This window comes from Triturus cristatus, chromosome 6, assembly GCF_964204655.1.
Source record: "Triturus cristatus chromosome 6, aTriCri1.1, whole genome shotgun sequence".
Classification (NCBI taxonomy): Eukaryota; Metazoa; Chordata; class Amphibia; order Caudata; family Salamandridae; genus Triturus; species Triturus cristatus.
In genome coordinates, this window is record NC_140589.1 from 225,429,016 (window position 1) to 226,582,448 (window position 1,153,433).

General features: G+C 44.5%; 1 protein-coding gene across 3 annotated transcripts; it reads left to right on the forward strand.

The window, feature by feature from the left end:
• The first annotated feature begins 341,144 nt into the window (after nt 1–341,144).
• OPN5 (opsin 5) lies at nt 341,145–842,694 on the forward strand. Of its 3 annotated transcripts, none has more exons than XM_085610579.1 (7): nt 341,145–341,275; nt 548,601–548,748; nt 659,336–659,455; nt 736,327–736,497; nt 764,794–765,128; nt 801,254–801,495; nt 842,259–842,694. In XM_085610579.1, exons 1-7 carry the CDS (start codon nt 341,258–341,260, stop codon nt 842,350–842,352), a joined length of 1,128 nt encoding a protein of 375 aa, XP_085466705.1. In that variant the 5' UTR covers nt 341,145–341,257; the 3' UTR covers nt 842,353–842,694. The 3 variants fall into 3 exon arrangements, with proteins under 3 accessions (XP_085466705.1, XP_085466706.1, XP_085466707.1); XM_085610580.1 differs by lacking the exon at nt 341,145–341,275 and adding an exon at nt 359,081–359,843; XM_085610581.1 differs by lacking the exon at nt 341,145–341,275 and adding an exon at nt 415,869–415,996.
• The last annotated feature ends 310,739 nt before the right edge of the window (nt 842,695–1,153,433 follow it).

The following is a 1,153,433-nucleotide window of genomic DNA, read 5'->3' on the forward strand; positions in this document are numbered from 1 at the left end:
AGGCTCATAGGATGAACTGTCAATATATCTATACATTTGAACCATAATTCCTTAAAAGCTACTGAACAAATTTTTCAACACATCACAAAAGGCACACTTTCAGTGTAAAGACCTATCTTACTGCCTTATTTGGAGCCATTCTGTTCAGCTGTTTTGGCTGTATCATTGTCTAATTTTTCCTATGGAAAACGTATGGGGAAAACTGTTTGGAACCCCCCTATTTCTCGGGCCCCACTTGACGGATCATCATGAAACTTCCCAGGGAGGAGCTGAGCTGGATGATTTTTTTTGTTTCGTTTAGTGAAGATTCCTCATACAACGCCAAACCTATTAGCAAAACAATAAACTCAACCCTGACTCACATATAACTAAACAGTAGCAGCCTCCACTGTGTAATATATACACACAGACACACACTCACACACACTTTAATCCAAAGAATATCTCATATTACCCTTTGCATATTTTCCACATTAAGTGAGGCTTACAATCAGATGTCAGATTAAGCCATGCTTTATTTAGGCTTGGTAGAATTATATGTCCCTATGTATGTTTGGGTTGCAAAGCTGTAGTATAGTGATTATTGAACCAGGCCTCCATCCCAATTACATTCACAGCCAGTTTCAGACTGCTCACATGTTCATTTCTGAATGTAGAGTTTGAGATGCCACAACTAGATGTGCAGTTTAAAGTCAATATTTCAACTTTTCTGTAACATCGCAATGGTATGCTGGGAACCGAAAATTCCAATAATATGGGTATCAGTAATTGCAGGATATGGAATACTCAATCCTGCGACTTAAACCAAAGATTTCACTAAGAAATGGGAAATTACCATGTGATTGGGATTGGTACAAACCATTTTTCAAGAAAATCCTAATTTTCAACTATTTACTTACCTGGGTATTTCAAATGTTTTACATAGGAGGCTTTCCAGGGAAGGCTAATTCGAGAGTGTGCTTTTCCTACTTCGCCTCTAATTCCTGAGTTAGAAACTACATTTCTTGTAAAAGCAGGGTTTACACAATACTTGCAATGGAGGCCCTACTGTCACAAAATGTTAGTGTTGCAACTGCAGCATCTCAGCAGCCTGGGCATCCTAGAACTGTGGTGCCCTAATGGGTTCTGCAGTTCCTGGGTACCAGGAAATGACGCATGAAGCCTGCAGCAGCTGTGGGCCGTGAATTTCCCTCACTTGGGGCAGCCTTCCCTCGTGCTCCTGGGCTCCTAGTTGTTGCTCCTTGCTCCTCCAGAATGTCAATCACCTGTCAGAGGGTTTACTGCTGCCTTTTAAAGCTACTCTGCAGCTAGTCCAATTCAGGTTTTCATTCCTGTTTGTTTCCCATTTCCATCATGGCTGTTTCTTCCTTATAATTTCCAGAGCACGCAGTCATCATCTTCTTTTATCTGCGAAGAAACAGGAAAACATCTTCATCTTTTGCCAAACTTTATAACAAGTTGCCTGCAAATAGAAATTCAAAATTAATCCACAAAAACTTGATGCTATAACACTATCCATTATAAACCTCTGAACTAACTGAATGAATACCTTCATCATCTTCTCTTTTTACCATAATGTTTTTCCTTCTCTTTTTTTTGGTATAACGTTAGCCTCCGTTGTCTTTAATGAAATCAAGATTCTCTTTGCACTTTAATTGGAGAATCGCCATTTTATTACAAGACCTGGGGCTACCATTATGCATGGTTAAAACCATCCAGTGCCACACAACTCACATGCTCCACAGGTGCTTTTCAAATATCTGGAAAGATCTACTGCTGCTTCACTCATTAATACTTTCACCCATCTAGCTGAAGGGGATTTCAAGACTGCTTTATATAGTGGAACATAAGGCAGTACCAACAGTATCAACAGTTCCTCACCATCTGCCCTAAACTGCAGCATCTTGCTCTTGAGCAAGCGTTTTCTGGGCCCACGTGCTTACAATTGGTGCTACGGTAGACTTTTTTCTCTGCCTGAAAGATGTTGGGAATTGTTATTAACATCAGTCTAATTCAATTAACAGTACAACCCATTTGGCTACACAATGAGGACCAGGAATGTGTAGTATGGGTTAAGAAGATTTATTACAAATTAGTAATCAAGTTCAAATACACTGCTCACAGCACCAAGCTGCAAAGATACAGAATAACAACTGGGTTTCCCAGAATGCTGAAGAAATTAAGGTTAATTAGTACTAAACAAAGAAGAAATTCTGTGAGCGTAATACAGAACAATAGCATCAATTGCGGTGCTCTGAAAATAATCAAAGACTCTCTCTCCTATACATTAGTGATCTAGAATTTCAAAGTCCAGAAGATGGTTGGGAAATCAATCCTTGCAGCTCTGGGAAGTTCCATGAAGGAAGTCTTGTCAGGACAAAAAGAAATCAAGTAGTGAAGTGTTAGCCTCTCAGAAAATCGGTCAAGAGTCTTCTATGGGTCAGGGATAACTGTTAGCATAACCCACACTTAAGCAAGAATCGGAAGGAAGCATTAAGGTATAAAATCTCTCGTAGTCCATTCAAACATTAGCGAATCAGGAAAGGTGTCTGCGAGGAATCTTCAAAGAATATGCCCTGGCATAAATATGGAAAGGGATCCGCAAGGGGGAATGGTATATCATAGCGTGCAATGTCCACTGGGCAACAACTCCTTGATCGCACTATTGTCCTTGACAAATCCCCAAGTTGCAGACTGCAACATTGCTGGTTTGTCTCACACTGGACATGGGAACAACATCTCTCTCTCAGACACACGTAGATGGAAACAATTGTTCATTCAGTTAGCACTCTGTTTCTCCATGTATCTTCAGGCTCTTACCCCCTATGTCTAGTACAGTAATTCTATCTGTTCTTAAACGAACAATGCATGTGAATTAGGCCTGGACGAATCAACCAAAAAACTCCATTGCGCTATGTGGAGTTCCGCAAGCGGCGGAGTTTGTTAGGCCACATGCGTTGATTTAGCGCTGGATGTTTGTCCCGCACTGGAAGATCAGCACGAATGGCACCATGCACAGCGCTAGATGGAGCTGCTTCTTCCTTCCGCTCGAGAAGATTTTCTGCTCGAGCAACAGCTTCCGCAACGCCTAAAAATGGTTTCTCACCACGAGAACAAATGCCTGTGTTGAGAAATCGCACTGGGGGGTGGTCTAGCGAGCGAGGAAAAACGTGCAACTGCTTGCGCTCTGCAGAGCCTGTAGTTTGCGGAATTCACCACCCAGGCCAAATGTGAATGTTAGCAAAAAAACATAATCGGCTTTATGCAGTATGGTGAAATGCAGGCCTCCGTATGGCAATTTGGGCGCTAATTTCAATGGTGCACATTTCATATGCATGTGCACATCTAAACACAAATGAACATACGTTTCTAATACATTAAGTACCCCATTACATTATTAAAGTCAGCTGTAAGTATGGCTCTGAACTATACTTAAATCAAATATATGGAATATTCATGTACACATTAAGTAAATTCATTGTCGTTTCTAGTAGGATTACATTCTACATATATGTGGATGGTTTTAATCACAGCTTCAGTTCATTAAATGTTATTCTTGTGAAGTAGCACACACATTAGAAAAGTCACATTTCATCTTTATGGTGAGTACATTATCTACTAAACGAGAATGCTTCTTTATTTATCACCGTTGGTTATGGCAATACCCATTTATTGTGAGTAAATTCTCTAATCCTACAGTGAAAGCACTCTAGTGTCAAGTGAAACACTTACATTAGTTCATTTAACCATACATGAATCATGTGCTAAGTGCACTTTCATACCATGCGTCTCTTAAGTGTCTGTGACATATAAAGGGTAGGGAACCTTTGCACTGTACCAAAGCCCCTCTGATGGCGAATCAAGCCTTCATATCAATTGTCTTATCAGATGGACAAATTACAGTTTTTCATCATCTTTCTTCCGGAATCTAGGCCTCGGCGGAGATCATGCCGAGAAGTGACAAAAAAACTCCACCATGCTCCGGGGAGATCCGCAAGCGGTGCAGTGAGGTAAGTCGAGCTGCTTGCGCTTATTTTTAGCACCAGACATTTGTTCCATGCTGTTAAATAAGCGCGAACGGCTCCATGCGCAGTGCAAGAGGGCGCAGCTTTTTTCTGCTGTGATAGAGGAAAAGCTTCGCTCTGCGGTGCTACACAGAGATTTTTCAGAACTGTACGCGGTGCATAGAGTGGGAAATCTCTGCAAACTCCACGAGCGGAGCAGAGTTTACCGCCCAGGCCTACTGGAATCCTCCAGAAATGTCATTTCATAATAGTATCTGCTCTGTCTGTCCTCCAGTTGCATATCTGCTCTTTTTCTCTTCACTCCTTTCCTTGCTTATACACATTTGTATACTTTATAGAATAAAATCAGGAAGAATCCACAAAGAGCAACTATCACTAACGGTTTGAGAATACTTCCAACAATTCCACTACCTAGGTTTTCAAACCATCTGCCTATATAGCATAAAATCCATTCCCATATTGCTTACCAAGCACCTGTTAATGTCACCCTTTCAAATCTTTCTTCAGGTCATTAATATTGCTAATATATTTCTTTAGGTTTTTACTCTCATCTGGAATGTAAGTACAGTATTGTTGAACCTTTAACAAATGGTAGACGCCGCCCTCTGTTGCGAGAAGGACATCTAAAGCAAATCGATTCTGCAAAGCCATTGATCTGATGGCAACCATTTTGGTTTTTATAACAAAAAATCCTCCAGCTGTACTAGTCGATAGTTTATCAACTACAGTAGAAAGTTTTCTAATCTTGTGTAAGTTGAGTATCTCTCCTACAGATGGAATCAAAACACCAAAAATGCGTCATACGATTTTACTAGCCCTAGCACCTCTCCTTGTTGTCACATGTTTTTCCCTCGGCAAATAGTCAATTTGGTCCACATGATAAATCTGTGGAAAAACTATCCCAAGTAACATGTTCCATACCATCTCTTGGGTGACCTATAAAATGCATTTTTCTCTTAACTGTAACAGACTCCAGGAAAAACACGATCTCCTCCATCCAAATATTATCCACTTCAAATGTGTGGTCACCTTCATTATTCCCTACAAAATTTGTATCAGTTGAGGGTTTCCTAATGAAAAGGCATAGTTTCCTTTAACGTTGCCAATCTAAAGCTAATATTGCCATGTTTCCAACTAATCTGTGTTCACTCTCCTCTTCAGCCCATTGTGGCACTTTTGAATTATTTGCTTTAGCCAAGATGTCTCTTCTTTTGTCTTCTACTGAGTCTATGAATTTCTTTTCTACATCTGTTAGTAAACGAGTTAAGGTGTGTCTATATGCATAAACCATGTCCAGTGTCATGGTTGGACTGAAGAAATGTCCCATTATCGCTGTGTTTTTAGCATCCTGCTGTCTATTCAAGTGTTCAGCAAAGGAACTTCTGAAAAGACCAAGTCATTATTCTAGTAATAGTATTTAAAATGACCTTACCCATAGAATAAGCTCATCAATAAACTACAGGTAACTCCATATGTCAAGGGGAGGTGGTATATTATCCCCTCAGCAACCGATGTAGTTAAGTGCATTCAAATGTAGCAATCCCTACCATCCGTAGTGTCAACGTATTCATAAAGCAGCTTCGAAGAAACATTCAGTGAGTAATCTCCTTTAGAAGAATCTACATGTAACTCTTTCTCATCTATTGCAGACAAGCTATTGTCAGTAGGAAATGGAGTTTGATGGGCACGTGTGCACTTAGGCTGGTCTACCTGTAAGTGATGAGGCAAATTCAAAATTATAAGTGAAGCAACTGGCACTATTTTTGCAACAGCAGATGCAACTGCACATAGGCATACATTTCTATTAGTGTTTGTATTAAGCTCCATGCATGAGTTCTTTAGTGACAAACCATTAGCTAGAAGATTGCTGTACAGTTTTTTCAGTCGGTTTTCACTTGCACAAACAGCAAAGCAATGTTCAAATATCTCTTCAAATCTATTAAGTTCTTTCTCTAATAAATTCGCAGTCCCAACTCACTATTGATCACTTCTTAAATAAGTTGACTCACTCTGTTTAGCGGCAATGCAATTTCAAATCTCAGTTCTTCCAGAAAGTTCAGTTCAAGGAGGCACAATTGAATGTGAATTGTTATAGCAGTAGGTGTAAAATGCTCTCTTCCAATCATTGAGTCCTAGGTAAGTCCATTCAGGTGAAGAGTACCTTCGACAGGGTACCATAGTGCTCTTTAATCTCCTTACTTTTAGCCCTTCTTCATCATTGTTACTTTGGCCAACACCCTCAGTATCTTCAGGGATAGTGTGTGGTCAGTACATTTAGGACAGGCAGTGTCTCCCTCTCTCTAGTTTTCTTGGCCACAGGTCTCCAGACACAACTTGTGTTACAACTACACTAGTTCATTTGCCAGGGTCTGAATCTGGCGCAGTACAAACGACAGGATGAGAGTCTTCTGTATTAAATGTTGACTCTCTAAGCCCCCTTCAGGCCAAACAAGTGTTGTCCCAGAATCGTGCTGATCCATAACAGCTTGACTAACTTGCTCCCTCTGTCTCACTGCAACCACCAACACATCAGGGACAGGTGCTGTTATATCATCATCGGGATACAGGACTCTCCGAGGTTGGGCAGCAGGCACCCAGTTAGGTAGACCTCCATGCTTCACAGCAGTTGTGGTGACTAAGATCATTTGGTACGACCTACGCCACCAAAGCTCCAAGCATGACTTGCGCATGTGCTTCTTTACCATTACCCTGTCCCCGGGACCAAGGCCATGGCACTGCTCCTGTTAAGTCAGGACTGTAGCCTCCCCAACCTGGTGAGACACAGAATGCACCACATTAGGCAGTCCTTTGCAGTAATAAAAAATCATGCTATCTTTAATGTTCACTAGCACATTCGCTGGCACAGCTGGCAGTCTCATGGCCTTCCCCAGGATGATTTCATGGAGCAACAATCCTGTCCACCTATCTGCAGTACTGCGTAGGCTCATCATTACAAGGGGAAAGCATCAGGCCGTTTCAGAGATGTTGAAGCACACACATTAGCCAACCTGGAAATCAGCGTACCGTTTACTAGCTACACAATTCCAGAAGGCTCTGGTCAGTCACTGTAGTGGAGTCTCTGTTTGACTTGTAATGCTGCACATAACATATTCAGGAACTCATTGTTAAAATGAGTTCTTCGGTCTGACTCCCAAAAAGTTGGGAAACCAAAAGGTAGAATTTACTCCCTCAACCACTGCTTTGACACTGTGAGACTGTAATTTCTCCTAGTCAGGTAAGCTCAAACTCACTGTGAGAAGTTGCACACAATCACTAACACATATTGCACACAGGCATCTCAATAAAGTCCAATTGCATCCTGTTAAAGGGACCTCCTGATCTCCCTATGTGGCTCGGTATTACAACAGTTCTTCTGTCTATGTTCTGCTGTTGGCACACAACACATCTGTGACACAAACTTTCAGCCATCAATCTGAATTTGGGGTTAAACCAGGTTTGCCTCAATAGGTTCACCATGTGCTGGCCATGATAATGTCTTACCAATGGAGGTAACAAGCTTACTGGCAAAATAGATTTTCCATCTCCTGAAACCCAAATGTCATCTTCGATTCTTTTAACACAACCTGCTCTGACCCAAACTTGTTGTTCTGCTTCGGGCACTTCTAACTGTAAACTCTTAACTTCTTCCAGGTATCAAATGTAGACAACGACAGATTGCAATTTGTGGAATCAGAATTTTCATTGACGTATTCCCCATTAAAGGTGCATGAATTCTATGTATAATACCTCACTGATTCAACATTATATCTATTGGCCACTGCCACATAGTCATTGTCTTGTCTGTTTGCAGCACATTTCACCGCGGCAATTTGGTCAGGCAGTTGCAAAGCCTGTAACAAGTTTTTCACGCTCTCACCATTAAGGATTGGTGATACCGAAGAGGTCATAAATCCGTGTTTGGACCATAACTGCCCAACGTCAAGTACCACACCAAATCCGAACTGACTATCAGTGAAAACTGTCACTCTCAGCTGGTCTGAAACACAGCATGCCCTAGAAGAGCAATCAATTCTGCCACTTGGGATGAAAACACTACCTGAAGCCAGGAGGCTTCAACCACACCTGAGAACACACAGACTGCATAGGCAGCTCTCAGGCTTCCTTCATGGTCTCTTTATCAAGAGCCATCAATAAACAATGCATAAACAGTTACAGGTAGTGGCACACCTTTGTATGTCAGGTCTCGGTTTGGTGCATAGTTCAGTACATCAAGGCAGTGATGCTCCACTTTACCTTCGACAACCTCATTTCTAGGAAGGGGCAGCAAAGTGGCAGAGGTCACCCTCCACAGGGTTAGATTTTCAGCTTCAAGAATGACTTGCTCATACTTGGTAAGCTGACTGTTGGTAAGATGCTGTGCTTGAGTATGTTTTTACAGCACTTCAACTGCGTGGGGGATGAAAACAGTCAAACTCTAACGCTCTTGGAGGCAACAGCTTTATGACAGCCAGGCAAACCAGTAGGTCTGTGAGCATTCACGTGTATCTGAGTTAGCAGTGAAAGAGAACAGCCCTCTCTCTCACTGCTAAACAAAGCAAAACATTAATTTTGATCAGGCATTCCCAGTGCCGGGTGCAACAGAGACATTCTGTCAGCTCTGAGAAGGCGCACATGCAGCTGTCATTCCTTGGTACTGGATCTGACACATCCTTGTGTGACAGTCTCTATAAAGGCTTGGCTATCTGGGAAAAGTTGGGAATCCCCTGTCAACAGTAGCCCACCATTCTCAAGAACTTTCTGATTTTTCTCTGTGTTGTTTGTGGATTCATTTTCAGAATCACTGAGATTCTTTCTTGTGACTCCTTCCTTGCTCCTTTCTTAATGTGATGTCCTAGATCCTAGATACAGACCTTCTTTCTTACAGTACTGCAATTTGGTTAGGGACACGTTATGTTCATTCTCAGCGAAGTCGTTCAAGAGCACCTTTGTGCCTCATTTGCAAGCCTCCTTTGTGTTTGCCTGCATCTATGGGTTGTCAATGTGTTGCACTAGAACTGAGTGACTCCAGATTCTTTTTGAGTATCTAGTTGAAGTTGAATTGAATTGCCATATTCTCTTGTGGGACTCAGCACCATGCCAACACATGGCTTCTGAAATGGAAAGTGAAGAGGAACTAACTATCCTCATGCAATAGCATGGAATAGAAGGCTTGACATAAATCGATGACAGAGAACCACTTGGATTTACATGGAATCTGAAACAAAATCACAGCTGGATTCAGTACCACAGAACAAGAAACAATAATAGAGTTCACTTTTCACAAATCCTGGACAATGAGGTACTTGCCGTTGGGTTTCTGCAAACCCCCGATGGGCGATTTACATGGACTCCCCATAATGTCCTACAAAATGTCTTGCTCAGTCATTGAGTCAATCACATGAGTGATCCCAGCAACAGTTTCAGGGGTCAAATTATATTGTGGGATTCTCGATTACTCCGCATTTGGCTTTAGGTAGCATTATGTCTATGAACTCTGGGGGCAAATCGTCTTTTGTCAACATAGGGTGCATTCCAATTTCCGATCTCTGTCTGACAAGTTTAAAGGCAACGCCCTCATCATGAGTCTGGATTTCAATACTATTTGGGGTACAGTAAATGAAACAGTTCAGCTTGCACAAAAGATCCCATCCAAGCAGATATACAGGGCTTGAATCACACAACACAAATTGTTGATTGCCCTCCAAGGACCCTTTTTTGACAGGTACTGCTTCCGAAACTGGGCTAGTTATTTGTTTATTTGAAACTCCTGCAACCTGGATTGTTTGTCCTGAGAGGGGTAGGTTGAGAACCTCTGCTGTTCTCCAGAAGAGTGGTTGGCACCAGTGTCGAGGAATGAAACAGGATTTCCATTTACTTCACCAGCCAATGTGGACCAGTCTGGTCTACCTCCAAGGTTGCGTCAAGTATTCAATCCTCCTCCCATCTCAGGCCCCAATATTGTGACAGGTCTGAGCTGAGTTCATCATCTGTCTGAATCAGGGAGTACTATTGAGACATACCCTGATCAACAAAGGGATTAATGTTTCCATTGGGAATTTGATTTGCATTGTATCTCTGGACATTTACGTTTTGCTGTTGCATAAAGGCTTCTGGAACCTACATTACCTGAGCTTGGGGCACATTGGTGTTTTGAATTTTCTGTCTCTTCACCTTCTGTTTCAGGACCACATTATTGCCATGTGATTGCACAAATCCACCATTTTGAACCTTATTCCCATTAACCATATTACCAGTATTGAACCGACACTCGCATTTCCAATGCCCTATCCTGCCGCAAACATGGCAGGACTTACTTTTTTTCAAAGTCAGCACACCAACACCTGTACTTGGATCAATTGGGACACCAATTCCTCTACCTTGCAGTTGTAGCCTTGCTGTTGAAATCCTTGCTGCTGAAACCCATTACCCCCTTGCATCACAGAGTTTCCTGCTGATACACTCCCTGCATGGGACAAATATTCTCAACAATCTGTGGATTCTGTGCAGCTTTCAACTGAGCTATCATTAATTTATTTTTCGATTTCTTGTGTTACATCTCTAATTCATCCCTGCAATACTTTGCATATCTCAAAATGTTATCAATGTGCTTACTTTGCTAACAAATCAAATGCTGCTGAATCATGGAACTAACCTCGGGCTTCAATCCATACACGAACCTGTAAACAAAATGTCCCATATCCTTTGCCTCAATCGTCTCTGTCCCGCTGAGCTGTTTAAATTCTTGCAACAATCTCTCATAGTAAGCATGTATTGACTCTTCAGACTCCTGAGTCGTTCTGCCAATCATGACCCAATCAAACTCTTTAGGAGAGATTTGTGATTTAAAAAATGCAATCACCTGGTTATACTTTTTCATTACCAATAGTGACGGCGCATGTGCTTGAGGATGTCTCATAGGGCCAATACACATAGACTGCATTCAGCCCGCAGATCACTTGGAACCACAATTTCAAACAAAGTAGTTAAATCCAAATCTTTCTACAAAACCTCTGAAATTTTGACAAATCAATCAACCTGTCTGTACCATTCCATTGGATTCCTCCTCAATTTCGGGAAATCATTTGTGAATAACGCAAGATCAGTCCTGCTCCACGGTACATGAACATACCCTCCACCAGGCACTTCTCTCATGGGAAGCATGTGTATATTCCCATTGTCCTCCTCTATTACAGATGGAGGCATTTGTACCCTGATTTTCTTTGGTTCTTTCTTCTTTGATGATCGACCTTCCCATTTATCTAATTAATTCCATTTTCAAACGTATTCAATCAATTCTTTAATCTGCAATCTCATTTATGGCAGAAGCATGTTTGCAAGATCTTTGTTACTTAAGCATAACCTGTACGTTTTCTGCAAGACTATGAGGGGCAGATTTATAAGAAACTAACACAGCGCGGACCCGCTAGTCATTTTGCTGCGCCGCACTGCGTTAGTTTTGAAGCACAGGGATGCAAAATATTTACAACAATGTGTCGCATCTCTGTGCTTCCCCCTGCACTGGCACACAAACCACTGCCATGGTGCAAGGATGCCTGCATTGTGGGGAGATTGTTTTTGGGCAGAAAGAAGCACCTTCCTGCACAAAAACAATAATTTGAGGTAATTTCCTTTTCCAATGTGTGCTGTAGAATGCAGCACACATTGAAAGTTGAAAAAAACGAGGAGAAATGAAAACATTTCTCCTCGTTGCACCTCGCTACGCCACCCCATAGCTTTCTGACGCATTTCCAGATTTACGATTCCTTGCAAATCTCGAAATGCATCAGTGGACATGGGTGTTGCGTAGAACACCCACAGCAACACCCATGTCACGCCCTTAATACGCAAAATGTTGCGTGAAAAGGGGCGATATTTACAAAAATCCACTGTAGAGAACCAGAGATATGCATTTTTAAAGAATAAACACTTTTTAGAGCTTCAAAACCAATAGTATCACTTCTGGACATTTGGTTGCATCTGACCGGGACAAAGTCAAAGTTTGAGGCCGACTGCGATGGAGCCCTGGTCGGATACACTTAGCGGGAGGCCCCAGTCAAGATTTTACCTTCATACTTAGAAACGTTTTAGTTGGATTTCTCACCAGTCATTGTGCAGCCTCCTCCAGCAGGCCGGATTCAGTGAGGGTTCGCCGGATTGCCTTTCTGTGAGAGTCCGGTCATCCTCTCGAGCTTTTTCACAAAAGTTCACCCAGCTTTCCCAAACTACTGGAACTCCTTCCTGAAGTTCCTCTTGAGGGTCCAACGTGTCTAAGACACAATCCAAGGATCTGGAATCTCCAAGATGGTCCGTGAAAGGTTGGAACCACTATTCCCACAATGCACCTGGACAACACCCTTAAAAGTTCACTGGATACACTCCAGGCAGGGGACTCTTCGTGGAGTTGATGCAGGTGAGCTCTGTTAACCTGTAGCTTGCAGGGAGCCCACTCTTTATTCCTCTTGAACCAAAGTACATCCAAAGGGCTTTAGTTCCAGATAATGCAGCAGGTGCAGTGAGTCAGAATGCATGGCCTGATGGTGCAAATTAAGCTTCCAGCTAGGCATCTAATCTATTCCTCTCAAAGAAGCAAAGGACAATGTACTTGATTATGAGCTAGGCATGATATCAAGAATGGGAGAGTACATGTATAAGGCAAGCAAAAAACAGGAGCCTAGCCAGGAGCTCATGAATCACTGGTATGATCAGAAGGCTACTTTGCCTGATTATACTCCAGGACAGTTGGTATGGGTGTTGGAGTCTGTGTGGCTCCCATGGCCCTCCATAACAAATGGAGTGAGCCCTATCTAATCTTAGAAAAGAGGGGTGAGGTTATCTATATGGTGGACCCCCATAGGGTCCTGCATGTGAATAGATTGAAACCTCACTATGACAGGGCATATATGACCATGTTACTGGTCACTGTTGAGAAAGTGGTGGAGGAAACTGAACCAGTGCCTGACCTCCTCTCCAACAATGTGCAAGATGGGTCAGTAGAGGGAGTGGTACTCTCTCCCAAATTGACAGACCAGCAGCACAGAGACTGCAAGCAGGTGCTAGAGCAATTTGCTGGCCTGTTCTCTTTGACCCCAGGCATTAATAAGTGGTATGTGCACCACATTGACACTGATAACAGCCTACCTGCCAAAAACAAACTGTACAGGTTAACAGACCATGTCAGAGCCAGCATTAAGGGTGGTGTAGCTAAGATGCTGGAGTTGGGGGTAACTGAACAGTCTGAAAGTCCATTGACCAGTCCAGTGGTGCTGGTGCCCAGACCTAATTCCCCAGGGGGACCAAAAGATATACGTTTCTGTGTGGACTACAGAGGACTGAATGCAGTCACAAAGACTGATGCTCACCCTATACCTAGAGCTGATGAGCTAATTGACAGGTTAGTGGCAGCCAAATACCGGAGTACTTATGATTTTACTTCAGGCTACTGGCAGATTGACCTCACAGATGGAGCAAAGGAGAGGTTAGCATTCTCCACACCAGAGGTACATTATCCGTTCAAGGCAAGGCCCTATGGCTTAAAGAATGCACCTGCCATCTTCTAAAGATTGGTGAACAGGGTCTTGCCTGGGTTAGAGCAGTTCAGAGCAGCTTATCTGGATTATATAGCTGTATAAAGTTCTACCGGGGGGATCACTTAAGCCACCTGTGGGAAGTGCTTCAGGCCATGCAGCAGGCAGGCCTGACTATTAAGGCAAGTAAGCACCAAATAGGGCAGAGTTATGTGGTGTACCTGGGCCACCTGGTAGGTGGAGGCCATGTACAGCCCCTGCAGGCCAAGATTTAAACTATTTTGGATTGGACAGCTCCTGTCACCCAGAGTCAGGTCAGGGCATTCCTTGGACTGAATGGGTACTATAGAAGGTATGTTCAAAATAATGGGACCATTGTGGGGCCCCAAACAGAACTGACTTCTGGCCCAAAAAGGTGGATTAGTGTCAGAAGGCTTTTGACACTCTTAAAGTTGCTATGTGTTCAGCAGCAGTGCTGCTGGCCCCTGACTACACAAATTAATATGTTGTTCAGACAGATGCTTCAGCTCAAGGGATTGGGGCAGTGTTGTCACAGTTAAACAAAAAGGTTCTTGATCAGCCAGTTATATTTATTAGCAGGAGACTTCTTCCCAGGGAGCAGAGGTGGACTGCCACTGAGAGAGAGGCTTTTGCTGTGGTGTGGTCCCTGAAAGAGCTAAGGCCATATTTATTTGAAACTCACTTTCATGTTCAAACTGATCACAGGCCTCTCAGGTGGCTCATGCAGATTAGAGGGGAGAATCCCAAGCTGTTAAGGTGGTCCATTTCCCTAAAGGGAATAGACTTCACAGTGGAACACAGACCTGGGGTTGCCCATGCAAATGCTGATGGACTTTCCAGGTTTTTGCACGTAGCTGATGAGGACATCCAGGGTGTATGTTATTAAGCCATCACCTTTTGTTTGGGGGGCTATGTTGCAAAGTCATCCTTGTGCCCTGGGTACCCACATTTTGTTTTGCTTACAGGTCCTTGTGATAACTGACTCTGACTGTACCTGGGCTCTGCCTAACCAGGCCCATGGCCAGTACTATACTGAAAAGACAGACTACAGTGGATTTCTTTTGTTTTGGTGTCATTTTAAAGATAAAAATATTTCCTTTTTTTATTAATTGGTGCTGGATTTTAATTGTGTGTTGTGTCTTAATTATTTACTGAAGTGGTGCTTTTAAATGCTTTACATACCTATCTCTGAAGTTAGGTCTGCCTGCTCGCAGCCAAGCTACCAAGGGCTGAGTTTGGGAATAATTTTCACAAACCTATTCTGAGCCCTGGACTGTGTTAGTGGCCTTATTGGCAGTGGAAGATGCATATTTGCCACTACTAATAACCCATTTTCCAGCACTAGCCACATCCATTTTCCTTTCTCTCAGGGACCTAAGCATTCGTTCCACTCATTCCAGGATTCCCACTTCTTGCAGGGGTATCTATACCTTTGAACCAGTCATCATGTTCTTGAGCAGTAGGACCTGGTTGCTTTGCTGAGGTATGGAAAATTATTTCTCCGCTACAGGTACCACTACTTGGACCAGGTGGTAAGTTAAAAAGAGACATGTCAGAAGTTGGTGTTCCCAAAACATTCTCTTTTTTATAATAATATAAAACTCTTTTGAATATATACACCCGTGTTCCTCATATTTCATGTCTGTACAAGATTGATACATGTGGAAATAATTGTTACATTTTTTTGTGATACAAACATTTTGTGACAGGCAAATTAGGATAGCAGGTCAAGATTAAGTACACCAATTGATTCAAAAGTTGCACATAATAAATCCCTTGTAGGCGCCTTAACCTGCCAATATCATTTTCCCAAGCAGTCAAGGGTAGATTGGGTTCCCCATTGTTGTTGATATTGTATGGAGGTGGCAATTTAACAGTTACTCAGTTATGCTATCACTATCCTCAGCAGCATTTCCTGTGTTATCTGTGTCTTTATTATTTTTCTTTTCCTTTTGTTTACCTTTCCCCTCTTCTGCTGTTAATGCAGGATATAGTCTAGCTCCCTCTATCTTGTCAGTTCTCCAGGCTTTCTGTTATGCATCTTTTAAAGGAAGAACGTCGAATTAATTGTAGAAAGAGGTTTAATTGTAGATATATGCAGCAACCCCCAACAGCTGCCATCCAGTGCACTCTGTCCTGTCTCCGTGACTCCAACAGACTGGCCTCACGTAGTAGAACACAGTTGCTAGGTTACAGCTGCTGGAATACAAACATGGTGACTTCACTGAAAGAACATGTCAAGATTACAACATATCCTCTTTCCATAAACAATTAATAATACATAACATTGACATTGACATTATTATGAATGAACATAGTCTTGTAATTTCCTTGGAGGTGTTACCTTGCGCACACTCTGCCTAATGCTTTTGTTAGGATAATCATTGTACTTGTTGTGGTTGGACACAACATTTTCTCCTACACCTAATCCAATTCCAGGAACAGATGTGCTCTTTTCACCTTCAATTGGATTATCTTTGAGCCATTCACGAACTTCAGTCTCATTGCATATGGCCACTCGATTACGTTCCACCATTTACCATCTGAAAGTTTCAATGAATCGCCCTTGACAAATAAAACCCTTTTTGGATCAGATAACTTTGAACTTACTTTACAATGGAAGGAATCGGTTTTCACTCTCACATTCATACCCACCTTAAACAATCTTGATTTCTTTACCAGACATTCATTATGTTTCCGTTCATAGGAATCTTGATATTTCTCAATTTTGGTCCTAATCTCACACTCATTTATTACTCTTCTGCCACACCTACCCATCCATGCAGGAACGGCAATGGAGCATGGTGCTCTACCTTTCAATAAACAAAAAGGAGTTTCACCAGTTACAGAATGTGGGGTTATTCTATAATTCCATAACATATTTTTCACTTCACTCTTCCAACATCCGTTGTTATGTAAAGTCATCTGAAAACATTTAATAATCACACGGTTGAAGCGTTCGATTAAACCATTTCCCCTAGGATGATATACTGGAGTCCTGGAGTGTTTAATGCCCCATTTTTTGAGAAACACACTAAACTCACTAGATGTGAATTGAAAACCGTTGTCAGTGAGGATCTCTGCGGGACAACCTTCTCTTCGAAATATTTCCTCACAAAATTCAATCACATTACTGGCTTTAACTTCTCTGACAAATGTTATTTCCGGCCATTTAGAAAAATAATCCATTAACACAATAGCATATCTGTTGCCAATTCCTAAAATTTCAAACGGACCACAGATATATGCACGTTCTGGCCACTTTGAATGATAAATGGGACTTTCTTGTACAATATGGGTTTTGTCACTGCGCGAGCAAGCTACACAATCTCTTACAAATCTTTCAATCTGTCTATCCATTCCTGGCCACCAGAAATCCTTTCTTGCTTTCCTCTTCATTGTAGTCATTCTGCCATGTCCTTCATGCAGCAAGTCAATCAGCCTTGGCCTTAGAGAGTTGGGAACTACTAACCTGTCACATCTCCTCAAAATTCCATTCACAACTGACAACTCGTTCCAAACTTCCTTATATTGTAACAAATTCTCTTGGAGTTTCCATCCCTCCATGATGGGCAAACACTCAATTAAAGTTTTTATGCATACATCTTCCAACATGGCTTGTTTCCATTCTCCCTCATTGATAGCTTGACACACATCTGATAAATTGGCCACCACCCAATCATCTATGTCAAGATCAAAATTATCATTGTCTGGTTTGATTACAGGAAGACGGGATAAACAATCAGCATTAATATTCCTCACACCAGGCACATATTTCAAACTAAAATTGAATTCTTGCAATCGGTAAATCCATTTTGCTATACGAGGGGAAGCTTTTCCAGCACCAGATGTGGAAAATATATCAATTAGTGGTTTATGGTCTGAGTGCAAATCGAACTTTGTTCCCCAGACAAAATTTCGGAAGTGTTGCACGCCCCACCAAAATGCTAATGCATCTTTTTCAATTGTGGAATAAGTGCTTTCCGCACCCTTGAGTGTGCGTGATGCAAAAGCTATCACACGTTTCTTGCCATCATGCATTTGCATCAATACTGCTCCAATCCCATAACCACTAGCATCAGTTACAATTATACTCTTGTCATTAGGATTAAATGGCTTTAAAGCAACTGCATTTGTGACAGCTTTTTTGACATCTTCAAATGCACGTTGACAGATTTCAGACCACTCGAAGATTGCTTTTTTTTTCATGAGCTCTCGTAATGGAGAGACACATGTCGAGAAATTGTAAATAAATCTTGAGTAATACTCTGCTAACCCCAGGAATTACCTTAATTGATCTTTGTCAAGTGGGACGGGAGCATTTTCTAAATCTTCAACAAGTTTGATCTTGGGTTTGACTCCTTCTGATGATAGTGTGTGTCCTAGATAATCTACTTCAGTTTTACAAAATGTACACTTCTGTAAACTTATTGTTAAACTGGATTGTTCTAATTTGCTTAACACACTCTCCAAGAATTTGTCGTGTTCACTTTTGTTTTTACCCCAAACTAATATGTCGTCCTGAAAAACAAGTACATTAGCATTGTCACCAAGTATGTTTTGCATGACTCTTTGGAATACAGTCGCTGCTGAGGCTAAACCGAAAGGCATATGGACAAATTGAAATGCCCCCTCTGGTGTAATGAAGGATGTCAAGTGTTATGTACTTTGGGAACAGTTCCTTCTTTCAAAATTATACGATGTCTAAGCTTTTTCAAAAAACCTCATTCTTTTCTAAATAGATTGAGGAATTTAGACCTCCAAACTTCAGTATCTAATGCTTCAGTTAACAAAACTTGAGCAGGGTGATTGGGATTAAGATTAATATCAAATTTTTTCTGCTCCCTCCACCCCAGCAAGGATTTTCCCTTTTCTACTACATATATTTTAGCTTCAGTTTCTCTGTCTTGAAATTTAATTATAGCTGAAAAATATCCTAAAACAGGTAACCTTTGACCAAAATATCCTACCAGATTAACATCTGTAGGTAACAATGTTTTCGAACCTAGCTTTTCCCAATTTTGTTTGTCAATAAGAGTGAAAGGGGAACATGAGTCTGCCCAAATAGGTATTGTCATGTTATCTATTGTGAGATTACATTTTGGAGGATTATAACTATCACTCGATATTGTACCCACATCATTAACCTCATCAATGACATATATTTCTACATCACTTTCATTGGAGTCTACCGTGGATACATTTCTAATCGCATTCACATTTGGTTTTGGGTGCAAGGTATTAGATGCCTTGCACACTCTGGAAAAGTGTCCTATTCTTTTACATTTGTAGCATCTACTTTTCGCGGCAGGACAGTGAATGGCACCTTCAGAATGTCTGTTACTCCCGCATCTATAACATATTTTGTTGGTATAGAAAGTCTGTTTTTTTGTCATTTTTACTTTCTATATTTTTGTTGCTCTGTTTGCTTCCTGAGTTTACTTCGCAAACTTTTGACATATTTGCTTCACTTTGTGCAGCTCCAGGGTTTGTTAATTCTTTCACATATTGTGATGTGTTTTCTATACGTTTGGCAATTTGTATAGCTTTGTCTAATGTGGGATCCGCTAAGCCTGACAGTTATTCTTGTATCTTCTTGTTGCATGTGGCATTGATTAATTGATCTCTAATAATTTCGTCACGTAAGTCTTTAAATATACAAGTGATAGCTAATTTTCTTAACGCTGCCACATATTGCTCAATCTTCTCTCCTTGTAACTGTTTCCGTGAAAATAATTTATGTCTTTCAACTACAATACTAAACTTTTTCCCGTAATTCTCCTCCAACATAGCAATGGCAACCTCATATACATCTTCGTCATCATCATCATCAGAATTAACATTGCTATTATTGCTGCCTCTTTCAATTGTCACAGGTTTTGCAAGAGTTTTCAACACATTCCTACCTTCAACACCTAAATGGTGTTTCAAAATTGCTAATTTCCTTCTAGCAATGTAAACTTCAGTGCCAATTGCTTCGAGATATGTGGTGAAGGATTCTCTCCAATCCTCCCAAGACATGCAAGGTGCACCAGGTTCTTGAAGAAAAGTGGGGGGAGGTACAATTGTCTGATTTGACATTTTGTTGATGGCACACTATTCAGAATAGCAGTATATAATACTATTTTATAAATAGACCATCACCCTCTTGTACCTTTCTTTAATACTGCTTATTCTTGTCAGCATATGATGACTTATATTGGCTATATTTTGTTTTCTTTTATGACTTGAGCTGTTTATAAACACGTTATTAAATAATATGTTCCCGTAATTGAGGCTCACCTAATTGTCTTCTTCTCCGTATGGTTTTTCCGCAAATATAATGCTCGTGCTGAAATCGCGTTGCTCTGTGTTTCTTTTGATGGTTAGAAAGAAATAAAGATGGCGGTACGCACAACGTGACCTTACGTGAGGTCGCGTTTGCATGCGTACTGTGTGCATGTGTGTTCGATTATGTGTCGCACTGTTCCAGACAAGGTTTGAAGAAAAGCAATGGTCGCGTGTTCGTTTCGCCGGTATCCCCTTGAACTTCGAACAATGCGTTCAACGGCAACAGTGAGTATCTAACCCACACACCAAAGTCTCTTTTAAATTATGCTGTTGACTAGCTTTTTCTTGACACGCCTTCCAAATAGTGTTTTACTGAAACGATGTCTTTCACTACGACACTCTAAACAGCAATGTTCTAATGCGTACACTTCGTATCCTTCACTGTTCAAATGCGTACTCTTCGCATACGTCGCTCAAGCCTCTTGCAACCTGAATCCCTTTTTCAGTTGCTCACCAAATTTTAAATGGAATTTCAAATATTACTTTGCCAAAAGGGAAAAGGAAGAAAATACGGTATGCACAGTCTCGCAGCACAGTCTTGACAGCGAATCGTAAAGATTTCCGAGGAACACCACTTAACATGTTCATAAATTTAAAACAGATTCTCAGACACTTTCACCTCAATATACGATGATGGTTGTTTTTTTTTTTTTACTTGCCGTTGGGGGTCTCCTACGAGCTTACCAAGAACTCACAATGCCGCCCTCATATCTTCCTTAACTTTGTGTGATCACTTTCTTCTTGATAGCGTATCCCATCTTTGTCGCCAATTTTAAAGGAAGAACGTTGAATTAATTGTAGAAAGAGGCTTAATTGTAGATATATGCAGCAACCCCCTACAGCTGCCATCCAGTGCACTCTGTCCTGTCTCCGTGACTCCAACAGACTGGCCTCACGTAGTAGAACATAGTTGCTAGGTTACAGCTGCTGGAATACAAACATGGTGACTTCACTGAAAGAACATGTCAAGATTACAACAGCATCCCATCTAGTATCTGTACAAGTACGCATAGTTTCTTGACTCTCCCTTGGAATCTGTCTTTCTGTCTAAGATGAGCCACATGTTCCTAGACATTAGTTGCTTCAAATTGTGTAGGTCTAGGAGGCAGCTCCATTTCATACAGCGCCCTCCTTTATTCTCAATAATTCTCAAATTAAATGTCCGATAACAAGGAAATTGTGGTGCACCATCTTTCTCAGTGATCTTATGCCATTGTGCGAGCCAAACACGTGTGAAGAACTACGTCTTCCACCATATTACTACCTGGCCTACCTTTCAGATTGTGCCTCTTCTCTCTTTCTAACAGGCACATCTTCCCTTATCTACTAAATGAGGATGGTTCTTTATTTATCACTCTTAGTTATGGCAATACAAATTTAATGTGAGTAAGTTCTCTAATTCTACAGTGAACGTACTCTTTAACAGTATCAAGTGGAACGCTTACAGTAGTTCATTAAACCATACATGAATCATGTACTAAGTGCATATTCATACTGTGTGTTTCTTAATTGTCTGTGATGTATAAAGGGTAGGCAACCTTTGTCCTGCACCACTCTCATATTACCTCATACATTTCACCATGCAAAGCTTCTCACACTGATGAAAATAGGGACAGAAAACTGTCTCAGACATAGTTTTTGTCCATTTCCAAATGTCAAAATATACCCCTACAGGAGAATAGAATCTATTCGAAATTTCAAAACTTTAGTGTCATAAACCCTTCTAAAAGAAATTAGGCAAAGTAAATTTGCAAAATTCAAAGAGAAAGGTAATTAGTACTTGGCTGTGAAATAAATAACCTGAAAGTTTGTTTAACGTCCCATAATTGTTCATAATTTGCCATAGGGGGTCTCCTTAATCTTACACCCTTCATAGCTCTCCTGATCAAAGATTCACTCCCCATAGCAACATTATTAACTAACTCGTGTCCGGCAGAGACAGCTGATCTATAACAGTAAACATCCCTATATGAGGGGCCAGTGTTGAACAAATCTGCTAAATAGTTTGCCACCTTGGCTACAGGGGCTACCACAGGATCGAAAACCCTTTCCATGCACCAACCACACCACTTCTTCCATGCCCGATCTATAATTGTTTAGTGCCTGAGGCCCAGGACTCATTCAATGAAAGTTTAGCCTTTCCTGAAAGTCCTGAGTATCTACTGGTGCCCCTGAAACCTTCCAGACAAGAAGGTTAATTTTCCCATCTAAACTTAAAGGGTGCTTCTCCCCTTCTAAAACAACCAAAAGACCCAATGAAACTGGAACTAAACGTGGTTTTGTTACCGCAAATTCCATCACTCTTGGGAACCAAACCTGTGACCTACAAAAAGGTATCAGTAGAATGATACTGTAAACTTCCAAACTGACCTTCATCAAAACGTTCTGGATCATCGAGAAGGAGGGAAGAGCATAGCCTCCCTCTTTTCCCCAATCTTGTATAAGGCATCTACCGCCATTGCCCCAGGGTCTGGTCTCCAACTGGAGTACTTGGGTACCTGATATATTAACCTGCTCACAAGCAAGTCCACCTGAACAGGACCCCATTGTCTCTGAATCAGACTGAAAACCTCTGGATTCAATTTTCAGTTGCTGAAGTGCCTGAGTTAACTGGAGTTCCAATTCACCCTTACTTTCTGCTGACCAGGAATGTATTCTGCTCTCAAAAGTATCTTATGATTCCAAAAGAAATACAAAATAAATTTTGCCACATCTGCCAGAACCTTTGATCTCGATCTGCCTAAGCGGTATATATAGAACACAGCTGAAAAATTGTCTGAATAAATCTGTGTTTGCCAGAAAGATCCTTGAAGCTCATCAAGACGTTCAGGCCTGCCAACGTCTCAAAGCAATTTATGTAAAATGACTGTTGCTGACTGGACCATCTTCCTCCTGTTTCTAAACTGTTCAGACATGCTTCCCAGCCCAAATTCCTGGCATCCAATTGCCATTCCAGGCCTCTAGATTTTTCAACCACCATTCCAGATCCTCTCAGGCATCCACTGACAGGGAAAGTGAGTCCCCATACCATAGGCCTTTCCTCAGACTCAAAGCCTACTGCCTTTGAAGGCCCCAGTAATCTAAAGGACCTGGGGAAATGGTCTGAATGGAAGATGACAGTAGTCCCAAAACTCTTGCTAAGTCCTGTTTGGTGATCGCATCCCTTGCAAGGACTGCCCTTACCTCCATCCTTATCTTTGTTACCTTCTTCTGTGGAAAAATCAATAGGGATAAGACAGTATCCACCTGAAACCCCAGGAACTCTATGTTCTGTGAGGGGACCATAATGGACTTTTCTATATTTACTATAAATCTCAAACTATTTAGAAGGTTGTTTGTCCAAGGCAATTATTTCAGAAGCTACAACCTGTCCTGGTACATTAGTAAAACATTGAGAATTCTTTTTTTAAGTCAGATGCCCCTCTGTCTGAGGAAGGTTACCAATGGGTGCATCACCTTGTTGAAACATCACAGAGCTGAGGACAGCCTCTAGGGTAGGCAAAGTAACTGGTATAGGATACCTCTCTCTCTGAATCACAAATATCTCTGACTGTCCTTTTCCACAGGTATCAAGTATGTGTCCTTTAAGTCCAATTTCACTGAACAAACTTTTTCCTGGAAAATATCCCTAAACAGATGGATTCCTTCCATCTTGAAATGTCTGTAAATCAGGAACTAGTTTTAAGTCCCTTAAATTTATTAAAGGACGCCAATACTCACGAAAACTTCCATGTCCTCTGACTCTACAGCTTGAATCAAAGCCCCTTTTTCAAACATCTGGGCCACCTCTGCATCCATCCGTTCCATTGTTTCTACATCAAAGGCCAATTCCTTTGGCTGTTTGTGTTGTACAAGTGTTCCCTAGAACTCTATCCTGAAACCAACCACGGTCTCTAAATCTCAACCGTCTTCTGTTATTTTCTCCCGATTGCGGGTGAAGACTCTCAATCTTCCCCCAACTTTTACATGGGAAGAACTAACTCTGGGCATTGAGCTCACCTTGAGATCCTGTACCATGGGATTTTGAATTTCTACCTCTCTGAGGGAAGAACCTTGAGTTGGGGTGGTAACCCCTACCATAATTCCCACAGCTTCTGGGATCTTGGAAGTAATATTGGGACCTAAAGGATCCATGGCTGACAGACAGTACCCTCCTGTCACCCCTTCCAAAAACAGCTTCCTACACTACACTGACCTTGTCTTCTATGAGGTCAGTTGTGTTTTGATATGTTATGCCACCTGTGAAATCCTTTATTATTGTTTTGCGATGCCTTCTGTGACATCATGGGAAAAGTCATGAGCAGTGTAATGGGGGAGAATTATGGTTGAGTAACCAACCAAAATTCATACCCAGACCTTCAGTTAAATGATTCCTCTCTGTGGAATTTCTGAAGGCACACAGAGTCCATGTATTGCATAATACATTTTTGTACAAGTAACATATTCTTAAAGAAACTCTAAGATCATAACCTTTTTGTGGTTTATTAACTGTACAGACTGTTGGGTTATTTGGCCTCTGTTAGCAGTGCAGAGTGTGGTCCTGAATGACTGATTGTGCTTGCTTGACATACACTCACTTTGCAACACACATCATACTTGTTCACACAGTGATGTGATTGTAGTTTTATTATTGTTGTCATTATGTGATCTCATCACTGATTTAATAAATGTTATCATTTGATATGTAATCTCTCATACCATGTGTGAGGTCATGAGCAGTGCCTGCTGGAGGGATGAGTTATTGCTTGTGTCGCATATCATAAATTGTGAATTTCAGTGGTTTACAGGGTTTGTTTTAGATCCATAACAACTTTGAGTTTTTTCTGTGAACTCCTCGGGGTTTTGTAAACATACAATATTGTCTTGAGCAAACGTAATTATGCTAAGCTATGCTACATCCAGTTACCATGTTGATAAAATGTGTTATGCTGATCATTCAGCCATGTGCTGTAGACACAGAGCCTTGCTGTGGTCAACTCCTGTGCCAGATATTTCTTCAAAAGGGCATCAAACCAGCTACACACCACCTTTAGCCATGACCAGCAAGCCCAGGGTGCAGGGCCTGGTCTTTAATAAGGCTGTTTACTAGCTGTACCACCATCAGGTCCACTGATCTTTGACTATGTACAATGGATTGTGGGCACATTGTGGCCTACGGTCTGTCTTATTGTCAAGCCTCCAGCCCAATAGAAATTCTATGTTTGCGCTTTGGCTGTGTCTCGCAACCTCTGAACTGAGAGACTAATTTGCTCCTGGTGCATGTACTTTGACAGACCATGCTACATCAGCAGGTAACAGCTTGGGGAGTTTTAGTTGGTAGGCAACAACTTGCTTTTGAAGGGGGTTTGTGACTGGATTGAGACACATTTAAGGGTTTATATGTGAGTATAGGGGAGATGGCAGTGGGCATCAATGTAGGAGTAACTTTAGGGTTACTATTAGCGGGAAAACGTTAATACATATGAGGTTAAAAACAAAACAATTCAACGTAAATTTTGATGTGATGCATTGATTTAAAGACACGTTTTTTGACAACTATGTTTTTTAAATTGTAGAGTACCCCTGACGAAGGGCCGAACGGAGGCCCGAAATGCATTGGGTTATGTGGATCAATGAATGGGCAATACTTATGTACCGCGCTACAAAATAAGGCCTGGATTGGCATGTTTGCAGCTGTTAAGGACTATAAAACATAAGATGTCTCTCATGTGACAAGATGTACCAAGGATTACAAGGTTTAAGTTGGAAGAAATTTGAATAAAATGTGGAAAATGGATACTATGGCGTCAAAGTCATGCTTTGTGTACGCTGTGCGTCCGGTCGGGGTGAGACGTCGCCCCCACTTTGAAAGATACTTTTACCCACGTGGAATAGGGCAAACCACGTTTTTCCGGGCTAGCACGTACTGGAGCAGAGTTTTCTTTTAGAAAATTCTGGGCTTTTAAAGCTCTGGCATGTCTATGCGTTTTATTAATTTATTAATAATTAACAATTAATTATTTGTCTTGTGTAAGTATGTTTCACTAATCAACCCGTTTGTCCTAACACAAGAGAAAGTTACATGAGGGTTAGCTTATGTGTGCTGTTCATGTATTTACAATAACGTGCAAGTTTTCGTGTTTAAACGTTGCTGTGTGCCATTTATTTTGAGCACAAAACGCTGTCAGAATTAATGCTTTTTATGTCGCAAAGCTAGATAAATGCATACACATAAGGGTATTAGTGGGGTTAACACTGTTTAATCATTATGTTGTATTAACGTTGTTTTTATTTCTTTTAAATTGAGATGGTCTATTGTGGCCTATGGAGGCCTAATCTGTGATGGCTGATTTGTGAGCCTGGCCTCGAGTAAATATTTCTGTGATGTGGCAAGAGAGACCCCTGCTGGAAAATGGTTGAAGACAACTGACCATAGTCCTTCTATGAAATTTTCCATGAGGACAGCAGCAGCTTTGGGTGTACTCCAAGAAAAGTGAATGTGTCCTTGGTTTTCTCAAAGGACAAAGGAGCCTTAGAGAGAAACTCTGAACTGTGGCTCGATGGCCGAGGAGGAATCGGATTAAAAGTGTTACATATTTTATTTCCTTGGTTCCTGTTCCGTAGTTTATGCCTTGTGACTTTTCCTGAGCGGAGATTCCTAGATGTAGCAAAGCTACATTTCTTCCTTCTCGTTCTGCTCGGTGATACAGTTTATTCAGCCAACTTTATGTGTGTTTCTATTGTATTTTCCATTATAAAAACTGTTAGTTTAGGGAGGGCTCCCCCCATTCTTTTGGCCGCCTTCACGCGTTGCTGAGTTTCGATGCTGAGGACACTGTCCTGAGAGACTTTACCGAGAGACTGGTCCTGACCCGTTCTGACACTTAGTTAGAATAGGTAACTATGAGAAATGATTTATTCTGATTGATTTTACTTTGACTAATTTTAGATAAAGCAATATAACTTTTAAACATGGTGTTGAATATTCTTTCTTGTCAATTATTGGGTACATTTTGATTATTGTTGTATAGATTGTATAGAGTATGATTAAGGATAACCACTATAATCAGATCCTATCGTCCTGGATATAGATGCAGGGTTTTCTTCCCACAGGTCTTATGCTGGTAGAGTATTTGAGCGTATGTTAGTGAAATGGGCCCTAGCGTATGATGAATGTATGTGCGTGTAACTGTGAAATTACTCTATCCGTGGTAGTGGGCATATTTTTGATACCCTGATCTCTATCAATTTCTCTGGTAGCAGAGGATGGTTGTAGATGGTTGTCTTGATCTGATAAGATAAGATTGCTTGTATATTGGCTTATTGATTATTGATTTATTTTGATGTTGTTGGTATATGTACTAATACTATATGTTGGAGTCGTAATGTGGAGTTATATGTAGTGCTTCTGGAATTTGGAAGCTGTGGAAGCAGTTCCGTAGTAGGGCAGAGAAGGTGTGTATATGCTGCTCTCGGGAAAGACGGGATTGTAAGGAATTACGTGTGACAATTGAAGTTGCGCGTTCACATTGTCTGGGTTCGGAATCAGTGACATCGTCGTATGTTACTATTAGATATTTCTGGTATATAAGGAGTGTGTATGATAGTGAAGGTTATCTGTGAAACTCTGGTCTTAAGTCCCAGGGATCTGTAAGGATTGCCGTTAAAGCTTATCGCGGGAGGAGTAATAGGTATTCTCTGAGCTTGTTTGAGGAACTGGGCAGAGGTAAGCTGCTTAGTTGTTGAGTTATAATCCTATACAGGTTGTGCTGTTCTCGAGAAGCAGGATTCTGTGTGCATGTACTATATTTTTCTCGTATGAATGTGCGTGAATGCATATACATTTATTGACTGTAAGACTCTTTGGATAAGTCCTAGAGGAAACAGTTATGCGATGTATGAAAGTTGCTGATTCTTGAGAAATAGACTCTCTTTTACTATTCTGCGGTTAGCGAAGCAGACAATGGAGATGTTTTTATGTTGTAACTAATAGATTTTGTAGAAGTTTTGACACACGAAGTCTACTGAGAGTTTTGTAAAGGAGGGGTAGACGAGTGACAGAGACAGGAGACAGAGACTGCAGCGGCTGCTGACGTCATAGAGACCGCGCTCTGATTGGATAGTGGATCAGAATAGTGCTCGCGCAAGGATTGGTGTGTTGGTGTGAGCCGCGCAAGGATTGGAAGAGCTGTTTTAGTGACGTAGACGCTCCAGGATTGGTGCGTTAGTGTAAGTCGCGCTGCTATTGGTTGAGAAACTCGTATTGTATATTTATAATACGGAGAGAGTAGAGAGTTTGATAAGCGCTTGCTAAAATGTATTACCAAGAAGAGAAAAAGAAAAAGACCTTCTTTGGAAAGGTTAAGAAGTGGTTTACCAAGGATAAAGAGGTTAAAACGAGAGAGGGTGAGTTGTTACCTCCAGCGAAAACACCTGCATCCTTCATGGCTGTGAAATATGGATTGCATACCTGTATATGGTTGCAGAATTGGGTTAAGTATACTAAAGAAGATGGTGTTCTAGCATTTCCAGAACATGGTTCATTTAATTTGGCCGTGTTGAGAAACTTACGGGAAAAGATGTTATGCTTAGATCCGAAGCCGAGACCTACACAGTTCGAGGCTTTAGTGGAATGGGAAGAGGAAGTTCATGACCGAGAAAAGCAAAGGTCTGGAGGGTATTATAGGTACATGTTTGGGAGGAGACATGATCGTGAAACACATCATGATCGAATGAAAAGATGGCGAGATGCTTGTATGTCAGAGGGATTATATCCAATGAGAACAGTTGAAGCTTCTGCTCCTTCGACAGAAAGAGCTTCTGAGTCAGATATGAGAAGGTATGGAGAATATGAGGATGAGGTCTTAAATGACATGATTTACAAGAGACCACCTCCATATAGAACAGAACCAGATGAGAGTACACCAGTTGTTTCTCCGATAAGAGATACAGTTGAGAAAGAAAAAATGACACCTGAATCAAGAGGTAGTAGTTCTTTCAGGGAGAGAGAGAATCAAGGTAGTGAGGAAAATGCTAGAAAATTAGCAAAAACGACAACAGAACTGACTGAGAAGATTAGGGAGTTAACGAAAAATCTGGAAGCTGTTACGGTGCCTGTAACTATAGGTCCAGTTATGCCTGTGTTTGATAAACAGAGAGCAGGTGAGAATGGACTAGTGATTCCATATATTGCAAATGATTTGACAAATTCAGTTGGTCCTTCAGGAGATTCAGATAAAAGGACAGGGAGAAGTGACCTGAGACAAACCAGACATGATACAAGTAGTGAACTATTGGATATTGGTGAACCTAGTTGTTCAGGGATGCCGATTTTAGAACCGCAGAAAAAAGTGGTTCCAGTGAGAAAAACTGCAGAAATAACAGTTGACGATTTAAATGATTGGATGAAGGTTCTACAGAAAAAGGACAAGGATTCACAAGTTATTGATGTGGTTAAGTTACGTATAGAATTAGAAGAGCTTGTGACAGGAACAGTTCCAACAGAAATCCTGAAGAGTCATCATGATGGTGAATTAATGTTCATGTGTAAGAGCATAACATTGAGAGCAAGAAATACTCATGATAGACTAAGAGCAATAGCAAATGAGCAAGGAGTTGACATTGATAGAGTAAAAGCTTTACAGAAAACGTACAGGATGGATTTCACTGAGAAAGACATTGAAAATTTGAATACTTCTGGTAGAACAGGACAGATTAAAGAAATGGTGGCATTACTGCGTAGATGGGGTGATGTTGAAAAGTGGAAGGATAGGTGGTATAAGAAAAGAGAGGAATCTGAGGATAGAACAACTTATTCAGCATTCCCAGTGAGAGAAAAAGAGAAACCAGTGGAGAATTATCCCATGAGAGAAATACCTGGAGGAGGATATGTACATGTTCCATGGACCAGACAGGATATTTTATCATTTACGAATGATTTCCCTCGATTGAGAGAAAAACCCGTCGAGTGGTATAGGCAGGTAGATAGGTTTGTGAAATTGTCAAAAGTGCTGTGGGTTGACCTGAATAGTCTGTTTGATATAATTGTTCCAGCAGACTTGTGGACTGAGTGTAAAATAGTTGTGAGTTGGCCTACTGAGGAATATCCAAGAGATTCAAGAACAGGGGCACCAGATCCAGAAGTGATGAGGAAGTATGATCAGGTGATGGTATACCTGAAGAGTAAAGTTCCTCCAAAAGAGACAGACTGGGTTAAGATAGATCGAACACAACAGGAAGCGAAAGAATCAGTCCATGCTTTTTACGAAAGGCTAATACTGGCTTTTAAACAATTCAGTGGAGATGAACACCTGGGTGACAAGGATTTGAGTCATTTTGTATACAGATTTGTATATGGTCTAAGACCTGAAATTGGTGAGAGAATTCGTGAACACACAGTGGATTGGCAAAGTAAAAAAGTAGATGAGATTCTGAGACATGCAAAATATTTCAGTGATGAAATTGAAGCAAAACAAAGAAAGCTGAAAGAAAAAGCAATGTGGGCACAAGTGAAAGTTGCAGAAAGACAGGAAGCACAGTTAGTGGAACAGGCAAATAATCCAGGAAATAATGGAGGAAATAGACCGAGATTTGTAGGAAAAGGAAGGGAAAGTCTTGAGGAAGCCAAAAAGAAGTTCCCGTGTCACAACTGTGGCCAACTGGGACATTGGAGATCTGAATGTCCTAATCCACCATTAGTGAATAATGAAGGTAAATCCTTAAATCAACAGGTGCAGAATGATGGGAATAACCAGCAGCAACTACAGCAGAAAGTTGTGAGACAGCAGCAGAGTCAAGAGCCAAAACCGCCCTTACCGCAGAATAGAGGGGTACAAAAGTACAATCAGGACTCAGGATTCTTCAATGATGAGCAGGTAAACAAACCGAGACGTACTAACAAAGTACAGCAGTACTTGTTTAAAAGTGAAGGGAGTGAATCTGAGGGTGATTATTGACGGTGCCGAGGAGAGGAAGAAGAGTGCATACTTGGTGCAACTCTAGAAATAGACCAGGCAGGACCATTTGTGGATGGGAAAATAAATGAGGAGAGTGTTACTTTTTTGGTAGACACAGGTGCGACAAGATCAACTGTCAGGTCAACAGATGTTAAAAATCTTCCTCTCTCGGATGAAGCAATCCAAGTAGTTGGTGTAGCCAATACACAGATCAGAACACGTCTTACAGAACCAGTAAGAGTACAGATAGGGAAATTTTCAGACATGCACAGATTTATTGTCTGTGACACGAGTCCAGTGAACCTGTTGGGTAGGGACCTATTGTGTAAAATGAATTGCACAATTTTTTGTACACCAGATGGAATAGCTTTTGAGACACCAGATGATGATGTTTTCTACCGAATGACTCTAGAAAATAGAGAAAATGAGTTAATTGGTGCATTTGCAGTGTTCAATCCGGAGGATTTGCCTCAAGTGTTGAGAGACACAGTGAAAAGAGCAGTTTGGGATTTTACAGGAGAGGATGTGGGATTGATGAATAATGTAGATCCAGTGAAAATTGCAGTGAAAGAGCGAATTACATATCCTAACATTCCTCAGTACAAAATGACACCAGAAATAATTGAAGGGATAACTCCTATAATTGAGAAAATGATTCAGCAGGGAGTTCTGAGAGAACTACTGAGTAGTCCGTGTAATTCACCGATAATGGGACTGAAAAAGCCCAATGGTAAGTTCAGGATCGTGCAAGATCTGAGAAAAATTAATCAAATTGTGGTGGCATGTTGTCCCATTGTGCCAAATCCATCAGTGATTTTGTATCAAATTCCACATGATGCTGAGTGGTATACAGTGATTGATTTGTGTCATGCGTTCTTTTCAATTCCATTGCATCATGATAGCCAGCCAATTTTTGCATTTAGGTTTGGCCAGCGTATTTTAGCATGGTGTCGTATCCCACAGGGGTATACGGAGAGTCCTTCGATATTCAATCAGTTATTGAAGAAATCGTTGGAAAGTTTGATCATGCCTGAGAGCTCAGTGCTAGTACAATATATTGATGACCTACTTGTGGCATCAAAGACACGTGAAGCTTGTGAAGTGGATACCATAGCTTTACTGAATCATCTGGCAGATGGAGGGTTAAAGGTATCTCCAGCCAAATTGCAATTTTGCAAGAAAGAGGTGCATTATCTTGGACATAATATTGAAAAAGGTCTGAGAAAGGTGACTACTGACAGGATCAAAATAATCAAGGAAATGAAAGCTCCGAAAACCCAGAGAGAAGTGAGAATGTTCCTGGGTATGGTGGGATATTGTCGTCAGTGGATAATTAATTTTTCCCTGATAGCAAAGCCATTGATTAAATTGACAAAAAATGAAATGACAGATCCGTTAGATCTGGATGCAGAACAACTGGCAGCATTTGAAGAGCTCAAAACTAAAATGTGTGAGGCTCCAGCTTTGGGTATGCCAGATTATGAAAAAGAATTCGAACTGTACTGCAGTGAGAGGAATGGATGTGCACTTTCAGTGTTAATCCAGAAACATGGGCAATTAAGAAGGCCTATTGCATACTTCTCATCGACACTTGACACTGTAGCCGTGGGGTTACCAGGTTGTCTGAAGGCTGTAGCTGCGACATGCAGAAGCCTGGAACAGAATGAGGGGATCATAATGGGGTATCCTGTAAGGGTATTCGTACCTCACAATGTGGCAATTCTTTTGACAAGAAGCAGAACTCAGCATATGTCACATAGTCGGCTGACTAAGTATGAAAAAGTGATTCTGGGAGCATCAAATGTGACTCTTGAGAGATGTGTGAATGTGAATCCAGCGACACTCTTGCCGGATATTGAAAATGTGGGTATAAAGATGGAAGATGATCATGATTGTTTGGATGTGCTTGAGTACTGTACAAAACCGAGACCAGACATAAGGGATATTCCCTTACATGAGAATGACCATGTGTTGTTTGTGGATGGTTCATGCCTGAGAAATGATAATGGTGTGCTATGTGCAGCATATGCAGTGTGCAAAGTTTCAGAGATCATGGAAGCATCACCATTGAGAGGAGTGAAATCTGCGCAAGTTGCTGAATTAGTGGCATTGACAAAAGCTTGTGAGATTGGGAAAGACATGAGAACAACCGTGTTAACTGATAGTCAATATGGATTTGGAGTGGTGCATGATTTTGGCCAACTGTGGCTACAAAGAGGTTTCTTGACATCGGGTGGAACTCCGATAAAGAATGCTGAGTTGATTGGAAAATTGCTTGAGGCGATACAGCTGCCTAAAGAGTTAGCGGTTGTAAAATGTACCGCACATGGTTCAGGGGATGATTTTATCTCTGTTGGTAACAGGTTTGCCAACGATGTGGCGCAATATTGCGCTAAAACAAACCAATCTATTAATAGGAGTAGGATGGAAGAAATGTCTCTCCTTTCTGTGATGTTTACTAATGTCCTAGAAACGTGGGATGAAGTAAAGCAGTTACAAGATGAGGCAGGAGAGGAGGAAAAACAAGATTGGGTTAAAGCAGGATGTGCTCCAAGAGAAACAGACCATGTTTGGGTCTACAGAGATGGCAGACCAGTAATGCCTAACTCAATTTTGTCGTCAATGGCAAGGATGTATCATGGCCAGGGACATCTGGGGAGGGACGCAATGGTAAGGTCCTTTAAGCAAACCTGGTACAATGCAAAGTTTAGGACAATTGCGGAGAGCATCTGTCAAAGATGTTTAATTTGTCAGCAATTCAACGCAGGGAAAAAGACAGTGGTGAGTCTAGGGACAATTGGCAGAGAAGGAGGTCCTTTTACAAGAATGCAAATTGATTTCATTGAAATGCCCCAAGTGAACAGACTGAGGTATGTTCTAGTGGTAGTGTGTTTGTTTTCAAGGTGGGTGGAAGCTTACCCGACTAGAAGAAATGATGGATTAACAGTGGCGAAGTTACTGTTAAGGGAGTTGATTCCTAGGTACGGGTTTCCAGTTACAGTTGAGTCTGACAGAGGTAGACACTTTCAAAATGAACTCATTGGTTTGATTTGTGAAGCATTGAAAATACAGCAGAAGTTACATTGTGCATACCGACCAGAGGCGTCTGGTGTGGTTGAGCAGATCAATGGCACAATCAAGAATAGGATTGGAAAAATGTGTTTAGCCACTGGCATGAAATGGCCAGATGTATTACCTCTTGTCATGATGACAATGAGATCTACTCCAGACAGAACTACTGGTTTGAGCCCGCATGAAATAATAATGGGACGTGCTATGCGCCATGCATTCGTGCCTGTGAATAAATTGGTGTCAATAACTGATGACATGATTTTGGATTACTGTAAAGGCCTGGCTGACGCAGTTCATTCTGTGTTTCACCAGATTGGAGAAGAAGCTACCACACTTGAGAAGAAGCAAGCCCATGATCTGAGTCCAGGTGACTGGGTAAGGATTAAGGTGCACAGAAGAAGAAATTGCTTGATTCCAAGGTGGGGAAGGCCAAGACAAGTCATTCTGACTACAACGACTGCAGTAAAGTGTGCTGGAGTGAAGCACTGGGTACATGCAAGTCATACTCTGAGAGTTCCAAGCCCGAGAGAGGGAACTGGTGAAGAGTATTATGAAGAGTCAGATTCCAGTGATGGTGAAGATCCTGAAGATACAGAAACAGTGAGAAAAGAAGCAGAGAGAGCTTCAAGAGATTCACTGCGAGTATCAGAGGGAAAATCAAATTCTGTTACAGAGCCTGAAGTTTCAAGTAGCAGTGGGAGTAAAAGGAAAGAAAAGAGAAATCACACAGAGATTACTCCTGAATCAGAAGAGGAGGAGATTGAAGAACCACTTGAGATTATTCTTGAAGAAACAGGGTCAGAAGAAGATAGAGAGGGACAGATTGCGGAAGACCCCCGAGGAGGTGTAGGGAACATTGATGAGGAGTTAGGTGAAGGGACAAGTAGACAGCAAGAAGATTGCGTGTCGGAGACCCGAGGAGGGACAGAAGTAGGGAAGTCTCAAACAGTGGTGAAAAAATCTGTGGAGAGAAGGAAAGCTACTGGGAAACGGAAACAAGAGGCACTTGAAACAGATGATGAAGATGAACAAACAGAAGGTCGAGTTCTGAGAAAGAGAACTTCGATTGGAGAAAAGAGTGTTAAACAATTGAGGCCGAAAAAGGTTGTGAGAGGAGATCGTTGGCCTAACAACCGAGTGAAAAGGGTGAGATACAGAATAATAAGAGCAAATTCATCAAAAGCTGAACAAGTGAATGAAGTATCAAGCCAAACTCCGAGAGCTGAAGAAAAAGAAACAAAGAAAACAAAAGAACCAGTAGAAATAAGAAGAGTTAAAAGACCCAACCAAAAGTACAGATCACCGGAATGGTCTTATGTGACACTGTCTGAAGAAGGAAAAGAAGAAACAGTGACTCGAGATAATCCGGAAGTGGTCTTGAGAAAAGTGGTTGAGGAAGATACTGGTGAAATTCTGAAAGTACTCTTGACTGACATTGGAGAAGAGTCGAGTACTGAGGATTCCGACGTTGGAGATCTGATACAGTTTGATGTTGAAGAAATTGAAGTGAAGAATGACAAGTATCCAAACTGAGTGAAAGAAGGATTCACTTGGATCAAGTGAATAAGGAGATCATTTGGATAAACTGAAAGCTGAAGAGTTGCTGAAGAATTGAAGAAGTTCAAACAGTAGTGGAGTAGTAGAAGTTAAACTAAAATGGCTAACATAGAGGAGAATAGAAATAGATGTGCCTTCTTTAAGAGGTGGTGCAAAATGTGCTGCTGTTGTACTGGATTATTAATGCTTCTATGGGGTGTTTTAATTTTATTAGTTACTTTTAGAGTAGAATTTGGAATGAATATAGAAAATGTGACTAATGTAGAAAAGAATTCACAAAAGGTAATTCCAATTAGAAGTAGTAGTTACTTACACAAAGATAGGTCAATTAATAATTTTTCTAGTAATATTTTTTCTAAACTGTTATATGAATATGTGAAGACAATGGAAGTGAGGGATTGCTATGTCTGCATGCAATTACCTGCATCCGTTTCAGAGGGTGTTACTTATCACCATTTACCAGCTACATATGGTATTTCTTGTAGTATTTTAAGTAGTGTTTTTTATTTGTTAGGGAAAATAGATTATAAGATGTCTAACAGAGATAGTATTTTTGGGCACTTGCCAATGAACAAAGAGCTGAATCCAGCTAAAGAAGCTAACACTTTTGGTGAAATTTTTATTGAAGAAAAAGGACTAACATTAGATTACATTTTTAAGAATAATTTAACTTGCAATTTGAAAGGAGAGGAGAAAGCTTTCCTGGATATGGTTGAGGGAAGGAGAGTGAACATGCATGAGAAAGGGGGAAAATATGAAGTGAGTGAGACAATTTGGGACATTGAGATGGGAAAAGAATTGAGGAATGGGGCTAGTCCAACTTTGGCTCTAGATGCACCGCAGAAGGGTAAACTATGCATTACCAGAAGGAAATCCCAATATGATACATATTTTGTGGGAACTAGTGAGTGCCATGATACATACTTCATTGCGACAGGTTGGGGTTTCAGAGGTGGAGAAGATACGATTTTTCCAGGAGTGTACTATGTTTGTGGGAACAAGGCTTATTACAAGTTGCCTGACCATTGGTATGGCACATGTTATGTGGGCCTGGTTTTTCCTAAAATTTTTCACACGGATAAAGTAAAAGATGTAGAAGACATTAATCTATTAACACGTTTTAAGAGAGAAACTTGGTCTGAAATTGTGGGTGACATTTTTGGGGTTTTAATTCCAGCAGTGGGAATTTCTTTAAATGCTTATGGAATCCGGAAACTGTCCACAGTGGTTGATCGCTTATCGACAAATACCGCAGGAGGGTTTCTTTTGGTGAATACGGAATTAAGTGCCGTACGTGCCATGTCAATGCAAAATCGACTTGCTCTTGATATTCTTTTGGCTAAGGAGGGTGGAGTTTGTGGAATTTTGAAAGTTCAACATTGTTGCACTTACATTCCTGATGAAAGTAAAGACCTGAAAGTCTATATCAAAAATATTACTGATTTGCATGAAGAATTAGTACCACTTGAGACTGGGAGTTTATGGACTAAACTAGCTAATAAAATGATAGCTGTTAAGGATTTTATTGCAAAAATAGGTAGTACTATTATAGGTAGAATATTGTTTCCTTTGTCTTGTATAATTGTTGCTTTATTAATATTAAGATTGGTGTGTGTGTGTTGTAAAAACAGGAGAGGGAAAGAGAAATTGAAAAATGAAAAGAGAAACAAGAATTCGAAAATTTCGAAAAGAGAACCAGAAGAGATTGAACTGGAAGAATTGAGGGAGAGTGTTTATTTAGAAACAAAGAGAGATGATGAAAGAGTGACTGGTGTTTAATGTTGTCTAAAGGGAAGAGACATTTCTGATTTCCTAAAATGGGACTAAATTTTCACTAATTTTTTTTTTGGGTTTATTTGGTGATAAAATCACCAAAGGGGGGATTGCTGGAGCAGAGTTTTCTTTTAGAAAATTCTGGGCTTTTAAAGCTCTGGCATGTCTATGCGTTTTATTAATTTATTAATAATTAACAATTAATTATTTGTCTTGTGTAAGTATGTTTCACTAATCAACCCGTTTGTCCTAACACAAGAGAAAGTTACATGAGGGTTAGCTTATGTGTGCTGTTCATGTATTTACAATAACGTGCAAGTTTTCGTGTTTAAACGTTGCTGTGTGCCATTTATTTTGAGCACAAAACGCTGTCAGAATTAATGCTTTTTATGTCGCAAAGCTAGATAAATGCATACACATAAGGGTATTAGTGGGGTTAACACTGTTTAATCATTATGTTGTATTAACGTTGTTTTTATTTCTTTTAAATTGAGATGGTCTATTGTGGCCTATGGAGGCCTAATCTGTGATGGCTGATTTGTGAGCCTGGCCTCGAGTAAATATTTCTGTGATGTGGCAAGAGAGACCCCTGCTGGAAAATGGTTGAAGACAACTGACCATAGTCCTTCTATGAAATTTTCCATGAGGACGGCAGCAGCTTTGGGTGTACTCCAAGAAAAGTGAATGTGTCCTTGGTTTTCTCAAAGGACAAAGGAGCCTTAGAGAGAAACTCTGAACTGTGGCTCGATGGCTGAGGAGGAATCGGATTAAAAGTGTTACATATTTTATTTCCTTGGTTCCTGTTCCGTAGTTTATGCCTTGTGACTTTTCCTGAGCGGAGATTCCTAGATGTAGCAAAGCTACATTTCTTCCTTCTCGTTCTGCTCGGTGATACAGTTTATTCAGCCAACTTTATGTGTGTTTCTATTGTATTTTCCATTATAAAAACTGTTAGTTTAGGGAGGGCTCCCCCCATTCTTTTGGCCGCCTTCACGCGTTGCTGAGGTTCGATGCTGAGGACACTGTCCTGAGAGACTTTACCGAGAGACTGGTCCTGACCCGTTCTGACACTTAGTTAGAATAGGTAACTATGAGAAATGATTTATTCTGATTGATTTTACTTTGACTAATTTTAGATAAAGCAATATAACTTTTAAACATGGTGTTGAATATTCTTTCTTGTCAATTATTGGGTACATTTTGATTATTGTTGTATAGATTGTATAGAGTATGATTAAGGATAACCACTATAATCAGATCCTATCGTCCTGGATATAGATGCAGGGTTTTCTTCCCACAGGTCTTATGCTGGTAGAGTATTTGAGCGTATGTTAGTGAAATGGGCCCTAGCGTATGATGAATGTATGTGCGTGTAACTGTGAAATTACTCTATCCGTGGTAGTGGGCATATTTTTGATACCCTGATCTCTATCACACGCAATCGAATCAAAAATGGAATAAAATTTCAAGGAAAAAAGATGATAACAAGGAGTGCATGAAGTCAAACCCCTCTGTTTTGCATTATTACTATTTGCCCTGCGACGAATTGCACCCATTACGGTCAGCGAAGAAAATGGATCTTATGTCACAAGAGAGACTGGATAAAGAATTCATTCCCAAACAATGTTCCTTTGAATTGTGCAATTTTCAAGCTAAATGAACTGTATTTAAATTCAAGACGGATCTATCAATACGCACGTTGACGTGCGCACGTTGAATAGGCACATTTGTTTACGTAAACGCAAAATGTGGATATGCATAGTATTAACGTTCTGGTCAACTAAGGGTGGGCGGGGCAGTCAGGATAGATGCGCAGCACGGTAGAAGAGTAGATCAATCAGGGTGATACACTCGGCACAGTCACACTTTAGGTGGGTAACAGCAGTGGATGTTGGGACATGTAGTTTATCAGTCTTCCGGTTTATATTACAACCAGCAGATTTACATGAGTGGTGGTACTTTGATAAGTTGAAAGATCACTAGGGCCAGATAAAGTGGTGGTCACTTTTTCAGAAACAATTCTTGTTGTTCCGAACTATGAAAGTCTGTTGAGGCATATGCAGGCAATAGCCTTATACAAAGGGAGACACAGGGTTAACGAAGGAAGTGATGAAAGAAGGAGGGTCACAATTGAGCACAGGTGTTAAAACACAGATTTAGGAAAGCATGCAGTAGAGGGAGGTTGGCGTTTGAACTGAGAGACGTGCATGGAAGCTACATCAGCAGGTAACAGCTTGGGGAGTTTTAGTTGGTAGGCAACAACTTGCTTTTGAAGGGGGTTTGTGACTGGATTGAGACACATTTAAGGGTTTATAAGTGAGTATAGGGGAGATGGCAGTGGGCATCAATGTAGGAGTAACTTTAGGGTTACTATTAGCGGGAAAACGTTAATACATATGAGGTTAAAAACAAAACAATTCAATGTAAATTTTGATGTGATGCATTGATTTAAAGACACGTTTTTTGACAACTATGTTTTTTAAATTGTAGAGTACCCCTGACGAAGGGCCGAACGGAGGCCCGAAATGCATTGGGTTATGTGGATCAATGAATGGGCAATACTTATGTACCGCGCTACAAAATAAGGCCTGGATTGGCATGTTTGCAGCTGTTAAGGACTATAAAACATAAGATGTCTCTCATGTGACAAGATGTACCAAGGATTACAAGGTTTAAGTTGGAAGAAATTTGAATAAAATGTGGAAAATGGATACTATGGCGTCAAAGTCATGCTTTGTGTACGCTGTGCGTCCGGTCGGGGTGAGACGTCGTCCCCACTTTGAAAGATACTATTACCCACGTGGAATAGGGCAAACCATGTTTTTCCGGGCTAGCACGCAATCGAATCAAAAATGGAATAAAATTTCAAGGAAAAAAGATGATAACAAGGAGTGCATGAAGTCAAACCCCTCTGTTTTGCATTATTACTATTTGCCCTGCGACGAATTGCACCCATTACGGTCAGCGAAGAAAATGGATCTTATGTCACAAGAGAGACTGGATAAAGAACTCATTCCCAAACAATGTTCCTTTGAATTGTGCAATTTTCAAGCTAAATGAACTGTATTTAAATTCAAGACGGATCTATCAATACGCACGTTGACGTGTGCACGTTGAATAGGCACATTTGTTTACGTAAACGCAAAATGTGGATATGCATAGTATTAACGTTCTGGTCAACTAAGGGTGGACGGGGCAGTCAGGATAGATGCGCAGCACGGTAGAAGAGTAGATCAATCAGGGTGATACACTCGGCACAGTCACACTTTAGGTGGGTAACAGCAGTGGATGTTGGGACATGTAGTTTATCAGTCTTCCGGTTTATATTACAACCAGCAGATTTACATGAGTGGTGGTACTTTGATAAGTTGAAAGATCACTAGGGCCAGATAAAGTGGTGGTCACTTTTTCAGAAACAATTCTCGTTGTTCCGAACTATGAAAGTCTGTTGAGGCATATGCAGGCAATAGCCTTATACAAAGGGAGACACAGGGTTAACGAAGGAAGTGATGAAAGAAGGAGGGTCACAATTGAGCACAGGTGTTAAAACACAGATTTAGGAAAGCATGCAGTAGAGGGAGGTTGGCGTTTGAACTGAGAGACGTGCATGGAAGCTACATCAGCAGGTAACAGCTTGGGGAGTTTTAGTTGGTAGGCAACAACTTGCTTTTGAAGGGGGTTTGTGACTGGATTGAGACACATTTAAGGGTTTATATGTGAGTATAGGGGAGATGGCAGTGGGCATCAATGTAGGAGTAACTTTAGGGTTACTATTAGCGGGAAAACGTTAATACATATGAGGTTAAAAACAAAACAATTCAACGTAAATTTTGATGTGATGCATTGATTTAAAGACACGTTTTTTGACAACTATGTTTTTTAAATTGTAGAGTACCCCTGACGAAGGGCCGAACGGAGGCCCGAAATGCATTGGGTTATGTGGATCAATGAATGGGCAATACTTATGTACCGCGCTACAAAATAAGGCCTGGATTGGCATGTTTGCAGCTGTTAAGGACTATAAAACATAAGATGTCTCTCATGTGACAAGATGTACCAAGGATTACAAGGTTTAAGTTGGAAGAAATTTGAATAAAATGTGGAAAATGGATACTATGGCGTCAAAGTCATGCTTTGTGTACGCTGTGCGTCCGGTCGGGGTGAGACGTCGCCCCCACTTTGAAAGATACTATTACCCACGTGGAATAGGGCAAACCACGTTTTTCCGGGCTAGCACGCAATCGAATCAAAAATGGAATAAAATTTCAAGGAAAAAAGATGATAACAAGGAGTGCATGAAGTCAAACCCCTCTGTTTTGCTTTGACAGACCATTACCATGTTGAGGCCAGTTTTGGAATGACTTTCATGCATAGCCATCAAACAGATCTAAAGTAATAGAAAAATCACAGCTTTTTAACCCTTTCCCCCCTTTTAACTTTGCCCCCACTTAACAGATTTGCACAGCATAACACCCTTGTTCAGGCAGGTTCATTTGCTTCTCATTAAAACATGGTGTAGTTTACTGCATTGTGCTGTACATGATCTTCCCTCTAGGTTTACAAAAACTAAGAGCCTCTCCTAGACCGCGTTGGAACCAATCCGCTCGACCGCCCTATTACGATGCTCGCAGTTAGAAGGGGAACCGTTCCGTCATTCCATAATCGGTTCCGACCGGCATTCGAAGAATCCAAGTCGGTCAGAGCCGATTCATACAGATCAACCGACAGCGTTTCCAACTGACAGATTACGATGTCGGTTTCCAACAGCCTTTCTAACTCGGTCTGTCCGACAAAAATAGGCTGTCGGAAACTGATTTTGGAGCCCCCTAGCACGCCCCTCTCAGTCTTGAGGCCTCTGGTTTGGGCCCTAGGGGTACCCAAGGTACACACCTGAAGGACCATGCACTCTGTGGCTGGCGCCATTGGGTGCCCGCCACAGGGCGCAAGGTTTTCAGCAGACACCCATTTTCCCCATAGGAACCTGTGTTATCATTCGGAACACAGGCTCCCATTGAAGTCAAATGGAGTCCTTCCGAACAGTGTTCGGAAGAATCGTAATCGGTCGGGAGGAAACGCTGACCACGAGTCGGTCGGAATGGAATCCGAAAAGGAGTTTTAGTGATTTAGTTTCCGACCAACATCGTAACCAGGCCCTAAATTGAGGATTAATACATTGTCACTTATGTACTTCATATTCAGACAGACAGGAGAGTGCAATCAGATTTTCCCTATTTGGCCCTCTGAACTGCTAGCCCAATCAACATGTGTCAGTTATAAAAGCTGTTAAAGATCACAAAACAACTTTGTGACAGGAGGCATGGGATCAACTGATCTGTACTAGTAGTAATAGGGATGGCTCAGTGCTTTGGGAGATAATTAATCTTTGCTATTTAAGCAAGAGGTTCGGCCCTCATTATCTTCGCATATTTTTCCCTGATACTTGGGTTAGGCACTTTGAAGTTATTTGTGATGTACTCAGTTCTGATGTTGAGACCTCTAAATACTTTTCACCCACTGGTGATTACAGGATTTCTTTCCTGTGGGAGGACCTTAGGGATGCAATTAATTTGTGGTTCCTGATAGGGTTACTTTGTCCAATGTACTGCTTTAGGCTCCTTCAATCACCGTATACATTAATGCGGCGGTCAAGCATAGCCACCCTTCGTCCTGTTCAAAATTTGTGATTTTGCTGGGGTTCAAAAAAGGAAGTAGAGACGATCGTATCTGCTATTGCCCTAGCTCATCAATAAAGACTGCTGTAAAGATTAAAGGGTAGAGGGTTTTAACAGGTTGATGACATGAGCTAAAGATATTTTGCCATATGTTCAATATGACTTTAGATCTGGAATAGGAAATGTAGACCAATGTTAAATCTTGCAGTTTATCATTATTAAATATACAGTGGCCAAACAAGGATCCATACACCTGGTTTTTATGGGTCTTAGTTCGTGGATGAACTCTGGGTCACTATGGGAGAAACATGGGAGTCGTGGCAAACATTGTTTACTCCATGAGCGATTTGCACTTAAATTTGACAGCTTCGAAGGTATTGTGATAATGGTGAGTACACTGCACAGTGTAATAAAAAACAGGGAGTGTGCTGAATGTTGGTGTCCTTTTTGTTCATGCTATACATCAATGAGTTAGAACTGGTATTGGTTGAAGAACGGGAAGACATGCCACTGGTAGATAGGTGGCCCTTTCTGGCATTGCTTTATGCTGATGACGCTGTTGCTTTATCTAGAACTGCGTTAGGTACACAGCGCCTTCTTGATTCGTTTGTGAATCTTATGGATAGCCTGGATCTTAGTAGAAATTAAAAAAACTTTTAAATCGCATGCGGAACACAGAGTGTTCATGATTAAGTGCAGTTAGATTAGCCAGACTGGGTCATTCAACTATTTAGGGATGACTTCTGATTCCTTTACCACATGGTCTTCACGGTTAATGCTTTGAAGACATGCATTTGCCAGGTTGTTATAATATGCTTAGGCAGCATCAGCTAGGCTGATGCTGCACTCTGTCCTATGACATACCTACGGTCCATCCTATGTCATATTTAGAATGTGGGGTTGAGGTGTTCAGTCTGCTGCTGTGCAGTGCCGGCAAGACTTTGGTGTGGGGTCTCTTTCCTGTACTAATAAAGTACATGCTTCTAGGAACCAGTGATGAGTGGAACTTCTATTTTATTAAAACACAGGTGTATTCCATCTGTTTCTGATTTTGTAGCTGGTCTTGACCATAAGCTCTTAGAGGCCCTGCTGGAATCTACAAGTCCAAATGTGTCCCCTTTGCTGCTTATGGCAGTGGCATTCAGGGATACATAATTTCCACCTTGTTACAAATAGTCGGAAATATGTTCATTGGAAGACTGTTTATCTCTTCCTCATAGTTCAGCCTCATCTGTAATCCAAGGTTATTTGACAGATGTTCTGCAGTTGCGACCCGTACTTGTATGGCTTTCAGTTTGATTGAAACCAGAACACTGAGTTAAATTATTTAATCATAATAGATTGCATGTGTCCAGGCCCAGCATCTAGAAATTGGTGGCTGAGATATTTTGAGTCCTGTTTCAAAAAGTTGGGGGACCCTGAAATCTTTGAATGCCCGATAATATTGTCAAAGGAATATAGTTTTGACTAAAAAGGCCTTTATGAACTGGAAACAAGATGAGAGTGTGCATTAGTCAAACCTCCAGTAAGAGCTTATTAAATGTTAAAAACCACTATGTTGATAGAACCATATTTATTGATTATTTGTCCAATAATCATTGCTTTTTATTAACTCGTTATATCTTTCATCATTTACTTATCATTCCTAAGGGCTGGACAAAAGATTCTGATCTTTTAATGTGTAAAGGTGATTCTGTTTCTGATCTGCAAACTTTGCATTTTGTTATATTTTGCCCTCTTTATAAACATTTGTAGAACTTTTTTATAGATGGTTGTATGACGTTACAACGTATGCTTTTACCCCGCATGCCGTTACAACGCAAGGTTTTACAACAACTTGCTGTCGGGGGTGCGCTGGAGTTTGGAACAGTATAATTTACTATTCTATCTCCAGTCTGTGCAACAGTAGGGAAGGTGTTGGAGTTAAATTCAACACCTTATACCCCCTACAGCAAGCCATGTCATTGTAACGGCATGCAGGCTAAAGGCATGCGTTGTAACAGTTGTTTCGGATGCTTTAGTGACTGGGAAGCATTTCAAACAGGTGAGACCTTGTCTACTGTCCCTAAAGTTATTATCTGATGAGCGGGCCTGTTTTATGTGCCATGAGTTGTATCAGAAGCCATCAAATTGAGGAAGATTATGAATAACATTTGATGTATGGTTTTACCATGTTTGGAATCAAATAAAGATTTAATGATGATGATGATTACAATGACCAATTGCCTTCCATTCCATTAAATGCTGAATGTTTGGCTTTTTCAGCAAACCCTGCAATTTATTTTTCCTCTTGGCCACATCAGTCACCTTCCCAGGCCTAAAAATCTCATGGGCGCAAGCTGCACCTTATAAATAAATTAGGGTTGGTCAATAAATTAGATAAGTTTATAATAGAAGAGATGTTCTTCTGGTGACTTATGTACTGAATATGCACATGTTTGAAAGCATACATGTATCCTGGCCTGTATTAACTGGTCCACTGCTGGGTGTATGGGTAGTTGCTATAATTCCTTTAAACATGTGTAATCATAATCTCTTTTTTGATGTTGAACTATATATCATTCCCTTATTCAAATAGTTAAAACATATCTGTAATCATATACAGTGGTGGCTAGCTTGTATAGAGGGTGGTAGGGCCAGGGTAGGGGGCGTAAGGTGTCTTCCAGGAAGCTCTTGATGCAGGAAACTGCACTACCCAATCCTGGTGCTGCTTTCACAGCATGAAAGCAGCACCAGTATTGGCTAGAGCAGCCTCTCTTTGTGCTCCAAGGATGCACATTTCTGGCTGGCTGGCTGGCTGGCCCAAGGCGGCTGCGAAAGAGACGGGCATTTTTAAGGCACATAGCTCCCTGCTGCTGCCACTTGGCAACGCTGGCCCCACCCCGTCCTGACATTTAGTTCCAGACTGGTTGCTGAAAAATAAAACTGTAGTAAATAAACTTTATTACCGTTTTATTTTTCAGCTCTGGGGCTAGTCGGGAGATGTTCCCCTGCTGAAATGGAGGAGCTGCCCCTAACCGTATATGCACCCGTGTCCCAATGCTTTTTGGGGTCAACCAAGAGATAAAAGTCTGTGTAGTAAACAGTGATTCCTGACTGGATAATCATATCCTGATCGCACACAAAATTTTGATCAAAAGTGGATGAACTGAGTACAATAAAAAGAGTGTGTAAATTCAGAAGACTTGTTTACTTTACCAATTTGAATATGAACCTGGTCGGGTTCTTATGTTGAGAGGGAGGCAATCTGAACTTGCACCAAAAGAAAGAAGTTGGTACATTTAAGAAAACTTTCTGTGATGTCATACTGTCCTGTCTGTGGATAAATACTTTATGGTGGACAGTATCACTAATTCTAATAAATGTAATAATACTAGAAGGTCAACTGCCTCTTTTCCAAAAACCTTTGTTTTTAGGTTATGATGGATAGCAATAAATGTGCACTCTGCTTGCATGAAAGGCTGAAGCCATCTTCAGTACTTGACAACATTTCATCAATCTACAAAAAGTAGTTTGCACTTGGGATTTTTCGAGCCAATAATCACCCTTTTCCTGTAGGTTGGAAATTTCCTAGGTTACGAAGCTTTTCTTGGTTCTTGATGAATAGTTTGATCCAAAATGCTTCGGAATATTGAGGAAAATGCCACTCTCAGAGGGAGAAGTGCCAATGGTCCTGATAACGGATGCTGCAGAGGAGGATGGGAAGATAATCTCAGAGATTCCATTTGGGCAAGGTGTAACTGGGATTTCAGAATTGTTATTCAGCACTACAATATCTGAGAATTCAACTGCTGACGGTGGATGTAAAGAGCAGATGGTCAGAATGGATCAAGTGTGCTTGTCATGAATTAAGAGTGGCAGAAGCTGTGCTTGGAGCCTCAGCCATATTCCAGTTTCCTAACTTTATTCAACAAATGCGATGCTTGGAAAAAGGCAAAACTTTGTCTTTAGAGAAAGCCATATAATTAAAAAATTCCAAAAAGGCCATGAACCTTTCTTTCTAAGTACATGTGGTCTCAGAGATGCAAGCTGAATAATGGCTTTTAGAATAAACAGCTGATGCCAGTTTGGTACAATTTATCCACTGCCAGTCTCAGGACTTTTAAGTGGCTCAAATCTTTATCAAGCCATTTAGTTGTTTGAAGTGCTTTGATGACACATATTTCTTTGAATAGTATTAGCAAGTTAAAGGTCTCAGTGAGACAAAGGTGCAATCAATAGATGTCAGAGAAGGACTCAGTGGAGGAGACAATTAGATCAGACTTTCATCCAGGTCAGTGAATGAGAGGTGCTTCTATGGTCAGTTGGTTTGTTGTTTTACTTGGATATTTCACGAAAGGAGCTTATGACATTTTCAGAGAAAAAGAAAATTGGCAGGTGTCAAGCACCGCTGCCACTTAGTAACTTATTTTGAAGACTGTTTTTGGCCATGCTTGCACGTCATTGTTAAAGCATTTTAATATAGCAATCATCCCATTAATACAAGTTGGAATGATCCCACTTCTACAAAGCCCAAACTAAACTCGGAAGAGGCAAGCAGTTCTAGACCTACAGCAGGCCTGGCAATAGTCATTAGATTAATGAGAAAAACATACCCACGCAACTACAGAATCAGCTAGATACAGGTCAGTCTGAATTATGTATTTTATGTGGTACAGAAACAGCAACACTTGATATAGTGGATAGCACCCAAAAGATCAATGATACAGTCAACCAGTCAATGCTGGTGCTGCTGGATGTCTAGGTGCTTTTTATAATGTAGAACTTTAGCTCTCGTAACCAACACTCCAGCCTGTGACAGGCATAGCAAACTACGAACTGTCTTGGTTTGCCTCCTTCTCGAAGGACAACCAGCCACTGTTCCTGTGGGGGTCTTTCACTTACCCCCTCTAAGTCGAGTAAGCAGTACCTCAAGTATCATCCCTTTCATAAGTTTTGTTCACCATCTAATGGCAGGATTCTGATGCCACTCACGAGGGCCCTTCACAAACCTGCCTTTACATCTGAATAGGATATAATTAATTGAATGAATAAATTACACTTTAACTAGTGTTGTAGCAGAGAATCTAAATGTCCACTAGATGTCCACGTCTGCCCTTGAGTCATGGTATACGGATTTGGGGAGTGCGACTAATCACCTGAGAAGGATGCAGGCACTGGATCAGGTGTGTAGGTCATCTGCAAGGTCGTAGTTGAAGAGCCGGGTCGTCAGCTTCATGTAACATTCCAGAGCCGAGGAGGAGGCCCTTAGGTGTAGTGGGAGTTCGCACAAGTTATGAGAAGGATAGCCCTCCTTTTCTGCTTCTGCTAATGGAGGGTGTCTGTGCAAGGGAGAGACAGGCAGAGCTTAGGTGTCTGGTGGGCTGGTGGGAGTGGATACTGGAATTGAGGTATGCTGGCCCAGTGTTGTGCAGTACCTTGCATGCATGTGTGAGGAGTTTGAAATGGCAATATTTGTGTATCGGCAGCCAGTGTAGCTCTGTGAGTTGCGGCATGATGTGGGTGTGCTTGGGGAGGTCCAGACTGTTGGGTTATTTGGCCTTTGTTAGCAGTGCAGAGTGTGGTCCTGAATGACTGATTGTGCTTGCTTGACATACACTCACTTTGCAACACACATCATACTTGTTCATACAGTGATGTGATTGTGGTTTTATTATTGATGTAATTATGTGATTTCATCACTGATTTAATAAATGTTATCATTTGATATGCAATCTCTCATACCATGTGTGAGGTCATGAGCAGTGCCTGCTGGAGGGATGAGTTATTGCTTGTGTCGCATATCATAAATTGTGAATTTCAGTGGTTTACAGGGTTTGTTTTAGAACCATAACAACTTTGAGTTTTTTCTGTGAACTCCTCGGGTTTTTATAAACATCCAATATTGTCTTGAGCAAACGTAATTATGCTAAGCTATGCTACATCCACTTACCATGTTGATAAAATGTGTTATGCTGATCATTCAGTCATGTGCTGTAGACACAAAGCCTTGCTGAGGTCAACTCCTGTGCCAGACATTTCTTCAAAAGGGCATCAAACCAGCTACACACCACCATTAGCCATGACCAGCAAGCCCAGGGTGCAGGGCCTGGTCTTTAATAAGGCTGTTTACTAGCTGTACCACCATCAGGTCCACTGATCTTTGACTATGTACAATGGATTGTGGGCACATTGTGGCCTACGGTCAGTCTTATTGTCAAGCCTCCAGCCCAATAGAAATTCTGTGTTTGCGCTTTGGCTGTGTCTCAAAACCTCTGAACTGAGAGACTAATTTGCTCCTGGTGCATGTAGTTTGACAGACCATTACCATATTGAGGCCAGTTTTGGAATGACTTTCATGCATAGCCATAAAACAGATCTGAAGTAATAGAAAAATCACAGCTTTTTAAGCCTTTCCCCCCTTTTAACTTTGCCCCCACTTAACAGATTTGCACAGCATAACACCCTTGTTTAGGCAGGTTCATTTGCTCCTGATTAAAACATGGTGTAGTTTACTGCATTGTGCTGTACATGATCTTCCCTCTAGGTTTACGAAAACTAAGAGCCTCTCCTAGACCGCATTGGAACCCATCCGCTCGACCGTCCTATTGCGATGCTCGCAGTCAGAAGGGGAACCGTTCCGTCATTTCCAATCGGTTCCGACCGGCATTCGAAGAATCCAAGTCAGTCAGAGCCGATTCATACAGATCAACCGATAGCGTTTCCAACTGACCGATTACGATGTCAGATTCCAACAGCCTTTCTGACTCTGTCCGACACAAATAGGCTGTCGGAAACTGATTTTGGAGCCCCCTAGCACGCCCCTCTCAGTATTGAGGCTTCTGGTTTGGGCCGTAGGGGTACCCAAGGTACACCCATGAAGGACCATGCACTCTGTGGCTGGCGCCATTGGGTGCCCGCCACAGGGCGCAAGGTTTTCAGCAGACACCCATTTTCCCCATAGGAACCTGTGTTATCATTCGGAACACAGGCTCCCATTGAAGTCAAATGGAGTCCTTCCGAACAGTGTTCGGAAGAATCGTAATCGGTCGGGAGGAACCGCTGACCATGAGTCAGTCGGAATGGAATCCGAAAAGGAGTTTTAGTGACTTAGTTTCCGACCGACATCCTAATCAGGCCCTAAATTGAGGATTAATACATTGTCACCTATGTACTTCATATTCAGACAGGCAGGAGAGTGCAATCAGATTTTCCCTATTTGGCTCTCTGAACTGCTAGCCCAGTCAACATGTGTCAGTCATAAAAGCTGTTAAAGATCGCAAAACAACTTTGTGACAGGAGGCATGGGATCAACTGATCTGTACTAGTAGTAATAGGGATGGCTCAGTGCTTTGGGAGATAATTAATCGTCGCTATTTAAGCAAGAAGTTCGGCCCTCATTATCTTCGCATATTTTTCCCTGATACTTGGGTTAGGCACTTTGAAGTTATTTGTGATGTACTCAGTTCTGAAGTTGAGACCTCTAAATACTTTTCACCCACTGGTGATTACAGGATTTCTTTCCTGTGGGAGAACATTAGGGATACAATTAATTGTTGGTAAAACAAGAAAGCCTGGGTCCCTGATAGTGTTACTTTGTCCAATGTACTGCTTTAGGCTCCTTCAATCACCGTATACATTAATGAGGCGGTCAAGCATGGCCTCCCTTCGTCCTGTTCAAAATTTGTGATTTTGCTGGGGTTCAAAAAAGAAGTAAAGACAATCGTAGCTGCTATTGCCCTAGTAAAAGATATATTGTCATATGTTCAATAGGACTTTAGATCTGGAATAGGAAATGTAGACCAATGTTAAATCTTGCAGTTTATCATTATTAAATATACAGTGGCCAAACAAGGATCCATACACCTGGTTTTTATGGGTCTTAGTTCGTGGATGAACTCTGGGTCACTATGGGAGAAACATGGGAGTCGAGGCAAACATTGTTTACTCCATGAGCGATTTGCACTTAAATTTGACAGCTTCGAAGGTATTGTGATAATGGTGAGTACACTGCACAGTGTAATAAAAAACAGGGAGTGTGCTGAATGTTGGTGTCCTTTTTGTTCATGCTATACATCAATGAGTTGGAACTGGTATTGGTTGAAGAACGAGAAGACATGCCACTGGTAGATAGGTGGCCCTTTCTGGCATTGCTTTATGCTGATGACGCTGTTGCTTTATCTAGAACTGCGTTAGGTACACAGCGCCTTCTTGATTCGTTTGTGAATCTTATGGATAGCCTGGATCTTAGTAGAAATTTAAAAAACTTTTAAATCGCAGGCGGAACACAGAGTGTTCATGATTAAGTGCAGTTAGATTAGCCAGACTGGGTCATTCAACTATTTAGGGATGACTTCTGATTCCTTTACCACATGGTCTTCACGGTTAATGCTTTGAAGACATGCATGTGCCAGGTTGTTATAATATGCTTAGGCAGCATCAGCTAGGCTGATGCTGCACTCTGTCCTATGACATACCTACGTTCCATCCTATGTCATATTTAGAATGTGGGGTTGAGGTGTTCAGTCTGCTGCTGTGCTGTGCCGGCAAGACTTTGGTGTGGGGTCTCTTTCCTGTACTAATAAAGTACATGCTTCTAGGAACCAGTGATGAGTGGAACTTCTATTTTATTAAAACACAGGTGTATTCCATCTGTTTCTGATTTTGTAGCTGGTCTTGACCATAAGCTCTTAGAGGCCCTGCTGGAATCTACAAGTCCAAATGTGTCCCCTTTGCTGCTTATGGCAGTGGCATTCAGGGATACATAATTTCCACCTTGTTACAAATAGTCGGAAATATGTTCATTGGAAGACTGTTTATCTCTTCCTCATAGTTCAGCCTCATCTGTAATCCAAGGTTATTTGACAGATGTTCTGCAGTTGCGACCCGTACTTGTATGGCTTTCAGTTGGATTGAAACCAGAACACTGAGTTAAATTATTTAATCATAATAGATTGCATGTGTCCAGGCCCAGCATCTAGAAATTGGTGGCTGAGATATTTTGAGTCCTGTTTCAAAAAGTTGGGGGACCCTGAAATCTTTGAATGCCCGATAATATTGTCAAAGGAATATAGTTTGGACTAAAAAGGCCTTTATGAACTGGAAACAAGATGAGAGGGTGCATTAGTCAAACCTCCAGTAAGAGCTTATTAAATGTTAAAAACCACTATGTTGATAGAACCATATTTATTGATTATTTGTCCAATAATCATTGCTTTTTATTAACTCGTTATATCTTTCATCATTTACTTATCATTCCTAAGGGCTGGACAAAAGATTCTGATCTTTTAATGTGTAAAGGTGATTCTGTTACTGATCTGCAAACTTTGCATTTTGTTATATTTTGCCCTCTTTATAAACATTTGCAGAACTCTTTTATAGATGGTTGTATGACGTTACAACGTATGCTTTTACCCCGCATGCCGTTACAACGTAAGGTTTTACAACAACTTGCTGTCGGGGGTGCGCTGGAGTTTGGAACAGTATAATTTACTATTCCATCTCCAGTCTGTGCAACAGTAGGGAAGGTGTTGGAGTTAAATTCAACACCTTATACCCCCTACAGCAAGCCATGTCATTGTAATGGCATGCAGGCTAAAGGCATGCGTTGTAACAGTTGTTTCGGATGCTTTAGTGACTGGGAAGCATTTCAAACAGGTGAGACCTTGTCTACTGTCCCTAAAGTTATTATCTGATGAGCGTGCCTGTTTTATGTGCCATGAGTTGTATCAGAAGCCATCAAATTGAGGAAGATTATGAATAACATTTGATGTATGGTTTTACCATGTTTGGAATCAAATAAAGATTTAATGATGATGATGATTACAATGACCAATTGCCTTCCATTCCATTAAATGCTGAATGTTTGGCTTTTTCAGCAAACCCTGCAATTTATTTTTCCTCTTGGCCACATCAGTCACCTTCCCAGGCCTAAAAATCTCATGGGCGCAAGCTGCACCTTATAAATAAATTAGGGTTGGTCAATAAATTAGATACGTTTATAATAGAAGAGATGTTCTTCTGGTGACTTATGTACTGAATATGCACATGTTTGAAAGCATACATGTATCCTGGCCTGTATTAACTGGTCCACTGCTGGGTGTATGGGTAGTTGCTATAATTCCTTTAAACATGTGTAATCATAATCTCTTTTTTGATGTTGAACTATATATCATTCCCTTATTCAAATAGTTAAAACATATCTGTAATCATATACAGTGGTGGCTAGCTTGTATAGAGGGTGGTAGGGCCAGGGTAGGGGGCGTAAGGTGTCTTCCAGGAAGCTCTTGATGCAGGAAACTGCACTACCCAATCCTGGTGCTGCTTTCACAGCATGAAAGCAGCACCAGTATTGGATAGAGCAGCCTCTCTTTGTGCTCCAAGGATGCACATTTCTGGCTGGCTGGCTGGCTGGCCCAAGGCGGCTGCGAAAGAGATGGGCATTTTTAAGGCACATAGCTCCCTGCTGCTGCCACTTGGCAACGCTGGCCCCACCCCGTCCTGACATTTAGTTCCAGACTGGTTGCTGAAAAATAAAACTGTAGTAAATAAACTTTATTACCGTTTTATTTTTCAGCTCTGGGGCTAGTCGGGAGATGTTCCCCTGCTGAAATGGAGGAGCTGCCCCTAATCGTATATGCACCCGTGTCCCAATGCTTTTTGGGGTCAACCAAGAGATAAAAGTCTGTGTAGTAAACAGTGATTCCTGACTGGATAATCATATCCTGATCGCACACAAAATTTTGATCAAAAGTGGATGAACTGAGTACAATAAAAAGAGTGTGTAAATTCAGAAGACTTGTTTACTTTACCAATTTGAATATGAACCTGGTCGGGTTCTTATGTTGAGAGGGAGGCAATCTGAACTTGCACCAAAAGAAAGAAGTTGGTACATTTAAGAAAACTTTCTGTGATGCCATACTGTCCTGTCTGTGGATAAATACTTTATGGTGGACAGTATCACTAATTCTAATAAATGTAATAATACTAGAAGGTCAACTGCCTCTTTTCCAAAAACCTTTGTTTTTAGGTTATGATGGATAGCAATAAATGTGCACTCTGCTTGCATGAAAGGCTGAAGCCATCTTCAGTACTTGACAACATTTCATCAATCTACAAAAAGTAGTTTGCACTTGGGATTTTTCGAGCCAATAATCACCCTTTTCCTGTAGGTTGGAAATTTCCTAGGTTACGAAGCTTTTCTTGGTTCTTGATGAATAGTTTGATCCAAAATGCTTCGGAATATTGAGGAAAATGCCACTCTCAGAGGGAGAAGTGCCAATGGTCCTGATAACGGATGCTGCAGAGGAGGATGGGAAGATATTCTCAGAGATTCCATTTGGGCAAGGTGTAACTGGGATTTCAGAATTGTTATTCAGCACTACAATATCTGAGAATTCAACTGCTGACGGTGGATGTAAATAGCAGATGGTCAGAATGGATCAAGTGTGCTTGTCATGAATTAAGAGTGGTAGAAGCTGTGCTTGGAGCCTCAGCCATATTCCAGTTTCCTAACTTTATTCAACAAATGCGATGCTTGGAAAAAGGCAAAACTTTGTCTTTAGAGAAAGCCATATAATTAAAAAATTCCAAAAAGGCCATGAACCTTTCTTTCTAAGTACATGTGGTCTCAGAGATGCAAGCTGAATAATGGCTTTTAGAATAAACAGCTGATGCCAGTTTGGTACAATTTATCCACTGCCAGTCTCAGGACTTTTAAGTGGCTCAAATCTTTATCAAGCCATTTAGTTGTTTGAAGTGCTTTGATGACACATATTTCTTTGAATAGTATTAGCAAGTTAAAGGTCTCAGTGAGACAAAGGTGCAATCAATAGATGTCAGAGAAGGACTCAGTGGAGGAGACAATTAGATCAGACTTTCATCCAGGTCAGTGAATGAGAGGTGCTTCTATGGTCAGTTGGTTTGTTGTTTTACTTGGATATTTCACGAAAGGAGCTTATGACATTTTCAGAGAAAAAGAAAATTGGCAGGTGTCAAGCACCGCTGCCACTTAGTAACTTATTTTGAAGACTGTTTTTGGCCATGCTTGCACGTCATTGTTAAAGCATTTTAATATAGCAATCATCCCATTAATACACGTTGGAATGATCCCACTTCTACAAAGCCCAAACTAAACTCGGAAGAGGCAAGCAGTTCTAGACCTACAGCAGGCCTGGCAATAGTCAATAGATTAATGAGAAAAACATACCCACGCAACTACAGAATCAGCTAGATACAGGTCAGTCTGAATTATGTATTTTATGTGGTACAGAAACAGCAACACTTGATATAGTGGATAGCACCCAAAAGATCAATGATACAGTCAACCAGTCAATGCTGGTGCTGCTGGATGTCTAGGTGCTTTTTATAATGTAGAACTTTAGCTCTCGTAACCAACACTCCAGCCTGTGACAGGCATAGCAAACTACGAACTGTCTTGGTTTGCCTCCTTCTCGAAGGACAACCAGCCACTGTTCCTGTGGGGGTCTTTCACTTACCCCCTCTAAGTCGAGTAAGCAGTACCTCAAGTATCATCCCTTTCATAAGTTTTGTTCACCATCTAATGGCAGGATTCTGATGCCACTCACGAGGGCACTTCACAAACCTGCCTTTACATCTGAATAGGACATAATTAATTGAATGAATAAATTACACTTTAACTAGTGTTGTAGCAGAGAATCTAGATGTCCACTAGATGTCCACGTCTGCCCTTGAGTCATGGTATACGGATTTATGGAGTGCGACTAATCACCTGAGAAGTATCCAGGCACTGGATCAGGTGTGTAGGTCATCTGCAAGGTCGTAGTTGAAGAGCCGGGTCGTCAGCTTCATGTAACATTCCAGAGCCGAGGAGGAGGCCCTTAGGTGTAGTGGGAGTTCGCACAAGTTATGAGAAGGATAGCCCTCCTTTTCTGCTTCTGCTAATGGAAGGTGTCTGTGCAAGGGAGAGACAGGCAGAGCTTAGGTGTCTGGTGGGCTGGTGGGAGTGGATACTGGAATTGAGGTATGCTGGCCCAGTGTTGTGCAGTACCTTGCATGCATGTGTGAGGAGTTTGAAATGGCAATATTTGTGTATCGGCAGCCAGTGTAGCTCTGTGAGTTGCGGCATGATGTGGGTGTGCTTGGGGAGGTCCAGACTGTTGGGTTATTTGGCCTTTGTTAGCAGTGCAGAGTGTGGTCCTGAATGACTGATTGTGCTTGCTTGACATACACTCACTTTGCAACACACATCTTACTTGTTCATACAGTGATGTGATTGTGGTTTTATTATTGATGTAATTATGTGATTTCATCACTGATTTAATAAATGTTATCATTTGATATGCAATCTCTCATACCATGTGTGAGGTCATGAGCAGTGCCTGCTGGAGGGATGAGTTATTGCTTGTGTCGCATATCATAAATTGTGAATTTCAGTGGTTTACAGGGTTTGTTTTAGAACCATAACAACTTTGAGTTTTTTCTGTGAACTCCTCAGGTTTTTATAAACATACAATATTGTCTTGAGCAAACGTAATTATGCTAAGCTATGCTACATCCACTTACCATGTTGATAAAATGTGTTATGCTGATCATTCAGTCATGTGCTGTAGACACAAAGCCTTGCTGAGGTCAACTCCTGTGCCAGACATTTCTTCAAAAGGGCATCAAACCAGCTACACACCACCATTAGCCATGACCAGCAAGCCCAGGGTGCAGGGCCTGGTCTTTAATAAGGCTGTTTACTAGCTGTACCACCATCAGGTCCACTGATCTTTGACTATGTACAATGGATTGTGGGCACATTGTGGCCTACGGTCAGTCTTATTGTCAAGCCTCCAGCCCAATAGAAATTCTGTGTTTGCGCTTTGGCTGTGTCTCAAAACCTCTGAACTGAGAGACTAATTTGCTCCTGGTGCATGTACTTTGACAGACCATTACCATATTGAGGCCAGTTTTGGAATGACTTTCATGCATAGCCATAAAACAGATCTGAAGTAATAGAAAAATCACAGCTTTTTAAGCCTTTCCCCCCTTTTAACTTTGCCCCCACTTAACAGATTTGCACAGCATAACACCCTTGTTTAGGCAGGTTCATTTGCTCCTGATTAAAACATGGTGTAGTTTACTGCATTGTGCTGTACATGATCTTCCCTCTAGGTTTACGAAAACTAAGAGCCTCTCCTAGACCGCATTGGAACCCATCCGCTCGACCGTCCTATTGCGATGCTCGCAGTCAGAAGGGGAACCGTTCCGTCATTTCCAATCGGTTCCGACCGGCATTCGAAGAATCCAAGTCAGTCAGAGCCGATTCATACAGATCAACCGATAGCGTTTCCAACTGACCGATTACGATGTCAGATTCCAACAGCCTTTCTGACTCTGTCCGACACAAATAGGCTGTCGGAAACTGATTTTGGAGCCCCCTAGCACGCCCCTCTCAGTATTGAGGCTTCTGGTTTGGGCCGTAGGGGTACCCAAGGTACACCCCTGAAGGACCATGCACTCTGTGGCTGGCGCCATTGGGTGCCCGCCACAGGGCGCAAGGTTTTCAGCAGACACCCATTTTCCCCATAGGAACCTGTGTTATCATTCGGAACACAGGCTCCCATTGAAGTCAAATGGAGTCCTTCCGAACAGTGTTCGGAAGAATCGTAATCGGTCGGGAGGAACCGCTGACCATGAGTCAGTCGGAATGGAATCCGAAAAGGAGTTTTAGTGACTTAGTTTCCGACCGACATCCTAATCAGGCCCTAAATTGAGGATTAATACATTGTCACTTATGTACTTCATATTCAGACAGGCAGGAGAGTGCAATCAGATTTTCCCTATTTGGCTCTCTGAACTGCTAGCCCAGTCAACATGTGTCAGTTATAAAAGCTGTTAAAGATCGCAAAACAACTTTGTGACAGGAGGCATGGGATCAACTGATCTGTACTAGTAGTAATAGGGATGGCTCAGTGCTTTGGGAGATAATTAATCGTCGCTATTTAAGCAAGAAGTTCGGCCCTCATTATCTTCGCATATTTTTCCCTGATACATGGGTTAGGCACTTTGAAGTTATTTGTGATGTACTCAGTTCTGAAGTTGAGACCTCTAAATACTTTTCACCCACTGGTGATTACAGGATTTCTTTCCTGTGGGAGAACATTAGGGATACAATTAATTGTTGGTAAAACAAGAAAGCCTGGGTCCCTGATAGTGTTACTTTGTCCAATGTACTGCTTTAGGCTCCTTCAATCACCGTATACATTAATGAGGCGGTCAAGCATGGCCTCCCTTCGTCCTGTTCAAAATTTGTGATTTTGCTGGGGTTCAAAAAAGAAGTAAAGACAATCGTAGCTGCTATTGCCCTAGTAAAAGATATATTGTCATATGTTCAATAGGACTTTAGATCTGGAATAGGAAATGTAGACCAATGTTAAATCTTGCAGTTTATCATTATTAAATATACAGTGGCCAAACAAGGATCCATACACCTGGTTTTTATGGGTCTTAGTTCGTGGATGAACTCTGGGTCACTATGGGAGAAACATGGGAGTCGAGGCAAACATTGTTTACTCCATGGGCGATTTGCACTTAAATTTGACAGCTTCGAAGGTATTGTGATAATGGTGAGTACACTGCACAGTGTAATAAAAAACAGGGAGTGTGCTGAATGTTGGTGTCCTTTTTGTTCATGCTATACATCAATGAGTTGGAACTGGTATTGGTTGAAGAACGAGAAGACATGCCACTGGTAGATAGGTGGCCCTTTCAGGCATTGCTTTATGCTGATGACGCTGTTGCTTTATCTAGAACTGCGTTAGGTACACAGCGCCTTCTTGATTCGTTTGTGAATCTTATGGATAGCCTGGATCTTAGTAGAAATTTAAAAAACTTTTAAATCGCAGGCGGAACACAGAGTGTTCATGATTAAGTGCAGTTAGATTAGCCAGACTGGGTCATTCAACTATTTAGGGATGACTTCTGATTCCTTTACCACATGGTCTTCACGGTTAATGCTTTGAAGACATGCATTTGCCAGGTTGTTATAATATGCTTAGGCAGCATCAGCTAGGCTGATGCTGCACTCTGTCCTATGACATACCTACGGTCCATCCTATGTCATATTTAGAATGTGGGGTTGAGGTGTTCAGTCTGCTGCTGTGCTGTGCCGGCAAGACTTTGGTGTGGGGTCTCTTTCCTGTACTAATAAAGTACATGCTTCTAGGAACCAGTGATGAGTGGAACTTCTATTTTATTAAAACACAGGTGTATTCCATCTGTTTCTGATTGTGTAGCTGGTCTTGACCATAAGCTCTTAGAGGCCCTGCTGGAATCTACAAGTCCAAATGTGTCCCCTTTGCTGCTTATGGCAGTGGCATTCAGGGATACATCATTTCCACCTTGTTACAAATAGTCGGAAATATGTTCATTGGAAGACTGTTTATCTCTTCCTCATAGTTCAGCCTCATCTGTAATCCAAGGTTATTTGACAGATGTTCTGCAGTTGCGACCTGTACTTGTATGGCTTTCAGTTGGATTGAAACCAGAACACTGAGTTAAATTATTTAATCATAATAGATTGCATGTGTCCAGGCCCAGCATCTAGAAATTGGTGGCTGAGATATTTTGAGTCCTGTTTCAAAAAGTTGGGGCACCCTGAAATCTTTGAATGCCCGATAATATTGTCAAAGGAATATAGTTTGGACTAAAAAGGCCTTTATGAACTGGAAACAAGATGAGAGGGTGCATTAGTCAAGCCCCCGGTAAGAGCATATTTAATGTTAAAAACTACTATGTTGATAGAACCATATTTATTGATTATTTGTCCAATAATCATTGCTTTTTATTAACTCGTTATATCTTTCATCATTTACTTATCATTCCTAAGGGCTGGACAAAAGATTCTGATCTTTTAATGTGTAAAGGTGATTCTGTTTCTGATCTGCAAACTTTGCATTTTGTTATATTTTGCCCTCTTTATAAACATTTGCAGAACTCTTTTATAGATGGTTGTATGACGTTACAACGTATGCTTTTACCCCGCATGCCGTTACAACGTAAGGTTTTACAACAACTTGCTGTCGGGGGTGCGCTGGAGTTTGGAACAGTATAATTTACTATTCCATCTCCAGTCTGTGCAACAGTAGGGAAAGTGTTGGAGTTAAATCCAACACCTTATACCCCCTACAGCAAGCCATGTCATTGTAATGGCATGCAGGCTAAAAGCATGCGTTGTAACAGTTGTTTTCCATGCTTTAGTGACTGGGAAGCATTTCAAACAGGTGAGACCTTGTCTACTGTCCCTAAAGTTATTATCTGATGAGCGGGCCTGTTTTATGTGCCATGAGTTGCATCAGAAGCCATCAAATTGAGGAATATTATGAATCACATTTGATGTATGGTTTTTCTTGTTGTCTTTTATGGTTTTACCATGTTTGGAATCAAATAAAGATTTAATGATGATGATGATTACAATGACCAATTGCCTTTCATTCCATTAAATGCTGAATGTTTGGCTTTTTCAGCAAACCCTGCAATTTATTTTTCCTCTTGGCCACATCAGTCAGCTTCCCAGGCCTAAAAACCTCACGGGCGCAAGCTGCACCTTATAAATACATTAGCACTACAAGCTAGTAAAAGTAACAAAGCCCCGGGACCGGATGGCATCCCTAATGATATTTATCAATTAAATATAGACTTGTGGGCCCCACTTTGTACCCGGGTCCTACAGGCTTGTTGCGCCATAGGTTTTATCGGTACCTGGTCGGAATCGGTCATAATACCGATATACAAAAAGGGGGACAGGGACTGCCCATCTAATTATAGACCTATTTCTTTATTAGACTCCCTCATGAAAATGGCGGGGAGGGTGGTCTTAAATAAATTGCAACTGTGGGCCGAGGAACATGATATTTTGAGCCCTGTACAGTACGGTTTTCGTGAAGGGATGGGCACGGTAGAGCAGGTCCTAAATTTTGTTTTGTTACAAGCCAAATACACTCGGGCTAAGGAAGGACAATTATACGCGATTTTTGTTGACCTCTCTGCCGCCTTTGATTGCGTGATACATGCCAAGATGTGGCAAATTCTTGAGGAAATGGAAGTCGATCCTGCCATTATACTCTTTCTAAGGCAACTTTATTCAGGGGCAACGGCCAAAGTTAGATTTGGGCTGAGAGGGGAGTGCACTGCCCCCTTTAGGATAGAAAAAGGGGTAAGACAAGGGTGTGTATTGGCCCCCTTTCTTTTTACCCTTTATACGGATAAACTTGAGGAGGAATTGGGCGCTTGTAAAATAGACTCCCCAAAGTACGGCAACAAGACAATTGTATCGCTTTTGTATGCAGACGACGCGGTACTAATGGCGAGAACGAAGGTCGGAGCAATGAAAGCCCTGACAAAATATCTTGAATTTATGGAAGAAAGGGGCCTTATGATAAATGCTAAAAAATCATATGTGATGCAGTGTGGTAAGGCTCGTCCAAGCTGTAAGAATCTTAGAGCGTCGGGGCTTGTAATAGAGCATACTAAAACTTTTCCATACCTCGGGGTTATAATTGAGGGTTCCGCCTCCTGGGGGCCTGAGGTCAAGAATAGGACCCTATCCTTTAAACGCACCATAGGAGCATTAAAGAACTTCGCCGCTAAGCTTAGCAAAAGACCCCCTGAGATCATGCTAAAGATTTATAAATCTAAATGCAGAAGTGTTGCGTTATATGGGGCAGGGATTTGGGGGTACCAGGATACATCGGCGATACAAGTTGAAGAAAACAATTTTTTCAGATACTTATTAGCTCTACCGAAAGGTACCTCAGTCTTTAATTGCCATCAGGAATTGGGGATGGATTATATATCCGACCTGATTAAACTGCAACCTGTCCTACTCTGGCGTAGAGTATGGGTCTCAGTGGACCTTGGTTTAAATCAGGAAATAATAAAAGATGTCATGGGCCTAGATAACGCCAAGAGTATACCTTGGCTTGAGTATAGCAGGAAAATATTTACTGACATCCAAAGGCCGGAGTTTTTCAGCATTCCAGCTTCAATTTTGAATATTTCAAAACCAGAATTAAAGAGGTTATGTATGGCCCATTTTTGAACTTCTCAGGTGTGTAGGAGAAATGACAAAGAAAACAGTGAGTAAACATCAATTGTCACTGACTACCTACACAATTCAGCCATAGCTAACCATGTGTAATCTGGGCTTTGACCGATTCATTTTGACAAGATTTAGGTTTAACCTATTTCATCGGTTAGTTACATATCCAACCAAAAATGACTGGTCTAGAGCCCTGGCTCCTTGCCCCTGTGATAGTATTTCTGTACAATCCACCTTCCATGTAGTATTGTTTTGTAAATGATATGGGAGTGAGCGTAACAGGTGGATCAAACAGTACTTGAAGCAAGGTGTTTGTCGTCAATGCCGTCCTGTGTTCCTTAGTCTGCAGCAATTGGGAAATGCTACCTGTACTATGGTTATGTCCGTTTTTTTAAAAAGTGTTCTTAGAAAACGGAATTTGGAGATTAACGAACTCATTTGAATTGATTTAATACTGTTTTAATTAAATGCTATTTATTGTAATGATTTGTAATGATATGTATATATATATGAATTGTTGCTTTTATGATTTTATGTAACGAAAATCGAATAAAGCTAATCTACTACTACTACTACATTAGGGTTGGTCAGTAAATTAGATGATTTTATAATAGAAGAGGTGTTCTTCTGGTGACTTGTGTACTGAATATGCACATGTTTGAAAGCATACATGTATCCTGGCCTGTATCAACTGGTGCACTGCTGGGTGTGTGTGTAGTTTCTATAATTCCTTTGAATATGTGTAATCATAATCTCTTTTTCGATGTTGAACTATATGTCATTCCCTTATTCAAATATTTAAAACATATCTGTAATCATATACAGTGGTGGCTAGCTTGTATAGAGGGTGGTAGGGCCAGGGTAGGGGGCGTGAGGTGTCTTCCAGGAAGCTCCTGATGCAGGAAACTGCACTACCCAATCCTGGCGCTGATTTCACAGCATGAAAGCAGCAACAGTATTGGATAGAGCAGCTTCTCTTTGTGCTCCAAGGATGCACATTTCTGGCTGGCTGGCTGGCTGGCCCAAGGCGGCTGCGAAAGAGACGTGCATTTTTAAGGCACATAGCTCCCTGCTGCTGCCACTTGGCAGCGCTGGCCCCACCCCGTCCTGACATTTAGTTCCAGACTGGTTCCTGAAAAATAAAACTGTAGTAAATAAACTTTATTACTGTTTTTATTTTTTAGCTCTGGGGCTAGTCGGGAGATGTTCCTCTGCTGAAATGGAGGAGCTGCCCCTAATCGTATATGCACCCGTGTCCCAATGCTTTTTGGGGTCAACCAAGAGATAAAAGTCTGTGTAGTTAACAGTGATTCCTGACTGGAAAATCACATCCTGATCGCACACAAAATTTTGATCAAAAGTGGATGAATTGAGTACAATAAAAAGAGTGTGTAAATTCAGAAGACTTGTTTACTTAACCAATTTGAATATGAACCTGGTCGGATTCTTATGTTGAGAGGGAGGCAATCTGAACTTGCACCAAAAGAAAGAAGTTGGTACATTTAAGAACATTTTCTGTGATGCCATACTGTCCTGTCTGTGGATAAATACTTTATGGTGGACAGTATCACTAATTCTAATAAATGTAATATTACTAGAAGGTCAACTGCCTCTTTTCCAAAAACCTTTGTTTTTAGGTTATTGTGGATAGCAATAAATGTGCACTCTGCTTACATGAAAGGCTGAAGCCATCTTCAGTACTTGACAAGATGTCATCAATCTACAAAAAGTAGTTTGCACTTGGGATTTTTCGAGCCAATAATCACCCTTTTCCTGTAGGTTGGAAATTTCCTAGGTTACGAAGCTTTTCTTGGTTCTTGATGAATAGTTTGATCCAAAATGTTTCGGAATATTGAGGAAAATGCCACTCTCAGAGGGAGAAGTGCCAATGGTCCTGATAACGGATGCTGCAGAGGAGGATGGGAAGATATTCTCAGAGATTCCATTTGGGCAAGGTCTAACTGGGATTTCAGAATTGTTATACAGCACTACAATATCTGAGAATTCAACTGCTGACGGTGGATGTAAAGAGCAGATGGTCAGAATGGATCAAGTGTGCTTGTCATGAATTAAGAGTGGTAGAAGCTGTGCTTGAAGCCTCAGACATATTCCGGTTTCCTAAATTTATTCAACAAATGCGATTCCCGCAAAAAAGCAAAACTTTGTCTTTTGAGAAAGCCATATAATTAAAAAATTCCAAAAAGGCCATGAACCTTTCTTTATAAGTACATGTGGTCTCAGAGATGCAAGCTGAATAATAGCTTTTAGAATAAACAGCTGATGCCAGTTTGGTACAATTTATCCACTGCCAGTCTCAGGACTTTTAAGTGGCTCAAATCTTTATCAAGCCATTTAGTTGTTTGAAGTGCTTTGATGACACATCTTTCTTTGAATAGTATTAGCAAGTTAAAGGTCTCAGTGAGACAAAGGTGCAATCAATAGATGTCAGAGAACGACTCAGTGGAGGAGACAATTAGATCAGACTTTCATCCAGGTCAGTGAATGAGAGGTGCTTCTATGGTCAGTTGGTTTGTTGTTTTACTTTGATATTTCACGAAAGGAGCTTATGACATTTTCAGAGAAAAAGAAAATTGGCAGGTGTCAAGCACCGCTGCCACTTAGGCCCACATGCATCAAAGCAAAAGCCAGTCGCAAACGGGCAGATTCTCAGAATCTGCCCCTTTGCGACTGGGATTTTTGCATTTGGGATGCATCATCCCAAATGCAAAAATCGCAATTTAAGGAATCTCTAAATTGCGATTCCTTAAATTGCTATTGCATTTAAGGAATCCCAAATTGAGATTCCTTAAATGCAATGCATGAAAGTTTAAAAATTAGCGATTTCGCTAATAGGGGGAGCAAATTACCATGAAGTTGAACTTCATGGTAATTTGCAAAAACTTTGAAAAATGCACCGAAGTGCATTTTTCAAAGTTCCATTTTACACACACACATGCCCTTGGGGCATGTGTGTGTGCAAGATGTATTCATATGCATATTTCAGGGGTGCAACAGGGTGTCTTTTTGACTCCCTGGCACCCTTGAAATAGCATGAGCAATTTGCGATTCTCTAATTGAGATTAGCAAATTGAGAAAGTCTTCCCATTCATTCCTATGGGCCTCCAGGCCCATAGGAATCAATGGGAGGTATTCCTCAATTGCGACTCGCAATTTGCGAGTAGCAATTAAGGAATGTTTAGAAATCGCTATTTTGTAAGCGATTTCTACATGCATAGCCTTTTGCTATTCCTTATTAGCGAATCCTTATTTTTCGCTATTAAGGAATCGCAAATGGCATTGTTGATGCATGTGCCAGTTAGTAACTTATTTTGAAGACTGTTTTTGGCCATGCTTGCACGTCATTGTTAAAGCATTTTAATATAGCAATCATCCCATTATTACAAGTTGGAATGATCCCGCTTCTACAAAGCCCAAACTAAACTCGGAAGAGGCAAGCAGTTCTAGACCTACAGCAGACCTGGCAATAGTCAATAGATTAATGAGAAAAACATACCCACGCAACTACAGAATCAGCTAGATACAGGTCAGTCTGAATTATGTATTTTATGTGGTACAGAAACAGCAACACTTGATATAGTGGATAGCACCCAAAAGATCAATGATACAGGCAACCAGTCAATGCTGGTGCTGCTGGATGTCTAGGTGCTTTTTATAATGTAGAACTTTATCTCTCGTAACCAACACTCCAGCCTGTGACAGGCATAGCAAACTACGAACTGTCCTGGTTTGCCTCCTTCTTGAAGGACAACCAGCCACTGTTCCTGTGGGGGTCTTTCACTTACCCCCTTTAAGTCGAGTAAGCAGTACCTCTAGTATCATCCCTTTCATAAGTTTTGTTCACCATCTAATGGCAGGATTCTGATGTCACTCACGAGGGCCCTTCACAAACCTGCCTTTACATCTGAATAGGATATAATTAATTGAATGAATAAATTACACTTTAACTAGTGTTGTAGCAGAGAATCTAGATGTCCACTAGATATCCACGTCTGCCCTTGAGTCATGGTATACGGATTTGTGGAGTGCGACTAATCACCTGAGAAGGATGCAGGCACTGGATCAGGTGTGTAGGTCATCTGCAAGGTCGTAGTTGAAGAGCAGGGTCTTCAGCTTCATAAAACATTCCGGAACCGAGGAGGAGGCCCTTAGGTGTAGTGGGAGTTTGCACAAGTTATGAGAAGGCTAGCCCTCCTTTTCTGCTTCTGCTAATGGAAGTTGTCTGTGCAAGGGAGAGACAGGCAGAGCTTAGGTGTCTGGTGGGCTGGTGGGAGTGGATTCTGGAATTGAGGTATGCTGGCCCAATGTTGTGCAGTACCTTGTATGCATGTGTGAGGAGTTTGAATTGGCAACATTTGGGTATCGGCAGCCAGTGTAGCTCTGTGAGTTGCGGCATGATGTGGGTGTCCTGGGGGAGGTCCAGACTGTTGGGTTATTTGGCCTTTGTTAGAAGTGCAGAGTGTGGTCCTGAATGACTGATTGTGCTTGCTTGACATACACTCACTTTGCAACACACATCATACTTGTTCATACAGTGATGTGATTGTGGTTTTATTATTGATGTCATTATGTGATCTCATCACTGATTTAATAAATGTTATCATTTGATATGCAATCTCTCATACCATGTGTGAGGTCATGAGCAGTGCCTGCTGGAGGGATGAGTTATTGCTTGTGTCGCATATCATAAATTGTGAATTTCAGTGGTTTACAGGGTTTGTTTTAGAACCATAACAACTTTGAGTTTTTTCTGTGAACTCCTCAGGTTTTTATAAACATACAATATTGTCTTGAGCAAACGTAATTATGCTAAGCTATGCTACATCCAGTTACCATGTTGATAACATGTGTTATGCTGATCATTCAGCCATGTGCTGTAGACACAGAGCCTTGCTGTGGTCAACTCCTGTGCCAGCCATTTCTTCAAAAGGGCATCAAACCAGCTACACAACCCCTTTAGCCATGACCAGCAAGCCCAGGGTGCAGGGCCTGGTCTTTAATAAGGCTGTTTACTAGCTATACCACCATCAGGTCCACTGATCTTTGACTATGTACAATGGATTGTGGGCACATTGTGGCCTACGGTCAGTCTTATTGTCAAGCCTCCAGCCCAATAGAAAATCTGTGTTTGCGCTTTCGCTGTGTCTCTGTGGCAACATTTGTGTATCGGCAGCCAGTGTAGCTCTGTGAGTTGCGGCATGATGTGGGTGTGCTGAGGGAGGTTCAGGATGAGTCTGGAGATAGTGTTCTGGATGGTCTGATTCGGTGGAGGAGGTCATTGAGAATTCTGTCATAGAGTGCGTTATCGTAGTCAAGTCTGCTAGTGATTAGGGCTTGAGTGATGGTCCATCTGGTGCTCGTGGGAATCCATCAGAAGATTTCTTTTAAGGATGCACAGCATGTTGAAGCAGGAGGAGCTGACTGTGTTTATATGAGCAGCCATGTTGAGTTTCTCACCTAATATGATTCCCAGGTTGCGTGCATCCGTGGTTGGTGGGTGATGGAGTAAGACATGAGCTCTAATGGCCACCAGATATAGTGCCAGGGGAAGTTTTGTTCCCTAAGATCAGTTCTTCAGTCTTATTCATGTTGAGTTTCAGGCAATATATTCTCATCCATTCTGATGCGTGGACCATGCATTTGGTGAAGTTCTGCAAGAATTGCTGGATTACTTTGTGAGGTTTAGTGAAATCAGGGGCTTAAAGAATACTGCTGGGAAGTCTAAGTTTATGGTCTTGAACCCACATTGTACATTCAGGAACAAATTGGTCGTGGATAGGCTCTATTGAGCAGGCCCGGAATTTAGTCTACTAAGGATTTAGGCTCACTGACACCCTCTCCTGGAATCTCCAGTTATTGAAAAGTAATTCTATTCTTCAGCATAGATCATCAGCTAGTTTGAAAAGTCAACATCAGGTAGGTCTGTCTTTCCATTCCTTTAAGTATACAGAGCTGCAGCCCTTGGAGGAGATTTGTACCAGTGGCGTAACGTTAGCCCCTGAAACTCCTGCAGTGTGGGGGGCCCTAACTCCAGGGAGCCCCTCTGTTCACGGGCAACAGGCCCCTAGCCTGAGAGCTCCTGAATGGGTTGGCGGGCTCCATGTTCTTTGCAGGGTGGTGCAGGGGCCCCCCTCAAGTTTTGTTACGTCACTACTTTGTACAGGGCAAACATCTGTGGTTTTGGGGATCATACTCAGCTGAACCGCTCATATTTGTGAGATTCCTTATGAATGTGCCAAACAGAACACCCCTGATACCTTTAAGGTGGGACCTTAGCTTAAAAAGGATTGATCATATTGTTCAACTTAAATTTTTTGGCTGAAAGCAGTGATAGCTTGTGTAGGCTGTTAAAAATAGAGGAAGTGTGAAATGACCCAAGCAAAATGAAAAATAGGCACAGCCAACTGGATCAAGGGCGTATACTGGGATCACATTGTCCAGGAAGTATGGCATGAGCTGAGGTCTGGAGGCCCGACTGATACGTTTTTAAATCAATCATAAATGTAACCCCAGATTTACACAATTCCTTAATAGAATCAGCCTCAACGAGGCCAAGAATCCCTAAATACACTTTAGAATTGGCACGCTGCCCAATAAGGTTTTCATGGCTAATTGGGAAACGATGAGCGAGTCAGCAGGGGGGTGCCACTTTTGCTATAATGCCTTGGAAACTGAGGAGCACATTTTATTCTTTTGTCCCAGAGCTTAGGTGGAAATGTTTTTTTTCACTATTTCGCATTTTGGCCGCAAGACGGCATTTGGAGGCTCTACAAGTATTAAAATCGGACACATCAGAACGGATTGTCAGTGCCCTGTCAAGATTTTTAAAGTGGGCATGGTACTTAAGATCTAGCCCTGTGTAGTCACGGGGTAGAGATTGCTTTCTTGCCTGGTTACCAATATGTGACCTCTCTTTGATTGTGTGATCTAGGTATGTGTAATTTTAGAATAAACTGTCTACTTAGATATGCAAGTTGGCTGCTATTTTAGGAACCAGGACTCTTATATGAACATTGTTTTTACCACTCCGCAAGTGGCTGGATCATTATGTGTCGTTTTTCTCCATGTATGTTCTCTGTACAAGACTGTCGCACTAGTCACTTCACAATCCCTGATTCCCTACGAGTGTAAGTACGATAATGATTTTTGAACTGTGACACTCATATTATTGTTGTCATGTCATGTTATAATCCCCGGCTGTCTAATATTTTTATCTGATGTGTCAGTCCTTTGATCCTCACCACGACTCTATATGCTACATTTACTGGGTTGGCTGCCTTACTTTGTAAGCTAGAAGACACTTCAAGAAATGGGACTCTCACATGAATGCTGCATTTGTTACTTTTTAATTGCCTGGATCCCCACATGTGGGGCCTCATTTATGAGTTTTTGCTGTAGGGCTGCGCCACAAGCCTTCATGCTTCACTGCCCTACGGCAAAAAGAAACGTACAGGAATGCACCATATCTATCAGATCCAGCCCATTCCTGTCCTTTTCCCCAGCGCTGGCGCTCAATGGGCTGCTGTGTGTCAACGCAGGGACCTTTGCACCATGGTGCAAGGGTGCCTGCATTGCCGGGATGGTTATATTTGTGCAGGAAGGGAACAATAACAAGAGACTATTTCCTCTTTCTATGTGTGCTGCAGAATGCAGTACAGATAGAAAAAGGATAAACAAGGAGAAATAAAGATATTTCTCCTCGTTGTGCCTCCCTTACTCCTCCTTTGGGGAGGCATACCTTTTTGGCGCTAACTCAGAGTTACAATTTTCATAAATCTAGGGTAGTGTCAAAAAGCCATTCATGTTGCTGGGAACACCCCCAGCAAAACCCATTGCACGCCCCCTGTAACGCATAAAACTGTGTTAAAGGCAACGATGTTTACAAGGCAGCATTAAGCCAAAAAAAGTGGCTTAGTGCTGCCTGGTAAATATGGAGTACCGGCGGTACAAGGGGCTTATAAATAAGCTCCCTGGTTTCATATTGTATGCTTTATGTACATGACTGCTGCACCTTTCAACTGCTTTTTTCTTTTCATGTGTGATGCCAGTTAGAGCCTTCATATTGAAATAAATGAGGTTGCCTAACGAATGCTCTTGAGTTAGACCTGACATCCTTGGTGTGATCTTCCCACAAACCTTTTGCCATCACCCCTCTTAATTTCTGAATTTCAATATTATTGGCATTAGGACTCCATGTGCTTTACCACTGCTAACCAGTATTTAAGTGCTTGTGCTCTCTTCTTTAAACATAGTGAGATTGGCCAAAATCTGATTGGCAGGTTTAGTTTACTTGTAAATCCCATATAAAGTGGTACCACAAGTACCAAGGCCCTGTAAATTAAATGCTACGAATGGGCTTGTGGCACTTATTGTGCAACCCACTAAAGTAACCTTTAAAAGATGTAAATATTCTGTAAATGTCCTGTAAACTTTTGAAATGGTTCATGAGATGAGCCTGAAGGTCCTGGACCTCAAAGCTAAGCAAGCAATATCTTAATTGTGGCAGCAATCCAATGTCCGATAGAGAGGTGGGTGTCCGCATACCCCATGACCTCTTGCCTAGCGAGTTTTCAACCTATGACATAGTCTTGAAGATGCATAGGGTCCTAGTGGAGGACTGGGGTGAGGGGTAGCTTCTGGAAACACATGCCCACAGTGGGGAGGGACACGCTTCTTACACTAGAGGTGGGGAATCAGATGAAGTATGCTCCCATGAAGGACATTTCTACTCACCAAGTTAGGACTGACCCCTGAGAAGTAACACATCAGGTGTAGGGACAGCCATAAATTGTCAAACCAGTCTTTGGGGCACTTATTGGATTACTTAAGCAAAGCCCTGAGTTGTTGGGTGAAGGGCAGTAAAGTAAGTGATTTTCATGGGCTGTCATTGTGATATTTTGAACTTCCACCTGATCCCCAACTGTTGTTTTTAAGCGAGAGTAGCTAATAAAAGTTCTTCTTACGACATCAAGTTTTGGTTTCAATTATTTGTATATAATTTTGGATTGTACGCACACATTAAGCAGGAATACTCACATCTGACCTGTTTCATTGCCCTATTCAAAGCTCCCACCCATTTCACATTAACCCTACCCCCCTATGTACTGTTATAATGCCTCCTTTGAGCCGTCTGCTGTGTCTAAATTTATCTCTGTCTAGATGTCCCAGCACTATGAGTGTTTCTGGGCATGTAAGTCCCCTATAATCTTGGTTCATGTATGAAATAATTGGTTTACAAATTCTATGTTGCATAACTATTGTGCTTTATGCTGGTTTATCGTAACTCAACAACACCCATATTAGTTGCACCCATAGGCCAGAGCTGACCCCTCACCCAAAATAGCAGTATTACTTGGTCTGTTGAGAAACAATGTCCCGGGCACACGTAGTTGGGGTCAGTGTCTAGTAATGAGATGTCCAGTATCAAAACAGAATCTGTGGTCCACACCAGAATGATGATTTGAAATGTATTTAATCAATGTAGCAATGAAAAAGTAACCAGCCGACACGTGTTTCGTCACCTATCGGAGTGATCCCGTGACTTCTTCAGGGCTGGGGGGAATACAAAGAATCAAATGAGAAAGAAATACTGGAAAATCTTAAGTAAAGTGGATGCTAGGACGATCCAGCATGACCGGCCGGTCATGTGGAAGTACAATATCGCATTTACGTGGAAACCCTAAGTGCGTAGTGACGGCGGAAGACTGTGAGAGTTAAAAAACAATAATTCTGTGACTCCATGGAGTGCAAATAATTAAACAAACAAAGAAAAGGGGGGGAGAAAGGTGACATGATCCTGACACTTAGTGAAAGGTGTGGTGGTGGTGACAACCAGCAATGTATACACAATTTTAACCAAAGAGGCGTTCATGAGAATCAGACGTAAAATTAAACAGTTGTGTACTGATGTTGTCACAATGATGTAAATAGAAGTAAAGGCTAGGTAGCTGATACTGGTGTTCGAAGATAAAGAATAAGGTGCTGAGTGAGACAATGAGATTTAAAAGTAGTCAAAATAAGAAGAAGTACACAATCAGAAACAACATCAAATGCAATACACGTTTTGTTATTTACATCCTTGAGTTTACATGCAAACGTTGGTACATCGATAGCACCATCAGACCATTGAAAGATCGTATTGGTGAACATGTCAGGGCACTTCTAAATCAGGACAGCAGATACCCTATGGCAACACACGTAATGAACTGCTCAACCCAAAGTATCAAGAAACGCTTCTCCTTTTTTGGCTTCGATGTGGCTGCCGTCAGTGCAAGAGGTGGCAACAGAGAACTAACAGAGAACTAAGACTCAGGCGTCTGGAAGCCACTTGGATTATGCGCTTACGGACGGTGCAACACGGATTGAACACTGACCACGAACTGCACTACTTCCTTGGTGATTGAACATCCATTACTGCTCAAACTGTCTCCTGTACTTGTGCGTTAAATTGGTCACAAGAGTACTGCATACCTGACCTGGTCACAGCAATCTAGCTGTCTTTACTGTGGTTCATTGTTTACCATGTTATGATATGTATTAATTACTGCATTAACTATTCGCGTACACAAATCTGATCACAACAGTACTTTAATCCTGACCTCGTGATAGCAGTTCTGCGGTCTTTTCTACTGCTCACTGTATTGTTTATCGTGAGATGTTATGCATAGAATACATACATGTGTACCCGAATATCCTTCCACTCCATCTTTTGCCTTTCCCACACCTTCGCCCTGGTACACACTGCTCTGGAGTTCTTACCTCAGGCACAGCGTTTCTAAGTGTCCTTACAATCACATGCTTCCTTGGTTTGCCCCGTACAGATACGAATTCAAACATTTTTTGACACGTGCCCCGCAAACCTACCGCCTGAGTACCCATTCTTACTTACCCCCGATTGACCATACATTACTCCTTGTACTTGGGCTGTTACACTAATTACACACCATGTTCTTATTTCTGACTTACCCCCAATTGCCCATACATTACTCCTTGTACTTGGGCATTTTACTGGTTACACACCATGTTCTTTTTCCTTTCTTTTCCATTACCTCTTAATCTTTTCCCTCATCACATGTTCTCCACCGTGTGATTTATCTCTCTAGCTGCTATATACATCACAGATGGCCTATTCACCCACACGTGCCATCTAGAGGCTGACTCGGCGACTCTCGTCTCATTATTTGCTAGCTCACCGGCTCCATTAGTAATTTGGTCCTCGCGCTACTCCTCACTTCCGGTGTTACATGCTCACTACCGGCAGCGTTCTAGTTGTCCCGATCACATGACCACCTTAAATACTCCTCGACTGGCTTCCACTCGCTTCCTCAGCCGGATAGCGATTCGGCACCAGTGTTACTCCGAACATCTCCCCACAATTTGGGTAAGTCCTTGTGGCGCTTTTCGTGAGCGCACGCTCTTGCTCCCTCTGTTGTCCCCGCTACCCCTTACTCAAAGCCATATCTCCTGCTCCCTAGACTACTCGTGATCAGGCCTACCCGCCTCTCGCACGCCGAACACTGGACCGTGGTCAATTACTCAATACGGGTAAGCTCCGCCTTAGCTTTCCTTCAACCACCCTGCTCCCTCACTCCTCGTCCTCTCCCAACCACCCTTTCCTAACCTTCTCCCTTCTTTTGCAGCATCCCATATCCCTTGATGGAATTTTAGGATGCGCTAACCCGCACCTCGGTAAGCGATTCTCCCGCGCACACCCTTCCTTCTTCCACTCCTTTTTTCTCCTTTAACGCCCCACATTCCTCCTTTCAGGTCTTAAGCACCCAATGTGGTTCCTGATTTATCTTCCCTCCACACATGTTTGGTGAATACCCAGCCGGGTTGGAACTATCACCGGCTCGCCGGTGAGTTTGCCATACTTGATTCTACAGCACACAGTAGCTTTTGTCTTGGCTACTTGTGTACAAAGATTACATCTCAGTTCTCACTCCATTATCCCTCTACCCCCTGCCCCCTTATGCATATACTCACCCTTGCTCCTTTTCCCTCCTTTCTTTGCCAGCCCCAATTCATCGATCCTCGCAGCTCTTTCAGGTACCTTTGTCCTTGTTACACCCCACCGTCCAGTTGTTCACGGTCCTGGCCTTATATGTGTACATTCCAGTTTTCCAGCCCGCTACCATTCTCTCGTTCGTTGTCACTTTCCTTGGCTTCTCCACGCGACTACTTTTAAATCTCATTGTCTCACTCAGCGCCTTATTCTTTATCTTCGAACACCAGTATCAACTACCTAGCCTTTACTTCTATTTACATCATTGTGACAACATCAGTACACAACTGCTTAATTTTACGTCTGATTCTCATGAATGCCTCTTTGGTTAAAATTGTGTATACATTGCTGGTTGCCACCACACCATTCACTAAGTGTCATGATCATGTCACCTTTCTTCCCCCCTTTTCTTTGGTTTTTGAATTACTTGCACTCCACGGAGTCACAGAATTATTGGTTTTTAACTCTCACAGTCTTCCATCACTACGCACTTAGGGTTTCCACGTAAATGCGATACCGGCCGGTCATGCTGGATTGTCCTAGCATCCACTTTACTTAAGATTTCCCAGTATTTCTTTCTCATTTGATTCTTTGTATCCCCCCCAGCCCTGAAGAAGTCACGGGATCACTCCCATAGGTGACGAAACATGTGTCTGCTGCTTGCTTTTTCGTTGTTATATTGATTAAATACATTTCAAATCATCATTCTGGTGTGGACCACAGATTCTGTTTTAATACTGGACATTTCATTACTAGACATTGAACCCAACTACGTGTGCCAGGGACATTGTTTCTCATCTATATTTGTGGGTTTCTGGACTCACATAGCTACGGGGGTTTTTAAGGTGTTTTGTTCCCTCGACCTGATAGCACCGTACATACACATAGCTTAGCCAACACACGCAGAATTAGCTTGAGCGCCATTCTTCCTGTCTAAACTAAAAACCCTTACACCAATACAGTTACTTGGTCTGTTGCTACTAAAAAGTAAGAGATAGTTTTCCCTCTTAGAGAGTGCAAGATATCATGTAATGGATATCCTAGTAACACCATGTCAGGGCACTGCTGCGCCTCTTTCCTATTGTGTCCTACCCCACGCGTTTGTCATAGATTGTACTGGAAGGGCAACCCCCGACACAATGTAGTTAGAACCCACTCAGGTTATACTGGTCCCCACTGCTCCTCTCTGGGGGCACTTTACTGCCCATTCCAACTCCAAGCCCCAGGGCACTAACAGATTTAAGGGGTCTCTGCTAGTCCCATTAAATAAGCACCCACAGAAAGACTCGGGGTGCACCTCCACAGGTGAGTGGTGGTGTGTTTGCACTCAGGCTGATACAGCCCGCCCCTCTCATAGGTATGGTAAGGGCCTTTCAAAGTCACCGCTTACTACTAGGCGCCATCTTGATTTAATTAACATTCCTGTGGCAAAGCACCTCAGATTCAAGGGGCACAGCAGTCTCATACCCTCTCCAGACACTAAAGCCATCACAGTTGCGGTCCCATTGGCTTTTACTCCATTACGACGAGTCAAGAGGGAAAGAATCCTTGTTCTGTACCCTGGGAGTTAAAAGTTGTGAGTATGTTGGGAGCTAGGAAAGAAGCGCCCATCTCAGAAGACGCCGGGCTCCACTATCACCAAAGTCGGAATTCCCATTCTAAAGCATTCAAACAATTTTTCATCCTTAGATACTATTTCTTGCAGTGCCGTTTGGGTCACATTCTTTCTGTTTTTAGTATTTCTTCTTCTTTTTTACACACTATCAAAATATCTTCCTTTGTATGGGGTGCATTCTTCTTGGTGAGAGCCTTCTTCTCCATCTAACACTAAGGAATATGGCATTAATGGGTTGATAGTTTCAGCAAATCAGTTGTTATCCGCTGCCATTCACAGTTCATTAATATCTGTTGGCCTTCTCTGATTGGTTGAGGTAGGTCCTGTCATGCTGTTATGTAGAAACGTTGAAAAAAGCTATAAATTATTGATAAAGTCCATGAGCTGACATAGATTAGGCTTCTTCATACCCACTAAGCCCTCCCCCATGCAACAAACATCTAAAACAGTAGTTTGACAGCATTTGAGCTATACAGAAATACACAAAAATACAAATAACATTCATTAATGAAAAACTGTAATTTATTCATAAGCACTTAGCCAGCGCCATCACAACATGCTGAAGTCTGCAGAAGGATGGTGAACATTATAGCAGGGCCTCCAAGTGTGTGAAAAATGCATAACAAAAAAGTATATCTGTGAAAACAATCAGAGGCACTGTATGCATGTTCCTTTTGATACTGGCCATGCTGGACGAGCGAGACAAAACAATTTACCACATCACTGTCCAAAGCCATCAATCCTAAACAATTAGACTCCTCCCCCTCCCTAATCACGACGTTACCGGGCGTTTCAAAGCAGCACAACTAAATGGGTTCCATTATTGTTTCCAGGCAGCTGACAACCAGAAGCTTCCTCCGAGCAATCAAGTGACAAAACAGTCATTAGAAGCATGCACAGGTTGGGAATGTTTGAGATGCATATGACGGTTTTATGAAAGCAATCTTTGTTTAGCTCTAAGATTGCTCCTCCAGTCTTTAAAGAGAGATGCTAATGGATGAAAGAGAATGTCTTGACTCTTGTAATTGGAACACAATCTTTTAAAAATATTTTTTTATATACAAGCAAATACGCAATATTATTTTTTCTAGATTCCCATGCGTTCCTATGAGTAACCATTGCATGTTTGTGCAAATTTTTTTTTTTTTTATCAGCTCGAATAATAATGGGGCATATTAGCAAGGGCGTTATCTTCGATTTAGCTGCACTTTTTGGCAATAAAGCGGCGATTATTTTATCGCCCAATTACTAAGCTGTCGCTAACAGTAGTTAGCGACAGCTTCCAGGCGATAGCGACCGGTTTGGGGCTCGCTTTACATATCAGCGATATTTATCGCTAATGACATGCAAAGTGGGCGTACCCAAACTGGTAGCGACTGAAAGCAGTCGCTAACACAGCTATCGCAATAGCAATACTCGTGGCACAATAAAAAAACGCGCGCTAACTGCGATTAGCGCCAGGATTTTACACCTGGTAAAAACGTGACTTAGCCATAATAGTCAATGCGAGGTGGATTCTACGGCTGAGTCCCCACCTGCCTATTAGTGAGATTTCCCTTAGCGATAGGATTTTTATCGCTGGAAATCTCACGTTAAAGATGGGATTCGCCGCTATCGCTGGATTTTTTATCGCCGTGGAGATAAACTTTGGTAATACTGCGTTATCTCCACGATAGAATCCAGCGCTAGGAGGCAATAAAAAAAATCGCGCTAAGCGTGGGGTGCGATAATTATCACAAGTTGTTGCTAATATGGCCCAATGTTCTCCGTGGAGAAATTGCTTCGTCTACTCCTCTATAAACCATGGAAGTTTTCAATCCCACTTTTCACACTTATTTGAGTCCTGCATAGAAAATTGTGGCCATGGAAGGAAGAAAACATACAGTTAAGACCTACCAGTATTTTTCCCGCTCTCCTGATGGCAGAGGGAGCAGGTATCCCTGCGATCATAAAAGGTCTCAACAAGAGTGTTCATCTTTCCCTGTGATTGTGTCTGATGTCCCCAGTATGCCTCCTTCTGTGCAGCCTGCAGCACCCATGTCTCCTGACCAGCTAAAGGCCCTCATTGAGGCCTCTGCAGATGGCATATGGCTATGCTTGACAGCCACCTGCATCGTCCTCCAGTCCATAAAATGCCCCGAATAGAGAAAGTCAATCCTGATGAGTAAAATGCTGCTTCAGTCCCTGAGGGTGATCCGGAGCGTGAGTCTTGGGGGAATATCTACCAGGTGATGTGAGGCAGAAGCACGCGCACATGTCAAGGACAATCTGGGATCTCAGGACATTGATCACACTTCCATTTCTTCACTCACTCCTGAGCTAATAGATGCTGTTTTCACCTGATATTGCCCTGTAGTTTCTCTGGGACTTTCTTTATTACCCTTCATGAAGAACTTGATTCTCTAAGAGTGGAGAACTGGAAAGATTAACAGTTCCACGTTTTGGTATAACTTATACCCTTTGGTGGGATTTTCAGAAAAGGTCCCTGGGACACTCTTCTTGCAGTCTTTGCTGGGTTTAGTAATGTGGTGACAGAAGTAGGTCATGTTAACTCAGATCCAGTGGATACAAATTTTTAAGTATCATGGAAGCAAGTGCTTTTTTCATTCATTTTGGAATTTTGCTCCACCTTCCTGCTGGATGGAGTGGTAGTGTTATTGGGTCCTTTCAACCCTTTAATGGCAGAAACTCTTCTGGCTATCTAGTTTAAGTCTCAAATTCCACTGTTGACAGATCTCCAGGTGTGGTAACACATTTCTGCTTTTGCCAGAGTCTGCAAGAATTCTATTTGAAATGTGTGGTTCTTTGCCATGGTCACAGAAATTCATCAACATTCCTGAAGACGTCAGATTCAGAATGAAAGATTGGCCTTTTTGCCATCTGACGAGTCTTGCTCAGCACCAGGGAATGAGGAGTTGCCTGATAAGAAGGTGATAGTGCACAAGAGGAACAGGGGTTATTGTCTTTTCAGAATTGCTCCTCCTAATGATGGGTAAAAGAAACAATGGTTGCCAGTGGTTAGATTTATTGGGTATGCCCAGACGTGGGTCCTGTGCTCACTATGCTACTGGAACCAAGCTACATCGACTGATGAGCCCAATCAGGACTAAACCTGTCTTGGGTTATTTGTGTTCTGGTTTACAAAGGAACTGGCATGGCAGTTTAGGCTGGACTGTTCCTATTGGAGCAGGGTCGAGACTGATTTGCTTATAGCTGTGTCCAAACTAAAGTGGCTTTATGGAAAGAAGAACAATAGGTAGGAATGCTACCCAAACAATTGCCAGTGGTTAGATTAATTGCAAGCATTCTTCCCATCACCGTTTGTGTGTTTGATATAACGCCCTAAGTGGCAAGGGTATGCCCAGATATGGGTCCCGTGCTCATTGTGCCACTGGAACCAAGCTATAGCTGACTAATAAGGTGCAATCTGGGGGAAAACAGTCATGGGTTGCTTGTGTTCCGGTTCAGGGAGGACCTGGAATGGGATTTCACTCTGGACTGTTCCTATTGGAGCAGGGTCAAGACTGATTTGCATATGGCTGAGTCCAAACTGAGGTGGCATGGTGGGAAAAAGAACGATGGGTGAAATGCTACCCTGAGCGATTGGCAGTGTTTAGACTTATATGCAAGCATTTCTCCCATCAAATTTTGTGTGTTTGAGGACCACTCTGGTACGAGGCCAAGTTATGGCCCTGCAACAAATATCCTGTGATGTGGTCAGTCGTCTAGAGCCTCATAACCCCACATGCAAGAAGCTGAAATTTGACCCTGCAAGACACCCCTTGAGTTGGCCCAACATCTCTATGCACATAAGTGGCAATGTGAGTGGTCTGCCCCGTTGTGATCCCCCTACCCTTAACCTGAGCAATATATGACAGCCAGAACATCTTAGATGACAACTGCAAGCTGAACAGATAATGTGGTCTCCCCTGCATGCCTGCAGAGGCCATCGAGGCCAGAGCAACTCGCAGTCCAGCTGTACCCTGTGGTTAAATCTACTGACACTGTCACCTTGCAGAGCACAAACACCCAAGGGTCACACAACTGGAGGCCTAATCAACTGCATGTACCACTTTGGGAAAGTGCACTGCCAGCTGGGGTTCCCCTGCCTCTTCACTGACCTCGCAGTATAATGAATTGCTCTGCGATTTCTCAAATACTCAAGACACTCCCAAACAATACAATACACGTGTAGCAGTGCTCCCAACAGCAGATGTTTCCTTTTGCTAATGTGGGGTAAATTTATGTGTGATTGTAACCATGAATTTCGACATGCACTGTCCCCTGGCTGAGCTTAGGCGGTGGGATAAAACAAAGTGATGCAAATGCCATAAACTTCTTAAAGAAAAAACACAGGAATGTAACCCATAAACCAAACTGAGATCTGGGTAAGTACAGTATAAATGCAACAATATCTCAGCAGGAATTATTGAGACTACTTAAAATTGTATGTGCAAGACATTACAATCAACGAACAAAAGACAAGAAGCTTCAAATAATTCAATTAATGCGCCCGTAGGCGTCATATATTTTAAGAAGATCAGAAAATATACAAAACAGTTGTTAAAGCTAGGTCTAAATACCAAGGCAACCCTAAAGGAAAGTGTACAAAGTGCTTGTGACAGTGAAGTGACGGCGCAAGTGACAACGTGAAAAGCCACAGCAAAAGGCTCAAGAAAATTTACAATATATATACAGGATAAAAGGTTCAAACATCAAATTATTCAATTATTCAATTGGTAGTTTTCGTTATGTTAAAGAACCAGAGGTCAAGGTGCGCCAAGGGCGTTTAAGCTGGTGGGCAGAGGTCGACGGCGTTTCGATCCTATTTAATTAGGATCATCTTCAGGACCTGGGTCGCCTATTCAAGGAGTGCTGAGGCGCGTGAAATGAAGCACTGGCGCAGAGGAGGAAGCAATGAAGACGTGAAGGCTGGCCACGGAGTGGTCGAAATTCAAGTTAAACTGTACGTCAGGAGTAAATCAGCCATAGGGTCTCGCTTTGAGTAGCGAGGCGGGGTACGGAATAGTTGGCGCAATGATGCGCTTCAGGACATTGATCGTGGACCGCACACGACTGTGGCGGCCCGATGCTCCTTAAACTTTGGATTTATCCCAGCGTTCGATTCTTTGACCCGCGAAATAGGCATTGTCCTGAAGCGCATCATTTCGCCAACTATTCCGTTCCCCGCCTCGCTACTCAAAGCGAGACCCTATGGCTAAAGCTACTGCCTCTCCTTCTTGTGAGAAACAGGAAGCAGGAAGGACCAGGGCTCCCACGCTCCCCACAGCCAATCACAACACTGAAATGCAGTGTTGTGATTGGTCTGAGCGCCGTGATACGACACTCAGCCAGGGGCTGTAGGTGTGGGCGTGTTCTCCGTGCAGGCTGTAATGCAGCCGGCATGGACAACCGGGAAAGTGCGCATGAATGTTTTGGGCGGCCCAAGAGGGCCGACCAAACAGTCACCGTGTACTTAGGACGTTTGTACCTGCTCTTCAGCCCCACCCCTCACTCAAAGTGCAGCAGCAGGAGGACAAAATAAGATGATAATAACATTAGTTATTATCATTATATTTTTTCTTATCTTATGCTGCCTCGAGGCAGAGGGGCGACACTCCTCCTCCTTAGCAGAGGAGGCTCCACTGCTCAAAGATCACTCCCATCCTCCTTCCTCAGTCAGACCCTACCAGCACCAAGTCTTGCTGCTTTTGGCTTTCCTGGACATTCACACTTCTTACATAGTTTGTAATCTTCTTCCATGTCTCAGGAGACATTTTAGCTTTTATGTATTTACTCACCCCAATGAAGCTGGCTGTCAGTCTGACACAAGCCCTGGTTGCACATGAGTCCTTTGAGTACTCTGTAGAGTGTTCCTTTCCTTGGTTAAATAGAACTTGGAACTGGAACAGGAAATGGGTCAGTGGATCCCAATTTTAAACATCAAAAGCAGAAAAGCAGACAAGAGATGTGGATACACTGTGAGCACTTTTAGAAGTTATGCCATGTTATGTTAATTTATTTTTATAATGCGCACAGCTACCCAAAAAGGGTTTTCTAGCGCAGAGCTGGAAGGAGACTATAAGAAGATAAAAATAACGGAATGAAATAGGTTATTGATTAAACAGCCAAGTTTTTAGCTGTTTACGAAAATTTGAATACAAAGATTCTTTACGCATCAAAAGAGGAAGAGAGTTCCACAGACGTGGACCGAGATAAGAGAATGAGCGACCGCCCATTTTTGCAAGCTTGATCCTGGGAATCTCAAAGATTTCCTAAATAGAAGAGCGCAATGAACGAGTGGGTTTATAGAGGCGTACCAGATTTTGCAGGTATTTAGGTGCAATACCATTCTTGATTATAAACATATAGCTCAGGGCCTTGAACTTTGTTCGATTTTCCACCCTGAGCCAATACAGATCTCTCAAGGCATTAGAGACAGAAGACATTCTAGGAATTCTGCAAAGTAGTCTCGCTGCAGAGTTCTGTGGCGGAGGATGGTTCTCTTTTCAAATGTCTTTTTCAGGCTAATCTCCATACACAGCCTTCGCATAGAGTGATGTTCCGCATAGCAAGCTAGTCTCCAGCCTGGAGCACCACAAAATCCCTGCTCACCCTTTTTGGCACTGTTTTCTATCTTTCTTTCCCTTCTCCTTTTTAGGTCTCGCCTGACCCAGCGCTGGTCTGGCGAGACTTATTGAGAGGGCTCCAAAAAGTGCTACCAGGCCAGCCTAGAGCTACAGTGTATGTGCGCGGGCGCGGGCGCCGCGCTTTACCCCGATTACTTTCACTTTGTCGGCCGCTTTGTTGTTTGATCATGATCGCGATCACTTTAACTTTGCATAGCCAATAGGTCTCGCTTTTGGGTCCTTATAAGTATTTAGCTATGCAACTGTTGCATAGCTAAACACTTATAAGGTCCCAAAGGCGAGACCTATTGGCTATGCCAATGCTTGTTTACTTTTGTCTTTTCTCTCACTTGCTCTGGGTTGAAGTATGATGAGGAAAAATACGTGTCAGTGCAACAAATTAAGTGCAATTGGGCCCTACCTGCAACCACCACCTCAAATTAAGCATTACAGATATCTTAATCTGCACAAATACTTAAACACTCACCTGCAACAGTTTCACAACTCTGCAGCATTCCTTTTTCCAGAATCAAGGATCAGCCACATGGAGCATATATTCCCTGCCTTATGCCGAGTACAAGAGTTGCCTGTAGCTCAGTGGAAAGAATACAAACCGCTTTGTGTGGGTTGTCGTTCCTTTTAAAACTGGGGTTCACCTTTCCTAAAAGCCACAGTGACCACCTGAATCCCACCAAGGTACATACCAGAAATAGATCTTTTTATACACTTGCACCCTTAATCTGAGATTGTGGCATAACTTAAAATGTTTACCCCCTGCAGGATGTGGTGAGGGCCTCACAACTCCCATAAAGTATAGAAATGCAAAGACCTTAGGATGAACGTGGGCCCCCTGGAGGATGGGCCCCCGTCCACTGAAGCGTCTGTAAGGGCTTGAGCTTTGCCTTGCTATGAGCAACTGAGAATTGTTGTTGCATGTTGTGTGATGGCAGAGAGAATTGTTGTGTGTTATGTAGTGGCAAGACTTCCTCTCAGATGACAGCATCAAGATGGCCGATGTGCAAACATGTTCACCCGTCCACACCAGAGATGTTTTAGGGCATTGGACAAGTGCACAAATGTCTATGGCCCACACCTTTCGATGGGAGCTCTGGGAAAGTCATTTGTCTCTCTACATCATCTCTGTTTATCTATTCCAACCTCTTAATACTATCTGCTTATCTCTAACTCAGACACTGTCCCCCCATGTCATTTTAAAATTTTAGGGGCCCACACATTTTGAATGCTTTTGTGGGACCCTAATTCGGATAATTTAATGTGTAATTCAATATTGTTTGGTATCTTCTAGAACGGAATTAGCTGAAAATGGGTAAAAAAAATTAAAAGTTTCTCCAAAAAAATGCCTTGTCCTTGGCCACAGAAATCCTTATGATGATTCTGGCCCACTTGACTGAATCATAGGTTAATAATTTCTAATACAGCCCAAAGTCCTGCTGTCAACTGCAGCTCTTTCACAGGTACACGACCTGAGGCAGGACATATGCTTTAAAGTATAACAATTTAGTTCAGTGGCAGCAGATCCTGAAACATGCACACATTTATGCAATTTCATGGATACTGCTAAGTTATCTTGTACGTGGAAACATAAGTGCCCAGGACTTCATGGAACATATTATTGTCAACACATTTCTAAAATACTTAAGTAAACAAATGAGATTTTGTTCTTTTTGCCATGAATTGCAGACAGTAGACACCTGTTTTTAGGTATGGTGCTAACCAAGACCTTTTGATTTTGTTAAATTAAATGTATAGTATACTTATGGGGGCTTTTAGCTAGTCCTCTTCATCCATTGGTCTGTTAGCATAACATTCATGTTTTTCTACTGTCTTCCACAGCACAAAGCATGGGGCAGTGGATCAGCCCACTTAAGCCATTGGCTAACTCCACCGTGAGTGACGCCATTCTTCCCTTTCATAAGGAGCACATCCAAACAGAAAGTAATTCTCTTCAGTGTCTGGGACTACTTTGGCAATGTCTTCTTTTTGAGTAAAAAAATATTTAACTTTTTTAGCTATGGACATTTTTTACATGAATGGCCCGGTAGCCTCCATAATAATAAAGTTTTGCAAAAACCACAACAAAACAAAACATGCACTAAAATCAAAAACGCTGGCAGCAAGACCAAGCTTAATGGCTTTACCAAGGCTTGTTATAGTAAGGAGCTCAATAATGTGGCTGTACATTTGAGGGGAGTGGATTCTTGAATGACTGAAGATTTATTACCATGTTTTAAGTGCACAAACATTTAAAGAACTTAAGTCCAACATATGAGGTAGAGAAGGGTTTTTATTATTTTAAGTCTTATGGAAAAGGTTTAGATTCATAGCAATCAAATATTTAATGTTATCCTGCATTTGAGGAATGAGTAACTGTCGAAGTGGTCGCATCTCAGATCTGTGTTTTTGTCCATGTTATGCTGTAGCTTCTAAGCAGCGACATTGACACGCTCTGCTCGGATTCTCGAAACATGAAAATTGAAATGGGGGCTTTGCCAGAATCCTTGAACGGATGTGCAAGTAATGCAGGAAAGAATCAGGAAGAGCTGTATTTGTCAAATGTGTGGGGGATGAGGGTGTTCTATTGTAGCACACAAGCTCTCAAAATCAAAGCATATTTTGTTGATCAGAATTGAAGGATAGAATAATGTTAATTTTCCCTATTTCTGGTCAACCAAGCTATATGTAGTTACTTCTTTCAGTTTAAGCTCTCCATTGTCTTATTATCACTTTAGGAAGGCTCTTCTCATTATGGCTTCTAAACCTGAATCTACTTGTTGTTTGTGCACAACATTAATAGCTCTTTTGTTTCCAGAAGTGAAGCATTTCAGCGATGAATTGCCAATTATTTGCAGCTACTTAGCCAAGGGTATGCAACACTTTGGGGCATATCATTAACAAACTGCGATAAATATCACAGAACGCGCTTAGCGCATTTTTTTCTATTGCCGGCTATCGCTGGATTTCATCGCCGAGTTAGCGCAGTATTATCAACGCTTATCTCAAAGGCGATAAGAAATCAAGCGATAGCAGCAAAACGTAGGAATAGCGGGAAATGCTGCGATTTTTTTGAGCGATAATGAAAACCTCGCTGATACACCCCTATGGCCTTAGCCTTGCAATCCACCTCCCAGTATTAAGATGGCTAAGTCAACTTTATAGCAGGAGTTACATTCCTGCGATAAAGAGGGCTTAGCGCGATTATTATCATCGCTTCGCGGGTCTGCTGCCGGCTTGATAATATCGCGAAGCCGTGTTAGCGAGTTCTCCCATGCTGTTTTACTCAGGAGTGCCTACTTTGCATGTCATTAGCGATGGCATGCGGGGCGATAAAAAAAGGGCAGCCATCGAGCGAAAACACGTGTGAGGTCACTACGCTCACTGTTGTTGATACATTTCCAGGAGCGGTCACTAACAGTGCCTAGCAATGAGCATTGTTAGTATGGTCCAAGTAGCTCATACTGGTGTGAGTGGCTGCTAAAGTTTCGTCCAGCCTGTTTATTTGGCTTTTCCTCACAGCATGTCCCAGCAGTGGGCTGCACTTGCAACCTCAGTGCTCTTTGTTCAAATTGCTGGTGTTTGCATATTTCATGGTGACGTGCACACCTCTAAAGTAAGACATAAAAAAGGAGTGTGTGCATATTAGTTTACGGTGATGTGAACACCTATTCAAGGAAATATTACAGCAACACATTTTTAAAGTAAGGTGCGTAAAGATAAATTTTGTGCTCACAAGTTTACTATGATGTGCACACCTATTCAAGTGAATACTTCAACAGATAGTTATATGGCATTAAATAATATAAGAAGTAAAAAAAAAATGAAAAATGCATGTAAAATTACATGGTGATGCCTACACTATTTATGGTGACATTTGGAGCATATTTGCATTCAGTATGTGCAGCATACTCTTACTTGTTTTCCTTTTAGCGTCATTTTAGGTATGTACAATATGACTCATAATCTGGCTGTTCTACTACCATTTTTGACTATTCCAGGGGACCTTACAGTGCTGTGGGAAAAAAAGATTGATGGTTTCAAGATTTACATGTTGGCTGCTGGAAATGAAAGGAAGACGGCTGAAATGCCAGAAACCGGTCCTAGGAAGCTTGTTTCCGGTCCAGGGAAGGCATGGCTTGGCAGTTCGGGCTGGACTGTTCCCATGAGGCACAGGGTCAGACTGATTTGCATATGGCATGTCTGAACTGGGGTGGCAGAGTGGGCTAAAGAACGGTGATGGATCAAACCCAGATCTGTTGACTGGGTGTGAGTGTTTGATTGGTTCTGATGCTCCGTCCATCGCCACCCCCTTTTGTACCGCTTTGTTCGCCATAAGTTGGCAGGGTATGCTCAGACGTGAGTCCCTTGCTCACTTTGCCACCGGATTCAAGCAAGCCTGGCTGAAGATGGCTGAAATGCCAGAAACCGGTCCTAGGAAGCTTGTTTCCGGTCCAGGGAAGGCATGGCTTGGCAGTTCGGGCTGGACTGTTCCCATGAGGCACAGGGTCAGACTGATTTGCATATGGCCATGTCTGAACTGGGGTGGCAGAGTGGGCTAAAGAACGGTGATGGATCAAACCCAGATATGTTGACTGGGTGTGAGTGTTTGATTGGTTCTGATGCTCCGTCCATCGCCACCCCCTTTTGTACCGGAAATGAAAGGATGGCAGATGAGAGAAAACAAGCTATTTTGTTATACTTGTTAGGTGAATAAGGTTTGAGGATTTATTGCACATTACTGGATATTCCTGCTCATGAAGAAGGTTATAATGTTTCTTTGTATGTGAAAACTGTGAAACAACTTGATTTATATTTTGGCAACAAAACTAATGGAACCCTGGAGCGTTATAGGTTTTTTCCTCGTGTTTATAAGTAAGAATGAGAAAAGTATTGACACATTTGTAACTGCTTTGCGGGCCCTGATTGTGAGTTGTGATTTTACATGAAATTAGGATGAGCACATCTATGACCAGTTAATGATGCATACCTCCAACCTTGATATTCATAAGAAGTTATGGAGTGCTCGCAATCTTACATTATTAGAGGAACTTGACATCGCCAGAGGTGAAGAATTAACTAGCAAATGTTTTAAATTAGTGAATGATAATAAAGTTATGGAGAGCAGTAATCAGCCATAATTTAAGATGAATGTCATTAAAAGTAAATCCAGAAGAGTCAAATCATCAAGCGAGAAATCTGACAAACCTGAAAGATCTCACAAATCTAAAGGGAGACGTTGGGGTGCCAAAAATGTGCATGTGTGAGAAGCGGTGATGTAAATAATTGGGCTGATGATAAGTCATGCCCCACAAGAAATGTTACTTGTTTACATTGCAAGAAAAGGGGTCACTATGCATGCGTTTTTAAAGGGTCAGGGTCCAGGTATGTTGATTTAGTTAGTAATAACAGGGAAGACTCCATAATTAAAGAGTCATATATTGACCATATTTAATGTGTGGTGGATGATGAGGTTGAAAAAGGTTCTGGTGAACAGTGGGCAGTATCAACAGTCATTGATCTCAACAAAGACAAAGGCAAAGTAATACACAAACCTCATGTTAAATTAAAATCTTATAGTGGTGAATCTGTAGAATTAATTGGGTATTTCATTGCTTTTATTTCATTTAAGGACAAGGAAATTTCTGGTGGGGTAAATTTAGCTAAGAATGGAGCACCTCTATTTGGTCTTATCTACCAATCCACCATGGGCATACTATTGCATCCTGGTGCGCAGGATCAGTTGATCTAGTTGGTGCCACTGATCAAGAAAATGATATAATTCAAGCATTTCCAGCAGTGTTTACTAATAAATTAGGTAGGCTAACAGGTTTTAAACATCAAATTGTATCATGTCGAGAAAGTCAACCCAAAGTCTACGAAGGGCATGGTTTACACTTGGCGGTGTGGGATGATGTCGAAGCTGAGACAAAAAAACTGGTTGATGCTGACATCATTACAGACATCAAGTCATCAGATTGGTTAGCACCCATCGTGGTTGTACACAAACCCGATAAATCTATTAGAATGTGCATAGATCTTCGTGATTTAATCAATTCTATCTGGATAGATAGGCATCCCTTGCCTAATGTAAATGAAATGATTGCTATGGATGGAAATAACAAATGGTTTTCTACAATAGATCTATCGTCAGCTTATCACCAGATTTAGTTGCATCATGCCTCCAAGAATTTGATATCTTTCATCACACCATTTGGGACATATAGATTTAAACGGATGCCTTTTGGCCTGGCATCTGCGTCTTCGGTCTTCTAAAGACTGATGCAGAAGGTGTTTGGAGAGATGTTTGGTTTGAGTTACTTCCAGGACGATATTTTGATTTGTGGCAAAGATGAACGAGACTATCATCTAAGATTAAGAGTTGTGTTAGAGAGGCTACGTGACAGTGGGTTAACTGTTAAACAGGAGAAGTGCAAGTTGAAGGTCAGTAGGGTAACGTACTTGGGACATACTGTTGATGCCAATGGTGTCAGACCACGTGAGAAATTGGTAAAAAATATCATTAACAGCAGGACACATGATAAGAAGGATGGTTTAGGATTATTTTTAGGGGTTGTTGAGTTTTATGTCAAATTTGTGGCAAACGTTGCTGACAAAATGAAATGTATGAGGCGTTTGCTTAAAAAATCTTGCAAATTTGAATGGGATGATTGTTGTCAGGAAGAGTTGGACATGATTAAATCTGAAATCACTAATGCACCCTATTTGAACAGTTTTGATATAACTTGTAAAACCTTAATTACTATGGACGCAAGTGCTTATGGTCTAGGAGCTGTTTTGACCCAAATACAAGACGGTGAGAAAGTATTGGCATTGTATGCTTCATGTACTTTGTCTGAGGTTGAACAACAATATTCGATTATTGAAGGGAAGCTTTAGCACATATCTGGGATGCTAAGCGTTTCAGGCCGTTTGTGTGGGGTATACCCTTCATAATCAGGACTGACCATAAGACATTGGTCAATTTTGTTTCTGCCAACTGGTCTGGCATAATGTCACCCAGAATTGCTAGATGGGTGGCGAATTTACAGGAATATAATTTCAACATGCAATTTATGTCTGGTGTGAGTAATAAGTTTGCAGAAGCATTATCCAGATAGAAAGTTTTACGTGAATGTAGCACTCTTTCTGGGGATGATTTAGAAGAATTAGGATGGGTAGCAACTGTAGAATGTTTTGATGAAAAATCGGGTACTACAAAAGAATAGTTGGACGCTGTTAAGAGTGATGTAGAATTGATGAACTTGAGTTAATACAGTATGGAAGGAAAGTCCTATGATGGAGCTGATGTAAAGAGTTATGTACACATGAGGGATGGTTTTTATAAGACAAAGATACTCTGAACCCGGTAGATGGTAGCTGTTGCTCTGGATCCATTGAAGAGCAATATAACTGATCATAATGAATTCACTTCTGATGAGGAAGATGCAGGGTTTGAATAAATAAACTGGAGTTGAACATAGAATATTTGATGACTCATCTTTGATACTATTGTCTGGGATCCACTCAATTACAATGCAAAGCCCAACTAGAGATGACACACCAGGTTTTGAGCATTTACTTACAACCCTGATGAAGTCTGTTTAGGGTGAAACACGTTGGCTGGTCTGAATTCATGGTTATATCTATAAAAAGAATAGAAATAAATCAAGATTTTTTCATCAAGATTCCGTGACTCCTGTGTATTACTAAAGTACACTCCTGTAATTACGGGTTGGATAATTTATATATTTGGTCTATATTAATTATGATGTCTGGGCATCATCAATGATGGAAATGTGAAGTTTCTAAAAAAGATTAATGATATTATCAATGATAACACATGTGTAGGTAATAGACACTCCTGTCCTGCATGTACATAAGGGGAGATCAGAGTGTTGATGCATGCGGTGTGAGAAGGGGTGGTAAATGTATTCCTTCTGATGTGTTCAGAAGTAAGATTGTGGAGTGTGGCCATCAGGGTCATTAGGTAGAAGTCAACCCAAAAGCAGATTAAGAGATTTTTCCTGGTGGCTAAGCATGGACAGGGGTGTTGAAATCGTGGTTAAGGATTTGGGGTTGTGTCAGCATAGTGATACATTTTGAAATCCAATTCCCAACCACTTCAACCCGTCGAGTTTCTTTTTTACAATGGTGATTGGTTGGAGATGGCCATGGATATAATGAGTCCCATGGATGTGTTGGGAAGAGACAATAGATTTGTATTGGTCATTGGGGTTTATTCCTCTAAATGGTTTGAATTCAAATTACATTGGATGTTGTGGACTTAGAGAACGATTATATATTGCACCACAGGATTGTCGCCCATTGAGCTGTTGAGGAACAGGAAGCCAAAGTTGGCAGTGTCTTCAGGGTCAAGTCAGGGTTGTGTTGATATTGATGTAGGAAGTGTTCGCAAGAAAGTGTGTGGGAAACAGGAGGTGAATAAGAGGTATTTTGATGAGAAGTGTAGGGCAACAGAATTTGATGTATCTTGTGGACAAATAGTTAAAGTCAAGTATCCGTGGTGCTTAAGATAAAGGCAGATCAGTGTTTTCAGCGCCTAAGGTTGTCAAGAGGGTAGGAATGAATTATGTTGAGTTGTGTGATGGATCCAGATGGAATAAGAGCATTATGGTCAAAGTGAATGATGAACGTACCAAGAGTGTTAATGAGCAATTGAGAGGGTATGTGCATGTCAGGTGTGATGTCGGCACCAGTCAGGAACCATTATATATTTAGGGTGATCAGAAGGCAATCAGAAAGAAAGGTTATTAAACTTCCTGGAGAGATATAGAGATTTGTTTGTGATTACAGTTAGTTAGTTATTTAACTTCCTGCTTTGTTTTCTTTAGCAGGTGTTCTTGTTTAATTCATATAGCCATGTACATATTTCCTGTATTTTCTGTGTATGCATTTCTTCTGTATGTTTCTTGTACTATTTTATTTTGTTTTCCAGTGTTTCTTCTACATCCATTTTCTATGGTATGCTGTATAAAATAAGGATATATATTATGATTTGAGATCTCGAATTCCATGTATGTGTAAGAACTCGTAACGCATGGAATTGCAGTTGAGAGAGAAGAATGCAAGCCGCTGGAGTGAGCGGTTGCATCCTGGCTTCCCTGGGTGTGGTATACTAATAAACCAATGCAAATTATCTGACTGCATCTTCGTTCTTTGGAAGACATCACTACAGCCTGTCTAGCAGAAACTTTGGCTTGTTTTTCTTTCTGAGGAGCTGCCAAGAGGCCTAGCTATGGAGGCAGCAGAGCAACACTGAAGTCACAGCAATACCAAGTATAGAAGCGCTTTTATGAGTGGAGTGTGGGCACTGGGAAGAGAAATAGAGATTTAATGCAATACTGAAGTGCTCCTGTCTTACCCATTTGCCCATTCATCTGTAGGTGCCGTCTAATGATGGGGCTGGGATGATGTTGACTTAAACAGTGCCAAGGCAGGTCCTGCTGACCCATAACATAATGCCATTCATGTGGTAGAAAGGCTGTGGTGGAGTGGCTGCAGTGCAACCCCACCACTAATGGAACCTCGGAGTCCAAGGAGGGGCACATTGACAGATTTGTGCAAGTATCTTCCCTGCGTAGAGTGGGCACTGGGCAGAGAGCAGGTAAACCTAGGAAGCATTGTGAGGGCATCCTTCCACCTGGAATTTCATATCAACTTGGAGAACAATGGTAGTGTGTCAAGTGGGGGTTATTTGATCTATTGTAGCCTGGTGCACAGTATATATGGGGAATCATTGTGCTTAGGTGAAATAGTGCAGTGTCACTTGAGCTCTCCCTAACAAGAAAACATCAACTGGTGGGCATCAGGTGACCTGAATTAGGCTGCTGTGTGGGGAAAAGATGCACAAAACAACAAGGCAACAACACAGATAATTATGTGCCTCTAACAGCACATATAAAGAAACAATTCTACTCAAAAGCACACAGGAAAATCCTGCAAAGGGAGAGGAGTCTCAGATTGTCAGCCACAGATGAGCTGTAAACATAAAAATCCACGCTCCTGTCTGAAAGTGATAGGAATGGTGAAGGAATGGTGAAGTAGACAGGTGCAAAATTAGAGGCCCAGAGAAAAAAGTGTATGTTTTGAAAACAAACATACTAAAGAAGAGAGACACGGTGATGCCCACGGCTGAAGATACTGATGGCTGTTTTCCAGTAGAACCAATACAGGGACGCACATCGGGCATTTCCCCGGTGGGCTGGAAGAGTAGGGGCCGGATTTGGAGCAGTGGGGGCCGTTTTTGTACTGGGGCCAGTTTTGCAGTAGTGCTGCAATATAGGTCCCCTGTAACGAAAGCAGCAGTGCCGGTTTAGTTAAGCAGCAGTGCTTCACCGCCTAAAACTCCTTCAACTCCACCAGGGCCATCCTATAGAATTGTCAGGGCTCCTTTGTGTTCTCAGTCCAGCCCTGGACTAATATCAGGGTGCTTGTAAATTAAATGAAGGGTGTGAACTGACAAGAGGTTGAGCACTGCTCTCACTGTAAGACTGGTTGTACCTCTGTCACAGATAGCACAGCAGGAAAGCAGTTCTTCGAGAGCAGCAGTCCAGCAGAGTGACAGTCCTTCAGCAGTACACCATTCCTTCTTCAGGTCCAGAAGTGTACTGAGTTGGTAGGGTCTGAGGTCTAGTTCTTATACCCGGTGGTGCCTCTGACTGGGTTAAGTCTCTAGGACCAGTTAATCCATACAATAAGCCATAAAAAATAAAATGCCACTGCACACTCTACTGTAATAAAAGCAGAATAATCAGAAGTTCAGTTGTATTCCAAATTCCTTGATATATTTGTAGGTTGGATCACTCGAGATTATCCACGGCCGACACGTGTTTTGCTCATGTTTCTCAAGCTGGTAAATCAGAGTAGAATAAAAGTCATGGGAATCTGGTTAATATGTTTCAAAACTGGGATCTACTGAAACCAGTGGTGGACTACAGTGACTAATGAATGAAGCAGAGGTGTAAGGAACACAGAGTATCACCATACGTTTAATAGGAATATGGTGCTTTGATAGGAGAACAGCAAGAATATGCTCTCAGTGGTGCCAGGAATGGGCCAAATATGCATTGGGCCGGAATAGTAATTGGTCATATATGAGGTTAGTATGGAAATCAGTAAAGTTTTAAATGACCAGGTAAGTAAATGAGAATGATATGTAGTGAAATGATAAGTATCGGGGTGCACCGGCTAAAAATAAAAGGGGTCTGAAACTTAGACTGTTCCTGTAAGAATGGTTGTAGATTGGTTTGGCATCAAAGAGCTTGTTTTTATTTTCCTCTCTTTTTACCAGGTAATGACACGTGAAAATGCATTTCTTCTATATATCCACATGTAATTTTAACAGCCTGGCATACATTTAATTCCACCAGAAAGTAATTGTAAGTTAGTAAAGAGGGTTTGACATTGGAGGTGTAATCAGAGGTCATCAGCAAGGACACTGACTTTGAAAATCAGTTGGGAGCTGGACAATATCAGGGGCAATAACCTCAAATCCAGCCCTGATCCATTACCGGGCACAGTGATATAACAACAAAGAGGATCCAAACTTGGAATTAACCTGGTGATTACAAATTTGGGTGAAAAAGCACAGAATGGACTATTTACCCTTACATCACTACTTGGGTGAGGGTATTTTAAGCTAAAATATCTTTTCTATCATTTATGGTACATGCCGAGCGGTGAGTCTATTGGCCTGATTACGAGTTTAGGTGTTAATATATCGCAAATGATAAATAAGTATACCGTGTGGTACATTATTTATCTTGTCCAATAAATAAAACCTATTATGAGTGGAGAATAACATGTAGATTTTGGTGTTTAACACATCGAAATCTGGATGATGTGGTAAATATCGTACAATTTTCCCTGTTAAATCTCGGCAGGTTTGTCCTACCGTAATTTAACAAAAGTTGCGGTATTTAACACATTTGATCATTATCGGATGTGTTAAATAACACTCAACTCCTAATTCGCATTTTAGTTATCACCTAAATTAAGCAAGTGTAGCTAATGCATTAGGAAATCATAAACATTTCTGTATTCAAACATAAACAGCAGATTTACTCCAACTCAGGAGTAACTTCTCTATTGTGCTACTCAAATAGGAAAAGGGCTAGGGAAAAAAAACAAAAACACACATTAACATCAATTCTGTATCATCTCTTCCCTTCCTACACATGGCTTTGGGTCGAGTTCGCGCTATATAAATATGCACAAAAAATGGATGCCGCTGCCCCCTCTGCCCCCGCTGCCACTTACTTGCCCGACGCTGACTTCATGCACATGTCCTTAGCATGGCTCCCGCTTGTCCAATAGTGGCTGGGCGCCACCACCTATTTAGCTGCACAGGAAATCCCTCATTGCACACATGGGAGGTGTGCCTGCTGGGGTAGAAATAGGGTCACTAACAGGGTTCATTGACCTGGCTCTTCATTATCAGGGGCCGGCTGAGTTCCAGTATGTGACAGTGAGCCTTCCCTCTGTCTGACTAGCACGTTATACGTTGCATGAATTTGCCTTTCCTCCCTTCCAGCCCACAGGATAAACATTTCCGTGCTCTGTAGCTGAGTTGTCTTTTTCTTACATAATGTGTGGGTACAGGCTAGTTCCAATGTTTGTTGATCTGAAAAAATAACACCAATGGCATGCTTTTCTATGCTTTGTCACAGTAGCACATGTGTACCTGCATTTGGCTGATAAGCACATCTCTGCCCTATTTGACCTGACATCAAGGATTGTGATTATACTGACCGAATTGCATACCTGATGGACCAAGAAACATATAACTAGGTTTGCAAGCCACTGGCAGCCCAGGAATAGAGGTATCAAGGCCATTCAAGGCAAGGGGAAATCACACAGAGTAGGCTGAGTTCTCCAAAGGGTCCTACGATTAGTGTGTGGAACTATTAAATATAAAGCTAATGTTGGCAGGGCACCAGTCGTGGTACAAACGGGTAGACAGCATCCACCCACTCTTTTCACAGGCTGGACAGCAAGTTGGGCCCCACTGAAATATGCTAAACTCATCCCAAAGTAGTTTTCAGTGTGTGCAGGGGGGGTTGAGGGGGCGGTGGTTATTTTAAAGTCCAGTTGGCCTCAAACCAAAGGCCGAATTTCAGGGGCCATCAGGCCTCTTTCTGTTCTATTATCCTGGCTGGGAACTACCTGAAGCCTCACACCTAGATGTAAATGCAATAGAGGGAAAACAAAGGCACACATCTTGTTATAACTTCACAAGTACTTAAGTAAGGCATGCTTTCGACTTTGTTCAGCCCTGTTTATAAGTGATGTGCATGCACTGTAAGAATATCACGTGTCCCAGTGTTTGCACAAATAACAATTTAAATATCACTATTTTGTTTTATTTCTTTTATAGCGCTACTCATCCCAATGCAGGATGTCAGAGCGCTCTACTTCACATGTACACATTATACATTGACAAAAATCATATAAGTATGTAAATCAATGTACAGGATGTGTTACATAAAACAAAGATGTAGGAGTCACATGTTCATCATAGTTTACTGTGCTACATTGGAAGGATTACAATGTATGAACTGCAAGTATCAAAAGCAACAACCCACTTACCAATCTACATAAAATAAAAATGTGTTACCAATCTACATAAAATAAAAATCTGTTATCTGAATGTTACATTATATGCTTTGCAAGAGACATAACATCCTCTATACTACTTCAATTGAAAACTGGACTCGACAAAATACAGATCTCTCCAGCAAATATGTTAGCCTCCAGAGCTATCTTACCATTATTCAAGTCAAGTCAAGTCAAGTCAAATAATGCTTTATTCGAGTTAGCACTCATAAAAGCAGAACATACACCAATTAAAAAACAATTAAACTATACAGTCGGAATAAAGCAAACAATTCACAGTTGTCACAAGTAATAAAATTAATTACAATAATTTCACCTATTACAAGGTTGGCAGGTAAGATAAAAATGTATACAAGAATAAAATGTACTTGGTTAAAAAACACAAATAACTAAAAGCCATAACTCTAAACGTGCAGAGAAATTATCCAGGCAGAGAATAGTCAGTTGACTAGCAGTCTCTGCCTGATCGACCAGGCCCATCCGATGTACTTAGCAGTGGCAATTGAAATCCAAGACAGAGTACTCGAACATATAATTCGCAGGGCAACAGTACTACAATTAGTCCCCAGGTTCCTACACATTGGAGATAACCATACACGTCTAGGCACACAATAGGCCTTACAAGAAAATAGAAAATGGCCAAGAGTTTCTTTCCCCAAACCACAGGCTGGGCAGATATCACACACGCCACCTCCCCATTTCCGTACAAGACTTCTTAGGGGGAGGGCACCGGCACTCAACTGGAAGAGAAGTTTTCTATCACCTGGTTTGGTTATAATATCCCAGTAGGGTTCCAGGGCAGGATACAATTTCGCCTCAAGGAATCCCACTGTCATGGACCCTGTGCTAAAGCTACTCATACTCCTAATGGCAACGTAGTCCCAGTAGATATTTTTCAAGACACTCTTGGTAGGAAATATAGCTCCTGCTGGATCTAGCCAAAGCGAGCTCAAACCTAATTCAAGCAATGTTACCTTCAGCGATTTGAGCCACCCTATTTTATGGAATGAATCCGCTTTGATAACGTCTTCAAAACCATCAGCATAATGGGAAAGCTCGGGAGTCGTCCAGAGCCTTCTCCAGTATAAAATTGGGCGTAGTCTAGCTAGATCGGAAACTTGTTTCCTACCTAGATCGTACCTTAAAGGCAACAGCGGAGTACTTTTCGGGGTGCCTCTGATTGCCCGGAAGAACTTGTTTTCCAAAGCTTGTAGGGTATTCAACTTCTCGAACCCCCACAGCTCCGCCCCGTAAAGAGCTGACCCAAGCGCCTTCGCTTCGTAAACCTGCAAGGCAGGCTTAACGGGTTTCGTCAAAGATTTTCTGTGTTCCGAGCTAACAGCACCTGATAATTGCTTATGCCTCAAGGTAGCAATATCTATATGCTGGCACCACCTACTATTGTCAGCAATGAGAATACCCAGATACGTAAAGGAGTTCACCACCTCAAGAGGACGACCACTCATGATAATCTTTGATTTAAAACTAGTATGGGGATTAAAAATCATGAGTTTTGTTTTGGTCACGTTGACCTCAAGACCGTGTTCCCCACAGAATTGATCAAAAATGGACAGAGCACGCTGCAGACCACTTGGGGTCTTGGATAGAATGAGTGTGTCGTCCGCAAACATTAGAATGGGAATTTTTGTACCAGAAAGCGAGGGAGCGTCCACCTGCGCTGATAGCATACGGGCGACCACACCATTAATATACAAAGTAAACAAGGTTGGTGCCATTGAGCACCCTTGTCGAACACCTCGTTCAACAGGGAAATCCGCTGTGACCATCCCCTGACCACCCCACTGGATTTTAGCAAAAGTTAACTCATGAAGCCGCATTATCAGTGACAGTAGCACCTCTGGCACCCCCAAATCCTTAAGAACAGACCACAGCTTTGACCGTGGCACCAGGTCGAAGGCAGCCCGTAAATCGACGAAAGCCGCATAAAGGCTGCCCCCCCCAACACCACAGTCCTCCATTGCAGTAGTTGAAACCGGAACACCTGGTCCACCGTACTTGTAGCCCTACGAAAACCTGCTTGGAAGGGTGACAGAGCATTATTATCATCAACCCAGTCAAGAAGCCTGTTTACTATCACCCGCCCTACTATCTTTTGCACGGTATCAATGAGGCTTATCGGCCTATAGTTACCAGGCTTTGATCGATCGCCCTTTTTATACACTGGGAGGATTATAGCACCCCTCCAAGATTTTGGAACCTCTGCTCCTTTCGCAATAGTATTAATAAGTAGGTAGATGTATTTACACCACCGTTCCTTATCACTTATAAAAATATCAGCAGGTACGCCATCTAGCCCTGGGGCGCGCCCACTATTTACTGAGCTTAGTGCAATCATAATCTCTTTATAACTAAAGAGATTATCTTGAGAAGTCGGTAGACAAATACTATCTACTCTTGCATTCTGACATGTCTCAGCATACTGGGTGCTAAAGAATTTTACCCAATCATCCTGTGGAACATTGTTATTAGGGGGGTCCACCACTCCCTCACCTCCCCACTTGACAATGGTCCAAAACGATCTAGAGTCTTTTCTATCACTAGCACGTTTTAGTTCAGTCCAGTGGTGCTCGTCCCAGGCTTTCTTAGCCTTCACTATACAAGCTTTATAATCCTTCCTGGCTAGCCGGATAGACGCGGGCTCCCTCCTCTTGATGGCACGACCTAAAGCAAGTCGTGCATTTCTACAGTTAGCATTGTACCATTTTGCACCTTTGCGGGCTCTCACCCCGTAACGCTTGGCAGGCTTCAAAAACTGATCTTTAATCATACTAAAGAGAGAGTCATGAATTTTGACCACACAACCCAGTCCAGCTACAAAAGGATTAGCGGATTCCATAGCTAATATCGCTTTATCTGTTTCAAAATTGATTTTATCAATGGCCTGTTGATCAGTTACTACCCTGTCCCACCTTAACCTCCGCATATCATTTGCCGGAACAACCAAGGGTGGTACAAGAGTATTAGGACCTATGAGACCATTGGCAGCTAGCCACCATTCATGCTCCACGCATAAGGGGTTGTGGTCACTCTCACTTCTCCAAACAACCTCCATGTCGCAGACCCTAGGCCATAAGGTCATACTACAGAATACATAGTCTATTCTGCTTTTGTGCCGCCCATTGTAAAATGTCATAGCCCCTTGTTTATCGGATTTTGTTCTACCATTCAAGGCTCTTAAACCCTTTTCAAAACACAAGGCGTTCAGACCGACCACATCCTCAGTCCAGCATATAACAGGGGCCAACTCTAACCTAGGGATGCCCCAATGAGAATCCTCTTCATCCCCAAGGGAGTCTTCACCAGCGACTAGGGGTTCAAAAGTCCGATTAAAATCACCTGCAATGACAATATTATTGTCTTGCGAATGCATGTCAAGAAGGGTACCCAAGGCAATTAATACCTCTGATCTGCCTCCCTTGTTACCTCTAGCGTAGATATTATAAATAACAAGTTTTCCTATAGTGCCAGTGGACATTTTAATTAACTGGATATCACTATGACTAGTTTCCATAACTTTAATTGATAGATTTAGGGACTGCCGAACCCAAATAGTGAGACCCCCCATTGGTCTCCCCTTTGGGCCCTTTAGAGCGGGCACAGAAAAATTCAAGTATCCCAACACAAATACGGGTTCACATGCCCAAGTCTCCTGAAATACACAAACATCAAAGGAGTTAACAAAGCTGAACCAATCACCAGAGTCAAGTTTAGAACGCAGCCCAGCAAGGTTCCAAGAGATTAATTTTCCCACCTCAGCCGCAGTACCAGCCAAGGCGTTCGGAACAGGGTCAAGATAAATGGCCTTACCCACTTCTGAAACTGCAACAATTGTTTGGCCTCCAAACCCAGCGGCAAGAATGTCACCCTCACCTTTCGGGTCAGTCTCAGAAGTACAGCGTTCAATAGATGCAACAGTATACAATTGAGGCTCAGCCGACACCCTACCTGGCAATGTCTCCTTGCCATGTACGTTGCTCTTCTTGGCGAGGGTACTTGAACTATTTGAGCCAGTTGGTTCACAAGGTACTGCACTCTTGCCCCCAACAAGTCAGTCGCAATCGTTCAGGTTAGATAAAGCTGAGAACCTATTTTCTATGTTGAATCCCCACTCATTAATTTGGGTAGCCCTTCCCCGTTTGTTTTGTACCAAATTCCATTTTGTCCTCAAAATGCTCGGATTAAGGCCACTTCCCCTCCTTTGATAGAAGAAGTCAAGTGTGAGTGGAATGATATCGGTTGATCTACGCTGAAGGGGGAGTAAATTTGGTAATATATTAGTCAGTACTGCCGGGTCAGTAAAGTTCAACACAACACAGTCCCCCCTAAATCTTTTTGGACCACTTCCTTTCCAATCCACCCTTCTTGCCATGACTAGTTCATCCACTAACTGGTGCTTACCCCAGGGGGTTATTACCATGTTATTAGTTAACCAGTGCAGTGCTTTGGTCAGCAGGGAAGATGTGGATTCCACCTGGCCAGATGTCAGTGGTGGAACATTAGCTAAAACCAAAACTAAGGGGGAGGCCTCAACAATAAGTTCCACCGAGCCTTTCAATGAATTCAGGGCAGTAGGACTTACAGGGGGAACCTCACCCCCAGATTCGTCTTCTCCTGCATTTATCTCGGGAGCAGTAGGACACTTGGGCAATGAATTCCCTCCCACACCTCCATCAGGCCTCGTAATTTTCCTTTCGGTCTCGACTCTCTGGACTACCTCAGCTGGCATTTTTTCTACCTCAACTAAGGTTTTGTTCAGTAGCCCCCCTAATCTGGTCACTTCATCCGTTAGCTTATCTATTTTAGCTACCAGAGGCTTGACGATACCCTTAATCTTTGAGTCAATCATGCACATAAACTTTTTAAGCTGTTCATTTGTTAGGGACACACGCGCATCATCAATCAATCCACTTTCGTCCGCTACATCAATATTACTATGTGGGGAGGCGGGCCTTTTCCTGCCCGAACGTAATCCACCCCGTTTAGGCTGGACCTTTCTGCCTCCTCTAGTAGTTCGAGGGACAGGTACTGGGGACGGGGCTTTTTCCTCTAATATTTCTAACTCAACCTCCTCTTCACTACCGACAACATAATTCGTAGAGGTGTTCTGAGCAAAAATTTGGTCGTCTGCTTGATTGCATGCTGCTTCGATGATACCACTGTTATCGAAATCTGGAGGTTCGGCCCATATAGATTCAGGCGGAGCAGACTTAGAGAATGAACCCAAACCTAATGAGGACCTCCTCTCACTATTTATTTTAGCAACAACCTGAACTAAATAATTGTCCATGGTATTCGATACCGAGACCGCCCTTTGCTTAGACATTGAATGCCCCAATACAGTGTAATCCTACTTAAAGCTTAAAAAACAACACTTACATAAAGGTCAAAATAAGCGACCAAACCAGATCACAGAGCAAGACCAGTAAGATAAAATACAGTAACCCGACAAAAGATTGGGGCGGTGCCTCACCAAATACGAGCAGAGTGCACGGCCCAGTCCAGTCTCTACCAGTCGCGGACTGTCGCAGACTGTCCCGCCCTTGTCCCGGGCTTCTCCCGGGACGCTCCCGCGCAGCGGTGAACGAGGTCGCTTATGAAGGTGTGGAGGCGGTTAGGGGGCGTAGCAAGCAGGGAGAGCGTCCAGGTGCAGATCGTTCACACAGGGACTCCTGGGAGATGGAGTCCCTGTTCTGTTGCTCGCAGCCCTGTCGCACTTAACGCAGCCCACAGCGTGATAGCCTCACTCCAGGCACAGGTGATGACACGGCGATGCGGGACCCGCGTAGTGTGTCCGGCGGGCTTCTGACGAAGTAAGATGAATGCAGCAGAATGCAACAAGCAGGAACCAGGGCGAGGTAGCTTTCAGCAAGATCAGTGACCCAAATCTGACCAGCAAGCAACAGCCTTTAACTCGGCGGTCAGGGGGTGTGGCAAGCAGGGAGAGCGTCCAGGTGCAGATCGTTCACACAGGGACTCCTGGGAGATGGAGTCCCTGTTCTGTTGCTCGCAGCCCTGCCGCACTTAACACAGCCCACAGCGTGATAGCCTCACTCCAGGCACAGGTGATGACACGGCGATGCGGGACCCGCGTAGTGTGTCCGGCGGGCTTCTGACGAAGTCAGATGAATGCAGCAGAATGCAACAAGCAGGAACCAGGGCGAGGTAGCTTTCAGCAAGATCAGTGACCCCTTACTATTATTGTTATTCCTTGATATTTACTGGGCACACAAAGATCCCTGCAGCAGGTACCTTTACCTCATAGGATATTTTAAAAACACACACTTTGCAACCAATTAAGCAGTACAGATTTACTGCCAGGTGTCTGTTGGTAATTTCTTTGTGGCAGAGCTTAAAAAAATAAATGTATGAGGCCCAAATTTTGAGTCGGGGTTGCACCACTTTTTTGACTCAACCCCGAAGCGATATCGGATTTTTGTAATGATTTTAATGAGCCCAAATGTACTCATGATAGACCTGCTAAACAAATGTGTGAGGTTTTGTTGTGATGCCATGTGTGATGCCACGCATTGTGATGTAATGCGCCCTGATGTCACAAGCCATGATGTCACTTGAATACTGCCTAATTTAATTAGTCCAGCCACTACATTTTAGGTTGAGCCTGAGTCAGCACGCATGCGCTGCTCTGCGAGACTTGTTGTGGTGGAGTATGCAAGAGAAGCCCCACCCACTCCCCACCCATATTTTTCATTGGCTGGTGTCATTGTCCTTGGTAAACACTGGGTTGTGAGTAGTTATTAGGGTATTTAGTCCCTCCTTAGTACCACCTTGTGTTCATTTGTAACCTCCCATGGCGACTGGTCCTTTTACTTCGGATGCAACATGGTATGTCTTATTTAGTCTGTAAGCACTCTTTTCTTTAATTGGTGTCTCCTGCTGAAGGCAGGACGTGCTTTCCTAGCCATGCCCGCTTTCCCTTTCAAGCTGTCCCGGACAATCGCAGCCACTTCTTTGAGGTGAAATAGGTCTCGCATTTACAAGTGATTGAGCTATTACCATTGTAAAAAACAATAGTAAATGAGAGATCTATTTTATTGCAAATGCTTGTTCTTATATGTCATCACGTTTGCTGGACAGTCAAAGACCAAGATCAAATGTCAGGCACTGTCTTCCGAGGGGTTGTTTACACGGATTCTGTTTTACCGTCTCCCAAGCATTAGCAAAGGGAAAAACGTCGCCCTATTTCTTTATTTGAACTCCAGCACCTTGTTTCTACTGCTGTTATTTTTCCCAACCATTTTTAATCTATCTTAGCAGCATGTGTTTTACTGTTAAAACGAGTTGTATTTAAAACTCCTGTTTTGGTGGTGAATGTGGGTATATTTTTGCTGCATTGAGTGAGTGTGCACTCGTTGTTTCATCGGAATGGATGCAGCGCTGCTCCTCTCCCTGAAGCTGAATACTGGGCAGTGCTCACTGCCAGCTCTGTCTGCTGGGCCGGGCAACTGGTTAATGTCTCTGCTGTAGAGATGTCTGTGCGAGCGTTATGACATAGTAAATTCTAATGGTAGTGTGGTACAGCCTTTTATCTTCCCAATTATTTATTATTATTATCTTTTGTAGAGTGCATAGCTACCCGTGTGCATCCCAGCACTAGCGTCTAGACCGGGGTTAAAGCAAAAGAAATATGAGGCTGATTACTGGAAAAGCCAGGTCTTGAGAAGTTTCTGGAAGGGAAGATGACGGGGTTCAGCCCGGATATGTGGGGGCAGTGTGGCCACATTGTAAACAAAAGATCTACCTCCGCTTCTTGCCCTTATTATTTTCAGTGTGGCAGCTAGATGAAGATAAGTAGAGCAGAGGCATTTTCGGGGGTGGTATGGGGTAATGAGTGGTTTATTGATAGATGGGCCAATACGCCAGTAGATCCTATGGGCTATGCACAGAGACTTAAATTTGACTCTGTCGGAGACGGGTAGCCAGTGCAGCGTCTTTAGGGCCGGTATGGGCGACTTACTTTTCTGTACCCCCAGCAGTAGTCTAGCCACACAATTGTGTGCGACTTAGAGTTTTCTTCGAGTTGCTGTTGGTGCTCCAAGATATAGAGAGTTTCCAGTCTCTAAACGTGATAGGACAAGGGCCTGTATAAGGGTCCTCCTTGCACTCATTGGAAGGAGGGGGAGGTTCTTAGGAAGTAGTCTAATGGTACCGAACCAAGCTCCTGTTACCTTTATTGCTTGGTCCTCAACCTTAAAAGAGCTGTCCAACCAGATGCCCAGGCTTTTTATCTTGGTCTTTGGAGAGGGGGAAGGTCCCAGCCAATTAGGCCAGATATTTTTGAGGTCCAAGCTGGAGGTGTTACCCAGAAGCATTAACTCTGTCTTTCCACCATTCAGCTTGAGGCAGGAGTGTACCATCCAGAAGGCCACTTCCCCCAGGCAGGTTTCCAGGTCAGAGGGGTGGTTATGTGGGCCATTGAGGGTGATTACCAGCTGGGTATCATGTGCGTAGGTGACAAATGTTATCCCGTAAGGCAAGTTGATGTTAGCCAGTGGCTGCATATAAACATGAAATAATGTGGGGCTCAAGAAGGATCGCTGGGGGACTTTGCAACCAATCGCCAGAGTTCTAGATTCCCCTGAGAAGACTTGGAAGGTTCTGTTCTCTAAGTAGGATTTTATCCATTTAAGTGCCTCATCTGAGACACCTCTCCTCCTGAATCTCTCCAATAAGATATTGAAGTTCACAGTATCAAAGGCTGAGCTCAGGTCTAGGAGGATAATGGCCACTGCTCCCCTTTGATCGAGGTTCAATATAGATTCCACTACGGCGAGTAGGGCAGTTTCCGTGCCATGTAGAGGCCGGAAGCCTGTTTGTGTGGAGTGTAAAAGGTTGTGGGTTTCCAGGAATTCTGAGATTGTTTAGTTAACATGCCTTTCTAGGGCCTTAATGATCACTGGCAGTAGAGATACTGGGCGATAGTTAGCCAGGTCATCTGGGTCCAGGTTTTTTTTTTAGTAGGACCTTCACCATGGCATGCTTCCAAGGTTCCGGGACTGAACCGGTCATCATAGACTGATTCATTAATTAAAGCATGTGGGGAAATATCACTTTTCCTGCTTTTAAAATTACGTGGGGGGTGCTGGGTCTAGAGGGGAGCCTGATTTTATTTTTATAAAATTACTGATAGCCTAGCTAGATTCAGCAGGGGTAGTAAATTGAGCACATGGTCTGGGCCGGGAGGGAGCTTGTCCATTACAAGGATGTCACTAGAGCGAGGTGGACTAGGGAAGAAGGAGTAAATGTTTTCTATTTTTCCTAGAAAGAAGTCTGCTAATTTATCACATCGCTGACTGAGGGGAGACCATAAGAGAGGCTTCTGGTCTAGGGAGTTCTAGAAGGTCTTTTGCAACGCGAAAAATCTCTCTGGGGGTGTTGACTGCTAAGTTAATTCCCTCTTCATAGTACGCTGCCTGGGCGATTATTATTTTGCTTTGGTAGCGTTTTATGGCTTCTCTGTATTTCTGCTTGCTAATGACGTTATAGTCCTTCTTCCACTTTCTCTCCATTCTTTTACACTCCTGTTTAAATGATCGAAGATTGGGGGAGTACCAGGGTGAGAGTTTCTCAGTCGCTTTGTGGCAGGATTTAAATGGGACGACCATGTCCAGAGATGTCTTCATCATGGTGGTAAAATTTTCTGCGGCTGAGGTGAGGTTATGGTTGGATTCCGGTTTTAGACCTTCTAAGGTCCAGGCGTCTACTGCTAATTTGGCCCATGGCCTGAATCTCTTGGTGGTACCTTTAGAATCAGGGGGAAGGGGTGGGGAATTAACATAGATGGGAATCAGAAAGTGATCGGTCCAAGGCAGAGGGGTGGGTTCGCCAACCGATAGTTCTTTACTATTGGTGAATACTGGGTGGAGCGTGTGGCTCAGTTTATGGGTGGGGCAGGTAACTTTTTGCAGAAGTGAGCTGCTAATAGGTCCTTAGTCAATTCTGAAGCATCGACCTTATCAGAGTTGTTGAAATGGAGTTTGAAGTCCACCAGGAGAGGGATATTAGGGGTGGTGCTAGCTAGTGCGGTTGCTACGTCCGGAAGGGATTGAAGGAATAGCCCACATCCACCCGGAGGGCCGTAAATGAGCACTCCGGGAAAGGACTGTACTGCGAAAAGTGAAATGGTGAAAAAGAGATTGAAATCAATACCCTTGACTTCCATTCACTTTAATGGATGATGTTTCATATGTAGGTACGAGCAAGCATGGCTAGGACAATTGTTTCTTGACTCTTTAGTTAATGTTTACATGTTTTCTTGCTGGTGTGATTTTGGGGGTACTGCAGCAATGTTTGTTTTTTCTGTACGTTTCCTGTTCACCTTGAAAACAGGAAGCTTTGTCATTATCTTCTGTTCAAACAGACAGGAAGGCTTTGAAGACTAGCTGTGTGCAAGCTAAAGGGTGGAAATTTTGACAGTTACAGAAGGTTCCTAAAATTTTCATTTATAACATTTAACAAGATTAGTTCACAAAAGAAATGGTTGCCAAACATCGCTTCTGAACTTTAAATTTTTTGTATAAATCTAGAAGATTAATACAAACATTGTGGGGCATATGTACAAGGACTTAACACAGCCGTAGCTGCTAACCGCAATTAGTGGCAGTTTTCCGGCGTAGACGTGATTTTTTAGGATCTCCACTTCTGTTAATGGGACTTAATGCAAATGAGATGCAAGGTAGTTGTTCGCATGCAAAACTGCTGCTAACCCCACTACGTGATATTTACAAGGAATTCCTTGTATGGTGCAAAACCAAAAAAACTGCCTCTAACTCCAGTTAGAGGCAATTATTTAAGACCAGAAATTAGCTGGTCTTAACAATGGTGCAAACACTTGGGGCCTCATTTCAGGAGGTTTTGGTGCTGGATAGCGCTGCAAGGAATGTTGCTGCTCTGCCCTGCAACAAAACTACAGGGCAGGAATGTGCACCATCAATAAGATAGGCTGCATTCCTGAGCTTCTTTCATGAAAAGTTTTGCATCGTAGCTACAAAACAGGGTTGCAACTCTTTTCACTACACCCTTCTTGCGGCACCATGGATGTGCTGTAGTCCCTGTACGGTGTTCCATGTTGCAATTAATGACAGATATGTCTGGAATCCTGACGTATCTGTCAGTGCTAAAGTTACGCATACTTGCAGTTGTGTCAAAAGCATGACGCAACTTCAGCAATGCATGGGGCCAGCCTATCTCTTTGGCACTGCGTCACCATTTTGTCAGCCATGAGGCAGGCGTAAGGTACTGACGCAGTGGCGTTCTACAATTGTTGCAATGAAATCTGATTGATTTCACTGCTCCACTCCTATGAGGCTTTGTTGCGTGGGAACGTCCACCCTGCATACATCATACCTGATAATGTGGCACAGGACTTCACATGAGTCACTTTGCAAATACGACGCAACGTGGTGCAAGAATCATGCAGGAAGTACATCAAGAAAATGGCACACTGACAGGGTGAAACTCTCAGAAGGGGCTCATGAATAAGCCACTCTGTATTCTTCCCCTACATTGGCGGAGAGTCCTGTTGTGTGGCTGTAGTTGAAGTTCCCACTGGTGGAGAAGACGGGCTCAAGTGTGTGTCAGGCTGTGTGGGTTGGTGCTGTGACTATCTTGCCTGAGTCCGATGTTGGCGAAGTTCCTCAGGAGGGTGGTGGTGTTCTGGTCCATGGGTTGTCCAGGTGGAACTTGAGGTCTCCGAGTAGGATGAAGTCATGAATGGGAAAACCTTGGGTGGGATGAGGTCTACAATGGCATTAGTGAATGGGGGTTCATGTCCCGGGGGGCCTGTAGATGAGGGTGCCGAGGAGGGTAGTGTTGAGGTTTGTCCGGATCTGGAAGTGAAGGTGTTCCATGGTCACCGTCGAGTCATTAGAGTGCGTGGTCAGTTGGAATGTGCTTTTGTAGAAAATGGCAATGACTCTCGCTGGCCGCTCGGGGGGGTCCATGTGGGTGAATTTGTAGCCATCACGGGTGGTGATGGCGATGTCCCGTCCGGAGCAGAGGATGGTCAGGTTTCCGTGAAGAAGGCGATGTCTGAACAGGGGGCGTTGAGGAGGTCCCAAATTTCTGTTGCATATTTGAGGAGGGACCGCGCATTGAGGAAGATGCAGTTGAGCCAGTTGGCTGCGCTGTTGGTCGGCTGGGTGGCAGGAGGCGTTGGCGTGCTGATGTGGCAGAAGGTGCATTTCCAGTTTCGACAGACGCAGGTTGCAAGACAATTCTACAGTGTTGCTAGATGGCAGGCAGTGTGGCGTCTCCCTTAATCATCAAATACAGTAACACTAGCGCTGATCCTTTTAGGCGCTTACCCCGTCCGGTTTGTTAGCCATGGACTTCCGCTTTGGTTGTCACAACATGTCCCCCCCAAAGGCTTTTAAACCCCCCACCAAGCTCTGTTGAGCGGTCCCCGGCATTGCAGCTCGTCTGCTGGGCTGGTACAGGCCTTATTTGCGTGTCAAAGGAAAGAGAAGCCCTCAGCTCTGGGTACAAACGCGTGTGCAGTCTCCGCCCGACCCCGGTAGTCAGATCCTAGGGGCTTTCAGTAATCCAGTTCCCCGATCAGCCGATGCCCCCATCTCAGGCACCCGTACTGTCCTTGGCAGCCCTACTGACTCCCAACCCGCTCCCGGCCCCATAACACACAGCAGTGCGGCGGGAAGCGTTTACCTGTAGAGCCGGTCTTGCCCTGGAGGGAACGGGACTTCCTTCCCTCCGGCCCGAACTGACGTCTTCCTGGGCGGCTCCTTCTGTGACGGCCACATGCCTCGGGGGGAGTCCTGGTTACCAGGCAACGCCTCACAGCTGTGGAAGCCTTCCCCACCTTCCTTTCCTTTCCGACGATGATGATCTTGGGCCAGCGGCGGTTACGAAACGCAGCACTTCTCAGGTCGCGGCTCGTCTAATGGACCCCCAGCACACTGGGGCAAAGCAGGCTCCCCGCAGGTCTCCGACTGGGCGCCGACTTACACACAGCGTGGAAACGATGATCCTGGGCAAAAGACGTGCCTGCAATGCGTGTCTCACGAAAGGCACCAGCGGTGTCCTGGGACACACAACTATTTTTAGAGGCAGTATAAAAAGCGAAGCACTGTTCAGAAAGTGTGAGCCTCAAGATCCTTAGAAACTTTTGATATCCCTGTGTTTCAGCTACAGGAGGCCAGCTCTCCTCATGCCCTTAGAAACTTGTTCTTCTTTCATGATACAGCACACAGCAAATGTGAGAAGTTGGCCTGGTATATGCTGTCCACTAGTTATAGTGGGCACCTTGCACCAGTCCAAACAACCCCTTAGAGATGAAAGGACAACCTTATTTGAAAGCTATCCTAGTGGTAGCTATGGAGAGCTGATACAGCAGAGTTTACCAGCTCTAGTCACACACATGCACACAACTCTCGTTGGGCCCATATACATTCATACATTCAATGAGCTAGCAAATATCCGCTGGTCATCAATTTCGATTTACCTTAGAGACCTGTTACACCAGTATCATTACAGGGCCTGTCGCGGCTCAGAAGAATTGTTGAGTCGCCGCACGGCCATCAGGCGTATACGCATTGTGTCGCAACAAGAAGAAGACGCCATCTTTGTTTCATTGCACCGGATCTTCATCGTATCACGGCGTTGCGGGCCGCATAGCCACGGAAGCGCAGTAAGAAACCGACGCATCACTGTTCCTGCATGTAAGGAACCGACGCATCACCTTCCCTGCAACACTTTCGTTGTATAGCGTTACGCATCCAAAGGTACATTGACTCAAAGTGTTGCATTTTAACATCTAAAGAGAACTAAGCTAACTCTACCATTTTAAGTACAGTATTGTGGATTTTTGTTGTTTATGGTCTTGTGTTAAATCTATATAAAGAATACTTATTTTTGATATAAAACTTGTGTGGTGTCCATCTGTAGTGTTGTCACTTGGTTACTGTATGTGTTCACAAATGCTTTACACATTGCCTCCGAGATAAGCCTGTCTGCTCGTGCCAAGCTACCAAGGGGGTGAGCAGGGGTTATTTTAGGAGTGTTCCCCCTTACCCTGACTAGACGCAAGGGTCCCTATTTGTCAAAGGTACCTAGCTCTGCCAACTAGAGGCCCCCAAATCTAACACTCTTCCTCACTGTATGTGTTTAATCTGTCTAGACCTATATTTCCGGCTATCATTTCTTCCAATTCTACTTGCAATTTGAAAATGTCTGATTTTTTTTACAGTGGCTTTGGCTATTTCTTGAGTCCATCTCTCTATATCTTCTGGGGTTACTATTGTGGCGCTTCTGGTTCCTGTTGAGGTTTCTAGTCTAACTTCCTTTGAACAACTGGGCAAATTTCTCCTCTGGGTTTCCATTATTGGTTCTCTTATGGGTAAATCCATTAATGATATTACTGATTCACATTCACTTGCTTGACTATCTATTATTACCTTTTCTTTTCTAGGTTCTATGCTTGGGGTAGGCATTACAGGAACTTTGGGACAGTTTGACTTTTTACCACACAATGGGACTACTGGGCCTATTGTTACTGGTATGATCAATGCTTCATGATGTGCCTTTATCTGAGCTATTTTCCAGATCAATTCATCTCTATTCTTATTTATCGCTTCCTTTTCTTTTTCTTGAAGTACCCTGTCTGTTGTTGTATCATGTACTATTTGTGGAACCAAAGGTGTTTCTATCATCGGGGCACTAGGGGTCATTCTATTGAATACTTCATTATAAGGTGGAGAACTTTTCATCAATATGTCTTCTAAATATCCTTCTTCTACTCCTCCACTACCTGTCATGGTTAAGTGCTTGGTTTTCTCTGTACATTTGCCTCCAGTCTGCTCCTCTGATGTTAACACGGGATATAGGCCTTCTGCCACCATGGCCTGTCTCCATTGTTTCATTTGACTATCTCTAGTTTCACGGGGAAATTTTGGATAATATTTGCTTATCTCCTGTTACTTTGTGGTCTATCACGTTCAAAGGCTTGCATTTCCCATTCTTCTAAAGCCTCATACTGGGTCAATCTAGGTCTAGGTTCTAATTCATTCATCCGAGTTCTTAAGTTATACAGTATTCTCCCATTAATGCTTCCGTACTCAGGAAATGTTAATATTCCATCTTCTTTTGTGTATTTTTCCCAATTTTCTAACCGTACACAGGTATGAAGGCCTCTTTCCACCATCATGTATGATGCAGGTGTATTTGGGAAGGAATAAGAAATCCTTCTCTACTCTTATTGGGTTTGTCATTTTTAAAATAATTCTTAACCTTTTGCATAAATGACATCTTTCTCTTCTCTCCATACATTGCGTGCTTGTGCTTGTTAAGGTACTGTTCATAAGCAAACCCTATAAATCTTCTGTCTGGACGAGTGCCTGTCAATGTTGGATCGTACGTGCAAACTCCACTATCTATTGTTATTCTTGGAATTTCTATTTTGGTGACCAATCAGACGCTTGCTTTAATTCTATGATTCTCCAATACCAGCGAGTTTTCTATGCCGAGGACAAATCAACTTCTACTCAGCTCGCTCGCTTAGCCAATGCTTGCACGGCTTTCTGTGACGTCAGTATCACTCCTTACTACTGACCCCTCCTTTACAATTTTGCATAAACTACACGCCCGCTGCTTCAACCAATCCCAGCGCGGCTCTCAGTGACGTCAGTGCAGCACCCTTAACTGACCCCTCCTTTACAAAGTAATGCGAAAACCTATTTTTCTCACAAAATTCACACAATTTGTATTAATTAACAATGTATAAACATTCGCTATTGTGTCTGACCCACTAATTCAAAGAATAGTAAAATTTCTTTCACTGCGAGTAAAACCCTTCCGCTTACTCTTCACACACTACGAGTAAAACCTTTCCGCTTATTCTTCACACAAGCATCAGAGAACCTGCTACTTCTTCAGTATTACCCTTTCTAGGTGATATAAGACCAAATTCTCACCAGGGAACTCCTTGCTATCAATTATACTCACTAACATACAAGAAATTAATCCCTAACTTAGTGCTTCTAGTCCTGCATAACTTTGAGCACTTTCTCGATCCAGACCAATACCCTCACTGCAGAGTGGCTTCCATTCACCACCCGCTATTCAATATTCCCGGGAATTTCCAAACAACATAAAACAATACATAACCGGTTGGGTTAGAACTTAAATTATTATTCAAATTTGCAAAATACAATCCTCGCCTAACTTAACTAAACTAACCATGCCTCTGCTACCAAGAAAAACTGATGCACTGGAGTTTACCAGCTCTAGTCACACACATACACACAACTCTCGTTGGGCCCATATACATTCATACATTCAATGAGCTAGCAAATATCCGCTGGTCATCAATTTCGATTTACCTTAGAGACCTGTTACACCAGTATCATTACAGGGCCTGTCGCGGCTCAGAAGAATTGTTGAGTCGCCGCACGGCCATCAGGCGTGTTCCACCAGTATCATTACCATTCCCTGTCTCCTTAAGTAAATGTACTTTTGTCGCTAGATCTAGTTGTAGATTAGAATAGGGAGGAAATAATAACCTTTATTAAAAAAAACACAGACTCAAATGATTTTTAAAGATTTATGTAAATTAGTTTTGTGAGTCAAGTCAGAATACACGTAGATGCACCAAATTCTCCATCAGGAAAATAGTACAGTTAGCTTAGAATCAATTCACAGTAATAAATTCTCGTGATGACAGTACCTGAGGAGAGAAAATAGAGAGCAAATACAGAGCCTTACCCCTCAGAACTATAATTACCTAGAATGGTGTGAGGACCTGGACATCAGAGTATCAAAGATTCAGGACATGTTCAGGACTGGGAAGGTGACCTCTTCTAATGCAACGCCAGCGTTGCACCCCTCTCTGGTGCTACTCTCTCCGGCTCGGGCTCGTCCGGACCCCTTCCTAGATGTGCCTCCTCGGTTGTTCTGCGATTCTTCCCTAGTGTTGGATTCTTTAGTCAGCTTGCAGCGATTCGAGCAGCATCTCAGCATAGCATCAGCATGTGCTGCATCAAGTGTGTCCGACTAACTAAACTTACCTCTGATATATCAATTAGAGTGTATGATCCACCCCCAAATGTTTCAATTCTATGTACACCCCTCATTTTGATTGGGCCAGGCAGTGGGGTGAGGACATCACACCATACTAAGTGCAATAACTTTCTTTAGTTCTATTGTCTAATACCCCGCCCCTTAAACTTAAAACCCACAAGCTTTATTCTCACAAGCATTTCATATGTGGATAGATAATTTTGAAGTACAATGTTTCGTCTTCTTCCTTTTGCAGGTTCAAGAGTTTTGCTTCCCATGTCCTTGCTGGGCACAAGTTCTTGGCAGAAGTTCAATGACATCACTAGTCTCAGAACAAGGATTCAGTGCGCATGTGCAGTTGTCGCAAAGGAATAGGGACGTCAGTCACCCTCCAAGGCCCAAATACGAACTATTAATAAAGTCAGAGAAAAACATGTTAGAATACAAAATTAAATGAATTCACTGTATACCACTTACTTCTACTCTAACCCCTTTTACTACATATATATTTTGCATTAATAGCTTAGTAAAACTTACGCGGGTTAGTTTCTGCATGGCATGTGCATTAATGCGAGAGTTTCGAGCAGCCATGTTAAAAGCTATTGCGCCGCTGCAAAGATTTCCCACCAAGCGACAGAAGCGTCACTACTACGTAGATGCAGTAGAAGCATGCGCTGAAGAGTTCCCGCGTTTTCGCGGCCATTTTAAGGACACTCAGGTTCCTGGTTAGTAAAGCACATAGAAAAGCTTCGCCTAGATACATTATGTAAAATTGTGGTGCAACATTAGTACCCACGAACATGTTGGTTACATTATTACATGTTATTCAAGTGGACTGCATACTAGCAAGTCTCTTTTATACGAAACCTTGCTCCATTGGAGCAGCCTTCAGGCTAAGTCTTGAAGGAAGTTAAAGTAGCTTGTTTTTACCAGTCTATAATCTCTTGAATGACCACATGAAAGGAGAACCACACCAGGTATATATATCAAATATATCTATTTATTACTAAACACACCCCACTGGTCTCTTTATAAGGTTAGAGGTCAAAGCACATATTTTACACTTAAAATATCACAGTAAATTAGCACAATATACGATAGGCCCTAGGGGCGAACCAAACCATATATTAAGAAAGTGGTATAAGAATCACGACTTGACTAGACATAAGGCCTAGAGCCTGTAGAATCGCTGGGACCCCAAGGAACCACCCAAGGTAGTGACACAGGGGACCCACGGGGGACGTATGAGGTGTGAGAACACAGCCGCGAGCTCCGTTAGCTTCTAAGGAAAAAGTCGTGGTTGGAATTTTAAAGTTTAAGGACACTTAGGAGTGGACTGGGAACAAACCCTTTTGGACTTAGATGGTTCTAAGGCCAACACCCACGGGAGCACCGGAGTACTTGTGTTACCTCACCCAGGGAAGCCAGGTGAATAGGTGTCAAATGGTGTCGGGTCGCGTTGTCGTTTTCAATGGCAGGATGCTGAAAAGTGCTGCTGCCGGGAAGAGGAGAAGTGTCCGAAGAGATCCAAGCCTGGATCAAAGTTGTGAAGAACCTGAAAGCAGAGGTGACAGAGTATGGGTCACTTGCCAGTGACCAGGAGCACGACAGACGAATGCCCATCGATGTCGGGTGCTTCAGGTGCGAGGAGGGGAAGCTTGACTCTTCAGCCACGAGGACCAGGAAGTGTCTAGAAGGAGCAGGAGCTGGATTCGAGCTGTCCCACAAAGGATGTCTAGTGCTGCAGGGTCGGTGCCCGGATTGGACACAACAAGCCTTGGCAACAGCAACCCATGCAGGAAGAGGAAAGATGCTTTGGTGCGGACCAGCAAGGTCCTGGGGACTCCCCAAGCAATGGAGAGTCAGAGCATTTTCTGGAGCAACTAGGGTTGCCCAATTAAAGTTAAAGTTTCCTTCACAGGGACCCACCAGTCAATGGACCAGGAATCGCAAAGGTACCTCAAGCGAAAACACAAAGGGCTGGCTCATGGAACACTCGTGGAGTGTAGGCTAGCAATATTTGGTGGAAAAGGTGCTTTGGGTCTGGGCTACATGTAACTCAATGCACAGCCTCAAGGGATGTTGAGAAGCTAATGCTCTTGCAAATGTGCTTGGTGTCCAAGGGTTCCAGTTCCACGGTACCCACAAGGGCTACGGGTCTCAGCTTTGCTGGGGACTCGGGTCAGCCTCTGGGAAGTCTGGAAACCCACCTCCTGTGTTGCAAATACTTCAGAGTCCAGCGGGAGCTTTGGAGATGCAAACTGGTCAGATGCGTCTTAGGCTCCTTTACTCCAAGGGAGATTCTTAAGTCATCTAGTCATGTAGATTGTTGAAGTTCCAGAATTTCTGTATCAGAGTTTTGTCCAGGGGTAATCTAAAATCCTGTAGCCAGGGGTTCCTTTCTTATACCCAAAGAAGGGGTTGGACATACTCTGGGGACCCACCTATGGGAGGGTCAGGAAAGAGGGGTGGCTACACCCATTTCCTTTGTCCAGTTTCACACCAGAGCAGGGGCTGGTAGTCCCTGCAACCGGATTGAGCTAGACTATGCACAGGGACACCAAATGTGCCCCCATTGGAGACTTCAAAGCACTCCTGGAGTGCACCCACCCAACCCTAATAATCTAAGGCCTGTCTGGGAGGTGATAACACCTTCCTGTGACAGGAAACCTATTGTCCAGGCCTCCCTTGCCGGAGTTTCGGTCAGCAGCAGGAGGCCAGACTTGTGTCTGTGGCTGGCAGCATCCATTTTGTGATGCCAGGGCTCTGTTAGCTGGTACCGGGTATACCGGTTCTGTCATGTCTCTCCCTCTATAAGGGTGGGATCATACTCCTACACCAGTTACTGGTGTGGGGGTATGATTCCAAGGTGTTTGACACTAAACACGACATGTTTCTGTGCAGCCATCCCAAAGTTAGCGTTTACCGCAAGGTTATAATGCACTTAAGAGTATATGGTCAGGCTGCATCACTGACAACCCCGGAGAATAGATTCCGAAGGCAGCAGGGGGCTCTCCTCATGCATGGGCACCCTCTCACATAAAACTAAGCACCCTCCCTTCAGGATTGATAAGGCCTGCCATAGGGGTGACTGATAGGATTATATGTGCAGTGATGGGGTGAGATATAGTGAACCTATATCTCAGTAAGGGGGGCATACACCACCTTACTCAGGCTGCAGTAGCAGATCTGTGGTGTCATTTTGGAGGGCTTCCCAGGGGTGGCATAATATATGCTGCAGCCCCTGTTGGGCCTCTGGGGTACCTATGCCCTGGATACATAGTATACCATATACTAGGGACTTATAAGGGCACCCCAGAATCCAATCTGTGGTGTATCTAAGGTACATGGAATCCATTTAGAGAGGAAGCAGCTAGGCTGGGGTCCGGAATAACAGAGCCCCAGTCAGACTAAAGTCGAAAAACAGTGAAACATCAGCAAAAAGTGGGGGTAACCATAAGAAGCAGATCCTACTCTCCTACAGCAAAGTCCTTCTTGCAAGCAGGGGGGTACACAGAACACAGCAAAGTCCCTTGTCCTCTCCTCAGTTTAATCAGCAGACTGCAGGCAAACCCCAGAGCACACAGCAAGGGCAGTACTTCTCCTCAGCTTCATCAGCTGTTCTTCTTTGGCAGATATTCCTCTTGATCACAAAGTAGTCTAATTTTACAGGGGTTTCAGCTCTTACTTTTATACATCAAAAGTCTTTGTTCTCCATTTCCTGGACCCAGTTCAAACCAGTTCTGGGTGCACTCTGTCAGTGCACAACTTCCTCCTTTGTGAATGTGGGCCAGGGTCCTCTGATGCACCGCAGGAGGTGGAGTCACCATTGTGGAAGGCAGGCACAGCCCTATTCAGGCCCAAGTGCTACTCCTCCCACCACTCCACATGCAGATAGGTCTATTCAGCCTAGTGCTGACTCGCCCAGACTCCTGGAGCCACTCCAGCCCCTGTCACTCTCAAGCCTGACAGTCTATCCACAACCAGCAGAGGCACACAGAAAAGTTGAAGAAGAAAATTGCCACTTTCTAAAAGTGCTATTTTCAAACACAGAAATTAAAAACCACCTTTACTAAAAGATGTGTTATTGAACTCTGAGTTCAGGGATACCAGACTCCAATTTCCTATCTCACTCCTATGGGAAGATATGCAGGTAAACACGTTACACAGCATTCCCCATTCTGTCCTATGGGCAAGATGGCGTTTCAATAGTGAAAAACGAAATTGGCAGTATTTCACTATCAGGACATGGTACACACATCAGTACATGTTGTGCCTTTCACATAAACTGCACCCTGCCCAGGGGGGTACCTTAGGCCTGCTATAGGGGTGTCCTATGTGCACAGAAAGGGAAAGGTATGGCCTGGCAAGTGGGTGCACTTGTCAGGTCAAAATGGCAGTTAGCAACTGCGCGCAGGCACTGCGGTGGCAGGCCTGAGACATCTCTTTGGGGCTACTCACTAGTAGCTTTTCACTTACCAGCCCTGGCACACTTAGTGCACTTTACTAGTACCTACTGGTAAGACAAATACGCCAATCATGGATAACCAATCACCATAACAATTTATACAGGGAGCACTTGCACTTTGACACTGATCAGCAGTGGCAAAGTGCCCAAAGCATCTAATCCAGCCAAAACTAAATCCAACATAGCATCAACAAACATAGGAGGTAGAGGAAAAAAATTCATGGAAAACCACGCCAAGGATGCCAGGTTTAACAGCCACCTATATTCTTATCGTAAGTGTTAGAAATTGGGTGTTTGCTTGATGGGTGAAAACCCTTCTCAAACAACAACCACCATACTTGTCGGGGTGATAAAGTCACTACATTAACCTGTGCTTAGCCCACTGGTAGCTTGGCACAAAAGCAGTCAGGCTTAATTTAGAGGCACTGTGTTAAGTATTTATGCAGCACACAAATGGTAGAAAGTGTAAACACAACACAAGAACAATTCCAAACTAATTTAGAAAAATAGAATACAATTCAATAAATAATTCACAATGAAATGGCAAAAATCCAATCAGTAGAGCTGGAGTTATGAATTTTTAAAGATTTTAGTAAACTCGCACCTAAAAGATCAAAGTAAAAAACGCGGACATCTAGTTAAATGAGACTGGGACAAAGTTATGTCCATCCGTGATGTGGTGCGGTTCAGATAAACAATGTGGATCAGGCCCAGTCTTGCTTACCTTCAGACTTAGACGAAATTTTGATGAAAAATGTCTGAGAAGGTAAAGTTCCGTTTTATTCAATATTGGGTGATGCGGGGACAGTCCCATATAGTGTGGTGGAAGGTACCCTGAAGACCACAGCCCCGCAGGCAGAATGCCGTATCCGCCCTTTCTATTTTGTGTAATGTGGTTCGCGTGTAGTATGTTCTGTGCAGTATTTTAAGTTGCACAAGTTTTAGTCTGGATGGGGTTGCCACCTCCCGGGGGGACGCCAGTGCCTCCTGCCAGTCCTGTTCGTCCATGTCGCCCCCTTCTGCCACCCATTTCATCTTTAGTGTAGTTGTGGGATCTTTCTGATTGTTGACCAACTTTCGATACGTTAATGAAATAGCCTTTTTGGTTAAGGGGTCAGTCAGAAGCCGATCCTCAAGTGGGGAGGACTCAGGGGGATCAGTTCCTAGAGGTATGGCCTTCGTTAGTGCGTGTTTAATTTGCATAAAACGATAGCGTTCCGTCTCTGCCATCTGATATGTGGCCTGTAGCTGCGCAAAGGGGACCACCTCACCCTTTTTCCACAGGTCTCCGACCCTGGAAATTCCTATGAGATCCCATTTTGTAAAACCTTTACTCATACGCAGCCTGCCAAACTTGGGGAATCCCACAACGGCGTATACTGAGTGATCACCCCTTCCCATCCTAAAGCACGTTGCGCCGTGAACCATACCTGTACGGTGTGTGCTGTAGGGCCGACCAGTCTAGTTTTCTGAGATTTGTCATATAGTGCGTGAAGGATTCCGTCCGTGCCTAGAATGTGCCTGTAAAAGTGGCATTTTCAGAAATGTGACTTATAATCTGCCTTTACTAATAAAGAGGCAAAAAATAATCTGTGAGGATCATCACCACAGGGAAACAGAGGTGTGTTTTCTTTAAATGCATATGGAGTCATAATCATAACTAGCTCCACTGAATTTAAACATTAGGGGCAGATTTGACAAATCACTATGGGAAGTAACAAGAAAGGGCATTCTCTCTATTTTATAAAAGGCAAGGTTTAGAGGCCAAACATGACATTTCTACCTGTTTCCAAACAAAATGTATTACCAGTTAAATGTAATAAAGTAACCCTATATTATCCTGTGGGACGGGTAGGCTGCACAACAGTGAAAAAGGAGTTTAGGAGTTTTTCACCATCAGGACATGTAACATAAAAAAGTACATATCCAGCTTTCTAAATACACTGCAACCGGCCCTATGGGCGGCATAGGGCCTACCTTGGATGTGACATATGTATTAAAAAGTGAGCTGCAGTCCTGGTAAATGGTGTGTCTTTTTACCAGGTCGAATTGGCAGTTTAAAGCTGCACACAGGCTGCAATGGCAGGCCTGAGACATCTGTTAACAGGCTGGTGAAACAGGTGGCTCAAGTGCTGCAGGCCTACCAGTAGAATTTTATTTAAAGGGCTTAGGTACATGCGGTACCACTTTACTAGTGGGTCCACTAAGAATGAGGAATTACCAGGGGAATCATTAATTTTGGGTTCGATTCTTCTGGTAATTCCTCATTTTGAACCAAACTTTCACTTGGAGATTTTGGCTCCTATCTCTGGGAGAAAATGAGGAGGTCCTTGGGTTCTCATAAATCCCACTGCTGGTACTGACCTCATCAGAATTAAGCTACCCCTCATAATGAGAGCTGAGGTTGTCAGATTGGTACCGTTTAGTTCCGTATGGGCAAAGTTACAGAGGAATAAGATTTTCTCGAAATGTATAGCCAAGAAAAGACCATTTAAAATTGAGTGCACCGGAGTTATGATGTTTTTTTGATGGTGCTTGGATTAAAATTTAAATGGGTTAAAAAAAAATCCTTCAAACGCTCATTTAAGATTAAAAATGAATTTTGCAGATATTTTTTGTGCCGCACTATACTGGGGAACAGTCTGAGTGTTTGCTGTCTTCAAACTACAACAGTATCTTGTTTGGTTGCTTGACTGACAGAAAAATGTGCAGATTTGCAAATTAATTTGTAAAATGATAGACAGTGCACTATATAGTTTTTAGATGCACAAATAGATCTGGGATTACAAATCCATCACCAACCAATTAAAATGATCAGGCAAGTGGTCGCCCTTTTTTCAGGAGTGCTTTTAAGAGCATCGTTGTGCACTGGATTTAAATAAACCGCTATCAGGCCCATGTTGAATATTACATTCAAATAGAAAAGGGCTTAGAAAATAATACCAGATTCTGCATCTCTGCAAAGGCGCTGGCGTCTTCCGCTTAGCCTAAGCTTTATGGAGGCCAAGCTGTGAGTCTTTACCAATGACTCAGAAGGAAGATTGTTTTAAGAAGATATTGAGCTGTATCTACTTCCGTATTAAACATGTTCCTGCGCAGTGCAAGGGGATCATTAAAACTATAGCAGAAACAGCAGGATAAACTGCCGGAAGTTTCTTTTTGGAATTAAATGACTCTGACCTAAATGTTCTTTATGTCATCAATTCACCTTCTGTTTTTATTTTATACTAACCCGAAATGTTGTCCTTAAATGTTTTTGTTCAGCAAATATTGTCATTTAGATTTTAAAAGGAAATGCCACTGTCTACGTAAAAGTAGTCATGCTTAAACTAAATACGGTGGGGTTCAATTGGAAGTGAAAGTAGATGTGCAGTCTAAGACAAGCTATATGTGTATTTTTCTTCGCATAATGCATCCTAGTGCTATCTTTTTCGTGAAATTAGTTTTTAGAGGTGAACACGGTCGCGTACGCACCCCCTCTCTCTGTTTCAGTTCATTTCGGCTCCACAGAAGGCGGTAGGCTTCGTTGCATTCTAAGGGCCTACCCCCAACACATGCATGTTCAGAGTTTCCCAGCACTTCTGATTCGAGGCCGAGGGTTAAAAGTGGTTTCCAGCAAGAAGAGCCTTTTAGGGGAGTGTGGTGACCAAAATTGCTGTATGTAACCTGGGAGGTTTCGTTTGGATAATCTGGAAAGGCCCAATACTAGGGCTTATTTACAAGCCCATGCGCCGCTGGTGCTTCACTTTGAAAATGGGAAAAAGTGACGTATCGGCGGCGCAAGGGGCTTGTAAATAAACCCCATTGTTGCCAATCTGATGGTCGTAAGCGTTGCTGATACATGGCAAAAACACAGGGCCTCATTTACCATATTTTGAAGCATGGTAGAGCAGCAACGCTTCCTGCTGCGTTGCCGTGCTTCAATATGAAAGGGCAGGAAAGAGCTGTATCTACAAGATACGGCACATTCCTGTCCTCCTCCTCTGTGCTGGAGCACAAGCAGCAGACATGCGCCAATGCAGACACCCTTGCACCATCATTGTGTGGATGATAGTTTTTGTGCACCAAGGGGCACCTTCCTGCACAAAACAATCTAAAGTATTTCTCTTCGTTGCGCCACTCCTACGCCACTCCTGTGGAGATGTAGGACTCTGACGCATTCCCAGCTTTACAAAAGATTGTAAATCTGGGAATGTGTCAGGCTCCATGGATGTTGCGTGGGAACACCCACAGCAACACTCATGGAACGCCCCTTTCACACAGAGTAATGCATGAAAGGGGCCCATATCTACAAGGCCATTAAAGGTCACGTAGGGTGACTTTACATGGCCTTGTAATTATGGAGAAGCCCATTGCACCACCAGTCTCTGAAAATGTGATGCACCGGCTTGTAAATGAGGCCCTCAATGTGCAGCAAAGGGGAGAATGGGCAAGCGAGAGATGGAGAACTTTACACTTCATAATATTTTCTTTTTCGGGCCATGGCGTGATGACAAACTGGTCTCATGGTAAATGGCATTCTACTGGAGCAGAATCATTTACTGCCAATCCCTTTATATACAACATGCCTGGTTAACTGTGCATTTTATTAATTAATTAGTAGTGTCTATATAATCACTTTAATGAGAGCTATTTTCATGTCTAGTTGAACTGTAATCAATGTATCCACATTAAATTGAATAATGTATATCTTTCTGGAAAACAATCACTGTATTTGGTATGCTAAATGTATTCATTTGGAAGCTATTTTAAAGCTACTATTGGCCTATTTGCCAGTGTAATTTTTTGTCCTCTGCAGATGCCTTATCAATGTGTTCATTAAATTAACTAATTATTGTTCAGTTTCTTAGACTATGGGGGAACTGATCTTTTTAATGAGATTTTGCTGTGGGATATGGAGACTGAGACTGCGAGAGAAATAATTCTGGACCAGGCATCCTGGACTGCTGTTGCATCCATAGTCCCAAATAATTTCTTTTTTTTTTAATGCTCGGGAAATAGGGAGTCTACCTATTCCCCGAGAACACTGTCTTGTGAATGGAATGGAAAGAGATTAGGAGAAGCCTCCTAGAATCTTCTTCCCTGGTTTAATTGTTTGCTCTTTAGAATTGTAGACCAGACCCTAACCTGACTTTTGCTGATTTCCCCTGCCCACAGCGTTAAGCTTCATGCTTAAATACTCAGACTCTTTTCTTTGAACCTTGAATCTGGTTCTTCTGAAGCTCACGCCTTCCTCATAGAATTTCCTTCACCACTTCTGATACTATATTTAGAATAGGGAATATCTGCTTTGGTGATTCTTTGTTTCCTGTGTGTCATACTATTTAGCATTTTCTTTCTTATTATATTTAAATTCAGACTTCATGATCATCACAAAATGTACGCTTTTATGATATGTTTTATCCAATTCTATTCATTGATTTGATTTGTAAACTGAAATAAATTGTTAATAAACCATTAACTTTCGAACACCATCCTTTCTAGGGTCCTTCTTTGCCTTCATTCTCCTGTTTTCTGATCCTGTTATTGTTGGCGTTTAGGTCTCGGCTCACTTTACCACTGCCAACCAGTACTAAAGTGCTTGTGCTCTCGCCTCTAAACATGGTCTTCGTGGGATTTCCTGGCTCCAATGGATTGATTAGTAGATGCATGCCCCTGGACTGCGTTTTTTTGCCCCCCAACCCAACCCAACCCAACCCAACCTGTTTTTCCATGTGCTAGACATTTCTGATGCAGCGAGTGAGCCCGACTCTGGACGTTTCGATTACTGGTTCTTAGCCGCGTCGCTGACTCTCACCCTGATTTTTTCATTTAAGTTCTTTCACCCTTGCCGGTCCGCCTAATCCCAACCACATTCCAATCCTGTTTTCCTTACCCCTCTTCCTCCTATGCCCCATTCGTCTTGTGTCTTGTACCTATGTAACATTGCTTCTTTTCCTATGTAATGGTATCCTCCAGTAACTGTTTGTAACCATGTAATCTCGCAAATCCTTATGTATAGCGCTCTGATACCTCCTGGTCTAGCCAGCACTATATGAAACTTCTCAAATAAATAAATAGTCACATTGTCCCTACCCAACCGCCTTATATGATGTACTTGCAAGTCCTTAGTAAAGGGGTACTACATGTACCTAAGGGCTGTAAATTAAATGCTACTAATGGGCCTGCAACACTGATTTTGCCACCCACTTAAGAAACCCTCTAAACATGTCTCAGGCCTGCCACTGCAGCCTGTCTGCGCAGTTTTTTTTTTAAAAACCTTTATTTACACACCGAATATTCACAGTCATGGGCCTACAACCGCATGGGCCGGCCGCTAATGTAAGACAATAATACAGTAGTCACAGGAGTCGGAGCGAGCCGCACGCATAACGGCCGCAGCCGCCCACAACTGAACATTGTACTACAGAAAGGTTTCTTATTAACTATTTTATAAAGAAAACAACAAAAAGAAACTTATACCAGGCAAAAGAACTCCATGAATAGGGACTTGCTCTCTCATGGGCGGGGGACAACAGTGACAACTCAGCCAATTACACAGATATTCGTGTGAAAAAGGGGGGCGGGGGGGGCCGGGAGAGGAGCGGTCATCAATCCCGCAAAGCGACCAGGAACATCAAAGTCATGGGGACATCGTCACGTCTGGTGCGACCACCAAGGGGGGGGGGCGCAAATATTCCCCCGATAGGAATTCCAGGGACCCCACATCTTACTCCATGCCCTAGGCTTGCCCCTGGCCACGTAAACCGTCTTCTCTCGCAACATGCACCAATCCATGTTTTCTTTCCATTTCGCAACTGTGGGGGGCCGGCCGGACCCCCAGAGCTACGCAATGTCCCTTTTAGCGATCATGTTGCCCAAAGTCACCCAGCGTTCTCGTGCCGCATCGCAGTCAGTCGGCTCCCATACATTCAACACACATCGACGAGCCTCAGGGAGCAGCGCCACACCCGTAACCTCCTCCATCACTGCATGTACACCAGTCCAGAAACGTATCACCTTCGGGCACTCCCACAGAATATGAAGAAAAGTACCAAGCAAGCCACAACCACGCCGACATAAACCATCATCTGTGTAACCCATGTGAAGCAAGCGGGGCCCGGTGACATAGACCCTATGTAGTATCTTCAACTGCACAAATCGAAGGCGAGCCGGTATAGCCACCTCCCTCGGTGAGGCTATGGCGGCGACCCAATCCTCATCATCCAACTCTAGGCCATCAGCGACCCAGACCTCTCGCAAATGCGTGAGGAGGTCCGCTCGAGTATTAATCAGTTTTTTGTAGATCAGGGAGATAGTACTATCTGGCAGGTAACCATCAAGCAAGCGATCTTCCAACGGGGAGGCTTCGGGGACAGCTGCAGGATTCGGGAAAGCGGAAAGTAGCGCATGGCGCATTTGCGCGTAACGAAAGAACTCCCTCTCGCTCAGCTTATATTCCGTCTGAAGAGCTTCAAACGATTTAAAAGTGCCCTTCGTCCAAAGATCCCCCACACGACTAATTCCGATCAAATCCCACCTCTCAAAGCCTTTCGAACGCCATAGACCTCCCAACGCATCCGGCGCATATAATGGAGTCGCACGAGACAGACGGCCCGTCCATCCCGTAGCAGCGGTGGCGCAATGCCAGGCGCGCACCGCATTTTTCGTAGGACCGGTCAATTTAGCACTTCCCTTTGTAGAGTAAAGCGCCCTAGTGAAATCTCTGCCCGGCAACAATAGCTTATCCATCTCGTACGCGGGGTTCACCGCCGGGCCGTATGTCCCATGATTCACCGCCACCAACTGGGACGCCCAATAATATCGTCTAATATCAGGGAGGGCTATGCCACCATCATACCACGGTAGGGTCAGTTTAGCGAGAGCAATGCGCGGCCTCCCATCCCAAACTAGCTGCCTCTGTAAGCTCTCTACCTCACTAAAGTATCGGGCGGACACCACGTCCAGCGTATTCTGTAATGCATACAAAAAGCGTGGAAGAGACATCATTTTGAATAAGGCTGCCCGGCCAAGCGGCGATAGCGGGAGCCTACGCCAACGAGCTACATCGGCCCGCAGCCGCTGGCTGTCTGCGCAGTTTTAAACTGCTGTTTCGACCTGGCAAAATAAATGTTTGGCCAGGCCCAAGCATTCGTTTTTAATACATATGTCACTCCTAGGGTAGGCCCTGAACGGCCAAGATGGAAGGGTGCAGTGTACTTGAAAAGTGCAAAACTCCCAAATTCATTTTTCACTACTGTAAGGCATACCTTATTTTATTTAATAAGTGATAACTTTTAATTGAGAGCAGGGAAGCTGGGTGAGTTCGGTATCTATAGAACTGTAATTAAGAGCCCTCTTTAATGGTCAATTCATGTTGGTACTGTAAATCTGTATAGGATCTGTGTGTTTAGACAACATAAACTAAGGGATTGGTGTCCATACTGATTCCAGACACCCCCAAAGGATATGTTAGCCTTTAGACCAGCTAGCTCACAGTGCCACTATGAGCCCCCTACCCTTACCAAGGAGCAAATAGTTTCTGCCAACTATCGAACATGACAATGCTTGTTCCTTCAGGGATCACAGAAACAGTGTACTACTTTTCGCTCAGTCACTCATGCTCACTTGGTCTCAGAGAAATACACAGCATAAACGATGGGGACATTTTCAAAAAAGCATTTATTGAACCAGCGCCATTCTAGTATAAAATATGTGTCCTGCGACAACCATTAGACAGAAACAGATATATACGATTGCAAGCATCGTCAGAGTAAATAAAACGTAGAATTCTACCATGGTGCTAAAACAGTAATTATTTGCAGGCATATAAATACATGGCAATAATCACGTGAACTCCTAAGATGCAAAACCTAGCTAAGTGTACCTAAGTGTAACTAGCATGTATGTAGGTGTGAAACTAAGAATCCCCCTAGGAAAAAGTCAACCCCATTAACTTATGGGAAAGAACATAAGACCCTGTCTCGGACTTGAGTTGGACACCCCGCAAGGGATGTCAGACCACTGAGTGCTGGATCTGCGTGTAGGGACCCCAGTGTCTCGAGTCAGCATGGAAGCTTCTCCTCTGGTTTGCCCAACAAAGATGTGGTGCTTATATACCCAAAAGGTACCCTTAGGGGTTCTACCTAGATGTGTAATGATACTGTGGGCCTGTCATTCTAGGATGACAATAGCGGTGACCTTTGTACTAAGTTATTATACAGAAGATGGTTATCCTGCTGTGTGATACTAAGAATCCTCATGCATAATAAATTAGGCTAGTTTTCGAAGAAACCACACAGCATTTATTCGGCATATAACTAGGCAAAAGGTCAGCACCAGAGCCGTCACGTAGAGCAAGGTAGGACAAATGTAGGCAAAAGGTTGTGTAGCTATCTAGGCCTATATTGGGGTACATTGGAGCTCATCACAGTCAAGTCGGATTTTTAATCACAATTCTGAAAATGTCCCTTTTAGAAAGTTGGCACTTTCCTGTCACAACCATCTGGTGCCTGTAATCTTGTTACTGGGTCACGTGACTTGGTGTAATTGGCAGTTGGTATTGTGTATTGCTCCCAGTCAGGTAGACAAATGGAAACTAAGGGGTCTATTAGGATGGCGGGTGGTGACACCACCGCGGTGCCTGCGGTGGCGGAAAATGCCTTTTTCTGCACGCCAGCAGCGGGCCTCACGCCCGCCATATTAGTAGGGCCAAACACAGCCCATTTCCCATCCGCCGTGGTGTGACGCGCACCGCCATCAAAGTATGCCCACCACCGCGGCGGTGGGAGCCAATGGAGACTCTCTGCCATGCGGAATGACGTCCCATCCGCTGTACAAATCAGGATGCCCCAAAAAGCCAGTCGCACCGGAGTGGAGAAACCGCCCATCCAGAGACGGCAGCAGCTCAACAGCAGAGCGCTAAACCTGAATCCCGGTCCCGACCGCAATGGATCCAGCTCTTCACGTCTTTCCAGTGCTGTACCTGATACATCACCAGCAACTCATGGACCGTCGCAGACTCTGCCGAAGGTACAACACAATCCCGCACACAACCACAATACACAACTCATGGGCTGATACAGGGTCCCTGGCCACACCAGACACCCTGGTGGGAACAGGAACACATCCACAAGTGTACCCACCCATGTCCTACCTGCCACCAATTCACCCCTCCACAGCCAGGTCACACAGCACTGCGATCTCCCAGTAATGTCCCGGTCACATCACCGCAGCGGTGAAGACAAGAGAAAACATGCGCACAATGCAGAAGGCAGGGCCAGCGCCAGGCATGGGCAGGGCATAAATTACACAGTGCCACACCTCCACACTCCACATACAGCCCCCCCAACATGAAGGGACATGCCATGTGCACCCCCCTGTACACCCCCATGCCCAACACCAAGCTAGGTGAATCGACACCCTGCACCACACAACAAACAACTAGGGAGACAGCCACAGCAGGAATGGCTGCAGAGGAACACACAGCACAGAAGCAAAGGCCCAGGGCAACCGACACACCACAACAACACCACATTCATGGCAAGAAAGCTGAGTACAAGCACCAAATGAACACACACACATACATTGAACAAACATCCTACTGGACACACAGCCTGCCAAGTCGCACAGACATACCCCACACTGACACACAGCCACATACACAGACCACATGCCACCAGCAATGGAGCACAACATATAGGAAAGCCAAAGTGAGGTGCACACAAATGGAAGGCCAAGGAGACAACCAACAAGCATGTGTACATCACATGCAAGACAAAGGACAGAGAAAAACACCCTCACCCCATCAAAGCAAACATGGTTGGCACAGTGAGTGAACTCAAACCACAGTCACCTCAGTGCAACAACTCAGGGAGACAGCAAGGCAACCCATCTATAGGCACAGGGATGAAAGGAAGGCCCTGAAGTCAAACTGTGAACAGCCACACATATGTACACAACAACTTCACAGGAGTATGCCAGCAGCACAACACACAGGGCACATTGACACACTCCATGACTGTCAAACCCAAGTAGGAATCTTCACACATACCCCCCTCACACCTGCAGCACACAACCCCAGTGTCAGACACACAGAAGGGTGTCAATAATGTCCAGTCAATACACAGACAACCAAGCACACTCCCTGGGGGTATCCACAAACATCACACACACACACAGGGATGCCAGAACCAATGTCTGCACAAAAACAACAGCCAAACACATAACTCAACAGAAACACACACAGAACCACAACAAGACCACGCCTGACCTGTGCAGCCAAACTGTGGGAAGGCAATGGGAGCACAGACACAACAGGAGTGCACAACCTCACTAGTCAGGAACAATGCACAGACAACATACCACAACACAGACAAGAAGAGCACCATCACAGAACAAAACAGCCACATCAAACACACAACATGTGCACATGACAATAAATTACATAGCAAACACAGCAGGACATCAGGGGATGCACACCAGGCCAGGACAAGGCAACATGTACCCACAGCACTGCATGCACAACAAGCAGTGTGTGCACACAAAACATAACAGTCCCACACAGCCATGAGTGACACACCATGAACACCCACAACAACAATCAAAACAGCACACTGACAATATCACACTCAGGAAGTCACGCAGTACCCCAGCATACACACATGCACCTAACACAACACCCACAGATGCACAAATCTGGGACACCAAAGTGGAAACAACTTGACCAGAGGACTGGGCAGCAAAAACAGTTGAACTGCACATGAGAAACCATGACTGCTGAACAGTACAAGAACACCACAGATAACTAATTGGGGAAATGTCATGAGTGGCACAGTGCTCCTGGCCAAAGATCTGCACAACAAAGCACAGTGTCACAAATGAAGTGATGGGGAGGCACACACACAGGCAACACAAGGGGACAATTGACATCAAAGTGAAGTTGTGTGCACTCCAGTAGTGGACATGGCAGAAGTGTACCATACACAAATAGAGGGAGTGCTGACTCACAATGTCAAGGCCTCTGAAGCACAGATAGGGGATGGTATGACACTGCACACCACATGCCACTCTGGAGGCAATGAAGCACCATGTGACAGCAATGCATGAGAACATCACACCCACAATGTCAGTGTGGTTGAGCAGGTATGAACAGTGAGTACAAACAGTATCTAGACACACTGCTGTTCACCAAAACAAAACTTTGACTTGCCAGTCACACACTCTGCATACTCACAATTGGCAAAAGCAACAAGTAGGAGTCAACCAGAACTGCAAGGACACACCAACACACTTCACAGTGCACAACATACAACTCACACATGTGCACACAATCACAGGCCTGAACAATCACACAAACAGGCACTCTACTCCTGGGTGACACATGTGTGTAGTTGACATTGCATGGGCACACGCACATCAACATTCACGACAAACTCACCCCTTCACACTGCTCACTTCTTGACCACCCAAGTGCACACATTGAAAGTAACCCATGTGACTAGGATGACTGCCCATCACAACATGACCATACACCTACACTGCTGGGCACACAGAAAGTAAGAACACACATACATGATGACCCTGGCCAACCTGCCTGCAATCCTGTGGAAAGAATCCCACACTGTGCTGGCAATGCTCCCAAACCTGACGTGTACAATATAGCCAACATGAACAAAGAATGAAAATGACAATGGTGTACCATCTAAAAACAACATCATTGCACCCACAATTATCACAGTCAGGAAGAACTGAAGTCCCTGTCACCCCAGTACAAAATTGAATAAGTCAGACAAGCCATTGGCAATGTTGAAGTGGCACACAGGGCATGTGGCACAATAATCCATATACACACAGGAAAAGCTTTATTCAGTAAGGACACTGGCAAAACAGACAACAGGAGCAACTGTCTTTATTCACAAATTGCACAGCTAGGCCCCATTAGAGAAGAGCAAGGCACAACATGCAGAGCTTGTCCATGAGAAGCTGCACAGGCGGGGCAAACAGCAAGGCCAGTGGCCAGTCCAAGGTGCAGATGTGGTACATGAGACGCTGCACAGGGAATAGTTCAACACAGCAAGGAGCAACAAGGCCAGTGGTCAAAACGAAGTGCAGAGTGAGTCCATGAGAAGCTGCATAGGCAGGGGGCAAACTGCAAGGCTAGTGGCCAGTCCAAGGTGCAGCTGAGGAACATGAGAAGCTGCACAGGCAAGGGGCAAACAGCAAAGCTAGTGGCCAGTCCAAGGTGCAGATGAGGAACATGAGAAGCTGCACAGGCAAGGGGCAAACAGCAAGGCCAGTGGCCAGTCCAAGGTGCAGATGAGGTACATGAGAAGCTGCACAGGTAATAGTTCAACACAGTAAGGAGCTACAAGGCCAGTGGTCAAAACGAAGTGCAGAGTGAGTCCATGAGAAGCTGCACAGGCAGGGGGCACATAGCAGTGAACGACAAAGCCAGTGAGCAGGACAAAGTGCAGAGTGAGTCCATGAGAAGCTGCACAGGCAGGGGGCACACAGCAGTGAACGACAAGGCCAGTGGGCAGAACAAAGTGCAGAGTGAGTCCATGAGAAGCTGCACAGGGAATGTGTGCGACTGTACCCTGCCATGGTCAGCAACACAGTCTGGGGTGTCACAATGGGCAGCACAGGCCCCGCTGTGGGACAGACAGGTGTGTGAGGTTGACCAACATTCAGACTTGGCTGTCAGACGGACTGGGAGCTGGCTGTGTGTCAGGCACAGTTGGAGCACTTGACTGGGGAGTCAAAGGGCTGTTTGGACCAGGTGGTGTAGTGGCATGTGGAGGTGGAGTCATGCAGACGTGAGACACAGTGTGGGTGCGAGATTCTGGAGGGGTGGCTTTTCACTTCTTGGGGATTCTAAATGGTTTGCCTGACTTTGGATCAATGGGAAGTGGTGTGGACACAACAGGCACACTCAACACCAAGGCTGCATCAGGTGCAGATGCTGGCCCTCCCTCTGGGGACCTGCTGGATCCAGCGGTATGCTTCACATGGCCTTGAATTGCCTCTCCATCCCCTGTCTACCAGGTGTTCCTCCTACAGTGCCCTCATTTCCCTGCTTCACTAGGCTTGGAATGGGAGTCGAGGTAGTGGGTGAATCTGCCTTGGAGCCCTTCTTATGTGTACCCTTAGCAGGTACCACCTGGTGGGCACAGAAATTATCTGCTTGTCTTTGCAAGACGCTTTTGGGACAGGAGAGTCCTTGGCTGGGGATGGCTCTGAGGCATGTGACCCTGAGGTCTGCTTCTTTGCTTTTTGGACCCTGGTGTCGCCTGACGTGCTTTTGTCTTTGCGCTTTGGGGTGGCTTTGGTTTTCTGTGGGGATGGTGTCTGCGGCCTGGACCGCTTGGGCTGCTGCTGCTGCTGTGTGCTACGTGTGCTGTATCATGACCTTGAGGCCTGTGGAGCGTGGTCACTATCATCAGATGTGGCCACTGGCATGGGGGTGGAAAAAAGGGACTGGAGCTGGACTCTGAGATTGTGCCAGTTGAAGGGCTGCCATCACTGCTGAGAACAAAGACTCGACAGTCCGGTGCAGCCCACCCACGTCTGAATGTATGCCCTCCATGAAAGCAACCACCTGAGTCAATTTGTTGTTGTGGTCTATGAATGGATTGAGGAGAGCTGTCTGGCCTACACACAGCTGGCGCAAAAGGTCCACAGACTCAGACCTGCTGGGGAGATAGGGGCATGGGACGCGGTGCCTGGTGTGAAGGACACTCTTCCCCTCTTACTGGTGCGAACACAGGCAGCACCAGAGGAAGCCGCTGAGAGGGTGGGCATTGTACGCTGTGTGGTGATGGATGATGTAGAGTCCCTGTTCCCTGTGCTCGCCAACATGGATGCGTCACCGCTGGCATCAGATAACGTTGAACTTTGCGTCTCGGACTGTGATTCCTCCAGCAGACTCCTGTCCCCCTTCGAGGTGCTGGTCACATCTGTGTCACTGGGCTCCTGTGCAGCTGTTGTGCTTGTTTCCCCACCACTGGTGTCCATCCCCTGTCCCTCCGTGACCACGGGAGATGCTGCATGAGAGAGAGAGATGTAGGGTCAGCTTAGTGGCAGCAACAGAACAAACATATGCAAGCAAAGCAACCAAGAAGATGACTAAATCTACATGTTGCAAGCCACCCTGTGCTATAACATTGCGCAAACACACTTTTGTTACTCAAACAGTGCGTGTAAACAAGAAAACCAGGAATAAGTGAGCTATGCGATGACCACAAAGCACAACATCCAGCATGTGGCTCCATTCAAAGAGTAACACAAATAGCTCAGACCTGAAGCCCACCACCCAGAATGCTATTGAAATGCCCAGTATTTGAATTCCCTTAGGAAGTGCAGGTAGGACAAATGCATGTTAGCTGCACCCAGCACAGAGGTCACTTACAAGCCACTGCATCACACTACCAACATCACATAGCCCAGCGCTGGCACAGGCTGTGTACACATGCAGCCACACACAGCCAAATTCACCCTTCCCAGAATACTCACCCCTAATTTGCTGCTGATGCTCCTTCAATCGTGCATCCAGCTCAGGGTGTGTCACGGCCAAGATGCAGCACATTTGTGGTGTCATGTAGTGCCGTGCCAACCTGCCAGTGCGAGGGAGCAACCCCAGTGTCATCTCCACAAGGTTCTTTGCCAGCCGTGAAATGTCGTCCCACTTCTTGTGGCAGTGGGTGTGCTGTTGGTTTGAGACACCCTGAGCCCGCACCTTTCTCGCAATGGCCCTCCACACGGACTTACGCTGGTGTACTTTGAGCTGCAGGCATGCGAGACAAAAGGGGGCAAATATCAGTGACACAGTGCCATGTAAGAAAATCACTCAGGACAGTAGCATGAAACCGATTCATCCCAAATCCACAGATATGTCTTGCAGAGACAGGAATGCATCTCACATGGTACATCTGCATGTGAGAAGCACACGTAAATGCATGCGGGTGTGAGGTAGGCCTGGGTGGTAAATTCCGTTCCGCTCGCGGAATTTGCGGAATTTCGGTAATTTCGCGTTCCGCGGAGAACGCGAAATTGCCCAAAATTCTGCTTTCCGCGACTTCGCGAAATTTTTTCTTGTTCGCGTTCTCAAAATGCGTGTTCACGAGATATTTCTCCCCGAGCACGCAAACAGCAACTGTGAACAGGAAAAAAGCATCGCGAACATGCAATTCCGCGTGTTCGCGGAATTTCTGCATGTTCGCGGAGGTTTTTACCGTTTCGCGGAGATTTGCGTAACGCGATTACGCAAATTCCGCCCACCCCTAGTGTGAGGGGGACCCAGCACCTGCATATCTCATATACAAGCAGGATGCTAGCACAGAAAGCCACGTGTACTCTGCGCACATCTATTGTCCATTTCTAGGTAGAGCAAGACATACATCACATATCAAAATGTGTTTGGGGGAGACTCACTGTGTCCAACACTGCGCAGGACTCAACGACCCTGCCCTGTGAATAGCTCACTGTGTCAAGTACGTCACATTGAGGGACATAATCTCACAAACCCACACCATTCTCGCAGGGCCTGTCGTGTGCAATCATCTACAGGGCTGAGATGGCTCATTGATGGAGAGTCCTGCAAAAAACACACAGGTAACACTGTACATTCAGTGATGTGTCCTTGTCAGATTGGGCTTTGCAGGCCAGGTGGGCTCACACTGAGATGGACAACAGGGACCCACACAGCCATTCACACAAGCAATCACTGTCCTGACTCCTGCATTACCAACTTGCTGCGTCACTGTATGGCTGACAAGACAACGTATATCCCTCAAATCTTGATGTGCAGGCAGGGAAATGTGTGGAGTAGGGAACAGCCCCCTTCACCCTAGGAAACAGCATGTTAGGCAGTGCACGACACAACCCCACACTCTCAGGCACATACTGCATCAGACCGACTACATGTGTTCCCCCCTGCACTCTCACCACCACTGTTGAAGACTTACCACGACATTTAGGGCACCATATAGCCTTGGGTACTGTGTGAGCACCTCGTCCACCAGGACCTCCAGCTCTTCACTTGTGAAGGGACTGTCACGGATCTTCACAGTCCTTGCCATCACTGTGGACATGAGACAGCAGCGGCGGCAGTGGGTAGTGAGGGGTCTCAGGCAGCAGTCCCTGGAGGCAGCAGCAGGTGAGGGGTTTCAGGCAGCAGTCCCTGGAGGCAGCAGCAGGTGAGGGGTCTCAGGCAGCAGTCCCTGAAGGCATCAGCAGGTGAGGGGTCTCAGGCAGCAGGCTCTGTGAGCAGTGAAAATGTGGGGCTCTCTCCCACACATATATAGCCCCCTGGTGTCATTTCAGTGGTTCTAAAGTGCTGCACTTGGTGTTCCAGGTCAGCCTTTTTCAAATGCATCCAATGACCGGCTCCGCGGTGGCAGATCACGCCTATCGCGATTTTCAAAACTGCATCATGCTACCGCGATAGCGGATCCCATTGGCTGTAAGGCCATGGTCCATGGCAGTGACACACCACAGGGGCCAGGCGGGCGCTACCGCGGTGGTGCATCTTTCATTTGCATCCAATGACCGGCTCTGCGGTGGCGGAGCACGCCTACCACGATTTTCAAAACTGCATCAGGCCACCGCGATTGCGGTTCCCATTGGCTAGAAGGGCATGGCCCATGGTGGTGACACACCACAGGGGCCATGCGGTAGCTCCAGCGAGTTGGGTGCCATACAGTGACATGGGTGACCGGGATTTGGGTGGCGGAGCATGCCAACCACCATTTCACCATGTGCATATGCCTATCACTACTGCAATTGTATCCCGGGCATTGGCAGTGACACACCACAGGGGCCAGGCGGTAGCTACCGCGAGTTGGGTGCCATACAGTGACACGGGTGATGGGGATTTGGGTGGTGGAGCATGCCAACCGCCATTTCACCATGTGCATATGCCTATCACTACCGCGAATGTGTCCCGGGCATTGGCGGTGACACACCAAAGGGGCCAGGCGGTAGCTACCGCGAGTTGGGTGTCATACAGTGACATGGGTGACTGGGATTTGGGTGGCGGAGCATGCCAACCTCATTTCACCATGTGCATATGCCTATCACTACCGCAATTGTGTCCCGGACATTAGCAGTGACACACCAAAGGGGCCAGGCGGTAGCTACCGCGAGTTGGGTGCCATACAGTGACTTGGGTGACCGGGATTTGGGTGGCGGATGACTGTGCCAGCACCAATGGACACATCATGCTGTGTCAATGGCCATCTGGCAGTCATCCACAGTGCACAGTGGCCACATGGTTGATGGCACATCATAGTGCACACAATGCTAATGTGTCATGTACCCCACTGCTGACTACACATGAAATGTTTATGTATGTGTTTTCTTAGATTGACATGTACTCCCTCACATGTCATTTGTGATATTGATGGGCCTGTACACAGGACAGTGTTGTTATGGACTCCCCAATGTGTACACATGTCAAGGTGTAAAAGTGCAGGGAAAATCACTGCAATGTTTTTCAAGATGAAGATTGTCCATATGTGCCTGTTCGCTTTTTTTTGACCATGCACACACTCGTCATGTACGCTCAGCCTGTGGTCATTGTGTTGTTGATGTGTGCCAGGTTTGACTAACACCTGAAGGTGTGTCAGGTGCAGCAGCTAGGTGTGAGACAGTGGTGTTGCATTTTTACACAAATGCTGGATGATATACTCCCAGGCGTGCCTATGGTGAATGTGGCCATATCCCTATGTGCATTCTCACATGGCGAGTATGATTTGGAGGTAGTTGCTGTGTGTCAGTTGACAGGTGTTCGATTAGTGCAGCTGAAGGAGTCCCTACATGTCAGCTGGTCTGTCATACAATTTTGATGACAGTCATTGTTGGTGTTGTGTCCGCCAAAATGTGAGATGCTGTGCACATCTCATGATGTATTACATTGACATGTATCCACTTTCATCTCAACTAGGAGGAGACCAAATCTGCATAGTCCCTTCACAGTGCTGGCAGACATGGAGAATGAGGAGATCATCCGGAACTTCCGTCTGGATAGAGCCACCCTACAGACCCTTTGTGCTCAGTTGGAGCCCCACCTGCAGCCTCGCCAAACATATCCAACAGCTTTCACCCCCACGTCTAAGGTGATGGCGGCCCTGTATTTTTTTGCTACTGGATCATTCCAGCACATGGTGTCCAGCGCAGGTGGGATGTCACAACCGATGTTCAGCATGGTGCTGCGTGATGTTGTGTCTGCTAGGATGATTCACAAGAACACATATATCCATTTCTCCAGGGGGCAGGAATTGGCTGCTGTGAAGGGAGTTTTTTATCCCCTTGGACACATCCCCCATGTTGTTGGTGCCATTGATTGCACCCATATTGAGCTTGTACCACCACAGGCACGTGAGCACATCTACAGGAATCGGAAACATTTCCACTCCATAAATGTGCAGGTGGTGTGCCAGGCAGATATGATTATCTCGTACGTGTGTGACAAATTTCAAGTCCCGGCCATGACTCCTTCATCCTGCGGAACAGCATTGTACCACAGCTGATGACTAATCTGCTTCCCGAGCGTGCATGGATTGTAGGTGAGTATGCCTAGTCAAATAGCGTGCTGTGTGTGTGACATGCTGTCCTCTGACCCAGTAATATTGCAATGTGTATCTGTGTTTGTCACACATAGTTGACTCTGCGTACCCCAACCATCCTTGGTTGCTGAGCCCACTGCGGAATCCCAGGACACCAGCTGATGTCTGCTACAACGATGCCCATGGGAGGACACGTTGTGTGGTGGAGCGTACCTTGGGTCTGCTGAAGTTACGTTTCCGCTGCCTGGACAAGACCGGAGGTGCACTGATGTACTCGCCCGGGAAGGTGTGTCATATTGTAGTGGCATGCTGCATGCTCCACAACCTAGCCATTCGCAAGGAGATCCCCCTGATCCAGGATGATGATGAGCAGCAAAGGCCCCCGGCTGCAAACCAACCCGTGTCCAGTGATGAGGACAGTGGAGAGGAGGAAGATGTTGACCTGCTTCTACAGCTCATCACCTGCTACTTCACTTGAAGGTGAGTGACAATGTACAACAGATCCATTGTCTGATGATGTTGCTGTTGTTGTGAAGGTGTATGTGGACTTTGTGATTGCAGCCGGTTATTGACTCAATGGTGGCTGACAATGTTTCTGGAACAGGGTAGTTTTGTACATCGACAGGATGTGTATGTTGGCACTTGTTGCCCATTGTGATGTGTGCATGTTGGATTATCTTGATGGTAGGTGTTGTGTGATGTCTGTGATGCCACACCCAGACTAGTGAATGTTGTTCTCTTGTGTTTTCCTAGGTGCCTTCAACCTCTCCTTGCCTACATACAGTCCATACTCCTGGTACATTGTAATCATGTTGAAGACTGTACATCTTGGAATAAAGACGGAGCAGACACAACAACATGTGTGTAGAGATTTATTATTTACAATGGTGACATGTGAGGGGGGGTGAACATTTACATTGAGGTGATTAGTAGAGCAGTGAGTTGACAGTTGTGGTAAATTAGATAATTGATGTGGTGACCCAGTCCAACAGACAGATGCCATTCACAAGGCAGTGTGGGGAATGACATTCCAAAAAGTCAATGCAGTGGTGAAGAGGGTTGCCTTCATGGCTGGCTCCGTGACTGACATTTGGCAGGTGCTTTGCCTCCAGTTACTCCCAGGGTTTTCTTCGGACAGCCCCTTCATCCCTTGGTGGGGGGGGGCCTGCTCTAGGGCCAGTGGGGTCTGAGGACTCACCCCTCTCTGTAGCCGCAGGGGAGGATGGTGAACTGTCATCCTGCAGCCCACCAGAGGGAGGTGGAGGTGTTGGTTGTGGCGCAGGCCTGTCCCTCAGTAGCGCCACTTGCTGGCCCAAGAGGTCCACAATATGCCCCATGCGGGTATCGATGGACCTCATCAGCAGGATGAGCTCGTGGAACACTTCTTCCGACCGGCCCGTTCGTCCTTGGGCACGTTCATATGCCCCAAGGACTCTGTTAATGTGGTCCAGGGATTGGGTCCCAGCCTCTTGATGTCTGTGAGTGACACTCCCCCTCCCACCTTCCCTGCTGCCACGGACCTGTTGCCTCACCACTGTAGGCACCCGCATCCTCTCCCTGCCCTCCTCAGTCGGTGGTGTTGGGTGGTCATCCTTTGGGACAGGGGGAGTGTTGCAGGCAGCACTGGTGGTGGTGATGTTGGTGGTGGTGATGGTGGTGGTGGAAGACGCACAGGCCGTGACAGCAGGGGTCTGCAGAGACGTTGGTATTGCAGCAGATGTGGTGGGGGGACAATGGGGTCCTGGGACCTGTTGCGCTTTGGCACACCAGATGGGCCGGCTTCGGGCTCATCATCCAGAGATTCCCGGGAGTCAACATCCGAGAGTCCATGTACCGGGGGCGGAGACTGGCTCTGCAGGTTGCTGGTGTTGTCCTCTGTAGTAAGTTCTTGGTCACCTGTGGGTCAGATGGGAGATGGTCATTGTAGTGCACCCCAAAAGCTTTGTGTTAGCTGTATATCATTCACTGTTTGTACACCACTCAGTTGACTAATCATCAATATTTTTTATATGTGCACCACTGTGCCTCCTGACATAATACTGTGGTACATGCATTACTTGTCCATGGTGTGAGTTGTCAATACCTTCCAATGTGCAACGTGCATAATTTGTGAGTACAGGGACATGTTGCCATCTAGGGACTAGCACAACTAAAGATTTCTGTGAGGACTATTTTTGGCTTACTCTGCCCTGTCAGACGTTACATCTGGGCATGAACTGGCCATTGTCATCTCCTGCATACCTTTGTCTTGTCATGTGCATATCTGGATTTGTACCAACAACCATGCTTTCTTATTTCTCATTTGGTCCTTGCTGCTCTGGCCCCATGGCACTTACACATGGAATTCAGTGCTGTGCATGATTGTGCCCAGACTTTCTTATACATGTGCATTGGTGTGTCACACTTCGGTGGCTGTGACAGTTTGATTTGCTTAGCTGTGTGCACACTGTGAGTGGCAATAGGATCTGTGTGTATGTGTGTGCAATGAGACGGCTGGTGTTGTCATGTGGCACCATGCTTTTTGAGGAGAATGGCTGTGTGCACATACTGGCTACTTACCTGTTATGTTTTCCTATTTGGCTTTGATTAGACACATCTGTGTGTGTGTGTGGTGGAGGCTTGCATCCTGCTCAGGGAAGTGACAAGCAAGCATGATATGTCTACCTACCTGTTAATGTGTTTGTAGTGATATAATGGCTGACACATGCATCTAGATTGGAGGGGATGCTCCATCGTGATGGTCTAGGGGACGAGTCGGCCTGGGGTGAGTTGTTGTTCAGGCATCCCACCCCCAAACAGACCTCCCAGGGAAGATGTCTGCCTATCTGTTAGTTTGTTTGTAGCGAGCCAATGGTTTGGAACTGCTTCTGGGTGTGGAGTGCTCCATCCTGCTTGTCTTGGGACAGGGCTGTCTGGTGGGAGTTGTAGTGCAGCCCCCCATCAAAACCTCCCTGTGAAGATGGCTACCTACCTGTTAGATGACGGTCAACAATGCAATGGCTGCAACATACTTTTGGGTGGGGGTGGTGCTCCATCGTGGTCAGGTGTGGGACGGGGTGCATGGTGGGAATAGTAGTGCAGGACTCCCACCCCCAAATGGTACTACCTTGGTAACTGGCTAACTACCTGTTAGTGTGTTTGTGGTGAGACAATGGCTTCCAACTGCTTCTGGTTGGGGGGTAGTGCTCCATCCTGCTCAGGGGAAGGACAGGGGGCATGGTGGGAGTTGTGGTGCAGGCCTCCCACTCCCAAACAGCCTCCCTGGCAAGATGGCTACCTACCTGTTAGTTTGTTTGTGGTGAGACAATGGCTTCCAAATGCTTCTGGGTGGGGGGCAGTGCTCCAACCTTCTCATGGGTGGGTCAGGGGGCCTGGTGTGAGTTGTTGTGCAGGCCTCCCACCCCCAAACAGCCCTCCTAGGGATGTGGTCTAACTTCCTGTTAGATTGTTTGTAGTGAGACAATGGCTTCCTACTGGTTCGGGGGGAGTGCTCAATCCTGCTCTGGGGTGGGACAGGGGGCATGGTGTGAGTTGTTGTGCAGGCCTCCCACCCTCAAACAGCCCTCCCAGGGAAGAGGTCTACCTACCTGTTAGGTGAGTGTGTACCATTCAATGGCTGGCAAATGACTCTGGGTGGGGGTAAGTGCTCCATCCTTCTTAGGGGTGGGTCAGCGGGCCTGGTGTGAGTTGTTGTGCAGGCCTCCCACCCCCAAACAGCCCTCCCAGGGATGTGGTCTACCTACCCGTTAGTATGTTTGTAGTGATAGCATGGCTGCCACATGCATCTGGGTGGAAGGGAGTGCTCCATCTTGATGAGCTGGGTGACAAGGGTGCATGGTGGGAATTATAGGGCAGGCCTCCCACCCCCAAACAGCCTCCATGGCAACATGGCTACCTACCTGTTAGTTTGTTTGTGGTGAGCCAATGGCTTCCACCTGCTTCTGGGTGTGGAGTGCTCCATCTTGCTGAGCTGTGGGACAAGGGGGCCTGGTGGAAGTTGTTGTGCTGGCTGCCTGTGCACATGCCCCCATGGTTATGTTGCTAGCTATGTTTGGGGTGGATGTGAGTGAGTGAATGTTGGATCTGTGAGACATGTGTTAGGGAGTGTGTGGTGCATATGAATGTACTTGGGCCTAGTAGGTGTAACTTTGTAGTTGTGCAAGACACTACATAGCAGTGTGGTGGTAGTCATTTGTTTGTACTTACCAGCCTCCACTCCCCCGGCTACTCCTGTGGGACTCTCTAGATGCAGTATGGCAAGCACCTTCTCCTCCCATGCATTGAATGGTTTTGGTGGGATAGGAGGGCCACCGCCAGTTCTCTGAGCCAGCTCATGGTTCTTGCTCCTCTTCTGTTTGACAACCCTCTTCCGGTCATGCCACCGCTTCATGATTTCATTTTTTGAGCGCGGGGTGGTCCCTACTGCATTGACCGTATCGACTATCCTTGCCCACATTTGTGCTCTTGTGGCTAATGGTGTCTGTTGGACCAGGCTACCAAACAGTTGTGGTTTCACTCTGACTATCTCATCTACCATAACCTTCAACTCACTCTCTGTGAATTTTGGTATTTTATGTGTTGCCATGGTGTGTGATGTGCAAAGGGGTTATGGGTGCAGGGGTGTGAGTGGTAGGGGAGATGTGTATAGTGTGTGATGTGCAGGGGGGTCAGAGGTACAGGTGTGGAAGTGGTGGTGGTGCTGTGAGTAGTGCTGGTGTGTTGCTTTGTCTATCCTTTGTTGTCAGGGTTAGTGGCCTTCAGTCTTGGAATGTTGCAAAGGATTGTGGTCAGGGAAAGGGCTGGTTTTAGACTCAGCTATGTGGGTGTGTCCAAATGGGGTTTTGCTGTCAGGTGTGTTGTGTGGGTTATCCTGGGATTTGTATTTTTGTATTTGCCATGTGGTTGTGTCATAGGGGTGTGGTCTGTGTTTTTGGATGCATTGTTAGTTTGCTGTGTGCACTTTGTGGCCTTGTTGTGGATTTTTTCTTTCGTCTGCCATATTTGTCATGGAGCGTCCGCAGCGGTGGCTGTGCTGCAGCTCTTCCGCTGGCTCTCCCATTCATCACTGTTTGCGACTGCGGCGGTCGGAAACTGCGGAACGTACCGCGGGGGCATCGGGATTATCCTAATTTGACGTGCGGTGTCTCCGCTGTCCTGGCGGTGGTTTGATTGTTTATCGCCGTGAATGCGACCGCCGTGGACGGATTTTGGCAATCTCCACCCACTACGGGTGTTTTTTCTTGGCCTTGTTCCACCGCGGTCGGTGTTTTTTGGCGCTTGTTCCTAATTTGGACGCCGGTTTTTCCACGGTGCCGGGGGGCGGTTGATTTCTGGATCCATGGTGGTCAGGGTGGTTTTCCGCCCGCCATCCTAATAGGCCCCTAGGTGTTGGCAGGAGGGCCACTCTGAGCTAACGAGGGGCAGGAGCTGTCACCTACCACACTTGGTCATCACAAAGGTCCTGCCTGAGCACTCTTACAAAGGGGTTTGACACTAGTCTATTGTGACCTCTGACAATCTGGGGCCAAGGCAGGGAGGCAGGAAATTTCAAGCACCTCTGGGAGGGTGGAAATCTCTGGAAGTTTATTTTACTGTAAAGTGGGTACCGGGTATTAGTATTGGACCTCAGACACCAACTCTTCAGATCACTTCTGGACCTGTTGACTCTGCCAGGAAGGACTGCCCAGTTTTGAAGTCTCCCCCGCTGACCTGCATTACCTCTCAAGGACTGACCTGCTGCAAGCTTGACCCAGCTGGATGCATCTTGATGGCAATAACCACCCCACAGCTACTCACAGCTCTGACGCAGGATTGCACCTCACCTTGGCAGCTCCACCAGCCTGACCCAGCGTGATGCATCTAATGCAACAACCAGCCCACCTTGAAACAAGTCCTAACAAGGCCCAGAGGTTTCACCATCACTGGCCCAGCGCAACATCCCTCAACCTCAGCACCGAAGCATCGGTACAGTTCTCGTTTATGCTCACTGACTTTGCTGCGTGATGCATCTTGGCACAGGACCACTTTGATGGTTTCTTGACGCTAGCTAGTGCAATCCGAGGCAAGGACTTTGCATCACTGCGCAACCAGAATTTGAGGTACTCTTGTTCTGAAAGACTAACTGGGTACTTGTAGCCGGCCTGTTCTCCATCACGGTTGGCTGTACCTGTGACTTTGTCCCGGTCTGGCACGACCAGATAACCACAGTTGGCACGTTGTTCTTTTTGGCACGATATACACTGAAATATTTTAAATTGCATATCTCCAGTTCTACTGATTGGATTTATATCATTTTGGTCTTGTTTTATTTCTTAAAATTCACTCTATTTCTCATTTTTTTGTGGGATTCTTTTTGTGTGGCATTTTCACTTGATTGTTGTTTGAAGTGCTGCATAAATACTTTACACATTACAGTAACTGGAAGAATTTTCAGGCAAAAGAGGGGGGACTCCCCTTTCAGATTCTCCCAATATTGCCCGAACTCCTTACTAACATTTGCTCCAAAAGTCCCACAGAGTCATGTGATATTTTAATAAAAACCAGAACTACTGAATTTGGGTTACCCGGCGGGAGGTATTGATACCCTCACAAAAGTTGGACTGCGGGGAGGCTGAAAGTATCTCTTCTATTTTGTCCAAACAGTCCATTGCTGATTCCACACCAAAATAACAGTGCTACGTGTTGCAAACGCCTCCTTGGTGATATACTGCACTCATTCCCCTTTTACATACCTGAGACTTATTCTGGGGCAAGATACCTGTTTTAGTGAGTATTATACACCAACTTAGGTGGCGAAAATGGTGGAACCAAAAATCAGTAAAGCAGGAGAAAATGTGACGTCCAAGTCCTAAGGATGCAGCGGATGCCCCGGCAGCTTGGAAAACAAACTCAGTGGAATAGATGCTACATGAGCACACCAGTCAATTCAATGAAATACTACATTCTATTTCAGAAGTAAAATCCTCCCTACAGCACAAGATCGACACACTAGTGATAGATGTAGGTCTCCTCAGAGACGACAATAAGGAATTCAAGAAAGAATAGACAGTAACAAATATGCTGTGGCCAGGATGAGGCGAACAATAGCTAAAACTCTAGCACAGATAAAAGTTCTACGAGACCAAGTACTGTTCTTGCGAATGAAGGGGAATGACGCAGAGGAACTTTTGCGTCGTAACGACATTAGGCTAGTTGGTCTGCAAGAACGTATTGAAGGCACAAGTTTGAACCTATTCACGGATGGCTGCTAATCAAAATATGGTACTGGGGAAAAAGACAGCAACATTTTTTCAGTGGAATGTGCTCATAGCGTACCCAGCAGTCCTCCATCCCCAGGTGCCTCACCATGAGCAGTGGTGACGCAGTTAAGTAATAATTGCAATAGGGATAATATCCTTGTCAGGGATAGGAATGGACACCAGTCAGGAATAGAAGTCAATCCTCTAAGAGAATAAGAAGCAAACCCATTAGTGAACAAGCAGCAAATGAAAGTGAATTGGTGGTAGCAAAATAGAATGCTGTGGGGCTTCAGGATTGAATATGCAGGGCTCTTATTCAGAGGCTCCAGAGACCCTTGAAAATAATGGGATTGACAAAGTTCATGAAAGATCTGAGAGGGGGGTCAGGTGGCAAACTGGTTGCACGAAGATCTCACCTTCCTCTCTGGTCACTATCTTCCTTGAGGTCAGTTGGTCTATATGACGCATTCAGGAGGAGCAGCAGATGTTTTCGTGGCTGCCCTCATAGTGCACACGTAAAGGTGCCATGTTGCTTTTCCTGCATCTTAATTGAGTCTGTACCAGGATACCTTGATCCGTTAACACCTGCTCCGCCCCTCACTTACACTGATGATCTGGTGAGGCCAAGGCCCCAGGTAGAATCCTCCCTTCTAGTTCTACCTCGAGTTCTTCTCTGAGCAGTACTATATAACTTCCCCCTGCTCGCTTCGGTAGAGGGCATGCTGCTCTGTTCTCCCGTTGTGCTCCCAGGGTGAGAGCTCTCTCTCTCCAGCCTTAATCACACCCCTCTTCTAAATCCCACCTGGGTTACCTCCTTCGTTCTGAGCTAGGCAGTTTTCTTCTGGGTAGGATTTTGCCCCCAAACTTGCTTTTGGTTGTCCCGTCGGCTTCCTGAGCATAACCTGCGGCTCCCCCCCCATTATCCAGATACCGGACGATTGGGGTCCCTTTATTCATCCCCACTAGTTGCATTGCTGTCCAGTACTTCTTTGAATCTCCTGGTCACCCAACTGTGCTCACCCGGACAGGTGGGAGTGTATGTTTTCTGTGCCACTAGAGTTAGATGAGTTGAACACGATGGGCGGGAGTTGAGCTTCGGGGGGCTCTATCACTGGACTGGGATGATGCTGGGATTGCCTGGGCCAGGTGGCTTGTTGGCCTCCCTTGTCTGGAGCTAATAGGTTGGGGCTTACTGGGGGCCCCTCTGGCTCCCTCGACTGGAGGATTGGTGTAACCTAATGTGGGTATGGCAGGCATTGGAGAGAGCACCTCCATTCCTACATATGGTGGGGGAGGCGCAGACAACGTACTTGCAGGTTCTAGGATAGGATTGTCGGTCTGTGACTCCTCATAGATGGCCCATAGTTCTAAAAGTGCCTCTTTTCAGGTCTTCTTTTGCCCTACGTATTTGATCCCAATGTGTGTTTGATTATGTTAGTGTCGAAGGTTCCCACCTCTGGCCATGGGATCGTGTGTACCTTTTTGTGTGTGTGCCTTTTGCGGCAATACTTTGTAAGTTTTTTAACCTGTGTAGGGATCCTAGTTTGTATGTACTTTAGCAGTGACTCCATGATAGCTGGGAACTTTTTAAGGACTGATAAACTCTAGCCTCACATGATCAAATAATATTAGACCAACATGGATTACTGGTTACACCTACTTCTATGAGCTCAATACTATATATATAGATGCATAAAAATTGACATTTCACAAACAGAAGCAAAACATGCATATGAAGGGTCACAATCTGAAAGAAAGTGCGACTGTTAGTTTAAAATGTGTGAGTTCAGCAGAGAAATAGCAGATATGGAAAAACAATTGTAAGAAATAGCCGCACCTTCATAAGCACATTAACAACACACAACATTCAAAACAAAAACGCAGTTGCCACAATTTACTATCACCCCACCATAAAGAATGTATCAATTAATAACCACAATGAAGAAAAAGAGAGAAAAAGCAGACAATGAAAAAATCATGACTTAGTCAAAAAAGTAAAAAATACCTTAGCCCACTCCTTAGTGTATGCCACCCAATGATGAGGGGAGGCTTTGCACTATACATGGGACTAAGTGAGCCCAATAGTCTGTCAATATCAGCTCTGGGACAAAGATAACAACAGTGTACGCGTAAACAAGGTACAACTTGACAACCAGAGACCTCCTTGGCCAAGCAAAAGCTACATCTAATCTCCAAGGTCCGAATTTTCCCTAATGTCCGAATTACATCCAATATCACACCCAGGGGTTATGTGTACCATCTGCATCAAGTTCAGCAGTCCAAGCGAATAACACCTCTCACTTCTTTCAGATAACAACAGTGTTAAGAAACCAGTAGCACTAAGAAAACCCTTTTAGGCTAAAAAATAAGATCAAGGTGCTGGTCCTATATCATACCCAGAGCCTATTTGTACCATCTGTATCACGTCAAGCGGTCCAATCTGTGAGGCCTCAGCCCTGTATCACACCCAGGGGACAGGCGTACCATCTGTGTCATGCCCAGTGGTCCAAGCGACTAACAACCTTCACCTTTCCTAGCATGCTGACTATCGAAAAGAGGTGATCTGGTGATCTCCGCGGGATCACCTCTGAGGCCACCTTGCAACGACTTAGTTCGGACACACAAAATAGGCAATATGTCAGATTTCTGTCAGTGGTAGGGCACTAAGTTGAAATTTTTGTGCTTCTTCTTAGTTTGCCACATGCCAAATGCTGGGAATAAGGATCAGATCCAGGCTCTTACCCACTGACGGCAACTTCAGGACAGACCTCAGCCCCGCGGATTCAGCAGAACTTTCAATCAATTGTGGCATCTGCTCATCCTCTTTGCTGTATAGATGTGAATCCATCAGAACGGGGTGCTTTCCTTCGACTGGAGTCTGGTTTGAAGCACCAATCTCTACTATCTGGCTTTCCAAAATGTTGCTTGAATATTAATTTACCTAGAAAAAAAAAAAAAAGAGGCGTTTGGGAAAACAGGAACAGTTGGTTTAATCAAACACTTCGGCTGGGACACAGTCCTCAGACCCCGACTCTGTGACTGTGCTCCCAGCCGAAGTGTTTAATTAAACCAACTGTTTCTTTTTTGCCAAATGCCAAATTGTTTTAGTTTTTTCAAGGTAAATTCTTATTGGAGCAACAGACCCACACCAATTTATTGAAATAGCAAGTGTCTTTATATATGTTTAGGCATCTGGAGAAAATCGGTCAGGTAAGTGCGTTTTTAAATATGAGTTCTTTTCAGTTCAAAAGGTTGACAGTACACTTTCTGAGTGCTGCAATGTGAATCCCTGGGAAGAAATCCTATGGAGAACAGTTGCGGTAGAAAGAGGATGCAGCAAGGGGAATGGGAGGCCAGTCTGGTGAAACCAACGAGTGCCTTCAGTTCTTGCGATGTTGGGGGATGTGGGGACAACTTTGATACTTTTTGCCTCGGGACGGGCGTCCGGGTGCAGAGGGTCTTTGGGGTTTCGGGTTTCTCCGTCTGGCAACAATTGCAGTTGAGGAAGCCTGACAACAGAGGTTGAAAGCAATGTTGGGGAGTCCACAAGGGGTCACTCCACAGTGGACTTGGTACCTTGATGGCTTGGGGACCATGCTGACACCATTGGCCCACTTTGAAACAGACTGAGGGGCTTAGTGCAGTGGTGCTTTGCTGCTGCGTGTTTTGGCTGGGCCAGAGTCCTCTAGGTCCTTCTTTTGCTGTCTGCAGAATGCAGGGGACAGTTTTGTCGTCCCTCTGGAGCTCTTGGTTCCTGGGGGAATGCTGGCAGGTTGCCTGGGTTTTGGGAACTTAACAGCTGCAGGACAAGTCGACTTTTGGTGCAATAGACAAAGTCAGCAGGCAGGCCAGCACGATTGGTGCCAAGTCAGTTGCTGGGACTTCTATTCTTGCTCTGCGACTCCCATCCATCTAATTTGGGTTGTCAGGATCAGCTCTTCTGGTGCCAGGGGCTCCCCTAAATTCTCAATTTAGGGGTGTTAGGGGAGTGTAGGGTAGTTGCCAATGGGCTACTGACCCTTGGGGTCACTACGCCAACTATATGACCACTCCTGTTGGATGTGGGCATAACCCTGTCCCAGAATTCCGAAGTATGCCATCACAAAGATGTCTACTTCTGAAAAATTGTGTCCATCTCAGTTTAGCTCACCTCAGGGGTGGTACTAGCTTGGGGGTGGCAAGCACACCTGATTACCTAATTATCCTGCCTGTCCAGGTGCCAGGGGGCTCCGGACAAAGGGGGTTGGCTTCCTCTCCTGTAAGGGGAGCCAGATTTGCATTTCAAAGGCAGCAGCTCTTTGAAGGTTGCCGGCCTAGAATTGATAATCAACGGGCCATCCTGTGGGAGGAGGTGTGACACCCTCTTCCTGGTCCAGCTTTTGTTCTGGCCCCCCTGAGAGCAAAGGTTCTCACTCTAGGAGGTCTGAACGGTGTCTCGAGTGACAGGCTGGCAGAATTTAGTCAGGGAGCACACCAGAGGCTGGTAGGTTTTAAGCGGGAACCTCTAAGGTGCCTCCTGATACATGTATTGTTAAATCCAAACTGGAATCAGTGTGGGCTTATAAATACAAGATGGTTGATACCAAACATCCCAGTCTTCAGTGAAGCCATCATGTAGCTGGGGAACTCTTTTTCACCAGTGTCCAGCACATGTTTTAAAATGGCTTCCCTGGTCACTTGTAGTGACAGTAATAGGATTACCAACACAGGGGCATATCTGTTTATGCAGGTATGCCCTCACATGTAATATTCAGCACCCTGCCTTATGGCTGACAGGCCTGCTGTGAGGGTGACTTACAAATATTGCATGCAGTGTTAGGGGACATGGCGCAAAGGGATGTGCGATGTGGTGTGTATTCACTTTGTCTGCACCAAGTCACGCAGCCTGCGATAGCAGTTCTGCATGAGCTTCGTGAGGTGTCCCTCAGGGTGGCACAATCCTTGCCGCTGCCCTTAGGGACCCTCTTTAGTACTTTAGGTTCTAGGTACCAGGGGTACCATTTATTAGGTATTTACAGGGGGGGCTAAAGGGTTTGCCAATTGGGGGAACAAATGAACATTTTTAGTAAAGAACACTGGTACTGGGGATATGGTTTACAGGAACCCAGTACAATTCAGTCAAAGTTGCCTCAAATACCAGGCCAAAAGTGGGGGGTACTGCAACAAGAACCCAGCCCCTTACACCATGTTTAGAGGAGAGAACACATGCACTTTAGCACTGGCCAGCAGTGGTAAAGTGCTCAGAGTCCCAAAGCCAAAAAAACAAAGGTAAGAAAAATGGGAGGAGAAAGGCATAAAGTTTGGGGTGAACCTTCAGAGAGGGCCATTTTCGAGTACTTATATTGTCATGTGGATTACTGGGCATTATCTAATTACCTCCCTTTCAACTGATGTAGGTGCACATGGCACCCCATTGCCCCTCTGACTAAGTTGTTGCTCTGTAGCTGCCCATATGTTTTAGTCCACCTGCCTAACTCATCCGGACTACCTATAATGTTGACCATCCAGATAGATCCCAAGTTGAGCTGGATTGGGGCACCATTGTTTGAGATGAGCTGCTGCTCGGGCCACAGCCACAGGAGGCAGAGCTGCTAGTAGACATGGCCTGAACAGAAGTGTGACATCAAGGGTAGAACAAGTACCTCATTTAGGAAGCCACAGGCTGTAGCCAACAAGGGCACCCGAGTCCAGATACCCCTTCTACAAGACGCTGCTGAACAGGATTTGCTGCTGTGGAGAAGGACATAGAGGGAGCTGCCACGAAGGTGGAGTGACTGGCAATGCTCCTTGGATGGATAGTCAAGCAGGTAGGTCCTGGTCTCCTCTCGGTTCTCAGAGCACTTTTTGACATAACATTTCCAAGTCCCAAGTTTTGGATTTGGGCTATCTGGGAACCTTTAGCACCACTCCCACCGCTCCCACAGGTCCAGGACTGGAGGGACACCACTTGGAGGGCCAGGATTCACTCAGGCCGGATCCAGGTATGGGCTCACTATGGTTGGAGCCTTTCTGTTCCTAAGGCTCTTATCACAAGACCAGCCATCTAGCTCTTTGAGTCACTCTGGAAGTCTTAGGTTCAAGCAGAAAAGCAGGTCTCAGATAGCATGCAGTCCTTCAAGGGCACATGGTAGGCCTCAGGGAGCAGGAAAGTCCTCTTAGATTCTTTCTGCAGGTCCAGAAGTAAACAGAAGAGTTGTTTGAGGGTCCCTTTTAATACCTGATGCCAACTTTGAAGTGGACGAAACATCTAAAATCTTTCCTCCACAGAAGTTTCTGGGATTTTCTGCCTCCCTACCCTGGTCCCAGTCTGTCTGCAGGCACAATGGTCCAGTGTGAAGGTCTTTGTGTGTGAGCTGTAACAGAGTCTTTGAAGTGCAAATAGGGCTGTGCACTGACCCGCCCCCTTCCTGCCAACACCTAGTCCCTCTATTGTGTGCCTGTATGGGAGTAATACACAAAGGCCAACCCCCAACTGCACCTAGTCATGTGACCCAGGAAACAGGATGCAGGCACCATATGGTTTGGACAAGAAATTACAACTTTCTAAATGTGGCATTTTCAGAATTGTGACTTAAAATCCAACTTTACCAATAAATTGGATTTTAAATAACAATTCCCTAGACACCAAACATGATATTCTATTGGCTTCCAAACAAAATGTATCAGTAATTAAATGTAATAAGGCAACACACTCTTATCCTGTAGGAGAGGTAGGCCTCAGAGCAGTGAAAAACTAATTTGTGAGTTTTTCACTACCAGGATAACTTTTTAATTACAATGTAACCTGCGCTCTGGGCTGTCCTAGGCCTATTTTAGGGACATATTTTTATAATAACAGGTACTGACAAAGCCAATAGGTCTGGCACAGGGTAACAGCCTCTTGGCAATTGTTATTTTGGGGCTCATTACAATGCCCGCTATCGCTGCGGTACTGGTACTGCCCGCCAGACGTGCGGCGGTCCCACCACAGATATTAGGATGCGCCCGTCATACTGGCGGGTGCATCCTGGACTTTTAACATTGCGGACGGTCCTGCTCGCTGCAGCACTGACCGCAATGTTAAAAGTGCGTTCACTGCATTTCCCTGCACTACATAGCAGGCACCACGCAGTGCCTGCCACTTGGGGCATAGGGTACCATGGGTACCCCCAGTGCACCCACCCCACAGAGAGGGGGCCCGCAACGGGCCCCCGAATCCAGCCGTCGCCTGTTGTTTTGCGGTGGGATGACCACCGCAAAAAAACAGGTGGAAAGGGATTCTGTAATCCCCCGCAATGCTGCCCTGTGCCCTGGTTCCGCAAGACGGGCGGAAAAGTACCTCCTTTTGGAACCGTGGCGGACGGACTTTCCACCTGCCACGGACACAATGGAATTCCCACCACCATCCTAATTTGGCGGTGGGAATTTCCTGTGTGATGGCGGAAGGAATGCCACCGCAGACCCGATGGTGGTGGTCCTTCCACCATCATAATGAGTCCCTTTGTTTTGTCATGGGTTTTGCAAAACGTTATTGTTCAGGAAGCTGCTGGACCCGTATCAATCTAAACAGAAACATTGGTTAAAGACAAAATGTTTGGTTTGATCTCAAATAAGCACACATTGCCGTAATACTCCCTGGCACCAAAGGCAAATACTTTTGCGTTGTTTGGCTTCTTGTGAACACACAACAAGCCGTAACACACAGTGAAGTAAGTCAATGGCTGAAGCGGCTGACATATTGCCCCTTGATGCATGCTGGAGTTGGTAGAAGAAAAATGTGAATGATAGAACCACAGACTAATAAACGAAGTCTGGCTGAAAACCCCTATAGGTAACTATTTTATACACATATTTCAGTAAAATAAAACAAGCATTGGCATAGCCAAATGGTCTTGGCTTTGGGACCGTATAAGTGTTTAGCCATGCAGCACATTATCCTGGGTGTGTGCCACTAGGGATTGAAGAGTGACTACACACTGGGTTATGAAGCCTGATTTAGGAAAACATGCTTGCCTCAGGAAACATTTATGGACACATTCCAAGGTTTTTTAACACACGGACAGAAAGACAAGCGCCTTGATGTAAATCAACAGCACTATAACATTCTGTGTGCGACTGCATCACCAGAGTATTGAACAGCCTATGTTCTAAAGTAGTGAAGTTCTTTCCAATGGCAGAGACCTCACATCCCTCTTCCCCCGGGCTTGTATTCACCAAGCAACCTTCTCCAGAGTTTTCCATTCAAAACACTGCTCGCACCATCGATTCATCAGCAAGCCCCTGGCCATGACCCCTGTCTTAGCCTCCTGGGTATAGGAGCAATGGACATAGCAACAACAATAAAATGCTCACATTTCTCATGTAGAGGGGAAATAATGAATACGCAGGCACCTGAAAACTAAAGAATAAACCTGACCTTGTGTAATTTAACTGCTTCTTTTTTAAAGTGCACCAATATCTTTGGGTCAATCCAGTTTGTGCTCTATAAAAATGCCCTTAAAAATGAATCTGTCATTGTGTAATGTAACTAGCACTCATGTCAAGTGCTCCAACTCCTTAGGGTTGCTTGAGTTCACATTATATAATAATAAGTATCTCAAAGTCCCTAGGGAGCTGCCTTGAATGTGCTATGAAATTAGAGCTGTGATAGGAGGAGGGTGATAGGAAGAGGTAGGGGGCAGACATGCGGCGGCATAGAAGGAGGTGGGAAGCAAGAATGCTGCTCCCATTTGTCAGGTATAGGGGAAATAATGAATAAACAGGGGCGGCGTCTGCATTACTTAATCTCCGTGCACCTAAATACTCAAAGATTTACCTGACCTTGTGTAATGTAACTGGCACTTTTGTAAAGCGCTTCAATACCGTTGGGTCAGTCTAATTAGTGCTCTATAAAATGCCCCCCAAAATTAATCCGACATTGTGTAATGGAACTAGCACTCAAGTAAAGCATCCCAACACCTTCGGGTCACTCAAGTTCACATTATATAAACAAGCGTCAGAGAAAATATGACAGGCGTTGTCCAAGCCTTGCCCTTAACTGTGCTGCAGGGTTGGGCTGCTGAAGGTCCAGTGACCGAGGCTCACTGAAGCAACAAGCAGCGAAGCAGGAGGTGTTTGAAGGAAATCCTTGCACATTGATGTGAGAAAAAAAATGAAAGAGGCGATTTTGAAAACAGAGTCCGAAGCTTCTGACAGTTCATCTTGGTATTTGAATGGTACAGAGAGATTAAGTGATGAGTGCCAAAGCTGAACCACCAAAGACAGGCAAACAGTGAAACGAGCAAGAACCAAAGAAAAAATGGTGCCCCAAATGAACACATAAACACAGAAGCGTAATGTTAACAGTAACTGGATGGTGCTCTCATTTTGGATGAAACCAAACATAACAAGCATTGGCATAGCCAATAGGTCTCGCCTTTGGGACCTTATAAGTGTTTAGCCATGCAACAGTTAATGTTACTGCACCAAGGATATTGTGCTGGATAACTAAACACTTAAACGGTCCCAAAGGCGAGACCTATTGGCTATGCCAATGCTTGTTAGCATTTGAGTGTGATTATAGAGGTATGGGCGAAACTGTTTAGGGCCGTTCCGTCCAGAATTTGATGGCCTGTGGTGTTGAAAGCACTGCTAGATAACAAGGGTATAAGAAGTCGGGAATGGGCACAAGTGAAGGGTATGACATGAAATTCCAAATGTCAAAATCATAAAATGTGTGATTTAAGATATGGATGTCGTTTAAGAACAAATGTGTTATTTTCTTGAAAGTTAAAAACAACCAATAACTGCATTGTAAATAGAGACACGAGTTTTCCATTTTTACTATAAATGCTTCCCTCTCTTTATTTTAAAAATCACAAAGAAGTAGAGGTTAAGGGTCTGATTTGCAAAGGGACTTACGTGTAGTAAAGGTACAAGTGTGGAGTCTCTGCACTCTGGGCAGCCTCTCTGTCCAGCGCACTGCAGTGACTGCAGTGCGGAGATTCTGCCATGAGTGAAGAGACACGTAACTTTATTGCATATTAGTCCCTTTGTGATTTGAGCCCTAAGCCTTCATTTAAGGGTCTCACCATATGTTCAATCATGTCTGCTAGATCAAACGTTATGCATATAATCAGAAGCCCTAGTATTAAAACATGCCATCTTGTAATGTGCCATACATTGTCATTACCTTTTCTGTTTGCGAAAGGCACCAGTTATCGAAAGTAGTAAAATAAACTTTTACTAAACTCACCTTGGTGAAACTGCAACGATTGCTGCTGCTTATTGAGGAGCATAAGGGCTGGTACCCAGCTAATGCCCTGTGTGCTCATTGAGAAAAGTGTGGGATGACCAGCAATATCAAAGGAGAGGCAGAACGATCTAAGAGTATGAGCATAGCAAGAACAGAGGAGAGGATAGGATAGTGGAATGAAGGGTCCCGAACACAGGAGAGGGTTGAGTAGTCGGTTACAGGACAGGCAGTCAGTTCGAAGGGAAACGCAGGGGAAACTGTTGGATGAAAGAGGCAAAGATTTGATGAAGGGAGGACGAAATGGTTACAGGGGGGGGCACAGGGTGGATTAGCTACTTTCATAAGAGGAAACGTTTGTTAGGAGGATGTTGTGTTAAATCGTAATAATGTAACTGTGCAGGGTTGAGGCGAGTGAGGACTTGAGCACTGTGGACTAATTATAGTGTTAATCTTGGAGCAGATGTAGCAGGGTGAAGTCATGAGCAGGTAAGGATGAACAATAGAATACTGATAATTGAAGATGATGGAGAGAGTAAAGAGCTGAAGGTTTGCACAGAGCGCTTGTGGATGGTGAGGTAATGAGGTCCTGGAAATAGATAGATTTGACACCTCCTAGATCATTATGCAGTGTATGAAGGGCTTGCTTATTAACCAAGAAGTTAGCAGTGAATATGTGCTTTCGCCATTTATGTACTGCTGCCCTCATTTACTGTTATGCGCTCTTATTTCAAGTGTAATTCATGGCTGAGGCCTATCTTTGGTACAAGGTGGATAATGAAGCAGTTGTATGAGCTGTAGTGCAAGACTGAAGTGAGGTCTTTATGAAGATCACGTGGAAAGCAGTGAGAGCAGTGGGGTCCTGTTTTCTACAGCAGATGGGTACATGAGAGAGCGATTTACAAGGAGGCGAACTGATTTGCATGTGAAATGTGTGATGTCAGATGGAGCGATGATGGGTTTAGATTTGGATAAAGTGTTTGAAATTAGCATAAAATTGAGTGGCTTACCTTGCTTGTGGGTGGGATTAAGGAAGGTGTCATTTGAGGAGGGATCAGACAGAAGTGGAAACACTGCCGAAAGCATCAGTAAAATATTTTGGCAAGTTATGGTCACACCAGTGAAAGCAGAATCGTTTGGTGAAGGCAATAAATAGGTGTGTAGCATAATTTCCGCCAGCTGTAACTGAAAGCCATTACTATATAGTTACAGAGACGAATGCATTTCCAGATGTTTGGAATGAAAGAGGCTTATGGTGCGAGTCCTAATGAGAAAACATCTTGTCATCCATAATAAAACACTGACCAAGGAGAGTAAGATCACATAGGTATGCTTTACTAAGGTAATACCTAAAACAAAACAAATGTTAGATTGGTTTTGAAATAACAGTAAAATCATGAGTCTGAGTCTTAGGACCTGGAAGGCCAGTGCAATCAGGAGTGAAATACGGACAGTATTGGAGCATGCTAGTATAAACTATGTTCAGGATCCTTTGAGACACCTTTAAAAATACATTTTAATACAAGTAAAAGGGATAGCTCCTTTCCGCTCCTAAAGCGTCTTTTTTTTAACGCAGAACAAAATGCTGTATGGTGCTCTGTAAAACACGTTAGCGCCACCTGGTGTATTTTATGCAATACGGCCCCAGAAATGTTCTGCCAAATGCAATGGATCTCCGTCACATAAACAAAGGCAATAAAAATCAAACATCAAAGCGGCGAAAGTGAAAGTAATCGAGTAGAGCATCAAAGGGCTGGGTGAGAAGGGAGGGGGGAATGCAAGGGTCAAAGCGGCTAAAGTGAAAGAAAGCTATAGAGAAGGGAGGGGGGAGTGGGAGCAGCTGTGCACGTGCATGTGATCGTGCACTCAAGGTTTAGGCCAGCCAAAAGACTGTGAGTTGCACTTTGAAAATCCCACATACAAAATGGCTCTTCGAGCCTTTGGCTCAGCGAGACCTAAAAAGGAGGGACGAAGAAGATGGATTAACCACTAGCAAGCAAGTATTTTTTAACTCAAATCAAAGGGACAAATAAAAAGGTAATGGGCAGGCTGTAAGCCCACAGAGTGAATACAGTATGTCTCAAAGAGAAAAAGGCCTTGAAAAAATCCTTGACTTACACAGTCTTAAAAAAACCAATCAGTCTGACATTGGCTGACAGCCGTTTGCCTTTCGGAAAGAAGGCGAGAAAGCAAGACAGAAAGAAAGGAAGGCAACAAAGGAAGAAAGGCAAGAAAGAAAAAAAAAACAAAGGGAAAGAAAGAAATATAAAAAGAAAGAAAGAAGAAGAAAAGCAAGCAAGGAAGGAGAAAAGAAATAGAAAGAAAAAAGGAAGAGAAAGGCACACACGAAAGAGGAAGGTGCAAAAGATAAAAGAAAGAAAGATAAAGGAAAGAATGAAGGAAAGAAAGAAAGAGGAAAGAAGCAAAGAAAGAAAGAAAGAGGAAAGAAACAAACAAAGAAATAAAACAAGAAAGAGGAAGGCAAGAAAGAAAAAAGGAAGGAGAAAGACAAGAAAGAAAAAGAAAAGAAAGAAAAAAGAATGTAGGAAATTTGGAAAAAAGAAGGCAGACAGGAAAGTAAGAAATAATGAAAGAAGAAAAGAGGGTAAGAAGGAAGGAAATAAAGAAAGAAGAAAAGAGGAAGGTAAGAAAAAAGGGAAATAGTAAAGTAGGAAATAAAGTAGAAAAAAGAAAGAAGAAAGAAAAAATAGGAAAAGATAGAAACAAAGAAGGAAAGGAAGAAAGGAAGAAGAAAGAAACAAAGGATGAAAGAAAGACAAAGGAAAGAAAGAGAGAAGGCCAGAAAGATGGCCTTGAAAAAGCCCTTGACTTACACAGACTTAAAAAAAGCCAATCAGTCTGTCATTAGATGACAGCCTCTTGCCTTTGGGAAAGAAGGTGAGAAAGCAAGACAGAAAGAAAGGAAGGCAATAGAGGAAGAAAGGCAAGAAAGAAACAAACAAACAAAGAGAAAGAAAGAAATATAAAAAGAAAGAAAGAAAAAGAAAAACAAGACAGAAAGAAAGAAAGAAAGAAAGAAAGAAAGAAAGAAAGAAAGAAAGAAAGAAAGGAAGGAGAAAAGAAAGAGAAAGAAAAAAAGGAATAGAAAGGCACAAATGAAAGAGTAAGGTACAATGATAAAGGAAAGAAAGAAAGACAAGGGAAAGAAGGAAAGAATGAAGGAAAGAAAGAAAGAGGAAAGAAGCAAAGAAAGAAAGAAAGAGGAAAGAAACAAACAAAGTAATAAAAAAAGAAAGAGGAAGGCAAGAAAGAAAAAAGGAAGGAGAAAGACAAGAAAGAAAAAGGAAAGAAGGAAAAAAGAATGTAGAAAATATGGAAAAAAGAAGGCAGACAGGAAAGTAAGAAATAATGAAAGAAGAAAAGAGGGTAAGAAGGAAGGATATAAGAAAGAAGGAAATAGGAAGGCGAGAAAAATGGGAAATAAAGAAGAAAAAAGAAAGAAGAAAGAAAAAATAGGAAAGAAAGAAGCAAAGAAGGAAAGGAAGAAAGAAAGGCAAAGGGAAGAAAGACAGAAGGCCAGAAAGATGGAAAGGAAAGAAAGAAGGAAGGAAAGAAGGGCAAAAAGAAGGAATGACAGACAGGGTTGCAAAAATAGAGCACCCTCGTTAGCTTATTTCCTCATGTGAGCTGCTGGTGTTGTGTAACAAATCAGCAGTCTGATAAACAAATACCACTTCAAATGGAATTTACAACAGCATTGGCAGGGAACAGGAACTAGTGAAGCTGTAATGTGCCCTGTACTTTTATGTGGTAGAAAGTCCTGCTACTACATCAGGCTCTACAAACAAAGGCAACACTAAAGTAATAATGAAGTAAAAACAAAAGCACTAGCACTGAAAGGAACTATCTTGTGTGGATGTGTTCCTTCTGAAAGGGCTAAATGCAGTGACTCAAAGTGAAGTTAGCCAGGGGCTGAAGTAGACTGACCCATTGCACCATGCTGTATGAAATAGTGGGTGGAAGCAAAATGTGAATGACACAAGAACAGACCAATGGATGAGGAGAAGTGGCAAATAGCCTTTATGTAAATATGTTATATACATCTAATTTTTGTAAAATAAAAAGGTGTTGGTTAAAACCAGACCTGAAAAGGGAGTTTTAAGCTTGGCAAGGGGATTATTTTGCCCACAGGCTGCATTGGCAGGCCTTAGACATGTTTTAAGGGGCTACTGAGTTGGGTAGCACAATAAGTGTTGCTGCACTACAATGCTTGTAGCCTTTAATTTACAGACCGTGAGTAGAGGTAGCGACACTTTACTGAGGACTTTTAAGTAAATTAAATGTGCCACATGTAAGCCAATTTAACCATGTTTTAGGAAGTGAGGACACGCACTTAGGCACTGGTAATCAGTGGTAAAGTGCACTGAGTCCTCAGGTCAACAAAAACGAATTCAAGAAAAATAGGAGGGGAGTAGGCAAAGGTTTTCGGAGACCACCCTAAGGCTGACAGTCTTATGTTTACCTACTTCAACATGACTTGGCAAATACGCCTCAAAGTGTTTTGCATTAGACTGCAGAGTAAAAACGTTGTTTACAGTAACTTAGGGTGCGTGCTTAGGATGGTAAAGTTATGAAAATTACTTTGTTGAGTTGGCACTTAGATTTGAGTTGTATTGGTGGTCGGCAAAACTCTTAAAAATATATTTTTATCCTCGTTCTTTCTTATTCAACTACCATACTACCTTCTAATAGTAGTTTGAAATATCTTCTTGCGAACGTTTTGAACAATTTGCACCACGTGGTCAGCATCCTGATGTCTCGAGTACATCAGTGCGCCTAGAGCAATGACCACAGATCTATTCATAGGCATAACAAAAATGGACGGCCCACTTTCCACACTGTCCGTCAGTAACTTCACCAAGGTACAAATTATTGATCAAACCGCACAATGCATGTCTGCGCACATTTTTAAAAGCAATGCATCTATAAATGTGTCTTTATTTAGAAACTTCGATTTACCGTTAAAGTTAAAGTAACGTTTTATTTTATGTTTGTTCGCACACTTTGCAGTTCAACCTCACTTGCATGCTTTTCCAGACAAATTCCAAATGAAAATAAAAGAAGTCACTAAGAAAGTTTTATACAAAAATATTTTCACTCAAGTTCAAAATGTGTGTGAATTGGCGCGGATGGGATTTAGATGAAAACAGGAGCAATATGATGTATGGAATCAGAGAAAGGCATTTTATTTTTTGTCTCGATTTAATATAAATAAAATGTATAATAAGAGATTAAATATTGTCCGCGCTGAAACTTAACTGTTGTTTAAACCTTGGAACATAAATATGTGTGGCTATTTTAAATATGGATCTGCTTATTTATTCATTGGCAAGCTTGTGTTTATGATTATGAATCAATCAATCAATCAAATAATTTGTAAAGCGCACTACTTACCCGCAAGGGTTTCAAGGCGCTGAGGGTGGGGAGTGGGGTGGGGGGGCTGTTGCTACTGGTCGAACAGCCAGGTCTTGAGTCGTCTCCTGAAGGTTAGAAGGTCTTCGGTTTGTCGTAGATTGAGGGGGAGGGTGTTCCAGGTCTTGGCGGCGCGGTGGGAGAAGGATCTGACTCCGGCTGTGGTTCTACGGATGCGTGGGACGGTAGCCAGGGAGAGGTCTGTGGAGCAGAGTTTCCTGTTGGGTACGTAGAAGGAGAGTCGACTGTTGAGATAGGCTGGGACGGTCTTGTGGAGTGCCTTGTGTGCGTGGATCAGGAGCTTGAAGGAGATTCTTTTGTCGATGGGGAGCCAGTGCAGATTCCTCAGGTGGGGGGTGATGTGGTCGCGGCACGGGATGTCAGTTGTGCAGAGGCATTCTGGATTCTTTGCAGTCTGTTGATGAGCTTGGTCGGGACTCCGGCGTAGAGGGCGTTTCCGTAGTCGAGTCTGCTGCTGACTAGGGCCTGGGTGACTGTTTTCCTTGTGTCTGTCGGGATCCATCTGTAGATCTTGCGGAGCATACGGAGGGTGTTGAAGCAGGTGGAGGAGACAGCGTTGACTTGTTTGGTCATGGTGAGTTTCGAGTCGAGGATGACTCCTAGGTTGCGTGCGTGGTTGGTAGGTGCGGGGGGTCTCCCCAGCGATGCGGGCCACCAGGATACGTCCCATGCTGAGGGGTTGGGCCAGAGAATGAGGATTTCCGTCTTGTCTGTGTTCAGCTTAAGGCGGCTATCCTCCATCCAGTCGGCGACGGCCTTCATTCCCTGGTGGAGGTTGGATTTGGCGGTGAGGGGGTCCTTGGTGAGGGAGAGGATCAGTTGTGTGTCATCGGCATAGGAGATTATGTTGAGGTCGTGATCTCGGGTGAGGCGTGCGAAAGGCACCATGTAGACGTTGAACAGCGTAGGGCTGAGGGAGGATCCCTGCGGGATGCCGCAGATGATCTCGAAGGCATCGGATCGGAACAAGGGGAGGCAGACTCTCTGGGTTCTGCCGGAGAGGAAGGAGGAGGTCCAGTCCAGGGCCTTGTCTCGGATCCCTGCGTCGTGGAGTCGTGTGCGTAGTGTGCGGTGGCAGACGGTGTTGAAGGCGGCGGAGAGGTCCAGAAGGATGAGGGCCGCCGTCTCGTCGTTGTCCAGTAGGATCCTGATGTTGTCTGTGGCGGCGATGAGGGCGGTCTCGGTGCTGTGGTTGCTGCGGAATCCTGACTGGGAGGGGTCCAGGATGCTGTTGTCTTCGAGGTAGCGGGTGAGCTGGATGTTTACTATGTTCTCGATGACCTTAGCTGGGAACAGAAGCAGGGAGATGGGCCGGAACTTTTTGAGTTTGCTCGGGTCCGCCTTGGGTTTCTTCAGTAGGACGTTGATCTCGGGGTTTTCCCAGCTCTCAGGGAAGGTTGCGGTCTCGAAGGAGAGGTTGATGATGTTACGCAGGTGGGGTGCGATGGAGCTGCCGGCTTTGTTGAAGATGTGGTGTGGGAAAGGGTCAGACGGCGAGCCGTAGTGGATTGTGCCCATGGTCTTGATTGTGTCTTCGATGCTCACGTTGGCCCAGGTTGTCAGGGGGTCGTGGTCGGTGGGGTGTGGTGGGTTCGGCGTGTTGGGGCCTGTTAGGGTCATCCGGGGGTTGAAGCTGTCGTGGATGTTGGCGATCTTGCGGTGGAAGAAGGTGGCGAGGGAGTCGCACAGGGCTTGCGACGGCGGGATGTAGTTGGCGTTGGAGCTGGGGTTGGAGAGTTCCTTCACGACGTTGAAGAGCTCCTTGCTGTTGTGTGCGTTGTTGTCGAGGCGGTCTTTGAAGGAGGTCCTCTTGGCGGTCCTGATGAGGTGGTGGTGGTTTCGGATGGCGTCTGCCCGGCAACTTCTCGCTGTGCCATATGTTTTCCAACTTCCGGCAGGTGTGCTTTGACGCTAGGAGTTCCGGGGTGAACCAGTTAGCTCTCTTGCTGGTGTCTCTGAGGGTTTGTTTTTTCAGCGGGGCTAAGGTGTTGGTGCAGTCGTCCATCCATCGTCTGAGGGTGCGTGCACCATCGTCGGGGTTGGAGGGGTTGGTCGGTGGGTTGAGTGCGAGGTTTGTCTGTAGTTGCACTTTGGTGATTTTGCCCCAGCAGCGACGGGGGATCTGTAGGGTGCGGTGTTATGCGACGGGTTTCCGGAAGATGAAGTGGATGCAGTGGTGGTCGGTCTAGGTGGGTTCGGAGACGTGACTGAAGGAGACGTGGGGGCTTGAGGAGAAGATGGTGTCGAGCGTGTGTCCGGCGATGTGGGTCGGCTTCGTGACGAGCTGTTCCAGTCCGAGGTTGGCGAGGTTGTCTATCAGGGTGGAGGAGTTGCGGTCATTGTTGTTCTCCAGATGGAAGTTCAGGTCTCCGAGGAGGATGTAGTCGGTGGAGGTCAGTGCATGCGTGCTGATGAAGTCGGCGATGGCGTCGCAGAATTGTGGTCAGGGTCCGGGTAGTCTGTAGACGAGGGTGCCTCTTAGGGTGGTCTTGGGGTCCGTGTGGATCTGGAAGTGCATGTGTTCAGCGGTGCTGAGAGTGTCGTCAGTGTTTGTTGAGACCCTGATGGTCTTCTTGTGGACGATGGCGATTCCTCCTCGGACTCCATTGGTGCGGTCTCTGCGGGCGATCTTGTATCCGTCGGGGATGGCTATGGCGATGTCTGGAGAGGAGGCTTTGTTCATCCAGGTCTCGTTCAGGAAGGCGACGTCTGGTGATGTGGTGTTGAGTAGGTCCGAGAGCTCGACGGCGTGTTTGCGTGCAGAGTGGGTGTTGATCAGGATGCATCGGAGCTGGTTGTGTTCTGTCGTGGCGGGTGTCTCGGCGTCTTCGATGCAGGAGTACCTGCAGTTCCGGCAGGCGAAGGGACTGTGGGTGTGCTTCGGGACGGCCCTGCAGCAGGTGAGGGTCCGTCCTGGGTTGAGAGCGATGAGGGTGCTGGCATTGTATCGGAGGCGATCTTCATGGCTGGTGAGGGGGGTCATGGGTACTGGTGCTGGGTGCAGTCCAGGCGCGGACGGGCACAGACGTGCTTGCCTTAGGCGCGCCTTCAGTACGCCAGTGGTGCGGCCGCTCAGCGGCCGCCATTTAAGGGGAGGTGGGAGAGAGGAGCAGCTGAGAGGCGGGTGGCAGGGGGCAGCGAATGGGCACGGAGGGGGGCGGGGCCGAGGGGATGCAGCGGCGGGAACAGGAGCGGCGAGGGGGGCAAGCAGGCACAACAGGGGGCACGGGGTACAGAATGCAAAAACAGGCAGCGGGGCACAAAAGGAGCAAAAGGGCACACAAGAGCACAGGGAACAGAAGACAAAAATGGGCAGCGGGGCACAGAAAGAGCAAAAGGGCACACAAGAGCACGGGGAACAGAAGGCAAAAATGGGCAGCGGGGCACAGAGGGAACAGAAGGGCACACAGAGCAGAAGAAAACGGCAATGGGGCAACAAAGGGCACTCAGAGAAACATACAAACCTAAGGCCACCACTGGCCACCAGGGATGAGGTGCAGGTGGTAGCCTGCGGGTGGTAGGCTGCGGGTGGAGGAGGGCCTCGACTTCGGCGGTGACAGCAGGAATGCAGGTGGAGCAGCAGCGGGGGAGCGACCTACCTGGCAAGGTCAAGGGTCGCCTTGACCTTGCCAGGTAGTGTCTAAATGAGTCAATGGCTGGAATGATGAATGGGTAAATAATGCTTAAGTGTATGGATGAATAGGATAGACCACTTCTGACTTGACAGGGATGGTGAGTTGTCACCTACCACACTTGCACATCACAAAGACTGCCTCAACCCACTCACAAAGGGTTTGGCTCTAACTTTTTGTGCCCTCAGACAAGCTTGGGCCAGGGCAGGGAGTGAGGAATCTCCAGACAGATCAGGGGGATGGAAGCCTCTAAAAACTTCTCCTACGTGGAAGGCTCAGAAGGACTGCTGTGCTGCTCTGCTGCAAGAAGGACTGCTACTCTACTGCCCGGCAACTCTGCTGCCCTGCTGCCTGAGTGAAAATGTCTGCGCCTGCATCTTAAACAAAGGACCACCGGAGAGACTCCAAGGGCTAGTTGACTGGCCTCCTGATCATAGCCTCAGGGACAGAAAAGTCTCCAACCACCATGATTCCTTCATCTGGGCTATGCCTTCTGTAAATCCTGCCCCAAGTGGTGCCACCCCAGTCCTGTACCCTTGGAAGTTGGCCTGAAGGTGCTCTGCCAGCCCAGCTGTGCTTTCCATCAGAACTAACGTAAAGAGGCAGGAAGCCCTGCAAAGCCTCGCCGCACAGCTGCCAGCCTCATTGGAATTGACATCGAGCTATGCAAAACCCTGCAAAGCCTCACTGCACCAGCTTCTAGCCTTATTGTATCTGATGCAGAGTGACACAAAGCCCTGCCAAGCTTCTCAAAACAGCTGACTGGAACGCAGAGCAACGCAAAGCCTCGCTGCATAGTTTCATTGGAACTGTCACCAGATGACAAGAAGCCTCGCAAAGCAGACTGCACATGAACGACATAAGGTGCTTCGTGCTGTGCTCAAAACTTGGTCCCTGTGTCCAGCTTGCGCTCCATTGCAGTTGGCCTCATCTGGTGACTTTATCCTAGTCTAGTGCAACCAGATAACCACAGTGGGCACTTTGCACTTTTAAGCACTGTTTTTACCTAAACCTTTACAACTGCAGATCTCTGGTACAACTATTTGTATTTTTGTCGTTTTGGTCTCAAATAATTTATTAAGTTAGACTCCATGTTTCTAAATTGGTGATTTTTCTGATTGTTATGTGCTGTGTTTTCACTTTATTGCTGCTTGAAGTGCTGTATAAATACTTTACACATTACCTCTAAGTTGAGTCTGACTGCTTTGTGCCAATCTACCAGAGGGTTAGTCACAGGTTCATTTGGGGTATGCTTGTGAATTTTACCCTGACACAAATGGTGGCTGCTGTCTGTTTCACCACTCTGAACCAGTAACCCACTTCTCTACACACATCTAGCTCAGTAGACAATGACCCCCCAGGAAGTCCCTGGGAAGGCCAAGGGGACAGACCTGCTGGCCACTTAACAGACAGTGGATAGAAACAGAAGGCCAGACTATGTGCAGTGTTAGCACTTCCTCTTTTGACTTGGAGATGACACTGAGCATTCTCCTATTCATCACTGGGGCCTTTCTAGACAGTCAGGTCCCAGTCACATTAGGTGGGAGAATCATTTTTCAACCTGTCAAATAAAGGAGAGGCCAAGAAGTTGAAGGCAGCATGCTGGGTGGAATCTGGCTCTTGACAGGTTGTAACAGAAGATCCTGGATAATTGTGCAATAGGAGATGGGGTTTGTGAGAAAATAGTTATGACTGGATGGTAGATTTTCTCCAGTCACTGATTAATAAACAGGGTAAATCTGGAACTTCAACCACCACCTCATCAGAGAATTCCAGGACCTGGGAAGGCTCCATCTGAAAAAAAGGTCCTGCTGAAATAAAAATATTGACTTCAGACTCCTGACTGCTGTTTGAAGAAGAGGACTCACACAAGGACTCGAGGATTCCTGAATCATGCTGTTTGTGCTGTGGCTACCAGAAGATTAACAGAGATTCTTTCCGAACTGTGTTTTGATCTAAGAAGAGTGGAATTAATGGGTTGGTATTGGTGCCTCCTTCCAAATTATTAACTCATTTCTGATATTCCAGACATTATGATGGTAATTTTTGGCACATTGTAGGTATCCAAATCACAGAGCTGATTCAGGAAACATAGTGGGGATTTCATCCATATTGTGGGCGCCCTAGATTCCACACTGGCTGCAATGCTGGCCTTGCATTATGGTGGTAATTCATGACATATTTTTGGGCATGCCTGACATGATAGAGGCCACCATAGCATAATGTTGTCTCTTTCATAATGCTGGTAAATTCTGGAATGATGTGAACACCAATGGAGAGTTAGAAGTATGAACCCTAGCATGACCTCCGACAAGACAGACATAACACCAATAGTGCTAGGGGGTTAGAAGGAGAAACTATTGTTCGTTCCCTTGGGGTGTTCACAGGTATCCCAAAAGATTAGGACAGGTCCCATCACCCACTTGAGGTGACCTCGGTAGTTGGAAGAGGGATGAGTAGTTTCATATGTCGATACCAACCCTTGATGAGTGTGTGACTACAGAGAACTGTCCCTCGCCATGGCTAAGGCATAAAATGTACCCAAATTGTGGGTTCCTATGTATCAGAGCTAATGAAGGTATGAGAGCCTTATGCTTCATCTTTTAGCATTGAGTGAGTGTTGTAGCTACACAAGCCCCGTTGAAGGCCATTTGACCTCTATGGGCCAGCGTAACACTGAAACCAGTTGGATACATAAGAGTGGATAGAAGAAGCATTGGTTTTCAACTGATGTCCACATTTAATCCTATTTTAATCATACCTAGGGTACACAATTTTTAGAGTTATGTATCTGTTGGGTATACCTTAAGATCCTTTTAAATCTAGACCCTTATCTATATCCAGTGCCAATTTATCAGGAATACCTGAAAAACAGTTGAGTCCACCGAGGTGACCCCTGTGCCCCACACAGCCGGTCACTCCTCGCCCTCTCTGCCCTGCTAGTGCTGCCTGCCTGACGCTTCCTGCTGCCTGCTTCCCGCACTTTTTCGCCGCCGACGCCGCCCAGTGACTTCTTTCCCGCCGCTGACCCTGCTGACCCGCCTCCCCTTCCGGCCCATTGGACACCCCGCTCCTGCCTCCCAGCGGCTCCTCCCCCCCGGCTCCTTTCTTAGGGGACTGCAGTGGGCTGGTCAGTGTGACCCCTGTGCCCCACACAGCCGGTCGCTCCTCGCCCTCTCTGCCCTGCTAGTGCTGCCTGCCTGACGCTTCCTGCTTCCCGCACTTTTTCGCCGCCGACGCTGCCTAGTGACTTCTTTCCCGCCGCTGACCCTGCTGACCCGCCTCCCCTTCCGGCCCATTGGACACCCCGCTACCGCCTCCCAGCGGCTCCTCCCACCCGGCTCCTTACTTATGACGCCCCCAGAGCGACCGCGCAGCAGACGCGTGCAGCGGGAGCACCGATTGAGCGCCGAAGGTGCGCCAAAGGTAAGCCCGTCTGCGCCCGTCCGCGCCTGGACCGCGCCCAGTGCCAGGACCCCTGGCCCCCGCAGTCACCCGCCCACCCGCCGGACCTACGACGCCACCGAACTCAACGCACTCAACGCCGGCCGAGTCCCGAGCTGCTACCAAGCCACCCCGGGACGCACCCACGGACCCTTCTGCTGCAACGCCTGCAAATTTACCTGCATCCAGACCTGCACTACACCAGCACCAACCAAGACCAAGACGAGCAACAGCAACAGCCACCTGAAGTGCATCCTGCTCAACACCCGCTCCGTCCACCGACACGCCATCGAACTCTGGAACCTGCTCGACACCGCAGCCCCAGACGTCGCCTTCCTCACGGAAACCTGGATGAACGCCTCCTCAGCGCCCGACATCGCCATCGCCATCCCAGACAGCTACAAGATCATCCGAAGGGACCGCATCAACCAGACCGGAGGAGGCATCGCCATCATCCACAGGAACACCATCCGTATCACCACAACACCGACGACACCCTCACACCCACCGAGCACCTGCACTTCCAGATCCACATCAACCCCAAGACTACCCTCAGAGGCACCCTCATCTACAGACCCCCAGGACCACGCACACAATTCAGCGAAGACATCGCCGAGTTCATCAGCCCGCACGCCCTCGCCTCCGCTGACTACCTCCTCCTCGGGGACCTCAACTTCCACCTGGAGAACAACAACGACCGCAACACCACCACCCTGCTGGACAATCTCGCAAACCTCGGACTCAAGCAACTGGTGACCACCCCCACCCACTACGCGGGACACACACTCGACGCCATCTTCTCATCCAGCAAGGACATCTCCTTCAGCCACGCCACCGGACTCCACTGGACGGACCACAGCTGCGTCCACTTCAGCTTCAGAAGGACCACGATCCACCACCACCAGCAACAGGTTGCACGCCACAGCTGGAACAAGATCACAGCCGACCAGCTCGCAACCTCCCTGAGCAAGAACCCACCCACCAGCGCAACGAACCCCAGCCAAGCGGCCACCAACCTCACGAAGTGGATCAGCGACTGCGCAGACGACCTCGCCCCTCTGAGGACCCCGCCTAGCAGCCCCGGCAGCAAGAAAGCCCCATGGTTCACCGACGAACTCAAGAGCTCCAAGAAGAACTGCCGAGCCCTCGAGAGAGACTGGCGCAGAGACCCAACACCTGACAACATGACGGCCCTGAAGCTCGCCACCCGAAAACACCACCAACTGATCCACGCCACCAAGAAGACAGCATTCAAGGAACGACTGGACAACAACGCACACAACAGCAAGGAACTCTTCAACATCGTTAAAGAGCTCTCCAACCCCAACGCCGGAAACAACGACATCACCCCTTCGCAAGACCTCTGTAACTCCCTCGCCTCCTACTTCCACAACAAGATCGCGGACATACACAACAGCTTCAGCACTCTACAGTCGCACGCCACGTCCGAACCACCGCCCCCCACCACCACCCTCCGCGCCTGGACCCCGATCAGCTCCGAAGACACCGTCCGCACGATGAACACCATCCACTCCGGGTCTCCGACCGACCCCTGCCCCCACCATGTCTTCAACAAGGCCGACGCTGTCATCGCACCCCACCTGCGAGACATCATCAACACCTCCTTCGACACCGCTACCTTCCCGGAGAGCTGGAAGCACGCCGAACTCAGCGCTCTACTAAAGAAGCCATCAGCCGACCCCACCAACCTCAAGAACTACCGCCCCATCTCACTGCTCCCGTTTCCAGCAAAAGTCATCGAGAAGACCGTCAACAAGCAGCTGTCCGCCTTCCTCAAGACGAATGGATCCCTCGACCTCTCGCAGTCTGGCTTCCGAGCCAACCACAGCACCGAGACCGCCCTGATCGCAGCCACCGATGACATCCGAACCCTGCTCGACAACGGAGAAACAGCGGCCCTCATCCTCCTAGACCTCTCCGCAGCCTTCGACACGGTCTGCCACCGTACCCTAGTGCAGCGCCTCAACAACGTCGGAATCCAGGAGAAGGCACTGGAGTGGATCATCTCCTTCCTCACCGGAAGGACACAGAGAGTCCGCCTCCCACCGTTCAGATCAGAAGCCACCGAAGTCATCTGCGGCGTTCCTCAAGGCTCCTCGCTTAGCCCAACCCTCTTCAACGTCTACATGAGCCCCCTCGCAGTCATCACACGCCAGCACAACCTCAACATCATCTCCTACGCCGACGACACCCAGCTGATCCTCTCCCTCACCAACGACCCCGACACCGCCAGAGCCAACCTACACGAAGGGATGAAAGAGGTAGCCGAATGGATGAAGAACAGCCGCCTGAAACTGAACTCGGACAAGACGGAAGTCCTCATCCTGGGTTCCTCACCCTCCGCCTGGGACGACTCCTGGTGGCCCCCCGCCCTAGGCAACGCACCCAAACCAACAGACCATGCTCGCAACCTGGGCTTCATCCTGGACGCCTCCCTCTCCATGACCAGACAAGTCAACGCCGTCTCCTCTGCGTGCTTCAACATCCTGCGCATGCTACGTAAGATCTTCCGGTGGATCCCCACCGAGACCAGGAAAACGGTCACCCAGGCCCTCGTCACCAGCCGTCTGGACTACGGCAACTCCCTCTACGCCGGAACCACCGCCAAACTCCAGAAGAGACTCCAGCGGATCCAGAACGCCTCTGCACGTCTCATCCTGGACATCCCCCGCCGCAACCTCATCTCCGGACACCTGAGAGACCTGCACTGGCTCCCAGTCAACAAGAGAATCACCTTCCGTCTCCTCACCCACGCACACAAAGCCCTACACAACCAAGGCCCAGGATACCTCAACAGCCGCCTCAACTTCTACGCTCCCAAACGCCAGCTTCGATCGACCAGCCACGCCCTCGCCGCCGTCCCCCGCATCCGAAGAGCCACCACAGGAGGAAGGTCCTTCTCCTACCTCGCCGCCAAGACCTGGAACTCCCTCCCGACCCACCTCCGCCTTACCCAGGACCACCTCGCCTTCAGGAAGCAGCTCAAGACCTGGCTGTTCGAGCAGTAGCGGACCCCCTCCCCTAGCGCCTTGAGACCCTCTGGGTGAGTAGTGCGCTATACAAATGCTTTGATTGATTGATTGATTGATTGAGGTGGTGCTACTCCTACCTCGGTATGAATAAGTCACAGACGATGAAGCATTCCAAAAAAAAGTGGGTGAGATTGCCCATCCAAACCTTTTGGGATACCTGTAAACGCCTGGAGGGGATGCACAAGATATTCTTTTTAACACCTGGATATAGTGGTATTATATACATTTCAAGCATACTGTTGCGAATTATTGTATAGGAAAATTGCATGGGTAAATTTGGAGACTAGAAGTTGATGCTCACCTGATAGTAAGACCCAAATAATTAAAAAGAAGAAATTTAGAGTGGTGCACACATGGTAGGAGTGTTTACCCTACGCTCCTAAGATGAGACCCCCTCAGTGGGAGCCCTGTACTGGACTAACGAACCTTGGGCACACACTATATACCTAAACGGTTGAGTACCGTACAGTAGTGACTACAGATTTATACAGTGGCATACAAAATAAGGTTTTGTTTCATATGAATAATGCAATCATCCCCTTATTTGACGTCAGCATAGATCTTTTATTTGTAGATCTTGTTCGCTGTTCATGTAGACAAAATGTGTTTCGTCAGTTAGCGACTTCGTCAGGGCTGTTAGTTATGGCACAAAGTCAGTTTAAAGGCACGCTAAGTTGGAGGTCAGTAAACCACATGTGAAGTAATTCTGCTGTACCGTTTGGGTAGATACTTCTGGACAGTCAAATAGTCATCACTTATATTCTTCAAGTATCCTCGAATGCGAGTTGTTCTTGCCAGAACAACTCGCTTTCGAGGATAACCCTGACGAAGTCGCTAACTTGATGAAACACGTGTTGGCTACATGAACAGCGAACAAGATTTACAAATAAAAGATCTCTGCTGCCAGTCAAATAACAGGATGATTGCATTATTCATATGAAACAAAACCTTCTTTTGTATGCCACTGTATAAATCAATAGTTACTACGGTACGGAACTCAACTGTTTATGTATATAGTGGGTGCCCATGGTTCGCTAGGCGAATTAGTGTATCTTGGTACGAAGACGTGAATATAAATATGCTTGAATAAATTAATAGTCAACCAGGCTCAGAGAAGAGGGGAACTAGTGCAAGTGATATATGAAGCATGAAGACTATGTCGAGGGCTGGCTAAGATTTTAAAGTCGAAGCTTAGCCAGTCCTCTCTAGAACGTAGGATGGATAAATCTTTACAAAAGCCAACGTGCTGCAGAGAGGGTTGAGTTAGGTGAAATATATTTCAAAGCATATTGCTTTTGTAAAAGTTGGTATTATTATGTTTCTGGTCCAACAGAAGGTCTGTAAATCAGCTATCAATAGTAAGACTTAAAAAGCTAATAGCGAGGCACTTCAATCAGTACGAAAGCACAAAACACACCTTCACATGCAAACTATAAGAGCAGGCCTGCACAGAAGGTGTAGGACATTATGCCACTGCAGGAGGCATGTGCTGAAATGATATGTTGATTATGCAATATGCCCAAACAGTACACTATTAGAATATGGAGTTTTAAAATTTTACTACAAAAATATCAGAGCCAGACGATCAGCTACAAAATTATTGCAACCAAAATATTGACTACAAAAATATTGTGAATGTGAGTATAGGTTTAGAATACTTAACCACTCATATACACACACATTGACAAAATACATATCTTCAAGTTACTTAGGTGTAGAGTTAAGAAAAGTAAATCTATACGTATGTATACATTCTTATATTCACAATATTTGGTACTCACGATTGTGGATATGATATTTTGTTAGCACAATATTTTTTCTCTATAGTCTGACATACAATTTCCCAAGTACAATTCTATTATTTAAACACATAGAGCATTTCCCACTAGCTTTCGCCATGTGCACACATGGGATGCATGCTCATATATTACAATCTTTACACCATACACAGCCACACACCTGACTATGTCATCCACCCTACCTTTGATACAGCCTTCCCGAACAGCGTCCAGTGAGCTGCACTAAAGGTGGTGCTAAAATATTTGCACAATCCAAACCAAAATACATTGCTGCCTCGTACAATAGGTGAATGCAAAAGGTATTTATCTGGATGTTGGCTTGGAGAAGCAGCGTAGTTGGACATCTTAGTTGGATAACTACTTACCTGCCTTTAATATTTTCTGTGTGTGAATTTCTGGCTGTGGGTATTGAAAATGTAAACCACATTGATATCTCTGAAAGCCAAGATCCTTAAAAGCCACTTTGATCTTCTTTTAGTCAAACTAACAGCATGTATTTGCTACATGGTCATGTTCTGTGAAAACACATGCCAGAATTCATGACCTGGATCCCAGACTTCATGACCTTACAACCAGACGCGCACATATTAAACATGAAGACATGATTACCAACATCGTCTTAGAAGGTAAAGGTGAGTTTATTGGCTACACTAGATGCGTGACAAGTGATGAGAATTCGTTGTCTGTTATAGGCTAGCCCTAGCATTAGTCTTGAATTGGGGGAACTGCCTGATTAGCAGGAAAATGGGGTGTCTATGCTCCACTTTACAGCATGAATTGTTTTCCCTAGGAAATGAAACAAGCATTTGCAATGCAATAGGTCTCACATTATTGAAAGTTTGGGCAATTGGCGTTGCAAAGGATAATGTTTGTTAGAACTTTTTTTTGTTACAAAATATCCCAGCAGTATCATAAGTAATAAAAGAAATTTCATGAAGTAAGGAAAGGGTGCAGTACCACAGGCTGTTACTAGGTGTCCCTGTGAAGTTGTAAAGGGACTTCTATTAGCCACATAAGGTACTGCACCCTTAATGCAATTATAAAGAGAAAGAATGCAGCTGAGCAGCAGTTTCCATTTGTTTTTTCTTGGAAGTGAGATTTTTGTTAGCTTGTATTTTCAAAATGAACCATTGTTTGTGTTTTTAAATGTGTTCTCAGTAAACAAGAGTTTAAGTCTATGGTTAGTTGTTCACCTAAAAGAGTGGAAGTACCACACACCCTGCATTGAAGATGTGTACAAATCAAGAATGCAAATTTGCTGCATGACTAAGAGTAATAGATCCAGGACTTCAATTGTTTTCAAAATCAGCAACTTAACCAAACTCTTATATTTGGTGGGAGAAATTTGACCATTTTTCAATTCTAAAATAGGCACAATACAATGTATTTAATCCAGTTCCCAAAATTGTAACAATCTGACCACAGAAAATTTACCAAACCAAAGCTCATAGGGTCATGGCTTGTGTACAGCATAGGCATGCACTGTGGCACATTTTCCAAGGCTGAAAATATGCCTTCAGGAGATGTGCAGGGCAATCATTTATGACATGCTTGTCTAAAACGCATTTTGGACTTGGTGCTTATGTTTCATGGATTTAGAAATGCTCAAACATTTGAAAACATAAGCCGAGCCTATAACACGGTCCTTTCATATTCTCAAACCTTCTGAAGAACACCCCTTTGTGACAATTGTGCAGCACTTATCATGGATGTCTTTAGTCCATTTCAGCACAGTCTATTTGGTATGATGTGATGTCACGACTGGGCCATCACATCCCCAAGTTCACCCCTGAAGCCTTGGTTCTGCAGAAAAAAACCCAAAAAGATGAAGAGTAACCCTGGATGGTATGCATCCGTGCAGCACGTCTCCACCCTTCTGAAACACTCACATCCTGGGAAAATATTGTGGAAAGAATTTAGCTCACTAAGGTTTCACTTTTCTCTGAAGTGACACCAGGTGCGAGGTCAAGTAGAGAGGGAAAGACCCCAACCCTGATTCCTACCCCAGGTGCATTTTTGTGATCTCAGTTGTTTTACCTATAGTGATTTTGGAAAGGAAGCTCCAAGCCGGGATTAACCTCAAGTTAGCAGGAGCAGCTTGTTGTGACTGCAGCTGCGGCAGGATGGCAGGTTCATTAGTGCTCGACCAGGGATCCGAGGTGTAAACAACTCAGTGACTGCCTCAGCCAGAGGCAGGAGACAAGGCAGACCCTGGAAACTGCTACTTCTGGCAACATTATCTGCTAAACCCCAGCCATGTCTGCTAACACTAAGAGAGCCCCTAGCATGGGAAGTACACAATCTGCACTGTGACTTTTGGCTTGGACTGCTAAACAATGTGGATAATATGCAAAATGTTTTTTTTACCTAGTTTCTGCTTGAATGCAAATCTCTAATATAGAATATTATAGAACATGCAGCGGTGCAGGAAGGATGTTAGCAATGACGGGAGGGAGTGGGTGTGAACAGGGAGGCAACAGATGACCAACAAAAACAAACAAAAAGTGACATGACAAGCAGCGGCGCAGGAAGGACAGCTGCAATGACAGGAGGGAGGGAGTGCAAGTGAGGAGGCAACGGATGGCAAGAGATGGCCAACTGAAAGGATTAATCGTGATGTCCCATCGGAGGGAACCAAGAACCCAAAGGTGGGACAGATGGACACTATTGACGAACCAGAGTAAAGAGATTTTTAAAGGCAGACAAACCAACCAACCAGAAGCAAAGGGCATGTTGAGAAGTCCATAGACTAAATACAACATGCCTTTGCAGATCAGATCAAGTGCTGCCAAGCCTCAACTTAAAAATAACTTTCTTTTGATCCTTATCAAAAGCGAGGGAAATTTTCAAATTGGGCCTGTGAATAGGATTCCTATGTGTAAATTCTTTTGAAAAAATCTTCTTTTATAGTAAGTTTGGATCGGGACACGTTACCATATCAGCGCCACAAGAAAAATGTTTGTTATACAAGAAAACTGTCTATGAAGCTTATCTTGACTGGAATATGCCACATGGGGTAAAGAGAACCATTTTACTGTTGAGATTAAATTTGCTACCTCTGCAGATAGTAATTGGCGCCTGGGGCGCCATCACTAGAAGTGAGAAACTTTGTGATTTATGTAATCTCTCCGTGCAACACCTAAATCATGTAATCTTTGCATGCCCTTCTCTGCACTGCATCACTTTGTAAGACCGGTGTTTTTAAAATATAATGAATTGTCAGTGCAAGAGGCAGGCCAATTTTTGTTTTCCTCTGCTAATTAATTGGCATGTGCTGATTTTGTTTTTATTTTTCAATGTTTTCTAAATTCATACTGATGTTCGCCACAAGTGGTACATTAGGCCGGTTGTAAAAGTTCTAATCTTCAACATTATGTATGTTGAATTCATGATATCACTTAATATGATGCCACTTTCTCTTTTTTTAATGAAAGGGAATGTCTTAAAAGTTTTATCTTCCTTTTTAGGTCTCGCAGACCCACGTTGCAGCGCGCATGCACTGCTAGCTCTGCGAGGCTTCTTGTAATCGAGCAGCTTTCAGAAGGGTGCTTTAAGCCCCGCCCCTTCTTCCCAGTGGCTTGCGTCATAGTTAATGCTAAGCGCTGGCTCTGTATTGTGAACGAGGCTTTTTAGTCCCTCCTTGTTACCGCCCTGTCTCCTTTTGGCCCCGCCCTACCAGACTGGTTCGTTTACTCGCGGCGTTATCCAGTGCCCTTTAATAACTGGGTAGGCACTTTTTTTTGCTTGTTATATTGGTGTCCCAGGCAGCTGTAGCAGCAGGGAAGGGGCGTGTAAACCGCCGCTTCCTCATTTTTCCAGCAGTCTGCAAGGCGATCAATCATAATGTTGGCTGGGTTTTATGCGTAGCGTGTGGGGTCTGCACTAGAGGATGAGGGAGGGTCCTATATATTTATTTCTTTGTTTCAAACAGTAAATAAAATCTCCTTTTCGGTCCATGTGACTCGCGCCTGGTGCAGGCAGCGCGCGAGGTCAGTCCCGGGCGGAAGGATGATGCGGCGGAACGCAGACGGCAGCAAACTCCGGAAGTCTTTGAAACAAAGCCAAATAACAGAGGGAATCTACGGCAGGTAATGGGGGCACAACCTGGTGGGGGCGGGGGATGTGTGTCTCTGTGCAATTCAGCTTGGATGGGTTTGGGAATAAGGCAGTGAAGACTTAGCGGGGTCCCTGCTCAGCAGTCAGGTTACGCCTCTTCTTAGATTGTCCTCCAGGATAGTACTGACTGCTACCATCCCAAAAAGACAAGCTGCAGACTACCAGCATCCCGACAGCAGTAAACTGCAGATGTCACCATCCTTAAGGCATTAAGCGCACTGACACCAGCAGGACAGCTCTAGCCCCATACTGCCGTGATTTGTGCAGACTGTCAATTTCACGAGGGCGCGCAGTGCACTGCCAACACTCGCTCCATAATGGCGCCACCCTCGTAGCATTCATTGAAAACTGGTTTCATTCTTCTAAAAATCGGTGCTCACAGTGTACACCCTATAGAAGTCACATACTCTGACTGTATGGACTGCAGAACGCTATCACACTTAAGAAACACTCATTGCAGACCATTGTCATCCAACGGCCAATCTGCACAGATCGTCATCATTGTAGACTTCCACCACACTGAAAGTATAGACTGTATAGTGAGAGCACCCTAAAACACTTGGGGCATATGGTTTCTCACTACAAAGACTTGCTGGAGACTGATATATAACCATGACAGCTTTGAGTGTATATTATATACTCTCATCATCCTGCTAGTAGTGACTGCCGACTGCAACCACCGTAAGAGGACCAATTGTAAACTGCTAATATTGTGACAGCTCTCTGTGCAGACTGTCACCGGACATTCAGTACTTTGTGCAGACTGTCTCCGTCCAGTCATTCAGCATACTGACATCACTAAACGAAAGCTCTTGCTATGATGACAGTATTCTGATCATCCTAATATCACTCAGAGCAGTTGGTCCCCATGCTGGCACCACGGATTGCATTCTGTGGATTATCTCCGTGGCTTAGTTATCGCCAGACTGACATCTCTTAGTTCAGACTATCATTATGTGAGTGACCCTATCCAGACTGCAATCTCTGTAAGCTGTCACTCACCTGACAGAACTAGGTACTAATTGCCATCACCATGCTTACACATGGTACAGAATTTTACCAACTTAACGGTACACAGTGAAGACTGTGTTCACCCTTAGTAAATTTAGTGCTGACCATCACCATCGTCTGAGCATTCATTTGTGTTATTTGTACAGTACTTAATTACCTGTTGCTCTTTTGACATCTGGGCCCCTTTTTTGCTCTGGGATTCTAGTTTACTAAAGTGTCAGAGTGATCTGTTATCATTTTATTATGTTTTTGTTTTTGCAAGCCGAGGTTAAGTTAGTATACTGTTTATTCTGATAGTTTGTATTTCAACATGGCAGTCTAATAAGTTATGGATCTGTGTGGAGCATTATGCACACAGAAGTGTGTTTATTTCTGCTTTGGTGTCATTACTTAGCTTCAGGTGGCTTGAAGACATATTTGCCCCTTATGTGGATGTGGTGCAGTGGCATATGCAATACATGTATGTTAACGTTTTTCTGGCTGTTTATTGGTGAAATTATATGAATATGTTGTTGAAGACTTATCCAGCTGCATGGCTTGGAGTGCCGTGTGAATGACTGTGCCAGGGGTTTTCTGCTATTTTCTTTCGGGTCAGGGCTGTTGACATTTATAAACTGTGTTCTTGTCCTAGGGACGGGATGTTGCACATATGTACTTGTCCTGTAAGACAATCCAGCTGTCCCTTGTAATGCCATGAAGATAGGTGACAAATTATGGCAGCGTTCTTATAATGTCAGAGCGCTAATAATAGCCTTTCTGATGATGTTTTGACTCTTATCAGGGTTTGTATTCTAGTTAGGCTCCAATTTAACCACCTTCTGCAAATTTACGTACAGGAAGGAGTTGGAAGTAAACAGGAAGCAGTAGTTCCAAGGTTGTAGTCAGGGCCACTGGAAGTATGTGATTGTGCGGTTGCTGCGTTTTTTGCATAAGTATACATTTGTTGCATTTGCCACATAATCCATTATCTGCTGCATAATCTGAAAATTTTGACAGAAAAAAGTTATTATAAACGAGCTGGCACATAACTGGGCGCAGCGGAAGGCACTCTGCAAAGGTTGACTGGTCACCTTTCTGTAGGTTATTGTTATAGTTGAATATTCAACTGGTACGAATGTGGTGCAACCAATGCCCAGACAGTGTGAGTAAGTGTAAAATGACAAAATATTGAAGTAATGCGATCACAAAATGTGGCACATTATGCAGCATAATTTACTCAACCCTGCCACATAGCTTGGCCCTCCCCTGCCGCATAATTTCGGTGGCCCTGGTTGTAATACATTGTGCGTCCAGTCATGCTATTGCTGTTCATATGAGCACCCGCTGCTGAACAGACCAGAAAATGGAAATAGGTTACAAGAGAAGGGAGGTGGAAAATAAATGACATCAACGGAACAAGCATTTGCAATGCAACAGGTCTCGCATTTACGCGAGTTTCAGCTATTGGCATTGTAAATTAAAAAAAATCTTTTATTTATCTTTTGGTTTTTGTAACATAAATAAAACGCATTGTTATTTACAATGCCAATAGCTGAAACTCGCGCAAATGCGAGACCTATTGCATTGCAAATGCTTGTTCAATTTCTGGTACTGATGGCTTGCTTGTTATCATACTGATAAAGTACGTTGAATTTATGATAAGCACTTTGCACAACATCTCTTTGTCACCCCTAATGAAACAACATGTGCTTGTAATATTGCATGCGGGAAGATTCCATTTTTCTCTGTAGTTCTGCAGTGTTTCTATGTAGACCTCCATTGGAGTTCTGAATCATAAAATAAAAATAGAATTGATTGAATTGATATGTCGTTGTCTTTTCTAAAGTGCTTGCTTCTGCAGTTCTACCATTGTGTGGGGCTGTGATTGACACATGTTGATATTGAACTATTTAATAGTGATCATTGTATCGTATTCAAAAGTATAAAACGCTGAGCTAGACCCGAAAGGATTCAAACCTGTAATCTATAACTTTCACCAACATTTCGACAGTGAGTGTTTAACTCACTGAATGATCTTACCAATCGCAAGTGCTGAGCCACCAGGGCCACTGTGCCTAGCATTGCCTATGCTCAGTGAGACTGGTGGCTCAGCACTTGCAATTGGTAAGATCATTCATTGAGTTAAACACTCACTGTCGAAATGTTGGGGAAAGTTGTAGATTACAGGTTTGAATCCTTTCAGGTCTAGCTCAGCGTTTTATACTTTTGAATGCGATACAATGAGCACTATTAAATAGTTCAATATCAACATGTGTCAATCACAGCATCACACAATGGTAGAACTGCAGAAGCAAGCACTTTAGAAAAGATAACAACATGTCAATTCAAGCAATTCTATTTTTATTTTATGATTCAGAAATCCAATGGAGGTCTACATAGAAACAGTGCAGAACTACAGAGAAAAATTGAATCTTCCCGCATGCAATATTTCAAGCACATTTTGTTTCATTAGGGGTGACAAAGAGATGTTGTGCAAAGTGCTTATCATAAATTCAACATACTTTATCAGTATGATAACAAGCAAGCCATCAGTACCAGAAATTGAAAAGGGAAGATAAAAATGTTAAGACATTCCCTTTCATTAAAAAAAAGAAAGTGGCATCATATTAAGTGCTATCATGAATTCAACATACCTAATAAGTAAATAATATCACAAGTCATCAACATCCAAATATTGAAAAAGGAGATACACTTTTTAAAACATTCCTTTCCAGTGAGAAAGTGACAATGTGCAAAGTGCTATCATGAAGTCAGCATAGAACATTTTGAAGATTAGAACTTTTACGACCGTAGTAATGTAATTCTTGGGACAAACATTGAAAAATGTAATTTGTTTAAGCACATGCGATTTCATTAGCAGAGGAAAACAAAAATTGGCCTGTCTCTTGCACTGAAAATACATTATATTTTAAAAACATGGTTTAAGAAAGCGGAGCAGTGCAGAGTGCAGAGAAGGGCATGCAAAAATGACATGATTTAGGTGTTGCACGCAGAGATTACATAAATCACAAAGTTTCTCACTTCTAGTGATTGTGCCCCAGGCACCAATTACTATCCGCAGAGGTAGCAAATTTAATCTCAACAGTAAAATTGTTCTCTGTACCCCATGTGGCATATTCCAGGCAAGATAAGGCAGCAGTTTTTCCATAGAAAGCTTTCTTGTATAACACAGATTTCTCTTGTGGCGCTGACATGGTAACATCTCCCGATTCAAACTTACTCTAAAAGAAGATTGTTTTAAAATATTTTTCAAAAGAATTTAGACATAGGAATCCTATACACATGTTCAATTTTGAAAATGTCCCTAACTTTTGATAAGGAACAAAAGAAAGTGCTTTTTAGGTCGAGGCTTAGCAGCGCTTGCTCTGCTCTGCAAACGCATGTTGCATTCAGCCTATGGAACTCTCAACACGCCCAGCGCTACTGGTTTGTTGGTTTGCCTGCCTTTCAAAATTCCTTTACTCTGGTTGGTCAATAGTGTCCATCTGTCCCGCCTTTGGGTTTTTGGTTCCCTCCCATGGGACAGCATCGAATGATACTTTCAGTTCGCCATCTCTTGCCATCTGTTGCCTCCCTGCTCACACCCACTCCCTCCCGTCATTGCTACCGTCCTTCCTGCACCACTGCTTGTTTTATATTAGAGATGAGCATTCAAGCGGAAACTAGGTAAAATGAACATATAGGTTTCTCATTTTCAGAGAATAATGTTCCAATAGAGCAGCAGAATCAAGACTTGGTTCTCCCTAGAGAGGATTTCCTTCTGTCTTTCTCTGAGGGGGATATAGCTGCATTGAGCTGCAAATATTGGCAATTTGATTTCCTTGTAAAGGGCTCGTATTGAGGCCATCATGGTAGGTGCTTGGCTCTCGTTTGAAATTGTGCCATTTTGATTGGTTTATGCTTTGTGCTTTCTCACCTTTATGCTATTTAATTTCATTTTCCCAGAATTCCTACCTGCAAGGGAACCTGTTTAGGTAAGGAAAGAGGTTACTGGACCCTAATCTGCGCCTTTTGGTTTTCCCTTTGTTTTCACCTTGAAGCATGTTAGCATTCCTTTGTGACTGGCCACGTCCACTATAGTAGCCCTTTTAGAGGACCAAATAGCATGACCATGCAGCACCCATTGAACGCCATTGAGCTGGAAGCATTGACAATTTGATTTCCTTAGATAGGGCTTGCATTGTGGCCATCTTGGGCGGTGCCTGGCTCCCATTTTAAATTGTGCCGATTCCTGGGTTCATAAGGCCATTTTAATTGATTTATATTTTGTGTTTTCACACTTTTATGTTAGTTAGTTTCCTTTTCCCATTACTCCTATCTGCACGGGAGCCTGTTTAGGTAAGGAAGGGGATTGCTGGACCCCAGTTTTGCTCCTACTGGCTATCTCTTCGTTTTTTCATCTCAAGGCATGATAGCATTACTCTGAGGCTGGCTATGCCCACAACCATGCCCCGTATGCTGGCCCTTTTAGAGGGCCGAATAGCATGTTCATTCAGCATCCACTGAGCTGCATTGAGCTGCAAATATCGGTAATTTGATTTCCTTGTAAAGGGCCCGTATTGGGCTCATCTTGGGAGATGCCTGGCTCCCGTTTCAAAATGCACCAATTCCTGGGTTCATAAGACCATTTTAATTGGTTTATGTTTTGTGCTTCCTCACTTTTATGTTAGTTAATTTTATTTTCCCATTATTCCCATCTGCAAGAGAGACTGTTTAGGTAAGGAAAGGGGTTGCTGGACCCCAGCTTGCTCCATGCATTGTCCCTTTGCTTTTTACCTCGAGGCATGTTGCCATTCCTCTGAGACTGGCCATGCCCACAGCGGCGCACCTATGTCGGCCTTTTTAGAGGCCCGAATAATGCATCCATGCAGCGGGCATGCTACTGGTGTGTAAAAGGCATTCCCGGCCAGACAGTGCCAAGTACCAGGAACCCTAACCGATTTTCTCATTTAACCTATAGGAGGGAAGAGCTGATGAAAATTGACAACAAGGGTAAGTCACATGGATGTAAAATATGACTGTAATGAAATTAAGAGGCAACATCAATGCCACAAATGCAATTATAATTTCAGCTGCAATTCAATTGGTGAAATTGATAATGAGGCATCGACACCCCCCAATTGGTGATCTCCGGGCTATGGAAAGACAGCTAACTTTTCAGATGTGTGCTATTAAATACTAGGGGCCCGATTCACAGAACTAACTTAAGACAAAATCCTAAACTTACTACCATTTTGGTATTCACAGAAGGCACTTACTCATTTTGGTATTCACAGAAGGCACTTACTCATTTCGGTATTCACAGAAGTTAGGAGTCCTAACTTTAGGACTCCTAAATGCCTTCTGTGAATACCGAAAGTCTTAAAATTAGGATTTTTCTCAGTTTAGTAGTAGTATAGTTAGGACTCCTAACTTTAGGACTCCTAAATGCCTTCTGTGAATACCGAAAGTCTTAAAATTAGGATTTTCTCAATTTAATAGTCCTAAATCTAAATTTAGGACTACTAAATTGACAAAAAAAATCCTAATTTTAAGACTTTCGGTATTCACAGAAGGCATTTAGGAGTCCTAAAGTTAGGACTCCTAACTTCTGTGAATACCGAAATGAGTAAGTGCCTTCTGTGAATACCAAAATGAGTAAGTGCCTTCTGTGAATACCAAAATGGTAGTAAGTTTAGGATTTTGTCTTAAGTTAGTTCTGTGAATCGGGCCCTAGATCTCCTGTAAAAAAATAAACATGAATTCGCTGAGTTTATGGATGTTCATGCTCCAGATTTGGTTTTCCTCATGTAAACATGGACGGATAGCTCTTCAGACCCAGATTTGAAAGTCGCAGTCCCAGACGGGTATGATATATAGAAGAGATAGACGCAACAAATGGGGAGGAGGGGTTGCAGTGATTTACCATAACTACAGCAAGGCTGTGTGGAATCCAGAGCGTGACTAGTGAAGCCTTGATGTTTGCTTTTAAAATCTATAATACCAAAGTCTTCACTGGTTCCCTGGTGTATCGCCCACCCAGCCCAAAAAAGATAGCTTAATGTCATCTGTTGGACGTTTATGGAGGCAGTTTCCAAACTTTACCCTATTGGAGGACTTTCATTTTCATTTAAAGCTCTATGAAAATACAGACACAGAACACTTGATTGACTACCTTCATAGTTTTGATCTTAGACAGATAGCGAAGGAACTGACTCAGAAGGTCAACCATACATTAGATGGGATTGTTACAGTGGTGCATTAAGCTTTGTTAAAGCCATACTATCAATTTGGACAGATCACAGCGCAGTTTTCTTTAACCTTGCCATTCCAGATAAGAACTCCTGCTATTCTAATCAGGCTAAAGGTGTGAAGGTTCTCCCCGGGTGGACGATAGATATTCTTGAGCTCATAAGCATGTTGAAAAAGCAAGTTTCAGATTTGGATAACACTATTGAAATCGCTACAACGAACTTTAGTAACTGGATATATACCACTGTCACAAGGATAGCACCTAGAAAAACTAATAGAAACTAGTCATTGAAGAATATACAACACTAATTAATTTAGAGAAAACTAAATACTTTGCAGAAAAGATCAATGCCACCAAAGACTCAAAAGGGAACTCTTCAAAACGATTACTTCTCTTTCAAACTGCGATAACAATCATATTCATACACCAGATCAAGCCTTCTGTAAGAAGTTGCCTGAGTTCTTCCAAGAAAAAGTGAATACTGTCCATGAGGAATTTTCCTCCAACAGAAATGTCATCTGTTCTGGCACTCTCTTATGCTCTCCGTATATCTTTTTGGGAATTGCAAGATAATGATGGATCGGGATGAAAATTCATGGACAGTTTCACTCCCCTAACTAAAGATAGAGTAACTAGGCTATTTGGAGACCTCTGGTTCTCGCACATACCCCTGCCCTCCTTAAGTGCTTCAAATGGTTTCCAAGCACACTGCGATACTACTTATTAAGGTTCTGATATCCGGTCAGTTTCTGATAGCTTGGAGAAAGGCGTCAGTGTCTTTACTGTGAAAGAACCATCCCTAGACCCAGACAATGCAAAAATGACTGACCCATATCTAGGTTGCCACTACCTGCAAAAATTCTGGAAAAGGCCTTAAATGGAGATCTTATGGCATTTTTTGATGCTCATGACATCCTAGATTCCTCGCAGCACAGTTTTAGACCACACCATTGCACTGAATCAGCCTTAGTAGTGGCGACTGAGGAAATTTGAATGCAGGCAGATACGGGAGGTTGGGCTGCGCTGATTCTTCTTGATCTCTCTGCCGCATTTGATACTTTAAACCACTTTCTGCTTATCAACTGGCTAGAGAGTATCGAAGGCTCAGCCCTTACCGTCCATAGCAAAGGTCTGTTGCCTTTGGAGATTTTGTCTCAAATCTATTTGAGTTACCTTTCGGGGTTCCTCGGGGCTCTTCTTCATCCCCCACACTGTTCTTGTCATAGTTTTTCCTCACAAGACACCATGCACGTTATTATATTTTGTGATCATTATTGTGCACTAAGGCAACGCTTTATATTGCTAAAGCTGAGAAATGCTTTCAGCAAGTAAGACTAGCCTTACTTTATTAGCAAATGCTTTCCTGTTCCCGGAATTAAGAAGAAGCTGACTTTCACCGTTTGTGACATTGACTTGTAATTAGATTGTATTGTAGACATTAGTATTTGTAAAATGTACTTTTGGGATGTTTCATTGTAATGCAATACTCCAATTCTTTGAGTATATTTTAAGATTTGTGTGTATATATGTACTCTTATGGTTTTAATGAACCGAATAAAGTATTTCTGACTGACTGACAGACTGAGCTCAGTTGTGTATAAACCACTTACATCTCTAAGGAGAAGCTCCTGTGCGAAGAGAGGTATTGAGGTGTACTTTTGATGGTGAGCGTGCTCTCATCCCACATTCTTTCAGAGGGAATGCAGTACAGGATTTACCGTATTTGTAGCTAGTGTTTTGAAAGCTGGAACAACTCGTTCAAATATCTGTATCTTCTCAGGAGTGCACTGGAATGCCCTTGACAGCCACTACAAGGTTGTTAAGCTTCATGTATTGATTAGTGTAGCCATTAGACAGAACAACAGTGATGAAGAGAAGTGCTTGAATACATTGTAACACCGAATAATCAATTTGTGTGCATTCCGTTCCATCGTTTTAAGCTCGACTGCACACTGCAGACCATTTTTGCATATCAGTCGTCCAGTGCCCCAAGTGTGACAGTAAATCTGAATTGCTGGGTCACATGCCTGCTTCTGAGAGTGTGACCCTACTACTACTGCCTTTAGAGACTGGCCTTGATAAACTTTACAGTGTAGGGTTGTTATGAGGCTGAATGCTACACATTAAGCGCTTCAACACCTCATCAGGTCTAGCAAGCGCTATATAAATGCAATTTCTTCCCGCTTTTATCCCTCCAATATCCTTTTTAATCCAAATAAAAAACTGATATGTCCACTGCTCAAATTAATTTAACTTCTCTCTATACTAGTTCACCACTAGTAATCTTTGGGTTCCGGCGTAGCGTGCTACTCGCCAAAGACGCGCTTTTGACACCTCGTCCGGGGTAGTAAGTGCTATATAAATGCAATTACAATTTCATGAAATATCCTCAGGCTCTCGCTCTGGCACACCTCTTGCAGCTCCATGTGGCAGGTATACAAACTATTCTGGGTATGCGCAGCAGGTGAGCCATGTACACAGTGTGTTCATGCTGCGTATTTCGCTGATGAAAGTTTGTTGTTAAGCCCCTTTCAGAGCATTGACTCTGCTGTGCGTCCTCTCTTTATAATTTCGCCTTTCAGCTGGTATTGATGTTGGTCCTAATAGTTCTCCCTTTGATGCTGAATGTTGTGTCATGCGACGTGGGTTGGGCCAGCATCAACACTACGCCCTTTGTTAGTGACGCTCTAAAGTAGACCTGTGATAACATGTACTGATTGTCAGCGCTACAGCTCTCACTGTTCTTAAACAACTCAGCCCCGCTGCAAACACAGTCCAGTTGTTTATGGCCCCCAAGCACTTATTGATGCTTAAGTCTTTGCTGTCTGGTCCAGAAATGTCTGACTGTTTTATTTTGATCTTTTGTCCATTCACTAAACAGCGTCTATCAAGCAATACAATTGAAGTAAGTCTCCCCCCCCAAATATGCCTGTTTGAGAACCGAATATGTCATTCACATAACACGAGCCCTATTAAACATCAAGAAAAGGTGCATCTTGCACTCTGTGACATGCCTACACCTGAATCTTACCAGACAAACTCTAATCCTTTTCGTATTTCATAACTCTGCCCATCCCCCCACTCTCTCTCCCACAGAGGATCACGTTGTCTCATTACATGGGTCTGTCACGTTGAGTGTAAATTGTTCTTCCAGATTCTATCGTGCTAATCACCTGGGCATTCTAGGTTTCCTTCCATCGAACACTGCGGCATATTTACAATGAAGTGCCGGAGCGTGGCGTTAGCCTCCTTGGCTTACCGCCAATCTCTGCCACTTCTGAAACGCAGAGCTGCACCATGTTTACAACAATATGGTGCAGCCTTGCGTTTCCCCCTGCGCCGGCACTGAATTTAGCAGCATAGCGCCAACGCAGGCACCGTTGCACCAAAGTGCACGAAAACAATCTTTAAAGGCATTTTGTCACTTCTATGTATGCTTCTTAATGCAGCACACATGAAAGTTACAAAATGTAATTTTTTGTAAATGTTTGTTGATGTGCAGTAAGGGTCACCTTCCTGTACATAAACAGCCATTGGCGTTTTGCTGTTTCTATGTGTGCTGCACAATGCAGCACACATGGAAACAGCAAAAACGAGGAGAAATGAAGCATTTCTCCTCATTTCGCCTTTTTAAGACCAGCTTTTCCCTGGTCTTAATCTTGGCACTGCATCCTATTTACGCTGCCCTTGTAAATAGGGGTCAGTGTGAAAAACAAAGGGTGTTGTGGTGGAAAGCCCACCGCAACACTCATTGCCCTCCCCTTTCAAACTAAGTACATCGTGAAAGGGTGCCTTATTTACAAGGCAGCGTTAAGCCATATTAAGTGGCTTAATGCTGCCTTGTAGATAAGGTGAAACACATATCGCCACAGGAACGTCACAAAGTGATGTTACTGTGGCGATAGGGGCTTGTAGCCTTTGTTGTGTGTGCTGGTTCTCTTTCCTCTGCCATGGTTTTTCGTATTCCCCCACACCAGGCGTGCACTGCCAGAATGAACTTACTTTATGCTTCCCCCACTCTATCAACTTAATTGAAGATAATAGCTCCTCCCAATATATCTTCTACTTTGGACATTCCCACCATATATGTGTAGGGTCCCCTCGCTCCCACATCCCGCCCAGCACACTGCCAGCCTTTCCCAAAACATCTCCTGGATCTATATGGGCGTCCTAAATGACCTCATTACAACATTCACTGAAGGATCCCTGTGTTTATCCAAAATGTTTGAGTTATAGTGTTATGAAAACTTTCCTCATTCTGTCAAATTCAGTTCCGAGATTTGAGTTTTATATTCTTCAATATTATCTCCAGATCTCTAACGTATGCATCTAGTATTCTATATAATTTTTAATATAATTACAATTTCATATTAGGTTCAAATTAATGTATTTTATATTTTTTTGTTTGTACATTTCGCACTGGCATATGCATTTGAATGGAGGAGCTTGAAGGAGTTTTCTGCATATGAATTAACTTATCACCTGCATGAAGAGAACTGCTGTTGAGCTTTTATAGTGCTTGGTGGCCGCTTCATCGCGTGGTTGTGGAGTAACAACGTGTAGGAGCATATATATTTATATATGTATATAAATATATATATATATATATATACACACATACACTTACATATATCTTAAATTCTTTTATATATATTTTGGATGCACAAAATAGTTTTTGTAGAGAACTAGTCTCTAATTATTTTTAAAATACTATATTTCTGTATCAGATATTTTGGTAGAAGATATTATAACACTCACTATATATTTTTTTACTTTAACCTAAAATGAGAATATGTAGTTCATATTCATTAATACATTGTTGTCACATAGTTCTTTTCAGACGGAAAGGCATTCCTAAGGGAAGAGAATTATTTTTATTCTTCCATTGGAGACTTTTAGTGCTTTGTTAAAATCGATATCATCAAATCATTTTCAGAATACTGTCAACACGTTTCTCTCACTTATAGCACTCAAGCCTGGGGCTGTTACAGGGCTGTTAAAGATGTCAAATAATTAGCCAAGTATGAGTGAATGCACTAGAATTGACATTAGGTTAAGACATACGTACATTGGTGTGATTATTGAAATGTAACATTTCAGTCATGAGTCACTGCAAATCAAAATCAAATACAAGGTTGTGTGCTGGGAAGGGTGGGTGAGGGATTTATTTCACAGGTATGCAATTATCCTATTCCCTTCACATTTTAGGGCAAAGCACTGAACTACAACTAGAAGTGGGCTACACCTGGAGTGCACACAAATCAAAAAACATCAATTTACCAAAGTGACAGGGAGTAACAGTCTCTTCTTTCTCTCAGAAAACTATATTCTTTTACAGTTTATATTTTTGTAGAAGATATTCTTTGTCATTTTAATTATAGGTATTGTACATTGACATTTTAGCTGCAGATATTTTGATAATCGTATTTTTGTTGTTACGTATTTTTGTGGTTGATATTGAGAAATACAGTGAACACCTGGATATGAGGGCACATTTATGCCCTGGCAAAGTGTTTCATCATCAACCCACCTGCGATAAAATACAGTCTTTTTGAAACAGACTATCGTGTCAGACATACTTATGCAGCCACCCAGATCATGTGAACAACTTGGTAACTTCATCAAGTGCTTAGCTCGTTATTCGAGAATAACATTGTCACTTAGGGGCCTATTAGCAAGAAGTTGCGATATTTATCGCAAAACACGCTTAGCGCGTTCATTTTTATCGCTGCATATCGCTGGATATTTTAGAGGGGGAAACATGCTATCAGCAACATTTTTCTCCATTGTGCTAAAATATCCAGCGATAGCGGAGAAATGCGTGAATATCGCTGGAAATCCAGCGATATTCACGCATTAACCCCAATGGGGACTTAACCTGAAGATCCACCTCCCATTGGATAAACAGGTAAGTCATGTTTTTAGCAGGCGTTAGAATATAGCGATAAGCGCGCTTAGCGCGATTTTTTTTAACGCTTCGCCTGCCTTGCTAATAGGCGATAGCTGTGTTAGCGACTGCTTTCAGTCGCTAGCAGTTTGGGTACGCCCACTTTACATGTCATTAGCGATAAATATCGCTGACATGCAAAGCAGGCCCAAAACCGGTCGCTATCACCTAAAAGCTGTCGCTAACTGCTGTTAGCGACAGCTTGCTGATAGGGCGATAGAAATATCACTGTTTTAGCGGCAAAAAGTGCCGCTAAAGCGGCGATATGGCCCTTGCTAATATGCCCCTTAGTTCCTTTGACGATAAATCATCATCATCATCATAATCTTTATTTCGGTCACTTTCGACCATAAAAGAATACAACAGTATTACAATTTTTAAATTACACAATAGAAAGATTGCACTTAAAAGAGGATCATAAAACAATCTGATTAAAATCATCAAAAAATTCATGTAACCATGTTAGACTTAATACGACAATTTCGGAGAAACCACATTGCTGCTAGGAATTTGGCGACTGCAAATACAATTAGGGCGGATAAATCTGTCTTTAATATTCTATAAACTGAAAGGTGATGCCTAAATTCCAAATTTTTAAGGAGAGGAACAAGCCAATAATTCCGAGGTCTTTGGTAAGCAGGACAGAAAAATATAATATGCAGATCATTCTCACGCGGGTATGCACATGCAGGGCATTGCACTGTGGGCGGGGGTACAGTCCAACGGTCAGTGTATGCCCTAAGGGGAAGAGTACCGTATCGCCACTGCATGTATAACTTCCTTGTTTTTGGAGGTCCTACGTCATCAAAAACCGACTCTAGGCGATATGAATCTTTAAAACCAAGGAAGTAGTTTGATAAGGACCCCTCTCGTGTGCTCTCAACTGAGACCCGCAACTTGTGCTCATAGTAAACCTTTGAAATGGATTTGCGTGAGATCCTGCAACATAAATTTCCTGGATTAAGCCACAAATCTGATCTTCCTAATATTTCAAATGTTTGCTTAATGTACTTTATCCATGGGATTTGTGCCGCTTTAGGTAGGCGCAAGATCTCTGCGAGCTCAGCCCTATAATTTGATAGTTCCGGCGTGCTCCAGATTTTGCGCCAAAAAATTAGAGGTTTAAGTCCCAGCTCCTCCGTAATAGGTCTTAGGCTCAGGTCTAATCTCAGTGGGAGAAGTGGGGTACTAGGTGGGAATGCTGTCAGTTGCCTTATAAAATTGTTCTCAGTAATCTGCAATTTCTGGTCAGCTGTGTGCCCCCATATTTCACCCCCATAGATTACTGCCCCTCTAGCCTGTATTTTATAAATTTAGAGGAGGGGACCAAATGGTTTATAAGTCGACCTACTTGTCATCCTGCAAATGCCGCCCGTTAACTGTACCAGTTTCATATTTGCCTTGGTTCGGTGCGAGTCCCATGTCATAGTTTGATTAAGTGTAACCCCCAGATAATCAAACATTGTGACCCTCTCTAGTCTAACGGACCCTATCATAGGATTTGGGCGAGTTGAGGAAGGCGGGTTGAAAATCATATACTTAGTTTTGGAAGCGTTGATTTCCAATCCACGCTTCACACAAAAGTTCGAAAACCCATCCAACACGCGTTGTATGCCCATGGGGGATTTAGAGAGCAGCAGGGTGTCATCTGCAAACATTATTGCAGGCACCCTGCTGCCGTTTAGCTTAGGGGGATCAGTGTTGTTCAACCCGATGAGATGGTTGATGACCCCGTTCACAAAGAGGCAAAACAGGGTTAGTGCAAGCACACAACCCTGTCTAACCCCCGCGTCAACGGGGAAACCTTCCGACAGAACTCCCCCTCTACCGCACCTAACCTTAGCAAAGTTTCCCTGGTGTAATCTCATCAGAATTGATAAAATATCGACAGGAACCCCTAGGTCCATTAAAACAGTCCATAATTTATCCCTTGACACTAAGTCAAATGCCGCTCGTAAATCCATGAAGACCGTGTACAAGGTGCCACCCTCAATTAGCACGATCTTCCAGTATAAAAGGTTCAGACGAAAAATCTGGTCTGTAGTTGAGACACCCTCTCTGAACCCTGCTTGGTATGGGCTCATAATATCATTTTCTTCAATCCAATTCTGGAGGCGGTTTAGTATCAGTCTACCGAAAAGCTTTTGGGAAACATCGATAAGACTGATAGGTCTATAGTTGGCTGGGAGCAAAGGCGAACCCTTTTTAAATATTGGGACGATCTCCGCGCCCAGCCAAGTATTTGGCACCTCCATACCTCCCAGAACGGAGTTAAACAGTGACAGTAGATAGGGTGCCCAGACAACAGGTTCCTGTTTGAATAGATCACCCGGTAGGCCATCTAGACCGGGTGCCTTGCCTGATGCCAACCGTCCGATGGCCTCTCGGACCTCCGCTAATGTAAATGGGACCCCTTTCAAAGCGTCACTGTCAAGGTGGGTAGGATTGGATCGTGCACCATCCGCTACGCTATATAGGGACTGGAAGTGATTTTGCCAGGCCTTGGCTGAGATGTTGGGCTCTATAGCAGAGATCAGCTCCTCAGACCCGGTGTTCACATAGCGCCAAAATAAACGTGAATCTCCACGTGCCAGGGAGATGGTAAGTTTTTCCCATTTATCATACTCCCATTCACTTTTTGCATGGGTGATCAGGCGCTTATAAGCCATTCTCCTGGCCCTGATCTCCACAGTCCCCTTCCCCTCCTTTAACGCGGCCAGGAGATCAGTTTTTGCCTTACGGCATGTGGTGTTATACCAGAGGGGACAGGTGGTGCGTCCATTAGTCCTTTTTGAGGTGGAGAAAAGGATTTCAGACACTGATTTAATGAGGTCCTCATGCAGCAATCCCCGCAGTGTATATGTGTCCTGGGTGCTGACTTGCTCCATTAATACAAGGGCCTTTTCAAGTGTGGGGATGACCCGGGCATAAAGCCTGGATATCTTCACTGGATTGGAAGCTAGTTTCTCCCACTTCACTCTTCGTCTGCTGTTCGTAAGACCTAATCCCACCTCAGGTGACACCCTCTGTTCATTCCTAGCCTCATAACCCGGGTGGTCATATTCCAATTCCAGTGCGTTGTGGTCACTGTCTACCCTTGGGATTACCCGAAAATCTCTAATAAGTGACCACGCAGCCAATGGGACAAGAATATAATCAAGTCTTGATTCCCTACCCCCTCTATTATAGGTATATTTTGGAGGGATGTCGGATTTTATCCGACCATTACAGGCCCGGACACCATATCTCAAGGTTAGGGATGTGATTTGTACAGCCAAGGGCGTCCAAGCTTTTGGGCCCAGCGCCTCCAATGGGGGTACGGACCACACCGCATCCTCCTCTTGGGCTAGGCCATCCAGTGAGCCGAAAAGCGGCTCAAAATGGCAATTTAGGTCACCTCCTATTAAGAAAGGGGTGCCCTCAGGGATTTCACTAAGGCCATCCGCGTGCTCCTCTATGGTATGCGACTCTTGCGTGATATTTACTGGTCTGGAATAGACGTTTATCAACAAGAGACTGTGTGAATTTGGCCATTCCAACAGTACAGCAAGAATATCCTCCTTGCTCAGTGGGAAAACAACTGCCCTACATCCCAAGTCACTAGCCACCCAGATTGCGAGTCCTCCCGAGGGACGCCCCCTACCCCCCCCCCCATTTTGCATTTATAGAAAATGTGGCAAAACCGGTGCGATTTACTTCTTCTCGCGCCCATGTTTCCTGAAAGAGGCATATATCTTTGCCCTCAATGAATGAGTTCCAGTCCGGGCAATTCAATTTATTGGCCAGGCCCGCCACATTCCAGGATACTATCTTCAACGGAGAACTGGTGATACTCTCGGTTAGTGGGTTTGGGGGCGTACCCCGAGTAGAATGCAGCCCCAATGGTGTATTGGTGTCTATACTACTGTCTTGGGGCACTGTTACCTCCCTTGCAATGTGTGGGGGGAAGACTGGCCTAGTAGCTACCTCTCCATTGGTGTATTTCTCCTCGGGATTGTCCTTCTCTCTGGGGGTAGCTAAGCGTGTTGTAGAAGCATAAACGCCATAATAACCTCTATCCTCACCTCTCCCCATCTCATTCAGTCAGTCTACCATATCTAGGTTGCTGAACCTATTATGGGTAGGGAAGTAGTCATAGTGCTGTGTTCTGGGAGGGTGGGGGCTCCTTCTATCTCTAGTACCCCTTCTAGCCCCTCTTCTCTGTACTAATTCCCAGCCATCCTCTTCCTGCCCATATCTTGTGGGTGGAAAGAAAAATGATAGAGGTAGCGCTTGAATAGAAGTCCCCTTGTCACAATATGGCCAGCTAGATATATATGAGACAGTCCTGGGGTCCCTAAAGTTGACTAGGACACAGTCTCCGTCGATAGATTTCCTGGTACCACCCAACCATGGGACTCTTCTTACCATAAGGACCTCACTCAGTATTCCTTCAGGGAGGGGCCTATTAATGGAGAGCCAATTAATTACCTTATTTTTTAAGGCTTCAACAGGTTCCCGAGAAGATGGTTTTAATACGGGAATACCTGTTAGAATGATTGTGTACGGGCTTGCCTCCGGTGGCAAATTGACTAGCCTAAATTTATTAACGATGCCATTCCCCGGTTCCCCATTTTCAGGCACAACTGACTTCTCCTGGGGGCTTACCTTTGCTAAGTGATTTGGAACTGATGGGTTAGGCTGTAAAGTGGGATGTTGAATTTGGATAGGGTTTGGTACAGGGCCCATTTCCTTGACTGGAGGCACTGTTTTGCTCTTCTTGCCACTATGGGCTGGGCCACTGCCTACTAATTGGCTGTCTCTGTTAGGGGCGTCTAGTAAATGTGCAATTTCCTTTTCAATATTCACTAAGCAGGTTTCCATCTTTGCTAATCGCACTTCCAATGGATTGAGCATTATCCTCATAAGTGTGCGAATGTCGGAGAGAGTAATATCCTCCTCCCCAGAGTTTACATATGTACTAGGGGATATCTGCCTCGGTGTGTGAGAGGGTGGTGCCCTTGTTTTCAGTGACGAGATTGGCCCCTTACTAGTTTTGCCATTTTTCTTACCCTCACACATGGTGGTATTCTTTGCAATTTTAGACTTTCTCCCCCCAGAATTTTGTGCGCTTCTTTTCCTTTTTGGAATGGCTCCCTCCCTCTCCCCCTGCCCTAACTGCCCTAACTGCGTAGACTGGTGGACCCTGGCAATAGTACCGTCCATATTAGACAGGGTCACGTTAGGTACAGTTAGGGGTGGGGGGGCTTGGGTAATGGTAAAGGTAATATACTAAAATCTACTGAGGCAGAAAGATCACAATCAGTGTTGGGAACAAAGGAAGCACTCAAATCAACTGTGTCAAGCTTGTCATTTGTTCCCCTGAGCCCAGCATCTGGTAATGTACATTCCAATGTTTGTTCAGGGGTAGTTGCGTGTGCAAGTGGTCCCAGAGACGATCTCCATACCCACTCAATTTCTTGCGAAATGCGTCTTTCTAAGGTGGTGATTTCGTCAATAAGGAGTGAGCCAGCTTTAGCAAAATAAGTGTCCAAAGTACCTTTGGGCTTCCCAGCAGCCAGTGTGGTCTTGCTCCTCGTCTCTCTTGTGGCCATGCTCCAACAATGAATGCGGGGTGTGTGTAGAGGGAAGGGTGTGGGCCAAGAGAGAGGGCCCAATCCCAATCTCGTCCGTACTCGAACGGCCTCAAACGGCCCACTCTTTGCCCAGTCGCGGATGCTCCGAGGATTTAAGTAGGGGGGTGGAGCAGGCGGGAGTGGGCGGGAAGAGGCCCCAGCTGCACCTGTGGTGATGGCGCTGTGCAGGCTGGTCCTCGCAGTCCCACCAACGATGTTCAGCAAACAGAGAAGGCTCCCTGAGTAGAATGCACGCCTGAATGTCCGGGATTAAGTGTTCCAAGTTCCTGCAGTGTCCGTGGTTATTTAAATCTGCGAGCGGCTCCCACGAAGCGGGGGCCGCGAGAAGTATTCACGGTAATGAAGGAGTAGGAGGGCGGGAGCGGTCGGGAAGAGGCCCCAGCTGCACCTGTGGTGATGGCGCTGTGCAGGCTGGTCCTCGCAGTCCCACCAACGATGTTCAGCAAACAGAGAAGGCTCCCCTGAGTAGAATGCATAAATAGGGATCCCAGTTTTATGGTATTAATTTTCTTAACATTTGCGTCTGTGTTTATCCATATTTATTTTTTGCCCATTTTATTGGTATTTATCCATATTTATTTTGTGTTTTGAGAATAACTGGAGCTGTAAAATTGTATATTTCCATGCTTATTTAACTCTTGGACGTGCACTCGTACATGGATGGCTGTCACATTTTCGCAAATTAAGCAGCCACGTATAACAGAACACTACACGCACTGGTACATATTGGCATTATTCTGCAAATATATTTTAGCATATCCCTGCATTTAAGGAAATCTCATCCTGTTTTTTAACTCTCCATGCTGTTGATCTGCTCAGCTGTTGCCTGGAATTCATGAAAGACAGCATTGAGAGTCTTTCACAAGAAGCACTGTTGGACTTGGCCCTTATTGCAGGGACATCCTTGAACTTTTTGCCTTCCTCCTTATATTATTTTCTGACCTGGTGTTTGTGGTTTTAGGACTCTGGGCACTTTATCACTGCTGTTCAGTGTTAAAGTGCATGTGCTCTCTATAGTAAACTTAGTAAGATTGGTCTACACCTGTTTGACGTATTTAATTTACCTATCAGTCCCTTGTGAAGTGGTATCTCATATACCCGGGGCCATTAATATAAATGCTACTTGTGGGCTTGCAGCGCTGATTGTGCCACCCACCAAAGTAGAATTCAAACTTGTCTCAGGCCTCAGCCATTACAGGGCCTGCGTATGCAGTTTACTGCCACCGTGACGTGACACATAAAGTGGTTGCCACATGTGTGACTCCCCTTTTACTACATATAAGTCACCTCTAAGGAAGGCCCTTGCTAGCCCTTTGAGCAGGGTGCACTGCAGGTAAAAGGTAGGGCATGTGCCTTAACTGTGTGGCATGTCCTGGTAGTGACAAGCTGCCATTTTGGTTTCTCACTATTGTGAGGCTGCCCTCTCATAGGAATGTGTTGGGAATTCCCTGTTATGTGTTTCAGTGGTAATTCCTGACATGAGAGGAGTAGCGTAGTCAAGTTTGGTATGTTTGGAATATTGGTAATAAATGCTGCGTAATGGTGTTCGCAGATTTATTATCACTATTTTAGAAATGCTACTTTTAGAAGTGGGCATTTCTGCGTGCTCTATGTCTTTGTGACAGCCTGTTGTGTATTGCATGTCTGGCTCTGAGTGACAGGGGCCGGGGAGGTGCAGTGGCTCTGGAGGGGCTGGGTGAGTCAGCGCAAGGCTGAATAGGCCAATCTGCATTTGGAGTAGTGGGAGGAGTAGCACCTGGGCCTGAAGAGGACTGTGCCTGCATTATACAATGCTGGCTCCGCCACCCTGTGGTGTGTCTGGGGCCAGGGCCAACACTAACAAAGTAAGTTGTTGTGCACTGTAAATAAAATGTTTGAGTTCCCCCCAGAACCGGTTTGGACCGGGCACAGAGCCCTGTGCCAGGGGCAGAACAAAGGACACAGGTGGTATAAATATTGGGGCTGTGACCCTATGTGAGGTGTGCGTTTTGTGCTTATTTGGTTGCTGAAGGACTGCTGGGCTCCAGGCGGAACTGCCTCAAAGGACTGCCCCTCGGCTGGAGGGCTGTGTGAGCTGGCCTGCCTGGGCCCAGCTCTACCTGATGTGCTGCCCTGATGTGAGGGTAGAACTGACCTGCAGTTGCTGCTCCTACCTGGAGCACAGGAGGGACTGGACTGTCATTCTTCCTGCTATTTTAGAGGAAAGTGTTTGGAGCACTCAAGGGTACTCCCTCGCCAGTTCTGTCACATATGGGAGAAGCGCTTTCATTTTCATCTCACTGCCGCCCTTACTGGTGGCTGTCGAGAGACAAGAGAGGGGAGCTGAACCAGGAAAGGTGCCCCCCTCTCCCGAGCGGTCTGTCACTCTTTTCCTGCGGTGCAAAACCAGGGCTCTACTGAGTGGCACCAGGCTGCAGAGGATCATGACGCAACGCAGTTGATTTTCCCGGGCTGGAGTTCCCTGGTGCTGCAGCGCAAAATCGAGATTGGAGGAAGCAGGCGGAAGTCAGCGAAGCCTGACCTTAGGCGGGGCCGGCTGGAGGAAGCGCCGCCGGAGTGGAAGTCAGGCAATCCTGTGCCTGGTTCAAGGCGGGGCTTCCGTAGTGCTGAGGAGGGCCCTGCATGCAGCCAAAACCCAGACAGAGCCTCGCAGGCTGGACGGACACCGAGGGAGGACCGGAGCCTCATGGGCTTCCTGCTTCTGCATCCTTCCTGTGTCCTGGTTTTACCCGAGAGAGGAGGTCAATGTCGGTGCCACTGGGAGATCCAGAATCCGGCCTGATTGGCCATGAGAAGGAGAGAAGCCCCGGTGAGTAGGGCTTGCTAGGCACACTGTTGGTGCCTGCTTGTTCATATTTCCCTACAAATAGAAGCCCCGGTGAGTGGGGCTTACAAGGCACATTGTTGGTGTCTGCTCGGTCACACAGCTGCGCCGCCATATTGCGGGCAGCTGCAACGTTGAGGGCATTGGTGGTCTAGGAAGAAACACAGGTGAGATGCACCCTCACCCCCATTTTATCCCAGGCCTGTTGGGGACAGTACTCTGCTGCGTTGGCAGCCGGGTGGCCAGTTTGACGGTCTCAGGAAAGTAGAGCCCTGACTTTGTGGGACAGAAGGCATTGGGGGAAGCCCAAGACCAGCCCCAGAGGATAAGGCCAGTAGGCATGATCGCCGCCCCCTATGTTTAGGTGGGGCCTGAGGTGATGTGGTGTAAGGATCACCTACGATGCAGCGTATGCCTAAGAGGCACATAAGGGGTTATGAAATAATGCATTACTGATGTTCTTTCCTGCCTAATGCATTTGTGCTAAGTGCCTCTCGCCACTGTTACTGGTTGTTTTTATTTCACTACTAATGAGTTCTAAAGGTGATGGCAGTGGCCCAATAGCCCTGTAAGTGTATATAATCCCCTGTAAAGTCATATTAGTGGCAGGTGGCACAGTGTATATATGTAATTATGTTCTAATGTGTTTTATGAATAATACATAGGCTATTTTTATATAACCTTGTGTGGAGTGTCTTTTGTTGTGTGCCAAGTGTGTCGCTGCTGTGTGTGTGTCTTGCGCAAACACATTACACATTGCCTCTGGGATAAGCCTGACTGCTCGTACCAAGCTAACAAAGGGGGTGAGCATTTGTTATCCTCAGCGTGTAACTCCCTTGCCCTGACTAGTGTGGTGGTTTCTGCCCGGCTTAGGTGCTAGCCAACCAGAAATCCCATTTCTAACAAGCACCATTTTCAGTATTTTTCCACTTTGAAAAATAAATTCAGATAGGAACCAAATTGTTTACTGTCTGTATTTATCAGTAAAAAAACCACCCCGATAACCTGGGGGCCATGGGGGTAAGCATTCGGCAGTCTTCGTATGTGGAATGTTGGCAGAGGATTAAGAAGGCTTGAACCTACCGAGGCTCAATCATGAGCTATTAAATACAAGCAGCAGAACATTCACGCAATTTTAACAAAGGGATCCCGCCCTGCATGTACTAGCATCCAATGCGCATGTTATTCAAAGTAGCCCATAGAGGGCGCGCAATAAAAGAAATGCGGGACAACAGTGAAGGGTCTCGCGTGTTTTCTTTTAACCACCAGCCTGTGAAGAAGAATGGGAAATTCGAAATGCGTCGTCGTTAAGGTGGAGAACTGTGAAAGCATATCGGGATGGGACAAGCCTGCATACCTGTGATGTGGGCTACGCTTGAGGCCCACTGTCAGTGTTCGAGTGCACCTCGCATCAGTAAAGAAGCAAGAGCCATGTTCTATAGGCGGTGTTCTGACCGCCGAGGTTGCACCACCCCGATAACCTGGGGTCACGGGGGCAAGCATTCAGCAGTCTTCGTATGTGGAATGTTGGCAGAGGATTAAGGAGGCTTGAAACAACCAAGGCTCAATCGTGAGCTTTTCAATACAAGCAGCAGAACATTCAAGCAATTTTAACAAAGGGATCCCGCACTGCATGTACCAGCATCCAATGTGCATCTTATTCAAAGTAGCCTATAGAGGGCACGCAATAAAAGAAATGCGGGACAACAGTGAAGGGTCTCGCGTGTTTTCTTTTAACCACCAGCCTGTGAAAAAGAATGGGAAATCCGAAACGTGTCGGCGTTAAGGTGGAGAACTGTGAAAGCAAATCGGGATGGGACAATCCTGCATACCTGTGATGTGGGCTACGCTTGAGGCCCGCTGTCAGTGTTCGAGTGCACCTCGCATCAGTAATCAAGCAGGAGCCATGATCTATAGGTGGTGTTCTGACCGCCGAGGTTGCACCACCCCGATAACCTGGGGGCCACAGGGGGCAAGCATTCAGCAGTCTTTGTATGTGGAATGTTGGCAGAGGATTAAGGAGGCTTGAACCGACCGAGGCTCAATCGTGAGCTTTTCAATACAAGCAGCAGAACCTTCACGCAATTTTAACAAAGAGATCCAACACTGCATGTACCAGCATCCAATGCGCATCTTATTCAAAGTAGTACATAGAGGGCGCGCAATAAAAGAAATGCGGGACAACAGTGAAGGGTCTTGGGTGTTTTTTCTTTTAACCACTAGCCTTTGAAGAAGAATGGGAAATTCGAAACACGTTGGCGTTAAGGTGGAGAACTGTGAAAGCATATCGGGATGGGACAAGCCTGCATACCTGTGATGTGGGCTACGCTTGAGGCCCGCTGTCAGTGTTCGAGTGCACCTCGCATCAGTAATCAAGCAGGAGCCATGATCTATAGGAGGTGTTCTGACCGCCGAGGTTGCACCACCCCTATAAGCTGGGGGCCACGGGGGGCAAGCATTCAGCAGTCTTTGTATGTGGAATGTTGACAGAGGATTAAGGAGGCTTGAACCGACTGAGGCTCAATCGTGAGCTTTTCAATACAAACAGCAGAACATTCACGCAATTTTAACAAAGGGATCCCGCACTGCATGCACCAGCATCCAATGCGCATCTTATTCAAAGTAGCACATAGAGGGCGCGCAATAAAAGAAATGCAGGACAACAGTGAAGGGTCTCGCGTGTTTTCTATTAACCACCAGCCTGTGAAGAAGAATGGGAAATTCGAAATGCGTCGTTGTTAAATTGGAGAACTGTGAAAGCATATCGGGATGGGACAAGCCTGCATACCTGTGATGTGGGCTATGCTTGAGGCCCGCTGTCAGTGTTCGAGTGCACCTCGCATCAGTAATCAAGCAGGAGCCATGGTATATATATATATATCCGCTCCACAACCTGCCAGTGATCCTGCACTCGCTAGCGGGTACTTGGTGCGTGAGGGCAGACTTGTGCATAACCTCAGCGCTCAAAGAACAAATACCAGCACTCACGGGGTGTTATCCTTCTTCGGATTTATTGGCACATTGAATAAACTAACAAACACATTTCAGCAGTACGCCTTCCTCAGTGTAAGCGGACGCTGCGTTCGCGCCTCATCATATAGACATCGTCATAGCAATTACATTCAAAGCTAATTGGAAGTCAGGCAGAAAGTGATTTACAAGTCAGGCATGTCATACATAGATCGCGCCATGCTAGAGTGGTTAAACAGTACATGTAAGAGGAAATCTTCATGGGTTCTACCACGAGTGCATCATCGCTCTAATCACCCCATGGGTCTCATAAGCGCATGATAGCCGGCTCGCTTACATTAAATTACAGCAGTTGCTAACAGCATGGATAAAACCTCTAATGGTGAATGCGGCGGGGTATATATACAGACTGATAGCACCCTGAAACGGGCCTGCTCCCTTGGGAACCCAGCCTTGTGCAGATTAAACATGATAGTTGCGCATGTGACACAATTGGGCCCTGAATGGGCTATGTATTCAGCAATACCACTCCAAAAACTGTCTAATGACAGGAACATCAACGCCCTGTTCTGCCTGGTGCCCTAGACCATTTATACAACTTTACAGATGAACCCCAAGCTCCTCACCCATATTGAGGCCTGATGGTGACCTCGTCACCATATCTAAAATATAACGCGATTCCAATCTTCGCAATCGCTTCTGTCTGCCTCGCCCTCTCATGTCACGTGATACATGATCAATGCAAACATATTTGACTGGATGCCTGTTGCTATTATGGTGTGTCTGAAAGTGCCTGGTGACAGGATAACTAGCATCTCTGTTCTGGATCGCCCGCTGATGCTCCAGAATGCGGACTTTTGCTGCCCACATACCTCATCCCGCACGGGCACGTTAGGCAATACACCACATACGGTGAAGTTTCATTGATAGACAGTTTGGTAAGTGATATTGCCGATAAGGTGTTAGTCTGAACTGGTATCTTGAATGGTTTATTATAAAAAAAAGTTAATATAACTTACCCAGGGAATATCCAATGCATTATACAAAGACAAGCAATTTAAAATAATTGACTTGGTAAATCTAGTCTCATCTTTTGATCAAATGGAACGCCAGAGCAAAAGGGGAGGGAGCGTGACTGTATCTGTAAGGTGTGGTAATCCTGCCTCTATATGTATAATCTCAGTAGAGGCTGAGGTGGACAAACAGATTAAGCATTCGAGGAAACTATTTCCCTCAGTCTGAAGTGTCTTACTATTGAAGTGGCCCCACATACTGGCCCTGTATGTGGCGATTACTAAAACCCCTGCCCTATAGATTGCTATCATATCCTTTATTGTCCGGGAGCCCAATTTACCTGAGAATCTAAATATTCCATGGGTACATCTATTCATCTTACCCCTAACAATTGTAACTTCCTGGGAACATAAGCCATTACCTGAAAAGGTGATACCCAGGTATCAAAAGGTATCAACAGTAACTACTAGGATATTATTCATAAAAAAAGTTCTGCATTTCTTTTGCACTGCCCCACAGATCATTGTATAAGTTTTGTTTTTGTTAACAATCAATTTCCTTGCAGCAATAAAATCCCCAAAGGAGTTAATTATATGCTGTAACCCCACTGGGGTCCTACCTAACAAAACAGCATCATCTGCGCACAAGAGCACTGGTGTAGGACACCCAGCAATTAAAGGGCTGTCTGCTTGTAGTGCTTGTAGGTCCTTGTCCAAGCTGTTGATAAACAGAGAGAATAATAAAGTGGCAAGTACACAACCTTGCCGAATATCACGTTTAACAGCAAAGTTGTTAGTACATTTGCTTTGTGGGACATAACGTACTTTGCACGCTTATTTCTCATATAACCTTGCAAGAAAGCAGATGATGGGCCTGGGTGCCCCCATAGAGAGCAGAGTTGACCAAAGAATAGTATGGTCAACTAGATAATAAGTGCTGCTCAAATCTGCAAAGCAGAGATACAATTTACTACCTTTAGCACATGTGTATTTACCTATTAATAAGTCCAAATTCACACATTGCTCTAGTGTCCTCACACTTTTTCTAAAACCGAACTGTAAAGGTGAAAGTATTGAGCATTCACATGCCCATCCTTCCAATCTCTTTAGCAGAACTTTGCTCATTACTATAGCTGAAGAATATAAAAGTTATAATGGGTGATAATTATTTGGCTCTGATTTAATGCCCTTTTTGTAAATTGGGACTATAATGGAAATTCCACATGAAGGCAGAATCACTGCAGTCGCAGCCATATCAAAACCTCTGGTTAAAATTGGGCCTCACAAGTCAACAACAGTTTAAAAAAACATCCACTGGGACCCCACCGGTACCTGGGGCTTAACCCCCTTTACTTATCTTCAAAGACAGTGAGACCTCCTCTATCGTAATATACAGAGGTAAGGGAGACCAGGTCGACTGTTTCTACTTTACAATAGCATCCATTCGTGCAGTCGGAAGAATAAAAATATCCATAAAGTTGGCAACCTAGGCATTGCATGTAACATGTGATAACAACACAGGGAAAGAATCATCCTTTAAAGAGGGAGAGTTAACAGTATCCCAGAGTAATGTATTATCTGCTGTGTCTGCAGCCTGTGACAATTTAGACCAGGCTTCTTCTTGAAGTTCTTTTTTTGTGGCAAGAAGGGCCTCTTTAAAGTTAAATCTGAGAGATTAAATGAACAAGTTGTCTCTAGGTTGACAATGGAAGGCCAATTTCATATCTTTGAAGGCTGTATTACATGTTAAACCAACCTGCGCGCTGGGCATGACCTGTTTTACTTGGGCTGAGCAGGAGATCGTTAATTATGTCAGTCATACCAGTAAAGCTAGGGAGTAATTGGTTAGTAATAACTTCATCTTCCAAGCAGTAGGCATTATCTCTATAGGCCTTGGAACAGATGATATCCATAATTTGAATTGGTTTGAATCCAACGTAAGGCAGGCCCCAATAGATGTAATAGGTGCAATACAATACAATTATATCACTCAAGTCCAACCCAGCAACCCTAGGTATGGAACACCACTTGCTTGCATTAGCAGAAATTAAAATATGGTCAATAAGGTATGTAGCTTTCCTTCCTATAAAGGTTGGTATAGGGTCTCCATTGGAGTCGCAAGCACATTTTGATAGATGTAAATTTAGCTTGGTGATCAGGTAATTCAATAGACTCCATTATGAGGGAAAGTAGATAACCAGCCCAAGTTTTGTTGATGACCCCGCACACCAGCGTAACAGAAAATGGGCATGGCTGAATGTGGAAGTCTCCCGCCCAGATTAATATAAAACTATTTGCCATTGACGGGAGTAATATCTCCAATCTCCCATCAAGGGCTGAGACCACCTTCCGGGGACCAGGTATTGTCAAAGACGTTGTTGTAATAGTTAACCAAAACCAAGTCGCGGCTTGCCTCAAATGTTAACCATAAAATTAATGAGTAAGGACCTATAGTTATTTTTTTTCTTGACGTTTATCGGGAGCCTATTTGATATTAGAACCATAAGCCCCCCGTTGGCCCTGCCAGGAGGTGATGGTATGGCCTCAAACCAATGTGCTGCAAAACCCTCAAAGTAGATAGGTACAATACACCAAGTTTCCTGCATACATATTATATCCAGGTCACTTATAAAATCCGACCAACCTAGTGTACCCTGTTTTTTCGCGAAACCTCCTACATTCCAGGTTATAGAAGTACTTCTCACTGTTTCTCATCACCCCCTGGGTCTCAGACCTAAGACACTTTCAGGTGGCATATTCGAGTAAATTAGAGATCTATCAGTCCCTTTAAAAACTCTATAAAGGTAAGAGGAAAGTAAAGAAAGTTGTTACACCCAATGTGTAGGTGGCCTTCAAGTTCTTCAGGTGCAGTATGGTGTTGACAAATATGCTTCTACTGTGGCCCCTTTTTGAATGGTGACTCTGGCTGCTCAGACAAGGGCCATATCACACTTTTCTATACAGAGTGGGTCTGATTCATAAACATTATGCTGTGACTTACTCACGGCTTACCCTGAGTTCCAGGAGCAAGCCAAGAGTAAGGTGAGTGCCTTGGCTTACTTCTGAAATTTAGACATTGTCCTGTGTAGATTTTCCAGTGTGGGTTTCCTGTATGGATTTTTCAGTGTAGATTTCCTGTATCAATTTTCCTAAGTGGATTCTCTGGGCTTTATTGCACTTTATGCCTATGGATCTTGTCCTTCAAGACACTCAAATAGCCCCGATCTGTCCAATTGGCCTTTTCAAAGGTAAAAAATGCTGACACAACTGAACACTCAGTAGTCACCCAAAGCTACATAACAGTCATGGGGAAAATTAGCAATTCTATGTCAGGACGGGAGGCGAGGATTATGCTTTATCCTTTCTTCGCTTTAATCAATTTCTCAAACAGCAGCCATTAATATAAAAACGACATTTCCCATGAACCAGGGAAAAATCAACAACAAATTTCATTAGTCCTTCCATGGTGTCCATGTTTCAGGCTGCATAACCTTCCATGTCGATTCCTGTTAGCCATTTTTCTTCACTGCTTGGCAGCTAGTTAAGTACTTTTTCTCTTTGTTCTGGCATGAATTTGAGGCGCCACGCTGAGAGCTGATGCGTGATTGTATTGTTTTTCTTTATAACACATTCCTTAACCTGTCGTGGGACCACTTTGCCGCGTTACGCAACATATTTCCAGTCAAGAGGCCGCGGTGTGGTCCTCTGCCCACTAGAGGGTGCTGCAGGGTGTCCGTGACGTGCTGGCTGCATAGTGCGCTTCCTGTGATGGAATTTTCAAACGCGCTGCGTTTAGCCTATTACTGCTCGCGCTCCTGGCTGCCTGAAGATGCCCAGAGTTCTGGGTCAGTATTATCTCATGCCCCTTCTAGAAAATGCCCGTCTGGGCCGGTAGTGGTGCGGTGCACCAGGGCTTTGGCTCAGTGACGCCCTGAAGTCAAGGTCGGTGAGAAGGCTCGGTCTAGTGGCCTGTGCAGGGACACCTCATCCCAGACAGCAATATCCATTGTATCATGAGGGTGCTCACCAAATTGTGAGCCACTGGCCACCAATAATAGTCTGGGGAGACCTCTCAGCCCAAATTGTCATGCATCGCGTGTGCTTGTTCCTCTAGGGACGCCTCATCCTCTGTGGACCCAGAGATTACCCCTAGCAATCTACTAATGGAGCAGGAATACTATGAGGAGGACTCCTTAGCCTACCTACAGTGGGATGACAACTTCTATGAGGCCATTGATACCTCCATATACCGGGCTATCAATGAATTGATGATGCCCATGGAACAGAGGTTGGCTGGTAGGATAGCGCAGGAGTGCACCAAGATGGCACAGTCGGGCGCAGGGGCTTCACCAGCTCTCCTCCAGGATAAGGGCCCTGATCAGGACACTAGGGACAGCTCCCCCCCAAGAGGAAGTGTGAGCAAGGGGTTAATAAGGACACCTTCGCGTGTCTCAAGAAGACTCTCCGCCCCTGAGTCAGTTCCCCCCTCAGCCAGATTCACCCCAGCCCCAGCATGAGGACTCCCCTGAAGAGTCGGACGGGGAAGCGGGTTTCTCTAGATTGTGGTGGCTGACAGGTCCTCAAGAACCTCCCAAGGAGGGCATGTCGGACATGCTTGACCGGGACGACATTGTCCACCCGAGGTCAGTGGAGTGGACTCCCGCAGATAAGGTAGCCAAATATGTAGTGACGTGTTTTAGGAAACCTTTGGAGAATGAGGCCCGCAATAGACTCAGGGCGGGATGCTATCACCCCACGCTGAAAGGGAAGGTGACGCTTACTCCAGATATTGATGCCAAGATGGCCACGTTCTTGCCAAAATTTGTCAAGGATCCTAAAAAGGGAATAGATCGATCCTGGTGGGCTTGCCAGGACAAGCTCCTGGATGCAATTGGTCCCATGACCAAGATTATGGACATGGCCGAGGAAGCCCGGCTGTCCGGTTCCTTGATTGCCCCGGGCGTCCTTTCGCCTAGAGTACGGCTAGGGTTTTTTTCCCCGGATGGGGTAAAGTTCACGGTGAGTAGATGCACCAAGTCAAACACCCGCACGATTTCTTACCCAGCTTTCGCTGATTTCCCGAAACTCTGTGTGGTGAAATGCCTGAAGGCCTATGAGGAGGCTACGGAGGAAGACTTTCTGCCGTGCGAACGACAACTCCTGATAGCATTCAGAAAACGGTTTAAGGCGGTCTCTTCACCCACTGTGGCCCACTGGGTCAGGTGGCTAATGCAGGAGGTGGGCATCAATACAAAGGCATTCAGGCCCATTCAGCACGAGGAGCGATGGTCTCTAAGGCATTCAGTCTAGGTGCTCGGATGGAGGATCTCATGAGAGCGGCAGACTAGTCCTCAGACTCCACGTGTAAGAGGTTTTATTTCAGACCAGTGCTGAATGCCGCCCAGGTAGTGGTGAGTAAGCTTTGAAGGAGCATTATCCTTGCCTCCGGTACTGAAATAGGATGAAAATTTGCCTTGCCTTGGAGAAGGTAAGTTTCAATTCTATTAAGGACACAGAGGCGAGGATTATCTCACCCAGCAACCAGGATGGATGCAGACCCACCCGTAAGGGAGTAAGTAATCTGTTTTCATTGTTGCTTGTTCTATGATACAGTCTTACAATGTTGCATTGTATCGCTGATACTGTGCATGTATTTTTTCTATGACGTGTGACAAGCTGATTTGCCTTTCCGATGCTGACGCATACTGTCTTTCCAGATAACGATGGGTTGAAGGAGGACGCTTGAAAAGGAAGAAATGGCATGACTCGCTTGAAGAAATACGGCTAACAGGAAGTGACATGGAAGGTTATGCAGCCTGAAACATGGACACTATAGAAGGACTAATGAAATGTGTTGTTGATTTTTCCTTGGTTCATGGGAAATGTAGTTTTTATATTAATGGCTGCTGTTTGAGAAATTGATTAAAGCGAAGAAAGGATAAAGCATAATCCTCGCCTCCGGTCCTGACATAGAATTGCTAATTTTCCCCATGACTGTTATGTAGCTTTGAGTGACTACTGAGTGTTCAGTTGTGTCAGCATTTTTTACCTTTGAATTTGTTGTTGATTTTTCCCAGGTTCATGGGATATGTAGTTTTTATATTAATGGCTGCTGTTTGGGAAATTGATTAAAGTGAAGAACGGATAAAGCATAATTCTCGCCTCCGTGTCTTTAATAGAATTGAATATTACCTTCTCCAAGGCTAGGCAAATTTTCATTCTCTGGTAATTGAGACCATGACCATGTGACAACTAATAATAGAAGTAAATGACATGTTTAGACAACACTTGCTGAAGTTTTTGTCCATTAAGCGATAAAAAGGTATACAGTGTGACACTGATTAAGACAATGTAGTTCAGATATGTATTCATTCTATGGCATGTAATTTAAAATTAAATAAATTATTTAAAAAATAGCCATATATGAAGAAATGTCTGCTTTATACATTCTCGACGTTCAGGCATTTTGAAGACTTTACAAAAGTCCACCTGGAAAGCTGAGTAGATTTTGCTTTCCAGGCACACTCCTAGAAATCATTTTAGAATTCCATGTTCTGCCAGTGCATAGGCATTTCCAGAGGCACAGTGTTACCATTACCATTGTGCAATAAGACACTCTTTTCTATGGTTGGAAAATATTTTCTCCCATGGAGAAAACCCTCTTCCTATGGCCCATCCATTCTGGGGAAAATCCCTTCCTCATCCTACCTTCGAAATGCAGGTATTGTGAAATTAATTATGGGAAAGGGGTGGAGAGGAGTTTGAGACCCAAACTTGAGAAATTATTGGTAATCATATACCTTCTGGGGGAGCTGAAAATGAAATGCCCACTTACCACCTTCAGGTGGGTTTATTCAGACCAGAATGATACCATCATGAGGTCATTTTGTGCATACATATAATGATTTGCAGTTCAACACCACCATTTGTGAATATTGTGGACAAACAAATCCAGGTGTTTGCACCTGTAAATTAGTCTCACTTCTGCCAAGGTTCTGAGAATGTCCAGTTCTGTAGAGACGTCGGGGACCCAGGTTTCCATGCTCTGAGGTCAACAGCTAGAAGGCTATAATTCCTATGTGATCGCCAATTCAGTATCCTAAATGCTGCCATCAGGGCTAGCTGGATTTAGGGCAATCGCTGTCTCTGTTAAGCCGCTAATAGAACCCAGGCCTTGCTCTTCTCCCACACGTATAAGCCTTTCACTGTTTGCGCCTTGGATCTTACGTTGCATAACATCGGATGCCCGCTTAATGTAATCATGGAAGTGATTGCAAATCTTCCCTACTTGAAATGCCCTCCTTTCAATGCTAAGATCCTTCTCCTGCAGGATTTTGGATTATCTGCCTTTTAGTGGCTGGTGCAGATGTGCGCGCGCAGTCAAGTTATGCAGGTGGCTTCCCAGCATCAATACAGGAGCATACAAGGGAAAGCAAATACAAATAATGCCCCCCCCCCCCCCTTAAACGTGTTTTAGCAAGGATTTATTTTAATAGGACTAAGTAAAATACAGCAATGTAAGAAGAGTGACAATAGAGAGCAAAATACACAGAACACCTTCTGCAGTGTATTCTATTGTAATGTACTGCAATGACTCGACGTAATGAATTTTTTATTTCAATAATTTCTTTTAACACTGATATGACGATTTGTACAATTTTATGCACAGCGCTCGCTTTACTTTGCGGGTCTGGGATCAGGCTACAGGTCGCTGTACAAATAAATATCTGTTCCCAAGAAATACAGTCTGGTGATATATTTTTACAGATAAAACATTTTCTATATTTCAAAGGAGACGTATTGCTGCGTATAGGTAGCTCTATACATGCAAATAAACTACAACCCTGTGAAACAATGGGGCAGATTTACAAGCCCCTTGCGCTGCCAGTACGTCACTTTTTGTGGCGCACTGGCAGCGCATTTCCCTGCCCCATGTTTACAAGGACAGGAAGCTTTTCCTGTCCTTGTAAAAATGGCCCCTTTACACGCAGCACTTTGCGTGAAAGGGGTGTTCCATGGGTGTTGCTGTGGGTGTTCCCACTCAACAACCATGGAACGAGACAAATTTCCAGATTTAGGAGGATTCGTAAACCTGGAAATGCGTCAGTATGCTACGTGGCGTAGCAAGGCGCAACAAGGAGAAATGTTTTCATTTCTGCTTGGTTTTTCCCTCTTTCAATGCGTGCAGCACACATTGAAAGAGGAAAATGCCTTTAGTGATTGTTTTTGTGAAGGAAGGTGCCCCTTCCTGCACAAAAACAATCTCACCATGGCGCGGCATGGTACAAGGGTGCCTGCGCCGGCGCATGGCAGCTGTTTGTGCGTCAGCGCAGGGGAGAGCACAGTAATGCACATATCATTGTCGCATTCCTGTGCTCTGAAAGTGCCGCAGAGTGGCGCAGCCAAAGGGCTTGCGGTGCCGCGCTGCAGCACTTTTTTGTAGATCTGCCCCAACTTATTTACATTTTCATTTTCATCCTGGCTGTTGCAAAATGGGTTGCGCCTATTGTGGGGACTTCAAGTCCCAGGAATCCCTCGCCCACGCGCCTGGAGTCACTGACGCTGTTTGCTAGCGCCCAGGGAGGCCTACTTCCTCGCTCGCGGCACCCGCCCACGCGCGTCCCGCGATGCCCGGGCCAAGGGCAGGCCCGTCTTTGTCCGTCACTGCCAGGAGGTGGCAGGGCTGGGCCACGCCTCTTTTGCTTCGACGTAAGGGCTACATGGACGATCATTGTATTATGCTATTGAATTCCCTCCATGGATTTCTGTTCAGCTATAAAATAAGTGAGTTCGAGACTGTGGGGTTAATATATAGTCTGTGAGAGCCATGAAATTTGGGTTTTATAGTGCCCGTTAAAAGACAAATAAGTTTACATTGTGTGCTGTATACATTGTTGTTATTGAAAACTGGCTGACCCTCTCTCACAGGTTTTTAACACCTGAACACCTGATATTGATTAATATTGGGTTATAGCCACATTAGTTTATAATATTTTAGCCTTTGTATTTAGCTATAAATAACCCATTTTGATTATTACCTGGGGAAATTATGGCCAAGAGGAAGCAACCAATGAAAGGCCTCAGAGAGGGTGTAGCAACCACTACCTTAGATTCATATCTGTCCAGAGTTGCCAATGCCCTGTCCAATAAAATCGCCCTAACAGAACGTAGACTCTTACTGGAACTGTCTAGCCGGCAGGTAAGCCCTTCAGTACCAACGGCTTTACTACATACTGTGCTAAGTGGGTCTACGCCACTAACAATGATCGACTCCCCCCTGATTGAGGAGACAGAAGGCAACCAAGAGGAGGGGTCCTCTTTATTTGAACCACCAGTAAAAAAGAAAAGAGGTGGCGGCAGGAAAACTGCTCCCCAGGCAAAAAAACAAACTGTGGTAACTATCGAAGAGCAAATTAATGTGGGTCTGGGTCAAATTGTCAACAGCCTCTCTTTGCAAATCGAAGAACTTATGAAACTGCACCTTGGCCCTATTCTCACCAGGCTGGATAAACTTGAATCACTTATACTCCAGACAAACAAAGGCTTTAATACTAGCTCTTTGGTATGCACAGGTATAGCACAAAATGGGCATGCCAAGGTAAATGGATGTAACAGTCAACCACAAAATACTGGGGTGACAATTATTGGTAGTAATCCAAGGGTGCCAGAGGATTCACAGCAGTCCTCTAAAGATAATAGGCAGAACCTAAGTTGTAGAGATCCACAAGGAATGACTGGTCAACCAATAAATGGCTTAGCCCAAGGAAGTGCCCCAGATACAGCCCTAGCCATATGTAATTCACTTAGGGGGGCACCTGCAAAGACAAGACAGATGTATGGGACTGAAATCACCGAGCCGAGAGTGTCCAAGCCCAATAGCCAGGTGAATCCGAACAACGATGTCCTACATTTACCTCCGGAGTCAGCTCCGCTCGTGATTGTCTTAGTAGGAGTCCCACCCTTATTGGAAAATAGCAAAAAAACAACAAGGGACCTAATTCATAAGGTAACACATTGGATGGGGAAAACCCAACCATATGGTCGTACTTTTGCCCCTCATATCATCATGGCTAGAAGAGTGGGCTGGGTAGGGAAAACCATAAGAAAAGATAGGTGGGGATTGCATTGTGGTAAATGTACCTCATCCTGCCCATGCAAGTGCAATGTTACAAGGCCAGATAAGTGCCATTGTTGCCTCGGCTATACAGATATTCCCACTCTGCTATTTCTATCCAGAAGGGTCATTACAACCCAGGTTTGAGGGCAATAGATACACTCAGGCCCAAGGGAGGGTACCGCAAACTAATGAAGTTAGCCCTGTCAGGACCACACTAATTCCACTTTCAAATAGATTTGCTCCATTAAGGGACCTGGACAGTGTAGATTGACAGCAAATTCTTTCAGCGACCATAGTTGGTACAAGTCATTCAGTAAGAGTACACCCGATTGGTTTGCTAGAATCACTATGTGACAAAGTGACAGATCCCTCTGCATGTATGCTTATGACATGGAACATTGCTGGCTTGAAGGCAAAAAAAGATGACGGTCAGTGGTCAATGGTAATAAGGGAGGCCCACATCATTGCACTTCAAGAGACCTGGGATACTTCTGATTCTTTTATAATGGATGGCTTTGCCCCTTTTTTCAAAGCTGCCTCACCCTCTATTGCTGGTAGAGCGAATGGTGGTTTACTCACCCTAATTTCTCTTAAATTATCCTGTACCATTAAGGGTCTCCCCAGCTCATCGCCGCATATTCTAGCAGTAGAACTGACCTTTTTAAATGGGGAAACATTGGTGATTGTTAATTTCTATAACTCGTTTTGTAGAGATTTCGAGAGTGAACATTTGACTGGTCTCGATGTCTTCTTAGAGGAACTTGCACAGGGGAGACATACTCCCTACAATCTAGTCATAATGGGGGATTTTAATATTCATCGATGTAAATTAAATTGTGTGATGGAGAGGGAGCCCGATGAAGATTTACCACCAATGGTCCATTTTGAACATTCAAGGGAAGGCACCCATCTGGATAGTTTTTTAGCAAACAATAATTTATACTGTCTAGAGCCGGGGGAAGAAAAAGAGGCAATACCATCTTTCTTTGGTAGAGGTTGCAGTTCCACTATAGACTATGTCGTAATTTCAGCCCCCATATATAAACATATTCGGGAGGTTAGGGTGGTTCAAACCAGTTTTAGTGACCACAATCCTATTATTGTGGTAACTAAAGGCTATTTGGTCTTTAGGGGCAGCGAGCCAAAAGCTTTGGCTAATGGGGTCTTTCGAACGACGGCCCAGGACCGAAAGATAAGATGGGAGAAAATGGTTCCGGAATTCTTTGTACATGAGCTATATACTGAGGGCAAAGAGGAAATTGAGCATTGTATAAATACACACAGTGAGCCGACAGAAGTATTAGAGGCTTATGATCGATTAAGTAACCTAATTGGTAATAAGCTAACAAGCAAAAAGTCTAAGGCAGGAGCATATGAGGCAAAGTGGTTCGACGCCGACTGTTCCAAAACTCATAAAGCGCTAATGGTTGCCCTAAAATGCATACCTAAAGACCCCGAACTGATTAAATCATGTAGAAAAGCTTATGATTTAGCTTTAAAATGTAGGAAGGCATCACTGAGGGTTCAGGCTTGGGATGATCTAACACAGGCGTGCTCACAAGCGGATAGTGCAAAATTTTGGAAAGTGGTAAACAGCTCATTTTTTAAAGACAATAAAACAACAAAAGAAGAATGTGTAATTCCAGCTGACAGGTGGGTTGGCCACTTTGAACACATCTACTCAGAGGTTGTTGCAGAACCTATAGGTCCCTTCTGGGCACCTAGCCCTTTACCCCTAGACCTGACTGTGGACATAAAAGAAGTTCAGAAAGCTATTGAGGGTATGTCCGCCAGGAAAGCCCCCGGTCCTGATGGGATACCGGTGGACCTTTACAAGTCAGATGTGGGTGTATGGGCGAAAATTTTAACTGGAGTGTTTAATGCAGCCGTAAGGGCCGGTCAACCTCATTCATGGTCAACAGCGGTGATATTGCCAATTTTTTAAAAAAGGAGCCAGGGAAGACCCGGGATGTTATCGCCCAATTTCTTTATTAGACTCCGCAGCAAAGATGATGGGAAAAGTAATTTTAGACCGCTTAGCGACCTGGCTGGAAGAAAGGGATGTGTTATCAGAACTACAATTTGGTTTTCGTAAAGGGAGAGGCACAGTAGAGCAATGCATGAACCTACTCATGATTACCAGTAAATACACCCTAGCTAAAAAAGGACGTATGTCATTGGCTTTTATGGACTTAACGTCCGCCTTTGACAGGGTAAATAGGTCTAAGTTATGGCACTTATTAATTGATACTGGGATGGACATGAACTTAGTAAGTTTCCTGCATTGGTCCCATCTCAATCTAACTGCCTCAGTGAGATATAACAAAGATGGCTCCCTATCTAATGCTTGGAAGGTCCAAAGAGGAGTACAGCAGGGTTGCATCCTTGCCCCGGTCTGATTTACTTTGTACATTAATAATCTGGGGATGGTATTATCCAACTCTTGCCAAGACATTCCTAGAGTAGGTTCTAAATCTATTCCAGCACTTTTATATGCGGATGACGCAGTTTTAATTGGCAGGACCCCAAATGCATTGAAATGTTAATGTTAATGTTAATGTTACTGGGTATTTATAGAGCACACGGCTACTCCCAAGAGTGTCCCGGCGCTAACATGGAAACCCGCAACAAAAAACCCTCAGCAGTCAGAACCTAGAACACCGATCATGAAAACAGCAGCATTTTTAGTTTGTGACGAAAGCGCAGAAGATCATTTTCCCAGCGCAACTCAATAGGTAGATTATTCCAGAGTACAGACACCAGTACCTGAAAAGAACGACCTCCCAGCCGGGCACGATAGAACCTTAGGGTAAATAGCAAACAGGAAGATGAGGACCGTAGATTGCTTGCGGGTTCATACTGCTGGCATCTAGCCCTTAAGTAAGGAGCACCAACGTTATGAAAGGCCTTAAAGGCCAATACCAGTGCCTTACAGGATACCCTCTTACGCACTGGGAGCCAATGGAGTGTTCTAAGGAGAGGAGTCGTGTGAGTATGACGGTCAGCTAAAAAAAATCGCTCGGGCAGCAGCATTCTGGGCGACCTGAAGCCGATTAAACAAATACTCAGGGAGGCCTAAGTATAGAACATTCACATAGTCGAGCCGAGATAGTATCAGGGCTTGCACGACTATCTTCCTGTGGGACATAGAGAGTAGCGGTAAGAAGTTTCGCATCATCCTAAGCAGTCCAAAACAAGTGCCCACCACCAATTGAACCTGGGCAATCATGGAAAGATTACTGTCCAGTTTAACTCCCAAGTTCTTGACCGTAATGGCCAGGACAGTAGGGGGAGACATATTAGATGGCCACCATTCGCGCCATTCATCGTCTGGTGAACAGCCGAAAAAAATCATTTCTGATTTTTCAGAATTACATTGTAGATGGTTTACATTAAACCAGTTAAACACCGCCGAGAGGCATAGGTTAATCATCTTCCCATCCAAAGCTTCACCCTTGGCACATGTGAACAGTAGTTGCGTATCGTCAGCATAAGAGACGATTCTAGCACCAAAAGGTTCAACCAACAGTGCAAGGGGAGCCACATACACATTAAACAATGTGGGGCTCAGGATGGATCCCTGGGGAACTCCCACATTCATTGATTGAATGGGGGCCTCAAAAGGGGGGGACCAGACTGCTTGCTGGCGATTGGTAAGGTAAGACCGGAACCATTGTTGGGCATTGCCCCCAATACCGCACCTCCAAAGACGATCGAGAAGAAGGTCATGAGGTACGGTATCGAATGCCGCAGATAGATCCAGCAATACCAATACTGCTCTCCCACCTTTATCCAAGGTGACTTTTATGGACTCCGATATCTCGAGGAGAGCTGTTTCGGTGCTATAGTTAGCACGGAAGCCTGACTGGCTAGAATGAAGGACGCCGTTGGATTCTACAAACTCCCCGAGAACCTGGTTTACATATTTCTCCAGAGTCTTGGATAAGGCAGGGAGCAGTGAAATGGGTCTGTAGTTGCTTGCTGTCCAGGGATCAGCAGAGGGTTTTTTAAAAAGAGGAAGAATTTTCCCATGTTTCCAGCTATCCGGTACTGTCCCCTTAGATAATGAAAGGTTCAGCACCCGATTAACTGCCGGGTTGATTACCTCTGCTATTGAGGCCAAAATCTTTGCCGGACAGGGATCTACTGGGGAGCCTGACTTAAGGGAGCGAAGGAGGTGTAAGGATCTTTCTAACAAGAGTTCTGGAATATGTAGTAGGCAGTTCACAGACAGAGGTGGCTGTAGGAAAAGCCTATCCAAATTCCCATGACAGTCGGGGCCAGCTGCTACGAAAGTAGCCTGTAAAGAGGAAATTTTAGTGAAAAAAAATTGAGCAATGCTCTCAGTCCATGATTTCGTTGGAGTGAAAGGATTTTTTATGGCATTAGAGGCCGTAAAATCTTTTACAACTTTAAAAAGTTCTTCACTTTTATTTCCTGCTTTCTCAATTTTTTCGTTGAGAAAATTCATTTTTCCCAGGCGAACTTTATTATAGTAAGCTTTTAGTGAAGTCTTATAAGTTTGCTTGGCCCGTGTGTCATAGTCCTGTCTCCATTTCCTTTCTAAACATTTACAGAGGCTCTTGCTCTTCCTGAGATCTTCCGTAAACCAGGGAGCAGATGGTCTACCTCTATTAGCTACCCGGGTTTTGAGAGGGGCAATGTTGTTTACACAAGTTTCAAGCCAACTTTCTAGGGAGGATACATCAGGAGTGAGACTATCCATAAACGAAAAAGGATGTGCCTCCAGAAAAGCTCCTACGGCTGCCGAGGCCATTGATTTAAAAGACCTAAAACTGTTAGTCCGTAGTGCATAAGACTTAGAAGATGGGGCTGATGCTTCCTTAATGCTAAAAGTTAATAGGTGATGATCTGACCACACCAGGGGGAGCGGTAAGGCCATTTCAATTAATTTAGTTGAGAAAACTTGGTCTAATATATGTCCCTTTTCCTGGGTGGGATGAGTAACATATGGAAAAAAATGTAGCATATTTAATGATTCGTAGAATTTTGTTGAGTCCAAATTATGTGGCAGATCCATATGGATATTAAAATCACCTAGGATTAAGCATTGTTCATATTTAGCGACCAAGGGGGAAATGGCGAAATTCAAACCTTCCAGGAAGCTTTTAGCCTGACCGGGAGGCCGGTAGACTAAAACCCCTGCAATAGAATGATGGGGAGATATTTTTAAAAGGAAACTCAGGCTTTCAGTATTCTCTAAAACAAAATTGGGAAATCGTTAGTCAACTCTTTTATTGATTTTATGGTAGCCCTGGATCTTGCAGTTTAATTTTAAAAAATCACACATTATGTCAATGGGTTACTCCAAAAGGGGAAATAAATCTCTTCCCTGTAAAGGTGGAGTGCTAACCAATGTGCCCACTTATCCTTACTTGGGAGTATTATTTGACAATAGGGGCTCCTGGGTAGCACAGCGCACGCTAAAGAAAAATATTTTGGCAAGAGCGACTGGAGCCTCACTGGACTTCGCTAGAAGATTAGGTAGTAAACCAATACAACCACTGCTAAAAATATATTATGAGAAATGTGTCGCAATGACATCGTATGGTAGTGTGGTGTGGGGTTTTAAGGTTTGTAGCGAACTCCAGGGGGTAGAAAATAACTATTTACGAAATCTCTTGGCTGCTCCCCCTAGCATTTCACCTTTTATCATCCATGAGGAACTAAGGCAGGGCTACTTGACAGACAAAATTGCTGCAGCACCCCTTATATGGTGGCTAAATATTTGGTCGAAAGATAATCCCAATCTAAACCAGACCATTTTAGAAGATTGTATGAGTTTGGATGGAGCCATGGGAATCCCGTGGTTAAACTATATTTCACAGCAGCTTTCAACTCTTGGGCAACCAGAGCTATTTAAGAATCCTAGGAAGCTGCACCCTGAAAGTGTGAAAAATGTAAAAACTCAATTTCTCAATAGGAGGCAATTAGATAGAGAAACAAAAGAACGTATGAAACCTTCGTGTAGATATTTTATGATTTTAAGTCCTGGCATTTTAAGTCAACCATTTTGGTCTTTTGTAAATAACCTGCAACACCGCTTTATTTTATCTAGGTATAGATGTAGTTGTATTCATTGGCTCCTAACTGTACCTAAAGGCTTCTCAAAGTTAGGCTCTCTGCAACCATGCGCATGTGACAACTTCTCTGACAACTTCTCTGACCAAGATATTTTGCACTTTATGTTCTTCTGTGGCTTTTATACTGAACTGAGAGTTAAATATATTCTACCACTTTTTAAAGATTGCTATTGTGCACAAGTTAGGCCAGCACTGACCTACCTACAAATGCTTTCTTCCCCCTTTGTTTGTTATGAGGTTGCATGTTTTCTGTCAAGGGCGATCCGTAAACGAAATAATATGGTGGGCTTACATTCATGATTTGGGTCATTAGAAAATGTCTGTCCTTTGTGTCTCTATAACTTTCTCTATTTTAACTTACAACTTCAAGGTCTTTTTAAAACAAAAAATGTAACATGTACTTTTATGGCCATCATGTGGCCGAATAAAGTTTTAATTGATTGATTGATTGCTCCTATTCATTGCGCCTGGGTTTTTTGCTTTTGCCAATGCTCATTTTGAAAATATAAGCATATTTTGAAAAACCAGAAATAGTGACAAGTTTACTTGTGCACCTTCCTGACATGAAGCTGAACATTTTTATCAATCAGAACACATCCTCATTATAAACTCGGGTAAAATATTAAAATGTCCTCACTTTTAATCTTTCACATGGCATTGCACGGGTTTTTATGATATACAGTCAATCCTTTAACCACAAGTCTAATACACATGACTGAAAACCTCAGGAGATTTTATTGTGTTTATTTGTTTGTTTACGTAATTTTACATAGCGCAGACATTGGCCAAAGGCGCTAGAGCGCTATATATAAAGAGGCAACTTGTAAACACAAGCAAAGCTTCATATACGAATGCAAGCAAGGCGTAGGGGTTTACTAGTCTAGGAACTGTTTTTTAAACAAGCAATTTTACTGGAGAGGATTTACTTTTGGTGTCAAGTGAATAGATAGGTTAAAGGTCAAATACGCAGTTTCCTCTGGGGCACACGAGCGTGCCTTGATGCACGAGCTGGAAGGAAGAGCCGAAGCTCTTCGCAAACAGAACCAGAGCACAGGAGGTTCTGAGAAACGCGTCATTTAGGGAACAGATCTTCACACTTCGATTCATTCATTTCAAAAGTACTCTGCCGCCATAAATGTGATTTTATTTAAGGCATGTTTTAAAAAGATTCGAATCCAGAAAAAAGGCCTCAGTGGTTTAGCAGTCACACATCCCTATAGTTACAGCATTGTAATATAGACGGATAGTGGTGCTTCTAACACCATAAAACACACCTGTCGCCACGGCGTGTGCCAGCTAGAGCAAGGACCAAGAATGCTCTTAGCCCAAACAACAGGTTAACAATGAAATATAGGAGCGCTCCTAATGTATGTACCTCGTTTACTGTGTATTTCAAGCCCCCAGGGTGCCTGTTTATGCAGTCAAACGTCCTATGCACGCACAAATGTTTCTCATTTTGCAGTGTATAAAGCAGAGAATCATTTAGGACTCCGTGTAGTAAAATGGATGGCATTTTTACTTCTTTTCTGTCCAACATGAAATAGTCACCATAGATGTTACAATGATAATGCTTCACACACCGTTATACCAAGAAGGAGGAGGGCTTACCTCGTCACCAAATCCTGTTTAGAGACAGAGATAGGTAATAAATCTGGCTTTCTCTGTGTCCCGTCTGCTTATGGCTATGGGCATTAAAAAGAGATGTCTGATTTTTAAGTTTTAAAGAACCAATTATAGTACTACATTATAAAGGGAGGAATATTTAAATTAAGGAAAAAACATAATCATCCCTTATTTTACATTTTACTTCAGCACACTTTCAGAATTTGAATAAAAACATTGTGGTCTTAATTCTACTGCGCAAATTAGAAAGAAATCCCAATTTATTTATCAGAAAACGACATAGATAATTCCTAACACAGTAGAAAAAGGCAGTGGATAATGGGTGCTTTTAGTAGAGAAAAAGTGTAAAACCGTTCCCTTTTAGAAACTTCCATGCATGCCTATGTGTGATAAGCAATACACACACACTCACACCCTGGCAGTTGCAATACCTAATGTGCAGATTCAATCTCTAATTTGATTACATTTTACTTCAATAAAAAGAAACAAGGTTACTTACCATGTAAATTGAACAGCTTGTTTCAAGTAGTTAAAATATTAACTGATGACTATGCTACCTTTCAGTTGACACATTTCTGCTTCTAGCCCATGAATACATCACTGAAGTGTGTTTAATTCCTTGGTGTGTTAAACCTGCAGTACCGCCCCCTGTCTACAAGGGCAGATCTGAGCATAAAAACAATTACACTTGCTGTAAAAAAGGACTGCACAAGGTAAATTTTGAAAAAGTTTCAAAAATTGACGCAGAAGTTTATAGAGTCATTTTCTATCATTTGGAAGGCATACTATTGTGGGGACTTGGGTTCAGGTCCCCATAGTGCAATCAAGTCCCCATAGTTTGCCACATGCTGAGAAGGTCCCATAATTTACGTAGCCAATCGGCGAGGGTTGGTGTGGTGTCTGTGTCCCACTTGGGTAAAATAATTTGCTTTGCCATGCACATCTCTAGGGTGATGACATTTCCTTTTTTGGAGCATAGCAGGTAAGTCAGTACATTACGAAGCACTAGCCTTAACTGATTGGGGATATTGGTGATATATGTAATGTATATCTCGATGCCTTTCATTGCGCCAACACCCATCACTGCCATGAGGTTTCCATTTAACTATTCTGGCTGGGATGTAGTACCAGCAGTGTGCTATTTTGAGCATGTTTTTTTTTAAATTTTTATTTTTTCAGAGTTTTATATAGCGCGAACTTGACCCGAATCCAATCAGAGCGCTTTACATAGCACCAGTTACGTTACATGAGGGCACACTTTCGTATTTTTATTTTTTGTTAGGCACGGGGAGATTAAGTGATTTGCCCAGAATCACAGGAGGTTCAGCGTCGTGTGTTCCCCCAGTTCCGAGGTCGAGCACCCTAACCGTTAGGCCAACTCTTTTCCCATTGCACCAAAAGAAGAGGTGTGCATGGAGGGGGAATTGGGGTTGCCTATGATGGGTGTTACAGGGAGATGTGCTTGGACAACATTTTGGCAAGGTTGACTCTATCCCATGTCCCAATCATCACCGTATGATCAAATTGATATAGAGAACTGGCCTGTGGTGTTTTTTGTAAAGCTAGGGAATTTCCCATATTTGGTCCCTGGCAATAGGTTGAATGATGAAGCATTAATGCTTTTCTGTAAATGGTCTGGTCCATTCTACCATTTGTCGCATTTGGGCTGCTTGGTAATAGTGAGTTAAATCGGGAATGCCAAGGTCTCCCTCTGCTACAGATAGACAGGCCCACTTCCTACCTATACATGGACCACCAATGTTTAAACATCACACTCCGGCCTTAAGTATTCTAAATGCCACCCTAAATTATATTACTCGCTTGGACTGGGTATCTTTGTAGCACTGTTCTTTTTGTGTGGTTGGTTCAAGAAGGAGGCAGCAATGGCTATACAGAACGCACATAATCACCTGTGACAAGTTAAATGTGCATGTCCGTAGTAAATCTGCTTTTTCTGAATGGTCACTCCAGATTTTTCACATTTTTCTAGAGCCTTTTTTTGCTGACATTAGAGCTCTGTGCTTTTTGTCCCTGGCAAACAGGAGTAAAGTGCCTGTGCTCCACGTCTAAACATGATTAAATTGCTCTATCAATGATTGTCATATTTAACTTGCTTACAGGTCCCTAGTTTGTGGTGTAAAAATGCACTCATGGCCTGGACGTTTAAAGACTCTTGTGGATTACAACACCTATTGGACGATCCACAAACTGGGCCAGCAAAACATGGCTTCAGGTAAACCATGTGAAGCCTGATTAGAGAAGCCTAAATACCTGTTGCCAATTCTGTCAAAATAATCCTTTCCGACAGGTGGGAAACTCTGCTCTTAAGTACACCTTGTTGCCCACAAGGTAGGGTGCCTAATATTTAAAGTAGAACATGCGCAAAATTAAAGTTAGTATGTCACTTCCTGCCAGAAGCACCTTGAAGCTAATTTGTGTTAGCCTGCTAGGAGATGCCCAGCCTGTGCTTTACATTAATGAAGTGTGAAAACTGCTCCCACAGCAGAGCAATGGCTTAGGCCAGGTTGGGCTGGGTGTGGGGCATTTGTTCCCTATCAGCTCAGGAAGGGTAGCTAAGGAGGTTCCAGGAACTTCATTAACCTGACAGGGACAGAGGCCAGACCTGCCCATTCATAGTTTAGTGTAGGGAGAGACCAAGGAGGGGAAAATGCTTTGTTCCCCAGGCCCACACGATCCAGGCTGACACCTAAATCAGTGGGAGGGAAGTTACCATCAGAACCTGTATGAGTAAACGCAAGAGAGGGGCTGCTAATTTCCCTGGCCACACCTCTGGGCGGACATATAGATATTGCATCAGCAAGGAAGGGTTTCCACATATTGGATTTTACAAATAAGGTGCACTTTGGAATTGTTTGCAGTAGGGCAAATAAGAACTGATGAAAAAGTGGGTAGGAATACCCCAGGGAACTTTCATCCCATTAAGTAAGAAGGGGCCAGGAATCACCCCCACTGACCGGCTAGAGCAAACCATAAATGTGGCACCCCAAGGAACCCTCCACAAAAGACTGGACTTGAAGAAAATCAAAAGAGGACAGGCCTCTGCTTCCTGTAACCTGAGCACAGCCCTGAAGAAGTTGATCTGCTCCCTCTTGTACCCTGGACAAAGAAGTGGAATCCAAAGTTCACTTGGCTGACTTCATGTGGGGCTACAGGGACACAAAGAGTGTCGAGATACTTTTTTCCTAAGTGGCCAGTTGACCAATAACAACAGGCCTTTGACAGCTCCCTTCTGGTTGCCTGTGTTAGAATGAGTTCTGGCCCCTAATTGTTGTTCCTAAGGTCCTGGAGACCTTAGAAGTGATCGTGAGGATCTGCTCCTGAAACCCAGAAAAGTTGTGACTTACTACATTTTTTGATTTCCAAGACCTCATTGTCAACTGGACCTTGAAGCAAAGGTGTCCGATTTCAATCAGCTTCAAGCATGCCCCTCATACAATTTTGAGCTTCACAAAAAAAGATGAAGTCACAACGTAAACTCTTTGTCGAGGATGAACCAGTTGGTTGTATCCGACTAGCACTCCATCATGGTTGGGCTTTAATTGCTCATATATCCAGATCTACGGCTTCCACAGACTATAACTGATGCTTAGTGCTTTTGATGCTAAATTTTACTTAGGCTTTAAAAATTCATATCTTCAGTTCTCCTTATTGGATTGTTATTGCTTTGGTGTCATTCGTTTTATTAAAATTTGGTATATTTGCATCATTTAATTTGGGATTTTCATTATTTGGTGTTTTATCTTTATTACTATTTTGGTACTGCCTAAATACATTAAACACATTGCTCTAAGTTAATCCTATCTGCTTTGCGCCTCATCTCCCACTTGGGTTCAGCTCATGTTAATTTAGTGACTATATATTATTATTCCTTGGGATGGGCATCTGTGTATGTTATAATGATTTCTCATTACTTTTGAATGTTTTTGTCTCTCTGGAATACAAGAACTGTAACAACATGCTGGGTATGGGTGCAACTCTAAGCTTTTGTTTTTATATACTTTTATGATCTTATTTGATAATGATCGAATAAAGTTATCGAATCGAATTGAGATGGGCAATCATCCGCTCCAAATAATAATCCACTTTCTAACAATACCCATGAAAATACATATCCACTTACAACGATGGGCTACTACACAATGATAAAACAATACTTTACAGCGATTCTTGGATCCATGTCCTCTGGCCTTGGTGTCTCCTCATCATGCAACTGTCCCTGAGTACATAAAAATAATTTGCTAAGCCAGTAAAAGTCAGGTAAAAGGCAAAAACATGTCACCACTAATAAGAGGATTCTTTATATAAAATTAATTGAATATTTCAACTTATACATATTCCTTAGAAAAGTTTCTGAATTTCAGCCTCCAAGAGCAGTTTGTAATTGTGAACTGCCAGTGTGATGCTTTCGGAAGTAAAATGAATACACAGACTGCTTTGCTATAATGTTTTGAAAATTGGTTATGGTTTTAACTTCATTAGTAATTTTTGAATGGTACATATTTCTACCTATACATATGTTTGACAAATAATTAGCTTAGTGTAACACTTGCTCTATGAACAATAATATTATTAGAGTAAAACAACAGAAAAAAAACCTTAAGCCTAGGAGCAATGACTAAGTCAGAATTGCTTCTCCTTATAAGAGTTCCTCTAAATAATCCCCCCTTATGGGGTACATACATTTTTTTCATGGTTCCACTTTTTTCATAGTTCATAGAAAGTCGGCACACATAAGTGTGAAAATAAATATGTATCACATGCCATTTGCATGTTCATGGCATGTTGCCTTTTGCATGTCTCAAGCATAGACTTCCTTGATTTTGGGTGGTACAGGTGGACATTTCTTAAGTCTGTGGCATGTTTCACATTTTGAAAATGGACTCTGAGATAGTTTTGTGTCTTAGCATTATTTAAACAGTCACTACTTGGTTTTTCACCTTTTGCAAATGGCATCTGGAAGTGGGGTCAGGATAAAGGAGAAGCCATGTGCTAAGTTGTTAGTGTCCTGGAATGAAACAGTGGCATAAAAGTGACATGCTGGAAGCAATCATGGCATTGCAGTCCTGTTCTGGTTGCATGGCGCGTAGTAAAAGGCTATGATGGACAGGGTATAATTGATAGTGTCCATGTTAAAAGCCTCATAGTCTTCAGTCAAAACTTATGTCTCTATTGATGAATGTATAACCCTCAGTGACTTCCTGCGCCTTCTCCTCTGGTCACTGCCAAGGTGCCCCTCCTTCAGCTCCTGCTGGTTTGCATGGAACAGGCAAACCAGGGCAAGGACAAGTGCAGCAGAAGCGTCCGCGTACTGGCAATGTTTTCACTGATGTAAATCTCAGTTATAATTCGGCTGCATACTTCTGGAAGGTGCTACTTTTTTGAGATATTTGATTTTGGATTTCAGTTAGGCTTGATTGATAAAATGCTATCTACTGGACACGGTATTACCCCGGTTATCGGTATTGCCACTGGTATGATTACCAGAATTACCATTATTTCTGAGCGTGTCAATTTGATACATCAGTGCTTCATCACTCTTTCATTTGTTGTTACCTCCCTGAGAAAATATATTTCCCATAGAGAAATATGATTAATTAAAACAAGCTTAAGGGCGTTGCCTCCCCTTTTGCACCCGTAGAAGCAATTTAATTGATATACTGACAGGAATACATTTTCAACTGTTTTCAGATTGGGAATATACCTGCTAAAGGTTTGGGAATGCCCAGAAACCTGTAATATTCTTTCTTGTTCACCACTGTTTGCAGCGTCTATGCATGGAAACTCCCATAAACTGCTTGCACAAAGGTGGGTCATTAATTGGGGTGGATGTGAGTCCCCCTCAGGGAACAAGACCACAAACATGTCAGGGTAAAACACAGTTTCAATAATTTAAACCTGGGCTCATACCTGTGGTAACTATTGCACAGGTGTCTTAATTTAGGTTAATAGCAGTAACCAAACAGTTAAAAAGTCAAAACAAAGCACAATAAAAATCTCACAACAAATTTTTAAATCTAGCAAAAAATGTGATGAGCAAAACGACACCCATACAACAATAATCCAATAAGGAGAAACAGAGTTATGAATTTTCAAAGATTTAAGGCAAAAAGCTGCAAGAAAAAGTCAAGCAACAATCAGTAATCACTGTTCACAGTTGATCAAGACCTAGGCCTGATTTGAGGCTGACCGCGATGGAGTGCAGATCGGATGTAGCAAGCAGTTTCGTCCTGGTCAAAGATTTTACCTTCTGACTTAGACCCTGAAATGGAAGTTGGAATCCTCCAGACTGCAGGCTGTATCTGACGAAGTGCTGTCAAATGCTGGGTAGCAGTTGTGTGAGGTCCTGCAAATGCCATAGGTTTAGGTGGGAAAAGCACAGAGCGGGTAGAAATTCAAATTTCATGGCACCAAAGTCTTCTCATCAGGCGGACACTTTTTGTGTCTTCTCTGGGTCAAGATTTCTATCTTTGGACTTAACCTTTTTAATGGAGCTCAAAATTCTCTAGCGGTTCAAGCCTAGAGCTGTACCTGATGAAGTCCTCTTGAAACAGTTAATGTAACACTAAGGTGCCGATTCCGATCCGGCAAAATAAATTTGCGTACGACTCGTATCCGTATATTTTCACGTACGAATCGTACAAGTACCGTACAAACTGCGAAGTACGATTCGTACGTGAAAAATACATACGAATTGCGTCAGGAAAAGGGTACGAGAGGGAGCCGGAAATTTTTACGTCCGAATAGCGTCGGTAAAAGTGTACGATAGGGAGCCGGACATTTTTACGTGCAAATCGTAAAACAGAAGTCCGAGCGCGCAAGTACGATCCGTACCGCCCGTCCGAATACACAACCGCATGTAAAAGGCCCCGTACGGAGTGAACGCTGTAGCACACATGTACACGGGTAAACTTGTGCCCGGATACAAGTCGTACAGCCCCCCCTCCCCCCGCATATGTCAGCACCGTACCCCCGTATTGCAGCACCGTACCCCCCTCCGCACCGTACCCCAGGACCGTACCCCAGCCCCGCACCTGTACGCGCCGCACCCCAGGCCCGTCTCCCATCCCCGCACCTGTACGCACCGTACCCCAGGCCCATACCCCAGCCCCGCACCTGTATGCGCCGCACCCCAGGCCCGTCTCCCAGCCCCGTACCTGTACGCACCGTACCCCAGGACCGTACCCCAGCACCGCACCTGTACGCGCCACACCCCAGGCCCGTCTCCCAGCCCCGCAGCTGTACGCACCGTACCCCAGGCACGTACCCCAGCCCCCCACCTGTACGTGCCGCACCCCAGGCGCGTACCCCAGCCCCGTACCTGTACGCACCGTACCCCAGGACCGTACCCCAGCCCCGCACCTGTACGCGCCGCACCCCAGGCCCGTCTCCCAGCCCCGTACCTGTATGCACCGTACCCCAGGCCCGTACCCCAGCCCCCCGCCTGTACGTGCCACACCCCAGGCCCGTATCCCAGCCCCGTACCTGTACGCACCGTACCCCAGGACCGTAGTGCCTGTACGCGGCGCACCCCAGGCCCGTACCCCAGCCCCTCACCTGTACGCGCCGCACCCCAGGCCCATCTCCCAGCCCCGCAGCTGTACGCACCGTACCCCAGGCCTGTACCCCAGCCCCCCACCTGTACGCGCCGGACCCCAGGCCCATACCCCAGCCCCGTACCTGTACGCACCGTACCCCAACACCGTACCCCAGCACCTTCACCCAGCATCGCGTATGTACGGACCTTACCTACGCGAAAAAGACTCGTACAGAACCAGGACACTGTAAAACAGCACAAGGAGGGTCAATTTGACTCGCACAACACCACAAAACACGTCTACATGACAAAATACATCTCAATGACTGACCTGGCACATCCAAACAGGCAAACAGAGGCCCAAAATCACAACCACCTCTCATAACACACCCACCAAAATTTCAAACACAGCCACACCCACACCCACAAATGGACCAATAAAAAAGGCCCACACACACAACCCATGAGCCTTTGCAACAGACCCACTGCTGACAGACCCCACAGACAAACAACTGCACCTTACTTACACCTTAACTTACACACCTTCACACAACCTCCTTCACAAACACCCCCTCTTCACATTCACACACACACCGTCACATTCACACCCACACACCCACAACCATCCACACCCACACCCCACACCATGCCCACAGACAAGAATCCAAAGTTCACAAGGGCGGAGCTGGACCTCCTTGTCAACGAAGTCATCAGAGTCGAGCCACAGCTGTTTGGAACATTGGTCAGACAGACCAGCATAGCCCAAAAAACTAGCCTGTGGCAGAGGATCGTCGATAAGGTGAATGCTGTTGCGCCCATCCGAAGGACCAGGCATGAATGCCAAGCCAGATGGTGTGATCTGCACAGGGCAGTCAAGAGGAAAATGAACGAGGAATACGCCCAGAGTAACATCACTGGAGGTGGGCTGCCCCGCAGACCCGTACATTACCATCCCTGGGAGGAGAAGGTGATGGCCATGCTTCCGCCGGTGGGAGTACACGGAGTCGAAGGAGTCGCAGAGCCTGGTGAGTACACAAACAACTCACGTAACATGGGGGGAATGGAATCCACACTACAAATACACCAAATGCACGCAACTTCCCCCAAGCCCTCACCGCACACAACCACACTCAAAAACCACGCTCATGCCACTAACGTCTCCATGCCCCATTCACAAATAAAGGCAATGCCATGTCCCAGGCCACACCAACCACAAACCCAAGACTGGATGTCCGGGATGCTGGGAGGGTGGGGCTCACACAACACATTGTGCAACTCAGAAGCAGACACCAATGCCCTCAGCCCATATGGCCTAGGTACATACCCATGCACCATGCCCAATGCACAGGGACTGGCAAAGTACTGACAAGGTAGCTGACACTTGGCCCTGCTGTATGCAGCACAAGGCCCTCCTGTGACCACTGTACACTCAATCACCAACTCCACAAGCTCAGATATCTAGCACAGGAACTCACACTCACTGACATGCCAGCATGCACCATGAGGGGACAGACACATCACCTGGGAGACCCAATGACAAATCACACTACACCCAACAGCAGGCCCGGTCACACCCCCCCTCTTACACAAGCACACACCCCCGGGGCAGGCAACGGATTTACCCACACTCACAATGGACATGTGACACAACCAGACCAATCCATAGCCAAATAAGCATCCTAGCCAAAATTCAACAGGTCAAACACTCAGGAGAACATATCAATCTGTCCCCCGCAACATACCCATCCCCAAGTGGACATTGAGAGGAATGCTAGGCACATCCAACTACCTGGAGGAACTGTGACAACTAGAGTATGTATGAAACATGGATGTGGCATGAAACAGCATTAACATTGTCTCCCTCTCACACACAGGGCAACGTCATGGACCTCCCCCCAACAATGGGGGGGAACAATCACAGTCACAGGCTCAGCGTGAAGATGATCCCACCGGCAGCGACGACTCTCACCAACCTGGCCCCTCTGGTGCCCAAGTCCCTGCAGCACCTGCGTCCAGTACATCTGTGCCCACCCCCATTCCTGCCACATCCCAGGAGACACCCAGGAGCCCTGCTCGCACTGAACAACACAGCCAGTCTGACCAGGAGGGACAAGGTTCTCCGGGCACCCAGGAGGAGGCAGACAACCCCGCAAATGCCATCCCTCAGGGGTCCCGTAGACCCGATGTGCCCACAACGGCAGGCCAGGCTCATGTGGGCAGGGGTGGTGGGAGTGGAAGCAGGCGGAGGCGAGAACCTGACCAGGCAGCTGAGGGAACCGGTATGTCACACATACGCCACATCCTGGACACATACCGGCGTGACACCAGGGGCATCAGCCAGGTAGTGTCGAGCCTCACAGAGATGAAGGGGACCCTTGACGAGATGAAGAACCTGCAGGCCGAGCAACATGCCAGTCAACAACAACACCAAGGACGGATGGAGGCAAGACTGGCTGAGCTCCTGGCGGTGCAAACGGACATGAGCCGTTCACTCCGTCGGATTGCCGACAACATGGGCAACCCTCCCTGTGCTACCAGGCGAAGACCACCACCAGCCACAGGGAGGGAGGAGGAGGAGGATTCGTCCGACGGAGCATCACAGACATCGTCAAGGCCTGCATCTGAGAGTGCCTCCAGGAAGGTGGGTCGTCCACGGAAAGGACCGTGAGAGTCAGCGGACCATCCACATCTCCCAGGTCACCTGGCCTGGCACCTGGCCCTCTGGCGCAACAGCAGCACCTCATCCAATGACATTCTCTGCCACATGGACTTGCTGGTCACAGTCTGACCAATGATGACCAACACTGTGTTCTGGACTCTGATGACTTCCAAAGCAAAGGATACCATCTCCCCCTGTGAACTTTGGATTCTATGCACCCGGTAGAGCACCTTAGTTCATCTACCAAAAGACGTACCCCACCATAAATAAAACGTTTATTTTGTCATGAGATGTTGCTGTCATTTTGCATTAGTCCACAACATATGTATGTGTAAATGTCAAACTATGCCTGAGTGTTGAACTAACTCCACCCATCCATACCCTGGGATCTGAGTCTGGTACAGGACACACATGGGTCACAATGTATCATTCAATGCAGACATGGAGTACAATACTCACCTGTGATGGCCTCAAGCTGCTGAGGGGGGGATTGCAATACTGTGCGGACAGACCTATTTGTAAGAGTATCATTAAGGCGTAGAGGTCATGCCTCATTCGGAGGTTCCCGGGGAGGGAGTCCCAGGTGTGTGTTTCCAGGTGGGAGATCTATGTCCTGCATGCTGGAGTAAGGTGGATCTGAAGAATGGTGGCCAGGTCAAGGTTGGATGCACGGAGATGGCACTACGGGGTCTCGGATGACAGTGGTACAAGGTTGGTTTTGGGTCGGGGTTGTGGCCTGCCTCCTGAGTGTGGGTGGGGAGTCTGAAGGTCATCCTGCAGCACACAGTGATCCATTGCAGCTATCTCTGCTGGACGGTGATGTGGCTGGGGCGCGAGATGTTGCAGCTGAGGTGTGCAGATGCACCCTGGATGTGGACAAGTTTCCCGGGAGTTTGGATGTGGCTGCTCCGTAGAGGGCAGGGCAGTATTTGACACGGATGTTGTCGTGGACCTGGGGGATGGTCCGTCTTTCCTTGGAGTGGATCTATCTGGGGATCATGTGCATAATTTAGAGGGTGTTGCAGTCTGAGGCACAGATGCTGGTGATTACCATGGCAAATGTGAGCCAGCAATCCATGATGCACACCATCTTGTGTGCGTGGACACTGGGTGCTTGTGCAGGGCTTTTGCGGGTGGGACACAAGCAGTTGAACCAGCTGTAAGGGGCAATCCTCAGATGTTGACCTCTGTCCTGTACAAGTCCTGCCTCAGGTGGCTGATGTTCTGCCATTCATCAATGGATCTCATGCAATCTTGAATATTGGAAATGGCAATGTCTGCGTCCTTGGTGAGGGTGAGGAGCACCTGGCTGTCAATGGCATACGAGTTGATGATGAGGGTGTGTGCGCATGTGATGGTGGAGAGGGGGGTCCTGGACACATTGTAGATTGACACGCTGAGAGATGATACCTGCCACATGTGCCTGACGACGACACCATACTACATGCAGAAGCCTTGAGTCCAACTCCCATGGCCTTGCTGGGGTACAGAGCCGGTGGGGAGTAGGAGGGACATGACCTGGTTGGTGTGACAGGGCCTGGAAGGCATGGCAGCGCTGTGTAGGCAGTCGGAGTTGCACACTCATCATGCAAAGGTGTTGTGTGTGCGCTTAGTGTATGCCTGAGAGCAGGCGGGAGATTTGTGGATGGACATTGCTTGGAGGGTGTCTGCAACATCACACTGTGGGTCATGCAAGGACCTGAGGGTCGTGCAATGTGCACATTGCATGTGCAGACGGTCCAGCCTTTGGCACCACGTGGCCACAACTGTGGCACAGACAAGCTGATGACAGCCAAAAGAATGGGTTGAGGGAGGAAGGGAGGAAGGGAGGAGCATCTTTAATGTGTGTGTGTTGCCAAATTCGGAAACTTCGTGTGCCCTTGCTGCAGGGGCAGCAACAGCAGGTGGCATGTCCTGGAAACTATGCCACAAGTTCCACCCAAAGACTAGGATGTCAGAAAGGACCACTGCAACAGGTGTATGTAAAGGAAGGAGTGTCCGGTTTTCCATGGCACACCCAGAGACAAAGGATGCACAATCACCAAAGATGACTGACACCGGGTCATGAAACTGAAGGGCGAGCTGCGCACAGGAAACACACCCTCAGCAGGTGTTGACGGCCCGTTGTGGGGACCAACATGCCAAAACACATACACAGCCATGGACTCCATGCACAATAGAGAATCAAATACATGAAGAACAGCATGCAGGTTGCTAATCTACACATAGACTCATATGCACAATCTTTGACAACTATGCCAGAGATGCTGCATGCACAGTGGCAAGAGACCTGCATTGACAGCGATGAGGCACCTTGGAGGGTGAGGAACACCTTTATTACTCAGCCTCACACCTATGGAAATGCATCAATATGAACAGACACACAGGTCTTTTGGATGAACATGTGGGACCTACACTGGACACCCCCTTCGCACCACAGATGCTGTAAATCCATTGGACTGGCACACAAGTGAAGGGGGTGAGCCAAACATCCCCTGCTGCACACGGAGAGGCTGCAATTCCCCATTGAGCCTCTCATGGGGATGTCCCACACTATGTCCACCCGTAGCATCCCGTATGTTTCATAGGGAAGTTTTACACACATTGATGCCTTCATCACAATCCACAATCCCATTACAGATGACTGTCACGAAGTGTGACTATCAATTCATGTGAGTCATGCTACATGTCATGTGCCCCATGGTGAGTCGACATGTATGCATAGTGACAAAACCTGTACAGGAGCAGTGCCCACACATTCCAAACAACTACCACACCCAAAATGGTTTGCTGCAATCCTTACCCAAAGGGGACATCTCACCATGTCCGTGCATGTAACGCTGATTCAGCACACGTTGCAATACTCATGAGGTATAGCAGGAGCACAACGATGCCACAAGCAGACAGCATGCGCAACTACCTGGGGATGACAGACACACAAGAAGTCAGGAAAAATATAGCCATCCGCATGCATGGTCATGTACTCTACATGAATAAGGTTGACACCATGCTAGTTGAAAACTGAGTGTGTCAGCTAAAATGTGTGGAATGACATCATCACTCGAGTGACACATCAGAACACACCTCTAAGTCACTTAGCATACAGTCAGCTGGACACACACATTGCAACACATGCCACACAAGGCTCCAAGCGTGCACACTCAGACCCAGGGACTCACCATTATGAGAAGAAGTTGCGTATGAGCTGACTCCTGATGTTCTCCTCCTCCTCCTCCTCCTCCTCCTCCTCCTCCTCCTCACTTGCCTCGTGACCAAGGCCTTCATCCTTCACGGGTGGATGTTCCTGCTCATCGGGATCCAGGATGAGTGGCACAGCTTTCTCCACTGCCATGTTGTGCAGCATGCAGCACATGAGGAAGATTTTGCAGACCTTCACCAGTGCATATGGGAGGGACCCGCCTGTCTTGTGGAGGCACCAGAATCGGCTCTTCAGGAGGCCAAGCGTCCTCTCAATCACTCGCCTGGTCTGCCCATGGGAGTTGTTGTAACAGTGATCTGCAGCTGTTCTGGGGTTGCGGAGAGGCGTCACCAGCCATGGCATGTTGGGATAGCCAGAGTCCCCTACATGGAAACATCATGTAAAGAAGTGGGTCAGGAGATGCCGTAACACACAAAGATACCGCAAAATACAGGACAAACAGAGTATACCCACCAACAAGACATGCTTGTTCGTTGTGCAGCCGCAGCATCATTTGTGGCACCCTGCTACGCCTCATGATGTAGGCATCGTCTGCTGACCCTGGAAAACGTGCACAGACATGGGAAATCAGCATGTTAGCAAGACACACCACAAGGGCATTGATGGAGTGATAATGTTTTCGGTTTCGATAGGCTGCCTCCTGTGCCTGTGGTGGTACCAAAGCCACATGTGTCCCATCAATGGACCCAATTACATGGGGCATCCCTCCCGGGGCATAGAACTCACCCTTGATACCCGTCAACTGCTCAGGAGTTGGAAAATGGATGAAATCATCCAGGTGCTCCAACATGGCTTCTAAAACATCATGCAGGACACGGCTGAACATGGTCTGGGACATGCCACCCACATCAGCTATGATGAATTGAAAGGTACCGGTGGCAAAAAAATGTAGGGCTGCCATCACCTTCATCTTGGGGGTCAGCGCAGTAGGATACCTGTGTCGCGGTTGGAGGTGTTGTTCAAGCTTTGCAGTCAAGTCCTCAATCAACTGTTGCGAAAAGCAGTAACGTCTTAGGCAGTCACGTTCCCTCATGGCAGCCAAGTCTGGCATTGGTCGGGGGAGAGGCGGTGCCCTGCAGATAATTGGAAGGAAGAACGAAGAGTGAGTACCTAACAACATCAATGTCAATGAACTGAGCACATGCTCAACTGCTAATACACATCAGCGAAATACAGAGTCAGGTCTGTGCTACACATCCAGGACACATATGGCAGCCAGGTGATACTCCTACGACAAGCCAGCTACACCCGTTGATAGTCACGTTCTACATTACATGGCCCGGAACTAGCTGTGGGCCAGTGTAAGTGAACAGCCAGAGACATCACAGGAGTGACATACATCCACAAATCTGCATTGGAAGGATGTCATCTCATACAGACTTCTGGCGGCAAGCTAGACGCACAGGTCACATGCCATTGGAAATGTACAGATCATACACATAGCAATGAAGGGGTCCACGTGAAGAACGAAAACACAGACATGGATACGGCGCAGATATGTCCTCATGTCATAAAATCATCTTTGAAGCATCCAGACACACGTAACGTGTGAATCCACTTGTGGTATGGTGTGCGTATATGTGTGCCATGCCCATCTACACACAGACACATGTTGGATGCAGCAACAGCAGATGCATTTGACGGAACAACACCAGCAAGCTCATGGGAACACATGACACACACAGGACATGTTCACATCGGGGCACGCTGTTACTTAGATGTCAGGTGTTAGTGTCCCTGTCCCTGGCATCAGGGGACATTTGTGGGTGTTGGTGACTGTGCCATACCAGTGATGCAGTGCTTGACACGTTTGTACTACATGCACACATATGCATTGTGGGAAGGGGAAGTGTGCCACATACTGTCCCATCACACATGACGTGTACACAGGTCATCACACATCTATTGTGCTAAAACATGAGGAGACATGTGCCCCATCACTGCCTGACACACCTAGGCCCTGCACATGTAGGACTGGAATGACTATCACTTGATGTACAGCCGTACACGAGTCTGACACCTCCATTCCATTTGTGTGCGCCTCCTATCACCTGTGTAAGCTGTGAAGCGCACGTACACACGCTCTGAGGGCGTGTGAACGGTCCGTATCATCACACTGTTGTTCCCACCGGAGTACGGGTGTGTGTATGGACCCTACACACGTACGTGTACGACCAGTGTGCACACGTAGTCCACGTACATGTACACCCTGGTAGTCCACGTACGTGTACACACTGGTAGTCCATGTATGTGTACACACTGGTCGTCCACGTACGTGTACGCCCTGGTAGTCCACGTACGTGTTCGAACTGGTCGCACACGGACGTGTACGCCCTGGTAGTCCACGTACGTGTACACACTGGTAGTCCACGTACGTGTACACACTGATAGTCCATGTACGTGTACGCCCTGGTAGTCCACGTACGTGTACACACTGGTCGTACACATACGTGTACGCCCTGGTAGTCCACGTACGTGTACGCCCTGGTAGTCCACGTACGTGTACACACCCCAATATACTGGTTATATGCTGCACCAGGCCCTAAGCCAACATTTGTGGCGTGTATACGCCTTGTATCACTAATGTACTGGTGCCCTAGAGGTACGGGTGATACGGTCCGTACCCACGCCCTCAGAGCGTGGGTACGGCCCGTACCACCATTGGAGTGGTGAAGTAGGTGTACGCGTGGTACGGGCCGTACCCACGCTCTGAGGGCATGGGTACGGCGTGTACCCCTACATCACCACTCCAATGGTGGTACGGGCCGTACCCACGCTCTGAGGGCGTGGGTACGGCACGTACCACGCGTACCGCTACATCGCCACTTCAATGGTGGTACGGCCCGTACCCACGCCCTCAGAGCGTGGGTACGGCCCGTACCACCATTGGAGTGGTGAAGTAGGTGTATGCGTGGTACGGGCCGTACCCACGCTCTGAGGGCGTGGGTACGGCGCATACCCCTACATCACCACTCCAATGGTGGTATGGGCCGTACCCATGCTCTGAGGGCGTGGGTACGGCGCGTACCACGCGTACCCCTACATCACCACTCCAATGGTGGTACGGCCCATACCCACGCCCTCAGAGCGTGGGTACGGCCCGTACCACCATTGGAGTGGTGAAGTAGGCTCTGAGGGCATGGGTACAGCGCGTACCCCTACATCACCACTCCAATGGTGGTACGGGCCGTACCCACGCTCCGAGGGCGTGGGTACGGCGCGTACCACGCGTACCCCTACATCACCACTCCAATGGTGGTACGGCCCGTAACCACGCCCTCAGAGCGTGGTTACGGGCCGTACCACCATTGGAGTGGTGATGTAGGGGTACGCGTACGCGGGGATTGGTGGACACGCCCCCCGAAGTGACCAGACCCTGGAGGTAATGTTAGGACAGTATATGGTATTTTACGAATTTGGTGGAGGTTATGTTTCCTGCCCCTCGCCTCCCCTTTGCCCCTGGGTGTTGTGCTGACCTTCTGCGGCGCCTGCGTCGGTTTCTGTGCACCAGGTCGTAGGCTAGGAGGGCCGGGATGACACGTAGGATGGGGTCCATGGCTGTCCGTCGCGTCCCGCAGCTCCTTCTTTGCTTCGTACTCACTTTCCCGGGAGTTTTTAGGTGCCGTAAAAAATGATCCGTGCGGAGTGACGTAGGCACGAATCGTACTTGCTGGTCCGTAGAACGCTGCCTGACTCCGTCCGGACGTCATGTACGCGATGTCCCGGATCGGAATTGTGGGTATTTTTTTGGCGCACGTAGTTTTGTACGAATCGTACGGAAATGGTATTTCTGTACGAATCGTACTTGCTGGTTTGTAAGGTGCATTTCCCGGGTACGAGTCATGTGGAGAATACGCTCCGTACGACCATTCGTACCCGGGTTTTACAGGATCGGAATCGGCACCTAAGTGGGGCAATTATAGGCTGTATTATTCAATTTACATACCCCCAAGTCTCAAGTGCACATAGTCTACAGTCAATTGATATAGCTGTAATAATTCATAGAATTGTTAACCAACTTAGTTTCTTGATGTGTGACTAATAATTAGAGAGTTATTCATCCGAAACAAATCTGCCAGTCCCTCAAAACCATTAGACTGTCACTCTGTACGATGCACTCAAACTTAAAGAGCTACAGATCTCTGGATCCAAAACCTTCCACGCCAAAATTTTAAGAAGGCGTTATACAGAGCAATTCAAAAAGCATAATTTTTGCAAGACTGCAGGGTCCTGATGGCCAGAAAGCATGCCCATCTTATACAGAAAGCTATAACAAAAGTGAGATGCAAAAATATCTCACAGACGCTTTTTATGTGCATATCAAAATTAAGTATCGCTACATCAGGATGGAAAACTTCTCATCCTTTGATCTCTTACCGCCATGGTCGACGCGACCAGCGTCTAATGAGTGTCGGCTATGCGACTAACCCTGGGAGAATTTATCTAATTTTATCTGCATCTGTCCAGCCCTAATTGATGATTGCCGGAAGTTCCTTCGTCAATCATGGATTAAACAAGGGACTCATACAATTCGAGCACCAATAGATTTTCTGCTCAATGACTCTCATCCTCAAGTTATCTGTGGCCTGGTCAAATCCTTGAGCAAAGCCGATAAAATATTAAAAGCCCTCACTCCATCAGTTACTCCCGGAACATAAATTGTTACTTCTCTGTTCCCATTCGCACTTCAATTATGCACAAAGTATCGATCAATAGGCAACAAACACAAGCGCTCAACAAAAGCGCACACCATCATCTAAGGGGCAGAAACTAGACACTAGGGGGCTCATTTGGATAGCGGGCGGATCGCGGTGGCGATCCACCCGCTAAAAACCACCGCCCGCTTCCAAATTCCCCCCCGTAGCGGACCCCCAGGGATTCTGGGGGTGGGAGGTGCACACGGGGGGTACCTATGGTACCCCCCTGCAGTTCTATGCACAACATGGAAGTGCATGACATGCCTTCCTGGCATTGCGGCGGGCTGTGCGGAGAGCACCGCCCGCCGCAATGTCAGGAATGCAGGATTCTCCGACAGGATGGCGGGCGGAAAAAGTCCGCCCACCATCCTAATGACCCTCTTGGACTTCATACTAAAAACTCAAGAAAGATCGGGCATAATTGAGTCAGCAAGGAAAGAGCTTACTTCTTGATGCACAAGCATTTTAAGTTACACCAAAATGGGAGCAACCGCAGACTGAGATTTTTAAACATGCACTTATATCATTCTGAATTTTAGATTCAAATGTTTGGAATTGGTGACCTGTTTAACATACCAAAATCACAAAAAATGGCTTGGGCAACATACCGACTGCACCCTGAAAGAACTTCTTTTAATAATGATGAACTGATTTTAATGTTTTTACAACTGGTGTTACAGCACTGTCCGACACCGTCTTTTTATTGCTATCAAGAAATTTCATATGTGATATCTATTTGCAACTAGCACTTTATTACTGAAATTAACGCTATCCCATGTTTTTTTTGTTTTTATATTTTTCTATCACTTTGCAATTGCTTTTATTAGCTCAGCATAAATAAACAAACTTGAAACTTGAAAGTAGAGGTCATGCTCTGTCGTGAAAGCCCAAAACTAACCACCACATGGTATCCTTACCAATCAATCAATCAGGGATTTATAAAGCGCGCTACTCACCCGTGAGGGTCTCAAGGCGCTGAACCAGGAAGAACATGTAGCATCATCTGAGACCAGGAAATGAAACCAAGCTATGAGTGCACTTGCTTTAAATATCACAATTCACAAGCCAAGGAAAATATCACAAACAAGTTGGGCCTATTCTTAATGACAGCTGACATGCTCGCCCTTGGCACATCTAAACTCACGTCTATGTTTGATTTGTAACTGATGAGTCACAATTGGCACGGGGCATAAATAACTGGCAGAAAAAACAAGTGCAGTCCTAAAACCAGAGGAAACCTGGGTAGTCAATGGTATCAAAACACAACGTTCGCCTGGTATAACCAAATTATGCATTTATAAACTAGCAAAATTGTGCTCATGGTACACATGAATGCAGAACAAAAGGCCACAAAAAAACTAAACAACAAAAAAACAATTGACACAACATTTAGTGTAGGATTTTATTCTGAGAAAATGTAAAATATCTAAAGTGAGTGACAATATACCCGTATACAAATAGTGTAAAAGACAGATTACATACCAAAGAAATATATTAAAAGTGTAGAGTGTCCCCGTGAGGAGAATTTACATCAAAGTGAGGGGATTGCATCAATCATTAACAAACATTCAGGCATGTATCACCCAAACACACACATAAATATTTAATGTAACAGAAACTCAATAAATTATTGCAGTTCAATTAGTGTGTTAAGCTGTCACACTCTGCAGGGGAGATCATGTTGCATTTTGTCACAGCCATCTCTCACTGTATCCATTAATTAGGCAAACTGCTCACCCGGTACTCCAACCTCTCACCCTGCACTGACACAAGCATGCCTCTCACCCAGCCCTCATATGGACACAATTCTCCCCTTTCACTCATACAGACACACATCTCTCTCTGAACTCACACAGACACACTTTCAATCTATACTCACAAACACACTGTAAGAAATTGGGTTGTTGGTTGACTGGGGTGTGAGCCCTGGTCAAACAGCAACCACAATCCTTGTCAGGGAGAGGTACAAGCCAACCCTAAATGAACCTGCGCTCAAGCATCTGGTAGCTTGGCACAGAGCAGTCAGGCTTAACTCAGAGGCAATGTGTAAAGTATTTGTGCAACACTCCAAACAGTAATAAGGGGAAAAACCCTTCACATAAAGGATACCACACCGATTTAAAAAATAAAGTTATTTATTTTTTTATTTTTTTATTATTAATATAACTTTTTATTGAAAACCAATTTCACAGCAGTGTATCAGACTTGACATTTAGGTGACATCTCTACTGGCCAAATATACATACAGGTGTTGGAGACAACCAATACTGGACTCATGACATTCAACAAAAACCCTATTCTCTTAATAAAGCAGGCTAGAAATGGTTACTTCCCCATCCTGGGATTCGGAACTTCTCCCAGATAGAGCATAGCTAACGGTCTTCTGTCTTCGAGTCAATGTGCGTTTCCCTGTGCCTCTAGTAAAGCCCGCCTCTCCCTCCTAAGCTCAACTGTAGGAGAAATGCAAATGTCCCCCCTGTATTTGTTCCAATGTCCCCACTTATGATCCCACTTTCGCGGGCAGCCTCGGTGTTTGTAAACCGTTTTCTCAGCCACCATGGCCAGATCCATATCCGAGGCCCAAGCGCGTAGCATCGGCATTGTATCTACTCCCCATTTCTGCGCAATATTCCTTTTGGCAATGGCCCACCCCAAGGCCGCCCACTCCTGCTCCATCTGGGTGAGGTCTGTCGCTTCCCACACATTAAGGAGGCAGAGCCGGGGAGAAGGAGCGACGGGCTTGTCTATGGACCTCGCCATTTGTCGGGTAACCTCTGTCCAGTACTGCTGGATGTGGGGGCATATCCAGAGGACGTGTAGAAATGTCCCTATTTGGTGACAGTGTCGTAAACAAAGTGCATCAGGACGTCGTCCCAATTTATGCAACAATTTCGCATCAAAATACACCCGATGCAAAATTTTGAGCTGAACCAGGCGAAGCCGCATCGACATTGCCACCTCACGAGGGGAGGCAAGCGCCTCGGTCCAGTCCTCGTCAGCCATTTCCCCCAAGTCATCCTCCCATCTGGCTCTTAATTTCCGCATTGGGTCTGCCCGATTGTTAATTAATTTTTTGTATGTCAAAGAGATAGCCTTGCGGTCCATCGGGTCCAACAGCAGTCTGTCTTCTAGCGGAGAGGAGTCTGGAAGGGGGGTGTCCGCGGGGAGAGCGCTGTCGATAGCGTGACTAATCTGAAGATATCGAAAATACTCTGACGGTGCCAGCTGATATCTAAGTTGGAGCTCCGCAAATGATGCCTTTTTGCCTTTTATCCAAACATCCCCAACCCTAGATATACCGATCAGGTCCCATTTATCAAAACCTGCGCAGTCGCTCAATCGCCCCAGACAATCCGGCTCCCAGAGTGGGGTGGCCTTAGTTAGCCGCCCATGCCAACCCATACGTCGCTGGAGCCCGTGCCAAATCTAGTTTTTTGTGGTTTGAGTATAATGCTTTATTATACCCCCCCTTTCCCAACAACCAGCGGTCAGTCCGGAAACTGGGATCATCGTGAGCTCCGAACACCCATTGATTGATGGCGATCAGGTGCGCCGCCTGGTAATAAAGGCGTATGTCCGGCAGGCCTATGCCACCATCGTACCAGCCCATAGTGAGTTTCTGTATGGCGATTCGCGGCGGACCAGCGTCCCACAACAGACCTCTAATTGCTGTCTCAATCTGTAAAAAATAGGACTCAGGAATCGGATTGTGGGTGTTCTGCAGGGCATAGAGAAAGCGGGGGAGGGCAAGCATCTTAAAAAGAGCTGCCCGACCCAGGAGCGTAAGGGGCGGAGTCTTCCAGTGTACCACATCCGCCCTGAACCGGTGCAGTGGGCCCGCCAGGTTTCGCTCGTGGGAAAGGGATGGGTCTAACTATATGAACATGCCAAGGTATTGGAAACCCTGTGAGGCCACCGGAATGTCATACCCCCTGGGACTGCACGGGGGGTCACCCCAGAGGGAGTACATCTGGGATTTGGACCAATTGATCTGATAGCCGGAATGGGCTCCAAAAATATGAAAAATGTGGAGTACCCGACGGATCGAGCGTGCCGGGGAGGCGAGGTACAGCAGAACATCATCCGCATATAGAGAAATACGGTCTTCATGCTCAGCGGACCATTTTAGGCCTCTGATTTCAGGGTCGCCACGAATCCAGACTGCAAGAGGCTCAAGCGCCAAGGCAAAGAGAAGCGGCGACAGCGGACAACCCTGCCTCGTGCGACGGCATAGGGAAAATGAGCGCGATCGGTGATTGTGCACCGAAACGTGAGCCGCGGGCATATTATATAGCAGTCTGATCCAGCCAATCAGCCGGGGACCCAACACCACCCGGGCCAGGACAGCAAAAAGATACTCCCATGCCACTGTATCAAATGCCATATTGGCGTCAAGCGCAAGCAGAAGTGCCTCCTCTCGGAGTGTTGCAACACGGCCCAGCGCCCCGTGTACATGGCGCAGATTACGCGCGGTATTACGGCCTGGCATGAATCCCGACTGATCGGGATGGATCAATGCAGAGAGATATGGAAGTAGGCGATTAGCCAGTAGTTTGGCCAATATTTTGGCCTCAACTGTGATCAGTGATATGGGACGGTACGAGGAACACTCGTCCGCTGGTTTTCCAGGTTTGCGAATGACCACTATGGCGGCGGTGCGGACTTCAGCTGGGAGGGTGCCGGCCTCGTAGCATTCATTATAAAAGGTACACAGGTGAGGTGCCAGTTTCGACGCCATAGGTTTCAGGAGCTCTATCGGGATTCCATTGAGACCCATGGCCTTGCCAGACTGGATATCTCGGATCGCCTTTTGAATCTCCTCCACCGAGATATCAGCCTCCAGGACCTCATTATCTTGCTGGGAAACACCACGGACATCTATAGTGGCAAGGAGGTCTACCGCCCACCGTGCTTGTGAATTCTGCGGCTGGGAATAGATTTGTTCATAATAATTTGCAAACGTTTCGGCAATCCCTTGAGGGTCAGAGATCAGTGCACCACCTGGCCCCTTGATCGCACCCACCCATCGCGCAGCTAGTTCCTTACGCTCCAACCATGCAAGCAATTTACCGGTGCGCTCACCCAGCTCATATATTCTGTGCCGGGTAGCTAGAGCGCGTCGGTTAGCATCTTCGAAGAGCAGCTGTCTATAGTCCTGCCTCTTGACATTAAGTATTTGCTGGGTCTCGTGGGTAGGGGTCCTCAAAGCATCGCGCTCAAGACGCAGTACCTCCGTTTCTAACTCACTAACCCGTCTCTGACGTTCCGCCCTGTGCCCCACAATCATGGACAGCGCTCGTCCCTTAATAACTGCACCATACGCACCCCACAGCGTAATTGCTGATACCACTGACCCCGTGTTTTCCTCAAAATAATGATCAGTGTCTTGTCACAGTGCGTCTCTAATGTGCGGAATTTTGAACAGCCAGGGCGGAATCTTGATGGGGCCAGGCTGCCGCGTCTGACGGGCTCCAAAAATAGCTTTTACAGGGGAGTGGTCAGATATCCCCCGTGCCAGGCTTCCGGACTCAGTGAATTGCTGAATCTGCGGCGCCAGGGTGAACAGGTAGTCAAGTCGTGAGTGGCTGTCATGAGCACCAGATCGAAAAGTATAAAGTGTGTCTCGGGGATGCGACCACCTCCAAACATCTATCAGCCCGAACGCGTCAGCAAAATTCCGGAGTTGCGAGCCCTGTGGAGCGTCACGTCAGGGCGGAGAGCGGTCGATGGCACCGTCCATTGTCAAGTTGAAGTCACCGCCCAAAATCAGGGCACCCTCAGGCAAGGTCATCAGAAGCGTCCCCACATCTGCCAAGGTCTGGCGCTGAAGGCCTGGTGGCGCGTACACCGAGAGCACATTGAGGACCGTTCCCTCCCAGCTCCCTGAGCAAGCCACATACCTACCCTATGGCTCGGTCTGTGTAGTATGAATTACATAGGGGCATCCCTTGCGCAGGAGGATCCCGACCCCTCTTGACCCAGAAGTAAAGCCAGAGTGCGCTATCATACGGTACCCCTTTCTGTCTAGAGCTTTACAGGAGTTCCCTATGAGGTGCGTTTCCTGGAGCAACACCAGGTCTAGCCGGTGCCGATGAATATACTGCTGCCCCTTTTTATTTTGTCTCCCAGCCCATTGACATTCCAGGACATGAGGCTAAGTCCCTGAGTCGTCGCAATGAGATCCTAACTGCACTACTGTAGAGTATTCGGAGTGATCATCGCCAAGAGGCACCTCAACCTCTGCACTGCACATCACTTTAGGTGCTACCACCCCCATAATGAGGACAAAGGAAATGAAACCTGGAGCCCGGAGGTAAGTACTCAGTACCCTGTCACAATAGATATAAATGCCCTGTAACACCGCTGCAAAAAAACAATGAAAAACAACTCCCCCAACAAACCCACTGAAGCCCACCGACACCCCTGAAAAGGCATCGCCCACCCAGCCTCCCTGCATAACGGGACAAAAACCTCCCGCCTCCCCCAACATGCAGAGCGCCTGTCGCCCATCCATGAACAATTCAAGGAAGTGTGTGCCGCCCCACTCCCAACACATTAAACAAAATCATATCGGATCCTTCCCCCCCGTCTGACCAAACCCTTGCTAGGAAGAAAAGTTAGATCTGCCTGGATTGTCAGGGCTCGTCCAAAACAGTCCCCTTTAAACTTCTGCTGCAGCACCAGTGACTATATTAACCCCAGTTTCAGCGATTGAATACTCTCGCGAGGAGAACCCCTTTGCAGCGGTAGAAGGCAGTCCACCTACCCTCCAGTGTCTTCTACCGGACGCCTATGATGACCATGTGTCAAAAGGGGTGAACCCCCCGTCTCTCGGGGCCCATCCCTCGCACACCTTGCGACAGCTCATGAATAATAATCCGCCACCGGGCACATTCAAGGGGATTCCCATCAGGCCCAGCAAAACACATTACCCTCTTACCAAAGTCCAAAGTTAGTGTTCCCCAGCTGGGCCTGGGGCTTCAGAGTCCAGGCGCGAAGGGGACCGTTCCTGGCGGCGCCAGTCTTCGGCCCGATCCGCTGCCGATGGTCCTTTTTTAGGTCTCGCCTGACCCAGCGCATGCGCTGGTCTGGCAAGACATTTTGTGAGGGCTCCAAAAAGTGCTACCAGGCCAGCCTAGATGTACAATGCATGTGCGCGGGCACGCGTGCCACGGTTTACCGTGATTACTTTCACTTTCGCGGCCGCACGGCCGCTTGTTTCTTAATTTTCCAGGTTCTTTTGTTGCCCCAAATCTTTTCTTGATTCTTCCATCGTGGTTTTTCTTTTGCGCTCAGTTTCCCTTTATGCTCAATATTTATTCCTTTGACTTTAATGCAGCTTTCTGTGAGATCCTGTCCACTCTTGATATCGTTACCATGGTCTCTATGTTACTGCCAACCCATGGTGGTTGTCTCCTTTCTCTTCTTCCCCTCTTTCTAGCCCTGCTACCCCTCACATGCACTGCTCACCGCCCCTTCTCTCTGATTCTCGCCTTGCTTCCCTTATATTTGTCACTTGCTGTTTCTCCCCTAGTCCCTGCCTTCCCCTCTATCCTGGCGCACCCACACCTTCTTTCTCATGCACTGCCTGTGAATCATCTCTCTCTCTTTATCCCTCCCGGGCCTTTATCTCTGTCCCTCTCAGACCAGCACCGGTTCCTGTCCTGACAGAACATGCCCCGCCTATTTTGTCACTGATTCCTCTTTCCCTCACGAGCGCGACACTTTTTCACTCCCTCCCCCTTGCTCACTCTCCAATATGCCGTGGCTTCTTGTTCTCTGTTCACAAGGTGGAAAAAGGCCGCGCCTGGAGTTATTCAGTTTGCGGCACGTACGTTAAGTGCAAGAAGCAACACGCACGGAGCCCGCACAATATCGCGTGCTTCCCAGTTCCAAGGTCGTCAGCTTGCGGCCGCCTCTCTGTGCTGCCATTCTTGCCATCTGTACTGTTGCATGTCTGTCAGACCACAGGCATGTTCATGCCATCTGAGCAAGGGATGCGTCTGTTGCTTCTCTGCCTGGCGGCTGTCCATACTGTCTCCTAATGAGTTATGCTTTCCGAGCAATAATCCCCTGGCCTAGGCGTGGCCCTTTTCTGAACGCCTGCACTTTTTCTTATGCGAGCCCACACAAATCCATGTCTAATTTATAAGCATAGAAACCATTTTCACATCCTATTTTTGTGTTTTCGTTAAGTGTCCCCTTGCCAGATTTAACGTTATAACACTGTACATGATGGAGCAGTGCTTAATTTGTAAAATATGAAGTGCCAGGGCTCTGACCAGGAGGCCACTACAGCTTGCACCACCCGTCGCCCCTGTCACCGCTGCCAAAACAACTGACCATCTCTCTCGCATCAGAATGTGACAGTTCAGATTATTCCAGGTCCCCAAAGCTAAAGGAATGGCTGGGGAGGCAGGTATTAGTAATGTTTTAATGTATATTGTTTTCCTAAACACTGTTATACTGCTAATCTCTAAATTACATGAGCAGCGCCACCTTGTGGCAGACTGCCCTAAGTGTGGTCTTGACAATTATTATTATTATTGTTCAGTCAGTGAGACTGGTGCGTGTAAGTGTGTTCCTATAATCGACGCTCTGCGTAGTGTTTTACAACAGTGAGGCTCTGCTGTACTTCGGTGTTTTCTCTGCAGCTGGGGCCCATGTATGCTGTTATGTCAGTGAGACTCTGATGCGTGTTCTTCCTGCCAGTGATGCACTGTCTGCTCTGTAGTGTCTTCTGACAGGGAGGCTCTGCTTTGGGTACAGTGTTTTGTAACAGCGATGCTCTGCTCTATGCACAGTGGTCCAAGCAGGCCCTGCTGGTGGACACGCCTTTTCTCAGTGCCTCTTTTCTGCTTTCAGTGCTTTCTGTTAGTGTTCCTCTTTTGTAAGCACCAATTTTCATACAGTTGGTTGATCTATGTGGCTGTTCTCAGTGAGGCTGCAGGGTTGTTCTTGTAGTGAGGTTCTTTTATACCCCCGCACAGAGTTCTCTTTCTGTGAGGGTTTGTGGTGTGCAGTTTCTTGTGGTATTGAGACTGATGGATGTCGAGTAGCCTTATCAGTGGGGCTCTGTGTACAGACAGATGCTTCTCGTTTAGTGAGGATTTGTTGTGTGTGTGTGTGTGTGTGCATGGGGGTCTTCTCTGGCAGTGAGCTCCAGTAGTTGGTCTGTTCTTGCTCGGCATCATTCAGATAGAGGTCTGTAGCCACTCCTGCGAGATTTGCTGATGCGATTCCCCGCTTTTCCCGCTCCAAGATAGCAGTGAGCTACACAACGCCCTGATTAGTCTCTTACAACATTATGCAGGGTGAAAAGATTGTAACCACCTGTACATGCTCTGGGGGACAACCGCGAGGTCCAGGTCAGGTGGCAGGGCGCTCCCCTCTGCAGACTTCGGTCAGCTCTCCACCCCTCCTAAGCCCTGTGCTCCACCTCAGCAGCAGCGTTGAAAGGAGAGGTGCGGGCTGCTCCGCAGCGTGCCCAGATAACCTTCAAGGAGCTATGGTGGAGAGCGAGCGATAATGTGGCATGTGTGTGTGTGTGTGTGTGTTTTAAGTGTGGGGTTTGACAACACAGCTGGAACCCATTGCTTGCTTAGAGTGGGATTTGAGTTTGTCCCTTTCAACCATTGGCTCTCTTCGACCAGCCTTTTTCAGGCATTAGTTTAGACTACTTTGTCATTCATGTCTTGGCTTAGACTAGTGTAGAAACAATTTCTCACCTAATTCCATTGGCTGTCTGAGTGTATCCTTTACACCTCCACTCAGTTGATCCTTTACACTTCCACTTAAGCACTTGTATTAAACTGCATGGTGACTATTTTACAGTTATCGCATCTTCTTTGCGCACAGGACTTTAAGTGGGATTAAAAAAAAGTGTGTGTGGGGGGGTCTCAATGGTGCGTGGCTTAAAATGCATAAGCTAAAACTATGTGCTTGGCATAGAGCGCCGCCTGACTGGCATTTTGATTCTTCTGTGATTGAGTCCAAATATATAATACACTAAGTAAGATTACCTACAACAAGCTAGGCGACTCTATGAAGTTATCTCAAAGGCAGTGAAGGCTGGCCATGCTGCAGAGTAAAGATTTTTTGTTCAACCCCGATGGTGATGGTAACAAGCATTGGTATAGCCAATAGGTCTCACCTTTGGGACCTTATAAGTTTTTAGCCATGCAACAGTTGATGTTATTGCACCAAGGATATTGTGCTGCATAACTAAATACTTATAAGGTCCCAAAAGCGAGACCTATTGGCTATGCCAATGCTTGTTTTTCTTGTCCACAGTGCGCCATCCCTCCAGCCAGTCCCAGGCTTCCTCCGGACGAGCAAAGAACCAAGACTTGCCATCAGCCTCTACCCTCAGCTTGGCCGGGAACAACATTGCATACTTAAGTTCCTGTTCACGAAGCGCTTTTTTTACCTCAATAAAACTACGTCGTTGCTTCTGGACCCTGAGGGTAAAATCGGGAAAGAACGTGATGTTACTGTTCTCCACCATGACAGGTGGCGCCGCCCTCGCCGTTTGAAGAATGACGTCTTGGTCTCGGAAATTGAACACTCGGGCAAGGAGCGGCCGGGGGGGGGGGGGGTGCCCCCGGCCGAGGGCGACCTCCCAGGTACCCGATGGGCCCTCTCGACCGAGAAACACTTTGAGAGTCCTCGGGGTTGCAGCCGTTTGAGAATCAAGTCTTCAACAAAGAGATCAGCTGCTGGCCCCTCCGCCCGCTCCAGGACACCAATAATGCGAACATTGTTGCGTCGCATCCGTCCTTCATAATCGTCCAGCTGCCGGGCCATTACCACCTGGGAGGCACGTAAGTCCGCCACCTCCCGCTTGAGAAGACTGGTGTCACTCACCAGTTCCTTGGTGGTACTTTCGACTGCCCCCACACGATCAGCAATTTTTCGCATGTCATCGCGAATCAGGCCCACGTCAGTGGCGACGGTGTCGATCCGATTCTCAAGGGACGCCTTAACTGCAGTGATGGCGTCTAGAAGGTCCTTATTTGTCGGCTCTGGTTTGTCCGAGGCTGGCATCTCGATCCGCTCACCGCCTCTCTGGTGCTGCCACGCGAATTTCTCCAGCTTGGTCTGTGCCGCCGTCCTATTGCTCCGTCCGGATGTCATGATTCCCAGTCAGGGGTACGCTCTCCGGTCACAGGGTGCAGCCACTAATCCCCGCCGCCTTCAGTGGAGTATCCCACTCGGCCTGTCGGCTTTCGCTGGCTGCCCCCCGCCCACCAGGACACCTCTCCAGGGCATCCAGCCACTGACCGAGATAAAGCAGGCCCCCACTCTCCCAGTTCACACGCTCAGCGCCGTTGCGTTGCAGCCCCGTCGCTGTCTCGTGCGGGTCAAATATCCCATCAAGCACCCTGGCCCGGCGCCAGGCCACATGGAAAGGGCGCCTATCCAGCTCAACAGGCCCCTCGTAGATCTCTCACCGTCACCGATCCCAGCCCGCCCTACAACAGGCACGGGGAGCCGAGGGCACCTCCGCGAGGCTCTACTCTCCACATCCCCGCCGCTCTCTGGTGACGCCAGGCACCCCCCGGGGCAAACGGTCAGTCATATCAGGACCTCATTCCCTCAATCATCAGCGAGAAGCTTAGCTGCAGAGGAGGATCCCCCATGCACTGTGGCTGAATAGTATCAACCGATCCGTCCTCTCCGTGTGGGCCCCCACAGCGTCCGGCCACACTGGTGCTCCCTGAATCGCCGGGCCGTCCACTGACCCAGGATTCATCCGAGGCCCCTTTGCAGGTGTCACGCTCTCAGCCCCCACGTCCAGGGGATGGTAGAGTGTCGCCAACTCCTCGGCACCTCCCTCACTCGCCGGTCACAGGCAGAAGCACCGGGCCCGGATATCCACCTCTGCCCCTCCTCACCGATTCCGCGGGTCCGATTCCAGGGCCAGGCAGTGTACTCGACCACTCGGAGCACACTCGGGGACAGCAGAGAGGGCCTCCGCAACGCCGGAGACAGCCCGCCTCAATTCGCCTTCCACCCGGGAAACCAGGCCGCAGCCGCGGCCTCTCGCAGTCCGAGTTTCCGGCGGGGATGTTTCTCACTCCGCCCGGCCACAGTCCAGAACGCGGGGAGCAGAGCCTCGCAGCCCAACCGCCGCCAATCCGCACCACAATTGCACCGCTGGGTCGGCGCGAGTTACTGGACCAGCAAGGACCCCTCACACAACGGGTAAGGTCCGCGGGGCACAGGGGATTCGGATATTTGGGGAGTGGCGCTTCAGAGCTACGCTACTGAGCGGCCATTCCCGTCGGCAGCAAGCCATGCCTCCCAATAAAGTTATTTTTAATAAATAAAACAAGACCAAAATGTCAAAACTCCAATCAGTAGACCAGAGATATGCAATTCTAAAGATTTCATTGAAAATAGCGTAAAAAAGCACAAAGCGCCAGCTGTGGAAATCTGGTTGTGCCGAACTGGGACGAAGTCACCAATGCAGGCCGACAGCGATGGAGTGCGAGACATAGTTATGCCCACTGAACAAAGTACCTTAAATCTTGATTTTGTGGTGCATTGTGAGGGTTTGCTTTGAAGATGTGTCATACAGCCAAAGCATGCCTCGCTTACGAGATGCAACAAAACTGAGATGCGAGCTCCTACGTTGTCATCATGGATCCTGTCAACAAGGGCTGGTAATGCAAAGTCAAGTGTAGAGGATGTGTCGTGCAATCAGAATGATGCGTCAGTTCTGAGGAACTGTGAGGCTGCAATGCAGAGTCCAGCGTCACTGTCAAGGCTGCAGTCATTGAGGGATGCAGGGGCCTGCGCTGAGGATGCATAGAGCAGCTGCAGTCCAATGAGGGGGCAGGCTGCGATGCAATGCAGGTCTTTGAGATGGTTGGGATCCATGCAGCTGTGGCGATACATTGGTTCTGCTCAGGGTTGCACAGCGTAACAGAAGAGATCGTAGTTCCGCTGGATCCACAAAGGCTGGCAGAGCACCTTAGGCCCACGTCTAGGGGTCCAGGACTAGTGTGGCACCACCTGGCAGTGTAGACTCCCAGAAGGCCGAGTCCAGGTGCTGGGGTCGAGGTGGTTGGAGCCTTTTGTCCCTGAGGCTCAAGTCAGGAGACCAGCCAACTAGTTCTTGGAGTTACTCTGTGGTCCTGGGTCCAACAGATGCAGGTCCAATCCTTCTCCTAGGCAACAGAGCAACAGGCAGCAGGTCAGCATAGCAGAGCAGCAGTCCAGCAGAGTGGCAATCCTTTCGGCAGCACAGCAGTTCTCTGTCCTGGCAAAGTATCCACAGGCCCAGAACTGTACTGAAGAATTCTTGCCTGAGATCCAATATATCTGCCTTTTAAGTGAGAGAAGCTTTAAGAGGCAGGGCTTTGAAGTGCACAAGTGCCCTGCCTTTCTTGCCCTGCCTCCAGACTAACTACAGGGGGGTATGCCGTCCTTTGTTTGGAGCCAGTACAAAGCCTATTCAAGTGTAAGTGGGGCTGTGTCCAGCTTTTTCCCTCCCATCCTCCAGTGATTGCCCATTCAGCCATTCAGTGTGCTGCTGTCTAGGAGGAAAACAAAAAGCCCATCTGTCAGGTACACCCAGTCGTGTGACCCAGAGACAGGCCACAGCACTAAATGGCTAGGGCTGGAAATTGCCAACTTTCTAAAAGTGGCATTTTCAAAATCGAAATTTAAGATCTGACTGAGAGAGGATTTTTCATTACAATACCAAAGACAGCAAACATGAACTGGTTACCTGTTCCCATTTTGACATTACAGCTTATTAAATGTAACAAAGTAACTCCAATGTTGTCCTATTGGAGAGGTAGGCTTTGCAATAGTGAAAAACCAATTTAAAAGTGTTTCACTACTAGGAAATTTAAAATTTAAAAGAACATGTCCAACTTTCTAAATACACTGCACCGTGATCACAAGGCTGTCCAGGGCCTACCCTAGGGGTGGCTCATTTGTATTAAAAAGGAATGTTTGTGCCTGGCAAAAGGTTTATTTTGACAAGTCGGCATGGCATTTTAAAATTTGCACACACAGGCTGCAAGGGCAGACCTGAGACATGTTGAAAGTGCTACTTAAATGGGTGGCACAATCAGTGCTGCAGGTCCACTAGTAGCATTTAATTTACAGGCCCTGGGCACTTGTAGTATCAATTTACTAGGGACTTATAAGAAAATGCCAATTGGGTATTGGGTATTTTAACCATGTTTTAAGGAGAGAGTACCAGCACTTTAGCACTGATGCGCAGAATCCTAAAGCCAACAAAAACAAAGTCAGCAAACAGAATGGGTTGAAAGCAAACACTTGGGGTAAAACTATGGTAAGGATGCCAGGCCTAACACACACCCTTTACCCTACACTGATATAGATATACTCCTACCCAACCGTGCGCAGCCACAATCATCACCCTGCATAACAGAGGCACACTTTTCACTCTGCACTCGCAAATACCAAGCTCTCACACTGCACTCACTTAGGCACACCACTCTTCCAGCACTAACACACATCCCTCCTCCTGCACTCAAATAGACACATGACTTGCCCTGCACTCACACAGACACACCTCTCACTCTGCCTTCACATTGTTTACCTTTCCCTGCAATGTGAAAATCGCTCATCCTGCCCTCAGACAGTCACATTGCTCACACTCACCTCAGACGAACACACCTCTCTTATTACACTCAGACATATACACTCCTCTTTGGACTCTGATAACAGACTCCTCCCCCTTTTGACATTTATGTATGCATGTATGGAGGCGTATAGATCAAGCATGCACTTTGTGGTACTTATGCATTCTTAATGTATGTAGTGCAGTTGTACTACGTATGTTCGATGGATTTATCTGAGCATGTAGCAGGTTATGGGGTCTTGATCTACAGCATTTCTTATGCTGTTTTATATTGCACAAACGTTACCCAAAGCTATTGGAGCACTTTGAATGACCACCAGTTAGATTACACAAGATCACATTCATTTTATTTATTTATTTATTTCTGCAAGCATGGGGAGATTAAGTGATTTGCCCAGAATCTCAGGATGCTGAGCAAATGCCAAAACTCGAACCCGGTTCCCCAGTTCCAAAATCGGCAGCTCTGGCTGTAGCGCCACATCCTCTCCTCTCAGCATCAATTCCTGCGATCTACTTTGCACAGCAGCATTGTTTTGGCACATCTCATCATCCACTCTCCATGTGAGTATTCTCAGGTTACAAGTGAGAAGAGAAGGGGTCGGCCGTTCTCATTGTGGGGTAGGCTATACCCATCTACAGGGAGTTGAGCTATGGAGTTAGGCACTCTGAGGGGGGTGGTTAAGAGTACAGAGTCTGGATAGCACAGTGTACACATGGCAGGGTGCATCAGCCCTGGGTAACCCTGAGGTGAAATATGTCGTCAAGCAGTAAGGAAAGGTGCCCCTGGGGTGAGGAAGATGTGCCTCTGGAGGGAGAGACTAAAGATGAGTCCCAGAGTGAGAGAGAGAGAGAGCAGTGTCTATAAGGTAAGCGAGATGCATGGCTAAACGTTTTCCTGACCCAGTATCCTGAAATGTGACTTTTTGTTCGGATCATACAGGTTATGTGGCTGTTCCCGAGGCTGTGAGGTCTTCCTGACACTAAATCGTAAAAAATAATTTCAAAATCCAGCACAGTATGATTTAAAAGGCCAACACCTACCCAGAACTCCAGTGTGAGCCAGTGGCGACACAATAGCAATTCCAACCTCAGTGAACAAAAACGCTTACAGACAGAGAAGGAGGTATTTAGATGCTTCATCTGCTGAACCACTCTTTAACCCCAGAGCCAAGTTACAAACGTTCACTTCCTTTTTTCTCCAAGATGTTTGTGGACGTCAGCAAGTGGCTTCACACAGTTTGCTGGTCCAATATGGGGATAATTCACCCAGCAGACACTCTGTGTTGTTTTCTGTATTATGCCTGGATGCAAATTGCAGGCCCACACTGCCCCGAACCTCCAGCCACAGCCTTCATGGCCTTCGTGATGCAAAATCAGCGTGGTAATATGCTCTTTTTTTTACTTGTAATTCCCTTGCCATGGGGTCTGTGTTGCAATATATTTGCATAGCCCTTGTGGGACACTGAAGCGCTTCCCTATGTGGGTAGCATGCATGGTTGAAAGTGCGTTGTCTTTGTTTTGATACTATGTGAGAAGTGTTTCCATCTTGTGCGTAATGACCACCGAGGTCCGAACATTGTGTTCTGGGATGCAGCACTTAGCAGTGTGGTAGATGAAGAAGTGTGAGATACAGGCATTCAGTTTATGGTTTTCAGTAAGCTGGCAGGTTTGAGCAGCTCTACAGATCCCTTCATGGTATTTCTCATGTTCATAGTATACTTGACTGGTAACTAGACTGGGTTGTCCATCCTGAGATATTTTGTTGAATGCATATGGTCCTGAGCAGGCATAGGTTGGAGGGAGAAATGGTGGAGAAACAAGGTAGGATGTACTTAGTTAATATCATTCCATTTGTGATTATTATTGTGAGATATCAAGAAGCAGTTATCGTATGTGGCTTGTTGGAACCTGCATTGGTAGACTAAAGGAAAATTCTTCAAATGCCAGTGGCAAGTGGCAGATATCATCAGGTATTCCATTACTGTTCTGTTGAGATGTGTGGTTTATTTGCTGTGGACTGGTAAACTACTGGGTGAGGAACATAACCCTTAGCGCTTTTGTCAAGCAGTAAAAGTAAATTATTATGCAGCCTGTATAAACTATAATAGATTGCCAACCGCTGAGTTTCATGGTATTAGAATGGGTGATATATTGTACTGTATCCTAATTGCATAATTTACTTAGCGCTTACTACCACTGATGAGGTGTTGTAGCGATTTGCGCCAGGAAGCACCCTGCTCCAGAACCCAGGTTTACACGTTTTTGGGGGGTTATTGTTTATTGGGATTAGTCTTGTGCTTTTATGGTATTTATAGCATGCATTTACTCCAGTTTCTATGTGGTAGATTAAATTAATAGGTGTAAGATGTGATCTGTCACATGGCCGATAGGGACATTGTCGACATCGCTAAGTTAGCCTGAGTCCAGCAGACATGATGCTGATTTTGCCCATGTTACTACATGGCTTTATATTTGCATGACTCTGTTTATGTCTTTCACAAGAGAACCATCTGCTTTATTCATTCTCTGCCCGTTCCTGGAGTTTAGTATGAACACTGTGAGCAAGGTCGATAAACAATCCCCTTTATTATTCTGTTCTGGTCAGTCCCTAGCACTTAGACAAAACATGCCAATGCAGCTGTTGCTGCAAACTCGTACTTTGATATTGTAGGTATGCATGTTGAGGTAGCACACACTTGGAGAGTGAGCTTTCAAGGGAGAAGAGCAATGTGGTTCCTATGATGTAGATATACCATCTAGGCCCTAAGGTATGGGGTCTGCTGACAAAGCTCAGAGATCTTCTATTGCATAATAAAGCTTCTTCTTACCAAGGGGAGGGTGGTTAGGCCTTATTGTCCTTTATCCACTGTCTTTATATAATGATATCTCCCTTTATGATATATGGCCTTGCTGCAATGCTAATTGTGTTAGGTTTGTGCATTTTGCTGCTGGTTGTGGCTTGTATACCGCGTTTTATAGCACGGTAGTTAAAATAAACATATTAAACTATATTCGTCTTTCGGTCAGTTCTTATTGTGGACATGTCTGAGAGAGTGTGCAAAAAGGTGTGTCTTATTACCGCGATTCCTGAGAGATCCAGGAGTGTTGTGTTCTGGGATATCTAATCATTTGCTTCTTCATGAGTGTGCAGGAGAGCGAGTGAGACACTATAGCTAGTCGGTCCTGGGTTCGTGGGCACTAAGATGGTGGGAAGGCTTAGCCCCTATACACTGAGGTCCCATATTCCTGCGCATAGTTCTGTGTATGTGCAGAATCCCTGCAACAGATCTTTGATAGGAGAAGGGGAAATCGAAATTCATTCACTGTGTGAAGGGTCTAAGAGATGACCTACAGGAGATTAGTCATTGCAATTTTGCAAGGGAATGACATTTAAAAAAAAGATTGTGGTCTTTAAAATGAAGGGTGGGCAATTTGCAGATATTTAATGATAGGGATTAAGACAAACATGCATGCGTCTTAGAGTAGGCTGTGTTCAGAGAGAGGAGGCATGGCGAGGGTTGAAAGGAAGAAAAAAGTCATTTGTACGAAAAAAGGAGAATCAACAATCATATGTTTTAAGTCATAGTCAGGTTTCATGCAGGGACTTTGGGCATTTTCTGGAGGTTTATTGAGATGGCACGCACAACTGTAGAAATAAACATTACTTGCATGTGTTGCAGCATCATTGTCGGTCATGAAAGCGCCATTGCGCACACTCACCACCATCACCTACATGAAAAAATTATTAAAATAAATATGGTATAATTTTCCTATAATTCCGATGGAAGGCAAATGGAAAACAGGAATGGTAATGTTGTATTTAAATGTTTGCGGCAGAGACGCTTTTCCCCTTTCCCTCTGCTGATCATGACGAGATGAAGGAGGACTGAGTCGGCTTTAGTGAGTATGTGAAAATAATGCTTTTATGGGGAGGCAGCAGTGGGGCTGTCTTCAGCCTGGAGCACCCACTGCATAAGCACAATGAGTGTGATCTTGCTTCTGGCTGTTGTTCAACCTTTCTGTGGCAGTAATCAGACACACAAGAAGAAAGGCCCTGCCTGGAAACTTCCTCAGCTGAGCAATAGAACCTGCAATACCACTCCACACACTTGCTATCTCCCAAACCTGCAAAGCCCAGGAGAGGCAAATAATTAGAAGCCCATCCCTAACACAACTTTCATTTAATTTTAAGGTGAGCCTTCTGTCCATTCTTTATCACTTTAGCGCCTTGGCTCCACCCTCAAGCCATAGGAATGCAGGCAGCACCATTCCACTGTCTGGGGGGAGGCGGTAGGTGGGTGATTACATCTGTTACTACAGCAACAAGCTGCTACGCTCTACACAAAACTCCACTTTTCCTTATCAACATCGGCACTGTGTCCTTTAACCTTCAGCTCGAAATCTCTTTTTAGGTTTCACCTGCACAGCGCTTACACTGTGCTTGTAAAATCTATAGTTTTTAATATAAACTTAAAAAGAGCTTACATTCTGCCTCCTCTCTTTCCTGGCTTTTTCATCAGTTCCTGTACTTGCCTGGGTTTCTTCCTCCAACTCTATTGCCTTAGCGTATTGCCCTGCATTTACCAGTGCTTGTTGCTCTTCTGTTTCACTTATCAGCTTCCCGCAACCAAAATACTGTTAACTTCCGCTTTGGTGAAAATACATATTTTTTCATAATATTTTGCCTCTTTCTGCTTTTTCTCTTGCAGCACATTAATATAGAGCAATTTATCACATCGAGAGATTATACGATTTCCCTAGAATCACAGGATGTTGCCCCACCAAGACTCGAATCGGGAATTAGCCATGTGCTGACATCTAGGTTGTCACGCCTGCTCCGAGTTTGAGAGACACCAACTTCTTCTTTGGCAGTGAGTAGCCGTTTTGTCTCCTGTAAAGTCGTCACCATTCTCAACCTTCTGCATTGTACCTGTTTTTCACTGCCTTTAGCGTTTCTCTGTGTCTGACTATTCCTCTTCTGGCGCTTCCTTCCATCTAGCTATCGCTGCCTCTAGTGCTTTTCTGTGCCTGGTTGTTGCTGCCTTTAGCGTTTCTTGTACTGTATGGATGATCGCTCTGTCTTATGTTGTGGAACAGTACCTCTTTCCCCAGCCTTACCATCAGTTTCCTGGCTGACGATGAGTGACTTTTTTTGAGAGCCTTTACCTTCTTTGAAAGCCTTGCACTGGCTCTAGTGGCACTTTGACTCCACATACGCAACCGTCAATTTTCACTTTGACTGAGGCACACGTAGGACACATAAGAAGTTTGCTGGGCCTCAGCAAACTCTCTGGGGGAGCACTCTCGATTATTGGGGTTAAAGATCCTCTAGCTCGGTGCCAGTTGTAGTGCCCTTCCTGGCCTGGGAGCATGTGAATAATCACGCCAGACACGGAGCTCTGTATTACGCATCTTTAGTCTTCAGAGTATAACCATTAACTTACACACTGCGTATCGAACTTTGTTAACCACACCCAGACACACCCTCTTGATTACATCATTCTACTACAGAGTCCGTTAGGGACCAGAAGGAACCCACTATCTCTAATCACAAGACACTACAAATGGTATCGTGGCCTGAGAACGAGATGGTACTTGCAGCCAGATGGAGCGAGTTTGATGGTGCCGTGAGCAAGAAAATCTAAAGGCTACTGTGGACAAAATAAAATTAGATATGGAAGAGAATTGGACCACAAGTAAAACCGCAGTTCTCATTTGAAAAATCAGCACACACGCAGCTTAGCAGGTGGTGATGTAAGCACTGCAGGCAGGGGTGACCATAATGGAGTACATGGTCCCTAAAGTACTCATGCTGCAAGTGCTGAAGTATTTTTAAAAAGCAAAAGGAGCTCCATGTTCCAGCAGGCAGGGCTGCTGTATTTGAGTTCCAAGACCCAAAGGAGGAGGTACATAGCTTCTTCCCAGGCAGATTGGGTAAACATGTGGATGGACCCAATGCCTCTCTCCTGGTGATTCTCACATTATTGTCTGACAACAGTATGGTATGGTATGGTATGGTATGGTATGGTATGGTATGGTATGGTATGGTACGGTATGGAATGGTATGGTATGGCTTGTCATTGTATAGAATGGTATGGTATGATATGGCCTGTCATTTTTGAGTATGGTATAGTATGCTCTGTAATCGTAAAGGATGGTATGTTATGATATGGCCTGTTGTTAGAAATGAGGTCTCTATCTGGCACAGATATGCACCCTGCCCAAGTAGGGACCACCACTCTAGTCAGGGTAAGTCAGATACACACTAAAAGATAACCTGTGCTCCCCTATGGTAGCTTGGCAGAGAGAAGGCAGGCTTAATTAAAGAGGCAATGTGTAATGTAATTGTGCGACACACCCACGCAGTAACACAATCAAAACCCCACAAAAGTACTCCTCACAGGGTTAGAAAAATAGATTATATTTTTATGATTAAAACAAGACCTAACCAACAAAAATCCAATAATTAGAACTGGAGTTATGAACTTTTAAACATTAAATGTAAATATAGTGTTTAGTGTCTTAAAGTGCCAACCTAGGATATCTGGTTGCTCTAGACCAGGTTAAATCCAAATTTCAGGCCACTGCAATGGAGGGCAGGTTCGCTACAGAACTTACGCTGGTCCCACTGAAAAATTACCTTGAGTGGAGGAAGTGCTGGCGTAGAAGACTCAATGCAAGGAGCGGAGTGGGCAAGGCATCTGCTTCAATCACGTTGATGAAGGTGATTCATCAGTTCCGATCTGCGCAGTTGATGAAGGCTTTGTCGGTGAATCCCTTTGCAGCCACAGTGTCGTTGACTAGCCATGCTGTTTGTCGTTGTCGAACCACTCAGTCCGTTGAAGCGATATGGTCGATCAGCAACTGCCTCTGCCTTGAAGGCTGATGCGCCCATTCCGATCAGCGCAAAGTCATTGTTGCATCAGTTTTGTTGGATCAGCACAGCAGAAACTAACTTTCTAGGGCTCCGGACTGGATTGGCATCACTTGGAAGGGCAGGACTCACATATGTCAGAGTCCAGATGCTGTTCCAGAAGTGTAGGAAGTCTTTGATACCCCTGAGACTTCAGAACAGGGGACAAGTGAGCAAGCCCTTGGAGTCACTCTGGGTTCAAGCAAAATGTATCCAGTCCTTTTCCTCAGCAGGGGAGAGGGTAGCAAGTAGCAGGCAACAGGCAGCACATCAGTGCCGAAGACCAGTTCTTCCAGAGCAGCAGTACCACAGAGTGGCAGTCCTGGCAGCAGCACAGTAGTCCTTCTTCTTAGCAGAGTTCTTTACAGGTCCAGAAGTGTACTGTCTTGGTAGCGTCAGAGACCCAGTACTTATAGCCAGTTGTGCCTTTGAAGCGGGGGGTGACTTCAAAGAAGGGTCTTTGAAGTGCGCTGGTCCTTTCTTCCCAGTCGTGGCTCCAGACTATGAGTACGGGGTAATCAGCCCTTTCTGTAGGAAACAACACACTACCTGTTCAGGTAACACAGCACCCTGACCTTAGGGTTACCTAGGGCCTAACTTAGGGGTGAGTTATGTGTAATAAAAGGGGAGTTAAAGGGTTTTAAATGCCAAGTGGAAGTGGCAGTAAACTGCACACACAGGCCCTGCAATGGCAGGCCTGAGACAGATTTGAAAGGATACTGGTGTGGGTGGCAAAATCAGTGCTGCAGGCCCGCTAGTAGCACTTCATTTACAGGCTCTGGGTATATGGTATATCACTTTACAAGGGCCTAACGAGTAAACTAAATATGCCAATTGTGTATACACCAATCTCACCAGGGTTATGGGAGAAGCACATGTACTTTAGCACTGGTCAGCAGTGGGAAAGTGCTCAGAGTCCTAAGGCAAATAAAAAGAATCAGCAAGAAGAGGAGGTAAACGGGCAAAATGTTTGGGGGAAGACTACCCCAAGGATAACAGGTCTAACACCTGTCATTGTATGTGTTACAGTATGGTATGGTATGGCTTGTCGTTGAATAATATAGCATGGTGTGGTATGCTTTGATATGATATAGTAAAGTATGGAATGGTCTGTCATTGTATAGCGTGGTATGGCCTTCCACTGTATAGCATGGTATGGTATGGTATGGTGTGGTATGACATGGCCTGTCATTGTACAATATTGTGTGGTATGGCCTGTCATAATATGGTATGGTATAGTATGGTATGGTGTGGTATGGTGTGGTATGGTGTGTTATGCTATGGTATCGTATGGTATGGTTACGCTATCTCATTCTATGCTATGCTAAGCTATGACCTGCCCTTGAATAGTATGATGTGGTATGGCATGGCTGTTCTTTGTATAGTCTAGTCTAGTCTAGTACAGTATAGTGTAGTGTAGTATCGTATAGTATAGTATAGTATAGTACAGTATAGCACAGTGTGCTATGATATGGTATGTGTAGGAAAGTGCTTCTTTTTGCATGGTTAGACTCCACTTTTTGCGTGATGTAATTTTGAAGTGTAAGTGCACTGGATCCCTGCTAAACAGGTTCCCAGTGCCCTATCTCTTTCCCAAAATTCTGTGCCATGATTGGTACACTGGCACTGCAGTACTGTTTACGCCACCCCAGGACTCCCTTACCAAGGCTATGCACTCTGCCACTGCAGGATGAGTGTCTTGGTACATGAGAATCCAAAGAGCCGACATGGCACCTAGGCATTGTGCCATGTAAACCGTACACTGCATAATATAAAGGCACGTCACCCCTAATGCAGGCCTTTATCCCTAATGTAGAATGCACTATATCCTATGAGTGGGCCTATAAACTGGATCATATATGCCCCTACAATGTCCAGTCCATTCTGTGATGTTGTAAGTGAATAGAGAAGCCATAAAGAGTGTACTTGTCAATACACGTTTCCTAGCTCCATGATGGCTACACTGATTTCTGAGATGGTTGGTACCAAACATCGTCTTGATAAATCTTCACTGATGCCAGTGTTAGATGTATTAATATATTCATAGATTTTATAGAACAGAAAGTCAAGCCCGCACTCATTGACCAAACAGGAGCCAGCAAATAAGACTGATAATGAAGGCAGTGAATGGTAAGCCATGGGTGGGCTGCAAGTCCCTTTTAAGCTTTTAAAATGTCTTGCAAGCGACAGCACATGCACTGTCCAGACCAGACCAGACCAGAAAAAACCTTCATAACTTTCTAAACCTTACCTTTAAATCACACGAGGATTATTTAATTTTGAGTGAGAGTAAGCTAGGATTGCAAAGGATGCTAGTCCCCCTGCATGTTTTGCGAAATGCATTTTTATTATCTGTTACAGTGGATCGCCATGTGTCAGTCGTTTAGAGTGTTAGACAGACATATCCCCTTTTTAACACAGCCAAGCTTTAATGGAAAATCAAACAAACCATAGTCAGGACAGTGGAATGTTGAGAACACTATTGAAGACAATGGAGTAGCTTAGAGCGAATAATTGCCGAGAGAAGCCTTCTGCTCCGACATTCTAGTCTTTGTCTTTCTATTTCACTCTTTTTAATTTATAACATTCTACTCGAGTGGGTGGAAGGTTCTAATAGCATTATAGCCCTTCTACCTGTCCCAGCCTCACTGGTTGTTACAGGCTCTTACCTTCTTTAAAAGCCTTCACCTGTGGCTCAAGACAATAACGTGGATTCAAGGTCTTTACAAGTATTACAGCCTTCAGCAGTGGGCTATAATGCTATAGCAGATTTCTTTGAACTAGCAGTCATTTTTGATATACATTGCTATTGCTGATTGTCACATCGCTTTTGTTTTGGACTATTCACAGATTGATGTAAAAATACATTTCCATTACAACAGACGCACTTCACCAAGGCACATGTGCTGCCTAAATGATGCTTTTAGCAGATGAATCTGCCCACGTGCAGGTGAAGGAGGCCGTTATTGTTGTTACTTTTCACTTGTGTAGGTGTCAAGTTCAAGGATCATGAGTTAAGTTTTTCTTTGCCATAACATACAAAACATTTACTACATTGGCAAGAAGAAGAGCACTGATTCTACACCGTATTTTGTAAGTAGGAAAATACAAAGGGCCAGATGTAAGAAGCTTTTTCTGATGTTCCAAACCCTATTTGCGATTTGGTTACCTATTACCGATTCACGAATAGGGTTTGCGATTCGGTGTTAGGAAGGAGCGTAATAGGTGTGACCCTTCTTAAATCACAGAGGTATGTATGTAAAAATGTTTGCCACCGAAATGCGGACGCAAAACATTTGCATTTTACCACCAACTTCAAATTCCTTGGGGGCCTCTTCCCACTTGTGCAGGATTGCCACCAACTTGAACTTTGTTAATGGTAATGCAAATCTTTTTCAGAGGAGGCAGTAGTCCCACGGACCACAGCCTGCTCTTTTAATTTTTCTGTTTTAAATGCAACCCATTTTTCTTTACGGAAAACGCGCTACATTTGAAAAAAATAATTACTTTACTTAAAAGCAATCACGTACATAGTGGTCTGCTGACCTCAGCAGGCCACCCTCCCCATGATTTAGCGATTCCCAATGGGTCGCAAATTGCGAAAAACCTCATTAAAATTCATGAGGTAGGTCGATTTGTGCCCCACTAGGAATCTCTAAATGAAACTCATGGAGTTTCATTCATTAGGAATAGCGATTACCTAATTGCGATTCGCAGAGAATCGAAATTAGGCAATCGCTATTTGAAATAATGACACATGTGGCCCAAAAAGCCCAGACTGTAAAAAGTAGAGAGTGCAATTTAGCGCATTTAAAGCTAATATTAAAACAATTTCGATAATATAGCTTCAAAGAGAAATGCTGCAAATGCAAGGGGAAGATAAGGAATAGAAAATAATGGTTTCTGTTTATAGCCTCTGCTTCAAATCATAAATTCTTTATTACCATTATTCAAGTATGGAGCTTTTCAAACGAGATAAATTATGATACAGCTCGGCATGGGGGCACTGACGTGCAGGAACTGGGGGTAGCGTGGTAAAAGCTTTATCAATTACTATGTTCCCCAAAGACATGAAGCTACTCGTTACAAGCATCCCAGTAATCCTCCCGGCAGCTTTGCTCCCCAGAATGACTGATACCGGGGAGAGTCCGGAGGACCTTAGTTAAAGCAGGAACACAAGTGAGAACCTTAGGGTCTCCTTAGAAATGACAAAATACCAGGGAAATTAGTAATTCCATGTCTACTCCCCACAATAATTCTTCATTTCTTCAGGGATGGTCGCGCGGACATTTCACCTGCTGGCAGCAGCCATTGTAATGCACTTACCATCCTACCTGCACATTTAAACTTCCGCCTCAAACGGGTAAGAATGGGTGATGCAGTTACGATGGAGCAAGGTGCCCAGCATGTGTGCGTTGCTTTGGAGGTATAGATTTCTTAAAAAGAAAAAACTGTTTTCCTTGCGGCCATAAAAATGAGAAATGTAAGTGTAATTGCACATTCACGCTTGGCCTACAACTGCAAATTTCTCTCTCTGCATCCTAAGGGTTAGGGTGTGCTGGAGTGGAAACCCCATTTCATTTGTAGGGGGCATCGTAATCACGTGTAAAGTGCACCCCCATATAATCTTGCGAATGTATAAGATGAAGAGTTAGAATTTTGGAATGTCATAACATAAATACGTGATGTATTTTAGACTATTGACAAAACTAAGAATTAACGAATGTATGACGTTACAACGCATGCATTTACAATGCATGCCTTTACAACGCAGTTTTTACATCGCAACATCCTTTACAATGCATTCTTTTACATCGCATGCTATTACATCGCATTTTCAGAAACTACCTGTACAACGCATTCCATTACATCGCATTATACCTTTACAACGCATACCGTTACAATGCATACCATTACATCGCATTTAAGGTAAGTGTTGCATAGTAATAATAATAATTACTATTCTAAGTCCAGTGAGTGCAACAGTAGGGTAAGTGCTGGATAGTGTAGGGGTAAAAATTACTATTCTAACTCCATTGAGTGCAACTGTAGGGTAAGTGTTGGATAGTGTAGGGGTCAAAATTACTATTCTAACTCCAGTGAGTGCAACAGTAGGGTAAGTGTTGGATAGTGTAAGGGTACTATGCGTTGTAATGGTATGCATTGTAATGACTTGCGATGTAATGCCTGCGTTGTAGTGACATGTGTTGTAATGACATGGGTTGTAGTGACATGCGATGTAATGGCTGCATTGTAATGACATACGATGAAAAGGATGTTGCGATGTAATGACTGCTATGTAAAGGTAGTGCGATGTAATGACTGCATTGTAAAGGTTGTTTCCCAGAATTAATGTGGAAATTATATGTAACTAGCAAAGTCATTAACAAGGAGAACTCATGCGTAGGTAAATGCATTAGTTGAAATTGCATAAATGTTATATGAATTAATAAAGCTCACATGGCTCATTCTTACGTTAGCTTAAAATTGAAGGCCTGAAATGTAAATCCCTGATAGCTCTCGTTTTAGAATTAATAGTTAAATTTCATATGTGCTGTGAAATCTGTCCCTTCTCACGTTTTGTGTTGCAGGCGAAGAAGCGCTCTTTTAGGCAGAATCATGTCTTTGTATGATTCCTTAGGGAAGAAGAGAAGAAGTTACAATCATGCGGCTTATGTCGATAAAGGAAGGTCCTTCCTATTCACACAGGAGAAGCTCTGGGAACCAAGGACAAACTGTTGCGAGGAAGGTACATGGACGACATCATAGAAAAGCACATTTAGGACCCTACCCAGTGTGGATGACGTGATCAAAATGGGGAACTCTACCTGTGGATAACTGTGTGTTGTAACTAGGGAAAGTCCCCACTTCTCTATTGCCTTCGGAAAGAACATACTAGACAAGCTCTTGCTTTGCGATAGTAGCTTTATGTTGCTTGATGTAAACACAATAAGATGATGGACGGAGTGCTGAAACTTTTCAGACACTCACCCCCAGTTACCATTAGATCTGGGTTAAATCCATCATCGTTATTTTGACCAATTTGTCACCCCAGTTCCGACCCACCCATATGCAAACCAGTCTTGACCCTGTTCCTCCAGGTAGAACTGCCAAGCCAGGTCTTTCCTGGAACAGAAACAACCATCCTGGGACCGGTTTTGGGGTAAAAACCCCTCATCAGCCAAGCTATCTTGTATCCAGTGGCAAAGTGAGCAAGGGACCCACATCTGGTCATACCTTGCCAACTTAGGGAAAACAATACAAACACAATAAGATGATGGACAGGGTGCTGAAACTTTTCAGACACTCACCCCCAGTCACTATTAGATCTGGGTTAAATCCATCATTGTTATTTAGCTCACTTTGCCACCCCAGTCCAGACCCAGCCATATGCAAATCAGTCTTGACCCTGTATCTCATGGGACCAGAAACCGGTCCCAGGATGCTTGTTTCTGGTCCACGGAGGACCTGGCCTGGCAGTTTGGGCTGGAAGAGAGTCAAGACTGATTTGCATATGGCGGGGTCCAAAATGGGATGGCTTCATATAGGGACAAGATAGAAAAATGGAGTTTAGGCTCTCTGTACTGTGTTTGAAAATTTCACTTTTATAAAGTTAGCATTTTTCTTACTTTACCATTGTGTGCCTCTGGCTGTTTGTGTATTCAGCGTCTGGTGTTTGAGTGACAGGAGCTGGGGTGTGCATTCACTCTAGACATTCACTGGGGGGTTGAGGCATGCCCTGCCTTGCCTGGGTTACTCATTGCAGGGCTGAATAGACCTGGTCTGCATTTAGAGTAACGGGAGGAGTTTCTCTTGCACCAGAATAGGCTGTGTCTCCTTTTTCCACAATGATGTCTCTGCCCCCTGTCGTCATGCTGCACCAGGGAGGGCAGGACTGGTTTGGACTGGGTTCAGAGACCCTTACAGCAAAGAAAACAAAGACCAAATGGGGTATAAATACTACACCTAAAACTTCCAGAAATAAGAGAACCCTTTCAAGAAGAAGAGCGGAAGGACTGTGTAAGGAGCGCTGCCTTTTCTGAGTGAGGGTTGGGTTGGCCTGCAGTTGCTGCTTCTGTCTATGGTGGAGGAAAAGGACTGACTCTTTTTGCCCTGCTGTGGTATCCTGCTTGCGAGAACTCTCCAAGGGCCAGTGTGTGCTGGTCTCCTGTTTCAGAAGACTCAGGAACATCAGAGTCTTCCTTCGGTTTGTTAAACTTGATTGAGAATTCCTGGTGCTTGTTACCTTTTATTTGGAATTCATTGTGCTTTGCTGGAATTTTCTGGTGTTTGCTACACTTTATTGGGAATTCCTGGAAATTTGCTGGAATTTCCGGGGGCATCCCTGAGATGGAAATTCCTTTTTTGTGGGACTCCCCCAGTAATTTCCCTACTGGATCCACTGCTGAAAAAGTCCTACGTTTTGGCCTTTTGTGCTACTGGAGCCACCAGCCGCGTCGTGTTGTGATGTCCCCGGAGGAGGTTAGACCTCAGAGAATCGAACGAGGCTGCTCTCTAGCTGAGTGAGCACCGAGGAGGACCCAGCGTCGCCTAGCAACCGGCACTGGTGCAAGGTGTACCTCTGTGCCTGGCGATGCCCAAGGAAGCTGCAGCCGCACCAGCTCGCCATGTCTCCGTCACCCTCAGCGAAGGAGAGGGGACTCATGAGGCAGTGCTGTGTCAAACGACCACCAGCAAAGGACCGGGAGACCTCCATCCATGTCAGTGGGGGTGGGGCCCTGCCTGCAAAGAGAAACTGCCCGGTGTCCCGAGAGAGGAGTCTGCAATGTGGAGGCGACGGTGAGGAGCCCAGTCCACATCGTCCCAGCCTCACAGGCTGACTGTCGGCTAGCGTCTCCTGCCACTAAGAGCAGCAGGGAGCTTTTGCAGCTGGTGAGAGTCCGCTGAAGGCCGGTGTGAGGACTGGACCAAGTAGCTGCAAAGCAGCTGCACCACAATTGTACATACTACAGAGGTATTAATGGTCTATGTGTCATATATAACACAGTGATATTTTTATATAACCTTGTGTGGAGTCTCTTCTTGTGGTGTTCCTAGTGTGCTTGTGTTGTGCAAATGCTTTACACATTGCTTCTAGGAGATGCCTGACTGCTCTGTCAAGCTACCCAGGTGGGTGTGCAGGGGTTATCTTGGGTGTGTAACTCCCTTGCCCTGACAATAGTGGTGGGTTCTGCATGACACCCTAACCAACCAGAAAACCCATTCCTAACAGTGATTGTTAGAAATTGGGTTTCTGGTTGGCAGAGGTATGTACCCCGTCCAAGCAGGAACCATAATCCTGGTCAAGGTAAGTCAGAAACACACCATAAATTACCCTGTGCTCATACTCTGGTATGTTGGCACAGAGCAGGTAGGATGAACTTCAGAGGCAATGTTTAAAGTATTTGTGCAACACTTCAAACAGTAACAGTGAAAACACCCCAGAAGACTCCACGCCAGTTTAGAAACATAGATTATTATTTTATAAATAAAATAAGACCAAAGCAACAAAAATTCAATGAGTAGAAGTCAAGAAATGAATTTATAAAGAATAAAAGTGAAAATAGTGATTAGAAACAATAACCGGCTATGGGGGTGATCTGGTCACGATGGGCTGGTGCAAAGTCAAGAGTTCAGGCTGATCACGATGGAGCATTAGCCAGGTACAGGCGCCATGAAGGGCCTGCTGAACAAAAGTATCTTGATCCTGGTCACAAAAGTGAGATGTGGGTTGAAGCTGAGTGATGTGTCGGTGTCGATCTTGCAGTCATGGTGATGTGCGATTTTCTCAAAGCAATGATGGAGATGTGCCGGTTTCAGAGACGAAGCCCCGGATCTGAGATGCATTGGTTCCGAAGACAATGCAGCGGTTTTCTCAACGTGGTTGAGGTCAAGGAGATGTGTCAATCGTCTCTCACTGCAGCGATGCACTGGTTCCGATGGGTCGGTTCCGGTGGCGATGTGCTTGTTCCAAGTGAGATGCATCTGTTCTGTTCCCACAACAATGTTAATGCATCAATTCTACTTCACGCCGCAGAGGATGCTTCAGTTCCACTGGAACAAGCCCCTGGGTCCATTTTCAATGGACCAGTCACTGGAGTAGGGGGTAATACTTTGATATCCCTGACTCTTAGAACAGGAGGCAAGCCAGCATGCCCTTGGGGATCACTCTGGGTTCAAGCAAGAGTCCAATTCTTCCTCAGAAGGGCAGAGGGTAACAGGCAACAGTGCAGCATAGCAGAAAAGAAGTTCTTCCAGAGCCACAGTCCAGCAGAGTTGCAGTCCTTCCAGCAGCACAGCAATCCTTCCTCATGGCAGAATTTTTTCGCAGATCCAGTAGTGCCTAATTTGGTAGGTCAGAGACCCTGTACTTGACCTCAGTTCCACCTTTGAATTTGAGGTGACTTCAAAGAGGGGTTTTAAAGTGCACAGAGGTTCTCCCTTTCCAGCCATGGCTCCAGACTCAATTCAGGGGGCATTCAACCTTTTGTGTGGCAACAGGACACTGGCCTTTCAGATGTGTCTGCTTCCCCTACCCCATTCAGCACAGAATAACCCATCAGAATGCAGATGGCTACTCATTCATACCTAACGTTCCTTTCAGTGAGGCTGTCTATAGAGAATGCACAAATTACAGCTGTCACCCAGCCCAGATTTGTATTGGAGATAGGCTGCAGGCACACAGAGCTAAGAGCAGAAAAAGGCCATCTTTCTAAAAGTGGTATTACTAAAGTATTAGTAATAAATTCAACTTTGCCAGCAATGAGGAGGTAATATTACAATTCCAATGAAATGAAACATGACAGATCTACTCCTCCCTAATGAGTGGAATTCCCAATGTTCACCTATGACAGGGTAGGCCTCACATTAGTGAAAAACGATTGTAGGTGTTTTTCACTACCAGGACATGCACTGAAAAGTGCATGTTCTACCTTTGACTTACACAACGCCCTGCCCTATGAGCTTCCTAGGGCCTACCTTAGGGGTAAATTGTATGTTATAAAAGGGGAGTTTAAGGCTTGGCAGGGGGTTTTAAATGCCAAGTCGACATGGCAGTCTAAACTGCACATATAGACTCTGCAGTGGCATGTCTGAGACCTGTTCAAACAGCTCCTTGTGCGGGTGGCACAATCAGTGCTGCAGACCTGCTAGTAGCATTTACTTTACAGGCCCTGGTCACATTTAATGCACTTTACTAAGGACTTATAGATAAATTAAATATACCAAATTAGGATAAGTCAATCAAACCATGTTTAGGGGCAAAGCCCATGCACTTTAGCCCTGGTTGGCAGTGGTAAAGGCATCAGAGTCTTAAGGCCAACAAAAAGAATACAGCAAAAAGTGGCAGTAAACAAGCAAAATGTTTGGGGAAGACTACCCTAAGGCAGCCAGGTCCAATAGTGATTACATCAAGTGTATCACATTGCTACTGGCTGCAGATCATTTTAGGATTCCAGCACTCCAAATCACTTTACATCTAGCACTGTTTGGCAGCTTCTTCTGAGCAGCAGCTAAAGAAGTTGGCATAGACTCAATGACTCAAGAGCCTAAGTGTAAGGATGATCTCAGAGATACAGAAGTCCAAGAGCCAGTCCAAGGGTGAAGGAAGTTTATTCTTAGGTACAAGAGTAAAGACCACCAGTCCAGACAGCAGTTACATTACAACTGCCTGAACTCAATCCCCTACCTCCCCAGTATTCTGTTGCTAGGCTATGACCAAATAGAATGCAGGCACAGCCCAACAACACAGGCAAAGAAGATAAGAGCAATATGTATGGGAAGTACAAGAATAAAGGTTAAACCACAACACATCTCCCTCCCCAAAACACATGAGTAAAATCATACAAACGAAACACGCCCAACACAATAAGTTAGAACAATTTAAATATTCTTAACAAGATAAACCTAGAGTATACTTGTCTAAGACATTTCATAATCCTTGTGCCAAGATGGCCTGAACCTCAACCTACGTTGGCCATCACAATTAGGAACAGTAGGAACATTGCTGTGACATTCAGGACTGGAGCTGTTATAGAATTTATTATGAAGCATGCGACCGTGTTCAGCTACAGAAGCACCAGATCCTGGTTCCCATTTAACAAGTCGAGACATGCTCCACACTTCACCAGAGTTCAAAACAACCACATTCTTTCTAACTTCCTTAATAATAAATGGACCAGTAAATTGTGACTGTCCTTTCCTCAGGAGACCAGGTCTCTTGATTAACACTTCATCACCTACTCTCCAATCTCTGAGAAAGGAGGAATGCCTCGAATCAAAGTTCTTTTTATATCTCTCTTGGTATTGTTACCGTCTTAAAACAACCTGTTCATCCAATTGCACATCTATTATGTTTAAATTTAACCAAGCAGGACTTAATTTGTCATGCGGCTTCCTACCTCTCAGAATAGAAAAAGGAGAAACCGAAGTTAAGCAATTGGGAGTATTGCGATGGGCCCACCACGTTTCTCTAAGCATCTTCTTAAGTGAGGATCTAGTTTGTATTGCTCTTTGGGCGCAAGACTTAACTATCCTGTTCATTCTCTCTGCTAGCCCATTTGCTTGTGGAGAATACAAAGCTGTTTTAAAATGTGTGATGGACAACTCCTTCAAAAACTTGTTCATCTCATGGGAGACAAACTGAACACCATTGTCAGTGATGAGGTGCTTTGGTATTCCTTCTCTCGAAAATTCATCAGAAAGAAACTCCACGACAGTTCTAGTGTTCACAACAGGCACACATTTCGTAACTACCCACTTTGAAGTGTAATCCACAAGCAGCAGTACATAACGTTCATCATATGCAAAAGACTCAAATGGACCAGCAATGTCCAAACCTAACTGGGATCAGGGTTCAGTGGGAACTTCAACAGGTGAGAGTGGTGCAGTACGAGTATTCTTACTGTTGTCACTATTGGCACATTCCCAACAATCCTTCACAACTTCTTCAATTTGACTGTACATTGTCGGCCACCAGTACCACTCTCGGACCCTGGCCGTAGTCAGATTTCTTCCTAAATGGCCTTCATGGGCTAAGTTAATAATCTTGCCTCTAAGCTTACATGGAGGTAACACACGATTTCCCCTCAACACTTTTTCATCAAAAACACATAAATCATCCTTCACATTGAGGAAACTCCTCATATGCACAGGTAAGTCCTTTTCAGGTGGCCATCCTTCAACAATGAACTTCTTGAGCATGTCTAATTCATTGTCATCACTAGAGGCCAACGACCATTAATCCAATCCAACTGCAGACTCATGAACCCATCCCACAAGAGAATTATCCACTTCCACCCCAGATTGATTTAAGGGCAACCGCGAGAGACAGTCTGCAACAACATTCATCGATCCAGGAACATATTCAACAATAAAATTGAATTCTGACAGTCCTTCAATCCAACTTTTGATCCTAAGGGAAACATTATCAATGTCCCTACATGTGAAAATTTGACACAAAGGACGATGATCAGTTCTAACTACCACAGGCAAACCCCAAAGATAAAATTTAAAGTGATGAACAGCCCAGAAAACTGCTAACGCCTCCCGCTCAATCACAGAATAACGTTCTTCAGCACCCCTGAGTGAGCGAGAGGCAAACGCAACAATCCTGGACTCCCCACCAACAACCTGAGATAGCACTGCTCCCAAGCCAAGCATACTGGCATCAGTTGATAAGACTGTTTTCTTGCCTGCATCAAAATGTCCTAAAGTGGGCATATGACTAATAACATCCTTGATGGAACTAAAAGCAGAAGATCACTTATCTGACCACATGAATGGAGTACCCTTTTTAAGCAGAACTCTGAGCGGAGAAGCAACGCCAGCAAAATTAGGAATGAATTTCGAACAAAATTCTGCTAGGCCTAGAAACTAACGGACCTGGTCTTTACTGACCGGTGTTGGAACTTTTACAATGCTTTCAATTATATCAAGTTTGGGACTGATTCCCTCTGCAGAAATTGTGTGTCCTAAATAATCTACTGATGACACACGAAACTTACATTTCTCTTTCTTAATCACAAGACCAGCATCCTCCAACCGCTGTAGAACCCTCCACAGTACATCATTATGATCTTGCAAATCCTTCCCATAAACCAAGATATCATCTTGGAAAATCAAACCTTGGGCAATCCCACCAAAACTTTATTCATGACCCTCTGAAAGCAAGCTGCCGCAGATGCCAATCCAAAGGGCATACAAACAAATATAAAAGCTCCCAACGGCGTAACAAACAAAGTCAAATGCCTGGAAACTGGATGTAACAGAACCTGATGGTAGGCAGATCCCCCGGACATTAATCCAGTGGGTTATGGTGGGATGAAAGTTGATGTTTTGGGGTTTGTTATAAAGAAAATTCAGTTCAAGGACAGGGAGACACTGGGAAAAGTGTATGTGGCTAGAAGGGGAGATAATCTTCTAGGTTGGAGACACCAGAGAGACATGGGGATCAAGTTGAATCCCAATTCACCACAAAAAGTGTTGCTGTTGTCTCCTGGTTTGTCTTCTGACGATGTATGTTCACAATTTTCGAAAGTTTTTTGTGATAAGTTGGGTTTGCTGAAGAATCTTCAACATAAAATCATTTTGAAAGATAATGCTCAGCCTTTTGTCAGTAAGATCAGAAAAGTTCCACATCTGTTGATGGAGCCCTCGGATTCAGAGCTCAAAAAATTACTCTCTACAGGCGTCACTGAGGAAATTGAGTGCTCCGAATGGTTGGCTCCCATAGTTTTGGCATCCAAAGATGGTGGTAAGGGGATCCGCATGTGTGTGGACTTGCGTGGGTTGAATAAACACATTTGGGTGAACAGGCAGCCCTTACCGAATATCTCTCAAACTCTTGCTTTAGTCAGGGATGCCAAATGTTTCAGTGTTATGGACCTATCTTCTACCTCCCCAGTATTCTGTTGCTAGGCTATGACCAAATAGAATGCAGGCACAGCCCAACAACACAGGCAAAGAAGATAAGAGCAATATGTATGGGAAGTACAAGAATAAAGGTTAAACCACAACACTAATTTAAGGATTTTGAAGAAATGCTCAGGCATATGGCAGTAGGCATATGCTGATTAGCAGTAGACCAATGGAAACTGAAATGGGATAGTCAGACAGTAGAAACACTGTATATTATCACTATGACTATTGTTCATCTATGTGCTGACATCTACTGGATTGTAATGGATATCTAAAAATAAGATGAATATCTTTAATTCTTTTGTCTGCATAGAAACAACTACATTACTATAACAAATGATATACCTGAGGAATGCCTCCATGTCTTCAACTCTCAAAGATATTGCAGGAACTTTGGTTTTCTTGAAACTTAATTATAAATGAGATCTATATACTAAATATTACCTGGGTTTTTGCATAACCTTACTCCCTCCTCTCTTAAGGTAACTATCTCCTATTTTTGTGAGCATATCCTCTTTGAGTCTCATAAACATTAAATGATATTTCTTAAACTACAATGTAAAGAAACTGTCAGTTATACCCAGTCATGTGACCTAGGACAGGGTGTAGGCACCAAAAGGCTAAGGGAAGGAAAATGGCAACTTTTTAAAATGGTGCTTTCTAAATTGTAAATTTGAAACCCGACATTACCATTACAGAAGATTTTTAATTACCATTTAATAAATACCAGACATGAAACGTTCCCAGTCAAAGGTTAGCACTTTTTAAGTGTAATAAGGCAGCCCAATATTATCCTATAGGACAGGTAGACCTCACAGTAATGAAAACAGATTTTGGAGGGTTTTCACTACCAGAACATGTAAAACTTAAATGCACATGTTCAAACTTTTATTTACAATGCACCCTGCCCTATGCATTACCTAGGGCCTACCTTAGGGGTGACTCCTCTGTGCACTCCCCTCCCCAGGCCTCTAGCCAATCGGCCGTAAGGAGGCGGAGCCAGAGGCGGGCCCAAGTACAAAGCTCGCCTCAGCGCGGGAGCGCAGCAGACGTGCACAGCGGGCGCGCCAAAGACAAGCCCGTCTGCACCCGTCCGCGCCTGGCCGGGACCTGAGGCCACAAACTATGGCCAAATTATTAAATACTCTTCGGAGACACTTCGATCACTAGCCAACCACCGCTCCTCCCTCAATCAGATCACTTACAACCATATTAGGGAAAACAGCATATACTCAGATGAGTGCTACCATGTAGCTCCCCTCACTCCAAGCCCCTATCACCCGTTCCCTGCTATTCAAAAAACCTCTAATCAGACCACTCTGCGCATCATTTACCTTAACACTCGCTCCTTGGTTAAACACCAACTCGACATCTTCTTGTTACTCAGCTTTGAGAAACCAGATGTCCTTCTGATCACAGAAACATAGCTTACCCAAGACTCTGCCCCAGACATCTTAGCGGCACTCCCCGCGGAATACTACATCATGGCGGCAAATCGACCCCTGGGAAAAAACGGTGGCGGAGTAGCCGCTATCATTCACAAAGACCATGAGTTTACCGCCCTTACTCCTCTTAGCCTCCCTGAGGTGGAGAACTTAGTCATCAAGTTAGATGCCACGACTGGCTCTTGTCATCTTCATGCTAATCTACCGCCCCCCTCAGGCGCTGCCTGCCTTCCCGCTCTCCTTAAGCGAACAAATGGCCAACCTTGTCACTAATTACACAAGGGTCACGCTTATAGGTGACCTGAACTACTGGTTCAATGACGCCGTGGGTGGACCACATGCTGCAGAATTATCGGAACTACTTTCCAACCTAAACCTCACTCAACACATATCCTTCCCCACCCATACAAAAGGACATACCTTGGACCAAATTTGGTCCTCAAACCTTACAATATCAACGCCTACTATCTCACCTTGCATATGGTCTGACCATCACTTAATCAACTTTACAATCACCACCAACTCTAAGATTAAGATTCCTTTAACTGGCAGAGGCATAACTAGGAAATGGAGGTCCATTGACAAATTGGGATTCATAGACACCTTAGCCAGGTCTATACCCACCTTTAACCCAGACGTTAACACCATGGACGATAAGATCTCGGAATGGCTATTAAAGGCTTGCAGTACTCATGCCCCACTCACTAAATTCACACGCACTCAACACACAGATGCTCATAAATGGTTCTCTACCGAGCTGAAAAAACAAAAGCTCGAGCTCCGTCAGAAAGAAAGAAAATAGAAGCTAAAATACTCCACGGAGGACAAATTACAGTTCTCTTTAGCTCGTAAGGAATATAAAAGAGCTATACGGGAAGCCAAAGCGACCTACTTCTCGGCCAGAATACTAAATGCCCAGAACAAATCTAAAGAAATCTTCACCATAGTCAATGACCTCTGCAATACCGAAAGAACCCACCCCAATCAGACACCCACTCAAGATCTGTGTAACTCCCTGAATACCTACTTTCTGGATAGAATCTCCATTATCAAAGCTAGCATCCCTACTTCTCCAGGTATGGATGACCCGGTCACCTTGCCAACCAACCCTATTACCATGTACCATTTCCCTGCCATTTGCCCCCAGACTCTCTTAGAATTGCTGGCTCGGGTCAAATCTGGTTCCCCTAATGATTGCTGCCCTCCACATATTCTAAAGGACGCCTTGTCCACTCTTCCTCACAGCGTGCTTCCCTTTTTTAACGAAACGCTTCTCCAAAGTAAGGTCCCCACCGCCTTCAAGAACGCGATAGTGGTCCCTTTATTAAAAAAACCAGGGGCTGACCCACTGAATCCTTCAAACTATCGCCCCATTTCCCTTCTTCCCTATCTAGCCAAGATTCTCGAGGCCCACGTCGCTAAGTCCCTCTCTAACTTTGTAGAACAGTCTGAACACCTTGAACCTAATCAAGCTGGTTTTCGACCCGCCCATTCTACTGAGTCGGTTTTCCTCGCAGTACTGGACACACTGAGAGCAAATGCAGACAAGGGAGTCCCTCAAGCCCTTGTACTTTTGGATCTGTCGGCCGTGTTCGACACGGTCGACCATAACATCTTGTTGGCTCGTGTCGAACAGGCTGGTATACAGGGCTCTGCATACAGTTGGATCAAGTCCTTCTTCGACGGCAGAACTCAAGCAGTCCGTCTTGGCCCTTTTACTGCTCCTATGACCGCCACCTCTTGCTGTGTCCCCCAGGGCTCGTCCCTCTCCCCCCACCGATTCAATCTTTACCTAAAGCCCTTGATTAACTCCTTAAAAAGCAGGAAGATAACATCTTCAATTATGCGGACGATCTTCAACTCATCTTCACATTGGACTCCCTGGACTCCGCTCTAGAATTCCAAGCCACCATGCTTCACATGCAGCAATGGATGAACCTCAACCATCTTAAACTCAATCCCGGCAAGACAGAATTAGTCTTGCCGGGAAAGAGTGAGATCAAGTGGGGCCCACACTTCTGGCCTAATGATCTTGGACCACCCCCCACTCCTTCTTCCTCAGTGAAAAGCCTAGGATTCACCCTAAACTCCGACCTCTCTCTCAGGGGACAGGTGGGGTCGGTGGTCTCCTCATGCGTCTTCCAACTGAGGAAAATAAGAAAAGTTGCCCACTTGTTGACTCATTCGGCCCTCATTCAGGCAGTGATTTCTCTCATACTGTTGCACCTCTATTTTTCCAACTCCATCTATCTCGGTCTGCCTGTGTATCTACTCAATCGTCTACAAATAGTACAAAACCAGGCAGCGAGACTGATATTCAAACAACCTAAATGGCTATCTGCCAGCCCCCTGTTAGCCAAACTGCACTGGCTACCCATCGTCCAACGTGCAGCTTTCAAGACCGGATGTTTGATTTTCAAGGCCTTGCACTGTAGGAGCCCCAAATTCATCAGTCACCTTATTGTTAAACATGTCCCATGCCATAATCTATGATCTGCCCATCTCAGACTTCTAACCATCCCAGTCTTCAAGCTCAAAGGCCAAGGAGGGTGCAGGTTCTCCTACCTAGCCCCGAGTCTTTGGAACTCTTTACCATTGGACATCAGGATGCAGGATTACTTGATGGGGTTTAGAAAGGCTTTCAAGACCTGGCTGTATACGCAAACCTACGCTTAGCTTTCCCCGCTGCAACACATTAAACGATCAGCGTCATGAAACCTATCTGGTGACCGTGCGTTTTATAAGCTCCTACTAACATAACATAACATATATAATAAAAGGGGAGTGTAAGGCTTGGCAGTTGAAAACTGCACTCAGGCTGCAAGGACGGGCTTGGGACATGTTTTAAAAGGCTACTATAATGGGTGGCACAATGAGTGCTACAGGCTCACTAGTAGTATTTAATTTACAAGCCATGTGTATATAGTGTACCACTGTACAGAGACTTATAAGTAAATGAAATATGTCATTCAGGTGTAAACCAACGTAACCATGTTTAGGGGAGTAAGTACGAGCACTTTAGCACTGATCAGCAGCGGTAAAGTGCACAGAGTCCAAAAGCCAACAATAACAAATTTCAGCAGAAAAATGGAGGTAAGTAGGCAAATGGTTTGAGGGAAGACCGCCCTCATGATGGCATGTTTAACAATGCCCTATTGTAAATTAGTATTTTAGATAAAGGTACTCTGGGAATCTAATACATACATAAAGAAATACATAAAGAAACATTATTTTTTTTCTAAAATAACTTAGTTTTAACTTGTAATTAAATCAAATTCACCAACGATTATGTTTACCCATAGTTGTATTTAAAAACAGAAAATGCACTAGCAAACTGGCAGTTTGAAAACGTTTTAACAGTGCTCCATAAAAGATGATATTCTCTGAAATATTCTCAACACCAAGTAGTTATAGCATGAAAATGTAATTGACTCGGCCCTCTTCCCTAATGTGCATGTACAGTTCCTTCTCATGGTTGATTTCCTGGATTTCACATGTATAGACCTAGTCTATCAATGCCCCTACTAACTTTTAAAGTCCAAGGTATATTCAACAAAATGCAAAAGTGTAAAGACCAGCTTTGGGCATCATTCTACCCACTTCAGCTTCATCATTTTATTTACATCATAGTGATACATATGTGTTAGATTGGCCCTCTCTGCATGGTCATCCTTAATAGTCTTCCCTCCACCCTCCTGTTTCTGAACCCATTGGCTTTTAGGACACCCCACACTACCAATGCCAACCAGTGCTAAGGTGCTTCTGCTCACTCCCTAAACAAGGCAAAACTGACTTACTGATTGGTATATTTAATTTACTTATAAGTCCCTAGCAAAGTGTTACTTACTACCCAGGGCCTGAAAATGAAATCCTACTAGTGGGCCAGCAGCACTTATTGTGCCACCTACCTATGTAGCCCTTTACGCATGTTTTAAACCTGCCATTGCAACTTGTCTGGGAAGTTTTAAACTGCCATTTTGACCTGGCAAAATAAACATTTTACCAGGCTTAAACTTTCATTTTTAGGTCTCGCCTAGCGATGCAGCACGAATGTGCTGCCATCGCTTTGCGAGGCATGCAGTATACACTGTAGTGTGGAAGCTTTGTGGAAGCTCCGCCCACTCTCTGCCCATTGGCTTTTGTCTTAAATGCTGCTTTCTGATTGGTTTGAGGCTTGTTAGTCCCTCCTCAGTCATAATTTGTATCCTTACACGGCTATCAGCCCCTTTACTGCACAGACTACTTTCTTCCATTCTCTCCCCCTCCCTCCATGACTTCTTGGTGGCCCCACCCCCCTTCAGGCACTCCCGGTCGTACTTGTGCCACTACGGGGCCCAGCCTTTGCCCCTGTCTGCAGGAGGGAAGCGGGAGCCCTCCCCGCTGTTATGTGCCCGGCGTGTTACATTACAGTCCTTCTGAGCGTGTGCACGTTGTGCTGCTAGCAGCTGTGTGGAGCTGCTCGTAGACGCTCTTCCCCCATCTCCCGCAGTCTGTGACTTCTTGGCATCCCCGCCCCCTTCCATTCACTCCCAGTCGTACTTGTGCCACTACGGGGGCCCAGCCTTTGCCTTGTTATATTATGTGCAGAGAATATATGGCCAGAAGATAACATTCAAATATAATATTGTCTGCCCAGGTGAGGAGCGCGTTTACTTTTGCACTCTGAGAACCGTTGTATAGCACCTCGCATAGACTAACATTGCGAGCCTCAAATCACTACACATTAGGATGCTGTAATCCGGGTAATGGTATTTATTATTCAAACTTGTTTTTCAATAAGTGCACATTAACGCATAATTCAAAATCTAATCTTTGTTACGAACACTTATAAAAAATTGCTTTATTGTGAGGATACATCTACTCTGCATTCAGAAATGGCCGCCACGTCAACGTATTCCACAGTCAAACCTCCAGCGGGCACTCTAGTCCATTGTGGATCTCTATCATCCGTGACCGGGGCAAGGGGCAGAGTCGTCAAAGGGGGAAGATGTCTGAGGTGGTGAGTATCTTTATTTCCGGCTTCGTAGCACATATTGGTGGGGCTATGTCATACATGCCAACGTTTCAGAAGAGCAAAGTGGGAGAGCTAAATAAAATAATCGGGAGAATGGGGCCTTGAATCGGGTTACTCTCATGAATTGGCTTTGGAAGTGTGCTGCTGCAGTATCGGGCATTTGAAACGCAATTGCGCGTTTTTTTCTTAGCTTTCAGAAGCATGGAGCGCAATGGCAGGCAGAGAGAGGTAGATACAAGTGTTGTGCACTGACTTGCCTGGCAGGTTGCTGGCACTGCATACACCCCCCCCCCCCCGTGTGGCAGCCCAGACACACACACAGCCACCCCGAGTACCTCACAGGTCTTTAAAAGACCATTCGCTTGTTAACGGGGCTTTGTTGGTTTTTCACCCCTTCTAGAGCCCCCGCGTCGCCACTCTGACTATCGCTGGAAGACTTAGCATGTTACACAATACCAAGCCCTGTCAGCTGAAACCCCGAGGAATTGGGTTTTTGCTTGCAGGAATCGGGAGACTAGCCTTGAAATCGGTAGTCTCCCGCCTGAATCGGGAGGGTTGGCATGTCCGCTATGTTATTCTTACAAATCACACTCCGCCTTCCCCCAGACTGTGTGTAATCCCGCCTCTCAGAATCTGCTCACCCAAGCCCCTGTCTTGTAGTAGAGTAGTATTGTGAAGTCCGAGGCACTGGTGAACCTTTGTTTTTCAGTTTCAGGGGACCGTATAGGTTATTCCCTGACGACTCGTATAGAACACTGAGGAAGCCGGGCAATGGAGCGCAAGGGTACAGGACATAGGCCGGAAGTACTGGTAACTACGTCAGTACAGAACCCTACGGTTCAGAGCTCTACTGCAACCGGCCCAGGTACAGACCAACTTTGCCCACTATACCTCACAGTACGCACACTTACACCTGCTGTACATACTTTGTGTGGTGTGCGAACTGCTCAGGAATTGTTACACTGCAGACAACGTGTACATACAATGGACAGAACCCACACTGTAAACTTTGGTCAGGAAGATTTCCCCCTGAATACGTGATGTGCAGTTCGTAGCCACCCACGCGCTCTACATAGTTTTGTGCAGCCCGACCCATGTATTCCTGCTATCTGTGTCCTGGCTTCTGTGCTCACCTCGCTCTATAGTTTTATCCACGAGCACGCTGCTCAGTGCTACCTGTCCCAAATTGGTCACAAACAAACTCCGTACACACTACCGCTTGCCTCATCCACAAAACGTTAGGCATAGTGACCACACAAGCATGACCAGTGCAGCCATTACCGTTCTTAGTTTAACTTATTTGTAGACACTGCCCTGTTCAGCTATCCAAATCTATATACTCGCTTGCCTGTGCAGCTTCATTCACGTGTGTATTGTACTCTGTGGTTTAATCCATATGCTCCCCACCCATCGCCGGCTGCTTCACCTACTGAACACAGTGCCCGGTGTATTTGTGAATTTGACACATTGACTGCTTCTGGCTTGTTTAATACTTCGTAGGTCAGCCTGCCTTATGCTCCATATCGTATGCACAGTTTCATCTTCAGCCTTTCTGCCCTAGGTGTACACTACCCTTTACGTTTTGGCCCTTCTACTTAGATTCGTATACAGTATGACCAATGTACAGCTTATTTTAATAAAGCCAGCCTGCTAAAAACACACGTTGGCCTGAGCAGTGTTTGCTTTTCGTGGATCCTTACCCTCCCCCAGCCGCATACCCCACATTCCTACAAAACAAAAGTTCCTGTGTTGCTTAATCAACACGCCCCATAATTGTGTCTTACCGGGCATCCATGTACTGTGTGACAATATTGTAAATATGCAAGCATAGCTGTTTATGTATTCAAGGCTTTACAGCAACTCCATGGCACTGCTTCCAAGTCAGTTAATTTCCCTCTGTCTTTCCCCAACAACACCTCCATCCCCTTACAGCATGTTATATTACCAGTATGACTGTTTGTAATCGTGGCACTACACCCATTTTCTGAAAAACCCAGACTCCCTTACATAAAGAACAGAATGCTGTGCTGCAGGAGATAAATCAACTGATTACACGCTCAGGAGGTTGAGCTGCGAATTCATATGAAGTCCAGAGTGAAACATATTACAGAGATCACGAGCAGAACAGCAGCGGGCTTTCCCACTCTGCCTCCATGTGGTGACATGATTAACCAGGCTCTTATTCGGCAGCTTACAAGCGCTCTATACGGCACTGGCATAGCAATGGAAGCTTTCCATGCACTGGTACCTGTCCTGGTTTCAGTGACAACAAAGTGACAACTGCCTTAGCTGTACTGTACTCACACTGAGCTCCTTGCACTAAATGACCTCGCATGGGCGCTACCCTCACTGCAATAAGAACCATCACTTCTCCCCATTCATATGCTCTGTTTTCTCTCACTTTAATTTGTCCACTCTTTCTCTTGTTGTATTTCTCCTCCCACTGTTTATCCCCTCCTCTCTCCTATTACACATCTGTTCCCCAAAGCACGCCATCCTGCTCTAACAATGTCTGCCTTTCTCTTCCTGTGTGCACCTTAAACACTACATAGTATACCTGTTGATTTCCACAAACGTCTTTGTAGGCTCCACTTATATATACATTTATTTAAAGTGTATCAATAATTTAATGTATTCTTCAAACCACTCATAAGAGCTCAAATACAATGTTCACTGCCAAAACTACTGCCACAGTTATAATCACTGCCACACAGTCCATTGCAGAAATATGCAATAATATACTGCATGGCTATACACTTATAAGGTCCCAAAGGCGAGACCGATTGCATTGCAAATGCTTGTTAATACTTATAAGCCATCCATCGAGTAGGTCTTAAACAGCCCCCAGGGCAGGGTGCAATGTATTTAAAAAGTTGGGCATGTACTTTAATTTTTACATGTCCTGGTAGTGAAAAACTCTTAAATTTGTTTTTCACAAATGCAAGACCTGCCTCCCTCGTAGGACAACATTGGGTTGCCTTATTAAATTTAATAAGTGACAACTTTTTAGGGAAGATGCATTATTAGTAGGGGTGAGGATGCAGCTACCACTAGCAATAATGCCAACAATGCAATATAAGGCCCACACAACTTCTCAGTAAATTATTCCCTTGCTCAACCCTTGGTAGCTGGCAGCGAGCAGGCAGGCTTAACTTAGGGGACAGGTGTGTAAAGCACCTAAAAACGCCAACACATTTAAGACACAACACACAATAAAAGTCCAACACCAATTTATAGGATTAAGAGATATTTTTCTTTTTAAACTGACATGAAAATTACAAACATCCAATGTTGGGAACCGGAAATATGATTTTTAAAGAATAAACACTTTCTAGTGCTTAAAATACAATAGCGCCAAATTGGGACATCTTGTCACACTGACCGGGACAAAGTTTGAGGCCTACTGCAATGGAGCCCTGGTCACATTTAGAAACTTTTCTGGATCATTTTCTCTCGTCGTCAAGCAAGGTTCCTCTTCAGGCCGGGATTCGAGTCAAAGACAGCGGCTTGACTCAAGGAGGCCTCAGTGAAATCCTGAAGGTCTTGAGCTCTGGAGCTTTTAGCGAGATGAACCTGAAATTCAGGGCGGGTTGTGGTTCAACGTTGGCAGCCTGACTCTCGCCGATGGGTCTATCACCTCATGGAGCTTTTTCCAGTAGTCGCTCCAAACTTTTCGAACGTCTTCCTGAAGTTCCCCTTGAGGGTTCAAAGTATTCAAAGCACAAATCCAAGGCTCTAGAAGCTCTGAGATGGTCCCTGGAAGTTGGGGACAACAATTACCTCAAATTCTTTTTGAGAAGGGAGTTTTCATAGCTCAGACTAGATCCGAAGGTATCAGAGTGCTTTACATGAGCACCAGTTGCAATAAAGATGGACACATTCATTTTTTTTTTGTTAGGCATGGGGAGATTAAGAGATTTGCCCAGCATCAAAGGATGTTGAGCATCCCTGCCAAGACTCAAACCCGGTTCCCCAGCTTTGAGGTTGACAGCTCTAGCCGTTAGGCCACATCCTCCCCCCAATGCACCTGGCCAAATCCTTAAAAGTCCACTGGACGTACTCCAGGCTGGGGACTTCTTGAGGGAAATTGTGCTGATGAGCTCTGTTAACCTGTTGCTTTCAGGGAGTCCACTCCTTTTAATCCTTTTTTTAAGCAAGGCTGTAGTTCCAAGTGTGCAACAGGAGCAGTCCTTCAGAGTTCAATTATTTTGGTGGCAGACCAGGGTTCCAGCAGGGCAGTACTTCTTCTCTTTGTAATTTCAGGCAGCAGATCCTAGTTGCTATCCAGATCTCACATATTTATTCCGTGTTCTGGGAAGACAGGCAGGAGGACACCCCTGAGAGGTTCGGTGCAGGGTGCCACCCAAACGCATGACAGCTTCCTCCATAGTGTGCCATATTCTTGCCCCACAAAGCACTTCACTTTAAGATTCAAGATGGAGAATTTCTGTCCTTGGGAGTAGGAATTGGCTACGCCAACCTACTGGTGTGGCTCATTTTCCTTAACACTCCCTGTCCCGACCTCCTGAAAATTCCATTCCTGGGGTTCCCATCTGGCTGGGGGAGTGCAGGGAAGGGGGAAGGCCTGGCTGGCATTCCTTACTGTCCTGTTCTCTTTGAAGATCAGTTTGTGTATCCTGCCCCCTTCCTGGCCTGTTCTCTGCAGCTGCAGGTCTCCCTTCACCAGATAACCTCTGCCTCCTTGCAGGCCACTTCTCACCTCATCAATGCTGTTTGGCTTGGGTTGCAAGGCCGGCCAATCAGGAGAGGCTGCTAGGAGGCTGGATTTTGGCTCACCAAAAAGAAAGTTCTAAAACTATTTATCGGTACTCTTTATGATGAATTCAACAGTGGCAAGTTGTTGGATTAACCATTACCAATCTTTTAAGTTCTTGAAATTATATTTTAGCTTCCTCCTGTCAATAGATATACTTTATTTAAGTATTTCTATATCACCCAATGGAGCTAAAATGGGGACAAAAATGAAGTTGGCAGTGTTTCCCTCACCAGAGCATATAAAACATATTTTGACACTGCACACTACTCTGGGGACACATAGTATGTACCTTAGGAGTGACTTATATGTCAAAATAAGGTAGTTTCATACCTTGGAACAACCAATAAATCTAAATTCAAATTTGCATATAATTTTAGATGAAAATTAGCTTGCAAAGAAGGGCTGACTTTTAAAATGACAGCAAGCAACACAGCAGTGCACCCTTAAGCGCTTGAAATCTGCTGCGTCTCTAAACCTACATGCCCTACCATACACTAGGGACTTACAGGTAGGTTGTCGGTACCAATGGTAATTACACCTAATTACCATATATGTTTTAAATCAGAGCAATGGCCCTGGGCTTGGTTAGCAGGGCCCAGGGCACAGTCAGAGTCAGTTACCACCAGTATCAGTCAAACAATTGGGGCGATCCGGGCAAAAAGTATGACTTTTTCACATCTTTCAATTGGGAGTAAGTAGGAATATTGGGTATGGTCTCCAAAGAACTGAAATTTAAATCCCCCTTTGATGTTAAAGTTGGATAAGTCACAATTCTGAGAATGACACTTTTAGAAGGCTGGTATTTTCTTTTCCCAACCATTTGGTGCTTGCAGACTGTATCCTAGTACATGTGACTAGGTGTAGCTGGCAGTTGGTCTTTGTGTATTGCTCCCAGAAAGTGAGACAAAGGGGGGATTGGTGTTGGCAGCATGGGCTATCTTTTACTTGATGAGTGGGAGCAGCTGTAACCTACCACACCTGCACATCACAAAGACTCTACCTCAGCATACTCACAAGCGGTTCTGTGCTATTCTTTGTGTCCCCAGACAAGCTGCGGCCAGGGAATGGATAACGAAATTTCCGACACCTCTTGTGGAGGAAGACTGTAGAAGCTTCTCCTACTTCAAATTGGGCACCTTGTTCAGATAATGGACCCTCAGACCCAACTCTTTGGATCTCTTCTTGACCTGTGGACTCTGCCAGGAAGAGGGACTGCCCAACTGCGAAGTCTGTTCTGACGACCTGCTTTCTGACCAAGGACTGCTTTGCTGCCCTATTCCTGCTCTTGCTGCACCAGGACTCTTCTGCTGCTGTGACCACCCAGCTGAATCAAGCCTGACTGTGTTGACTCAGAACTCCAAGGGTCAGTTGGCTGGCCCCCTGTTCTAAGCTACAGGGACATAACAGGTTCTTCTATGTTGACGCATCTCCACACATTTTAACGCAGTGCGATGCAACTTACCATTGGCTCTGATCTGGCATCACGCAGCCTATCCCTGATGCTGATACCTTTCAGGGAAAGCCACGGCAATTCCCTCATCGACAACTCAGGACCTCGTATCTCTTTGTCGAAGGCTCAGCGACCCGCCATTGTGCGACGTATCTTGACGCTGGACCTTGCATCCCAACTCCTAGATGACTGCTGCACAATGGTGGCCTGTGCGGTGCAACATAAGGACTTCTCATCTTGATGCCCAGTCCCACACAGTACTTTCTCAGCAGACTGAACTCAGTCCTGTATCCGGCCGGTGGTTCATGGCGGTTGGCTTGAACTTGTGACTTGGACACAGTTGACATCAACCAGATAAATGTTTAGTGCTTTTTGCTTCTTACTGCTTGATTTTCACACAAAAATTCAATTGCATATCTCCAGGTTTGCCGATTTGATTTTTGTAGTTTTGGTCTGAAATAATTTATTAAATGTGATTCTATTGTTCTACATTAATGTGGAATTTTCCTGTGTTATGTTTTCACAGTATTTCTGTTTGAAGTGCTGAATAAATACTTTACACATTGCCTTGACTGCCAAGCTACCAGAAGGATGAGCACAAGTTAATTTGGTGTGTGCTTATGTGTCACTCTGACAAGAATTGTGTTTTCTGCTTGAGTAGGGTTTCACTCTCTTTAACCAGTAACCCAAATTCCTACAAAATGTTAATAGTGTTTGAACGTATGTTCATGGACATATGTAAATATAGAGCAATGATTTAATACTGTGCCTGCACTTCTCTTTGTGTGGCTCATATATTGACCTTTACATTTTTGTCAATCTAATTTATTACCATCACTTTGGACTGGTAAAAACATATGACAAGTTGACCCATTTTTGTGAAAACTCTGCATAGGGGGTATTTACTGGATCCAGCAAATATTTCTCCCTAGTGTGTCCCTCGCCACAGAGTTTTTTAAATACCCCAATCCATACTTACTGTGATTAGCTGCATTTTTGAGATTCTGTTACCTAGTACCCTTGTTGAGTGGGGTGCTGACCAATGGTAAACAGGAATAAAGATGTTTTCTGATTGGACATCCGAAAGTCACACACCTTTGTCTTTTTCGAATGTAACATTTGAAAACATTCAAGCCAGGCACTGGACAGAAGTGCACGTTTGGGGGCAGAAAAGGGTGTATTTCCTCACTTCCTAATCTTGCATTTTCTGAATTTCTTTGGATTCTTTGGAAGAGGGGCAAATGGGTGTCTCCCAATCAGCCTCTGATATAATCGCATCATCAGCTTTGTGGCTGACCTGCCCCATTCTCTCTGAGCTTTAAAAGTGCTCTTCCCTTTATACATGTTTTGTCTACTTAAGTATGTATGTGATACGTGTATAGTGTAAATCCAGCTTAAAGGTACCGGAGCATGGCACATGTCACACCTGCCAACTCAAACATCATCAGCAAGGGTCACATCATATTTTCTCTTTTCACATGGTCTTTTAGTGAAGCGCAGGTATCTCACTGTGTGCTTGCAGTGAGATGGATCTCCCTGCAGAGGTGGGTTTCCAGCTCATATGTGGAAGACCTGATCAGCTGATGTCCACCAAGGGGATTATGATTTCCCTAGGACGTTGGTGGCATCCTGATGTGCCTTTGTCATTTTTTACTGAGGGAGAGTGGAAGGGTCTGCTCGGACAGTGCTGGGCTCTAAGCCATAACACCTTCCCTTAGTCCCCTCTCCCACACCTCAACCCCGCTCCACCAACCAGTTTAGCCAGGTGGTGATGGTCCCAAAGCCCTGCCACACTCCAGAACCCTCCCCTTCAAATCCCACCCTCCCTCTCACTTGATAAAACTATTTTCAAAGTTTTCAGGTCTCCGGGTCCAAGGAAATGTGACATCATTAAGAGACTTGGGGGGTAACTTGGTTCTGAGTGTGGAAGTAGACATTTACAGTTACCTTTTCCTTTGAATTCGCACTACACAGTGACAAATCAATCTAAACTCTGCAGACACTAAATCACCACCAGTGCTCACAGTCATAAATGAGAGGAACAGAATAACCCTGGGTGGTGAGGAAACATCAGCAATAGCACATGGTGCATGTAAAATAAACACACCTTGAAATCCCTCGCTGCATACATGCATGGATAGAGGTGAGTGCTATTCAGACACAAAGAACACAAGTCACTGCCAAAAGTCACTGCCAATAAAAAAGAAACTACATTCGCTGGAAGTGTCACAGAAAACGTGTGGCCACTTGGCAGGAATGGATGTGTTGGAAGAAGAATACTTGACTTATTACATACTCAAGCATCACCTGAATGTCTTTCTGGTTGTACCAGTAGTTGTGGCACTGTGGCAGATCAGCGATATTACATGATGTGAGGAGATGAAACAGAGCACAAGCACCAGGCACGCATTACCAAATGAATCATTTAATAAACGCGTAAACACTAACATTTCATCATGGATGTGCGCACTGCTCCAATGACAGGACAGTGAAAAATACCTAGAGGAACATATTGCGGTGTCATGTCTGAGACTTTTCCATCTAGGAATGGATGGCAGCAATGAACGAGAAAGACTTAAGGCAAGCCAAGGAATTAGGGATGCAGGGGCTAGTAAGCACCTCCTCACCTAGATGCCAAGGAGAGCTGTACCACTGTCTCTCACTAAATCTACTGCTATGCTATGTTCAACCGCTCGCTATGGTGGATAAGAGCAAAGGACTCAAGGCCTTATCATATGCGGATGATACACAGTTGGTAGTCACACTCTCTGACGACTCTACTCGGGATGCCTGTAAGTTCCGGAATGATCTTGAGGTCATCGCCGAGTGGATGACTGCCAACTATCTACAGCTCAACGCCAGCAAGTCTGAGGTACCGCTGGTAGGGAAAGACTCTGAGCTGTGGAGCGAGCACTGGTGGCCTGCCACTCAAGGGCATGCACCTGCCCCCAAACAGATGGTAAAAAATCTGGGTCTCTGGGAGGACTCTGCCCTTAGTTTTCAGACCCAAACCAAGAAGGTGGCGGGGACTTGTTTTGGCATACTGCGGGCATTCAAGACCCTGTTGGGGTTTTCTGAACCCCCCATCACGCAGGTTATTGTTCAGGCTTCTGTTCTGTCGAGACTGGACTATGCCAGCTCACTCTGTCTGGGGTCTAACAAGTCTGAAATCATTAGACTGCAAAGGGTCCAGAATGCCTCGGCCAGAACTCTCCTTGGCTTGCCTAGGATGTGCTCTGCATCCAGTGCTATCCGTCGGCTCCACTCGCTGCCTGTGGCCAAATGTATAGAGTTCAAGTCCCTCTGTATTTCGTTTAAAATCCTGAAATCTTCATCCCCAGGGATTCTGGCCAATCTGCTTCCACCATATACCCCTTCCCACCGACTTTGGTCGATGGGGCAGCACTTGGCGGTTATCCCCATTGGTTAGGAGGGTCCGTGCCGGGGGTGTTCCTTCCGCACGCTGGCACCCAAACTTTGGAATTCGCTCCCTATTTCTATTTGCAGCTTGGAGAACTATTTGGCATTTCGCAAAGCAATCAAAACGTTCCTCTTCCCTCCATTGTAGGCCTTTTCTCTGTTAGAGGCTGTGCAGGTTTGTGCCATTAGCGCCGGGACGCCCCTTTGCTGGGGCAGCTGAGTGCTCTACAAAACCACATAACATAACATACAAGAAATGTGAATCCTTTTAAAGTTTGATAAGCCCCAGGGCTGGCTTTAGCGCTGGTGGCACCTGGTGTGAAAATCATTTTTGCCCCCCTTATACCCACCTCCTCGGATTCCCTGACTACCACCTGGCAAAAGAGCCCCTCATCTCTCCAGAGCCCCCCTCTCTCATTCATTTCATTTGTTTTAAAGCACTGCTAAAGGCTGGCTTTAATATTAAGAATGTAGATCTGCCCAAAAAACCCTTTTAGCAACATTATGAATTGATTATAAAAGATGGGGGAAAAAATGTAAGCTCCTAAAATATTTTATGCAGTTTCCATACAGTTCTTTGATGACAGTTCCTAACAGCCACTGTTCTATATTAGGGTTCTATCTTATGAACAGTGGTAACAAAAAGATCTCTGCAATAAAATCATTATTAATCTACTCAGCTGTCCATATAAAGTGAGGATCAGCAGGTACGCATTCTTTGCAGCAAGCATATTAACCCTCTGTGCAACTTTATGGAGGGTCAAAACTGCCACTAGACAAAACTCCAATCGCTCTCTCTAGTAGGTCGCATTAACCACAAGAGTTGACTTGACTTTTTTATTGTTGCCTCAAAGCTGGACAAGGAATTCAACATGCAGGTGTTTTTAAATCTTAACTTATACCCAAGTACAGCGACCCTCCTTGTACCCCTTCCCCAGTTTGGCAGCATCAGCGCACCACCCTAAAGCTGGCTCTGCTAAGCCCTTTTGCTACAAAGAGAGCTGCACAATAAAACTCAAGAACAAAGTTTTTTCTACAGCAGGATTCCATTCATATTCGGACCTTTTATACAGCACTCTTCGTTTAATCTCAGAAGTTTCTCAATATTGGTGATCTCTTCAGCTTTAGACGCCACTGGCAGTCTACCTTAGTGTTGCCATAAGTCAGCTTACAGGAGCTCCCCAGTCAGGATGTCATTTGAGATGTCATCAGTGATGTCATGAGTGATGTCACTGACCATGTCATGAGTGATGTAATATGTGACGTCATCAGCAGTGCATTGCGGGCGCGCGAGTTGTAGTTAGCTGAACTAACTATAACGGGGGAATTTCAATGGTTTTGTACGAGCGAAATGTCCAACTAACTATAACGCCCCTGAAACCAATGGTTTTTTCAGTGAATTTCTGAGGTTTTTTAAATGCTAATTCCTATCTATGACGTGCCTGAAACCTATGTTTTTTTCAGTGAATTTCAAAGGTTTTTTAAATGTTAATTTGTAAGTATAACGTGCCTGAAAACTATGGTTTTCTCAGTTAATTTCAAAGTTTTTTTTAATGCTAATTTCTAACTATGCCTACAGAGATAGGACATGTGAAGAAAGAAGAAAAAACGCACAGAAAGAAAAAAAAGAAATGCAGAAAGAAGCAACAGAAGTTCTCAAAGACGAAGAAAAGTGCAGGAAGAAGGAAACCGTGCAGAAAGAACAAACCGAAGAGCAGAAAGAAGCCTTGTTGCAAAATCATCCTGTACCCTCAACTTTTTCAGACGGATACTGGTGGTAACTGAGTCTGAGTAACCAGTCCTAGAGCCAGAGCTATGTTAAAAGACACTTAGAATACAGTGAAAACACCTACATACACTAGGGAACACTATGCGTTGAAGTCTCCCTGTGATTAGCATGACCTCCTCTGTAATCCCCTCAGGATTCAAAGGCTGTTAATTCCCCAACTTAAAACACGCCATGGGGCGCGTTTGCACAGTGTTGAAGGGAGGGGGAGGGCCTGATGTGACATATGTGCAAACACGCCCTGTGGTGCCTTTCAAGTTGGGGAATTAATTCCCCTTTAATCCTGAGGGTCCCTCGGGGCCAACTAGCCCATCAGGTACCTCCAGTATGTGCCAGGGAGCTGCATTGCACAGAGGTGTTCAGAGTCCACGCCCCTTTTTACAACACTCTGCAACGCAGCTCTATGGCGCTTATTGGAGGTACCTGGTGGGCTAGTTGGCCCCCAGGGGACTTCAGGATTGAAGAGGAATTAATTCCCCAACTTAAAACGCACCACAAGGCATGTTTGCACACATTTCCCCTCAAGCCCCACCCCCTCCCTTCACCACTGTGCAAACGCGCCTCGTGGCGCGTTTTAAGTTGGGGAATTAGGTCCCCTTGAATCCTGAGGGTCCCTGGGGTGCAACTAGCCCACCAGCTACCTCCATTAAGTGCCACAGAGCTGCGTTGTAGAGAGGTGTAAAAAGGGGCGTGGCCTCATAACACCTCTCTGCAACGCAGCCCCCTGGCGCATACTGAAGGTTCCTAGTGGGCTAGTTGGCCCACTCCCTTTCTCGCCTTCAACTGCACAATCGCCGTAAATCCTTAAGCTTGCAGCCAGGCGAGTGGGTCATATCCCCCATCAAAATTCACACAAAAAAGGCTGTCGTCGGGGATTCCCAACCCTGCAGGGCAGTCGTGACTACAACGGTAGATAGCACTTCCCGTCAACAATGTCCACAACAAACGAAGTGCCAGAACCCGGTTTCTGGAAAAGAGGCTTTATTTCTATTGGCGCAGGGAACAGCATGTGTGAGGCACCTGACGTGTTTCAGCCAATTGCCTTTCTCAAAGGTGTTGCCCCATCAGTGCAGTGGCCCAGGTGTAACTAGTCTCATTATCACATGTCTCACTACTACTGCACTACATTTCCCATGATTCAGCTGGGATGGTGGTGTAATGTAAATGAAATCAAAGGGATGTTTTTACCGCCTTGCTAGTCCCGACATGATGTTGCAGGTAAGTGCGGCAGGTGTTAGAAGACTGGTGCACAAAATAAATCGACCTGCTGTTTCCTTCACAATGTCCATAAGCGCTGTGTCCAGAATCTGCCAAGGTTAGGCGTCTGCCTTCCTCGGCTCCCTTTCTCGCCTTCAACTGCACAATTGCCAGAAACCCTTAAGCTTGCACCCAGGCGAGCGGGTCATGTCCCCCATCAAAATTCACACAAAAAATGCTGTAGTCGGAGACCCCCAACCCTGCAGGGCAGTCGTGACTACAATGGGAGACAGCACTTCCCGTCAACAATGTCCACAACAAAGGAAGCGCCACAATCCGGTTTCTGGAAAAAAGGATTTATTTCTATTGACACAGGGAACAGCAAGTGTGAGGCACCTGACGCGTTTCAGCCAATTGCCCCATCAGTGCAGTGTCCCAGGTGTAACTAGTCCCATGATCACATGTCCCACTCCTACTGCACTACATTTCCCATGATCTATCTGGGATGGTGGCGTAATGTAAATGAAATCAAAGTGATGTTTTTACTGCCTTGCCAGTCCCGACATGATGTTGCAGGTAAGTGCGGCGGGTGGTAGAAGACTGGTGCACAAAATAAATCGACCTGCTGTTTCCTTCACAATGTCCATAAGCGCTGTGTCCAGAACCTGCCAAGGATAGATGTTTGCCTTCCTTGGCTCCCTTTCTCGCCTTCAACTGCACAATCGCCAGAAACCCTTAGGCTTGCAGCCAGGCGAGCGGGTCATGTCCCCCATCAAAATTCACACAAAAAAGGCTGTCATCTGGGACCCCCAACCCTGCAGGGCAGTCGTGACTACAACGGGAGACAGCACTTCCAGTCAACAAGGCACCTAAGGCAAGCCCGTCTGCGCCTGTCTGCGCTCGGGTCGCGCACAGCGCCCAAACCCCTGGTACTTTAAAGTCAGGTGAGACCTCAACCTATACTTATACTAGAGCGGCTTTGCTGGAACTGAAAGGGATGTATAAGACCACCGACTGCACATGCTTTGCTGTTGACTCAGGACCACTGGCCCCTCTCGGGACCTGTCCAAACTGTAAGGCGGCGCTACCTGCTCTTCTCTACCAGCCGGTTAAGTCCAAGAAGGCCTCTAATACAATGGCTGGACCAACTAATAGAGCTTTTAGATGCATTTTGATTAATGCTAGGTCCCTGGTGAAACATAGTTTAGAGTTTGCGAGTCTTATGGAGGATAATGACATAAAGTTAGCGTTCATCACCAAAACATGGACGGAGGAGGTGTCCGGACCGGATCTGGTGATAGCTACTCCACCAGGCTTCCTATGTGAGGTCCTAAACAGGCCTAACAGGAAGGGCTGGCAGTCATCTAACACAATTCTATTCACGGGACTTTTAGACCGGTATGTTTAACAATCTGCGAAGCCCTTTCTTTTAATCTCAGTTTAACAGATCATCATTTCTTTAAGGGCACGCTACTCTATAGGCCACCAGGGGCCAGACATTCTTTCATTACCTCTTTGGGGAATATATTGGAAGAAGGCCTTTTTGTGACTCCTACACCATCTTGGGAGATTTCAATTTTCACTTAGAACTCCCGAAGGACACTGATACTGCTAGGTTGTTGGATTTGATGGACAGTGCTGATTTTAAACAACATGTTAGAGGGCCTTCTCACTTAGCCGGTCATACCTTGGATGGTATTTTTTCTAACCACCCAGGGATGTCATTTATAGGTCTACTACCTCTCGTTTGATCTGATCATGCTGCCGCTCTGTTTGACCTTAATGTGGAGGTCCAACAGATTACGAGCAGATGTCACAAAGAATCGATAGAGACCAGAGCGTGGAATAAAGTTGATGCGATTACTTTACAGGAAGTTTTAACTTCCACAGCGGGCCAAATAACGGAAGAAGTAGAGGAAGCGGCGGCCTCCTATACCAGACGGCTTACACAGGCATGCGATGAATTGACTCCTCGTAAACGTATTGTACCGAAAAGAGTTCATCCTTCGGCCCCATGGTATACAGAGGAGATAAAAATTCATAAGTGTAATTGCAAACGCTTAGAACGCAATTGGAGGAAAGGCTATCTAGACGCAGAGAAGACACTGTATAAATCTAGCCTGCGAATCTACAAGCAAGCTGTTTTGTCGGCTAAACAGAAATACTATTCAACCCAAATTGAATTGGCCAAGATCTCACCTAGGGAGCTTTTCCAAACGGTCCATAAGCTGGCCTCTTTGAGGCCAGCTACTATTCAGTCTAGCCCTGACCTCTGTGAGGAGATTGCTAACTTCTTTCGAACAAAAGTGACAAACATATTTTCAGCCTTTAGTGATTCAAATATGGGTGGTCTGTTCAGGGTGATTGATCCTGAACACTTAAGACTCTCCTCGTAGGCCATGGAGGAATTTAAACCACTGACTGTGCATGACACGTTGGAACTCCTTATAGGAGTCAAATCAGGCTCGCCTTTGGATCCGTGCCCACTAAAAATTACCAAACTGGCCCCTGACCCTATTGCATTATTTCTCACATCTATTTTTAAAATTATGTTTAAATGTGGACATTTTCCAAAACAATGGAAGATGCTTCTATATTACCTCTGCTAAAAAAGCCCAGCTTTGACCCTAATGATCAGAATAATTTTCGGCCGATTTCACGCCTTCCTCTTCCTGCGAAGTTGGTCGAAAAGGCGATGAACGGTCAACTCAGTAGTTTCTTGAAGGAAGCCCAAGTGTTGGATTCCTCCCAACATGGTTTTAGAGAGGGACACAGCACAGAATCTGCCCTTATTAAGGCTACAGATGAGATCAGAATAGCAGTGGATCAGGGAGGTAGGGCAGCCCTGATCCTATTGGATCTTTCAGCCGCATTTGACACAGTCCATCACGGGATTCTGATGGACCGTCTCAGATAATGTGGTGTAAAGGGCAAAGCCTGGGATCTACTCAATTCATTTCTCTCTGACAGAGGCCAGATTGTAGCCCTGTGGAAGTTTCAATCGAAACCTTTCTCATTGCCATGCGGCGTACCGCAGGGGTCCTCCCTGAGCCCAACACTCTTTAATGTATATGTTTCATCTCTGGCGCCTGTTATTAGTGCTTATGGGTTTGGGATCACCTCCTATGCAAATGACACGCAAATCGTAGTATCATTATTACCAGGCCACGAAACTGGAATAGACATTGATTCCAGTCCTGCATGGAAGAAGTTGGAAGATGGATGGCGGGTAACTGCTTAGAGTTGAACTCGAATAAAACCGAGGTGATGCTGTTTGGGAATGACCCTAATTTTTGGACCCCCTCCTGGTGGCCGGCCTCCCTAGGGTCACTCCCTATTCCCTCAAAAAAGGTGAAAAATGTGGGTATTTTGTTAGATGAGAAACTATCCATGGGAAGCTAGGTCAATGCGGTAGTCTCAAAAACAGGGTACGTTTTAAGAACAGTGAAGAAGGTCGTGAGTCTTCTCCCGTTGGACTGCCGGAAAACAGTAGTCACTGCCCTGGTTTTATCGAGGCTGGACTACTGTAACAGTTTATACTTTAACATCCAGCAAAAGTTTCTGTACAATCTTTAGTTGCTCCAGAATGCCACAGCCAGACTTCTCACGGGTGCTCCTAAATTTTCCCCAATCTCTAAAGAGATCAAAAAAACTGCACTGGCTCCCAGTGAGGAACCGGGTGCAGTTTAAATCACTATGTATTGTTTTTAAAGCACTGCAAGGATGGGGACCTGACCATTCCAGACGGCAATTCCAATGGTGTAAACCAATGCGAATGTTACGATCTTCAGAAGCGAAACTGGTCGTAGTCCCTTCAACTAAAAAAGCCTACTAGGGCGGCAGAAGCTTCACCCTGTGCGCTGCGGAGGCCTGGAATAGGCTTCCATTTCATCTGAGAAATGCCACTAATCTGTTAATTTTTAGGAAGGGTTTAAAGACCTGGCTTTTTGACAAATAACTTTCCATTCTCCAGGCCCAGTATCAAGAGAAGTAACTAGCGCCTGGACACCTTCGGGTAATCTCGCGCTCTAGAAATCGCTTTAACATAACATAACATAACATAACACAACAAATGAAGTGCCACAACCCGGTTTCTGGAAAAGAGGCTTTGTTTCTATTGGCGCAGGGAACAGCATGTGTGAGGCACCTGACGTGTTTCAGCCAATTGCCTTTCTCAAAGGTGTTGCCCCATCAGTGCATTGTCCCGTGTGTAACTAGTATCATGATCACATGTCCCACTCCTACTGCACTACATTTCCCATGATTCATCTGGGATGGTGGCGTAATGTAAATGAAATCAAAGTGATGTTTTTACCGCCTTGCCAGTCCCGACATGATGTTGCAGGTAAGTGCGGCAGGTGGGAGAAGACTTGTGCACAAATAAATCGACCTGATGTTTCCTTCACAATGTCCATAAGCGCTGTGTCCAGAACCTGAGATGATGTTGCAGGTAAGCGCTTATGGACATTGTGAAGGAAACAGCAGTTTGATTTATTTTGTGCAACAGTCTTCTCCCACCTGCCGCACTTTCCTTAGTTATAGTTACAACCTAGTTTCCATAGGAAAAGCTTTTTTTGATTTTCTAATAACTTCAGCGTTGTTTGACAAAGCTTTGCGAAATTCTCTAAAGAAAACGTCTATCCAGGTCAGCTCCTATCCTGAAAGTTTGTGGGTGATTCGTCAAGCGGGGGCTGAGAAAAAAGGGGGGTCCCAAAACGCATTTTCCCTATGGTAAATTCCATAGGAAATTTTGCAACGAGCTACAGCCCGAACTGCAGAACGGAATTACCCCAAATTTGGCAAAAAGGTAGTGCTTTGATTAGAAAGCGACTTTTTTTTTAAATGGTGTAAATTCATTCAGTAGTTTCTGGGAAATTAGAAAAATAAAAGTTTCAATATCTGGGCGGAGCCTAAGTCCCGTGCACAAGCTTTGCTGTGATTGGCTGTCAACACTCCAAACCAGGAAGTGCTGGCAGCCATCTTGTGACTCGGTAGAAGCGAGTCACCAGAAAACAAAGAAACAAAGGTATAAAACAAGAGAAGGGGGCTGGGTAGAAACACCATGACCCACTAGGCCTGCTCAGGGGTCCCAGAAGGACCCTAAGGGCCAAAGAAAGCATTTTAAAAATATTTATACCAGCGCAAATCATGCTGCGGTCACGGGTTCCCGTGTTTTATCTTAATAAGACCCCGGGTTGGGCTAGGTCCCGGGGGCATTTCTTAAAAAATAATAGCTGGGGCTCGCTGGGGCTGTAGGGGCCCGCTGGGGTCCCCACAGACTCGGGACTTCACTCATGTTGGGAGGGGGGTTGCGCGGCCCCTCTCCTGAAGTCCTCCATGTGCTTATAACTTTGGCGTCTTTACTAAATACTCCAAAAAGTTTCCCTTTTTTGATCAGCTCCTATCTTGAAGGTTTAGGGGTGTATTGAGAACGTACATGATTGGATGTTGATTGAAAGCAAGTTTATTGCGAGATATTTGCACCCACGACCGGAGCCATCCAGCTGCGAAGACGTAGTACAGGGTGATTGGTGAAGGCGGGGCTGAGAAAAAAAGGGGGTCCGAAAAAGGGTTTTCTTAATGCATTTTCCATAGTAAACTTTAGACAAGGCTACAGGTCAAACTGCTGAAGGGAATTACGCCAAATTTGGCAGGGAGAAAGGTCTTGGTCCAGAAAGCGTGCTTTTGTTGAAATGGTGTAAATCCGCTCAGTAGTTTTTGAGATATTAAAGGAAAAAAAGATAGATATATCTGGACGGTGCCTAACTCCCAAGCACGAGCTTGCCTCTGATTGGCTGTTAACACTTCAAACCAGGAAGTATTAGCAGCCATCTTGTACCTCGCATCAAGTGAAAATATAAAAGAAAGGTCCCGGGGGCAATTTAATATACCGGAGCTCTGTCTGTGCGAGATACCCCTTTCACGCTGTGTCTCCCAACATCAGCAGGTAACGCACCCTTTTTCCCCATCAACAGCATACCTCCAACAACATTCTTGGGCCCGCAAGTCTCCCTCTGCGAACCGCTTGTCGGCTCACAGCTCTTCGGGTGCGAGTTCTCAGGCCCGCAGTTGACTCTGTGAAGCCAAGACTGGAAATATATTGCAGGTCTCTCTCTGCGAGATACGCTCTTCACGGTCCCTCTCCCCACATCACTGTTCCGCAGCTATCCCTTTGGAAGCCGATGGCCCGCACCTTTCCCTATACCATTCAGCCCGCAGGTGTACCTCTTGAGCTGGCCTGCAGCTCTCCCTCTGCGAACTAACGGGCCGCGGTTCTCCCTCTCTGAGCCTGCCAGTCGGCTCGCAGCTCTTCATCTACAAGCCAGCCCGCCGGCTTGTAAGTCTCTGAGAACAGATGAAATGGAGGCAACGATCATGCTGGTCGGACACCCAAACCTGCTCCGACATCCCCAGCAGGAGCTCCTTGTCCACCATCCCCCCGTACCCCCACCCCCCCACAAACAAATGTGACAGTCATGTTAGGGAATCTGGAACATAAAAAATTGGGTAATGTTTAATTATTAATAAGAAGATGCCTATGAGGTTGGACAAATACGAATCTTAGTTATGTATGGATTTTTTATTAAAACAAAACAAAACAACAACAAATAAAACTATGTACAGCCATGTCGTGTCATCGCTGGACCATTTGTGAATCACAGCCTGCAAGACAAAAAGAAAGATAAGATGGTGCGTCATGCGTCCAGCAAAGGAGAAAAAGAAAGAGAGAAAGAGTGAGAGAGATGGAAACAAAGAAAGAGTGAGAGAGAGAGGAAGACAAAGAAAGAGAGAAATAGTGAGTGAGAGAAAGAGTGAGATACAAGGAAGAGAGAAAAAGAGAAACAGTGTGGGAGAGAAGAAGAGAGAGAGAGAAACAGTTAGAGAGAGGAAGAGAGAAAGAGTGAGAGAGAGGAAGACAGAGAAAAAGAGAGAGAGGAAGACAGAGAAAGAGAGAAAGAGTAAGATACAAGGAAAAGAGAGCGAGAGAAACAGTGTGAGTGAGGAAGAGAGAGAGAGGAAGAGAGAGAAAGAAAGAATGAGAGAGAGGAAGAGACAGAGAAAGAGAGAAAGTGTGAGAGAGAGAAAGGAAGAGATGGAGAGGGAGAGGGAGAGGGAGTGTTGACACTGGAGAAAATCTTCACAGCTCATCTTTGTGCCACCGGTGTGTCTCCAACCATGTGCCGGGACATAGTGCACCCTCAAGTTTAGTCATCTGAAAGATAGTTTAGAATTAGAAATTGCAGAGTACATACAACTGCACACGCCTAATTCTCTGTTTCACCAATGAGCACTCAGGCTGCTACACCCCATCCACTCCCACTGCTCGGAGGTGTCTGTGCGCTCTTGTGCTCCCAGGCTGCTGCACACCATCCACTCCCACCGCCCAGAGGTGACTGCCCGCTGCTGCGGAAAGAAGCCTCTCTGCTCACCTTCCGCCACTGGTGTGTGTGTAAGAGGGTCCACCATGTGATGAAGCAACTTTCTCAGGCGTTGTCAGGATGGCCACGCATCATCGCAGGTTCTACATGCGTTCAGCTGTGGTGGTGTTGGGGGGGACATCGATTCGTGAATCACAGTCTGTTAGATAAAAAGCAAGATAAGATTGTGCGTCTTGCATCCACCAAATGAGAGAGAAAGAGAGAGAGAGAAAGAAAGAGTGAGAGGAAGACAGAGGGAAAAAGAAAGAAAGAATGGGGGAAGACAGAGAGAAAGAGAGAAACAGTGAGGGTTAGAGGAAGAGAGAGAGAAAAAGAAAGAAAGAGTGAGAGGAAGACAGAGAGAAAGAGTGAGATAGATGTGGAGAGAGAGAAACAGTGAGAGAGAGGAAGAGAGAGAGAGAGAAAGAATGTGAGAAACAGGAAGAAAGAGAGAAAGAGAGAAACAGTGTGAGAGGAAGAGAGAGAAAAAGAGTGTGAAGGAGAGAAAAGAAGAGATGAAGAGGGACAGTGAGTGCCCATACTGTGGACAAAACCCTCACAGCTCACCTTTACGCCACCGCTGTGTCTCCAACCACGTGCCGGGACCTAGTGGAGCCCTCAAGCTCCCACATCTGAAACATAGTACAGAATTAGTAATGGCAGAGTATATGCGTCTGCGCACACCTAAATCACTGTTCCGCATTTGTGCATCCTGGCTGCTGCACATCATCCACTCCCGCTGCCCAGAGGTGTCTGCCTGCCCCTGCGCACCCAGGCCTCACTGCTCACCTTTTCACAGACAGGGCACCCTGCATATCATGCAGCCCCGCTCCGCAGGCCACCAGGTCTCACATTTGGTTCTGTGTCTTGTATTTGCCATGGCAGAGGACATACCAGTAAACCCATCAACATCACAGGCTGCACACCCGCTCAGCCCTTGCGGTGCCACTAACTAAGTGACTAGCAAGGCGACGCCACGTGGCGGTAGGCATGCCCTATCTGATGGCTCAGGCCTGCACTGCGGTCCAGCAGGGCACACAAAACCTGAGCTGTCCAGACCGCTGGGACGGGCCATCACTGCAGGCTCTGGTGTGCCTGTGCCAGCCACAGTGCATGTGGTGCAAGCAACTCTGAAATGGCGTCGAGCACGTGCGCCCAGTCTTTTTTATTGGGCGGGTCACGTGTCCTGTGACACCTGTGCTGGATGGGTGTGGTGTGGGTGTATACTTGCCGTGAGGGAGTGGCTGTGGCATACTGACAACTAGAGTGTGACCAGCAGATCACTGCAATGAAAATCTGGGCCATGTAGCGTTGTTGTCCTTCCCTGTAAGCGTAAGTAGAGTGGGCTGACCTGGCGTATGCATTCCTGCGTGAGGCTGTGAAAAATGACTACGGAGCTATGGGCGGGGTTCCATCGTGAGCTGTATGAGGAATCAATTGATGCCACACTGTTGCCATATTGGGCTAGATCATGCACATTTGGGCTATATTTTTCCCGGTTGTGTGATAAAATTTTGGTTTGTGCGAGTTTCCCGATCATAAATATATATACAGTGCTCCAGCAAAGTAGTATGTTAAAGCACTTTATTAGACAAATATTTACTTGGCAGCCTGCTACAACATCAATTCCAATACATTCACCGCCTGCTTGACGATGTCCCTGCCCCTCCTTCCTTAAAGTAACAATATTGGGCTACTTTGGGCTACTTTTTGGTTGGCTTTGGTCTAGAGAATGCTTAAAAAAACTGGCAGCACTGCTGAGCCTTGTGGGTGTTCTTGTTGTAGTGCTGCCGTCACCCGGGTCGCATGCGTCAATGTGTCACTCTGTGAGCCAAGTCCCACAACATGGCCAACATGGAAGGTACGGGGAATCACTGACACTGCATTCATCCATAGTTCCACACAAGAAAGATGGTGGACATGACACATCTGTGTGGATGTGAATGTTTATTGCACATTCAGTGGAGTATTGCAGCTGTAGCAATACAGAGCCAAGCAAAGCCCAAATTTCAGTTTTTGGGACATGGAGGGCAGCCAATTAGAGACAAGCTCGTTATCGGAGTTAGGCTGAGCCAACATTTGTCCTTATACAATCACTCCACAAATCCCCACACACTTATAAATTCACTATGCACTCTCCTTGCAGTACTCTAATCATCTAGTCTCTACGTACGTACTTGTACAATGACCGAGACAAAGTTATATAATCCAAAGTTTTCTCCCACTGTCAAAGGTAAGTTGGTTGCATATGCTTTCCAGAGCACAGTGTAATGTGGTAGGGCCCAGGGGCAGCATGTCGCATACATAATGAACACACGGACACAGATAGATAGTGGAACTGGGTACGGGCACGTGCGCTCGACTCCTTTTTATTACCATGGTCACATGTCCAGTGACGTCTGTGCTGGATGCGTGTGGGGTGAGTGTAAGCCAGCCCTCTGGGAATGGTTGGTGCTGGCAACAAGTACAACAGTAATCATTGGATCAGACACAGAGATTCAATCATAAAGTGTCAATAATTTGTGCTGCACTAAGGTAGGGGCACCAGATGTGAAATAATACACAAAAGATTCTATCGTACAGGGTCCATGACTTGTGGTCCACTGAGATAGGGGCACCAGATGTGAAATTATACACAAAATATTGTATCATAAAGGGTCCATGAGTTGTGCTGCATTGAGATAGGGGCATTAGAAGCATTCAGCGTGTGCGCAGCCAGCAATAATGTGTGGTCTAGGCGGGCCGCACTGGGAGCAATGTCTCTTGCCTACTGGACTGCATCATTTGCAATTGCGACTCGATCTGAATTGTGAGCTTGCAGTCCGCAATGTAGATGGAAGGCAGTAGTCAGCACAGACATCGAGGAATGCTTTTTGTCACTTCCTCTTGACAAAATCCGAGGACATAGAGTACAATTCTGTCTGCAATTAATAAATCATGTCTCAATGTAAATTGTGAGCTCTGCTGACCGCAGTGTAGGTAACAAAAGATGAAATATGTATGGAATACATTGTCGAAATGTGTAGGTTTCAGGGATGTTATGGTTAGTTGCCTTACTGGACTCTAAAATTAATGAATCAAGACTGAATTCAAACTTTGAGCTCTGCTGGCTGCAGTGTAGACTGCCATTCAGTGTTTCTTTGGACTTGCAAGATGAATTTGGTCATTGTGCTAAAGCTATAATTGATATCTAAAAAGTTCTTGAAGCAAGGCTACTAAAAGGATATTGTGTAGGTTTCAGGGACATTGTAGTTAGTTGACTACTGGACTCTGTAAATAATGAATCAAGACTCAATTTTAATTGTGAGCCGTGCTGACCGCAGTGTAGGCCAGAGGCAGCGGTCAGCAAGGGACCACAGCCACGTGGCGTTGAGTTGAGCTGCACAGTTAGTGGCATCAGAAGCATTCAGCGTGTGGGGAGCCTGCGATGATGCGTGGTCCGGGTGGGCCGCACTGGCAGCAATGTCTTTTGTCTAATGAATTCTGCCTTAATAAGGCTACGTGGCGATGACTTATGGTGCAGTGAGTTAGTGGCACCTGAAGCACTCAGCGTGTGCGCACCCTGCGATGATGCGTGGTCCGGGCGGGCCGCACCGGTAGCAATGTCTTGTGTTTAATGAATTCTGCCTTAATAAGGCTACGTGGCAATGACTTGTGGTGCAGTGAGTTAGTGGCACCTGAAGCAACCAGCGTGTGCGCACCCTGCGATGATGCGTGGTCCGGGCGGGCCGCACTGGCAGCAATGTCTTGTGTCTAATGATTTCTGCCTTAATAAGGCCACATGGCGTTGACTTGGGGTGCACTGAGTTAGTGGTACCTCTGGCGCTCAGCGTGTATGCAGCGTGCGATGATGCGTGGTCCGTACGGGCCACACGGTGAGCAATGTGTCTTGCCTACTGGACTGCGTCATCTTCAATTGCGACTCCATCTGAATTGTGAGCCCTGCTGCTCGCAGTGTAGATCGAAGGCAGTAGTGTGTACTGACGTAAATCTGCGGTTCTGTGCCGCTGTGTTCGCAGGGGTCCTGTGTCAAGGAGGCCCACGGTCATGGCGGCAGCCACGTGGCAGGGTGAGGGCCGCCGCTCTGGCAGACGCGTTGGCCTTCACACAAGAGAACCACGCCCAGAGCACCAGCCTATTTATTCACACTTCTACGTTGGAGTGGCGTAGGTTAGACCAGCCCACTGTGCTTCCACTTACAGGGGACGACGACACAGGTACATGACCAAGATCTTTCCCACTGCCTGAGGTAACATGGGTGCGTCCACTGTCCACAACACTACAATCACCAGCAGTATATGTACACATGGAGAGGTTTGTGCTCTGCATAGTGAGGTCTGTCCAGCACATCACCGCTACACTTGGTATTGTGTGCATTATTATTGGTGGGTGACTTGCGTCCTTCACACATGTTTGGTTGCCACATCTCACAACATTCAGCTATTGTGTGGATGAGGGGCCATGCCGTTTTTGGAAGGTTCGCTGGCCTGTTGTGCGCTGCCTCGGTGGTAGTAGTGGGTGTGATCGGGGGTGGTCCTGAGGGTGGTGGCAGTGGGTTTTGTGGCCTTCTTGGGTGTGGGAGGTGCATGATCAGTAGCTCTATGACATGAGTTGGTTCTCAGATGTGATTCTGGGCTGGCCTCCCTTTCACACTGTAGGTAGTCATCCCACTTTACACCAGTAAAAGGCAGATGTTACATTCCTACTGCTAACGCAGCTTATCGCCTGTTTTATTATTATTCTTAGCATTAGTTGTTGCTCTCATTTGTGGCGATTTGTTTTTGTGGAAGTTATTGCTGGAAAATCTGCCGATATCGGCTGTTTTCACCAGGTTCAGAATGGAATGGTAATTTAAAATCACTGAAAAAACCATAGGTTTAATGAACATTATAATTAGAAATTAGCATTTAAAAAACCTTTGAAATTAAATTTAAAAAAAAACATAGGTTTCAGCGACGTTATAGTTACAAATTATCATTTTAAAAACCTTTGAAAGTCACTGAAAAAAACATAGGTTTCAGGGACGTTATAGTTACAAATTAGCATTTAAAAAACCTTTGAAATTCACAGAAAAAATCATAGGTTTCAGGGACGTTATAGTTATTTGCACATTTCACTCATACAAAACCATAGAAATTCGGCTGTTATAGTTAGTTGAGCTAACAATAACTCACGCCCCCGCAATGCACTGCTGATGACGTCACATATTACATCATTCATGACATGGTCAGTGACATCACTGATGACATCACTGATGACATCTCAAATGACATCACTGATGACATCATCCACGTGAAAATCTGATGCACCTCCTCATACCTTAATAAAATATTTGATACACCCACTCTAAAATACAGACTACCATTTTCGAAACAACAGAGACCAGTTACTACGTACGCATGCACTAATTCCTAGGTCTACACACAAATCCACTCATTCACCCATACAGTCACTCATACATGCAGTGACTCATCAATACAACACTATTATAGGCACTCATACACCTATACAAACACTCACACACCGCCACTCATCCAGAGTTACTCACACATCTAGTCAGTCATGCAAAGAATCAATCACACTTCTATTTACTCAGCTATACAGTTATACACACACAACCTCACTTATTCATAGCGATACTAACATATACTTACTCTCTTATACAATTACTGACACAAGTACACACTCATCCATACAGCACTCTCACAATTACTGACTCTCACGTATAGTCATTTATATACTTCAACTCTCTCATGCACTCCATTTTACATGTGTAGGTACTTGGACATGTAGCACTGAGATATCCATTCACTCACCAACACACCCATACACACACTCACCCACCCATACAGCTGTTTCCACATGCAGCCTTGAAACCATACACCCAGTGAATAAAGAACTCACACATCTATGAACAAAGTCACACGCCTCCCACCCTCCCACACACACACTCAGGCACCCATACAAATACTCAGGCAACCAATCAATAACCCATATAGAAACTCATGTAGCTACTCATCAACCAATGCAGCAACTTACACAGCAATAGACAGACTGATACAGATATTCACACAGTTTAGTCACTAACCCATGAATTCAGTAAGACACATTTAATCACTCACTTATACAGTCAGTCACGCATCTACTAAATCCTCCATCCACACACTTATACACCCACTCATTCTTCAACATACCTTGGCCAATATATTTATAAAACATATTTAAACTTTACAGAAACACACAGTCACTGGATGATGTCATCAGTGATGTCATCAGTGATATATCATTTGAGATGTCATCAGTGATGTCATCAGTGATGTCACTGACCATGTCATGAATGATGTAATATGTGATGTCATCAGCAGTGCATTGAGGGGGCATGAGTTATAGTTAGCTCAACTAACTATAACGGTCGAATTACTATGGTTTTGTACGAGTGAAATGTGCAACTAACTATAATGTCCCTGAAACCTATGGTTTTTTCAATTGGCCTCATATCCCCCGAAAAATTAGTAAACAATACCCGGGAAGGTGGCGCCCCTCTAGGCTGCAAAACATCTCTGTGCCCTTCCGTGCCTAATTTACATGTGACATTAAGATCCCCAATCCTACAGAGACCCCTCTTTTTTTTGTTGTTCTTTTCTCTCCATTGTTACCATCCGCATCCCCTCTATTACAGCGATACAAGGTTTTTCCTCCTCTCGCTTCAAGTAGTCGAACAAGTATTTGCTATCACAGGGTGGAAGCCATGCCCCACCCTCTAATAGCAAACACAAATGTCCAGTGAATGCTCACCCGGGACATTGTCTGAGCTGCGCCTGAGAGGTCGCCCTCCCTACTACCATGATGCATTTGTTAGTATAAATGCATACTAACACTACCCACACACGTGTAGTACAGCGACCAGAATGTAGTGAAAAAGCAGAGGAAGCGCAAAATCTAAAAATATAAATCCTACCAGAAGTCGGATGATATAGTTCAATGAGCCGACGACCCTGGCATGAGTAGAAACAGCTACACGAACAAAACGGGTCTTCAGCACAACGCAAGCATTTTTGAAATATTGCTGAGTGGTGCCTTCTTTTTGCCTTCTCCCACTCATCGCCAAATTTATGTAGTGAAGAGGCAGACAGCAGTGAATCCAATAAGTAGATTTATTACAAGAAAACAAGACACCTGAAACAACCACCAACAGGAGCAGACAGCAAAGCAACCGTTAATCCAGCACCGTGTACAAACTCCGCAAGGTTCCCCTCATGACAGCCCTACATTCTAACATTACACACTGAGGGCCATATTATCAAGGAATGGCATTAAAATTATCGCCGCTTTGGCGGCAGGAAACTGCAGCTAAAACGGCGATAATGGGCTTGATAATATGCCGTAGAGAATTCCAATAGAAGCCCATGTTCTGGTGTTAACATGGGCTTCTATTGGAATTCTCTACGGCATTTTATCGGGCCCATTATTGCCGTTTTAGCAGCAGTTTCGTGCCACTAAAGCAGAGATAATTTTAACGCCGTTCCTTGATAATATGCCCCTTAGATTCTAGTAGAATTACATACTAACATTCTACTATGACTTACAATGGAATACTACACAGAGCACATGACTTTACAGCAATGAGCTCATAGTTTCATCCACGAGTCTTGACACCGGTAGGGGTAAGACTTTCGCTTCCCACTCCCTATATTGTATAAACGTATACTAACACTTCTTCCACAAGTATGCTACAGCGCCCAGAGCGCATCATTTTACAGCAATGAGCTCACAATTTAGGCTCACCATTTAATCCCCGAGTCTTCACACCAGTAGGGATGAGTAGTTTGCTTCCCACTCCCTATTTACTATAAAAGCATACTAACACTACTTACACACTTATACTACAGCGGCTAGTATCCTACACCGCCCAGAGCCCATCACTTTACAGCAATCAGCTCGGTTTCATCCCCAAGTTGGCGTAACTACTTCAGTTCCCGCTTCCAGTATACTATCAACACACAGTAGCGGTCAGTAGTTCACTTCCCACTCCCTGTATGGTATAGACGCCTACTAACACTACTTGCACACGTATGCTACAAACACCAGACCACATCACTTTACAGCAATGACCTCACGGTTTAGACTCTTGGTTTCATACCCGAGTGTAGCATCATATCATATCACCACCATGCCACTGTGAGCAACACCGCACTTTCAGACTGTTAACAGTGATAACTACCTACTGGCGACCGCCAGTAGGTAATCAAGAACAAATTACAATAGTTCCTTGATCCTTTTAGCTTTCAAAAATTCTCTCTACTACTGTCTTTCTACTTTTCCATATAAATAGTTTTTTAATATTCAAGTACACATCGAAGTCAGAAATGCAACGTATTCTATCAACACACTTTCTAGAACATTCTACAACACGTAGAGGTTAAAAGTTCATCAATTTTTTTAAACCTAACGATATTTTTTTGCAACATTTTCTCAAACATTTAATGGCACGTGCAGGTTAAAAGTTCACGATTGTTTTAACAGTGGCTTCCAAATGCAAGTAGCAGGTGTGGTTGAGTTGAGCAAATTTTATCCTATAATATGTGCTATAATATGTACGTGCAAACTGCTTTTTCTTAACCAATCACAAACATACTTTTCCACAAAACGAATGTGCACCCTACTTTTAAAAAACAATGCTTTTCATCTCCCAATCAGGTACCGTTTTGTATGCGAAAAGAAACTAGTTCCACATCTTTAAACATATCTCTTATTCTACGAAGGAACTGCATGAGCTACAAACATCTTTCCATACCTTCCAGCCATACCTTCAAAATGCTAGAGTAGATCGTAGGACATAGCTATGTTTTCTGGTGCAAGAGGTATGCAGAACACAGACATATTGGCTTAGACCTAGGTTTACAAAATGTGGACATTAAGGGGCCGATTCCGATCCTGTAAAACCCGGGTACAAATGGTCGTACGGAGCGTATTCTCCATCCGACTCGTACCTGGGAAAACCACCTTACAAACCCGCAAGTACGATTCGTCCAGAAATACCATTTCCGTACGAGTTGTACAAAACACCGACCGGCTAAAAAATACCCACAATTCCGATCCGGGACATCGCGTACGTGACGTGCGGACGGAGTCAGGCAGCGTTTTACGGACCAGCAAGTACGATCCGTGCCCACGTCACTCCGCACCGCTCAGTTTTTTACGGCAGCCAAAAACTCCCGGGAAATTGAGGACGACGCGAAGAAGGAGCACCGGTACGCGACGGACAGCAATGGACCCCATCCTACGTGTCATCCCGGCCCTCTTAGCCTACGACCTGGTGCACAGAAACCGACGCAGACTCAGCAAAAGGTCAGAACAACACCCAGGGGCAAAGGGGGGGGGCGAGGGGCAGAAAACATAACCCCCACCCAATGTAAAACATATATATCCTGCACATAAATTACCTCCATGGTCTGGTCACTTCGGGGGGTGTGTCCAATAATCCCACGTACCGCCACAACGGAAGTGGACGTGGACGCGTACCCGTCACCACTACAATGGTGGTACGGCCTGTACCCATGCCTCCCAGAGCGTGGGTACGGTCCGTACCATCATTGTAGTGGTGACGTAGGGGTACGCGTGGTACAGACCGTAGCCACACTCTGAGGGCATGTGTACGGGTCGTATATGGTGGTGATGTAGGGGTACGCGTGGTACGGCCTGTACCTATGCCCTCAGAGCGTGGGTACGGGCCGTACCACCATTGTAGTGGTGATTTAGGGGCACCGTGGTACGGACCGTACCCACGCCCCCCAGAGCGTGGGTACGGGCCGTACCACCATTGTAGTGGTGATGTAGGGGCACCGTGGTACGGACCGTACACACCCTATGAATGCAGGGGTACGGTCCGTCTCACCCGTACCCCTACGGCACCAGTACAAAATGGGTACAAGGCGTATACACGCCACAAATGTCAGACTACGGCCTGGTGCAGCATATTAGCTGTAAATGTGGGGGGGTGTATGCCCAGGACAGCAGTGTACTGCACCAAGGGGGTGGGTGGGTGGGTGGGTGGCTGCAGAGGACTCCCAGCAGTGGACAGACATATGAGGAGTGGGTGTAGAGGACTCCCAGCAGTGTCCAGACATATGAGGAGTGGGTGCATATCACTACCAGCAGTGGACAGAGACGTATGAGGGGCGGGTGCAGAGTATTCCCAGCAGTGGACAGACATATTAGGGGTGGCTACAGAGGACTCCCAGCAGTGGACAGACATATGAGGGGTGGGTGCAGAGGACTCCCAGAAGTGGACAGACATATGAGGGGTGGGTGCAGAGGACTCCCAGCAGTGGACAGACATATGAGGGGTGGGTGCAGAGGACTCCCAGCAGTGTCCAGACATATGAGGAGTGGGTGCATATCACTACCAGCAGTGGACAGAGACGTATGAGGGGTGGGTGCAGAGGACTCCCAGCAGTGGACAGACATATGAGGGGTGGGTGCAGAGGACTCCCAGCAGTGGACAGAGACGTATGAGGGGTGGGTGCAGAGGATTCCCAGCAGTGTCCAGACATATGAGGGGTGAGTGCAGAGGACTCCCAGCAGTGTCCAGGCATATGAGGGGTGGGTGCAGAGGACTCCCAGCAGTGGACATACATATGAGGAGTGGGTGCATAGCACTACCAGCAGTGTACAGAGATGTATGAGGGGTGGGTGCAGAGGACTCCCAGCAGTGGACAGACATATGAGTGGTGGGTGCAGAGGACTCCCAGCAGTGGACAGAGACGTATGAGGGGTGGGTGCAGATGATTCCCAGCAGTGTCCAACATATGAGGGGTGGGTGCAGAGGACTCCCAGCAGTGTCCAGGCATATGAGGGGTGGGTGCAGAGGACTCCCAGCAGTGGACAGAGACGTAGGAGGGATGGGTGCAGAGTATTCCCAGCAGTGGACAGACATATGAGGGGTGGCTGCAGAGGACTCCCAGCAGTGTTCAGACATATGAGGAGTGGGTGCATATCACTACCAGCAGTGGACAGAGACGTATGAGGGGTGGGTGCAGAGTATTCCCAGCAGTGGACAGACATATGAGGGGTGGCTGCAGAGGACTCCCAGCAGTGGACAGACATATGAGGAGTGGGTGCATATCACTACCAGCAGTGTACAGAGACGTATGAGGGGTGAGTGCAGAGTATTCCCAGCAGTGGACAGACATATGAGGGGTGGCTGCAGAGGACTCCCAGCAGTGGACAGGCATATGAGGGGTGGGTGCAGAGGACTCCCAGCAGTGGACAGACATATCAGGGGTGGGTGCAGAGGACTCCCAGCAGTGGACAGACATATGAGGGGTGGGTGCAGAGGTCTCCCAGCAGTGTCCAGACATATGAGGAGTGGGTGCATATCACTACCAGCAGTGGACAGAGACGTATGAGGGGTGGGTGCAGAGGACTCCCAGCAGTGGACAGACATATGAGGGGTGGGTGCAGAGGACTCCCAGCAGTGGACAGAGACTTATGAGGGGTGGGTGCAGAGGATTCCCAGCAGTGTCCAGACATATGAGGGGTGGGTGCAGAGGACTCCCAGCAGTGTCCAGGCATATGAGGGGTGGGTGCAGAGGACTCCCAGCAGTGGACATACATATGAGGAGTGGGTGCATAGCACTACCAGCAGTGGACAGACATATGAGGGGTGGGTGCAGAGGACTCCCAGCAGTGTCCAGACATATGAGGGGTGGGTGCAGAGGACTCCCAGCAGTGGACAGACATATGAGGGGTGGGTGCAGAGGACTCCCAGCAGTGTCCAGACATATGAGGAGTGGGTGCATATCACTACCAGCAGTGGACAGAGACGTATGAGGGGTGGGTGCAGAGGACTCCCAGCAGTGGACAGACATATGAGGGGTGGGTGCAGAGGACTCCCAGCAGTGGACAGAGACTTATGAGGGGTGGGTGCAGAGGATTCCCAGCAGTGTCCAGACATATGAGGGGTGGGTGCAGAGGACTCCCAGCAGTGTCCAGTCATATGAGGGGTGGGTGCAGAGGACTCCCAGCAGTGGACATACATATGAGGAGTGGGTGCATAGCACTACCAGCAGTGGACAGACATATGAGGGGTGGGTGCAGAGGACTCCCAGCAGTGTCCAGACATATGAGGGGTGGGTGCAGAGGACTCCCAGCAGTGGACATACATATGAGGAGTGTGTGCATAGCACTACCAGCAATGGACTGAGACATGGGGGTGTGTACATCATCCTCAGATGACCACAACTCCATGGGTGTATGAAAGCATCCCCAATGTGCGACTATGTTGAGAGTGCCATAACAACACATCACTGACAGCAGAGTCCCACTCCCACGAGGATGTATGTCTTTCCCCCACTGCATGACACACCACATGTGGGTGTGAGGACAAATGACACATGCATACCCACCCCTGGCGGATGCAGCACAATACACACACTGAGATCATGTCACAAGACTGTATAGTTATGTTAAAGCCCACTAAACTAAGAGAGCCAAAGGGAACACACACTGTCACACACATTCCAGGACTGATAGGAATGTACAGGTGCTGGGACAGCCACCAAGTTGTTGTCTCCCATGGAAGGAATAGGGTGGACTTCCCACAGATACAATGCCCACAATTGTGAGTCAGGTGAACAAATACCCTGCAGAACAAGTACCATATGTGTGCCAGGCTGGGAGTACACACATGCATAGTGCGGAAAAGGGACAATTTCTATATGAAGGCATGGCAACATACTCTATACACAAGTACAGTGACTACCAAGGATGGCACAGACGATGCAGCCGGAGACATTAATGAGCAGGCATGGCCATAGTTGAAGGGATCTGTCACCCACAAAGGAAATGTAGACACAGGTCAGCACAACAATTGTGCAACTCCCTGCAGGGAAGATGTCAGGTGCCGCAGAGGAAGGAACACTCCTTGGGACAATGTCTCCAAACACAAAGAGCATACATGACCAAATATTCTTTTCAGAGACCTTGTGATGGCACGCAGATACCAGGGTCCACCCCATGAGCAGCAGACTACAACATTTCCCAGACACCTAACACATGATCACCACCCCAACTCATGGAGCATCAGCACCAACATCAATACCTGAAAACCAATCGTGGTCAAAGGAAAAACAAAATGCTTTATTCAGCATTAAATTAAAAGGTATAAAAGGACAAGATTTACAAAGGCCATAGGCCAGTCCAGATGCAAAGTCCTGGGGGGGACACATGTCCACGCGTCTCCCCGAGCTTGCCTGCACATACTAAACCTCTGGTTCCGTGACTGGGGGGGGCATCATGTGGGGAATGACCAGGCACCGCAGGGACAGGAGGGGGAAGGGTAGGTGTTGTGGGTGCAGGGACGGACGACTCCACCACAGGGGGTGGGGCAGCGCCAAAGGTGGAGGTAAGCATGGCACTGCACACGTCCGCAAGCTCGTCCAGCGTCTCCCCTGCACCCGAAGGAACCACAGGCCCCAAGGAGGGGGGGGTCAGAGGGATGGGTTGCAGCGCTACTGGGGGAGGTGGTGGACAGGGGGGGGACTCAACTCCACTACCCGTGGAGTGCCTTGCCCGTTTGCGTGATGGTGAACCAGTGGGGCTGAGGCCCAGCACAGCCAAGTATGTCTCCTTCTCAGACTGTGGGGCAGGGGAGCCGAGGGGAGTGACATTGGAGGGACTGGGGAGTGAGGCATGCGGACTTGGACTGTGGCTGCGTGTCTGCCTGTGTGCCCTCGACCCAGTGGGTGTGCCTTCTTCCCCCTGAGTGTGGGTGACAGGAGGTGTGCGCTTGCCCTTCCCTGTTGGTGTGCTGCCTGTGTCTGGTGGGGTGCGTGGCTGGGAATGTCTGTGTGTGCTTGGGACAGGCATGGGAGTGGGAAGTGTGGATGGTGCAGGAGTGGAGGGGGACGAAGCGCTGCAGGAGACTCACTGCTGCCGTCAGTGACGAGTCCATGGACCTCAGCAACATCCGTTGGTCAGACATCGCTGATGACATGCTCTCCATGTACGACACCATCTGTGTCAGCAGTCTGGTTTGGCCATGGAGGACAGTCAGGATCGATGTCTGCCCAACCTGCAACTGCCGCTGAATGTCTACAGACTCGGCAGTGAGGGCAGCAGGGGAGACAGGGGCAGGGGGTGCGGTGCCTGGCACGAAGGAGACACGTTGTTGCCCTACACGGACAGAAGGGACCCGAGCAAGTGGGAGGGCGGTGATGGGAATGGAGGGGGCGGTGACAGTTGTAGTGGTGCTGCCAGCTGTTGGAGCGGCCTCCGCCCCCTCAGGGAGCTCAGCCTCGGACCCGTCAGCGTCATAGTTGGTGTTGGTACTAGACAGGTCTTCCGCCTGACTCCCCTCACCCTCCGTGCCACTTGATTCTGCCGACTCCCCAGCAGTGGTGGCACCGGTGCTCGATCCCTCCTCCTGGTCCGTGCAGGTGTCTCCCTCGGTGTCCCCCGATGATGCTGTGTACAAGGTGAAGAGACATGAAATAATCAGTCACCTGTGTACATCTGACACATGAGTCCAAACCAAATAGGTCACAGTGCATATCAGGAAATGCATCATGAGTAACATCTAGAATACTCCGCACATATGTAAGCCATGCACTGCCCAGTTGGTTCACCCACCATGCCACCTTAAAAAATGAACATCAGGACACAACAGCAAATAACTCGATATCCAATTATACTGAGAAGCTAGTGTCTGTGAACAGTGGAGCACAGCCAGACTATAAAGGCATGCCACTTCTTGTTCACTGTGAAAGAAACAGTATTGGTGCACCCAAGGCCAAATAACAGACGCCAATGCTGAAGGTGTCCCCACACTCAGAAACCTGTGAGTACTTTGTAAACCCTAAAGAAATACATTGTGATCCCTTGGGAATCACAACACTTTACACAATCGACATGTTTGGAATGTGTGAATGTGCCACTTTCGGAACAGAACACACATGTGCCTGGATAACAGAAGTCACACAAGGAGATGCACAAAAAACTACTTTTACACAGTCATTGTATGAGCTGCCAGCCTAATGCAAATAAGCCACTGTTAAGAAGAAATGTGGTATCAGGAAGTACATATACATGGCACTACGGTGGTCTGGATGACTTGACACCCGTAAGTTGGTATCAGCAACAACCGAGGACTAACCCAAATGCAACCACACTGTGGGAACATGTATATGTATAATCTCTAATCAATTTTATTACAGAACTGTGCCTTTGTTTTAAATGTGCCAGCGTGTCCCCTAAAAGTGTAAAGGTGGTTTCTTGTGCACTTCCTTGGGAGACATCTGTCATGCAGGCACATTATTGTCCTTCACAACAAAAAATCAAAGTCAAGCATATAAACTATTGGGACATGTTGACAAGTGTAGTCAGTGCCAAGGTACAAGACATCTTGACTAACAGCTTGAATCATGCCACCTGTCACATGGCCATCTGTACCATGATGACACAGTTGGCAATACATCTGACCCACTACCTGTCATGTGGAGTGGCACACATGTCCAGACACTGGATAATGCATTAGCTAATGGCCCTGCAATTGTGTCGGAGTAAGGAGCACCTGCACTGAGGAGACACCCTCATGGGAACCAAGAATATCCACACAGATGTCAGCACACACAGACCAAACTACGTAGCATCTGGAGCACACAACGGTGCCAAAAATGGATGAGCAGGAAACATGTCTTTTAACTTTTGCCACATGCTGCAAAGCACAACCATTACACCCTGCACAACATGCTTGGGTCACTGCACGTTGAGTATCTGTCCAGACAATTATCACACACAGGTCAGACCTGGCAAGGAGACATTTATGTTTGGACATGTAGGCCTTGCCTGTACAAACCCCCCCTACCTGAGACAATGTGATTGAGACAGAGCAAGTAGTTACACCTCTTAATCTGGGATTACTAAAATGTGCATCAAGAACTCCTAAATGTACTCAACATCACCTCATGAGGCTGACCACACATATTTGTGACAAACAACCATCAACAGATAGTTGTACATAGACACACAGGCACTGCCCAGTGTGAGGATGCACAAGCCTAATGGGGTCACCATGGACAGTGGACACATGTAGCACACTTTACGTAAATACAAATGAGGCCATGGAACAATGCCACAGAGGCCAACCTATGCTGAACACACACTGAATGGGCACAGTGTTTGATGCCACACATGATTCCTAGGAAAAGGTGTCTCAGGGGACTGTAGTGGGCCCACTGCTCCATGGTCCTGGAATGATCTGACTGTAAAAGGAGCAACCGTCCCGACACTATGCATATCTCCCACTCATTCACATCATGTCTGAGGCCACTACATCGGTCATGCATGCTGCAAGTCTGTTTATTTGAAACCTCACACTCCTATGTTGAGACTCAGGACAGTGTCAACAATTATGGACCCCCAAATGAGTGAACAGGACAGGGCACAGGCAAGGTACCAACACATGTCACAGACCACTCCCACCCATGATGCTGAAAGCAGTGTGCACCTTGATTAACTTTCAGACTAGATGACCATGTGCAATAGTGATTACACACAGACCAGGGAACACATGTCAAGGAGGGGAAGGGAGGAAGAAAAGCACCGGTTGACTTGGGGGAACAGGATATGCACTGCACATATAAACCCTGGCAGTGTATCCAGGCGACTGAGCACTTCCAAAAGCTGGTGACACACAACAAACACACATGTACCTACCCCCTTCCTGCTGCTGTCTCTCCTGTAACCGCCTATCCATCTCAGGGAAGACCACCGCCAGGACACGCTTCATTTGGTGGGTCAGGCGCCGGCGCCCGCCGTGGGGGCGTGGTGGTGAGTCCCCCAGCAGGACCCGGGCGATCCTCCTGGTCCAGCACCGGATGTCCTGCCAGCGTTTCCTCACTTGGGGCAGGCGCCGACTGCGACCCTCCACCGATCTCACAGCCCTGACGGCCCGCTTCCAGATCTCCCCCTTGGTGTAGGCAGTTACCTGTGAGGATGACAAAGTGAGACTACATCACTACACCTGCTCCATTTCACAGAGACACACATTTTAAAATCTTTGATTTGTTGAACAGGGCATAGTATGCTGCCAACTAATAGCACCTTTGTCATAGGGATATTCGCCTCTGTGTAAGCGCCAATGCACTACATGGCATTGAAAGTACACAGGTGGCATGAGGTGTTCGACACACTCCCTGATAATGGCACACACTGTGCACCACAAGCAACACAAGGCTGATGGACAGCACCTCCACGCAGTCACATGCCCCAGGCCACTGTCGCAACCTCAGCAGAGTACACAGACACACACAGGCACAGATCATTCACCTGCCATTGGCAACAGCGGATACAAACCTCACTCTGCACATGTGCCACTTTCCTGGGGGGTGTCACAGGCATGGGGCTAGCTCAGCAAGTCAGACACACAGCACGGCTTACTTCTCACATCAGATGGGTAGAGCAGTTGCCTCATCCATGCAGCTGTGGTGCAACACTCCACATAGACACTCACCCACATGACAAGGAACATTCACACACATCAATGTCCAGGGGGTGTACACATCATTTGGACACTCTCACCACAGCTCCACTCAACTCACACACATCTGTGGGTACAGTCACCTGTCACACCGGGGGGACCACTGATTCACCTCAGGACTATAGAACAAGAATGCCCAAGAGGATTAGCCACGCTGAATGTGCCATGCACCATGCAGTGAATGTCACAGTAAGCACAATGCAAGTGAGGAGTGCACACATGAACCACATCATGCTCTGCATGAGAGATATAAGCCAATCCCCCCCCCCCTCCCGGGACCCACTCTAAACAACATTGCATGTCTGCCACACCTGGACACAATGCCAGAAGTGCCAGTCACAAAAAAGGTGCACAGTCAAAGGTAGTGGAGTCAGCACTCACCTGCTCCCCTGGTCTACCATACAGGCTGGGGTACTGTGGGAGGATGATGTCCAGCAACGCCTCATTCTCTTCCTGTGTGAATGGCTGGGCCCTCTCCACAGACCATGACATGGTGCCAGAGGAAGACAAGACAGCAGCAGTGGTGTCGACTGACATGTTGTGTACGGGTCGTATCCCTATAGTAGTGTTGGCGTAGGTGTACGCCATAGTGATACGACCCGTACACGCGCGTGTACGTGTCGTATCCCTATAGTAGTGTTGCCGTAGGTGTATGCCATAGTGTTGCGACCCGTACACACGCGTGTACGGGCCATATCACTATGGCATACACCTACGGCAACACTACTCTGGGGATAGGACCAGTGTGTACACGTACGTGTACGACCAGTGTGTACAACTAGGTGTACACACTGGTCGTACACATACGTGTACTACCGTAGTACATGTACGTGTACACACTGGTCATACACGTACATGTGTACGGTCCGTACACACACGCGTACTCCTACCCAAACCCAATATAGTGATACGACCGTACACACGCCCTCAGAGCGTGTGTACGGTGCGTTTCACAGCTTACACTGGTGATAGGAGGCGCACACGAAAGGAATGGAGGTGTCAGACTCGCACAAGGCTGTACATCAAGTCATTGTCAGTACAGTCCTTCATGTGCAGGTCCTAGGTGTGTCAGGCAGTGATGTGGCACATGTCTCCTCATGTTTTAGCACAATAGATGTGTGGTGACCTGTGTACACATGTCATGTGTGATGGGGCACTATGTTGCACACTTCCCCTTCACACTTTGCACATGTCTGCATGTAGTACAAACGTGTCAAGCACTGCATCACTGGTATGGCACAGTCCCCAACACCCGCAACTGTCCCCTGATGCCAGGTACACGGATAATTACACCTGACATCTAACTACCAGCGTTCCACGATGTGACTATGTCATGTGTGTATCATGTGTTCCCATGAGCTTGCTGTTGGTGTTCCGTCAACTGCATCTGCTGTTGCTGCATCCAACATGTGTCTGTGTCTAGATGGGCATGGCACACAATTACGCACACCATGACACATGCGGAATCCCACGTAACGTGTGTCTGTATGCATCGAACATGGTATTTCGACCTGAGGACATATCTGCGTTGTCTCAATGTCTGTGTTATCAGTTTTGACATGTACCTCTTCATGGCAATGTGTGTGATCTGTACTTTTTAAATGACATGTGACCTGTGCGTCCAGCTTGCCGCAAGCTGTCTGAATGAGCTAACATCCTTCGAATGCAGATATGTAGATGTATGTCACTCCTGTAATGTGTCTGGCTGTTCACTTACACTGGCCCACAGCTAGTTTCATGGCATGTCATGTAGACCTTGACAATCAACGTTTGTAGCTGGCTCTTTGTAGGAGTATCACCTGGCTGGCATACGTGTCCTGGATGTATTGCACAGACCAGACTCTGTATTTAGCAGATGTGTATTAGCTGTTGAACATGTGCTCAGTTCATTGACATTGGTGTTGTAATGTACTCAATCTACGTTATTCCTTCCAAATTTCTGCAGGGCACCGCCTCTCCCCCGACCAATGCCAGACTTGGGTGCCATGAGGGAACGTGACTGCATACGCCGTTACAGATTCACCCAACAGTTAATTGAGGACCTGACAAACAGGCTGGCACCACACCTCCAACCGCGACACAGTTATCCTACTGCGCTGACCCCCAAGATGAAGGTGAGGGCAGCCCTACATTTTTTTGCCACCGGTACGTTTCAATTCACCATAGCTGATGTGGGTGGCATGTCACAGACCATGTTCAGCCGTGTCCTGCATGATGTTTTAGAAGCCATGTTGGAGCACCTGGATGCATTCATCAATTTTCCAACTCGTGAGCAGTTGACAGGTATCAAGGGTGAGTTCTATGCCCTGGGAGGGATGCCCCATGTAATTGGGTCCATTGATGGAACACATGTGGCTTTGGTACCACCACAGGCACAGGAGGTAGCCTATCGAAACCGAAAACTTTATCACTCCATTAATGCCCTTGTGGTGTGTCTACCTAACATGCTGATTTCCCATGTCTGTGAACGTTTTCCAGGGTCAGCACACAATGCCTACATCATGAGGCGTAGCAGGGTGCCAGAAATGATGCTGCAGCTGCACAACGAACGAGCATGTCTTGTTGGTGGGTATACTCTGTTTGTCCTGTATTTAGCGGTATCTTTGTATGTTACAGCATCTCCTGATCCACTTCGTTACATGATGTTTCCATGTAGGGGACTCTGGCTATCCCAACATGCCATGGCTGATGACGCCTCTCCGCAACCCCAGAACAGCTGCAGATCACCGTTACAACAACGCCCATGGGCAGACCAGGCGAGTGATTGAGAGGACGTTTGGCCTCCTGATGAGCCGATTCCGGTGCCTCCACAAGACAGGCAGGTCCCTCCCATATGCACCGGTGAAGGTCTGCAAAATCTTCCTCGTGTGCTGCATGCTGCACAACATGGCAGTGGAGAAAGCTGTGCCACTCATCCTGGATCCGGATGAGCAGGAACATCCACCCGTGGAGGATGAAGGCCTTGGTCACGAGGCAAGTGAGGAGGAGGAGGAGAAGTAGGAGGACATCCGGAGTCAGCTCATACGCAACTCCTTCTCATAATCCCTGGGTCTGAGTGTGCACGCTTGGAGCCTTGTGTGGCATGTGTTGCAATGTGTGTGTCCAGCTGACTGTATGCTAAGTGACTTAGAGGTGTGTTCTGATGTGTCACTCGAGTGATGATGTCATTCCACACATTTTAGCTGACACACTAAATTTTCAACTAGCATGGTGTCAACCTTATTCATGTAGAGTACATGACCATGCATGCGGATGACTATCTTTTTCCTGACTTCTTGTGTGTCTGTCATCCCCAGGTAGTTGTGCATGCTGTCTGCTCGTGGCATCGTTGTGCTCCTGCTATTCCTCATGAGTATTGCAACATGTGCTGAATCAGCGTTACATGCACGGACACGGTGAAAAGTCTCCTTTGGGTAAGGATTGCAGCAAGGCATTTTGGGTGTGGTAGTTGTTTGTAATGTGTGGGCACTGCTCCTGTGCAGGTTTTGTAACTATGCATACATGTCGACTCACCATGGGGCACATGACATGTAGCATGACTCACATGAATTGATAGTCACACGTCGTGACAGTCATCTGTAATGGGATTGTGGATTGTGATGAAGGCATCAATGTGTGTAAAACTTCCCTCTGAAACATACGGGATGCTACGGGTGGACATAGTATGGGACATCCCCACAAGAGGCTCAATGGGGAATTGCAGCATCTCCGTGTGCAGCAGGGGGTGTTTGGCTCACCACCTTCACTTGTGTGCCAGTTCAATGGATTTACAGCATCTGTGGTGCGAAGGGGGTGTCCAGTGTAGGTCCCACATGTTCATCCAAAAGACCTGTGAGTCTGTTCACATTGAGGCATTTTCATAGGTGTGAGCCTGAGTAATAAAGGTGTTCCTCACCTTCCAAGGTGCCTCATCTCTGTTAATGCAGGTCTCTTGCCACTGTGCATGCGGCATCTCTGGCATAGTTGTCAAAGATTGTGCATATGAGTCTATGTGTAGATTAGCAACATGCATGCTGTTCTTCATGTATTTGATTCTCTATTGTGCATGAAGTCCATGGCTGTGTATGTGTTTTGGCATGTTGGTCCCCACAACGGGCCGTAAACACCTGCTGAGGGTGTGTTTCCTGTGCGCAGCTCGGCCTTCAGTTTCCTGATCCGGTGTCAGTCATCTTTGGTGATTGTGCATCCATTGTAACTGGGTGTGCCATGGAAAACCGGACACTCCTTCCTTTACATACACCTGTTGCATTTGTCCTTTATGACATCCTTGTCTTTGTGTGCAACTTGTGGCATAGTTTCCAGGACATGCCGCCTGCTGTTGCAGCCACCTGCCGCAAGGGCACACGAAGTTTCCGGATTTGGCAACACACACACATCAAAGATGCTCCTCCCTTCCTCCCTCAACCCATTCACTTGGCTGTCATCAGCTTGTCACAGTTGCGGCCACGCGGTGCCAAAGGCTGGACCGTCTGCACATGCAACGTGCACATTGCACGACCCTCAGGTCCTTGCATGACCCACATCACACTACAGTCTGATGTTGCAGCCACCCTCCAAGCAATGTCCATCCACAAATCTACCGCCTGCTCTCAGGCATACACTAAGCGCACACACAACACCTTTGCATGATGAGTGTGCAACTCCAACTGCCTACACAGCGCTGCCACGCCTTTCAGGCCCTGTCACACCAACCAGGTCATGTCCCTCCTACTCCCCACTGGCTCTGTACCCCAGCAAGGCCATGGGAGTGGGACTCAAGGCTTCGGCATGTAGTATGGTGTCGTCGTCAGGCACATGGCACAGGTATCATCTCTCAGCGTGTCAATCTACAAGGTGTCCAGGACCCCCTCTCCACCATCACATGCACACAGCACCTCATCATCAGCTCATATGCCATTGACAGGCAGGTGCTCCTCACCCTCACCAAGGACGCAGACATTGCCAGTTCTAATATTCAAGAATGCATGAGATCCATTGATGAATGGCTGAACATCAGCCACCTGAGGCTGGACTTGTACAGGATTGAGGTCAACATCTGAGGATTGTCCCCTTACAGCTGGGTCAACTGTTTGTGTCCCACCCGCAAGAGCCCTGCACAAGCACCCAGTGTCCACGCACACAAGATGGTGTGCATCATGGATTGCTTGCTCACATTTGCCATGCTAATCACCAGCATCTGTGCCTCAGCCTGCAACACCCTCTGAATTATGCACATGATCCCCAGATAGATCCACTCCAAGGAAAGACGGACCATCCCCCAGGTCCACGACAACATCCGTGTGAAATACTGCCCTGCCCTCTACGGAGCAGGCACATCCAAACTCCTGGAAAACTTGTCCACATCCAGGGTGCATCTGCACACCTCAGCTTCAACATCCGGCGCACCAGCCACATCACCGTCCAGCAGAGATAGCTGCAGTGGATCACTGTCTGCTGCAGGATGACCTTCACACTACACACCCACACTCAGGAGGCAGGCCACAACCCCGAACCCAAACCAACCTTGTACCACTGTCATCCGAGACCCCGTTGGGCCATCTCCGTGCATCCAACCTTGCCCTGGACACCATTCTTCACATCCACCTTACTCCAGCATGCAGGACATAGTCCTACCACCTGGCCACACATACCTGGGACTCCCTCCCTGGGAACCTCCACATGAGCCATGACCTCTGCGCCTTAATGATACTCTTCCAAATAGGTCTGTCCGCACAGTATTGCAAGCCCCCCCTCAGCAGCTTGAGGACATCACAGGTGAGTATTGTGCTCCATGTCTGCATTGAATGATACATTGTGACCCATGTGTGTCCTGTACCAGACTCAGATTCCAGGGTATGGATGGGTGGAGTTAGTTCAACACTCAGGCATAGTTTGGCATTTACATACACATATGTTGTGGAATGATGCAAAATGACAGCAACATCTCATGAAAAAATAAAGATTGTTATTTACGGTGGGGTACGTGTTTTGGTAGATAAACTAAGGTGCTCTACCAGGTGCATAGAATCCAAAGTTCACATGGGGAGATGGGATCCTTTGCTTTGGAAGTCATCAGAGTCCAGACCACAGTGTTGGTCATCATTGGTCAGACTGTGACCAGCAAGTCCATGTGGTAGAGAATGTCATTGGATGAGGTGCTGCTGTTGCGCCAGAGGGCCAGGTGCCAGGCCAGGTGACCTGGGAGATGTGGATGGTCTGCTGACTCTCACGGTCTTTTCCGTGGACGACCCACCTTCCTGGGGGGACCCTCAGATGCAGGCCTTGACGATCCTTGTGATGTTCCGTCGGACGAATCCTCCTCCTCCTCCCTACCTGTGGCTGGTGGTGGTCTTCGCCTGGTGGCACAGGGAGGGTTGCCCATGTTGTCGGCGATCCGACGGAGTGAACGGCTCATGTCCGTTTGCACCGCCAGGAGCTCAGCCAGTCTTGCCTCCATCCGTCCTTGGTGTTGTTGTTGACTGGCATGTTGCTCGGCCTGCAGGTTCTTCATCTCGTCGAGGGTCCCCCTCATCTCTGTGAGGCTCGCCACTACCTGGCTGATGCCCCTGGTGTCACGCCGGTATGTGTCCAGGATGTGGCATATGTGTGACATACCGGTTCCCTCAGCTGGCTTGTCGGGTTCGCGCCTCCGCCTGCCTCCACTCCCACCACCCCTGCCCACATGAGCCTGGCCTGCCGTAGTGGGCACATCGGGTCTACGGGACCCCTGAGGGATAGCATTTGCTGGGTTGTCTGCCTCCCCCTTGGTGCCCGGAGAACCTTGTCCCTCCTGGTCAGACTGGCTCTGTTGTTCAGTGCGAGCAGGGCTCCTGGGTGTCTCCTGGGATGTGGCAGGAATGGGGGTGGGGGTTGGCACAGATGTACCTGACGCAGGTTCTGCAGGGGCTTGGGCACCAGAGGGGCCAGGTTGGTCGGGGTCATCCACGGAGTGGTGAGAGTTGTCGCTGCCGGTGGGATCATCTTCACGCTGAGCCTGGGACTGTGATTGTTCCCCCCATTGTTGGGGGGAGGTCCATGACATTGCCCTGCGTGTGAGAGACAATGTCAATGCTGTTTCATGCCACATCCATGTTTCATACATATTCAAGTTGTCACAGTTCCTCCAGGTAGTTGGATGTGCCTAGCATTCCTCTCAATGTACACTTGGGGATGGGTATGTTGCGGGGGACAGATTGATATGTTCTCCTGAGTGTTTGACCAATAGAATTTTGGCTAGGATGCTTATTTGGCTTTGGATTGGTCTTGTTGTGTCACATGTCCATTGTGAGAGTGGGTAAATCCGTTGCCTGCCCCGGGGGTGTGTGCTTGTGTAAGGGGGGGTTGTGACCGGGCCTGCTGTTGGGTGTAGTGTGAGTTGTCATTGGGTCTCCCAGGTGATGTGTCTGTCCCCTCATGGGGCATGCTGGCATGACAGTGAGTGTGAGTTCCTGTGCTAGATATCTGAGCTTGTGGAGTTGGTGTTTGAGTGTACAGTGGTCACAGGAGGGCCTTGTGCTGCATACAGCAGGGCCAAGTGTCAGCTACCTTGTCAGTACTTTGCCAGTCCCTGTGCATTGGGCATGGTGCATGGGTATGTACCTAGGCCCTATGGGCTGAGGGCATTGGTGTCTGCTTCTGAGTTGCACAATGTGTTGTGTGAGCCCCACCCTCCCAGCATCCCGGACATCCAGTCTTGGGTTTGTGGTTGGTGTGGCCTGGGACATGGCATTGCCTTTATTTGTGAATGGGGCATGGAGACAGTGGCATGAGCGCGGTTTTTGAGTGTGGTTGTGTGCGGTGAGGGCTTGGGGGAAGTTACGTGCATTTGGTGTATTTGTGGTGTGGATGCCATTGTCCCCATGTTACGTGAGTTGTTTGTGTAGTCACCAGGCTCTGCGACTCCTTCGACTCCGTGTACTCCCACCGGCGGAAGCAGGGCCATCACCTTCTCCTCCCAGGGATGGTAATGTACCGGTCTGCGGGACAGCCCACCTCCAGTGATGTTACTCTGGGCGTATTCCTCGTTCATTTTCCTCTTGACTGCCCTCCGCAGATCGTACCACCTGGCTTGGCATTCATGCCTGGTCCTTCGGATGGGCGCAACAGCATTCACCTTATCGACGATCCTCTGCCACAGGCTAGTTTTTTGGGCTATGCTGGTCTGTCTGACCAATGTTCCAAACAGCTGTGGCTCGACTCTGATGACTTCGTTGACAAGGAGGTCCAGCTCCGCCCTTGTGAACTTTGGATTCTTGTCTGTGGGCATGGTGTGGATGGTTGTGGGTGTGTGGGTGTGAATGTAACGGTGTGTGTGTGAATGTGAAGAGGGGGTGTTTGTGAAGGAGGTTGTGTGAAGGTGTGTAAGTTAAGGTGTAGTTAAGGTGTAAGTAAGGTGCAGTTGTTTGTCTGTGGGGTCTGGCAGCAGTGGGTATGTTGCAAAGGCTCATGGGTTGTGTGTGTGGGCCCTTTTTATTGGTCCATTTGTGGGTGTGGCTGGGTCTGAAATTTTGGTGGGTGTGTTATAAGAGGTGGTTGTGATTTTGGGCCTCTGTTTGGATGTGCCAGGTCAGTCATTGAGATGTATTTTGTCATGTAGACCTGTTTTGTGGTGTTGTGCGAGTCGAATTGACCCTCCTTGTGCTGTTTTACAGTGTCCTGGTTCTGTACGAGTCTTTTTCGCGTAGGTGAGGTCCGTACATACGCGATGCTGGGTGAGGGTGCTGGAGTACGGTGTTTTGGTGCAGCGCGTACAGGTGCGGGGCTGGGGTACGTGCCTGGGGTATGGCGCGTACAGGTGCGGGGCTGGGGTACGGGCCTGGGGTGTGGCGTGTACAGGTACGGGGCTGAGGTACGGGCCTGGGGTACGGTGCGTACAGGTACGGGGCTGGGGTACGGGCCTGGGGTGCGGTGCGTACAGGTGCGGGGCTGGGGTACGGGCCTGGGGTGCGGTGCGTACAGGTACGGGGCTGGGGTACGGGCCTGGGGTACGGTGCGTATAGGTGCGGGGCTGGGGTACGGGCCTGGGGTGCGGCACATACAGGTACGGGGCTGGGGTACGGTGCGTACAGGTACGGGGCTGGGGTACAGGTCTGGGGTGCGTTGCGTACAGGTACGGGGCTGGGGTACGGGCCTAGGGTGCGGTGCGTACAGGTGCGGGGCTGGGGTACGGGCCTGGGGTGCGGCGCATACAGGTACGGGGCTGGGGTACGGGCCTGGGGAACGGTGCGTACAGGTATGGGGCTGGGGTACGGGCCTGGGGTGCGGTGCGTACAGGTACGGGGCTGGGGTACGGGCCTGGGGTGCGGCGCATACAGGCACTACAGGCCTGGGGTACGGTGTGTACAGGTACGGGGCTGGGGTACGTGCCTGGGGAGCGGCGCGTACAGGTGCGGGGCTGGGGTACGGGCCTGGGGTACGGTGCGTACAGGTACGGGGCTGGGGTACGGGCTTGGGGTGGGGTGTGTACAGGTGCGGGGCTGGGGTACGGGCCTGGGGTACGGTGCGTACAGGTATGGGGTTGGGGTACGGGCCTGGGGTGCGGCGCATACAGGCACTACGGGCCTGGGGTACGGTGTGGACAGGGGGGGTACGGTGCTGACATACGGGGGTACGGTACTGACATATGCATGGGAGGGTGGGCTGTACGACTCATATCCGGGCACAAGTTTACCCGTGTACATGTGTGCTACTGCGTTCGCTCCGTACGGGGCCTTTTACATGCGGTTATGTATTCGGATGGGCGGTACGGATCGTACTTGCGCGCTCGGACTTCTGTTTTACGATTTGCACGTAAAAATGTCCGGCTCCCTCTCGTACACTTTTCCCGACGCTATTCGGACGTAAAAATGTCTGGCTCCCTCTCATACCCTTTTCCCGACGCTATTCGTATGTATTTTTCACGTACGAATCGTACTTCGCCGTTTGTACGGTACTTGTACGATTCGTACATGAAAATATACGGATACGAGTCATACGCAAATTTATTTTACCGGATCGGAATCGGCACCTAAATGTGTTGGACAGAGAGGATTGAAGTGGCACCAATTGTTGCTTTTGATTAAAACCTGTTTGCATCTCCAACACCCTGACCTCATGATTGTGCACTGTGGTAAAACAACCTAGGCACATTGACTGGGGTAGATTTGGAAATGCTTATGAAGGACACCTTTGGACAATTGATGTTACTTTTGCCTCAAACTGTCTTTGTATATTCCAATATATGCCAAAGACAGAAGTGGAAATGGTCCAAACAATTTTGTCCTCAGATTGAAAAATCTCGAAGAAAGTCAGCAAAGCTGTCTCTGCATACCTCAGAGACCACAAAATGGGGTCCATATACAACAACAATATACGTTTTCATATGGCGGATATATACAGAAGTGATGGAGTACACTTCACAGATCAGGGAAACCGAGTTTTCCTGAATAACTTGAAGCTGTGCATCCGCACTTATATGTAGCTCCAACTAATGAACACAAGGGCTCTTTTTAGAGCCACCCTATAACTTACAACTTAGGCCCCCTATTTTAGGACCATATAACGCCAACTCCCGCACCCTCGCAAAAATGTATTCTCCACACAGCTGTGGCGCAGCGGCCAGACCATCTCACTTTGCGGCACAGACCTTTCGCTTTGATTCCCAGCTCTACTCACCCATAGGAGTGAGTAGTTTGCGCTCTACAAATACCATATTGATTTACCTTCATACTCCCTATACAACACCAACTAAGCACCATACACAAGCTACAATGTTCTAAACAAAAGTTAATCCAAGTACCTATAACTACATGCTGACACTACTTGCACAGATGTGGCACAGCGGCCAGGGCACATAACTTCACAGCATATGACACACAGTTTGGGCTCACGCTTTAATCACTGACTCCGGCAGCAGCTCAGCTTATCAACATGAGACTCTAGACAATGCCTCACATATATTCCATACCCCAGGACTTTCATACCAGTACGAGTCAGTAGTTCATCATAGTAGTTATAAACACATCTGGACACTACTTCCACAACTGTAGTGCAGCGGCCACGGCACATGACTTCACAGCATAAGACACACAATTTGGGCTCACGCTTTAATCCTCGAGTCCCGCACCAGCTCACCTTACCCACATCAAACTCTACCCAATACCTCACTTAATTTCCATAGCCCACCACTTACAAACTGGTAGGGGTAAATACTTTGCTTCACACCCCCTCTATAGCACACCCTAAAAACCCCACAGAGGTTACAGTGCTCCTACCCTCCTATTTCCCACTTTTTCCCCCTTTCTTCACCTTACTCGCTTCAACAGAATCACAAAATGGCGGCCAACACTTCCTAGTTCCAACCACTCGCACCGCTCGCAGCCAATCAGCAACAAGCTCGTGCTCGTAAAGCCTCAGCCAGATGGCAGAATTCCCAAATGTCGATATCTGTAAATTTCGATATTTCTCAAAAACTACTGAACGAATTTACACCAAATAAACAAAAGCGTGCTTTCTAGACCAAAACCCTTTCTCCCTGCCAAATTTGGGGTAATTCCGTACACCCGTTCGACCTGTAGCCTTGTCTAAAGTTTCCTATGGAAATTAATATGGAGAAAACACGTTTTGGGAACCCCCTTTTTTCTCGGCCCCCCTTGACAAATCACCCCCAAACTTTCAACATAGGAGCTGATCTCAACAAAGAATTTGTTTTGAAAATTTTGCGAAGATTCGTCAATCGGCGCCAAAGTTATTGGGAATAGAATGTTGCCATTTTCCTATGGTAACTAGGTCCTAACTACAACTACGTACTGGTGACCGCCAGTAGGTAATATATATATATATATATATATATATATATATATATATATATATATATATATATATATATAAAACTCCACACACTTCTTTTCCTCGAAGTATACACGGACACCAGAAAGATTGCAGTATTCAAAATCGGTTTAATGCACTGAACAAACAACGCATTTCAGCTTTCGCCTTGCTCACGTTACATCCACGTTTTTTTTGAGTAAAGTTAAATACATTTCATGAGCGCAAAAATAAACAACAGACTCTTAGCAACAAAGGATAAACAAAGTGAGGAAATGGTAAAGGTGGCGGCCATCTTAGCCTAGTATAGAAATCCACTCAAAAGGGTGTAAAATACCCAGTACCATATATAAGAATAATAAATATATGGTAATAAATGCAGAATAACACAAATTCTCAAAGTAACTCTATCCGAAATGTCAACTTAGGGGTGTAAACAAAGTCACAGTGTCAAATAGTGGTCAGTATAAGGTAATTTGTAAACAATAAGCCCATGTGGGGAAAATCTCCAATAATATTGCCACTAATGCAGATCCCAACCGATGCGTGACATTCTCATGGATATACTACAATATCGCCCCAGTGGGCATAATGTAAAACTGAATTGATGTTAGAAATATGAATCAATATAAATCGAGGAACAGCAGTGCCACAGCATAATCCAATACCATTTTCTGAAAAAATGAAATAAGATAAAATTTTAGTATGTTGCAAGCAAAGATATCAATAAACACATAATGGCAATTCCACATATTAATTATGCAAGTGTACAGATAATTCTTCACTGGAATTAAGTCCTTTGGGGAACATTGTATCGAAATCCACAATATATCTCGACTCCAATTGTCTGAGATAAAGCAATTTGTTACCCCCACGTACATTATCAATGACAGCATCAATCACCACCATTTTCAACAGTCCTTCATTCTGTGCATGTTGTTCAAAAAAGTGTCGGGCAACAGGATATTGTTTGTTGTTGTGGCGTAAAGCTCTTATATGTTCTAACACTCTCTTTTTTGCGCGATGGATAGTGCTGCCGATGTATGGCTTATTGCATGGACAAGTTAATGCATACACACAGTACATGGTATTACAGGTTAAGGCTTTCTTAATAGTGAACTTGCTGTTCATACTGGAAAATTGTACCTCCATACAGTCCACACTGTTTTTGCAAGCCTTACAATTTTTACAACAACGAAAGCCCGGTCGTCCTACATTCTTTGAAGATGTTAAACTCGTTATTATGTTGGGACTCAGCTCGTCTCTCAGAGAGTTACTTCTTTTAAATGTGATTTGTGAATGGCTAGTTAAGTATTTATTGAGATTGTTGTCGGTCAATAAGACATGCCAATGTTTCTCCAGAACACGACGCAAATCCTGCGCCTGTCCTGAGTATGTAGTAATAAAACGTAAACTCTCTGTTTCCGGTATTCGTAGCACAGGATGCAGTAAATCCTTGCGTGCAACATCATCTACTTTTGCACACGCTTCTTTGATCGTACGTAAGCTGTAACCTCTATCTTTGAAGCGTTGTATCATATTGTTTTTTTCATTTTTAAAACTACTCTCCGTACTACAGTTGCGCTTAGCACGCAGTAATTCCCCATAAGGAATACTGTATACTAGCTTGCGAGGGTGGGAGCTGGAGGCACTCAATATACTGTTCCCAGCGGTCTTTTTACGGTACAGGTATGTATGCATGGATTCGTCTTTGATCTCCACTGTAACGTCGAGGAATTCAACAGAAGTCCTGCTGACGTGTTCAGTGAACACCAAATTATATGGGTTGTCATTCAATGTGTTCACAAATGCAGTAGCAGAGTCTAAATCACCATTCCAAATTAAAAAGATGTCATCAATATAACGGAGCCACAGGACACAGTTGGAGAAATCATCCAGCTGTGTGGCCACCTGCTCCTCCCACCAGCCCATGACAAGATTGGCATAGCTGGGGGCGAAGCAGGTGCCCATCGCTGTGCCCTGTGACTGCCGGTAGACGACATCATCAAACAGAAAAAAGTTGTTTGTCAGACAATATTCGATCATATCCAAGATCATTTGTGAGTGACGTAGATAAGAAATGGAACGGGTCTTGAGAAAATGTTGTACAGCCTGCAAACCCTGGGGCGATATTGTAGTATATCCATGAGAATGTCACGCATCGGTTGGGGTCTGCATTAGTGGCAATATTATTGGAGATTTTCCCCACATGGGCTTATTGTTTACAAATTACCTTATACTGACCACTATTTGACAGTGTGACCTTGTTTACACCCCTAAGTTGACATTTTGGATAGAGTTACTTTGAGAATTTGTGTTATTCTGCATTTATTACCATATATTTATTATTCTTATATATGGTACTGGGTATTTTACACCCTTTTGAGTGGATTTGTATACTAGGCTAAGATGGCCGCCACCTTTACCATTTCCTCACTTTGTTTATCCTTTGTTGCTAAGAGTCTGTTGTTTATTTTTGCGCTCATGAAATGTATTTAACTTTACTCAAAAAAAACGTAGATGTAACGTGAGCAAGTCGAAAGCTGAAACGCGTTGTTTGTGCAGTGCATTAAACCGATTTTGAATACTGCAATCTTTTTGGTGTCCGTGTATACTTCGAGGAAAAGAAGTGTGTGGAGTTTTTTATGTGGGGTTGCCGATTACCCTCACACGGACCGCCCTAATAGACAGCCTTCGTCTTTTATCGGAATGAGCTTTGCATTAAACATGAAAGAAGGCTGACCTCATCCATCTCCTTTGCCATCTGTGCTGCTCTACGTGGATTGAGCTACTGCGGAAGATACGAGGATTGTTTCCGTAACGCCGCGTGTTGGACTGTGTGTGCGGTGATTAAGCACGGCATTGTACATAGCTCTCCTGACATTCGTGAGGGCTGAGAGGTCTCTTTTCACCCGAGCGTCGGATTCTCTGTGCAACTGTGGCACTGTTCGTTGCACGAACAGCTTAGCGGCTGGAGTTCCTGACGTGTTCTGGGCGTTGGGATTATCGCGTGAATCACGCATTGAGTTGTTGATGAGAAGGGAGCTGACGTGATATTGGAACTCACACGTTTCATTTCGTCAGCGGTACAGATTTGCAGTAAAATTAAATTGGTGCTATGGCTGCAGCTTTGGAAGCTAAGCGCAAAATAACAGCCAACAGACTCTTTTTTGCACAAAGTGACACAAGTGGTGATGTGGTCAGCCCTGCCACTGCCATTACGGAGGAAATAAAAGTTCAGCAACTTTATGCTCAACTAGAAAAACTTTACAAGAAAGAACTCTCTAAATGGTGGGAAGCGGAGAGTCTACAGAGATATATTGATGTAGCCCGTGTACCTCGCGGACTGCGTATTTTCACCATTCCTACATATGAGGACCCTGATCCAGAGATGCTGGAGGAATGGTCCAACAACTCTGCTGCCTGCTCCACAACTATGATGCGTATTTTAGTAAAATTTGCATTAAAAGATCGCAGCAAACTATTGGCAGAAATTGATCAGATAACTGCCCAACTTGAAAAATTGGTGGCGAAAGAGACATTGGAGACCTTTATTAAATCCCTCTTGGTAAAAATGGATAAACTAGAGGAGGAGATCACGGCCAAAAAACAGCGTAAGTTCTTGAGAGACTTCAAGGATTACCAGTCGGGTCGCACTCTGACCTTCCACAAGAAATATGACCACCTTTTTGATTCAAATGGGGCAGCATCCATGCCACCGCCTACGACATCTGTAGTTGTTGATATCAGTGAGAGCGATGTGTCAGATGGCAGTCTGTCAGATATCCCTTTGTCAGTGGCTGTCAGCCGGGCTACTCAAGATCTCCCAAAAAATTCGAATTTTTTAGCCCAGTTCCAAATGCTAAACCAGGGACGGACAGAGCAATATCAAGACCAGACTGGTCAGAGAGGCAGAGGGCGAGGCGGCAGAGGAAAAATCAGAGGAACAAACAGGCCAAACAGAGGAGGAAGAAAAGAAACAGGAAGTCCAATGGGAATGATGACAAGGGGCAAAAAAACACAACAATGACTGTCATCAATCTTTCGAAACGCTCTCTATCTGAAGATGAGAAAGACCTCCTTGGCCTAGGTTTGTCCTTCTGCCCTACTTCTAATTTTAACTATGTTCAAACACGAATTGATTTGTTTTACTTTTCACGCAAGTTAAAATTGAAAAAATGGTTTGAAACTAAACACAACAAAACTGTTGTAACACCTATGAGCATGCCACTGAGTAACCTCAATGTTGATGATATGGAGGTTTTATATGCTATATCTAATATGGAAGATTCTGAAGGTGATCAATGTTTGAACTTGGATGAATTTACAATTGATATGAATGTAAATCCAGGTAGTCAGTTTAAACCTAAATCTGTGTTTCTGCCTAATATTGTGTGTGATGGAATCGAAGTGTTTGAAAGGGGTGTTTTAAATAACCTCAAAAAAATGAGATATAGCAAGATTCCAGCCTGTGAGAAAAATCTAAACTGGCATCAAATTCAAGCATTGCATAATTTAAAAACGGACAATGCCATTGTTATCCGTCAATCGGATAAAGGTGGCAATGTTGTCATTTTGGACAAATCAGCTTACTTGCGTGAGGGTGTCAGACAACTGAGTGACCAGACATGTTATGTAGTGTCTGATAGAAGGACCATTGCAGCATCAAATGTGAAATATGGGGAACTTCTAGTGGATTGGAGAGAGAGGGGATTACTAGAGTGGGAGGAATATAATTATCTTAGATGTCCTCACCCACGGATACCTGTGTTATATTTGCTTCCCAAATTACACAAAGACCCAGTTAACCCCCCAGGTAGACCCATAGTGTCATCAATTGGGTCTTTGTTAGAAAACACCTCTCGGTACATCGATCACTATTTACGTCCCTATGTTGTTGCTTTACCGGCTTATCTGCGTGACACTACCCATTTTTTAACGATCATTGATGGGATTCACTGGGAACCTGACTACACCTTGGTTACCCTGGATGTTGGGAGCCTGTACACTAGCATTCAACATCAGCTGGGTTTGCAGGCTGTACAACATTTTCTCAAGACCCGTTCCATTTCTTATCTACGTCACTCACAAATGATCTTGGATATGATCGAATATTGTCTGACAAACAACTTTTTTCTGTTTGATGATGTCGTCTACCGGCAGTCACAGGGCACAGCGATGGGCACCTGCTTCGCCCCCAGCTATGCCAATCTTGTCATGGGCTGGTGGGAGGAGCAGGTGGCCACACAGCTGGATGATTTCTCCAACTGTGTCCTGTGGCTCCGTTATATTGACGACATCTTTTTAATTTGGAATGGTGATTTAGACTCTGCTACTGCATTTGTGAACACATTGAATGACAACCCATATAATTTGGTGTTCACTGAACACGTCAGCAGGACTTCTGTTGAATTCCTCAATGGAGATCAAAGACGAATCCATGCATACATACCTGTACCGTAAAAAGACCGCTGGGAACAGTATATTGAGTGCCTCCAGCTCCCACCCTCGCAAGCTAGTATACAGTATTCCTTATGGGGAATTACTGCGTGCTAAGCGCAACTGTAGTACGGAGAGTAGTTTTGAAAATGAAAAAAACAATATGATACAACGCTTCAAAGATAGAGGTTACAGCTTACGTACGATCAAAGAAGCGTGTGCAAAAGTAGATGATGTTGCACGCAAGGATTTACTGCATCCTGTGCAACGAATACCGGAAACAGAGAGTTTACGTTTTATTACTACATACTCAGGACAGGCGCAGGATTTGCGTCGTGTTCTGGATAAACATTGGCATGTCTTATTGACCGACAACAATCTCAATAAATACTTAACTAGCCATTCACAAATCACATTTAAAAGAAGTAACTCTCTGAGAGACGAGCTGAGTCCCAACATAATAACGAGTTTAACATCTTCAAAGAATGTAGGACGACCGGGCTTTCGTTGTTGTAAAAATTGTAAGGCTTGCAAAAACAGTGTGGACTGTATGAAGGTACAATTTTCCAGTATGAACAGCAAGTTCACTATTAAGAAAGCCTTAACCTGTAATACCATGTACTGTGTGTATGCATTAACTTGTCCATGCAATAAGGCATACATCGGCAGCACTATCCATCGCGCAAAAAAGAGAGTGTTAGAACATATAAGAGCTTTACGCCACAACAACAAACAATATCCTGTTGCCCGACACTTTATTGAACAACATGCACAGAATGAAGGACTGTTGAAAATGGTGGTGATTGATGCTGTCATTGATAATGTACGTGGGGGTAACAAATTGCTTTATCTCAGACAATTGGAGTCGAGATATATTGTGGATTTCGATACAATGTTCCCCAAAGGACTTAATTCCAGTGAAGAATTATCTGTACACTTGCATAATTAATATGTGGAATTGCCATTATGTGTTTATTGATATCTTTGCTTGCAACATACTAAAATTTTATCTTATTTCATTTTTTCAGAAAATGGTATTGGATTATGCTGTGGCACTGCTGTTCCTCGATTTATATTGATTCATATTTCTAACATCAATTCAGTTTTACATTATGCCCACTGGGGCGATATTGTAGTATATCCATGAGAATGTCACGCATCGGTTGGGGTCTGCATTAGTGGCAATATTATTGGAGATTTTCCCCACATGGGCTTATTGTTTACAAATTACCTTATACTGACCACTATTTGACAGTGTGACTTTGTTTACACCCCTAAGTTGACATTTTGGATAGAGTTACTTTGAGAATTTGTGTTATTCTGCATTTATTACCATATATTTATTATTCTTATATATGGTACTGGGTATTTTACACCCTTTTGAGTGGATTTGTATACTAGGCTAAGATGGCCGCCACCTTTACCATTTCCTCACTTTGTTTATCCTTTGTTGCTAAGAGTCTGTTGTTTATTTTTGCGCTCATGAAACGTATTTAACTTTACTCAAAAAAAACGTGGATGTAACGTGAGCAAGGCGAAAGCTGAAACGCGTTGTTTGTGCAGTGCATTAAACCGATTTTGAATACTGCAATCTTTCTGGTGTCCGTGTATACTTCGAGGAACAGAAGTGTGTGGAGTTTTTTATGTGGGGTTGCCGATTACCCTCACACGGACCGCCCTAATAGACAGCCTTCGTCTTTTATCGGAATGAGCTTTGCATATATATATATATTCACTGAAAAAACCATAGGTTTCACACATGTTATAGTTAGCGGAAATTTTACTGATAAAAATCCAATGAAATTCCCCCGTTATAGTTAGTGCAGGCAACTATAACTCACGCGACCGCAATCCTCTGCTGATGCTAATACTGTATTTAGACACTTATTTGCCCATGTCTTCTCCATACATTTTTAGCTATACATATATTACAAATATTTTTTTTTCATAAAGACACATATGTCATCAGCAGAAGATTGCGGTCGCGTGAGTTATAGTTGCCTGCACTAACTATAACGGGGGAATTTCATTGGTTTTTTATCAGTAAAATTTCCGCTAACTATAACATGTGTGAAACCTATGGTTTTTTCAGTGAATTTGCAAGGTTTTTTAAATGCTAATTCCTAACTATAACGTGTGTGAAACCTATGGTTTTTTCAGTGAATTTGTACGGTTTTTTAAATGCTAAGTTACTTTACGCCATTCGTCGCGTGCGCGCCCACTTAACGCAGTTCGTTTCGTGCACGCACGGTGCGCTTCGCGCACCGTGCGCGCACAGTGAGCACGCGGTGCGCTTCGCGCACCGCGCGCCCACTTTACGCAGTTAGTGCCGTGCACGCACGGTGGGCACGCGGTGCGCTACGCACACCGCGTGCCCACGTTACGCTAGATGGGCCATGTACGCACGATGCACTTCGCGCACCGTGCGCACATGGAGGACATATGATGCACTTCGTTTTGAAAGGTAATATTTTAATTTTTCGTATATTTTATAAGCCATGCACAAATGGTGCCCTTTGGGCACCATTTGCACACGGGGTGGAGAGAGTGTGGATAATTTTTTTTTTTATTATTATTTTTTTAAATATTTTAGTTTATCTCATCTCTGATAAGCCATGCACAATTGGTGCCCTGCGGGCACCAATTGCACACGGGGTGGAGAGAGTGTGGATAATTTTTTTTTTTTTTCCATTTTTTACTGTACGCGTACGGTAAGCGTAATCGGCGAAATTACCGAAAAAATAAAAATTCAGTTTTTGGCCTTGGGGGATCTTTGGGGACTCCCTCAACATGGCTATGTGTGTGGGAGCTGTCTAAACAGCCCCTTTACATGTTTTTGGGCTTTATATTTTAGAAATCACTCTCAGTGCGAGAGAGAAAATGGCGGCCGCCGCTTCCTGGTTTCGGCCGATTCGAATGTTTACTAAGATCTAAGAGCCAATCAGAATCGCGCTCGCGCACGCCACCGTACGCGTACGGTAAGCGTACCGTAAGCGCACCGTAAGCTGGCTCAGATATATATATTGATTTAAAGGCTATTTTCTCAGAATCTACTGAACAGATTTACACCAAACCTACAAAAGGCACTTCCTTGACCTGAGGACTACCTCTCTGCCAAATTTCTAGTAATTCTGTTCAGCCGTTCGGGCTGTAGCCCTGTCTAAATGTCCTATGGAAAAATGCATGGGAAAAACGCGTTTTGGGACCCCCCTTTTATCTCAGCCCCCGCTTGACGAATCCCCCCGAGACTTTCAAGGTAGGAGCGGAGCGTAGCGCCCCACCTATTTTGAAAAATTCGCGAGGATTCGTCAACCGGCGCCAAAGTTATTCAAAATAGAATGTTGCGGATTTCCTATGGAAACGTGGTCCTAACTATAACTACCTACTGGCGACCGCCAGTAGGTAATATATATATATATATATATATATATATATATATATATATATATATATATATATATATATATATATATATATATATATATATTTTATATATATATTATATATATATATATATTATATATATGTACCAATAACATAAAATCTAATTAAAAAAATTATATTGGAAATTAAAACATTAAACTAATTAAAAATCTTCAAACTTAGATTTCCCACTCTGGTCAGTGCAACAGTAGGGAAAGTGTTGAATAGCGGAGGGGTAAAAATGACTATTCCCACTCCAGTGAGTGAAACAGTAGGGAAAGTGTTGGATAGGAGAGGGGTAAAATTACTATTCCCACTCCAGTGAGCGCAACACTAGGGAAAGTGTTGAGTAGCGGAGGGGTAAAAATGACTATTCCCACTTCTGTGAGTGCAACAGTAGGGAAAGTGTTGAATAGCGCCGGGGTAAAAATTACTATTCCCACTTCAGTGAATGCAACAGTAGGGAAAGTGTTGGATATCAAAGGGGTCAAATTAACTATTCCCACACCAGTCAGTGCAACAGTAGGGAAAGTGTTGGATAGCGTAGGGGTAAAAATTACTATTCCCACTCCAGTGAGTGCAACAGTAGGAAAAGTATTGGATTGCGGAGGGGTAACAATTAATATTCTCACTCCACTCAGTTCAAAATTAAAAACAAAATATTAACAACAAAAATATTTAAAAAACAAAATACATTAAAAAATGTATATATGTTAAAAAATTAAAATACACATATATTTAAACCTAAAAAACATGAAAATATTATAATGTTAAATACATATGACAAACACCTACAAATATTATATTAAATAAAATAAAAAATAATTTCCAAACCAATAAATATTTTTAATTAGAATTTACTTTTTTTTATTTCCGACCATATAACACCACACAAGTCACAGCCCACATCTAAAAAAAATGTACATGTACTTCCTTAATTAACATGATTAATTACCCATTAAAGAAATATTATGTATTAAAAAATAAATTAAAACTCATAAAAATTAATTGACTTCCTACAATTTACTCCTATAATCCCCACATCCCACAGCTAAAATTAAACTGTACACAAATGAATTATACAATTAAAACTTATTTTCAATTTAAAAACTAATAGTATTTAACAACTAATTATGAAGTAAGTAAAATTAATTTACTCCCCACACTGTACCCTTATAACAGTAAAATCCCCACACAAAACAAAATAAACAAATACCCTAATTAAATATTAATTAATTAATACATGTTAATGCTCAACTAATTATTAATAAATTAAACATAAATAACTTACCACCCTTCACCCCTATAAACCCCACAACCCACACCTAAAATTAATTACACCATTTCGGTATTTAATTTTAAATTAATTAATAAATATTAATTAACAACTAATTATTTATTAATTAAACATAAATTGCTTCCCACCCTTTACCCCTATAAACCCCACAACCTGCACCTAAAATGTATTACACAATGTCCATAATTACAACAAATTATTAATTAATCAAAAATTACTTCCCACCCTTTACCCATATAAACTCCACAACCCGCACCTAAAACAAATGACACAATTACCGTAATTAATTAACAATTAATTAATTAATTAACATTAACAACTAATTAATTGCAAATAAATGACTTCCCATCTTTTACCCATACAAACCCCACAATACGCATATAAAACAAATTACACAATTATCATAATTCATTACCAAATAATTGATTATTTTTAATTAACAACCAATTAATAATCAATTACAAATAAATTACTTTCCACAATTAGCACTATAAAATCTCAAATTTATAAATATTAATAAATAAAAAATAATCATTAATATACTATAATCAAATTACTTCCCACCCTATTTCCCTATAAACCCACAACCTGCTACGGAACTAAAAAATGCAAAATGTACTCAAAATAAAATTGATAACTGCTAAAAATTTAGCACAAATATTAAAGTACATAAACAATACTTATACAAAAAAGCATACATCACAAACATTAAAAATATAAACTAAAATACATAACACTAATTAAAAAATCGATATTTTAAAACAATTATTTTTTGTATACGATATTAATGACTTCTATATTTTTGAAAATGATATTTCTTACCTTAAGTTTGATATTCTTGACCACGATATTCTTGCTGTCGATATTTCCATGTCACGGTATTTCCAAGTCGATATTTGTGTAAATCGACATTTCCAACTCGATATTCGGTCAGAAAACCCCCAGTCAGCACTGACAACCATTAAGCTCTGCCTACAGTGGCGGCTCGATGAGGGAGTGCTGCGAGGTGGTAAGGCGAGGCGGGGGGAGGGCACGGTAGGGGGATAGTAGAGTCCGACATTTGACCGACAGGGGTAAGGTAAGTAATTAGATCAATAAAACAATATACCTTGCGGGCGCCGCATCACCGAGTTGGCTATGCAGCACGTGCAAGGTAAATTGTTTTATTTATTTAATTACTTACCATACTCTTGTCCGCCGTATGTCCGACTCTACTACCGCCCCCAACCCTGCCTCACCTACCCCACCCCCACCACACTCCCTCTGCCAGCGGCCACAGAGTGCCTCCCACAAACCAGAGGCCCCCATTCCGACTCCAGTGGTAATACCGCACCTGCTCTTCCTAATAGAGGCATTACAGTGGGATTTCAACTAATCGTGATCAGGGCCCCAGGTAATGGGAAACAAGTAGCAGAAACCTGTGCTACTGCGTCGATTTCCTACTGGGGACAGCTCTTACACGCGTTATATAAATAGTGCAATATCTTCTTCGGAGATCATGTGATTGAAAATGCAATTGATGTGGAATGTCTCATTCCATACACCCTTCATTTCACAAGCTGTTCTTTTTCACTCTTATAAGAAGACACCGTGTACTGTTAATTTGGCCCCATGATCTTCTACGAAGAGCACCTGAGGTTGGCCTGCTGCTGCTACAATAAAAATGTTTTCTGTACCGTACTCTATGGCGCTACGCCGCACTATTTCAATTAAAGGTAACAGCCTTTTCCCGCATAGCTTCGTGCATATATTTAAATTCAAGAATCCCTTAGGGACTATTTCGTTTACAGTAATTGCGGTTTCTTTCTGTCACAGGAAATAGCAGTGGTTACAGCATTTATGGAAAGTGCTCGACTGATAGCAATTACGTATGCATTGGAGTCTGAGGTTACATGGGGAAAATGAACTGTTTCCAACGCATCCTCGCCCGCGCCATCGTGCGCTCTTGTTGCTGCACACCCGCGCTGCTCTCTGCTCTTAGCGGGCAATGCTTGCGCAGTATTAAGTAAGAGTTCGAGGCGGCGGAGTACAAGCAGCCAGTGAGGTGGCCCCAGGGCGCCACACCCACAGGTGATGCGCGGGGCCGAGCCGCGCGCACACTGAGCCTTCCTTTCTCAATGCCTCGAGACCGGGTGACGGTCTGTAGATAGCGAAGCCCAAAGAGATGGACTGAAAGATGCGGCAGCGAGTGAGTGTGCAGCTGAGATTATAAAACAATACTTGCTGCCTCTTCTTGACACGAGCGAGCCACTGGACACCGACCACTTAAACTGAACGCTAACAACAGAAGGCGGCTGGCTTCCAGGATGCTGGTCACATGGAAGGAAGATGCGAGAAAAGTCTGAGGTAATGTTTTCATGTTGCATTGTATAAGACGTAGACTACACCACGTTGCAAGAAACTGACAGTTAATATGCCATCGCAATATCTCGTTGCTCTTTTTTTTCTCCAGTTTTGAGAGTATAAAGCGAGGATTAACGAGACTGTCATTTGCCTGCATTTTGTGTGTTTTGTGACTTTGAATAAAAACAACGATTTTGTCAAAATGTTCTCTGACTGTTGACATACCAGTTCACGTTTATTTAATATTGTGGATTTTCAAAAAGGTTATTACAACAGGTACATATGTATACTTTTGAGTGGATCTTCTGCACTAAATTGAGGCTGTCAGTTTGTGAAAAATATGCCATTTTGCATCCTCGGCTTTGTTTTAACGATACACTGTGATTTTTAATGATGTTTATAAAATATACATTACATGTAGTTTATATTCATGGGCTAGGAGTTATGTGATTTGTTATTTTTCAAAGAATGTTTATTCCGTGGCTCCGAAAGCTGAAAGCTGTCGTTCTCAAAAGTCACCCACTGATGTCCCTCTCGCTTGCACGTGCAGGGCGCTTGTGATTCTAACGGTCGTTTTGATTAATCTCGCGCTGTTCTCATCATGTAATCATTTTTTGGCAACACATCACCTTTGTGAAGTACACGTAACCATAGAAACCGAAAATATTGACCACTGAGCATGTAATAAGATTCGGCTAAATAGGAAGTTGTGCTTCGACCACTTTGTGGTGAACTCAGTCAGGGAAATGAAGCGCTCTCGCGCGGATTAGAGTCCGATGCGTGGCGCATCATTCTATGCTGGATGCCGTAGATAGGGTTCACGCGCCTCTCAAGCAACCTGCTATGTGCACGCGGGGCACAGCAATAACTTTTTAATATAGGGTGTTTGGGCAAAATATCAAATCCAAAATATGCGAATAAAATATCGTACTAAGAATATCGTGAAGGTAAAATGTTTATTGGTATGCAAGGTTTTTATATGCTTAACTCGACATTTATGTACCTTGGCGATATATATACCTTCACGGTACGTAGATGTGGGGTTAAGAATAGTAAATCTATACTTACCTATTTGCACTTACCTTCTCGTTATTTTGAACCCCAATTTTTTGACACGCTATTCCGTCCACACAATTTTTGTCCTCAATTTTCTGTCAGTCCTTGAAAAATTGAAATGTGGTGTGGCTGTATCAGGATTCAAGCTCAGGATCTGCAGCCCTGCCAAGTTTACCAAGTCCAAGCGTGATGTGCTGCTTCAGTCCAAGGTTTTTATTGGAATTTTGGGACATAGTTTTGCTTATTCCATTATAAAACAAGTCCCAGAATTCACAGGAGAAACACTGGAGCGGCACATCACACATGATCCCGGGAGACCTGGCAGCTGTGGACCTGTATGCCACAGCATAGTAAAGAAGTATGCGTTCAGCTCACTGAGCTATCTCTTCACCCTAATGTCAAACGTTTTCTAGGCCCCGCCCCAAAAATGTACGGTATATGGACCCCTATCCTCCCCTGAAAGGCCACTCTTCATCAGGGAGGTAAGTGGAGATACTACTAAGAAATGTACCTACTAACAATTTGGGACTAGTAAGATTGGGATCACTGACTGAATATCGGACCCAAAAATATTGTATGGGCGGAATATTGTGTCAAAAGTATCGGGGACCAAAATATCGTAAAGGAAAGTGCAAATAGGTAAGTATAGATTTACAGTTCTAACTCCACTTCTACATGCCTTGAAGATATATAGATATATCGTCAAGGCACATATATGTGGAGTTATATAGAGTAAAACTTTACTTACCTGCAGAAATTTACTTTCACAGGATTTTTGTGCCCGATATTCTTGACACAATATTTTGACCCACGATATTTGGGTTCCGATATTCTGTCTAAACGCATAAGATTGATCAAAACCGGATACTGTTAAGAGACAGTATTCCAGGGGAAGGCCTGATGGAATTTAAGGACCTTTTTCAGAGGGTGGGCAGTTGTGGGTGTCCAGGATAGCAGGTCCTGTTGTAGAGTCTCCACATTGTAAGTATGTATTATTGAATGCATAAAGGCCTCATATCACTAATAGAGCAGACATCAGACCTATGTTTGCTGAACCACAGCTTCATGAGCGCTTGTGGAAAGTAATTTGAGTCTAAAGAGAGCAAGGGACAGACCCAAAATGATTCCAGGAAGTTAAATCAGGCACTGAGAATGACCGTCATCCGACCCCAGGATGGAAGAAGTGAGGAACATTAAAAAGTAAAGTATGAGACATAAAAGCGTTCAAAATGAACGAAAAACAAAAACGACGCCATCGAAAATGAAAAAAAAAATATTTAGCCATTTAGGAGCCCCCAAATATTTTTTTGCTCCTATATCTGATAAGGAATTTTGAATTTCTGACTTTTAAACTCAAGCTAGATGCTTGGCACGGGTACTAAAACATCTCAGTCTCTAAAGAGTAATGTGAGAATGTAGATTATTTATTGTTATTGGTGCACCACTAATTTAAGAATGTAATATTTCACTAATTCAAAACACGGTTTTCGCATTGAAAACCTTGCACAAATGCTGATAGCTATGGCACAAGCACCAGGCCTTTCCTTGTAAAAATGTGCGTCTAGCTCTAAGCAGCACTAAAACAATGTTTACATTTCAAAAAACAAAACTCTACAATAAAATTCCTAAACCAATTCAATACGTAGGTACAATTTAGTAAACTAAATTACACTAAAATATCACAATCGGATTAAGAAAACGAAAGTTATGAATTTTCAAAACATTAGGGCATAAAGCACCAAGATTCTATAAATGACCAAATAGAATCAATGGTAATGCTTGATTATGCTTGATTATGCACAATAGAGCGAGGGTCAAATAAACTTAGCGGATCACACCGGGCAAAAGTGTTACATTGGGGTTTAGTCATTTTTCAGAAAGTCAACCCTTTCCAGCAGGAAAACACTGTAGTGATCAAGCGTGGCTTGAAGTCAGACACGTTGAGTCTGGGTTCCCGTTTCAGTTTTGGCAAAGCTCTGAGGAGGACAGAGCTAGATTCTTCAGCTGCCAAAGCCAATTTGCTATTGGGGTGACATTGTGGGGCAGGGAAAACTTCTGTAGTCAATAAGGGCCTCTAGAGGTCAGATACCTCTTTTTGGTGATCGAAGGGAAGCTTTGAACTTCTATAGAAAAAAAAATCCAACCAATACAAACTGCCAGTTTGTAGATGTACCGATCACATATTTAATTCGAAGTCTTGGTGCCGCAACCTGGTCTAAAGAAATGTTCCTCTTTCTACTGGTGCTTGCAACCCTACTTCTGGTCTCTTCTATATTTCTCCAGGTTGTAGGGCTGGCTCATAGGGTTCAGATCTCCATCCAGTCAGGGCTCCTTTGGTCCAGTGCAGTTTACTCCTGACTGTCAGCTGGTTTTTCAACATCGATTGGACACCATTGTCCACCTTGTTAGAGCCTTTGTGTAACAGGATCGCAGCCAACCAGCCTAGTAAGCACTTTCAGCCCAAGGGTACAAGTGGAGAGCTGCTCATATCTCAAACTTCTTCACAGGCAAGTCCAGTCTTCTGACTACTCTTCAGCCGCTCAGGTTGTGTTCTGATGAGCTGGTTTTGGGATGCTACTTTTATTATGTCTACTACCTAGTGATTGGTGACAATTCTCTATCTAAATACTACCAGAATTTCCCCATATCTGCCATTCCACATTTTCAGCTGTTCCTATTTGTCTTGCTACAAACTATCCAAGAGTACCCAGTTCTGGTGCACTTCGGGATGCCAGGCCCACTGTTCATCTATTAGGGGCTCTAAAATACCATCCTGTTGAAATGATGATCCACTTCAGCAAACCCTTTCTGGCTGTTCTGATCCTAGGTTTCACCCACCCATCTGGAACAAGCGCCAAGAAGTCTGGGGCAGATCCAAGTTCAAAGGCCCTCCTCCCACTAGGTCACATTTTAAATCCCATTATATGTAAACATGCAATAAGAATCAAACCATGCTTGTCGCTTTGTAATGCCATCAGGTCACCTGTCCACTCCAAGCTCCCACATTCCAGGCTAAGTGAACAGCGGTCACTCCTTTCAGCCTCCCTGCTCCCAGAGGCCGCCCTGTTATCTCCTGGCAGAGAAGTATTTCACACCTGTTCGAAGCTTCATCATTGTCAGCAGGGAAGCCCAGCAGAAATAACTTTATTACTGCCGAGGGCCTTCCCGCAGTACCAAGAAGATATTTTTAACCAGTTACATGTACAATATATTTTGCAAAGTCTACAGTCAAAAGTGCACATGATTTTTGATAAATATTACACATGGAATTTGAATAACATGTGTAGGATTTCTTAATACAATTTGTAGACAATGGATCACAAACAGGCTTTCTGTGAAAGCTCAAGCAACCTACTTCGTGATGTAACTCTTTGGAACCATTTTTAAATACTTGACATGTTCTGCTTGTATATATTAACCACCCAGTCTTTTGGGCTAAAATACACATTATGGGGTGACTTTAGCTAATGTATGTAAATAAGCGTTTCTACATGCCTAAAAAGTTGTCTTTTGTTCCTGCGGTGGTTTAGGCTGCACCCTTCCCAGTCTCAACGGAAGGCCTGTAGCCATATTTTAAAAATCATACATGATATAAATGTAGCCGACATGTGATGCCCTTGTATGCCATTGGTGCATTTACTATGTAAAGTTACTGTGGTCTTACTTAAATTGAAGCTAGTCAATATGGTTTAGAGTATTTAACACCAGGTATAGGAATCATAACAAATGTAGTTGGAGACTGACTGACACCTTGCCAAGAGCCAAGATGCTAAAACGCAAAAAAATCACTAGGGAGCCAAATCAGAAAGTCGAATTTCTAACTCTCGACAGTAAGACGTTCTCTTTTAGCATCTCCATGTATAATGAGATTGCTTACATCTCTTTCAAAGATCTCTGAGTGCAGAACCAGCTCAGCTTTTCATTGATCCAAGGTCAATAAAAAGGGGTATTATTAAGCACTGATTGTGCACTGTATTTGGAATGACAACCCTGTGGCAGCAAGCAGAATGTATATAATAGCACTGGTAAATTATGTAGACATGAATGTAACATCTTCCCTGCGTTTTTGTGGAACTGTCAAATAGTATTTGTTCCTATTAAGAGTACAGGTTTATACGATCAAAATGATGAGATGATTTCACCTTAGACATTCCAGACAATGGGAACCATCTGAAGCTGGGTTGCTGTCAGGCTCTGCTTGTCACTCTTGCAAGAAGCAGCTTTTGCAAGTTGACTCAAGACACCCCTCTTTATTGCAGTATTCCTGATTAAAGACGCTTATGTGCCTCTGAAGCTGACTACACCGATAAAGCCAGAAAAGGATCGGTGATCAAGCTGCCTTTTCTGGATGTTGGATGAATATGAATCTCTCAGGCCATCAAAAGACTCAGTAGTGGAGTCGGCTAAACCAGGCTTGCTGGCCATTTTGAATGAAGTTCACACCATTCAGGAAGAAATAGCCATTAACTACAACAGTAGAAGCTGTTGGTGTAACGTTGGAGCTAATAGAGCGCAAATTGGATTCTATTGCCAACCTCCTTAGTGCAGCTGCAGGCAGCATTACTGTACTGGATGATATAGTGAATTTTAGAAAAGGCATTGAAAGTACTCTGCTGATATGAGTGAGTCAATAAAAAGTACAGGGAATCGGGCACAATATTTTACGCATACTTAAAATGCTGTGGAGATCAGAGAATGTCCTTATGGAATTCCTTATGAAACAACTGATTCATAAACGTTGAGATGTGTTTAGAGAAAGGGGCAAACATATTCGTGGGTCCCAACTTGTCCTTGGGGCCAAACTTCAGCTGCAAATAGCCAATCTCTCACTTACTGTGACAGAAAAAATGGGGCCAATTATGATGTCAGTGGGACTGACACTGACATCTCTAACCACGATCAGACCACTACATTAGGATGCAATCGGGCAACCGCATTGGCCCAGGGAGAAACCGAAAGCTTCCAACAGTTTTAAGGAGCCCGTCAGGCGGTCGGTCAGATTGCATTCCCCCCGGGGGATTACTATCCACCTTTCTGCCAGCCGTTTCATGTCAGTTTTTCTGACATGTAAAGGTTTTTTGGGGCCCCTAGCAGCGCACCTTTCCATGGCCTTCCGTTATGGGCCCAGGAGGCACCTGTGGTACCCCACCTAAATATCCCTGCATCGTGTGGCAGGCACTGCATGATGCCTGACACGGGGTTCAGGGATGTATGAAAACTTGCCTCTGTGCATTGGGGCTTGTGCTGCTGCCCTCTTCCGGGCCGCAGCACAAGCCTCAATACAAATAGGCATGTTTCCGACTGCCTCCGCAGCGGTCTGATCCTAATTTGGCAGGCGGGATCACCGACTACCTGTCGGTCAGTCCCGTTCCCGCAACAATGATCATAATTGGCCCCCATGTTCTAAAGACTTTTAGGGATCAGAATTTGAACTTTCCAATACCATAATTTGAGGCTACCCTGGCTTCATTATATATGTCCAGAAGTGAGGATTCTTTTCAACACCACGTATTCAAAAGTTACATCAGGTCGAAAGGTGGTCATAGACTTTGCTAAAAGGAGGTTCCTAGCTAGAGAAGCCATGTGAATGAATGAATGAAAGAGGATTTATAAAGCGTAAACAGCTGCATCCAAGGAAGCATCCCAATGCTAAGCGAACAGACAATAACGGCAACCATTACACTCATTCAACCAAAAACCATTTGCATTCTCCAAATAAAAAAGTTTTCAAATTTGCTTCAAAGACTGATTCTAGTACTATACCACAAAGCTGGTCAGGCAGAGAGTTCCAAAGGCGAGCAGACTGAAAAGCAAAAGACTTTCTGCCTTCTCTGGCCTTACATATTCTAGGGACACAAAGAAGATTTTGATTTACTGAGTGGAGTGCCCTGAGATGTGTATACTTTCTTGCTTTCTCCTCGATATAAAGCGGACCTCTTTTATGTATTGACCTATGTGTAATTATAAGTGTTTTAAAGTTAGTTCTTTGCTTGATTGCTTGACTGGTAACCAGTAAAGTAACTTTAAACCTTTTCGGGCAGACTGTCGATTGGGAATATTCAGGACCAGTCTAGTAGCTGTATTCTGTGCTCTTTGCAGTCTATGCAAACGTTTCTTTGGTGGTCCCAGGAACAGTACATGCATAAACTAGCCTAGAAGTTATTAGAGCATGTACACTGTCACTAAATTGGCTTCCAATCAAACAAGGTGCATCCTGAAATTAGCTTGCACATTTCACAAATCCTTCCTTTCTGAACCTCCCAAATATCTATCCCAAAACTAGCCATCTCAAGAAGAAATCAGAAGTTATGCAGCTCTGACACTCTTTCCTTGAGCTACCGGTTTGCACAAGAAAATGGACACTGAAACAATTCTTCTCTGGGAGTTCTACAAAACACTGGAACTCCATATCATAGGTCATCAGAAAAACCTTTCTCACAAAACCTTCAAGAGTTTAATGAAAAAACTCCTTTGAAGAAATACTTCTGAACCTGGGTTCTTTGGGAAGAAGACCACAACCAACACCCTAAAAGAAAGCATTGCCACCCGGGATCCACATAGATAAGATAAATAGATACTATCCTTTCAGTTTTTAGTGCAAGAACTTAGGGCATGATTTACATGTTGGTGGAAAGGGTACTCTGTTGCAACCGCGGCAGAGTACCCTTCCAGCAAACATAATGGTCAGATTCAAAAGCGGACGAGCTTTGGTGTAATCACGGCATAGACTGCTCTGTGTCCACTGTGGTTATACCCCTCCGACTGTCTGACGGACTAAGGGCTGTCAGAGGTTGACCTGTATGTCACCCATCTAATTTAGGTGAGTGGTCATACAGGTCAATTTTTACTGCCAGGAAAATCTGGCTGTAAAAGGCATTGGAAACTGTAAAATGTCCTCCTCGCCATGTGAGATAATGCTCATGGCGAGGTGAGCTATATTTTTTTATTTTCTAAAAGAAACTCCTGGTTTGGGTTTTGTTTTTGAAAATATATATTTTTTAACTTTGTCGCACAACTCCACCTTGTTTGATGGCGCTGTACGGCAAAATTACAATGCATTGATACAAATTGCCCTGACGGTGGTTGCTGTCAATGCATTAAATGTCCGCTGGCCCAACAAACATAAATTTGGCAGTCAAGACTTCCATCAGTGCGACGGAGTACAATACCCATCTGCCCTGCCAGTGGACGGTTCGACCACCAGTATATAAATGGGGTCCTAATTCATTAACGTTTCCTTCAGTAAGCATCTACATCTTGATTGCTCCACATACATCACTGTGAGAATCACACTTTTATCATACATGGTAATTGTATGCTGCCCTTTCAGTCTTTAAAGCCCTCTGACATCCTGGAGTCTCTTCTATGCTATACAAAACCACAAATAAATAAATAATAAATATTACCGTTGTATGCTTCACCTGGTGAATCTGTTTCCCTTAAGGGTGGCATTTTGTCCTCCTTAAGTTCAAACATAGCCAGGACTGAAACATCAGAATCAAATTACTAACAAGCCACACAAAAATCAAGGTTACCTCCTCACCAGGACACATAGTATTGTTTTTCATAACCAGGGCTCCCACGTAGACGTGGGTAGCAGCACGCCCCGTCCCGCTGCGGGGCGGGAAGACCCCGATGATGAAGCATGCCACCAAGGGTCCTTTTGGTGGGTGAGGGGTATTTAAACAAAGCTGTGTGCTTTCCACCTTTGTAGGAGACACTCGTAGTCTAGAGGAACCCGTCTATACTTTCCTATATGGATGGATTCCTTTGTTTTTTTACATCTTCCAGGCTGCCATGGTCTAGAGCTTCTTAGCCCGCCTAAGCGAACACGCTTCATTTTGTAAACCCCCATAGCCCAAATGTGTTGACGCAAAACCAGCAGTGGCCCGTGCAGGTAAGAGCAGTGGGGCGGAGTGGGGGTGGGGGAACTCGACAGACAACAACGAGGGAAAATGAAATATTTATTTCATTTTTCCCTCGTTGTCGCCTGTCGAGTCAACCCCCCACCCCGCCCAACCGCTCTCACCTGCACGGGCCGCTCCTGGTCAAAACCATGAACTAACAATCCTAAATCAAGACACACAAATGAGTGTTATTCCCTCGGCGTGAGAGAGTTGACAGAGCAAAACATTTACCATGGCTGCAGTGGCATAGCAGGGGTGCCCTGGGTCTTAGTGCAAGAAAGGATACAGACTCCCCGCCTCCTGATTTGTTTGTGAAAAAACTTCCATAAATTTAGGTGCAGTTGGCCCCTCACATACTTTAGACCCAATATCACTGCATCAGCTGCACTATCGCTTGCTCAACCTCAGCATGGCTCCAGTCCACAAATTCATGGGAGCTCTGAAATTAAGTGATTTCCATGAAATTTCAGCTAATTTACTGACCTTTCATTCAAGCCTGAACAGGCTTCAGCCTGAAGTAACTGAATTGTGTTTGTAGAGTCCTTGTGTCTTCAACCTTGAAATCTCACAGAATGTGGAAACAAATCGAACGCACCTGCTCATTGGCTGCATTATGCGGGGTAGTGTAAAAGGTCACTCACAGACACATTCAATAACATCTGTGACAGACATTCAAAACATCTCTTATCAACAAGTAGGATTACCATCCTGTTGGGCGCCTGACTGAATAATGTGTGTACTTTTAAGAGACAGTGCAATAGCGCCGCCGTGCTAGATAAGCCATGAAACAGCTTTGCAAACTGCCCAACATACTAATCTGGAATATGTTTCGTACTAACCTGTCCAAATAGTACTACTGTGTGACTCCTTACCTCGTCTACAAATCAAACCGTGCACATGCTTTGCACGATTTTGATTTAGATTCCTCATTACATGATTTTTATATCATGAGTGAAGATCTATACATTTTATAGCCCCGGTTCCAAAATAATGCATACATCTACACATCTTAGCCATATATATTCAGGGTCTTATTTACAAGAGGCCTGCGCAGCCGAATCATCACTTTTTTTGGCACTCCGCTGATGCAGGCCTCTCAATCATACCTATGAGGCATCGCAAAGCCATCCTGTGTGGCTTTGCATGGCCTTATAGATTGGAGTAGGGCAAGACAGCGGAAAGCGCTGCCTTGCCTTACTCTGTGTCAAGGAGGCTTTCCATGGGCGTTGCGGTGGGTGTTCCCACACAACACCCATGGATTTTGATGCTGCACCAGATTCACAAAATCACATAAATCTGGGGCAGTGCCAAAACCTTACGCCACCCTAGAGCAGGCGAAACGAGGAGAAATGTTTTCAATACTCCACATTTTTTCCTCTTTACACGTAGAACGAGGCAAACACCTCCATGGGCTGTTTTTGTGCAGGAAAGTGTCCCTTTTTTTTAAAAAAAAGCAACCCTGCCAACAACGCAGACACCCATGCACCATAGTGAAAGGGTGCCTGCGTTGATGCTAGGCAGCAAATTGTGCACCATCACTAGCTGAAACTTCAGGAATGCACTGTGCCTCGTAAATATGGTGCATACCTGCCCTTTCAAATTTGCATAGGGCAGCATAGCACAATGACTTGTGGTACTGCCACACGCCATTTTTTGTAAATGAGGCCCTTCATCTGAAGTAAATTTGCGGAAGCAATTTATCTTAAAATCTATGAAAATCTCAGAATTCAAGGTGTACAATGCACATGATTATGTATATAAATGGGCAAAAAAAATGTGTGATGTATTTCTACACTGCTTTTTCTACAAAATCCTTTTTGCCTTTTAGATAAATCCTTCCTTTTCACCCTCTTGAAGTCTAGGGGTGCAGTGTTTGTTTTGCCTTCTTTGAAAGTATTACTCAAGATAACATTTCCACTCTTTTCCAGGATGAAACAGTCCCTGTAAAGTATTTGTAAAAGCCTGTAGTGTTGATGCCTGTGATACATATATCATTTCCAGGACTCAGCACATTTTGCATGGACTCTCTCCGGAAATGTCCACTCCACCACCCTATAGTTACAACTACAGACAACCAACTGCCTTGGTACATGATACAATTTGTATATGAACTGACACAGATTCTGTGAACAAGAGAGTGTCCACCCTTCAATCTGTTTCTATGGGTAGGGGAGACCTTTGATGGTCCTAAGTGTAGCAGAGCGTATGTATGCAATTAGCTAAATCAGTCAAGGGAATGGGAAAGGCATGCCGACTACCTGGCCACAGCAGAGAAGGACAGCAGACTGCATAAGCTTATGCAGACCTGGGTTTAGTTGCAGGGCCACAGTTAAGAATTCCACTCAGCCTATATCTCAGTTATCACCTCTTACCTCAATAGTTAGAGAAAACCTTCAACATGAGCATCACTTACTTACCGTGTGCTAGTACCCTCCTTGCACCGCATTTGGCAACTGTTTGGAACAATTAGCAAACCGAAACATATTGAACAACCTAAAGCAGATAGAGTTGAGGCCTGAAATATTGTTGCAACAGTTGTATTGCCCACACATTTCTCTCACATATGTGAGGGATATCAGTACTGAGATCTTTCGTAATAGGAGACATCATGTTCCTCTTGATGGTGTTAGAGAAGTAATTGATATAAATGACTGCTTAAAGGTGCAATATTTACATTGTAAAAGGAGCAGCTCATAGCAATTGAGGCCAAGGATTTGACTGTCAGATATTTCAGTGAACACTTAGTGAATGGGTCAATACACGACAATGAACGACAACACTTTGCACATGAAAGAGTGCCACTTAGAAGATGTGCTATCTAAGAAAAAAACAAGCAGGTTCTGCCTGTGTATTGGTGGTTTGGAGCCTTATCTAGAAGATCGGCCATGCGTGGAATGCAATGACCGTTTTTTAAATGCATTTTGCTGAATTTTAAATTGTCATCTGAGCCATGGATTTAAAATGATATTGGAAACTTCAATTAGGCTTCAAAGACTGAGCAGATAAACGAGTTGCCTGGCTGTTTGGGTTAATATCTCCACAGGACGTAAAATGGGAACATCTATCCCAAAGCCCCCTTAACACTGAGGAGCCGAATACGATCTCGGTCCGAAACCCTCTGACCTCCGCTCTGAGGCTTTCCAACCGAGATCGTCAGTTTTACTTCTGACCAACTAATTTCAATTTAGGTGGTTGGAAGTGAAACCGGCTGTTCATTCTGGCTGGCTTCTGATGGGCTCAAGGAGCCTGTCGGCCAGTCGGAGACCAGCCCGTAATCCATATGGGAGGTGTTTTACGCCGTCCAAATTATGATGCTCGGTCTCGGGCAGGCTTTCCATGCTGGACTTTCTGACATGGAAAGCCTATCGGAGAGTGAGTTTGAGGGCCCCTTGCAGGGCCCCCTTCTCTTACCGGACTCCAGTAGGGGTCTGAGGTGGTACCTTGGTGCCCGTGTTGATTCCTGCACCATGTGGCAGGCACCCAGAGGTGTCTGCCATGCAGTGTAGGGAAGAACATAACCTCCTATTTCCCTATGGGAGCTTGTGCTAGGGCTGGTTTACGGCCGTCACACATGCTTCCATAGGGAAATGTGAGTATGCGACCGCACCATGTGTGGTTGCATTGTAATTAGGCAGTCGGGACCTCTGACCGAAGGTCAGTTGGTGCTGTTTCCGTGACAGTATCGGGTGGACGCAAGTACGGCCGACATCGTAATAAGCCCCTTAGTTGTGCAAGTAGAATATCTAAATTTCTTGTTGATTACCTGTGCTGAGTGATTTTTCATGCCACTCTAGAGACGAGGTGAGGAAGGCAGGAGGGAGAAATGCTGTTAAAAATGAAACATACGTTTATGCATTTTGGACTGTGGCTGTACATATATATGTGGTTACTGACTTCCTTAAATCAAAGTTACAGAGCTACCAGAATTGACAACTCACATATAGGCTACTGGGGACACGATGCAGATAGACATTACATGATCTTTACTTGTTTGTGTGTGCATTATTTGTCTACGTGTTGATAACGTCACACGTGTCACAGGCATTGGCACATCTTCACACAGTCTAGTTTGTGCCCAGAAAGGGCTTGAATGTGGGCATTACACTTCCAGCCCCGAACAAGGCCTTTCCGAATGGAAGTTTAGCAGCTTCATTTGTGATTTACCTAATCTAGTTTATAGGTGCTCAATTAACAGACACATTGCTTTTATCCTGTGTAACAAATGCGAGATGCATGCATTAACACCCCCACCTTGCTTCTTAAGCCTTATTGTTAGAAAACGATACAAAAGATCCTAATATTGGGGCATGGTAACCATCCCATTGTTTGCTGAAAATTGAAGTTCTGATTTTAGGTTCAGTGCCATTTACGTATCCTGGGGCAATACGCTATTCAGCAAACAATGCGCTAAATCAGCGCATGCAGCTGTGATCCAGCTGACTCTAACATAGAAAGGGAATTAGACTAATGGGTTAGGGATGCGTGGAAAAACATCAACATTGAGGTGTCTGTAGCTGTCATGCTTCACTGATGTTTAGTTGCTGTGACATTTACAATTGTGATGACAATTCATGTGCACAAGAATAAAATGTAACCAGTTCTAAAACTTTATAAAATACCATTTTCTGTGTGTATGTACTAATTTGTGGTTCGATGTGGCTCTATGATGTCACCTGTAGACGTAAGAGAGTCTCTGACTGGTCTCTTTGACTCCTATCACTCTTACTTCTTATGTGCTTTACACAGTAAAAGTGGTGAGAGACATTTGCCAGGGCTCCTCTCCTCCAGCAAGGTCAATTAATGCATTTTGGGGTTCAGGACGACTACAGGAAGTAACCTTAAGAATCTCTGAGGGGATGACACTTTATTAGTAAGGACCACACCAGAATTTAAAACGCACAGCATGTGACCCCATGAAATAACAAGTACAATGTACAAATAATAAATGACTTCAAAACGTACAGGTGCAGTTCAAAAACAGGGCTGAGGTTCAGAAGGTAGGTACCGAGATCGCACTATAATCAATGTGTCCCTCTGCCTTTATCTGAGAGGGGCTCCCCTTTCTCCTTTCGGTCTCAAGGATTTCTGTGCCCAAAGAGGCACACGGAGGGCAGCAACCAGCCCAACAAACCCATATCTCATTGCTCATGCTAAGGATCACCATAACCTCGGCTACATCAGGAGGCCTTGCTCTTACTTTCAAGAGATTACCGAGCACTGTTCGTTGGGGGCCCTTCTTTTCGTGGTTCACCCAAGATTTTGTATTCATCTGTAGTAAGAGCTTAGTGCTTGGCCCAGGCTTCAAAGCAGAGCCCCCCTGCCTTGTGCTGCCCAGGTCTTTATCTGTGAACAGAGAATGCCCTTGCTTGGGCACATAGTAAGTGTTGCAGATGTGGCTTCTAAAATGGGACTGACTTCAGCCTGGACTCAGTCTCTGTCCTTTCACAAAGACTGGTCCAAGCACTGCTGAGACTAGAGGAGCTGCACCTTGATCAGTGTGTCTCATAAGCTACCCGAACTGTGGAGCATCTGACACCCCAGGGGAGCGCAAGCTGGTAAAATGTTGACTTCAAAAGCTCTCTAAAGATTCTCCACCTTCAAGTAAAAAAAGATAATGTAGCTTTATTGGAAAATTACTCCTTATGTATTCTTTAACAATTGCATTGATTCTGAAAAATAGTTGTAATTCCTGCATAACTTTAATCCAGCTTTCAGTGCAGTATATATCCAAGCCTTCCATGTCGGTTGTGCTGGTCTTTGTATTAAATCATAGTTATTCTGGCCCAACTGGCCTTATTGTTTGCATAGAGACCGGTGGCCATTGTCTGGATGGGGATGAGGGCCCAATGCTAACACATTGGTTAATGGACATGCCAGAATGAGGGGTGGCAGAGGATCAACACATGCACCCAACATGTAGAGACGAGGGGCGTCTGAGGCCATGATGCAATGGGCCCAATTATTGGGTATGTTTCACAGTGATAATGATCATTCTAGTGAGGATGAGTCCGAGACAGAAGTTTGAATGAAAAATGGGTACCTGCACTGGATGTTTCCCAGATGACCAAGTGGACAATGATGTTTGTGGTATAGTGTTTGCTGGACCTCTTGGTTCATATATTGTTGAGTTGAAGGGACCTCAGACCAATGGATATGTCTGCCTATGTCTTTGATTATATTATGCAACAATGTATGGTCCCGGAAAAGATTAAATGATGGCTCCTGTTAATATTGTCATGATGCACTTTATGGTTTGTTGTTTTTCATTAAAAATCAATAAAATAATTTTTTTTTTTTTAAAGGTTTTTCAGATTTTGCCTACGTTGAGACTAAAGTTTCTTTTAATTGTTTCCTTCATATCTGCAAAATGATTTTGCTTTTCTTCTTCTAATCTAAACTGACGGTACCTTGTACAGGTTATCCGTAAATGTGTACTGCCACTTATGGCTTCTGCAGTACATGGTGCATGGTACAACCCATCTCCTAATGAGTCCTGAATTGATTCCTACCACAAAGCTCAATCAAGGGTGTATGCCTACAGTTAACCAAGCTCTGGTTACCTGTTCTGTCAAAAAAATAGATGGGTTGTGCTCAGTGATTCCAACTCCAGCCCCGTTTTGTTGCACTGCAACAAAGCATCTGTAATACAACCTAGAGTTCTCCTGCTTTCCAGGAGCCAGGATTCCATCACAAAAGTAAACATTTGCCACAATTCCTAGCATCTTAATGGTAAACATTGGATTTGGAACAATCTACAGTGGTTTCTACACAATCTATTTGAAAATATTTTTTATAAATCCAAGTAGCAACGGAAAGGTGCCAAATAATTATTAGATATTGTTCCATATAAAGGTGTGTAACATTGAAAGTTCGCCCTGGAGGTCTGCACCCTTTGGCCTTATTTAGAGATTGGGGACAGGATTCTTTTTCAAAAAGTGATGGTTAGCCCCCCCCCCCTTTTTATTCTTTAATCATGCTGCAGAACATTGGGGATGCTGGTCAGCACTGGTTCTAAAACGTTTGACTTCTATGGACCCCACATAATCATTCTTGGGACACAGGGACCCTCAATAAATTATTATTGGAATCACTGGACCTCCACTGAGTCATTGCTGCAAACCGGGGGACCCCAGCTGGCAAAACAATACAAAACAAATGCAGAAACAAGCATTTATCAAACAAATACACAAATGATAAAACATCTTATTTATCTTGCAAACAAATATTTTAAAAAATCTAAATTTTAATGAGAAGTTTGAAGCTTTTCTTAATTCAATTACGAACACACATTGTCCAAATGATATCCTGTTTGATACACTTGCACTGCTCCCACATGTGAATCTAAGGATACTGATATCATTTTTAGCCTGCAGTTTCAAATTCCTTCACATTTACGGAACGTTTAAAAATTTTAAATTGTACATTTTGTTTCCTTATTTAAATACACTTTATTAATCTGTTAATGTTATTCAATTTGCTAAACAGTGGTTTCCCCCCTGAGTAGGGTGTGCACACCTCTAGGGGGCCACAAACAATCACATTAAGAACCAGTGTGTGACAGCATTGCTAAAAATCACTGGTAAAGCCAATAAGTCTCATAGCTGTCCTGTTACGAGTGCAATAAAATATAAAGCACTTAGAATATGCTAGACGGGACATCTGCCATTGTCATGGAGTGCCAAGTCTACCAAACTCTAAATAAGGTCCTACCAGACTCTGCTGTCTGGTTGCAAAAGACATATTGTGGGCATACAAGAACATAGAGGCACTTGCCTGTTGTTACCATCGGCTGCCTTTACTGTCACTCACATTTGCCTACTTCTTATTTGATGGTTTGCATTGTTCATCTGTTGCTTGTCCCTCCCCTGAATGATTGCCAATTTACCTATATCTGTACACTGCTCACTTTTAGGGAGTTACTTTTTTCTTTTGTCTTAAGCACCCCACAAGAGTGCATGTGTTTTTCAACTGTATCCCTAGTGTGCTTCTCTAGCCACACTGCATGTTGTTCTCTCTCGCTTGTGTGCTCCTCCCCACTACCGCCCTGATGCACTCACCTTCGTATGCTCCTCTCGTCCGATTTAGTTTGTTGCCCATGTTCTTCTTCCCCCATCTCCACATTTCACTTTATCTCGCTCGTTTGCTTTTCTTCCCCTGTGCTTCATGTCGCTCTCTCTCACCTGTTTGCTTTTCTCAGCTCCCACCCACACCCTTATGTCGCTTCTGGCCCCCATCATTCTTACCACCACCCACTTTAAAAAAAATAAGAATAAAACATTTTCCCACGATTTTTCTTTTTATTGACCGATCCAACACAGGTTTGTAATTAAAATGAAACATGTCATTTTGCAGACGGGCCCAAATGTGTTGCCCTCATCTACAAAATTAGACAGGCGGCTGCCTCATACGAATCTTTTTTTATTCTCCTTTAGTAATGCTGCACAACATCGGATATGTTGTACATCATCGGTAAAAACCACTGGCAAAGCAATATGTCCCAAATGGGAGACCTAGTGGATTTGCCAATGCTTGTTAATTTAGTGCTTAGAAGTGACTATAAGGCATGTACAGAAGCACAATACATAACATATTTTTAAATAAATACATGCATCTCGCAGTTTAAATAGAGCATTAGCTTTTAAAAGTGTGAGGTGATGTATTCTGGAAGTAATGAAACTGATATCTGCAGGTTATTTTGATTCCTGTTTGGAGATATTTGAGTTACTTCTAGTAAACACGCTCGTGGATCAGGACATCTGTAAAAACAGTTCACAAGCCCGTAGGCTCGACATTTTTTCATTACATTTTTCACACATTGCAACAAATAAAGTCTTTCTGGCCCTGCACATTTCAGCGACTAGACCCGAGGAAAGAGCAATGCTACGTGACTTACACAACAGCAGGGCTTTTGTTTGTTGTTTTCTTTTTTTCAATGTGTTCTTTTTTTTCTTCTTTCGAAAGCCCCTTAGGGATATTTTGACATTTATTATCCATGTGGAGATTGTCTTTCATGGCACCGACCTCTAGACAATAAGTAGTCAACCTGTGGTCAGAACCAATCAAATATTTATCATTGCCGTTGGAAATGAGGATAAGCTGAAATACCCTTTATTGTACGGATCCCTGGAGCTCCCTTTACACTTAGACTCTTTGCATACATTCCTAGAAGGCCAGCAGATATTTCTCGCCTGTGCAGGGAGGGGCGTTCATCCTGCGCTGCTCGCCGGGTTCACTCAGGACAGTGAGTGCCTTAGCCCCCCCCCCCCCACACCCGACCCATCACCCTCCACCCATCCCCCACCAACCGCATCTCCATCGCTGCCCCCCTGCGCGTCTAATTGGTGCTTGAAAGAAGTAATAAAGCTCAGGGCACGGACGCTACCAATCAGTTCGATGTGACGAGCTCCGCTGACGAGGAGCACACGAGGAGACAGATAGCCCGCGGGCACGGACGCGTATTGGTGTGTCCACTCTTCCTGTGACGGACTGTGCCCGATCGGGGCCACTTCTGAATGGACAGTTGGGCGTGGAGGGCTAACGTTTTGGTGCGGAAGTGAAGCCTTTTTCCACACTTCTGAAGGAATATGTGAAGCCACTCCACCAGACAGGTACAGTAAACGACTTCTACTCTCTTTGGCAACGCAAGGTAGATTATTACAGGGCAGACGGAGCGCGCGTGCAGGCTCTTCGCAAATCTAATTATCTGGGAAGGATACCGTGTGGTAGATTGATTTACCGCCATGAAGTGGACATGTTATGTTTAAGTGTTTATTGGAGTGTCCGCTTCGCGTGTCCCGTTACAGACGCTCTTGTAGTTTTCATGAAGGGCAGCATGCCAGGAAACCGGCGCTGCACACTCTGAACTACGGATAGCAAGTCAGGTACGCTGGTTTAAAGACGGCTAAATATTAAATGCACTGGTGTACAAATGAGTATGGAGCCTGAAAAAACGGGCACATAGATTAAAACATACCCCGACTGATGGATGAATGGATACATGAATAGATAGATAGATAGATAGATAGATAGATAGATAGATAGATAGCTAGATAGATAGATAGATAGATAGATAGATAGATAGATAGATAGAAAGGAGCTACATCTATAGACATAGCTACAGCACATATGTAAATTGTATTGTATTGTAATTGCATTTATATAGCGCTTACTATCCCTGACGAGGCACCAAAGCGCTTTTTCGGCGAGTAGCTCCGGAACCCATAAAGGATTAGTGGTGAATTAGTATAGTGAAGTATGAAAGTAATTTGAGTGGTGGATATTAGTCAGTTATTTGGATTGAGAAGGATAGTGAATATGTTATATGTGTATTTTTATAGCACGTCTTGATCCACTTACATGGCTTCTTGGCGCTGTTGGGCTACTGGGTGTGCAGGAAGCTTTCTGTTCACAGCAGTGTTTCCCACTGGTGGGGTGCTTCTTTGAGGTGGTTGTATATTACTACCTTCCCCAGCAGCTGTGTGAGTGGGCTCTGGTTTCCCTCTCTGTGTATAATTCTGTCTGTTCCGCTGTTTCCGGTTCCACTGTAAGGGCAAGATTCTCAAAGGTTTAGTGTCGGGTTGGCGTTACTTTTTTAATGCAAACCCGACACTAATTTTGGGATTAACAAATTGCATTGGTTTGTATGGAAAACTAACAAAAAGCAGAGCAAAACTCTCCTTTGCATTACTTCGCATAACAGAAGCGTTACATGGCCGTTCTCATGCAACCACTCATGCTTTTTGATTCAAAACCTTGTCTACTCACAGTGGCAGACAGAGTTTAGCGCCAAAAATAAATACCCCTGGCAAGAAGGTGTTAAAAGGAGAAATGTTGTCATTTCTCCTTGCTTTTCTGAATGTGCATGTATGATGAACTGTGCAGCACACATACAAAGTAGGAAAAGCATTGAAGTGCGTCTACTCACAGTATTTTGTACAGGCAGGTTACTCTGCCTGTACAAAACCTATTATAGACTCAGTCATGTACCCTAGGGCTTTGGTGCTAAGGTGTGTGCCTGGTGCAGGGCAGTTGAAATCAGCGCCTGTGGTAGGAGATGGGAGGAGAGCGCCATATCTCTCTGAATATGGTGCCCTCCTGCTCTCTCCTCATGCAACGCAGCCTCTTTGGGTGCTGCGTTGCATTACCTGCGGCTACGAGAATCTGGGCCCAAGAGTCTTACTGTCCCAGTATGGTCCTCAGGACACTATTCACTCGGCCACTCTCAACTAGTTTGGCAAGGTATATGTTTAAGTTTCTGACAATGGAATCTTTAGTCCTGAGTTTTAATTCAAACTTCTGCGCCTCACCAAGGTGCCCATTCCTGGGTACATCATGTCATCCTTCTCTGACTCAGATCCCTTATCTGGAATATTTAAAAAATACAGACAAATGGGCTAGGTTCTGGCAAGAAGAACGGTATCACAAAATGCACAAAATAAAATGGCTTTTCAACCATAATGCTAAACATTCCATGAACTTGGTAAAAGAAAAACATTTTCAAGACAGTTTAGACTTGGCTTTTTGAGATTCTAATGTTGATCTTGATATATGGTTTGTAGATGTGCTGGACTATTCAAAGAGTGAACAAATGTGCAAAAAAGTTATTCTTGTTTGCTCACAATCGACATTAGGTAACAAATAACATATTACACTGTGCATTAGCATATATAAATAATTTCATATATATATATATATATATATATATATACGTACACACACATGCGCACACACACATATAGACATCCTCAGCTCTTTTCCTCAGCGGCTCTGATGGCACAAGTATCTGGGCAAGTAGTTCTTCTCACATCTGCTATGCTTTGAACCTTTTATTGTGGTTCCAGTTAAACCAAAAGCATATTAAAACTAAATCCGCAATCTCTCTCTCTCTCTCTCTCTCTCCCTCCCTCTCTCCATATATATATATATATATATATATATATATATATATATATACAAACACACACATACATATATATATATATACACACAGACACATACATATATTGCTGTAAAGACCAAAGGTTGAAGTAACGTTATAGTTAGGTGTTGAAATGAATTAAAAAATAAAGTTGAAAACCAAAAAAAACAGTAATTCACCAGATCAATTCAGCGAGCTAACTATGACTGGAGGTCCTGCTGTGCACTGCATGTGACCTTATTACATCACTTTACATGACATCACTTATAACTTGCTAAATGACCTCATTGATGACATCATTGATGACATAATCCAAGCTACTGCTCCTAAAATTGCTCTATAATCTTCTAAATCATTTTAGAAAACAAAGTTGGTAGATAAAGGGCCCACAAACATATACAGCATCGATTGCCCATATGTACTTGTGTCTATGTGTGAAATACAAATAGTATAGTACCAGAGAAAAGTTTGATTCAGTACAGTAAAAGTTTTATGATGACACATTGGCTATCAGTAACATTTTAAGTGCAAACAATACTTTATTTGAACAAGGCAGAGACTAAGTGCAACTAGAGTGAGTTGCAAATGTTCCTTACACAGAGGTTGTAGCTGAAATAAAGTCCTGTTGCCATAATATGTGAGAAAAACTAAGGCTTCTCCTTACAATACATTAATCACTTGTGCATTGTTGTGCACATGCTGACATTAAAGAGTTTTCAGGCAGTGCTAGCTGCAATTTCTAAATAAACGGCAGAATTATAAGGTGCAGATATTTGTTTTCAGAAGTTCAATGAAAATTCTAAGATAGTAAACATTTTTGAAGAATGTATATTGTATGGGTGACTCACTTAAAAACTGTTTAAGTCAGAAGTGTATAAGGGTTGTTCTAATGGTGTATGCTTTCTGCTCATTTCTGGAATATGTTTAAGGTATTTTTTCAAACTTAAGGAGGGTTGTGCATAACACCTAGTTGTGCATGCCTTATTATTGACAAATCCACAGATGTGAAGATAGTAAATTACAATTCATTGCTACATTCAAGTGTTTAAAAATACATTTCATTAATGCAAATAATGATTAAACACTCTTTTGAGAATTATCCAAGGTTTAATCAGTTGCTGATTGCATTGATGTCTACGGAGAGATTATGTGGTCTATTAGGATGGTGGTCGGATGGCCGCCGCCGGGCCGGCGGTGGTCATCCGCCCGCGATTACAACCCAGAAAACCGCCAGTCCCATTAGCATGACTGTGACGACCGTGGCGGTGAGATTTTCTGCCCGCCACTTTTCCGCCGGTAGCTGTCCGTATGCTTGCCTGGTGGGTGGAGCCGTACCACTAAAATGGGGCCGGTGCAGGGCCAGGCTCCACCGGCACGATCATGATGCCGGCGGTAGCCAGCCTTTTCGCAGCGGTGGAACCACCATGGAAAGGCATGCAGAGAATGTCTCCGGGGGCCCATTGCGGGTCCCCAATGTGTTTGAGGGTGTGTGGGTGCTCTGGGGGGTACCCATGGTACCCACCTACATGTCCCTGTATCAGGTGGCAGGCACTGTGTAGTGCCTGCCATGCAGTGCAGGGATATGCTGGACATGCTTTTATGGACATAGCGGCGGTGCTGCGGGCAGCAGCAACCGCCGCAATGTTAAACGCCACGGTTGTACCGCCGCAGTTGGATTTTGAGTGTGGCGCATGCTAATTGGACCAGCGGATATGCCGCGGTCGTAGCGGGCGGTGTTTTCCCGCTACCATGGCGGTCGAAGTGATTTTCCAACCGCCATCCTAATAGACCCCTATGTTTCTCATGCACCCAAATATCATGAAAGAAAAGATAATATATAAAAAAATGAGTGATTTCACAGACATGCTTTATGTCCTGCATGTTGCAAAATGTTATGCCCTTTAGCACTACCGAGGTGATAGAAATTTGGGTCTACGTGTGGCTTGCTGAATAACTTCCAGTCTGAATAGCATATAACAAACTCTCATAATCATTTGATGATGTTATTAGTGATGTCATCAATGATGTAATTGGAGATCTCATCAGTGATGTCATGAGTGGTGTCATTTAACATGTCATGAGTGATGTAATATGTGTGATCATCAGCAGGCTATATTGGGGATGTAAGTTATAGTTAGCTCATTAAACTATAATTGACGTTTGTCAGTGTTTTTTTTAATGTTAGTTTTAACTCATCTCAACACCGAAATATAACCTTACTTTATTTTTCGTTTTTTTCAGTGAATTTCTATGGTTATTCTTAAATTACAAGCTAAGATCTCATTACCATATTGTGATGATGATGTACAGTAGCCGAGATGTAGTTTAAGTAGGTTTATTTAGTCTTAGATGTAGGTTGGTAAGTTCATGTAGAGGAGCTCCACCAGGAGCACCCTGCTTGCTGCTCAGCCCATACGCCAACTGTCACACCTCACCTCACAGGCACCCAAACATTCCGTTTATTATCACCACACCAACATTCTACGCAGGACATTCACATTGGCTGAGTAGCTAGGGAGAAAGCAACATGAGAGAAGAATAAATACATATACAGGATACTACATATCATCCCCCTTTAAATAACATAACAAAATGAAACTGTAAAATAGGATAAACTATTGTCAAGAAGAACGATGAAGAGCGATATAACGCCAAAGTACAAAAATGCAAGCAGTAATAAAGCATTAACCAGAAGACCCATAATAAAACATTGAGAAAAATATAAAAGATAGAGAGATAAATATAAAATGAAGAGCAACAAAATAGCATTGAAAATATATAAAGAAGATACATAGGTAATATACAAGAGAAAAAGAAGTGCATCAAACATTACTCAGCGTTGCTTATCGCGATTTAACATTGAGGCTTGCAGCTGTTGTGAAGAGACATACTCATGGTGAAAAGACTCGCGCAGCCACAGCAGAAGAAGTTCAAGCACATGCTTATATTCCAGGGTAATTGCTTTCTAAGTACATATGAGGTAAGCCTCGTGCATACCTCGTGTTGGAAACATGGCCTTGGGATAGTGGTAGCTGCCTGACCCCACTTGAAGAGATAAAAAACTCCTGCCGCCAGTACAAAGCTCTGTGGGGTACTTAAATCTTCTCCACACAAGCTATGCAGACCCCACTCCAATGAAACGATGGGAAGTAAATCCAACTTGTCAGCTTTGGATTTCTACGTACTATGCGCTAACAGAATCATTCAAAACATCATGGTTTCACAGTATGCGCAGACACATAGATGGCTGTACAGCTTGTCACAGTCCTGAGATGATGGGAACATATATGCTTAATATTTCTGCCAATAACTTAAATCACCTCTACCAGCATTATCTACTTTGTAAGTGAGTGTTCCAGATTCACACCGGCTGTCACTGTACGATTAATGAAGCATGCCCTGGCTTGGGCCGTCTGTTGAAAAGGACACTAGTGACGCTGTAGGGCTCAGGGCATACTGTCACTCTCTGTACTCTCAGTTGCCACTGGTTTTTCTTTAGCGTTACTTTCTCTGTAGTTCCTTCAGGCTGTGATTTCTTGTAATCTTAGTTCCTTAAGTTTTTTCTCTGTAAAATTCACTTCTTCGGCTTACTCAAATAGGTTCTTTGCTAACTAAAACTCCAGTTTAACCTTTGTTTCAGTGAATTTCTCTTTTTATAATGGAGGGTTGATCAGATTACCATATGTAACGATAACATCTCTTTTAACTATTTTTTTCAGTTAATCTTAGGGGTTTTATAAATGTAAGGGAAGGTCACATTACCATACCTAACTATAATGTCGCAGTCTCTGTCTTTCTATGTATATCTATAATATGCAAAGATCCAGATTTCCAGTTTGCAGTTTAGGTGTTAGTGTAGTGGGGCACAGGTGCTGTTAGGCTTTGCATATAAAGTATTGACTACCTAGTCCGGTGGAATGTGGGATGTCTAGGTTGGAAACAACAAGCCCACTCCCCCAATGAGTGTAGAGGACAGGTTTGTTGACCACTCTACAAATTGCTGCCTTATAGATACATTAGATCTTGGAACTATTAGACAGTCATGAAACTATTATCTGATGATAGAAAATATTGTCTATTGTCATAGGGTGACCACCTTGTGCTGTCGTCACAGATACTGCTTCCAGTGCGGAACTTTAAACCTAGAGATAATTGCTATTGGGTGGGTCAGTTGAATTAGTTAAAAATTAAAGTAAGCCAAGACTACAAAACTCACAATACATTAGGATGACACAGAATCCCAGGACTGGAAATTATTTTGTACAGAGCAGGACTCTCAGTGCCAGTATACCCTCACGGGTGATTAGCTGCGCTTTCCAAGTCTGGTTTGATGAGATTTCCGTAACACTATGTAATGAGCTGATCACTGACATAATTTCAAAAAACAACAATATCGTGATACAAAAATATTGGCTCAAAAATATTGTTGACAAAACTATTGTGTCCCTATACTTAAACTGGTAAGTACAAACAATAGAAATAAAATATTGTTTCACACCTAGGTGCCGATTCCGATCCTGTAAAACCCGGGTACAAATGGTCGTACGGAGCGTTTTCTCGGTACGACTCGTACCCGGGAATTCCACCGTACAAACCAGCAAGTACGATTCGTACAGAAATACCATTTCCGTATGAATCGTAAAAAACACCGTACGGCTAAAAGATACATACAATTCCGATCCTGGACAGTGCGTATGCGACGTCCGCACGGAGTCAGGCAAGTACGATTCGTACCTACAGCACTCCGCACGGCTATATTTTTATGGGAGCCAAAAAGTGCCGGAAAAGCTAAGTACGCTGCGATGCATGAGGAAAAGGGGGCCCGCTACGCGACGTACATGCCATCACCCACATCGTACGTGTCATCATGTACGGTGCGTACCCTAACATTGCATATGTACGGACCGTACCCCCCACCCCCGTATGTCTGCACCGTACCCCAGGCGTACCCCCACCCGCTTATGTCCGCACCGTACCTTAGGCGTACCCCCACCCGCGTATGTCCGCACCGTACCCCAGGCGTACCCCCACCCGTGTATGTCCGCACCGTACCCCAGGCATACCCCAATCCTTGCGTATGTACGGTCCATACATACGCGAGGATTGGGTACGCCTGGGGCACGGTGCGGACATACGTGGGTGGGGGTATGCCTGGGGTACGGTGTGGACATACACGGGTGGGGGGTATGGTCCGTACATTCAGGGGGTGGGGGGTACGGTGCGGACATACGCGGGAGGGGTGGGAGGCTGGGGGGGCCGTACGACTCGTACCCCGGGCACAAGTGTACTCGGGGTAGGGGTCGTACAACGTTCGCTCCGTACGGGGCCTTTTCCATGCGCTTGTGTTTTCGGACGAGTGGTACGGATCGTACTTGCGCGCTCGGACTTCAGTTTTACGAGTTGTAAGTAAACCTGTCCGGGGATGTCTCGTAGACTTTTCCCGAGGCGATTCGTATGTATTTTCCACGTACAAATCGTACTTCGCCGTTTGTACGGGACTTGTACGATTCGTACGTAAAAAAATACGGATACGAGTCGTACGGGGAAAAAAAATCCAGGATCGGAATCGACCCCCTAAGATCTTTAAAAAATATAACTTTATAATATATATGTGTGTGTATATATATATATATATATCCAAAATGAGAATTGCCCTCAAGATGAAGTCACATCACAACGTGTTAATCCATTTATTCCAAGGATTACATCAGCCTGGTTTCAGCACACAAATATTGCCAAACGCGTTTCGGGGGTAACAACGCCCTTGGTCACTGGCATAGGAGACCCAACAACTCGAGCAGTCCACCTGAGCACAATTAATGTCTCGCCCATGTGGGTGTGTGCTGAAGAGGATTCTGGTAAGTGTAGTCCGCTCGTTAATAAAACCCCAGTGGGCGATGTGGGCCCCCAGGAAAAATAAACAGTCTTACCCATGTGGGTATGCGCTGCAGCGAGGCTTGAAGTTGCTTTCATCCTCCTCAGAACGGACACATTTTATTTTTTTTCAAAAAATCGCAGGGTGCACGCACCCCCCAGCCGCCATTTTGAGTTTTAGAGGCAGAAGAGAGCTAAAAACACAGGTGGAGAACGTGAAAAGGGGGCAGGGCAGAGAGTCCCTGACCCCCTAGGCCTTCTCAGGGGGACCATGAAAGACCCCTAAGGTCCCAAAAAAATAAAATAATTTTTTATAAATATTGCGCGGTGCACGCACGGTACGTGCACGTTGCGCGCACGGTGCGCGCACGGTGGCAAAAAATTCATAACAAAAATAGAATCAAAAATCAAGTTTAAGTGTTTAGATGTTGGTTGGCTCTAAAAAGAGCCGTTGTGTTCATTGAGTGTTTTTTTGTACCAACAAGTAAGTACCGATGCAGAGTCTAAAGTTCAAGAGGAAGACTCTGTTCCCTTCATCTGTGAAATGAACACCGTCTCCTCTATAAATGCCTTGCATGTTGTAACGCAAGTTGTTGTGGTATATAGAACCCATACCATAGTCTCTGAGGAAAGCAGAAACAGACTTATTGACGTGCTTTTTTGCTTTCTCAAACTGCGGACAATATTGGTTGGACCAGTTCCACTTTTGCCTTTGGTATATATTAGAATATACAAAGGTAGTTTGTGGAAAAAGTGACATCAATTGCACAAAGGTGTCCTTAACAAGCATTTCCAGACCTATCCCAGTTAAAGTGCCTAGGTCATTTCCACCACAGTGCACAATTATAAGGTCAGGCTGTGGGAGATGTAGAAAGGATTTCACCAAAGGCATTAATTGGTGCCACTTTAACCCTCTCTGACCAATCCATTTAATGTCTACATTTGGCAAAGCAAGGTCTTTCACAATACCTCTTTTTTCCGCATACTTTTCACTCCAGTAGACATAGCTATGACCTACAATCCACACTGTGAACATCTTTCAAGGAGATCTGGATGCACTCAGAAGGTGTCTTTCAGTAGAATGGCAATATGAAAAGAAAGATAGTTGTAAAATGGAGGCTTACATAAAAAGAACTCATTGGCTGTTTCAGACCATTCAACACAAAAACTAGGCTGTATGTTTAAATTTTTAAAAGCATGTTTTGTATTGGTTCAGAAAAATGTGTTCCCACAGAAGATTACTTTGGATATGCTGTTAGGTTTGAAAAGTCAAGCACTCTTGCTCTTTGGATTAGCAACATTGTGTGCTGAACTTCTGACCTCTCTGCTCACACCAGTGTTCCATGATCTGTTGCTATGGTAGCAGGCAGAAGTCATGTTGGGGGTAGGAATCATTTGGAAAGGGTTGAAATTTGCAACCAATAGAAATGTGTGTTTCCATTAAAAAAAATGTGGGAAGCAATGTGATTTGAAGTTTACATGTATATGTGTGAAAAAAGAGAGAGAAATTTTGCCATTTAGTGGTTCTGGTGAGAGGAGTACAGCTCAGAGATTCTGGCTCTGATAATCTGCTGTGTGAGTGGCACATTTCTTTCTCAACTAACTACTTTTAAAGATGAGTTATGAATTTGAGAGGGGATGTATGTGGTCTATTTTGATATAAATAATAGAAATTTGTTTCTTCTTTTAAAGTTGTGTTTTACATTTTATGTTTTGGAAGATATTTAACTGCCTTGAACTTGTAAGATATTATGGAGTATGTCTTCACCATAAGTTAAGGTATACTTGTATCACCCAGTAATACTGTTTTGTGCCTAGAATCACATCATGAGTCTGTGTGCACACAGGAATTGTTGTCAGAGATTTAATTTGTGCTCTTTTCTGCCTCTCTAAACTATAAGGAAAATGTGTCAGGCTGTTAGAGTAATTATCACTTGCTCTACCGCAGTAGTAAATGTGCTTTGAAATTGCCAATCAAATATCGTTTTCTGCCTAGAATCACTCCATGAGTCTGTGTGCACACAGGACTTGTTGTCAGAGATTTAATTCGCGTTGCTCTTGTTCTGTAAGACTTGCACTCGTAGGAAAGGGGCAGCTTGTTTTCTTGAACTGTGATGGTTAGCATTCAGCACAAATCACTATCTCACAGATGAGAGGCAAATGCTAACACATTTGAAAACAACAGGGTAGATTTTCCTTCCACTCCTGCAATGGGTGAGGTAGTTCCTACATGTTCAAAACTCCAATTAACCCTTACCACAGGTGATCTTACATACATCTCTGCAGTCTTCATGCAGTTGTGCAAGCGTCCATGCAGATCTCTCTTGCACCTGACAATACACAGTCTCCAGAAACACACTCTTAGCACACAGGCAGCTGTTTCTCCTGCACTCCCATGCTTACTATTCAGCACTGTGTGGTATTTCAGATAGCAGTGTGCAACGCTAACACATCACATTCAACATCACCAAGGCTCATTTCCTTTGCTCTAGTCTAATCACTCACCCAGGCTCCACATGCTCATGGTCTCAAGTAGCTGTTAGGACATGTGCTCTTTTCTGCCTCTCTAAACTATAAGGAAAATGTGTCAGGCTGTTACAGTAATTATCACTTGCTCTACCACAGTAGTAAATGTGCTTCGAAATTGCCAATCAAATATCGTTTTCTGCCTAGAATCACACCATGAGTTTGTGTGCACACAGGAATTGTTGTCAGAGATTTAATTCGTGTTGCTCTTGTTCTGTAAGACTTGCACTCGTAGGAAAGGGGCAGCTTGTTTTCTTGAACTGTGATGGTTAGCATTCAGCACAAATCACTATCTCACAGATGAGAGGCAAATGCTAACACATTTGAAAACAACAGGGTAGATTTTCCTTCCACTCCTGCAATGGGTGAGGTAGTTCCTACATGTTCAAAACTCCAATTAACCCTTACCACAGGTGATCTTACATACATCTCTGCAGTCTTCATGCAGTTGTGCAAGCGTCCATGCAGATCTCTCTTGCACCTGACAATACACAGTCTCCAGAAACACACTCTTAGCACACAGGCAGCTGTTTCTCCTGCACTCCCATGCTTACTATTCAGCACTGTGTGGTATTTCAGATAGCAGTGTGTAACGCTAACACATTCAACATCACCAAGGCTCATTTCCTTTTTTTTTTTTTAACATATTTTTTATTATACTTTTCATTACGCACATTTCGTACATTCAGTTATTTGTTAGCTCCACAAAACTTTTTATGCAAGATATAGTACATAGAGTAAATCATGTTTAAAGAATCAAAATCATAATCAAATCTCAAAAATCAGAATCACTTCCTTATAGCTACCCTATCCCATCCCTCCACTGCGCTAATGGCTCCCAAATTCTTACACCCCGAGCTCTCCCTGATCTACCCTTTCTTGCGTATATAGGTTTCTCCAAATTGAATGCAGCAATTAGATTCGCCAACCATATTTGCATGAGCGGGGGAGTCTTATCAAGCCAGGCCCTGGCTAAAGTTAATCTATAGACAGCCGTTATCATGAACATGAACTCCTTCTACGAATTATTATTATTTCCATCGGGTCCTATTCCCAGCAAAATCCATAAGGGGGTTAGGAATATCTGTATCCCTAATGCCCTATCCAGAAAGCCCTCTATATCTTTAATTAAAGTATGTAATTGAGGACAGGTAGCAAACATATGAACTATATCTGCGTCCGGTGACTTACATTGAGGGCAGATTATCCCCACAGTACCCCCCATTTAGCGATCCTGGCTGGCGTATGGTAAAGTGAGTATAAGGTTTTATAATGCTGGGATTGCAGAGGAGCCGAGCACAGTATAGTACGACCCAAGTCAAACGAGTCCTGGAAATCCTCAAGTTCTCCTCCAAGTTTCTCAGCCCACTTATTCCTATGTTTGTCCAAGTCGTCCGCTTTGGTTTTTACTAATAGCGCATACGCTGACCTGATCGTATGTTCGCCACCGGTGGTTAAACTCTCCAGGAAATCATTGGACTTGTACCCTGCTAAACCCCCCTGTTTATTACCCAAAAAGCTCCTAACCTGGAGATACTTAAAAAAGTCTCTTCTGCTTATATTGTATCTATTTACCAGATCGCCAAACTGTACTACTCCCACAGAATCTCTTAAATCCCCAATCTGCTTGATTCCTTTTTGGTCCCATGCGGCCATAACTGCATCTGAAAATATTTCTGGAGGAAAAGACTTATTATTATACAATTTAATGTATCTGTTAAATCTACCAAGTCCCGTCTTTTTCAAAAAGGCATTCCATATTGTAATAGCCGCAGCAAGAGTCTTAAACGGTTTCCTTCTGAGGTACCCAACATCAGTATAGTATAAGAAACAATTTTCTGTCTCCTGTCCTAACACAATTGCATATACATCTGTAGATGTCAAAGTAATTTTCTGCAGGATCCCTCCTCCTCCGATCAAACCCTGCATATATTGAAGGGCAGTCGCCAAATAATATAATCTGAAATCAGGAGCCCCCCACCCCCCTCTTTCTCTAGGTAAGGACATAAATCTATAGGCTCTACGCGTTTTTCCATCACCAAGGCTCATTTCCTTTGCTCTAGTCTAATCACTCACCCAGGTTCCACATGCTCATGGTCTCAAGTAGCTGTTAGGACATGTGCTCTTTTCTGCCTCTCTAAACTATTAGGAAAGTGTGTCAGGGTGTTACAGTAATTATCACTTGCTCTACCACAGTAGTAAATGTGCTTTGAAATTGCCAATCAAATATCGTTTTCTGCCTAGAATCACACCATGAGTCTGTGTGCACACAGGAATTGTTGTCAGAGATTTAATTTGTGTTGCTCTTGTTCTGTAAGACTTGCACTCATAGGAAAGGGGCAGCTTTTTTTTTTGAACTGTGATGGTTAGCATTCAGCACAAATCACTATCTCACAGATGAGAGGCAAATGGTAACACATTTGAAAACAACAGGGTAGATTTTCCTTCCACTCCTGCAATGGGTGAGGTAGTTCCTACATGTTCAAAACTCCAATTAACCCTTACCACAGGTGATCTTACATACATCTCTGCAGTCTTCATGCAGTTGTGTAAGCGTCCATGCAGATCTCTCTTGCACCTGACAATACACAGTCTCCAGAAACACACTCTTAGCACACAGGCAGCTGCTTCTCCTGCATTCCCATGCTTACTATTCAGCACTGTGTGGTATTTCAGATAGCAGTGTGTAACGCTAACACATTCAAAATCACCAAGGCTCATTTCCTTTGCTCTAGTCTAATCACTCACCCAGGTTCCACATGCTCATGGTCTCAAGTAGCTGTTGGGACATGTGCTCTTTTCTGCCTCTCTAAACTATAAGGAAAATGTGTCAGGCTGTTACAGTATTTATCACTTGCTCTACCACAGTAGTAAATGTGCTTTGAAATTGCCAATCAAATATCGTTTTCTGCCTAGAATCACACCATGAGTCTGTCTGAACACAGGAATTGTTGTCAGAGATTTAATTTGTGTTGCTCTTGTTCTGTAAGACTTGCACTCGTAGGAAAGGGGCAGCTCATATGATAGGATTTGAAAAGCTCAAAAATAAATAGTAATATATTTAAATTACATAAAGGTATTTTATTTTTAGTTTCCTTTAGGTATTGCTGAACAACACTGAAATAAATTAAACATGCCTATAAAATCAAGAAAGAGAAAAGAACAGCAAAAACATCTATATTTGAAGACAACTGGACAACAGAAATTAGTTGAAGAACCTCATGTTGGAAAAAAGAAAAAGTCTTCTGGTAAGCAGACTAAGGATTTTAAAAAAAATAGAAGAAGAAAACAACAAGACAATAGAAAGAAAATACTAAAAGCTAATGTACAATCAGAAGCAAGAAAGAATGACTTAAAAAGAAAAACAGAATTTCAAAACATTCGTAAAAAAATGTTTCAGAGAAGAGTGGTGTTCAGTTTGCTAAAGGATGTGAAAAAATATAGGAAGAAAGCAATATTTTATAAGAAAAAGAAACATATTGAATCAATTGTTGCAAAGGCTTTGGAATTAAAAAGAAAACTATTCATTTTAATTTTGAACAGGATCCGTACATTAGATAAAATAGTCAATGTAATGAAGTCAAAAAGCAAAAGGAAAAGAGTAGTGAAAAAAAATAACTTTTGTAATGTGTTCTTAGGAGAATGGAAGCATAGTTCAAGTACAGAACCATTTTTTAATGAAGAGAGTTATCTTCAAAGTAATAGTTTGCTGCATGCAGTTGACACCAGTGGTCGAAGTTATGAAGTTAACGATGGTTGTGTAATGGAAAAGGAGAAAATGGTTCCAAGAAATGAGGAAGAAGTGTTAGCTGATGAGGTTATGGGGAAACGTCTTAAAGCCCCAGTGTACACTTGGAATTGTAGTAGTATTTGTACTGTACGACAAGAATCTATTGATAAATTACGTGACTTTCTAAGAGAATATAGTAAAAAAAGTGTTAAACAGAAGATTAAGGTGCTTCAAAGACTAGATCCATGCAGAGTGAGAAAGAATACTGGTTTGCAAGGACATTCTCTGGCTTGTCTTTCTAGGAAAGTTTGTCAAAGTGTTTTTCACCATTTTAGGATGCTGGCAGTACATCATACTGAAATGAGAAAGTTTGTGAGAAGATTGTATTTTGCTAAAAGTCCAGCACTAAAGTTAAATGAGTTGAATAGTGCTCTGTTGCATGGATCTGTATCAGATGTAGAGAAGGTTACTGATGATATTCAGTTTTGTTACTTTGGTCCAGAACAAGAAAGTGCAGGAAATGACACAGTTATTGAAGAAAATGTGGAAGAGAATGTAGAACCCACAGTTAGTAAAAAGTTTGAAGCTCAAATGACAAAATTTACTATCATCTCTAATGAAAGACCAAATATTACTTGTATTTGTTGCCGGAGAAGCCATTATAAAACTCAAACAAGGAATGTTGATCTCTATAAAAAAAGTGAAAAAGAAAATAATTATGAGTGGAAGGATTTTGCTACATATTTGTTTCTGGAAAATTGTTTTGATTTGGGTGAAGATCAGCGTATTTGTAAATACTGTTATAACAAGTTAGAAGAAAATAAAATGCCAGCTAGAGCTGTACATAATAATTTAGAATTGGTTGATATTCCTGCAGAACTTAGTGATTTAAATACGTATGAGTCTCTACTCATTCAATGTGTCCATCCGTTTCAGACTATAGCTCGTATGGAGCCCAAAACAGGTAAATCACCTCCTTCAGATTTACAAAGAGGTTTAAAAGGAAGAGTTGTCTATTTGCCATTAGATTTGAAAACAAATATTGAAACAATTGATGCAGATAGTTTGGAAACTGAACCATTAGTTATTCTGGTTAATGGTGAGCCTACAAAGAATAAGAAAATTTGGCAGGAGCTAGTAGATGTACGAAAAGTACAAAGAGCAAATTTATATTTGAAAATAAATGATAAGTACTATGAATCAATTCATATGGATGAAGATGAAGAAGTTTTACTAGCAGACACAGGAATACCAACTGGGCAAATTGAAAAAGTGGATAAGTCAAAAGAAGAAGAAATTTATGAACATTTCAGCATACATCCTCTTCATTCTAAAGAAGTTATGGGAAACACTATTGATCTGTTTCAGATGAAAAAAGCAAAATGAACTCCCTTGAGTGTATGGGAGGAGAGCTTGGAAGCTCGTTGTTTTCCCCAGCTGTTTCCTACAGGAAAAGGTGGACGATATGATGAACGTTCAGTACAGATTCCTGCTTCTGAGTATCGGACTACAAGATTATATGCAGAAGATCCAAGATTTTGTCAAAGTATTCCTTATTTGTTCCATCTTTTATTTGAAAGTGACTTGTCTGCACTATCTTATGCAGTAAATCACATTTTAAAAACTGGAGTACATCTACATAATGTGTCTGCAAAGGATTTTATGAACAAAGTGTAACAGTGAGATGATCATTTGGAATCTCAATTGATTAATCTGATGGCTTGTCAGCGTGGAACTAATGAATATTGGTACCGACGCCATGGAGAATTGAAATGTATGTTACGGAATTTAGGAACTCCTACATGCTTCCTTACCCTAAGCTGTGCTGAGTACGCTTGGGATGATTTACTGGATTGTCTTCGAGAGGCAAATTCAAATATTGAAAACATCCAATACATGACAGCAGGAGAATTGTGCTCATTGGATCCAGTTAATGTTTGCAGATATTTCAATCATAGATTTGAGGCTATGATGTCCTTCATCTGCAATAAAAAAAATCCACCTCTTGGAGAAGTTGTGGATTTCTTTTGGAGAAAAGAGTACCAAGCAAGAGGTGCTCCTCATATTCATATGCTGTTGTGGATCAAGGATGCCCCAAAATTTGGAACAGATTCTGATGATGCAGTTTTATCTTTCATTGAAGAATATGCAACGTGCTATACCTAAAAGCACAGAAGAAAAAAACTTAAAAGAGCAAGTTTTACGTTTCCAGAGTCATCGGTGTGGAAAATACTGTAGACGAAAGTACAAGAGTAAAGATAAATTCTACACAAAATGTTGATTTGGATTTCCACGACCTGTTCTTTCAAAAGGAAGAGTAAACAGTTTTATGTCAGCTGTGCGACATACCATTACAAGACAATCTCCGAAAAATACCTACACCCTAAGAAGAAAAGAAGAGTCAAAATATATAAATGACTACAACCCAGTCATTTTATCCATGTGGAATGCTAACATGGATATTCAGTATGTAGCTGACAATTCTATTGCTGTTGCTCGGTATGTCACATCTTACATCACTAAATCTGAGAAAACGGAATTGAAAGAAATGTGGGAAGAGATTTCTCACGAGAAGACTGTCAGTAAAAAGCTATACAGTTTCAGTTTAAAGATGTTATCGCATCGAGAAATTGGGTCATACGAATGCTCAGATAGGTTATCATCTGCAAGTCTGTACTCCAAATCCAGAAGAATAATTTGGGTAAGTTTAGGCCTTGCAGGAATGCGAAATCGGGTACTGAAATCTATTCGAGAAATTGAATATTTAGCAGAGAACGAACCAGAAAGTACACACATTTTGAAAACAAATATGTTGGAGACATATTACCCAAACAGAAGTCATCATCTTGAGAACATGTGTCTCTATGAAGTGCTGCAGAACTACATTTTTACACGGAATGCCACAGAAGACATCAACAATGGAAAATATAAAGTCATTGGTGAGGAAGGATGTTTGGTGAAACAAACAAAAGGAAGTTTGATTAATCACAGGAAGCTGAGTTGCGACACTACTGACAAAAAGGAATTTTACTACTTAGCACTTTTACAGCTGTTTAAACCATGGCGTTCAGAGGATGAATTACTTGGAGATTTTCAGAGCTATGAAGATTCCTTTAATGCATGTAAAGATAGCATAGAATGCAGTACTTTCACAAATTATGTACAAATGTTAAATGAAGAAATTGAACAAGAAGCTACAATTGCAGCTGAAGTAGCTAGAGACAGTTCTCAAGACAGTCAAAGTTCTGGTACGCTCAGTCAAGATCCCCTAGGACAACCAATCGTAGAAAATGAAGCTGCAATAGCCATGACTGAAGTGGAAACAGCAATGAATCAAGCTCAGGAAGATTTAATAGCCTTACCAAATTTGGAACAACAACTGAATGATGAACAACAACAAATTTATGAAGAAGTCACAAAACAAATTGATCATGGATTACTACATGAAAATAAAGAGTCCTCATGCACATCATTTGAACCAATCAGAATGTATGTGGGTGGACAAGCTGGAACTGGAAAAAGTTTCTTAATTAAAGTAATTAGAAGCTACCTACAGAAAAAAACGGATTCAACTTTGTCTTGTGTTGTTAATGCACCAACTGGGTTAGCAGCATATAACATAAAAGGAATTACCTTACATCGTTTGCTAATGTTACCAGTAGAGCATGAGAACAAATTAGAATACCACAAGCTAACAGGAGAAGCATGTTTTGAAGTTTCAAGAGTGTTGAAGAAAATGAAAGTTCTCATTATTGATGAGGTAAGCATGGAATCAAACTTAATGCTTGCCTTTGTGCATTTAAGAATGCAGCAAATTCTAAAGACAGACTATAACGTATTATTTGGAGGAAAACATGTTATAGTTTTTGGGGATCTACTGCAGCTCACTCCAGTTAAAGGACAACCAGTATTTAATACTCTTGCACATGAAGACACGAAAAAGTCATTAGGAAGTATAGGTAATGTGAATATTTGGTCATACTTTGAGTACAAAGAACTCATTACCAATATGCGGCAAGCAAATGATGATGATTATGCAAGTATTCTCAAAGATATCAGAATTGGACAACTCACAGAACATGGCAGAAAAGCTTTACAGAGTCGATTGCTATGTAATTTGTTTCCAACAGAACAAATAGTTCCAGAGAAAATATACAAGAAAATTGCAGAAAAAAATACTGTAATCTGCTTAATGCCAACACTACATGAATGCTCTATATTCAATGAAGAACTTTTGAAATTGGAAAATGAAGAGATTATGAAAATGGAAGCCGAGGATAAAATACAGCATGAAGGAATAACTATTATATTGACAGGCAAATTGAAAACTAAATTGGATTCTCTAGAGAAAAACATATCGAAAACAGCTGGTTTAGAAAAGAATCTTTATGTATGTATGAACTGTCGAGTAATTGTAAGACGTAATTTGAATGTAGAAAAAGGTTTAGTGAATGAAGCTATGGGTAAAGTTGTGGGTTTTGTTAATTACCAGAAAAAAGATGGAATTGAATTTTTAAAAATAAAATTTGATCAGATTGAAGAGGTTAAAGACATTAGTTGTTGTTCAGTTCGTTTTTTGCTTGTGAAAGACTTATATGTACGTAGGAAGCAGTTTCCGTTTTCTCTAGCATATGCTGTAACTATTCACAAATCTCAAGGATTAACTGTAGATAGTGCTTTTGTAAACATTGGATCTAGTGTGTTTAAAGAAGGTATGGCATATGTTGCTTTGTCACGAGTGAAAAAATTATCTGGTTTAATTATGATAGACTCAAAAGTTAGTGCTGATGCAAATTGTGTAAAGGAGTATAATAGATTAAGAAGATGCTATGCTCCTCATTTAGGTCAGTATCCTGTGTTTGAAAAACGTGTTTGTCGGAAAAGGAGAATTGAGAATCTCTGTAATGAGGATGTACAGAAGAGAAAACAAAAGGAGAGTGATGTGATTGCAAGCAAAAAGAAAAAGGGCAATGTTGAAGAGGTTGTTGGTTGTCATTTTGAAAATAGCTCTGGTGTCAACTGCTACGCTAATGTAGTGCTGAATGTTGTATTTTATCTTGAAAGTTTGCAAGAGCAGATAATACTAAATCATGAAAAAAGATTTTGTTCTCTGCTGAGTTTCCTTTATGGGAAGTTGAGTAATGATAAAACTAAAATAGAAAGTGCTTCTGATGTTAGAAATCTTTTAGATGTATGTTCTGGATGTACACAGTTTACACAAAATGTCCAGCAAGATGCACAGGAATTCTTAATGTATATGCTTATGGTACTGGAAGATGAAGGGGTAGAAATAGAAAATATGTTTGGTCTCTCTTATAAATGGGAACATTGTTGTGAAAACTGTATGAACACATGCAGCACTAATGTTGATTCTGAAAGGTTCATAAATTTAACATTACCAGAGAGTAAATCAGTGACTTTTAGTAAATTAGTTAAAGATGCAAATCACAACATGGAATGTTCTCAATGTAAATCAGAAATGTTATCAACATTATTTTTAAAGAAATATGGACAGTATATAATTTTAATGATGCAACGTTGTAGAGCTGATGGAACAAAATTGGACACTTTAATAAAGAAGTTTGTAGGAAATCAATTATCAATATCAGGAAAGACTTTTGTTGCAGCTGCAATAATTTTTCAAGATGGACCTTCTATAACTTCTGATCATTACACAGTTTATCTAAAATGTGAAAAAGGCTGGACACTGTGTAATGATTCTCAATTGATTTTCAAGCAATGTTTGTCTGCAGAATTACCGAATTCCTACTTAATTTTTCTAAAACCAAAATTTTAGATACAAATTGCAGCATCTGAAGAAACCATTATTTCGATTTTATAGGATTACCATTGGATATTTCACCTAAAAAGGATTTAAAAATTACCATTTGGCCTCATGGAAAGGTAAATGTTTCTATTGTGGACTTCTTTGACAGATATTATTTTGGTGTATGTGCTTAAGCAACAAGATTTACAGACATTATTTATTGCAAATAGTTATTGTTCTTAGAAGATATGTTTAATATATATGTTACATTTCTATCAAGGTATGTTTTACTGAGGATAGATTCAGGGCTTTTCTAAACAATCTTTCAGATTGTTTATTTTTTTGCCCGCTGTTAAGTGATGAATACAATTGATATCACTATTTTCAGTGAAATTCAATATATTCTGAAAACAGCACAAAAAGGGCAGAAAATTACTTTGTTAAATATGAAAATATGTGTACTGTATTCTAAAATGTATTGTTAAATATGACTACCCTTTTTTTCAGATCTAGAAAGAAAATTTAGGAAATTGAATCAATTTTTCGTGTAATTAAAAAAACCCATTTATTTCTAATTAAGTTATTTTGTTGGTTAGGTAAGTTTAAAATATCTGTATTTCTCACCCCTTCACTTTCATGCTCCCTTTTCCTCACTTCTCCTCACTCTGCTTTTCTTATTCCCCTTCCCTCTCTCTTCTTCCTTTACTGCTCTTTCGTAACTCCCTCACTCCTTCTCTATTACTCCCCTAGGTTTACTGCCTCCATCACTATTTTTTCAACCATGTTTCTCTCCCTGTCTCCTTATGTCTCAGTCATTCTAACTGCCTAACTCCTTCTCAGTTCCTTGCTCTCTGTCTCTGTTTCTGTCTCTCTCCCTTTGTCTGACTTACCCTTAATTTCCTTAACATCTCTGTTTCTACCACTCCTCCTCTCTCCATCACTCATTTTCCATCTATGTTAATTTTTTAACCTTCTCCGTCATTCTCCTTCCCTAACTGTCACTATCCTTTACTCATAGTCACTCCTATTCTCCTACTTCACTTCCTCCTGTCTGTATATCACACCCCTTCATCTTTTCGCATTCTTTCCTTCAGTCTCCCTCACTCTCCTTTGCTCATTGAAATCCTGACTCCCTTTCTCTCACTCCAGTTTCCTAAATCCCTCCATCTCCTCACTCCCCATCTCTCACTTTCCCTTGCCCCTTTTTCTAATCCTCATACCCCTTATCTCACCATCACTCCACTTCTCTTACTTTCAATCCCTTTACCCTGCTGTACTTCATCCGCTTCATCTGTTACTCCCTTTTCCTATCTCTGTCCCTTACTCCCCTTTTCTCACTCCCCCTCCATCACTCTCCATTACTCACTGCCATTCCCTTGCTCATTCACTCTTCTTACCTGTATCCTCTACCCTTAGTCCTTTTGTTGCAGTCAGTCTTTCACTTCCCTTTCATGACTGATCATACTTTCCTTTTCTCACTCATTCTGTCTGTCCTTTCCTCCTCTTCACTCAGTCATTTCAATCATTTCAATCATTCATGTATACACTACACATACATTCAATAAAATTACAACACAGTATATTAGGAATATAGCTCTTCTTGGAGAAGTGAAGTGAGTTCTGAAAAGAACTGTTTTTTTTGTCTTTTTTGTTTTGTATTTTTTTTTAGCTTTTTAACAATTTTGTATTTTTTAAATTTTTTTTAGAGCACCAAAAAAAAACTGGTAATGAAAAAATGTTCAACAGGAACAAAAACAATAAATGAAAAAAATTATGGGCTGGAGCATGTGTGCTGCTGTATTTTGTTTTCGATCAAGTTAATACTGCTCTCACCGTAGCAAAGAACAGCATTGCACGCATTACTATGTATGTGCACCTTCTGGAAAAGTGGGCGGATGTCCAGTGGCCTGGTACACGGAGAATCTGCGGCCGCAGATGATGTGCTCGGCTGAGCAGGTGGAGGGTTGTCCCTTAGGGCTCTAGTTGACTCTCGAGCATAAGGTACAGGATGCACTGTCTTGAAGTGTCTCAGCATTGAATAAATACTAAAGAAGTATTTCTTGCTGGGATCTCCTCTGGATAAGACAGTTCCACAAATAGTGCATGTCACCTTCGGGGCATTGACCTTCTTTTGGCCCTCTGGAAAGGTGAAGAATTTCCAGATGAAAGAGTCTTTTTGTTTGGTCTTCCTTGGTGGTACCACAAAGGTCTCCTCCTCACTCCCTGAAGTAGACTACTGTTCTGCCATTTTCAAGTTAGATTTTACTAGAGTAGCTGTTCAGCTCCTTGTCCCAGGAAATAAGAAGAAATAGTGAGGGGAGTGGGTGTGGTGTTTGAAGATTCTGGAACAGAAACTACTATGAACCAATGAAAAGTGTTGTTTCGTAATCACATGACTTGCCATGCGTGCACGGTGCTCGCACGCATGCGCGCACGGTGCTCGCACGCATGCGCGCACGGTGCTCGCACGCATGCGCGCAAGGTGCACGCACGGATCAGAAATCAATGACTTTTAACCCGATTTCTAAAACATGAAAAGGAGGCAGGGAAGACACTCCCTGACCCCCTAGACCTTCTCAGGGGGTCCCTAAAGGACCTCGTAAATAAAAAAAAAACATTTCCTTTAATAAAAAAAATTGCCGGTGCGCGCACCGTGAAAAACCCTTAAAAAAAACAAAAAAATTTTAAACTGTTTATAAGTTTATAGAAGATATTAACTATGCTGTTCAACTTTATCCAAATAAAAAAAAAAGAGCTGAGCCATGCCATATTACAGGATACAGTCAATCTATAACTATATACATAGGTAGTTTATTGTAAAATAAATATATAAAAAATATAATACATACATAAATTAGCATTTAAAAAACCTTACAAATTCACTAAAAAAACATAGGTTTCACACACGTTATAGTTAGAAATTAGCATTTAAAAAACCTTGCAAATTCACTTAAAAAACCATAGGTTTCACACACTTTATAGTTAGGAATTAGCATTTAAAAAACCTTGCAATTCACTGAAAAAACCATAGGTTTCACACACGTTATAGTTAGGAATTAGCATTTAAAAAACCTTGCAAATTCACTGAAAAAACCATAGGTTTCACACATGTTATATTTAGCTGGACATTTCACTCGTACAAAACCATTGAAATTCCCCCGTTATAGTTAGTTCAGCTAACTATAACTCGCGCGACCGCAATCCACTGCTGATGACGTCACATATTACATCACTCATGACATGGTCAGTGACATCACTCATGACATCACTGATGACATCTCAAATGACATCATCCTTGTGTAAGAGTGGCAGACCTTATCCTAATATAAACTTAGATACACACATTGAAAAATACAAACTAAAGTTTTAAAAACTATAGAGATACCAATACCAGTTAGAACAACCTATTCAGTAATTCCAAAATCTACATACGCATCCACTCATTCATCAACACATCTATATAGTCACTCATACATGTACTCAGTCATCATATGTACTCATACACCTATACATCCTGTTACACACCTACACTCATACATAGAGTTACTCACACACACACTCACACATGCAAATAAACATCCATTTACTTGCATATACAGCTATACACACACCACTACACTTACTTCTACAGAAACGTACACATACTTACTCTCTTAAACAATCACTTGTAGAAACACATACTTATTTATACAGGAACTCTTCCAATCTCTCACTCTCATATATCCTCACTTATATACATCAATACTCACATATACTAGTTTAAAACATACACACTTACTCATAAAGACACTATTGAGACAGTCATTCACTCTCTTACTCACCCATACACACACTCATCCACCCATACTGTCCTGCTCACATACTGTCTTCAAAACATATACAAACAGTGAGTCACTCATTCATGCATCTACACGCTAAGTAACATCCCCCACTGAACCATGAGACACTCATACTGATACTCTAAAAATGAACTAATAACCCATATACACACTCATATAGCTACTCACCATCCCATGCAGCCACTTATACACAGAGTGAGACACTGATACAGATATTTGAATATTTAAACATTACTCACTAATACTTGTATTCACTAAGATACTGTTAATAAGTCAGTTATACAATTAATTTTACAAAAAACCCCCATCCATTTAGACACTTATTTACCCATTTATTCTTCCATTAACCTTTAGATATACATATATAAAAAATATTTATTTTTCAGAAAGACACATATTCACTGGATGATGTCATCAGTGATGTCATCAGTGATGTCATTTGAGATGTCATCAGTGATGTCATGAGTTATGTCACTGAATTTCTAAGGTTTTTTAACTGCCAATTCCTAACTATAACACCCCTGAAACCTTTGGTTTTTTCAGTGAATTTCATAGGTTTTTTAAATGCTAATTCCTAACTATATCAGGCCTGAAACCTATGGTTTTTTCAGTGAATTTCAAAGGTTTTTTAAATGTTAATTTCTTACTATATCAGGCCTGAAAGCTATGTTTTTTTCAGTGAATTTCAAAGGTTTTGTAAATGACAATTTTTAATGTATTAATTGTTATACTGATTTTTTTGATACTGATTTACTACATTTTTTAAACTATTTATTTTTAGATATTTTTTTTAATTACATTATACATTACAATGCAAAATATGCTTTCTCAGAATGAATTACTTTACTTTAAATACTTGGCAAATAGGCAACAGACTTTTAAGTACAGTAGTTACAGTTGTTGCAATGGCCAACCCAATTTCAAACACAAAGCAACATTGAGCTCAATGTGAATTTCTAGTTAAATGCAATTAGTTACTTTATGGATTACTTTTCTACCCACAGGAATGGATCCTAGATTCAGTCCTTGGACATCTCCTGTAAACAGTTGAGTAAAAGCGTTTTGGTTACAGTAGTTATTTTTAAGGAATATTATTGTATTTTAAAAGTTGACACTTGGAAAATTTTTCACATAGAATCACCAGTGTTATCCTAAGGCAGAAAATTCACTTAGCAGGTAAGTAGTTATCGGTACTTTTTCTTACTCAGTGGTGGATCCTGGATCCAGCACTGGCCAACCTCCTGTAAACAGTTGAAAGAATGTGTTTAAGTCATACAGACGAATTTTTTAGGAATATTTTTTGTTTGTGAAAATAGACACTTTGAAACTTTTCTGCTGAAAACCACACAATGGATTCCTATGGAAGGAAATACAAGTTACTGGTAAGTACGCTTAGAATTACTTTACAGAGTCAGTGCTGGGCTAAAGGATGCAGCCCAGGGATCTCTCCTGATTACAGGTGAGTAAATCGGAATTCGTAGTTCGGCTGATTTTAGAGGAATATTTACACGTTTCAAAAATGGACACAAAATTTTTGGGTGAAAACCACACAATGAATTTCTATGGAAGGAAATACAAGTTGCTGGTAAGTACGCTTAGAATTACTTTTCAGGGTCAGTGCTGGGCTAAAAGATGCAGCACTGGGTTCTCTCCTGATTACAGGTGAGTAAATCGGAATTCGTAGTTCGGCTGATTTTAGAGGAATATTTGTATGTTTCATAAATGGACACTTAGAAAATTTTCTGGTGAAAACCACACAATGGATTCCTATGGAAGGACATACAAGTTATTGGTAAGTACGCTTAGAATTACTTCTCAGAGTCAGTGCTGGGCTAAAAGATGCAGCCCTGGGTTCTCTCCTGATAACAGGTGAGTAAATCGGAATTTGTAGTTCGCCTGATTTTAGAGGAATATTTTTAGTTTGTGAAAATAGACACTTAGAAACTTTTCTGCTGAAAACCACACAATGGATTCCTATGGACGGAAATACAAGTTACTGGTAAATACGCTTAGATTTACTTTTCAGGGTCAGTGCTGGGCTAAAAGATGCAGCCCTGGGTTCTCTCCTGATAAGAGGTGAGTAAATTGGAATTCGTAGTTCGGCTGATTTTAGAGAAATATTTTTATTTTGTGAAAATAGACACTTAGAAACTTTTCTACTGAAAACCACACAATGGATTCCTATGGAAGGAAATAGAAGTTACTGGTAAGTACGCTTAGAATTACTTTTCAGAGTCAGTGCTGGGCTAAAAGATGCAGCCCTGGGTTCTCTCCTGATAACAGGTGAGTAAATCGGAATTCGTAGTTCGGCTGATTTTAGAGGAATATTTGTACAATGGTAAAGGAAGGGGGCGGGGCCTGAGGTGATATGTGTGCAAACACGCCCTGTGGCGCGTTTTAATTTGGGGAATTAATTCCTCTTCAATCCTGAGGTTTTCAGAGGCCACGCCCCTTTTTACAACACTCTGCAACGCAGCTCCGTGGCGCTTACTGGAGGTATCTGGTGGGCTAGTTAGTCCCCAGGGACCCTCAGGATTGAAGAGGAATTAATTCCCCAACTTAAAATGCGCCACAGGGCGTGTTTGCACACATATCACCTCAGGCCCCATCCCCACCTTCACCGCTGTGCAAACGCGCCCCGTGGGGTGTTTTAAGTTGGGGGATTAAGTCCCCTTGAATCCTGAGGTCCCCTGGCGTCCAACTAGCCCACCAGGTACCTCCAGTAAGTGCCACGGAGCTGCGTTGCAGAGAGGTGTAAAAGCTGATTGCTTTTCCACACGGGGAGGTGCATGTCAGCAGCTCCCTGTGTGTAAAAGCAATGCTGGCTCCCGCAGGACGCAGGGAGCCGGCGGGACCGTGGGGGCATTGGGCTCCCCCCACGGTCTCCAACGGTGAGGCTAGGCCCTGGGGGATGGGGTCATCGGGGCCGGATTTGGCCACGCGAGCGGGGCCGACGCGGCCCTCTTCTCGTTTAATTTTTGTGCGGATCTCAGCTTGGCACTTCGAGTACTCCTTAAGTTTTTCAAACACTGAGGGATATATTCTGAAGGACACATCGCCGAGTTAACAGCACTTTATCGCAACCAAAATGGTGATAAATTTAACGCACCATTCACAAGCTGGGGCAAACGGCCCATATCACCAGTTTACCAGCGAGAGCAGCCTCAAAAAGCATCGTCATGGATGAGCCCGGCAAATATTGCGAATGAGATGTAGAGTAGGCATACCTGTGCAAAAAGCAGCGAACACATCACTTCGCAAGTTTCTCAACCACCAGCAAGATCATCGAAGTGAGTACAAAACAGGCGATAAGGTGTGTTAGTAGTAGGAAGTTTATACCTGCTCTGAGCTGGTGTAAAGTCGGACTACAACCTGCAACATGAAAGGGAGCCCAGCCCAGAGCCACACCTGAATGACAACAGATGCAAAGGAGCCAACGATCATGCAGCTCGGACACCCAACACTGCTCTGACACCCCCCGCCACCAGCCCCTTGTCCGCCATCCCTCCTCTTCACCACCCCCCACAAACAAATGTGAGTGCAACCTTAGGAAATCTGGAACGTAACAAATTGGGTGATGTCTCACAATTAGAATTAAGAACATGCATGTGAGGATGGACAAATAAGAATAACAGCCATCTATGGATTTACATATAAAACATTTTATTTAAACAAAACAACAAAATAAAAGTAGGTATAGGCATGGCATGTCATCCCTTGACAATTTGTGAATCACAGCCTGCAAGACAAAAAGAAAGATAAGATTGTGCGTCATGCGTCCATCAAAGGAGAGAGAGAGAGAAAGAATGAGAGAGAGGAAGAGAAAGAGAAAGAAAGAAAGAGTGAGAGAGAGAGGAAGACAGAGAAGGAGAGGAAGAGTTAGAGAGGAAGAGAGAGAGAAAGAGAGAAAGAGTGAGATACAAGGAAGAGAGAGAAAGAGAGAAACATGATGAGAGAGAGGAAGAGAGAAAGAGTGAGACAGAGAGGATGAGAGAGAGAAAGAAAGAATGAGAGAGAGGAAGAGACAGAGAAAGAGTATGTGAGAGAGAAAGGAAGAGATAGAGAGTGAGAGAAAGATTGTGAGTGACAGAAAGGAAGAGATAGAGAGCGAGAGTGAGTGTTGACACTGTGGAGAAAATTCTCACAGCTCACCTTTCTGCCACCAGTGTGTCTCTTACCACGTGCTGGGACATAGTGCAACCCTCAAGTTTAGTCACCTGAAATATAGTATGGAATCAGTAATGGCAGAGTACATACAACTGCACACACGTTATTCTCTGTTACACCCCTGCGCACCCAGGCTGCTGCACCCCATCGACTCTCGCCGCCCAGAGGTGTCTGTCTGCCCTGCGCACTCAGGGTGCTGCACTCCATCGACTCCTGCCGCCCAGAGTTGTCTGCCCGCATCTGCGCACCCAGGCTGCTGTACCCCATCCACTCCCACTGCCCTGAGGTGTCTGCCTGCTGCTGTGCACCCAGGCTGCTGCACCTCATCCACTCCCGTTCCTACGCACCCACACTGCTGCACCCCATCCACTCACACTGCCTAGAGGTGTCTGTCCGCTCCTGTGCACCCAGGCTGCTGCACCCTATCCACTCCCACTGCTCGGAGGTGTCTGCCCACTCTTGTGCACCCAGGCTGCTGCACACTATCCACTCCCACCTCCCAGAGGTGACTGCCCGCTGCTGTGGAAACAAGCCTCTCTGCTCACCTTCCGCCACCGACGTTTGTGTAAGAGGGTCAACCATGTGCCGAAGCAACCTCCTCAGCCGTTGCGTACACGCAGTCAACCGAGCTCACAATTCAGGATGGGTGTTGATTTCAGGATGGTCACACATCAACGCAGGCCTGCTAGACAAAAAGCAAGATAAGATTGTGTGTCATGTATCCATCAAAGGAGAGAGAGAGAGAAAGAGTGAGAGAGGAAGAGAGAGAGAAAGAAAGAAAGAAAGAGTGAGAGGAAGATAGAGAGAAAGAGTGAGAGAGAGAGGAAGAGAGAGAAAAAGAGAAACTGTGAGAGAGAGGAAGGGAGAGAGAAAGAGTGTGAGGGAGAGATAGGAAGAGATGGAGAGGGACAGTGAGTGCCCACATTGCGGACAAAACCCTTACAGCTCACCTTTCCGCCACCGGTGTGTCTCCAACCACATGCCGGGACATAGTGGAACCCTCAAGCTCACTCATCTGAAACATAGTACAGAATCAGTAATGGCAGAATACATACAACAGCGCTTGCCTAAATTGCTGTTCCGCCTTTGTGCATCCAGGCTGCTGCACCCCATCCACTTCCACTGCTCAGAGGTGTCTGCCCGCCTCTGCGCACCCAGGCTGCTGCACTCCATCTACTCCCTCTGCCCAGAGGTGTCTGCCCACCCTTGTGCACCCAGGCCTCACTGCTCACCTTTCCGCGGACAGGGCACCCTCCACATCATGCAGCCCCACTCTGCAGGCCACCAGGTCTCACATTTGGTGCTGTGTCTTGATTTTACCATGGCAGAGGACATACCAGTGCACCCGCCATCATCGCAGGTTGCACACCTGCTCAGCCCTTGCAGTGCCACTAACTCTGTGACCAGTGAGGCTATGCCACGTTGCGGTAGGCCCACGCTGGTCGATGGCTCAGACCTACACTGTGGTCCAGCAGGGCACACAAAACCTGACCTGTCCAGACCACCGGGACGGGACATCATCGCAGCCTGCACACCCGCTCAGCACTTACAGAGCCCCTACCTCAGTGCACCGAAAGTCACCGTCCCATGGCGGTGTGCCTGTGCCGGCTGCAGTGCATCCGGTGCACCAAGTCTAAAATGGAAATGGCTTGGAGCACGTGCGCCCGGTCCTTTTTATGGGCAGGGTTACGTGTCCTGTGACGCCTGTGCTTGATGGGTGTGGTGTGGGTGTAAACCAGCCATCAGGGATTGACTGTGGCATATTGACAACTAGACTTGTGAGCAGCAGATCACTACAATGAAAATCTGGGCCATGTAGCGTTGTTGTCCCTCCCTGTATGCGTAAGTGGAGTGGGCTGGCCTGGCATATGCCAGTCCTGCATAAGGCTGTGAACAAGGACTCCTGAGCTCTGGGCGTGGTCCCATCCTGGGCTATATGAGGAATCAACTGATGCAGGTGTCCCTGTTGTAGTGCTGCCGCCACCCGGGGCGCAAGCTCCAATGTGTCACCCTGTGACCCAAGTCCTAAAACATGGCCAACATGGAAGGTAGGGGGAATCACTGACCCTACATTCATCCATATTTCCACACATGAAAGATCGTGCACATGACATATCTGTGTGGATATGAATGTTTATTGCACATTCAGTGGAGTGTTGCAGCTGTAGCAATACAGGGCCATGCAAAGCACAAATTTCCGTTTTTGGCACATGGAGGGCAGCCAATTAGAGCCAAGCTCGTGCTCGGGGGTTAGGCTCTGTTAACATATGTACTTATCCAATCACTCCGCCAATCCCGAAGCACTTATAAATTCACTATACACTCTCCTCGCAGTACTCTAATGATCCAGTCTCTACCTATGTACTTATACAATGACCGAGACAAAGTTACATAACCAACGTTTTCCCCACTGCCAGAGGTAACATGGTTGCGAGTGCTGTCCACAGCAGAATGTAATGTGGTAGGGCCCAGGGGCAGCATCATGCATACATAATGAACACATGGACACAGTTAGATAGATAGTGGAACTGGGTACGGGCACATGCGCTCGGCCCCTTTTTATTACCAGGGTCACATGTCCAGTGACGTCTATGCTGGATGCATGTGGGGTGAGTGTAAGCCAGGCCTCAGGGAATGGTTGGTGCTGGCAACAAGTACAATAGTAATCATCGGATCACACAGAGAGATTCAATCATAAATGGTCCATGACTTGCACTAAGGTAGGGGCACCAGATGTGAAATAATACACAAAAGATTCTATCATAAAGGGTTCATGACTTGTGGTACACTAAGGTAGGGGCAGCAAATCTGAAATCATACACAAAAGATTCTATCATAAAGGGTCCATGAGATGCGGTGCACTGAGGTAGGGGCATCAGAAGCGTTCCTCGTGTGCACAGCTAGGGATGATGTGTGGTCCGGGAGGGCCACACTGGTAGCAATGTCTGTTGCCTACTGGACTGCGTCATCTGCAATCGCAACTCGATCTGAATTGTGAGCCCTGCAGTCCGCAATGTAGGTGGAAGGCAGTAGTCAGCACAGACATGGAGGAATGCTTTTTGTCACTTTCTCTTGACAAAAGCCGAGCACATAGAGTACAATTCTGTCTGCAATTAATAAATCATGTCTCAATGTAAATTGTGAGCTCTGCTGACCGCAGTGTAGGTAACAAAAGATGAAATATGAATGGAATACATTGTCGAAATGTGTAGGTCTCGGGAACGCTATAGTTAGTTGCCTACTGGACTCTGCAATTAATAAATCAAGACTGAATTCGAACTGTGAGCTCTGCTGGCTGCAGTGTAGACTGCCATTCAGTGTTCCTTTGGACTTGCAAGATGAATTTGGTCATTGTACTAAAGCTATAATTGATATCAAAAAAGTTCTTGAAGCAAGGATACTAAAAGGATATTGTGTAGGTTTTGAAGACGTTGTAGTTAGTTGCCGAATGAACTCTGTAATTAATGAATCAAGACTCAATTTTAATTGTGAGCCATGCTGACCGCAGTGTAGGCCAGAGGCAGAGGTCAGCAAGGGCCCACAGCCACGTTACGTTGAGTTGAGCTGCACAGTTAGAGGCACCTGAAACAATCAGCGTGTGCGCACCCTGCGATGATGCGTGGTCCGGACGGGCTGCACTGGTAGCAATATCTTTTGTCTAATTAATTCTGCCTGAATAAGGCCACGTGGCGGTGACTTGTGGTGCACTGAGTTAGTGGCACCTGAAACACTCAGCGTGTGCGCACCCTGCGATGATGCGTAGTCTGGGAAGGCCGCACTAGTAGCAATGTCTTTTGTTTAATGAATTCTGCCTTAATAAGGCCATGTGGCATTGACTTGTGGTGCACTGAGTTAGTGGTACCTCTGGCGCTCAGTGTGTATGCAGCCTGCGATGATGCGTAGTCCGGGCGGGCCGCACTGGGAGCAATGTGTCTTGCCTACTGGACTGCTTCATCTGCAATCGCGACTCCATTTGAATTGTGAGCCCTGCTTTCTGCAGTGTAGATCGAAGGCAGTAGTGTGTACAGATATAACTCTGCGGTGCTGTGCCGCTGTGTTCACAGGGGGCCTGTGTCAAGGAGGCCTGCGGTCATGGCGGCAGGGTGAGGGTCGCCGCTCTGGCAGACGCGTTGGCCTTCACACAAGTGAACCACACCCAGAGCCCCGGACTATTTATTCACACTTCTACGATGGAGTGGCGTACGTTGGACCTGCCCACTGCACTTCCGCTTACAGGGGATGACGACACAGGTACATGACTGAGGTCTTCCCCACTGCCTGAGGTAACATGGTTGTGTCCACTGTCCACAACACTACAAGCACCAGCAGTATATGTACACATGGAGAGGTTTGTGCTCTGCATAGTGAGGTCTGTCCAGCACATCACCGCTACACTTGGTATTGTGTGCATTAATATTGGTGGGTGACTTGCGTCCTTCACACATGTTTGGTTGCCACATCTCACAACATTCAGCTATTGTGTGGCTGAATGGCCATGCCGTTTTTGGAAGGTTCGCTGTCCTGTTGTGCGCTGCCTTGGTGGTAGTAGGAGGGGGTGGTCCGGGGGGAGGTCCTGAGGGTGGTGGCAGTGGGTTTTATGGCCTTCTTGGGTGTGAGAGGTGCATGATCAGTAGCTCTATGACATGTGTTGGTCTTCAGATGTGATTCTGGGCTGGGCTCCCTTTCACACTCTAGGTAGTCGTCTTACTTTACACCAGTAAAAGGCAGATGTTACATTCCTACTTCCAATGCAGCTCATTGCCTGTTTTTGGATCGCACCACAGATTTGGCTGCTCGTTGAAAATATCGGGAAGTGGTGTTCTCCTGTTATTTTTGCATAGGAACGCCTACTCTGCATATTAGCGTTAGTTGTTGCTCTCATTTGTGGTGCTTTTTTTTGCGGAAGCTATTGCTAGAAAACTGGCGATATCGGCTGTTTTCACCAGGTTGAGAATGGAATGATAATTTAAAATCACTGAAAAAACTATAGGCTTAATGAACATTATAATTAGAAATTAGCATTTAAAAAACCTTTGAAATTCAGTGAATAAAACATAGGTTTCAGGGATGTTATAGTTAGAAATTAGCATTTAAAAAACCTTAGAAATTCATTGAAAAAAACATAGGTTTCAGGGATGTTATAGTTAGTTGGACATTTCACTCGTACAAGCTAGGAATTAGTCAGTGGGTATATAGTAACTGCTATTGATTTGTCTATGGTTTCGAAAATGGTAGTCCGTATTTTAGACTGGATGTATCAAAGGTTATATTAGGGTGTGAGGAGGTGCATCATATTATCACGTGGATGATGTCATCAGTGATGTCATTTGAGATGTCATCAGTGATGTCATCAGTGATGTCACTGACCATGTCATGAGTGATGTAATATGTGAAGTCATCAGCAGTGCATTGTGGGGGTGTGAGTTATAGTTAGCTCTTCTAACTATAACGTTCAAATTTCTCTGGTTTTGTATGAGTGAAATCACTCTCAATTTAACTAGTAGCTTATAATATGTGTATTTAAAACAGAAACTTTACAAAAACACTCACAATCACTGGATGATGTAATCAGTGATGTAATTTCAGATGATATCAGTGCTGTCATGAACCATTTCATGAGTGATGCAATATGTGAGGTCAGAAGCAGTGCATTGCGGGGCAGATGATACAATTAGCTAAATATTTTTTTTTTTCACTGAAAAAAACATAGGTTTCCGGGATGTTAAAGTTAGTTGGACATTTCACTCGTACAAAACCAGAGAAATGTCCAACTAACTATAACGTCCCGGAAACCTATGTTTTTTTCAGTGAAAAAAAATAAATATATATAAGTATATATATATATTCACAGAAAAAAACCATAGGTTTCAGGGGTGTTATAGTTAGCTGCCCATTTCACTCGTACAAAACCATAGAAATTCCTACGTTATAGTTAGTTCTGCTAACTATAACTCACGCGCCCGCAATGCACTGCTGATGATGTCACATATTGCATCATTCATGACATGGTCAGTGACATCACTGATGACATCTCAAATGACATCACTGATGACATCACTGATGACATCATCCACTGAATGTGGTTTAGTTTGAAATTTAAATATGTATTATATATATACCAATCTGTATTGAAGATTGAGTGGATATATAACTGTCTGGATGGAGGATATAGTAGCTGTCTGACTGTCTTTTTAAGTGAGTAATTAAAAGTGTCTCACTTAATACATGGATTAGTAACTAAACTATGTGAATGTGTACACCACTGTCTCTGTTGTTGTATAACATGCTGCCTCAGTTGGTCACTAACTACATGAGTGTGTATATTAGTTATTGATTAGTTGGGTGAGTATTTGTATGGGACACTGAGTTAGTGTGTGGTTGGATGGGGTGTGTGTAACTCTATGCATAGATGTGTGAATGGTTGATTGACTAGGTGTATGGGTTTAAGAGTGCATGTGGAAACAGTTGTTTGCGTGACTGAGTGTATTTATTTGTGTGTTGGTGAGCGAATATATGTTTTAGTAGTACATCTTCAACAAAGTAAAAAAATAAAAGGCATTGTATGTGAGAGTTGGTGTATATAAATAAGTTTGTGTAAGAGTCAGTGACTGTGAGAGTAAATATATGAATGAGTGTATAATTGTAATGGTGCTTTTTTAACATATTAACAATGAGTTACTATGTGTTTGAATAAATGAGGTGTCGTTGGATAATTGTGTAAGTGAGTAAATTTAAGTGTGATACATTTTTTTCATGAGTGAGTAGGATGACTGCATAACCGACTAAGATGACTGCTGATGTGTCAATGTCTATATATGTGTATAAGTGCATTTGATAGTGTTCTATTAATTAATGACTGCATGTATAGATGATTCTGTTGTTGAATGGGTAGTTGTGTGTGTAGACTTAGGAATCAGTGAGTGGGTATGTAGTAACTGGTATTGGTGTGTCAATGGTTTCAAATATGGTACTCTGTATTTTACAGTGAGTGATGAAAGGTTATACTAGTGTAGGATGTGGTGTATCGGATTGTCAAGTGGATGATGTCATCAGTGATGTCATTTGAGATGTCATCAGTGATGTCATCAGTGATGTCACTGACCATTTCATGAAAGATGCAATATGTGACATCATCAGGAGTGCATTGCGGGCGCGTGAGTTATAGTTAGCAGAACTAACTATAACGGAGGAATTTCTATAGTTTTGTACGAGTGAAATGGGCAGCTAACTATAACACCCATGAAACCTATGGTTTTTTCTGTGAATTTCTAAGGTTTTTTAAATGCTAATTTCTAACTATAACGTCTCTGAAACTATGTTTTTTTTCAGTGAATTTCAAAGGTTTTTTAAATGCTAACTTTTAAGTGTGATAGTAGTTCTATCTATTTTTTTGTACTGATTTTCTACAGTTTTTTAACTGTTTATTTATAAATATTTTATTCATTAAATAACATTATATATTTTTCTGAAAATTGCAAAAAACATTTTTTAATTAAAACTGAAATATTGATTAATTTTCTTGTTTTCATATTTTATTTTAATATATGTATATCATTTTCTTTAAAAAAAAAATTCCAATTTTTTTGCAGTCGCGCACTCAAAGTGTACACATCACAGTGGGCGCGCGCATTCTAGCCGCCATTTTAGAAAAGTCATGAAGGATCCACGTATGGTGTGCTACGGCTGTGTGTTTTTCAGTTACATCATATACATTTAATATCACGTGATATGCGCGATTGGTATGCGACCAGTCTGCGACTCCTGCTCCCGCGCTTTCGCGACACATGCGCATTACGGTACGAGATGTTTGCGTGCTTGCGGGTCCCGCGTGACATCATATACGTGCTGGGGCGCGCTGGGTGCGCGACTCCCGCAAAAAAAGTTATGTTCCAAAATGATATGTATGTGACTTTAATATACATATTAAGGCAAGAGATTATGTAAGATATTCATCAAAATAATATATTTGTACTTATAAGAAACTTATATTATTTTTAAATATATTTTCGCGAAGTCGGGTGCGTGCGTCGTGAGTGCAGAAAACCAGGTCAGCAGAGCTGCTGTAGAGCCTGAGAACCAGGTCAGCAGAGCTGCTCTAGAGCCTAAGAACTAGGTCAGCAGAGCTGCTCTAGAGTCAGAGAACCAGGTCAGCAGAGCTGCTGTAGAGGGAAAGAACCAGGTCAGCAGAGCTGCTTTAGAGCTAGAGAACCAGGCCAGCAGAGCTGCTTTAGAGTCAGAGAACCAGGTTAGCAAAGCTGCTTTAGAGCCAGAGAACCAGGTCAGCAGAGCTACTCTAGAGCCAGAGAACCAAATCAGCAGAGCTGCTTTAGAGCCATAGAACCAGGTCAGCAGAGCTGCTTTAGAGCCAGAGAACCAGGTCAGTAGAGCTGCTCTAGAGCCAAAGAACCAGGTCAACAGAGCTGCTCTAGAGCCAGAGAACCAGGTCAGCAGAGCTGCTGCAGAGCCAGAGAAACCAGGTCAGTAGAGCTGCTTTAGAGGGAGAGAACCAGGTCAGCAGAGCTTCTATAGAGCCAGAGAACCATGTCAGCAGAACTGCTTCAGAGACATAGAACTGGGTCAACGGAGCTGCTTTAGAGCCAGAGAACCAGGTCTGCAGAGCTGTTGTAGAGCCAGAGAACTAGATCAGCAGAGCTGCTCTGTAGCATAAGAACTAGGTCACCAGAGCTGCTCTAGAGCCAGAGAACAAGGTCAGCAGACCTGCTGTAGAGCCAGAGAAACCAGGTCAGCAGAGCTGCTTTAGAGAGAGAGAACCAGGTCAGCAGAGCTGCTTTAGAGCCAGAGAACAAGGTCAGCAGAGCTGCTCTAGCTGACACTGACTGACTGACACTGACTGACTGACACTGACTGACTGACACTGACTGACACTGACTGACTAACACTGACTGACTGACACTGACTGACACTGATTGACATTGACTGACACTGACTGACACTGACTGACTACTCTCTACTACTCTACTACTGACTCTCTACTACTCTCTCTCTACTACTCACTCTCTACTACTCTCTACTACTCACTCTCTACTACTCTACTACTCTCTACTACTCACTCTCTACTACTCACTCTCAACTACTCACTCTCTACTACTCTACTACTCACTCTCTACTACTCACTCGCTACTACTCTCTACTACTCACTCTCTACTACTCACGCTCTACTACTCACGCTCTACTACTCTCTACTACTCACTCTCTACTACTCTCTACTATTCACTCTCTACTACTCACTCTCTACTACTAACTCTACGACTTTCTACTACTCTCTACCATTCACTCTCTACTACTCTATTACTCACTCTCTACTACTCACTCGCTACTACTCTCTACTACTCACTCTCTACTACTCTCTCTCTCTACTACTCTCTACTACTACTCTCTACTATTCACTCTCTACTACTCACTCTCCACTACTCTCTACTACTCACTCTACTACTCTCTGCTGCTCTCTAGCACTCCGTCTCTACTACTCCACTACTCTCTCTCTATTACTCACTCTCTACTACTCTCTCTCTACTACTATCTACTACTCACTCTCTACTACTCACTCTACTACTCTCTACTACTCGCTCTACTACTCTCTCTACTACTCACTCTCTACTATTCACTCTCTACTACTCACTCTCTACTACTCGCTTTCTACTACTCACTCTCTACTGCTCACTCTCTACTACTCTCTAATATTCTCTCTGCTACTCACTCTCTACTACTCACTCTCTACTACTCTACTACTCTCTACTGCTTGCTCTACTACTCACTCTCTACTATTCTCTACTACTCACTCTACTACTCTCTCCTACTCTCTACCACTCACTCTCTACTACTCTACTACTCACTCTCTACTACTCACTCTCTACTACTCACTCTACTACTCTCTACTACTCACTCTCTACTACTCACTCTCTACTACTCTTTACTGCTCACTCTCCACTACTGATTCTCTACTACTCGCTCTCAACTACTCTCTACTACTCACTCTCTACTACTCTACTACTCTCTCTACTTCTCACTCTACTACTCTCTCTACTACTCACTCTCTACTACTCACTCTCTACTACACACTCTCTACTACTTGCTCTCTGCTACTCGCTCTCTACTACTCTCTAGTACTCACTCTAATACTCACTCTCTACTACTCTCTACTACTCACTCTCTACTACTCCACTACTCTCTACTACTCACTCTCTACTACTTACGCTCTACTACTCTACTACTCTCTACTACTCTCTCTCTACTACTCACTCTCTACTACTCACTCTCTACTACTCTCTACTACTCACTCTCTACTACTCTCTACTACTCACTCTCTACTACTCTCTCTACCACTCTCTACTACTCACTCTCTACTACTCTCTCTCTACTACTCTCTCTCTACTACTCTCTCTACTACTCTCTACTACTCACTCTGCTACTCACTCTCTACTACTCTCTACTACTCACTCTCTACTACTCACTCTCTACTACTCTCTACTACTCACTCTCTACTACTCTCTACTACTTTCTACTACTCACTCTAATACTCACTCTCTACTCACTCTCTACTACTCACTCTACTACTCTCTACTACTCACTCGCTGATACTTTCTCTACTACTCTCTACTACTCTCTACTACTCACTCTCTACTCTCTATTACTCGCTCTCTACTCTCTACCTCTCTACCTCTCTCTCTACTACTCTCTACCTCCCTACCTCTACCTCTCTACCTCTACACCTCTAACTATACACCTCTACCTCTCTACCTCTCTGTACATGCACACATATGCACATATATATATGCATATGCATTTATATATGTATGTGTATATATATATATATACATATATAAACATATAAATATAATCTGCGTATCTATATAAATATAAATTCATGCAAACATATACATATATGCATACATATGCACGGTACTCTAATACAAGCAAAGCTAAAAAGCCACCTAATTACAAACAGAATTGCTTTAACTTAAACGAGGGCGAGACCTATTGCATTTTCAATGCTTGTTTACTTTGATTCCATCAAGAAGGCATTCAGACATGTCACACATTTTCCATAAATTCTGAATGGTAGCACTCTAGTTGCTCATTAGATCACTGTAGTAAAGCTACTGCTCACCAGGGAAGTCTGCTGCTGGTATTGAAAGTGCATGTTTCAGTCTGCATGTCAGAATTTTTTTAATGAAATAGAAGAGGATTTGAGAAATCACTCAAAATGTGCCCTAATTTTTCTTTTTCCCCCACTAATCATAATTTCTATGGCAAAATGAACCTCCTCATTGTGTTCCTTTTAAATTAAACTACTTACTCTCTACTACTCACTCGCTACTACTTTCTACTACTCACTCTCTACTACTCACTTTCTACTACTCTCTACTACTACTCTCTACTACTCACTCTCTACTACTCTCTACTACTTTCTACCACTCACTCTCTACTACTCTGCTTCTCACTCTCTACTACTCTCTCTCTACTACACTCTCTCTACTACTCCCTCTCTACTACTCACTCTACTACTCTCTACTACTCACTCTCTACTACTCACTCTCTACTACTCTCTACTACTCACTCTCTACTACTCTACTACTCTCTACTACTCACTCTCTACTACTCACTCTCAACTACTCACTCTACTACTCTCTCTACTACTCACTCTCTACTACTCTCTACTACTCACTCTACTACTCTCTACCACTCACTCTCTACTACTCTCTCTCTCTACTACTCACTCTCTACTACTCACTCTACTACTGTCTACTACTCTCTCTGCTACTCACTCTCTACTACTCACTCTCTACTACTCACTCCCTACTACTCTCTACTACTCTCTCTACTACTCACTCTCTACTACTCACTCTCTACTACTCTCTACTACTCTCTCTCTACTACACACTCTACTACTTGCTCTCTACTACTCACTCTACTACTCACTCTCTACTACTCCCTACTACTCACTCTACTACTCACTCTCTACTACTCTCTACTACTCACTCTCTACTACTCCACTACTCTCTACTAATCACTCTCCGCTACTCACTCTCTACTACTCTCTACTACTCACTCCCTACTACTCTACTACTCTCTACTACTCACTCTCTACTACTCTCTCTCTACTACTCACTCTCTACTACTCACTCTCTACTACTCTCTTTACTACTCTCTACTACTCACTCTCTACTACTCTCTACTACTCACTCTCTACTACTCTCTACTACTCACTCTACTACTCATTCTCTACTACTCATTCTCTACTACTCTCTCTCTGCTACTCTACTACTCTCTACTACCCACTCTCTACTACTCATTCTCAACTACTCACTCTACTACTCTCTCTACTACTCACTCTCTACTACTCTCTACTACTCACTCTACTACCCTCTACCACTCACTCTCTACTACTCTCTCTCTCTACTACTCACTCTCTACTACTCACTCTACTACTCTCTACTACTCTCTCTGCTACTCACTCTCTACTACTCTCTACTACTCACTCTCTACTACTCACTCCCTACTACTCTACTACTCTCTACTACTCACTCTCTACTACTCTCTCTCTACTATACACTCTCTACTACTTGCTCTCTACTACTCACTCTACTACTCACTCTCTACTACTCCCTACTACTCACTCTACTACTCACTCTCTACTACTCTCTACTACTCACTCTCTACTACTCCACTACTCTCTACTAATCACTCTCCGCTACTCACTCTCTACTACTCTCTACTACTCACTCTCTACTACTCACTCCCTACTACTCTACTACTCTCTACTACTCTCTCTACTACTCACTCTCTACTACTCTCTACTACTCACTCTCTACTACTCTCTCTCTCTACTACTCACTCTCTACTACTCACTCTCTACTACTCACTCTCTACTACTCTCTACTACTCACTCTCTACTACTCTCTCTACTACTCTCTACTACTCACTCTACTACTCATTCTCCACTACTCACTCTCTACTACTCTCTACTATTCACTCTCTAATACTCACTCTCTACTACTCTCTATTACTCACTCTCTACTACTCTCTACTACTCCCCCTACTACTCACTCTCTACTACTCTCTACTTCTCACTCTCTACTACTCTCTACTACTCACTCTCTACTACTCACTCTACTACTCTCTCCTACTCACTCTCTGCTACTCTCTCTACTACTCTCTCTCCACTCTCTACTCTCTATTACTCATCCTCTACTCTCTACCTCTCTACCTTTCTCTACCTCTCTCTCTACTACTCTCTACCTCTCTACATCTACCTCTCTACCTCTACCTCTCTACCTCTACACCTCTACCTCTACACCTCTACCTCTCTCTACACGCACACATATGCACATATATGCATATGCATTTATATACATATGTATGTGTATATATATATACATACATATATAAACATATATAATCTGCATATCTATATAAATACAAATATAAATGCATGCATACATATACATATATGCATGTTATGTACATGAAATTTTGAAAAACACTAATAAAAGCAAAGCTAAAAAGCCACCTAATTACAAACAGAATTGCTTTAACTTAAACGAGGGCGAGACCTAGTGCATTTTCAATGCTTGTTTACTTTGGTTCCATCAAGAAGGCATTCAGATGTGACACATTTGCCATAAATTCTGAATGGTAGCACTCTAGTTCCTCATTAGATCACTGTAGTAAAGCTACTGCTCACCAGGGAAGTCTGCCGCTGGTATTCAAAGTGCATGTTTCAGTCTGCATGTCAGAACTTTTTAATGAAATAGAAGAGGATTTGAGAAGTCAAAATGTGCCCTAAGCTTTCTTTCTGCAGCACTAATCATAATTTCTATGGCAAAATGAACCCCCTCATTTTGTTCCTTTGCAAATTAAATGTTTTAAATTTTACCACTTTATTCCAATCAAGATGGCTTCAGGTGTGCCATACCTTTGTCATAAGTAAGACTGTTAGTGCTCTAGTTGTTCTTTAAAACACTCTGGGATTTCTGTCACTGGGCTATACTTGGGCTACATCTCGGTGATATTTGTGCTACATTTGGGCTCTTTTGTCTCTGGTGGCCATCTTGGGAGACTTGTTATGAAGTTTCCTGATTTCCTCATTTACTACAGTCTCCTCAGTAGGCATACTGTCAGTTTTTTACTTTGATTCAATGAAGAAGGCATTCAGATATGTCACACATTTGCCATAAATTCAGAATGTTAGCACTCTAGTTGCTCATTAGATCACTGTAGTAAAGCTACTGCTCACCAGGGAATTCTGCTGCTGGTATTGAAAGTGCATGTTTCAGTCTGCATGTCAGAATTCTTTCATGAAATAGAAGAGGATTTGAGAAGTCACTCAAAATGTGCCCTAATTTTTCTTTCTGCAGCACTAATCATACATTCTATGGCAAAATGAACCCTCTAATTTTGTTCCTTTTTACATTAAATGTTTTAAATGTTACCACTTTATTCCAAGCAAGATGGCTTCAGGTGTGCCATACCTTTGTCATAAGTAAGACTGTTAGCGCTCTAGTTGTTCTTTGGAACACTCTGGGAAGCTGCAGTAGAACACAAAGGAATCAACTGACAGTCTCTGCCCTTGTTGGATGTACATGTTTTACTGAGAATGTCAGACTTCATTCTCACATGACTGAGAAAGATAATGTGAATTTACAGAAAATATGCTCTCAGTTTAGCTTATAGATCACCTTCCAAACCTCTGTGGGAAAAGCATGTGAAAATTGTTTTCTCTCAAACATGATTCATGATATCCAGCAGAAGGCTTTTTCACATGGTAAAATCACCTTAGAACATACCACAATTCCTAAAATGAGTATGGTACCATCAACAAATGATTTATAATGTAACTAAAGTCTTAAAACCTTCTATTAACTGCAATGCTTTTTAATGAGGTGCTATCATGTATATTGGTCCCAAGATGGCTGCCAACACTTCTTGGATGAAGTGCTGACAGCCAATCAGATCTCACAATGAGATGTGTGGTTAGGCTCCGCCCAGATATATATATGATTTTACTTTTGATTTTCTCAGGAACTACTGAACGGATTTACACCATATATGCAAAAGGCACATGCCTGACCTGAGCACTACCTCTTTGCCAAATTTCAAGTAATTCTTTTCAGCCGTTCGGGCTGTACCTTCGACTAAAGGTCCTATGGGAAAATGCATGGGGAAAACGCGTTTTGGGTCCCCCCTTTTTTCTCAGCCCCCGCTTGACGAATCACCCCGAGACTTTCAGGGTAGGAGCTGAGCGGAGCGCCCCATTAGTTTTGAAAATTTCACGAAGATAAGTCAACCGGCGCCAAAGTTATTCAAAATAGGATTTTCAGATTTCCTATGGGAACTCGGTCCTAACTATAACTATCTACTGGTGACCGCCAGTAGATAATATATATATATATATATATATATATATATATATATATATATATATATATATATATATATATATATATATATATATATATATAAATTCACTGAAAAAAACATAGGTTACTGGACGTTATAGTTAGGCTCACATTTCACTCATACAAAACCAGTGAAATTCAGCAGTTATAGTTATGCGAGCTAATTGTATCATCTGCCCCGCAATGCACTGCTTCTGACCTCACATATTGCATCACTCATGAAATGGTTCATGACAGCATTGAATCATCTGAAATTACATCACTGATTACATCATCCAGTGATTGTGAGTGTTTTTGTAAAGTTTCTGTTTTAAACACATATATTATAAGCTACTAGTTAAATTGAGAGGGAGTGTATGAGTGAGTGCATGAGTGTCTTATTGGGTGTGTGAGTGAGTGCATGAGTGTTTCAATGGGTGTGTGAGTGGGCGTGTGTGTGAGTGTCTATGTGGATCTGGGAGTAGCTGCATAAGTGTCTCACTGGGTATTTGAGTGGGTGCATTAATGCCTAAGTGGGTGCATGAGTGTTTGAGAGGATGTCTAAGTGGGTGCATGGCTGTCTGAATGAGTGTTTCACCGAGTCTGTGAGTGGGTGTGAGAGTGTCAGAGTGGGGTTGCAGGTACCTCTATGAGTGTATGAGCCAGTCTGTGAGTAAGTGCATGAGTGTCTGAGTGGGTCTGTGAGTGGTTGTGCGGGTATGTGAGTGGGTGCATGAGTGTCTGAGTGGGTCTGTGAGTGGGTTTATCAGTGTCTGAAAGGATCTGTCAGTGGCTGTGTGAATGCCTGAGTGTGTGAGTGGGTAGCTAAGTGTATTTGTGGGTGTGTCAGTAGCCATGTGAATGAATCAGCTGCAAAGGAACTGCACCTGCCCTATTATCCAACAAGAGTCCATAGTTTTGCACAAAATATCTACCAAAGTGGAGAACTTTCTATGTGATTGTTCCTGGTGCGTCTTTATTCAGAAATATGTGATAACATGAATTCTCCTGTAGAGAAGACAAGAAGCCTACAAAGAGGTAAATATCCACCAAACAAGTGTCTTTCCTCTGAACTATATGAAGTAAGTGCTTCTTTGGTAGAAATGTCCTCATATTCCTACGTATCAACAACTCCTCACCTAAATTGCGGGGGTCACTTGTTAATCTGTGCATCATTCAGGCAAAAGGCAGGAAGACTGTTGCATACTACTCAGGTGGGCAGGGCCATACTGGCTAAACTTCCAAGTGATTTGCACATATTGCACTCCAGTAGATCAATGATGCGTTCAACTCCACAAAGGATTTCAGATCGTTTTTCAATTTGTAATTGCTGAGAAAGCACACTTGCTTTGCCTTCACCAAGCCCAGGGATTAGGATCATATGTCCTTTACAAAACTGAAACTTCAGCTGGGGCACCTGCTATGTATATATGTGTAAAGTGCTTACAGTTGAGGTTTTATTTTTGTGAAATGAGCATCACGGCCAGAACGGACCCGGGGACCCCATCGCTTGGGGCCCAACCATGACTTAATTGTTGGGGCTGCGCAGCCCCCATGCCGATTTTGGCCCCAGGGACCCATTGCCGGGGCCCAGCCTTAATTGAATAGAGGAGGGGGCCGCAAACCCACCACGGGCTAACTGCGGCCCTGGGGACACAATCCCATAGGACCCAGCTAAAATATAATTCGGGAGGGGGCTACTTGCCCCCCTTGGTCCAGCACCCCATCCCCTGGGGCCTGACAGAAATCTAATGTGGAAGCAAGGCTGAGATTTTGGCCCCTCTGAGCCATATCTCCCGGGGCCTGGCCATGTGTCTCTGGGTGCCCTGGGGCTCACCAGCTCACCCAGCCTGCAAGATGGAGACCACGGTGGGGACCTCCGCCTCCTGCGGGACCCGGCTCCTGCGGGACCCAGCATTACTGCTGCATGCAGGGAGATGCTGGAAATGCAGATCCCTGTGTGCAGGAGCAATAGTTTCATCTCTTTCCCTGCCCGCATGTGTGCAGGCAGGGAAAGAGATAAAACCTCTAATTCCAGTGGACAGTAGCACTTTGACATCCCCGCCCACTGAAACTGGAGTGTTTGATTTTGCTTGGTGGGAGCTGTCAGCTCCCGCAAAGCAAAAGATAACAGCTATGTCCTAGGGATGGGCACCCCAGGACATAGCAGGATCCAGCCATGCTGCCCCACCCCTTTGATTTTCAAGGGCCTGCCCTGATGAGGTGGTGGTCTCCGGGGCCAGGAACGGCCCGAGAGGGGGACCCTGTGGCCCCCTCCATCAAAAAATAAAAATAAATAGAAAGCCCCTGGGAGGTGGTGGTCCCCAGGGTCTTCCCTGAAGCCGAGTCACAAGATGGCTGCCAACACTTCCTGGTTGAATAATGGGCAGCCAATCAGAACTCCGAAGATCTCTGCACAAGCGAGTCATTATTCTCAAAGGCTTTAAGATCTTAGATATGCAAATTTGGATTCCCTTTAACTTCTCAACAACTACTAAATGGATGTACACCAAATCACTGAAAGCGTGATCTGTGGAACCAGATCTACCTTTCTGCCAAATTCGGTGTAATTCTGTCATGTAGTTCGGACTGTAGTGATGCTCAAACTCCAATGGGAATGAACATGGGAAACACACTTCTTTTGACCCCCACCCCCCCTTTTTTCTCAGCCCCCTGCTTGATGGATCACCCTGAAACGTTCCATGCGCAACAAGAATCAGCGCACGCTTTGGAAAATTTTGAGAAGATTCATCAAACGGTCATAAAGATATTGGCAAGTCAAAAAACGCTTTTCCTATGTAAACATGGTCCTAACTATACCTATTGGCAATCACCAATATATATATATATATATGTATATATATATATATATATATACACACTCATGATCAATAGAACTTGGTGTTTCACTGCCAGCGCAATAAATAAACACCTGGTTAATTCTACATCTGGAGAGTGTGTGCATTTCTTTGTGACCTGCAAAGTTCTGGATTTTTTATTAAATATAATAAACTATAAAATCAAAAAAAGACAATCACAAAAAATATTATGAAATTTAAAAATGTATATACATTTATAAACAAAGAATATACTTTTTTTAAAAAAAGAAACATATATAATAGATATATTTAAACAATGGTAAGTAAAGTTTTGACATCTGGAAATAATAGATATGTTATTCCCACTCTAGTTTCTGCAACAGTAGTGAAAGCATAAGATTTCAGAGGGGTTACGTTTACTATTCTGACTCCAAACAGGTCAACAGTAGGGAAAGTGTTGGATTTAGGAAGGGTAAGATTTGCTATTCTACCTCCAGTTTGTGCAACAGAAGGAAAAGTGCTGTACTACTGAGGTGTACAATTTACTATTACCACTCCAGTTTGTGCAACAGTAGGGAAGCATTGGACTTTGGAGGAGTAAGATTTACGATTTCCATCCCAGTCTGTGCAACAGGAAGGAAATCATTGGACATTATAGGGGTAAGATTTACTATTCCCACTCCAATCTGTGCAACAGTAGAGAAAGCTTGGGACGTCGGAGGCATTAAATGTACTATTCCCATTCCGTCTGTGCAACATATGGGAAAGCATTGGACTTAAGAGGGGTCAATGTACTATTCCCACTCCACTCTGTTCAACAGTAGGGAAAGTGCTGTACTTCAGAAGGATAAGATTTACTATTCGCACTCTAGTCCATGCAACATTTGGAAAAGCGTGGGACTTCGGAGGGGTTAGTCTTACTATTCCCACTCCAGTTTGTGCGACAGTAGGGAAAGCGTTGGACTTTGAAGGGTATAAATTCACTATTCCCATTCCTGTCTGTGCCACAGTAGGGAAAGTGTTGATCTGCAAAGGAGTTAAATTTACTATTCCCAATCCAGTCAGTGCAACAGTAGGGAAAGCGTTGGACTTTGGATCGATTAAATATACTATTCCCACTCCAGTCCGTGCAGCAGTAGGGAAAGATCTACACTTCAAACACATTACATATTTGAATAACCCTATTAATTTAGAAGAAATATGAAACTCTTAATATGAATATCATTAATTAACCAAAAGTATAAAAAAAAATATATACGTATATGTATATAAAAACAGTCAAACAATTTACATGATTATTAAATAATGTAATAATGAATTATCCATTTATAATTTGTTTTTATTTATTAAATTACTTAATAACTTCCAGCAGCATACCCCCACAAACCTAGCAACACTCAAAATAAAACTAAAATAAGTAGGTATAACACAATTTACATATTTGATAATCAAATAAATAATGCATTGACAATTAATAATTATTTTTTAATTATCACCTGATTAACGTCCCACCCTGTATCCCTACAATCCTAGCAAACAACTGAAATATAACTAAAATAAATCATGACATATTGTTACTTAAATCATTATCAGTTAAATCATTAATAATAAATAAATAAATTATAATTAATATTACTTAATTAACTTTCAACTCTACATTCTGATAAACCTAAAAGACCACACCTAAATATAACTAATATATAACATTATGAAACAATTTACATAATAGTCGATTAAATAATTAATAAATTGATAATGAATTATTACTTAATTATCTTCCCATCCTATACACCTACAAAACAAGCAGCCCACACCTAAAATATAACTAAAATATAAAGTTATTACACAATCTACGTAATATTCAATAAAAAAATTACCAATAAATTAATAAGTAATTGTTAATTAATTATGACTTAATTAACTTATCACTCAATACTCCTACAAACCCAGCATTCCAGTCCACGTATAACATATAACTATAAAATATATTTATTACAACATTACATAATTAATAATCAGTTAAATAATTAATGAAAATTAATAATTAATTGTTAATTAATTATTACTTTACTAATTTCCCCCATATACCCCTACAAAATGGGCAACCTACCACAGTATAAATTACTATTAGCAATTAAATAACAAATTATAAATCACTTAAAATTACAAACTAAAATTAAAAATATTAGGAATTATACAAACGATAATGACACATAACATTAATATATTAACTAAAACTTTAAGATAAATAAAAAATTATTGAAAGTGATATTAACAACAACAATATTACTTAAGTCAAAAAAATGTGTTATTCATTAAAATTATATTTCTGCATCATAATCCTCACTAATTGTTACCATCATCATCATTTAGCTTTATTTCGGTTAAAAAACGCAAAAGCATTTTTGAAAGTGACAACATATATTAAAACCTGAATCAATTTGGTACCATAGAGAAAGGTGGTCCGATGAATAGCAGCAGCAAACATTATTTAGACATAGGTCCATAGAAGTTACCTGTTGAATTTCACTCCTCCGCTACAAAGTGGTTAAATTGAGATAGAACATTAGATACACAACAAGCTAAAAAGTATAAAATACAATTCATTCTGTAAGTGATTTTTTTTTAAATAGCCAATACAATCGTATTCTCAACTATAAACCTGAGGGTATAGGCTTGCATTATAATTCATATACTGGACAACTCTCATGCTGGTTCAGCCTGATCGTCAACAGCTCTAGGAAGCGTAGACTTCAGACTAGATTCGCAACGCAACCTAGGGGCCATCTCTTACCTGGATATATTTATCACATGCGCTGGAGATTCTGGAGTAGTAACACACAAAGGGCAGAACTGTGCTGTCGCTGTGGGATAACTGTTACGTTATTTCCATTTTTAAGGGTGCACATTTCACCCAGGAGGGCATCCCGGCAGCTGTGAAAGGGGTTACTGGCCATTCCAATGGTCTACTAGAAGATACAGGTTTTTACTTTCTTCTAGAATTTAAGTGCAGAGCTGACAGGTGGATCCGTGGGATATAGGCGAGGAGGAGGCTGGCCAAGTGGAGATGTCTGGCCGAACTGTGGAGAATACAGTTGTTGAAGTATGCTGGGCCTTGATTGTGCAGTTTTTTGTAGCCAGGAGTGAAGAGTTTGAAAAGGGCACATGTGCATTTGGGAGTCCATAGAGGTCTTTGAGGTGACTGGATATGTGGTGTGGGAGTTTGAGTTTGAAGCTGCGTTCTGGATCATTTGGAGCCTTTTGGTGAGTTGGGCATTGATGCTAACATAGACGGCATTGTCGTAGTTGAGCCTGTTAATGTTGAGGGCTTTCATGACAGATCTGCGGATGCCCAAAGGGAGCCATTTGAAAGTTTTGAGGGTGTGGAAGCATGTGAAGTTGAACATGTTGACCTGGTTCTTCATAAAGATTCTGCTGTTGATCAAAATACCCTGAATCCTGGCTGTGTTGGATGGGCAGGTAGTTAGTCTTAGCTCGTTGGATCATCTTCCTGGGGGACCAGAGTGATGTGTGTTTACCCAAGACGACCACTTCTGATTTATTGCTGTTAAGCTTGGGGGACTTCCTTTTCATCCAGTCTGCTACCAAGTACATGCATCTGATGAAGTTGACTTCCGTGGTCGAGGTACCTTTTGGTAGGGAAAGGAAGAGCTGAGTTTTGTTAATGTAGGAGATAATGCTAAATCCATGGGAGCAAATGATACTAGTGTAGGGGAAACTGCAGAAGTTGAAGAGTGTGAGACTCAGGGAGGAACCTTGAGGGATTCAAGAGATCAGGCCTAGGACAAGTAGAGAGACATTTTGGTGTATCCTGAGAGGGTGGAGCTAGTCCATCATGGTGCTGGGCCTCAAATTTCTACCATGTTAAGGCGTTGGATGAGGATGATGTGGAAGAAGGTTTTTAATGCTGCCAAAAGGTCTAGTAGGACTGCTCTTTTCCCTCTGTCCATGATGAGGTGGCTGTCATCGCAGGAAGTGATGGAGAGCTGTCTATGTGTTGTAGTTGGGTGTGAATCCTGACCGGGAAGGGTCCAGGACGTTGGCCAGGGTCAGGGGGTCCTCTGACAATTTCTTGAGGAGCTGTAGGATGGTGACATGTTTCCAGGAATCAAGAAAAGTAGCGGACAAGGATGAGTTGAAAATTGGTGTAAGGTCTGTGCAGATGGGTCGAACCGTTTGGCAAAGATGTAGTGTGGACATTGATCCTATGGGGCTCTTGATTGAGTGGTTGGTGTGCATGGGTTTGGAGGTTTCTGCTGTAGTGATGCCACGTCAGTGCAGTTTCTGATATTTGTCTGTCATTAAAGTAGAGGACTTTGAGGGTTGAGAGGTCCCGTTGGGGGGGGGTGAAGTTGGGGGGTAGATGGTATTGATTTTGCCTGTGAAGTAGTGGGAGAATTGTGTGCAAAGCTCCTGGGTTGTGAATTAATGTCAAGATTTATTTGAGATGTTTCAGATCCTTTTGGAATGGGTAGGAGCTTGGTGGTTGTGAGGCCCAGGTGGTAGATATGGAGGGCTGATTTGTAGGAGTCTCTCCTGGGGAAAACAGCGTTTACAACGCTGCTGTTACCATGCAGGTAGGTAACAATGCGGTCGTAACAACAACCGCGTTGTTACCACGCGTGGCTTTACATCGCAACTCATTTCTACGACTTGCGCTAGGTGGCGAGCAACACCAGGGAATGTGTTGGATTTTAAATCCAACACATTCCTTGCTGTTGCGCTAACTGCAGTAGGAATAGTAATTTATACTATTGCTAAGTCCAGTGCGCCACCTAGCGCAAGTCGTAGAAACGACTTGCAATGTAAAGTCACGCGTGATAACAACGCGGTCGTTGTAACGACTGCATTGTAACTTACTGCTTGGTAATAGCATGCATAGTGACGTGCTATATTCCTCTCCTGGTGTTGCAGTCGTTACATTTGCTTGCAGGGACACTTTGTGGGCCGGAGGTCCTCGGCGTACCAGCTTGGATTGAGGTGAAAGGTTGGTTCTCAGAGGTGTCAGTGAATCCACCCAGGAGGTGATCTACATGTTCAAGTTTGTGATTGAGCACACAAGGTCATCATTATTCGGGTTGGGGCTGGATTCGGCTACCCTTCTGCAGGGCCTATGTGTTTCATTAAGAAGAGTAATTTTTGAATTGATATGTACTTTGCATTAAGTAAAGATCATAGTATGGACACTATCGTTCAGAAAGTTGAACTTTTCACTATGCCTTACAGGGTCCCTGTGAGACTGAAGGTGGTATACTTTTATTGGCTAAATTGTGTAGAATGTTCATCTTGCATCTGAGAGTGCTATGCTGCATTGCATTGATGGTTATGTGTTCTCTGTGTCTGTGTTTTATTAGTTGGACAGTGCAAGCTCTCCGAAGCTATACTTTCTGACAAGAGTTAGTATTTTAAATACAAGCAAAAGACATGCACATATCGCGTTTAGTGTCACTTGGGATGTTATTCTAAAACCTATAAGGGGAGCCCTCATGCTAACGCGAATCATAACAACACACGTTCAAGTGCAGAGTTTTTCTGTTATTTTTTGAAGTGCAGAGTTGACTGGCAGGCATTCTGAGAGGCTTTGGATATGTCGCCCAATGGGTTACTGTTCAGATGGCATGGATACGTGCTAGAGCAGCAAAACGGTTAACCCTGGTTCAGATTCCACAGTGGAACATGCTGGGAGAAAGCAGTCAATGGCTTTTGCCCCATAGTTTGGGTGTGGGTGTGCCACTCAGTGCAGGGCACCGGACAGCTCGAAAGTAAACCACAGAGCTTGTGCCTGAAAGTCGCTCTGTGCCAACTTGGTAATAATTTGACCCCGGCCCTGTCATCACCATGCAGTGCAAGTTGAGTTATATTGTGGAGGAGACGGGTGCCACTACTAGGAATGTGATCCCATCCTCTACTGCTCCTCAAATAAACAAACACAGAGGTATGCAAACACCAAAGCAGGCACAGCTGCAAAAACACACCCACACACATAGGCGGTGAGAGGAAAACACACAACTAGATATCCAGAGGTACAAAGCTGTAAACAGATGTACCCATGCTTGCACACTGACAAAAATACACTGAAGCACAAACACACATATAAAAACACACCCACGCCCATGCAAACACAAACAATACCATGATGAAACTCAGACGTGCAGATACTCGCATACACACTCTATAAATCACACAAACATAGGCAGTGTCAGTTACACACACAATCACACGCACTCAGACACGTCCAAGGCCAAACACATATCTATATATTAACAATTGCATACATACAGTCAAATAAACAAATACAAACACTTAAGCTCCCCATTCACTACTGTCACAACAAAATGTTACATACCAAACAAAGCAGCTAAGAAAATATAGAGCAGGAGTGGGTTGTCTGAGTGGCTGTTAGTAGGGAAAAAAGCGCGCACACATCTGTCACTACTGTCAGCAGTGGACCGGTTACATACAGAATAAAGTGGTTCAGACTACATTTTACAGGATGTAATTGTCTGAGAGAACGTAGGGGGCTGTGAAGTGTAGAGTTCCCTGTGCAAAATGTGTTAGCGCCTAGAACAACAGCTGCACAAAGTGTTAGCGCCTGGAACGACAGCTGCAGAAAGTGTTAGCGCCTGGAACGACAGCTACAGAAAGTGTTAGTGCCAGGAACAACTGCTGCAAAAAGTGTTAGTGCCTGGAACAACAACTGCAAAAAGTGTTAGCGCCTGGAACAACAGCTGCAGAAAGTGTTAGCAGCTGGAACAACAGCTGCAGAAAGTGTTAGCGGCTGGAACAACAGCTGCAAAAAGTTATAGCGCCTGAAACAACATCTGCAAAAAGTGTTAGCGCCTGGAACAACAGATCTTAAACTGTTTTGACGTGCCTTGAAAGCCATACAAGCGAGTCACTTTGTGCGTTCATTGCATTTCGGTCATTGGTTCTATATGATGAGATTGAAATGCCCAGGGTGGTTTGTGTGACCATGCACACTTATACTGTGACTGCAGTCCATTCCCACCAACACATGACAGGTCAGGTGGCTTGTTGTTTGGTATTAATAGTACCAGGATCCCAAGACAATGTGTGTTTCTGTGGTATGGCATGATGTGGGAGGTGGTGTGTGGTAATGCCAATAGGTGAAAGCAGTGTATCATATATGTGTTTGTGGGGAACATGGGTCTAGGGCATGGGTGTAGGAAGGTGGAATCTGACTGCATGGTTGCCCCCTCTTTTTTTCTGTCTGGTGTCTTGATGGTTTTTAGGTCTCGCCTGACCCAGAGCTTGCAGTGCATGTGCGCGGGCGTGCACTTGAGCAGAGGCGTCATATGGCATTCCTCATGCTCATTAAGCGCATCGCTCGCCGCACGCTTGATCGTGATAGCGATCATTTTCACTTTCGCGTCACGCACCACTCCCTTTATACTCTCTTTTGCTTTTTTTTTTAAATGTCTGCATTTGTGGACTTTTGATTAAGGATATCTTCATTGAATCAAACTATGCACTCAAATGTGTGCCATACCATGATATGCACTTATAAACTGTTGGCAAGTTCAATTGTTAATTTAAGTTGCGTCAATAAAAGGACGGCTGAAATCACATGATTTCACGTTAAACGATAATGCTCAGATTTCTGCTTTTGTTACATTGACTCCATGGGTTGTGTGGACTTTGACTAGCTGAGTGTTACTAGAAATCAATGTGGACAATTCCTCTTGCTTATCAGACTACGGAGTGCTGGATGACGTCTAGTCACTTATTTGAATGAAAATAGTTCAAGATGTTTGTGTCAATTTGTATTTTCACATTATCAGACTGTGTGTGTGTGTGTGTGTGTGTGTGTGTGTGCATATACAGTGTACAGTCATATTTATTGTTACAGTGGATTTGTGAATTGACTAAGGGCATTTAGGTGCTGCATTAAGAACACTACGCCGTGGCAGAATAATGTAAAGCATTGCAACAATATTGAAAGTAGATGTGGTTGTGGTCAGAGAGGGCAGTGTCTGCATTGGTCATTAGCTCATGTCACGTGGTACATTTAATATTACAATCTTGCAGTTCCTCTCTCATTCCAGGGAGAGTATCACATTGCATGGAAGGAATTTCTTACATATGTTTTGCAGTTTTATTAAATTGTTCCTCGATATGCAAGACTCCTCATAAGCATATTCATTTTTCAGTGGCCAAGCTTAGGCTTTGGGCACTGTAGACGTTTCTGGTATTTTGCAGTGTGGTTCTATTACTATTGGTTATGTATTGCATGTGTATAAGGGATGATTAGCTGTAGAGCAGAATTTGGCAGCGTAGGCTTCATGTAGAGAGATTGACTAGATCGGTTCTTCACATTTTGACTTCTGGGGACCCCCACTGAATCACTCACTACTGGAACCAGGGACCTCGGCCTAAACAATTTTTAAAGTTTGAACGTCTAAGCAGTATACGAAATACAGAAAAAGTATACATCAAACAAATGCAAAAATGACTGTTATTTAAGTCGCAGACCGGATATACCGAAATTGACATTTATTGGCAATGTTGCTTTTCAAAATGTGGATTTGTTTCTGTGGAGTCAGCAGTGGGTGCGGTTGTGAAAGGCTAGGGTGGTGTGTGTATGTTCCCTCACACCTTTTCCTGCTCTACTCCACGCTCCCCGCTTGTCCCTCGTGTGTATATTACAGAGGTCCGAAAAACACAGCATTTGAAATACCAAAAAACAAGAAAAGATTGCATGAGAGCCGGTGCCGTGGGGCGCCTTTCTTCTCATTGAATGGATATACCCGCTCTCCCTACAACTCTCTCTCTCTTTCACGCACACACGCTCTCTCTCTCCCTCTCTCACACATGCCTGCACGCACACATGCATGCTCTCTCCATCTCTCCCTCTCCCCCTCTCTCTCACACACACACAGGCACGCACACATGCACGCTCTCTCTCTCTTTCTCACACACACACAGGCACACATGCACGCTCTCACACACACACACACATGCATACTCACACATGCAGGCTCTCTGCTCTCTTTCTCTCTCTCTCTCTCTCTCTCTCTCACACACACACACAGGCACGCACACATGCACATTCCCTCACTCACTCACTCACACACACACACGCACAACCACATGCACTCTCTCTCTCTCTCTCTTTTTCTCACACACACCCACGCACGGACACATGCGCGCTCTTGCTCTCTCACACGCATGCACGCACACATGCTCTCTCTCCCTCTCACACACACACATACCCACATGCACACTCTTTCTCTCTCTCCCTCTCTCTCGCGCACACACACAAGCACTCACACAAACATGCATTCTCTCTCTTTCTTTGGTGTGTAGTGCTGAAGCACCATTGATTCCTGCTACGCACGGTAAGTCATTCATTGGTGCTTTTATTATGATACAAGGACCCTTTGCTCCCTGGTGGCGTGGTGGGGGTAGAACGTGGTGTGCAGTGCCGAAGCACCATTGACTCCTGCTGTTTACAGTAAGACCTTCGCTGGTGCTTTTAGCTTGACTGTGGTATGATACAATGACCCCTTTGCTCCCTTTCAGGCCTCCAGCACTGGTGGCGTGGTGGTGGCAGTGTGCAGTGCCAAAGCACTTTTGACTTCTGCTATGCACGGTAAGGCATTTGTGAGCGTGGCAGTGCCTAATCTGAACACCTTCTTGGAGTACCGAAACACTGCTGTGAATAGTCACAATATGTTCGTGAGTAAGTCCTGCATGTTCGCTCTGCTTGGCATGCCAGTTTAGGGCCTAGCACTACTGTAGTAGTACTGTTCTGTAGTTTTTTCCCTGTGTGCTTCTACCCGTTCCACGTTGCTCTCTTTATCCCGTGTGCTTCTGTTCTCATGTGCTCCACATTGCTCTCTCGCCCTGCTTGTCCAGCCACCATCCGTGTTGCTTCTGACCCCATCCTCTGTAATCTTTCCTGCACCAGTACTCTCCGTGTTGCTTCTGAGCCCTGCTTTCGTTATTTCCCTCAACCCTCCTTAAAAATAAAAGAAAAGCTTTGGCACTGCTTTGTTTTTCTTTATTTACCAGTACAACTTGGATCAGTACATAAAAAATAAAAAAAACTTCACACGCACGCTGTAGGTGCGTTCATGTGTTGTGCTTTTACCTGCAAAATGACACAGCTGCTGCGACTGCATAATAGCATCTTTCAATTTTTTAATGGGGGGTTCCTATTTATCCATCGCCACTCCACCGCGCTCCATGTTGCTCCCCCACTCCCTCAGTGTTGCGCTTGCCCTTGTGTGCTTCACCTCCCACGCATTGCTTTTTTCCCTGTGTGCTTCAACCCGTTCCACGTTGCTCTCTTTATCCCGTGTGCTTCTGTTCTCACGTGCTCCACATTGCTCTCTCTCACCCTGCTTGTCCAGCCGCCATCCGTGTTGCTTCTGACCCCATCCTCTGTAATCTTTCCGGCACCAGTACTCTCTGTGTTGCTTCTGATCCCTGCTTTCGTTATTTCCCTCCACCCACCTTAAGAAAAAAAAAAGCTTTGGCACTGCTTTATTTTTCTTTATTTACCAGTACAACTTGCACAGTAAATAAAAAAAAAAGAAAACTTCACACGCACGCTGTAGGTGCGTTCATGTGTTGTGCTTTTACCTACAAAATGACACAGCTGCTGCGACTGCATAATAGCATCTTTTTTTTAATGGGGTGTTTCTCTTTATCCATGCTGCACAACATCGCTAAACAAGCATTAGCATAGCCAATAGGTCTCGCCTTTGGGACATTAAGTGTTTAGTTATCCAGCACAATATTCCTTGGTGCAACAACATCAACTGTTGCATGGCTAAACCCTTATAAGATACACGCCTGGGTAAGGTGGTGCATGCACCCCTTACTGAGATATAGGTTCACTTTATCTCACCATATACTGCACATACAAACCTATCAGTCACCCCTATGGCAGGCCTTATCAATCCTGAAGGCAGGGTGCTTGGCTATATGTTAGGGGGTGCCCAGGCATGAGCTGAGCCCCTCTGCAGCCTTCGTAATCTCTTCTCCGGGGTTGTCAGTAGTGCAGCCTGACCATATACTCTTAAGTGCATTATAACCAAACGGTAAATGCTAACTTTGAACTGGCTGCACAGAAACATGTCATGTTTGGTGTCAAACACCTTGGAATCATACCCCCACCAGTAACTGGTGTGGGAGTATGATCCCATCCTTCTAGAGGGAGAGACATGACAGCACTGGTATACCCGGTAGAAACTTAATAGAGCCCTGGCATCACAAAATGGATGCTGCAGCCAGAGACACAGGTCTGGCCTCCTTCTGCTGATCGAAACTCCGGCAGGGGAGGCCTGGACAAGAGGTTTTCTGTCACAGGGAGGTGTAACCACCTCCCAGACAGGCTTATGTGTATTGGGGCTGGGTGGGAGCACTCTCTGAGTGCTTTGAAGTCCTGCACTGGGGGCACATTTGGTGTCCCTGTGCATAGTCAAGCACAAACCACGAAACTGGACATAGGAGATGGGTGTAGCCACCCCTCTTTCCAAACCCTCCCACAGGTGGGTCCCCAGAGTATGTCCAACCCCCTACCTTAGTATAAGTATGAGACCCCTGTCCCTAGGACTTTAGATTACCCTGGACGAAACTCTGATGCTTAATCCTGGACCTTCGACGCTCTGCTCAAGACCAGAGGACTGAAGAAATCTCCCTTGGGGTCAAAGAGTGACTCCCCTGCTTGGCAGGCACCAACAAAGCAATTTGCTGCAAAACTGAGACCCGCAGCCCTCGTGAGTAGCGTGGAACTGGAACTCCTGGTCACTGTGCATTTCTGCAAGTGCATTGACTTCTCGACTTCTCTTGAAGTCGTGCTTGGGCTGACTTGTAGCCCCTACCTCGAGCACTGAATCCACTGAAGATTGTCTGCCTGGTCATTCCAAGTGACCTGTCGGCTGCCATTTTGTGTTTCTTCTTGAGGTCCCTTCGCGATCCCTGGTCCGTTGACGGGTGGGTCCCTGAGGGGGTAACTTTGCATTTCCTTGGGCTTTCCTGGTTGCTCCAGATATGCCCTGACTCCCATCTAAGTGGTGAGTCCCACAGACCTTGCTGGTCTGCACCGAAGCATCTTTCTCGTTTCTGCGTGGGTTGCTGTTGCCAAGGCTTGTTGTGTCCAATCCAGGCACCGATGCTGTAGCACTTGACATCCTTTGTTGAACGGCTCGAATCCAGCTCCTGGTTGTCCTCGACGCCTCCTGGACCTCGTGGCTGAAGAGTCAAGCTTCACCTCCTTCACCTGAAATCACCCAACATCGGTTGGCATCTGCTCATCGCCTTCCTGGTCACTGGCAAGTGACCCAGACTCTGTCCCCTCTGCTTTCAGGTTCTTCGCATCTTTGATCCAGGCTTGGATCTCTTCGGACCTGTTGGACTTGGCCCTTCTGGCAGGTTCACCCCTAAACTTTTTGCTTTTACTGGTGGCCTGGTGGTAGTGATTTTTGGTTTCTGCGCACTTTCCCTGTGTCCCAGAGTAAAGTGCGTGCGCACTCTGAGTGCATGTGGTGAGATAGGCCTGCCCTCCCATAGGAATGCATGGGGGAATGTATGTGTCCCTGGTAGTTCCTGATGCGTGGGGAGTGCAGGTGCGAGTTTGGTATGTACGGACTCGTGTGATAAAATGCTGCGCAATGATGTGTGTGGTGTCCAGGTAGCTAGTGTGGAAGTGCCACTTCTAGACGCGGGCATGAATGTGCAGTGACTGCCTGTCGCGTGATTGGCTGGCTGAGGTCATGTGACGGGCTAGGGAATCCCCAGAGTCAGGAGGAGTCACCCAGTGGTGAATGGGGAGATCAGCAGCCAGATGGGTGGGAGGAGTACCCCTAGGACCTGAATAGGGCTGGGCTTTCCCCACACAATGCTGGCTCCGCCCCCTGTGGTGCGACTGATGACCCTGGCCTGTTCTCTGAATAGAGAGAGGGGCTGAGCAAAACAAAGTGCTCAGGAACCAGTTGTAACTGGTTCGCCCCTCCCCTGCACCTTGAAACAAAGGTAAACCTGTGTATAAAATGGGGCTGTGACCCCAAGTAAAATGTTCTCTTCTAGGATCCTATCTGAGCCTACCCCTCTTATTGCCGTAGTATCGAATCACCGCCGCGCCCGGGCTCTCAGGAAGTCAGGCGGCCTTTGTTGGGACGTGGGCGGGACGTTAACAGGAAGCGGACGGGAGCCTACCCCGCGCTCCTGCAGCCGGAAGAAGAAGCGAGACTCCGGAACTCGGCCGGCTCCGATCCAAGTCCCGGGTCCCAGGAAGGGGCCCGGGTAAAAGGAGAGTCCGCGCCGGGACCGAGAAGGAACGCCGCGTCCAAAGACCCCGGCGGGAGCTCTCCCCGCACAGGGACGTGCTGCAGCGGAGGCCGGGGGCCTCAGGTAAGCGGGACTCCGGGGGGGTTGTGATCTCTGCCCCCCCTGTCCTCCACGGCGGCGCCGCCGTTGCGGGTCGCTCCGACGGGGGCAGCATCGAAGCAAGCGCCCCGTCGCTCCTGGAGAGGCCAGAGGTTCGTAGAGCGCCAGCGGAGCTCCAACGGTCTGGGGCACAACTCTTCCGAGCCTAGAGGGCTCCGTCGCACGGGGGCATACTGTTAAGAACAAGAGCGGCCCTGGAAGACTGTGGGCTGCTCCAACGTAGGGGGACTTTGTTTTCTCAGAGCGCGTGATGCTCCAACCTCGGGGGCACTCCTTTGTTGATGTTGAGCCCACGGGGCTCCCACGTCCCTGGCATTGTTGTTTCAAGAGCGCGAGTGGCGCTCCAACGTATGGGGACACTGTCTGTAAAGAGCACGTGACGCTCCAACCCCGGGGGCAGTATTCCTTGAGCGCATTGCAGGCTCCAACGCGGCCCACATCATTTACAGAGCCTGCGAGGATCCAGCGAGAGGGGGCATTCTTCAGAGCCCTGTGAGGCTCCAACGTCTGGCCCCCCCTCATTTCTGTAAGAGTCCAGAGGGGCTCCACGCAGGTGATATGTTTTGAGAAGGCACAGTGGTGCCCCAGCATTTCTTCAGCTGCCCAGCACTTAGTGGGCAGCTGCAACGTTTAGGTTGTGGCCTTCACGCTTTGGCTTGCGCAGCCTGCGCAGTCTTGCCCTGACTCTGCTGGACGAAGGGCGTTTGAGCCCCAACAAGGCCAGTTGGCCTAGGGACAGTCACAGGTGGTGACTTGTGTGAGTTGGGCGCAATTGTGTTTTCCTGCACCTCTGAATGTGTTTTTATGCGTCATGTGCCTTGTTTTACACCGCTGAATGTTTTTATGCATCATGTGTTTTCCTTCCCTACACCTCTGAATGTGTTGTGATGCATCATGTGTAATGTGCTTAGACCCCTACAGGTATTGTGATTGTGATACTTAGGTGGTTGTTTTTCTCCTAGTACAGGTGGTGCTAGTGAGGTCCTGGTTCTCTGCGCAATATTCTCCTAAGGTGGTTAGGGTTGCGTAGGTGGTACCTACCTGTTACCAGTGGTTACTGGTTGTGCGCTACATGTTCTAATTGGTGCTACAGTGATTGTATGTGCTATGTTCTAAAGTGTATTCCTTCAAAGTGCTAGTGCTAAAAGTGCTTATTCCTGACAGTGGTCCAGGTGGCCCTGTCTTGTACATATCCCCTGTAAATTCCGCCTGTGCCTGTTGGCACATTGTAAAGTGTGTGTTTTTATCTAATGTGTTTTGGTATAATACAAAGGCTATTTTTATATAATACCTTGTGTGGAGTTCTTTTGTGGTGTGCCTAGGGTGTTGTTGCTGAGTGCGCGCGCAAACGCTTTACACATTGCCTCCGGGATAAGCCTGACTGCTCGTGCCAAGCTACCAAGGGGGTGAGCAGGGGTTATCTTTGGCGTGTAACTCCCCAGCCCTGACTAGAGTGGTGGTTTCTGCCTGGCTTTGGCGCAAGCCCTAGCCAACCAGAAATCGCCATTTCTAACAGGACCGTTCGCATCTTCACGGCAGCAGCATTTTTTCGCCAGCTCCCATTGAAATCGACGACGCAACCCGACACCAAAAGACACCTATGCACCCGGCTTCCCTGGGTGAGGTAACACGAGTACTCTGGTGCTCCCGTGGGTGCTAGCCCTAGAACTTCCTAAGTCCAAAAGGGCTTGGTCCTGACTCATTTCTAAGTGTCCCTAATCTTTAAAAATCTAACCGTGACTTTCCCCATAGAAGCTAACGGGAGCTCACGGCTGTGTTCACACACTGCACACGGCCCCGGTGGGTCCCGTGTGTCACTACCTTGGGTTGTTCCTTGGGGTCCCAGCGATTCTACAGGCTCTAGGCCTTGTGTCTAGTTAAATCGTGGTTCCTATACCACTATTTTAGTATATGGTTTGGCTCTCCCGTAGGGCCTCAGGTGTATTTGTGCTATTTTACTGTGATTATTGAAGTGTAACTTATGTGTTTTGACCTCTAGTCTCATAAAGAGACTAGGAGGGTGTGTTTAGTGATAAATACATATATTTTATATATATACCTGGTGTCGATATCTTTCATTTAGTGACTCAAGAGATTATAGACTGGTAAAACAAGCTGCTTTACATTCCTTCAAGACTTAGCCTGAAGCTGCTCTCCATATCTACCACAAGGATAGCTTTCAATAAAGGTTGTCTTTAACCTATAACCAATAAGGGGTTATTTGTACTGATACAAGGTGCCCACTATAACTAGTGGACAGCATATATCAGGCCAACTTCTCACAATGGGTACTTGGAAACATTTTTCCAGGAACTATAATGTTTAGTAGGTGGTGGGACCGAGTGAGGCAGGGTGGTGGTCGGTGTGGGGAGGGGTTTATGTAAGGTGGGCATAGGGGAAGCGAAGCACGTAAATCTAGTGGCCGAATTACACAATGCGAAACCACGGCTTCCCCACTTAACCAAACTGTGTGATCTTAGGTCATTGTTTTATTTCACTCTGTTTCCTTTTTCTTCATCATCCCATATAAGAAGACCTTGAAATAGATGACTTCAGAATATAAACTGTGCTCAACCGCCTGTGTTTGAATTAAACTATAATGTTGGCTATCTAGAATAGCAACGCCAGCCACGCAGGGAGTGTGCATAACAACCGACTTGCCTCTCAGTTCACTATTGGCATTATCATCAGAGTGGGGAAGAAACATGTATGTTTTTAAATTCCTGTTTGAAACTATCACTTATATATTTATATTAAACAAAAAAATCTGACGCTCTAATGTGAAATGCTTCGGCATGTCAATAAAATACACTTTTTAAATTTTGAAGAGACTTTATCATATTTTACTCGTTAATGAAGGTACTTTTAATGTTAAGTGATGCAGGACACCTCAATAACTTCCATTCTTTAACTTCAGTGATAAGTAAATAAATGCTTGTTCTGAATGTTAGTACCGAGTCAAGTAAACAGAAGTCCAGCGCTGCTGTTCACCAGGGGGCAGCATGTAAAGGTCAGGAGGGCTGCAAGCGGCCCAAGGCTGTACCTTGAGTATGCCTGATCTGGGTTATGGTGGGGGGCTTTTAGCTTAAACTACTAGGTGTCCATGTGGGCTCTCCCCACAGGGCTCGGAAGTCAGAGTGTGCCTACCCTGCCCTCTTGTGGGCTTATGACAAATATTTTCAGGACCTATAATGATGGCCACAGCATTTCTGTTTCTTGTTGTAGCCAGCCAATCAAATCTTCATGTGGAATACAAATATCATCATCATAAAGACAGCCCATAAACTATTCTGAAGTGATTTACAAGTGTAAGGGCTACTAACAATATGTGGTATAGACGACTATATTATTAGGCTATGTTATCTAAATTATGGAGCACATTCTCTAGCAATATTAATTTCAGCCATTTCAGCTTCAAACAGTATTTGTTGTCAATAACAAAATTATGCGGCCAATTATATGGCAACTGTGCTAAATCCAAAATTATGTGGTAAAGGATGGAGCTACAGAATTGCATACATCTTCTGACCCTCGACATTGTCAATTGTTTTCTGAACAATTCGTTTGTGAGATGTAAACAAAAATTGAACATTCTAATTCCAATCATGGCCCATTTGTAGCTACACTTAGAAGAAAATATATTTTTCAGGCTTAGACCCAAAATAAACATATAATGTACAATGTATAATAGGTATTATGTAATATAGTCCTGTAGTGCTATCTTGATGCCTTCTTTGGTGACATTTACAAAAGGCTTAGACTTTGGCTGAGTGGTTTATGATGTTACCAGAACCCCTCCCAGCTAATATGGCACCATGTTACTCTACCCTCCTCAAGCAGGATTTTTAATTACTTGGCTGAATTGTTTTCCCATGAATTTCCTTTATATTAGAGGCAAGCCCATTGTGTGACCTTCAATGTGTCCGTCGCTTTTCAAAGACCTCCCAAATGCTGTATTCATAAAAGATAAGTGCATGGATTCAAGGGCTTCTTCAGCTGTGGCTGACAAATTCTGAGACTCCCTAGGCTTGATCACACTTATGCCACTTTCTTTCACTACCCTACACTTCCTTCTTGTCTATCTTTCTCTTACAGCCACTTGTTTTTCTATTTTTCTTTTAGCAAATGAGTTCACCCATTTAATCTCCCCCGATTTTTTGTTTTTTGACTACTTAGTTTTGGACTTTTATTGTGAGCAGGTTTCACTAACTGAGTCTCGCTCATGATAAATTCTGTGGAAATTGACTGAGACTGCTGACAGCTCTGGGCTGCTTACATGTGAACAAATGAGCCCACACATCTGCACAAGTGTGTGTGCTAAGCGTCTAAAACACCATCTACCTCAGCTCAGTGTCTGCACAGAGGTAGCCTGTCACAGAAGGATCCTTTCAAGGGATGGCGCTAGACTAGTGTAGGCTTTATAATATGAGTGCACATGAATACTGTGTATTTGTATTGTTTACTGAAAAGCCTGTGTTCTTTACTGATTAACACATTATGGGTGAAGTCTGCATCACAGCACAGTTTTGCCCTATGGAGGCCTAGAGATACCAGTCAGCTATCAATCTCAGGGTAAATATGTTCCCCAAGTGCAGACACACTGTCAGTTTTGTGATAACTCTACTCCTTATGGACCTTGGAGAGTTGGCATATTTTCCGAGCTCTAATCCTAAATAGATTCCAGGCCCCTGTTCCCCCTGCTGGGCCAACATTTGACAGTACATGCCCTGTTCATAAGAAAGGAAGGCATAGGGAGGAAGTTTGAATGTGCTAGCTAACTCTTCACGCTGCACCTGGCCCGTGCAAGCCAAAGCCCACAGAAATAAAGGAGGAAAGCCAGACGTCTGGAGCCAAACACAGGAGGGGGCTCTCCCTTGAGGTTTTGGTGGGACGGAACCAGGGAGATGTGTGAATTGGAGGCGGGCATGAAGCATGCAGGCTAATATTTCCAGAGACCACTTGAAGATGCCTTGTTTAGTTTGTCCCAGAAGGCTGTGCAGGAGGGTTGGGGGCATGGAAAGTGTGATAATGTAGCACCCTATGTATGATTGAGCATAGGTGACTTGTTATGATTATCATGTCTTTACTAGTTATTCCCCCTATATGTGACACATGTTAAACATTTAGAAATGAACATATGTGACTGTAATGAAATGCACATGTATTTTATATATTTTCTTTTTTTGCAACATGATAATCAAGCCTAATAAAATATATTTATAGTATTAATTCATGCTGATCGCATTATTATCTTCTAAATAATTGCAATTGAATTATGAACTGAGTTTCATGGAAAGCTGATAACTGTATATTTTGTTTGTTGTCATTATTCAAAGAACAATTTTGCAGAGTGAAAATGCATATTAGGACATCAGGCAATTTCCTGTCTGTTGTTTATTCTAAAAGGTTCAACAATGTTTAAATAATGTTATAAAATCCAGGCATAGGGTGTGAAGGGTTAGAGAGAAACCTTTGTGCTAGGAAACAACGAGAGAGCCCATGCAGAATCGTATCTCCCGCTTAAATGAAGGCTACCTGATAGGCATTCACCCATTCTTTGCTGAACTTAACAGCCCAACTGGCCTTGCACAATGAGAATAGCAGGATCTGCTATTATATTGAGCATAAACCTTATTGTTCAAACATGTATGCAGGTGTGAACATTTCTGAAACTCAAATTAGGCTTTCTTTTCTTTTTTATGCTAAATTTAGTTTAGTGATTAGAAGTAGAAGAATGAGGGTAGGATTGCCATACAAACCATACAGTTAATATGTTTTGTTTTTTTACTGTTTATGCTTTTAGGAGACATTGCAGCTGCCATTCTATTTGTCTAAATCTTTAAAATGCATTACTTGTATCCTAGTGCTTTTGAGTATGTTATTCCTTAATGAAAGAGGACATGAGGTGGCACTGATTTTCTCTATAATGTCTCATAAGATTGATTTTTACCTGAAACAAACCTTGCTGAAGTATTGCTCAGCATGTGGTGGGGTTGTTGCAGCACAACTGTTCTTCTGTCTTGTGTTGGCACATTGATAAAGTTCTTAAAGCAGGGGGACTAGAAAAATTAACTGTGTATAGTAGAGTAAGTTAGAACGCGTATCATTTGGCACCTAGCCACAGGGCACCATTTTTCTAGATCCTTGAGTAATTTTGTATGTCATACTACAGAAAGAAAGTATTATAGTTAGGACATATGCCTGTAGTAGTATTGGGTACCTCCTTCAGTTCGATAGGTACTTCCTCTTGGCTGTAGGTTTGCATGGTACTTGACTTATAACAGGTTAGTCACCATTTTGATTTCTGTTGTTTGAATCTCATTTTTACTGAATGTGGTGCAAGCTCCTGTTTTCATGGCGGGAAATGTGAGGGCACCAGTCAACTAACATCTCCTTGGGTGGGGAGTCCTCAATACGGGGGTTGGGGTAACACTTGTTGAAAATGCACATGAAGTATGCTCCTTTGACATTTTTTCTTATGTGTGGTGTTTAATTATGTATATCCCAACAATAGAAGCCTTCATGCATACAGACCAGCAGTAGTACAACCTAATTATAACCTCTTTCGCTATTTAGAATTTCTATTAGGATATCAAGAACACCAAGCATCATTAGGCAGTCAGCTATCCCATGTACTGCAAAACATCAGAACGGGCCCCTTAAGAAATAAGTGGGCCACTTGGCCCGTATTGCCTAGTAATGCCCCAGATCTTGACAGCAAATCGGACACTTGCAGAAGTAAGACAGTAACTAACTAAGATTGTCATGCACGTTTTAATTTGTGAAGCAAGGGTGACTGAAACATTGTACCATGCGTTCATGGCACAAGAGCACATGTAGTAGTGCCAGTTCCCTTTGATCTCATAATGGGATATCTGTTGCGGCGTAGAAAAATTAAAATCAGTCCCAACAATCAGAAACAGGACCAGCTGAAGACCTCTAAAAATGCTTCCAAGCACGGAGTGAATGAATGAAGGAACGACTCAAAAGACTGGAAGGTACCAGTTAAACCAGAGACTAAGCTTTTAAAAAAGTATGCTACCTCCTTAGTATGAGACATTTTAAAAATACAGTGCACCAATTCTCCAAAATGTTGTGGGAAATTAGTGCGGAGTACTGACCAAATTTCAGAAGAGGACCTTGCAACTTGAAGATCAAACATCCCCTTTGCAGATTTTATTGCCACATCTTTCTGAAACAGCAGGGCCTTCAGTTTGCTCATTTGAAAGCTTTATCGAAGACCAAAGCATCACCTTCCCAACTGTACGGGCAGGTGGAAACAGTACTTGTGTACAGTAAGTGACCACAGAATACACCGTGACAAGATAAGCTATGCCCAGCCTCATACCGTAGCAACCATGATGGTTAAACATCAAATAACTCCCATTTGAGAGTAATCTGAAAGCTGGACGAATCGTCACTGCTGGGGAACCTTTCAAGAAGTTAAGTTTGCTACAGCTGCATTACAACCCCCATGGAGCAAAAGTTCCTTCCACACTAAGGAGCCACGTTAATGCACTCTTGCAGCCGGAACCACGGAGAAAAACTTCAGTTTCCTTATTCCGACACTGGATTATGAAAGGTAATTCCCAATACTAATATATATTCCCTTCCCCTAACACTTCATATCTGCCCACCTTTATTGTTCCAAGCAGTATTGGAAATTAATCAGCAGAGTAATGAACATGCGGAAGGTATTCTAGCAACATTGAACAGCAGCCTCTCTAATATCTCTGTGTATCATAGTGTATAACGCATCTTTGCAAGCCATGAGTATTTGCTTTTTTGCCAGTTGGTAGGGTAAAAACAGGCTTGTGGCATTAATATGTCACCATGTACACAACCAGAACAAAGCTTAATACCAGGATGGATCAAAGTTGTGACTGCCCATGTTGTAATGAAGACATGTCATGTTGTGTAATGTCTATTGCTGACAACACTATGTTACCCAGGGAGTACATTCTCGACATGCCATTGTCCACCACTGCTAGAGCCTTTTCTAGATTAGCCCTGTCAATCTCATTCAGTCTTTCAGCAGCTTCCTGCTAAGAAACGTTCCATATTTCATTGTATATTGCACACAAGAAGTGTTTTGGATGTGGTTTTCGAGGACCTAGCAAAAAGTCCCATAGTTCCAGGTCATCAGAAAGAAGGGACAAGTGCTGGTTCACCCTTGGTCAATGTTGACGTTTTTAGTCAATCAATGCACAACTTCCCAATACTATAAGTTTGTCACCGCCCAAGTGTTCTGTCTGCATATAAAGCAGGTCAGGCCTGCTGATCTTAAAACCCTCGGTATTATCCATGAACCCTGCTTGACATCTGTAAGTATCTAATGGCCAAACTAACCATCCCATCCCAACCCAGCCAATTGGTGTCTGATGAATTAGCATGATGTCTAGTGTTTGACATTGTTATTGTGAGAAGCTGGCCTGGTATATGATGTACACTTATGTAAGTGAACACCTTGCACTAGTCCAGACAACCCTTATGGTGATTTAAGAAGTCTTAGACAACCTTAGAAAGCTCTCTAAGTGATAGCCGGTTGGGAGCAGCCTTCAGGCTTAGTCCAGAAGGAGTGTAAAGCAGCTTGTTTTACCAGAATACAATCTTATAGTATAGATTAAGTGAAAAAGAACCACACAAAGTATTTATAAAAACATGTATTTATTATATAATACTCTCTAACACATAGAAATATCTCCTTCCTGGAGATGTGCACAATGCACACAATACTTTAGCAAAGAAACACAGTAAATGGCACAGCACGACTCCGGTCATGACAATGTTGAGAGGACGTAGAAGGGCTGGGGACCCAAGGAACCACCCAAGATGAGTAGATAGGGACCCCACGGAGAGCGTGTGCAGTGTGGGAACACAACTTCATGCTCCGTACAACTCTACGTGTAATTCGCGGTTGGATTTTTAAAGATTAAGGACCCTTCCCAGGGGACCCTGAAGAAGCCCCGTGGAAGACAGAAGGTTGGAGAGCCACCCTAACTGTGGATACCCTAGTACCCACGTTACCTACACCAGGTAAACTGGGTGCATACGTGTGAATTGGTGTCAGAAACCGCTGTCGAACCCAATGGAGGACTTCAGGAAAGTGCAGCTGCTGATAAAGGAGAAAGTGTCTGGTGGAATCTGAAGGTGGATTCTAGATGAGAGGTACCTGCAAGCAGAGGGTACAGAGTCTGTCACTCAGGGGTGACCAGGAGACTTTTAAGATGAATGCCCTCCGATGTCTGGTGTTGCAGGATGGGTGACAATGACCTTGACTCTGCAGCTGTGAGGGCCAGGCGATGCTGAGGAGGACTAGGAGCCATGTACAAGCTGTCCCATAAAGGATGTCGAGTACTGAGGGGTCGGTGTCAGGCGGTAGCACCAACAAGCCTTGACAAATGTAACCAACACAGGAATAGAAGAAGGAGCAACGTTGGGATCAGCAAGGTCCAGGGGACTCACCACAAGCAGGAGAGTCAGGGCAGGCCCCAAGCAATCAGGAGAGCCCAAGGGAAACAAAGGTGACTCTCAAATGGACCCACAGGCTGAAGGCACTGGAGTCGCAAGAGGAACTCAAGCAGCTCACCAAAAGATGCAGGCCACAATGCACACGATGTGGTGTGGCCCAAGATTCTAGTCACCGAAGATGCTCGAGTTTGGGGCTACTTGGAGCCCAAAGATCTTCTTGGAAGGGAGTCAACAAGCCTTTGCAACCGCAAGTGGACGTGGTGCACAGGGGTTCAGTTATTGCAACCCTCATGAGGAATACTGGCCTCAAACTTGGGGAGAGGGCAGGGCAAGCCTCAAAAGCTGGGAAAAACCACCACCTGTGTTGCAGAGCCTTGGGAGTCCGGAGAAGCTCAGGATCAGCAGACCGATCGACATAGTTGCTGTGCCTGCGGATGCAGGGAAGTGACTCCTTCACATCAATGGAGGTTCAGTCAGATGTCTTTGATGCCCACAGGCCTTGGAAGGTTCCTGTATGGTGACAGATGATGCAGCAGACTGAAAGGGGGACAAAATAGAGCCCAAACGAAGTTCAGCGAAGTCCAGAGTGCCCAGATGGTAGAAGAGGAAGTGGTGTCTGATCTGAATCTTATCCCACGACGAATCTAGGGAGCTACACCCGGATATGCCCTTAAGAAACCTGGGGAAAGAGTAAGGATGATTCAGTGGACCCTCACAGGGGATGATCTGGACAGTGGGAAGGTTACTCCCATGTCCTTTGTCCAGTTTGGCGCCAGAGCGAGAACCAACGGCTCCCAGGATTGGTTTGAAATGGACTATGCATGTGGACACCAAATGTGCCCGTCATGCAGACTGAGTGGCGCTAGCAAGTGCACCCACTCTGCAACAATACACTAAATCCGGTCTGGGAGGAGGTCACACTTCCCTGTGACAGGATGCCTATTGTTCTGCCTTCTCGTGCTCGAGCTTGGCTCAGCAGCAGGAGGGCAGAATCGTGTCTCTGGTCGTCAGCAACCATTTTGTGCTCTCCGCATCTGGAAGACTGGTAGCGGGGACATGGAGAGCCTAACGGAGGGCTCTACCAAACATGATAGGATTTGTTGCAGCTGTTTTCAAGATGGTCATCGCGTAATAACCCGGTGCCCCTCTATATAGTGTATGGCTGCTTCACTGACAACCTGGGAGAATGGACTCCGTAGGCTGTAGGGGTGTCCTGCTCATTCAGGGGCCCCCTCTCACTTAAAACCAAGCACCCTACTTTCAGGATTGCAAATGCCTACTATAGGGGTTACATTAAGGTTTTGAGTGCGGTGACCCTAGATATAGGAAACCGATATCTTTAGTAAGTGGTGCTAGCACCAGCTTACACAGGCTGCAATGGAAGGCCTTTTGTTCCATTTTGAAAGGTCTCTCATGGGGGGCATAATACATGCTTCAGCCCATGGGAGACTTCTGGGGTACCTATGCCCTGGGTACCTTAGTACCATATACTAGGGACTTATAATGGTACCCCCATATCTAATCTGGGATGTACCTAAGTACTAAGTACAACAATTTAGGGAGAAAGCAGATAGACTGGGGTCCTGATTAGCAGGATGCCAGTCAGACTAGTCAAATACAGCTTAGCACAAGGCAAAAAGTGGGGTAACCATAGAAGCAGATCCTACTTTTCTACAGTTATTTAAAAGATTAAAAGTATTTTTCCATTTTTTGCATTAATAACACTGTTTTACTATTTGTCTTCTTATGTGCCCTCTTCTTAATTCTATAATTGATTAAATGAGATCTCTTTTTGAAGCTCATTGATATTATCCCTGCCTTGGGCAAGCTAACTTGTTGCAGGGGACCCTTTTCCCCCTAATTTTCAGTACCACATTCACCAGTTGCACTGCAGAGCATTCTGGGACCTAGTGTCCATTTATAAACAGGAAAAAAAACTGTACATAACCAGTCCAAAGGACCAGGAAAAGTAACACGATTGTAATCCAAAGGTGTAACCATGGAGGGACAAAGTATGTCTCTGTCAGCCAAAAATAGAAAACATTCAGTCTCATCCAAAATGATAGAGGTGGTGTTGGTGGATCAGATGAACCAGAGGAAAAGTCATCAAAGTCGATAAAGTAGCCAGAGGCAGTCTGATCTTTTATTTGGCAGCTCTGCAGGTTTCGTAGAACTGTGAGATGACTCGATCTGTGGTACATTGATGTAAACAGTATTCGTGTCAGGATTCCGAATTGAAATCTCTGTTTCTGTAATAGTTGATTGTACAGTAATTGTTGTAGTAACTAGTAGAATGGATACTTCATTGTTCGTTACTGCTAACCCCCGTTGGGGAGAAGATGCTTCATCAGTGATAAAAGCTTTCATCTGAACTTCCTGTTTGGTAGTGAGTGGTGCCAGGTAACTAACCAGGAGCCCATGTAGCCTACTGTTGAGAATCAGCCACATAGTGTGGGTTCATCAGCTGAATGGAGACAAATTTTTTGTTTTCGCAGCCAGCAAGAGGCAGAAGAAGTACAATTCCAGTACCTTCAACAGCCAGGAAAGGTACAGACACTCGGTAGCATGGCCTGAATTCCTTTTTGTCCACAATTTTCTCCCTGACCCGATCTCCAGTCTTGCGGATCCAACCAGGCCTTGCTGGTACTTCCTTCACTTCACCAGTGGCTGTGTGTTTTACTTGGATGTTGCTTTGTTCGTCCAAGAAACTCTTCTGTTCCTGTAAACCAGCCAAATGTTCATTTACATCAAACAGTGTTTCTACCGCCAGTGTGTTGGTACTGGTGAGGTCTAGGTTCCGCATTTTTACCCCAAATATGATTTCATAGGGAGTCTGACCACCCAGGGATTTTTTAGGCAGACTAAGGGTCCTCTGGAACCCAGAGAGATGATCGACCCAACTGCGAGCTGAGCCTAGTACCCTAGCTGTTAAAGACTGCTTTAAGTTCCGTTTTTTTCTCTCCATGACTGAATTTCCCTTGGGATGGTATGGGGAGGAATACAGCAGGGTCACACCAAAACTTCCCATGGCACCTTTGAAAGCCCGTTCTTGATCGAAATGTAGTGTGCCAACTGCATATGTCGTGGTAAAGACTCGCAGATCCTTTATAACAGTTCAGGCATCAGCCGAACACTGTGGCCATGCTCACAGGAATCGAGAGCAGCAAACCATTGCAACTAAGATATGTTTGCATGCCCCATCTGATGACAAAGGGATGCAATGGTCCAGATAAACACAAGCCAGTGGCTTGTTAGAAATCAGTAGAGTTGTCTGTGGTGGACGTGCCAGAGTAGAACCCCTACATCTGCTGGCAGATGTCACATTTGAGGACAAAGTCCTTAGTCTATTTGTAGAGACCTGGCCACCAGTAGTGTTGCTGCAATCATGAAATTGTAGCAGCCACCCCCACTTGTGCGGATGCACGACCCTTGTGCAGCTAGAATAAAACCTAACCTATCATTTGAACTGGGTATTACTCTATCCCCCACTCCAGGAATGTGAGCAAAATGTTATGTTTTGTGCATCTAACGTATAGGAGTACTTGAGTGGAAAACCTTTTGGCAAGTGGGTTTCATTGCGTGCAGTATTGACAGCCATGGTGATGTCAGTGTCTGTTCTCGTACTTTAACAAGTAACTGCAGCGACTGCAGCAGTTTGCACTGTTGCTTTTATGGCTTCATCAGAAATAGCATTCCTAGCAACATCCATGCCATTCTGATGCCTCAATGTGTGGATTACATGAGTCCATGGCAAGCAATCTTTCACCTTTGTCACCTGTTCGCTAAGCATCTTGTGCTTGATTGTGCAGATTTTTTAATCTCTGAATCCATTCTCAATCCAGTAATATAGATACTCTTTGTAGGACTGGACACAATAACACAAATCACACACTATAAGTGTGGAGAATCGGGGATCTTTATTCTCTAGTGCCAGTACCAGAGCCCTACGTTCAGCCAACTGCGCAGTGCAGTCACCAAGTGACTGTTTTCAGGTTTTCTTGGGGTGGAATTCTCCACCCTGCATGCACCCCTTTACGGCAGTGCACACGGCTGAATATTGGTGCTTAGTCCCTACTGCGGGCAGGATAGAACCATCAGTATATTTGATGTAATCGTACTGATCTAGAAGCAATATTTCATTAGGCATAGGATATTCTTGTTTGTATTGCAGAAAGGCTTGTTTTTGTAGTGTAAAGTCAAATCTGTAGTCCACAGCTGTTGGTGTGAGTGAGTTAGCCCATTGTATCCATCAAGGATGTAATGCTTTTGCGTTTCGAACGCTAACTCTTGTGATAGCCTCCAATGTCAGCACTGGGGTCACAACAATAATTTGTTTTCCCTGAGCCAGTGCTCCCTCCCTCATAACAACAGTCTGTACCAAAGTCAGTATTTTTTCTGTTGGTGCAAAATGCATCTCAGCATTGGTGTATAAATGCAATTTCTTTGCAGTGAGTACTGTCACTTTCAGTGATGTTGCCCAAGCAATTATACAGATCACCAGATTTGTGGTATTTACTTGTGTAAGTGTTTTGAAGCTAGCATATCAGCTTGTACTGAATGTAGTATGTTTGTATGCTCAGTGGTCAAGTGTATACTTGAAAAGGCTGGACGAATCAAATCGTAGAACAGTTTAACCCGTTCTGCGTCATCTGGACTGTATGTTCTGCTTAAAATTTAGGAATCCCAAAATAGACTATAACCTCTTCAACGTAGTTGGAGTTTGTATTAGTGCACACTTCTCTAAGAAATGTGTCGCCAGGTTTGTGCCTTCACTTGACAGCTCATTTCCCAGGAACAGGTGATTGAGATGGGCAATCTTTGATTTTTTTAAATTAAATTTGTAGTTCATATGAGCAAATCCCACAATAATGTGATCTACTCTTTTCAAGTGTACTGAAAGGTCATCATCCATCAAATATAAGTCATCAACATAGGATAATGTCTGATTACCAACATTTTCTAGAAGTTCTGTTACTCGGGCTGAAAACAGCCCAGGGCTATATTTGTACCACTATGTCAATCAACAGAACTGTATTTGAGAACCCAGTGTGCTGAATGTGGGCAAATATCTGCTTGCAGATGCTATATTTTGGCAGGAAATCCATTTGAGATGTCTAGTGTGGTTTTGTATTTATTCCTCACTATGTTGTTCATTAGTGCTCCCAAATGCGCGTTCTGTACTGGAAATGTGCGTGTAGCTGTGTTTAAATGTCTATAGTCTAATACTATATGAGTTGAATGGTCTGGTTTCATCCCTGGAAACAAGGGAGTATTCATTGAAGAGGTGCAGCTTTCTATTACACCCTGGTATTCAAGTTATTCTAGAATTTCCCTAACTTATTGTTTGGCCTGATTTTTAGTGGGTATTGTCTTTGAGGTTTTGTGGTCGACCTCAGTGGTATTTCATAATAAGGGGAACCGTCATCTCACCCCACAGGGTTGCGTTATAAGCCTGCACTAATGTCCACTCCTTGGCATATGAATGTTTCACATGTTCTGGAACGAGTTTGGAGAAAGCAGGATAAAACATGTTTCTCTCTTTGGACATTCTCTGATGAACTTTGGTGGCCAGTCCTTTTTGGCCAAGAGAATGTCATACCTGCATGACAGGTTCTTCCAAAAGAGAACATTAACAGGTCTTTGTATGTCCCCCCCACTAGCTGAAGTGGCATCTCCCATAGGCGATGCGGGATACTGACCTTCGTATCCAGTGTTTCTGGCTGGATATTCACTCAGTGCTACTGCCACCAGACAATCCATCAGGTTCTGGTGAACTATCGTGACATCTGCCACACTGTCCAGCATAGGTAGGGCCCACTCCCCACTCAGAAGCAGTGTTCTTAATAGCCTTGACATGCCTGACCGTGAGTCCAGCTAGCTTCTTCTTGTTAGATGGAGGTTTTGAAGTTTATTTTTATCTTCCTGTTTAATGATGTATTAAAATAAGAGTTGTGACTTCTTTGGTTTCACATATTCCTCCGATCTGCACTCCACCTCTCGCCAACCATTTTTTGTATGACTCCTGAAAGGAACAAGATGAACGTGTAACAGTATCCTGATACCTGTCAGGTGGTCTAATATTATCACAGTTACACAGGTTATAGCACCCACCCCGCATTTTAGTTTTGTATTTGTATTTTTTATTATTCCACTTCTTTGTAGAGGACTAAGGTGCTTGCATAGAGTTATCCTTTTCAGAATTTCTCTTAAGTTGGGATTTATCAGGGTCGGCTCCCAAATTACCTCTACCCAGCGTAGCGTAGGTTTCTTCGATAATTTTAGCTAATTCACACTCCTGTTGTGCTGACGAATAATCCCTTAGACGCTAACATATAGCCAATGCTGATGCTTCCCCTTTTGTTACCTAACATAAGGGTGTATACCGTGGCAAAAATGCCCAAATCCAGGTCAGGTGCTGTCCGGTACTCATTCTGGATCTGTTTGAGCACTTCTGGCAAAACAGCTAATGAAGGGGTACCATGTGTTCTGGTATATACTGCAGTAAAAACTGTACCCCAAGGGGTGCAGTCTTCCACGGGAGGAGCCATACCCATCGGTAAGCAAATTGTTAATATCCTGTGTTTTTCCTGCGGTCCTGTATGGGGAAACACCGCTTCAAGCGGACTTATTTTGTGCAATCCAGAACGGAAATCTCCTTCGCGTCTGATGGGAACCTTACCCATGACTGCATTTAGTGTTTGTGGGTTGATGCCCGGTGTAGTCAATTGTGGTTGTGCAGCTCGAGCAGTCTGCGCAGGATTCAGTGCTAATGTTTGCATAACAAACTGTGCCAAACATCTGTATATTGTCACTAAATGTTTGTATAGTCAACGCAATTGTATGCTAATAATTTATCAACATCAGGGTGGTGTGTAACCTGCGCTGACTGGCAATGTTGCTCCCTCATTGCTAAGGGGACCTAGTCTAGCGTTCTCTGTTGTGTGTGTTAGGGCACCATCAAGCCAATTTCTGTGTTCTTGGCAGTTAACGGTATTCTATTCCTTCATATGGTGTGTAGTTGTTTGGAACCTCAAATGCACTTAAAGAGGAGGACCCCCTGTGACAATAAGGAGTTAATGAGGCAGGAAAAGAAGCAATTATAGTGTAAATCCTCAGGCAACCGTTACAGACATATTAACACATGATTGCACAATAAACAGAGCTCAAGTACCACAAAATTGCATAAAAAGTATCAACATTATTTTATTATCATTATATAACTAAGACAAAACATGACATATACATAAGAAAAAGGCTGTAAAAAACAAATTTCAATCCAATCAACCACATCTATCATAACTCATGCACATTCATAAAAATCATACAGAAAGTCCAATACATTGATGATGCAATATCTTCAATGCTAACAAATACAAAGGTGGTCAATCAATCAATCAATCAAAAAATAGCTTTATTCGATTTAGAAATAAATCATAAAAGCACATAAAATAATGTACATATCCAATTAGTTTACATAACACGTTAAGAACACACAGTCCATTAGATAAATACATCACATCAACATAATTTAAAAGCCAGAATTCCAGATATACCCAATTATTTTACATAGTAAAACATACCTTTAAAACGAGGCAGCAAACATTTTAACATTTCATTACATAGGCTCTTAGTAAATGTGTCAGGAACTTTATAGGCCTATGACAGTTTCACATAGAATTCCTGAACCTAATGACAGTTTTTAAGAATAAGGCAACAGGCCTCACAAAAAATTTCAGTATCCAGGGTTTGTAGCTTCAAAAAAGCTATACGAAGGTGGTCGTTCAAGCAGTGTATCAATGATTAATATATAAACTAAGGAATAGCACATGGCAGACAAATTCAGACATCCAATCTTTATCTATTCATTAAATGCATAAGGGCTGGAGTGCGTCCTGAACCCAACAGATCTCTCTACGTGAATTTTGGCACACAGGCCTTCATCAGGAGAGCCTATCTTCATGTGACAGTTCGGAATTGAGGGAAGTAAGCACAGAAAACAGCAAAGGCACTGTCTCTTTTCCAATTGCATAACACAAGTGTTAGCATAACCCCTGGATTCTTGCACCTTACAGAGCTACCGGCACACATTGCCTCTTATAAATTTCTAACTGGGGCAGTCAGCTTGCTTGCAGTCGTTGAGGATATGTTAAATAGAGCACCCATAGACTGCCTACATTTTCGACTTCTGGTAGATAATTTGTTGCACCAGGTATTTGCAGATTCAAAAACAATCCCAAGATAGGGAAATTTTTGGACATTCAGCAATTTATTGCCTTTAATGGTAGGGGCTCCAGAGGAGGAGTCTCATGGTCCACATGCCATAATTTATTGCCCAAATGCCATGATTCTGCGATTTAAAAAAATCAGTCTCCAGTTAAAGCTTAGCCATAAAATCTAAGAACGCAGCAACCAACTGCTCCAAGCTTCTTAAGTGTGTATACTAACAGTACAGCATCATCTGCATGTAATAAAGCTGAGGCCAGGGATGAATTGATTTTGGCACATCAAGATCACATTGACTCAGTCGCTTATTCAAATTGCTTTATAAAGAGTAAACAAAATAGGTGCCAGGGCACAACACTGCCACACTCCACATTCAAGTTTAAAAGGGGGGATTTCTCACCACCCGGACCAAAGAGCACTCCAGCCTCCAAATCCATGTGTATTGGAGAGGATGTGACCTAACCGCTAGGACAGTCGGCCTCAAAGCTGGGGTACCAGGTTTGAATCTCTGCAGATCAACATCCTGTGAATCTGGGCAAATCACTCAATCTCCCCGTGCCGAGGATGAAATCTAATCACTCTGGACTGGTCAGTCCTATTATCTAGACACATTAGGGGAAGAATCAATTTTGTGTGGCAATGGCACTCTTAGCTGAATAGATTGCTGGAAAAGACCACTCTAACATTATGCTGTAGAGGTAACCAAGACCTCAGTACATGAGTTTGACTCATGGGGATGCCTGCAATGTGCAAGTATATTGCAAACTAAATTAGACCTTCTGAAATTAATAGCCACACAATCACCCTTCCTATATTTACAAAAGGTACCCACCTAGGACACTTTTATGGTGATGAGGATTTCATTGAAATCAATATACATTGAAGTTTAAATTCCCAAATAACCAATGCACAACTTCATGTGTTAGCTGCTATTCATTTTCAATATGCTCAGCAGACAAAATAGGAACGTTTGCCAAAATGAGTACAAATGGGCAGGCTTTGGGTGGAATCCTTAAAATAAGGTTATTGTGGTCATCTCCTCTATTTTCTGTTCAATTCCCTTCTTTTTTGACTATCATCATTTGTGTCTTAAATAACAATAAAATAACAATAAAATTACCCGAGGTTGCATGGTGAGCAATGGTGAACCTTCTTCCTATCTTCTTCAATGTTCTTCAGTAGAATGTAGTAGTGTTTGATTTGTGTCTTTACTTACACATGTGCAGCTGTTAAGAGCTAAACCTGAAAATACATGTCACATATAATAAAATAATTTCTACAGTAGTAGCAACAGAACAGCGTCATGTGGTGGGTAAAAGGGTACCTGTTCATAGACAGGTATAAAGGACATGTAAAGTGGTCATATTGATGTTTGACTGTTAGGGCATAAGAACAGATTCAAGTTTACTGCATTTGTAAAAATGTTTATTGTTGCAAGTAATTGTACCTTTCCAAATAGCAGTTACTATACAGTAATTTTCTTACTTGCGAAATTCAGTGCACATGTGTAGTAACAACTATTAGTAGCATACAACAAAGGTTTAACACTGTGGTCAAAAAGAGTCAGGGCAAAATTGAGTATGAGCTAGGGCTTGGTACTCAGTATACCTATCACAAGCTCTTTTTGTTTCGAAGCTGCTGGGTTGGAAATAATGGAGCATGTTGGGCACACTATGAAGTAAGTAAATCCAAACTAGTGCAGTAAATTCTAGAGGGGGTCTGCATTATGTATTCATTACAGCTTTGGTGCACCAATTTTGGCTCTGCCTTTACAAGTTTGGTACAACCTTAGCCATTGGCCAAGGTAAACCAAACTTCAAACCAGATGCACCAACCCATGCTGATCTGGATTCACATGGTGCCCTATGAAGGTGGTGAAGAAAGCAAGACACAATCTGAAGTAGCCCTCAATATGTACCGACACTTAGCTTCTAGAATGAGTCCAATCGACCAAGCATGGAGGCATATTCATCCCCAATGCTCCAGCATGCAGTAAGAGAACTTAACTGACTGAGGCACATAGGCTAGATGTGGGTAAATCCTCAGGGGGTACAGTTGCATTTGATGGCATCAAACAACTCCATCTTCACATACCCTCTATTATATGTGCTAGGTCTAGTGTTTGGGACACTCTATATGCTTCACGCTTGCACAATCAAATATCATTTTGAACTGTCATCTGTGTAGTATGTTCATACTCTATTGGGAGGCACAAAGCACTATTAAACTGGACAAAGGGTATCTTCTCAGTTTGTAATTTAGAGTTAAAAGACTGTTGGTTATGGCTGAACAGAGCGGGGAAAAGTTATTCATACAGGCACTAACAGTAGAAGCTACACCCGGTGATGGCATGAGTAATATTAAAGTGACTTGGTCAGGGGGCAGGGATTAAGTGTTAGGGTTAATCTCATGAGCACCAAGTTTGGGAAACATTGGGAAAGAGGTATGGAACTTCAATACTTCTCTGGATAACATATGGCCAGTTAATTACAAATAGTATTATTATTAGAATTATAAATTCTCTGTGAGGCATATTGTAATGACTTTAATGGGTAGTGCCACTATAAAATCACAACGCCCTAACCAAAGAGGGAAAGGGCTTCCCTTTTTATATTATCTGCAGAAACACAGGCTGATCTTCTAACAATCTGCTTAGGATCCAATAAAAAAATGAAAAAGGCAAAAATTCAGGGTGAGTGGAAACACATGGGCAACATAATAAGAATTTTTATGTCAAAATCTTTTTATTGAGTTTACACAAAAATACAAACGTGATAGCTCAACTGAGATAAAATATCCTCACAGGCATATAGCAAGAGCATTAGATGACTAAAGATAGTGTACAACATACTCACAAGTTCCCTGCTTGCCTGAGGGATGTGGTCAAAAATAGGAAGCTTTGTCCCTGAAATATCTCTTTACAAAACATTACATGTCACTTGTTATTTCTGCTTCCAATTGTAGGAGCTAACAAAACAAATCTAACTTAGAACCCCTAATCAATTAAGGGAAAAAGAAGAGAAACAAACATTTCCAAGGTGTCCGGAGTGCATAGTTACAACATGGAGGGGTGAGGAGCGCAAATTCGCCTCCCATAACCAGAGTGAAAAGGCCCGGGGAGACCAGGATCCCTGAACCTCATGGGGGGCTATACAAATTATATCAAGAAAAGGTGAAGTGCTAGCAGCCTAGGCCCATAGGCAAACAATGGTAACCCCTCCGACAAATATCCCACCAAGGGGCTCCAAATGTTATCAAAACTTTTTCGGGAATCTTCGATGACATCTGTCAACCGTTCAAGGGCCAAGGCGCGCCACAGATGGGCGTGCCATTGGGTAAGAGAGGGGGCCTCCGGTTTCTTCCAGGCCGTAGCTATGACCATCTTGGCTGGCCCAAGCATAGCCACATAATGGAACAGTCTCCCTGGGTTTGGTGTTTGAGGTTGGGGTCTCGGATACCCAAGAGTGCGTGTTCCAGGGAATCCAAGATCGGGTATCCCAGGATTTGTTTGATTTGGGAGAGGATCTCCTTCCAGAAAGGTTGGATAGAGGGTCAGTCCCACCAAATGTGATGGAGGTTTCCCCACAGTCCTCATCCAGGCCAGCATCGATCACATATGTTTGGAATGATGGCATGACATTTCTGGGGTGGAGATACCATTCATACAAAATGTTATAGTGGGCTTTCATCAAGAACATAGAGCGGTTGCACTTGGTAATATCTTTATAGAGGGACCAACATTGCTTCTCTGTTTGTAGAGCCTGTAAAATGCAATCCCAAAATATTCTATGTCAAGGAGTCTGGGGAAAGCCTGAGAGAAAGCAAGAGGGCGTGTAAGAAGGAGACGCAACCCTTGGCTGTGATACCAGATTGGACAAATCTTTCCACCGAGAGCAGTTCTCTGGTCGCTGCCTGTCGCAGCTGAGGCTGCTGTACCCAGTGTTTTAACTGAACATAATGGTACTCTTCCGTGGATGGGAGCTTAAACTTGTTTATGCAGTCTGCGAATGTCTGCACCTCTTCCCCATGGAAGAGGGCCGATATCATGAGACATCCTCCCTCTTTCCATTTATCGACAGGCCCTTCTTCGAGTGCAGGGGGACAGGCCGGATTGAAATTATTAAGAATTTTTAGACTCACTCTAGTGGCTACTAGCCTAGAACTGGAATAAACAGCAACAGAATAATATAATCAAATCACTCAAAATTTTAGATCCCTGGCAGCCCAAAGGGCCTTCGTTGGCTTCAGCATCTTCATACCACTGGATAAATGGACAATAGAACATTCACTGTGTCTGCTCCAACTCTGATTTCTTGCCTAAACCCTTAATCTAATATGCCAGCTCATCAAGATGACTGCTAGAATCTGTCCAGGCACTCAGCCAAGCTGTGCTCTTCTAGACAGGTTAGAGCTTGCCTACACCATCGCCACTTCTCCTGTAAAGACAATTGGGAATTTTCAAACATGCATCATAACACCAGCCAACACCAACAGAAAGCCATGTTTGTCTTCTGACTTGCAAATTTGTGCCAGTTGTCAGAGAGGCAAAGAGAATAGAATGCCTTGTCTTATGCCTGTATCAATCAATTAATTTATTGATCAGGATATTCTATATGAATCATTCTTGCTAAAACAAATGTAAAATCTCAGTTTATATTGTCATCAGAATAAACAGACCCATATTAATCTGGTCTTGTAAAATACCAAATTAGAGGCTTTTGCTTAATAGCAACAATTGGGAGCATTTGTCTTCATTGGTTTGGTAAGAAATTGGAGTTTTGGTTGACTGGGGTGTAAGCCCTGGTCAAGCAGCATCCACAATCAGTGTCAGGGTGAGGCACAAGCCAATCCTCAATTAACCTGTGCTCAACCCTCTGGAAGCTTGTCACAGAGCAGTCTGGCTTAACATGGAGGCAATGTGTAAAGTATTTGCGCAACACTTCAAACAGTAATAAAGTGAAAACACCTCACAAATGGATGCAACACTAAGGGGCATATTATCAAGCCAGGCGATAAAATTATCGCCGCTTTAGCGGCAGAAAACTGCCACTAAAACGGCGATAATGGGCTTGATAATATGCTCTATGGAATTCCAATTGAAGCCCATGTTAGACGTCCTTCACATTTAACATGGGCTTCAATTGGAATTCCATAGAGCATATTATCAAACCCATTATCGCTTTTTTAGCGGCAGTTTTCTGCCGCTAAAACGGCGATAATTTTATCGCCTGGCTTGATAATATGCCCCTAAGTTAGAAAAATAGAACTTTCTTTAATAAATAAAACAAGACCAAAACAACGAAAATCCAATCAAAGATTTTAGAGAAAATAGCTCCAAAATGCACAAAGTGCCAACTGGTCGCACCTGACCGAGACAAAGCCACAAGTTCAGGCCTACCATGATGTAGCACAGGCTGGCAAAAGAGACCCAGTTAGATCCGCTGAACACATTACCTTAAATCCTGGTTTGAGATGTGAGGATCCTCATCCAAGATATTTTGGGCAGCAGAAGCAATGCATTGGTTCCTAGATGCACAGAGGCTGCAGCAGAGGTCTTGTATCATTGTCGAGTATCCCGTCTACAAGGGCGTGCAATGTGAAGGCCGGCGTCAAGGATGCATCATGCAGTCGAGGTGATGTGTCAGTTCCAAGGAGGTGTGAAGCTACAATGCGTAGTATGGTGTATGGTGTCGTCATCGAGGCTGCCATTGATGAGGGATGTGAGGGCCTGCACTGATGTTGCACTGCACAGCGGCGGTTCCAATAGACTGTGATGCAGGTCTTTGGGATGGGTCCAATCTTTTCAGAAGTGGTGATACATCGGTGCTGCTCAGGTTTCACCATGCAGAAGATGAGATGCGTCAGTTCCACTGGATCCACAGAGTCTGACAGAGCATCGTGAGTCCACTTCTAAGGGTTCAAGACTGGCATGGCACCACTTGGAAGGGTAGATACACAGGTGGCAGAGTCCAGATACTGGTGCAAGTTTGTTGGAAGCCTATTGTGTCCCTGAGTCTTCAGGTCAGGTGGCAGCCAACTAGTCAGCCAAAGTATTTTTATTCAACTTAAAATAACAGCCATCAAAGAGCAGTCAATATTTTCAACAGTAGTTGATAAAGCAGTCACAGTACAGGATTAAAAAGAAACATCCAGTTCATCAAACAAACCATTAAAAAAAATTTAATAAAAAGATAAAACAGTGTCTCAAGGACAAGCATTAAAAACAAACAATTTCATAAAAACGACAATCTTTATCATACTAAGAAAACGTAATGTTTCCTTATTTATATTTAAAATAAATTCATAATATTTACACAGATCTTATCAGAAGACAGTGGTTGCAAGACTCTTAATTCTTGTTTGGCCCTCCTTATCTTGAAATCGCATAATAAAGGCAAAAGATAACTTTTCCTAGGCTCACAACATATATTACAAAAAATGACAAAGTGCAAGTTATTTTGTGCAGAATAATTGTCACAGAGATGTGCAATAAGATCTGCCTAAGTTCCACAATCTGGAAACGCCACCAGAAAATGCACCGTGTTTGGCCTAAATCGTGTTAAGTAAAATCTATGCTGGATGTTCATAACCCTCCACTGATAGGGTTTCACCCCTCACCCAGTAAGCAGATCTAGATGGTAGAGAACGGTAGTTTTATTAACTTCCTAGGATAGGCTGGCCTCCCTTAGGTTCACCCCATACCATTCTTTTACCATCAGCTGTCTTAGTGACATCGCTTTGTTCAGTATTATTGAAAACCTCTATCCAAACAAGCTTAGAGAATGCCTTTTTAGTTCTTGGCTTACAGTGCATGTGTTGTCTCAAAGAGACTGTTGTATTCGGAATGTGGGCTGCAGCCCACTCATAGGCTTCCCATTTGCTGGCTTCATCTTCACTCTCATATGCCTTCTCTTCATTTGTCCATGGCATGTGTGTGTCATGCCTCTTCCTGTGTTTAGCCCTCCCCGAGAGCATGGACCAATTACTACTCTCCCATTTTAGGAGCAGTTTTAGTAACTCACTGTTTCTTTGTTTTTAGAGCACTTCACACGAGCACTCATGTTTTCACTCACTCTTGTTTGCTTTCAGGATTCTTCCAAGAGCTCAGTTTCTGTAAATAGGCCTGTAAATCTTGTTCTTATACCATCACATTTGCTGTGCATTCAAAGATTAATGTCAAATGTCAGATGCTGTTTTCTGATGGTGTCTCTTTACTTTTTTTCCCCTGACTTCAAAGTGAGAGTTTTGTTTTTGGTTAATGTCCCGGTGTTGCTCGCACGTTGCCCAACCCTTGCTGCTTCGCTGCTTGAGCTGTCCCCCTACCCCCTCCCTCATCGCTGCTTGCCTCCTCTGTCCATCACTGCTTGCCCCGTTTTGCTCCCCCATTGCTACTTGTTGTTTCATACTGTGTTTATTTCAGTTTCTTCACTGCATTTCAAAGGGGATGAGAGCCCCCCAACTCCTTCCTGCTTCGCTGCTTCAGCCGTCCCTCAACCCCCTCCCTCATCGCTGCTTGCCCTCTCCTTACTCGCCCCCTCAGTCCTTCATTGCTTGCCTTGTCTTGCTCTCCTATCATTGTTTGTTATTTCTTACTGGAACCCCTTCGGTTACTTGACAGCTTGTCATTACAGAGCGGATGAGAGCTACTCACATCCTTGTGATATTGGCATTGATCTTGGAGAGGGAGAATAGCTTTTTATAAAGGTCAATAATTAAAGAACAGAATGGTGCAGATACTGTAACATGCATAAGCCACTGGCCAGAGAGAACAACCCAAGCAGTTCTGGGAAATGTGCCAAGGGGTCTGACCAGCTGACTGGCAGGAGTCTGTGGTAGATCCTCCATTATCTACATCACTGTGCGCTGTGTAGTTGATTGAGGGGATGTTCTTCCCTTTTGGGGAGGGGCTTTGCGAGACACCTCATGTATAATATGATTCTAGCAAAAGCCTTGTGTTTATCTTTGCTGCAACCTTTTGTTATATTGGTTTTTTATGTCTTAAGTATGAAAGATGCTAATAAAGGCAAGTTTTATAAAAAAATTACGCAAATCCGTATGGACTAATTTAAAGGATGCATTATTGGTCTCCAGCAAACAGTAGGTTTTTGGCCAGTGTCTGCCAAAGATGTCTGGCATCTGCTACCACATAGGATCATCTTTGGATGTCCCTTGGCCACATAAGACTTCCTTCTAAAGAAGATATGCTGCACAAGTCTGGTATGCATGGACAGGAGTGACACTGCAGGCCCAATGAGGTGGTTTATTGACCCTAAACCCTCACGTATGTGAAGCACTTCTCCGCCATACCAAGCCCACTTTACACCAGCATATGTACCGGGCAGGATTGGCTGTAAAGGCATGTTTCGTATATTTTCTGCCTTCTTTTCATGTATGTGGAAAAAAAAATTGACATTCACAACACCACTAGTTCTTGCAGTGCCGAGACCTATTGGCTTTGCCAATACTTGTTTACAAATGTTAACCATGGAATATGGTGAACCTTATACAAATTTATGCTGTCTTTTGTTATCTTTTGTGTAAGGATTAACTCCTATTTCTGCCATATAGAAATCCCAATCCCCCAAGTGGGCTTATCTTCACTCGATCCTCCAAAAATGATAAACCTAGTTCACATTAACAAATAGAAGTAGAACTACCTGGCAGACTCACCAGCGGTCTTTGAGTAAATCTATTCTCTACTTTATGCTGCTGGTCAATCGTCTGATATTCTCATAAGCTGGCATGATATGTAGCAATTTACAGGCATATACTACTAATTAAGGGAAGCATATCCTTCACAGGTTTATTGCAAAGATTCTTTGCAAATTAAAAAATAGCTTCCACCAATTTCGCAAACTGTTGAGATCTAATATTAATTAGGAGTCAGGCGAGTAATAAGCTTAAAGGACTGCCTAAATAAAAAAATGGCCTGCCGCACTGCAGGACCCTCTATTAAGTGTTGGCGAGTTGTGATATTCTTTGGGCCACAAATTATAGTGAAGGTCTCTGTGAGATTAACTTTACAATCCAAATTGTTCAGAAACATTATTCAGAAGATCCTGAAGGCTGTTAGCATTTCTGGCAAGCCAAACTGCGTCATTCGCATAGATTTAAATGCTAACATTGGAAGGCCTGTTTTTTTCATGTAGATTTGTTGTTTTGCATAGGATGTTTTTCTTATCACTGCCGATGTTGTGACTTCTCAGAAGCTTTCTGTTAGTAAATAGGCATTTGCTTTGTATTAGGCAATTAATAATGAGGTTCTCACCAGAAGGAGAGGAGACAACAGGTAGGATGATTCATGGAAAGAAGTGTCTGAACCTCAAAATGTGGACAAACTATCTTTTCATGGACTTGTATCTATGGCCTATTGGGAAGATATGATAAACTGGGGAGTGTATCTACCCCAATGAGTTTACTGAATCCTATTGGATGCTGTGAATGGAGAATGTGATACTTGTTTCAATTAATGATATACTGTTTTTATATTAGCATGTGTTCTTAGAAGAGGTCACTGTATTCTGGAGATCCTTTTCCTGTGTTTCTTGAGACCATATCTCTCTTCATGAGAGATTACTTTGTGAACCTGTTCCCCTTTATTAGTTGCCTACTGATGTATAGCTGAGAACACTTTCCTGTTTAGAAATTCTCTTTTATTTGAAGTCCAAGGGCTTCATGCTTATGCATTTTATTCTCTTAGCCAAACTCTTTATGGGTTACTGAACTGACACCTTATTCTCTAATTAATTTAGATTAGGGAAATTCCTTTATGGAAAACACGTGCTGCATTATTACGACTTTGACTCTAATTTTTATTAGGCTTGTATTTTATTTTGTTTGAAGTATAAGCTAATGGATTATTTGAATTTGGAAGCACAAAGACTAAAGAAAAATATTGCTAAATAAAACACATTGAACATACTAAATTGTTAATAAAACCTTTTAGCTCACACAAATTCTCTTTATTGACTTTACAAATGTCTAAATGAATCATTGATACTAGAAGATTGATGTAAATAATTGCTCCTTTCAAACTCTCTTAGTGTGGCACAAAAACAAACATGTTACTTTGCAACGCGTGCAAAGGCAAAGAAGCCTACAACCTACAGTTAGGGTAACATAGGGGAGAAAAACAGTGGGCCTCACAGGGAGCCCACGGCAACCCGAAGGTTATTAAGATCTATATATTCTCCCTTAATGTCACCCTGGGAAACTAGCAGTAGAGTTCCTCCTCCTAACAAATGGGTTGATGCCTGTTCAGCTGCACACACAAATCTTATTTTGGCACTTAAACATGCCCCCAGGAAGGTGGAGGAAGTAAGCCACTGTAGACCGCTGTATTAGCAGACTATTTTTAAAAGGAAGGTGGCCATTAGGCAGGAAGCATGGGATCAGCTCTCTGATTCTAGCTCCAGGAATGTTTACTCCGTATTTTGAAGGGTAATTAATATCTCGTTCTTTGGAGATACAAAGAATAGCTCTTCTGATGTTAATATAGCACAGGTTAAGTGTGTGGAGCATTACACCAATGTTTATGATGGTAGCCTTAACTTAGATATTTGCACTAGTTCTGTGGTGGCTCTTCAGATGCAAGTCGCTCACATGCTTGCCGAAATTACATTAGAAAAATTTGAATTGGCACTGAAATGCAGTCTCAGTAACAAGGACCCTGGCCGTGACAGGGTACTGTTTGTTCTTTTTAAAGATAATGTTCCCTTTTGGGTCCGCCCAATTGACTGAAGGCCCACCTAAGTCCCTTTCCAATTCAGGAATAATTCCAATTTTCAAGGAGGTCAGGGCCGATCCTTGGTGTTACAGACCAGTTTCTCTAATCGATTCCAAAGCCAAACTGTTGGACCGGATCGATTGGAGACTTGGGTTGACAAGGGGGGCATTTTTTGGACAGTCCAGTTTCGCTTCAGAAAAGGACTTGAGACCATCGAACACTGGCTGAATTTACAGTTACTCATTAGTAAACCTATGTTGACTAAATCAGGTCATCTGCATTTAGCATTTATGGATCAGAGTTCAGCCTTTGACTCTTATCAACAGAGGACTGCTCTGGGATGAAATGCTAAAGATGGGGGTAGAGCTTCCACTCGTATAGCTTTTAGCGAACATTCATGAGGATGTGACAGGCAGTATCATATACGGAACTAAGGAAGAATGTACCCCTCCGATTAGTGTTAAATGTTGAGTACAACAGTTCTGCATACTCACCTCCTTTTGTTCTGTGTGTACATTAATGATTTGGATGCATTCCTGCCTGGTGTGGAGGCAAACATCCCAAGGGTAGGCTTTAGATGTATTCCTGCTTTACTTTACGTAGATGACTTTATTTTAATCTCAAACACTGTGGTGGGCTTGAAAAGATTGTTAAACAAATGTTTCTCATTTATGTGTAAATTTGGCCTATCAACTGATATGTGGGCATCCCCCACTAAACAGATACATTTCATATATGGCACTAGAATTATATGAGTCCCTTCTTTTGTCTATTTAGGGGTGCCCTTTGGGTCTAAATCTACATGGTTACACCTCATGAGGATTAGAAAACTGCAGTTTGACAAAACAGTAGAAGCAGTCTTTGGATTCTTGAGGAAACTGGTTTCCAAACCCTTTGATATTCTGATTAAAATCTCCAGGGCCCTGTGTTGATCAGTATGTACTTCTGGTGCAGCAATTTGGTGGTATGTACATTCTGTGTCCCTGCAGGTCAGTGAAAATATCTTTATGAGGAAACCTCTTTAGGTTCCTGCTGTATTACCCACCTATACGTGCCACACAGAACTGGGCCTCTTATATCTCAAAGACTATCTTAAGTTAGTTCCTTTGCTGCTCTGGCACTCTATCTGGGCCATACTGGAAACGCAGCTGAACCTGGATATAATTACAGACTGTCTGCATTTGGACTATGCACAGCATGTTCCCTGGCTCAAATATATTAAAGAGCAATTCACTCTGCTGGGGTGGCAGAGCTGTTTTTACAATCCACAAGACATTACTGCTATCGCTAAGAAATCCCTAAAAGCAGAATTCCTTTTTTTATTGGCAAAGAAAAGGAACGATCAAGAACGCAGGTGAAAGAGTGGGGCTGCTCATGATCTTTTAACAACAACTGTTGGTATGGAACCTTACCTGTATGCACTTCCCCACCACTGACAGTGCTTTCATTTGATTAGATTTAGAGTTGGCATTGCTCATCTCATAGTCTCCTATCCTAGATGCACCTATTGCGACTCAGATTTGGACTTATGTCCTTGTGATTAGCAATCTAATCAATCGATGTTACATTTCCTGGTATTTTGTCCTTTATATGATCTGCCTAGGAAGATTTTTCTTATACTCTTGCTGAGGTCTCTTAACATGAGGGAAAATAGATCTGCTTCATTTTATCTTCAGTAAATACAGTCTGCGTATATTTGTTTGATGGTGCCCAAGTTTTTACTGGCTGGTATTAGATTGGGGAACATGGTGGAAAAATGACTTTTTAGCTGATGTATTATTGTAATTTTCTCTTTTTAACTGGCTGCTTTTCTAATGTTATATATATTGTGTTAGTTATTTTTAATGGTTTCATGTGACCAGATACCTCTTTTTAATAATGTTTATGCTTGCTTTTATATAAACTGAATGAAGAATTACAATGACAAATGATATCCCAACTCTTTCAAGTGGTAGCGAGAGGATGGTTTACGTGACAGGAGGGAAAGGGGCTAAAATAAATTGTCCTAAGTTTAGAATTGCCCATGTCCCTTAAGTCTAGGCCTGGGCAGTGAACCCCGCCCCATTCGCGGAGTTTTCTGAGTTTTCTGCACTCCGTGCTCTGCGAAGCTTGCGTAGTTCAGAAAACTCTGCTCTGCTCTTCTCTCTTCCTAAAGAAAAATATCCAGCCCCATTTTGGAGATACATCAACCAAGTCAGTAATAGTGGCCAGGCCAAGGATAACGGAGTACCTGAGAACGTTTGGGTGAACCACATTATTCAGCTCTACGGCAGCGGGACAGGGGAGTCGTCAGTCCTCTCCCCTCCTCAAGGACCAAATAATGTAAACACCCAGGGCTTAGGCATCTCAGCAGCCGAAGTAACAAAGATCATTAGTCATATGAGGAATGATGGTGCGCCAGGGCCAAATGGAATGCCCGCCACAGTTTTTAAATCAAATCGTCCATTCTGGGCAGACATCCTTACACCTCTTTTTAAACAAGCTTTTCTCACAGCTACAATTCCATCCTCCTGGCAGGGCTCAATATTACATCCACTTCATAAAAAAGGTAACCGCTCAAATCCGGCAAATTATAGGCTAATAGCTCTATTGGATATCGAAGCTAAGGCCTATGCCCGGGTCCTGCTGGGTCACAGAAAATAGCATTCTTCCTCATACTCAGTCCGGCTTCAGATCAGGCTGCTCCACGATGGATAATATAATAGCGCTGTCCTATCTTTCGTGGAGAGCCACTCTGGTCAATAATCTACCATTATTTTGCTGCTTTGTGGACTTCAGCGCAGCTTTTGACAGAGTCAAACGAGGGACTCTATGGAACAAATTAAACTCCTGGGGGATACCATCTGCACTTCTCTATGCCCTGATATCTCTGCATCAGAAAACCTGGGTGAGGATTAAAACAAGCGCCACAACAGTATCTGCAAAAATCGTAACTAAAAATGGTTTAAAGCAAGGCTGCGTATTAGCCCCACTACTATTTAATCTCTACACTGCTGATATGCCAAAAGAACTGGTAAGCGCAACCTTGGTTGCCCCAAAATTGGGTGGCACACGTCTACAGATTATGCAATACGCTGATGATATTATTATCATGGACTACACAAAAATAGGTCTACAAAGAGCGCTCACTGCCCTTAACATATATAACATAAAAAATAATCTTCTGATGAACGAATCAAAAACCAAAGTCATGATCTTTGGGAAATACAAAAAAAAGAAAAATCTGTCTTGGCGAGCAGGCGGTCTACATATTGCAACCTGTAGCAGTTACAATTACCTAGGAGTCTGGTTCAATGAAAAGGCTAATCAATTATCCCATCTTAAACATCTTCGGCTCAAGGGAGCAGGCGTTATATACAGTCTGAGGTGCTTGAATCGGCACTTGCACAGCCCTAAAGCCGAGCCAATTTTAAGGGTTCTACGCGCCAAACTGCTCCCGGCAGTGTCCTATGGCCACATGGCTTAACCTGGCAAAATGGATATATTTCTAGCAAAATATCAAATAAAGGCTTACAAGAAATATATTCGGTTCCCCAGCATGCTAGGAGGACGAGACTGAGACTTGAGCCGGGCCTGGAAAGCTCAGATCTTTACTGCCTGGGAGATTTAATTAAATTCTACATCCATATTCTACGTGCACCTGCTCAATCCATGAAAGAACAATTGCAATCAGTATTCATGGACGAACTTTCTCCTTGGTACAGACAGCTGCACGTGGCCATCTCCACATTAAAGATTGAAATTACCAACTTTGCTAATCCAATCATTTCCCTGCCAGTGTGGAAAAAAACTATAAAAAACCAAGTCACTTTAGTGTCATTTGAGAGAGATGTTGCTCAGCTTCCAAAACAATCGCTCCTTGCAGCTTTGAATGACTCGTATATCAAGGGGAAACCTCACCCATATTTTAGTTGCTCTCTACAATCTCTGACTCGTAATAAAATTATTTATATGAGGCTGCTAGCACTCCAAATTCATGACTTCAACCCGCTGTGGGCTCGGAAGAATGGCCAGCTAACATGTAGGCTCTGCAACTATTCATATGAGTCCTGGTTTCATCTGTTATGTTGTTGCCCTCACCTTGCCAATGACCACCGACGCCTACTGGCCCCAGTTTACCGGGAAAAGTCACTGAGACATTGCAGGGAAGCATCGGATTTATGCTTCAGTAATAACTCAGTTCAAGTCTTAGCCAGAGCTGCGAAGTTTGTTAATATTATCCTAACTGCATTGCATAATGCTCAGCATTAAGAAACTGCCAAACTCTATCCTTATTTGCACATATGAATGACGATAAAAGTCAAACTCTTTATGATAAGCACTGTGACACTTAATCTAGATACAGCTGATTTATAAATGTATACAAAATTTTCTTTTTCTTCTGCTTTTATTAACTCTTATATTTTAATCCTTGAATTTTATTAATACATTTGTATGTTATGGTTTTTATTAACTGTAATAAAGTTGATTGATTGATTGATTGAACTCTGCTCTGCGTAGTTTTTTCCCCGCTCGCGCTCACCAATGCTCGGGTAGAAGTGCTACTCGAGCTGCCGGAAGATCGTCTCCGCCTCTTGCAGAACTCCGCTGAGTTTTTTTTTTGTTACTTCACAAAGTTCTGCATAGCAGAACTCTGCCCAGGCCTACTTAAGTCCAAAGCCCGAATTTGGAGACTGAAGGAGTTTGCAGTGGTGGAGGTGTGAGTATCAATAGAGTTATGCATCGTAGTTGTCTTTGTTGAATTTTGGTATTGTGTTGAAGTATGTATTTTGTTTTTTAGAAATTTGATGATTTAGTTGTGTTTAGACATTTCCTGTTGAGCAGCTGCAGTTGTTATCAAAGATTAGTCCAAGATCAAGGGAAAGTTAAGAATTAAAAAGTTACTATGTTACTTGTCTTCTATGGTTCATAGGGTACCTTTGAACGGGCAATTGAGATAGGGAATACAATAATTTGTTGTGCTTGTACTAATAGTGATTGGTGTTAGTGAAACCTTTGCACAGAAGCAAAACTAGATCAGTCAAGGAGATTTCCAGCTGGTCAATATGTCATCTGTGTGTAGAAGGGAGTCAAAGGAATTTGAATTTTGATTGTTGCATTTGTAAGTGAACTACTTTGAATTCTTAAGCAGGGTAGAAAAGAGTTATTTGTTTATTGAGCTTGCTTAAAGTTATGGAATTTCGCGAACAGCTGAAAGGAGCAGATATTTCATCAGAGTGTGCTGCGCAGGCATAGGTCAGTTGGTGCAAAGTGTTGCACTGGGATTGGTTTGCAAATCATCGGGTGCCGTAATGTGATAGACTCACAGAGAAGAAATGCTAGGATTGGAGGAAAGATATTGATTTGTATGGACTTTAAATTATTGAAACAATAATTGTTCATTTATTGTTGACATTTTTGTAAACATAAAATGTTTTAACGGTCTCAGTGATTTAATGAGAAGTGATGTGAGAGTCACTATTCATGATGGCGAGGAGGCTCCATGAGAAGTTACACCATGTAATTATATGGCGACAAACAGGGTTCCATACATGTATGTAACTTCATCAATGGCACAAGATTGCTGAAAAGGAAGGAGCATTTAGATTTCCACAATTAGGTACCTTTGATTTAAAGATTATTAAGCATTTGAGGAAAAGTTATTTGAAATAAACCAATTTCTAGATCTACACGGTACGAAGCATTAAGTGCTTGGGAGCGAGCAGCTCATGCCAAAGAAAAAGAAAGGTATCAGAATAGAGCAGATCCTCAGTTGGTTAAAGGACAACAGACATGGAGGAAATGTGTAGTTGAGAAAGCTAGAATGTATCCAGCAATAACAAGAATAAAGCTTAAAAGGAATGAAAAACAAGAAAATAATAATGAGGGGTCTGCAAGAAAAACTGATACTGACAGTGATTCGGGGGATGACATTTTAGATACTTTGTCCTCACATCTGCTGCCATATGTGGCTCCAACATCCGGTTCAGAAAGTGTTAAAACAGTAGTGGTACAGTGACTACAGCCCCAGTTGACCTGAATGTGATTCAGATTGTGGTACCACCTCCAACAATCTTGATTGCAACTGCACCTGTTGAAGCAGCAACTACTGTAATTTCTCCAGGTGTTAGAGCTTCTATTGTGACTGTACCTGTACCAGTATCACAGGGTGTATCAGATCAAACATTAACAGTTCGTGTTGCAACTGCACCAGTCAATATCATACAGAGTCCCGTTGTTCTAGGTGCTGTATGAGGGGTAGCTGCAAAAGGGTTTATCCAAACATCGCAAAATTTACAGATTGTTGCCTGGACCCCACTCCAGAATGATCCATCATCGAAAAAAAGGGAGAAGGCTAGTTTTTACAACAACAATTACACAGGGAGGGACTGGGCCATTTGATGGGATTTTCCTCTATGTTTTCAGGAAAAACTGGGACATAATGGAACAGGAGATACAGAGAGATCAACTGCTAGCCAGAAGAGGACAAGACCCATAGATGTACCAAAATTGAAGGTGGAAAAGGAAGAAATTATAAGGAGATGTTGTGATATTTCACATTTGTATAAAAACCAGAAGAATTTGTTTATATATCTGCGCAAGGTGATCACAAGACAAGCGGCTGACACACACAATAAATTGAGTTAGCAGGTAAATACGACATAGATCTCACTAAAAGCATGACTTAGCCGAAAACATTCAGGCACAGTTAGTTGATGAAGCAATTGTGGCCATGCAGCCCTCAGGAATGAGATTAAACATTATTGAATGGGTGAAGTGTATTCAGAAATGAAGCGATTTTAACAGGTTAGCGAGTAAGAGGGCAAAGAAACAACTAAAAAAAAGGAAACAACTAGATATTATAGAAGCTAATTATAAGCCATCACCAGCACCCTCAGATGAAGATGAGGATCTAACTCCCTATAAGTGAGATACCAGGTGGAGGGTGCGTACATGTACCATGGAGTAGAGGTGATCTTGCGACATTCACAAACACCTTTCCAAAATTGGGAGAAAATCATGCCCAGTGGTGTACACAAGTTGACAGGTTCGTGAAGATTTCTGAGGTTTTGTGGAAAGATTTGAATATTTTCTTTGAAATTGTAGTGCTGAGTATCCTGACTATGGGCTGAATAGATGCGCGTACTCGGATACCACCATCTATAGTGATGGCAAAGTACAATGAGGCGATTACCTTTTTAAAATGGAAAGTTCCAGTGAAAGACATTGATAGGTTTATGATGAATATGACTACTCAAGAAGCAAAAGGGTCAGTGAATGCTTATTATGAACAATTTTTGCAGTGGACAAGAAAATCCAGAAAAGGAAGATATGGGGAGTTTTGTGTCAAACTTTATTTTTGGGTTGCGACCCGAAATCAGCATGCACATACAACAGAACAACAGAATGTGATTTGTTGGCAGAGAAAACCTTTCGATAAGATCCTGAGGTATGCAAAATACTGCAGTGATGTGCACAAGATGAAGCAGAAAAAAATTAAGAAAATAGTTATTTTGACTCAGACGAAGCTGGCTCAAAAAGGATTTCAGAATCAGTTGTATGTAGGAAATGTTGGTGGAATGCAAGATGTTGGTTTTCAGACCAGGTGGTAAATTGTACAGGGTGGAATTGGCGTTTCACAATCAACAGCGTGGTGCAACAAGTTTGGGTATTGGAAGAGGGAGTATAGACAGAATCCTAACCATGTAAGTGGTGAAAGGCAAATGCAAAATTCAAGTCAATCACAAATGTAAAATGTTCCAGTTCAGGTCTCAGTTCAGTGACTGCAGACACCAAATCAATCACAAGTCACTATGATGCAGGTCCCACAAGCTCCAATGGCCCTACAGAACATGGGAAATCACAGGCTAAATATGAATCAAGCACCAACAGCCTGGGGGGGGGGGAGAAGCTTGTGTACATGGTACAGTCTTGGAGGTAGACCACAAGGACCATTTTCAGAAAAAGAGGTAAATGGCCACCAACTGTCACTTCGCACCGACACAGGTGCTACCCTTTCCACTGTTGGAACAGCGGATGTCCCAGACCTACCCCACCTTTGAAAAGAAGATCCAAGTGGTAGGTGTTACAAACAAATAAATTACTAATCCTATTTCAAAGAAAATTCCTGTGACAATAGGATCAATTGAGGAAGATCACCAATTTGCTGTGTGTGATTTGAGTCCTGTGAATCTGTTAGTAAGGGATCTTTTGTGCAAGTTAAATTGCACAATTTACTGTGCCCCAGATGGTGTTGAGTTTCAAACACATGATGAAGATGTCAAAGATGTCAAATTTTAATGGCCATACAAGGATTATATCCAGTAATTGTACAGGATTTACCTCCCAATTTACGATATACGTAAACTCAGAAGTATGGGATTTTTCAGGAAGAAACATTGTACTAATAAAAGGTGAACCCCAGTCTGAATTACTATAAAGCAGATTGCAGTGTTTCTAAGAACGCCACCATATAATTTCACGCCTGAAATAGTGGCTGGAATCAATCCAGTTATTGGATTGATGCTAAAACATGGGATTTTGAGAGAAGTTGTTGGAAGTCCTTGCAATTCAATTCACCAATAATGGGTTTGCAGAGACTCAACTGCAAGTATAGAATTGCACAGAATCTTTAAAAAATGTGTTAGCTATATTGTAGTTCCATGTTCTTTAGTACCAAATCCAGTTACAATACTATTTCAGATTACCTGTCAGTGTTTTTCTGTTGTAGATCTTTGCCAAACCTTTTTCTCTATTACATTGCATTAGGACAGTCTGTACTTGTTCTCATTTATATTCAGAGATAGAGTTTTGGCCTGGTGCCGAGTTCCACAACGGTATACAAAGAGTCCTTTGATCTTTAATCAGATCGCGAAAAATAATCTTGAGATTTTACAAATGCCTTGCAACTCAGTTATTGTGCAGTACATTGAAGACCTATTTGTGGCATCAACTACACAAGAATACTATTGCTCTTTTAAATCGTTCAGCTGAGGGTGGACACAAGGTGTCCCCAAGCAAGTTACAATATTGCCAGATAGAGGTCCTATATTTAGGTCATCTTGTGGAAAAATTATTGAGAAGGGTGTCACAAGAGAGAATCACAATAATTTTTAAAAAGCACACACTTAGAACAGAGAGAGAGGTCAGAATGTTCCTGGAAATGGTGGGCTACTGTAGAGAGTGGATACCCAACTTTTCCCTAGTGGCCAAGCCTTTACTGAGGCTGATTCACAATGATGTGCCCGATCAGCTTCCATGGGACTAAGACTTCTTAAAAGCATCCCTAGAGCTGAGAGTAGGTCTCTGTCGGCCTCGCACAAGGAATGCCAGATTACAGAAAAATGCTCACCTCATTTTGTAGTGAGAGGAAGGACTGTGCTCTCTCACTGCTTACTCAGTTACATTGAATCTCTGGTAGACCTGTGGCATATTTTTCCACTACTCTTGACCCTGTTGCAGCAGGACTGCCTGGTTGCCTTAAAGCTGTTGCAGCAGTTGGTGTCAATATTGAGTGAAGCAAGAGCATAGTGATGGAACACCCTCTTACAGTGATCGTCCCTCAGTCATTAGAAATATCACTCACTAATACTAAAAGCCAGTAATTGATAAACAGCAGACTGACAAATATGAACACTTTATTCTTGCAGATAAGAACATGTTCTTGAGACGATGTCAAACTCTCAATCCAGCTACATTGTTGCCATTGCCTGAAAATGAGAATGATGAGGAAGACGTTGAGCACGGCATTTTTGATGTTATGGACCCATGCAACATTCCAAGACCTGAAATTAAGGATGAACTCCTTAATGAGCCCGAATTTGTAATTTTGTGGGTGGCCCTTGTTTGAGTGGCAATGAGGGGACTTAGGCAGCAGTTTACACTGTTTGTACTATTCAAGAAGTGGTCGAGGCCTGGCTTCTAAGTGTGTTATCTCTGCACAAGTCGCGGAATTGATCACCCTTATAAGAGCCTGCAATCTTTCAGCTCAACTGCAAGTGACTATATTCATACATAGTCTGTATGGCTTTGGTGAGGTGCATGACTTCGGACAGCTGTGGTCACAAAGAGGATTGATGACTTCATCTGGATCACTGATCCAAAATGGGAAATATGTGATGAGATTGTTGGAAGCATTAAAATTACTACAAGAAATTGCTATAGTTAAATGTGCAGCCCACTGCCGTGGCAATGACTATGTCATTGAACAGATATATTGATGAAGTTTCTCGGTATTGTGCTATTGAGGCATGCACATTTGACAGAGAATATACAAATGAATCTGATGAGGAAACCACCCTCTCAATGCTGTTGTCAGTAGCAGATATGGGGGAAGAAATCAGAAGGTTGCAGGAAGAAGTTTTAGAGGCAGAACAGCAAGGGTGAGTCATATAAGGATGTGTTAAAAATGGCAATGACATTTAGGTTTCAGCATATGGAATACCAGTGTTGCCAGATGGCCTGTTATTTCCCATGATGAGACACTCTAATGGCCCTGCACACATTGAGAGAGATGCAATGGTGAGAATATTCAGGCAGCATTGCTTTAATCCCCAATTCCGAGTTTTATTGGAATGGTTATGTCATTGGTGTGTGACATGCCAACAGATGAATATAGGGAGCATAACATCAGTATCGCTGAGCCATATAGGAAGGGCAGGGGGACCCTTTTAACAGGCTGCAGTTAGATTTGATCGAAATTACTGTTTGTAGAAGACTGAGCTATATCCTGATTATAGTATGCATTTTCTCGCAATGGATGGGAGCATAGGCATCGTGGAGAAATGACAGCCTCACTGTAGCCAGACTGCTGTTATGCAAACACATACCGTTTGGATTCCCGGCTTCTCTAGAGTCAGACCGGGGACCAAGTTTGACAATGAGATCCTTAAAATGCTATGTGTGGCACTTGAAGTGGAACAGAGATTGCATTGTAGCTGTCCTCCAGAAGTAAATATTCTCAAACAATTGAACAGGATGTTAAAATCACATTAAGCTAAAGTTTGTGCATCAACTTTTTTAAAATGGCCACATGCTTTGCAATTAGTGCTGATGTGTCTCCGAAGCACCTCTGATAGAAGAACAGGATTATCACCCCAAGAGATTCTCATGGAACATGCTATGAAACTGCCTGCTCTGCCTGCAAATGTGCTTGTAAAAATCACAAATTACATGATTCCCGACTAGTACAAAGCACTGGCTGTTGTGGTGCATTCTTTTTCTCACCAGGTTGGAGCCGTCACTGCAACTCCAAGCCAGGAGCAGTGATACTTTCTTAACCCCGGTGACTGGGTTCCGGTCAAAAACCACATTTGAAAATCCGGACTCGGGGCAAAAGTGAAACGACCCCTTCAAAGGTGATTTTAATTACCAACACTGCTGTGAAATGAGCAGGGATACTTAATTGGATGCATCCGTAACACCAAGACAGTGAGATGTGCTATTGATAAAGTGGTGACCTTTGAGCCAAGCCCAAAACCCCTGTATCCATATGTCTTGAAGGACCAGAGAGGGGACAGTGCAGCAGAACTCCTCACCTGTTCAAGTGCCTAAACTCTCACAAAGTGGAACTGAGAACTAAAAATAGGGGAGCTGTTGAATTGCCACCAGAACAAGCAAGTGACCCTGTTGAAGGAACAGGTGTGAGAGGAGAAAGACCCCTAAGGAGATCGGAATGGCAAAGTAGCAGAAGACAATTGAGATCTCGTGTGTCAGTTGAACACATATCACAAACCATTGTCGAAGAAAAAGAATCAAGTGGTATAAGAAAGTTAGAAGATCAACAGACACCAAAGATATTGACATTTCTAAAATTTACTAAGCGCATGAATGCCCAAAGGTGCCTTGCCACTGACATGTATCAGAATTAAAGCACCCACCAAACGTTCAGACAGTGGATGTGAAAAGCAAGGACTTGGGCAATTTTCTAAAATGAGTAAGATTCTGTTGATTCTTAAGCTCCCATGGGAGTTTATGCCACAATTTACATGTGGAATAAATGAAACTCCGCCCCACCAGGTTGCTTGATTGCATCTTTGTATGGAAACTGTTTTCAATGCTGTTGAACGTAGAGTTCTCCTTGGTGTATACCAAGTGATTTTTTTCCTGATATATTCGGAGCCTTTCCCGTGAAGTGCTTTATGTGCTGTTCAAAGAGCCGTATAAGCCACATATTTCTTGATTGGGACCCAGTGAAGTTCAACTAAGGCCTGAGAGACTGATTGATATTTGAGTATTTCTTTTGAGGAGTCGGGTTGCTGTGTTCTGCAGAAGCTGGAGTTTATTTAGAGATCGCTGTTGAATGCCCTGATAAAGGTCATTAAAATAGGCCATGCCTCGACAATACAAATGCAATCACCACTGTTTTCTTCAAATCAAAGGGAATAAAGGGAAGACTTTTTATCGAAGTTTTTAAGATGAAGAAACGGAAAAAGGTCAGTGTGGCAGGACCGATGGAAACTCAGAGACAGTGGAGGATGGTAAGGAAGATTTTATTGGTCGTAAGACCCTTTTCCGATTTGTGGCCGGTCTGTAATACGGTAAGGGGGAGTCCGACTCTTGTTCCGGTGACACACGGCCTCTCGGACTCTTCTTTCCTCTCATAGTCCGGTCCAGGTTGACGTCGTCACCGGGGAAAGGCTCTCAGGTCCACGGCGGGTGTGAAAACAAAAGAAAAGGGAGACTGGTATCAGTCTGGTGCTTTCTTTGTGCTTTTACGTGAGGGAACAGGGGTGAGGGTTCACACAGTGCTCTTTCCACTTCTTAGGTGACGGGTGTGTGTGGGAAGGGGTATAGGGGAAGTCGACTTCTATGGTTTGGCTAGCCCCTGTCGTCCCGCCCAACCCGAGATACGTGCTCGTACCTGTTGGAGCCACGCTTCTCCTGAAACGTGGCGGGCGAGTCGCAGGGTGGTTGGCCTCCTGGCTCCAGTGCCCTTATCCTCGGTCTCGTGGCAGTTCCTCCTTCGTCTGTTTCTCTCCCTCGTATCTCCTCCGAAATCGCTCTCCTCTCGTTCTCTTCTCCGTCCGGTCTCGCAACAACTTGACGCTCTACACTTCCGTGATTTGAGCTCCTACCGTTCTCTGCGTCATCGGTGTGGGCGGGGCATTACGAAAATTCGGCCCAGTTAAAGAAACACGGGTCTCCTTTTTCGCCAGTGGTTCGTGGGGAAAGTTCCGGGTTCCAAGCTTCAGGCTGCTGGAGGGAAAGAGGGGAGAGGGGATTGTTCACACACACTGTCATTAGAGGCAGGCTCTCATCCTCGTCTGGGCGGGACTCCTCGTCAAAGTCAGTTTATTTATCTGATCTCTAAATGACAGATCAACGTCAAAGATTCCTCCCAGAATCTTTGCTTTTAAGACCGGAGTGGGAAGAGAGCCAAGAGATGAAGGCTACCATGTCGGGTTCCAAAATTAGTGGACTTTTCCAAAAAGAAGGACCTCCGTTTTCTCTGAATTCAGCTTTAAACCTTTGCACTTTATCCATTGAGATATCGAAGAGAGCAAGAGTACCTTTTCATGGGTATTTGGCACCTGAGTGGGCTTACTATACAGAAAACATGCCTGAACTGAGATCAGAATCTTTGAACCTCCATGATATGCCCCACTAAAACAACACTTGATTTAAATTCTTGAAGCATTACTACAAAATAAAACTTGACAATAGATATGTAGCTGATTCAAAGCAAAGAAATTAGATTCTACAAACCAGGTACGGTGGTAAACTGAATTATAAAGACTGTGATAAATGAACGTGACAAATATTCATTAGCGAACACTAATAAAAAGAATTAAGAATTCCTTAGGGTCAAGGCTGTAGTAGAATAGTAGGGCTAGCAATTCTAGAAGAAGACGGAGTAGGGCTAGGGATGCCTCATGAAGATTAATGTAAATAAGCTGAAGGAATTAACTGTAAATTTTCCTTGTTTGCACAAGTAGAAGTCAATGCAGAATATTGAATTTGCCTGCTGCTTTATTCTACTTGAAGGTCAGAATGTAGACAAACATGTTTCCTTATCGAAACTAGATGTAGAATAATCGTGCTGTTACACTAATAGTTATTGTGTAGCACTTCTAGTTCTTTTAGTTGACATGAGTCTAACCTCAGAGACAGAAACACTTAAATCTGCACCAACATCACCTGCACATGTAATAAATTAGAAGAAATTAAAAGCTTCTTTTATAGGCACTTCAAATGGGGATTTTACGTTAAATACTTATTTTAAATTAGTTCAGGAGTACACACAGGTTTTAGATGCTAAGGATTGCTACGTTTGTGCACACTTACCTACATCAGCTGCTGTTATGTTATGTTATGGGAGATTTGTAAAGCGCACATACACCAGCAGGTCCCTTGACGCTGAGTTTGAGGTCAACACTAATGTTGTACCTAGCTATGGGCTTGAGTGAAGAGCCATGTTTTCGTTGTCTCTCTAATGTTGATCGGTATGGAGTTCCAAAATTGGGGTCACAACATGGATAGCGTGAACCACCCATGCTTTTGCCCTTGAATCTGGGTACTATTAGTAAGTTCATTTGCGCAGATCTAAGGTTACGTTTTGGGAGGTATTGGTGGATCCTCATAGAAAGGAATTAGGGGCCTCTGTTTCGGATTGCTTTAAAGATAATACAACACGTTTTGAACATAGACCGCTGTACTACAGGAAGGCAGTGAAGCTCCTTCATCAATGTCTTCGTATGACTGTGCTTGGGTTGTTCGAAGGTGATTCTGGCTGCTTAATTTTGGATCAACTGAAGTTTACATGATTAATGGGATGACCTAGGTAAATGGCGTTGGAATAATCAATTCTTGGCAGGATCATGGCCATTATGATTAATGTTCTGGCCTCCCTGGTGAAAAATCTTCAGATTTTTCTACACTTTCTAAGTTGGAAAAAGCAGGATGACGTGACCATGCTTATCTGAGATTGCATGGAAAGGTTGGAGTCTATTTGAATGCCAATAGTCTTTACAGTGCTCATTAGAGTGGGTAGAGTGCCTAGTGTTTTGGGCCAGTATGCTGGAGGCCAATGGTTTATTCTGATGTTAGAGACAACTGTCTCTGTTTTATCAGAGTTCAGTTTTAGATGGTTGTTATTCATCCAATCCTTGACCCTTAACATAGTGTTTTGAAAGAAGATCCTTAGAGTCCTGTGTCTTGTCATTCAAAAAGATCAGTTGCATGTCATCCGCCTAATTGTACATTTTAACCTTCATTTGTTGGAGGGAATATATCTGCTGAGGATATAACCTATTCCCACATTCCAATTTCCAATGCAGTTAAATGTTATCATCCACAAGCAAAGGACTTGGAAGTAGCGTGGCATATCTTTAGATGCCCTACAAAGATCCCCTACAAAGATAGACACTGTTAAGGCATAAAAACGCAATTTCACATGTCTAATGAGACCATTAGAAAGTAAATGTTGTCTAGTATTGGAAGATAGGAGAGCTCACATGTTTCATTAAACAAATAAGGAAGAAGATGTACTAAGTAATATTAGAAAGAAAGAGGTGGATGAATACAAAAAGAAAATGATATATTCTAAATTGAAATGAGATAGAAAATAAAAAGGGAAACTTCTGTGCTGATTATTATGAGGAGGGAACATCTGCGGTGCTTCCGACGTACCTCGGGAAGACACTATAATCCCCTAATGATGATGGTTCCGCCGTCGGGATTTTAATGTAATTTTCTGACAGCCTTTCCATGACGGCCTTTCTAACATGGAAAGGCTGTCGTATAATTACTTTGGGGGCCACTAGCAGGTTCCCCTTCCCTCCTGGCCCTCCACTTTGGCGCCTGGTGGACCCCTATGGTGCCCCCCAATACATACCTGCACCGTGTGGCAGGCACTGGGAGGTGCCTGCCACATGGTGCAGGAATGTTTACAAACATCCATTTTGCTATGGCAGCTTCTTCTGCTGGCCTTTTCCGCCCGCCACAAAAGCTGCAATAGCAAAATGGATGTTTCCGACCGCCCTATGGGCGGTCACATCCTAATTGTGATGTCGGAGCCGCCGACCTATGGCTGGGCAGGATCCAGACAGATACCGACATCGTAATCAGGGCCTTTATGTTCACAAAAGGAGAAATCAGTTTAGGAAAAGACACATTGGGATAAGTAGCTTTAAAAACACATTTGAAGTTCTTGGAGGGCCTGTTTAAATACTAAAAAGAGAAGAGGCAGTTATTGCTGGAGTCTATTTTGCATGTAAACAAGAAGCATATGTCCAGTTGCCTGCTGGCTGTGAAGGGGTTTGCTATTTAGTTTTTTTATTTCTTAAGATGTATCATGTAAATAGCATAGATTCTTTAACAATGACTCCATCTCTCAGACGTAAATGTAGTACCATTGATGGAACACAATTAGTGGGAAACATTTTTGGGGCAATCATTACTCCTGTAGGAGTAGTTTTAAACGGTGAGGAAATTAGAAATCTTTGTTCAGTAGTAGACAAGCTGGCTGCTAGTACATCTGGTGCATTGTCAACAGTAAACACAAGAATTAGTGGAATTTAGATCAGTGGCCCTACAAAATCGCTTAGCTATAGACCCAATGCTGGCAGAAAAACTCAGATTTTGCAAAATGTTGAAGGCTCAACATTGCTGTTCATACATACTTGAAGAGAGTAAGATCATTGAGGAATTTTCAAAGAATTTTTCTGATTGAAAACCTGAATTAAAACCTCTAGAAACTGCTAGTGTGTTAGGAACCTTAGGCAAAGGTGATTCTCTTATATTATTATTATTATTATTATTATTGTTAAATTGGATTTGTATGGCGCACAGCCACCCGGAGGTTTCCCGGCGCATGGGACACTGCAGGACAGAGGCAGGGCCATAGAAGTTTAAACAGGAATTACTGATTAAAAAGCCCTGTCTTTAGATCCTTGCGAAATTTAAGATACTGCTTTTCGTAATGTAGGTGAGTAGGAAGAGAGTTCCAGAGGGAAGGAGCTAAGAAGGCATAAGATCGTCCCCCCATTTTGGCTCGTTTGATTCTGGGCACCTGAAATTTTAATTGATTTGAGGATCGAAGTGAGCGTGAGGGGCGATAGTGTTGGACCAAGGCGCTAAGATAGTGGGGAGCTGAGACCGTGTTGATTCTGTGCATGTAACAGAGGGCTTTACATTTGGTACGATTGTCAATTCTCAGCCAGTGGAGTTCACGGAGTGCATCAGAGGTTGGGGCTGTTCTGGGAAGTTGTCAGAGCAGTCTAGCCACAGAATTCTGGACCACCTGAAGTCTGCGGAGCACTCCTTTGCCCGCACCCAAATAGAGCACGTTTCCGTAGTCCAGTCTGGAAATTACCAGAGCCTGGACGACAGTTCTTTGGGTGGACGCAGGAAGCATCCACAGAATTTTCCGAAGCCACTTTAAAATAGCAAAACAAGTTGAAGCTACTTTAATCACCTGCTGCTTCATAGTCAGTTGGTCGTCAATGACGAAGCCGAGGTTGCGTGCTGAAAGGGATGGGGGGGGAGGTAACCCATCTCAGAGGACCAATGTTGGGGGCCCCAGAGCGATTTTTTGTTTCCAAAGATGAGGAGTTTGGTTTTTCCTCCATTTAACTTAAGTTTGTTAGTGTGCATCCAGTCGGCTATCTTTAATAGCCCTGCTTGCAGAGAGGGTGGGTTAGAGGTTTCCTTGGGGGAAAGTGAAAAAATAAGCTGGGTATCATCAGCGTAGGAGTAAATAGTCAGGCCTGCTTGTTCTGCTATCATAGCCAAAGGACTAACATATATGTTGAAAAGTAATGGACTGAGAATGGAGCCCTGGTGGACTCCATGCGAAGATATTTGAGTCTGGGAATGAGCTGTAGAGGAGAAAACCTGAAAAGTCCTATTGGATAGAAAGTTGGACAGCCACATGAGAGCCTTGCCGCCGATGCCCTTAGTGTTAAGGATTTTTAGGAGAGAGGAGTGGGAAACGGTATCAAATGCTGCACTTAAATCCAGTAGGATAAGTGCTACTGTTTCTCCTTTATCGATTAATTGATGGATGTTTTCAGTCACACCCAGTAAGGCACAAAAACCCGATTGAGAAGGATGTAGAATTTTTTCAGCTTCAACAAACTTGGTCAGTTGAAGATTGACGTGTTTTTCCAAAATCTTAGAAAAAATGGGAAGCAGAGAAATAGGGCGGAAGTTAGAGAGAATCTCAGGGTCGGAGATGGCTTTTTTTAGCAAGGGGAGGACCATTGCATGCTTCCAGGTTGCAGGAACACAAGCTTCCAGGAGTGATATATTTAGGAGCTGCATGATAGAGAGGAGTATGGGGAGATCCAGTTTTTGGAGTACAGTAGTGGGGATAGGATCCTGCGGGGAACCAGACTTGATGCTTGTAAGAATATTATGAAAGGAAGCAATGTCCATGGGAGACCATTCATTAAGCAAATTGGCACTCTTTGCTTGGGCTATTTCCTGTGTGGTATGAGAAGGTGAGGAGTAGGTGGATTGAGGTTTTGTAGTGACATTGGAATTATTGTGGAATTCGGAGTAGATTTTGTCAATTTTATCCACAAAAAATGTTGCCAAATCATTGCATTGTTTAGAGTTAAGGCCAGGGGGCTTGGGTTGGCAAGTGTCACCCGAGAGCTCCTTTACCACTCCAAACAACACCTTGGGGCAGTTTTGTGATTGTAAAATAATCTGGTTGGCGTATTCAGCCCGAGAGGTATTACACATTAGGGGACCGATTCCAATCCTGGAAAAAGGCTGTACGAATCGTTCTCCGTACGACTCGTACCCCGTAAACTTTCCGTACAACCTAGGAAGTACGATTCGTACAGAAAGCCTATTTCCGTACGTTTAATACAAAAGCCCGTACGGGTAAAAATAAACGATTCTGATCCGGAACAGCTTGTATGCAACGTCCGGACGTATTCAGGCAGCGGTTTCTGGCCCAACAAGTACGAATCGTCCCTACGTCACTCCGTACGGCTCTTTTTTTACGGGAACCAAACACAGCCGGAAAAGCAGAGTCCTACGCAAACCGCTACGCAACGGAGCCCCGGTACGTGACGTACACGCCATGAACCCCATCGTACGTGTCATCCCCGTCCTCCTAGCCTACGACCTGGTGCACCGGACCCAACGCACACGCCGCAGAATGTGAGAACAACACCCAGGGGCCAGGGTGGGGGGGAGGGGCAGGAAACATACCCCATACCCAAATCCAAACCTATAATATGGAGCCCATACATTACCACCAGGGTCTGGTCACTTGGGGGGTGTGGCCAGCAACCCCTGCATACCGCAACAACGGAAGTGGACGTGTACGGTGCGTTGCACATGTACCCCTACGGCACCAGTACAATAGTGATCTGGACCGTACACACGCAATGAATGCGTGTGTATGGTGTGTTTCACACGTATCCCTACGGCACCAGTACAATAGTGATACGGACCGTACACACGCAATGAATGCGTGGGTATGGTGCATTTCACACGTACCCCTATGGCACCAGTACAATAGTGATACGCACCGTACACACGCAATGAATGCATGGGTACGGTGCGTTTCACGCATACCCCTATGGCACCAGTACGATAGTGATATGGACCGTACACACGCAATGAATGCATGGGTACGGTGCGTTTCACACGTACCCCAACGGCACCAGTAGAACAGTGATACGGACCGTACACACGCAATGAAAGCGTGTGTACTGTGCGTTTCACACGTACCCCTACGGCACCAGTACATTTGGGATATAAGGCGTACACACGCCACAAATGTGGGGTTACGGTCTGGCCCTGCATGTTACCTTCATATTGGTGTGTGTGTGTAGGTCCAGGCCAGCAGTGTACTGCTCCAAGGGGGTGAGTGGGTTGGTTGCAGAGGATTCCCAGCAGTGGCCAGCCACATGGGGGTGGCTGCAGATCAATACCAGCAGTGTCCAGACATGTAGGGGTGGCTGTAGAGGACTCCCAGCAGTGGTCAACCATATAGGGATGGCTGTAGATGAATACCTGCAGTGTCCAGCCATATGGGAGTGGCTGCAGATGAATACCAGCAGTGGACAAACATATAGGGGTGGGTGCAGATGAATACCTGCAGTGTCCAGACACATGGGGGTGGGTGCAGAGGACTCCCAGCAGTGGACAGAGATATGGGGGTGGGTGCAGAGGACTCCCAGCTGTGGACAGAGACATGGGGGTGTGTGCAGAGGACTACCAGCAGTGGACAGAGACATGGGGGTGGGTGCATATGACAACCAGCAGTGGCATGCAATATGAGGGGTGGGTGCAGAGTACTACCAGCAGTGGACAGAGACTTGGGGGTGGGTGCAGAGGACTCCCAGCAGTGGACATAGATATGGGGGGTGTACATCATTATCAGATGACCACACCTACATGATAGTATGTACGCATCCCTAACTTTGGACTATGATGACAGTGCCATAACAACACATCGCTGACAGCAGTGTCCCACTCCCAGGAGGATGGATGTCTTTCACCCACTGCACGACACACCACATGTGGGTGTGAGGACAAGTAACACATGCGTACCCACCCATGGCGGATGCAGCACAATACACACCCTGATATCATGCCACAAGACTGTATAGTCATGTAACTGCCTACAAAACTAAGATAGCCAAAGAGAACACACACTGTCACGCACATCCCAGGACAGATAGGAATGTCCAGGTGCTGGTCCAGCCACCAAGATGTTGTCTCTTATGGAAGGAATAGGGTGGAAGTCCCCTAGATACAATGCCAACAATTGTGAGTCACGTGCCCAAATACCCTGCATAACAAGTACCATTTGTGTGGTAGGCTGTGATTACACACATGCATAGTGCTGAAAAGGGTGAATTTGTCCCTGAAGGCATTTCCACATACTCAAAGCACAAGTACAGTGACTAGCAAGGATGGCACAGACGATTCAGCAGGAGACATCGGTGAGCAGGGATGGCCATTGTTGAAGGGATCCGTCACCAACAAAGGAAATGTTGACACAGGTCAGCACAACAATAGTGCAACTGTTTGCAGGGAAGATGTCAGGTGCCACAGAGGAAGGAACACTCCTTGGGACAATGTCTCAAAACAAAATGAACACACACTACCAATGATTCTTTGCAGAGACAATGTGATGGCACACAGATACCATGGTCCACCTCATGACCATCATACAAAAACATCTCAGAACCCTAACACATTACCACACATTTGTTGAAAGTAAAAATAAAGGCTTTCTTCAGCACAAACATTTTTTTACCAAAATTAGACTATATACAGAGGCCAATGGCCAGTCCATACGGAAAGTCCAAGGGGGGACGTAGGGGACCGCGTCTACCCCTAGCTTGCCTGCACAAATGAACCTCCAGGTTCGTCGGCCGGGGGGGGCATCATCTGTGGCAGTACCAGGCACCGCAGGGACAGGAGGGGGAAGGGTAGGTGTGGTGGGTGCAGGGGTGGACGTTTCCACCACAGGGGGTGGGGCAGCGCCAAAGGTGGAGGTGAGCTCGGCGCTGCACACCGCTGCCAGTACCTCCATCCGAACCCCTGCACCTGAGGATTCCCCTGGGTCAAGGGAGGGTGTGGTGGGCGAGGGATGGGGTACAGCGCTCCTGGGGGAGGGTGTTGATGTGGTGGGGGATTCAACTCCCGTGCCCGGGGACTTCCTCGCCCGCTTGTGGGGTGGTGGCTCTTTGGGGGCGAGGTCCAGCACACCCAGAAAGAGCTCCTTGGGTGAGCGTTTGTCAGGGGAGCCAAGGGGAGTGGTTTTGGAGGGACAGGGTTGTGAGGACTGTGGACTGCGACTGTGGCTGCGTGTATGTCGTCTGTCCCCAGACCCTGTGGGTTGGCCTACATCCCCCTGAGTGTGCGTGCCAGGAGGTGTGCGCTTTGCCTTACTTGGAGGTGTGCTGCCTGTGTCTGGTGGGGTGCGTGATCGTGACTGTCTGGGTGTGCATTGGACAGGTATGGGAGAGGGAAGTGTGGATGGGTCCGGGGTAGGGGGGAGACGGAGCACTGCAGGAGAGTAACTGCTGCCGTCAGGGAATAATCCATGGGCTGCAGAATCCTGCGTTGGTCAGACATCATTTCTGACATGCCCTCCATGAACAACACCATCTGTGTAAGCAGTTTAGTGTGGCCATGGAGGACATTCAGCACCGATGCCTGCCCAACCTGCAACTGCCGCAGTATGTTCACAGACTCTTCACTGAGGGCAGCAGGGGTGACAGGGGCAGGGGGTGCGGTGCCTGGGCCGAAGGAGACATGGTGGGCCTCAGCACGGACAGAAGGGACGGGAGCAACTGGGAGGGTGGAGATGGTAACGGAGGAGGCGGGGATAGATGTGGAGAGGCTGCCAGGTGGTGTTGCAGCCTCCGCCTCCTCGAGGAGGTCAGCGTCGGACCCGTCGGCGTCGTAGCTGGTTTCGCCTCCAGACAGGTCCTCGGACTGACTCCCCTCGCCCTCCGTGCCACTGCCTCCTTCTGACTCTACAGCACTGGTGGCACTGTCGCTGGGTCCCTCCTCCAGGTCCGTGCAGGTGTCTCCTTCGGTTTCCGATGATGATGCTGTGGGCAAGGAGAAGAAACAGAAATGCATCAGTCACCTGTATACATCTGACACATGAGCACAAAAACAATAGGTCACAGTGCATATCAGGCAATGCATCATGAGTAACAGCTAGATTACTCCGCACATATGTAAGCCCTGTACTGTCCAGTTGGTAGACCCACTATGCCACTTGGACACAAGGAAAAAAAGAACGCACCAGGCCACAACTTGAATGAGAAATACACTGAGAAGCTGGTGTCTGTGAACAGGTGAGCACAGCAATACAATGAAGTCATGCCACCTCTTGTTTACCCTGAAAGAAACAGTAGTGGTGCACCCAACGTAAACTAACACACCTCACTACTCAAGGTGTCACCACACTCAGAGACCTGTATGTACTTTGGAACACAAAACAGAAAAATTTTGTTACCTTGGGACTCTCAATACTTTACACAATCGACATGTATTGAATGTGGCAATTCGCCATTTCGTGAAAAGAACACTCATGTGCCTGCATGAAAGATGTCTCCCAAGGAAGTGCACACAAAACTACATTTACACTGTCATTGAAGAAGCTGTCACCTTTTTCAAAGAAGCCACTGTTAGAAATAAATGGTGTTGCAGAAAGTACATATACATGGGCCCACGGAGGTCTTGATGTCTTGACACACGTTAGTTTGTATCACCAACAACAAAGGAGTTACACAAAATCAAGACAACTGTGGGAACATGTATACGGAGAATCTGCAACACCATTTAATTCTAACAGTGGCTTCTTTGAAAAGGTGCCAGCGTGTTCCATGAAAGTGGAAATGTCGTTTGGTGTGCACTTCCTTGGGAGACATCTTTCATGCAGGCACATTAGTGTTTTTAACACAAATCATCAAATGACCACATTTAAAACATGAAGAACTGTCGACAAGTGCTGTCAGTGCCAAGGTACAAACATTTTTGACTAACAACTTGAATTATGTCATTTGTCACATGGCCATCCGTTACCTGATGACACAGTTGGCTACACATATGACCTACTGCCTGTCATGTAGAGTGGCACACATGTTCAAACCCAGGACAATGCATAAGCTAATGGGCCTGCAATTGTGTTGTAAAAAAACATAGCTGTACTATGGAGACACCCTCATGGCAAGCCAGAATGTCCACACAGATGTCAGCACACAAAGACCAAACTGCGTTGCATCTGAACCACACACATGTGCCAATAATTTATGAGCAGTATTCATGTTGTTAAAAAAACTTACACAGGCTGCAAAGCACGAACATTAAGCACTGGCCACCATCACAGGGGCACTGCACAGTGATTCTTTGTACAGCCAATTCTCACACACAGGTCAGACCTGGCAAGGAGAAATCAGGGGTGACCATGTAGGCCTCTTCCGCACAACCCCCCCATACCTAAGTCAATGTGATTGATACAGATCAAGAAGTGACACCTCTTAATCAGAGTTTCAAAAACTGTGCAGCAACAATTGCTAAATTGACACAACATCACCTCGTGGGGCTGCCAACACATATTTGTGACAAACAACCATCAACAGATTGTTGTGAATAGCCACACAGGCACTGCCCAGTGTGAGTATGCACAAGCCAAATGGTGTATCTCTGTCCAGTGGACACATGTGGAACTCATTGGAAATATACAAACTAGGCCAGGGAACAATGCCACAGAGGCAGACCTATGCTGAACCCACAGAGAATGTGCACAGTGTTGGATGACACATGATTAGGAGGCCAGGGTGTCTCAGGGGATTGTAGTGGGCACACTGCTCCGTGTTCCTGGAATGAGCTGACTGTACCATGAGCAACCGTCATGGCACTATGCATATCTCCCACTCATGCACATCATGTCTGAGGCCACAACATTGGTCATGCATGCTGCAAGGGTGTTCAGTTGAAACCTCACACTGCTATGTTGAGACTCATCATCAGTGCCAACAAATATGGACCCCTAACATAGTGAACAGGTCATGGCACAGGCAAGGTACCAACACATGTCACAGACCACCCTCCCACATGATGCGGAAAGCAATGTGCACTTTGATTTTCTGGCACCCTAGATGACCATGTGCAAATGTGATTACACACAGACCAGGGGACACATGTCAAGGAGGGGAAGGGATGAAAAAGAGCACCAGGTGACATTGGGAAACAGAAAATGCACTGCACATATAAACTCTGGGAGTGTATCCAGGATACAGAGCACTTCCAAATGCTGGTGACACATAACACAACAAACAGCCATGTACCTACCACCTCATTGCTGCAGTCTCTCCTGTAACTGCCTATCGAGGTCAGGGAAGACCACCGCCAGGACACGGGTCATGTGGGAGGTCAGACGTCGATGCCTGCCGTGGGGGCGGGCAGTGTCGAGCCACAGCTGGACCCGGGCGATCCGCCGGGTCCAGCACCGGATGTCCTGCTACTGTTTTCGGACCTGTGGTAGGCGCCGACTGCGATACCCTACAGATCTCACGGCCCTGACGATGTCCTGCCAGATCACCATCTTCTCGTAGGCAGTTACCTGTCAGGATGACAAAGTGAGACAACACCTGCTCCATGTCCCAGAGACACACATTTGAACATCTTTGATATGTTGAACAGGGCATAGGATGCTGACAGGAATGGCATCATTCTCAATGAGAAATTGGCCTGTGTGCAAGCCCCAATGCACTACATGGCATTGAAAGTCAACAGGTGGCATAAGGGGTGCGACACACTCACTGATCATGGCACACACTGTGCAGCACATGCAACAGCAGGCAGATGGACAGCACGTGCCGAGCAGTCACATGTCCCACTCCACTGACGCACCCTCAGCAGACTAGACAGACACACCCAGGCACAGATCACTTGCCTGTCAGTCACAACAGCGGATACAACCCTCACTCTGCACATGTGCCACTTGCCTGTGGGGTGTCACAGGTGTCGTGCTAGCTCTGCAAGTCAGACACACAGCACGGCTTACTTGTCACATCAGATGGGTAGAGCTGTTTCCTCCTTCATGCAGCTGTGGTGCAACACTTCACGTAGATACTCACCCACATGACAAGGAACATTCACACACATCAATGTCCATGAGGTCGTACACATCATTTGGACACTCTCACCGCAGGTCCACTCAACTCATACACATCTGTGGGTACAGTCACCTGTCACACCGGGGGGGACCACTGAATCACCTCAGGACAATAGGAAAAAAAGCCACCAAGGATTTGCCAGGCTGAATGTGTCATGCACTATGCAGTGAATGTCACAGTAAGCACAACGCAAGTGAGGAGTGCACACAGGAACTACCTCATGCTCTGCATGAGAGACATAAGCATGTCCCCCCCGGGGACCACTCTAAACAACTGTGCATGTCTGTCACACCTGGACACAATGCCAGAAGTGACAATCACACAACAGGTGCATAGGGAAAGGAAGTGGAGTCAGCACTCACCTGCTCCCCTGGTCTCCCATACAGCTTGGGGTACTGTGGGAGGAGGACGTCCAGCAACGCCTCATTCTCCTCTAGGGTGAATTTCTGGAGCCTCTCCACAGTACGCGACATGTTCCAGAGGAAGCAGAGACAGCAGCAGTGTGGTCGACTGGAAAGTTGTGCAGGCAAGTGCCCTCTCATGGGTTCTGGCTTCCTTATATCTGTCTTGCTGAGGGGCATTCATTTAGAGGAGTACATAGTGATTGGTCAGACTCATTCGCATCATACGTTTACTCCAATCACTTTAAACATACACCAATGACACGCATTCGCATCGTTCAAATTTTGAGCATCATGTCAAGTCAACAACCACTTTGCAACATTGTATTATTTGGCCAACTGACTGTTCCAGGACACCTGATGGACACATTGCAAATGAAAACTCTGTATCCATGACAACCAGCATGCATTTTGGGCCTAATACTTGTCCCCTATGTGTCCCCTATGTAATTTTGAAATCCACACACATGTACGGTGCGTTTCACACGTACCGCTACGGCACCAGTAGAACAGTGATACGGACCGTACACACGCAATGAATGCGGGTGTTAGGTGCATTTCACACTTACCCGTACGGCACCAGTAGAACAGTGAAACGGACCGTACACACGCAATGAATGCGGGTGTACGGTGCGTTTCACACGTACCCGTACGGCACCACTACAATAGTGATACAGACCAAGCACACGCAATGAATGCGGGTGTACGGTGCGTTTCACACGTACCCCTACGGCACCAGTAGAACAGTGATACGGACCGTACACACGCAATGAATGCGGGTGTACAGTGCGTTTCACACGTACCCCTACGGCACCAGTAGAACAGTGATAAGGACCGTACACACGCAATGAATGCGGGTGTACGGTGCCTTTCACATGTACCCCTATGGCACCAGTAGAACAGTGATACGGACCGTACACACGCAATGAATGCGGGTGTATGGTGCGTTTCACACGGACCTGTACGGCACCACTACAATAGGGATACGGACCGTACACACACAATGAATGCGGGTTTATGGTGCGTTTCACACGTACCCCTACGGCACCAGTAGAACAGTGATACGGACCGTACACACGCAATGAATGCGGGTTTACGGTGCGTTTCACACGTACCTGTATGGCACCACTACAATAGTGATACGGACCGTACACACGCAATGAATGCGGGTGTATGGTGCGTTTCACACGTACCCCTACGGCACCAGTAGAACAGTGATACGGACCATACACACGCAATGAATGCGGGTGTACGGTGCGTTTCACACGTACCCGTACGGCACCACTACAATAGGGATACGGACCGTACACACGCAATGAATGCGGGTGTACGGTGCGTTTCACACGTACCTGTACGGCACCACTACAATAGTGATACAGACCGTACACACACAATGAATGCGGGTATATGGTGTGTTTCAAACGTACCCCTACGGCACCAGTAGAACAGTGATACGGACCGTACACACGCAATGAATGCGGGTGTATGGTGTGTTTCACACTTAGCCATACGGCACCAGTACAATCGTTATATGAGGCGTACACACGGCAGGAATGGAGGGCTACGAGAATGTCCATCAAGTACTTGTCATTGCATACTTTCATGTGCAGGCCCTAGGTGTTAATACCACAAGGAATCTGTCAGTCTGAGAAACAAGGGCACAGTCGCTAGGAAGGTTTAGAATAAGCGAAGAGTTTGAAAAGGGAGCCTCAGAGTGCTGTAGGATTCATTAGGATTACCATCAAAAACCAGTGATTGGTGTATATCATCATCTGGATATCCACTCCTTCCCACCACTGTGATTCACTCCATCTTGGAGTTTCATTCGTGGTTAGTTAGTAACCGGAGCACATTTTTATGAGGCCCATGGAAAGGGAAGGAGAGAAGGACAGCCAAGCCACTAGTAAGGGCAAGATATGAAATATATACCAAAAAATGATATATAAGTGGTGCAGTGCAGTAAGGTGAAATGTTAAAAAAGGATAAGGAGGAAAAAAGAAAGTTTATTGAGAAATATTCCTGCCAATCCTTATCTAAAAATGGTGCAGAAACAGCTTCTAACAAATAGGCTGTTTGACAATAGGGTCGACATGTTTCAGCCTGCTTGCCTGGAGGGTCAAATGGCTTTCGTCAGGACCTTCATTTTATTATCGCTACTGCAGCAAAAGTGAGTGAGAAAATTATAAATTGTGAGACAGTGTTAAAAAATACAACCTTATTATGGTGTACAACTTCTTCGTATTGTCAGTGTGTTTATGAACATCTGTGGAAATACGAAAAGAGAATCACAAAAACAACACAGTGAGTGAAACCATCGAACAAATTCTCGCTTGAAACGCTGTGCCTTAATCTCAAGTGCTTACCTGATCAGCACGAGAAGTGAGCCTCACCTCACCCGGTAAAGACTCAGGTTAGAAGGAGGCCCCGCCCTACAAAATTGAATAAGATGTGGGGAAAATTCAGTACAATGAACCATGAGATACGATGGTTCAAAATCTATAATTTGAGACATTCTTCTGAATGTCCGTTGTATGCTCAGCTTTGAACGCTGAAGTGACTTCACTCAAGAAAACAAAACCACACCTAAAATGATAGACTATGCAGACGCGCAAATACTAGGACACCGGTGGAACACGCAGTGCTCAATTGCGCCGCATCTGTTACAAAGATTAAGAGTTTCAAAGTTTTGAACTCTAGATCGCTCACCTCTCTGTCGGTACCTCGATGTGAAGTCTGAGCCGTTTGGGAGGTAACCGGCAGCGCAGGTGAGAGGTGTTAAAAAGTATGCCCTTTGGTTAAGCGACGACCTGATTCGTCAACGCTGGGCCAATGGGTTACTGTGTTTGATTTGTTATGGTCTCTGGTTGGGCCCTGGAAAGCCCGAGGTTACGCGGGATTTTCGCGGGATTTCGAGAAAAACTACAAGATGATGTCAGCGTGTCAGGAAGGTGTAGTTCCAATGGGGTCGAGGAAAACCCGAGGTCACGCGAGACTAGAGAATGACTACTGAATGACATCAGCGTGTATGGAAGGTGTAGTTCCGTATATTTGACAAAGCTTTATCAATCAGTGTGACGCAAACATACTTTCATATGATGGATAGAATAGGTCTAGCAATTGGTACATATCTAAATGAGGTAGTCCCAATCTTTGATCACTATCTCTGGATGAACCTAGATCAGTGGAGAGTTATAATGAGCTCCACGGAATATCATCGTTCAATCCTGTTTGAAAAGTACCAATTTTGAACACCCAGCGTTGTTCCTTTAAAAACAAGAAGCGAGATGTGTCACTTACATGTGATGGAATAAAGGGTTTCTCTAAGACTGTCCACCAAAAATCGTTGGCTTGGTGCTTCACTTCATGGAAGTGGCGTGTCAGTCTCGTATTAGTCTTGTTGCAGCGAAAGGTGCTCTTGTGTTCTAGCATTCGCTGTCTGACTTTCCGAGTGGTCATCCCTATATACCGGAGTTTACAGGGGCATTCAATCATATAGATTAGATTTTCACTGTTGCAGTTGGTAAAAGATCTTTGCTCCCATGGTTTGTTCGTGCCTATGTCTAATGTTGTAGAATGGCTAGTCTGCGGGCATATTGAACACGTCCCACATGGGTGGTGTCCTTGTACTGCAGGTAGATCCCATAGGGTCCCAATGGGACGTGGTCTTGCTTCACGAGGTCGTGTATGAACCACTTTGTCTCTAAGGTTGCTTCCTCGTTTGAGGGAGAACAAAGGCAGAGGTATTTTCTCTTTGCATGAGTTCAGAATGCGCCAATGCTTCTTCACACTCTTTTGAATTCCATTGGTGAGCGTGCTGAATGTGTGGACGAAGGTGAGCCGCTCCAGTGGTGGTTTTGCAATAGGTGGCTCTATTAGTGCTTCTCTGTTGTTATTGGAAGCGCGTTTGAACGCTTTCTTGATCAGAGATCTCGGATATTGTTTAACAATAAGTTGTTCAGTGAGATTCTTTGCATGCACCTGGTATTTTTCAGATGTGGAACAGTTGCGTCTTACACGCAAGAACTGTCCGTAAGGAAGATTATCTCTCAATGATTTTGGATGTTGACTATCATATCTCAAGAGAGAGTTACGGGACATTGGTTTCTTGTACAGTTCACTTTCAAGGCCGGTTATAGTGCTGAAGATAGAGAGATCAAGAAAGGCTAATCTCTCTTTGTGAGCTTCCACTGTGAACCTCAAAAAGTTGTTTCTGGTGTTCAACCAATCTAGGAAGGGTGATACTGATGACAAATCACCGCGCCAGATTACCAGGATGTCGTCAATATAGCGCTTCCATAGTCGGATCGAGTCACTGAAAGGGTTGTCATCGTTGAGCACATGTGTTTGTTCGAATGAATGCACATAGAGATTGGCTAAGCTAGGAGCAAAAATGCTCCCCATGCTGGTCCCGGAGACCTGCAGGTAAATGGTGTCTTCAAATTTGAAAAAATTTTCTTTCATAGCCAAATGTGCAAGGGTCATGATGAAATGAACGGGAGTGATGGTATCCAGATCTGTATTGTTCAGGATGGAAAAGATGGTTTCAAGGGTCTCATCCTGAGGAATAGAGGTATATAATGATTCCACATCAAATGATACTAGAATGTCTCTATCGGGATCAAAGTCAACTGTGGGCAAAAGACGTAGAATATCTTTCGTGTCCTGCAGGTAAGTAGGCATCTCTTTTACTAGAGGTCTTAAGAAGTGATCAACAAAGGTAGATAGAGGTTCTAGTAGTGATCCTTGTCCTGATATAATAGGTCTCCCTGGTGGGGGCCGTTGGACCTTATGGACTTTGGGAAGGGTGTAAAAGTAAGGCATCACAGGATGGGGGGTATTGAGAAACGATGCTTCCTGTGAAGTGATCCATCCATTAGATGATGCTTCCTCTACTGCTTCAGTGATAATTTTCTGAATCCTCTTGGTGGGATCTTGTTGAAGAGGTTTGTAAAATCTTCGATCCGCCAGTTGTCTGAGGCACTCTTGGCGATATTTTTCAATATCTTGGATGACCACTGCTCCGCCTTTGTCGGCTGGCTTTATTATGATGGTTCGGTCTTCCATAAGGGCTTTCAAGGCCAAGCGTTCTTTCTTAGGTAGATTGCAGTAGTGATCTGATCTTGTTTTGTTCTTACATAAGGTGGTGATTTCCTCGGTTACCGCTTGTTCAAAGGATAACACCTGCGGTGGTACCTCATGTAGAGGGGGATTGAAGGTGGATTTGTTTTTCAGGCCGGTGTTAAGTTCACTCGATGTACCTTGGGTCGTCTCTTTATTCTTAAAGAAATAGTGTAGCCTTATTTTGCGAAAAAATCTTGCCAGGTCACATCGTACTTCAAAATCATCTCCATGAGTGGTGGTCACAAAGCCAAGGCCTTTGTTGAGTATCGATGTCTCATCAGCTGTCAAGATCTTGTTGCTCAGGTTCAGTACTAGATCGTCTCGGTACTCGTTCCTGGTTGTGGTTGTCCTCTCTTGGTTTGGCTGCGGGTGTTCATTTGTAGGGGCACTTGTGGGGGCAGGTTCCAATGCACCTGTGGTTGCTGACCTCTTCTTTTTGCCCTGGGTCTCCCTCGGCCCGACCCTAAAAAAGGCTGGAAATTAGGGTCCTGCTGGTGTATTGAGAATTGGTTTGGTTGGAAAGGCTGGAAAGCCTGGGGTGGTGGGGGATATCCCCACGGTGTCGGAGGCCACCATTGTTGGAAATTCGGAGTATATTGTCCTCTCCAGTTTCTTCTATTCCCTCGACCTCTGTATTGTGGTCTGTTGGGTTGTGGACCTCCATTCTCATTCTCGTAGTTGTCATCATCCGAACTGCTCCCTGAGTAATTGGACCCATATCTGCGCCCTTTGTTGTTGAACTCGGGTGCTACGTAGGAATCGCTGGTGTAAGGATATATCACCTCGTGTTTGAATTTAGCAAGGTCTTTTTTGAATTTTTCTATTTTGGAGACCAGTATAGCGTCTTTTAAATCTTTATTACTTTTATTGGCTTCATCCTGGTTCTTTTTGAAAATTGTAGCAGTGACGGTGACTTTGATTTGGGCTTCTAAAGTCTGTATCTCTAGGAGGATGGTGTCTGCAATGCGTTTAGATGTACTGATGATCAAAATGAGCCAATCACGCGTGCAGCGCCACGCTATGAGGGACCAATCTTTTAGAAATCTTTTATCTTGCAAAAATAAACGAGGTGCGTTGGTAACTATTAGGCCTGTGGGGGCACAGTTGCCTCGTAAGTATTCAGCCAAGATCGCACCGTGTATTGTTGTGCGTGTGTGTGATTTCTTTAATGTAATTATCTTACTCCAATCATCAATATTGGTGCCTGGTAAGGTAAATGTAGTGTCTAATATACTAGGTGTACTGTCCAATATAGATTGGAGAGTGGAGTCATCATAGGATAAACCACTAAACTCTGCCATCATGCAGAGAATGAGTTCTATGTCTTGTTAAAAAGAGGAAGTCACCAGCAGAACAAACAGTGCAAGTACTTGTATGGTGGTGAACTGTCAGTTCAACAAACCATCAAGTATGGGTTAAAACAGGACCCGCAGCCATCAGCTGCACAGTAATAATAACAAAAAGGGGAGGGTCCGAGGGAAAATTTAATGACCAGGACAGACTCAATCCCCCATACAATATACTAATACCACAAGGAATCTGTCAGTCTGAGAAACAAGGGCACAGTCGCTAGGAAGGTTTAGAATAAGCGAAGAGTTTGAAAAGGGAGCCTCAGAGTGCTGTAGGATTCATTAGGATTACCATCAAAAACCAGTGATTGGTGTATATCATCATCTGGATATCCACTCCTTCCCACCACTGTGATTCACTCCATCTTGGAGTTTCATTCGTGGTTAGTTAGTAACCGGAGCACATTTTTATGAGGCCCATGGAAAGGGAAGGAGAGAAGGACAGCCAAGCCACTAGTAAGGGCAAGATATGAAATATATACCAAAAAATGATATATAAGTGGTGCAGTGCAGTAAGGTGAAATGTTAAAAAAGGATAAGGAGGAAAAAAGAAAGTTTATTGAGAAATATTCCTGCCAATCCTTATCTAAAAATGGTGCAGAAACAGCTTCTAACAAATAGGCTGTTTGACAATAGGGTCGACATGTTTCAGCCTGCTTGCCTGGAGGGTCAAATGGCTTTCGTCAGGACCTTCATTTTATTATCGCTACTGCAGCAAAAGTGAGTGAGAAAATTATAAATTGTGAGACAGTGTTAAAAAATACAACCTTATTATGGTGTACAACTTCTTCGTATTGTCAGTGTGTTTATGAACATCTGTGGAAATACGAAAAGAGAATCACAAAAACAACACAGTGAGTGAAACCATCGAACAAATTCTCGCTTGAAACGCTGTGCCTTAATCTCAAGTGCTTACCTGATCAGCACGAGAAGTGAGCCTCACCTCACCCGGTAAAGACTCAGGTTAGAAGGAGGCCCCGCCCTACAAAATTGAATAAGATGTGGGGAAAATTCAGTACAATGAACCATGAGATACGATGGTTCAAAATCTATAATTTGAGACATTCTTCTGAATGTCCGTTGTATGCTCAGCTTTGAACGCTGAAGTGACTTCACTCAAGAAAACAAAACCACACCTAAAATGATAGACTATGCAGACGCGCAAATACTAGGACACCGGTGGAACACGCAGTGCTCAATTGCGCCGCATCTGTTACAAAGATTAAGAGTTTCAAAGTTTTGAACTCTAGATCGCTCACCTCTCCGTCGGTACCTCGATGTGAAGTCTGAGCCGTTTGGGAGGTAACCGGCAGCGCAGGTGAGAGGTGTTAAAAAGTATGCCCTTTGGTTAAGCGACGACCTGATTCGTCCCTAGGTGTGTCAGCCCTAGGTGTGTCAGCCAGTGATATTGCACAGGTCCACTCATCTAGTTGCACAATTGATGTGTGATGACCTGTGGACACATGTCTTGTGTGATGGGGCACTATGTGGCACACATCACCTTGACACTTGCCACATGTGTGTCTGTAGTCCAACTGTGTCATGCACAGCAGCAGTGGGATGGCATAGTCATCACTACCCGCACCTGTCTCCTGATGCCAGGGACAGGGACACTCTAACAACTGACATGTCACGATCAGCGTGCCCCTGTGTGACTATGTCAGGTGTGTGTCATGTGTTCCCATGAGTTAGTGTTCCGTCAACTGCATCTGCTGTTGGTGCATCCAACATGGGTCTGTGTGGAGATGGGCATGGCACACATCTACGCACACCATGCCACATGTGGATTCCCACAGCTGTAGGGTCTGTGTGCATTGGACATCATATTTTCGCAGGCATACATGTCTGCGTCGTTTCAATGGCTGTGTTTATTTGTTGTCACGTGTACCCCTTCATCGCAATGTGTTTCATATGTACATTTGACATTCCATGTGACCTGTGCGTGTGCCTTGCAGTCAACTGTCTGGATGAGATGATTTTGGAGCGGAAGGGTGGGAGGCGGGAGGCGGACGCTCTGGGTTCTGCCGGAGAGGAAGGATGTGGTCCAGGCCAGGGCCTTCTCTTGGATACCGGCGTCATGGAGGCGTGCTGATAGGGTGCGGTGGCAGACCGTGTCAAAGGCTGCTGATAGGTTCAGGAGGATGAGGGCGGCTGTTTCTCCTTTGTCCATCAGGGTCCGGATGTCGTCAGTGGCGGCGATGAGGGCGGTCTCGGTGCTGTGGTTGCTGCGAAAACCCGATTGGGAAGGGTCCAGGATGTTGTTAACTTCGAGGTAGCGGGTCAGCTGTTTGTTGACAATCTTCTCGGTCACTTTTGCCGGGAAAGGGAGCAGGGAGATGGGCCGGAAGTTCTTGAGGTCCTTGGGGTCCGCCTTGGGCTTCTTCAGAAGGGCGTTGATCTCGGCGTGCTTCCAGCTTTCTGGGAAGGTTGCTGTCTCGAAGGAACAGTTGATTGTTTTCCGGAGGTGGGGCTCGATGGTTGCGCTGGCTTTGTTGAAGAAGTGGTGAGGGCAGGGGTCCGATGGGGATCCGGAGTGGATGGAGTTCATGGTTTTGATGGTGTCTTCGTTGCTGATGGTGGACCAGACGGTCAGGCGACTGGTGCGAGTGGTAGTCGCAGGGGTGGTGGACTCGGTGGTGGGTGCGGGGGGTTCGGAGTTGAAGCTGTCGTGGATGTTGTGATCTTGCGGTGGAAGAAGGTGGCCAGGAAGTCGCACAGGTCTTGAGATGGCGGGATGTCGTTGGTGTTGGAGCTGGGGTTGGAGATTTCTTTCACGATGCTGAAGAGCTCATTGGTGTTGTGTGCGTTGTTGTCTAGGCGGTCCTTGAAGGCGGTCTTCTTGGCGGTCCTGATGAGTTGGTGGTGTCTGCGGGTGGCGCTCTTGAGAGCTGTGTGGTTGTCTGGTGTTCGGTTGTGGAGCCATTTCTTCTCCAGCTTCCGACAGGTGTGCTTGGAGATCCGGAGGTCCTCGGTGAACCAGGCGGCTTTCTTGTTGGTGTGGTTGGTTGTAGAGGTCTTGAGAGGGGCGAGGGTGTTGGTGCAGTCATTGATCCACTGTGTGAGGTTGGTCGCGGCGGTGTCTGGGTCGGTGGGGTCGGTGGGTGGTCTCAGGGCAAGGGCGGTAGTCAGTTGGTTCTCGGTGACCTTGCCCCAGCAGCGGCGTGGTAGCTGTTGGGTGCGGTGGTGTGTGGTGGGTTTTCTGAAGGTGAAGTGGACGCATCAGTGGTCGGTCCAGTGTGGTTCGGTGGTGTGGTTGAAGGAGACGTGGATGCTTGCGGAGAAGATGGGGTCGAGTGTGTGTCCAGCGGCGTGAGTAGGTGTCGTTACGAGCTGTTTGAGTCCGAGGTTAGCGAGGCTGTCGATCAGGGCGGTGGAGTTGGCGTTGTTGTTGTTCTTGAGGTGGAAGTTCAGGTCCCCGAGGAGGATGTAGTCCATGGAAGCGAGGGCGTGGGTGTTGATGAGGTCGGCGAAGGTGTCACTGAACTGTGGGCTGGGTCCGGGAGGTCTGTAGATGAGAGTTCCTCTGAGGGTGGTGTTGGGGTCGGTGTGGATCTGGAAGTGCATGTGCTCGGCGGTGGTGAGGGTGTCATCGGTGTTCGTTGAGATTTTGATGGAGTCTTTGTGGATGATGGCGATTCCTCCTCCCACTCCGTTGGTGCGGTCTCTGCGGGAGATCTTGTAGCCCTGTGGGATGGCTATGGCGATGTCTGGTGCTGAGGTGGCATTCAGCCAGGTCTCCGTCAGGAAGGCGACGTCAGGGGCGGTGGAGTCTAGGAGGTCCCAGAGTTCGATGGGGTGCTTGCGAGCGGAGCGGGTGTTGAGGAGGATGCAGCGGAGGTGGTTGGGTTCTCTGGCTGGTGGTGTGGAGGGTTGGATTCTGGTGAATCTGCAGTTCCGGCAGGTGAAAGGCCCCTGGGTGCATTTCGGGGGGGCCCGGTAGCAGGGGTGGTCTCGTCTGGTGTTGAGTGCGTGGAGGGTGCTTGCGTCGTAGTGCAGTCTGGCATTGCGGGGGTGCGGGGTCCAGGGGTTCTGGCGCTGGGTGCGGTCCAGGTGCAGACGGGCTTGCCTTAGGCACGCCTTCGGCGCGCCAGCGGTGCACCCGCTGCGCGGCTTCCATATGAGTGCAGAGGGAGGGAGGAGGAGGTGGGAGCTTGGCTGCCAATGGGAGTAAAGGGGGCGGGGCTGCAGGGGCTCAGCGGCGGGGGAAAACCCGGGGAAAAAGCGCCAGGAAAAGACGGCGGGAGGGGGACAACAGAGCACAGGGGTACAGAAAGCAAAACACAGGGGCACAGAATGAAAAAAACAAAGTGGCACAGAAAGCCAAGCGCAGGGGTACAGAATAAAAAAGGGAGCGAGCAGTCAGGCGGCAAAAGCGGCAACGGAGGTTCAACCCACAGGGGGCTGCGTAGTGGATAGGGGGAGCGACCTGCCTGGTGACAGGGTCAAAGGTCGCAACTGACAACCTACCTTGAAGCTAACAGGCTATTATACAGCTCTCCATCTGGTTTTAGACCTCTCCACAGTACCTTGCTTGCGGTCACAGACAATATTAAATGCCGCTTGACGCTAATGTCCATACAATACTGATTTTGTTAGACTTGTCAGTGGCATTTGATACGGAGTATCACCCCCGACTTTTTGAAAGACTCTGGGATTTAGGGACCCAAGGAATGACCTTGGCCCCTACAAGTCTAGAACTATGCCACAGGACTATGGAGTACCCAGGGCTCCTGTCTGAGCCCTACAATCTTTAATATTTAAATGGCCCCTCTTGTTAAGATCTTCAGGGGTTATGAATTTGAGACACAGCTACTTTTCTCTTTTGGCTCCAACCTATCCAAATCTAAAGCCTTATTCTCCTCTGGGGTGAAGGCCATAGCTACCTAGATGTTGGAAAACTGATTGTAGCTCAGGCTTTGAAGGAACTCCTGAAATTTCCCCAGGCAACATCGATTAGGTGGTTCATCTCCCTACGAGAACTTTTGGGGAGGCTGGGGATGGAGACCTTCTGGTCTAATCCAGAAAGTATGGCACAATTCTCGAGGGAGAAGCTAAAAGACCTGTATTGTGAAAAGTCACTTGCATTGGAGCTGTCAGATTCAGCGACTGGCTTGACAGGAGACTTTCTGAACTTCAAGTCTGTTCCATTGTTTGAGTCAACCATTGATGAAATTACTCCATCTTTGGCACGTAAACTCTTCCTACAGTTCCGCTGCAAGACCTTGCCCATCAGACTATTTTGTTCCAAGTAGTGTTATAGTGCTTCTCTTGATGATTTGTGCCCTGCGCGCAAGGCCAGTCCAGAGTCTATTGTTCACTTACTTTTCTTTTGTCCTCACTATTCATCATTGAGGAAAAAATGGATATTCCCTTTGTGTAGACTTGTTGGTTCAGGTCATTATCATGAGGTAATGAGATCATTGTGCACTGATACCCATAGACCATTGGTCTTTGGCCTCTCTAGATTGTGGTACGCACTGTGGATCAGGCATGGGAAGCTACTTGCATGAAGCACTTGATCCTTCCTGGAATTGCTGTACTTTGTCTCTTGCACATTTAACTAATGGAAATGTTTTTAACATATTTATTCCCAAAACTCTCTTATTCTTGTGTTTTAGACTTGTGCTGTGTACTTTTTTGGATCCTGGTGATCGTAATAAAGTTTTTGATGATGATGATGATGATGATTGCAGCTCAACCCTACGAAAACAGAAATTATGCTATTCAACTTCTTTAGGCTCCAGATTGGTTGCCAGCTGAGCTGGGATCTGACCCTTCACCCAAATTGGTAGTAAAAAACCTTGGAGTCTGCTTAGACCAATCTCCTTCTGTGAAAGAACACACTTCGGCCACCACCGGGTCCTGCTTCCATATGCTACGTCTGCTGAGGGGAGTCTTCCCTCTCTTACCAGTTTCCTCAAGGAAAACCTTGGTTCAAGCCTTGGTTATCAGTCACCTTGGTTAAGGCAACTCACTCCTGGCCTCCATCAATGAGAATTTACTCTATAAACTTCAGGTTGTCCAAAACACTGCCGCTTGCCTTGTTTGCAACCTCCGCCCGCGCTTGGCCACAGCCCCACTTTTGCAGTCTCTACACCGGCTTCTGGTGAGAAAGAAAATTATTTTTAAATTATGCTGTCTAACCCACTGTGCTCTCCATGGCCAAGGGCCTTCTTTCCTAGCACCTAAGCTTCTGCTCTACACTCCATTGAGACTTCTTAGATCTTGCGATAAAGCCCTGCTAAAAGTCCCCAGGTTGAAGAAGGCCAGGGCAGGCTGTAGATCTTTCTCTTTCCTTGCCCCCATCTCGGGAATAATCTGCCCATGCAACTTCGTCTCTGTGAAAATAATTTCCTTTTTAGTAAGGCGCTTAAGACCCACCTATTGAAGGTTTAATTTTAGCCTGTCCTTCTGCCCTGGTCTTTTGCCGAGAAATCCCTTCAGGGATGATTCGTGCTCATAATAAATTAAAATAACAGAACAAAACATAATATCTCTCTCCAGTAACTCACCCTAACTGCTTTCCAGAGGATAATTTCCTTCAACACCTTCAGACATTTCCAACATATGTGTTAACTCTCTCTGTTCAGTCTCTGCCTTGTGGGTTTCCCTGATTTATCTTGTTATGGCATAAATGCAAAGCTGTTCATTCCCACTGTATCCAATCTCCTGTCACTTCAGGCTTTGCTTGAGTCCCTCCAACATCTACAGACAGTCAGTGCTGTCTTTCTCCACCACATCTCTTGCCTGATCTTGTAATTGGATGATACATCTTTGATGGCCTCATTCATGCATAAATTTATGCTCCTAAGGTTATTGCACTTGACTTCCTTCTGATAAACTCTCTGTATGAGATTTGCCCTTCTCCCTGGAGGTCCATATTATCCCATCATCTAATATGGTGTTTTCAGATACAACAGGCAGTCTTTGTGGCAATTGTGACCATGCATAGTGATGCCTCTCCTTGGGAGAAAGATGCAACTAAAACTGATGCAATGGCCAAGTCTCAGGGAGACCTGGTGTACGTGGAGGTCAACCAGTGACCTGCCAAATGTCAAGGAACATGGACTGCCTGTATTGGTACTAAAGCTTACGGCACATGGGTATTCAGTTACAGATGCATGTTGCAGGTGTCTAGTATGACATGCATTCAAACACATTCAGTTCAAAGGTTTTAGTGACTATTGGGTTGCTTTGTGCTCATGCCCTGATTTTCAAAAGCAGGGGACATTGTTTTGATGTGCTGTTCAGCTACAGCCTAGTGCTTGCACTGCTCAAAGAGCGGTGTCTCAACTTTAGATACTACAAAAAAACAAAAGGGCTAAACATGATGAATGCAACCTTTGATGAGTAGGAGATCATTTTCTGATAGCCTTGGATGCAATTCAGCACCTAACTCTGCATCCCACCCAAGGTGCAGCTGACTACAACTACCTTCCTCTGAATGCCTACCTCAATCAGTGAAAGAGAGCCAATGCTCACAATATGTACAGACCTAAGAACAAACACAATCAATTGTGTCTTTTGTTTAGTCATTTTAATATCTTAGAAAAGTCCAAAGCCCAAAGCTCTTGCATTTTATCTATTGCACTGCACAGCACCACACAGTCACACAATAAAACATGTGCACCACCTTACCCACATCTCATTACACCACCACTACCATCTCACATATCCCCAAACATCATGACCTCTCTAACCATCTTCACCAACAAATAGCCAGTCTAAATATATTTCTCAGCCTTTCACTCATTGTATCATTGAAAGTACATTGCACTTCATTCTAATCAGATCAGTGCACAGTGCATTATCATTCAGAACTGCAATCAAGCTGATACCACCTCAATCAGTCTTAGTGTAAGTTTAAACACAGTGAAAAGGTTACATCCACCAGCACCCTCACCCTCAATGTGCTATCTCTCCAGACTATTTCATCCAACACATAAACTAATTAGACTGAATACGAGGAAGTCAATGTATCGGTACAATTGTCATTATGACCTTTTACAACTGCTGCTGTTTAGCTTTTTCATTCTTCTTTCCTGACACTTCTGCTGTCAGCACCACATTCCATCTGACGCCTAGATCACCTGGAATATTTCAACTCTGACTAAACTGATATCATCACAATGGATTTGAAAAGCCTTGCAAACAATATTTTTCTTTGTGATCCTTAGCTTTCACTCAAAGCTGCCAGACACTCCCAACATCAGGTAACTTGTCATGCTGCCTACACACAATACGGGGCTGTGTGTGCTCCCTTATGTGCAACCTCACCTGCCACCATCTAGCCTCTGACATACACCACTAGGGTTTCTACTCCTCCAGGCCATTGTAAGCACGGTTTCCAGTCCTGAACGTCTGTGTGATAGCTTAATACATTCTATGTGTTGTTGTCTTTTTTTGCTTCTCTTGAACTCATTTGTACAGCGGAAATCAGTAATTTTTAGGGGAAAAGCTCAAGGATTAAGACAGTGTCCATAGTGACCAGGAGTAAGCTGGTCAACATATATAGTACTCATCATAGACTACCCAAGGACAGCTAAAGCCACTGAAGCAACTGGTTTGATCATTCCAGAACTTTCACACAGGCACACATAATGAGAACCTGACCACCATGGCAGCCCTACCTGACATGGCCATTATGGCTTTGCCATTCAACTTCATCAACACCCTCCAAACAATTGTATACATCATTGCACCATTCAAGGTCGAATGACTGAAAGTAAAACTCTTTGTCATGGAGCGACTCATAGAAAGCATTGAAAAAGATGGTCATGGATCACTGCTAAAATATGACTTGATGATCCAAGAGTCTCTCCACACCACCTGTAGGAAGCTTATTATAGAACACAAGGCAAAATACTACGCATCCATTATATTGCCAATGCAAATAGGACACTCTTTGAAATCATGATGCCTTGCCTTACAGGAAAGCTTATGCTCAATAACTAATTTAGTTAGTTAAGGAGGCAAGCTAATGATAACAGCTATAGGCTTGATATGTTTATTTGGAAAAGGGTATGGTAAACTGCTTATTTTGAAAAGGTGGAGTAAAGGCCATAGGCACCACCTATTTATTGTGAAAAACATGAGGTAACATCTGTAGGCATTTAGGGATTGTTGGAAATTACCATATTTTGCATGGCATTCTCACAGATTTTTGCCTTCTGTTGCTGAAACTGTTTTTGTTGTCAACATGACTTCATTTGACCCCTGCTACCTGGGGGTGATGTCCTTGTGCTTCCCCTTTCAAACCTATTAAAATTGGTATACACCTAGTTGGTACATTGAATTTGCTTATAAATCCTTAGTATATGGTGCCACCTGTACCCAGGGCTGCAAATGAAATTCTACTAATGGGTTGCAGCACTCAGAGTGCCACCCACTGAAGTAGCACTGTAAAACATGTCTCAAGGCTTGCCCCTGCAGCCTGGGAGCCCAGTTTGAAACTGCCATTTTGTCCTGACACAATAAATCTTTTTGTCAGGCCCAAGCCTTCCTATTTAATACAAATAAGTCACCCCTAAAGTAGGCACTAAAAATCTATAGGGCAAGGTGCATGGAATTTAACAAGCATTACGTATATTTAAAGTTTTGCATGTCCTGGCAGTGAGAATACCCCAAAGTCATTTTTCACTGTGGCAAGGCTGGGTCTCCCATAGGTTAACGCTGGTTTGCTCTTTAACCTTTAATTAGTGCTAAATCCAGTTTGAGAATAGCTAGAAAATGGTTAAAGAACTCATATTAATAGTAATTTTAAATCCAACTTAATTGGCAAGTTAGATTTGATATTCCTATTTTGTAAATGACACATAGAGAAAGTTGTCATTTTCTTTCCTAAAAACAAAAGGCTTCCCTGCCAGTGTGCATCTGTCACCAGGCCCCTGATTGTGAGTTGTGTATTGCTCCTGCACCATGGACAAAGGGTTTTGAGCGTGACGAGGGGGAGCCCTCTATTGAGAGGATGGCCTGGGGGTCTGTGCCCAGCCCTTTCCTGAGCTTCAAAGGATCCCTACCTTGTCATTGGCAGATGAAGCTCACCCCAAGCCCGCCTCCCTTTTCTCTCTCTAGTCAGACTGGCTTCAAACCCACTGGGAAGGGATGAATTGCCCAGAACTGGTTTAAGGGGTGCCCAAAGGCTTGTCTTCCACCCATAGGTTGGAAATGGGCATAAAAGTCCTCCTCTCAGAACACTCCTTGACCTGTGAAACATATAAAGAAGAACTACCCTGCTGTCTGAAGAACCAGAATGTAGACTGGACCTGCTTGCCATGAACCTAGGACTCCAGAAGGGACTCCACAGGCCAGTTGGCTGACCTCCTGTGTGATCTACAGGAACACAGCAAGCTTCTAGGGGCCTTGTTCACTGCAACAGCCCAGCTGACCAGTTCTAACAGGACCTGCCCTAGACCTTGCTGCTGGCCTTTGCTGGGGTGAGTCCTAACCCCCAAATGGTGCCCATCAAGTCCTGGACCATTGTCTGATGTTAAAGTGTACTACCTGGTTGCCATTCTGCAAGAAGTGGGACTTAGAAATGTTTGCAACTTTCTGCCTGTAGAGCCGATGGAGACCAGGGCTAGCTTGCCTCACCGACAGCTCGTTCACAACTTTTTTTTCAGATTAACGTTCCTAAGTGAGAATGTGAACTTTCCACGGGGCTGAACCTGGTTCCTGTATATGACCTGTGCTCCATCACAGTTGGCCTTTACATTTGACCTCGCTCTGGTCTAGCAAGACCAGATACCCATTGTTGGCATTGGGTGCATTTTAAGGCTATTTTTTATTCAAACTTTAAAACTTCATATCTCAGGATTGTGCTTCTTATTTATAGTGGTTTTCACACCCCCATCAACCAATACTGCAATTTATTTTAAGGATGATTTGTTATTATTATAGCCTTATAGCCCGCCGTAGCGGGCTATACCGGCTGTTAAAGGCCCGCAGCAGCGTTAAAGGCCCGAGCCGAAGGCAAGGGACTTTAACAAAGCAGAGGGACTTTAAAAACCGGTATAGCCCTGCTACGAAGGGCTATAAGGCTATTAGAACATTCTGCCACTAGAGGGCAGAATGTTCTAACAAAACAAAGCCTTCAGGGAGCGCGAGGGGATTCAAATTCCCTCCGGCTCCCTGAAGCCTTTGTTCACAGCCAGAGCTGTGAACAAAGACACATTGGAATGTTGGTGCTCCGGGCTTATACCAGCCATTATAAGCCCGGAGCACTCCATTGTTTTCAATGGAGCTCCCAACAGTCCAATGTTCTAATCTGTATTAAAGCCTGCAGAAAATTATTTAGTTACATAGAATTTCACTTATTACGATAGTAGTCAAAGGTGTTGGTCGTGATTAGCCACTCTGACAAACCTTTTGAATTGAAGATTTGCAGTGTGATCATACTTGTTACATCCTCATAGGAGAGATAGTATTGTGTTTTACCAACTGCAATTGTATGTCTGTACGCCTGATATTTGCATTTTGAGAACGCTTACACTCAGCAGAGAATGCCCATGTTGCCTATGGTGACAAGTCAATGATGAAACTATCGGGAAAAGTTAGGTCCGATGCCATAGGTCTGATCAGTTTATTAAGCAAAGTTATGACAAAGGCAGTAGGCCTGTCATTTAATGTGAAAAGCATTTGTTAAAGCCAATAGGCCTTTAAAAGTGGATTGCTATCACATTGTGTTACCGACTTTGACCAGGTATTTTGTTACATGAAATCTCACTGATTAACGTAGTAGGCAAGAGTTTCAGTGTTGGTCATTCCCTCTCACAAACCATGGGGGTAGATTTTCACTGTGATAATCCTAGTCAAGCTATTTTGCGGGGGGTTGTGTATTTTGACAACTGCAATTTTGTTTGCATTTCTAATGTTATAACTGATGGTTGGCAGCTTATGCTCTCTTCAGTAGGTCTGTGATGTTTATGGTGTCATGCCAATGGTAAAGGTTATAGGCTTTACTGGTTGATTGGGACAAATTATGTTACATTCCATAAATTTGATCTGTTTATTAAAAAATATTATGACAAAGCAAATAGGCCTGTCTTCCTAATTGCGGAAAGCATGTGCTAAATGCAACTGGCTTTTAAGGGTGGGTTGTTATTACACAGTGCTAAAGCCTGCTTGCATGTATTTTGTTATACGGCATCTCCGAGACTACATTAGTAGGTATGGTGTTTGGTGGTGGTGACTCTTTCAAACATTGAGATTGAAGATTTGCGTTATGTTAACCCATTCGTTGCTCATGACGGAATAGTTCCGTCATGAGCACCAGCACTCCTCTGCTCATGACGGAACCATTCTGTCATGAGGGCAGGGGCACTAAATCCCTCTGCTGCAATCAGCAGAGGGATTCCCTGTTTTTTTGCGGCCTCGAGAGTTGGGGGAACCTCCCAAAGCCCTTTGCTGATATTCAGTGTAAGGACGATCGCGCACATGGCGCGCTGTCGTCATTACATTAAAAACGAAACTGAAATGTAGTTACAGTTTCAATGTTTAGGTGCTCTTAGGGCTATCTCAGCCCCCTGAGCACCAAAATACTTGGGAGAGGTATTGTTGGAAATGAGAGAATCTCCCCTTTCTAATGGTACCCTTCCCTAGTGGATCCCTACTTGGGTATAGCCCCAGGAGCGCGATACCCAAGCAGGGATCCACCCACTAGCCACCAGGGAGGGGGGAGCGGCCCCTTGGGCAAGGGCCTTTGCTCCCCCCCATTAAATTTTGCCAGACAGCCTTTTTGCCCCCCCCCATGGGGGGCAGAAAGCACCCTAGACGCCAGGATTTTCTTTTTTTATAGGCCAGGGGTGGGGGCTGCCCAGAATGTGCATGCCAATGTACCCCCCCCAAAGAAGGCATAAGACTTTCTGCCCCCCCCCTAGAAGGCATATGGGGGCAATAGCCCCATATCTGCCCCCGGGGGGGGGCAGAAAGCCCACTAGGCCCCAGGGAATTTTTTTAATAAATACGTATGCCAATGCCCCATACAAAAAAAGCTACAATTTCTGCCCGCCTGGGAGGCAGATGGGGCAATAGCCTCTTATCTGCCACCCGGTGGGGCTGAAAGCCCACTAGGCCCCAGGGAATTTTTTTAATAAATACGTATGCCAATGCCCCATCAAAAAAAAAGCTACAGTTTCTACCCCCCCTGGGAGGCAGGTGGGGCAATAGCCCCTTATCTGCCACCCGGTGGAGGGCAGAAAGCCCACTAGGCACCAGTGATATTTCTTTCCAAAGTTCAGGGCTGCCCAGAATAGGCATGCCAATCCCCCCCCCCCAGAAAGCCCACAAGGCGCTTTTAAAAAAAAATATATACGTGGGGTGGAGGCTGCCCAGAATGGGCATGCCAAATGCCCCCACCTCCCAAAACAATGCTACAGTCTTTCTGTTCCTCCTGTGAGGCAGATGGGGCAATAGCCCCTTATATGCCCCCCTGGGGGGCCAGAAAGCCCCCTAGGCACCAGGACTTTTCTATGCAGATTTCCAGAGGGATTTTGGTCATTTTCCGGAATAGGGCAGTTCCATGTGGTGGCATATCTCCTGTGCTATAATCAACATTTCATCTTTTGGCGTGCTACGCTTTTCCACCCGTCTGATCCTGGTAGCCCCATGCGTGCAGTCATTTACAGCTGATGGCCCCATCGCACTGGCACTGCTTTCTGTTGTTATAGTATGTTGACATTTAGATTGTGATAACTGGATGCCAGCATATGTGGAGGTTTGTGCTTGTTCTGATCTGACCTTGAATTGCATGCATCCGACCGACATCAAAGACATCCGCTTCTTCCTGTTCTACGGAACCGACGTTTCCTCCTCAATCTAAGTTTGGAAGTGAGTTTACTAGTCAAAGGTGAAAAATTGGTGCAACCAGTTTACTCACAGTTGACCTCTTTTGTACCCAGATCCTGCTAAGACTCTACTAAGGTACTTTTGCAGTACGTTTACCTTCCCTATTGACTTTCAATTAAATCCCCTTCAATATTGCGCCTTATGCAAAGTGTCGATTTTCGGAATTCATATCAACTACTTATCCTATTTTTTCCCCATTGTGGCATTTAATCATTTTTCATCATTCTATTTTAATCCAACTTGGTGCGACTATCTGAGGTCCTTCTTTGGTAACATTCCTCCACACATAGACATACCCCTCGACAGTAGAGTGGCGACCTTCTGAAGGGCAGTTAGTTCTGTGTGAAGTGGTGAAGCAGTACACATTTTGGGAGACCGGCAAAGCAGAAGTAGGAGAGACGTGAGGCTATTTAGACAAGTGTGTTTCACCTTTTGAACAAAGTTAGGAGGAAATATATACGAAGAATAGGGAAGTATATGTTGATCAAGTGGCTCTTACTGGATTTAAGAGATGATCTAAACCCACTTTTGTCTAGAAATAAGCAGTGTCGTCAGGCTCACTCATAATGCCAGTCGTGTGTACATATACTTACCTCTAAGTGTTACCAGGGTATAGTTGTGAAAGCAGGCAGAATATCACAAAGTTCACTATCACATGTGTTTAGATACCTCCTCCAAGCCCTATTATCCAGGATGCATCTTGACATTTCTTTCCCACACACACAAAAGGACTTGCAGGTTAAATTTGATTGCATAGCACGATTCCCATCCGTCAATGGTTGTGTTGACGTAACCCCTGTATTTGTATGTTCACCGTCGGCCACAGAAAGCCAATTTAGAAACCATAAATATTTGCATTTACTGAATGTACAAGCGACATGTCTTTCAGGCGGCCTGATAATAGACTTGGTGGCCTGATAACCTGGCAGTACACCTGACTCATTCATAATCAGACATTGTGTTCCATATGACTGATTGGCTGTATGAGAGCTTGTAGATTGGTGTCTATAAGTAAATTACAAAAGTGTACACCCGTAACATCTCCTACCCAAACATACCATAGATGACTGATGTGTGATGATTTCTCTCCTAGGAGACAGTACATATGCCATTAGGCTGTGGCTTCTAACACCATATCTGCATCCCTATTCACCAAGCTAGAGGAGATACAACATTGCTCACAAAAAGACACAATATGTAGTTGAAACTATGTTTGAGCTACTTACAGGAAGAGTCTGTTGCATCCATACAAGTACAACTGGGGAGAGGATGTAGCCTTATAGCTAGAGCGGTCGACCTCAAAGCTGGGTAACCGGGTTTGAGTCTCGGCAACGACGCTCATCAACCTGTGATTCTGGTCAAATCACTTAATCTCCCCATGCATAACAACATAACAAAAAGGAATGTGTCCTTCTGTAACGAAGCTGGTGCTCATGTGAAGCACTCTGATACCTGATGTCTCGGGTCTAGTTTGTGCTATATAAAACTCCCCCCCGCCCCCTCCCCCAAAAAAAACTAGCATTGGCATAGCAAATAGGTCTCGCCTTTGGGACCTTATAAGTACTTAGCCATGCAACAGTTGATGTTGTTGCACAAAGGGTATTGGGCTGCATAACTAAATACTTATAAGGTCCCAAAAGCGAGACCTATTGGCTATGCCAATGCTTGTTTAAAGGGCCTTTCAGGCTTTTCTACATCTAATTTTAATATGGAAAATTGTACAGTAGGCTTACGTTTTAGAGGTTCTATTTGGGTGTACATGCAGTCTTCTGGGGGAACAAAAATGCCCTTATAGAATGCCCATGCAAACCATCTATATCACAAAGACACAAGCTCACTCAATGTTAACGAAGTTTAACTACGCCAAAGACTGCATCACATATACAAATCAGTACAGATTGGAAATGCAAATGAGCCTGCAGAATTCCAAACTGAAACATACATAATATATATTTATTTATATTATTTGTCGAGGCCTTCTATCAGAAAAATAAGCTCTCTGCCGAAAAGAGAATGGCAATTAAAATCAAGCACTAATAACAATTACTGCCATCAGTCACTTACAAAAATGGATGATCCTTGCACTCTTTCATCTACTGATGCAAGAGGAAAATGCAGTGTGTTTTAGCAAATTACGTTTTCCGCTCCCACTGAAGTTCAATAAATTGAGTAAACACATGTTCAGACACGCTAACATTAGAAGTACAACTTAGTTTACAATACAAAAAAAATAATAACTGCTGAAAGGCTAGTGGCGGAACGAGAACTAACAGTGGGAAAATGAACATGTGATTCACAGCAAATATTTACCTAAATGTGACCTTTCCAGTTTAGATGAATGATGGGCGTATTATGCTCCGCATGACGCCGTGCACGCCTTCCTGGAGAAAGTATGTCCTGCTACAAACACCAACAGTCTCTCTGGTGCCAGGCAACACCGAGTAACATCCACAAAAGGCAACAACAACCTAGCTATGGGGGACAATCAATCTCGTGCAGGTAAAAAACAATATATATTTGCAATGCAATAGGTCTCGAATTTAAATGCGAGACCTATGGGACTGGAAAGAAGTGTCCGCCATTGTCCCGGCTGCTTGAAAAGAGAAAGCGCGCATGGTGCGCTGAATGTAAGCAAAGCACGTCTTGCCTGCAGTAAGAGAAACTCATTAAAGAAAATAGTGCTTACAAGACTAAATAACACGTACCGTGTAACAACCGAAGTAAAAGGGCCAGTCGCCATGGGAGGGTACAAATTAAGACAAGGCGGTACTAAGGACGGACTAACAAGCCTATTTATGAATCAGAAGCCAGCATTTACGTAGGACAATGACACAAGCCAATGGCAAATTTGGACAGAGAGTGGGCGGGGCGTCTAGTCCATACTCCAGTACAGCAAGTCTCGCAGAGCAGCGCATGCGCGCTGACTCTACGCTCGACATAAAAAGGCCTTGAGGTTGAAAGAGTGGGCTATAAAAAAGCCATAAATATTGTTTTTAAATGCAGACTTTCTCATGATCCTCTCTTCTTAAATTACTCCTCACGTCCAGAACTGCCAACTCTACTTCCATAAACTGACCTCTAACCTTTACCCCCTACAAGTCTAATCAAGTAACAAAAGGCAGACTTGCCTGTAGAGGACCACTGTTCCTTCAGGGGCGGCTCCTCCACTAAAGCGGAGGCGCGTCGCCTCACAGGAAAAATACAATTATAACAGCATGTTATTATCATTTATTTTTTAGTACTCCTCTGTAGGGGGAGGCAGGCTGAACTGCTCACAAAGCAGGGGAGGGATTGGTGGCCACTCCCTAAGTGCGCAAGACAGTTTGGCTGGCCGTTTTGGACCAGCCAAACCGTCGTGCACACTTGGTATGTTCCCCACCGGGCTGTGTTACACAGCATGGGTGGAAAACATGCCCAGGCTCCCCGTCCTCATCTGAGCACCACAGCTTTCAGACCAATCATGAAGCTGCTATCAGCTGCGTCGTGATTGGCTAGGGGAGTCTGGAAGCCTGGGTGCTTCTTGTTCCTGCTTCCAGTGTCGACGGAAGAAGAAGAGAACGGGGGAGAAGCGGGGGCCAGTAGGTAAATTAGACTTTTGTTTTTTATTTTATTTTTTAACACCCCACCCGCCCACACCCCTCCACTACTGCCCCGTAGCAGCCAGATACCTTTTGGCTGCTGCGTCGCAACGAAGGAGGACAGCTTTTGCTGCCATTGTTTTATTGTGTCTAGTTCTGCAGTACGAATCTTTTCCAATGCCTCTTTCTCAACCGTCCAAATGAAAGGTCCCTATGAATTAAAGAAAATAAAGATGACATACATCCAATACTGTTATGGACATTAATTTATTGACTGCGCAAAGGATAAATCAAGCAGTTATGCTGATCAGACACAGCACATTCCTGTAAACGTCAGGCTGAGGACACAAAGTTTGCTTCCTGAGGCCCAAATATGCCAAAACTAGTTAGAGGTTGCTTGAGTTCCCATCGAGAGGGGACCGGATCTGGCACTTCAGGCTGGACTGTTCCTACTGGACCAGGACCAAGGCTAATTTGCAAATGGCTGGTTCCTGTCCAAGGTGGCATGATGTCCAAGAAAACAATGGACATGACTGCGGCCCAGAATAATTACCAATGGCTGAGATTAATTCAAGCAATCCACCCATCACTTTTCCTCGGTGTGACACCTTAAGTACAACGTGTATGCCAAGACATGGGTCTAGTGCTCACTGGGCCACTGACATCAAGATGCATCCTCTTACGAGACTCAAACAGGCCGAAACCGGTCTGGGGGCGTTTGTGCTCTGGTTCAGACAGGAATGGTCCCAGCAATGCAGACTGGACTGTTGTATTGCAGCAGGACGAGGGCTGATGTGCACATGGCTGGTTCCTATCTGAGGTGGAATTTAGGCAAAACATGATGGACTGGATTGTAATCTAGAGTAATTAGCAGTGACGGAGATTAATTCAAGCAATCCAATCATCACTGTTTTTTTGTTTTCCTCACTACAGATCACTTACAACATACGAGTATAACACAAAGTTCACAACCAACATTTTGCTGTGGAACCGAGTGTACCACTTTATAAATGCTCCTGTGTAGACATGCGCAGATCATTCCCCTTAGGATAAATTCGATGAAGCACAGAAGAGTAATGTTTCCCCCGTAGAGCCCTTGCCGTGAGGGGATAAGTGAAATAGGAAGACAATTCTAGGTAGCTACCTAGGGCAACACCAGCCGGAATCCCCACAGAAGGGCCCAAGTCTAAAGGAGGAGTTGTGTAAAAATAACGTGATAGGTAAAAAAAAAAAAAAAAAAAAAAAAAATGCATGGAGTTTCATCATCACACCGGTCACCCTGCTTTGAGTCTAAGGGGCATATTAACAAGCACAGTGTTAAAATTATCGCCGCTTTAGCAGCAGAAAACTGCCGCTAAAGCGGCGATAATGGGCTTGATAATATGCCGCAGGGAATTCCAATAGAAGCCCATGTTGACACCAGAACATGGGCTTCTATTGGAATTCTCTACGGCATATTATCAAGCCCATTATCGCCGCTTTAGCATCAGTTTTCTGCCGCCAAAGCAGCGATAATGTTAACGCCGTTTCTTGATAATATGCCCCTAAATTAGGGTGAAGGTAGGCATTGACGAGGGTGATATTAAGTTGAATGGGGAATGAAAACCTTTTTACAGGGATATGGAAGTCTACTGTGGCATTTTATTTGCAAGGGGGTCATAGGTGTTAGGAGGAAGACACCCGACAAATGAGAGTGCGCCGACAGACACGCACCCCTTTCTTGGGGATTAACAACTGTTCTTTTTCTAGAGAGTAATACTATGTGAGTCGGTCAGAACCACACTTGGAGGAACTCCGGGCGCCATGGTAGGCGACAATGACATTGTGATAGGCGGCAACGTCATCGACCTTTGATATTTCCTCGCGGGGGGAGGGGGCGAGGGTGGCCGGGGAGTGACATTTTTTTAGAGTTACACATTTGGGAACTCTTAGCAGGGAGACCATGGTGGTTAATAGGTTCCTGGTATTATTATTTTTTTAAGCCTGCAATTTACTTGACAAGTTACGGCGAATATGTAGTTCATCAAAATAGTTTGAAAGCATAGTTTTTTTTAAAAACATCAAAAGGTAGTAAAAGGATCCAATTAATAAATTGGAGTCGTCCGAGTTCCCTTCCAAACGCCTCGGGCAGACAGTGCCCGCCAGTGCTCGCGATGGCTGGTCTTTCAGCTTCTGTAATAAACCTGCGTGATGTGAAGTGACAGTCAGGTCGAATTGCGCACACTGAATTTGCTTCTTGTTCATTTATTCTGAGAAATATCAACTCGATTTCGGGCCAAGACTGAGGTGAACGTTAGAACTCTGCAGAGTGAGCCAGCCAGCAGGCTCCCGGTGAAACACACGCACTCACGTCCTTACGAATGTCAATTTTATTATAGCCATTACTTCGGGTATTTATTATAGAAGAACAGTAGGCGAGAGTGATGGAGAAAGAGAGAAACCATAGGCAAACAATTGTGGGGGGCAGATGAGAAGTGCTCAAGTCCTACAAAAACAAATGCGTGCGCCTCGCGCGCCTCGTGCTAAAAGTGAAAACAAGGGCACGTGCCTCGCGTGGCAGCCGGGGGTAGGGGAGAGAGGAGGGACCTGCGCGATTCCCTTGCAGGAGCGAGCGGCAAGGCGCGATAATTGCTACCATATGGCGTCAGCTGCTCGCTCCCGCAAGTGAATCTCCAGACGTGCACGCGTTGCCATTGGAAGCAATGCAACGCGTGCACATTTTTGCAGGAAAAGCTGTGCCGATGACTAAAGGTCTCTTTCCTACGCAACGCATGTGCGCTGCAAAGGTGAGATGTGCGCTGCGCAGGCGAGACCTAAAAAGGGGGATCGTTCTGCAGCACGTGCCTGAGACCTGCTCCAAAATCATACCTTGTTGCGTTATTCTACATAACATTGCAACGAGGCAAGAGCTACCCGTAGATCCAGACAATAATGACTCAGAGGATGAAGATTCCCCCCTTCACAAGTACCTGCAGCCCTGGATGTCAACGGAGTAGTAGAGGGAAGGGCATTCAGAGAAGACCTAATAACCTTTTCTAGGATGCGTAAAACATTCTTTCAGTCATATATTACATCTAAATGCAGTCTTGATGTGTAACCCGAAATTTCTGTTTATTCACAGCTCTAATTCCATCAGAACAAGTCAGTCTGACATGGTGGCCATAACATGCATATGGTACAAGACAATTAATTAAAAAACCTATTACAAAAAATGATTCTACACTATTCTCAAAAAACTATGCCACATTATTTTCATTGTGCGTGTCACTCTCTCTGCCTTTTCCAGCCTCTCCCCACACCAGTTCTTTCTGCTACTGCACTTATTCTTTCCCAATCTGTACAGCGGCTTCTGTTGCGCAGTCTATTAGCTACTTTAGGCACTGAGGGGCTTATTCACAAGCCCTTTTAAGATTGGAAAAAGTGACGCACCATCAGCGCAACGGACTTCTGAATAAGCCCCAGAGAGTCTTCTGAGACACAAGTCCTCCTTACACAGAACTGACATGAGTTGTCTGTTAGTCTTAAAAGACCGAGGGCACTTTCACCAAACCCATGACTATAGTGGCCCTGGAAGTTCAGATAAAATAAGTTAGGACGCATAACAGTAAACTATAAACTGTCCCATGACAGGCAACATGGTTTGACAATTTGCTGCTAATACTTTTAATATGAAATTCTGTGTTTACTATTCCTTTCTCTGCATGTTTTGGGTATTTTGTAATTTTCACTATTTGCACTTTTGCTATGGTACTGTAGTGTGGGTTAACCACGCCCTACGTACAACGCTAAGTTAGCATAACCTCGATGGCTGTTAGAAAGCCAGCTTGCTGCTTCTGCTGCTTTTGCACGCGACACTTTTGTTACATGTTATTCATTCGAGAACTGCTGACTCGACTTTGCTTCACATGAGAACCGTCTGTTGTTTAACATCCTTAACAGCGAGCAGTGACCTTGGTCTGTACACCGTGTAAGGAACGAGTCTGGGTCACTAGACGGGGCAGGTTGTTGTGTTCAGGTTGATCGTACCACTTTTTAGCCATAACATACATACAGCTGCCAATACCTGAAAGACGAGCCCTTTAATATTACAGAGCAGCATGTTTTCTGTTACATTCGAAACGAAGAGCTGATGCAGGAGAGAGCCTAGCTGATCCTGTGATGTGATTCCACTAAGCTGATCTATAAGATATGGGGTCCCCCATGCAAGCCTAAGAGACCTTCTATTAGTCTAATAATACCTTATTAGTTGCTAGAGAAAGGAGGGTGGTTGTGTTCCACGGTCATTATTATTATGATTGCTCCTTTTATTTTCTATGGTATTGTAACAATGCTGATGGTGCTGATCCTAACCATTTGTCTGCTTGTGTTAGCCAAAGTACTGCATCTTAGGACGCGAGGTTTATAAAATAAACTCTTTAAACTTTTACCGTGTCTTTGTTATGCTGTTGTGGACTGATATATTGCTACCAACGGGTATTTTGGGTTCCCACCACTCCTGAGAATATCTAAGTCGCTTGTTCTGGGTTGTCTATACATTGGGACCGCCGAGCTAAATCTCGGATAACAAATGTGACACTAAGCTAGTCGGATAGGGGTTCTTAGTTCTGAGGGGAGTTTGTGGTACACCACAATTCTCTGAGGTCCTGGTTTCCTGCGCATAGTTCTGTGCATAAGCAGAATCCCTGCAACATGGCGCACCTAACGTTTGGTCTTTTGATCTGAAACGCCTTAGTAGTGCTTTTATTAGTCCACAGCGCCCTCACTCTAGTTTCCGGATAACGTGAGTGACGGCTTAACCTACCTAGGTTTCGACTAAAGGTTCTTTCAAGCTTGATAATTAAAAAGGTTTTCTTTTTCTGAACCCCAGTGCTACAGTATAGCTTTTCGTTGTTCTTTCAAGTGTCCCGATGGCGGTCAACGTTGCCGCGCATAGTAGAGTTCCCCTGACCGCACATTTGAGGGTCTATGGGGTCCCAGATGATGGCTTGGCTGTTATTTTAATGGTAGGCGCTGATGCGGCGTTCCCGTATGAGTTATTTTACTCTTGGGTGACGTTTGACAAAGTGGATGCAAACGACAATTTGTTCCACGATTATACTCACACCGCGATGCCTGCTGCCTATACCCCTTATCGGACACTTGAAATTCCCCTTAGTGCCTGGCAGCATACTATTTGGTTTAATGGCGCCCTTCCCCATGTGGTAGCACCGGCGAGAATGGGCCCGTTGTCAATTGCAGGGGCCACATGGCCGGTGCTAGCCGGTTATACACCCCATCCCCGCTACATGACTGTGGCGGTGGTGGAGTTACGTGTGCTACACACTGCCCTGATTACGGTCCATAGGGCATTAGTGCAGTACGTGTCTCGCAATGTGCAGGTGGGGGCACCTGCAGTTGCGGGACACACGACTGACCATCATGCGACGGTCATAAGTCCAGTTATGGTTAATTCGGTTGTCGGCAAGCGCCCCCAGCAGAGGGATGAATTCCCTTACTGGCTTGCTGAAAAATTCGATCAATTTGAAGCCGTGTTTCCCAATACTTCTCCTGTGGATAAACACAGGATCCTCACTGTAACATTACCTAAGGACCTGGTCCCGGATATTGTCGACTATGACAATTGGGGCAAGGTCTTTGCTGCGACCTATGCGAAGTGCTACGGCACTCCGTCTATGTCTGTACTGCCCTCGGTCATCAAGAAGGTCCAAGACAATCATGGTGCCGAGGCAGCGATTGAGTTGGGACTGAGGCTTGTTGATAGCTTCGATGTGGTTAGTTCCATGGTTATGGGCAACCTCAAAGGAGATGCCATGCAATTCCAGGTGTGCAATATGATGGCACTTGTGGATCCAGGCGACAGGCCGCAGGAGTTCGCTAAAGTTATAGCGAAAGCCTACAGAATGGTGGGTCGTAGCGCCTTGGGTGTGAAACCCACCGTGGTCATTCCGACTGCAGTACAGCAGCCTAAAGTGAGTTTGTCTACAAAAGACGAAAAGACCAACTTTCCGAAACAAAGTTGGCGAGCTAAGAAACAGGGGAAGCAGCAAGAGAAACGGAGGTCTCGTTCTGCATCACCGGTGCAGACACAAAGTGAACGCACTTATGATTTGCGCGATCGTTCTAATATAAAGTCACCTGATAGATTTCAGGTTCCTGAACAACGCTCTCCTCGTTCTTCACAGGAAACATCGGCTTATCAATCCGGTGGCGGAGATCGTGGGAAGGGAAAGGGTGCTCAAGGTCGTGAGCAACCCCGTCAGACTGACGGTAAAGGCAAACAGGACGAGTCTGCACGTCAAAGACCCCCGTTTCAAAAGAAGAAAGTTGCTGCACTGACTGCGAGATATGCCTCAGATGGTACGGACACAGCTTCTGAACCAGACATGGGCACTAACGCTGCTAGACAGCGCGGCGGAAGTTACTATAGTGCGACAAGCCCTGCGTCCGTTTCTGGCGGCGACAGCAACTGATACATTTGTAAATGTTGAAACTGCTGATACTCGCGTAGCTCCCCCTGAAAGAATGTTTAAAATTACCCTTTTAATTGAAGGTGACATACAGCGTAAAATTAAGGTGGTATTTTGGGATAATCTAACCTCCACCTATGATATACTTTTGGCGGAGGCTGATTGGCCCCCGGCTTTCGTGTTGGAGGCTCCTAGAGGGGAGGTGGTAATCCTCCCTTCCTTTGGGCACACTGTGCCATTGGAACATTCTAACAGGTTAGCCGGGGAGTGGGCGCCGGTGCTTGTGCCTGCGTTGTACCGTACTCAGGTTGGCTGGGACAAATTTTCTCCCAATCATAAGATTCCGTTGCGGTCAGAACCCCAGCCACAACCCCAATACCCCATGCGTCGCGAAGCCCGTTCTCACGTCGCGTCCATCCTTGAGCAATTGGAATATCAGGGAGTAATTGAAACATGTGTGTCACCCATGAATAATCCTTTATTTACTGTGACGAAGCCTGACGGATCAATGAGGAAATATGAATTTTGTGATCAGTTATGTCCCCTATCGTAGACCCCAACGGCTCCATGTGCATGCTATAAGTACATGTATGTTCCCTCCTGCTCCAGTTTTGAAGACGCAAATATATGTGCGTCCACCGTCAACATGTCCTCTTTCAGACCCGCCATGAATGGGTCAGATATTCCATTCCTAAGTATGAAAGGCCACCGACTTTATATGGTTCACTTTCCACATTTTACAGATTCAGGCGAGTAGGCCCGAATTCTGTCATCAAGCCTTTTCCTGCCTTCTGCTTCTGAAAGCTCCAGTCTGAGCCTGCATCTGTGACCATGAACTTTGTCCTACTCCCTGCGCGGCTAACGGTGCCTGATCCAGCATATCGCCTGCCAAAAACTGTATTTCACCTTCAAGATTATCTCCTCCGCTCCTCATCCGATGCATTCCTGTCTAGTAGTTTAGGTAAACATTCCTCCAGCTACCGTGCAAAGGGGCCAGGCCTCGCTGTCCTCATGCAAGTAATTCATAGCCCCGTTACCATGGAATATTCCTACCCCCTCGCATCTAGTGTAGACACTTAGTTGCTTGTACACGCACTAACAGTCAGTATAGAATAGATTCTATCCTAGAGACCTCTCCTTTTGGATAACACAGTTCTTTAAACATAGGATATTAGATATGATTTGGGATTAGGTTGACATGACCCCCAGACTTCTGTCTCCACATGTAGAGCTAAATGTCAAGTCCCCTTCACCCTCTAGTTGCACGTCAATCACACGTCATGCGGCTGCGTGCGCATCTCTGCCAAACATTTCTGCTGACATTGCAGGATTCTTTTATGGATCCACCCACTTGTGACATCATGTTTAATGACGTATTTTAGTTACACCCATGTATACGCCTCTATTAGTTACGTATGCACAGTTTATCTGTATTATCAGCTGTCACGCCTCTTGCATCTGTTTCACTGTAATGTATTTTTCTATAAAACTGCTTATCTGTCAATAATGTATGCCCTTCCTTCCTGAACTTTCGTGGTGATGGAATAGAATGCCTACAATTCGAATTGTATTCCTTTGTATAGGAATAAAACCTTTTAAAACCTCTAATACCACGGATTCTGCCTCTTATATTTACTGAGTTATTCTTAATAGATTTACCGCATAAAAATTAGTACCGGTAACGAAATATTTACCACATAAATTGGCGCCCGAATAGGGACACTTTCTCATCTCACGCGCCGGCGGTGCGTTGCAGGCCCGGTCTCCTGCCACAGCTGAACGGACAAAAACGCGTACCTGCAGGATTTCCTGTATCTCCCTCCGGCCAAGCGGGGACGACTGAGGCTGCGATCAACACCCAGACGAGGCGGTGAGACGTGCGAAGTATCCCGACCAGAGCCTAGCTGAGAGAGCAAGATCCGAGGTATACAGAGTCCCACCAAGTTCCGAAGTTCCGAGTCCAGTCGAGTCCAGTCCAGTCCGGTGCAGTTTCAGTTCCGTTCCGAGGCCTTCCGTTCCGAGCTACCCGGTGAGTACCATTACCGGGGAGGCATTTAACGTGCACATAGTCTGTGCCGGTCAAGACGGGTTTGGGTACACAAATCCGGTCTGCACTGTTTTAGCAGTGTATCTGTACTGTTTAGCAGTATATATAGTATGTCTTGCATATAAATAAGTATTATCTAGTGTCAGTATTATGTCAGTAACTAGTTTTCTATTAGTTATTATTGTTCGTAAAACTGTTAAGCGTTAAATGTTTTAAATACGTTCTATATATTGTGGTGTGAATGACTGTTCATTATTGTGTTTTCTTGTATAAAGTGTGTTCTAGTAGCAAGGTCTAAAAATGCCGCTCTTTTCGAAACTAAGACAGATCAAAACTAGAAAAGGTGTACTCGAAGAAGCCGTTCCCATCCCACCTAGGGACACTCCAGGATACTTTATGTATCATAATCATGGCCTAGATGCCGTATTATTTCTTGATTTATGGGTGGACTACACCAAAGAATTACCAGAGAGTCAGAGATGGCCCGCAGCGGGGACCTGGGATGCAGATTGCATCATGAGAGTAGAAGAAGAATTATGGAAAAAGAAAGCCAGACAGTCACAGAAAGATGCCATTGAATTATGGCGTAAAGAATCATATAGACGTACAGAAAAAGCACTCAGACAGGAAGAGAAAGGTAGAGAGAATTCAAATAAAACCCGAGAAAATCTATTACTTGAGGAAGGTACCCGAGTAAAATCAGAACAAGTAGACAGACAAAGAAACGCTCTTATGAATGGTATGTATCCTCTCCTGGCCGAAGGGTTACCTAAGGCCACTCCGGAAATACCAAAAGACTTAACTCCTCCATTGCTCCCGATAAAAGCACATCCCAAATCACATCCCAAAACAGCAAAGGACGTTTTCCTTTCCTCCTATTTAGATGACGCAGCTCCCGAGTATGCTAATACCATACCACCCACACCGATTGCCGATGGTGTTCAACACCAAGAGCATTCGTCTATATCCCCGCAACTACAAACTCCTACACAAGTTCAAACAGGTCCGTCCGTTTCTACAGTTTTTCCCGCATCTACAATCTCTATCCTACGCCCAACGAATCCTTTCGCGCCTAGCACCTCAGATGGTGCTACAGGAGGTACGACAGACATGTTTGCCACACTGCCGCGAAATAAACAGACCCTTAGAGATTTAGCACTCCAACGTACACCCCAACTAGCGACATCCGACATGTTTAAAGAACAGCTTGTGGATTGTAGATACGACCCAGTACCAGGTAGACAGGATAAATTGCTCATATCATCACTACGTATAAGACGAGCTACATTATATTTAATGACAATACCAGGAATGGGTGAACACCAAGACGAAATATATCGCTTTGTCCAAACAGGGCAAGGTCCAGGAAGTATTAACGAAGCTATGGAATACCAGAAAGTGGATGTCCAAAGACAACTACTACGTTTTTTTATAAATTGTGTAATTAGGAATCAAGACAGGCCAGGGGCAGATCACGATACCATGCAAAGACTTGCCAAATGGGGTCAGAACATATCAGAAGAGAAACATGATAGACAGGCGTGTATAATCGCCATGTGTCGAAAGATCCGCAAGGAAGTAGAACGAATACATAAAGAAAGACGAGAAACAGACAGAGTAGAATCAGAAGAAGAGGAGGAGCAAGAGTCAGAGCAAGTAGAAACGATAGCTTATGTAGGTAGAGGAAGACCCCATAATAATACCAGAGGTTTTAACGATCCGATACGTCCAATACGTCCAGAATATAATAGACATTTTCCAAACCCTATGTTAAATACAAAATCCCCTGAACACCTATTCCAAGCCGCTGATAAATTACTCCGAGATCGAAGGGGGTACCACATGCTCGATTCCATGGACGAACAAGAATTAGCCAGGTCAGCAGTACAATGGGCTGACAGTCCCAGCGAATACAATGATGATGTACTTGCACACACGTTTCTGAATCTTGACCCATACGAACAACGTTTAGCTAGTATATACATGATTCAACACCTCCTTATATTATATAAAAGCCAACACTCCGATCCAGGACCCTTACCCGACATATTGACAGAACTGCTCACGAACATATGGAGAGGGTCAGGTACTGATTTGATTAAAGAAATTCTAGAATCCCGAAACCAATATTTAAATTTCGTATGCCCAGAACACGTTTCAGTTCCCATTATGGGAAGAAAAATGTATCACATAGATAGACAGAACCCGTTACGCGAAGTTCACCCAATCAGAGGTGACGGTGATAATTTTACACGCGTATTTGTGTACACGCCTATAACTAAATTGGAATTATTAGAAATGAAGAAAGTAGTACCCAGCCATGACAAGGACCCAGCAGGTTTCCACCGTGAAATAAAGGACATGTTACTCATGGGAGAGTATACCTACCCCGACATTATGAAAATATTAAAAGTCCTATTACCCGCCGGTGTTTATGAGAAACTCAAAGAAAAAGAATGGGAGGTGGGAGACCAAAAGATAGATTGGACAGCGTTGGAAAACGAAGAAAAGGCCCGAGCTGCAGGAGCAGGGCTTGGGGAAAAGACTACAGCACTAGCAGGATTACTAATACAGGTATTGCCACGTTTATTAACTACGAAAAAGGAAGACTGGGGTGCAATCACAGCCTGCAAACAAAAGCCAGACGAAGACACTAGTGATTTCTATTCCCGATTTGAAAAATGTTTTGGTATAAATAGTGGCATAAAAGCCAGTAGTGAGTCATATCCACATCTGTTTGTGACAAAATTAGTTGAGAATTCTCTGCTGCAAGTCAAGAATAGAGTATTGAAATTCGAAAGTACCTGGCAAGGTAATACCCCATCACAGATGTTACAGATGTTACAATATCACCACAATAGAATTAGAGAAGAACAAGAACACGAACAAAGACGTATGAAAGATACAAAAATGAAAATGCTTGTTGCACAGTCAGTTCCAGCCGATGGTCATCAAAAGGGTGATTCCGCAGGTCCAACGAAAGGGACATGCAACTATTGTAAACAACAAGGTCATTATATACACGATTGTCCAGTCCTGAAACATAATATTGCTACAGGTAGAACTCAGGAGAGACCACGCCCACCTAGACAGGATCAGAATCAACAACAAATACCTCAGCATGCACAACCTAGGTTAGCTCCGCAACAACTAGCTCCGCAACAAGCAGCTCCACAACAGATTGTAGCAGCACCACAAGCACAGCCTATTGCTGCAACACAAGCGACAACACAACAGATGTATCAGTATGCACAAGCAGATTATCCCGATTATCAGCGATACTCATGAGATAGCCTAGAGAGGGAAGTTGGCTTACCCCTTATAGAGGTTCCTGTAGACCAAGAGGGACCTTATGTACATAGTGAACTATTAGGGGAAGACAGAAAGTTTTTACTTGATACAGGGGCAAGCAGAACAACTATAAGACGCAGTGAAGTTCCAGGGGCACCCCTCTCAGGCTCACAGAATATTTCCCTTGGATTCTCAGGAAAACCTATAATAAATGACGTAACACAACCTCTTCCACTTACGGTCGGTCCATTGACATGTACTACAGATTTATTGCTTACTAAATCATGTCCAGAAAACTTGTTAGGTATAAAAACATTGAAAGCTCTAGGAGCTATAATATGTTGTTCTCCGGAAGGAGTACGACTATTTTTACGTGACTTTAAAGGTCACTACGTGTCCAGAGACATGGATCACCGACTGCAGAATTTACCTACACATTTATGGGCACAAGGCCCCACTGATGTTGGTTGCATGAACATTACACCATATCGAGTTACACTGAAAACAGGAATAGTACTACCACGAATGCGACAATACAAGTTACCACCAGATGCTGTAGTGGCTTTACTGCAAATCATTGACGAGCTCATTGCACAAGGAGTGGTTGTCGAAACTGACTCCAATGTATGTAATTCTCCGATAATTCCGATTCTTAAAAGAACGGATCCAAAAGCACCACCAGTATATCGATTAGTTATTGATCTGCGCGAATTAAATAAATGTATTGTACCACAATACCCTGTGGTCCCAGATATCTCTTCATTACTCACAGCTATTGACTCAGAGGCAACGTTCTTCACTGTAATTGATCTCAAGAATGCTTTCTTTAGTGTCCCAATCGATCCGGAAAGTCAATATTTGTTCGGATTCAGTTTAAATGGACGAAGTTTTAAATTCACACGCGCACCTCAAGGATTTACAGAAAGCCCCAGCATCTATAGTCAAGCACTGAAACGAGAACTTGACAGTATCCACATGCCAGTTAACACTGCCTTGCTTCAATATGTCGATGATCTGCTGATCACCGCTCGAAGCGAACCTGAATGTGAAAAAGCATCACTGCTTACACCCGACCGCATCCAGTTAATTGCTAACATGCCACCACCCAAGACACAAAAGGAGGTGCGGGCTTTTATAGGCCTCACTTCATACTGTAGGCAGTGGATCCCTCAATATGCATTTCTAGCAAAACCACTCATCAAGTTGACAACACAGGAGGCAGCCACATCGACTGTCCTCCCTTGGACTCAAGAACATACACACGCCTTTGAAAGCTTAAAGAAAGCTTTATGCCAAGCACCTGTCCTAGCAACACCATGTTACAGTAAACAGTTTACACTCTTTGTTACAGAAGGCGAAGGTACTGCCTTGTCAGTGCTCACTCAGGAACAAGCAGGATCACACAAACCGTGTGCTTATTTCTCTAGTACATTAGATCCAGTAGCTCAGGCTCTTCCTGCGTGCCTGAAATCGGTGGCAGCAACAGCTTTAGCTATCAGACAAAGCGATGCCATAGTGTTAGGACACCAATTGACAGTACAAGTACCACACGCAGTAGAGGTTCTTTTGAACCGCACACAAACACAACACTTGACTATAGCGAGACTCACCGGTTACGAATTAACATTGTTTCAGCCACACATAGAAATCAGACGTTGTAATACGTTAAATCCTGCCACACTGTTACCAGTAGGCGGAACAGATCCATTGGCACATGATTGTGTCGAAGTCATTACTATCACGACGAAACCCAGACAAGACTTGACAGATATCCCTTTGTCAGATCCAGACTTGACATTGTATGTAGATGGGTCATGTATGAGAACAAGTACAGGAGAATTAGTGGCCGCTTACGCAGTCACAACAGACACTGAAGTCATTGAAACAAATTGTATTAACACTTTGTCAGCTCAAGCAGCAGAGCTCACCGCTCTAACACAAGCCTGTATTCAAGCCAAAAATAAGAAAGTCAACATATACACGGATTCACGTTATGCATTCGGAGTCGTCCATGACTTCGGCGTACTGTGGCAAGAGAGAGGTTATTTAACTTCTCACGGTGCCCACATCCAACACGGACCCCTCATTCAAGCCCTATTAGACGCGATTCATCTACCTGCTGCAATATCGATTATGAAATGCAAAGCCCACACAAAAGTTACCAATATCATTTCTCAGGGTAATGACCTAGCTGACAGAACAGCTAAACAGACTGCTCAGAATCAGACTCACACAACTGACATGACAAAGACAATAGTTCCGACACCAACACATTGCATGACAGTTAAGGATCCCACCCTTGATGTAATTGACATACAGACACATGCTACACCAGAAGAAATAAAGAAATGGACTGAATTAGGAGGGATCCAAACGGATCAAGGATGGATGACGAAGGAAAAATCTATATGGTTTCTTCCCGACTCAATGGTTCAAGTTATCATTAACACAATACATAGTCCAGCACACCTAGGAGAAAAAGCTATGCTAGACAGCATTCAACACATTTGGTTCAACAAACACTTGCGAGCAGCAGCTAAGCAAAAAGTTCGTACCTGTATGATATGTTGTCAGTTTAATCCAGGTAAAAGCATCCCCGTAGAGCAGGGTGGATTTCAAACTCCCGATCATGCTTTTGAAGTCCTCCAGATGGATTATATCCAGATGGAACGATGTCAAGGATTCAAATATGTTCTCGTAGTTGTCTGTGCTCTTTCCCGTTGGACAGAAGCATACCCGGTTTCAGATTACACTGCCCCGACTACTGCCAAACAGTTAGTTCGAGAATTCTTCCCACGGTACGGTTTACCACGTGTTGTCTACTCAGATAACGGCCAGCCGTTCTCATCCGAACTAATGAAACACGTTTCCCTTTTATTAGGCTACCAATGGAAATTCCACTGTGTCCGACATCCCGAGGCAGCAGGTCTCGTGGAACGCCATAATCAAACTCTGAAAATTAGATTGTCCAAAATATGTAGAGAAAAAGGAGTCGATTGGATAGTAGCCTTACCAGTTGCGCTCTTTTACATGAGAATGGTAGCACATTCTCGAACAGGGCTATCCCCGTACGAGGTGATCTTCGGTAGACCACCAAATATGTGGGGGACGCCTATACCGCGCAAAATCACTGATGTTGACTGTAATATGCTGACAGATTACCTGGCTTCCTTGATGTCTGCACTACAATCTTGTCGTTCACAGGTAACCGCAGCTTTTCCCGATAATACTGAGGTGAAGCCCCATGACGTGGTTCCTGGGGACCTGGTTCTGGTCAGGAATTTTGACCGGAAGACCCAACTGGACCCTAGGTGGAAGTCGCCTAAGTTAGTTCTACTGACTACAAGGACAGCCGTGAAGATCGAAGGACGGAAAGGGTGGTTGCACTCGAGTCATATCAAGAAATTTTATGGACTACCATCCAGTGTGAATACTCAACCCTGTATTCCCTCACAGACAGACTCAAAGCTCCCCTTGGCTGAATTAACAAAACCAGAACTTTACAAACTAAAATTAAGGTCTAGTAAGTCAGACAATTTGATTGTTTAAGTCCTCTCCAAGGTGAATCGGTTGAATTTGTCTCTGACATGTATCCTCTAGACCGGAATAGAGAAAGAAATCATCAGATGCAGCTCAAGAAGCATGCGTATTGTAAATCACTTCGTAGTCACTGCACAGTAACATTATTAATTTTGTTTTCTTTAAGTCTTCTGATTATTTTTTCCAGCATACTACTGCACATGTATTACCCTATTCTTAAACGTGCTTACAATATAACTGCAGAACATTCTTTTAGCGAATTTCCTCTGCATGAGTTGTCCTATAGATTTGCGCTACGCAACAACACATTCATTAGTATGTTACATCATTCCCATCAAACCAGCAATGCCACAAATTGTTGGATATGTGGCCGACTCCCTCCCTATCAGAACTATAAGGGAGTTTTGCCCCTCTTTCCCTATCCGTTCACACACAATGGCTCCTGTGGAGCATGGGTTAGTTTGATTAATTCCCTAGATTCAAATTCCCCAGTTTATCAAGACAACTGGGTATGGGGAAACCTGAACCTAGTTTTGCTTAAAGTCTGCTACCCTAACAAGGAGGGACTTCCCAGAAGAACAGGAACTGATCTAGAAAATGAAGTATATGGATTAGGTAATTTTACACTTAACCTCATGATCCTGAACGTTGAATCTGAAGCTACACCAATCTTGCCCGCCATGTCAGTATTCCCAGTAAAAGGGGAATTATGTATAAGAAAGAATGGTTCCATACACATGGGCCATAGTAAATGCACCACTGTAATAAAATTCAGTGATCAAGGCAAGTCTACATTTAGAGCTTCCCATCATTCCTACTTCATATGTGGCCAGACCGCATATATATGTCTACCTCTAGATTGGGATGGTACCTGTTACATAGCATTTCTTCTGCCACCTGTTTTCCTAGCTCCTCCTGATTATCATAGAAATACCCATTTAGTACACAATAGACAGCAGAGAGATCTCCCAATTGTCGATTACACTGAAACAGCATGGGAAAAATACACAGATTTCAATAAAGGTTTCTTTCCCTATATAGGTACAGTCACTAATAGTAAGCTGATACGTAGATTAACCAGAACCCTTGAAGCAGTAGTGAACGAAACTATTTCCGCCCTAGGCAATTTAACAGAAGAGCAGTCTGCTATGCGGATTGTTGTGCTTCAAAATCGTCTTGTCCTTGACGTCATCCTGGCCGATAGGGGCGGAGCTTGTAGGGTAATCGGATCAAGTTGCTGCATTTTCATACCAGAAAATTCACCGTCAGTATATAAAGCCATAACTCGCCTTCATAAGATTGTAAGCCAGATACACCAGAGTCCAGGCACCTGGACTTGGTCCGGTTGGTTCTGGGGCGTGTTGTCAGCCTGGGGATGGAGAATCCTATCCTTCCTAGGTATTGGCTTTCTCATACTATTCAGTTGCTGCTTATGTCTACAATGTGGGCCAGCGATTTGTGGTCTATGTGCCACATCGTGTATCCCACATCCAAGTTTTCGTTCGAGATCCCGGAAGAAGAAAGAAGAACAAATGATGCTATATGAACAGATCGATGGATTGATGAAGATCGATATTTCCTGAGGGTCCGTAGGGGACAAGGAGGGAATGAGGAAATATGAATTTTGTGATCAGTTATGTCCCCTATCGTAGACCCCAACGGCTCCATGTGCATGCTATAAGTACATGTATGTTCCCTCCTGCTCCAGTTTTGAAGACGCAAATATATGTGCGTCCACCGTCAACATGTCCTCTTTCAGACCCGCCATGAATGGGTCAGATATTCCATTCCTAAGTATGAAAGGCCACCGACTTTATATGGTTCACTTTCCACATTTTACAGATTCAGGCGAGTAGGCCCGAATTCTGTCATCAAGCCTTTTCCTGCCTTCTGCTTCTGAAAGCTCCAGTCTGAGCCTGCATCTGTGACCATGAACTTTGTCCTACTCCCTGCGCGGCTAACGGTGCCTGATCCAGCATATCGCCTGCCAAAAACTGTATTTCACCTTCAAGATTATCTCCTCCGCTCCTCATCCGATGCATTCCTGTCTAGTAGTTTAGGTAAACATTCCTCCAGCTACCGTGCAAAGGGGCCAGGCTTCGCTGTCCTCATGCAAGTAATTCATAGCCCCGTTACCATGGAATATTCCTACCCCCTCGCATCTAGTGTAGACACTTAGACGCTTGTACACGCACTAACAGTCAGTATAGAATAAATTCTATCCTAGAGACCTCTCCTTTTGGATAACACAGTTCTTTAAACATAGGATATTAGATATGATTTGGGATTAGGTTGACATGACCCCCAGACATCTGTCTCCACATGTAGAGCTAAATGTCAAGTCCCCTTCACCCTCTAGTTGCACGTCAATCACACGTCATGCGGCTGCGTGCGCATCTCTGCCAAACATTTCTGCTGACATTGCAGGATTCTTTTTTGGATCCACCCACTTGTGACATCATGTTTAATGACGTATTTTAGTTACACCCATGTATACGCCTCTATTAGTTACGTATGCACAGTTTATCTGTATTATCAGCTGTCACGCCTCTTGCATCTGTTTCACTGTAATGTATTTTTCTATAAAACTGCTTATCTGTCAATAATGTATGCCCTTCCTTCCTGAACTTTCGTGGTGATGGAATAGAATGCCTACAATTCGAATTGTATTCCTTTGTATAGGAATAAAACCTTTTAAAACCTCTAATACCACGGATTCTGCCTCTTATATTTACTGAGTTATTCTTAATAGATTTACCGCATAAAAAATAGTACCGGTAACGAAATATTTACCACATCGTACCGCCTAGTTTTGGATTACCGGCACTTAAATTCGCACTGCCGGACATGTGCGGTACAGAATACACACAGTTCGGCTCTCGTCGATAGTCTTGTGAGAAAACGTTTTAAAACTACTCTTGACATCTCCAATGGCTTTTATAGCCACAACCTGTCTCCTCATAGCTATGAGTGGACGGTGTTTACCTCAGGTGGCAAACAAAAATGGTTCAAGAGGCTCCCAATGGGCTATAAAAACAGCCCCGGGGTCTTTGCTGCTCGTGTGGTCTCACTCTTGGAGATGATTGACCCGGAAGCATATTCGTATGTAGATGACATCTACCTAACGGACGACGAGTTGCTTCCACACGTTGCTCGTGTGGATAACATAATAACTATGTTTGCAGACTATGGTTACAAGTTCAACTTTGCCAAGTCCCACATTGCCGAGTTCACAGTGTTGTTTTTGGGGTACGAACTCAATAATGAGGGTCGAGGCTTGGCTCCGCAATTCCTTGAGAAATGCGCACGCCTCAGTACTCCTTCGACACTGAAGAAATTACAATCTTTGCTGGGTTTTCTGAATTTCGGTCGTACCTACATTCCTGATTATGCCCAGCGTATCAAGTCGCCTTATGCCTTGGTACAACCTACTTTTACCAAATCTTGCTGGCTGCCTGAGCATTCGGCTGCATTGCAATCATTGCAGTCTGATCTTCTAGCTTCGAAGTTTTTACAAACTCGTGATAACCACACTAACCTGGTCATTAGAATCGTACCGGGTGCAGTGGTTTTCACCTACTTGACGTCCAATGAGGGCGACACCGTCCCCATTGCATACAATTCTCATCTGTACACTTCGGCTGCGCTGCGCTTTTCCGCTGTCGAGAAAGTACTGACAGCAGTTCAGATGGCGATCTTGAAAGAGCGAGCGCTATCACAGGGAAAGCACATGCTGGTGGTAACACCGTACCCTGCCCTTGAGGCGGTTACTAAAGCCAGTGTACCTAATTCTAAGGCTTTGCATCCAAGGTGGATACAATGGGCAACATCCTTAACTTCGCCTGACGTCACATATATCTTTGACGCGGCATTACAGACACAGGAGTTCTTGGAGTATGAATTTGTTCATCCGGCTCCTCTGACTTTGCGCCCGCTCGAGGAGTACCATTGTGTCATTTACACTGATGGGTCTGCGCAACCCGCAACTGGATCAAAGCACGCCTATTCAGCGGCCTGTGCAATTGTAGTAGGTACTTTCGTAAACGGTGAGTTCCAGTCTGATGTCGTGCATACGCAGTCATTGGGTGATTGTACCGCGCAGTTGGCAGAACTGAAAGCTCTGGTGCTTGCCCTGGAGTTTACTGATGCTCGGGTCACCACTCTTATAGTGAGTGACTCGTTTTATTGTGTCCAATCATACAATGAGAATTTACACTTTTGGAGTCAGAATGACTTTCATGATTCGAAACATAGCACGGTTAAGCACAAAACGCTTTGGGTTCGAATGGCAGAACTTAAAGAAGGCCTGCCCCTCGTGACTGTAATTCACACTCTTGGTCACCAGCGTGTTGGTGTCCATGCTGTCGGTAACAGTTTGGCTGACGAGGCAGCAAAAACCGCAGTGGCGACATATTTAGTAGCAGCAGTTACAAGATCCAAAACTAGGATTGATGATGACATCTTGGCAGCTATTGCTGCGTCCGAGACAGGGACGGGTTTTCCGAAAGGATTCCCTTCCCGCTACCATTATCGTTTAAGTCCTGATAACGTCCCGTTAGTGAGGATTAACGACGTTGGTGACAGATTGATTCCCAACGCGGACTGTAGTCCATCTCTGATTACAGCTGCCCACGAAGGTGTTGCGTCAGCGCACGCCGGCGTTTCGGCGACTGTATCTCTTTTACAGCAACGTTACTGGTGGTACGGTTTGTACAAACAAGCGCGAGCTTATGTCCTTTTATGTGACATTTGCCAGCAGATGAAACCGTCTACTGTTGCGCGTCCACCACAAACGCAGCTGTTTATATCTAATCAACCACTTGCGTGTGTTTATTTAGATCACTGCGGTCCTTTTTCCTCTGATACTGCGTACAAGTACATCTTGGTTGCAGTGGATTCGTGCACACGTTTTCTGTGGGTGTGGCCGCAAAGGAGTACTGATGCCCGGACGGTCATCAAGGATTTGCGTGTCTTTATTGGGAGTTTTGCATGTGGTACCCTTCATTCTGATCAGGGCCCTGCGTTTGCCTCTAGGGCTTACAAGGAAGCCATGAGAAGTTTGGGGGTCCAAGTCAAATTTTCGTCTCCATACCGGCCTGAGGGCAATAGTGTTGTGGAGCGAATGAACCGTGACCTAAAGCAGTCTTTGACAGCAAGGGTATTGGGTACAGGCCGAAGCTGGCTGACCCACTTGTATGATGTGCAACGTGCACTTAATAATCTCCCTAGAAGGTCTCTGGGTGGGCGGACCCCATACATGATGCTCTTTGGAGTACGAATGTTTGTTCCAGACCTTGAGGGTCTAGACATGGCGGCTGCCGCGCCTTTTGACCTAGATGATCGCTGTGCTGTATTGCAGAATCTACAAGAAGCAAGAGACACTCTGGCGAAGGAACATGTACCCTCTACATGCGAAGCTGAGCTCCAGATTCCGGTAGTCGGCTGGCTACCTCGAGTTGGTGATCTGGTCCGTGAGAAGGTGGAGAACAAGAAAGAGTTTGGCCCCTCTTATCGTGCACCAGTCCCGGTGCTTGGAGTCCAGGGTACCCGTACAGTCATTTTACCACCTCTTCCTGGTCGCAAGGAAAACAGGTACATCTCGATTGACAATGTCAAGCTACAGCGAGTGGCCGATACTTCATAGTATGACACCTTCAGTTTCTTGCCCTTCCATTCTGCGAAATTCTGTTGTGCTGCCGCCCTCGACCATCATGCCTGAAGTTGCCGTTGAGATGCAAGCTGTTGCTTCCCCTCTTATACCGCCCGTTGATGGTGGTTTGCCTGATGATCCTGAGTATGCTTATCCTGCAAGTGTTCCATTGCCTCTTTTGCATTCAACAGCTATTAACCAGTCCCGTTCTTCTTTTGACACTGAATCAATGACTTCCACTGCCCCTTCCAAAATTGCTATATTTTTTGCCTGGTTCAAGAGACATTTTTTAGTGGCACCATGAACTTACATCTGGCTGGTGCTAATCTGTGTTTTTTTGTTCATGACAATTGGCTTTGTGGTAGTGTTTTTTAAAATTATAAATGGACACTACCTGAATGAGCGATCTTGGATTGAATCCATTGCTGGAACTTTGGCCCCCTATTCCTCATCACACATTATGAAAAGGGACCAGACTTTTGTGAACATTACTGCCTGGCCTGTGCGTGATGGGATCGCTTGGGATGCTGTTAAATTTGAAATTCATGGACCTACAGAAGTGATTAATGTGCCTAATGTATTTCGTGTTTCTATGGGTGATTTCGTTAAACAGAATATTAGATCTGATGATTGGGATGTACACGCAATAGAAGCACTATTTTCTGATCTAAAATATTATGCTGCATTTGATGCTGAGGATTTATATTTAAATTCTGCTAATTATGGTGAACAATTTTGTTATCAACATTATGGCACACATTTCCTACACAGAGCAAATACCTTTCGAAATTTTGTTCGTTACACACAATGGGAACATTGTCCAGCCCCTCATCAGGGCAGTTCTACAACATTAGTGAACAAGTTCACGTACTTTTCGGATTTTAGTGTGTCAAAACCGGCCTTCTTTTATTTTAAGATGGCACCTGAAACCGCCTCGAAGGTACGGTTGACACATACCAAATTATTATATTCCAAGTCCTTTATGGACGAATTGGCAGTCGGAGGCTATGAGCTATGGAAAGCTACTATCGATCTTAAATCGGTTTGGGGTACTAGATCTTGGCAGGTTCAGGGGACAGAAGCTTTGCATCGTGCCTGTCTTATCCCTAACCATATGTTATTTTTAAATTCATCTATTTTTCAGGCGACTTGGTTTGGCTTGTCTACGTCTAAAAGAATGAATTCCCCCGCAATCCCGGATCTGGGTGCTTATGCCGGCTGGGGTAATTACACAGATCTTTCCCTTATTAAGTTGCAGTCCCTTATTTCCAACACCACCTTTAATGTTTTGGCATTTAATCCTGAGGGTTGGTTGGTTTGGCAAACTGGTTCAGATTCTTGTCAACGTCGATTTTTAGCGCTGACACCTGGGTACACTCAAGTCAGGGTAGATCTTCGTTTTGAATCATCACACACTGTAACTACCTACTCTGTGGGTAAGTTATGCCAGTCATGGCTGCAACATTCCACATTAGCATCTGTTAAGCTTCATTTGTCACGTTTAGACAACAAAATTGATTTGAATGATTTTATTAAAGGTCCTGCAGTAGGCAGGTCCAAAAGATGGGTATATGCTATTTACAACGAAGTTTGGAAATTGTCGCAAATTGAGGCTGCCTCCAGATTACGTGCTATTGACCAGGCCAATATGGAAAAAGTGTTGGCTGTGATTGATAATAGTATAAATACCTTGTCTTCTAGAATTTACACTTTAGATAATATTTTTTCATCTGTCGTAGATATTGTGCAGGATGATTTGTCTGTGTTGTATCATGGCCAGAATCAGTTGCGTTCTGTTATGCAATTTGCATGGACTTTGCAAACGTTAAAGGCAGGGAAAGTTCCATGGGATTACATGAATGTTTCCTCTTTGTTCCTCCCTTTTAATTTGACTGCAAAGCAACAGTTTATGTCTATGAAGGATGCCACTTATTCATTAGTGCACATTGAGAAATTAGAACCTTTGCCTTTCTCTATTGCCGAGTTAAATTCGGCCACGTGGCTTATTCACGGCGTAATCACTTTACCTTTTTCGCTTTTTAAGTTTAGTTCATGCATGAAACATTATGCCCTTAGCAGGTATGAACACCTTGGTAGTGCGTTCCTGCACGAAGTTTGGTCGCTCCAATTTACATATAGATGCATGCGGGAGGGCACAGAGGTTTATCTGAAGGGTGAGGAATGCACTTCTGCTCCTGATCATTCTGTAGTGTGTAGACATATACAATTACATGGTGCTTGCAATGTACTCGCTCCTAATTTAGCTTGCGTTTTGAAAGGTGTACCTGTACCAGTTATAACCCCTTCATTTACACTGCTTGCTAACGGTAGTTATTTGCTTTTAAATAATGAGAATTGCTGTGGGATGCTAATGGGCATTCCGTATATAGTCACTGTTTCCCAGCGTGTAGTTTGCTGTAATAATGTCCTTTTCCCGCCCCCGCATGGCCGGCTCGATGTTTCTATCTGGCCTTCGATTCCAACCTTGAGCGCAGAGTTCAACCAGATGAGCAGAATAAGGGCTCTTTTGTCTCAAAGGGAGGCCGCTTTAACTTCATCCCGTGAAACCTTTCTTCTTCATGTGGCAAACACCCGCACGGAGGTGCAGGCGCTTTTGAATACTGACCTCCCCTTCCATTTTGGAACGTTGATACAGACTATCTTTAATGCCTCGTCTACGACCAGCATAGTCCATTTTTTTAAAATAGTGGGCTCCGGCCTCGTTACCTCCTTTCAGACTATTTTTGGTGTGATTCTCGCATTTTTTCATTCTATTTTTTCCAGCATCTTCGGAGGTCTTCCTTTGCTTCTTGCCCTTATTGCTGGAATACTTTTGCTGGTTTGCGTCCTACGCAATGGCTGCGCAACTTGCGTACAGAGACAACATGCCCCAGCTGTTTCATCTGCGCAACCGGATGCTTGAATACTATGGCACGTTGCCCCTGGCGACTTTAAGTGTCACGTATGGATTGTCCTTCCGGTTTCCGTTCTTTACTTGTGTACAACCCGTCTTTCACTGCCTGGATTGTCCTTTCCAGTGGGCTCTAGATTTGTGCCTTTCAACCTCGGTGTCACCTGTACCGGATTTTGGTCAACTGATGGGCCCCTTAACGGCTCATGAGTCTGAATGTTCTGGTGTTGGGTTTATGGCCTTGGGTGCGGCACATGGAGTCCTTGGTAATTGGGCCATCGAAGAGGCTGCGATTGACTTTCTGGAACAAAGTTATATTGAGGAACCTTCCTGTTGTCCCCGTGTGGTGCTGGACGCTCCAATTGTGAGTGAACACGTGTGTTCCTTTCCCCTGTTAAACTGGATGGCAGATACTTTTGCGGAACGCTCCAATGATTTCCTCTTGGAGGCTGTTGCAACTTATTGTGCCTATACTGTTATGGATTGACTTTTTATCATGGTCGACCCTTGATGTATCGAGCGGTGTCATTTTTTTCCCATTTTTTCATGGTTTTTTCCACCTGACGACATCTTTTTTCTTTTTTTCTTTTCGAACTTACACTTACCTTATATGGACCTATAGTTCATGCCCTTGGTTCCGTTCTTTCTAACTTGAACTCTGCGTTCTTGATAGGTGCGCCCCTAGTGGTTAGTAGTCCAATCAAAGGGGGATGTAGTGTGGGTTAACCACGCCCTATGTACAACGCTAAGTTAGCATAACCTCGATGGCTGTTAGAAAGCCAGCTTGCTGCTTCTGCTGCTTTTGCACGCGACACTGTTGTTACATGTTATTCATTCGAGAACTGCTGACTCGACTTTGCTTCACATGAGAACCATCTGTTGTTTAACATCCTTAACAGCGAGCAGTGACCTTGGTCTGTACACCGTGTAAGGAACGAGTCTGGGTCACTAGACGGGTCAGGTTGTTGTGTTCAGGTTGATCGTACCACTTTTTAGCCATAACATACATACAGCTGCCAATACCTTAAAGACGAGCCCTTTAATATTACAGAGCAGCATGTTTTCTGTTACATTCGAAACGAAGAGCTGATGCAGGAGAGAGCCTAGCTGATCCTGTGATGTGATTCCACTAAGCTGATCTATAAGGTATGGGGTCCCCCATGCAAGCCTAAGAGACCTTCTATTAGTCTAATAATACCTTATTAGTTGCTAGAGAAAGGAGGGTGGTTGTGTTCCACGGTCATTATTATTATGATTGCTCCTTTTATTTTCTATGGTATTGTAACAATGCTGATGGTGCTGATCCTAACCATTTGTCTGCTTGTGTTAGCCAAAGTACTGCATCTTAGGACGCGAGGTTTATAAAATAAACTCTTTAAACTTTTACCGTGTCTTTGTTATTCTGTTGTGGACTGATATATTGCTACCAACGGGTCTTTTGGGTTCCCACCACTCCTGAGAATATCTAAGTCGCTTGTTCTGGGTTGTCTATACATTGGGACCGCCGAGCTAAATCTCGGATAACGAATGTGACACTAAGCTAGTCGGATAGGGGTTCTTAGTTCTGAGGGGAGTTTCTGGTACACCACAATTCTCTGAGGTCCTGGTTTCCTGCGCATAGTTCTGTGCATAAGCAGAATCCCTACAACAGTACAGGTAAAGGGAGATTTACTAACACTTTTATCATAATTTGCTTGCTTTACAAAGTAAAGCACAAATATCTCACAATATACATCACCAGCATGGAAAGGATAATGAAGGCACGTGAAGCATTTGGTTAGCACCCCCACTCTGACAAATGTTCCAGCACCACTGCATGACTATGTCCCAATTGAAATGATCTGTCTCCATCTGTAGGTTCAAGGTGTACTGTGATAAAACACGTGTGCCACCAGCAATTCAGTCCACTGGCCTACCAAAACCTTGCAGCCTACTACACATTTGTCTGTGCATGTGTCTCTCTGTTTCTGCCTCAGCCATTACCTCCATGTATATGGACAAGGATGCTATTTTCTCAGCAATTTTCTTAAATGCTTTGTCTAGCATTTTTTCTAAGCTGCCAACTTGCCTTCCTAAGACACGCACAGCCTTTAACTGTTGACCAATGCCAGTATCGAACCCTCCAATATGCAAAATTATTGGGGTGATGGTATGTGCCGTTGGCCATCCACTTGATGCGAGACCTTTCCGTAATGGAAGTGGGCGTGTAGATGAGTTGCAATGGTGTATTTGGCCTATACGGTCCTGTTTAGGGCGAGCATTTGAGACCTCTTGTATATACTTTAGTATATAGTTATATGTGTATGTACTTTGTGGGCTCTGGAGATCAGCCCTAGGACTTGTCAGCTTCCGCTTAGGGACTTTCTTTTTTGTTCAGCTGCCTCTATTTAACTGTCTTGATAGAAAACGACCAGTAGAGGTCAGTAAAATACCAGAATTGCTTTCTGCTGAGGGACTTTCTTTTTTTATTTGCCACCAATCAAAGCCCAATGCAACATTCACAACATTCAACCTTTACTGATTTCTCAATTGTGATTTGGTAAATTCTGATTGTGACTCTTACAAAAGCAACTAAATGGTATGAGCAGGAGTTTTTTACGCATGCATTTGCAATTCCCTAATTCAGAGTTTGTATAGTCACATTTTGGAAATTGTCCAATGTCAATACATCAGGCAACTACTAGCCAAAATAAGATGACTCTTAAGGGAATCTCATCAGAAGTAAGGCCCACAACTGCAACGTCAAGCATTGTTTATATGTATGCTATCATTCTTTTTAATAATAAAACCTATGTTAACTGATAAAACCCTACCAAAAGGGAAACAACCCTCATCAGTGTAAGCATATGAACACCGATAAACACATGCACAACCACAAACTAAAATGTCATTCAAAGTAAGGAAAGTGAAAGAGCATGAGGAATTTTTATTTCTACCTTGAGCTAACACAATGAAAGGTTGATAGAAGAAGGGGGAGCCATTTCAATCTCATCAGCGAGACAGCACATGTGAGCCAGAGCCAGCGCCAGCACAAGTCGTGCACCAGACAACAGGACAGGAGCCAGTGTGGAGTCAGGAGCAGGACTCCATTTCCCAGAATCCCCAGTGCCACTGTTACCTTCGCGGGAGGCGCCTAAATTCCAGCAGCGGCTCCCACGGGGCACGCCCAGGCAAAGCCGAGGCCAAGGACGGGCCCATCCGCGCCCGTCAGAGCCCGGAAGAGGCTGGGCTGGGCCACCTCTCTTGGCTTTGGGGCACGTTAGCAGGAGTCTGCAGTCGACCAAGGAATTAAAGGAAGGTTCTGTGATGGAAGCATCGGGGATGTAGTCAGCTATCTCTGGTTACGGATACAGGAAGGTAGGAGGAGCTGTTGTTCTTTTTGTATCTCAGTCCCTTTTAGTTTTGTTAACTGTTACCTCATATCATTTATTGCTCAGGAACAATGGGGAAACATCAATGCCTGACCCCAGCACCATCAGGACCTCAAGCCACTACGATCGATGCTTTCTTAGCAAGGGAGCTGGGATCTTAGACAAAGAAATCGAGCTGGTGGCCCGCCGACTCCCTCATTCACCTGTATTCCGCCCCGCTTCTAGTCCATCAGGTGCAGCAGGGGGTAGCGTATTGCACCTCGCCCAGGATTCCCAGCTCGCACATGGTCCCCCTTTAAGCCAATCAAGATCATCTGGATTGGGGATGGAGGGAGACCGCGTCCCAGTGGTAACCTCAACTAGTGGCAAATGCTCGGTGACTACAAGCCCGCTTACTCCAGCCAAGGGCACAGGGGGTAAGGCCAAGTCAGGTGGTCTAAAGGCAGGGCTAGGTATAGGCGTCAAGAGGAAAGGTCAGGTGACAGGGGCAAAAGCTAAACGACCTAGGGCTGAGGGCTCAGGCCATGGTGCCACCCAATCGCCTCCTTTATTCAAGGAGGACATGGTTGCCATGATGGAAGGCTGGATGGGGACACTGATGAGCAACATTGAGCGTAAACTAGACCCCATTAGACCCCACTAGTCTCGATGGAGAAGGAGCTTACGAAGATCTTCCTTCTCAGCTATTACCTTAGATCCTCGTGGGGGTGCCCCACCTGGTCCACACTCGGCTAGTACTTGAACCGGGGAGCAGGGTCCCAGTGGATCTAGGCCTCCTCCCACCTTACTCACCTCCACACATATCAGTGCCAATCTTCCTACACGGCCTACGGAGGTTGCATCGGTTGGAGTAGAGGCATCAAGGTCACTGTGCCTCTCAGTCTGTCCTGGCCCAGTCAAACCTCCAGTGGGAGACACAGCTAGAAGCGGGGGGGCCCATCAGGACCCTCATGTACCAGACCCCTTGGGGGATAGACCGACGCAGCGGCTGCCAACGCTACACATTGAACCGGAATCCTCTTCATGTGTAATGGTACTAGGCAATGTTCTGGGGCTCCCCCGTGTGCTGTCGAAGAATTCGACCAACTTAAGAGCAAGGTCCTGCACTGGTTGGATCATAATACTTCTCTTGGATTAAGGTTGGAGAGACATATCATTATGGTGCGTAGAGTCTCCTGGGTGGGGAGGTCAACTAAAAACCTTGCAAGAGACTGTGTTATTGTTAACTTTAATAGACCTCAACTAGTAGAGAGAACTTTGCACTCAGGGTCGCAGTATAACCTGGGTGGGGCTGCTTCATCCATTGTGGCTCTCACCCTAGGAAATTTGTATAGATCCTTCACCCTTGCTCAGTCGTCCTACAAGGAGGCCACCTGGAGACCCCAAGTTCATCCGGGACGTCCCGAGCGGGTTCACCAGCTGGCAACCTAAGGTATTCCTCTTTTTAACTCCTTTACACCATTGGAATCGCTGGACGCCTGTGACTGACTCATCGATAAAGATCCCCCAGAGACCCCACCATCTCACTGCGGGAAGTATGGGCCTCCTTCTCTAGAGTCTGGTGTCGGCAAAACTTGAAAATATATTTCATGGAACATTGCTGGACTAGCAAACAAGATAAATGACCCAGAATGGATTACTTTTATTAAAGGCTTTTCTGTGATTTGCCTCCAGGAGACGTGGTTAAATACTAATAGTTTTTTCCTTGAGGGATTTAAGTAATTTTTTGTTCCAGCTATTCCTACATGGGCAGGAAGACCCAAGGGTGGTCTGCTAATCTACGTTTCCCTGGACATTCCGTGCAGTTTGAAGGAATTTCCTACTGATAATGACTCTTTGCAGGCTATTTCCTTTTCCCAGTGGCCGGTAAACTTGCTGTTGTTGAATTTCTATAATGCCAATACTGGGCACCCAAAGGGTTGTAACATCGCTAGGTTGAGCTCCTTTCAGAGGAACATGGCCATAAGGCTTCGCCGATCGGCTACCTCATGCTAGCAGGAGATTGTAACAGTCATCCATGTGCGGACCCTAATGCAACCCCTTTAACCAGCATAGGATGCCCCCAGGTGGTGGGCCTGCACCTTGAACATACCCCGCAAGTAGATAGCCTTAACACCCTAGTCAATGAGTTTGATCTGACCATGTCTATGAGTAGGGCGGTTCATGGTAGGAATTACTTACATCCGGCATTTACTGGAAGGGGGAGCTCAACGTTTATAGATTTTGTCTTTGCTTCTAGCCCCTTTTTTCAAATTCTTTTAGATTTCTCTATCATAGATAGCATTTATAGCGATCATAACCCTCTGTGCATTTCGACTACCTGGCCTAAGCATGGGAATTCCCGTAGGGCAGCTCCCAGGGGAACCTTTAGGGCCATTGACCAGGGTAGAAGGCTAAGGTGGGCTCAGATAACCCTGGACTCCTTCTATGAGTCTCTTTTGGCCAAGTGTAAGAGGGACATTTATATCTGTACAACTGGATGTGAGGAGGCAGGGGCTGCTCTGGAGGCCTTCTCTGTCATTTTACATACAATTGGACATTTACTTAAGCCTCCACCAACATCCTCGAAGAGTCAGGTGTAGAGCTGGTTTGATCATGGTTGTTCCCGTGCAGCCAGGAAACTGAGGTGTGCATTAGAAACTATCTCAAGGGACCATGCTGTGGAAAAAGAGCGCAGAGGGTTATATAAAGCCGAATTGGCCAGGCGGAAGGCTGAGCTAAAGGAGGAGGCTTGGAGTAAACTAAATGAGGCCTGTACTATGAAAAATAGTAATCAGTTCTGGAGTGTTGTAAACTGTCCGTTTCTGTCGGGGGAAAATTCTAAGGCCCTTGATGCACACATCACAGAAGAGGAATAGGTTAGCTATTTTCAGGAAATGTTTAGTAGTCCAGCAGAAGCTATTTTAGCGGGTGGTGGAGGAAAGTCATCCCTTGTTATTACAACTGATGAAGTTAGCAAGGGTATAGCAGGGCAGTCCAGGAATAAAGCGCCAGGCCCCAATGGTATCCCTCCGGATCTCTTTCTATCCAACCCTCAGTTATGGGTGCCAATCCTCACCAACGTCATAAATGCTGCAATCTGAGTGGATTTGCCAAGCACCTGGCCCCTGTCCACCATTGTCCCAGTCTTTAAAAAAGGTAATCGGGACAGTACCCTTTGTTATAGGCCATATCCCTTCTGGATTCATCTGTCAAAGTGTTGGGCCTTGTCTTGTTGGTTAAGTTGTCTTCATGGGCGGATGATAACAATATCTTGACCGACATACAGTGCGGTTTTCGTCCAGGGATGTCCACAATCGACCAATGCTTAAATCTGTATATGATTGTCATCAAATATACCATTGCTCGATCAGGTAGTATACATCTTGCCTTTATGGACCTGTCCTCTACCTTTGACCATGTTAACAGAAATAAGTTATGGGAGGGCCTGTTGAGCATGCGTGAGGACAAGGAGATTGTCTTTTTCTTTCGTGAACTTCACAGGGATACCAAAGCGGTGGTTCAATTCACAAATGATGGCCAGTTACCCATCAATTCCCAATCCAGAGAGGGGTGCGACAGGGCTGCATACTAGCCCCGTTTTGATTCAATCTATATATTAATGACCTGGAGAAGGTACTAGTCGACACTTGGGTAGACTGCCGCCAGGTGGGTCAGCGAGGTCTGCTGGTACTATTATACGCGGACGACGCTTTTCTCATGGCTCGGACAGCAAGGGGTCTGCAAATCATACTCAATTCCTTTGTGAAGTTCATGGAGGACCGGGACCTGTTAGTCAACAACTCAAAGTCATATGTGATGCAGGTAGGGCCAAGTGCAAGGAAATCCTTCAACTTTAATGTAGGGTCCACTTCGGTCCTGAAGACCAGTGCCTTTTCTTACCTGGGAGTCATGCTGGATGCTAAACTAAATTGGGGTCCCCTGAGAAGCAAAAAGAAAGGGAAATTTCTATGGGCCAATGCGGCAATATTTAACTTTGCTTCGCAGTTGGGCAAAAAACCAGTAGGTGCTATTTTGGAGATCTGTAGAGCCAGGTGTCTAGCGCAAGTTACTTATGGCAGCAAAATCTGAGGTTATACCTCAGTTGATGAGCTACAAAGAATTGAAAATAGGTTTTCTAGACAATTCCTTTGTGTACCCCAGGGAAATCCTACTTTTTCTGTATACGAAGAATTGGGTATGCCTTACCTGTCAGATTTGCTGTCATTCCGCCCATTATCTTATTTGCTTAAAGTGTGCGGGACCAAGGGTACTGCTCTACATAAAGACATCATAAAGGATTGAATGGCCCTTGATTATGCCCATCATATCCCCTGATTAAATTATATCAGGGAAGGGTTTAGGACTCTTGGAAGGGATGACCTTTTCAGTGACCTGGATTCAATCAGTAGGAAGGATTTACCATGGGCCAAGGAGTACTTTTTTAGATTCCGTGCAGTAAAAAGGGAGGAGTGTGAGTTGATGAAGCTCAGTGTGCGTAAATATATTATTCTAAAAACCGTCCAATCTGCGGAACCGTATCTCCTTGGGCTCACTAACACATACGACTGCTTTTTGCTGACACGGTTTCGCTTTGACTTATTTTATCTTCTCCTTGCCCACCCTAGAGGAAGCAGCAAAGGTGAGAGCCTTCCAGCATACAGTTGTGATAGTAATTCCCTCCAGGACATGATCCACTTTTTAATGTTTTGGAGTCATTATGAGGTGCCGAGGAAGACCTACATAATCCCAAATTTAAAAACAGCTAATTTTAAACAAGTGAGTCCCTCTGTTACTTTCTTAGCCATGCTCTCAGGGCCCACGTTATGGTATGTTCTTGGTTTTTGAAGGCCGCAGTTAGGCTCAGATCTAGCTGTGACTAGTATTATGTCTTGAGCTAGCCTGATGAACTTACATTTATAATTATTATTTATTTCAATTAGGTGTTTGATATTTACATTTGGAAATTGTCAATGGCCGGGAGCTCTTTTTATTGTTGTATTTTTTTACGTTTATGGTTTTTATCAGAAAAGCCGAATAAAGTTTATTATTGCTTGATAGAAGAAAGGCTGGCCTAAGATTATTCTGCTTGAGTTTCTCTATTTAGGGATGGCACTAAAATTGTGTTTCTTCATCCTTTTCTTTCCTTGAGTTTTGTGTACTTCGATTAAACATGCAGGGTGTAGTAGCATGTCTTAGTTTGATCTAATTATTTCATACTGTGCACAGAATGTGGGAGTATTAAAATCATATTTGAGTTTTTGGGCAGTTTTTCTTCTTTTACTGATTGGTGAAATGGGTGGCTCATAAGAATCTTGGCCAATATGTGCTATTGCTTTTACCAACAGACACAAAATAGTGAAAATTCTTTGATGCACCAGCCTCCTTTTATAACAAATCAGTATTGATAGCAGGTGGATTGCTGAATACCACAGGCTTTAAACATTCAATGCAAGGCATAGTGACAGGTATGCGTGAAAACCACTATGGGCATGGGATAGCAATGAAAACATGAAAGACATCTTTCCATATACCAACCTAATTCAAAGCTGCAAGGTATCCCATTGTAATGTGTGGTTTTTGAGCCCATAGTTACAGTGTTAACAGCAAAATGTAAAGTCCCAAAATATAATGTCATGTCTGTTAAAAGGTCAGGTGAGAAATATACCAGACGAACAGTTAGCAGCTATGAATATCCACACAACAGCAGCACCACCTTAACTTAGTCAGGCAAAGAGTGCAGGAAATTGATCTGGTGTGATTAAAAAACATTAAAGGTTCCACAAAATGCTATGCTATTTGCCTGGCTGGACACTCCTACAATGTCATAATATTCAGTAAGGAGTAGGTGAATGCCCACAGACTATGTTCAGAAATCTGTTTTTTAAAACATTTGAATATTGCACTCTTACTTTTTTAATCCATTAATAGTCCTGCAACCCACCAGACAGCTCTGTCAGATTGAGTATGAGAGGCAAGTGTGAGTGAGAGTGCAATACACAGACTATGCATAGAAGAGTTTACAAAAGGTTCATTGGACACACTACCAATGGGAAGACACTACATACCCTACATTGCTTCGCCTTTAAATATGTGTTTTACAATAATCACTGCAAAAATAATTTTGTTTAACACTAGAAAAACAATTGTTGGCTGTTTTGGGGGTTATATTTATTTATATATTTATATAGTGCAACTACTACCCTAAGGCGTCTAGGCGCTTGGCAACTAAACAAATGAACATACCAATGGTTTGACTGAAGGCTCTAGGACTGGGTGTGGGGCTATAAAGTATATAGCCAAATGTTTATGCCTTTTCTGAAGGAGAGCAGGTCAGGTGAGTTTTTAAGATTTATTGGTAGCTTGTTCCATAATCTAGTTGTGATGCTTATAAAGCTTTTTCCGCCCCATCTCTGGAGTCGGATGATCGGTACTTTCACCAGATTCAGAGAAGTGTCCCGAATGGTACGAGATGGAATATACTATTGGAAGCGATCCGTCAGATAAACGGGGCCTAGATTATGCAGCGCTTTAAAGGCACTGCACAGTGCCTTAAACTTGATTCGCTTTTCCATAGGTAACCAGTGAAGCGTGTTAAGGACTATTTGGCTGATGAATATTTGGATATGCCAAGGAGCAACCGAGCTGCAGAGTTTTGAAGAACCTGCAGTTTCACCAGTAATGCCTTGTTTACCCCAACCAGAAGCCCGTTACAATAATCAAGCTCAGACAGGACAAGTGCTGCCACCACTGGTTTCTGTATTTCTGGTGGTATAAACGGAAAGATTTTCCTCAAACTTTTCAGAGTGAAGAAAGTGGATGAGGTGAGCGTCTTCACATGATGGGAAAAAGACAGAGTATGACCCCAAGGTGTTTGGCATCGGTGGCTGGAATGGGAATAGTGCCCAGCTCCGCCGGCCACCATTCTGAGGACCAGAAGGATGTATCTCTGCCAAAAAAAGTAGGACTTCGGTTATGTTTGAGTTTAATTTGAGGCAGTTCTCCGCCATCCAAGTGCTCACATGTCTCATGCACTCGTTGAAGTTGTGGGCCGTGTCGGGATTTTTACTTGCGATAGAGACAATGATCTGATTCTCATCTGCGTATGACACCAGCTCAAAGCCGTGGGATTTAATCAATCTGGCCAGAGGTGTAACATATACATTAAATAGGGTTGGGCTCACAGATGAACCCTGTGGCACCCCGCATGGGAGAATGCACACTGATAAGAAGGGATTTTGTTAGAACTGGGATTTCTGGTTGGCTAAGGCTTGCGCCAAAGTCAGGCAGAAACCACCACTCTAGTCAGGGCAAGGAAGTTACACGCCAAAGATAACCCCTGCTCACCCCCTTGGTAGCTTGGCACGAGCAGTCAGGCTTATCTCTGAGGCAAGGTGTAAAGCGTTTGCGCGCGCACCCAGCAACAACACCCAAGGCCCACCACAAAGGAAACTCCACACAAGGTATTCTATAAAAATAGCCTTTGTATTATACAAAACACATTAGATAAAACACACACTTTACAATGTGCCAACAGGCACGGGCAGAATTTACAAGGGATTATATATACAGGGGACAGGGCCACATGGACCACTGTCAGGAATTAGCACTTTTAGAATTTATCACTCAGCACCAAATATAAAATTACTGTAGCACAAAAATAACATGTATAGCACACAACCAGTAACTACTGGTAACAAGAAAGTACCACCTACGCAACCCTAACCACCTTAGGAGAATCGCGCAGGGAACCAGAACCTCACTAGCACCACCTGTACTAGGAGAAAACAAACAACCACCTAAGTATCACAATACCTGTAGGGGTATGAGCACATTACACATGATGCATAAGACATTCAGAGGTGTAGAACATGGCACATGACGCATAAACTCATTCAGAGGTGCCGGGCAGGTAAACACATGATGCATAAAACATTCAGCGGTGTTAGGAAGAAAAACACATGATGCATAAAACATTCAGAGGTGCTACGAAAGAAAACACATGATGCATAAAACATTCAGAGGTGCTAGGAAAGAAAACACATGATGCATAAAACATTCAGCGGTGCTATGAAAGAAAACACATGATGCAGAAACTACATTCAGAGGTGCAGGTAAGGAACATTAGCGAGAAACTCTCATGAGTCACCACCTGTGGCAGTCCCTAGGCCAACTGGCCTTGTCAGGGCTAAGACGCCCTGTGTCCGGTCAAGCTGCGCCAGCCGCGCAGACCAAAAACGAAAAATGTCCCCCACCTAAACGTGGCAGCTGCCCACTAAGTGCTGGGCAGCTGTGGAACGAACTCAGGCACCGGCGTGCCTCTGGAGCCCTCTCTGGGCTCTGTCCACCCAAAATGTCCCCTCGAGCCTCGCAGGCTCTAAACAATAATGCTCCCCTTCGTTGGAGCGCTCAGGGCGCTCTGAGCAACTAGTGCGGGGTGTTGGAGCCTCACTGGGCTCTGAATCAATAATGCCCCCAATGGTGGAGTCCCTCTGGACTCAAGACGACGAATGCCCCCACCGGAGCACCGGAGGCGCTTTCCACATCTCTGTCACCAAAGCGCTGCCGCTGCCCACTGTCAGGCGGGGCAGCGGGAGGGAGGTATGAGCACTGCACCCGCAGTGCTAGACTTTATCACGGGGACGGCACCGGCCAACGCACCTCCCCACACCCCCAGCCACCCAGCAGCTGAGCCGCACTCACCGGCTCGCGGGCAGACAACACACGGAGGCGGGGTGGGCTCCCGGTCCTCCTCTCGATGGGGGTCACTTCTCTCTCGGCTTTACTCCTCTCCTCATACGAGGGCACCGGCGCGCAGGGTCGGCTCCTGCCTGCTCCGGGGCCCAAATGCAGCCGCGAGTCTCGGGAAGGAGGCGGGGTAGGCTCCCGCCCTCCTAATTTCATTTCCGGTTGTCCCAGAGTCCCGCCCTCGGCCTGCCTGACTTCCTGCAAGCCCGGCCGCGGCGGTGATCTCCAAACTCGGTCCACAGAGGGGTAGGCTCCCTCGGTAGAGGTGATATACGGCGGGGTGGGCACCCGCCGTAAGTATAATCAAATAAGCGGGGTGGGCACCCGCAAGCACACCACAATGCGGGGTGGGCACCCGCCAATTAAATAATTAAATGAGCGGGGTGGGCACCCGCTATCAGGATCAAAGCGCTCACAGCGCTATACAGCACCACAGCGCTCCCAGCGCTCTAAAGCCCAGAAAGCGCTCCCAGGCGCTGCAAGTCAAAAAGGTCCAGCAGAGAGTCCTTAAAGAGCAGGGGGGCAAAGGCTGGGCCCAGAGCCAGCTCACAGGGCCCTCCAGCAGGGAGGCAGTCCCCAGTGGCGGTCTCTCCTGGCGCCCAGCAGCAGCAGGCCCCCTCCAGATGATCCTGCAAGAGAACAAATTGTAAGGGGACACAGCCCCTTTTTATACAGTAAAAGTCTTCGTCTGAAGGTGCAGGGAAGGGGCGAACCAGTTACAACAGGTTCCTGAGCACTTTGTTTTGCTCAGCCCCTCTCCCTATTCACTGGCAGGGCTAGGGTCATTAGACGCACCACAGGGGCCGGAGCCAGCATTGTGTGGGGAAAGCCCTGTCCTATTCAGGACCCAGGTGTACTCCTCCCCAGCCATCAGTATGCTAAACTCCCCATTCACCACTGGGTGACTCCTCCTGACTCTGGGGATTTCCCTAGTCCGTCACATGACCTCCACCAGCCAATCGCCAGACAAGCCACACATTTCATACTGCACACTGAAGTGCCCACTTCTAGAAGTGGCACTTCTACACTAGGTACATGCACGCCGCACACATCATCGCGCAGCATTCAATCACATGAGTCCGCACATACCAAACTCGGGCCTGCACACCCCATGCATCAGGAACTACCAGGACACATACATTCCCCCATGCATTCCTATGGGAGGGCAGGCCAACCTCACAACACGCACGCACTTTACCCTGGGACACAGCGGTAAAGTGCGCAGAAACCCAAAAATCACTACACCAAGTCACCAATAAAAAGCAAAAAGTTTCGGGGTGAACCTGCCAGAAGGGCCGGGTCCAACAGATTTCAAAACGTATGGAAAACACTAAGTAAACACCACTGAAATCAACACTAAAAACCGGTCACCCTGGTCATATATGAGTATTAAAGAATCAGGTAATTATGTAGACGGTTTGTCTTACAGGGGCCATATCCTTCCCTCCTAAAGTTTTCGTTTTGTCCCTTTGCCACTAATTGCATTTTTCTACATGCTAAATGCATGAATATATGCTGATTTGTTTCTGCCCTAGCATTAATTACCACTGGTGTGATTTACCCCGCTTTGTAATTAATACACAGTTGCATAGTGGCAGGCTCAGATCATGTCAGATGTCTGCAGTTGACAGTTACAATACCTACCTGCTGGCCCACATACAGTGGCAAGAAGAAGATCTGCTCAATATGTCTTTTAAAGTCCTTAACTTTAGTTTCAGCAGAGAGCATAGACCACTTGCTCAATTGAAAACAGTAAAATAAACTAGGGGTGGTTGAGTAAAGACATTTTTATTACTGAAATTATATATTTTTTTTAAATTCTGTTAATCTAACTATTACACAACAATATTGTTGGAGACTACAAACACACATTTTCATTCCTTGCAGTGACTTAAGGGATCTGAAATAAATATTACTATAGTGCCAACATTAACCCATTTAAAGCAAGTTTCAGGGAAATTAAGCTGTCCAGATTTTACTGTTATAAAATAAATTGTGTTATTTGTTCGGTTTCATATTCTTCGATGTCTTGGCTATTTTCTACCTTAGGAACATGTATTGACAGGTCTTTATTTCAAGACATTATGTGAAAGCTATTTGGAAAAAAAATCGTCATTCTATTTCTTAGTCCCATCAGGGTTTGCTGGAAGACACAAGAATTAGACTTAATAATGTATCACATTTTCTTTTCCTGTTCTTTTCTGAATACTGTAAGTTCAAGAAACCAATCAATGTCACAGGAAGGGGTCTCGCACGTATATAGATTGTTTAAGCGGGCCTTTAGGTGTACGGTGTCAATAAAACATAAAGGATGTAATCAAACATATGTTCAGCGAGTGAAAAAAGAATGTTTTTTTTTATCCTTTGACAGTGGCACTGAGAAACCAAATAATAAGAATCCCTGGCAACGGTAGCATGTCAGGCATTGACTGACAACCCTTTCTCTTTGACAGTGGTTGTTTGTGTAAAAGATTTTTTTTCCATTAAAATCTGCATATTGCATACAGTAGTCCCCAGCACTAAAGGGAACTTTTTGTGAGGAAGTATACATTGTTCACGTGTAGAATGCCACCATTCGCAGTGAAGCTAGCAAATAGCTGAAGCGGGCTAACCTCTGCTGTATGCTGCAGTAGGGGGCAGAAAACGAGAATGATATAAACATGGTTGAATAGGTGTTGCTGAAAGCCACTAAAAGTATATTATATGTTTAATTAAAATAAAATCCCAAAGTCTTGTTTAACACCACACCTACCAAGCATTTGCAAAGCCAATAGGTCGTGCCTTTCAATTGGAATTGCATGAACTTTTATTCTGTCAATGATTTTTGTTGATGTCCTTTCGCATTGGCTAAAAGAAAAGAAAAAGGCTTTTGTGGCAACGTGTAACTGTGTTAACAAAAATTAAAAAGTGATGATGACTTATATATGTACATGTGTCATCACAGAAGCATATGCATGCATGCATCATGATGCAGCATATGGTTTTTTGCATTTAATTTACCATTTCAATATTGCAGACACAAATTGTGAAGCAGTAAACATACATTTAAAAAAAATGCAAAAGCACATCAAAGTGAAAGGAGCAGCCCAGTAGTAGACTGCAGCTGGCGCTCTCTCAAAATAAGAAACAAAACACGATGGGAAGGGGCAGGGGATTATCAGACAAGCAGAAGGGTGTGTCAGGACTTTGTAATTTACTGCCACTGACCAGCATGAGCAATGTTGATGGGGGATCAATGGAGCAGCCAGGGGGCGATTCAAAAATAAAATACAAAGTCACTAAAAAGCAATGAGGCAACATCTGAGCTTGAGGTGGAAGAGCAATACAGAGTGTTGGGATTTGAGTGGGGAAGCAGCATGAGAGACAGAACAAGGAAACACAAGGGCTCCCATGGAGCGCTGATAGAAAAAGAAAATAGTAACCCTGAATGTAAGCAGTAGGTCACAGGTCATCCAGTCAAATGGATGGTGAAGAAGGTATGCTCCAAATTTGGGGAAAAAATCAAAAGAGGAGGGCAACTGAACGGCAAATACAAACAATTTCAGGATTCATCAGGACTAACAGTTGCACCTAGATGTTGACCAAATAGTATCAGCAAAGCAAAACATGGTCAACAGACTCCATTTCACCTTTTCAGAACCTGTACTATCTCCCCTCGCTCATGCAATAGTCCCATGTGTGCTGGCTCTGCTGAAAGTAGAGATAAACGCTTCAAACAGAATTGTATGAAGCTCCCTGTTGAATCAATATTTCTGTCTGCTGCCTGCTCGTGAGCCGTGCTCACGTTCCATGATTGAATGTACGGTGCAGGGCGATCGAGGGCTTGAGGGCAGTTTGAGCAGAACATCTGGAGCGGTTAGGAAGTAGCTTGTCTCACTCCCTTTTTCTGCTGATTACTTTACAAATAAAGCTGTATTCAACTTGGAGTTGTATCCTCTTCTGCCCCTCATGAAACTAGCAATGAGCGAGGCACGGCACAACATGGCTTCCTGCAATTCTTTATTGCGGGTGTGTGAAATTACAGAAATTACAGCACGAGCAAAGTCGGAAGCAGTGAGTCACGCATCGGCACCGTGCACACCGCACCTGCACTCCCCATACAACTGATTTTCAGCATTAGTGCTTGCTGGCCATCAGATTTCTTCAGAAGTCATCATCACTCTGGAGAGGGTTCTTGGTGATGCCATCATGCAGGGGAATGTGGGTAATGGAGTTTTTTTGTAACTCATTATTGCTGGTCCTGGCATTTATTGCTATTAGCAATTTTAGGTAGCTTATCTGTGACTGTGTACGCTGATATTTCATTGTGGATACTTTATGTAGCTTAATTGTTTTAGTTTTAAAACTGGTGACTGCCTGTGTCATACATTGTTTTGCCTGTTCTATACTGCTGCAGAGGGCAGGCATTCTTACAGTATATACATTTTAAAGCTCAAATTTGGCACTCTGTTTTACAACAACATCATCAACATTCAGGCAACAAATCCACCTCCTCTATTTTTACAGTCACCTGGTGAACCACCTATTGCTTGGAAAGAGTGGTTCAGGACCTTCAATGGTTTTCTGTGAGCTATTGATGGCTTAAAGTTAAAACCTGAAAAGAAAAAATGGTTGTTGGAACATTCATTGGGTCTGGAAAGTCATGAATGTTTTGCACATTTGCTCCTGTTCATACCTGGTGATGAGGAAGAAAAACGGATGAATATGTTAAAGCAGTCAAGAGATTGGAGAAACACTTTTTGTAAGCTCCCTAATTTAGTTGGTAGGAGGCACAAGTTTTTTTCAAGAGAACACCATGCTACGGAATCTATAGAGAGGTATGTGACTTATTTGTGTGTTTTTTCAGCCAAGTGCGAATTTGGTATTTTTACTGGCCAACTTAAAAATGATCAGCTGGTCACCAGGTGTTTCAACAAAAAGATCAAAGAAAGGCTACTATCTTGTAAAAATCTATCCCTTGAGGAGACTGTGGACATTTTCAACAGTATTCAAGGAACCCGGACCTTCCAAAGTAAATCACCTTATGCAGAAAGGAGAAGAGTGAAAATCTCTCTTATCGCTGCAGATCTAGGTTTCATATTACCTTTTCAAAGCACCTTCCAGCTTTGGGGAAGGACTGCACCAAGTGTGGAGTTTCTGGACACTTCACCAGAGTGTGCCAGATGAATACTTCAAAAAACACTGTGAATGTGGGGTCTGATAACCCTAATCAGGGGAAGGCAGACGCCATGAACAATTTGACCTTGTGTTCCAGGATCCATGCAAATGATGTTCCCAGGTCCAGGGATCCGATTGAGGAATTTGCCATTGGGGATGCATGGGTACCTTTACTAACTGACTTGGGGTCCAACATCACTATCATTACTACGAGCACATTCAGTGCTAAATTTGTTAACATTAGCTTAGTGTCTCCAGATATTTCTCCTTAAGGATATAATGGTGAGAAATTGACTTGGAGGGTTTCTTTGACACTGCCATTGATTTCAAAAGGAGGGAGGTGCAAGGCAAAGTGCAAGTCTCATGTAAAAGTCCTGGCATTCTTTGTTGGCTTGTGATCAACAAGTTTGGTGTGTGAGTGAGCAGTGTAAGCAGATTTGGAGACCTTCTCAAAATCACATGATTTGGTTTTTGAAAGCAAAAAATTTGGTAACTGAATGACTTTGAGTATGAGATTAAACTCAAAGAAGGTTGTATGCCAGAGTTTGGAAGAGCTGCTCACTCAGTTGTGTCAGGGTAGTGTAATAGAACCAGTTGATTAATTGCTATGGCTCTCACCTATTGTGATGGCTTAGAAAAGAAATGGTGTGCTGAGGATGTGCATTGACCTCAGAAGCCTGAACACGGCCATCTGGGTAAATGGGCATCCTTTTCTGAAAATGATGGTCAAATTGTTCTCCAAACTTGATATAAGGTAGGCTGACCACGAAGTTGTGCTTGATTTGGGTTCAAGACACCTTATGGCCTTTTTTACTCACTGTGGGTTTTTTCAATTTTGCAGAATGCCTTTTGGCCTGGCATCTACTGCAGCAATTTTACTGCATGTCATGGGAGACGTTTTTAGAGATGTGTAGTGTGCCTTGGTTTTCCAGGACAACATTTTGGTCAATAGGAAGGACCACAATGAGCATTTAGTGATATTGAATGCAGTGCTGAGTGCATTGGGTGAGAAGGATCTGAAATTAAGGGAGGACAAATGTGGATTTGTTGTGGAAGAAGTGGAGAACCTGGGTTATGTTATTTCAGGGAAGGACATTGGCCCGCCTCCAGGGTTGATTAAAACCATGGAAGGAGTGGATACCCTGGGGAACAGAGAGCAAGTTTAGGCCTTCCTGGACATGTGTGAATAGTATGCGACATTTATTCTGAACTTGGCCACCAAGGTTGAACCTCTACATGCTCTTTAGAAGAAAACTGTCAGTTTTCTGCAGGGCCAACCTCAAGAAAGTGTGTTTTAGGAGGTAAAGAAAGAACTGTCTAATGCACCACTTCTCAGTCCATATCAACTGGGAAAGCCATTGGTGATCGCTGTGGATGCCTGTACTGTTGGTTTAGGGGCTTTTCTGTTCCAAGGTGGAGGTGAGTTTGAGCATGTGGTTGTGTTTGCCTCATGAACACTGAAGCCTAGAGAAAGATTTTAGTTGAGTGGTAAATGCTCACTTGCACCTGGGTGGTCAAACGATTTAAGGCTTATGAGTGGGGAATTCATTTCTTGTTGCGAACAGATCATAAACCACTAGTGCCCATCATCAGTGGTTCTAACGTTGATTCAAGGAAAGCTACTGCAAGATTGGTCAGATTAAGTGTAAAGCTCCTGAAATGTCATGTTAATGTCAAATTTATAACGGGGCAAAAACAAGAAGACAGATTGTCTTTATAGGCTTCCATGCCCCAAGGACGAGATTGATGTGAGTTTGAAGGATCAACGGGATGAGGACTGTTTGATGTCCAGTGTGGATTGGAGGGAAGACAAGTGTTAAATGAACAGAAATGGAGGAGAGAACTGGATCTTGATAAGGTTTTGGGGAAGGTTGTGAAATACATGAAGAATGGTTGGTCTAGGGAGAAGAATATTTCGATGGAATCTTACAGCAAGATCCAGACGGAATTATCGGTGGAGTCTGAGTTATTGTTCAGGTCAAACAAGTTGGTTCCTCCTTTTGCAGTTAGAGGAAGGTTGTTGCATCTCACTCATGGGGATCTTTGGGTATGACCCTTGATAAGAAAAGGCTCAGGGAAACTGATTGGTTGGCTGGAGATGTGGAGGATGGTTGTGTGAGGTGTTCCATGTGTTCTCAGAATGATAAGAGCTTGAGGTGTTTCACACCTCCAATTAGTGAAGTGGGCTGTCCTGAGAAGGTTTGGAATAAAATAGCATTGATTTCTTGGCCGTTTCATATTTTACTGAGTATACAATGGTTTGGTATTGTGCTGGTGGATCATTTGTCAAAGTGGCTTGTGATAAAAGTGATGAGTGAGATAAGTACTAAAGTGGTTGTCACTTTTGTTACACATGTGTGTGCGAGGGATGCGTTTCCCTCTGAGATTGTCTAGGACAATGGTGTACAATTCTTATAGGGTGCCGGTGCCAACCACAAAGAGGCAGTCTATATCACTCCTAAAGCAACAATCAAGTGGAAAGGATAAACAGGTTGGTGTTGGAATGCATCAGGGGCGCTGTGGTAGTTGGAATGAATGTTGCTGAGCTGTCTGAGCAATGCTTGGGTCTTATCGCAATTCTCCACATAGAGTCACAGGTGTTTATCCTTTTTCAGCTTTGAGGGGGAAGGACAGCATATGATGGTCAATCGTGGAATGTGGCATGAGTAATCAAGGTGCAGGAGCCAGCAGTGCTTGTTGCTCTGGCTTTCCAGGGCTGAAGGGTCAAGAAACTTGGAATAGTGACCAGTTTGGGACTGATGCATCGAGTCAGCATGCCAGGTGCACATGCAAATGTCTGAAGAAGTCGGTTGATTTTATTATGAATTAGAAGTTAATGCTCACTCTGTATGTGGATATTTGTTTAGCTTTGTATTTTTTGTAGTTGTTATTTTTCTCCTTTTGTTTTTCTTAGTGTTTTTTGTAGAAATTGTGTGTTATATATGCTGTGGTTGGAAGGGGGAGGTGTGTTGTATCCCTATTGCTGCCTGCTCATGAACCGTGCTCATGTTCCATGATTGAATGTGGAGTACAGGGTATGGAGGGTTTGAGGGCAGTTTGACTGTGACCTCAGGATCGGTTAGGACATGGCTTATCTCTTCTCTTTATTACTGACTAATTCACATATAAAGCTCTATTCAACTTGGAGTTATGTCTGCCTCTCATAACACTCCCCTTATGTAATCTTTATATGAGTGGCAAAATAGTCTGTAAAATGGTTTACTAGCCTAAACGTCTATGGTCATGTTGACAACTGACCTGGAAAAGTTCAATCTACTCATTTGTCAACAGGAACAACAGGAAATCTCAATAACCATTTCCTGTGTACAGATAGACTTTCCTGAGGAACCTGTGTTTGGAGTAATTACATTTGTGTTGCCTCAAAGTAAGTAAAGTGCCAGGCTGCCATGTGACAACTCAAAGTGTCACATTAATATTGTTACAAACTGGATATTGCCATTTTCCAGCATGTCAAACAGGCAGTACACTTTGCACTGGTGCCATATAATCCAGGTGCTATCTGCACCCACCAGTCCACATGAGCAACATTCTCACAGTGCCCTTTGCTTCTCTGACTTCCTCAGCTATTTTAAAATGAAGCAGATCAAGGAAGGTAGAGGCTTCCTAGAACTTAATGTGATTCAGATCAGCACAGGAACTAATCAAGATTGGCCTACAGGCAGCAAACCTTACGTTGTTCAAGCAAGACTGATTCCCCTAAACATTTGAAAACAGACTTCTCATGAACAAGGAAGGAACCTTGGTTTTTGATGAGGAGGTGTAGGACTCAGTCAAAAAAGGTTCTCAGTGAGTAATCTGGGCATTTTTACTTTGCACTTCTTCCTTAATGCAGGCCTTGCAAATCTGAGGTTTTACCATACAGTGGGATAACTTCGACACTCTGCAGTTATCCAGAAGACTTAAAATACTTACAATCTTTATGGGAGCATTTTTCCATAAGAGAAACATACCTTTACAGCAGAACTTATTAAAAGATCATCCCAAATAGGAGAGAAGAATGAATCACTCCCCAACCTCAAATCTTCTAAGCAGCCACGTCCGTGCAGATAACAGTGGTGGGGCGGTAGGGCCGTTTGCGGGGAGATTTCGAGTGACAAAGCTGAGAACAAATTAATTATTTATTAATTTTCCCTCAGCACTGTCCCTCGAAATCCCTCTCCCGACGCAGCCCCACCGCCCCACCGCTGTTACCTGCACGGACCGCGGCTGCTTCTAAGGAGCAGGATGGGTTAGCCCTAATGGGACCCCAGAGCAGCAGAGGGACTTGTTATCTTCTTTATTCTCACTGACTCCTGAGCTCACCCATCTGTGTACTCATTATACTGACACTGGGGATAGCTTGCCTGTGATGAATAAGATTTACTGGCTGTCTGACAAAGTGAGAGGCAGTATCATGGTAGAAGTGTTCAAGATGCCAGAGTTTAGCGTGCTTGAGCACTCTAATAGCCCTTGGTCAAGCCTAGTGGTGCTGGTACCCAAAGTCGCCTCACCCAGTGCCGTCCCAGAACTCACGATCTGTGTGTTCTACTGGGGGCTAAATTAAATTACAGAAACTGATGCTTACCCTATTACCCGGCTGATAATCGCATAGGTAGGGAGCTGCGAAGTTCATAAGTAATTTTGATTTTACATCCGGTTACTTGCAAATTGCCTTAACCTAGTGGGCGAAAGAGAGGTCAGCAGTCTGCACCTGGGAGGGCCATTGCCAATTCAGAGTTATGCCCTTTGGGTTAAAGAATGTCCACCACCTTCCAGAGGCTGGAGAACAGGGTCCTGGCTGGCATGGAAGCTTTCAGTGACGCCTATCTGGATGCCATTACTGTCTTTAGTTACAGCTGGGAGGATCACCTGTTCCACCAATAGGAGGTGCTTCAGGCTCTGCATCAGGTAGGCCTGACTATCAAAGCCAGTAAATGCCAGATAGGGTAGGGATCAATAATCTATCTGGGACACCAAATGGGAGCGGCATGGTTCAGCTCCTCCAAGATTGAGACCATCCTGGCTTGGGAACCTCGAATCCTTAGACTGTGGTGAGGGCTTTTCTGGGCCTTGTTGGATATTATAGCAGGTTTGTCAAGGGCTATGGCACCATTGTTGCCTCTTTACTGAGCTGCCTTTGAAAAAGCAGCTCAAGGAGGTGATCTGGACAGAGCCCTGTTAGAAATCCTTTGATACCCGAAGAAGGCCATATGTACTGCATTAGTATTCAAGGTCCCTGCGTTTTCCAAGGAGTTTATTGTACAGAAAGACACTTCAGGGCATTCTGTAGGGGCTGTGCTCTCACAACTGAATGAAGAGGGCCTAGACCAACCTGTGGCCTTCATTGGCAGGAGGTTATTGCCTAGACAATAGAAGTGGAGTGCTGTTGAGAGAGAGAAACATTTGGTGAGGTCTTGGCACTGAAGAAGCTGAAACATAAGCTGTTTGGGACTCACTTCTAGGTTCAGACAGACCACAGGGCACTCTAATGTCTCATGTAGATGAGGGGTGAGAAATCCCAAACAGTTGAGGTGATCCATCTCCCTACATAGTATGAAATTTATGGTGGAATATTGACCTGGACAGACCATGCCAGTGCTGATGGTCTACCCATGTTCTGCCACCTTAGTGAGTAGTTCTCCCAACTTTCAGCTGGGGGGACACATCTTATACCTGACATGCTTAGTTTGACCTCAACCCAAACATATTGCATACACCACTCTTTTTTTATGAAATTCATTTCTGCTGACATTAAACTTCTGTGCACTTTACTTCTGCTAACCAGTGCAAAAAGTGCTTCTGCCCTCTGCCTAAAACATGGTAAAATTGGCCTACACCTGATAGGCACATTTAATTTACTTATAAGTCCTTACTATACAGTATCATATGTACTAATGTTCTATAAATTAAATGCCACTATTATGACTACAGCATCAAATGTGTCACACACTAAAGTAGTGCTTTAAAACATGTCTCAGGCCTGCCATTGCAGCTTGTAGTGTAATTTTAAGCTACCAATTTAACCTGGTGAAATAAACCTTTTGCAATGCCTGATCATTTCTTTTCAATGCATATAAGTCACCCCCTAAGGTAGGCCTTAAACAGCTCACAGGGTAGGGTGCTGTTAGAAGGTGGTTCTGACCATCTGAACTGCCCAGATTTCTTGCTTTTTGAACACCTAATTTATGAGCTTTTACTGTGGGAAAGCCTCATAAGCTGGGACTCACCCACAGTGAACTCATGACGAAACAGACTGCATGTGGATTGCATCAGTGTCCCCCTTGTGAGAGGATGTAGGAACATTACTCTCCTATAAGGACAGAGGCGTCTCACGGAAGGAAGGGTGCATAGGCCCTGTTCTTGCAGTGGAGAACAAGGAAAGGGTCTAGGTTCCCAAGGTAGTTTCAGTGGGGAGCTACCAATAGGGGGAATGAGCTGCAGGATGTCTGATGAGGCACCCTCAGTGTTCCTCCCTGACACTGGCAGTGTGGTAGTGAGGCCGGTCTGAGGTCCTATCAGGGAGAAGGTCAGGGGCCAAAGGTGCTTCTCTGTAAGGGGGAAGTACAAGTGGATGTGCTTTCTTTAGGGAAGATGGTCATCCCGAAAGGGTGGTGGCAGCTGAATGACCCCAGCGACAGGCTGAGGGTGAGGGTACGGAGAGGTTGCATCTTTAGGGTTCAAGGACCAAGAGAGAGAGGGTACTGGTTGGAATAATCTCCGGAAGGGGGACCAGGTAGTGACCCAGGGGATGGGGTGTAGACCTATCCCAGGTGACCGCATCAGTGCTGAGCCAATGTACCCTTGTCCAGAGAGGTGGTGTGCATAGTGTTCCGTGACCCAGGGCAAGGGTAGGGCTAGTTAGGCTCAGTCCATGTAGACCGTGAGTGACGTAGAGGTATATAACATAGAGCTAGGAGGGTTCTTAGGGAAGCCTGGGATCCCTGTAATGGGTGGAGGTCTCATGGCTGGAAGGAGAGGTAGTCTGAGAGGATAACTGGTGAGTAGGGGGTCTAGCCAGAACCCCTTATAGCTGGTTACTGGTTATCGCTGACTAGGGGAAGAATATCCATGCATAGTGGCTATTTCTTCCCCGTAGTAATCAGCTGGGTGTGGCGTGTGTTAGAAGGTGGTTCTGACCATGTGAGCTGGCCAGATTTTTCGCTTTTTGAACACCTAATTTTTGAGCTTTTACTGTGGGAGAGCCTCATAAGCTGGGACTCACCCACAGTGAACTCACAATGAAACAAACTGCATGTGGATTGCATCGGTGTCCAGGGTGGTGGGGCCACCCTCATTGGTGTGGCAAGGTAAAGGGGGAGCTCCAGGAGCAGCACAGACTCCCTCAGCATAGAAGAGGAAAGTCCCCCCTAAGTCTCTGGGGACTTAGAGGAAACAACCCCTCAAGGGCTCAGCCAGGTTTTAACACTAACCTTTGGCTGGAATTTTGGTTCTGCAGCTGGGTGTAGGTGTTTGGGACTGCACCAAGTTGTGAAGGCTGAACTGGGAATGTCTTGGAGAGACATCCCCTAGAGGTGAAGAGATGCAATTGCACAATTGGTGCCTTTATAGGATGTTGTTTCTATCGGGAACTGGAAGTCACATGTGAATTGTGAAATCATTAGCAAAGTGGGGTTATGTTGCTGGACATTCTTGCTAGGGTGTCTGGCTGTACATGCTTAATCTTGTGATTATAATGGTGATGCCTTTTAGAGGCTTTAATTGCAATGCATAATAACTTTTATCAGCTTTAATAAGTACCTGCCATTCTAAAGGGATGCTTAGACATATATTCTTGTTAATAAGTTAATGTTGGGCTTTGTGTATATCTCCCAGACAGTGAGACAATAGAGCTCAGGTGTGTGCAGGATGGGACATACTGGCAGGATGGGTGGAGAGGAGCTGTTCCCTGCCTCACTTACAATTCAAAGGGACTTGCCTATAGCACATACAAAGAAACCTAGCAATAGTCTTTTGTGACCCTAGACTTTTTGAAGCCTTGGCTGGGGAAAGAAAGAATGCTCCAGATATAGGTGTAGCCTAGAAGATTCCCCCAAGTTAGAGGCTGGCACCAGGTATAAATATTGGACCTTTAGACCAACTCTTTAGTACACTACTGAACCTTTAGAGGACTTGAGAATGACTGCCTTGTATTACGATGGACTGTCCTGCTGCTTGAGGACTGCCTTGTACATCAGAGGACTACCCTGCTGTTGCCAGAGAACAGCCCTCTTGCTGCTTGAGGCTTGTCTTGCTTCCTAGAGGACTGCCCTGCTGTTTGAGGCCTGCCTTGCTGTGTTCACCCTAGACTACCTGAGTGATTCCAATGGCTAGTTCCTGTCCTCTTGTGTGAGCTACAAGGACATAACAGCCTCCAGAGACCTCGAACACTGCACCTGGCCTCTGAGGGAGTGAGTCTTGACCCCCGACACCCCCAAAGTGGTGCTACTCCAGTTCTGGACTCTTGGTTCTGAAGGTGCTGCCCTAACCCCTTAAAGTGGAGACTTAGAAAAATTGTCACCAAAAAGTGGCCTGATAACTGAGAGAAGGCCTAAATCTGCTTGCTCACTAATCCGCCCAAGTTGCATCTCAGGTCAGCCTGACTCCCCTGTAGCTCTTGTCACGTCCTTCTGCACAGCAGCAAATTTTGTTCAGCTGGACCCCCTGCGAAGGTATCTGACCTCAAGAAGCCCACATTGGCTACAGCCTGTAGCTTCATCCTGCTGTCGATTTTTGACTCTCAAAAAATGTACAAAGTCAGAAGGTAGAAATCTTTCTTCTAGTTTCTCCCAGGCGACAACACATCCTACTCGAATACCACAGGCTGACTTGCCTCGCCAAACTCTACCTTCTGAGGAACTTTTCTTCAAAATGTCTTCTAAATCCGAAGGTGGGCTGAGACCTGGGCCAATCCATGTCATGTATCCAGACCGTGCTTCATCGTGGTCAGTCTTAACTTTTGTCTTTGTCCCGGTCTCACAAACCAGATATCCACAGTTGCCGCTTTGATGTTTTAGGCGTTATTTCTCACTGTTCTACTGATTAAATTACATTTATTTCAGTTTCATTTTATTTATTAAAATGCATAGTATTTTTCTAAATTGTTTTGGGATCTTTCTTGTATTGTGTTTTCACTTTATTACTATTTGTGTGCTGCATAAATACTTTATAAAGTTCCTCTAAGTTAAGTCCAACTGCTTTTGTGCCAAGTACTAGAAGCTAGCATAGGTTTATTTATTGTCTTTTGTGGTTCACTCTGACAAGGATTGTGGTTGTTGCTTGAGAAGGATTTTACCCATGAGCTAATTACCCAATTTCTCACAATATTGTGTTTCATATTAATAATAATAATGTTAATATTGTTATCACAGTTGTTATTATTTTAATAGGCATTTCAGGTGTGCTAAACATTCTGCTTACTTTCCAGGTTTTTATCTGCTTAAGAAGAATGGCATCAAACAACAGTCTTTTGCCTCAAAATGGGTATATTCCTCACTATCTTCGTTCAGACCCCTTTGAGTCCAAGCTCAGCAAAGAGGCTGATATCGTAGCTGGTATTTATCTGACAATAATTGGTAAGGTTTGTATTGATATGATATATTATATTGGAATGTTATCAGTAAATGGAAAAATGTATTTTATATATGATTGAGAACTATATGCTTAGGTTGAAGTACTAGAGCACTCAAGTTTCTCAGGAAATAATAACAATTCTAAGTTGCATGCCATAAATCATCTCTCAGTTCTGTTTCTCCTAAATTGTACCTTACTCATTTACAAATCTTTTCATTGTCATTGTTATAAATATTTACACTTAATAAGAACACCTGCAGAAAGGTTATGGTTTGATATAACCGCACTCTGTATAGTTCCCACAAATCAGGTGCTCACTCCCAGGGCCAACCGTCCAGAATGCCCCAATAATTACAAATATCACAACAAGAGGCAGAAGCACTCTGATATTAGTGTATGACTAAAAGGTCCTCTGAAGAACAAGAATGGGGTATAATATCCCAGGGAGAGAGTCCAAACATTGGACCTTCTTCAGGGCTGTTTGTTCTATATGTTTTTTTAACAGCCCTGAAAAAGTCCCAATGTTTTGAGACAAAACACGTTGGCTGTGTCCTTATCCTTGTTTTAAAGTGATATGAAAAATGAACATCCTGAATACATGTGTCTCGTGATGTTTGTATTCAATGATTGAAATTCTATGTAACTCTGTGTTTGGATTCTTTCTGGGATATTAGTACCTATCCTTGTTCTTCAGAGGACTTTTTAGTCACACACTTGTATAGCAGTGCTTCTCCCTCCTGTTGTGATAGTTATAAATGTTGTTCTAAAGTGGAAATGTGCTGTTTCTTTAAATATTTGGAGATACAATCTAGAGGAGGAAATTCTGCAACCATACCTAGTGCAATAAGAGATACCTCAAGTCAGTGTTAGTACTACTGCTGTTTGGAAAATGTGACATAATTGTGCACATCTGTCTATTAATATCGACATTACTGTGCATGTAGTGACGAGTGACTGCACTATGAAACTAACTCAGTTAACATACAAGAATTCGTTCATCAGCAGGACAGTTGTCACTTATCACACTAAACACTCGCTCCAAGACACCACTGTGGCCTCTCCTCTTGCTCAATTGTATCTTCTTTCCCAACAAGATATCCCCTTCCCTCGTGTCATTGCCTAATCTTTTATTCTCTGTCTCTCCAATCTACTCCATTTGATCAACTCTTGCACTCTGCTCACTGTTGTCTTTCACAGTGCACACTCTGCACTATCAATTAACTCTCTGTTTTGTGACTTATTGGTTTGTTGTTTAATTGATGTTGTGTTCTTGTGTCTTATTGTGTTGATATGGCTGCTTTGCTTTGTTTTGTTTGCTTGTGTTGAGTTTTGTTGATTTTGTTGGATTTGTATGTTAGTTAAGTTATGTTTGTGCTTTGGTGGTATTTTTGTATTGTAGTGTGAGTTTCTACTGTTTAATTGTTACGTTGTGATAGTATTTTGATGTGATGGAATTGCATTTTATTGAATTATATTGGTGGTGTGTTATGCTATTTCTGAACCTTCATGTTGTTTTGTGTTATATTCTTGTTTCATGTTGTTGTGTTGCTGTTATGCGCTTTGTCATTGTGCTATTGATGTACTGTGTTACATTGTGGTTCTTTTATTATGTGGTGTATTGGACTGTTATATTTTCTTGTGTGTTTAATCTGTATGATTGTGTTATGCTGCAATATTTTGCGCTGTGCTTCCGGCCCACTGCAGCACATTGCATTACCGTTCAACGAAAACGAATCAGTTACTATTGGCAAAGGTAGCACCACACCACTACTCCGGTTCTTCAGCTATTTAAGGCAGTAATTATGCCAAGAAACTGTGACATATACCATTATTTAAACTACACTTCTCAGACTGACTTTAAGTGATCAACACTCCACCCTAAAATATTGTTGTTCTTTTAATGGCAACAGCTCATATGATGTGGCCACACAAAATTTCATTTATTGAACCACCTTACCGTCCATACCTAAACATTTACCTCTCGGTTTTTACCAACAATAATAACTTACGTTTAGCTGATAAATTGAACAAATATTTGTGTATCCGTGTGAGCTACAATGACTAAAAATAAATGATTAGCAACTTGCATTTATAGATGAGGTACCCCCCCCCCCCATAGGTTAATGTCTGCTTCCAGCACACTCTGATATTCAATATAGGCTTGATATCACCTTTCCATTATTTTTGGTGGGAAAGTTCATGAATTCCCAGCTTGGTTGCAAATTCTGAGTCCACTTATTCTCTATTCACCACCCTTGAAAATGAGAGACTCATGTGACCCGGTAGACCTACCCTAAAACACACTTATGTTTGCCCACATTGATGTACCCACTCGGTGCCATCACAACATCTATTCCTTTATGTTTTGTTGTATGTTGTAGTGGATCAAATTAATATTTTATTAAACATGGCACATGCCTAATATAATGTACTTTGACAATCCCACCGATCTTGAATTTCTAAAAACATGAAATATCATAAATGTTCACGGTGGTTTATATTACATACATAAATGTCTGTGGCTTTTAAAAGAGCTCAGAGTGCCTCACAACATTTCCCCCGTATAACTTTTGAAACATGTCATGTATTCACATTTTGTATTTAGCACTATATTACAATTAGTCGTCAGACCGTAAATAGAATACTAAGAAAAACAACAAGGATTCAAAATAATCGTGTTATGTCACAGGTTTATCCACAAATGAGTGTGCACTTCCATGATGATACTCCAGTGAACCCAATTCAGGTGACAGGACCAGTATATGTCAATAAAGGTGTTTAGGGATATTCTGGTGATAGGACCAACAAAGGTCAATAAAGGGACTTTAGTGATATTTCCAGTTAGGAAGGATGTGCTGGACCGGAACTCCTGTCATCCTAACTTTTCATATATTGACATCAGAGTATTTGCCATCATTTACATTGTGACTACATAGTATTATGGAGACCAGAACCACAAGTAGAAGTTCTTTAGGTTTGATCAAATTCTTTAGTGTAACCAAAGTGTTAGTCCTGGCACCATTGGCATGGGCATCCCTTCCATTTTTTGCTGTTGTTTCCTGTGTTTTTGCTATGTTTTTACTGGTCTAGATGCTTTGGGCACTTTGCCACTGCTATTCAGTTCCAAAGTGCAAGTGCTCCCTATTGTAAATTATTGTAATGGATTAGTGACTCCATGATTGGCTTATTTGATTTACTTGTCAGACCCTAGTACAGTGCACCATGTGTGTCCAGGGCCTGTAAATCAAATGATGCTGGTGGCTTGGAGCACTGGTTGTGCCACCCACAGAAGCAGCTTGTAAAATGTGGCTCAGGCCTGCCATTGCAGAGCCTGTGTGCAGTCTGGGACTGCCATGTCGACTTGGCAAGTGCACCCACTTGCCATTCCCTAAACCTTCCCTTTTCTACATATTAGTCACCCCTAAGGTAGGCCCATGGGCAAGGTGCATTGTATGTGAAAGGTAGGACATGCCCTGATGTGTGTGGCATGTCCTGATAGTGAATCACAGCCAATTTCGTTTTTGACTATTGCAAGGCTATCTGTCCCCATAGGCCAGAATGGGCAGTGTGATTATTCCATTTTATTATCCTAACTGATGCCTGAACTCAGACTGTTAAAATACATCTTTTAGTGTGGGTGATTTTTACATTCCGTGTTTGAAAACACCACTTTAAGAAAGTAGGTATTTTCTTGCCTAACCCTCCAGTATGCCTCTGCTAGGTTTGTGTATTTCATTGTCTGGTTTGTGAGTGACAGGGGGCTGGAGAGGGCCTTGGCTCCAGCAGTCTGATGGGCCAGGGCTGTGCCGAATAGGACCTGCATTGAATAGAGAGTAGGGGGAGGAGATTTCCTTTTACTTGCCTTAGCCTTCATAGAATAGAGAGTAGGGGGAGGAGTTTTCCTTTAAGCTACCTGGGCCAGGTCTGCTTTCAACAATGTTGTCTCCACCTCCTGTCAGGAAGCTGCACCATGGAGGACAGAACTGGTTTTGGCTGGGCAAAGACACCCTCTGCCTTCAGAGGTCAAAGGATTTTGCAGTATAAATATTGGGGCCCAGACTCCAGAACTTTAGATCACTTCTGGGAATCAAGACAAACCCTTTGCCAAGGAGAAAAACCAAGGAAGCTGAAGGAGGAGACTGCCCCTGTGCTGTTTGCTGTTTGGGGTTGGCCTGCAGTGGTTCACCTTGACTGAGTTTGTGATTATTCTTTGAAGTGTGCACCCACCCTTTTCTTTAAATAATCCAATTTCTTACACAGTGAACAGCAGGAATCCATCTCTGATTATCGCTTTCAATCCTCCCTCCTTACTACTCACCCTCAAAGGCTCTGTTTATCTGTCAGAAAAATCAACACTATGAAATCTGTGATTTCAATTCACAAACCGTGTAAAGAGGCTGATTTCCAAGAGCACTTAGGAAGCATGAGCTTGAATCATCAAAGTCAAGGTGGGTGAAATGTCAGATGTTGTAATAGTGAGAGCAGTAGACAAAAGACATACTTCAGGCATTAATTTCCAACCTGTAAAGACCTCCCTCATAGAAAGTATCAAGGCATGGCGTCATTGAGCAATGTGTAGCAGGCTTTTTGTGGTGGGGGCATAATGTAGTTTAGTGTCATTGTGTTGACTTATTTAAAGATGTCATGTGTGGTGGTGGTGAGATATTGTCGAGTAAGATGTGCTGTTGCATATTTATGGGTAATGTGCTGAGACTTGGTGGGGTGTGTTATGAATGTATGTGTTGGTATACATCTTATATGTTTCGAGAATGGTATGGGATCCGGTGCTCACTTGCATTATTACTATGCAGTCACTTGTGTGATGTAAAGTCAAATTTTATTTCTGACAAATGCAAACATATTGCTATTTGGTTTGCCATGATGAGTTGTGGTTATAGGTGGTGCATTGAGACTTGGTATGATGTTCTGTGATTACTAACCCTGGGCGGAGGTGCCGTAGTGCCACTACGTGGAGTTCCACGGAGTTATGAAAAAAATCCGTGGAACAGGAGCCCATGTCCTGCGGCCAGCCGAGGGTCCGTGTGCCCGGGACGGGGGTCCCTCGTGCCCGGGCAGGCTCCCAGATCCCCCCGGCCCGGCAGGGTTGAGAAGCAGGGACCGGGCCTGGGGCCTGGGCTTCGGGCAGGGCCTGGGGTGTGGGAGCCTCTGTCCTGCGGCCTGCCAAGGGTCCATCTGCCCGGGACTGGGGTCCCTGGTGCCGGGGAGGCTCCCCCCTCCCCAGCCTGGCTGGGTTTAGAAGCGGGGACTGATTCCGGAGGCCTGGGCTCCGGAGGGCCCTGGGGGTGGGAGCCCACGTCCTGTGGCCAGCCGAGGGTCCGGATGCCCATCACGGACGTACATCGGGTCAGGGCAGGCCTCCCCCGCTTCGCCTGTGTGTCAAGATGCCTGCAGAACCAGGGTCTGAGTTGCATCGGGGGCCCCCCTCGCAGCCCGTGCCCGAGACCCAGCTAAGGGCTCTGATGAGCCCCCGGGAAACAGAGCCCCCGAGCCCTCCAAAGGGCAGGTGGGAGCCCTCCTGCGAAGGCTCGGGGCAGGCAGATTGGTATCCTTTGGGGCCCGGCCATCTGGTAGCGCCTTTCTCCTCGGCCATCTGGTCATGCGCAATGCTTTCCAATGGGGCGACCAGATGGCCGGGCTTCCCTGGAAGTCCAGATGAGGGCTAGTTTGCCTCCCCGATCCCAGCCAGGGCTCCAGAAGGCAGTCTTGCGGTCCTCCCTTGCACGTCTGGGCCCCAGAGCTCTGGCTGGACACTCCCTACTCTGTACTCCGTCCTCCGCTCTGCCCTGGGGCCCGTCAGGCATTACCCAGCTTGGCTTGGGTTCAGGAGATCCAGCAGGGGCCCTCTGTGGCCCTAGGGTGGAGGGTGCACTCCCCATCCCGGGTTCTGTCCTCAGGCCTGCCGTGTGGCAAGGTGCCTAAAACGTGGGCCTTGGGGAGGCCTCCCTGCACGTGCCTGCCTGGGAACTCCGGCTGGGCCCAGGGGACCGGGCCCCGTCCTCATGCTCCACCATGGTCCCTGGACGGGAGTCCATCGGGCCCAGGCAGGCCTGCCTCCTGCTTCATCCGCCTGTAAATGTGCCTCGGGGACCCCAGGTCAGAAGTCCGTCGGGGACCCCCGTTCGCAGCCTCAGGCCCAAGGCCCAGCCTGGGTCTCCGAGCCCCCGAGGTGCAGCCACCGAGCCTCCCAAAGGGCAGGCGGGAGCCCTCCTGCGAAGGCTCGGGGCTGGCAGATTGGCGTCCTTCGGGCCCAGCCATCTGGTCGCGCCTCAGCCATCTGGTTGCGCACAATGCTTTCCAATGGGGCGACCAGATAGCCGGGCTGCCCTGGAAGTCCCGATGAGGGCTTGTTTGCCTCCCCAATCCCAGCCAGGACTGCAGGAGGTCGGGCGCGTCTGCTCCTTGGGTACCCTCAGTCTTGTGGTGCGCAAAGGTTACCAGGAAGGGGGGTACCCTTCCTATGGATTACTAGGGACAGGGTGCTCCAAAACCACTCTCGGCCTAGCGGTCTTCAGCCGACAGCCGGACGGGCCAGGATTCCCCCCCCAGCCCGGGGCTCCGTCCCCTGGCCCAACGTGTGGCGTGGTGCCCAGGATTGCCTCACCTCTAGCCGGGAGCCCTGACAGGGTCTAGGGGCCCCAGGCTAAGTCTCCTGGCCTGCCGCTTCACCAGGGGCCCGAGACGGGGGCACACGGGGCCCGGGAGCCTGCCCTTGCTTGGCTGGGTACAAGAGCTCTGAAGGGCCCCTCCCTGAGGGTCTTGGGTAGGGCACCCTCCCCACCCCGGGCTCCGTCCTTGGGCCTGCCATGTGGCAGGGTGCCCAGGATGGGGTCCTGCGGGCCCGGGGAGGCCCCACCCTGTGCCTCTGGGCATGGGAGCCCCAACAGGGTTCAGGGGCCCTACCGGGGAGGGTGCTCCCAACCTGGGCTCCATCTCCCTGTCTGCCGCTCCGCCAGGGGCCCGGGACGGGGTTCCATAGTGCCCGGGGAGCCTCTCCCTGCTTGGCTGGGTTTAGGAGCTCCATCTGGGCCCCTAAGGGCCCTAGGAGGGTGGCCTCCCCATCCCGGGCTCCGTCCTCTGACCTGCCGCGTGGCAGGGTGCCTGGGACGGTGTCCTGCGTGCCCGGGGAGACCTCAACCTGTGCCTCTGGGTCCGGAATCCTCGATGGGGTTCAGGGGCCCTGCTGGGCTCCATCTCTTGGTCTGCCGCTCAGCCAGGGGCCTTTGACAGGGTTCCATCATGCTCAGGGATCCTCCCCTGCTTGGCATGGTTCAGGAGCTCCGCCAGGTGCCCCTGAGGGCCCTGGGAGGGCAGTCTCCCCACCTTGGGCTCCGGTCTCGGGCCTGCCACATGGCAGGGTGCCCAGGATGGGGTCCGTGGGCCCAAGGAGGCTTGCCCTGTGCCTCTGCTGGGTCCAGGGGCCCTGCCAGACCCCGGGTTGGGTGCTCCAGGCCTTGGCCACATCCCCCAGCCTGCCGCTATGCCAAAGGCCTGAGAAGGGGTTTTGTCGTGCCCAGGGAGCCTCCCCCTGCTTGACTGGGTTCAGGAGCTCCAGTTGGGGCCCCTGAGGGCCCAGGGGAAGGCAGCCTCCCCACCCCATGCCTTGTCCTTGGGCCTGCCGCGTGGCAAGGTGCCCGGGATGGGTTCACGCGGACCCGGGGATGCTTCCCCTGCGCCTCTGGGCCTGGGAGCCCCGGCTGGCTCCAGGGGTACCGCTAGCCCCCGGGTCGGGTGCTCCAGCCCTAGGCCCCGTCCCCCAGCCTGCCGCTCTGCCAAAGGCCCGAGACGGGATTCCGTCGTGCCCGGGGAGCCTCCCCATGCTTGGCTGGGTTTAGGAGCTCCAGGCCGTGCCCCTGGGGGCCCTGGGGAGGGTGGCCTCCCCATCCTGGGCTCTGTCCTCAGGGCCTGCTGCGTGGCAGGGTGCCCAGGACCAGAGCACGGATGGAAGGGGGCCGCTTCCATCGCCCTTAGTGCCCCGCATGTTCGTGGGGCACCCGATGCTAAATCATTCATAGACAACCTGATTCTGGATCAGGGTTTCGTAAGTAGCAGAGCAGCTACCTCGCTGCGATCTATTGAAAGTCATCCTCTGAGCCAAGCTTTCGTCTCTTTGCACGTGAGTGCCCAAGGATGCCCTCCTCCACCACACCCGGGAGTGGGTCTCTCTACTGCATGGCCGGCGGGGGCGGCGCAGGCCTGCGGGAGGCCGCCTCCACCACATGCCCTCTGGCACGGGGGCCTCCCTCTCCCGTCCCTGCCCCACCTGGGTACGGGGACGGGGCCACCATCCCTTGCGGGTCAGCAGGTAGACCAGATGGCCAGGGCCGGCTGGGCCCCACCTTCTCACTGCTCCAACGCAAGTCAAGCAGGGAGGAGAGCAGCTCCGGGAAAGGAGCTTCCCGAGGACCGGACTCAGAGCTCCTGCCCACCCTCACCATCGTCGGACTGCAAGAGCGACTGGGTCCGGCTGTCTCAGGCCATCTGGGCGCTGGGTCGTCCAAGGCCATCTGGTTGCCTGGCTGCATGACCAGATGGCCCTGTGGGCCGGGGGACCAGATGGCCCTGCGGGCTGGGTGACCAGATGACCGTCCTACCGGCCGGCTAGGCTTTCTCCAGCATTTATCCTTCCCCAGTGTTCTGTAAGCCCACACTATGTGGGATTTTAATAGTCGAGAAAAATGGGCTCCCCGGGCAGTCCGGCAGGGAGAGGACGTGGCTTGGGCTTAACCCTTATTGGTTCCTCACCCACGGGCTCCGGGAAGGTGGAAGGCACACCCGTCCGAGTCAGCACCCTGACGCCAAAGGGTCTGGGTGTGGGGGGTGACAGTCAGTAGCCAGGGCAGGGTGGCTGCCGAGCGGGTAGGACTACTTAGCTCCCCGCTGTCTCTGGGACAAGGAGTGGCAGGAGGCCAGCCCTCCGTGAAAGGGGGGACGAGCCGGAGCTGGAGCCCCTGGAGAGCAGGGGATTCATGGGCCCGGTCTGAGATGGCAGTGACTTGCAATGTCCCGCGCTGCCCAGGGGGGTCCACCGGGGTCCTGGGAGGCTCTTCCCGGCCTGGCTGGGTTCGGTAGCAGTCACCAACCCGGGGCTTGAGCTGCGTTCGGCGGGCCCTGGGGTGCGGGAGCCCCCTGGTCCTGTAAGCAAGCCAAGGGTCCTGGTGCTGGGGACAGGGGTCCATGGGGGCCCAGAGAGGCTCTTCCCTGCCTGCCTGGCTGGGTTTGGAAGCAGGGACTGGGCCTGGGGCTTGTGCTCTGTCCGGCAGGCCCTGGGGCGCAGGAGCCCCCCAGTCCTGCAAGTCAGCCGAGGGTCAGGGTGCTGGGGACAAGGGGGTCCACAGGGGCCCTGGGAGGCTCTCCCTGGCCTGGCTGGGTACAGAAGTGGGGACAGGGCCCAATGCTTGAGCTTCGTCCGGCAGGCCCAGGGGTGTGGGAGACCTCCATCCTGCAAGCCAGCTGAGGGTACGGGCGCTGAGGACGGGGGTCCCATTGGGGCCCGGGGAGGCTCTCCCCAGCCTGGCCTATGGTTTGGAAGCTGGGACCGGGCCCAGGGCTTGAGCTCTGTCCGATGGGCCATGGGGTGCGGGAGCCCCCCGGTCCTGCAAGCAATCGAAGGATCTGGGTGCTGGGGACAGGGGTCCATCGGGGCCAGGGCAGTCTTAACCGACCTGGCTCGGTTCAGAAGCAGGGACCGGGCCAGGGGGCAGGGGGTGGCTCGCTAACTCCGCTCCGCTGGCAGAGTGGAGGTCTCCGCCCACCCCTAGTGATTACTTGTGATTGTAGATTATTGGAATCATAGTGTAATGAGATATGGGACCTTCTGAGATTTTTCCTTTCTGATTCATGCACTAAGGCTGGATGTGAAGTCTTGTGGTGGGGTATGTAGTGTGTGCTAATTTTTGTATTGCATGGTCACTTGTTTGATATCTGTTAAAATCTGTATTTGTATATTACACAGCTGCTGCTAGAGTGGCATTTTCCCGGGTTCAATGTACTGCTAGCGCGAGTGTTCTTCTGTGTTTCAATTAACCATGGGTGATTTTTGCCTCTGTGGTAAAAGTTGGGTATATTGCATGAGTGCTGTAGAGGTTTTCTGATTGTGTTGCAAGACAGTTCACTGTGCCACGGGAACCAAGCCACATTTGGCTGCTAAGCCCTGATAATGGTGAGACCAGTCCTGGGTTGCTTGTGTTCTGGTTCAGGAAGGACCAGTCCTGGCAGTTCAATCTGGACTGGTCCAATTTGAGCAGGGTCAAGACTGATTTTCATATGGCTAGGTCCCAACTAAGATGGCCTGGTATGCACATTAGCACTGGATTGGGATGAAGCCCTGAGTAATTTCCAGTGGCTGAGATTCATTCAACCATTTTATCCATCACTTTTTTGTATACTTCATTGTGATGCCCTAAATGGCATGGGTATGCCCAGAAGTGGGTCCCATGCACGCTGTGCCACTGGAACCAAGCTATACATGGCTGAGGAGCCTTACTAATGGGGAGACTAGTCCTAGGTTGTTTGAGTACTGGTTCAGGGAGGACCTGGCATGGCAGTTTGGACTGGACATTTCCCATTTGAGCAGGGTCAAGACTGATTTGCATATGGGTGGGTCCAAACTGAGGTGGCATAGTGTGCAAAATAATGATGGAGACTGAGATGCAGCCCAAGTACGTTCCAGTGGCTGAGATTAATTCAAGCATTCCATTAATCATTTTTTTGTATACTTCGGTGTGATGCCATAAGTAGCACAGGCATGCCTAGAAGTGGGTTCCATGCCCACTGTGCTACTGCAAACAAGCTATATCTAGATGATGAGCGCTAATAAGGCCAAAACCTGGCAGTTCAGGCTGAACTGTTCACACTGGAGGAGGGTCAAGACTGATTTGCTGATGTTTCAGAATATATCAGAATTAGTACAAATGAAGCACTTTTTTAGTAATTCTGAGGTGTGGTGGAAACAAATATATCAATACACTAGGTAATGACATTTGCACGCATTATCGTTTTATCAATATCAGTGCAAATGTAATTGTCATTTCAATTGCAAATCTGTCTGTAATGTCAGTGTGGTATCACTCCAAGCATACTCCACCCTACGCCACTCCACTCTGTGCCCTTCTACTCTTTGCCACACCACTCTAACAGATCCAGGGGCCAAGACCCCTGTCCAAGCTGGCTGGGACTCCAAGGAGTTTTCAGCTGAACAACTGAAGGTGCTGGACGGCCTGTCTCGATACTTGTTGGCGTCTTTGAATCCATTGCAAAGCAGGCAAACATGTATTTTCTGTAATTTCTCACGTAATCTATCTGACAGGAGCATGCAGACTGACTCAGGCAAGTTAACTGATGTAAAAATAGTAGAAGATAATGGCCTGGCACTTAAAGAAACAGGATGGAAAGTAAGTCGCATTTTTTTTAGTATTAATGTACACTCGTTAACTAGTCATCAACAGTTCTTCTATAATTTTGTGATGAATCATACACCAGATGCTCTGTTTTTAACAGAGAAATGGTTGCATGAGGCCTCTCTCCCAGATGTCATTGCAGCTTTGCCTCTTAGCTACTCCATAATGAGGAGAGATAGGACAGGGAAACTGGGTGGAGGGATCGCCAATGTTGTTTTCACTAGAACTCACTCATAAGTTCACATTATGTGGCACCTTCATATACAGTCCACAGGGTAACTCCGGGAATTGGTGTAAATTGCTACCAGACCTTCTTGCCCCGCATATTTTAAAGTCTGCTAACTTTGTACTATTGGGTATCTTGAACATTCATTTTGATGAAAGCTAATGCTGTTTTGGACAGACCTTAGTTGAGGATCTCAAAGCCCTAGGCCTGGATCTAAATAATATGGTGCCTACACATAAAGAAGGGCATTTGCTAGATCCAATTTTGGCCAACATGCACTTGCTGGACTCAGCTCCCCCTATACCTCTAATATTTTCGGACCATTATGCAGTACCTCTTTTGGTCCACAGGGGCTATGGTCCAGCCAGAGCAAGGGGCAGGACACAGATTAAGACTAGGGTTTGGTTGAAACTGGACACAGTAGGTCTCAATAGCCAATTGAGGAACTCAGTGCCTGGCCTAAGCCAAGTGGCTGAGCTAGACCAGCCAAGGATTGATGACTGGTTGCAGGAGGCACTGCACATAGTTTTTCCAGCTAAAACAAGCCACCCAAGCAGAAGCCATCCTCAGGCCCTATGGTTCATGGAGGCATTACAGGTGGGAAAATCTAGATACAAGAGCCTAAAGAGTTCCTGGAGATGGACCTACAGTGAAAAGAGTATTATAAGAATGCACTCAAAACAGTAGAGCTTCCCGGGGGACTTTTTATTCAGAACAAATTACTCCAGCTCAAAACTGTATGAAAACTCTCTTCTTTATAGTGATAAAGTACCTCTCTGATCCCAGTAGGTTTTCATCAGTACCAATACTGTCCCAAACTCAATGTGAGTGTTAGACCTGACTTTTTCAGCTGGTTTACCCCTGTTTTTGTTGGTTGTTGGACTCTAGGTACTTTACCACTGCTATGTAGTGCTAAAGTGCATATGCTCTCTGTGTAAATTGTTATTATGGATTGGTGTTTCCATAATCAACTTATTTGATTTACTATTGAGTCCCTAGTTGAGTGCACTGTGTGTGCCCAGGGTCTGTAAATCAAATGCTGCTAGTTGGCCTGCGGCACTGATTGTGTCACCCACAGAAGCATCGTTATATAAGGTGTCTCAGACCTTCCACTGCAGTGTCTGCGCACAGTTGTAACTGCCATGTCGGCATGGCAAGTGTACCCACTTGCCTGGCCCTAATCTTCCCTTTTCTTACATACAGGTCACCCCTAAGGTACCCCTTTGGGCAAGGTGCTGTGTATGTTAAAGGTAGGACATGCACTGGAGTGTGTGACATGTCCTGGTAGTGAATTACAGTGTATTTTGTTTGTGACTATGGAGGTCTATCTGTCCCATAGGATAGAATGGGAGTTTACTTATAACATCTTATAAGCATAACTTCCTATTGGGACAAGATAAGGAAATGAAGTTTAGTATTCCTGGACTCAGAAAGTAAAAATGCATCTTTTAGTAAAGATGATTTTTATGTTCTGTGTTTGAAAATACCACTTTTAGAAAGTGAGTATTTTCTTGCTCAGCCATCCTGTGTGCCTCTGCTGGTTTGTGGATTGACTGTCTGGCTCTCGAGTGACAGGGGCTGGGGATGTGCATTGTCTCAGACAGCCACTGGGGGGGTTGATGTGTGTCCTACCTTTCTTGAATGAGTCACGGCGGGCTGGGCTGAGTAGACCTGGGCTGCATTCAGAGTAGTGGGAGGAGTTTTCACTAGCACCTGAATAGACCTGGTCTGCATTTAGAGTTGTGTGAGGAGATTTCCTTTGCACCTGAATAGGCCCTGTCTGCCTTGGACAATGCTGTCTCCACCTTCTGCCGGGAAGCTGGACCAGAGAGGACGGAATTGGTTTGGGCTGAGCACAGACACTCTCTGCCCAAAAGAACAAAGAGAAACTGAGTATAAATGTTGGGGCCCAGTCCCCAGAACTTCAGAATACAACTGAACTAGGGAACCTGCAAGGAAGAAGAGCTGGAAAAGCTGTCAGGAGGAACTCCCACTTTGCTGCGGGCTCTGCTGTGTTGGCCTGCTGCTTGCTGCTTCTGTCTTGGGCAGGAAAAGCACTGGATTGTACTTTCATCATCCTGCTGTTAGAGTTTTCTCCTAGGGCTTGAAGTAGAGCTTGCCTCCTGTTGGAAGTCTCAGGGAGACTTAAGAGAATTTGCTGGAAGAAAGTAACCTGCCAAGAAGAAGAGCTAGAAGTTGCTGCTTCTGCTTTGGGCAATGAAAGGACTGGACTGAACTTTCTTTACTTGTGCTGACTACCTCCAAGGGCTTGAAGTAGAGCTTGCCTCATGTTCTGAAGTCTCAGGAACCTCAAAGACTTCACCGACCTCTGGGTACCACCTCTGGAACTGTGGTTTCAGTTGCGACAAAGGGGGAAAAGCAACCTGACTCCGTCACCGACTCCATTGCTGGTTCTGCGTCCTGAAGGCACTGCAGAGGGAACCGTCTGCATCTCGCACCACAACTCTGGTCTGCCAATGATGACAACTGATGGCTGTGCCACTGAGAGGCTGCTTGCACCATGACCTCACTCCACACCGCCTTGCTTCACTTTGCCACCCTGGTCTCATCAACGCCATCGCTGTACACTGACCGCAACTTCCTTGACCGCATCGTGGCTTGGGGGCACTGCTCATAAGTCTCACGACCTGGACAACCATCAACGAGCCACTGCCTGCAGCGTGACTTGAGGGCACCTCACGCTGCACCATTATGTTTCACATCCCAACTGCGATCGTTGCCACTACCAGCCTGCACCACCAAAGGTACTGTTTATGAGTCTGCTGACACCCCTGACTGATGCGGTCAAACGGAACTGGTGGATTCTGTTGTTTTCAGTACTGCGGTAGCACCGAACGGAGCTACCGACTTCAAGAACTGCATCTTTGAAGTATTCTTGCAAAGTGCATATTGATAAGTAACTGTATGTTGGATTTTTATCGTTTTGGTCTTGTTTTAAAATATCCAAATAATTGGATATTTTTCTAAACTGGTGTGGTGTTCGTTTGTAGTGCTTACAATGTGTTTCTGTTGGCTATGTGCAAATGCTTTAGACACTGCCTCTGAGATAAGCCTGACTGCTTGTGCCAATCTACCAAGGGGGTGAGCAGGGATTATTGTAGGAGTGTAACTCCCTTATCCTGACTAGGAAGAATGGTCCCTACTTGGACAAAGGTGCAAACCATGGCCAACTAGAGACACCCATTTCTAGCAGTACGGAGCAAGCACTTTTTTTTGTTAAAGAGGTGTCCGAAATTCAGAGCTCTCTAAAGAGAGGAAGAAAGAATGGCTCTCCAGCCAACAGACAATCATTGGGATCAGAGCTTACTCAAGAAAGTCAGGAATTAAAACCCGGGACCTATTGGACCTGCCTGGGTTTTTGGCATTATTGTTATCAATAAGGTCAGGCTTGCCGAGAGACTCTCTTCCCCCCCCCCCCCGGAAACTCAGCACCTTAGATCCAGATATCCTTCAACTGGTGGTGGAACTCCTTAATTCTTTCTTAGTAGAAGGGCATGGGCCACAGGCATGGAAACATGCCTTGGTTCGGCCTCTCCAGAAGAAACCGAACTTGGACCCTAACAACTGGGGATCTATAGACCAGTCTCAATGCTTCCTATCATGGCTAAAATCATGGAGACAGGAGCGTAATCACACCCTGATACCGGACGCACAGCTTAATGGTAACCCAATGTAATGGGTGCAACTCTTCTGCAACTTTACCAACGGTTTTTTCACCATTTAATCGTTGTTCGCGTGCACACGCGGGAAAACGTTGGTTCATGCGGTGAATTGTAAGCATAATGTATAGTGTTTGATATTAAGTATACTATTCAACATGAATGGGCGTTTCAAACACTCAACCTAACAATGATGATTTGCATTTATAGAGAACCCCTGATGAAGGGCCAGGAAAGGCCCGAAATGCATTGGGTTACCATGATCAACCATTGTGGATTACTTATGTACACTTTGTGTGTCAGGATAAGGCCTGGATAGGCATGCCTGCCGCATTTAGAATACAGTGATGATGTAAGCGCCTCTCATGTGACAAGGGAACAAGGAATGAATGCGTAAAAGTTTTGGATAACATGGAATAAACATTTTGAGAAAAAAGGAGAAACTCGTGGTATCTTTGTTACACATCAAGGATTAAGCTGTACGTCCGGTATCGGGGTGTGATTACGCTCCTGTCTTGAAGAGTTATACAAACGCGTTGTTTAGACCAGACCACGCATCCGTGCTTGCACGCAAACAAGATTAAATGGTGAAAAAAACGTTGGTAAAGTTGCAAAAGGAAGAAACTAGTGTGCACTCTGTCGCTTCTTCTGTTAAAATCATGGAGAGGCATGTCAACTCCCTTACTGCAGGAGTCCCTCAAGGTTCAGCCCTAAGTCCAGTACTGTTTAACATCTGTGTGCGTCCATTGGCACACTAAGCAAATAGTTGTGGACTCACTTTATTTTCATATGCAAATGACACGCAGATTATTTTCTCTCTGTCATCTTTCCAGAATTTCAACTCAGAGGCACTGAACTCTTACATGGGCATGGTTCGGGGTGTATGAACAACTTCACTTAAATTGAACGAGGATAAGACCACAGTACTAGTACTGGGAAAGTATCCCTCATGGTGGGGTTCCAAACATTGCCCAGAAACCCTGGGCCCCCTGCCGAAGCCAGTTACCAAGTACCAAGATACTAATCTACCCCAATCATTCCCACTACACTTTAGCCCAGTCTACCATACTCCTGTCTACCCCACTCTAATCTACCCCAATCTACTCCACCCCAATCTACCCCACTCCACTCCAATCTAGCCCACTCCACCACAATCTACCCTGATACAATCTATCCCACTCCAGTCTAACATGCTAATCTACTCAACTCTTCCACTCTAATATAACCCAATCTACCCCACTCCAATCTATCCCAATCATCCCCACTCCATTATATCCCACCCTATGCCAATTTCCCCCAATCTACTTTATCCCAGTCTACCCCATTTCACTCGACCCCAATTTACTCCAGTTCCAATCTACCCCACCCCACTCCACACCACTAACTTTTAGCCATGCTAAACAGCAGCCACATGCTTAGGGAGATTAAATAGAAGGCGGACTGCCATGTTCTGAATCTTTTTCAATCTATGGATAAGGTAGTCAGGGAGTCCTAAGTAAAGGACATTGGCATAGTCCAGTCCTAACAAAATTAATCCCTGTACTACAGTTTTCTCGGCTGCCCCAATAGGTCTTTTATAGACGAGACCTGCTGGCTTTGCCAATGCTTGTTTTCAATGTCACTTCCTCCAGTTACTTGCTTATGCACCTACTGTCCTTAGCCACATATCGCCCCATATTAACCTCCAGTAGAAGTTACCTAAATATCGGTTATGTGTGTGTATATGACCACTGTGAGTTCTGTAATTACCGCACATCTTCTTGTTTTTTTTCTCTTTCTTTGCATATTATATGATTATGCTTGTTCTTTTTCTTTTCCCTATGACGTTCAGCATATGTAACTGTGTTGTGTTTGCTCCCATTGCTTTTGTAAAATCACTCCTATGTGTAGCACTCTGCCACCTCTTTGGTATTGTCCACGCCAGTACTCGGCACCCAGAAACTGGATACAATTTACTGTAAGATATTGAGGTGATAGAGGCAAAGGGGGAAGAAGGGAGGAGGAAAATGGGGAGAAGTGATGAGTGAGAAGAGTGATAAAATGAGCTGGAGAAAGTGTGCAGGGAGAGAAGGAGCAGCAGAGGAGGGAGCGGGGGAATAAAGATGAAACAATAATTTGTTAGGGAGCCTCAAAAGGAGAAGGAGCAGAGAGGAGAGGGAAATAGGTGAAATTTGGTAGGATATTCTGTAGAGTATTCAACCTATACGAGGTTTCTGGGAGCGAGGCTGAATAAACAGGCTCTGCAGGGGTGGCTATGACCCCTGCCTTCCAGATGAACAACTTCTCTAGTGCCCCTTGACCCCACTGAATCTGAGTGCAGCACACACGGAGGACCACTGAGACCACTCATTGTCTTGAAGAGGTGGTGACAGAGGTTTGGGATGAAGTGGCTCAGGCTCTGAGTCCTTCTGTATCCTAAGGGAATGATACAGGGGTACACAATCCCACTATCCCATTGCTGGTTTGGTTCTTTTGATGCACAGGTGTGAATTCCCCGAAGAGGATGGCTTGAACTGGCAGTCTCATATCATGCGCCATCAGGTCACATTTGAGCATTTTTGGCCAATAGTGGAAAACTAAATCAAAGTTGATTCGCCAATTTAAAGGCGTTGATGCACTTATTCCACTGCATGTTTAAATAGTAAAATATACTTATCCAAGTGCACTTCAGTCCATGTCTAGCTACAGTGAGCAAACCTCGTCTGACAAACAAAGCAGCAGAGCAGGAACGCCTGGGGGAGGGGCAGAGCTGATGGGTTGCAGTATACAACACACAAATCCGAATCACAGCTAAATTGTTTGTCGTTTGCTTGTAAAATATAATGGAAATAGTAACTCCGCCAACACTTACCCTGAGCCAGATTCGTCAATTTGAAGTCCCTAACACAGTTATACCACTCTGCTTCTTATTAAGATATACACAGCCTGAAACAGCCTGCACAAAACACTCCCAGGAGAATAATGGCAGAAAATAATGTGTGCATTGATAGCCATATGCGCTAACCACAAATCCAATACTGAATCAGCGCAATGAAGAATTGACCCATTCACCTGCGATCAATAGGAACCTATTAGCATCATCTGTTATCCTTTGAATGGTGCAAATTGGTAATGAATGACACCAAGAAAATGTGTATGTCTTGTATTAGAAGGAAACATTGAAAACATACTGAAGTGACTTGGGGATTTCTTTTCTAGTAAAAATGAGATTCCAGATGTGCAGCACGCAGCATAGGCTGAATGTGTGTGTTATTAAAGGTGTTTGTCTGAACACGAATATGCAATGGAATCACAAGATAATACTTGAGGATCACTGACAGAATATTAGCAAAAAAAATATCGTGTGGACAGAATATTGTGTCAAAATTGTTGAGGGCCAAAATATCGACCGGTAAGTCAAAATAGGCAAGTATAGATTTACCATTCGTAATTCCACATCTACGTAGCTTCAAGATACATATATATTGTCGAGGTCCATATATGTCAAGTTATATATGGTAAAACTTTACTCACCTATAGAAACTTACCCTCACAATATTTTTGTCCTCGATATTTTTGACGTGGTACTTTGTCCCGTGATATTTGTGTTTCAGAAATTTTGTCTAAATACCAGAAAGATTTTGTTGCAACACAGCCAAGAGATTCCAGGCGTTGTGCTAATTCAAACGAAACGCCTCGCTTTAAGGTAGGTTGTAGAGCAATGTGTTGTGGTCCGACAGTTATTTTTAAAACATTTGTTATGGCAAGCGTGTGGCACGAAAATATAAAGAAGAAAAAAAGAAAAGAATGCCACCACCTAAATGTGATGGCCATATGCTTGAAAACTTTAAACAACAGGACCGTGTTGGCGTTCCTTACATGGGCGCACTAAATTGAGTTACAATAGGTACTAATTTCAAGATTTCCACAAACTTAATTAATCAATGTACTCCAAAATGTTATTTTGACTTCATTTATTTTTCACATGATAAATCGCACGTGAGAGGGTAAGTCTTAAACTGCTTCTCATGCCTCAGATTTGCTAATCCAAGCCTTTTGCTGGGCACACCACTAGACAAAACACATCTTCAGAAGTGAATCGTATATTACCCAATGCATTTCGAGCTCTTAAGAGCTCTTCTTCAGGGGTTTCACTACAAATGAAAGAACATATGTAAATGACTTACAACTCTAAAATCATTAAAACATGCACAGTACGCTTTGTGTTGTTGAAAAAAAGGTGTGCACAGTGAGGGGCCGATTCACAGAACTAACTTAAGACAAAATCCTAAACTTACTACTTTTGGTATTCACAGAAGTTACGATTTTGTCTTAAGTTTGTCTTAAGACAAACTTAAGACAGACTTAAGACAGTCTTAAGACAGACTTAAGACAGTCTTAAGTTTGTCTTAAGTCTGTCTTAAGACTGTCTTAAGTCTGTCTTAAGACTGTCTTAAGTCTGTCTTAAGACTGTCTTAAGTCTGTCTTAAGACTGTCTTAAGACAAACTTAAGACAAAATCCTAACTTCTGTGAATACCAAAAGTAGTAAGTTTAGGATTTTGTCTTAAGTTAGTTCTGTGAATCGGGCCCTAACTCTTTAATGGCCATATGCTTGCCATAAACAAGTGAAATTAAATATTCAAAACAATTGTGTAGAATTTTAATGACACAGAACAAGATTTTGCTAGAAGGCCTGTGTCTTCTAGGAATATCTTCTTGAAACTCTTGGTAGTTATAATGCACATCACAGGAAAATATGAACATTATTATCACAAAGAAAAGGTACTATTCAAGCAGGCAAAATGCAGCCTTGTGCTGCACTGCTGCTCTCACTTCTGGCTGCCTCACTCCAATGCACACACCCATGTTCCCTTAGTGTAGGCTTTGTGTGTGACGTGTAGTGCCCTTCTAGTACAAAATACTATGCATAGACTTGATTAGAATGTTTAAAACTGTGTATGTATGCTGTACATTACACCACACTTGAAAAAAAACTGAAGGAAGAAAACGTTTTCACATCGAGGAGGCATAAGTCCCTGCCTACCTTTTTAACCAGTAGTTATCTGTGTCAAAAACACATGCATTATTGCATGAGTACACCTATAGTAGACCCCCTTGGTGCAAAGTAGTGGATAGCATTACTTTGTATTACTTTTAGGCTACTTTCTAGTGTAAATACCAAACCAGTATTTTTCACAGTTTTGTGTCATTTTTGTGATACAAATCCATTGTACAATTTTCGTATCAGTGCTAGTAAATCTGGCCCAAAGTATATAGTAATATTTTCTCTGGGTGCCTGAAGATTCCACATTTATGCCTGGTACAACTGTGTGGACAGAAATTACCCCTGGGGAAGCCCTAACCAATGTAGAAAGGTTTACAGCATTTTCAAGATAACTGAAGTCCTCGGAATAAACTTTGGCTTTGAAGGCTGTATGCTTGTGGGGGGATTGTACTATGGTACTCCTAGAGTCCTCCGACATCTAAAACTGAAATCCAGTTTTAGTTAATCTCTGTAAACCCAACAAACTCAGAGACAGAAGTTTGGTAGGGCAAAAGCTGAGCTTTCAGCAACCAGTCAGTGGATACACACAGATTGTTTTGGCAGTCCATTCCCCTCTGTTGAAGTGTGCCCCAAGTGTCACATGAAATACTCCAGCAGACCTGTCACTGTGATGTCAACAATTGGCCACTGTGATGGAAGATGGTCTGGCTGGGTGGACAATAGAAGGGTGCAGGCGTGGATGATAGCTACATGTGCATGTGACAGGGTAGGCCTTTTAGAAGTTATTCATGTGCTTGAGCCCAGCTCACAAGTAATCACACCATCCGGTCAAGGGCATAACAATATCTCCCCACACCTAAAGTCTATGTCCTGGGAGGAAGTTCACATCTCATTCACACCTATTGAAATGCTAATTACTGGCTGGAAGAAAAGAGAACAAAATGTAGATGTAGGTTCCACTAATTCACAGGGCAAAGGTAATTTTTTCAAAAGTCGTCTTTCCAGAATATTTGTTACATATACGACTTCAGCAGTGAATTGAACTTGTAATGAATGTTTTTACAAAAAATCATGTTAGCTGTTTCCTAAGGAGAGATAGCATTTATTCAACTTAATATTGTATCCCAATGCTTTCCTATGAAACAACTAGCATTGCGGGTGTTTCACTGTTAGCACATGTTTAACATTAGACCTTCACATGTCCTACTTTTAAATACCATGCACCCCGCCTTATTTTGACGGTAGGGCCAACTTAGGGATGAATTATTATTAATCAGCAAAAAGGCTAAAGAAATTGGGGCGACCCTGCAGAACGAGCAAATTTCCATCACTGCCTCAGCTTTGATTTATTTCCTGCATGTGGGGAATGCAGATGTACACAAAATACTGGTTTCAGTTGGAATATTTTCATAGGAGCCCAGTCTTCATGAGGTCAATCACACACATACGTTCTACTTGGCATATAGTACAAAAAACTTGTGTTAAAGGCTAAAGTGAACAGTATTTACTGGGTGCAATGCACCCATCATCCGTAGACACCTATATGAGAGAAAGGTTGAAAGGTCACAATCTCTAAATGGATTAATGAGGTACACATTTGTTTTACTCCGTCATTCGTTTGATCTGATTTTCCGGCTGAATATCATCAGGGCCTGCTAAATTAAAAAGAGGTGAAAAGGAAACCAAAGTCAAAAATAAGTGCCTCAAAGCAAAGCTTAGAGACGCATGAACTCCCCCAAAAAAAGACACCTCAACGCATGCAGAGGAGCAGTATAGAAAGAGGAACATGCGTTGATTTTGATATTTATAATAGCATGTTAAAAGGTGGTGGAGTTGCTAAACACGTGTAATAATAGTTAAAAACAAACTTAGGAGTTCCATAATCCAAAGCGCTCCTGAATTCCATAATCTAAAGTGCTCCTTTCAAAAAAGCTGGAGGTTGTCTCATGACATGGGGCCACCAGGCAACCACTGTGCTCTAGATTTAAAAAAAAAAAAAACATTAAATGCATGAAAGGAAGACTGCATCTCCTTGCAGCACAGGGGCATCTATCTATCTATCTATCTATCTATCTATCTATCTATCTATCTATCTATCTATCTATCTATCTATCTATCTATCTATCTATCTATCTATCTATCTATCTATCTATCTATCTATCTATCTATCTATCTATCTATCTATCTATCTATCTATCTATCTATTTTGTCAAGTGGGGAGCCAAGACAAAAGAGGGACCCAAAAGTACCATTTCCTATAGGAAGATTTGCTCTTCTATACAAAACAACTTCGGAAACAAATTAGAGCCAATTTGGCACAAAGTTAGAATTTTACTTATGGTAGTGCCTTTTTTGGTTTGATGCAATATGTTCAGTTGTCTTTGAGAAAATAGCATTTAAGATGGCTCAAGATGGGCATAAAAGGGTTAGAGGACAATGTGAGAGTTGAGGATCCGTGGATATCCATGGATACAAGAATTCAAAAAATACTCAGATCCTATTTGCCGGGGAAGCTTTTTCTCCTGTAGGCCATTTGGGATATACATACAGAATGAAGCATCAGTGAATCTAAAATATCAGATTGGCTGCCACAACATTGAAAAAATGTAGTGGCAGCCATTACGAGATTTGGAGACTTGGTCTCTTGCGTCCTAGAAAATATTTGAAAGGTATGTAAGGGAGAAGGGTGAGTGTATCTTGATCCCCAGGCCCAAATACCTGTGTGGTACATCGCCACTGAGTTGAAGCTTCATAGACCAAAGCTTCATGGACTCAAGGACCTCGGCCTGCAGGGCCTCTTATCTACCTTCTAGTACACCGCCATCAGGTGCAAGCTTCACAGTTTTAAAGGACCCTATAGTGATGCATGTTTCATAGACTCTAGGGGCCCAGTTGAGGTGGGGTTAGTACCCCCAACAGGTAAACCACCACCAAGTGCAAGCTTCACAAGCTCAACAGGCCCAGCTGTTGAGAAGCTAGTGCCATTCGAATGGCACACCACCACCAGGTGCAAGTTTCATGGACTTAATAGGCGAGGCTGTAGATTGGTTAGTGCCACCCAGACAGAACATCAGCACCAGGTCAAAGCTTAGTGGGCTCAAGGGACTGTAGCATAAAGGCTTGTTCTGCCTGGCTGGTATACCATCACTGGGTATAAGCTTTATGGACTCTAAAAGGAGACGTTGTTGTTGTTGGAGGGACTTCAAGTACCAGAAGCCAGCAGTCACTCCATGGGTGGAGCAGGAGGCAGTTCCCTCTTTGCCATGCTTTATTTAGTACAAAAGCACCAGGGGGACCCATAGGTATATAGGGACCAGGGGTACATATTGCTTTAAGGGAACAGGGATACCTGTCGCATAACATTTGTAAAGATTTATTGGGAGAAACAATTATGCCCTGAAACAATGTCCATGAGAAACAGTTCAAAACACATTTGTTTAACTAAATGATTCAAAAATGTATGAGTGAAAACATCAAACACAAAGGACAAACAATTAAATCCACAAAGAGAACTTGGATTTGTGTATTGAAATTACGTGGCATGGTGTGCTGTGGAATTATGTGAAAAGTAATAATGTGGCACTGAGGGTACTGGAATTATGTGGAGTGGGATTGTGGGCTTTGGATTGTAATCATGTGGAATGGTATTTTGTGTGTGGAGTGGTATGTAGTGGAGTTTAATGATGTGGTGTGCTCTTGAGGGCTGCCTTACTTGGCACACAAATGCCTATAAATAATACTTTTAAAATGACGTAATATATAATATAAATGGCCAAACATTAATGTACTTGGTAAGGATATTGCCCCCCCCCACCTTAATAAAACAAATAACTCAGTTGTGTTCTTTTTCTGCAGAACTTTGTACAGCATGCTCATTACTTAGTGAGTCATGTAGCACCACTGGGAAGGAAGCTCACTTTATCAGCTCAGTATCTAAAAAATCATCATGGCGCTGAGCTAAGCCATCACGTGACCTCCAGTCACAAGAACAGTCCGCATGGATTGTAGGCGATTGTATTAATTGCATAGGGTTGATCTCATCACTTGGTGGAAGGTGGAGCTGTTGGTAGGAATAGAGGTGGTCTGGCAGAAATATGTGGACCAATTCGTGATTGTAGGTGTGCCAAAAGCCCACTGAAGAGATTAAAACATGTCTTGCAGACAGGGCAAGGTCTGTCTTAAGCTCAACCAAAAAGGGTTATTACCCGAGAGATTGGATTGAATTACAAATTAGCCTCGTAAATCCATATTTCTCAATGGACCCTATGTGCACAACTTGCATAGGGATGGATGTTATTAGCCCCAGAGTTACCAGTCAGTGTCTTAAATCGATAACACAGGAGAGTGGGGAAAATCTAGTCTAATTATTGGTCCACACATAGCCAAACGGTACTGCATGATCTTGAGCAGTTTCTGTTTCACCCTTTGCTATAGCAAGTCTGCTCTGACTGGAAGACCTTAACCAGGAGACAGGTCACAAAGATGACATCTCTTCAAAATGAGTGCAGGAATGTAGCATACATGCAAACACTGCCTGTTACCACATGATGAGCTTAAAACGCTGACCTCAAGGCATGAGGGGCGTCTCCAATTTGCACTCGATGGTGACTTGTGAATCAATTATTCAAATCTTAATAAATTCTTTTTAAATTTCTTTATTGTGTTATCACTTTTTCTTCATTAGTTTCGTTCATTATATATTCATGACGATAATTCTCTTACATATGTCTATGTTATACATATGCTCATGTGCCCAATGCATCTCGGACTGTTGCCCTTCATCAGGGGATTTTTCTGAAAGATAGTAGAAACTCAAGCTCAGTATTATGAATGGTGAACATGCCAGACTTTATGTCAGAGTTATGGAGATTGTCTCCTCTAAGTACAATATGTTGTGTGAAAGGCGAGTGAACATACACAAAAAGTAAGTGCATGGTAATAGAATAGTGAAAGTTAAGTCTACATGCGAGTCTGGTGACGTCGAACTTAGTGAAAGTTTAATTGACGAGTAAAAGTGAAATGGACTTTCATCCATATCATGCTGGATTTTTATCTGAAACGGGGTGGAACATATAAGGTGATGGCAAATCATGCCTTTTGCCATGTTGTCAATATGGCAAAAGTGGTGTGGGTTAATCTCCGATTTAAAACATACACTAGGGAGTGCGTCCATCTATCCAATTACTGGTTTACCACACGATGAGCTGCCAGCCCTTCCCAAATGCCTTTGCCCAACCCAGAGTGTGTCAAAGCATCAGACATTCCTGTGATGGCAACAGTGTCGGCGCTGCCACCTTCGGGGTTACAGAGACGATGTGTTACTGGAGGCAGCCATGGGACAGGTTTAATAACATGGCAAGATTCACTGTTTAAGTTTACTGTGGTTTCCTTTTTTTGGCCAAAAGGCTGGCTTACGCATGTGGTTCAGGAAGGAAATGCATCCCAATGGGCGAACGCAGTGATAATGCACTCACTGCCATCCCAGCCGCAAAGGCTCTGGTCTCCCATTATAACAATTGTTCTGTAGTAACATTTACATAGCGCTATCTTTCACGAGGCGCTGGAACGGACATAAATAAAAAAAGACATTTACAGAAAATAAGAATGGACACTCTGGGGTGAGAGCCAGATGTGGTTTGTCTTTTTTACAGGGAGCTCAGGTCTCATTAAGAGATAATGGGCAACAGCGCCACACTTTCCGTCCAGTGTTAAATTCTTGTGGTGAACAGGGCCGGACTGGCCATAGCGGGCACCGGGCAATTCCCCGGTGCGCCGCACGGGTGGGGGCCGGTTTTGTGCCCCTGGGGGCCGTTTTCGTCACAGGGCCGTTTTTTTGCAAAATCGGCCCTGTAACAAAATCGGCCGAAAACCGGCCCTGGCATGAAGCTCAGCGGCTGGTGAAGTACATGTGCGGGCCTATCTACCTTCCGGGGATGACCCCGAAAGGTGGAAAGGGATGATGCCATCTGCTGGGCCTTACAGGTACCCCATGTAGAGGGCGGCTGGGACTGAAACAGGGTCAGAGAGAGACCTATGGCGATGCATCATTTAACCGGCCATAGCATCATTTCCTGGTACCGTGTGGTGTCTCCAGATCTACCCCGAGTCATGCAGGAGGCCTCAGAGTGCTTACTGGAAGCAATATTTTTTTTTTAAACGTAGGGCTACAGAAGGGGGCACCTAGAGCTGTAAAATGAAAAAAGAAACAAACAAAGCTCTACAGAAGGACGCACACGGACACCGCGCTGCTGAAATAAAAGTGAAAAGGGCATCTGTGAAGCGATGTCCGACCAGGAGGAACCATTAACGAGTTGTGATGGCTGACCTGAAAGATCAATGAGTGAAATCGCCTGGATGTCAATGAGGGACCCAAAGGAGGGACAAATACCCCGAATGCACCAATAAAAAGGCAGCATTTCTGAATGGCACAACAACGAATGAATGGCTATGATGAAAGTGTCAAAAGCTCACAGAAAAGATTACAACATGTTTTGCAGACAGCGCAATCGCTGTTTTAGGCTCGACCTAAAAAGGGGGAGAGTTAATTGCCATCAGGAGGAAACTGCATGCATTTCAAGTGGTATGCACTACCCATGGAATGATGATGGTAAATTAAGTCACACATTATTGCCTGACCTCTATTTGTATTTGTAATTGTTTGTCCTTTTTGTTAGGTGTTTCACCCACCAGTTTTTTAATATTTTTTTAAATAAATGTTTTTAATTGTTCTCATGGACATTGCATCTGGGCGTAATTGTTTATCCCAATAAATCTGTACAAATTGCATGCTATAGGGAGCTGTGCTTTATATAGTGGTTGTCACTCTCCCGCTTCACTTGACATTATTGGTGTTGGAGGAACTTCAAGTCCCAAAACCCTGCAGTCACTCCAGAGAAGAGGGTAGGGGAGGAGGTGGCCCTCCTTTGTTGCGGTGAACTATAGAGCACCTGTGACTCTCCTGCTATGTAGAACATCGTTGTTGGTGGGGTCAAGTCCATGTAGTCACTTCAGAGGCGGGGTCCCCTTTGCTGCTGCGCACTATGTAGCACCTGTGAATTTCATGCTGCATGGGACGTTGTTGGAGGGACTTTATGTCCCATGCACCTTGCAGTCACTCCAGACAGCCCTGCCAAGTTTCACCTACCAGGCGTTAGACTAACGCATTTCAGTGTGGTGGTCCGCATCAACGCACTGAAAAGTGGAGTCACGCTTAAAATACTGCCTCCACAGTGCTAATTATTCACCAGTAGTTACTGATTAAAACTAAAGCTGGTCTCGTCTGGAGGGGCAGTGTGCTGTGCGCACTGCTTCCAGCAGGCTTGGGGCGAGTCTGCAGCTATAAGCTTCTACAATGTAACATATTTTGAATTTTTACAGGTGCTGCAGCATGATTAATTACTATAGGTTCATAACGTTGCAGTGCGAGTGGTGAGCGGGCGGCTGCAGTTCGAATAAACTAGTGAAAATGGCCGTGCTGCTCGCACCATGATCACGTTGTGCCGTGGTTATTTTATCAAACACTGTCACGCAACAGACCTGACCTGCGGCTCAGCTGAACCCTGTACGGACCGCTGCAGCCACCGGAGTTATTCCTCAGCAGCCCAGCACACCAGTTCCTCCCGTGTAGGTGCTGCTGAGCCACACAATCATGCTGGGGCCAGTGTTTGATGCGGCAGGAGTCATTGTGGCAAGGTGTGGCGTTATGAATTCCCGCTCCTCGAATTGCGTTGCAAAGTTAATAAGTAGGAGAGAGAAAAAGATACTCTAGAAAGAGAGCAACACGCAGCAGGGCAGAGTATAGCACACCAGGGAAGAGAACAATATGGAGTGCCAGGACTGGTGGAGAATGCAGGGGAAAACACAGGAGTGAGAGAGCAACAAGAAGCGCGTGGCTATTTTCCCACAGGAGGAAAAACAAGCATTGGCATAGCCAATAGGTCTTGCCTTTGGGACCTTATAAGTGTTTAGCTATGCAACAGTTGCATGGCTAAACGGTCGTGACATACAAACACCAGCCGTGTCGATACAATACTGGCCAGGAAGCAACACTATGCCGTATTAACTTCTATGTTGTCTATATTAAGTAAGCTTCCATACACAATGTGGGAACACCACCACCTTGTGGACAGTTGTAGCAACAAAGAGCAACAAGGAAGCTATCGACTTCAGGAATGTGAAAGAAAGCCCTCGTATCTTGAAAGCTGATGACCCATGACGAGAGAGGAAAGCCATATGGCACCTCTGCTCGTAAGTTCGTGCCTGCGCACATGCACGCAAGCTCTAGGCCACAGTGTAGCACTTTGAAAAGCCCCTTACTAAAAGTCGAGCAGCAGCGCATGCGCTGCTCTAAGCTCGACCTAAAAAACAGGAGAGCAAGAGGAGCAGGGGGGTAGAGAGTTTAAAGGAAGGAGTTGAAACACAGGAGGGAGAAAGCAGCGTGGAACAGTTGGGGATTGCAGAGAAAGCACAAGAGGGACAGAGAGCAACACGGAGGGCAGGAGTGTTTTGCAGATGGAGAACCACATAGAGAGGAAAGCAACATGGAGCAGGGAAGCATACATGAGAAAGAGCAACATGAAGTGCAGGAGGGCGAGGTGGTTTTTGGCCGTTGCAAAGTTAGTAGGTAGTACCTCAGTGAGTCTCTTGGCTTCACAATCTGCTTTAAAATTGTATTAATAGAGCTAGCGCGCCTCAGTACTGCCGGTCCAACTACCTCATACCTTGATTTTGCTCTCGTGAAAGTGTCACTCATATTCATTGAAATGTCACGCATAATTACCCTGAAATTGAGAAAATGTCACACTTAGCATTCTGAAACCCTGGCAGCTATGTCCAGAGGAGGGTGAGGAGGGTCCGAGCCGTCTTTGCCGCTGTGCGGTGCCCTATATCGCCTGTGACTCTCCCGTTGAACGAAACATTTTCGTTGGAGGGACTTCAAGTCGCAGTAGCCCTGCAGTCACTCCAAATGAGGGGGGAGGGGAGGAGCTCCCCCCCTTTGCTGCCATTTGCTTTGTAGCACCTGCGGCTGTTTTGCTGTATGGGGACATTTCTCGTAAGTGACTCAAGATGTGCGTATGAACTGCTCGCAAAAGACGTGGGGGCAGATTTACTAAAAAAATGTACACAACGCAGCAAGGCAAGTTGCTGCCCTGCGTCGCATGAAGGGGAGAGAGTTGAATACAACCAAACTTACAAAGATATGGTGCTGTTCAGCTCTCTTTCTGCGCTGGTGCAATTGTGGCGGCCAAGCGCCAGCACAGGCACACCAAATCACAAAGGTGCCGCCCTACGTGAGCAGTGCTTTCAGGACAAGCGCTCATACACGAAGAGGGGCGGTCACGCCTAAATGGCGAGAAATGCTTGCTGTGTACGAAGTCCTGTTTCCCTGCAGCGTGCCTGTGAATGATGTGCGTCCTTGTTACGTAATATGTGTTGTGCCCCATTTGCTATTTACATGAAATGACTAAAGCAAAATTCAGGAATAAGGAAACTTTATGCTAAAGTGCTTTGAAAGTGGGTGTGTGCGCGGTGAACAACTACGGTTTAAGTCACCAATATTAATGAACGGCAAAAGCTTATTGAGGCTTCGCGAATGCAGCAAAACAAACACAGCACTTGCGTTTTTCATGAGAAAGAAATGCACGGCTTTATTTCCTCTGCAATTAGGACTTCTGATGTCTCTGAGCGCAAATGTTTCGGAAACAGGCTTCCTCTAAGAGTGTGTGAAAACAAAGCCTTCACATGAGTCACAGCCCGAGGGTGCCACCGTCTTGTGATTGCCAGAAGCAGTGTGAGCGTCACTGCTCGAGACTTGTTCCCGCCAGAAGAAAGATGGGCTGTTGCACAGTTGAATGCTATTTTTCAAAATTGAAATGAAAACACATAGTGGGAAACAGCCGCAGAATTGTGAGGTGACCCCAGGATCTGACAGAACATTAACGCAGATACACTTTTAAAACGAATTGCCAAATATTTTTTAAAGGCGGTATAACACCCAAAATCTTGCCAACTACCCATTTACTGGACCTTCAGTATGAGCAAACATTGGCAATTTTATTTCTACAATCTTCAATATGATGTATCATTTTATATTTTAATTCACTTCTAATTAAAACATACCGGTTGAAATATTTTCACATCTCATACAACTCATGGTGTGAGAAGCTGCAAAGAATTTTCTCACGAACATCAGGTATTTTTCTCAAAGCTATGAACAACAGGTCACAAAGTTTACGCAAGTTGAGTGTTGTGAAAAACGGAGCCCAAATTTAGTAACATTTTGCATCATGGTTGTGCACTTTTTTTGGTGAATCCAGGACACATAATGCTAGTTGAGAATTACAGAGCCCGCAAGGTCCTTCTTACATGGCAGTGTAAAAAGTAATAGTAACAACGTGGCGCCTCGAACTGCATCACATTACACTTCGCCGAATAGGTATTAAATGTGAGGAACATGGGCATTCTCATGCATCCACCCATGTATTTTGACACAAACCCAGATGTATTAAAGGCAGCATACCTGAGTTTCAGTGCTTAATTTGAGCCGGAGCTTTGCGGTGCTCAGCACCAGCACCTAATCATCGGCATCGGAGCTTATAGCACCAATTAAGGGCACACACATTTGGAAGGAAGGCAATTTTCCCCATAATCACTGAACGTTGAACCATACCGAGACTTGAACCCAGTTCCCTATCTCTGAAATCGGCAGCTATAGCCATTAGACCAAGTCCTCTCCAGAATAATAAGTGCACGGTCTCTAGTCAGGAGGCAGTTTGCACCAGCACATTACTCCTGTTAGCGCTGCCTCCTGAGGAGAGCCCCGGCACTTTTTATATTACAAATTAACCACTGCTGAGTTTGCACCAAAAGAGTGCGCCTACCTGAGAGACGCATAATGTGGATAAATGTCTTAATTTCTCCTCGTTACTTTGTCTTACCATTAGTGCTGCATTCTGCAGCATGCATAGAAAGAGGAATACGCCTCTGAAAATTGTTTTTGAGCTGAGGCCAACAATTCTGACCACAATGCAGACACCGTTGTGATTTGACACAAGGGTGCCTGATTTGGCGCTTGGCCGCCACAATTGCACCAGTGCAGAAAGAGAGCTCAACAGCACCATATCTTCGTAAAGGAGAATTTCATCATTCCATCAACTAAAAATGTCATGAGTAGACAACGCAAGCGCATATGCATAAGAAAAACAGCAAACACAGTGATCTGAATAATTGGGAACACTGCAATCAATCGATGAAGGAATTGTAAGCGTGCTACTCACCGGTAAGGGTCTCAAGGCCTTGAGGGGGGGTCCGCAGATCTGTTTAGACGAAGAGCCAGGTCTTGAGGGTCTTCCTGAAGGTGTTCAGGGAGGGGGCGTATCTGATGTCTGCCGGTAGCTCATTCCAGGTCTTGGCTGCAATGTGAGAGAAGGATCTTCGCCTGCTCTGGCTCCGGGATGCGCGGGGTTTCCGCCAGTGCGAGGTTGGAAGATCGGAGGTTTCGTGGAAGTTGATTCTGTCGTTGAGGTATTTGGGTCCGTTGTTGTGTAGGCATTTGTAGGCGTGAGTGAGGATTTTGAAAGTGACTCTTTTCTCCACGGGGAGTCAGTGGAGACTTCGTAGGTGTTGGCTGATGTGTTCGTGTCGGGGGACGCCGAGGACGAGTCTGGCGGCGGTGTTCTGTATTGTCTGGAATTTGCGGAGTAGGGACTTGTTGATGCCGGCGTAGAGTGTGTTTCCATAGTCCAGTCTGCTGATGATGAGTGAGTGGGTGACTGTCTTCCTTGACTCCGGGGGGATCCACTTGAAGGTCTTGCAGAGGATGCGGAGGGTGTTGAAGCAGCTGGAGGTAATATCGTTGACCTTTCGGTTCATGGTGAATGATGAGTCGAGTATGATGCTGAGGTTCTTGGCGTGGTCTGAGGGGGTAGGTGGGCTTCCGAGGGCGGTCGTCCACCAGGTGCTGTCCCAGGTGGAGAAGTGTGGCTCAATGGTTAGAGCAGCACACCCTGATGCAGAGGTCTGGCCCGGGACCAGGGTTCAATGCCTCGGCGGGTCTTGGGCTCAAAAATTCCACGGACCTGACAATTCTCGCCTCGGTGCCTATTCAATCATGGAGTCCCACTCTGCAACTCTGGGCAATAGCTTGCTTAATCTCCACAAAGGCCCCCACAACGCTAAGGATGCCTGGCCTCCACCTTGGTGGTGCCCAGGAGTGGACACCTCACAGGGAAAGCCAGGATGGGTTCCACAGCGGTATTCGTACAAGCGCCTTGAGACCCTTGCGGGTGAGTAGTGCGCTATACAAGTATCAATTTACAATTTACAATTTACATGCAGAAGGGGTGGTACCGAGGACGAGGACTTCTGTTTGGTCGGCGTTGAGCTTCAGGCAGCTGTTGGTCATCCAGACTGCGACGTCTTGCATTCCTTTGTGGAAGTTGAGTTTGGCAGTGGTGGGGTCTTTGGTGAGGGAGAGGATGAGCTGGGTGTCATCGGCGTAGGATACGATGTTGAGGCCATGTTGCAGAGGATGGCTGCGAGAGGGGCCATGTAGATGTTGAAGAGGGGACTCCACCGGTGATTTTTGTGGGGTCGGAGAGGAAGGGTGGGAGTCTGATTCTTTGGCTTCTTCTGGTGAGGAATGATCGGATCCAGTCCAGGGCTGTTCCTTGTATGCCTGAGTTGTGTAGTCTGGCGACTAGTGTGCGGTGGGAGACGGTGTCGAAGCCGCTGATACGTCGAGTAGGATGAGGGATGTGGAGTGGCCTTGGTCCAGGGGGGGTGCGGATGTCATCTGTGGCAGCGAGTAGGGCGGTCTCTGTGCTGTTTTTGCTTCCGAATCTGGTTTGGGACGGGTCGAGGACGGCGTTTCCTTCAATGAATCATGTCAGTTTCCTGTTGACTGTTTTCTCTGCAACTTTGGCCGCGAAGGGGAAGCGCGAAATGAGCCGATAGTTCTTGAGGTCGGTGGGGTTAGCTATGGGCTTCTTGAGCAGGGGTCTGAGTTCTGTGCGCTTCCAGTCGTCTGGGAAGGTTCCTGTTTTTAAGGTGGTGTTGATAGTGCATTGTAGTTCGGGTGCGATGGCAGCCGCTGCTCTGCTGGTAGATGTGAGGGGAGCAGGGGTCGGTGGGGGCCCCCGAATAGATGCTTTTCATAGTCGATGCGGGGTATTCGGTCGTGATCGGTGTCCAGTTGGAGATGGTGGGCTGGCTGGTGTTTCTGGGGGGCGGGGGTCAGTCTGTGGCGCGTGGTGGATAGTCGATGAAGTTGTCGTAGAGGTTTTTGATCTTGAGGTGGAAATAGTTTCGAAGCTTGTCGCAGAGGTCTTGGGATGAGGCTGTGGCTGTGGTCTGTGGCTTTGCTGCATTGGTTAGTGAATTCTTGAAAGACACTGAAAAGTTCCTTGGAGTTGGTGGAGTTGGCCAGGATTTTGTTGTGGATGAAGTTCCTCTTGGTGGCTCTGATCTGGTTGTGGTAGTCATGGCATCCTTGTAGGTGGTGTGGTTTTCAGTAGTCTTGGTGTTTCTCCAGTTCTTCTCCAGGCGTCTGCAGGTGTGTCTGGCTTCTTGGAGAGCTGTGGTGAACCAGGCGGCTTTCCTGGGGCGTTGTCTGTCAGGGTTGCGTAGCGGGTGAGCTCGTCTGCGCAGTTGGAGAGCCAGGTGTGGAGTTCTCTGGTTGCGTCGTTTGCGTCGGGTGCCCAGGTGTGTTTATCTCGGGGGAGGGTGGAGTTAAGTTGCTCATCGGTAACCTTGCTCCAGTTCCTTCGTGGTGGGCGTGGGGCTGGTTTGGGTGCCTTGGGGTTGTTCATGGTGAAGTGTACGCAGTGGTGGTCGGTCCATGGCGGCTGCGTTGTGTGGCTGAATTGGATGCTGTTTCCTGCCGCGAAGATGGGGTCGAGGGTGTGTCCTGCTCTGTGGGTCGATGTGTTGATGAGTTGTTTAAGTCCGATGCTGGCGAGGTTGTCACAAAGGATAGTGGAGTTGGGGTTGCTGGGATTGTCGATGTTGAAGTTCAGGTCTCCAATGAGTATGTAGTTTGTTGAGGCGATGGCATGGGGTGCGATGAAGTCGGTGATGGTGGTGGCGAACAGTGTTCGGGGGCCGGGGGGTCTCTAGACGAGGGTTCCTCGGAGTGTGGCTTTGGGAGTGGTCTGGATCTGGAAGTGCAGGTGTTCGGCGGAGGGGAAGGTTTCGCTGGAGGTGGTGAGGCAGAGGGTGCTCTTGTGGGTGATGGCGAGGCCCCCTCCTGGGTGGTTGGGGCGGTCTTTCCTCTGTATCTTGTATCCGTCTGTGATGGCTTTGCTGATGTCGGGGGCAGAGGATGCATTGGTCCAGGTCTCTGTGAAAAAGGCGATATCGGACGAGAGAGAGTCGAGTAGGTTCCAGATTTCCATGGCGTGCTTGTGTACGGAGCGTACGTTGAGGAGGATGCATTTTAGGGTGTTGCCGGTGCTGGCGTCCGCAGTGTTGGAGGCCGGGATGGCGGTGAGCATCTGGTGGCAGTGGAGGCAGGAGAACTGGCCATGGGTCGTGTTCGGCGAGTCGGCGAGGCCTGTTGGCATTCTCTAAGTCTTCCAGGGGGCTTGCCTTTGGTGTGCCTTAGGCGTGCAGGCGGCGCCCGCTGCGCGACCGCGCAGCACCCGTCATTAAGTAGGGGAGGTGGGAGGGAGGAGAGGCTAGGAGCGGGGGAATTCTGGAGGGGAATTCCCAGGGGGAATACCGGGGGGTAGGGGCAGCAGTGGCAAAAGGCTAAAGGAACAGGTAGGCATGAAGAAATAAAAACAGTGGTGGAATTAGAGCAAGACACAGATGGGCACAATACCAGTGGCACAACAGGGAAAAATTAAGAAAAGAGAAAAAACGGGCGGCAGGTGCAGGAGCGGGCAGCTGCCTCAAACCTCCCAAGGAGGAGGTCGGCGTCTGGAGGAAAGAGACGGCACAGCGGAGCTGCGGGGAGAGAGTGGACCTAGACCAAGGAGACTACACTCGTATAATAACACTTTTGCACATTTCCACTCTTAACAAATACATCAGAGTGAGATTTGTGTGTTTGCACACTTGTTCTGCGCATTGTTTGCCCACAGATTTTGAAGCAAGAGAAACTGAAGTATGTTTTTAAAATAGATCTGGGAAAGGTTGCCTCCACTACTATTTCAGTATTGAAATCCGATTGTGTTGTCTATTTGCTTTGGAAACCAACATGGTAAAAACAACTCTGAAAGAGCTATCACGAAAGATGATCGTGGAATTTTAATTAAAATATTGCTTATAGGTACTCTCTATCCAGGTGCGCCGTGTTTTATGTGGTGTTTTGGAAATGTATAATTAAGAATAACAATTGACAGCATATTCCTATGTCTTTTCGTAAAATAAATATCATTATATTAGTAAATCTGTTTCGAAAAAATTTATAGATTTTGAAAGATGTAACCCTACCAGTGTTACACTGTAAATATTGGAAACAAATATATTGCGCCGGAGTGGTACATCCATATACCACATAGTCTTGAATTTGAATATCTGTGGGCCTCCACTGTTTTCCACTTATATTGACTCTTCTAGCCTTTTTTCATTCCTCTGACGTCTGTCCTGCTTTTTGTCCATTGTCACGTAAAGTGCGTCTCCACCTCACCAATACCTGCCTTTACAAACTAGGGTAACCACCATGTCATTACAGACACTATTTCCACTCCTGTGCTTTCCACTGACAAGGTAACGCCAATGGATGCAATGCAAGACTTCAAAACCCAGAATGCATTAAGCTGTTGCACGTTAACCAAGGTCACGTAGTTTGTAAAATATGTGCAACAGTGGCGTAACGAAAGTTTAAGGGGCTCCCCTGCAATATACACGGAGGGGCTCCTGCTCCGGATTTTATCTGGAGCGCTCAGACCGGAGTACTGTGCTGAGGGGGGCTCCTGCAGCTAGGAGGGGCCCACCATCACTGCGGTGGATGAGGGTGGCGGTGTCACACCGTTGATGTGCAAATGCACTCGTTCAACTCAAACTTTATTTAACTGTGCATCTGCTGCACCTGCCTACCTGTAGACAGCCATGCATGCCTTCTTCGTTTTGTTTCTTAAAACACTGACAGTTGTGAATAAATAGCACAATCCAAACAAGAAATAACCTGCCTAGTCAAGTTATGATAGGCAAAAATATCTCGTCAATACTTTTATTTTTACATTTCTTTTATTGGTTTTCAGTTAAAATATACAACATACAAAATTAAAGCTCATTTTGTACTTATCGCTGTGTATCCCATCAGATGGAGTATGTGGGATAGAGAGACAAAAACTGAAAAACAGAGTAACAACACCCCCCTCCCAACCCCCTCCCTTTTTGATGTCTTGAGCAAGAACAGTACGTTCCTTCAATCTCATCTTTTAGTTGACTGCCCCTAAGGGATTTATGCCTTGTGGTGTATCTTATCATCTAGTGTTACTTTTGTGGTGGGTCTGCTAAACGCAGAAACCTCAAATATTTAGGGCAAGTAAGTTCTGTAAAGTCTGAAGTCAACAATTTCAAGAAGGGCTCCCATAAGTCCTGGAAGGAAGCTCTAGGGTTAGAGAGTGAAAGGGACATTTTTTCCATCCGGAGTATCCCCCACAGACTATGGAGCCACCCCAGGTGAGTCGGTGTGATTGCAGTACCCTAGTGGGAAATAATGTTTTGCAGGGCCGCCCCCAGTGCTAATACCATTTGCCTACCTCCCCGTGATCTAAGTGGAAAGGTGAGGGGGTTAGGAAGGCTCAGAAGAATGTAAGCTGGGAAGCAAGGTATTTGGGTGTTGAAGTGAGAATCAATATAGTCCAGTATCTGCTTGCAATAGTTTGTCAATTTGGGACATTCCCAAAGCAAATGGGTCAGAGTTCCCACCGAGCCATATGCCCTCCAACATTGGGGACTTCGTGTTGTGTTGCCTCTGTGGAGTCGCAGGGGGTTTAGGTACCAATATGTGGCTATTTTCGTAGCAGTTTCAATGTTTGCCACGTTGTGCGCTATGTGTCTGGCTCTGTGATAAATATCTGCCCACTCCTTCTGCGAAAGCGTCCTGCCCTTTCCCCTCCCAGCTCAGCTGTCCGGGTGATTTTGATGAGTTTATAAAGATCTGTTGTCAGACGTGCATCTGTATGCCTTTTGAGTAACCACTTTTTGATTGGAGTAAGGGGACTCCCAGCACCTTCCTTCACCTCTGGTTGCATCACCCAGTGGCAAATCTGTAGATATCAATAGCGATCTGTCTCTGGGAGGTTATGGGTCTTACGAAAGTCAGAGAAGGCCTGTGGCCATACACGTTGAAAAGATGTCCTATTGAACAGCAACCTTCTTTTGTCCATTGTGTGAACTCTGTCGAATACAGCCCTGGGGTAAAATCTAGATTGTTGACTATAGGTGTAATCGGAGAGGGAAAGGTCGTAAGCCCCCGGGAAGTGGCCACCTTATCCCAAGCTGATAACGTGGAGTGTGTCACCTTCGAAAGATATAAGTTCCGGGGCCTGGCTGCTTTGGTAAGAAAGGGGACACCCCAAAGAGACTGTCTAGCAGGAGCCCGGTCCATAAACAGCCAGTATTTCTCAGACTCCGGCCGAACGTCAATACATTTAAAGCGCTAGGAAGTCGCATTCGAGCCAAGTGATCAACATAAACAAGAAGCAAATCTCAAAGAATTTCTCTACACAGAAATATAAACATAATTTTTATTCAAAATATTCAATATTTCTTATAACATATTCAGAGTAAACACAACAATTAAATATATACAATGTCCCTTTATGTACCAACACAACAATTACAATACTGATAACAATGTAGGAGACAAGTGTACATTGTCTGCTGGCAGCTGACTCCATAATGACATTGTGACATGGGCCAAAGATGGCATTTGTGTGCCACGCTTGCACATTGTTCAACCACCATCAAAGCTCTTCCAAAGAGTTGTAGTGCAGGGGAATACCTCTTAGTAATTCAAACCAGTGTTGAAGGGCTTGGTAATGAAGAAGGCCTGGAAAGAACACCAGTATCAATGATAAAACTAAATCTAAGATCCAGACTAGGCACCCAAGAGAAAAGCATTTTTTTGCCTGGCAGCTTGAACTGTCACAGATTGATGTTCATGATGAAGCAGATTAATTCCTTCACCTGGGAAGGGATACAGCTGGACATCTGGTGGTTCAGCAGGAAGAACAGATTTTCAAGGACAGATACAATGTACTGAAGTTGCTATCAAAGATGGTGGGGCACTGAGTCATCTGTACTATCTCATCTTGGTTGATCACAGCACATGAAGCGATGAACACGTAGGTAACCTACCATTTAAGTTTAAGGAGGATCTTACATCTAAATAATTATTTGTGGGCATCACAGTTGGGGACTGAAAGGTAGGTAGTTTTAAGATTTAGGTGTACCATCTAGTCTTTGATGACAAGGGTGTCCCCGAGGAGATGGATGCCCCACATCATGAATTGCTAGTAAATGGCCCACCTGTAGAAGAGTCTGAGGTTTATGATGGGACTTATGCTCCTTAGCTTCTTGCTCCCCAGAAAGATTGAGCTGACACATCCCTGTAAGGGAAAGTAGAAAGGGTTGCCTATTTTTTAAAGAGGCAAACTGCTTCTTCATCAAGCAGGGCTTTTTCTGGAAAATAGAAGAGGGCAAAATGACCAACTGTGTTAAATGGATAGGTTTGAAATACCTATGTAACAGCCAGGCCAAGTATGAAGCACTTAGGGGTGTGGCTCAAGTGCATCTGGTCCGAAAGGCAGCAAGAGATGCAACATCCAACCTTTAAGTAGGTAGAAGAGAGGAAGGTTAAGGCTTACCTAACTATTTATTTATTTATTTTATGGTTTTTGTAGAGCGCAACACTCATCCCATGGGATATCACGGCGCTATATACCAAAGAAACTACTGCTGACGTGTGCTGAGATCATTGAGGGTTGGGGAAGAAATAGGTTTTTAAATTTTTTCGAAACTGGAGATAATTAGTGGTATGTCTTAGGTCAGTAGGTAGTTTGTTCCATCTTTTTGCTGCTAGATATGAAAAGGAGCGACCACCTGTTCTAACTTTGTAGATACGTTTCGTTTTAGCCAAGGCTGATTGACAGGAGCGTAAGCGTAAACTATGGTGTTTCAGGTTCTGTTTTTTGAGGGAATGCTGGTTAGCATGAGGGCTAGGTGCTCCTTTGGCTAAATCTTTGGCTCAAGAAATAACATCTGCTGCAGACGCAATGCCATCTCTAGTTGGCCCACCTAAAAAGCTCTTTTAAACGAAGTCCGGGATGATGACCTGGAGATTATTCAAAGATGTAAAGGCTGGGATATATTTGGAGATGTCCTTCTGGAAATGCATTCCAAAGATGAAGACGTGGGTTGAATTAATCTGAGTGGAGGGTTTGAAGTAAGCAGTTTTGCTGTCCATCTACATGGGAATACATTTGTGGCATTCAAAGGTTATAGTCGCAATGGCATTACCCAAAGACGTATAAATAATTGAGCTTTGCATTGCAGGAGGTGGATGTGGTCAGGGGAGGAGAAATCTTGTTTTAACAAGTTAAGAAGTTAAAGGGCTCAGTCTGTTTACAAGGTTGTAGTTGGGTGAGGGATACATGAAATTATGCTTATGCGCTTCCTTTCTTGAATGTAACAGACTGCGTGCGTCTTCGTTTGTGACTCACAGGAATGGTTGTTAGGCCAATCTTACAGTTCAGGAGAAGCCTCCACTAAAGTAGTCGTAACCAGCTGCGTTTACCTGCAGTAAATGGCTTACGTGCTATCTGTTTTCATTTCTATTTATTTCTAATGCTCTTATACATATATATTTTCAGAAAATCTTAAAGGTTAAAGTGGAGTAAAGTAGTAAGATTTTAACTTACAATAGAAGAACCTTTGAAATTCACTGAAAATGAAAAAGGTAAAGTGGAGTTATACGTAGGTCTTCCAACAAAACAAAAAATAAAATTTTGTATGTAGCTTCAGTAATGTAATATTTGAGGTCAGTGCTTCATAGCAGTGTACGTTATACTTATGTTCTGCAGGTGGCCAACAATCGCAAAAGCAGGCAACAGGCCATAAGACCCCGTTGTTTTAAAAAAAGTTTTTTGTTTGTTTCTGCGGACGTCTTATGGGAGTCCCACAGGACCATATTGGGGGACTGCACTGGATTCCACAGGACTCCTAACAGGGCAACAACAAACGCCCCCCATTTTTTTGGGGGGGGCCCTGGGGGATGGTGGGGTCCACCTGGGAACCCCTCACAGGGCAAGGAGGTTCAGGGTATATCTACACAGAATTACCTTTGAAATAAATATCTCTATTTTTTAAACCTTAATTTCTCTAAAACAGCTGGCCAGTTTTACATCGAATCACAAAAAGCGCTCTTTACAAACAAATGTCGACCTTTTTGCCAAATTTGGTGCGATTCGGTTCTGTCCTTTTGTCTGTATTGTTTTGTAGTTTTAAATATGGGAATTGCATGGGGGAAAAAGCATTTTGGGACCCTCCACCATCATCTAGGCCCTTGATAGACGGATCAGTCCGAAACTTTGCATGAAGGAGCTGCATTGCATTAACTTTGTTTTGGAAAGTATTGTGAAGATTCGTCAGACAGAGCCAAAGTTATTAGCAAAACAAAAAACGCTCTTCTCATGGAAACTCTGACTTACACCTACAGAGTGGAGGATGCCAGTGTGCGATGTATGTATGCATTCGTATGTAAGCACACAAAACTCATCATATAAGTGTTTTTACTATAACTTCACCTTTCTCTGTTTTTTAGGTCGAGCCTAGCGCAGCACGCATGCGCCGCTCTAGGAAAAAGGCTTCTTGGAATCGCTCTGGGCTTTCCACACGCTCGTGGTGTGTTTTTTTCCCCATTGTTCTATGTGTGTGTCTTTCTGAGAAAGACATCACACAATTGGTCAAAGGTGTCGGCATGTATCCTCCCATGGCCTAAGCCTTGTGGTTACGAGCAGGGGCTATGTGTTCCACCATCTGTTTTTAATTTTTGCGGCGCGCACGGCGCACACCACTCACGTGCTTGTTTATACGTGGACTCTAAATGACTCTTGGGTTCTGCATGACTCTTGTGTAGTGTTGCTCTGGAGAAGAGCTCTTGTTGCGATCCGGTAATCGGCAATTGCGCCTCTGACTAGTTCTGGTGGCTTAAGCTGTTCATATGCCCTCAAGAAGCACAGACCCCCCAGACGTGTTCCGTGCATGGCGAGCCACACGAAGGCAAATACGGACCCTTAGTGGCCTTTGATGAGCCCATATGTTGACGGAGGTGGGCCGGGGGTCTCGCGCATTCCCTCACAGTCTTTTATGGGGGCCTGACTCTGGTCCCCAAGACTGGCAACAATTATGAGCCCGTTGAGCTATGCCCAGGCTTCTCTTAAGGTCCCTGGTCAGGCGGCTTCTAGGTATGTAGCAGCGAAATACAATCTGCCCTGGTGCGCTCACAACACGAGCATGGAAGGCATCTCTCACTCCCTTGTAAATATTATGGTTATGGGCTGTGGGCGCTCATTGCGCCCACCGCGGTTGCATCCCCGACACTGGCCTTGCCCCATGTACCTCAGCAGGGTGATAGATGGGTTCAGCAGCAGGCTGCAGGGTTCTGAGCACTCAATGCTAGCAGCTGCAGGTCGAGTCGCGGCAGGCTGCAAGGCGTCCAGGCCCCCGCTCACAATCACTCGGGGGCCCTTGTGATTCCTGAATATCTCTGGCTTGGGCAGCTCTCACCTCCTGCTGTAGCGCTCCTCATGTGAGCTTAGTTGAAAGGGTGTCTCAGTCCCCTCGCAGGAGGCGCGGAGAGGCCAGAGCCGAACATTCAGTTACAATCAGTCTCTCCCTGCCATGGACGAGCACAGTTCCATTCCCCGGCTACGGGTTACGCGAGGATGGGCCACACCCAGTCAATCTCCGCTTCAGAAGGCCATCACTCTGACAGCCTTGCCCACTCCGCTCCAGTGCCGGCAGTCCCGATTTGCCAGGGTCACTACAATGACCGGTGGTGTCGTACAGCGATTGTCGCTATGTATGTCAGGCTGTGAAACATATTTATCAGGATTTTCGAGTACCTAATGCGAAACTGATTGCAGCGCGTCCGCACTCTTGGCCATGCCCCCCACTATCATTTTATCGTTTAAGGCACTTTTTTTGTAAAAAGCTTCCAAACTCGCCCTCTGTTGGTTGTCTGTGCTGACTTGCCCTTGAACTCACTCACTCCCCTCCGTTCGTGTCCGTGTTGGCTTGCCCCCACCCTCCCTTCCTCCTTCCGTTGTCTGTGTTGCCCTGACTCCTGCCTTCCTCCTGTTGTCCATGTTGACCCCCACCTGCCATTACAACAACAAAAAACGCTATGCTGCTATCTTCACTGACTTCATCATAACACTTTTTTTCCTCACACACTCTGCCCTCGTTCCCTACTACTCTTTCATCTGTTTACCTACCTCCCTGCTCTCCCTCCTGCTAGCAATAAAGCAAAAAGCATTGGCATAGCAAATAGGTCTCGCCTTTTGAACCTTATAAGTGTTTAGCCATGCAACAGTCTATGTTGTTGCACCAAGGATATTGTGCTGGATAACTAAACACTTATAAGGTCCCAAAGACGAGACCTATTGGCTGTACCAATGCTTGTCCTTATTTGTCGTCCTGATGTTTTTGTTCCTGATATTTTTATTTTCCTGAAATATTTGTGCTAAAATGTTTGCCTTTGCTTAGTATTTCAGCTGAAATTATCACGTAACCACAGTTTCTACTAGAACGCCCAGACATGACAAATGTTGCAGCATTCCTTCCTACACTTCGCTGGTTTATTATCAAAGTAAACCCCTTTTTACTGATCCCAAAAAAGATTTAGATCTCTGTCACAGTAATGGGTGTATCTTTCTTTGTAATATTGAGTGTTCATACTCGAGGAGTCTCAACTCAGGAATCATCTTTTCCCAGTCATAGTGAAGTTACAAAATCGGCTAGAAAGAGCTCCAGTCAGCATGGCGCTCCAGGTGTTGTCGTGCCAGCTGACCAGGGCAGGTTCATGTGAAGCACCTTTCAAAAGGAAGCGAGAACCTTGAAAGTGTTTTTTAAAATCTCAATAGTTGTAAAAATATGAAAAAAGTGCCCAGTTGGGCTTGCGAGAGTCAGAACTACTTTGATTTGAAAAACAGAACCAGGTTGAAATTTCCCTTTCTAGGCCTTGCCTTTGACCTAGCCTCAGCTTTCTTTATGCCTCCATATGATTTTGTGACTTTGCTGGATGTAAAACACCATATCAAAGTGATCCAGGCTGAACCTGAGAATGACTAATATTTGTAGTTGGATTATCAGATTGAAAGGAGGAACTGCAGTGGTTTCTATTGAATTGCCTCCTTTAAGGTAGCCTTTACGCCTGTCATGTATCTCATGAGTTTGTGCGATGTTCTGGGTGCTGCGGATGGCATGGCTTGAGACTGAGAGCAGTACGCTTAGGTGATCATTTGTACTTGGGGGTACTTCTGATGTCTTTTATTAAACATGTTTGAAGCACACTTTTTAGCCTTATCTCTTCCTTCATTGAAAGAATTAGGTCATGGGTTTATTGGGAGAATATTGTACGTTCTCTGCTTGATTTCGGGATTTTTTTTATCGTGTTCTATGAATTTCCCACACAAATACAAGATTTAACAGTAAATTTGATGTTTAGGGGCAGTATACCAACTTTTAAATAAATAGTGGTCAAGACTGTACTATTTTGTCTCTTTGGATTCTTTGAAAATATTTTTTGCCACCTTTGGGCATTATCTTGGTCTTCTTTATTGCTGTATGTAGTTAATAACGTCTCCACTTCTTCGAATGCATTATCTATCTCGTTGAAAGTTCAGTTCCCTACAGCTCTTTGTTCTTGCATATTGATTCCGTTTTTTAAGCACTAGAGGGGTTGTCCACTGCATTCTGTTTCCCCAGAGCTTTTTAAGCAATGACCAAACAGTTGCCATGAAGACTGACGAACCGAGCTGACTGATGCCACTTGTGCTGTCACAGAGAGCGATAGAAACATTAGTTGGCACAGTAATCGCCACATAGTTTCAACATTATAGATAAAACAGCACTCAAGAGAACCATTCATGAACGAAGTCCACACTCAGATACTCAACATTATCCTCACAATTCAGGGGCGATCAGCACAATGGCTTCTTAGTTTGTCTTATAATGAGCCTGTGTGTTCCAAGAAGCACACGAAAAAAACACAGTACCTTCATGAGAAGGGCCAAGCGGGTGGCTTTGCCCTGCTTTTCCTGCCTTTGACAGGCATGGATGGGCCTGCCCTTGCTGTGGCATGCTCCACACATGTCCCAAGTGGTGGGGATGATCCCCTTCTGTAAACTGGTGAGCAGGGAACACTGAGGGGGCTCAAGGCACATGGGTCTACATTGGAGGAAGCCGCTATATCAACGAGCCACACACTAGTGTTCACACTCAGGGACTGACCACGAGCGGTCCAGCCCCCTTTGTTATCTGTTAGGCCGCGCGCGGCCAAACAGTTGTGTCCGATGTCACTACCTGTGAAGATGAGCCCGAGTGGCTCACTACACTCTCCTTCTTCCTTAAAGTGGTTCTGGTGGCTTTAGTCCCCCTTGCAGCAACAACGATATTCAGGAAAAATAGCGTCATAATAATACATTTCATGATGCAACTGAAAAACTAGTTGTTTACAAATAAAGTTGCTAGAACAGGTGAGTGAATGTTTTTTTTTTAAAATGTAAAATGTTTATTGCTATCGTGTAGTGGCCATGTTTAAGTGGCAATATGTTTTCTTTTTTGTTGCCTATGCTTGCAATAAAAAAGAAAAGAAGTATTGTGGCCCCGGCCTGTCAAGCCCGGACCTATTCCCTTTAGAATTGCTTGTTGACGTAAGCTTTAATCACAAAAAGATATTTTCTGTAAAACACCTTCTGACTGCACTCCTATAGTAACAATGTATATTTGTATAGTAAATCCATGAGGATCTGTTTCACTACTCATTTGAAATCTTGCGAAATGTGCACATTTTGCATCACTTGAATTTCATGACATTTTCATACGTGTTGTCCATGGAACATTGGTTCACGGAGAAGGAGCATACCAGTTGCCGAAAGACATTATTCCCTCAAGTTAGACCCACACAAATGCCTTTGTATATACATTTTCAGGTACATTAAATATTCCATGATTGAACTCCTGCTGAAACTGTTGGTTTTGGCACCAGCAGCTCTGAGTGCAACAAAGAACGAATCATTAAGGGTGCTTTTCTGCTGGTGTGGATTTGCAGCCTCAACCTGGTCTAACATTTCACCTTTCACTTTTTTGGCTCCTAAAATCCACCGGTGGGGCAAGGCCGGAAGCTGTAGCTGGGCAGGGAAAAGCCGTGCTGATTTTATTTGTATTGGTAGTCAACAACTCTGAGCTACACAAACCTGGATTTCTTGTCTGCTGGGGGTGCACCCTCTCTGAGGACACTCAGCACCTTTACTGATTCTCTGAAGGTAGTAAAATAACCAAGTGAAATGTTTCTCTAGTTGCTGGAAAAGTTTCTCCCCCAGTCAGTCCTTCAGACCTCGGGTACTCTGGCCAAGATTTCAGGGATCATAGCTCTCTCCAGACAGGGGAATTACCGAGAATGTTTGGGATTTCCACTTCAGAAGATGAGTCTGCACGTTGCACTTTATTTTGCCACCTGTTCCTGCCCCCTGTCATCTAATACCCTTTAAGTGACCACTGTTAACACTACTTCTACCTTCCTGCTGCCTACTACCAAGGCCATTGTCTTCCAAAAGGAGGGCCAATAACAACCAACGAGAAAGGTTTATTCAGTCTCTGGAACAGGGCTGTGTGACAAACCTTTTTTTAGCCAGTTTACTCTCACGTAGCACAAAGTACATTCTTCTAAAGTTACTCTCCCATTAAAGAGATTACAAATCTAGTACCGGTTTGTCTCTGTACTGTAAAGCACTAAGGATTTCCTGAGAGGCTGCATGTTTAAAGTACCCCCTTGGCAAACCTTTTTAGTTGAAAGAAAACAACCTTCCAAAGCAAGATTATATTTGCTATGAACAAAACATAAATGGTCCTGTTGCTCGGGGAGTTTTCTCCCTGCGTGTGGGGTCTATTCTTCATTTTCTCTGCCCTTGTGTGCCAAAGCCCAGGAGGGAACATTAGTGATGGTAATCCTGCCTTCAACAGGGTCTGACAACTGCGATTATGACCCAGCTATTCGGTGGTAGAGCTGCTGGGTCATGTTTCACCATTGGCAGAGACTCTGCAGATGGTAGCCCAACAGTTACCCTGCTTCTAAATAGGGGGAACAGTGGGTTTAGGCGGTATGATCGCTTGTGTATGGTGTTCCTCCCAATTCAAGAAAAGCTAGCTGATGCTCTAAGTGAAAAACCGTATTGACCATTGTTGGAAATGTCCCTTTTCGCAGGAGTATCCGAAAAACATTTTGCCTTCTTCCGCCTCTATTTTTCATTTAAGCTTTGCTGGTTTTAGGACTACGGGTGCTTTACCACTACTGACCAATGCTAAAGTGCATTTGCTCTGTGTCTAAAATGCAATGACATTTGGTTTCTCCGTTATTAGCATGTTTGATTTACTGATAAGTCCCTAGTACAGCGAGTTACATGTGTCTAACACCTGTACATGAAAAAAATGCTAGTGGGCCTGCAGCAGTGATTATGGCACCCACATGAGTAGTCCTTCTAACTTGGCAGAGCCTGTGTGTACAGTTTTAAACTGCCATGTCGACCTGGCAAGTCCATCTACTAGCCAGACCCAAACCTTCCCTTTTACTATATGTAAGGCAACCCTACATTAGGCCCTAGTTAGCCCCATGGGCAGGGTGCAGTGTAGTTAAAAGGCAGGACATGTACTTATGAGTTTTACATGTCCTGATAATGAAAAACTGCTAAATTTATTTTTTGCTGCCGCCACTACAGCAAGGGTTAGCTCCTCATAGGTTAGCATTGGAGTTGCCTTGTAACACTTTACCAGTGTATCTTCCAATTTGGAGCAGATGGAAAAGTGAAGTTGGTGTTTAAATTGCAGGTCTGAAAATGGCTCATTTAGAAAGTTGATATTTTCTTACTTTAACCATTCTGTGCCCTTGCGTGTCCTGGAAATACACGTCTGGGTCAGAATGACAGCTGGGCTTTGTGAATTCACTCTAGACAGTCACACACATAGGGAGCTGAGGTGTACCCACCATATACTGATGGCCCATCACCAGGGCCATTGTCCACGTTCTAGCGCCTAAGCAGGGAAGTCCATCAAGTATTGATTTCTCTACTCTGGCTGTAGGCAGGAGGGAAGTCATGTTGGAAATGGCCCTTTCTGCAGTGTCACCCCCCCAAATGTTTTGTCTTCCTCCTCCCCATTTTGCTGAATACATTTGTGTTGGCCTAAGGATTCTGCACATTTTACCATTGCTACCCACTGCTAAAGTGCATGTGGTCACTCCCCTAAACTTGGTTTGATTGGCTTATACCTAATTGGCATATTTGATTTACTTATAAGTCCCTTGTAGAATGGCATAATTTGTACCCATGGCCTGTAAATTAAATGCTACTAGTGGGAGTGCAGCGCTGGTTGTGCCACCCACCTAAGTAGCTCTCTAAAATATGACCCAGGCCTGGTATTGCAGCCTGAATGCAGTGTCCCACTTTAATGATGACTTGGCATTTGAAACCCCTTGTCAAGCCTTAAACTTCCCTTTTATTAGATTTGAGTCACCCAGTCTATTAAAAGATAGAACAAGCTCCACATGTTCTCCCAAATGCGTTCACTACTGTGAGGCCTACCTCTCCGCAAGGATAACATTGAGGAGTCCTTATTGCATCTAATAAGCTGTAATTCCCAAACAGAAGGCGATGTATCCATCATGTTTAGTACCTATGGAATTGTAATGATAAATCTTCTTTGATGACAGTCAAAATTATCATTAACATTTTAAAAATCCTCTTTTAGAAATATGGCATTTCTCTCCTCATAGCCCTGAGTATCTACAGCCTGTATCTGATACACACCTGGGGAGTGTGACAGCTGGGCTTTTTGTATTTCCCCTAGACAACCACACACAATGGGAGCTTAGTTGTGACTTGATGGGCCATCCTGGGAGGATAGGAGGGAGGAGCTGTGCACAGCCTCACACGTACACCTCGAATGGGATGTGTCCTCTCCCTTCATAAAGGGCTGCATACCCCCACTGTAGCGAGTCTTGAGCCAGGGCAGGCAGTCCCTCCACATCAAAAGCACCACTGGGTATAATAACTGGACCTCAGAACCTACCTCTTAAGTATCCTACTGGACCTGTGGATGCTCTACCAGGAAGAAGGACTGCTGTGCCGCTGCAAGACTGCCACTCAGCTGGACTGTTGCTCTTAAAGAACTGCTTTCTTGCTGTGCTGACCTGCCGCCTGCTCCCCTTCTGGTCTGGGGAGAAGGACTGGACCTGCATCACTTGACCCCCAGCACCCAGAGTCACCCCAAGGGCTAGTTGGCAAGTCTCCTGATTTGAAGTCTCAGGGCCATAACAGACTTCCAATTATTCAGCTTCTGCACCTGGAATGTGTCATCTGTGAGTCTACCCTGCCAAGTGGTGCCAACCCAGACCTGGACCTTTGTCAATTCTTGATCGCTGATGTGGGGATGGAACCAGCGCACCACCATTACTGCATGGCCAGAACTGATGCACATTCGACACTGCACAGATTGGAACCAGCACATCGCCCCTGTTTGCATGGATCAGAACTGCTGCATTTGCGTGGCTCAGAGACTCCGCTCTACCGTTGAAACCACTACTGGGCGACGCTCTCCAAGTAAAGTTCTTGCATCTCCTAATCGCCTCAGAGCCAATGGATTACTGTTGTTGTGCAACCAGGACCAGCTCATCGCCGCCAGATCTGGGGATCGTGATCAACGCTTTGCTTTGTCTGCACTCCGCAGCCTCTCTGTCTACAGGATCTTTGACATCAACGCTACCTGGTCCAAGATACTTTTGCTAAGCAGGCCCAATCTGATGTCTGTAGCCGGCCCACTTTCCATCGCAGTTGGCCTGAACTTTTCCCTTTGTCCCTTATTGGTGCTTAGAGCTTTTTGCCGCTATTTTCACCTTATTCTTTAAAAATTCATATCTCGAGTTCTTCTTATTGAATGTTTGTCATCCTGATCATATTTTATTTATTAAAATATTGTCTATTTTTCTAAACTGGTGTGGGATCCTTTTGTGTTTACTGTTCCAAGTGTTGCACAAATACTTTTCACATTGCCTTCAAGTTAAGCCTGACTCCTCAGTGCCGAGCTACCAGGGAATTGCTGGTGTTTTACTCTGATCAGGATTGTAGTTGCTGCCTGATTTGAGCCCATACTCTAGTCAACCAACAACTCAATTACTAACACACACACACAAAAAGATCCCTCACCAGCTTAGAAAAATAGAACCTATTTAAATATATAAAACAAGACAAAAATCCAAAAATTAGAACTTGAGATCTGAGTTTTTAAAGAAAAGACTGTAAAATAGCACATAGAAGCAATAAGCGCTTACTTGGGATATCTGGTCACGCTGGACCGAAACAAAGTCAAAATTTCAGGCCGACCGCGAATGAGCGTGGTCAGAGACCGGATCCCAGTGAGGCCCACTGAACAAACGTACCTCAATCTGTGCTGCATCCATGTTGAAGATGCGTCGGTGTAGATCCACACAGTGGTGGCGATGCACCGGCCCTGGTTTGCGCAGCAGTGACGAAGCGTCAACTCCAATGAGGGTAGAGATGTAATGCTGAGATTCATAGTCAAAGATGCAGTCAACGGAGATGCGGAGACCTTGTGCAGGGGTGATTCCAAAGGCGATGCATCAGGGCTGATCTACCCAGTAGAGATGTGCCGGTTATGGTCACGTGACAGTAGCATTGCACTGGTTCCAATCCATGCAACAGGAGCGATACACCAGTTCCGATCCAGGCAACAGGGGCGATGTGCCGGTTCTGATCCCCGCAGCAGTGCGATGCTTCGGTTTGACAGAGGATGCATGGGTTTTGCTGAAGCAAGCACCTTAGGCCTTACTTCCAAGTGTTCAGGACTGGCGTGGCACCACCTGGCAGGGAAGACTCACAGAGGGCAGAGTCCAGTTGCAGAAGTAGGTAAGTCGGAAGTCTTTAATGTCCCTGAGACGTCGGATCAGGAGCCCACGGCTAGCTCTTTTAGTCACTCCAGTTTAAAGTTATGCAGATCCAGTCCTTCTCACCCAGGCATTGGAACAGCAGGCAGCAGGGCAGCACAGCAAGGCACGAGTCCAGCAACAGTCCAGCAGAGTGGCAATCCTTGAGCAGCACAGTAGTCCTTTTTCCTGGCAGGGGCTTCACAGGTCCAGAAGTGTAATGCAGTGGTTGTGTCAGACTTCCAGCACTTATACCCAGTTGTGCCTTTGAAGTGGGTAGCCTTCAAAGACAGGTATTTGAAGTGAATAGAGGTCTTCCCTTCCTGCCCTGGCTCCAGACTCACTACATACGGGTATGAAGCCCTTTTTGTGGAGCCAGGACACAGACTATTCAGGTGTAAGTGTGGCTGGGTCTAGCTCCTCCCTTCCATCCTCCCAGGATGGCCCATCAAGTTACACTTATGCTCCCATTGTGTATGGCTGTCTACACATAACCGCCCGGTTCTTTCTGGCTAATGTGGAGAGAGCCAGGAGAAGGCTTCCACGCCCCCTCCTCTCCCAGACTCACTTCTGGGCAGGGAGTCATTTTGGGCTTGGTGCGCTAGTCTTTTTCAGGCACCCAGCCATAAAGGCTGGAGAGGGACCGTGCAAAAATTGAACAAAAATCACCTCTGTTTGCGAGGCAAGCTTAAATAGCTATTTTTAACCTGGTTTCACGAGCGACACGGAGCAGAGTTACTCACCTAGGCTGTTAACTGAGGGCTGGCGGGGGACAGTGTTTTTATAGTTTGTATTGTTTTATTGCACATTCCATACTTAAAAGCTGCTATTGTAATGGAGAATTGCAGTATTGGAATGGCTTTACCGATTGTAAACATACACAGAATTCTAAATTCCATGGGGTTTAACGCATACATTTACCATCTGCACTGAGTAGGTAGTAAAGGCATGCTTCTGCCTCAGAGTTGCAAAGGGAAGGGAAAGACAAGTTTTAATGGGGGCGGGAGGGTTTGTATCAGTCACAGCCAGCATGACTCGCGGGCTGAGGGGGTGAGGGGTCGCGCAGGGAGGAGGGGTAATGTGGGGGGGTTAATTTAATTTAAGAAAATATATATAATTAAACTTACCTTCCCCACCGGTTGGGTCCCGTGTCTTCTCTGCTCTCCTGCTCTCCAGGAACAGGAAGCAGAAGCAGGCAGCCAGGCTCCCTCCCTCCCCTAAGCCAATCACAACGCTGCAAGCAGCGTTGTGATGGGTCGGGACGACGCCCAGCGAGCCACTTATGGGGAGGCCATTTTCTCCATGTAGGCAGCCTGCATGGATAAGGGCACAGTGCGCATGACTGGTTTGGGCGGGCCCTGGGGTCCGACCAAACAGTATTTGCGCACTCGGGAGTGGGCAGGCACACCACTCCTCCTGTGTCCTGCTGTCAGAGCAGCCCCGCCCACCCACGCACCCGCAACCAAACATAAAATGGTAATAACAGAAAGTTATTATCATTTTATGTTTCTAGTGGAGGAGCCCTAGTGGAGGAGCCGCCCCTGGTTTCTATGCTTCCTCTGCCAGAAAAAAAACTGGAAATTTGGCTTGGCTGATGCTGCAGACAAAACCTCCTGCACATTTTCTAGGCGAAATCACCACATGGAGAAATCAGTGCTCTAACACCTGGGGAAGATGGGTGGTGGGAACACTGGCCAATTGTGAATCCGGCAGGGCAGAATTCGGGGCCATCACTCTGTGCCGTCTGACTCATAATCAGGGCCATGGGCACAAAAGTTGGTTTCCATGTCTTAAATGGCCCATGAGTTTATAGTTTTTGAGGTTTGCTTCAAAGTACCTCAGAAGAGCTTGGTTTACTCGTCGCATTCACCATTGTCTTGTCGTGGACAAAGAACATTTAGATGTCATCATGAAATGTCTATGCAGTAAATTGTCATCGATTTTTAGCTCAAACCACCGTAGTTCTTTTACATACATCCTTCAGCCGAATGTGCGTTGGCCTCTGACATCGATTCATCAAAGTGCATTCTCTTCATGAAAAGGTTTATTTGCATCTCACTTTTCTGTGGTTTAACCTGCAGTAGCAGTACTCTGCCTTCACAATGAGTGGTTGCCATGGTGTTGCTTTAAAACATCCAGTTATCAGATAAAGAATATGTGATGCTCGTGATTTCATCTTGAAGTGCAAACCCATACACACAGGTTGGGTGGGGAAGTTACCTGGGGAGGGAATGCAATTAATTCTCAATTAACATAATCTGTGGACGATTGTAAAGAAAAGGTTTTGTTAAAAAAATGTCAGTAGATCATTAATGACCAGAAACTCGCAAAGGACATGCACATATAATAAAAGTTGCCTTGTTTACAAATGGGTATTTAACGATACATTTTCAATTCGACCCGAAAAATAAACTAATCATGAATTGTCTGCAATGTCTAATGTACCTGTGTCTCGCTTCTTAGGTGAGATAAAATGACATTAATTTGTAAATCGGTCCAAAATTGATAATGTGAAATAAATGTGTTTTGTATGTTCTATTTTGAACCTCATTAATCGGAATCTGTAATCTGTGAATGTGTGCTAGTTATCGATATTTTATCGGAGTCTTTTGTCAAGGGTTAAAACTTTTGCAGTTTGTAAGGAGATGCAAATGGTAGAAGAGCTAGAGACATGTTGATGCTTTCATCCACCTATCAACCTGTCATCCAAAAATCCAAGCGATACAATCAATTGATCCATAATATCCATTGGCCCATAATTCAGCTCATCAATCCATCAGCTCTTCGATCTGTCATTCAGTCTGTCAATCTGTGGTCAATTGGTCCATCTATTTGACTGTCCGTTGCTCCGACTGTTGTGTTCCGTTTCCCCGGCATGTTGTTCCATTGATCAGTCTGTCAAGTCAGTTAATTGATCTTTCAGTCTACATGGCACCTGTCGATGGTCCATCGCTTGGTCTGTTGCTTGGCCCATTGCTCTGTCAGCTTTTGGTTCATCCACCCAAATGTCTGTCTATCCATCCGTGATCTATCAGCCCATCAAGGAAGGTATATTTTAGATGAATAGATGTAGATAGAAAGATTACAGGGTCAGAAGCTATGACTGAGTTAGTTAATACTTGCTCCTTAGGAGAAGCACTTTGGTCTTCTTTGGCCAATTTGTATCACTGTTTCCAAAACTAATATTTGCCCAGATTAGAGTAATTTTGTTAAGAGTCTTATATTCTGAAAAACAAATGACACTGCCCCTGACACCCGGTGAGCTTTTTCCTAGTGCATATTAGAGATTGGTGTCTTTCCTGTTCAGGACTGACCGTCACAGGCTGGAAAATAGGCACTGGAAGACCTGCCGTACCTAGAGAGGACTTTCTAAAACTGTGGATCCCAAGTTCAGTGCCGGCTCGTCCACTGACTGTATGATTGCAATAGCAGAGATGACAGAAGGAAATCAATCAGAAACAGTTTCTGCATCTTTAAATGAAACTAAGAGTTGAGCAGTCAGGAAACATATTTTTGTTCCAGAGATCACCACATTCTAAATTAGGCCAAAATCCCTAACATAAAGTGAGCCCAGTGTTTTATTTCTCTTTGTCCCTGTGTGCTACTTCTCTAACTTTCTCATTTTCAGCTAATTGAGCTTTAGCAGTCTCCAAATCTACCATCATAATCAGAAGGTTAATCTGCTTTGTGGGTTCTTGGATGTTTTTTCAAAAGGAGAACTCAGACGTTCAGAAGCCATTTAATTCCCAGGGAACTCTCAGCTCAAGATACAGTTGTTCCCTGAACAAGGAGTCCAGCAAGAACGCCTTGCTCCCCGAGGTCTTAATAGTCTCAACTTGCTCTGTTCTTTTAATGTCTCAATAGTCATGCTCTTGAAATTCGTCTCTTTGGTTTATTGTACTCGATTAGCATGCTATGAGGCGATAACTCAGATATCACCACTCGCCACCAGTGTCAGGCTGGATTCTCTGTAACGTGCAGTTAAGTGGGCCACTAAACCCTCCATATGGGAGAGAGCTAAGGGCTCCTTTCCCCCACCACCCAAGAGACCAAGTCCCAAAGAGAAAGATGGTCTATGGTAAGCATTTGTTACTCTGGGTAGATGAGGTTAAGCAGTATAAAACTGTATCCAAGGGAGTTGTGAGGGTTGTACCTGGGTCCAGTGCAGCACTTACTTCGGTTTACTGTGGATTAATCAGCAGGTACGGAGCAATACTTGTATTATAGTAACAGTATAGTATAACGTTCCTACCAAAGTTTGTGTGAATACACTTTTATTGGTATCTCATATGAATAAAATATCTTATGCCATAAATACATAATGTGACTGTGCAAAACACTAAACACGATAACCAGTATAATACAGTAATGGTACAATGGACAAGTAATCTCACAGTGAAAACATTTATCTAATGTGAATTTACTGGGCAGTAATTTGTGCAGAGCTAAACACTTTAAAATATTGAGACCAGGGAAACTGACTAAAAACTATACAGTGTTTGTAATGAACTCTAGTGGTGATGAAGCTTTGCTGTTCGCGAATGAAAATGAGACAAAAAATGCAATCTTTAGGGATATGGAATATCAAAGTTTGCAAATGGATAATGTTCACAGATATTTAACGATAGACGCTACCGCACCAATTGCAGGGTTTGATCTTGCTGCCAAAGCTGCATACTTTGTTTCTCTTATGCTACCTGAAATACATCTGCATACCTAAATGTTTGCAAACGTTAAAAAATTCAACAGAATACGACCTTTTCACTATCAACAGCGTGAGTGTCAAGGCTATCTACAAGGGCAGGGGACTGTGTTTTGAACTCTGTGCATGAACAGCATTGGAGATAGGCCACAGAATGAATTCTACACACAGAAACACAGGGCTCGCCAAATACCTCAAAACCCTATGGGCCCGATTCACAGAATTAACTTAAGACAAAATCCTAAACTTACTACTTTTGGTATTCACAGAATGCACTTACTACTTTTGGTATTCACAGAATGGATTTACGACTACTAACTTTACTTCCGCACTCGGGCCGGAAATTCCGGCCCGGAGGCGGGGCTTCCGGCCCAGAGGCGGGGCTTCCGGCCCAGAGGCGGAGCTTCCGGCCCGGTGGTGGGGATTCCAGCCAGTGGCAGAGATTTAGCCATGGCCAAAATCTCCACCTCTGGGCCGGAAGCTCCGCCTCCGGGCCGGAAGCTCCGCCTCCGGGCTGGAAGCCCCGCCTCTGGGCCGGAAGCTCCACCTCCGGGCCGGAATTTCCGGCCCAAGTGCGGACGTAAAGTTAGTACTCGTAAATCCATTCTGTGAATACCAAAAGGAGAAAGTGCATTCTGTGAATACCAAAAGTAGTAAGTGCATTCTGTGAATACCAAAATGGTAGTAAGTTTAGGATTTTGTCTTAAGTTAGTTCTGTGAATCGGGCCCTCTGAATCTGGCATCCTAGTGAGTAAAGGCAATGCAGTGTGAACTGTGGGAGCAGACAAAGGAGACAAAGGATGTACTGAGTGGGTTCCTGGTAACAGGGAATAGGCATGAGCTGACGGCTGTGCCCATGCCCACAGACTGCTGTACCCGAATGAAGGCTGTGGCTGCATTTTCTAAGGAAGGGGGATTTGGCACATGGCTGTCATAAGACCGAGTCCTCCACGCAGACATAATGATGTACCTCCAGTCTGTCGTAAAAGACACACACATGATGGACTGAATGCAGAACAAATCATACATTCACCTCCGGGCAAGAGATCTGGTTTAAATCCACCATTCTTGCTCAATAAGCCACCCCAGTTTAGTCCCAGCCCTATACAAATCAGCCTTGACCCTGTGCCTCATGCAAACAGTCCAGTTCGAACTGCCAAGCCAGGTCCTACCTGGACCAGAAGCAAGCATCCTGGGACATGTTTTAGGGTATCACCTCTCATCAGCAAGGCTCGCTTGAATCCAGTAGCAAAGTGAGCCCGGGACCCACGTCCGGGCATACCCGGTGCACGTAGGGAATTTGCGTGCTTCTAACACCATCAAAAACTTGATTGAAAGCATAAACTATTGCCCTTTACATCACAGGGTTTGACAGCGCATGATGAAATTGCTTTCCCTCCACGCAGATGTGATTGTTTTTGTATATTTATCCAGCTGCCTGAGCTTGAATTCACAGGTGCACACACATGACATTGTAATGCTATTAAAATGTCTTAGATAACCATTTAATATACGGTGTTTTTCTCTGGTAGCAGCACGGATTGGAAGAGGGCAGTCATTAAACCACATGGATTTATCAATGTGGCTTGATAGTGCAACTGTCACTTGACCTTATGTGATCAATAAAAAAAGAGCCTTCGGAGTCCTACTGAGAGTCCCCGGAGTAAAGAATGGACTGTGCTGAATTTGTTTGCTTCTATAAAAAGACTGCATGTATTACACTTTTTGGCATGTGGAAAAGTGTTTATTATGAAATGTTCTGATAAAGGCAATAGGCATAACATACTTATTGTGAAAACTATATGTTAACGTCAATAGGCATTTAAGTGTGGAATGTTATTACTCTATACTATAGTCATATTGTTACATCTAAACTCACAGATTAGGATAAAAGGCCAGTGTTTTGACGATTCTCCCACTCTGACAAACCCTGGGAGGTCACTGTAATGATTCTTGTTAGGCCATGTTGAGAGGAGTTGTATATTGTTTTGCAAGCTGTATTTTTCTACATATTTGTAATTTTATAGCTGTATGGATGATGGTTCCCAGCTTATGTGCACTTAGTATGCCAGTGTTGGGTAAGGTGCAAATCTCTGTACAATGGACTTAAACTGATTATGCAAACAAACCATTGATAAGGGTCATTACTATGAATTTAAGCGTTAAGTTTTTTGTTGCCTGGACTTTCATAGATTAACTTAGTAGGCAATGGTTTTGGTGTTTGTTACCTCCTTTGTTAACCTCCTCTGACAAACTATGAGTTTAGAAGGTTTTGATTGTGGGAATCCTTGTCAAGCCTTGTTAGGAGAGATGCTATTTTGCTTTCCCAACTTTAATTTTGTATACATTTACAGTTTTATGAATGTCTGCCTGATAGTTGCCTTGTGGGAAAAATCATGCTTAGGTCAGTAGGCTTGAGATGGTTATGGTGACAAGCCAATGATAACAGCTATAGGTTTGGTGTGCAGGGAAATGTTATGTCCGATGCTATAGATCTAGTCTGTTTATTATGAAATGTGATTTCAAAGCCAGTAGGCCTGGCTTATTTATTGTGAAATAAGCATATGGTAAAGTCAGTAGGCCTCAAACAGTGGATTGGTGTCACATTATGTTACAGGCTGTAGAAGGGTACTTGGTTACTTGAACTCTCACGGATTACCATGGTAAGCAAGAGTTTTGGTGTTCGTCATCCACTCTGACAAACCATAGGAGAAGAATTTTACTGTGATGAATCGTGTTTAGTCCTATTGAGAGGGGCTATATAATGTTTTGACAACTGTACATTTGTACATATTTGTAATTTTATAAATGTATGCCTAATGGTTGCCAGTTTCTGTGGACTTCTGTTGGCCTGTGTTGTATATAGTGTCAAGCCATTGGTAAAGTGTAGAGGCCTGGTAAGTTCACTGGGATCCGTACATGCTGTGAAATGTGTGTGTTCAAGGCAAACAGCTTCTAAGGGTGGATTGTTATACTGTGCAAGTATTTTGCCACATTAAATCTCGCAGAGTACTGTAGTAGGCAAGGGTTTTGGTGCTGGTGACCCAGCTGAACAAACCACTAGGATAGACAATATGCATTTTGGTAATTCTTATTAGTGGGAATTTTGAATTGTTTTAACAACTGATTGAAACAAACAAAGGAGCAGAATGGAGGCTACTCCCCCGGTTGCCATGCTCATGCCCGCCCACAGGCTAGGATGATAGTTGATTGTCGAGTGCACTGTCACATTGGAGCCACACAGGCGGTGCTGTTGTGGTAGGAGGATGTCCCCTCATTCCTCTGAAGATGTGTTTTTGGGTGCTGTGGCCTCCTTGTCCATTATTAAGCCTGCCTTTTCTTTGCCACTGACGCGCTGTTACCACTGCTGTCTGTGTTTGACTCATTTAGGTTGCCGAGTGAGTTTGGGTGTGTGGCAGGGTGGTGCGGATCCTGTGTTAGCAGGCTGATTTGTTGTACAGCTGGGTGGGAGCTGGAATGAGGCAATGACCACCTAGGCCTCCTGAGGATCCCCCTTCCCACACCTATGAATTAAGAAAAGTTTGGGCAAGAGCTGTTTTCTGACTGTTGACAGACTTTCATGAACTGTGGAAAGACAGTGGAAAGATATTGGAAGACTTCAGGGACATTAACGCGCCTTGGAAGCCCATTGGAGTGTTCCACGGTATAAGCTTGTGGGTGGTGGCGGTAGCCATCAGTGACGACCAAGGGAGGAGGTAAGTGGCTGATATCTTGCAATGTGCATAGACTCTAATTAGTCAATTGTTTTACGTGGGACTCTGTGTCCATGGACTCAGTGGGGCTCAGGAGGCGGCCCCTATCATCGTGTTCACCTGCCACAGTCTGTGGAGTGCTATAAAGCGTATTGCCAGGTCCCACTGCATCATTGGCCAGAAGAGGCCCTTTTTAATTTCATTTAAGCCTCTTCCAATGGGATTGCGCAAGGTGGTGGAGGTCCCTACTAAACCCACAAACCCCTTTACCCCCGAGAACTACCCGAATTCGCAGAATAAGGCGGGTCGGGTTCTTGCATAGAGCAGGTAATGTTGTTAACATGGAAGTTGAGCTGGCAGAGCGTTGCAAATCACTCTCTTCCCTGCCTTCTTCCTTGCCATGTGACTCTGGGGCCACTAAGGGCACCACTATCACAGCCTAAGTCCTAATCTGGTTCTACAAACAAACAAACTAGGGCGCAGGGCTTATAGCTTGTTCATCTGGGACCCCAACGCAAGCATTGTCAGACGTAAAACTGGAGGGGTCATCACATGAACATTGCCGGCAAGCCAAGACCAGGAGCAAAGCAGCCACAAGAAAGAGAACTGATGGTGGGGCCATCCCTAAGAAGCCGGGGTTGACATCTTTGCTCATTTCTCTGGAGGAAAATATAGAAGAAAGAGCTTGCAACTATTTGTCCATGATAAGTGACAAAACTAAGGACATGGTTTACAATAAAGTACTGGAGTTCTTGAATAACCAGCCTGACCCCATCTTAGCTCATTTGGGGAAGATTGAGAACAAATTATCCAAGTTGAAATCAGTTTTGTCGGCCAAGATGCCTGAGGCTGTGCCGTTGGGGTTTCTTCTGCAGGGCATGTGAGGCTCTTTGCCTCGTCACTCTGAGCCTCTAGCACCCTGCCCGAGTAAGGTAAATCCATCTAGGAACAGTTGGCATACTGCCCAAGAAGAAAGGGTGCCAATTGTACAGAAAGATGTGGGGGTGGAGGTCCTCAGAGGAATAAAGGCCAAGTGAAGAACCCTCCCTGCCCACACAGGTCATTCCTTTTCCCAGCTCCCATCAGAGTGTACCCCTTATGTGGTAGTTCTGAAGAACGTACTTACCCTAAAACCCCCTCCAAAGAGAAGACCATTTGGCACTGAAAAACAAAGTAACCCATTGGCTTGAGTCAGGCATGGGGTGGCTGCAAAATTTCTCTAAGGAGGTTAGAGTGGTCAGAAGGTGACCCTGAATGGGCTGGCGTGCAAAGAAAGTGAATGTGGACTGTATAATAGTTAAATTGAAGTCACTTCACACTGCCAGATCGATATTGAGGTTTTTTAAGGAGCAGTTTTGATCCCCTAGCCCTTATCAGGTATTACCTTTAGGTTACGTCTGCAGGCTGGTGGTTCTTTCTGTGAGGTGCGGGAAAGCTAATGAACATTACCAGAGGCTGGGAATTCAATCTAAAAAGTAGATGGGTGAAATTAAAATTGAAGCACTCACTTCCCTGGAAGAGTTGGACTGGCTTCCCACCCCGAGTGTTTGGAGATTCGCTCCTGTGAACATATTCATAAAGGGAGGGTGTGAGCCTAATTAACTTTTGGTGCAGCTGGAGTAGGCTGGGTCTCCAAAGAGAGGTGTTTATATGTGCTCCGCCCGCTTAGGTTTCGGTTTGGAGAGACAAAGGTCAGGGTGGAAAGGGATTACAGTTAGTTATGTCATGGAACATTGCTGGTGTCCATCAAAACTCCTGAATCCAGACTGGCTCTCTACTAGAAAAAATGTAGACATTGTCTTACTGCATGAGACATGGGCAATTGAGGATGTTACTATGAACGGTTTTCAATCAGTATGTAAACATGCTGTTCCATCTCGCGCAGGCAGAGCTAAGGGGGGCTTCTGTTCCCTGGTAAACTAACAGGCACTTTGATTAGAACGATCTTTACTAGGACCAACTATCAGCTACTTGTGTTGCACACCCCATACTGTTTTGGTCTGGTTTTGATCAACTTATACAATAATGACTCTAGTAAAGCCGCCCTAGTCAATGATTTAGAGAGCAACCTTGTGTCTTTCCTGCCAGGTCATAACAAAGAAGCACTGATTGTCTTGGGGTGTTGAATTTCAACGCAAGGATTTGCAGGAAATCCGATCCCTCCTCTTCTGGTTTGGAGACATCTTACGGAGAGGAACATATGCATTTCCAGCATACAAATTTTGGGTAGGCCCTGAATAGATAGTTGAGCTCTAGATTCGTTTTTTTACAAAGAATTCTATGTCCCGGGTGCCCCTCCCCTCACTACTGGTACCGGTGCTCAAAAGGGTAACAAGATCAACTACATTTTAGTGTCACAGGATATAGCCAAGCTAATACTAGACCATTATGCTTTGATCTCATGTATTAGTGGGTACAACACACTCACTTTAGCGTTGGACCTTATGGTGACATGGAAAAAGGGACAGCAAGAGAACCTGACCCTCTCTTGCTCATGCAGTAGGGGTGTCCAGATAAAATAGGAGAGGGTGTACAGGGATGCATTTCTGAGTAAACTTGTGTGTGAGAACAGTGAGGCATTCTCAGTACTTACGCAAGAGGAAGGGACACAAGAAAACATCCCTAATGCTTTTAGAACTGTACGTTCTGCAGTGAGCATGGGGCTGAGGCAGTCCAAAGTCCCGAAGACACCACGTAGGCTAGTTTAACCATGCCTGTACAATGGGCCACAAGAAATTGCAACTGGCTCTTTCTACTAGACCATACTCAAACAATGATATAATGAATGCCAGAAGAAGGTGTAAATCTACTCTTGAATCTAGGAGATCTGCCCTGAGTAAAGAAGCATGGGAGGAGCTGCACTATTGTGGAAGGTTGTTAATTGGCCTCTTTTTACAGGGTATGAGAAACCCTCCTTAGATACTGTCATCCCATTGGAGGCATGGGTTGCCCACTGCAATAGTATTTTGAATCCTGACAAAAGAGCTCCTAATAAAAAGGGTGAAGAGATAGTTTATGATAATCCGGAGCTGTGTTCCAACCTTTCCGACTCTATTGAATTAAAGGATGTAATCACCGCCTAAGGTAGCGTGCAGCAGGGAAAGTGCCTGGCCCCAATTGTGTCACCCCTAGATCGCGTCAAAGATAATCTTGCACTGTCGGACCCGATTTTGACAAATGTCTTTAAAGCTTCCATGGGGGGACCTTATACACATGTGGAAGGAAACGGTAGTGATCCCCATATCTAAGAAAGGGGAATGTCATGATCCCTGCTGCTGCTGACCTATTTTCCTCCTAGGCAGCTCCCTCAAGACCATTGGTAGAATTTTAGCAAGTAAACTGGAGGATTGGCTAGAGGAAACCACATCCTTACCCAAAGTCCAATATGGGTTTAGTTCTGGGCTGGGGACAATCGAGCAATTCTTGAATCTCCAGCTGGTCATTGGCAAGTATGTCAAGGTAAGGAGAGGTTCCATTCACGTAGAGGTTATCGACCTCTCATCATCCTATGACATGGTTAACAGATCTAAGCTCTGGGGGATAATGGCAAGGATGGGAGTTGACCAAGCCATAATTTGCTTGTTGCAAAGGATGCACTGGGATTGTCTGATCAGGGTCAGGATTTGTAGATAAGGCAAACTTTATTCTGAAATTAATTCCTCTATGGGGGTCAGACAGGGGTGCCTGATGGTGTCTTTGTTGTTTTTTATTTACATCAATGACCTTGAGGTGAGCTTGTGTAAAGCAGGGAAATAGCTCCCTAAAGTGAAGTCAAGTGCCCTGCCTGATCTATTGTATGCCGATGACCTGGCCCTTATCTTATGGTTTACAATGCCATTTAGACTCGTTTTACAGTTTTCCATTTACAAACCAATCTCAGCAAATCCTTTGCTATGAGTATTGTCTAAAAAAGTTTAAAACCTGGATGTTCTATCTGGGTGGTACGGAAATTCAAAAGGTCAAAACTTTTGATTATTTAGGCATGACTTATGACCAAAATTTTACTTGGCACAGTCTATTTACCAATAGGGTTATCCAGTCCCAAAGAGCCATGAAGGTGATATTCACCTTTGCATGCCGGCTAGAGCATAAGTTGTGCACAAAATGATTAGCATTTACAAAAGTAAATGCCCTTCCGAAGCTTCATATGGAGCTGGAGTGTGGGGGTATAAAGGGGCTGGCCCACTTGAGAAGGTCAAGAACAAGTTCTAAAGAAGACTTTTTCAAGAAGCCACCCCTCTTTCATGTACCACTCTGAAGTGGGTCTGTACCCCCTGGAGGACAGGATTAAGTTGGATACTTTTTTACTCTGGGTCAGAAATTTTGCAGACCTATGTTTCAAACCAAAAGTTATGAAACCAAATATGAAAACCTTTGTGATAGAGGCATTGACGAAAAGTCAGCATAGCCTGCACTAGGCACATTTTGATAAAGTAAGTAGTAGTGATAAGTGTAACTCCATCAAAACATTTCTGGGTTGTGAATTTTATTTGACTTCAATCTTTGATGCAAAAAGTGGGTTCCTGCACCCAGATTTCGTTTTAATTCTCTTCATTAATTAGCGGCCCTTCCCAGGGATGTTGACTGGCGTACAACCATGCCAAATTGCCCTTGTGATGATTCATCAAAGCAAAGCACCATGCACTTTACTCTTTTTTGTCATTTATATTCTAAACACCAGAGGCACTTCCTGAGACCAATTGGTTGGTCATTCAAGATTAGATCTCATACAGAAGTGTTTCATTATTTGCAAAGATGGTGTGAGTTAGATTTCTGTGCAGCAGTGTTAAATATTGTTCGCTGTGCAATAAGGATCAGAAACCTGTATGGGGCTGTGTGAAGACATTTTTGATATATGAACTTTTGTGATCTTATGTAATGGAACTGATTTGTTTTTAACCATGCTTTTATAAATATGTATGTAGTTTTATGGCTATACTGTTTTATTCTGTGCTGTTATGGCTTGAGATCAGCCGAATAAAGAACAATTAACTGACTGATAACTGTATTTTACTGATATGGTAATTCTTATTAGTAGGGATTTTGTACATATTTGCCATTTTTTTACTGTATCCCTGATGATTGCTTTGTGGGAAGGCTTCTTATGAACTAACACAGTAGGTCTGTGTTGCTTATTGTAACAAGCCAATTATAAAAGTTATAGTTTTGCTTGTTAATAATGAAAAGTTATGAAATAAGCAGTAGGCTCCACATATCAATTGTGAAAAGCATATGTTAAAGCCAATAGGCATTTAAGGGTAAATTGTTTTTCTTCTGTATTAAAACCTACAAATAGGTCTTCCATTAAATGGAATCTCCCAATTTCTCATGGTGGGCAATCATTTTGGTGCTGGTTTCCACTCTTTAACATATAGAAGATTTGTACTCACAGAATCCCTGTTAGGCCCTCTTAGAGATAATACTTTACCCACTGTAATTTGTTATACTATTTATGTGAATGTGTGCCTGATGGTTGCCTTGTGGGAAAGCTTATGCTCATTATAGGAGGTCTCAGTTGGCGACTGTGATCAGCCACTGATAGCAGCTACAAGCCTGATTGGTTCACTCTGAAAAATATTTGTTATTGCCAAAGGCCTGACTTGTTTATTATGGTTTATTTTTAAAAGTTATGATAAACACATTAGGCTTGTCATATTGTTTCTGAAAAGCATATGTTAAAATTTACTGCATTTAAAAGGGGTTTTACTTTCTCAACTTTAAAGCTTACAGATGGGTATTTTCTTACATGAAATGCCAGATTACCTGTGTTGGGAATGATTTTGATGTTAGTTACTGTCTCAGGCAAAACCTACTGGAAGAATATTTGCTCTGCAACATCTCTTGATAGCATTCCTACTTAGATGTCTGCCACAACATTGTAGTGAAAAAAACATTAAATCATGCATCCATCCATATGTATTTATGTGTATATGTATATTACCTACTGCTGGTCATCAGTACGTAGTTATAGTTAGGATGTAGTTTCCATGAGAAGAGCGTATTTTCATTTGCCAGTAACTTTGGCGTCGTTTGACGAATCCTCTCGAAATTTTCAAAACTAGTTTGCTACTCACTTCACCTGCTATCTGGAAAATTTTGGGGGATCTGTCAAGCGGGGGCCGAGAAAAAGCGGGGGTCCCAAAACACGTTTTCCCCATGTTCATTTTCATTGGAATTTTAGACACAGCTACAGCCCGAACTGCTGAACGGAATTACACCAAATTTGGCAGACAGGTAGCTGTTGGTCAAGAAAGCGTCCTTTGGTGTCAATCTGTTCAGTAGTTGTGGCTTTATTTAAAGAAATTTCCAGTTGTATATCTAGGGAAGCGGAGGATCTGTGTTACCTCCCGATCTCCTGCTTAGATCTGATTTTCTGCCAACTATTCAAAGCAGGAAGTGTTGGCAGCCATCATGTGACTCAGTTGAACAAAGTCACAGAAAAAAGCTTATAAAGGGGGCAGGGTAGAAACACCCTGACCCCTTAGGCCTCTTGGGGTGGAGGGGGTCCCACAGGGACCTGGCAGGGCCCCCAAAAAATGTTTTAATACATTTTCGGCTAGTGTCATGCTGGATCCGTGAATTCCTCTGTAAATATAAAAAAAAACACGGGCTCCCGTGCTGTTTCTACTCAGTCTATGAGTGAGCCAGGCCCCAGGGGCATTTGGATATTATAGGAGGGGGTGCAGTGACCCCCCTCCTGGAGCTTTCTAATGCCCTGGGGACCATCACCTCTCAGGGGCTGATTTGTTCTATAAATTGGGGGACTTTTGGACCCTTCCAGCCTCAAGGACTGCCACCTCTCTAGGGCCTAAATTGCTAACAATGCAGGGGGGGCGCATAGACCCCCACAGCCCAGGGAACCATCACCGCCCCGGGGTAAATTCTAACAAAGAAGAGGGGCTGTGCAGCCCCCCTCCTGGAGCCATACTTGGCCCTTGGGATCACCACCTCCCAGGACAGGCTCCTTCTATGTCCTGGGGTGCCCAAGCAAAGCTAGAAGCAGAGCAAAGTTTGCTATGGCTTGGCAGGAGTGGTGATGCTCTACCAAGCCATAGCAAACTTTGCTCTGCTTCTAGCTCTGCTTCTAGCTCTCGCTAGCTAGAAGTGGAGCAAAATATCTTTTACAGAGAGGGAGCTGCATGTTAGCAGTTCCCTCTATAAAAATAATGCCAGCTCCTGTGGGTGCCGGGGAGCCAGCAGGGACTGCAGGAGCCTTCAAGCTCCCCCCACGGTCCCCATTAACAGTGAGTGGGTGGCCTAGGTGGGTACAGGACACCAACCATAGAAGCCAGACCCTGAGGGATAGGGTCTCTGGGGCGAAAATCAGCCCAGGTGTTGGGCCACGCGGCCCTCCTCCCATTATTTCAAAAAAGAGCCCGGGCCCCGGGAGATGGGGTCCCTGGGGCCAAAATAGGCCTGGGAGGAGGGCCACATTGCCCTCCTCCCCATTTAAAAAAGACAAAAAAGACCTGATCCCGGGGGGAAGGGGTCCCCTGGACCGAAATTGGCCCAGGGAAGTGGGGCCACACAGCCCCCTCCTCTTATTGAAAAAAAAAGCTATAAAAACTCCCGGCAAGTCCGGGAAGGCTCCGCCCCCTTTCACTACCACTCTGCAAACACACTTCCTGGTGCACAACTGGTTGGGGGATGAAATCCTCTTAGCTGCAGTCGGTCCTTCGGGGCCAATTAGCCATCCTGTTACCTCCAATAATTGCCAAACACGGGATTGCTGAGAGGACTTTGGAGGCCATGCTCCTTTTTTCACCAGTCTACAAACGAACCTCCTGGAGCGCTGCTGGTTGGGGGATAAAGTCCCCTTGGCTCCACAGGGTCCTCGGGGCCAAGAAGCCCTCCTGTTACCTCCAGTAAATCCCACAGAGGATTCCTGAGAGCTGGTTGAAGGCCCCACCCCCTTTCTCCACCACTCTGAAAACATGACTACTAGTTAAAAAAAACATAGAAATTCACTTAAAAAAACAAAGATTACAGGGCCGATATAGTTAGGAAATAGAATTTGAAAAACCTTAGAAATTCACTGAAAAACCCAAAGGTTACCAGAATGTTATAGCAAGGAAATAGAATTAAAAAAAACCTTGGAAATTCACTGAAGAAAACAAAGGTTACAGGGACGTTCCAGTTAGCCTCAGATTGCACTCACACAAAACCAGTGAAAGTCCACAGGTATAGTTACCTGAGCTAAGTATAACTTAAGCCCCCGCAATGCATTGCGTATGACCTCACATATAACATCATCATGGTCAGCGACATCACTGATGACATCAATGATAACATCTCAAATGCCATCACTGATGACATCATCCAGTGAGTGTAAGTATTTTGTAACAGTTTAAGACTGTTAAACATAGAATTAAATTAGTATAACAGGTGAAAATATTTTTATATATATATATGGTTTCTGTGTGCCCTCAGCTAGAAATGCCTTGCCCAGAATACTGGCGCCCTTTGGTGACTGGGCACCGTGGATGCCGAAGCAAAAGCGGTGAGGTTTTGTTGAGGCATAACATATTTACATTGACGGTCTCCTCCGACACCGTTATGTGTGTCCTTCACACAGTAACAATTGGTGCTGCTGATTTATTGTGACATTTAATATATTTTCCTACAATATGAACTTGTCAAAATGAAATGACTATTTTCGCTACGGGACAATAAACACAAGTTGCATTTGCAATCTAAACTGGCACACAGTTGGTATGTACGGACTCAGGTATTTGCATGGCCGTTCAAGAGGATTGTGGGTCTTGCAGTCCTGTCTATTGGAGCAATGATTACCCGGATGCTGGCATTTATGTTGGACATACACACGTGTGAGTAATTGAAGCTCCGTGGTGATAACACCTACACTAGCATCGAGTTCTTTTCCTGTGTTTTTTTAATTTAACAAGTTCTCGAGTGTTATGCCTGAATTTTGTCTCGGTTTCTTTTAGGAAATGATGTCTCTTTCCATATGTGTAAAAAGTACACGCAGCATGTTTCAATTCTTTTATTGTATTTCCATTTTATGGTAATCTGGAAGGCAGAACATTGTAGAGAGCTTTTGGCGCTATAGCGTGCAATATACAAATAACTTGGCTTGTCATTTTTAAATGTCTTTACTCAGGACATTCGATACATTGTTTCTGTGCATTTACCAACAGGCCCAATATGCTTTGATTTTTGGTGATAATATGTTTAATGTGCACTATGCAGATATTTAAGCTTTATCAAGAATATTAATGGGAATTTAAACAATGTATTAAGATGAAACATAACACTATTGCTGAAATTTTGCGGTGTGTTGCAACAGATAAAGTCCATTTTTTATGTTTATGCCTTGATGGTGTTGGCTATTTAAACTTGAATTTTGTATGGCGCCAATTAGATTAATGAAGGCTGCTGCGCAGCCGAAACGCGTATCTCTCCTACTGCGAGGGTCGAGGGAGACCTGAAAAATAAATAAGCCTTATCCTTACTTACCTTGAGTATGTGCCTCTTCTTGGTTGGAGTAGGATGTTCGTTTGGATATATATATATATATATATAGATATATATACACACATATATCAATCACAAGTCGCTCCTTCTGAAATTCCCGACCTGTGGGAGGTGGTGCGCCGGCCAGTGGAGCCTGCTGGTAATCAATATAATGCACAAATTCAATAAGGTGCACACTGAGGCAGGATATCAAGTGCAGTGAGGTTGATTTATTATTTAATAAATCTTGTAACGCGTTTCAGCTGAACTAGCAGTCTTGATCACACAGACGTGGCAGGTTTCCAGGAGGTAAGAGGCGGTGCTGGGTGCCTCGGTTTAAGGTTGCAGCACAATTATCCCAAGTGGGCATAAAGTTGGCCTGGAAGAGAGCTGTGATTCTCCTATGAACCAATGTACTGGTGCCCTATAGGAAGCAGTGCAGGCTCCTAAGTGGGCAGAGGTGAAGAAAGGGCATGTGCCCCTAGGACTTGGGTCTTAAGCTTTGTGATGTTCTTTTTCTCCTATATCATGACTCTTCTAAACCTGTTGTCCATACTAAGATGGCGGCCACTGTTTATATCTTCAGGCAATTACTTCGCTTTGTAGTCCTTCAACTATGTTTCCACTGGCTATGGAATGATGCTTGTCTGTTTGTTTCCTTGTGTGATCAAGACTGCTAGTTTACAATATTTCACAACGATTTCGCAGTAAATCGTGAATGAGCACACCAACAGGAATTCTGTGATTGGCTGGGTTTAACCTGAACAGAAAGTTGCAGCCAACCATTTTATCGATCGGAAATGGTTCCTGGGGCTGGAGATTTCTGTGAAAGCTAACATAAGGGGTCAAGGAGGAAGTACTCTGACCCCATTTTTGACAAATGGGGTTGTTAGTGACACAAGTTATGTGTCCAAAATTGACTTTTTTGATCACGCGTGATGTTTACGATGATGACGTGACCACCATCGCGCCCACGTGGTACCATCACGACACCATCACAAATATTGATGGAAATATAAAAAAAAATATATATGTACACACTTGCCGGTCCTTGTCACAGTCTCGTGTACGTATTTTCAAACTCACTGCGACTATTATATATCCATTCACAAACCCACTCACACACTTATACATTCAGTCACATACCCAGTCAGATACTCATGCACCCACTCACATACCCATGTACAGACTCACTCAGATATACACGCACCGACTCACTCACCCACTCAAAGACTCACGCATCCACTCACACACCCACCCAGACACTTGCCCTCCCAGTCACAGACTGACCCAGACACTCACGCATGCACCCATTCACTCACCCACTCAGAGACTCACTCACCCACTCAGAGACTTATGCTCTAAGTCACTCATACACCCACTCACAGATCCACTCAGACACTCACACACCAATAGAGTCATTCACACACCCACTCACAGACTCATTCAGAGACTTAAGCACCCAATCACTCATACACTCAGAGACTGACTCCCCCACTTACAGACCCATGCATCCATTCACATAACCACTCATACTCTCATGCTCCCAGTCATTGACCCACTGAGAGACTCATGCACTAACTCACAGACCCACTCAGACAGCGATGCACCCACTCACTCTACCTCTCAGACATCCACTTAGACACTCATGTATCAACTCACAAGTTCAGTCAATCATATACTTAGTTTCCAAATGCACTCATGCACCTACTCACATATTGACTGAGAGACTCATGCAACCAATAAGATCTATTGAGAAACTGATGCACTCAGTAATAGATACAATGAGACAGTCAAGCAGTTCATTATAGAAAGATTAATAGACTGATGCACTGTCTCACAGATCCACTCAAATACTTATTCAGTGAATGAGAGACAGACTGATACAGTGATGTATGCAGTCACAGATTCCACTGAAAGAGTAATACACTGTATTATAGAGATATTTAAGGGAGTTATGCATGCTATTATATTTTTATTTTTTATTTATAAAGTTTTCTATAGTGTGAACGTGACCCAAGCGGGTATCAGAGCGCTTTACAGATGTACAGAGGTACAAACAGAGTTGCAGGTAAAACAACAACAACAATGATAAGCAAGGTAATGTAGACGATAGAGGAGCAGTAAAATTTTCAAGAGGAAATAGTGTAGCATATAAGAGCAACAAACAAATAGCGGGGTTGAACATAAACCAGCGGAGTGGGCAGAGTCAATGGAGGTAGGTGCCGTCAAACAAGGGCATTCATCCACAGGGCTTTCACTTCTTTTTTGAAAGACACCGTAGAGTGAATCAGTCTGATGTACTGAGGCAAGGAGTTCCAGATTCTTCGGGCAATACCCGAGAACACCCGGTTATAAGTTTTCTTTTTCTGGAATTTTTGCGGTTTCAGCAGCAGAGTGCTGGAACTCCTAGAAGATCGGCTCCCGCCAGAGAGTTCCAGCTTTTGGGCTAGGTACATCGGTGTGTTAAAGTGAAGGGCCTTGTGGGTCATGCACGTAATATTGAGATCAATCTTAGCTTCCAAAGGTAGCCAGTTTAAAGATTTCAGTATCAGCGTGATGTGGCTATTTCTTCTGGAACCAGTGATGAGCCTTGCAGCTGAATTCAGGGAAGCAATGAGCAGAGCCAACTTGTACCTGGGTAGCCCACATAGAGTTGCACAGCCATAATCTAGCCTGGAGATTACTAGAGCTTGAACAGCAGACCTGAAGTCGTCCGGGGGAAGAAGGGTTTTATCTTTCTTAGTATACTCATGTGGAAGTTGGCCCCTTTGGTGGCTGAGCTAATGTGTTCCTACATGCTCAATGACTTGTCAAGTATAATTCCAAGAGACCTAGCAGAGTCAATAATGTGAGGGGTACAGTTGAGAGCTGTTAAGTGTTTCTAGTACTCAGCGATCATGGCCGTCTTTTTGGTTGGTGCTATCAGGAGGAATTCCGTTTTGGAGAAGTTGAGCTTAAGATGTTGGGTAGTCAGCCAGTGTTGAGTTTTGAGAAGGGTAGAGTTCAATGAATTGATGTCGTCTGGGGAAGAGATTTTCAGGGAAGGTTGGGTGTCATCGGCATACATGTGATACTGAATGTTGGAAGAATTGAGTAAAACCGTTAGGGGCTCCTTGAACATGTTGAAGAGCATGGGAGAGAGAGCAGATCCCTGAGGAACCCCAAGAGTGGATGGCAGGAAGTTGAAAAGGGAGTGATTGACTTTAAATCTTTGCGTTCTGTTGTTGAGAAAGGAGGCAAACCAGTTTATAACTTGGCCAGAGACCCATCCTTCGTTCTAGTAAGTCAAGGAGGTTATCATGCTTGACCGTATCAAATGCTGAAGATAAGTCAAGGAGGATTAGAAGGCAAACTTCATTCCGATCGAGCATTTTTAGGGCATCATCTACTATATGAGTAATAGCTGTTTCAGTACTATGGCCCTGGCGAAGACCCGATTGGAATTGATCTAAGAGCTGGAATTGATCAATGTGGTTACATGGCTGGACAAGAAGACATTTCTCAAGGAGCTTCTCTAGAGTTGGGATGCTAGTGATAGGACGAAAGTTATTAAGGTCCTCTTGGTCAGCAGTGGGTTTTTTGAGAATGGGCGAAACCTGCCCTGCCTTCAGACAGTCAGGAATCATACCTTGATGTAGGGAGGCATTTACTATTTTGGTCCAGAGGGGGACTAAGGACCCTTTTATCTCATTGAAGAAGCTTGAGGGTAGAGGGTCACTGAAGTAATTAGAGGGTTTCAGAGTCATAAGCAAGTTGAGACTAGAGCATTCATCATAGGGAGTCAAATGGCTCCAGCAGGCATTATTTTTAGATGAAAATCCTATGTCAGGCAGAGGCTGCAGTGGATGGGTTGGCTCCAGCAGGAGATAGTTTTGGATGAGGGAACAATGGCGGGCAGAGGATGAGGTGGAGGAGGGGAAGTAGGGTTAGTTGGGCGAAGGAAAGTAGTTTGTTTGCTTTGTAGAGCTCGTAGATCATTTTCAATCTTAATAGTTTTTTCAAGGAAAAAAGAGGCAAACACTTCACAAGTTGGCTGCGTAGGCGCCTGCGATGGCGGAAGGGTGGGAAGATAGCTGGATTGGAGTTTGATCAGTTCAAAACGCTTTTTTGGTCTGTTTCTGGCATTATCTAGTTGGCTTCTGAAAAAGTTCAATTTTGCCGTCTTGATATGTTTGTTGTAAGAGCTTCTTCTAGTTCTCAGGAGCATGAGGAGTTCTGGGGAAGGAGATCCTCTCCAGGATCGTTCGGCAAGTCTAAGTTTGCGTCACTCTGAATTTAAGCAATCGTTGAACCAAGGTTTGGAGTCTTTGGAGGACAGTCTTTTCAGTTGTAGGGGAACAACAGAGTCTAGGATGGTCAGTATAGAGCTGCTGTAATGATCCGTGAGGTCCTGTACCTCGGACATGTCAGTAGGAGGCAGCAAGGTGTTCTTGCTGATGGAGATCAGGTCATCCATGTTTTGAGTTTCAAAGAGAGCGTTTCCAGAGCTTGGGATTCCGGTCTTGTGATCTTTTCTTGGACCAGGGTTCAATGATGTGGAAGGAGATATAGTGATGATCAGACCAGTCTCACGGGGCAATCAAAACCAATTGAATAGCATTTGGTTTAGCTATAATAAGGTCCAGGATTGAGCCTAGGGCGTGTGTAGGACTATCACATATTTGAACTAGGCTGAGGTCCGCAAGGAAGGTTTTGAGAGTGATCACTGCCGGGTCTTTAAAGTCATTCCTGTGATGGTTGAAGTCTCCGAGGAAGATTTGGGGATGATGATGTCCCACATTTGAGGAAATGATTTCCATGACATCTTCCACGAAGGGGAGGTTGTCTCCCGGCGGATGGTAAAACATGTGCAATTTGCAAACTGGCCTGCTGTTGCTGGTGATGTCAATGCAGAGGTATTCGTAGGTGGAGACAGCCTCAAAGTGGGACTGTTTAACAATGAAACTATTCTGGTATGTACATGCGATCCCACCACCAGGTCTGTCAGCCCTGTCCAACCTAATGATGTTATGGTTCGTGGGGACTAGTATGTCAAGGATGGGACCAGAGGAGTCCTTTAGCCAGGTTTCAATAAGTAAGAAGATGTCAAGATCCTGAGCCGGGATGAGATCAGCAATGTCTGTGGCATGTTTCACGGCTGATCTACAATTGATGAACATGCACTTCAGATGTGGAGTGAAGACAGAGGGATCGGGCTGTGACATGGGAACTGGCTTGAGGTTAGAGTGATTTATAGCATTAGTGCTGTGAGTGGTTTTTCTGAGAGGGTTCGGAGGAATGGGTAGAATGTGTTTCTGATTATCTGGCTTGTCCAGGCGAGAGGAATTATAAGAATGCAGGAGAGTGTCTATATCGATCTCTGAGAAAGAATTATTGGATCTAGATGGTCTAGATGCAGCGTTTGGCAAGGGAATGGTTCTGCAATGTGGAGACTGAGAACGACCATTGATAGAGGGGGGGGGGGGAATGGCAGCTTGGAATGACGGGAAGTAACAGGTGTATGATTGTGTCTGTAGAAACCAGACGACCTGTCTGTACATCTATCATTAGCCAGTTTAGTGGTGATGAGAATGAGCTTTTGTAAGTCAGGCTTGAGTTGTTGAATATCAAGCGAGATAGTGTCCAAAGCGGAAGAGGGTACAGAGTGTAGATGAGACTCCGAGGAGTGAGTCAGGGAACCCATAGGCTGAGAAGGAGTACTGATGGGAGCGGTCGTGAGTTGATGGCCAGTGGGCTCCAGTTCAGGGTTGGTTGACAAGGAAAGGTTCTTTAGATGATAGGGGGATACAGGAGAGCTATTAAGCTGATCTACTAAGTTGTCTGGAGACGACATGGAGTTGGAGTAAATCATAGGAGGAAATCGGTCTTCAAGAAGGACATTTCTCTAGCCAAGGGTCGAGAAGGGTAGACCGCCGAATCAGTTATACCAGGGCTAACGCAAGGAGAGTGGAGGTACGGAGTGGTGGTGAGGGGAGCAGTGTTCTGTAGGATCGCATTCCGGGTGATGACATTCACCTGTCGAGAGCCCATATCCCAACGCAGTGAAGATGAGATGGGCAAAAGAGGGGGGCTGGAAGAGTTGGAGGAGGATAGAGGGAGAGTGGCAGGGGGGTGGAGTTACCAGAGGGGTTTGTTTGGATGGAAAAGGATAGGGGAAGAGTGATGGGGGTGAAGTTACCAGAGGGGGCCATTTGGATGGAAAAGGATGAGGGTGGGGCACTAAGCACCTGCGTAGGAGTGTCAGGAACATGGTTAGAGAAGGAGTTTTTGATAATGTGAAAGATATCCTCAAAAGTCCCTATTTGGCGGTCTGCAGCTTGGATGAGGATTATCACAGTATTATAGATGGAGATAGTAGCATCAGCTTTGAAGGTAGTAGAAGGGGCTACCACTAACAAAGTTCCATGAGCGAATGTCTTGAAAGAGGTGATCAGGCAAAGAGAACGGATAGCATTCCTCCATTTGCTCTTCTTTTCGAGTAGAAGAAGAGATCACAGGTCTTGGCTCCCTTGATTAAGGAGCAGTAAGGGTCTAGAGTTTCAGGGTGGGCTTTGAGGATTCTATGTTTGAGGCTTTTCGATGCGTTTTTAGATAGGCTGGAAAGGGATTCAATAGAAAATGCATTGAGACCCATTGGAATTAGCTTGAACTGTAAGTTAGTATCCATGATGTTGAGTGGTAGAAGGCCAGAGTAGTGACGTGTATGGTGAAGAAGAGGGAGAAAGTAAGCAAGTGTCCACAAAAAGAATAAAAAAAAAAAAAAAGAAGAGTCCTAAATAGAACAGTTGGACATAAGAATATATTGCCGAAAAAAGGTTTACAAAGGTCGTCCCCTCAGAGAAAGCACAACCCAAATGCTAGAAGGGAGCCCCATTCAGCTCAGGGAGGCCTACAGATCTGGTGGAGACCAAGGAGCGTAGAGGACCAAAAAGATCAGGGCCGAAAAGGATGTTCTATTGGCGACCAGAGGTGATCCTGCGGACAAGCATAGAAAAAAAGTCCAGGACCAGTGGTAAACCCAAACCGTTCCAAGATGGCCGCCGAATTTGCACATCCAATGGGGAGATACGTGTGAGGCATTACAAAATAAGCAGAGAACCAGGAGCGCAGAGGTAAAAAAGATCAGGACCAAAAAGGAGGTACTATTGGCCACCAGAAGTGAACCAGCGGACAAGTATAGAAGATAAATCCAAGACCAGTGGCAGACCAAAACCGTTCACAGATGGCTGCCACATTTGCTTATCCAGTGAAAAGGATCGTGGAAGTCCCTCCTTTATTTTCAAGGTTCGACAGGGGAGACCATTTTGGAGAAGATACCTAACGAGGCCAGGGGGTATGGCACCCACAAGATGGAGGGCGATACAAAGGGCCAACAAATGGTCAAATGCAAGGAATCAACTGGCCCCCAAACGTAGAAACCCCCTGAAAGAGCACGAACAGCAGAGAGGAGGGGGCACTCTTTAGCATAAGGACCCCCCCTTGGGGCTCAAGTAGCAGGCCAGCCGGCCTGGGTGCTCGTGGAGAAGTAATCAAGCCTCCACCGGCTCCTGGGGGGCAGTGTAAGACCACAGCCTAACCCTTGCACCTCACAGGGGTCCACAGCTCACGACTGCTGCAAGGGGGTGAGCCAACAAACTCGTGCTGCACGCACAGCGACCAGGCCTCAAGTTATGTCATAGTGCACACAGCGAAGGGGGCGTACTTCAGCAACTCCTGAGGGAAAGTTCAGGCGGGAGAGACCCGGTCGCAAAAGGCCCAGCCGCAACCTCGGGCTATGAGAGCAGCCAGACAAAATGTGAAACCCAGAGGCTCCTACCTGCATAGGGCGCCACAGGCGTCCTCCAGCAGCTCCTAAGGGAAGCCAGCCATGGGAGAGGCCCGGTCACAAAGGGTCCAGCAGAAACCTCGGGCCAGACGAGCAGCAGATCACAATTGGAGCCCAGACTCTCCAATCTGCAGCATGCCGAGGATCAACAGAGGACATCCAAAGCATCTCCTAAGAAAAGCCTGCGGCGGGAGAGGCCTGGTCACTATCGGGGCCCAGACGCTCCAATCTGCAGCCTGACAATTCCATGAGAGGGAGATAGGTATTGAGGTGTAGAACACCCGTCGAGGATGCCTTCCGTTGCCAGGTACCAACGAGGCAGAGGGTCTGTTGAGGCCTGTCGGGTTTGCTTCTACTTTCTTCTCAACCCATATGTAGGGCGCAATCCTCTGTGTCTCCGATCTTTCCAGCCCTCAGTCGACTGTCCTGTGAGAAGGAGGCAGCCACTGAGGCAATGCGCTACTGTCACTGATGTCTTCCGTTGCCAAAGATCCGGGAAGCGATGAGTCTAGCGGGGTCCACCGAAAAAGCTTCTTCCTTTGTCCCGACCAGCCGAACACTGGGGGACCCAACTCCACAGTCTGAGCCCAGACCGTCAGCGATCGGCACAGTGAGGTGAGAGATATGAATGTCTCCGCTGTTTGAAATCCAGGATGCGGTGAGGGCACGCATTGATTGTTTTAGATTGGCGCAGAATTCCTTTTCTTTCCAATCTGTATTTCGGTTCCGATGCCGCAGTTGCTGAAAAAGGTATCGAGTCAATTCAGATCCCAAGCGCGCGGAGCTCCCTTTGTGACCTCCTCACCAGCCGGCCACTTAGGTGGTGTATTATAGTCTTTTAGATAGTAATGTGTTTAGTGTGTTGGTTATAATCCATTTTGCAATTATAAGTTTTGAATGTAATGGCGGCTGTTAAATGTCTGCTTTTTGTGACATATTTGCAGTATCCGCGACCACTGACGTCATTGCGACGTCCGGTGTTGCCGTGAACAAGGAAAATGCATTTCAGATGCACTTTTTTCAACAAATGTATACAAAGGGGAAAGTTAAATCATATCTTGCTAAACAGCTAGACTCAAACTTTATGTAAAACATGTCTATTTATGCGTTTTGCACTTTGTCAAAAACGCAGTATTCGCGGCCACCAATGTAATCGTGATGGTCCTGTGTCGCCATGAACAGAGAAAATGCATTTCAGGTGCACTTTTATCGACAAATAAATACAGAAGGGAAAGTTAAATCAATATCTTACTAAACAGCTAGACTCAAACTTTATGTAAAACATGTCTATATATGAGTTTCACACTTTTCTTCAAAAGCACTTAGTACTTGCTGTGTGCCCTTGGCAATTGTGCCATCACTGTGAAAACCAAAAATATCTTGAAATAAGATGATTAATGTACTTTTCAAATAAATAGATGACAAATACAACAACAATAAGTTGTGTAATATGTAATATTTAATAACTAATTATAGAAAAAAAATACAAGGACATTATTTTTATGAAATAGAATAAAAAAATATTACAAAGTCACTGAATAAAAATAGGTTACAGGGATGCAATAGTTAGGAAATAGATTTTTAAAAACCATAGAAATTCACTGAAAAAAACAAAGGTTACAGGGACGATATAGGTAGGAAATAGAGTTAAAAAACCCTTAGAAATTCACTGAAAAAAACAAAGGTTACAAAAACGTTATACTTAGGCTGACATTTCACTCATACGAAACAAAAGAAATTCAGCAGTCATAGTTAGCTGTGCTAACTATAACTTGCGCCCCCGCAATGCACTGCTTATGAACTTACAAATTACATCACTCATGACATGGTCAGTGACACCGCTGATGACATCTCAAATGACATGACTGATGACATCACTGATATCACCATCCACAGAATCTCTGACCCACCCACTTACACTGCCATATAACCTTTCATACACCCACTCCAACTTCCACAATACCATTCTCGAACCCATTCACACACCCATACCAGTACTTACACAGATACTCATTGATTCATAGATCAACACAGACATCCACTCACTCACCCATACAGGCACTCACACACCCACTCACTCACTGATACAGCCACTGGCATATCCACCCACAAACCCATACAGCTACTCACACACTGAGTCAGTCACCCATAGAGTTACTCACACACCTACTCACTCACCCATACAGTCAATCACACAGCCACTTACTAATCCATACCGTTAGACACACAATCACTTACTTACTCATACAGATACATGTAAGCCCTCACCTATATAGCCACTGATGCAAGCACACACTCACCCATACAGCCACTCTCACATTCGCTCACTCACCCATACAGTCACTCACATACCCCATCCCTCACCTATACTGCCTTTCACATACCCAATTACTCACCCATATACCACTGACACATGCACTCACTCACCGACACAGCCATACATTCACTCACTTACCCATACAGTCCTTTACACACACACCCTCACTAACCCATTGTGCCACTGACTTACTCATCCATACATGCAGTCACACACCCCATCACCCACCCACACAGGCACCATAGGTATTCAAACAGACAATCACTTACCCATACAGAAACTCACCTACCCACTCACTGACCCATACAACCACTTAAACACCAACTGGGAGACAGATACAGACATTGACACAACTAGTCACTCACTCATACATTCACTGAAACACTTAATCACTCACTTATATAGTTAATCCCACACCCACAAAATCATCTAATCAGGCACTCATACACCCACTGATTCACCCATACACCTTGGTATATATATTTAACTGTTTTATAAAACAGTCCCTGGATGATGTCATCACTGATGTCATTTGAGATGTCATCAGTGATGTCTTCAGTGATGTCACTGTCCATGTCATTATGTGAGGTCATAAGCCGTGCTTTGTGGGGATGCGAGTTATAGTTAGCTCAGCTAACTATAACCGCAGAACTTTTCTGGTTTTGTATGACTGAAATGTCATCCTAACTATAATGTCCCTGTAACCTTTGGTTTTTTCATATATATATGTGTCACATGATCAAGGCAGGCCACTGCCGAAACGCGCAATGGTGAGGCTATTTGTGCGGTAATAAATAAAGAAATTATGCACAATACCTTGGTCCGCTCTCATATGTTTGAAAGAGCAACAGATGAAAGCGAGGAACTGCCATATATATATATATGCAAAGATTTTATAATCAATTTTACATGGATACAATTATGTTATTATATTTGTTTTAGCATTTTTTTTTGTTTCATGAACTTTGGTATTAAATGTAATCATTGATTCATATTTCCAATTGTATACGTTTTTCGTCGCTATGGTATTTAATATTTAATATTTATTATAATATATATTTATTTGTATTTTGGATTGTTAACTGCAAATGGATAAAATGCCAAATTGTCCAAATTTAAGTCGATACCGAAATGGCAATTTAGCGCTCAAAATGATATACAGGAAAATTGACAAATGTTAAATAAAATGGTTATATATGTTTGCCATCATAAGTATGTTTTCAGTGTCTATAAGGCGGGAACCTTAATTTTCACAATCATGCACTTTCACTTTAAAAGGGGTAAAATGCCTGTAAGCGTTGTCATGCGATCAAGGTCCAGGAGGACCGAAACGCATCATCGTCGACTGAAAAAAAACTAAAGATCAAGCACTGAACCGTGGTCCGTGCCTGCTTACTGTATCCTGAATGGTGAACATCGAGAAGCAGCGTACTTGAATATTAAGGCTGGGAAGCCTTCTGCCAGTCTAGCACGGACCCCCACTCACGAAGAGGCGATGACTACAGGAAGCTATAATGTCCGAGCATCACGCCCGAAGTAATTGTGTTTGTTTTTCTGCACGGATTCAAGTCGTCGGCCTCCCCCAGGCAAAGGAAACTGACTACCTGAAGCCAACTCCTCGGGAGCCATGTCAGAGGACGTGTCAGACGGGGATTGAACGCCAAAGGTAGGAAGTAAAAGGCATTGAGGGGAGAGTGGTGTGCAAGCAGAGACGGGGAGAACACATTGATAGATATCTGCCCATTTAGACTGCTGTTAATTAACAACAACAAACAAAAAAACATCAAGATGTCGGCGGACACGCTTAGGGACCGGGAGGCGGCAGCCTTAGAAATGTTTAGCAATACACCTCCAAGCAACATCAATGCACAAGAAAGGGACACGATGACAATTTCAACTAATAGCAGCATCTAGGAAAAAATGCGTGCGCCAGAAAAGCTGATGCGCGCGGAACAGGACAAATGGTGGGAGCATAAATCCCTGCAGCGCTACCTCTACATAGGGAGAATCCCGAGGGGCTTGAGGATCCTAATAGCTCCCAGTTATGACCAACCAAACCCCAATATGATGGGCGTGATTGGGCGCAATGTAATCTTAAGTCATCTAGGAGGTTGGAAGAAATTCTTGTTACGGATGCAGAAACAGACAGGGTTGCACTCCAAGAAAAAATTGAAAAACTCAATGAGGAGATTACTCAACTAAACAAAAGGGAAGAAGAAAAGAAATTAAGGGAAGAAATGTTAATACGTTTAAAAAAAGAAGAAGATAAGATCAAAGAACGCAAGGCGTTCAAATTCAACCGAGACAGGAAAGATTACGAGACGGGAAGCATCTTCATGTTCTCCAAAAAATATGATGTTATGAAATCAAACAAAGCTAAAACACATAGTGAGCCAGGAACCAGTGCCTCAACTAGCAAAGACAGACATGCATACACTTCATACTCGGGTTTAAGTTCCAATGTGGAAAACAAAGTAGAATCAGAGGGACAACAAACAGCCCCAATGAGAGTGTTGCCAAAACTAAGCCCGGCAGACTAAATGAATTTTTTAGTCGAGGAATGACGGGCGACCCTCCGCCTGAGGACTCAACAGAACACCAGAGGAAGAGGCGCAACCACAGGCGGCGGGAAAGGAAAAACCCAACAGAAAATCCAAACAACAAAAAGATGAGAGGGAGAGGCTGGTGGGATCGCAAATAAACAACAGCGATACAGCAGCCAAAACAGTAATCAACCTCACCAGTATAAATCTCAGCAAAGCAGAGGAACACATTTTAGCATTAGGCCTTTCATATTGTCCAGAATCAAATTTTAATTACGCGAACACTAGGATGGACATTTACAGATTTATAAGAAAATTGAAGTCAGCTAAACACCATGCTCTACTGAAAGACAAACAAAAAGATAAAGATAAAGAAATGGAGGAAGTTAAGAGTCCAAGTGAAAACTCACAAGAGATAACAGGCAGTGGGGACATAACTCTGCTAAAAACACTAATGGAACTCCAGATGGAAACAACCAATATACATACTATGGAAGACTCAGACAGTATGGCTTATTGTTCCACAAACAACGTTAGGGCAACGCAAGCAGCACATTTGCCTATGCAAGACCTAGATTCCACACGAAAACTAACACCCTTCAAAAGGAAATCTACATTCAATCCAATATTGCCTAGAGACAGTATAGACATCTTTAATGAACAAGTAATTAATGAAATCTAGAAACTCAATTACAAGATGCAATATACTAAACGCAAACTGAATCAAAAAGATTGGCAATACAAACAGCTGATCTCTAAATTGCAAAAAAAAATGACATTATTGTGAGAAATGCCGATAAAGGGGGCAATATTGTTTTGTGGGACAGAAAGAATTATATGGAGGAGGCTTTGCTTCAGCTAAACGATAGAGCATGCTATAAGATCAGCAACATATTGGCACTAAAATCAATATACGATGGGCCCGATTCACAGAACTAACTTAAGACAAAATCCTTAACTTACTACCATTTTGGTATTCACAGAAGGCACTTGCTCATTTTGGTATTCACAGAAGGCACTTACTCATTTCGGTATTCACAGAAGTTAGTAGTCCTAACTTTAGGACTCCTAAATGCCTTCTGTGAATACCGAAAGTCTTAAAGTTAGGATTTTTCTCAGTTTAGGAGTAGTAAAGTTAGGACTCCTAACTTTACTACTCCTAAACTTAGAAAAATCCTAACTTTAAGACTTTTGATATTCACAGAAGGCATTTAGGAGTCCTAAAGTTAGGAGTCCTAACTTTGCTACTCCTAAATTGAGAAAAATCCTAACTTTAAGACTTTCGGTATTCACAGAAGGCATTCAGGAGTCCTAAAGTTAGGAGTCCTAACTTTACTACTCCTAAACTGAGAAAAATATTCACTTCAAGACTTTCGGTATTCACAGAAGGCATTTAGGAGTCCTAAAGTTAGGACTGCTAACTTCTGTGAATACTGAAATGAGTAAGTGCCTTCTGTGAATACCAAAATGGTAGTAAGTTTAGGATTTTGCCTTAAGTTAGTTCTGTGAATCGGGCCCGAAGAGTTTTACGGAAAACTTTTAGCATGGAAGAGCGCTGGAATCCTGACAATGGAAGAATTTAAATTTATACGGAAGGAAAACCCTGTAATTCCCAATATATACTTCATCCCAAAAATTCATAAAGATGCAAGAAAACCACCAGGCCGTCCAATCATCTCAGCACAGAACAGTTTACTTGAGAACGCAAATCAATACATTGACTATTTTTTACAGGAACTGGTTCAATGTCTGCCCACTTATATCAAAGATACAAGTGACTTCAAAACTTCAAAATTTAGAATGGAAGGAAAACTACCTTCTAATGTCTTTGGATGTCTTTGGATGTTGTATCCCTTTATACTAGTATCAATCATAGAGATGGTATAAGGGCATTAGAACACTATTTGGGCAGAGAAAAAACAAGATTGACCGCACACTGTCCAATGTGAAAAAAAACGCAGGAAATTCAGTTTTGCACTCAGCAAGTTTCCACCCATGACATCTTGTTAACAGTATCCCCTATGGGGAAATGCTGAGAATCAAATGACTATGCAGCAACCCCATTGATCTTCTTAGGGCACAACTGGAGAGCAAAAAGAGATTCTTAGCAAGGGGTTGCAAAAGTAAGACCATAGATGCAGATATCAGCAAAACTAATAATCTTGACAGAAATGTACTTCTTAAACCAAAACAAATAGATATTGAGAAACAAAAAAAAACAATACAATTAAGGCTAATCTTAGCGTACAATTTGCAAAACAAATCCATCAAAAGCATCGTACAGCGAAACTGGTCGATAGTGTTTAGTGACCCAGTTATAGGTGGCAGCTTAACTAAGACCCTGGGGATAACATACAGGAGAGCTCCATCTATGAGTGGGAGTTTGGTCAAAAGCAGTCCGGTGCTGGTAGAACCACAGAATTGGCTAACTCAAAGGAAGGGCTTTGTGAAATGTAAAAATTGCAAGGCCGTCAGCACGGTATAAATAAAAAAACTTTCAAAACATCGCTCAGTGATAGAGAAATAGAAATTTCACGTTCTCTACACTGTAAAACTGACTACGTTATTTACATTTTAGAATGCTCCTGCAATGTTAGATATGTAGGGAGTACTAAACTCCCTGCTAACAAGAGAATCCTACAACACATCCGGGACATTACAAATCATGACCCAACCTATCCTGTGGCCAGACATTTTCAAGAAGTTCACAATAGTGACCGCCAACACCTCACATACTACCTCATAGATTTAATTCCAAAAAACAGAAGGGGGGTACGAGAGAGGGTGCATTACGGAGTTTAGAAACAAAGTACATTCTAAATCTCGATAGCGAGACCCCGGGTGGATTGAACACCACAGAAGATTTATACACATGTATATAATTGATCGGTTATAATCTTGATTGTAATACTGGTTTTTCTCAAAACATCTATCAAATTGTTTTTAATTTCTGTTTCAATATGGGATGCAACTCAAACATTAATTTAGTGACTACTACAATAACCTATGAGAAAAGAAAAATGGAGGGATTCAAATCTAATATATTTAAATATATATAAAAACATCAAACAATGAAACAAAGAGAGGCTGCCACCTGACCTTAACCATAAACATAATGGTTTTTTAAACTTTAAACTTCAATTTTAAATTACATTCTTAGCACATTTTAGAGGTGTTGTTTACAACAATTTAAGGTCACCGAACGGTCCAAACCCCTAATTTCAAGTTTGTGGATCATATTTGCACGAGCACTTTATTTTATAGGAGACAGCCTTGGACAGGATGCTATCTTTGGTGACAAATGAAAACAACCATATCAAACAAAATAGAAAATCGCATTATGCAAAGATTTCATAATCAATTTTACATGGATGAAAGTATGTTTTAACAAATTATTTGTTTTAGCATTTTAAAAACATTTTTATGAACTTTGGTTAATCGTTGATTCATATTTCCAACTGTATACGTTTTTCGTAGCTATGTTTATTTAATATTTATTATAATATATATTTATTTGTATTTTGGATTGTTAAATGCAAATGGATAAAATGCCAAATTGTCCAAATTTAAGTTGATACTGAAATGACAATTTAGCGCTCAAAATGATATACAAGAAAATTGACAAATGTTAATTAACATGGTTATATATTTTTGCCATCATAAGTATGTTTTCAGTGTCTATAAGGCGGGAACCATAATTTTCACAATCATGCACTGTCACTTTAAAAGGGGTAAAATGCCTGTAAGCGTTGTCATGTGATCAAGGTCCAAGAGGACCGAAACACGTCATGGCCGACTGAAAATAAACTAAAGATCAAGCACTGAACCGTGGTCCGTGCCTGCTTACTGTATCTTGAATGGTGATCATTGTGAAGCAGCGTACTTGAATATATATATATATATATATTCACTTAAAAAACCATAGGTTTCACACATGTTATAGTTAGCTGGACATTTCACTCGTAAAAAACCATTGAAATTCCCCCGTTATAGTTAGTTCAGATAACTATAACTCGCGCGACCGCAATCCACTGATGATGACGTCACATATTACATCACTCATGACATGGTCAGTGACATCACTCATGACATCATCCTTGTAATAGAGTGGCGGTCGCGCGAGTTATAGTTATCTGAACTAACTATAACGGGGGAATTTCAATGGTTTTTTACGAGTGAAATGTCCAGCTAACTATAACATGTGTGAAACCTATGGTTTTTTAAGTGAATTTGCAAGGTTTTTTAAATGCTAATTCCTAACTATAACGTGTGTGAAACCTATGGTTTTTTAAGTGAATTTGTAAGGTTTTTTAAATGCTAATTTATGTATGTATTATTATATTTTTTATATATTTATTTTACAATAAACTACCTATGTATATAGTTATAGATTGACTGTATACTGTAATATGGAATGGCTCAGCTCTTTTTTTTTTAATTTGAATAAATTTGAACAGTATACTTAATATCTTCTATAAACTTATAAACAGTTTAAAATGTTTTTTTTTTTTAAGGTGTTTTCATGGTGCGCGCACCGTGCGCGCACCCCGCGATTTTTCCCAAAAAAATAAAATGTTTTTTTCACCCTTCGGGGTCCTTCAGGGACCCCCTGACAGAGGCTAGGGGGTCAGGAACTCTCTACCCTGCCCCCTTTTCACGTTCTCCACCTTTCTTTTTCACTGTCACACACAAAATGGCGGCCGACACTTCCTGATTTCGACCGATTCGAATGTTGACTGACATGTAACCACCAATCAGAATTACGCTCGCGCACGTTAAGGTGCGCGCACCGTCTGCGCACGGTGCGCGCACGGTGCACGCCTATAGATATTTATGTACTTTTAACTGCAATTTTCTCAGGAACTACTGAACAGATTGACACCATATATCCAAAAGGCACATGCCTGACCTGAGGACTACCTCTTTGCCAAATTTCAATTAATTCTGTTCAGCCGTTCGGGCTGTACCTTCGACTAAAAGTCCTATGGGAAAATGCATGGGGAAAACGCGTTTTGGGACCCCCCTTTTTTTTTCTCGGCCCCCGCTTGACAAATCACCTTGAGACTTTCAGGGTATGAGCTGAGCGGAGCGCCCCATTAGTTTTGAAAATTTTGTGAGGATTCGTCAACCGGCGCCAAAGTTATTCAAAATAGAATTTTCAGATTTCCTATGGAAACTCGGTCCTAACTATAACTATCTACTGGCGACCGCCAGTAGATTATATATATATATATATATATATATATATATATATATATATATATATATATATATTACCTACTGGCGGTCGCCAGTAGGTAGTTATAGTTAGGACCTCATTTCTATTCAAAAAGCGTTTTTTGTTTTCCCAGTAACTTTGGCGTTGTTTGATGAATCCTCGCCAAAGTTTCAAAACTAGTGGCCCACTCCGGTCAGCTCCTGTCGTGAAAGTTTCGGGGTGATTCGTCAAGCAGGGGCAGAGAAGAAAGGGGGGTCCCAAAACGGGTTTTCCCCATGTTAATTTCCATAGGAAACTTTAGACAAAGCTACAGCCGGAACTGCTGAATGTAATTACACCAACTTGGCAAAAAAGTAGCCCTTGGTTCAGAAAGAGCCCTTTTTGTTAAATGGTGTAAATTTGTTCAGTAGTTGCTGAGAAATTAAAGAAAGAAAAAATGTAGATATCTGAGCACTGAGGATGGTTCGCGAACCCTCCCGGGCACGAGCTTCACTCTAATGGGCTGCCAAAATTCCAAACCAGGAAGTGTTGGCAGCCATCTTGTGACTCGAACCGAGTCACAAGAAAACAGTGATAAAGAGGGTAAAAAGGAAGAAAATGGGGCAGGGTAGAAACACCTTGACCCCATCGGCCTGCTCATGGTGTCCCACAAGGACCCCAGGGCCCAAAAAAGCATTTATTTAAAATACTTTTGTCAAAGTTTGCTTGGGGTCGCAATTCCTGCCAAAAATGTTTTTTAAAATGAAGCGCGGGCTCAAACGCTTCTTTTTAATGAGGCCCCCGGGTGGGCCAGGTCCCGAGGGCACTGTGTATTTAATGTGTTGGGGCCTGCGCGGGCCTCCACAGCCCCAGGGACCACCACCTCCCGCTATAGTGATTATATGCGGGGACACACGGCCCCCAGCAGCCCCGGGGACTGCCACCTCTCTGGGGCTTTGAAAATGAATGTGTTGGGGTCCCAACGCCCCACGATGCCCCAGGGACCGCCACCTCCCCGGGGCATTAATGAAAATGGGCAGGGGGCCTCGCGGGCCCCCGAGCCCCAGGGACCACCACCTCCCCGGGGCTATACAGAATAATTAGTGTGGGGGGCTCATGCCCGCCCACACTGACCCGGGGACCACCACCTCCCCGGGGCAGTTAATATTTAAATACGGGGTCTGTTGCGGACCCCTGGGACCACCATCTCCCTGGGGCTTTGAAATGAAGGGAGGGGGGCCACACGGCCCCCTCTAGGAGCCCTTGATGGCCCTGGGGATCACCACCCCCCAGGGGTCCCACAGTGTCCAAGGGTGCCCATCCCCGGGACACTGCTATTTGCTATGGCAGGGTGGGAGCTCTGCGTCTCCCGCCCTGCCAAAGCAAACGCTGCTTTGCTTCCTTGAAGCGAGAGCAGATTGTTAAATGGTAGCGGCACCTTCAGTTGATAACCTTCAAGTATTGCCCGGCGGTAAACGCCTCTTATACCATTCGATAATTTAACCAACAAAAGAGGCAGGCGCCGGAGACTGGAAGGCAGGAAACAAAGTTTTATTCCGTCGGAGCAGAACACATCAGATCAGACAGCAAGGTATCGTCACGAGGTGCTCTAACCACATCTCTGAGGCCTGGCCTCTTATACACAGGTTTATTGCTTTATTACATGTTACACATTCTTGTTGAGCCTTTGGTGTACGGAAAGACATCCTTGGAATCCCCACTTCAAGCTCGTTCCCACACATATCTACAGTGGAAGTCCCCACCCCACCCACAGTAGGAGATGGCTATCACACAGCTGGACATTCCGCCAATTCCCGGGGGGTGAGTGCGACTGATCGGGTCACAGGGGTTGGGGGCCTTGATCTACTGCAATCCCTTAGATGTGAGGTGCTTCCTTTACAGTAGGGGCAATAAAACTGCGTCCGCAGGGCTAGGTGATGGCCTGGGATCAGTTTGGACGATCAGGCGTGGAGGAAGGGGTTACCGAAAGGATGTATGACCATGTAAGGGATAAAAGGAGGTGTTGGCCTGGTGCGGGATGTGGTTTCATGGAAGGGTCGCGCAGAAGGAGAGGGTTCATGGCCTATGTATGAGGGAGCGGGGGCGACCGGCGCGTGGGGGATGTTTTGCAGCGCCTAGGGAACGCGCTGGTGGTCGGCGTGTGGAAATATGGATTTTTCTGGTCAGTTATGTCCCCTATCTTGGACCCCAACGGTTCTATGTGCATGTCGCAAGTACATGTATGCTCCCTCCAGTTCCAGTAATAATGACGCAAACACATGTGCGTCCACCGTCAACATGTCCTCTGTCAGATCCGCCATAAATGGGCTGGATATTCCATTCCTAAATATGAAAGGCCACCGGCTTTATATGGTTCACTTATGCCATTTTACAGTTCAGGCAAGTAGGCCCTGATTCTGTCATCGAACTCCTTTTGCCTTCTGCCTCTGAAAGCTCCAGTTCAAGCCTGCATCCGTGACCATGAACTTTGTCTCATTCTCTGCGCGGCTCACGAAGCCTGACATCAGCCTATTCTCTGCCAAGAACTGTATTTCACCTTCGAATTATCTGCTTCCCCCTCAGCCGATGCATTCCTGCCTAGTAGCTTAAGTAAACATTCTTCCAGTTACCAAGCAAAAAGGCCCATCTTCTCTGTCCTCATGCAAGTAATTCATAGCCCTGTTACCATGGAATATTCCTACCCCCTCGCATTCAGTGTAGACACCTAGACGCTTGTACACGCACGCACAGTCAGTATAGAATAGATTCTGTCCGAGAGTCCTTCTTTTGTGGATAACATAGTTCTTTAAACATAGGATGTAGATATGATTTGGGATTAGGTTGACTTGACCCCCCAGACTTCTTGTCTCCACACGTAGAGCTAAATGTCAAGTCCTCGTCACCCCCTAGTTACACGTCAATTACACGTCAGACTGCTGCGCGCGCATCAATGCCAAGTATTATCTTATAGATCCACCTATGTATTACATCATAGCCAATCATGTTCCTTTTTACTCATTATTACACCCATTTTCGGCTACGCACACCAAACGTCAATGTCCTTATCAATTGTTACGCCTACTGTATTCACTTCATTATGATGTATGTATTATAAAAGTTACTGCTTGTCAATAAAGTATGTACTTCACTTCCTGAACTCCCGTGGTGATGGAACTTGAAGCATCCGATTATAATCGCTTATTGGAATAAAGCCCATTCTGAAACTCTAATATCACGGATTCTGCCTCTCATTTCATTGAGCTATTTTATTATGTTCCTGTATCAAATTCAGTCCCGGTAAAGGAGAAATATTTACCACATGATGGCGCCCGAACAGGGACACTTTCTCATCTCACGCGCCGGCGGTGCGTTGCAGGCCCGGTCTCCTGCCACAGCTGGACGGACAATAACGCGTACCAGCAGGATTTCCTGTATCTCCCTCCGGTCAAGCGGGGGCGACTGAGACTGCAATCAACACCCAGACGAGGCGGTGAGAAGTGCGAAGTATCCCGACCAGAGCCTAGCTGAGAGAGCAAGATCCGAGGTATACAGAGACCCACCAGTCCGACGTCAAGCCCAGTGTCCGACGAGTCGAGTTGAGTCCAGTCCAAATCCGAGTCAAGTTCAAGTTACTGAGGCCTTCCGTTTCCGAAGCTACCCGGTGAGTACCATTACTGGGGAGGCATTTCTGACGTGCACATAGGTTGTGCCGGTCAAGACGGGTTTGGGTACACAAATCCGGTCTGCACTGTTTTAGCAGTGTATCTGTACTGTTTAGCAGTATATCAAGTATTCCGAAGTGTCTAGTTATTGTCTAGTTATTGTCGAGAATCAAGCTTGGTGATTAGTCATGCAGACGATCATCATTGTTGTTTCAGTTAAAGGTTTAATGTTAAATGTTTGAAGTGTTTAAGTATATCGTGGTATGAATGACTGTTCATTATCGTGTTTATTGTATTAAGTCTGTTCAAATTCAAGTATCAGGTCAAAATCAAGTATAAGGTCAGTTCTCAAGATGCCGCTCTTTTCGAAATTAAGACAGATCACTACCAGAAAAGGGGTTCTCGAAGAAGCCGTCCCTATCCCTCCTAGGGACACCCCAGGGCATTTTATGTATCACAAACATGGATTAGACGCCATATTATTTCTTGATCTATGGGTAGACTATACCAAGGGATTACCAGAAAGTCAGAGGTGGCCCACAGCGGGGACCTGGGATGCAGAGTGCATCATGAAAGTCGAGGAAGAGTTATGGAAAAGGAAAGTCAGACAGTCACAGAAAGACGCCGTTGAATTATGGCGTAAAGAATCACATAGACGAACAGAAAAAGCACGTAGACAGGAAGAGAAGAGTAAAGAGAATTCCACTAAAGTTCGAGAAAATCTATTAATTGAGGAAGGTATCCGAGTGAAATCAGAACAAGTAGACAGACAAAGAAATGCCCTTATGAATGGTATATATCCCCTTCTGGCCGAAGGATTACCTAAGGCTACTCCGGAAACGCCAAAAGACTTGCCAACCCCATTGTTCCCAATAAAGGTACATCCTAAGGGGCATCCTAGAACCGCAGAAGATGTTTTTCTTTCCTCTTATTTAGATGACGCAGCTCCCGAGTATGCCAATTCCGCCCCACGTAGACCGCCTACCAGGGAGGTTCAACGCCAAGATCCAGTACCCATATCCCTACGGCAACAAATCGAGTCACAAGTTCCGGCAAGCACATCTGTTTCTGTATCCGCTCCTACAGCTACTTCTATGGCTGTGTCCACACCTGTAGTTGCTGTGTCACGTTCAACGAATCCTTTTACACCCGACGCCCCAGATGGAGCCGCGGGAGGAGCTGCCAATGTCTTTTCTACACCACCCAGAATAAATAAGCTTACTTTTCAAGAGTCAGCGCATTCACGTACACCCAAACTCCTTAGTGCCCGTGCGCTTAAAGAACTTCTTATAGATTGTAGATATGACCCGGTGCCTGGAAAAGAGGACGAAATGACCCTAGCATCATTGCGTATCAGACGAGCCGCAGTGTATTTAGCAAAGTTACCAGGAATGACTGCGCATCTAGATAATCTATATCATTTTGTCCAAACAGGGCGAGATCCAGAATGTATTTACAGAGCTATGGAATACCAGAAAGTAGAGATACAGGGGGAACTGTTACGTTTCCTCATAAACTGTGTGATCAGAAATCAAGACCGACCGGGGGTAGACCCGGAAGCCATGAGAATTCTTACAAGATGGAGCCAGAATATATCAGAAGGGAGACATGATAAACAAAATTGTATAATAGCCATGTGCCGAAAGATCCGTAAAGAAATAGAACGCCTACACGAAGAGAGATTAGAGACAGACGAGTTCGAACAAAACGAGGAAGAAGGGCCAGGACTGCCCACAGGACAGTCAGACACCATAGCCTATGTAGGTAGAGGAAGATCTTGTAATAGGAATCAGACTAGATATCATACTGACTCAATGCATCCGACGTGTCCAGATAATAGCAGGAATTTTCAAATACCTATAATTAATATAAGGTCTAACGAGCATTCGTTCCAAACCGCCGACAAACTACTCCAAGAACGAAGGGGTTATCATTTCCTCGATTCTATGGATGAACAAGATTTAGCCAGGGCAGCTGTCCATTGGGTGGACAGTCCCGGAAAATATAGTGATGATACAGTAGTACGCACATTTTTGAATCTTACCCCAGATGAACAAAGGTTAGCTGGGATTTATATGATCCAACAACTCATTATACTGTATCGGAGTCAGCATTCGGACCCTGGTCCCTTGCCTGACATACTGACTGAATTACTTATGAATAAATGGAGAGGTCCAGGTACTGAATTAATTAAAGAAATTCTAGAATCAAGAAAGCAGTATATTCTTTTCGTGTGTTCAGAACATGTTCCATTGTCCGCCAAGGAAAGAACTACGTACCACATAGATAGACAGAATCCCTTACGAGAAGTGCACCCAATAAAGGGTGAGGACAATGAGTTTAAACGCGTATTTGTATATACGCCTATATCGAAAATAGAATTATTAGAAATGAAGAAAGTAGTACCCAGTCATGACAAGGACCCAGCGGGGTTTCACCGAGAAATTAAAGACATGTTACTCATGGGAGAGTATACCTACCCCGACATTATGACAATATTAAAGGTGTTGATGCCTGCTGGCATTTATGAGAAACTCAAAGAAAAAGAGTGGGAGGTAGGTGATCAAAAGATAGAATGGTCAGCATTAGAAGCAGAAGAAAGGGCCCGAGGTCCAGGTTCGGGGCTTGGGGACAAAACTAAGGCATTACCAGGACTACTAGTACAGGTACTGCCACGATTATTAACTACGAAAAAGGAAGATTGGGGTACAATTTCAGCCTGTAAACAGAAGCAAGATGAAGACACTAGTGATTACTATGCCCGTTTCGAAAAATGTTTTGGTATAAATAGTGGCATAAAAGCAAGTAGCGAATCATACCCACATCTGTTTGTAACAAAATTAGTAGAAAATGCTCTGCCTCCAGTAAAGAATAGAGTATTAAAATTCGAAAGTACCTGGCAAGGTAACACTCCAACACAAATGTTACAAATGTTACAGTACCACCACAATAGAATTAAAGAGGAACAAGAACATGAACACAGACGCATGAAAGACACAAAAATGAAAATGCTAGTTTCCCAGACAGTCCCAGCCGAAGGACATAAAAAGGGTATGACACATTCCGATTCAGCAGGACCTGTAAAAGGGACATGCAATTATTGTAAAAAGCCAGGCCATTACGTACACGATTGTCCAGTTCTAAAACATAATATCGCCATAGGTAAAACACAAGAAAGATCACGGCCACTAAGACAAGACCAGAATGAACAAGGAGCTATACAGCATGTCCAGGCAATGCCAGCCGCACAACAGCCAATACAGTTTGTACCAGCTGCACCCCCATTGCCTGTTGCTGCCACACAAACAACAACACGACAAATGTATCAGACCGCACAGTATGAATATCCCGAGTATCAGCGTTACGCATGAACTAGCCTAGAGAGGGAAGTTGACTTACCCCTTATCGAGATTCCTGTAGATCAAGAAGGACCTTATGTACATAGTAAATTATTAGGTCAAGATAGAAAATTTTTACTCGATACAGGGGCAAGTCGAACAACTATAAAACGTAGTGAAGTTCCAGGGGCACCCCTCTCAGGCTCACAAAATATTTCCCTTGGCTTTTCAGGCAAACCTATTGTTAATGAAGTGTCACAGCCTCTGCCACTCACGATAGGACCTCTGACCCGAACTACAGATTTACTGCTTACTAAATCATGTCCAGAAAATCTATTAGGAATAAAAACGTTAAAAGCTCTAGGAGCTATAATATGTTGTTCTCCGGAAGGAGTAAGATTGTTTTTACGTGATTTTAAAGGTCACTATGTATCTAGAGACATGGATCCCCGACTACAGACTTTACCTACACGTCTATGGGCACAAGGCCCTACTGATGTTGGTTGCATGAATATTACACCATATCGAGTCACACTAAAGGCAGGAGTGGTGCTACCACGAATGCGACAATACAAGTTACCACCAGATGCTGTAGTGGCTTTACTACAAATCATTGACGAGCTCATTGCCCAAGGAGTAGTTGTGGAAACAGACTCCAATATATGTAATTCACCGATAATACCGATTCTTAAACGAACAGATCCGAAGGCCCCGCCAGTATATCGATTGGTTATTGACCTGCGCGAGTTAAACAAATGTATTGTGCCACAATTCCCTGTGGTCCCAGATATCTCGTCATTACTGACAGCTATTGATTCCGAAGCGACATTCTTCACTGTAATCGATCTCAAGAATGCCTTTTTCAGCGTCCCAATAGATCCGGAAAGCCAATATTTGTTCGGATTTAGTTTAAATGGACGTAGCTTTAAATTCTCACGCGCACCTCAAGGATTTACAGAAAGCCCCAGCATCTATAGCCAAGCATTGAAACGAGAACTTGACAGTATCCACATGCCAGTTAACACGGCTCTGTTTCAATACGTCGATGATCTGCTGATCACCGCAAGAAGCGAAGCTGAATGTGAAAAAGCATCACTGACAGTTTTACAATTTCTAGCCGAAAAAGGGCACAAGGTTTCCCCTTCTAAGCTGCAATTCTGTGTCCAGCGAGTTGTTTATCTTGGACACTCGCTGGACAAGGAGGGAAGGCAGCTTACACCCGACCGCATTCAGTTGATAGCTAACATGCCAATACCCAAGACACAAAAGGAGGTGCGGGCTTTCATAGGCCTCACTTCATATTGTAGACAGTGGATCCCGCAATATGCATTCCTAGCAAAACCACTCATTCAGTTGACAACCCAGGAGGCAGCCACATCGACTATTCTCCCTTGGACTCAGGAACATACACAAGCTTTTGAAAGCCTAAAGAAAGCTTTATGTCAAGCACCAGTTTTAGCAACACCATGTTACAGAAAACAGTTTACACTCTTTGTTACAGAACGCGAAGGTACTGCCTTGTCAGTACTCACACAGGAACAAGCAGGAGCACACAAACCATGTGCTTATTTTTCTAGTACATTAGATCCAGTAGCTCAGGCTTTGCCTGCGTGCCTGAAATCAGTAGCAGCGACAGCTTTAGCAATCAGACAAAGCGATGCCATAGTGTTAGGACATCCATTGACAGTTCAAGTACCACACGCAGTAGAGGTTCTTGTAAATAGAACACAAACACAACACTTGACCGTAGCACGACTTACAGGGTATGAACTTACATTGTTTCAGCCGCATACAGAAATAAGACGCTGTAACACATTGAATCCTGCCACACTTTTGCCAGTAATCGGAACAGACCCACTAGCCCATGACTGTATTGAAGTCATTACTGTAACGACAAAACCCAGACAAGACTTGACCGATGTTCCATTGTCAGATCCAGACTTGACATTTTATGTCGATGGTTCATGCATGAGAACAAGTACAGGAGAGTTAGTAGCCGCTTATGCAGTCACAACCGATACTGAAGTTATTGAAACTAATCGTATAAATACTTTGTCAGCTCAAGCCGCAGAGCTCATCGCTCTGACACAAGCCTGTATTCAAGCCACGAATAAAAAAGTCAACATATACACTGATTCACGTTATGCATTCGGAGTTGTACATGACTTCGGCGTGCTGTGGCGAGAGAGAGGTTATTTAACTTCCCACGGTGCCCACATTCAGCACGGACCCCTCATTCATGCATTATTAGATGCAATACATCTACCCACTGCAATATCAATTATGAAATGTAAAGCCCATACAAAGGTTACTGATACCATTTCCCAAGGCAATGATCTAGCCGACAGAACAGCTAAACTGACTGCTCAAACTCAAACCCCCGATATGACAAAGACAATAGTCCCGACACCGACACATTGTATGACAGTTAAAGATCCTACTCTTGACGTAATTGACATACAGACACATGCTACACCAGACGAAATAAAGAAATGGACTGAATTAGGAGGGATCCAAACGGACCAGGGATGGATGATGAAGGAAAGGTCTGTGTGGTTCCTCCCTGATTCAATGGTCCAAGTCGTAATCAACACTATACATAGTCCAGCACATCTAGGAGAAAAAGCTATGCTAGATAGCATTCAACACATTTGGTTTAATAAGCATTTACGAGCAGCAGCCAAACAAAAGGTCCGTACCTGTATGATCTGTAGCCAGTTCAACCCAGGAAAAAGTGTTCCCGTAGAACAGGGTGGATTTCAGCCTCCTGATCACCCTTTTGAAGTCCTACAGATGGATTATATCCAGATGGAACGATGTCGAGGATTCAAATATGTTCTCGTGGTTGTCTGCGCTCTGTCCCGTTGGACAGAGGCGTACCCAGTTTCAGATTACACTGCCCCGACTACTGCCAAACAGTTGGTTCGAGAATTCTTCCCACGATACGGTTTACCACGTGTTGTCTACTCAGATAACGGCCAGCCGTTCTCATCCGAATTAATGAAACACGTTTCACTTCTGTTAGGTTATCAGTGGAAATTCCACTGTGTCCGACATCCCGAGGCAGCAGGTCTCGTAGAAAGACATAACCAGATACTGAAAATCAGACTGTCCAAAATATGCAGAGAGAAAGGTGTCGACTGGATAGTAGCATTACCAGTTGCACTCTTTTACATGAGAATGGTAGCACACTCTAGAACAGGGCTATCCCCGTATGAGGTGATCTTCGGTAGACCACCGAATATGTGGGGGACGCCTATACCACGCAAAATAACTGATATTGACTGTAATATGCTGACAGATTACTTGGCTTCCTTGATGTCTGCACTACAATCTTCTCGTTCACAGGTAGCTGCAGCCTTTCCCGACAACACTGAGGTGAAACCCCATGACGTTGTTCCGGGTAATCTTGTCTTTGTGAGAAATTTCGACAGAAAGAATCAACTGGAGCCCAGGTGGAAAGCACCCAAGTTGGTCCTGTTGACCACAAGAACAGCCGTGAAGATCGAGGGCCGCAAGGGTTGGATTCATTCAAGTCACATAAAAAAATTTCATGGACTACCTTCAGATATAGACACTGTGCCCTGCACTCCCTCACAGACTGATTCAAAACTTCCTTTGGTGGAAAAAACGGAAAGCGAACTTTACAAACTAAAGCTTAGGCCCACCAAGTCGAGCAATTTGATTGTTTAAGTCCTCTCCAAGGTGAAGCGGTTGAATTGTCTCTGACATGTATCCCCTGGACCTAAGTAGAGAAAATACCGGAAAAATGTTGAAACGACAGGCGTATTGTAAATCACTGCGTAGCCACTGCATAGTGACATTATTAATCTTGTTTTTATTGAGTCTTTTAATAATTATTACAAGTATGTTGTTGCACATATATTACCCTATTTCTAGACATGTTTATAATGTTGCTGCTGAACATTCTTTTAGTGACTTACCTCCGCATGAATTGTCTTATAGACTTGCGCTGCGCAATAACACTTTCATTAGTATGTTACATCATTCCCATCAGACTAGTAACGCCACCAATTGTTGGGTGTGTGGCCGACTCCCTCCCTATCAGAATTATGAAGGAGTCCTGCCATTCTTTCCGCACCCATTTACACATAATGGCTCCTGTGGAGCATGGTTTAGTTTAATTAATTCCATAGACTCAGACACAGCAGTTTACCAAGACCATTGGATATGGGGAAACCTGAACCTAGTTTTACTCAAAGTCTGCTACCCTGACAAGGAGGGTCGCCCCAAAAGAACAGGAACTGATCTAGAAAATGAAGTATATGGATTAGGTAATTTTACACCTAATCTCATGATTCTAAATGTCGTATCCGAAGTTGAGCTAGTCTTACCCACCATGTCAGTATTCCCAGCAAAAGGTGAATTGTGTGTAAGAAAGGTTGGTTCTATACATATGGGCCATAGTAAATGCACTACTACAGTAGAATTCAGTGATCAAGGCAAATCTTCATTCAGAACTTCTCGCCACTCCTACTTTATATGTGGTCAGACTGCATATATGCGTCTACCTCTAGATTGGGATGGTACCTGCTACATAGCATTCCTTTTGCCACCTGTTTTCCTAGCTCCTCCTGATTATTACAGAAATATTCATTTAGTACACAATAGAGAACGGAGAGATCTCCCCATTGTCGATTACACTGAGACGGCATGGGACAAGTATGTAGATTTCAATAAAGGCATCTTTCCCTATATAGGTACTGTTACTAATAGTAAGCTAATACGTAGATTAACTAGAACCCTTGAAGCAGTAGTGAATGAAACTATTTCCGCCTTAGGCAATTTAACAGAAGAACAGTCTGCTATGCGGATTGTTGTGCTTCAAAATCGTCTTGTCCTTGACGTCATCCTGGCTGATAGGGGCGGAGCTTGTAGGGTCATCGGATCAAGTTGCTGCGTATTCATACCAGAAAATTCGCCATCCGTATATAAAGCCATCACTCGCCTTCATAAGATAGTAAGCCAGATACACCAGAACCCAGGCACTTGGACTTGGTCCAGTTGGTTTTGGAATACGGTATCAGCCTGGGGATGGAGAGTTCTATCCTTCCTAGGTATAAGCCTTCTCATACTATTCAGTTGCTGTCTATGTCTGCAATGTGGACCAGCAATTTGTGGTCTGTGTGCCACATCGTGCATTCCACATCAAGATTTTCATTCAAGATCCCGGAAGAAGAAAGAAGAACAAATGATGCTATATGAACAGATCAATGGATTGATGAAGATTGATATCTCGTGAAGGGCAAGAAGGGGACAAGGAGGGAATGTGGAAATATGGATTTTTCTGGTCAGTTATGTCCCCTATCTTGGACCCCAACGGTTCTATGTGCATGTCGCAAGTACATGTATGCTCCCTCCAGTTCCAGTAATAATGACGCAAACACATGTGCGTCCACCGTCAACATGTCCTCTGTCAGATCCGCCATAAATGGGCTGGATATTCCATTCCTAAATATGAAAGGCCACCGGCTTTATATGGTTCACTTATGCCATTTTACAGTTCAGGCAAGTAGGCCCTGATTCTGTCATCGAACTCCTTTTGCCTTCTGCCTCTGAAAGCTCCAGTTCAAGCCTGCATCCGTGACCATGAACTTTGTCTCATTCTCTGCGCGGCTCACGAAGCCTGACATCAGCCTATTCTCTGCCAAGAACTGTATTTCACCTTCGAATTATCTGCTTCCCCCTCAGCCGATGCATTCCTGCCTAGTAGCTTAAGTAAACATTCTTCCAGTTACCAAGCAAAAAGGCCCATCTTCTCTGTCCTCATGCAAGTAATTCATAGCCCTGTTACCATGGAATATTCCTACCCCCTCGCATTCAGTGTAGACACCTAGACGCTTGTACACGCACGCACAGTCAGTATAGAATAGATTCTGTCCGAGAGTCCTTCTTTTGTGGATAACATAGTTCTTTAAACATAGGATGTAGATATGATTTGGGATTAGGTTGACTTGACCCCCCAGACTTCTTGTCTCCACACGTAGAGCTAAATGTCAAGTCCTCGTCACCCCCTAGTTACACGTCAATTACACGTCAGACTGCTGCGCGCGCATCAATGCCAAGTATTATCTTATAGATCCACCTATGTATTACATCATAGCCAATCATGTTCCTTTTTACTCATTATTACACCCATTTTCGGCTACGCACACCAAACGTCAATGTCCTTATCAATTGTTACGCCTACTGTATTCACTTCATTATGATGTATGTATTATAAAAGTTACTGCTTGTCAATAAAGTATGTACTTCACTTCCTGAACTCCCGTGGTGATGGAACTTGAAGCATCCGATTATAATCGCTTATTGGAATAAAGCCTATTCTGAAACTCTAATATCACGGATTCTGCCTCTCATTTCATTGAGCTATTTTATTATGTTCCTGTATCAAATTCAGTCCCGGTAAAGGAGAAATATTTACCACAGGCGGGGGAGGGGTAGAGGGGCCATGGCGCTTTCAAAAATGGCTACTGCTTGAGGGAGCGTGCAAGCCTGGGAGGGGACAAGATGGCGCCGATTATGTTGACATCGCAAACCAGATTTTAACAGTCCTCCCTTTTCAACATATCTAGCCAGCTTGTCTAGCCGGCATCTATCTTCGTTAAATTCTTATCCACGACATCGTAAATGCTTTCATGCGTTCTTGTTTCAAAGTACAGAGTCTTAGGGCGGACAGGAATAATCTGACACAATTGTACATAGTTACATGTGGTTGATGTGACAGGCGAAGAGGTAGTGTATACAAAATTACATCAGCTGCGTCATATGTCAGACCTGGAGATAGGTGGAGGGAAGCTCGCTTGAACACAAATTCGATACCGTAAGAGGTGGTCCGGCAAGACAAGGAATATTATGCACATTACTCAAGGCCTAGACTTTGTGTGGGTCGAACTAAACAGCATAGTCATGTGTACGGCTGATGCTATACAATTGTCATTTATACCGAGCTAATGTTTCTTGGATATTAGTGTGTAGTTGGAAGTGACCGATAAAGGGCCTTGGAAACTTGATTGGAAGATAGTCAATTAAAAAGTGGTTGGGAGAGGAATACAACTCAACATGAATTACAGTCAGGGAGGGGGGGTTTCTCCTTTCCAGTGTCTTATTGCATCGAGCCATCACTGGTAAGCTCTCATTGTTCTTCTTCTTTCGTTGGCACTGTTGAGCACCGGCGGTGGAGCTAAGGTCCAGCTCAAATCCAGGCTTTCGCGTTGTAGGGTGTGACCATTCTTTGCTCTTGGATCACAGTCCTGTTCTGTCCTGTCCCTTGACTGGTCTTATCATAGGTACCTTGAGACGGAGTACCCGCCTCTCATTCTTCTTTTGTCAAGTCAAGTTCAAAAATGGGGGTGCTTTGGGAGGCCGAGGGAAGAGGGGGTGGAGTGGGATCGGATCAAAAGGTGGGCAAAGGAGAGCAGAATCTTTCAGCACTGAGCCCATCAATCGGGCCCGACGGGTTGGGACTTCAGGCACGAGCTGATCAGTGAGCAGGGGGCTTCGGGATAGCCCTTCGTTCTATCGCTTTCCATGCTGAGAATGGTGCCTCGTCCCGCATCCTTTTGCTTCGTGGCTCCCCCTTGGTCGATGCCATAGGTGTTCCATGATCCGCAGCCAGGCTGTGCGTCACGTCCGACCCCTCTCTTCCGATGACCGCATGTTATCTTTGAATGAGTACAAGAAACAAAATCTTAGAGAGCTGGCAGGGAAGACATTTACACACTTCATTCTCTCTCCCAACCACCGAGTAGTCGGGGAAAGGTTTTATCGGTCGCTCTATGATGGATGTCTTTTAACTCTTATGTCGGTGTATGTTACTAACTTATTATTCATTGTTGTGGTGCAGGTTTTGTGGGTGTTCCTGCAAATTTCCATCGTCTGGCCTGCTAGGTGTCGATTGCTGTACTTTATAAACGTAGCAAGAAGTCTGACATCTATCAACTTCCTGGTCTATCAAAATTCGAACCGGCTTCTCCGGCAGAGACTCATCTTTCTAACGCAAGCCCTGCTGATTCATATTTTTCTCCAGGGACTGCTAAGTTTATAAAAAGTGCGAGGTGCTACTGTCATGGGCTCACAAATATCTGTTTCGGGGAGGAACACGTGCTAAACATTTTTCTTGCTGGAGACAATAGTTAACCTTTATCAGTTCTAGGCGATGTATCTTTAAAAACAAGGTCATCAGCTGTATTGCTTAAAATATAACTAGGACTATTCTGGAAGGACGGGGTGTTTAGGCGCTCTGTTTCTGTGCAATGGACGGGGCGATTCTGAGTGATGGAGGTGGAGTCGTTGGAGCCATAAAACAACAAAAACCACTGACATATAGCTCCCGTTATAAGGGCCAGATTGGGAGACATCAGTCGTCTTACCTGTCCTTTCTTTCTCAGTCAATTAAGTTCCATCATTTTACAGAAAGGAGAGGTAGTAGTGTGGCAAAATACGGTCGTTTTGTTTCTGTCAATTTGTTCGAACACTGTCGTGTTTAGGCCAATTGTACATATACCGGGGAGGTACAGTGTTGTCATCTAATCAAAAGAGGGCAAGGGAGCCTTCAGCGAGAGAGAGAGAGAGAGAGAGAGAGAGAGAGAGAGAGAGAGAGAGAGAGAGAGAGAGAGAGACGTGCGCATCAAGTAGGCTATTGGGTACACGTACGACATAAAGCGGGAGAGAGAGAGACAAATGTGTACGATAATAGGCCACTTGGTGTACACACAACATAGAGCAGCTGGGTCAGTTATTCGTACAAAAACACAAGCTGGGGGAAAACATAAATTCAACGTTCACGTACACACAAATACCGGATAGGGTGTAACAGTACATACATCAAGCACAGCAAGTTTCTGGTGTAAGTCACTCTCCAATTTACTAGCTTCCGGGAGAGGGAGAGTCGTTTCTACAAACGAGGGGTTACCATATTCGTGCTTATTTTCCCATCCCCTTGATCGATAGACACGTATTTCAGTCATACAAAGGCGTTCTCTCCAACGACCCAGGCATACGCAATACATACACATTCATACCGTTCAATCAGGGCACATACGCACAGTCATACCATACAGTTTTTCACGTTTCCAGTGATGGTCTGCACTCCACGCACCATCTCACAGCGCAAGTTTATGTCTTTCCCTACATGAAACACGGTGCGGTCTATGTCCACTCCATTCTTCAGTCGGAACTCCGATGTAACCTACAGAGAAGAAAAGAAAGGGGGGGGCAGCATTCAAAGCACATCAGCGCGCATAGACACGAAAAAGTTCTACTTACCATGTACCAGACTAGCTGCAGGAACGTACAATACCATAGATCTTGACTATCCTTTTCGCATTGTTCTTTCTGTGTACTATATCCTTTTTTTTTCTACTATACCAAAATTTCTTCATTCTTATTTTTCCCTAAATTCGAGTTCCCTCTTCGTGCATTTGTTTCTCAACTAGCCGTATATTATTGGACAAAATACCATACCTTACCTAGATACAAATTTTCATCAATCCAAAATTCGGGCAAAGGGTCTGCATTATCTGTCTTCTATTGTGTGGGAATGACAGCCGTCATTCAGAACCTTACCAACCTAGACGATTGTTATGACGCTGATTCCATAATTCCTTAAAAAAAAAACCCTTTATTGTGAAAATGTCAGTATACAAATACGGGCCTACAACCGTATAGGCCGGCCACGGTGCAAGAGGTGTCGAGTATCATGAGCAATACTACCTTAATGCGAAAAATAAAAATAATCAATAATGAGATGACCAGCATCAATAAGGTTGTCCGCATGTCCAGTCAGTATCCTCCCTGTCCCCCATCCGCCATGTGCAAAAAGACCGTATACACATCCCTTAACATCAATGCCAAGTAACCTGGAACCAATCACAAGAAAACTCCACTGGATGTGTGGAGGGGGGAACTAGAGGCATGGGGTTCTAGGAGCAGCAGCCTCCAATATTAAATGTTCATCACAAAAGAGCTGCTCCTAGTGTGATAACCCAAACGAGTTACAAGAACGTCGTGAGTGTGGGCATCTCACAAAAAGATACGGGCTGGTCTCACACACCACCTGGTGTCATGCTTCATCATTGACCAGTCCTCGCCCTCCAAAACCTTTGTTTGATGGAGGACGGGCATACACTTGACGACAAGGATGCACTTTGGGAGGACCGGGAGCGGACGCATAGGTTGCAGGACGCGCTGATCACGAGTTACAAGGAAACACAACTGTGGTTTTCTTCTCCGCCTCTTCTCCCATGAGGCAACTTGTCCAAACTATTAGGGCTTCACTATTGGAAGCAGCCCTTAGACGGTGAAGTGTGACCTATACCACACTCCCGCAGTGGTGACACATTACCAATTGTGGTAAGAACGGAGCCCATTATTCTTCTATCTAGGTCCTGATGAATGCCGCGGACCCTTCGGGGCCACCCAGGCAGAAACATGTCGACCATCCACGAGATCATTCACTAGACGGTTGGGAACAATAAACATCCCAATCACCGTCGCACTTATATTTTAATATCATATAGTTTTCATCTCACATTAAAGAATTGCTACTGACTACTATAATGATTTTTAACTTAACTCACATAGTCACGGGCCCCCACTCCATCACTTAGAATTGCATCCTTGTCGTCAAGTGTATGCCCGTCCTCCATCAAACGAAGGTTTTGGAGGGCGAGGACTGGTCAATGATGAAGCATGACACCAGGTGGTGTGTGAGACCAGTCCGTATCTTTTTGTGAGATGCCCACACTCACGACGTTCTTGTAACTCGTTTGGGTTATCACACTAGGAGCAGCTCTTTTGTGATGAACAAGTAACCTGGAACGCCATAAGGAGTTGTTGGCCCCTCCTACATCGGCGCCATTTTGGGGCGAGGTCGGGTGGGTCCAGTGTACAGTCTAGATGTTTCCACTAGCTAACGGTCGGACCAGAATCCCTTTCGGCAGTCCAAAAAGTTTCCATTAATGCCAACAGAAAGAACAGACAGCATGAATCGTGACTCGAAGGTGGGGAAAGCAAAGTTGTTTCCTACCGGATCGTGCTGAGGTTCCACCAGAACTGCTTCGGGTTGGTAGACTACAGTGTCTCCTGGTAATTCAAACAGAAACTGGCGTCAGTATGAGGGCACCACCATCTTGCAGCGACGCCGTGGTCCTTTCGGAGAGCGAGACAGCAGGCGTGCCTCTCCGCCGGTACCCTGAATCAGCCTCTCTCACGGCACCAAACGGGGACAAGGTGGCTGCCGCCCGGGGCAAAGGCATGTTAATGTGGAATGATCGAGCGATAGTGGCGGTTGCCCCCACCGGAAGTCCGCGGGAGTCGAGGGCTAATGACTCCCGTAGAATCTGCAAGGCTGAGAGGACGTCTTCAAGGGTGGGGCCCACGCCCGAGCAGGCAAGCTTCCGAGTTCCGAGGTAGCCCAGAGCCATCTTAGTGGACCAGGCCCGAATCCGAAGAGCCGGCCGCCATTTTTGAGACTCCTGTGGCAGCAGCAGTTGTCCACCACGGTCACCAGAGTGGGTCCCCCGACCAACCAACTGCGGGGGCCCACTTCTTGGGTGGAACGCCAAGGGCAATCTTGGTGCAGAAAGGAACTTCCGCCCGGGTGGTCGTCCGGCAGGTAAAACGTTTAATGGCTGCCCTGCTGCGGCTGGCTGGTGAGTGAAGCGTCAAGGGGTGCCCTACTGCAACTGGTGAGCCTCCACCTGGGGAGGCGGGGGAGGCCCGTTCGCGTCGTCTCCCCCCAGGGCACCCCCCGTTGTCTTTCTGTGCAGTATTGTAGGCTGGCAAGACCAGTGCAACAACTTGCTGGACATCACCTCGGCGCCGCCCGGGTCTCGGCGCGTCGTGTTGCCTCCGGCCTCTTCGCACAACGGACCGTTACTGATGCCGTCTCACAGGCGGATGGATTTTGTAGGCCCTTTTTATAGCCCAAAGCCGACTAAGAGACAGCAATGTTGCTACTTCGAAGAAGGAGGGGCGGGGACTGTGTTACGCGGACGGTAAAATGCTTTGGGGGTGGATGTTGCAGCAGGCTGCCATGTAAATAGTTGTGTTTAACGTGTTTTACCCTGTTGAAGTATTGCATATACCTACAAGTTATTAAAAGCGTTTTAATCATACTATTTTGTAGGAGTGTGACATATATATGTTGGGAGGGAGCGTATGGAGGGGGCATGTAGATGATCGGGGGACCTAATAGCAATTCATCGTTCGCCCGTTGCTTGGAAGGCAACTCAGGGTAGAGCGTAGAGGGGGTCCTAACAGGGCACTGGCCTGATGTTTCAGACTCTGGTTTTAGTTTAGCTTCCTTTCTCTCCTTTATCTCTTCCTCTAACTTTCTAGCGGCAAGGGGAGCTGCCTTTCGTAACTCCTTTTCTGCTTTTACTTCTTCTCTCTTTTTTCGTTGTGTTGTTTCTTTACGCCACATGCCGAAACTGTCGAGCATAGTAGGCGTCGTTTTATTACTTCGTAGAGCTATTTCTAGCGTTTCTATTTTATGATCATCAAAGGATCCCATCAGTGGCCACTGACTCTCGGGGTCCTTCTTTGTATATTTATGCCATAGCTTGCTATAAGCTACCGCGACTAGTCCATATTTAGTGAACATGTCCTTATTAGGGGTGCCTTCCAGTGGAGCCGGATGGTTCACCTCTAATAAGCGGTCCGGGCAGAACCAACTACCAATCGTATTTGCCGCGGCACTCCTGATGGTTCCCAGTCAGGACCGTAGATCACTCGAGAGAGGTCTGCTCGGAACCAGTGAAGTTCGGATGATCGGCTGCCAGACGAGGGTCTATCGGGCAGGAGCTCTTCCCGATCGTTGCAGTCGTTCACTCTGTCGTTGGGACCTCTCTCATTGGATCCACGTGTCGCTGATGGGCCCCACGTTTGGGACGCCAATTGTTAAATGGTAGCGGCACCTTCAGTTGATAACCTTCAAGTATTGCCCGGCGGTAAACGCCTCTTATACCATTCGATAATTTAACCAACAAAAGAGGCAGGCGCCGGAGACTGGAAGGCAGGAAACAAAGTTTTATTCCGTCGGAGCAGAACACATCAGATCAGACAGCAAGGTATCGTCACGAGGTGCTCTAACCACATCTCTGAGGCCTGGCCTCTTATACACAGGTTTATTGCTTTATTACATGTTACACATTCTTGTTGAGCCTTTGGTGTACGGAAAGACATCCTTGGAATCCCCACTTCAAGCTCGTTCCCACACATATCTACAGTGGAAGTCCCCACCCACAGTAGGAGATGGCTATCACACAGCTGGACATTCCGCCAATTCCCGGGGGGTGAGTGCGACTGATCGGGTCACAGGGGTTGGGGGCCTTGATCTACTGCAATCCCTTAGATGTGAGGTGCTTCCTTTACAGTAGGGGCAATAAAACTGCGTCCGCAGGGCTAGGTGATGGCCTGGGATCAGTTCGGATGATCAGGCGTGGAGGAAGGGGTTACCGAAAGGATGTATGACCATGTAAGGGATAAAAGGAGGTGTTGGCCAGGTGCGGGATGTGGTTTCATGGCAGGGTCGCGCAGAAGGAGAGGGTTCATGGCCTATGTATGAGGGAGCGGGGGCGACCGGCGCGTGGGGGATGTTTTGCAGCGCCTAGGGAACGCGCTGGTGGTCGGCGGGGGAGGGGAGGGGTAGAGGGGCCATGGCGCTTTCAAAAATGGCTACTGCTTGAGGGAGCGTGTGAGCCTGGGAGGGGACAAGATGGCGCCGATTATGTTGACATCGCAAACCAGATTTTAACAAGGTAAACCTGCTCTCGCTTCAAGGAAGCAAAGCAGAATTGCTTTTCATCAAGGGGAGCTGCATGCCAGCAGCTCCCTATGCTCAAAAGCAATGCCAGCTCTCGCAGAAGGCGAGGAGCGGGAGAGACTGTGGGGGCATTGTGGCTCCCTCCACGGTCCCCAACGGAAAGGGCCGGCCCTGGGGGATGGGGTCCCTGGGACCAGAAGTGGCCAGGGAGAGGGACCACACGTCCCCCTTCATCATTAAAATATAAAAAAAAAAAATAGAGGCACAGCCCCAGGGGATGGGGTCTCCAGGGCCAATAGAGGCCTCAGGAGGGGGGCCATGCAGCCCCCCTCCTTAAAATAGTATGTAATTTTTTTTTTTTAATATGTGCCAATGCCCCAGGGGATGGGGTCCCCGGGGCAGAAATTGGCCTCGGGAGGGCCCTGGTTTTTTAACTGTAAAAAACAGGTCAAGCAATGGGGTCCCGAGGGCCTCAAATATTGTAAAAGAAGGGGGGGCCACACAGGTACCTCCAGAATGCACCACAGAGCTGTGTTGCAGAGAGGTGTTCTGAGGCTGTGCCCCTTTTTACACATCTCTGCAACGCAGCTCTCTGGCGCTTACTGGAGGTACCTGGTGGGCTAGTTGGCCCTCAGGAACCCTCAGGACTCAAGGGGAATTAATCCCCCAATTTACAATGCACCAGGGGGTGCGTTTGCACAGTGGTGCAGGGAGGGGGCGGGGCCTGATATAACAAGTTAGCAATTTGCTGTGTGGGACTTACTGGAGGTAATAAAAGTGGTAGATGGCCCCCAAGGTTGACGTTGGGGGCTAACTACCCCTCCTGTTACCTCCAGTAAATCCCACTAAGTGGGATTGCTAAAAGGTGTTTAAAGGCCACGCCCACCTTTCTCCACCACTCTGAAAACGAGACTGCTATGGTATAGTTAAAAATTAGCATTTAAAAAACCTTTGAAATTCACTGAAAAAACCATAGGTTTCAGGGACCTTATAGTTAAAAATTAGCATTTAAAAAACCTTTGAAATTCACTGAAAAAAACATAGGTTTCAGGCACATTATAGTTAGAAATTAGCATTTAAAAAACCTTAGAAATTCACTGAAAAAAACATACGTTTCAGGCATGTTATAGTTAGAAATTAACATTTATAAAACCTTAGAAATTAACTGAAAAAACCATAGGTTTCAGGGACGTTATAGTTAGTTGGACATTTCACTCGTACAAAACCAGAGAAATTCCGCCGTTATAGTTAGTTCAGCTAACTATAACTCATACCCCCCCAAATGCACTGCTGATGATGTCACATATTACATTATTCATGACATGGTCAATGACATCACTAATGACATCACTGTCATCAGACGACATCCGCACCCTTCTCGACCAAGGCCACATTGCGGCCCTGATCCTACTCGACCTCTCCGCAGCCTTCGATACTGTCTCCCACTGCACCCTCACCACCCGACTCCATGATGCCAGTATACAGGGAACTGCCCTCAAATGGCTCCACTCCTTCCTTATTGGTAGAACCCAAAGAATCAAACTACCGCCCTTCCTCTCCGAACCCACAGAGATCAACTGTGGAGTACCCCAAGGATCATCACTCAGCCCTACTCTCTTCAACATCTACTTGGCCCCACTCACTGCCATCATCAGACAGCATGGTCTCAGCATAGTATCCTACGGAGATGACACTCAGCTCATCCCCTCCCTCACCAAGGATCCCATCACCACCAGACTCAGCTTCCAGGAAGGAATGAAGAATGTTGCATCCTGGATGAGCAGCAGCTGCCTGAATCTCAACTCGGAGAAGACAGAAGTCCTCATCCCCGGAACCTCTCCCACACCATGGGACAACACCCTGCCCACCCCCCAAGGACCATGCCCGGAACCTCGGCATCATACTCAACTCCTCCCTCTCCATGACCTGACAGGTCAACGCCATCAACTCCACCTGCTTCAACACCCTTGGCATCCTTTGCAAGACCTTCAAATGGATCCCCCCCAAATCAAGAAAGACTGTCACCCATGCACTCATCATAACCAGCATACTGGACTACGGAAACGCCCTCTATGCTGGAATCAACAAGTCTCTGCTCTGCAAACTCCAGACCATACAGAACACCGCAGCCAGACTCGTCCTCGGCATCCGTCGACAAGAACACATCCTTCAACACATGCACGACCTCCACTGGCTCCCCATCGAGAGGAGAGTAACCTTCAAGATACTCACCCATGCCTACAAATGGCACCACAACACCAAACCCCAATACCTCAACAAAAGAATCTCCTTCCACATACCCAATAGAAACGTCTGATCTGCTGACCTCGTCGAAACCCTGCGCATCCACAGAGCCAGAACGGGTGGAAGAGCCTTCTCCTACATCGCGGCCAAGACCTGGAATGAGCTCCCTACTGACATAAGACTCGCCTCCTCTCTACACATCTTAATGAATACCCTCTAGACCTGGCTCTTCGACTGACCGAGGCTGCCTACGCCCCCCAGCACCTTGAGACCCTCGTGGGTGAGTAGCTCGCTTCACAATTCCCTGAATGATTGATTGATTGATCGCCTACCTCCATGTCATTACAAACACTGTTTCCAGCCCTTGTGTAAATGTTTTCTTGGTGTTTTGGGCACTGAGCACAGATTATGTGCCTAGAGCATGTCTCATCATGCCCAGGAGGCTCTTTCTGAAGCAATGTCTAAAACCCACTGGACTTAGCCAATGTTGGAGCCAACATAGGTTTTTGGACTGTGGTTCAGGGTGCAAAGCAGGCTTCCTGAACCTATCTGAGGAAACCATTGACCTGTGATTTGTGAGAACGGTAGCAGGGTGCATATATTATCCAAAGGAGTATGGGCTAATTCACAGTGACAACTTCCTACATGTTGTATTGTAGCTGAAGTTCGACTGCTTTAATTTGGAATTTATGAAATGACAATCATGTTGCATAGAATTTCTTATTTTCATGCTGAAGTGTGACAGATATAATGCCAAAATACTTGCACAATTACAAAGAGAACCAATAACAGGGCAACCATAAATCAAATTCTGTATATATATATATATATATATATATATATATATATATACAGGGCGGACACTTGTCTGTTTTTTACTATGGCTGAATAAAGACATCAAGAAGCTATCCCTGTTGTTTGAAGCGGCGTTATTTCAACGTTTCTGCAGAACTTAAGAGGTCCGTACCTGTGTGTTGAAACAGAACAGCAACTCAGGAATCAAAATTATATATATATATATATATATATATTTTTTTTTTTAGAGCAAAATATGCTGGTTCATCTTAGTGCCCGGGATCAGTTGACCTTAGAATTTAGATAATGACTTTAACCTTTCTAGTCATTAACTGAGGTGTAATAGACATTTAGCTGAAGGCAATCTATGAACCACACTCCCTGTTGGAGATCAGTGCATACTAAAGGACATTCCCGCAGGGTACATATGAATATTTCTTGAAATTGAATTTTGCCCATTTGTTTCAAGCTGCAGCCTGTCTTCATTTATGGACTCTGTTTTTCTTGCAGGTGTTCTGTCAACTTTGGGTAATGGATACGTTATTGTTTTAGCTGCAAAAAAGAAAAAGAAGATGAGACCCGCGGAGATCATGACTGTCAATCTGGCATTGTGTGACTTGGGGATTTCAGGTAATTGTGCTACCGATTCCACTTTTGTGTCTCCCCAGGGAACTTTACATTGTGTGATGATCTACAAAGTCAGATAGAAAATCAGAGCATTGCTATCTGATTTTGCGTCTAACATCAACTCAAAAATACTGAATATCTGTGAAAATGTATTCTGTTTTGCAGGAAAAGTGTGATTTCCTTCAAGTGCAACTTAATGTCTTAAAAAGACAATCCATGCAGCCATTTGCCAAGTGCTGGCCAAAAAAATAGAAATATTCCCTGTGCCTATAAACTTATAATTAAATCAAGCAGCCAAATTATAAACCTTCTTTTTGATGTTGTTAAGGAATTATAACCTCTACAAACAATGAACACGCATTGGCAATGTCAATCCGTCTGGCTTTAAAGGAATGTTGTATGGCAATATGAAACATTTCAAGTAGATAGCATTGAAATGCATATGCATTTGTGTGGAAGCAAAGAACTGCTGAATAGTATTGGTGTAGGTTAAAAGGTCAGGGAACACTGTCAAGCCAGACCTAAAAATCCATGTAGGTTAATGACCACCCTCTTCCCATCTGTGCTGCTGCCAGGGAAATCACAATACATTATCTAGTTGTCTAGGACACGATTTGCAATGCCATGTGTCTGCCCCTAAATATTCAAGCTCAGTTTCTTGGATAAATAAACAAAATACTCACTACTAATAGAGAGCAAGCACCTTTTTGTGGAAGCACACAACGTCTACCCAATCAAAACATGTACCCCTGACTCCCAACATGAGGGCACAGTCAAATCCCTTCTCCTGGGAATTGTCACATAATTGTCTAACGACAGATGTGCTGTCAAGCTAGGTCATAAAAAGGAGGAAAATGGCATGTCCTACACAGCAACTCAGTGAAATTGAGCTTAGATAGGCTAGTTTACAAAACACAGCTCAAGGGGCGTGGGGGGTCATCAACTCTGGAGAGCACTGCAAGAGAGTATGTAAAAGGTGCCCCAGCACAAGAAAATAAAATTGGTTGTTACCATCTAATGTCATTTCTTTATGGATGACCTATAGCTCAGTTTTTGTCTGACATTGACCAAGAACTCGTTCTAAAAGTATATTGATAATGTATTTACTTATAGAGACTTTTAACTAGCCCCATTCATTCATTGATCTGTTATTGTGCCATTCACATTCTACTTCCACTCTGTACAGCATACAGCATGAGGCAGTTGGTTAGCCCACTTCAGCCACTGGCTGTGAGTGATGCTGATCTGCCCTTTCATGAGGAGCCCATCAACACACACAGTATTTGCCTTTAGGGCTGGCACTAGTATGACAAGTTGAGTTTTTTAAGACCAAAATATATTTTTGTTTTAGCCACTATGTTATTTAGAATAATGAGAGCCTGAGCCTTCCAAAGCAATACTTTTTTTACAAAAACCATAACTAAACAAAAGAAACTAGAAGTTTTGTTACCAACACCAGCCATATTGGCTTTGCCAATGATTGTTTATGCTGCACTCTCCTTCTTGCCCCCAGTCAGTACAGTATTTAAGAAAATCTTCAGAGAATCTTTTTTCTCCAACCTATCGACCACATGACACTGACAAGATCTTTAGTGATGGCACAAATGGACTATGGCATCTCAATGAAAACTCATTGCAGAATGCCAAAGTCCAGAAATCAGGACGCCAGACCAGTGGCGGCTGGCACAGGTAAGAGTGGAGTGGCGGTGAGGCAGGGCAGGAGTCTGAGAACTCGACATATGACAAGATAAGTTAAAATAAAATAAAAAAGAAATACCTTGCACTCGGCACATCGCCAAGTTATTTCTTTTTTATTTTCATTTATTTTAATGTAACTTATCCCGTTGTATGTTGAGTCTCCCAACCCCACCTTACCCCACCTACCTCACCGCTCTCACCTGTGCCAGCCACCACTGCACCAGACTCGGTCTGAAGCTGAGAATGTATGACCAAATAAAACCAGCCTTAAATGCACCACATTAGCACTCAGTAGATGCTCACATCATGTTTGAAGCCCTCTGCACTGTCTAGAAGGCCTTTTAGGTCAATGCTCCAAGAAACTCACAAAGACTCCAGTCCCACTTCACCCCTAACAGGATCCTGTGCTCTGTATCTGCACCCCTGTTTACCCAAAGAGCATTCAATCAGATCAAATATAGGAGCATGAATCTTGGAAATCAGAGTTCTACTCTGTGGAACACATTGAATCCAAGCCGAAAGGCAGAGTCCACTACAGACATTTTCAGACGTTTCTAAGTAAAACCCTTCCCAGAAAGGATTCTAAATCTCCCCGCTGCACATCATTGAATACTATTGCAGCACTCAAAAGTAACTGAAAGCCACAACATCTTTTAATAGATAAATGCTTTCTCAAATTAACAGACAAAATGGGATAAGACAAAATATGGCCAGAAAGCACTTGCCAATCAAATTAAAGATCAGAAAGGAGAATGCAAAAATCCATTGACTGTTCAATGATAACTGATCAGTGTTACATCTCTATGAAGCAATAGGAAACGTTTTCAACCCTGGATGGTAATTATGACAGGAGGTAACCAAGGCTTGCCTAAAAATTTCCAAACACCCTCTTTTAATTATATTAAATTAGATAAACTGAAATGTCAGGTCTATTTGTTGGAAGTCAAAAGTGCCATAATGCAATAAAGTATAATGGTCCAGGACGTCCTTGATTGTGCATTAATTTTATGTATGCTTGTTCTGTAGTGCTAATGGTGCCCAATGTGCTTTGAGAGCTTTCCAGAAGAAGAGGTGTATGACAGAGGATCTTGTTGTAAGACAGTCAGATGACATTCTGGCAGCATATACCAGCAGCTGGTACTGGAAGTAGATCAGTCAGTTGTGAAGAAGATCAAAGGCCTGGAAGAACAGGTCACTTCTTTGAAAAACACTGCATCACAATGCATTATTTGTGCACAACCCAACTACCTCTCTTATTACTCAGTGATTTTTTGCTTTCCTTGATCCAGTGTAGCACTCTGCTGCCTTTTGGCTAGATGTGCGCTAGACAAAGACCACATACATACAACCATAAATACATTTTCAAGGATTCCCAAACTACATAAAGTTGCTTTCAGTGTTAAGTGATACAGAATTGTATCACAAGCAGTATAATGTAAGTATATTATGGTTGGACAACTTTTAGTTTCTGTCATACAGAATGGTACCAAGTAGTTTAATAGATTTGAAGGTGCATGTCCAGCCATACGTGCAGGGAATAAGGCCTATTTTGCAGTTTCTTTCTGGGTTGGGATTCAGTGGTGTGCGATCAATATGTCAGGGTTATGGTCAGTTTGCTTTAAGACGAGACCGACAACATAGATATGAACTCTTTTAGGCTTGTTCCTCGTCTTTATTGATGACATCCTGATTTATTTGTGACCAGATGAAAACATCATCCGCCTCATGGGCTCAGAGGTGTGCAATTACCCAGAATGTTTCTATTTTGAGCATGTTTATCTCTCGAAATGGATTAGTGATAGAGACAGATTGTGGGTGTAATGTAAATGACCCCACCCTGGATTGTGTGACTGTTGCAATGGATATCTGGGTACAGAATCCCCAGGCAAGCTACTGATGTGAGGTGTCTTCTATAATTCAGAAACTACTGTTTTTTACAAAGTAAACTCAGCAAGATTGCAGGTCTTGACCTACCAATATAAGAGGAGAAAATTGGGTCAACCCCATTGTTACTGATAATGAGCCTCTCCCCAGCATCTAGGTTTTTGAAAAACATTTATTGAGATCACCACAGGTACAAGGTTGTAGGATACAACAGAGATATGGGTACTGGTATTTAGGTGACAAGTGGGGCTCATACATTTGGTCAATATTAACACTTTACCTGGTGTTTTGAGCCCCCCTAAAGCATTATCAGGAGTTAAGTATAATATATGTTCCTCATCTGAGAAAATAAATGTGGATAGATAGCATGAGAATATATGTGTCCAAACCCTCGGTCAGGCATCTAGCTTCTCCCTACAACTACAGTGCTATTGGAATTCCATGGCTAGGAGGCTCTGATGTTACCTCGTTGATGTTGCTACCCAGCAGTGCTCATTGGGGTGGGTGTGATATGGAAGCAAATATTCCTGTTTTGTTAAAATTAATCTTTGGGTCAGAGGAGTTCAATGGATAGAATTCAGAGATTAAAGTTATTGGTACCTTGGGCTAACTTCTATACGTTAGCATATTAACCATTGCAAAAGTGCTTGTGCTCAGTTCCTAAAACATGGTGAAACTGGCTTACCTGTGATTGGAGTATTCAATTTACTGATAAGACCCTAGTAAATTTGTATTCAATATGCTCTGGGCCGGTAAATTGAGTGCTACTAGTGGGCCTGCAGCACTTTTTCTTCTGCTCACTTAAGTAGCCCTTTAAATCATGTCTCAGTCCTGCCATTGCAGTGTGGGTGCAGCTGTAAACTGGCAATACAAGTTGGCAAAATAAACCCCGTTTTTAATACATGTAAGTCACCCTAAGGTAAGCCCTAACAACTCACAGAACAGGTTGGACAAGTAGTTAAAGTTCTACATGTTTCAGTAGTGAAAAACTCACAAATGTGTTTTTCACTAATGTGATGCTTACCTCACCCATGGGAAAATATTGGGTTACCTTATTACATTCAATAAGTAATAATATTTGTTTGGCAACAGGTAGACATAACTTGTTTGGTGTTTACAGAATTGTAATTTTAAATCCTCCTTAATCGTAAAGTGGGATTGTAAGTCACAATTCTGAAAATGCCCCTATAAGAAAGTTGACATTTTCTTGTCCTTATCATTTAGTGCCTGCAACCTGTCTCTTGGGTCACATGACTGTAGTTGGCAGTTGGCCTCTTTGTATTTCTCCCAGACAGTCACAAGATAGGCAGACTGGGTGTTGCACGATGGGAGGGGCAGAGCTGTGCATAACCTCACTTGTAATTCAAAGACATTGCTTCAGCACACAGAAAAAGACCTTCACACTAGCCTTTTGTGACTCTAGACATCCTGGGACTAGGGCTTTGAGGCAGGAAATTTCAGACACCTCTGGTATTGGGAAGACTCCAGAAGTTTCTTTCACTTCAATGTTGGCACCAGGTATAACATTATGACCTTCAGACCTACTCTTCAGTTAACTTCTAGACCTGAGGCTTGAGACCTGCTTTTCTGCTTGAACCCAAGGCTACCAGAGTGACTTTAAGGACTGGGTCGACTCCTGATCAGAGCCTCAGGAACAGAAAAGGCTCCAACCATTTTGAACATATATTATGTCTCGCCCTGAATGATTTACTACCCTCCAAATGGTGCCTATCCAGCCCTGGACCCTTGGAAGTGGTGCTAAAGTGCCCAGATAACCCACATCCTAAAATGTTCTTCCAAAAAGAGCTCTGAGAACCGAGACAAGACCAAGACCTAACTGCTTGCTGATCCACCCACGATGCATCACCGTTGGCCTTACTTTACAATAGCTCCTGCTATGTTCTCTGCTGCAGCAGGAAATCGAGTTCAGTGGCTCTTCGTCAGAAGGGTATCCGGTCTACTGGAGCTCTCTTCAGCTACAGCCTGCAGCTTCATCCTGCTGGAGGTTTTCAACCTGCAGAATATAGACTAAGTCTGAACGTAGGAATCTTTACCGTAACTTCGTCCAACGGCTCCCTGATGATGATGCCTCCCCCTCAGAGACCACTGGATGCCTTGCCACACCTAACTTTACCTTCTCAGACATTTTTCTACAAAATTTCTTCTGAGTCTGGAGGTAAGTGGAGACCGGACACCAATTCACTTTGTGTATCCAAACTGCACTCCATTGCAACCAGCCATATGTTTCAACATTGCCCTGGTCTTGCACTACTAGATGTTCATGTTTGGCAGCTTGATCTTTTAGTTGCTATTTTTACTTTAAACCTTACAAATTCATAACTCCAGTTTTACTGACTGAACTTTTGTCATTTTGGTGTCTAATAATTTACAACTAAGACAGACCACTAAGGAGTGGTGAGGTCACCCTATTAGTGTAGGGCACCAAGTGGGCTTTTAAAAGAGCCCTCAAACACCAACCTAGTTGGTGTCATGCTTTATCATTGGGTTCCCAGCTGGGTAGCTGAGTGCTGCCCAGCTGTGCTGCGACACCTGATTACAGTGGAGTGTTTTTTTTTTGAGGAGTGTGATATGTGATGGTGTGTTAAAGTGCAGTGAAATTAAAAATACCTCTGGGAAACTCACTAACCAATACTTTATTCCCAGTGGCCCAGGGTATATTAAAAATGAATGAACAAGATGGATAATGTGTCAGAACTACTAATTGTGTCTGGATTATCCCTTGGTCAACATGTTTCAGCTCACGGTAAAAATGATGGAGCTTTCTTCAGGACCTCTCTAGTGAATGGTGGTGCAAAGTGAAAAAGTGAGTGGTAAAAATGATCACCACGTGTTAATGCATATTTAGCACATGCTCTAAGGTGTGCATGTCATGTTGGATGGACAAACTGTATTTTAGGGTCCATCAATCATGAAATACCTGGAGCTCGCCCACATATACACCTATTTTGGTCTCCTCTGAAACTGGATGTGCCTCGCGGGAAGGTACCGTCTTGTCTTTAAATATTATTGGGCCACCGTCTGCATGGGTGTTGAGGAGGAGCGTGGTCGGGTGGGGTGTTGGAAGGGGACAGAAGCGCCACGAGAGCTTTGACAGCATCTCATCTACTGGTGGGAGCTTGAGGGCAGGTAGGCTAAGCAATTGTCTGTGACCGGAGTTCCAATTTTGAAGACTTGAAAGGAGACATTCAGCCCCATCTGTTAACTGAGTATATATGTTAACCCCTGTGCCAACAGTGCCTAATACTGTATATTTACAAAGCGCACCATGACGTAGGTACCCTTAGACTGCTACAACTGTGGCAGCATAGAAAATATTATCTGTCTAAAAAAGCATATTGTTGTAAAAATATGTGTAAGATTCTGAAGCTGCTTTCTTCAAAAGGGGTTAGCGAATAATCTTTTCTTGGTCAGTGCTCTTATTTTTTATTAGAATGTGGTAGTGTTACAGTCAATGTGTCTGCCTTGTAGTCCTTCATCTGTTTCAGAGAAGCTCAAAAGAGGAAAATGTCGGCCAAAGCGTGGTTTAACCATCAAGCTTGTGACAATCATGTGACTTAGTCAGGTGAACTGCTCTGTCCGGACTGTGCTCATGGCTTTCCCTTAAGGCCTCAAAGAATCCCTCCTGCTCTTGAGTTTTCTTCTGGGTATCGGTGCTGCTCTCTATGTATTGGATGATCATGGAGGGTTGGGCTGGGAGTTCGACGGTATTGGGGGCCTGAGTGGTGGAGGGGTGAATTCACTACACAACATTCAGATGCTTCCTCCTTGTGGCAACATTTATGTAAGCAGACATCTCCTCTAGGAAATGTTGTAATGACTTAGAGGTGAACAACTTAAATGAGTTGCATACCTTGAAACATATTTTTATTAATCTTCCCACAAAAAAGGATTGGGAGGATGCTGTTGACCGTTTTTTGTAGGGCACAGTTTTGTGTTGATGTATCGCTTACTACCACTAACGAGGCTTGGAAGCACTTTGCTAATAAGTAGTATGCTACTCAGTGGGACTCATTGTTATGGTTTAGTTTGACACACTGTTAAACAGAATCCATGCAGTGTCATGCAACTTGTGATGTTTTTCATGCAAATTATTCATGGTAGTACCTGTTTCCATGTGGTTGAGTTGGTGAGATGATTTAAACTTTTAGAAGTACTGTCATATAATCATTAATTGAAAGCATTTTATAGTCTAGTTTACTTGTCATGCCTCTCGGGCACACTAACTTTCGCTCGTTACTCGTGGAAGTATTGCCAGGGGAGAAAAATTAAATCCTTCCTGTTTAAAGGGAGTGGACTATATTGTTTTCATCAGGTGGGGTATTGAGAACTGAGCGAATACACAATACTCTCAAATAGAGCTCTGCAAAAGTTTGAAGATTAGGGTTTGGGTAAATTAATGGGTCCAATTTTAAAGTTTTATCTCTTAAAAGGACTGGGTGGAATGCACTGTGGGTGATTATCTGTATGTGTGGCTTGCATCTACACCTTCACCAACGACTTCTGATCAGGACTCCTGCCTCCTATCTTCCCTCTGGCACTTTGAGTTCTACCATTACTATTCTGTTTCAACTCATCTACACTTTCTAGCCTCTTCTCTTTTCTATCCCTTCATTATCCTTTTCAATCCAACTAACAGTCGCATATGTATATTGCTCAGATGAACTCATACTTCCCTATACTAATTCACCAGTATTCCTTTTTGGGTTCCGGAGTAGTGTGCTACTCACCGAAAAGTTCCTTGATGCCTCGTATGGGGTAATAAGTGTAATATAAATACAATTAAGCTCTTGTTTTAGATTAATTATGGATGCCTAGCAACATCTGCTTGAGGCTATAATAGTCCTAATGGAAGGCAAGGTTTGTGATGTTTTTTATTAAAGCAAGCCATAGATATTAATGGGGACTTGTTTTTACAGGGTCCATCGCCTACCCAGCACAATTCCTCTTGCATTCATCATCATCATCATCTCGCAACAAACGCTATTGTAATACATGGGGTACCAGTCACTTTTGTTTAAGAACTGCACTGATTTTGAAAGTTTATAATCCATGTTTGGAGAGGAATATAGTAAAATAGAAAGTGGGAGGCGTTTTTCCCTTTTTTCTTTCAGTGTTTGGATTAATATTTTACTAAAAGGAAGTGCTATTTCCTCGCAGTCCACCCTCAGATCAATGCAATGCACTGTTACCAGCCTATTATACAAAAATAACACTTTTAATAAGCACTTCTCAATGCAGTTGTTGTAGCACCCAGGATAATATGCTGCGTAGCTAGAAATGTAGAAGGTCCCAAAGGCGAGACCTATTGCATTGTAAATGCTTGTTCTAAATTAGCATGTGATTTTTCTTGTGTTGTGTTTTCACTTTATTGCTTTTTGAGGTTGCCTCTAAGTTAGGACTGGCGGCTTTTGTGACAGAGGGTTAAGCACAGGTTAATATAAGGACTTTTATTTACCCTGGGAAGGATTGTGGCCATAGCTTGAGAACGGCTTATACCACCCTCAAACAACAGCCTACATGTCACACAATTCATTTGAGTCTAAACACTTTATCTCTATCTACTCCAAGTCCAAGTTAGCACGTATTCAATATAATAAGGTAACCCAGTGTTAGCCAATGGGAGAGATAGGCCTTACAGTAGTAAAAAACGACTTTAGGTGTTTTTCACTACGAGGAAATGTAAAACCTAAGCATGCATGTCCTACCTTTTCAATACATTGCACTTTGCCCTATGAGCCTTAAGGGCCTACCTTAGGGGTGATATATATGTATTAAAAAGGACGTTTTAGACCTGGGAAAAGGTTTATGGTGCTAGGTCGAAATGACAGTTTAAACTGCACTACATGCTGCAGCAGCAACCTAAGCCATGTTTTAAAGTGCTACTTTAGTGGGTGGCACAAGAGGTGCTGCATGCCCACTAGTACCATTTAATCAACAGGTTTTGGGTACTTGTAGTACCATATACTAGGGACCTATAAGTAAACAGAATTTGGCAGTCTGGTGTAGACCAATTTTACCATGTTTTAGGAGAAAGCACAAGCACTTTAGCACTGGTTAGCTGTGGTGACATGCACAGAGTCCCAAAGCCAACAAAACCAAATTCAGCAAAACAGGAGGGATGAATTCAAAAACTTTGGGGGTGACCCTGCAGAGAGGGTCAGGTCTACAACTACACTTTATTAATGAGCAGTGTATTTGCTATTACATTGCATGTTCCTACATTCTGTTCCAGAACCTGGCATTTTGTTTGCATTGTTCCAGAATTTTGATTGTGGTTGGCACTTGAAAGGTTATTTTATTTGAAACAGGATTAGGTGTCATGTGAAAATATGGGGATAACACAAGATCTTACACTCATTCGGTGTGATGGGCCCCCAGGCTTCCCTAAACTGGAGCGCACCACATATCTCTTATGCAGTGTGAGTGCAGTCATGGCCCTGCATGGCAAAAAAGATGCTGCATCTTGTCACTAACTACTGTGTGGGATGTGTTGCTAGTGTGATGTCTTCTCTACTCCGAAAGTCACAAACTAGCTCCAGTGAAAAAGAAACCCTACATCTGTTTCTGTCACTGAGCATTCAGGTAGAGCAAGAAAAAATAAATGTACATAAGGCAAGAGCCGGGAAAGGACCAGGGAAAAGACAACCTGTGAAAAAGGACATTACAAAGAGATCAGAATGAGAGAGAGGGAGTGAAAGAGAGAAAGTCAGATTATAAAGAAAACATTTTAGAGACAGGGAAAAATAGAGAGAAAAACAGAAATTCAGCAGCAGTAGGAAAGTTAGAGAGTGAAAAGATGACAGGCTGAAGATAGAGAGAGTAGCACAGTGTGACAAAGAACAGAGAGAGAGGTAGGAAGGTTATCTGTATCTATAAAGTGCATTGTACAGCAGCACTCAGAGACAATAGTTAGCTCTACATCTCACTAACAGTGTGATTGACAACACATAGCCTTCATCAAACTGTAATAACATTCTGACCACGAGCCTGACTTGTAGTGGGAAAGCAAACTGTGACTCAGAGCAACAGAACAGAGTGATCCAAGTGGAATTAAGGAGAAAAGTAGCTGAGGAGTGGAAGTACTATGAGTAGGATGTGACTTATTTAAAAAAAGGTCTTGATTGCATGAGTATGTGTATGCATGTCTAGCTACAAGGGGAACTGTGTGTGCTCGCATGAATGTGTGGATATTTGTGTGTGTCTGTTGTGTTGCAAATTGTTGGTAGTAAGTATTGGTCTATTGTAGCCTTTAATGACATGAAGAGGCCCATCCTTGGTGTTGTGTTTGCCCTATCTTTATGAGAGTAATTCTTGGCATATAGTGAACATCCATGGCATGGTGGTGCTCACCAGCTTGTAAGAGGCTAGGCACTTGCCATAATAGTTGGTATTCTTGTATTATTGAGACCTTCCAAGGCACAAGGATTCTCATCCCTTGCTATCAGCTGGCCACAGGGTGATTTCAATGCTTCTTCCTATACTTTGTGCATCCTTGGGCTAATGATGCCAAAACTCTAATGTAACATTTGCCCTGACACAATTGGGATAATTCGTGGCATATCGTGGGCATTCTTGGCAAAACATGTGGCTACTGGGCAAAGTAGTGGTAATTCTTGATCTACTTAGACACTCACTGTCCGATGGTTCCCACCTGCAGGGTGCAGCTGCCCCTAGCATAGTAGTGCTACATCTTGTCATATTGTGAGCAAACATGGAATGCTGTTGTCCACACCTGGTAAGTGCTCGCAAAATGGTGTTCATTTTGACATTTTGTGAGCATTAATGTGCGATGGTGCCGACAACTGGTGTATCACTGGCCATAGTATATTGGTGACAATATCTGTAATATTGTGGACATCTATGACATGATGGAGCCCACCTCTGATAGTGTTCTGGAACAGACATAACGGTGGCAGTATATGGCATAATGATGGCAGTCCGCGCATGATGGTACCAGTTACTGCTGATCTCCTGGCCCTGCCCTGGTGCTTGGCTTCCTTGACATGATAACGCCCACCCCTAGGATAGTGCTTGGTGTGGCATTATAATGATAATTTATGCCACAAATTGGGCGTCCATGGCTTGAGATGGCCATAAAAGAGTGAGGCAAATTTTATTCATCTCTGGCAATGCCTGATAGAAATAACATTGATAGTTTGCCACTAAACACGTGCTTTCTAATAAAGAAATGGTGTTTATTCAGGATAAAAAATATTTTTGAATGAACATTTTTACCTTTTGTTTTGAGGGATCAGGTTTATTTCTTCCCCAAAATATGTGTTCTTTTTCGGAAAGAAAAATATTGCATTTTGAAGCATTTTTCTATGGCATATTTGAAGCTGATGTTTGAGCGATAATCATCTCTCCTGTCTTAAAACGTAGCCTGTATGATTGGTTTAACCGGTCTGCTCTCTAAAACTGAATATTAGAACTGATGTATATCCTTTTAAACTATGTAGCTCTGCTCTCTACACTTAGATGTGTATAATATTTTCAATGGTGCCCCTTTCAATGAGAGTCTCAGTGATAAAATAAGGCTGAGAATCCATAGTGAATGGAAAGGCTTTCAAAATGTAAGAAAGTAGAATGGAAAATGTAAAGATGCATGCTATGGACAGTGACAGGATGTGTACTATTACTGCAATGCCTGTACAGCCAATACATGTATAGAACGTTCGGTAGGTATTGTTCTGATGAACTGACCATTCGATTTCCATTTTCTCCAAGTTTTCCTGCGGATGGTAAATGGGGGATGAACACCATCAGGTTTGCTTAGCACATGGTGAAAGTATTTTAATATTTCATGAGCGTGTTCTACCAGAATATCTACCTTCATTTATATCAGCTGTACAGTATGGACTTCCAGCATGTTATGAATCTAAGTAGATGTCGAGGTAGATTAGGAAATATATCAATTGACAATATGTTGTAAATCAATATTGTGTAATCAGTGTAATCCGAGATGATATTCTTGCCCTTGTTAGTTGGCATGCATCCTTTCAAGAGTGTTCTTTCAAATCCTATGGCTTTTTAGCAAATGTATCATAAAATGCCCTATTTGTCCCCATATATTCACAATGTTCAACCAGAAGGGTGCAGTTCACCCCCGAGTTTAACTGGAGGATGTCAGGCTTCCTAGCATCACTCACTTTCTCAATACAGTTTGGGCTGCGACTCAAGTCCCAGCACTTCAAAAGATGGGCAGATACATGCAGGAGTGAGGAGAGGGGAAAGAATCTCAAAAGAAGGCATGGTCTTCTGTAAAAGTAGATACATAATCTGGCACAGTGTATTGGACATATTCATCCCTACTATGATAAAATGTCCATATGCATAATCTGACACAGTGTATTGGACATATTCATCCCTACTATGATAAAATGTCCATATGCATAATCTGATACAGTGTATTGGACATATTCATCCCTACTACGATAAAATGTCCATATGCATAATCTGACACTGTTTTCTGGACATATTCATCCCTACTATGATAAAATGTCCATATGCATAATCTGACACAGTGTATTGGACATATTCATCCTTACTATGATAAAATGTCCATATACATAATCTGACACTGTTTACTGGACATATTCATCCTTACTATGATAAAATGTCCATATGCATAATCTGACACTGTTTACTGGACATATTCATCCCTACTATGATAAAATATCCATATGCATAATCTGACACAGTGTATTGGACATATTCATCCCTACTATGATAAAATGTCCATATGCATAATCTGACACTGTTTACTGGACATATTCATCCCTACTATGATAAAATGTCCATATGCATAATCTGACACAGTGTATTGGACATATTCATCCCTACTATGATAAAATGTCCATATGCAGAATCTGACACTGTTTACTGGACATATTCATTCCTACTATGATAAAATGTCCATATGAATAATCTGACACTGTGTATTGGACATATTCATCCCTACTATGATGAAATGTCCATATGCATAATCTGACACAGTGTATTGGACATATTCATCCCTACTATGATAAAATGTCCGTCCATATGCATAATCTGACACTGTTTACTGGACATATTCATTCCTACTATGATAAAATGTCCATATGCATAATCTGACACAGTGTATTGGACATATTCATCTTTACTATGATAAAATGTCCATATGCATAATCTGACACTGTTTACTGGACATATTCATTCCTACTATGATAAAATGTCCATGTGCATAATCTGACACTGCATATCGGACATATTCATTCCTACTATGATAAAATGTCCATATGCATAGTCTGACACAGTGTATTGGACATATTCATCCTTACTATGATAAAATGTCCATATGCATAATCTGACACCGTTTACTGGACATATTCATTCCTACTATGATAAAATGTCCATATGCATAATCTGACACTGTATATCGGACATATTCATTCCTACCATTATAAAATGTCCATATGCATAATCTGACACAGTGTATTGGACATATTCATCCTTACTATGATAAAATGTCCATATGCATAATCTGACACTGTTTACTGGACATATTCATCCCTACTATGATAAAATGTCCATATGCATAATCTGACACTGTATACTGGACATATTCGTCTCTGCTTTGATATGATGTCCATGCATTTTGTGACAATTATGTCATGGCAAAATGAAAAGCCTGTGTTATGTTAACATGCGTGTGTTGCATATTCTACGTTAAACCGATTGGCATAACTTTAGGTACCTTCTCTGCCTTTTGTTCTGGGCATTTATTTTCTCAGTGCACCCCAATAAATCAGTTTACATTTGGCAGGGGCATAAAGGGAGAAGTAGCACTTGATGGGATTGGTTGGAACTCCCTGGGGTGGGACGGTGAATAGTTATGGACTATTATGGACTGTATATGCTCTTTTGAAGATTTATTATCTATTTTTCCCACCCACATCTCATGTACTTTCCAAAAGAGCCACCCCTAAAAAAGACGCAAAAGCGCATCAGCTTGTGAGATATTGGAGTAGAGCAGCGAAAAACGTACGTTTTCATAATCTTTATTATTCATATGTCAATCCGTGTGTTAATGTGTGGATAAATATGCATCAAGAAGCAACACTTTGTATAATCATTAGCTATTAATGAGTCACATTAATTGAATGTGCATTCCTAATGGTGGCCTAATTGCAAGCAGGCCTCAGCTGCTCAACAGCCTTCCACTATTAAACATAAATGTTGATTTTGAAATGGGCTTTCACGTTTTCCTTCTCGTTGCAGGCGCGAGATAACATACTCTAATTAGAAGAGCAGCTCATTGTTTGCTTCTAGAAATGCTAGAGCAGATCATTTTAATTGACGTCTGCTGTGAATTACACTGTGGCGCGAGCATAAGAAAGATCCTTCTGTATAATGCAGTCCCGGCTGCGGATACATCCACGGTCGGAATGCTGTGCTCGCCTTTGTTCCATGAAAGGAACGAGGGGACTTTATCTGTTCTAACGAGATGGTGCAATCTGACTGGTACCAGTTTGGAGGAATTGGTGGAAAGAACTTCCGGACAGAGAAAACAATGTATTTAATTGTGTGTCCCAGAATAGTTGTTAGGAGATCATGTCCTCACTTTGCCAAGGGATGACCTTTCCCCAACACTGCTGATTATTGATTCTTGAGTTCGATTTTTGGATGTCAATGCCTTTTTCTTACCCCGAACCTTTAATTGGTTCATTTCAGACTGACCCCTTCTGTTTAGGGTTTCTCCTTGGCATCATCAGATTTTCAGTTTAATTTGGTTGAGTTTCTTGATTGAACTGATACAACCTTTGCTTTGCATCTTGTACTTTGTAATGATTTACGTTGCCCTCTACCTGTTTTATTCTGGTAGATCGATTAACAATATTGAATAGAATGCTCAACTGACAATTGATTTAATAAATGAAGAAAGCCTGTAACTTGGACTAATGTGTTAATAAACCCTTATGGTCTGTAGACCAAGCCTCTCTGTCTTTCTTGTGGAGCCACATGGGTTTTACTGAAATGTGGCTTGCAACACTGAGGTTAGCTCCTGGAATACACTTTTCACACAACCAGTGGAGAAATCTGTTTGATGATTACACCAGAGCTCAAAGATATAGAACATTGTTCTGTATCAGGAGCACAGGATGACACACTTTGAAAGGCTAGCACACTGAGATTCAGGGATATTGGTACAATTTCAGGGTAGGCTGTGTATCCTGAATGTGTTCACTTTGTCCTTTCAATGATTTATAATACAATGTTCTTGGCAGTGATATTCTTAGGTCGTGTGTCTATAAGGCGGGTATGACAGAGGCATATCACAGCTGAGAGCAGCAATTTCTTTGCTTTTGCTTGAAATTTTGCGGGTTTGGGCGCCAAGGTCCACATTGCATTGTTTCTTGTGATAACAATCATTTTTGCACCGTTTCAATTGAGATTTATTACAACACCCATAAATGGGGGAAATGGACACGAGCTGCTTTGATTTGGGATATTGATTAGGAACCCAACATACAGGTCACAACCACACGTATCCAGGTATATTTGGCAGCATTGATGGTGCTCAGAAAAACCCAGGCATTTTGTCAAGGCTGGCTTGAAGGCGGTGCGACCTGTGCAGCCGCACCTGGCAATGAGTTCGGGCGTGGGTACTCTAGGCCAGATTTAAAGGCCCCTTGCGCCACTTTTGCGTCACTTTTAACATGGGAAATTGTGACGCAAAAGTGACGCTGGGGCTTGTAAATCTGCCTCTCTGTGTTTAGAAATAACTTGTAGTTTTAAAGGCACCTGCTTCAGAGTTCCTTGTGCGTCAAGCAGTTTTTAGGCAGCAATGAAAATGTCAAGGTAAGTCTAGACTGCCAAAAAACGATTGTTGCACCAGGCAACACCAGAGCTGAAGCCAGCCCTGTATGTTGCCCATGTCCTTCCACACTGAGGTATTGCCATGGCAGAGGCATACATTTTACACTGGGGGTAACCTCTAGCTGCAGTTTCACTTGACTTAGAGCATGATAGCCTAAATAGTGCATGTATGAGTGTGTGACCTGTGGCATAACTTGGCTCTCTGAGGTCTAGAGAAGAGAAAAAGTAAGAGGTGCAGGTGTGGTGGGAGGTCCCTCGTTGTTGCTGGGGAAGGGGATACCACAGTTGCCTCACAACACTGTCCTATCTAAAGACACATTTTATCTGGAAAAGATGTCACCATGCATTTATCAGTTTCTTTAAAGTTTGGATTTAACTTCAAATTGTCAGGGCCCTTCAGATTTCACAGTCTACTTTACTTTAATTATATAGCGAGAGAGACCATGTAAGATAGATGTTTCCTACAAATAATGGGGCAGATTTATGAGCCCCTTGCGCCACTTTTGCGTCACTTTTCCCATGTTAAAAGTGACGCAAAAGTGGCGCAAGGGGCTCATAAATCTGCCCCAATATAATTTGGGTTTTCTGAAAAAAAGGAAGCCAGGGTTCATTTCCAGCTACAAATGTGCTGATATTGAAATTTGTTTTAAAAAAAAACAGGAAAAAAAGTGAATATGTTTAAAACTCATGTTTACGAAATGTCTTAATTCTTCTATCTTGATTTAATGCTCTTAAAGAATTGTAAGTGTGCCCTAAAACCAGCAGCGTCCCATGCAGGTAAGAGTGGTGGGGTCGGGTGGGCGTGGGGGATTTTGACGGACGATGACTAGGCAAAATCAATTAGTTATTTAATATTCCCTCTGCATCTTCCATCGAAATCCCCCACATCCGGCCCCACCACCCCACCGCTCTTACCTGCACCGGCTGCGGCTACCTAAAATACTTGCAAATATAAAAGGATTGGGTAACTGCACTGTAGTCATCAAATATGACATCGTATGAGTTGATTTAGAAAAGTGCATGTCCACATTCTAATTGGGTACACAGAACAACAGTTTGAGTGAATGAATATCACTTCTGATACTCAGACTAAGGTTGCTTTATGTTACTCTCATCCATGAAACTTAAAAATATGGGAAATCTGCCAATGTTGTCCATGGTAATGGAGTGGCAGAAATGTGTACATGCCAGGGGAAATAGGGGCTCATTTATGTACTGGAGAATGGCCTGTTTATTTGCCAGGGCACCGAGATAAATGACTGTGTCGCCCTGACTGAGGTACCGCTCGCCAGATGTAGCAATGACCTCCAAGCTGGTGGTCATTTCTAAAGCATTGCCAGGAAGCACCATCACAGCGGTTCCATGTCAATGATTTTAACAGTTTGGTGTGAGGCTCCGTCAACGTGACTGAGCCCAGCATCAAACTTTATTCTTTTTATTTAAAAATAAAAAAATCCCAAAGCAGGTTTTTCTTTTTAAAAATAATGAACCGCCAGTCCTCCTCAACTGCATCTCCCATGGCGATGGGGGATTTTTTTCTTTTTTACTGTTGCTTACCAGTAGGCTTTGGCTGGCAGTGATGGACAGAAAAAAATGGCTATATGTCCGCCTATCCTAATTGGGCAGATGGACAGATAGCCAGTCCTCCGACGGCCCTTACTGCGTCAGCCATGGGAAAAGCTTGGCTATAGCAGTGACGGAGTAGTCTCCACGGTAGCCAAACCTATGGTCCGCATGCATAAAAATTGGGTGGGCGGATGACTGTGTTGGAAGGTAGGACACTGTCAACATTGGGACACAGTTCCCTCCACGCCAACAATTGAATTTGCCCCATAGTCTAGCAAGTTGCTTCAACATCAAGAAAACTTGTAAGTCTGTGGACATTGTTGGAATCTTTTCTGGTAATGTCAGAGCCTAGAAACGCACGCAAACCTACTCCTGTGAATGACTGCTGTAAGCTGCTGTAACTTCTTTAAAAGGTCGGATGGAACACCCGTACATTTAATGGGGCTGCAGGAAGGTTTTTTCTCTAAAAGGAAAAATATTACGAAATTTCACCTATAAATGCACATTCTCACGTCATTTAATCGTGGAGCTTTCTACGTGGTGAAAACTCTTCAGAAATAAATTCTGTACATTGGAGTCCTGCACTCACTTCAAATGTAGCCATAATCACCTTCAAGCTCCTCACCCACGCACACAAGGCACTCCACAACACCGGACCAGCATACCTCAACAGACGACTCAGCTTCTACACCCCCAACCGCCAGCTCTGCTCCGCCGACCTCGCCCTCGCCACAGTCCCCGGCATCCGAAGAGCGACCTCTGGCGGCAGATCGTTCTCCCACCTCACCGCCAAGACCTGGAACACCCTCCCCATCCCCCTACAGCAGACCCAGGACCTGCTGACCTTCAGAAGACTCCTCAAGACCTGGCTATTCGAGCAGTAGCAGTATTCCCCCTCCCCACCCCAGCGCCTTGAGACCCTCACGGGTAAGTAGTGCGCTTTACAAATGTTCTGATTGATTGATAATCATATGGGAATAGATTTCTGACTTTAAAAAGATGGACTCAGGCCTTCCTGTATCAGAGATCATGGGAGGACTAGATTGCAGGAAGTGCCAGAAGGAACCAGGGTGTTTTTAGCACCACATTTCATATTGGAAGAGGTAACTCTCTTGCTCCATTTTACTTTACTACAGCCAGTAATGATTTGCAAAAATGGAATTCATTGTTCATATCTTGCCTTGATGGAGGAAGAATGGTGCGGACATGCATATGCAATTATAGTTAGTTACACTTTGAAATTAAGTGGGAAAACAAATCACGGGTTACACACCAGAAAAAGAACAATAAATAGTAACAATCAGATTAGAAAAAGTAGCTCCTAAAAGTTTTAGCCACCACACCTCATTACTCAAATGACCGTCGGTTTGTTGAATAGCACAGGGTGGAGACCAATCAAAAAGTTGCAGAAGGCCTAAGACAAGATGGCGGTCAAAATGGCAGTGGTTACTGCTCATACTATCTGAGATTGCTCAAAGTGCCAATAATGTTTTCCTTATTCATATGAGGGTAGACAATATGTCACAAATCGGCAACCTGCATCAGTAGTCAACAAAGACAGAAGAACTACTTGTGAGAAAAGGAAGAAAAACGTTAGAAGGCAGAAAAACAACCATAAATCATGGCAGTCGGCTGTTGCTCATAACATAAAAGGTTGATGAGTGAGTGCATGGGTAGAAGCCTCAATTAATCCACAACCCACTCTTTCACTCACCCACTCGCCCATCCACAGTATAACTCATGCAAACTCAACAATCAACCAATATACACACTTACACTTTGTTGCTTGCTTTTTGTGGGTGACACATAACCACGCTTCTTACAATGCAGTTTAAGGCAATATCCAGATTTCTCATTTTTAATTCCCACATACCTTTAAATCTAAAACAATCAATATGTTTAGGTCTGGCGCTAGCCCAGACCTTTTATGTTTAATAAATATATATGCATATCACTATACTACACTTCCTTACTGAGAGGGGCTTTCAGTCAACCCTTTTCACCCATTGGTCTGCTCTAGTGTCCTTCACATTTTCTTCCCACCCACCATAGCATAGAGAAGAGGGCACAGAGTCAGCTCACTTAAGCCATTAACTTACCTAGGGGCATATTTACTAGGACGGCGATAAATAAACGCAAAGCGCGCTTAGCGCTTGTTTATTTATCGCCGTCTATCGCTGGAATTTATCGCCCTGGTAACGCGTTATTAATAACGCGTTACTCCAGGGCGATAATATTCCAGGGAAATGGGCCAATATCGCTGGAAAACCAACGATGTTGTACCCAAAATGGAGATAGCTTTGGTGATACGACCCTGTGGTCGTATCACGATAATCCACCTCCCGTGTTAGCTATGCCTTAGTCAGGAATTTAACAGATGTTAAATTCCTGTGTTAAGGCATAGTTAACAGGATTTTAAATATCGCTACTCCTCGTTGATGATATCACAAAGCTGGGGTAGCGATATTTTCCCATGGTGTTTTGTCAGGCACGCCTCCTTTGTATCTCATTAGAGATGCAAAGCGAGGCGTGAACAAAACGGGAGCTGAATCAAGGAAACACGCGCTAGCGTGTCCTTGCAAATAATGTGATATAATTATCGCCGCTTTTCGCCCAAAAACGGACGCTAAAACCGCGATAATTATATCTTCAGCCCTTGATGATATGCCCCCTGGCTGGTTGAGTTATCTCATTCTGCTCTTGCACAAAGTGAACAACCACACAAAATGTAGTCCCCGTCAGTGCTAGGAGCAACTAGTGCAAGATTTTCCAGTTTCTGAGCCAATTTCTTTTCCTGTCACTGGCCTTCTGTTAAAGATAGTTGCAATGTTCAATAAGGCGTAGAACATGTTTTTTTTAATACTCAGTTTATTCATGGAGGGCTTTACTTGGAAAGATAAAAAGTAATTTTTTGACAGAGTTTGCCTTCTGTCATATACGTTGCTTTCTTGTCTCAGTACGAATCTGCAATTTTTATTTTCAAATCTGCTACAAGCTTATTCTGCATTTGCTTTCCCTAATCTCACACGCTTCCAAGCTTCTCAGTGCAGCTGTGTCAACAGAAATAAGATATGCACTTAGACACTTAGTTATTTTTGTAAACAAACTGAATCAATATAGCCTGAAAATAACTGAAATATGTAAATGACATTCATTTGGCTTGCTCTATTTATGTGTGTAACAAGCAGACCAGCCAGGTGTCCCATTGAAAAGCTCCATCCTTTTCCACAGTAACTAATCTCATTAAGATACGAAACCTATAATCCATATTTCTCCGATTTAACGGAAAGGGTAGGATCATATAATATTTTTGACTGTCACTATTGCATACCTTTGGTGGCAAATAAAATGGTGCTTGTTGCAAACACCTTATACCAGCGTAAAATGCTAGATTTGTGTAGCTGGTAACAAAGCAAGGATATTTCTATCTATTTGTTGTATTGTATTTTGTCGTTGGGCGGATATGTTGTGTTATTTTTTGGTGCTGTTACGTTTTTGTGTTATGCTATTGCATTGCACTGCTTTTGGACTGTTTTTGCTGGGTTGCACTGTGTTTTGCTGTGTTGCATACTAACATCACAAATTACAATGCCGCTACATTTCCATCCAGAAGCTACACTTTCCTTTAATGTTCCAGTGACAAACAACCATTTACCACAGTCTAATGTGCTATAATACCACTTCTTGGGTTCTTGAATTATTTAAGACCCCAGGTAGCCTTAAACAGTGGAAGAAATCACACTGAAAGTGTCTGGCAGTGTGTTTTTTAGGGTGTGAACAAACAGAGTGATTTAGGGAAGGCAGTTATGGTCACCACTATACCACCAACGAATGGGGTGAGAAAAATAACAATTTCATTTTTAATCAAGATTTCTCTTTACAGCACTTTACATCAATAGTGTACTTGTTGTCTTAGCTGTGAGCTTGAGTGCTTTTTTAATTTATATTCTAAACATGTTTGAAAAAACCTGTCTGACATCGACTTAGCATGGACTCAGCATAGTATCCTACGCCGACGACACCCAGCTCATCCTCTCCCTCACCAAGGAGCCAATCACCACCAGACTCACCTTCCAGGAAGGAATGAAGGACGTTGCATCCTGAATGAGCAGAAACTGCCTGAAGCTCCGCTCAGAGAAGACAAAAGTCCTTGTCCTCGGACCCTTCCCCTTGGCATGGGACAACACCTGATGGCCTACCACCCTCGGCAGCCCCCCACACCCACGAACCGCGCCTGAAACCTCAGCATTGTACTTGACTTCTCCCTCTCCATGACCCGACAGATCAACGCCGTCGCCTCCAGCTGCTTCAACACCCTCCGAATCCTCCGAAAGACCTTCAAGTGGATCCCCCACGAATCAAGGAAGGCTGTCACCCACTCGCTCATCACCAGCAGACTGGACTACGGAAATGCCCTCTACGCTGGGATCAACAAGTCTCTGATCCACAAACTCCAGACCATACAGAACACCGCAGCCAGACTCATCCTCGACATTCCTCGACATAAGCACACCACCCAACACCTACGGAACCTCCACTGGCTCCCTGTTGAGAACAGTGTCACTTTCAAGATACTCACCAGGGCTGGACTGGGAACCACAACCAGCCCTGGCAAAGTGCTCGGCCCTGCCAGGGCGGCCGAGCTGTTTGCCAGGGCCGGTTTCGGCCAATTTTGTTACAGGGCCGATATTGCAGCTATGCTGCAAAAACGTCCCTGTAACAAAAACAGCCCCCCAGGGGACGAAAACCGGCCCCCACCCTGGCGGCTCACCAGGGAAGCGCCCGGTGCCCGCTACGGCCAGTCCGTCCCTGATACTCGCCCACACCTACAAATGCATCCACAACACCGGACCCCAATACCACAATGAGAGAATCTCCCTCCAAGTACACAAGAGAAACCTCCGATCCGCCTACCTCACCATCACCAAAATCCTGTGCATCCGCAGAGCCAGAATAGGTGGAAGAACCTTCTTCTACATCGCAGCCAAGACCTGGAACGAGCTCCCGTTCAACATCAGATGCCCCCCCTCCCTGAACATCTTCAGGAAGACGCTCAAGACCTGGCTCTTCGACTGAACGGAGCTGTTCACCGCCCCCCCCCCCACCACCCACCATCTTGAGACCCTCACGGGTAAGTAGCATGCTTACAATTCCCCTGATTGATTGATTGATCCCCAGTGTCACAACACTGTCTGTAACTCTTATCACGTCTGTGAACAAACCCTAAACTCTAATTACCTGAACCAGCGAGTATATATTACTTCTGTGCCTTAAACCTTTCATGCAGTAGCCCTCTCAAATGAGCAGTAGAAACATACAACTCATCTGATTATAATACTGTGAGACCAAAATTGTCCTACAGAAGTATCATCCTGTCAAGAGCAGCCGACTGAAATAGAGTACAAAGCCATCCAGTCATGACCCACAGGTGGCCTAGTGCCCATTCTAAGTATATAATATGCATTGGAAACAATAAGATTGCTACAGACAGCTAAAGTTGTCTGTTTCCAAAAAAGATAAAGCTGCCATGTCTATTCTCAGATTGGGAAAAAATGCATGACAAAACTTTGTGACTGAAATAAGAGGCAAACAAAAAACAAGTTGTCAGACTAGCTTAACTTCATGAGCTTGAGCCTGTCTTCCAACCTCCCTGAGGGGCCGATTCACAGAACTAATCTGAGACAAAATCCTAAACGTACTACTTTTGGTATTCACAGAAGGCATTTAGTAGTAGTAAAGTTAGGATTCCTAACTTTACTACTACTAAATGCCTTTTGTGAATACCGAAAGTCATGAAGCTAGAATTTTTCTCAGTTTAGTAGTAGTAAAGTTAGGAATCCTAACTTTACTACTACCAACTGGCACATGCATCAACAAAGACTTTTGCGATTCCTTAATTGCGATTTTTAAGGAATCGCAATTAAGGAATTGCAAAAGCCTATGCATGTAGGAATCGCTATAATTAAGGAATGCCGTCCCAATCATTCCTATGGGCCTCCAGGCCCATAGGAATGAATTGGAGATTGCATGAGCAAATTGCGAGTACCAGTAGGTACTCGCAAATTGCTCATGCAATTTCAAGGGTGCAAGGGTGTCAAAATGACACCCTATTGCACCCCTGAAATTGATCTGTGCACATATGTTGCACACACACATGCTCTAAGGGCATGTGTGTGCGCAACATGAAACTTTGAAAAATGCACAAGAGTGCATTTTTCAAAGTTTTTGCAAATTACCATGAAGTTCACCTTCATGGTAATTTGCTCCCCCTATTAGCGAAATCGCTAATTTTTTTACTTTAATGCATTGCATTTAAGGAATCTCAATTTGGGATTCCTTAAATGCAATCGCAATTTAAGGAATCGCTATTTAGAGATTCCTTAAATTGCGATTTTTGCTTTTGGGATGATGCATCCCAAATGCAAAAATACAGGTCGCAAAGGGGCAGATTCTGCTAATCTGCCCGTTTGCGACCATTTTTCTCGTTGATGCATGTGGCCCCAAATGCCTTCTTTGAATACCAAAAGTAGTAAGTTTAGGATATTGTCTCAGATTACTTTTGTGAATCGGGCCCTGAGTGAGTAATTGCTGTCCAACAGTGATTTGAAGTGAATTGCCATCACTGAAATTATACCACAAATATGGGACTTTTTTTCACACATCTAGCACTCTTCTGTGAGGCCTAAACATTGATCACAGTGTTTAGACCATAAGACTAAAGTGCTGATTTGACATGTTGATCCTAATATTGTTCTTACTGTTGGTGCTTGACCTCAAATGCTGGAAGCACGTCCATGGTTAAGCTGCCAAAGCCTTCACCAGTTATTTTCTTAACCAGACTGCTGCATCCTGCATTTTCTGCCCCTCTTGGGAGGGGGTTGGCACATTTTTTGACTGCTTTGAATGGACCCTTCTTGTTGGCTGACGATGCTTTGATACAAATTAGATTTGACAATGGTGATGTAGTGTTTCAAATGTTTAGATCTTACTTATGATACCTTTAGCTGCCTTTTGGCAAACAGACAGTGGCAGCTACCATAACATGAAGGGCGGGAGGGGGGTGGAGGGAATGGGCGTATGGGCGGGGGGAGGAAACAATACGAATTTTTAAAAAGACGTACCGTTTCCCCTCAGCCTCCAACGCGGATGGTTGCCGTAACCTCGGATCTCTGCCAGTAGCCGCGGCTCTCTCCCAGCAGCCTCTGGGAAGGCATAGGCTGCTCAGCCAATCCTGGTGCTGCTTTCAGAGAGCATCACCAGGATTGGGTTGAGCAGGCTGCTCTGCCACTCAGACACTGCCAACCCAGCTGTAATCACAGCTGGGTTGGAGAGATGGATGTGCGCATGGTATGTTTGGACGGCCTAGGATGGCCGGCCAAACATACATGTGCACTTCTAAATGCCACTACCTGCCAGTCATGGCCCGGCCCCGCCCTGAATGCATGTGATACTCAGTCAGGGGAAAAATTAATTATATTGTTTCATTATCATTTTATTTTACTGTGGCAGCCTCTGACAAGTGGGGCAATGCTCCTCCGCCATTACGGACAACCGACCTGCTGTATACAAAATATATTTAGATTTTGGCTTTGTGAATGTTGGTTATGATTCAGTGCTTTATTCATTCCTCCTGATTCTCCTGATTCAATTTCCTGCTCCTGATTTGATGATTTTCCATCTTATTGTGGTTATGCCTCACAAGGAATATTTTGTTCTCACTATGTTTGTTTAGGTCGAGCCTAGACAGCGCTTGCGCTGCCAGCCGATATGTTGTATGTACTTTGTGGGCTTTGAATTCTGCCATCACTTTTAAGTTATTTAATCGGTTGTCTTACAATTTCTTGCTTGCTAATGGAAAATTTGTTTTCTGGTCCCTCGTTTCTGCAAGTTGTTCACTCCCCTGGAGAATCACCCCAGGACTTGTCGGCTACTGCTTTTTTCTTTTTTACAGTCTGTTCAGGAACTCTTTTTCTTAATCTTAACAAGCATTTCTCTGGCCCAGCGTGGCACCCACTTCACGAATGCCGTGCTTTATCTTTCACAGATGCGCGCTCTCCTTCCCTGCTCTCTCGGGCTCTCCTGGTACTGCTGCTCGCTCCCTTTCCTTGGGCTGCAGCTGATTTCCCCCAGCTTGTTTGACGTCTTTAAACTTTGTCAATAGCAGTGTCCAGGGACCTATTTGACCGTCCTGTTCTCACTCAAAAGGAGGGGTGGCTTGGCATATGTACTGATGGCCCCGTGCGCTGGAGTGAGGTATTGTAACCGGGTGGCCGTACCGCTTACATCAGTGTGCAGAATCTGAGAAGGGAGGGGTAATATTAGTGTTTATAGTCCGGGATTGTAGGAGCGTGGTCCTAGTGCTCTCATTGGAGTGTGATGTTGGAATAGGGAAGTCTGGTTTGTTAGTGATATTTAGAGTGCGCTATTGAAGCGTGGAGGTGTAAATGCCTGCATTGGCTCTTGTACTTGTTGTATATGGGGCGGTTGTCACTTTTCTTCTATTTAGGAACTCTTTTTTTAATAATCTGAACTAGTGTTTCTGGCTCAGACCAGAGGCACCATGGAACAGCTGGGAAAGGCATGACCGACATACAGGTAAGCGCCCGGGTTTCTTTCTATCACATCGCTATCACAGGAGTATGCCTTCAACGTATGCTTGTTTTAGGCAACCCTCCTTTCAAGACGTTTGTTGTTTGAAAGTGTGTGTGGAGTAGACCTTTGACTCACAGGGACCGTGTAAACTGTAATAGGCTCGTCACTGGCTAAGATCCCACAGGGAGTGGTCATTAATATGTGATTTCCTTATGTGATGCTTTGGATTATTGAGTTAAGCCATGTCTGTAATGAGTGCGCAAAATAAATCGTTAAACACCTTTGTCGTGTGAGTGCATGCAGGGATACTGCTTTAACGTACATCTTGAAGTGTGTTTTGAAAACGAACGAGCATGCCAGACTGGTGTGTCTACCATATCAGGCACCTCTCCAGGAGAGTTCTGTACTCCACTTCTCAAGTTGCATGTGCCACGCCATGTTCGAGCCAGTCCACGAATCCAGTTGACATTGCTCATCTGGCAGTATGCCTACAGGACCATGGGTGGTTTTAAGACACTGTGTGGTGTTGAATGGAGGACAAATCTATAACTCTTATCACTTTGATGATCTGGAACACTGATTTTACACACACCAGGCACACGCAGAAGTGCATGGATATAGGAGCAACACGGCTGGAATACGAGAACTTTTGGGAATATCCCCTTACTGATATAAGAAGGGGAGCAGGGCTCCGTTGTGTGATGCACATCACTGTAATATGAGGGTCGTAGTGAGAATACTTGCATTGGACAGCTGACAGAGCAAGAATATACCGGATACTTGAGGTGTGAGTACCCCCCCCTGCTGAGCCGTTGCTTGTTTCCCCATAGGACAGACACATTGCTAATCCCTCTGCCCCATGGCTCATCCTGAACATGCATGCACGTATATGGCATGGTACTACCTATACCCCCTCCTCCCTTGTTAAGATCCACACAATATCAATATATATTTATTAACAAAACAATCAAACAATAAATAATAACAATATTTACAAAATTATGCAGACAATCATATAATTGACATTGATTACATTTGATATGTACAGATATCAGATGGCTATCCTTAACATAACTCTAATACTAGTTATTCCTATCCGAATCTAAGCATAACATCATCCATAATCATAATGGCAATTATTTTCTGCGTATCCATGTTTGAGCCTTCGGCAAGGTCAATAACTGGTGTCAGAGCCTTATCAATTGAGCCTCGCCCTCCCGCCGGAGTGCGCATGAGCAGAGGGCCCGTTCACTGTGAGGGTCTTCCCCCCCAGTTACCCCCGTACTTTCTGTATACTATCTCCATCAGGGGCCCTTGCAGTTCTGCACCCTTTACTGGCGCCATTGTGCATGTGCGGTGCGGGGTGGCCAACCAGCCTAGGAAAAGCGTAACTCTCCCCTCCCCCGCACCCATACAGCCAAAAAGGCTGTAACTGCCCCTGGAGTCCTAGGAGGGACGACTTGTCCCTCCCCCTTGGGCGACCCCATTCAAGAATGGCGCCGCCCCCTAAGGACCTTAAATTTACTGCTCACCAATCATGACCTTACCGCCTGACCACAGAATCGCTCTAAAAATACGACAATTTTTTACCTTAAAAAAGGGGAAAAACAAGTTATTTAAACATCACAACCTAACACAAAAAAGAAAAAAATCATACACTACACAACCTCTGCTTTAGGAGATGGTGGGTGGGCACAAAATTACATTGCAGCCTCCTAGCAAGGTTGCACTACAGGCTGGGGAGCGCGGAAGGCAAAGAGGAAGATTCCTCTGCTCCCCAGCCTTTTATGGCTACTACTAGCCCCAGACCGGTTCTGGCCGGCCTGGGGGGCTGGCAACTTGCGTGACCCGGAAGTGATTTCTTTCACTTCCGGGTCACGACCTCCAGGCTTTGTCCAAAGAGGGAGGAGGCACGCCTGTCGCGTCACTGCTGTGCGCGACAGGCCCGCCTCCCCGGTCGTCGGGGGCCGGCAGGACCCCCATATTATCGGCGTGTCCGATGCCGGCCCCGCCTCTTCTATTACTGACCAGCTATCTACAGATCATGCCGAGGGGTGTGTTTCTCTTCAGTGTGTGCCACCTGCCCCTTGGGGACCTCCTCCACAATCTGTTCCATCACTTATCTCACCGCCAAGACAAATGAGCGAGATTCGCACTCGCTGCTGACATCAGGGGGAAAATTCTGGTTACAGCTTTTAATTCTGAGTAGAGCAACTTACCCTTCTATCCTTCTGAGGTCGGAACATGGTGTGCCTTTTGTTGGGGATTGGTAATGCTAGAGGTTATAACAGTAAAATAGCCTGAACCTCAGCATCACTTACAGCTCCCAACACCATCCTGACCACACCCACTCAAGCCCGATCACCCTAGCAACAGGCCATGTGGCAATGACTCTTCAGACAGAGGGCGTATACAGCTGCCTGCAGCACCTAAATGCTGTGAAAGTTGCTAATTTTGCATTTGAAAAAAGAGCTTGCCTCTTAAAACTTTAACTTGTGTCCTGTGTAAGCGGAACGTGGTGGAGTACCTCACGTATATCAACCGCATGAAGACCCTTTTGCACCTTTGACAGTTCACTACAACTGTTGCATAGTCAGTACATTAAAGCTTCTTTTGTGTCCATTATCTTGATTTAAAATTTAGCCCAGTTCCAGGAAGTTATTTGTGGATGGGCCAAGAGTGCATGTGGATGGGCCAGTTTTTGACAATCCTATAGGCAGGCTACACGCACAAAGTTTACAATATAGTTTCTTCCAAACAGTCATACAGAGCATGTGGAGAGTTATTTGAGAGTAAAAGCTGATGTCTATACTCGCCAAGCCCAATCCTCATAATTTACGGCAGGCTAGGCTTCAATAAAATCTGCTGGATATCAAGCAGATTGCAATAGTAGTTCAAGTTGAAGGAGGTCCCTGTAACCACACCGAAGCAAGCCTTTGCACCTTCGCACTAGGAAGACTAGCTATGTACACCTTGCAAGTTGCATAACACCTATTTCATTGCACGCTGTGATCTTTCTAACTGTTTTTGTTCATGTCATTCTTTTGCTTTCATTGACAATTTTTTTTTTAAAACAGCAACACATTTGGAACAAAAGAAAGCAATGTTCTTGATCCATGAGAGCAGTTTGAATGTCTAGCAATTGTAAAACTGGTAATTGCAGTCAAAGAGGTAACTTTCTGGGACAATGAGATTGCTTGACACCTTTAAATCCCAGCATTTGACTGCCATGCTCATTTATGTAGCGAAGATTATCGAATTTTCTTCTCCATTGTCTGTATCCCACATACCTTAACTATTTTGCACAACTATCTTGTTGTATTATGCATACTCTTGTAATACCTAGCCAAATTGTAAAGCGCTCAGGGTCAAGTTTGCGCTATATAGTACTTTCAAATAAATACCACACAGAGCTCCAGAGGCCCAATGGCCCACTTTGTGCACCCCAGGGCATTATGGTATTACAGAAAAGGTACACTTGTGCAGCTCCGTCTGTAACATTGATACCTCTGGCGCACTTGGCGAGCCAGCTCTATCTTCAGAGTGCCTTCCCTCATTTTCATGGGAGCATGGCCGCATGCAAATGAGGAAATTACTTTGCCTCTGCACCGCTGGCGCAGGTGCAAAAATGCCCTCAGGATGCCCACTGTCAATATGCCACAAAAAGGTGGTCACCGTCTGCGTGCCTCCTTAAGCCAGCCTTCAGGAGGGTGCGAATGGGCAAGCATGGACCCCTGAGACATCGCCCTGCAGGCAGGTGCAGTCACCAACTTCAGGGTGTGGAAGCATGAGTTGGTGGTGGCAGCACTGACTTGGATTGTCATGTCGAGTTTGCAGTCAATGATGATTCCGAGGCTCTTGGCATGGGAGGTGGGAGTAGGTCCAAGCTCTGCTGGTCGCAAGGGTAGTCACACTAAGAAGAGCTCTCCCAAAAGAGCCCAACTTCAGTCTTCCTGTGTTTAATTTCAGGCAGTTGGATTTCATCCATCTTCCATTGGTCATTGTGCTATATATATTCTAGGTAGATTCAGCAAAGGGGAAGAGAAGCACTGAGAGCTTGTGGGACTTGCTGTTTTTGAGGCCCTGTTTGTGAATAGTGAAAGTTTGTGCTTGTGTATCTCTAGTTTATGGGATCTACATATGTACATGTGCAGTTTGAGGGAGCATTGTGTGCGTGCCTGTGGTGTATTTTTGCGCATGTGTGTGGCATGGCCATTCTGCTATAGGTGTTTCTGTGTGCAATGTTCGTTTGAGCCTGGAGTGGGTGTGCTTATGTTTTGTGTGTATGGGTATAAACATGGTATTAATGCATTTGATGGGTACATGCATGTGGTGTGTTTTGCTTTCATTAAACACTAGATGGGTGTGGAAAATATTATCAATAAAATGGCACAATAACGTATATGAGGCAAGCAGAGAGCATGCATTTTCTGAATGTGTATGTGATGCAGCTTTGGGTCCAGTAGGTCAAAGGACCCCATGCTCTGCAGCTTCAGTGCATGAATCATCAGCTGTGCAGCCTCTCACTGTAACAGCAAACCTTATCAAACCTAGTGCTATGCAGTGAAATGTAAAAAGTAACCAAACACTATTTACAAAATGTGGCAAAAGAGAACAGAGGAAATTTTGCCTTAAAAATTAGACACATTTCGTTTTAACACAGCTGCATAAAGTATGTGCTGCGATGTACGCAGACTCTCCATTTATCTTAAAAACATACTTTGTGTCAAAAGTTTAACAATATCAATTTTAAAGTATACCTGCGCAATTTATTTGATAGTTCTGAGTTAAGTTTGGATAATTAGCTTTCATGCCACCATGCGTATATCATACCACATTGCATAACTCTTGGTAGCTCTTTATTGAACTGAATTTTAACCAGTACCATTGCTAGTACATGTGAAGTGTAAGATAACTATAAGCAGGACCACTTAAATGATGCAGCAAGGCAGGACCAAATTATGTGGCAGGGCTGACTAAATTATGCGTCAAGGAGAGACAAATAATACGGACTAATGGGGCACATTTTGTGAAAGTATTACTTCATTGCTTTGTCATTTTTTTCACTTGTTGTCAGTATCTGGGTATAGATTGCATCTCAGTAGTGCAAGTTTACCACCCAAGTACAGCAATAAGCAACAGTCAGCCTTTGCGAATGGCTTTCAACTGTACAGTAACATCTGTTGCAGTACTTTTGATCCATTTTAGCAGGAAACATATATACATTTTAATCTGTCAATTATGCATCATATGATGGAATATGTGGCACATACAGCAAATTCATAACTATGCGGAACACACCGGAGCCACAAATATTGCATAATTCCAGTGGCCATGACTATAACCTCGGATTGTAGCAAGATATCAGAATTTAAAATGCTCACCTTTGTAACCCTGCCACACTGGTGAAAATAAATCCAGCCCAGCATAATATATCACTTGAAATAAAATTGTTATTTACTTTATCACAGCATCTGGCAGAGAACAGACAGACAGACATATTCTAGTAGGCATTGTAATTCCACATTATGGCTGCTCATCCAATGAGGCATGAATTGCCACTGTCTAAATAGTAAATTGCATACCAGATTCTACAGTATATTACTGCGTTCATTATGCGCAGACTAAACTACATAGCACTCTCAGAGGCCCGACACAAAAACAGACACAATTGAGGTGCAGATGGGCATCCATGGACCTGGGCCCTGGTGCCACTGCACCTGCTGCATCATTGGCAGGCAAACCCCTGTCCCTTCTCCACCAACACACGGCTCCCCACTGCAGCTTGCCTCAGCCATGAGCTAGGGTTGCCACCGGGTTGTTTTCTTTTTACCAGCATGACCAGTATTTTAATGTCTCAGCCAGTACAAAAATAGGGAAAATCATCTAAACCCGGAATTTTTCTCCATATCCGTACACAATTAAAACAGATATTATTGAAAAAATGCACTTTAAACTGTATTCTAGAGGTTCCTTGAATAAAGTGAAAGAAAATCACGTTTGGCCCTCCATAGGGAGATAGCACCGTGTTGTCTTCTGCTGTGGCTGGGAGGGCCAAGGGTCATGTTTGGGCGGGCATGGCCCATCCAACCCATCCACTAGGGCTGGAACTGTTTAAAATCACGTTATGCTCTCGGTCCAAGTTCTCTCCTCGCATGACTATTACATGCCCATAGAGGGGGTTCTTGTCCATTTTTGGTTGGGTGCATTTGCAACAAATCTAATGTGGGCCGTTTACATAGTCAATGTTTATGGGAAAACCTTGACGGTCACATCCTCAACATTCCAAGCCAAGTGAAAGCGTGCAGCCTTTGAAGGGTAACTACGCTAAACCAAGCCCAGTCTTATGATGTCATTAACTGCCTGACATTTAAGTGCATCACAGGGTTAGGTTTTCCATCCCGCATTTAGCCCCTGAGTAAACACTTATTTCCTGCAGAGGTGTTAAAAGAAAGGCAAAGAACATAAACTACCTGGTGGTAATGCATGCTTCTGATAGGAAGCCATGTGATACCAATATATCATATAAGTGTTATTGGTAATGGCATTTTACATGTTTGGTAGATAGAACTGATGCTTAGCTGCGTCACTTACTGTCCTCAGCCATCTGATTGTCCTTGTAGGAATCAATAAGAGCATCCACGCCATTGTACCATCAGTAAATACCATCACGTCATCCGCCACGCTGCTCGGTGGTTAATAACTGCCCTTGCACTACCCTAATTGAATGATGCTCGTGTTCGGTAATTTGACAATGACATGGCCATCAGAAATCACTGCATCTATTGTGGCACGCTTCTTACGGCAGCTTTCTTTCATCTTATCCATGATTTAGGGGGTGGATGGAGCAAGTAAATGAGGGTAATGCTTCAGTTAATCCCAGACACTGGTAATAAGTTGTAAACGCCTTCCAGTCCGTCAATTTTTGCTCAATGTGCTGCTACAGGCTGGGCCTCGCCACATGCAAATTAGCCTCACTGCACAGCCACCAATATACTCTGCACCACTGTACTCACACCACTTAGCTCTAACCTACATTGCTATACTCTACTCCACCACTCAATACTTTATAATACAATACTCCATTAAACTATTCTCCATTAACACTCTAATCCACTAAAACCCACTACACTCTACGGCACTATTCTCCACTAAATGTCATTCTACGACACTAGTCCATTCTACTCCACTATACCATAGCACTCCACTCTACGACACTATACTCAATTCTCACGCTTTACTCCACTCTACGACACTATACTCCCTCCACAGCACTTCACTTTAAATTACTTCATAACACTACTCTTCACTCCTATCCACGCCACTAAATTCCACTTTACGATGAGACCTATTGGCATTGCCAGTGCTTGTTTGAAGGTGTTGAATCCTTCAACTGCTGATATGCAAATTTGCATTGCAATGTAAAAAGTATTAATTTCCATTCTCTCTATCTTTTTCTACTCTTTCCCTATGCTTGGGGTGTCTGCCTCTCTTTATAAATTATCCCCCGCCCCCATTGACCACTTGCCCCCACAGCCATTTATGCTCCCACCCTCACACGTAGAAGGCTGCTTGTATGTGTGCATGTGTGGTTGCCATCTTGGAAGAGCTTTACTTTTGTTTTAAGAAAAAATATTCTTAGATGACTGCTGTCAGTTCCTCGATCCTGATTCAAAAACTTTCTTCCTTTTTTTTGCTTTTCTTGCCCAAGGAGCATTTCAGTCTCACATGTTTTGATTGGATGAGTTGTATCCTTCCACTGCTGATGACATATGCGCCACATAAGGGACTATTTTCTCTATCTCTGCTCCTTTTGCCTCCTTTGGCCCCCTGCTCTTGTTACCCCCCAGCACTCACTTGCACACCCAGCCTCCTCAGTGCTACTCACTGCATTATTGGCAGTCAGACATCTTTAAATGAATTAAAAATCCATTCTAAGGTGTCTATGTATATGCGTATGCCATGGTCAACTTTAAATTTATTTTTCTTTTGCATTAAGGAAAACAATCAGATGATGACTGTTGCACATGTGTGTACATGCATTGGTGCCATCTTGGAAAAAAAAGCATTGGCAAAGCCTCTTGGTGTCAAGGTCGTGACCTACTGGCTTTTTCCATTGCTTATTTATGTAATATATTTAGGGCATGCGAGTTTCAAGTATCCATGTTTTCACTATTGATTTTCCAGCCTGCAGCTTTCTCTTGTGTTGGTGTTCTAATGCTTGTACCAGGTGCTTGAACTTAATGTTTTTGAGGTGAGTTGTGAGTAAAGATCTGCTGTGTGGTATCAGGTAGCATTTAAGATTTTCAAGGAGAAGTTAAATATCTTTATAGGTCGGTGAACGATACTGACATGAGAGCTTCCTGCTTGGCACATTTTTGAATGGCATTGCGGTGATCTTTCAGGGCTCAGGTTGGTGTATGAAGTGTTGATGTGGTCACGTGAGGGTCTCGTTCATGGTTTTAGTGGTGGAGTCAGCTGCTCTTGGTGATGGAGTCTTCTACTCTTGGTGGTGGAGTCAGCTGCTCTTGGTGATGGAGTCTGCTACTCTTGGTGGTGGAGTCAGCTGGTCTTGGTGATGGAGTCTGCTACTCTTGGTGGTGGAGTCAGCTGGTCTTGGTGATGGAGTCTGCTACTCTTGGTGGTGGAGTCAGCTGCTCTTGGTGATGGAGTCTGCTACTCTTGGTGGTGGAGTCAGCTGCTCTTGGTGATGGAGTCTGCTACTCTTGGTGGTGGAGTCAGATGCGAAGGTTAGGTGCAGAAGGTTGCAGTCACTGGCTTTTGCAGTGGTGGAAAGCGGATGGAAATTAATTGAATAAATCTGTGAATATTTTGTTGTAGCCAGGGTTAATTCACTACACCTGAAGCTGTGTGTTCAATTATGTGGAAGAAAAGGTGATCCTTTTTAAGGACGAGGGGAGCGACGGCGGTTAACGGCCAGCTTGTTTGTGGACATTGTTGACTTTACACTTGTTAATGATTTCAATTTGTATTTCCCATATTGTGCTATCCCGGGTGATCTTTTCAGGTGAACTGAGGCTTAGAAGATCGATGTGATGCATGGAGCATTTAGGGGCATATTATCAAGAACCGCGTTAAAAATTATCGCCGGTTTAGTGGCAGAAAACTGCAGCTAAAGCGGCGAAAATGGGCTTGATAATATGCCCTTGAGAATGCCAATAGAAGCCCATGTTCTGGTGTGAACCTGGGCTTCTATTGGAATTCTCCAGGGCATATTATCAAGCCCATTATCGCTGCTTTAGCGGCAGTTTTCTGCCGCTAAACCGGCGATAATGTTAACGCCGTCCTTGATAATATGCCCCTCTGTTTGTTTTATTTGCTAAAGTCTGTTGAGTTGAAATACACAGATTTTGACAGCTGTGAGTACTTTGATAAGCACCAAAGTGAATGATGTTGAGAGTATACGTGGGGTGCTGGGGCGCTTTGACGCGACTGAGACTGGTAAATGTAGAGGCTGACTTGTGGTCTCATTTAAATTTGTGGGGTTGAAGACAGTAAAGGGCATTAGTGACTGGAGTTAAGTTGCATTTATGAAACTGATAAAAACACATTTATGTTTTGCAGCAATGATACTGTTCAGCTTTCTTTTAATATGTTATAAAATTAACAATAAAATCAGGTGATGTCCACTTAACTTAGGGCCAGATGTACGACGGAATTTTGCATGCGCAAATGGCTTTTAGACCTGTTTGCGCATGCAAAAAACCTGTCGGCCATGTACTAACACTATTTTGCGAGTTGCAAATAATTTGCGACTCACAAAATAGTGTTTAGCGACTCGCTATTAGGAAGGGGCGTTCCCTTCCTAATAGCAACCCCACAAGCCATGTAAGAATATTTTGCAACCGCAGTTGCGGTCACAAAACACTTGCTGTTTACCACCCTCTTCAAGTGGGTGGTATAGCACTCGTAAACGGGAAGGGGTCCCCAGGGGACCCCTTCTCCTTTGGGAAACCATGCAGGGACCAATACCTGCCCTTAAAAAAAGAAAAAGAAAAGTTACATTTTTCCTTTAAGGAAAACGGGCTGCATTAAAAAAAAACTGCTTTATTTAAAAGCAGTCCCAGACATGGTGGTCTGCTGACCCCAGCAGGCCACCATCCCTGTGAGTGCAAGCCATTCCCAATGGGGTCACAAATTGCGAGTGCCTCATTAATATTCATGAGGCATGTAATTTGTGACCCCATTGTCTCAGACAATTTGGTGCAATTTGTGAGTTGCAATTTCCAATGGTCGTACAGCTGGCCCTAAGCTTCAAAGGGTCTCCAATAGATGTTTGCTGATAGAACTTCACAAACTGTGGACAACATTTTCTTCATGTGGAACATAATGTGAATAATATTTGAGCTCACCATTAAATCTGCAGTAAACATCTCCAGGCAGACAAACTCGGAAAGGGATCTTTATTTTCACCTCTTATTTGAGAATCACTGTACTCATAATTTGAGGTGAATGAGTCAGTACTGTTCCTAATGAGGAATTTTCCATTTGTTTAATCTTCCAGCGGTTCGATTGAAGGCCGGCAGAGCTGCAGTCGTTGGCAGCTGGTGTTTACCTGCAGCTCACCTCGCTGACACATCTGTCATCTCTTTTCTTGCCAGCCTCCCATCCTTTCTTGAGTTGAGTCACTGCTTCTGTGGGGGTTAGGATGCATATAGTTTACAGCACCTGACATCAAAATGGACCTACTGTCTTGGAAAGCTTAGGCATTTTAAAACTGTAGGTTGGTGTGATTAGGTTATTGCAGTCTTCAAATAATCAATATCGTCCATTGACCAGTCTAACAGGAACACTGTTTTGCATGAATTGTCGGGAATTCCTCTGAATCTAATACAGACAGTATCTTGTGACATTGTGCTCACACGAGGAGTGGGCGAAAATTTGCAGAATTTTGTTTTCCATATCTTTGCAAAATTTTGAGAAAATTATGCAAAATTACATGAAATGGAAGTCCAGATATTATAGTGCAAAATGCATTCAAGCATTTATTTTGGACGAACGTTTGTCGTTAAACAAAATATCACTAAAAATTGAAGTGCGCTGAAAAATGACCCCTTCCGTTTTGGTTGTTCGCGTTGCTCTTGATCTTTAATTTTGCATAAATGCAGTGCAATTGCGTGACATAGCATAATGGCATAGTTCTTGAAAATACCCAAATGATGCCAGTGTATTTGAAATTTTGCCCGGGCCTTGCGCATATCCATCTGCGTTAGATGATTGCTTCTCCAACTAGTAGCTCGTGAGCTACTCTGAGCTCTCCAACTACCTGTAAGTAGTTCTCCTGTGTCCAACCCAGCCTAAGGATTTAGAAGCTTTTGTTTGGTTCAATTAATAAATCTGTATACCAAAAATGAAAAGTATATAGTTGAGATGGTAATGCATGCATTCTCAAAACTCATAAACTGATGTTTGGAGAAAAATGGTTTAAATTCAATTTAAATATATTTAAAGCTGATGTCTCAGTGATAAATCGTGTCTTTGTGGAGATTTATTGTTTATATTATGACCATGGCACTGCAACTATGACTGTTGTGTATAATCCATGTAAAGCTGTTTCAGATTGATAAAGCTTTTTTTACATCTCTCCTGACAGCCAGGCTTGATGAGCTGAGGTGATCACTGCTTGTAAACTTGTATACGGTGGCCACTAATGTAATAGTGTCTAATGTGGTCAACATTACCACACTAATTATACCAGTAGCTCAGGATGATTTTCATTCAACATAAGTAGCTCCTAACACAGAAAAGGTTGGAGACCCCTTTTAGATGGTTAAATCTGCTACTCTGTTGAAGCACTTAATACAGCAATGCACTTGATGATGGAAGAGTATGAGATGAAGTGTCCTAGAGTGAGATCAGGGTGTGGCCATTTATGAGGAAAATGTCTCAGGGAATAATGTGAGCATCTGATCAGAAGAAGTGCACTGTGATTGACTGATGCAGCGTAAGGAGTTGGTGGAGGTTGTGGATGCTGAAGAATAATGTTAAAATGTGGGCAAACAGAATAGGAATATCTCAGTGATGGAGGACAATATAAAAGGGGTTGACAGTGTTAAATACCCGCTCTCGCTGACTGGGAGACCTGTATTATTGGGTCCATGAGTAAGAAGCGACACAAGCCAACATTTGGGGTTTGGAGTTTAAGACTGAGTTTATGAGGGGAGGACTGACCAGTTATCAGTGGAGGCATTGCAGCCTGCAGGGGTAGATTGCTTGTGTGCGCTCATTTGCAGAAATGGTAGTTAAATGTACATTGTGGCACATTTGCAGATCCCTCTGAAGTGATCCCTTTCAGCAGCATACAGGAGTCAAGCTACACACCAGAGATCCCTATGAAAAAGCTAACAGGGAAAATGCTTTGCTGAAGTCTATTGGCACAACTCCTCACTTTAGAAGAGATATATCAAGTGTGATCGGCCCCATTTGATGAGAGCATCATGATGGGATCTCTCCACCATAGTCAATCACACCAGAACACACAGTGAGGGCAGTGGGCTGTTAAGCACGGGAGCCAATGGCCACACAAGTCTAGGAATAGCCTTCTTTGCTACAGTAATCTAATCAGTAAAACTACAGCTGTAGCTTGCTACAATGCATTGTACCCATCAAACCACATTGTAGTGCCTTAATTGTATATTTTTAGTTGAGATTCATCTAATATATGGAAAAAATATTTTTGATGACCTGCCCCCAAATCTGTTTTCCCTACCTCTTTCACAGCCATTGCAAAACTATCAAATACAGTGTGCCTCAAGGCTGTATCTTCAGCCTGACTCTCTTCAGTCTGTAAATGCTTTGTGTGGCAGCCCCGGTCAGGTCCTTCATATTTGACATCCTCCTATACTTAGAAGATGCTCAAATCACAGTACCTATGCCCAAACACCCAACCATTCTTAAAGGTAAATTCCAACAATGTACACCACCAGTAGCTGACTGGATGCATTCATGATTTCTGAAGCTCAACCCAGACAAGTCTGAGGTTTCGGTCCTTGGGCTTGTGTCCAATACTTAGTCCTCCAACTGGCAGACTCAGGGATTAGATCCTGCACCCACCCAGTGAGTTTGGTCAGAAATCTACTGATTATCTTTGATTAAAATCTCTCCCTGGGTCATCATGCAAATCCATAGTTCAAGCAATAATTGCACCTAAACTGGACTATGGAAATGCACCATCTGCTGCCTGAGCTACTCTGTTTGTCCACCTATGTCCACATTGCAGTGACTTCCAATCAAGAAGAGAGCCATCTTTATGCCTGATTTGTAAATCATTAGAGGGTTTACGACCAATGTATTTCTCCATGTACATACTTTAGAGCTGCTGTTCAAGCCCTCATGCTCTCGCATCTTTATAGTGGTAAGGCGCTACTCCATGGCTTCTCAGTGGCACCCCTTAGGGACATCCTATACACCAAAGCATGTCTCATTCAGGGCCTGAAAAAACATGATCACATCACCCCAACCCTGATGAAACTCCATTGGTTCCCCTTGCCAGCCCACACAATCTTCAAAACCAGCTGCATCATTTACAAATCCATCATCACCAGTACCCCTGCTTACCTTGGGACAAGTTCACAATCTCTGGTGGCTCTTGGCACATGCACAGCAAGGACATAATCAAACTGCAGACTAAGAAGTGTGAAGAACAAAAAAACAAACTAGCAGGCCTTTTCCATCTTTGCACCCAGGATCTGGAACATCCATCAGGACCACCCAATGCTGCTCCATCTTAGGACAGAATTGAAAACTCACCTCTTTAAAGAACACTACACCGCAATGCATTAACCCTTTACAACTCAGCTTTTTGTCCTATTACTCACCAGCTTTAAGCTTGCCTTTGACCATGTACAGTGCTCCCCTGCCTTTTGGCTAGGTTTGTACTCACTGCGCCACTGGAGTCAAGCTATCCTGGCTGAAGACGGCTGATAGCCAGAAACCGGTCCTAGGATGCTTGATTCCGGTCCAGGGAAGACATGGTTTGGCAGTTCGGGCTGGACTGTTCCCATGAGGCACAGGGTCAAGACTGATTTGCATATGGCCATGTCTAAACTGGGGTGGTGTAGTGGGCAAAAGAACGATGGATTTAACCCAGATCTCTTGACTGGGAGAGAATGTATGCATTGTCAGCATTCCGTCCATCATTTGTTTGTTGTAACACTTTTCGCCCTAAGTGGGATGGGTATTCCCAGACGTCGGACCCGTGCTCACTGCGCCACTGGAGTCAAGCTATCCTGGCTGAAGACGGCTGATAGCCAGAAACCGGTCCTAGGATGCTTGATTCCGGTCCAGGGAAGACATGGTTTGGCAGTTCGGGCTGGACTGTTCCCATGAGGCACAGGGTCAAGACTGATTTGCATATGGCCATGTCTAAACTGGGGTGGTGTAGTGGGCAAAAGAACGATGGATTTAACCCAGATCTCTTGACTGGGAGAGAATGTATGCATTGTCAGCATTCCGTCCATCATTTGTTTGTTGTAACACTTTTCGCCCTAAGTGGGATGGGTATTCCCAGACGTCGGACCCGTGCTCACTGCGCCACTGGAGTCAAGCTATCCTGGCTGAAGACGGCTGATAGCCAGAAACCGGTCCTAGGATGCTTGATTCCGGTCCAGGGAAGACATGGTTTGGCAGTTCGGGCTGGACTGTTCCCATGAGGCACAGGGTCAAGACTGATTTGCATATGGCCATGTCTAAACTGGGGTGGTGTAGTGGGCAAAAGAACGATGGATTTAACCCAGATCTCTTGACTGGGGGAGAATGTATGCATTGTCAGCATTCCGTCCATCATTTGTTTGTTGTAACACTAGGTTTGTACTATACCATACACATACATAATGAAATACATTTGCAGACGTGCCCAGTCACTGTTTGCGCCCAGCCTCCACCAATCTCTTGGTTGTTCCAAACATTCATCATGCTCATTATGGAGGTCGAGTCCTCTACTTATATGCTCCCAAAAGATGGAACACACCTCCTGCACAACAAAGTCATTAAAACAACTTCATGTCCTTCAGCTAGAATCTCAAAACCTACCTGTTTAAAACTACTAATTAGAATTCACCTCTGTCCGTCTTTTTCCTGCCTTCCAAGCTACCCCTAGTGCCAGGATGCCCTTTTGGGTAACAGGCTACAGCACACTTTTTAATCTCCATTAACATAACAGAATATGACAGTTTAAATCACTCTGACATTAACCCGGGCATCTACGGGCAGAGAGCGCCTTCTTTCTTGCTGTGTTTTAAATTGCATGATCCAGCATGGCCGATTGTCTGAAGTGTTCTGACCAGGAACAACTTATTGTTGATGATGCTTGGTGCAGTAAGCTTTGGTAGTCCCCACTCAAGGACCTTCTTCTCCACAGATTCCCTCACTTCCACCTTCCAGCAGTACTCCTTATCTCTCCATAGCCCTCGTTCACATTTATTTAATTTCTTTTATAGCGCTTCTAATCCTAATGTACGTTTTCTGAGCACTTGACATCATACATTTATAGTATGTACATACATTAATCAATCATTGAATAAATCAGTATTTGTATTGCGCGGCACTGTCACCTCAGGGGTATCTGGGTGCTGAGGATGCTGAGTCTCTGTTGAAAAGCCAGGTCTTGAGTCTCTTTCTGGATTTTAACAGGGAGTGTGCTGTTCAGAGGTGTAGGGGAAGGTCGTTCCAGGTCTTGGTGGTGATGTAGGAGAAGTAGCGTCCTGCCCTATGCATGCAACAGATGCGGGGGGTGGGTAGGTGAGGGTGAGGCCGAGTGAGGAGGAGCTCAGATATCTGGAGGGTTCATGGAATTTCAGTTGATGGTTGATGTAGGATGGCCCTTGATCGTGGAGGGCTCTGTAGGTGAGCGTGAGGATCTTGAACTGGAATCTCTCCTGGATGGAGGTTTCTGAGGTGGGTGGTGATTTGTGACCATTTGCGAAGGTCGAGGATGAGTCGGATTGCCATTTTCTGAATGGCCTAGAGTCATCAGTGGAGCTTGGTGGAGATGTTGGCATGGACTTGCCGTAGTCGACCCGGCTGGTGGCAAGGGCCTGGGTGACGGTCTTTCTGGTGTTGATAGCGATCCAGCTGAAGATTCTACGGAGCATGCGAAGAGTGTGGAGCAGGAGGAGGTCACTGCATTGACTTGTCATCTCTTGGTCAGTAGTCTGTCAGATGATCCCTTGGTTGTGTACATGGTCTGTTGGTGTTGGAGTTGGCCCGAGTGGAGCTGGCCAGCAACTATGGTTGCAGGCGTTCTTCCTGAAAATCAGTACTTCTGTCTTGTCAGAGTTCAGTCTGAGGCAATTGTCTCTCATCCAGTTGGCTACATTGGAGAAATTGGTTTTGGCTTTGGTGAGGTCCTCAGTGCGCGAGAGGATAAGTTGAGTGTCGTCTGTGTAGGAGATTATGTTGAGGCCGTGGGATCTGATGACATCTGCGAAGGGGGTCATGTATGTGTTGAATAGGTGGGGCTGAGTGATGATCCTTGGGGTATGCCGCACAGATGTCTTAGGGTGCGGATGTGAAGGCAGGTAGCTGGATACTCTGTGTGCATCCTGTAAGGAAGGAGGCGATCCTCTTAAAGGCGTCTTGCTGTATTCTCATGTTGTAGAGCCTGATGAGGGTGTTGTGGGAAATGGTGCTGAACGCCACAGAGAGGTCACAGAGAATAAGGGCCACAGGTTCTCCGTGTTCGAGGAGAGATTTAATGTTGTTCGTACAGCAATCATCGAGGTCTCCATGCTTTGTTTGGCATTGAATTCTAATTGTGAGCATCCAGTAGGTGGTTTTGTTACAGTAATCTGGTGAGTTGATGGCATACATTGAGTATGCCATTGAGTACTTTGGCTGGGTAGAGGAGCAGGGAGATTGTTCACGGTAGATAGTTCTTTAGATCTCTGGGGGCCATCGGAGCATTTCTTTAGGAGGGGGGTCTGACTTCTGCATGTTTCCATCTGCCCAGGAAAGTTTCTGTGTTGATTGAGATATTGAGGATACTGGTGAGTTCCCTGCTGAATGGGTTTTTTACGAGGTTGAAGAGGTGGCGGTGCAGAGGTCGGTAAGTGCCCCCCAGTGGATGGAAGACATGATGGCTGTGGTGGTCTGGGTGGTAGGCTGAGACCAAGTGGTGATCGTTTGTCTGGTGTTTACTGGTGGGTAGAGGTTGTTGAGTTGAGGGTGGTGGGTTGGAGGTCGAAGTTGTTGTAGATGGTGGTAATCTTGCTGTGGAAATAGTCTGAGAGGGTGTTGCAGATTTCTTGGGTTGGGCGGACTGTATTTTGTACAAATGAATCGTGGAAGTGTGTGATCCAATGCATAGTAAATATTACATACAACAACAATGTTTACAAGTTGTAGAAGTCACATACCCATACTAGTATTCTATGTTAAAAGTACTTTGTCCACAGAAATACAAACTCAAGTTTTGAAACATGATACAATGGTCCTTGTTATCTATACCAATAAGAATGTATGGCTACCAAAAGGAACCCTTTTTAGTAACCTTGGATTAACAAAAATGAATAGGGTTATAAATATATGCCTTGCAGTTGCATGTTGGTTCATAGCTCACTTTGCTATATTAGGAGGATTGTTACTTATAAACTTTAAGTGATAAAAGGATGTCTATGGCAAAATACTAGCAACTCACTGAACTGCATAACATACAAATCTGTGATCAGGCATATTAACTTCCAGTTCTATTTTATGATGTGTCAGAACTGTAAATAGACAAAACACAGATTTCTCCAGCAAGTACATGAATCACCAGAGTGATCTAGCTGTTATTATTATGCTCAGAAAATTCTCGTAAAAATCTCCGCAGGCTGCTCTTGTCTTCCCAGTCACACTTGACCTGCCTGACCCGTCCACCCCTGCTGCCCCTCCTTGACCAGACTCCTGTTGGAAGTGGGGGTCCTTATCGCTTAACGCCGCCACCAAATGCTGGAGGCAGGAGTCCCCGACCGCTCACTTCAACGTTAAGTAAGTAAGGACACCGTCTGAGATAGCCCAGCTCACCCCTTAATAGCTTGGCACAAGCAGCCAGGCTTATCTCCAAGGCACAAGTGTACAGTATGTGCAACCACGCTCACAGCAACCCAATGATGTCACCACAAATAGACTCCACACGAGTTTTGATAAAATTAGTATAATCTTTATATAAGAAATTATACTATTCGACCACACAATACAAAATCAACATATAGGAATGGGTTGTATTCTTTCCAGTGGGTTGGTAGGTTCTTATCCCAACCACCGCTTCTAACCAACAGTTAAGCTTACTTAAGGTTAGGCAAGTTGTATTGCTAGAATCACACATGTTGCATAAGGAAACAAATACTGCAATGCGTAACGATATCCTTTTGTACTGTGCAACAGAGAAACAATGCCATACGTAGCGCCACAGTCATGTACTTTGCAATTGAAGGAATAATGCAATGCGTATTACCACCAGCATGCCCTGTACCAGGAAGAAACAAAGCAATGAGTCCCGCTACAATCCTGTACGGTGCAATGAAGAAATAATACACAGCGCCAGGTTATAATCAGATACTGTGCACTGAAGAAATAATGCAATGCGCCACGTTACAATCAGGTAATCTGCAAGGTAAAAATAACGCAGTGCGTAGCCCACCAAGCATGTAGTTCGTCAGGCACAAATGAGGTCGGGCGTCATACGACAGTTCGATAGTTCATTAGCAGCAATAATGCAAAGTGTGACAGTTTTAGGTGCTCTGTTAACAGTGCACCGTTATGGATCAAATGATGACACAAAAGAACTGCTTCCCACTCCGGCCCCAATACTGCCCTTCCTTGGGTCAGCACGGGCCGAGATCCGAGCCGAAGCAACGGCTCGCTCAGCTGACAGAAGTGAGAGGCCAAGAGAGGTGGTGATCCACGTTACCTGGGGGGGCGCGACCCCACTCTCCTCTCCGACGTCAATGACTTGGGCCTTGATCCAGAACTCCGTCACGGGGTGCTGCCGGTCTGGGCCGCTGCTGGTTTATTCTGAGGGCCCAATAACTTGGCTCTCCTTCCGGCGGTCTCAGTCAACACCGAGATCCGCCCTCAGCACTGTGGAGACTTTACTTCAAATTCGGTGCACACCCTACCGAGGCACTCCTCACCCGCGCCTCGGGTTGCACTTTGACATGCACATCGCACACCGCACAACCGAGACTCGCCTCTTCTCTGGTGGTCACGACAACCCGGCGCTCTTCACCAATGCCCCGCTTGCACCTCGACACTCACCCTGCGCGTCCAAGTCTCTCCTCTTCTCCCGGTGCACACGATGTCCAGGTGCTCTTCACCAATGCCCTGGCTGCACCACGACACGCACTCTGCGCATCCGAGTCTCACCTCTTCTCCCGGTGCACACGATGCCCAGGCACTCTTCACCAATGCCCTGGCTGCCCCACGACACGCACTCTGCGTGTCCGAGTCTCACTTTGTCTCCCTGTGCACACCACGACCAGGCGCTCCTCATCAACGGTGGTTGGGCACACACAGTGTTGTTTAAATACCCCTCACACACCAAGAATGGCCCATGGTGTCATGCTTCATCATAGGGGTCTTCCCGCCCCGCTGCGGGACGGGGCATGCTACGACCTACGACTACGTGGGAGCACTAATGATAAAGTGCTATGTGTGATGCAAAGGGGAGGGTCTGATGTAGTTGTAAATATGTGTTTGTAAAAAGCACCTGGCCCCTTAAGACACAGCGGAACCGCGGGAGGGATAGACTTTAAGTCGAGTTTCCAGTCAGGGCACAATTGCGGTCCCATGACGATTCCACCCGTTCCAGGTTCATGAGGAATTAACCTCAGATACATATAAATACGCATACATACGAGTAGGTATTGTATATACGTGCACCACTGAATGCATCTCTCACTTCTTTATATTATTAAGCCCATGGTTTCTAGTCGGGAGGGATCTTTTCCTGTCCTGATGAAGGTGCTTTGCATCGAAACATGTTGACTCACAAGGAGTAACCACACATTACGTAGGCAAACTCCGCACCCCTGTTTTTAGCAGTACCAGCCTCCCGGGACATATTAAAGTTTTTTCTGTCTTAGGGGCCAGGTGCTTTTTACAAACACATATTTACAACTACATCAGACCCTCCCCTTTGCATCACACATAGCACTTTATTATTAGTGCTCCCACGTAGTCGTAGGTCGTAGCACGCCCCGTCCCGCAGTGGGGCGGAAAGGCCCCTATGATGAAGCATGACACCATGGGCCATTCTTGGTGTGTGAGGGGTATTTAAACAACACTGTGTGTGCCCAACCATATTGGGACACTCACCTACAACTACCCCAATTTATTCAGCATCCTCAGTACCTTTCTTTTCAAAGGTGGATCTTAACTTACTCTGAAGTGGAGGACGTATCCACCTCAACGCCTACACAGGCCCTTCCTCTACACTCCCCAATCTTGTTATATTTAGCTCCTCATCAACGCCCTGGTCTGCACCACGACACGCACCCAGCACATCCGAGACTCAGCTTACTCCTGCATGCCCACGATCACAAGGCACAACTTCTGAGGGTCTCAAGCTGCAAAAGCACGGGCACACTGCGTTGCTTGGGACTTCTACGGAAACTTTTCTGATCTTGTATTTCCAAACAGGGAGCCAGCTCACTTCGGGCCCTTGGGGTTACAAGACACCGCACAAAGAACAGTCTTCTTCAAGCAGGGGGACCCAGCGCCTCCAAGCACAGTCCCAACAGCCTCTCCCTTAGTTAGAACAGCAAACTGCAGACCAGCCCCAGATCAGGAAGCAAGGATTGGTCTTTCCACAGCAGTCTATTCAGTTGCTCCTTCTTTAGCAGAGGTTCCTCTTGACCACAGAATGTATCCAAGCCTTTTCAGTCTCAATCCATATCTGTTTCATTGCAACGTTCAGGAGCTTTAGCTCTCATAGTTATACCCTTAATGTCTTTCAAGTTTCTTTGTGCTCAGGGGTCCCTGACCCCTCCCTAAATCAGTTCTGGGTGTCTCCCTCCCAGTGTGACCTATCTCCCTTTGATACTGGGGGTCTGGATCCTTAATCCCTCAGCAGGAGATTGGTCAATTGGTTTATAGCACCATCCCAGGCCTTTTCACTAGGCCTGGGCGGTAAATTCCGTTCCGCTCGTGGAATTTGCGGAATTTGGGTAATTTCGTGTTCCGCCGAAACGCAAAATTGCCCAAAATTCTGCATTCCGCGACTTTTTTAATTTTTTGCTTGTTCGCGTTCTCAAAATGCGCGTTCGCGAGATATTTCCCCCCCCGGGAACAGCGTTCGCGAACAGGAAAAAAGCATTGCGAACAAGCAATTCCACGTGGTCGCGGAATTTCTGCGTGCTCGCGGAGATTTTTTACCGTTTCGCGAAGCTTTGCTTGGTGCGACTAAGCAAATTTGGCCCACCCCTACTTTTCCCCTCCCGGACTTCTCCTCCCCCTACTCTCCGGATGCAGGGCAGCCTGGTGCCATCTCAAGGGTCAAGACCTCTCCCAGCTCCTCTCACCTTTCAGCTCCAGACAGACAATCCACATTTCCGCAGAGACACACACAAGTGCCTAGAGCACAAAACTCAGCCACTTTCTAAAAGAGTGGTTTCTGAACACAAAGTGACAAAACCACCTTCACAGAAAGATGTGTTATGACACTGTGAGTTCATACATACTAAACTTCACCCCTCCATTATAAACTGACAGGAAACTAGGCTAACAAACACAACACTCAGCCTCCCCCATTCTGTCCTATGGGCATGATGGCCTTTCAGCAGTGAAAAACGAAATGGTGTGTTTTTCACTGTCAGAACATAGCACACACCTCAGTATATGTTCTGCCTTTTACTTACACTGCACCCTGCCCAGGGGCTTCCTGGGACCTACCACAGAGGTGCCCAATGTGTATATAAAAGGGAAAGTCAGGCCTGACAAGTGGTTGCACTTGTCAGAACAACATGCTAACTTAGCACTCTGCGCGCAGGCCCTACACTGCAGGCCTGAGTTCCCTTCTCCGCGCGCCTTTGCATTACTAGCCCTGGCCCACACAGTGCATATCACTAGGGATTTTACTAGTAAGACAAACATACCAATCATGGCCAACCAATCACCATTACATTTTACATAGGGAACACTTGAACTTTGACACTGATCAGCAGTGGCAAAGTACCCCAAGCATCTAAATTGGCATCTCTATGTCAGGAAAACGGTCTAGGGGGAAAGCAAAAAGTTTAGGCAACTTTAGCCAAAAAGGCCAAGCCCTACACCTCCCCTCCCCATTTACTCCTATGGTACGCACCTTAGTCACTGACATTGTGTGCGCTCTGCATTCACTCTCAGACACTTCTGCACAAAATGCGAGGCAGGAAAAAGCACAGTGCATCATTACATCTGAATCAGTAGCACCGTTGATGCACTGGTGCACCTGTCCCATGGCAGGAACCCAGCACAATGAAGAACACCTAAGTAAACCAAAAATGTTGACCCTAATGAAAAGATAGAGGTAAGGAGCATAATACTGTAAATGGAGACATCTGCCACTCCAGTGTCTGCGTCTGCAGAGCCAATGCACAGCTGCATAAACACAAGTCATTAGCTAAGAAATGAAGCACCCAGAAGTACTCAGTCCGAGCATACAACCGCAGTTTGATTAACGCTGGCGGCCTTGATGGCGGATCTGTTCCACCCAAGGTATGAGCTCTGCATCATTCCTTTCAGGTGTGCACCAGAGCAACCAGATTCGGCCGGAAGCTGCCTCAGCAGAGGCAGCAGTAAGTATCTGAACCCTGTGCTGTGCCGGCTCTTTGTAAGACAGCCAGCTGAGCCAGAGCCCCTAGTAGCCAGTCAGTGCAAGGAGATGAGGCAGCCATCAGTGCAGTGCCTCACTGCACTGCTGAGCGTGGAAGCATGAGAGTGTAGTCAGGGCCGGCTTTGTGGCAGTGCCACGTTTGCGGCTGCACTGGGCACTGACCTATGGAGGGGGTGCTGACTTCAGGAAGGGCGCTGTTTTAGCAATAACTTATGATTGGAGAGATGAGGGGCACTGCCGTGGTGGTAGTGAGAGAATCCGAGCAGGCGGTCTTGGGGTGTGGGTCATGGTGTGTGGAGCCGCCAAAAATGATTGTCGCACCCCACGCCACCAGCGCTAAAGCTGGCCCTGAGTATAGTGCTGTGCTTACACCCAGCACGCCGTAGCATATCACAGGCAATTCTGGGACCCGAAGAGCAGCAGCCCTCCGTGTGGCAGAGGATGGGAAGAAACGAGTTCCCATTGTAGTTATTGCCCAATCTTGCAGCACCGATTGCCATTCGTCACCACGCGAGTGGTGTTGTCTGTCTTTTATTTCTACAATGACCAATATCATGGAAATGGAAGATGGATAACTGTGCTCATTTTAGTCAGTGCCCAAATAGTGCCCCCGAGCTTGGCATCAAGTGCGGCAGGGCTAACCACACCACCATAAAGCTGGCGCTAATTCTGGCTCATCTGTCATTTCCATCCTTCAAACAATACACAGTAGAGGGCCGATCTTCTTTGTCGATGACAGAAAAGCAATGGTCCTAACCGTATGAATTTGTTGATACTGACGACACTTAGGCCTCCATTGTGGCCTTCCCCGATATTTCCATGAGGACACACAAGGGCCAGAATGAACCATCCTGGCTGATACCTTTTGTGTTCTTGAATGTCTTGTCTCATGCGTGAGGCAGGGGTTCTAGATTATGGACAATAAAATGCAGGGTTTGGAATCTATTTGTAGGAAGAGGAGCAGTAGGAGCCAGGGAGCGGATGAAATATGTAGTGTGAATCTTACTACCTAGCGGGGCTGAATTTAGAGTATATTACTTGCCCTTCCGTCTTGGAGATATCACCCTTTGACACCACAATATCTTCCCTTGAGATGTGGGGATCAGAAGTAAAAATCCTTACAGAGGAAAACACCTGGTGGGCCCAGAATACCTTTTGCGCAGATTTTCATGATACTGGTGAGATTACGCAGATATTTACCACTTGTTCTGAATCGGCGGTAAATGCCTGGTGCGGGGAAGTGACGTTGCAGGTATGGTGGGTGAAGGAAAGGGAGACTAAGGGTTGAGGGTATAGACTCTCTGAGTAAAGCATTGTCTGCTTTCCCATAGTGCCCGTGAGGTCAGATGAGCATCAGGTCCCTCACACCATAAAACCGGTGACTCCAAACCCAGAAATTTCGGGCCCAGAAGCAACAGATCACTGTTAGTTGTCTGGGGCGGTATCCCCAGTCACTCCAAATCAATGCTGTAAGACCTTTTAGTGCCTGGATGCCTTAGTATGAAACCTTCTCTTTTTTATTGAAACAGCAAGTACAGAAACTAACAACTCACAATAGGGCAGCCCACCCCTACTGTGTCAGCCATATGGGGTTTTCCAAAAGCAGATCTGGCAGTGGCACTGATGCCAGAAAAAACACTTTCTCCCAACTTCTAAATGAGATGGGTACCAAGAGGAGACCCTTCAACCGTCCACAATTTTTTAGGAACTGGCCCTTTAACACCTGCCTCTGAATTTTACCTTTAGTCACTCGGTCCATCTTTGTTCTCATGCCATGGAAACATTTTCTGCATAAACATTTCCAGACACATGCAGCTGCCGGTAATACAAGCTTTTAAAGACCTCCTCCCCCACTGGATCTTTCTAATTCACCAGGGTAGACTATAAAAAGCCAAGCTTGTTAGTTTCCGGATTATTCGTTTATTTTTAAGAAACACGATTGTGTGACATCCTGGAACAAATAACAAAGGAAGGCAGTTATTACGTTGTTTATTTTAGGTTGGTCAGCTTGCACAGACAGACTGTGCCAGAAGTCTTGCAAAGGATGTCTTCTGCTTGTTCTTTATTGTGGAAACAAGCTTTCTGTATCAAAGCAATGTTAAGGTGGTCTTCGGGAGCATGTAAATAAAATAAGTGAGTAAATTATGAAACACCGGTTGTCCCTATTAACCGATTGTTTATTCTTCCAATTAATGTTACTATTTTGAGCACTTGTTTGACCATAAAAACAGTCATACAATACTCTATTACAAGCACAGGCAGTGGTGACCTGAAAGTTGAAATTAAATATTGCTGTTCCATAAACACTGCACGTTTGCTGTGACTGCGGCACATGCATACTTCAGGTTTGAATCAGTCCTTCTGTCTTATCCTTGGAGTAGCTGAAGGGAGTCCTGCCTGGTGTTTATAGGGATTCATTCATCTCTACCTTCATAGTTGTCCCAGATCTTGTAGACAAGGAGTGATTCTGTATACATTAAACCTTGGGTTCCAAAATATTTAAAAAATAATAACTGAGGGCCAGATAGAGAGAAGGATAGTGACCATGGTTTTCACACACAATGTGTTCACATCTGCAGCCACTAAAGCACTGTATTTGTTTTTTTTTCCATAGCAGACATACTGATGCCGCCTTTGCCATTGGGCCCAAACTGTAGGGAGGCAGACCCAGTGTCTACAGTGGGTGACTGAAACATGTCCATGCACCACTGGCATTGGGAACTTTTCCTTTAGGCTATTCACCTTCAAATTGGCTTCTTTGATGTTGGAAACAGCCACTGGGGTGTAGATGTGTCTGATGCCTTATGAGAGAACTCTATGGGGCATATGTACAAGCACTGGCTATAACTATCGCTAATGCTAGTTAGCGGTAGTATTTTTATCGCAGCTTGCCACTGAAAACTATTGCCATGTTAGCGGCGTATTAACAAGCCGTTGCTACATGGCGTTAGTATCAGGGATCGCGGTGAAAACTGCCGCTAACATTAGCGCGGTGGCGATAGGAATTCTGGCGTTAGCGGGCGAAAACTACTGATAGGCCCATTATTGGAAAAAAACTCACTTTAGTCAGCCCAACGTGAGTTTTTTGCCTCTAATGCAAAAAATAGCCTATCAGTCAACCTCCAATACAAAATAGGCATAAAAACCAATACAATGCAGAATGGAGTAGCCAGGGCCAAGTGCAGCACACATCAACAACCCTTGCAAGCCACCCAACATCCAGGATGACCAGGATGAGAGCCAGGATGCCTCACTGGACCTGCGTCTAGAGCCTGGATGCCCCGCTGGACCTGCATCTGGAGCCAGGATGCCTCGCTGGACCTGCGTCTGGAGCCTGGATGCCTCGCTGGATCTGCGTCTGGAGCCTGGATGCCTCGCTGGACCTGCGTCTGGGACCTGGTGTGGGATGCGGAGGAGCTGTGGAGTCGATGAGCCGTGGCGGTAGACATTGCGGTGCAACGATCACCCGTACCTGGTGGTCAAGTCTGGCAGGTCGCATGGAGACACGTTGCTGACCTGTGTGAGAAGACCTCCTTGCGCACCTTGGAGCTGTTAATAGTAGAGGCGGTCTTGCGCCCCAAGGTAGGGAGGTCTGTATCACATACTATGATCCACCACTACACCGGGGTGCAAGGAGGGGATTACCAATGATGGGTGCCGCCTCTCTGCATCACAGGCCGGATGATGTTGGGCCGGCTGGACGCTGTGGAGGGTGAGGCCCCTGAGCTGCGCAGAACTTGTGTGGCAGGAGCGCTGCAACTTCACGCATAAGGGGACCCTGCTGCCTCAACTGCATCGGGAGGTTCGCCAGCGGACTTGGCAGCGACTTTTGTACCCAGACTTGTGAAATCTCACCTGGCTGAGGCTCCTGCTGGCTGAGTCACAGATATGGAGAGAGTGCAGTGGATTGCGCCACGGTGTCAATGTCCAGGTAAGGAGAAAGTGGGACGCGTAGCGCAGGACGCCTGGGGGTAGAGTCGCCCAGGCCTAGCACATGGAGATGACGCATCCCCAGTGCCAGCTCATCCGCTATGGCGGAAGAGAGTCGCCCCACTGCTTTCAAGCAGTTCAGAAGAGGAACAATCATCACATGATGATAACTTACTGATGTCATTGTGCTGTGTTTCCTGTGTGGGTGGGAGGGTGGGTAGGACTGCCCCAGGCATGGAGCAGGGCATAGGTGGATTGGCATGCCCACTCAAGTGCGCAGTGACTGTTTGGTCGGCCCACCCTGGCCGCCCAAAGCAGTCATGCGCACTTCCCTGTTCGTAATGCAGACTGCATTACAGCCTACATAGAGAACATGCTCACCCCTCCAGCCCCTGGCTGCATGCCTTGTCCCGTTGCCAATTACCAATCCCACCGCTGCATCACAGTGTTGTGATTGGCTCAGGGGAGAGAGCCTGGCTGCCTACTTCCTGTTCCTGGAAACAGACTCAGAAGAGCAGGAGCAACGAAGACACGGGACCCAGCTTCGAGGTAAGACTTACCTCAATAAAATATATACAACACCCGCTCACACAAACACACCTGCGTCCATACCCCATCCAGTGTTCTTTGCGGCGTTTACCTCCTCCCAGCTGTCCAGCTCCCCCACCACTTCTCAATGGCAGCTGCTGTACGCCCATGATCAGCGCGCGTACCACTATTGTGCCAAAGGTACATACGTAGTTATGACGCATGCCATTACATCGCATTCCATTCCAATGCATACTAATACTAGGCATAGTGCAACAGTAGGGAAAGTGTTGCATAGCGGAGACATAAAAATTACTATTTCCACTTCAGTGAGTGCAACTCAAAAACTAACCTTTCCACCCCAAATTAAACTGTGAACCCCAAAACTCCTTAAAAATCACATTTGACCCAAATGCACACCAGTATTTTCGTAATTGACCCCAAAACACACCAAATTTCAAATCCGACATCCGAAACCCAAACCCACCTGAGAAACCTAAAATTATCCCATTACTGACCTCACAATGCGTTGTTATCAAATGCTATGTAAAGGCACCTGCGTTGTCGGAGTTGCGTTAACGATGCAATGCTTGCGTTGTAATGGACGTCTCTCGTGCCAAAGGCAAGCCATAGGCAAGCCTGTCTGCGTCCGTCTGCCCCTAGACCACGCTCAGCACCAAGGACCCTTCCTCCTGGACACTCAACCGCTACGACGCCAGCACTGTCCTCGCCATCCACCCTGGATGCCACCTCGTCTGCCAGGACCAACCTCTACTCCGGAGCGGACATCGCCATTGCTATCACTGACGGCTGCAGTATCACCCGCAAGGACCACCCTGACCGTCCAGGAGGAGGCAGTGCCATCACCTACAGAAGCATACTCTGACTGACCACGCACACTAATGACCCAACGGCGACCATGGACCACCTCAACCTCCAGATCCGGACCAACCCCAAAAACATCCTCTGCGGCACCCTCATGTGCAGGCCCCCCGGGCCATGGCCACCTATTCTCTGATACCAATGTATACCTCATTGCACCCCAGGCTCTCCCATCCACCGACGACATCCCACTCAGTGAACTCAAGTTCCACCTGGACAACCCCAGTGACCAGAACACCACCCCCTCCTGGGGAAGGTCCCCAACATCAGACGCAAGCAGCAAGTCACTGCAACAAGCCACATAGCAGGACACACGGTCGAGCACGTCACCTCCACCAGCGGGAACTTCAACTACAGCCAAAACACCGGACTCTCCTGGACCGACTATCATTGTATACATCATGACTTCACCTTGCCCACCGGACGCCACCGTCATCATCGCCCCCCTCGCAGATGTTTCAAGGCCACCAAAGAACGTCTCGTCAACTCCCTCTGCACCACTACTCCGCCAACGCTTGCAAATGATGACACTGCAGCACGCAAATGCCACCGATGGATCTCCAACTGAAACAACACCCGGGCACCCCTCAAAAACGACACTGCGTCAGTACCTTCCGCCTGCCTAATGGCAGTCATGAGGGTGACGCAGTGCCACAGGGATAGGCTGGCCCCATGCATTCCCGGAGTTGCGTCACAGTTGTGACCCGACTGCAGCAAGACGTGACTTTAGCGCACACAGATACGTCAGAATACCAGACACATCTGTCATTACTTGCGTCATGGAGCGCTGTCCAGTGAATACAGCGCATCCATGGTGTTGCAAGAAAGGCGTTGTAAGAAGTGTTGCAACACTGTCTTGTCACAGTGCCGAAACAATGTTCTTGACTGAGGCCCAACAATGCGCACTTATTGATGGTGCGCATTCCTGCCCTGTAGTTTTGTCTTAGGGCAGGGCAGCGCAGCAACACTGCTTGCAGCGATGTCCAGAACCATAACCTGCTGGAATGAGGCCCCATGTGTTATCTTAATTTTTAAGACCAGCTATTTTCTGGTCTGAAGTCCAAGTCGCTAACGGCCTTTAGCGGCTGTTTTTTGAACGTATCGCGGGTCCAGATGATCGTTGTAAATATTGCAAAGTGGGGTTGGCATGCGTTTTTGCACGGGGAATGCTTACCTTGCATGTCATTAGCGACAGTTATCGTTAACATGGGTGGCGAAACTGAAAGCGACAGGTATCGCCAGAAAGCTGTCGCTAACGGCTGTTAACTCCGCATTGGTGGCACGGCAGAAAAGTGCCACCAATGCGGAGTTAACTTGTTGTACATATGCCCCTTGCTATTGGCATGGAAGATGTAATTCTCCCAGACTAGTGCTCCGAAATCCTGATCACTAAACTCTAAATCAGCCTTGGCTTACGACTGCCAGTCTGGGGGCGGGGAGGGGGGCGTAGGGGGGGCATAGGGTAGGGGGAGACAGGTGGTAGAGTATTTACCATAGGCTGTAAATATTGATAGCCTGGCATGGGGTCTTTACAGCGTTCAATAAACACCTCATATACTGAGAGGTAGATGACATGTTGAATTTCACATGTATCGGTACTTATGATATAATATCACCTGTTCAATCTCGTCAGATCAAACCTGGGATGATACAGTAATTACCACACATTTGACACTTCCTATTTCTGCGGAAACCGTTATTTTGTGAAGTGATTTAAAGTCCTTCCTGATCTTATAATGGGGGAGTTGGTGCGGCTAAAGTGTACGTACCAGTTGTAGCACTTTAGATAGTAAATGTACTTTCAGTAATCTAAACAATTTCATAAAATCATAGCAGTAGGGTGCTTGATTTCATCTTAAAATCCATACTATGCCGTAAAAGTTTGGGATTTGGATTATGGTACATGGTGATAATATATGGTATTTGAAATGATAATAGATTTGATGATGACGGTAGGACAACAAAGAGCAAATTGTGTTGAACGTGCGAAGTAATGTGAACATTTTCAATACTTCTTTAGTGTTTATGAAGCACCGTGAAAATCAAGCATTCGCAAAGCAAATAGATCTGGATTCCACACAGAATCTTCTTTTACTCTGCCTGCTGCAGAGATAGAGGGAGGAGAAGAAATAAAGCGAGAGTACAAGTTGAAGAGATAAGCAGTGGAAAAGAAAGTCATATGGAGAGTTGGAGAGAGGAGAAATGGAGGTAGAGAGAGAGACATGGAAGGGGTAGGGTTGAGAAGAGACAGAGAGGCGAGTCATGAAGACCGTTCGAGCAAGAGAGAATAGGAGATAAAAAGGTTTGACAAAGGAAGAGAGAGGCTAGGCAAGGAGGGATGGAAAGAGATAGTAAAGGAGAAAGGGAGAGAAGGAAGGAAAGAGGGGGCCAGATAAAGAGAGAGGGGAGGTGATAAAAACAGTGAGTACTTAGTGATGAGCCTGGAGGCATTGATGGGAGGTGAAAAGAATTGGGCTGCACATTCGAAAGTCAACAAGAAATTGGTTCAGCCTCTGTAGTGTACCCATCATTTCACACAGCAGAAAACATGTTGTTGGTGATAGTGTGCCTCTGTGTTGACTAGCTGTAGTTGTCAGTCCTCTTCTCTCTGTGATCAAACAGTAATTAACTCACATATATTGGGGAGCACGAATTCAATTTAGCCAATTTAGCTAAGAAAATAAAACAAAACACTTTGATTGAGGTTGTGTGCGGCCTGCTGAGAAGAATATTTTATGAAGCAGATTGTCTGGCTCTTAAGTGAGGGCCGCTCATGTTCGAACTCAATTGATAAAACCTACACATAATGTCTATTGCAGTTTTAAAAAAAAGAGATTGCTCTCAGAAGAGAATGCTTGTGTGAGATGGATAATTTAAGGTGATAAAAATAATGGATTATTAATTGGGGAGGAAGGGAGTCCACCACAAGGAATAAGGGCACTGACTGCTTAAGGTACTGGTTTCAATGGCACGGAGAAGACAGGCTAAACTTAGGAAAATGTGTAAAGTATTTAGTAGTAACAACACAAGTAAAAAGTTTAAGAAGAACACCATAACATCCCACAACTAACTTAGAAAAATACAGAAAGATTTATTGAGTAAACTGACAACAAATAATTAAAATGGGGAACCGGACATATGAATGATTAAAGATTTACGGCAAAAAGTGATGCGCAAATCATAAATCACTGATCTTGCTTAACCAGGAGCTAGGTGTGATTTAAGGCCTACTGCAAGGGAGTGATGGTCGGGTACACCAAGCTGGTTCATTCTGGTAAAATATTTTACCTATTGAAATGGAAGTCGAAATTCTCCAGCGCACAAGGTTGCAGAATGCATCCGCTGAAGTCATCTCAGAGCCAGATGGCTGCTGGATGAGGTGCAGCTGAAGCTGTTAGTTTTGGCCGGAAAAACTCTGGGAAAGAAAAATTCAAATTTAACAGCCGATGACATATCTGTGTTGGGCAGATACTTTTCACGCTTTGCCCATTCAAGGTTTCTACCTTCAGACTCAGTCTTTTTTATGGAGCTCCAAATCATTCAGCACGGTTAGCCGGAAGCTGTATCCGACTCAGTTGCATAGAAATCAGACACCTTTACTGAGAGGTCCCAATGGCTCTCGGGAGGTCTTAAAATTCCAAAACTCACTCCAGCAGAGGCCACCAGCAATGTTATGTTCAGTTTCTACTGGTACTGGTCAGTTAGGCACATTAGGGAAAAGGCCTTTTACCACTTGGATACAAGAGGTAATCCAACTGACCCTCGAAGCTGGCATGAGTACAAGTGGGAGCAAGACCAGCCCTTCAGGTCTCCCCGCAGGACTCGAACAGCAGGTTCAGTTCTTTTCTATTCTTCTGCAAATCCAGAGAGTATTCTGATGGGCTGTGGGTGAGGCGTCAGTTTTGTAGAATGCACTAGCCAATGGGTGAAGGTGACTCCTGAGCACTGTCTTAAGCAGTGAGTAAAATGTGCAACACTTCTCACTTTTGCAGCACATCCTGTTTGCCGTATTCTACACTATCCCACTGTGCACTATTCTGAGTCAAATCCAACATCGCAGAATATTTCTGACCTTGAAAGACGGTTGTGCGTCAGCCAGGGCTGTGTTTAGGGAAATGGGCAGTCCCATCCTCCTGAGCCACACCAAACTGATTCTGGAACCAGCTCCCCTCCCACTGAGCTACGCCAAACAGGCTACAGAGGGCATCTGGAACCAGCGACTTCTCTTTCTTTGCTTACCTATAAATGGGAATTCCTTTTCAAATTAATGACATTTCCGTTCCTTTTTAATTTAATCAAGTTACTGGACAGCTTCTAGCTTACCTTTCTGAGCAGATATCTGTCACATACTTCATATGCATGTCTTTCTATGGAAAGGCGTAAACCATTGCTTCTGCTCTGGGAGCAGTTTTCACACCTCATTAACCCCTTTGCTGCTAGGCCTTTTCCATCCCTGTGCTAAGCCTTGTTTTGGCTATTTGGGGAATGCGCGCTTAGGCCCCTGTAACGTTTTGACCACATAAGGTATCCATGCCAAATTTGCGTCCTTTTCTTCCAATATCATGGGGAGTCTAAAGGTACCCAGGGTTTGTGGATTCCCCTGGAGGGGTCCCAGAAATTAGCCAAAATACAGCTACATTTTGTTTTTTGGGGGAAAAATGGGAAAAAGGGCTGCAAATGGAAGCATCTGGGTTTTTCCCTGCAAATGGTATCAAAAAAGGGTTTGTGGGGCTGAAATCACCATTTTCCCAGCTTTTAGGAAATGACAGACTTTTGTCAGAAAACCAACATTTTTTACACAATTTTGGCATTTTTCTGGGACATAGCCTATTTCTGCTATTTTTTGTGCTTTCAACTTCCTTCTAGTTAATGGTAGAAATCGGTACGAAAGCAATAATGAATCCTGGAAAACTATACATTTTAGAAACGTAGACAAAATTCTGAATTCAGCAAGGGGTCATTTGTGTAGATCCTTCAAGGTTTCTTTATAGAAACTAACAGTTAAATATAGGACAAATTGAAAATTAGTTGAAAAAAACAGCCTTTTGTGTCAACGTTTTCACCTGTAACCTATTCTAATTATGACAGCTCTTTGAAAGCAATATACTGTTACATCCGCTGGACCTTTCTGGTTGTGGGGATATATAGGACTTGTAGGTTCACCAAGAACCCAACGAACCCAGAGTCAAAAACTGAGCAGCAATTTGCAATGTCTTTTTATTATGTACCGGGTAAATAGCAATTATTGTAAGAAAATGTATACATGGAAAAATCGGTATGAAAGACACCTATGTATTTCTGAAATGGGAACAAATTATAGAGTTTAGAAACAGTAGATATTTGCAAATTTTCGAAATTGGGAATATTCATACTAGCTTGAGAATTATCGGTCATTTTTCAAAATGACTTCTTTTTACACAAAGTCTTTCATTTGGAAGGCAGAAATGCATCAAAAGTCAATAGGTAATAACAGTTGCTTTACAAATCTGAATTACCCTAAGTCTCCCGATAAAAATGGTACCTCACTTGTGTGGGTAGGCATAGTGCCCACTACAGGAAATGGCTCAAAACCCAACGTGAGCACACCACATTTTCACAATGAAAAATTACCCTTTTTTGCAAAGTGCCTAGCTGTAGTTTTTTAACCCTAGCTCTGCCGACACCTAGGGAAACCTAGCAAACCTATACATTTCTGAAAACTAGACACCCAGGGCAATCCAGGATGGGGTGACTTGACTGCCTCCCACCAGGTTCTGTTACCCAGAATCCCTTGCACACCTAAATAATTGTCAAAAAAACACTTTTTCCCCACATTTCTGTGGTGGAAAGTTCTGGAATCTGCGTGGATCCACAAATTCCCACCCACCCCGCATTCCCCAAAGTCTTCCATGGAAAATGGTACCTCACTTGTGTGAGTCGGCCTAGTGCCCGCGACAGTAAACGGCGCAAAAGGTAATGTGGACACACCTCAATTTCGCAGTGAAAAATTACCCTTTTATGGCAAAGTGCCTAGGTGTAGTTTTAGAACCATAGCTCTGCCGGCACCTTGGGAAACCTAGAAAACCTATACATTTTTGAAAACTAGACACCCATGGAATTCCAGGGAGGTATGGCTTGCGTGGATCCGCCAACGTTTCCTTACCCAGAATCTCCTGCAAACCTCAATTTTAGCTGAAAAATCCACTTTTTTCACACATTTTTGTGTTGGAAAGTTGTGGCATCACAGGGCTGACACAAATTTCCTACCAACCAGCGTTCCCCAGGTCTCCCGATAAAAATGGTGCCTCACTCGTGTGGGAGGCCCAAGGACCCGCGACAGGCAAGGGCACAAAACGTAGTGAGGCGACGTCAAAATTGCCTATCACAAAGCAACTTGGTTTTGCAAGGGGGGTCACCTGGGTTTTTGGCCCCGTGCTTGGCGGCCATGTAGGGAAACCTACCAAAACCACACATTTCTGAAAATTAGACACCCGGGGGCTTTCAGGGAGGTATGGCTTGCGTGGATCCCCCAACGTTTCCTTACCCAGACTCGCCTGCAAACCTCAATTTTAGCTGAACAAATCAATTTTTTCACACATTTTTGTATGGGAAAGTTGTGGCATCATCGGGCTGACACAAATACCCTACCAGCCAGCGTTCCCCCGGTCTCCCAATAAAAACGGTGCCTCACACGTGTGGGAGGCCTAACTACCCGCGACAGGCAAGGGCACAAAACGTAGTGAGGCGACCTCAAAATTGCCTATCACAAAACAACCTGGTTCTGTAAGGGGGGTCACCTGGGTTTTTAGCCCCGTGCTCTGCGACCATCTAGGGAAATCTGCCAAACCCACACTTTTCTAAAAAATATACACCCGGGGGCTTTCAGGGAGGTATGGCTTGTGCGGATCACCCAACGTTTCCTTACCCAGAATCCCCTGCAAAACTCAATTTTAGTTGGAAAAATCACTTTTTCCACACATTTTTGGTGGGAAAGTTGTGGCATCACCGGGCTGACACAAATTTCCTACCACCCAGCGTCCCCCCGGGTCTCGCAATAAAAACGGTGCCTCACTCGTGTGGGAGGCCCAAGTACCCGCGACAGGCAGGGGCCCAAAACGTATTGAGGCAACATCAAAATTGCCTATTACCAAACACCTGGTTTTGCAACGGGGGTCAGCTGGGTTTTTGGCCCCGGGCTCGGCGGCCATCTAGGGAAACCTACAAAACCCACACATTTCTGAAAATTAGCCACCCGGGGGATTCCAGGGAGATATGGCTTGTGTGGATCCCCCAACGTTTCCTTACCCAGAATCCCTTGCAAACCTCAATTTTAGCTGAAAAAATCACTTTTTTCACATGTTTTTGTGTGGGAAAGTTGTGGCATCACAGGGCTGACACAAATTTCCTACCACCCAGCGTACCCCCGCGTCTTCCGATATAAACAGTGCCTCACTTGTGTGGGAGGTCCAAGTACACGCGACAGGCAAGGGCCCAAAACGTATTGAGGTGACATCGAAATTGCCCATCATAAAACAACCTGGTTCTGTAAAGGGGGTCACCTGGGTTTTTTGCCCCGTGCTCGGCGGCAATCTAGGGAAAACTACCAAACCCGCACATTTCTGAAAACTAGACACCCAGGAGCTTTCATGGAGGTATGGCTTGCGTGGATCCCCCAACGTTTCCTTACCCAGACTCCCCTGCAAACCTCAATTTTAGCTGAAAAAATCACCTTTTTCACACATTTTTGTGTGGGAAAGTTGTGGCATCACCGGGCTGCACAAATGTACTACCACCCAGCGTTCCCCCTGGTCTTCCGATAAAAATGGTGCCTCACTCGTGTAGGAGGCCCAAGTACCAGCAACAGGTTATGAGTTGAGAGGAGACCCCTACTCAAGCAGTAACCACAGCTCTTGTCAGGGTGAAACACAAGCAAACCCCAAATGTATCTATGCTCAACTGTCTGGTAGCTTGGCACAAAAGCAGTCAGGCTTAACCTGGAGGCATTGTGTAATGTATTTATGCAACACTTCAAACAGTAATAAGGTGAGAATGCAACCCAAGGAAACCCCTAAACTACTTTAGGAAAATAGAGTAAAATGTAATAAATTATTTGAGACCAAAATGAAAAAAATCAAATCAGTATAACTGGAGGTATGACATTTCAAAGATTTAAGGTAAGTATAGCACCTAAAAGCACAAAGTGTCTCTTTGGGGTATCTGATCATGTGAGACTCGATGAAGGAAACACGTTCAGACTGACCATGATGGAGGAAGGGCTAGAAACAGGGACCAGGTTAGTCCCTGTAAAAGTGTTACCTTCTAAAGACCAGCGCAATGAGTTTTGTTCTTGGTGGAGGGGCCCGAGAAACAGGGAGAGCATCGTGGATGGTCATCACTGTAGCACGAAGAGCAGGCCGGTCATTGTGGATGGCCATTGCTGTAGCATGAAGTTCCTGTGGGGCATCATGGACAGTCATTGTTGAAGGTTCACATTGGCAGTTACAGTGAGCTTTAATGCTGTAGCTCAAAGAGCAGATCTTGTGTTTCTAGTCGTCACTGGCAGTCAGAGTCACCCGAGCTTCAAGTTAGTGGGTGGAAAGATCTTGGCACAAAAAGGCCTGTTCCCATTCTCAAAGAGCCCATATATTCAGTATTTCTCCTATACTTGGAAAGGGAGCTACACTGATGCCTTACTAAGAGTCCAGAACCTGAGTGGCACCTTTTGGGGATCAGGAACTCACTCTAGCAGTTCAAATTGTAGGTTCAGTTTCAGGTTCAGGCAGCGGTCAATTAGGCAATATATTCAAAGAAAATATGCTTTTTTGTGTCTTATAGATAGAACGCTAAGTCAAATGGCTCTAATTAAGGAAACTAATTAGAGCAGAGAAAATCATCATGGAAATAAACGCCGACTAGTGTTGGTGTAAGGATTAAGGCTACTTGATGAATGTTAGATCTGGGGGTCTCTAGTTGGCAGGGTAGGTACCACTGTCCAAGTAGGGACCCTTGCTTCTAGTCAGGGAAAGGGGGATACACTGTTTAGATAACCCCTGCTCACCCTCTAGGTAGCTTGGCCTGAGCAGTCTAGGCTATCAAAGGCAATGTGTAAAGTATTTGTACCAACACTCACAGTAACACAGTGAAAACACCACAGATTTACTCCACACCAGTTTTAGAAAAGTAATGTATCTTTACTAAAAACTTCACAAGACCAAATACTACAGAAAAACCAACATACAATTAAAAAGGTTACTTTAAAAATAGTTCAAGAGTTTGCAGAAAGTACTCCAGGATGTCAAAATCAGTGTCCTGCACAATGCGACTCTCAATGCACAAAATGCGACACTTTCGTGCCCAACAGTACCTGTGGTTGCGATAAGGTTCCCAAAAGCTATAACAAGGAAGATGGCAAAGGCAATGCGATACTCCTGAGATCCTGGGGAGGCTTTGCAGCAGCCCTGCTTCACGCAGCAGAGGTGGATGCGCCGGCTCCGATCTGTAGGGGGAGGATGCGATGACTTTGGCTTTCGTTGCGTAGGTTTCTTAGGGGGAAGCTTCACGCACAGGTTCGATGCGACACTCTTCGATGTGGTGCGATGCGTGGCGCAGCATTGCCTTCCGGCACCGCAACTCTCGATGCGCCACGGAGTGGGACTCTGCGTCGACGCACCCGATGACTGGAGACTTTCACGCACCGGCAGTGGTGCGGCTCGCAAACTGGTTCTGCGACGACCCTCGCAATGTCAGGAATCTTCACACTTCGGGACGATGCTCGACGCACTCGGCGATGCAGGGACCCTGCGTGTTGCGATAGTGCCGGGATGAAATTTTCCTCGCACTCTCGTTCTTGCGACACGCAATCGGATGATGCGTTGGGTACCAGTTACTCTTTTTCACGCTTCTGCTTCCCAGCTCCCAAAACACAGCAAAACGACCTCCTGAGGCCCCAAGAATGGGCAAGCACTCCAAGGCAGGTCAGAACTCCTTCAGCAGAGTTCCAGGGGAGCTGGTGGTGAAGTCCTTTTGTTCCTGGGACTTCTTAACAGGGGGCCAGCTCTTCTCAGGCCCTTGGAGATCAGAATCAAAAGAAGGGGACACAGCAAAGTCCTTCCCCTCTCCTTGGCAGCAAAGCAAAACAGCAAGCAGGCAGTCTTCTCCTCTTCAGTCCTTTTCAGCTTTCTCCTTGGCAGAGGTTTCTTCTTAGTTCCAAAGTGATCTAAAGTTTAGGTGTCTGGGGTCCTCTTCTTATACCCCTCCAAGTCTTTGTCTCTCTGTGTTTCAGTTGGGACATTCCCCTGCTCAAACCGGTTCCTGGGTGTGCTCTGCCCTGGAGCACCTGGTTCCTTTCAGAGTGAGGGGCAGGGTCGTTAGACGGTCAGCAGGAGGTGGAGCCTTCTTTGTGCCAGCAGAGGCAGAGTCCTCAGCCTGGCCAGCAGGGGGTGGAGCCAGCTTTGTGCTGGCAGGGGCAGCCCTATTCAAACCCAGGGACTACTCCTCCCACCCATCTAAAGCAGATCTCCCTATTCACCCTGCTGCTGACTCATCCAGGCTCCTGGAGCCACCTGGCCCATCACATGACACCAGTCAGCCAACCAGCACACAGGCACACAGGAAGGTTAAACAGGAGAATAGCTACTTTCTAAAAAGTGCTATTCTCACACAGTGAATTTAAAAACCATCTTGCTAAAAAGATGTATAATTAAATTCTGAACACAAAGATACCAAACTTGGATTTTCTATCTTGCCCTTATGGGAAGATAGGCATGTAAACAGCCTTCCCCAGTCTATCCTATGGGCAAGATAGCCTCTCAGCAGTGAAAATCGAAAATGGCTGTAATTCACTACCAGGGCATGTTACACACCTCAGTACATGCCCTACCTTTCAGATACACTGCACCCAGCCCAGGGGGGTACCTAGGGCCACCATAGGGATGCCTGACACGTACAGAAAGGGAAGGATAAGGCCTGGTCAGTGGGTACACTGGCCAGGTCGACATGGCAGTCCTGAACTGCACATAGGCACTGCAAGCAGGCCTAAGACATCATTTTAGCGCTACTCCTGTGGGTGGCACAATCAGTGCTGCAGCCCACTAGTAGCATTTGAATCACCAGCCCTGGCACACGCAGTGCACTTTACTAGGGGCTAACAGGTGAAACAAATATACCAATCATGGATAACCAATCAATACAACAATTTACCAAGGGAGCACTTGCACTTTGACACTGATCAGCAGTGGCAAAGTGCCCAAAGCATCTAAACCAGCAAAAACGAAATCCAGCATAGCATCAAACATACAGGAGGTAGAGGCCAAAAAGTCAGGGGTAACCACGCCAAAGATGCCAGGTCTAACAATGAACCAGAGCAGATGTATCATAAAAATTACTTGTTTAGCACCGAAACAACACGTGTCTCAGGAACACGCTGTGAGTTCCACGTGAATTGGAACGCCATTCGTGGCACTGGGATCCGGCCTATTTAAGGAGGTCCAGAAGTAAGAAATGGAGAGCGCCATGTTGGAATGTGAAATTTGACAAAAGTATTAAATGTACATAGAGGCATCCTTAATGGAAAAAGAAAAATATTGGTTGTCAGTTTCTAATTTATTTCAAAAGTGAACCAAAAATTATATATTAAAGGCAATTTCTATCGCTATAGGCCAGATAACAAAAAAAGGTATTACCCGCCAGATTTGTGGAAAGTTCACAATGTTTTGGGGAACGGATTGTAGGGGAATCGCATAAACAGTGAAAACGTAAACACAGACGCATACATTAACTGCATCGCTGCTCATGACGGAACCACTCCGTCATGAGCCACGGGCGCCGTGTGCTCATGACGGAGTGGTTCCGTCATGCTGCAGCCATTGGCGGCCGCTCTGCCCACGCGGTGCTGATTCCCCGCCTGTGCGGGCGAATAGCGCGAGTGGGCGGAGTCGTGACGGAACCACTCCGTCATGAGCACAGCGCGCCCGTGGCTCATGACGGAGTGGTTCCGTCATGAGCATGGCGGCGCCGCGCTGCCCCCAAACCCCCCCAGCGCCGCGGCAAAATTCGTGCCGCGGCGAAGGGGTTAATTAATTGCAAAAACTCAAAACGTCTATCTCACAATCACAATGGACAATACAATCAGATTAAAAATGGTGCAGATAGAGGCATCGGGCTTAGATGTTGTGACCCAGGGGTTTCAAGAATAAACCCACCATCTTAGAATGCGAAGCGTGTGCTAGACTAGATACCACTCAAAACCTTCATAGGTATGTAGCACATAAAAAACACACTGATCTGATCCAGTCAATGAAAAAATATTATGATTCAAAGTAAGTATCAACTTTTCAGAATTTAACTTCAAATTTGCCATATACGTATAACAGGGGTAATCAGTGTAGGAGTAAAACCCTTTTAGAAGTAGAATATCAGCCGCCATTATGAAACATCCAATAGATGGAAAATATATAGGGGCAGATTTATGTTGCCTGGCGTATCTCTGCAAATCAGCAGGGATGCGCCAGGAAAGATGCGGCACGCAAGTTTACCCTTGTGCCACCCATGATGCGCCGCATCATGGCGCAGGGATAAACAGATGCGTGTCACATCTGGGGCGTAAAGTTGGCGCAGTGCTGAAGTAATGTTGCGTGCGACACGCAACTCCAGCACTCTTCCAACTTGCCCTATCTGTAACGTGGTGCGTCAATCCTTACGCCTGCTTCAAGCAGGCACAGGGTTTTGACACATCAGCGTTGGAAAAGTGACTCAGTGAAGTCTTGTAGATTTCACTGAGTCACTTTTCAGGGGCGTTCCTGCGACGGGAACGCCACCCCCCTGCGTAGAAACGCCCACATGAAACCTGACGCAGGTTTCATGTGGCGCAGGGCTTTACACCGTGACGCATCTCCATAGACGTACTGTAAATAATAATGGTCAGGGCATGGTTTGGTTCAGATTTAGTCTATTATCTTAAAGGGCACAGTGATTTGTAATAGAGCCTACCAATCTGGATCAGGAATCTTTTACAGCATCATACCTAAGGCGTAGTTAACCTCATAGTCCATATGAGGTAACTGTTACTTTTATGTGAAAAAATCTTTTTAGAAGTAAGATATTAGCCACCATCTTGAAGTGTCCAATAGATGGAAGTGGTATTTTCAGAATTATAACTTAAAATCAAGCTGTACATTTAAAGAGGGGTTCAAATTAAAATTCTTTAGACATGAAACTCAACATTTCTGCCTGCTTCCAACTGAAAGTAATCACTTATTAAATGTAATATGGTAACCAAATCTTATCCTATGGTCCTATGTGTGAAGCAGGTTTTACTGTAGTGAAAAGTGAATTTAAGAGTTTTTCACTACCAGGACACGTAAAAGTTAAGAGTACATGTCCAATGTTTTAAATACACTGCACCCTGCTCTATGAGCTGTTCAGGGCCTAACTAAGGGGCGACTTATTTGTGTTAAAAAGGAAGGTTCAGGCCTGGTAAAAATTTTATTTTGTCAGTTGAAATAGCAGTTTAAACTTCACACACAGGCAGCAATTGCACTCCTGAGACATGTTTAAAAGGCTACTTAAGTGGGTGGCAAAATAAGTGCTGCAGGCCCACTAGCAGCATTTAAATAACAGGTCCTGGTTAAATGTTGTACCAGTTTACTAGCGAGTCGGGTTGCTTACATTTTGGACAAGATCTTGTAAAAATGTAACAAGGAAAGTGGTCTATAGGAGCCGCACTGATGAGGGTCTTTCCCGGGCTTGGTAACAGGAGCGGGCCATCCAGGTAAGAGGTGTGGGGCTGGGTTGGAGGGGATTTGGCAGACAACCACAAGAGGAAATTAAATAAATAATTAATTTTCCCTCATCGTCGTCTGTTGAAATCCCCCCACCCCACCCGGCCGCATCGCTCTTATCTGCACGGGCAGCGGCTGCTTGGGAAGCAGTACTATCACTGCTTCACGGAGAGTAGGCAGGAGATCACCTCTCTCTATCGCTTCCTGATAGAGTTCTAGGAGATGAGGAAAAAGTAAATGTTTATACGCTTTGTAGAAACTGGCAGAGAAACCATTGAGGCCTGGCACTTTCGTTCCGTCCATGACCTCTATAGCCTGGATTATTTCCTCCACTGTGAAGGGCTCCCAGAGAAATTGTTGATGAGCGGAGCTAAGCCACACCATGGCAATTTCATCCAAGTAGCGTGCTCTGTCATCAGCCTCGTCCGTGACCCATGAGGTGTATAAATCAGTGTAATAGGTGAGTATTTCGTCCTGGATACACAGTGTGTCTGAGATATAGGTGCCGTCTGATCGCCGGAGAGCCGTTATATAAGAATGACACCTAGGAGGCTGTTGAATTTAAGCAAGTGTGTGCCCTGGCCTCTCACCCTCCCAGGTCCCATCTGGCCATAGTGTACTTCCCCAGAAAATGTGTTACTCACTCAGCCGCTTCACGAAAGTCACCTAGTAGGGAGGCGCAGCGGTGCAGTTGAGTCGTCAGCCCATGCATCGCCTCGAACTGATCCACCTCAGACAGCTGTTTCTCTAGTTGGAATAGTGTGCATCACAGGTTTTTAAGGATTCCTGCATGCTTAGAAATACAGATCCCCCTTATATCAGCCTTGAAGGCCTCCCATATTGTGGCCCATGACTCTACAGTCCCTTTGTTTATTTCAAAATATTCCACTATTGCTGGGTGGAGCTCTGATCTGAATAGGTCATCCAGGAGCACCATCACGGGGAACCTCCACTGTCTCTCCACCCTTGGGATACAGAGCTTCAGGAGCACCCGGGAGTGATCTGACAGTGTACATGGAAGGTGTTGTATGGAGTCAATCCATGGAATCATGGTGGGTGTAAGGAGCCAGTAGTCTAGGCGACTCTAGGTGTTGTGTTGTCCTGAGTAGTATGTGTAGGCAGGCTACAAAGTTGTTGACACCAGACATTTCTCAGAGTGCACCAGGATCATGACTTGGTGTCAGGGTTGTCTGCTGTGCAGTTGCATTTGGGATTGAGTAATAAGTTAAGGTCTCCCCCATGCAGATGTCATCTGCCTCAATCCGATCAACCTGGGCCTGCAGGTCGTGATCAAATTCCAGGCTGTCTGTATTTGGTGCATATACGTTAACTATGAGTATGGTATAACCTAGTAGACAGCCTGCCACCAGCAGGTAATGTCCCTCCTTGTCTGCGCAAATTGCTGTCAATTGGAACGGCACTCGTTTGTGTACTGAAAGACCCCTGGCAAACATGCTGTAGCCTGCGAAGTAACGATGAGTTTCTCATGTGGATGCAAAGGTGTGCAGTGGTGTCGGGGACAAGTGTGTTTCCTGTAAAAAGACAAAGTAAACCTGGTGTCTCTGTAGGTAATGCATCCCCTCCTTGCCCTTTCGTGCGCTGTTCAGCCCCCGTATGTTCTAGGTCGCTAGTGTGATGTCCACAAAGGGGTGGACCCTATCGTGTGCAGTCATTGTTGGTCTTGGGAAGGATAACAGTTGTTTCTAAGAGTAACAGTGCAGTACCAACAGTGATCTGAATAGTGAACGTCTGCAAAACTATCCATAACTCAACATAAATCCCTTCTCCCTCCCCCATTCAATCCCTGTTTCCAGTGCAACGGGGAAGTCCCAACCCCAACAACATTGCTACAATTAGGAACACTTGCAGCATAAAATAATACCCAAACAGTTACGTGTGGGACACATTTGAGGGGTGGCAACGTTACGCTGGCTCCCCACTTCCTGCAAAAGAAGAGTTACTGATAATGCAATTTGCCATATACTAAGATATTAAATGCTAGCTGGGACATAAGGAGACATGCAAAATCATGATTCAATACACATTAGATATGTTACGTAGCTACAGACAGGTTTGAGTCAAGAAGGTTAGCGTGCAGAGAAAAGGTCAGTACTGGCACCAGAGTTGGAATTAAATGGCGAGCTCTTAGGGGAGTCATTCCGGTGTGGCACCAGGATCTCAGAATATGTGTGACAGAACTCCTGTACTGCCGTTGGGGTGTCAAAATCTGTGATCTGCCATTGACATCGACCCACATGCAAGCGGGGTATAACATCCCATAGCTAAGGCCCAGGTTATGAAGCTTGGCCTTGACACACATAAATGTCCTGGATCATCAATGTGAAGTCGGGATAGAGAGACAGATGAGCCCTGCCAGTTGAGTGGTCCATTTTGTTTAGCCAGGCGCAAAGCGGCGTCTTGGTCCCAGAAATTTAACAGATGAGCGATGAGTGGACACGGCGGGCATCCGGGATATGGGTGCTGTCCCAGGGTGCAATGAGCCCTCTCAACTACAAATATGGATGTGAAGGAGTCTTTTCCGAACAGATTGATCAGAAACTGCTCCACAAGCTGATCAAGGTGGCCCGTGTTCATGGATTCTGGAATTCCCAGGATGCGGATGTTGTGTGTCTGCTTCTTGCCTCCAGGTCCTCGTTCTTCATCGCAACTGTCTTTACGAATTTTTCCATGCAGTCAAACCTCTTGGCTGACTGGGCCGTCCCATCCTCGAGATCCGAAACCCTGCCCTCCACCACGTCGAGTCACCCCTTATGGTTGTCCAGGCACACCCCATCATGTCTTGGCATTTGTCTAGTGTGTCTAACTGACTGTCTAGGGCCTTAAACCCCGCTATGAGCTTCACCATAAGGGCATCAGCACCAGCCAACGCTGTAACATGGATGTCCGGTGCGCTCCCCCCTTCCATAATCTCTGGGCCGGAGCCCTCCCCAGGGCGCTTGGTCTTGTCAAAGGATAGCTGGCGCTGTTTGTGGGTCACCCCAGACCATATCCTGTTGATGAGTGGGGTCTCGGTGGCAAACACTTCAGGGCAGGAGCAGCACCTCAGCTCGGGCCCCCTGCACACTCAAAGTTGGGACAATGCACTCCAAAGAACAGGAACACCAGCGGCAGGGAGGGTACATTCGCTGCTACCCAGGTGTGGAAAGCAGGACCGGCACCTGAGATGGGTGCAGTAGTGGCTCTGTAGGTGACCAGAGAGGAGGTTCCAAGCAGCTTGTCCAGTCAGCCAGGGGCCCAGTCAGGTAGCAGCCCCTCTCAATGGGGGTCAGGTACAGACAATGGATGTGTGGTCTCCCCAGTGCGCGGAAACTTAATTCCTCGCCCACCGGCTACAATCATGTTAGTTACTACCATCCTCCCCGGTCACACAGAATGCGGGTGCCTAGATTTGCTGGAATTCATAGCAAGTGTTGTTCAGATCATATCCAAAATGGGAATATTGTGTATCTTTGACAAAACAGATCAAGATCCACAAGACCTGGCTCTTGGAATGACCAATGAAGCTCCCTCCCAAGCGACTTGAGACCTTCACGGGTGAGTAGTGTGCTCTAAAAGCCTTGATTGATTGATTCACTGTGACAGCTGGTGGTCCAGTCATTACAATTCTATATGAAGTAGTCACTGGCATTCAGCTCCAGTGTCAGTTTGAAGTTTGTATGTTTTTAGGTGGGGACTCATTTGCTTCCATTAATGAGGAGATAGTCTAGTCTAGATGGGAGAGCTTATTTTTTAGGCACAAGAATAGAGAGCATATCAAATAGACAGAATGGGGAACTGCGTGCAATTTGATGCTCAACACTGTGCCCAACAATTCCCAAAATATTTAGGGTTGTCTCAAACCCAGTGTAGTAGCATCCCAGCTATGGTCATTGTAGTTGTGACCTTGGACATGGGTAAGACCTTGCATGTTGTTTTGTATCCTGAGAATCAGGAGAAGGCTTTTATCATAGAAGAGTGAAATGGAGGTGGAGGGACTGATGATGGTAAGAAGTATCATCACACTGGAGGGCTTTAGTTTGGGAGAATATATAATTTTGCTGTATGCAGCTTGACTGATCATCACTGAGAGTGCCATTGTGAGAAATAACATTGGTGGTGGGGGAAAAGACACCCCTGCCTAGTACCTTTGTCATTAGAGAACAAGTCAGGCAGGGAGCCCCACAATTGAGCCCTGCATTCATGTTTATTAGCTATGCAATTCTGCCCCAGGCCTGCCCTCTCCAAAGTCCTACATACCCCTACTTGATTCAGTCAAAGAGCTTCTGTGCATCTAGCCACAGGGCAATAACTTTGTCCTGTGAGTCTTTCATGAGCCACAGCAGATGGGAAAGCATCTGAAGATGGCTTCTCAGTGCTTTTCCTGGGACAAACCCAATCTAGGTTTCCAGGACAAGACAAGAAATCACTTTCCTCAATCTGTTGGATACCATTATAACATCTCCATTGATCAGTGCACGGTTGGAAAACAAAGACAGTATTCTGGTCAACTGGGCTGCCTCAAAGATACCATGTAGGAATTTCACTAAAGATGTTTGTCTATTTTATTGAATTCAGCTGGGTAGCTATCATCTCATTGTGGTTTGTTCACTCGTAGATCATTTGTGACAGAGGTAGACTCCTTTGTGTGTAAGAGTGGGTAGTTTTGGGATGACAGGAAATCTTCTTCCTAGGATTCTGACTGCTTGGACCTTTAGAAAACTCAGAAGAGTGAATAAAGAGTCTACGATGTCTAGCGGTTGGGTGCAAAGAGTTCTATGTCTATTAAATCCTGCTGATGTATATGTTATTATTTTTCTTTTTGTCTAAGTTGCCTTTCGAGGATCATACCAGCCTTCTCACTTACTTTATAATGGCACCGCCTTAGTCTGGAGAGTGGTTATTTGGCCCTAGACTTGAAGAGGACATTAGGTGAAAAGTTCTCTTTTACAAATTAACATCAATCTGAGTAGAAGGGTGGTTAACATACTGCTCTCAGAGGGTTATGCACAAGAAATGCTCTTATATATTAAACTTTAACATATCTGGAATTTCCAATAAAATGGCCCACAGTCAGGGGTTGAGATCATGCATTTTTATAGCTGAGATATCCACCTGTCTTAGGTATCCAGTCACTGATGAAGAGCTTTTATATCAACATGTATGAATTTCATCTCCGGGGCCAAAACCAAGAATTCCCATCAATTGCTCCTACTGAGGCTCCAATGGATTTTTCTCAGAGTCATTTCTAGATTGATGTCAGTCTTTTATGGTGCCCAGTTAAGGCTTGGGTGTTTCCTGCTAGTGAGTGCCTCAAGAGCAGCAATTGCCTTGGAATAACAAGGAGATGCATTTTGCCTAAGTGGCTCATAGGTCCTCTGAAGATGTGCTGTAGGTTACAGCACTGAAAGCAAGCTTTAGAGTATGGTGCAGTTCTGGAAGTACAGTAAAGCCATAGCAAGGCTGTATTTTCATAGAATCAGATGGGAGTGAGTCTCTACCATGGAGACAAGAGTTTACCTGCTTCTTAAGTGTGAGGAAGTGTAGGAATGTCAGTCCAGGAAGCACACCTGTGCAAATAAGGGGTAGTCTTCCTCCCATGAGAACTGAGGGGCATATTATCAAGTAACAGCTTTAAAATTATCGCCGCTTTAGCGGCAGAAAACTGCCGCTAAAGCGGCGATAATGGGCTTGATAATATGCCTTTGAGAATTCCCATAGAAGCCCATGTTCCGGTGTGAACCTGGGCTTCTATGGGAATTCTCTGCTGCATATTATCAAACCGATTATCGCCGCTTTGGCCGCAGTTTTTTGCCGCTAAAGCGGCGATAATTTTAACGCCGTGCTTGATAATATGCCCCTGAGTTTCCTCGTGGTTTCAGTATACATATCAGGATATTTAACAAAGGTATCTGGAGTTTTTCGATGAGTTGTACAGTGCTCCATGATACCAGAAGTAGTTTCAGGTAGAACAGTATGCATCAGAATGCAAGATCCCTGCAATTGGTCAGTGCATTGTATATTTTGGACTAGCATGTATCGTTGGTCCGCAGTGCCAGCTACTTTAAGTGTGCCCCTCTTCTTTTAGAGGTAGGTGCCAGAGAACTCTCACTGTGCAGTCACTGGTGACAAAGCATGGTTGGTGAAGCTTTCAGGCTCAAGATACGTTGCAGCAGTAATATAGCAAAGCAGGCTCTAGTACTGCAAATATCGCAGAGCTTGTGTTCCAGCAGGATGAGTTCACCAGAGTGCTTATGCTGTGCCAGCGCTTAATTTGTAAAAATAAAAGTGCCATGGCCCTCTTCAGGAGGCCACTTCCGCTTGCACCGCACATTGCCCTTGCCAGCTCTGCAAACTGCTACTAACCATTGCACTCACTCCTACAAGTGTGACAATTCTGTCTATTCCAGGCCTCTAATCTGTAAGAATAACTTTGATAGCAGGTATTAGTTATTTTTAATTTAAACTGAATTAATAAACAACTGTTGTTATGATTTTCTCTAAATGAGACAAACACAGCCACCATGTGGCAGACTGCCATAAGCGCCGGTGTTGACAATTAAGTGCCAGTGCCCAGCACCGGAAACCACCGGTTCAAATTAAGCACTGTACTGTGCTTCTCCAGAAGTAATGCAGCGAGAGAGGAAGAGGGGTGTAGACCTTCTCTATGCTCAGTGTGGGCTTTTCAAAGGCCACACCTCCTTTCCCATTGGCTCTGCCAGTTGCTGATGAGCTTGCCAAAGCGGACTACTGTTGACACTATTCATATTAAGCTGAGGATGATGAGATCAGACATCATAGATTGATATATGAGAACAGACTCTCAGGGCATAACTTTTAAACAAGGTGATCTTAAAGGATTGCCTGGCCCTTGACAAGGCCTCCAGGATGCCTTGGCTCAAATATATCGAGAGAAGTTTAACGATTCTGGAGAGAGGAGATCTTTTTATAAGCCCTGATCAGATGAATAAGAGGGATTGGAACCTTGTAAAGGTGGCCTTCTTTGTGCAACACGTCAAGGGGAGAAAAGGAATTCTTGAAGCCAAGTGTACAGCGCTTAATCATGTTAAAACCCACTTGGCCGGTTGAGCCGTACTTACTCAGGTTCATAAATACATATGATAGATTTTTACTGGCCAGATTTCGGTTTGACCTTTTCCGTCTTCCCCTGACACATCCTAGGGGCCAGAGTAAGAGTCAAAGTTTGCCGTCCTGTGGCTGCGATGGTCAGTCTCCTCAGGATATGGTCCACCTTATGATGTTTTGTAGTTTTTATGTTACCGCCAGAAAGTCCTTTTTAATACCGATTTTGAAAAAGGCGAATATTAGGCAAGTGCGCCCTGCTTTTATTTTCTTACAAATGCTTACGGGTAGCACTGTTTTTTATGTGCTTAACTTTTTAAAATCTGCAATAAGGCGTAGGTCTAGCTGTGATGAATCAGCTTTTCTTCTTTTTACCTTCTCTTGGCACTTTGCACTTTAAATAACGTTATGACCAATTTGTCTATTTTATATCACATGAGTTGCGACTCATGGTGCTATTTTTGTGCGATTCTCTTACCTGGCATTTCTTGTGTGTTATTGAGGCCCCATTATTTATGGATATTTGCCTACTTGAAGTCATTGCCTGTTTGGTTTCTTCTCAGGAAGACTGTTTTTATTACTTTTTATCATTCTATTATATGCTATTGTGTGCTTTTATGGTTTTAATGCCTGAAACCGAATGAAGATTACTTTAATTTGATTTGATATATGAGAACAGAGTCTCAGCTAACATTGTGTTTACATGCTTTGTCTACATGAGAGGGATTCTTGTGACAGTATATACATAAAGACGTAATATATATGATAATTTTTAGAGTAACAATATTTTTGTAGAATTTATCAAATAGATATGTGTTTGCATTCTTCAGGTTTTAGCATACACAGCACATTAGGTGTACTGAATATATGGTCTTAACCATTTTAGTAAGGATCTAAATAGTGATTAAATGTAGGTAGTCAAGTTTTTCCCTTTGGCTATCTTGGATAAAAGCTCCAGGGTATTATTGTGACAGGAATCATGTCTGCTGTGTGAAAACAAGCTTATTTAAAGCTAGTTGGATAGTTCTTTTTATAAGAAAGGAGAATAGTAATTAAAAATGCTTGATAATATACTTCTTGTTCACACTAATATTACTATTATTATTATCAGCATTATTAATATTGCTCACAATAACGTATGTTGCTTTTGTTAATATTGGTCATTATTCTGTGCACTAACATAAGAAAAGGCTTAAATATGACTAATGTGGCATGGTATATACTAATTGTCAACATTCTCATGAATTTGTTTTCTCATTTTGCAGTTGTCGGAAAACCTTTCGCCATAGCTTCCTTCTTCTTCCACCGCTGGGTGTTCGGCTGGACTGGTTGCCGTTGGTATGGATGGTCTGGTTTTTTCTTTGGCTGTGGGAGCCTAATCACCATGACAGTTGTCAGCCTCGATAGGTACCTGAAAATATGCCATCTCAGATATGGTAGGTAGTTCTGACAATTAAGTACACTGCGGCCTAATTCTTTCATGCAATAAATATGCTTGAAATCAAAATAGCTTATAAATAAAGATTGCATTTATTTTAAACCAAGAGGTTGATGATTTTTGCATGTTTATTTAATTAATTTACACACTTTGTCCCCATTAATAGTTGGTTATTATTGACAATGTAGCCACTATTTTGAGTTACTGATCCCATCATGCATCACAAGAAGTACACTGTGGCTCTTACCACTGATAACTCCAACTTAGAAGGACTGAGATCATGGCCACCTCATCTATGATGTTCAGTCTGATGCGATTGCTTTAATTTTACATTATTGTCCTGATACTCCTGCTACTTTCCTTCAAAAATTCACGGAATTAACATCTGCTTTCTCCACCAATAACAAACAGCCTGTCATGTTAGATGTTCATTTTCATTTTGAAGAATTGAGTCAACCAACACCTTTGGAACTGTTGAAAGAGACTGGGGACTTTGGTCTCTCTCAATTTGTTATGGGAACCACTCACACAGTAAGGCCTACACTTTGGACTCCTTTCGAACTTTGACAATCTTTTGTGGTCAAAGTCTAAATAGAGTCTTTAATGTCGAATTACGAACACTGGAGTAAATTTATCACACAGATGCTAAAATCCGCTCTAACGCCCCTCCACCTGTGATTTCTTTTTTTATCAAAGATACTCACATTGTGCCTTGGTGTGTGTTACAGCTGACATAATAGATTGCTCAAGTTATGTCAGTCATCTGAGAAATGAATGCCACTTCTCCATGGTTCACACCTGCCCTACTAGAGTTAAAACTATTTTTAAAAACAACTAGATTTACAAAAAGCACATGGAGGGCCCATCACAACCCATATTTTAAGATTACATATATAAAGCAGTTATTGAACTACAAACTAATCATATAATTAGTGAAGAATATTCTTCTAACTCTAGAAAACCAATAGAAAGACATCTTCAAATTTTCAACAATGTATTAGATAGTTCTAATCTCACTCCTTTAAATACCACCTTTCGGTACTTGTGTGATGATCTTGTAAAAATATTCGCAGACAAGGTCATTCAGATCGGGTCAAACATTTGCAAGACTTCCTTTATATATATTCACCAGCCTTTGTTGGTCACCTTAGTGGGAAAATGGTATACCTTCCAACCCATTTCCATGGTAGAACATCAAAAGACAAATTGCAACCATAAATTTAGTTTTTCTCTAGAACACTTGCCACTAAAAATCCTCCACTAAAGCTCTGCTCACTTCCATAGATTCATATGAAAGTGAATCAACCTTTCTCTTCAATCGAGCATTGTTGCTGCTGAACTTAAACAAGAACTGGTGAAACGCCCTCGAAAAAGCAACCTTGATGGGTCTTCTCTTTACAATTATTGGCCTGGTCTATCAGTCTTATCCTTGCAAGAACAGAATGGATGTAAAAGCATGTTAGCAAACAATTGTGCTCAAATTCAGAAGTTTATTCCCTTATGGAGCATGCTCAAATAGGATGTATGACAATCCGGTGCATGCCTTTACAACCCATATACCTTTACAATGCAACATTTAATGGAAGGTAAGCATTAGGTAAGGTACATGAGTCATTTATATATGTGTGTGTGTATATATATATATATATATATTCACTGAAAAAAACATAGGTTTCAGGGACGTTATAGTTAGTTGGACATTTCACTCGTACAAAACCAGAGAGATTCCACCGTTATAGTTAGTTCAGCTAACTATAACTCACGCCCCCGCAATGCACTGCTGATGATGTCACATATTACATCATTCATGACATGGTCAGTGAAATCCCTGATGACATCCCAAATTACATCACTGATGACATCATTGATGACATCACCCAGTGACTGTGTGTCTCTAAAAAGTTTAACTATGTTTTATATATATGCCTAGGTGTATTGAAGAATGACTGAGTGTATAAGTGTCTTGATGGAGGATTTAGTAGGTGCGTGACTGACTGTAGAAGTGAGTGATTAAATGTGTCTTACTGAATGCATGGGTTAGTGATTAAACTGTGTGAATGTCTGTATCAGTCTGTCTGTTGTTGTGTAGGCTGCTGCATGGGTTGGTCAGTAGCTACATGAGTGTCTATATGGGTTATCGATTGGTAGCCTGAGTATTTGTATGGGTGCCTGAGTGTCTTTGTGAGTGGGTGGGGGGTGGATGAATCTGTGCATAGATGTGTGAGTGGTTGATTCACTGGGTGTATGGGTTCAAGAGTGCATGAGGAAACAGCTGTATGGGTGGGTGAGTGTGTGTATGGGTGTGTTGGTGAGTGAATGGATTTCTCAGTGGTACATGTCCAAGTAACTACATATGTAAAAGGCAGTGTATGTGAGAGTTGGAGTATATAAATGACTATATGTGAGAGTCAGTGATTGTGAGAGTGGCTGTATGGATGAGTGTGTACTTGTATCAGTGATTGTATAAGAGAGTAAGTATGCGTTAGTATCTGTATGAATAAGTGAGGTGGTGTGTGTATAACTGTATAGGTGAGTAAATGGAAGTGTGATTGATTCTTTGCATGACTGACTAGGTGTGTGAGTGACTCTGGATGAGTAGCGGTGTGTGAGTGTCTGTATAGGTGTATGAGTGCATATGATAGTGTTGTATTGATGAGTGAATGCATGTATGAGTGATTGTATGCGTGAATGAGTGGATGTGTGTGTAGACCTAGGAATCAGTGAGTGCGTATGTAGTAACTGGTATTGGTGTGTCTATGGTTTCGAAAATGGTAGTCTGTATTTTACAGTGGGTATATCAAAGGTTATATTAGGGTGTGAGGAGGTGCATCAGATTTTCATGTGGATGATGTCATCAGTGATGTCATTTGAGATGTCATCAGTGATGTCACTGACCATGTCATGAATGATGTAATATGTGACGTCATCAGCAGTGCATTGCGGGGGAGTGAGCTATAGTTAGCTGAAATGTCCAACTAACTATAATGTCCCTGAAACCTATGATTTTTTTCAGTGAATTTCCACATTGCCTGAAACCTCTATTTTTTTCAGTGAATTTCACAGGTTTTTGAAATGCTAATTTCTAACTATAACATAGCAGTCTCGTTTTCAGAATGGTGGAGAAAGGTGAGCGTGGCCCCCAAACACCTTTTAGAAATCCCACTGTGTGATTTACTGGAGGTAACAGGAGGGGTAGTTAGCCCCCAATGTCAACCTTGGAGGCCAACTACCCCTTTTATAACCTCCAGTAAGTCCCACACAGCAAGATTGCTAACTTGTTATATCAGGCCCCACCCTGCACCACTGTGCAAACGCGCCCCCTGGCATGTTGAAAGTTAAGGGATTAAGTCCCCTTGTATCCTGAGGGTCCCTGTGGGCCAACTAGCCCCCCGAGGTACCTCCAGTAAGCACCACAGAGCTGTGTTGCAGAGAGGTGTTCCGAGGCCACGCCCCTTTTTACACCACGCTGCAAACCCCTCTTTTGAAAATTATTTTTATTCCCCCTTATTAACTACACCTCTATCCAGTCCTAAACCTTCAAAATTACCCTTTCCATCCTATACCCCTACCCACACCTAAACCCCACAAATCCCTTACCACTCTATAACTCTAACCACCGCTAAACCCTGAAAACACTCATACAACCCTGTACCCTAAACCCTAATTAAACCCTAATTAATATATATGTGTGTGTGTGTATATGTATATATATATATCCAACAACCACGTAGCACCACATGAGAGAAGCCTCCGGAAAATAATCGTTCACTTTCATTTATTGTCGGCAACTTGCAAGCTGGCAACCTCACAGATTACAGGCATCAGATGATCATAGCGCCAAATGCGTTTCAGGAATCCTTTTCCCATCATCAGTGGCAGCACAAGAAGAATCAGAATCACGCTGCTGGCGCACAATTTGAATTCCAACTACCCGCCTCAGTGGGCATGGCTGTCTTCACAGCCTCATGGTAATTGTAGTCCGCCAGAGTGTTTCCAAGTGGATGTGCTTTGATCTCTCCCATATTGAAAGACTACGGTATAACCCAAGTGGGTAGGTGCACTGCTCTGTTATGGTGCCAGCACCGCTTTGCAGAAGTCGGCGTGAATGATGTATGCGCCATCCCTGTACTGACGCAAAACATTCCCTTCCTCCTGATGTTTCCAGCTCCATATGATGGCCAGAACGGGCCCGCCAACCAGCAGTGGGCCTCTCTCCTTGACCTTGCAAAGCCACATTATATCCAACAACCAGGTAGCACCACATGAGAGAAGCCACCGGAAGATAATCGTTCACTTTCATTTATTGTTGGCAACTTGCAAGTTGGCAACCTCACAGATCACAGGCATCAGATGATCATAGCGCCAAACGCGTTTCAGGAATCCTTTTCCCTTCATCAGTGGCAGCACAAGAAGAATCAGAATCACCCTGCTGGCGCACAATTTGAATTCCAACTACCCGCCTCAGTGGGCGTGGCTGACTTCACAGCCTCATGTTAATTGTAGTCTGCCAGACTGTTTCCAAGTGGATGCGCTTTGATTTCTCCCTTATTGAAAGACTACGGTATAACCCAAGTGGGTAGGTGCACTGCTCTGTTATGGTGCCAGCCCCGCTGTGTAGAAGTCGATGTGAATGATGTAAGCGCCAGCCCTGTACTGACGCCAAGCATTCCCTTCCTCCCGATGTTTCCAGCTCCATATGATGGCCAGAACGGGCCCGCCAACCAGCAGTGGGCCTCTCTCCTTGGCCGTGCAAAGCCACATTATATCCAACAACCAGGTAGCACCACATGAGAGAAGCCTCCGGAAGATAATCGTTCACTTTCATTTATTGTCGGCAACTTGCAAGCTGGTAACCTCACAGATCACAGGCATCAAATGATCATAGCGCCAAATGCGTTTCAGTAATCCTTTTCCCTTCATCAGTGGCAGCACAAGAAGAATCAGAATCACGCTGCTGGCGCACAATTAGTATTCCAACTACCCGCCTCAGTGGGCGTGGCTGTCTACACAGCCTCATGGTAATTGTAGTCCGCCAGAGTGTTTCCAAGTGGATGCGCTTTGATTTCTCCCATATTGAAAGACAACGGTATAACCCAAGTGGGTATGTGCACTGCTCTGTTATGGTGCCAGCCCCGCTTTGCAGAAGTCGACGTGAATAATGTAAGCGCCATCGCTGTACTGACGCCAAACATTCCCTTCCTCCTGATGTTTCCAGCTCCATATGATGGCCAGAACGGGCCCGCCAACCAGCAGTGGCCCTCTCTCCATGGCCTTGCAAAGCCACATTATATCCAACAACCAGGTAGCACCACATGAGAGAAGCCTCCGGAAGATAATCGTTCACTTTCATTTATTGTCGGCAACTTGCAAGCTGGCAACCGCACAGATCACAGGCATCAGATGATCATAGCGCCAAACGCGTTTCAGGAATCCTTTTCCCTTCATCAGTGGCAGCACAAGAAGAATCAGAATCACACTGCTGGCACACAATTTGAATTCCAACTACCCACCTCAGTGGGCGTGGCTATCTACACAGCCTCATGGTAATTGTAGTCCGCTAGAGTGTTTCCAAGTGGATGCGCTTTGATTTCTCCCATATTGAAAGACAACGGTATAACCCATGTGGGCAGGTGCACTGCTCTGTTATGGTGCCAGCCCCGCTTTGCAGAAGTCGATGTGAATGATGTAAGCGCCATCCCTGTACTGACGCCAAATATTCCCTTCCTCCCGATGTTTCCAGCTCCATATGATGGCCAGAACGGGCCCGCCAACCAGCAGTGGGCCTCTCTTTGGCCATGCAAAGCCACATTATATCCAACAACCAGGTAGCACCACATGAGAGAAGCCTCCGGAAGATAATCGTTCACTTTCATTTATTGTCGGCAACTTGCAAGCTGGCAACCTTACAGATCACAGACATCAGATGATCATAGCACTAAACGCGTTTCAGGAATCCTTTTTACTTCCTCAGTGGCAGCACAAGAAGAATCAGAATCACGCTGCTGGCGCACAATATGAATTCCAACTACCCGCCTCAGTGGGCGTGGCTGTCTACTCAGCCTCATGGTAATTGTGTGGTTGCCAGCTTGCAAGTTGCCGACAATAAATGAAAGTGAACGATTATCTTCCGGAGGCTTCTCTCATGTGGTGCTACCTGGTTGTTGGATTTAATGTGGCTTTGCTAGCCAGAATAATTGAAAAATCCTATGAAGAATTAGGCAGAGACAGTTTGGGAGGGAAACCAGTTAAACCACAATAGTGTGAAAGTACTGATAACGTCTTTCCTAAAAACACTCCTACCTCTTCTAAAAAGAAGTGGGAAAATAGCAAACAGAATTCCAAAGACAAGCGTTCTCATTCCCGAGGCAGGTCTCCTCCACAGAAGGAACCCTCTGAAAGGAGGTACAACCTCAGGAATAGGGATAATTTGAGAAAACCTGACAGATATCAAGATAATGATACACGTTCCACTCGTACCTTTCAGATATCATCACAGACATCTGAAAGAAGACAGTCAGAAAACAACGAAGAACGCGTGAAGTCCAATGACGATCAACACGTTCAGAAAAATAAAGTAAAACCTCAATTCTCCAAGAAAAAGGTAGCAGGTCTGAAGATCAGACATGCCGAGATTACTGAGAACCCAACTCAGGAACGAAGAATGGGCCCAGACCATGCTGGACAGTGCAGCAGAAGTTACAATAGCTCGCCAGAACCTGAAGGGACTTCTGGAGACAGTGGACTTGAATGAAGACATACGAGTTGAGACTGTAGACACCAGGGTTAGTTCTCCACATAGGTTATATGAAATAACACTCCGGATGGAGGAAGACATACCAAGAAAAGTGAAGGCACTCTTTTGGAAGCATCTTTCAAAGGGTTATGATATACTTCTAGCAGAACAGGACTGGCCACCAGAGTTTGTCAGGGAGTGCCCACATGGCGAGGCCATCATTATGCCTGTCTTCTCCAACCATGTTCCAGTTCATTTAAAATATACATTAGCCAGGAAATGGGCAGTAGCCCAAGCCCCAGCACTGTATAAAAATCATGTAGGATGGGATGAGGACTCACCTCACCACAAAATCCAGTTAAAAAATCAACTGACTGCACAAAGGCAGTACCCAGTTAAGCAAGAAGCTAAAAAACAGGTCAGCGAGATTTTAGATCAACGTGAATATCAGGGGGTGATTGAAACATGCACCTCATCAATGAACAATCCTTTGTTTCCTGTCTCCAAACCAGACAATACATATTGTTTAGTATTGGATTACAGACACTTAAATTCTTGTTGCAAAACATTTGCAGTGCACCAGAAAGCAGATATTGGACCGCTTTCTCAATAATGGGGACCCAGCGTCAATTTTGTAGACTACCCCAGGGACTCAAAAACAGCCTGGGGTTATTCTCGGCAAGGGTAACAGAGTTACTACTAACTTATGATGACGAGGCATTGTCATATGTCGATGATATATATCTGTGTAACAAGAGGGAGAGAGAGGACTAGTTAGCTAGTCCGAGTCCCCGAGGGTTTATATGTGATTAAACAAAGAGGACTAGCTTAAGTTGACCAAAGTGTTACAGTACTCAAATTAGTTCTGTCACGGGCACCTTGTTGGTGTATTCATGAAGCCCTCACCCACCAACCTAGTCGGTGGCATGCTTCATCATCGGGCCCACCCAGTGACACCTAGTATGTCCCGGGTGTGCTACGACGCCTGATTACAGCGGAGCTGGTATATTGCTGAGAGTGCAGTGAGGTTGGGTGAGTTGTGATTTAAAACGGCTTGGTGGTGGTCCCAGTACCTGAGGGTAAATTAAATTTTAATAACTGGGCCGTCACCAGCGGTTAAAAGTAAGGCTACAGGACGCGTGAGGAAGGCGAGTTACTGCCCCCTGCGTCCTTCAGATGGTCGACATGTTTCAGCCAGTGCCTTAGAGTATTCTGGCTTTCCGCAGGACCGTTTTTTTAAAAAGGTGTGGTGAAATAAAACAGACTTAGTGTTGTGGTACAGACTATGTGATACACTCACTAAGGTGTTTTTCTATATGTGAGAGGGGGATTCCCTTCTCATGCATACCTATACAAACAAAAATCCGTCCGTCCCAGCAAGGCCTGTCTGGATCCCAAAGCTTGGGGATCTAGTCAGAGAAAAGATAGCGGATAAGAAGGAATTTGGGCCTTCATACAGGCAACCAGTACTTGTTCTAGCAATCCACGGATCAAGAACAGTACTTTTGCCGCCCCTTGCTGGTAAAAAGGAGAAAAAATTAGTGTCCATCGACCAGATCAAACCACACTATATGACCGATACTGAACAGTAGGCCAAGTGGACTCCGCCAATGTAGCAGAAGCACTCCTCTAGCTACAATCCAAGAGGTTCAAACTGAGAGACTCATCACCTTCGAAGATTTGCCAGTAAGAAATAGAGGACTAAGCAACAATGCTATGGACCTTGTACCTCTAGAGACCCAAATAACAGTTCATCCAGATACACCTGTTTACAACAAAGTAACAAGTGATCAACTGGTTCTAGCAATTTCATCAAATATGGATGCAATTTCAACCATTGACAGAACTGCTTCTGGCTATTTCATGAACTTTGATACGTTTTCTAAGGATCCCAGCGAGCCTGAAACGATGCCAGTACAAAGAACTTTCAAAGACAGACTTTTTTCATCTCCTGAAAAAGACTTATCTGGTTTTACCATGGATTGAACTATGGATTGTTTTGGGAATATTCTTCTTTCTACTTTGGTTAGCTCTGGTAATAACTCTGGGTTTGCTGATTAATTGAAGATATATTCAAATGGACACAGCAAGTAAAAGAGTGAACTTACTTCTCCAGCCACACAAATCATCCCATCGTGAAGCAAGAGACTTGTCAGCAGTGAACATCACAGCGATTCCTATACCTAATGGTATAGTTTGGGAGAAAACCGAATATGATATCTTTGGCCCATCAGAGCTTTTGAAGATTCCACATTTATTTAAAATTTCATTAAGTGACTTTATTACCTCCAGTACCTTTTCTGATGATTGGGACTTCGAGACTGTTAATAATATGATGTCTGATCTAGAGATGTCAACTGCATTTACTAATAATGAATATTTACAAGGTTCATCAGACTATGAACAACTGTATTGTTATAACCATTATGGTCATCATTTCTTGCATAAATCTGCAACACCTAGAAATGTATTTATGTATAACCAATGGGAACATTGTCCTACGCCACCAAAGGGTAGCTCGAAAACATTTGCAATGAAATGTCCATATTTTTCAGGGTTTAATATCTCAAATGCAGAGACATTTTACTTTAAGAATGTCAATAAGACAGGAATGAAAACTATGTTAACGAATACCAAACAGATTTATTCTGCAGCCTTTAATGCCCAACTGTCTTGACAGGGTTACCTCTTTTGGAAAGACAATATTGAGACGAAAACTATCTGGTGTACTAAAGATTGGCAAGTACAGGGAATAGAAGCTTTGTTTAGAGCATGTATCATCCCTGAGCAAATTATGTTTTTGAACGACACTGTCCAACAAACATCATGCCTTAGAATAGCCAAGATAAAAGACATGAACACTCCGTCTATACCTGCACCTGCAAGTGAAAGCCCTACACAGAGGGAGGTCGACATACATAATATTTTGCATCACAACAGATCAGATTCTGAATGGAACAAATGGTTGCTCTGGCCCTTAGACACAAACAACTGTCAAGATAGATTCCTGAACAAAACACAAGGTTTTACCTTTCATAGGCCAGACCCACGTTATGTCCAAAGACAGCATCCGGGGGTAGTACAACTTACAGTGTAGGGAAACGTTGCCTTGATTGGCTACAGAAAGCTACACTAGAGGATGTAAAACAACACTTAACTTTAATTCAAGAAGGCGCGGACCTTAGGGAATTCTTGCTAGGACCAAGAAAACCGCTTCAAAAATGTTTCATATATGCCAGTATCTACGCTGCTTATAATGAAGCATGGAAGATCACCCAAGCAGAGACTGCAGAACGAATACGAGAAATTGATCGTATTAATTTAGAGAAATTTCTCTCTGTAGTAGGCAATGGGTTAACGACTCTGTCGTCTAGGATATATTCTTTGGACAGCATTGTATCCTCTGTCATAGACATCATGGAACAAGACTTGGTCATGTTGCAACATGGACAGTCACAGCTACGTTCCATCATGCTATTAGGCTGGACGCTCCAAAACCTGCATTCTGGCTATGTGCCTTGGCGTTTAATCAATACTATGTCACTGTTTGCAGAATTCAATCTCACTGATAGACAGATCAAACTGGCACAAAGAGGAGAAGACTATACGGTGCTGAGCATTGAAAAACTGGAAAAATTACCCTTCACAGTGGCAGAAAAAACAGCTACTGAGTGGATCATACATGGTAAGATTACTCTGCCTGTTACGACTTTCCATTTTCAGTATTGCCTATAGTATTGCAGGCAAATATGAAAGGTTGGGTAAAGAATACATCAAGACATCCTGGGATTTACCTTACACACACCGATGTTGGAGTGGGGGACGTGAAGTGTTTCTTAGCAGTGAAAACTGTGAAGCGGTTCTCTCCTTTGTCAGGGTATTAACTTACATGGGGCCTGTGACGGTTCCACTACAAACTTATCCTGCCACCTGCACGGTTCACTGCAAGCAGTGATTAATCCAATTTTTGGTCAACTTTCAAATGGGAGTTACATTATGTTGAATGATCACAGCTGCTGTGGCATGCTGCCAGGTATCCCATTTCTGGTAACGGTTACATCCAGGGTCACTTGCTGTATGCAAGTCTTGTTTCCCCAAATAGACATAGTCAGGGAGTCGCCTTTATGGCCTTCACTGAATATCTCTTTTATACGAGTTGATACTCTAAGCAGAATGAAAGCCATTCTTTTACAAAAAACTGTGCCTTTGACCTCTGCCAAGGAAACCTATGACCTCCAAGTCACAAGGACTTCTGCAGAGATACATACCCTCTTGTATACAAACTGCCCTGTGCATTTCTCTGAAATGTTAGGTTGTATCTTAACCCCTTCCCCGCTCATGACGGAACCACTCCGTCACGAGTCACGGTTGCGCTGTGCTCATGACGGAGTGGTTCCGTCATGCTGCGGCCGTTGGCGGCCGCTCCGCCCACGCGGTGCTAATTCCCCGCCTGTGCGGGCGATTAGCGCAGTGGGCGGAGACGTGACGGAACCACTCCGTCATGAGCACAGCTCAACCGTGACTCGTGACGGAGTGGTTCAGTCACGAGCACAGCGGACCCGCAACTGCCCCCAAACCCCCCCAGCGCCGCGACGGAATTCCTGCCGCGGCGAAGGGGTTAAACATGTCTGATACGAGCGGTATTGTACATGTATTTAAGAACGTGTGTGCAGGACTGTTAGCACCTTTTCAAGCAGTCCTCTGAATTTTTCCAAACTTCGTGCACTCTGTGTTTGACGGACTGCCGCTCCTTTTAGCACTCGTTGCAGGGATACTATTTTTGCTCCCACTGCTACAATATGGCAAGCCAAATCACCATCGACACCCAGTTCACATGGAAAGAACTGTAGATGAAGTGTCGTGAGCGCATCGTCCAAATTCTGGGTTTACCTCGCCTACGAGAATTAAACACCACTTGGTTTCTGTCATTTAGACCAATCTGGAAAGATTGCATCTTACCTGTTCTACACTGCCTGCTATGCGGTGAAGAATGCATGATGGACATTTGTCTGACACTTCCATCAGTCATGCCTACGGATATCGATACTCTGCTGGACCCGATAACGGCCCATGCTATGTGTTGTCCCCAGCGGCTACCAATCCTGAAGGCGGCATTCATTGAGATCTCACAGACGCAACTTGCTACTGTTGAGGTACGAGAGGAAACACCAGGCACGCAGGTAACATCCAATCCGGACAAGGCACGCAGGTAACATCCAATCCGGACATTGCTGATGCTTCCCATGCTGAAGGCGATAGTTTGCATCTATGTGCTGTTGATCTTCTACACAAGGTATTCCAACTCTCACCCACAATAGTAGACGACTTATTGTCTACAGGATTAGAAAATGTTATGTTTTCTCCATCCCCACACACTGACTTTTGATTCAAGCACACAGTGTTCCGGAGAGACTATGATTTTGGCCTTCAGTCTTTTTCAAACGTGATACTGACTTTGGAACTTTTTCTATGATTATATATTTTTTTTATCACCATCCCAAAATTGTATTTTTCATTTTTTGGCACAGTAATCTGCTTATATTAGAACTATTCATAGAGAACAGAATTCTTTGATAACACTTCCAGGGACCGTATGCCACCTAGTCATGAATAACAATTTGACTTATGTAACCTGATATGAAATTGTTTCGGCCCCTTTTTTCTTCTGTAGTTACGAGCCATTTCATCACATGTATATATTTTGGTTCATTCATTTAGCATTCCAATGTAATGCTATGCTTAGAATGGAACATTGCCTTTAATATATACAACACTTTATGCATAGCAATTGTTTTGTAATGTATTTTTAGAACATATGTTTTAGATATGTTTTTAGCTTATTTTAGCAAACCCATGCGATACTCTGTTTTAAGAGATGTTTAGAACGTTTAGGATTTAGTAACGTCGTTTATACGAAACTGGAGTGAGTGTTGTGTGCAGATTTAAATTCCATATATAGGTTTCCCGATTAATGCCCTTATATAGGTACAATTCACATTGCCCTTATTTGGACATAGAAATCCAGCCCTTATTTAGACATTGTCCGTACAAACCAAATACAGGCATGGCCACCTACATCCGTCCATCCACGTCACAACGAATTATTGGAAAACCAGACCCATTAGCCTTTAAAAATTTCCCTCAGCTTGAATATTTATTTCTCCAAGAACTCATTAAGCATGCATGAACATCTATTCCTTAGGGGTTCATTCATGATGTTCCTCTGCCCGACTTTTACGTCAATACTGGCATTCCTAGACACCGTCAAGGTATAAATATACCAGCACTTGCCCTGGCAAATTGCGGTTCCCGGAGGATTCGATCCAACCCAGACTACGCGGTTCGCCACGTCAAGTTCAGAAGGAGATCGAGTTCCAGCCTGATGCACTGACCTGACGCTGCCATCCTCCTCGCAGAGAATCCAGCTCCAGTGTTCTCTGACTTCCCTTGCAGGGAGTTAGACTATCGAGTCCAGAAAAGTGATTCCAACCTCTCTCATTCTAAGGTATGGAGCTGACTAGAACCTAGAGAAACCTTTGGCAACTCTTGGCTAAACTAAAAATATAGCTAGCTATACTTTAGACATGGCACATACTTCAAACCTCGTACTGCACTTATGTTAGGTACACTGGGGTAGAACAGTTTAGAAGCATCAGTTGAGGTTCACATGTTAGCTTAAGTTATTTATGTATGTATTTTGATTAATATATGTCATAGCTACAAACCATGCTATTGCAGTATTATATTATCGTACTGCAAACCTCGTACATATTGTACTTCGCAGTCTGTCTTACGATTGTAGCAATTCCTATCTCTTGCATGAGAAATAAGACTGTTCAATAAACCCTTTTATTGAAATGCCCGTCTCTATTTCTGTGCAACTCTGTAGAAACGAAGCATGCACGATTGACTGAGTGAAACTGTTATTTATTGTTTCCACGATTCTGAGACTGTTCCGATTCTAAAGGGAAACAAAGTTTTCATGTTTATGCGGTTGTCAGAGACTAATCCCTTCTTTTATATTCGAGAAGTTTCTAGTGACCTCTGAGTTAGCTGGCACACACAAGTAATTAAGTTTAATGTACTCGATAGAGACATACTGACCTTAGTCCTATGTCAAATCTATAGTGTATGTTATTCCAATGCGCAGAGCCTATCAGGGATATAGGAACTACACTACACTATCAGAAATTAAACACCAACCAAATTGGCCTGTCATTCACATGCACTACCAGCAGGAAGGAAATTGCCATTTTAGATACTAAAATCTGTATTGAAAACAACACCATACACGGCACGCTGTTTCGAAAAAAGACTGCGACAAATAGTATCCTGCACGGGACAAGCTTTCACCCGAAACCATTGATAGAAAGCATCCCCTATGGGGAGTTCATGCGCATGAAACGGAACTGTTCCAAAAAGGAGGATGCAGAAGATAAGATTTAGGAAACAGCGGACAGGCTCAGAATAAGAGGATACAGTGAAAGAACATTGAAAAAATGTAAGAAGAGAATTGATAAAAACCCGAGAGAAGATACATTGATTCTGAAAACAAAAACAAAGGATATGATCGAACAGGGAGCACCTAGGTTTGTTACCACCTATAGTAAAGAAAGTGGGAGAATAATCAACAAAATCAAGAAATACAGGCATTTAATTGCTGGAGATCCAGACATAGAAAAAATCTTGGGACCAAAACCTGTGGTGACATACAGGAAAACTAAATCCCTGAAGGATATACTTGTGAAAAGCCACATCCAGGAAAGCCAACGGACTAACTGGCTAACAGACCAGCAGAAGGGCTTTAAAAAATGCAACCTATGTAAAGCCTGTAAAATAGGAAAAAATGTGGGAACAATCATGGAACCCAACGGAAATACGATTGACATTGATCAAAACATCACTTGTACATCTCGCTTTGCCATTTACATAATTTAATGCAATTGTGAAATGAAATATATCGGTAGTACGACTTGCTTGCTCAAACGCATCCTGGAGCATATCCGAGCGGTGAAGAATAGGGACATGACGTATGCAACCGCAAAGCACATGGCAAAATGCCAGAATGGAGACTGGAGAGCAATGAGTTACTTTGGAATTCACATAATACCATCAGGGGAACGTGGAGGAGATAGAGTAAATAAACTGTGCCAAGTGGAGTCACGTTATATTGTGAGACTCAGGATAAAGACCCCCAGAGGCATCACTAATGATGAGGAACTATATGTACACCTTGAATGAATTTAGAACTGAATAGAAACTGAAATGAAAAACTACTTTGAGAGACTGAAATGTTTTAAATATTTTGTGTATTATGAAATTGCGCTCCTCTTGCAAGGGTACTATACCCTCCATGACAAAATTGAAATAACAAATTATTTATGGACAGTGGATTTAATGCTGATCACTGAAATATCCTCATTAATGTGATTAAGCATGGAATGTATAAAAGATGGGATAACAGTACTATACCGATGACTTGCATGAGTTAAGTGTACAAAAATGTAATCGGGCATAATAATGCCAGCTGCGCTGAACATCACGCTGATCGGGCTCTAAAACACAAAAAAAGTTTGATCACTGAAAGTACAAATGACATAGGGGGATATTCTCAAGAACGTGTGATAACTACCGCAAAAGTAGCTTAATGCAACTCTTCACATCGCAGTCTATCGCGGGAAAATAACAGTGTTAACGTGGTAATCTCATCACGGCGGCGCCATGGAATAGACCCACCACAATGCATCAAAAGAACGAGCTAAAATCAACGTGACACCACAAAAATGCAAAATACCAACTCGAAAAAAGCGGCGATGATGTAAATCGCGGTACAAAAATCAGCGAAAACCAGCCACAGGCCTGCAATCCCCACGCGACATGCGGGAAAATGCTGTACAAAAGTTGGAAAAAAACACATACAAAAGCCAAACAACAGCGAAGCACAATGGAGTCAGCCGGAGCAAGTGCAGAGGACAACCAGAGCCCCACAAGCCCCCCGGAGGACCAGCCTGGGACCTCTGGGTCAGGGAAGGAGAAGAAGAGTAGGAAGAAAAGGTTTAGTCCGCAGGAAAATAGGATCCTGATAACGGAGGTGATAGAACACCATCAACTACTGTTCGTCACCTCCACTGTGTCACTGGCAACTAAAAATGGAATATGGCAGACCATCGTGGACAAGGTGAATGCAGTCGGAGTGCTGAAAAGGACAATGGAAGAGTTCAAGAGGCGCTGGAATGATGTGAAGCGCAAAGCCAAGCAGAAACTCGCAAACAACCGGAAGGCAGCAATGCAAACTGGAGGTGGGAGCCCAGCGCCACAGGAGTAGCTGGACGAGATGGAGAAAATGGTGTCCACAGTCATCAGTGGGGAGATGGTGGCAGGAGTTGGGGGACCGGACACTGGTCATCATGACCGGACACAACAGCAACAGGGTGAGTAATGACCAGGGACTGGGGGACGGGGGAGATGGGCACAATGGCACACATGCACAAGTAGGCATAGCACATGTGCGGCCAAACCATGCCCCAAACCCCCAACTCCCACCAAGAGACCAATGCACCCAAGTATGCAACATCACAGCACTGTATAAGCACAGAAGTCAGAGGCACACCGCATGTAAGGGATAAGGGGCAGCCAAATCAGAGCTGCAGGGGCGACTCCCCCAAAATGCGGCACACACACATCACATGCAGAGCACATCAACATTGACAACGATGTGGCTCAATCCACAACACCTCCACAACTGAACAGAGAACACAACTGGTGCCGCTTGTGGGCATGAACTGGCCAATCACATGTGGCATCGCAGGGAAATGTGAGTTGACAATGTACAAGTACAAACACTCATCCATGATGTTGTCGAAATGTCCACTGTCCCGCATCAAATAGGCCACTCCCTACAAACAGTCACAATGTACACTGTCATGCAGTCTGAATATAAACATGTACAATGCATCAACATGCGTCAACATAGATGTGAACACCATGTTAAACTGCATTTCCCCTTCACATTACAGAGGGAGAAACAACACCTCCTGCAGAGCAGTCCCAACCTATCTTCTCTGATGGTGAAGAGGACCACTACACCTTTGACTCCGACGCCCTCCAACAGCTCCAACAGCTCGTGGACAGCCTCCGCAGCCAACTTCCCGGAGCAGGGAATACCAGCCTAGCTGCTACGAGGAGAACACACCTCCTCACAGTACATACAGCAGGCAGCATCCACCACCACAGCTGCCTCCCAGGACCCCCACGAAGCACACATGGCCTTCCAACTCCATGTGTTGGGGTGCTAGGAGAAGCTGGCTTAACAGGTGTGGGTGGGGTTCAACCGCATGGCAGCCAAACTAGACGGCATACGTGGGTGTCTAAGTCCTATCAGGGACCACTCACAGTCCCTAACGTACACCAACAGTCTGCTCCATGCCCTTCAATGAACCATGGCTGACATCGCCAGAGTCCTGACTCAGAGACAAGAACGACTGTCCAGTCAGAGTGGCTCCAGCGAGCTCGCCCCGGAGTTGGGATTCACGCAGAGGCTCATGGAGGACAGGGAGTGGACACGGGCGGAAAGGGCGGATGCCACGGCTGCACAGCAGCGAGAGGTAGCTGGGTCCCTCAATGCCCTAAAGACCATCCTCATGGCATTGCTGCCACGAGGCCTGGCGCTGTTGCATGTTGCTGCTAACACTCCATCCACATCTCCGGCCCCTGATGTGTCAGTGCCACACAGTGCGGCACACATTCCACCTCCGGACCCTGAGGTGTCACTGCCACACAGTGCTGGAGACAGAACACCACCACCCACATGTGAGGCACCTGAAACAGCAGAGGACGAAGATGCGGATGAATCTGTCCTCGTGGTCGGAAGGAAATGGTAGCATTCATCTCCACTATATGGCCTGTTTCTGCTTGGTTCTGCCCTCTGCATCATCACCTTCCACTGTCCCCTGATGCACTCTGCGACACTCACCTTGGACCTCGACATGGACTGCCATATTCTGTTTGGTCACCTGAGGGACTCTGGCTGGCCATTGACAGGCTAGCGATGTAAAGTGGGGTTGGCATGGCCCTGTACTGCTCCAGCTACGATGCTCCATTGAATGTGCATTAAATATTCATTGTCACACCGATGTGTCATGTATATGATCTTGCAAGTGTGGGGGTATGGATGAATGTAGGGTCAATGATTCCCCCTTACGTCCATGTTGCTCATGTTGCGGGACTTGGGTCACAGGGTGACACATTGCCGATTGCGTTCCGGGTGGCGCCGACACTAGAACGAAGACACACGCATTAGCCACTTCCTTGTCCAGCCCAGAACGGAAGCACGCCCAGAGCCCCGGGGTCATTGTTCACACCCTTATGCTGGACTGGCATACGTCAGGCCAGCCCACTTCACTTATGCTCACGGGGGGATAACAACGCTACACAGCCCAGGTCTTCCCTGTAGGGATCTGTTGCTTTCAGGTCTAGTTGTCAGCATGCCACAGCCACTCCCTGGTGGCTGGTTCACATCCATTCAGCACCGGTGTCACAGGACATGTGACCCTCCCAATAAAAAGGGCCTGGCGCATGTGTTGGACGTCATTTCCACTCTGTAACTGGGTTTCTCCGTGTGGGTATCATTTCTGCCTGAGGGCCCAGGGCTCGGGCACAGCACATTGCCCGGTGCCGGGGGTGACATGATGGCGTCCGCACCACTGGACTCAATCATAAAGGGTCCAAGGCTTGCGTTGCACAGACTTGGTGGCACCGGATACCCTGCAGCAGGCACAGGCACACCGCTACGGGACGGTGTCTTTTGGTGCACTGAGGTAGGGGCACCTAAAGTGCTGAGCGGGTGTGCAGCCTGTGATGATGCTCCGTCCAGGCGGTCCGGAATGGTGGCATTAGTGTGAGCCCTGCTGGTCCGCAGTGTAGGCCTGAGCCACCGGGCAGTGCGGGCCTATCAATATGTGGCGTCGCCTTGCACTTCACAGAGTTCGTGGCACCTCTAGTGCTGAGCGGGTGTGTAGCCTGCGATGAGGCTGGGTGCACTGATATGTTCTCTGCCGTAGCAAAATCAAGACCCAGAATCAAGTGTGTGACCTGGTGGCCCGCGGTGCAGGGTTGCATGATGTGGAGGGTGCCATGGTCGCAGACCCCGGGCTTGGGGCTCCCAGCGGCACGTAGTGGGCCCTCTTGAAGACACGCCAGTGGCGGAAGGTGAGCAGGGAGGCCTGGTTGCGCAGGGGCAGGCAATCTCGGCTGGGTGGCGGGAGGGGCTGGGGTGCAGCAGCCTGTGTGCGCAGGGGCTGGCAAGCGCGGATGGCGTGTGCTACTCTATTGACCCCATCATTCATGTCTCTGGCAACTGTTTCAGATGAAGGACCTGGGGGACTGCAGTGTGCAACGGCACGTGGTTGGAGACACACTGGTGGCTGCAGATGAGCAGTGAGGCCTGGTTCTGCAGTGTCGGCACTCTCTCTCCCTCTTTTTCTCTCTCCCTCTCTCTCTTTCTCTCTCCCTCTCTTTCTCTCTCTCCCTCTCCCTCTCTTTCTCTCTCTCACTCTCTTTCTCTCTCTCCCTATCTTTCTCTCTCTCCCTATCTTTCTCTCTCTCCCTCTCTTTCTCTCTCCCTCTCTTTCTCTCCCTCTCTTTCTCTCTCTCCCTCTCTTTCTCTATCTCCCTCTCTTTCTCGCTCTCCCTCTCTCTCCCTCTCTTTCTCTCTCCCTCTCTTTCTCTCCCTCTCTTTCTCTCTCTCCCTCTCTTTCTCTCTCTCTCTCTTTCTCTCTCCCTCTCTTTCTCTCTCTCCCTCTCTTTCTCTTGCTCCCTCTCTTTCTCTCTCCCTCTCTTTCTTTCTCTCTCTTTCTCCCTCTCTTTCTTTCTCTCTCTTTCTCCCTCTCTTTCTCTCTCCCCCCTCTCTCTCTCTCTCTCTCTCTCTTTCGCTCTCTCTTTCTGTACTTTGATGGGTGTATGACACACCTTCTTATCTGTATTTCTGTCTTGCAGGCTGTGACTTACAGAATGCCCGGAGAAGATCCGCCATGCCTCTTCAAGATTGTTGTTTGTTGTTTAATCTGTAATAAAGTTTGTATTTGGATTATATGATTTGAATGTATGATTTCCATTTTTCTGACCGCATCTGTATGTTAGGTGTTGTGATTGTGCGACTTCAGGCAATTTGTTTGGTTCATGGTTTCGTGGTGTTGATGTGCATTCTCTTTGTCCAAAGGGAGTGGGGCAGGTGGTGGGGCCCTGGGGGTGGTGGTGGTGAGTGTTGTTTCCCTATTGGGGCTCCTGGCTGCATTTTCAGTTGCTCGGGGGCATCAGTTGTTCTTCATGTTTGGCTATGGGCTGTGCTCCCTTGGCTGCTGCCGGTTGTTGTCCGACTTTACACCAGGTCAGAGCAGGTGTTAATTTCCTGCTGCTAACGTGCCTTATTGCCTGTTTTAGGATCGTATCGCCGGTCTAGCTGGTCGTTGAGAATGTTGCGGAGTGGTGTTGTCACGGCTTTTTGCTCGGGAACGCTTACTCTGCATCTCATTAGCGATAGTTGCCGGGGTCATCTGTGGCGATGTTTTTGAGGATGCAAATGGCCGGAAAACTGGTGATATCGGCATGGAACGATGAATTTATCGTGACTTTGGCTCCGCTAAAGTGCCGATAACTCGGCGATAGATCCTTGAGAATATGCCCCATAATGTATTAACCTGACAAAAGTGCATATCCTTTTTTGTAAATAGTGTGTATAAAGATTTTTTAATGTTATTGAAACACTAGAAATCCCACAATGCCCCATTAAGGATAACGTGGGTATAAAAAGTGTAATAAAGAAAGGACTCACTAAGCATGAGAAAAGTCGTAGGAGGGCTGAAACGCGTTGCTTTGAGTGTTGTGTGAAGAATAAATTGAGCAATATCCAGCTCTGGAGTGCCGCGACCTTTGTTGTACAAAAAAAAAATATGTATATATATATATGCTGAAACCGGAACTCACGGGAGAGACCCAGGAGGGGCCATAAAAGAATGCATGCAATCAATGGTGCTTTCGAGTTATTCAGTTTCATCAGCTGTCATCCTCTGACGAAGGAGCCCCTGAGCTCTGAAACGCGTAAGGAGAACATTTCTTTTGGAGCTGAAATTGCCAGTTTGACAATAAAAGTCTTTTGCAAGCACTTTGCTGTTGGAGGCGTTCTTGCATCAGGGCAACTTGGTTTTTGGATATATATATATATATATAGAAAGAGAGAGAGAGAGAGAGAGAGAGAGAGAGAGAGAGAGAGAGAGAGAGAGAGAGAGAGAGAGAGAGAGACAGACAGCAGTCCCGCTCCTTGTTTCGAAGCAGGCACCGTCACCATGGATGACTTATCACCAAATTTTAATTCAAAAGGAGGCTTCTCACGCATTTCGGTGGACCCACAACCTTGCTCACATAGCCCAGCGCCATTATAGCTGGTTGCTTTATACACGCACATACACTGCAATGAGACGCAAAACAGCTTAAACTAAATATAATGACCATGTAAATAATACATATTGGCCAGATTAATGATGTAAGGTAAAATAAAACTTACAAATTCATCATGTAAGATTAGAAACAAAAAAGGTCGACTCTTTTGTTATGCTTTTCTCATAACCCATGAAAACCCATGAAATGTAGAACTGTTGCAGGGTGCGCCCATAGTGAGCATATTGAGAAAATATCTCGTCCGCACTAATGAACATGTGTCAAATACACCGTGGAGTTGCAATGTTGTATCCCAAACAAAGCATACAAAGTTACGTACACATAGTGATTCTTACATTATGCATTTTGCAAAGTTATGCACATGATAAGGATATCAACTATTATGCCCCAGAGGGCCTAGACCACAATCTGAAAACTCATCAGTATAACTTTACTGGTCTGTGTGGGTTTTGTACCCGCATTTAGTGTGTTGAATTGCATGTCTAATCTACATACGCTTGCCGAGTACCATGACACAAAATTACATAAAATAAAAAGAAGGGGGGGGGGGGTGAGAAAATTAAACATTCCATGCACCTCTGACTGCAGGAGCGGGTATATCGAGCTAGAGATGTACTGTTAACTCTGCTGTTTAGCATCAGTATATACTGCGATTCAAGTTTTCTTAATTGGAGCTCTCTATTGCCCATCTTGGGGATGGCATCAATGGTAAAGTACACTAGATCTTTTGCATTAACCTGATGACATTAATTTATGTGTCTTGCCACTGAATAGCTTTTGTCATTGTTGGCTATAGCTCTAAGGTGTTGCAAGATCCTGACATTGACCATGTGAATCATGCTTCCCATGTACTGATTGTGACAGGTATGCTCAAGTACATAGACTGCTTAATCACTTTTGCAGTTATATGATCCTCGGATCACTATAGTTGTTTCTCTAAGGAGTGACTGTATGTTTTTGGTATTGCGCCCATAACGACACGCTTTACACTTCAAACATTTCTGGCAGCCTCATTTTTCTCTCAGACAATCAGATCCGCTCCTAGCCTGTGGGGAATTCTGCACAAGATCTCTACGCATGGATTTAGCCCTTCTGAAAGATATAAGGGTAGCGCTTGGGCTATCAGGGCCTATTACTCGGTCACTTTTAATGATTTTCCCATTTCTATGTAAGATGTTCCGCAGTCTGGCGTGGTAGACCGAGTACCCTGTGATAAGACGTACCGGACCAGTGTCATTGGATTGTTTCTTTTTAGTTTTCACTTTTGCTTCTGCTGAATTCAACACTCTCTGGCTGTAACCAAGCACATTGAGTCTTTTAAATAGATCATTCTGCACCTCATATATATATATATCTTATTCCCGAATTCCAAATCTACCAGTGAGCGCACCACACTCCGTGGGTGCCGCTCTCTGTGAAGGTGGTTCCCTGGTAAAAATCCTGATTACAGCGGTCATCTCTGCCACTAATTAAGGAGCGGACTCTGAAGCAACTTTTATCAATGTTTTGTAATCCACAATGCACTGGTTTGACAGACGCGTTTCGGCACGGTCGCCTTCCTCAATGTATATATATATATATATATATATATATATATATATATATATATATATATGTTTGTTAATAATTTTGCCGCTGTTTGTCAAATCTTCAAGAAACTTCCCCCCAAAAAGTCTCATCCACCTCAGCTCCTTTCTGGAAGGTTTCACAATGATCCCTCAAGCGGGGACTGAGAAAAATGGGGGCCTGAAAATCCATCTTCTCCTTTCAATTTGAATTGAACAGCGATTCACAACAATTTGCTGAATGGAATTCCACCAACATTGTTGGAAAGTGAGATCTTTACCCAGAGAGCATGCTTGTTGCGATTGGGTTTAAATCTTTTCAGTAGTTTTTCAAAAAGTAAGGCTCAAAATGTATGTATATTTAATGTTGTTGTGCTAGGTACGGTGTATCTTAGGAAACGTTTTCAGTTCTATGTGCCTACCAGGCAGCTTCGCTCCTTCTCAATGCTGATGGCCTGCACCCCCAGGTTCCGCCATAAAAGAGTAGGCAGCAGCTCCCTTGCTTATAGGACAGCGATGGCCTGGAACCAACTTCCTTTTGATCTTCGCTGCCTGAAAGAGCCAAAAACCTTTAGCAAGAGACTTAAGACTTTTCTTTGTAATTAAATAGTCCTTCCTTTCTTCCCCACTCCTCAATGGGTTCGCGCCGAAAAACTCTTTGAGTAGCTGTGTGCACTACAAATGCTACAACATAACATAACTTTCACTGATCCGCTGCAAAGATATGTGGTGCTTCAAGCGTAAACCGCTAGAGATTGGCTGGCCACAACCTGAAGAAAATATTGTGGCCACCATATTAGGACTTGGGACTGGGTGACTGCGTCCTTAAAACAAAAAAAACAAAAAATTTAAAAATGCATACAGGGGCAGGGTAGTAATACCCTGTCCCCGTGGGTGTAGTGTGGGGTCCCAAATGAACCCCTACTGAGGTTTCAATTAAGGTCAGGCCCTGCACCCAGCCCAACACAATGCTTGGCCAAAGGCCATGCCACTCACAGGATTGAAATACCACAGTGGAATGGCCCTAGGCCAGAATCTACTCCCAACTGAACGCCGCGCACAGCCAAAGGCCGTGCCGGTGCATGGTGGACTGCTCATGGTGGGGGGGGTTGAGTGCAGGGGCTGGCCGGAGACCATACCCTGCCCCCAACCCCATGGGGTGGCACAGGGTTAGTATAGCGTGGTATGGTAAAAAATACTTTATGTTAAAAAAAATCTCTGGAAATTCACTGAAAAAAACTAATTTTGAATGTGATGTTATAGTTAGGTATTTTTCATGGGAACCTGTAAAGAACATGACTAACCAGAATGGCCCTCCCAGTGCTAAAAAATAGGGGCCGATTACAATGTTGGCCAGAAAGGCTCCGAATGGCATTTGGTGAATCGCAGTCCGTGTCAGAAGCCTTATTTCCGACAGACTCAGAATATTTTTCGACAGACCGGTTACGATGGTCAAAAACCATTCAGACTCTCTGGGTCGGTTCCGACTCATGTCCGAACGGCATTCGGAGGAACCGAGTCATCGCAGTCTACTCATACGACTCTACAGACAGAATTTCCGACCGAGCAATTACGATGTCGGATTCAGACAGCCTTTCCGAATCGGTCTGACTGACACGAATCAGCTGTCGGACTCCAACTTTGGGGGCCCGTAGCAAGCCCCTCCTCACCTGGAGGCCTCTGGTTGGGGGACATGGGGGTACCCATGGGTCCCCTCTTTCCAACTATGCACAGTGAGGGTGGCAGGCACCATGGGGTGCCCACCACAGGTTGCAAGGTTTTCCATGCCCACTCCTTTTTCATATGGGGGCTGTGTTGTCGGTCCGAACACAGCCTCCCATTGAAGTCAATGGGAGTCCGACCAAACGGGGTTCGGAAACATCGTAAACGGTCGGTCCGACTCCCCGAATCTGATTCAGTCGGAAACGATTCCGAGACCGAGTTGGTCAGAATGCTTTATAACCAACATCGTAATGAAGACCATAGTTCAGTAGTCTATCTCTTCCATAAACAGCCAGGTTTTAAGCCGCTTCCTAAAACACCCATCATATTTCAAACCCAATTGGTCGCACACTGCTACACCTACCAGTCGTGTTCCCCCAATGAGAATGGTCCCTGAAGGTCAGCGTCGGCGGATACACCTATGCTCGAGTGTGAATGCAAGTATGCGTGGCGTGTGCCATCCCTGGACACGTGTTTCGAGGTAGTTGCCTCTCGTCAGCAGGGAGCAGGAAAATGAGTGTGGGGTTGCTGTGTAAGCTGCTAAAATCGTTATCAGGTCTAGTGCCTCTCGTAGCGCGCAGGTGCGTAACCAAAGTCCGTCGACTTCACCGGCTCAGAAGAGCCTGAATAAAATTAAACCCAATTGGTCGCACACTGCTACACCTACCAGTCGTGTTCCCCCAATGAGAATGGTCCCTGAAGGTCAGCGTCGGCGGATACACCTATGCTCGAGTGTGAATGCAAGTATGCGTGGCGTGTGCCATCCCTGGACACGTGTTTCGAGGTAGTTGCCTCTCGTCAGCAGGGAGCAGGAAAATGAGTGTGGGGTTGCTGTGTAAGCTGCTAAAATCGTTATCAGGTCTAGTACCTCTCGTAGCGCGCAGGTGCGTAACCAAAGTCCGTCGACTTCACCGGCTCAGAAGAGCCTGAATAAAATTAAACCCAATTGGTCGCACACTGCTACACCTACCAGTCGTGTTCCCCCAATGAGAATGGTCCCTGAAGGTCAGCGTCGGCGGATACACCTATGCTCGAGTGTGAATGCAAGTATGCGTGGCGTGTGCCATCCCTGGACACGTGTTTCGAGGTAGTTGCCTCTCGTCAGCAGGGAGCAGGAAAATGAGTGTGGGGTTGCTGTGTAAGCTGCTAAAATCGTTATCAGGTCTAGTACCTCTCGTAGCGCGCAGGTGCGTAACCAAAGTCCGTCGACTTCACCGGCTCAGAAGAGCCTGAATAAAATTAAACCCAATTGGTCGCACACTGCTACACCTACCAGTCGTGTTCCCCCAATGAGAATGGTCCCTGAAGGTCAGCGTCGGCGGATACACCTATGCTCGAGTGTGAATGCAAGTATGCGTGGCGTGTGCCATCCCTGGACACGTGTTTCGAGGTAGTTGCCTCTCGTCAGCAGGGAGCAGGAAAATGAGTGTGGGGTTGCTGTGTAAGCTGCTAAAATCGTTATCAGGTCTAGTACCTCTCGTAGCGCGCAGGTGCGTAACCAAAGTCCGTCGACTTCACCGGCTCAGAAGAGCCTGAATAAAATTAAACCCAATTGGTCGCACACTGCTACACCTACCAGTCGTGTTCCCCCAATGAGAATGGTCCCTGAAGGTCAGCGTCGGCGGATACACCTATGCTCGAGTGTGAATGCAAGTATGCGTGGCGTGTGCCATCCCTGGACACGTGTTTCGAGGTAGTTGCCTCTCGTCAGCAGGGAGCAGGAAAATGAGTGTGGGGTTGCTGTGTAAGCTGCTAAAATCGTTATCAGGTCTAGTACCTCTCGTAGCGCGCAGGTGCGTAACCAAAGTCCGTCGACTTCACCGGCTCAGAAGAGCCTGAATAAAATTAAACCCAATTGGTCGCACACTGCTACACCTACCAGTCGTGTTCCCCCAATGAGAATGGTCCCTGAAGGTCAGCGTCGGCGGATACACCTATGCTCGAGTGTGAATGCAAGTATGCGTGGCGTGTGCCATCCCTGGACACGTGTTTCGAGGTAGTTGCCTCTCGTCAGCAGGGAGCAGGAAAATGAGTGTGGGGTTGCTGTGTAAGCTGCTAAAATCGTTATCAGGTCTAGTACCTCTCGTAGCGCGCAGGTGCGTAACCAAAGTCCGTCGACTTCACCGGCTCAGAAGAGCCTGAATAAAATTAAACCCAATTGGTCGCACACTGCTACACCTACCAGTCGTGTTCCCCCAATGAGAATGGTCCCTGAAGGTCAGCGTCGGCGGATACACCTATGCTCGAGTGTGAATGCAAGTATGCGTGGCGTGTGCCATCCCTGGACACGTGTTTCGAGGTAGTTGCCTCTCGTCAGCAGGGAGCAGGAAAATGAGTGTGGGGTTGCTGTGTAAGCTGCTAAAATCGTTATCAGGTCTAGTACCTCTCGTAGCGCGCAGGTGCGTAACCAAAGTCCGTCGACTTCACCGGCTCAGAAGAGCCTGAATAAAATTAAACCCAATTGGTCGCACACTGCTACACCTACCAGTCGTGTTCCCCCAATGAGAATGGTCCCTGAAGGTCAGCGTCGGCGGATACACCCATCATATTTCATCTTCCTTAAGCCTAAAGAGCATTTCATAATTTAGTTAGCAGATACATGAAGGACCAGCCTTCATTTCTCACTTTCTGAACTCCCATAATCAATGCCAGATGTAGGAGTTTTATGAATAATTAGGTATGGTAATAATATCAGATTTTTTTTTTTAAATTACAAAAAGTTGAAGTGACGTTATAGTTACTTGACAATGTCGGTTGCAACATACCATTCTACACTAAAAGAACACCGACATTCACAAGGTATAATTGCCTGAAGTAACTATAACTCCTGCCATGAAGAACTAAAACTCCCACCCTCACATCCACTGCTTATACCCTCAAATATTACTCATGACATGTTCAATGACAGCAATAATAACATCTCTGATGATATCTGAAATTACATACTTTATGACAACATTGTGCATTGATGGAGTCGCAAGTTATAGCTACTTCATAGCGAGAGTTATAGTTACCTGAATATAATTAGTAATGTCATCAATGCTGTCATTTAATATGTCATTAGTGATGTAATATATGAGGTCATAAGCCGTGCATGAAGGGGGTGCATTTTATAGGTTGTTCACTAAACTGTAACTTGCATATTTCAGTAGTTTTTGAGTTTTTTTTTCAATGTTAGCTCATGTCTCATTCCAACACCTAACTATAACGTCACTTTAATCATTGCTTTTTCAGTGAATTGTCATATAGGTAAAATCATTTACTAGCAGTCCCTTGTCCATGGAAGCACAGATAGATCAGTAGACAAAAAAAATGTAGCTTCTGTATTAGGGTATGGTCTAAAGCTGAGCCACTGTTGGATCATACAAGAAGGAATATGACAGTCTATGGGAAATATGGTCAGTGTACCAGCAAATGCGCTCTGGTAAAAAAGTGCAACATACTCTTATCCTACTCACGAACTATTCCATAATTTTCAGGATTAAGTCACTCCTACTCACAGAAGAAACTTTCTGAATGAGCCAAACATGTCACATTAAGATATAGCACAGTACTTTAAGCTCATATAAAGTTCACAGTCCCATTGAATATCAAAGGAGAATCCACTTGTCTGAGATTGAAGGTCGATGTTGCATGTAGTCCACTTTAAGATATTGTTAAAAAGATACAAGTAATGTACAGTATGCACTAGAGAAATACCATCTATTCAGTATAGTGCACCATGGTATTAGTTTGACTGAGTTCATTTAATTAGGTTCTAATTTTCAAAAAGTTGATTCTATTTTTGGCAACCTAATTCATACTTAACATTTTATATCCTCAGGCAACTGGCTGAAGAGGCACCATGCATTTATCTGCCTGGGAATCATTTGGTCCTATGCGTCATTCTGGGCTACTTTGCCATTGGTCGGAGTGGGAAACTACGCCCCCGAGCCCTTTGGAACATCATGCACTTTGGATTGGTGGCTTGCGCAGGCCTCGAGGAGTGGTCAGGCCTTTGTCTTGTGCATGCTGGTTTTTTGCCTCTTGCTGCCAACTGCAGTCATTGTCTTTTCCTATGTGCAAATAATTGCTAAAGTCAAGTCATCTGCCAAAGAAGTTGCTGTTTTCGATTCCAGGATTCAAAATAATCATGCACTGGAAATAAAACTTACCAAGGTACACCCCTATTTTCTATATCCTGTTTACATTAGGCATAAATACATCTGATACTGCTCTTAGTCTGAATGACTCAGTATAACTTAAAAGTGTTTGTCACCTATAAACCATGGGCCATATTTATGGCCAAGTCACACAGTACAGCGCAGCAAGTCACCTTGCTGCGCTGCCTGACAGGGAAAGGGCAGGAATGCACATATTGAAGTCAATACGGTACATTCTTGCTTTTTCCCCTATGCTGGTGCCCTTTCGGCTGCCTAGCACCAATGCAGGCATGTGCAAGGGTGCCTGCGTTGTAAGGATGATTGTTTTTGTGCATGAAGGGGCACCTTCCTGTAAAAAAACAATCTCCTGAGGCTTTTTCCTCTTTCTATGTGTGCTGCAGAATGCAGCAAACATAAAAAGAGTAAAGAACTAGGAGAAATAAACCTATTTTTCCTCGCTACGCCTCACCTGGGGAGGCGTAGGTTTTTTGCACATTTCCCGGTCTACCACTTCTGGTAAATCTGGTAATGCGTCAAAATCCATGGATGTTGCTTTGTAACACCCATGCCACGCCCATTGAAACGCCTTCCTGGCGCAGAGTAATGCAACGCAGCAATTTGTACTGCGTTGCATTACTTAAGAGTTATGAAGCCACACAGGGCCATGCAAGGGGGCCTTGCGTGGCTTCATAAATCTCACTTTTCATTTGCTTCGCTCTAGCACCATTTTGCCTGGTGCAAGAGCTACGCAAAGGGGCTCATAAATATGTCCCTTAGTCTCTGCTTGTTAAAATGTAACTTTTTGTTAAAATCAGGAGTAATTATTTTAAAAGAAATGGTTAGCTGCAAGATAATACCTACATTTAAAAAAAGTATAACTATTGATAACGTGCATTTTGCAGCATAGTTTTTATTATATTGGCTGTTTTTCCCGTTCACCTTTCTGATGGACAGGGTGGTAAATAACAGACATTTCAACATTTATGTGTAAGTGGGAGACCTAATAACTGTATAGACTCCTCTTCTTTACTTTCCTATTGCAGTCACGTTCAAACGTTCATTAGTGCCTGTAACAAAGAAAAATCTTCTCCACCCGCTTGTAATAACTGCTTAGAACCATGCAGTGTTGTCAACAGTGCTTAATTTGAGCCGGTGGTTGCCGGTGGGGCCCCCACATTTATTTTTGAAGACCGGCACTTATATTTCTGCAAGGAATGGAAAATCAAGCAAAGCAGAAAGACAGGAGACGAGAAAGACAGAAAAATTATCATGAGAGGAGAAAGCAAGCGTCTGTAAGAGTCGGATAATAGGACAGGGAGTGTCTAGTGGTGGATTAAAGCGGCCTGAGGTGACTTCATGACTATGCAGCCTTGGTATTCGGTGCACCGACATTTAATTGCAGTGGCAGAGTGTTTCAGAGCAGAGCTTTGTGCACTGACATTCATTCCATTACAAATTAAGCACTGGTTGTCACTGTACTTTCTCCTCTATTATCTGTCCTGTGTTGTGGCAATGATTTAGATCTCTAATTCACACCAAACCCTAAGACCTCACCTGCAGGATTAAGGAGTACCTAGCTTCATATCAAGAGGAACAAATCATGTAGATAACTTCAATTCTGACTGCCAGCACCTCCTCGCCCTACCTGCCTCACATACAAGACACTTAAAGCAGGCTGGCAGAGAGGAGGCAGTAAGTGGATAGGCCTTGTTGCTTCTGGATATATTTGCAGGTTATGACCATCTCTCTAAAGATTCCACATTTATTCTGCATATCTGCAGGTATATTATGTGTTTCATATGGATGAGCGTGTGTATTATCAATGAGAACTTGCCTCAAAGGGCAGAGGGATAGTGTGTTTGTACGGAAGAAAGAAATATTATTTCTTTTGAAAGCCCTCACCCACCAACCTAATTGGTGGCATGTTTCATCATCGGGCTCCACCCGGTGACACCGAATGTGTCCCGGGTGTGCTTCAACGCCTGTTTACAGTGGAGCTGGTTTTGTGGTAAATGAGTGTGCAGTGATAGCGTGTGAGTGTGAATTAAAAACTTTCCTCGGGTCCCAATTACTATACTAGGTAATTTTATTAGCCGGCCCTTGGCAGTGTTAAAAACAAGGCAATGGATGTGTTGTGGAGTTATCTATGGTCTCCCACATCCTGTGTGGTCAACATGTTTCAGCCAGGCCTTGGTAATAAGCTGGCTTTCTTCAGGACTTATAAGTGTGTGAAGTGGTCATGAAGTGATTTAAAAAGGCAGGGTCAGGAATTGAGTGTAAGTGACCCGCTATGTGTTGCACTCGCTAAGGTGCAATATGGGCAAGAGGGTGCTTCCCTCTCTGCTTTGTACCTGTAAAAAGAAAGGACATAAAACAATACAAACAAGCACATAATGAATGGAAATTAGCATCCCAGAATGCACATGTATCTTATGTGCTTAAATGCCATTGTGTCCGTGTAGTAACCATAATGCTAAAAAAGTGGCGCGGTACGGACTCTGACATGGTAGTTGGTCGGCAGTAAAAGCTATATGTGCATATAATCAATAGCGGAATCACGCCATGCTGCCCAATTGGTGGCGGACAGTTAAAAGATTACAAATGCTTACTCTTGAGATTATCAGAGCAAAGCTTCATGAGTATCTGGCATTGGGGTCGGCTTAGACACGCCTTCTATTAAGTTAAAGAGGAGACATACAAAAAGGTGAGTGAAGTCGCCTAGAGATCAAATAGAGGATCTCCCGTGGCCTCGAGAGTCAGCAAGTCCTTACAGTCCCTACTTACTTGGGTGAAGCTCGGTCCCCACGTCAGCACCTACTTGGTATGTGTTATATCCTGAGTATTACATTTAATTGTAATCAGCCTAGGTCTTCCTAGCTGCTCAGCCAGAGTGACAGATGGTGACGGAATGTTGGTGTGATTGTGTGTAAGTCGCCCTGCGCCTCACGTGTTGTCCTGGGTAAGTCGCCCTGCGCTTCAGATGTTTTGTGTAAGTCGCCCTGCACCTCACGTGTTGTCCTGTGTAAGTCGCCCTGCGCTTCAGATGTTGTGTGTAAGTCGCCCTGCGCCTCACGTGTTGTCCTCTGTAAGTCGCCCTGCGCTTCAGTTGTTGTGTGTAAGTTGCCCTACGCATCACGTGTTGTCCTGTGTAAGTCGCCTGTGCTTCAGATGTGGTCGTGTGTAAGTCGCCCTGCGCCTCACTGTGGTCCATATTGTGGTACACGTGTATCTGTAGTGTTGGTTCACCCTGGTCTGCTTCTGGCCTTGGGTGTTTGTCGTGGGGTGTGTGCACCCTTCACTACTTTATTTTCAAATGTTCATGGGGAAGGATGGGGTTATTGCTAGTTTGTAATTTAAATTGCTTGACAATTTTTATTCCTTCCCAAAAGTACGCAGTGTTAGTCTGTTTCTCTGCGTTTTAACATCGTTTGTGATTTTATAATTTATTTCACGCTTTGAAATGACTTAATCTTCATGAGAGAGGATGGGGGATTTTGATGCATGTTTTTATATGTCGTATTTTGCCCATCTTTTCTTTATTTGCATTGTTCTCTCCTTTGTGATGTTTTACTTTTAGTTACATCCTTGAGTTACGAACATTACTGCTTCTCTTGTGTAAAGTTCTCTGCTTTAGTATTGTAATCTTTGTTTTCATTTTAAAAGGAAAGGGATAATGTTATATCCTGAGAATTACATTTAATTGTAATCAGCCTAGGTCTTCCTAGCTGCTCAGCCAGAGTGACAGATGGTGACGGAATGTTGGTGTGACTGTGATGCGTGGAATGCCTGGGTGCCTGAGTGGATGTGTGGATGACAGTTGGAGATGGGCTGAGCAGCTAGGCAGGCTGATCCTGGTGGGGCTGGTGTAGGAGCTGGTACATTGCTGATCCTTGATTCATACCACTTGACTTGGAACTAATAAAGAAGACTTAGAAACTTACAACATGGCTACCAGTGTCTTCATGTAGAGAGCACAACAGTATGCATCGGATCTCCATGGATGTTCACCCTCAGTGTTCTCAGGCCTAAATACTCCCCACCATGTGCCTGCTGGAACCACTTCCTCAATTGTGTGAGTAGCGTCTGCAGTGGGAGAAGAGGAAAGACTAGGCCCTCACTGTGTAGGTAGACATAGAGGAAAGACCTCACTAGGTGTAGTACATAGACATAATGGAAAGTCTAGGCCCTCACTGTGTAGGTAGACATAGAGGAAAGACCTCACTATGGGCCTCATGTAGGTAGCCAAATACCGGTCGGTAACGGACGATTTTCGGTAATTATACCGTTACCGACCGGTATTTTGGCTTTTGGTATGTAGGGGGATCATTTTTGTATTCGGTAATTTACCGAATCGGTAAAATTACCGAATCGGTAATTCCGAATACAAAAATGAGATGTAGGGGGAGTGTGTGGGTGTTTTCTGGAGTCGGTATTTACCACCAACTAATAGTTGGTGGTAAATGAAGAATGGATGTTGAAAAGCATTTTTAAGCGCTTAGAAGTGTGCAATGTGGCAGACATACATGCCCTTAGGGCATGTATGTGTGCCACATGTGCACACATGGCCGAATCAGGGGTGCAACAGGGTGTCAATGTGACACCCTGCCACCCTTGCATGTGCTCCCCCATTACCGAATCGGTATTTACCGATTCGGTAATGAGGCATACCTTCCCATCAATGGGAAGGTATGCCTCATTACCGAATCGATAAATACCGATTCGGTAATTACCGAATTTTTCCGAATCGGTAATATTTACCGACTCATTACCTACATTGCATTTACCACTTCATAAATACCGAATCGGTATGATTCGGTATTTATGAAGTGGTAAATGCCAGCCCACCTACATAAGGCCCTATGTGTAGTACTGTTTTCTTCAGTTGAGGACAATAAAGATTGGGTTATGAAAGTTAAAGGTAAAAATTATCGCTTCAGATTATGATTATTTAATTGGGGTGCGATAGATGGGCTACGTGCACCTGTATACTTGGAGCTGGGTAAATTATATATACATGCCCAAATCGCCCAGAAAATGGGTATTTGTTAAAACTAAAGTTTTGTCACTTTTTACTGAGACTATGCTGCACACAGTAGAGTGTATTAGGATTTGTCAAATGGGATTAGAGCAGTGCTTGGGTAACAGGCATCGTACGGTCCAGGTAAGCTGTGTTCACGACCTGGTGAGAACCTCAGTCATTAGTATATTTGTGGGCTCAAGAATTCAGACTGTGCCAGGGGATATTGTCGTTTAACCCTTGTAGGTGGGTGGACAGGCGGTAAATCCAACATTGTTCTTCTTTGAGCAAAAATTTGCTGTTGTTTGTGTTATGACAGTCAATATGTTCCACTACAGTCCAGGACATGTCATTAGTTGGATATCCTTTTTGGAGGTAATGGTCTGTTAGTTTGCTAATGCTTTTTTTACACCTGATGGTACTACGGTGCTCCACAATTCTTGTTTTGACTTTGCGCGTAGTCATACCAATGTAGCGTAGTCCACATGGACATTTGATCAAGTAGACTACATTGGATGAGTTGCAATTCGTATGTTTTATTTGTCGCCATATTTTTCCACAATCGCCACATGGATAGTGCCCGACCACATCAGGGAGGCCCCAGGCATTGAGTACCGAGTTTGTAGTGATTTTTTTGGTCACTTTGGGTCTCGTGGAGACTAGTCGGTCTTTGAGGCTGCTGTCTCTTTTGTACGCAAAAAGCAGTTGGTCCCAGTTCGTTTCCCCAGTGTTTAAGATTCCCCAGTTCTTTCTGATTATTTTAGACACCATGTTCGATGCCTCATTATAAGTGGTGACACATGTCAAGTGGGCTGTGGTTTCCTCCCGCGTGTTGTCTTCCAGGAGAGCATCTCTATTCTGATTGCGGGCCCGTTTTTTTGTGTTTTGGACCATTTTGTCGGGGTTCCCCGCTCACTTAATTTTGTGGCCAGCTGCGTTGATTGCTTTTAGTAGTCTGATACATTGCTACAATTTCCACGTATGCGTAGAAATTGGCCTAAGGGGAGGTTCTCCCTGAGGGCCTGGGAATGGAAGCTCTCAAATTGTAACAGTGAATTTCTGGCCATGGGTTTGTAGTATGTTGTGGTTTTTAGCCTACCTGCCTCTGCCTCAATGTTGAGGTCCAGAAAATCAATGTTTGTGGGGCTGGCTGTGCTGGTAAATCGTAAGTATGGCTCACGGTCATTGAGCCAGGTGAGAAAGGTGGCTCTGGTGTCTTGCGACCCAGACCAGATCATGAGAATATCGTCGATCTATCAACGCCACAGCTTGATGTTGTGAGAGTGAGGGTTGACAGTTGTTAGCATGAGTGTGTTTGCTCAAAATGATGGACGTACAGGCCCGCTACACTGCGGGCGAAGACGCTGCCCATTGATGTGCCATTGGTCTGAAGGTAAAATTCACCCTCAAACTCAAAATAGTTATCTTTTAGCACCGATGTGGCACATTTCAGGATAAAGGCCTCGGGGTGGTATATTCCCACTGGGTCTCCATCAGGATGTTGTGGAGCACTTGTAAGGTGGCATCTCTATATCTAGCCCCACTAAGAGTTGTGAAGTGGGGTCAAACTCCTGGTCTTTTATGACATTGAGAAGATGTTTGGTATCTCTTATATATGTGGATGCTTTTTGTACCAGTGTATTTAAGAAGAAATCGCAGTACCTGGAGAGAGGTTCAAGGAGGGAACCGATCCCCGAGACAAAAGGCCTACCGGGTGGTGGTCTGGTCTCTTTGTGTATCTTGTGGACGGTGTAGAAGTATGGTACCTTGGTGTTGTCAACGCAAAGGTAGTCTGCCTCCTGTTTGGAGATGTGTTAATTTTCTTCTGCCTTTTCAACTAGAGATTTGATAGTCGATCGTAGGTCATTTGTGGGATCATCTCTCAGGCGTCTGTAATTGCGAGAGTCACTAAGTAACCCTCTGCACTCCTCAGCGTTGTCCTTCTTGTTCTGAATTGCAATTCCGCCCCCTTTGTCGGCTGGTTTTATGGTTAAGTTCGGGTTGTCTTGTAGCTTGCAAACTATTTACCTTTCTTCCTTGGAAAGGTTATTGTAGGTCTTGGGTTGTTCCATCCTCTCGACTTCGTTGTAGACTGCTTGTTCAAACGTGGTGATTTCCACGGGAGTGCTAGTTGGTGGTGGTAAGAACGTTGATTAATTGTCAGGCTCGTTTCATTATTGTTGGTGTTAATAGTAGGCTCTGTGGCTGATTGCTTTTCAAAGAATGCTCTCAATTTGAGTTTGCGGGAGAATTCAGCCAGTTCGGTGTGTAGTTGAAACTTGTCTAGCCATGTGGTAGGTACAAAGGACAGGCCTTTATTGAGTACGTCTTCTTCTTTCTGTGTAAGGGGAATTGAGGATAAATTGAATACCAGGGATGTGGGTTTCGGATCTTGCGTTATTAGCGATGTCTGCTCACCCCTTGTTGTGGTTCTCTCGTCTTGTTCCTGGTGTTGGCACTCACTGGTCCTTCTTCCTCTGCCCAATGGACCTGTTGTTGGTTCCTTCGTCGTCCTCTTGGTCTCCGGCCACGTCCTAAAAAAGGTGGCCTTTGGTTATTTTGAAAGAAGGGTTGGGGTCCGAAGTGATACATGGGGGGCCACCCAAAGTATGGATTTTGGGGTGGGTGGGCAAACGACGGAAGTCCATAGTTAGGACCTTGAAAAGCTGGCATGCCCCATGGTTGTTGCCACTGTTGTTGTCGTCCCTTCCCTCTAGATTTGTGTGAGCCTGCGCTGGAATCACTTGAGATCGAGCTGTTATCCCCCAAAGTGTCACTGGATCTGTCTTGCTTTTGGGGAGCAGTGTAGTTATTCTCTGTGTAGGGATACATTTTTGTGTACGAGAATTTTTTAAGGTCTTTTTGAAATTTGGTAATTTTCGCCGGTGTAAGGTACTCTTTATATTCCGCCATTTCTTTATTTGATTTGTCGAGTTTTTTCTTGAAAGTCCCTACTTACTTGGGTGAAGCACGGTCCCCGTGTCAGCCCCTACTTGGTATGCATCGGATCTCCCATTTGACAAATCCTAATACACTCTAGAATGCGCAGCATAGTCTCAGTAAAAAGTGACAAAACTTTTATTTTAACAAATACCCATTTTCTGTGCGATTTGGGCATATATATCATTTACCCGGCTCTCAGTATCCAGGTGCACGTAGCCCATCTATCGCACCCCAATTAAATAATCATAATCTGAAGAAGATAATTTTTACCTTTTACTTTCATAACCCAATCATTATTGTTCCTCAACTGAAAATAGTCTTTTCACTATGTCTATGTACTACACATAGTGAGGTCTTTCCTCTATGGCTACCTACACAGTGAGGGCCTAGTCTTTCCTCTATGTCTATTCCTCTTCTCCCACTGCAGACACTACTCACACAATTGAGGAGGTAGTTTCATCTGGCACATGGTGGGGAGTATTTAAGCCTGAGTACACTGAAGGTGAACATCCACGGAGATCCGATGCATACCAAGTAGGTGCTGACGCGGGGATCGAGCTTCACCCAAGTAAGTAGGGACTGTAAGGACTTGCTGACTCTCGAGATCCTCTATTTGATCTCTACGCGACTTCACTCACCTTTTTGTATGTCTCCTCTTTAACTTAATAGAAGGCGTGTCTAAGCCGACCCCAATGCCGGATACTCATGATGCTTTGCTCTGATAATCTCAAGAGTAAGCATTTGTAATCTTTTAACTGTCTGCCACCAATTTGGCAGCATGGCGTGATTCCGCTATTGATAATATGCACATATAGCTTTTACTGCCGACCAACTACCACGTCACAGTCCGTACCGCGCCACTATTTTAGCATTATGGTTACTACACGGACACAACGGCATTTAAGTACATAAGATACATGTGCACTCTGGGATGCTAATTTCCATTCATTATGTGTTTGTTTATATTGTTTCATGTCCTTTCTTTTTACAGGTACAAAGCAGAGAGGGAAGCACCCTCTTACCCATATTGCACCTTAGCGAGTACAACACATAGCGTGTCAATTACACTCAATTCCTGACCCTGCCTTTTTAAATCACTTCACAAGCACTTCACACACTTATAGGTCCTGAAGAAAGCCAGCTCATTACCAAGACCTGGATGAAACATGTTTACCACACAGGATGTGGGAGACCATAGATAACTCCACAACCCATCCATTGCCTTGTTTTTAACACTGCCAAGGGCCCGCAAATCAAATTACCTAGTATAGGAATTGGGACCCGAGGACAGTTTTTAAGTCACACTCACACGCTTTCACTGCACACTCATTTACCACGAAACCAACTCCACCGTAAACAGGCGTTGAAGCACACCCGGGACACATTCAGTGTCACTGGGTGGAGCCCGATGATGAAGCATGCCACCAACTAGGTTGGTGGGTGAGGGCTTTCAAAAGAAATAATATTTCTTTCTTCTGTACAAACACACTATCACTATGCCCTTTGAGGCTAGTTCTCATTGATAATACATATATTCCAGGGGAAGTGAGCTAGCCCTGCTGTTCCTCCCTCTCCCCTTGATACCTAATCATATGGATGAGCCCCAGACTAAATAGGGGTAATGGTGTGACCATACCTTATACGTCTATAATATTTTGGTTGTGGTTGAGTTTTTTTCCCTCTGTTTTTCTAGCAAGTTTTAAGTTCTCTTTCAACAGAGTATCAATTCATCACCCAAGGTTGACTGACTTTCTCCCACCTTAAAGATAAATGGTAGAAATATAAATAGTTCTCTCCATTTAGGTTCTGTACATGGGAAGAAACAACTGAGAAGGCAAGTATGTAAAAGTATTTTTTATTAGTAAAGTAGCTTTCTTACCTATCACAACTCCCTGTACAGAGCACCGATCTAAACAGATGTCGTAGCCAGTCTCATCTGTCTACGCTCCTCTAGGCGCTTAAGATTCTCACAGTGACAGTCCTCCTTTCTCTTTCTCTAATGGAATTCTCTGCTTGCCTAGACAGCCCTCACTATTCCCAAAAACACAATGACACAAACCATGACTATCACTATTGGTTTCAAGATATAACCAAGGATTCCTCTTCCAAGATTTGCAAACCAACTTCCAACCTTTCCAATCCTTTCCCAACCTTATCCCAGCTTCACTTAGTCGCCAATTCATGTATTTCATGATGTATCTCAGTGATGTTACTTATGTACTTCCTCAGATCCTTACTGTGGTCTGGTATGTAGGTGAAGCACTGTTGGTCCTTCAACATTTTACAAACTCTGCCCTCTTTTTCTAACAACACATCTAAAGCAAGACATTTTTGCATGACCATAGCCCTTATCGAAACCATCTCTCCATCTACGAGCAAAACGTCTGAGCTGTATTGACTGACAAACTATCTACTATAGTTGACAACCTTCTAATTTTGACATCCTTTAAGACCATTCCCAAACTAGTTATATTTGCTCCAAATATATCTCCCACAATCTCCCTTGCACTAGTTTCCCGTTTCTCTCTATTTGATGACTTCCCTTCCAAATTATTTAAATCTTCTACCTGGTATATCTTTGGAAATACAACAGCCACATAACAAGTACCATACCATTTGTTCGGCAGTCGGACATATGTATTTCTCCCACATACAAAGTATACATTTGGCACCACTTAAACTTCTTTTTGCAAGAACTTCTTCGAAGAAGCATCAATCAGAAATGTGTGTTCACACGCACTTTGTCCCACAAAAATGGTGTCATGTACACATCTGTACCCGTCGAATGCAAAGCTTGCCTTGTGGTCCCCAATCTAAAGCTATTGGACCGTAACTTCCCTTAGTCCTTGGTCCATTTGAAAACGTCCTGCCTACTATCAAGTTTAACTGTTAATCACCTATGTCTGTCTTCTACTTAATCTACAAACTTTTTCTCTATCTCTGTTAATGTACAAGTCAAGTTGTGTCTATGTGCATAAGCCATGTCTAATGTAATTGTAGATACAAAATACTTTCCCATTCTCTTTTCCTACGTATAGTAATCATATTTGTTTAAATGTTCATAAGCTGAAATTTCTGAAAGCACCAAATCATAATTCATATTTCGAGAAATAGTACTTGTAATGACCCTTTCCATAAAACATACTAAGAAGGAAACTGCAGCTAATGCCATACGTCAGGGGCAGATGATGGTACCTGATACCTTCCTCGACCGAGGCAGGCAATTGCATGTACACAGATCAATCTCTCACATCCATAGTATCCACATATTCATACAGTAATTTCACATAAGCATTTAGCAAATAACCACCTTTCGACAAGTCTACATGTAGCAAGCGACGTTTGCTCTATTAAACCACTATCATATCCTAATGTACTCTCTTTTGTGCTAGAAGTGGTAGGTGTCGATGTGCCACGTACTATAATTACTCCTCCAATAAGTGTACCTATTATACATTTGTGCCTACGGTTCGGATTTCCAGGCTCCCTTTTCAAATTGGTTAGGATTGTAGCTGTAAGAGGATCAATGCAATGTCTCTTTCTCTCGTCTCTAACTGTTGCACAATAAAGTTCTTGAACAGTTTCTTGAAATCTTTGAAAACAGTTATCAGTCTATGGCACAATATTTACACATCTTGAAAGACTTACCTAGCACTATTTCTTCTTCTACTGAAACGTCCCTATTTTTATTCTTCTTCCATTTGGGCCGATTTACATCCCCTATGAGATCAGAGCCAAATTCGTCGATGACTCGCTGCAAAAGTTTAATTCGGAATGCTGCAATCTCCTGAGGCAATGGCTGGTTTCCAAAGGTTGGAAATGCGAGATCTATCAAAATCAAACTCCGTAAGCCACTTAGTCTTGGTGGGTATGGTACAGTCAATGTCAAACACTATTAGCCTCTACTTCAGGAACTCTCAACTCAGTCTCAATTATCAGTATCGACGTCCCAAACCTCACTTTCCCTGTCATTTGCAGCAAGGTATGTCCACTCCGGAGAGGCAAATCTCTGGCATGGCACTCTTGCCCTCCTTGCCCTCCTTGATCTCCTCATGCTCCCTTGAACTTGTTCTGGCTCAGATGATTCAGTTATGGGATCAAGATCCTTCTCGGATGCAAGTCTCAAGTTTTGCCTTCTCCGTCTCACTGGCCACAATTCCCTTGCAACCTCTGTCTTCTTTGGCAGCAAACAACCACTTTCCACACCAGTCTCTTCTGCTGAGTCAGACTTCATACCACTGGCAATGTTACCGTCTCCTTCAGAGTCTATACCTGGGTCTTGTGTAGCTTGACACCCCTCAGCTTGGGGGGTCTCCAGCCCCTTCAGGAACCCCCACAGCGTGACTTGCCCTGTCCCGTGATCTTGCGACCACGGCTGGAGTCACTGCTAGGAGAGGAGCTGTTTCTTCTGAGGGCACTTAGACTCTACGGGTGTGCGAGGCATGTGTCCAGTTCGGCAGACCTCCACACTTCACAGCAGTGTTCATCACTAAGATCTCCTGGTACTTACCACACCACTGTGAGTCAAGACAGTTCTTCCTTACATGCTTTCAGACCAGGACCCAATCTCCCTGGCCCAAGTCATGTCAGAGGTCTTTCGAGGCCAGTACAGTTGGAGCTTCAACCTGCTGATGGACAGACGTACCACATCAGCTAATCCTTTGCAGTAATCAAGAAATAAATAATCGATGATGTTAATTAACGCGGTGGATGGCACTGCAGGTAAGCGCATCGCTCTCCCCAAGATGATCTCGTACGGGGATAACCCAGTCCTCCTGTCTGGAATGCTGCCAAGCTCATCAAGACCAAAGGCAATGCATCAGGCCATTTCAAAGATGTTGAGGCACACACCTGTGCTATTCTCATCTTTAGAGTCCCATTAATCTGCTCCAGCATTCCTGACAATTCTGTCCTGTAACTACAGTGCAGTCTCTGATCAACGTTTAAGGTAGTGCAAAACAGGTTCATTATCTCGTTATGGAAATGTGTCCCTCTATCCGACTCCAATGTTTTTGGAAACTCGAAGCATGGGATAAGCCGGTGGATGGCACTGCAGGTAAGCGCATCGCTCTCCCCAAGATGATCTCGTACGGGGATAACCCAGTCCTCCTGTCTGGAATGCTGCCAAGCTCATCAAGACCAAAGGCAATGCATCAGGCCATTTCAAAGATGTTGAGGCACACACCTGTGCTATTCTCATCTTTAGAGTCCCATTAATCTGCTCCAGCATTCCTGACAATTCTGTCCTGTAACTACAGTGCAGTCTCTGATCAACGTTTAAGGTAGTGCAAAACAGGTTCATTATCTCGTTATGGAAATGTGTCCCTCTATCCGACTCCAATGTTTTTGGAAACTCGAAGCATGGGATAAGCTCCCTCAACAATGACTTTGCTACAGTTAGACTATCATACCTCTAGTCAGATAAGCTTCCACCCACAGTGAAAAGATGCATACAACAACCAGATTGTGTCTCAAACCATTACACACAGGCAGGTTGAAAGGGCCTTCCGACCTTCCAATGTGATTCAAAGCAACCACAGGTTTCTTTCCAGCATTCATCTGTTGACATGTGACACATCGTTGACACACTACATCAGCAATCACACGGAAACCCGGGTTCAACCACGTTTGCCTGAACAACCTCACCATTGCATCTCTCCTTATGTGAGCTGCTCCATGAATCTTTCTTGTTATAGGATTCATCAAGCAATCTGGTAACACTCCTCTACCATGAGTTGAAGCCCAAATGTCATCTTCCTTCTTTTCTCATCCTGCTCTAACAAGCCTGTTCCTAATCTGACGCTTCTCTCTCATCCCAGGTATCTGCAATAGCCAGCACCATGCCGAGATCAGTCCTCTCTGGGCTCTCGCCAGAATATTCGCATTACAAATACATACATGGGTGGCAACAAAAGCGGGTGACTTTGTCTGCGTATCTGTTACCCACAGTCACAAAGTCTTCCACTTTCCTGTGTGCAGCGCATTTTATAACAGCCACTTCCTTTGGTCTCTGCAAGGCTTCCAACAGTTGTCTCACTTACTCCCCATTTCTTATGGATGATCCTGATGACATTAAGAACCCTCCCTGTGACTATAGCTGTCCAAAGTCATAAACTACCCCGAAAATGTACTGGCTATGGGTACAGATGGTTACTCAGATCTGCTCAGAGACAAGGCATGCACGGGTTAAGGCGATGATTTCAGCCACTTGTGCGGAGTATACTCCCTGTAAACAAGCAGATTCCACAACTCCAGAAATGGTACAGACATAAGCTGCTCTCAGGTAACCCTCATTGTCCCTTAAACATGAACCATCCTCAAAAACGATTCGGTGGGGCGTGGCCAGCCAAGATGGCCGTGCTGCTGAAAACCTAAGATGATGAGATAATGTAAGAATCGGCACATGAAAACTAGCGATTCTTACCGGGTGACGTTCTGCAACCAAAGAGCGACGAGTTGGTGAGCCTGGGAACAGCGTGAAATAACCAGATGTCAACCATTTGAGGAAGGGTGGAAGTGGCCTAGTCCCAGCACGGAGGAAGACCCACACCAGTAGCGGACAGGCCCACGCGGATTCCACCAGAAGCGCCCCATGCCGGGGGAATCACTGAGTGAGCAGGAACTCCGCTTTCCCTACAGAGCCCCATGGACCATCAACCAACCCCACACCCTGTGAAGGAGATGAGTGCAAATCACACAGCGAGTGTGAGTGGAGACAAAGTAGTGCACCTTCACGGGGGAAAACAGAAGGTCCAGATAAGGAAAATACAGTAGTCTAGGGGAGGCGAAACGGAGTTGGCAGTGCGGCGTAAACAGCGAGCAGGAAGGAATCCAGCGGGGTGCTCCAGCACGGAGGTCCCATGCAGTGGAGCCAATTGCCTGACTTCAACATGGCGCCCTGTCTAGACACTCCATAGACACCAACAGAAAACGGGTCCCCTAGCCTCAAAAGAAGAAAACCAGAAGTAAATTAATTTATAAGAGCGGCAGACACAGGCTCAGGTCATCCCAGGATTTCAGCACCAAGCTACACACCAGAAGGAACCCCCGGGGGCAAAGGAGACTGCACAGAATAGAAAGTGGCCTGGCAAGATAGTGGGACACCATAAGAGAGGAACGACATCTAGTTAGACAGCGAGTGCAATTGAGGGGCACCCCACAAGGTCCGTGCTGACAGAGAGGACCTACCAACACAAAAGGACAATGCGGGAGTGAGAGAGGCCACTGAATAAAGCTTGGGACAACATAGAATACCCGCAAAGCCGGCGCAGAGGTAGTGGAGGACTCCTCTATGCCTCCCAAAAAACAAAAGAGCAACAGAGTCTCCTCGTACTACCAGTACACACAGGAGGGGAGAACAACATGGTACTATTTAAAGAGGGCCTGCTCACCTCCCTAAGGGAATCTAAACAGGAACTGCGGGAGGAACTGAAGGCTGACATGGAGCAGTCCCTGGATTCGCTAAGGGCTGATCTCAGTGGCAGATTAACCACACTTCAACAAGATGTGGACTTAGTGGGCGCCAGGGGGATGGACATAGAAACCAAAACCGAGACTCTTTAGCGATGAACGGAAAGCTTATCGTTGACCACGAGGGAGATCCAAAATCAGTTATAGATTGTGCTATTGAACTCAAAATCAAAATAGATCGAGTCCACAGGGTAGGGAGGCCAAGCCAAGGAGAGAAGCGTCATCCTTGAGATATCTTGGCAAAAATGCACTCCTTTAAGACCAAAGAGGCCATACTACAAGCCGCAAGGAAAATGGACACAATGCGAGTTCAAGGATTCTCATACAAACTTTATCAAGATGTAGCGCCTGCAACACTGGGGCACCACCAATTACTTAGGCCTGTCACGAATAAATCACGGAAAAACTCAGGAAGGACAACATCAGATACCGGTGGACCTACCCCTTCGGTTTAGGTTTTGAATATCGCAACAAGGTGCACCACATAACTGAGGTCAAAGATGCATTTACACTGCTGGGCCTTCCTGTCCCAGAGAACAACCAAGAGGAGATTAACAGTGACCTTCAAGAGGGCTCTCCGTCTGGAGTGGATAGGGGAACACAGTGGCAAAATCGTCGCTCCTCGAGAGGACAGAAAAAACAAGGCGCTCCTGAAGTAAGATAAGAGACCCGTTAACCCTAATACTCCACCAATCAATGGCAATGCTCTTGTTAAAGCCTCATGAAATGAAGGCGTCAGTACAATTTGTCTGCTCAACTGGGAATAATAAGAGATTACTAACCAGACATGTACCAGGTCCTGATCACTATTGACACTAAACCAACCAAGGATCAACGCCCGTAAACCTACCAGTGACAATTGCCACCAATCCTACTCGCGAAGAAACAAACACAAACCAAAAATTTGCTGTAATAAATAGACCACAGCAGCAGACAATGGTCCAATTCACCTCGAATGTATAACAGACACCATGATGGTGATCTAATCCAGGGGCCGGTTGCCCCAATGTTAAATGTGTTAAAGACTGTTCATCTTCTTTCATTTTTCTTATCTACATTTCCTCCCTTCTTTTCTTTCCTTTCAGCAGGGACCTAGGTGACAAGGGTAACATGGGAAGAACAAAGATAGGCTACGCACATTGGAGAATCAAGAGCGAGCAACAGGGAGGACTTGATCATGGGCAAAGACCGGCGGGGGAGAAGAGAGGGTATAGGCGAACACTGAGAGAAGAGACAGGGCTAGAGAACAGAGACACACAGACACGATGGTGATCACTACTATCCTGGAATGTTAAATATATGAATACCCCTGCTAAACGCCAAAAGATTTGGAAATACCTCACTGACCAACACTAGGATATTGTGGCTCTCCAGGATCCCATCTCAAGAGACCGAAAGATCACCAACTAAAACACAAGACACCCTTTGAGATATAAATCCTCTTCCACCACAAAACAGAACAGAGTCACCATTCTCTTCCATGCCTCTCTCAATTTGTATTGGTGAAAGGCCGGGCTAGGGGGAGGCTCTGTACAATTGCGGCGATATATGCACCTAACACTAACCAAGCGGTCTTTGTACACAACCCCCTGTCCCTCCTGGGGGGGGCTTTGCAGAGGGGCACATAATCCTGAAGGGGGACTTCAACCTTAACTGGAACTCGGGGCTTGATAGTACGCGCCTACACAGGCAGCTTGCCAAAAGATTCTGAAGCATAATATACAGGAATTGGGACTCATACATACTTGGAGGGAAGCACACCCAGAAGAAAGGAATCATACCTTACTCTCCCACTCCCACCGCACCTATTCCCGGCTTGATCACATCTTCATGAGCCACACTTTAAACAAACAGGTCCAGGAAGCCAAGCTACAGCCTATTACTATCTCTGATCACGCACCAGTTCAGGTCTCCCTGAACTGGGCCTGCCACGAATCTAAATTTAGGAGATGGTTCTTCCCCAATGCAATAGCAAGAGACAGTACATTGTGCGACACACTACACACAACAATCAAGGAATTCTTCCACTTAAACGACCCCCAGGACACGACACCAGCAAACAATTGGGACGCGTTTAAAGCTGTAGTAAGAGGCCACTGCCTGAAACTAATGGCCACTCTCAATAAAGAGAGGACAATGGAAAGACTAAAACTGGAAGGGGAACTGAAAGCATTAGAACAGACAAACCATGCCAACCTCACACTCAAATTGCAAAGACAAGTCACGGTGTTGAGGGAGAAACTGCATGCAATCTACTCTAATAGAGCAGAATGTACCCTGTTACGACTTAAACAGACTGCTTACGCACAGGGCAATAAGGTGGGAGCACACCTAGTGAGACAGCTACGTGTGAAAAGGGAAAAGGAATATATTGGGAATATAAAGAACTCTACAGATGTACAGACACAGGATGAATCAGGTAAGGCTCAACTCATTAGAGACTTTTACAACTCGCTATACACGGCCAATCCACTGAACTCGCAAGCACAAATGGATTACCTCAACACAGCACTCAGACAAGTCACACCAACCCAGAATGAACACTTAAAGGAACCTATAACTGAGGAATAGGTACAGCGGGCACTGGGGGGTATGAAATTGCATAAGTCGCCGGGACCCGACATTCTGACAACACAATTTTACAAAACTTTTAGCGCAGAACTAAACGCTCAACTGACCTTCCTGTTTAATCACGTAGCAAACACTTAGCAGGGAACACACACTATGAGTGAAGCTCTTATCATAGTGATACTTAAAGTGGGGAAAGACCCACAACAATGCAGTTCTTACTGCCCCATAGCCCTGCTTAACCTGGACGCCAAATTAAATTCTAAGATCTTGGCCACTAGATTGGAGAACTTGATGCCAGGTCTTATACACCCGAACCAATCGGGCTTTATGAAGGACAGGCAAACACATGACAATGTGCGCAGAGTGATTCACTTGATCGAGAAAACCACTAAAGAACGAATTCCAGTGGTACTTCTGGGCTTAGACGCCAAGAAGGCATTTGATCGAGTGGACTACTTCAGGAACTCTCAACTCAGTCTCAATTATCAGTATCGACGTCCCAAACCTCACTTTCCCTGTCATTTGCAGCAAGGTATGTCCACTCCGGAGAGGCAAATCTCTGGCATGGCACTCTTGCCCTCCTTGCCCTCCTTGATCTCCTCATGCTCCCTTGAACTTGTTCTGGCTCAGATGATTCAGTTATGGGATCAAGATCCTTCTCGGATGCAAGTCTCAAGTTTTGCCTTCTCCGTCTCACTGGTCACAATTCCCTTGCAACCTCTGTCTTCTTTGGCAGCAAACAACCACTTTCCACACCAGTCTCTTCTGCTGAGTCAGACTTCATACCACTGGCAATGTTACCGTCTCCTTCAGAGTCTATACCTGGGTCTTGTGTAGCTTGACACCCCTCAGCTTGGGGGGTCTCCAGCCCCTTCAGGAACCCCCACAGCGTGGCTTGCCCTGTCCCGTGATCTTGCGACCACGGCTGGAGTCACTGCTAGGAGAGGAGCTGTTTCTTCTGAGGGCACTTAGACTCTACGGGTGTGCGAGGCATGTGTCCAGTTCGGCAGACCTCCACACTTCACAGCAGTGTTCATCACTAAGATCTCCTGGTACTTACCACACCACTGTGAGTCAAGACAGTTCTTCCTTACATGCTTTCAGACCAGGACCCAATCTCCCTGGCCCAAGTCATGTCAGAGGTCTTTCGAGGCCAGTACAGTTGGAGCTTCAACCTGCTGATGGACAGACGTACCACATCAGCTAATCCTTTGCAGTAATCAAGAAATAAATAATCGATGATGTTAATTAACGCGGTGGATGGCACTGCAGGTAAGCGCATCGCTCTCCCCAAGATGATCTCGTACGGGGATAACCCAGTCCTCCTGTCTGGAATGCTGCCAAGCTCATCAAGACCAAAGGCAATGCATCAGGCCATTTCAAAGATGTTGAGGCACACACCTGTGCTATTCTCATCTTTAGAGTCCCATTAATCTGCTCCAGCATTCCTGACAATTCTGTCCTGTAACTACAGTGCAGTCTCTGATCAACGTTTAAGGTAGTGCAAAACAGGTTCATTATCTCGTTATGGAAATGTGTCCCTCTATCCGACTCCAATGTTTTTGGAAACTCGAAGCATGGGATAAGCCGGTGGATGGCACTGCAGGTAAGCGCATCGCTCTCCCCAAGATGATCTCGTACGGGGATAACCCAGTCCTCCTGTCTGGAATGCTGCCAAGCTCATCAAGACCAAAGGCAATGCATCAGGCCATTTCAAAGATGTTGAGGCACACACCTGTGCTATTCTCATCTTTAGAGTCCCATTAATCTGCTCCAGCATTCCTGACAATTCTGTCCTGTAACTACAGTGCAGTCTCTGATCAACGTTTAAGGTAGTGCAAAACAGGTTAATTATCTCGTTATGGAAATGTGTCCCTCTATCCGACTCCAATGTTTTTGGAAACTCGAAGCATGGGATAAGCTCCCTCAACAATGACTTTGCTACAGTTAGACTATCATACCTCTAGTCAGATAAGCTTCCACCCACAGTGAAAAGATGCATACAACAACCAGATTGTGTCTCAAACCATTACACACAGGCAGGTTGAAAGGGCCTTCCGACCTTCCAATGTGATTCAAAGCAACCACAGGTTTCTTTCCAGCATTCATCTGTTGACATGTGACACATCGTTGACACACTACATCAGCAATCACACGGAAACCCGGGTTCAACCACGTTTGCCTGAACAACCTCACCATTGCATCTCTCCTTATGTGAGCTGCTCCATGAATCTTTCTTGTTATAGGATTCATCAAGCAATCTGGTAACACTCCTCTACCATGAGTTGAAGCCCAAATGTCATCTTCCTTCTTTTCTCATCCTGCTCTAACAAGCCTGTTCCTAATCTGACGCTTCTCTCTCATCCCAGGTATCTGCAATAGCCAGCACCATGCCGAGATCAGTCCTCTCTGGGCTCTCGCCAGAATATTCGCATTAAAAATACATACATGGGTGGCAACAAAAGCGGGTGACTTTGTCTGCGTATCTGTTACCCACAGTCACAAAGTCTTCCACTTTCCTGTGTGCAGCGCATTTTATAACAGCCACTTCCTTTGGTCTCTGCAAGGCTTCCAACAGTTGTCTCACTTACTCCCCATTTCTTATGGATGATCCTGATGACATTAAGAACCCTCCCTGTGACTATAGCTGTCCAAAGTCATAAACTACCCCGAAAATGTACTGGCTATGGGTACAGATGGTTACTCAGATCTGCTCAGAGACAAGGCATGCACGGGTTAAGGCGATGATTTCAGCCACTTGTGCGGAGTATACTCCCTGTAAACAAGCAGATTCCACAACTCCAGAAATGGTACAGACATAAGCTGCTCTCAGGTAACCCTCATTGTCCCTTAAACATGAACCATCCTCAAAAACGATTCGGTGGGGCGTGGCCAGCCAAGATGGCCGTGCTGCTGAAAACCTAAGATGATGAGATAATGTAAGAATCGGCACATGAAAACTAGCGATTCTTACCGGGTGACGTTCTGCAACCAAAGAGCGACGAGTTGGTGAGCCTGGGAACAGCGTGAAATAACCAGATGTCAACCATTTGAGGAAGGGTGGAAGTGGCCTAGTCCCAGCACGGAGGAAGACCCACACCAGTAGCGGACAGGCCCACGCGGATTCCACCAGAAGCGCCCCATGCCGGGGGAATCACTGAGTGAGCAGGAACTCCGCTTTCCCTACAGAGCCCCATGGACCATCAACCAACCCCACACCCTGTGAAGGAAATGAGTGCAAATCACACAGCGAGTGTGAGTGGAGACAAAGTAGTGCACCTTCACGGGGGAAAACAGAAGGTCCAGATAAGGAAAATACAGTAGTCTAGGGGAGGCGAAACGGAGTTGGCAGTGCGGCGTAAACAGCGAGCAGGAAGGAATCCAGCGGGGTGCTCCAGCACGGAGGTCCCATGCAGTGGAGCCAATTGCCTGACTTCAACATGGCGCCCTGTCTAGACACTCCATAGACACCAACAGAAAACGGGTCCCCTAGCCTCAAAAGAAGAAAACCAGAAGTAAATTAATTTATAAGAGCGGCAGACACAGGCTCAGGTCATCCCAGGATTTCAGCACCAAGCTACACACCAGAAGGAACCCCCGGGGGCAAAGGAGACTGCACAGAATAGAAAGTGGCCTGGCAAGATAGTGGGACACCATAAGAGAGGAACGACATCTAGTTAGACAGCGAGTGCAATTGAGGGGCACCCCACAAGGTCCGTGCTGACAGAGAGGACCTACCAACACAAAAGGACAATGCGGGAGTGAGAGAGGCCACTGAATAAAGCTTGGGACAACATAGAATACCCGCAAAGCCGGCGCAGAGGTAGTGGAGGACTCCTCTATGCCTCCCAAAAAACAAAAGAGCAACAGAGTCTCCTCGTACTACCAGTACACACAGGAGGGGAGAACAACATGGTACTATTTAAAGAGGGCCTGCTCACCTCCCTAAGGGAATCTAAACAGGAACTGCGGGAGGAACTGAAGGCTGACATGGAGCAGTCCCTGGATTCGCTAAGGGCTGATCTCAGTGGCAGATTAACCACACTTCAACAAGATGTGGACTTAGTGGGCGCCAGGGGGATGGACATAGAAACCAAAACCGAGACTCTTTAGCGATGAACGGAAAGCTTATCGTTGACCACGAGGGAGATCCAAAATCAGTTATAGATTGTGCTATTGAACTCAAAATCAAAATAGATCGAGTCCACAGGGTAGGGAGGCCAAGCCAAGGAGAGAAGCGTCATCCTTGAGATATCTTGGCAAAAATGCACTCCTTTAAGACCAAAGAGGCCATACTACAAGCCGCAAGGAAAATGGACACAATGCGAGTTCAAGGATTCTCATACAAACTTTATCAAGATGTAGCGCCTGCAACACTGGGGCACCACCAATTACTTAGGCCTGTCACGAATAAATCACGGAAAAACTCAGGAAGGACAACATCAGATACCGGTGGACCTACCCCTTCGGTTTAGGTTTTGAATATCGCAACAAGGTGCACCACATAACTGAGGTCAAAGATGCATTTACACTGCTGGGCCTTCCTGTCCCAGAGAACAACCAAGAGGAGATTAACAGTGACCTTCAAGAGGGCTCTCCGTCTGGAGTGGATAGGGGAACACAGTGGCAAAATCGTCGCTCCTCGAGAGGACAGAAAAAACAAGGCGCTCCTGAAGTAAGATAAGAGACCCGTTAACCCTAATACTCCACCAATCAATGGCAATGCTCTTGTTAAAGCCTCATGAAATGAAGGCGTCAGTACAATTTGTCTGCTCAACTGGGAATAATAAGAGATTACTAACCAGACATGTACCAGGTCCTGATCACTATTGACACTAAACCAACCAAGGATCAACGCCCGTAAACCTACCAGTGACAATTGCCACCAATCCTACTCGCGAAGAAACAAACACAAACCAAAAATTTGCTGTAATAAATAGACCACAGCAGCAGACAATGGTCCAATTCCCCTCGAATGTATAACAGACACCATGATGGTGATCTAATCCAGGGGCCGGTTGCCCCAATGTTAAATGTGTTAAAGACTGTTCATCTTCTTTCATTTTTCTTATCTACATTTCCTCCCTTCTTTTCTTTCCTTTCAGCAGGGACCTAGGTGACAAGGGTAACATGGGAAGAACAAAGATAGGCTACGCACATTGGAGAATCAAGAGCGAGCAACAGGGAGGACTTGATCATGGGCAAAGACCGGCGGGGGAGAAGAGAGGGTATAGGCGAACACTGAGAGAAGAGACAGGGCTAGAGAACAGAGACACACAGACACGATGGTGATCACTACTATCCTGGAATGTTAAATATATGAATACCCCTGCTAAACGCCAAAAGATTTGGAAATACCTCACTGACCAACACTAGGATATTGTGGCTCTCCAGGATCCCATCTCAAGAGACCGAAAGATCACCAACTAAAACACAAGACACCCTTTGAGATATAAATCCTCTTCCACCACAAAACAGAACAGAGTCACCATTCTCTTCCATGCCTCTCTCAATTTGTATTGGTGAAAGGCCGGGCTAGGGGGAGGCTCTGTACAATTGCGGCGATATATGCACCTAACACTAACCAAGCGGTCTTTGTACACAACCCCCTGTCCCTCCTGGGGGGGGCTTTGCAGAGGGGCACATAATCCTGAAGGGGGACTTCAACCTTAACTGGAACTCGGGGCTTGATAGTACGCGCCTACACAGGCAGCTTGCCAAAAGATTCTGAAGCATAATATACAGGAATTGGGACTCATACATACTTGGAGGGAAGCACACCCAGAAGAAAGGAATCATACCTTACTCTCCCACTCCCACCGCACCTATTCCCGGCTTGATCACATCTTCATGAGCCACACTTTAAACAAACAGGTCCAGGAAGCCAAGCTACAGCCTATTACTATCTCTGATCACGCACCAGTTCAGGTCTCCCTGAACTGGGCCTGCCACGAATCTAAATTTAGGAGATGGTTCTTCCCCAATGCAATAGCAAGAGACAGTACATTGTGCGACACACTACACACAACAATCAAGGAATTCTTCCACTTAAACGACCCCCAGGACACGACACCAGCAAACAATTGGGACGCGTTTAAAGCTGTAGTAAGAGGCCACTGCCTGAAACTAATGGCCACTCTCAATAAAGAGAGGACAATGGAAAGACTAAAACTGGAAGGGGAACTGAAAGCATTAGAACAGACAAACCATGCCAACCTCACACTCAAATTGCAAAGACAAGTCACGGTGTTGAGGGAGAAACTGCATGCAATCTACTCTAATAGAGCAGAATGTACCCTGTTACGACTTAAACAGACTGCTTACGCACAGGGCAATAAGGTGGGAGCACACCTAGTGAGACAGCTACGTGTGAAAAGGGAAAAGGAATATATTGGGAATATAAAGAACTCTACAGATGTACAGACACAGGATGAATCAGGTAAGGCTCAACTCATTAGAGACTTTTACAACTCGCTATACACGGCCAATCCACTGAACTCGCAAGCACAAATGGATTACCTCAACACAGCACTCAGACAAGTCACACCAACCCAGAATGAACACTTAAAGGAACCTATAACTGAGGAATAGGTACAGCGGGCACTGGGGGGTATGAAATTGCATAAGTCGCCGGGACCCGACATTCTGACAACACAATTTTACAAAACTTTTAGCGCAGAACTAAACGCTCAACTGACCTTCCTGTTTAATCACGTAGCAAACACTTAGCAGGGAACACACACTATGAGTGAAGCTCTTATCATAGTGATACTTAAAGTGGGGAAAGACCCACAACAATGCAGTTCTTACTGCCCCATAGCCCTGCTTAACCTGGACGCCAAATTAAATTCTAAGATCTTGGCCACTAGATTGGAGAACTTGATGCCAGGTCTTATACACCCGAACCAATCGGGCTTTATGAAGGACAGGCAAACACATGACAATGTGCGCAGAGTGATTCACTTGATCGAGAAAACCACTAAAGAACGAATTCCAGTGGTACTTCTGGGCTTAGACGCCAAGAAGGCATTTGATCGAGTGGACTGGCGTTTTCTCTTCCAAACCCGTCAGCTGTTTGGCTTTTGCGAAACATTTATATATATGATAGTGACTAACTTTGCTGCCCCAAAGGCGAGAGTTTTGGTTAATGGAGTAGCTTCTGATCCTTTTACCCTGGGTTGGGGATCACGACAGGGGTGCCCTCTATCTCCGCTCCTCTTTGCACTAAGCATCGACCCACTAGCCGCAAGACTTAGAGAGAACCAAGAGATCAAGGGGATTAAATTCGGCGAAGACGAACCTAAAATTTCATTGTTAGCCGATGATATATTGCTAACACTATCGGACCCACAACAATCTTTAACAACGCTACAAAAGGAGTTGGAGAGCTTTGAAGAGGTGGCGGGCCTATGCATCAATCTGACAAAATCCTTCCTGCTCAACTTGACGTTACCCAAAGTTAAAATGGGGGACCTGGTGGCGTCAGCACCCTTCCAACGGGCTAAGAAAGAACTGACATATCTGGAATTAAGTTGACCCCCAAAATCTCAGGGCTATTCACAGCTAACTATCCCCCCTCTTGCGCCAGATCCGGGCCGACCTTAAGAGTTGAGCACCACTCTATCTCTCCTAGATGGGCAGAATTCATCCCGTCAAGATGGTAGTTCTCCCAAAATATTTGCACTTATTTCAGAGCCTGCCTATTGAACTCAAAAAATATTTCCTACAAGAAGCTTTCATAATGCTGAAGAAATTTGTATGGCAAAATAAAAGGCCAGGCTCCTGTTTGCCCTTCTCAGGAAACCCAATGATGAGGGAGGTCTGGCGCTCCCTGACTTGACCCTATACTGCAAAGCTGCAGTGCTTCGTGTCATAGTGGAATGGTCACATCGTGAGTCGGACAAACACTGACTGCACATGGATCGGGCGACCCTGCCTTACCAGCGTTGGAGCTGGGCCTGTTTGACGCATGGAGAGAGGGAGGGTGTCTCACCCTGACTGACATTTTCCATAACTGTGACATTCTAACATTTGAGAATTGCTAAAGAGAATTCTACCTACCCAACACAGAATTTTATCACTATCTCCAAATTCGCCACTGGGTTCTGCAAACCGGGATTAGGGAAGGGGCGACAAGAGAACTTATGACACAGAGTGCTTTGTGAAGGGAGCGAGCTCAACAGAGGGGGCATTTTCTTTCCTTTACTCCCTACTGTTGCCCACATTGCCATCTAGACGGCCAAGACATATCAAACTCTTGGAACGCACATTAGGCCAGAACATCACAGACACCCAATGGAATGTCCTGTGGAAGGATATAAAACTGCACAATCACTCGTTAGGTCAATTTGGGGCTCACTATAAAGTACTGTACGATTGGTACCTATACCCCACAAAGCTGAAGAAGATATTCCCTAACATATCAGAGCTTTGTTGGAGAGGCTGAGGACTCCTGGGAGACTTCTGCCACATATGGAGGGATTGCTCAACAATCCGTCACTTTTGGTCTGAAATCCTAGCACAAATTGAAGAGATATTAGGCTACCCTATTCCTACCTCTCCAAATTTTGCACTTCTCAGCCTCCGAGAACCGGGTCTGAAATATCAAACAAAAGTTGATCAGGTCATAATGTGGTATTGCTTAGGAGCAGCTAAAATTGAAATAGCGGCTGCATGGAACAAGAATGGAGATCCATCCCTCACACAATGGCATGCACGGATATGGCAAGCTCTAATCTTGGAACGGATGAGTGACATTTATAGGGACGAGTTTAAAAACTTTGAATACTCATAGGGATCACTGGTTAGTTAACTCTCGAACGGCCTTCCTTTGATAACCTGCCCTACGAAGGTTAGAGCACTACACCTGTTCCAATTCTAAGCTGACACACCAACAATATCAGAATCTACTCCAGAAAGTGATTAGCACCCACCAGGACACCCAGGATCCAGATTGTCCCAGTTTAATAGGTTTCCTCTTTTCTTTTTCTCTCTATCTTCCTTTGATTTCCTACTTCTGTAGGAGTTGATTTCATCCTTGCTAATATATTTATCACTCAGATTTGATCTCTCTATCCCCTCCTCCCTGCCTATAAACAGAAGCAATAACATAAGCATAGCTCCAGGATCAGGGATTGGTAGGAGAGGGGAGGATTCCGGGAAGAAGGACGGGATGACTATTTTGAGAATGTTATGACCTTTTACTCCCCATGTTGTACTTAAATACAATTCTCAGGTAATACATGGAGAGACAATGGCAGGGAAATTAACTCGGACTCTCCGATACAATCTGTACAAGTAAATAGAATACTAATAGATGTAAACGAGTACAAGGATTCGATGTATTACCATGTTTATTACTAGATGATATGAAAACTTAATAAAAATAAGTTTGACCAAAAAAAAGGATTTGGTCAGAGTCGGACAATAGTTCATGGACAATGTCGGGTCTCGGTTTGGTACAGTTCACTTACATCCAAGCAGTCATGGTCCTCATAATCTTCCCCATCAGCATTTGCAATAGGTAATAAGTGAGCAGGATTTAACACAGAACATCCCTTCAAGTGACATTTACAGTTGCCAACAAGATTTGTTCATATCTTGTTAAACTATTATTCGTCAAATGCCGTGTTTTGGTTCTCGTCATCAGAAGTGCAACTGAGTGTGGAACATGTACAGTAAGTGGATGACCATTCACAATGGTGCCACATCTTATAATGCTGACACCTGTTGCAGCAACGGATCTGAGACACCTGGGCAACGCTGAAGCTACAGAATCTAATGTAGCGGAGAAATAGGCCATTGGTCTAGGGACACCCCCATATGTCTGGGTGAATACAGAAAGAGCACAACCTTCCCTTTCGCTGCATACTAGTGAAAACTCTTTGTTGTAATCAGGCATTCCCAAAGCTGGAGCGTAACAAAGGCATTCTCTCAGCTCCAAGAAAGGCAACCAAGCAATCGTTATCCAAGGGTACTGGATCGTTCACATCTTTGTGAGTCAGTCTCTGTAAGGGCTGCGCCTTCAAGGAGAAAATGTGGGATCCATTTTCGACAGTAGCCGACCATTCCCAAAGACATCCTGACTTCCTTTATGGTGGTAGGTGCATTTATTTTCATGTTTGCCTCTATCCGGTCTGGTGACACCTTCCTCTTGCCTTTCTCAATGCAATGACCCAAGTACTGAATTTCCGTTAGGCAGTACTGAAGCTTGTTCGGCGACACCTTGTGTCCATTTTCAGCCAAATGGTTCAGTAAGGCAATGATATCATCCCTGCAAGCCTCTTCTGTCTCTGATACAATTCGGAGATCTTCTATGTACTCCACTAGCACTGAATTCTGGGGCAATATCAAGCTCTCAAGGTTCTTTTTCAAAATTTGGTTAAAGATAGATTGACTTTCAGTATACCCTTGAGGGATACCACACCATGTTAAGACACGGTCCTCCAGATAGAAAGCGAATGAAATTGGCTTTTCTCATGCAATGGTATGAAGAAAAATGCTTGCCACAAATCAATAACAGTAAACCAAACAGCTTCTCAAGGGATCGGAAATAGAATCACGGATGGATTAGGTACTACCGGACAACATGGAATCACAATAGCTTTTATCTTTCTAAGATCCTGAACTATGCGATATTTTCTGCTTGGCTTCTGCAACCCTATGATAGGTGAATTGCATGGACTTCCTATAATCTCCTTCAATATACTGATCCAGCGGAGTTTACCAGCTCTACACATTCATACACACAACACTCATTTGGGCCCATATACATTCATACATTCAATGAGCTAGCAAATAGCCACTGGTCATCAATTTTGTTTTACCCTAGGAAACCTTTACACCAATATTCTTACCATTCCTGTCTCCTGAGTAAATGCACGTTCGAAAGATCTAGTAGTAGATTAGAATAGGGAGGACATAATACATTTATCTTTTATTTAAAGAACCACAGACTCAGAAGGAAATTTAAAAGTTTATCTGAATTAATAATTTTGTAAGTCAAATCAGAATACACATAGATATACCAGAATTCTCCATCCGGAAAAATAGTACAGTTAGTTTATAATCAATTTGATTCAAATTCTTGCAATGACAGTACCTGAGGAGAGAAAGAATAGAGAGCAGGTACAGAGTATTAACCCTACAGTTATATTTACCTAGAATGGTGTGAGGACCCCGACATTAGAGTGTCAAGGATTCAGGACAGGTTCAGGACAGGGAAGGTGACCTCTTCTAGTGTAACGCCAGTGTTACGCCCCTCTCTGGTACTACTCTCTCCGGCTCGGGCTCGTTCGGACCCCTTCCTAAATGCGCCTCGTTAGTTGTTCCGCGAATTTCCCTAGTGTTGGATTCTTCAATCAGATTGCAGCAAAATCGGGCAGCATCTCAGCATAGCATCAGCATCTCGTAGGTCAAGTGTATCTAACTATCTAGAACTCACCTCTGTTATACCAGTTCAAACGTATGATCCACCTCCAAATGTTTCAATTCCATGTACACCCGCAATTTGATTGGGCCAGGCAATGGGGTGAGGACATCACACCATACTAAGTGCAATAATTTTCTTTAGTTCTATTGTCTAATTCCCCGCCCCTTAATTTTAATACCCACAACCTTTATTCCCACAAGCATTTCATAGGTGGATCAATAAATTTGTAATACAATGTTTCAAGTTCTTCCCCTGGTAGGGTCAGGAGTTGATCTTCCCATGTCCTTGCTGGGCACATAGATTGGCAGTCTCCCAATGACTTCATTGGTTTCAGAACAAGGAGGTTGCGCGCATGCGTAGTTGTCACAAAGGATAGGGAGATCGGTCACCCTCCAAGGCCCAAATGCGAGCTATTAATAAAGTCAGAAAAGAACATGTTAGAATACAAAATTAAATGAATTCACTGTATACCACTTACTTCTACTCTAACCCCATTTACTTAATATTTCTTTAGCATTAATAGGTTAGTAAAACTTGCATAGGTTAGTTTCAGCACTGCATGTGCATTAGTGCGATAGTTTCAAGCAGTCCTATTAAAAGTTATTGCGCTGCTGCAAAGATTTCCCCCCAAGCGACAGAAGACGTCATACTACGTAGATGTAGTAGACGCATGCGCAGAAGAGTTCCCGCGTTTTGGCGGCCATTTTAGGACACTCAGGTTATTCATTAGTGAAGCACATAGAAAAGCTTCCCCTAGATACAATATGTGAAATGTGGTGCAAAATTAGTATTCACGGACAGGTTGGTTAAAATGTTATAAGTTATTCAAGAGAATTGCATATGAGCACATTTCTTTTTTATATGAAACCTTGCTCCATTGCATGGGCTTCCTATTATCTCCTTCAATATACCTTGCGCAATCATGGAATCGATCACACTTGTGATCCCTGCCACTGTCTCCAGGGTCAGGGTCTATTGGGGCATTTTCGGGAAGTCTGCATTTGGCTTGATTTGTACACGGACTGGCTCAACTCCTGGAATCAGCCCTTTCTCCTCCCCCATGAAGTTCAACACCACTGGAGAGACAGTGTCTCTCAGACCCAGCGGCATGTCCTCCACTGTCAGTATGGGAAACATGTCTATGCAGTGATTCTGATTTGATAACTTGAATGCAATGTCATCATCGTTAGTTTTCAGTTCAATTCCCTTTGGCGTGCAATAAATGGTACAGTTCAATTTACACAAGAGATCACACCCTAACAAACAGACTGGACTTGAATCGCACACCACAAATTGGCGCCAATCCTGGAAGGCTCCAATTTTCACTGGTACCTCCTCTGTCAAAGGGTTTGTCATTCTGTCATTGGCAACTCCTACAACTTGAATTTATATTCCCAAGAGGAGTAGGTTTGGGACTAATGCAGATCTCACAGCAGAACGGGTAGCACCGGTATCAATCAAGAATGTAATGGGATGACCTCCTACATCTGCCTCTACATACGATCTACTCTGGGCAGCCTCTAAGACTGCTCCAAAGGTATAGTCTTCCTTCCCCCTCGGGCACCGTCATTGTGACAGGTCACGATCAAGTCTGTCTAATGCTTCCATAAAGGGCATTTGGTGGTGCGCACGATTACTCTGTGGAATTCTTGGAGGTTGTGGCACTTGCACTAATTGGTTTTGGCTTTCCCATTGTAGGATCTTGGCCTTGTCATGGCGTTTACCACTTCTGGCACTTGCACTAACTCTCCCTCTTGCATCTGATTTGCTGGATTTAATCAACACTCGCGCTTCCAATGCCCAATTTTGTGGCAAAAAAAGGCAAGCTGTCCTTTTCTTTAGCATGGCAATGTCTATTCCTGTTTTGGGGTCTATAGGGACATCTTACCTGTCCAGAGTTATTCTGGATGTTCTGAACCCCTCCTTGGGTATTCCCCTGATTCCAGCCTGTGGTTCCCCCATTTGTCTGGGCCTGATGTACTCTTTGTGCATTCCTCATTTGAACCAGCATCAACTTGTCCTTTATCCTACTTTGTTTGGAATCCACCTCATCACTGCAATACCAGGCATACCGTAAAATGTAATTCACTGACTTATTTTGCCAGCAAATGTTGCTGGATCATAAAGCTAATATTTGGTCTCAATCCCATCACAAATTTGGAAAAAAACTGCTTGATGTCTTTAGGGTCAAGAGTATCTAACCCACTGTATTGCTTGAAGGCTTGCAAAAGCCGTTCATAATAAGAATGTACTGATTATTTAGTTTCCTGGGTTGTTTGATATCTTGTGGGGCTATTTCGGACCATAACCATGTAATCACTTGTTCAAATTTTGTAATAACCAAGGGTGAAGGACCATAAGTTATAGGATCCCTCTCTGATTCAGCAGAAGGCCAATCAATAGCAATTTTACAAGCGGACCATAATTTACTGGGAAGCACAGTGTCAAACAACTTACTCAGATCTATCCACAACACCTTCGAGATCTTGACAAAGCGATCATCTTGCTTGTATCATTCAGCAGGCTTCTCCCACAATCTAGGAAAATCATTTGTGAACATGGCTAGATAACCCCCTACTCCAAGGAACATGCACATACCCTCCACTATGCACCTCTCACAGTTGATAAGCCTCAACTCCTGATGTTCCCCATCCTGGCGGTGGCGTTTCTCTTTTCACCTTCCTAAGGCTCTTTTTCTGAACCACCTTTCCTCCCATTTGTAAAGCGTACTCCAAGCGTGTATCCCTATAATCAGCTCTCGAATGTGTGTTTTCAAGCCTGTTACTCTGTTGTCTTCCAGTTCCTGGTCACTGTAGTTCAACCTATGGTTTCCTTGCAGCATCTTCATTTAAGACAGATCTACATCATATTTTTGAGCCAATTCCGACAATTTCTCAAGTGCATGTCTCGCCTTGCGGGTGACATCCTTTGCCACAAACAATAACTCATCTTGCTCATAGGTCTCTATCCTCTCCAAAAATTGTATTTGAGTTCACTAAGGATACTGAGCATCAGGTACTCAAACCAATACATGTTCTCTAAGGATCCCCACTCAACGGCAAGGGGGTACTAGATTCCACAGGCATCAGAGATGGACTGTTTACGTTCTTGATCCCATTCCCTCCTATCCTGATTCTCTCCTCCAACCCTGACTGTTGCTGACTAGGGTTTCCCACTGAGTTCAGGTCTTGCACAGAGACTACAGGTTCGATGGTGACTGGTCAAGTAAGGGCTTCTGGTAACTGTGAAGGAGCATTGACCCCGCTTGACTATGCACTTCCCAAAACAGATATTCCTGTTCCTCCTACTCCCGGTGATATCCTTCCCACTATCCCTTCACTAGAGCCTGTCTGGGATGTTGACACTCTTTCTGTATACCCTGTATTCACCAGTTCTCGCCTTCCTTCCTCTGAATGTGGATTGTAAGGTGGAGGACGATCCTATAATAACCTATCCAACAAACTGTCATCCATATCACACCCATCATTTTCATTTTCTGCTCCGTTACTATCCTGAGAATTTTGCTCCCTCACCAGCATCGGGTACAACCTGACTCCCTCAATTGTGTCTATTCTCCTTCTTTTAATTTGTGCGTCCCATCGTGCACCTGATAATCTTTCATTGCCTTCTTCATATCTCCACCCATCTAATGCCTCAAACTGTGATGAGGCCACAGCACAGACATCACTCCTTTCTACTGATACAACACATCCAATCGAAATGAACCATAAGGTGGAAATGCCAAAACCCCTTCTATTTCAGTGATATTATGCCAATTTTGAAGCAAAATTATAGTATGGAGTCCTTAGTTTGTCACCAGATAATGTTCTGGAGTATTCTCGGGCGGTGCTTCTTCACTTCACCCACTTGAGTAACAATTCCTTGATCTCCCTTGAACAAATCCTGCAACACCCCAAAATATCACATGATTGGATCAAAATTTCCCCTCGATAGACAAACCTTTTTTAGTCACAACTTCCTGATGACTCCGAACCAATCCTAGTGTGGTGTTACACCAACCAACCTATTGCAGCGCAGCACGCTCTGTCATAACTTTCCCTCCCCACAGCAGTTCACCCTCCTTCATAATTTCTCAGTCCATGTTCACTCACACAATCACAACTCTGTAATTGTGTGCCTTCTTCAAGATCGATAGATTTCAATCATCCAAGAACATTCACACATAGCGATCCTTAACCTGTGCTGGTCACCTGAATTACACAAGGTTTACCTCACTATTCCCACACGTCACATTCACACAAAGTTCCCTGTCTTAGGTGGAACTGCTGATGACCTCTCACTACAGCTCCTGAAATCTGTGGTCAGACAATCACATTAACTCGGTGTCTTCTACACCATTCAATATATCCAAGGATCTTAGGTCACTTTGAGGCCTGAAACTCAGATCTGAATCCTTGGACCACATCTGGCCCAAAACCACATTCACTCAACTCTCACACAAACTCTGCCAGACCTCACGCAATCACATCACTCCCGCAATGTACCACACGACGCATCCATATTGACACTCACTCCTCCGTTCACAGCTGTTTTCACCACACTGTCAAACTCCGTTTGTCTCCGCCAAAGTCCATCGCTCTCTGCTCTCGATCATTGGGCTCTATTTTGGGGTTCTAGGTCTCTTTTCTAGACTTTATGGATTCTCCCTCCACTTCATGTGAGAACCATCTTACTCTGCTACCAACTGAAAGGAACTGAGTTTCCACATTCTAGATGCGCTCTAGAACCTCGAGTCGATGGTTCTTTTTCTCAGTATGGAAGCGTGGGGGGGGGGAGAAATTATTAGCAGGTCAATCATTTAAATTCTAATGAACTATGTCTCTAAAGGATCACAGACTACCCAATAAGTTTAGTTGATTTATTACAAAGCCAAAAATAACTGGACATACAGGCCCCTCAAGATGAGGGTGTAGAAATACATTGGAACTAATACAAAGCCAAATCTGCGGATGAAATTAAGGTGGTGCAACATACACAAGATCATTAGTTCGAGAATCAGGATACAAAATATTACGGAGGAAACGTCTAGGTTCCCCTTCATTGAAAGTTTGTGGGAATAAAGCATTAATCTGTCCCTACACTAGCACTAATGTGACATCCCTACATAGCATTTTCCACGGCAATATCAGTTAAGGTGTCAGCGTGTGAAGCCTTCCTAAAAAGTCTCCCCACATTAGTTGGGTTGAGCAGCATAAAGCTACTATGATATATCTCACTCTAAGATGTTCTTTCTCTCAAGGCAAGCCAGAAGTCCCCCTGGCACTTTCTCTAGCTATGATACATCAATAGTACAGGTCGTATCCCAGGATCCTTCTCGAGTCACGCCATCCAGTCAGTCCTCCTCCTTATAGGAACTTTTCAGGGGGGCAGCGATGCTGCCGTGCCTGGTGAGTTGACTTTGATTCAGCCGCTGCCAGTACAGGTAAGAGCGGTGGAGCTGGGTGGGGGGGGGGCGACGAGGAAAAATTATTTATTTATTTAATTTTCCCTCATGGTCATCTGTTGAATCCCCTCAACCCAGCCCCACAGCTCTTACCTGCACGGGCCATGGCTGCCTTGATTCCCAGGCTCTCTCCGATGAGAAAGTACTCCACTATCAGTATCAATGCTCAGTGTATCCACTTCTCTCCATGCCTAACTCCTAAAACAAAGATATTATTCTAACTAACAAGGATGATTCTTCCACCTTCAACAGAAACGTGAAAAAGAACAAAATCCAACATGCACGTAAAATTCAAGTATTAAATCTAATGCGAGAACTTCCCGGGAAAATGCATTTCAGGCCTACAGAATTTGGCTAACATAAGAAAGATGGCACATAGGCGTTACGAAGTTGCATATAAAATAAACACCTTTTACTGTGTACTTCTAAATTAACATGCAACATAAGCACAACAAATACATGAATAATTGTCAGCGGTATACACAAATTCTGCACATTAATGATTTCAGCTAGTTTCATCTAGTTTCGACGTTGATTTCTTCACGTTTACATTGAAATATCCCTAATACACCACGATTCAAGTTCTAATGTCTCAGGTTAATACAATGAAAGAATATATGTGGGTTCCGACTACTCATGATTATGATGCACCACAGCAAAAGAAAAATAAGTTTTGCGCTACATCACATCTGAGACAGAAAAATCAAGCTGACAGTAAGTCTTCAGCCGCAGCACAAAGTTGGACTTTTATTTAGGCCAGGTAAATGTGGATCACGTCATGGTATTCATTCGTATAGAGGTGACAACCATTTACTTTCCCCTTCTTTGTGCGCCCTAGATGGCAATAGCTTTCAGAACTGATAACTGGGGTTTCAGGGATAGGTTAATAAATGTTTACTGACACCCGACACTGTCATTTGTAAAGTCACATTTTGGCTCTTTTAAAAAAAAAAGACAGTTCGTTGAATTTCAGGCTCTTATTGTCAAATCGTTGTGTCAATCCAAAAAATAATTTTGAATGTTACAGGAAGAAGATTTCACTTGATAAAAATTGGTCTCAATGCAAGATGGTAGCATCCCTGTCGTGGTCACTTTTAAGGTTACTGCGCTGTACAATTTATAGCGTATTAATGAATAACTGACAGTGTTGTAGGGGCATACTTTATGTCTCAACCAATACATCAAATGCAGATTCTGTGACATTTGTAGTTTACCTTCTAGTTGTATTCTTTATTCTCCCACTAGGTGGCAATGTTGATATGCGCAGGATTTCTCATCGCTTGGATCCCGTATGCTGTTGTGTCCGTGTGGTCAGCCTTCGGAAAACCAGACTCAGTTCCGCTCTACTTTTCAGTCGTACCAACTTTGCTAGCGAAATCAGCCGCCATGTACAACCCGATTATATACCAAGTGATTGACTGCAAAAACAAATGTGGGCGCATGTGCTGCGGCTTCCATGGAAAGAAAAGCGAATCAAAGAAATCCAAGTAATTTTGCGTTTAGTATTTTACCATTGATAAGTGTGATCAGATGTATGTATACAGCATAGCTGCCAAGGTTTCAGAGTGCCTATGTGTGACATTTTCATAGTTTCAATGTACTTACTTATGAGTGACATACAAGACTAAGAGTGACGACCAAAATCATGCACTGATGTCCATGGGTACAGACAAAAATCAGAAATCGCACTCATTTGAGCAAAGAGAAGCTCGAACTCTGCAGCAGGTGCTTTCGAACCTATGGTATCTAAGTAATCAGCACTCTCCACCGAAACCTCAGCACAAGATGCAGCTGACCCACAAGTAACAAAGGGATCTCTGTCACAAAAGCAGCAACCCTCTGAACTATGCACATAAAATACAGTTCTGTAAATGCTGGTGGACAGTAGACTTTCTTTGCAGGAGGCTCCGTGCTACTTCATGGTGGGAGTCAAAACTGATAGTAGCCATAACTGTGACCTCTTTCCAGCGGGAGCATTAATCTGACTTTTGGGTAAAATCTACACTATATAAAACAGATTAAAAAAAACATAAGTAAATAGATGAAGAATGAAATACTATCCAGGAGATTGCTTCGCCAGAGCACAATAATAATCTTGACCGGTATAGGTTTTTGAAGGACTCAAAGAACAGAAAAACAATTACAGTGTGAGTGATTAAATTAATGTTTTTTTACATTGGAAACTCAAAACCAATGTTCTCCTAATGGTACAACATGCCCTGATCAGCCGCGGTCCGTGCAGGTGACAGCGTTGAGGCGGCAGGGCCGCGTGGGGGATGTTATTATTATTTTTAAAATTTTCCCTCAGCATCGTTCCTCGAAATCGCCCCCCCCCCCCCCCCCACACGCGGCCCCACCGCTGTTACCTGCATGGACCGCGGCATGGCATAACAGAAATGCTAATAGTTAAGCCTGCCGTAGTTTCCCCATGATGACAGTGATAGGACCGGATTCTTGCCTACCTTGTTCTCTCCAAGAATCCACTCAGGTCGCCAGGATCTTTTTATCTGCTAAATAGTGTAGAGGGGAGGAAACCCAATTCTTAATACGTATCACCAGAATAGAATCTCATTTAAGAAGAACCACTGACTCCGAATCTAAAAGGTGAAGGATTTTATTACAACCAAAAATAACTGCACATACAGACACCTCAGCACAAGGTGAAGAAGATAAATGGGCACTAAAACAAACGCAAGTCTACGTAAGAGTCTCATACGACTCAAAACAAAAAGAATAACCAACTCTAAAAGCATAAGAAATGCAATGGTTAAACCAATGTCTACATTAGGAATCATTAGCCTAAAAGAAAAAACAGTTAGTCTATCCTTACTCTATCTCTAAGGTGACATCCCTACCTAACATTTCCCTCCCAGGCAAGAAAGTAAAAAGGTGTCAGAAGTGAAGACTTCCTTAGAAGTACATTCACCGAGTCATAGTTCGTTCTAAGATGCTCCTTCTAGCGTCCCATCTAAACCTCATCTGCTCAACCCTCGGGGCACTGTCCCTAATACGAAATCCCAAAAACGTAGAACACGCCCTTCGACACACCTCTTCAGCCAGCTCTTCTTCCAGTACTTTTCCAGCGAAACTTGTACCCCATCCAACGACGGTTAGCTTGATCTTGGGTCCCAGGCACCTTCTCCACCGAAAGTATCATCCGTAAATTCCAATGTACTCCCCTGTTGGCTTCTCGTTCCATCCTAACTCCTAAAACAAAGACCTAGTCTCTCTAACGAGCTAAATGTCCTTGCACCTGCAACAGAAACATGGGAACGAAAAACTTTTCTCTTCTCTAAGATTTTCCATTTTCCTGAAACCCAAAGCCTTTACCAAGGGAAATCATTTTCGGCCTACAACGTTAGCTAACATAAGAAATGAACAGGCCTTTCTCTTTAAACGTATATGCGATCAGGCCTTTACATTATTAAACACATTACTAAATCACACATTAAGCATTAGTTCATTATTCTTTTAAACGTAAATAAGCTAAATAAACGTGCGACTTTAACATGGCACACGTTAACCTAACACGTTGCATTACATAAATCAAACATTACGCATTTACTAAATACAATTGCAATGCTCTACGACATTCTTTTCTTTATGAAAATCATGGTTACATTTCTAATCACCTCTATGTTAAACGATTCTAGTAATACAATTTCTATGTCATCGCTAAACTAATTCGAATAATATGTGGGTGTGGACTAACAGTGATTATGATGGACCCCTACAAACTTCAGAATAACGTGGTGCTCTATCAGTTCCCCCCTTCGATGACAAATGTCATCAAACCATCACACAATTAATTCCCTTGGAGAAAGAACCAACCTAAACAGTACTTGTCGCCATCCTCCCCCGTCGGAATCTTTCCATATCCTTAATATTCTGGTATTGACTGTCCTGCAGTCTAGCCATCCGCATCTCACTCGCTCTGAGAGCTCTTTCAATTCGGTTTGCTCTATACCACTTATACGCTCTGATGAGACCCCACAAACAGATCACACAAACCACAACAATGATAAGGGGTTTTAGCACGAACCCAAGGAACCCTTTTCCCAAATTCGCAAACTAATTTCACACACTACCAAATCCTTTACCAATATTTTCCCACACACTCACTTCGGTCAGATCCCCAATCTCTTGATGAATCGTAGTAATGTTGTCTATATATGTCTCCAGATCCTTGCTATTGTCTGGAATATACATACAACATTCCTGAACCTTCAGTAATTTACAGACTCCGCCCTCTTTTGCTAATAATACATCTAAAGCAAGGCGTTTCTGCAAAACCATCGTCCTTATCGATAACATCTCTCCATCCACCAATATCAAAGACCTTGCTGTATTCATTGACAACTCATCAACCACAGTCGCCAACCTTCTAATCTTCACCTCATTCAAAACCACACCCAAACTCGGTATTATCGCTCCAAAGACATCACCAATCACTGCTCCTGCACTCACAGCTCTCTTGGCTCAAGAATGATGTCCAGTCTCCAAAAGCTCCAAATCTTCTGCATGATAAATTTTTGGGAAAGTAATGGCAAAATAACATGTACCATACCAATTCGCAGGCAACCTCACATAGGCATTTCTCCCACATACATAATACACAGTTGGAATCACTTGCACCGAGCCTTGCAAAAAGTTCTTAGCTGAATCTTCCATAGTGAAGACATGATCACACGTACTTTGTCCTACCGAAACCTTTTCATAGAAGGTCTGTGGACGTCTCACACACAACTTGCCCTTTTGCACCTGGTCCAATGCTATGGGTCCATAACTCCCCTTAGATCTGTGTAATCTCTCCTCGTCAGTCCAATCTACTGGACTATCTCCTGTATTTCGTGTTTGCGTTAGTTTTCTATATCTATCTTCTACTTGACATATGAACTTCTTCTCTTTATCTGACAATGAACATGTCAAATTATGTCGGTGAGCATAAGCCGTATCCAGTTACAAAGACGGTATGAAATACCTCTGGAGTCTGTCTTCCGATTTCTAGTAATCGTATTTATTCAAATGCTTGTAAGCTGGAACCTCAGGAAGTACTGCATCGTAATTGGAAAAGAAATACTCAAACTGACCTCTTTCGTAAAAAATACCAAGCAACAAACTACAAGAAATTCCATATTTTAGTGGAAGGTGATGGTATCTAATACCCTCATCTACTGAAGAAGGTAGCTGCATGCACACATAACAGTCTTTCGCATCCATCGCATCAACATACTCGTACAACAACTTTGCATACGCATTAAGCTTGAAATCACTTCTAGACAGGTCTATGTGAAATCTACGACTCTCTTCGATTAGTAAAGCTCTTTTAGCTCCTATAGTAACCTCCTTTTGGCTAGAAGTGGTAGGTGTAGGTGTTCCCTGTACCTCCGCTTCCTGCTCATGTGAAACGATATACGAGGCTATAACTATTATGGCTATAGAAACTATTACCAACCCTATGAGTATACCTATCACTAATTTAGACCTACGGTGACTATTTCCAGCATCTACCATCATGCAAAGTTCTTGGTTTCAGCAACAATTAAGAGTCTCTTTTCTCCTCCAGATATCGCTTGTCAACCAATTCAAACGATACTTCAAGAGCTGGAAATCCCCTTGCAACTTTCAGTTCCCTATTTACACAGTTCACAAAAAGACTTCTCTAGCCCTCTTTCCTCGTCTTGACGGAAAGTCCCTACATTTATTCTTCTTCCACTCGGGCCTAGGTTATCTTCTTTAGACTTTTATGTACAAGAAAGTTCACCTTCAGTCCAAAATAAGATCAGCTCCCAAGATTTCTAAAACATGCTGCAAAAGTTCAAGACGAAGTACCACTAATTCTTGATGCGGTGGTACATTGCCAAAGGTTGGAAAGACCGACCTCACCAGGATCAGCTCACGAATCTTGCTCAGAAGTGGTGGATTCGGAATAGTGAGAGTCAGTATTCCTTCGATCTCCACCCCTGGAACCAGCAGCAGCACATCCACTTTCAGGTTCGGAGAATTGCCGACCAGCGTCAAGGACCTCAGTCTCCCTGAGCTCAACACTCCTGGCATCAGTAACAGCGTATGCCCACTCTGGTGAGGCGTACCTTTGACACAGCACTCTTCTCCTCCTGGACCTTCTCAAACCACCTTGAGCTTGCTCTCCGTCGCTCTGTTCAAATTCAGATGTTTCAGAAACTGGGGTAAGATCTCTTTCAGGTGCCAATCTCAAGTTCAGCCGTCTCTGAGTCATGGGCCAAACCTCTTCTGCTCCTGCGGCACCTCTGCTCTCCCTTGGGGTACCCTGTGCACTGCTTCCTCTTTCGAATGAATTTGACTGTACTCCACCCACAGCAACACTTTCTCCGTCTGAGTCAAATTTGGGGCTTTGATTTTCACAGCCCCTTTCAGCTCGATCTAGTGCACAACCAACTGCATCAGAAACCCTTACAGCTTGGCTTTCCCTCTCAGATGTCCCTGCCACCTCAGCTGGATTTTCATTCATGAGAGGGACTGTATCTTCCAAGGGTGCTGGAACTCTGCGAGTATGGGAGGCATGCACCCAGTTCGGCAGTCCCCCACACTTTACTGCTGTGTTCGTGACCAGTATTACCAGGTACGGGCCACGCCAACGAACATCCAGGCAACTCTTCCTCACGTGCTTGTGGACAAGCACCCAGTCTCCCGGGCACAAGTCGTGGCACAGGTCACTTTGCGGCTGGAACAGTTGCTGCTTGCACCTGCTGGTACACAGAACGGACTACATCAGCCAGTCCCTTACAGGGTCTCGTGAGGTGACAACCCCATTATCCTATCAGGAACACTGCGAAGGCTCATGAGGACCAAGGGCAGTGCGTCAGGCCATTTCAGGGATGTCGAAGAACACACTTTGGCCATCCGTGGTTTCAAAGTCCCATTAACTTGTTCCACAATCCCAGAAGCCTCTGGTCGATAACTGCAATGCAATCTCTGATCCACATCAAGGCAGCACAGAGCAATTTCATGATCTCACTGTGGAAGTGTGTCCCTCTGTCCGACTTCCAAGAGGTCGGAAATCCGAACCTAGGGATAAGTTCCCTCAACAACAGCTTAGCTACAGTGAGTGTGTCGCACCTACGTGTTGGGTAAGCCTCCACCCATCTTGAAAAGACACATACCACAACTAAGATGTACCTCAACCCATTACACTTCGGCATCTCGATAAAGTCCAACTGCATTCTATTGAAAGGCCCTCCCGACCTCCCAATGTTACTCAAAGTTACGGCAGTTTTCTTTCCTGCATTCATCTGCTGACATGTAACACACCTCTGACATACAGCTTCAGCAACCGCACAAAACTTCGGATTGTACCATGTTTGTCTGAACACTCGCACCATGGCGTCTCTACCAAGATTTACTGCACCATGTATCAATCTTGCCATTGGGTTCAACAGATTTTCCGGTAGCACAGCTCGTCCATCACTCGAAACCCACACATCAACATCTCTCTTCTCACATCCTGCTTGTATCCAGCTATCTCGTTCATGATCAGGAACCTCATCCTGCAATCGTTTTAGTTCCTCCCATGTATCGGCCATGGCTAACGTCATGCTGAGCTCGGTTCTTTCTTGGCTTTCTCCAGTGTACCCTCCTGTGAATATGCATCCTTGTTCTGCACAGAACCGGGCAACTTCAGCCGCATAATTATTTCCCAGGGAAACAAAATCACTCCCTTTGCTGTGTGCTGAACATTTGACAACTGCAATTTCCTTCGGACATTGTAATGCTTCCAACAATTGTCTCACATATTCCCCATTTCTAATGGGCGAACCTGAAGATGTCATAAATCCTCTCTGTGACCACAACTGTCTGAAATCATGAACCACACCAAAACCGTACTGACTGTCAGTGTAAATCGTTTTCCGTATCTGATCAGCAGCCAAACAGGCACGGGTCAAAGCAATGATTTCAGCTACCTGTGCAGAGTGTACTCCTTCTAAACAAGCAGCTTCAACAACTCCAGTGATGGTACATACAGCAAATGCTCCTCTTAATCGGCCAACATCGTCTCTTAGACATGAACCGTCTACAAAGAAAATTTAATCAGGATCAGGGAGCGGTTCATCGACAATGTCTGGTCTCGGTTTGGTGCATATGTCAGTCAAATCGAGACAATCATGATCCTCACAATCTTCACCATCTGCATTTGGAATAGGCATCAATGTTGCGGGATTCAGAACAGAACACCTCTTCAAAGTCACATTTTCTGATGCAAGTATAAATTGCTCATAACGTGTCAATCAATTATTTGTGAGGTGCTGTGTTTTGGTCCTCGTCATCAACAGTTCAACAGATTGTGGCACATAAACTGTAAGTGGATGTCCCATTACAATACTCTTGCATCTTTCGATACTGACACCTGTTGTAGCAATGGATTTGAGACATCCGGGCAACGCAGAAGCTACTGGATCTAAGGTAGCTGAAAAATAAGCAACTGGTCTACGGACACCTCCATGGTTCTGAGTCAGAACTGACAATGCATAACCTTCTCTCTCGCAACAGAACAATGTGAATTCCTTGTTGTAATCAGGCATCCCCAAAGCTGGAGCGCTACACAGGGCTTCTCTCAGCCTGAAAAATGACATCAAACAGTCATTGTCCCATGGTACCGGATCACTCACATCCTTGTGCGTCAGCCGTTGTAAAGGCTTCGCTTCAAAGGAGAAGTTGGGAATCCATTGGCGACAGTAACCAACCATTCCCAAAAACATTCTGACTTCTCTCTGAGTGGTGGGCACAGGCATGTTCATAATAACCTCAATGCGATCTGGTGACACCTTTCTCCTGCCCTTCTCAATTCTGTGACCCAAATACTGCACTTCACTCAGACAGTACTGCAATTTATTCAGGGACACCTTGTGTCCATTCTCAGCCAAATATTCAGTAAAACAATGGTATCAATTCTGCAAGCATCTTCTCTTTCTGAGGCAACGAGCAAATCATCAATGTATTGCACCAGAACAGAGTTCTGCGGCAACACAAGACCTTCAAGATTCTTCTTCAGGATCTGATTAAAGATCGATGGACTCTCTGTATACCGCTGTGGGATACGACACCATCTTAACACACGGTTCTCTAGCCGGAAAGCAAAAAGAAATTGGCTTTCCTCATGGAGTGGGATCGAAAAGAATGCTTGACACAGGGCAATCACGCTAAACCACTCAGCTTCACATGGAATTTGGACAGTATCACAGAAGGATTCGGTACCACCAGACAACTTGGAACAACTATCGTGTTGACCTTGCGCAGGTCTTGTACGATACTAAATTTCCCATTTGGTTTCTGTAGTCCCATGATAGGTGAATTACATGGGCTACCCATAATCTCTTTCAGAATTCCCTGCTTGATCATAGACTCAATTACAGGCTTGATCCCTGTAATAGTCTCAGGTGACAAATTATACTGGGGTGTCCTAGGGAACTCTACATTCGGCTTGACCTGAATCTTCACTGGCTCTACACCTTTGATCAATCCGATCTCTTCTCCACTGAAGTCCCACGCATCAAGTGACACAGAGTCCCTCAAGTCAAGTGGAAGTTCCTCCACTGTCAGCGCTGGGTACATTTCTATGCACATATGCTGATTTGCAACCTTAAAGGTCGCGTCATCATCTCTTGTCTGTACTTCAACTCCCTTTGGTGTGCAATAGATGGTGCAATTCAACTTGCACAACAGATCTCTTCCTAACAGGCAAACGGGACTCGAGTCGCACACCACGAACTGGTGTCGATCTCGGAATGTTCCTATTCTCACAGGGATTGACTCTGTCAATGGGCTAGTCATTCTCTTATTTGCTACGCCAACAACTTGGATCGATTGTCCTGAGAGGGGTAGGTTAGGGACTACTGCTGATCTTACAGTAGACCGGGTAGCACCAGTGTCAACCAAAAAGGTGGTAGGGTGACCATCAACATCTGCTTCTACAAATGGTCCCCTCTGGTCTACCTCCAAGACTGCTCCAAGTGTGCAGTCTTCCTCCGCCCTCAGGCACCGTCATGCCAACGGGTCTGGACCAAACTCCTCACTCCGTTCGAACAAAGGCATCTGTTGATAAGTTCGGACTTCCTGCTGAACATTTTGAACCCTAGGTGGCTGAGGAACATGCACCTGCGGAATACTAGTCCCCCCTTTCACCATCCTAGGTCTAGTCACTGTGGGAACTACTTCAGGTACAGGTACCCGAGTTATTTCTACTTCTTGCTGCACCTGATTTATTGGGTTCAAGGGACACTCGCGTTTCCAATGTCCAACCTAGTGACAAAGATGACACGCAGTGGTCTTTTCCAATGTTGCCACATCCATCCCTGTCTTGGGATCAACTGACTTTGGTCTTCCCTGATTCTGGGCATTCTGATTTCCTCCTTGGTTATTTCCCTGCTTCCTTCCTAATGTCCCTCCACCAGACTGAGCTTGAACCGTTTGCATCCGGACAAGCATCAACTTATCCTTCAATTTCCTGTGCTTTGATTTGATCTCATCACTACAGTACCTGGCATACCGTAAGATCTAATCTGCAGGCTTATTCTGCAGCAAATCAGATGTTGCTGAATCATAAGACTAACTTCTGGTCTCAATCCCAACACAAACTTTGAAACAAACTGTCCCATGTTTTTAGTCTCTAGGGCATCTAATCCACTGTACTGCTTAAAGGCCTGTAAGAGCCTTTCATAATACTCATGCACTGTCTCTTTTGGTTCTTGCACTCTCCGATCTATCTTAACCCAATCAATATCCTGAGGTGAAATTTTTGACTTTAGTCATATGAGCACTTGCTCAAACTTCTTCATGACTATGGGTGACAGACCATTCGAAACAGGATCTCTTTTGGGCTCTGAAGTTGGCCATTCAACAGCAATTTTACATGCAGTCCATAAATCACCTGGAACCACAATATCAAACAACGTATTCAAGTCAATCCACAACACCTTTGAGATCTTGACAACCCGGTCAACCTGCTTATACCACTCGACGGGCTTCTCCCACAAGCGGGGAAAGTCATTCGTAAATGCAGCCAAATCACCCCTACTCCAAGGCACATGCATGTATCCTCCATTCTGTACTTCTCGTAAAAGGAAATTTCCTACATCCACCATCCCCCTACCTGGAGGTGGCGTCTCTCCTATCGTCCTCTGAGAACTCTTCTTCTTAGACCACCTTTCTTCCCATTTGTCAAGCATGATCCATGCACGCATTGCTATAATCAAGTCCTTGATGTGGGACCTCAATCCCATGACCCTCTTCTCTTCCAATTCTCGGTCGCTATACTGTAACCTATGGCTTCCCTGCAACGACTTTGTTTTGGAAAGATCCACATCGTACCTTTTGGCCAATTCTGACAATTTCTCATGCGCAGTTCTTGCCTTGCGAGTCACATCGTTTGCTACAAAAAGTAACTCATCTTGTTCGTACATGTATGTCCTTTCAAGAGGCAAATTTCCACTTATTATTTCATCTACTTCTGCTTTCAACCTTACAACATCTAACATTATCCCTTTCAAGGCTCCCTTCAGTATCTCTCGACAAGCTGCCCCATTCCGTTCATCGTACTCGCATTCCTGTTCTTGAGGTCTAATCCCTTCTGTCATACTCCTGGAAACGGAACGATTTCCTAAATTGCCTTGTTCACTTTATACAGTTCTCACACTCTGATTCTGATTCCTCACTGGCGGTGCCCACATCGCAAATCTGATCTTGACTCAACCAAAGACCTCGATCTCACTGACCTCGCATCCACCTGTCCCCTAGAGGAGTCTGCGGTGGCTGGCAGTGGCGTACTCCATTCTATAGGTTTTGGAGTCTGCTCCATCCCATTCACTGATCCATTTACCTCCACCACACTCCTCGCTCCTACAGCTGACTGTACTAGACTCCCAACAACTCTCTTGATCTGGATCGTAAACTGAGACAATGGGTCCAATGGTAACCGGTACCTTGAGAGCATCTGGTAACCTCACACCTCTCCCAACCTCTGTGTTAACTACGGGCTGATTTTTTGTGCCCTCAGTTCCCATCAAGATCTTCCCCTCTACTCTCACCTCTGACTGAGTCTGTAATACACTAGTTTCTTCTGCTTGAGCCGACTTCTCTTCATAAGAATCTGGATTGTATGGAGGTGGTCTCTCAGACAACAACCTCTCTACTAGACTGTCATCTGTATCACTGTCATCGTCATCCACACTCTTTGCCTTAGCGCTGTCTGTCTTTACCAGTAACGGGTACAACCTGTCTCCCTCTATCGTTTCTACTCTCCACCTTTTCTCTTGTGCATCCCACCTCGCATACTGGAATGCCTTAATTGACTTCTTCACCCTTTCTTGACTTCGATCTCTTTTCCTGTCATGCGCTGCTCTGATCCACGCATGCAACGCCTCAATCTGAGTTGGTCTCGGCAAAGGTCGTAACAAAGACATTACAGATTTCAACTGATACAACACTTCCAACCTGAAGGAGCCATATCGTGGGAAAGCCAATTCTCCCTCGCCTTGGGTCATTCTATGCCAATTTTCAAGCCAAATTATAGTATGCAATCCCACATCTCTTGCCATGTAATGCACCGGAGTATCCTCGGGAGGGGCTTCTTTTCCCCCTCGAGTAACTACATGTTTATCACCTCTATATAATTCTCGGAAAATCTTACAACATTTCATGATGAACACATTTTTGATCGCACAATGGTTTCGTTCACTTCCTGATGTTAATCCACCAATAGCAGCGTGACTCACACCAACCGACCTACCGCAGCGCGACACCTTCTGACGTCACGCTTCCTCCGCTCGCAGCAGTTCCCCTCCTTCACATTTCACGTCTCACCCTTGCATTTGTCCCAATCACACGCTGAAGTAATTATCTGTCCACAAAATGACCGGACAATCACTTTTCTGACTGTCTCCAACAGTCTCTCGAAATTGTCGACCTCAACTGGCAACTGTCTGTCTGCGAAACGACCGGACAATCGCCTCAACTGATAGGTTTCAATCACTCAATGTTCCATATACAACAACCCATGACCAGCGTCGGTTACTTACACACATTCGCACCCCCTACCTCGGTCCGGGTAATCGATGACGTCTCACGATCCCCTTTCGGTGGTCAACAAAATCTACCTTGGGTGTCTTCTACACCACAATCACTTAAGCTACTCGTCGAGCCTAAGAGTTTCCTGGGCTGCGTGCGCTCACAGCCTAATCTCACAATCACTCAACACTCAATCCAACTCCGCAAGACATCACACATTCAAATCAACACCGCAATCTACAAAACATCTCACCCTATTCATACTTACTCCTCCACGAACTGTTGCTATCCGCTGCACCGCTACTCTCCATCAATCTCCATCAACCGCCATGGTCCACAGCTCACCATCCGATGGGTCAGCATCACTTGACTTCTATGGGCCTCTAAAATCTCTTATCTTGATCTAGATCTCCCCTCACTATCAGAGATAACCATCCTACTCTGCTACCAACTGATAGGACCAGATTCTTGCCTACCTTGTTCTCTCCAAGAATCCCCTCAGGTCGCCAGGATCTTTTTATCTGCTAAATAACGTAGAGAGGAGGAAACCCAATTCTTAATACGTATCACCAGAATAGAATCTAATTTAAGAAGAACCACTGATTCCGAATCTAAAATTTGTAGGATTTTATTACATCCAAAAATAACTGCACATACAGACACCTCGACACAAGGTGAAGAAGATAAATGGGCACTAAATCAAACGCAAGTCTACGTAAGAGTCTCATATGACTCAAAACAAAAAGAATAACCAACTCTAAAAGCATAAGAAATGCAATGGTTAAACCAATGTCTACATTAGGAATCATTAGCCTAAAAGAAAAAACAGTTAGTCTATCCCTACTCTATCTCTAAGGTGACATCCCTACCTAACATTTCCCTCCCAGGCAAGAGAGTAAAAAGGTGTTAGAAGTGAAGACTTCCTTAGAAGTACATTCACTTAGTCAGAGCTCGTTCTAAGATGCTCCTTCTAGCGTCCCATCTAAACCTCAACTGCTCAACCCTCGGGGCACTGTCCCTAAAACAAAATCCCAAAAACGTAGAACACGCCCTTCGACACACCTCTTCAGCCAGGTCTTCTTCCAGTACTTTTCCAGCGAAACTTGTACTCCATCCAACGACGGTTAGTTTGACCTTGGGTCCCAGGCACCTTCTCCGCCGAAAGTATCATCCGTAAATTCCAATTTACTCCCCTGTTGGCTTCTCGTACCATCCTAACTCCTAAAACAAGTACCTAGTCTCTCTAACGAGCTAAATGTCCTTGCACCTGCAACAGAAACATGAGAACGAAAAACGTTTCTCTTCTCTAAGATTTTCCATTCTCCTGAAACCCAAAGCCTTTACCAAAGGAAATCATTTTCAACGTACAACGTTAGCTAACATAAGAAATGAACATGCCTTTCTCTTTAAACGTATATGCGATCAGGCCTTTACATTATTAAACACATTACTAAGTCACACATTAAGCATTAGTTCATTATTCTTTTAAACGTAAATAAGCAAACTACACCTGCGACTTTCACATGGCACACGTTAACCTAACACGTTGCATTATATAAATCAAACATTACGCATTTACTAAAATACAATTGCAATGCTCTACGACATCTTTTCTTTATGAAAATCATGGTTACATTTCTAATCACCTCTATGTTAAATGATTCTAGTGATACAATTTCTATGTTATCTCTAAACTAATTAGAATAATATGTGGGTGCGGACTAACAGTGATTATGATACACCCCTACAAACTTCAGAATAACGTGGCGCACTATAAACAGACTGGCTCCCATTAACAACGCCCTAAGAAATACATGCATTTGGCACTGATTTTCTACTCAAGTCAATCAATCTCGCTCCTAAATTAGGTGCTCAATGAAGCATTAAGGACTAGTGATTTGATTCGGTAGGAAGTGTGTAATGAGCCTCGCGCATTCCTTTATTAGTGTGATAAAAGTCTGAGCTTCACTAACAGTTGAACGGCAAAAGGCATTTCACATACGTTTGACCACGAATGCCAATTTGGTACCCATAACTCATAAAACAAAATGGAGACTATGTTTTCATTTAAATTCTCTGCCCTGTAAACTACTTGGAAAATTATACAATGTTTTCAAGTTGGTATATGCTATAAATATATTCCTGATCAATTGTCTGGTTTTGTATTTTAGTCTTTCAAGCCCATACACTGGTGAGGTTTACTTGAAATGTTTACATTATCTCTGGACACATATGGAAAGGATGTCTGCTACAGGTCGATCCCGGAGTTATGGGAGAGCGTGGTTTCAGAGAGATGTCCGTCTCCTGGGAAACTCTAATTCAGCACAGAGAAAAAAGAATATTTTGTAAAATATGGTTTTGAGCAAACCTGTTTTGGCACTCTGTAATGCGGAACTTTAACCAAGGGTATCCTGCTTGTCGGTGCTTTCCCCTCGAGGTCCTAGTTTTACTTTGCCGTGCACGAAGGAAAAGGAAGTGTGCATGGCGCTATTCCCTGCTGGAGGCCCCACCCTCACTCCCATTCTAGTAACAATCATTTTAAATGTCAGCAGCAGGTTTTATTACATTGATTTGTTACTTACTGGAGTCTCCGAGAGTCAGTCAGGCTCTGACTGCCTGGGCAGGACACCGCAGCAGCCGAGGTCAGAACTAGGAGATGAGTCAGGTGGTCGATTCTCGAACACCGGCTTCCTCCTGTTTAACTCAGGGCCATGCAGGGTGCTCAGCACAATAGCGATTAATTCCTGGGTGACTGGCTGAGGTGAGGGACATTGATCATCCTGCCACAGCATGTGCCAACAAGACACTGCTCCTCCTCAACGCACAGTGGGGCATGTTTATAAGCGTCTCTTTTTCTGACGTGGTGGCGATAGGGGCTTGCCTTATTTACAAGGCAACATTAAGCCTCTTAACCTCTTCAGTGCCCCGCCCTTTCCCCGCCCTGTGCCGGGCGTTGCATTAGCGGGCGGGGTTCATGACGAGATAGTCTCGTCATGGGCACAGCGCAACCGCGCTCCATGACGAGACCATCTCGTCATGGGCACTGAAGGGGTTAATGTGGCTTAATAAAGCTACCTTGTAAATAACAGAAAGGTATTTCCAAAACTGAATTACTTATTTCAATGTGAACAGATCTGTAAAAGAATACTTCAAACTGGTGTATGCTTCTTAAAACATAAATTTATATTGCAACAATATTAAAGGGCACAAAAATTCTATATATATAAACATATATCAACACAAAGTGGCTGAGAGGTAGAGATTTGTTGTTGTTGTAGTTGTCTCATTGTCACTAATGCGGTCACCTATTCCAAACATTATGTACAAAAGGAAAATTATGACTGATTATACAGAAAACAAATCCTTTAGTGAATAAATGCACAGAGGAAATAGATGTAAATGTCAGCTGATGCTGACCGTGGATGCAGCAGACCGCCGTGCGGAGCAGTGCCCGTCTTTTATTATTAATTGAAGTGATCAGCCACACCAACACTTGATAGTCCCTGTTTCAGTGGACCACTGAGGAGTGAATGCCCCCTTGATCCTCACATTCATGAGACCTTGTGATTAGATCTGTGTCACCGCCAGCTACTCAACAGCTGTGACTTCGACCTTGAACTCGTTTTTATATAATTAGACTACATTAATTACTACAGGCTACGAATATAGCCTTCTTAGGGTCATTCAACATATGAATTTACAGTCCTGAAGATGGTCTAGCAGATGCCTTCACTATATAGACCGAAACGTGGACATTTAGGCCTATTTCCCCTGTGCATTTTTTCACTAAAGGATTTGTTTTCTGTCTAGAGCTTACCACTGATGATTGCTCAAAAACATGAAAATAAGTAGAGAAAATAATCCCTTGCAGGCACGTTTACCCGTTTATTCGTTACTTACCCAAGCCTTTAAGGGTCTATTGGGTTTCCCACTTTTCCCTTTGCTAGCCTTGTAAATAAGGCACCCTTTCATGCTACACTTTGTGTGAAAGGGGCGGGCTAGAGGTATTGTGGTGGGCGTTCCACCACAACACCCATTGATTTTGATGCTGCCCCATATTTATAAGGGTGGCGTAAATATGGGGCAGCGCCAAAATTAAGACCTGGGAAAGCCTGGTGTTACAATGGCACAACAAGGAGAAATGTTTAATTTCTCCTCGTTTTTCTTGTTTCTGTGTGTGCTGTGTTGTGCAGCAATCATAGAAGCAGCAAAAGACCTTGATTGTTTATGTGCCGGAAGATGTCCTTTCCTGCAAATAAACAATCATTAAACAAAATTATGTTTTACATCTTCTATGTGTGCTGCATTAATCAGCACACATATAAGTTAAAAAAAGCCATGTCAGATTGTTTATGTGCAGGAAGGGACACCTTCCTACACATAAGCAATATTCCCCTGCATCTCAGGTACCCTTGCACCATGGTGAAAGGGTGCCTGCGTTGGCGCTAGGTGGCTAAATTAGCACCAGTCCAGGGGGAAACACAGGGTTGTACCGTATCCTTGTAACTACGGCGCAGCCCTGCATTTTAGAGTGGCGGAGCACGGCGTTAAGCCAAGGAGGCCAATGTCGTGCTCCTCCACTTCTTCGTAAATATGCCCCAGTGTGTCCACTCCACGGGGGACCGGACACGACCCGGAGACCAGCCTCTCACAGAGAGAGAGAGAGGTGTCACCAGCATGCCGAATTCCAAGCCCAAAGGAAAGAGGTCACTGACTGGGGGTGGCGCCAGTTCAAGTTGCCAGAAAACAGCAACACTCGCGTCACGTGCCAAACCCCAGATATGCACATAGTTCTGCTGGCAGGCTACATGACAGAGTCAGGGTCAGAAAGTTCTGGTAGCCTGGCTCTTAGATGTTGCTAATGCAGTCAGTTTAGCCCAGCCCCACCGCTGCAAGAGCCCGAGAGAGAACATAAGACAGCCTCAGTCTGAGTCATTGCATTCAGTCAGAGTTCTATCTGACAGGGGCATTTGAATCAGGACGGGGAACGGATCATGGTCAGGAGTTCACCTAGGCTGAGTGCCAGCAGATGATCAGGCACTAATGCGTGACTATGCAATTTAATGCGGTGATGCGGACCACCATATTTAAATGCATTAGTCTAATGTGTGATGTGCGTTACTTGGCGGACTGATACAGATACGGTGACAGATATGCAATTTTTGCAGAGTGTAGAAAATTAGAATTTCTAGTCATTTAGTATTCTAACTAAGCACATTTAGCTGCATCAGTTGTGCGTCCTCCCCAGCCAGGTTACTCGTAAATAAATAAGCCACTCAAGCTGCTTGGAAACTTCCTTATGCATCAGGCTGTAACAGTGAACTCAACATTCTAAATATGAACGCTATTCCCTACACCCGAACACTTTTGTCATAGTTCTACAGAGCCCATCAGGAACTAAAAGGGTCCCGTTATCGCTAACTCACAAGTCACTACATTAGTCACATGAGTGTGGTCAGACGTGAATGTTACAGCTGAGTCGGTGTACCTTGTTACTGGTAGGACAGAGGTCTAGTGTGCATTTTCTGTGCAGTTTATGTTATTTGCATCCAGTTGTGGGTTCTTACATGGAATCCACTATAACTAATTGATTCTTAGAGCTACACTCTTGAAAGTGACTTTCAACCAGCCCTTGCATTGTAGTTAGTAGCACTGTATGCTGGAACTTCTAGGCTGATACATTACATTGGAAAAGGAACAGTACACGTCTCGTAATGCTTAATGCTGCTGACTGAAAATAGACTTTTCTGGCTGCATAGTATTGGTTCTATTAATGTTACAGAGGTAAATATTATGCTATCTCGCATTTTACTGTATTACCAGCAGCCACTAAAAAACAACAATCACCACTTCCCCCTTATGTGGAAAGATGCAAGAAGAATAAACTAATAGGAATAGCACTAGTTCTGAAGTTGCAGTCTTTGATTCGCACTGACCTCTTTCATTGATGTGAAGCACACTAAAGTTCATGCTTGAAGCAGAAAAGTATGAAAAGTAACAATAAATGCCAATAGCAGTAGGACAACTTCACACTTGTTTTCTGCTGACAGATTCAACGTCACAATCCACTGTGTTGTTCTCTAGAAGGGCCAGTCGCAGGCATAAGAACTAAGGAAAAAAACTGTTTATGTAAACGCAGAAATTATAAGAGTGCTAAAAAAAAGCATGACAATGAAATTATTATAATACAAACAATAGCAAGTAGTAGAGGGATTATGTTCACCTCTGTGTCTTTAATTAAATAAGGGTATTCATTTGCTAAACAGTTTCAGAGACATTTTTCCTTTTACGTCTCCTCGCGGGCTCTTCGTCCCTTCGCTTTGCCCAGGTTCCACGTTTCAAGTTCCAGAGGTTGGGGGGCTGTTCCCTCATGGTTAAGTCAAGTATGGCTTGGAATGCCCTCCCATTCGACCTTCGTTCCACTCAGGACCTAGTGGTGTTTAAAAAGAAGCTTAAAACGCATCTCTTTGTCTGATGGTCTCTTCTTGCACCCCTCTGGTATCGCGCAGGGACACTCACGAGTATCCGAGCGCACTACAAAATGGATATAACATAACATAACATAAACAGTTGGGGCAATCTGCATGTTACCTTTAGGCTCTGTAAGTCCAGTTTAAAGTCCATCCAATTTTTTTGGCAATAAGCAGCTTGAAAAGTAGAAACTCTTGACCAGTCCTCTGATTTAAGGCTATCCTTAAGGCTTGCATCAACCTTAGTATCCACAGCTCCCTTAGCTTAATTTGCACCACCATAGGAGAGGAAACAGGAGCAAAAGGCTTCCTGAAAAGGACCAACAATTGAGGAGAAGACTTTCGTAAATGAGCCCTCCTTGGCAAATGCTCTTTAAGACTGCCTACGACTCATAATTTTGGACGTGTAAGAAAACAAGTAGACATTATTGAAATGGATGCATTTTTCATATGCTTTGTTATGGAAACGATAACACCTATTAGTGAGCACTGCATGGTCATAATATCCAGAGCCCTTACATCCAAAACTCTTCTGAAGGAAACAAGACTGAGCGGTACTGTGAAGTTTCCAGGTAGCGCTGTCAAAAACAGGAAACCATTACCCACCCAAGAGAAGAATAACATGGTGTAGGAGAGTTAGAATGCCTAATGCCCATCAACAGCTTTCAAACGAATAGACTTATTGCCATCCCTCTTTGTATCCCACCGTTATTGGAGATTATACCTGTTAATGGTTGAGAAACAATTTCCTAGGAAATTAGGAAATTAGGAACTGCTCTGACATTCATGGAAACAGGATCAACGTGCCTTTCCAAGCACCCAGCAAACCAAAATCCCTAATTTCAATGGTAAGCTTTGGAAATTTCTGAAATCCCAACTAGGAAGCTCCGCTGGGAAGAATTCTCGCAGTATACCTTCGCTACTGTTTGAACGATTAAACAAGACAAAGAGAAATAACGCGCTCCCTGAATCGCAATGGGCACCCTTAGGTGAGTCTTCCACCTTACCTGCCTTGATTAATCTTAGCTTCTTCTACTTCAACACACCTGACCATAACCATTACTATCCCATAGGCTGTCCCTATTGTCCCTGTCCTGATGAAGACCCGCATTGACTGAGACAGTAATGCCCCCTTGGGTTGAAACGTCGACATATCCCCTGGACCAGTTGAAAGACTCTGTATAAGGACCTACTTATTCAGTCTGCAGAACTGTTCAAATATCTGTGTTTTTCTGGCCTTTAGAAAACGACAATACCACGAAAGTCACCTTGTATATATTACACACCCTCACCACAGCACTGAGCACCACATGTCACTTTGTCACAAATTACAGCTCACTTTTTGTCTTGACAGCCATGCAAATTAATGTGGGTATTTATAAATGACGTAATTTATAAAACTTTTGAATACCCTTTTTTGGTCTCTATGTGTGTTGTTTATGATAATTTGTCTTCGATGTGAATTAACCAATGATTGGTTTAATGTTTTAAGAAATAATCTACACCCGACAGAATCAATTGTTAATTTTGTATATGAAAGATTTACGAAGCTTGGTGAAACAACAAGGAGTGAAGTGAATTTGAACATATTCCCCAAATATTGGAATTGAAGAAATTCCTGGGAACCCTGAAAATCAGAACTGAGAGGTAAATACTCCTGAGATCGAACATAATTGTCTAATCCCAAGGAGGATGTACATTTTGAAGATGCACAATGATCTCCATCTTGAAATGGTGATAGAGATTTTTCAATAATGCTTTTGCCACTGAGGAACCAATGTCTAATGCAACAGACTGAAAGGCAGAACAAATAGACTGAGAGATTGTTATCCAGGAAATTAAACACATTTCTTTTAACCAACTCCTCTTCCTTCATATCAAGGCTTTGGTTATCATTATTCAGTCACAGTAAAACTAAAGAAGAGCGAAAGGCTCCAAATTCCAAGGTACGGTTGGAACTAAAAATAGTTTAAAAAAAAAATACATTAACAACTAACAACATAGCCTCCCTATAACATGCATTGGAAATCTCAGGAGGCAAAAGAAAGAAACAATCTTCAAATTTGCGGACTCCCAGGGAAGTGTGGCCCAGTCTCACCTCCCACAAAAACAACAGAGCAGTTGTTGGAGCCGGCCTCGTGGCGTGGTCCTGTTCCCCCTCGCTAAGCCGCACGAGGTCCCATGCACCTCAGGGCTCCTCCATTTTGGATTATACGATACTCCACGTGACCACCTACGTGACCCTGCTCTACCCGGCCTCGGTCCCAGCGAGGCCCGACATCGAGGTGCCAACCCCTGGCCCGGGGGATACCACGTGAGCCCTTCCCACTCCCGGCGGAGGGCAGTATCGATGGGACCCCCAACCGTCCTTCCACACCTAGGTGCGATCGCCCCACAGCTCTCTGGGGCCTGGTGCCTCTCCTGCTGGGTGTCTGGCCGCGCCCTACCCGGCCTCTCCGCCCTCCTGGGTGCAAGGGTCCGGACATCAAAGGGCTCCAGACCTATATCTGGGGCGACCCGGCAACAAGACGTCAGTTGTATCCCGGAGTCAAGAGCCCTGCTGATCGGATCGCGGCTGACCCTACGGAGAAAGACTCTTCCTGAAACCACACTCTGAGCCCTGCTGACGACGTCGCGGCTCCATCGTGCTTACAAGACCTTCACGAACCTTTGGGGCCCTGCTGACGCTGTCGCGGCCCGACCTTGTTGAAACGTACCATCAGAGCCCAGCTGACCTCGTCGCGGCTCGACCGAAGCGGACCTACCACCGGAGCCCTGCTGACTGTGTTGCGGCTCGACCCAAGCGGAACTACCACCCGAGCCCTGCTGACGCCGTCGCAGCTCTCCACGTCCGAGCCGCTCTGAGACCAGCACCCAAGGTCTGGCGCAGAGCCTTCCCGTACCTGGCTGGTACTAAGACTGTCCCGCTACCCTATCCCTCCAAGGACATTGGGACTCTTACTGGATCACTCGATCCCACTGTAAATATTGAGCGTGCTCCTTTTTATATAAAGAACCAAGATAAGCAACTGCTACGGAGTCCTGTGTGGTGGTGTTACTGGGCCTAGTACGATCATAGGGGAAGGACCTCTCCTAGGAGGCTTCTCAAGCGGCGCTCGGCTATAACTTTGCGGTAGGAAGGTGCCCCGGAGTAGTCCCCCCGACTCCCCGGTGGTCCTCCCTCCAACATTTGGTGGCCAGCGACGGGATCCGAGCCAGACGCAATCGCACAGGCAAGTGACGCACCCACTACCTAACCAGACGGAAAAAGAAAAAGGGAACCATGGACGGCCAAGAGGCAACCGTGGCCGCAACCTTCCAGCTGGAAAAACTGGAAGAATACACCCACAAAGAACTAAAACAATTCTGCAAGGACAAAGGGATCCCAACCACAGGATTGGGCACCAAGGAAGAAATGCAGAAAGCCCTGAAAGCCTGGGCAGAAGCCGAGGCCACTCCACCCCGCACCGAAGGGACCTCGGCCCGGGACGAAAACCTGCCGACCACAACCCCGACAGATGGGGGGCGAGGCATCCCGAAGCCAGCCTATCCCACGAAGAAATGCGAGAACGGGAGAGGGTCCGGACACACGAAATGGACCTCGCACGACTCCGGCTGGACGGTGAGCTCCTACTGGCGGAGAAGAAAATAGCCTTGGAGCAACTACGGCTGCAAGAGGAAATCGAAGAAAAGAAACGGCATCGGGAACTCGAAGAGAGACGGCTAACCCTCGAGCACGAGAGGAGCCTCAAAGAACTCGAACTGAAATCCAAAACGGGGGAGACCAGTGGGACGCTCTGCCACTGACCGAGCCAAAGGTTCATATCCCCAAGGATGTCGTCAAGGAATACTACAAGAACGACGACATCCAGCAGTGGTTCCGAGCCTACAAAGTAGCCATGACCTCCCATCGGGTACCCCGGAAGGATTGGGGTGCCTGCCTATGGGGGAGGTTCCTCAGCGAGGGCCGTGATACCCTGCTGCAACTCCCCGACGCAGTGATGACCTCCTACGACCACATGAATGAAGCCCTACTCACCCGCTACGGGCTATCAGCCGAGATGTATCGGCAGCGCTTCCGGGACTGCAAGAAGCTCCCCGGTACCACATGGGTCGAGTACGTGGACTTCTTCAGCCGGGCCTTTGAAGGGTGGATAAAAGGGAGCAAGGTCACCTCGTACAATGAACTGTTCGACCTCATTGTCTGGGAGCACCTCGCCAACAACTGCTTTGTTGAACTAAGGCAACACCTCCTGGACAGTAAGCTGACCGAGCCCCGGAAGCTCGCCGCCGAAGCAGACCGATGGGTCAACACCCGGGTCCCCCGGAACCCCGTGGGGGACTACCAACGGAGTACCACGGGACCTCCTTGCCAGCAGGGCGGAGGAGGGGGGTCCCACCGCAGTCGGGAATTCCCGGCCGGACCGCCCAGAAGCCCGCCACGAGGCCAAGCCGCCAACCACACGTCCCCGACCCTGGGCCGAAGGGGGACCCCCATCGCCCGGCCTGGACCCCGACCACCAGTGACCTGCTTCGGCTGCCAGCAGACCGGCCACTATGCGAGCGACCCGGCCTGCCCCGTGAACCGACGGAACGGGACCGCTGGGCCCCCTCCCCGACAAATAGCCGCCGCAGCCCTGGGGGAAGGAGAGGACGGGGAGGAAAACCGCGACAACGGATCCCCCGAGTGGGAACCAGCTGCCATGTCGCTCGTATGCCTGGGCTCCCGAGAAATGGTGCCCCGAGCGGCCATCCCAAGCAACACCCAGAAGTACCAGCAGTGGGTCACCATCAATGGACGACGGGCCGAAGCCCTCCGGGACACTGTGGCCAGCGTGACCGCTGTCCGCTGCCACCTAGTGACCCCCGAACAAATCCTGCCACATGTTCTATGCCCTGTCCGGACCGCAGACAACACCGAAAGCATGTGCCGGGTGGCCAGGATCCCCTTCGAGTGGGGAGGAGTGTCCGGCACCCTAAAAGTGACTGTCCGCGACGACGCCCCCGTGGACTGCCTCCTGGGGAATGACCTAGAGAGCTCCCCCTGGGCCCAGGTGGAGCGCCGAGAGCATCTGGGGATGCTAGGGCTGCCCGAGTGGGCCTGCGCCACCACCCGGTCCATGACCGCCCAACCAGCCGCTGCCGCGGCCACCGACAAGCCTACGGGCCCAGAACTATCACCCTCCTCCGGCACGGAGGAACCAGACGATGAGGCCGGCCCATCCGAACTTTCTCCTGACGAGGCCGCCTCCCTCAGCGAGATCCCCAAGCTGGCCCAGTGGCGCCACGATGGGGGCCCCACCCGCGAACAATTCCAGCAAGAACAGAAGGCCTGCCCGTCCCTCCAGGGGGCCCGACAGCAAGCGGCCGCCCAGGCCTCGGAGGACCCCACGGGAACCCACTGGGTCTGTTGGGACAATGACTTACAATATAGCGAGCAGAAAATCGCCGAACTGGGAGCCGGCCGGGTGTTGGTGGTTCCCCTCCGGGTCCGGGAGTTCCTCCTGAACCTGGCGCATGACGTGCCCCTCGCCGGACACCTCGGGCGGGACAAGACTTACAGCCGCCTAGTGACCCATTTCTATTGGCCCCGAATGCGGAGAGACGTGGACCACCACTGCCGGTCCTGCCAGACCTGCCAGGCTAGCGGAAAGACTGGGGGTCGAGTTAAAGCCCCCCTCCAACCATTTTCAGCTGTCCACACCCCGTTCGATCGAGTGGGGATCGACATCGTGGGGCCCCTCGACCCCCGAAGCGCCCTGGGACACCGCTTCATCCTGGTACTGGTCGACCACGCCACCCGATACCCCGAGGCCATCCCGGTCCGCACTGTGACAGCTCCAGTGGTGGGCCGGGCCCTGATGGGCATCTTCTCCAGGGTGGGGTTCCCCCGAGAAGTGGTGAGCGACCGGGGTACGAACTTTATTTCAAAGTACATGAGATCCCACTGGCAACAATGTGGGGTCACCTACAGATTCACCACCCCTTACCACCCTCAGGGGAACGGACTGGTAGAGCGGTTCAACAGAACACTAAAAGGGATGATCAAGGGCCTGGAAGAGCCCCTGAGGAGGAGGTGGGATGTCCTGCTGCCCTGTCTCCTGTTCGCCTATCGAGAGGTACCACAGAAATCCCTGGGCTTCAGCCCCTTCGAACTATTGTATGGGCACCCCGTCCGAGGGCCCCTCAGCCTGGTCAAGGAGGGCTGGGAGGCGAACGTCCAAGATGCCCCCCCCGACGTCTACCGGTACCTCCTGACCCTGCGGAACCAGACTCGGAAGTTCCGGGCCCTGGCAGAAGCCAACCTCGAGGCCAGCCAAGAAGACATGAAGCGCTGGTATGACGCAAATGCCTCGACCATCGAGTTCGAGCCGGGCCAGCAAGTCTGGGTCATGTCACCCGTGGACCCCTGCGCCCTGCAGGACAAGTGGACCGGGCCCTTCAAGGTGGTTGAGAGGAAGAGCCCCGTCACCTACCTGGTCGACATGGAGTCCCCGAGGAACCCCCTCCGGGTCCTACACGCCAACCGGCTCAAGCCCCACTTTGCCCGAACTGAACTAAGCCTGCTGCTGGCTACTGACGATGGGGGCGAAAGCAACTCCGAGCCCCTACCAGACCTCCTGGGGTCCTCGGGCCAAGACGGCTCCTTAGAGAGCGTCCACCTCTCCGCCACGCTGACCCCAGAACAGCGCCATGACTGCCGGAGGCTGCTGCAACCCTTCGCTGCCCTCTTCTCTCTCACGCCCGGGGTGACCCCCTGGTGCGTCCACGACGTGGATACCGGGGACAGCCCCCCTGTGCGACACCGCGCCTACCGAGTACCTGACCGAGTCCGAGCCTGCATACAGACCGAGGTCGCCAAGATGCTCGCCCTCGGAGTCATCGAGCCCTCAGACAGCCCGTGGGCCAGCCCGGTGGTCTTGGTGCCGAAGGCCGCCGCCCCCGGCACTTCTCCGGAACTCAGATTTTGTGTAGACTACCGGGGCCTGAACGCAGTCACCAAGACCGATGCCCACCCCCTGCCACGGGCAGACGAGCTGATCGATCGTTTAGGGGCCGCCTGCTACCTAAGCACCTTTGATCTCACCGCTGGGTACTGGCAGATCAAGCTCACTCCCGGCGCCCAGGAACGATCCGCCTTTTCCACCCCCGATGGGCACTACCACTTTTGGGTGATGCCCTTCGGTATGAAGAACGCCGCAGCGACCTTCCAGAGGCTGGTGAACAAGGTCCTGGCCGGGCTTGAAGCCTTCAGCGCGGCCTACCTCGACGACATTGCCGTCTTCAGCGACCATTGGGCCGCGCACCTAGGACACCTCGGAGAAGTCCTGGCCGCTCTCCAAAGGGCCGGGCTCACAATTAAGGCCAGCAAGTGCCAGATCGGTCAAGGATCTGTGACCTATCTGGGCCATCAGGTGGGGAGTGGCCAGGTGGTGCCCCTCCAGTTGAAGGTTGATGCCATCCAGGTGTGGGAGCCCCCCGCCACCCAAACAGCTGTCCGGGCCTTCTTAGGCCTCACAGGCAACTACCGGCGATTTATTAAAGATTATGGCAGCATTGTGGGCCCCCTTACGGAGCTCACTTCCAAGAAACAGCCCAGGTGGTGCACTGGACGCCCCGCTGTCACACCGCTTTTGAAGCCCTCAAGGCGGCCATGTGTGCTGCCCCGGTGCTACAGGCCCCTGACTACAGCAAGGAATTTGTGGTGCAGACCGACGCATCTCCCAGATGGACGCCGAGGGCCTCGACCGACCTGTGGCCTTTATCAGCCGCCGACTGCTGCCACGAGAACAGAGGTGGAGGCCTTCGCTGTGGTATGGGCTCTCAAGAAGCTCCGGCCCTACCTTTTCGGCACCCACTTCAGGGTCCAGACTGACCACCGGCCCTTGCGGTGGCTCATGCAAATGCGGGGCGAGAACCCCAAGTTGTTGCGATTGTCCATCTCGCTGCAAGGGATGGACTTCACCGTGGAACACCGGCCCGGCAACGACCACGCCAATGCTGACGGCCTGTCCAGATTCCTCCGCCTCGGCGAGGAGAACCCCCAAGGAGATGGGTGACTCTCCCTGCCTTCAGCTGGGGGGGACGCGTGTTGGAGCCGGCCTCGTGGCGTGGTCCTGTTCCCCCTCGCTAAGCCGCACGAGGTCCCATGCACCTCGGGGCTCCTCCATTTTGGATTATACGACACTCCACGTGACCACCTACGTGACCCTGCTCTACCCGGCCTCGGTCCCAGCGAGGCCCGACATCGAGGCGCCAACCCCTGGCCCGGGGGATACCACGTGAGCCCTTCCCACTCCCGGCGGAGGGCAGTATCGATGGGACCCCCAACCGTCCTTCCACACCTAGGTGCGATCGCCCCACAGCTCTCTGGGGCCTGGCGCCTCTCCTGCTGGGCGTCTGGCCGCACCCTACCCGGCCTCTCCGCCCTCCTGGGCGCAAGGGTCCGGACATCAAAGAGCTCCAGACCTATATCTGGGGCGACCCGGCAACAAGACGTCAGTTGTATCCCGGAGTCAAGAGCCCTGCTGATCGGATCGCGGCTGACCCTACGGAGAAAGACTCTTCCTGAAAACACACTCTGAGCCCTGCTGACGAATGTCGCGGCTCCATCGTGCTTACAAGACCTTCACGAACCTTTGGGACCCTGCTGACGCTGTCGCGGCCCGACCTTGTTGAAACGTACCATCAGAGCCCAGCTGACCTTGTCGCGGCTCGACCGAAGCGGACCTACCACCGGAGCCCTGCTGACTGTGTCGCGGCTCGACCCAAGCGGAACTACCACCCGAGCCCTGCTGACGCCGTCGCGGCTCTCCACGTCCGAGCCGCTCTGAGACCAGCACCCAAGGTCTGGCGCAGAGCCTTCCTGTACCTGGCTGGTACTAAGACTGTCCTGCTACCCTATCCCTCCAAGGACATTGGGACTCTTACTGGATCACTCGATCCCACTGTAAATATTGAGCGTGCTCCTTTTTATATAAAGAACCAAGATAAGCAACTGCTACGGAGTCCTGTGTGGTGGTGTTACTGGGCCTAGTACGATCATAGGGGAAGGACCTCTCCTAGGAGGCTTCTCAAGCGGCACTCGGCTATAACTTTGCGGTAGGAAGGTGCCCCGGAGTAGTCCCCCCGACTCTAGAGGGCAGGGAAGAGAGAACATATGCATTGCGCTGTAGCCCGGGTAAAAGTGGTTCAGTGGCCTCCACACACCACAACAGGGCAACATGATGCTGAAAAATTCCAGGTTCATATCCCTAAGGGTTGGAAGGTGGATGGAATGCGCTTTGAACTGAAAGGCCAAATTAACGTGCAAAGACCCCAAGCAACCCATAAATCCATTAAAAAGAGCAAGCCCTTTCCCCGGCACGTCCATAATTGTGGGCTGGTAAGCAGCAAGAAAAGAGCTAGTAGGTTTTAAATACTATTGTTTTTCCAGGTTGGTTTATTTTTCTCTCCTCCTTACAAATGGAATTGTGTTTATTGTAGTTTTTCTGTGACCACTGCAGTAAAGCAAAACCAGAGTTGGCATAATAGAGCCTCCGGTGTTGGTTGCAGTGTTATGCTATGCCATATTAGGTAGACAGTAGACTTGAAGAGCGCACCAATCACCCCATGAGGGTACCTAGGCACGAGAGCAGGTGAGTGGGCAAATGACCCCTACAGAGTTACACGAAGAGCCAGGTCTCCAGCTTCTTGCAGAGCTCAAGAAGTAGTTGGAGGCCCTGATGTGATGGCGGAGGTTGCTCCCTGTTTTTTTGCGATCTAGGAGAACGAGCGACCTCCAGCTTTTTTTTTTGTGAATGCAGGGGTTATATGTGAGTGAGAGTGAGGTAGAGCGTAGAATGCAGATGTCTGGTTGGTTGGTAAAAGTGTATGAAGTTGTTAAGGTATGTTAGTCCAATGTCGTGCAGAGCTTTAAAAATCTAGAATTGTCTATAAGTCATTCCAATTAAAAGCTGTTCTTTTATAATTGGTCTGATCATTTTGGGTGCCACTACCGTCATGTTTACTAGCAAGAACAGGCACACAGTGTAAAGGTCCAGCTCACTTCTCTTCTCACAACAATTACTATTGACTAGCTTTAATATTAGAGTTAAGAGAACATGAATGTTGAACTCAAGCACCACATAAGTCCACGTTAGATAAACTCATTATAAGTATACTCCTACTGAAGGAAGTGACTTGAAAAGGGTCACCCGGTTCACTTACAACCACCTGCTCTGCCTTCTTACAAATGCAGAGTCAGTCAGACAGTAGAGAATACAAACCAGATTATTTGTTGATTACACTGCCGCGGAGCCCAGTCTGACCAGCCTCTGGGGATGAATGTTGAGGGACTGAGCCCCCTATGCATACAATTACATTATGTACATTTGTAGAGTCCAGAAAGACCGGCCTCCTATGGAAAAACACTAGCAGGTGTCGTAATACAATGGGGGTACAAAGATAAGTTTTGATTCTACAGCTGGGCACAGGCTATCTATTGCCCAAGGTCGTCTGGCCTATCCTCCCCACCAGACAGGTAGGAGGAGGACTCCATCTAATGAGAAAGGCATGCACTAACGAGAACACTTGCAATTATAAGGAGAAAAAACTCGACCTTCGGAATCAAAACTTAACAAAGACCATTTTCTCAAAAACACCTAAGCAGCAGTTTCGATTATGATATAAAATGGTGTGCGGGTTACAAGATGGTTTCGCAAATGCTAAGATATACAAACATGAAGGCCCTTCAGTATTAACAAACCCTCCTGTTCGCATGAGTTAACCATCTACAATTGGAAAGCAAAGCAAAATATAAAAGAATAAAAAAAAATTCATAGCACTTCTATCTACATGTCATATCGTCAGCAATAGGAAGGTGTTCCGAGAGAAGAGAGGATGTTTCGAAGATACCCTCATCTATAACCATCATCTCATCTATCTCTTGCTGCAACATTATGGTGGCATTGGTATCACAAATTGAAATCTTCCTCTTTGGATTCAACACAGAGATACAATATGTGCAACATATTGGAAGACATTGAATAAGGACACAGTAAAGTATTAATAAAGCAACCAGATATATTGCTTTTTCTATTAACCAACCCCATGTTCCAAAACGGGACCAAATCCAGTTACCTGGTTCCATGCCTTTGACATTCTAAATAATGTCCAGAATATGCTTAGTAATATTCTTTTCCATATTAGTTATTCCCACTACGCACTGATCGGCAATAACTGCGCATCCACCACCATTCTTTGCTAAAATCAAATCAACTGCATATCTAGTTTGTTCAGAATAGATCCCCATACTCTCCAGTTGAATGATGACGTCATGTAATGCTGCTACTGTGGTACTGCTACTGTGGTATTAGACAATATCTGCAACTTACAGCCAAAGTATTCCCGGGCCTTTTCAGTCCTACTCATAGCCATTCCCCCCAATGTGAAGAAAGCAGACAGGATATAACCAAAAGTGATACCATTACTATAACTGTTTATCTCAATATCTGTTACTCCTTCACAAAATTTGTTTGTGAGTGTTCTCTTCACCCATATTACCTGCCTGTGGGCATATTTACCAGGGACCCCCAGGGGCAACACCATCCCAAGGGCTACATCATTGGTGCCATTATAAAGATTTGAATACGTTCCATTGGTTAAAAAGAAGAACCCGGGATGGGCATAGATAGGTCTGTCATAGTTCACAGCTGAATAGCGAGAATTACCTGTAATGGTGCTAGAACCTATAGAATCTTTTGAATCTTTCAAAGGGAATGTTTCTTTGGCTATAACCGCCCCTGAACAATTGAGATACAATATGGTATCAGTACTATTCATGATGGGGCAACAAGAACGGTAATAGCCAGCTTTTCAGGGAACCGATAATGTCCACCCACCAACGTAATATTTTGCTCTTCTAAATAGAAGTTATCACAATAAGTATTATTGTCACAGCCAGGGTAACCTATTTCTGTGGGCTTGCGATGATACAAGCATGGCCCCGGATAGCCAAACCCAAACTCCCCTTTTACCTTAACAAGATTTGTCGGCTTAGAATATGTGTAATTTATCAGAGACAAAGGATAAGCAGTCCATAGGCTAGTCACAGATTCAGTAGGATAACAGGCGACACCATTACCAAAAAATCTCTTATGAGTGTCCAAAAAAACATTATTAGAAAGCATTATCTTCCGTCTTGGTGTGAAAGGGATATCATTGTTAGGCATAGGCAAGTTACAGGCATACTCTAGCGCCCCCAAAAAAACCAAAAAATAATCATCAGCAGAATAGCAAAAAGAAGGAATATCACTCTCCGTTTTTAGATCCATGATGATCGTGGCAAAACAACAAGACCTCATCAATCATTGGCCTGCCAAAAAGATGCATGATAACAGAACGAAAAATACAATTAAGATAAACTCAATAAAACCAAGAAAAACAATCTTCTTTCTAGCGTTCATTTTTCTTCTCCTTTGAGCCTCACTGGCAGGCTCCTATTGTTCCTTTACGGTGGTGCTATTGAGCACTTCATGTTGGAGCTGCGCTATTGCAGCCCTTAGTGAGCAAAATCCACTTCTCTCAGGATAGGGTAACCTCCCTCATGGGAAGAACACCCCAAATTTATCCTGTCCAGTGTCTTGGACAATGCACCAATCTCCCTATCCCTAGTCTATCGTCCCTACTCTTCATCCATTAAGTCCATCCCTACTAATCTGACTTTTCCTCTGGTGCACTGTCCCTCCGTAGAGGACGCAAATTGTACCTAACCACTCCAGGAACAGAGGGATCAAGAAACAAAGGCTCACTTTCAGTGGGATTGACCTACTCAGACACAGATGGGCCAGCCGACTGAAGCTCTTGGCTAGCCTTAATCTCTGGGGGGACTGCCTCATTCAAAACTGCATCGCTCTCCTCCTCAAAGTGCCCACATTACTCTGGCATTGGAGAAAGGAATGAAATGGGGAACCTCCTCTGTCTCGGAATCCCCAGAAAAGACCTAAAAAAAACATGCATGTATCATTAAGTAATACCTTCAGATTAGTGTCTGGAATTTGATATGAAGAAAATAATATGTGAGGCACTTGAATGCTCTAAATTGGCAGAATATAAAATATACTTAAAGAGAACATCATAAGTGCTCTGTTTCTTTGCAAAGTGGAAGGGTTGCTTGAAAGTGCATCCTTTTCAGTTACAATGGGGCTCCTATGAGTTCTGCGGTAATCACGCTTCAAGAACAAATGGGAATTTACATCTAAATCTGGATTATAAATAATATACCCCACATTTTCCCTTTCTTCAATTCTGACACATAAAACATAGTGGATGTTATGTGCGAAAAATGCTTTCACAACTTTGGACCAAGAAAACATGTATTATCCCCCATAGGAAGTATACGTCTACCCCTTGGGTTGGATCAGAAAGCAAACAGTTTAATATCCCAGTAAGGATCCTTAAAGGCCTATTCAGGGAGATGTACTCCCTAGTCCATATAAAGCAACTGGTTGGGCCTGCGTAAATGAGAAGACTCCTATTCTCCAACTAACTGTGCTCATTGGTTCTAATGTACATTAGAACATTTGAATTATGGGAGGTATTCTGGAGACAATGGAGTGTCTCAGAGCTAATAATGGCTGCTCTTGGTAAAAGCCTCTTTCATGCATTTCCACCCCCCCCCCCCCCCATTTTCTTTGGGCTGATGCTGCTGTTTTTTTTTACTCTGTGTGCTGGGACTGTGAATTGGCTATACACCTAATTGATATATTTAACGTAGCTATAAGTCCCTAGTGTATGTACCCAGGGCCTGTAGGTTAAATGTCACTAGTGAACTGCAACACCCATTGTGCCACCCTCAATAGTGGCAGTGCAAGCATGGCTGTAGTGCTACCAATGTAGTCTGGCTGTACATTTTTCAATCTGCAAATTCCACCTAAAATAACCCCTTTTGGCAGGATGAAACCTTTCTTGTCAAAATTAGTAAAGTCACCCATAAGTGGGCCTTACTGCTCATAGGACAGGGTACATGATATTTAAAATGTGTGTTTGTTGGTGCTTGCAGACCTACCTGGACGCTACGCTGCTACAAGGGGGCAGGCTGCGGACTTCTACTGCTGCGGGACTGCGAGGACCACGGTGCACAGCGCTCCTCTGATTCGTCTCACCTGGTTCCTCTTCCCGTCTTTGGCTTCCTCCACACACGCAGCGCCTCGCGGCGCCCGCTTCGCGGGAGCCGCTCGCCGGCCTCTTCAGTATAAAACCCTGGCTGGTGCTCACTTTGTGTGTGTTTGTTGGTGCTTGCAGACCTACCTGGACGCTACGCTGCTACAAGGGGGCAGGCTGCGGACTTCTACTGCTGCGGGACCACGGTGCACAGCGCTCCTCTGATTCGTCTCACCTGGTTCCTCTTCCCGTCTTTGGCTTCCTCCACACACGCAGCGCCTCGCGGCGCCCGCTTCGCGGGAGCCGCTCGCCGGCCTCTTCAGTATAAAACCCTGGCTGGTGCTCACTTTGTGTGTGTTTGTTGGTGCTTGCAGACCTACCTGGACGCTACGCTGCTACAAGGGGGCAGGCTGCGGACTTCTACTGCTGCGGGACCACGGTGCACAGCGCTCCTCTGATTCGTCTCACCTGGTTCCTCTTCCCGTCTTTGGCTTCCTCCACACACGCAGCGCCTCGCGGCCCCCGCTACGCGGGAGCCGCTCGCCGGCCTCTTCAGTATAAAACCCTGGCTGGTGCTCACTTCGTGTGTGTTTGTTGGTGCTTGCAGACCTACCTGGATGCTACGCTGCTACAAGGGGGCAGGCTGCGGACTTCTACTGCTGCGGGACTGCGAGGACCACGGTGCACAGCGCCCCTCTGATTTGTCTCACCTGGTTCCTCTTCCCGTTCACGCCCCCTCCTGCCCCCAGCACTATCCCAGGCTCCTCCTCTGGCGCGCTAGCGGGACGCGCGCGGGTCGCAGCACGGGGCGAAGACCGGGCAAAGAGCGGGCCGCTTGTGGCCGTTCGTGGACGGCCGAGGACGGGTCGGGCCAACATATTTGCTCGTGCCATCGCCAGTGCCACTTAACCCCCAGTACTTTATACTTTAATTCTCCCTGGAAGCCCCCTCTACCGTGTGCTTCTAACCTCAAAAATGACATCATTGAGGTCAGGTAGAAAGACTGCGCGGGACAGCGTAGGGGGTTGTGCCACTGGAACATTGGACAATTTTATCACCAGAGCAGCCCGGGTCCTCGAACAAGAAATAATCCTAACAGAAAAAAGACTGTCTGTTGAACTTTCTGCCAAGAGATCGTCACTTGGCAACATCATGGCTGTTCCCTCTCCTGTATGTGGATTACCCCATTCTATTCTTGACCAACTACCTAGTAATGATCTAGGATTAGCGACTCCCCCTGCCCCGTGTTCATTGGTCAATTTACCTGCTACTTCAAATGCTTCTGTTTCCAGTGGTCCGCTCCCAACTGCTGGCGACATCCACCCTCAGCCCACAAACGAGCCGTTAAGTATTACTACTAAGCCATTGGCCAGTAAGTCCCACCCTATCCAGGGGAAGTACAAACGTGGGGGTGTTCACCCTAAGGGTAAACGTGCTATAGTGTCCAAACCGTCCAAAACCACCCAATCTCGTCATATTTCTTTTCACAAATTACCACTTAGCGCCCCTGTTGTCGTTGAGAGCCCCGTGCTATCTCAACCCTCTGATATCCTGTCCAACTCCCTCCCCCTGACTCCCGATTATGTCGAGCCCATAGAACAACTACTTAAGTCTTTTTTTCTACCCTTATACGAAAGAGTCAATCGGCTCTCGCGTTCATTAGAGAAATTAGAGGGTATGATGATTACAAACCTGGCCCTATTAGAGAAACACATTGTGATCCCATCCACTTCTAAGACCCTATTAGCACCTGAAACAGTTATTGAGGCAGGGGCTGCCTCAAGCGGCAATACCCCCATGGTTTGTGTACCCACTGATCGGCCAACCCTTGTTGCCCATACGGCGAATGCTTCTCACTCATCTACCAGTAACGTTTCCAACATTGACAAAGATATTAATGCTGTCACTAGTATCCCTATAACCAGTCATTCTAATAGTGAAGGTACTGGCTCCTTTTTAAAATTCCCATGCATTAATCTCCCACCAGAGTCGTATCCTTATACTGTCATTTTAGTGGGAGTTCCATGTCTCTTGCAGGACAAGTCCGAGTCCCACAGTGAACTGAAGAACAAGGTCATCCACTGGTTAAATCGAAATAGACCTTTACCGGCTACTTCCTGTGCTGAAATATTGACTGTTCGCAGAGTGTGTTGGTTGGGAAATGGGGTCAAAAGAGTGGAGGGTGATTGTGTGATCATTAATTTTCGGGACCCCAGGATAGTGAGTCACATATGTTCCCAGCCTAATACTTTGTGCGCCACTGGTATATCTGCCCTGGATTTGTCACATTTTTATCCTCGTGACTCACGTGCTGTACATGGTGCCATGTCATCTGGTTGGGAAAGGGTCAATAGGGGCTTCCGCCGCCCGCCAGGCTCTGACTTTCACCTCCCTTTGTCCAACATTTATGCTCCTCTGAGCAATTTAGACGGGGTTGATTGACCATTCTCTAATTCCCACATGGAGGGCTGTGTGTCTAGGCCCTTCGCTGGCCCAGTTCCCTATTGTTTTGCTGGTTGGAGTGGGTTTAGGAGAATCAATATGGATCGGGGTGCTTTTCCTTTTGGTTTTGTCCGTGCTGCTCAGGTTGCCCACTACAAGGATTCTAACTTTTCTATTCCCGATATGGCGAGTTTGGACACCTATCCGCCCCCCAGCATCAGCAGTGCCAACGTCTTAAAAACCATGTCGGTAGCAGTTGATGGTGAGTCGCTTATTGGTAAATCTCCCACCCTTTCCATTGATTTTTGTGTCCCTGTGGATGCGAGTACGGCATCTGTAAATATTGCAAACTTTCAAGGTGCCTTGAGTCCAATGCGTACCCCACTGCCCTCAGCCCCCCATAGCTCCCCTGCCCTCACCCTGGCCTCGTGGAATATTGCTGGTCTCCGCAGTAAATTAACCATAGAGGACTGGTCTACGTGGGTAACTTCCCACGATATCCTGGCCTTTCAGGAGACGTGGGCTGTTGACCCTATTTTCTATCCTGGGTATGTGAACTTTTCAAAGGGGGCCTTTAGTGGTACGAGGGGCCGCCCCTCTGGCGGACTTTGCATTTGGGTTAGGCAAACCCTGAAGTATCAACTCACAGAAATGGCAATTGACAATCCCGATCTACTGATCATTTCTCTTCATTGCAATGATGAACCTCAAATCTTAATCATCAACGTTTATAACAGGGGACTCCCTGGTGGACGTGGCACTAACACCTTCTTACAACTGGACGGGTTTCTGGACACTGTTGACCCCCGTTCCAATGTTGTAATAGTAGGTGATTTGAACTGTTGTTTTGAGCCGATGCTCCCTGATTGGGAATCCCTGACCCTGGAAGTTGATTCTACATTTAAAATTCCCCCTCTTGATCTTCCACCCATCAAGCGGTGGACCGAATCCGCTGTCCAGTGGATGAGCCTATGTATGGAGCGAGGTTTTAGGGCTGCAAACGGACGTACCATTTACGATGTGAATGGCAAGGCAACATTCTCAGATGGTCGTGGTCGCAGTAGCAGAATTGATTATGCTTTAATAAAAGTGGAGTTCTGGTCCTCCCTAAGTGACATGGTGGTTTGTGACCGTCCAGAGAGTGACCACAACCCACTAGTCCTGTCACTTCTGCTCTTTCCCCGTTACAGAAGTGCTCATTCCGAGATTGTGACTGCCAAAGCCCTCTTAACCAACAATCAACGGAGAGTGCGCTGGGAAAAGGTTGCCCTCGATAGTGTAATACTCTCCGAGATTAGCCATAAAGTTTCCACCGCGCTGGTAGATCTTCAGCTTCTTCGGGATATCAACGATGTCGTTGGCAAATCCACAAATATACATATAAAACTATTTTCTGACCTTAAGTCCCTCTTTTCCAAACCCTGTAAGGCCACGATACCCACCATTTCTAAGCCAGGCTCCTGGTACAATAAAAACTGCCGGGAGTCTTATAGTAAATTAAAAACAGCCATTAATACTAAAAACCAGGCAATTATTAAATCCGCAAGGAAAGTTTACACCAAGGCCAAAGTTCAGGCGAAACGTGATTGGGACAATGACCACTGGAGCGACCTATTGTCTGCTAGCAAACATAGGAACCTCACCTTGTTTTGGCATATTTTGAAGTGGGGTAATACACCCAGTGCACAGGTCCCCTCCAATAATGTTTCCCCGGATAACTGGGTATCACACTAAAAATCCCAGTTTTCGGAAAGTAACTTGGCTGCTCAGCCTGCTCTCCCTTTAAGTTGGGATTTGACCTCTTCCACGAACCTTAAATTTGATATCGAAGAGGTTAAGATGGCCTTATTGAAGGTACTTAGTGGCAAGGCTCCAGGAATTGACTGTGTCCCCGCGGATCTTTTTAAATCCGACCTTAGCAAGTGGGTGCCCTACATTGTCTTCTTGGCAAATGCTATTGCCAAGGGGGCTGCCATCCCAGAATCTTGGAAGGGTGCCGAGATTCTGCCCATTTTTAAAAAAGGTGACCGTTCATGCCCAGGGAACTACCGCCCAATAAGCCTCATAGATTCGGTCCAAAAAATAGTTGCAAGAATGATCCTGGCTAGGATCCAGTCTTGGGTCGAACAGGAAGATATCATCTCGCCACTTCAGGCAGGTTTTAGATCTTGCACTAGCACCATAGACCAGGCATTCAAATTCCAACTGATTGTCTGGAAAACGGTTTATCTCTGTGGTGGCACAATATATGCTGCTTTTGTAGATCTACGGTCTGCATTCGACCTAGTTAATAGGACCAAACTATGGGGCGAATTAGCGGCGCTTGGGATGCCTATGGATCTTCTAAACATCATCGTTAGGCTGCACGAAAATAATTTTGGTCAAGTGCGTTGGGGGAACCAAGGTCAGGTAACCGACAGATTTAATGTTAGTAGAGGTGTCCGACAAGGGTGCGTCCGTGCGCCAACTCTATTTTTATTATTTATAAATAGAGTCGTGCAATATTTTTCTAATACTTCAACAGACGCCCCCACGTTGGGTGGTTCCAAAATACCCCTCCTTATGTTTGCCGACGACACCCTACTTTTATCCCAGACTTTGTCAGGGTTGCAGTCGGCTCTAAATGTATTTTCCACATTCTGCTCTGATTATGACTTGCTAGTCAACGTCTCTAAAACCAAATATATGGTTTTTGATAAAGGGAAAACCGTGAAATTCCAGGTGTGTATGAACAAGGACATTTTGGAACGAACCAATGTTATGACTTACTTGGGGGTTGTCTTTGAAAATAAACTGAACTGGAGGCCTCAAATAGACGTACTTTCTCTTAAATTTGCTCAACTTTCGGGTTGTTTGGCCAAGGAACACAAGCAATCCCAGACAAAAATAATAGGTCCCCCCATCAAAATTTATGAAGCAAGAATTAATTCAGCAATCTTGTATGGTGTGGAACTCTGGGGTTTTGCTGACCTTTCTCCCCTGGTCTCAGCACAATACAAATTTTTTAGAAAACTTACGGGTCTCCCCAGCTCCACCCCAGTGAAACCGCTTTTGCTGGATCTCGGTTGCCACTCCTTTGATGATATCGCCAGGTTCAAGCCACTGGCTTTTTGGAGGAGACTGTGGACAATACCAGAATTAGGCTTTTACGCTAAAGCTTTTCTGGATGTCCGCTCTATCCTGGGAGCCGGCGACATCTCCTGGCGACATCTCCTGGTGCAAGCACGTTCGACTATTACTGGAATCTATGGGATTAGGTATCCTTTGGACAGACCCAGCTAACAATCCTTTTCCACAAAAAAAACAATTCAAAGATCTCTCAGTTTCCCCTGAGTCGAAGTTTCTGGAAGACTCTCTGGCCAAAGCCACCAATAAATCACAGACCCTTTTTAAACTGGTCAACAATTTGGCGAACCCGGCCTGCGCAGTTCCAGTCACCATAGCATCTCAGGAGCTGTGCAATTCCCTGGCCTCTGCATTTGAGGAAAAAATCAGGCTTATTTTGAGTGGCCTCTCGATCTCGAGCCATTTGGTCCCAATAGAGTCTTCTCCACGGAAACCTCCTCACCCCCTGGGTGTTGAGGAGGTTAAGGGGGAACAACAGCAATTATCTTGCTTTCCTATCCCTTCCTTGGAGGAATTCTGTATAGTGGCTAATGGCGTATCGTCGGGTTCCCCACTTGACCCTCTGCCACATAGGATATGGAAGGCCTTCCAGACAGAACTGCTACCTCCGCTGTATACCATCTGCTGCCAATCATTGGCCTCAGCTTCGGTTCCTGATAGCTGGAAGCTTGCAATTGTGACACCCTTGCTAAAAAAGGCCACACTGGACCCGTTATGTCCAGCCAGCTATAGGCCTATCTCGCTGCTTCCATTCCCTATAAAAATCCTAGAGAAGTTGGTTACAAGAACTTTATCAAACTTTCTGGAATCTAACGCTTGCCTGGACGCACTCCAGTTTGGATTCAGGCCAGCACATGTGACTGAGACCGCCCTGATCACCGTGTTGGACGATCTGCGAACGCGTGTCGACACAGGTAAGGCAGCATTTTTACTGCTGCTGGACATGTCGGCCGCGTTCGACACGGTGGATCACGTTGTCCTGCTGGATCGTCTCCAGAAAGCGGGCGTGGGCGGTCTCGCGCTGGGCTGGCTTGAATCTTACCTGGACAATAGGCAACAAGCAGTTGCATTACCTCCGTTTCAGTCAGACATACCCCAGGTGAAGCAGGGTGTGCCACAGGGGTCTGCGATTAGCCCGATCCTTTTCAACCTCTACCTCCGACCCCTAATCAGTTTGATAAAATCCTTCGGCATTTCAGTCATCAATTATGCCGATGATACGCAACAGATTTTTTCCTTTGAGGGTAAGGAGGCGGTCTCGAGGGATATTTTCCATCAGTGTATGTCGGAAACAGCAGAGTGGCTTCGCCTCAATTCACTTCAATTTAATGGGGCAAAGACCGAGGTGCTTCACTGCTCATTGGATCAGCCCTCTCGCCCGCTGCCAGAAGATTTCTGTCCGGCATCCATCTTGGGTACTGTGACAGCTGCTGAGTCGGCCCGTAACTTGGGGATCATGTTTGAGCCTTGTCTGCAGCTGGATGCCTCGGTAAATAAGACTATAGCAACGTGCATGGGCCTGCTTCGAGCCCTACGTAAAATCTTGCCGTTGCTTCCCCCAGGGGCTCGAGTAGAGGTGGTGCGCAGTACTATACTCAGTAGATTAGACTACTGCAACGCACTACTTCTGGGGGCACCTAAGTCTTTAATATCTAGGCTGCAGAGGATTCAAAACATGGCAGCCAAGTTGGCATTAGCCCGACCTCGCTCCGCGTCATCCTCAGAAGCATTATCTGACCTTCATTGGCTACCTGTTCAGCAGCGTATCCTTTTTAAAGCTGCCTGCATTGTGTTTAGAGCGCTGCACGGGCTGGGACCGCTGCCACTCCAACATCTCTTTTCCTGGTACCAGGCTGCTAGACCTTTAAGATCCTCCTCGGCTTTTTTGATTACAGTCCCTAAATTTTCTAGAGTGAGGATGGGTGGTCGTGCTTTTGGTTTTGCAGCAGCTAAGCTGTGGAACACCCTCCCTCTGTTGCTAAGGAGTAAGCAAGAACTAATCTCCTTTAAAAAAGAGTTGAAGACCTATCTCTTTCCAAGAGCAATGTAGTGTATTAGATCTGATGACTCCCATAAGGTCAAGCGCCAGGATACCCTTGGGGTGGCAGTAGCGCTCAATAAGAACTTAATACATACATACATACATACATTGTCTGGTAGGTTCTTCGAACATAAAACAGTCCCCTTGTTAGAAGATTACTGGGACATTATTACCAGACCCAGCGATAGAAAACTCTATCACCAATTCAGGGTCGGCTCCCTTCCCACCAATTTATTTACAAAAAAATGGAAGGGTGGGTCTTGCGATTCTTGCAGTTGGTGCTTAGGCTGTGTTGACTCAGTTGGGCATATATTTTTTGCTTGTCCAGCATATGCAGCACCCAGGGCTAAATGGCTGAAACCCATCTGTCGCACCCTGGGAACAAGACATGGATATGTTGCCCTCAGTATCTTAAGATATGATTCAGCCGAATGTGTTGTAGTGGCAGTGGCCAAATTTTTAGGCTGGGTTTGGACAATCAGACATAGGAGGCAACTGACTATCTAAATGACATTGTGTTCGTGATCTTCTTTTTTAACTACTGTGATTGTATTTTTTTTATCTTGGCTGTCAAATGTCTTGTATGATGAAATTTTTATCGAAATAAAGACTAAGAAATGATATTTAAAAGTAGGGCATGTAAAGGTTTAACGTTAAACATGGATTCCATTGAAAAGGCCCCAAAATCCATTTTCACTGTAGCCTGTTGGCTGTTTCATAGGAAAGCATTGGGATTCAATATTAAATTTAATCTATGGCTAGGAAACAACTACTAATTTAATTCTTGGACTGGAGAAGTTGGATTTATAATAAATATTTTGGAAAAGGTACGTTTAGAAAGTTACATATTCCCTGCCTACAGCCCCTGAAGGCGTATTTGCATGAGCTTTATATGTGCCCTTGTTAAACAGATAAAATATTTATTCAATGCAAGTCACAGGCTATGTGACTTCATTTGTTCTAAATATAGTTGTATTTTGTTTTCCTTTAGGCTTTATACAATAAGCACGTACAGAAAATCTCCGGAAGTGAGTGCAGTCCCTTCGAAAGCAGGATCAGCGACTCGAAAGATGATCCCACCATGAAGGATTATTTAATTCTTTCTTTATGCTTACAAGGATGTGTAAATATGTGTCATTTAAACAATGTTTATTTTTCCTATCATGACCTGTGTATCATCACTGTGACATAAATGTTAATGTTCTGCCTTGCATACATAGTGCAAAATGTCTATGTTGAAAGATCTGTGAAGTTAGCCACATTTTTACATGGTGAAGTGGTCCACTAATGTCAGAACCGGCAGGCCGATTTCAAGAAAGCGATGCATAAGTCAGGTTCTTCTTGCTACCCTGTTCTTGAAAGCGTGTATTTCATTTATATTTGCAAATGTTCAATACCTGGAGATCTAATAATGTTAAATGACAACCAAAGATGTGTGGATTTAGGAATCTCAAATTTGTGGCATTTCCAAATGTGTTTATTTGAAACAGGACAAGGTCTAGTGTATACTTAATCGAAATCCAAATTCAAATACTTATTGATGACTTACATGTCCCAGCCATGGGTATCCAATTCTCAGGATAGCAGATCAATGATCTCACCATAGGGGCATTTAATGCTACCAATGAAAGGGTATAAGGTTGTTTAAAATACTTGTTTACATCTGAGTGGCAAGAGGTAAATTATGGGCTCTCAGGTGAATGGTAGTGAATGAGGCTAACAGGGCTGAAGCTATGCAGATCTGAGATCTATTACAACACAAAGGTACCTTTGTATTAATACAAAAATTACTTTTAGATGGACAATTGAAGCAAACAGCACCCTAAGCAAAAGGTATGTGGCCTTCTTACATAACAATTACCACCGGTAGAATACAGTTCTACTAACACTAGCAGGCTCGCCATATGGTCAGTATTAAAGAATTTCAGTGCAGTTAATTTCCGCCTTTGATAATTAGCCATTACAGAAGATGCTACTTCCAGTGTGTGATTAGTAGTACGGGCCAAGATGTATGAACAAAACAGCTCTGATTTGGCTGCATCTGTAATAACAATTGCCAAAACAAGACCTCAGTTAGTTTCTATGGTGTGAGTGGTATAAAACATAGTGATCCCAGAGACTTGAATAACTTCAGTTTTTTAAGCTTTCAGTAGTGTTGCAAGAGGATCGGTGGCGGCCGCTAGCAGGGACAAGTGGTGAGGCAGCAAGCTGCCTCTTCATTTGCTGCTGACGATACACACATAGGCTCTCAAAATCCCCTGTGCCAATCCAGATGCTGCTCTCATGCTGGTATGATCCTGCATAAGAGAAGCGCCAGGGTTGGGCGGAGCGAGCTAGTTTCACACTCCAGCAGGGACTGGGAGCCTGTGCACCTGAGAACTTGCTGATATCTCCGACCATCAGCCTGGAGATATCCACGTGCGCATGATAGTTTGGCTGTCCTAAGATGGCCGGCCGAACCTACATGCATACTTGCAGTGCCCTGTACCCAGCACTCCTCCTACTGCTGTCCCTCAAAGGAAGGCCCTGCCCTCAATATTCAGCTGCGGCCCTGGTGTAAAATAAAAATGATAACAAAGCCGTTTTATTACTTGCTTTACTATCATTTTATTTTACATGTGTCTGCTGGTTCCAGCAGTGGGGAGACTCTCCTCTGCCATAACGGAGATACTGCCCCTGAATAGGATCATTAGTTGCATAAAATTTACAAACTACACATTCCAGACAGCTCGATGAATCGGGTCCAATGTCTGAAGAACGGTGCCTGAGCAAGGGTTTCATTTTAGTATTTCTAGTCATACAGTTATGTTCCCCTAATCTCGCCAATGTCACTTAGCCCATCACTTGAGCCTGGTTGGATTTGCCAGGAGGTAAAATTGCTCGGGGTAAATATCGTTATCACATGGCCATGGTATTCCCCAGTCAATTCAACCCTCCTATTCCTGAGGCTTGCAGGCCAAAGTGGGGAATTGCATGAACTGCATGCTTCCCCCTTTCTGCAATGTTTTCCAATGCAAATTTGTCCTTGCAGTTGCCAGAGCAGGAGGAATTTCCATAAGGAAAAGTCTGAATCAATTACACTCAATTCGAAAATATGAAGTAAGGTGCAACTGGTATGAGCCTGTTAATAGTTGGCAGTCTTTCCGTAGAATAAATATAACTTATTCAGTAGTCCACTCTATAAACCCCATGAGAGGGCAAGCTTGTTATGCACATATACACCTACACCTGACTGTGACAACCCAGAGATTTATGTATGTTTGTTTTTAAACTCCTGTATAGTTGACTGCATTGTGGTGGAATTTGTGAGTCTTCCTGCTGAGTTGCTTAGAAAGATCTTTTTATCTCCTGATCTTCAATACCAGAAGATCAGGAGCCGATAGTGGATTTTGGGAAAAATGGTTTAATGGAAGAGAATGAGGATTACATACAACGTTAATCTTTGATTTGCTGTGATGTATGTGGTGTCATATCACATTATAGTTTTTTATTGGTTGATGACAAGGAGTCTTAAGGTCATGTTACATTTGATTGGCAGAGAGTACAAGAGGACAGGACAGTGCAGCAGTCTTAGTGTTGGGTTCATATATGTTCTATTTGTTTAGACAGTGACTCCTACAATGCAGGTTTGATTATTTTACTAATCAGTTTCTTTGATTGGCCTCGGACCGACCATACGACATTTTGAGCCAGCTATATTGTTCACTACTGGAAGGAAGAATGCACGGCTAGAGGTGACTTAGTGAGTTGGTGTAGTAGTGATTGGCTAAAATCACTAATTTAAAATTACAACATAATTTCCAAAAATTCTCCCCTCCCACCTTTCAGATGGACAACCTCGTGACTGCTTCTTCATGCTGCTGTATCACCAAAATAATCTCACAAAGTCTTGTGTCCCTGCTTTGCAAAATGGTGGAGGGATGTTGTTTCCATTCCTGGCCCCTCAAAAAGCTCACCTCTTCTGGGACCAAAGCTAAACACACCTCTTCTAGCCACCACAGCCTTTTCCCTACATGGATAAATGCTCCTAACGCTCTCGGCAGGATTCTCTTTTGTGTCCGATTCCTTAAGAAGGAGTTGTTTAGAAAGGGGACACTTGAAATGGGAAGGCATTTCCCTGAGAAATGCTTTGAAAGGTGATTGTCTGCAATTAACGTAGGACTGTCAAACAGGAGGTTGACTGAACACCAGGGTGTCTTTTGTTCTACAAGCTAATTAGATCTATGGCCTACTTACACTGCTTCCTAGACTGAAGAAAGGCGTGATCAAACGTATTTACTTGTGATCAGCTACTGGTGGTTCATACAGATGGGGATTAACAGCCACTAGGCTTAAACTCGTTCTCTATGGGCAGAAATATAAACACATAACAAGTATTTTTATGGCTTATAGAATAATTGTCAATGTCGAGTAATTATTATAATTTCCACTAATTAGGTAAATTTAGCAGGAATGGCATCCTGTCTTTTTCTGAGTGCAATTTAGACAAATACGATTTTCTAAAACTATACAGACATACAGATGTGAAAACTGCTGCATCATACATTGTAATATAGAACAAAAAATGATGTGACCCTATAAACATGCATATGACATATTTTAAAGTTGAATACCATAAAGTGGGGCCTTACATTCCCAGGCACTGTGACAGCTAACTCGATAGGATTCAACTCCGTTTTTTCATAACAAAAACATCTTAAACCAGCATTCCAGTGCTGACGCCTGGTCTTCAGTCTGACATCGTTGCTTTTCAGCCCTTGTGCAGGTTTAGCCAATCACAGAGGCCATATAAAATCTCAGTGTAGCTCATATGTGATATTTGACATTTACAAAAACATGAATGCTCTGTGCATTTATATGGTTGACTTCTACAAAAGTCATATATGCTAATTAGCTGAAATAGTTTCTCTAGTTTAGGCAAAGGCATGTGCAGTGATTGGCTGTTTAGCAGTCCCTCACTGCCAGATGTCAGAAACAAAGCTAACTATGCCAAAAATGGGGGGAACTGTTCACAGAGGTCAAAGCTGCTGACTTGGGGACTGGAGGGGGTCAGGGTTCAACGCTTCACATTGGTTCAACATCCTATAATTCTGGGCAAATCATTTAATCTCCTAGTGCCTGGATCCCTCCCTGGTGATAAGCCATGTTGTATAAATCTTCAAATTCAAAAGTGGATTTCCTGTAGGTCCAGCCTGAAATTTTACCGGTTCACAAGAGTGGGGATTGGCTGAATAGGATAAGATGTTGAACTTGTTGAATATACCAATGATTTTGCCAGATATTTTAAGATGTAAAGTATGTTTTATGGTACTAACTGTTATATTCAAGGTTCCCTGTAGTGTTATGTTCTGTTTCTTCTTAGATTGATGAAACATGTTTTAGGACAGCATTCAGCAGCATGGATGTTTGAGGTGAAGGACAATTGCTTTCCATTGCACCTACGTGTGATATTTGTACAGTTTTTTAGTGTTCACTTTGTAGGTTCTGGGTGCAATAAGAGATACATTTTCTCCATATGTAGTTATATTCATTTAGTAGAGGTGCTTTTGCAGAGATAATGGCTCGTCTTTATTTACATTGTAGGATGTTTAGGATAAGTCATGGGGGCTGGTGCTTTTACTGTTGGCAGATTTCGCTCTTTTTTATATTTAGAGTTTTATAGTGATGATGCCCTAGTTTATTTAATATTTGTCATTGTCCTTAAATTAGGATAGCTGATTTTTTTTTATTTCTATGATTGTGCTGATGGATTGCTATACCAAGGTGTGTCATATGAGTAGTGCTGTGAGTAGTTGTGCTCAGAGTAAGTCCTTTCGAGGTTAGCCTTATTGTTTGGGGACTTGGCAGCATGTTATGCTGTCATGTTGAATAACATTTGTTGTGGCGTTAAAAGCAATCAGCTAGAATCAATTCACTTTTCATAGCTTTTGTTGATGTTGAAAATGCAAATCTTGAGCTTGAGTAGCAAGCGTTTATTCATAATGGCTGTGTAAAAAGGGAAAAATAAGCTTGGTTAAAAATGAATGTGAGGCTAAATGTGTTGTGTGGATGTTTGATTGTAGGATGTTTGGGATTTGTGAGTTTTTTTATTTCTATTATGTGAGAACTGTGAGAGAGGCATGTTTACAGAGTGGGACAGTGGCTCCTAAGACGGACTATTGCAGCATGTAAGTAGGGGACGCGGTAGGTACATTCTCAACAGTTTTGAGTTGGTGCATTTAGATTTGGTCTAGTATAGAAGTCTATTGGTGGTGGCTTAAGTTTTTGCAGTTGGTTTGCATCATGTTTGTGTTTGGAATTTTTGTTGAATGAGTATTATTTTAGTATGGATGGGGTGATAGTTATCAATGTGGTAATTTTAGGGATGAATGCCAAAGAGGAACGATGTTGTACATTAAAAATGTATGGCTCTGATAAGAGAGAAGTGGGTTCCCACACTTTGTTATATGACTGTGGTTGCCTACCGGCATAGCACGTTACTCTAGTGCTATGCCGTAGGCTTTTCTTGCTGGCTCTACCACTTATTGTGTGGTTAACGATTTATTGATGGGCTACTGTAGCCATAGCAGCTGACCATGAAAAAATCGTGGGGAATATGTACAAGGCCCTATCGCCAAGGAAACGTCACTTTTTGTAATGTTCCCGTGCCGTAGAGGGCCTTGCCTTGTTTACGAGGCAGCGTTAAGCCACTTAACTTGGCTTAATGCTGCGTTGCAAATGAGGCTCCCTTTCAGGCAATGCTTAGCATGAATGCGGTGGACAGTGAGTGTTGCAGTGAGTGTTCCACCGCAACACCCATTGATTTTGATGCTGCCCCCTATTTACGAGGGCAGCGTAAATAGGAGGCAGCACCAAAATTAAGACCAGGGAAAACCTGCCCTAATATTGCTTTATCCATGTGTGCTGCCTTGTGCAACAAACATGGAAAAAGCAAAAGTGTTGGATTGTTTATGTACAGGAAGGTGACCCGTCTTGCAAATAAACAATCTTTTAAAAAAAAAAGACATTTTGTAACTTCCATGTGTGCTGCATTAAGCAGCTCACATAGAAGTGACAAAATGGCATTTCAGGATTGTTTATGTGCAGGAAGGGAGACCTTCCTACACATACACAAGCCTCCCCTGCACGCAGAAACCCTTGCACTATGATGCAGGAGGGCCTGCATTGGCACTACACTGCTAAGTGTAGCGTCTGCGCAGGGGGAAACGCAAGGCTGCGCCATATCCATGTAAATATGGTGCAGCCTTGCATATCTGAAGTGGCGGAGTGAGGCCACTTTCTTGTACATATGCCCCAATGTGACCTGTTAGCTAGGAGTGTGTTACTGATTTGTTTTTTTTCTCTCCAGATGTCTAGCTCATTGTAGGTGTGAGTTTGAGAAAAGAAGGATTGAGGAGTTATTTATGTTCATGCAGAAGATCTGTTCATCCTGCAATCTACTGAAGTCCTAACAATCCATTTTTGACTCATTCTACTGAAAATGCCTTTTGTGTGGTGTAGCTAGGACAATTTTAGGTGGAGTCTTGGCTGCTCACCCAGAGATCTTTCTGATTTTGGATCCGAATTCTGAAGTACTTTCCATGAATTGTAGGTCACTTTTGCTAACAGGCTGCAGACAGATGACCTTGACCCTAACAGAAATGCAGAAACTTCCTTTCTTCAGCTCAGTATAAGGAAAAAAACAAGGGACCATGAATGAACATAGGCTGTCAAATGCCTAATAAATTGACACAGCACTGGCTCTCTGTAACTCATGACTCTTCTAGCAAAATAGGCAAATTTAATAAGACTAAACAATCAACTGTCGTGTTCATGATTTTTAATATTTCAAGTGAGCCTTTAGAGCACAAGGGATCACCAATTCAACTGGAGCAAGAAACAGCAAGATGTAAACACCAGGATGCCAGGAATATTATTATTAATAATGTGATCATGTGTTTTAAAATGTCTAAATCACATTCAGAGCTTTAAAAGAGGAAGATTCTTACTACCTTCCAGAATAACACTCCAGAAACAATCACAACGAGCAATAATTATTGAAAAAACAGAAACCTTTTTTCATAGTTGCTGGTGGGTGGCCTGTCAGCCTGTGCTGGTCAGGGGTCACATTGCTTTGTGGTTTGTGACTGAACTTCTAGGCTATTCAACATTCCACCTCTAGAATCTGGGTCTAAGCAAAATGGCAGTTGTCAGAGAAAAAGTATTGGGTGTTACTGTTAAGTGTAACAGCACAATAAAACAAGTTACAGTTTAAAAAAAAATGCATATTCTGAGGTTGGAGATACATTTCAATCCCTGCAAAAACTCCAGATTGCAGTTGCACCCCAAGTGGAGGTTTCTCCATGAGCTAATTACCAGGTGTAGTGAACCTTGAGTCATCAGAGTTTTCCCCAGGTATATTTAAGCTGGATAAACATACTGAAATTTATAGAGTGAAAAATGCCTGGTGAATACTTAGTCAAGCTGAGTTAAGTGAGTAGGCACCAAATTCCACATGTAATGCCCAATTTTGTAGTTAGGGGCATATTATCAAGCCAGGCGATAAAATTATCGCCGCTTTAGCGGCAGAAAACTGCCGCTAAAACGACGATAATGGGCTTGATAATATGCTCTATGGATTTCCAAGTGAAGCTCAGGTTAGATGTCCTTCACATCTAACATGGGCTTCCATTGGAATTCCATAGAGCATATTATCAAGCCCATTATTGCCGTTTTAGCTGCAGTTTTCTGCCGCTAAAGCGGCAATCATTTTATCGCCTGGCTTGATAATATGCCCCTTAATTATTAGAATAGGAGGTATTCACCGATCTGTAAAATACCTTACCTCATTTACTATTTAGGGCACTCATAATCAGGGCTGTTGAACTTAAGGATCTACATTAAGCTTAAGAAAAAGCAAAAATAAAGATGGTTGAACATTATGGTGAAAAAACAAAAATTACCATAAGAAATAAATGTGCAAAAATCCAGTAATAATAATAAATGTAATCAGACATGTTTTAAAAGCTCCCAGTTTACCGACCTTTCCCATCTGTAAGTCTTTGGAAGTCAAGGGACCAATGTCAGGCTTACAAGAAAGGGCCTGGATGTGCAGTTAGGGTTGGTCTACTGTGTACATTCTTACTTAGAAGTCATAGGTCCTGATGTATATGTTGGTGGTAGGCATACTCTGTTGCAATGGTGACAGAGTATGCTTACTGCCAACATGATGCTCCGCTGCCAAATTTTGAAGAAGGCGGAGCTTGGTTTGGCCACTGTGGAGAATGCTCCAACTTTGCCAGGGCCAATGGAGTAAGGGACAGTGGAGAATCGGTAACATATCTGCCCACCCCATTTGGCGGGGAAGAGATGTAGTGAGTTTTTGATGCGCAGTATAGCCAAAAACCCTTGTGAAAAGCGGCAGTAAAAATCAAAATGCCCCCTAACCATGAGAGATGACACCCATGGTGAGGGGGGGCATTTTTCTTTTTTCAAAACAAAAACCTACTTTGGGTTTTTGAAAATGCCATATGGCTCTCCTATGTCTGAAAGAGTCGTACTGCAATGTGCCAATAAATTCACATGAACCGCCATGCTGTTTCTGTGGATGCTTGAAATGTCCGGCGGGCAGCCAGACATTTTCATAATTGGGCGGTTGGACGTCCGCTAGGGCGACAAAGTAATTTACTCCATTGCCCTGGCGAAGGACAGCCCAACTGCCAAATTATAAATTGAGCTCTTAGTTTGAACCATTTCCAGTGATCAAGTCAAAAGCCTTCAGCCTTTGAGCAAATGTTGAATTCAGAAGCTCATTAACATAGTTGACATTCCTACATGCACGTAGTTGGTGTGTCAAACCAGTTTCAAGTTCAATGTGAGATATGCAACAGGTTTTTTTTGGTTCGAAAGGGTCAAGGTTGTTTTATCCAAACCAATTGAGGTATAGTTTTTCAGGGCTGATTCTACGGAAACTAGTCTCTTTGCATCTAGCCTTAAGCTAGTAGCTTCAGCTGATTCCAGACCTTTCTCAGCAACTTTCACCAGACTTTCAGAGGTAATTTCCCCTAGAGGACACTTTCGCATATATTTCTTTGGTATATGGATCGAAATGAAGATGTGCTTTTTAGTACTGGAAGTAAGATTTGGAAACAGAGATTCAACCCAGTGAGAGCAACAAACCTTGTTGATCCTACTTGCACCAAAATATTTTGTGACACCCTTTTTTTGGATACCAGCTGATTTTGGATTGCAGTGTGCCAAGGCCAGATTTTTGAGTGGAACACAAATGCTGTTTGTTGGAATTGCAATTTAAATCTGAATAGGTTTAATTGAGATATCTTCCCACTTTTTAAAAGTGTGATGAAGCTCCTGTTACAAGACACTCACCTTTGACACTAAAAGGGTTTTACAACCTTCTTCTAGTGAAAATCATTGTGCAGATCTTCCAGCTCACTAACAGGTCCATTCAAAGGTACAAATTAAACTTATAGTGCCAGCCAAGCCTATGAATCTATTTGTAGAGCATGAACATGGCTCAGAAGCAAATTATTTCTGATCTAAACGTGTACTCCAGCAATAGTTCTGATAGAGGTAGCTAAGTAGCTTAAAGGTGACTTATTATTTTGTATAGTTTGTGTTTTTTCTAGGCTCAAGAGCAAATGAAGCTAACATACTTTTATGTGAATTAGCTACTGTTATAGCGGTTAAGGCCAACTAATCTTCTAATATATCCACTTTTGAAACTCTGGGGATGATTATCCTGCCCCACAGTTTTCACAACAAACACCTAGACAACAGGAACAGGTCAACCCTTCCTACTGCTGTTGCCTTACACAGGGCTACCTATTAATACTTTGGGCCTCATGTAGGTAGCCAAATACCGGTCGGTAACGGCCGATTTTCGGTAAATATGCCGTTACCGACCGGTATTCAGACAAGTGAGATGTAGGAGTCCAAAAACCAATTTTCGGTAAATATGAGGCGGTAAATACCGATTCATATTTACCGAATTCCAAAATACCGATTCAGAGTTACCGAATACATAATTAACGAATCGGTAAATATGAAGTGGTAAATATGAAGTGGTAAAAATGAAAATGACATGTAGGAGCACTCGGTAATTAAGAAATCCAAGAAAATCGGTAAATTAGAGTCGGTAATTAACACGGATTGAAAGCAGGTGGTAACCATCAACAATGCATATAAGCAATCCCAAAATGCTACAGCGTGGACAACATGGCCGCTATGTACGTCATTGCAAGGCGCCTACGTCTACAGGCAGCAGGACTGAGGGTGTGGCGACGGGAGGAACAAATCTACAGACAGCGCATCACACTATTCCAGCTGACTGATGCAGAGATACATGAGAGGTACAGGCTAGACCCCGAAACCATCATGGACTTAATCAGGGACCTACAGCCACTCCTGGACCATCCAATAAGAAGGGCGCACGCCATACCCCCACATGTGCAGGTGCTCTGCAGCCTACATCTGCTGGCATCCGGCAGTTATCAGGTGGTGATAGCTGCGGTGGGTGGGGTATCCCAGAGTTGCCTGTCACGTTTCTTCAGGAAGTTCCTGGATGCCATGATGCAGAGAATGCACCACTACATAAGCTTCCCAAACACACAGGCTGCACTGCAGAAAACAAAAACAGACTTTTATCACATGGCACAGTTCCCCCATGTCATCGGCTGTATTGATGGTACACACATCCCAATCTGTCCACCAGCTGATACAGAGCACATCTACAGGAACAGGAAGTCCACCCACTCCATCAATGTGCAGGTGATCTGTGATGCAGGGAACATCATCACAGATATTGTTGCAAAGTTTCCTGGGAGCACCCACGACTCTTACATCTTCCAGAATAGTGGGATCTACACACGACTGAGTGCCGGAGAATTCGGAGAGGGATACCTGCTAGGTAAGTAACAGTGACGCCCCTTGAAACCTGCAAATCATAGTGCATAGAGGCATGTCACTGATGGTTCCCTTATACTCATCCAGGCGACAGTGCATATGCATGCCGGTCATTCATCCTCACTCCCTACCTACACCCAGCAACCCAGAGTGAGAGACGATACAACGTGGCACACAAAACAACACGCAATGTGGTGGAGCGCACGTTTGGACTACTGAAGAGCAGGTTCCGCTGCCTGCACAAGAGCGGAGGCGCACGCCAGTACAAACCCATCACCTGCTGCAAGATTATTGCCACTTGTGCAATGCTGCACAACCTTGCCACGAAAAAAGGTACAGATGTGGAACTGACATATTTTGAGGACAACGAGGATGACTCAGGCCAGCCAGAGGGCAACGCAGCTAGAGTGCCAACTGCAATCGATGGGAGAGAGAGACGGGCAGATATCACATGCAACTATTTCTGAGTAAGTAAGGGGACACAGCGAGTTGTGAGAAGTCCTGACGTAGTTTTAATGTGGCACCACGCCATGAACACATGAACAGGCCAATCTGGCAATATACCATCTATACAAGGAGTATGTCCAGGGTTACGTCACCCAATGGGAAGTGGCTAAGCAGGGCGACATCAATGTTTGCGCATACGCGCTGCAGTGGTGGATTGCACGGCCTGTGCATCCTCACTAGAGCCAACCCCAAGCCGCCTGCTGCTCCTGCGTGCTTCTGGGACGGGGGGTGTGATGCTGCTGCTGGTGTCGATGCTCTCCGCAGCATCCCCTGCAGCAGTTGTCGACGCCTGACTAGTCAATAGCACCCCTAGTGCACTTGTCACCTGCACCATCCCCCGAGACAGGTCGCTGCAGCACTGTGTTAGGCCCTCCTGCATCGTCACAGAGCGCCGGCACAGTAGAGAAGTCGCAGTTGCCAGACGGTTGAGTGCCCTGCTGGTAGTGTCCCTTCTCTGGCGTTCCCGGCGCCGTGCTTCGATGTCAGCATCTAATTTGCTGCACAACTGCTGGATTGACTGGGACATGTCCCGAATGCCCGCAGCCATGCCGCTAATGTTGGTGTCCATGTTGACTAATGTTGTCTTCATCACCCGCATGTGCCTCTGGACTGACATGACTGCCTTTGATTGCAGGCGCTGTTGCTTCAACATTTGGCACTCGAGCCCCAAGAAGACACCATGGCCGTCAGTGGGTGCTGGTGGACTCTGGACACGCGACCTGCGGCGCCCTCTTGCTTCCGTCTGTGCTGCCTGTGAGGTGTGGGGCACAGTGGCATGGCTCCCTTCCTGGGGCCCGGTGCGGTCTTCTGGGCCCATGCTGTCGTCTGACGAGGTGTCTAAGGCTCGTAGCCTGGCTGCTGGACGCCTCCTCATTCTCACACCTGCAAGCGGAGATGTGGCCGGTGATTCGAACATGAGTGGCGATGCTGGCTCTGGTGGTGGTGATGCTGGCTCTCGGTGAGGTGATGCTGGCTCTCGGTGAGGTGATGCTGGCTCTGTGTGCGGCGAGGCTGGCTGTGTTGGTGGTGCGGCTGCCAGTGGGCCTGCTCCCTGGTCTGAACTGGTGCTGGCTAGAGGTGATTTATGTGGCCGGTGTGCCGTCTCTCCTGCAGCATGCCCTGTCCTGCATGATGTCACATCTGTGGACAGAAATACAACATTGGCTCAGTGTCCCCGAAGGGCTGCATTGCAAGCGTCACAATAAATCATTTCACATTCCAATATGTCCCCTGTCTCCTTGTGCCTCGAGTGCGTGACATGCCTTGTTGCCCTGTAACATTTACGTCATGGTTAGTGTTGCCCTGACTACATCTCCCGGAATGCATTGCCTGTCTGCACTGACACGTGTGGACTGCAGTGTGATTCTCGTTTCACAATGGGGGATGTGGGATAGGGGTAGGGGGGGCTACATTGCTGTGCTTTCGTCTTACCTTGGTGTGTTGCGGCTCTGGCAGAGCTGTCGGCGTCCCCAAGACCCACGACGCTCTCTTGCTCGATTGTGGCCGCCACCAGCTCCTCCAGTTCGGTGAGGGCAGGTGCCCTGTTGGTTCCACCTCCGGTCTGGCTGGCCTCCTTCTGGATGTCGCCCATCTTCCTCTTGGTTACAATCCGGAGGTCATACCAGCGCTTTTTGAGGACCTCAATGTCCCTGTGGGTCACTCCCACAGCATTGACCTGCGCCTGGATGGCCAGCCATATGTTGCGCTTTTCAGCCTCAGGCACTTGCAGGGATTGCCTTCCAAACAGCTTCTGGTGCTGCTTCACCACCTCCTCCACCAGCACCTGGAGTTCCTTGGGGCTAAATTTCAGCTTCCTCCTCCTTTCCCCTCCGTCTTTCTGTGTTCTCTGGCTGGACATGCTGTTCGTCTACCCGCTCGCACATGCAACGGCTCCCTGCCTCTCCTCTGCACTCCAAGCTTCTCCAGGGTCGGCTAATTATGTACACCTGCCTGGGTGTGGCCACTTCGGCTAATTATGTACACCTGCCTGGGTGTGGGCACTTCCTGGTTGGGTGGGCTGTCGTTGCACTGGATTAGCTGTTTCGTCAAGTCATGTGATTTGATTTACCGAATCCGTACATACCGAGGTGGTATTTTCCGATTCGGTAAATACCACCTCGGTATTTACCGATTCGGTGAATAACACCTCGGTATTTACCGAATCGGTAAATACCACCTCGGTATTTACCGATTCGGTGAATTCCGATTCGTGATTACCGAATGTTACCGAATCGGTAACTGTTACCGAATTTTTACCTACATATAACTTACCGATTCTAATTTACCGATTCGGTACGGCTCGGTATTTAAGAACCGGTAACATTTATTTACCTACATGAGGCCCTTTGTCTCTTCTCAGTAGAGTGTTGTGACGTGGAGTCAGGCCAGGCCTATAGAGGGAGGGTTGTATTGGGAAGACAAAGAGGTATAATTTTAGAGTTGTAAAACAAAGACAAATTGGAAACATACCAAAGCAATTACATTTCCAGACGAGTGTTTATTTTTTATAAAAGGCAAGAAAGCTCACTTTTTTGTCATAGGTAAACATCCTGGTATGGGGACCAAAGTTCAGATAGATCTGAGCTCTAACATTTTATAAGGTAGTGCCAAAAACAATTTATAAGAGAAACCATTGTACATATTACTTAATATACATATATAAAAAAAAACAGCCCTTCTAAAAGTGACCATTTAATGTGTTCAGGCATTGAGGCAGAACACATTGCCAGGTAGCTCTTTTTGGAAATGTAGTACTCCTGCAGTTAATATGAAAAATTCAACATTAACACAAGTAATGTTTTAAAATGACTGTACAGGCTAAAGTATGTCAATCTACTAATCAAATGAGAAAAAATGATCCTAAACAGTAGTCATGAATTCCTATATGCTGGATAAAATAAGGTATTACACTTGGTATGTCACAAATCTGTTACATGTTGTTTTATAAATGTTATGCACTATTGATGTGATAAATATAATATATTTTGCTTTATTTTGCTAATATTTTTATTTATTTGTAGTGTTTGAATAAACTATTTACATATATGCGATTTCAAATACATTTTTTATACTTATGTGTGTGAGTGTTTTGTAAATGGGTCATATAAGTAAATAATGTATTTACATGTGAGTACAAACTGCCAAATTTAAATTCAGTGAATTGTATTCTGATTCAACCACTCATCCTTCAGTCACTATAACAATACGGTCAGAACACTAAATAATACTTACCCAGCATTCCATACCAGAGCTTTATTTATTATGGTTGAGTAACTTATAACAATACATGGGGTACCCACAAACATAGATTAGGGATCACCTGGGGTCACTGCTGCCCCTTGCGACTCCTGGCACTGCCTTTGTGACCCAAGGCCTCAGATGTGGCAAAATCAATGCCTGGAACAGAGGGGCAGCTCGTCCTTATGTATGTCAGTTTGGTTTTCCATTTTCATGGTTTTCTGTAAATATTATTATTCACTATTAGTGTAATAAAATAGAGTACAATTAGCTGAAATATGGCACTGTCTAGCACCTAAGGTAAGTAAAAATGCTTAAAAATGTATGTTGCTTGCAGGTAAGAGTGTTTATGTGAGAGAGTGTGTAAATGTATGTGTAAGCATGTGTGTGTGATTTAAAGTTCAAATGGCTTGTGATGTCACATACGCTACCCCTGGCATTTTGGTGAATTTACGCCCGTGGGGGTACCCCACTCAGTAATTATAAATATTTATAAGATGGTGGATGTATTAAAAGGCAAGATTCATTGAAGGATTGTTTTGACTTCTGAGTGCTTTATGGACATTAAATTTAAAAAAGTTCAAGTTGCACAAAGCACACAAACAAAACTGCACCTATATGATCTTAAGATGTCATAATTACATCAAGTGCAAAGCAACAATTTGTTAAAAAGTTTCTTGAATAACCACTAAAATCTTAGCATATCGCTAGTCAACTTTGATGCAAGAGCTTTCTTGTGAATAGTCCCTGCTGAGAATAAGAACTTGGCCACACTAAAGTAAATCTTCTCGTCTGTGCCCGTTCTCATCATTCTCAATTTTTTATTTTATTTGTTTATTTATTTGAAAAGTTTTATATTGCACTGGCTAACCCGGAGGTATCAGAGCGCATTACATGGGGAGGTACAATTGCATTAAAACATAGGGGCATATTATCAAGAAACGGCGTTAAAATTATCGCCACTTTAGCGGCAGAAAACTGCTGCTAAAGCGCAGCTGTGATGAGCAGCGTCTCAATTAAGTTTTACTTATCTCCGCGCAGCAACTTGCTTTTGCCTGGGCGCGCGGGGTCGCGCCACAGGGGTACACACAAATAAAGGCGATGTGGCGCAAAGGTGGATCACCGCAGTTATTTTTTGTGAAAGCTCCGCTTTCCTTTGCACATATTCACTTCTCGCATAAATAGCAGTCAGGATCTTGCCTGTGTGTGATTTCTCCGATGTTCGGTCAGGGAATACTGGCTGGCACCATCTTAGTTCTCAATGCTTTTTCAATTCTCCTGATACCTAGCAAGAGACACTTTGGTTTGATCCACTTCTTGCGGGGGTGACATAGGCTTTGCAGAAAAAGAAGAGGGGGTGCAAAGTTTCCTCTAGATTACAGGTAGGGCTTACAGAGCTGGTGCAATAGATAGGTCAAAAGAAATGTTGTCCCTCAGTAAGCGTGTACAAAGCTATCTCCACCAATAATAGATTAGATTCTATCTATTTTCTATCAGCATCCGCGATGATGCTGATCCCAATGCACTGCACCAATCTAACAACACAAACTGTAATTAACAATTAAAAAAACTTTTGATTTTACAGAACATATTTTATTAAAATATATATATTACAACAATAAATTCTCATTCACAGCAAATTAAAAGCATTTTCTAAAACAAAGGGATTTTTATAATTACTATACCTATATTTCATATATATAAATACAATATATACCACACTCCCCATGACATACAGGACACAAAGCAAATTCCAAATTTACACATAAGAAGAAAGGGGGAAAAAAAGAGAAAGTTTTTAGACAATACACTTTGTCATTTCAATAACATATCCTGAGCAGATAATTTTAGGACCCAGCCTGGTTGCACTTGTACTTTTGCAAATACAGAGCTAGATCCACTCAAGGATTATGTCCAACAAATTTGCGTCGACGCGTTTCGATGGTTTTTATAATTTCTCCATCTTTATCAAGACAGTATTATTGATTTTCTCTTGAATCGTTCTCAATTATTGTGTCCTGCATAGAACAAACATGTGCAAACATTTGTTTGTTCTGTTTAATGGCTAAATTTTTATAACATTACTTTTGAACATTGTTACTAACTGATACATGTTTCCCTTTCACAGCATTTTCAACATTGTTCTTCTCCTATCATCCAAATTCAGTAGGGTCTATAATAATATCATCGTTAATAGACAATTTTTTTAGAGAAGAGATACACATCTGCCATAAGCATATCATAGGCACACCCGAAATCTAACTCATTTCCACATTAATATTCCACAATTTACATAGTTAAAATTCAATAACCACATTACATTTGAGATTCTTCTAACCTCTCCATACACCTTCATAGATTTGTGTGCTCTAGACACCCTCCTCTTTTTTCTACAGCGCCACCACTTTAAGGCTCTCCCATCTATCACCCCACACTTCTTCCACTCTCTTTTAATTTAGATCTTAAGCTATATTATTTTTAAATCTATATTATCACTCGCTGGACAAAGCAAATATCTCCTCATTTATTCAATTATGCTCTAAGAGTAAAAAGGAACCAGTTGTAGTCCTACCTTATTTTGTTTGTTTTTATTTCCTATATTCTTTTTTGTCACGTCTCATGGGATTAAAATGTACCACATTCAAATAATCAGCTTTAATTTTATTTTTAAGCCTGTATTTCCAAGGTAATTCAGTACACCTACAACAAAGTATTTAAAACGCTTGTTAGGTAAACCTCTTTCAATTCAATAACATCTCTGTTTGTAAACTCAACTTTTGTTGTATTTTCATACCTTATTTTATTAGCTCATGTATGCAGCAATCCCGTTTTTCTTGACCTTTCCACAATCTCTTTTCAATTAATGCCCATACAGTCTAAGGCAAACAGTCCTCTTGCTTCGCGTTACTGAAAATCAAAGCAGAGAACATATTTAGATAACGGAACATTGGGTCTTTTATGTTTTACTACTATAATGTCTCTGATTCTACCCTAGTGCACACTGACCCGTCTTCAAGAATATCAATTCTCAAATGCGGAGTAAAAAGACGAACGGAGGTCGTTGCGTACAATTCAAATTGTATTAAAAGCAACCAACTCTATTCGTTGGCATATACCTTGCGTATTAGCCTGTATATGAACGGACCTCGCGTCTCCCTCACGATGCATGCAATTCAAATTGCATTTAGAACAACCAACTCCATTTGTTCACTTGTCCCTTGCGCATTAGCCTGTATAAAAATGGCCCTCTCATCTCCCTCGTGTTGCACGCAATTATGATTGAATTTCAAGCAACTGGCTCAGTTCGTTCACATATCCCTTGCGTATTAACCTATATGAAAACGACCCTCTCGTCTCCCATATTTCTCCACAGACACTACCCAGTTTATTATCTCACCTTCTGTGTCATAGCGGTTAGCCTCAGGGTTTCTCCTTCATGTTCTTAGTAATCAACAACATACCCCTTTATGGCTTCAATTTAAATAGTGCAACCTCTTCTTCTATTGGCCGACTCACTTTCACATGTATACGACCTGTGCTGACTCTAACATTGTTGACCTGGAAGTAAAACTGCTGTTTTTCTGTTTTAGCCCCGGAACAAAAACAACCGGATCTCTATTGAATGACTCACTTTACAATCGTTTTTATCTTATCCTTGTACATGTTCTCTTTATGTGAAAATACCAATACATTTTTTTTTAATTTATTATTATTGTTATCCCTCTCATTTGTCACTACCTCATATAGTTTTAGGGAATAAAAAAGAACACCAATTGTAGATCGCTCATGGGTAGGTTGGTATAAATAATATGTGAATTATACATTATATCATTATAATTGTGTAGCCAAACATTGCACCCATCCCAAACGGTATCATCTATCTTATCAGCTGTGTCCCATCGAATGCAGAAACTAATAATAGGTAAAGTACCATATCTGAATTATAAAAACAACTACTTATCTAGAGGACAAGTAATCTTATCTAAAAAGGGCTAAAAAGTTGAGCCACTTTAAAATCTAGAAAACTGTCTGTACGACTGCTCTGGGTGCATTTTGTCAATTCATCTTCCCACAAAAAGGATTTTAATCTGTTTGTTACCACCGATCTGGAATAGAGGCAGAAACACCAGGAGAGTTCCAAAGAGCGGCTAAATCAAGCTTAAAAATAAATCTTAGCAAAGGAATTGCCTTGCAGACATTTGGACACATTAAATCTACAAGAGAATCCTGTATGAAGGCAGTTCTTCTTTGGACCACAATGTATGCCAATACAGTAAGGGTCTGAGTTTACATACTATAGTTATTGGAAGAATACCTGCACTTATAAACTACTGGAGATGTGGAGTGCTTTGTGGCACGTTTAGCAGTGCCCTTACAAATTTATTTTCGAATGCTGACAAATTCTTTAACGTTATATGGCTCCAAAGCTCTGCACCATAAAGGGCAGATCCATTTGCCTTGGCATTGTATATCTCAACTGATGGAGAAAGCAATCTAGTCTTGGTCTTCTTTATCATCATGATCTTTGACTTCTTGAAGCAGTTCACTTTGTGTCCGGATACTGCATCTCCTAGATGGTTAGGAGTTAAAAGACATGAATTTTGTCTTTTTGATATTCAGGTCCAACCCTCGTTTGGCACAGAATGGTAAAAAAAAGGTCCACGTGGATTGATGCATCGCAGAACGTCAAATTCCCCCTTTGGCACAGACCAACTACCTCGGCATTCAATTCACTCACATACATTCATTGGTGGGGCCCATAACACCACTATACTTACACTCGGTTGACCTGTTTTCTGAGGGAAAATATGTTCCTCAACGCTGACATGAGAGGAATACCTTTACTTTACCCTAAACACATTGACATTAAACCTAAAATATCCCTCCCATACAGAGATAGATCATTTAGTTGAATTGGTGATTGATGATTAACTCGTCTACCTTTGCTCTACTTCTTTTCTACTTTTCTTCTTCAAATAATCGACACAACACATTTGTCAATTAATCAATTATTCTTTATCTAAGAAATATTGAAAGAAATGTTAGAAATCATCATCAGCATTTCAGAGCATCATATTTACCTATTCTGGCTAAAGTCGTCCTCTAAGTCAGTCAGTCAAGGAGAATTTATTCAGCAAAGTTAGGCTGCAATTCAGTCTCTCATAGATTCAGGATAACAGCTATCCAGCAGTGTCACCGTCCTCTCCGTCAGCATAATGTCAGGAAATCGAGTTCGTCAAAGAAGAGCGTGCTGGTGGTAGCGTAGCGTAACTACCCTAATTCCCTACCTAATTTTATAATGAAAATAATAACAAAAATGTATCACGATCGGGGTTTAGAGAGTCCTCATTGGTCAACTTTGACTTGCGGGGTACAGTTCTCAGGGTGTCGGATAATGAAGTCATCCAACTTGCTTGTTCCGGCTTTTAAATCAAGCATTGTCCTTTCTTTTGGCTGGGTTCCCAGAACGAGCTTGGAGGGTACATGTTCTGCCGGGGTCAGGTCCAGGCCACTGTTGCTGGCGGTGACGCATGCGCACTTCACCCAGAACCTCGTGTTGTCAGGGCAATCACATTTAACGTCTCGTTCAGCCATCTTGTGTAGGCCAAAATGGTCAACTTAAGCAAAAGAAACACAAAAACGTAATTAAAACATAGAAATGACTAATACAATGTTATCCCCTTGCTAATACCCATATATGTGTATTTATCTAGCAGAAGCAACACTCAGAGCGGTTTATACTCACTGAATAAAGCACACATACATCACTTAAAGCAACATATAACATATAATATTCTAATTTTCTACTATTAATATGCGTACACAAGTTAATTCACAATTAACATAGCCATGCAAAGTGCAATTCCCACGTGTAATTCTTCTGTTAATATAGTTGGTGAGTTATCACTTCAAACAAATGAATAATATTACAATTAATTGATTATTCAGATTAATATAAACATGCAGAATGGGGGGTATACAAAATGGTGTACTACCCGCTCCAGCAATCCCCCCTTTGGTGATTATATCACCACACTAATATAACATTTTGTATTCTTTTTACGGAAATTTCAAATTGATTGCTTGTTTCATTCATATTTCAGTTTCCCCTGTTTCTTCTCTTTTTGCTGTTTTATACATGCTATTCTTTAACTCTTCCAGTTCTATTTCTTCAAATTCTCTTTCTTGTTTCTTATCCCTTCTCCTTAAGTTTTCTCTTTTTATTCTTTTCTGATTTCTATTCTTTCTACAACAAATACAACCTAGTCTAATTATTAGTACTAAGAAAATCACACAGGTTAATGGAAATAATATATTACCTATAAATGTGCTACCTAGTTTTACTGCAAAGTCTTTAATAGCTGTTATTTTCTTACCAATCTTCTCCCAAACACCTTCAACCTCCAGTGGCACAATTTCGTCATGCAATTCTGTAATATTCTTAATATAAATTTTCAAATCTTTACTTTCGTCAGGAATATAAGTACAACAATGTTGAACTTTCAGCATTCCACAGACTCCACCCTATTTTGCCAATAAAATATCAAGGGCAAGTCGATTTTGCATTACCATAGCACGCGTGGCAACCATTTCAGTATTTACCAATAAGAATCCTCCAGCGGTGCTTGTTGACAAGCGATCTACTACTGTTGAAAGTTTTCTAATTTTGTTCGCATTCAAAGATATTCCCACTGCGGGTATCTGTGCTCCAAAAATGTCACCCACAATTTCAGTCCAAGATTCTCTCTTACTACGTGCTAAATGACTACCTAAACTATGTACACCATCTTCTCCTCTATCCATGTGAAAAGTCTTTGGAAAAACCAGGCCAACATAACATGTGCCATACCACTGGTCTGGCAAACGATAATATGCCCTGTTTCCACAAATGAAATACAGTCCTGGAAAGACTGGATCTTTTCCACCTTTAAATCCCCATCCTCCCATGATTCGGTATGTGTCATGGCACTCACTATTCCCTAGAAAATAATTGTCATACGCCGTCTGATTCCTTCTTATACACAATTTCCCTTTCTGAGGTCAATCTAAAGCCATAGTTGGACTCGATTCTCCTCCTAAATGGTTCTCCGTTTCTACATTCCAAACAGTTTTTTCCACTTTCCCTTCTGAAACCTTCCTTTGCATTTTCAATCTCCTTTCTTCAACCATATCCAAAAATGTCTTCTCCTCTTTCTTTGAACTGCAAGTCAAGTTATTTCTAAATATATATTCTAAGGTTAGTTCATTTGTCTCTAAGAAAAATTCACCTAATACCTTTGCAGGTGTTACCTTGTTTAGTTTGTTAATTGCGGGTACTTGTGAAAATATAGTATCTACATCTGAGAAATAATACTCTAATTTACCTGGTTGATAAAATAAACTAGCTATTACACTACATGTTATTCCATATGTTACAGGAAGGGGATGATAAGTCACTCCTTCAGATACAGATGCAGGTAATTGCATACAAACGTAGCAATCCCTTACGTCTATTGTTTTTACATATTCATACAACAACTTTGAAAACACATTGTTAGAAAAATCTGTTATTGACCTGTCTTTATGTAAATAGTTTTTATCTATTCTAGTTGGAACTACCTTTATATTAGTTATATTATCACTATGTCTTTCTAATGTATGTACAGTAACTTTAAATGAAATTAGTAGAGCAAGAATACTCCAAAGAAGCATTAATAATCCTGTACAACAACAACACATTTTGCACCATCTTTTAAGAAAGGTACATCTACTTTTACTACTTTCTATGTTTGCCATCGTTCTAAAATGAGCCGTGTCTTTTGACTTAGCCTCTTCTGCTTCACAACTAGTTTCTAACCCTAGGCTTCTAAGCACCTACGTAGTTCTACCAGTTTTTCTCTTTTTCAGTATTTTATTGTTTTTCCATCAGTTATTTTTCTGGTCTCATTCAGTTTGGCATCTCATCATCTTTCACCTTCCCTTCTTTTTCAACATACAGGTTGTCCGGAACATCCGCTTCTTCTCCAATATCGGACAAGATAACTCTCAGGATTTCCGATTCTTCGTCTTCCTCAACCACTTCCGGTACAACCACCTCTGGATTTCCTTGGCTATCCGCCTCTTCCTTCACTTCAGGCAGGGCCACATATGTCCATTCCGGTGATTTATACTTCTGGTTAGGCTTTCTTTGACTACTGTCTGTTCTTCTTCTTTCGATTTTTCCTGACTCGTTACTTCATTCACCTGTTCAGCTCTTGGCGAATTTACACGTGTCAGCCGATATCTCAGTCTCTTTATTTTGTTTGGCCACACCTCATCTTTGGCCGCTCTTTTCAATTTACTCCCTTTATCATTCTTTTCAGTTCTCCAAGCTTTCTTTCTCAGAACTCGGCCTTCTGGTATTTCATCTTCGCTTTCTTCAGATTCTGTTTCAACTTGCTTTTTACCTTCAACGAGTTCTTTTTCCACCTCTTTTGTTTTCCCTACTTCTGTCCCTCCTCGAGTCTCCGTCACGCAATCTTCCTACTGACTACTTGTCCCTGCTTCTAACTGGAGTTCCCTACACCTCCTCGGGGGTCTTCCGCAATAATCTTTCCCTCTCTCTCTGTATCTGACACCTGTTCATCTAAAGGTGTTGTTTCAGGTGGAATTTCTCTCAATCTTTCATCTGGTACTTCCTTCTCACAGATTTCTTTTATTGTCTCTCCACTGACCTTTTCTTTGTTCTTTCTTGGATGAATGGGCTCTTTGTTCCGTCTCTGAGTCTGAGCTGGATTCAGAAATCTGCAATCTTTTCCTTAGGGAGTTACTTCTGGGGACCAAAGTTAACCTTGGCTCTGTCTCCCCCCTTTCAGAGTTTTCTCCTTCCTTATCCTTTGGCTCTCCGTCATCTGACTCAGTACTGGATTCTGATTCATCAAAATACTCTTTCTCTTTACAATCCACTGGATTTGGAATTCTCAAAGTATGACTTGCATGGATCCAGTTCTTCAGTGGTGGCATCCGCTCCAACCTGATGAAACACAGAATGAACTGCGTCAGCCAGGCTTTTACAGTATTCCAATACCATGTCATCAGTTATTGTCATCAGCTTGTTGACTGGTATAAATACATGTCTCATTGCGCGTCCCATGAGGATTTCATGAGGACTCAAACCAGTAGTTCTGTCTGGTATTGATCTAATAGTAATGAGTACCAGAGGCAAGACATCGGGCCGTTTCATACCTGTGGCTAAACACATTTTTCCTATTCTGTTTTTGATAGTACCATTCATTTGTTCCAGTACACCAGAAGCCTCTGGTCGGTAGGCACAATGCAGTTTTCGTCGTGCATTCAATGCTTCACAAATCAATTTTATGATCTCATTATGGAAATGCCCTCCTCTGTCTGATTCAATTGTTACTGGGAATCCAAACCTAGGTATAAATTCCTTCAACAATAATTTTGCCACCGTCATTCGATCATTTCTTCTTGTTGGGAACGCTTCTACCCACCTGGAGAAGAGACACACCATCACCAAAACATACCTCAATCTGTTACATGGAGGCATCTCAATGAAATCTACTTGCATTCTGGTAAAAGGTCCTCCCTCTCGACCTATTGTTCCTAGACTCACCACTGTCTTTCTACCTGGATTGTACTGTTGACAAATTATACATCTTTGACAAATACTTTCCGCCACAAGCCTAAACTTGGCATTATACCAAGTCTGTTTAAAAGACCTAATCATGGCGTCTCTCCCTATATATCCCTGTCCATGATACATTCGTGCCATGGCAGACATCATGCTATCAGGCATTACTGGTCTTCCATCTCGATAGACCCACACATGATCTTTCTCTCTTGGTGCACATCCTGCTTTTACCCACTGTTTTACTTCTTCCTCTCCTGCTTCTTCCTGCAATTGCCTTACCTCATCCCGTGTTCCCACAGTGTTAGTAAACATTGGGAAACAAGAAATCATTTATTTTTCCTTTGCCCGATTGATTGAATTCTGATTTCGTGCACAATACTGTGCCATGTCATTGGCAAACTTATTTCCAGTGGCAATATAATCACCACTGCGACTATGAGCAGCACATTTTACCACAGCCAATTGCCTGGGCAGCTGTATTGCCTCCAGCAACTTTCCAAACACTTCAGCATTCTTAATGGGAGTTCCACTTGAGGTCAGGAAACCTCTTTGCAGCCAAATTTGGCCGAAATCATGGGCCACCCCGTAGCCATACTGGCTATCCATTATCACAGTCACTCTCACACTTTTCCCAATTTTACATGCTCTGGTCAGGGCGATAAGTTCAGCTACTTGGGCCGACCTTACTCCTTTCAAATAGGATGCTTCTATCACTGCTGCCACTGTACATACTGCATGTACTGCAGTTAGCACTCCATCATCTGTTCTCAAACAAGATCCATCAACAAACATGACATAATCACTTTGTGGTAAAGGATCATCTTTTATATCAGGCCTTGGTTTTGTACAAAAATCAAGTACATCCAAACAATCATGATCTGCTTCATTTCTTACCTCCACATGCTCTACATCAGGCAACAATGTTGAAGGATTCACATTCACGCATCTCACAAGACTCACATTTGTTGCGCCCAAAATTACCTTTTCATACTTAGTCAGTCGGCTGTGCCTCATATACTGAGTACGACTCCTTGTTAAAAGAATCGCCACTTCATGAGGCACAAACACTTTCACAGGATACCCCATCACAATTCCTTCACTCTGTTCCATACTTCGACATGTAGCAGCTACTTCTTTCAGACACCCAGCTAGGGCTACAGCTACTGGGTCCAACATGGATGAAAAATATGCAATTGGTTTCCTCAGTTTTCCATGCTTCTGTACTAGAACAGAGAGTGCACATCCATTTCTCTCACTGCAATACAACTGGAACTCCTTATCATAGTCAGGCATACCTAACGCTGGCGCTTCACACAATCCTTCTCTCAACTTCTTGAACACTGCCAACTCCTCTTTGTTCAAATCAATTGGATCTCTCACATCACTTCTTGTCAATCGTACCAAAGGTTTTGCAATCAGTGAGAAATTTCCTATCCATTGACGACAATATCCAACCATTCCCAGAAACATTCTCACTTCTCTTTGGGTCATTGGTGGACTCATTCTTTTTATGATCCTGATTCTATCTATGGTTATTTTCCTGTGTCCTTTCTCAATACTGTGTCCCAAATATTGGACTTCTCTTTTACAAAATTGTAATTTTGATGGTGACACTTTTAATCCTCCATCTGCCAAATGATTCAGCAAGGCTACTGTGTCTATCTCACAAGCTTCACGAGTTTTTGATGCCACCAGTAGGTCAACAATATATTGGACTAGTACTGAATTTTCAGGCATTTCTAGACTCTCGAAAGACTTTTTCAATAGCTGATTAAATATTCAGGGGCTTTCTGTATACCCCTGTGGAATTCGGCACCACGCCAAAATACGCTTGCCGAAACGAAATGCAAAAATTTGCTGACTGTCATGGTGCAATGGGATGGAAAATAATGCATGGCACAAATCAATCGCTGTGTACCATTCTGCGTCATGAGGAATCTGATATAAAATCACGGATGGATTTGGTACAATGGGACAACATGGTACAACAATTTTGTTTATCTTTCTCAGATCTTGCACTATTCTGAACTTCCCACTAGGCTTTTTCAGTCCCATTATCGGTGAATTACATGGGCTACTCATTATTTCTCTCAAAATTCCTTGTTTTATCATTTTCTCAATCACAGGAGTAACTCCTTCGATTATTTCAGCGGTCAATTTATATTGTGGGACATTTGGGTAACATACTCCTTCTTTCACGGTTATCTTAACTGGATCTACATTCCTCATCAATCCTACATCTTCTCCTGTGAAGTCCCAAACTTCTGCTTTTACTGATTGTTTCAATTCTTTTGGTAGTTCGTCAGGATTGAATACAGCATATTTTCCTGTAATCTCTTTTTCTTTATTTGTCAATGTCATTTTATATAACACATCATCATCAGGTGTTTCAAAGGCTATTCCATCTGGAGTACAAATATAGTGCAATTCATCTTGCACAATAAATCTCTACCTAACAAGTTCACAGGACTAGTGTCACACACTACGAATCTGTGAATTTCAGAAAATTTCCCTATACTGACTTTTACTGGTTCTGTAAGGTAAGTTTTAATCTGTCTGTTGGAGACCCCAACTACTTGGATTGTTTCATCCGAGAGAGGAAGATTCTTAACATCAGCTGATCTAACAGTTGATCGAGTAGCACCAGTATCAACTAGGAAAGTAATATTTTCATTATTAACTTTTCCATCTACAAATGGGCCTGTCTGGTCTACTTCTAGAGTTGTGCCAAGTACACACTCTTCTTACTCCCTTCGGCACTGTCAATAACCCTCTTCTAAATCGCTTTAATCACGTTGCAGCCAATACTGGGAAGCAGCGCTAGCGCGTTGCAGCTTATTTACCTGTTCTTCGTTCTAGAATCCATTCTCCTTACTATACTTCTGGCAATTTGTGTTCTGTGGAAAAGGTGGTTTTGGCACCTGATTCTGTTGTGTTACACCCTGCTGTTGTCGTTGCTGTTGATCACTCACCTCATTCTGCACCTGTGGATTCAAGGATGAATTTTCATCATTAGTACTTGGTGGATTCTTACACTGGGGTTTCCAATGCCCTATCCTACCGCAATTATGACACGGAAACTTCTTTTTAGCTTCCTCAATATTCCCTTTATTTTTCCCAGGATTAAATCTTTGTTTTGACCCAGCTTGTTCCACTAATTGTGCTTCCTGTCTCTCTGCTACTTTTACCTGTGCCCACATTGCCTTCTCTTTTAGTTTTCGCTGTTTTGCTTCAATTTCATCACTGAAATATTTAGCATGTCTCAATACTTCATCTATTTTCTTGTTTTGCCAATCTACCGTATGCTGTTTGATCATTTCACTAATTTCTGGACGAAGACAATATACAAACCTGTATACGAAATGACTCAAATCCTTGTCACTCAAATTTTCATCTCCACTGAATTGTTTAAAGGATAAAATTAACCTCTCATAATAGGCATGTACTGATTCTTTGCTTTCTTGATGTGTTCTGTCAATTTTCACCCAATCTGTCTCTTTAGAGGGTACCTTGTTCTTCAAGAATGCCATAACCTGTTTGTATTTCTTCATTACCTCAGGGTCTGGAGCTCCTGTCTTAGGATCCCTTGGGTATTCCTGTGTCGGCCAATCTATTACTATTTTGCATTCTGTCCATAGATCTGCTGGTACAATTATATCAAACAGGCTATTCAAATCGATCCACAATACTTTGGATAATTTCACAAATCTGTCTACCTGTCTATACCACTCGACGGGCTTTTCACGCAGTCGAGGGAAGGCATTTGTAAATGACAAAATATCCTGTCTAGTCCATGGGACGTGCACATATCCTCCTCCTGGAATCTCTCTCATAGGGTATTCTGTCACAACCTTCTCTTTTTCTCTCATAGGATAGGCTGAAAACTTTGTCTCGCTTACGATACCATCTGCTCTTCCATTTGTCCACATCTCCCCATTTTCTCAACAAAATAATTATATCCTTAATCTGACCTATTCGTCCTGTGTATTCATGTTTTCAATGTCCTTTTCAGTGAAATTTACTCGATAGGGTTTCTGTAAGGCTTTTACCTTTTCAATATCAATACCCATCTCATTTGCCACTTCTTCTAATCTTTCATGAAGATTTTTCGCTCTCCATGTTACACTTTTGCACAGAAATAACAATTCCTCATCTTGGTACGTTTTTAACTTCTCTGTCGGGATAGTTCCCACTATTAATTCTTCCAATACCATTCGTAATTTTGCTACATCTATTGACTGAGATTCTTTGTCTTTCTTTTGCAAGCTTCTCAACCATTCACTCAACTCCTCTGTAGATGGTCCTACTGGCTCCTCTACATTTCCTTGTCCAAAATCTTTTTGCGTTTCTGACATAGTCTCTATCATTGTCATACATTTCTCTGCACAGTTCTGACCTACAAACGGGTTGTTTGAAAAATTCGGTTCAATCATACTCATACTCGACACCATTCGCACCAGGGTTAATAAGGGACTGACTACTCTCCTCATCCTCTTGGATCTCTCGGCTGCTTTTGATACCCTGTCTCCCTCAGTATTAACATCAAGGCTGAGGGAGATTGGGGTCAAGGGCACAGCACTCAGTCTGCTGACATCCTTTCTTAATCAGAGGGAACAGAGGGTAAAGCTGGGGGATTTCTTGTCTCCATCCCTTCCTGTGCTTTGTGGGGTCCCTCAGGGGTCGGCTTTAAGTCCGACCCTTTTCAACATCTATGTTACCCCACTGGCCAGGCTTATTAGATCTTTTGGGATGGAGGTAATCTCTTATGCTGACGACACACAGATTCTGCTGTCTTTTACCCAACCCACTATCCTGGCTGCCTCCAATTTTAAAAACTGTTTGAAGGCAGTCGCTCAATGGATGGTGGGTAATTCATTGAAATTTAATGGGGAAAAGACAGAGTTTCTGGTGTTCGGGGGAAAGGAGGATTTCTGGTCAGCTGATTGGTGGCCGCCCTCCATGGGGGAGTGCCCTACACCGTCGACCCTGGCCAAAAACTTAGGCGTTCTGATTGATCCTCTTCTAGGGATGGATCAACAGGTAAGCAGGACCATCTCCACCTGTTGGGGACTGATAAACATCTTACGGAGGATCAGGCACTATCTGTCTTTCCAGGCCAGGAAACATACTGTCCTGGCATTGATCGGGTCCAGACTTGATTATTGCAATGCTCTTTATTTGGGCATCAATAAGGGCCTGGTGACCCGTCTTCAGATGGTGCAGAATGCTGCCGCTAGATTGGTCCTGGATCTGCCCAAACGGGCCAGGGTTCATCAGGCAAGAAGGACCTTACATTGGCTTCCCATTGAGTCCAGGATATCCTTCAAGTCCCTGACTCTGATTCATAGAGCTTTGGCAACTAATCGGTCTGGTGGTATGAAGGATTTGCTGGTCCCCTACATTCCCCCTAGAACTCTCCGGTCGTCTAATAAGCTTCTGCTTTCAGTGCCCAGGATACGTAAAGCTAAGTGGGGAGGTAGAGCTTTCTCAACTCTTGCTCCTAGGCAGTGGAATTCCCTGCCTTTGGAGATAAGATCTCTTCCCTCGGCGCCGGCTTTTAGGAAGGCCCTTAAGACCTGGCTTTTTGCCAAGGCCTATGCTTAGATATGATTTGCCTCTTTTTCGAACCGTTTTGTTTAGGCGCCTTGATGCCTTCGGGCTAAGTAGCGCGATTATAAGTTTCCATTCATTCATTCATTCATACTCTGTCTCCATGGATTCTCACTCGGACTCCCTCTTGGTTGTTCATCCAGCCTATTACTTTTATAAGGGACTGTCAAACAATGTTCACTGTCTTTTTGCTTGTCAAAAATGGGCATTACTGGACCTATCGTTACTGGTACAGTTACCGCTTCCAGATTCTTTGTCAATTCTCTTATTTTCTCCGTTAATTCTAGGGTTGTTTTGGCTAATTCTGCTGAATTTTCTCCATCCAGTTTTCCTTCAGACTTCTTTTCTACCTCTCTAATAGGATTGTTTCTTCCCAAATTTTGGAACTCTGGTTCCGATTTTATGATTCGTACTGTTTCTTTCATTGGGGCACTCGGAGTTAATATTTCTGGTTCTGATCGGTATGGTGGTGGATTCTTATAGAACATATCATCAAGAACATCATCCTCGGACTCATTCACTCCATACCCTTTCGTCTCCACATTATGCCTCTTTTCTACACACTTTCGTCCTTCATTCTCTCCTGCAGTTCTTACTGGAAACAAACCCTCAGTCATACTTGCATTCCGCCACCTTCTCATTCGATCATCATGCATCTCATGTCCGTACAATCTTCCAAACAAGTACCTATATCCTCTACCATTTCTCTGTCTTTCTCGGTCATGCATTTCGTCTTCCCACTCCGTCAAAGCCTCAAATTGAGTTGGTCTAGGTCTCGGTTCTAAATTCATCATTTTTTCTCTCAAATTTCTCAAAACAGCCAAATTAAATGAACCATGTTCTGGAAAAGCTAACACTCCGTCCTCCTTCGTATACTTAACCCAGTTGTCCAACCAAATACAAGTGTGGTATACATATTTTGCAATCATTAAGGATGCAGGGGTTTTCGGTGGAGGAAGTAACTGTCCTTCCCTAGTTTTGATCGGTTTGTCCTTCTTAAACCACTTCTTAATTTTACCAAACCATGACATTTTCTCCTTTTCTGGTGGATCGTAATACTTTTTCCTTTCTTTTTGTGTCTCACTAGTTTCTCCCTACAACTGTACCGCTACTCTGTCCAATCGCAGCGCGACTCAATCAAACGCACCAATCCGGAGCGTCTACGTCACGGTCACAATTATCAAATCTCAGCGCGACTCACACTAACGCACCAATAGGGAGTGTTTTACGTCACCCTGTATTTCTCCACTCCTAGCGCGGCGCACACTAACGCACCAATCCAGAGCGTTTTACGTTTCTGACCGACTGTCCAATCCCAGCGCAGTCGTTCTGACGTCAGCAGCCGCTCCTTTACAAATCTGCTCAGTTTGTTTTGTTTAAATTTCTACAATTCTGTTAGTAACAACATAAAAACGTCTCCATTGTCCGCTTCGCTAACAAAAGAATAGCAATAGACCTTTCTCACGAGAATTCCATCTTTCCCGAAAGCAGTGCTTATCTCTGCCCTACTACGGAATCGTTACTTCCATTGATAAAGTAGCACATCCCTCTACTTCACCCTTCTAACAAGCATTAGCTAACTTTTTCTCTAGTATTTAAGACACATAGTTGGAGACCCAATGCTCCTGATAAATAAACCCAGAGTTTCGCAATTAACCCAAATGCTATTTCGTTCACGCACTTTCACACTAGAAAATGTAGTACATTCACGCAGAATCCTGTCTTTCCCGAGAACAGCGAACAGACTGTTCTACTACAGAATTATGACATGCGTTAACAAAGCAGCTCTTCCCTCTACTTTGTCCTTCTAGCAGGCTCAGAGAATACCTATTACCTTTCCAGTGATAAGCGTTATCGGAATGCCAGTTGGATCCCTGGTACCTAAGACCAGAATTTCACAGGTAACCTTCTCTATCATACACACTTCTCTCACACAGAAAATGTCTCTAATGGCAACATACTGCGATGTCACCGAATCGAACCCAGACAATGCGTTGTGCAACTTCAATCATTACACGTTTTCTCCTGTGTACCTACAGGATAACAACAATTCCGTCTTTCCCAGAGAACAGCACTTAACTCTGCTCTACTACGAAACCGTTACAAACTTCCGACTTCCTACATCCCAGAAGTCGTGCAAACAACATAAAACTTCAACACGACTCAACATAGAGTGTTAGTACATAAATCAATATCAATACCAATAATCATCAGCTATTTACAAACAATAATCACCAAACTAAGACAATAAAAACCATAATACTGCTACCAGAAAACTGATGCAGCGCAGAATGTCAAATTCCCCCTTCGGCACAGACCAACTACCTCGGCATCCAATTCACTCACATACATTCATTGGTGGGGCCCATAACACCAATATACTTACACTCGGTTGACCTGATTTCTGAGGGAAAATACGTTCCTCAACGCTGACATGAGAGGAATACCTTTACTTTACCCTAAACACATTGACATTAAACCTAAAATATCCCCCCCATATGGAGATAGATCATTTAGTTGAATTGGTGATTTATGATTAACTCGTCTACCTTTGCTCTTCTTCTTTTCTGCTTTTCTTCTTCAAATAATCGACACAACACATTTGTCAATTAATCAATTATTCTTTATCTAAGAAATATTGAAAGAAATGTTAGAAATCATCATCAGCATTTCAGAGCATCATATTTACCTATTCTGGCTAAAGTCGTCCTCTAAGTCAGTCAGTCAAGGAGAATTTATTCAGCAAAGTTAGGCTGCAATTCAGTCTCTCATAGATTCAGGATAACAGCTGTCCAGCAGTGTCACCGTCCTCTCCGTCAGCATAATGTCAGGAAATCGAGTTCGTCAAAGAAGAGCGTGCTGGTGGTAGCGTAGCGTAACTACCCTAATTCCCTACCTAATTTTATAATGAAAATAATAACAAAAATGTATCACGATCGGGGTTTAGAGAGTCCTCATTGGTCAACTTTGACTTGCGGGGTACAGTTCTCAGGGTGTCGGATAATGAAGTCATCCAACTTGCTTGTTCCGGCTTTTAAATCAAGCATTGTCCTTTCTTTTGGCTGGGTTCCCAGAACGACCTTGGAGGGTACATGTTCTCCCGGGGTCAGGTCCAGGCCACTGTTGCTGGCGGTGACGCATGCGCACTTCACCCAGAACCTCGTGTTGTCAGGGCAGTCACATTTAACGTCTCGTTCAGCCATCTTGTGTAGGCCGAAATGGTCAACTTAAGCAAAAGAAACACAAAAACGTAATTAAAATATAGAAATGACTAATAAAATGTTATCCCCTGCTAATACCCATATGTGTGTATTTATCTAGCAGAAGCAACACTCAGAGCGGTTTATACTCACTGAATAAAGCACAAATCACAAATACATCACTTAAAGCAACATATAACATATAATATTCTAATTTTCTACTATTAATATGCGTACACAAGTTAATTCACAATTAACATAGCCATGCAAAGTGCAATTCCCACGTGTAATTCTTCTGTTAATATAGTTGGTGAGTTATCACTTCAAACAAATGAATGATATTACAATTAATTGATTATTCAGATTAATATAAACATGCAGAATGGGGGGTATACAAAATTTTGTACTACCCGCTCCAGCAGATCTGCAAGCCTGAGGGGGTTTTAGACATAAGCTAAGTAACATCCACAAAAAGTAATGTCGGGACTTTGAGAGCCCAAATTGTTAGTATGCCATTTCCCGAGACGTCCAAAAAGTTCCCTAAATTGTTTATGTGCAGTGGGAAGAGAGTTGGGGCTAGTATGCAGCCCTGTTGCACTCCCTTTTGTATTCGAATGCTGTTCATCCATTCACCATTTTTACCACAACTGACCTGCGTACAATTTAACTCATGCAATCTTACAGTAATAGAGAGAACGCATCAGGTACTCCCATATTTTCAAGAACAGACCACAGGATGTGTAAAAGACCACATACTTAAATATTTATCCAGAAAGGTTTTATTGCCTGCCATTTGACAACACTGTACTGCCTTCCCCCTCAAAGCCCTGCCTAGACCGGCTAATGAGCTTAGACATTAGGTCTAAGCTTAGACTTCAGGTCTAAACGTAGACTTCAGGTCTAAGTTTCCCTTTGTGAAATAGGCCCCTAAAGCCTAAGTTTAGACCTAACTTTAGACCTGGAGTCTACGTTTTGCCCTAAAGACTAACTTTAGACCTGAAGTGTAACTTGTGACCAGGTCTAAACTTAGACTTCAGTCAGACTGGAACCCAAATATTTCATAAAGGAAATGACAAACAGGAAATAAAAAGCAGGAAATCCAATACAGGAAGTTGCAGGCAGCCATTTTCCAGTCATTCTGAGACATCCTCACCTCCAAGCGAGATCCCCTGCTGTGTTGACCTAATCTGTCCCCAACATGGCTGAAGAATGCAAGAGCAAGGTAGCCCTTTTCAGTGAAACTAAATTGAACATACTAACTTGGGAGGTGCTTTATAAGTACCCTCAGCTTTATGTGGGACCAGAGAAAAAGCCCTTGGGGGTGAGGGTGCTAGTACAGGTAGGGGATGTGACTGGGTGGGGGTGTGACTGTGCTGCAGGGGGTTGTGACTGGGCAGGGGAGGCATGTGTTGGGAGGGTGTAAACTATGTACATGGGGTGACTGTGAAGGCTGTGATACAGGTGAGTAGATGGGATGTGGTGCAGGTAGGTATGTTGCATCCCCTCCATGTGTTAACCGTGATGGCAGACTTTGGTACAGTCATCTTCATTGACAAGGCATGGTTTCTACCGTATGGATTGCTATGATGTAATTTTGCCTCCTTGCCATTTCTTGGCAAGATTTCTCAAACCTGTCCAAGACATGGGTCTGTCTGTCAATCATCTGTGGTATTTGTTGTATTCCCTGTAATGAGTCTGAAATGTCAGAAAGAGTAGCCCCAATGGCATGAATGACCTGCCTCACATCAGCCTGTTGGAAAGGTTCATCCTCCCACTGGCCACCATGACCATTTGCTAGCCTCCTCTGCTTGGGATTGCCTCTGATACGACGTTCGGGTCCACAGCACAGGAGGGGTGGCAAGTGGGAGACTGTGGGGAGGAGATTTGTGCCTAGGGGATATCTGCTCCTCACCGGGGGTGTTAGGTATTTCAGATGCTTGAGAAAAGGCATGTGATGTCATGGGATGAGTGTGTAGGAGAAGCAGCAAGTCTATCTTGGATGAAAGGGCTGTAAGGAGTTGATGGTTGTGTTGGGGTAGGTGAATCCTGGGGCTGGTTAGCTGACTGCTGGGAATGGCAGTGGTGGCTCCTCGGTTAGGGCGGAAGAGCATCGCCCCACTGAGCAGGTCAAAAAAGGAAAAATAAAATGATTATAACTCATTGTTGTCGTTTTATTTTTCCCCTTGCTCAGCGAGGTACCAGTTGTGGATGCAAAACGAACAGGGGCAGGGCTGCTGTGCTCAGAGAGTAGGGTAGGGGAAGAGTGGTTTGTCCACTCCAAGTGCACAGGTTACTTTGGGCTGCAGTCTCGTCATGCGCACTTTGCATGTTCTCCATGCAGGCTGCATTACAGCCTGCATGGAAAACATGCCCATCCTCCCATTCTCTGGCTGAGCATCGAACCACGGTGCTCAGACCAATCACAATGCTGCAAAGCTATCGGGAGGCTGGGAGCCTGGTGCATCCTGCTTTCTGCCCTGGAAGCGGGCATAGAGGACCAAGAGGAGGAAGCGGCGACGGAGGGTGGCAGACAGGTAAGTGTGTATTTTAATTATTTTTTCATTTCCTCCTCCCCCCACCCTTGTGACCCGCCCCCCGCCTTCAAATACAAGCCACCACTGGGGAATGGGCAATCGTCATATGTGAAGTGGGAGGCATAATGCTGGCCGGACATGGTGAAGACTTCAGGGGTTCCCCTTTGGGCCAACAATGCACTCCTGATCATCTAAGTCCTCCTTCACGACCTGCACCTGATCATCTTCTTCATCCTCATCTACTCCTTCCTCATACTCCTCTTCTTAAGCAGTGCTAGAAGCTGAAATTGCTGCTTGCAGGAGGATTAAGTTCTCTTCTCAGTTTGCCCGCCGCCTTCCACTGGTGGATGGTTCAGCTTCCACATATGACTCATTGTCCTCAGAACCTGAAAGACAGAGGTTGCAACAAGATTAGTATTTGCCATAGTATATCATGTGCTGTGACCGAGGGGTTGGGTCAAATAATCTTTGTATGTATCTGATGTTCCACATGTGACCTGGTTTGTGTAAATTTAAGAGTGACAACTTACACTGTAGCATTGAGGTATCCAATACAGATGTGCAATGCAAATTCAAACTCACCAGCTCCAGCCACAACTCTAGGGGTATTGAATCCATGTGATGTCAGCTGCATAACCTGGCTCCTTGAGTGTGTACTGGAAGATGTGGTCCACGATCCAGCAGTTTCAGAAGGAAGTGACACCATAATTAATGTTGAGCATAAATTATATGTGAACATGCACAATTAACAGACACCACCGATTATGTTGAAAACATATCACCCATCAACTTCAGATGCTAGAATAAAAAGTGGAAATATCTGCTAATATGCTTCACAATGATTTGGTTATTGGCCACTATTTGGGAATCAGTAGTTTACAACACTATATGGCACACTTAACCGACGGACCCATGGTAGTGTTTCTGACTGCTGCCGGCAGAATGCCTCCCAAATCCCTGGATGGTGTACTTTGTATCACTGAGGAAATCCTGACACCAACTGTAATGTGGCATACATATCCATATTTTAATAAAAGGAAGATGGAAATCATTTTACATGTATATCACATACATATAGACTTTCACTTCAGTTGAGGCTGCTCCTCTTTAAATGAGACAATTTAACCAAATTGGTACATACTGTATTAATTTAACATAAATGTAGAGTCATCTTTTCATTAACCAACATGTTATGAAGTAGTATACTCTTATGAGCCATATCTGAGTATGGAGATAAGTGACAACAGAGATATTAGACACACACCGCATACTGCTGACCTATCATCCAATATTTAAGACTATGAGCCTTTTATCAAGTCATTATTAAGAGTATTTACAAGGGTTTGCGATCCGCCCAGTGTGTGGTGCCACACCATATGTCACACCATATGTGGAGTAGAGATTGTTGTAGTGTGTGTTTTTCTGGGCAACATCACATTGCTTAAAATGTTATGATGGATATTTAGTTAACAAATGTAATGAACATTTTCTAGTTCAGTTCACATGTTAAAGAATATTGAAGGATTCTATGTAAAATATCTATGGGTTGACTGATCACAATGAAGTAAAATGGGACCTTCTTCTGGCCATGTTTACATTCCAGTTTGTTGAAATTACATCCATAGTCACATTTGTAGAGTATCGTACACATTTATCATTTTAAGTCATTGTTTAAAACATCACATTAAGGTCATCATTCACAGGCAGCCCATGCAACAGGTGGGGGTGGATAGTGGATGACGTTCTTCTCACATGGAGCTCTGGCTACCTCTATTCTGGTGAACTTCTCCTTCACGCACCACTTTTCATCCTGCCACTTCTTTTTGATGTCTGTAACGGTCCAAACATCCTCTCCCAAAGGACAGACTGCAGTTCCTCACTACAAATGTTACAGCCAGATTGGTTTCCTCCTCCATGCAGTCGAGGGGCCCTATACTGCAATTCAGCTACTCTTGTTAGCAGCTGCTGGGGAAGCGAGAAAAGTCACCCTCGAACGAGGGCAGAAGGCAAGAAGATGTGCTAAGTAAAGGGACTCTGCACGACTACCCACGGCAGGGTGAGGCATTACCTGACAAAATGTAAGAAAAAGCCCAAATGTTTGAGAACAGAGAATCAATTGAAGACACACTGGTGAGATCCCTCCCAACTCGTGGTTGACCAAACTGGCTCCACTGCCCACAGGCACTTCTATCTGTTTAATATTCAATCTGATGCTTACCTCATCTTGTTGCTCTGCGCCTTTACTTTTCTTGCATTGTGGGGAAGAAGGGTGTGTGTAAACCATGGCAGCTGAAGGCACCTGCACTGGCCACAGACTTTTCACTGCCATAAACAGAATATCCTGTGTCTTGCAGGTCAGCATGCAACAGGCAGAGAGTGTGCCTCTGACAGACAAATACCTGGATGCTATACTATCTGGAGAGAAGAGAGGACCTGGAACTGAACTTCAACACAATGGCCAAGGATCCCGGCATACTCCTGCCAACCAGCGCAAAATATATGAGAGAACTGAGATCCTCTTGAAGGAATTTGTAGAGCTACAAGAGAGACTGCGATATTTTGAATGTTTGAGCATAGGTTGAAGGACTCCAATGTAGATCCAGAAGTTAGATTATTAGATAAAACAGAGGCTCTGCGTGGCTTTATAACTGAAGGACTGCCTTAATTTGTCTGTGTCTTAGGAGCACATTAGACTTTTTCTACACTCTCATGGCAGTTTCTACCCTTCCCCACCTAAGTGGTGGCAAAGCTTCTTAAACATAGGGACAGAGACAATCTCCTCCAGTTGACTCAGCGGGGTTTTGCATATGTAGTGGGCAACAGTAAGATGTTCTTATTCTGGAATTCACCTCTAGGGTGCAACAGAGAAGTAAATTGCTGGAGGTCAAATGGATCTTCCAATCCCTTGGGTACATGCTGCTCTCTCCTGCAAAGCTAAAGATCTTGCAATAGACACACACCTTTTTATTGACCCTTCTTGCAATAGACACACACCTTTTTATTGACCCTTCTTCAGCATGTGATTGGACAGAGAGGTGGGCCACAGAACACAGCAGAATCATCACATATGCCCTGTTGCACGGAAGCAAATACAGGGGCACTACATGATGAATTAAACATCTGCTGAAACCGTTGGAGTAGTAGGAAATTGCAGATAATACAATGGCTAGCATGGAGATCTACCTGTGGTTGTCTTCCTTGTGCGTGGCAGTTGAGAAACTATTGGACTCTGACACTATGGCATCAGAAAATGTCATTGTAGGGGGAACCAGACACTAAACTGCATCCCTGTGTCACACCAGTGTATTAGGAAGACTTGTATTGTGACCAGTTGTATTTGTATTCATATAGCAAATCTGTGTTTCCATTAACTTAGACTACCCCTGTTTCCTTTGTATTGTCTACCAGTTAATTGTCCACCAAATTGTTATCCAACATTTGCTGGGGCTACAGACAGAGATAAGATGCTCCTTAGATGGAACGCTAACCACCAAATGCATTTAAGATTCCAATGGTGTACTGAGGGGGATATTCTCAAGGAAGTGGCAGTGAGAGGCGTTGAGGTGCAGCCCGGCATTTCCCCCTGCGATGGAGCTAAGTTTCACGACTTGGCGCCAATGCAGACATCCTTGCACCAGAGTGCAACGGTGTCTTTGTGCAGGAGAGGGTTGTTTATGTACAGGAAGGTGCCCCTTCCTGCACTTAAACAATCCTAAAATACCATTCAGTAACTTTCATGTGTGCTGCTTCATGCAGAACACAACAAAGTTACAAAATGGAATTTTTGAAAAGGCTTGTTCATGTACAGGAAGGGACACCTTGCTGTACATGAACAAACCATGGCATTTTGCTTTTTCCATGTGTGCTGCACAAGGCAGCACACATGGAAAAAGCAAAAAAAGAGGAGAAATAAAGCATTTCTCCTCATTTCGCCTTCTTAAGACTAGAATTTTTCTGGTCTTAAGTTCGGCGCTGCCACCTATTATCGCCGCCCTTGATAATAGGTGGCAGTGTTGATCACAATTAGTGTTGCGGTGGAACGCCCATGCAACGCCCACTTCACGCCCCTTTCACGCTAAATTTGAGTGAAAGGGGCCTTATTCTCAAGGCAGCATTAATCCACTTAACGTGGCTTAAAGCTACGTTAAGTGGGTTAATGCTGCCTTGAGAATAAGACGCTGACCCTATCGCCACAGGGATAGGGGCTTGAGAATATGCCCCTGAGTGTCTGCACCTTCATTTGCCGGTGGTAGTTGCGAAGCATGCATTGAGGAAAGGTTTGTTATTGATTTATTGTTTTACATGTTGTGTTGGTTTGGGAGGTAGCATAAGGCTGTTAACATTCACACAGATTCTAACACACTCAGCACAGGTGGTGGGGCTTCAAGTGATTTGCCCACCTGATGCTGTCACACTGAGGCTTGGGGCAGCAAGATACACTGAAATAGGGAACTGCATGATAGACCTCTCATGGCTGCTCCAAGGTTCTACAGGTCCCTGACTTGGAAAGTGAGGAAGAAGAAATGTCTAGTAAAATGGTACAAGAAACTCTGCAGGAGGGTTGTTGATTTTGCAAGTCTCCAGGAGACACACTTAATGAAATCTGAATTGGAAAAGATATGCAGGCAGGGGGTGCAATTTATCTTCACTATTTTATCATTGTATGCTGGAGGGGCACTCATACAGATTCAACCTGGCACACTTTAATTAGCAGTGTCCGTCATGGCTGACTGGGAGGGGAGGTATATACTGGTCAATGGCAAGCTATATGGCTAGCCATATAGCATTCCACATATCAATCTGCCATGTTGGTAAAACACACTCTGGCATAAAGGGGAGGTGACTTTAACTGCTTGTGAAATGAGGGGAAGGAAACCTTCAAACTGTGCTTAGTCAACTCTTTATAGTGCACTCCAGCTGATTGTTATTAAATACTTCTTTTACTCTCACACATGTACCCTAAGCTCCGGACTAGGTATGACACTGTAGCCTCTTACAGGAAAGGATGGTGCACACAAATTTCCCAGCACACGTTTTATCTCATCTCTCCCCATTGGTGATGCATTTTAAAGTAGGTGGACCAATGCGCAGACTGCAGGTGGGATCTCTGTCAGATGTGACATTTGCAGCCACCATTAGAAACCACATTTCGCAATATTTTGGACCTAATGAGGGTTTCACTGAATACTCATTTATAGAGTGGGATACTTTTAATCTATATATTAGAGGAATATGTCTTAATGTGGCATACAGGACTGTAGGCAATCAGCATGGAGATAACTGCCCTGTAAGGGAAACTCTACCTTCTCGAGAAACAAGCAACAACACAGGAAGCTGAGATGTCAGGACATCTGCTGTGGGATGGTTTGGAATACAGGGAATGGGAAGAGTGCCAAAAAGTGTTTGACAATAAGGGATATGTAGCTAGGCAACATGACAAAGTGTTAAGTAGGGAGGCCATCTTGGGGGGACATGGCCAAGATGACTGCTGGGATGGTCACTCAGCTCTGAGCTCCATGGAACAGCCCTAGCAAACGACATGGCTCCTGAACCCTCTGCTGGCACCCAATGGCGTTGGCCTTTACTAACGCCTCCTCTGCCGACAATTGCTGAATTCACAGGGCTGGCCGTCACTGAGGTGTGAGGCAGGTGCAGAGGCAGGAGATGGGCAGCCTGTGCAGAGCCTCGGAGCCTGTGTACACTTCTTGGCTCCAGCTCCAGGAACAGCAGAAGTCTTGTGTGCAGCCAGATAGCACAAGGGAAGACATCAGGGGCCTTCCTGCATCCTGATCATCAATACTGCTTCTACTTTTGGCTGGTCTACAGAGTGTCTGGGTCTTGACCCTGCCCATAATGACTGTGGCATGTGAGCCTTGCCCAACATAATGCCTCAATGCTGGATGCCAGGCAGGAAGGAGGAGCAGGCAGGATTAAGGCAGTAGCTCAGCCCCTGAGGCATATTTTCTCGGAGTTGCTGAACTAGTTACGCACTGTTTACCCAGGTGGTACATCTGACCTGGGTTGGGGAGCGATAGGCCTGCTTTAACTGGAGCTCGACCATAAAACTGCCTGTGACCCTTTTCACACGGGGGAACACACCTAGACAGGTAGGGGACTACCGAAAGTCCTCCTGGATGTGCACTGATCATGCCCCCCCACCTCCCTCATCTGCAGAACACATATTATAAGGCTGCATCCACACAAGACAGTGACAAAAGAGTGGTCATCCTTCTTTCCCCCCTTCTCCTCATTGTCCCGTAGTAAATGCACAATAGGCGCAACCAGTTATTTAGAGACCGAAGGGGCTTGTTGTTTGATCTGGACTGACAGGTGAGTGGCTGTACCTTCCCGGGGAGACTGGAAGGAAGAGAGACTTCCCATGGCACCACAGCCAACCATGATGGCCCTGCTGTGAACCTCATTGAGGTACATTATGATGTGCTTACTATGAAAGCCAACGGGAGCAAACCACCCCTCATCAGTGGAGCTGGGACCTTCTTGCGCCCTCATCAGACCTGGGCATTCACAGGCTACAGGGGTGGAGGAGACCTTGTGAGACCACAGAGGGAAATTCAGCTATATACTTGCAGCCATCTCGGGCTTTAAATCTACCCTGCAGCCCAAACTGGATGCTCTTGCGATCGGCATAGGCCTCATACGAGCTGATCAAAAGATACTAATGGAGATGGCAGACGAAACAGAATCCATTGTGGCGTTACTTCTCCCCACAGCTAAAGATGCTCAATCCCACATTCAAGCCCTCCAGGAGGAGGTAAGCCAACTCGACAGAGAATAGATGACTTAGAAGGCGGTTCCCGCCAGAATAGTATTCACAGAGTTGTCTTGCCTGTGTGAGCGGAAGGCCCTAGTATGGAGTTCTTCTTGTAGGACTGGATCATTAACTAGACCCTAGGGGGAAAACAATCCAACTTTTTTTCAGTAGTGGGGATGTGTAGAGTGCTGGCTTATTCCTCCACCCCCTCCCCAGAGCACTACCTAGACCAATGGTGGTTGCCTGTTTACCTACTAGGACAGGGATCACAGATTGCAGGTGACCAGGGAACAGGACCCCTGGCAAGTGATTAACAGCAAGCTCACCATCAATCCGGACTACACGTGAGATGTCCAAAGGAAGAGGGACTGTTTCTACAGAATAAAGCAACACCTCAGAAACTGGAACATTCTCTACAAGCTATTGATGCCTGCCAAACTGAAGATCAGGATGATAGAGCAGCATAAATTAGACTCCACTTTCTATACATCATTTATGAGCATTTACATGTGAACTATAAATATTCAGTGTGTTTAGCTTCAATAACCTGTGTGTTTCCTATGAATAAAATTGTAGTAGGTTATCCCTTTTGAGAATCTTATGGAATCACATGTGGTTGTACTGAAATTAATAAGAGTGGAAGTTCGTTCTTCAAGATCATTCTCTCTTCCAGCTCCCACACAGCCGCAACTTACTCCATAGATCCAGTACTGGCACAGGCACCTCCTGGCAGGTCAGAACTCACAGCAGCACAGTTCAGTGGAGCAGGGTGTTTTGTGTCCCTGAGACTTCAGAACAGGAGGCCAGCACACACAGGACCTTGGAGATCTCCATCAAGCAGGGGACACAGCACACACCAAAGTCCTTCTCGTTTCCTTGGCAGAAACAGCAACTGCAGGCCAAACCCACACAGTACACAGCAAAGGGCAGTACTCCTCCTCAGTCTCTCCAGCTCTTCTCCCTGGCAAAGGGTCCTCTTGAATTCCAGGGATGATCTAAAAGTCTGGGGTCTGGCCCCTCTTTTTATATAGTGCATCTTTTTGTTCTCTCCTGGCCCAGGGCTCTCAGCCCAGCTCAAACCAGTTATGGGGGTTACTTTGTAAGTGCACAACAATCTCCATTGTCAGTGTGAGCCCTGGCTCTAGACCCACCACAGGGGGGTGGGGGGAAAAGCCATCAATGTGGAAGGCAGGCACAGCCCTTTTCAGGTGCAGGTGCTACTCCTCCCACCACTCCAAATACAGACAAGGCCACTTTAGCCTAGCGCTGACTCATCCAGACTCTCTGGAGCCACTGCATGTCCCCAGCCCCTGCCAGACAGTCAATACACATCTTAGCAGGGGCACACTGCACGACTAAGCAAGAAAATACCTACTTTCTAAAAGTATTTTTTTCAAACACAGAATGTAAAAATCATCCTCACTAAAAGATGCATTTTAACATTCTGAGGTCAGGCATACAAATCTTTATTTTCCTAACTAGTTCCCAGGGGCAGTTATGCTTATAAGATGTTATAAGCAAACTCCCCATTCTATCCTATGGGAACAAATAGCCTTACAATAGTGAAAAACGAAATTGGCAGTTTTTCACTATCAGGACATGCCACGCACGTCAGGGCTTGTCCTACCTTTCACATACACTACACCCTGCCCACAGGGGTACCTCGTCCCTACCTTATGGGTGACTAACATGTAAGAAAAAAAAAAGGTTAGGGCCTGGCAGTGGGTGCACATGCCAGGTCGACATGGCAGTTAACAAACTGCGCAGAGGCACTGCTGTGGCAGGCCCGAGACATCTTTTCAGGGCTACTCATGTGGGTGGCACAAATAGTGCTGCAGGCTCACTAGTTGCATTTGATTTACAGCCCATGATACACTCAGTGCGCTTTACTAGGGGCTTATCAGTAAATCAAATATGCCAATCATGGATAACCAGTCATTATAACAATTTACACAGGGAGCACTTACACTTTGAAACTGATCAGCAGTTGCAAAGTGCCTAAAGCATCTAAGCCAGCAAAAACGAAATCAAGCACAACATTAAAAATACAGGAGGTAGAGGCACAAAGTCAGGGGAAACCATGCCACAGATGCCAGGTCTAACGTGTGCCTTCCAGCTGAAAGTGGGGAGAACTACCCACTTTTTTGGGAGTTCTCATCACTAAGGTAGAATAACCTGTACAGAACATCATCATTGGTGTCTTCTGTAACAGGGTGTTGTTCCACCGTAAAGTCCATTCCCTGTAGGGAGATGGACCACCTCAACAGTTTTGGATTCTCACCCCTCATCTGCATCAACCATCTGAGGGGCCTGTGATCTGTCTGAACCTGGTGGAAGGCCCGCCACTGACCAGATGTTGGTGGTGGACCTTCCACCATCGTAATGAGCCCCATAATGCCTACACCTTCTTTCCCAAAGTATGGGGCAGTTCTGATGCAATGATCTAGAGAGAGTAGTGAGGGCTTGTGATGTAATCCTGATGTTTATGTGATGCCGGTTCATCATAATTAAGTAGATAAATATAATCATATTGGGCAACCCCTACCACTCCTGGATGCATGATTCTAAATGTTCTATAGATGACCTCTTAGACCTGTCAGCCTTAGGGTGGCCTTCCCGTAAACATTTTACCGTCATTCTTCCTATTAGTGTTGCTCTTATTTTTGTTGACCCTAGGACTCTGTGCACTTTACCACTGTGAACCAGTGCTAAAATGCATGTGCTCACACCTTAAAACATGGTAACATTGGCTTATCCCCAATTGGCGCATTTAATATACTTATATGTCCCTAGTAAATTGACCCTACATGTGCCCAGGGCCTGTGAATTTAACGCTACCAGTAGGTCTGCTGCACTCATAGTGCCACCCGCCTAAGTAGCCTCTTAAAACATGTCTCAGGCCTGCCATTGCTGCTTGTGTGTGCAGTTCTAAACTGCTATTTCGACCTGACAAAATAAACCCTTTGCCAGACCGAAACCACCCTTTTAAATACATATATGTCACCCTTAGGGTAGGCACTATACAGCCCAAAGGGCATGGTGCAGTGCATTACAAAAATTAGACATGTACTTTAAAACTTTACATATCCTGATAGTGAAAATTTCTTAGATTCGTTTTTCACTATTGCAAGGCCTACCTTTCCCATAGGATAAGATTAGAGTTGCCTTATTACATTTAATAAGCTGTAACTTCTAAAAGGGAACAGGTGACCAAGTCATGTTTGGTATCTTTGGAATTGTAATGAAAAATCCTCTCAAATGGTATAATACAATTCTAAATTGCAGTTTTGAAAATTCCACTTTCAGAAAGTCAACATTTTTGTGCCTTACCATTTAGTACCTGCAGCCTCTCTCTGATTCACATGACTGGGTGTAGTTTACAACTGGGATTTGTGCATTCCTCCTAGACAGCCACACACAATAGAGAGCTTAGGTGTGCCTGGATGAGCCATTACTCACAGGATGTGAGGGCGGAGCTGGGCACAGTCCTGCTTACACTTGAATAGACTGTGTCCTGCCTCCACACAAAGGGTTGCACACACTTCCTGTACTTAATCTGGTGCCAGAGCAGGAAGTCTGTGGACTTCAAAGGGAAACCTCTAGAAGCTTCTCTCTACAACGGAAGGTCCAGATATAAATATGGGATCTCAGACACCAACTCTTCAGCACACTTCTGGACCTGTGGATACTCTGTAACGAAAAAGGACTATTTTGCTACTGAAAGGACTGCTACTCTTCTGGACTGCTGCTCTTCTGTGCTGCCCTTCTGCCTGCTGCCCTCATGCTTAGGTAAGAAGGACTGGATCTACATCTGTTGAACCCAGGACCCTAGAGTGACTCCAATCACTTGTTGGCTGGCCTTGTGACTAGATTCTCAGGGACAGCAGGCTCCAACAACCTTGAACCTAGCATCTGGACTCTGACATCTGTAAGCCCTACCCCGCAAAGTGTTGCAACTACCGTCCTGGACCCTTGCAAGCAGGCCTGAAGGTGCTCTGCTAACCCATCTGTGGACCCAGCAGAACCGATGCATCTCCCCTGCTGCGCGGCGCAATCCTGAGAAGAACCAATGCACTGCCTATGCTCTGAGGGTTCTCCCAGTGCAAGGACTCAGCATCGACCATGCAGCCTGCGTCCAAACAGCTGCCAGTGTGACGCTTCCCAGACGCAATCCCTCACATTTCAAATCTCTCATCAATTGGAGCAGACAATTCAGGTATTCGCATCACAGCCTCACAGCTCATCAAACCAATGCATTGCATTGATCGTGCGACCCGTCCTCAATGCCAGACTTCGCATCGAAAGCCCTCAAGTCATGCAGCTCCATTCTCCTTAAATAAAAATGCCCCAGGGGATGAGGTCCACAAGGCCTATAGGGGCTCGGAGAGGGAGGCTGCATGCCACCCTTCCCTTTAATTAAATACAATTGCCCAGGTAGATGAAGTTCCTGGGGACCTAAAGGCTCAGGGAGGGGGCTGTGTGACCCCCCTCCCCACTATTAAAAAAAATGAATTGCTGCTGCCCAGCAGGGGATTGGTTGCCTGCAGGGGGTCTGGCTTCAGGCTAGGCAGCCGTGCATGACATGGGGTTGCTGTCCTGTGAGGAGTTAGCCACAGGGCCTGGCAACAAGCCATGCACATCAGCGGGTTGGCTTTATGCATGGGAATAAAATATTACTTTAATTTTTTTTAAAACTAGATATTCACTGAAATAATAAATATTAAATTGGTGTTATAGTTAACTGAAATTTTTGGTAACAACGTAAGTTGTAAACTCTAAAATCCATAGAAATTCACCAGTTATAGAGACAGTTGTCTCCAGTTACACTAAGGTAACTATAACTCACACCCTCGCCATGCACTGCTAAGTACCCGACGTAGTACATCACTCATGACATCTTATATGACATCATTGATAATATCACTGCAACATTTGTAATTACATCATTGATGAGCACCGTGCATGGTAGTGGCACCAGATATAGGGCCCGATTCACAGAACTAACTTAAGACAAAATCCTAAACTTACTACCATTTTGGTATTCACAGAAGGCACTTACTCATTTTGGTATTCACAGAAGGCACTTACTCATTTCGGTATTCACAGAAGTTAGGAGTCCTAACTTTAGGACTCCTAAATGCCTTCTGTGAATACCAAAAGTCTTAAAGTTAGGATTTTTCTCATTTTAGGAACAGTAAAGTTAGGACTCCTAACTTTAGGACTCCTAAATGCCTTCTGTGAATACCGAAAGTCTTAAAGTTAGGATTTTTCTCAGTTTAGGAGTCCTAAAGTTAGCCTCCTAAACTGAGAAAAATCCTAACTTTAAGACTTTCGGTATTCACAGAAGGCATTTAGGAGTCCTAAAGTTAGGACTCCTAACTTCTGTGAATACCGAAATGAGTAAGTGCCTTCTGTGAATACCAAAATGAGTAAGTGCCTTCTGTGAATACCAAAATGGTAGTAAGTTTAGGATTTTGTCTTAAATTAGTTCTGTGAATCGGGCCCGTCGTTACTAGAGATGACTATAACTGGTGAATTTCAGTGAATGTTTGAGTTTAAAATGGTGCATTGGCACTGGAATTCTCACTTATCTATCACGTTACTTTAACCTTTGGTTTTTTTCACTAAATATAAATATACCGGGTAGTTATAGTAAGGATCATTTTTCCATAGGAATTTTTAGTGCTGATAATAACTTTGACGCCTTTGGACGAATTTCCATGAAACTTTCAAACACTGCAAAAATATTTAATTAACAGTCTATGGGAGAGTGAACGTAGTAAAAATGACATCCTACCCAAGTAGCATATATCTTTAACAGGATCCTTTTAAACTTTGATGAAAAACGATTAGACAAATTACAGCCAAAACAATTGCTTATATAGAGCTCAAAAGGGGCAAACTTGCTCTAGAAAAAGTTAAGAAAAACTTATAAAAGGGTGAGTAGGTCTTCCTGTCCTTCATTTATATTGTTGGGCCTTTCAGCTCAAGAATGTAGGCTCCTATTTACATGTCCAAGTGAGGCAAAAATGGAGCTAGTATTTCAAGAAATGTTAAAGGATTTATGTGGATATAATTTCTTATACAAATTTGGTGTGCTAATGTATATTTAAAAGGTCAGATTCAAGGTCTTGAATGTAGAATGAAAACTGATTTGGGCTCAGAAATATACTGAGACTTCTCTATCTACATTGTGGGCACTTAGGGCCAGATGTATCAACATTGCATTTTGTGAGTCTATAATAGCAAATTTTATTGATTCGCTATTATAGAATCCCAAAATGCAATGTAGGTTTTGTAAAAAAATGTGCGATTCCTACATATTCCTTAATTGCGATTCGCTATTAAGGAATGCCTTCCTGTTTATTCCTATGAGCTTAGAGGCCCTTAGGAATGAATAAGACATTTGCAATTTGCGATTGCCAAATTGGTAATCGCAAATTCCGAATGCAATTACAAGGGTGATGCACCCCCAAAAAAGGTAAGTGTGCACATGTGGCACAAATACATGCCATAAGGGCATGTGTGTGTGCCACATTGCACATACAAAAATGCAAAAATGTGCATTTTTCTAGGAATTTGCAAATTACCACCAACTTGCGTTTGCGATTTGCGGTTCTTTAAAGTCAGGTCGCAATTTCCCTAAATGCATTAGCAAAATAGGTCATCGCAAAAATTGGGATTCCTTATTTTGCAAATGCCTTTTGGGAATACCTGAACTTCTGAGAGGCTTTTTGAGCCCTTCCCTTGAGAGAGGAGAGGTCTTGAGGTGGAGAAAACCCATCAAAGATAAGAAGCTACTCCCCTGGGACAGTTTGTATAGGCAAATGTAAGGGTCCCCTAACTAAACTGGGGTACCTACAACTAACTTCATCATGTTCCCAGCAAAAGTGGACTCAATGTTCCCCATCAGAAATAGAGGAGGCCCTACAAAATCCATCACCTTCAAAGGTGGTACCAATAGTTGCAGGCCTACCTAAGGAAGATGACAACAAACAGTTGGAGCAATACAAGATTTGGCTGTACAGTTGAGTACGATGAGAACCGAGAACCTATGACAAGTATCCCTATATTTACTTATCCAAAAAGTTTAATCTGCATCTCATAGCAAAAACCATCTTTTCACTATTCACAGAATATATTGGACCCCAAAAAGAATTGCCAAAATCTTGAAATAAGATGAAGGCATATGTAAGAAATGTAACCAATTACAAGCCAAAAACATCCATATATTTGTGAGTTGTCCTGCATTAGTAGACTACTGGAATTAAACAAGGTAAAATGATCTGAAGGTCATGGTCAAGAAATCAAGGTAAGCCCGAACCTAATTCTTGCTGGTATCGTCGAAGTCTAACATAAACAATTGAGCAGAGTGGAAAAAAGATTGTTGTTTTACCTGATACATATTACTAGAGTGTAGCTTTGGAAGAATTAGATCTCACCCTCATCCCCAGCTCCACAAATAGGGTGAGACAGATTTATACTATTCTGCTGTGGCTAAGAAATGTCATGATAACACTAGGAAGATAAATATGGGAATATCTAGATCATCAGCGAAATCAGGGATTGGTTCCACCATTATTATACAAGTAAAGTACCATCAAACCTCTCTGCTGGTCACAAGTGAGTCAAGCTTCTGACGACCGTGTACATGATTTAATATCAAAGGACAAGGCAAAGAGACGCTATGGGCCTTTCGGAGTGGCTGACACACTCCCTTGACTCTCTCATTCCTGCCTGGTGCTCCCTGAGCCGTAATACCCAGTCCAGTTCATGGTACAATGACAACCTGGCCTAAATCAGGAAAAGCTGTAAAAGGCTGAAACAGGCATGGAGGCGGGACTATGACTGTATACACAATACCGCATAGCCATCAAGAACTATCATAGAGCCATCCAGAAGGAAAGAGCAGCCTACTTTGTCGATGAGATCAGACGCAGCAGTCATCCTGCTAAACATGTCTTTTCTCTACTTAAAGACCTTAAGTTCTCAGGGCAACCTCAAGCCACCCCTCCTTCTTCTAATCAGCAATGCGAGATCCTCGCTGCCTTCATTATCATGAAGGTTGATGACATTTATAAAACCTTCCCCCACACTGAGGCTAGGGCTGGCCATTCCCTGCGGTCCTGCGATACCCCGGCACTCTCTGTCTTCCCGGCACTCTCTCAAGAAGTGTTGTGCACGATTTGCACTAAACTTAAATCAGGATCCCCTGCAGACCCTCTCAAACCGGACCAATTCCAGAAATTTTTACCTCAACTTCTTTTCCCCTTCTGGAAACTCATCAATCTATCTTCGTCTTCTGCGGTGGTCCCCATTGCTTGGAAACATGCCAAGGTGGTTCCTCTGTTAAAGAAGCCCACGCTGGATGCCTCCAAACCAGAGAGCTTCCGCCCTGTCTCCCGCCTCCCGTTGGTCTCCAAGATCACCGAAGCTTACATCAATACCACTCTCATGAAGTTCTTAGAAGACAACAATCTGCTCGAACCATCCAAGAATGACTTCCGCCCCAACACAGCACAGAGAACACCCTTCTGGCTGTAGCAGAACATCTGAGGGGCACATTGGATGTCGGCCACACCTCAGCTTTAATCTTATTGGATATGAGTGCTGCATTCAACACTGCGTCCCATCAGATCCTGCTGCAGCATCTGGAGGATATCAGTATTGGTGGCTCTGCTCTTGGTTGCCTCACCTCCTTCCTTGCAGAGCGTACTTTCCAGGTGTCTGTCCCTCCCTTCTGCTCCCAGGTACATGCTGTCTACCAAGGGGTTCCTTGGGGATTGACTTTAAGCCCAGCCCTTTTCGACATCTACATCCAACCTCTGGCAGCAGTAGCCAGGAACAGAGGATTAGCTGTGGTGTCCTATGTGGATGACACACAGCTGGTGGTAGCACTATCTGATGACTCTGGTCAGGATGCACTTCAGTTTAAGGAAGATATAAGAGCCATTGCTGACTGGATGACGGCAAATTGTCTCCAACTTAATGCCAACAAATCAGAGATCTTGTAGGTGGGCAAAGACATCCATCTGTGCAGTGATCTCGCCTGGCCGTCCTCTTTGGGTCTCCCACCTGCCCCTAAACTGGTAGTTAAAAACTTGGGAGTCTGGATAGACTTACTTTCCAGGCCCAAACTAAGGCAGTAGCCTGGGTATGCTTCGGGCTCCTACGAGGGCTTAAACCACTGCTGGGATTCTTCGATCCTACCAACCGTCAGGTGATCATCCAGGGAACATTACTGTCCAGACAGAACTATGCTAGATCCCTACATCTTGGGGCAAATAGAGCAGACATACTTCACCAACAAAGGGCACAAAACGTGGCGGCCCGGACTCTCCTTGGCCTGCCGAGAACTTGTCCCACCACTGGCTTCATTTGCAAGCTGCATTGGCTGCCGGTGGAGAAATGTATTCAATTTAAAACTCTTTGCATCGCCCACAGTATCATGATTCTCCAATCTCCTGATATTCTGGCCAGTCTTGTGTTACCCCACATACCCAGCTGCCAGCTACGCTCCATGAACCAGCACCTGGCTGCTGTCCTCCAGTTTAAGTGAGCACGGGCCGGAGTGCGCTCCTTCCACGATTGCGCTCCAAAGCTTTGGACCTCCCTCCACGCAAACACCAGAAGCATCCAAAATCATTCACTCTTCCGCAAAGCCATCAAAACTAATCTCTTTCGTGCATAACTGTTCTTTGTGTGTTTTCTGGTCTGCTTATGACAGTTGCATTTTAGCGCTGGGACGCCGCGGGGCAGCTGTGCGCTTTTCAAAACTCATAATAGAACACATTTAGATCTTTAAACCCACTGCAGGTCGCACCACTCCTATGAGTCCATAGTCTTAATAATCAAATAAATGTCCATCCAGTGATGTATATATTTCCAAAACTTCCTCTTTATTCTTCTTTATATTTTCATAGTTCTTAAGCAGCCAACGCGTTTCGTTCTTTTACAAAGAACTTCGTCAGGGCTGTAAAAACATTTAAAATACATATATAATACAAATATAATATAAATTGTACAACTAAATTAATACATTACATTATATATGAATCACATTATCCATTCAGACAGAAGTTACGAATATTGCCATACTGATGACTTAACATGTCCAATGGTTGTACATGACAACTAATATGCATATTAGATTAGCGAACACATTATATTTTGTACCTATATTCTTTTGAGGCAAGTCATATGATATTCACATTGTGGTATAACACATCCCCAGCAATTTGTTCACCTATCCATTTTAATAGTCTTTTTAGGTCTTAAGTTGTCATTTCATTGTATAGTGAATTTAAGACCATTTGAAATACAATCATTATAGGTCAATCTAGGTGTCCTCATCCGATGACATTTTGGAATATCAATTTGGCCTGACTAATGGTTTTACTCTGTTCAACTACTATATTCAAAAAGGTTCAAATACATCTACCAATATTTTTGACAGCGTTATTTGTACACTGTGCGACGAAACTCCGTCCGATATTTTTGAACATTCAATATTAATGGTTGCTTTACAATCCTTCTCTGTTACTTTACCTACCAAAAAAGTAATAATGATATTGTCAAGCACTGACTTGTAACATGCTAGCAACCAATTCTGAATGGTGTATTATTCCTAAAAAACAATCCTTACCTAAATCAAGGCGTTGTGGATCCCGTATCTAACTCCTATTAAGGGCTAATGTGCCTGTAATGAAGTAACACCAAAATGTAACGCACTATATTGTGTCATCCAAAACCTTTCAAAACAGTTTTGATATAACCCCCCGACGCCACTTAGTATTACCCTACTGTGGATATCTAGTAAATATAAAGTCACAATAATTAGTACTAACTGCTACCTCTATATGTTACATACTCCGTCTCGCTACACATCAGATCTTAAGCCTCAGTGCTTATATAAGTGTGACCAGCCGTCCACACGTCACTTTCATATAATTCATACCGACCCAGGTCCATGTTAACCACATACCCAGTTAACAGAACCAATATGGCCCAATCAACAAGCACGTGCATCTTATGGCCTGTTTATAAATGCCCCATATTAAGAGCCCCACGTATTCTATTACGGACAAAAATGGCACGAATTAGTCACTTTGCAACCCTTATGTAGCGGCCACCCAAATTGACCCGAATTGGTCATTTTACAGCCCTTATATAGCGGCCACCAAGATCACCCCATGTAAACACATCATAATCCACGAAAACATGCTATTGAAACTGCTAAATTGCACATCCCCAAAAATTAGCCCACTTTTACACTAAATAGATTCTGTCTCTTGTTTGTTTGTATTTTGTTGACAAGAGCGTGTTCCATTCTTTTACGAGGAGCTTTCAAAGGCAACAAGTGGTCCGTAGCTCAAAGTCGACACACCCTCCGCATTTTATGACTAGAACGGCCAATGTTACAACAAAAGGGGAGCCCTAATTACAAAATGTACCGCTTCTTTGCCATGCGTTTTTAAACCTCGCTCACCTCCAATGCAGTGTGTTACGACGACCAGGTAAGTATTCGCCTAAAGCCTCCAAGAGAACCGCGCGGGCGTATTTCCGTCTTTTATTCGTTGAACCACGTAAATCACATGACCTTACGTGTGTTTACGATTTACTAGGGACAATCTCAAAATGCTAGGTGCAAAAATAAACGTGCCTCTCTCATTTTGAATAATGGTTCTTTATAAACAGTGCGATTGCAAACACTTATTACAATCAATCCAATAAATCTCACACCTGAACCTTAAATTCGGTATATTCGCATCCGTTTAAAAGAACTACAATGTTGTCTTTTCTACGGTCCATAGCAGTTAGATACATAGTGACCTTATTTTATCACAATATATCGATACGCTCAAAATTTATAACCAGCCATTATCCACAATGTTGATAATAATCAAATTTCTATGCAATATAAATCAAAGCCCACAAAGAAAGACCAAAATAAAAATCCTAATCCTAGATGTACCCTCCAATGGTGAACAGGTGATCCCCACCAGATTTAATAACTGTTGACCTTGAAGGTATCCACTAATATTAGATTAAGCTAACATTAAGCATGTCAATAAATTAAGATCGAGAAAGACCAAAATAGAATTGCTGACCCCAAATGTATCCTCCAGTGGCGAACGAATAATCCCCACCCCTTGTAATATGAATCAACATTAGCAATATCCATTGATGGTAAAAAATCGCCATGTCATGATATTTGTAAAAGTGCGAACAGCCGTCCACAAGTCACTTTCACATGACTTAGGCCAACATATAGCACATCATTGTTAACCCCCTCTCTAATAGGGTTACATTGTAAGCTCTATTGGCACATATACCATGTATCAGGAAAGGTAAGTGAGCAATTTTGAATTCAAAAGTATCTTTAATATATCATATCCAGATCTCTCATCTAATATTCCAAATCTTTAAAGGAAAGACCCTAACCAAATGTGGACTCCCACGTCAATACATCAGTTTGCCTTAAATGCATCTTCCAGTTTATTGTTACTTTAGTAGAGTCAGGGTTTGTTTTCACAGGAGATAGTGTAGTTCATCATCACTGTTATGCCCCTTATTAGTACTCCGCAATCTACAAATCTATCCCGCCTCATTGCGTCTAAGGGCAGTTTCTCTATCCCCACCTCTAGGTCTCATTGGGACATGGTCTATACCCTGAAACCAAATTTCAAGTCTCCCTCCATGTTGCTCATTCATGTGTAACGTCATGGGGTATCCCGTGTCCCTGTTGCGAATGGCCCGTACATGTTCCTGAATTCTACTTTTTAGGGGCCTAATGGTGCTCCCAACATAAATGATATCACAACTGCAACCTATTATATATGTCACATATGTTGTTCTACAAGTGATAGTACGTCTTATAGTATAGGTCCGTTGTGTATTATAACTAAACTCCTTTAGTTTGTTCTTTCCGAATTGACAAATATTACAATCAGTACATGTAAAAAAGCCATTTAATGGTCTAGGTAGCCAAGTTGCTCCAATGTTCCCCTTAAAGGATACATAACTGGGACATAACATTTCCCTCAAAGTTCTTCCACGTCGATAGGTGATTTTTGGTTTTGGGGAGATCACCTCCTTAACTCCTGGTACTTCATGAAGCAGGGACCAATGTCTATGAAAGATTCTATATACATCTTGGCTCTGCTTATTAAACCTAGTCACAAAGCTAATAGAAGCTGATCGATTTTTATTTTTATTGGGGTCAGTATGATAAGTGATTAGTAGAGTACTCTCCCGTGATTTTGCCAAGGTTCGTCTTTCTGCATTATCAAGAGTTTTATGTTTATATCCCCTCTGTTTAAACCTTATTTTGGTCTGTTTAAGATTATCCAAAAATGAGGTCCTGTCACTACAGTTTCTGCGTATCCTAATCATTTCCCCATATGGGATGCTGTTAATAGTGGCCTTAAGATGTGCGCTAGTGGCATGTAAAGTACTATTGCTGTGAGTTGGTTTACGATACAAAGTACTTTGGTGCTTATTTTCACATGCCACAAATGTTATATCCAAAAAATCAATCTAATCAGTGGAGTGTGACATGGTTAAAGTCACATTGCATAAGTTATCATTTAGGAAAGAAAAATAGTTGTCAAGTTCGGCCTCCGTACCATTCCAAATTACAATGATATCATCGATATACCTCCCCAGAATATAATATTTTCTATCCAGGGGGAGGCATATCTGCCCCAAACATGTTCTTGTTCCCAAAGTCCCATTAATAGTCCCGCATACGAAGGAGTAAGTTTGGCTCCCATCGCAGTACCGTGCAGCTAATGATACCATTGCTTGTCGTGTAGAAAGAAGTTCTTTGAGAGTATCAATTCCGTCATCTCAAGTAACATGTCATTATACTCATACCATTCAGCTGACCTTGTATTAAGAAAGTGTTTTATTGCCCGTAAGCCTGTTTCTTTCTTAATGCATGTATATAAGCTGACTACATCAAAGGTGACAAAGGATAGTCCCTCGGCCCATATGACATCCTCAAACTTGTTGAGGATGTCCTTACTATCCTGTATGTATGCTGGCAGATTTTTCACCAGCGGTTGCAAAAAGGAGTCCACATATTCTGACAATCGTTCTGTGGGAGTGTCTATACCTGCAATAATCTGTCGGCCTGGGGGAAAGGTCCCCCCCTTGTGTATTTTAGGGAGGATATATATACAAGGAAAATTAGGTTTACAAACCATCAGGTACCTGATCTCATCTTCTGTCAACAGACCCCTTTCTTTCCAATCTCCCAATTTGACATTAATAAAAAAAAGTGAGATCAGTAATAGGGTTGAATGGAATTTGTTCATAACAGGAGGTATCTGACAGTTGCCTTGTAATTTCTCCCATATAGTCTGACTTTCTCATGATTACTACATTTCCGCCCTTGTCGGCTTCACGTATTACTATATCATTATTATTACTCAATGCCTGAAGTGCTAGCTCCCTCCAATACAATGAATTCTGTAATTATAAGTTGATTTAAGTTTGCGGTCGGACTTGCCCAGATTCTAAGCCAGCGAGATAGCGGCGCGGCTGCGATCTGGTCTGAGATGTAACCCACTCCCAATTCTTAGTGTAACTTAAAAACAGGGGTTGCAGTGGGGACCGCAAGGAGTTTCCGCATAAAATTATTCTCAGCCACCTGGATTCCCTTCACATCCCTATAGCCCCAAATGTCACACCCATACGTTGCTATCGGGATACATTTTGCATTATAGACCTTCAATAGTGCTGGAAGGGGCTTTGATCCCAGTCTTTTAAGCAAAGTTCAAGGTGGTCCCCGCTGGATAAGATGTTCTTTTTAAGTAAACGTTGCACAGACCAAGATCCTTGCTCATCAAAAAGTACCCCTAGGTATGGAAACGTAGATACTTTGGTTAATTCGGCCCCCTTACAATAAAACTTTGCCTTGGCCACCTTTCGGGGACCTATGGTCGTAGTGTGTGATTTCTTATGATTTGTTGTTAAATCTAACGAATCGCTAAAACCAATAAAACAATTTAAAGGCCTGTTGCGGTTCTGGCCAGTCGAACCGCATCATCGGCATACAAAAGTGCCGGGATCAACTCGGACCTAGCTCTTGGTATGTCTTTGCAACAGGATGTTAGGGAGTCTCCCAGTTTGTTAATATATAGGGTAAACAGCAGGTGGGCCAAAATGCACCCCTGCCGGACCCCCCTTTTTATTTCCCAAGAGCTTGTCAGACTGCCATCTGCATTGTACCTTACCGCAGCCATCGTGTTTTCATGGGCAGTGTGCAAGAAGGAGACCAACTCTATGTCTAAACCCAGATCGTGTAACACAGGCACAACTTAGACCTATTAACATAATCAAACGCTAAAGTTAGGTCCATGAAGGCCAGATGTAAAACTCCCTTCTTTGCGATGGTGTACTTCCCAATTACTAAATGCAGGTTAAGGCATTGGTACAAGGTTCATTTCCCCTGCCTGAAGCCATACTGCAGATCGGAAATGATGTTAACCTGATCAAGCCAAGCGGCTGAATCTAGGAGGGGGATCGGTCTATCGCATGCAGGGTCATCCCGGGCGCCTTTTTTAAAAATGAAGATGGTAACCGCCTTTGCCCATGATGAGGGAAAGCCACAAGAGCGGGCTGCATTAAAAACATGGGTTAGGATCTTGGCCCAGACCTTGGAATCGGCCTTATAGAGGTCTGCTGGTACCCCATCTGCTCCCGGCGCCTTTCCTCCAGAAGTTGAGATAATAGCTTTATGAACCTCATCTATACTGAAATGGAGGGGGATACTTGGTGGGTCGGGAGCTTATTGTCCCACAAAAACTTCCAGATTTACGTTGCTATAGATGTTACCAAAATGCTGGACCCAGAGCTCAGCAGGTATTGTGCAGTCCCTACTAGAGTTTGGCATATCCGAAAAGAAAGGGCTTTTGACCACTGACCAAAATCTGGCACTGTAGCCAGGACGCTAGCTTGGCTGAGCGCCTTCCAAGCCTGCTCTCTTAGCAGCTTCTTTCTTTCCGGAACTGCATGTTTTTAGGCCTTCCGTCGGCTCCTAATTAATGTTGCGTCCCTTGGGTTTTGCAAAAGGGCCTGTTTAGTTCTTTATGGGCAGCCGAACAGGTATTGTAAAACCACCTTTTAGGTTTTGGGCATCTAGCTCTAGTTTTAGGGGTTAAATCGGATGCTACCTGCTTAGCGATTTTATCAAAAGCATCTAGAATGGCTCTGTCATGTGGGACAGGATCCATACAGACTTGAAACTCCGGAGCACAGATGGAATACAAATTGTCTAGGAAACTCTCCGGAATGATCCTTTCCCACTTTAGTCTCCATGCTTGGTGTTTAGTACTAATGTTAGCATTAGAGATTTCACTAGCTACACCCCCTTTTATGGCGGCTGATAGGGAGCGATCCAGTATTAAAGGATAATGATCGCTGAGGCAGTTCCAGGTAATGCCTAGGTTTTTGACAACCGGCACTAATAGTGCAGATAACATAATGTGATCAATTACACCAGGGCTACCGCTGCCTGCATAGGTGGGGACCAGGACAGTGGCATCAGTTTGCTGTAGGCTTTGCAAATTATGGGCTGATAGAAAACTTTCTAAAAAAGTGCCCGTTGGTGTGTGCTCAAAGAGATTTGACAGGCCGAAGCCATCACCCTCATCCCATATGGGAGTACAGTTAAGACAACAATGATGAATATTAAAACCCTATAAGACTAATGTATCATGGTATGCTTGTCTTCCTTCCCCGTAACTTTCCAGAAAATCCTCTAGGGTTAATAGATGTTCAGTCTTGTGAGATCTGGTGAAGGAATTAGAAAAATTAACCACTAACAGGATGGGGAGATTCTTACATGACAGTTCCACTGCTAGCATATTGGATGATCGGCAATCCATCAGTTTGGCCTTGTAGGGGAGTATAAGAGAAAACAATAGGAGAAGACTCCCCCTGGCTCTTCCCCTATTCGATGGGGTTGAATGGTAGCAAAATGTGATAAAACCATCTAGATAAAAACAGTTGTTAGGTTCCCATGTTTCTTGTAAAGCAATGATGTGGTGTGTGACAAGAAAGTGTTCCCAGTGTATGTTTCCCCTCTTTGACCCAAGGCCAGCTATGTTCCAGGACAGTATTTACAGAAAGGGTCAGCAGGGGTGGCTGATGTAGAAATAGGATTGGAGAAGTTATCCAGCAAAAGTAGAAGTGTAGGAGAAGATACACATGGCTTATTAGAAGTATTCGATAACGACATCTTGCCCTGGGTTTTTTAAGCCACCGACGGTAGTCAATAATTTTTGTCGAAGCTCTCTGGGCAAAACTAGGGGTAGATAACGGTTTGTCAGAGCTAGTCCTGGGTTCACATTTCTATCTTGAATAGACTTGACCAAATTAAATGGCAACTGCCATTGGGGATCAGCTGGGGGTCGTTTAAAAGGATATAAAGACTGTAAAGGGACTGTTCTGATTCTGGTCTTGGTACTGTTCTTAAATTGGCAACCTGCCAGTGCTTTAGCCTGCATGGGATTCTTGAAGTTAACAACTATGCAATCCCCCTCAACGTTTTTCCTGGTCCCATGACCTATCCACCCCACTCTTCTGGCCATAATGATGTCAGAGGAGAGCTTAGGACCGTTAATCACATTGTTGTTACACCAGTGAGTGGTCTTATGGATCAGATTCAAAGAAGTTTCCTTGGCGCCTGGAGTGAGTGAGGGAACCCCTAATAAAATGGCAACTAGAGGCGCTGATTGGTGGGGAGGTCAAGTATACAGTGCTTATCAGCTGTGACTGTATGGGGGGTAGAGAGGGTGTATAGATGTGGGCCCTCATTGAAAATTTCCTGCCCTTCCATATGGGCAACCTGAGGTACAGTAATCGGCTCCCCTGATGTGTGATTAGAATGATTAATGTTAGATTTACTGGGTAGAGACACTGCCGCCACTGCTTGGGTGCTGCTTGCCTTCAATCAATCAGTCATTTGTAAAGCGCACTACATACCCGCGAGGGTCTCAAGGTGTTGGGGGGGGCGCTACTGATCGAACAGCCAGGTCTTGAGCATCCTCTTGAAGGTCAGCAGGTCTTGGGTCTGTCGTAGGCTCAGTGGGAGGGTGTTCCATATCTTGGCGGCGAGGTGGGAGAAGGATCTCCCGCCGATGGTTGTTCTTCGGATGCGCGGGATGGTGGCGAGTGAGAGGTCGACGGAGCATAGCTGGCGGTTGGGGATGTAGAAGGAGAGCCGTCTGTTGAGGTAGGCTGGGCCAATCTTATGGAGTGCCTTGTGTGCGTGGTTGAGGAGCTTGAAGGATATCCTCTTGCTGATGGGGAGCCAGTGTAGGTCCCTTAGGTGGGGGGTGATGTGGCCATGGCGTGGTATGTCGAGGATCAGTCGTGCCGAGGCATTTTGGATGCATTGTAGTCGTTTGATGCGCTTGGTCGGGGCTCCCGCGCAGAGGGCGTTTCCGTAGTCGAGTGTGCTGCTGACGAGGTCGTCGGTGGCGGTGATGAGGGCGGTCTCGGTGCTGTGGTTGCTGCGGAACCCTGACTGGGAAGTGTCCAGGATTCTGTTTTCTTCGCGGTATCGGGTTAGCTGTCTGTCGATTTGCTCGATGACCTTGGCCGGGAAGGGGAGCCGAGAGATGGGCCGGAAGTTCTTGAGGTCTCTTGGGTCAGCCTTGTTTTTTTTTAGTAGGGCGTTGATCTCGGCGTGTTTCCAGCTGTCTGGGAAGGTCGCGGTCTCGAGGGAGAGATTGATGACGTTGCGCAGGTGGGGTGCGATGGAACTGCTTGCTTTGTTGAAGACGTGGTGCGGGAAGGGATCTGATGTAGAGCCGGAGTGGATTGTGCTCATGGTCTTGATGGTGTCATCGATGCTCACGCTGGCCCAGGCTAGCAGGGGGTCGTGGTCGATGGTGTGTGGAGGGTCTGTTGTGTTGCTGTCTGTTGGGTCTGTCTGGGTGTTGAAGGTGTCGTGGATGTCTGCTATCTTGTGGTGGAAGAAGGTGGCGAGGGAGTCGCACTGGGCTTGTGATGGCGGGATGTCGTTGGTATTGGAGCTGGGGTTGGAGAGTTCCTTCACGATGTTGAAGAGCTCCTTGCTATTGTGTGCATTGTTGTCAAGGCGGTCTTTAAACAAGGTTCTCTTGGCGGCCCTGGTGAGGAGGTGGTGGTTGTGGATGGCGTCCTTGTGTGCTGTGCGGTTGTCCGGAGTTTGTTCGCTGTGCCATTTCTTCTCTAGTTTACGGCAGGTTTGCTTGGAGGCTAAGAGTTCTGGGTTTAACCAGCTGGTCCCCTTGCTGGATTCTCTGTGGGAGGGTTTCTTCAGCGGGGCGAGGGTGTTGGCGCAGTCTACGATCCAGCGTCTGAGCCTGTCGGCAGCGTCGTCGGTGTTGAAGGGTTCGGTGGGTGGGCTGAGAGCGAGGTTTGCATGCAGTTGGTCTTCGGTGATTTTGCTCCAGTAGCGGCGGGGGATCTGTTGGGTGTGGTGGTGTGTGGTGGGTTTCTGGAAGCTGAAGTGGATTGCCTTGTGGTCTTGGGTCACACCACCAGACGTCATACAAGGCCCCCCTCCCCCCAGCTGCTGCAACATGACCTGGGGAACAGTTGTTATACATAGAGACAAAGGAATTAACTTTCAGCTTGATCTCTTCCAGTTTTAAAATTATGGGTGCTAACAGACCCTTGGACCAACTCTCTAGCCTTGTAGTGAGATTGTCCAACAATAGTTCCTGTTTACATTCAGCTGGCGGTGGGGATATTTTTGACCGTGATGATTTTCTCACTGCTCTATTGCCACCAGTTCTCTTTCTTTTAGAGGGCGGGCAATCTGAGTCTTTACCCAATGTCAGAATTGCTGCAGGGGTACACATAGATGTTACCACCTCCACTATTTGGCATGCTGTCGATAGGAGTCGAGACATAGGGGGGACCTTTCTCCTGCCGGGACACTCATAGCCTTCATCATGTCTGCATTCCTTACAGAGGTCTGTGGAAATATGGATTTTTCTGGTCAGTTATGTCCCCTATCTTGGACCCCAACGGTTTCATGTATAAATCACAAGTACATGTATGTTCCCTCCAGTTCCAGTTATGAAGACGCAAACACATGTGCGTCCACCGCCAACATGTCCTCTTTCAGATCCGCCATGAATGGGCTGGATATTCCATTCCTAAGTATGAAAGGCCACCGCCTTTATATGGTTCACTTATGCCATTTTACAGTCCAGGCAAGTAGGCCCTGATTCTGCCATCAAGCTTTTTCTGCCTTCTGCCTCTGAAAGCTTCAGTCTGAGCTCGCATCTGTATCCATGAACTTTGTCCTATTCCCTGCGCGGCTAACGGTGCCTGACTCCAGCCTGTTGCCTGCCAAAAACTGTATTTCACCTTGTGATTATCTGCTCCGCTCCCTATCCAATGCATTCCTGTCTAGTAGTTTAAGTAAACATTCTTCCAGCTACCGAGCAAAAGGCCCGGCTTCTCTGTCTTTATGCAAGTAATTCATAGCCCTGTTACTATGGAAGATTTCTGTCCTCGCTTCTAGTGTAGACACTTAGACGCTCGTACACGCACTAACAGTCAGTATAGTCAGTATAGAATAAGATTCTATCCTAAGAGACCTTTCTTTTTGGATAACACAGTTCTTTAAACATAGGATGTTAGATATGATTCGGGATTAGGTTGACTTGACCCTCCAGACTTCTGTCGCCACATGTAGAGCTAAATGTCAAGTCCCCTTCACCCCCTAGTTGCACGTCAATCACACGTCATGCTGCTGCGCGCGCATCTCTGCCAAGTATTTCTGCTGACATTGCGAAATTCTTTCATGGAACCACCCTATTATGACATCATATCTGATGACGTTCTTTAGTTACACCCAGTTACACCCACTTTTGCTACGCATGTATGATTTATCTTTACTATCAATTGTTACGCCTCCTCCATCTGTTTCACTATAATGCCTATTGTATAAAAATGATTACTTGTCAATAAAGTGGTGTTCTTCACTTCCTGAACCTTCGTGGTGATGGAATATGGAGCTCCTCAATTTAAATTGATTCTGGAATAAAGCCCGTTCCGAACCTCTAATACCACGGATTCTGCCTCTTATTTTACTGAGCTATTGTTATAGATTTTCCGCATCAAATTAAGTCCCGGTAATTAAATTATTTACCACATAAATGGCGCCCGAACAGGGACACTTTCTCATCTCACGCGCCGGAGGTGCGTTGCAGGCCCGGTCTCCTGTCACAGCTGGACGGACAACAACGCGTACCCACAGGATTTCCTGTATCTCCCTCCTGCCGAGCGGGGGTAACTGAGTCTGCGATCAACACCCAGACGAGGCGGTGAGAAGTGCGAAGTATCCCGACCAGAGCCTAGCTGAGAGAGCAAGATCCGAGGTATACAGAGGCCCACCAGTTCCGAAGTTCCGAAGTTTCCGAAGTTCCGAGTCGAGTCCAGTCCGGTTCAAGTTCAGTTCAGTTCCGAGGCCTTCCGTTCCGAGCTACCCGGTGAGTACCATTATCGGGGAGGCGTTCTGACGTGCACATAGGTTGTGCCGGTCAAGACGGGTTTGGGTACACAAATCCGGTCTGCACTGTTTCAGCAGTGTATCTGTACTGTTTAGCAGTATATCAAGTATGTCTAGTATATGAAGTCAGAATTATCTAGTTAGTATCGAGTATTATGCTTAGTGAACGGCCATCATTGTTGTTCATTAAATGTTAAATGTTAAATGTTTTAAATACGTTCTGCATATTGTGGTGTGAATGACTGTTCTTTATTGTGTTTTGTTGTATTAAACGTGTTCAAAATTAGGTATCAGATCAGATCAGTTCTCAAAATGCCGCTCTTTTCGAAATTAAGACAGATCAAAACTAGAAAAGGGGTACTCGAAGAAGCTGTTCCCATTCCTCCTAGGGACACTCCAGGGTACTTTATGTATCATAAACATGGCCTAGACGCCATATTATTTCTTGATCTATGGGTAGACTACACCAAGGAATTACCAGAAAGTCAGAGGTGGCCCGCAGCTGGGACCTGGGATGCAGGTTGCATTATGAAAGTAGAAGAAGAATTATGGAAAAAGAAAGCTAGACAATCACAGAAAGACGCCATTGAATTATGGCGTAAAGAATCGTATAGACGTACAGAAAAAGCACGTAGACAGGAAGAGAAGAGTAAGGAGAATTTAAATAAAGTTTGAGAAAATATATTAATTGAAGAAGGTACTCGAGTCAAATCAGAACAAGTAGACAGACAACGAAATGCCCTTATGAATGGTATGTATCCTCTTCTGGCCGAAGGATTACCTAAGGCTACTCCGGAGATACCAAAAGACTTGCCACCCCCATTGTTCCCGATAAAAGTACACCCCAAAGGGCATCCCAGAACCGCAGAAGATGTTTTTCTTTCCTCTTATTTGGACGACGCAGCTCCCGAGTATGCTAATGCTGCGCCACATAGACCGCCTGCCGAGGGGGTTCAACGCCAAGACCCTCTTCCGTCTGTACCTCCACAACAGCAAACTCCGACACAAGTTCAGGCAAGCACATCTGCTTCGACATCTGTATCCACACCTATAGTGGCTATATCACGTTCAACGAATCCTTTCACATCCAGCACCCCAGGTGGTGCTACCAGAGGTACATCAAGCATTTTTTCTACGCCACCCAGAACAAATAAACTTTCCTTTCAAGAAGTAGCCCACCAACGTACGCCCAAACTAGTAACTCCCAACACGCTCAAGGAACTTCTAATAGACTGTAGATATGACCCTGTGCCCGGAAAAAGGGGACGAAATGATGCTGGCATCATTACGTATCCGACGAGCTGCAATATATTTAGGGAAGCTACCAGGAATGACTGCACATTTAGAAAATATATATCATTTTGTTCAGTCAGGGCGAGACCCTGAGAGTATTAACAGAGCCATGGAGTACCAAAAGGTGGAGATACAGGGGGAACTGTTACGTTTCCTCATAAACTGTGTGATCAGAAATCAAGATCAACCAGGGGTAAATCCGAAAGAAATGCAAATTCTTACCACATGGAGTCAGAATATATCAGAGGGGAGGCATGATAAACGATCATGTATAGTAGCTATGTGCCGAAAGATCCGCAAAGAAATAGAACGAATACATGAGGAAAGATTAGCAGTAGACGAACCTGAACAAGCAGAAGACGAGGAAGAATTAGAACTGCCCACAGGACAGTTAGAAACCATGGCCTATGTAGGTAGAGGAAGATCTTGCAATAATACTAGATGCTTCACTGATCCGATACGTCCGGTACGTCCAGATAATAACAGAAATTTCCAAACTCCTATAATAAATATAAGGTCCCCCGAACATTCGTTCCAAGCCGCTGACAACCTACTCCGAGAACGAAGGGGTTATCATATACTCGATTCTATGGACGAACAAGAATTAGCCAGGTCAGCCGTTCATTGGGTTGATAGTCCCGGAAAATATAGTGATGATACATTAGCACACACGTTTTTGAACCTCACACCAGATGAACAACGTTTAGCTGGTATCTATATGATTCAACAACTCCTTATATTATATAAGAGCCAACACTCCGATCCTGGTCCCTTACCTGATATATTGACTGAATTACTCACGAATAAATGGAGAGGTTCCGGTACTAAGTTAATTAGAGAAATACTAGAATCCAGAAAACAGTACATCCTTTTTGTATGTCCTGAACATGTCTCACTGCCCATCAAGGAAAGAACGACGTATTACATGGATAGACAGAATCCCTTACGCGAAGTGCACCCGATAAAGGGTGATGACAATGAGTTTAAACGTGTGTTTGTATACACACCCATATCCAAAATAGAACTATTAGAAATGAAGAAAGTGGTACCCAGTCATGACAAAGACCCAGCGGGTTTCCACCGAGAAATTAAAGACATGTTGCTCATGGGAGAATATACCTACCCCGACATTATGACAATATTGAAGGTATTAATGCCTGCGGGCATTTACGAAAAACTCAAGGAAAAGGATTGGGAGGTGGGAGACCAGAAGATAGATTGGACAGCATTAGAAAACGAAGAAAAAGCTCGAGGTCCAGGTGCAGGGCTTGGGGAGAAAACCAAAACACTATCAGGTTTACTAGTACAGGTACTGCCACGTTTATTAACTACGAAAAAGGAAGACTGGGGTGCAATCTCAGCCTGTAAACAAAAATCAGATGAAGACACTAGTGATTTCTATTCCCGATTTAAGAAATGTTTTGGTATAAATAGTGGAATAAAAACAAGTAGCGAGTCGTATCCACATCTGTTTGTGACAAAGTTAGTTGAAAATGCCTTGCCCCAAGTTAAGAATAGAGTATTGAAGTTCGAGAGTACCTGGCAAGGTAACACTCCGTCACAAATGTTACAAATGCTACAGTACCATCACAATAGAATTAGAGAAGAACAAGAACATGAACATAGACGCATGAAAGACACGAAAATGAAAATGCTAGTTTCCCAGACAGTGCCAGTTGACGGTCATAAAAAGGGTATGACACAGCCCAGTGTTTCAACAGGTCCTGTAAAAGGGACATGCAACTATTGTAAACAGCCAGGCCATTATGTACACGATTGTCCAGTTTTAAAACATAATATCGCCATAGGTAATACTAAAGAAAGACCACGGCCACTTAGACAGGATCAGAACGAACAAGGAGCTCCGCAGCATGCACAGTCCATGCCAGCTCCGCAACAGTCTATGCCAGCTCCACCACCGCAGCCTATTGCTGCTACACCAACAACAACACGACAGATGTACCAGACTGCACAGTATGATTATCCTGATTATCAACGATACTCATGAAACAGCCTAGAGAGGGAAGTTGGCTTACCGCTTATTGAGGTCCCTGTAGATCAAGAAGGACCTTATGTACACAGTGAACTGTTAGGTCAAGATAGAAAATTCTTACTCGATACAGGGGCAAGCCGAACAACAATAAAACATAGTGAAGTTCCAGGGGCACCCCTCTCAGGCTCACAGAATATTTCCCTTGGTTTTTCAGGAAAACCTATCATTAACGAAGTAACACAGCCTCTTCCACTTACGATCGGTCCCTTGACACGAACTACAGATTTATTACTTACTAAATCATGTCCAGAAAACTTGTTAGGCATAAAAACTTTGAAAGCTCTCGGAGCTATAATATGTTGTTCTCCAGAAGGAGTAAGATTATTTTTACGTGATTTCAAAGGGCACTACGTGTCCCGAGACATGGATCACCGACTACAGACTTTACCGACACATTTATGGGCACAAGGCCCTACAGATGTTGGTTGCATGAACATTACACCATATCGAGTCACACTAAAGGCAGGAGTGGTACTTCCACGAATGCGACAATACAAGTTACCACCAGATGCTGTAGTGGCTTTACTACAAATCATTGACGAGCTTATTGCCCAAGGAGTGGTTGTGGAAACCGACTCCAATGTATGTAATTCGCCGATAATTCCGATTCTTAAACGAACTGATCCAACAGCCCCGCCAGTATACCGATTGGTTATTGATCTGCGCGAATTAAATAAATGCATAGTACCACAATACCCCGTAGTCCCAGACATTTCTTCATTACTGACAGCCATTGACTCCGAAGCAACATTCTTTACTGTAATTGATCTCAAGAATGCCTTCGTCAGCGTCCCAATAGATCCGGAAAGCCAATACTTGTTCGGATTTAGTTTAAATGGACGAAGCTTTAAATTCACACGCGCACCTCAAGGATTTACAGAAAGCCCCAGCATTTATAGCCAAGCACTGAAACGAGAACTCGACAGTATCCACATGCCAGTCAACACTGCCCTGCTTCAATATGTCGATGATCTGCTGATCACCGCTAGAAGCGAACCTGAATGTGAAAAAGCCTCACTGACGGTTTTACAATTTTTGGCCGAAAAGGGGCATAAGGTGTCCCCTTCTAAGCTGCAATTCTGTGTCCAGCGAGTTGTTTACCTTGGTCACTCGCTGTCCAAGGAGGGAAGGCAGCTTACACCAGATCGCATCCAGTTAATTGCTAACATGCCAATACCCAAGACACAAAAGGAGGTGCGGGCTTTTATAGGCCTCACTTCATATTGTAGGCAGTGGATCCCTCAGTATGCATTTCTAGCAAAACCACTCATTCGGTTGACAACACAGGAGGCAGCCACATCGACTGTCCTCCCTTGGACACAGGAACATACACAAGCTTTTGAAAGCCTAAAGAAAGCTTTATGTCAAGCACCCGTTTTAGCAACACCATGTTACTATAAACATTTTACACTCTTTGTTACAGAACGCGAAGGTACTGCTTTGTCAGTACTCACTCAGGAACAAGCAGGATCACACAAACCGTGTGCTTATTTTTCTAGTACATTAGATCCCGTAGCTCAGGCTCTGCCTGCGTGCCTGAAATCAGTGGCAGCAACAGCTTTAGCAATTAGACAAAGCGATGCCATAGTGTTAGGACACCAATTGACAGTACAAGTACCACATGCAGTAGAGGTTCTCTTGAACCGCACACAGACACAACACTTGACTATAGCACGACTCACTGGTTACGAATTAACATTGTTTCAGCCACATATAGAAATCAGACGTTGTAGTACATTGAATCCTGCCACACTGTTACCAGTAAACGGAACAGACCCACTTGCACATGATTGTATTGAAGTTATCACTATCACGACGAAACCTAGACAAGACTTGACAGACGTCCCATTGTCAGATCCAGACCTGACGTTGTATGTAGATGGGTCATGTATGAGAACAAGTACAGGAGAGTTAGTGGCCGCGTATGCAGTCACAACAGATACTGAAGTTATTGAAACAAATCGCATAAATACCTTGTCCGCTCAAACAGCAGAGCTCATCGCTCTGACACAAGCCTGTATTCAAGCAACAAATAAAAAAGTCAACATATACACTGATTCACGTTATGCATTCGGAGTTGTACATGACTTCGGCGTGCTGTGGCGAGAGAGAGGTTATTTAACTTCTCACGGTGCCCACATTCAGCACGGACCCCTCATTCATGCTCTATTAGATGCAATACATCTACCCGCTGCAATATCAATTATGAAATGTAAAGCTCATACGAAAGTTACTGATATCATTTCCCAAGGCAATGATCTAGCTGACAAAACAGCTAAACAGACTGCTCAAACTCACACATCTGACATGACAAAGACAATAGTTCCGACACCAACACATTGTATGATGGTTAAGGATCCCGCTCTTGACGTAATTGACATACAGACACATGCTACACCAGAAGAAATAAAGAAATGGACTGAATTAGGAGGGATCCAAACTGATCAAGGATGGATGACGAAGGAAAAATCTGTGTGGTTCCTTCCTGATTCAATGGTCCAAGTCGTTATTAACACTGTACATAGTCCAGCACATCTAGGAGAAAAAGCTATGCTAGACAGCATCCAACACATTTGGTTCAACAAACATTTACGAGCAGCAGCTAAACAAAAAGTCCGTACCTGTATGATCTGTTGTCAGTTTAACCCAGGTAAAAGCATTCCCGTAGAACAGGGTGGATTTCAGCCTCCTGATCACCCTTTTGAAGTCCTCCAGATGGATTATATCCAAATGGAACGATGTGGAGGATTCAAATATGTTCTCGTAGTTGTCTGTGCTCTTTCCCGTTGGACAGAGGCATACCCGGTTTCAGATTACACTGCCCCGACTACTGCCAAACAGTTAGTTCGAGAATTCTTCCCACGGTACGGTTTACCACGTGTTGTCTACTCAGATAACGGCCAGCCGTTCGCATCCGAATTAATGAAACACGTTTCACTTTTGTTAGGCTATCAGTGGAAATTTCACTGTGTCCGACACCCCGAGGCAGCAGGTCTCGTGGAAAGACATAACCAGACCCTGAAAATTAGATTGTCCAAAATATGCAGAGAAAAAGGTGTCGATTGGGTAGTAGCCTTACCCGTTGCACTTTTTTACATGAGAATGGTAGCACACTCTCGAACAGGGCTATCCCCTTATGAAGTGATCTTCGGTAGACCACCAAATATGTGGGGGACGCCTATACCACGCAAAATAACTGATATTGACTGTAATATGCTGACAGATTACTTGGCTTCCTTGATGTCTGCACTACAATCTTGTCGTTCACAGGTAGCTGCAGCCTTTCTCGACAACACCGAGGTGAAACCCCATGACGTAATTCCAGGGGATTTAGTTCTAGTGAGGAACTTTGATCGGAAGTCTCAGCTGGATCCTAGGTGGAAGTCGCCTCAACTCGTATTGCTAACGACGAGGACAGCCGTAAAGATCGAAGGACGAAAAGGCTGGATACATTCAAGTCATATCAAGAAATTTCATGGACTACCGTCAGACGTAAACGACACACCTTGTGTGTCTTCCCCGAGTGACTCTAAACTTCCTTTGGTTGAACGGAATAACCATGAACAATACAAACTAAAACTTAGGTCTAACAAGTCAGGCAATTTGATTGTTTAAGTCCTCTCCAAGGTGAATCGGTCGAATTTGTCTCTGACATGTATCCCTTAGACCTGTATAGAGAAAGAAACAGAAGGATAAAGTTGAAACGACATGCATACTGTAAATCACTGCGTAGTCATTGCACAGTGACGTTATTAATTTTGTTTTTCCTAAGTCTTTTAATAATTACTGCAAGTATATTGTTGCACACATATTATCCTATTTCTAGACATGTTTACAATATTACTGCTGAACATTCTTTTAGTGAATTACCTCCGCATGAATTGTCTTATAGATTTGCGCTGCGCAATAACACTTTTATTAGTATGTTACATCATTCCCATCAGGTTAGCAATGCTACAAATTGTTGGATATGTGGCCGACTCCCTCCCTATCAGAACTATAAAGGAATTCTACCTCTCTTTCCATACCCGTTCACACACAACGGCTCCTGTGGAGCATGGTTTAGTTTAATTAATTCCCTAGATTCGAATTCTGCAGTTTACCAGAATAACTGGGTATGGGGAAATCTGAACTTAGTTTTACTCAAAGTCTGCCACCCCAACAAGGAGGGACTTCCCAAAAGAACAGGAACTGATCTAGAAAATGAAGTATATGGATTAGGTAATTTTACGCTCAATCTCATGATCTTGAATGTCGAATCCGAAGCTACTCCAATTTTGCCCGTCATGTCAGTATTTCCAGTAAAAGGTGAATTATGTGTAAGAAAGAATGGTTCCATACATATGGGCCATAGTAGATGCACCACTGTAATAGAATTTAGTGATCAAGGCAAGTCTACATTTAGAGCTTCTCGCCATTCCTACTTCATATGTGGTCAGACGGCATACATACGTTTGCCACTAGATTGGGATGGTACCTGCTACATCGGATTCCTTTTGCCACCTGTTTTCCTAGCTCCTCCTGATTATCACAGAAATACTCATTTAGTACATAATAGAGAAAGGAGAGATCTCCCAATAGTCGATTACACTGAGACAGCATGGGAAAAATATACAGATTTCAATAAAGGTCTCTTTCCCTATATAGGTACAGTTACCAATAGTAAGCTGATACGTAGATTAACCAGAACCATTGAAGCAGTAGTGAACGAAACTATCTCCGCCTTAGGCAATTTAACAGAAGAGCAGTCTGCTATGCGGATTGTTGTGCTTCAAAATCGTCTTGTCCTTGACGTCATCCTGGCCGATAGGGGCGGAGCTTGTAGGGTCATCGGATCAAGTTGTTGCATTTTCATACCAGAAAATTCGCCATCTGTATATAAAGCCATAACTCGCCTTCATAAGATTGTAAGCCAGATACACCAGAATCCAGGCTCCTGGACTTGGTCCGGTTGGTTTTGGAGTGTATTATCTACCTTTGGATGGAAGGTCCTATCCTTCCTAGGTATTGGCTTTCTCATACTATTCAGTTGCTGTCTATGTCTACAATGTGGACCAGCGATCTGTGGTCTGTGTGCCACATCGTGTATTCCACCACCAAGATTTCATTCATCACGGAAGAAGAAAGAAGAACAAATGATGCTATATGAACAGATCGATGGATTAATGAAGATTGATATCTCTTGACGGGCAAGTAGGGGACAAGGAGGGAATGTGGAAATATGGATTTTTCTGGTCAGTTATGTCCCCTATCTTGGACCCCAACGGTTTCATGTATAAATCACAAGTACATGTATGTTCCCTCCAGTTCCAGTTATGAAGACGCAAACACATGTGCGTCCACCGCCAACATGTCCTCTTTCAGATCCGCCATGAATGGGCTGGATATTCCATTCCTAAGTATGAAAGGCCACCGCCTTTATATGGTTCACTTATGCCATTTTACAGTCCAGGCAAGTAGGCCCTGATTCTGCCATCAAGCTTTTTCTACCTTCTGCCTCTGAAAGCTTCAGTCTGAGCTCGCATCTGTATCCATGAACTTTGTCCTATTCCCTGCGCGGCTAACGGTGCCTGACTCCAGCCTGTTGCCTGCCAAAAACTGTATTTCACCTTGTGATTATCTGCTCCGCTCCCTATCCAATGCATTCCTGTCTAGTAGTTTAAGTAAACATTCTTCCAGCTACTGAGCAAAAGGCCCGGCTTCTCTGTCTTTATGCAAGTAATTCATAGCCCTGTTACTATGGAAGATTTCTGTCCTCGCTTCTAGTGTAGACACTTAGACGCTCGTACACGCACTAACAGTCAGTATAGTCAGTATAAAATAAGATTCTATCCTAAGAGACCTTTCTTTTTGGATAACACAGTTCTTTAAACATAGGATGTTAGATATGATTCGGGATTAGGTTGACTTGACCCTCCAGACTTCTGTCGCCACATGTAGAGCTAAATGTCAAGTCCCCTTCACCCCCTAGTTGCACGTCAATCACACGTCATGCTGCTGCGCGCGCATCTCTGCCAAGTATTTCTGCTGACATTGCGAAATTCTTTCATGGAACCACCCTATTATGACATCATATCTGATGACGTTCTTTAGTTACACCCAGTTACACCCACTTTTGCTACGCATGTATGATTTATCTTTACTATCAATTGTTACGCCTCCTCCATCTGTTTCACTGTAATGCCTATTGTATAAAAATGATTACTTGTCAATAAAGTGGTGTTCTTCACTTCCTGAACCTTCGTGGTGATGGAATATGGAGCTCCTCAATTTAAATTGATTCTGGAATAAAGCCCGTTCCGAACCTCTAATACCACGGATTCTGCCTCTTATTTTACTGAGCTATTGTTATAGATTTTCCGCATCAAATTAAGTCCCGGTAATTAAATTATTTACCACAGGTCCATGCTCATTTTTTGGACTCCTTGGAGAGCCTTTTTTCAGTTAGGGCTATCTCCTTCGTGATGACGTTTGCCGCTTTAGTTAAAAAGGAGTCTATGGTCCCATCTGGCCCAGCTACTGCTTGTCCTGTGGCCAGTTTCCTTTTAACCATCACTTAAAGTAGAGATGCTGAAAATTGTAAACCAGGAATGACACAGTCACAGTTCCCCACACAAAGAAGATGTGCAATGTACCTTATTCTTGCCCTTAGGGACTCGCTCCAACCAAAAGCTGCAACCTAGGGGTAGCCTGGTCCGGTAACAGGAGCCAAGAGACCTGGCCCAGCCCAGCCTCTTCTGGCCACTGACGGGCGCAGACGGGCCCACCCTTGGCCCCGGCAAGCCCACGTGCGTCCCGTGCTGCGGGAGTGCAGGACTGCTTTTAAAGCACCTCCAGGTGTATCAGAGACTCATTGGTGGCAGGCAGAGGGGCCGCAAAGTGCGCTGGGACCCGTAGTCCTGGTCCCCCTGGTAGCGTGACGGGCAGAGATTAAAAAAAAACGTCTAATGACGCAGTAGATGCAGGAGGAAGATTCTGACAGAGACAGCAGGACTCTGACGATCTTTACTCCCTAGACCTACCAACATCTAAATACAGCAGGCAGTCTGCCAAGGTGGCAGGCGAAAAAAGTGTTGGAAATTCGACGGCGGGACCAGATCCGCCATTAGCTAAATACAATGGGGCAGATTTACGATCCCCGTGCGCCACATTTGCACCGCCGTTGCATCACTTCTGTGCCACATTGCGCCCTATTTACATAGGGCCGCATCTAGGGAGATGCGTCACGTTGTAAAGCCCTGCGCCACATGAAACCTGCGTCAGGTTTCATGTGGCCGTTCCGGCGCAGGACGGGGGGTACGTTCCATCGCAGGAACGCCTCGGAAAAGGGCCTGAGTGTAATCCTCAAGATTTCACTCAGTCTCTTTTCCGATGCCGCTGCGTCAAAACCTTGCGCCTGCTTGAAGCAGGCATAAGGTGTGATGCACCATGTTGAGGATAGGCCAGGTTGAAACAGTGCTGGAGCTACGTTGCGCCCGCGACACAACTCTAGCACTGCGCCAACCTTACACCGGCAGATGCAACACGAATCTGTTTATCCTTGCGCCATGATGAGCCGCATTGTAAATGCGACGCATCTGTGGTGGCGCAAGGGTAAACTTGCGTCACACATCTTTCCTGGCGCATCCCTGCTGATTTGCAGGGATGCGCAAGGAAACGTAAATCTGCCCTTTATATTTTTAACAGATGCCTCTTAATTAAGCCTGACTGATTTTGTGGTAAGCTAAGCACATGTTTATTTATGTAGTTCACTATGACAATTATTGTGTTTAATATTTGAGTGTGTCTCTCTCTTCCCTCTCAACTAATAACCCAATTTCTTACACATTCTCTCTCTTATTGTACTTAGGCACGTTTGTGAAAAAGTGGATTCAACAGAGTGAAGAATAAGTCATTTCTGCACCTTTTCTTTCATCTAGAGTTAAATCCACAATGTTTCTGCATTATCTGCAGAATAAGTATACCAATACTACATTGTGCCAAATGTAGTATGAGGTTGTGTCCTGTCACTTGGAATTATAATATTTTTAAACTGTTCCTGTTTGGGGTTTATTATTCTGTAAAATACTAAACATCAGAAGTGCATATTACTCTCATTTAAACCAAGAAATGGCATCTTGCGCCGTGGACATCAAAAATCAGAATGTACGCAAATGTAGCCTAGTGGCAATTTCTAGTTGTAATATCATTACAATGTCTGAGCTTCATGTGATGCTGAAAAGGTAGTGGCAGAGATAGACAGGGAATTGGTATGGTGCGTTAAAAAGGGAAATTACAGGTTTTTGTTACGGCCTAGACTGATTTGAGAATTTTAATTGCAAGGAAGACAGTATAGTGTTTACTTGGTCTCAGTATTGCTTCTCATCCACAAAGGGCCATACATCTTCAAGCAGTAGTTTGCATGCCAGCTTTGAAAATGCCTTTAATCTCTGGGCAGGGGATAGTGCACTTGAACCTTTAAGACTGTTTCAAGAGGAAGATATACAAATAACCCCACTGAAAATAACTATTTTGTAAATGGAAAACCTGCAAAACATAAATCACAAATAATGAATTGAATATGTAAGGTGTTATTGGTATCATACATTATTAAGTGCATTGTCACCTGAAGATATTATGGCTCCATGGTCTCAAATGTGAATAAGAGACATAATGACAGAAAGCCAAAGGAAAGAGTCATGTCTTTATTTTCTTTCTGGATTGAAGGTGGTCCTCTCCTCTGTTGTTCTCAGATTTAAAGGAAGCAATTCCACTGCTTAGATGCCAAGACGTAAAAAAAGAGCAACTACCCAGGGAGCTTATTCTTAGCTTTGAGGAGTGTCCAGGGCTGCTGTCTGTCTCCTCTGTTCCTGCTGGAGTCAAAAGCTTTTGGGCAATATGTAGACCCAGGAAATGTGAATCACAGACCACCTCTAGAAATCACAATTGATAAAATATATAAAACACACACAATTACAGATTCTCCTAGATAATAGATGCCTCTTTTTATTAAAGACAAAGGGAGTGAATATTATGCAGTCTCTCTTCTTGCTTTATTTTGTATAGCACTAGAGAGTACATTAGAACTCCCATTTTCCTGCCTTCCTTGACAGGAAGGTACTAACACAAACAAAAGGCATCACCACCTATAAACAGCGGTAGTCCATAAACTATTTCTTCTTTTCTTGATTAGTCAAAGTCTATGGTCCAAGAAAAAAATCACAACCGGTAACAGAAAACAAAGAAGTGCCAAAGAACATCATCCCTTTGGTCATCCTCACCCCAGGAGCCATATTCAGGTGCCGATTACGATCCTGGAAAAAAATTCCCCGTACGACTCGTATCCGGTCTTTTTACCGTATGAATCGTACAAGTGCCGTACAAACTGCCAATCACGATTCGCATGGTAAAAAGTCCATACGAATCGCATTGGGAATTATTCCCCACACGTCCTCGGGTCGGAAAATGTGTCCGACACGTCCCCGGACGATTTACCATACAAATGTGAAAAGTGAAGTCCGACCGCGGAATCACGATCCACCCCGTGCGTCCGATGTTACAACCGTATGGAAAAAACACCGTCCGCACCGAACTCCCAGAGCAACCATGGAGATATGTTCCCGCATACGCGCCCAACACCCCCCAGCCCTCCTATGTACGAGTCGAATCCCCACCCGTGTATGTACACCCGTGTATGTACGAGACGTACCCCCACCCGTGAATGTATGGAGCGTACCCCCACACCAACCGTGTATGTATGACCCGTACCCTCACCCGCGTATGCATGGAGCGTACCCCCACCCCAACCTTGTATGTATGACCCGTACCCCCACCCGCGTATGCATGGAGCGTACCCCCACCCCAACCTTGTATGTACGACCCGTACCCTCACCCGCGTATGTATGGAGCGTACCCCCACCCCAACCGTGTATGTACGACCCGTACCCTCACCCGCGTACGTATGGAGCGTACCCCCCACCCCAACAGTGTAAGTACGACCTGTACCCTCACCCGCGTACGTATGGAGCGTACCCCCCACCCCAACAGTGTAAGTACGACCAGTACCCTCACCCGCGTACGGATGGAGCGTACCCCCCACCCCAACAGTGTAAGTATGACCCGTACCCTCACCCGCGTACGTATGGAGCGTACCCCCCACCCCAACAGTGTAAGTACGACCCGTACCCTCACCCGCATACGGATGGAGCGTACCCCCAACCCCAACAGTGTAAGTACGACCCGTACCCTCACCCACGTATGCATGGAGCATACCCCCACCCCAACCGTGTATGTACGACCCGTACCCTCACCCGCGTACGTATGGAGCGTACCCCCACCCCAACCGTGTATGTACGACCCGTACCCTCACCCGCGTATGCATGGAGCGTACCCCCACCCCAACCGTGTATGTACGGACCGTACCCTCACCCGCGTACGTATGGAGCGTACCCCCACCCCAACAGTGTATGTACGACCCATACCCCCACCCCAACCGTGTATGTACGACCCGTACCCCCACCCGCGTATGCATGGAGCGTACCCCCACCCCAACCGTGTGTGTACGACCCGTACCCTCACCCGCGTACGTATGGAGCGTACCCCCACCCCAACCGTGTATGTATGGACCGTACCCTCACCCGCGTACGTATGGAGCGTACCCCACCCCAACAGTGTATGTACGACCCGTACCCCCACCCCAACTGTGTATGTACGACCCGTACCCCCACCCGCGTATGCATGGAGCGTACCCCCACCCCAACCGTGTATGTACGACCCGTACCCTCACCCGCGTACGTATGGAGCGTACCCCCACCCCAACTGTGTATGTACGACCCGTACCCTCACCCGCGTATGCATGGAGTGTACCCCCACCCCAACCGTGTATGTACGACGCGTACCCCCACCCGCGTATGCATGGAGCATACCCCCACCCCAACATTCTAAGTACGGAGCGCACCCCAGGACCCAACACCAGCGCCTTCACACAACATCGCGCATGTACGAGTCATACCAAGCCAGACACAAGGACAGCACTGTACAACTAAATTCCCGAAGTACACACCGTACACACGCTAAAAACGCACGTACACAACCAGGACCAAGCAAAACAACACAAGAATACACCATTCGAATGGCACAAAGCCACAAAACATGTGCAACAAGCACAAAAACAACACATTCACTGACCTGCAACTGCCAAAATCCCAAACAGAGGCCCAAAACACAACCACTCCTTATAACACACCCACCCAAACTTCAAACACAGCCACACCCACCAATGGACCAATAAAAAGGGCCCACACACACAAACCATGAGCCTTTGCAACAGACTCACTGCTGCCAGACCCCACAGACAACCTACAGCACCATACTAGAACCTTTACTACACCTTACACTTGCACACCTTCACACACCCACCTTCACAAACACCCCCTCATCACATTCACACACACACCTGCACAACCACACCCACACACCCACAACCATCCACACACCCCCCCCACCATCCACACCCACACCCCTCACAATGCCCACTAACAAGAATCCAAAGTTCACTAGCCGAGAGTTGGAGGTCCTTGTCGATGAAATCCTCAGAGTCGAGCCACACCTCTTTGGAACATTGGTCAGACAGACCAGCATTTCAGAAAAAACAGCCATGTGGCAGACGATTGTCGATGCTGTGAATGCTGTTGCGGACACCAGAAGGACCAGGCATGAATGCCAAGCCAGGTGGTACGATCTGCGGAGGAGGGTCCGAGCTAAAATGACCGACGAACACAACCAGGCCAACGTCACTGGAGGAGGGCCGCCCCGCAGACGCGTAGAATACCATCCCTGGGAGGAGAGGGTGATGGCCATACTGCCGGTGGTGGCAGTGGACGGATTAGAAGGACTCCGAGACCCGGGTGAGTACACAAACAACTCACCTCACATGGGGGGAACGTCATCCACAACCAAACTCACAAACAGGCACGCAACCACCCCAAGCTATCGCATGACTCAACCACACTCCATGAACACGCACATGAAACTGGCGCCACCATGCCCCATGCACCCAGCTGGACAATGCCAAGTCACAGGCCCCAAAAATCACATAGTGCAACTCAGAAGCAGACAACAATGCCCCCTGCCCATATGGCCTAGGTCACAGCCAGACAAACAGTGTGTCCCCACACAGGAAAGACTTGCCAGCAAATGGCGGACGCCTTGCATTAACACATGGGTGTGACGGCACGTTCTTGCACATGACAGCAGCTAATGAACAGCCAACACTGTGAAAGAGTGGCAGCACACACCACCACAGCAGCAGCGCAGACACAGACACTACACCCAACGGGTGCCTGGAGATCAGAAACAAACTCACATCAACAATCCAAGGGCCATTCAAAGATCTGCTAACAGTGTGTGCCCAGGAAGCTGGGCTGAGGTGACAGAGGGTGACACACAGAGGGAGGGAGAGGGGGACCGAGAGGGAGGGAGACACAGGGAGACGGACAGAGGGAGGAGGCTGACACACAGAGGGAGGGAGAGGGAGACAGAGAGGGAGCGAGAAAGGGACACACAGGGAGAGCAATTCAGCCTTGTGGGGTGTGGGAATGTCTGCTCATCAGCAGGTGGACTGCGTGCATGTAGACAAGGGAGGCCAGTGCCAGAACCCCCCCTCTTCTCCATGGCAAAACACAGGGCCATGTCACAACCTGTGCACGAGCACAACAACAGCTACCTGCATTATCTAAGTGTGTGGAACCACTCCATGTGCCCACGTACAGTGCAACACGGAAGGCGCCAATGTATGGCTCGCCACACCTGCCCACTCCACTGCTGACTGCAGTCACAATTGACGCAGCAAGTAAGACTGTGCCACACATAGGTAAAGTCGCAAAAGCTGTGGCCAAGGGACATACCCATGCACAAGTGCACTGTGAGTGGAATGCAAGACATATCCAAATTCCCAGAGGAAATGTGCCAACTTAGAAACCAATGAAACATGGATGTTGCATGGAACAAAATTAACATTGTCTCTCTCACACACAGGTCAACGTCGTGGATCACCCCCCAACACTGGGGGGGAAGACTCACAGGACCCGGCTCGGCGGGATGACAGAGCCACCGGCAGCGACGACTCTCACCACTCTGTGGACGAACCCGACCCCGACCAACCTGGCCCCTCTGGTGTCCAACGACCTGCAGCACCTGCGTCAGGTACAACTGGGCCAACCACCACCCCCACTCCTGCCACATCCCAGGAGACACCCAGGATCCCTGCCCCACCCCCACAATGCAGCCAGGCTGGCCAGGAGGGACACGGTGTACCGGGCACCCAGGAGGAGGCAGGCGACAACGCCAATGCCACCCCTCAGGGGTCCCGGAGACCCGATGTGCCCACAAGGGCAGGCCAGGTGCAAGTGGGCAGGGGTGGTGGGAGTGGAGGACGGCGGAGGCGCGAGCCTGACCAGTTGGCTGCGGAACATGTCCCATGTCTGTAACATCCTGGACACATACCGGCAGGACACCACGGGCATGGCCCAGGTTGTGTCCACCCTCAACGAGATGAAGGGGACCCTCGATGAGATCAAGACCCAGCAGGCCCAGCAACATGCAGAGCAACATGCCTGTCTACTGCGACACCAAGGGCGGATGGAGGACAGACAGGCTGAGCTCGTGACGTTGTTCACGGGAATTCACAATACACTCCGTCGGATAGCCGACAACATGGGCAACCCTCCCTGTGCCACCAGGCGTAGAACATCACCACCCACAGGGAGGGATCAGGAGGAGGAGGAGTCATCCGACGGAGCATCCCAAACATCGTCACGGCCTGCTTCTGAGGGTCCCCGCAGGAGGGCGGGTCGTCCACGGAAAAGACCGTGAGGGTCGGCGCAACAGCACCATCTCCCAGGACACTTGGCCTGGCACCTGGCCCACTGGACCAACAGCAGCACAGCAGCAAAAGACATTGTCTGCCACATAGACTTGTTGGTCACTGTCTGACCAATGTTGACAAAGACTGTGGCATGGACTCTGAGGATTTTCAATGGCAAGGACACCAACTCCCCTAGTGAACTTTGGATTCCACACACCCGGAAAGCCCCTCATGTCATACCCCCCCCCCACGTACCCCAAACAAAATAAAAAGTTACACGATAAAGAGATGATGCCTACATTTTGCATTATTAACTTACATGTGTCTTGTAAAGTCTAACCATGCCTGAGTTCTCATTTGACTTCCACCATCCACACACTGGGGCCTGAGTCTGTCACAGGACACACATGGGTCACAATGTATTAGGCAAGACGGACATGGAGCACCATACACACCCGTGATGGGCCCAACCAGCTGAGGGGGTGGCCGCACAACCGTGCCAACAGACATATTGAGTACAGCGACAGCCATGCGCAGTGGTCAGGGATCATGTGGAGTGTCCTGGGGGGCACCCAGGTATGTGTGGACAGGTGGCTGAACCATGTCCTGCAAGCTTGAGTCAGGTGGATGCAGAGAATGGTGGCCTGGCCACTGTTGGATGCATGGGGATGGCACATGTCACAATACCCACACAGTCATGGACATCATGCACAATACACAGTCTAATCCCACACAAACAGCATGCATCTTGCTACTCGACACATAGACACATAGCCACTATTACGGAAAACCATGCCAGACATGCCGTATGCACCGTGGCAACATACCAGCATTGACTGAGAATAGGCACCTTGGAGGCATAGGGACACCTTTATTATTCATGTATTTGGGAATGCAGAGGCAACTCGGAGTACACATGAACAGGTCATGTGGAGTAACATGTGGGTCCAACACTGGAACCCCCCTTCTGCAGCACAAATGCGTGATAGCCATGGAACTGGCACACAAGTGTCGGCTAACAGCTAAACACCCCCTGCTGCTCACGGAGAGGCTGCCATACACCATTGATCCTCTGATGTGGAAGTCCCACACCATGTCAAGCCAATGCAAACCGTATGTGTCCGAGGGCAGTGTAACACACATTGATGCCATCATCACAATCCACAATCCCATCACTGATGACTGTCAACAAGTCTGACCATCTATTCAGGTGTACCCAGCTGCATGTCATGTGTCCCATGGTGATGCGACATGTCTGCAGAGGAACCAAACATCGACAGGGGCAGTGTGCACACATCGTAAACAACAGCCACACCCAATACACCCCTGATGCATCCCTTACCCTAAGGAGACTTCCAAACTTGTCCGTGCGTGTAACGCTGAGTCAGCACACGATGACGTGTCCATGAGGAAAAGCAGTGCCACAACAATGCAACCAGCAGACGGCATGCGCAAGTACCTGGGGATGAGAGACACACAAGAAGTCAGCCACAAACAGCACAGCCACTTGCATGTGCATGTACTCGACACATGTAAGGATGACAACATGCTAGGTCACTATTATGACTGGGGAAATACACTCATCACTGGCACCATCACTCCAGTGACACATCCACACACACCTCTGACTCACATGGCATACATGCAGATGGACACACACATGGCAACACATGCCACACGGGGACCAATGCGTGCACACACAGACACTGGTACTCACCACTAAGCAAAGAAGTCGCGTATGAGCCGACTCCGGATGTCCTCTTGCGGAACCACATCCTCCACATCACTAGCCCCATTGCCAAGACCTTGGTCCTCCACGGGTGGATGGTCCTGATCATCTTGATCCAGGATGAGTGGCACAGCTTTCTCAACTGCCATGTTGTGCAGCATGCAGCAGACCATGAAGATTTTGCAGACCTTCGCCGGGGCATATGGGAGGGCGCCGCCGGTCTTGTGGAGGCATCTGAATCGGCTCTTCAGGAGGCCAAATGTCCTCTCTATCACTCGCCTTGTCCGGCCATGGGCGGTGTTGTAGCGGAGCTGGGCAGGCGTGATGGGGTTGCGGAGAGGTGTGATCAGCCATGGCATGTTGGGATAGCCAGCGTCCCCTACATGGAAAGCACATGGACATAAGTAGGACAGGAGAAGCGGTCGTGCTCGGAGTCTACGCAAAATACAGGACTGACAGAGTGTACCCACCAACAACACATGCTCGTTCGTTGCGCAGCTGCGTCATCATTTCGGGCACCCTGCTACGCCTCATGATGTAGGCATCGTGTGCTGATCCTGGAAAACGAGCACAGACATGTGAAATCACCATGTTGGACAGACACACCACAAGGGCATTGATGGAGTGGTAGTGCTTGCGATTCCTGTACGCTACCTCCTGTGCCTGTGGTGGTACCAAAGCCACATGTGTCCCGTCTATGGACCCAATGACATGGGGCATCCCTCCCAGGGCATAGAATCCACGCTTGACCCCAGTCAACATTTCAGGGGTTGGGAAATGGATGAACTCATCCAGGTGAAGCAACATGGCCTCTAAGAAATCCTGCAGCACACGGCAGAACATGCTCTGGGACATGCCACCAACATGAGCTATGGTATTTTGAAAGGTACCCGTGGCAAGAAAATGTAGGGCTGCCATTACCTTCAGCTTGGGTGTCAGTGCCGTAGGATACCTGTGCAGCGGTTGCAAGTGTGGTGCCAGCCTCGCCGTCAACTCCTCAATCAATGGTTGGGGGAAGCGGTAGCACTGGATACAGTCATTCTCCCGTATGTCAGCCAAGTCCGGAATTGCTCGGGGAAGAGGTGGCGCTCTGCAGTAATTTGGAAGTGGCAAGGAAGAGTGAGTGCACTACAACAACAATTTTGTGGTGCTGAGCACATGTTAATCTGTCAATACACATATGCGACATACGGAGTCAGGTATGTGCCACATGCCCTGGACACGTATGGCTGCCAGGTGACACTCCTACCAAGACCCAGCTACACACGGAGATTGTGAACCTCCACATGCCATGGCATGGGATTAGCTGTGTCCCAGTGTAAGTGAACAGCCAGACGCAACACAGGAGTGACATACACCAACACATCAGCAGAAGTAGGATGTCAATTTCAGAGACTGGTAGCGGAACACTAGAGCCACAGGTCACATGACATTACACTAGGACAGCCCACACACCTTGCCAATAAGGTGTACATGTAATGACTCACCACACATTCATTGAGAGGATGCAGACATGTCCTTGTTACGCTACTCCGTGTCCCATGCATACATACGCACCTCACATCCGATACCACATGTGGCCTGGTGTGCGTAACAGTGTGCCATGTCCATCTACACACAGACACATGTTGGTTGCTGCAACAGCTGATGCTTTTGAGGGAGCACCAACATCAAGCTAATGGGAACACCCCACACATAAATGACATAGTCACATCGTGCACCGTGGGTAGTCACATGTCTGGTGTGGTAACCCCTGTAGCGGGCATCAGGGGACACTTGCGTGTGTTGTTGACTGTGCCATGCCAGTGATGCTCATCCCAAGTGTGCAGTACGACATGCACACATGTCAAAGGAGTGAAGGGCATGCCTGGCACACATTGCACCGTCACACATAACATCTGTACACATCTCATCATACATCTGTTGCCTTCTCGACTCAGGAGTAATGTGCCACATCACAGCCTTTCACACCTGTGCCCCATACATGTAGTACTGCCCAGACAATGCCTTGATGTCCATCCATGGACAAGTATGTCAGCCCTATTCCTTCCTGTGTGCTGCCTGTCACCACTGTGATGTGTGAAAGGCACCGTACTTTCGCTCAGAGGGCCTGTGTACGTTCCCTATCACTATGGGAGTGCTGCAGTATGTGTACCCATAGTGATAGTGAGCGTACAGGCGTGTGTATGGTCCGTACCACTATGAGTACGCATACGCGAGAACAACCATAGTGATACGGACCGTACATGCGTGCGTACGCTCACTATCACGATGGGTGTTCTCGCGTATGCGTACCCATAGTGAAAGTGAGCGTACGCACGCGTGTACGGTCCGTATCACTATGGGAGTTCTCGCGTATGCGTACTCATAGTGGTACGGACCGTACACACGCCTGTACGCTCACTTTCACTATGGGTGTTCTCGCGTATGCGTACTCATAGTGGTACGGACCGTACACGCGTGTGTCCGCTCACTTTCACTATGGGTACGCATACGCGAGAACACCCATCGTGATAGTGAGCGTACAGGCGTGTGTACGGTCCGTACCACTATGAGTACGCATACACGAGAACACCCATAGTGATACGGACCGTACACGCGTGTGTACGCTCACTATCACTATGGGTGTTCTCGCGTATGCGTACTCATAGTGGTACGGACCGTACACACACCTGTACTCTCACTATCACTATGGGTGTGCTTGCGTATGCGTACCCATAGTGAAAGTGAGCGTACGCACGCGTGTACGGTCCGTACCACTATGAGTACGCATACGCAAGAACACCCATAGTGATAGTGAGCGTACGCACGCGTGTACGGTCCGTATCACTATGGGTGTTCTCGCGTATGCGTACTCATAGTGGTACGGACCGTACACGCGTGCGTACGCTCACTTTCACTATGGGTGTTCTCGCGTATGTGTACCCATAGTGGTACGGACCGTACACACGCCTGTACGCTCACTATCACTATGGGTGTGCTTGCGTATGCGTACCCATAGTGAAAGTGAGCGTACGCACGCGTGTACGGTCCGTACCGCTATGAGTACGCATACGCGAGAACACCCATAGTGATACGGACCGTACACGCGTGCGTACGCTCACTATCACTATGGGTGTTCTCGCGTATGCGTACTCATAGTGGTACGGACCGTACACGCGTGCGTACGCTCACTTTCACTATGGGTACGCATATGCAAGCACACCCATAGTGATACGGACCGTACACATGCCTGTACGGGCCGTTGCTATGCATTTGTGGTGCCCTAGGGCCCCGGGACGCACCGTACCTGTGTGTGAAACTCCAAATTACATAGGGGACACATGAGGGACAAGTAGAAAGGCCTACATGCATGCTGGTTGTCATGGAGACCAAGTTTAAAGTTTTAATTTTTTTCTGCAGGTGCACAGCAGTAGTCAGTTTGAATGAATCTACTTTGTTGCAATGTGGTTCTGGAGTTGACATCATGCTCAAGAAAAAAACACAATAAGAACCCACTGACTGTGCTAGGTTTGAAGGGATTGGAGGAAACATAGGATGCAAATGTGAGTGACCAATCACTCTGTACTCCTGTGCATGAAACAGGCCAGCAAGGCAGATATAAGGCAGCCAGGTCCCATGAGAGAGCACTTGCCTGCACATCTTAGGATTCGACGACCCAGCTGCTGCTACTGATTCCCTGGAACCATGTCAAGGTCTGTGGAGAGGTCACAGCCTTTCACCCTGGAGGAGAACCTGGCTTTTCTGGATGTGATCCTCCCACAGTACCCCCTGCTGTATGGGCGACCAGGGTATCAGGTGAGTGCAGAGTCTACTAGCACAGACTGTGTCCCTTGTTTGCGACTGTGACTTCTGGCATTGTGTCCAGGTGTGACACACATGCTATGTACTGTAGGGGGGGTTCCAGGGGGGGGGAATGCCTGATGTCTCCCAGCCAGTGCATGCTGTGGTGCATGTCTGCCGTCCTCACTTGAATTGTGTTTACTGTGACAATCACTGCATGGTGCATGCCACATTCTGCCTGTCTTGTCCTCCTGGGAATGTAGCCTCTACAGTCCTCATTTAATTATGTGGTCAGCCCAGTGTGACAGGTGACTGTACCCACAGATGTGTGTTAGTTCTGTGTACCTGTGCTGAGAGTGTCCACATGATGTGTTCGTACCCTGGACATCGGTGTGTGTGTAAGTCCCCTGTCATGTGGGTGGGTGCATATGTGGAGTGTGGCCCCCGGCCTGCATGAGGGATGGATATACCCTGCCCATGTGATGTGAGCAGGGAGCAGTGCTGTGTGTCTGACGTGCTGAGCCAGCCCCACACCTGTGAGCCCCCCCCGTCTAGTGGCACGTGTGCAGAGTGAAGTTTGTCGCTGCATTTGGCAATGGCAGGTGGATGTCCTGTGCCTGTGTGTGTCTGTGTACTCTGCTGCGGTAGCGTCAGTGGCCTGTGGCATGTGACTGCTTAGAGGTGCTGCACATTATCCTGGTGTACCTTCTGATGCACAGTGTGAGCCTGGATCATTGATTGTGTCGTTGCCCTCATTCCACCTGTGTACTTTCAATGGCACGTACTGCGTTTGCCCTTCCCCAGAGAATCATGTCACTATGACAGAGGTGCAATGCGTTGGATGCATACTATGCCTTGTTGTAAACAGCTAATTTGTTCTAATATGTTTCTCTGTGACTTGTGCCTGGTATATTGATGTAGTGTCACTTGTTCATCCTCACAGGTAGGCGCCTCTGCCAAGAAGCAGATCTGGATGAATGCCGTCAGTGCCGTGAGGAGGACGGAGGGTCGCAAGCGGCGCCTGGCCCAGGTGAGGAAACGCCTGCAGGATATCCGGTGCTGGACGCGGAGGATCGCACGGATCCTGCTGGGGGACTCACCTGAGACCCATAAGAACCGCGGGCGCCGCCGTCTGACCCACATCCACAAGCGTGTGCTGGCGGTGGTATTTCCAGACTTGGACAGGCGCTTACAGGAGAAGCAGCAGCAGGAAGGGGGTAGGTACATGTGTGTTTGTTGTGTGTCACCAGCATTTGTAAGTGCACAGTTGCATGGATACACTGCCAGGGTTTAAGGGTGCTGTGCAGATCCAGTTACCCACAGTATAGCGGTGCTCTCCTGCCTCCCTTCCCCTCCTTGCAATGTGTTCCCTGGTCTGTGTGTAGTCACTCCTTCACAAGGTAATGTAGGCTGGCACTTTCTCCACGTGAACTATACCTGTAGCATCATGTGTGGGGGTGGTGTGTAACAGGTTTTGGGACCTTGCCTGTGCCCTGTCCAGTTCAGTACATGTGGGTTCCATGTCAGTTGGCACTGATGCTGAGTCCAGACATGGGAGTTAGTCTCTCAAGTGTCATGCCTTACAGCACGCATGTCCTATATTGTGGCCTGTGACATGATGTGCATGAGTGTGCGATACGCATAGTGCAGGGATGGTGGCGTGTGTTGCAGTCATTCCCATTCAGGACCATGGAGTTGTCTGGCCACTACTGTCCCCTGGGGCATATTTTCCTAGGTGTCATGTGTGTCATCACAAAACGTGGACACTCTCAGTGTCTACAGCATAGGTTGTGCTCTGTGCCATTGTCCCCTGGCACCATGTATATTGACGTAAAATGTAGTACAAGTGTCCACTGTACAGCCTGACCTGATTTTCCTTGTTCATACTCACGGTGGCCAGTGCCTGTGTGTCTTGTTACAATCATCTGATGAGGACCATTTGTACATGATTATTTGGACAGGCGCACCTTGGGTATTCTGTGTCCAGTCTTGCATTTATCCAGGCCATGTGTATTTCACCCAGACGAAGAGATGTAAGTGCTTCCTGTGTCTCAACAAATTGTCTCATGTAGGGGGGGGTTGGTGCGGGCAAAGCCTACATGTCAAAACCTGAAATCTCCTTGCTAGGTCTGGCCAGTGTGTGATGTTTGTCTGGACATACACTCAAGGTGCAGTGAGCCAGTCATGGTGGGCATGTTTTCAGTATTACCTATGCTGCATGTGCCTCAAGTTCATGGATATGGTCCCTGCTCATCCCTATTTTCGGCAACGCTGTGTGGTGCAGATGTAGTGCTGGATTGTCCCCAGGGCCTGGCTCCTCTGTCAAACTCCATTTCATGTCATTTGCTATTGTGTCATGCTCTCCATGGTTTTTCAGTGGCATGGTGGGTCAACCAACTGTGTGTTGCATGCCCTACATCTGTACCTTGTTTTGTAGATGTTACTGATCTTTCTTTTCAGGCTATGCACTGTAACCTATGTAGATTGGACTCATGTGACATATGTATACAGGTGTATGATTAATTGCTGTCTCTTCACCTTGCCCACAGCATCGTCGGGGGACACGGAGGGAGACATGAGCACAGACGGAGCGGAGGGACCGAGCACCAGTGCCAGCGTTGACATCGTGGCTGGCACATTGAGTGGAACTGAGGCGGAGGAGAGTGAGGCCGAGGACCTGTCCACTGGCACGACAGAATATGAAGCTGACGGGTCCGAGAATGATCTCTCCGAGTGGGCGGAGGCTGCACCAGCAGCTGACAGCGGTACAACATCTCAGCCCGCCCCCTCCATTGCCATCAGCCGCCGCCCACTTGCTCGTGTCCCTTCCCAGCGTGCCCGGTCACCACATGTCTCCTTCCTGCCAGGCACCGCACCCCCTGCCCCTGTCTCCACTGCTGCCGCCAATGCCGAGTCTGTGGACATCCAGCGGCAGTTGCCGGTTGGTCAGGCTGCGATGCTTAATGTCCTCCATGGCCACAGCCAAGTGCTGAACAACATGGTGGCATACTTGGAGGGAATTTTTTCATCGCAGGCTGACCAACGCAACTTGCTGAGGTCCATTGACTCGACACTGACTGCAGCAGTGGGTCTCCTGCAGCGCTACGTCCAACCCCCTACCCCTGACCCATCCACACTTCCCACTCCCATGCCTGTCCCACGTACACCCAGACGTCAGCATGCACCCACCACAACAGACACAGGCACCACACCAGCAGGGAAGGTCATACGCACACCTCCTGGCACGCATACACAGGGTGAAGTAGGCACACCCACTGGGTCGGGGGGCAAACGTAAGTCACGCAGCCAGAGTGGGAGTCCGCATTCCACCAAATCCACTCCCTCCAAATCCCCTCCCCTCAGCTCTCCTGGCCTCATATCCGGCAAAGACTTCTTCATTGCCGCTCTGTCCCTAAGCCCCACTGTGACACCACCCCGCAAGCGGTCAAGGGAGTCCCCGGTCAGGGTGGTTGAGTATCCCCCCCTGTCCACACCCTCCCCCTGTGGCGCTGCGACCCATCCCTCCGCCCCCACCCCTCCTTGGGGCCTGTGGTTCCTTCGGGTACAGGGGAGTTGCTGGAGGACCTTGCAAAGGTGTGCAGCACCATCCTGGCCTCCGCCTTTGGTCCTGACCCACCCCCTGTGGTGGAGTCCTCCATCCCTGCACCCACGACGCCTACCCTTCGCCCTCATGTCCCTGCGGTGCCTGGTCCTTCCCCCCCACATGATGCCCTCCCCGCTCTGGAAGACGAAGGAGTCTGACTGTGCAGGCAAGCTAGGGGACACGCGTCCCACTGTGTCCCCCACCTGGATTGGAACTTTGGTTTGCCCTATGGGCATTGTACTTTTTGAACTTTGAAGGGACAAACATATTTTTGGATGCTGATTAAAGCAATTTCTTTTTCCTTAGTACACTACTGTCTGTCTGGTATTGCTGTTGGTCGACCTGCCCCATTATTTTGGGTGGTGATTATGTGTTGGGTGTGTGGGAATTGTCGTCTTGTGCTGGTCATAGGGTGGATCCTGGTATCTGTGTGCCATCACAAGCTGTTGGCTACATAACTTTGTTCATGTAAGCAGTTACTGCATGGTGACATCGTCCCAAGGTGTGTTCCTTCCTCTGTGTAACCTGACTTCTTCCCTGCAGGGTCTTTCCAATATGTGGGGCTGAGCTGTGTCTACATTGGCTGGGTGTGTGACGGACTCGTTAGACTTGGCCCATGCATGCTGAGCGATGTCTCCACCTGCATCATTCGTGGAGTCCTTGGTGGTCACTGTACTTGTGTATGTAGACTGTTGCCATGACTTCATGTGTACATGTATTCTTTTAGGCGCTATGCATATGTATACTTCCAGCCTCGCACACATGTGGTACAAGTACTGCAGGATCTTTGTGCACCTGACTGACATTTGTGGGCATTGGATCTGTGGGTACTCCACCCTTTTCTTTGCAGGGGCACTGCTGTGAGTGTTAGGCACCCACCCCTCCTGTGTCTGGGCACTGCTGGGAGGACTCTGCGCCCACCCCTCCTGTGTCTGGGCACTGCTGGGAGGACTCTGCACCCACCCCTCCTGTGTCTGGGCACTGCTGGGAGTGAAAGGCACACACCTCTCCTGCGTCTGGGCACTGCTGGGAGGACTCTGCACACACCCCTCCTGTGTCTGGGCACTGCTGGGAGGACTCTGCACCCACCCCTCCTGTGTCTGGGCACTGCTGTGAGTGTTAGGCACCCACCCCTCCTGTCTCTGGGCACTGCTGGGAGGACTCTGCACCCACCCCTCCTGTGTCTGGGCACTGCTGGGAGTGATAGGCACACACCCCTCCTGCGTCTGGGCACTGCTGGGAGGACTCTGCACCCACCCCTCCTGTGTCTGGGCACTGCTGGGAGTGATAGGCACACACCCCTCCTGTGTCTGGGCACTGCTGGGAGGACTCTGCACACACCCCTCCTGTGTCTGGGCACTGCTGGGAGGACTCTGCACCCACCCCTCCTGTGTCTGGGCACTGCTTTGAGTGTTAGGCACCCACCCCTCCTGTCTCTGGGCACTGCTGGGAGGACTCTGCACCCACCCCTCCTGCGTCTGGGCACTGCTGGGAGGACTCTACACCCACCCCTCCTGTCTCTGGGCACTGCTGGGAGGACTCTGCACCCACCCCTCCTGTCTCTGGGCACTGCTGGGAGGACTCTGCACACACCCCTCCTGTCTCTGGGCACTGCTGGGAAGACTCTGCACACACCCCTCCTGTGTCTGGGCACTGCTGGGAGGACTCTGCACCCACCCCTCCTGTGTCTGGGCACTGCTGTGAGTGTTAGGCACCCACCCCTCCTGTCTCTGGGCACTGCTGGGAGGACTCTGCACCCACCCCTCCTATTTCAGGATATGTACGCTTAGAACATACACGGGTGTGGGTTCGCTACATGCATACGAGGTGGGGGTACGGTCCGTACATACACGGTTGGGGTGGGGGTACGCTCCATACGTACGCGGGTGAGGGTACGGGTCGTACTTACACTGCTGGGGAGGGTGTACGCTCCATACGTACGAGGGTGAGGGTACGGGTCGTACTTACACTGTTGGGGTTGGGGGTACGCTCCATACGTACGCGGGTGTGGGTATGGGTCGTACTTACACTGTTGGGGTGGGGGGTACGCTCCATACGTATGCGGGTGAGGGTACGGGTCGTACTTACACTGCTGGGGAGGGGGTACGCTCCATACGTACGAGGGTGAGGGTACGGGTCGTACTTACACTGTTGGGGTTGGGGGTACGCTCCATACGTACGCGGGTGTGGGTACGGGTCGTACTTACACTGTTGGGGTGGGGGGGTACGCTCCATACGTACGCGGGTGAGGGTACGGGTCGTACTTAAACTGTTGGGGTGGGGGTACGCTCCATACGTACGCGGGTGAGGGTACGGGTCGTACTTACACTGTTGGGGAGGGGGTACGCTCCATACGTACGAGGGTGAGGGTACGGGTCGTACTTACACTGTTGGGGTGGGGGTACGCTCCATACGTACGCGGGTGAGGGTGCGGGTCGTACTTGCCTTGTTGGGGTGGGGGGTACGCTCCATACATACGGGGGTGGGGGTACGGTCCGTACATATCCGTCCCCACGCTATGTGATGCTTGTGCGGGCCGTACCCAGGCCTTTGCCACGTGGGTACGGCCGGCCCGCCATTGTTGGGATGACGTAGGTGTGGGCATGGTACGACTCGTACCCACACTCTTAAGGCGTGGGTACGGGACGTACCTGTATTGTTGTGTTGCCGGTTCGTGTCGTCAAGCACTTCCGTTGTGGCGGACGCTGGCTTTGCTGGACACGCCCCCACCCCCTCGTAGTGACCAGGGCCTGGGGGTCAGGTATGTCCAGGGCATGTGTGCTGTGTAAGTTTGGTGGGGGGTTTGTGGCCTGGCCCTGGTCCTGCCCCCCCCTTTCCCCCCTCCCTTTGTTGTTCTGACCTTCTGCGGCGTCTGCGTCGTAACCTGTAGAGGAGGTCGACTGCTATGAGGGCCGGGATGACACGTAGGTTCGGGTCCATGTCTGTCCGTCGCGTGCAGGTACTCCTTGTTCGCGTCGTCCTGATTTCCCGGCAGTTTTTGGCTGCCGGAAAATATTCACCGTGCGGGATGACGTTGGTGCGAATCGTAATTCCTGGTTCGTGAATGGCAGGCTGCGTGCGTCCCGACGTCACGTCGGCGCTTTCCCGGATCACATTTGTATGTTTATTTTCGTCGGTCGGGGTTTTGTACGATTCGTACGGAAATGGGATTTCCGTGCGAATCGTAATTCCATGTTTGTATATTTTTTCGACCGGGTACGCGTCGGACGGACAATATGCTCCGTCCGACGGTTCGTACCCGGTTTTTACCGGATCGTGATCGGCACCTCAGTGTGTTGCATGTCATTATCCAGCCAGATTATGGTTAGATGCTTAAACCCGTTGCTTGGCTAGTCAAGATTGGCATAAGAAGTACTCAAACCGATATATTAATATCAGCAATAGGGAGGGCTTACAAATATTAGCGGTGGGATAATAATCACCTGCTTTGTCTTTAATAAAATCAGGACTCTTCTTTAATATTATCTTGGACCAATTTTATTGCAGTTTGGGAAGCTCTATTATTCAGGGTCAAAGCCTTTGCATGACTGCTACAGCCACATGCTTATTACATGTGCAACAGAACATTTTAAATGTAGATACCCTTAACCAATCTGCAGTGCTCAAAATATCCTCCAATCATGCCCCCCCAAAAAAGCCTTAGATGCCATTGCACCCATTGCAACAGAATGAGCCCCAAAGCAATCTGTGTCAACCGTTGTCATGACTATTATACTTTTAATTCACCGACTAAGGGTTGTAGAAGACACAGGCTGAAATGGCTTTCACAAAACTAGCACATGTTACAGATCAGGTGGCTACATACTCTGTTATGGACACATACTGCTTGATACATCTGACCACACACAATTTAGGTTGGAGAGAATAGGTAACTAAACTCAATGGAAACTGAGACATTTTTGGTATGTCTTGCTATTGTAAAATGAACCCCAAAAGGAGAAAAATGCATGGCAGAGAGAGCAAGGGCACTAACATCTTCTACCATTCAAAAACAAGCAAAATATATACCCATTACTGTTTTGTTGAAAGCAGCTTCATGGATAGTCTGTCATTGTCCTCCCATGATAGAAAATGCCGAAGAACCACCTCTACATCACCTAAATTAGAATAAATTGGCTTAGGTGGATGTGTATCCCTAATATCCTTCAGTAATTTATAAACCAGCTAGTGCTCCCCGCCCGGTTTACCTTCAATTTTCGGATATACTACTGATATAACTGATTTGTATCTATTAATAGTTCTGAAAGCCTTCTGTTCCCCAGCTAAGGATGCCAGAAATTTCTGAACACATGTGACATCAGATAATGGGATCGATACCTCTTCACACCCACCAGCTATCCCATGCTGACTTATGGGCGCTTTTTTTACCTTTCACCCAGGACATTGTGATTTCATTAATAGCTGATTGTGAATGACCTGGCATACCCCTGAGTCCCTCAAAAAGGGCCATGTCACCAGAGTAAGCCTACCACTCAAAAACAGGTTGTGAAACCACCACAGAGGGTACATCAAAGGCTGAGAAAAGATGGCGAGGAATTGGACAATTGACTGACAATTCTAGGAGTGAATTAAGCCAACGATGCATCCACCACATTAGAGTTACCACTGTGACCCTTGCCATCTGCCTGCAGATCTTGGAAACACATCTTGACTCATTATACATGGTGGAAAAGCATGACAATTCCCACTGGACCAAAACTGAAGAGAATCATCTGTTGTTAGAGCCTTGAAGTTCAGTCTCCAGCTGTAATTCTTCCTAACTGAGCTGGCAATGCCAGTCAGTATCCAATGGCCTGAACACACAAGATGAATGGAAAACTATTTTATAGACTTATCAATGACATCCCCACTTTGATGTTTTGCCTAGTGGAATACTGAAACATAATTATTCTATGTATAATTTTTATATGTGTGTTTGTCATTCCATTTTTGTAGTCCAATTAGCATGTATTTGTGTTTTCAATGTAATTTAATTTGCTTTTTGGTCAACTGTTACTAATTTTGAAGCTTCCTGGCTGTCTTATTATGTGTTTGGGTAATCCCACTGTGTCTATGACACACAAACCAATGCCATTTACATGTGTTGTTGTTGAAAACCGAAACATAATTTTTCTATGTTTGTTTGTCATTACGTCCTTATGATATATTTACCATCAATTTACTTTGTTTTTTAATTCAATTTAAATAGTTTTTTGGTCAATTATCACTAATTATGTGTGTGGGTAATTCCACTCTGTCTATCACACACAGACCAATGTCAATTTACTTGTACAGTTATCTGTCTCCGTATTTGTACTCTATGCAAAGTCTGCCTCTTGACACTCCCTTGCACCTTAATGCCAGGGCTTATTCTCCTGCGGCTGTATCTTGTCACATCTCCCATACAAAGGCTCCCTTTTGTGCAATTGGCTACAATTGAACCACACTAGCACGTTTTAATTATTCCCAGCTGATATCTCTTCACGCTAATTTGCATGGTCAGCGTTGCAGTCTCCTCAGTTCGCAGCAACCAGCCTCTGCTTGCGTCCAATCAGATATGCAGCCTCGAGCATGCCCACTGATTGGCTAGAGATTCCTTAATTTGGCCCATCTCCCTGCAGGTTGCACCTTGCCATGACTCACCCCGTCAATATCATCAGTGCAACTACCAATCGGCTTGCCATTCGTTGGCCTGCTCATTAGGCCTGCTCATGTTACTCCTCTCCTCCTTTGGAACCACATCTTGCTTGCGGTCCCGAGGCTTCAATTTAAATTATTTAAGTTCTTTGCCTTTTCTCCTTGTCAGAAATTGCTCATATAGCTCTGATTGGTACGGGCACCCTGTTTACGAAGCGCTTAACAATTCTGGAACTCTATGGCTCAAACAAAATCAGCACAAGCCTCCATTGTACCAGGCTCCCTCCGCCATTCAGTGATACAACGCTTTTCCCACAGTGCTTACTTTTTAATAAGTGAATCCTTCCCCTTACTAGTAGATTATTTCCCCTTCCTCATCTAGCACACCCAGCATGCTAATCTTTTCAATGTCTCTGTTTACCCAGGGCTACTCTGGATGCCCTTGATTCCCTTCTCAAATCCTACTGAAGGGATCCTCCCACTTGGATTGACAACTCCTACCCTTGTTTCCCCAGGCAAGACAAACTTCCTTTAACATCAGATTAACTTCTTCAGGCCCATATGTGCTTTCCCTTGATTCTTATATATGTTTTAATTCCAGGTATCGGGTGTTTATGCCCCGTCCTGATGATGACCTCATATTGCCAGAGGTTGAAACGCCATCGACAATAGACCTATATAGACTCCTAGTATGCTGTAAAAAATAATTTGAAAGAGTCATATGTCTTTTTATGTGGGATGCATGTTTTTTTCCGCCTTTCTATCACCTATCACTGCACCTCTCTTCACTTAAGTGTGAGCACTGGTTCTTTCTTAAACAAAAATAAAAATGTGTAATAATGATAAAAGTATGCAAGAAGAATAGATTGCTCTGTAGCATGGATTACCTGCCTGTTTCTTCCTTGCCCTGGGCAATTGTTGTTGTTTTGTTTCTATGACTGGAGACATATTGCTTTCTTGTTGGTATTGATGCCCCAGTGAACAATTGTTTTTCTTTATATATGTCATTACCCCAGATTCTCTAAAGGGTTGGGGTAATACTTTTCACCTCATAGGGACCAGACCATTGGTCTTGCGGGGACGTGGGCTCCAAAGGCACCATCACCCACACTCTTAGGCCAGGCTGAAACTCAACCAGTGTTGCCTTCTGGTCATACCACCATTTTATTACCTCCTGGCTGGCTTCTAGATTTCCTTTGGCTTTCTGCCAGAAGCGTTTCATCTGGGCAGGGAGTGCCAGCATGTAGCTGACCACATTCTGGGAGGCTTTTCTGAGAGCTTGCTCTCAGCCCTCCAGCACCAGATTATATGGTCCTCTTTACAGAAGATCAAAGACATTCAGGTCCAGTCCTTCTCACCCAGGCAAGAGGTCAGCAGGACAGCTAGCTGTAATTTAATGTCTGCAGTTCAGTAGTGTGTCAGTCCCTTCAACAGCAAAGCAAAGTATCCACAGGTCCAGCAGTGTATTGAAGAGTTGATGCCTGAGGTCCAGTATTTATGCCCAGTTTTGACTTTGTAGTGAGAATCAGCGTCTATAGGCTTTGAAGTGCACAGGTTGCATGCTTTCCTAGCCCTGGCTCGAGACTTACTACAGGTGGTATGCAGCCCTTTGTGTAGAGGCAGGACATAGCCTGTTCAAGTGTAAGTGCGGCTGTGCCCAGCTCCTTCCTCCTGTAATGCCAGTGAGGGCTCATCCAAGCACACGAGCACCCTGTTGTGTGTGGCTCTCTAGGAGGATACACAAAGCCCAACTGTCAACTACGCCCAGCCTTGTGACCCAATGACAGGCTGCATGCACCAAACGAATAAGGCAGGAAAATGCGTAAATTCTAAAACAGGCATTTTCAAAATTGTAATTTAAAATCCCACTACACCATAAGTTAGGATTCTTTATTACTATTCCGTAGACACCAAACATGAACTGGCCACCTGTTACCATATGGACGGTACAGCTTATTAAATGTAATAAGGTAACTCCAATGCTATCTTATGGGAGAGGTAAGCCTTGCAGTGGAAAAAACAAATTTAAGACTTTTTCACTACTAGGTCATGTAAACCTTAAAAGTAAATGTCCAACTTTTTAAATACAGTGCACCCTGATTGTTGGGCTATCCAGGGCCTACACTAGGGATGGCTTATATGTATTATAAAGGAAGGTCTGTGTCTGGAAATGGCTTATTTTGCCAGGTTGAAATGGCAGTTTAAAACTGCACACATAGGCTGCAATGTTATGGTATGTTCTGTTATGTTATGTTATACTGTATTTCGAAACGTTCACCAAAAAGGTTTCATGGCGCTAAAAGTACAGAGACTGAAAGCTTAGCCATAAACCAGTCTAAAGAGCCAGGTATTTAACAAGGCCCGTAAACTCATGTAGGAAATCGTGGCTCTGATGTTGGGGGGGGGAATTCCAAACACTGGGAGCAAGCATCGCAAACCTGTTTCAACCTACTCTATTCCTAGTCAAACAATCAATCAATCAATAATTTGTAAAGCGCACTATATACCTGTGAGGGTTTCAAGGCGCTGGGGGGGGGGAGGAGAGGGGGGTGCTGTTATTGGTCGAAGAGCCAGGTCTTGAGTTGTCTCCTGAAGGTCAGCAAGTCTTCGGTTTGTCTCAGGTAGAGGGGGAGGGTGTTCCAGGTTCTAGCCAGGTTCCAATTCCTATTAAATTTAGAGACCTCTAGTAGATTGTGGTGGGCTGATCTAAGATTACTCTTAAGAATGTAGTTCCGGATTAAAGGGGTCAAAAGGCTGGGCTGTTGCCATGTCGAAATTTTAAAATGATACACCCAGAATTCAAAAAGGGTCCTCTGAGCGACAGGAAGCCTTTGTAATTTTCCCAAACACAAGGAGATGATGGACGGTGTGCTAAAACTCACACTCACTCCCAGTTACAGATCTGGGTTGAATCCATCATCGTTCTGTAGCTCAATTCACCACCCCAGTTCAGACACAGCTATATGCAAATAAGTCTTGACCCTGTGCCTCATGGGAATAGTCCAGCCCCAACTGACAAGCCATGTCTTCCCTGGACCGGAAACAAGCATCCTGGGACCAGTTTCGAGCTAACAGCCCTCCTCAGCCAGTCAAGCTATCCAGGCTGATGAGGGTGGAACCCCGAAACCGGTCCTAGGATGTTTGTTTCCAGTCCAGGGAGAACCTTGCCTGGCAGTTTGGGCTGGACTGTTCTCATTGGTCGCAGGGTCAAGACTGATATGCATATGGCTGGGTTCAAACTAGAATGGCATGGTGAGCAAAAAAACGATGGGTTTAGGCCCAGATCTCTGCACTGGGGTGAATGTATGACATTGTTCTGCATTCTGTCTATCAATTGTTCTTTTTATGTAATTTTACCTTCAGAGGTTTGATGTGGCAGTATCTAGGCATTTGCAGTTACGTGTTTTGTTTGAACTTCATGGCAGTTCTTAAGATGTATGGGTTTCACCTGTGGTGCATGTAACAGGTTCATTAATCACAAGTTCGTTTGGTGCACACTCTTTGTGGCATTTGGATACTGCAGTCGCCCTGCCAGTTATGGCGTTAAGACACTGGGGTCTTCAATTATATAATGGCTGCACAGTAAGTTTATGTTCGGGATCTGTTTTGTTCATGCTCGGTTTGTGATGATTGTTTTTGTACACGCACTGTTGCATGGGTTTCTCATGGGGCACATTGCACTTAAGGCACCAAAATATTGGTATTTTGTATTGAGTTTAAAAAAAAAATAATGGCAGTTACCTCTGAAGAAGGGCTTCATTGCCCGAAATACATTTGGTGAGTACTTGCACAGTTAGCCAGGATGATATGTGTATTCCGACATGCCACTGAAAAAAGCCTGAATGGCCATTAATTCAGCAATTAAAGTGAGAAATCATGATGCCTGCTACATGAACTTAGAAAACCTTTACAACAAACATGGATAACAATAGATTACTTGGATAGAAGCTGGATTCTTGTTGCCTGATTCTGCTGACTTGCGCTATTGTGGCTGTACAGCCTGACGCTGGCCGCTACGGCGCAACAGCTTAACTTTGGAATTTCATGCTCGTGTTACTGGGACAGAGCATGATTCAAGCTAGCACGTCAAATGTTTGCCGTGGAGCATTTTCAAAACTGTTTAAGTATCTAGGCTGATGCCAGACCATTCTAGCTGCTTGGTTTTAAGCCAGCTGGAGCCTCTGATTCAATGCGGGACATGACTAGGACGATTATAATCTGGATGATAGCCTCGATGGTAAAGTATTTCCTAATTTGTTTTATTTTTCGGACCTGAGAAAAGCAGGACAAAGTCACTGTTCCTGTCTGAGACTTTATCGAAAGGTCTTCATCAACAAGGATCCCGAGGATTTTAACCACTTTTTTACGGATAGAAGGAGCACCCACCGCCAAAGGCCAGAAAAGTGATTCCAGCTATGCAGTTTATTTTAGATCATCACAATCTCAGTTTTGTCCGAATTCAGCTTCAGCTGATGGAAATTCATCCAGTCAGGGATCTATACCATGGTGCTCTGAAAAAACTCTATGGATTCCGGCGAATCATCAATGCTGAAGAGCAGCTCCATGTCATCGACGTAGTTATATTTTTTCACCCTTCGCCTCTGTAGAATGTGTATCAGGGGGCGAATATAAAGGATGAATAAAAGGGGGGACAAAGAAGATCCTTTTGGTACTCCGCATTTGAGTCTGACCTTGGATGAACAAAAAGGGAAGAGTTGAACCTAGAAGAAAGAATTTCAACCAGTCTAATGCTGATCCCTACAGCCATCGATACACTAACAACACACTCAATTAAGATGTCATGATCCACTATGTCGAAGGCCGCCAATAGGTCCAAAGGGACTAATGCCTGGGCCAATCCTTAGTGTCCTTAGTGTAGGGACAGATTAATGCTTTATAATCATCAACCCTTGATGCAGGGAAACTTATAATCATGCTTTCTGATCCGCTGCATCTTATTTCTTGAATTAATTGCTTTGCTAATGTTACATCATCTTAATTGGATGAGCACCCAGTCACCTGGGGTCAGGTCGTGGCAGAGGTCATTCGATGTTGGTGCAGTTGTCGCATCAACCTGATGAAACACAGAATGAACCCCATCAGCCAATCCTTTACAGTTGTCAAGGATCAAGTCATCTGTGATATTGATCAACGCAGTCGCTGGCACAGCAGGCAAGCTCATCGCCCTTCTCATCACAATTTAATGTAGTGAAAACCCAGTTCTCCTGTCAGGAATGCTGCGCAAGCTCATCAGAACCAAGGGCAACACATCGGGCCATTTCAAAGATGTTGAAGCACACACTTGCTAAGAAGCAAGCTACAAGTAATGCAATATGTCAGGAGTAAGTGATGGTACCTAATTCCTTCCTCGTCTGAAGCAGGCAACTGCATAAACACATAACAATCCCTCACATTCATTGTATTCACATACTCGTACAGCAATTTAGCATAATCATCCAGTGTGTAATCACCTTTAGAGAAATCTGCATGCAGAAAGTGATTAGTTTGCTCTATTAAGCCTTTATCAGCTCCTAATGACTCTTTTTTCTATATGCGGGTGCACTCTACACGCTCTACATGTGTACTTATAATGCACCCCTACAAATAAAAGTTGGTGTCCGCTACATCATTCTCTACTTTTATTCTATTGGTGACACACACACGCCATTCTTCAAATACATTGTGAATGTCTATTTTAGGGTATTCGGCGGTAAAAAGACATCACAATTTACAACAATATTGATTTTTTTCAGGGTTTAATTTACCGCTGACACGCACACCTAATCCCCCATAAGCTTATTGTGTGTCCATTGTGGTGACATGCACACCTTGTTTGTATATGATATTGATATGTCATAATTGCGACAAAATTGAGGATCAGAAATATATTTCAGTGATGGGCACACCTTGTTGTAGTTAATATTTGTCCCTTACTATTCTTATAGTTACTTTGCTGTGCTGTTCTATTAACAATAAGACTTTTGTCTCTACAGTATTGGGGCTTATGCTTTCATATTGGTATTGTCTGTCATGGTTGACTTCATATCTTTAGATTTATTGCTTTTACTCCACTATATATGTAAATTGTACATAGATTGTACTATTTATACATCTCAACATTAGTGGTTTAGATAAACATTACACTTGTAAGTTTCAATTTTGTGATAATTTGCCTTATACATATTTTCATTATGGCCGCTGCAAGCATGTTAAAACCCCCACCTTTCCTAAATGAACTAGGTGAACCAAGCATGCCTTGAAAGGAGTGGGTACATTTCTTTCAATCTTCTAGCTATAGGGGGAGAAAAATGGAGTCCTGTTAGGAAACAACATCTTCTTCTTCACAATTTAGGTGCTCAGGAGAGGAAAATATACAAAACTCTACCAGAACGAATCGAGAGAATGCATGGGAACCAAGAACGTATTGCAAGACTATATTGAAGTACTCAGAGGGTTAAGTAAACTATGTGACTTTGGCATTCTAAATGATTCCCTTATTAGAGACCAATTAGTGAGCTGCACACATAATCAAATATACAAGAAATGTTATTATAAAAATAACAGAGTCTACACGAAGCCATTGAAATTGCCAAATCAATTGAACACACTGCCATTTGATTAAAATAAATCAGATCTCCTACCGAACAAATTGCAGAAATAAAGGACGAAAAGATAGAAAAAGAAGTATATATGATTAAAAATGTAGCTGTACACCGCTCAAAAAATGTGTATGAATTCAATATACTAAATGCTATTGATGTGGTAGCAGCAACCATCTAGCTAACAATCCTCATTTCCAGGTCAGAAGAGCCACCTTCAAAAATGTAATAAGCAAGGCCATGTCACCAAATTTTGCAAAGAAAACAAAAGCAAAATAGTTGAAGATACTTCTCAAGAAAATATATATTTTTCTCATTGGATATGAAATAGGACTTATTGATATTGATTTTAAAAAACGAAAATAAGTAACTGCAGGTTCATGAAAATATATAGGCCTTGCAGCTTTAAAAATTGTAAATTGAGTAAACACACTGTGCCACAATTATCATTATGTCACATAGCTTTATACATTAGTCTTATATTAGTGCTGGTACAGCATTTCGTCCTGCACTCAGCATCACAGAAACATACCAGCACAATGCGAAAACGATAAAGTGAGCTGAAGTGTGAGTTTCAATCTGTTTCTACCGAGTGGCCTGCTGAGATCTATGATGCGGGTATAAAGTTCCTGGGCCTAATGTCCGAATCAGCAGTTTAAAAAACACCTTCTTTCAGGAGCCGTGTTAGCTGACGCGTCAGGTAGACATCTCAAAGAATGTAGAAGCGACAGCCCAAATCCAGTGCAGAAGGAGGGGTTGGTGTGAGGGGGGAGGGGTTGGGTGGGGGTGTCACCAAGGACTCGTTTTCACGCTGGGAGTTAATTTCCATATCCTCTGCTACCCTGAGTGTGTGCAGTGATCAGAATTCCAAGTTTTGTCATAATTTTTTACCCACATTTTCGAAATAACAGGTTTTGTTAAGTGGGTCAATGTCGAAAATTGGCAGCAAACTGCACGCACAAGCACTGCAGTGGCAGGGCTGAGAGAGGTTTGAAAGGCTGCTTCTGTGGGTGGCACAATCAGTGCTGAAGCCCACTGGTAGCATTTGTAATGCAGGCCCTGGGTATATTGTATGCCACTTTACCAGGGACTTACCAAAACATCAAATATGCCAATCAGGTACACACCAATGTCATCATGTTTAAGGGACAAGCACATGCACTTTAGCGCTACTTGGCAGTGGTAAAGGGCTTTGAGTCCTAATGTCAACAAAAAGAATCAGCAAAAAGGAGAGACAAAAGGCAAAAAGACTGGGGATAGACTACCCTAAGGATCACAGGTCTAACAGTGGTGCAATTTCAACCCAAACAAGAACTTTTATTAGGTGTAAACTGTGTTAATATTTTAGACCCATTGATCTATTCACTGTCATCGATTTAAAACGTTTCTTATTCAAGAGTTGCTCTTGTCAGATAAATAACAATGATTGGCAAACTAATCTGAGTGGCTCTAATGTGCTAATGACTGCACACAAATGCATGTGCGAATGTTGTTTGGATAGATTATTAAAGCCAGACCTATGCACTTTGCCAATTCTGGGGAAAAAGTAGCAAAAGGGATGTTTTCTGTACAGAATGCATTTAGGAAATAAAGCATTCAGTGCGACAAAGACTGTGGTAATTGAGGGTACTTTCAAAATGTAAATTAGTACATCATTGTAGGAAGTTTGCCCTTCTTGCAGGATCATTCAGAATTGTTTACCTTATTAGTGAATCCCATTTTTGTTGGCTGTAGAACTCTATGCACATTACTCCTGCTAGCCCGTGGTAAAGTGCTTGTGCTCCCTTACCCCTGATTGGCACATATAATTTACTTACAAGTCCCTCATATATATTACTACATGTACCCATGGCCTGTAAATTGAATGCTGCCAGTGGGCAGCAGCACTCCTTGTGCCACCCACTACAGTAGCCCTGTGAGGCATGGCTGCAACCCTGCCACTGTGGTTTGGGTTTGAAGTTTTAAACTGCCATTAAGCCTGGGGAAATAAACTTTTTGGCAGGCCTAAGCCTTCTATTTTAATAGTTATAAGTTATCCCCCGGGTAGTCCCTAAAAGCAGACAGGGCAGACTGCATTATATGTAAACAGGAAGGAACATATATTTGATGTTTTACATGTCCAGGCACTTCAAAAGTTGTTTTTCAGGGTAGCAATGCTAGATCTCTCATAGGTTAACATTTGTTTGCTCTATTGCATTTATTAAGTGCTACATTCAGTTTGGCAATAGCTGGAAAAAAAATGGTCCAAGGACTTATTTTAATAATAATTTAAAATCTGACTTAATGGTAATTGTGAGAAAATGCCTCTTTTTGTATGGTCACCTACACGTTTTTCGACTGATTCTACTGGTTTTTCGACTCTGAGAGTGCACTGAGGCCTGCTAACCAGACCTCATTGCTAGTGCACTGATAGTAAATTGTTTGTCAAATTGACTATACTGTTATGTTCCATATAGGTACCATAATATGGGCCCCTGTAACTTCATTACCCTTCACCTATATTCTTCCCTATATTACACTTATAACGGTTTACAGGGACTGACCTTTTACCTAGATACAACACTGCATTCAGAACACAGGTATTCCCTAGTTCGAAATCTCATAAATTATGCATGAGGATTCTTTGAAGCACAGCAGGACGACCATCTCCTGTATAATATCTATGTATAAAGTTCATGCCCGACGTCATCCTTAGGCCGACACAGTAATGCAGCAAAGTAGGAATCCTGGGGAGACCTATGGGATATATACATCACATCTTGCTAAGATAGAACAGAGGGGACCGAGACTTCCCGGCTGACACACTGACCAGAGACGCTGAGGTTCCTGCATGCAGACAATACAGCTTACAGTGGTCTAACATCCCTCATGGGGTGTCAAACGTGAGACCAAAGTGGGGTCCCATAGTCTCTCACTTCAGGTAATGAGGTTGACTTTATCCTAGAGGGATTCTTGGCCTAACATCTACACACATGCTTGGTACATTTAGGTGCATCTAGTTAGGGAAGCATCTTAGGAGTACGCAACTTTTTATCATGTGTTTTATATACTGTATGTATTCATGATTATTGTAAGATGGTAGAGCTATACCATCCATTTACCTTCATAGTACTGCTAATCATTCAAATCTTATACCGTGTAACAGTTGCTGCAGCTCATCTATTCTACACCAGAATAACAACTGTTCAATAAATACTTATTGAAAACGCCCAGCCTATTTATTCTGTGTATTTCTCTGAGACAGACCAAGTCAGCACGAGTGACTGAGCGAAAGGTAGGATATTGTTTCTGCGGTCCTGAGCGATCAGGGTTGTCATGTTGGATGGTTGCCAAGAAGTATTCTGTCCTTGGTAAGAGGAGATTCTAGTGGCACTGTGAGCTAGTTGGTACAAAAGGCCAACATAACCGGTGAGGGTGTTCACAGTCAGTCTGCCACCAATCCTACAGTGTATGCTGTCCAATCACGCAGATCCTGTATAATTATTATAGGAGCTACACGACAATACTAAACTGTAAATGGCTAAATCACTATTAAGTCCCTAGTAGATAGCACCCTGATACTCAGGGCATATACGAAGAAGTACCCCAAGGCTTGCAGCACTGATTGTGCCACTTGGGAGTTCCCCCAAGTGACTGCGACAGCAGTCATGCACTGCTAGCCTTACTCTGCCATTGAAAGGAATGGCAAAGCCAACACTTCCCCTAGACACGTGTGTAAGCTACCCCTCTGGCAGGCCTACTGACCCCTAAAGGCAAGGTGAAACGTATGACTCAGGCAGGATGTGTATCCTACATGTCCTGACTGTAAAACAAGGGAAACAACTGTTTTTACTATGGAAAGACTTGGTCTGCTAATTGGCAAGCACAGGGTTACACACTGACCCCTCAGCTGTGCAACTTCTTGAACTGTGTGCCCTACAAGGTATCAAACAACTCATTCCATTAGCCCAACTTGTATCTCAAGTAAAAAATAATGTAACATGTGTAGTGTTGTAGTGCGCATCTTTAGCAAAGCTGCCACCTTGTTACCTTTAACGCTCCTGTGTTCTTACCAGGCAAACATGAAGCCTGTTCTCCAAAATAGATTTCTGCCCTCCTAGAGAGACGTTCCAACGACTCTCAGGAATGAGAACAATGATGGTCTGCAGTCTAGGGAGGTATCACCTATCTCCTGCAGGAAGCCACTTAGGTGTTATCCCCAAAAGGCAGGATTCAAAGGTGAATAGAGCGAGGAACCCAGTTGCCAAACTGCATACCACAAGGACTTGTAGCCCTGAGGTACCCACAATTTGGGTGTGGCTAATGAGGTTAAAAACCCTCAGAGAGGTGTCTCACCATCATGGGAATGGGTAGTATGGTACATGCTGGGATAGACACATGCCACACTCCACAGGAAATGGTCAGCAAGTGGAGGGGAACCTAGTAGCCCATTGGCTACAAACTGCATCCTGCCCTGAGAGCCCTTTCCTAGCAAAATGTGGGCACCCCTGTCATCCAGACCTCTGATCCCGACTAACTTGAAAGAAGGACCAAAGGAGGACTGCCCTGCTGCCCTGATGGACCAGCAAAGATAGGCTGCACTGTCAAAGACTGCACTAGCTGCACTTGATTGCTAGCAAAGAGAGGGACTGTGCCTGCCGCATCATGCTGGGGAGAAGCTGTCTCCAGAGCCCAGTCAAGCCAAGAGACTCCAAGGGCAAACAAACTGGCTTCCTGTTTGCAGCTCAGGGACACAACAGCTGAAGAAGTCTGCTGGGGCAAGTTGGAAGTCCAAAGTATTTAAGCCGCTACCACCACTGCTGCACAGCACTGAGGACCAAGAACCAACGCAAACTTTTACATTGCAGTTTTTACAACGCAAATACCATTACAACGTATGTTTTTCCAATGCAAGCCATTACAACGCATGTTCATTGAGATATATTAATACTACCATTACAACGCATTACTTTCGAATGCATACTAATACAGCGCATACCATTACAACGCATAATATATTTTCAATGTTAATTACTAACATTTCAGAAAGTATACATTTTTTGCATCCATCCCCTGGGACAGGATGCAAGGGAAATAGGGGTTTTCGGTGGGGGAGAGTTAATTTTAATACTCTGGTATTTTGATACTGCCTAACCATTAAAACACCTGGGTATTAATAACAAAAATTATAAAATATGTTTGAAAAAACGGTGAAAAAAATACATATATTTACAGCATTTTTTATACAATACACACTACTGTCTGACGCAAAAAGAGCTTATACATACAATAAACTTGAGGCACAAAAACAGCAGTCCTTCAACAATTTATATTACAGCCCCTGACCTACCATCTACTCAAAATGGCTGACACTCTGAGAAGGAACGTATAAACAAACATTTTTACACAAGACAAAAAATATATACATTCTGTCGGGGTGTGAATCATGTGAAAAAACTTTTTCCATAACATATTTTCACTTAAATTCTAATTTTAGCCCCAAAAACGTATAAAAGAAACCATCCACCATTCTGTGCTCAGTGGTACACTGACTTCCATGGTGACCACATGCAGTGGAAGTAGCTGGATAATTGTTCCGACTTTCCTATTGAACACTGCCATCTACAGACAGAAGTAAGTGTAAGTTTAAAAGTAAACATCTTCCGAATAATTACACCTAATTCTCAAGTACTTACAATATATTTTTAACTTATTTACAGCATTTACTGCATTTGAAAAACAGCCCCTTGTCTACGGCAGACATTCCTGAAATTATCTTTCCTTTGAAAAGTAAGTGAATAAATCTACAAAATGTATTTAAAAGTTGAAAGACCAAAAGCCAAATAATAAATTATATACATTTTACTTTAGATATTAACAGATATTGGACATACAGCAAAACACCAATTACCAACCTTGAACAAACAAATCTTTACAGAAACAACTGTAAGTAAACTTTAAAAAATGATCTGAACCTCCCCCCTCAAAAAACTATATAAATTTCACAAACAATATATTAGCAGGCACTGTTCCGTGGTATGTTTCAAAATTACTATTTTATTGCATCCATGTGTTTGCTTAGGGGAGATGCTCAGGAAAAGTGCATGATGGTGGAGGGGGCAAATTTAATATTCCTACTCTGACTGGTGCTTGCCTCAGGGAAAGTGTTGGATGGTGGTGGGGCAAATTTACTATTCCTACTCCGACCGGTGCTTGCCTCAGGGAAAGTGATGAATGGTCCTGGGGGCAAATTTACTATTCCTACTCCGACCAGTGCTTGCCTCAGGGAAAGTGTTGGATGGAGGTGGGGCAAATTTACTATTCCTTCTCCGATCGGTGCTTGCCTCAGGGAAAGTGTTGGATGGTGGGGGGGGGCAATTTAATAATCCTACTCCAACCTGTGCTTGCCTCAGGGAAAGTGCTGGATGGTGGTAGGAGCAAATTTACTATTCCTACTCTGAACGGTGCTTACCTCATGGAAAGTGCTGTATGGTGGTGGGGCGGTTTTACGATTTCTACTCCGACAGGTGCTAGCCTCAGGGAAAGTGTTGGATAGCGGTGGGGGCAAATTTACAATTCCTACTCCAACCTGTGCTTGCCTCAGGGAAAGTGCTGGATGGTGGTGGGGGCAAATTTACTATTCCTACTCCGACCGATGCTTGCCTAAGGGAAAGTGTTGGAAGGAGGTGTCATGAATCCATACCTTGTTCCCAATAAAAAACCCACCCCAATCCCGTGCATCCTGCACTCCAAAAGATGTGTGTATTTATTTTGTAATAGTTATTTGCATGGTTCATTGATGTCAGTGTTTGGGAAAAAGGTACTGCTTGTTTTGTGGACTTCACTAGCGTACAGTATCGTTTGGGCAGTGGCAACATTTGATTTCCTGGAATTGACAACACTTGTAATCATGATAACAATGTCGGTGTTTATTTCAGCCTGCTTTGCGTCTGTGCGGCGCGAGCGCAGGAAGCATCTAAGCAATTGAATCAGTTCGCTCGCGTAGCTCAAAAACCCGGAACAATGAGCACGCACACGCGCGCCTGTTTACGAACGTCTCTGGGTGTGGCTAGGGTATTTAAGGCACACCCAGATTCCGGAAAGATGCTTAGCCTTCCGCCTCTTCACCGGAGAACGTCGCGCTGACCTGGCTCTGCACTTACCGTCAATCCGGCTCCTTGGGTCCTGAATTTTCCTGCTTCCAGTTCTGCTCCCAGCATCTTCGTCTCGTCGATCCTCGCAGCGAGATGAAACCTGTAAAGAAAGGAAAATAAGCTAAGTGCAATTCTCTTACAACATCTTCTGGCGCCCACCGCAAGAGAGAGAGTTTAAGTAAAGGAACTTTACAAATTTTTGGACATTCGGACAATCGAGATGTTATTGTTCGGAATAGGTTATAATCAAAAGAGAACAGTATTGTAGATGTGATATGTATATCTTTTGTTGTATATTCTTTGTTTTGGATTAATAGACGTGACTTGGCAACGACAGGAAAGAACAGGAAGGATCGCTTAGTAAGTGAACAGGCATAGGAAAAAAGTAACGAAGTTGGTCACCAAATTATTGTTGTAACATTATTTAATGAATGTTTTGTATTGTTTGTTCTTAGACATTTCAAAACCCAACTGCTTCTTAAATCACACCATCACCAAGCAAGTGGAGAACATAGAACTTCCTCACATCGCGACACCTTCCTGGACGCGAAGCCTAATCCTGTAGAATCGCAGGTAGGATACTTGTAACTAATATTCCTAAAAGGAAACAAGGAAGTGATAAAAGCTAAAGTACTCAGAATGGGCCCGATTCACAGAACAAACTTAAGACTAAATCCTAAACTTAGTACCATTCTGGTATTCACAGAATGCACCTAGTACTTCTGCTATTCACAGAATGAACTTACTACTTTTGCTATTCACAGAATGAACTTAGTATTTTTGCTATTCACAGAATGGATTTACGACTCCTAAACTTACGTCCGCACTCGGGCCGGAAATTCCGGCCCGGAGGCGGAGCTTCCGGCCCGGAGGCGGGGCTTCCGGGCCGGAGGCGGAGCTTCCGGGCCGGAGGCGGAGCTTCCGGCCCGGAGGTGGGGATTCCGGCCGATTTAGCTATGGCCGAAATCTCCACCTCCGGGCCGGAAGCTCCGCCTCCGGCCCGGAAGCTCCGCCTCCGGCCCGGAAGCCCCGCCTCCGGGCCGGAAGTTCCGGCCCGAGTGTGGACGTAAGTTTAGGAGTCGTAAATCCATTCTGTGAATAGCAAAAGTACTAAGTTCATTCTGTGAATACCAAAAGTAGTAAGTTCCTTCTGTGAATAGCAGAAGTACTAGGTGCATTCTGTGAATACCAGAATGGTACTAAGTTTAGGATTTAGTCTTAAGTTTGTTCTGTGAATCGGGCCCAATAAGTTTAAGTGAAGGGTCAGAAGCTAAGGATCTTTTTTGTTAATTCGCAGGTCGACTACAGGAACGTCATTAGCGTCGATTCCGGCCCTCCTCCCTCAATCCTATTGTCAACCTAGGAGTGCATATAAAAATCTGGGTTATCGAATAGAGTTATAGGGAGTTTGGCCCATAGCGTCTCTGCGAAACACCACCAAGCACCTTACAGGTAAAGGTAAGAGAATTCAGGTAAGAGTGCTTGGAAAACCTGACAGGAGGTGGGGGCAAATTGAATGTACTTTATTTTTTTATTTTGTATTCTTTTTAATTATACTTCAATTAAAAATTAAAATTTGAACTGTAAATTTCACATTTTCAATTAGGTTCTGTGTCAAACATGCAATAAAACATGTTATTTTTTATAATTCTCTACAGATAAAATCATATTACCCCACCAGTGTGGAAGAACACATCCTTAATCAGAAAAACAAATCAAACCCATCAACTTAGAAAAAGCCAAACTATACAAGGTGAACATGATGAAAAACCACAAATTATAACTTTTTTTTTGCAGGTTTCAAGTTAAAAAACATGTGTTTAAAAAAAAATAAGATCCAAACAAACAGAAACAAAATGACACTTTTTCTAGTAAATAAGGACTAAACTTTTTTATTGAAGGCTATTTTCAAAACCAAGATTTTCAAATACAAAAACTAAGAACATTCCTTCACTTTTTTCAGAACAAAAGAAACTAAAGCACAAAACTCAACAGACAGAACAACTTAAAGATAAATTCAAAGAAACCCAGCATCCACTCCAGGACTTTCCAGCCACACAACAGAAAAACCCAATAAAGGTAACCTGTTTCATTCTGTCAAGTCTCTCCAAAAATAACCATTTTCCATCAAAGGTATCAAGGCAGCAAACAATTTCAAACCAACATTGCCAAGTCAATGAAATTAAATCCTGGTACAATTTTGTTAAATAAATCTCTAAAATATATAGGTGCCGATTCCGATCCTGTAAAACCCGGGTATGAATGGGCATACGGAGCGTATTCTCCGTCCGACTCGTACCCATGAAATCCTCTTTACAAACCAGCAAGTACGAATCGTACAGAAATACCATTTCCGTACGATTCGCAAAAAACTACGTGCGGCTAAAAAATACCCACAATTCTGATCCGGGACATCACGTACGTGACGTCCGGACAGAGTCAGGCAGCGTTTTACGGACCAGCAAGTACGATTCGTGCCTACGTCACTCCGCATGGCTCATTTTTTACGGCAGCCAAAAACTCCCGGGAAATTGATGACGACGCGAAGAAGGAGCACCGTTACGCGACGGACAGCCATGGACCCCATCCTACGTGTCATCCCGGCCCTCCTAGCCTACGACCTGGTGCACCGAAACCGCCGTGCACGCTGCAGAAGGTCAGAACAACACCCAGGGGCAAAGGGGGGGGCGAGGGGCAGGAAACATAACCTCTACCTAATTGCCAGAAAGTGATTATGTGTTTTTTTTGTGGATGGATCTTGTCTGAGAACAGATGAAGGAGTGTTGAGTGCAGCATATGCAGTATGCACAGTCTCAGCAGTTATAGAAGCATCACTTTTGAAAGGAGTTAAATCCGATCAAGTTGCAGAAATAGTGGCATTGACAAAGGCATGCAAGATTGGGAGAAATGTGAGAGGGACTGTGATGACTGATAGCCAGTATGGCTTCGGAGTTGTCCACGACTTTGGCCAATTGTGGCTACAAAGAGGTTTCCTGACCTCAAGTGGAACTCCCATAAGGAATGCAGAAGTGGTTGGAAAATTCCTTGAGGCAATACAAATGCCCAAAGAACTGGCTGTGGTAAAATGTGCTGCTCATGGTCAAGGAAGTGATTACATCACTACCGGGAATCGTTTTGCAAATGACATGGCTCAGTATTGTGCCCGAAACCAGTATTCTATTAATCGGTCAAAGGAAAGGGAAATGTCTTCTTGCTCCTTAATGTTTACTAACGTTGTGGGAACATGGGATGAGGTGAGACAATTGCAGGATGAAGCAGGAGATGAAGAAATGAAGCAGTGGGTAAAGCAGGTTGTGCACCCAGGGAGAAGGATCATGTGTGGGTCTATCGGGATGGAAGACCAGTAATGCCTGATAGCATGATGTCAACCATGGCACGGATGTATCATGGCCAAGGACATCTGGGAAGGGATGCCATGATAAGGGCTTTTAAGCAGACCTGGTACAATGCAAAATTCAGGTTGATAGCAGAGAGTCTCTGTCAAAGATGCCTGATATGTCAGCAGTACAATCCTGGAAGGAAAACCGTGGTGAGTCTAGGCACCATAGGTCGAGAGGGAGGACCTTTCACCAGAATGCAAATATATTTCATTGAAATGCCCCCTTATAACAAGCTGAGGTACGTTTTGGTGGTAGTCTGTCTGTTCTCTAGGTGGGTGGAAGCATACCCAACCAGAAGAAATGATGGAATCACAGTGGCCAAGCTCTTGTTGAGGGAATTCATCCCAAGGTTCAGGTTCCCAATGACCATTGAATCAGACAGAGGAGGGCACTTTTATAATGAAATTATGAAACTGATCTGTGAAGTATTGAATGTGCAACAAAAACTGCATTGTGCCTACCGACCAGAGGCTTCTGGTGTGGTCGAGCAAATGAATGGTACCATCAAAAACAGAATAGGGAAAATGTGTTTAGCCACAGGAATGAAATGGCCTGATGTCTTGCCTCTAGTTTTAATGACCATTAGGTCTACTCCAGACAGAACTACAGGTTTGAGTCCCCACGAAATCATCATGGGACGAGCTATGAGACACGTGTTTGTGCCAGTCAACAAGCTGATGACTATAACTGATGACATGATTTTGGATTACTGTAAAGGCCTGGCTGACGCAGTCCATTCTGTGTTTCACCAGGTTGGAGCGGATGCCACCAAACTTGAAAAGAAACCAGCCCATAATTTGAGCCCAGGGGACTGGGTGAGAATAAAAGTCCACAGAAGAAGAAATTGCTTGGTTCCAAGGTGGGGAAGGCCAAGGCAAGTCATATTGACCACAACAACTGCTGTGAAGTGTGCTGGACTGAAAAATTGGATACATGCAAGTCACACTTTGAGAGTTCCAAATCCAGCAGACAGTATTGGGAAAGAATATTTCGATGAATCAGGATCAAGTGATGATTCAGGTGATGAGAATACAAAGTCGAAAGAAAATCCTGAAAGGGGGGAAAAGGAGCCAAGACTAGTTCAGACTCCAAGAGAGGAAATTCTGAGGAAGAGATTGCAGATTTCAGATGGTTCAGATTCTGGAGGCGAACAAAACGGCAGTGGTGAGCTCAGAAAGAAGAAAAGAAAAGAAAAGTGTCCAGTCAGAAGTAACATTTACACCAGATGAGAGAGTAGAAGAAGTTCCACCAGAGAAAATACTGGAAGGAAAAGAAGGGACAGTCACAGAGAGAGAGGGACAGATTGCGGAAAAACCCCGAGGAGGTGTAGGGAACTGCAACACCCAGCTAGGTGAAGGGACAAGAAGTCAGCAGGAAAATTGCGTGCCGGAGACCCGAGGAGGGACAGAAGTAGGGCCAACTCCAGAGGTGGAAAAAGAGACTGCTGGAAAAGAAAAAACAAACGAGACAGAATCTGAAGACAGTGAGACTGAAATACCAGAGGGTCGAGTTCTAAGGAAAAGAACTTGGATTGAGGAAAGAAACAGTAAAGACGGCAAAACAAGAAGGAATGCTAAAGGAGATCTTTGGCCAAACAAAATTAAGAGATTGAGATATCGGTTGACACGAGTCAAGCCCTCAGAAGCTGAACAAGTGAATGAAGTAACCAGTCAGCACAAAGAAAAAGAGGGAGAGACGGAAATGTCTAAAGCAAACAAACGATCGAGAAAACCAAACCAGAAGTATAAGTCACCTGAATGGATGTATGTGGCACTGCCTGAACAAGGAGAAGAGGTAGATAGTCAAGGAAATCCAGAGGAGTCTTTACTGAGAGTGGTGAAGGAAGAAGAAACAGCAGAAATCCTGAGAGTTATCCTATCCGATATCGGAGGAGAAGCGGAAGATCAGGAAATTCTGCATGTGGATGACGAGAAGGAAGTGAAAAACGACGAGCGGCCAAGCTGAGTAATTTCAAACAAGTCCTTGTAGAAATATAAACGATTAAATAAGAAATTGAAGTATTTGGTTCACCTGATAAGGGCCTAGCTCTTGCAGGAAACTACAAGAAGCGGAGTAAAGGAGGCTAAGTCAAAAGACACGGTCAATTTTAACAAGATGGCTAACATAGATGACAACAAGAGTAGATGTACCTTTATGAGAAGATGGTGCAAGACATGTCGTTGTTGTACAGGACTATTAATGCTTCTTTGGAGCGTACTCGCTCTTTTGATCTCTTTCAAAGTAACTTTAGATACCCTAGAGGGACATACAGAGAATATGACTAACATAGTGAAAAGTTCACAAAAGGTAGTTCCATCTAGAACAAGCACTGAGCATATGCACAAGGATAGGTCAATAACTGATTTTTCTAGCAATGTTTTTTCAAAATTATTGTATGAATATGTAAAAACAATGGACGTAATATGCATGCAGTTACCTGCCTCTGTTTCAGAAGGGGTGACTTCTCATCACCTCCCAGCAACTTATGGAATAACATGTAGCGTTTTAACTAGTATATTTTATCAAGTAGGGAAATTAGAATATAATTTGTCTAATATATATAATATTCTTGGACAATTGCCCATGAATAATGAATTGATTCCAGCTAAAGCTGCTAATGTATTAGGTGAGATTTTTATAGAAACTAACTTTAGAATATATTTTTAAGAACAATTTAACTTGAAGTTTGAAGACAGAAGAGAAAACATTTTTGGATATGGTCGAAGAGAGGAAATTGAAAATACACAAGAATGCAGAAGGACATAAGGAAGGGGAAAACCTTTGGGAAATAGATGGGAAAAAGGAGACAAAGGGTGATGCTAGACCAACAATAGCTATAGATTCACCCCAGAAAGGCAAATTATGCATTATGAGAGAAAGATCCCAATATGATTATTATTATATAGGGACAAGTGAGTGTCATGATACATATTTTATTGCAACTGGATGGGGATTTAGAGGCGGAGAAGATCCAGTTTTCCCTGGACTGTACTATATTTGTGGAAACAAGGCTTATTACAGGTTGCCCGACCATTGGTATGGCACATGTTATGTTGGCCTGGTCTTTCCAAAGATCTTTCACATGGATAGAGTAGAAAATAGTGGACCAAATAACCTACTAATGCGTAGCAGAAGAGAAACCTGGTGAGAAATTGTAGGTGATGTTTTTGGAGCCTTGATACCAGCAGTGGGAATATCTTTGAATGCAAATAATATTCGGAAATTGTCAACCATAGTGGATCGCTTGTCAACAAGCACCGCTGGAGGATTTCTTTTGGTAAACACTGAACTGGTTGCCATGCGTGCTATGATTATGCAAAATCGACTTGCCCTTGATATTTTATTGGCAAAAGAGGGTGGAGTCTGTGGAATGCTGAAAGTTCAACATTGTTGCACTTACATTCCTGATGAAAGCAAAGATCTAAAAGTATATATTAAGAATGTTACAGAATTGCATGATGAAATAAAACCACTGGAGGTTGAAAGTATCTGGACTAGAATTAGTAATAAGATGGCTGCTATTAAAGCTTTCTTAGGTAAATTAGGTAGTACTATATTAGGGGAAATATTATTTCCATTAACGTGTGTGATTTTCATATTATTAATACTTAGATTAGGATGTATGTGTTGTAGACATAGAAGAAATAAAAAGAAGGTTAAACGAGAAATTTACAAAAAGAAGGAAAAGAAACAAGAAACAAGAAAGAGATTTTAATGAAATAGAATTGGAAGAATGGAAGGAGAGTATGTATGACAAAACCAAAAGAGAAGATGAAAAAGAAACAGAATTCTAATTGAGCAAGAAAACATTTCGAATTTTCGTAAAACGGGAAATAAATTGATTTTTGTGGGTTTTGTTTTGTGGTGATAAAATCACCAAAGGGGGGATTGATGGAGCGGGTAAAATGTTTTCTTTTTATATACCCAATCCATTTATATAAGTTTATATTAAAATGATTAATAATTAATTCTAATAACTAATAGATTGATGTGAAGGTACTAAATCAACCTTATTAACCAAGAGAATACACGTGGGAATGCATTTGCATGGCTAAAATAATAAGTGAACTAAGTTTGTATGCATAATTAAAACGATAAATGTTGTTTGAGCAGTGTTAATGTGATTTGCGCTTAAATAAACCAGCATTAACGGCTTTGAATGTTGCATATGGCTAGATAAATGCATACAGATAAGGGTATTAGTAAGGGAATAACACTGTTTTAATCATTTCTATGTATTAATTACGATTTTGTGTTTCTTTGCTTAAAGTTGACTATTCTGGCCTACCAAAAGATGGGCGCCGACTGAAACCTAACTAAAGTACATGACTTCATAATTTGACCAATGGAGAAAGGCGCCTGCACTGACTTCATTCGTGTCCCTTGTGTTACCTGTCAGACCATGCCCATGAAGACTACCCTGGGCGAGGTGCCAATGTCCCTGAACGTGAAGCAATTGTTGCCAATGGGAAAAGTGAACTACCGAACTCAACCTATTTCCAACGAACTGGTACATTTTGACCTGGGATTAGTCTTTCCCATACGTCTACTTTAAGATTTCATCCACATTAGAAAATTTGAGAATGTTTCCTAATGTATTGAGATATATTCGAATTCAGCCAATCATTGGCCTGAGAAATGAGAAAATGTAACTGTTATATGTAAATTTTAGTATAAATATTAGTAGTCTAGAGAGGAAAGGGGCTACTCTGGGCTGCTGCTCTTTGCTAGGGACCACTTTGTGCCGAGCTATTGACGGAGAATCGATGATCAGAGATCCTTATGCTGACGGAAGAGGACGGAGACTTTAGAACTCTGATGAATTTTCTGAGGACCAGTTCTAACTTAGAAAACGACAATTAGCCAGAATAGGTAAATATGACGGAAGATAATATTGCATTATTAGGATTTAACCTGCATTTAAATTAGATAAAGAAAATCATTATTTGAATTACTGTGTCGGGTGATTATTTCTTGAAATGTTTATTGATTAATTTCAGAGTTAAAAGCGTCATTAAACTAAATTACAACTAAATGATCCAATTGACCTCCGGATGGAGGAACTGTTAGGGTGATTCAGTAGAAGTGGTTTCCTCTATCCAAGTGAACAGCTGTGGTTTGGGATTTGATATCCCTCTGTAGGCACGGATAGTTTGAGAGAATGAATGTTGGTGTTATGGGCCCCACCAGCGTGTGATGTGTGTATGTGCGTGTGACTGAGAAATCATTCCGTCCGTGGAAGCAGGGGGAGATTTAGTAATCCGAACTGCACCAGCTGTACAGCCTGATGCTGGCCGCTATGGCGCAACAGCTTAACTTTGGAATTTCATGCTCGTGTTACTGGGACAGAGCATGATTCAAGCTGGCACGTCAAATTTTTGCCTTGGAGCATTTTCAAAACTGTTTAAGTATCTAGACTGATGTCAGACCAGTCTAGCTGCTTGGTGTTAAGCCAGCTGGAGCCTCTGATTCAATGCGGGACATGACTAGGACGATTATAATCTGGATGATAGCCTCGATGGTAAAGTATTTCCTAATTTGTTTTATTTTTCGGACCTGAAAAATGCAGGACAAAGTCACTGTTCCTGTCTGAGGCTTTATCAAAAGGTCTTCATCAACAAGGATCCCGAGGATTTTAACCACTTTTTTGCGGATAGAAGGAGCACCCACCGCCAAAGGCCAGAAAAGTGATTCCAGCTATGCAGTTTATTTTAGATCATCACAATCTCAGTTTTGTCCGAATTCAGCTTCAGCTGATGGAAATTCATCCAGTCAGGGATCTATACCATGGTGCCCTGAAAAAACTCTATGGATTCCGGCGAATCATCAATGCTGAAGAGCAGCTTCATGTCATCGACGTAGTTATATGTTTTCACCCTTCGCCTCTGTAGAGTGTGTATCAGGGGGCGAATATAAAGGATTAATAAAAGGGGGGACAAAGAAGAGCCTTTTGGTACTCCGCATTTGAGTCTGACATTGGATGAACAAAAAGGGAAGAGTTGAACCTAGAAGAAAGAATTTCAACCAGTCTAATGCTGATCCCTGCAGCCCTCGATACACTAACACACTCAATTAAGATGTCATGATCCACTATGTCGAAGGCCGCCAATAGGTCCAAAGGGACTAATGCCTGGGCCAATCCTTAGTGTTCTTAGTGTAGGGACAGATTAATGCTTTATAATCATCAACCCTCGATGCAGGGAAACTTATATTCATGCTTTCTGATCCGCTGCATCTTATTTCTTGAATTCATTGCTTTGCTAATGTTACATCATCTTAATTGGATGAGCACCCAGTCACCTGGGCTCAGGTTGTGGCAGAGGTCGTTCGATGCCGGTGCAGTTGTCGCATCAACCTGATGAAACACAGAATGAACCCCATCAGCCAATCCTTTACAGTTGTCAAGGATCAAGTCATCTGTGATATTGATCAATGCAGTCGCTGGCACAGCAGGCAAGCTCATCGCCCTTCTCATCACAATTTAATGTAGCGAAAACCCAGTTCTCCTGTCAGGAATGCTGCGCAAGCTCATCAGAACCAAGGGCAACACATCGGGCTATTTCAAAGATGTTGAAGCACACACTTGCTTAGAAGCAAGCTACAAGTAATGCAATATGTCAGGGGTAAGTGATGGTACCTAATTCCTTCCTCGTCTGAAGCAGGCAACTGCATAAACACATAACAATCCTTCACATTCATTGTATTCACATACTCGTACAGCAGTTTAGTATAATCATCCAGCGTGTAATCACCTTTAGAGAAATCTACATGCAGAAAGTGACTAGTTTGCTCTATTAAGCCTTTATCAGCTCCTAATGACTCTTTTTTCTGTATGCGGGTGCGCTCTACACGCTCTACATGTGTACTTATAATGCACCCCTACAAATAAAAGTTGGTGTCCGCTACATCATCCTCTACCTTTATGCTATTGGTGACACACACACGCCATTCTTCAAATACATTGTGTATGTCTATTTTAGGGTATTCGGTGGTAACAAGACACCACAATTTACAACAATATTGATTTTTTTCAGGGTTTAATTTAACGCTGACACGCACACCAAATCCCCCATAAGATTATTGTGTGTCCATTGTGGTGACATGCACACCTTGTTTGTATATGATATTGATATGTCATAATTGCTATAAAATTGAGGATCAGAAATATATTTCAGTGATGGGCACACCTTGTTGTAGTTAATATTTGTCCCTTACTATTCTTATAGTTACTTTGCCGTGGTGTTCTATTAACAATAAGACTTTTGTCTCTACAGTATTGGGGCTTATGCTTTCATATTGGTATTGTCTGTCATGGTTGACTTCATATCTTTAGATTTATTGCTTTTACTCCACTATATATGTAAATTGTATATAGATTGTACTATTTATACATCTCAACATTAGTGTTTTAGATAAACATTACACTTGTAAGTTTCAATTTTGTGATAATTTGCCTTATACATATTTTCATTATGGCTGCTGCAAGCATGTCAAAACCCCCACCTTTCCTAAATGAACTAGGTGAACCAAGCATACCTTGAAAGGAGTGGGTAAACTTCTTTCAATCTTCTAGCTAAAGGGGGAGAATAATGGAGTCCTGTTAGGAAACAATATATTCTTCTTCACAATTTAGGAGCTCAGGAGAGGAAAATATACAAAACTCTACCAGAACCAATCGAGAGAATGCAAGGGAGCCAAGAACGTGTTGCAAGACTATATTGAAGTACTCAGATGGTTAAGTAAACTATGTGACTTTGGCATCCTAAATGATTCCCTTATTAGAGACCAATTAGTGAGCTGCACAAATAATCAAATATACAAAAATGTTATTATAAAAACAACACAGTCTACACGAAGCCATTGAAATTGCCAAATCAATTGAACAGACTGCCATTTGATTAAAATAAATCAGATCTCCTACCGAACAAATTGCAGAAATAAAGGACGAAAAGATAGAAAAAGTATATATGATTAAAAATGTAGCTGTACACCGCTCAAAAAATGTGTGTGAATTCAATATGCTAAATGCTATTGATGTGGTAGCAGCAACCATCTCGCTAACAATCCTCATTTCCAGGTCATAAGAGCCACCTTCAAAAATGTAATAAGCAAGGCCATGTCACCAAATTTTGCAAAGAAAACAAAAGCAAAATAGTTGAAGATACTTCTCAAGAAAATATATATTTTTCTCATTGGATATAAAATAGGACTTATTGATATTGATTTTTAAAAACGAAACGAAGTAACTGCAGGTTCATGAAAATATATAGGCCTTGCAGCTTTAAAAATTGTAAATTGAGTAAATACACTGTACCACAATTATCATTATGTCACATAGCTTTATACATTAGTCTTATATTCGTGCTGGAACAGTATTTCGTACTGCACTCAGCATCACAGAAACATACCAGCACAATGCGCAAACGATAAAGTGAGCTGAAGTGTGAGTTTCAATCTGTTTCTACCGAGTGGCCTGCTGAGATCTATGATGCGGGTATAAAATTCCTGGGCCTAATGTCCGAATCAGCAGTTTAAAAAACACCTTCTTTCAGGAGCCGTGTTAGCTGTCGCTTCAGGTAGACATCTCAAAGAATGTAGAAGCGACAGCCCAAATCCAGTACAGATGGAGGGGTTGGTGTGAGGAGGGAGAGGTTGGGTGGGGGTGTCACCAAGGACTCGTTTTCATGCTGGGAGTTAATTTCCATATCCTCTGCTACCCTGAGTGTGTGCAGTGATCAGAATTCCAAGTTTTGTCATAATTTTTTACCCACATTTTCGAAATAACAGGTTTTGTTAAGTAGGGCAAAGTCGAAAATTGGCAGCAAACTGCACGCACAAGCACTGCAGTGGCAGGGCTGAGAGAGGTTTGAAAGGCTACTTCTGAGGGTGGCACAATCAGTGCTGAAGCCCACTGGTAGCATTTGAAATGCAGGCCCTGGGTATATTGTATGCCACTTTACCAGGGACTTACCAAAACATCAAATATGCCAATCAGGTACACACCAATGTCATCATGTTTAAGGGACAAGCACATGCACTTTAGCACTAGTTGGCAGTGGTAAAGTGCTTTGAGTCCTAATGTCAACAAAAAGAATAAGCAAAAAGGAGAGACAAAAGGCAAAAAGACTGGGGATAGACTACACTAAGGTTCACAGGTCTAACAGTTGTGCAATTTCAACCCAAACCAGAACTTTTATTAGGTGTAAACTGTGTTAATATTTTAGACCCATTGAGCTATTCACTGTCATCGATTTAAAACGTTTCTTATTCAAGTGTTGCTCTTGTCAGATAAATACCAATGATTGGCAAACTAATCTGAGTGGCTCTAATGTGCTAATGACTGCACACAAATGCATGTGCAAATGTTGTTTGGATAGATTATTAAAGCCAGACCTATGCACTTTGCCAATTCTGGGGAAAAAGTAGCAAAAGGGATGTTTTCTGTACAGAATGCATTTAGGAAATAAAGCATTCAGTGCGACAAAGACTGTGGTAATTGAGGGTACTTTCAAAATGTAAATTAGTTCATCATTGTAGGAAGTTTGCCCTTCTTGCAGGATCATTCAGAATTTTTTACCTTATTAGTGAATCCCATTTTTGTTGGCTGTAGAACTCTATGCACATTACTCCTGCTAGCCCGTGGTAAAGTGCTTGTGCTCCCTTACCCCTGATTGGCACATATAATTTACTTACAAGTCCCTCATATATATTACTACATGTACCCATGGCCTGTAAATTGAATGCTGCAAGTGGGCAGCAGCACTCCTTGTGCCACCCACTACAGTAGCCCTGTGAAGCATGGCTGCAACCCTGCCACTGTGGTTTGGGTTTGAAGTTTTAAGCTGGCATTAAGCCTGGGGAAATAAACTTTTTGGCAGGCCTAAGCCTTCTATTTTAATAGTTATAAGTTATCCCCCGGGTAGTCCCTAAAAGCAGACAGGGCAGACTGCATTATATGTAAACAGTAAGGAACATATATTTGATGTTTTACATGTCCAGGCACTTAAAAACTCAAAAGTTGTTTTTCAGGGTAGCATAGCTAGATCTCTCATAGGTTAACATTTGTTTGAACTATTGCATTTATTAAGTGCTACATTCAGTTTGGCAATAGCTGGAAAAAAATGGTCCAAGGACTTATTTTAATAATAATTTAAGATCTGACTTAATGGTAATTGTGAGAAAATGCCTCTTTTTGTATGGTCACCCACACGTTTTTCGACTGATTCTACTGGTTTTTCGACTCTGAGAGTGCACTGAGGCCTGCTAACCAGACCTCATTGCTAGTGCACTGATCCTAAATTGTTTGTCAAATTGACTATACTGTTATGTTCCATATAGGTACCATAATATGGGCCCCTGTAACTTCATTACCCTTCACCTATATTCTTCCCTATATTACAATTATAACGGTTTACAGGGACTGACCTTTTACCTAGATACAACACTGCATTCAGAACACAGGTTTTCCCTAGTTCGAAATCTCATAAATTATGCATGAGGATTCTTGGAAGCACAGCAGGACGACCATCTCCTGTATAATATCTATGTATAAAGTTCATGCCCGACGTCATACTTAGGCCGACACAGTAATGCAGCAAAGTAGGAACCCTGCGGAGACCTATGGGTATATATACATCACATCTTGCTAAGATAGAACAGAGGGGACCGAGACTTCCCGGCTGACACACTGATCAGAGACGCTGAGGTTCCTACATGCAGACACTACAGCTTGCAGTGGTCTAACATCCCTCATGGGGTGTCAAACTCGAGACCAAGGTGGGGTCCCATAGATTCTCACTTCAGGTAATGGGGTTGACTTTATCCTAGAGGGATTCTTGGCTTAACATCTACACACATGCTCGGTACATTTAGGTACATCTAGTTAGGGAAGCATCTTAGGAGTACGCAACTTTTTATCATGTGTTTTATATACTGTATGTATTCATGATTATTGTAAGGTGGTAGAGCTATACCATCCATTTACCTTCATAGTACGGCTAATCATTCATATCTTATACCGTGTAACAGTTGCTGCAGCTCATCTATTCTACACCAGAATAATAACTGTTCAATAAATACTTATTGAAAACGCCCAGCCTATTTATTCTGTGTATTTCTCTGAGACAGACCAAGTAAGCACGAGTGACTGAGCGAAAGGTAGGATATTGTTTCCGCGGTCCTGAGGGATCAGGGTTGTCATGTTGGATGGTAAGAGGAGATTCTAGTGGCACTGTGAGCTAGTTGGTACAAAAGGCCAACATAACCGGTGGGGGTGTTCACAGTCAGTCTGCCACCAATCCTACAGTGTATGCTGTCCAATCGCGCAGATCCTGTATAATTATTATAGGAGCTACACGACAATACTAAACTGTAAATGGCTAAATCACTATTAAGTCCCTAGTAGATGGCACCCTGATACTCAGGGCATATACGTTAAAAAAGTACCCCAAGGCTTGCAGCACTGATTGTGCCACTTGGGAGTTCCCATGCACTGCTAGCCTTACTCTGCCATTGAAAGGAATGGCAAAGCCAACACTTCCCCTAGACACGTGTGTAAGCTACCCCTCTGGCAGGCCTACTGACCCCTAACGGCAAGGTGAAACGTATGACTCAGGCAGGATGTGTATCCTACATGTCCTGACTGTAAAACAAGTGAAACAACTGTTTTTACTATGGAAAGACTTGGTCAGCTAATTGGCAAGCACAGGGTTACACACTGACTCCTCAGCTGTGCAACCTCTTGAACTGTGTGCCCTACAAGGTATCAAACAACTCACTCCATTAGCCCAACTTGTATCTCAAGTAAAAAATAATGTAACATGTGTAGTGTTGTAGTGCGCATCTTTATCAAAGCTGCCACATTGTTACCTTTAAAGCTCCTGTGCCTTACCAGGCAAACATGAAGCCTGTTCTCCAAAATAGATTTCTGCCCTCCTAGATAGACGTTCCAACGACTCTCAGGAATGAGAACAATGATGGTCTGCAGTCTAGGGAGGTACCACCTATCTCCTGCAGGAAGCCAAAAGGCAGGATTCAAAGGTGAACAGAGCGAGGAAACCAGTTGCCAAACTGTATACCACAAGGACTTGTAGCCCTGAGGTACACACAATTTGGGTGTGGCTAATGAGGTTACAAACCCTTAGAGAGGTGTCTCACCATCATGGGAATGGGTAGTATGGTACATGCTGGGATAGACACATGCCACACTCCACAGGAAATGGTCAGCAAGTGGAGGGGAACCTAGTAGCCCATTGGCTATAAACTGCATCCTGCCCTGAGAGCACTTTCCTAGCAAAATGTGGGCACCCCTGTCATCCAGACCTCTGATCCCGACTGACTTGAAAGAAGGACCAAAGGAGGACTGCCCTGCTGCCCTGATGGACCAGCAAAGATAGGCTGCACTGTCAAAGACTGCACTAGCTGCACTTGATTGCTAGCAAAGAGAGGGACTGTGCCTGCCGCATCATGCTAGGGAGAAGCTCTCTCCAGAGCCAAGAGACTCCAAGGGCAGTCAAGCCAAGAGACTCCAAGGGCAAACAAACTGGCTTCCTGTTTGCAGCTCAGGGACACAACAGCTGAAGAAGTCTGCTGGGGCAAGTTGGAAGTCCAAAGTATTTAAGCCGCTACCACCACTGCTGCACAGCACTGAGGACCAAGAACCAATGCACGGAGAAATATATGATGTTACAACGCAAACTATTACAACGCAAACTTTTACATTGCAGTTTTTACAACGCAAATACCATTACAACGTATGTTTTTACAATGCAAGCCATTACAACGCATGTTCATTGAGAAATATTAATACTACCATTACAACGTATTACTTTCGAATGCATACTAATACAGCACATACCATTACAACGCATAATATATTTTCAATGTTAATTACTAACATTTCAGAAAGTATACATTTTTTGCATCCATCCCCTGGGACAGGATGCAAGGGAAATAGGGGTTTTGGGTGGGGGAGAGTTAATTTTAATACTCCGGTATTTTTATACTGCCTAACCATTAAAACACCTGGGTATTAATAACAAAAATTATAAAATATGTTTGAAAAAACTGTGAAAAAAATACATATATTTACAGCATTTTTTATAGAATACACACTACTGTCTGACGCAAAAAGAGCTTCTACATACAATAAACTTGAGGCACAAAAACAGCAGTCCTTCAACAATTTATATTACAGCCCCTGACCTACCATCTACTCAAAATGGCTGACACTCTGAGAAGGAACATATAAACAAACATTTTTACACAAGACAAAAAATATATACATTCTGTCGGGGTGTGAATCATGTGAAAAAACTGTTTCCATAACATATTTTCACTTGAATTCTCATTTCCCCCCCAAAAACGGATAAAAGAAACCATCCACCATTCTGTGCTCAGTGGTACACTGACTTCCATGGTGACCACATGCAGCGGAAGTAGCTGGATAATAGTTTCAACTTTTCAATTGAACACTGCCATCTACAGACAGAAGTAAGTGTACATTTAAAAGTAAACAGCTGCCGAATAATTACACCTAATTCTCAAGTACTTACAATATATTTTTAACTTATTTGCAGCATTTACTGCATTTGAAAAACAGCCCCTTGTCTACTGCAGACATTCCTGAAATTATCTTCCCTTTGAAAAGTAAGTGAATAAATCTACAAAATGTATTTAAAAGTTGAAAGACCAAAAGGCAAAAAATAAATTATATACATTTTACTTCAGATATTAACAGATATTGGACATACAGCAAAACACCAATTACCAACCTTGAACAAACAAATCTTTACAGAAACAACTGTAAGTAAACTTTAAAAAATGATCTGAACCTCCCCCCTCAAAAAACTATATAAATTTCACAAGCAATATATTAGCAGGCACTGGTCCGTGGTATGTTTCAAAATTACTATTTTATTGCATCCATGTGTTTGCTTAGGGGAGATGCTCAGGAAAAGTGCATGGTGGTGGATGGGGCAAATTAAATATTCCTACTCGGACTGGTGCTTGCCTCAGGGAAAATGTTGGATGGTGGTCGGGAAAATTTACTATTCCTACTCCGACCGGAGCTTGCTTCAGGGAAAGTGTTGAATGGTCCTGGGGGCAAATTTACTATTCCTACTCCGACCAGTGCTTGCCTCAGGGAAAGTGTTGGATGGAGGTGGGGCACATTTACTATTCCTTCTCCGACCGGTGCTTGCCTCGGGAAAAGTGTTGGATGGTGGGGGGGCAATTTACTAATCCTACTCCAACCTGTGCTTGCCTCAGGGAAAGTGCTGGATGGTGGGAGGGGCAAATTTACTATTCCTGCTCTGAACGGTGCTTACCTCATGGAAAGTGATGTATGGTGGTGGGGCGGTTTTACGATTTCTACTCCGACAGGTGCTAGCCTCAGGGAAAGTGTTGGATAGAGGTGGGGCAAATTTACAATTCCTACTCCAACCTGTGCTTGCCTCAGGGAAAGTGATGGATGGTGGTGGGGGCAAATTTACTATTCCTACTCCAACCGATGCTTGCCTAAGGGAAAGTGTTGGAAGGAGGTGGGGGCAAATTGAATGTACTTAATTTTTTTTTTTTTATTCTTTTTAATTATACTTCAGTTAAAAAATAAAATTTGGACTGTAAATTTCACATTTTCAATTAGGTTCTTTGTCAAACCTGCAATAAAACATTTTATTTTTTATAATTCTCTACAGATAAAATCATATTAACCCACCAGTGTGGAAGAACACATCCTTAATCAGAAAAAACTAATCAAACCCATCAACTTAGAAAAAGCCAAACTATACAAGGTAAACATGATGAAAAACCACAAATAATAACTTTTTTTTGCAGGTTTCAAGTTAAAAAACACGTGTTTAAAAAAAATAAGATCCAAACAAACAGAAACAAAATGACACTTTTTCTAGTAAATAAAGACTAAACTTTTTATTTGAAGGCTATTTTCAAAACCAAGATTTTCAAATACAAAAACTAAGAACATTTCTTCACTTTTTCAGAACAAAAGAAACTAAAGCACAAAACTCAACAGACAGAACAACTAAAAGATAAATTCAAAGAAACCCAGCATCCACTCCAGGACTTTCCAGCCACACAACAGAAAAACCCAATAAAGGTAACCTGTTTCATTCTGTCAAGTCTCTCCACAAATAACCATTTTCCATCAAAGGTATCAAGGCAGCAAACAATTTCAAACCAACATTGCCAAGTCAATGAAATTAAATCCTGGTACAATTTTGTTACAAAAATCTCTAACATATTTAACCCCTTCCCCGCTCATGACGGAGCCGCTCCGTCATGAGCCACGGTTGCGCTGTGCTCATGACGGAACGGTTCCGTCATGTCACGGCCGTTGGCGGCCGCTCCGCCTATGCGGCGCTGTTTCCCCGCCTGTGCGGGGGGACAACGCAAATGGGCGGAGTCATGACGGAACCGTTCCGTCATGAGCACAGCTCAACCGTGGCTCATGACGGAGCGGCTCCGTCATGAGCACAGCGCCACCGCGCTGCCCCCCGCATCCCCCATCGCTGCGGCGGAATTCCCGCCGCAGCGAAAGGGTTAATGTACCCTAACTTTTCCATTGCAGGCAAACATAAACAAAATCACTAAAACAATATTTTCTCTTTTTCTTCTTTCTACAGAGAATCCCCAACCTACGCAGAATTATACAGCATAAAAAACAGGCAAGTAACCCACTACATATCACACCTCAAACCTACTCTGACATAAATATTCCTCCTGAATTTACAGTAACAGTTATTAATGAAATCTTTCTTTTGCATGACAACAAAAACCCGCTTAAAAGAATTCTAATCTTTAGCACACCCCATAACCTTGTTAAGTTAGAGACAAGTAAAATTTTGATGACGGATGGGATGTTTAAATCCACACCCCAAACATTCACCCACACTATTCACGCCTACATTAATCAAACAGTAGTGCCCTTAGTGTACAGTTTACTCCCTGATAAACAAGCCTCAACATACACTGAATTTGTGTCAGTGATAAACGCTAAAACCATGAACAAAAGACCTAGAAAAGTGTTAATTAACTTTGAATTACCTATGAATAACACAATTACCAAAATGTACGCGGATACCCACATTCAAGGAATTTTTTTCACTTTTTACAAGCTTATTGGAGAAAAATTCAAAAAACATCCTTAGTTGAGGATTACATATCAGACAGTAAACTGCAATTTGAATTGAAGAAACTAACAACACTTTGCTTTGTTCCTACTGACAGTGTAGATGAAAACTACACTTCTATTACTGAATCTGACTATTTTACTGCAAACAAGGACAAATGGACAGCCCTTCTAAATGACTTTGAAGACAGATGGATTGGTCATCTAAGCAGGTCAGGTCGCAGGATGAAGCCACGTTTCCATGTGAAGTGGTGGAACAGTTACTCGACCGTCTTAGAGGGAGGAGCAAAAACAAATAATGCCATTGAGGGATGGCACAACTCCTTCAACAAATCAGTAGGTAAATCCCATCCAAACTTCTATCATTTTTTTGAAATGTTGAAGAACGAGCAAAGTTTCCAAGAAATTAGAATTGCCAATCATTGATTGGTAGTCTGAACCCACGAATTTCAAAAAGAACAAAAGAAATGTCCGAGCGACTATTTTCGTTGATGGTGGCTTCAGACTACCTGGACAATATTGAATACATCCTACATTTCTAATCTACGCTAACCCCTAAACCACCTTACTTGCCTGTTTTGACAATGAAGTTTCCTAATTCAATTGGCATTTAAAAAAAAAAATATATATATATATATTAAATGACGGGTTTCTCACCTTCAGTTGTCTTCTTTTTTCAACTCTTGGACTTGCATACAATCCCACATTTCACCAAGAGTCTTGTGTAGTCCATTAATCCATAGTAAATAATCCACATTCCGTGATGCAAACCATGTCCCGAGTCAAACTAAGCAAAACGGACACAGTTTGGCAAAGCCATTTTTTACATCAAAAATTGTGCCGAAAACTGTACTGTGCTCACTTACAAAAAATGCATCCCCCCAAAAAAATCCCCAAAAAGAAAACTTGTTTGGCAAAAATCGCAACAACAAGTCCATCGTTGCAATCCTCTCTCGACCGAAATCCAGTAAAGAAAAAACAGAAAAAGAAAGAAATGTTGTTAGAAATTTGTTACAAAAAAAGTCCATCGTTGTAATCATCCCTCAACCAAAATCCAGCATAAATTCAAAATCCATAAATCCAAAGTTAAAATTTGACCCAAAAAGTGTTTCTTCGATCGGTGAAATCTGTGTCCATGTTCCGTTTATCTATACAAAAAACCGCGATGCAGCAAAACCATAATATCAAAACCTGTTGCATCAAAAATATTCAAACAATTTTGCTTTCATAACAGAAGGGGGATGGGAGCACACTGATTCACCTCCCAGCACAGTACTCCCCTTAGCATCCTGGTAAATGCAGTTCAGTTTAAATGCTTACTTGAATTCTTGTTGAATTGTTTCACCAAAGTTGGTGCAGGTTAGTGCTGTTAATCTCTAGACACATGTGTTTCTGGATATTATCCTTCATCAGTAGAGATTATTATTATTATTATTATTATTATTTATTTTTATAAAGCGCATAGTCACCCGGAGGTATCCCAGCGCTAAAAACCCTAATTCAACAAATCTGAGGCCCGGGAGCTAAGAGCAAAAGAGAGGAAGGGTGGGAAATCAAAGCAGGGGGGGGGCATGGAAGCTAGGGAAAGAGATGTGTTTTTAGCAGCTTCCTGAAGCGCAGATATTGTGGTTCAAGACGTAAGTCATGGGGGAGTGAATTCCAAAGACGGGCAGCTTGTACCGAGAAGCGTCTTCCTCCTGATCGGGCTTTCCTGAATCTCGGGGTATTGATGAGGTTTTCTGCGTTAGAACGGAGGGATCTAGTGGTAGTGTAAGGGGTGACAAAATTGCTGAGGATTGGGGGGCCTTGGTTATGCAACGTTTTGTGGACCAGGCACAGGGCCTTAAATTTGACTCTCTCCCTTATGGGGAGCCAATGGAGGAGTTTGAGAGCGGGTTTAGCAGATGATCTGGCCGGGGTGTTTGTGATGATCCGGGCAGCAGTGTTCTGAATTCTCTGCAATTTATTAAGGGTCGCTTCGGGAGCGCCCAGATAAATCACGTTACTGTAATCTAGTCTCGATATTATGAGACCTTGGATTAGCAGTTTTTGGGATTTAGGGGGAAGAAGGGGCAGGACTTTCCTCAAAGATTTTAGAAGACCGAAGCAGGTCCCTGCTACCTTCTTTGCTTGCGGAATAAATGAGAGATCGGAGTCGATCCATACTCCCAAGCTTTTCACCTCTGTTTTTGGGTCAGGGAGAGGACCTAGACAGGCTGGCCAACTATCCAGGGGGAGTGAGGTTCCTTTCGGGCCAAGTATAAGGACCTCCGTTTTTGTCCCGTTTAGTTTTAAGGCTGATCTATTCATCCAACGATGAACCTGCGTAAGGCAGTTGAAGAGATCAGCTTTCTGTTGTATGGGATGGGACAAAGACACCACTAATTGTGTGTCGTCAGCATAGCTGACGACGCTCACTCCGAATGGGGTGATAACCTCCTCCAATGTGGACATATAGATATTAAATAATGTGGGGCTCAGGGAAGAGCCCTGAGGCACACCACATTGGAGGGGCATTTCGGAGGAGCGGGCGTTCTTCTCCCAAATCTGATAGGACCGTTGGGCCAGGAAAGATGACAGCCAGGATAGGGCTGTACCTTCCACTCCAACTCTTGCCAATCGTTCGATAAGGAGTTGATGGTCGACGGTATCGAACGCCGCGCTAAGGTCGAGGAGAATCACTGCAACCGATCCTCCCCCATCCAGTAGCGCTCTGGCCTCCTCTACCGCTGCCAAGAGGGCGATGTCCGTGCCCTGCCCTGGTCGGAAGCCCGTCTGGGAACTTTTTAGTTTGTTATTGGCCTCTAGAAACTGCGAGAGTTTCCTGTTGACTAATTTTTCCGCGATCTTGCTGACTCCTGGGAGTAGGGAAATGGGCCTGTAGTTCGCCAGGTTCTCAGGATCGAGAGAAGGTTTCTTCAGTAGGGCTTTTACCACAGCTTTCTTCCAGCTCGAGGGTACGACTCCTTGTTGGAGTGAGGTATTAATCAAATGAGTAAGGGAGGGGATGATAGTGGGGGCTACCTCCTTAAGGATCCGAAGAGGAGCAGGGTCCCTAGGGGAGCCGCTCTTCATGGAGTTGAACGTATTTCTCACTTCGTCTATTGTGACCTGGCCCCATGTGGACAGACAAATGGACGATGTCGTGTATTGGGAAACAATTTCTTCCCCTGGGCTCGAGGGAGGAATTGAGTCCAGAATAAGTCGGATTTTGTCATGGAAGAAATTAGCCAATTTTTGGCATTTCTCCTGGTCTGCTTTAGGGTCGGAAGGAGGTCCCAGTCCTTGTTCTGGGGGTTTTGAGAGCTCTTTAAGGATGGCGTGTGCTTCCTTACTGGAGCATCCCGCTTTTTCTATTCTCTCCTGATAAAACGCGCTTTTGGTTTTGCGAATAGCGATTTTATAGCTTAGAAGAGAGGTAGAGTAGGTGTTTTTATTGGTTCCTGATTTTTCACGTCTCCAAGCGCGTTCGGTTTTTTTGCACTCTTGGCGCAGAGCTTTAAGCTCTGGAGTATACCATAGAGCGGGGGAAATTCTCTTGGGCTGTTTAAGGGTGGTGGTTTTCGGAAGCATCGTATCAAGGGACGAAGTGATCCAATCACAAAGTTGTTTGTCAGCCGTGTTGGGGTCGAAGGAGAGCTCGGGAATGGAGTCTACAAGAGAAGCAGCCCATTTCTCCGGTGACAATTTGTGCCATTGTCGGTCGGTAACCTGGGTTTTAGGCGTTAGGAGAGTAGGTTTGGGGATTTCCCAGGAAAAAGGGACCAGAAAATGGTCCGTCCATGGTAGGGTCACAGGTAGGTTGGTGGTCACCGCTGCTATATTGGTGAGGATAGGGTCCAATAGATGGCCCTTCTCATGGGTAGGCTCGTTATTCACTAGATGTATCTTTAAAGATGTTAAGTCGTGTCTAATATCCGAGGCTACTCGATCCATGGGGTCTAGGAAGTGGAAATTCAGGTCACCTAGTATAAGGAAGTTGGAGGTGGAGGAAGCTAATTGTGATACAGATTCGAATATGGAATTGATAAAATTGCCTGGGGCTCCTGGGGGGCGATAGATCAATAGCCCTGCCAGGGAAAGGGATGAGGAGATTTGGATGGAGAATTGGCCGCTCTCGCAGTCCTCGATACCAGCGTTAGCCATCCTACAGGTGAATTGTTCCCTGTGAATTATAGCTACCCCGCCTCCTCTCCCTTTAGGTCTATTTAAAGCTTGGCAAAAGTATCCAGTGGGTAGGGCCGCGACGACGTCAGGGTCGGTGTTATCTGATAGCCATGATTCCGTTAAGAACAGTAGGTCAAGATCCTGATTCTGAATCAAAAGGTTTACTTCGGTAGCATGTTTGGGGAGGGAACGGCAGTTAAGAAGTCCCAACTTCAAAGGGAGTGTGGTGGATTTCAGGGGGGGAGTCGGATTGCATCGAGGACAGAACGAGAAAGCATTACCTGCGGTGAGCGTGTGGTAGCAGGTAAGGATGTTCTTAGGTCGAAGGGAGCGCAATGTATCTGCTGTATACGTCACTCGGTCCTGAGGGCCTGAGAGATAAAAACGAAATTCATCTGGGGTGGCTGAGAAAGCAGTCACAATCCTCTCAGGTCTCTGTACCCCTCCCTGGCGCACAGGTGCATCTCCAGGAGCTCGTCAGCTCAGTGGCTCAAGGGAGACTTTTTAAACATTAGAGCGGTGGGAGCACACGGCTTCACCTCCCAGCACAGTTCGCCCCTTAGCATCCTGGTAAACGCAGTTCAGTTTAAATGCTTAATTGAATTGTTGTTGAAGTGTTTCACCAACGTTGGTGCAGGTTAGTGCTGTTAATCTTTCGACACATTTGTTTCTGCTTATTATCTTTCATCAGTAGAGATAAAAACAAAATTCATCTGGAGTTGCTGAGAAAGCTGCCACAATCCTCTCAGGTCTCTGTACTTCTCTCTGGTGCACAGGTGCATCCCCAAGAACTCGTCAGCTCAGTAGCTCAAGGGAGCCTTTTTAAACAGGAGGGAGATGGGCGGTGAAGCAGTGTGCTCCCATCCCACCTTCTGTTTAAAAAGGCTCCCTTGAGCCAGTGAGCTGAGGAGTTTTTGGAGATACGCCTGTGCTCTCTTCTTGTAAAAAGTAAAAAAGGACAATTTCTCTCATTCATTCCAAAGGGAAACCTTGGGAAAACATACAAAAAATAAAGAGTATATGTTACAAATCTGTCAAAAATCCAAAAGTATTTTAAAGAAAATAATACTTTTCATAAACTTTTTGAAACATTTTTGGGTTATTTGTTAATAATTCATTATACATTTTTTAAACATATTAAACATTCTTACAATACTATTAATGTGTCCATTTTTTGATTTGTAAAACATCACATTGTTAATTATTTATATTAATGTTACTAAACATTTTCAATGTCTATTTATGCAAACTTATATTCTACATATATGCTTTTATATATTTTAAACTATTTTATTATTACTACTATTATTATTAGGGAATATTAATGACATTAAATGACATTTAAAATTAATATACATTTTTTATAGACTGCTTATAATTACTCCTTGATATACAATCTTTCCACCGACATAAAACCCAGTGTATGGCTGCCTATCTCTTTTATTAATTTTAGTGATACTTATTAATTTAACAATGTTTTATTAAATTAATTTTATTTTAAGAAATTAATAATACTCAATCATTAACATTAATACCTGAGTATTAATGCACCCCCCACACAAAACCCCAGTTTCCCATGTATCCTGTCCCAGTGGATAAATGCCAAGCCCTTTTAATAAGTTGTTTTAAAGTAATTTCTTTTTAAATTGTACTAACAAAAAAACGAAACATTAATTAATACTTAACTAGTAAAATTAACACCTGAGTATTAATACACTCCCTACCCAAAAACCCTGTTTCCCAGGCATCCCGTCCCAGTGGATGGATGCCAATCCCATTTAATAATTTTAAAAAGATACATTTTTAAACTGTACTAACAATAAACCCAAGTATTAATTAACACTCAAGTATTACAATTAATACCTGAGTATTGATGCACTCCCCCATCCAAAAAAAACATGTTTACCATGCATCCCATCTCAGGGGATAGATGCCAAGCCCTTTCAATACATTTTTAAAAAACATTTTTGTTTTTAAAATTTACTAACAATACAACAAAATATTAATTAATACTCGAGTGTTAACCCTAATGAATGAGTAATAATCCACCCCACCAAAAACCCCTGTTTCCCATGCATCCTGTCCCAGGGTATTGATGCCAAGCCTTTTTAATTAATTAAAACACATGTTTTTTAATTTACTAACAATAAAACTACATATTAATTAATACTCAAGAATTAAAATATATATCTGAGTATTAATACACTGCCCCACCCAAAACCCTTGTTTCCCATTTATCCCATCCCAGGGAATTAGTGCAAACCAAATGTAATTATTGTTTTAATTTAAATTATATTTTTAATATATATTATTTAAAAAGTCACTAAATTAGAAATAATACTCTAGTATTAAAATTAATACCTGTGTACCAATACATTACCCAACCCAAAACCCTAGTGTCCCAAGCATTCCATACCAGGGGATGAATGCCAGGCACTTTGAAAATAAATCGTTTAATACAACTAATATTTTTCATGTATATACATTTTTTGAAAACAAAATAACAACTAAATTAAATTAAAAATAATACAAAAGTATTAAAAAATAATACCTGAGTATTAATACACAACCCCACCCAAAACCCCAGTCTCCAAAGCATCCCATCCTAGGGGATGGATGCCAAGCCCTTAAAATTATTTTTTTTTTATATATATTAATTATTTAAAAATACAAACAAATAAAATAAATAATAACGAATTTGCAAATATTAAAATTAATAACTGAGTATTAATACACTCCACCACCCAAAACGCCAGTTTCCCAAGCATCCTGTCCCAGGGAACGGATGCCATGCCCATCTTTTCTTTTTTTTTAAACATATTACATAATATTTAATAATTTATATAATTTTAAAAATTGTACAGTACCCCAAAAAAAACTATCAAAGATAAAAACTTACCTCCATAACTCACCTTGCAATGCGTTGTAATAGCATGCGTTGTAATGGCATGCCTTGTAATGGCAGATTCTTTGTAATAGCTTGTGTTGTAATGACACCTGTATTGGAAAGGATAAGTTGTAAAGGCATTACAATGTAATGCCTGCTTTTTAATGGACGTTTCCCACAAAGAGCCTCTCATTGACTGCATAACATTCAGAGCATCTTTAGAGCATCTTCAGAATCCTTCATCCTTTGCATTAGGACCTCTCCATAGGAATCCATTGCAACGCGAAAACGTCCTTGGAACTGCTGTTACTCTGAAGGTAACTGTTCTTGAGGACCCTGCTGTTTCCCTTGTCTAGCTCCCTGCTGGAGTTGTTCGCCCCAAGTACTTTTAAGCGACCGCATTGACACTTACTTAAGTTTTCCTTGAAAACATTTCCAAGAGACACATTTGTTGGATTTGCTAAGGCTTGTTTGTGGGTGAGTGGCTCCATTCTTATAAAAATAGATTCTATTATTAGGTTTCACCTGCACAGCACTTGTACTGTGCTTTGCAATCTATTGTGTTTAATGTAAATCTTAAAAGGGGCTTCTATCCTGCCCTTACTTTTTATTGGTTTGTGTACTTGTTACTGAACTTTACCTCTGTTTCTGTTGGCTGTCACACACTATTTCCTGTTGCTCCACATTAGTTTGCTCCTACTAGTGTTTCAAGGCCAAAGTACTTCTTTTCATCCACCAGACATCTTTGTGAGACTGCTCTCCTAGGTGTGCTTGTACAGGATGCTGAGCCAATGCAGAGACTTGAACCCGGCTCACAGGCTTTAAGGTCAGCAGTTCATGCTGTTACGCCAAATCTTCTGTCCTGCCCCTTCTCTTCTATTTTTGGTACTCTTATTTAGAAAACAATGCTGGGTCACTTCGCTGCCGCTCCTCGCAAATGCTCCTTAACGTTCCCCCCCTCTCATTCTGCAGCTCATGTTTTGACTGCTCCCCTCGCATCCGCTGCTGTTGTTAAAGATAAAACCTAATGTATCCTTCGTTGCAGTCTAAACCTCTCTTATACCTCAATATTTGCTTGAGTGCTACACAAAGGGGTCGATTCCGATCCGGGTCGGACAGCTCTCCAAGAGCTGTTAATAGCCTTACCTTGCGACCGACTCGTACCCGAGCCGGTCTGTCCGGGCGATTAAGTACGATGCGCATAACTGACACAAATCTGACCAACACGTAGGCTGTGATTCAAGCTTCAGTCTCCATCCAAGCCGTACCTCCGAACGCCGAACCGAGTCGCCTGGAAGCAGTATCCACAGCAGCTTCCGGCCGGACAAGTACGATGCGCAAATCATATGCGCCGGACGGGTCGCCACGTACAGCACGTCACAGCAACCGGAAAAGAAGCATATCAGGTACGATTTGCGCCAGAACACAATCCACGGCTACGAGACGGACCAGCTTGCAATAGGTACGAGACGGAGCAACAAGCAGCGTGTATGAGACGAACACATCATGAATCCCATCGTGCAGGTCATACCAGTACTGTACATCTATGACTGGATCAGGAACAGACGTGGACGGTGCAGACGGTAAGTCAGACACACACCCCACAAACAAACGACACGTACACGCCAAATGTCACACACACCCAGAGGATCCATATCCTGGCCACTAGCAACAGGCCACCATAGGGGCTGCATGGCCAGCACCACTACCACCACCCCACTCACAGGGCTTATGTTGCCCATCACTCCTGCCACCCCCACCCGTAGGGGACCTGTTGCCCATCACTACTGCCACCCCCATTCATAGGGCTTATGTTGCCCATCACCACTGCCACCCCCACCTATAGGGGACCTGTTGCCCATCACTCCTGCTGCCCCCACCCATAGGGGACCTGTTGCCCATCACTACTGCCACCCCCACTCATAGGGCTTATGTTGCCCATCACTACTGCCACCCCCACTCATAGGGCTTATGTTGCCCATCACTCCTGCCACCCCCACCTATAGGGCTTACGTTTCCCAGCACTCCTGCCACCACCACACATAGGGCTTATGTTGCCCAGCAGTACTGCCACCCCCACACATAAGGGACCTGTTGCCCATCACTACTGCCACCCCCACCCCCACCCATAGGGCTTATGTTGCCCATCACTACTGCCACCCCCACACATAGGGGACCTGTTACCCATCACTACTGCCAACTCCACCCATAGGATAGTGATGCGCCACACATCCATCATACACCAACATTAGGTATGTCAGCAAAATACATCCGCCCTAACATCATGACAACAGTGTGTAGTCTGTGACAAATGCCCACAAGAGTGATTATGACCATCACATGTGTGAAAAAAAACTGAGTGTGGCCTACCCAAGGCAAGCATCACTATAGCACTGTGTCAATGTAAAACTAACAACCCCTCACTGTGTAGAACAAAAGTTAATTGTGGGGTTCCAAACTGCAGCAAATGTTGAGCATTGCGGTGATGGGGTCTAAAACCCCCCTCTTCACTGTGAGCAAAAGATAAGTGTCATCATGGTCAAAGCTGCAAATGCCAAACAGCATGTATGATTCCTGGTCCCAGCACATGAAACACTTTTGGGGCAAAGTAGTGGTTGTGTCCCATACCCACAGAGATGTGGTGAGGCTAACAGTGCTGTGAAACACAAACATACTCTTGGCCATGTGCAGACAAGCACCACCCATGGGGGCTGACATTGTATACAGTGTACAATGACACAAAAGCAGAAGTGACCATCACAAAGCATACACACATCTCGAAAATAGACACAGAAATCAATACATCCTCTGTAGACTGTAGGTGTCAGGTCACAAACTCCCATTCCATGGCAGCAATGGGACCTAACAACCAGGGGGAATGTGCAGAATGATGTGATATGACTCACAGGGACAGCAGGGAAAATCACAAAAACAACATCCAGACAATGGCCCACAACAGCAATACCAATGCACTGGTGCAGATGCACAAACACAAACAGGCAACCTCACACTTCACATCTGACACAACATGTGTGTGTGTGTCTCAGTATCCCCTGGCAACTACACAACACATGAGGGGGGCTGAACCAGAGTGACACAGATGTGGACACAGTGCCATACAAAAGTAACCCATCATTGGGCCCCCCTTAGTGGGCAATCGGGCATTGTGAGATAGAGGGAGCACAACAGACACATGTGACACAAGCTGGAATGAACAGCAACTAACACAGCAAGAGACTGACACACAACAGCACTACCCCCAGGGACCAGCTATTGGGGTAACAAGCATGCATGATACATCCACTGTGATGACAAAGGTAGATGTTGTGCAAACTGTGAAACCCAGACATGTGTCCTGTGCCACAAACGTACATCACACCTACACAAACACAAATCCTTCAGCATGGCCCGTCACCCATGGACAAACGGGAGCTAGGGTCCCATCCATGCAAACATTTACATCAGTCCACCCTCAACACCACACACCGTGAACTGCACCAATGTGCATCTGTGAAGCCCACATGGACAGGTGACATTGCACATGCACCCATGACAAACACATCAATATTGGGAGGAACTAAGGTGCACAGACTCATCACACAAGGACAGTCTACAACCCTGGTGAACGACAGACATACTGCACAGTATGCGGTACATGGCCATGACGTCAAAGCTCCTGTAACCTTCGTAATACCTGCCACAGTCCCAGGACAATGCAGAAGCCAAGGAGAACCACAAGGCACACATGCTGACACCTGCCAACATTGCAGCCCCGAACATGCCGAGTGGGAGCAGTCACACACACATACAAATGTCTCAATCACTGAAAGGTACCACCTAGGGACAACTACATGATATTGCAAACAAATAAGTGCCTTGGGGACCCTTGACTGTGTCCCATCTGCGTCTGACTACATCATCACCACTCAGAAATGACAAATCCCAATGATGAAACACCAATTAACAGTAGTGTGTCATGCACCCACACATCTGGTAGCCCATGGCAAAGATGTGGGATGAACACAGTACAACTCAGCAAGCATCAACAACAGGAACATATCAAGGGAACACTGCCTGTGTATGAAAATAGATGTGGACACACACACACACTTGCTCACACAACACACACCATGGGCCCAGGCAATGTCACGGAACAACACACTTACTGAGGGGACTCAACTCCTGTGGAAGCTCAGCTGTGCCAAACATAGTCCCAGCAGGTCTCAGTCATGGCAGCAGAACACTTGGTCAGTCAGCCATCAGTTACCACACAATGAAGGCTCTGGTCACAACAGCCTGGGTACGGGAGTGTCCCTTAAGTCATCTGCACATTCTCAATACATATGTCCAGCAAGTTGCACAGAGGACCCAGTTGCTCCTACACCAATGATGCCCACACCTACATGTCCAGTGGAGATGCGCCCACAGTCAGGGAAATAGACAAATTGGACAATGGGAAGCACAACATATGTGCATTTGTGCAAGCCACAGATGTGACCATGCAAATGAAATGTTTACAGAGATGTTCACAAATTGTTATTCATGACACACCCAGTTAGCTGCAAAGGATGACATGGATACCGCCCAGAATAGGATACATATCTCATGGACCACATGGAGTACCTCACATTAACACCTCAGTATTCAACATTTGACATCCAGCATTACAACTGCAAGGTCATGCTAAACATCATCAACATAATGAAGAGCTAAATCAAATTCACAAGGCTAAAGAAAAATGTCCACCCTCAACACCACACACCGTGAACTGCACCAATGTGCATCTGTGAAGCCCACATGGACAGGTGACATTGCACATGCACCCATGACAAACACATCAATATTGGGAGGAACTAAGGTGCACAGACTCATCACACAAGGACAGTCTACAACCCTGGTGAACGACAGACATACTGCACAGTATGCGGTACATGGCCATGACGTCAACGCTCCTGTAACCTTCGTAATACCTGCACAGTCCCAGGACAATGTAGAAGCCAAGGAGGACCACAAGGCACACATGCTGACACCTGCCAACATTGCAGCCCCGAACATGCCGAGTGGGAGCAGTCACACACACATACAAATGTCTCAATCACTGAAAGGTACCACCTAGGGACAACTACATGATATTGCAAACAAATAAGTGCCTTGGGGACCCTTGACTGTGTCCCATCTGCGTCTGACTACATCATCACCACTCAGAACTGACAAATCCCAATGATGAAACACCAATTAACAGTAGTGTGTCATGCACCCACACATCTGGTAGCCCATGGCAAAGATGTGGGATGAACACAGTACAACTCAGCAAGCATCAACAACAGGAACATATCAAGGGAACACTGCCTGTGTATGAAAATAGATGTGGACACACACACACTTGCTCACACAACACACACCATGGGCCCAGGCAATGTCACGGAACAACACACTTACTGAGGGGACTCAACTCCTGTGGAAGCTCAGCTGTGCCAAACATAGTCCCAGCAGGTCTCAGTCATGTCAGCAGAACACTTGGTCAGTCAGCCATCAGTTACCACACAATGAAGGCTCTGGTCACAACAGCCTGGGTACGGGAGTGTCCCTTAAGTCATCTGCACATACTCAATACATATGTCCAGCAAGTTGCACAGAGGACCCAGTTGCTCCTACACCAATGATGCCCACACCTACATGTCCAGTGGAGATGCGCCCACAGTCAGGGAAATAGACAAATTGGACAATGGGAAGCACATCATATGTGCATTTGTGCAAGCCACAGATGTGACCATGCAAATGAAATGTTTACAGAGATGTTCACAAATTGTTATTCATGACACACCCAGTTAGCTGCAAAGGATGACATGGATACCGCCCAGAATAGGATACATATCTCATGGACCACATGGAGTACCTCACATTAACACCTCAGTATTCAACATTTGACATCCAGCATTACAACTGCAAGGTCATGCTAAACATCATCAACATAATGAAGAGCTAAATCAAATTCACAAGGCTAAAGAAAAATGTCCACCCTCAACACCACACACCGTGAACTGCACCAATGTGCATCTGTGAAGCCCACATGGACAGGTGACATTGCACATGCACCCATGACAAACACATCAATATTGGGAGGAACTAAGGTGCACAGACTCATCACACAAGGACAGTCTACAACCCTGGTGAACGACAGACATACTGCACAGTATGCGGTACATGGCCATGACGTCAAAGCTCCTGTAACCTTCGTAATACCTGCACAGTCCCAGGACAATGCAGAAGCCAAGGAGAACCACAAGGCACACATGCTGACACCTGCCAACATTGCAGCCCCGAACATGCCGAGTGGGAGCAGTCACACACACATACAAATGTCTCAATCACAGATGTGACCATGCAAATGAAATGTTTACAGAGATGTTCACAAATTGTTATTCATGACACACCCAGTTAGCTGCAAAGGATGACATGGATACCGCCCAGAATAGGATACATATCTCATGGACCACATGGAGTACCTCACATTAACACCTCAGTATTCAACATTTGAAATCCAGCATTACAACTGCAAGGTCATGCTAAACATCATCAACATAATGAAGAGCTAAATCAAATTCACAAGGCTAAAGAAAAGTGCTTTATTCAACAATATCTAAATGCAAAGTCCTTTCATAACAAAGGCCAATGGCCAGTCCATATCCAAATGTCAACAATGTGATTTGAGTGACAACTGTCACACATTGCTTGCCTGCACTGGTGAGGACAGGGGACATCCCCTCGGAGGGGCATATATGGGGGCAGGTCAGGCACCGCAGGGACAGGATCAGGACTCAGCAGAAGGAGGCAGTGAAGGGGTGGTGGATGCAGGAGAGTCACTGGCAACTGCAGTGGAGCTGACTGAAGTAGTGGGTGCAGTCACAACTGTGGGGCACAAGTCAGATGGGGTGTGTGCCGGCACAACTGCAGTGGGCAGGTCAGATGGAGTGGAGTGTGTCCCCACTGCAGTGCCCAAGTCAGACGGGGTGGTCGTGGTCTCCACTGCAGTGCCTAAATCAATGGGAGCGGAATGGGGTTCAGGTGAGGTCGGCAGGACAGGGGGGGACACGGTCCCCACATCAGTGGCACAAACTGGCTGACCGGGGGTGGTGGGGGTGGAAGAGCAAGTGGTAGGGGGGAGGGCCTGAGCATTTTGGGGATGGTGTCTCTGTGGGTGGGGGAACCTGGGGCAGGGTGTGGCAGTGGAACCTGTGGAGTGGTGGCCTGAGGGATGGAGGACAGAGACTTTGTCGTGGAGCTGTGGGGCGGGGGTGGGGTCTTGCTCTTCCGGCTCCGGGGGGATTAGCGGGTGGGGGCCTCAGTCTGACTGCGCCTGGGGGAGGGTGTTCGGGTGTGAGGGGCACTCCCCTCTGTGTGTGGGGACTTCCTCTTCCCCTTGTAAGCTGGATCTGCTGGGTCTGTGGGGAAGAGGTCAAGGTCACAGAGGAAGAGCTTCTGGGGAGATGTGGTTGCAGATGAGGCAAGGGAAGGGGGCTGGGAGGGAGAGGTATCGGAGGACTGCGGAGTGGTTGTGGATGACTGTGTGTGTGTTTGCAAACCATCCCCTGTGAGTGTGTTATCAGTCCCCTGAAGTTGCTTGTGTGCATGCCCTTGGTTTGGGTGTTTGTGTGCTGCCCATGTCTGTGGGTTTGGGTGAATGTGCTGGTGCGTGTGTGCTTGGGACAGGTAGGGTGCTAGGAATCGTGGGTGGGGCAGGGGTAGGAGGGGTGCGGGACTGTTGGAGGAGGGACACTGCTGCCATCAGGGAGGAGGCCATGGACTGATTGGTCCTCTGTAGGGCAGACATGCCCGTTGAAATGCCCTCCATGAATGACACCAGTTGTGTCAACAGACTGGTGTGTGCATGGAGGACACTCAGCATTGATGTCTGCCCTACATGGATCTGTCGAAGCAAGTCCACAGCCTCCACACTCAGGGCAGCAGGGGACACAGGGGTAGGGGGTGCGGTGCCTGGCACAAAGGAGACATGCTCTCGAACATGGGAGCCTCCACGGACCTCTGGGATGGGAGCCAATGGGAGGGTGGTGCTGGTGGTGGTGGTGGCGGGGACAGACTCACTAGCTGGGGTTTGGTGGCTGCTGACACCCGCCTCCACAAGGGAGTCATCCTCCAAGCTGCTGTGGCCCTCAGCTGGGGTGGATGGTGCTGAGGACTCCTCGGTGTGGCTCCACTCGCCCTCCGTGCCACTGGGTCCCTCCGACTCCTCACCTTCTGTCCCAGTCAGGCACTGTGGCTCCTCCTGGTCCATGGAGCTGTCCCCTCCTGTGGCCGTGGATGTATCTGGATAGAATTAGGAAACAAAGAACAACATCAGTCACCTGCACTGACTGCACACACCACAGTGAGTACAGCTCATCACAGGGCAAGAACTGGCTTCATCCGCTGAACAATGCTCAAAGTGCTAACACTGTTTACAATAAGCCAATTGTCAGTCTCACCATCAACCATGGCACTCATATCCCTCCTGGACTTGCACCCATATGCCTGTTGCATGTTGGATGCTAATACCCCAATGTGCAGACATGCACCACTTACACATTTGTTGGACATGCAAGTGAACATGTAGGAGTATGTCACTATACACACATCACATCTCTTGCCACTGACTCAATACAGGTGTCAGGATGAAGGGATGGCCAGAGTTTCATTTCACATGCTTGTGATGCATACCAGCAACACACACCATGATGTTCGCATGTCCTGATAGTCAATGCCACAATGGGGTGCATGGAGCACATTTGACCTAAATGCAGGATAACTCATAGCAAGTTACATGCCATGGCACTGGCATGCCTGGAAAGTCATTCATTACTGTCTCCTGTCACAGGGGCGGGGCATCCAGACAACAATAGTATGCACTGTGTCACAATCATAGGTCATGGGTAAAGCAAACTCTGCAGCTGAGAAGTGCACTTGACCATCCCCTGCAAACAACATATCCCAGACCCAGAAGACCCCACATCATACAAAACAGACATATGAGTCCCTGCAAACACAACTCCCTGTACATGAGCACATCACAGTCTGCTGTGCATGAAACACAGCTGCCTGAAGTTCACAGTTGCATACACCATTGTGCACTGTCAAGTGATCACCCACCTATATGTCACACAGGTCTTGTCTCTCATAGTCACATCTCAAATGTCCTGATGACCCTCAAACTCATGAACACCCCAGTTGTCCGGAAAAGGAAGCCACACCACAATGACACAGAGGCAGACACCTTAAGGCACATGTCACTAAGCACAACCAGTAAATTGATACACAGGAGTGGGATTACTGAGTGTTTCTAAATGCCCTTGAGTAGGCATGATTGCCCAGGTCTACGTGAAACAGTGTATAGCCCTGGACAGTAGTCAGGTGGCTTAGCAAGTGTGACAAACTTGATAAACATACTCCTGAGGCCCACAAATTGGAGTCCCCTGCTGCATGGGTGTGTTTGAAATACCCCAGGCACATGTGGCGAGTCAGACCACCAATTGGAACACATATCAAGGGCACACACAGATCACATGTCAGATCTCAGGCATTGTGTAAACAATTGACCCACCCATGAAACCCACAACAGAGTCACGATAACAGATGCTGTCCGGAACCTGAAGCATAGCTGACTGCAGGGACACAGTGCCCTAGTGACACAATCCACAGACTGTAGGGTCCACACCTGTGGATCAGATGAGGAGGGTGCATCACACAATTGAGGGACATGAGTCCTGGACTACAAGACCAACGTAATGTGGAAGTGTGACCAGGCCAAAAGACTGCAAAAAGCATGTCATACATAGTACACAGATTAGGCATGGACTCACCCCCTCCTTGCTGCTGTCTGGCGTTCAGCTGCCCATCCAGGTCCGGGAAGACCACCGCTAGAATCCTGAGCATGTGGGGGGTCAGGGTCTCGTGTCCGCCCCTCCTGCGATGAGACGACAGCTTCAGCTGGACCCTTGCGATCCTCCGGGTCCAGCCCCGAAGGTCCTGCCACCTCTTCTGGCAGTTGCAGATCCGGCGCTTGTAGACACCCACCGATCGAACTGCCCGGGCGATGGTCAGCCATATCTCCTGCTTCTGGTGGGCATTAACCTGTGAGGATGACAAAGTTAAAAGTCCATTAACACACATGCCCCATATTTGTGCTGCGCACAGTTGGATATACATGTTGTCATCACAAAGGAAATGAGTTACACAGGTAGGGCACCCATGGAAATGGACAAATGCCCTGCATGTCTGACATGTTAACAATGCCTGGGCAGTTTACGCTTGCACAAATGCACTTTAGCTGCAGAACACCTGTTCATTACATGTACCTACACACTTTGGGGGATGAAAGTACTCAGTGAGTACGCTTGCCAATGGTGTACACACTGATAATACTGCTAGTCAGACAACATGCACAATTAGGAAGGCAGTGGACTGCACACTCACCTGATCCCCTGGTTTCCCATACAGCTTGCTGTACTGTGGAAGGAGACTGTCCAGCAGGGCCTGGTTCACCTCCTCAGTGAAGGCTGGGGCCCTCTCCAGAGTAGGTGCCATAGCAGTAGCCAGAGGATGAGGAGACAGCAGCAGTGGTATCAGAGATGTGGTCCAGTAGCATGTAGTGCAGGCAAGTGAGCTCCCTGGGGGCCAGCTAGCCTTATATCTGTGCTGCAGAGGTAGAATCTGTGCCATGTGTCCAAAGTGATAGGTCCAACACGGTTGCATTCTATGAATCTGGCCAATCCATGGAATTGTACGACTCGTACACGTCTTCCGCTTCGTTCAAATCTTAACCTTCATAAAACCCTAGCAATTGCAACATTGTTGTAGGCATACAACTGAATTTCCAACGCACGACTTGTACAAGTTTTGAATCCGCATCCGTCTCCATGACAGTCCAGAGCCAATGGGTGCGCATGGCTCGGTCAACTGACTGACTGTACAACGCGTAGTTTGAAAATACACATGCACCCGTCTCCATACGATTCAATGGTCAAGGCGTACACACGGCTTGGTCCATGCCTGCACAATGCGTATGCATGATAGTCACTCCCATCGGTTCTCATTGCAGTCAATGGCTAAGCGTATGCACGGCTCGGTCCATGCCTGCACGACACGTATGCATGATAGTCACCCCCATCGGTCCTCATTGCAGTCAATGTCTAAGCGTACGCATGGCTCGGTCCTGAATTGTGCAATGCGTACGCATGATATTCACCCGCATCGGTCCTCATTGAAGTCAATGTCTAGCGTACGCACGGCTCGGTCCTGAACTGTGCAATGCGTACGCATGATAGTCCCCCGCATCAGTCCTCATTGAAGTCAATGTCTAAGCGTACGCACGGCTCGGTCCTGAACTGTGCTATTCGTACGCATGTTAGTCACCCGCATCGGTTCTCATTGAAGTCAATGGGTAAGCGTACGCACGGCTTGGTCCTGAACTGTGCAATGCGTCTCTTTAGAAGTCCCCCGCATCGGTTGACATTGGTGTGACTTTTTGACGGCTTCCACACACAATTACTTGCCAGGGACTCAGGTGCACACCTACCACACTACAGCATGTGCCACACTGTGTCCCATGGCATGTAAGGCTGCATTCCCTGTGTGTCTGGGGGGGCAACATTTGGTTTGTTGTGTGGCACTTTTGTGCAGCCACTCCCAGGCTGTACACGTGTTCAAGGGGACAGAATCCTTTGTGTGCTGTGCACATTACCACTGTGATGTGCAACTGTGCAGTTATGGGCATGAGTCATGGACACAGTTTCAGGTTGGATATGTTTAGGACATGTCACATACACCCTGAGTCCTCTAGGTGATGGTATGTACGTCATAGTGAGACCTATAGCCCCAATTCTGATGTAGACCCACAGTCTGTGTGCATGTTGTGTCTCAGATGTGGCTGATCAAATGTGCCCAATGGGAGACAGTCTCCACATCCATGTGGTTTGTGCATCAACATTGATGTTGTGTGTGTGTCTACGAGACGTACACGTAGGGCCTTCAGAGACAACAGTGGCCACTACCTGTGGGACTCATGGTTGTCTTGTGGCGTGTACATGATACGCCATGTCATGCCAGTGTCCATGTGGCAATACAGGGACCCTGGGTATCTGCATGTCAAAGATCTGTGATGCCTGGGAGACATCAGGCCTAACTTGTCACTGTGGTGTGTGTTTGTAACGTGACAGCAATACATAGGTACTGTGACACAGCCCAATGATTGGCCATTGCACTACATGGGACTTATGTAGGCATGTGGACTTGAGATGTGAGGTGATGGGCATGTAGGTGACATATGTGTCCATACCCAACAGCACACACCTCAGTACATTGTGTATTGTCATGATGTATCATTTGATATTTTGCTTGGTCATAGCCACATGGGTGGATGAATCGACAATCTTCCTTTTTTCATCTCTGTACTGCAGGGCACCAGCTGTCCATAGACCGTTCCCAGACCTTGAAACCATGCAGGAATGCGACTGCATCCGACGGTACCGCTTCACCAGGCCACTGATTGAGGAGTTGGTGGAGCAGTTGGCGCCACATCTGCTACATGGCCGGACATACCCTACAGCACTGACCCCAGAGGTGAAGGTGATGGCAGCCCTGCACTTCTTTGCTACTGGTACCTTCCAGTACACTGTGGCTACTGCTGGTGGTATGTCGCAAACTATGTTCAGTGCTACGCGATGTCTTGGAGGGGATGGTGCATTTCCTTGACCTGTGCATCAAGTTTCCTAGCCCAGGTCAACTCACTGAAATAAAAGAGGCTTTTTATACACTGGGGAGGATGCCGAACGTCATCGGATCTATTGATGGTACACATGTGGCCCTGGTACCACCACAGGCACATGAACAGGCATACCGGAACAGGAAACATTTCCACTCCATCAATGCTCTGGTGGTATGTCTTGCAGACATGTGTATCACACATGTGTGTGCACGTTTCCTCGGTTCTGCGCACAATGCCTACATCATGAGGAGTAGTCGCATTGCAACACTGATGTCACAGATGCCAGAACAGCGTGCCTGGCTTGTCGGTGTGTACTGACTTTTTAACATTGTGTGGGTTTGGCAATGTTGTATTCCACCCTCTTTCAAAACTCAGCTAATTGTTCAATTGTTTGTATGTAGGTGACTCCGGATACCCCAACATGCCGTGGTTGCTGTCACCCCTCAGGAACCCTGTGACATCAGCCGAGATGCGCTACAATGAAGCACATGGTCGGAGAAGGAGGGTGATTGAGCAGACATTTGGTCTCCTGAAAAGCCGCTTCCGCTGCCTGGACAAGACCGGAGGGGCCCTCCCATATGACCCTGCAAAGGTGTGCAAAATTATCCTTGTATACTGCATGCTACACAACATGGCAGTGCAGAAAAAGTTGCTTCTCATCCAGGATGACGATGACCTACCTCCACCACCTGTGGAGGATCCAGGCCTGGGCCACGATGCCAGTGATGATGATGATGAGGGTGACGTCCGCACACAGCTCATCAACAACGTCTTCACCTGAATGTGAGTTTACAGGGTTGTTATGTCAATGTACTGAGTTAGCCTCAAATGTGTTGGTGCTGCTCTGTTGCTGTTTGAGTGTGTCTGTGTGCCACTTGACTGGATGATTGCAGTGATGTGTCCTTTCAGGTGGTCTGTACTCCACAATAGTATCGAACTGCTAACTTGCTTCGGTGTAAGTTTATTTTAACATGTTTTGTGCATGTATATTGCATTTCTCTCCTGTTCTGCTGTGCTTTTGACTGTGTCTTGTGTCTGTGTCTTGTGTCTGTCCTTCCCAGGGTACTTTGCCTACTGACCCGCAACACCCAGAATCCAACACCAGTGTGGAAGTTGTCAATTCCCATCAAGTGATGTGCCACACACCCCTGGACTTCAATTCTCCGACACTTTGTGACCATGTGTCCACTGTAACGTACAATTACCTTGCAACTATTGTGGAATAAACATGTTGATGATGTGTAATGAACCTTTGCTTCGCTTTGTTAGGTGCGTTGTCTGTCTTCCCACATCTGACTGACATATGCTTACCTCACCTGTGGGCTTGTTACCACTGACTGTGGATAGGTGTGGTGTCTGTGCATTCCAATGTATTTCAAGTCAACATCTTTGTGTGGGATGAGTTACATGGACATGGTGAGTATGTGTTGTCGTGCCATAGTGGTGTGTCTCCATCACATGTGTCACATCACCATGACTCACATAACGGTGATCACATTGTTGTAGTATTTTGCATGCACTGTGTTGTTTAGCAGATCAACATCTCCATGACACATGACAAGTTGGAATCACAACAGAGGCAAGTATAGTGTACTGGTGAGTTTATTTATGAACATGTGTGAGGATAGTGCACAGGATGGTGGGTGCTGTACATTGGGTTTTGAATACAAAGTTCACAGTAGAGTTGGAAGTGTTGGTAGCTGAAATGTCCGTAGTAAAGTCCACAGTCATCTGCTACATTGGACCAACATGAACCCTCCATGTCATGTAGGTGAGTTGTGTTAGATATGACAAGGTAAACGGGTTGCGCACAAAGAACATTGTCCAGAACAGGTTTAGAGGCCCTGGGGGATGTGCAGGGACATCTGCATCTCACTTGTCCTCCTTCGGACAACCCCTCTTCTTCTTCGGGGGGGGGATCATCAGGTGCAGGCGTCTGCGGTGCAGAGGACTCTCCGTCAGAATCATCCTCCCTCCCTGTGGCACTGGCAGATGGTGCGGCAACAGATGTTGTGGCCACACAGGGAGGTGTGGACATGTTGGTGCTTATCTGGCAGAGGCATTGGAGTATGTCCCGATGTACCGCAGTAAGTGCATCCCACTTTGCCTCCATGCAGGCATGATGGGCAGCCTGCTCCTGTTGAATGTCCTTGAGGATCCCCACTACCTGGCCGAATCCTCCAGTGCTATCCTGGTACGCATCTATGATGCATGCCAGTTGGGGGTCATCATGCAGTCCAGACCCCTCTGCAAGGCGCGCCCTCTGCCTACCACCCCTCCCAGCACCCCTATCCACACGGGCAGGACCTGCGGCGGCACGCACAGGTGACACTGGGCCCCCTTAGGTGTTGCTGCTGGTGGTGTTGTCCGTAGCTTCCTGGGGGTCCTGTGTGCCTGTGCTGTCGGTGTTCTGTGGCCTTGGTCTGTCCGTGTTGGCGGGGGTGCCCTGTCTGTTGCTGGAGGCGTGGGTACAGGGGGTGCAGATGTTGGTACTGCTGCATAATGACTCACACCGGAGGTGCCAGGTTGTTCGTCGTCATCCGAAGAGGACAGAGACGGATCCACACCAAAGAGCTGAGGGTCCACCAGAGTCTGGGACAGGGACTCCTCTTCATGTGCTGCTTTGTCCCCAGCACCACCTGTGTTTGGAAGAGACACACAATGTAAGTTATGTTTCTACAGGCATCAATGGTTCACATACATGACATTTTCTACTGTACGTTAGGATGCGTGCATGAACACTGCTTTGTCCAAGGTTGTCACGGACAGAGATTGATATTGTTGTGGCACATTTCCCAGCCAAAATGAAACATTTCAATGTGCATGTCGAAGTGTGTGCATGCCCAGCTCATGTATAGATTTGTCTGTACATGGCCATTACTACTCAAGGGCCATCACGTTGCTGACACAGGTGTGTCATCCCTGTACACATTTGAGCTTTAACAAGGACATACGTGCAATTCCACTGAGGAGATGGTGTAAGATTGGGGCATGTGTGGTAGCAGATTTTGCTAGTCTTTGTGTGTCACATTGGTGTATTGGTACGACATGGTCACAGTCCGGTATGCTTGTGATCTCTTTGGAGAAAGTGTTTTTTTACAGTGTTCCTAGTTCCCATCTCATTTCATACAAGTGATGATGTCACCATTGTTAATGAGTCTGGTGCTGAGTTTTGTAAGTGCATATGTGATTTGACTTGTCAATGTTCTCCATGGTGAGATGGATTTGGCAAGGTAGCACTCTGGCTTTTCAATGCTCATGACAGTGAGAGTGTGTGTGTTGCAGTTTTGCTTCTGTGAGTAGGATGTCCCCCCCAATGCAGTCCAGGTTAGACCTTGTGTCTACAGTGTCTATGTCAGTGAGTGTTGTGTCGTGTGAAGGATGCATATGTGTCAGCACGATGTAGGAGTGAAATGTAGCTCACAACAGCACCGAGTGTGAATGAGACCATGCTATTGTGTCGGCTATATTGGTGTGTCCATTCCATTCACTGTCAGATTTCCCCTGTCAATGATGTATATGTGAGTTCTTTTGTGTTTTGTGCAATGTACTATATATGGCTCTCCACACTTGTCATCTGCAAGACACACCTCCACAGCCAGGCCAGGGGGCACCCCTGGACACTGCATCCCCAGACAGTGAGTTTGAACATATGGTTGCAATGGCTGTGTGTGCGACCGTGTTTGGTTTGGCCAGTGCATATGTGTGATTTTCAGCCACATCATTTATCAGGCCCACGTGTCAGACATCTTGCCCGGGCATCATCTTTGTGAATGACTGGTACCATGTGTGCAATGTGTTTTAGCATAGAAGGTGCGTGTATGACCAGCATCTGTGTTATTTGTTTTCAAGTCAGGACCTCCTCACCCCAAGGCCAGTTATCCCATCATGAAACGTGCCACCATTGCAGTGGGTGCAGGTTAACTTTAAGGATGTCAGTCAGTGCAGTCCTGGTGTTTGTTGTTGCCCAGTTACCACCATGGCCTTGTGCTCCCCACAGCAGAGCCCAGTTTCAGAAATCTTGTCAGTCCATTCCCACTCCCTGTGAGGTGAGCATGGTTCAGTGTGAGCTTGCTGGGCCATGTGGGTGGGTGTGGAATGTCTGTGACTGTAACTCCCATCATGCTCTTAGCTACACCCCCCTTCCCAGCATGCCCATACTTCCTTCCTTTTGACTCTGCTTCCCTGTGAGGACGTGTGACAGCAATGGCAAGATGGCTGATTGTGCATCCTGGTGTTTGTTGGTGCCTAGTTCCCATCATGGCCTTGTGCTCCCCACAACAGAGCCCAATGCCAGACAACTTGTCAGTCCATTCCCACTCCCTGTGAGGTGAGCATGGTTCAGTGTGAGCTTGCTGGGCCATGTGGGTGGGTGGGGAATGTCTGTGACTGCAACTCCCAACATGCTCTTGGCTACACCCCCCTTCCCAGCATGGACATACTTCCTTCCTTTTGACTCTGCTTCCCTGTGAGGGAGTGTGACAGCAATGGCAAGATGGCTGACTGTGAAGTCCTGGTGTTTGTTTGGCTACAAGTCCAAAGAGAGTCCCTGTGCTTCACACAGCAGCACCCAGTGAGGTGTATCTTTGGGTGATATTTCACTACAGTGTGAGTCAATGCATTCTACCCGGTGAGTTGTGTGGCGTTTGTGTTGAGGGGTGTGTGTGTCTCCACATGCTGGTAAGTATGGTCAGAGCTGTCAGTCCTCCTTCCCACCCGGCCAGACATCCCACCATGAAACGTGCTTCCATTGGAGGGCGTGCAAGTTGTCTTTCAGGATGTCAGGCAGTGGTGTCCTGCTTCTGATTTGCGCACAACCCCTACCAGGGCCTTGTGCTCCCCACAGCAGGACCCAGTGTCAGCCATCTTGTCAGTCATTTTCCACTCCCTGTGATGTGGGCATGGTTCAGAGAGGTCTTGATTTTTTTTTTTTGAAAAACCTTTATTGTGCACATTTACGTCATCTTACAACGCACAGTCACCGTCCAGGTGGCAAAGCAGTTAAGCAAAGTGTACGTTTCCAGATATTAGAACACAGCCATTAAGCCGACAACCCGGGGGTCCGGCGGCATCGTACAGGGTAACATGCGCACAGAAGGGAGGTGCGTGCGTTGTGAAGGGAGTAGGTGCGTAATGCTGCGTATGTGCTTTTGAATTTTAGTGGTGTCCCAGGTGCATGTTTTCAATGGTAGAGGATGGCGCTTTGATCTAGCCCACTCCACGGCTACGCCGGCTGCCACCCAGGCCCCGAGCCAGAGACCCATCGGATGTCTCTGTTGCCCCAGAATGTAAAGGCCTCCGAGTGGCCGAGCGCCAGCAGCGCGCTCAGAGTGTGGGCCGAAGCGCGGCAAGGATAACGCAGTATAGCTCACAGCTACCCATATGGCAGCGCATAGATCTGGCGAGCCTGGTATGCAGCATCGTAGTCCTTATCTATCCCGTGTATGCATGGCAATAGTATGCGCTAAGGTTAAGGTTGTGAACTCAAGTAGGGTGGAGGGGGAGGGGGGGAAAGAAGGGGGGGGAGATCATTCTGCGGCAGAGCAGGAGGGTCATCATCTGCCAGACTGGGCACAACAGGGCCGCGTAGTGTGCGCGGGGAGTCGCAAATTAGGGGAGGGGAACAAAAGGAAAAGAGGGCTTTCAAGTAGGCTGGAATTCCCCAGTGTCCGTACCCGCCCGCCAGCACCCCCAGGGCGTCGGGGGCAATCAGGGGCATGTAGGGGGGGGATAAGAGTCGCCCTCCCAGCAGCCCCAGGGCCGTCGCCGCCCCGCCAGCAGAGGTGCGACAGGCCCCAGGGGTTCAGGTTATCCCCCTATCTTGGCAAGCCCTCTGGAATGTCCCAAGGAGATTATCCCAAAGGTGTGCGATGGGGAACTTTCGGAGCCCTGCCTTTTCCTCGCGAAGGAGCACCGCGCTCTCCGCTTGCGCCCAATTAACAAAAGAGGCTCTACAGTGGCGTACGTGTGGGGGAACGGTTGCCTTCCAGTGCTTGGTAAGCATGCGTTTGGCCGTTATAAGACCCATGTCCCAAAAGCGTGCCTGCACCTTATTTTCTTTTGTGCGCCGATAGAGTCCTAGAATACATGATTCCCATGTATTCGGGAGCCGCCCATCTGCGCCGCGCGCGAGCAGTGTCAGCACCGTTTCCCAGTACGCCTGTATCTCTGGGCAGTGCCATAGCATATGTAAGAGGTCCGCTCGCGGCAATAAGCATCGCGGGCAGGTTGCATCTGTCCTCGCAAAGTATCTGTTAATTTTATCAGGGGTGAGGTATGCGCGTTGTAGGATGTAGTACTGTATAATTTTAAAGCGGGGATTGCGCGGGATGTTCGTCGGGCCGGACAGTATCATTGCCCATTCTTTGTCCGTGCAGTCTCTTCCCCTGTCCGTCGTCCAGCGCTCCCTCAGTGTTGTTGTGGATGGCTGCGAGTGCGCCTGTAGCGCCTGCGCCAGCCAGTGTACGATGTGCGCGCCATGGCCCATAACGTGCAGGTATTGCATGAAGGTATGCATCGGAGGCTCCTCTGTCATGTCACCCCAGGAAGCCGTGAGTGTGTGCAAGAGGGAGGCGTGTAGGAGGAACTGTCCCGCCGGGAGAGTCGTGCCTTCAGCCAAGTTGGCGAACGTGAGCAGTTCGCCATCAGCATATAGATCGCTCAGTGAGTCCACCCCCGCCTGGTCCCAGCCAGCTAAGTGAGCCTCCGTGAGCGGCCCTGTCGGGCCAGGCATACCCAAGAGCGGCACGCTCGGGGCATAAGGTTTAGTAGCACGCGTGAGACGAAGGCTCCTCAGAAAGCATCTGCGCGCCACTGCCAAGTAGATCTGGGAGGGGCAGGGTGCGCGGGTTATCGGGTGGAATAGCGCATTAATTTGCGTTTGTGTCCATGCAGCCATATGTGTGGCAGTATCTTCGAGTTGTTTGCCGCTCAGCCATCCCGCCACCCATTGCATCTGTGCCGCAAGATAGTACAATTCCAGGTTAGGAACCGCCAGGCCCCCCGAGTCTGTGGGCATATATAATTTAGTCAGTGCCACTCGCGGCCTCCCCTTGTTCCAGATGAGGGAGCGGAGCAGCGCCTCTAGGTCGCGAAAGAGCCTGACGGGTACATACAGAGGCATATTCGCGAAGTAGTATAGGAGGCAAGGTAGCACAATCATTTTGGTCAGCGCCACGCGGCTGGGCACGTTAAGGGGTAGGGTGTTCCAAAAGCCAATTTGCGCTCGGACGGAAGCGATCGCTCGGCAGAGGTTCCCTTCCAAGATGTCTGCCGGTGCTCTATATATTTGGATCCCGAGGTATCGGAAAGTGGTGGGATGCCATTGCAGCCTGTCTCCTCCCAGCCGGATGTCACATTCCTGTACGGCTGGGTTAAAGGGGTACGCCCCCGACTTGGCCCAGTTAACTCTCAGGCCCGATATTCCCTCAAAGTTGCGGAAAATGTCAGCGAGGGAGGCAGGGATGGCAGCCATGTCCCTGACGTACAGCAGCAAGTCATCTGCATACAGTGACACTGCGTGCAAGCCGTCCGCCAGCGGGATTCCCCACTCCAGCCCGTGTGCTCTGAGGGTCGTGGCCAGTGGTTCCATGGCCAATGAGAACAGCAGTGGCGATAATGGGCAGCCCTGGCGAGTGCCCCTGCGGACCCGGATGGTGTCCGAGAGGAGGCGGCCCGTGCGGACCCGGACCGACGGCCTGCCGTAAAGTAGACCAATCATGGTCTGGTATCCCCCCCCCCAGTTGATACTTCTCTGTAACCGCCCGCAGGTACGGCCACTCCACGGAATCGAAAGCCTTCTCCAAATCCAATATAAGGCATCCCGCTCTCGGCCACTGTTGCGTAGCGTATTCCTGCACCCGGAAGAGGCGGCGTATGTTGAAGGAAGTGTGGCGTGTGGGGACGAACCCATTTTGGTCGCGGTGTACTAGGGTGGGCACATGGGGGGCCAGTCTCCTAGCCAAAGTAGAAGCCAGGATTTTATAATCTGTGTTCAGGAGTGCCAACGGACGGTAAGAGCCCACCTGTGTGCTATCCTTGCCCGGTTTAAGGATAGAAACTAGTGTGGCCTCATTCAATGTTGGGGGTAGAGCGGCATCTTCCGCTGCCGCGGTGTACATCCTCAGCAGCTCCGGAATGAGAACATCCGAGCCGGCCTTGTACATCTCCGCCAGCAATCCATCCGGGCCCGGCGTTTTGCCATTTGACAGATTAAAGATGGCTTCTCGGAGCTCGTCAGGCTCGAGAGGGGCACCCAGTTCGTCCTGCTGCGCAATAGTTAGTTGCGGCATTGGCAGGGGGGAGAGGTAGTCAGCTATAGCCATAGGAGGGACCGCCAAGCGGGAGCGATACAGCTCTTCATAATGAGCCGTGAAGGCCTCGTGGATACCGATCTGTGTGTACACTAAGTCCCCCCCTCCCGTCCGTACAGCTGTTACTGGTGCCGAGCGGGTCTCCTGAGAGATTAGCCACGCTAAAAGTTTGCCAGGCCTGTCGCCCAGGTGATGCGTTCTCGCCGAGTGCGCGGCATAATTTACGTTCCGGAGTCGCTCTAAAAGGCGTGCATGTTCCGTTCGGGCCTCATGTAGCGGGCCCCCGTCGCCAGCCACAGCCCCCTCCTCCCGTATCAGTAAGTCCGACTCTAGTCTAGTCAAGTCCCTTTCCAATTGATGCCTTATGTGTCCCTGCGTATGTAAGCAATGTCCCCGAAGCACTACCTTGAAGGCGTCCCATTCCATCTGTGGAGTGGACGCCGTGCCAGCGTTGTCCTCGAAGTAATGCGCGATGCGTGTAAGCAAATTATCTCGGAAAGCCGCGTCTAGCAGCAGCGTAGGCTGTAAGCGCCAAGTGGGGACAGGAGGGTGTGGGTGCGCCCAGGCAATCGACATGAAGTGTGGGTTGTGATCCGAGTGCGTGTGGCCCATGTATTGCGTGTCCGTCACGTGGGGTAAGAGGGCAGTGGAGGCCATGAACCTATCCAGTCGGACATGTAAGTCGGGAGCACCAGAATAGTATGAATACGTCTGCACTCCCAGGATTGCGTTGTCGCCAGACATCATGTAGGTCCCATTGCGCAGCCCATTCCAGTAGCGCTTTTGTGGCTCCCCGTGTAGAGGCATTGGCGGGGGGTGGGAAGGAGCGGTCCAGCGCCGTATCTAGTGTACAATTGTAATCCCCCCCTATTATCCACGAGGTTGCATGCCAAGGTGCCATGACCTGCGAAAGTCGCGCCAGAAAGCTGCCCTGATCTACATTTGGGGAATATAGGGATACCAGCGTGAGAGGCTGGCCATCCAGTCTGCCCTGCGCAGCCGCATATCTGCCCTCCCCGTCCATTGCCACCTCTGTAGTCACCCAGGGGGTCCCAGGGCGGATCCATATCAGTGTTCCGCGTGCGTAGGAGGAGTACTCCGTAGCGTAAAGCTGCCCTCGCCATCTACGGCGCAGCGCCTGCACCTCGGCACCGTTCAAGTGGGTCTCCTGGAGTAGCGCTATGTTGATTTTATGGCGCTTTAGGTATGAGTATATATGGTAGCGTCTGGCTGGTGTGTGCATTCCCCTGACGTTCCAGGTGCATATTTGTACATTAGCCATAGCAGCTACGCGTGCGTGCGCGCCTCCTCCCCTCCCAAGTGGTGGTCCCCCGCTCAGAGGCCCCCCAGCTCCAGCAGCCCGTCCCAGCCACGCAGCCATCGCAAGTGTCATATTCGCAGTACCATGATCTCCAACAGGGTAGTGGGGTAGGGAAAAGGGGGAATGTAAAAGGCCTTAACATGGCAACAGAGTCCAAATACCAAAAGGTCGGCCGCACAACAGGTCGCCGTCCAAACACTCAAGTGAGCTCGCGAACTATACAGTCTAAGTGGGTGCTTGTGGTTACGTTCTAACAGTAATCAAAACAGTTCAGTTGTGGATGTGCCCAGTGTCTCTCCCGGGTGTGGCGTGCAAGCCCCCGCTGGCCAGCGGACGTCCAGTGTCTCCCATTCCATGCCGCGGCAGCTGCACGCTCAGGCAGCAGCCAGGGGCGTGCAAGGGTGTCAGGGGGGGTGCAAGCCTCCTCCCAGTCAGGTTAAGCCGCCGCAGGCTGGCAGCAAGTCACAGCGGGGCACTCCCTCGTTTCTGCAAAGGAGGTGTATGAGCCGCAGATGGATAAGTAGATAAAGTACTTACAGTGGCCAGTTCCGTGTTTCGACTCCCCAGGGCAGCGACAGTGCGAGCGTCGGCAGGCCCAGGACAGCCCCAGGGCCAGGCGGGGCAGCCAGGCAGGAGCCCAGGCGGGTTCGCGCTATGCAGTTGACAGCTGCCAGGCCCAAATGCCGTCAGCCAAAGAGATCCACCGTCTGGGGTGTGACCTCCGGGGGTCCCCCAGAGCTCTGCGTGTCCGGCAGTCCATATATCGCCTCGTCGTCCGTAGAAGACGCTGTTGGGCTGGCGCCCGGGTGGAGCGATGGCGCTGGGGAGTTGCTGATTTCCGCCACCCTGCGCAAAGCATCCTGTTGCTCCTGTTGGACTAGGGCTGCCGGCGGGGAGCGGCGTACTGCCTCCCCGAGTAGCGGTGGCGTGGATGATCTTCGGCGACGCCGCCTCCCCGAGCCCCTGGACCTCTCCATCGCGTTGGCTCCCGGCGCCCTTCGCGGCGCGTCAGGCATTCCTCCATCCAACCAGGCCTCAGCCTCCTCAGGGTTCATGAAGAAGTGTGTCTTGTCACGTATCACTACTCGTAGTTTGGCCGGGAAAAGTAGCGAGTACTTGAGGTTTGCTTCACGCAGCCTCCGTTTTACAGCTAGGAAGGAATGTCTCTGTCTCTGGACTTTTGCAGTGTAGTCCGGAAAAAACATCACCGCAGCGTTTTCGATGGTGACCTCCCCAAGGTTCCTGACTTCGCGCAGGATCGCGTCTCGGTCTCGGTCTCGGTAGTTGAGTACTCGAAGGAGGAATGGTCTGGGGTTAGAGCCCGGAGGGAGCGGCCGCATGGGCACGCGGTGGGCTCTCTCCACCACAAAGTAGGGGGAAAGCGTGCCAGCTGGAAGTAGGTCTCGCAACCAGTCCTCAACCCTACGTGCGGGATCCGCTCCTTCCCATTTCTCTGGGATGCCCACGAGGCGAATGTTATTTCTTCGTGCCCGTCCTTCCGCATCCTCAGCCCTGCCCTCCAAGAGGTCCATTCTGGTGAGGAGGTCGTGCACCTTTTTGTCTGTTTGTGCCGTCAATGGTTCAATCACCGCCACTCTATCTTCCAGGGTCTTGGTGCGGTCTTGCAGCTTCTTGTGATCGGCGCAGAGGTGGGTCAGATCTATCGCCATGCCATCGATTCTGGTCTCCAGAGAGGCGCGCGTCTGTTGCAGCGACTCTTCCATCCGTTCCATGGCTGCCAAGACGCTGTCCAGCTTCGCCGCCACGTGATCGGCATCCATCTTGTGTGCCGTTTTCGTTTGCCTCCCCTTTGCCACCGCAGGTCTCGATCCAGTACGTGTCCGCACTCCTCCCGGCATGGAGCTGGTGGCGTGCGCAAAGTAATGGCCCCTGGCGTTGTGAGGCAGGGGCCCGTCGTTCGTGATAGGTCACCTCAGCGTCTCCGGGGTCGCCGTTGTGGGCTGCGTCTCACCCGTCGCAGAGCTAGAGGCTCCGAGCTGCGCAGGGCAGAAGTCTCTCCCCAGGGGATCAGGGCGCGTGTGCGGCCCCTATCCGCTCCAGGCTCGCAGAGCTTCGTCGCAGCAAGTAGGGCCACAGGTGGTGCGGTGTGCTGGTCTGTGGGGAGCCTGTATGAGAGAGGCCGGGTTATGGTGCATCAGCCGTCAGGCCGGGGCGGGGGGAGGTGAGTTCCCTGCGTATCGTCGCGGTTCCAAGGGTCGCTGTCTCCTCCTCGGGTTCCCGCTTCCGTCCCCTCTCCGGCTCTACCCCGCCGGCCCCCAGGCCCCTGTCCGCCGACTCACGTGTATGCTGGGCGTCACAGATGGCATCCGCGTGGCTGCTCTAAGCCGTTCCCAGCCTGTTGTCGTCGTCCGGAGGCTCCCCACGGGGGAGGGGGGGCCTCCAGGTGCCCCCGGTCGCTATGTCCGTCTCGTAGGGGTGCCACGACAGCAGCTGCGGGGCTCCTCGTAGGCCGCAGTGTAAGGCCTGTTGGGACATCCCAAGCCGTGAACTCGCGTATGCGTCGTCCCCAGGCGCGAGCTCGTCAGTGCAGCTCCAGGCTCACCGTCGGTGTCAGCGTCGTGCAGCGTCTCTGATGTGCCCCAAGTTCAGCCAGGGCGCACAGCAGGGATTAGATCAGGGCCGTCTGCAGTGTCGGATCATGGGAGGCCGCGGGGCTCCTCGCAGGCCGCAGCCCAAGGCCTGGTGCGTCGCCCCGTGCCGCGGATTCGCGTAGGCGCCTTCCCCAGTTGCGGGCGCACCAGTGCGGCTCCAGGCTCGCCGTCGGTGGTGCGCGGCGTCTCCGATGCGCCCCAAACTTGGCCAGGGCATGCAGCAGGTGCCGGATCAGGTCCGCCGGCAGTTTCGGGCCGCAGAAAAGGAGTTTTCGGCGGATAAAAGACCCGGGGTAGGCGAGCTCAGGCAGGAGCTCTACCCGGGCATGTCCGCTCTCGTTGCGTGCTAAGCCACGCCCCTTCAGAGAGGTCTTGATGGGCCAATTTGGAGGGGGGCATTATCTGTGACTACAAACCCCATCATGCTTTTGGAGACACTCACTTCACCTGCATACCCACTATTCCTTCCTGTCAGTCAGCTGCACTGTGAGGTAGTGTGTTTGTGGTGGCAAACTGTCTGACAGTGTTTATTTGGCTTTGTGCCACTGCCTTGCTCTATTTGTTGGTAGGTTTGTACATGTCATGACATAGTTACAAGTCACTATGAGATGGCAGGTATTGTGTTTGTCTGACTAGCATACACATCTTGGGATGATTATCTATTGGTTACTGTGGCTGTGCTAACGGTGAATGGTTTCACTGTCCCCTTGCCACACAATATTGAGTATGTTGGTTGTGTACTCACCTGACTCTGGTATGTCTGCTAGACCATGGACGCTCTCTGGTGGTAGGATGTCCCGCACCTTCTCCTCCCAGGACCTGAAGTATACTGGTTTGGCAGGAGGGCCACCACCAGTGCGCTGACTCAAGGCGTGATCTTTCTCGATGAGTTTCTTGACCCTCCTGCGCACGTCATGCCACCTGTTCTGGATATCGTCCTTTTTGCGCAACGTTGCTGTTTGTGCGTTCACCTTGTCCACAATCCTCGCCCACATCTTTGTTTTCTGTGACATGGGGGTCCTTTGGACCAATGTACCAAACAAATTTGGCTCTACTCTGATGATCTCGTCTAGCAGCACTTCTAACTCACTATCTGTGAACTTTGGATTCTTCTTTGGGGGCATGGTGATTGGTGGTGGTGGTGAGTGATATGTGTGTGAGGGTGCAAGTGAGGGTGGGGAAGTGTCGGTTTTGCTAGCTGTATGTATTTGTGCTTTTGGTGAGGTGCTAATGGTGTGAAAGTTGTGTGATGGGTGAGTTGTGAGTGTGTCTGTGGTTGCTGTGTGATGGTGTTTTCTGCTGGCTGTTGTATTCAATTTGCAAAGGATCATGGTAGTGATTGGTGTCCTTTATATAGGTGCAGTTGTGGGTGTGTCTTTGTTCCAAGTTTTTTTTTTTAGATTTATTGACTTTGTCATTGCTTGTCTGGTCCTTTTTTTTGTATTTTTTCCTTTGGGTTTTCTAGGCATGAAGGAGACGTTCTTCTGACCGAGACGGATGCTGATGTTGGCTCGTGCGGGATTCTCCGGCTCTTTCACACTGACTTTCTTCTTGGTTTCATACGCGTCGGTCGCGGAGATGTCTCTTGCTTCAGGTCCCTGTTTTCTGTGCATGTCGGTCATGCAGCTTGGTCTCTGTGCGAGTCGGTCTGGTTTTACACGCATTGCATCGTACTGGGCGGATCGGACATCGCGGGTACGTGTCGGTCGGGTTCATTCCTGGTGCGTGTCGGTCAGTGCTAATCGTGTCCTGTTTTCCCTACGGCTCGGTCGTGCGGCTTGTATTCCGTACGTGTCAATTGTAATTCACACGCGTTGCATCGTACTGCACGGGTCGTACGGCGCCGGTCCGTGTCGGTCGGTCTTCGTTCCGGGTCCGTGTTGGTCGGTACGTTTTGCGATCGGATTCGGCCCCAAAATTGTTAAGAAAATATATACATAAATAAATATCAAAGCCGCACAGCAGAAACCTACCTCAGTGCAGCCCCATTTCCTTCAGCAATCCTGGCTGGGTCACTTTACCGCTGCTCCTCTGGCTGATGGAGGTGTCTCGTTCTACTTGGAGGAGATACTGCCAGCCAGCGGAGCAGGACCCTGGGAGCTGTGCCACAGGGCACTGTTCATTGCAGTGGCACAGGGGCCAAAAGGTCCAGGAAGCCCCCTGGACACTGAATATTGTTATATGTTGCTACTAAGCAAGCAGTCACAAGTGCAGCTACTTTGCAGGCACCAGGGCCATTATTTGGATGGTGCAGCAGGTGCGGCGGCACAGAGTCCAAAAGCTCCAAAAAAAACTATGAAGAATGATTATTGCTTTATGTTGCTACTAAACAAGCAGTCACAAGCGCAGTTACCTTGCAGGCACCAGGGCCAGGATTTGAATGGTGCAGCAGGTGCAGTGGAGTGGCACAGTGACCAAAAGCTCTAGAAAAGGCAATCTAATAAACACCGATCATTGCTGCAGGTTGCTACTAAACAAGCAGTCACAAGCACAGTTACCTTGCAGGCACCAGGACCAAGATTTGTATAGTGCAGCAGGTGCAGCAGGTGCAGTGGTACAGGGCCCAAAAACTCCAGCGTGCCTGCTTGCAGCATTTTATTTTTCTTTGTCATCCACCCTTTACCTAATCTCCCCACATTATATTACCACCGGTTACTGCACAGTATATTGGATTTTTTAACAAACAAGTCATACCACTTTTATGGCGTTTCAGCAAATTATATTGCACAACTGCTCACCAAACTACAACTTACAACAAAAAACAGCTTATTATATATCACAAAGGTAAAACCTATTGTATTGACAAATTCTTGTTATAAATTCGTATTGGATTTCTTGTATGCAATGTCGATTTAATACTTCAACTGTTTTGGTGATGCTTAACTGTTTTACACGTTTTACTCTGTGTAAGCCATGATTCTCAATGCCACAGCTACCCAGGGTTTTACAGGCGAAACCTACTTAACCTAAAGGTTTTGGTAAGCATATTACATAGTGAAGTTGCACAACCACACCACATAATACACCCCATTTCCTCACAGTCAAGTCGGATTTTCTACGACTATTTTGGAAATGACAATTTTAGAAAGTTGGCATTTACTTCACTTAAACCAAAAGGCTTTCCTGCCAGTGTCCCGATGTTACCTGACCACTGATGGTTCTACTGTGGTGTGATGATTATTGTTCCCAGGCAGTGGACAAATGGCTCTGGGTGTGAGGAGGGACTCTTCTCTTGGCAGGATGTCCTGGGGACAGAGCCTGGAACCTTCCCGAGTTTCAAAGGACTCCCACCTTGTCACTGGCAGATGAAGCTCACACCTAGTCCTGCCTCCCTTTTGCCTTTCTTGTTAGGCTGGCACTAAAACCAGTGGCAGGCAAGAAACTGACCAGAACTGGCTTAGGGGTGGACAAAGGTTTGCTCCCCACCCACAGGCTGGCACTGGGCATAAAAGTGGACCCTGCAGACCTCTCCTCAGAACACTCCTGGGCCTGTGAAGAATAAGAAGAAGGACAGCTGTCTGAAGAGTCTGATTGAAGGCTGGCCCTGCTTGACGTAAATCCAGGACCTCAGAAGTTACTCCAGCGGTCGGTTGTGTGGCCTCCTGTTTGAGCTCCAGGGACACAGGAGGCTTCCAAAGACCTCTCTCCCTATAATTGCCCCGCTCACCAGTTCCAACTGAACTGGCCCGGAGCCCTGCAATTGGCCACTACTGGAGTGAGTCCTAATCTCTAAGTGGTATCTCCCAGGACCTGGACCCTTAGCTGGTGTCAGAGTGTACTTCTCCAACTTCAAAACTGAACACCAGGTGAAATCTCAGAGATTCTGGGTTCTTCATGTCAACTATGACCGTCCACAACACCAGTCAACATGCAGCTCTGATGGTTATCTGCTCTTCACATCAGCAATGACCACCTTCATCTCCAGCAAATGTGAAGGCCCAATGGCGACGTGCTCCTCATGTCAGCAACAACGGCCCACGTCTCGTGCTAATGTGAATCTCCAGCGGTGACCTGCTTCTCACGATGATAGCGACATCCTCCCGGCTCCCATCGACTCTAAGCTCCGGTTGAGGCTCCTCTCATGAAACTAGACTAAGAAGCAAGTAACCTCCATCGGTATTAACCTGGTCCCTGTGTCCGACCTCTGCTCCATTGTGGTCGACCTGAACTTCTGAAGTTGACCTGGTTCAGCATGATCAGATAGCCATGAGAGTCGCTCTATGCTTCTTAGTGCTATTTTCACCTGAAAGTTCAAAAATTCATTACTCTGGTTCTAAAACTGTTTTTATATCATTTCTGTATAATTTTATTTATTACATTTTTCTCCATTTTTCATGGATAGTTTGGGATTTTTCTTCTGTTGTGTTTTCACTTTGTTACAGTTTGTGTGCTGCATAAATACTTTCACATTGTCTTTAACCCCTTCGCCGCGGCGCAAATTCCGCCGCGGCGCTGCGGGGGGCGGGGTGAGCGCGGCGCCGCAATGCTCGTGGCGGAACCACGCCGTCATGAGTCACGGGCGAGCTGTGCTCATGACGACGTGGTTCCGTCACGACTCCGCCCACTCGTTATTTCGCCCGCACAGGCGGGGAATCAGTGACACGTGGGCGGAGCGGCCACAGCATGACGGAACCACACCGTCATGAGCACACGCCACCCGTGGCTCATGACGGCGTGGTTGCGTCATGCGCACGCAAGGGGTTAAATTAAGCCTGACTGCTTATGTGCCAAGCTACCAGAGGGTTAAGCACAGGATTCTTTGGTGAATTTGATGGTTCACCCTGACAAGAACCTGACAAGATTTGTGTTTATTACTTGAGTGGGGCTCTCACCCCTCTCAACTAATACCCCAATTTCTTACTTGTCTGCTCGTGTTATTAACATCCAACATGGACGGGGGGCAGGCCTGTTAAGTAGCATGACAGCCTGGGAAGGAAGAGGGCTCAGCCTCTTTTAAAAGAGATTTGATACCCGAGAGCGGTCCAGGTTGAGACACTGAAACTAACCTTAAAAGTACACCCAATGATTTATTTTGGGTAGATTCGTTTACCCAGGGGCACTTTTTTGTGATTTCTGTTGGCACATGTCACCAGCAAGTCATTATGGGAGCAGAGAAAGAACTGTCCCTGCAGAAATCTGTCTAGGAAAGACACTGTGCCCCAACCTAGTTGCTTGGGAATCCAAAATGTGTGACTGCACAATCACTGATTGGCAGAGCGCTGCTGTTCAGCTGCCAAACACATTGAATCTAAGCAGAAACACCATATCAGCTAATTAAGACCTGCATCAATAAAGAACTATACAGAACCTGCTGCATTTCTTCCTGGGTGTGGGTGAGCTGTTTACTTGTTCAATACTAGGACTAGGCCTGATGTTCTCTTGCACCTCTGCTGGCCTGCACTGCTTCTGCTGCTGATCTTGTCTGTGTTAAACTTCCCAATCTCCCACACACACACACACACACACACACACACGCACGCACGCACGCGCGCACAAGCACACACACACACACACGTTAATTCAAGCCATTTGGAGAGCTAAGGGATCTGAAGGCCACCTTTCCATCACAGAATAATTTTCCTTACTCTTGTTGGAAGAGAACATTTGTAATCTCATCTCTGCTATCACCAGACCTATGGAATTGGGGAATATACGAAATACACTATAAACGCTAAAAGGCTTATGTCTCACACATGACACTAGAACCCATAGACAAAAGGAGAAGGGTCAAACAACCTCAACTAAATTATAAAAGCCAAAGATATACCAGTATGGAAATGTGAGAATAAGTTGATCATTATTTATAAGATACAGAGTGCCCTAATAGGAGTAACATTTCAACTGGAAATAAAGAAGAAATAATGTAATGTACAATGGAAAATGATTTCTTAAAAGTAGTGACGGCTACCATTCTTTCTGTTTCAACATGTATTACTTTCTTGTGGGATACCAGATGAATCATTTCTGCCCCATTTGTACACCTGAGCCCTCTTTTAGCCTTCATGAGGCCCCTTGGAGTGTCCCTTTACATAATGCCCCATCACACACCTATTTTACTGTGATCAGATAAAATCTACAGCCCAGTCCTATTCAAAGCTACTTATAAGATCTTGTTCATAGTTGAAAGTAAGTATTCGAAAATTGGACTGAGTCAAAAGAGGTGTTGTGTTGTTTGGTGACCACCATGGAATCTGGGCCTCAGATTTCTAGGGAAAGTACTTGGGCTAAAGCCTCTATATCAGTTACCAAAGTTCAATACCTTTGAATTATGTTTTCTCTATTGCAATTTAAAATAGGTCTCACATCTGAGGGACCCAAACATCCCCTGTATCACAATCACAAGTGAGTCAGAGTATTGTGACCTCTCAGAGTTTTCTGAAGGTTCATATCAGCAAATCAATGTGTCAATATTTAGGGAAAATGGGCCTGCAAAATACTGAAACAGATGAAGTTTGGTGCAGTGAGCCCCAAATTAGACTTTACTTCAGATTAATGCTGGAAATCTTGAAACTGTCAGCACTTATCACATCCAATGAATAACGATCTCAGGTTATAATTATTTATAAGGTGCAATAAATATTGCAACATGCAAATCGAAGTCATAACTGCGAGTTCTTGCTACTTCTATCTCAGAAAGCTGTAATTGCAACATAGAATCACAGTGTTTATGACTGTCTTGTCCTACTTGTGAGAAAGTGGATTATTAGTTGAAGTTCATGGCAGTCCTCTTGAAGCAATAATGGTACTACTTCTTACCAGGTTCAGTCAGGTCTCAATAATTTAAACCTGAGCTCAAACCTGGGTAGTTGTAGAACAGAGCAGACAAGCTTAACTTAGGAGAAATGTGTAACGCATTTATCAATAACAAAACAGTTAAAAAACAGAAATAGAGAACATTTTTAATGAGCAAATAGACACCCAAATGACAGAAACTGGAAATATGATTTTTAAACGTTTTAGATGTTTCTAGCACCAAAAAGCACAAAGCACCAACCACAGGTATCTAGCCATGATAGATCAGGTCAAAGTCAAATTTTAGGCCAACTACTATGGTTCAGATACGGGGACCAGGGGGCATATCATCAAGCCCCGGAGATAAAATTATCGCCGCTTTACCGTCCGTTTTCAGACGGAAAGCGGTGATAACTTTATCGCCTAATCAGCAAGGTCACGCTATCGCGTGAATCCTTGCATTATCGCTCTTTTCCCCAACGCCAATCTTTGCATCTCTAATGAGATGCAAAGTGGGCGTTCCTGCCCTGACATAAGTGGAGAAATGTCGCTAAGCGACATTTCTCCAATTATCAATGGGCACGCTAACCTGCAGAGCGACAAGCAAAGTAGCGGTAACCTCTGTTATCGCAACTTTCCTTACGCCTGCTTCAAGACTGACTTAGCCATGATATCCTATGTAAGGTGGATATCATGGCTAGGTATGCCTTGCCCTATCCGCAAGCTTTCGCCAAACCTTGTGCGATTATCGCTGTATTTCCAGCGATAATCGCACAATTGGCAGCTTGCGCTCTGAATTTTATCACTTTGGAGATAAGCGTTGCTGATAGCACGCTATCTCCGCGATAAAATTCAGAGTTGGCAGGCAATAATTATCCTCGGGATAAGAGCGCTAAGCGATAATTATCGCATGGCCTTGATGATATGCCCCCAGGTTTGTTCCAGTGGAAAGTTTACTTTTTCAGTCAATCATTCTTCTGGAGAAAGTCCTCATCAATGGGGTCATCAGCGGGTCGGGTGCCAGCTGAATTCGAAGAGAAGCTCATCAACAACAGCTGGCTGAAGTCCCGGACCTTGGTGGGAGCCTCGGCTCCAGCAGGATGTTTGAAGCTCTCAGCGTCAAAGGTGGGAAAGCTCCTCAGCAGGCGAAGTTTGAAGTCGGGGCACAAGAAGTCGTCGTCTTCACCGGATTGCTACTTCGTATTGGTCCAGCTCATGCCCTCTACAGTTGAACTTTTCCGGAAGTCAGGATCCTTTCAGCGGGGCAAACCAGCAGGTTGGGTCCGACCAGCAGCTTGACATCGGCAACTGCTGCCTGGCCTCAGTCCAGTGGTAGCCCCTATTTCTTCTGGTGAAAAGTTCCCAAAAAGTTTCTAAGTGTCTGATCTTTCAATTTTTAAGAGGTAAACTTTAACACCAGCCTAGGGTCCAAGACATTTTAGGTATCACTTGGGGGTTAGAACTCAATCTCCCAATAGCCATGTTAGACTTGGCTTCCACTGCAGGGTCATCTCAAACTTTTTGCCTTCAATCCCTTCCTGTGCTGAGCCCATTATTGTTAGCTTTTAGGACTTTGTGCCCTTTACCACTGGTAACCAGTGCTAAAGTGCTTGTGCAGTATACCCTAAAATATGGTGAAATTGACCGACACATGATAAAGCGTGGTAAAATTGGCCTTCACCTGATTGGCACATTCAATTTACATACAGGTCTCTAGGATATGGTACTATATATAGCCAGGATCTGTAAATTAAATACTATTATTGGAATTCAGCACTCATTTCGCCACCCACTAAAGTAACACTTTAAAATATGTCTCAGACCTGCCGTTTCAGCCTGTAGTGCCGTTTTTAAATTGCAAATTTGGTATGGCAAAATAAACCTTTACAAGGCCTAAACCTTCCTTTTAAATATGTATAATTCAACCCAAGGGCAGGCTTTAAACAGCCCACAGGTAGGGTGCACTGTATTTAAAACATGGGACATGTATTTTTAAGATTTATGTATCCTGGTAGTGAAAAACTCCTAAATGTGTTTTTTACTACTGGAAGACCTACCTCTCCCACAGGACAACATTGGGTTACCTTATCACATTTAATAAGTGCTAACTTTTGATTGGAAGCAGGTAGAGATATGCTGTTTAAAGTTGGATTTTAGATTACAATTTTCAAAATGGAATTTGAAGAAAATTGGCATTTACCCAGCCAAATGTTTCTGAGGCCTACTGGAACTTATCAGCTGCCACTAGTCTTTTGTTAACCCAAATGTCTTGGAGCCTTGACAGGAGAAGGGGAGAACTTTACAGAACCAGATGTGGAGCTAGTATAGCGAACCCCCCCACTTCAAAGGCTCCACCAGGTATAAATATTGGAACTCCAGAGCCACTCTTCAGTACACTCCTGGACCTGTGGACATTACAAAGAAAGGCCTGCCCTGTTAACCAGAGGACTGCCCTGCCGCTACCAGAGGACTATCTCGCTGCTTGAGGCCTGCCTTGTTCCCCAGAGGACTAGCAGGCTGCTTAATGCTGGCCCTGGTCCCTGAGAAGGAGGACCATGACAACCGATTATGTGAAACTTCAGTGACATCTGCTATTTGCACTGCAGCAACAACAGGGCAGCAGCCCGGTCTGCTGTTAACGCTACATCGACAACCATCCATGATGCTCTCCCTCCTCCTCACTGACTCATCCACCACACGGCCCTCATCCTCCTGGACCTATCAGCCGCCTTCGACACGGTCTGCCACCGCACACTAATGACTCTCCCCCAAGGAGCCGGAATCCAGGTGAAGGCCCTGGACTGGACTACGTCCTTCTTCACCGGCAGAACCCAGAGAGTCCGCCTCCCACCTTTCCGATCCGAAGCCAGCGACATCATCTGCGGCGTACCCCAGGGCTCATCCCTCAGCCCGACCCTGTTCAACGTCTACATGGCCCCCCTCACACAAGTGTCCCGCCAGCACGACCTGAACATCATCTCCTATGCCGACGACACCCAGCTCATCCTCTCCCTCACCAAGGAACCGCACACCACCAAGACCAACCTCCACGAGGGAATGAAGGCCATCGCCCAATGGATGAGGAGCAGCCGTCTGAAACTGAACTCAGACAAGACGGAGGTCCTCATCCTCGGCCCCACCCCCTCTGCCTGGGACGACTCCTGGTGGCCGACCTCACTGGGTACAGCACCGACACCCACGGACCACGCACGCAACCTAGGATTCATCCTCGACTCCTCCCTCTCCATGTCGAAGCAGGTCAACGCCGTCTCCTCCTACTGCTACAACACCCTCCGCATGCTCCGCAGGATCTACAAGTGGATCCCGACTGAAACTAGAAAAACGGTGACCCAAGCCCTAGTCAGCAGCAGGCTGGACTACGGCAACGCACTATACGCAGGGATCCTGGCCAAATACCTATGATGACTGCAACGCATCCAAAACGCCTCCGCCCGACTGATCCTCAACATCCCTCGCCGCAGCCACATCACTCCCCACCTGAGAGACCTAATCTGGCTCCCCGTCAACAAGAGGATCACATTCAAGCTCCTCACCCACGCACACAAGGCACTCCACAACACCGGACCAGCCTACCTGAACAGCAGACTCAGCTTCTACACCCCCACCCTGCAGCTCCGCTCTGCCAGCCTCGCCCTCACCGTCGTCCCCCGCATCCAATGAGCGACCTCCGGTGGCAGGTCCTTCTCCTATCTCACCGCCAAGACCTGGAACACCCTCCCTACCCACCTGCGGCAGACCCAAGACCTGCTCACCTTCAGATGACTCCTCAAGACCTGGCTCTTCGAACAGTAGCAGCACCCCCTCCCCTCAGCGCCTTGAGACCCTCACGGGTAAGTAGTGCGCTCAACAAGTGACTGATTGATTGATTGAAGTCTGGGGGCCTTTGCTTACTAATATCTTTAATGCAGCAGCCTGTAATGAGGTGCCCCCTACTTGGGAAGAATCCATCCTAATACCAATATTTAAGAAAGGAAATCGAGGGGATGTTAAGTACTATCGTCCAATCTCCTTGTTGGATTCTTCCGTAAAAGTAATGAGTAGAGTGCTCCTAGTAAGGCTGGAAGAATGGGTGGAGGATAATGGCATTCTAGCAGAGAGCCAGTTTGGGTTCAGGAAGGGCCGAGGTACGATTGAGCAGTGTCTAAATTTAGACCTGCTCATCGGTAAATATACCCTGGCAAAGACTGGCACTATTTATCTCTGCTTTGCGGATTTGAGTAGTGCCTTTGACCTGGTGGACCATGGCATTCTCTGGGCAAAGCTCATTGAAATCGGGGCACCTGAGGGCTTTGTGTTTTTCTTAGCACGTCTTTATGCCAAATTACGTGCTTGTGTCTGTTATGGTCCCAACGGGGAATGTACCACTAACTTCGAAATCGGACGTGGAATTAGGCATGAATGTGTGTTGGCGCCACTGCTATTTACACTTTTTATTAACGAGATTGATCTTTTTCTTAAATCTTTGGCTGTGGACGCCCCCAAAATCAATAAGGACCCAGTCCCAGTGTTATTATACGCGGATGACGCGGTCCTAATTTCACGTACCCCAAATGGCCTTCAGCGATTGATGGATGGCTTTTCTCAATTTATCACAAGTAGAAAGTTAGTGATAAACAAATCCAAAACCTATGTTATGGTATGTGGGCGTAGGAACAGAAAGACCCAGTCTTCCTTCTTTATAGAGGGACAGAAGGTTCAGGCTGTTGATAATTTCTCATACTTGGGGGTCACCTTTTCAAATAAAAATATTTGGGTTAATGAACATAAGAATGTCAGGGCCAAGACGGCGAGGAGTGCTCATGGAATTTTTTCCATGGCCACGAAACTTGGAGACAGGCGGGTTCAGGATATGCTTAAAATCTTTCAGTCCCGCTGTGTTTCGATTGCCTTATACGGAGCTGGAATTTGGGGCTATGCCCCAGCGGGATCTCTTCAGGTCGAGGAGAATCTTTTTCTGAAGAGACTTTTGTGTTTGCCAAGCTCTGTTTCCAATGTTCTAGTGCATAACAAATTGGGTATTTACCATCTTGCCGATCTGATCCTCCTTAGGCCTCTGTTGCTATGGCGTTCCATCTGGATAAAAGAAGAGACCTCATTATGTAGAGCTATTATTTCTGATTGCCTCTCTTTGGACCACCATCTGAAGATCCCATGGTTAAAGTATATCGTGAATAGTTTTCATGAGATCTTTAAAATTAATATCATGGTGGATCACTGTGGGGCCAATGTGTTGTCTAAAGCAGAGCTTAAGCACTGCTTTTTACAACAGCTCTCCACTAGGAGTTTACAAAACAGTTTGGAACTTTCCTCCTGTGTTCTCTATTATGATCTAAATGAATTTGTAGGTCTCCAACCGTATTTGTTACAAGTGAGCTGGAAGTCACATCGGTTTGTGTTGGCCAGATTTAGAACAGGAATAGCCCACAATCTTGTTGCTTTCCCCTCTCAGTACCTACATCCTGTTGGCCCCTGTCCATGTGACAATACTACCCCCCAAAGTACCGTGCACTTCCTTTTGCTTTGTCAGTTGTATAAACATCTGCGGATTGCTTACCTGAAACCCTTATTTGTAAAATTTGGAGTTAGATCAATACATGACTGTATGAGCTTGCTTTTTAATTTACATCATTCTGATGTTTGTTTTTATACAGCTACCTTTCTTCTTAAATCAATTAATGCAAGGAAAAGTATGCTTTTTTAACTTTTTAATATTGTCGTATATTTTGCCCATGACTCTGTTTTATATTTTATGCTGTGCTTTTATGGTCTTGTTAAATGTACCGAAAAAAGCCTTATGAAATGAAATGATTGATTGATTGATTGACTTTGAGAATGTAACTTTTTCAGTAGGACTAACCTGGTCCCTGTATCTATCCCTAACTCCTTCGCAGTTGGCCTGAACTTGTGACTTCTCTGATCTAGCTAGACCAGATGACCGTGAGTGACACTTTGTGCTTTTAGGGGCTATACTTATATAAAACTTTAAAATTGCATATGTATGGTTCTACCAATTTGATTTTTATCATTTTGGTATCATTTTGTTTATGAGGAGTTATACTATTTTTCTAAATTAGTTTGGGATTTTTCAACTCTGCAACCACCAAGGCCCTTTTGTTCCCTTTCACGGCAGCTGTTCACACTCCTTGCAAGGGTCTTGAAGGCTGCCAGGTGACATTTAGCTATTAACTCTGAAAAGACTACTAGAGGCTTTTGGCAAGGAAAAATGGTAACTTCTAAAAGTGGCATTTTGAAAATTGTAATTTAAAATTTGACTTGACCATTAGATGGAATTTAGAAATTCTATTAATTTGAGTCCTTGAATCATGGTTTTAGCTATTCCCAAACCGGAGTTAGACATTACAAGGTGTTATTATGTAACCCAGTGATTTTCATTGGAGAGTCAGACTTGCCACAGTAAAATACGTCTTTGGAGACCTTTCACTGTCACAACATGTATAACTTAAGTACAAATGTCTTACTTCTTAAATACCAGGCACCCAGCCCTATGGGCATTTAGGGACTAACTTAGGGGTAACTTGTTAGTATTAAAACTGAAAGTTTAGACCTGACAAAAAGCTTATTCTGTGATGTTAAATTTGCAGTTTTAAAACTGCATGTTCAGGCTTCAGGGCAGACCTGTAGACTTGCATTGTCTTGTCACTTTAGTTTTGGTGCCATAGGTGGTTCAGTCCACTAGTGCCATTTAAAGTTAAATGTGCCAATAAGGATTTTTAGCTGGTTCATCAAGTTTTTAGTTGTCAGAGCACATGCACCTCGTTATTTGGATGCTAGTGTATAGATTTCAATAACCAACAGCTTCAGTTCACAAAAACGGTTGTGATCATGCAAAAAGAGGCATTCTCTTACACTCCTACCTAAATAATATCAATTAACCTTACAAAAGATGACCAAATATCCTGTAAAAAAGACAACAGTTTTTCCAGAATGTGGTTGATTGGTTCTACATGAGCAAAATAGCATTACTCTCATTTACTAAATACATTATTAGTGCTGAAGGTGACAACACATTATGATGTTTATCAAGCATGTATGCAATGCATTTAAGCAGTATGTTTGAACTCTTTAGTCTGAAGAATCTTTAATTGTAGACCCAAATTAACAAAAGTCATTGGGAGCTCAAGACCATTTTATAAAAATTATATTTAGTGTTCCATGAGCCTGATTTTCAGGTGAATGTCAAAGGTCAACACGACATCCTTAGAAATACTGGGCATAATCCCAAGGCAGTAGCTCCACATTAACATTGGTGCTGCAACATGGCACCTAGAACGAATGAGTCTTGAGTATTGCATGTCCCTGTACCTCAGGTGGGAAAGCTATGGCAGATGTTTTATGCAACTTTGAATTCTGCACAGTCACCCACAAGACAGGATTGAGGTGGCCCTAGGGAAGGTTGGCTGGTCTCGCTTGCATTTCCGCTTTGTTTGACGTCGATGGTAAGTTGTGTGACCTGTGTCATGTATGGTCTGCTCTGCAAGGACTCCCTCTGCTGATGAACTTAACAAATTGGATTTGTGAGTCTTTCCCTACTCCACTGCTGCTGCAGTAAAGGGCTCCGCTACTGCTATGAAAGGTTATTGCAAAAACACAAGCATTGGCAAAGCCAATAGGTCTTTCCTTACGATTGCATTAGTCAACCTTTTGACATGGCAATGCTAGTCGCCGAAAATTATAAGCATTAAAATGCCTAATTGCGACCGGCCTATGTGCGCAAACTCATCCACATATGCATGCGCATATGTTAAATATGTAAGGTTGATGCAGTAGTAATTTTCTCTATTTTTCATTTACCTTTCCAAAATGTCAGGTGCCCATATGGGAGGGGTAAAATAAAAAACACAAGAAAAGGTGTACATAGGTTACTTACAAAGAGAAGAGTGCCCAGGTAGCAAAATTGCACCTACCAGGCCCTCTGAAAAGTAAATAAAAACAAACAAACAAGAAGCAATGTGGTAGGGGAACAAAGGAGGAGCAGAGCCGGGGGCAGAGTGAGCAACTGAACACTACTGGGCAGCAGGGAGCAACAATATTGAGCAGCAAGAGACGGTGAGTAGTGGAGTAGCTGCAGTGGCCGCGGATTTGAAAAGAGCAATAAGAAAGCAAAGCAGAATGGGTGGAAGCAACTGGTGAGCTGGGAGAGGAGGCGGAAGATAACATGAAGATTGAAGGAGCAGGTATCTGAGGAAGTATTAGACAGCAAGGGGCACATTTACAAAGATTTGATGCAAAACAGCAAGACCACTTGCTGTACTGCGCTGTGTCAAATGGAGAGGGCCAGAATGTGCCATATCTACTAAGATATTTCACAATCATGTTATCTCTCTATACTGGCACTCTGAGTACAGAATAGCACCAATGCAAGCAGCCTTACGCCATGCTACAAGGCTGCGTGTGTTACAGGCAGGATTGCTTTTGTGCAGACGGAACACCTTCCTGCACAAATAAAATCCTCATAGGTATTTTCTTCATTCAATGTGTGTTGCAGAATGCAGCACACATAGAAAGAGGAAATAGCATGGATAAATAAAGATATTTCTCCTCTTAACACCTTTCCTAGGAAGGCTTGCAAATTGCAAAAATGTATGGGTGGATGTGTGTGAACACCCTCTCGCCACCCATGGAACATCTTCCTAGCGAACTGCGCTGCCTTGCATTACTTCACGTTCACTATGCCATGCAGAGCCACACAAGGTGGCTCAGTGTGGCATAGTCAATCTGATTTAAGGGCTCGTGCTGCCTTGCATCACCTCGCTTGCTGCAAGTGCAATTCAAGCGCTTCATAAATCTTGCCCCCCAGAAAACATATGTGCTCCTTTGAATGGTAAAAACTAAAAATGTAGGGCCTCATTTATAAGAGGCTTGTGTCATGTTTGCACCACGCAACGTGGTACATGTGTGATGAAAGCTTTTAAGTCAGATTTATGAAGCCATGCAAAGCCACTTTGTATGGCTCTGAGTGGCTTAAAAATTCTGGAGTGATGCAACGAAGTGCACATCGTTGAGTTTCTCTACCCTGTGTAGGCATTCCATGGATGTTGAGTGGGTGTTCCCATGCAGCTCCCATGGACTTTAACGCATCCCCAGATTTACAAGAACTTGTAATCCTGGGGATGCACCAAAAGCATACACCTTCCCAGATGAATATCTCTATTTCTCCTCGTTTCTTCCTCCTTCTATGTGTGCTTCGTTCTGCAGCACACATAGAAAGAGGAATATGCCTCCCAAGATTTTGTGCAGGAAGGTACTCCTTACTGCACAAAAACAAGCGTGCATGCATGAAAGGCACCTTTGCACAATGGTGCAAGAGTGCCTGCATTGGCGCTAGGCTCCCAAAGGACAGGAATGTGCCATATTGCCTTAAATACAGCGCATTCATGCCTTTTCCCTGTCATGCAGTGCAGCACAGCAAGGTGACTTGCTGCACGGCGGAACTTCCTCATAAATGAGGCCCGTAGTAATGCAAGCAGTTGAGGGATACAAGTCATTGAGTAAAAAGGCTGGTAAAGACATTATGCACCAGCGTATGGACACGTGAAAGAAGCAAGCTCATGAGCTGGTCAGCAAAGCCAATCAATAATGAGTAATTGGCTAACTCAGTGCCCACTCTAAGTAATGGCATTGCACACAATAGGCCTTTTGACAACAGACAGCTAAAAGGAAACATTTATTGAATGTGCTAAACAAATCAACACCAAAAATTAAAAAGGAGATACACAATAGGAGCAATAAAGGAAAACAAAACAAGAAATTAGACTGTTGTACAATGTGTGTGTGCGTTGACAGCAAATGTGCATTTGTATGAACAGTCCTTTCATCAATATATCATTTATATGTAGCGAACATCTGTACCTGTACGAACACTGAGTGCACTACACTGTGTGATGTGCCTATGGCCTACTGCAAAATGCGCAGTTGTTGATTAGATCGGAGACGCGGGGCTTTGAAAAGTAGCTGCATATTGATCTGGTTGCTATGGTTGGATGATTTCATTCTGAGAAAGAACTCGTTTACTTGATTTGCAAAAATAAAAATCGATAAAACCAAATAAAGGTCTGTACCACCCACACAGTGAAACATTCTAGTCACCGATGAGCAATGCACATCATATGTTTAGTTAACGCTTTTAAAACACTTTTAAGGCTTCCAATTCCCAATTTATGTACAACCATAGGATTGACGTAACCAAGTATTTTCAGTTTTGTGCTTTTAAAGTGAGTATAATTTGGACTTTTACTTTCCCATTTCCTTCCTGGAGCAGGAGTCTATTTAAAAAAAAAAATATATATATATATATATATATATATGGAATACAGGAAACTCCCACAACCTCCGAACGGGCGGCGAAGAAGGAGAGACAGACCACAGGAAACTTCAGGCAAGAGTATTTATTCGACCATTTCTCAGCAAACCATAGATATATATATATAACAAGGCTGGATCTCGGCTAACCGCCAGTGATGTAACGCATTTAAAAACTATTCATGCTCTTGTTGGTAATTCAGAGGATGCGGTAGGTTCAACTCAACAACAATTGTTGGACTTAGGCACTACGGGCAATTCACCAGCTGTCAGCCCATTCCATCCTAAATCTACATTCATTCCACTTATGCCAAAGGACGCGTTGGATGTATTTAGTGACTGTGTCAATCAAGACCTTAAAAATCTTAACAGAAAGATTCAAAAGTCATCGAATCGTCAGAAATATCAAGAGCGACAATATTCCACCCTAATCAACAAACTGAAAAACAATAAGGAAATCATTATAACTAAAGCAGACAAGGGCGGCAATGTTGTCCTTTGGGCTAAGAGTGACTACTTACAAGAGGCCTATCGTCACTTGAACAACGAATCATGTTACAGGAAGGCCACCTTTAACGACATCAAAAAGTTAAAAGACTGCGTCCATGCTGAACTAGGACAATGGTAGAGGGATGGGTTGCTCAACAAGAATGAACACAGCTTCTTAAAAATTGAGTTTCCAACTACTGCAGTTCTTTATTTCATTCCAAAAGTGCACAAACAACAAGAGCCCATTCCAGGTAGACCTATCATCTCAGCTCAGCGAAGTCTATGTGAAAACATTTCTAAATATGTTGACTTTTTCTTGCGAGGTTTTGTGGAGGAACTTCCGTCCTACATCAAGGATGCAGGTCATTTTCTCTCCAACATATCAGAGACGGTGTGGCAAGATGGTTATTGTTTTATTGTCATGGATATTTGTTCTCTCTACACGAGCATACGTCATTGTGACGGTTTACTAGCAGTTACATTTTATCTAGAGAAGAGAGACATCATTTTCCATCAACATAACAGTATGTTGTTACGCATGATTGAATTATGCTTATGCAATAACTATTTTTTGTTCAACCAAGAAGTGTTTCAGCAATTGCAAGGTGTAGCTATGGGGGCATGTTTCTCCCCTAGTTACGCGTGTTTACACGTGGGCTGGTGGGAGGAACATGTCCTCAGATGCATGCATGACGAATTGTATCAGATGGAGATTCATCGACGACATCTGTATAATTTGGAAAGGGTCAATTGAATCGGCTAATGAATTCGTAAAGCTGATCAATATTAACAACTTGAATCTTGAGTTCACTGCCCATATTAGTGCTGAGCATGTTGAATTCCTTGATGTTGAACTCTATATTCATGACAGTAATATTCAGACTAGAATACACCGTAAAAGTACAGCGGGTAATTCAGTACTTCATGCGCAGAGCTCCCATCCATATCATCTACTTAAAAGTATACCATATGGTGAGTTTTTACGCATTAAACGCATTTGTAGTACAGATTCGGATTGCATTAACTGCCAAAAAGACTCATTTCAGAGGTTTTTAGCCCGCGGATATACTAGAGTTGACTTGGAAAAAGCACTAGAGAAAGCCAACAGCACTAACCGTGATGAATATCTGAAATCGGTAATCAGGACTACCACTACTAAATCCACCCCTAAAAATTAGAGTGAGTGTAGCGAACCTGGCTGCGTTCGATTCATCACTACCTTCAGTAATCAGGACAAGGAGTTGAGAAAACTGATTTATAAAAACTGGTCCATAGTGAAAACCGACCTGACTATGTCCCAATTAGTACCTGATCTACCGCAAATCACGTTCAGGAGAGCACCCTCTATGAGGGATGCCCTAGTTAGGACTAGCCCAGAGACTACCAACACGAGCACTTGGCTTTCTAATCGTAAAGGTTTTTTCAAATGTAGCTCGTGCCGAGCGTGTAAGTTTGGCACTAACACTCACGAGTTTATGGGCGCTTTTGATTTAACCCCTACTGCTCTTAAAGGTTTTTTCACATGCAAAACTGACCATGCAGTTTATGTTCTTGAATGTTCGTGTAATTTAAAGTATGTTGGGAGTACGAAATTACAGGCATCAGTCAGAATTTTACAACATTTAAGGGCCATTGTTAATTCTGATTCAAGCTACCCTGTTGCCCGACATTTTAAATTAGTTCACAAGAACAACCTGAATGATTTAAAGTATTTTGTGATCGATGCAGTACCTAAACAGATCAGATGAGGCAATAGAGAGAAGCGCCTTAGGCAATTGGAAACCCAATATATTCTTTTATTAGACACTAAGATGCCTAACAGCCTTAACACAGGGGAAGATGTGCATACTTTTCTTTGAAAATTAATCCAGGATAGTACATTCCCTGTGTGCACTAATTAATCTACTGGAAATACTCTATTGCAAACTCCACTATACTGAAATAATCACATTAGCTTTTAGATGATTATATTATACTCAGTCTACATTAATAACTGCTTTATGAAGATTACTCTTGCTAACACATTTACCCTTGGGGTACCTTTTGGGGTTCAGTCTAATTTCTCGCCTTGGGCTTGTCAATGTTTTGGATGGATATATATAAGGAATGAAAGGCAACTTCGTAGGTTTTCTAGTCTTGCAGCCCCTGTGTACTTGTGGATTTTACTCACTGTGTTAATTTGACCTGTCTAGTCTAGTTCCATTCTCTGTTTCTTAATAACTTTTTTGTGCTGCTACACTACTCTGCTAATTGCACATGTGTTGCCTATTTTGCACTAATGCACTTGCACTTTATTTCCAGTACTGTTGTTTCTAGGAGAAAATGTCTGTAGCAGGGCCATTTGACCACTCTAGGATTTATCCCTTATATCGGTCCGTTACTCGTACTGTTTATTTTGTGTATTTGCACATAAAACGATCTGTGCCATACATGTTTTTACTAGCACTAAGGCACAAGCACTTTATCTAGGACGCAGTATTGTAATAATGCATTATCCATTACAGTTTATTTGCATTTTATAATTCTTAACTGGTTTTATAAGTTGTGTGCAATTATATATTAATATTTATATATGCAGGGATGTTCATGTGTAGATTTATGTCATCTTGTAGTTCGCTGCCAATTTTGTATAAAGGAACTATTTATTAATACAGTATATATCTAGAGGGGATTTATCTAATAATGGTCTACATCAACTGTATATTATGTACATTATAGGGCTGTATAGGTTTATATTGAAGAGGCTCATCCATGTAGCGATTTTTTTGCTACAGAATATTTATAATTTTGAAACTCTGATTCCTTCTAGTTGTCTCATATATGGCAAATTTTAAGGACATGCGAGCACATTGTTTTACTTCAGGGTACATTTTAACTGTGTAACCACTATGGTTTGATTTAGATTGATGTGGCTATCCAACATGTTGCAGAATTTTGCACAGTCTGAGTATTTCTTCTATCTTTTTTAGTTTACCCTTGATGTAATGTGGAAGTTTGCTGTTTTGTATGCCGCAATCCTACTGGCTCATATATGAGGGAGGAGTCAACATTTTACTATAATTGATGTGTATGGTTCTTCAGGTGTCATGTGATCAAGGCCGTGGCAACACGGCCGAAACGCGTCATGCCTACTGACTCTAACGAATAAACCTGTTCGTAATACAATCTTCAGCGTGTGGTGGTCTGTACCTGGTCCAGCTATCTACTGGAGTCTGGGAACTCCTCTTGTGATATATATATATATATATATATATATATATATATATATATATATATATATATATATATATCTTGAATACTCCTCCGCTGTCCTTCGTTCAACGGCAATCCCCAAGGATGGACACAAACCCAAAACTGTGTGCAAAATTATTCCGTCTTTATTCCAGATGTCGCCATAACGCGTTTCGGCTCGCCTGAGCCTTGATCACATGACAATGGCATCGAGATATTGCACGCCTTTTAAAGTGACAGTATATCAGTAATCATGATCACGTGACAAGCATTGCGCGCAACTTTTCAATGAACATAAAGAAAAGCTTAACCACAGTCTAATCTAATACAAGAAATTGGACTTGGTTTCAATATTAACGATATTAAAATAACTGTTTGTTTTTCTTTTTTCTTTTCAATTGTAAACATTGTTTAAAAAGATCTCTGTAAAATACCGTCAATTTGTTCATGGTTTAAGTTATATGCCTATGCTTGTAAGGGTATGTCTGTATAATATACATATACAATCCTTTGCTTGTGTTTTAATACGTGATTCATGGTACTTGATTAAAAGCAGAAGTAATAAAATATATAAATATTATTTCTGTAAAAGTGCAATGTACAAATACACCCAATGTGATTAAAAGAAACTTTAAAATCTATAAATTCGAACAGTTAATTGTTGCTGTGAGAGATTAGATTCTTTAGGTAAATTGGACCTCGTAATGATGCACACTTGTATGTAGCTTAAGCCTGTGTATAATGATTTAGCAAGCAAATGTGTTCTGTAAATAGGAGGTAGGATACTGTCATTGTTACAGCTTTGTTGATCTTACAAAAATCATTGGATTATGTTGGTAAAATACCCAGGTTTATGTTACCCTCATATAACAATCTTGTAGCAATTATTTCTTTATGTGGGTAACTGTGATATCTCGTTAAGACATTCAATTTATTATATGTATATTACAATCTTCTGTGCATGAACGAATAGTTAGATCGGACATGCAGATGAACTGACTGCACCAATAAAGTGCGTGAGTGCCAGTGCAAAAGAGTGTGCAAAATATTCGCCAATAAATACTTCAAAAGGAAATTAAGACCTTTTGAATTATATCTATTGACCTATCTATGTTATATTACATACTGATAGGTGCCACTGAAGATGACTATATTCTAATAGCTTGCATACCATGAAGATAAAATCATCAAGCATGGGTAAAAGCATATAAAAAAATGAATAAATATTAAAATATCATTTTTTAATATATATACATATAGAATTTGAATAAAACTTGATATAACCAATGATTAAAATTCAACAATTAACAGTTTATACAGTATGTTAAAAAAATGACGAGATCTACCCAGTGTATGTAGTTTGTTGTAATGCTCTCTCTATTAAATCAACAGATTTTGCTAAATCACCTTATACTAGGCATGTGTATAGATCTTCTGTAGCATTAAGCCCAGCAGGGTACTTAGTGTCCATTTGCAAAATATACCGTGTTTCTAGTTTTCTTAGTTTGTTCTCACGGTCACCACCTCTCCTGTTGGGTGCTATTGAGTCAATGACAAAAAATTGGAGGAGGTGGTTGTCAGATTTGTGTTTTTCTCTGAAGTGTCTTGCAACGGGGTATGTGTTGTCCTGATTAGTGATAGCCCTTAGATGTTGTAGGATACGTTTAAACACAGGTAATTTCGTGCTGCCTATATATTGCAGGTTGCACGGACATGTAAGGACATATACAGCATATTCTGTTTTACAGGTTAGAAATTTAGTGATCTTGTGGTTGTAATCACTAAAAGGGGTTCTGTATGTACTGGTGTTTACTCCCTGGTTACATGCCTTACATGTTTTGCATCTAAAGAACCCTTTGACTGTTTGCATCCAACTGCTGTTACTAATCACTTCAGGACTGGTGTGCACTAATGTGTCTCTCATTGAGGGCGATTTGCTGTAAGTAATGGACACCCTCTGCGGTAGCAGGGGTCCTATTACTGGGTCACTAAGAGCCAATGGCCAGTTTCTTTGTAAGATTTTGTTGAGACTCTTGTGTTGTTGACTGTACTGTATTATAAGTCTGAATTCCTCTTTGGCATGTGTGTTAGCCATAATGTCCTGAGATACATAGGTGGAGTTAACTTAACTATATATATATATATATATATATATATATATATATATTATCTACTGGCGGTCGCCAGTAGATAGTTATAGTTAGGACCGTGTTTCCATAGGAAATCCGCAACATTCTATTTTGAATAACTTTGGCGCCGATTGATGAATCCTCGCGAAATTTTCAAAATAGGTGGGGCGCTCCGCTCCGCTCCTTCCCTGAAAGTCTCGGGGGGATTCGTCAAGCGGGGGCTGAGAAAAAGGGGGGGTCCCTAAACGCGTTTTCCCCATGCATTTTTCCATAGGACCTTTAGTCCAAGCTGCAGCCCGAACGGCTGAACAGAATTACTTGAAATTTGGCAGAGAGGTAGTCCTCAGGTCAGGGATGTGCCTTTTGTAGGTCTGGTGTAAATCTGTTCAGTATTTTCTGAGAAAATAGCATTTAAATCAATATATATATCTATGGGCGCGCTCCGAGCGCGTACCGTAAGCTTACCGTATGCGCACACTGCCGTGCGCGAGCGCGATTCTGATTGGTTGTTAGATCTTAGTAAACATTCGAATCGGTCGAAACCAGGAAGTGTCGGCCGCCATTTTGTCTCTCGCAGTCTGAGGGGGTGAAAAACAAAGGTGGATAACGTGAAAAGGGGGCAGGCTGGACAGTTCCTGACCCCCTAGCCTTGGTCAGGGGGTCCCAGAAGGACCCCCAAGGGCAAAAATTTATTTTAATTTTTTTACGAAAAATCGCCCAATGCGCGTAGCGTACGCGCACGGTAGAAACGGAAAAATTCCGCGAACTACCACAGCGCGCGCACGGTGCGCGAAGCGCAGCGTGCGCGCACAGTACGCGCACGGTGAAAAAACTTTAAATAAATAAATAAATAAATAAATTAGCATTTAAAAAACCGTACAAATTCACTGAAAAAACCATAGGTTTCACACACGTTATAGTTAGGAATTAGCATTTAAAAAACCTTGCAAATTCACTTAAAAAACCATAGGTTTCACACATGTTATAGTTAGCTGGGCATTTCACTCGTGAAAAACCAATGAAATTCCCCCGTTATAGTTAGGTCAGATAACTATAACACGCGAGACCGTCACTCTATCACAAGTATGATGTCATCGGTGATGTCATGAGTAATGCCATCTTAAACATATATTATATCGTTTAACTCCTTCAGCGCGGCGCGGATTTCCGTGCCACGCTGAAGGTTCCGTGCGCGGGCGGGGCCATGACGGAACTGTTCCGTCATGCGCACAGCGCAACCGACGTGCATGACGGAACCGCTCCGTCATGCGCGTCGAAGGGGTTAAACACTGATGGACTAAAGCAAGAATATCAAAACTGACATTATTAATGTAAAAGCTGACATTATTAACGTAAAAACTGTTCAACGATAGGAGAGAAAGAGGCTCTAGAGAAAATTGTGCAGGTCCTCGTTCATGTTAAGGCCATTTAGAGCTCGTGTGTCGAGAGCTAAGATAAAGTGAGATTCGCTCTGTCTCAAAAGTTTGTCTCGATTCCCACCCCGGCCGGTGTTGGGGACAGATCCTAAAACCGTGTACTCCAAGTCCTTTAGTTGGTTATTGTGTACAGACTTGATGTGTCTGGCCACCAGATAGTAGTGGTCAGAATTTACGATGGCCCTAACATGTTGGAGAATACGCCTATGCACCGAAAGCTTGGTGCTGCCAATATAGTCTAAATTGCAGGTGCATCTCAGTTTGTAAATGGCATAGTCAGAACGGCATGTTAAATGTTGTTGAATGGCATACAATTTATCACTAAAAGCTGTTTTATAATGTGTACCATTTTTGGCAAGCGTGCACGCTCTACAAGAGCTACATTTGAAAAAAACTGTTTTGGTAAGCCAGGTCTTAACAGGTTTCACCTCAGGCATCGATTTAACAAGAGCATCCCTCATAGAGGGTGCTCTTCTGAAGGTGATAGCTGGCAGATTTGGCAAAATGGGACCAAGAATGTTATCAGTCATAATGATTGGCCATTCTGATTAGATAATCTTACGAATAGCCTGTTCTTGTATGCTAAAACTGGTAATAAGCCGAATTGGGTGCACAGTTTTTTCTACACAATCAATAGCAGTATCCTCACTAAAATGTGGCTGGAGTAAAGCTTCCCTTTGCTTGTTATCAGCCTTATGTAGAGCTGAGGTAAGTTGTTGTTTACTATTGCCTCTATCAAGGAATCGCTGAAATGCTTCCATTTGACATATCATGGAGACTTACTCGGAACTACAGATTCTATGAATACCTATGAACTCCCCATAGGGTATGCTATTAATGAGGTGTCATGGATGTGCACTGTCTGCATGGAGTATCGAATTACCAGCAGTGGTCTTTCTATGTAACTTAGTATGAAGAACACCTTCATCTATATACAATAACACATCTAAAAATTCAACCATAGAATCATCAATTGAAGCTGTAAATCTTAAATTTAAATCATTGACATTGATATCTTCTATGAATTTTAGAGCATCCTCCTTAGAACCCCTCCAGATGAGACAAACGTCATCAATATAGCGCCAATAATGGACTATATGACGGCACCAATGGTGGTGAGCAGCAGTGTGAACATGCCCCTCCCACCAGCCAACATATAAACATGAATAGCTTGGGGAGAAGCACGAACCCATCGCCACCCCACGCACCTGCTGGTAAATCTCATTTTGGAATTGAAAAAAGTTTGTGGTGAGACATAGATTGATAATCTCTAGCAGCATATTATTATGTTCTCTCATATTCAAGTGCCGATTCTCTAGGAAGTGTTTAGTAGCATTGATTCCATCACAGTGATTTATGCTAGTATACAGGGATTCAATATCCATTACTACTAACTTAAAATCCGAACACCAAACAACATTCCTAATCTTATTCAAAAAGTCTGTAGTGTCTTTCAAGTAAGATGGTAGGCCGACCGGGGAACAACCTTTACAACGCAACTTTTACAACGCACTACACTTACAACGCATTTTTTACAACGCACAATCCATTACAACGCATGACATTACAACGCATGACACTACAACGCATTTTTAAAAACTACCTTTACAACGCATTCCATTACAACGCATACTACCATTACAACGCATACCATTACAACGCATAATATAGTAATTTTTACCCCTATACTATCCAACACTTACCCTACTGTTGCACCTCCTGGAGTTAGAATAGTAATTTTTACCCCTATACTATCCAACACTTACCCTACTGTTGCACCCCCTGGAGTTAGAATAGTAATTTTTACCCCTATACTATCCAACACTTACCCTACTGTTGCACCTCCAGGAGTTAGAATAGTAATTTTTACCCCTATACTATCCAACACTCACCCTACTGTTGCACCCCCTGGAGTTAGAATAGTAATTTTTACCCCTATACTATCCAACACTTACCCTACTGTTGCACCCCCTGGAGTTAGAATAGTAATTTTTACCCCTATACTATCCAACACTTACCCTACTGTTGCACCCCCTGGAGTTAGAATAGTAATTTTTACCCCTATACTATCCAACACTTACCCTACTGTTGCACCCCCTGGAGTTAGAATAGTAATTTTTACCCCTATACTATCCAACACTTACCCTACTGTTGCACCTCCTGGAGTTAGAATAGTAATTTTTACCCCTATACTATCCAACACTTACCCTACTGTTGCACCCCCTGGAGTTAGAATAGTAATTTTTACCCCTATACTATCCAACATTTACCCTACTGTTGCACCCCCTGGAGTTAGAATAGTAATTTTTACCCCTATACTATCCAACACTTACCCTACTGTTGCACCCCCTGGAGTTAGAATAGTAATTTTTACCCCTATACTATCTAATACTTACCTTAAATGCAATTTAATATTATGCGTTGTAATGGTATGCGTTGTAAAGGTAGTATGCGTTGTAATGGAAATGCGTTGTAAAGGTAGTTTTTAAAAATGCGTTGTAGTGTCCTGCGTTGTAATGTCATGCGTTGTAATGGATTGTGCGTTGTAAAAAATGCGTTGTAAGTGCATGCGTTGTAAAAGTGTGCGTTGTAACGACATACATCCAGGCCGACCACATGTGGCTGTAGGAAAAAATCAACATATTTTGACAGCTTTTCATTCATGCTTCTCTGAGCAGAAATAATAGGTCGACCAGGTACAGGAGTCGTCTTTTTATGGACTTTTGGCAGAAAATAGAGAATAGGAGTGACCGGATATTCAACATTGAGAAAAGTCATTTTCTCCTTGGTTAACAACCCTTTCTGCCTCCATTGATGTAATTTTTTGCGGGTGTTCTCCTCTGCAGCTCTCATTTCAAATTTGGAGGACTTCCTATAGCATAAAGCATTGGAGAGGTGTCGCTCTGCTTCTGTCAAGTAGTCCGCCCATGACCATAATACTGTATTCCCACCTTTATCTGATTTATTGATGATAATTTCTGAGTTATTTTGTAACTTTTTAATCAGAAGATGGTATTGACTATTCCTGAAATCTTTATGTCGTTTTTGAGCTAGTACTGATCTGTTGAGGGATGTGAGTTCAGTGATGACCCTATCACTATAAACATCTATTGCATCCTTTGGCATGAGGGGCAAGAATGTAGAGATTGGACGGAATGGACTTGGTGCTGATTTATTAACACACAAAACTTGACTGACTGTAGGTGTTTCTTCAGGGCTAGTCTCATGTACTAGATCATACAATGTCTGTAAGCCAGGAATATCTTTAACTTGCAGGGCACCATCCGAGTTAATAACACCGGAAGTAATGTTAGTTGATTTACCAGTAAATGAATTCAATTGAAAATGTTTAATGAGTTTAATTTTTCTGATAAATTTGAAAACATCTATCCGTGCCTGATTATATGAAAAACGATTTTTAGGACAGAATGATAGCCCCAATGACAGAAGTTGTTCTTCAGCTTTAGATAATATGATGTCAGTCAAGTTAATAACAGTATTTTCAGTAGTTCTTATTGTTTTTTCCAAGTCCTCTTTACATTGCCTCTGCATTAAGTTTTGCCGGTGCCTAACCCTCCTCTCCCTCCTCTGTTTGTTGGTCTCCTTGAGCATACTGAGGTTTGCGGGGGCGCAAGGTATATCTCCGGTCCTCGCTCACAAAATTTAATTCCTCTGCAGGTGTGAAATTTGATAGCTCAGATGTACTAGGACCTGAAGTACCGGGTCTATTGTCTTCTGAGTCACTGTTGGATGTTAAGGAGGCCGAGTCAGAATCACCTACTAGCAGCCTTGTCTCATTCTCGCTGGTAACTTGTTTATTGTTTGAGGTGCCGCCGGTTAATGCCTGTCTTTTGTAGTTGTCATATTTACGGGCAAAAGTAAATATTCGTCCGGTGGCGTAATCATTCTGATCTCGTGCAAACTTAAAGATTTTACGTTCCTTGATTACTTACTCATGTTTTTTAATGCGAATATCAATTTCCTTTCTGCTTTTAGTGATGAATTCTGTATCACCTGTAGCATCAAGTAAGACAATAATATATATATATGTATCACATTATGACCACAAAAGACTACAGAAGAAAGTGTTCATGAAAGGCGTTAACTTGAGAAGTTTGGTGAATGTGAAACTGTCCTAGTAGACACTAGAAGGAAATACGTGCAGGGCTGCTAGACTGTCTCTCTTTGGATTTGGTTTGTTGATGAGAACAAGCTGATGTTGCAGGGCCGAATCACAATTTGTTTGTGTGTAATTAAGTGGAATCTAAAGGGATTATTTGTGAGAACCCTATGTCGCTTTTGCACCACGGATAGTGGCACATGCGTGACACAGGGCTCTCATAAAGATGTATAAAGCCACGCAAAGTTATCCTGTGTGGCTTTGAGTGGCCTCATAAATCATGAGTAAGGTGACGCAGCGCAAATCACCGTATCGCCTTACTCTGCACCCGGGAGGTGTTCCATGGGCATTGCAGTGGGTTTTCCCATGCAACACCCATAGAATTTGACACTGCCCCAGATTTTCAAAGTGACGTAAACCTGGGGAATTGTAGAATCCGTACGCCTCCCGAGGTGAGGCATACGGATGAGAAATATGTTACTTTCTCCTTGTTTTTTCCTCTTTCCATGTCTACTGCATTCTGTAGCACACATAGGAAGAGGAAAACACCTCATAGGATTGTTTATGTGCAGGAATGTGCCCCTTCTGCACAAAAACAACTCCGCGAGCAATGGAGGCACCGCCTACGTTGGTGCTAGGCTGCCAAAATGGTGCCAGTACAGGAAGAAAGGATAGGAATTATTATTATTATTATGAAAATTTAATTTATAAGGCGCACAGCTACCCGGAGATTTCCTGGCGCCCAGGACAAATCGCAACAGAGAGGACAGCATTTATTGGTTAAATAGCTAGGTCTTAAGACCTTTGCGGAAGATTTTGTGGCTGACTTCATGACGGAGTGATGAAGGTAGTGAATTCCACAACACTGGGGCCAGATAGGAGGAGGAACGTCCGCCCATGCGTGATAGTTTAAATCTGGGGATTAAAAATGTTGCTTGGGATGAGAAACGGAGTAGACGTGTTGGGAGATATGTCTGGGCTAGGAAGCATAGATAATGGGTTGCTGTGCCTAGTTAAATCTTATGCATATAGCATAAGGCCTTAAATTTAATCCGGTTCTCAATCCTGAGCCAGTGGAGGTCACGGAGAGTGCCTGCGATGGAGGATGTTTTGGGTACACGACAGAGTAACCTGGCCGCGGAATTCTGTACCACTTGCAGCTTGCGTACTAACTCCCTATTTGCTCCTAAATATAGGATGTAGCCATAGTCCAGCCTCGACATGATTAATGCTTGATATTGCTTAAATATGGTGCATTTCTGCCCTTTCACTTTGGCGTAGGGCAGCACAGCAAGCTGACTTGCTGCTCTGCCCTATGCCAAAATTCCATAAATGAGGCCTTGGGTATAAAGTACGATAGAGGTTGTGTGAAGCTTTGTTTACATATTTATTGTGGGCTGCACTAGAAACCTATGAGAATGTTAAGTGAAGTATTCAAAGGCAAATAGTTTCATTGTTGCCGTACAAGACACTCTGGTTGTGGATTGAGAAACTATTAAGAGACACACAGTTTTATTAACTTGTGACACCAACTGGGGGTTGAGTGGCATTTGAGGGACACCCAGGCCTATGCTGCTGCAGGAGGCACCCAAGGAATATTTGAGTGAGGGGTTGTGAGACACATTTTTCCTTGTTTGATGCATGATGTGTCAATTGTGAGTGGAGTGCAATTCGAGAGACCCCTGGTCACTAGCTAGCGGAAGGAAAGCTTTGTGCCACTTTCGTTGCTGGGGGCTGATATTTCAGCTGTGCTGCAAACCCCTCTGTAATAAAAACGGGGCCTCAGGGGTTTAAAACCGGCTCCCACCCTGGCGGCCCACTGGGAAAATGCCCGGTGCCCACTACGACCAGTCCGGTCCACTCATATTTGTACAATACTGCTACATGTTTACAATCCACATTCAGTTTTCTCTTTCTGTGGTGACTGGGTAGGGGCAGTGTCTTGCACAGTGTGATGGTGATATTGCAGTACATCTTTCCTAACAAGGCAGCAGGTTTGGGCAGGCTCTGTGGTTGCTTCTGTTACTTCGTACAGTTCATAAAAATGTACAGTTCATGAAAATAAGTGTCGCTGAGAGTGCTGAGCCTTCTGTTTAAAATCAGGGTTATCTCAACTTGGTTACATGGGCAGTATACCCTGTTTGAGAGGTAAATGTTGGCTAATCCATGGTATGTTTTATGCTATTGTGTTATCATTTCCATGTTGTGTAGGCATCTTAAGTAGAGGTGGATAGTTTTATCTTAAGCAGATGTGGAAACACGGGGAGTTACATCTATTTTTGCTGGATTGTATCCACCTGGCCTACATTAAAAAAAATAGCTGAAGGCCTTGCAAATCAAGTATTCATTATTTCCTGCTGTGAGGAATCTGAGAAATTAGGAATGCCCCTTTGGTCCAGCACTGTCAGGTGCTATGCAATGTAATTACTTTAATGGCAATGTATTACATAGATTCTCCCCTTACAGGGCTTGAAAACAGTTTTTCCGGCAGGGGAGCCTGTGTATGGCACCATCTAGAGGTCCCATATGACCCGGCAGGCATATTCTGCACAGAGGCCGAACTTCTGGGGAGGCTGATTTCAAGAGCACTATCAGGAATCTAGAAAATGCAATTACATGAATGCAATTATCATTAAAACCATGCCTTTGCCCTGTCCCTGAAAGTGTTTATAAAAGCAGCTCTGTTGGGTTTTGGGCTTTGCGCTTAGCATTTTTTTCACCTGCAGAGTAACCCTAATGCTGATCTGCAGGTGATTAGTATCAGACTACAGGAGGTAGCCCTTACACCCTATCAAGACCAGGGCGAACATATGTAACATACAACAATGTCTCTAAGGGTATCAGTTAGTGGACCAATTTAAGGTAGCACAATTAATTGCTGGAGGCAAGGGGAAAACCCAGGAGACAAAAACAATTTGACAACGTAAAGTTTTTTGGGGTAGTCAGATATATTTGTTATAAATAACTTCATATATTTAAACATGTGTAAGAACAGAACTGCATTACATTAAATGGCATGTAACCTGTAGGATATTGTGCACAAGTGCTCGTGAAATGGTGACGACGCAAGTGAAACGTGAGGAAGTATGTACAGCGACACGGAGGGGCGCGAAAAAAAGACATTCGTAGGTGAAATTTACATAGTAGAGATACCCAAACAATGAACGTTAATTTATACAAGTGGAGTCAAAATGGGTATCATTGAAGAACTAGCGTCAACATTTTTTCCTGTAGAAGTCAACGGCGTTTCGGCCTGTAGGAGTGTTTAAGCCATCATCAGGACCATGTTACTCTTATTTGGAAAACAGTGGTGTGGTACGCGATTGGAATCCCAAACGTAGGCATGTGGAGTCCCTGTATGTATCAGGTTAAGGATGCATCTGTTGGTCTGGAGGGGTCATGGGTATTCACGTCGGGATGTTTCTGGTTGGAAATCCAGAAAGGGTACAATGTTCCTGCATAGATACGCTGTAAGGAAGAAGCTGTTGCCTCCAGTCATTTGATTAGGGCAAGGAATCGGCGTGGAATGAATGAAGGACGTATGGAGCCACCATCAGTCTGACCCGGACCAAGATTTCTTTTTTCGCGCCCCCCGCGTCACTGTACATTCTTCCTCACATGTCACTTACGTCGTCACCATTTCACGAGCACTTGTGCACAGTATGCTACAGGTTACATGCCATTTAACGTAACGCAGTGCTGTTTTTACACATGTTTAAATATATGAAGTTATTTATAACAAATATATATGAGTACCAAAAAAACTTTATGTTGTCAAATAGTTTTTGTCTCCCTGGTTTTCCCCTTGCCTCCAGCAATTAATTGTGCTACCTTAAATTTGTCCTCTAACTGATACCCTTAGATACATTGTTGAACGTTACAACTGCAGGTGATTAGAGCACAATAAGTCAAGATAGCCTGTTTAGAAATTCACCTGGAAATGACCCCATCTCTAAATATGTTGACCAATCATTTTGTTGGGATCCTTGCAATGGGGCAGTGTTAGAACTGGCACCATTGGCGTGGGTCTCCCTTCCATTTTTTGCTGTTGCCTCCTGTGTTTTTGTTATGTTTTTGCTGGTCTAGATGCTTTGGGCACTTTGCCACTACTGTTCAGAGCCAAAGTGCGAGTGCTCCCTGTGTAAATTGTTGTAATGGATTAGTGACTCCATGATTGGCTGATTTAATTTACTTGTCAGACCCTAGTACAGTGCACCGTGTGTGCCCAGGGCCCGTAAATCGAATGCTGCTGGTGGGCTTGCAGCTCTGATTGTGCGACCCACAGAAGCAGCCAGTAAAATGTGACTCAGGCCTGCCATTGCAGAACCTGTGTGCAGTCTGGGACTGCCATGTCGACTTAGCAAGTGAACACACTTGCCAGTCCCTCAACCTTCCCTTTTCTACATGTTAGTCACCCCTAAGGTAGGTCCAAGGTCCCCCTGCGGGCAGGGTACATTGTATGTGAAAGGTAGGACATGCCCTGATGTGTGTGGCGTGTCTGGATAGTGAAATACTGCCAATTTTGTTTTGCATTATTGCAAGGCTATCTGTTCCCAACGGCTAGAATGGGCAGTTACTTTATAACATCTTATAAACATAACTGGCCCTAGGAACAAGATAGGAAAATAAAGATTAGTATGCCTGAACTCAGAATGTTAAAGTGCATCTTTAAGTGAAGGTGATTTTTACATTCTGTGTTTGAAAATACCACTTTTAGGAAGTGGGTATTTTCTCGTCTAACCATCCAGTGTGCCTCTGCTAGGTTTGTGTATTGCATGTCTGGCTTGTGAGTGACAGGAGCTGGGGAGAGGGCTGCGACTCCGGCAGTCTGATGAGTCAGGGCTGGGCTGAATGGGACCTGGGTTGAATATAGAGTAGGAGGAGGAAATTTCCTTTTACCTGCCTGGGCCAGGTCTGCCTTCAACAATGCTGTTGCCACCTCCTGCCAGGAAGCTGCACCAGTGAGGACAGAACTGGTTTTGGCTGGTTACAGACACTCTCTGCCTTCAGCGAACAAAGAATTTGTGTGTATAAAAAGGGGAACCCAGACCCCAGAATTTTAAATCACTTCTGGGAAATCAAGAGGAAACATTTGCCAAGGAGAAGAGCCGGAGAAGCTGAGGAGGAATACTTCCCCTGTGCTGTTTGCTGTTTGAAGTTGGCCTGCAGTGGCTGCTTGCTACCAAGGAAAGGAGAAGAAGTACTTTGCTGTTTTGCTTTGTCGCCTGCTTGAAGAAAAGATCTCCAAGGGCTTGAAACTGAGCTTGCCTCCTGTTCTGAAGTCTCAGGATCACAAAGACTTCACCCCTTCTGTCAGCCTTTATCTGGAACTGCTGTTTCAGCTGCTACAGAAGAAAATTGCAACACCGACGCCGGCGAGCGATACCGTAACCTGCACCGAAGCCGTGAACACTGCTCCATCATGCGACATTGACCCGACGGCCGCTGCTGTGCCGCATCGACTTCGAAGCCAACTTAATCATTGCAGAACCGATCCTCGACGTGGGTGACCACGAATCCATCGATATCGCAACATCGTAAGGAACAGTGGTTTCGGCGCCATTGTGACATGACCTCCCCAATGCAGTAAGGAACAGTCGTCTCAACTCCCCTGCGCTGCAGTAAGTAGCAGAGTCTACACCTCCCCTGGGGTCATAAGGAACTGACACCACATAGCACCAACGAAGCCGCACCTCCCCGACGCCGTGAACTGTCTTTGCTTCATCAATTCCAAGGTACTTTTCTTTGTGGGTCTGCTTGACTCTGGGCCCGATGCCGCTCACCTCACGGTCGGTGCTGTACTTTGGGATTTCCACCGGTCACAATGTCGTTGTAACTCCAAGTGGAGTTATTTGTTGCTACAAGCTTTATTTGAGTGAACAACCTATTTTTGAAGATAACCCGATAACTGTATTGTGGATTTTTGTCATTTGGTTTTGTGTTAAGTATAGATAAAGATTTTTTTTTCTCTAAAGTGGTGTGGTGTCCATTTGTAGTGTTTTCACTGTGCTACTGTAGGTGTTCATAAATGCTTTACACATTGCCTCTGAGATAAGCCTGTCTGCTCATGCCAAGCTACCAAGGGGGTGAGCAGGGGTTATTTTAGGAGTGCATCCCCCTGTACTGCTCGACTTTCCCGGCCCTATTGTGTTGATGGGTGATTAGGGTGACTTCAGTCTCTCTACCATTCAAGCCTAAGGGTTAGAGTAGTGAATGAAGTCTATTTTCTAGGCACTTCGACATGATCCTGTGTCCTTCCCCATAGATTAGGGCTTGCACACATATCCTAGGGGATAGATTTGTTAGTCTTAGGGATAGCCTGCCCTGTAGTGAGGGTATTTCATGGAGCCGTGCTGAATTCAGGCCTGGTAGGCCTCAAACGGGGGAGACTCCATCTTTCTTTCTGCTCCAGCAGCTTGAGATGCTTCTAGGTTAAAGGGGATGTTTTAGTTATGAGGTGTTATTCGCTTGGAGAGAACCGGTTCAGACCGGCCCTTATCGAAGGATTGTATTTTTCTTCATGCCAGAGACGCTACATCAGGCCGGCCGGCTGGGAAAGTGTCCTTGGCACGGGGAGGTACAAGAATTTGGTGGGCGGCAGGTTACGGGCTGGAATTTTCCATGAGAAAATGCACCTCTATATTAGTGAAAGTCTGAGGCAGATACTGGCACTTATTCTTTCAATCCATAGGCGGCACCTAGCCGTTAGCAGAAAAGCTATTACTTATTCCAGGGAAGACAGATGACAAACTTGAGGGCGGAGAAAGACCAAGAGACAGATACTCTTCTAGCAGAATTGCCAGAGAGGAGAGAGTAGCCGATGAGGAAGAGGTCCCAGTGACTCGGAGAAGGGAGCTACGGAGGTGTGATCTCCAGGCGAGCCGAGGCACAGACGAGAAGGGAACCTAGATGACCATTGAGTGCAGGCTACACACGACTAAGGTGATGTCGACCCCTTTCTTATTAGAGTGTACAACCTAATCTTTCACTTTTCTTTACAGGTTATGTGTTACACAGTAATGTTATGTGCTTGCGTATATGATATATAATAAAGTCAGTTTGTAGTGAATCAACATGTGCTGCGTGTTCTTGTATAAGAGGGTAGCCTATTCTTCTAGTCAGCTGTGACTTGACATGAACAGATGTTAACCCTGATCAGGTAAGTGGTAACTGAATAAGGGAGAGAGGAGCCCCTCGAACCAGAGAACAGGTTGTGCTCAAACTGGCAGTTCTTGTGTGATCTGATAAATAGTAACACTGATTCCCTTGTTGTATGTTATGGTGATCATAGGATGAACTCGTGCTAAGGCTGCCGTCTGGGTAGGAAGTCCTGGGTCCCTCTAGGACCGTGAGGCTGAGGCTGCCGTCTGTGTAGGAAGTCCTGGGTCCATCTAGGACCGCGAGGCTGAGGCTGCCGTCTGGGTAGGAAGTCCTGGGTCCATCTTGGACCGCGAGGCTGAGGCTGCCGTCTGGGTAGGAAGTCTTGGGTCCATCTAGGACCGCGAGGCTGAGGCTGCCGTCTGGGTAGGAAGTCCTGGGTCCATCTAGGACCGCGAGGCTGAGGCTGCCGTCTGGGTAGGAAGTCCTGGGTCCATCTAGGACCGCGAGGCTGAGGCTGCCGTCTGGGTAGGAAGTCCTGGGTCCATCTAGGACCGCGAGGCTGAGGCTGCCGTCTGGGTAGGAAGTCCTGGGTCCATTTAGGACCGCGAGGCTGAGGCTGCCGTCTGGGTAGGAAGTCCTGGGTCCATCTAGGACCGCGAGGCTGAGGCTGCCGTCTGGGTAGGAAGTCCTGGGTCCATCTAGGACCGCGAGGCTGAGGCTGCCGTCTGGGTAGGAAGTCCTGGGTCCGTCTGGGATCGCGAGGCCGCCACTTGTATTATTAGAGGTCTTGGTATATATAGTAGGAATTCCCTGTCCTTAGGTGGTATATATATATGTGGTTACTTATTGTGAATAGGCCCTAGGGAGGGGGTAACGTTCTGGCTGGGTTAGAGAGGCTCTGTTGAGCGGGTTCTATCTGATCCCAAAACCCAAGCAGAACACCCCCTCACCCTGACTAGAAGCAAGAGCCCCTATTTGGAGAAAGGTACCTAACTCTGCCAACTAGAGACCCCCATTTCTAACAGGCAGGATATGATGTGGTAATGCCATACCCAGAATTACTTATACCCTGGAGACTTAGGGGCATATTATCAAGAAACGGCGTTACAATTATCGCCGCTTTAGCGGCAGAAAACTGCCGCTAAAGCAGAGATAATGGGCTTGATAATATGCTCTAGAGAATTCCAATAGAAGCCCATGTTCTGGTGTCAACATGGGCTTCTATTGGAATTCTCCAGGGCATATTATCAAGCCCATTATCGCCGCTTTAGCTGCAGTTTTCTGCCGCTAAAGCGGCGATAATTGTAACGCCTTGCTTGATAATATGCCCCTTAATTGCTGACTTGTGAATTATGAGATATGACCTTCGGAATGAGGAGTTACAGCAGAAATTGGTGTTCAAGACTAATTTCTGCAGGTTTTTCCCTCCTTCAATGCTGTTTTCCCCAGAAATCTTCTGCCTGCTCTTACAGGTGAAATAGAGGTGCAGTTTCTTCTGAGGAACTTAGAATGCTAGTCTGGCCACACACTCCTGTTTGTAGCTGGATCGGAGATTTCTGAAACTTTGTAATCAGAGCCAATGTTTTCAAAAGTCAGGGCCAGATTTACAAAGGACTTGCATTGCCCTTGCATCACATAAGGTGAAACAAGGCAACACAAGCCCTTAAGTGGGATATACTAAGCATGCAAAGCCTCCTTGTGTGGCTCTCCGTGGTTTAGTAAATCCAAAGTAACGCAACGCAGAGCATTTCTCTGCCTGGCGTTACCTTGCATATAAAACTACAGAGAATGCCAATGCTGACAAATATTTGTACTGTTTGACTGTAGAAAAAAAGTGGAACAACTACGTCCGTACTAATTAATAGTATTTTATTAAGGCTTGATCTGTTTTTATCATACAAAATGAATTATTTTATGAAGATATTCTGATCTGGACACACAATCATGATTAAGCAAGATGAACAAAGGGAGAAAAAATTGTATTCACAAACAGCAATTAATATGTTCACGACAAAGACAAAAATGAACACTAAGACTCTACTGCCCAAATGGCAGAGAAACAAATCTGACGATCAATCATACACCACTCCTCATTCATACAAAACACTCACACAACCTACTAAACTCAATATGCCTTTGGTTATGATTAGAAACAAACAAAGGGGTCTCCGCACACGTACACTTTAAAGAGTAGTACCGCTGTAGGGGTGTACAAAAAGTATATTCAATTTGTCATCAATTTGTAACAACATAAAACAAAAAGCCCCAACGGACTAAAGATACACATGGCTGGAGAAAACAGAGAGAAGGTCTACGCGTTTCGAACCCCGTTGATTTTAGATGCTGGGGTTCTCTTCAGGACCATAACACTGCAAGGAGAAGAAAAGCAAGGGTAGCTATAAATCTGGAAAATGTGGGAGTGCAAACCACACAAGTCGCCTACTCAATGTGACTAGACTTACCCTGAGAGAAGTGTCCCATAGGTGGAGCGTGGGCTTTCACACGTATCCACCCATATATTCTTATGCATTCCCAGATGTATAGAGAGTTCTAAACCTGGGAATGCATCAAAATGGTTTGCCTCCCAGATCCAAGGGCCATGTTTCTCCTTGTTACTTCCTTTTTTGTATGTGTGATGTATTCACATCAGACATAGAAAAAAGAAAATGCATTTAAGTTTATTTTTTCTGTTTGAAGGTTTCCCGTCCTGCACTAAAGCAATCCTGCACGTAACACAGCCTCCCTGTACCATGACGCACCATGGTGCAAGGGCACCTGCATTGGCGCTAGGCAACACACAGTGCACCAGTGCAAGGAGGCAACAGAAATGAGCCGCATATTTAAATATTGTGCATTTCTGATGTCTCCCTTTCAAGCAACGCAGTGAAGCAAGTTGTCTCGCTGCATTGAGCTTCGTGAAATGTTAGTAAATCTGCCCGAGTGCCTTCGTCTCCCCAGTCTATTGTTCGGCTGTTCCATCGTGAGTTCTACCTCACCACATTTTGAGGTCACTCACTAACACAATGCATGTGCTGAGGGCTATAGGTGCATTGTAAGTTGTACATTTGTTTGATAAATCAGTGCTTAAGTTTAGTGAATATCCTGCAACGAGTCTCACAAAGGAGGTGCAAGAAATAATGAGCATTTAGGAACCTGAAATGTTTCTCATAGGAACAAGTGTATTTCACTCCCATGTTTGGCTTCTTTCCATGGCATGATTACTATCATCATTTATGGTGATAGATGAACCTCTAAGATGGGGTGAGGCTTGCCAATTAGTGCATGGGTGTCCAGCATAGGTCCGGGAGGGCAAAATCCTGGTCAGTATTTCAGAATAACCACTGTTACCGACCCCATCGGAGCCAGTAACAGTCGATAATTCTTGTAATTCCCCAAATTCCCATAGCTTCTGAATTATAATTGTTGGGGGGTTCAGTATTTTCAGAAGTGGGAAAAAAACGGTTTATACATTCTTGCGATTTAACACATAACGTGCAGGAATCGGATTTACTGTGTGGATTCACACTCTTTCCATTCATCAGGTGAATTCTCTCGGTGGTTTACCTCTCACCAGCGCTGTTCCTGCCAAATGTATTATTCCGAGGGGTTCCTCGGGTGAGGGTACTGGTCCTATGGAATGAGTGGGCTCCTCATAATAGAGTGTTGAAGGTAATTTTTGTTTATCTGAATGTTGTTGACGAGCAACAATAAAGATGGCCACAAGAGGGCAGGAGAACCACGTTTTAATATTTTGTGATCACCAATTTTACCATGAGAACTGTGGGTAAAATCTGCTTCTGTCTTACACATTTATGTCTTTTTTACCCACCGCTTACAGATTTTCTCTAGGTCGATTTAAAACTCATTTTCAACTCTAGCATCTAAATTTACTTTCACCTTTCAAGTTTTCGCCTACTGGTTAACACGTGTCTGTATTTTTAACTTGTAATTTGCAGTGATTTTCTAAAGATTTCTTAACATTTGAAGTGCTACTTTTAGTGAGCATTATATGTAACAATTGTTAATCATAATGGTTTAGAGCTTCATACAAAGGAACTTTGGGGCATATTATCAAGAAACGACGTCAAAGCTAAAGCGGCGATAATGGGCTTGATAATATGCCCTTGAGAATTCCCATAGAAGCCCATGTTCTGGTGTCAACATGGGCTTCTATTGGAATTCTCTGCGGCATATTAACAAGCTCATTTTCGCCGCCAAAGCGGCGATAATTTTAACGCCGTGCTTGACAATATGCCCCTTTAAAGTCTCTATATTGGATGCCACCTACATTGAACATTGTTTTTTCTTGCATTCTTATTTGCTAAAGAAACAATACTTTGGCTCATACCAGGATGGTTTTGCAGTTTTTCTAATTAGTTTTGTATGACATGTGTATAAGAGTCCCTTGATTTTGGGGGTGAGCTAGACTTTTTGGGAGCTTTTGAGAAGGCTTTCCTATGCTGGTAGGGATGCTGACCAATTTATTTCTGAATTTGCTGCTCATTTGGGACATAGAATAATTTCTGACGTTTACCTACTCTGTATAATTTTCCATTTGAGAGCCTTCATAGCGTTGAAACTCTACCACTTATTTTTAATTTTCCAATAAAACCCTTTCCCTTTATTTTGATCTAGAACTCAATTATTGAGTGAACCTCGTTGGTTATTGGAACAGGTTCACTCTGCTAAATTGATGTTAAAGGGATTGCCTTGATGCACAATTCAATCTGTGGGAGAACCGTTTGAAGTACATTTTCGGGGTGTTCATTTTTGGGGTGTCTACATTTTGGGGTATGGTTTTGCTCCCACACTCTTGTTTTATCATTATTTGTTGTCACTATGTCTATTTTAAAAGCTGCATGTTGAAAATGTAAAGAGAGCATCTTATCCATTTGATGGTTCTGAACTGTGATGCTAAATATATTCTTCTTTTTATTATCATTATTATCATTAGTCGTGGCAATAGTATTAGTAGTTATTAGTAGTATTCATGTTTCGCTTTTGTTGTTGTTGTGGTTCATAATATAAACGTCACACAGACATATTTTTTGTTCATTGAACTTGTGATCTCCTTATCAGAGCAGATGCCAGTATCCAGCCTTTTCATCGCTGTGTCACCTCTTCAACAAAGATTATCCCTGAAAGTATGAAGGCCTAATATTTTAGAAAAACACCAATAACGCAAATGAACTTTTCATTCATATTGGGAACTGTTCCATTTCCCCTTGACTAGCATTTACCTATAATCCACTTCAATTTCACGCTGCTTTACAAATCCACTGACACTGGATCCCCCCCCCCCCCCACCCTGGGATCAACGCATTTTAAAAGTATTTTTGTACCTCTTCGAGTAGATCTTTGCTAACTGAAATTTAATGCAAATAGGACTGCTACCAATGACCCTCATGTAACAGCATGTGAGAGTCCCTGCAGCTCATGGGAAACAGCTCATGTTGTGCAGACAGCCTTCCTGAAGGTAATTCTGGATCTTTTTGCTGCCTGCAGCACCTGCCACACAAGTGAAATAAACAATATCACAACAATCGCTACTTTTTGTCATCCCAGGAGCTGTGGTGAGCATGATAGAGTGGGCAGAGTGTGCACAATGCACCTGTGTTTTCACAACAACCACTCAACAGTATGACAACTCTTTTATGCACAGAAGGGCATACCTTCAGGGGAGTGTTTGGGGTGTTACACCCCCTAATAAATGTATTATTTATTAAATAGTTGGGTACAGAACCTTTTAGTCGGGTATGGTAAGATGTCTGTTCGAATTCACGTGGGATTTTTAAATACTCAGACAAGAACACATACACACACATTCTCCTCTCTGCTTTGAAGGTTTTTAAAAATGGTTATTTTACAAAATGCATGGGCTTATTAACAAGCCCCTAGCGCCACCACAACATCACTTTTTTGGAGATTGTGGTGGCGAAAGGGGCTTTGCCTTATTTACAAGGCAGCGCTAAACCCCTTACCGTGGCTTAACGCTGCCTTGTAAATAAGGCCTCCTTTCACGCTATACTTAGTGTGAAAGACGAAGGCAATTGGTTTTGCTGTGGGCATTCCATTCAACACCCATTGCTTCTGACGCTGCCTCATATTTACAATCAAGACTTGGAAAAACCTGGTCTTACTCTAGCAAAATGAGGACATCTTTTAAATTTTACATTTTTTAGTTTTTGCTGTTTCCATGTGTGTTGCATTGTGCAGCACACATGGAAACAACAAAACACCTTTGATTGTTTATGGGCATGAAGGTTTCCATTCCTGCACATAAACAATCATAAAAAGAAATGCCGTTTTGCAACTTCTATGTGTGTTGCATTAATCAGCACATATAGAAGTAACAAAAAAGCTATTTAAAGATTGTTTATGTGCAGGAAAGAACACCTTCCTGCACATAAACAATCTTCCCCTGCAACGCAGACACCCATGCACTATGGTGCAAGGGTGTCTGCGTACCAGTCTGATTCCAGACACCCCCAAAGGATATGTTAGTCTAACAAGCTAGCTCACAGTGCCACCATAAGCCCCCTAACCTTACCAAGGAGTGAATAGTTTCAGGCAACTATCGAACAAGACAACCCTTGATCCTTCAGGGATCGTGGAAACAGTACAGTACTTTTCGCTCAGTCAATCGTACTCACTTATTCTCAGAGAGATACACAGAAAATACAATGGGGATGTTTTCAAAAAGTATTTATTGAGCCAGCGTCATTTTAGTATAAAACATATGTTCTTAGGCAAACATTAGACAGAAGCAAATGTATATGATTACAAGCAGCACCAGAGTAAATTAAAGATAGAATTCTACCATGGTGCTAAAACAGTAAATATATGCAGGCATATAGATACATGACAGTAATCAAGCATACTCCTACGATACAAATCCCTCCTAAATGTACCCAATTGGACCTAGCATGTATGTGGGTGTAAAGCCAAAAATCCGCTAGGAAAGAGCCAACCCCTTTACCCGATGATGGAGAATGAAGGACGCCATCTTGATCTTGAGTTGGACACCCAGCAAGGGATGTCAGACCGCTGCATGTTGTAGATTCTGCAGGCCGGGATCTCAGCGTCTAGTGTCAGCGGGGCAGCTTCTCCTAGCTAGTGTTGGTATGGTTCTTTTATACCATAAAGATAGCCTTGGGGTTCCTTACACAAATGATATGTTGTGAGTACGATTATGTAAATGAGCATAAATCAATAGCTGCAATTATGCAAAGTAGTTCTTTCACCCTAGGATGAACATGACCCTGGCTTTTGTACAGAGTACGTTAATCCTGTTAAGTACATAATGTGCAGGGACTTTTCTAAGAATCCTCATGTATAATAAATGAGTCTAGTTTCAAGGAAACCGATCGACATTTATTCAGCACATTACTGGGTAAAAGGTCAGTGTATCTACCTAGGCCTAGATTGGGGTACATAACACTGCAGGCTGTAGCTGGGGATGGTTGGACATTGTTGAATGCCAATTCCATGTTGGGCCCCCTAAATTGGATTTGCTGCAGGGCAGAGGAAGGTAGCAGGAGCTGAAGCAATACCAGACTTACCAGCAATGCACCCTTGGCAGGTTCAGTTGAGGTCGTCTGTTGGTTCTCCAGCCAAAAATCCTTGAAAAAAAATAGAGTTACAGGTTTTAGGGATAGCCATGAGTACACTCTGACACTAGTGAAGAATTCCAGGACCTCAGTACCAGTGAAGAACCAGAACCTTTTGGGTCTGGCGGCGCAGGGTACGCCTTAATCTCCTGGGTTCTCCTGCTTCAGCTAACAGAGACACGGGGACACTCTGCTGGCATAAAAGATCAGATTTTATTAGCTGCAGCTAGTACAGTTGTCCTAGAAGTACACACGGTATGTTCTCAGGAGACTGCCACTTCACTCCGTGGCGTACAATTTTTTATAGTGCATAGAAGACATATACATTAACCAGAAAACACATCCAGCGCACACATCGAGAACCAATGAGGGAAGTTTAAGATAGGATAGAGCCAATAGAGAAGATTGAAAAACAAAGTATCGAGTAACCCGAAGAAGCCTCTCCTTCAACTGTGTTTGTCGCTCCTCCTTACGGGTTAATCTATTAACGTGTCCGTAGCTGACTCGCAGGTGGCGAGATAGTATGTGTGTTTTTGGAGGACAGTTGTGAAACGAGAGAATACGAGCAGAAGACAGAGAATGCCAGAAGATAAGATAAAGTCAGAAGAGAATAGTGTGAACCAACAGATAGTTAAGACAGGGATCAGGGAAACCAGACAGGGATTAGTGTACTCGGCCAGTCCCTAACACCAGCTTTGTAAACAGAGGCAGAAGGCTATTTTGACACAATATTGCAGGAATAGCAGAAAAGACTTCGTTCACCGTGCTGCCTGAGTGAGGGCAACACAAAATGGCGGCGGTTTACAAAATAGCGGGTCAATACGATCGAGATCGAAAATCGAATTTCCTCAGACCTTCCTTTTGCCAGAACTCAGGCAATAACATACAGACTCATGTAAATCTGAGTCGATGTCAATGGTCATGAGGTCATCAAGCTGCTGTTGCAACATCATTTTGATATTCTCTGTTCTCTGTGACTTAGGGTTTGGGATGCACATAGTAGCACAAAGATCACAAATGGCGGGACCACAGTGCAAACAGAGACAAAAAGAGAAAATGATGGGCAAAACCATTCCAAGGAATGTTAATACCCTCCAACCCCATTTGGACAGTAGTCCCCAAAACCACCCCAATAATGACCAATCTCCTTCGTCCTGATGAATCGACTCGGAGATTATGTGTAATTTAGAGATGGCCTGGTATACTGTCGGAGCGTCATCAGGTATATAAATACAGCAACTTGATTTGATCAATTTACAGACTCCACCACGATCTGCAAGAATAATATCTAAAGCAACTCGATTCTGTAATGTTATAAGACGATCCGCCTGTAGTTCCGCTGTAATATTACTCAAAGCTCCTACAGTGATGTCTATGGCAGTCTCTACTACTCGAACCAGTTGCCTCATATTCCTACTGTTTGCCATAGGACCCCAAAAAGGAAGAAATCCTTTTAGGAAGTCTCCTCCCTCTTGTCCTGCTGTGTCTTTGGAATCAATAATCCCTCTGCCATATCTGTTTTTATGAAAATTTGAAGAAGCAGTATATGTAGGGGGAAGAAGAAAAGCTATATAGCAGGTTCCAGAAAAACCAGTCGGTAACCACGTATAGGCTCTATCGTGACAGATGAAATACGTGCCCTGAGATGGTACTAACGGCGGCGAATTCTGAGATGAATGGATGTACGTATGGGAGCAAAAGCTTTTTCTCTGTTCGGTGTCAGCAGTCTGACCATTTATTTGCAAACAGAAATTGCCTTGATGAGGTATAGTCCAAATTGGTGGAGATTTTCCCTGTTTAACCTTATCACTAAGACTAGTGATGTAATGGGTGACGTTCCAATTAGTGTATGCTTTTCTCTCATCGATAGAAATGTAACTATTTTCCATGATTTTAGCCATAGCTACCATTCCCTTTATCAACGAACTATGACTGAAATCTGATCCACCAATATAAGAACTGACAGGTCGTTTAAATAGGCTTTGATAGGCATTAGAGAAAATTACAAAATAAGCCCAAGCAGAACCTTCATAAGAGAACGGAAGGACTAAATATGGCATCCCTTTTTCTGTGGCATGGGGCATTAGTCCACACACCCAACAGTCGGTTGTATTAATCACTAATTGGTGTTGATGTAATAACTGGATAGAAGAGTTATTGTAATATTCTGTTCTTCGAATCAGTTCATGTTGAGGAAGTAGTTTACGTAGTGGGTCGCGACACTGCTCGTCATACTTGCAAATAACCCCAAAGGATTCTGGATAGTGTAGTGGCAGCGGTGAGTACGCCTACGCCACGAGTAAGTAAAAATAATGCCATCCCTGGACACGTGTTTCGAGGTAATTGCCTCTCATCAGCAGGGAGCAGGTAGGTATGCGGGGTGCCGTAGACTGCCAAAATATATAGGTAAAGTACCTTTCAAGGCGCGCAGGTGCAGACACCAGGCTCGTCAGCCCAAAGTCGCTCGAATGAGCTTTAAATAGTTTACGTAGTGGGTCGCGACACTGCTCGTCATACTTGCAAATAACCCCAAAGGATTCTGGATAGTGTAGTGGCAGCGGTGAGTACGCCTACGCCACGAGTAAGTAAAAATAATGCCATCCCTGGACACGTGTTTCGAGGTAATTGCCTCTCATCAGCAGGGAGCAGGTAGGTATGCGGGGTGCCGTAGACTGCCAAAATATATAGGTAAAGTACCTTTCAAGGCGCGCAGGTGCAGACACCAGGCTCGTCAGCCCAAAGTCGCTCGAATGAGCTTTAAATAGTTTACGTAGTGGGTCGCGACACTGCTCGTCATACTTGCAAATAACCCCAAAGGATTCTGGATAGTGTAGTGGCAGCGGTGAGTACGCCTACGCCACGAGTAAGTAAAAATAATGCCATCCCTGGACACGTGTTTCGAGGTAATTGCCTCTCGTCAGCAGGGAGCAGGTAGGTATGCGGGGTGCCATAGACTGCCAAAATATATAGGTAAAGTACCTTTCAAGGCGCGCAGGTGCAGACACCAGGCTCGTCAGCCCAAAGTCGCTCGAATGAGCTTTAAATAGTTTACGTAGTGGGTCGCGACACTGCTCGTCATACTTGCAAATAACCCCAAAGGATTCTGGATAGTGTAGTGGCAGCGGTGAGTACGCCTACGCCACGAGTAAGTAAAAATAATGCCATCCCTGGACACGTGTTTCGAGGTAATTGCCTCTCGTCAGCAGGGAGCAGGTAGGTATGCGGGGTGCCGTAGACTGCCAAAATATATAGGTAAAGTACCTTTCAAGGCGCGCAGGTGCAGACACCTGGCTCGTCAGCCCAAAGTCGCTCGAATGCTCCCTGCTGACGAGAGGCAATTACCTCGAAACACGTGTCCAGGGATGGCATTATAGTGACACACTCGTGGCATAGGCGTACTCACCGTTGCTACTACATTATCCAGAGTTCTATGGGGCTATTTGCGGGTATGACGAGCAGTGTGCGACCTACTTTGTTAATGTATTTAAGCTCCCTCGAGCGATTTGGGCTGACGAGCCTTGGTTCCGCACCTGCGCGCCGGTAGAGGTATTTTACCTTTATTATTTTGGCAGTCTACTTGGCACCCCACATACCTACCTGCTCCCTGCTGACGAGAGGCAATTACCTCGAAACACGTGTCCAGGGATGGCATTATAGTGACACACTCGTGGCATAGGCGTACTCACCGTTGCTACTACATTATCCAGAGTTCTATGGGGCTATTTGCGGGTATGACGAGCAGTGTGCGACCTACTTTGTTAATGTATTTAAGCTCCCTCGAGCGATTTGGGCTGACGAGCCTTGGTTCCGCACCTGCGCGCCGGTAGAGGTATTTTACCTTTAATATTTTGGCAGTCTACTTGGCACCCCACATACCTACCTGCTCCCTGCTGACGAGAGGCAATTACCTCGAAACACGTGTCCAGGGATGGCATTATAGTGACACACTCGTGGCATAGGCGTACTCACCGTTGCTACTACATTATCCAGAGTTCTATGGGGCTATTTGCGGGTATGACGAGCAGTGTGCGACCTACTTTGTTAATGTATTTAAGCTCCCTCGAGCGATTTGGGCTGACGAGCCTTGGTTCCGCACCTGCGCGCCGGTAGAGGTATTTTACCTTTAATATTTTGGCAGTCTACTTGGCACCCCACATACCTACCTGCTCCCTGCTGACGAGAGGCAATTACCTCGAAACACGTGTCCAGGGATGGCATTATAGTGACACACTCGTGGCATAGGCGTACTCACCGTTGCTACTACATTATCCAGAGTTCTATGGGGCTATTTGCGGGTATGACGAGCAGTGTGCGACCTACTTTGTTAATGTATTTAAGCTCCCTCGAGCGATTTGGGCTGACGAGCCTTGGTTCCGCACCTGCGCGCCGGTAGAGGTATTTTACCTTTAATATTTTGGCAGTCTACTTGGCACCCCACATACCTACCTGCTCCCTGCTGACGAGAGGCAATTACCTTGAAACACGTGTCCAGGGATGGCATTATAGTGACACACTCGTGGCATAGGCGTACTCACCGTTGCTACTACATTATCCAGAGTTCTATGGGGCTATTTGCGGGTATGACGAGCAGTGTGCAACCTACTTTGTTAATGCATGTTGAGGAAGTGTATGAAAAAGATGTGGAGAGATAGTGGAATAAGAAGGCACAGTGATAGAAGAAGGGACAACTTTTTGCTGCATAGCATGAACAATCCAACCGATACACGCCATTAAAATACACAATAATATGAAAATACATAAGGTTATACCACAACGACTATATACTATTTTACAGTAGTTCTTAATTTTTTCCTTTCTCTCTCTTTCTCCTAATGTAGTATCCATCTTCTAAGTGGATGCTCACGGCAATCTTCCTCAATCACTTAGTTATGATTATCTGCCGTCCTATGACATTGCACGTCCTGCAGACCTATTGCCACTACTCAGGTCACAACTAAGACTCCTACCGTGACCCTGCAACCGGGATAGAAACTACATGGAAGAGAGAATCTCAGGTTTTCTTCTTCGGTCTAGGTCTCAAATTATAACGAGCCTTATCAGGTACAGTCTGATCCTGAAACAATGTTCGTGGATCTGTGGTATTCAGACGAAGGTGCGGTGGTACAGCTTCCTGGAGAATGTCGTCGCTTTCTTTCTCTGACAATGTTCCATTCAAGTGTGCATCACTAAATGGTACAAAACGAGGATCCTTCTCGCTTTCAGAGTCTCTTATACCCTTGCGGACCCACTGATCGAAAGGCAAAGGCACCTTCTTGCAGTGCACACCGTGAATCCAATTCTTCTTTCCTTCAACCTTCACTGCTGTACGGGTTGTTAATAGCACCTGACGAGGCTTTCTCCAGCGAGGCTCCAAATTCTTCGTCCTCTGGAAATTCTTCACGCAGACCCAGTCACCTGGTTGGATGGAATGACCTGAGTCTGTGGAGGCCTCGGGCAAAGCGCTCTGAACCTGTTGATGAAGAATACGCAATTTAGTTGTGAGGACATGCAAATAATCAATCAACATCGGGTATGGTATATCAGAGTACTTTTTAGGGCGAGGGACTCCCCATACGTTAGCTGGGCGTCCGAAAACAACCTCATAAGGGCTAAGTCCCAAACGAGAATGCACAACCGTTCTGGTGGACAAGAGAGCCAAAGGTAGGGCATCGGGCCAACTAAGGCCTGTACTGGCTTGTATTTTAGCCAGTTTAAGCTTTAGAGTGCCATTATAGCACTCCACTAGACCCGCTGACTGTGGATGGTTTGCCGCATGGAATTTTTGTTTGATGCCAAGACCCGCACAAACTTTTTGCATGACTTGGCCCACAAATTCACTCCCATTGTCACTCCAGACAATGCGCAACAACCCAAATCTAGGGAAAAACTCCTTTAAAAGTATTTTGGCTGTGGATAGAGCAGTATTGTCTTTCAGGGGATATGCCTCTATCCATCTGGAAAAGGCACATACCACCACTAGAACATATTTGAGATTGTTGCATCGTTCCATGTGAATGTAATCGATTTGCAAAATGGATAGGTTGGAGGAGCAAAATGACCTGCTGGAGTTGGGGTTCCCTTTCCCGGATTGTACATTAAACAAATGATACAATGTTTCACTACATTTTCTGCACACTTCGGTATTCCCTCATTCCGCCATACTGGAGCCAAAAGCTTGTATAATCCTTTCGCACTTAGGTGGGCTGGACCATGCGTCATAGTAACTACAGGTAGTACATAGGCATCTGGTAACAGCCAACGTTGGTGCTCTGACAATTCCACCCAACAACCCATCTCATCTAACATTCCTGTACTTTCTTTCCACTTACTCAATTCTTTCTCTGTAACCTCTTCTTGAATTGATTTCACACTTTTCACTGTGTCTTCATACATTCCTCTTTCCCTGACCCAATTTGCAGGGCTCGCAACATACATGCGACTTGTAGCATCTCTGGCTGTCTTTTTAGCTACCTCGTCCGCAAATGCATTTCCACGACCAACATCGTCGGTAATCTTCTTATGTGCACTACACTTCACGATTGCTATCTGGGTAGGTAAAGCAAGTGACTCAAGAAGGTCAGTCACCAACTGACCATGATGTATCTTAGTGCCATGGGAAGTAAGGAATCCCCTTTCTTTCCACAGACGTCCGAAATTGAACGCTACACCAAAAGCGTATTGGCTATCGGTATACACGTTCACTCTTTTTCCTTTGGATAACACACACGCTCTAGTTAAGGCTATCAGTTCAGCTGCCTGAGCTGAGTTATGTCTGATGCGTGCTGTTTCCACGACTGTATGCAAAGTAGTAACCGAATATGCTGAAGTTGTCTCTCCATTAGGAAGCTTAAAACAAGAACCATCAACCCATAGCGTTCCATCCGGATTCACTAATGGCGTATCTGTTAAGTCAATTCTACCTTTTGTCTCTTCCTCAGTACTGAGGAAAAAATCATGTTGTTCTTGAACACCTTTCTCTTCTGGAAGAGGCAACAAAGTAGCTGGATTTAAAGTGTTACATCGTTTGATGTGTACGTGACTAGCCAAAAGCGTCAGCTCATATCCAGTCAAACGGGCACTCGTAAGATGCTGAGTTTTTGTTTTGTTTAGCAAAGTATCTACTGCATGTGGCACCATAACAATGAGAGTATTATCTAGCACCACTACAGCAGACTGACGAATAGAAATAGCTGCTGCTGCTGTCGCTTTAAGACAGCTAGGCAATGCTTTAGCTACTGAATCTAACGTAGCTGAGAAATAGGCACATGGCCGCTGTTTGTCTCCAAATCGCTGCGTTAAGACTAACAACGCACAACCTTCTTTTTCATGAACATAGAGCGTAAAAGGTTTACTATAATCAGGAGTACCTAGTACAGGAGCAGAACACAGAGCATCACGTAAGTCAGCAAAACTCCTCTGACATTCGTCAGTCCACGGAAGGGGCTGAGGCGTATCTTTCAAAGTGAGTGCCAACAAAGGTTTGGCCAACAGAGAGAAGTTAGGGATCCACTGCCTACAATAGGAAGTAATGCCCAGGAAGGCACGTACCTCTCTTTGTGTGGATGGCACAGACATTTGCGCAATTGCTTGGATACGTTCTGGGGTTAATCGTCTTCCCTCCTTTGACAAGATATGACCCAAGTAGGTAACCTCTCGATGAACATATTGTAGCTTGGAAGGTGAAACCTTATGATTAAGATCGGACAAGTGTCGCAACAATGCAACCATCACATTCTTACATATGTCCTCTGAATCAGCAGCAATTAACAAGTCGTCCATATACTGAATAAGAGCAGCACCAGATGACAAAGAAAAAGCATCAAGATGACATTTCAGAGCTTGACTATAAATAGAAGGACTTTCACAATAGCCTTGAGCTGCGCGCTTAAACCGGAAGCTTCGGCCTCCAAGAGAGAAGCCAAAAATATCTCTACTTTCTTCAGCAATGGGAATACTAAAGAAAGCATTTTTCAGATCGATAACAGAAAACCAAACCGCTGTGGAAGGTATCATTGTCAACAGTGCAGTGATATCTGGGACAACAGGAAACTGTGGTACAACAATTTTGTTTACCTCCCGAAGATCAATCATAAAATGATAAACAGGAGGCTGAGAAAGATCAGTGCGTTTAAGAACGGGAAGAATAGGGCTATTACATATGTTTCCTCTCGTTTCCTCAACCACTCCCTTCTGAATCAAATCATGAATGATTTCCAAAAGCGCTTTTTCACCTTCAGTGGAAATTTTATATTGAGGAACGCGTGGTAATTCAGCATTGGGCTTGAGAGTAACAACATACGGTGGGATCTCAAGACAACCAACATCATTTGGACCCGTAGCCCAAAGTGTTGCAGGAAGAGAGAGCAATTCAGGTGGGAACTGGTCTTTAGACAAATACATTGGAGAAGTCAATCTCTGTCCTAGAGTAAGATATACACCAGAAGGAGAACAAGATATTGTGGCATGTATTCTTTTTAGTAGATCTAAGCCCAATAGATTCTCGCCGCAACCATTCGTTAAGAGAAGCGGAGCTTCCAAATCATAAGGGCCAATTGAAATAGGCAAAGGGCCAGGGACCGGATTACGAACTGGGGCGCCAGAAAAACCTACAGATACATTCGTTAAGCCAGACAAAGGTGGCCCAGGGAGTTTTGAATGAATGATAGAACTTCTCATCGCACCAGTATCTAAAAGAAATGGCTCTGAAACACCCATTGTAGTGACATTAACATAAGGTCCATTCTGATCTACTGGAATCGACACAACTCCCTTACTTTGTCCATGGCTGTCCTAGTTAGCATGAAGACCTTCATTATCGCCTTCAACATAACAATCCTCATTGTAGTACTGTGTAGACCGAACGTTTTGCTGATCAAAGTAATTCACGGAATTAGGAGGAGGAAGGGAACGCTGTTCTTGAGTCAACATACCTCGACCTCTACCTCTGTTCACTGACTGGAGGCCACCACGACCTTGTGAAGCAGATGGTGTGCCATTATGCTGCAATAAAACCGGACAACTATTCTTAAAATGACCTTCCTCCCTACAATAGGCACATTGATTAGGACCTAACAAAGGTCGCGGAATATATGGCTCAGGTTTTTGATACACCCTCTGAAACTGCGGAGGCTGATGAAACTGGGGCTGAGCATAACGAGGTGGATAAGCCTGTTGCAAGAGAACCTTAGTTTTTAATTCTTTAGTCTTTTTCTCTTGCTTATCTTTTTCTTCTTTATCTCTATTTTCATAATACTGAGCAGTAGCCAATATCTGGGCTGAAGAAGAAACAGCCCATGAACTCTCGGAGTCTTTCAACTTGTGTGACAGTTCGGGAAGCAGGTCGAACACAAACTTATCCACAAATAATCGCTGTCCGCCCTCCGTAGTCACATCCTGACCACTGTGATCAATGAATGTTTCTTCGAAACGAGTGAAGAAATCGGAGACACTCTCATCTTTCTTCTGTTTGCACGCGGCTCGTTTATCCCAGTTAACTCTCAAGGCAGGAATCATCGTTTTTATTAATGTAATAATCCTACCAGGGAGTTCTGAAATCAAAGCATCAGGCTTCGCACCACCCACTTGGTCTCTATCTGCGGCAGTTATAGCATCCCAATCTCCACCTAATTCTTGGGCATGATTCTCTTTACGAATTTTAGCCCATAATGCTTGTGGGACTACATTTCCCATTAACATATCAATGTCTGCTAAATTCATGATACAGGCATCAACGGTCTGTGACAATTCTTTACAATAACCTGCAGGGTTCTTACGAGGATCCGGTAGAGACTGTTTAAGAGCCAAAACTTCAGATCTTTTCTAGGGAACATGTACCCATATACGCTGGAAGTGAGCAGGAATAGCTAGATTAGCACCTGCTGCTGGAACCTCTTCTCTCCATACCGGGGGAACCTCTCTCATTGGGTAATTTTTCAGTGTCAACCTAAATGAGGGTTCGGAGTCGAGAAAAGTCTGAGAGGTAAATAAAGTTCTAAAGGTAACAAGTCGCTTTACGGCGTCCTCAACCTTGGAACCCACAATGAGACCCTTATCAAAATCAGCTTGAATATCTAACAGACCCTGAGGAACCGAACCCAAATCCATATCCTCCCATCCTTTAACGAGAGTATCACACATGACATTGAAAACATATCTCTGCGTAGGCGCATTCCACTGTAAAAAGGTAGGCATAATGTCGGGCACATTATACTGGGGACCCTTCTCAATCCATTTACGAGCGAGAGAGTTTAACCTTTCTCGTTCTTCAGAAGCTGGGAACTGACTACGAGACTGTCTTCGAGAAAAAGCCGGAGACACATTTAAAGCCTCAAAGAAAGGAGATAAAAGACCAGAAACCGTATCTGTGAGTCGTTTACGCATAGACGGAGAATTGGACATAAGAATAGGGGACAAAGTATTAGGCAAACTAATTGAAAAGGAATTGGTAATTACCGGGGGAGCAGAGGGCAAAGAAGATGAAGGTAAAGGAGTCGAAGGCAAAGCTGGCAGAGGCGGCAATACTTGAGGGGGCAAATGTGGAAGAGCCGGAGCAAGCGGAGGCGCAGCTGGCGGCTGAGCAGGCTGAAACAACGGGGGTGCATTAGCACCTTGTACATAGGGCGGAGGCAATCTCAATAAGTGAGACATCAAGGGATCTTCCTCTGAATCCTTTCTTTTATCGGAAGGGGAAGCTGGCAACATCGGATAGCATTTATCTATCGCCATATAATGCTGTCTCTCTGAAATTTCCATCGCGTTATCGACTTCATCATCTTTAAATTGTTGAGCAGCCTGTATAATTGTCATACCCTGTGTTTTCCTATCTAATTTTTCTTGCTTAATTTTTCTCTGTTTAGCTTCCTTACGCCAAAGGCGGAAAGAGTCAAACATTGCCGGCCGGGCTTTTCTTTTAAATAAAATAGCTTCCAAATTATCTAGTATGTCAGGCTCAAAACTACCATTTTCTGGCCATTTTAAAACACCATCATTCTTTGTGTATCGGATCCATGCCTCGTTAAAGGCAATGGGGCCAACACCATGTTTAGAATAGAGCTCATAAGTGGGAGTTCCAAACGAAGGAATCGGACAAGAGTCCTCCAGCCGGGAATCCCTATTACAACCAAAGCAACAAAGTTCCTGAAACTTAGTCAGACCAGGCATCGTTATGTCACTGGACTGTTCACAAACATCAAGGGGGTTTAATTATTCAACACAGCACAAATGTACTTACCCCTCGGCTTCGGTTATTGCAATACCCGAATCAAAGACTCAAAGAACCTAAGAACCAAAGAACCAAAGGACCAAAGAACCAAAGAACCAAAGAACCAATGTGGGAGCGACCCACCAATACTTAACTAAGATGTCTTCTTACACCAACAGAGGCCCGTCTATCGTCTCGCCTTACCATACATCATCAAAAAGAGGGCCAAGGCAGGGCGGCAGTCAGGGCAGCAGTCGTCAGTAGCCGTCAGGAAGGAGTAACCACGCTGTAAAAGACCTTCGGACCACTTTCGACATACAGGGGTCGCTTGACGTGGCTAGCGATTCCTCCAGAATTTTCCTGCGGGGTTCCTCACGACCTTCAGGCAGAACCACTACCTCTGAAACCACCCAACGTTGGGCGCCAGTTGAAGAACCAGAACCTTTTGGGTCTGGCGGCGCAGGGTATGCCTTAATCTCCTGGGTTCTTTTGCTTCAGCTAACAGAGACACGGGGACACTCTGTCGGTGTAAAAGATCAGATTTTATTAGCTGCAGCTAGTACAGTTGTCCTAGAAGTACACACGGTATGTTCTCAGGAGACTGCCACTTCACTCCGTGGCGTACAAGTTTTTTATAGTGTATAGAAGACATATACATTAACCAGAAAACACACCCAGCGCACACATCGACAACCAATGAGGGAAGTTTAAGATAGGATAGAGCCAATAGAGAAGATTGAAAAACAAAGTATTGAGTAACCCGAAGAAGCCTCTCCTTCAACTGTGTTTGTCGCTCCTCCTTACGGGTTAATCTATTAACGTGTCCGTAGCTGACTCGCAGGTGGCGAGATAGTATGTGTGTTTTTGGAGGACAGTTGTGAAACGAGAGAATACGAGCAGAAGACAGCGAAGGCCAGAAGATAAGATAAAGTCAGAAGAGAATAGTGTGAACCAACAGATAGTTAAGACAGGGATCAGGGAAACCAGACAGGGATTAGTGTACTCAGCCAGACCCTAACACCAGCTTTGTAAACAGAGGCAGAAGGCTATTTTGACAAAATATTGCAGGAATAGCAGAAAAGACTTCGTTCACCGTGCTGCCTGAGTGAGGGCAACACAAAATGGCGGCGGTTTACAAAATGGAGGGTCAATACGATCGAGATCGAAAATCGAATTTCCTCACCAGGACTCACTCAACAGAAGCAACCAGCAGGCTCCAGAGCACATCCAGTTGTAAGTGGTCAGCTGGTCGCTCTCAGGAAAGTGGGCTTCTTGCAGCTTTTGTGTCACTGTGACTTAACAGGAGGTTAGTCAACTTCTAAGGGCCAGATGTACGACCCTTTTTTGCGGCCACAAACAGTAGATCCTCCAGTTTGCGACTGCAAAAAAGAGTAATGGCATGTACAAATGCTATTTTGCGAGTCACTGACTTGCAAAATGGCATTTGCGACTCCCGCTATTAGGAAGGGGCGTCCCTTCCTAATAACGAGACACCATGCCATGTACAATTGTTTTGTGAACTCATTTGTGGCCTCAAAAACACTCGCTGTTTACCACCTACTTTAAGCAGGTGGTAAACCACTCACAAACTGGAAGGCATCCCCAGGGGACCCCTTCCCCTTTGTGAGTATGTGCGAAAATATTTTTAAGAGCAGGTAGTGGTCCCAGGGACCACTGCCTGCCCTTAAAAAACATGAAACTAAAAAGTTTAATTTTTCTTTTGTAAATGCTTCCCGTTTTCCTATAAGGAAAGCGGGCTGCATTTTAAAAAAAAGACTGCTTTATTTAAAAGCAGTCCCACACATGGTGGCCAGCTTCCCTGGGAGTGCTAGCCATTCCTAATTTAATCGCAACTTTGACAGCCTCATTAATATTCATGAGGCATGCGATTTGTGACCCCATCAGGAAACGCTAACAGTGTCTGAGACACTGTTAAACATCCAAATTTGCGAGTCGCAAATAGCGAGTCGTAAATGCGATGCAATATGCGAGTCGCAAATTGGTGGGCCATACATCTGGCCCTTAGTCGTTAGGCCTCTCCTCAGGGGTCACAACAGCAGGTGCAGCCCTTCTTTTGTTTTGCACAGGGCCAGATGAGAAGAGGGTGCACTGGGGTTGCACTTTTATGTTTGACACTAACCTGTGGGTGTCCCCTCCATGACCAATAGGGGAAAGGTTCTTAGGGGTAACTGTACCCACTTTTGCAGCAGTTCCTGTGTGTCCTACTACAAACAATCCCACTGTGCCCCTTCCCACCTAAAACCAAGATGGCAGAAACTTTCATCTCTTGTGCAGAGCTCCTGTGCCCACCCTTGATGCATGGCTAGGGGAATGAGCAAACCTTCCCCTATGGGCATTCACAACCTACTCTGTGGGCAGCCCCACGTCCACAGGTACTGGTGCCTGGTTGGTTAGCTGGATAATAGAGGGGGCAGGCCCAGGTGTGATCTACATGTGGCTGTGGCTGACAGGGCAGCCTCCTTTAAAAAATAATTAAGTTCCTGGGCACTGTCCAAATGGTCATACTGTCAGAGGAACAGGATACCTTCCCACATCCAAACATTTTGAATCAGCTCTGTGAGCCACTTCACACCTAATCAAGGAGCTATTCAGCTCCTGGGTGACAACTGGAAGCTCAGGCAAATGGGCATCTAGAGGCTTTAGAAAGGCTTAAGGCAACGTTTTAAAAGTACCTTTTGTTAAATATTTGCCACAAATTCAACTTTACTAATGAGCTGGATTTGGATAAATATTTTTAAAACTCCAAGAAGTAACTTTTGTATCTGGTTCCTAGGCAGGGATAACAATATTTAATGTTACAATTAACTCCCAATGCTTTCATATCGAACAGCTAACCCTTCTGCAGTCAAAATAGCTTTTAAGACCTTTTCACTGCAGGAACATGTTTTACATTCAAATGTTTTCATTTGCGAATTTCATGAACAGGGCTTTATGGGCCATTAAGCCTAACTTTGGGATAATTTGTTAATATTTAGAATCAGATTTTAGTCCTGTCAAAATGGATTATTTTGAAGGTTCGAATTTCCATTTTCAACCTGCACAGCCAGATTGCGGATGGCAGGCCTGTAACCAAAGTCAAAATTATCTTTGTTTGGTTTAAAAGCATAAAAGAATGAAGCACTGTTCATTGTAATCAAATTCTGCAATACATACAATGAAAAAAATCTTAGTATAATAAAGTCATTAACAATGGTTTCACAAATAAAAACATTTCAGCAGTAAACCGTGTGCAAAGTACGCAGAAAAGCAGCAACCACTGGCAGCATCGCACAATCGTGCTGTTGATTCACAAAGTGATTTATACTTAGCAATCAATTGGATCACCCAAAAGATGCCACTCTCTAAAAATGTTCAGAAAATAACTAAAATCCTTCCCAAATATCAGCTACATTGAGGATAGAGATACCGATAGTGGAAATATGTATAACAAATGCAAAACATGTATATACAGCACAATAACCCATACACCGAACACCAGGACCCTGGGACTATTTGTACTTATGGAACACTACTTGCTTCCAACCAAATTATTCTGTTCTCGGAAAAGAGTCTTCTATCAATATAAAACTGATTATAAAAGACTGTAAGTACTTGCCCACCAGGTTGCACAGCCATACCGCAGCTGCGATAAATCTATAAACTGTAAGGCGCACCACACAGGTTTGTAGCAATTGTAAATAAAATAAGGCTGGTCTGCATCTTCTGGTATTAAGGGATCTGAGTAAAGGCACTAAAATATGTTTTCTTGATAACCTGAATAAATCACAGAAAAAGAAGAATTTCAGCAGGAACTGCGTAGATTCTGAGTCACAAGGACAGGGCTCATGATCTTTGTCATAGTGGCCTGCTCTTGGGCAAGAGACCAATAAAGTGGGCCATATTAAGGTGGAATCTTGCCACGTAGTACCTTATATTACTTGGAACCATAAATAGGTATAGGTCCATATATTTAGTAGTAATTAATGAAGTATAGGTCATCACCATCCTCTTGCCACACTCAGATGTTGCTCTTTTCCTTGTGAAAAGAGCCAATAGATCAATTTTGGCAGGGATTATCAGAAAGTGCCAAGCGTCCGATTAGGTACAAATTAGCCTTGATGTAATACAGCCATTGAAAGTCACAGGCTTTATCTGGATTCATACAATCAACAATCACCATTTGGTTAAGTGACGCTTCAAGTGTAGACCAAATTAACAGCCACAAGATGGTCTGTTTGTATAATTTTCATGAGGTCCCTTAGGTATTGTGAACCTAAATTGTCCAGACACTTAGAGGTGGGTACTCTCATGGGGAGTCATAGCAGTCTGCACAGAAAATTATTTCCACCGATCTGCAACTGTGCAGTATTGCAGAGTCCCAAGACACCTGTGCCATTTGAAACAACCTATATGCGTCTTGCCTTGTAGATTTTAGATATCAACTTCAAGGGCCTGCACTAAGTTTTTTTGCAATGTCACTTTTGTGGTGGCATAGTATCAGCTTCAGTCCACAAGTGACATTTAACTCACAGGCGCTGGGTACACTTGATACCCATATACTAGAGTCTTATATATAAGTGAAATATGGCAATTAGAAGTGTAGACAAATTCAATATGTTTTAGGGATCAGAGTACATACCCTGGGAGCTGGGTAGCCGGGTTTTAATGCACAGAGTGAAAAAACAGCAGCATCAGTCCAAGAAATGGAGGCAATTATGCCAAGAGGCATTTTCTTACATTGTTGTATTGTGTTGCCTTGTGGCATTTTGTTGTGCTGTTAGAAGGTGTGGTATTGTTTCTTTTGTTATGTATTGCAGTGTGTTATGCTTTAGGTTGTGTTGTGTTAAAATGGGGTGTGCTGTTTTACATTACTGTGTTGCAATTTGTTTTTGCAGTGAAGTGTTATTGTGTTGTGCTCTTTAGTTATTGCAGACATTGCAACAAATGCTGCTACATTTTCAGACAAAGGTAGCACATTATTTGAAAAGTTCCACTGACATAATCTATTTACAGCTATTGCCAGTGGTAACATACCAGTGCTCCAGCCCTTCAACTATTTAATACCCCTATCAGCTCCAAACTGTGGATGAAACCACACCTTCAATTGGTGGTTACAGGGCTTCTTTGAGGTGATTGTCCCCTGGCCTCCATTTTTATCTTGATTAAGCATTGCTAATCCCCTTCATACAGTACACTTGATTAGATTTCTGTGCAATAACTGTGTCATTTACTGAATGCTTTATTGCTGTCTGCCTTCATAAAAAAGATTGCAATCAGCTGCTATCCTTGGCTTTGTGCATTTGGGATCCAAATCATTTTCCTAAATGACTGTCTATATTTTTTTTATGGAATGTCCCTATCGATCGACTTTTCCCCTTTGTTTCCATGTTTCCATTTGTTTTGAGTGTTCTATTTAACAAGGAGCACCGCCGGAGGCTCTTGGCTGCAGACAGTGGCATTCCTTTTCAGGCAGCTCCTATACGCAGCACACCACTACCACAGAAAGCAATGCAGGCAGTTCCAACAGACGGATTACAAGCAATAAGCCATACCAGACATGGTGGATTGTGGCATGCAGCAGTCTCTGATGCGTGTTAGCATGGTGTGAACGTTCATCACAAGCATCAATACATACTGCCATGGTCTCTGTGTTTGTGCATTGTTTATCGGGTGTGCATTGAGTGTGCTCACTCAGCGTATGTTTGCATTTGGCCTTACAAATATTGGGACTTCATTGATTTGTGTGTGCAAAGCTGACAGAGCACTATTTTTTAAGTGTTCAGATTTGTCACATGACTTCTGTTTTGTGCCTCTTATGTTGAAGTGATATTTCCCATGTTTTGCAGGTAAATCCTTTGTGAAAGATTGCCATGCTAAAATCTCTGGTTTCCGCAATAATGGGTTCTTAATGTATAATATTCATTCTTCTGAATGATATAAATCAGCTGTTCCTAATCATTTGACTGCTGTGGACCCGCATTCAATCAAAACTGGAATCCAGAGACCCCCATCTGAGCCACTTTTGGAAGCCCTAAACAAGATTCTCTGATTTGAATCTCAAAACAATACACAAAAATAAAATAAATAAAAATAAACCTAACAAATGTTCAAATATTGAAATATTGTGTTCGATTCACAATCAAATACAGAATTTTTTTCGACTTTTCAATTTTGATTCTTTATTTCTAAATATTTTATCATTTAATTTATTATTTTTCAAATTATTTAATTTTGTAAGTGTCGGATCCCCTGAGTAGGCTTCGTGGACTTCCCAGGGGCCTCTGATCACAGGTTAAGAACAACAGCGTTAAATAAAGGCATTGTCTGTAGCTTGGTGTTGAAAGTTTAGGGTTCAGAGTAAGTTAAACGCCACCAGTTGCAAATAAATGCTATGAGAAAAAGATCTTCTTCCTAGTTAGAATCTGTCAGAGAGAGGAACTAGATGTTAGGGGACATGCTTTCTGTCAGGACGCTTACCCAACGAGTCCCTGGTCTGCAGCAGTCATGGAGGGATATTATGTGCCTTGGCAACAAAGCATTATAAATGTGATATCACATGGCATGTAGGGAGCTCAAGACTAATTGCTTCAGTATATGTAATGAACAATGTTTGCTTTCTATATTTTACTCACTTTAATAATGCTCTCAATTACAGAGCTACCCATTACTATGATGATAATTTTTAATCATATGATTTTGTGATGTCTTGGAGTTTTGACATCTCTGCAATTCCATGTTGCATCATGAAATATCAAGCATGTGGGAGGTTCTCAGTGGACAGTTGGGAAGTGGCCGGATGTGGGTGAGGTGCACCAGTAAAGCTCCAACTTCTTTACCAACTGGGAGGCCTGGAGTCAGGGGCGGCTCCCCACTGAAATGCCCCCAGAGAGAAAAATAAAATGGTAATGAAGGTAATTCATTACCATTTTAGCTTTCTTCACTCCATGCCGAATGGAACATAAGGACGAGGGCGGGGCTGCTGCAGCAGCAGAGAGAGCAGGCACTTTCAGTTTAAATTGCGCATGTCTTTTTGGACAGCTGTCTTGCGACAGACCAGCCACACATACCTACTTTAATACTTTCTAATCCAGCCGTTTTAAGATAGCCAGGGTAGAAAAAAACAAATACTCCAGAGCACTGTGAAGCGCCAAGTAAGGCCGCTACCGCCAAAACTAGCGCTGCTCTCATGCTGCATGAGAGCAGCGTCCGCATTGGTGAAGGGAGTTTGGATCCTGCCTGGAGGAGAAAAAGACCATAGAGGAGGATGACACTGTGTCACGCTCGCAGGAAATTTGTAAAATGTCCCACCCACCCTACCACCCTCGGTAGATGCCAGCTGCCACTGACTGGAGTGGTTTTATTATGCTGACGACGATTGAACTCTGCACTTTGTGACTTAAACACGTCAGCAAGAATTCGCAGCGACCTAGAACAAGAGATGGCAGGTGTCATAATTAGGTGCGAAAACAGACTCTGCTGTATTTGATTGAAACAACGTATACCACCCTACAAGGCCAAAGACTGTGGGCCTGATTCACAAATTATTATAATTATTATTATATATGAATTTGTTAAGCGCGCAGCTACCCGTGGGTTTCCCGGCGCTAGAGGCACAGAAGTAAAGAGAGCAAACAGGAATGCAAGGAACAAGTTACAAAGAGAACAGCCAGGTTTTCACTCCTTTGCGGAATTTAAGATAGCATGTTTCAGACCGCAAAGGGATGGGAAGCGAGTTCCAGAGCGAGGGCGCCAAGTAGGAAAAAGAGCGCCCACCAATTCTAGCACGCTTGAAACGGGGAACAGAGAATCTGCATTGAGTGGAGGATCTGAGAGTGCGGGTGGGACAGTATTGATGAACTAAGGTGGATAGATAGTGAGGGGATTTTCCAGCTTTGATATGGTGCATAAAGCATAAAGCTTTGAATTTAGACCTAGATTCTATGCGTAGCCAATGCAGGCTGCGCAGGGAAGAGGAAACAGAAGTGGTTCTAGGCAGATTGCAGAGTAGACGGGCAGCCATGTTCTGGACCACTTGAAGCTTACGGGACTTTGTAGCGCATTTTTGAAGTTACTATTCAAATTATGTATATTGCATTCAAAAACTTCATAGTAGCTTATACTTTTGTATTACCTTTCACTTTTGTAGTTGAGGGTGATGCAATACCAGTATTTGGCCAGGTGTAGTGTTAGACTTACTACAAAAGTGTTTTACTGCTAAAGTATAAGTAATTAAAAAAGTGTGGTGAAAACCCTATACATCTAAGATGGATGAAATGCTAGCAGATACAACTTTCTACATCAGGATCAACACTGACCCTACCAACAAAACAAAACACAAATCCAACAACTCACTAACAAGGCACTCAGGGACGGACATATATGTGAAAAAGAACATACTTATATGAACGTATAGTACCCAAAAATGATGAGCATATATGGAGTGCCCAAAATACATAAAAGCCAAACAAAACCACCATACAGACCTATTGTAACAACTATAGGCTCCATCACTGAGCCATTGGCAAAATAGCTTGATGCCATACTTCGCCCACATGTACCTCATAAACCAGCATATGTCCAAGATACTAGGCAGATAATCAATCTAGTAGAAGGCATTACCTTCAATCCAGAGTCACATTGGCTGATAACACTTTACATAGAAGCCTTGTATAGTAACATACCCAGACAAGGAGTCTTCCAAGCAGTAAACTGGTTCATCCTAGACATGATGAATATCAGTTGTGCAGCAACTTCATCCTGAATTGTCCTAAAATAGTACTTGAAGAGAACGTGTTCGAATTCAATGGACAACTATACAAACAATTGAAGGGCATAAGTATGGGAGCATCATGAGCACCTACAATAGCCAATATCTATATAGCCCAATTCGAGAGGAAATACATCTACATTGAAATGGCCCCGTTCTATGAATAATTGACAAAATGGTCACGTTACATAGATGATATTTTCTTTGTATGTATAGATGCATTGGAGATCTTGTCAGACTTTCTATTATGGTTAAACTAAAGTGACAATAATATATGTTTCACATCCACTCAAAGTAAGACTCAAGGAGAGTTTTTAGATATCACAATTTTTAGTTATCACAATCAAGCAAGTGACAGGCAGTTTAGCAGTGGATTTATATACTAATCCCACAGCATGCAATACCCTGTTACACTGTGATAGTTTCCATCCTTCAGCCCAGAAGAACAGCATACCATTCAGTCAATTTTTTCACCTGCACTGCAATTGCACCAGCATCAAGGACTTTGACTCTAAAGCTGTGATTATGGAAGAAAAAAATCTTAGCACGTGGGTACCCTAATAAACTAGCGAGAGACTCATACCAAAGGGCCAGATTTTATGACTGACAACACTTTCAGACTAATACAACCACTACAAATACATCCACGGTGCTCTTTGTGACATGTCACTCCATGCTCAATGAGAGAATTCGTCAAATAGTCTGCTCGAATTGGCATATACTAAATGCCAATAAAGAACGCAATGACAAGTTACCAAAACCTCTCTATGCTTATCGCAGAAATAAAAATCTCAAATATCATGTTGATAGATCCCAACTGAAACCAGAAAAACAATTGGTACAGAGAAGCATTGACAGACTACAACCAGTGAAAGGAGATTACAAATGTAGCATGTGTAAAGTATGACCATTGGCTTTAGTAACATCAAGCTCTCAATTTAATGGACATAGTATCACTGCGAATGTGCTGACCAATTGGAAGACTCAAGATGTAATCTATTTACCCATATGAATGAAATGAAATGAAATGAATTGAAATGAAAGAAGCATTTATAGAGCGCATGGCTACCCTAAGGCCTCCCAGCGCTAAGAACCAGACAACCAGAAGCAGATTAAATTATACAGTAGGAAAAAGATGCGTCTTCAGAAGCCGCCGAAAGGGCAGGTATTCCTCCTCCATACTGATGGAGTCTGGGAGGGTGTTCCATGTCTTAGAAGCGACATATGAGAAACAGCGACCTCCACATCTGGACCTGACAATTCTCGGAACCATAGCCAGGCGCTTATTTCCAGAGCGAAGGTGCCTTCTGGGATGGTATGGAGAGACTATCCTTTGAAGGATTAGGGGGCCATTCACAGCCATAATCTTGTGCATGACACAGAGGGACTTGAACTTAATCCTTTCTGAGATAGGAAGCCAGTGCAATTGTCTAATTGCTCCTTTCGCTGATTCTCTCCGCGAAATTTGCAAGAGAATTCTTGCCGCACAGTTCTGGACCTTCTGTAGTATGCCTATTGTGGACTGGGGTGCTCCTAAATATAGGGCATTAGCGTAATCCAGACGTGACAGAATCAGTGCCTGGAGGAGTAATCTTCTTGCATGAAACGGGAGAAGAGGCAGGATCTTTCGTGCTGTCTTCAGTATCCCGAAACAGCACCCAGCTACCTTGTTAGCCTGTGTCTTCATGTCTAGTCTTGCATCCAGCCAGACTCCTAAGCTCTTGATGTGGTTTTTAGGAGTAGGCGGGTTTCCCATACAACTAGGCCATGCCAACGGAATGTCTGGGGGCAAAGGTTTTCCCAGCAGCATAAGGTCTGTTTTTGCTCCATTTAGCTGGAGGCAGGGCTTTTTCATCCAGACGGATATTTCCTCAAGGCATCTGGAAAGATTACTTCCTGGCTGTCCTGGGTCTTTAAGGGAGACAATCAGCTGGGTATCATCGGCATACGTGACAATTTGTATGCCAAATGCCTCCACAATTTTAGCTAAAGGACTCATACAAATATTAAAAAGAGTGGGGCTAAGTGATGAGCCCTGAGGCACTCCACTCTTCAAAGGCACATTCCTGGAAGTCACATTCTCCTCGAAGAGCTGGAATGTGCGGCCTTCCAGAAAGGAGGCTATCCATCTCAGTGCGGTACCAGTCATCCCCATCTCGTGACATCTTGCAATAAGAATTTGATGGTTGACGGTATCAACAGCCGCATTAAGATCAAGGAGGATTATTGCAGCTGATCCTCCTGAGTCCATAATTTTCCTTGCCTCCTCCACTATCAGGGCGGTTTCAGTGGCCTGACGAGATCTAAAACCAGTCTGTGTCGAGTGCAGGCAGTCATGTTCCTCCAGATAGGTGGAGAGGGTAGTATTTACGTACTTCTCTGCTATTTTGGCTATTCCCGGGAGCAGGGAGATAGGGCGATAATTAGCCATTACCTCCGGGTCTGATCCTGTTTTTTTTAGCAGGGCCTTCACCATCGCTTCCTTCCATAGTGAAGGGACCTTGCCTGTTGCCAGTGAGGAGTTAATAAGTGTTGCGATGACGGGGGCTACTTCTAGGGCAACCTTTTGCAACACAGTAGGGGGCGCCTGGTCTTTTGGGGAACCTGATTTAAGTTTATTAAGTAAGGACATCGCTGTGTCTGAGTCCAGGGGCGGGAAAGATTCCAGGCTCTGATCTCGACGGTCTCTAGTTTCTTCCGTCTGAGAATCATGGTCGAAAGTGGCGACTGCCGAAAAGGCTGAGTAAATCACCTGTACCTTATCCTGGAAATACTCTGCTAAATTATTACATCGACCTTGTAAATCAGTGGGGGTCATTGTAGTGAATGGAGGGGTAGTCAGGGATTTAAAAATTTAAAAAATTTCTCTAGGGGAGTTAGGTGCTGATAAAATCTTTGCTTCATAAAACTTGGATTGTGTTTTCGTAATCTCAACTTTATACAATTTTAGTGCATCGCGATAGACTTTCTTTTTCTCTGGTGAAAAGTCTTTCCTCCACTGTCTCTCAAGTTGCTTACAGTTCCGTTTGAGATCTCTCAGCTCCATGGTAAACCATGCAACTTTTTTTGGGCCCTTTTTAATGTCCCTGAGTTTTATAGGGGCTAGTACGTCCAGTGAATTTTTGATCCAGTGATTGAATTGTAAATTTGCCATTTCAGGGTCAGGGTCGAGACGGGGACGTGTTTCTTTAAGGATAGCAACCCATTCCTCCCTAGAAATATTAGACCAGTTCCGGTTCAGAATTTTGGAGTGGTTTTCAGCCTTCCTGCTCGTGGAGGCTGACCAGGAAAATGAGATTAGATAGTGGTCCGTCCAGGGGAGCTGCTGGGGGTCCTCTACCTGAATGTGGGTATTGGTAAAAATCATATGACCATGTAACCTGGGCCATGTGGGAGAGACTTCACGCTCCCTGAGTTTACGACTCACAGAGCAGAGCTGTATGTGCAAAAAAACACTCTGCACCTATGGTTCAGCATTACATGTACATGAATCATACTCCTGAGGACATTACATGGTTTATACTTGAACAAATCGAACTAAAACGAGGTATAAGCACTGAAAAAGTGAGGAAACAAAGGGAAGTTTACTGGATCTTCCTTCGAGATACTTCAAAATGTGGCCTTAATCAGGAAATTCCATGGGATCAGGCAATTATTAATTACTGTTCCTTGATCCCGATATAGACCCACCTGTTCTGACACATCTCTTTATTGACTTTTAGCAGTGCGTAGGAACCATAGGATCAGCACATATGTTGGTGGCTCATCTACCTTGTCTCAAGTAATTTAATCTATGTATATCTTTAGTTTATTTTATCAGTCACAAATAGGTCGCGCAGTATATACATTTTAAATTTCTATACATTAGCTCCATGAGATTATCCTGCAGTTTAGCCTCTTAACCCTTTCAATATGATGCCCTATATTCTAGTTGTTTCTTTCCACTTTGCGTATGGAACAGCAGCCCACATACTACCAGAGCTACAGGAATTAACAGCGCATATGCAATTGGGTCATCTACCCTGTTTAAATTATTTGTTCTACATACGTTCTTAGCTCATTTTATTTGTTACATATAGGTCAAGCTGTACGGCAATTTGCAATTTCTATACATCAGCCTTCTGCAATCACTATATTCTAGGCTTTTAACTCTTCCAATATGGCACATTTAATCTATGTCCTCTATCCTTGACTAAGCATAATGAATAGTAGCACGCAGTCCGGAACATCCGGAGTGAACTAAATTTATAAGCAGGACCAGTTAGGCTCTTCTGATCCATTCGCAGGGTAGACGATATATGGCCAAATCATCATAGATGCTTCAGGTAGAAATGGCTGTTCTTTTGCTATTCTGTCTTAGCCTTTCATATAATTATGGACAGATACGTTACACGTGCGTGTCTCTTTTTCAGAGTCATGCAGTTTATCCTTTAAATCCAAGGAACTGCTGAAGTTCCACGATACTCCTGCATTAGCAAAAGTCAATATCTACTTGTAAGTATGCTGGACGATTTTGCTCCATAACGCCACCGTAAATTAAATGGATGCCTTCTTGTTTAGTTTTGTTGGAAGGACCTTTATCGGCTATATATTAAGCAATAGACAGCTTATCTTTTGGATACTCAATCTTGTCGTTCGTCCTCTCTGCCCTCACCTATCCACTGTCGCTTTTTCATAGTTAATATAGCCACCCCTCACCTGCAGTATACATCCACTTCGATAAAGATATTTAGGTCAGCTCTATGGGCCATTGACAACGTTATAACGTATGGTCCTTCTTTTGCCAGTTTCCTCCACCGATATTGCGTCACTTGAGGCACTTGACAACAAAAACAAGCTAGAGGCCTAGCACAACTAACATGGCGGGATCCTACCAGCGTGTGGACTTACACATATATTGAAAGGTATAACTTACTATTGATACAATTAGCCAGTACGGTTACCTAATTTAACAACAAGCTTGTTAATCATATTTCTCCAGGATTTCTATCATATTGGTTACTACATCATGACTCAGACACCTCTTGAAGTTTTAAGATGCATCTCCTGTTAGGTAAACTCGCTTATACCAGCGATTCCCTTCTTGCATGTCCATTTTACTATTTATGCCTGTTAGACTTAATGGATCATTCTTTCCCACTAGATTTGCCATATTTAACAATTCCTCCATAGCTATTCGCAAGAATAATGCATGCATGGGGGCACTTTGTTGTTGTCTAATCATAATATAATTATATATGATTATTCTTTTACAGAATTTTTCTTCGTATTACCTACCTTTGTTCTTTTTGGGAGTGCCCATTTCTTTCTTTTTTCACTTTTCACGATGATTGAAACGTTGGTTGACACACACAAAATCATGAGTAAGGTCACCTGAGTTCTACCCTACCTACTACACTTGTAATTTTTAAACAACCTTTTAACAAGGCGCCTATATAAAATAAAGTTAGTAGGCAACCATGTATACTTGTGACTTTCTTCTTTGTGTTCTATATAGTGAATGTTGTGACGGTCTCCTGATGAAGGCCTTCCAGCCGAAACGTACATAGTGTGTCAACCTACTGCCAGCTTTCTAGTTCATCTAAGCTATTCACTTTGTGGATCTTTTTATTAATCTTTTGATGGTTTTTGTAAATGATTGTAATTTGCATCTTTATAAGTGAAAAACAAATGGAAAAAAATGTAAATGAATGCATAGTCTAAAGTATATTATTGTATATACCCAGTGCAATATAGGACACTATATAAAATTGTATTGTTCATTGTATATTATAAAGTATTTATTATTGTCTAATTTGGGATAATTCACATGATAAAATATATCTTTTGTGATAATAAAATAATAAAATTGTTACGCATGATAATTTTATGTACTGTAATTGTATAGTTTCATTTTGGCTTGCCCCTGTATAAATGAGATTCTTATCAGTCTCACTGGTGCAGGGACACCCTCTGTCTACGGCTTCCATAAGGATCGACACTGGAGTGGGACAAAACACAAGTTTATTATATCTCATGAGATGGTTCCGTCATACAGACATTACAAGTGCCTGAGAGGGAATGAACTAGAATAGTTTGGGGTCTGTCTTTTATACAGTTTTGGTACCATACGAGTTCACCAGAAAACCCCTTAGTCATGGATACATCATACTTTACATAACCCTCTTATGGCATTTTTACATAACGCGTACACAACCCCCTTACACAACACCTACATGCTGCACTGTAGAATCCTGATAAACCCCTACCCACGTCACTTTCATATATAGGCAAGGGAGGTTACAGGCTTTGGTGGGCTAACAGAATAGACATCTGTGCACGCAGGCCCTTCGGCAGGGCAGGGCTGCTTACTCTGACACGCGAACATTATCACTGTGACCAGCTTTCAGTGAACACGCAATTTCTAACTTAGAAAGACCCCGAAACACAAAATTGGGTTGACAGGCAAAATGGTTGAAAGCAGAGGCTAAGTTAACAATTGTTTACTGTTTAACAGTCCCTCCTTTTAGCCTCTGCTAAATACATTTTGTCCAATCAAGAGTACATTTCAAACATATATATATATATATATGTATATATATATATATACATATATATATATATACACAAAAAAAATGTTTCAAATACCGAATACATGAAGAATAAAAACCCACATCAATGTTATACTGCAACAGTCGAAGATGCTCTATCTACATCGTTCAAGCTTTCTGTATCTATTTTCATAAATACATCTATTTTTTGCTGAAGCATAAGCTGCTTATTAACATCACAAAAATCCACTTTCTTAGGGATACAGGACTTGCATAAAGAAGTACAGAGGGGGCATATAATAGGCATACATTGAATGCAAAGGCAACATCCTAGAATAGCGCCTACTATACAGACTGCTATAAGAAGTAATTTCCATCACCATGACATAACAATGTTCCAGAACCAACCAGACCAGGTTCCTGTTCCAGTGTCTTGGTGTATCTCAGCCGCGATCTTATGTAATTTGGAAATAGCCTGATAAACGGAAGGTGCGTTGTCTGGTATATAAACACAACAAGTAGCACTGATAATTCGGCATGCACCTCCATGATCTGCAAGAATAACATCAAGAACCATACGGTTCTGCAAGACTACAAGTCTTGCCACCTGGAGTTCCTCAGTGATGTTACCTAGAGCTGTCGTAGTCTGATTAACTACTGCCTCAACTACTCTAGTGAGTCTTCGTATGTTCCTACTGTTGAGAGGTGGCCCAACAAAGAAAAACATACCCAAGTTTACGTCAACATGTTCTTGCAATGAGGTATCAGTCTGATTGACTGCTTTAATATCTATCATTCTCTTGGTCTGGGCTAATAAAGGATTGAGGGATGATAGTCCAGTCTTATGATAAAAAGCTGGAGCTAAGTAAACGGAGGGGAGGAGGAAAGATACATAATATATCTCTAACCATCCTGGAGGTAGATAGAAATAACCCTTATTCCCGCAAATAAAATATGTATTATGGGATGCTAAAAAACTACTGAGGGTCGGACCTGTTATAGTCAATACAGTGTTACAATCACTATTACCTACAAAGGCTGCCTTAACCGACCTGCTACTTGAAAGCTGTTCATACCCATTATTGAGGCTGGTAACCTCCGTCGTCTCCTCGAGTGCTGCTCAAGAAGGACTACCACATTTGGCATTCAAAGACGGCGGTCCGGCCGTCGAGAAAGCACCACCCCATGATGTAGGGGGCCGTGAGGTCGGATACACCGGTCTTTATACGGAGGAGCGGCGTGGGATTGAGGACGGCATTCTGTGGCGGCGGTTCAATAAGGACTTTGATTTCTGGCAGTAATTGTGCACACAATAATTTTTAAAAGGTGAAATAAATTGCACTACATCCCCCACAATGCCTATAGCAGCATTCTATTGGATAGCTCCAATTAGGGGCGTGTCATTGTGGGCTAATGAATGGGGGAGTAGGCACACCACTGCACGTTTTCCTTTCGTCAAAAGCCTCCAAAGAAGCTACACAGCGAAACGCGTCAGGCATTATGAAAGGCTGCCTTAACCGACCTGCTACTTGAAAGCTGTTCATACCCATTATTGAGGCTGGCAACCTCCGTCGTCTACTCGAGTGCTGCTCAAGAAGGACTACCACATTTGGCATATATATATATATATATATATAGATATGAAGTCCAAATCCCCACTCCAAGCAGAAAGAAGAAGGGTCTGACACAGCCAGGACGCATAAAGAGGATTTATTCCAAGGTAGGTTACAACGCTGAATGTAACATTTGGCAGACGCGTTTCAGCGGTTCAGCTTTCATCAGTGCCTGTTACGATGTTTGGAGCCTCGCACCTGGTGGCCATTTAGATGTTCTCGTGGCCACTTCTACCATTTTGCTTGGGGCTCCTCCTTAGTTCTTAAAGGAAGACTGCAAATCGCGTTGTAGATTCAGACAGGTGCATGCTGGTACTTGCAGTCCTTCTGTGGATCTTCCTTAAGTAAGTAGAGGATCCGCTCGCCCAGTGGCGTCCCAACGATGTGGCCTCCGGACAGCACCCAACCACAGCTGTCTGCGAAGTTGACAAACCTCACTGAAACCCCTTAGCGCTCCCTGCAGTCAATGCTGCTCCTCTCTCCCCACGCAGTGTTGCTTTCACCCTGTGGTGCTTCAGCCTGCGCGAGGGGGCGCCGCGTTTTGCATACACAAAGTCCATTCAGATTGCTGGCTAACGCGGTGCAGCCAGATCGAGAGGGCGTGTCAGAAGGCCGGTGCCTGCAATACCGGCCAAATATGAAGTCCAAATCCCCACTCCAAGCAGAAAGAAGAAAGGTCTGACACAGCCAGGACGCATAAAGAGGATTTATTCCAAGGTAGGTTACAACGCGGAATGTAACATTTGGCAGACGCGTTTCAGCGGTTCAGCTTTCATCAGTGCCTGTTACGATGTTTGGAGCCTTGCACCTGGTGGCCATTTAGATGTTCTCGTGGACATGCTTGGAGTGGGGATTTGGACTTCATATTTGGCCGGTATTGCAGGCACCGGCCTTCTGACACGCCCTCTCGATCTGGCTGCACCGCGTTAGCCAGCATTCTGAATGGACTTTATATATATAGATATATATATATATAAAATTTCAAATACCGAATACATGAAGAATAAAAACCCACATCAACGTTATACTGCAACAGTCGAAGATGCTCTATCTACTTCGATCAAGCTTTCTGTATCTATTTTCATAAATTCATCTATTTTTTACTGAAGCATAAGCTGCTTATTAACATCACGAATATCTACTTTCTTAGGGATACAGGACTTGCATAAAGAAGTACAGAGGGGGCATATAATAGGCATACATTGAATACAAAGGCAACATCCTAGAATAGCGCCTACTATACAGACTGCCATAAGAAGTAATTTCCATCACCATGACATAACAATGTTCCAGAACCAACCAGACCAGGTCCCTGTTCCAGTGTCTTGGTGTATCTCAGCCGCGATCTTATGTAATTTGGAAATAGCCTGATAAACGGAAGGTGCGTTGTCTGGTATATAAACACAACAACTAGCACTGATAATTCGGCATGCACCTCCATGATCTGCAAGAATAACAGCAAGAACCATACGGTTCTGCAAGACTACAAGTCTTGCTGCCTGGAGTTCCTCAGTAATGTTACCTAGAGCTGTCGTAGTCTGAATAACTACTGCCTCAACTACTCTAGTGAGGCTTCGTATGTTCCTACTGTTGAGAGGTGGCCCAACAAAGAAAAAAATACCCACGTTTACATCAACATATTCTTGCAATGGGGTATCAGTCTGATTGACTGCTTTAATATCTATCATTCTCTTGGTCTGGGCTAATAAAGGATTGAGGGATGATAGTCCAGTCTTATGATAAGAAGCTGGAGCTAGTAAACGGAGGGGAGGAGGAAAGATACACAACATATCTCTAACCATCCTGGAGGTAGATAGAAATAACCCTTATTCCCGCAAATAAAATATGAATTATGGAATGCTAAAAAACTACTGAGGGTCGGACCTGTTATAGTCAATACAGTGTTACAATCACTATTACCTACAAAAATGGGAACAAAACATTTTACACATAGGGGAGCTTGTGTGTCTGTTACTGTTATAAAAGGGAATCCTTTCTCTAATTTAGTCCGTGTCCTTGCAAAGACATACCTTGTGGCAGAGGTACCTCTAGCATATTCCTCAGTTTCCCATTGCGATCCCTTTACTTGCGGATTACCATCATCGTCTGGATAACATACTGTATTACATTTCTTATTAAGACCCCCTACATCAGCACTAGAAACGCCCCTAATTTCTGCAGCCCACAAAAGTGCAAGCCAAGCATGACAAGAACCAATGTGGGAGAATGGGAGCGGGATAAGAGGAGTTCCCCCTGCACCCTGGTATGCTGGTAACAATCCTCAAACCCAACAATTAGAAATATTAGTAATGCTGTAGGTGTAATGTAACATTCGAATAGATGAATTATTCTTGTATGAGAGTCTATGCCTTTCATCTAACGGTGACAGTGTAAAATGGCAATGTTCGGATGGGGGTGTGTTGGAGGTACAAACGTATGCACAGGCTATTTCACTTGTAAAAACCAAGCTATAACACAAATTCCTATAACACTAATTAAACTTGCTGCTAAATAAATAAACATCTGTCTTCGTTACTTCTTTCTCGACATGAGGTGTTGAATATCCTGGTGTTCTTCCTCCATATTTATCTACCAAAAACCAACAATGTTCTTAACTGTATTTGTCTCTTAAAAACGCTGCACAAAATGTTCTTTTTCAAAAGAGTCTATAGTTTATGTCCAATGCATGTATCCGTCAATGGGGAATTTCAAAGAAAAAGCAAATGTTTGAATCAAACAACAAAGTCCAAACGAAAAATAAAAATCGTTGAAGGATTACAGTTCAATGATAGCAAAAAAGAAAATCAATATAACAAGTACTTCAAGAAAAATCTTTCACAAGTTCATCCCCTATAGCCTCAAGGATCGTTAGATATACTGCCTCTTTCAAAGGATGCAATTCGGGTCCCCTATAAAATGCTCACGGGGAAAAGTCAGGGAACTGAAGCACTGGGCCAAGACAAACGATAGCGATCTTGCTTCTGACTGGGTTCCTGGGCCAAGAAGTGGAAAGTTCTGACTCTACTTCCAGTCCTGGGCTAAGTAAAATAATAAGCACTCGGACAGTGTCAGGGGTTCTCTGCACCAAAACCCCTCGAATTCTCTCCATTCAAATACTGTGGGACGGATGATTTTACCACAAATCAATTTGTATTTCAAAAAATGTGGGTTCTTCCACGGATTAAGGATATCCACACCACAAACCTCACCAAACCTCATTCGGCAGCTTCTGCAGAACAGAGTCTCCTGCCAAGTAGGCCCTCTAACTGGACCAGACTTTCTGCACTCTCTTTTCAAAGTCTTCGCTCAGTGGATAACACGAGGTCTCAGATTGTACCTCTCTCTTCCAGCTGTCATTTGATCAGTAAAAAGCTATTCTTCAGGTGTGGTAAAATAATGATCTGTCTTTTCTTCGTTGCTGAGAATATTGTGTGCAATTCCCGCGTTCTCAGATTCTGTAATTTGAGTCAAATCGGCTGGCACTTTTTTGCAGTGCAAACCGTGAGCCCAATTCCTTCTGTTCGTAACTCGGACTGCTGTTCGTGTTGCCAAAAGGACCTGTTCCGACCCCTTCCAACAAGCTTCCAAGTTTTTCGAGCGCTCAAAATTCTTCGTTAGCACCCAGTCTCCGGGTTGTAACAAAGGACGTTCAGAATTGTCAGGAAGTGAGTCACGCACCTGTTGATGAATCAAAGAGAGATTGTAAGTTCCTTCATGTAATCTAACAAAATAGGATACTCAAGTTCTCTCATTTTCTTAGGACATGGGGGACCCCATACATTCATTGGCCTCCCAAACACTACTTCATACGGCGTAAGGCCGTACTTGCTATGTCCCACTGCTCGGGTGGACACAAGGGCTAATGGCAAAGCATCAGCCCATTTAAGCCCTGTCGAGGCCTGCACCTTAGCTAATTTAAGTTTCAAAGTCTCATTAAAGCGTTCCACCAAACCAGCAGATTGTAGTTGAATAGCAGCATGAAATATCTGACGTATTTCGGTAATTAATTTAATAACATGTGCAATAAAATGAGCTCCATTATCACTCCATAAAATGTTGCAAATTCCAAACCTGGGGAAATACTCTTTCAAAAGGATCTTAGCTGTAGTGAGTGCAGTATTAACTTTCGTAGGATACGCCTCCACCCACTTACTAAAGGTACATACTATAACCAGGGCATACCTAAGGTTATTGCACCTTTCCAGTTCTATGAAATCCATCTGCAGGACTTCAAATGGCGCACAAGGCGGAGAGAACCCTCCTTTTGGGGTAGCCACTCCCTTCCCCGGGTTGTGTTGCAAACAAGTCATACGGTGTTTAACAAGATGTTCAGCTGTTTTTCTTATATCTGGATGCTCCCATACTTGCTCTAACTGTTTGGCTATACTTTTTGCACTTACATGTGCTAGGCCATGTGCCATAGTGACAAACGGTAGTACATAGGAACTGGGCAATTTCCACCTGTCCCCATCTGGCTCTCTTCTCCAACAATTTTCACTATCCAATATTCTTGTCTTTTCCCATTGTTCTTTTTCCTCTTTTGTTGCCATCTGTTGAATCTCTCTTATTTCGTTATTGACATCGCAAATCTTTTCTGCAGAGGAGTACATTACATACATTTTCTCTTGTTGGCTACATGCTGTTTCTTTTGCAGTACTCTCTGCAAAAGCATTGCCTCTTCCCACATCATCTACCACTTTCTGGTATGCACTACACTTAACAATAGCCACCTGCTTTGGTAGCGTTAATGAAGTTAATACATTCTAAATTAATTCTCCATGTTGGATCCTTGTTCCGTGTGATGTCAGGAACCCCCTCTCCTGCCACAAGTGTCCGAAGTTATGTGCAACTCCAAAGGCATATTGGATATCTGCATAGATATTTACAGACAGTCCTTGGCTAAGCTCACAAGCTCTCAAGTTTGGCGGCTTGTGCAGACTTATAGGGGATTCGAGCCGTCTCCACAATTGTGTGCAGCGTAGTGATAGCATAAGCTGCAGTCATAGCTTAAAGCAGGACCCATCTACATATAATGCGCCCTGGGCATCAGACAGGGGAGTATCAGTAAGGTCCACTCGACCTTTAGTTTGATCTTCAGTGGTGAAAATAGGATTGTGTATATCATTAGACTGTCCAGGAGGCAAGGGCAACAAGGTGGCTGGATTTAGGGTCAGACACTGTTTAACCCCTTGCATGTGCGCATCGGCCAATGGCCATCGCGAGCACTACCTCGGTAGTGCTGCGCAAGTCCGTTGGCCGACGCAGCCCCGCCCGCGCAATAAATCACCCGCACCATGGTGGAATTTACGCTGCGGTTAACAGGTTAAGAGTTATGTGTGGTGCTAACAAAGTGAGTTCGTACCCGGTAAGATGAGCACTCGTCAAATGTTGTGTCTTATTTTGATTCAATAATACATCAACTGAATGGGGAACAAAAACCGTCAATTTGTGTTCAAGTACAAGTCCTGCTGATTGTCTGATCGAAATGTCAGTTGCTGCCGGAGCTTTCAGACAAACAGGGAGTGCCCTGGCCACAGGGTCCAGAACTGCAGAAAAGTATGCACATGGGCGTTGTTTGTCCCCGTGTGGCTGTGTTAGGACAGACTATGCGCAACCTTTTTGTTTGTGTACAAATAGAGAAAATGGTTTTGTGTAATCAGGTGTTCCCAATACAGGTGCAGAACATAACGCTGCTTGGAGTTGCTGATATGCATCCTGACCCTCAAAGGACTGGTGCAAAGGAAATGGGGTATCTTTTGTTGGAAGGGCAAGGAGAGGTTTAATAATGAGGGAAAAATTCAGGATCCAATGACGACAATAGGACGCCATGCCAATCAATGCCTTAATGTCCTTTCGAGTCTTAGGAATAGGTGTGTGTATGATAGCCTGAATTCTGTATTTGGTCAGCATTCTTCCCTCCTTCGACAAGAGGTGACCTAAATACGTAACCTTTGGTCAACAAAACGGCAAATTATTTCTCGATACTTTGTGGCCCAATTTTGCGAGGTGAGTCAATAAGAGCGGGGTAGCATCAATACAAAGTTCAGTGGTGTCGGCTGCTATCAGCAGATCATCCACATATTGTAACAATGAAGTCCCCGGGGGCAACTGCAAGGTATCAAGTTGACATTTAAGGGCCTGACTATAAATGCTCTGACTTTCTGTATATCCCTGAGGAGCATGACATAATCAGAATGACCGCCCTTTAATAGGGAAACAAAAACAAATACCTACTAGAGGGTGCAATGGGAATGGAAAAGAACGCATTCTTAAGGTCAATTACCGAAAAAACACAAGCCGTGGCTGGAATCATTGTCAATAAAGTAGTAATATCTGGAACTACGGGAAACTGTGGCACAACTATTTTATTGATTTCACGCAAATCAATTACAAATCGATAAAGGTTTTATTTATCTTCAGAAATAGAATGCTTCAAAACAGGCAAGATAGGGCTGTTACAAACATTGCTATCAGTCTCTTCCACTACTCCTTTTACAATAAGATCCTCTATAATCTGAACTCAGGTGCTTTTTGCCTTCCTGGGATATTTTATACTGAGGTATGTGGGGCAAGACAGCATTCTGTTTAACCTGAATATGCACCGGTTTAAAAGACAACAAACCTATTTCTGTATCACCCTTCACCCACACAGAAGGTGGGACAGTGGATAATGCATGTGAGACGTCATCAATAACATACTGCCTATTAATTATTGGCTTACCAAACGTAACATATACACCATGGAAATGTTTGAGTAAGTCGAGACCTAGCAGATTATCAGGACAATTTGGTGCAAGAATGAACAGTAAATGGACAGTAAACGGTCCAATAGTAAGATCCAGGGGTTTTAACACAGGACTAAGAATAGGCTTTCCAGCAAAGCCTATGGACAGGTTATTATGTCCAGACAAGGGAGTCCCAGGGATCAGTTTTTTAGAAAGTGCACTTCATGTAGCCCAAGTATCCACCAGAAACTTCTGCGAGGTCCCCAATATTTCAGCAGTAACATATGGGCCTGTCTGATCTATCGGTATGGAAACCGATCCCTCCACGCTGTCCTAGTTAAATTGCATACCTGTGACATCGGAGGCACTGAAATCATCTGCATAATAGGCTTTCGTCGGTGCAGGATTGTCAAAATAATTCTGTCTATTACTAAGACCAGGGCGCTGTTGAGGACCCCTTTGCACTCCTTGTCCCGTACCTCTACCTTGTTCGTAAAGCAATGGGCATTCAGATCGCCAATGTCCGTCCTGTTTACAGTATGCACATTGATTCTGTCCCAACGGACCAAATGCCTGTGAGTCTTGATTATTCCTCTTTGGGAGGTCAGCTCTAAATACTCCACGACCTCTACCTCTCTGTGGCCCATAAACCTGATTCAGCAACATTTTAGTTTTCAATTCCTTATTTTTATCCTCTTTTTTTCCTTTTAATGATTTACTTGATTCTCATAATAATGGACCATGTCCAAAATCTTCGGCGGGGTAGAGGAAGCCAACGTACTTTCAGCTACTTGTAATTTCTGTGACATTTCAGGTAACAAGTTAGCTACAAATTTGTCTACAAATAAATGTTGACATGTATCAGAAGTTGTGTCTTGACCACTATAATCATGAAATTTCCTTTTAAACCTTGTAAAAAAGTCAGGGACCGACTCATCTTTCCTTTGTTTGCAGGTTACCAATTTGTCCCATGATATTTTCTTTGGCGGCACTATCTCTTTCAAATAAGTAATGATGTGACCTGGTAAATCTAATATAAGCTGTGGTGGTTTCTGCCCTGATTTCCTATCAATATCTGCTGCTTGTATTTGCGCCCAAGTACCACCAAAGGCCTCACAATCCTTACCCAAATGTACACAGACTCACAGTGTGATTTTAGACAAGCAACACTATCCCTAATAATTTACCAAAACTCATTCACTAGTCTAGAAGAGGTAATTGTACTGCACACAATCTACATATTTAAGTACAGCACATTAGTGTCAAAGCATGACTCATTTAATCAACGCATAAGCAAAGACTGGCTTCTAATGCTACTAAAACTTGACAACATGACAGGTTTTAAAAGAGTTATCTGCTAAAAAATACACGATGTTACCAAATGCTTCTCTCACAGTGGTTTGCAAATGCACACAGACTCACAGTGTGATTCTAGACAACTACCTAGGAGTTTACCAAAAACCATTCACTACTGTGGAACTGATAAGGGAACTGCACACAATCTACATATTTCAGGACTGCACTTTTGTGTCAAAGCCTGACTCATTTAATAAAAGCATAAGCAAAAACTGGCTTCTAATTCTACTAAAACTTGACAACATGACAGGTTTTAAAACAATTATCTGTCAGCAAATACACAGTGTTACCAAATACTTCTCTCACAGTGGTTCCCAAATGCACACAGACTCACAGTGTGATTCTAGACAAGCAACACTATCCCTAGCAGCTTACCAAAACTCATTCACTACTGTGGAAGGGGTAAGGGGACTGCACACAATCTACATATTTCAGTACTGCACTTTAGTGTCAAAGCATGAATCATTTTATCAATGCATAACCAAAGACTGGCTTCTAATGCTACTAAAACTTGACAACATAACTGGTTTTAAAAGAGTTATCTGTCAGCAAATACATGAGGTTACCAAATGCTTCTCTCACAGTGGTTCCCAAATGCACGCAGACTCACAGTGTGATTCTAGACAACAACCACAATACCTAGGAGTTTACCAAAAATCATTCACTACTGTGGAAGTGGTAAGGGAACTGCACACAATCTACATATTTCAGGACTGCACTTTTGTGTCAAAGCCTAACTCATTTAATCAACACATAAGCAAAGACTGGCTTCTAATGCTACTAAAACTTGACAACATGACAGATTTTTAAAAAGTTATCTGTCAGAAAATACACGATGTTACCAAATGCTTCTCTCACAGTGATTCCCAAATACACACTAACTTACAGTTTGATTTTAGACAAGCACCACTATCCCTAGGAGTTTACCAAAACTCATTCACTACAGTGCAAGTGGTAAGGGAACTACACACAATCTACATATTTCAGGACTGCACTTTTGTGCCAAAGCCTAACTCATTTAATCAAAGCACAAGAATAAAAAAAAGTCAAAAAGTTTTATTGTATAATTTGTTAAAGTTGTCACAATACCCACATGCATGAATAAATATATATAAAATTGTAAACGACCATAAAACATCTAATCATTGTCACCAATGTCCCGTAAAACTTGATTAAATACAATTATAAATAGTTTGATTCAGCTCGGGACATTCTATCTCGGTGAAATCTAAATTATCTATTTACAGTTTATTATTATTATTATTATTTATTTATTTTTTTCTTAAGGGTTCCGATGTTACGATCTTCCTGCTTTAGTTGCTTCAGGCGAATCCTTACCGCCCCCAAAAATTTGATTCCCCTGCATGCCAGGATTATGGAGGATCCTCCCAGCCAACTTATTACTGCTTGTCTACAAGTTCGAATTTTTAGGACATTAAAAATTTGCTTTAAATACCGTCGTCTCTGAGCCATTACTGCTGGACATACACAAAAAATATGGGCTAGAGATTCTATTTTGTATCCGCATAGACGGCATTTTTTGTGATTGGTAACTCTGTTTCCAGGAGGGGAGTAGATCTTTCGACACGTGCTGATCCATCCGATAGTCCATGTAGGATTTCTTTAGAAACCCGCTGAAATGAGAGGATAGGTATGCTTGTGGTTTTAATGATTTATAGGACGCAATAACTGTCCACCCATGCCGGCGTTTGGCCATTACATTTTTGTCTTCCAAGAAAGATTTCATTTTTGCTGCCTTATTAATTAAACTACTTAAACCAGCTTTATCCGTCCTAGTTTCCCATGATGATTCTAGATTGAGTTCTATCAAGCAAGTTTTCAGATGCATTCCCCAGGTGCTCAAGGATTTATTGTCCGCCTGATGCATAATTTCTTCCCAGCATAGATGGTCCAAAGTCTCCTGATTTGCAGAACGAAATTTGTTACAAAGCTTCGCGAAGCCGCTCATGCTCCGGAAGTTTTGATTTTGCAGGCCAAATTCTAGCCGTATCTGCGAAGGAGAAGCAGATTTTGGCAGGTTAAAAACGGCTTTATAAATCTTTGTCTGCATTGCATTTAATAAGTCAGCCTCCTTGCCACGCCAAGTAACCAGCCTGTAAGACAAGGTGGGCAGGATTTGCGCGGCCATAACCTTCAATAGATGATTGTAATTGGGACAGTCCAATTTGAATTTCAGTAACCGGTATGCAAAGATTAATGACTGGGCTTTTGCTTTTATTACTACTTTTTGCTCCTTGTGTTTCAGTCCTTGCTCTATTGAAATTCCCAGATATTTATATGATGGCTGTTCTTCTACCGTTTCCCCGTTTGCCGTCCATTTATAGTTGAGTTTGCTTGATTCCACTAGTCGGACAACCTTGGTTTTACCTTTATTTAATTCCAGCTTTTCCTGTTTTAAATATTCCGCTAGTTTATTGATTGCTCTTTGTAGGTGATTTGCTCAATACTACTATGTCGTCCGCGTATTGTAAAAAGTTGATTGGATTGTTAGCCAGTCTCGGCGGATGACATTCTGCTGCAACCAAAACTTTACTGATGTCCGAGAGGAAAAGATTAAAAAGGCTTGGGGCCAACACGCAGCCTTGCTTTAAGCCTTGGTGCGTCAAAATCCTCGAGGTTATACTGCCGCCGTTGCCTAACTTGACTCTTACCCATGTGCTATTATACAGGGTGGATTAAATGAATCATGCTTTGACACTAATGTGCTGTACTTAAATATGTAGATTATGTGCAGTACCATTACCTCTTCTAGACTAGTGAATGAGTTTTGGTAAACTGCTAGGGATAGTGTTGCTTGTCTAAAATCACACTGTGAGTCTGTGTACATTTGGATAAGGATTGTGAGAGAAGCATTTGATAACATAGTGTATTTGATGACAGATAACTGTTTTAAAATCGGTCATGTTGTCAAGTTTTAGTAGCTTTAGAAGCTATTCTTTGCTTATGCATTGATAAAATGAGTCAGGGTTTGACACTAAAGTGCAGTACCATGTAGTATTGTCTTCACTGCACCAGAACTGAACATTTAACATTTTTACCCAGGCACTAACCAGGCAGTAGTCTGATGATTTAGTCAGTTTCCAAGTACTCATGTTGTGAACCATACATTACCACATAGATTGCTTCAAATGTCTATGCAGTATGCATGCAGTCTTCTAACATATTATACACTTGTCTTTCACATTTTCAATTCGCTAGTCAGTATCCATACACTTCCAGGAAACACCCTGTAACTCCCTTTGCAGTCCTCTAGTGACCCATTCAGCACCATGTACTAATCCATTCACTGTGCCAAACCAAACCCAAACACTTATTAATACACCAAGATACTATCTTTGCAGTGCTCTAATCATTCAGTCAGTGCCTAAGTATTCATACACTGAGCCAGGCCTTAGCACATGGACTGCTTCAAACCCCTATCCACTATGTATGCAGTCTTCTAACCACCTAGACACTTGTCTTTCACACTTTCAATTCCCTAGTCAGTCTCCATACAGTCCAGCAAACATCCTGTCACTCCCTTTGCACTCCTCTAGTGACCTATTCAGTACCAAGTACTAATCTATTCCCTGTGCGAAAAGCCTACCACTTATATATTCACCTAGGCACTCTCCTTGCTGTACTCTAATCATTCAGTCAGTACCCAAGTAATCATGCAGTGAGCCAGGCCTTAGCACATGGACTGCTTTAAATGCCTATCCAGTATGGATGCAGTCCTCTAATCACCTACACAGTTGTCTTTCACACCTTCAATTCCCTAGTTAGTATTCATACACTTCTAGCAAACACCCTGTCACTCATCCAGTGTGCCTCCTTAAGGTGCCATTGGTCTTTGTTTGCCCCTCGAGAAAAGTAGAAAATTTCCACACCACTGAAGGAAAACGTTGTGGGCGTGGTGCATCCTCCAAAAATTCATCCTTAGATTCGGTGAATATTTTAAAGCGACAACATTTACAGTTTTTGTAAGTTAAACTTATAAAATTTTGTTAACTGTATGCATTTTATATATCTGTGATTTGTAACTTGTTTTTTTTGTTTGAAAATAGCATGTTGTTGTTTTTTTAACAATCTTTGAAGTGATGAGTACAATTGAAATCACTATTTTAGTGAAATTTAATATATTCTGAGAACAGCAAAAAAGGCAAAAAAATACTTTGTGGAAATTATGCTGTGTTGTAAAAAATGTATTATTACATGTTATAATTTTTTTTCCTTTTCTTTCACAGATCCAAAATTTTAAAATAAGCATTTTTTATGATTTTAGATTGGAATGAAAACATGAAAAAATGTGTACCATTTTTTATTCCTATTACTGTGAAGGTAAGTCTCAATATGCAGAATGAGGAGGTCTGCAAAAAACACCCTGTTTATACCTATGTAGTTTTGAAATCTGACCATAATCAGATATCATGTGACCTGCAAAGAAAGAGATTTGAGGGGTTCATAACATTTCCCATTTTAGCTATTGAAGGACCGCAATTATTTCAATCATTCTTCTTTGAACATCTTTGCAGACAAAACTCTGTCCTTACCTTTTATCATTCGCAAGGAATTTTAAAAACGGAAATATGTCACTTTTTGTAACATAGTTATTGTGTAAGACACTCTTTCATATTTACGAAGAGAGGAAAAGGCACTCTGTGCACTTTTTATATTCCATGTAAATACAACGTCATCATGTAGACCACTTTGTGTTGAAAGGGTGTTCTATAAGTGTTGTTGTGCATGATTGCACTTAATACTCATAGAACAAGACACATGTCTAGATTTATCATAAATCATAAATCTCGATATGTGTGTGAATGGTGCACCATTCTAAAATTGGTTTAGGAAAGCACAACAAGGAGAATTGTTTTAATTTCTCAACATTTTTATATCTTCAATGCATGCTGAAATGTTCAGCATACATTAAAGGAAAAAATGCATTTTCTCATTGTTTTTGTGCAGGAAGGTGTGTCTTCCTGTAGAAAAACAAACAGCACATGACACAGGTATCCTTGCACTATGGTGCAAGGGTGCCTGTGTCACCACAAGGCTGCAGTTTAAGCAGCCATGCAGACAGAAGCATAGATTTGCAACATATTTATGTACATATGCTGCATCCCTGTGCTTCGGAAGTACTACAGCACACTGCAGTTAAAGAGGTTACTGTGTGATGCTGCAGCACTTCCTCATAGTTCTGCACTTATACATTCACCATACACTACTAATGCATTCATTCAGTCAATTACGTACTACACATACATTCATCTAAACTTTCACACACTAACAAAGACATTTAGCTCCTTTTTTAAACCAGGAAAGTTAGTTCTTACAAGAACTTTTTTTTTCTTCTTTCTTCTTTTATAATTTTTTTTGGGTTTTCTGAACAATTTGTAATTTTTGGGGGGTTTTCTGCAAAAAAAACCAAAAAACAAAACAGGAGAAACCAAACAATGAACTTCAGGGAACAATAAAAAAAAACAAAAAAAAAACTAGCAAATGTGTCTTTCTTGCCGGCGGCCGATCAGATCGATCGACTGCTCACCATGGCACAAAGTCGCATTGCACTTAGTGCAGAGCACTTTTAAAAATTGAATTTGAGGACGGATGTCCAAGGTTTGAGCTGATGGATGCACTCTTGATGTGCTCGGCTGCGATGAGGTGGAAGGCGCAGGAGCAGGAGTGTTTCTGTTCCGTCGGCACTCTTCCCGTGCAAGATTGTTCGGATGAAGGGTCCTCATGTGCTTCATCATACTTGCCGTGCCGCACAAGTATTTCTTGTTAGGATCCCCTCGCGACAGGACTCTTTTGCAAATCTTGCACGTGACCAAGGTGGCATTGGTCTTATTCTGCCCCTAGGGGAAAAGTACAAAATTTCCACACCACTGAAGAAAAACGTTCTTTGGGTGGGGTCTGCTCCAAAAATTCATCCTCAGAAATATGAGGAGATGCAGGTGATGCCTGCTGCCCTGAAGCCATTTTTGGTTGAAAAAAGTTAGAGCTAAGTGTAAACTTAGTCTAAAAAATCTTCTTCTCTCCAAAGAGATGGTTCTCTAAAGAAGGTCAAAGAAGAATGATTGAAATGGGTGGGGTCTTTCAATAGTTAGAAGAGGAAGTGTAATGAACCAATCAAATCACTTTTTTTGCAGGTCAAATGGGATCCGCGCACCCTGCGCTTATGCAGCACGCACCCAGCACGCACCCAGCACGCATCCGCGAAATTGAATTAAAAAAAATTATAGGATTAGATGTAAAAATATATTACTTTTAAGATGAGTTTAGAGTTTGTCTTCAATTAATATTCACATGAAATACATATATATGTTTTTTTAGATGTTAAATACTTTGCGGGATCCGCGCACCTACCGCGTCATAGATGCAGATGACGCATCGCGGAAACGCGGAAACGTCGCGTTACGTACATCGAACGTGTCGCGTATAGGCTGGGAGTCGCGTACCGGTCACATTGGAATCGCGCACTAACCACGTACCCGACGCATACCATGCGCGGATGCTAACGCGTAGGAATCGAGAACGGTGCGCATAGGGTGCGCGGATCCAAAAACATTGAAAAAAATATATAAAATAAAGTTTTGAACATATAGTTAAAAAAAAAATTAGAAAAATATAAAAAAATGTGTTTGAAAACCCCATTAAGTTCAAATAATATTTTTTAATTTTTAAAAGTATTAATTGAAAAAATAAGTTTAAAAAATGGTGATAAAAAAGTATTTAAAAAAAATGTAATTAATGAAATTGACACACTGAATTTGAAAATATACAATTCCAATCAAAATCATTAAACATGATAACTTCAGAGATAAGTTATAGATAGGAATTAGCATTTAAAAAACCTTTGAAATTCACTGAAAAAAACATAGGTTTCATGCACGTTATAGTTAGGAATTGGCATTTAAAAAACCTTTGAAATTTACTGAAAAAATCAAAGGTTTCAGGGGCGTTATAGTTAGGACTTGGCATTTAAAAAACCTTAGGAATTCACTGAAAAAATCACAGGTTTCAGGGGTGTTATAGTTAGCTGGACATTTCCCTCGTACAAAACACTAGAAATTCCGCTTTTATAGTTAGTTCAGCTAACTATAACTCGCGCCCCCGCAATGCACTGCTGATAACGTCGCATATTACATCACTCATGACATGGTCAGTGATATCACTGATGACATCACTGATGACATCTCAAATTCAGTACCTGAATGCAATTATCATTAAAACCATGCCTTTGCCCTGTCCCTGAAAGTGTTCATAAAAGCAGCTCTGTTGGGTTTTGGGCCTTGGGCTTAGCATTTTTTTCACCTGCAGAGTAACCCTAAAGCTGATCTGCAGGTGATTAATATCAGACTACAGGAGGTAGCCCTTACACCCTATAGAGACCAGGGCGAACATATGTAACATACAACAATGTCTCTAAGGGTATCAGTTAGTGGACACATTTAAGGTAGCACAGTTAATTGCTGGAGGCAAGGGGAAAACCAGGGAGATAAAAACAATTTGACAACATAAAGTTTTTTTGGGTAGTCAGATATATATGTTATAAATAACTTCATACATTTAAACATGTGTAAGAACAGCACTGCGTTACATTAAATGGCATGTAACCTGTAGGATATTGTGCACAAGTGCTCGTGAAATGGTGACGATGCAAGTGACACGTGAGGAAGTATGTACAGCTACACGGAGGGGCATGAAAAAAAGACATTCGTAGGTGAAATTTACATTGTAGAGATACCCAAACAATGAACGTTAATTTATACAAGTGGAGTCAAAATGGGTATCATTGAAGAACTAGCGTCAACATATTTCGCTGTAGGAGTTGACGGCGTTTTGGCCTGTACGAGTGTTTAAGCCATCATCAGGACCAGGTTACTCTTATTTGGAAAACAGTGGTGTGGTACGCGATTGGAATCCCAAATGTAGGCATGTGGAGTTCCTGTATGTATCAGGTTAAGGACTCATCTGTTGGTCTGGAGGGGTCATGGGTATTCACGTCGGGATGTTTCTGGTTGGAAATCCAGAAAGGGTCGAGTGTTCCTGGGTAGATACGCTGTAAGGAAGAAGCTGTTGCCTCCGGTCGTTTGATTAGGGCAGGGAATCGGCGTGGAATGAATCAAGAACGTACAGAGCCACCATCAGTCTGACCCGGACCAAGATTTGTTTTTTTGCGCCCCCCGCGTCACTGTACATTCTTCCTCACGTGTCACTTACGTCGTCACCATTTCACGAGCACTTGTGCACAGTATCCTACAGGTTACATGCCATTTAACGGAACGTAGTGCTGTTCTTACACATGTTAAAATATATGAAGTTATTTATAACAAATAAATATGAGTACCAAAAATACTTTATGTTGTCAAATTGTTATTGTCTCCCTGGTTTTCCCCTTGCCTCCAGCAATTATTTGTGCTACCTTAAATTTTTCCTCTAACTGATACCCTTAGAGACATTGTTGTATGTTACAACTGCAGGTGATTAGAGCACAATAAGTCAAGATATCCTGTTTAGAAATTCACCTGGAAATGTCACCCATCTCTAAATATGTTGACCAATCTTTTTGTTGGGATCCTTGCAATGGGGCAGTGTTAGACCTGGCACCATTGGCGTGGATCTCCCTTCCATTTTTTGCTGTTGCCTCCTGTGTTTTTGTTATGGTTTTGCTGGTCTAGATGCTTTGGGCACTGCTGTTCAGTGCCAAAGTGTGAGTGCTAACCTGTGTAAATTGTTGTAATGGATTAGTGACTACATGACTGGCTGATTTAATTTACTTGTCAGACCCTAGTACAGTGCACTGTGTGTGCCCAGGGCCTGTAAATCGCATGCTGCTGGTGGGCTTGCAGCACTGATTGTGCGACCCACAGAAGCAGCTGGTAAAATGTGACTCAGGCCTGCCATTGCAGAGCCTGTGTGCAGTCTGGGACTGCCATGTCGACTTGGCAAGTGCACACACTTGCCAGTACCTCAACCTTCCCTTTTCTACATGTTAGTCACCCCTAAGGTAGGTCCAAGGTACCCCTGCAGGCAGGGTACATTGTATGTGAAAGGTAGGACATGCCCTGATGTGTGTGACATGTCTGATAGTGAAATACTGCCAATTTTGTTTTGCATTATTGCAAGGCTATCTGTTCCCAATTACCAGAATGGGCAGTTAGTTTAGAACATCATATAAACATAACTGGCCCTAGGAACAAGATAGGAAATTAAAGTTTAGTATGCCTGAACTCAGAATGTTAAAGTGCATTTTTTTAGTGAAGGTGATTTTTACATTCTGTGTTTGAAAATACCACATTTAGGAAGTGGGTATTTTCTTGTCTAACCATCCAGTGTGCCTCTGATAGGTTTGTGTACTGCATGTCTGGCTTGTGAGTGACAGGAGCTGGTGAGAGGGCTGCGTCTCCGGCAGTCTGATGAGTCAGGGCTGGGCTGAATGGGACCTGGGTTGAATTTAGAGAAGGGGGAGGAAATTTCCTTTTACCTGCCTGGGCCAGGCCTGCTTTCAACAATGCTGTTGCCACCTCCTGCCAGGAAGCTGCACCAGTGAGGACAGAACTGGTTTTGGCTGGTTACAGACACTCTCTGCCTTCAGCGAACAAAGAATTTGTGTGTATAAAGAGGGGAACCCAGACCCCAGAATTTTAAATCACTTTTGGGAAATCAAGAGGAAACATTTGCCAAGGAGAAGAGCCAGAGAAGTTGAGGAGGAACACTGCCCCTCTGCTGTTTACTGTTTGAAGTTGACCTGCTGTGGCTGCTTGCTACCAAGGAAATGAGAAGAAGTACTTTGCTGTTTTGCTTTGTCGCCTACTTGAAGAAAAGATCTCCAAGGGCTTGAAACTGAGCTTGCCTCCTGTTCTGAAGTCTCAGGATCACAAAGACTTCACCCCTTCTGTCAGCCTTCCTCTGGAACTGCTGTTTCAGCTGCTACAGAAGAAAATTGCAACACCGGCGCCGGCGAGCGATACCGTAACCTGCTGCTGTGCCGCATCGACTCCGAAGTCAACTTAATCATCGCAGAGCCGATCCTCCACGTGGGTGACCACGAATCCATCAATATCGCAACATCGTAAGGAACAGTGGTTTCGGCGCCATCGTGACATCACCTTCCCAATGCAGTAAGGAACAGTCGTCTCAACTCCCCTGCGCTGCAGTAAGGAACAGAGTCTACACCTCCCCTGGGGTCGTAAGGAACTGACGTCGCGTAGCACCAACGAAGCCCCACCTCCCCGACACCGTGAACTGTCTTTGCTTCATCAATTCCATGGTACTGTTCTTTGTGGGTCTGCTTGACTCTGGGCCCAATGCCGCGCACCTCACTGTCGGTGCTGTACTTTGGGATTTCCACTGGTGACGATGTCATTGTAACTCCAAGTGGAGTTATTTGTTGCTACAAGCTTTATTTGAGTGAACAACCTATTTTTGAAGATAACCTAATAACTGTATTGTGGATTTTTGTCATTTGGTCTTGTGTTAAGTCTAGATAAATATTTTTTTTTCTCTAAGATGGTGTGGAGTCCATTTGTAGTGTTCTCACTGTGCTACTGTAGGTGTTCACAAATGCTTTACACATTGCCTCTGAGATAAGCCTGTCTGCTCGTGCCAAGCTACCAATGGGGTGAGCAGGGGTTATTTTAGGAGTGCATCCCCCTTACTCTGACTAGAAGCAAGGGCCCCTATTTAGAGAAAGGTAGCTACCTCTGCCAACTAGAGACCACCATTTCTAACAGGCAGGATTTGATGTGGTAATGCCATACCCAGAATTACTGATACCCTGGAGACTTAATTGCTGACTTGTGAATTATGATATATGACCTTCGGAATGAGGAGTTACAGCAGAAATTAGTGTTCAATACTAATTTCTGCAGGATTTTCCCTCATTCAATGCTGTTTTCCCCTGAAATCTTCTGCCGGCTCTTACAGGTGAAATAGAGGTGCAGTTTCTTCTGAGGAACTTATAATGCTAGTCTGGCCACACACTCCTGTTTGTAGCTGGATCGGAGATTTCTGAAACCTTGTAATCAGAGCCAATGTTTTCAAAAGTCAGGGCCAGATTTACAAAGGACTTGCATTGCCCTTGCATCACATAAGGTGAAACAAGGCAACACAAGCCCTTAAGTGGGATATACTAAGCATGCAAAGCCTCCTTGTGTGGCTCTCCGTGGTTTAGTAAATCCAAAGTAATGCAACGCAGAGCATTTCGCTGCCTGGCATTACCTTGCAGCAGGGCAGTATCCCATAGGTGGAGCGTGGGCTTTCCCACGTATCCACCCATATATTCTTATGCATTTCCCAGATGTATAGAGAGTTGTAAACCTGGGAATGCATCAAAATGGTTTGCCTCCCAGATCCAAGGGCCATGTTTATCCTCGTTACTTCCTTTTTTGTATGTGTGATGTATTCACATCAGACATAGAAAAAAGAAAATGCATTTAAGTTTATTTTTTCTGTTTGAAGGTTTCCCGTCCTGCACTAAAGCAATCCTGCACGTAACACAGCCTCCCTGCACCATGACGCACCATGGTGCAAGGGCACCTGCATTGGCGCTAGGCAACACACAATGCACCAGTGCAAGGAGGCAACAGAAATAAGCCACATATTGTAAATATTATGCATTTCTGATGTCACAATGTATGTGCTGAGGGCTATAGGTGCATTGTAAGTTGTACATTTGTTTGATAAATCAGTGCTTGAGTTTAGTGAATATCCTGCAAGGAGTCTCACAAAGGAGGTGCAAGAAATAATGAGCATTTAGGAACCTGAAATGTTTCTCATAGGAACCAGTGTATTTCACTCCCATGTTTGGCTTCTTTCCATGGCATGATTACTATCACCTTTTATGGTGATAGATGAACCTCTAAGATGGGGTGAGGCTTGCCAGTTAGTGCATGGGTGTCCAGCATAGGTCCAGGAGGGCAAAATCCTGGTCAGTATTTCAGAATAACCACTGTTACCGGCCCCATCGGAGCCAGTAACAGTCGATCATTCTTGTAATCCCCCAAATTCCCCTAGCCTCTGAATTATAATTGTTGGGGGTTTCAGTATTTTCAGAAGTGGGAAAAAAACGATTTATAAATTCTTGTGATTTTACACATAACGTGCAGGAATTGGATTTACTGTGCGGGTTCACACTCTTTCCATTCAGCAGGCGAATTCTCTGGGTGGTTTACCTCTCACCAGCGCTGTTCCTGCCAAATGTATTATTCCGAGGGGTTCTACGGGTGAGGGTACTCGTCCTATGGAATGAGTGGGCTCCTCTTTTTTTTAAGGTAATTTTTGTTTATCTGAATGTTATTGACGAGCAACAATAAAGACGGCCACAAGATGGCAGGAGAACAACGTTTTAATATTTTTTGAACACCAATTTTACCATGAGAACTGTGGTTAAAACCTGCTTCTGCCTTACACATTTATGTATTTTTTACCCACCGCTTACAGATTTTGTCTAGGTCGATTTACAACTAATTTTCAACTCTAGCATCTAAATTTACTTTTACTTTTCAAGTTTTCGCCTACTGGTTAACACGTGTCTGTATTTTTAACTTGTAATTTGCAGTGATTTTCTAAAGATTTCATGTGCTACTTTTAGTGAGCATTATATGTAAGAATGGTTAATCATAATGTTTTAGAGCTTCATACAAAGGAACTTTGAAGTCTCTATATTGGACGCCACCCACATTGAACATTGTTTTTTCTTGCATTCTTATTTGCTGAAGAAACAATACTTTGGCTCATACCAGGATGGTTTTGCAGTTTTTCTAATTAGTTATGTATGACATGTGTATAAGAGTCCCTTGATGTTGGGGGTGAGCTAGACTTTTTGGGAGCTTTTGAGAAGGCTTTCCTTTGCTGGTAGGGATGCTGACCAATTTATTTCTGAATTTGCTGCTCATTTGGGACATAGAATAATTTCTGATGTTTACCTACTCTGTATAATTTTCCATTTGAGAGCCTTCATAGCGTTGAAACTCTACCACTTATTTTTAATTTTCCAATAAAACCCTTTCCCTTTATTTTGATCTAGAACTCAATTATTGAGTGAACCTCGTTGGTTATTGGAACAGGTTCACTCTGCTAAATTGATGTTAAAGGGATTGCCTTGATGCACAATTCAATCTGTGGGAGAACCATTTGAAGTACATTTTCGGGGTGTTCATTTTTGGGGTGTCTACATTTTGGGGTATGGTTTTGCTCCCACACTCTTGTTTTATCATTATTTGTTGTCACTATGTCTATTTTAAAAGCTGCATGTTGAAAATGTAAAGAGAGCATCTTATCCATTTGATGGTTCTGAACTGTGATGCTAAATATATTCTTCTTTTTATTATTATCATTATTATCATTAGTCGTGGCAATAGTAGTAGTAGTTATTAGTAGTATTCATGTTTCGCTTTTGTTGTTGTTGTGGTTCATAATATAAATGTCACACAGACATATTTTTTGCTCATTGAACTTGTGATCTCCTGATCACAGCAGATGCCAGTATCCAGCCTTTTAATCTCTGTGTCACCTCTTCAACAAAGATTATCTCTGAGAGTATGAAGGCCTACTTTTTTAGAAAAACTAAAATAACGCAAATTAATTTTTCATTCATATTGGGGACTGTTCCATTTCCCCTTGACTAGCATTTACTTATAATCCACTTCAATTTCACGCTGCTTTACAAATCCACTGGCACTGGACCCTCCCTGGGATCAATGCATTGTACACATATTTTTGTACCTCTTTGTAATCTTGATTTTAATGCAAATAGGACTGCTACCAATTACCCTCATGTAACAGCATGTGAGAGTCCCTGCAGCTCATGGGAAGCAGCTCATGTTGTGCAGACAGCCTTCCTGAAGGTAATTCTGCATCTTTTTGCTGCCTGCAGCACCTGCCACACAAGTGAAATAAACAATATCACAACAATCGTTACTTTTTGTCATCCCAGGAGCTGTGGTGTACATGATACAATGGTAGAGTGGGCAGAGTGTGCACAATGCACCTGTGTTTTCACAACAACCACTCAACAGTATCACAACTCTGTTATGGTCCAGGGCGTAGCTTCTGGGGAGCGTTTGGGGTGTTACACCCCCTAATAAATGTATTATTTATTAAATAGTTGGGTACAGAACCTTTCAGTCGGGTATGGTAAGATGTCTGTTCGAATTCACCTGGGATTTTTAAATACCCAGACAAGAACACATACACACACATTCTCATCTCTGTTTTGAAGGTCTTAAAAAATAGTTATTTTACAAAATGCATGGGCTTATTAACAAGCCCCTATTGCCACCACAACGTCACTTTTTTGGAGATTGTGGTGGCGAAAGGGGCTTTGCCTTATTTACAAGGCAGCGCTAAACCCCTTAACATGGCTTAACCTCTTCCATGCGGCGCCGATTCCCGCTCAGCGCTGACCGTTTCTTGCGCGGGCGTGGTCATGACGGAACGGTTCCGTCATGAGCACAGCTCAACCGACGCTCATGACGGAACCGTTCCGTCATGAGCACCGAAAAGGTTAATGCTGCCTTGTAAATAAGGCCTCCTTTCACGCTATACTTAGTGTGAAAGGGGAGGGCAATGGTTGTTGCTGTGGGCATTCCATTCAACACCCATTGCTTCTGACGCTGCCTCATATTTACAATTAAGACTTGGAAAAACCTGGTCTTACCCTGGCGAAATGAGGACATCTTTTACATTTTTACATTTTTAGTTTTTGCTGTTTCCATGTGTGATTCATTGTGCAGCACACATGGAAACAACAAAACCCTTTTGATTGTTTATGGGCAGGAAGGTTTCCATTCCTGCACATAAACAATCATAAAAAGAAATGCAGTTTTGCAACTTCTATGTGTGTTGCATTAATCAGCACATATAGAAGTAACAACAAATCTATTTAAAGATTGTTTATGTGCAGTAAAGAACACCTACCTGCACATAAACAATTTTCCCCTGCAACGCAGTCACCCATGCACTATGGTGCAAGGGTGTCTGCGAACCAGACTGATTCCAGACACCCCCAAAGGATATGTTAGCCTTTAGACAAGCTAGCTCACAGTGCCACCATAAGCCCCCTAACCTTACCAAGGAGCGCATAGTTTCAGGCAACTATCGAACAAGACAACCCTTGATCCTTTAGGGATTGTAGAAACAGTACAGTACTTTTCGCTCAGTCAATCGTACTCACTTATTCTCAGAGAGATACAGAGAATATACGATGGGGACGTTTTCGACAAGCATTTATTTAACCAGCGTCATTTTAGTATAAAACATATGTTCTGTGGCAAACATTAGACAGAAGCAAATGTATAGGATTACAAGCACCGACACAGTAAATGAAAGATAGAATTCTACCATGGTGCTAAAACAGTAAATATATGCAGGCATAGATACATGACAGTAATCAAACGTACTCCTATGATAAAACCCCTCCTAAATTTACCTAAGTGTACCTAGCATGTATGTGGGTGTAAAGCCAAAAATCCACTAGGAAAGAGCCAACCCCATTACCTGAAGGGAGAGAATAAAGGACGCCGACTTGGTCTCGATATGGACACCCAGCAAGGGATGTCAGACCGCTGCATGTTGTAGATTCTGCAGGCCGGGACCTCAGTGTCTAGTGTCAGCGTGGCAGCTTCTCCTAGCTAGTGTTGGTATGTTTCTTTTATACCATAAAGATAGCCAGTGACGGCCCGTGTAGGGCGTTTTACCGGGGCGGTGACGTGGCTCAGAGGAGGGGCAGGGTGGGGGGTTGCAAAATGCGGCAAACGGCCAATTTCAGGTAAGTTACAAAACAAATTAATAAAACGAATTTCGGTGCGCGCGCTGCATCGCATTTGGCAATGCAGCGCGCGCAACGAAATTCGTTTTATTAATTTTTTTCGTAACTTACCTGAAATCGCCCGTTTGCTGCATTTTGCAACCCCCCACCCTGCCCCTCCTCTGCGCCACGTCACTGAAGATAGCCTCGGGGTTCCTTACACAAATGATATGTTGTGAGTGCGATTATGTAAATGAACCTAAATCAATAGCTGCAATTATGCAAAATAGTTCTTTCACCCTAGGATGAACATGATCATGGCTTTTGTACAGAGTATGTTAATCCTGTTAAGTACATAATGTGCAGGGACTTTTCTAAGAATCCTCATGTATAATAAATGAGTCTAGTTTCAAGGAAACCGATTGACATTTATTCAGCACATTACTGAGTAAAAGGTCAGTGTATCTACCTAGGCCTAGATTGAGGTACATAACACTGCAGGCTGTAGCTGGGGATGGTTGGATGTTGTTGAATGCCAAATCCATGTTGGGTCCCCTGAATCGGATTTGCTGCAGGGCAGAAGAAGGTAGCAGGAGCTGAAGCAAAACCAGACCCACCAACAATGTACCCTTGCCACGTTCAGGTTAACTGTTGGTTCTCCAGCCAAAAATCCTTAAAAAAAAATTAGAGTTACAGGTTTTAAGGACAGGCATGAGGAGTACACTCTGACACTAGTCAAGAATTCCAGGACCTCAGGACCAGGACTCACTCGACAGAAGTAACCAGCAGGCTCCAGGGCACATCCAGTTGTAAGTGGTCAGCTGGGCTCTCTCAGGAATGTGGGCTTCTTGCAGCTTTTGTGTCACTGTGACAGGAGGTTAGTCAACTTCTAAGGGCCAGATATACGACCCTTTTTTGCGGCCAAGAGAGCCTTCCATTTGCGCCTGCAAAAAAGAGTAATGGCATGTACAAATGCTATTTTGCGAGTCACTGACTTGCAAAATAGCATTTGCGACTCCCGCTATTAGGAAGGGGCATCCCTTCCTAATAGCCAGACACCATGCCATGTACAATTGTTTTGTGAATGGATTTGCGGCCTCAAAACACTCGCTGTTTACCACCTACTTCAAGTAGTTGGTAAATCACTTGCAAACTGGAAGGCGTCCCCAGGGGACCCCTTCCCCTTTGTGAGTATGTGTGAAAATATTTTTAAGAGGAGGTAGTGGTCCCAGGGACCACTGCCTGCCCTTAAAAAAATGAAACTGAAAAGTTTCATTTTTCTTTTGTAAATGCTTCCCATTTTCCTATAATCAAAGCGGGCTGCCTTTAAAAAAAAAAAAGACTGCTTTATTTAAAAGCAGTCCCACACATGGTGGTCTGCTGACCCCAGCAGACCTGCTTCCCTGGGAGTGCTAGCCATTCCTAATTTGATCGCAACTTTGACAGCCTCATTAACATTCATGAGGCATGCGATTTGCGACCCCATCAGGAATTGCTAACAGTGTCTGAGACACTGTTATACATCCCAATTTGCGAGTCGCAAATTGCGAGTCGTAAATGCGACGCAATATGCGAGTCGCAAATTGGTGGGTCATACATCTGGCCCTTAGCCGTTAGGCCCCTCCACAGGGGTCAAAACAGCAGGTGCAGCCCTTCTTTTGTTTTCCACGGGGCCAGATGAGAAGAGGATGCACTGGGGTGGCACTTTTATGTTTGACACTAACCTGTGGGTGTCCCCTCCATGCCCAATAGGGGAAAGGTTCTTAGGCTTAACCGTACCCACTTTTGCAGCAGTTCCTGTGTGTCCTACTACAAACAATCCCACCGTGCCCCTTCCCACCTAAAACCAAGATGGCAGAAACTGTCATCCCTTGTGCAGAGCTCCTGTGCCCAACCTTGATGTATGGCCAGGGGAATGAGCAGACCTTCCCCTATGGGCATTCACAACCGGTTCTGTGGGCGGCCCCACTTCCACAGGGACTGGTACCTGGTTGTTTAGCTGGATAATAGAGGGGGCAGGCCCAGGTGTGATCTACATCTGGCTGTGGCTGACAGGGCAGCCTTTTCTAAAAAATAATTAAGTTCCTGGGCACTGTCCAGATGGTCACCCTGTCAGAGGAACAGGATACCTTCCCACATCCAAACATTTTGACTCAGCTCTGTGACCCACTTCACACCTAATCAAGGAGCTATTCAGCTCCTTGGTAACAACTGGAAGCTCAGGCAAATGGGCATCTAGAGGTTTTAAAAAGGCTTAAGGCAACGTTTTAAAAGTACCTTTTGTTAAATATTTGCCACAAATTCAACTTTACTAATGAGCTGGATTTGTGATAAATATTTTTAAAACTCCAAGAAGTAACTTTTTTATCTGATTCCTAGGCAGGGATAACAATATTTAATGTTAAAATTAACTCCCAATGCTTTCATATGAAACAGCTAACCCTTCTGCAGTCAAAATAGCTTTTTAGACCTTTTCACTGCAGGAACATGTTTTACATTCAAATGTTTTCGTTTGCATATATCAAGAACAGGGCTTTATGGGCCCTTAAGTCTAACTTTGGGATAGTTTGTTAATATTTAGAATCAGATTTTAGTCCTGTCAAAATGGGTTATTTTGAAGTTTCAAATTTCCATTTTCAACCTACACAGCCAGATTGCGGATGGCAGGCCAAAGTCAAAATGATCTTTGTTTGGTTTAAAAGCATAAAAGAATGCAGCACTGTTCATTGTAATCAAATTCTGCAATACATACAATGAAAAAAATCTCAGTATAATAAAGTCATTAACAATGGTTTCACAAATAAAAACGGTAAACCGTGTACAAATTACGCAGAAAAGCAGCAACCACTGGCAGCATTGCACAATCGAGCTGTTGATTCACAAAGTGACTTATACTTAGCAATCAATTGGATCACCCAAAAGATGCCACTCTCTAAAAATGTTCAGAAAATAACTAAAATCCTTCCCAAATATCAGCTACATTGAGGATAGAGATACAAATAGTGGAAATATGTGTAACAAATGCAAAACATGTATATACAGCACAATAACCCATACACCGAACACAAGGACCCTGGGACTATTTGTACTTATGGAACACTGCTTGCTTCCAACCAAATTATTCTGTTCTCGGAAAAGAGTCTTCTATCAATATAAAACTGATTATAAAAGATTGTAACTACTTGCCCACCAGGTTGCACAGCCATACCGCAGCTGCGATAAATCTATAAACTGTAAGGCGCACCACACAGGTTTGTAGCAATTGTAAATAAAATAAGGCTGGTCTGTATCTTCTGGTATTAAGGGATCTGAAATATGTTTTCTTCATAACCTGAATAAATCACAGAAAAAGAAGAATTGCAGCAGGAACTGTGTAGATTCTGAGTCACAAGGACAGGGCTCACGATCTTTGTCATAGTGGCCTGCTCTTGGGCAAGAGACCAATAAAGTGGTCCATATTAAGGTGGAATCTTGCCACGTAGTACCCTATATTACTTGGTACCATAAATAGGTATAGGTCCATATAATTAGTAGTAATTAATGAAGTATAGGCCACCACCATCCTCTTGCCACACTCAGATGTTGCTCTTTTCCTTGTGAAAAGAGCCAATAGATCAATTTTGGTAGATGCTATAGCCAGAAGGCTAAGGTTCCAGGGATTATCAGAAAGTGCCACGCGTCCGATTAGGTACAAATTAGCCTTGATGTAATACAGCCATTGAAAGTCACAGGCTTTATCTAGATTCATACAATCAACAATCACCATTTGGTTAAGTGACGCTTCAAGTGTAGACCAAATTAACAGCCACAAGATGGTCTGTTTGTATAATTTTCATGATGTCCCTTGCGTATTGTGAACCTAAGTTGTCCAGACACTTAGAGGCGGGTACTCTCATGGGGAGTCATAGCACAGAAAATTATTTCCACCGATCTGCAACTGTGCAGTATTGCAGAGTCCCCAGACACCTGTGCCATTTGAAACAACCTATATGCGTCTTGCCTTGTAGATTTTAGATATCACCTTCAAGGGCCTGCACTAAATTTTTTTGCAATGTCACTTTTGTGGTGGCATAGTATCAGCTTCAGTCCACAAGTGACATTTAACTCGCAGGCGCTGGGTACACTTGATACCCATATACTAGAGTCTTATATATAAGTGAAATATGGCAATTAGAAGTGTAGACAAATTCGAGACGCGCGAATCAAGATGGCCGCCACCCGGTGAGCTCCTCCGCGTTTTCGCCTGTTTTTCCATATAAAACGACGAATGTCTGTCAGAATTTTGTTTAAAAGGAGGTCGCTGCTAACATTATAGGCTTACCAGCATTGTGAAGCGGTTTCAGGTCTTTTTGATCGTGGGAAGTCGTGTTTCTGGCTCCCTGGTTCCTGCTCCGAGCTCTGCATTGAGGTACTGCCTGGTTAGTCTGTCAGGGGCGTGGAGCATACTTCAGGAAAGGGCCTGGCTTGGGCCTAGCCACACCCCTAGTCCAGTTTAGCTGCTGCACCAGTATTTTGGAGGATTGCTTTGCATCTTTTCGCTCTTTTTACTCATAAACTATTCATTTTTATTCAAATTTCATTATTTTTTCTCAAAAATGGATAATAAAAATCCTCTCAACAATAAAAGAAAACAGCAGATTTCACCGCCCCCAATAAAATCAAAAGTGGTGGAGTCATCTGAACCTTCGCTTTCTTTAATTTTGGAGGAAATTCAGGCTCTTCGTGCTAATACAGAAACTATTGCGACTGAAATAAAAAATGTACGAAAGGAAATGGCGAGTATGTCGATGAAAATCTCAGACAACTCAATTAAAATACAGGACAATAAAGTTAAAGTCGACGCTTTTACTCCACTTGTGGCGAAAATATCACCTCTGTGCTCACAACTTTTGGACATGGAAAATCGCAATAGACAATACAACCTTCGCATATTTAATTTACCAGAAGAGGTTGAGGGATCTAACTGTCGACTATACTTAGAGAACTTAATTCCTGGTCTTTTAAATGTCAAATTTCCAGAAAAATTTGAAATTGATAAGGCTCATAGAATTCCTTCACGTCGCAATCCTCAACATACCAAGCCTAGACAAATGATATTTAAAGTTCTCCGTCACCATCATTTGGTTATGATCAGAAAAGCAGCTAGAGAAATTCCTTCATTGATGGTCAATGGTCACAAAATCTTTATTCATCAAGATTTTGCCAAGGAAACTGTTGCAACACGTAAGGGATTTACTGATCTTCGCCCACGATTAAGAAGCCTTGGATACCAATATGGCCTTTTTGACCCTTCAACTATGCGCATTTGGAAAGATAATTTTTCAAAATCCTTTCAGCGTCCTGAAGATCTGCGACAATTTCTGGATCAACAAGTACAGCAAACTATGGACACTCAGTGTCCTACCACTTGATTCTTTCCTGTATGATTTTCTTTGACAGATTTATATAACTCATAATATTTTGGGCTCCAGCGGTTTCTGGCCATGCTTGTAGAGCGTGTGTGCGTCCCAATGTTCATATTTATGTATTTTGTTTGTCTTTTTTGCTATGTTTTATTTCTTCCATTCCCTTTTGTGTGTTTTGGAGCTACTTTCTTCTTAACATTTGTGTCTTTTTCTGACCTTCTTCTTTCTAACCCTTCTCTCTTTTTATTTTGTCATGGCTAATATTAAAGTAGTGTCACTGAATGTTAAAGGTTTACGCCATCCTGTGAAACGTACAAAACTTTTGGATTATTTGGGTAGTTGCAAAGCTGATTTTTGTTTTTTACAAGAAACTCATATAGATGATAACATTTTAAACTATATGAAGAAAAAATGGGTTGACAATATTGTTTCTTCTCCTGCTAATGGCAAGAAAAATGGTGTAGCTATATTATGTGCGAAAAAAGCGCATTGCCAAGTTTTGAGCAAAATTACCGATACGGATGGGAGATATTTAATTGTTAAGGTTAAAGTTCATGATTCTATCTTATTTTTATTAAATGTTTATGGCCCTACTGCAGATGACCCTGTTTTTTGGTCTACTCTTTCAACGGAGGTTGTAAAAATTGGTAATGTACCTTTAATTGTTGCAGGTGATTTTAATGTCATATCTGATCCTTTATTAGATAGAATATCTCGTACTAAATTCCACCCCCCTAAGGTTTATTTTGCTTTTAGATTATTTCTTCAAACCACTAAGTTAGTTGATATTTGGCGTTTACACTTCCCTACAGAAAAATGTTTTACTTTTTTTTCTAACCCACATAATTCTCATTCTAGGATCGATTACATATTAGTTTCGAAACAGCTGATCAACTGTGTTAGTAACCCCAAGATTGGCAACATTGACGTCTCTGACCATGCTATGGTTTCTTGTATTTTAAATTTAAATTCAACCTTTACTAACCAGCCTAGATGGAGAATGAATTCTGGTATAGCTCTCAATGAACTTAATAAACCAAAGCTCCTCTCTGCCATTCATGATTTTTTTCAATTTAACCCTGAAGGTACTACTTCATTGGTTAATAGATGGGATGCTTTTAAAGCCTATATTAGAGGGGTTACTATTTCTATTATGGCTCACAAAAATAAGATTTTTAATGCCAGTATTAAAAAGCTAGAAAAGCAAATAGCGGAAAATGAACGACTTTTTATTTCGTCTAATGACCCTCAATATAGAAGTAAGTTGCAAAAGCTTCGATATGAATTTAATACAATTCTTAGTAATAGAGCTGGCGTTCAGATTTCTAAGGCCAAAGCTAAATTTAGTTTTAATGCAAACAGATCTGGAAGATTGTTAGCGAATTACTTGCGTATCAAAAAGGATAAAACTCAAATCACTTCTATTCACGGATCCAATGGTAAAATTGCTTTATCTCATAAAGATATTGTGAATGAATTTTTGGATTTTTACTCTAAGTTATATGATAAACCTGAGTTTCATAATGAATCTTTAGTTGATTCTTTTTTATCTTCATGTGGCCTACCTAAAATTTCTCCATCAGATAAAATGGGGCTTGACTCTCCAATTACTAAGGATGAAATTTTAGCCGCTATAAAATCTCTTAAAAAAAATAAATCTCCGGGTCCTGATGGTATCCCGGCGGAGTTTTATAAAGAGTTTCAATCCCATCTTTTACCTTTATTATTTCAACTTTTCACAACATTTGGCTTCATGGGAATTACTTCAGGATCCTTTACTGAAGCTTTAATTATCGTTCTTCCCAAACCTGATAAAGACCCCACCCTTGTATCTAATTATCGCCCTATCTCTTTAATTAATCAAGATTGTAAATTATATGCCAAAATATTAGCCACACGATTATCCCCTGTACTAGATTCTATTATACATTCGGATCAATCTGGTTTTATGAAAAATAGACACTCTGCAAATAATACAAGAACTTTATTACATGTCATTGAACAGGGTCATACGTTAACTACTCCTTCAGGAATTATGGCTCTGGATGCTGAAAAAGCCTTTGATAAATTGCATTGGCAATTTTTATTCCATGCTTTATCATCATTTAACTTTGGCGATAATTTTATTCGTATGATTTCAGCTCTATATTGTGCTCCTACTGCTCGTCTATTTATTAATGGCCAAGTTTCAAATCAATTTTCCCTCTTTAGAGGTACTAGACAAGGATGTCCCCTTTCCCCGCTATTGTTTTTAATTGGCATTGAACCTTTCCTTACATCTATAAGAAAATGTGATAACATTAAAGGAATTATTATTAATGAGATTATTATTAAAACTTTAGCGTATGCTGATGATGTACTTTTATTTATTAGTGACCCCTTATCTTCATTTCCTTCTTTATTAGAGATTATAACAAAATAATATTCTATGGTGTCTGGCTACAAATTAAACACTAATAAAACTGAATTTTTCCCTTTAAACATTTATTGTACTCCTGATATGATACCTATGAATGAAATTGTTTGGCAAAAGACTAAATTAAAATATCTTGGTATTTTATTTTCCTCATCCATAAAATCTACAATGACTTTAAACTGTAATTTTGTCTTAGATTATATTAAAGATAAAACGTCTAAATGGGCATCACTGCATCTTTCATGGTGGGGTAGACTGGAATCTATTAAAATGAATATTGCTCCAAAAATATTTTATACTCTTTCCATGATTCCTACTCAGTTCCCATTAAAATTTTAAAAAGATATTGATAAACTTCTCTCCAAATTTCTTTGGAATAACAAATCACCTCGCATTAGTTATAAAAAATTAAAAATGTCTAAATGTAATGCTGGATTTGGTATCCCAGATTTTTTTCTTTATCACAAAGCTTTTATTTTAAAACAAAGTGCCATTTGGTTTATTCATTCCCCGTTTACATAATCCACCTTCTTGGCTCCAAATTGAAAAATCTATTGTGAAGCCGTTCCCATTACCAACTCTGTTAACTATGTCTAACAGCTCATCATTTTTTCATAAATCTATTGTTCTCAAATCCACTAAAATGGTTTTTAATGATCTAGATTCCATTTTTCTATACCCCATGTATAACACTGTTGAATTATCATTATGGTATAGCAATATCATTAAACTAAATAGGAACATTAGATTTTGGTTTTCGTGGATTAAAACGGGTATTTTTTATCTTAAAGACATTTATTCAAACAATACCTTTATACCGTTTGAGGATCTACAAACAAGGTTTGGTTTAACTCAATCTGATCTTATTAAATATGAATATTTAATTAATTCAATTTTAGATTCCTTTCTGCAAGCTATTCCGACTAGTATTACAGCTGATCTATCCGTGTATATTCAAACTATATCGCTGAAAGCTAATGGTGTTTCCATTTTATATAAAAAATTATCTAACACTTTAGGAAGTAACATAACGATGATTGCAACCTTCTGGAATAATGAACTTTCACTTACATTGTCTAATGATTCATGGGAAATTATATGGATTAGAAATATTTCTGGTTGGTTACCTGTCTCACTTTATCAAACCAATTCCTATATTTTATTTAATTCTTTATGGACTCCATTACGTTTATTCCAGGCTAAACTCCTTCAGTCTGACACTTGTTGGCATTGTAAATTGCATCCTGGTTCGTTACGACATATGCTTTTTGATTGTCCTTTAATTGCAAAATTCTGGACAGAAGTTTGGCATTTTATTAAGAAGTTGTTAAATATACATGAAGACTTATCATATAAAATGTTAATTTGCAAATCAGTTACATTATCACAATCTCTAAGTAATCTTGAATGTAGGCTTTTTGATTTTTTGATTTCTGCTGCGTTAAAATCTATTACCTTTTGTTGGAAAGATGTTTCTAAGTTATCAGTTCATGCTTGGTGGTCTTGGGTTATCTTTACAAGAAGAGGTGCTCAATTATCTTTGTCTGGGGTTAATCATAATCCTATTTCCTATCACTCTTTTTGGATTCCTGTTGATATCTATTTTGCATCTTAGGGGTATATTTATGTATTGTACTGCTTTTTACGATTTTTATATTATTTAATATGTCATAGTAGCTCTATTTATTGCTTACTCAATAATTTGTTATTAGATGTTTCCCTTCCCCCCCTCCTTTTAAGTTTATAAGAATATGACTATTTTCTTTTCTATTGGAATGAATTTGATAATGATTTTGTACGAATTGTATGAGATATTTTAGTTTATTATTACTCTTTTTTGTATGTCTATGTTGTTGCTGTTCATTATAAAATTTCAATAAAATATTTTGAACTCAAGAAGTGTAGACAAATTAAATATGTTTTAGGGATCAGAGCACATGCCCTGGGAGCTTGTTAGCTGGGTTTTAATGCAGAGAGTGAAAAAACAGCAGCATCAGTCCAAGAAATGGAGGCAATTATGCCAAGAGGCATTTTCTTACATTGTTGTATTGTGTTGCCTTGTGGCATTTTGTTGTGCTGTTAGAAGGTGTGGTATGGTTTGTTTTGTTATGTATTGCAGTGTGTTATGCTTTAGGTTGTGTTGTGTTAAAATGGGGTGTGCTGTTTTACATTACTGTGTTGCAATTTGTTTTTGCAGTGAAGTGTTATTGTGTTGTGCTCTTTAGTTAATTCAGACTTTTCAACAAATGCTGCTACATTTTCAGACAAAGGTAGCACATTATTTGAAAAGTTCCACTGACATAATCTATTTACAGCTATTGCCAGTGGTAACATACCAGTGCTCCAGCCCTTCAACTATTTAATACCCCTATCAGCTCCAAACTGTGGATGAAACCACACCTTCAATTGGTGGTTACTTTGAGGTGATTGTCCCCTGGTCTCCATTTTTATCTTGATTAAGCATTGCTAATCCCCTTCATACAGTACACTTGATTAGATTTCTGTGCAATAACTGTGTCATTTACTGAATGCTTTATTGCTGTCTGCCTTCATAAAAAAGATTGCAATCAGCTGCTGTCCTTGGCTTTGTGCATTTGGGATCCAAATCATTTTCCTAAATGACTGTCTATATTTTTTTTATGAAATGTCCCTATCGATCGACTTTTCCCCTTTGTTTCCATGTTTCCATTTGTTTTGAGTGTTCTATTTAACAAGGAGCACCGCCGGAGGCTCTTGGCTGCAGACAGTGGCATTCCTTTTCAGGCAGCTCCTATACGCAGCACACCACTGCCACAGAAAGCAATTCAGGCAGTTCCAACAGATGGATTACAAGAAATATGGCATACCAGACGTGGTGGATTGTGGCATGAAGCAGTCTCTGATGCGTGTTGGCATGGTGTGAACGTTCATCACAAGCATCAATACATACTGCCATGGTCTCTGTGTTGGTGCATTGTTTATCGGGTGTGCATTGAGTGTGCTCACTCAGCATACGTTTGCATTTGGCCTTACAAATATTGGGACTTCATTGATTTATGTGTGCAAAGCTGACAGAGCACTATTTTTTAAGTGTTCAGATTTGTCACATGACTTCTGTTTTCTGCCTCTTATGTTGAAGTGATATTTCCCATGTTTTGCAGGTAAATCCTCTGTGAAAGATTGCCATGCTAAAATCTCTGGTTTCCGCAATAATGGGTTCTTAATGTATAATATTCATTCTTCTGAATGATATAAATCAGCAGTTCCTAATCATTTGACTGCTGTGGACCCGCATTCAATCAAAACTGGAATTCAGAGACCTCCATCTGAGCCACTTTGGGAAGCCCTAAACAAGATTCTCTGATTTGAATCTCAAAACAATACACAAAAATAAAAAAAATATTAAAATACACCTAACAAAATTGAAATATTGTGTTCGATTCACAATCAAATATAGAATTTTTCAGGGCACTTTCAGTTTAAATTGCGCATGTCTTTTTGGACAGCTGTCTTGCGACAGACCAGCCACACATGCCTACTTTAATACTTTCTAATCCAGCCATTTTAAGATAGCCAGGGTAGAAAAAAACAAATACTCCAGAGCACTGTGAAGCGCCAAGTAAAGCCGCTACCGCCAAAACTAGCGCTGCTCTCATGCTGCATGAGAGAAGCGTCCGGATTGGTGAAGGGAGTTTGGAGCCTGCCTGGAGGAGAAAAAGACCATAGAGGAGGATGACACTGTGTCATGCTCGCAGGAAAGTTGTAAAATGTCCCACCCACCCTACCACCCTCGGCACATGCCAGCTGCCACCGACTGGAGTGGTTTTATTATGCTGACGACGATTGAACTCTGCACTTTGTGACTTAAACACGTCAGCAAGAATTTGCAGCGACCTAGAACAAGAGATGGCAGGTGTCATAATTAGGTGCAATAACAGACTCTGCTGTATTTTATTGAAACAATGTATACCACCCTATAAGGCCAAAGACTGTGGGCCTGATTCACAAAGTGCACTTTGTAGCGCATTTTTGAAGTTACTATTCAAATTATGTATATTGTATTAAAAAACTTCATAGTAGCTTATACTTTTGTATTACCTTTCACTTTTGTAGTTGAGGGTGTTGCAGTACCAGTATTTGGCCAGGTGTAGTGTTAGACTTACTACAAAAGTGTTTTACTGCTAAAGTATAAGTAACTACAAAAGTGCGGTGAAAACCCTATACATCTAAGATGGATGAAATGCTAGCAGATACAACTTTCTACATCAGGATCAACACTGACCCTACCAACAAAACAAAAAACAAATCCAACGACTCACTAACAAGGCACTCAGGGATGGACATATATGTGAAAAAGAACATACTTATATGAACGTATAGTATCCAAAAATGACGAGCATATATGGAGTGCCCAAAATACATAAAAGCCAAACAAAACCACCATACAGACCTATTGTAACAACTACAGGCTCCATCACTGAGCCATTGGCAAAATAGCTCGATGCCATACTTCGCCCACATGTACCTCAGATACCAGCATATGTCCAAGATACTAGGCAGATAATCAATCTAGTAGAAGGCATTACCTTCAATCCAGAGTCACATAGGCTGGTAACACTTTACATAGAAGCCTTGTATAGTAACATACCCAGACAAGGAGTCTTCCAAGCAGTAAACTGGTTCATCCTAGACATGATGAATATCAGTTGTGCAGCAACTTCATCCTGAATTGTCCTAAAATAGTACTTGAAGAGAATGTGTTCGAATTCAATGGAAACTATACAAACAATTGAAGGGCATAAGTATGGGAGCATCATGAGCACCTACAATAGCCAATATCTATATAGCCCAATTCGAGAGGAAATACATCTAAATTGAAATGGCCCCGTTCTATGAATAATTGACAAAATGGTCACGTTACAAAGATGATATTTTCTTTGTATGTATGGATGCATTGGAGATCTTGTCAGACTTTCTATTATGGTTAAACTAAAGTGACAATAATATATGTTTCACATCCACTCAAAGTAAGACTCAAGTAGAGTTTTTAGATATTACAATTTTTAGTTATCACAATCAAGCAAGTGACAGGCAGTTTAGCAGTGGATTTATATACTAATCCCACACAATGCAATACCCTGTTACACTGTGATAGTTTCCATCCTTTAGCCCAAAAGAACAGCATACCATTCAGTCAATGTTTTCACCTGCACTGCAATTGCACCAGCATCAAGGACTTTGACTCTAAAGCTGTGATTATGGAAGAAAACAATCTTAGCACGTGGGTACCCTAATAAACTAGCGAGAGACTCATACCAAAGGGACAGATTTTATGACTGACAACACTTTCTGACTAATACAACCACTACAAATACATCCACAGTGCTCTTTGTGGGATGTCACTCCGTGCTCAATGAGAGAATTCGTCAAATAGTCTGCTCGAATTGGCATATACTAAATGCCAATAAAGAACGCAATGACAAGTTACCAAAACCTCTCTATGCTTATCGCAGAAATAAAAATCGCAAATATCATGTTGATAGATCCCAAATGAAACCAGAAAAACAATTGGTACAGAGAAGCATCGACAGACTACAACCAGTGAAAGGAGTTTACAAATGTAGCATGTGTAAAGTGTGACCATTGGCTTTAGTAACATCAAGCTCTCAATTTAATGGACATAGTATCACTGCAAATGTGCTGACCAATTGGAAGACTCAAGATGTAATCTATTTACTCATATGACCATGTAACCTGGGCCATGTGGGACAGACTTCACGCTCCCTGAGTTTACGACTCACAGAGCAGAGATCAGCTGTATGTGCAAAAAAAAACTCTGCACCTATGGTTCAGCATTACATGTACATGAATCATACTCCTGAGGACATTAAATGGTTTATACTTGAACAAATCGAACTAAAACGAGGTATAAGCACTGAAAAAGTGAGGAAACAAAGGGAAGTTTACTGGATCTTCCTTCGAGATACTTCACAATGTGGCCTTAATCAGGAAATTCCATGGGATCAGGCAATTATTAATTACTGTTCCTTGATCCCGAAATAAACCCACCTGTTCTGACACATCTCTTTATTGACTTTTAGCAGTGCGTAGGAACCATAGGATCAGCACATATGTTGGTGGCTCATCTACCTTGTCTCAAGTAATTTAATCTATGTATATCTTTAGTTTATTTTATCAGTCACAAATAGGTCGCGCAGTATATACATTTTAAATTTCTATACATTAGCTCCATGAGATTATCCTGCAGTTTAGCCTCTTAACCCTTTCAATATGATGCCCATTATTCTAGTTCTTTCTTTCCACTTCACGTATGGAACAGCAGCCCGCATACTACCGGAGCTCCCGGAATTAACAGCGCATATGCCATTGGGTCATCTACCCTGTTTAAATTATTTGTTCTACATACGTTCTTAGCTCATTTTATTTGTTATATATAGGTCAGGCTGTACGGCAGTTTCCAATTTCTATTCATCAGCCTTCTGCAATCACTATATTCTAGGCTTTTAACCCTTCCAATATGGCGCATTTAATCTATGTCCTCTATCCTTGACTAAGCATAATGAACAGTAGCACGCAGTCCGGAGTGAACTAAATTTATAAGCGGGACCAGTTAGGCTCTTCTGATCCATTCGCAGGGTAGACGATATATGGCCAAATCATCATAGATGCTTCAGGTAGAAATGGCTGTTCTTTGCTATTCTGTCTTAGCCTTTCATATAAATATGGACAGATACGTTACACGCGCGTGTCTCTTTTTCAGAGTCATGCAGTTTATCCTTTAAATCCAAGGAACTGCTGAAGTTCCACGATACTCCTGCATTAGCAAAAGTCAATATCTACTTGTAAGTATGCTGGACGATTTTGCTCCATAACGCCACCGTAAATTAAATGGATGCCTTCTTGTTTAGTTTTGTTGGAAGGACCGTTATCGGCTATATATTAAGCAATAGACAGCTTATCTTTTGGATACTCAATCTTGTCGTTCGTCCTCTCTGCCCTCACCTATCCACTGTCGCTTTTTCGTAGTTAATATAGCCACCCCTCACCTGCAGTATACATCCACTTCGATAAAGATATTTAGGTCAGCTCTATGGACCATTGACAACGTTATAACGTATGGTCCTTCTTTTGCCAGTTTCCTCCACCGATATTGCGTCACTTGAGGCACTTGACAACAAAAACAAGCTAGATGCCTAGCACAACTAACATGGCGGGATCCTACCAGCGTGTGGACATACACATATATTGAAAGGTATAACTTACTATTGATACAATTAGCCAGTACGGTTACCTAATTTAACAACAACCTTGTTAATCATATTTCTCCAGGATTTCTATCATATTGGTTACTACATCATGACTCAGACACCTCTTGAAGTTTTAAGATGCATCTCCTGTTAGGTAAACTCGCTTATACCAGCGATTCCCTTCTTGCATGTCCATTTTACTATTTATGCCTGTTAGACTTAATGGATCATTCTTTCCCACTAGATTTGCCATATTTAACAATTCCTCCATAGCTATTCGCAAGAATAATGCATGCATGGGGGCACTTTGTTGTTGTCTAATCATAATATATTTATATATGATTATTCTTTTACAGAATTTTTCTTCGTATTACCTACCTTTGTTCTTTTTGGGAGTGCCCATTTCTTTCTTTTTTCATTTTTCACGATGATTGACACGTTGGTTGACACACACAAAATCATGAGTAAGGTCACCTGAGTTCTACCCTACCTACTACACTTGTAATTTTTAAACAACCTTTTAACAAGGCGCCTATATAAAATAAAGTTAGTAGGCAACCATGTATACTTGTGACTTTCTTCTTTGTGTTCTATATAGTGAATGTTATGACGGTCTCCTGATGAAGGCATTCCAGCCGAAACGTACATAGTGTGTCAACCTACTGCCAGCTTTCTAGTTCATCTAAGCTATTCACTTTGTGGATCTTTTTATTAATCTTTTGATGGTTTTTGTAAATGATTGTAATTTGCATCTTTATAAGTGAAAAACAAATGGAAAAAAATGTAAATGAATGCATAGTCTAAAGTATATTATTGTATATACCCAGTGCAATATAGGACACTATATAAAATTGTATTGTTCATTGTATATTATAAAGTATTTATTATTGTCTAATTTGGGATAATTCACATGATAAAATATATCTTTTGTGATAATAAAATAATAAAATTGTTATGCATGATAATTTTATGTACTGTAATTGTATAGTTTCATTTTGGCTTGCCTCTGTAGAAATGAGATTCTTATCAGTCTCACTGGTGCAGGGACACCCTCTGTCTACGGCTTCCATAAGGATCGACACTGGAGTGGGACAAAACACAAGGTTATTATATCTCATGAGATGGTTCCGTCATACAGACATTACAAGTGCCTGAGAGGGAATGAACTAGAATAGTTTGGGGTCTGTCTTTTATACAGTTTTGGTACCATACGAGTTCACCAGAAAACCCCTTAGTCATGGTTACATCATACTTTACATAACCCTCTTATGGCATTTTTACATAACGCGTACACAACCCCCTTACACAACACCTACATGCTGCACTGTAGAATCCTGATAAACCCCTACCCACGTCACTTTCATATATAGGCAAGGGAGGTTACAGGCTTTGGTGGGCTAACAGAATAGACATCTGTGCACGCAGGCCCTTCGGCAGGGCAGGGCTGCTTACTCTGACACGCGAACATTATCACTGTGACCAGCTTTCAGTGAACACGCAATTTCTAACTTAGAAAGTCCCCGAAACACAAAATTGGGTTGACAGGCAAAATGGTTGAAAGCAGAGGCTAAGTTAACAATTTTTTACTGTTTAACAGTCCCTCCTTTTAGCCACTGCTAAATACATTTTGTCCAATCAAGAGTACACTCAAACATATATATATATATATGTATATATATATATATACATATATATATATATATATATACAAAAAAAATGTTTCAAATACCGAATACATGAAGAATAAAAACCCACATCAATGTTATACTGCAACAGTCGAAGATGCTCTATCTACATCGTTCAAGCTTTCTGTATCTATTTTCATAAATACATCTATTTTTTGCTGAAGCATAAGCTGCTTATTAACATCACAAATATCCACTTTCTTAGGGATACAGGACTTGCATAAAGAAGTACAGAGGGGGCATATAATAGGCATACATTGAATACAAAGGCAACATCCTAGAATAGCGCCTACTATACAGACTGCTATAAGAAGTAATTTCCATCACCATGACATAACAATGTTCCAGAACCAACCAGACCAGGTTCCTGTTCCAGTGTCTTGGTGTATCTCAGCCGCGATCTTATGTAATTTGGAAATAGCCTGATAAACGGAAGGTGCGTTGTCTGGTATATAAACACAACAACTAGCACTGATAATTCGGCATGCACCTCCATGATCTGCAAGAATAACATCAAGAACCATACGGTTCTGCAAGACTACAAGTCTTGCCACCTGGAGTTCCTCAGTGATGTTACCTAGAGCTGTCGTAGTCTGATTAACTACTGCCTCAACTACTCTAGTGAGTCTTCGTATGTTCCTACTGTTGAGAGGTGGCCCAACAAAGAAAAACATACCCAAGTTTACGTCAACATATTCTTGCAATGAGGTATCAGTCTGATTGACTGCTTTAATATCTATCATTCTCTTGGTCTGGGCTAATAAAGGATTGAGGGATGATAGTCCAGTCTTATGATAAAAAGCTGGAGCTAAGTAAACGGAGGGGAGGAGGAAAGATACTTAAAATATCTCTAACCATCCTGGAGGTAGATAGAAATAACCCTTATTCCCGCAAATAAAATATGTATTATGGGATGCTAAAAAACTACTGAGGGTCGGACCTGTTATAGTCAATACAGTGTTACAATCACTATTACCTACAAAGGCTGCCTTAACCGACCTGCTACTTGAAAGCTGTTCATACCCATTATTGAGGCTGGTAACCTCCGTCGTCTCCTCGAGTGCTGCTCAAGAAGGACTACCACATTTGGCATTCAAAGACGGCGGTCCGGCCGTCGAGAAAGCACCACCCCATGATGTAGGGGGCCGTGAGGTCGGATACACCGGTCTTTATACGGAGGAGCGGCGTGGGATTGAGGACGGCTTTCTGTGGCGGGGGTTCAATAAGGACTTTGATTTCTGGCAGTAATTGTGCACACAATAATTTTTAAAAGGTGAAATAAATTGCACTACATCCCCCACAATGCCTATAGCAGCATTCTATTGGATAGCTCCAATTAGGGGCGTGTCATTGTGGGCTAATGAATGGGGGAGCAGGCACACCACTGCACGTTTTCCTTTCGTCAAAAGCCTCCAAAGAAGCTACACAGCGAAACGCGTCAGGCATTATGAAAGGCTGCCTTAACCGACCTGCTACTTGAAAGCTGTTCATACCCATTATTGAGGCTGGCAACCTCCGTCGTCTACTCGAGTGCTGCTCAAGAAGGACTACCACATTTGGCATATATATATATATATATAGATATATATATATATATAAAATTTCAAATACCGAATACATGAAGAATAAAAACCCACATCAACGTTATACTGCAACAGTCGAAGATGCTCTATCTACTTCGTTCAAGCTTTCTGTATCTATTTTCATAAATTCATCTATTTTTTACTGAAGCATAAGCTGCTTATTAACATCACGAATATCCCCTTTCTTAGGGATACAGGACTTGCATAAAGAAGTACAGAGGGGGCATATAATAGGCATACATTGAATACAAAGGCAACATCCTAGAATAGCGCCTACTATACAGACTGCCATAAGAAGTAATTTCCATCACCATGACATAACAATGTTCCAGAACCAACCAGACCAGGTCCCTGTTCCAGTGTCTAGGTGTATCTCAGCCGCGATCTTATGTAATTTGGAAATAGCCTGATAAACGGAAGGTGCGTTGTCTGGTATATAAACACAACAACTAGCACTGATAATTCGGCATGCACCTCCATGATCTGCAAGAATAACAGCAAGAACCATACGGTTCTGCAAGACTACAAGTCTTGCTGCCTGGAGTTCCTCAGTAATGTTACCTAGAGCTGTCGTAGTCTGATTAACTACTGCCTCAACTACTCTAGTGAGGCTTCGTATGTTCCTACTGTTGAGAGGTGGCCCAACAAAGAAAAAAATACCCAAGTTTACGTCAACATATTCTTGCAATGAGGTATCAGTCTGATTGACTGCTTTAATATCTATCATTCTCTTGGTCTGGGCTAATAAAGGATTGAGGGATGATAGTCCAGTCTTATGATAAGAAGCTGGAGCTAAGTAAACGGAGGGGAGGAGGAAAGATACACAACATATCTCTAACCATCCTGGAGGAAGATAGAAATAACCCTTATTCCCGCAAATAAAATATGAATTATGGAATGCTAAAAAACTACTGAGGGTCGGACCTGTTATAGTGAATACAGTGTTACAATCACTATTACCTACAAAAATGGGACCAAAACATTTTACACATAGGGGAGCTTGTGTGTCTGTTACTGTTATAAAAGGGAATCCTTTCTCTAATTTGGTCCGTGTCCTTGCAAAGACATACCTTGTGGCAGAGGTACCTCTAGCATATTCCTCAGTTTCCCATTGCGATCCCTTTACTTGCGGATTACCATCATCGTCTGGATAACATACTGTATTACATTTCTTATTAAGACCCCCTACATCAGCACTAGAAACGCCCCTAATTTCTGCAGCCCACAAAAGTGCAAGCCAAGCATGACAAGAACCAATGTGGGAGAATGGGAGCGGGATAAGAGGAGTTCCCCCTGCACCCTGGTATGCTAGTAACAATCCGCAAACCCAACAATTAGAAATATTAGTAATGCTGTAGGTGTAATGTAACATTCGAATAGATGAATTATTCTTGTATGAGAGTCTATGCCTTTCATCTAACGGTGACAGTGTAAAATGGCAATGTTCGGATGGGGGTGTGTTGGAGGTACAAACGTATGCACAGGCTATTTCACTTGTAAAAACCAAGCTATAACACAAATTCCTATAACACTAATTAAACTTGCTGCTAAATAAAGAAACATCTGTTTTCGTTACTTCTTTCTTGACGTGAGGTGTTGAATATCCTGGTGTTCTTCCTCCATATTTATCTCCTAAAAACCAACAATGTTCTTAACTGTATTTATCTCTTAAAAACGCTGCACAAAATGTTCTTTTTCAAAAGAGTCTATAGTTTATGTCCAATGCATGTATCCGTCAATGGGGAATTTCAAAGAAAAAGCAAATATTTGAATCAAACAACAAAGTCCAAACGAAAAATAAAAATCGTTGAAGGATTACAGTTCAATGATAGCAAAAAAGAAAATCAATATAACAAGTACTTCAAGAAAAATCTTTCACAAGTTCATCCCCTATAGCCTCAAGGATCGTTAGATATACTGCCTCTTTCAAAGGATGCAATTCGGGTCCCCTATAAAATGCTCACGGGGAAAAGTCAGGGAACTGAAGCACTGGGCCAAGACAAACGATAGCGATCTTGCTTCTGACCGGGTTCCTGGGCCAAGAAGTGGAAAGTTCTGACTCTACTTCCAGTCCTGGGCTAAGTAAAATAATAAGCACTCGGACAGTGTCAGGGGTTCTCTGCACCAAAACCCCTCGAATTCTCTCCATTCAAATACTGTGGGACGGATGATTTTACCACAAATCAATTTGTATTTCAAAAAATGTGGGTTCTTCCACGGATTAAGGATATCCACGCCACAAACCTCACCAAACCTCGTTCGGCAGCTTCTGCAGAACAGAGTCTCCTGCCAAGTAGGCCCTCTAACTGGACCAGACTTTCTGCACTCTCTTTTCAAAGTCTTCGCTCAGTGGATAACATGAGGTCTCAGATTGTACCTCTCTCTTCCAGCTGTCATTTGATCAGTAAAAAGCAATTCTTCAGGTGTGGTAAAATAATGATCCGTCTTTTCTTCGTTGCTGAGAATATTGTGTGCAATTCCCGCGTTCTCAGATTCTGTAATTTGAGTCAAATCGGCTGGCACTTTTTTGCAGTGCAAACCGTGAGCCCAATTCCTTCTGTTCGTAACTCGGACTGCTGTTCGTGTTGCCAAAAGGACCTGTTCCGACCCCTTCCAACAAGCTTCCAAGTTTTTCGAGCGCTCAAAATTCTTCGTTAGCACCCAGTCTCCGGGTTGTAACAAAGGACCTTCAGAATTGTCAGGAAGTGAGTCTCGCACCTGTTGATGAATCAAAGAGAGATTGTAAGTTCCTTCATGTAATCTAACAAAATAGGATACTCAAGTTCTCTCATTTTCTTAGGACATGGGGGACCCCATACATTCATTGGCCTCCCAAACACTACTTCATACGGCGTAAGGCCGGACTTGCTATGTCCCACTGCTCGGGTGGACACAAGGGCTAATGGCAAAGCATCAGGCCATTTAAGCCCTGTCGAGGCCTGCACCTTAGCTAATTTAAGTTTCAAAGTCTCATTAAAGCGTTCAACCAAACCAGCAGATTGTAGGTGAATAGCAGCATGAAATATCTGACGTATTTTGGTAATTAATTTAATAACATGTGCAATAAAATGAGCTCCATTATCACTCCATAAAATGTTGCAAATTCCAAACCTGGGGAAATACTCTTTCAAAAGGATCTTAGCTGTAGTGAGTGCAGTAATATCTTTTGTAGGATACGCCTCCACCCACTTACTAAAGGTACATACTATAACCAGGGCATACCTAAGGTTATTGCACCTTTCCAGTTCTATGAAATCCATCTGCAGGACTTCGAATGGCGCACTAGGCGGAGAGAACCCTCCTTTTGGGGTAGCCACTCCCTTTCCCGGGTTGTGTTGCAAACAAGTCATACGGTGTTTAACAAGATGTTCAGCTGTTTTTCTTATATCTGGATGCTCCCATACTTGCTCTAACTGTTTGGCTATACTTTTTGCACTTACATGTGCTAGGCCATGTGCCATAGTGACAAACGGTAGTACATAGGAACTGGGCAATTTCCACCTGTCCCCATCTGGCTCTCGTCTCCAACAATTTTCACTATCCAATATTCTTGTCTTTTCCCATTGTTCTTTTTCCTCTTTTGTTGCCATCTGTTGAATCTCTTTTATTTCGTTATTGACATCGCAAATCTTTTCTGCAGAGGAGTACATTACATACATTTTCTCTTGTTGGCTACATGCTGTTTCTTTTGCAGTACTCTCTGCAAAAGCATTGCCTCTTCCCACATCATCTACCACTTTCTGGTGTGCACTACACTTAACAATAGCCACCTGCTTTGGTAGCGTTAATGAAGTTAATAAATTCTTAATTAATTCTCCATGTTGGATCCCCCTCTCCTGCCACAAGTGTCCGAAGTTATGTGCAACTCCAAAGGCATATTGGATATCTGCATAGATATTTACAGACAGTCCTTGGCTAAGCTCACAAGCTCTCAAGTTTGGCGGCTTGTGCAGACTTATTGGGGATTCAAGCCGTCTCCACAATTGTGTGCAGCGTAGTGATAGCATAAGCTGCAGTCATAGCTTAAAGCAGGACCCATCTACATATAATGCGCCCTGGGCATCAGACAGGGGAGTATCGGTAAGGTCAACTCGACCTTTAGTTTAATCTTCAGTGGTGAAAATAGGATTGTATATATCATTAGACTGTCCAGGAGGCAAGGGCAACAAGGTGGCTGGATTTAGGGTCAGACACTGTTTAACCCCTTGCATGTGCGCATCGGCCAACGGCCATCGCGAGCACTACCTCGGTAGTGCTGCGCACGTCCGTTGGCCGACGCAGCCCCGCCCGCGCAATAAATCACCCGCACCATGGTGGAATTTACGCTGCGGTTAACAGGTTAAGAGTTATGTGTGGTGCTAACAAAGTGAGTTCGTACCCGGTAAGATGAGCACTCGTCAAATGTTGTGTCTTATTTTGATTCAATAATACATCAACTGAATGGGGAACAAAAACCGTCAATTTGTGTTCAAGTACAAGTCCTGCTGATTGTCTGATCGAAATGTCAGTTGCTGCCGGAGCTTTCAGACAAACAGGGAGTGCCCTGGCCACAGGGTCCAGAACTGCAGAAAAGTATGCACATGGGCGTTGTTTGTCCCCGTGGGGCTGTGTTAGGACAGACTATGCGCAACCTTTTTGTTTGTGTACAAATAGAGAAAATGGTTTTGTGTAATCAGGTGTTCCCAATACAGGTGCAGAACATAACGCTGCTTGGAGTTGCTGATATGCATCCTGACCCTCAAAGGACTGGTGCAAAGGAAATGGGGTATCTTTTGTTGGATAGTCAAGGAGAGGTTTAATAATGAGGGAAAAATTCAGGATCCAATGACGACAATAGGACGCCATGCCAATCAATGCCTTAATGTCCTTTCGAGTCTTAGGAATAGGTGTGTGTATGATAGCCTGAATTCTGTATTTGGTCAGCATTCTTCCCTCCTTCGACAAGAGGTGACCTAAATACGTAACCTTTGGTCAACAAAACGGCAACTTATTTCTCAATACTTTGTGGCCCAATTTTGCAAGGTGAATCAATAAGAGCAGGGTAGCATCAATACAAAGTTCAGTGGTGTCGGCTGCTATCAGCAGATCATCCACATATTGTAACAATGAAGTCCCCGGGGGCAACTGCAAGGTATCAAGTTGACGTTTAAGGGCCTGACTATAAATGCTCTGACTTTCTGTATACCCCTGAGGAGCATGACAGAATCAGAATGACCGCCCTTTAATACGGAAACAAAAACAAATACCTACTAGAGGGTGCAATGGGAATGGAAAAGAACGCATTCTTAAGGTCAATTACCGAAAAAACACAAGCCATGGCTGGAATCATTGTCAATAAAGTAGTAATATCTGGAACTACGGGAAACTGTGGCACAACTATTTTATTGATTTCACGCAAATCAATTACAAATCGATAAAGGTTTTATTTATCTTCAGAAATAGAATGCTTCAAAACAGGCAAGATAGGGCTGTTACAAACATTGCTATCAGTCTCTTCCACTACTCCTTTTACAATAAGATCCTCTATAATCTGAACTCAGGTGCTTTTTGCCTTCCTGGGATATTTTATACTGAGGTATGTGGGGCAAGACAGCATTCTGTTTAACCTGAATATGCACCGGTTTAATAGACAACAAACCTATGTCTGTATCACCCTTCACCCACACAGAAGGTGGGACAGTGGATAATGCGTGTGAGACGTCATCAATAACATACTGCCTATTAATTATTGGCTTACCAAACGTAACATATACACCATGGAAATGTTTGAGTAAGTCGAGACCTAGCAGATTATCAGGACAATTTGGTGCAAGAATGAACAGTAAATGGACAGTAAACGGTCCAATAGTAAGATCCAGGGGTTTTAACACAGGACTAAGAATAGGCTTTCCAGCAAAGCCTATGGACAGGTTATTATGTCCAGACAAGGGAGTCCCAGGGATCAGTTTTTTAGAAAGTGCACTTCATGTAGCCCAAGTCCACCAGAAACTTCTGCGAGGTCCCCAATATTTCAGCAGTAACATATGGGCCTGTCTGATCTATTGGTATGGAAACCGATCCCTCCACGCTGTCCTAGTTAAATTGCATACCTGTGACATCGGAGGCACTGAAATCATCTGCATAATAGGCTTTCGTCGGTGCAGGATTGTCAAAATATTTCTGTCTATTACTAAGACCAGGGCGCTGTTGAGGACCCCTTTGCACTCCTCGTCCCGTACCTCTACCTTGTTCGTAAAGCAATGGGCATTCAGATCGCCAATGTCCGTCCTGTTTACAGTATGCACATTGATTCTGTCCCAACGGACCAAATGCCTGTGAGTCTTGATTATTCCTCTTTGGGAGGTCAGCTCTAAATACTCCAAGACCTCTACCTCTCTGTGGCCCATAAACCTGATTCAGCAACATTTTAGTTTTCAATTCCTTATTTTTATCCTCTTTTTTTCCTTTTAATGATTTACTTGATTCTCATAATAATGGACCATGTCCAAAATTTTCGGCGGGGTAGAGGAAGCCCACGTACTTTCAGCTACTTGTAATTTCTGTGACATTTCAGGTAACAAGTTAGCTACAAATTTGTCTACAAATAAATGTTGACATGTATCAGAAGTTGTGTCTTGACCACTATAATCATGAAATTTCATTTTAAACCTTGTAAAAAAGTCAGGGACCGACTCATCTTTCCTTTGTTTGCAGGTTACCAATTTGTCCCATGATATTTTCTTTGGCGGCACTATCTCTTTCAAATAAGTAATGATGTGACCTGGTAAATCTAATATAAGCTGTGGTGGTTTCTGCCCTGATTTCCTATCAATATCTGCTGCTTGTATTTGCGCCCAAGTACCACCAAAGGCCTCACAATCCTTACCCAAATGTACACAGACTCACAGTGTGATTTTAGACAAGCAACACTATCCCTAACAATTTACCAAAACTCATTCACTAGTCTAGAAGAGGTAATGGTACTGCACACAATCTACATATTTAAGTACAGCACATTAGTGTCAAAGCATGACTCATTTAATCAACGCATAAGCAAAGACTGCCTTCTAATGCTACTAAAACTTGACAACATGACAGGTTTTAAAAGAGTTATCTGCTAAAAAATACACGATGTTACCAAATGCTTCTCTCACAGTGGTTTGCAAATGCGCACAGACTCACAGTGTGATTCTAGACAACTACCTAGGAGTTTACCAAAAATCATTCACTACTGTGGAACTGATAAGGGAACTGCACACAATATACATATTTCAGGACTGCACTTTTGTGTCAAAGCCTGACTCATTTAATAAAAGCATAAGCAAAAACTGGCTTCTAATTCTACTAAAACTTGACAACATGACAGGTTTTAAAACAATTATCTGTCAGCAAATACACAGTGTTACCAAATACTTCTCTCACCGTGGTTCCCCAATGCACACAGACTCACAGTGTGATTCTAGACAAGCAACACTATCCCTAGCAGCTTACCAAAACTCATTCACTACTGTGGAAGGGGTAAGGGGACTGCACACAATCTACATATTTCAGTACTGCACTTTAGTGTCAAAGCATGAATCATTTTATCAATGCATAACCAAAGACTGGCTTCTAATGCTACTAAAACTTGACAACATAACTGGTTTTAAAAGAGTTATCTGTCAGCAAATACATGAGGTTACCAAATGCTTCTCTCACAGTGGTTCCCAAATGCACGCAGACTCACAGTGTGATTCTAGACAACAACCACAATACCTAGGAGTTTACCAAAAATCATTCACTACTGTGGAAGTGGTAAGGGAACTGCACACAATCTACATATTTCAGGACTGCACTTTTGTGTCAAAGCCTAACTCATTTAATCAACACATAAGCAAAAACTGGCTTCTAATGCTACTAAAACTTGACAACATGACAGATTTTTTAAAAGTTATCTGTCAGAAAATACACGATGTTACCAAATGCTTCTCTCACAGTGATTCCCAAATACACACTAACTCACAGTTTGATTCTAGACAAGCACCACTATCCCTAGGAGTTTACCAAAACTCATTCACTACAGTGCAAGTGGTAAGGGAACTGCACACAATCTACATATTTCAGGACTGCACTTTTGTGCCAAAGCCTAACTCATTTAATCAAAGCATAAGAATAAAAAAAAGTCAAAAAGTTTTATTGTATAATTTGTTAAAATTGTCACAATACCCACATGTATGAATAAATATATATAAAATTGTAAACGACCATAAAACATCTAATCATTGTCACCAATGTCCCGTAAAACTTGATTAAATACAATTATAAATAGTTTGATTCAGCTCGGGACATTCTATCTCGGTGAAATCGAAATTATCTATTTACAGTTTATTATTATTATTATTATTATTATTATTTTTTTTTTCTTAAGGGATCCGATGTTACGATCTTCCTGCTCTAGTTGCTTCAGGCGAATCCTTACCGCCCCCAAAAATTTGATTCCCCTGCATGCCAGGATTATGGAGGATCCTCCCAGCCAACTTATTACTGCTTGTCTACAAGTTCGAAATTTTAGGACATTAAAAATTTGCTTTAAATACCGTCGTCTCTGAGCCATTACTGCTGGACATACACAAAAAATATGGGCTAGAGATTCTATTTTGTATCCGCATAGACAGCATTTTTCTGATTAGTAACTCTGTTTCCAGGAGGGGAGTAGCTCTTTCGACACGTGCTGATCCATCCGATAGTCCATGTAGGATTTCTTTAGAAACCCGCTGAAATGAGAGGATAGGTATGCTTGTGGTTTTAATGATTTATAGGACGCAATAACTGTCCACCCATGCCGGCGTTTGGCCATTACATTTTTGTCTTCCAAGAAAGATTTCATTTTGGCTGCCTTATTAATTAAACTACTTAAACCAGCTTTATCCGTCCGAGTTTCCCATGATGATTCTAGATCGAGTTCTATCAAGCAAGTTTTCAGATGCATTCCCCAGGTGCTCAAGGATTTATTGTCCGCCTGATGCATAATTTCTTCCCAGCATAGATGGTCCAAAGTCTCCTGATTTGCAGAACGAAATTTGTTACAAAGCTTCACGAAGCCGCTCATGCTCCGGAAGTTTTGATTTTGCAGGCCAAATTCTAGCCGTATCTGCGAAGGAGAAGCAGATTTTGGCAGGTTAAAAACGGCTTTATAAATCTTTGTCTGCATTGCATTTAATAAGTCAGCCTCCTTGCCACGCCAAGTAACCAGCCCGTAAGACAAGGTGGGCAGGATTTGCGCGGCCATAACCTTCAATAGATGATTGTAATTGGGACAGTCCAATTTGAATTTCAGTAACCGGTATGCAAAGATTAATGACTGGGCTTTTGCTTTTATTACTACTTTTTGCTCCTTGTGTTTCAGTCCTTGCTCTATTGAAATTCCCAGATATTTATATGATGGTTGTTCTTCTACCGTTTCCCCGTTTGCCGTCCATTTATAGTTGAGTTTGCTTGATTCCACTAGTCGGACAACCTTGGTTTTACCTTTATTTAATTCCAGCTTTTCCTGTTTTAAATATTCCGCTAGTTTATTGATTGCTCTTTGTAGGTGATTTGCTCAATACTACTATGTCGTCCGCGTATTGTAAAAAGTTGATTGGATTGTCAGCCAGTCTCGGCGGATGACATTCTACTGCAACCAAAACTTTACTGATGTCCGAGAGGAAAAGATTAAAAAGGCTTGGGGCCAACACGCAGCCTTGCTTTAAGCCTTGGTGCGTCAAAATCCTCAAGGTTATACTGCCGCCGTTGCCTAACTTGACTCTTACCCATGTGCTATTATACAGGGTGGATTAAATGAATCATGCTTTGACACTAATGTGCTGTACTTAAATATGTAGATAATGTGCAGTACCATTACCTCTTCTAGACTAGTGAATGAGTTTTGGTAAACTGCTAGGGATAGTGTTGCTTGTCTAAAATCACACTGTGAGTCTGTGTACATTTGGATAAGGATTGTGAGAGAAGCATTTGATAACATAGTGTATTTGATGACAGATAACTGTTTTAAAATCGGTCATGTTGTCAAGTTTTAGTAGCTTTAGAAGCTATTCTTTGCTTATGCATTGATAAAATGAGTCAGGGTTTGACACTAAAGTGCAGTACCATGTAGTATTGTCTTCACTGCACCAGAACTGAACATTTAACATTTTTACCCAGGCACTAACCTAGCAGTAGTCTGATGATTTAGTCAGTTTCCAAGTACTCATGTTGTGAACCATACATTACCACATAGATTGCTTCAAATGTCTATGCAGTATGCATGCAGTCTTCTACCATACTATACACTTGTCTTTCACATTTTCAATTCGCTAGTCAGTATCCATACACTTCCAGGAAACACCCTGTAACTCCCTTTGCAGTCCTCTAGTGACCCATTCAGCACCATGTACTAATCCATTCACTGTGCCAAAACCCAAACACTTATAAATACACCAAGATACTATCTTTGCAGTACTCTAATCATTCAGTCAGTGCCTAAGTATTCATGCACTGAGCCAGGCCTTAGCACATGGACTGCTTCAAACCCCTATCCACTATGTATGCAGTCTTCTAACCACCTAGACACTTGTCTTTCACACTTTCAATTCCCTAGTCAGTATCCATACAGTCCAGCAAACATCCTGTCACTCCCTTTGCACTCCTCTAGTGACCCATTCAGTACCAAGTACTAATCTATTCCCTGTGCGAAAAGCCTACCACTTATATATTCACCTAGGCACTCTCCTTGCTGTACTCTAATCATTCAGTCAGTACCCAAGTAATCATGCAGTGAGCCAGGCCTTAGCACATGGACTGCTTTAAATGCCTATCCAGTATGGATGCAGTCCTCTGATCACCTACACAGTTGTCTTTCACACCTTCAATTCCCTAGTTAGTATTCATACACTTCTAGCAAACACCCTGTCACTCATCCAGTGTGTCTCCTTAAGGTGCCATTGGTCTTTGTTTGCCCCTCGAGAAAAGTAGAAAATTTCCACACCACTGAAGGAAAACGTTGTGGGCGTGGTGCATCCTCCAAAAATTCATCCTTAGATTCGGTGAATATTTTAAAGCGACAACATTTACAGTTTTTGTAAGTTAAACTTATAAAATTTTGTTAACTGTATGCATTTTATATATCTGTGATTTGTATCTTGTTTTTTTGTTTGAGAATAGCATGTTGTTGTTTTTTTAACAATCTTTGAAGTGATGAGTACAATTGAAATCACTATTTTTAGTGAAATTTAATATATTCTGAGAACAGCAAAAAAGGCAAAAAAATACTTTGTGGAAATTATGCTGTGTTGTAAAAAATGTATTATTACATGTTATAATTTTTTTTTCCTTTTCTTTCACAGATCCAACATTTTAAAATAAGCAATTTTTATGATTTTAGATTGGAATGAAAACATGAAAAAATGTGTACCATTTTTTATTCCTATTACTGTGAAGGTAAGTCTCAATATGCAGAATGAGGAGGTCTGCAATAAGCTACAAAGTTGAAACATGTTTCTAAAAACACCCTGTTTATACCTATGTAGTTTTGAAATCTGACCATAATCAGATATCATGTGACCTGCAAAGAAAGAGATTTGAGGGGTTCATAACATTTCCCATTTTAGCTATTGAAGGACCGCAATTATTTCAATCATTTTTCTTTGAAAATCTTTGCAGACAAAACTCTGTCCTTACCTTTTATCATTCGCAAGGAATTTTAAAAACGGAAATATGTCACTTTTTGTAACATAGTTGTTGTGTAAGACACTCTTTCATATTTACGAAGAGAGGAAAAGGCACTCTGTGCACTTTTTATACTCCATGTAAATACAACGTCATCATGTAGACCAATTTGTGTTGAAAGGGTGTTCTATAAGTGTTGTTGTGCATGATTGCACTTAATACTCATCGAACAAGACACATGTCTAGATTTATCATAAATCATAAATCTCGATATGTGTGTGAATGGTGCACCATTCTAAAATTGGTTTAGGAAAGCACAACAAGGAGAATTGTTTTAATTTCTCCACATTTTTACATCTTCAATGCATGCTGAAATGTTCAGCATACATTAAAGGAAAAAATGCATTTTCTCATTGTTTCTGTGCAGGAAGGTGTGTCTTCCTGTAGAAAAACAAACAGCACATGACACAGGTATCCTTGCACTATGGTGCAAGGGTGCCTGTGTCACCACAAGGCTGCAGTTTAAGCAGCCATGCAGACAGAAGCATAGATTTGCAACATATTTATGTACATATGCTGCATCCCTGTGCTTCGGAAGTACTACAGCACACTGCAGTTAAAGAGGTTACTGTGTGATGCTGCAGCACTTCCTCATAGTTCTGCACTTATACATTCACCATACACTACTAATGCATTCATTCAGTCAACTACGTACTACACATACATTCATCTAAACTTTCACACACTAACAAAGAAATTTAGTTCTTTTTTTAAACCAGGAAAGTTAGTTCTTACAAGAACTTTTTTTTTCTTCTTTCTTCTTTTATAATTTCTTTGGGGTTTTCTGAACAATTTGTAATTTTTGGGGGGTTTTCTGCAAAAAAAAACAAAAAACAAAACAGGAGAAACCAAACAATGAACTTCAGGGAACAATAAAAAAAAACAAAAAAAAAACTAGCAAATGTGACTTTCTTGCTGGCGGCCGATCAGATCGATCGACTGCTCACCATGGCACAAAGTCGCATTGCACTTAGTGCAGAGCACTTTTAAAAATTGAAATTGAGGACGGATGTCCAAGGTTTGAGCTGATGGATGCACTCTTGATGTGCTCGGCTGCGATGAGGTGGAAGGCGCAGGAGCAGGAGTGTTTCTGTTCCGTCAGCACTCTTCCCGTGCAAGATTGTTCGGATGAAGGGTCCTCATGTGCTTCATCATACTTGCCGTGCCGCACAAGTATTTCTTGTTAGGATCCCCTCGCGACAGGACTCTTTTGCAAATCTTGCACGTGACCAAGGTGGCATTGGTCTTATTCTGCCCCTAGGGGAAAAGTACAAAATGTCCACACCACTGAAGAAAAACGTTCTTTGGGTGGGGCCCGCTCCAAAAATTAATCCTCAGAAATATGAGGAGATGCAGGTGATGCCTGCTGTCCTGAAGCCATTTTTGGTTGAAAAAAGTTAGAGCTAAGTGTAAACTTAGTCTAAAAAATCTTCTTCTCTCCAAAGAGATGGTTCTCTAAAGAAGGTCAAAGAAGAATGATTGAAATGGGTGGGGTCTTTCAATAGTTAGAAGAGGAAGTGTAATGAACCAATCAAATCACTTTTTTTGCAGGTCAAATGGGATCCGCGCACCCTGCGCTTATGCAGCACGCACCCAGCACGCATCCTCGAAATTGAATTAAAAAAAATTATAGGATTAGATGTAAAAATATATTACTTTTAAGATGAGTTTAGAGTTTGTCTTCAATTAATATTCACATGAAATACATATATATGTTTTTTTAGATGTGAAATACTTTGCGGGATCCGCGCACCTACCGCGTCATAGATGCAGATGACGCATCGCGGAAACGCGGAAACGTCACGTTACGTACATCGAACGTGTCGCGTATAGGCTGGGAGTCGCGTACCGGTCACATTGGAATCGCGCACTAAGCACGTACCCGACGCATACCATGCGCGGATGCTAACGCGTAGGAATCGAGAACGGTGCGCATAGGGTGCGCGGATCCAAAAACATTGAAAAAAATATATAAAATAAAGTTTTGAACATATAGTTAAAAAAATATTTTGAAAAATATAAAAAAATGTGTTTGAAAACCCCATTAAGTTCAAATAATATTTTTTAATTTTTAAAAGTATTAATTGAAAAAATAAGTTTAAAAAATGGTGATAAAAAAGTATTTAAAAAAAATGTAATTAATGAAATTGACACACTGAATTTGAAAATATACAATTCCAATCAAAATCATTAAACATGATAACTTCAGAGATAAGTTATAGATAGGAATTAGCATTTGAAAAACCTTTGAAATTCACTGAAAAAAACATAGGTTTCATGCACGTTATAGTTAGGAATTGGCAATTAAAAAACTTTTTAAATTTACTGAAAAAATCAAAGGTTTCAGGGGCGTTATAGTTAGGAATTGGCATTTAAAAAACCTTAGGAATTCACTGAAAAAATCACAGGTTTCAGGGGTGTTATAGTTAGCTGGACATTTCCCTCGTACAAAACCCTAGAAATTCATCTGTTATAGTTAGTTCAGCTAACTATAACTCGCGCCCCCGCAATGCACCGCTGATAACGTTGCATATTACATCACTCATGACATGGTCAGTGATATCACTGATGACATCACTGATGACATCTCAAATTCAGTACCTGAATGCAATTATCATTAAAACCATGCCTTTGCCCTGTCCCTGAAAGTGTTCATAAAAGCAGCTCTGTTGGGTTTTGGGCCTTGGGCTTAGCATTTTTTTCACCTGCAGAGTAACCCTAAAGCTGATCTGCAGGTGATTAATATCAGACTACAGGAGGTAGACCTTACACCCCATAGAGACCAGGGCGAACATATGTAACATACAACAATGTCTCTAAGGGTATCAGTTAGTGGACACATTTAAGGTAGCACAATTAATTGCTGGAGGCAAGGGGAAAACCAGGGAGATAAAAACAATTTGACAACATAAAGTTTTTTTGGGTAGTCAGATATATATGTTATAAATAACTTCATACATTTAAACATGTGTAAGAACAGCACTGCGTTACATTAAATGGCATGTAACCTGTAGGATATTGTGCACAAGTGCTCGTGAAATGGTGACGATGCAAGTGACACGTGAGGAAGTATGTACAGCGACACGGAGGGCCATGAAAAAGAGACATTCGTAGGTGAAATTTACATTGTAGAGATACCCAAACAATGAACGTTAATTTATACAAGTGGAGTCAAAATGGGTATCATTGAAGAACTAGCGTCAACATATTTCGCTGTAGGAGTCGACGGCGTTTTGGCCTGTACGAGTGTTGAAGCCATCATCAGGACCAGGTTACTCTTATTTGGAAAACAGTGGTGTGGTACGCGATTGGAATCCCAAATGTAGGCATGTGGAGTTCCTGTATGTATCAGGTTAAGGACTCATCTGTTGGTCTGGAGGGGTCATGGGTATTCACGTCGGGATGTTTCTGGTTGAAAATCCAGAAAGGGTCCAATGTTCCTGGGTAGATACGCTGTAAGGAAGAAGCTGTTGCCTCCGGTCGTTTGATTAGGGCAAGGAATCGGCGTGGAATGAATCAAGAACGTACGGAGCCACCATCAGTCTGACCCGGACCAAGATTTGTTTTTTTGCGCCCCCCGCGTCACTGTACATTCTTCCTCACGTGTCACTTACGTCGTCACCATTTCACGAGCACTTGTGCACAGTATCCTACAGGTTACATGCCATTTAACGGAACGTAGTGCTGTTCTTACACATGTTAAAATATATGAAGTTATTTATAACAAATATATATGAGTACCAAAAATACTTTATGTTGTCAAATTGTTATTGTCTCCCTGGTTTTCCCCTTGCCTCCAGCAATTAATTGTGCTACCTTAAATTTTTCCTCTAACTGATACCCTTAGAGACATTGTTGTATGTTACAACTGCAGGTGATTAGAGCACAATAAGTCAAGATATCCTGTTTAGAAATTCACCTGGAAATGTCACCCATCTCTAAATATGTTGACCAATCTTTTTGTTGGGATCCTTTCAATGGGGCAGTGTTAGACCTGGCACCATTGGCGTGGATCTCCCTTCCATTTTTTGCTGTTGCCTCCTGTGTTTTTGTTATGTTTTTGCTGGTCTAGATGCTTTGGGCACTGCTGTTCAGTGCCAAAGTGCAAATGCTAACCTGTGTAAATTGTTGTAATGGATTAGTGACTACATGACTGGCTGATTTAATTTACTTGTCAGACCCTAGTACAGTGCACTGTGTGTGCCCAGGGCCTGTAAATCGCATGCTGCTGGTGGGCTTGCAGCACTGATTGTGCGACCCACAGAAGCAGCTGGTAAAATGTGACTCAGGCCTGCCATTGCAGAGCCTGGTTGCAGTCTGGGACTGCCATGTCGACTTGGCAAGTGCACACACTTGCCAGTACCTCAACCTTCCCTTTTCTACATGTTAGTCACCCCTAAGGTAGGTCCAATGTACCCCTGCAGGCAGGGTACATTGTATGTGAAAGGTAGGACATGCCCTGATGTGTGTGACATGTCTGATAGTGAAATACTGCCAATTTTGTTTTGCATTATTGCAAGGCTATCTGTTCCCAATTACCAGAATGGGCAGTTAGTTTAGAACATCTTATAAACATAACTGGCCCTAGGAACAAGATAGGAAATTAAAGTTTAGTATGCCTGAACTCAGAATGTTAAAGTGCATTTTTTTAGTGAAGGTGATTTTTACATTCTGTGTTTGAAAATACCACTTTTAGGAAGTGGGTATTTTCTTGTCTAACCATCCAGTGTGCCTCTGATAGGTTTGTGTACTGCATGTCTGGCTTGTGAGTGATAGGAGCTGGTGAGAGGGCTGCGTCTCCGGCAGTCTGATGAGTCAGGGCTGGGCTGAATGGGACCTGGGTTGAATTTAGAGAAGGGGGAGGAAATTTCCTTTTACCTGCCTGGGCCAGGCCTGCTTTCAACAATGCTGTTGCCACCTCCTGCCAGGAAGCTGCACCAGTGAGGACAGAACTGGTTTTGGCTGGTTACAGACACTCTCTGCCTTCAGCGAACAAAGAATTTGTGTGTATAAAGAGGGGAACCCAGACCCCAGAATTTTAAATCAGTTTTGGGAAATCAAGAGGAAACATTTGCCAAGGAGAAGAGCCAGAGAAGTTGAGGAGGAACACTGCCCCTCTGCTGTTTACTGTTTGAAGTTGGCCTGCTGTGGCTGCTTGCTACCAAGGAAATGAGAAGAAGTACTTTGCTGTTTTGCTTTGTCGCCTACTTGAAGAAAAGATCTCCAAGGGCTTAAAACTGAGCTTGCCTCCTGTTCTGAAGTCTCAGGATCACAAAGACTTCACCCCTTCTGTCAGCCTTCCTCTGGAACTGCTGTTTCAGCTGCTACAGAAGAAAATTGCAACACCGGCGCCGGCGAGCGATACCGTAACCTGCTGCTGTGCCGCATCGACTCCGAAGCCAACTTAATCATCGCAGAGCCGATCCTCCACGTGGGTGACCACGAATCCATCAATATCGCAACATCGTAAGGAACAGTGGTTTCGGCGCCATCATGACATCACCTCCCCAATGCAGTAAGGAACAGTCGTCTCAACTCCCCTGCGCTGCAGTAAGGAACAGAGTCTACACCTCCCCTGGGGTCGTAAGGAACTGACGTCGCGTAGCACCAACGAAGCCCCACCTCCCCGACGCCGTGAACTGTCTTTGCTTCATCAATTCCAAGGTACTGTTCTTTGTGGGTCTGCTTGACTCTGGGCCCAATGCCGCGCACCTCACGGTCGGTGCTGTACTTTGGGATTTCCACTGGTGACGATGTCATTGTAACTCCAAGTGGAGTTATTTGTTGCTACAAGCTTTAGTTGAGTGAACAACCTATTTTTGAAGATAACCTAATAACTGTATTGTGGATTTTTGTCATTTGGTCTTGTGTTAAGTCTAGATAAATATTTTTTTTTCTCTAAGATGGTGTGGAGTCCATTTGTAGTGTTCTCACTGTGCTACTGTAGGTGTTCACAAATGCTTTACACATTGCCTCTGAGATAAGCCTGTCTGCTCGTGCCAAGCTACCAATGGGGTGAGCAGGGGTTATTTTAGGAGTGCATCCCCCTTACCCTGACTAGAAGCAAGGGCCCCTTTTTAGAGAAAGGTAGCTACCTCTGCCAACTAGAGACCACCATTTCTAACAGGCAGGATTTGATGTGGTAATGCCATACCCAGAATTACTGATACCCTGGAGACTTAATTGCTGACTTGTGAATTATGATATATGACCTTCGGAATGAGGAGTTACAGCAGAAATTAGTGTTCAAGACTAATTTCTGCAGGATTTTCCCTCATTCAGTGCTGTTTTCCCCTGAAATCTTCTGCCGGCTCTTACAGGTGAAATAAAGGTGCAGTTTCTTCTGTGGAACTTATAATGATAGTCTGGCCACACACTCCTGTTTGTAGCTGGATCGTAGATTTCTGAAAATTTGTAATCAGAGCCAATGTTTTCAAAACTCAGGGCCAGATTTACAAAGGACTTGCATTGCCCTTGCATCACATAAGGTGAAACAAGGCAACACAAGCCCTTAAGTGGGATATACTAAGCATGCAAAGCCTCCTTGTGTGGCTCTCCGTGGTTTAGTAAATCCAAAGTAATGCAACGCAGAGCATTTCGCTGCCTGGCATTACCTTGCAGCAGGGCAGTATCCCATAGGTGGAGCGTGGGCTTTCCCACGTATCCACCCATATATTCTTATGCATTTCCCAGATGTATAGAGAGTTGTAAACCTGGGAATGCATCAAAATGGTTTTCCTCCCAGATCCAAGGGCCATGTTTATCCTCGTTACTTCCTTTTTTGTATGTGTGATGTATTCACATCAGACATAGAAAAAAGAAAATGCATTTAGGTTTATTTTTTCTGTTTGAAGGTTTCCCGTCCTGCACTAAAGTAATCCTGCACGTAACACAGCCTCCCTGCACCATGGCGCACCATGGTGCAAGGGCACCTGCATTGGCGCTAGGCAACACACAGTGCACCAGTGCAAGGAGGCAACAGAAATAAGCCACATATTGTAAATATTGTGCATTTCTGATGTCACAATGTATGTGCTGAGGGCTATAGGTGCATTGTAAGTTGTACATTTGTTTGATAAATCAGTGCTTGAGTTTAGTGAATATCCTGCAAGGAGTCTCACAAAGGAGGTGCAAGAAATAATGAGCATTTAGGAACCTGAAATGTTTCTCATAGGAACCAGTGTATTTCACTCCCATGTTTGGCTTCTTTCCATGGCATGATTACTATCACCTTTTATGGTGATAGATGAACCTCTAAGATGGGGTGAGGCTTGCCAGTTAGTGCATGGGTGTCCAGCATAGGTCCAGGAGGGCAAAATCCTGGTCAGTATTTCAGAATAACCACTGTTACCGGCCCCATCGGAGCCAGTAACAGTCGATCATTCTTGTAATCCCCCAAATTCCCCTAGCCTCTGAATTATAATTGTTGGGGGTTTCAGTATTTTCAGAAATGGGAAAAAAACGATTTATAAATTCTTGTGATTTTACACATAACGTGCAGGAATTGGATTTACTGTGCGGGTTCACACTCTTTCCATTCAGCAGGCGAATTCTCTGGGTGGTTTACCTCTCACCAGCGCTGTTCCTGCTAATTGTATTATTCCGAGGGGTTCCACGGGTGAGGGTACTGGTCCTATGGAATGAGTGGGCTCCTCTTTTTTTGAAGGTAATTTTTGTTTATCTGAATGTTATTGACGAGCAACAATAAAGACGGCCACAAGATGGCAGGAGAACCACGTTTTAATATTTTTTTAACACCAATTTTACCATGAGAACTGTGGTTAAATCCTGCTTCTGCCTTACACATTTATGTATTTTTTACCCACCGCTTACAGATTTTGTCTAGGTCGATTTACAACTAATTTTCAACTCTAGCATGTAAATTTACTTTTACCTTTCAAGTTTTCGCCTACTGGTTAACACGTGTCTGTATTTTTAACTTGTAATTTGCAGTGATTTTCTAAAGATTTCATGTGCTACTTTTAGTGAGCATTATATGTAAGAATGGTTAATCATAATGTTTTAGAGCTTCATACAAAGGAACTTTGAAGTCTCTATATTGGAGCCACCCACATTGAACATTGTTTTTTCTTGCATTCTTATTTGCTGAAGAAACAATACTTTGGCTCATACCAGGATGGTTTTGCAGTTTTTCTAATTAGTTATGTATGTTATGTGTATAAGAGTCCCTTGATGTTGGGGGTGAGCTAGACTTTTTGGGAGCTTTTGAGAAGGCTTTCCTATGCTGGTAGCAATGCTGACCAATTTATTTCTGAATTTGCTGCTCATTTGGGTAATAGAATAATTTCCGATGTTTACCTACTCTGTATAATTTTCCATTTGAGAGCCTTCATAGCGTTGAAACTCTACCACTTATTTTTAATTTTCCAATAAAACCCTTTCCCTTTATTTTGATCTAGAACTCAATTTTTGAGTGAACCTCGTTGGTTATTGAAACAGGTTCACTCTGCTAAATTGATGTTAAAGGGATTGCCTTGATGCACAATTCAATCTGTGGGAGAACCCTTTGAAGTACATTTTCGGGGTGTTCATTTTTGGGGTGTCTACATTTTGGGGTATGGTTTTGCTCCCACACTCTTGTTTTATTATTATTTGTTGTCACTATGTCTATTTTAGAAGCTGCATGTTGAAAATGTAAAGAGAGCATCTTATCCATTTGATGTTTCTGAACTGTGTTGCTAAATATATTCTTTTTAATATTATCATTATTATCATTAGTCGTGGCAATAGTAGTAGTAGTTATTAGTAGTATTCATGTTTCGCTTTTGTTGTTGTTGTGGTTCATAATATAAATGTCACACAGACATATTTTTTGTTCATTGAACTTGTGATCTCCTGATCAGAGCAGATGCCAGTATCCAGCCTTTTAATCTCTGTGTCACCTTTTCAACAAAGATTATCTCTGAGAGTATGAAGGCCTACTTTTTTAGAAAAACTCAAATAACGCAAATTAATTTTTCATTCATATTGGGGACTGTTCCATTTCCCCTTGACTAGCATTTACTTATAATCCACTTCAATTTCACGCTGCTTTACAAATCCACTGGCACTGGACCCTCCCTGGGATCAATGCATTGTACACATATTTTTGTACCTCTTTGTAATCTTGATTTTAATGCAAATAGGACTGCTACCAATTACCCTCATGTAACAGCATGTGAGAGTCCCTGCAGCTCATGGGAAGCAGCTCATATTGTGCAGACAGCCTTCCTGAAGGTAATTCTGGATCTTTTTGCTGCCTGCAGCACCTGCCACACAAGTGAAATAAACAATATCACAACAATCGCTACTTTTTGTCATCCCAGGAGCTGTGGTGAGCATGATAGAGTGGGCAGAGTGTGCACAATGCACCTGTGTTTTCACAACAACCACGCAACAGTATCACAACTCTGTTATGGACAGAAGGGCGTAGCTTCTGGGGAGCGTTTGGGGTGTTACACCCCCTAATAAATGTATTATTTATTAAATAGTTGGGTACAGAACCTTTCAGTCGGGTATGGTAAGATGTCTGTTCGAATTCACCTGGGATTTTTAAATACCCAGACAAGAACACATACACACACATTCTCCTCTCTGTTTTGAAGGTCTTAAAAAATAGTTATTTTACAAAATGCATAGGCATATTAACAAGCCCCTATTGCCACCACAACGTCACTTTTTTGGAGATTGTGGTGGCGAAAGGGGCTTTGCCTTATTTACAAGGCAGCGCTTAACCCCTTAACATGGCTTAATGCTGCCTTGTAAATAAGGCCTCCTTTCACGCTATACTTAGTGTGAAAGGGGAGGGCAATGGTTGTTGCTGTGGGCATTCCATTCAACACCCATTGCTTCTGACGCTGCCTCATATTTACAATTAAGACTTGGAAAAACCTGGTCTTACCCTGGCGAAATGAGGACATCTTTTACATTTTTACATTTTTAGTTTTTGCAGTTTCCATGTGTGATTCATTGTGCAGCACACATGGAAACAACAAAACCCCTTTGATTGTTTATGGGCAGGAAGGTTTCCATTCCTGCACATAAACAATCATAAAAAGAAATGCAGTTTTGCAACTTCTATGTGTGTTGCATTAATTAGCACATATAGAAGTAACAACAAATCTATTTAAAGATTGTTTATGTGCAGTAAAGAACACCTACCTGCACATAAACAATTTTCCCCTGCAACGCAGTCACCCATGCACTATGGTGCAAGGGTGTCTGCGTACCAGACTGATTCCAGACACCCCCAAAGGATATGTTAGTCTAACAAGCTAGCTCACAGTGCCACCATAAGCCCCCTAACCTTACCAAGGAGTGAATAGTTTCAGGCAACTATCGAACAAGACAACCCTTGATCCTTTAGGGATTGTAGAAACAGTACAGTACTTTTCGCTCAGTCAATCGTACTCACTTATTCTCAGAGAGATACAGAGAATATACGATGGGGACGTTTTCGACAAGCATTTATTTAACCAGCGTCATTTTAGTATAAAACATATGTTCTGTGGCAAACATTAGACAGAAGCAAATGTATAGGATTACAAGCACCGACACAGTAAATGAAAGATAGAATTCTACCATGGTGCTAAAACAGTAAATATATGCAGGCATAGATACATGACAGTAATCAAGCGTACTCCTATGATAAAACCCCTCCTAAATTTACCTAAGTGTACCTAGCATGTATGTGGGTGTAAAGCCAAAAATCCACTAGGAAAGAGCCAACCCCATTACCTGAAGGGAGAGAATGAAGGACGCCGACTTGGTCTCGATATGGACACCCAGCAAGGGATGTCAGACCGCTGCATGTTGTAGATTCTGCAGGCCGGGACCTCAGTGTCTAGTGTCAGCGTGGCAGCTTCTCCTAGCTAGTGTTGGTATGTTTCTTTTATACCATAAAGATAGCCAGTGACGGCCCGTGTAGGGCGTATTACCAGGTCGGTGACGTGGCTCAGAGGAGGGGCAGGGTGGGGGGTTGCAAAATGCGGCAAACGGCCAATTTCAGGTAAGTCACAAAACAAATTAATAAAACGAATTTCGGTGCGCGCGCTGCATCGCATTTGGCAATGCAGCGCGCGCAACGAAATTCGTTTTATTAATTTTTTTCGTAACTTACCTGAAATCGCCCGTTTGCCGCATTTTGCAACCCCCCACCCTGCCCCTCCTCTGCGCCACGTCACTGAAGATAGCCTCGGGGTTCCTTACACAAATGATATGTTGTGAGTGCGATTATGTAAATGAGCCTAAATCAATAGCTGCAATTATGCAAAATAGTTCTTTCACCCTAGGATGAACATGATCATGGCTTTTGTACAGAGTATGTTAATCCTGTTCAGTACATAATGTGCAGGGACTTTTCTAAGAATCCTCATGTATAATAAATGAGTCTAGTTTCAAGGAAACCGATTGACATTTATTCAGCACATTACTAAGTAAAAGGTCAGTGTATCTACCTAGGCCTAGATTGAGGTACATAACACTGCAGGCTGTAGCTGGGGATGGTTGGATGTTGTTGAATGCCAATTCCATGTTGGGTCCCCTGAATCGGATTTGCTGCAGGGCAGAAGAAGGTAGCAGGAGCTGAAGCAAAACCAGACCCACCAACAATGTACCCTTGCCAGGTTCAGGTTGACTGTTGGTTCTCCAGCCAAAAATCCTTAAAAAAAAATTAGAGTTACAGGTTTAAAGGACAGGCATGAGGAGTACACTCTGACACTAGTCAAGAATTCCAGGACCTCAGGACCAGGACTCACTCGACAGAAGCAACCAGCAGGCTGCAGGGCACATCCAGTTGTAAGTGGTCAGCTGGGCTCTCTCAGGAATGTGGGCTTCTTGCAGCTTTTGTGTCACTGTGACAGGAGGTTAGTCAACTTCTAAGGGCCAGATATACGACCCTTTTTTGCGGCCAAGAGAGCCTTCCATTTGCGCCTGCAAAAAAGAGTAATGGCATGTACAAATGCTATTTTGCGAGTCACTGACTTGCAAAATAGCATTTGCGACTCCCGCTATTAGGAAGGGGCATCCCTTCCTAATAGCCAGACACCATGCCATGTACAATTGTTTTGTGAATGGATTTGCGGCCTCAAAACACTCGCTGTTTACCACCTACTTCAAGTAGTTGGTAAACCACTCGCAAACTGGAAGGCGTCCCCAGGGGACCCCTTCCCCTTTGTGAGTATGTGTGAAAATATTTTTAAGAGGAGGTAGTGGTCCCATGGACCACTGCCTGCCCTTAAAAAAATTAAACTGAAAAGTTTAATTTTTCTTTTGTAAATGCTTCCCATTTTCCTATAATCAAAGCGGGCTGCCTTTAAAAAAAAAAAAGACTGCTTTATTTAAAAGCAGTCCCACACATGGTGGTCTGCTGACCCCAGCAGGCCTGCTTCCCTGGGAGTGCTAGCCATTCCTGATTTGATCGCAACTTTGACAGCCTCGTTAACATTCATGAGGCATGCGATTTGCGACCCCATCGGGAATTGCTAACAGTGTCTGAGACACTGTTATACATCCAAATTTGCGAGTCGCAAATAGCGAGTCGTAAATGCGATGCAATATGCGAGTCGCAAATTGGTGGGCCATACATCTGGCCCTTAGTCGTTAGGCCTCTCCTCAGGGGTCACAACAGCAGGTGCAGCCCTTCTTTTGTTTTCCACAGGGCCAGATGAGAAGAGGGTGCACTGGGGTTGCACTTTTATGTTTGACACTAACCTGTGGGTGTCCCCTCCATGCCCAATAGGGGAAAGGTTCTTAGGCTTAACCGTACCCACTTTTGCAGCAGTTCCTGTGTGTCCTACTACAAACAATCCCACCGTGCCCCTTCCCACCTAAAACCAAGATGGCAGAAACTTTCATCCCTTGTGCAGAGCTCCTGTGCCCACCCTTGATGTATGGCCAGGGGAATGAGCAAACCTTCCCCTATGGGCATTCACAACCGGTTCTGTGGGCGGCCCCACTTCCACAGGGACTGGTACCTGGTTGGTTAGCTGGATAATAGAGGGGGCAGGCCCAGGTGTGATCTACATCTGGCTGTGGCTGACAGGGCAGCCTTTTCTAAAAAATAATTAAGTTCCTGGGCACTGTCCAGATGGTCACCCTGTCAGAGGAACAGGATACCTTCCCACATCCAAACATTTTGACTCAGCTCTGTGACCCACTTCACACCTAATCAAGGAGCTATTCAGCTCCTTGGTGACAACTGGAAGCTCAGGCAAATGGGCATCTAGAGGTTTTAAAAAGGCTTAAGGCAACGTTTTAAAAGTACCTTTTGTTAAATATTTGCCACAAATTCAACTTTACTAATGAGCTGGATTTGTGATAAATATTTTTAAAACTCCAAGAAGTAACTTTTGTATCTGGTTCCTGGGCAGGGATAACAATATTTAATGTTAAAATTAACTCCCAATGCTTTCATATGGAACAGCTAACCCTTCTGCAGTCAAAATAGCTTTTTAGACCTTTTCACTGCAGGAACATGTTTTACATTCAAATGTTTTCGTTTGCATATATCATGAACAGGGCTTTATGGGCCCTTAAGTCTAACTTTGGGATAGTTTGTTAATATTTAGAATCAGATTTTAGTCCTGTCAAAATGGGTTATTTTGAAGTTTAAAATTTCCATTTTCAACCTACACAGCCAGATTGCGGATGGCAGGCCTGTATCCAAAGTCAAAATGATCTTTGTTTGGTTTAAAAGCATAAAAGAATGCAGCACTGTTCATTGTAATCAAATTCTGCAATACATACAATGAAAAAAATCTCAGTATAATAAAGTCATTAACAATGGTTTCACAAATAAAAACATTTCAGCGGTAAACCGTGTACAAAGTACGCAGAAAAGCAGCAACCACTGGCAGCATCGCACAATCGTGCTGTTGATTCACAAAGTGACTTATACTTAGCAATCAATTGGATCACCCGAAAGATGCCACTCTCTAAAAATGTTCAGAAAATAACTAAAATCCTTCCCAAATATCAGCTACATTGAGGATAGAGATACAGATAGTGGAAATATGTGTAACAAATGCAAAACATGTATATACAGCACAATAACCCATACACCGAACACAAGGACCCTGGGACTATTTGTACACTGCTTGCTTCCAACCAAATTATTCTGTTCTCGGAAAAGAGTCTTCTATCAATATAAAACTGATTATAAAAGACTGTAAGTACTTGCCCACCAGGTTGCACAGCCATACCGCAGCTGCGACAAATCTATAAACTGTAAGGCGCACCACACAGGTTTGTAGCAATTGTAAATAAAATAAGGCTGGTCTGCATCTTCTGGTATTAAGGGATCTGAAATATGTTTTCTTCATAACCTGAATAAATCACAGAAAAAGAAGAATTGCAGCAGGAACTGTGTAGATTCTGAGTCACAGGGACAGGGCTCACGATCTTTGTCATAGTGGCCTGCTCTTGGGCAAGAGACCAATAAAGTGGGCCATATTAAGGCGGAATCTTGCCACGTAGTACCTTATATTACTTGGAACCATAAATAGGTCTGGGTCCATATAGTTAGTAGTAATTAATGGTGTATAGGCAACCACCATCCTCTTGCCACACTCAGATGTTGCTCTTTTCCTTGTGAAAAGAGCCAATAGATCAATGTTGGCAGATGCTATAGCCGGAAGGCTAAGGTTCCAGGGATTATCAGAAAGTGCCAAGCGTCCGATTAGGTACAAATTAGCCTTAATGTAATACAGCCATTGAAAGTCACAGGCTTTATCTAGATTCATACAATCAACAATCACCATTTGGTTAAGTGACGCTTCAAATGTAGACCAAATTAACAGCCACAAGATGGTCTGTTTGTATAATTTTCATGATGTCCCTTGCGTATTGTGAACCTAAGTTGTCCAGACACTTAGAGGTGGGTACTCTCATGAGGAGTCATAGCAGTCTGCACAGAAAGTTATTTCCACCAATCTGCAACTGTGCAGTATTGCAGAGTCCCCAGACACCTGTGCCATTTGAAACAACCTATATGCGTCTTGCCTTGTAGATTTTAGATATCACCTTCAAGGGCCTGCACTCATTTTTTTTGCAATGTCACTTTTGTGGTGGCATAGTATCAGCTTCAGTCAACAAGTGACATTTAACTCACAGGCGCTGGGTACACTTGATACCCATATACTAGGGTCTTATAAAAGTTAAATATGGCAATTAGAAGTGTAGACAAATTCAATATGTTTTAGGGATCAGAGCACATGCCCTGGGAGCTGGTTAGCCGGGTTTTAATGCACAGAGTGAAAAACACAGCAGCATCAGTCCAAGAAATGGAGGCAATTATGCCAAGAGGCATTTTCTTACAGTGTTGTATTGTGTTGCCTTGTGGCATTTTGTTGTGCTGTTAGAAGGTGTGGTATTGTTTGTTTTGTTATGTATTGCAGTGTGTTATGCTTTAGGTTGTGTTGTGTTAAAATGGGGTGTGCTGTTTTACATTACCGTGTTGCAATTTGTTTTTGCAGTGAAGTGTTATTGTGTTGTGCTCTTTATTATTGCAGACATTGCAACAAATGTTGCTACATTTTCAGACAAAGGTAGCACATTATTTGAAAAGTTCCACTGACATAATCTATTTACAGCTATTGCCAGTGGTAACATACCAGTGCTCCAGCCCTTCAACTATTTAATACCCCTATCAGCTCCAAACTGTGGATGAAACCACACCTTCAATTGGTGGTTACAGGGCTTCTTTGAGGTGATTGTCCCCTGGCCTCCATTTTTATCTTGATTAAGCATTGCTAATCCCCTTCATACAGTACACTTGATTAGATTTCTGTGCAATAACTGTATCATTTACTGAATGCTTTATTGCTGTCTGCCTTCATAAAAAAGATTGCAATCAGCTGCTGTCCTTGGCTTTGTGCATTTGGGATCCAAATCATTTTCCTAAATGACTGTCTATATTTTTTTTATGGAATGTCCCTATTGATCGACTTTTCCCCTTTGTTTCCATGATTCCATTTGTTTTGAGTGTTCTATTTAACAAGGAGCACCGCCGGAGGCTCTTGGCTGCAGACAGTGGCATTCCTTTTCAGGCAGCTCCTATACGCAGCACACCACTACCACAGAAAGCAATTCAGGCAGTTCCAACAGACGGATTACAAGAAATATGGCATACCAGACGTGGTGGATTGTGGCATGCAGCAGTCTCTGATGCGTGTTGGCATGGTGTGAACGTTCATCACAAGCATCAATACATACTGCCATGGTCTCTGTGTTTGTGCATTGTTTATCGGGTGTGCATTGAGTGTGCTCACTCAGCATACGTTTGCATTTGGCCTTACAAATATTGGGACTTCATTGATTTGTGTGTGCAAAGCTGACAGAGCACTATTTTTTATGTGTTCAGATTTGTCACATGACTTCTGTTTTCTGCCTCTTATGTTGAAGTGATATTTCCCATGTTTTGCAGGTAAATCCTCTGTGAAAGATTGCCATGCTAAAATCTCTGGTTTCCGCAATAATGGGTTCTTAATGTATAATATTAATTCTTCTGAATGATATAAATCAGCAATTCCTAATCATTTGACTGCTGTGGACCCGCAGTCAATCAAAACTGGAATTCAGAGACCTCCATCTGAGCCACTTTGGGAAGCCCTAAACAAGATTCTCTGATTTGAATCTCAAAACAATACACAAAAATAAAAAAAATATTAAAATACACCTAACAAAATTGAAATATTGTGTTCGATTCACAATCAAATATAGAATTATTCAGGGCACTTTCAGTTTAAATTGCGCATGTCTTTTTGGACAGCTGTCTTGCGACAGACCAGACACACATGCCTACTTTAATACTTTCTAATCCAGCCATTTTAAGATAGCCAGGGTAGAAAAAAACAAATACTCCAGAGCACTGTGAAGCGCCAAGTAAAGCCGCTACCGCCAAAACTAGCGCTGCTCTCATGCTGCATGAGAGCAGCGTCCGGATTGGTGAAGGGAGTTTGGAGCCTGCCTGGAGGAGAAAAAGATCATAGAGGAGGATGACACTGTGTCTTGCTTGCAGGAAAGTTGTAAAATGTCCCACCCACCCTACCACCCTCGGCACATGCCAGCTGCCACCGACTGGAGTGGTTTTATTATGCTGACGACGATTGAACTCTGCACTTTGCGACTTAAACACGTCAGCAAGAATTCGTAGCGACCTAGAACAAGAGATGGCAGGTGTCATAATTAGGTGCAATAACAGACTCTGCTGTATTTTATTGAAACAATGTATACCACCCAATAAGGCCAAAGACTGTGGGCCTGATTCACAAAGTGCACTTTGTAGCGCATTTTTGAAGTTACTATTCAAATTATGTATATTGTATTAAAAAACTTCATAGTAGCTTATACTTTTGTATTACCTTTCACTTTTGTAGTTGAGGGTGTTGCAGTACCAATATTTGGCCAGGTGTAGTGTTAGACTTACTACAAAAGTGTTTTACTGCTAAAGTATAAGTAACTACAAAAGTGCGGTGAAAACCCTATACATCTAAGATGGATGAAATGCTAGCAGATACAACTTTCTACATCAGGATCAACACTGACCCTACCAACAAAACAAAAAACAAATCCAACGACTCACTAACAAGGCAAGGGATGGACATATATGTGAAAAAGAACATACTTATATGAACGTATAGTATCCAAAAATGGCGAGCATATATGGAGTGCCCAAAATACATAAAAGCCAAACAAAACCACCATACAGACCTATTATAACAACTACAGGCTCCATCACTGAGCCATTGGCAAAATAGCTTGAAACAGAAGGGGGATGGGAGCACACTGCTACCTCCCAGCACAGTTCGCCCCTTTGCATCCTGGTACATGCAGTTCAATTTAAATGCTTACTTGAAATTTTGCAGAGTGTCTCACCAAAGTTGGTGCAGGTTAGTGCTGTTCATCTCTAGACACATGTGTTTCTGGATTTCATCCTTCTTCAGTAGAGATAAAACGAAATTCTTCTGGGGTTTGCTGAGAAAGCTGCCACAATCCTCTCAGGTCTCTGTACCTCTCCCTGGCGCACAGGTGCCTCCCATGAGCTCGTCAGCCCAGTGGCTCAAGGGAGCCTTTTTGAAACAGAAGGGGGATGGGAGCACACTGCTACCTCCCAGCACAGTTCGCCCCTTTGCATCCTGGTACATGCAGTTCAATTTAAATGCTTACTTAAAATTTTGCAGAGTGTCTCACCAAAGTTGGTGCAGGTTAGTGCTGTTAATCTCTAGACACATGTGTTTCTGGATTTCATCCTTCTTCAGTAGAGATAAAACGAAATTCTTCTGGGGTTTGCTGAGAAAGCTGCCACAATCCTCTCAGGTCTCTGTACCTCTCCCTGGCGCACAGGTGCCTCCCATGAGCTCGTCAGCCCAGTGGCTCAAGGGAGCCTTTTTGAAACAGAAGGGGGATGGGAGCACACTGCTACCTCCCAGCACAGTTCGCCCCTTTGCATCCTGGTACATGCAGTTCAATTTAAATGCTTACTTGAAATTTTGCAGAGTGTCTCACCAAAGTTGGTGCAGGTTAGTGCTGTTAATCTCTAGACACATGTGTTTCTGGATTTCATCCTTCTTCAGTAGAGATAAAACGAAATTCTTCTGGGGTTTGCTGAGAAAGCTGCCACAATCCTCTCAGGTCTCTGTACCTCTCCCTGGCACACAGGTGCCTCCCATGAGCTCGTCAGCCCAGTGGCTCAAGGGAGCCTTTTTGAAACAGAAGGGGGATGGGAGCACACTGCTACCTCCCAGCACAGTTCGCCCCTTTGCATCCTGGTACATGCAGTTCAATTTAAATGCTTACTTGAAATTTTGCAGAGTGTCTCACCAAAGTTGGTGCAGGTTAGTGCTGTTAATCTCTAGACACATGTGTTTCTGGATTTCATCCTTCTTCAGTAGAGATAAAACGAAATTCTTCTGGGGTTTGCTGAGAAAGCTGCCACAATCCTCTCAGGTCTCTGTACCTCTCCCTGGCGCACAGGTGCCTCTATAGGCTCCATCACTGAGCCATTGGCAAAATAGCTTGATGCCATACTTCGCCCACATGTACCTCAGATACCAGCATATGTCCAAGATACTAGGCAGATAATCAATCTAGTAGAAGGCATTACCTTCAATCCAGAGCTGGTAACACTTTACATAGAAGCCTTGTATAGTAACATACCCAGACAAGGAGTCTTCCAAGCAGTAAACTGGTTCATCCTAGACATGATGAATATCAGTTGTGACAGCAACTTCATCCTGAATTGTCCTAAAATAGTACTTGAAGAGAATGTGTTCGAATTCAATGGAAACTATACAAACAATTGAAGGGCATAAGTATGGGAGCATCATGAGCACCTACAATAGCCAATATCTATATAGCCCAATTCGAGAGGAAATACATCTACATTGAAATGGCCCCATTCAATGAAAAATTGACAAAATGGTCACATTACATAGATGATATTTTCTTTGTATGTATGGATGCATTGGAGATCTTGTCAGACTTTCTATTATGGTTAAACTAAAGTGACAATCATATATGTTTCACATCCACTCAAAGTAAGACTCAAGTAGAGTTTTTAGATATCACAATTTTTAGTTATCACAATCAAGCAAGTGACAGGCAGTTTAGCAGTGGACTTATATACTAATCCCACACAATGCAATACCCTGTTACATTGTGATAGTTTCCATCCTTTAGCCCAAAAGAACAGCATACCATTCAGTCAATGTTTTCACCTGCACTGCAATTGCACCAGCATCAAGGACTTTGACTCTAAAGCTGTGATTATGGAAGAAAAAAATCTTAGCACGTGGGTACCCTAATAAACTAGCGAGAGACTCATACCAAAGGGCCAGATTTTATGACTGACAACACTTTCTGACTAATACAACCACTACAAATACATCCAGTGCTCTTTGTGGGATGTCACTCCATGCTCAATGAGAGAATTCGTCAAATAGTCTGCTCGAATTGGCATATACTAAATGCCAATAAAGAACGCAATGACAAGTTACCAAAACCTCTCTATGCTTATCGCAGAAATAAAAATCGCAAATATCATGTTGATAGATCCCAAATGAAACCAGAAAAACAATTGGTACAGAGAAGCATTGACAGACTACAACCAGTGAAAGGAGATTACAAATGTAGCATGTGTAAAGTGTGACCATTGGCTTTAGTAACATCAAGCTCTCAATTTAATGGACATAGTATCACTGCAAATGTGCTGACCAATTGGAAGACTCAAGATGTAATCTATTTACTCATATGACCATGTAACCTGGGCCATGTGGGACAGACTTCACGCTCCCTGAGTTTACGACTCACAGAGCAGAGATCAGCTGTATGTGCAAAAAAAAACTCTGCACCTATGGTACAGCATTACATGTACATGAATCATACTCCTGAGGACATTAAATGGTTTATACTTGAACAAATCGAACTAAAACGAGGTATAAGCACTGAAAAAGTGAGGAAACAAAGGGAAGTTTACTGGATCTTCCTTCGAGATACTTCACAATGTGGCCTTAATCAGGAAATTCCATGGGATCAGGCAATTATTAATTACTGTTCCTTGATCCCGAAATAGACCCACCTGTTCTGACACATCTCTTTATTGACTTTTAGCAGTGCGTTGGAACCATAGGATCAGCACATATGTTGGTGGCTCATCTACCTTGTCTCAAGTAATTTAATCTATGTATATCTTTAGTTTATTTTATCAGTCACAAATAGGTCGCGCAGTATATACATTTTAAATTTCTATACATTAGCTCCATTAGATTATCCTGCAGTTTAGCCTCTTAACCCTTTCAATATGATGCCCATTATTCTAGTTCTTTCTTTCCACTTCACGTATGGAACAGCAGCCCGCATACTACCGGAGCTCCCGGAATTAACAGCGCATATGCCATTGGGTCATCTACGCTGTTTAAATTATTTGTTCTACATACGTTCTTAGCTCATTTTATTTGTTACATATAGATCAGGCTGTACGGCAGTTTCCAATTTCTATTCATCAGCCTTCTACAATCACTATATTCTAGGCTTTTAACCCTTCCAATATGGCGCATTTAATCTATGTCCTCTATCCTTGACTAAGCATAATGAACAGTAGCTCGCAGTCCGGAACATCCGGAGTGAACTAAATTTATAAGCGGGACCAGTTAGGCTCTTCTGATCCATTCGCAGGGTAGACGATATACGGTCAAATCATCATAGATGCTTCAGGTAGAAATGGCTGTTCTTTGCTATTCTGTCTTAGCCTTTCATATAAATATGGACAGATACGTTACACGCGCGTGTCTCTTTTTCAGAGTCATGCAGTTTATCCTTTAAATCCAAGGAACTGCTGAAGTTCCACGATACTCCTGCATTAGCAAAAGTCAATATCTACTTGTAAGTATGCTGGACGATTTTGCTCCATAACGCCACCATAAATTAAATGGATGCCTTCTTGTTTAGTTTTGTTGGAAGGACCGTTATCGGCTATATATTAAGCAATAGACAGCTTATCTTTTGGATACACAATCTTGTTGTTCGTCCTCTCTGCCCTCACCTATCCACTGTTGCTTTTTCGTAGTTAATATATCCATCCCTCACCTGCAGTATACATCCACTTCGATAAAGATATTTAGGTCAGCTCTATGGACCATTGACAACGTTATAACATATGGTCCTTCTTTTGCCAGTTTCCTCCACCGATATTGTGTCACTTGAGGCACTTGACAACAAAAACAAGCTAGATGCCTAGCACAACTAACATGGCGGGATCCTACCAGCATGTGGACTTACACATATATTGAATTGTATAACTTACTATTGATACAATTAGCCAGTACAGCTACCTAATTTAACAACGACCTTGTTAATCATATTTCTCCAGGATTTCTATCCTATTGGTTACTACATCATGACTCAGACACCTCTTGATGTTTTAAGATACATTTCCTGTTAGGTAAACTTGCTTATATCAGCGATTCCCTTCTTGCATGTCCATTTTACTATTTATGTCTGTTAGACTTAATGGATCATTCTTTCCCACTAGATTTGCCATATTTAACAATTCCTCCATAGCTATTCGCAAGAATAATGCATGAATGGGGGCACTTTGTTATTGGCTAATCATAATATATTACATATGATTATTCTTTTACAGAATTTTTCTTCGTATTACCTACCTTTGTTCTTTTTGGGAGTGCCACTTTCTTTCTTTTTTCATTTTTCACGATCATTGACACGTTGGTTGACACACAAAAAATCATGAGTGAGGTCACCTGAGTTCTACCCTACCTACTACACTTGTAATTTTTAAACAACCTTTTAACAAGGCGCCTATATAAAATAAAGTTAGTAGGCAACCATTTATACTTGTGACTTTCTTCTTTGTGTTCTATATAGTGAATGTTGTGACGGTCTCCTGATGAAGGTATTCCAGCCGAAACGTACATAGTGTGTCAACCTACCCCAGCCTTCTAGTTCATCTAAGCTATTCATTTTGTGGATCTTTTTAATAATCTTTTGATGGTTTTTGTAAATGATTGTAATTTGCATCTTTATAAGTGAAAAACAAATGGAAAAAAATGTAAATGAATGCATAGTCTAAAGTATATTATTGTATATACCCAGTGCAATATAGGACACTATATAAAATTGTATTGTTCATTTTATATTATAAACTATTTATTATTGTCTAATTTGGGATAATTCACATAATAAAATATATCTTTTGTGATAATTCAATAATAAAATTGTTACGCATGATAATTTTATGTACTGTAATTGCATAGTTTCATTTTGGCTTGCCTCTGTAGAAGTGAGATTCTTATCAGTCTCACTGGTGCTGTGACACCCTCTGTCTACGGCTTCCATAAATGAGGATCGACACTGGAGTGGGACAAAACACAAGTTTATTATATCTCATGAGATGGTTCCGTCATACAGTTTTGGGTACCATACGAGTTCACCAGAAAACCCCTTAGTCATGGTTACATCATACTTTACATAACCCTCTTATGGTATTTTTACATAACGCGTACACAACCCCCTTACACAACACCTACATGCTGCACTGTAGAATCCTGATAAACCCCCACCCACGTCACTTTCATAGATAGGCAAGGGAGGTTACAGGCTTTGGTGGGCTAACAGAATAGATGTTGGACCTGGCCCTTTTGGCCGGATGGTCCCTAATCTTTTCGCCTTCCACCTGTACTTTTTCTGACCTGTTGTTGGCTATTCTATGACTCTGGGCACTTTACCACTGCTGTTCAGTGCTAAAGTGCATATGCTCTCCCTACTTAAAATGTATATGTTGGTTGGATTCCATGTTTGGCTTATTTAGTTTACTGTCAGACCCCAGTAAAGTGCACCAGGAGTGCCCAGGGCTTGTAAATACAAATGCTGCTGGTGGGCTTGCAGCACTGGTTGTACCACCCACAGAAGCGGGCTGGTAAAATGTATCTAGGGTCTGCCATTGCAGAAACTGCGTGCCGTCTGGTACTGTCATGCTGACTGGGCAAGTGCACACACTTGCCAGTCCCTAAACCTTCCCTTAACTTCATATTAGTCACCCCTATGGTAGGCCCAAGGGCAGGGTGCATTGTAAGCATAAGGTAGGACAAGCCCTGATGTGTGTGGCATGTCCTAATAGTGAATTACAGCCATTTTCGTTTTTCACTATTGTAAGGCTACCTGTTCTCCATAGGCCAGAATGGCCTGTTAGAATTGTTACATTCTATGATCCTAACAGACCCACGGAACATGGTAGAAATTCGAGTTTAGTATGCCTGAACTCAGAATAATAAAATACATCTTTTAATAAAGTTTATTTTAATATTCTGTGTTTGCAAATACCACTTTTAGAAAGTTGGTACTTGCTTGCCTGACCATTTCAGCCCGCCTCTGCTATGATGTGTATCTGCCTGTCTGGTTGTGTGAGTGACAGGGCTGGGGAAACCCAGAGGGGCAGGGCTAGGTAGCCTGGTGGTGAATAGGAAGATTGGCAGTCAGATGGGTGGGAGGAGTACACCTGGGCTCTGAATAGGGTTGTGCTCTGCTACCACAATGCTGGCTCCACCTCCTGCGGAGCGGCTGATGTCTCTGCCCTGCACCCTGAATAGAAAGGCAGAGTCATGTCAACAGAGTGCTCAAGAACTGGTTTGGACTGGGCAAAGGCACCTCTACCCCAGAGGAACAAAGGAATTAGGGGTATAAGGATTGGGACCCTGCTCCCAAGAAATTAGATCCTGCTGAAACAAGAAGAACCTCTGCCAGAGGAGAAGGAACTGGGAAAGCTGTAGGAGGAGTAACTGTCCCTAACCTGGGGGATTGGCCTTCAGTGGTTGCCTTGCTGCTGACGGAGAGGAGAAAGACTGCTAAAGACTTTGCTTCAACTTGTGCTTTGAAAAGATCTCCAAGGGCTTGAACTGAGCTTGCCCCCTGAACGAAGTCCCAGGACCAGTGGACTTCACCCCCAGCTCCCTAGAGTCTCTTTGGAAGTGCCTGCTGTTGTTGTTGGCCTTCTGAGGGACTGCGTGTCGCAAGGAGCTGGAGGCGTGACGCAAGGAAGAGAAGCGTGCCGCCGTCGGAGTCGCTGTCGTCGTATCTCGCAGAGAGTGTCGCCGCTGAAGCATCGCATTGAGCGGAAGCGTCTTGCATCATTCCGGAAGTGTCTCGCAACGCCGAAGAAGCGTGTCGCCATCGCAGCCATCGTAGCGGTCGCATTGCACCGCATCGAGAGAAGAGTCTCGCATCGAGGAGGGAGCGTGTCGCCATCGCAGCCATCGTAGTTGTCGCATTGCACCGCAACCAGAAAA

Coding starts and splice junctions, on each gene's coding strand:
- OPN5 (XM_085610579.1), top strand. Junction 659,456..736,326: donor GTGTGACTTGGGGATTTCAG/GTAATTGTGCTA, acceptor CTCATTTTGCAG/TTGTCGGAAAACCTTTCGCC. Junction 765,129..801,253: donor TGGAAATAAAACTTACCAAG/GTACACCCCTAT, acceptor TTCTCCCACTAG/GTGGCAATGTTGATATGCGC.